We start from the raw sequence: 1153433 nt of genomic DNA on the forward strand, positions 1-1153433 counted from the left end.
AGTCACCCCTGGTCCACCTTTATGGCGATATCTCGAAAAGGCGTCCACCTATAGAACTAAGGTCCACTCCCTTTTAAAATACCCTTTAACACCTTTCATTTGATACCCATATTGTACAAACGCATTCTAGAGCCACCTCTGGTCCACCTTTATGGCGATATCTCGAAAAGGCGTCCACCTATAGAACTAAGGTCCACTCCCTTTTAAAATACCCTTTAACACCTTTCATTTGATACCCATATTGTACAAACGCATTCTAGAGCCACCTCTGGTCCACCTTTATGGCGATATCTCGAAAAGGCGTCCACCTATAGAACTAAGGTCCACTCCCTTTTAAAATACTCATTAACACCTTTCATTTGATACCCATATTGTACAAACGCATTCTAGAGTCACCCCTGGTACACCTTTATGGCGATATCTCGAAAAGGCGTCCACCTATAGAACTAAGGCCCACTCCCTTTTAAAATACTCATTAACACCTTTCATTTGATACACATATCGTACAAACAAATTCTAGAGTCAGCCCTGGTCCACCTTTATAGCGATATCCATAAATCGCGTCCACCTATAGAACCATGGCCCTCTTAAAATACTCTTTAATATCATCCATTTGATACACATGTCATACAAACACAGTCCAGGTTAATTCTTCTACATGGTGATTTTCCCATGTCTCCATAGCTCTCAAATGAGTATGTATGTAATGTTCGGTTACACTCGAACTTAGCCTTCCTTACTTGTTTTTTGTATTTCTATATTTTCTCTTACTTCGTTTTTGTTTATCTTTTTAACATTTTCTTTTCTTATCTTTTTCTCTTTCTTCTCTTAATTGCTTTTTCTTTTAATTACTTTTCTTTTTATTTTTGTCGTTGTGTTTTTCTATTTTATTTCTTTTGATTCTTTTTAGATTTTGTTGCGTTTTTTGGTTATATATTTTTTCGGTTATTGTTTATCTTTTTCATTTTCATTTCCCTTTTTTGTTTTTAACATATATATTTGTCTTCTTTTTTTTGTTTCAACTATTTATATAACTTTTTTTCTTTATATTTTTTGTTTTCCTTTAATCATCTTGTCTTTATTTTGCTTTGGTAAAATTTTTTTTCTGTTGTAATGTCTGTGCGTTTTATTTTTCTTTTCGTGCTTATTTTTCTTTTTCTTTCTCCTTTTTTTATTTTGCTTTTTTCTAGGCCATACCGCCCCCATACCCAAATCCAGAGCCTCGGATGCTAAAGGTGAGGTTGAAAATTGGGCTGCAGAAGCTGTGACTTGCGCTGGAAACCTCTTGAAGGTTGCGCTACACATCCCCTGAATCATATGGGTATTTTGGTCGTCTCTTAGGCATACCTAAACCGCTGGGGGTTTCTTTCTCTTTTCCTGTTTTCTTTTAACTTTTTGTTTCCCTTTCTCCTTCCTTTTTGTCCCCCTTCCCTTCCTCCGTTTCCAATCTCCAAAATTATATTTTTTCTTGTTTGGCTTATGTACACTTACCGAGTTCGTGAGCAAATATGTTTATATATAAAAAATAGAATCTGATCAGACCTTAGTATTCTATTTAAAAAACTTACTTTCAACACCAAGCAAACATGACTCTTCAAAGAGGTTTTCAAACGAAAAAAAAATCGAAGACATTCTGACTGCATATCCTCCCCCATATAACATCTGACATAAAGCTATGACATGAACTAACAAATGTTTCAACATCAAGTCAAACAAGAAAATTTACAAAAACCACCACCACCAGTGGAGTGGAGTGCATTAATTTACAATTGGTAGGAAGTAAATTTTGCTGTGTTTTTGTTAAGACGAATCAACGATGCGTTACTTTCTTGTGGGGAACTCTTCTTCTTCACATTGCTCACAACATGAAACGCTCATATGTGTGTACATATCTATGTATGTACTAGATTTGTGTGTGGGAAATTTTCTTATCTGATTTTCTTAAATTTCTTATAAGAAAATATGTTAAGAAAATTTCAAGCTTCAATTAACCAAATGACTTTTCGTCACACAAGTGGAACTATGTTGTGGGGGTACAGAGTACATGGAAGAATACACATATACACACATATAAGCATTCCAATCATATCACTTAAGCAAATATAACTAAAAGAATAGCGAGCTAAATTTTTTAGTCTTTAAGTTTATGATTGTCTTTTGGTTTTCTACATAATTTAAGTTTTTATACTCAGCTGAGCAGAGCTCACAGAGTATATTAATTTTGTTCGCATAACGGTACCCCGTGATGGCATAAGAGAGACAGATATAGACTTCTATATATCAAAATGATCTTGGCGAAAAAAGAAGTTCATTTAGCCGTGTCCGTCCGTCCGTCTGTACTTAAACACGATAACTTGAGTAAATTTTGAGGTATCTTAATAAAATTTGGTATGTGAGTTCCTGAGCACTCATGTCAGATCGCTATTTAAAACGAACGAAATCGGACTATAACCACGCCCACTTTTTCGATATCGAAAATTTCGAAAAACCGAAAAGGTGCGATAATTCATTACCAAAGACGGGTAAAGCTATGGTACTTGGTAAGTGGGTTGACCTTATGACGCAGATTAGAAAATTAGTAAAATTTTGGATAATGGGCGTGGCACCGCCCAGGTTATTAAAAATTTTCGCAAGCTGAAATTTGGCAGTTGAGAATGTAATGTTCGGTTACACCCGAACTTAGCCTTCCTTACTTGTTTTTGTTTGATATTTCGAAATCAGTGAACATGAAAATGTATCATGCAGTGCAACTTTCCCACAATTACTTCCACCACTTTTTCTATAAACATTTGTAGGTGTGTATGTATCTTCCTCAACGTATTTTAATTTAGCAAAGTAGATCCATATGAATATCTTCAACTATACGCTTTGATATTTGTACATTTAATTACTTTGGCTGGAAATGAAATTCCTTTGAATTAATTTTGGTTTTGTCTTTTCTTCTTTTCAGACTTGGTTCTTTACGGATACCGATGATCCATACTATCAGGAGAAGACAAGTAAGTCGAAACAAGTGTGAAATATTTAGATTATTTAGGCCCGGTTTTTCAGTACAAGTTCAACTCAGTTGCTTTGCTTAAACTTATTCTGCAGTTTTTCGGTCTACTTTAACTGAAGTTTAATCTGAGTTTAAGCGGCCGATCTGGCAGGGTTAAACTCTAGTTAACCTATCGGTGATTTGCGTTCATTCGAAATGGCGTCGAATATACGCAACAAGCATATGGGCTTGAGTACCATTAGAGCTCATGTCGATAACTAGCATAGCTCTAGCTGATGGCTTTGGTGGTACAATCTTGGAGATTTTTTTCAACTTCAGCTCAACTCGATATCCAAAAGAAACGTGTTGATTATTTATTTGAGAACTGTACATTTCTCAAAATCTCTCAAAGGTTGGATAATATTTTGAAAATGTTAATGACGTTGGAGATCAAATCGTGAACTAACTTGTTTAAGAATAACTAGATAATGATGTTGGATATAACCTCCGGAACTAGATATATATTTCGCTGGAGAAATATCTTTTAAATGTTTGTTGGTTAAGCAAAATCCAGCTGTTGTCGTATTTACAAATTATCTTGATAATAAAAAACCAATGTTGCCGTTAAGAAAAGCCTACCCCAAAGACGGTTTAAACTGTGGCTGAAAAACTGCTCAGTAGTTTACCTGGACTTTAAATTTGACTACAGTTTAAGCAAACTTTGTTTAAGCTTAGCTTAACCACCTACTGAAACACGAAGCTACTGATTTGTTGCCACTCTTCTGGGCCACTCAAAATGTTTGCTATAACATTATCGACAGTGATTTGGCTGACTCTTTCTTAAAACAATTCGAACAAACGATTCTGGCTCCATCTTGAGCATATGAAGGTATTCTTTTTAGGATCTTCGGCCTTCTTTATCCGGTGGAAATAATTATTTAGTACCTGTGCCCGGAAAGCATTTTGGTAAAGTAGTAATTTGTTTTTATGTTCTGCTGTCCATCTGTGCCATCTCGTCAATATATGCACATGGTATTGTATCCTGGAATGCAAAGAAGCATTGGAAAAACTTCGTTCAGACCCGACCATACATCTATACTGGTTTTCAGGTCATAAAGGGATAAAAGGTAACGAATATGCCGATGTGTTACCAAATGAGGGTACAATACTCCATGTATCGACAATAGACGTCCCAATCCGTAAATAAAAAGGAAACAGGAGTTTGCATATGATTCATCAAGCAGGAAAGGCATGAAAAAAAGCGCGGGGCTGCAAAATTGCCAAGATCATATACAAAGCTTACGATATTAGACTAACAAAGCTACTCTGAAGAGAGAAGACTGAAATGTACACTTCCTTCTGGCGCCACATGCTTATAAGTTAGCTCTTGTCAGTAACAGCAGGTATAGGAAGTGCGAGCTGTAGGACGAAACAATTGAGCACGTCCTGTTTTCATGTCCTACGCTCGCCAAGTCGAAGCTCCAGCTATAAGTGGCGGCAGAGTTGCGAGATCTCAAAGCAGCATTAAGCTTTGTCCTACAAAACTTCCAGTATTTGCAAAGAGGACGGAGTTATTCTATAAAATAAGTCCTGGCATCTGATTGGGGTTCTTCCACTTGGTCGTCAAACAAACTTTTCTTCTTTGCTCACATTTCTAACGTCTTTCAGTGATCCGTATGCTTTTTTGTTTCCCATAAACTTTTTCTTTCTTGCGCTAATAGTTCGTTTGGGATTGATCCGTTAGTTAGTTGTACAGCTGATCCTCATACATTGCGATAAGCGGAGGCTACTCTTAAAGCTGCTGCTCGCCGTACTGCTATTAGAAGCTTACAAAGATTCTTCTTACTTAGTGTGTTTGCGCACAGTTCGGAGACGTACATTAACATTGATAGGGTGATGTCCATCAGCAGCTTCGTTTTGCTTTCTGTTAGACCTCCAATATTTGCCATCAGCCTGCTCAGCAACGATGCCTTTACATGCCTTCTCAATCACATGTCGAATTCGCGGCCAATGTATTAGCCGAGCGTTTAACCTTACTCCTAAATAGTTGACAACCTTCTTTCATGTTATATTTTCAGAGAAGGTGTCAAAGCTGACTTATAGCGTTATATGCTTTTTGTTAGGAGTATCAACTCTGTTTTTCTGCTGCTAATTGGAGTCCGCGTGAGTCTGGCAACTCCTTTGTACATATCATGACTAGATTGAGTGTTACGCGTGCTTCTTTTATGTTTCTGCAGCAATATCGTCTGCATTTTCAACTAAGAATTAATCATCAGGCATTTCAAGGTTAAAAATATCATCGTAATAGGACCATGACTTTCATGGTATGCGAACCCTCTGAAGTTTGATACATAAGAATCCGATCACTGAGCTAGCGCCTGATAACGCGATGTAGACGGAATCACTATTCTATGGCGGCCAGCATGTCTGCCCATCTCGGTCTGATGAAAGTATTTCTTACGTCTAAGCTTGCAAGGAGGACAACTAAATTGGATTTAGCTTTACCTCGCTGTACTATTTCTACATTTCTAAGAACATCTGCTATTGCGCCTAAAGTGCCTCTTTTCTGCGCGTGAAGTCATGTTGCCTGGGTGGTAGTCCTCCTGATTGTTTTACAGCATCTGCGAGGGGTGGAGATTAAGGCTACTTCTAGTAAGGGCACAATTTTCCGATCTTAAAGCTGCGAGTTATTTTGCATAGATCAAATACGTTCCATTAACATGTACCATTAAGGTACTAGACCGGCCATCTCGAAAACGATTTAACACGACCACGTTGAACTTTCTATTATTATTAGGCCTCGAAGTACTGCGACCTTTATTTATATCTATTGTGCTTAGTCTAGCTTTGAATTGCGCTTAAAAACCTTTCTCAAATGTATTCTTTTCTACCTTAACATATCTCTTTTTTTGTGCTCCGAATACAAATAATTTGGAGTAATTCTTTTTGGCCTCGCAGTAAAATTTTCCGTACGCAGACCCTATCCTAGTACGATCTTATGGATCTACTGCTCTATGACCAAATACCGGCTATGCCTGTGGTTTGGTGGAGCACACTCTCAGTTCGTGATTGACATTGAAGGTGTCTGCGATATATGCCTGAGTGTCTTTTTAATGTCACGTGTATGTAAGCCATCATTGCCTATACTGAGGAGATGAATGTTGATTTCCCTGAGGCACAATGTAGGCTTCATCTCAATAATGTGCCCAGTGTCAACCATTCCAGAATTATTACTGACGGCTAGAAAAGTGGCTTTAGATTAGGCGGTGTTTGTTGAGGACGATGGTGAGGAATATCTCTTTTCTCTTAGGGAGTATGCCTCATTCTTCCAGGCTAGGGTTTTGGCAGTCCTCTAGGTTGTGGAGAATAGCTAGCGAGACAGAAGTATACTCACCCGCAGTGACAGCCAGTCAATACTTTTCACTAGCTCTCTAGCGACGTAAATTGTTGCAAAAAACGGCTACCAAAGGAACGCGGTTGGTACACTCCGGGTGCTGGATCAGATTGGGAATGAAAGAACTAACTACTTGCACAGTGTGAGCTATGAGCAAGCGTTTCACTTCATGGGCCATCGATGCCACGGTTAGAAGCTTTGCGAAAATTTCATAAAGTCGAGTCAGTAAAGAAATGAGAGGCAATTGTACGAATCCGATGATGTTTTCAATCTTAGAAGGGAGGGGAAGGCCGAACTCTCCGCAGTGTGCTCTCGTTGAGGTTGAGAGTAGGAGTGGGAGCGGAAGTGAGATGACAGTAGGAGTGGGAACGGGAGTGGATACGGGAATTAGAGTGAGAAGTGGGAGTGGAACTGGTAGGGAGATGAATGGAACAGGGCATGGACAAGTATAAGAAGGCAATGGAAGATAAAATGAAGAGAAGGAGCGAGGCTCACTATTGAAGATAGGCAAACCAATTTTCGGGTAGGATAAAGTCTGCCGGGTACACTAGTACTTCAATAATTTTAAAAACTTTGCATTAAGTATATGCCTGAATATCAGCGTACACAAATTATTCACCCACATGAAATGTTAATTCGCTTTGTATCAAATTTCTTGAATAACTTGGGAATGATCCCAAATGCCTGTAGGTTATGGAAGTGTTTGATGATTGGAATACAATATAAGCAAATGCAATAAATTTCAAACATAAATCAAAATAAAAACTTAAAAATGCTTTCAAAAATTGCGTTTAACATCCTTTTGTTATGATATTCAACCTCCACCAGACCACTCAGCACAGTTTAGCTGCCAAAGAGTTCGAGCATTACAAATAACAAAAAAAGAACGAACGTATTTTGCATTTTATTGTCTGTTCATTGGCGTCTACGGCCTAGCGTTCGTCTCTCATACCAGCATCGCCACACCATCACCATTAAGTCTGCGTTTGCAAATGAAATTCAGCAAATAAAAAAAAAAACAAGTAAGGAAGGTTAAGTTCGGGTGTAACCGAACATTACATACTCAGTTGAGAGCTATGGTGACAACATAAGGGAAAATAACCATGTAGGAAAATGAACCGAGGGAAACCCTGGAATGTGTTTGTATGACATGTGTATCAAATGAAAGGCATTAAAGAGTATTTTATGAGGGAGTGCGCCATAGTTCTATAGGTGGACGCCATTTAGGGATATAGCCCTAAAGGTGGATCAGGGTTGACCCTAGAATGCGTTTGTACGATATGGGTATCAAATGAAAGGTATTAATGAGTATTTTAAAAGGGCGTGGACCTAAGTTCTATAGATGGACGCCTTTTCGAGATATCGCCGTAAAGATGGACCAGGGGTGACTCTAGAATGCGTTTGCACAATATGGGCATCAAACGAAAGGTGTTAATGAGTATTTTAAAAGGGAGTGGGCCTTAGTTCTATAGGTGGACGCCGTTTCGAGATATCGTCATAAAGGTGGACCAGGGGTGACTCTAGAATGCGTTTGTACGATACGGGTATCAAATGAAAGGTGTTAATGAGTATTTTAAAAGGGAGTAATCCTTAGTTCCATAGGTGGACGCCGTTTCGAGATATCGCCATAAAGGTGGACCAGGGGTGACCCTAGAATTTGTTTGTACAATATGGGCATCAAACGAATGGTGTTAATGAGTATTTTAAAAGGGAGTGTGCCTTAGTTCTATAGGTGGTCGCCTTTCCGAAATATCGCCATAAATGTGGACCAGGGGTGACTCTAGAATGCGTTTGTACGATATGGATATCAAATTAAAGGTATTAATGAGTATTTTAAAAGGGAGTAATCCTTAGTTCTATAGGTGGACGCCGTTTCGAGATATCGCCATAAAGGTGGACCAGGGGTGACCCTAGAATTTGTTTGTACAATACGGGTATCAAAAGAAAGGTGTTAATGAGTATTTTAAAAGGGAGTAATCCTTAGTTCCATAGGTGGACGCCGTTTCGAGATATCGCCATAAAGGTGGACCAGGGGTGACCCTAGAATTTGTTTGTACAATACGGGTATCAAAAGAAAGGTGTTAATGAGTATTTTAAAAGGGTGTGGGGCTTAGTTCTATAGGTGGACACCTTTTCGGAATATAGCCACAAAGGTGGACCAGGGGTGACTCTAGAATGTGTTTGTACGATATGGGTATCAAATTAAAGGTATTAATGAGGGTTTTAAAAGGGAGTGGTGGTTGTTGTATAGGTGGTCGCATTTTCGAGATATCGTCATAAAGGTGGACCAGGGGTGACTCTAGAATGCGTTTGTACGATATGGGTATCAAATGAAAGGTGTTAATGAGTATTTTAAAAGGGAGTGGGCCTTAGTTCTATAGGTGGACGCCGTTTCGAGATATCGTCATAAAGGTGGACCAGGGGTGACTCTAGAATGCGTTTGTACGATATGGGTATCAAATGAAAGGTGTTAATGAGTATTTTAAAAGGGAGTAATTCTTAGTTCCATAGGTGGACGCCGTTTCGAGATATCGCCATAAAGGTGGACCAGGGGTGATCCTAGAATTTGTTTGTACAATATGGGCATCAAAAGAAAGGTGATAATGAGTATTTTAAAAGGGAGTATTCCTTAGTTCCATAGGTGGACGCCGTTTCGAGATACGGCCATAAAGGTGGAGCAGGGGTGACCCTAGAATTTGTTTGTACAATATGGGTATCAAAAGAAAGGTGTTAATGAGTATTTTAAAAGGGTGTGGGTCGTAGTTCTATAGGTGGACGCCTTTTCGAGATATCGCCATAAAGGTGGACCAGGGGTGACTCTAGAATGAGTTTGTACGATATGGGTATCAAATTAAAGGTATTAATGAGAGTTTTAAAAGGGAGTGGTGGTAGTTGTATATGTGAAGGCGTTTTCCAGATATCGACCAAAATGTGGACTAAGGTGACCCAGAACATTATCGGTTGGATACCGCTAATTTATTTATATATGTAATACCTGGCAAGATTTTAAGGGTGTTTTATTTCGCCCTGCAGAACTTTTTCATTTTCTTCTACTTAATATGGTAGGTGTCACACCCATTTTATAAAGTTTTTTCTAAAGTTATATTTCGCGTCAATAAAACAATCCAATTACCTTACCATGTTTCATCCCTTTTTTCGTATTTGGTATAGAATTATGGCATTTTTTTCATTTTTCGCAATTTTCGATATCGAAAAAGTGGGCGTCGTCATAGTCGGATTTCGTTCATTTTTCATACCAAGGTAAAGTGGGTTCAGGTAAGCACGTGAACTGAGTTTAGTAAAGATATATCGATTTTTGCTCAAGTTATAGTGGTAACGGCCATGCGGAAGGACAGACGGACGACTGTGTATAAAAACTGGGCGTGGCATCAACCGATTTCGCCCATTTTCACAGAAAACAGTTAACGCCGTAAAATCTATGCCCCTACCAAATTTCAGAAGGATTGGTTAATTTTTGTTCGATTTATGGCATTAAAAGTATCCTAGACAAATTAAATGAAAAAGGGCGGAGCCACGCCCATTTTTAAATTTTCTTTTATTTTTGTATTTTGTTGCACCATATCATTACTGGAGTTGAATCTTGACATAATTTACTTATATACTGTAAAGATATTAAATTTTTTGTTAAAATTTTACTTTAAAAAAATTTTTTTTTAAAAGTGGGCGTGATCCTTCTCCGATTTTGCTAATTTTTATTAAGCGTACATGCAGTAATAAGAGTAACGTTCCTGCCAAATTTCGTCATGATATCTTCAACGACTGCCAAATTACAGCTTGCAAAAGTTTTAAAATACCTTCTTTAAAAAGTGGGCGGTGCCACGCCCATTGTCCAAAATTTTACTAATTTTATATTTTGCGTCATAAGTTCAACTCATCTACCAAGCTTCGTCGCTTTATCGGTCTTTTGTAATGAATTATCGCACTTTTTCGGTTTTTCGAAATTTTCGATATCGAAAAAGTGGGCGTGGTTATAGTCCGATATCGTTCATTTTAAATAACGATCTGAGATGAGTGCTCAGGAACCTACATACCAAATTTCATCAAGATACCTCAAAATTTACTCAAGTTATCGTGTTAACGGACGGACGGACGGACGGACGGACGGACATGGCTCAATCAATTTTTTTTTCGATCCTGATTATTTTGATATATGGAAGTCTATATCTCTCTCGATTCCTTTATATATGTACAACCAACCGTTATCCAATCAAACTTAATATACTCTGTGAGCTCTGCTCAACTGAGTATAATAATAAAGAAATAAAACAAAAAGTTCGAAACTCTCAGAAATTGCATTTCAAAAACAATCAACTCTTGAAGCCTTTCAACGCATTCAAAACAAATTTTTATATTTAATACATACTTTTATGGTTTATGTTAGAGATGTGCCATTGTGGGTATCCAAAGAACTGATCCTGGAACGCGATACCCATTCCACCTACGTACTATGACCAGTGCTGGTTAGGGTACGTAACTTAACTCTAATCTAGATCCGTGTACACCGCACAAGGGTCTCAAAACACAAGGACTTTGTGAGAAAGTGTATTGCAAGCGAACTTGGTAAGCAGGGAAGACAAAGAAGAGTATTTCTGGAAAAGAACGCTTAGGGATACCTGTTGCTACAGCAAGCCAATGCTAAATGAGTACATCTACATTCAAGCCAATGATAGGTGGCTACAAACCCCATGGTGTCTGATATAATCACTTCGCGTTTACACCCTTAGTAGGAATAGAATTTCCACACTTGTGGAAGTAGCACATTCTTTCTTGCATGCCCACCAAATGCAGGGGGCTAGAAGTTCCGTATAGTCGACGCTGTAGAATTTGTAATGCTATCGAAGAAACATTGGATCACCTCATGTGCAACTGCCTCTCGTATGGTGGCTTACAACACCAAGGACTTGGTACCCTTTGCCAGGTCGTCCAATTTGTTCGAAGAAGAGAGGTGATTTTTTTTATGGTATCACAACGGGCCCCCTCACACTGGCTTATGCGGCATTGGCAGTGACATCAAGCTTTTTACCCCTGTGCCTCCAGTGTATTCCATGTAAAGAAAGAACAGGGAGAGTAAGAGTAATAGTAAGATTAGGAGTGAGGGGAAAGAGCTCAGCAAAAGTAAAAGTCAGACAAAGAGAAAGAGAAAACGTAAGATTAGTACTAAGGGGAAAATAAAAGTAAGACAAAGTCAAAGACTATGAAGAAAAAGTAAGAGTGCGAGTAAAAGAAATACTAATGGTAGTAGCAAGAGCGTGATTGGGAGTACGAGTGAAATAGAGACTAAGAAAAAGCGCGAGAGTAGAGTTAAAAGCGAGAGTAAAGGCGAGATTGAGAAAAAGAGAAATAGTTAGAGGAAGTGGGAGTACGAGTAAAAGTAAAACTAAGAAAAAAGTGGAAGCAAGACGCGATAACCTCCGAAGAGATCTAAGGCCGAGCTTCTCTTCCAATTTGCGTCGTGCTCCTCTTGATTTTCCCTACAAATTGGCCGGACGGGATCTACATGTTTTATGCCGACTCCGAACGGCATTTGCAAGGCAGATGAGTTTTCGCTGAGAGCTTTTCATGGCAGAAATACACCCGGAGCGCTTGCCAAGCACTGCCAAGGGGTGACCCCGCTTAGAAAAATTTTCTTCTAATTTAAAAACCTTATTTCTAAAATTTTTGATGTTGCTTTGCCCGGGGTTCGAACCTAGGGCATACGGTGTGGTAGGCGGAGCATGCTACCATCACACCACGGTAGCAAGACTAATAATGAGAGTAAAAGTAAGAGTGAGAGTAAGACTAAGAGCGAGAGTGAAAGTACGAGAAAGAGGGAGTGGTAGTCGAAGTAAACGTAAAACTAAGAAAAAGTGTGAGAGGAAGACCAACAGTGAGAGTAAAAGTAAGAGTGAGAGAAAGCAGAAGAGTAAGGGAGCAAAAAGGCAACAGAAGAAGATGCAACAAGATTAAGAGTAAGGAAAAGAGTAAAAGTAGGAAAATGAAATACACTTACAGCTTCAGTACCGGCTATATACATATGTAATGTTATCTAAGCGATTCATTATCGCACCCTCAACCATCTATGTACTATATTTAACGCTAGCTTTGGAACCGTCCATCATTCGCTGGTAGTTGAGACACTGGGCTGGTAATATACATAGGTAACTCTAACACAGATCAAGCCTTCACCAGTCTTCGCTTACCCCACACTGATTTAACTAGTTGTTAGCCACCGTTACCGCCTTTAGCTGAGGTATAATTTTTCGTCAGCATCAATCAACCAATTCAGGGTTGATATTTATCGAAACAAAAATTTTTTTTCAGAAAAAGTCGAATGGTCTTGGCTAATTTTTGTTTGACAAGTTTTGTATCATCTTCCTATTTTGTATTCATTCTGAGTCTTTGAGTCTTCTTTGATCCGTTTTAATTAATCCGTTCTCCTGATCTTACATTCTTTACATCACAAATAAATATGTTTTCCATCAGGTGTGTATGTGTATATGTACCACGTATTGAATATTAACGAATCAGTTGAACAAAAAGGAAATTGCGTAAAATCCCAATTTAGTTTCACATCAATCTGCTCCGCCTACTTGACCGCCTAATTTTGGCCACTGTCTGTCGAGTATTCAACTCCTAAGTGCTACCACAAAATGCTTGCCCCTGTTTATTAGTACAAATGTACGTTGCTTTGTTGTTGTTTTTATACTCAGTTGAGCAGAGCTCACAGAGTATATTTACTTTGATTGGATAACGGTTGGTTGTACAGGTATAAAGGAATCGAGATAGATATAGACTTCCATTTATCAGAATCATCAGGATCAACAAAAAATTTGATTGAGCCATGTCCGTCCGTCCGTCCGTCCGTCTGTCCGTTAACACGATAACTTGAGTAAATTTTGAGATATCTTGATGAAATTTGGTACGTAGGTTCCTGAGCATTCATCTCAGATCGCTATTTAAAATGAACAATATCGGATTATAACCACGCCCACTTTTTCGATATCGAAAATTTCGAAAAACCGAAAAAGTGCGATAATTCATTACTAAAGACGGATAAAGCGATGAAACTTGGTAGGTGAGTTTAACTGATGACGCTGAATAGAAAATTAGTAAAATTTTGGACAATGGGCGTGGCACCGCCCACTTTTAAAAGAAGGTAATTTAAAATTTTGCAAGCTGTAATTTGGCAGTCGTTGAAGATATCATGATGAAATTAGGCAGGAACGTTACTATTACTATACGTACGCTTAAAAAAAAATTTGCAAAATCGGAGAAGGACCACGCCCACTTTAAAAAAAAATTTTTTTTAAGTAAATTTTAACAAAAATTTAATACCTTTACAGTATATAAGTAAATTATGTGAACATTCAACTCCAATAATGATATGGCGCAAGAGCCCCGCCCTTTTTCATTTAATTTGTCTAGGATACTTTTAATGCCATAAGTCGAACAAAAATTTACCAATCTTTGTGAACTTTGGTAGGGTCTTAGATTCTGGGACAATAACTTATTTCTGTAAAAAAGGGCGAAATCAGTTGAAGCCGCGCCCAGTTTTTTTACACAGTAGATCGTCTGTCCTTCCGCTCGGCCGTTAACACGATAACTTGAGCAAAAATCGATATATCTTTACTAAACTCAGTTCACGTACTTATCTGAACTCACTTTATATTGGTATAAAAAATGGCCGAAATTCGACTATGACAGCGCCCACTTTTTCGATATCGAAAATTACCAAAAACGAAAAAAATGCCATAATTCTATACCAAATACGAAAAAAGGGATGAAATATGGTATTTAGATTGGCTTATTGACGCAAAATATAACTTTAGAAAAAAACTTTGTAAAATGGGTGTGACACCTACCATATCAAGTAGAATGAAATGAAAAAGTTCTGCAGGGCGAAATAAAAAACCCTTGAAATCTGGGCAGGAATACTGTTCGTGGTATTATATATATAAATAAATTAGCGGTATCCAACAGATGATTTTCTGGGTCACCCTGGTCCACATTTTATTCGATATCTGCAAAACGCCTTCACATATACAACTACCACCACTCCTTTTAAAAGCCCCATTAATACCTTTAATTTGATACCCATATCGTACAAACACATTCTAGAGTCACCCCGGGTCCACCTTTATGGCGATATCTCGAAAAGGCGTCCACCTATAGAACTAAGGCCCACTCCCTTTTAAAAAGCTCATTAACCCCTTTCATTTGATACCCTTATCGTATAAACAAATTCTAGGATCGCACCTGGTCCACCTTTATGGCGATATCTCGAAACGGCGTCCACCTATGGAACTAAGGCCCACTCCCTCTTAAAATACTCATTAACTCCTTTCGTTTGATACCCATATTGCACAAACGAATTCTAGAGTCACCCCTGGTCCACCTTTATGGCGATATCTCGAAAAGGGGTCCACCTATAGAACTAAGCCCCACGCCCTTTTAAAATAATCATTAACACCTTTCATTTGATACCCATATCGTACAAACAAAGTCTAGGATCGCACCTGGTCCACCTTTATGGCGATATCTCGAAACGGCGTCCACCTATGGAACTAAGGCCCACTCCCTCTTAAAATACTCATTAACTCCTTTCGTTTGATACCCATATTGCACAAACGAATTCTAGAGTCACCCCTGGTCCACCTTTATGCCGATATCTCGAAAAGGCGACCACCTATACAACTACCACCACTCCCTTTTAAAATTCTCATTAATACCTTAATTTGATACCCATATCATACAAACACATTCTAGAGTTACCCCTGGTCCACCTTTATAGCGATATCTCGAAAAGGCGTTAATCTATAGAACTAAGCCCCACGCCCTTTTAAAATACTCATTAACACTTTTCGTTTGATACTCATATTGTACAAACGCATTCTAGAGTCACCCCTGGTCCACCTTTATGGCGATATCTCGAAAAGGCGTCCACCTATAGAACTAAGACACACGCCCTTTTAAAATACTCATTAACACCTTTCGTTTGATACCCGTATTGTACAAACGCTTTCTAGAGTCACCCCTGGTCCACCTTTATGTCCATATCTCGAAAAGGCGGCCACCTATACAACTACCACCACTCCCTTTTAAAACCCTCATTAATACCTTTAATTTGATACCCATATCGTACAAACATATTCTGGAGTCAACCCTGATCCACCGTTATGGCGATATCCCTAAATGGCGTCCACCTGTAGAACTATGGCCCACTCCCTCATAAAATACTCTTTAATACCTTTCATTTGATACACATGTCATACAAACACATTCCAGGATTACCCTCGGTTCATTTTCCTACATGGTTATTTTCCCTTATGTTGTCACCATAGCTCTCAGCTGAGTATGTAATGTTCGGTTACACCCGAACTTAACCTTCCTCACTTGTTGTTTTTATTATTATTGTTTTTCACATGTTATAGAGATGTATTCATTCGCTTTTGGACGAATAGGAGCGGCTGGCTATGTTAACTCCTTCCACACGCGCTTTTATGTAAGAAAAACATATTAAAAATACTTATTATTTTGTTGCTAGGATTGTACTTAAAGCATTTTTATTGTTGTTGTTGTAAAATGTTGTTTGTTTCATCAGCCAAACTGATTAAACTTTGAAATGTAAGAAATTGCATTTTAAGAGTTATTTTTATTTTTTTTTAAGAAAATGATATAAAACAAAATATTGCACACACGCGCTAAAAACCCTTTTTTTGCATTTGAGTTGATGAGGAATGTGTGCGCATGCGCCAACGCGGAAGGGAATAAATACTTGTTGTATGTAATGTTCTTTTTGCTTTCTCATATAACACCTAACGGAAATTAGATTGTTGAAAGTAAAGGTTCAATTAAGATGAGAAAATATTTTGTTGGAAGTAAAGTGTTTGAGAGTATTGTTCAGCCTTCCGTAATCTCTTGAGCGTCAATTTGAGTAAGCCCATTTCAGGAGAGTACTGGACTTGCATTAATTGGCTTTTGAACACTCCATATAGAGGGAGGGATACATAGAAGCCAGAGACAAGCAGAAAGGGGAAAATACAGAGAAATAGAGAGGGAATATAGAGAGTGAAATGAGGAAGGCAAGGGAAGGACAGACATTTTGTCAAAGTCAAAGGAGAAGGGAGAGAGAAAGAAAAGGAGATTACGAGGAACTGTGAGACAAAGTGTGAGAGTGGGAAAAAGAGCACAGTAAAGTTAAGATTAAGAGTGAATGTCAGAGTTATGGTAAAAGTAAAAGAAAGAATAAGAGTAAAGCAAAGAAAAACAGAGAAAAAGTAAGATAAAGAATAAGGTGAAGAATAAAAGTAAGGCAAAGTGCTAGATTATATGAAAGAAAGCAATGTTAAATTCAGGAAAAAGAGTAAAAGTAAGAAAAGGAATTAAAGTAAGAGCAAGACCAAGAATAAGAATAAGAGTAAGAGTAAGAACAAGAAGAAGATTAATAGTAAGAGTTAGAGTACATTAAGAGCAAGAGTAAAAGTGAGAGTAAGAGCTAGAGCAGGATGAAAAGTTGGAATAAGACAAAGAGAAAGGAAAAAAGTAAGAGTAGGGAAAGAAAGAATTAGGATAATGTAAAAGACTGAAAAGAGAAAGTAATGGTAAGATTAAGGTAGAAGGGTAAAAGAAGCGTACGATTTGGTGCACGAGTAATAACAAGACCACGTAGACCTCTCTCTAGTGCTATAATACGCAAACACGTTTAAAGACAGGCAATTTTGTTTTCGAAGCTTACACTTAGCAGGCTTCATTGGAACTGTAAATAGATGCGTTACGTGTTCTGCGTCAGACACTGTGCCCAGATCCCTAAATGCTTATAAGAGCTTTTTATCGAATACTTAACGGTATATCTCATTTGACTCATAATTTTTAGGCGTACATAAATCAGGATGGGTGTAATAAAACTTTGTTTGTCTAGAGAGTAGTAATTTCTGAATTGTTTTCTTTCTCCAAAGAAGCATATTTTACCTACTTTCTGAAAGTCATCTTCCAGAGCACATATGCGCCAACCTTTTCTCTGATAACATCGAGTACTTCAACATCTAAGCTTGTACGTTAAAACCCGCCCACACGAGGAACACATTCTCTGTATCCTGATGCTTCAAGTGATGTACTTCAAATGTGTTATGATGAATCGTTATTAATGTCTTTATAGTAATGTTCTGTTCCCTCAACACAGTTACACTTTGATGCAGGGAGTGTACCTATGTATCACATTGGAAGACTCGAAGAAACAAATTTGTGGTGGTCATCCTAGTGTCTTCCAAAGGTAGTTTGCCGCGGCCAAGGATGAAGTGGATGGAATCGATATCAAGTAGAAATTTTGTAATTACTCAAAGCAAGCCAATGAGATTCAGAATGTTATTTGGGCTACGCCATAGAACAATCAGAAATAACTTGTATACCGATCTCTTAGTACAAAAGTTGGATAATCAGTCGATCGTGTTGAACTGCAAAGAACTAAAATTTATCTGGGCTTACCACAACTTAATAAGAATTGAGATCTTTCTAGCATGAGAGGGATTGCATGTTCTCGGTAGTGCTCATAGGGCTCCCATATGCTAATTTATCCCTACCGATTGGTATTTTGATAGATGGGCATAACGTCCCTTATTTCTCCAGGTTTTCGAAGCACTTGAATATCTAATGTTTTAATTGCAACTATAGTTGCGACGCGCTGCTACTTTGAGTAATTCGAGCTGGGTTCAGTGTTATTTTATGTGGATGCCACCACCTAATTTGGTATTTCTCTAAAGTTGTTGAACAAGTGTTATGGCTATGTGCTTCTTCTTCTTGTAGGAGTGCATTGTTTCATTCAATTGGTTATCACTCACATATCGTCAACGATATCCTCTAATGGGAGTCTTAGGAAACTTGCAGATCAAGATACATTGTGTTTGTCGGGGTTGATTCTGGATTTGTATTAGTTTATCCTATTAGAGTATTCAGATAGAATTTGTGCCAGAGGAACGTGGGACTTCTGGGACGTATAATTTTATTTACTGCTACCTTCAGGTATTAGACACTGAAAACGGGGTTCTCCGGGCATTTATCGGCGTATGACACTACCGGCTCTTCGTGGATAAGGCTGAGGGCCTGTTTATGCTCATCTGAGTCAAACAGCTGAATTCGATTGCTTATGTCCTTACTTAAGAGGCGACGCCTCTTCAATTAAATGTCGGTTGAGATGCCAAGATTTCTGATTATTTAACAGGAACTCTTTGTTCAGCATTTCGTCTCTCTCCCATATGGGAATAATTTCCTCCGTAGTATGTAGATGGTGTTCTTGCGACATAAGAAGACATCTGATGACAAGCTCTAGGCTCGGCGTTTTGATTGGACTGCTGCTTCCTCCAGTGTGTTTTTTTTTTCAGCCCGCCGACCATATCAGAGACGCGTAGCATACAAGCGGCAATCCTATTGCTTTATCGGTAGGTATGAGCGTTTCTTTGTCCTTGCCACGAATATTTTGGGATGTGCTCTGAACTTTTGATACAATTTCGACTGCATTCTTGCCAAAATTCTGATCATTATCGAATGTCACTCCTTGTATTTTTGGGTGCCGGACAGTCGGTAGCGTAATGCCATCGAGGTGTGTGTCCAATATTGTCAACATTGGCTTTATCCACGTTGTAAATAAGATCGCCGATCTCAGTCGATGATATTGGTGGGGTTCTTGTTTCAACTTACAATTTATATGTGAGTTGATGGCGTTTATCGCGATGGCAGTGCTACGTAATTTTCGAAAACCATGCTGGTCACGTCGTAGGTTTGCCTTGATATAAAGGAGCAGGACAGCTTCAAGTGTGTTGACTACTAGAAAATGGAAGAGATATCGAACGATGTGAGTATCCTTCGTTAACTTGTTCCTAGTCTTAAGTAGCGGTACATCGCTCGCCATTTACCATTTTTAAGGATGATGCACGTGAAAGATTGAGGACAAGCGCCAGATAGCTAAATTCCTCGTTGCCAGAGATTTTCAACATCGGCATTTCTAAAGCTGTATTTTTCTCCCTTCTGTCGTTTGTAACCTTGGTTCACTCTCCCTATCTCTTCGATGCCATCTTTTTATACCACCTCCCCCCTGTCTCGTTCATATATTTCTCATTCCTGATCGTTGACTTTTTTATCCGACGCTTTGTTGAGTTTTTCATTGGAGTGTGGTTTGACTTGGCGGATCCCAAGCCGAGCGCCCAATCCGCTCAGCGGGGAAGAAAATATTATTTGCACATTATTACCGCTTGCAGCCACACCTCGGGGTGGACTGACGCTACCGATGAAAGATCTCCCAGCTAGCCCTTAAACCGTTTATGTCAGAGTGGCCTAGCCTTCTCACATTAGCTAACGTCACCCACCTATGGAAGCAGAGATAGAGGGCGGCCCACACTCCGCTGGAAGGAAAAGGTGGAAAACGATTTAAGCTACCTTGGAGTGATCAATTGGCCCCGGTTGGCCGAGAGAAGAAGCGACTGGCGCGCCTTGGGGGACGGCCATAACCGTTTGAACGGTTAAGCGCCAATTAAGTAAGTAAGTTAGTAAGATCTTTAACTTTTCCCATTTTAGCACATTTTATATTGGTTTAATAGTTCTGAAACGCAACCCGAACAAAAGCTGGTATACATAACTTGAACATACCGCAAGAATGCCTCCGCCAGTCAGCGAAAAACTAAGAAAAAATTTTGTGTACCATTCTTCAATTTCTAACATTTCGTTACCATTTTCATATTGAGTCCATTGCACTTTTTCAACACCATTGTTCACATTTTTGCCGAACTCACATGAAACCACTTGTTTCTCGTGTTCGTTTCGAGTTTTTAAAATGCTTGCGGCTACATTCCTCTATAGCAAACTCCAAGAGCTATGCCCATGTGCCGGTATATTTATCTGTCCAACCGGTGCAACAGTAATTCAAATCACCTAACAACCACACTAGTCAGTATTCAAAACACCTACGAAACTATAATACCAAGTTGTGTTTTTATTTTGTTTTTTTCTTCCTTTTCTTTTTTGTTTATTTGGCATCCTTTCATTTTGGGTCCATTCAAGTGTCCGTCAAACGCATCGTCGTCTAGAATGCTGCGTTTATTCATTTGTCTGGTCGCGTCTTAGGTACTATGTGAGCGAGTGTATGGATTGCGGCGAGACAGTTTCAATAGCCAAGACTGTAGAGCAATGAATGAACTATCAATCAGTTTTTGACAGTTTTAAGTAGAATTTTATGAAAATTGAGTCGAGTCCAATGTGCAAAATTGCGATTGAAAATTGCATTTTGCAATTTGATGTGGTTGAGTCAAGAAATTGATGATTTTATATTTTGCTAAGACGTGGGTTGTTTTACTAAATTGTGTTTATAATAACTGGATATTATGCAAATGCTTCATAAACTAGCTTCAAACTAAAAAGACATTTAGAGACGCTTAAAAAGTCCTTAAAAATACATAATTAGTGCCTTCCTGTGATTTCAAAATATAAGGCCACTTTACCTTAATTGTTGCTCTTCGGTGACCTTGGCTTGATTTTGCATTAAATTACCTTGGCAAAAGACTTAGAACTCATAAGCATTTGATGACAATGATTCGTCAACTTTACCTGTGGCCCTTACTGGCTATTTCGAATATATGTATGCATAGAGTCTACACAGCTAAAAACTTGGACCCACACCATATTGGCTTCCTGCGGGCAGTGAGCTGCCACCATTCCAATTATAATAGCCAGATTAGTTAAGTTGAGACCCTGCAAATCAGCAACAAAATGGGTGAGAAACTAGAAACCCTCTTATCTAATGAGTCTTTGTTATTGTTGTAGCTATAGGGACACTACCCGAAGGCATTGGGGAGTGTTATCAATGTTGATGGTCCTTTGCCGGATGCAGATCGGGAATGATTAGTATGACCACATGAAACCTTCAAGGCCATAACGCCCTCCCACCCCCTATATCCATGAGGAACTTGGGGTCGCCAGAGCCTCGGCCGTTAAAGTAAAAAGGATTCGCCACGGGTAGGTGAGGTTGACAATTGGGTTGGAGAAGCTATATTTTGCGCTGCCAACACCTTGAGAGGGTTGCGCTACAAAACCCCTTAAATCCATTTGGTATTTTAGTCGCCTCTTACGACAGGCATACCTACTGCGGGTATATTCTAAGGCCCCTAACCCGAAGGGGGGTGGGGGCGGGGGCAATGTGTTCACCATTCGAGCATGTCTTGTTCTTAACAGTAGTATTTTTCTGTAAGCCTCGGTTTTAAGGAGCTTAAATATATTTAGGGACTGAGTAAAGCAGTCTCTACTTATTGCTCTACATAGGAGGCTTTTAACTTTTTTCTGGATTTGAAACTAGAGTTCAGTTTTTGAGATAGGTAAGGTGGGCTTCTTCGAAGGCTGGTGTAGCACTCAACAAATTATAGTTCCCACAACCTTTACACGTACAGTGTTTAGTCAGAGACATCGCAACAGGGATGTGAGATTGATGATTAAGGCGCTGTTTCAAGATAAGAGGAGGGAAAAAGAGGCGGTTAATAGGAAACTCGTTTGAAGATGCTCAAGCTGTCGGTATAATGAAATAATGGTGAATCGCTATAATGGGTTGATGATGAATCGATTGCTGGATACACAATATTAATGGTAGATGAGAGGGTGGAGTTTTTCGATGATGTGCATTTGGATGGTGACTGGCAAATAATGAAACGTCCATTTTCCATTGTGAATACTCTCAGTGAGTGCCGAATGGCGGCACATTCATCTAACTATATTACTCCTAGTAGTGCTCAACAACTTAAGTAGGAGCGAACGATCTACCTTCCCTACTTCTGCAAGATTATCGAAAAATCATTCACCCAGAAATCTGAGGAGTCTTGTTTGTAGTTTTGTACATCGGCAGGGAAAGTGATGAATCGATACCGTCGGATCAGCGGTGCAAAGCGCAATAAACTGGGGGTCAGCCCTTGTTGTTTTTGTTGTAGAAATGACCCCCGCAATTACCCTCACTGCAGACTTGTTTTGCTTGGTAAGGAAGTAAGGTTCTTTCCTATCCAAACATGGTCGTAAAGACTTTGAGACCTTACAATCGTCCCGGTTGGTCCACATCAAAGCTCTTGCTCCAATCTCATATTTCACGATCTTCCTCAGGAAATGACCTATGGTTCTACGAAGCTGTCGGTCTCGCTTATGTCCATTTCGGAACCTTTTCTGACCATGTCATCTGCAAATATACTAACTTCAATATCGCTGTACCCAGACACCCATCAAAGGGAGATGCTGAGATGGCTTCTCGACTACCTCGAATCTTCGACACGATATCCCATGGTGGAAGGTTAAACGTAAAGTGGTTATTTGTAGCATTATACGAGAAGCAAATCAATGCCTCATGAGCAAATGTTAATCGTGACAAGCGAGACGATGTCCAATAATCGGTCGATCGGTTACACTTATTAGAATTACAAATTGATTCGCTAGCCTGGCCTTGTAGATACGGTGGTGGCTATGGTACGAGTACCTTGGAGATAAATGAGAAACGAACTGTTGGTTTCCTTCACTGCCACTCTAATCCAACACTCAAAATAATTGGTAAACATAATCCGTTGAGGAAAGTTTTCTTAAGCAGAATAAAGGGAAATGATAATTTGTCCACACTTTGACGTACTATTATCCTTTTATTAAGGACAAATAGTTGTACTTAAGTATAAGTCATCATAAACTATTTGAGAAGTTTACGTAATCGCACGCTGGGTGAGACTATTGCACGAATGGAATGCTTGCATGTATTCGACGGCCCTATCTCTCTTTCTTTCCTTCTCCTGCTCATCGCTTTGACGGTGGCGGCGACTGTATTGGTAACTGGAGGTAAGAATTGTTACAATACTGAAAGCGGCCTGGTGGACAGTCTCAAAATCCCACAGGAATATTATTAGCTAACTGTTGAATCACGCAAGCAAGCATTTATAAACTTTCGGCTTACGATATTCACATCAAATTTATCAACTTCTTTGTTTATTCTTATCCATTGTCATACTTGAAAGACATCACTAAAGCACTAAACCAATAAAACTGCAGTCCCCGAAAACTTCAAAACATCCCATTGTCTCCCATCTTAATCCACGTATGCCAATCCAGTAATCAATCACTTATTCCATTTTATTCTGTACGTGGTTATGTTTGTGTCAACAGGTAGAAAGTTCATAAAAAGTGTTAACCATCCACCAACTGTTCCTAGTATTACAAATTAAAAACTCGAATGACTTTTTCTTCCAAAAAATAGTATGTCATGAAATTCAAATCAAGTTTGAATTTTAGGTAACACCACACACAGATTAGCATCAATAGATGCCATTAACTCGTCAATACGATGTAATATAATTCAAGTGAATGACATTTTAGAGACGCGCCTGTTTCATTACCAAAAATTCGTAGTTAACGCAACAACAACAACCAGTCATCAAGAGACACTCACTGACTCACATCAATCAACGACAACTCAACACTCGCATCAATACAGACACCAATAACAACAGTTGATTTTATATTGTTTTTTTATAGTGAGTGGTTGGTATGTTTATGTGCTTGCACTATGTTAGGGTATTCCTTAAATTGGGTATTTTAGAATACGAAGACAGGAAATATTATCTCGTATTCATAGTCAAAAAAAGCGATTACCAAAATTTAAACTCTGGCTGTGTTGGTAAGTGTAATATTATCGCAATGATGGTTGTTTAGTCGTTGATTAACGAGCATCATATAAAGGAATATTTGTTAACACTCAACAAATTTTTTGAAAATACTTATACTATAAAAATTTTATTTTGTTGAGTGGGTCTACAAAACAATTAAAACATAATATATTGCTAACATTAAAAGGTTAAACATTCTCTGCTTGAGCTTTTCAAGGTAAGTGGGTGCAGTTTTTTTTTTTTTTTTTGTAGATCCTGCAGTGAACATTTTTTCAAAGGGCCAATACATATTTTAACATCTGCTTTATGTTGATTAAGCTTGAACGTATGAAGAAAGTATCGGTTTTGGGATATTATATATAAACCGTTGTTTTTGATAGTCAGTAGTCCACTGAAAGAAAAAATGTTTTCTAGTGCTAATTTTAGTTCATCATCATTAAGGTCATAGAGGTATCCCTAATTTATTTGCACTATGCTTAATGATGGAAACATATCATATGACAAATGGATTCGCCTTCCTGTTTGACATAACGTAAGAAACGTAAAAGCCAAATGAAAAAAATTATAGAGAATAGCACTGCTAGACGAAATCGGAGGCGATTCGTTTGTCTAAGCTAACGTTCGCAATACAGAATGTAGTCCTAAAAATATTTGGCAAAATAAATTATCTTTCTATAAACACCAAAGGTTTTTTCATAAATAGTTGTATTTGTCTGCATCGTCCAATGTTTGCTGTTCAATGTTTAGGTCACCAGCTCCGGCGCCAGTTTTTGAATTAGAAATATGAACTTGATAAAGTTAAAGTGCGACTATGGCTTCATAAAAGCTGTAAAGAAGTTGCTCACGTGAGGCTAGCCGCAACACAGAATGAAGCCCTAAGAATTGTACAACATAAATTATTTTTCCATATACACCAAAGGTTTTACATAAATATTTGTATTTTTCTTCATCGCCCAATGTTTGCTGTTCAAACTTTGGAGCACCGGATTGGGCGCAAGTTATTGCGTTAGAAATATGAACTAGAATTTGTCAAAGTTCGACTTTGGCTTCATAAAACCTGTAAAGTAGTTGCTCAAGTGATAAAGGCCGAATGAAAATGATAGAGAATAACATTGCTAGATGAAATCGGAAGCGAGCTATCGTTCGCCTGAGCTATTGTTCGTAATACAGAATGAAGCCCTAAAAAAATTTTACAAAATAAATTATTTTTCTATAAACACCAAAGGTTTTACATAAATATTGGTATTTTTCTGCATCGCCCAATGTTTGCTGTGCAACCTTTACGGCACCGGCTCGGGCGCCAGTTATTTGAACTTGAAAAAGTTAAAGTGTGGCTTTGGCTTTATAAAACGTGTGAAGTAAAGGGATTGCTCAATATGTTATGGAACCTTTGACGAGCATACTTACTCTGTGTTGACAATTGTTTCGCAGTTGTACCAAGTTTACCTGGTGGCACGAAGAAGATGATCGGCGTCTGCCCGTGTGCGTCTAGCTGTCCCGGAGCTTCAGCCACTTATGTGGGTTCGTTGACCAAACGACCGACCAAACCACCAGTTACGACAAACCCAAGGTCTAACAAGAAAAAATTTACGCACACGTAAGGGTTAAGGAATTTCTTACCTCATCACTCAATAGGACCGTTGATTAACCTTTTTAGAAAGCGACACAACACTTTGTCTTTTGTCTAGCGGTTCTCCTACCAATTACTTACCGCTCTTATCCCACCCAACCATGACTTCTCAGATGTTAATGAGATGTCCCAATGTAAAGCAACAACAACAACGAATTTCAGACCATTCTTACAAACTTAACAATTCATGTTTTATTTAATAAAAGACTAATCAATTAAAAAGAAAAAGATCAGAATTTGAGAATTTCATACTAAATTTAGTACTAAAGAAAAAAAAGTACCAATATTTACTATTAGGCTTAAGTCCGAACACCTATAGGAACGGCATGGAATCGAAACTATATGCAAAAAGGAATCTTACAAACTTACTAAAGAGTGTGTGATATTTAAACAGGTGAAATATTATTAACACAGAGAAACGAATCATATTAAATCAAATATAGGTTATTTGATTGAAATTTCCGCGGTTTTGAAGTATGTTACGAATTCAGTATTAGTAAATATTAATCTCAAATAATTTAAAGACATTTCTAATACCAACTCGTTTCGTTGATTCTCTCATTCTCTCACGATTCACTGATCATGCTTAATGATCATTAACACGGTAGTTAAATAAAAAAATTAAATGTACATATGCAAAACAAAAAAACCAAATGGTATGAAAATATAACAATTTTATTATAAACTTACGTGCATTGATGTGGCAGGAACTCGATGAAGGCCTTCTACGATGCTTCTGCTTTGCTGTAAAATGGTACTATAGCACATATGTAATATTCTAATTAGAATTCGATATTGCGATTGCTTCGAGTTGCAATCAGATTTTTGTTTTCTTATTCTTATTGGAACGCCAATAAGACATTGGAAACTCTCTCTCTCCAATCACTTAAAAAAATATCACTCTCTCCTTTTCTAACTTGAACATTTAATTATAATAACCTATATTATTATTCTGATTTTACTTTAATTATCATGAACCATGAAATTCCAAAAATATTATAATTTTCTTTGTTAAATTCAAAGGAAAATCATTGAAAACCTTCGCACACATTTAATTTAATAAAATTATGTCACCTACACTATATTTTTCTCTCTCTTTCATATTTAGTATGTATATACTTGTTTCTTTAAGTTATTTTACAGAAGTAAGTATACATATTCGTATATTTTTACTTTTATTCGAAATATTTAATTTTTACAATTTTTTTATGTTAAAAATTGTTTCCGGATTTTTCCCTTTCTTTTTTGAACATCCCATATTTGTTTAACTTAAATTTTTCTATTGTATATTTTTTTTTCTCGATTTTCACCCCGAAAATATTTTTAGTCAGACTATTACGACTATACCGCGACAAAACTAGTTGCATACTGGAAGTCAAGAGGAACTTGGAATTCTCTATTTCTCCTAACTCTTGACTGCATTTACTTATGTATATGTTTTTTTTTTTTTTCTTGAAAAGGTTTTAAGTAAAATGCACTTATGAAACTATTTTAACACTCCACATTTCGTCACTGCAACAGAGCCTGCGAGTTTTCCATGCTGAAGTTGATGATGATGTAGCCCCAGTCCTTGTCATTGCAAGTCCCAATCCGGACATTGATTCCTTTTTAAACTTTTATGGTTTTATTTAGATGACGGCTTTGCGCGTTTAAGTTTCCGAAAAACCGAATTATTGTTCCTCTAGGGAGGGTTAGCGCACATTTAACTTTCCGCTTTACTTGCCGAATTTAATTCGGCACGATTTTTACCTTTTTGGCCGGTATTAGCTTCATCGCGCGAATATACATTTTAGGCAAACCTTATCCAGCAAAAGACTCCGCTATGTCTAAATCCGACGCTTTTATAGGCACGGAAAAACAAGTCAAAAAGGTGGCGTGATGCGAAACAGAGATAATTAAATAGGGATGGAGATCGATATTTATATACATTAGTCCTTTTTTAGTTGTTTTATAGGACATTATCTGTAAATTGTATTTTAACCCTTGCATTCCTTAATATCTTTTCCGTGGTACCACCCTATCTTACCATGTATGTCTTGCAATTGATACATGGAGTTTCCTTTTGTGGCGAGAACTGTAGCTTTTACAAAAACGGGTGCTAGCTTGGCGTTAAACTTATTCGCTTTGTCGCTCAGAACGAAATTGCGCCGATATACATTTTCACCTACACTGAATGGTTTTACTCTGCTTCGGAGGTTGTAGCGTTGAGCTGATTTCTCAAAAGCGTTTTGTATGTTCTTGGCCAACTCAGTACGCACGAGTCGGAGTTTGTCTATGCGGTCTATTACAAATACATGTTCACAGAAAATTTCTTGTTTTAATTCGAATCAGTAGGACCTTCACTTATTATAATATCCCATTGCCACCAAAGGCAAGTTAAACTATTGAAAACGGGGCCACCCTAAAAGGTTCTTTTGAGATGCAAAAGTTTTGTTTTATAACTCATTGCATTACAAAGAGTCGTCCTAGAAATTTCCCTTGAATAGTGATTGTTAATCTTTTCTTGCATGCTTTGGATCTCGATTTTCATCACGCGGTGAGTTTTCGCATTTTTTCCAAATAATGCGAAAGAAAAAGCGTTAAGGGTTTCGGAACCCAAACTTTTTACAAAGTGCAAGAAAGCAGCAAGTCCAAAAATGGAGATACCAAAAACTATTGTATTTCAATTAAATAATTTCAATAAAACAATAAAAGTTATGCTGAAATCTAAGGATAGAGTGCCGTTAAACTTTCGAAAATATTCCCTAATTATCTCGAAAACTATTTGCGTAATTTTCAAAAATAAAGCTGTTGAAACGAACCAGGAGATCCAGGAATGACCTTAAATGAGCCAAAAAATAATTGTGAAATCATATTGGAACAGTCGTGAACTGATGCCGAAACACCATTCAAATTCTCCCAAAATGATATCGAAATTATAATTAATACAATCCGAAATAGTCTTGAAAACCAAATATGATCCGGAAACAATACGGGAGTTATATCGAAATAATACTAAAATGATTACAAATACAATTTTGAATTCATAATAAAACAGACATGCATGGATACCGAAACATCATTCAAAGTATCCCAAAAGAATCCCGAAATGATCACTAATACAATCCTGGTATGATTCCAGAATAGCTCTCAATTTATCCCGAAATAGTATCCAAATCCCTAGAAGATCTAGCAAAGATCCGCAATTAATATCAAAATAGATTTGGAACAGTCGTGAATAAACATCATTGAAATTATTACAATATTTTCATATAGTTGGAAACGGTTTGCAGAATTAACTTTTAAGTATCACCCTAATATGTGTCATATTACCTTTGTATGGATTCAAGCGCTCGAAAAAACATTTAAATTTTATGTGAGTTTAAACGAGTTGCGGTATATTTGTGGGCTGTTAACATCGATTTTAGGTTATTTTTTAATTTAGTACTTCTTTAATTGCTTTGATTTACGAGATGAGCGCCTAGTGTTTGCTCCAACTGTAAGTGAAATCAATCCAATTTAGTTAGGACTGTAACTATTTGCTAGTGGAAGAAAATTCGTAGAAATACTGATGGCATTTGAGGTTTATGCTGATAAATACTGTGCGAAAGGCTGTATCTCATAGTCAACGAACAGATTGGACCTTATCAGTGCGGCTTCAGACGTGGTAAATCTACTATCGACTCAGATCTCCACGATGCGCCGGAACTTAAAGAATACTCACGATAAGACTATCGACACTAACCATCTTTTTACGCCTTCAAGGTAGTCTTTGTCAGCGCGAAAAAATTCCCTTGTAGCAGGAATGTCTGAATTAAAGTTCCCGGCAAAGTTAACAAGGCTCTGCCAATTGACGTTGAGCAACATCACCAGCCCCGTAAGGATTGTAAAGGAACGAGCCTTTCGAAACCAAACGAGATCTCAGACAAGGCAACTTCCTTTCGCGTGATTTCTTTAACTTGATGCTGGAGAAAATAGAAGCTGCAGAACTTAACCGCTCTGAAACAATACTCTATAAAAGTAGGAAATATTGGCGTATGCGGACGACATTGACATCATAAGCCTCCGCGCCGTAAGTTTTGTTTACTCCAAACTGGAAAAAGAAGCGTAAAATATGGGTGTGATGGTGAACGTAGATAAAACGAAGTACCTGCTCTCATCAAGAAAAGAGTCAGCGCATTTGTGCCTTGGCAACAACGGCACTGTAGGCAGCCATAATTTCGAAATACCAAAAGACTTCGCTTTATATGTGCAATACCACTAAATATTCCTGCCAAGATTCCAAGGGCTGTTGATTTCGCCTCGTAGAACTTTTTCATTTTCTTCTACTTAATATGGTAGGTGTCACACCCATTTTACAAAGTTTTTTCCAAAGTTATATTATGCGTCAATAAACCAATCCAGTTACCATGTTTCATCCCTTTTTTCGTATTTGGTATAGAATTATAGCATTTTTTTCTTTTTTCGTAATTTTCGATATCGATAAAGTGGGCGTGGTTATAGTCGGATTTCGGCCATTTTTTATACCAAGATAAAGTGAGTTCAGATAAGTACGTGGGCTAAGTTTAGTAAAGATATATCCGTTTTTGCTCAAGTTATTATGTTAACGGCCGAGCGGAAGGACAGACGGTGGACTGTGTATAAAAACTGGGCGTGGCTTCTACCGATTTCGCCCATTTTCACAGAGAACAGTTACCGTCATAGAATCTATGCCGCCCCCCCCCCCCCAAATTTGAGAAGGATTGGTAAATTTTTGTTCGACTTATGGCATTAAAAGTATTCTAGACAAACTAAATGAAAATGGGCGGAGCCACGCCCATTTTGAAATTTTCTTTTATTTTTGTATTTTGTTGCATCATATCATTACTGGAGTTGAATTTTGACTTAATTTACTTATATAAAAATAAAAACAACATCAATATATGTATACAGTAAAGATATTAAATTTTTTGTTAAAATTTGAATTAAAAAAATTTTTTTTTTAAAAAGTGGGCGTGTTCTTCATCCAATTTTGCTAATTTTTATTTAGAACATATATAGTAATAGTAGTAACGTTCCTGCCAAATTTCATCATGATACCTTCAACGACTGCCAAATTACAGCTTGCAAAACTTTTAAATTACCTTCTTGTAAAAGTGGGCGGTGCCACGCCCATTGTCCAAAATCTTACTAATTTTCTGTTCTGCGTCATAACTTCAACCCATCTACCAAGTTTCATCGCTTTAACCGCCTTTGGCAATGAATTATCGGATTTTTTCGGTTTTTCGAAATTTTCGATATCGAAAAAGTGGGCGTGGTTATAGTCCGATATCGTTCATTTTAAATAGCGATCTGAGATGAGGCCCGGGAATCTACATACCAAATTTCATCAAGATACCTCTAAATTTACTCAAGTTATCGTGTTAACGGACAGACGGACGGACGGACGGACGGACATCGCTCAATCAAATTTTTTTTCGATACTGATGATTTTGATATATGGAAGTCTATATCTATCTCGATTCCTTTATACCTGTACAACCAACCGTTATCCAATCAAAGTTAATATACTCTGTGAGCTCTGCTCAACTGAGTATACAAATTGTTTATGTTAAACGGTTTTATTGAAAACAATACTTACATGAAATAATAATAATACTAAAAGCTAGAAAATAATTAGGTAGGTCCTAGGTACTAGTCATCACACTCATAAATCGAGGGCGTTGATCAAACAATTAAATAAAAGCGTTGGGCGCGTGAAATTTCTAAAAATGTGAGGCGTAGCATACCTTATTAAGGTTCAGTTCGTCTTATATATAACTACCAGTAGAAATTTGACGCGTTCAACGCTTTTATTTAATTGTCTGATCAACGCCCTAGATTGATGAGGAGTGTGATGACTAGTACCTAGGACCTACCTAATTATTTTCTAGCTTTTATTATTATTATTACTTCATGTAAGTATTGTTTTCAATAAAACCGTTTAACTTAAAAAAAATTTTAAATTATTTTATTTTCAAGTTTTTAGTCTTTATTTAATTGCCTATTATTTCTTATTCTATTTAGTTCATTTAGTGACTCATTATTACAAGGACTCTTTCCTGACACTCAATACATAATCCTTCCAAAGACTTTACTCGAATCTGCGCCACGTATGCTTTTCCCTCCTCTAACTCCAAAATATTTTGATGTCACTTCTACCGGACTGTATGTAATATTTGTTCCAAATATGAGCAAAATCGGACATCATATGTCGCTTTCTATGCATGTATGTATTATGTGTTCCAAATATGAGCCAAATCGGACCACAAATACGATTTTTGTGAATATCTTGATCCTTGCGCCACCTAGCGGCGATTTCTCATAGGTCGCTTTCTATTCTTGCATGTATTATGTGTTCCAAATACGAGCCAAATCGGACCACAAATACGATTTTTGTAAATATCTCGACCTTTTCGCCACCTAGCGGCGATTTTTTCGTAGGTCGCTTTCTATTGATGTATGTATTATGTGTTCCAAATATGGACCAAATCTGACCACAAGTACGATTTTTTTGAATACTCGATCTTTGCGCCACCTAGTGGCGATTGTTTTCATATGTCGCTTTCTCTTCATGTATGTATTATGTGTTCCAAATATGAGCCAAATCGGGCCACAAATACGATTTTTGTGAATATCTCGATCCTTGCGCCACCTAGCGGCGATTTTTTCGTAGGTCGCTTTCTATTCTTGTATCTATTATGTGTTCCAAATATGAGCCAAATCAGACCACAAATAGGTTTTTTTTAATATCTCGATCCTTGCGCCACCTATCGTCGATTTTTTTCATAAGTCACTTTGTATTCTTGCATGTATTATGTCTTCCAAATATGACCCAAATCGGCCCACAAATACGATTTATGTGAATATCTCGATCCTTGCGCCACCTAGCGGCGATTTTTTTCATATGCCGCTTTCTATTATTGTATGTATTATGTGTTCCAAATATTAGCCACACCGGACCACAAATACGAATTTTGTGAATATCTCGATCCTTGCTCTACCTAGCGGTGATTTTTTTCATGCTTGCTTTCTATTCTTTTATGTATTATGCGTTACAAATATGAGCCAAATCGGACCAAAAATACGATTTTTATGAATATCTCGATCCAAACAAGATAAGTCAATATCTCGATCCTTGCGCCACCTAGCGGCGATTTTTTCTTATTATTGCATTGTCATCGTGTTGTGAACTATATTCCAAGTTTCAAGCTTGTAGCGTATCGGGAAGTTACTTAAATTTCATTTACAAAATTCGTGCCAGCCAGCCAACCAGCCACCCAACCAACCAGACTGTCAAGTCAAGCTAAATAAAACCGTTTAGTAAAACCGTTTAAAAATGAAATTTCGCAAGCTCGAAAATTATATTTTTGGTTATGCGTAGTGGAACTTTTTTCCTGAGCCCAAATCCTATCGAAAAATCGATGGCGTGATATCGGTTAACTTTCGTCCATACAAATCGACCCACCCTAGTGCGCATGCTTATGGTAGAAGGTAGGGTAAATCAGAGTATTCTTGGACACGAGGAACTGTTGAACAATGCGTTTGATTTATCCATAGTAATGCTGAACAGTTTCAACCTACTGCGTACTCATGGAACTTAAAATCTCTGATGACAAAAATAGTTTTGGAAGAAGTTTGCATTATGTTACATAGTACGCTGTTTTGTGAATTAGGAGAATTATTAGACACCATTGTCGAGGTATTTTTGGACACTTAGTTCCTGACGTTTGTCAGCAGAGCTTCTTCTGTTTGTTGCTCAAAAGTTGTTTGCTAAATTTCACGCAGCTTAAGTTTGTGCACAGTTTCTAATACTTTGCTGCACTAATAAATTATGTTTTAACCAAAGCACTACGTTGTTGTTCCGAATGGATATATCAACTGATTTTAACAAGATCCATAGCTAAGCTATGGCCGTATGCTCGGATTGACATATCCAGAAACTGTGGTAAACCTATTCCGAGAAAAAACGGAACATTTTATCCGAAAACAACATCGGCAGTGAGATGAAAAAAAGCGGTTGCTAATCAAAGACTCTGCCGAACGAAATACCTTCTGACTGAAACTGAAGTAGAAGAGAAACTTTTTTTTTTTAATTTCAAATCAGTCAGATGGCAGCAAATTATTGAGACCTTATCTGAGACTGAGTTGAATATCACCACGTCTCCACTGCAAAATCAAAAACGACGACATTCTACTCAGCAGTCGTTATATAATACAATAATTGAACTGCAAGTTTTCAAGATATAGTCAAAGAAAGTACAGGAGAACATCTTTTATATCTGTTGAATCTACGTGCATAAAAATTCGCCAATTTCACCGGTGGCCTTTAGCGGCTTCAGATTTTAACATCACTATAAGGAACATTGCGTTTTTAGATAATAATTTAACAACACGTTGAGTGTTTTTAAAAACCAGACATTTTAAGTAAAAGCCACATTTTACTAGTTTATGCTACATAAGCAAATTACCCACCTTTTACCCAAAAACTCGAATCTGAGAAAATGTTTGATTTTAATGCGCCAGGCCCATTGTACGCACGGTAAAATTAAAAACAATATTTTGGAATAATGCAGCAAACATTAAGGTGCAAAGCATAACAAATTGTTTCCAGTGTCGCTTGTTTTTCGTATCTGAGTACCTGCTACAATGTTTAGTATTTCACAAAAAGGGGCGCCCGAAATTCCCATTGGGACTCTTGTAGCTGATCACTCGCCAAAAAATATTCGAAACAACTTCAAATACCATACATAACTTCGAGGGCGAACCATCTTATTCCTTGCTTAATTTGATTAGTTCTAATTTTTTTCGTGCTTCGCCCAATCCAATAGCTGTGGCAACTCACGAGTTATTACCCCTATCGTTGATACTGCATAAGTAAGAGTTTAACCTATACTAATATTCAGATCGAAGCTGGGCCTTGGGGGATGAGTTCTTGAGTGCCGAAGTTCTTCTTAGTATTTACGAATATATCTTGTTATTTAAGTTTTAGATTCATTTTCTAATTTTTATCGGGAATTTATCGATATTTAGAGGAAAGATAGGGACAAATATTAAAAATAGATGCAATGTTATAAAAACGAATCAAAAAAGGCAGGTGTTGGTGAAACAAAATCAATAGCCAAATGATAATGAAATTTACATGCCAAATTTTTCATACTGCTGCGCAAGAGCCTCTTATTGGCCAGTTTAAATATCACTTGTAATCAAAACGGACGGCGAACGCATTTAACGTTGTATGGCCCGTTTTTATTGATATGTTTTCAGTGCTAAGTTTGTGATAAAATTTGATCAAGTGCAAACCAAGCATAATGCAAGCAACGGAATTGTTTGCGCTGCGCGTTCTTAATATGTTGCATACATTCAGGAGCATTTTATATTGCAATTCTTTCCGCTGCTTCTTGTGTTTAATTTCTCAGCTCCTGGTAAATTATGCAGTGTTTGCTAAGTTTCTGGCACAGTTTGGGACTAAAAAATAAAATAAATAAAGAGGAGCTCCGCTGCCAAAACGTTTAGTGTCCAAATATACCTGAAGGACCATTTTTCAAACAAACAGCCCATTATGTAACATAAACTATATGTAACACAAACTATTGTTAATTAACGCAAACTTGTTATAAAACTATTTGGTTTATCAGTGATTTTAAGTTACTTCAAAAATAAAATATTTTTTCAGTCAAAGTAAAAAAAAATTGCAATTAACAAATTTCTATTGGGTATGGGGGCGAGGTATCGGCTCGTGTACATAAGTGAAGCTGATGCAAAACGGTTGAAACTGTTTAGCATTTTTTCGCTTTGTCGAATAATTCCCCGTGTTAAAGAATACCCCGATCTACGCTATCTTATAAAATTTTTAAGTAAAAGGTGGCTTGATACACAAACAAAATACCCATATTTTAATCACAATCTCAAGTCTGAGAAAATGATTGATTTTTGTGCGTAAAGCCCATTGCACGCACGGTAAAATTAAATGCAATATTTTGGAATAATGCAGCATACATTTAGGTACAAAGTATGAAAAATTGTTTCCGTTGTCGCTTGTTGTTCCTAGCTGAGTACCTGTTAAAATGTTTAGTATTTCACTAGAAGGGGCGTCTGGAATTCCGATGTAGTCGAACACTCACTCACTCACTCTTGTAGGTAAACACCCCAAAAACTTTTCCAAATACATGCCTGAACTACGTAAAATACCATACATAATTTCTAGGGCGAACCAGGTGTCTTATTCCGTGCTTCGCCCTATCCAATAGCTGTGGTAACCCACGAACTGTCACCCCTATCCTCGAACGGAAGTCCACAGGGACTGACAGTTTGGACAGAGCTGGTGCATAGATTGTTGGGTTAACTAAATCTAGCTGTTCCCGTATCTACAATGCATCTTGATAATCAAAAAATGAACAATGTTGCCGTATAAAAGAGCCTACCCCAAAAGCGGACTTAAACTGTAACTTAAAAGCTACACTGTACTTTAACTGCAAACTTAGTTGAAACTTAACTTAACCAGCTACTGAAAAACAGGGCTCGGCTTTTCGTTAATTAGGGTCGCTTCTCCATTTGCACTGAAAAAATATATATAAATCACAATTCTAATATATGTTTTTGTGGAATCTGCTATAGGGTATAGCATATTGTATTCAACTTACAACATTACCGTAGGTAAAAAAATGCTTTATTTAGAACAGCGATCAGCAATACCTGAATCATTTACTTCCGTTGCCGTCGATCTTTTTATTTTGTGCGCCTATTCAAGTTCGCAGTATAATCGTTGGTTTTTATATTATATTTATTGCATTTTGATACATTTAAAGCCAGGGTACAATGTGTAATTAGGTGCGCATAATATAAAGACCGACGACAACGGAAACAAATGATTTACACATGGCCCTCAAATGTTCGAACGCTTTCGAAAGAAATGCCATGTTTAAAATAGCGCCACAAGATTTTGTAGCATACATTTGGGGGCAATGCTAAAATTATGTGCTTCCTCTATCGTCGATCTATATTTTCTGAGCACCTATTCAAATGCGCAATATTTAAGTGGTTCATGACCACTTTTTTTTAAGCTGTCCTAGTTGGTGTTTGCATACAAAAGGGACATTGTTCCTGTCGAGGGATGTTACTTTCAACTAATGAGCTCCTATTAAAAAACTTAAGGCTCAGCCATGGAATTGAAACGATAACAAAAACTTCGTGGCGCCGCCATAGACCACGCAAACTATATCGAGGCTTAATAAGGTGTCGTATGGACGCGACTTTAGAACGAATGTGCTAATTTCCTTAAAAACAATGAGAATCTAAGGAATTACTGTCAAAACACTGCAACCATGCTCTGATTATGAAAAACACAAGAGAACCCAGCAAAGGGATGGATCTTGGAACATCACAAACTTTAGAAGAAGCTGGGCACAGACCCTCTGACAACCACTAACTCCTGAAATATAAAACAAAACACACATGGATACTTATTTCCCGGTTTGGAGAATTTATCACAACAACCAGATATTGTGTGGATCAATTTATAGGTAACGCTGTAGGAATCGTGCTCGTTCCTTACGCAAGGAGGGAGTAGGAAGACTTAGTAGGTTGAATACAGTCGAACGACAGTATATTTACACAAGAAATAAAAAAATACATCAAGCACTCTTCTATAGCAATATCAAACAAATTATGTTCAGCTCCTGCCATAGGGTATAGCATGCGTTTGCACAAGTGAGTAAATTTGTAGCATACATTTAAGAGCATTGTACAATGCAATTGCTTCCGCTGCCGCTTTTGTTTGATTTCTGGGCTCCTAGTAGAATATAAAAGGCTTGCAAACGTATCGACTTTTTTCAACCTCACAGATAAATAAATGTGAAGCATACATTTTGGAGCATTTTGTGATGCAATTGCCTCTGCTGCCGCTTCTGTATAATTTCTGAGCTCCTATTACAAAATACAAGGTTTGCAAAATTTACGACTTTTTAAACTACTAAGGAAAGAAAATTGGGATCTGGTAAGGATGGTTCCTGTCGCTATCAGAAAGAAAGAAGCCGATAACCACAACAGTTTGGTATTAAACGAAGTATTTTCAATATACAGGATCCTTCTAATTTGCGATTAAGGAAGCATTTATGAGTCCATTAAGCCCACACACTACTTATCTCTATGACGATGTCTGAAGGCAGCTTTACTGATAAAGGTTCCATGTCTGCAGCTTACACCTCCTTTAATACTGCTGGGCCTAAGTTAAATTGAGATTAGGCGGGGCTCATTTGGATGATGAGTTTTCAAGTGACCACACATAGCTTCTTATAGCCTCAATCTAAGAGCCTCCAGAAAAATTTTCGACCCGTGTAATCGTCTTAGAGATAGGCTTACGATAGCCCTAGGGAGCATGGCATTTCAAAATTTTAAGACTTTTTTTTGAAGGAGTATGGTAAGACGTGTTTCACACAATGAGGGCGAAATATGCGTTTTCATGTCACGATTCAAATTAAACAGATAAACTATGAGCCTATATGACGGTGTTTAGATCGAAGTTATGCGAGTCTCGCAAAATGCAATCCTGCGCAAAATTGGATTATTCTACTGCGATGTACACTCCAATATTCACACAAACGCATCTCATGGCTGTTCTATGCGCCCACACATCTCACGTTCTGTTCACGGAGGTGCCCCCTCCTCCGTGTGGAAAGCGATTCTTTATTCATGAAAAAAATAAACACTAAAACAATTTTATATGAAATATTTTCAAGATATTTTCGCTTTTTTGTGTAACGGGAAAGCCACCACATCGGCCATGTCAAATCCTGGTTATTCCGCTTTGCATTGTGGACAACATTAGCTAGGATGTGCAAGGAAAGTAAGAAAGCGATCACCGATTCACCAATATGAATATCTGATCCACAAAATACTCGTTCGATGAAGTTAAATTTCTGCTAAAAATCTGCATTCCTGCAGAGACGGCATCCGGCCACATATTATGTACAACACATCCCAATGATCCAGAGGTGCGATCACTTACAAACTGTTAATGATATCCTCTAACAGAAGTCCTTGAAACTTGCAGTTTCAATGGGGTTGGCCCAACGTGTCATGAGTGTTAGAGGCGTTGCTTCCACATTGCAATTAAAAGGATGATTGGTGCCATGTGTGGACATCTTACATGAAAGACGTATGAACTATGCAGGTGTCGTAGTTGATTCTGGATAAGTATCGAAGTTGTACCATAGTGAAGCGCGTATACTTGGGAAATCTGATTTTCTCTATTGCTAGTCTCGAGTATTTTACAGAGAAACGGGGTTCGCCGGTCATTTATAGGCATTAGACTCTGCCGACCATGTATGGTTGTTCTGAGCGTTGTGTTTTGACAGGCCTGCAAAGAAAGAAAATATATAAAATAATTAAAATTATATAAAATAAAACTAAACAAAATGGATTTCTAATCGACGAGTTATTGGTTTGTTATCGAAAAGTTGTCGATACGTTATCAAAATGTTATCACTTTTTTATAGGATTGTTACAAATTTCTTATAGCAGTGTTATCGATTTGTTATCGAAAGAATGTCTTGTTTTTTGAAACTCATAGATTTGTTATTGACGTGTTATCGATTTTGGTATCAATAATGTATCGATTTGTTATAGACTTCTAATCAGTTTTTTATGAAACAGATACCGATAAAAAATTCAATATAAAATCGATGACACATGTGTGACCCCTTAATCCAGAGTGTTATGCGCACCGTTTCTATTGGATGATTTTCAGCGAGGGCATATATTCGGCTGTTTTCCAATGGAGTCTTCCCGATACCGGGCCACTTCGGGAAGTATTAATAACTTTACAACAGTAAGGGATACTAGAACACTGATCCCGTCTTGTCGGACAGAATCTTATTTTAATAAGGAGGACGGGAGAGGCGAATGGAGTCGCAAGCCAAGGAAGACAAAAACACAGTAAGCCAAGAAAAAGATGTGTGGAGAAGGGTACGGGGGAGAAAAGAGAGCTTTCTAGCAGTAGCGTGCAGCACTAGGTTAGGTTGGGTTGAACTGGCCGGTCCATGAAGACCTCACATAGACTGATTGAGTCCGTAGTGTTACCAGAAGTTTGTTTTAACGAACAAACTGAAAAACCCTATCAAAAACCAGGACCTATGTTATAAAATACCTCCGTCCTCTTGGCAAATACTAGAAGTTTCCTAGGATTTAAGTCACTTGCTGCTTCTAGATCTGACAGCTGTATCACTCCTAATAGCTGGAGTCTCAGCCTGGCAAGCGCAGGGAAGAGCACATATCGTGCTCGATCGATTCCTCCTCCAACCCGCACTTCCTACATCTGCTATCACTGACCAAGCCTAATTTAAAGGCATATGACGCCAGAAGGCAGTGTCCAGTCAGAATACCCGTCATGAGTCTACAGTCCTCTCTTTTTAATGATAGAAGCAACTGTGTTAGTCTAAGGTTGTAAGATCTCCACATAATCTTCGACACTTTACAGCCCCGCGCTTGAACCCACGCCTTTCCCGCTTGGTCAATCATGTGCACCTCTCGCCTTCGTTTAATCTCGCTCAAACTAATTGGGACGTCTACGGAGCAAGTTCCAAGGGATGCTCCCTTTTTAGCTAGTTCGTCCGCTTTTTCATTCTCATCTATATCTAGCACTAAAAATCATGAAACGCTTGGGAGCAGTGATCGATCCAACAAAACTGGAGATCGAGCATTCGGAGTGGGTCCCTGAGGCAGTGGTCGAAGACAGTTCAAGAGAAGCTTCGAACGGAAGAATGAAGAGGCTACGATCGGCTGAAGGCCATGAAACTGCTTCCGAGAACTAGAAAGAACGCAGTCCCGGGTTCGCGAGGAAGGTAAGCCTGTGTGTGTGTTATCTAGGGAAAATCCTTTGCCACATGCGGCATTGCCTTCGTGCTCTGGAGTATGTCTCAAGTTTTATTACTGCGTTGTTTCCATATATTACAAGCGGGAGATACATTGTCTATTTCGGGGTTGATTTTGGATAATTAAGAGTTTAACCTATTACAGTATCCAGATTGAAATTGAACTAGAGTGATGTAACTGCGAGTTTAGGGTATTTGTCTTTAAGAACGGGGTACACCAAGCAATCCCTGGTATAGTGGATCGACACCTTTTAATGGAGGTTTCTAAGGGCCTTGTCATGCTTCTCATTTTCATACGGCTGTGTTCTCAAGTGCCGGATTTCTTAATAATGATTACGGAGATCTGATCTTAAGTTCCTGGGAGGTGGGACCTCTTCAATCAGATGTCTGTTGGGATGTCAAGGTTTCTGGGTATTCTGGCTGATTAGCATTTCAATTATCTCTTTTATGGGGAGTATTCTCGCCTCACTGCGTAGGTGATGTTCTAGGGACATAAGAAGGCATACCGTGACAATTCAAACGGTGGTGTTTTGACAGGCCTCCATTTTCCCCCAGTGTGTTCCTGTTAAGCTCGGCTCAATAAAGTCATTTAACAACATCTAATTTTATATTTTGAGGCTTTGTATAGTTTATTAAGCCTAACATTTCTTCAGTTTCCAATCAACACAAAAAGCTTTTTAAATAAAGTTTGAAAAATAAATTTTTAAGTGTCACCCTAATATGTGTCATGTTACCTACATGGATTTAAGAGCTTCCAAAAGCGTTCAAATTTTATGTGACTTTAAAAGAGTTGCCGTATATTTGTGGACTATTAAATTCGATGAAAGGTTCTTTTTTAATTTAGTACCTCTCTAATTGCTTTGATTTACGAGACGCGCGCTTAATGTTTGCTCTAACTGTAACTGAAATCAATCAAATTTAGGCAGAGGGCTGTATCCATTTGTAAGTGGTTAGAAATACATATATAGAAGTATATACACCGATGGTATTTAAGATATATATGCTTATAACTACAGATTTTGTATATACATGAGTCTTGAGCACATTTTCCAAATTTGTGTCCAAAATCTGGGAAACTACTTCCGAACACAATCCACCATAGGTGTTTCTGTGTATGTATTCATGTGTGTTTAAATCGATTTCATAGCACATTTTTCTAGACTTTGTTGGTTTTTATAGAAGTCGGACACACAAAATTACTTGAATACATTCATAGGAACCGAACTCGCACAAATAAAAAAAAAAACAGTTTTTGTGTATGTTGCACTTTTATTGATACCCTCCTGGAAAATTAATAAGCAGTGACTAAAACTTCTAAAGTATGGTCTTTCAAACTTCTTTGAAATTATAGTAAGAGTAAAGAAAAAGTATATTGTTAATTGCCATTCTTTGGGACAACTTCGTGCAACAACAAACTTAGTTGACTTCCTAGCGAACTAGACACGCATCAGTTCAGAACTCAAAATTTTCTCCACAGGGTAGGCGTGCAAATTCTTCCCCAACGTATACTTAAGTTTCCAACTTTAATAAATTTCTATGTATTTTAATTGACGAAACAGGCTCATATTGCTATTCGCCTTTTTTTTGTTTTTTTATTGATACTAGAGAAATATTACAAATCTTGCACACGGCGATGATTACTACGAACGAAGTATTGAACTCGAAATCAAATTTGAATGTCACGCTTCACGTTCTGTAAATTGTGTCCTGGTATTGCCTTTTTGTTGGTGTTCCTCTTGCACACAATTATGTACATATATACTGTTTGTTATTTAACCCAAATTGTGGCGAATATTTTTAGGCGCGCTCAACAGATATGGCATTTCTGCCATTACAACAGATAATTTTGTTATTATAACCAGCTGTACTTATACACAGGGTATTATAACTCTGATTGGATAACGGTTGGTTGTACAGATATAAAGGAATTGAGATAGACATAGACTTCCTTATATCAAAATCATCAGTATCGAAAAAGAATTTGATTAACCCATGTTCGTCCGTCTCTCCGTCCGTTAACACGATAACTTCATTGAATATTGAAATATACGGGCTTTTCTGGACACAGAATAAATTGGTATTGAAAATGAGCAAAATCGTACGAAAATTTCGAAAAATGAAAAAATGCGATAATTCAAACACGAATACCGCTAAGCTAATGAAGTTTTGGTAGGTGGATTGGTTGTATGGTGAAAAATTCAAATTCCAGAAAACTTTGGAACATGGGCGTGGCGCCACCCACAGTTAGAATAAGACAATTTTGAAGTTTAACAAGCCGTAAATCAAAAGCTGTTAAAGATACCTTAAACCTTAACAAAGTTTACAACAACTCTATGGTATTTAACTACATTTGACTAATATTCTACCTCAGTAGTGATACGGTTGAGCTAAGAAAAAAACTTAAACAAATTTTGAAAATGGGCGTGACCAGCTCTTTTTTGTTACTCTTTCCAAAGTACTTTTAATGCCATAAGTCGAACAAAAATCTCCCAATCCGAACGAATACAAAAATAGTTAAAGCCTTCGACATGAACAAAATTTTTATTTTTCTAAAACTTATTATTTATTAGCTTCTGAAGATTATATAGCCTATCGTTAAAAGGATTGTCTTATGATACTGCGCTCAGTTTGGACCCTTAGAAATGTTCGTGCTGGATAACTGGGCGTCCAACATTGGGCTTTGATCCAAGAGACAGCTTCTAAACACTAAGTTAGTAAGAAGCATGCTTATTTCTTTATTATTATAAAAAAAAAAATAGATGACAGACATTGAGAAGATTCGAATGCACTAATAGCTCTTCAGTTCAGAATCCTAAATTCTCCCTACAGGGCATGTCGGTATATAAATATATGTACATATGTATATTTATCTGACTCTTTGCACCTGATTGTTTGTTGTATGCGTCAACATTACCACACTTTGGGTTCAGCGGTCAACCAGTAAAAAAGCGCCCTTAACTCTGCACTGCTCTGCTCCAACCTCTTACATCCCTCTAACCTCAACCGCCTCTGAGTCAACCGGCTATGTGTAGCAGATTTTCTACTTTGTGACAAATGTGATTACATCAATTTTCGATTTAGTTGATTGTTCTCTCTAATCCTATGTTTTTTTTTTTTTTTTTGTGAAACTATGAATTTGTTTTGTTTTTCGTTATTGCTTTGTTACTATCGTTTGATTTTTTCTGTTTTGGTTTTGTTGGACCAAATGATACAGGAAGTAGTTAGAATTATTGAAAATAGTTTTAGTTTGGAAGTTTTAAGTGTGGTTAAATATTTTTTATTTTTTAAGCACTTTTGGGAAATTGCAATTTTGATTATGTCATAGCTATTCCTACCAAGTTGGTTTAGACCTTTTTGAACCTCTGCGCTGTTTCTAGTATCTATAAATGATCCCCTTTTCATTTTTAAGCGACAGAACCATTTCCGGGAAGTAGAATTCAGAAAAGATTGCTCAGAAGCACACTCTGTATGCCAGATCCTTCTTGTTCCCATTGACTGTCAAGTATTTCTTTACCACTAAACCGTTGGTTAAAACCTGCCCACATCAAACTAACTCAAGCACACTGTAAAGTAATCCTGACTCCAAGTAAGTTTGACCTGTTTTTAAGTAATCAACAAGTCGATCGTTCTATGTAATCCCAACCCGCCCTTACCCGTTTCCGTCAAAACCGCGGAAAGGCTGCTGGATGTGCACATTACACATTACACGCACACTTCAAAGGCAAATCCGTCTAGACAGCACTTCACGCTATTACCCATACGATAGAGATTGCCTTCAAGAACTTCAGTCTGGGCATCTTTCTCGACAAAGAGGGAACGTCTGACTACCTCTATCCGCAAGCCGTAGTCGATTCCATATTGAACATGCAGTTGGACCGGCCACTTGAGCAATTCGTAAAGCAAGTTCCAATGAGAAGAACTGTCCTATCATTGTGCGAGACTTCTCTATAATACGCAACGCGTCCAGGGGCATTCTCCAAGAAGGTGTGGAACCTGATGGTGAACACCTTATTATTATCCTTAGAAATCATTGCTTGCCAAGTTATTGCCTATGCCGATGACACAGCATTAACAGCAACCGGAAAACATATTCAGTCACAATTGTGTGTCTGAGAACTGTGTGGCTGAGGAGCTAGAGAGAAAGTCGCTGAGCAGAATGAAGTAATTGGGTAAAGGCACAACACTCATTCTCTTGCAAACACTTCCTCATTAACCGAGAAAACCAATACCGGATGGGCACTGGACCCCACCTACGAGGTATGGTAACAAACCTGAGCTCACATATTTGAGAACCGAATTAGGTTCCTTATCAATCTCAATGCTCTCTCATTACGTAATCTGGCCGGAATTATTAACGGGACACTATCTGATGAAAGCACACAAAGAACGCGGCTTTAAGCAGAATACGCATGGATTGTCTGAACAAGTACTTCCTCGGTTGTTTAGCGGAGCTTGTCTCAGATGAAGCAGGAAGAACATTAACAGTGGTATGAAAATGGGTCCCCTGACCTAAATATGCCACGCTGCTTTGATAGAGCGGGAGGAAGGGGAGGGGTCAGTCACAATAACCTGACCTTACCCTACTTCTTTCTTCCGTTAGTAGCTTGGTATAGGCGTAGGTTATACAGAGAAAGACTTGCTCTCCCTCTCAGAGCTCACTGCTAAATTATAGACTGGATCGCATTTGACTAGGTAGGCAATTGAAAAGTAAAGTCCTCTCTCGGCAAACGAAAGTCATGCTCTATGTCATCCTACAATATGGTGCAGAAGCATGGATCATGACAATATCAGATAAAGCGGCTCTGGGAGTGTTCGAGAGAAAAGTTCTTCGAAAAATTTATGAACCTCTACGCGTTGGCGATGACTAGTACCGAAGAAGATTTAATGATGAGCTGTACGAGCTTGATGCAGACATCAACATAGTCCAGCAAATTAGAACGCAGCGGCTAGGTCATGTTGTGCAAATAAAAGATGACGCTTCGGCTAAAAAAAAAAAACATTTTATCAGAACCCGCCTATGGAAGCAGAGGAAGAGGGCAGCCCACTCCACTGAAAGGACCAGGTGGAAGACGAATCAAACTACCTTAGTTTGACCAAGTGGCGCCAGTTGGCAGAGCGAAGAAGCGACTGGCGCGCCTTGTTGGACAGCCATAACCATTTAATCGGTTAAGCGCCAATTAAGTTAGTAAGTAAGTAAGGACCGAATGTGAAATCGGACATAAAAAATACCTCGCCCAAAGAATTTTCGGTTAAGCGGCGTTTCTCAATACCGACTATGCGACGGCGGTAGCTGGGCTGGATACTGAAAAAATTACCTTTTCAACAAAATCAACTCTACTTCTTACCTGAGAAGCTCTCAAAAGCAATCTTCCAAAGGTCACTTTCATCTTCATCCATCTAGCCTTTCTTTGTTCATATCGGCGAGCCTTTCATAACCCCTTATTGATTAGCTTCAATACACACAGCAAAAACTTTGCTGAGTACCCTTTATTCTTCTTGTTGTTGTTGTCACATTGTGGCATTTTGATTAATACACCATTATGAACAGACTAATGAGAAGCCTTCAACGATCTTCATTGCTCCTGCCAACTGATTGCGTTGCGCTGTATTTCGTTTGTGGGTAAGGGTACACAACCTTCGAGTTATTGTTGAGTTTCGCATAATAAATTAAAAATCAGCAAGAAAGATCTGGTTTTGGCAACTTTTGTGTCATTACCGAAATATCGTTTATCGCGCATTCTTTGAAGTAGAGACGCAAAAAAAAAAACGCAAACGACATAAACGTAAACCGGCAGTCAGTCAGGCAGTACAGCATATGTATACATACATTCAGTCCAAGAGGCGACCATGCAGTCAGCCGCAATGTCAGGTTGTCAGTTAACCAGCAATTCAGTTAGACCCTTAAGCTGGCCGATTACTAGAAGGGCCGCCAGAGTGTTGTGTGTTGGTGAGTTGCGCGCGCAGTATGTGGTGATAGCAACTGTGGCAGTGCAGTGTTCAGCAGCGAGTGTTCGCGGCAGCCGCATCACATACAAGCATCCAAATGGAATTTTGATTAGGACTACAACATGCCCACTGAATTTTTGTTAAACGCGCGTTGGATTTTGAAAAATGCGTGTATCCTCCAGCGGCTGTTGTGCTGGCCGTTGCGTCTTAGCTTCTTTGCTTTGTTCTTTTCATTTTGTTATGCTTTTATTGCTCTTTTCAATTTCATTCTGTATCCATTTACATGTACTCGAACTCCACCAATGCTCGAGTGTGCGTAAATCTTCATCACTCGAACTGTTTTCGCTTTTTAAATAAATTTTGTGCGAGCTCCATGCTTGGTTATCGGTTTGGTTTGTATTGTGGATTGTGCCAATAAGCGATTTTAAATATTCCAACAATTTTCGTCCAATTAAGGTGTATGTGCCATATGAAGAGAACGCACTTACGGTATGAGCACTCAAATATCATTTGTGTGCGGTTTTGCGTTTATCAGAGCGGGCTGTCCGCTGATACAGGACTTGGCAGAGATAAGCACCATACATGGTGTTGTATCTACGACCTTTGTTATGCGGCTGCTGTCAGCAACTTTTGTATGACTGAGTGCTGCTTGCGCATGCGCTATGGTATTAGCTACTGTTTTTGCCACTTACCATGTGAGATTCTTACTTTTTCTTGATCCTTTTTTCATAAATATTTCTTTGTTAGAGAATTTATCACTAATTAAGCTGATTTTCGGTGATATTCTTGATGTTACTTTAATCAACATATTTCTCATTTAATTATTTATTTTATTTCTTATTTTCAGAGGGACATCTCATTAATACGAATTGCTCGCAGGGGCATTTTCAAGAAGCTTTGTGTTGTAAGATGTCGGCGGAATTGGATGTCTTCTTGGCTAGTGGGAAAAAGTAAGTTCAATCTTTTTGTATGACTATCTATGATATGATTTTTTTGAATTGTTGTAAGTTTGTATTTTTGCGATGGATTTCGAAATTAATTGGAAATATCGAAAAGAGGAATCATTATTAAAAATAAGGAAGAACTTTCTGATTGGTGCCAACTTAACTGTACGTTGTTTTCTAAATAATCAACCAATTACACGGAAACAAAACCGTAACATCTGAAATAACGGGTACCAGTGCGCTTATGAAACATCTTTTTATAGAGTTTTGTATAAAAGAAACGTGCATACATACAAACATTCAAGTGCAGCTAATAGAAACGAGTTAAACAATAGCAATTTGTAATTCCTATGTAATTCGTAAATGCATCGCAGATTTAAAGATTTCCATGGTTTTCCGCATTAAGTTTTTGAGTAGTCTTCCTGCTACCATTGATTGTCGCGTTTTAAGACTTTTTTAAATATTCCCTCTCGCTGTCGACTTTCCTCTCTTACCTTTCGGCAACTCTGAAATTCGACGACATATCAAATTTATTCTTCAGTTTCTCTAGGAAATGGCTAGCGAGCAACAATAATCTGTCTCGTATTTTTGAAAATAGATGCGCTGTTATCAACTGCAAGTTATTTGGAAGCAGATTTTCCTATTTTTTTTTGGTTTATACATTTTAGTTCTGCTAATTTCTTCCAGCTTAGTATGGTTAAATTGCTTTAAACAACTTTAGGTGCAACACTGGCATTCCAGATGAGTAAAGTGTCACACGAAGGTACGTAAGACCTTCAAATATCTCTTGCTACCAACTACGACTTTGACTTAAGTAGGCAATTTATCCATTCGAGAGGATGTGTAATGCAACCCTTGTGGACTTTTCAAACCAAGTTGTCAACTTCACCTACCCATGACGAATACTGTTTATTAAGCAGGCGAGACTCTTGTGATCCTAAGTTCCTTACGGATGGAGGAGGTTGTACAACGAAGTAGGTTCAACGTGTTCATATTAATTCTTTCACACTATGGTCGGGCTAGTACTTTAATAGTGCTAATTTCCGGAACGTACCGGATAAAAGTCCCGCACAGGACCATCAACATCAACAAACTACATAAAAACTACCGAAACCCTTCGAAAAGTTTTCTTATCGCTACAAGAAGCAGTAGAAGTATGCGTTTGAGAGTTAAATTTCTCCCTCTACAAATTAATAATAACCTCTTTAAGTAAATACCTGGCATTATGTAAGGCTCACAATCAAAAAAATTGTCAAAAGCAGATGTATGAACTCTTAATGCGTTCGAAAAAAATATCAATAATACGAGTAAAGGCTTTGCTAGTTGGCCTAAATTATGCAAATGGATTAAGGCACTCCGACACAGAAGATTCCGAAATAGATCAGAAATAGATCTCGAAAAAAATTCCGATTTTATGCAGAGATATTAACGACTTCATACTGATTACAATCAATAAAGGGTTTCTAACTAATTTTAAGAAAACAATCCTGAAATTATCCCGAAAAAATTGCGTAAATTATCTGGTTCGGTTCTGAAAGAATTTCAAGCGTTTCCAAAATGATCACGAAACAGTTCCGAAAAGAACTCTTAAATTATACCGAAATCGTCTTCAATTAGTTACAAAACGATCCTCATAAAATATTCACAAAGTGATTCCAAAACAAGTAAGGAAGGCTAAGTTCGGGTGTAACCGAACATTACATACTCAGCTGAGAGCTTTGGAGACAAAATAAGGGGAAATCACCATTTATCTAAATGAATAATGAATATTTAAAACGTAGTGGGCCTTAGTTCTATAGGTGGACGCCTTTTCGAGATATCGCAATAAGGGTGGACCAGGGGTGACTCTAGAATGTGTTTGTACGATATGGGTATCAAATTAAAAGTATTAATGAGGGGTTTAAAAGGTTGTATGTGTGAAACCGTTTCCAAGATATCGACCAAAATGTGGACCAGGGTGACCCAGAAGATCTTCTGTCGGGTACCGCTAACTTATTTATATATGTCATACCACGAAAAATATTCCTGCCAAGATTCCAAGGGCTTTTTATTTCGCCCTGCAGAACTTTTTCATTGTCTTCTACTTAATATGGTAGGTGTCACACCCATTTTACAAAGTTTTTTCTAAAGTTATATTTTGCGTCAATAAACCAATCTCTTTTTTCATATTTGGTACAGAATTATTGCATCTTTTTCATTTTTCGTAATTTTCGATATCGGAAAAGTGGGCGTGGTTATAGTCGGACTTCGGCCATATTTTATACCAATACAAAGTGAGTTCAGATAAGTACGTGAACTAATTTTAGTTAAGATATATCGTTTTTGCGCAAGTTATCGTGTTAACGGCCGAGCGGAAGGACAGACGGTCGACAGTGTATAAAAACTGGGCGTGGCTTCAACCGATTTCGCCCATTTTCACAGAAAACAGTTACCGTCATAGAATCTACAGATGTCCCTACCAAATTTCACTAGGATTAGTTAATTTTTGTTCGACTTATGGCATTAAAAGTATTCTAGACAAAATAAATGAAAAAGGGCGGAGCCACGCCAATTTTGAAATTTTCTTTTATTTTTGTATTTTTTGCACCATATCATTACTGGAGTTGAATGTTGACACAATTTACTTATATACTGTAGAGATATTCAATTTTTTTTGTATAATTTGACTTTAAAAAAAATTATTTTTTAAAAGTGGGCGTCGTCATCAGATTTCGCTAATTTTTATTTAGAACACATATAGTAATAGGAGTAACGTGCCTACCAAATTTCATCATGATATCTACAACGACTGCCAAATTACAGCTTGCAAAACTTTTAAATTACCTTCTTTTAAAAGTGGGCGGTGCCACGCCCATAGTCCAAAATTTTTCTAATTTTCTATTTTGCGTCATAAGGTCAACGCACCTACCAAGTTTCATCGCTTTACCCGTCTTTGGTAAAGAATTATCACTTTTTCGGTTTTTCGAAATTTTCGATATCGAAAAGTGGGCGTGGTTGTAGTCCGATTTCGTTCATTTTAAATAGCGATCTGAGATGAGCGCCCAGGAACCTACGTACCAAATTTCGTCAAGATACCTCAAAATTTACTTAAGTTATCGTGTTTACAGACGGACGGACATGGCTAGATGAATTTATTCTTTCACCCAGATCATTTTGATATATAGAAGTCTATATCTATCTCGATTAGTTTATGCCGTTACGGATTACCGTTATGCGAACAAAGTTAATATATTCTGTGAGCTCTGCTCAGCTGAGTATAACAATTTCGAGACAGTCCCAAAATTACCTCAAACAAAATCTTGGAAAGGGTCTTGGAATATTCCAGAAATTATTATGGATACACTTTTGGAACGATTCCGAAAGCATTTTCGTAATAGTCCCGAAACTATATCAAAACTATACCGAAACATTCAATAAAACACCCGGAAAAAATTATCCCGAAACAGAGTGCCGATTATATCCCACACACGATGCCGAAATATTCCCCTAATAGTACCAGATCCAGAAATGAATGCCCAAATAATAAAATAATAGTTCCGAAATGATTTTTATATAGTCCAGATATAGTAGAAAACTGTTCAGAAAACGATTCCGTAACTATTCGGTACTGATCCCGACGACTATCATGATATGACCCGGAAATAGTTGCAAAGTCAAAAAAACCCAAAATAGCTTCGCATTCACCCGCAGATAGGTCCAAAATTATTCCAGGAACGAAACAGTTGCGAAATTAGTCTGAAATGTTTTCGATGACAGTCCCGATATATAAATCAGTCCCGAATTAATCTTAAAATGATGTCGATGACTGCCGGTGAATATACCACCGGGAAATAGTTCCGATAAGGTCAACGAAAAGCCCGATTCCAAAAAAAAGAAGTTCTGAGATTTTTTTCAAATGAACTTGAAACGATCCGAAGATAGTTCCGACATTATCCCCGAGTCTATCCGAAATCATACCAAATCAATGCAAAAACAGGCTGTAGGTATAACAAAATGGTTCCGAAATATTTATAAAATGATCATTAAATCAAATTTGAGAATGTCCCATAATGATCCTCATGCAGTCCCGAAATGTTCCCCAATGCAACTGATATGTTCTTCCAAGTGGGGAGCGTGTACATCTGGCGCCCTACCTGCATTTCCAAAATTATAACCGATATCGACAAGTTGTTGGTATTGGTTTCTTATCGGTTTGTTATCGATGGGTTACAGATGTGGCATCGATTTTATATCGAAGTTTTATCGGTAAATGCTGCATTACAAACCCATGAGTTGTTTTCAAAGCAATAACACGCCAATAACAAATCCGTAGCCGATAACTTTTGATAGTAAGTCGATACATTTTTGACAACAAATCAAAAACTTTTCGATAGCAAACATAAATTTTACATTACAAAACGACAAATTTTCTGTAAATAATAGATAAATTTTCGATAGCCATCGATAACAAGCAGACTTCTTTTCGATAATAAGTCGATAAGACGCCACTAAAAAAATTGGTCACAACCCGATATTGATCCGATACATTTTCGATAACAAAAACATATATATAAACATTTGATAAGGTAACTAAAATTTTCGGAAAACAATAGATGATTTGTCGATAGTAAATAGATAACTTTTCGATAAAAAACTGATAACTCGTCCATAAAAATATCGATAATTCATTGACTACCTTTGTTACCAATAGCAAATTTATAGAACCACGATAACACACCTATAATAAACCTTCTCTCTACTTTCCTTTCCATTCCTTTCCTTTTTTTCTGTATTTTACTTTCCTTTCCTAGGAAGGGACGATCAAACGTTAGAGGATTTTATTTGATTCATGTTACCTATGCATTTGTATTTATCTACAAAGTGGCACTAAAAATTGCCAAAGAAAAGCCAGCCGTTAACACATGCTCCCTTACGTATGAGTATAAATACATAGATATGTATTAACTTTAGTAATCAAGTGATAAGTGCATACTTTGCCGATTTAACGGTCGCCACCTTATTGATTATTTAAACCATCTAAGTCAGTTGCGAAAATAAAACCAAAACTCTGCAAGAGTTGAACTTCATTTGATATGCATCATCGCATTTGAAAAGGTGATTAGTGCCTGGTAGTACCACCATACGTACATACATACAAAGCTTGTTTGTTAGCAAATGCATTTGATTGATGAAATTGATGGCAAAATTATTACAGTTGCCAACTTTAACGAGCCCAAAAGCAATTGGCTCGGTGATTACACGAAATGATTCAGTGGATTTTAAATTACATACTCTAGCTTGCCTTATAAGCTAAGCCAGCTCTAGTTGAGTCTAAAAAAGCTTCAAAGGCAACAAAACCAGCAAGCAGCAGCATCAGGTGCTCGTTTAAGTAATTATTATGTGAAATTCTTAGAAGAAGCTGACATGAAGTTTAACTATTAACTGCCACAAACACTGGTGAGGTGTAGTATGTTGTTGTTGTTGTTTTACTACAGAGTGGCACACGGAAGTATGTGTTAGCTACTAGCATTTCACGTATGTATTTTTATACTCCTCTGAGCAGAGCTCACAGAGTATATTAATTTTGTAACGGTCCCGTAATGGCATAAACTATTCGAGATAGATATAGACTTCTATATATCAAAATGATCTGGGCGAAAAAAGAAATTCATCTAGCCATGTCCGTCCGTCCGTAAACACGATAACTTGAGTAAATTCTAGGTATCTTAATTATTGAAATAAATAAATAAATTTGGTATGTAAGTTCCTGGCTACTCATCTCAGATCCATATTTAAAATGGACGAAATCGGACTTCAACCACGCCCACTTTTTTGATATCGAAAATTTCGAAAAACCGAAAAAGTGCGATAACTAATTACCAAAGACGTATAAAGCGATAAAACTTGGTAGGTGGGTTGACCCTATGACGCAGAATAGAAAATTAGTAAAATTTTGAACAATGCCCGTGGCACCGCCCAGTTTTAAAAGAAGGTGTTTTAAAAGTTTTGCAAGCTGTAATTTGGCAGCTGAGTATGTAATATTCAGTTACACCCGAACTTAGCCTCCCTTACTTGTTTCGCTTGCATTTGTGCATGGGTTTGCCATTGTGTGTTACTGCTCTCAGTAGTATAAAAAATTGGCTTTAAGCACAATCCAATTGACGACTGACGGTGCATATTTTTCTTCTTACTTTGATTCATACAAATTAATCAAACCAAAGCCATTAAAGTCTACTTGTAAAATTGGTGGAATTGAAGTGAATAAATTCTAACTGTTTTTTGATGATATAGTAGTATATGTAATTGTCACAAAAGTGATGTTAAATTTCTGCTCCTACTTTTCAGATCTTAATGAGCTGAGGACTCTTTCCTAATCCTTGCGGAGCTGATGCTATGACCCAAAGTCATTTGGCTAAGCCGTATAAGCTTTGAAGGAATCTTAAATTCAGACATAGCGAAACCTTTGTGAGCTGTCATAAGCCGCTTGAAAGTTCACAGAAATTTGGTGCGAGTCGGTACCTTTACCGTCAGTCCTTTGCAGGACTCCGTGTGTCGTGGGTTTCGCTTCATACTCGCTAGCTAGAAATGTGGTTTGCAATAGCAAAGGTTATTAATGAGTTACTGATTTGTTATCGAGTTATCGATTTATTACTGATTTTTGATCGAGTTATCGATTTATTGAATGGTTATCGATAAGCTGACAAACTGTTTTCGAGAAGTTATCGAATTGTTATCAACTAGTAATCGATTTCATACCTAAAGTTATCACTATTTTATCGGAATGTTACCAATTTGCTATCGGAATGGTATCGGCTTGTTATCGACGACTCATCGGTCGCCGCGTCCCCTCCAGCTTTAAGTTACTTATGTTTTGGTATGTACTGACGTGTTGTCGTATGTAAATATATATGTGATCGTGTATATAGTTATTTTCGCATATAATTATTTATAAGCGGTTTAAGCAAATTATAGCATCACTGTCAAGTGATAAATCAGTTATGGCAGTGCATCTAGCTATGTAACTCACACACAGCGGCAACAACCACAGCTTCATCACCGACCACCGTCGCAACACAGAATCAAACGCGTTGAACTTTGACTTGTGACATATGTCAAAAGCAATTCATGTAAGCGAACTTGAAACATGTCACAAATGTGCGAACATGCGTGCAAAATAGACGAGGGGAAGAGAGCTCTATAAGCATACGTACATACGCACATACATATATACTCCTATATGTGCTTAAGAATATATATACATATATATATATCGTATTAAGTTAATAATTATGCGATCGATCAAATGCAAATCACCATCATAGACACAAAAAACACATGGAAAGGCCATTGAACCTCAGTACGGCTCGTCTACCTTCAATGAAATACATGCAAACAAGCGTTTGCAATTACATACTACGTGACATGTGTTGCATGCAATAAGCGTGTGTGGCAATGGCAAATGTAGTGTTTGGTGAAACTGTATACTTGCCCTCTCCAACTGCTCAGTATTGCTTTCAGCTTTAACTCAATACCTCCGACTCTAAACACCAACTCATTCCAATATCAACTGAGGCGTCGGTTGTTGCTCTCCATCTGCAATTGCTGCGGATGCTGCGGCTGCTCTGATTGTTGGTTGTTGTTGCTTACGACTATTTCTGTCGTTATGCAGCCGCTGTCAGTATTGCCGCAAACCAATCGATGCTAAAACCTTTTTATCTATTCATAGGCGCTCGTTGATCTGCAATCGTACGATAGTACGAAGTAATTTTATATGCAGATGCGGTCAATTGTTTAGCCGCAATGTTGCACACAAAATTTGTTGTTGTGGCTGCATTTGTTTTTATATTGTGTTTGTTGTTGTTGTTCTTGCTATTGTATCCGTTGTCTTTTACTGGAGCGTAGAGAGACCCGCTAGCATTATTGTTGGCTGTGGCAAAATACAATAAGCAATGAAGCTGCAAAATTTTTTGCTGGTAGGCTTTTTGTCTTGCTGCTGGCTGCTGCAATATTTATTTGGGAGGACTTTGTTTGCACTCGATGCATAATAAAACAAAAAACTATAAATGCGAAAAATCTATATATTAATTTGCGTTGCTGTTTTCTTTTTTTTTTGGTACATACTTTAAAGTAGGCTAAGTTTGTTTTAGTCAGCTTTAAAATGTGTGCTCCAAGCAGAAGCGGCAGGCGAGTCTGAGCACAGAGGAAGAGTAGAAGAGTGGAGAAGCAGTGCGAGTAAGAGAGCCCTAGAACTGTACTTGATAGCATTAACAACTGCCAAACTCTTGGGAGCATCCTATTGCTAGAGTCAGTGTTTGACATCGGTTCATAAAAAAAAAAAAAAAAAAAAATAGGTGCATGGCAGTTAATCTTCAAGTGCTTCGCCACGAGAAACATTGGCTGCTATATCCGGTGTGAGGCATTGGATGAAAGATAAGTAGCTAGGAAGCAACACCCCGTAAGCGGCAGCTGGAAAATAGAAGCTAATAGTGGTAAGATGCCAACGGTGGAGGGCAGGATAGAGAATAATAGGTCAAAGGGAGTTAACTACTTCGTATGAGAAAGGACCTGATTGATAGAAGAAAAAGGTGGAGATTTGTAAAAAGGGAGCTTTAGGGTAGCATGATCAGATTGTTGTACGATCAACCGAATAAACAACCTTTTTCGATGTAGCGGGGTGGTATAGTGATGAAAGGTTGACAGGATTCAATAATAACGCGATCATGAGCTATTGGTTTACAGTCTTCAAAGGCAGGACATAATTATACGATTTGAGGTGGTTGATAATCCTTACCGTTACCAAAACTCAAGGTATAGATCCAAGGAGTCGGCGCTACTTCCTAAAAAAAAAACAAGCAGGCAGGAAGGTTATATTGGGCACGGAGTGTGAGAAAATGCTTTCGAGCGTGGGAAGTATTTATTTGCGTCTTAGGACGACAACAATCAGGACCGCAATAGCCTGAATTCAAGTGAGCAAGAAGAAGTGATAGCCGCAACGGCGAAGGTTTTTGAGGAGAATAAAAGCTCGTATGGGTTCCACTAAGAAACCTTCAACACAGTCAGGTAATGATCAGCAAACTTCTCTCAACTTATCAGAAGGGATCGTGGGGGGGAAGGCGTGGAACTTATCCAGCAGCACTGGATATCGTTTGTGAGGTAGCTTTCTATAAAGAGACGCGTCTTCTGCTCGCATATGTCACACAAAGTTTACTATTAGATTCAAGTCAAATAACTGAGGCTGACAAGGGGTAGTTGAACGAACTTCCGGCCACACTCTTGGAGTTCGTAAGGAGTAAAATGTTAAATATCTCAGGGCAGTTGTGCAACGTCATGACTCGGACACGAATCGCCGTGCCACTCGTACAATATATATATTGTACGATCTTTAACGTTCATGACTACTCATGGCCTCAGGCGCGTGCTGAGCGTACATAGGTGCATGATGGTCGCATGCTTGCCCCTGTGTTGCACCGTTCTACGGATGCGATGCAGGTGCTTTTTGGTCGACCTGGTAGTGATACAGCGTGCTGTTTTAGGTTGAGAAGGAAGGTTGTGAGTGGAGGATGGATGGACAGCAGACGATAATGTGGAGAGGGAATGTTGGAAAAAAGCGTCGGTTAGGGGGGATTGTTGGAGTGAAGTGGCAGGAGTGTTGGGACGGTAGCCCTAACGGCAGCGTAACGTTCGGGTATGGCAGAAAATCCGAGCTTCAGATTAATCTTAGTTTGGATTTTCATCTAACAGGTCATGGTCCTCTCAATGCATTCTTTTATGATCAAAGCAAAAGAAAAGGAAAAATATCACCGCTCTATACCAAATTATTTTCTAAAATATTGTTTTCGAAATAGGATATGTGAACAATTTATGTAGCTCTTACTACCAACTTTTGCTGCTGTACAATAAATTTATTTATGTAGCCACAACACCTCCTTTACATGTTGCCTACAAAAAGTGCACGTGCCCAAGATTGCCTCAAAACCAAAAACAAAACTTGTTTTCATACAAATATACATACATAAGTAGTACATGTGTAGAAGGAGTTGCCCGCATTGGCTTTGAAAGCCCCGTTTCTTGTAACATGAAAAATATTGCTATTGCCGCACATTTGCTGGCATTTTGGCTAAGAGATTGATTTACAGATTTGCTAAGTATTTATGTTTAAGCAATGATATTCAAGTGGGCAAACAAGCAGAAATACATACAAAAAGCCATATCTCTTGTTTGCAAAACGTATACGAAAATATTGCTCTTTACTGTTGGCTAAGCTATTAAATGCGGATTTTCATAACGCAGATTTGGTGCGATAAAATCAAAATTTTTTATACCCAGCGTGCTTTGCACATAGAGTATATTAACTTTGATTGGATAACGGTTGGTTGTACAGTTATAAAGGAATCGAGATAAATATAGACTTCCATATTTCAAAATCATCAGTGTCAAAAAAAAATTTGATTGAGCCATGACCGTCCGTCCATCCGTCTGTCCGCTAACACGATAACTTGAGTAAATATTGAGATATCTTCACCAAATTTGGTAAACGAGCTTATCTAGACCCAGAATAGATTGGTATTGAAAATTTAGAAAACACAAGAAACCTGATTATTTAGTAAATAATACACCTAGAATGTTAAAATTTGACATGTGGACTGATATTGAGACTCTTGATAAAAATGAAAATTTTTTTTAAAATGGGCGTGGCACCGCCCACTTGTGATAAAATCAATTTTACAGATATTAGTAATCATAAATCAAAAATCGTGAAACCTATCTTAACAAAATTCGGCAGAGAGGTTGCCTTTGCTATAAGGAATACTATGAAGAAAAATTTACGAAATCGTTTAAGGACCACGCCCACTTTTATATAAAAGATTTTTAAAAGGGTCGTGGACGAATAAAATAAGCTATATCTTTGCAAAAAAAAAGAGGTTTATATCAATGGTATTTCATTTCCCAAGTGGATTTAAAACAATAAATAAAAGAAACTTCAAATTTAAAAAATGAGCGTGGCACTGCCATAAAAGGGGAGTTTCGGGAGCCATAACTCGAAGAAAAATTAACGGATCGTAATAAAATTGGGTCCACAGATTTTCCCTATAGCAGGAAATATTTCTAGGAAAAATAGACGAAATCGGTTAAAGACCATGCCTACTTTTATATAAAAGATTTTTAAAAGGGTCGTAGACGAAACTAATAAGCTATAACTTAGCAAAAAATATTTTTGAATCAATGATATTTCACTTATCAAGTTTTATTGTAAGAGAAAATGAGGAGACATTTTTTTTTTAAACGGGTGATGCCACGTGTTATGTAGAGAAGTAATTTATCTGAAATGAAATGTGCAATTGAAGCTCACGCTGAGTATATAATGTTCGCTTACACCCGAACTTAGACACCGTTACTTGTTCTTGTTATATTTGCATTGCTTATTGTATTGGCTTCGTTGCTGCAACAACTGCCACACCCATTTATGTTTGTGTTGTTAATCGATCTAGGTATTAATTTATTGTTTTTAGTTGTGCGAGCACTCATAACTAGTGCAGCCGGTTCAGAACCTTGGCCGCTTGCAAAACCATAAATTAGTTGAATGTGCAAATTGCGAAATTATTTCTATTTATACAAATTTACAGGGAACATTTATTTTGTATATAAATATTTCCGTTATATATAAATGTGCTAAATTATGTCTTGGGGTGTGCAAGTGTGGGAGGAACGAGGCCTTGGTCGCCACTGAGGTTTGAATTTTATGTCATCTTCAGTGTAATTTTTCGTTTTAAATCACTTTCCGCGAGTTGAAAAAAGAAGCGAGAGCGAGGAATAACGCCGGCAAATTTTACATACAAAAAAAGCAAGTAAGGAAGGTTAAGTTCGGGTGTAACTGAATATTACATACTCAGCTGAGAGCTTTGGAGACAAATGTTGGAGTTGAATGTTGACATAATTTACTTATATATTATAAATATATAAAATTTTTTTTTTAAATTTGACTTAAAATTTTTTTTTTAAAGTGGGTTCGTCATCCGATTTAGCTAGTTTTTATTTAAACACATATATTAATAGGAGTACCGTTCCTGCCAAATTTCATCATGATATCTTCAACGACTGCCAAATTACAGCTTGCAAAACTTTTAAACTACTCTCTTTTAAAAGTGGGCGTTACAACGCCCATTGTCCAAAATTTTACTAGTTTTCTATTCTGCGTCATAAGGTCAACCCACCTACAAAGTTTCATCGCCATATACGTCTTTGGTACAATTACCAACCTACTTGAATTCACACTTATCGTACCCGTCCTGCTATATGGGGTAGAAGCATGGACCATGACAACAGCAGATGAAGCGGCTTTGGGAGTGTTCGAGAGAAAAGTTCTTGGAAAGATTTATGGACCTCTACGCGTTGGCGGTGGCGAGTACCGAAGAACATTTCACTATGAGCTGTACGAGCTCTACTCAGACATCAACATAGTCCAGCAAATTAAAACGCAGCGGCTGCGCTGGCTAGGCTATGTTGTACGAATGAATGATGATGCTCCGCCCAAGAAAGTGTTTCTATAGGAACCCGCCTATGGAAGCAGAGGTAGAGGGCGGCCCCCACTCCGTTGGAAGGACCAGGTGGAACACGATTTAAACTCCCTTGGTGTGACCAATTGGCGCCGGTTGGCGGAGAGAAGGAGCGACTGGCGTGCCTTGTTGGACGGCCATAACCGTTTAAACGGTTAAGCGCCAATTAAGTAAGTAAGTAAGTAAGTACTTGAATTCACAACTTATGTTTCTAATGGATTTAGAGAAAATCTTCACACCGATGTTATTTACACTGATTGGCAAAGTTTCCCACCCCTTGCTTATCCACAAGCTGGATCGACTTGGCTTCCAAACTGGTCTCACCCAGTGGATATCTGCGTATCTCTGCGATAGAACGCAAGAAGTAATTTTTAAAAATACTCTTTCAGATGTCATTAATCTTCCCTCTGGTGTCCCACAGGGCAGTCATCTCGTTCCAATTCTGTTCTTGCTATTTATTAACGAAATATGTACCACAATAAAATATTCCAAGATTTTAATGTATGCTTATGATGTGAAACTTTTTAGGTCCTATGCGTCTATTGAAGAGCGTTCCTTGCTTCAAGCCGATTTAAACTGCTTAGTTGCTTGGTGCAACGCGAATTCCATGCCGCTGAACATCAATAAATGTAAATTAATGTGCCTCTCTCGGAGATCTGTGTCAGCAGCCTCTTACGTAATTGATAATTTTTGCCTAGTATCAGTAAATTATTTTGTTGACTTGGGAGTCAGGATGGATGCTAAACTTAGTTTCAAGCTTCATATTATGACTACTGCCAATAAGGCTAGAGGTGTCCTGTCATTCGTGAAGAGATGGTCTAGAGAATTTAGTGACCCTTATGTAACCAAAGCCCTTTTTACCACATTAGTTAGACCGATACTAGAATACGGATCAATGGTCTGGAATCCGCGATATCAAGTTCATGCATATAGGTTTGATTCAATACAGAAGCAATTTTTGCTTTTTTCTTTAAAGAATTTTCATTGGGACTCTGCGTATAATCTTCCACCTTATATTAGTCGGTTAAAGCTTATCAATCTTCCAACTCTCGCTAGTCGTAGAGAAATGCTAGGCGTATTATTTATGGCTAAACTACTGAATTGCCTAGTTTCTAGCCCTTTTCCTTTGAACGAAGTAAACTTCAATGTCCCATCACTAGTGTCAAGACATTACAAACCTCTTCTTTTGAGGCAGTGCAGAACTAATTTCGAATTAAATGAACCTTTTCGGAGTTTGTGTCATGATTTTCACACTCATTCGAATTCATTTGATATAGCGGATTCACTTTTTACTATAAGGACAGTTGTCCTATCCTATTTATATGCTAAAAGCGTTAACTTATTTAACAATTTACTATATGTATAATTTCCTACTGTTATGTATAATACTCAGCTGACGATTTTTATTCTGTATTAATCCGTTGGGTTTATTATTATTATTATTATTTGTAACGAATTATCGCACTTTTTCGGTTTTTCGAAATTTTCGATATCGAAAAAGTGGGAGTGGTTTTAGTCCGATTTCGCTCATTTTAAATAGCGATCTGAGATGAGTGCCCAGTAACTTACATACCAAATTTCATTAAGATACCTCACAATTTACTCAAGTTATCGTGTTCACGGACAGACGGACGGACGGACATGGCTAAATGAATTTCTTTTTTCGCCCAGATCATTTTAATATATAGAAGTCTATATCTGTTTCGATTAGTTTATGCCGTTACGTGGTACGGTTCTGCGAACAAAATTAATATACTCTGTGAGATCTGCTCAGCTGAGTATAAAAAAAAACTAAAACTTGGCGACAGACGGAGGATTTTAAGTCCCGTGCAAACTCCTCTAAGAACAAAAAAGGCGACCTTGTAAGCGATGTCCATAGAGTACTTAGATTATGGAGAGATCACTTCTGTGCTCTCCATAATGGAGAAAACGAAGAATACAAGGCGTAATAATCTCCGAAGAGAGTCGGACTCCTTTAAATTTTTCCTACAAATAGGCAGGAAGGGACCTATGTACATGTTTTAGGCCGACTCCGAACTGCATCAGCAAGGCAGATGAGTTCTCACTGAGAAGTTTTTAATGGCAGAAACATACGCGGAGTATTTGCCAAATTACTGCCGAGGGACGACCCCGCTTAGAAAACTTTTTTCCTAATTAAAAAAAAACCTTGTTTTATGTTGCTTTGCCCAGGAATTGAACCCACGATATTTGGTGTGGTAGGCGGATTACGCTTTTACCATATCACGGCGGTCGCCGAAGACGATGAAACCCCCAGGAAAGATGTTGCACAGAAAACCCGCAACCGACGATGACAGAATTAATGTCTCCCCACCCGATTATGACAAAGCCACAATAGCAATAATCAGCTTTAAAAAAAACTATGCCCCGGGCGCTGCGGAGCATCAGTTTTTGTTTTTTTTGCAAAATATTGTCGAACGATTGCGTGGCTCACGTAGTTGTTGTTTGCCCAGTCCAAAAGAAGGGAGATCCTGCAAACTGCGTCTTCCTAATTTCGCATATAAGGTTCTGTCAAGCGTATTGTGCGAAAGATTTAAGCCCACCGTGAATCGGCTGATTGGACCTTATCAGTGCGGGTTGAGACCTGGTAAAACTACCATCGACCGGATATTCACAATGATCAAAATCTTCCAAAAAATCCCGCGAAATAGAATTGACAGACATCACCTTTTTAGTCGATTTTAAAGCCGCCTTCGACAGCACGAAAAGGACTTGCCTATATGATTTTGGTTTCCCCACAAAACTTGTACGGCTGTGGAAAATGACGTTAAGCACCAGCTCAGGAGAGAATTGCGAAAGGCCTCTCCGAGCCGTTCGGAACTAAACGAGGTTTCAGACAGGGTCACCCCCACCTTGTGATTTCTTTAATTTGATTCTGGAGAAAATTATACTAGCTGCAGGGCTTAATCCCTCTAAAGCACTTATTGGCGTATGGTGACGACATTAATACATCGGCCAGAACACCCGCGCCGTAAGTTACTCCAAACGGGCACAAAAAGCGGACAAGATGGGTTTTATGGTGAATGAGGACAAAACGAAGAACCTGATGTCATCGAGCAAAGAGGGAGCGCAACCACCCTACTGTTGGCAGCCATAATAGTGAATTTTTTGTTGATTTGGGAACCACCATCAACACAAACAACAATATCTGTTGTGAAATGCAGCGAAAAATCACTCTTGCAAATAAATGCTACTTTGGACTAGGTAGGCAATTGAAAAGTAAAGTCCTCTCTCGGCAAACAAAAATCATGCTCTACAAGTCACTTATGGTAGCCGTCCTGCTATATGGTACAGAAGCACGGACCTTGACAACATCAGATGAAGCGGCTCTAGCTGTGTTCGAAAGAAAAGTTCTTCGAAAAATTTACGAAATTCATCGCGTTGGCGACGGCGAATACTGAAGAAGAGTTAATGAAAAGCTGTACTAATTTTACATAGACATCCACAAAAAAAGATGTTGGCAGAACTGCTCATCCAATTTGCCTCGTGCTCCATTTAATTTTTCCTACAAATTGGCGAGACGGGACCTACTTGTTTCATGCCGACTCCGAATGGCATCTGCAAGGCGGGTGAGTTTTCACTGAGAGCTTTTCATGGCAGACATCCACATAGTTCAGCGAATAAAAAGTGCAGGGGCTACGCTGGCTAGGCCATGTTATGCGAAGAAAGTATTTTTATTGGAACCCGCCTATGGAGGCAAAGAAAGAGAGCGGCCCCCTTTCGGTGGAAGGACCAGTTGGAAGACGACTTAAATTCCCTTGATGTGACCAATTGGCGCCAGTTAACCCAACGAACGAGCGAAGCCTTGTTTGACGATCATAACCGTTTAAACGGTTAAGTGTCTACTAAGTATAGCTCGCTTCTGCACATCTATAAGATAAGTTGACTATTCATTCTTCTTGACAAAACTATTTCTCACTGTGTAGTTGATTTGAATCGCATGCTCGCCGACATGCAATAATAAGTAAGAACAGTTACAAACATATTTATCTCACCTAACAATATAGCAATGCAAACTGTTGGCTTCCATGAAGTTAAAGCAACAACATGCATATGTGAAAACAAAAACAACAACAATTTAACCAAAACAACACAGCTTGCACCATTTTAAATGAGCGATTGATTGAAGGACGCAAAATCAATGAATTTCATTGCACTTTGAATTTGTATACATTTGTTGTTGTTGTTGTTATCAAATGCTCATTGCATTGGGTGTTGTCCATTTGCAAAGCGTGACTACAACTTTCACTACAACTTACGAGTATTTAACCGCGAGTAGTTATAGCAGGCTGAGGCTGCGGTCGACTCTCAAGTTGAGCTTAAGGTTGGTAAGCTGTCAATGTTGAGTTGTTGTTGTTGTTATGGTTTGTACGACAATGACTATTCGCAATTTTTGGTTGTTGTTGTTGATTTTTTGCATGTTTTCATTTCAACTCTGCTTTCAACACAGCTGCTGGTGTGGCATGTCTAATACTTTGAACGACAACGAACGATAAGTCTGTTTGGGCCGTAATTGGAGTTGATTCGACAGTTCGCAATTCAGACTGAATGCAGTTTACCCGCTTAACAGGGGACTTGGTAGTGATGTTGTTGGTGGTGGCAAGCGCGCATGAAATGTGAAGCAACTTTGAAAAATTTGATGCAAAAAAACAAACATTTGAGATTAATTGAATGAAGCAAAGTAGTGGGGAGGTGGGGATACTCACAAGCACTTAAACCCACAAACCAACAAATGCCCAGGTGTCACCTAAATTTTGCCCAGCTACATTTCTGCATTGCACCCAGGTGTGACTCGGTTACGGTTTAAATAGAAAATAAGCAGTTAGCAAACCTTTTTGCTTAAAAGCGCCAAGTTGTCGCCCAATTGCTCACCTTTTGTTCGGTCTGTTACTCGTTTGGAATGCTTTGCCTAAGCTTTGCACAACTCAAATATTCGATATGTTTTTGTTTGTGCCTATGTCCACTCATGTTGAGGTGAAGTTTTCTTTTACAGTTCGTTTGTTTGTTTTTCCTTTGTGTTTTTCCTTTTTCTTGGTGTTGTTGTTGTTGTCAACTTTGTTATGCAGTTGACATGTTTTTTTGGAGCTCAATTCGTGCTTTTAGCACTTTGGCACCCCAAAATGTTTGACAAGAATTCCCGTTTCTTTTAAATTGATTGTGTTGTGATTTCACTGGAAATTCATTTGAAATTGCCTAATAATAAGCTGGTTGTATTTGGCAAGCCTAAGTCTAGTGCTGTACAATAGACAGGGTTGTAATAGTTAGGTATCAGCTCCTTAGCCAGTATGTGATGTTGTTTTTGTATGGGTACCAGGTCACAAGAACATTGAGGGCAACGAGAAGGCAGACGAATTTGAAAAAGTAGGGCTCTGCTGAAACCTACGGAGGCAGAAGCATACATGACAGATTCAACGAGTTAGCGGTCTCCTCGAATATCTGCAAGATAACAAAGCACACCCGAATTACGATAGCAGAAGACGAGAGGGCCTACTAAATGGGCTAACGAAAGAAATCTTTAGAACCACTGCCATAATCACAGGATACTGTCTGCTGTAGCTGTTGTTGTTGTTGTTGTTGTTGTTGTAGCGATAAGGTTACTCCCCGAAGGCCGGATACAGATCCGGTACGCTCTGGTAACACAGCACCATTAAGGTGCTAGCCCGAACATCTCGGGAACGATTTTTATGGCCACATTAAACCTTCAGGCCCTCCCTCCCTCCCCACCGCAAGTTCCATGAGGAGCTTGGGGTCGGGGTCGCCAGAGCCTCGTCTGTTAGTGAAACGGGATTCGCCGCTCGAAGGTGATGTAGACAATTGGGTTTGGAGAAGCTATATATTGCGCTGGCAACCTGAAATGGTTGCGCTACACAACCCCTTGAATCTGGTATTTTAGTCGCCTTTTACGACAGGCATACCTACCGCGGGTATATTCTAACCCCCTAAGCCGCTGGGGCCGACACTAGCTGCTCGGTAAGCGTGGTGAAAGAATGGGGATTAACATCATTTGTAGGAGCTACGGAGAGGAAGGCAGCAGTCGCGCACTACTTGTTCGAATCCCCAACTTTAGCTAACACTAGGTTTATAACTATGAGCAGTTACATATATACGACGGAACTTCAGGGTATTGCTAAATGCTCTCTAAAAGATATTAACAGTTTCATTGTACGCATAAGCACTGTTGACTTTTACGCATCGAAGCTCCCTTGCCTACCAGAAGAAGTTACTACTGTGTCCTACGCCGATGACTGAACGACAATGGCAACAGGTCCTGAGCCATCCATTGATGAGCTTTGCTAGAAAATCAACGATTATCTCCATTACCTTTCAAGTTTTTTCACCTCGCGAAGTCTGACACTGTCCTTGACCAAATCCTAGGCGACCTTATTTACAACGTGGATATGGCAAATGTCGATCGTACTGGACATCCACGTCGATGGCATTGCGCCACCGACTGTCTTATATTCAAAAATACTAGATATGACGTTCGATCAGTATCTACATTATGACGAGCATGCAGCCACAATTATATTTTAACTCCAGAGTCGTAACAAAATCCTCTAGTCTCTTGCCGGTAGCCCTTAAGGCATAGATAAAGAAATGCCCATAACCATTTACAGAGCTATTAGACAGCCGCTTGTATGCTACGCGTCAACAATACGGTTGCCGAGCCTAAACCAAACACATTGGAGAAAACTGCAGGTGTGCCAAAACAACGCGCTCAGAACTGCCACGGGATGTGTATTTATGTTACCAGAGCATCACTTACACAGTTTTGCGAGAGCAGTCCCCATAAAGGAGAGGAAATAAATACTGAAGAAACAGGTTCTGCTGAATACCCAAAAGCCTCGGCATCCCAACAGACATCAGAGTGAAGAGGTGCTGCCTCCCAGGAACTCCGAAAGCATTATGAAGAAATTCGGCATTCAAGAATTCAGCCGTATGAAGAAAAGGAGCCCTCAGAGACATCCACAAAAAGGTGTCGGACTACTATGGTGAACCACGTTCTTAAAAACAAATACCCTAAGCTCGCAATGAACTGCGACGTACCCAATGTATATCCCGCTTGTAGTGTGTCCACATTAGACACCAACCATCGTTTCAATTCCAACGTGGAACTAACGCCTCCAACACATTTATCTCTGGTCCCACCCTATTGAAACTCCAAGTTTTCTCGGACTACCGTCGCACATATTGAATGGGGCGAAAAGCTGCTACAACAAGAACAACGGAACAACGACTAACCATACGACTAAAGCAGTAGCAATTGGTTCTAGTAGAATGTGCATCCAAATGGCGTCTCGTGCGCTTTTTGGGCTCGGGTCTTTGGTATGCGGAAGGCATAGCAACCAACCAAACATGTTAAGTTGGGTGCCTCTAACACGATAATGTAGATAAGTTTGGTTGAACTGGCCAGTCGTGAGGACATTGTATAAGCTACTTTTCTACTCGGCTCAGCAGAGCTCATAGAGTATATTAATTTTGTTCGCAGAACCGTACCCCGCAACGGAATAAACTAATCGATATAGATAAAGACTTCTTATATCAAAATGATATGGGCGAAAAAATAAATTCTTTTAGCCATGTCCGTCCATCCGTCCGTCCGTCTGTCCGTAAACACGACAACTTGAGTAAATTTGGAGGTATCTTAATGAAATTTAGTACGTACGTTCCTGGGCACTCATCGCAGATCGCTATTTAAAATGAACGAAATCGGACTATAACCACGCCCACTTTTTCGATATCGAAAATTTCGAAAACCCGAGAAAGTTCGATAATTCATTACCAAAGACGGATACAGTGATGAAACTTGGGAGGTGGGTTGATCTTATGACGCAGAATAGAAAGTTGACGTCCACTTTTAAAAGAAGTTAATTTAAAAGTTTTGTAAGCTGTAATTTGGCAGCTGTATGTAATGTTCGATTACACCCGAACTTAGCCTTCCTTACTTGTTTTTTGTTGTGCTAATTTCCTCAAAATAACCATTTTGCCGCCATAGGTTGTTTCAAAACTCTGATCTCTCCAAGGTCTGATAGCCCATAGAGCCAAAGTTTTCAATACAGTCCCCTCACTTAGTTGATTTCTCAAGGAAGTTGCAAAAAAAAAGGTGGCCCACTTTTCTTGGAGAGGCCAAAGCCAAATTAATATTTCATAAAAGTAATTAATCCTCTTTGAAGAGACTTCGCTTAGGACGAACCATACATATATACTGGATTCCCGGTCATAAAGAGATAAAAGGTAATGCAAAGACGGACGGATTGGCAAAATAGGGTGCAGCACTCGTTGAATGGCTGGTTGACATTCCAGCCTGTTTGAGGGAAATGAAAAGGTGGCAGGACAATAGCGAGGGACTGCATAATTTCTTAGATCATGTGTAAATCCTACGTCATCAGATTCACAAAGTTCCTCATATCTCTGCAGACAGAAAACTGAAGGCTCATGATGTGCATACTAACTAGACGTTGTCTTCTGGCGTCACATGCTTATAAGTTAAGCCTCGCCAGTACCATCAGATATGGGAAGTGCAAGCTGCAGAAAGACACGGTTGAGTACGTTTTGTATTCGTGACCTGCGCTCGTGTGATCAAGGCTCCAGCTATTAGGGGTGGCAGAGTTGCCAGATCTCGAGGAAGCTATCAAGCTCGGTACTAGAAAACGTTTAGTATTTGGCAAGAGGAAGGAATTTTTATAGTGTAAGTACTGGTACCTAATTGGGGTGTAAGTACTGGTACCTAATTGGGGTGTTTCGTTTGATCATCAAACAAATTCTGGCAACACTATAAGCACACTAAGTCTACATACATACGATCTTTATTGACCGTCAAATTCAACCTAACCTAACCTAAACATTCTAGATATGTGTAGTATATGAAACACCCTTTATCAGCACATTTTATGCGAAAAGCCAAGTGAAGAGCCATCGCCGTTACCTTATGATCCACCATGCAAACGTTCAAAATCGTCAAATGGAAAATTGTATGTAGTACTATTCATCATTGTACTCATAGCAATATGAAAATACAACATTTGTGCAACAAGTTGCATGCAACAACGCTATTGAAAATAATAATTTCATGGCAAATTATTGCATTAGTTTACATTTGTTGTTCGGTTATTTGAGTTCATAGCGACAGTGGCTAAGAGGAAGCTTTGAGCTTTGGTCACTGGAACGGTCATAAATATGTTGTCCATATAAAAATTTTGCATGTGTATGCATATACATATGTACATATGTATGTATATGAGTAAAATCGTGTATGCAAAATCATATGTTCCGTATAAATCAACATAAATATACATACATACAACCTAAAATAGCTAGAATTGCATGTATTGATGTATGAAACTTGGTAATTGGCATGGAATTGTTGTTGCAACCATGACTGTTCTTGACTTAACTTTTTACCTATAAAGATATGCCAACCGAGTTGTTTCGCCGCATTTCTTGGCAATGCGACTCACCACCATTTGATTTGGATGGATGTGTTACAAATGCGATTGAAGTCACGGTTGAGGTCAAGAGCGCGCGCGCAAAAAAAATGATTAAAGTACGTGTTGAAGAAATGCTTTGTCAAGTGAAATTGTTGCATTAAGCGAATAGTGATTTTTATACCTAGCTTGGATAACGGTCGGTTGTACAGGTATAAAGGAATCGATATATTTATATAGACTTCCTTATATCAAAATCATCAATATCAAACAAAAAAAAAAAATCGATTAAGCCATGTCCGTCCGTCCGTCTGTCCATCCGTTAGCACGATAACTTGAGCAAATATTGAGATATCTTCACCAAATTCGGTATACAGACTTATCTGGACTCAGAATGGATTGATTGACCGAATTTGGACAATAACCACGCCCAAGTTTTCGATATCGAAAATTTAGAATGGAAAAAATGATATAATTCAAAAACGAATACCGCTGAGCTAATGAAATTTAGTAAGTGAATTGGCTTTATGACTCAAAAGATAAATTCCCAAAAATTTTGGAATATGGGCATGGCACCACCCACATTTAGAAGAAGAAAATTTGGAAGTTTAACAAGCCGTAAATTTAAAAGCAGTTAAAGATATTACATTCATTGAAATTTTTCAGAGATACTATCCCTGCCAAATTATATATAATGAGTGAAGATCAAATCGAAATCGGTTAAAGACCACGCCCACTTTTCCTAAAGGTCTAACCTTAACAAAGTTTGCAATAATTCTACTTAACAAACGTCGGGTTTATAAGTGAAGTTTAATCTTGCACTGTTCAAATATCTGACCATACAAGCCTATAATAATTCTGAATTTAATAAAATCAAATTGGTCAGCAAAAATCGATCACACTTAACTACATTTGACTGATATTCTACCCCATTAGTGGTATGTTTGAGCTAAGAACAAAACTTAAACATATTTTGACAACGGGCGTGACCAGCCCCTTTTTTGTTACTCTTTCTAAAAAAAAAAAACAAAAAAGACAAAAACAAAATGAGTTCAGAACAGAACCATGTATGTATTATTGCGCAGCCTTTAACACCATTAACCACACAAAGCAAACAACAACAGCGTTTCAAGTGCACAACTGGGTATATGATGTTCGGTTTCACCCGAACTTAGACTTTCTTACTTGTTTTTGATGTTTTCAGTGTAAACCGTATGAGTATACGGTAGATGGTGTATAGTGTAAATAAATGTATATCTATATATATAACAAGTAAGGAAGGCTAAGTTCGGGTGTAACCGAACATTACATACTCAGTTGAGAGCTATGGAGACAAAATAAGGAAAATCACCATGTAGGAAAATGAACCTAGGGTAACCCTGGAATGTGGTTGTATGACATGTGTATCAAATGGAAGGTATTAAAGAGTATTTTAAGAGAGAGTAGGCCATAGTTCTATGGATGGACGCCATTTAGGGATATCGCCATAAAGGTGGACCAGGGCTGACTCTAGAATTTGTTTGTACGATATGGGTATCAAATGAAAGGTGTTACTGAGCATTTTAAGAGGGAGTGGGTCTTATGTCTATCGGTGGACGCCTTTCGAGATATCGCCATTAAGGTGGACCAGGGGTGACTCTAGAATGTGTTTGTACGATATGGGTATCAAATGAAAGGTGGTAATGAGTATTTTAAAAGGGAATAGGCTTTAGTTCTATAGGTGAACGCCTTTTCGAGAAATCGCCATAAAGGTGGACCAGGGGTGACTCTAGAATATGTTTGTACGATATGGGTATCAAATGAAAGCTGTTAATGAGTATTTTGAAAAGGAGTGATCCTTAGTTCCATAGGTGGACGCCGTTTCGAGATATCGCCATAAAGGTGGACCAGGGATGTCTCTAGAATGTGTTTGTACGACATGGGAATCAAATGAAAGGTGTTACTGAGCATTTTAAGAGGGAGTGGGCATTAGGTCTATAGGTGGACGCCTTTTCGAGATATCGCCATTAGGGTGGGCCAGGGGTGACTCTAGAATGTTTGTACGATATGGGTATCAAACGAAAAGTGTTACTGAGCATTTTAAGAGGGAGTGGGCATTAGGTCTATAAGTGGACGCCTTTTCGAAATGTCGCCATTAGGGTGGGCCAGGGGTGACTCTAGAATGTGTTTGTATGATATGGGTATCAAATGAAAGATGGTAATGAGTATTTTAAAAGGGAGTAATCCTTAGTTCTATAGGTGGACGCCTTTTCGAGATATCGCCATAAAGGTGGACCAAGGGTGACTCTAGAATGTTTGTACGATATAGGTATCAAACGAAAGGTGTTACTGAGCATTTTAAGAGGGAGTGGGCATTAGGTCTATAGGTGGACGCCTTTTAGAGATATCGTCCTTAGGGTGGGCCAGGGTTGACTCTAGAATGTGTTTGTACGATATGGGTATCAAACGAAAGGTGTTACTGAGAATTTTAAGAGGGAGTGGGCATTAGGTCTATAGGTGGACGCCTTTTCGAGATATCGCCATTAGGGTGGGCCAGGGGTGACTCTAGAATGTTTGTACGATATAGGTATCAAACGAAAGGTGTTACTGAGCATTTTAAGAGGGAGTGGGCATTAGGTCTATAGGTGGACGCCTTTTCGAGATATCGCCATTAGGGTGGACCAGGGGAGACTCTAGAATGTGTTTGTACGATATGGGTATCAAATGAAAGGTGGTAATGAGTATTTTAAAAGGGAGTAATCCTTAGTTCTATAGGTGGACGCCTTTTCGAGATATCGCCATTAAGGTGGACCAAGGGTGACTCTAGAATGTTTGTACGATATGGGTATCAAACGAAAGGTGTTACTGAGCATTTTAAGAGGGAGTGAGCATTAGGTCTATAGGTGGACGCCTTTTTGAGATATCGCCATTAGGGTGGGCCAGGGTGACTCTAGAATGTGTTTGTACGATATGGGTATCAAATGAAAGGTGGTAATGAGTATTTTAAAAGGGAGTAATCCTTAGTTCTGTAGGTGGACGCCTTTTCGAGATATCGCCATAAAGGTGGACCAAGGGTGACTCTAGAATGTTTGTACGATATGGGTATCAAACGAAAGGTGTTACTGAGCATTTTAAGACGGAGTGGGCATTAGGTCTATAGGTGGACGCCTTTTCGAGATATCGCCATTAGGGTGGGCCAGGGGTGACTCTAGAATGTTTGTACGATATGGGTATCAAACGAAAGGTGTTACTGAGCATTTTAAGAGGGAGTGGACATTAGGTCTATAGGTGGACGCCTTTTCGAGATATCGCCATTAGGGTGGGCCAGGGGAGACTCTAGAATGTGTTTGTACGATATGGGTAACAAATGAAAGGTGGTAATGAGTATTTTAAAAGGGAGTAATCCTTAGTTCTATAGGTGGACGCCTTTTCGAGATATCGCCATAAAGGTGGACCAAGGGTGACTCTAGAATGTTTGTACGATATGGGTATCAAACGAAAGGTGTTACTGAGCATTTTAAGACGGAGTGGGCATTAGGTCTATAGGTGGACGCCTTTTCGAGATATCGCCATTAGGGTGGACCAGGGGTGACTCTAGAATGTTTGTACGATATGGGTATCAAACGAAAGGTATTACTGAGCATTTTAAGAGGGAGTGGGCATTAGGTCTATAGGTGGACGCCTTTTCGAGATATCGCCATTAGGGTGGGCCAGGGGTGACTCTAGAATGTTTGTACGATATGGGTATCAAATGAAAGGTGGTAATGAGTATTTTAAAAGGGAGTAATCCTTAGTTCTATAGGTGGACGCCTTTTCGAGATCTCGCCATAAAGGTGGACCAAGGGTGACTCTAGAATGTTTGTACGATATGGGTATCAAACGAAAGGTGTTACTGAGCATTTTAAGACGGAGTGGGCATTAGGTCTATAGGTGGACGCCTTTTCGAGATATCGCCATTAGGGTGGGCCAGGGGTGATTCTAGAATGTTTGTACGATATGGGTATCAAATGAAAGGTGGTAATGAGTATTTTAAAAGGGAGTAATCCTTAGTTCTATAGGTGGACGCCTTTTCGAGATCTCGCCATAAAGGTGGACCAAGGGTGACTCTAGAATGTTTGTACGATATGGATATCAAATTAAAGGCATTAATGAGGGTTTTAAAAGCGAGTGGCCCCTAGATGTATATGTGAACGCGTTCTCGCGATATCGACCAAAATGTGGACCAGGTGATCCAGAAAATCATCTGTCGGGTACTGCTAATTTATTTATATATGCAATACCACTAACAGTATTCCTGCCAAGATTCCAAGGGCTGTTGATTTCGCCTTGTAGAACTTTTTCATTTTCTTCTACTTAATATGGTAGGTGTCACACCCATTTTACAAAGTTTTTTCCAAAGTTATATTTTGCGGCAATAAACCAATCCAGTTACCATGTTTCATCCCTTTTTTCGTATTTGGTATAGAATTATGGCATTTTTTTCATTTTTCGTAATTTTCGATATCGATAAAGTGGGCGTGGTTATGGTCGGATTTCGGCCATTTTTTATACCAAGATAAAGTGAGTTCAGGTAAGTACGTGGGCTAAGTTTAGTAAAGGTATATCGGTTTTTGCTCAAGTTATTGTGTAAACGGCCGAGCGGAAGGACAGACGGTGGACTGTGTATAAAAACTGGGCGTGGCTTCCACCGATTTCGCCCATTTTCACAGAGAACTGTTACCGTCATAGAATCTATGCCCCTGCCAAATTTGAGAAGGATTGGTAAATTTTTGTTCGACTTATGGCATTAAAAGTATTCTAGACAAACTAAATGAAAATGGGCGGAGCCACGCCCATTTTGAAATTTTCTTTTATTTTTGTATTTTGCTGCATCATATCATTACTGGAGTTGAATTTTGACTTAATTTACTTATATACAGTAAAGATACTAAATTTTTTGTTAAAATTTGAATTTAAAAAAATTTTTTTTTAAAAAGTGGGCGTGTTCTTCATCCAATTTCGCTAATTTTTATTTAGCACATATATAGTAATAGTAGTAACGTTCCTGCTAAATTTCATCATGATATCTTCAACGACTACCAAATTACAGCTTGCAAAACTTCTAAATTACCTTCTTGTAAAAGTGGGCGGTGCCACGCCCATTGTCCAAAATCTTACTAATTTTTTATTCTGCGTCATAACGTCAACCCATCTACCAAGTTTCATCGCTTTAACCGCCTTTGGCAATGAATTATCGCATTTTTTTGGTTTTTCGAAATTTTCGATATCGAAAAAGTGGGCGTGGTTATAGTCCGATATCGTTCATTTTAAATAGCGATCTGAGATGAGTGCCCAGGAATCTACATACCAAATTTCATCAAGATACCTCAAAATTTACTCAAGTTATCGTGTTAACGGACAGACGGACGGACGGACATTGCTCAATCAAATTTTTTTTCGATACTGATGATTTTGATATATGGAAGTCTATATCTATCTCGATTCCTTTATACCTGTACAACCAACCGTTATCCAATCAAAGTTAATATACTCTGTGAGCTCTGCTCAACTGAGTATAAAAAGAAGTGTACATTTTGATAATCACTCCATAACTCGAGAGCGGCTCGAGAGATTGCCATGAAATTTTTAGGAAAGATTCAGGAAGGAGAGATGGTGGTTAGTTGATTTTGAAATCCCAAATCGGTTTAGCCATATATATATAAAAATCAAATTCTGTGTGTGTGTGTGTTCGCTATGGAAACGTATTTCCCACACATCAATCATCTCCAAATTTTGGTTGTGGGTTCCTTCGATCAACGGGAAGGTTTTAGGCTAATAATAATTTCGATATATAAAAGGGGCGTGGCACATCCCATACAAATGGAATCTTTGGTACTGCATACCTTTGAAGGTATACATGCCAGAACATTGAAATTCAATGAGGAGTTATATGAGGTCAATCCCTAACACCACCAAGAAAATGGGGAATTTGGATAAAGGGGGCGTGGCACCTCCCATTCAAATGGAATCTTTGGTACTGCATAACTTTGAAGGTAGACATGCCAGAACATTGAAATTCAGTAAGAAGTTATATGAGGTCAATCCCTAACACCCCCAAGAAAAGGCGGAATTGGGAAAAAGGGGGCGTGGAACCTCCCATTCAAATGGAATCTTTGGTACTGCATACCTTTGAAAGTATACATGCCAGAACCTTGAAATTCAATGAGGAGTTATATGAGGTCAATCCCTAACACCACCAAGAAAATGGGGAATTTGGATAAAGGGGGCGTGGCACCTCCCATTCAAATGGAATCTTTGGTACTGCACAACTTTGAAGGTAGACATGCCAGAACATTGAAATTCAGTAAGGAGTTATATGAGGTCAATCCCTAACACCACCAAGAAAATATGGAATTGGGAAAAAGGGGGCGTGGCACCTCCCATACAAATGGAATATATTATACTGCATATATCTGGATGTCGTAATGGTAGGATAATTAAAATTGGTAAGGAGCTATGTGACGTTAAGTCCTAAGACCTCCAGTAAAATGTGGAATGGGGAAAAACTATGGCTGCCATACAAACTTAAGTTATTTTAACACCTAAAGTTTGACTGCATTGTTGAGTTTAGCTGTTATGTCTTTTGGACGTTTAGTAATCTGCCGCTGTTAAAAAAAATGTTTAGCTTCAGTCTATCTACATCTTCTATAAAAATCAAATTCTGTGTGTGTGCTCCCTATGAAAACGTGTTTGCTATACTTCGATCATCACCAAATTTTGGCTCGAGGTTCCTTCGATCAAGACGAAAGTTTTTCATATTTCAGAATTAAGAATTTTAAATTTAAATGTTTTTGTTTTTTGGCTATGCGAAAGAACTATCTTAGCTCCCAAAAATGATCATTTTAACAAAATCAATGATCGCTTTCAAAATCACTTTCCTGGTGAAGTGACGAAATATAAATCGATCGACACAGTTACAGATGAAGATAAAATTGTGAATTATCCAAATGAATTTCTATACTCCTTAGAACCAAAAGGAATGCCTGCGCATATATCAACTTTGAAAATTGGCTCACCAGTCATGCTTCTTCGGAATGTAATCAAAGCAACAATCATCAGCGGTAAAAGCAATACAATAATATAAAATAAGATAAGATACAAGAATAAAATGTTTTAACAGAAAATTTCACCGAATATGCGTACAAAATTCAATTCAATTTACAGAACAATAAATTAAATTATCAACAAACAAAACAGAAACAAGTAAGGAAGGTTAAATTCGGGTGTAACCGAACATTACATACTCAGTTGAGAGCTATGGCGGCAACATAAGGGAAAATATCCATTTAGGAAAATGAACCGAGGGTAACCCTGGAATGTGCTTATATGACATGTGTATCAAATAAAAGGTATTAAAGAGTATTTTAAGAGGGAGTGGGCCATAGTTCTATAGGTGGACGCCATTTAGGGATATCGCCATAAAGGTGTATCAGGGTTGACTCTAGAATTTGTTTGTACGATATGGGTATCAAATGAAAGGTGTTAATGAGTATTTTAAAAATGAGTAATCCTTATTTCCATAGGTGGACGCCGTTTCGAGATATCGCCATAAAGGTGGACCAGGGGTGACCCTAGAATTTGTTTGTACAATATGGGCATCAAACGAAAGGTGCTAATAAGTATTTTAAAAGGGAGTGGGCCTTAGTTCTATAGGTGGACGCCGTTTCGAAATATCGCCATAAAGGTGGACCAGGGGTGACTCTAGAATGCGTTTGTACAATATGGGTATCAAACGAAAGGTGTTAATCAGTATTTTAAAAGGGAGTAATCCTTAGTTCCATAGGCGGACGCCGTTTCGAGATATCGCCATAAAGGTGGACCAGGGGTGACTCTAGAATGCGTTTGTACGATATGGGTATCAAATGAAAGGTGTTAATGAGTATTTTAAAAATGAGTAATCCTTAGTTCCAGAGGTGGACGCCGTTTCGAGATATCGCCATAAAGGTGGACCAGGGGTGACCCTAGAATTTGTTTGTACAATATGGGCATCAAACGAAAGGTGCTAATAAGTATTTTAAAAGGGAGTGGCCTTAGTTCTATAGGTGGACGCCGTTTCGAAATATCGCCATAAAGGTGGACCAGGGGTGACTCTAGAATGCGTTTGTACGATATGGGTATCAAATGAAAGGTGTTAATGAGTATTTTAAAAGCGAGTAATCCTTAGTTCCAGAGGTGGACGCCGTTTCGAGATATCGCCATAAAGGTGGACCAGGGGTGACCCTAGAATTTGTTTGTACAATATGGGCATCAAACGAAAGGTGCTAATAAGTATTTTAAAAGGGAGTGGCCTTAGTTCTATAGGTGGACGCCGTTTCGAAATATCGCCATAAAGGTGGACCAGGGGTGACTCTAGAATGCGTTTGTACAATATGGGTATCAAACGAAAGGTGTTAATCAGTATTTTAAAAGGGAGTAATCCTTAGTTCCATAGGCGGACGCCGTTTCGAGATATCGCCATAAAGGTGGACCAGGGGTGACTCTAGAATGCGTTTGTACGATATGGGTATCAAATGAAAGGTGTTAATGAGTATTTTAAAAATGAGTAATCCTTATTTCCATAGGTGGACGCCGTTTCGAGATATCGCCATAAAGGTGGACCAGGGGTGACCCTAGAATTTGTTTGTACAATATGGGCATCAAACGAAAGGTGCTAATAAGTATTTTAAAAGGGAGTGGGCCTTAGTTCTATAGGTGGACGCCGTTTCGAAATATCGCTATAAAGGTGGACCAGGGGTGACTCTAGAATGTGTTAGTACGATATGTGTATCAAATTAAAGGTATTAATGAGGGTTTTAAAAGGGAGTGGTGGTTGTTGTATAGGTGGTCGCCTTTTCGAGATATCGCCATAAAGGTGGACTAGGGGTGACTCTAGAATGCGTTTGTACGATATGGGTATCAAAAGAAAGGTGTTAATGAGTATTTTAAAAGGGAGTAATCCTTAGTTCCATAGGCGGACGCCGTTTCGAGATATCGCCATAAAGGTGGACCAGGGGTGACCCTAGAATTTGTTTGTACAATATGGGCATCAAACGAAAGGTGTTAATGAGTATTTTAAAAGGGAGTGGGCCTTAGTTCTATAGGTGGACGCCGTTTCGAAATATCGCCATAAAGGTGGACCAGGGGTGACTCTAGAATATGTTTGTATGATATGGGTACCAAATTAAAGGTATTAATTAGGGGTTTAAAAGGGAGTGGTGGTTGTTGTATAGGTAGTCGCATTTTCGAGATATCGCCATAAAGGTGGACCAGGGGTGACCCTAGAATTTGTTTGTGCAATATGGGTATCAAAAGAAAGGTGCTAATGAGTATTTTAGAAGGGAGTAATCCTTAGTTCCATAGGTGGATGCCGTTTCGAGATACCGCCATAAAGGTGGACCAGGGGTGACTCTAGAATTGGTTTGTGCAATATGGGTATCAAACGAAAGGTGTTAATGAGTATTTTAAAAGGGAGGGTACGCCTTTTCGAGGTATCGCAATAAAGGTGGACCAGGGGTGACTCTAGACTTTGTTTGTACGATATGGGTATCAACTGAAAGGTGTTAATGAGTATTTTTAAAAGGGAGTGGGCCTTCGTTCTATAGGTGTTCGCCTTTTCGAAATATCGCCATAAAGGTGGACCAGGGGTTACTTTAGAATATGTTTGTACGATATGGGTATCAAATTAAAGGTATTAATGAGAGTTTTAAAAGGGAGTGGTGGTAGTTGTATATATGAAGGCGTTTTCCAGATATCGACCAAAATGTGGACCAGGGTGACCCAGAACATCACTAATTTATTTATATATGTAATACCTGCCAAGATTTTCAGGGTTTTTTATTTCGCCCTGCAGAACTTTTTCATTTTCTTCTACTTAATATGGTAGGTGTCACAACCATTTTATAAAGTTTTTTCTAAAGTTATATTTCGCGTCAATAAACCAATCCAATTACCTCACCATGTTTCATCCCTTTTTTCGTATTTGGTATAGAATTGTGGTATTTTTTTCATTTTTCGTAATTTTCGATATCGAAAAAGTGGGCGTGGTCATTGTCGGATTTCGTTCATTTTTCATACCAAGATAAAGTGAGTTCAAGTAAGTACGTGAACTAAGTTCATTAAAGATATGTCGATTTTTGCTCAAGTTATCGTGTTAACGGCCATGCGGAAGGACAGACGAACGACTGTGTATAAAAACTGGGCGTGACATCAACCGATTTCGCCCATTTTCACAGAAAACAGTTAGCGCCATAAAATCTATGCCCCTACCAATTTTCAAAAGGATTGGTTAATTTTTGTTCGACTTATGGCGTTAAAGGTATCCTAGACAAATTAAATGAAAAAGGGCGGAACCACGCCCATTTTGAAATTTTCTTTTATTTTTGTATTTTGTTGCACCATATCATCACTGGAGTTGAATGTTCACATAATTTACTTATATACTGTAAAGATATTAAATTTTTTGTTAAAATTTTACTTTAAAAAAAATTTTTTTTTAAAGTGGGTGTGGTCCTTCTCCGATTTTGCTAACTTTTATTAGGCGTACATATAGTAATAGGAGTAACGTCCCTGCCAAATTTCATCATGATATCTTCAACGACTGACAAATTACATCTTTCAAAAGTTTTAAATTACCTTCTTTTAAAAGTGGACGGTGCCACGCCCATTGTCCAAAATTTTACTAATTTTCTATTCTGCGTCATAAATTCAACTCATCTTCCAAGTTTCGTCGCTTTATCTGTCTTTGGTAATGAATTATCGCACTTTTTCGGTTTTTCGAAATTTTCGATATCGAAAAAGTGGGCGTGGTTATAGTCCGATATCGTTCATTTTAAATAGCGATCTGAGATGAGTGCTCAGGAACCTTCATACCAAATTTCATCAAGATACCTCAAAATTTACTCAAGTTATCGTGTTAACGGACGGACGGACATGGCTCAATAAAATTTTTTTTCGATCCTGATTATTTTGATATATGGAAGTCTATATCTATCTCGATGCCTTTATATATGTACAACCAACCGTTATCCAATCAAACTTAATATACTCTGTGAGCTCTGCTCTACTGAGTATAATAACGCAACATCCATTCGATCTCGGGCGTTACAACGTGCCCCTGGTAAAGCTAGTATATTTATAAAATTTAAATTTTGTGTATACAGCAGCGAACAGAAAAAGACAAGTGGCTTGTTTAAAATAAAATTTCGGCAGTTGAATTCTTATTTTATTTATTTTCTATATTTAAAAAAAAGAATTTGAACTTTGTAACGGAAACTATGGAAACAAATATCAAAATCTTTTTTACTGTAGCGTCATTCCGGCGGATATTGTAGCCGTGAAATAAGCAGCAGAAGTTCTGAACGAAGCGTGCTTAAGCTGTAGTCGCGTCAATATATAAATTTAAAGTCAGAATAGGTACTTCATTGAGAAGCATTGGAAACACTTCGCTCAAACCCGATCATACATCTTAACTAGGTTTCCGCCCATTAAGGGATGTAAAGTAACAAAAAGGCCAATGAGTTGGCAAAGAGTGCAGAACTCGATGAATAGACAGTAGACGTTCCAGCCCGTTTGGAGAAATCAAAAGGAGACAGGCGCTGCGTATTATCCATCAAGCAGGAATTGTTCACGCGCTGCGCTGCAAAACTTCTAAGGTCATATATAAATCCTACAACATTAGACTAACAAAGTTGCTCATATATATAAAGAGATAAACCTTAAGGCTCATGATGGGTATACTAACTAGACACTAGATTCTGACGTCACATGCTTACAGGTGATGCCTCGTCAGTAACATCAGATATAGGAAGTGCGAGCTTCAGGAAGAATTGGTTAAGCACGTTCTGTGTTTGCGTTCTGTGCTCGCGAGGTTAAGGCTCCAGCTACTAGAGAAGATAGAGTTGCCAGTTCGCGAGGCAGCAATTAACTTAGGTCCTACAAAGCTTCTAGTTTTTTTCTTGAGAACGGAGTTATTCTATAACACAAGTCTTTGTATCTATTTGTGGCTTTTTCGTTGGGTCGTCAAACAAATTCTGGTATTCTGGTAATAATATAATAGACACATTCAGTACAAAGTTATTATAATATATAATTTGTAACAAAAACTTTCCCAGGCAAAAAATAGAGAGGAAATGGCAGTGGGTTGTGAACAAACTTCCTATTTATCACTAATCTTCAAACTCTGCCTCAGCGCAATAAACTTTATTGGTTAATACACATATTTGTTAATGTATGTGTGCACTAAATTTAAATAAAGTTTTGTCGTTAAAACCCCCTTTACTTTACAATTTACATATATTCACTTCACTACAAGAGTTTAATTTATATTTTTCAATTATTACAAATAACCAACCGGAAGAGGTGGCCATCAAACCGACCAAACAACACGACCAATTTCCTAAGTATAAATAAGTAAATGCAGTTCCATCAACTCCAGCAGCAGCAGCTCCATGACTTTCATGCCGACATTGATTGTTCCTGTCTTGTTGATGTTTGTATGATTGGTGTTGTTTTGTTGCACTGCCACCAGTGCTAGAGCTCCAATTCTAAGTGGTAGCGCGTGAGAATGCCACAATGGACAGTTGATGGCGCATAAAAACAGGAACAGCTACAGCTGTAGGCATCACACAAGGGCAGTGAGTGTCACAAGCTCATAAGTGCGAAAAAAGCAGAAAAAGAAACAAGAAAAGAAAAGATATAAAAAAAGTAAACTGCTTCATAAAATGAGAATGCAATCATCGGGGACCGGGGAAAAGGGTAAAGTCCTCAGAGTCGTCGCCGTCATTGTAATCTTCGTCAACATCACCGTGGGTTCATCATAATCATCCACAGTGCATGTTAGGGTGGCTCTTATGCAGCATATTTGTAATTTTTAGGCTGTTTTTTTAACAAATACAAGACGATTTTTAGGGTTTATCCAACTTGCTGCTTACAGATGTGAACGAACTCAGAACGTACTCAATCATTTGCCCTTGTAACAAGCATTTTTTTGTACCTGCTTTCTTCGACAAACCCTAATTTATTGCTATGGAAAAACTGCCCAGTAAGTCACGTCTTTTAAGTGATAAGAGTAACTTTTATAGTTGAGGACCTGTGCAGGATCTTCAATATTATAGCTCCGCTATTAGTTACTCGCCTTTCCAGGTTGCTTGATCGTATGAAAATTTTGTTTAGTTTTTAACCTACGCTGGTGTCAGTCACATCGCATTTTGCTTTAGCACCACTTTTTTGTAATGACGATGACATGTTCGAAGGACTATGATTTTAGAGCATGTGACTAAGAGGTTCGCATCTTAAATAGGAAAGGATGCACCTGAAAACCTCAATTTTAGCAAATATGACGAATTCCGAATTCAAACTTCCCTATTAAAAATTAATAAATCGTCGCGATTAAGAAGCCTTTAAAAAAAGAACCATAAAAAAGAATCAAAGCTTCATGTTTTTTGTAGAATTCTAATGCAGCATCAAATGGAGCAACCTTTACCTCACGGTGTCGAAAATTGGTTCTCCTAAAGAACTCATATTGCCGTACCAAATCACGTTGAGCTCCATCTCATGTTAAATTAGTACTGGGCATAACCTCTTCAAGTTCTTTTTTATCAAGTGAGCCTTCAGATTAATTAACTCCCTGTCGAGCGATTTCTTGAGCTCGATGCTGAAAAAAAATTTTAGTAGCTTAGCCGATCTGCTCCGGCGCCATCATTTACAACAGAATACTATTGAAGGCATATTTACGCAGCTACATATAAGCCTTTTCAGGACTAAATGAGGAGGCACAGGAGGTGTCTTTGAATATCAAAAAAAAAGAACCAGCTCGATTTGAAAAGCCAGCTCGGGCGCCATATATTACAATAGAGTGCAATGGTTGGGACCGCCGCTGATATGTGTATATATTCTACTTTCTCAGAACTAAATGAGGTGGCTTAGGAGGAGCTTACCGCTACACGGGGAAATAAACTGCTCGGGAGCAAACTTTTACCACAGAGTTCGATTGATGGCGCAATTACATTGCTATATATTGTCCTACTTAGGACTTAATGAGAAAGCAAAATAGAGCTCTGGCGTTGATGAGAAGTAAAAAAGCATCAGTAAAAAAAGAAATCAGTATATTTGCTTTTTGGCAGACTAGTTACTAGGTTAAAAACCGTAAAGGGCTTTTACTACTTTGGAACAATCAATAAAATAATTTATACCATCCTGCACATAGTTTTTTCTTTCGAAACCATTGAAAGGCAGCGAAGCAAACGGGTTTAAAGAGTTTCTAGCGCTTCTCCAACCAAAGTATCAACCTCATCTATTCGGGGCGAGTACTATTTGTTTAGGTGGCGAGGCAATAGCATCCCACAAAACCTCATATAAGGAGGGGCGTGGATAATCTAGCAGGTTCAAAGTGGACATATTAAATCGTTTCCAAGATGATCGGGATAGTACCTTATTGGTGCTATATATCCAGCAAAGAACCCTAAACTCACCAAAGCCTACTGATCGCTACAAAACGAAGTAGAAGATAGGTTCGCACTACGGTGAAAAAATCGAGTACAGAATAATTTGAACTCTTTACTGATTCCGACTGACATCAGTTATGGCTAAGAATTAGCCTATGCGGTTACATGGGAACAAGTAAGAATCAGATAAAGGTACGAACCACCCTTATACCGGTAAACATACCCTGCATTGTGGCTGGTGTCCAATGTGGTCTGTGGTGCGATTTGCGATGTTTCCTCGCTTCAATTGCACTGACTAAATTCATAAAGTGAATGGTGGGTAAAGTGTTGGAATGTTAAAAAAGAAAAAAATATTCTGCTCAACTGCAAGACATCGCATAAAATTGTAATTAGTTATGCGTTCAGGCGAGCTTGAAGTTTACTTACGCTATGCGTTCTTACCACAAACTTGTAACGGTGTTATGTTGCAAGCTAGGTAGCAGCAATGCAGCGATCGTCAGCAAAGCGTTCTGCTACAGGCAAATTATGTGTGCAATAATAAAAAAGAAAGACAAAAAAAAAATTATATAAAAAAGAAACAACAAAAACAGTGCACACAAGAGTATTTTGTGGCATGCAACTGGTTATTGGAGCGCCGCCGCTGGAGATGGGCAAACCGAACTACTGCAATTAGTTGCCACAAGCATAGAACACAATGTTGCTACAAAACGCTTATGTTGCTGCTGTTACAACAAAATCAACTTCTTACTACAGCAAAGCAATTTCCCAATGAAGCAGCGTTACGTCTTCCTAATGGCTTGGTGATTTAAAGTCGTTGACAATTTGCCATTATGTGGCGCTGTATCATGCACGCAATGCCGTGTGCTTTAAGACGCTCCACGCTGTTGTTGTTTTGGTTTTGTAGTTGTTTAGATGAAATTGCATGACTGCATAGATAGGTACATAGATCTGGTATAAGAATGTTAGTCCATAAATACTATTTAGCTATATATTTTTTCTTTCATTTACAATAGCCTATTTGGCTAAATTACGCTTGAGGAATTAGCTCATGAACTGACTGGTGGTCACCATCATTATGGGCACTTATGTCTGTGCACATGCAACTATAGTGACAAAAAAAAAAATTATACAACACCAACAATTGCGTGTTTTTAGTGGATGAGTAGGAAAAAAAGAGGTAAAGTAGTAGAAGAAGAAGGATTACAGCGAAACAGGTGTGTGATCTGTATGCTCTTTGCGTGCTTCCTTGTAACTTTCGAGCCGCTGACCGTAGAAGAACTCGATTCACCATGATCAGATGGTAGTCCATTTTGTTGTTGTAGCTTGTAGCAAGTGTTCTTTGCACCAAGTGCGTTCAAAAATAAGCTCGAGGAGCCACAATTTTTGCACTGTTTGAGTGGGAATGAACCACACGTTTGCCGGTGGGCTTAAACACTACCCACAATTTTCGGACCAAAGCCCACCTAAGTACCACAAGATGTGATATGTTACGTGTTTGTATGCCAGATAATCGAGTGCAAAATAAGTCAAGAATATTTTTTGAAAAATTTCAAGGCTGTTTCGGGACCTATTCGCAACCATTTAAGGTGCATTCACAAAGCTATTTCGACAATGTTTTATGGATGATTTTGTGCATTCCGGGAATATATTGGTACAATTCTGGAATTTTTTCGTGATCTTATTGGTATAATTTAAAGACTGTTTCAGCATGAGTTCGATACTATTTCGGGGTTATTTTGAAAAAGTATTTTACGGATAGTTTCGGATCAACAGATTCATCGGTATTTAGTTTTAGTTGATAATCCCATATTAAGAAAGTATTTGGCTTACGGTACAAAACATATCAGCCAAAGCTTCTAGTCCTTCGTGCTTCAATACAATTAGCCACGATCTCCCATTTGACATTTCTGTAGCGATTTTGGCACACATAAAAGTTTATTCCGCCGTGGTGTGATGGTAACGAGCTAGTAGGCAGAGGATCCTGGGTTCACGCCCCTTAGAAACAAGTTTTTTCAATTAGAAGAACATTTTTCTAAGCGGGGTCGCCCCTCGGCAGTGTTTGGCACTCCGAGTGTATTTCTGCCATGAAAAGCTCTCAGTGAATACTCATCTGCCTTGCATATGCCGTTCGGAGTTGGCATAAAGCAAGTAGGTTCGTCCCGCCAAATTGTTGGAAAAATTAAAAAAAGAGCACGACGAGAAGAGAAGTTCAGCCTAAAATCTCTTAGGAGGTTATCGCGCCTTACATATATTTTTTATTTTAAAAGTTTACTCCTGACTAACGACTTCACTGAGTGCTTGATCTGCCCGCTTTGCGATATGCTCCTAATACATTGCGATAAGTGGAAGCTACTCTCAGCGCTTTGTTGTTTATTATAAGGAGTTTACAAGCGGATCTACATCTTAATTATGTGTCCACAGGTCATACCAATACAATTTTATGTCACTCATTGAGCTTTTTGTATACATCCCATTTTCTTTTTCGATATACTATTGAGTCTCTGTTTTGTATAGTCAAACGAGTTAAGAGATGACCCCTTATTTTGCAAATAAAGAGGTTTAGAAGGTTCTGTCGAGTGTAATATGGAATGTTTCCAACACTCAAGGACACTTTTTTTATCAATGCATAAATATGTTCGAGACGAATGTCTATCCTTATGACTCTACTAATTTTGACTGTGATTTCTCAACATCCCAGCCAGCCAGAAGTGTCCGCAAAAAGCTTCGTTAGGACCAAATGTTTGTAGCTTCTCCAACCCAATTTTTAACCTCACCTACCCGTGAAAAATCCTAGAAGGCTATGATGATGCGACCTCAAGTTAATCAAGTAAGAATAAGATTGAATGACTTAAAAGTTTCAACATGATCATAACAAATCGTTCTATACACTGTCGGGCTGTGTTTTAGTATTGCTATTCTCCGGAACGTACCGGATCTGTGTCCCGCGAAGGGCCATCAACATTGATAAAACTCCACAAAAATTTCGGAGAGGCTCCTCATATCACTACAAGAAAAAGCAGAGGGACCGTACTTTAAAAGGAGCGCAACTAAAGGTGAAAAGTATCTTTTAGAATTTATCGAAAAAGAACTCCTTTAGCACCGCAAAAATTAATTTTTTTGGCGTCCCAAATGCTGCCACTGATGACTCCCAAATACTGCTTACGGAGACCCTTTTTCACCTACAATTTAGGAAAAATGGACTCAAAAAATCATATAAATAAAATCGGTAACAGATTGTTTTGGGATTGTTCTTTCATTTATACCGTTTATCAATTGAACTGTTCATCTGAGCGAGCGGAGTCCTGTTACAAATATTAATGCGTCATACATATATTTAACAGGAGAGGCTCTGGCGATCCCAAGTTCCTCATGGAACCAGGGAGTGGGGGTGCGGGATGGCCTAGAAGGTTTAATGTGGTCATATTAATCGTTCCGGATCTATTTCCAGACCATCAGCATCGGGGAGTGTCTTTATCATACAATCATCAATGCATATATCAATACAAAAACAACATCTGTTCAGCTCAGAGGCGAATATTAAGATTTTTTTAAACTCGATAGTTGGTTATTGAAGGGTTTGAGCTGCTATGTCCCAACCAAATTTAGAAAAAAGTACCATTGAGCCTTATCCCAGAAAAGCTCCTAATCTCTGTGATAGTAATGGAAAAGCATCTGTTATACTACTTTTTTATACCCGCTGTACTTGTACACAGGGTATTATAACATTGATTGTATAACGGTTGGTTGTACAAGTATAAAGGAATCGAGATAGATATAGACTTCCATATATCAAAAATCTTCAGTATCGAAAAAAAATTTGATTGAGCTATGTCCGTCCGTCCGTCTGTCCGCTAACACGATAACTTGGGTAAATATTGTGATATCTTCACCAAATCTGGTACACGAGCTTATCTGGACCCAGAATAGATTGGTATTGAAAATGAGCGAATGATAACCACGCCCACTTTTTATATATAAAATTTTAGAAAACACAAGAAACCTGATTATTTAGTAAATAGTACACCTAGAATGTTGAAATTTGACGCGTGGACTGATATTGAGATTCTTGATAAAAATTTGAAAAGATTTTTTAAAATGGGAGTGGCGCCACCCACTTGTGTTAAATCAATTTTAAAAATATTATTAATTCTGTCATAACAAAATTCGTGGAATCGTGGGTCGTGGAAGAATAAAATAAGCTATATCTTTGCAAAAAAAGCTTTATATCAATGGTATTTTCCAAGTGGATTTATAACAAGAAACTTCAAAATTTAAAAAAATGGGCGTGGCACCGCCCCTTTTATGAATAATGGTGTTTTCTTTTCTACACGAAAATGTCGCCTTCACGCCAACCCTTCAAAAAGTTGTGTTGTGTTGTAAAATCAGCTTAGCCTCAATAGAGGGCATCATTATCTTTTCTCAACAACCTACCCCTAAAAATGGCGAAAAATGCAACATTACTTGCCCTCACTGCCATTGATGGTGCAGAAAACAGCCCTGTCAATTAGCTGATGAATCACACGAAGCTGAATCGAATGCTATGGATCAAACGAAGCTGAAGCGAATGCTATATATGTACATATGTGTCGCGTCATGCCTCACTCAAAAGCAATTTGCGATCACAGTTGACAGCGAACAAACACACGAACTGCATTTTTTTGTAAAAATGGTTACAATTTTTGTTCTTTTCAAGTCATGCAGGGTGGCACTGAACATTTTAAGTGGCTATAATTTCACAGGGCGAAGTGAGAATCTTAAAAATGTTTGCCGCTGAAAGTGGCGACATTTTGGTGTAGAAAAGAAATCACCATAAGCAATTTCTATGTTTCGGGAGCCATAACTCGAAGAAAAATTGACGGATCGTAATAAAATTGGGTACACAAAATTTCCCTATAGCAGAAAATATTTCTAGAAAAACTGGACGAGATCGGCTAAAGACCACGCCCACTTTTATGTAACAGATTTTTAAAAGGGTCGTAGACGAAAATAATAAGCTATATTTTACCGAAAAAAAGCTTTGTATCAATAGAATTTTACTTTCTAAATTGAATTATAACATTAAATTGGAAAACACTAAAATTTTTGAAAATGGGTGTGACACCGCCCCTTTTTTGTCTAAGCAATTTTCAAGGTTTCGGGAGCCTTGTAGCAGGAAATATTTCTAGTAAAAATGGATAAGATTGGTTAAGGATCACGCCCACTTTTATATAATAATAATAATCATTGGACGTTGTGGCAGCGCACTGCCCTCAAGTGGCCCAATGACACCAGGTTAATCCTGTTCAATATTTTTTTTATATTTTTTTTATTTTTTTTTTTTTGGCCGAGTCATTGGTTTGTCCAGCGTCGAGATCTAAAATTGCTCAGCTACAGGGTAAAACTTAAATGACAGTCTTTTTTATAGCAAAAAGGGAGTCCGACATATCAAATGTGTTTGAGTGAGAGTTATAATCTTGGCACACACACCGGAAAGGTTCGTTAAGTTCGAAATTCGTTCAACATTGTTTTAAAAGAAGAGGTTTGTAGTGTCTCGTAGTGCGACAGGGAACACTAAAGTTCACTTCGTTCAGAAGAAATGGGCTTGCAGTCGATCCATTCAGTAGTTTAATCATAAATATTACGCCAAGCATTTCCCTTCGACTAGCAAGAGTTGGAAAATTGATAAGTTTTAATAGATTAGTATCAGGTGGAAGATTAAATAAAGAGTTCCATTGAAAATTCCTTAAGGCAAATAGTAAAAACTGTTTCTGTATTGATTCGAGCCTGTATATATGGACTGAAAATGCGGTTTCCAGACTATTGAGCCAATCTCTAACATCGGTCTAACCACTGTTGTGAAGAGGGTGGGGAATGACTTTAAAAAGGGTGGTAGGCACAAATAATAAGTTAAATCTTAGCGAAAAATAGTTTTGTACAAATCGTATTTTTATTGTTCTGTTATATCTTTATTTATAATATATATATATATATTTATAAAATAAACAGCAGGGAAATCTCCATATCTGAAGGAAAACTGCATTATTACCCGCTCAAGGTCATTGGTGTTACCCTCTGTATACTTTTTGCTTCTTTTAAACGAAAATTAGTTCAGAATAGAACCATATGTATATGTATTATTGCGCAGCCTTGTAACACCATTAAGCACACAAAACAAACAACAACAGCATTTCAAATGTACAGCTGGGTATGTAATGTTCGGTTTCACCCGAACTTAGACTTCCTTACTTGTTTTAACATCATCTTGCGCTTTTGAGCACCAATTAGAAAGACAAAAAAGTTTCGACTTCAAAAATTTCTTTAAAGCTCATAAAGCAACAAACGTCGCATATTTCCCATAGTCCGTCCTTTAAAATTAAATTTAATTTTCTTAACCGGATTTGTTGGAGAATTTCGCCTTGCTGATAAAAGAAAGCTACTTGTCACAACATACTTACAAAACAACAAAAAAACGCATAACTAGCAACAAGAGCATTTGGTCAGTAGCGACATAACAACAACTACACGCGCGGTGTGAAGAAAAGTAGCAATAACTCAGAAGGTACAACGTGCAATCTTAGAAGCCATTACACGTACTGCAGCTCTTATTTTTGTCACAGTCGCCGTCGCCGTACTCGCAATCTCCGTCATCCTCTTACAGCAACACAACGTAATTACTAACTTCGTACCAGCTAATTAACCTCTTTTTTCATGCCATGCTTACGTTATGTTATGTTGTGTTGTTTAGTGTTTTTTTTTGCGTTCTTGCTGACACTTGAGCAACAGCTTCTTAGCTCAAAGCATAAGGAAGATATGCCGTTAGAGTCCTTCAGGGTACCTACCAAGGCAATATAAACGTATGAGTTGAGTGCTACACTTTTGTGAGTTGTTTTTAAGTTGAATGACACTTGATGACGCAAAGAGAAGAAAAAATTGCAAGAAGCCAGAATTCACCTGCAATAATGATTGCTTATAGCGACCGAGTAAGTGGCTAGTATTTTATTATTATTTACAAGGCTTACAACTCTTTTTGCCAGGGATCGCAAATAACTGTATTGGTAAAAATTTTAGCCAAAAAATTATATTGGCAGGGTGAATACGCATAGATATCGACGGCTGAGTGGAATACCGCCCTATCTCGGCTGCCAGTTCAAAAATCTGCGAATAGTTTTCAATGGTTAAATAGTGTGGTCTAGAAAAAAATTTTAAGACAAGGCGTTTTTGAATAAAATTTGAAGGCGTTCTTCTAAAGCTTTTTTTTTCCGGCTAAAACAAAAAACTACTCCTTTCTGAGCGAAATAAGCCACAGAAAAAATAAGTAGTTTATTCCGAGAGAAATAACAAAAATTCAAAATTCTGCTACCGTTACATTCCGAGAGAAACAAAAAACTAAAAAAATATCTGTTATTTTCGAGAGAAATTAAAAAAAATCAAAAAAATATCTGTTATTTTCGTAAAAAAAAAAAAAATCTTGAAAAATAACTTTTATATTCCGAGATAAATAAAAAGAGTCATAGAATATCTGTTATTTTCGTGATAAATAAAAAATCTTGAAAAATAACTTTTATATTCCGAGAGAAATAAAAAAATCAAAGAATTTCTGTTATTTTCGAGAGAAATTAAAAAAATCAAAAAATTATCTGTTACTTTTCAAATGAAATAAAAAACTTGAAAAATTATCGTTATTTCCCCAACGAACAAAAAGCTGAATAAGTCACTGAAAATATAAACGTTGTATTCCGAGAGAAACAAAAAACTAAAAAAATATCTGTTATTTTCGAGAGAAATTAAAAAAATCAAAAAAATATATTTTATTTTCATGAAAAATAAAAAATCTTGAAAAATAACTTTTATATTACGAGAGAAATAAAAAGTGTCATAGAATATCTGTTATTTTCTTGATAAATAAAAAATCTTGAAAAATAACTTTTATATTCCGAGAGAAATAAAAAAGTCAAAGAATGTCTGTTATTTTCGAGAGAAATTAAAAAAATCAAAAAAATATCTGTTATTTTCGTGAAAAATAAAAAATCTTGAAAAATAACTTTTATATTCCGAGAGAAATAAAAAAGTCAAAGAATTTCTGTTATTTTCGAGAGAAATTAAAAAAATCAAAAAAATATATTTTATTTTCATGAAAAATAAAAAATCTTGAAAAATAACTTTTATATTCCGAGAGAAATAAAAAGTGTCATAGAATATCGGTTATTTTCGTAAAAAATAAAAAATCTTGAAAAATAACTTTTATATTCCGAGAGAAATAAAAAGAGTCATAGAATATCTGTTATTTTCGTGATAAATAAAAAATCTTGAAAAATAACTTTTATACTCAAAAAAACGCCCGTTATTTTTCCAACGAATAAAAGCTAAAAAAAACTATTAATTTCCGTGCAAAATAAAAAAAACTCAAAAAGTAACTGTTCTTTTCCGCTAATAATACTAAAAATAATGCTAAAAAGATATATGTTATTTTCGAGAGAAATAAAAAAAAACTCAAAAAATTACTTTTATATTCCAAGAAAAATAAACAGTAACAAAAAAGCTGTTATTTTCGAGAGGAATAAAAAAACTTTAAAATTTTTTTGCCGGAGTGAAAAGATTCTCAAAAAAAGAGCTAGCCCGGGAAGTTTCTCTATACCGAATTTCAAGAAAATCGCACCATACACAATTTTATTTAGAATAGGTCGGCCCTTGGTCCACTTCCCCGGCCTACTTTTCTCACCATAATGCCATACTTCAAGTATAATTCTAAAACATTAATTAGTAAAGTCGGTCCAAACGTTCACGAGTTATGCTCTAAGAAACAAATTCAGCGACTCTTTTTTATATTAAAGATTGGGTATGTGAGGTAACTACAAGGGATCGGCTTTATACGGTTGCCCGTTTCCTCGTTAAAATTAGAAAGCCACTTAAAATTAAAATTCACTTGTAATGCTTCATGCTAAACAAATTTCCTTCAATATTCACAACACAGCTACACATTTTCAGATGCTCCTCGCACCTACATCGTTTTTATTTGTTTACCAAAATATCAGTTCCTTAATCTGAAAAAAAAAAAATTGGTATTTGCGAAAGAGCTAGAGCTGTATACAACATTAGACCGTGTGCTATATAAAATTTTTAAGTTCAACTTTTACTATCGAGATATTTAGTCTAAGCAAGGACCTTGCGGACCTGCCAGTTCAACCTAACGCGACCACGGGCGGTAAATGCAGATATTTCTTCCGATGGATAAATAGAACCATAATAAACCAGTTCCTTTAACCCAGCTCTATGAAGTTATACACCTTTTTCTACGACGATATGAATCAAAAGAGAATAAACTTCACAAATCATTAGCTCTCTGTTCCGTAAGGAATCTTGAGTCCACAACCTTGTTGGTACTACATATTCTCGTTCAACAGCAACATTACACTCACTTAGAAGTATCAAATTTGGCACATTGATTTAAATACTAATTAATGAGAAAAGTCGTCCTACAGTTTCTTTAAGTTTGCCAGATGTGGCGGCTCAGTCAGACAACCGTCAAGGAGGTAAGCAAGGCAATCGATATAAAAACAAGTAAAAGCGCGAATCAGCAGATGCAAGAAAGCGTGGGTAATGAAGTCAAAGAGAACACACAATAAGATTTGTTTCATGAAAACAAAATTGTTGTTGTTCTTTTCGCAATAAGACCCAAATACTTTATTCATGCATAGTAATTATTCAGTGGCAACTGAACGTTTGAAAAATGGGCATTACTTGAGGAGGGTTCGATTTGTACGTGAGTGAGCGCATCATAAGTCAGCTTCAAGGTCTTTTCATAAATAGGACAAAACATTTAAACTTACTTACTTCGATAAAAAAAAAAACACAACAACAAATGTTTTTACAAAGTATTAAAGAACTACAATAACGAAAATATGAATAAAATGAATATAATTTGGAAATGCCATTAGAGCACGTTTCGGGTCTAAATATAAACAAATGCAAATACAAAACATCTACATTGTACAATAATTGACATCCGCACCAGCACAAGCGAGATATGATTCATTGTTTGTTAATGAAACAAATTTTCACTGTACACTTAAAGCGCTTGCAGTATGAACCCCGTACAACATCAAAGAAGTCAAAAGCAGGACTAATTCCTAAACACTGAGAAAGGTTCTAGATTACGAGAATAGATGGGAATGAAAAAGTGGATGAACTAGCTAAAAAGGGCGCATCACTTGAATAGCCCGCCGTAGACATCCCAATTAGATTGTACGAGATTATGAAAAAGCGAGAGGTGCACACGGGTCCAAACGCGGGGCTGTAAGGTGTCCAAGATTATGTGGAGGTCTTACAACCTTAGACTAACAAAGTTGCTTCTATCATTAAAAAGAGAGGACTGTAGACTCATGAAGGGTATTCTGACTGGACACTGCCTTCTGACGCCACATGCCTTAAAATTATGCTCGGTCAGTGATAGCAGATGCAGAAAGTGCGGGTTGGAGAAGGAAACGATCGAGCGCGTTTTGTGCTCGTGCGCTGCTCTTTCCAGGCCAAGACTCCAGCTATAAGAAGTGATACAGCTGTCAGATCTAGAAGCAGCAAGCGGCATGGGCCATAGAAAGCTTCTATTATTTGCCAAGATGACGGAGTTATTTCATAACACAGGTCCTGGTTTTTGATAGAATTTTTCAGTTTGGCGTTAAACAAACTTCTGGTAACATGTGAGGTCCTCATGGACCGGCCAGCTCAACCTAACATAACCTAGGCCAAGAATGAACACTAATTGAATACAAGCGCACTTGCGAATTCTGGAATAAACAATCCTATCTATAGATGCAGCTTTGGTAACTGTGGTGTGAGGCGTAGCGCGCTCGCTCACCACACCGTGGGTCATGGTTTCAAGACCCGCGAAATGCTACATAAAAGTACTTTAGAAAAAGTGTTTCTAAGTGGGGTCACCACTCAGCAGCGGATTTTTATTTTGGCCACACAAATCTTCTTAGCAAAAATTCATCTACCATCCTGATTTGGAGTTGGGACATGTAGGTCCCGTCCCACCAATTTGTTTGAAAAATTTAAAAGTAGCATGATTCAAGTTGAAAGAGAAGATCGAGCTAAAGCTGCTCGGAGGTGTTTCGTGTCAAGAATATTATAATTTTTGTTTTATCTTTAGATGGAGGCAGTAGATACTGGAAAAAATGGTAGGTAGTTGTGTAGCGCGACCCTTTCAAGTGGTTGCCAGTGTAATTAATAGGTTCTCCAACCCAACGGTAAACCTACTCTAAGCGGTGGAAATCCTGTTTAAGGCTCTAGCGTCCTCAAGTTCAAGAAGGAAGGATTGGGGCCATCCCCGAAAGTGTCGCGTGATCATATGTAATCGCTCCAGAGGTAGTTGTTGGAGAACTTGGGGCCGCCCTAGCCTCGTCAGCTAAATATGTTTATAATACATTAGTATTTGTATATTTGTAACAGGATTCACCTCGCGTAGGTGAGGTTGACAAGCTCTAAAGCTATAAAGCTTTGTGTTGCGCTTATCAACCCCTTGAATCCCAATCGCATCGGTTGTTCAGTGGTAGAATGCTCGTTCCAGAGGGGATCGGTGATATTTTGCTCAACTTACTGCATCAACATCAAGCAAATGATCAAAAGCATCGATAACACTCCCCAAAACCTTCGATTAGTGCCATTATCTCTACAAGAAGAAGAAAAATAAGACGAAGAAGGAGGGAGTCCTCTTTTCACAACAAGTTTTGTTGCACTGAATGAAATTCTACTAGAGCTCTGCATACACATATCTCACTTTGATCGCTATATAATATCTTCTAGAATTTGCAAAGAGGACAGTGTAGTATAACTCGTGTCGTGTAAATTTTGATTTAGAAGCCGCGAGAAATAGGCTAGGACGTAGTTTACAACTAGTTGCTTCGGCCACATGGTAGTTGAATTGCGCCTCCATACACACGCACGTACCTACATTCAAAGACTCGTTAATGGATCACCATTCCCCAAAGTAATACGTAATTGTCAATAACGCTTTAGAATACTTTAAGTCCCAATTATCATATTCAGCACCCACATTATGATCATCATCATTCTCATTAACTACATACATTGGTGATCATCATTTCACTGATGCCTTTGTGCGCCGGCGAACTAAATACTCATTCAAATGTCTATTGTATTCTAGACTCGTTCACTTATTGATATACAACAAAAAAAAAAAAAGTGTGCAACAATGTGAATTTTATTTGCAATTTAGTTGTCGGCCGCACGTTTTCACTAATTGGTGATATATTCAAGTGACTTGAGAATTATTGCTTTTCAAACAATCAACCATACAAAGTACATTATGCCGACAAATTTTTTGTATGCGATGAACGGCATTGAGCACGTACCGTTGACAAATCCAGACTTGCGCCCACACACACCCCTACATACATGCATACACATATACAAATGAGGCATTCCTTGACAACTGAAGCATCACTCTCTCCCTTGAAAGATGAAATGAAAGCAAAGAAAAGGAAACGAAAGAAAACAAGGAAAGGAAGGAAAAGAAAAGAAAATAAAAAGGAAAGGAGGAAAAAACGAATCGGTGAGGAAGGAGAGGAAAAGAAAGGAAAGGAAAAGAAAGGAAAAAATATAATATAATAGAATAGAATAGAATAGAACAGATAAGAATAGAATAGAATAGAATAGAAAAGAATAGGATAGAATAGAATAGAATAGAATATAATAGAATAGAATAGAATAGAATATAATAGAATAGAATAGAAGAGAATAGAATAGAATAGAATAGAATAGAATAGAATAGAATAGAATAGAATAGAATAGAATAGAATAGAAAAAAGAAATGAAAAGAAAAGAAAAGGCGGGAGAAAGGGAAGAAAAGGAAAGGAGAGGAAAGGAAAGGAAAGGAAAAAGAAAGGAAGGGAGAGGAAAGGAAAGGAAAGGAAAAGCAAGGAAAGGAAAGGAAAGGAAAGGAAAGGAAAGGAAAGGAAATGAAAGGAAAGGAAAAAGAAAGGAAAAGAGAGGAAAGGAAAGGAAAGGAAAAGAAAGAAAAGGAGGGAAAAAAGAAACGGAAAGGGGGGAGAGAAAAAGAAAGGAAAGGAAAAATAAAGGGAAGGAGAGGAAAAGAAAAGATAAGAAAAGAAGAAAAGAATAGAATAGAATAGAAAACAAATTAAAGGATAGTAAAGGAAAGGCAAAGAATAAGAAGAAGGGATTAGAATACAAAATAGAAGCAAGAACCGAAACCGAACGACGGACTATCAATTTCTAATGGAAGTGGTAACAACTTGTTGTTGATAAGTTATCGATTTGTTATCGACTGGATAATATGGTCGTGTAATCTATTTTTATTGACGAGCTATCGGTTTGTTATTGATGTGTTATCGGCGATTTATAGACAAGTTATTGATCTGTTATCGAGGTGTTATAAACTTGCCATCGATAACAAAAATTAACAATGAGTTATCGATTTAAATCGGTTTGTGGTCAATTTATGATTTATCATCAATGCATGAACAAACAAATTATTTCTTTGTTTTCGAAAAGTTTTCATTTTCAATATAGGCGTGTTATCGATTTTTTATCGTATATGTATGTATAAATTTGCTATAGAAAAGTTATCGATTGGTTTTAGAAAATTGATTTTTATCGAATAATTGATTGATTATCAATTTTTTTTGTATCGAAAAGTTATCGATTTGAACACTCTTTTCTGCTAATGTGCGGACCTGTGCAGAAATTCTCTAACTTTTCTAAGGATGTTGGCCATGGTTGTATAACGAGTCAATAAATATAACAATTTCGTTTGTCAATAACAAATTTGTATCGGTGTTCCTCCAAATTATTGAAGAATATTTAAATTTTTTCAAGGGCTTCTTTTATTTAAGCTAAGGACCCACTAAACTAAAACTACGCGGCAAAATATTCTTTGCGTGTATTCTTATGGAGCAATTTAGACCTAGTGACAGCAGCACAGCGCGATGCGACCATGATCGCAATACAAAAATAACAAAAAAGTGAAGCCCAGCTGCCGCTACATGTCGCGCCGCTCAGTGTATCCCTGGCTTTAATCTATATAAAATTTTCACCTTGTTAGCAATGAGGGGTAAGGGGGCTTATAATATACCGGCGGCAGGTATGCCTGTCGTAAAAGGCGCTTAAAATACCAAATTGATTCAAAGGATTGTGTAGCATAACCCCTCCAAAGGCTTCCCAGCCCAATATATAGCGCCTTCAACACAATTGTCAACCACACCTACTCGTGGCGAATCCTGTTTCTTTAACAGCCAATTCTCTGGCGACCCCAAGTCGTCATGGATCTAGGGGATGGGATGGCGGGATGGCCTTGAAGGTTTCATGTGGTCATACTTAATCGTTCTCAAGGTAGTCGGATAATCGTGCTTGTTACCGAAACGTACCGCATCTGCAACCGGCAAATGACTACCAACATCGATGACACTCCCCAAGTCCTTCGGGGAGTGTCCTTATCACTACAACAACAACAACAACAATATAGCAATGACAACATTAAATTAGTCAAGTGCTCAGTCATTATCGCCAGTGAATCGTTAGTTAAAATTTCGACAAGTCGCATCATTCAAAGTTAGTGAATTTGCCAACTGGGAAAACTTTTTCTATAGATAAAGTAATTACTTCAGTCTTTGGCTCCGCTATCAAACGATTTACAATTTTTCAACTTAATTTTTGGAAATTCTTGTATTCTCGCTTGGTGGCCTGCACTTACAATCTCCGTGAACCTCAAACATTGGCAAACTATCCAAAGCAGTTGGGAGTTCTCCTACAACAGTGCTCTTTCTTGTCTTCACTGCAACAGAGGCTTTTGACATTATACTCCACTAAATATAACTTTATATGGTGGCGAAGCAAATAACCGTTATCGTTTTACGTATAAGAGAATCTGATGTTTAAAAAACGTTGAGGATGGGTCTGCTACGATTTTTACGACCAATGCTTCAGTTTGTATACCAATACTTCATGATTATACTACGTCTACTATTCTGTTCGTTCGAAACTACTAAGCATACTATACTCAGTGGAAAACATACTGCCCAGGCTGCTTGCTATTAACTCATTAACCGATTACCCTAAGCTTGTTGAAAAGTTGGGAAGAGGTTTCTTTTCACCAGACCTCCAGTCTTAGTCATACGTGGATACCATAGAGATTTTGAAGGCAACTGTACAGCGGACGAGGCGGACACAAGATTCTCCGTATGATTGTATATACTAATAGCCTCTTGCGCGCAAGTTTTCATCCAGCTAAAACTTCTTACGAGTATTTGAAGCTGAATTTCATCAAACGTATTTGGTACAACTAGAATTTCTTAGTTGAATGTGCTTTGCTTTTCCAGTAACTTTTCAATTCTTGTATCATCTCTTCTGTCGTATATGGTTGGTACCTACAATTACAAGCAACGTTTTTGTTGTTTACATTTACTTTGTAATAACGGTAAAAGTGTACGTGCTTCCAATAGTTAGAAAAAGAAATAAAAAGTGCGTTTAGTCCATCAGTAGTATGTTCAGATGTATGACTAAACGATCGCTTAGTTATTAGCTAAGTATGTTGGGAGTGATGGATTTCATATCGGTTCCCATCACATGATTCTCACAGCTATAATATGATATATCACATAAAGCATCATTCCCAAGTAATCAACCGGTTAACTCTTGTTTAACTTTATAAAACATACACATACATACACACAAGCTTACAGAATTAAATATTTTGAGTAGATGCATTGGTACGCATCTGCTATTAAATGCACATCTAATAGAGTAACTGTATCCATTTCGTGGTATTTTGTCGTAGTAAGTATTTCTTCCGTTTTGTCTCACAACGCAATTGAATGCTTTATGTTAGATTGGCACTTATGGGTAAAGCAACAACAATTTCTTGCTGTGGCTTTATTATTGCTCAGTTGAGAACAATCGAACGATGATTTTTGTAAGTCGAACTAAACTAAACCCGATAAGGGTGATACCGATCTAAACCTTGGAGAAATCCTCCGAAGATCCAAGTTAGTCGCGATCAAAGTAGTTCAGACAAAAGCTGTGTAATCGAGCATATAGTGATTTGATAATTCCACCCCATCATCCTCCATACAGCTACAGCAGGATGGGGCTTCCAGTATATTGAGACGTACCGCATGGATTCCCATAGACACTACCCTGTCAAAACCCCAATAACCATTGATAGATAAGCCTTAGTAAACACAATTATTTCGGCAGACCTTCTGTCATACACTTCCGGCCAGAAAGATCTTGCTACCCTACAAGACGGGGTATCCGCCCAATGCTTGCTGAGCCGACTTGAGGATCTGCGCAGGAGCAAATCACAGGTGGCCAGCGGAATACCGAAACCCCTACAGCCATCTTTATACGGTTGGCCGGTATATACCCAGATAATCTTAATCTGAAAATAGTTCGATGCAATCGCAAGCGAGGCCAGGTACTCTCAGACCACCCGCGATTGAACTATAGTTGAACCCAAGGCCTTGATAGCCGCTTGGCTATCAGAGTAGATGCTAAATTCCATAAGCGTGGCACTAAATAGCATTTCATCCACCGCATCCCCCCAACCACCTTTCCGTCCAGCTTCGACACATCCGTGAATAAGTTAACCTGTCCCCTGTCCCAGATAAGTCCTCTTCCTCGACGGAACGACGGGGACGAAGGTAGTCCAGGGAGAAGTTATCGGCACACAATAGTCCGTCCTGTCAGGGATAAAGTCGAACTTGGTAAGAAAGCTAGAGTGTCGGAAGTAAGAAAACCCCAATCCGCGGACGCCTTTCGTGCAATATCCATTGGATTATTGTTCAGCATGACATTCAATGCCAAGATAGGTGTTGTTCTAAGAGAGCCGCTGATACCATCTAGCGCCGTCCGTTGTACTAACACTAATATTTTGGTGGTGCTCGCCATATCCAATGCATTCCACCAGACCAGTACCCCATAGAGCAGAATCGGTTTGACTGCCATCTCATAAAGCCACTGTACTACTCCTTGCGTGAGCCCCCATCTCTTGCCGATAGCCCCATCGGCCTTCGTGGTCTTTCTTCCACATTGGGTCTGCAGGACAGTTTCTTGTCCAAAACAATACCCAAATATTTAACCCTATCAGATAGTACCAACGGTACCCTCCAATCGAGGGAGCTATATCTCCTCGTAAAAAGAACCGATTCGGGTTTTTATGATATTACCAAAGGCCGAACTAATACGGCAATACACTCTAATAGCACAACAGCAAAAATTTTAAGAGAGTGTAAGTAATCCCTGGAAAAAATCGAAATGAATAAAAGCTTACATCTATATTGGGTCACTGCGCATATGAAAAAGCGGGTGAGCTATCTAAACAAGGCGCATCTGTATAAGCTTGTACCGTCCCAAACAAATTGAGTGAGATTAAAAGAAGGCAAGAGTTGCACATTATCGTACAAGCCTTACATTATCGAACAGGCCTTACAACCTTAGACTAATGAAGTTACTCTTATCATTGAAAAGAGAGGACTGTCGATTTATGATGGGTATTTTGACTGAACATTGCCGTCTGGCGTCATACGCTTTTAAATTTGGCCTTGTCTATGGTAGTGGGTTGGAGAAGGAAACGATGGAGCACGTTTTGTGCTTGTGCACTGCGCTCGCCACTCTAAGACTTTATGTAGCAATAAAGAGTGGCACAACTATCTGTAGATCTGATTTGCAGCAAATAGCGTAGTTCCTAGAAATCTTCTATTATTTGCCAAGAGGACGGAGGTATGTTATAATATAGGTTCTTGTTTCTGATAGAGTTTTTCATATACTCATTCAGTCTATGTGAGGTCCGGCCAATTCAAACTAACCTAACTTACATTATTTCTGATCGAGATGAAAGCGAACTTGTATGTACAGAGTTTGCCCTAAACCGAAACAAATCCGATACCCGGTCGTTTTCTATTGGTGACAATTTTAAACAGCAATGCAAGAATATCTTTAAACAAGGGCGCACGTACATATATATATACATATTAATTTGTGTGAAACGGATGTAAAAGATGCTAGAAGAACGCAGTATGTTGTGATGTATATATTTGTATGATATGATTGTTGTAAAATAAAGCTATCCCAGCATCAATATCAACAAATATAACATTAACAGTAAAAGCAATATAAATTGGGATACGGCAGGTACGGTTGATGTTGATCATCATATAACCAATAGTGACTGCCAGGGGCATTGCTTTATTCAAAAGAGCAATGCCACTTAGAAGGTTCAGTGCGATCATATTAAACCGTACCCGAGATGGTCGGACTAATAACTCAAGATGCCTGTTTTATATCCGGCAAAGGACCAATAACATCGATAACGCTCCAGATGGCCTTCGGGGAGTGTCTTTATTGCTACAAGAGGAATAAGAAGACGTAAACTCCGGCTGTGCACAGGAACAGTGCAGTGGTTTTATTTATCGCCCTTAAAGTTGTTGTTATAGCTTGTTGTGGTTGGTGTGTTAACAGTGCTTCACCACATTCAATGGGTGTGACTATCACAAATTGTCATACAAGTCCTCTAACGGGAGTCTAAAGGTGCGTCCACACCAATAACAAAACGTGTTACAAACGGTTATATAACCAATGTTATGTAACTTGTTAGAAATTCAACTGAAAAATTTTGTATACCACGATGTTGTGTAACGTTTTTTCTGTTTTTATAGCAGGTTACATGTTACCCAGAGGTTGTCGGTAAGGATCAAAGGAATTAGATAACTTCTTTATATAACAAGTTGCAAGCATGTTTTAAAACAATTGTTATACAACTTTGCTATTTCATTACCGGTGTGGACGTACCTTAAGGAAACTAGCTGTTTCAACAGGGTTAGACCATACGAAAGTTGCTCTTAGAGGTGTAGGTTCCACAATACAATTGAAAAGATGGTGGGTGGCACGTTGCAAGCAGGACATACATACAGTATGCCGTGGTTGATTCTGGACAAGTATGAACCTAGCCTGTTATAATATGCAGAACGAAGTTGAGCCAGAATAACCCGTGTACCCCTTGGTAGCCTGCTTTCTTCCTCTGCAAGGATTGGATATTGTCTATTGATAGCGGGGTTCACCGGACGCGATCTAGCAAAAAGTGGCAGCCGATTCTGTGTTGCCGGATTTCATCATAGTGCATAGAGGCGGGCTTAGATCAAGCAGTTGTTTGCTGGGTTGTACAGGTTTGTAATAGTTGGTAGCAAAAACCTGTCGTTTCAGCATGTCGTTATGCTCTTTAATGGTGAGCTCTCTTGCCTGGCTATATAGACAATGTTCAGCGGTCATAAGAAGACATCCCTCGGCAGTTCTGGGTGAGTGCAGCATTGTGGCAGGCCTGCAGCCTTTAACGGTGGGCCAGTTGCTTTGAAAGTGGTTAGCATAGTTTATTTACCTGCCGGCAAGCGACTTGGGGACTTTCTGGCGGCTTTGTACTTTGTATACAATTTCAGTGGCATGCGCATTGAAGATGTGAGTGACGTCGAACGTTACCCCTAAGATCTTTGGGTGCTTGGCAGTCGATAGTGCAATGCCATCGATGTAAAGTCCAATAGTTGCGTCTTTTGTTGTTGTTGTTGTTGTTGTAGCGATTAGGTTACTCCCCGAAGGCTTTGGGGAGTGTTATCGATGTGATGGTCCTTTGTCGGATACAGATCCGATACGCTCCGGTAACACAGCACCATTAAGGTGCTGACCCGACCATCTCGGGAACGATTTATATGGCCACATTGAACCTTCAGGCCATCCCTCCCTCCCCACCCCCAAGTTCCATGAGGAGCTTGGGGTCGCCAGAGCCTCGTCTGTTAGTGAAACGGGATTCGCCGCTCGAAGGTGAGGTTGACAATTAGGTTGGAGAAGCTATATGTTGCGCTGCGTCTTTTGTTCTTTCCACGTAGTAAACAGAGTGTCCATGGATTTGACCGAAGACACTACCAGGTATAGCGAGGTTAAGAAACCAGAAAAAGAAATCAAAGCATTTTCAATAATTCGATCCGAAACTAATTCCAGTATTGTGCCAAAGTAGACCTGGAACTATTGAAATGTTTCGCAAAAAAGTTTCGAAACAGCCACGAAATAGTTCCTTGTTTTAGTCTTCTAGCACTTAGGGCTTCTATTTAAAAATTCAATCTTGTTGGAGTTCAGTTACATTCCAAAAAAGGATAAGGTCTTAGGCGCAGCCAAATAAAGATCCGCCCTTGTTATTAAGTAAACTTTGTTTTGATACCGAAAAAATATTTTGTGGGGTATATAAATAAGTATGTATAAAAATCGAGAAGTACATTCGCAATGGGGGAGACAAACACAACAACACCAAAAACCAACGTCGCGCATCAATGATAAATAGTTGAATTAAATGAGTGGTGGTAAGGTCGTCAACAGCAATTCGTTTGTCTCGCATCCAATGCGCAATGCCACATATGGTTACATATATTGACAGACGCACACACTCCCGCACTCATAGCCATCACACAACAACAACAGAAATGTTTAACAAATCTCCCACAGCATCAATGCCGCCACAATGATGATTATGAAATTAGTCTTCTTCATATCAAATTGTTGTTTTATGCGGCATATGGGGGGCGTAGTAGGCGGCGTGAACCGTTAATGATACCGCTAATGTTGACAACAGCAACAACTAATGATGTTTTAAGATTTTACATATGCACCGTTTTAATGGTGGTGACACAAGTGGAAGCTAAAACCAATGACAACAAATAGCTACCGGCATTCAATGAATAAATAATGTCATGTGGTTTGTGTTGTTGTTGGTGGGGTAGAAGCATAAAATTCGAAAATTCAAAGCAACAGTCAACAAATTTACAAATATGTGTGTGTGTGTGTTTTACTATGTATGTATGATTTATGTACAAATGAAGTTATTTTTTTGGCACAACATCCGGTTTGAACGATTTGTTTAGTAGAAGGGTTTGTGAGTATATGTGGGTGTACTTAAGTGTGTATGAGTGTGTCCCACTCTGTCGGTGCGCGAAATATAATCAACTTTAAACAATTACCACACACATTCAGATCTATGTCTGTTTGTGTGTAATCTACTCGCTGCTCGTCATCATTGTGATTGTCGTTGACATAATTGATAGCATTGAAAATTATTGGGGTTTTTTCGAGAGCTATACTTGACACTGTCATCTCTATTTGTAGAATAGATAAGTAAGGTGAGAAGACCTGAATATCAAAGAAATCCTTGTCACTGCAGTGTGGCTTGTACCAAAAAGTGCTAGGACTGGCCGAGCGGTTTTGTGGTTTGTCGTTCTACAACACAAGGTGGCGTGGCACGTCTGTACGCAAGAACTGCCGACTAGAGGTTTACGCCGATCACTTTATCGGCGGCGCAGGCTCTATTATATACCGGCGTACGCCGGTTTTCTTACTTTAAAAAGCTTAATTTTTTATTTAAAAAAAATAATACTTAGGAAAGGTTTTGTTTATATGTATTTAAGGAAATCAACGTTTTGGCCATTTCGGACCGGGGGTTTTTGCCTCAAGATCTCGCAGCTCGTTTAAAATTTTTGAGTAGTATCTCCTTGCGGAGGGATTTTCCCTCGTTCACTTACTCCAGAGAGGCTTGGAACCTAACTCCAGTCTTTGGAATTGGCACTGCTGTGTCTGGTGAAAAGAAATAGAGATACATAAAATGGTCATGCTTTTGTCTGTATATCTCGTGTAAAGCGTAGTTTCACCTGCGGTTAGCTCCTAATAATCGTCGCGAACACTATTTAAATCATTTGTGGCTCCTTGGCGGTCACGCCAAAGGCGACTTACGGTTGCTATTAACGGTCTATTAATACTCATGACTCTCGTAGCAAAGGGCGCCTCCAGTTTTTTTGCTGTTTTTATACTCAGTTGAGCAGAGCTCACAGAGTATATTAAGTTTGATTGGATAACGGTTGGTTGTACATATATAAAGGAATCGAGATAGATATAGACTTCCATATATCAAACTAATCAGGATCGAAAAAAAATTTGATTGAGCCATGTCCGTCCGTCCGTCCGTTAACACGATAACTTGAGTAAATTTTGAGGTATCTTGATGAAATTTGGTATGTAGGTTCCTGAGCACTCATCTCAGATCGCTATTTAAAATGAACGATATCGGACTATAACCACGCCCACTTTTTCGATATCGAAAATTTCGAAAAACCGAAAAAGTGCGATAATTCATTACAAAAGACCGATAAAGCGACGAAACTTGGTAGATGAGTTGAACTTATGACGCAAAATATAAAACTAGTAAAATTTTGGACAATGGGCGTGGCACCGCCCACTTTTTAAAGAAGGTAATTTAAAACTTTGCAAGCTGTAGCTTCGCTGTCGTTGAAGATATCATGATGAAATTTGGCCGGAACGTTACTCCTATTACTGTATGTATTCTTAATAAAAATTAGCAAAACCGGAGAACGACCACGCACAATTTTAAAAAAAATTTTTTTAAAGTAAAATTTTAACAAAAAATTTAATATCTTTACAGTATATAAGTAAATTATGTTAACATTCAATTCCAGTAATAATATGGTGCAACAAAATACAAAAATAAAAGAAAATTTCAAAATGGGTGTGGCTCCGCCCTTTTTAATTTAATTTGTCTAGGATACTTTTAATGCCATAAGTCGAACAAACATTTGCCAATCCTTGTGAAATTTGGTAGGGGCATAGATTCTATGACGATAACTGTTTTCTGTGAAAATGGACGAAATCGGTTGAAGCCACGCCCAGTTTTTATACACAGTCGACCGTCTGTCCTTCCTCTCGGCCGTTAACACGATAACTTGCGCAAAAACCGATATATCTTTACTTATCTGAACTCACTTTGTATTGGTGTAAAAAATGGCCGAAATCCGACTATGACCACGCCCACTTTTTCGATATCGAAAATTACGAAAAATGAAAAAAATTCTATAGCATATACGAAAAAAGGGATGAAACATGGTAATTGGATTGGTTTATTGACGTAAAATATAACTTTAGAAAAAAACTTTGTGAAATGGGTGCGACACCTACCATATTAAGTAGATGAAAATGAAAAAGTTCTGCAGGGCGAAATAAAAAACCCTTGAAATTTTGGCAGGAATACTGTTCGTGGTATTATATATATAAATAAATTAGCGGTATCCAACAGATGATGTTCTGGGTCACCCTGGTCCACATTTTGGTCGATATCTGGAAAACGCCTTCACATATACAACTACCACCACTCCCTTTTAAAACCCTCATTAATGCTTTTAATTTGATACCCATATCGTACAAACGCATTCTAGAGTCACCCCTAGTCCACCTTTATGGCGATATCCCTAAATGGCGTCCACCTATAGAACTATGGCCCAATCCCTCATAAAATACTCTTTAATGCCTTTCATTTGATACCCATATCATACAAACACATTCCAGTGTTTCCCTCGGTTCATTTTCCTACATGGTGATTTTCCCTTATTTTGTCTCCATAGCTCTCAACGGAGTATGTAATGTTCGGTTACACCCGAACTTAACCTTCCTTACTTATTTTAAATAACTTTTGAACAGTTAGGAAAAGTTAAATTTCGCATTAAGTTTCTTATAACTTGCAGTGTGCGCATCCGCTGATACCACTTTCGACCATATCCGACCAATTTTCGACATGAAGAATAAATGACATAAATAGTCTTAAACGAGTTGAAAATATAGTAACTCGCCGGCGCCGCCGCCGCCACCGCCTCGCCGATATTTTTGACATTCGGCGGCGTATATCTCTACTGCCAACCACCATACCAGATAGCTGTGGGTGGAATGGGAATGGAGATTCCCAATACCGGGCGGGTCTGTTATTGGTTTCCAAATTTAAAACAAGACCGCCAAGACTGTCTGCCAGCCTAAAAAAAGATAAAGAGTTTCCGCACGAACGATACAGATAGTGGAAGAAAACCGTACCGTAATTATTCAGAGTTTAGGCGAAGTAGTCGACCCAACCGGCTATGAGAGCGAGCGCTGGGCATGGACCTGTGAGATAGTTAAAAGAAGTTCGAAGCCACCTGGCTGACAAAGCACGCTAGGAGCAATCCTTGACTAAGCAATCGCCGTGTGAAGAGGAGAAAGTCCCGATCGGGAAAAGGAGGCAGCGATTAGCTAAAGATGACACACCGAAGGGGGCAGGGCAAACGTCACAATCCCACAACTGCGGGCCAGCTAGTGGCAATGACAAGACAGAGGGAGGCGGAAACATGAAAATACAAAAACCACGTACCACAAAAGCTTTAAGGGGCAAAGAAAAGCGACGGAATTCCAAGAAATTACGAAATGTTGTTAGCCTCGAAGTATGAAAAGACAATACTCCAGCTTAATCGGAAATTTTAAAGAGTTCTAAAGCTGCGACGCTATAATGGCACTTTTTTATTGCAGCAAGCCTCATAGGCGGACGCTAATCGAAAAGTGAAGATTTGTAGAAGGAGCGCTGATTATATAATGATCAAAATGATGCAGGATGAATCGAATAATCCGCTGCCTTTATTCAGTGCCGCAGCATAGTACGATGGGGTTAAGTGCATCGCCTGCACCTACGATGCGACTTTAGGATGGTGGTTGGAATCTTTTACAGCTTTGTTACTGCTTGTTATTGTAGTAAAAAAAATTAAGGTTTAATAGAAATTATCTAACTAAAAAATAAAAGTCAACGACTAACGCTAATTTTGCATGAAATTTTACATTTGGGACCTTTCCTCTCATTCTTCCGCGACCTCTCTCCTCCTTTACCTTATCCTTTTCGCCACTCTGTCCCCGGCCTTTCTCTTTCTCTCCGTATCTTTGTCGGTCTTTTCCGCATTTCTACTCTATCTAGCACCCTCTCCTTCTGCCTTCCCGCTCCTTCTATCCTATCTCTCTATATTTGTGTGATTCGTTATCTTCTTAGTCCTTTTTTCCTTCCTTTCTTATTTTTCACTATGTATTATTCCCAGTCCCAGTCCTAGTCCCAGCCCAGTCCCAGCCCAGGTCCAAGATCAAGTCTAAGTCAAAGTACAAATCCAATTCCAAGTCCAAGTACCAGCTCAAGTCCAAATTCAAGTTTGAGTCCAAGTTCAAGACTAAGTCTAACTCCAAATTCAAGTCCAAGTCCAAATCCAAGTGCAAGTCCAAATCCAATTCCAAGTCCAAGTTCAAATTCAAGTCCAAGCCCAAGTCCAGTCCAAGTGCAAATCCAAATCCAATTCCAAGTCCAAAACCAAGTCTAAGTTCAAGTTCATGTCCAAGCCCAAGTCCAAGTCCAAGTTAAAGTCAAAGTCCAAGTCCAAATTCAAGTTCAAACCCAAGTCCAGTCCGAAACCAATTCCAAGTCCAAGTTCAAGTTCAAGTCCAAGTCCAAGTCCAAATCCAAGTCCAATTCTAACTTTAAGTCGAAGTCCAAGTCCAAGTCCAAGTCCCATCTCAAGTCCAAGTTCAAATTTAAGTCCAAATCCAAGTCTAAGTCTAATTTCAAGATCAATCCAACTCCAAGTCCAAGTTCAAGTTCAAGGCCAAGTCCAAGTCCAAGTCCCAGTACCACTACCAGTATCAGTACCAGGACCAATACAAGTACCAGTCTCAACCCCAGTCCCAGTCTCAGTCTCACAGCCACTTCCTCTCCCACCACATATTTATGTATAAGATTATCTTGATTATTAGAGCTTTAACACGTAGTCTATGGCAACGAAGCTACCCAGTACGCAATCAAACACTCTAATGTTTACGTGGCTTCATTCAAAATTAAAGCTTTTAAAAACCACAAACTTGTTTTAAAAAGAGAATGGCCACACCTAATTGAGCCACTGAAATAATAGTAAATTAAAAACTAAAACGCAAACGATTTAACAGCAATCAATTTCTTTAATTTGTGAATTAATTACGCTTTTTTTCTATTCATAATAATTTCAATGAGTGATTAATCTCTTAACTAAATACCTGACTACAATGCAACGCACTTCGACACATCACAAAACGAATTGTCTTCATGTGCGTACTTTTGTGGTGTGTGATTGCGTGCACCCAACCAAACAAACAACAACAAAAAATTTAATGTAAAATTATTCACTTCATGTAGACTTCATTAATTTTTTCACAAATGTGTTTTTTAATGACGCCTTCGCTCGATTGACACAATGCCGTTGCGACGACCACAAATAAATCATAATAAGCAACAACAACAACTGAGTTACAAAAAAACATGACGGTTCCAACATGCAGATGAAGCAGAGAATGGATTGAGAAGATACCAAATTTGTTAAAATATATCCGCCCGCACATAACTGAAAATTTACTTATTTACACGTTACCCTGTTCAAATAACAATCAATCATCATCAACGTAATCACCTAAAATGCGGTTCAACAGTGAAGATTAACACCAAACAGATTGAGCGCCTGACTGTTATGAACAACATCATGATGGATATAAGCCGTAAGATGGGCGCAGGTCAACACAAAAAAAAAAAAAAACAACAAAAATCAAACAAACAGGCAACAGAGAGTAGAATATTTAGTAATTTTGTTTGATGGCGAAGAAAGCAAATGAGTAATATTTAAGAATGGGAAACAGCAACAACAAAATATACAAAAAAAAAACACATCCATTAAGATAAATAAATGAGCTTAGAAATGAAATTAATGGCAGCCAGATTTATAAATAGAGCTTGCTGCTTATACCCAGCTGTGCAAGTAATAATCTAAATATGTGACCCGGCCTATGAAAAGGTGGCTTATGACTCAAAGAAAATTACTGCTACTAAGACACTGAAGAAATGCATTGTTTATCTTTAACCGCTGTGTTTCGCAATTTCTTTTTTGGGTCATAAGCCACCTTTTCATAGGCCGGGTCACATATATGTATAAAAGAAAGTGGTGATAGTTACACTATTTATAACTCAAGAACGGATGAACCGATTTGGTTGAAAATTGGTGGAGAGGTAGCTTAGGGCCAGGAGACGGACATAGGATAATTCTTATCACGTTCTGGCTAGGGTCTTGGTATAAAAAAGGTGGACCCGGGTAATCCTGAGAAGTGTTTATACAATATGGGTATCAAGCTGTTTATGAGCACTTTGATACGGGGTATTTTTCGTACTCCTGAGAAGTGTTTATACAATATGGGTATCAAGCTGTTTATGAGCACTTTGATACGGGGTATTTTTCGTACCCCTGGGTGACTAGGGTCTCGAGATATAGGCCAAAACGTGGACCCGGATACCCCTATAATGTGTGTGTAATATGGATATCAAATGAAAGCTGTTGCTGAGAGCTTTAATGTAATTGTCATTGTGATATTCGATTTAGTCGCATCAACCTGGCAAAACTGATAAATATGCATGCGAAGCCGAAATAAAGACATGCATTAATAATACCCACATACCTATTTACATACGTCCTATTCGATTTGCCTGAAACTTGGTATATAAATTTGCCGATATTAGTATTTAAGATCATTTTTTCCGGGAAGTAGGCCAGAGACAGACTGGGACTGGCATTAGGACTAGGACTGTGACTGAGACTCGGAGTGGCACTGGAACTGGAACAAAATACATACACCCTCTGGGACTGGCAATTAGGGATGAAGAAGAGTGAGAAGAACTTGAGAGAAGAGAAAAGAGGGAAGGAGAAGGAGACTGCGAAAGAGATAGAATGAGACGAAGATAGAGATAGATGAAGAGAAATAGACGGAGGGAGAAGTGGTTAAAAGGATTAAGAAAAAGTGATGAGGGGGGGGGGGGTGGCAGTTAGACGGAAAAAGCTTATTAAAATGTATTCCGGGTGTGCTAGTGTGCATATAATTTTAAATTATTTCTTATTTGGTATAGAAAACAATAGATGTCTGCATAAATACTAGCGGACCCGGCAGACGGTGTTCTGCATTAACTTTGAGCTATCTGCATAAGTTTTAAGAAGTTCTTACTTGTTACTCTTGCTCCCCTCTCTCCCATTTTAGTTTCCTTTTATTCACACATCTATCTGTCTTTCTCTTTCTCCGCGCCTTTTTCCCCCTCTGCGTCTTTTTCCGCTCCATATATCCCCAGCTCTCTATCTTCGCCTAACTCTATCTCTTTCTCATTTACCTCTTTTCTCTTTAGTTCTTACTCTTCCCCATCCCTTATCCTCTATCCCAGGTACAGTCCTAGTCCCTGTCCCTGTCCCGCTCCCAGCCCCAGTCGGCCCTTGGTCCACTTTCCGGAAAAAAGTGCCGTAAATACTAATCTAGGTAAAGGGCTACCTATATACCAAATTTCAGCCAAATCGAACCGTGCATAGAATTTGTTGGAATAAATCCGTTTCTTCTCCAGAAACTTCACACAAACACTCTTCGGGTTGCTGCAAACCGACCCTGCAAAATTTGAATAAAATCGGCGAAGTGGTTTCGGAGTTCATAAGCTGCACACGAACATACATACATCCTTCTATATATATAGAGATATAGATAGATTAATGCACTACGGAGCATACAAAATAGCATAAAAACACATACAATCATCCCACCACCGTGGCGTGATGGTAGCGTGCTCCGCATACCACACCGTATGCCCTGGGTTCACACCCCGGGCAAAGCGACATCAAAATTTTAGGAATAAGGTTTTTCAATTGGAAGAAAATTTGTCTAAGCGGGGTCGCCCTCGGTAGTGTTTGGCAAATGCTCCGGGTGTATTTCTGCCATAAAAAGCTTCTCAGTGAAAACTCATCTGCCTTGCAGATGCCGTTCGCAGTCGGCATAAAATAAGGTCCCTTCCCGCAAATTTGAAGGGAAAATCAAGAGGTGCACGACGCAAATTGGAAGAGAAGCTCGGCCTTAGATCTCTTCGGAGGTTATCGAACTTTTCTTTAAGAATTTTAACAAAATGTTTAAAATTTTTACGAAAGAGTTTTTTCAAGAGATGTATGCATTCCTTATTATTTATGATGCATTAACTTGGCAACACGCGTAAATATGTGCATACATATGTTAAGCTGATATGAAATTACATATATACACATCCATACATACCTACATATTAATGTACTTCCGAAGGTTAATAACGCTAGCGAAAGCTGGCTTTTTTCACCATTCGATAGCATTCAACATGTATGTATGTGACGCTTAATGTGATATGGTGAATGTCCCACACAAAGCAAGTTTGCTTCTACAGTTCACACCGAACAAACACACGTACTGCAATTTTTTACACAATTTAATCTTTTTTCAAAATGCCAATGAAATGACAAAGTAAGATGCAGCACCCTCTGAAACGACGGTAGACGTCCCGCTCCATTTGGATATGATCCATCAAGCAGAAAAAGCGTAGACAAAAGCGCTTGGCTGCAAAATTTCTAAGATCACGTGAAAATCGTACGATATTAGATCCACATAGAGGCTAATATCTTTGAAAAGAGAAGACTTAAGGCTTCCGATGGGCATACTAACTGGACACTGTCTTCTGTCACAAGCTTATAAGTTAGTTCTCGACAGTAACGAGTCTGAGCTGCATCAAGAAATGGTTGAGCACCTTCTGCGTTCGTGCCCTGCGCTCGCCAGTTTAAAATACCCGCTATTAGGGGCGGCAGAGTCGCAGGATTTCGAGCAATTAAGCTAGGTCCTGGAAAACTTATTATATTTGCAAGAAGACTGGTTTATTCTATAGCATATTCTACAGCACCTAATTGGGATTTAAGTCCCAGTACCTGACTGGGGGTTCTTCCGTTTGGTCTTCAAACAAATTCTTGTAATACTAAGGACACATTCAGTCTATGTAAGGTCTTTATTGACCGGCCAGTTCAACTTAAGGCGTTTACGAAAAAAGCTTTGAGATTGATCGTTCTTCAACCGAAATCTGAGGAATGCTGCGTTTTTTTAAACAGCAGTCGATACATTGCTTACTTTCAACTGGCTTTGGATTCTCTTACCTGGTTGTTTACTTATAAATACATACATTTGCATGCAGGTAAATCTTTCATATTGATGCCCCACTGTGTGGGACAACAATCGTTTCATTAATGTTTTGTTTTTGTAACATTCATATATGCGAAACAAATTTGAGAAATACACAATTAAAGCGTAAGAGTGTAGCTCAAAAGGTTTGTGTTTACTTGAGAGATTTATTTATTTAGTTTTACTTTTACAAACATACATAAATATTGCTTATGCAGATGCGTTTTAATTGAGCTTTGTTTTAACCGCAAAAGGGTAAAATAAAAATTTCGAAACAAAAAAAAAAACCAATTACATACCCAACTAAATTGAGTTTGTGGATGAGAAAAAAAATTAAAAAATACCTCAGCCACACCTTTATTGGCTAAAGTTTTTAAATTGGAATGTCTATTTAATCCGCTCAGCGAATGAGTTATTTCAAAACGAAATTAATAAATAACCTAAAAACAAAAATTTGTAAAAAATAAAAAAAAAAGCTTGACCAAACTGAGTTACGGTTTTATTCATTAAATGTGGCACTTTCAAATTTTTCATTAATATTTTTTTTTTGTTTTTTGTATAGAATTGCGTAAATTTATCGATTAGAATTTAGACAGCTGTTAGTGTTAAAAGCGTCGCCCTTTCAGCTAAAACCCTATTGTTCTAATAGTGTCCTATTACTCACTTAATTACTTAAGTGGCACTTAATCGTTTAAACGGCTGTGGCCAGGCAAGGCGCTCTTCCATCTGCCAACTGGCGCCAATTGATCACACCAAGGGAGTTAAAATCGTTTTCCACCTGGTCCGCTCAGCGGAGTGGGGCCGCCTTCTTCATCTGCTTCCATAGGCGGGATCCGATATAAATACTTTCTTAGCCGGGAGTCATTTTTCATTCGCATAGCATGGCCTAGCCACCGTAGCCGCTGCGTTTTATTTCTCTAGACTATGTTGATGTCTGCATAAAGCTTGTACAGCTCATCACTAAATTTTCTTCGGTACTCGCCGTCACCAACACCAACGCGTAGAGGTCAGTAAATCTTTCGAAGAGCTTTTCTCTCGAACACTCCCAAAGTCGCTTCATCTGATATTTTCATGGCCCATGCGTCTGCACCATATAGCAGGATGGGTACGATAAGTTGTTGAGTGTGACTTGCCTATCTAGTCCAAAGTAGCATTTATTGGTTAGAATGATTCTTCGCTGGTTTTTATTACCAATTTTTCGGTGGATATTTCTCAAAACACTTCGTTTACAATGTTGAGCAATTTTAGAAAAAGTATACCCCGAAATCTGCAGTGCTTGGGGCAACGTCTTTGTTGTAAGTGCAAAGGTGTGATAGTTCTCAATGTTAAAATGGCATAAAATGTGTATAGGCGTGGACTACGCCTGCTGCAATGACAATACGAAATCTCATGCTTAGTTGCAGACCTGCAAGGCTACAGCGAAGTTATTTGTTTTTATACCGTCCGTTCATTCGTAACTTGAGCAACAATTGAGATATCTTTATGAAATTTGGTATATAAGCTTATCTGAAGCTAGGAAAGACTAGTTTTCTAAATGGGGAAAATTTAACAACAACCATATCGAAAACTTCAAAAAATTGGATAATTCATTACCATTCGCAAATTCATTACCAAAGACCGATTAATAAATAAAAAATATATGGTAACATTTTGGAAAATTGGCTCGACACAGCCCACATGCAGAAAGCTTTTGATAACCGTCCTATCTAACGTCAAAATGTATTGAAATTATGCGCAGGTGGGCTCTTTTTTAACACATTCTGAGATGAGCATCCCGAGATAGGATGCTCTTTCAACAAATTGGGAAATAGAGCGTTTCTAAAAAGTTGTTTAGTATAACAGCTGTTATACGAGGTGAAAAGTCAGATAGTCCCATGATAGTGGCTACTACTTTCGTGTATGCACATACTCTCCACTGGAATTGCTCGTACTGCAAGTTTTCAAAAAAAGAATTCAGCCATTCAAATAAAAGAAAAAGGCGGACCACGACCACGTTTCTACTTTTTTTAATTTGCTGAACGCGTTAACAAAAAAAAAAAAATAAAATTTCGAAATGTAGAATTTCGAACTTCGAAAGCCGATATCTATTTTTTGGAGGCTAACTTCGAAAAACGGAGATAGTACTTTGTCTACTTAAGCATCAATCTCTACAAAAAAGTGGGTTTACTCCAATACCCAGCCGGCTGTTGCACACTGTTATTGAACGATTATTGGAAAAAAGTTTTTCACATTATTAATACGAATATTAAAATGTCCATATATGAGAAAACAATTAAGTTTAATTGTTGTTTAAACTACATTAAAAAAACAAGTAAGGGAGGCGAAGTTCGGGTGTAACCGAACATTACATACTCAGCTGCCAAATTACAGCTTGCAAAACTTTTAAATTACCTTCTTTTAAAAGTGGGCGGTGCCACGCCCATTGTCCAAAATTTTACTGATTTTCTATTTTGCGTCATAAGGTAAACCCACCTACCAAATTTCATCGCTTTGTCCGCCTTTGGTAATGAATTATCGCACTTTTTCGGTTTTTTGAAATTTCGATATCGAAAAGTGGGCGTGGTTATAGTCCGATTTCGTTCATTTTAAATAGCGAACTGAGATGAGTGCCCAGGAACTTACATACCAATCTTCATTAAGATACCTCAAAATTTACTCAAGCTATCGTGTTTACGGACAGACAGACGGACGGACGGACATGGCTAAATGAATTTCTTTTTTCGTCCAGATCATATATTTTCATATTAAGAAGTCTATATCTATCTCGATTACATAGATTAAGCCGTTATGGGGTACCGTTATGCGAACAAAATTAATATACTCTCTGAACTCTGCTCAGCTGAGTATAAAAATTAAAACATCTAATTTGTATGTATGTTGCAACAGGATAACATACATATATACATTTGATTAAACATTAATTCGTACATATCCGCTTACATAGTCTTTTTTGCACATATACACAAACTCACACACTCTTACACATACATACAAAGTTAAATGCAAGAGCTTTAAGCAATTTAACACCCAGCTTAATGCGTTTAATCAGTTGAAAGCTAAAGCAATAATGTTTGCACTTTTGTTGCTGCAATTGGAAAAAGTTTACACACACATTAGTATGTACGTAGTTGTATAAGTGCGTATGTCCATAGAGGAAATTAAACGAAAAATTTACAAACAGGAAATTAAGTGACAGCAATTGGAGCGACATTATTAACAGCAACACCAATGACGACTAAAAAAAACAAACAAAAAAACGAAAACGAACATTGTATACCCAGCTGTGTGCTCGCATATATATATTAATGATACATTGAAAGAGAAATGTCAAGAACAATTAATGAATATGAAAGCTGAAATATAATCCTCATACTTGTGCAAATTTTGTCTTCGGTTAGAAGCTATAAAACAATCATAAAAAACAATAAGGAAAGCTAAGTTCGGGTGTAACCAAACATTATATACTCAGCTGAGAGCTTTGGAGACAAAATAAGGAAAAATCACCATTTATCAAAATGAACCTAGGGTAACCCTGGAATGTGTTTGTATGACATGTGTATCAAATGAAAGGTGTTAATGATTATTTAAAACGAAGTGGGCCTTAGTTCTATAGATGGACGCCTTTTCAAGATATCGCAATTTGGGTGGACCAGGGGTGACTCTAGAATGTGTTTGTACGATATGGCTATCAAATTAAAAGTATTCATGAGGGTTTTAAAAGGGAGTAGCCCTTAGTTTTATATGTGAAGGCGTTTTCGAGATATCGACCAAAATGTGGACCAGGGTGACCCAGAACATCTTCTGTCGGGAACCGAAAATTTATTTATATATGTCATACCACGAGCAGTATTCCTGCCAAGATTCCAAGGGCTTCCAAAGGGGATATTCAATTTTTTGTTAAAATTTGACTTTAAAAAAAATTTTTTTTAAAGTGGGCGTGTTCGTCGTCCGACTTCGCTAGTTTTTATTTAGCACACATATAGTAATAGGAGTAACGTGCCTACCAAATTTCATCATGATATCCTCAACGACTGCCAAATTACAGCTTGCAAAACTTTTAAATTACCTTCTTTTAAAAGTGGGCGGTGCCACGCCCATGGTCCAGAATTTTTCTATTTTGCGTCATAATGTCAACGCACCTACCAAGTTTCATCGCTTTATCCGTCTTTGGTAATGAATTATCACACTTTTTCGGTTTTTCGAAATTTTCGATATCGAAAAAGTGGGCGTGGTTGTAGTCCGATTTCGTTTATTTTTAATAGTGATCTGAGATGAGTGCCCAGGAACCTACATACCAAATTTCATCAAAATACCTCAAAATTTACTCAAGTTATCGTGTTTACAGACGGACGGACGGACGGACGGACATGGCAAAATTAATTTCCTTTTTCACCCAGATATATAGAAGTCTATATCTATCTCGATTAGTTTATGCCGTTACGGATTACCGTTTTGCGAACAAAGTTAATATACTCTGTGAGCTCTGCTCAGCTGAGTATAACAATGTTCTACCAAGAATTGGCCGCTTTTTGTTCGACTTTGTTAATGAAATCTTTGTGAAGAGCTTATCAAAAAGCAGCGTATCAGGACCATCCACAATATTTTTTATATATTATGATGCCACAGTTACGTGCCTTAAATACATTTCCAATTTTTAACCAACACAAAAACTTTTTAAGAAAAAGAGGGCGTGGCCGTTACCAAATTTTTCTCAGTCCAATATATAGTTCCAAGAACCATTGTTCTGCAAAATTTAAAAGTGGTACTAAAAACTTCTGATTTACGGCTTGCAAAACTTTTAAATTTTCTGCTACTAAATAAGGTGGCACGCCCATTTTATTTTTTCCATAATTTTTAAATTGCTGTTCTTTGCTGTACTAAACCACCACTGCGGAGAAATACCAGTATAATCTTATTATTTACCGGAAAGATATTAAAATTTGTGTTGTCATTAGATTATGCAAAGAAAAATTGCATAAAGTGGGCGTGGTCATCAGCCGATTTTGTTAATTTTTACAAAGTGTATATATAACAGATTTGTGATGTCCCTGATGTCAACGGCGAGTATAGAAGAAAATATAATGATGAGCTTTAAGCATATATGATTATAGTGCGACGAATAAGAACCCAAAGGCTTCGCTGGCTAGGTCATGTTATGCGTATGGGTTTTAGAAGCAAAGGAATTGGGGACTCCATTGAGATGGAGTAGGCAGGTGAAAGAAGACTTGATGACCCTTGGTGCTCTTGATTAGCGTCAGTTATCGCGAAACAGGGATAGCTAGCGTGATATGTTACGAAACGGCGAAAATCGCTTAGGTAGTTAAGCGCAAACAACTTCCGTGTCAAATGTCAATATAATATCTTATAACTTTTACATTTGCTTCCTCAAAATGTTGGCGGTGCCACGCCCATTTTCCAAAACTTTATCGAATTTTAATTTGCTTTCACATAGTCAGCCCGCGTATCAAGTCTTATTGTGTTATCGGTCTTTGGTAATGAATTATCGTATTTTCCATTTTTTCGAAATGTCGATATCGATTTTTTTTAAGTGGGCGTAGTTGCCAACCAATTTTATTAGTTTTCATTAAGTGTATATTTACTAGCCGAATTTTTAAATGATTTCTTCAGCGGCTTTTGATTTACGGTGTGAAAATCTTTTAAATTTTCGTCTTTTAAATGTGGGCGGTGCCACGCCCATTTTACGAAATTCAGCTAAAATTCTATTTTCAATACCTTATTAGTCTTTTATATTAAATTATTGGATTTTTTCCAATTTTTTAAATTTCGATATCGAAAAAGCGGGCGTGACGTAGTTATCATTCGATTTCGCCCGTTTTCAATAGGGATTTATTCTTGGCCAACATTAAACAGTATACAAAATTTCATAGATATCTTAATCTTTGCTAAAGTTATCGTGTTGAAGACGGACAGACGGACATGGCTCAATCAAAATTTGTTTCGATGCTGATGATTTTGATATCAGGAAGTCTGTATCTATATCGACCATTTTACGCCATTACGCACTACCGCTGGTTATAGAAAACAAATTCGAAAAGTGTATTCGAACTCACAACTGCATTTTTTCTTCTTTGTAATCATTTGCTACCACTATTTGCTACAACAACAACATATCGAACTAATTGCTGCATAACTGCCACTTCAGCAACAGTTAGCTTACAGCATGCAGATACACAGCTGCCAACTCAGCTGCGCCAATTGTACAAATGACTGTCCAGTCAAGCTATTAGTCAGCCGGTTTGAGAACCAACCAATCGTTGGGTGTCTGGATCATTAAACTGTACAGGGGTACAAGTTTTTATGTAACAACAACAATTTCTTGTAAGTGCTCTTACTGTTTTTCACACTGATTTTGGCACTTTGTAAAAAACTAAACTATATCTATGTATGTACTTGTACATATGTAATTGACTACTACATAAAGTTGCATGAATGCGACAAGTTTTGCAATTTGCATACATTTTTTATTCGAAAGTACTGCACAATTTAATTGGCTAAAGTTTAACACTTCAAAAAAAGAGAGTGGCAGTAAAAAAATATTGGTGCCGGTTTGTAATCAAATGAGATAACTCAATAAATAATGTGTAGCCATGCGAGGTGTGATAACTCAAGTATTTAAGCGGCGAATATCTTTATACTCAGCTGAGCAGAGCTCACAGAGTATATTAACTTTGTTCGCATAACGGCAATCCGTAACGGCATAAACTAATCGAGATAGATATAGACTTCTATATATCAAAATGATCTGGACGAAAAAAGAAATTCATTTAGCCATGTCAGTTCGTCCGTCCCTACGTAAACACGATAACTTGAGTAAATTTTGAGGTATTTTGATGAAATTTGGTATGTAGGTTCCTGGGCGCTCATCTCAGATCGCTATTTAAAATAAACGAAATCGGACTACAACCACGCCTACTTTTTCGGTATCGAAAATTTCGAAAAACAGAAAAAGTACGATAATTAATTACCAAAGACGGCTAAAGCGATGCAACTTGGTAGGTGCGTTCACCTTATGACGCAAAATAAAAAAATTAGTAAAATTTTGGACAATGGGCGTGGCACCGCCCACTTTTAAAAGAAGGTAATTTAAAAGTTTTGCAAGCTGTAATTTCGCAGTCGTTGAAGATATCATGATGAAATTTGGCAGGCACGTTACTCCTATTACTATATGTGTTCTAAACAAAAATTAGCAAAATCGGATGACGAACACCCCCACTTTAAAAAGTGTTTTTTTGAAATTCAAATTTTAACAAAAAATATAGTATAGTAAATACAGTATATAAGTAAATTATGTCAACATTCAACTCCAGTAATGATATGGTGCAACAAAATACAAAAATAAAAGAAAATTTCAAAATGAGCGTGGCTCCGCCCTTTTCCATTTAATTTGTCTAGGATACTTTTAGTGCCATAAGTCGAAAAAAAATTTACCAATCCTTGTGAAATTTGGTAGGGGCTTAGATTCTATGACGGCTACTGTTTTCTGTGAAAATGCGCGAAATCGCTTGAAGTAATGTCCAGTTTTTATACACAGTCAACCGTCTGTCCTTCCGCTCGGCCGATGACACGGTAACTTGAGCAAAAATCGATATATCTTTACTAAACTTAGTTCACGTACTTATCTGAACTCACTTTATCTTGGTATAAAAAATGGACGAAATCCGACTATGACCACGCCCACCTTTTTGATATCGAATATTACGAAAGATGAGAAAAGGCCTTAATTCTATACCAAATATGAAAAAAGGGATGGAACATTGTAATTGGATTGGTTTATTGACGCAAAATATAACTTTAGAAAAAACTTTGCAAAATGGATGTGACACCTACCATATTATGTAGAAGAAAATGAAAAGTTCTGCAGGGCGAAATCAAAAGCCCTTGGAATCTTGGCAGGAATACTGTTCGTGGTATTACATATATAAATAAATTAGCGGTACCCGACAGATGATTTTCTGGGTCACCCTGGCCCACATTTTGGTCGATATCTCGAAAACGCCTTCACATATACAACTAAGGGCCACTCCCTTTTAAAATAACTCTTTAATACCTTCCATTTGAAACCCATGCTATACAAACACATGCAAGGGTTACCCTAGGTTCACTTTGCTAAATGGTCGTTTTCCCTTATTTTGTCTCCAAAACTCCCAGCTGAGTATGTAATGTTCGGTTACACCCGAACTTAGCCTTTATATTTTGTTTTTTTTTTTTATCGAAACACAAAACAAATTAAAAACTTATTAAAATCTGCCCCTAACTCGGCACTCGGAACTCGGCTGCGCATGAAAGGAGCTATGTATGTCGATAATATTTATCAGATTAAAATTCGATATATTTCTTAGAGTAAAGCAGCCGATTTACTTAGCCGATTGCTTCTATACAAGTTTTAGAATGACATACTCGTGTCACAGAAAAGCATAGACGTGTTTGAAAAATGTAATTAAACCACAACAAGTAGGAAGGTCGAAGTTCGGGTGAAACCGAACAATACATACCCAGCTGTACACTTGAAACGCTGTTGTTGTTTGCTTTGTGTGATAAATAATGTTATTTCAGGCGATTTTGCTAATTTTCAAAGCAAACGGTTGTATCTATGAAAATATGTTCAAGCTAATTTTGTCAGATTGGGAGATTTTGGTTTCGAGTTATGTCATTAAAAGTATTTTGAAAATAGCAACAAATAAAGGGGCAGGTCACGCCCTCTTTAAAAATTTGTTTAAGTTTTGTTCTTAGCTCAAGCGTAGCACTAATGAGGTAGAATATCAGTCAAATATAGTTAAATAGAGTTATTGCAAACTTTGTTAAGGTGAGGCCTATAGGAAAAGTGGGCGTGGTCTTTAACCGATTTTGATTATCTTCACTCAGTCTATGTTATTTGGCAAGGATTGTGTCTCTGCCGAATTTCAATGTAATATATTTAACCGCTTTTTGAACTTCGACTAGAAGAAGATTCTAGATGTGGGTAGTGCTTTGCCCATATTCTATAATTTTTTGGAATTTATGCTTTGCGTCATAAAACCGACCCACATACCAAATTTCAATAGCTTAGCGGTGTTCGTTGCGGTTGTCGATTCGATTCGATTTCATTCACATTCAATACCAATCTATTCTGCGTTCAGATTAGCCCGTATACTGGTAAGTATTTTAATATTTGCTCAAGTTATCGTGTTAACGGACGGGTAGACGGACAGACCCGGAGACGGACAAACGGACGGATGGACATGGCATAATCAAATTTTTTTTCGATACTGATGATTTTGAAATATGGAAGTCTATATCTATCTCGATTCTTTTTTACCTGTACAACCAACCCTTATCCAATCAAAGTTATAATACCCTGTGCAGAAGTACAGCTGGGTATACAAATTTTCAATAAAAAATCAATATTACCAATAATTATAGGATATTCTAGACTGTTGAATAACTACATTACTTAAACCTGGAGGATCCGCTGGTATGATGGAACGCCAGTTCAGTCCAATTGCCTCGCAAAAATAAGGAAATACATACATATACTACACCTAAAAAAAAGTTGTTCCTACTAGATGGAAGACAGTACGAGCAGTTCTCATTCCGGAGGGCAAATGACTCCCGTCTTCTGTTTTTTTTTTTTTTTTTTTTTTTTGTTACATGGCCTTGGTCCCATTAATAGGTGCGATCATTGATAACCTCTAATGGAAGACCTAGAATACTTGCAGTATAAATAGGGTTTGCCCAGAAAGACGAGCGGTATTAGAAGTTTTAGTTCCACATTGCAATTGAAAAGATGATCGGTGTCATGTGGCGTCACATTACATGCAGGACATACTTTGCGTATGTCGCGATTGATTCTTGATATGTTGGTCTATTAAAGTGTACAGATCGAAGTTGTGCCAGAGTGACGCGCGTCTTAGTGGGAAGTATGCTTTTCTCTACGGCAAAAATTATTCGAGATTGGCCTTTTGCAATCAGAGCATAACTGTGCTATGGAATGGAGAGCCCTGCTCTTCAGCGACTTTTAGGTGTTGGACACTGCGAACGGAGCTCAGCGGGCATTTATTGGCCAAAAACTTTGTCGACTCCCTGTGCATAACACTAAGGGTCTTTTTTGTCCTTTCGGTTCAAGCTCCGGAACTCTTGCGTGCCCAATTTCATCATAATGCTTGCAACAATGCTTTCTCTATCCCTGGGAGGCGGAGCCTCATCAATAAGTTGCCTTTTAGGCTGCCAATGTTTCTGTGTATGTAATACTGTTTTCACACAGACGGCTTATTGAATAATAAAGGCAGTTTTCTACATTAAGACGCTTATTGAGCTCAATCTTCCCTACAAAATTCGAATCTATTATTATTTCATTAGTGGCTAATCGAATGCCTAATGAAGTCAAAAGCACAATGCAACTCTGTTGGCAGCGTTCCGCTTCCGTTTCCGCTTCTTAGTTTTCAAAGCAAATGTCATTGGCTGCATGGCGGAACGATACAAGGTGGCCACATCGAACAGCTGATTATAACCTTTTTTATTTGATTTGATACATCAACTATCGGCGCAGTACGATTTTGACATTTGTCCATCGAATTTACAAGTACATGGAATTTTTTTTGTTTGTAGGTATGTCACCATGCTCCCACCTTGTATCGTTCCGCCATGATTGTCTGTATCATCCTTCATACTAATCGAGCAGTTACTTCTGTGTGAAAGCAAAAAATTTACGATTTCATTAGCAGGTGAAATGAGATCATTAAGTTTCTGTGTGAAAACAGTATAACGGACACTGTTTGTTCAGCATTTCATTACTTTTAATTATGGAGAGAATTCCCGTTTTACTGTGTAGATTATGTTCCAGCGACATCTCTTTTACCTGTTGTCTGCTTCCCACTTTGTCCCCAATTTGTCTCAGCAAAGGCCTGTTTTTTTTTGTGTAACCCTAATGACCGACCATTTTCTTGCATGCTCTACCCTGCAGGAGAAATTTTTACGAGCCCTTTAAAACAGCGGCTCACAGTGGCCATAGAAGATGGGGAAGGTATTTTCTTACTGAAAGCATGATTTCCGCTCCACAATAAATGACAAAGTAAAATTGTTATACAGAGCCAGGAAGACTACCAGTTTTATTGACCATGATAGGCGCCATGGGCGGCGATTAAGACAATAATCTTACACAGTACTTCTTTAGGAAGTGTCCGTGGCTGTAAAATTTCTAAGATCAGACGATATGAGGCTCACAAACTGGCTCATATATATGAAGAGAGAAGACTTAAGGCCCACGATGGGCATACTAACTGGACTCTACCTTCTGAAGTCACATGCTTATAAGGTAGGCCTCACCAGTATCAGCAGATTTAGGAAGTGCGAGCTGCAGGAAGAAACTAGTTCTGTGCTCGCGTCCTACGCTCGCGAGGTCAAAGCTACTAGGAGTGGCAGAACTGCCAGAGTTTAGTGCAGCAATTCAGCTAGGTGCTTGAAAACTTCTAGTATATGGCAAGAGGACGGATTTATTCTAAAACATTAGACATGGTACCTAATTCTGGGAACCTTACCTGGACACATTCAGTTTATGAGAGGTTGTTATTGACCGGCCAGTGCAACCTTAATTATGGTTGGAGCGATCATATGGAGATGTCGACCTCAGAGGCGATCACTTCACGAAGAGACTCGGGCGAAGGAATGATTCGGGGAAGAGAAAGAGAGAACAGAAAAGGCAGGGAAGGTCAGAGGTTAGAGTGAGATAGTAGCCGAAAGGTATACAAAAGAGAAAAGAAATGGGGAAAGTTGGTTGGGAGGGGAGGTAAGAAGAAGAGGAAGAAAGACTTGAGTACGTAAAGGGAAAGAGAATGCAAAAAATTAGAGGGAGCCGAAAAGATAATAGAAGGAAGAAGAGTTGAAATCAGACAGATTGGGTGCAATAGCGAGAGTGAATGGTGAGCGAAAAGCAGATGGAGAAGGTAAATGGGAAGAGAAGAGGGGGAAAGAGAATGTGAAAGTGGAAAGGAGGGAGAGAGGGAAGAGATGATAAGTTCTTGAAATTTACCTAAAATTATGCAGGTACACAAACTTATAGTAGAACAAAGTCTACAAGGTGTCATAGTTATTGCCAATGAGAAGTGACTGAAATGCTTTTTCTTATGAAAAATTTGTTTTGTTGGCGTTCTATGATTTAAACATTAGTCTTGATCATGTAAAAGAATCTGAAGAATATGTGGCTACCCATATGTAGGTAGTAGGTAAGTATGACGACGCCAAGCCCGATCGCCCAAGGAGCTATTAAACAGCCGTTTTGATGCCAAAAAATCGCCGAAAACTAATCAGTGCTTCATAGGATAATAACTACAACCAGCACGAGTAGTTTATAAAATCAGGAGAACTTGGAATACCTCTTAGACGTGTTCTGGCTATCTTTGGTAGTTAAGCCCAGTGACCAGTGCAGGCCGCTATAAATTTATGGGTGCCGGCGTTAGGTCTACTAATTATACTATTGGTTCCACAGCTCGTCGTTTTCTTCCACTTTTGCTAAGTGGGTTATTCTTTCATTTCTTTTCCAAATGTACTCGTACCTAAAAGCCATTATGCTCGTACTAAATCTGATTGAACGTTCACGCTTTCACGGTAAATATGCGTTAAGTAGCGCCTTCGTTTAAAAAGTGCCTCAAGCCTAAAAACTTAAATCTGGTTTAAAATATTTTTGTTCACTTATATTGCCTATCATCTTTTGCAGCCTATTGATCATGTCAAGCCACATGTTCTCGAAGATTGTATTAATATTGTCATTTGCAGCTAATCTGCATCTCATTTCATTTTGATTTAAAAAGAAAAAAAGAAAAATTAATTTAAAAAAAGTCAGGCCAACCAAATAACATTGAACTTCACCCACTTAAAAATGATGAGACTGCGAGATGCGACAACATCATTATCCAATCATTGTCCGATAGCTGCGAGCTGATAACACGCCACTAATGCGGCTACCCAAAGCCGCTGTTAATATCTCACACATCTCGATTGATCACATGACTGCCATATCGACAACTCAACTTCTGGCTCATCTCTTCGTGTATCTGTTCCTGACATGTTTTTGGTTGTCGTAGTCGTTTAATACAACAATGTTTTGAGTGGCCTAATTGAAGTATTAGTCTGCGTCTGTATGACTTGCCTGGTTTTGTGGTTATTGTATGAAATTCTTGTTGTTGTTTTTGTGCTTTTTTTCGTCCATCTTGTGTTGTTGTCAAATCGAAGCTCAACGAAATGCTGCCAAAAACGCTTTACTGTTGCCGCTTGCATCACTTATCGCTTTGTGGTCATCTTAAAACGTTTTTGCTGCTACCACAACTGCTACTGTTGTTGTTGTCTGTGCTGTCATAACCACACTTTTTTTGTGTGATGTGTAACCAATTTATCGTTACTCCGATTTTTTTTTCGTTTTCAATTTTCAATTTTATTTTTTGGGGTTTTTTTTATTTCCTCTTACTGCATTTTCATCGCCATCATCTTTCTTTGCTTCGTTGTGGTTGCAAACAATTGTAAAAGCTTTTAACAGCAATCCACTCCTGTCGCAAAAAGGTACACACGATGAAGCGAATGCAACAACTGGTAGTAAGGAAGACCAAGCTCGAAAGAAACTGCTGTATATACCCAGTGGTTTCTCAGTTTGTTGCGGTGAGAAATATTGGAAATCGTTTATATCGAGACCAAATCCTGAAATTTCAGGCATCGCTTATGATGGTGCTAACTATCTTTAGGTGGTGTCTACGACGCCAGATTAATTTTGCTTTATATCAGAGGATAGGAAACCTCACGAACTAAAGCTCTCGTTCTTCCCATGCTTTACTGAATTAAACTTGGATTTGCTCTCTAATGGGAGTGGGAGAGAGGCATATACACAAACTATTCGAAATCGAAAAAAGAAGCTGTGTCTAGGCCGTTCTCGTAGCCCCTGCGGTTCCATGAGTCTCACCGACTTTCTGACTCCTTATCATGCAGGCGGAGAAATATTCCATAAAGGGAACAGCTAGAATGCTCCAGGATGTTATTGTTCCAGAAACCAATGCAACGATTTTTTTACAGTCTGGCTTCCTTAAAAGCATTAGTATTCAACTTAATAGAATCGGATAACGTACCGAGTTGTTAAACCTAGCTGTCGCCTTTATAATGCCTTACTGCCACCTTTTGCTTGGTAGCTGAGCATAGAAATCTTGAAGATAGTGAACTTATTGATCAGATGGCCTGGAAAAATACCGAAAACGATACAAAATAGAAAAATCCATATGCCACCAATCTTCTTCGTCCTTAAGGCAATCGAGCGATGCGCTTTTCTTTATGTTTCTTTGGAGTTGTCGGGATGATCATGAGGTCTCAAAGTCCTTATGACCATGTTTGGATAGGAATGAAAAAAAAAAAATGCAGTAAACGTCCATAAGGGCATCATCACAGGTCACTGTATTATGGCTACCATGCTTCAATGATGGCGTAAACCAATAATCCCCTTCTGCAATAACTGTCAGAACGAGAAGAGAGAGGGGGGTTCGATTGATCACTCTATCTGCTAATACCCAGAACTGCAAAACGATGACACCGCTTTCGTGGCGTACAGGTTTTCTGGCGAAAGTAAGAAAAGTGAATATGTCGCTCCTACTTTAGTTTATATGACAAAGCAAGTGGTTTATTGAATATAAGGTAGGAAGTATCGGGATGGACGTACATGCTCTCACTTAAAACAACACAAATTATCGTTTTTTAGCTTTGGCAGAACAAAGAAATTCTTTATGCACTGACCGGGACCGTACAATTTCCGCAGTTCCAGTTCGCAGTTTCTTGCTGACATGGCAGTGGTCGCTTCCGAAATCGACTAGGAAGATGCTTTCCGGGGTGTTAAACTAAAAAAGATTGGGACCTAATACCGATACCTTGGTTCATGCGCTGCCGTAAATCGGTTTTATGTAAGATATCAGTCTATCGGATAGCTCTTCAATATATCTAGCAGGTATTGTGGAATTCGCTTTCTTGAAGTTATAAGACAGCTCTCACCAGTCCTCTATTGCTGCCGTTAGGTGTTGTTCAGAAGGCCCTGCATTAAATTGCCTGCTTCTCCGATATGTACAGTTGGCGGAAATATGGTGTAGGATTGGGGTCTCTTTTGCCCTTCGGAATGAAAACTAACCGTGCTGTGTTCTACTTGATTGACTAGGAAGATGCTTTCTGGGGTGTAAAACTAAAAACGATTGGGGACTAATAGCGATACCTTGGTTCATGCGTTGCCGTAAATCGGTTATTATGTAAGATATCAGTATATCGGAGATAATGTGGAATTCACTTTCTTGAAGTTATAAGATAGCCTTCACCAGTCCGCTATTTCTTCCGTGAGGCGTTGTTCAGAAGGCTCTCCATCAAATTGCCTGCTTCTCCAACATGCACAGATGACGGATATATGGTATAGTATTGGGGTCTCTTCTGCCCATCGGGATGCAAACTAGCCGTGCTGTGTTCTGTTAGATAGCGAAGATTCTTGCCTCGGGAAATTTTTGTGGCATATGCGCAACAAGGTTTTGGACTGCTATTTTCAACTAGCCTAATTTCCTCCGCGGTTAATTTTTCAGACCCCTTTTATGCTGCGCTGGACTATTTTTATTTTTATTTGAGTTTTGATAACGATTCGATCTTATTGGATGACGTGCATATCTCTTCTTAGTGGTTTCCTATATTGACATCGTCTATCCCCCATTCGGTGGACGGAATTCTTCATTACTATTGTAGATCGTTGTTAGCAGCTTCTCGAGCCACTGGTTATAAAAAATATAAATCTAAACTGTGATAAACTGATTGCATTGTAAAATCTATCACACACGCATCAATTCACACACAGGGTGCCCCTTTGAAAGGATAAAAACTCCAGATATATTTGTACACATCAATGTGTGTGAACATATATTTATTCACATGATAGCCTGCTGTCAATCAATTTTTATTATGTTCACCTAAAGGAATTGCCGTATTTTAGAGACTAAAATGCTAAAAGTTACATACAAACATATGAACGTGACATGTGATAATAATTCTCTGCATACTAACGTAAGACATATGCATTTGGAGTTGTCAGTCATTCACAAATCGTTTGTTAAGCTAAGGAAGCTGAGTGCTGTCAGTCCACAAACTGTCCATTTGTAGGTAAATATGTGTTCGTACTTTTTATTATCATGTGACTAAACTGAAATTCTTGTTAAAAGTTTTTTTACAGAAATATTGGTAATGGTTTTCGAATTTGTGTCTTTTAACTGTTACATTTTGTTGCAATCAACTTTCTCACAAATTTGCTTTAGTTTATGTGTTAGCATATGCACCCTCTAGGAAATTGTTTGCTAGTTATTGAGTTCTTGACGTTGAACGGTTAATCTCGATTCTGAATGTTTGTTACCGATGTTACGTGTTTGAGCATAAACTTATGTAATAGTGACTCATCCTTTTGAGTAATCTGAGTCCCACGCTCTCTGGAAGCAGCTACTTTCTAATCAACACTACATAAATACTTTGACTGGACCGTCGAGAATATTTCGGTATAGACTTAGCAGTAATTTTTAACACTATGGACACATTCAGTATATGCGAGGTCTTTATTGACCGGCTAGTTCAACCTAACCTAGCAGTAATTTTGATATAATTTGAAATTATTTGTGGGCCTGGAGAATGCAACCACAGCCTTGATTTAAGCAATGCTATGGGATCTATAGGTCTTCTTTCCAAACTACTTGATATCTTTGAGTAGCCTTAAGGTTTTTGCTCAGGTGCAGATCGTGAAGTTTTGATTTCTTTGAGTAGCCTTAAAGTTTTTGCTCAGGTGCATCGTGAAGTGTTGGGACCTTATACGGACTATTTAGAGACCATTTCATGACTACATCGACAGATTTTCCTCACTTTCTTCAAATTCTCGAGAATGTTTCGGAATAAATTTACGAATAAGTTAGATATCGATTTGAAACTATTTCTAAACCATTTTAGGACTAATTCGTGTAATTCTTCCGGACAATTTCTAGTTCATTTTTAAAATTGGTTTGAGAATCATATTCCAAACTGTTTCTTTTATATTTTTGCGGTTATCTATAGATAATACAAGGTTGTTTTCGGAAACACTCCGCAACACTACGAGGTATTCTGTGGATGGTTTCGAGTCTAACTGGGCATAATTTCTGGATTGTTTTTGATATTGTTTTGAGATTATTTCAGGATTGTTTTCGTGGCCACGTAGAATTTTTTTTTTTTTTTGAGAATTTTGAGTGTTTTCGGGAGAGTTTCAGCGTTCCGAATTATTAGTTCCGCTTAATTTTTAGAATTATTTTCAGGATTGATTTTAGGGTAATTTCCAAACTACTTTCTTCACATAAGGATTGTTTTCGGAAAAATTCGGTACTACTACGGGATATTTAGGGATCGTTGCGGACTACCTGAGGACAGATTCTGAATTTTTTATTGCGATCGTTTTGAAAGTAATTCAGGATTTATTTTAGTTGCAACAATTTTGGGGGAACACCTTCCTTGAAACATCGAAATTATTTCGTAGTAGATTTAGAAATAATTTTGTCATCATTTTGAGACTATTTCCGAGCGAGCTTAGGATTAATTCGGGACTTCCTAACGATCACTACTAAGGAGCGATATCTGGATTATTTTAAACATTTATTTGAAATCACTCCCAAACTATGATTATTTTGGGAACATTATAGATCAGAAATTAATTGTTTTCGGCAACATTCGGAACTACTATGACATATTCTAGCGATCGTTTGGTAACGATTTGCAGAATATTTCTGAATTGTTTTAAGAATGCTGAATGTTTTCGCGGTAGTTTCAGCACTCTTTGCGGGGTCATTTCAGGACTATGTCGCGATAAATTTGTGACGATTTTTGGGATATTTCGAAATCATTTAGATACCATTAGCGGACGATTTCGGGATTTTCAATGGATTATTTGACGATTGTATGCGTTGTTGTTTTGCAACTACTTTGTTATCGTTTTAGGACTGTTGCGGGACTATTTCTAAACTGTTTCGAAACTCTTTTTCATGTTTTATCGATGTTGCATAGAATTCATCCGTTGTGAATTCCGAAATAACTTTCCGATTTGCGTGAAATTTGATATAGTGCTAGAATAATTTTCCCGGAAATTGAACCAGGGACTGTCTTAATAATAATAACTTACTTGGGGTCTGTTTTCATCTCATCACTTCTTCATTGTTTTTAAGGTTAAGTGAAAACGATTTTGGGACCGTTTGCGATCGGCTTGAGACTGTTTTGTGGTAATTATGGCATTGTTTTCCGGGATTACTTTAATAATGATTTCGGGACTAATAAAGAACATTTTTGATTTTTTTTTGTTTATAATATCAGGATTATTTTATGTATAGTTCAATGACCATTTTAAATAATTTTGAGACTGTTTTTGGGATATTTCGAAAACATTTCGGAACGAACTATGTATTACCACGGGACTATCTTCCGATTATTTTGTGGTTGTTTGCGTTGTCATTCTGCGACTACTTCGTTCTCGTTTTGTAACTCTTTTGGGATTGTTCTCTGAACTATTTCAGAATTGTCTTAAGAATCATGTCGTGGCTGTATTGGAATCATTCATTGAAATTTCAAATGGAAAAAATCTTTAGATCAACTTGGCTTGACCCAATCGAGCCTACTGGGACAATATGCCCCACCTTCATTCAAAAAAGTCATAAAAGCTTAAAATTTGATTTGTTAGCATGCATTTTTTTGTTTTATTGTTTGTTCGGCAATTGGTTGAATCGAGTATTCTTCAGCTACCTGTGAATGGGAGTCACATATCAAGGAAAAAGTATAGGCGGGGCAGAGCAGTATGACGATATAAAGATATATTGGATAGAGTGAAAAAAGAGGAGAAGGATAAAGGGGTAAAGCTAGGGAGGAACTAAAAGAGGAAAGCGGTGAATGGCGCTAAACATTCACTGATAGAAACTACTTAATATTCTGTAAAAAACCAAAGTTCGGGCACAGCAATGTCTGCCGTGTATGGTAGCTAATTACAATGCAGCTGTATTCCCATAAAGAGGCATTTGATATATCTTTTATTCATATCAACGGGATTTTAAAATTTGCCTGGAATATATCGAATTAATATCTAATAACGTTCACATCCACCAAACATAAAACGATAACACAAATTATAATAAACCACTCACTAAAAGAGTTAACAAAATATGAGAACATGCAAAATCATTCGGTGGGTGAGTACTAAGCGTTAGCCGCAATCGCACAAATATCAAATTTCTAGGTGCGTTAACGAACTGTCGACGCATAATTGAATCAACAATGAATGAAGCAACTGGCTGTGGTTAAATGCATGTGAATGAAGTAATTTGTCAATTTTTTGTAGTTATGGATCAATTGCTAACCAAACTACAACAAATATTTCCGCATTTATGGAGAGTTAGTAAGCTATTTGTTCAATATACAATGTATGTGAAAGCGATGTGCAACAGCTACTTATATTATTGGCTTCTGTTTGATTCTTTATCGGCTTGTTAAAGGACGGCTTGCTCGATAACACGCCGATAACAAATTGGTAATATGTACTGCGATGCAAAATCGATAATTTTTCGATAACCTTTTGATAAAAATCAATAACTTTTCGAAAACAAATTGATATCTTTGGAAATCAATTCGATGGATAGTTTGAATAGAAAATCGACAGCTTTTCGATAAAATATAGATATTTTTTTTATTAAAAAACGATAACTTGTTTTTAACAAATCAAAAAATTTTCGATAGCAAATGGAAAGCTTTGAAATAACATATAAAATATCGATAACTTTTAGACAATAAATTAATAACTTTTCGATAACATAGAAAACCTGTTTATAACTTTTTATAAATAATCGATAACTTTTCGATATTAAATGGACATCTTTACCTAAAAAAATCTATAACTTTTTGAAAAAAATATTATACCAATAGATAATCGATAACTTTTCAATAATATATCGATAATTTGTTATAAAAAATCGATAACTTTTTCAAACATAGCACTAAGTTTTCCAAAAATAAACGATAACTTTTAAAGAACAAATAACATTAGTTAATAAATAAGTTTTCAATAATACAAAATAAAATAAAAATGCAAGGCGCTATAATCTCCGAAAAGATTTTAGGCCGAGCTTCTCTTCTAATTTGCTTCGTGCTCCTTCTAGTTTTTCCTACAAATTGGCGGGAAGGGACCTTGTTTTATGCCGACTACGCACGGCATCTGCAAGGCAGATGAGTTTTCACTGAGAAGCTTTTCATGGCAGAAATACACTCGGAGTGCTCGGCAAACATTGCCGAGAGGGACCCTGACTAGAAATTTTTTTTTTCTAATTGAAAAAAAATTTTTTCTTAAATTTTGGTGTTGCACGCTACCATCACACCACGGTGGCCGTCATAAAATAAATTTTTGATAACATAACAGTAAGTTTGCTATTAATAACCGATAATTTTTCGATGATCAATAGAAAATATTTCGATAACAAACCGATGAATCGTTTATACCTTCTGGATATCAAACCGCTAACGCTTCGATAGCATATTGATGTTAGTTTGAAAGAAGCTTGCTACATGAGTTCTTTTACAACATGATTCGTACAGGGTCCTTTTTGATCCTTTGAAATGTGTATGCAGTTTTTGTTACAAATCTTTAGACATTTTGATTCTGAATGAGCTATTTTTTTTCTAAACTAAATTCAAAAATTTGGTTTCTCTACTTTCAGATGGTTTTGCCACTTTGATGATGACAACTACGTCAATGTTCCACGTTTGGTCAAACTCTTAGATGAGTACAGTCCTTCAGTTGATTGGTATTTGGGGAAACCGAGTATATTCTCACCGTTGGAAATACATCTTGAAAGCGTAAGTAGTATCACTTTTCTAAAAAAATTTTTTTTAATTATCTACATTTCCCTCTTTCTTTATCCCATACAGTATCCTTCAACGTCACATAAAAATAAGACTGCAAGTGAAAAGATTTCTTTCTGGTTTGCTACGGGCGGTGCTGGATTTTGTTTAAGTCGTGCGCTCACCATGAAAATGTTGCCTATAGCGGGTGGGGGAAAATTTATTAGTATTGGACGTAAAATACGATTTCCCGATGATGTTACAATGGGCTTTATAATTGGTGAGTATTAGAAAGCTGTTCTTTTGGCGACCTTATTGCGAGTCTTATAAACAAATAACACCCCTAATCCCCATCCTGCAAGTGCGAAAAGCGAAAGAATTTTCGTAGTGAGTTGAGTACGACCTTATTAGTGAGAAAGTGGGCAGAGGAACGCCGCCAGGGGGAGCTCTGTCTCTTCTGCTCTGGGTTGTGCATGTAAGCCAGGCGTCTGCATTCCATAGCACAATTTTTCTCTAATGACGTATGCGAAAGGGCGATAACTTTAAATTTTTGAAGACCGATGTAAACGAGCTTCTGGAGAACTTTTCTGTTGGTTGTTATAATCGCAAAAGCACTGCGCAAAGGCTTAGAAAGCCGGGTATGCTCTGGTACTAGCCTGACTGCCTCGGAAGATTTTTTTTCACCCTCGAACCATTGGGTATGTTTTGGGGAATAGGATTTTAGTCGCCTCTTACGACAGATATGCCTACCTCGGAAATACTCAACGCCCTTACGCATCTGATGGACTTCGAAAACAGTGGCTGCGAATTGATTGCCTACCTAGTCAGCTAATGTTTTTAAACGCCCTGCAGAGCATCATAGAGGGCTAGATACTAGCAGCCAACTATAACAACACAAGTTAGTTTAATGATGTGATATAAGGTCAATACTTTTAGGTCTCGAGAGGTGCCACTGGTACTATTTGATAATTTTAGATATCTAAAACTAAGAAGCGCTCGGTTACCTTGCACTGCTAAAAAAGATCATCGGACGGAGCTGTTTTACGATATGAAAGTCAAGCTGATAACTCTTCAAAGAGTGCCGGTCAAGTGAAACGCTAGTTGGTATCAGCAACGCTTTGAGAACAGCAACCACCCTGGGCCGGAATGCAATGTTGAACATGCGGTGGCTAACCGTAGCCTGCCCTTATACAGATGGAGGTCAGTTAGCTAGGCAAATTTTGGTCATTCGCTACTTCTGTACGCTAGCGAGATTCTATAGACAGCTCACTGTCCATCAAAAATCCATGCGATACGTCGCTATAGTGGAAAACCTGTCTTGGTGAACGATGGGTACAAATTATAGAGTCACCTCATGCTTGACAGCCGTGAATTTTCCAGAACTAGGCGCAAATATTTCGGTCGCGGTTGACTTGGATCTTCGGAGGATCTATTCAAGGTCGAGATAAATAAAATTCGAAACTACATCGTTGCTAGTAGTGGGTGTAAGTTAGTTAAGTTCAGAGGAACCAGGACACGGCGACCATGGGCTTGAATTTGTGCACCTGCCTACCATACCGAAAGTCCTAGTCTCAGCTCCCAGGTTTTCTTAATCCGACTTCCACTCAACTATACTGCGGGTTTACTTCTGCCATGAAAACGATCTGTGCATACACTGTTCTGAGGTATATAGGGCCTAACTTTTTTATTGTTAAATACCTACGAGCCATAAATACAGCACAAACTCTAGATGTCTACAACATTCTCGCGGTAAAGTATGCCAAAGGCGATTAAAGTCCCAGATCCGAAGCCGAGAATTTTTTTCAGAGGAATCAGTATAGAAAGCTTCAAAGTCAGGGTGGAACATTTCAAAAACACTTAACCTCCTACCGTTTAAGTACCATACCCGCCGGTACTATCGTCATGTATTCCATCTGGGAGTGAGAACTAGATTCTACGTCTATTGGAGTCACGTCGCCATTCGTTCAAAATCGCACGGCATTCGATAAGGTGGGGCTGAAATCTACACAAAGTGTAGCGGTCAAGAAATCGTTCCCGCCGCAATTACGCTAGTACCAGAAGGTTCTAGCGGCAGCAAAGGACTGTCTACATCCGCAATACACACTTCCACCCATGCGGTAACAACAGGAGGACAGAACAGAATAGAAATTACTCTGAAGATGGAATAAAAGAAGGACTTGTTTGTCTTATAATGAATATGAAAATTATTCTGAAGGTGGAACAATAGAAGGACTAGTTTGTACAAAAATTAATATGACCAGTTATACTGTAAACTGTTTCAATATACTACAACAAACAAAGAACATTAAGCTCGGAAAGGGATTATAGGAATTGAGTTTCTGACTTAGATTTTCTTTGCCAAACACTGTGATGCATACAGCACAACATTTTTATAGAATTATATTTTCTGATCTTCTATTTCTTCTCTTCATTCTTTCAGAACATCTACTCAAAGTGCCTCTACGCATTGTTGAAAATTTCCATTCTCATTTGGAACCAATGGAGCACATACGTCCCGATACATTTGAAGATCAAGTTTCATTTAGTTATGCGCATATGCGAAATCAATGGAATGTTATTAAAGTGGATGGTTTCGATTTGGCCAAAGATCCAAAGCGTTTCTATTCGCTACACTGCAAACTGTTTCCATACTTCAGCTTTTGTCCACCAAGATGATAAATTCGCTTCTTTTTGAAGTTAAGACAATTTAACTAGACTATTTCGTTTGTAAAATATAAATTTCAAGTCTAAGGGCCGTTTTCGACATCTTCTATATGTTATAGAAGTCTTCGTTTTCTACATGCTAACTGAAGTTGGGCATCTCAGTTAAGGCTAAGGAAAAAGTGTAAACAAAAATCAGCTATTTGGCTAGTTTTCATGTATTCACAATAGAAACACAAAGTACTTCTCCTAATTGAAAAAACTTTTTGTTTGACGTTTCTCCGTTCGAGAGTTGTATCCAGAATCCTCTGTTTGGTAAACGGCGCACCACGGCGCACAGTGGGCTGGATTTGGCTTTTAGTGGACTTAGGGAAATGAAAAAAATATTAGTTAATAACACAAAAACAACTTTTTTTTTTAGTATTGCGAATCACTTTTTAATTTTGGGTAGAATTTAAAAACAAAAATATTTTTTTTTTAATTTTTGAGTTAGGCTCTCTTAATTTTTAGATCCTAACTAAACATATTGTGTAAGTGTTGTTTCTTCTTATTTTTAATGTTGTTACACGTAAATTTGCTAATAAGTGTCTTATATAAGGTTTATTATAGTTTTTCACGGTTGTTTATTTTTTTTTTGTTGTCTTTTAAATAAATAGATCACCCCTGATGATGCTAGGAAGTCTGGCGAAACGTTGGGTTGGAAAAGTCGAATAAATTCTTTTATTTGCACTTCACAATTAATGGTCAAAAGAGCCGAACTCAAAAATTTAAATTAATATAAAATTGACGGGAAAACCTCTAAAAATATTTTTTTGTTTTTTAATGTTAGTATTGCGAATCACTTTTTAATTCTGGGTAATATTTAAAAACAAAAATATTTGATAATTCATATTATTCATTTAATTTTTTTATATTGAATTTGCATTTAACAATCCAAAAAAGGTGCAAATCAACATTTTTGCTATTCCAGCTTGTTCGTAAATTTTTTTTTTTTATATGTTGGTTACTATTCCAGCTTGTTCGTTAGTACCAAAAGAGTAACTAAAAGCAAAAATTATTCGATCGGTCAATAGTCCATGAAATCTCCAAATATACATATAGGTAGTAGTAGAGATTTCACTTCTTCGGATATTTCCTCATGCTTACTAGGTAATTTCGACCTCCACGATGAAATAAATGGGTCAGAAGTAACTAGCAAATTATTTAAAATGCCTTCATTTGTGGCTTTGCGGCTAATTTTTCTTGCATGGTCTCTACGATATGCTCTAAAATCTTTATTTCTGGATTCAGCGGCTTCTTCGGACAACTTTCCGATAGGAATGGAACCAAAATGCTCTATTATTGAAGCTCCGTGTACTAAAATTTTATGTACACATGAAGGCATGTAATACCATTCATATAGTTCGACGTAAACTCGAATGGTTTCTCTGGCGTACATGTTGAACTTTTGTACAACATGTGGGTGTCCACATTAAAGTGCCCCTAATATTATAAAGAATCTTTGAATGAGATTTACACTAACACCAGTTATAGAGGCGGTAGTTTTAATGTCAACGAAAAAACGTCTAGAGCTTTACCACGTCTACCAATAAACCAGCCTGAATAGTAAAAATTATTTTAGTGAAGCCAAAATTGCTGGAAATTGGAAAAAATACCTAGATGTACACATATGCTCGTTAGGGTATGTCGATATGAAACCCGGTTACTAAAAGTGTCATAACTTTTTTAAATTAGGTTTTACGAAAAAATGTTATATAACAATAAATTATGGAAAAAGATCAGAGAATACGAAAATGTACATTTAAAGTCCTAAGTCCCAAATTTTCAATTTCGTTCCATTGTGCGGCGGCCGCCCTATTCACAATAGATTATCGATTAACCAGAGGTTAGTCACCCTGTATTGATGAAAATGTAAATGTCAAACGATGCTATCTGATAGATTGCTATTCTCCAGGTAAAATCTAAATTAACAGAAGATGGTGAAAATGGTCCTAATTGTATATGTATGTACGTATTTAAAGCAGTAGCAAAAAAAGTCGATAGCAAGCTTTCAGTTTGCTTAAGTTTTGTAACTAAAACTCAAAACTGTGATTTAGTTTAAGATTCAATAAAAAGAAAAATTATGTGAGAAAGTTGCGAATAGAGGAGTAAAGTATAAACGGGGATTAATCAAATTAATTTTCGTAACAAGACAATAATTTTAGCTAGACGTAAACAGATTTATTTAAACTTTTAAACCCAACTCCTATACCACTAAAAGCATATTTATCTAAACTCTAATATAAGTTTATCACATAGCTAATATTTTTTAACAACTGCTGTAATATAGATTAGAATTTTTTGCAATATACAACCTAAGTGTTATGAGTGTTATATCAGCAACTGAGTTAAAGAACGCATCGATGACAATTTTTGATCGGTCGCACCTATTGGATAGGGCGGAGCACTGCTACAACAACAACAACAACAACAAGAACGCCCCACCATACGGCACACCATATTATAATTTGATTTATCACCCTAATGTCATATTATGTTAAATAACAAGACCTTCAGGATTATTTGATACGCTCCTTTGACTATGATGCGTCAGATTGCTTAGGGGTTTTTTTTCATGCTTACTTACTTACTTAATTGGCGCTTAACCGTCTAAACGGTTATGGCCGTCCAACAAGGCGCGCCAGTCTCTCATTCGCTCCGCCAACCGGCGCCAATTGGTCACACCAAAGGAGTTTAAATCGTTTTTAACCTGTTCCTTCCAACGGAGTGGGGGCCGCCCTCTACCTCTGCTTCCATAGGCGGGTTCCGATGGAAACACTTTCTAGGCCAGAGCATCATCTTTTATTCGTCTAACATGGCCTAGCCAGCGCAACCGCTGCGTTTTAATTCGCTGGACTAGGTTGATGTCTGCGTATAGCTCGTATAGCTCATCGTTAAATCTTCTTCGGTACGCGATCGCTAACTCGTAGTGGTCCATAAATCTTTCGAAGAACTTTTCTCGAACACTCCCAGAGCCGCTTCATCTGATATTGGCATGGTCCATGTTTATGCACCATATAGCAGGACGGGTACGATAAGTGACCTGTAGAGTATGATTTTCGTTCGCCGAGAGAGGACTTTACTTTTCAATTGCCTACCTAGTCCAAAGTAGCATTTATTGGCAAGATTGATTCTTCGCTGGATTTCAGGCTGCCAACAGTAGCGTGGTTTCCAAGGCGCGTATGCGCTGACTCTTTGCTCGATGACAGCAGGTACTTCGTTCTATCCTCATTCACCATAAAACCCATCTTTGCCGCTTCTTTTTCCAGTTTGGAGTAAGCAGAACTAACAGCGCGGGTCTATAGGCCGATGATATCAATGCCATCAGCATATGCCAGAAATTGCACACTTTTGTAGAATATTGTTCCAGTGCGGTTAAGTTCTGCAGGCTAGTATAATTTTCTCCAGCATCAAATTAAAGAAATCGCACGATAGGGGGTCACTCTGTCTGAAACCTCGTTTAGTTTCGAACGGTTCGGAGAGGTCCTTCCCAATTCTGACTGAGTTTATGGTGTTGCTCAACGCCATTTTGCACAGCCGTATAATTTTTGCGGGGAAACCAAATTCAGATATAGCGGCATATAGGCAGCTCCTTTTCGTGCTGTCGAGGGTGGCTTTAAAGACGACGAAGAAGTGATGTGTGTCGATTCTCTTTTCACAGGTTTTTTCCAAGATTTGGCGCATTGTGAAAATCTGGTCGATGGTAGACTTACCAGGTCTGAAGCCGCACTGATAAGGTCCAATTAGCCGGTTCACGGTGGGCTTCAATCTTTCACACAATACACTTGAAAGGACCTTATATGCGATATTAAGAGGGCTGATTCCACGATAGTTGGTGCATTTTGCAGTATCCCCTTCTTGTGGACTGGGCAAAGAACACTTACATTCCAATCGTCGGGCATGCACTCGTCCGCCCCTATTCTGCTAAGAAGCTGATGCATGCGCCTTACCAACTCTTCGCCGCCGTACTTGAATAGCTCCGCAGGCAATCCATCAGCGCCCCCGGCCTTGTTGCTTTTCAATCTGGTTATTGCTATTCTTTCTTATTTCATGCTTACATTGTTTTTATTTGGTACGGCTGAACGTTTCGATTGCAGGGCAAATTACACCATCTTGCTCCACCGTGGCGTTCAAGTCACTAATCAGGATTTACAAGATGACGTTCGTAGCGCATATGTGTTCATGTGGAGACGTGAATGCTGGTATTTGGGAGCGAAGTCTCTCCACCGAGTATGCGATTTTCTGCATTACAAACAGGCAAACATCGTAGTATGCAATTTCTCTTGTTGCATCAATCCCATTTCTGTGATGTGTATGGTATCAGCGTTTGTCTCATGTGAAACCTTAAGACTTAGGATCCATTAAGCGACCAGAATTACCAGGTTCATGGCTAAAAATGCTAGGCTAAGGTATTAAACATTTCCCACGGTAGTCAAGGAAAAATTATCATTATCCGAGGCTTTTGTTAAGATTTCAGTTGAATTTAGTTTTACATACCGGGATCCAAGCCCAGTGCGCCACTAGCTCTGCGTAGAATATTGTTACATACTATTATTGCGTGGCGACCCGCCTGACTTAAACAGCCATTAACGCTGGCTTTTTCCCAAGTGAATGACGATAAGAAGCTTCGCGGTCGCCCTTTGCACACACTCAAAACCTTGTGTAATTTGTTGGCTGAACACGTGGACAGAAAGGACGATGACCCTCACAGGGGCCTTGGTCCATAAATCCATTCGAATAGTAATTCGATACAAAAGCTGTCAATTCACAAATTTTTTTTTTTCAAATTCCAAAGGAATTTCCCCCTGAGCTGACGACCACTTCAACATTGCCGAAGTCTTGGCTAGATTTATAGTTCAGGGACCGATGCTATCTTTGGCTTCGGACTCTCTGCGCACAGCTTGCTCGATACAAAGCCGGATCCACGTTATAGTAACGGTTTCATGCACTTACGTATGTCAATCTCAATAGCTTCGAAAGAACGTCCGAGATGGCAAACATAATTTCAAGGTTGTTGCCTTTTCTGCGGCTTGATAAAGTCAGTGATCGAAAAAATGTTTTCCTTTGTTTTGCATTCGAGCCAGTAGGCTTGTGCAAAGGGCGTTGTGAAGCCGCAAAATGGATATACATTGAGAATCGTCCAACGCACTGATGTGATAGCTTTTACAGCAATCTAACATAATATCGGCTAGTCTAACATGGCGTTTGAGTCAGTCGTCGGTTGCGATGTGTTGGTGAAAACATTTTAGCATTAGTAAGGCCTTTTTACATGAGCCGATTTTTAGATGTTCAGCCATCATAATTTTTTAAGTGAAACAATCTCTCAGAATATCGACTAGCGTGGAAAAGGCTTTACACCGACATGACTTTGGTATGACTCGTTAGAATCGAAATGATTTTGATATTGACAGCAACTACACAGACGTCTTGCAAGTCAGACGCACCGCGTGACGGCCCTATAAAAAGCTTTAAGATTTCCATTTGGGATAGACTAAAAGAGCTACTGAGAGGAAAGAGCAGCGCCTTGATGAAAGTAACTGAATGACTGGATCCTCAGAGTTTCCTATTGTCACATAGCGTTGACGATTTGAAACAATTCTAATACTAAAACTAGGAAATAGCGGAATATTCATCCAACATCTAACACATACCAATGAAGACCAAGCATGTGTAGGTAGGCACGTTAAATAGAAAGAGGTGAATGATGTAAAAATATATAAAGATCTGCTTTTTTGTATACAGTACTGGCTGACTCTGTACACGTTCAGAGTATCATAAAATACTTCTATGTAGACTTGCCTACTTAGACATTACTAATGTAGTAAGAAAATAGCACAATAGGTCCGAAACTACCTCCTCTCTACTACTTTAAACTTTTGAAGGCCGACAAACTTCTGTTGTTGTACTAGCCACCTAACGGTCTGCATAGATTGCGTCATTACTTAGTTGGTCATATATGTATGCTACACCTTTTCCAGCAGTATTTCAGAAAAACTGATACTTATTTGAGAATTTCTCAAATGTCTTTCAGAAAACTACAATTGCATTTCAGAAAATCATAAATATATTTCAGAAAAATACAAATGAAATTCAAATAAATACAAGTCAAATTCAGAAAAGATCAAATGAAATTCAGATAAACACAATTGTATTTCAGAAAAACCCATATGTATTTATTTGGGTTTTTCTAAAGCTTTTCAGAAATACATTTAAGTTTTTCTAAAATACTGTTTGAAAAGGTGGGGTCTCAAATTTTAATAATCTTTGTGTGGAAAAACCTCAAAGATATATCCTAATGTGCATATTGAAGTGCTTCCATCTAACTTTTATCTATGACATTAATATTTTTATTAATTTCTAGTCTCTTTAAGAGACCTCGTTGTACATAAATTTAGGAACCTAACAGTTTAAATATAATGTACATACTTCATATAAAAACACATATGTATATAAGGTCTTCCATTTACAAAAATTATTCCACAAAAATAAAAGTATATTTAAAAAATAATCTAAAGTTATCGTTAAGTAACTATTTTACCTATTTATATTATTAAAAATATAAAAAAATTGTGTTAATTATGTTAATAAAAATATATAAATTATTTAAGTCATAACTGTTAAATAAATATTTCAACAAAAATTAAAAATTGTTGTTTTACTTGAGAAGGAAACTTTAGGTATATTAAGGCTAGCTTGAACTTGCTGGTGAATAAAGGCCTAACATAAGAACTGGTGCAGAAAGTTCTGCAAATTTACGTGAAAGAGTGTCTTCGAAAACGTCTTCTGCCATTCTTACATCGCCAGAACGCTTAATCTATATTTTGGACGAACTTTCCTCCAGATCATTACATTCGTGTCAACAAAAAGTAGTTCGAAGATAACAATGTGCATTATGTTAGGAAAAAATTGAATCCACCCAACATGTCCTAGTTGCGGCCAATTAAGCGATATTGGGCTCAGGTGAAAACAAAACTTTTAAGAATCTGGAAACCAACAAAAACTGTTACAAAAGTAAAAGGATTGTAGCGAACAGTGTCGCTAAAAATTAATAAAATAGTTGAACAAAACTTGATGTCGGGTCGACCAGAAAAATTCGGTCATACGGACAGCAACGAATAAAATTACAAAATTACTTCAGCTGTCGATGATATTGTAACGATTTTACTGCAATTCCCCTTATTTGCAATCTTCTGCCCACGTTCGTATCGCTAAACTGTTGAATAAATAACTAAAAAAAAAAAAATAAAAAAATAAAAAAAATAACTCCAATATTGAATAATGGAAAAATGGCCTTTATTAAAGTACTTCATAATAACACTTATACTTTGCAACGAATAAAAAAAAAAAATAAATGTAAGGCGCGATAACCTCCGAAGAGATCTAAGGCCGAGCTTCTCTTCCAATTTGCGTCGTGCTCCTCTTGATTTTTCCCTACAAATTGGCCGGACGGGACCTACATGTTTTATGCCGACTCCGAACGGCATCTGCAAGGCAGACGAATTTTCACTGAGAGCTTTTCATGGCAGAAATACAATCGGAGCGCTTGCCAGACACTGCCGAGGGGCGACCCCGCTTAGAAAAATTTTCTTCTAATTGAAAAATCTTATTTCTAAAATTTTGATGTTGCTTTGCCCGGGAGTTGAATCCAGGGCATACGGTGTGATAGGCGGAGCACGCTACCATCACACCACGGTGGCCGCAGCAACGAATAGCTTGCTTAATAACCAAACTGATTGATAGCTCAAATGAAACTGAATTCCAGCGCCTCTACAAATGCTGCCTTTTATACTCTCTGATTTCCTCGTTCGCATCTTCTAGGCGCTTCCATTTCCAGAATCTACTAGTTGTCCATGAGCTCTCAAATTTCTCAGCTGTAACTACAATTGCACGATTTTATAGCTTCTCTCATTGCATACTTTCAGGAGTATCTCAGATATATGCATGTGGTTGTGCCATGCTTCTCAGCTGCGTGTGCCTACATATGTGTAGACATAATGATTGATTCGTTTATGTAGATATAAGTGACTGTCTGCTTTATTGTTGTTGTGACTTCGTTTACTTAGCATCAGACTAGGGATGTGAGTATCACTTAGTGTCACTCATATTCGTCACAATATGTATTTCCATGCTAATAAAAAAAAAAATACAAACAAAATAACTGTTAGCACTTTCGCTTTTTTCGATTTGTAGAATTTTTTATACCAGTCCTTAGACAGAAAGTGTCCAGTTTGTTACCAGAATATGTTTGACAACCCAATGGAAAACCCCAGTCATGCACCAGGGCTTATGTTACAAAATAACTCCGTCTACTTGGCATATACTAAAAGTTTTGCTCCCTAGAGATTTGACAACTCTGCCGACACGAACAGAGAACGTGCTCAACCGTTTCTTCCTGCAGGCCGCACTTCATAAATCAACTCTTACTGACGAGGCATAATTTAAAACAAAGTCCAGTTTAGTATGCCCATTATGAGCCTTAAATACTCTCCCTTTAGAAATAGGAGCAACCTTAACAGCCTCACATCATAGGATTTACATATGATCTTGGACATTTTGCAGGTCCGCGCTTCTATCGACGCCCTTCCGGCTAGATCCATCATATGCAACTCCTGTCCCCATTTCATTTCTCCCAAGCCTATTGGGACGCCTACCGTAGATTTAATGAGTGCTGCATCCTTTTTTACCAACCTACAAACGTTTTCGTAAACTTCTTTTCCTTTATGATTGGGGACGTAGTATAGGTATACGGTCCGGTCAACGATTCTCCAATGCTTGTTTGTTGTTTGACTGCAAAATTTCAACTACTCTCTTCGCAGCTACAAATTTTGCCCTTTAATTTGCCACCATCGGTATACGCACGTATAGTATTGTGACAAATATTAGTGACACTAAGTGATACTCACATCACTAGTCTTATGCTAAGTAAATGAAGCCACAACAACAATAAAGCAGGCATTCACTTGTAACTACATAAACGAATCAATCATTATGTCTACAACTATTTTTATTTTTTATGTACGTACACGCAGCGGAGAGAGACGCACAAACACATGCATATATCTTATCGGAGATGCTCCCAAAAGTGGGCAATCATCTGTGGAAGTATCACTCACATATTCACGCGCATGGGCTATGGGAGAAGCTATAACAATCGTGCATCTGTAGTTATAGCTGAGAAATTTATAGCTGGTAAACGAGTAGCAAATTCTAGAAATAGAAACGCCTAGAAATATGTCAACGAGGAAACCAAAAAGTATAAAAGCAGCACCAGCTGAGGCACGACGATTCAGTTTGATTTAAGCACGCTATCTGTTGAGCAGTAGAAGTGTTATTGTGAAGTACATTTTGTATTATTGAATAGTGGAGTTATTTATTCAACAGTTTAGTGATTCGAACGTTAGTAGAAGGTTGCAAATAATCGGAATTGCACTAAATTTGTTGCAGTATATTCTGCAATTTCTACTATTTCTAAAACTCGATTGTTACTCCAAGATCTCTTCCGAAGTTCAGGTGTACTATGGCATAAGATTCGCAAGTAAGTGTGATAAAATTGTTGAAAGTACATGCGGCATCGCCCACGTTCAAATAATACATGCCAATAGGTTAAAATAAATATAGATAAATACTTGGCGCGATTTAATTCCGACGAGGTTAAGGCCGAGCTTCTCTTCCAATTAGGTTGAGTGGCCGTTGTCTGATTGAGGAACTACTCACTGAGACACTGGTGCGTTGGGTAAGCACATATTCTAACGGTGAAACTGCATTCCAGTTATTTGCCAAATCGGTGCGTTGCAACGATAAGGCCAACAATAGGACGTACAGCGATCTTGGAAAGTCCCCCGGAGAGTCGAATATGACCCGACCGAGATGAGCATAAAGTGACTGGATGATTCCACCTCGTCGTCTTCCAATCAGCTAACACAACTGGGACTGACGACACGCACAATTCGTCCGTTTGTGCCCGAGCAAAGAAATAAGCCTGACAGTTGCCAGAGATATGCGTTTGCCCTGGCACCCAGTACATTTTGGTCGAAAAGTAGCTAGATGCCGCCGCACGTGAAGTCAAGCAATCTCTCACAGCCCTTGACCTTACGTTTACAGAGATTTGCGCTTTAACAGTCGAATGACTATCTGCTTAGATGTTATTTTTTTCACAGTTCCAGCGGCGAATATCATCCAATCTGTTGCATCCAACAACTTTCCATGAAGAATAATATCAAGGTATTTAATTGTCAGACAGCAGCAGCGGCTCCCCCAATAGAGGGTGGTCTCAATTCAAAAATCTTGTAGGTAGGTAGGTTGAACTGGCCGGTCCATGAGGACCCCACACAGACTGATTGAGTCCGTAGTGTTACCAGAAGTTTGTTCTAACGACCAAACTGAAAAACCCTATCAAAAACCAGGACCTATGTTATAAAATAACTCCGTCCTCTTGGCAAATACTAGAAGCTTCCTAGGACTTAAGCCGCTTGCTGCTTCTAGATCTGACAGCTGTATCACTCCTAATAGCTGGAGTCTTAGCCTGATAAGTGCAGGGCACGAGCACAGAACGTGCTCGATCGTTTCCTCCTCCAACCCGCACTTCCTACATTTGCTATCACTGACCAAGCCTAGTTTAAAGTCATGTGACGCGAAAAGGCAGTGTCCAGTCAGAATACCCGTCATGAGTCTACAGTCCTCTCTTTTTAATGATAGGAGCAACTGTGTTAGTCTGTAACTGTGTGGCGGCCACCGTGGTGTGATGGTAGCTGCTCCGCCTATCACGCCGTATGCCCTGGGTTCATCTCCCGGGCAAAGCAACATCAAAATTTTAGAAATAAGATTTTTCAATTAGAAGAAAATTTTTCTAAGCGGGGTCGCCCCTCGGCAGTGTCTGGCAAGCGCTCCGATTGTATTTCTGCCATGAAAAGCTCTCAGTGAAAACTCATCTGCCTTGCAGATGCCGTTTGGAGTCGGCATAAAACATGTAGGTCCCGTCCGGCCAATTTGTAGGGAAAAATCAAGAGGAGCACGACGCAAATTGGAAGAGAAGCTCGGCCTTAGATCTCTTCGGAGGTTATCGTGCCTTACATTTATTTTTTTTAACTGTGTTAGTCTAAGGTTGTAAGACCTACACATAATCTTCGACACTTTACAGCCCCGTGCTTGAACCCACGCCTTTCCCGCTTGGTCGATCATGTGCACCTCTCGACTTCGCTTAATCTCGCCCAATCTAATTGGGACATCTACGGAGTAAGCTTCAAGGGATGCGCCCTTTTTAGCTAGTGAGTTAATGAGCTCAGTCTCATTCGCTTGGGAGTTCGTGAAAGCTTCGTCTTCAAAAGAACAGCTGCCATTCCATTTACAGAATATCGTGAATCAACTAAGTATGGGAATTGCATGAGCATAGAAAGGCACCATATTACCGAAATTAAGTGACCCAAAATTTAACTACATTTTTCAACTTGTTGTCGGATACTTATGAGATTAGTGAGTCAAATATATCTATCTATTTTGTAATATAAGCAAGGCCTACTTTATACTAAATCCACTTATATAAAATCAAAAAATAAATAAATTGAAACATCCAAATGCTATTGATTTTCTGTCTGCATGACCTTTTAGGTCACTAGCGCAATGCTAAGCCATATCTACTTTTCGATTTATCTAACTTTATTAAGTTATTTAAACAAATTGCCAACTAAGTAGAAGGTGGACAAGGAGCAACAACAATTTCAACAATTCAAACTACAATCACAGCTGTGTACTAAGAGATTTCGAATACAAATACAACAATTGTGGCAAATACGAAAACTAACTTGAGCGCACAAATAAAAAGAAAATAAAAAATTTTAAGCATTTCTTTTATATAAATGGACAAGATCAGCGAAAAATTTATCCTTATATAAAGACATGTTCTTCAGAAAAGACGTTAACTTATAAATCTATAGTCAATTTATTGCTCTCCATCCTTATATTTTTATTTCTCATAAATGTTTTTATGTCAAAGTTTAAAATTCAATTAAATTTCAGCAAGAATATGGCACGATTCTTAATATCTCAATTCGTGTGCACGCCATCGAAAATTTTTGTATTATGTTTTACTAGCCGTACCCATGCGCATTTTCCGCAACAAAATACAAAGTTCTTATATCAAATATCAACAGAAATCAGCTGTTCTATCAATCAATCATCTATCAGTAAAAACTTGCATGCGCTTGCGCTGCCATGTGGCGAATATTAGCAACTGCCGGTAATGCAGTGTTAGTTCTAATCAAATATTCACAATAGTTCCATAGTACAAATAGATTTTTTTGTGTGCTCACAATCGTTTCCTTTTAACAAATTGTTTTAATAAAATATAGCTAAACAAAAGTACTACGACCGATAATGCCCAAAGCTCGCTAATAGCACGAATCTTCATCTTTACAACCAAAATATTATTTATAGATTTGGATTCCAAAAAAGAGCGAAAAAGGGACCTGCACATAAAAACAGTAACTAAAAACAAGTAAGGAAGGCTAAGTTCGGGTGTAACCGAATATTACATACTCAGCTGAGAGCTTTGGAGACAAAATAAAGGAAAATCACCATTTAGGAAAGTGAACCTAGGGTAATCCTGGAATGTGTTTGTATGACATGTGTATCAAATGAAAGGCATTAAAGAGTATTTTATGAGGGAGTGGGCCATAGTTCTATAGGTGGACGCCATTTAGGGATATCGCCATAAAGGTGGACCAGGGGTGGCTCTAGAATGTGTTTGTAAGACATGTGTATCAAATGAAAGGTGTTAATGATTATTTAAAACGTAGTGTGCCTTAGTTCTATAGATGGACGCCTTTTCGAGATATCGCAATAAGGATGGACCAGGGGTGACTCTAGAATGTGTTTGTACGATATGGGTATCAAATTAAAAGTATTAATGAGGGTTTTAAAAGGGAGGAGCCCTTAGTTGTATATGTGAAGGCGTTTTCGAGATATCGACCAAAATGTGGACCAGGGTGACCCAGAACATCTTCTGTCGGGGACCGCTAATTTATTTATATATATCATACCACGAACAGTATTCCTGCCAAGATTCTAAGGGATTTTGATTTCGCCCTGCAGATCTTTTTCATTTTCTTCTACTTAATATTGTAGGTATCACACCCATTTAACAAGGTTTTTTTCTAAAGTTATATTTTGCGTCAATAAACCAATCCAATTACCATGTTTCATCCCTTTTTTCATATTTGATATAGAATTATGAAATTTTATTCATTTTTCGTAATTTTCGATATAGAAAAAGTGGGCGTGGTCATAGTCCGATTTCGGCCATTTTTTATACCAAGATAAAGTGAGTTCAGATAAGTACGTGAACTAAGATTACATCGATTTTTGTTCAAGTTATCGTGTTAACGGCCAAGCGGAAGGACAGGCGGTCGACTGTGTATAAAAACTGGCAGTGGCTTCAACCGATTTCGCCCTTTTTCACAGAAAACAGTTATCGTCATAGAATCTATGCCCCTACCAAATTTCAAAAGGATTGGTTAATTTTTGTTCGACTTATGGCATTGAAAGTATTCTAGACGAATTAAATGAAAAAGGGCGGAGCCATGCCCATTTCGAAAATTTCTTTTATTTTTGTATTTTGTTGCACCATATCATTACTGGAGTTGAATGTTGGCATAATTTACTTATATACTATGAATATATCAAATTTTTTGTTAAAATTTTACTTAAAAAAATTTTTTTTTTTTTTTATGTGGGCGTGTTCGTCATCCGATTTTCCTAATTTTTATTTAGCACACAAATAGTAATAGGAGTAACGCTTCTGCCAAATTTCATGATGATATCTTCAACGACTGCCAAATTACAGCTTGCAAACTTTTAAATTACCTTATTTTAAAAGTGGGCGGTGCCACGCCCATTGTCAAAAATTTTTCTAACTTCCTATTCTGCGCCATAAGGTCAACCCATCTACCAAGCTTCATCGCTTTATCCGTCTTTGGAATGAATTATCGCACTTTTTCTGTTTTTCGAAAGATATCGAAAAAGTGGGCGTGGTTGCAGTCCGATTTCGTTCATTTTAAATAGCAATCGGAGATGAGCGCCCATGAACCAACATATCAAATTTCATCAAGATAGCTCAAAATTTACTCAAGTTATCGTGTTTACGGACGGACGGACATGGCTAAATGAATTTCTTTTTTCGCCGAGATCCTTTTGATATATAGAAGTCTATATCTATCTCGATTAGTTTATGCCGTTACGGATTGCCGTTATGCGAACAATGTTAATATACTTTGTGAGCTCTGCTCAGCCGAGTATAATAATATTGTTCCGAATATTAGCAACACTAAGGAGTTCTGTCATCTCTAAGCCGATGCTAAGAGTGACTTGTATGCACATCCATAAATCAATCATTATGTATCTACATAAACGAATAAATTATTATGTCTACACATATGTACGTACACGCAGCGGAGAAGCAACGCACAACCACATGCATATATCTGAGATACTTCCGAAAGTATGCAATAAGAGAAGCTATAAAATCGTGCATCTGTAGTTACAGCTGAGAAATTTGATAGCTGATGGCCAACTAGTAGATTCTGGAAACGGAAGTGCCTAGAAAATGCGATCGAGGAAATCAGAGAGTATAAAAGGCAGCAACAGTAGAGGCGCAATAATCAGTTTCGATTAAGCACGCTATCTGTCGAGCAATAAAAGTGTTATTTTGAAAGTACTTGAATAAAGGCCATTTTGCATTATTAAATATTGGAGTTATTTATTCAACAGTTTATTGATTCGAACTTAGCAGAAGGTTGCAAATAAGAGGATTTGCAGTAAATTCGTTACAATATATAAAATACTGTCATCGGCCTCTGAAATAAGCTTGAAATTTCAAGTCTCTAGTTCATCGAGAAGTATCTTAAAAGCCGGGTTTTCAATTCCCCAATTCTCATATAATTATTTACATCCATGCGCCTTACGGATTTTTCCTTTTGTTAATTTGTCACGGTGTCTTAACCTATATATGAAGTTTCACGTTTGTAGCTCAATGAGAAGTAACTTAAAAATCGATTGCAAGATTTGTATGCGTACAAAAATTCACCCGACCTAATATAAAGGAAATAAAAAAGACCAAAGTAGAAAAATAAATACAACAATAAACAGTTAAGGCTACAATAGCAATAGTAACGACATCGAAAAACAACAAATGTATGTTGGTACATACATATGTAGTGCTAACAGCAATTGTTACTCAACTGAGTACATTGTTAACATGTAAGACCTTTTGGGTGGATTCCAATCTGTACGAATAGAGGCGCTAATGCGGATAGCCAAAAAAGCTCACTCGATTTGCTGGTGCGCTTCAGATTCGATGAATGCATGCCTGAGTACATGCATACATTGGCGAGCATTTACGTACATATGGATTAGAGATGAGACATTCGTCAATGTGAGAGTTGGTTCTTCGGGGTCGCTGGAATTATAACACTTTTTTGCAAATAGGTCAGGAGCAAGAAGTATGACAATGTTATATTTATCGTTTGAGTGGAAATGGTTTTCTATAAAGTTCTGGAATTAAAAGTGTTCCGAAACTGGCGATATAAACCCTTGGAATAAGGATCCCAGTTTTCATCAAGATCATAAATATATGACATTTCTACAATTACACTTTGCGTACTATATTTTTCGCATATTTTGGATCCCTTCTCCTTGATTTTCTTTTATCGTTAAGGAGACAATTAAGACACAAGCCCGACCAACTGAAGAACGCTTTGGTATGAACACATTGAGCCTTCTAAGTCATCCTATCCCGTCCGTTGCTAGACCCTCGTTTGCTATGTAAACAGGACTCGCCTCGGGTAGGTTTAGTTAACAATTGGGTTGAGAAGCTATGAATTGTGCTGGGGACCCCTTGAGAGTGTTGCGCTACACAATCCCTTAATCCCGTTTCGGTTTGCTCTTTTACTTAATTTTTAAACTCCCCGAAAATTTTTGCAGCGGTATTTCAAAATTGCAGCCGCGGTGATGTGGTGGTAGCGTGCTCCATCTACCTCACCCAAGGTTCTGGGTTGGTTCAAGTCCAATAGAAAAAATATTTTCTATTAAAAAAAAGTTAGAAAGACACCTCGAAAACTTTGCTGAGTCCTGTTTTTTTTTCAGCAGCAAGACTCTAGCGACTCCAAGTTCCACACGGAAGAGGGGGATAGGATTACCTAGAGGGTTCAACGTAATCATATCAAATCGTACCCGAGATGGTCAGCCTAGTGTCTATTTTCCGAAACGTTCTAAATCAAGCTCCGGCAAAGCACCATCCACATCGTTAGAAATCCCCAAAAGCTACGGAGCATGAAGTGGAGTGCTTATTAGACTTGTGATAGAATGAGTTCGCCATTGGTGTCTCGAAATAGGCGATCATGAATGGATTTTATTCCCTTGACGTACATATCGTATTGATGAGCTGGGGGCGACTGTATGTTGAGTCGCTGGAAGCTTACTTTGTAATGGAGCATAAACTTAAAACTGGCAGATATATTTTCATATCTTTACCCTTCACATATTCTGGGCGCACGGTCTATTGACAGTTTGACAGAGAATGGGAAGGATCTTTAGTTCATAAGGTTTATTAGGAAAGCATATGGTTAGTTGAAGGAAGATGTTGCGATCAATCGCTCACTGAGGCCATTTTCAGAGGACAACAATTTCTCCTAGTGGAAGGTTGGGAAGTTGTCTTGTCGGCTCTCTCCTACTCTTCACACTTCATTGTCTTGATCTTTTTGGAAGCGAAAAAGTCAAATTTTTTATGACTACTTGAATCCTTGATACGCTCATGAGCAGTGCTCTAGTTTGTCCTTAAGGACTGTTACAAAGAGCATAAGGTATGAATTTTGAACTTTCCACTCTCTATTTTAGTAGCAAGATATAGTACTACCAATTATGTAAAAAACTAACCTCCTCACACGTTACTTAACACATTCACGCAGAGACCACACGAGTTGTGTGAAACTGACGCCCTGAAATGCGATTTGTTTTTATAAAAACTTTTGGTTTGTTCTCTGGAGGTAAGCCCGGGCTAGCCAACCTTTTTTTCGCTAGGTCACTCTTAAAAGAAAAATTTTCGAAAGAAAACAGTTCGAGTTGAACAATTCCCAAAATCACAAAAAAAGAAAAAAACACAAGTAAGGCAGCCTAAGTTCGGGTGTAACCGAGCAATATATACTCAGCGTGAGCTTCAATTGTACATTTCGTTTCAGATAAATTACTTTTCTACATAACACGTGGCACCGCCCGTTAAAAAAAAGTGTCTCCCATTTCTCTTACAATAAAACTTGATAAGTGAAATATCATTAATTCAAAACTATTTTTTGCTTAGTTATAGCTTACTAGCTTATGCTCGTGGGTTCCACCCCACGTTTCTATAAAAATATGCAAAATAAATAACACAAATTTTAAACTTATTTTAAGGATGTGTATTTGCGAATTTAGGTACGGCCGAAACCATAGGATATACAATATTTTTTTAAATTATTTGGAGTATAAATAAAAAGATTTTTCGATGAGCCAAATCTGAGCAGGCTACCTATAATTGGTCATGGGTGAAACATGGGGTGATAAGATTGACTCCTACTACAGCTAATGACTGTCCTTGAGCTTTATTGATTGACATTGCGAAAGCCAACCTAATAGGAAATTGGAGGCATTTGAAATTAAAAGGCATATCTGTCGGTATTAATTGAATCCCGATACAATCATTACTTCAACGACATTGGAGATTTGTGATGATAAGCCTTGTCCCAATGCATAAGCGCGGAGGATCCAAATTACGAAACATAATTATTATGGACCTTTTTTTAAGGATCATTCGATGAGGAGTAATTCCTGATGGCTCCAAGGAGTTAAGAAACTCAACCGGATAATACACACCTTGCGATTCTTCCACGACTGTGTCAATGGATTGATAAGTTGTTTAGTTTGTTTGAATTTTATATAGATATAGAAGATGTAGGCAGACTGAAATTAACAAACAATTTTAACGGCGGCAGATTACTAAACGTCCAAAAGGAATAACAGCCAAACTCAAGTCTGTAGTTAAACTTTAGCTGTTAAAATAGCCAAAGGTTGTAAGGCAGCCATAGTTTTGAAAAATCCCATTTGTCGGGAAGTGCCACGCCCCCTTTTCCCCAATTCCACATTTTACTGAAGGTGTTAGGACTTAGCTCCTTACCAATTTTCATTATCCTACCATTACTAAATTCAGAGATATGCAGTATAATATATTCCATTTGTATGGGAAGTCCCACGCCTCCTGCTCCCTCACCCACACTTTCTTGGTGGTGTTAGGGATTGACCTCATATAACTCCTTACTGAATTTCAATGTTCTAGCATGAATACCTTCAGAGTTATGCAGTATCAAAGATTCCATTTGTATGGCAGGTGCCACGCCCCTTTTATATATCGAAATTATTATTAGCCTATGACCATCCCTGGAAAGTTTCTAGTGGGTTGTGCAAATCTGATTATGATCGGTCGATCCGTATAGGACGCAACCCGATCTATACCTACATACAAACATACATATGTACATAATTTGAATTTTATATCTACAGATTATTCTAGTCTACGACCCTTTTAAACTTGTTTTATATAAAAGTGGGCGTGGTCTTTAACCGATTTCGTCTATTTTTCCTAGAAATATTTTCTGCTATAGGGAAAATCTGTGTACCCAATTTTATAACGATGCGTTAATTTTTCTTCAAGTTATGGCTCCGGAAACATAGAAAACTGCTTAGTCATAAAAGGGGCGGTGCCACGCCCATTTTTAAAAAATTGAAGTTTTTCCTATTTATTGTTACAAGTCCACTTGGGAAATGAAATACCATTGATATAAAGCTCTTTTTTGCAAAGATATGGCTTATTTTATTCGTCCACGCCCTTTTAAAAATCTTTTATATAAAAGTGGGCGTGACTCCTAACCGATTTCGTTAATTTTTCTTCAAAGCATTCCTTATAGCAAAGGCAACCTCTCTGCTGAATTTTATTACGATAGGTTTAACGATTTTTGATTTATGATTAATAATATTTGTAAAATTGATTTTATCACAAGTGGGCGGTGCCACGCCCATTTAAAAAAAATGTTTTCACATTTTTATCAAGAGTCTCAATATCCGTCCACGTGTCAAATTTCAATATTCTAGGTGTATTATTTATTAAATAATCAGGTTTTTTGTGTTTTCCAAAATTTTATATATATAAAAAGCGGGCGTGGTTATCATCCGATTTCGCTCATTTTCAATACCAATCTATTCTGGGTCCAGATAAGCTCGTGTACCAAATTTGGAGAAGATATCTCAATATTTACTCAAGTTATGGTGTTAACGGGCAGACGGACGGGCGGACATGGCTCCATCAAATTTTTTTCCGACACTGATGATTTTGATATATGGAAATCTATATCTATCTCGATTCCTTTATGCCTGTACAACCAACTGTTATCCAATCAAAGTTAATATACTCTGTGTGCAAAACACGCTGAGTATAAAAAAGCAAAATTATTGTTTTAGAACTGTGGTTCGTTTACTCAATGGGTAGTCAACCTTTGTTCGTCAATTCACGCGCCGCAGCCAGATAACCTTTTCCTTTATTTAAGCAGGGACTCAAGATGTGCAAGGGTGATATAAGCATAGATATGAAAGTGAATTCCGGAAGTTTCAAGGTGTAAAGTGTATATTTTGTGTAGCTATCTGAGAGCCTTTCATCTTAATTGAATTGGTAGGTATAGAGCGAAACTCATTTGCCTTGCAGTGAGCCGCTTCACTATTAGCTATTACATGAGCACACAATTCTATTCCAAAATACCGTTATTACACTCAACATGCGATAATTATACCCATCTCCAACTTTGTCGCATTTGGGCTATATGCATATAAGTATGTTTGTATATCCTTAAACCAGGGACGGATAATAATAATTATTTTTTTTTTTTCGGAGTCGAAAAAGTCCTGGTCAAAAAATTGTCCTTGGTGAAAATGTTTGAGTTCCCAGGTATCCCTATAGCAATATCATGTCGAATCATGCATCCTTTTTATTTTTCGAACCTTTTGCATAAAAGTCCACATATAAAAGTAAAATCTGTATTTTTATTTTTTGAGTCCGATAGAACTAGTTAAACTTTTAAATCCGGACTTTTATTTTTTAAGGCCATTAAATTTTTTTTAATTCGGATAAGCCCTTTCTTTGTTATCAAGCGAGACTTTTATTTTGGCCTTAAAAAATAAAGTCCGGATTTAACTTTTATTTCGGACTTTTATTTTTAAAGGTCCGAGTTTAACTAGTTCTATCGGACTCAAAAAATAAAAATCTGAAAATAATTTTTATCTTGATCCAAATATATTTAAAGTCCAAAATTAATAGCTTTGCAAGGAATTATATTATAAAAGGAATAACAGTTTCAGCCCCTGCCTTAAACAATGTTCAGAAAGCAACGCGCTATGCGAGTTGTAGAAAGTTTGATGCAACACACTGCAGCTGCCACGTTGCAACCAACAGAAAAGTTAACAACACCAACAGCAAATTTATCAAGCTCCACTCAAACAAAAAAATGTGTTTTTTAAACTAAAATAGCGGAACAAAAGTAGTGCCACACTTGGCACTGATAGGCTGACACGTAAATTCGACAACTGCGAGTACGAGTATTCCCATTTAAACAAAAATTCACTTTACATTCACCGATTAACGGCAATACTCGTACGTTGCACGCTGATCTTTGTTTTAAAACAACCCATTGTTGTACCACTTAAATATTTTGCAAAAAATTAAAAACTTTTGTTGTTGTTGTTGTAGCAATGCCCCCCACCTAACAGCCGCGACCGATCACAAATTGTCATCAATATCCTCTAACGGTAGTCCAAGGAAACTTGCTGTTTCACAGGGTTGGACCATAAGGAAAGGGGTGTTAGAGGCGTTGGTTCCACATTACAATTAAAAAGATGGTTGGTGTCATGTGGGGACACATTGCAAGCGGGGCATACATTTTGTATGTCGGGGTTGATTCTGGATAGGTAAGAGTTTAACCTGTTACAGTATCCGGAACGAAGTTGAGCAAGAGTGACACGCGTTTCCCTGGGGAGTATGCGTTCCTCTTCCGCGAGTTTTGGATACTTTTCTTTGAGTACTGGATTCACAGGGCAATTCCCGGTATAAAGGTCCGACGCCTGTTTATGGAGTTCACCAAGGACCTGCTTGTGTTTTTTCACTTCATACGGCTGGGTTCTCAGGTGCCGTATTTCCTCAAAATGCTTACGGAGATGACTCCTTAAGCCCCTAGGCGGTGCTGGTTCATCAATCAGATGTCTGTTGGGATGCTCAGGTTTCTGGGTATTCAACACGAACTGTTTGGTCAGCATCTCATTTCTCTCCCTGATGTGGAGAATTCTCGCCTCATTATGCAGATGGTGTTCTGGGGACATAAGAAGACAGCCCGTGGCAATTCTGAGAGCAGTATTTTGGCAGACCTTTAGCTTCTTCCAGTGGGTAATTTTTAGGCTTGGCGACCATATGGGTGACGCGTAGCACGTAATCGGCTGGCTAATTGCTTTGTATGTAGTCATGAGCGTTTCTGTATCTTTTCCCCAGGTACTGCCAGCGAGAGATTTGAGGATTTTGTTAAGGCTCTGAATTCTCGGAACAATTGCGGCTGCGTGCTCACCAAAATGTAGATCCTGATCAAACGTCACACCCAAGATATTGGGGTGTAGGACAGTCGGTAGCGTAGTGCCATCGACGTGGATGTTCAAAATGGTCGACATTTGGCACGTCCATGTTGTAAATAAGGTGGCGGAAGATTTAGTCGGTGATAATGCCAGGTTTCGCGAGGCGAAAAAACTGGAGAGATCAGGGAGGTAGCCGTTTATTTTATTGCATAGCTCATCGATCTTTGGGCCCGGGCCTGTGGCCATTATTTTGCAGTCATCGGCGTAGGAAACGATTGTGACTCCTTCCGGTGGTGAAGGTAGCTTAGATATGTAGAAATTAAACAAAAGTGGGGACAGGCCACCACCCTGTGGCACCCCTTGTTTAATTCTCCTTGGTTTTGATGTTTCGTTTCTAAATTGCACCGATGCCTGCCGACCACCCAGATAATTTGCGATCCACCTTTTAAGACATGGGGGAAGGGTAGACCCTTGCAGGTCTTGCAGTAACGAGCCATGGTTGACCGTATCAAAAGCTTTTGATAGGTCTAGCGCTACGAGTACTGTTCTATGATGGCGGTATTGATTTAAACCGCAATTTATCTGGGTGCTAATGGCATCTAGCGCGGTGGTAGTGCTATGGAGTTTTCTGAAGCCATGCTGATGAGAGGCAAGCTGCAAATTTGCTTGGAAATAAGGGAGCAAAATGGCTTCAAGCGTCTTTGCCACTGGCGATAGGAGAGATATCGGACGATACGACTCACCTATGTTAGCTGGTTTCCCCGGCTTTAGTAGCGGGACCACCTTGGCCATTTTCCATTTCTCGGGTATGATAAAGGTGGAAAGAGACAGGTTGAAGACATGCGCTAAATATTTGAAACCCTCTTTCCCTAGGCTTTTCAGCATCGGCATGGCTATGTCGTCTGGGCCCACTGCTTTGGATGGTTTAGCACGACCAATGGCGTTCTCAACCTCTTTAGCGGTGATGGTGATTGGTGACGCGCTGAATTTGTGTTTATGTGCATGTCTATTGGCTCTCCGTCTATCTTTGTCGACCGTAGAATGCATTATATATTGTCGGCAGAAAGCGCTCGCGCATTTTTTCGCATCCGACAGCACTTTGTCGCCAAAGGCGATGGAAACTTTGCCTTTGTGCTTAGTTGGATTCGATAGGGACTTTACGATGGACCAAAGTTTACCCACACCGGTAGAGAGCGTACAACCTCTTAGGTGCTCCTCCCATTTCGCCCGCTTGTGTTCGTCCACAAGCAGTCTGATGCGTTGGTTTATATCCCTTATTTGGGGGGTCGCCTGGATCAAGCTGTCTTATAAGGTTACGTTCTCTCGCAAAGTTTGCGGCCTCCGCCGGGAAGTGGGGCCCGGATTTCGGGAATTCTCCCGGCGGATTCAATGACCTTACGGAAGGCACGCTCCCCTTGGCGGGCATCAGTCGGGATAGGAAGGGCAGCAAAGAGGTTGTCTGTAAAAGCTTTATATTCTTCCCACTTTCCTTTTTTGAAGTTTATGAAAGTGCGTTTTTCGGTGACGATGAAGTCGGCGGTACGCTCGAGCGAGATAAGTATAGGCAGGTGGTCGGATGCCAATGTTACCATCGACTGCCAGTTGACGCAGTTTACGAGTTCTGCGCTCACGATTGAGATATCTGGAGAACTGTGGCAGCTTCCTACCATACGTGTGGGGCGTCTCCGTTTATTGTGCAGAACGTCGTTTCTTCTATTTGATCCGCCAACATCTCACCCCTACTGTCCGCCCGCAAGTTTGAGTGCCATAGATCGTGATGGGCATTGAGATCGCCTAAGATAATGCGATTGTTGCCAGTGAGTAAGGCTCTGATATTAGGGCGGTATCCACTGGGGCAACAGGTGGCAGGAGGGATGTAGATGTTGATGATTTCTAGGTGTGCATCGCCTGACCGGACAGATAGGCCTTGAAGTTCTAAGACATTGTCCCTGCGATCGATGCCAGGATCAAATATATAATATTGCACAGAGTGGTGTATGATAAACGCGAGGCCGCCTCCATTTCCGCTCTCGCGGTCTTTCCTGTGGACATTATACCCAGAGCAGGTCTGCAATGCAGATCTTGCTGTGAGTTTAGTCTCTTGAATCGCAGCAATGCGGATGTTGTGCCGCTTCATGAAATCGACTATCTCCGTAATCTTCCCAGTTAGTCCATTACAGTTTAACTGCAGAATTCTGAAGTGCATAAGGGGAGACGCCGCCACTCTGGGGGTAAGTGACGGGTGACTACGCCTGGGTTGTGGAAGGCCAGGACGCAATTGCTGTTGTGGCCCTGGGACTGGGCGTCCTTGGGCAAGCATTGGGGTACCCGGATGATTTGGGTTTGCGACCTAGCAACATGGCGCGATGAAACCTGTCGGGGGGTTGCCGTCGCGGAGACCAGAACATCTAGGAAAGTGGCACCACCCAAGGCAGGAGCTGTATTGGACGGATGTCGCAAACATATATATTCTGTGCTGGAAAACGGTGCAAACGGAGGTAGGGACCTAGAGTCTGTTTCTCTGACCTACACGATTGCTGCCGGAAAAGAGGGGGGGGGGGGGGGGGGGGGAGAGAAGACGGGGGCAGGGGCTGATGCTCAGCATTGCTACCGACTCTACTACGAAGGTAGTAGTTATGAGTGGTAGCAGCTGTTTGAGTTGTTGGCGCCGTGGGGCGCGAGCAGCAGCGGGTACTTGTTGTGGCTTGCTGAGCAGCGGGGCTGCTGGAAGGTAGTGGGGGGGGGGGGGGGGGGGGGGGGGGCTTAGGCGTAGACTACGGGACGCCCTTGGGCGTGAACAGCAAGGAGCCACAAAAGATTTGTAAAAGTTACGTGGACGTCGGGTTTTGGGATCAAGCCCAGAACAACCTGTCCGATGCAACCATCCCTTACACGAGACACACTGAACAGAGTATGACCGTCCTAAAAAGATTCTTTTCCGGAAGATGCAGCAAAACCATTTCTCAGGACCGGGGTCAGGAGACGGACTCGGATTGGATTCGATGCCTTCCCGGAGTAAGAGAATATGGAGCAGTCCTGCTGCAAGGAGCTGCTGGGAGGATGACAATTTGTAGGAGGGACGCAACAAATTAAATGGGGTCACACTGAAATGACAGTCCTTGGTCGGAAAAAATCCCGAGTCGCTCCGGTATATAGAACCGACTGCCTTGGGAAGCGGTTAAAAACTTTTCGTGTTGGCCTTTGTCTATAAATAAGCAATAAGCACGTTGGGGGAGGGTGCAAGGCATTAGTGGACATTAATATAGTCGTTGCAAGGTTAAGACCGAGTCTTTTGTCAATAGCTACTTAGTTGAGCAATGGATTAATCTACATAGTTATGGCTGGTTAGCAAACCTGAGTTGGAGCGGTTGAACTTCATCGCATTCAACCATTTATGAGAAAGTACAAATCTCCTACATTTCAACTGCTAATAATACATTTTTTTCTCGTTTCTCACTGGTGGGTCTTGTGCTAAATAAGGACACGACGAAGTACTTGCTGTCGTGGTTGTCACGTCACTGTTGAGGAACTTTGTCTATATAGAACAAGTACTAACAGCAAAAACAACGTCAGCTTAAAATTCAAACGGAGAATTATTCTAGCGAAATTAAATTAAAAATTAAAATCTTCTCCCAATGAACAAAAACCCGCTCTACAAGTAGGTAATTTTGCCTATAAAAAAAGCCGTGTTTTTTAAACCTTTCATGAAAACGAAATCATATTTTAAGTTTGTCACGAATCTCAAAATTGGAAGTCCTTAAAGGAGAAGAGATAGACCCACCAATAAATATACCGGAATGATCAGGTTGAAGAGCTGAGATGATTTAGCCACGTCCGTCTGTCTGTTCGTATGCACACTAGTCCTTCAACTTTTGAGATATCTTGATAAAATTTGGTGAGCGGCTATATTTAGGCGTCCGATTAGATATTTGTCGGAACCGGCCGGATGGGACCACTATAGCATATACAATCGATTTTTCAGAAAAGAGGATGTTTGTAATTTCTACACCATTTTAACAGCTAGTAGCTTCAAATTTTAGCAAACGCTTTCGTATATAGCAAATATTGTTGTGTGCAAAAATGGAATAGATCGGTCGTATATATAGTATACTAGCATAGTACCCGACGTCGTTCGGGTATAAATAAAAGCAGTACTATATAGACTAATATATTAGACTAATCCCAACCCCCATTTGTATGGGAGATGCCACGCCCCTTTTTCGCTATCTCCAATTTTTCCCGAGGGGTAGGGATTAGTCTTATATACCTCCTCACCTAATTTCAGTCGTCTAGCTTTAATACTTTCAGATATATTGACAACAAAAAAATCCAGTTGTATGGGAGGTACCACGCCCCTTGTCGAAAACTTTTTTTATATAGCCCACTATAGATTGACGCACTCAGGGTATGTCATGGCAAAATTTCGTTCGATTCAATTATGCGGTTTATGCTGCAAGATCAAACATACATACAGACATACTTTCACAAATATATAGTAGAATGTCCCCTACAACCGATTGTTCAGATAAGAAATTTTTCGCAATTTCTACAGGATTTTAACAGCTAGGGGCTTCAAATGTCACCAAATGCTTACGTATATAGCATATATTAGCCGTGTTTTTTAACACGCGCGTATACGTTTCGTTTGCGCGTGTAAAAAAACGCCTATCTTCGCTTACACAATGCTTAGGAGACCCATCTAGCGGCTGTGGTTAAACAACTAGCTACAGCAACAGGGTGTACCGAAAAGCGGAGACGCAACGCTCTGATGGCCATAGGGTATAACATATAGCTGAATCAGTTGCGATGAATTGTGGACACACATAGAATACATAGAATTAGTGTAGAGGGTGAAACAAAAACACATATTTCAGTTACATATGAGTATAATGCGTATTGAAATTTAGTAGGACAAAATTTATGCGCAGCAATTTCAGAGGTGTATTTATAGTTTGTCTCTTAGCAGTCAATATAAAGTTTAAGCGTAAACGGATATACGCGTGTTAAAAAACACGGCTATTGTTGGCTGAAAAAAGTTTAGAATTCGGTGGCATATATAGTATATACCCCATATAAACTGTCATTTCTGCCCGCTTTATAACGGCTATAAGCTTCAAATTTCATGAAATTTTTACGGCATATATTGTTGAGATAAGTGATTCATGGTCAAAGCTATTTCATGCAGACCACAAAAAACGTGAAATTTTGCATCCTCACAAAGTACCTACCAATTTTTTATTTTTTATTAATCTTAAAAATCGTTTAGGTATGTACATCTGTTCACTATATATTTCATATCTTATACAGTCGATTATTTGTATATTACGAATGGGATAAGATTATTGTTCAGTCTCATTCATGAAAGGTATGAAGTCTTCGGCACAGCCGAAAACAATCCCATCCTTACATGGTTTTACATGTATATATGTAAATCTAGATTTGCGTGTAAAAACGCTTATCATCACATCGATAATATTTGAGAGACCCATCTAGGGGCAATTATTGAAGACTCGCGACAGTGGTACATAATTCGCTACAAACCGGGTTGAACTGAATAGCGGATACATGCACCTCTGTTGGTCATAGTGTATAACCTACAGCTAAATCGGTTGCGATGAATAGTGGATACATACTCTTTTTGGTCATAGAAGTGGAGAAAATTATAAAGATAAAATAGAGATACACATTTCAGTTGCAACTGAGTATAATGCATGCAGAAATTTGGGAACAATGTGTTAGAATTGATATGGACAAAATGAGACGAAATATCATATTAATAGAATTATCGAAGGTAGGTGAACAAATCGGAGATATACAGTGGATAAAAAAAAGAAGTAATCGTAAAGAAGATAAAACAGAAAAAGAAGGGGAGAAAAATTTAAGTATAATAACAATGCCTATAATGAAAGAATTAGGGGAAAGAAAGGAGAGAAAATGAAGAGAACAAAGAAAAAACAGAAAAGTAGGGGAGACGAAAGGAAAGATTTGAGGTCAAAACTGAGACCAAATCCGTAGCGGGAACAGTAACGAGATGAAGTATTATCCTTTTGCTCTGCAAATGGTAACAGTTATCGGTTATGAATGCTGTTTCAATTTTTTATCGACGAGTAATTGTTTTGTTCTCGAAAAGTTATCGATATCTTATCAAAATATTATTGATTGCTGTCTAAAGGGTATTTTATAGACGTTTGACCAAAAAGTTATCGAGTTGTTATCGACAGATTTATCGATTTTTTTGTTCGAAAAATGTTCCATTTCTTATTATAAAACCGATAACATATATCAATAAAAAGCCGATAAGAAACCAAAAACAGGCCAAACAATTGGCGATAACAAGTCAATAGCAAACCAGTAATTCGAAAATTTTTTCGTTCTCGATAATAAAACAACAGCTTTTCGGCATCGGTTGTTATAGCTCCGACACATAAGCAGTTTTTCATATAGATGAGTTTCACACAAGCTTATGCATTACGAGTAGATTGCACGTATTTTTATGGAGAATGGTAGAATGAGCGACACTGGCACCATCTAATATTGAGAAGTAGCCAACTCCCCAATTTTGTTCCAACCAAATCATAAGAATAAGAATTTGACATTTGCTTTGGCTATGGGCGTTGGCACACTTTGCAAGTGAAATTATTTTTCCTGGTAGATTTTCTAAAATTTTTCACAATTAAAAACTGCAATATAACAATCGAATACGAAACAAAATATGTTAGCAAGTATTTTTGTTGTATAGGGAGAATTTTTACAACAGCGCTTCACGAAATTTTGTATGTGAATGAGCAAGGCGTAATAAACTTCAATTGCCAAGTTTGAAGTTCCTTCATATTTACAAACGCAACATCTTGGTTGATTGTGGCGATGTTATTGGAATGCATAAGCTTGTGTTAAACGCATCTATATGAAAAATGTCATTGTACCGCGGCCTTTAGATTGTTACCGATAAAAAGTTGACGATGCTCTTCTCATATAGCCCGAAAATCGTAAAGTGACCTGCGTTTTGGTTTACATTCAAGCCCTTAGCGAGCTCTAGTTAAATTAAAAACCGTAGTTTTCTAGATGTTCATCTGAATGGTTACACATAAAATTTTACGTGTCCTTGTTACGCACGCCCGTTTTTGCTCTCGAATATAAATTTGCTACTTAAGAGCTTTGTATGTTGATATTCATATAGGATGGCAAATCTAATGAAATAAAAATCATGCTCCAGCTGTTCTGCTCGTAATTGTGACGATGTCAACTCAAAGAATGGCAAAAGTGTCAAAATGTCAACAGCATTCGAAAGTGACTAATAAGAACATGACATATTCACGAAAAATCTTACACTTGAAATGAGCCGATTTTGATAATACGCAGGCGAGCGATTCAATTCAGAGAAGTGTTAAGTCGAAAGCAAGTAATAACATATTTACATATAAATCGACATGTGTCTGCAAAAATATATGTATGTATATAAATTTGTATATGAGTATTAAAGCACACTTTTAAAAAATGCCAAAATTTTGATTAAAGCTTCTAAAGTGCTTATAAGTCGTAAAACCAGTTTACTACTCTTCGATGACAATTTCTAGGCTTATGAACAAAGCGAATGTAAAAAGGAATTTTAGTTTTCGTTTTATTTTATTGCTTTTTTTGGCTTATAAATCAGACTTATTAAAGGAAGCAAGCAAATAAAAGAAACTTCAAAATTTGTGAACCTCTACATACATTTTGTTCATATAAAATTTGTTCACTGCAAATCCTTATGAAGTTGCTTAATTCAAAAATCAATCGAAAATGTGATTAGTGCCATGAAGTCACCCTTTTCAGATTAAACTCAGCTCAAAACATGAGCATCGCAATTCGGCGATTTTGGTGTGACCTTCAACATTGAGAGTTAATGAATTGAAAAGTTTGAATAGCGGCTGAGATATTGTGCAAATAAATGCATGTAGCTATGTGTATGAAAAACATATGTGCATATATATTCCAGAGACCCATACAATTGTTATTTTATAATAAATTATAGAAGTAAAAACAAGTCTTAATTAAACAAGGCTTAATTAGAAAAGATAAAATAAGGAGATAGCAGACTCAGCAGACGTGACTCTGTCCTAGCTTTGGTATATATGCATAACTTTTAAACACATTTTACCTCTAACTCTCCCTTCCCCTCTACCACTTTTCACTATCTTTTTATTCATTCTTCTCCCTTTCCGTATTTTCCCTAACTCCTTTTCCGCTCCACGTACCCATATCTCTTTATATTCGTATACCTTTACCTCTTCCTCTTCCATCTTTTCTCTTCTCTCTAGTTTTTCTTTTTCTTCTCCATCCCCTTTTCACAATCCCAATCCCAGTCCCATTCCCAGTTCCAGTTAGAGAGCAATTTACAGACGTTTACATCTTTTATTACTTGTTCGCCCTGGTAATTGAGCTCTGTTTCTGATAAACTGTATACAATATCTATTTTCGAAATTTCAAAATCAAAATTCATCAACATTATGAACAGAGCTACTCAACCCCCATACACTTATATCACTTCTGCTTTTGTTTTGTCCTGAAGAATAGGCACAGATATAAATTCACACTTGAATATAAAAAAAATTTGATAGCACTCCACTATGCCCTCACATATAAAATCGCCTTATATGAAAGTGCCTGAATTTCATATGAAAGTGCAAAGAAAAAGCACTTCCATATTAAGCCAAGGCACTTCGGTATTATATTAAAATTTACACTAACAAATTGACACCAAACAAATTTTCAAAAATATTTTAGCACTGAGAAATATTTAAATTCAAATTTTTATTCATTAAGGGGACCATCTTCTTTAAACATTTAAAATAATAATATTTTTTTTTTTCAATTTAAAAAAGTTTTAGTGTACATATAATTTTGTATATGTATTGTGATTTGCACTTCAATATAAAAAGTTTTCAAGAGCCCTGATTATGAATATTTAAGGACACATTTTTCGCTGCATTTTAATCACTTTATAAGGGGAGTGTTTAAAATTTGTAAATATCTTTTTTCTTTTCCCCTTGGTTGCATAAAAAATTTATCGGACGACTCCCCAACTTCCGAACGATTTTTCTAAATACTTCGATCCGAGTGCCTCCAAGCGGAACTAAGAACTCTTGTGATAGGTATTTCACTTCAGTTGTCCACTGCGAAAGGCTTTTTTTCTTTTGTTGCATTGTTTCGGTCCTCCAAGCTATGCGTGAAGTTTCAAATTTGTAGTTCTAAGGGAAGTTGTTTCAAACTCTATTGCAATATTTCCCCAAAATTTTCAAACATTTCGCCCGGGCGCCACCTAACGGAGTTGTTCCTTATTTGGTGCATCATCATTGGTATTTTACTAGGGCTACAGCTCAATGGGAACTGTATCAAAAATTTATTCCAAGATACAACATGATCCATAAAATTTTCCTAAATATCTAGATACGTGCGACACCTGGCAAAATTTTGTTTCATATGTGCTCAACTCTCAATGAACGCTGAAAAACATTATAGGTTTCAAGTCTCTAAGTATGTACATATGTATATCACCGGTAAGTAACCAAAAAATATATAAATAAATACAAGGTGCGATGACTTCCAAAGAGATTTAAGGCCGTGATTCTCTACCAATTTATGTCGAGCTTCTTTTAATTTTTCTACAAATTGGCGGGACGGGACCTACATGTTTAACGCCGATTCCGAACGGCATCGGCAAGGAATATTAATTATTACTGGGAATCCTTTCATGGCAGAAATATCTTCCTAGGGGCTTCCCCGCTTAGAAGAACTTTTTTCTAACTGAAAAAACTTGTTTTTAAATTTTTGATGTTGCTTTGTCCAGTTTCGGGACTATTTAAGGACTAGATATTTGTCTGGAGTGACTGATTTTGAGAAAATTTTGTATACCGTTTAATCATTTTCGGAAGAGAAGCGACTATACAAATAAAAAAATATGATTCCAAATAATTTCGAAAAAATATCCCGAAATTTTTCTGGAGTAATTCCTAAATAGCCACGAAAAGGATCTCAAAAACAATATTCAAAAATTATCACGAAATAGTTCAATAACGGTCTCAAACAACTCCCAGAATGATCCCATAATAGCTCCTAAATAATTTCAAAACAGTTGGGAAACTATTTTGAAATAGTCCCGCAAACAGTCTCATATAAGTGGCAACACTACTTAAAATTTCTTTTATACTAAGCGTGCTTTGCGCACAGACTTTGATTGGATAGCGGTTGGTTGTACACGTATAAAGGAATCGAGATATATATAGATAGATATAGACTTCCACGTATCAATATCAGCAGTATCGTAAACAAATTTGATTAAGCCATGTCCGTCCGCCCGCCTGTCCGTCTCTTAACACGATAACTTGAGCAAATATTGAGATATCTTCACCAAATTCGTTATTCGGGCTTACCTGGACGCAGAATAGATTGGTATTGAAAATGAGTGAAAGCCGACGATAACCACGCCCACTTTTCGATATCAAAATTTAGAAAAATGTGGTTATTCAAAAACGAATACCGCTCAACTAATGAAATTTGGTAGGTGGATTGGTTTTATGACGCAAAACAAATTCTAAAAAATTTAAAAAATGGGCATGGCACCACCCACATTTAAAAGAAGAAAATTGGGAAGTTTAACAAGCCGTAACTCAAAAGACGTTAAAGCTATTACATTGAAATTGGGCAGAGACACTATCCTTGCCAAATTATATGGACTGAGTGAAGATAATCAAAATCGGTTAAGAACCACGCCCACTTTTATACAAAAGATTTTTAAAACGAGCGTGCATGAAACAAATAAGCTATATCTTTGCAAAAAAGAGCTTTATATCAATGATATTTCACTTAACAAACTTTATTGTAAGAGAAAATTGGGAGACATTGTTTTTTGATGGGCGATGCCACGTGTTATGTAGAAAAGTATTTTATCTGAAATAAACTGTAGAATTGAAGCTCACGCTGAGTACATAACGTAAGGTTACACCCGAACTTAGACACCCTTACTTGTTTAAATTTTATAGGTGACTTTTTTAATAAATTAATTTATTTTAACTAAATAGGAGTTTTTGCTACAAAATTAACCACGCCCAAACCCTGTGCCAATACTTCTGGCGATGCCAACCCTCAAATTTGTGATGCCAACCGATCGCTTGAAGTTGGCTTTGGGCAACCCTACCAGGTTGATCTACGACGTCTTGCTTGTTGGAATAGTTTGCAGCCAGGAAGTCTGGTATTTAAAAGATGCCTTCCCAATGAAAAGGCACCTTGGGTAGTAATGGAGGCCTTGCCACGTCATGGGCCCGGTACCAGATGAGTTTACCCTTTCGTGAAATGTTGACTACCGCGCTTGCTCGCAACAATCACCGCTCGCCTGCACCGAAAGCCGGAATTCAAACCCAACCAGCGCTGACTTCCAAGTATTTTCTTACTTACAAACAAATTGGTCATCCCATTTCAATTTTATTAATATAGTTTGCGAGTTATCCGGAATTAGCCTCGGATCTTGAAAAGTTACTGCGTGGACAGGCAGTTTTCATGGCAAGGCAGTAGAAGCAATGGCAGATACAGGGGGGGGGGGGGGGCGATCGCCCCATCGCCTACCTGAATAAATATTGGGCGTGCTTAATTTGCCAGAAATTGAAATGAATTTTTTAGATTTCCGTAAAATTGAGATTGAATGAAATATTTCTTATCTTCTTTTGTCTGCTTGTCTAGCGAAAAAATGTAAATAATAAATAAGTGAGTTTTGCTTTTTCCGCTTATTGCCGCAGATATGCCATGGTTTGTGAATAAAATAGTTGAAACATGGTGACCTTGCAAAACATAAAAAAATTCTTCATATCACCAACCAACTTCTTTTTTTTTTTATAAAAGTTCCGGAACACACCTAATATGTCGTTTCATTTATGCAATATCAGAGCCACTGATGACCTGATACGAAACTTTTATTCTCTCTCAATTCGTTTCCAGGAATGGGGCTCGAAATCAGCTGTCTGTTCATTCCATTGTAAACAAAAGTTCATTCGTTGTAAACAAAAGTTCATTCGTTTCCAAGAATGGGGTCTGAAGTCAAATTATTCATCTCTTTTTTTCCTTTTTTGATTGCTGCAATAGATATAGATTCAAAATAACTCCACTTAGTTAAAGCCACAAGTGAAACTCTCTTATCAGAAAGAACTAGCTTCTACCTTTGAGCTGTATAAAATCATTTCTTGATTGTTTTTTGTTCGAATTCTTTCAATTAGTTGAGCTAATTTGAGTGCTTAAAGATAAATTCGATACGTTTATTTTTAATTATGTCAAAATGGTGTTCTGAAGTTAATCATTAATTTATATTACTGACTTCCATGGCAAAAATGGATTTTGAGCTTTCGGCCATGATCGCCCCCCTCCCTGTATCCGCCCCTGATTAGAAGTAAGTAACTCTGCGAATTTTTTATACGAGGTTTGTCCGAGCGTGTCTGAACGCATTCCTTCAAAAATTTTCGCAATCCAAATATAGTTGAAATAAATAAATTGGCATTGATGTCGATGAGGACACATTTGAAGATCGCATCAAATTTCAAAAAAAAAAAATAAAAAACGAAAAAAAGCCAAATAAAGCCGAAAGGAGAAGAACTCGTATGGAGCAAAATAAGGAAAAAAACTAAAAAAAACTTTAGCCAATTCGAAGTAAGTGAAATTTGAGATTTTAATGAAGTTTATGATTTGTATTGACTATGCCGAAGGCCTACATGCCCAACGATATACATATTAGGGTGCCCCTTGTATGGAGAGAAAAGTGTTTGGATTTTCGATCTAAAATAAAAAAACATGAATAAATGTAAGGCGCGATAACCCCCGAAGAGATTTAAGGTCGGGCTTGTCTTCCAATTTTCGTGATGCCCCTCCTTATTTTTTCTACAAATTGTTTCATGCCGACTCGGAACGGCATCTGCAAGGCAGATGAGTTTTAACTGAGAGCTTTTCATGGCAGAAATGCACTCGGAGTGCTTGCCAAACACTGCCGAGGAGCTACCCCGCTTAGAAAAATGTTCTTTTAATTGAAAAAACTTGTTTCTAAAATATTTGATGTTGCTTGCCCGGGGGGTGAACCCAGGGTCTTCGGTGTGGTAGGCGGAGCACGCTACCATCACACCATGGCGGTCACCGATCTCACCCCCTAGAAAAGTCAAAGTCGTATGCCAATCTATAAAGATTTAGAGGTTGTGCAAGGATCTTAAAGTCCTGAAAATGGACGAATTTCAAACATTTCAGGTGTTCATTCGCCTTTATACTAGGAACGTTTACTACTTTTCAAAGCAATTTTTATTGGCTACATTGACTAATTTTTAAATGACTACAATCTTAGAAATCGGTCCATTAATAACAGAGCTACAGATTGAAATATTATAAAAATGAAAATAGTTTTTCTTCATTCATTTTATAGAAGAAAATAACAAACACCTGCCACGAAAAAAAATCTCTTAATTAAACCGAAGTCGAAAGCGTTTTGAAACTTGCACGTCCTTCAATTCCAACTACATGAATTTAAACCACTCGAAAAATGTCTAAAAATTCATAATAAAAGGTTAAACATTTTTCGCACAATTGAAATCTGGGCACTTTTCTATTTTATAACTTTTTTATTATTTGAACAATCGGAACACTTAAAAAATAAGGGTCACCCTTATGTACATATTATATAATATACATATTTGCATATACATAAGCAAATCATGTTTGTGAATCAAATAAAGATATTTTAAAATCGTTCGATTAAACTGACCGTGAAATTAGAATTGAAGGAATCATAACAAACTTATTTCCAATCTTAATATTATACCCAGTTGCACGAAATGATAGATGACAACTTTAGTTTCAATTTGCTGAACAAACGGGCAATCTAAAGTCCCAACATCGGATAAACTAAATTTTTGGGCAGCTAAACGCCGCGTTGGAAAAATTTGAGACACATCATTTTTACACGACTTTACATACCCTCTTCAATATCAATCTTCGATAAATAGAATTTATGAGTATATTTAAAGATACGAGGAAAAGCCAGAGAATATATCAGTTTTGCAGCGGAGAGAAAGGATGTGCTCGTCACTGTTAGGCGTTTATTAATCAATGATAACTTTTTTGAATATTTAGTAATGCTGAAAGGTTGTGCCATGCTAAAAGAGTGTTCATATTATAAGTCTCGACGAACTCAATTCCCCGTTTTCCGACGATTGCATGTATAGTCAGAACTTTCTTATAACAAGGGTTACTTCTTTGCCCATAGCAATTAACGCAGACGTTACCGTCAACCTTTGCATGCAGCAGGACATAAATTTGTCGCAAAGCAGTACCTTCTCAATAGGAAGAGTTCGCAATCAATGCGCCCTTACGTCTGTTATTAAGGAGTGCCACTACAAAGCTTCCAAATTTGCTGTGCTCCAAAGAGACACGCTGGTACTGTCGCATAGAAGTTCTATTCACTCCGGCAATGGTATGCATCTTCTCAAGCTTATTTTCCTAAGTGGCGTTGCCAGATTGCGTTACCATCAAATGCTATTACATTTTTTCTTTAAAAGTTTACGTAGAGTAAATTGTTTGGCGACCTTTCATATTTAATATATATTTTTGCCGGCTCGAAGTCAATTAAAAAATAAACACAAGTTTTCTTTAAAAATCCGATATATTTCGGTTACTCCGCGGTAACCGTCCTCAGGGATATAAACTGCAAAATCTATACAAACAAATAACATTATATAAACAAAATATTGATGAAACAGTAACAACAAATGACATACATTAATTTACACGGCCTCTTGCTTAGGCGTGGAGTTTGTTACTACTTTATTTGTAATTAAATGTCTGTAAATATGCGCGACGTTGTCCGTGTCAGTCTTGTAGTTCAGTCGTATATTTGGCGGAGTGTTTATAATGTGTAACATTTCAAGTGAGAAACTCTTGGAATAGTTTGCTTCTTGCTGTAAGATGGATGCTTTAGCGAAATTGGGAGAGTGTCCGCTCGATGCACAGTGTGCCATTAGCGCAGTTTTATGTGTAAAAGAATTTTGGCATTGTTTGGTGTCTGATTTGTGCTGTGCCAATCGCGTTTTTAATTCTGATTTGGTTGTACCAACGTATACCTTGTTGCACAGCTCTTTCTGGTTTCCATTACATGGGATTTTATAAATGACATTACTTTTGTCCATTTCCGATATTTTTGACTTAGTTCTGTTAAATATGTTTTTAAGGGTACTTGTAGGCTTGTGAGATATTTTTATTTTCTCTTTGTCGTAGCAATCTGACATCATTAAGCATTCAGATAAATGGGGTACGTAAGTTACCGATTTGAATAGTTTGGGTTTGTCTTGAATTTGATGCTGAATATTGTATTTTGATCTTTTAATTAGGGAGTTTATAATGTTGTCTGGGAAGTCATTTGGTTTTAATAAATATTTTATTTCGTCCGTAATCTCCTTGTGGTAAGTTTTGTCAGATATATTTAACATGCGTCGTATACAGCCCTTTTTGTATTCATGATCATCGTTTTATGATGTTTAGAGTTAAAATTGATGATTCGTCCAGACGCTGTTTGTTTCTCATAGCACCGTAATTTTAGCTGGTTACCTTCTTTTATTATAATGGAGTCCAGATAAGGTAATTTGCCCCCGTCTTCTAAATCTACAGTAAACTTGATATTCTTGTGAAAGGAATTAAGCGTATTCAGCGTATTTTGAATCCCGTTTTCTTGTATGATTGCAAAAAGGTCATCAACATATTTTGTAAGTACTCTCGGTTTCTGTTTTAGTTTTGTCATTGTTTTTTCCAAAAGTTCTTCCATAATTATGTCAGCAATGACTGGCGATGCAGGTGATCCCATGGGCATTCCTTTTAATTGTGTGTAGATTGTGTCGTTTAATTTGAAGTACCTATTTTCTTCGATGCAAAATTTAAGTATATCCATAAACGTTATCTTTGGTATCCTGGTGTGTTCTTTTATAATCGTCCATTTATCTTGTATAATGTCAAGTGCTAATTGTGTAGGTATGCTAGGAAACAAAGAAACCACGTCGAAGGAGATAAGTTTTTCATCATCACAAATCAAGGTATTATTAATCATCTCTTTAAATTCAAGTGCGTTCTTTATGTTATATGGAGAGTTGGCTGTTATGTTCCTTAAAACATTAATTATGAACTTACACAGACCGTAAGATGGGGAATTAATCGCTGAGCAAATTGGTCTGAGTGGTACTCCTTCTTTGTGTATTTTTGGAAGTCCATATAGTCTAGGGGGAAGGGCGGTGGTTGTGGTGAGTTTGTGTTTTTCAGACTTCGAAATATATCCCATTTTAAATAGCTTATCGACTATAGTATTATTTTTGTTTTGTAATTTGGAGGTTCGGTCAAGTCTCAAAATTCTATATGTAGTCAAGTCATTTAAAATATCACTCATTCTGTTATTATAGTCATCTATCTCCATTGCGACGGTTTTGTTTCCCTTGTCCGAAGTTAAAATTCTAATATTTTCATTTTTTCTTAGAAAATCCCGCGTCCGAAATAATGTGTCTAATATTAGACGGTCTATTGCACTTTCTTTATTAGTTGTCGTGTGATATTTCACAAGTAATGAGAACTTTGTGCGCGCTTGCTCTTGTTCCTCTTTCACGCTGAGAGTTTGTATGAGATCCTCTCCGTCGGCGATGTATTGGCATCGCAGTTTCTCATGTTTCATTTCTTGTCGTTTCTTCAGTGTCACTCTTAACTTATAGGTAATATTCTTCTCACTTTCCATGAAAACTTCGAATTCTTTCGCGACCAGCTGTTTCCTTAGCTTTGTTGTGACTTCCTCAATTTCCATGTTTTGTCTCTTCAATTTGTTGTGCTTATGTTTAGTTAGTAAATTTAATAGTTTTGTGTGAAAACAGTATGTGTGTTTATCCAAGAGTCTGTATATATTTGAATGTGTGTCTGAGTCAAATACAAATAAATTGTTGCATTTTGTGGAAATGAAACATGAGAAACTGCGATGCCAACGCAACAGTGCATTAACCACGAATAACAACAACGACTGGTTTGTTAATATTACGAAAACTGAGTTTCCACAAGATATAAAAGCATTGTTAGCTAAAGGGCCGAAGTTCGCGTTACCCATAGAAAAACAACGATTCCCCCTCTGCCAATACATCGCCGACGGAGAGGATCTCATACAAACTCTCAGCGTGAAAGAGGAACAAGAGCAAGCGCGCACAAAGTTCTCATTACTTGTGAAACATCACACGACAACTAATAAAGAAAGTGCAATAGACCGTGCAATATTAGACACATTATTTCGGACGCGGGATTTTCTAAGAAAAAATGAAAATATTAGAATTTTAACTTCGGACAAGGGAAACAAAACCGCCGCAATGGAGATAGATGACTATAATAACAGAATGAGTGATATTTTAAATGACTTGACTACATATAGAATTTTGAGACTTGACCCAACCTCCAAATTACAAAACAAAAATAATACTATAGTCGATAAACTATTTAAAATGGGATATATTTCGAAGTCTGAAAAACACAAACTCACCACAACCACCGCCCTTCCCCCTAGACTATATGGACTTCCAAAAATACACAAAGAAGGAGTACCACTCAGACCAATTTGCTCAGCGATTAATTCTCCATCTTACGGTCTGTGTAAGTTCATAATTAATGTTTTAAGGAACATAACAGCCAACTCTCCATATAACATAAAGAACGCACTTGAATTTAAAGAGAGGATTAATAATACCTTGATTTGTGATGATGAAAAACTTATCTCCTTCGACATGGTTTCTTTGTTTCCTAGCATACCTACACAATTAGCACTTAACATTATGCAAGATAAATGGACGATTATAAAAGAACACACCAGGATACCAAAGAAAACGTTTATGGATATACTTAAATTTTGCATCGAAGAAAATAGGTACTTCAAATTAAACGACACAATCTACACACAATTAAAAGGAATGCCCATGGGATCACCTGCATCGCCAGTCATTGCTGACATAATTATGGAAGAACTTTTGGAAAAAACAATGACAAAACTAAAACAGAAACCGAGAGTACTTATAAAATATGTTGATGACCTTTTTGCAATCATGCAAGAAAACGAGATTCAAAATACGCTGAATACGCTTAATTCCTTTCACAAGAATATCAAGTTTACTGTAGATTTAGAAGACGGGGGCAAATTACCTTATCTGGACTCCATTATAATAAAAGAAGGTAACCAGCTAAAATTACGGTGGTATGAGAAACAAACAGCGTCTGGACGAATCAACAATTTTAACTCTAAACATCCTAAAACGATGATCATGAATACAAAAAGGGCTGTATACGACGCATGTTAAATATATCTGACAAAACTTACCACAAGGAGATTACGGACGAAATAAAATATTTATTAAAACCAAATGACTTCCCAGACAACATTATAAACTCCCTAATTAAAAGATCAAAATACAATATTCAGCATCAAATTCAAGACAAACCCAAACTATTCAAATCTGTAACTTACGTACCCCATTTATCTGAACGCTTAATGATGTCAGATTGCTAAGACAAAGAGAAAATTAAAATATCTCACAAGCCTACAAGTACCCTTAAAAACATATTTAACAGAACTAAGTCAAAAAGTACCGGAAATGGACAAAAGTAATGTCATTTATAAAATCCCATGTAATGGAAACCAGAAAGAGCTGTGCAACAAGGTATACGTTGGTACAACCAAATCAAAATTAACAAGTAAGGAAGGTTAAGTTCGGGTGTAACCGAACATTACATACTCAGTTGAGAACTATGGTGACAACATAAGGGAAAATAACCATGTAGCAAAATGAACCGAGGGAAACCCTGGAATGTGTTTGTATGACATGTGTATCAAATGAAAGGCATTAAAGAGTATTTTATGAGGGAGTGGGCCATAGTTCTATAGGTGGACGCCATTTAGGGATATAGCCATAAAGGTGGATCAGGGTTGACTCCAGAATGCGTTTGTACGATATGGGTATCAAATGAAAGGTATTAATGAGTATTTTAAAAGGGCGTGGACCTAAGTTCTATAGATGGACGCCTTTTCGAGATATCGCCGTAAAGATGGACCAGGGGTGACTCTAGAATGCGTTTGTACGTTATGGGTATCAAATGAAAGGTGTTAATGAGCATTTTAAAAGGGAGTAATCCTTAGTTCCATAGGTGGACGCCGTTTCGAGATATCGCCATAAAGGTGGACCAGGGGTGACCCTAAAATTTGTTTGCACAATATGGGCATCAAACGAAAGGTGTTAATGAGTATTTTAAAAGGGAGTGGGCCTTAGTTCTATAGGTGGACGCCGTTTCGAGATATCGCCATAAAGGTGCGCCAGGGGTGACTCTAGAATTCGTTTGTGGAATATGGGTATCAAACGAAAGGAGTTAATGAGTATTTTAAGAGGGATTGGGCCTTAGTTCTATAGGTGGACGCATTTTCGAGGTATCGCAATAAAGGTGGACCAGGGGTGACTCTAGACTTTGTTTGTACGATATGGGTATCAAATCAAAGGTGTTAATGAGTATTTTTAAAAGGGAATGGGCCTTCGTTTTATAGGTGTTCGCCTTTTCGAGATATCGCCATAAAGGTGGACCAGGGGTGACTTTAGAATTTGTTTGTATGATATGGGTATCAAACGAAAGGAGTTAATGAGTATTTTAAGAGGGAGTGGGCCTTAGTTCTATAGGTGGACGCCGTTTCGAGATATCGCCATAAAGATGGACCATGTGTGACTCTAGAATGCGTTTGTGCAATATGGGTATCAAACGAAAGGAGTTAATGAATATTTTAAGAGGGAGTGGGCCTTTATGGACCAGGGGTGACTCTAGACTTTGTTTGTACGATATGGGTATCAAATGAAAGGTGTTAACGAGTATTTTTAAAAGGAAGTGGGCCTTCGTTCTATAGGTGTTCGCCTTTTCGAAATATCGCCATAAAGGTGGACCAGGGGTGACTCTAGAATGAGTTTGTACGATATGGGTATCAAATTAAAGGTATTAATGAGAGTTTTAAAAGGGAGTGGTGGTAGTTGTATATGTGAAGGCGTTTTCCAGATATCGACCAAAATGTGGACCAGGGTGACCCAGAACATCATTGTTGGATACCGCTACTTTATTTATATATGTAATACCTGCCAAGATTTTAAGGGTTTTTTATTTCGTCCTGCAGAACTTTTTCATTTTCTTCTACTTAATATGGTAGGTGTCACAACCATTTTATAAAGTTTTTTCTAAAGTTATATTTCGCGTCAATAAAACAATCCAATTACCTTACCATATTTCGTCCCTTTTTTCGTATTTGGTATAGAATTATGGCATTTTTTTCATTTTTCGTAATTTGCGATATCGAAAAAGTGACCGTGGTCATAGTCGGATTTCGTTTATTTTTCATACCAAGATAAAGTGAGTTCAGATAAGTACGTGAACTGAGTTTAGTAAAGATATATCGATTTTTGCTCAAGTTATCGTGTTAACGGCCATGCGGAAGGACAGACGGACGACTGTGTATAAAAACTGGGCGTGACATCAACCGATTTCGCCCATTTTCACAGAAAACAGTTAACGCCATAAAATCTATGCCTCTACAAAATTTCAAAAGGATTGGTTAATTTTTGTTCGACTTATGGCATTAAAAGTATTCTAGACGAATTAAATTAAAAAGGGCGGAGCCATGCCCATTTTTAAATTTTCTTTTATTTTTGTATTTTGTTGCACCATATCATTACTGGAGTTGAATCTTGACATAATTTACTTATATACTGTAAAGATATTAAATATTTTGTTAAAATTTTACTTTAAAAAAAAATTTTTTTTAAAAGTGGGTGTGGTCCTTCTCCGATTTTGCTAATTTTTATTAAGCGTACATATAGTAATAAGAGTAACGTTCCTGCCAAATTTCATCATGATATCTTCAACGACTGCCAAATTACAGCTTGCAAAAGTTTTAAATTACCTTCTTTTAAAAGTGGGCGGTGCCACGCCCATTGTCCAAAATTTTACTAATTTTCTATTTTGCGTCATAAGTTCAACTCATCTACCAAGTTTCGTCGCTTTATCGGTCTTTCGTAATGAATTATCGCACTTTTTCGGTTTTTCGAAATTTTCGATATCGAAAAAGTGGGCGTGGTTATAGTCCGATATCGTTCATTTTAAATAGGGATCTGAGATGAGTGCTCAGGAACCTACATACCAAATTTCATCAAGATACCTCAAAATTTACTCAAGTTATCGTGTTAACGGACGGACGGACGGACGGACATGGCTCAATCAAATTTTTTTTCGATCCTGATTATTTTGATATATGGAAGTCTATATCTATCTCGATTCCTTTATATATGTACAACCAACCGTTATCCAATCAAACTTAATATACTCTGTGAGCTCTGCTCAACTGAGTATAAAAACGCGATTGGCACAGCACAAATCAGACACCAAACAATGCCAAAATTCTTTTACACATAAAACTGCGCTAATGGCACACTTTGCATCGAGCGGACACTCTCCCAATTTCGCTAAAGCATCCATCTTACAGCAAGAAGCAAATTATTCCAAGCGTTTCTCACTTGAAATGTTACACATTATAAACACTCCGCCAAATATACGACTGAACTACAAGACTGACACGGACAACGTCGCGCATATTTACAGACATTTAATTACAAATAAAGTAGTAACAAACTCCACGCCTAAGCAAGAGGCCGTGTAAATTAATGTATGTCATTTGTTGTTACTGTTTCATCAATATTTTGTTTATATAATGTTATTTGTTTGCATAGATTTTGCAGTTTATATCCCTGAGGACGGTTACCGCGGAGTAACCGAAATATATCGGATTTTTAAAGAAAACTTGTGTTTATTTTTTAATTAACCTCGAGCCGGCAAAAATATATATTTAAAAGTTTACTTCAATCTCGAAAACGACTTAACTCGTGTGAATGGAAGTTAGTTTCTAAGTGAAAATTCATCTGCCTTGCAGATGCCGTTCAGAGACATAAGACATGTAGGTCCCGTCCCGCAAGTTTGTAGGGAAATGTAAAAAGAGCACGACCCAAATTGGAAGCGAAGCTTGGCCTAGATCTCTTCGGAGATGAATCGGGCATAGAATTTGTTTATTATTGCTTAGGAAGTTTTTACAGAGTTGCTACTTATTAGAACTTTAAGTTTGGAATTTATTAAAATGTGCGAACATGGATACCGAAAGGGAGGTATTTGAAGTTGTCATGAAAAAAATAAAAATTTATAACTCGAGTTGACGCCGAAGGTTTCCCCTCATTACATTTACTTTTTATACTCAGTTGAGCAGAGCTCACAGAGTATATTAAGTTTGATTGGATAACGGTTGGTTGTACATATATAAAGGAATCGAGATAGATATAGACTTCCATATATCAAAATAATCAGGATCGAAAAAAAATTTGATTGAGCCATGTCCGTCCGTCCGTCCGTTAACACGATAACTTGAGTAAATTTTGAGGTATCTTGATGAAATTTGGTATGTAGGTTCCTGAGCACTCATCTCAGATCGCTATTTAAAATGAACGATATCGGACTATAACCACGCCCACTTTTTCGATATCGAAAACTTCGAAAAACCGAAAAAGTGCGATAATTCATTACCAAAGAACGATAAAGCGACGAAACTTGGTAGATGAGTTGAACTTATGACGCAAAATAGAAAATTAGTAAAATCTTGGACAATGGGCGTGGCACCGCCCACTTTTAAAAGAAGGTAATTTAAAACTTTTGCAAGCCGTAATTTGGCAGTCGTTGAAGACATCATGATGAAATTTGGCAGGAACGTTACTCTTATTACTATATGTACGCTTAATAAAAATTAGCAAAATCGGAGAAGGACCACGCCCACTTTTAAAAAAAAATTTTTTTTTAAAGTAAAATTTTAACAAAAAATTTAATACCTTTACAGTATATAAGTAAATTATGTCAAGATTCAACTCCAGTAATGATATGGTGCAACAAAATACAAAAGTAAAAGAAAATTTAAAAATGGCCGTGGCTCCGCCCTTTTTCATTTAATTTGTCTAGGATACTTTTAACGCCATAAGTCGAACAAAAATTAACCAGTCCTTTTGAAATTTGGTAGGGGCATAGATTTTATGGCGTTAACTGTTTTCTGTGAAAATGGGCGAAATCGGTTGATGTCACGCCCAGTTTTTATACACAGTCGTCCGTCTGTCCTTCCGCATGGCCGTTAACACGATAACTTGAGCAAAAATCGATATATCTTTACTAAACTCAGTTCACGTACTTATTTGAACTCACTTTATCTTGGCATGAAAAATGAACGAAATCTGACTATGACCACGCCCACTTTTTCGATATCGAAAATTACGAAAAATGAAAAAAATGCCATAATTCTATACCAAATACGAAAAAAGGGATGAAATATGGTAAGGTAATTGGATTGCTTTATTGACGCGAAATATAACTTTAGAAAAAACTTTATAAAATGGTTGTGACACCTACCATATTAAGTAGAAGAAAATGAAAAAGTTCTGCAGGGCGAAATAAAAAACCCTTAAAATCTTGGCAGGTATTACATATATAAATAAATTAGCGGTATCCAACAGATGATGTTCTGGGTCACCCTGGTCCACATTTTGGTCGATATCTGGAAAACGCCTTCACATATACAACTACCACCACTCCCTTTTAAAACTCTCATTAATACCTTTAATTTGATACCCATATCGTACAAACTATTTCTAGAGTCACCCCTGGTCCACCTTTATGGCGATATTTCGAAAAGGCGAACACCTAAAGAACGAAGGCCCACTCCCTTTTAAAAATCCTCATTAACACCTTTCATTTGATACACATATCGTACAAACAAAGTCTAGAGTCACCCCTGGTCCAGAAAGGCCCACTCCCTCTTAAAATACCCTTTAACCCCTTTCGTTTGATACCCATATTGCACAAACGAATTCTAGAGTCACCCCTGGCCCACCTTTATGGCGATATCTCGAAACGGCGTCCACCTATGGAACTAAGGCTTACTCCCTTTTAAAATACTCATTAACACTTTTCATTTGATACCCATATCGTACAAATGCTTTCTAGAGTCACACCTGGTCCATCTTTATGGCGATATCTCGAAAAGGCGTCCACCTATAGAACTAAGGCCCACTCCCTCTTAAAATACTCATTAACTCCTTTCGTTTGATACCCATATTGCACAAACGAATTCTAGAGTCACCCCTGGTCCACCTTTATGGCGATATCTCGAAAAGGGGTCCACCTATAGAACTAAGCCCCACGCCCTTTTAAAAGAATCATTAACACCTTTCATTTGATACCCATATCATACAAACAAATTCTAAAGTCACCCCTGGTCCACCTCTATGGCGATATCTCGAAAAGGCGAACACGTATAAAACGAAGGCCCACTCCCTTTTAAAAATACTCATTAACACCTTTCATTTGATACCCATATCGTACAAACAAAGTCTAGAGTCACCCCTGGTCCACCTTTATTGCGATACCTCGAAAATGCGTCCACCTATAGAACTAAGGCCCACTCCCTCTTAAAATACTCATTAACCCCTTTCGTTTGATACCCATATTGCACAAACGAATTCTAGAGTCACCCCTGGTCCATCTTTACAGCGATATCTCGAAAAGGCGTCCATCTATAGAACTTAGGTCCACGCCCTTTTAAAATACTCATTAATGCCTTTCATTTGATACACATGTCATACAAACACATTCCAGGGTTTCCCTCGGTTCATTTTCCTACATGGTTATTTTCCCTTATGTTGTCACCATAGCTCTCAACTGAGTATGTAATGTTCGGTTACATCCGAACTTAACCTTCCTTACTTGTTTATTTATTATTTGGTTTAAAAGAGTACAAGGTGAGTTAATATAAGTGTGTTAACAACTTTGTGTTCTTGACTAATACTTCTAGAACTTACATTTGCTGATAGCTATGTTGCTTCTAATATGTAGAGTCTTAATAATGTGAACGAGAATAATTGCTCTCAGTCCCGTAATTTATCTTTTCAACTTTGCTCCATTCCATTCCTGCAAAGTTTATCGAGTACAGCATTTGTGTTTTTTTTCTACCTCCTAATCTGGGGAATTTCTACCATTTCTGGGTTTACTCCATCCTTTGGCAGGTAATAACACTTTCTGTACCATAATAACAACTACAATATAGAACAACAGAAATGAAGAATTCAGATATTAAGGAAAAGAGGGAAGTACAAGGGTAAGGAGAGGTAAATAAAAAAAAAAAACAGAATAATTAAAAAAAAAATTCCACCACAGCGTCGACCAGTAAATAAATAAGAAAAGGTGTGTGAAAAAAATGTAAAGGTTATGTAAAAGATGATGAGGAGGGAATGAGGAAGGAGAATAAGGAACAAGAAGATATTATAATGATGATTGACATCCACAATTATTTCACGAATACTTCCCGCAGGTTTGGGGTTGTGCGAAATATTTCACCCGAATTTGAATGCAAAAGCGAATTTTAAGGGAATGATCACGCAAGTGCGATTGCGAGGTGTTGGGGCCTAACCCAAAGCGAATTCATAATTATACTCAGTTGAGCAGAGCTCACAGAGTATATTAACTTTGATTGGATAACGGTTGGTTGTACAGGTATAAAGGAATCGACATAGATATAGGCTTCCATATATCAAAATCATCAGTATCGAAAAAAAATTCGATTGAGCCATGTCCGTCCGTCCGTTAACACGATAACTTGAGTAAATTTTGAGGTGTCTTGATGAAATTTGGTATGTGGGTTCCTAGATACTCATCTCAAATCGCTATTTAAAATGAACAATATCGGACAATAACCACGCCCACTTTTTCGATATCGAAAATTTCGAAAAATCGAAAAAGTGCGATAATTCATTACCAAATACGGATTAAGCATGAAACTTGGTAGGTGAGTTGCACTTATGACGCAGAATAGAAAACTAGTAAAATTTTGGACAATGGGCGTGGCACCGCCCACTTTTAAAAGAAGGTAATTTAGAAGTTTTGCAAGCTGTAATTTGGCAGTCGTTGAAGATATCATGATGAAATTTGGCAGGAACGTTACACTTATTACTATATGCCTGCCTAATAAAAATTAGCAAAATCGGAGAACGACCACGCCCACTTTTTAAACAATTTTTTTTTTTAATTCAAATTATATCAAGAAGAATTTCCGAGCTCTAGGCCACATATATATATTAATAATAAAAATGCAATTATGTGTGGCCTAGAGCTCAGAAATTCTTCTTGATATAACTTTTGAAAGGCCGAAAATAAAAATAAAAACAAGATCAATTAAATTCAAATTTTAAAAGAAAAGTTAATATCTTTTTAAAGTATATAAGTAAATTATGTCAACATTCAACTCCAGTAATGATATAGTGCAAAAAAATGCAAAAATAAAAGAAAATTTCAAAATGGGCATGGCTCCGCCCTTTTTAATTTAATTCGTCTAGAATACTTTTAATGCAATAAGTCGAACAAAAATTTACAAATCCATTGTCAAATTTGGTAGGGGCATAGATTCTATGACGATAACTGTTTTTTGTAAAAAAGGGCGAAATCGGTTGAAGCCACGCCCAGTTTTTATACACAGTCGACCGTCTGTCGTTCCGCTCGGCCGTTAACACGATAACTTGAGCAAAAATCGATATATCTTTACTAAACTCAGTTCACGTACTTATCTGAACTCACTTTGTATTGGTGTAAAAAATGGCCGAAATCCGACTATGACCACGCCCACTTTTTCGATATCGAAAATTACGAAAAATGAAAAAAATGCCATAATTATATACCAAATATGAAAAAAAGGGATGACACATGGTAATTGTATTGGTCTATTGACGCAAAATATAACTTTAGAAAAAAACTTGGTAAAATGGGTGTGACACCTACCATATTAAGTAGAAGAAAATGAAAAGGTTTTGTAGGGCGAAATCAAAAGCCTTTGGAATCTTGGCAGGAATACTGTTCGTGGTATTACATATATAAATAAATTAGCGGTATCCGACAGATGATATTCTCGATCACCCTGGTCCACATTTTGGTCGATATCTCGAAAACGCCTTCACATATACAACTAAGGGCCACACCCTTTTAAAACCCTCATTAATACCTTTAATTTGATACCCATATCGTACAAACACATTCTAGAGTCACCCCTGGTCCACGTTTATGGCGATATCCTGAAAAGGCGTCCACCAATAGAACTAAGGCCCACTCCCTTTTAAAACACTTATTAACACCTTTCGTTTGATACCCATATTGTACAAACGCATCCTAGAGTCAACCCTGGTCCACTTTTATAACGATATTCCGAAAAGGCGTCCACCTATAGAATTAAGGCCCACTCCCTTTTAAAATACTCATTAACACCTTTCATTTGATACCCATATAGTACAAAAAATTCTAGAGTCACCCCTGGTCCATCTTTATGGCGATATCTCGAAAAGGCGTCCATCTATAGAACTATGGCCCACTTCCCCTTAAAATACTCCTTAATACCTTCCATTTGATACACATGTCATACAAACACATTCCAGCGTTACCCTAGGTTCCTTTTACAACATGGTGATTTTCCCTTATTTTGTCTCCACAGCTCTCAACTGAGTATGTAATGTTCGGTTACACCCGAACTTAGCCTTCCTTACTTGTTATATATACTAGTATCGCCTGTGGTCGAAATTCGACCAACGTGTATTTTTTTCAACTCAGTCTATGCATCAAGTGTTGGAAATATAGCAGACTGGTCTAACCTACTTAACTTTTTCTGTAAAATTTTGAATTTTATCTAAGACTTTGTACTTTTTGATTGTATTTTCTTAAATTTTCTACAAACTTTTCACATGTAATTATAAAGTTTTGGTATGGAGCTCCTTAAACAAAAATATAAAAATTATGTAAAATCAAATGAAATTGACATAGAATTATGGTGAAATTACTTGAAATTAAGTTAAGTGAACAAACAGTTCCATATCAAAGCGCAATAAGCGCACTTAGATTTTTTTCCGGGTTTTAATGTGATCATTGTGGAAATATGAAGATCCTAATCTTCGGATAGAGCACTTACATAATTTGTCCAAAGATGGCGCGATTTTGTGCAAGAAAGTAAATATCGATATTTGGAGAGATTGTTGGATTTACAAAAAACGTTTTCTATTAATTATAAACAAATAGAGTAAGTAATATTTGTTAACAAAAATAGGCCTATACACTGCGGCTGATTTATACGAATCGATTCATATCACTTTTATATGATTTTACGTATGCTAACTATGCGAAACCGCCTGTCAATTGTTTGTATGGAAATTTTGTTAGCATATTAATATATAGATAGTGGGTAATATACTGCCTACACAATACGGCCGCCATGATACCGGTTGCCGTTTTGCCCTAAAATCAGAAAACGGTTTTGGAACGTTTTTTTTTTTTTTTCATTTAATATACAACGTGAAATTTTCCGATTCAGTCAAGTTGCATTTAAATAATAATAACCTAAGTTGAAATAAAAGAATATATAATAAAATAAAATAAGAAATAAAATAAATTAGCTTAAAAATAGTATAAAAAATTTAATGTTATATTTTTGTAACTTTTTTTTTTTTGTTCAGTATAAGACGTACTTTATCTAAATTGAAGATTAAATCTGCAAATGCAAAAACATTTTGGGGCAAATTTGCCATTAATTGTTATAAATAAATAAATTTAGTGAGTTTGAACAAAAGTTGACTCATTATTTCTGATTTAATTTTTTTAAAGCACCTAAAATGAAAAACAAAGAATCTGTTAAATAAAGACCTATGCTTTTACGTGTAAGTAAAATTTGTCCAAAAAATAGGGCGGTTAAGTTATTACTTCTCTTTAAAGTTTTTTTGTGCGCTAACAATTATTTTAGAACAATTTTTTAAGGATTTTGGTACAAACCAATATAGGTAATTGGAAACAATGGGAAACAATATTTTATTTCAATAGAAAATGAGCGAATCAGTAGTTCTTTCACCGTTTGTCGTGTACAAATATATACATATGTAGAGATGAAACATTTGAGCAACGCAACAATTGAGAATTTGGAGCTATTTACTCAGAGGGGTTTGTAAACATAATGCATCCTACAGATGGCAATTTCCATAGTTGCACAGATTTTCGAATTTACAAAAAACTTTTTCTATTAATTATAAACAAATAGAGTAATATTTGTTAACAAAAATAGGCCTATGCACTGCGGCTGATCAATACGAATCGATTAATATCACTTTTATATGATTTTGCGTATGCTAAGTATGCGAAACAGCCTGTCAATTGATTGTATGGAAATTTTGTTAGCGTATTAATATATAGATTATACTATCTCGAAAACGGCTTGACTTATTTTGATAAATTCGGCACTACTTCTAAGATTTATTAGATCCACCGAGCTTGGTTTGAAGAAGTTATGCCCTTTTTCAATTAGATAAGTAAAATCTACATAAACGAAAAGTTATCGATTATTATATTTAGATATGTTTTCAAGTTATTGAACTGTTATCCAAAAGCTATCAGTTTTTTTATCAGAATGGTACTTATTTGCTATCAGCGTGTTATCGATGTGCTATCGAAAAGTTATTGCTTTGTTATCGAAAAGTTATCGATGTCTTAGCAAAAAGTTATCCTTATTTCAAAGATTCTAGGTTTATTATCGAAAAGTTATCGATTTTTATGGAAATGTTGTCGACTTGTTATTAATTATTTGCTATAGAAAATTTTTCGGTATGTTATCCAAAAGTTATTGATTTGTTATCGAAAAAATATTGATTTGTTACCGACCAGTTAGTGCATACGTATCGAAAAATAATCTATTATAAATCGAAAAGTTAGCAATATTTTATCTAAGATTTATGGATTTGTTACTGAAAATTTATAATTTTTTATCGGAGCATTACCACGTAATTATTGGCTTGCTATCGATTTGTTATTGCAAAATTATCGACATCCTATCAGAGTGCTATTAGTATCAATATCGACAACTCATCGGTTTTTATGAAACAGATACCGACAAAACTTATTTAAAAATTCATGACTCATCTCTAACCCGTCGTTAATCAACCCGTCTTGAAGAAACCAATAAGAGCCCGAGGACTCGAAGATTTAAAGCCGATAGCAAACCGATATGAAGCTAACAAATATCTCCTCAAAAAGCCCGAATTTATTGTTTTCCTCAAAGATACCTCTGTTGTGGTTTGACTTTAACTCCCAAGTGAGCTTTTGTTTACTTAAAAACATTACTTTTCAAGACGTCCGTCTGTATGTTTCTACATTGAACTTCACGCCATTTTTATACTCAGCTGAGCAGAGCTCACAGTGTATATTGATTTTGTTCGCATATCCGTACCCCGTAACGGCATAAACAAATCGAGATAGATATAGACTTCTATATATCAAAATGATCTGACCGAAAAAAGAAATTCATTTAGCCATGTCCGTCCGACCGTCCGTCCGTCTGTTCGTAAACACGAGAACTTGAGTAATTTTGAGGTATCTTAGTGAAATTTCGAATGTAAGTTCCTGGGCACTCATCTCAGATCGCTATTTAAAATGAAAGAAATCGGATTATAACCACGCCCACTTTTTCGATATCGAAAATTTCGAAAAACCGAAAAAGTGCGATGATTCATTACCAAAGACGGATAAAGCGATGAAACTTGGTAGATGGGTTGACCTTATGACGCAGAATAGAAAATTAGTAAAGTTTTGGACAATGGGAATGGCACCGCCCACTTTTAAAAGAAGGTAATTAAAAAGTTTTGCAAGCTGTAATTTGGCAGTCTTTGAAGATGAAATTTGGCAGGAACGGTACTCCTATTACTGTATGTGTTCTAAACAAAAATTAGCAAAATCAAATGACGAACACGCCCACTTTAAAAAAAAAAATTTTAAAAGTAAAATTTTAACAAAAAAATTAAATATCTTTACAGTATATAAGTAAATTATGTCAACATTCAACTCCAAAATTTGTCACCAAAGCTCTCAGCTGCGTATGTAACGATCGGTTATACCCGAACTTAGCCTTCCTTACTTGTTTTCGATAATTTCAACTGATTTTTTTGAACGCCTGCATCGATTTAAGTTTACCAAACAAGTGGGCAGATTAAACCAAAAAATATTATGATCGCCTATACGTCCGAAGAATCATCCCATACTTAAATGAAACTCATCTCAAAAAAAACAGATGAGAATGAGCCATCAGATACATCGGCGGGCCTATGATCAAATGAATGCATGAGCTATGTTTACGTTGGAAATTTGGATAATTATATGCATGTGGCCTCAGCCAAGAAAAAAAATTCAAACGTTAAGAAAGCTTATCAATATTGTATTTGCGTAAGACCAGCGGGTGTTAGAATTTTTTAGAATTTTTATAAAACGATATACAATTACGGATATTTGCTCTAACATATTCATATAATCATAAATTCCTCTTCCTCTTCACGTCTTAAAAAATTTGCTTCTTAACATAATCTATTTTCATATTTTCAGTGATACGTTTTAACAAAGGTGACTCTTCACAACGTAGCAAAGAAGGTTGTGGTAACTTAAATGTTGTGGGCTGTGATACTTCGTAATGAAAACCTGCATCAAACCGGTCAAATGCTACGGAAGACGCCCTTTTGCGTTGCTCTTTACCTTGTAAATCAATCACTTTCTGCCGAATTTTTCCTAAATTCGTCGGTATTTCATTCACTATAGTTGTCATCTCGTACCTATCAACTTTTGTGTCCAGAATATCTTGAATATCTTCTAATGATTTCAAAAGTTGCTCATGCAATTTGGTAAACCTTTGGTCACATATCTCAGTAAGCTTAGAAATTTCATCAGTTAGTTCAAGCTTATTTGTCAGCGCTGTGATGCGCTTGAACAACATGCTTAGTTTTGTCTCCAGGTAGTCCAATTTTGGTTCGATACCTTTAATAGCTTTAACAGCAGGTAGCACTATGTGTGGGATGAGTAGTTTTGCTACATTTCCATTTATGAGTTGCTCGCAAATTGTGCGTTCTAAGGGATCTAAAACACTGAACGATTCTTCACTTGATGGTTGGTATGTTTGATAAGGTGATATATGTGTTGACTCATTTGGCTCAGTATGCTTTTCTTTTATTTCTATTAGATGTTCATTTAACTGAAACTCCAAATCAGCAATGCATTTCTCCAATGAATCTAATTTATCGAAATCTTCAAATTTTGTTGCAGAACTTTGACAATCGAATAGCAAAATAGGCTGAGTGGTAATTTTTAATAACTCCTCCATTTGCTTGGCTTCATATCCGGTTATGGTCAGTTTTTCATTCTGGCAATTCAGTTTCTTTAAAATCATATTCAACAGGCTATGTAGGATAGCTGTGTTTGTGCCGGTTAGCATAGGCGCTCCTAAAGCGAGATTTGATAAATCTTGTAAAATGAATTCGTTACTTTTGGAAGTATCCATTGCCACTTGATGGAGAAGCAAGAAAAATTAAAGATTTGAACAGTTTTCTTTATTATTATTTTTAAATAATTGCCTTAATTTAGAATTAGTTAAAGTGATTAAAAAATGAAGGTAACTAGGAAATATATTTTCCCGGAGGTACTAATAACCTCAATGTACTCGTATTATAAACATTTTTGGGCAAAAATGGTAATACTTCATTATCATCATCATTAATTGACGCTTAATGACCTGAGCGATTTCGTAACAAGTCAAGCCTGCTTTTCTTGTATTCCGATAACTGACGCCAATTGGGAGCACCAAAGGAGGCTTTCTTGGCTGGAGCCACTTCGTCCGGTCGCTTAACATGGCCTAACGAGCGAAGCCTTTCGGTTTTTATTAGTTGCACTTCTTCACTTCACTCTTCATATCTGCCTAAAGCTTATACACCTCATTATCACGGTCAGGACCATAAATGTTTCGGAAAACTTTCATTTCATGAACTTTCCGTTCATGATTCCGAGCCACACATTCATTCATTAATTGGTGCTTAACCTCCTAAGCGGTTTTGACCTTTTCATAAGAAGTCACGCCAGCTATCACTGTTTCGCGATAACTGACGCCAAACGGGAGCACCAAGGGAAGTCAAGTCTTCCTCCACCTGCCTGTTACAACTCAGTAGAGGTCTCCCTTTTCCTCTGCTTTCAAACTGCGGTGTTGGCTGAAATACTTTTTGGGTTAGAACGTCGTCGTTCATTCGCATAACATAACCTAGCCGGCGCAGCCTTTGCGCTTTTATTATCTTTATATTTGCGTAAAGCTCATACAGCTCATTAGTGTACCTCCTTCAACACTTGACGTGGACATCACGAACAGGTTCATAAATATTTCGGAAAACTTTCTTTCGAACACTCCACAAGCCATCTCACCTTCTCTCGACGCCGTTGAATAATTCCGAGCTATAAATAAGAACCAATATGATAAGCGACTTGTTCCAGTGTATTGTCATCATTTATCCACCCTGTCGGAAAATCAACAATTGCTAATAATGCAGGTTCTCAAATAGACGAAATACTTCAAAGTCTCGAATTTATATCGGACATCAGTGACGTGGCTATCGAGTAGCGATAGCGTCGTTTCTTTCTTGATTTATCTAATCCACTTTCTTTTGCTGTATCTAATCAAGAGAAGAAAGTCACGACATGATGGAAAAGCCCAAACTATCAATTTCATCAGCATGCGCCAGTTGTAGGCTCTAATAAATTATTGTACCATTTCTATTAAGTCTTGATGCTGGAATTATATTCTCAGCATTATGTTAAAGTAGTCACACAAAAGGGAGTAGCATAGTCTGAAGCCTCGTTTGATATCAAGTGGCTCGATAAGTTCCTTTCCCATCCTTGTGGAGCTGGTGGAGTTGCTGTTACCTAAACGCAGATACAGTAATATACAAACAACTCTTTTCTGCGCGGTCAAATGCTTCTGTGAAGTCGACAAAAAGTTGATGAGTGTTAATTCTCTTATCTGATTCCCTATCTGCGCTTCGAGGGAGATCTTAAAGCCACAATAGAGGTGGACGGTTGGCGCAGAGGAGCTCAAATGGCGGACGAGGCGATACATGTATACACAGATGGTTCCCAAGTAGTGGAAGGAGTAGGGTCTGCGGTATACTGTGCTGATCCGGAAATAAACAGATCCTGCAAGCTGCCACATCACTGTAGTGTTTTCCAAGCGGAAATATTAGCCGTAACGAAAGCAGTCGACACTTTGAAAGAGAATAGCTTGAGCTGCAACCGTTCTAAGTTTTATATTGACAGTCAAGCAGAAATTAGGGCAATAACCTCGCATAGCACAGCATATAAGAGAATCGAAACAGGGAGTAGCATACATCTATATTGGGTCCAAGGGCATATGGTAAAAGATGGGAATGAAACAGCTGATGAACTAGCTAAAAAGGGCGCATCCCTTGAAGCTTGCTCTGTAGACGCCCTATTAGACTGGGCGAGATTAAGCGAAGACGAGAGGTGCACATGATCGACCAATCGGAAAAGGCGTGGGTTCAAATGCGTGGCTGTAAGGTGTCGAAAATTATGTGTAGGTCTTCCAACCTTAGACTAACAAAGTTGCTTCTATCATTAACAAGTAAGGAAGGCTAAGTTCGGGTGTAACCGAACATTACATACTCAGTTGAGAGCTATGGAGACAAAGTAAGGGAAAATCACCATGTAGGAAAATGAACCTAGGCTAACCCTGGAATGTGTTTGTATGACATGTGTATCAAATGGATGTTATTAAAGAGTATTTTTAGAGGGCCATGGTTCTATAGGTGGACGCCATTTAGGGATATCGCCATAAAGGTGGACCAGGGCTGACTCTAGAATTTGTTTGTACGATATGGGTATCCCTGGCATGCAGAATAATGTTTCTTTCATTAATAACTGTCAAAATCTTGAGCCAAATGGAGGAAAACAAAATACAGTCAAACTTGCTGATGTATTGAATAACGCCATTAACATCACCATATGTTTCCGCTGTCAAATTTAGCCCAAGTAACTCGGGCCCGGGGTAAATGAACCCCTCACCACCCCCCCCCCCCTCCCCGTGAGAAGTGTTCCGTCTACAACCTAAGCACACTCTCTACTACCATTATAGTGCTGAATTAAGAGTATTTATTATTCGTCTGTTCAATGTGAAGAACCAATAACAAACTGCAATTAATATTTAGGAAATCATCGAAACTCGTCAGAATGAAAACCAAAGAGCACAACTCATGGGTCAATTATAGTTGAACCATGGCTCAACTAAAACAAATTTTTCGAAATTACAAAATTTTGTAAATATTTTTTAAGGTGTGTTTTGTAAATACCTTTTTGAAACAGAACTTTTTGGCCTTGCTTTGTACATCTCTGTAAATTTTTTTTTTATTCTTTACACCAAACTCGCATAAAACTAAACAAATAAACAACAATACTTAAAATAAAATGGATACACCTTCCGTAACAAATTTTACATTGCAACAGCTGGCGAATCTTGCGCTGGGCACCGAACAAATAACCGGCGTCAATACAATCCTACTACATAGTTTGCTCAATCAAATGCTAAAAAAGTTGAATTGCCAAAACGAGAAAGTCTCCATAGATGGATATGAAGCTATGCAAATGCAAAGAATACTCAACGAATCAACCGTTACACCGATTGTATTCAACGAACAAAATTTTGACGTAATCCTAAAGAGGTTCGATAATTTGGATAAAATGGAAAAAAGTCTCAATGAAACTGAAACACAACTAAACGAACATCTACTCGGCATACGTCAATATCTCAGTCGGCTTGAGCAGCTCGTGCCATGTCGGTTTAAAGATGATGACTATTATGAATTATGCGAAGATATTTGCAGCACACTCGATCCAGATATAGAAAGTGCTTGCGATACGTTGAGGAGATCGGCTTTCTTGCGTAGAATATTAGTATGTATTTGTCATCCAGCCATACGTACTTACGTCAATTTAGAGACTCGTATCGAGATGCTAGAAAATGAATTATGTCTGCTGATGAATCGTTTGGATGCAAAATTTGATGTCCTGCATCTTATTAATACGCTAACGGATGATTTTGAATGGTGTAGTCAAGAATATGAGAGTGTGCATGAAAGCTTTTTGAAAGCTTTGAATGAGATACAGGACATACTCGATGCCAAAGTTAATAAATATCAAATGGTACAACTGAAAGATTATATAACTGAACGTTATGATAGCATTTGGGAACAACTAAATAAACTACAATTGGAGGGACGTTGTCAGCGTGCTGCTGCTGTTTTAATCGACGATGATGATGATGAGACGGGTTCGAAGAAACCTTTCAGGAAATCTAAGCAGACATGTCAATGTGATGGTGTGCATTTGCATGCTGCACGTGAACAAAAATTAATGGATCGTATTGCACGTGTTGATATTAAACGTGTAAAAGTTTTGTTGGAAACCAAAGGACGCCGGTCTTGTTATACTCCTTAGTAATGGCTATGGTATATTTTTTCTAAATAATAAAATTTGGTATCTATTGTAAAAAACAAAAATCAATTATTTTCCCCAAAAGTGGTTTGGAGGCATATATGTATGTATTAATATATTACATATATGTTTGGAGGTAAAAATTAGCAGTAAAAAATATACTGGGTGATTTATTAAGTTATCGATTTTTTTTTATAAAAATTACGAGTCCCACAAGACGAACAGACTACCTGATTCCCTATCTGCGTTTCGAGGCAGATCTTAGAGCCACAATAGAGGTGGACGATTGGCGCAAGGGTGCGCAAATGACGGACGAGGCGATACATGTGCACACAGATGGTTCCAAAGTAGTGGATGGAGTAGGGTCTGCGGTATACTGTGCTGATCCGGAAATAAGCAGATCCTACAGGCTGCCGGATTACTGTAGTGTTTTACAAGCGGAAATATTAGCCGTAAACAAAGCAATAGAAACCCTGGAAGAGAAAAGCTTAAGCTGCAACCGTGTTAACTTTTATATTGACAGTCAAGCAGCAATTAAGGCAATAATATCGCATAGCACAGCATCTAAATGCGTGTTAGAGTGTAAGCAGTCTCTGGAGAGAATCAGGACAGGGAGAAACATACATCTATATTGGGTCCCAGGACATATGGGAATAGATGGGAATGAAAAAGCGGATGAACTAGCTAAAACGGGCGCATCCCTTGAAGCTTGCTCCGTAGGCGTCACAATTAGACTGGGGGAGATTAAGCGAAGGCGAGGGGTGCACATGATCGACCAAGCGGGAAAGGCGTGGGTTCAAGCGCGGGGCTGTAAAGTGCCGAAAATTATGTGTAGGTCTTACAACCTAAGACTAACAAAGTTGCTTCTATCATTAAGAAGAGAGGACTGTAGACTCATGACGGGTATTCTGACAGGACTCTGCCTTCTGGCGTCACATGCCTTTAAATTAGGCTTGGTCATTGATAGCATATGAAGGAGGTGCGGGTTGGAGGAGGAAACAATCGAGCACGTTCTGTGCTCGTGCCCTGCACTTGCCAGGCTAAGACTCCAGTTATTAGGAGTGATACCAGCTCTCAGATCTAGAAGCAGCATGTGGCTTAAGCCCTAGGAAGCTTCTAGTATTTGCCAAGAGGACGGACTTATTTTATAACATAGGTCCTGGTTTTTGATAGGGTTTTTCAGTTTGGTCGTTAAAACAAACTTCTGGCAACCCTATGGGCTCAGTCAGTCAATGTGAGGTCCTTATGTACCGGCCAGTTCAACCTAACCTAACCTAACGAATCCCACTGACTCAATCACTGCACACAACTCCAAGACATCGAAGGTTAACCTCTTTCCTCCTATTTGTGTAAAAAGATGAGAGTATCGAAATGGCCGGCAAGCGTAAATTCAAAAATGAAGCCTCAACACTTAGGAGAATTAAACAGCGAGTGTCACAGGGTCGTGTCGCATCCCCACTTCTATTTAATTTCTGCATATCAAAGCTGCCTTCCCCACTAGACGACATGCTGATGACTGCATGATAATGACAACAAGATATGGCCCTTCAATAAACGTATCATTTCTAAAATAAAAAGCTTTTTCCCAGTCTTTCGTCTCTTCACCTTGCGCGATCTGATACTATCACCAACCAAATCCACAGGCACTCTGTTAACGACGTGGAAGGAACAAATGATGCCAATATTGGAAGTTCGCGTCGATGGCATTTCGTTACCGACTCTTAGTTACTAAAAGATCTTAAGGGGAACATCTTATAACACTCTTTCTTTCAAGAAACATGCCACCGATTTTTTATCTAAAGAACAAATTCCTTTGCCGACAGCACACAACGTATAAAGCTAAGTGCCGGCCATTCATGTGCTAAGCATCGCCACTAATCTCGCCTAGTCTAAAAAACACACACTTAAAAGGGCTGCAGCCTGTTAAAATGCACTCAGAACAACTTTGTGATGGTTTGTTATGACCCCTGAGCATCACCCACACAGTGAAACAAAAGAGCTCAACATTAAATAGCAAAACAAAATGCTGAAGAAACAATTTAAACACCTTTGCTAGGTCGTGCCCGGTGAAACCCGTTTATAAATATACACTACCTAGCCCCGCAGAAGAAGAAAGCAGACGCGAGTCATTCTGTCCCAACTTTGTTTTGGATACTTCAACAAGTTAAACTCTTACTTTTACAGAATCAACACCAATATACGTAATGTATGTATGTTCCCAACCATCTTTTCAAATCTACGCCACTAACAGCAACATACCTATCGTTCAACCCAGTTGAAACGCCAAGTTTTCTTGGGCTTCCGTCAGAGGATATTGATGACAATGCGTGAGTGATCGCACCTGTTGAATGGGGTGAAGTATTGCTACAACAACAACAAGTTCCACTGACTCAAATAAGCACTCTTGCTAACAGTGGTTGGGGTTTTTGGTAACTCGTTGAAACCTTCCAGTTCCACCCGATGCCGGAAGTGGTGATGAACAACTCGATGTCCGATCCGTTTTCATTCTCTGCGAATTATTTAGCCGTTATTATAAACAAAAAAAACTGCTCATGCACTGTTTTGACCAGAGTGTCCAAAAAACATTTCATTCAACAAACTCAATAACAAAATGCTAACTCGTTTATAAATAAAATAATTTAGAAAACAATTTTAATTTAAACGGTTTTATTGAAAACAATACTAACATGAAGTAATAATAATGCTAAAAGCTTTAAAATAATTAGGTAGGTCGTAGGTACTAGTCATCACACTCCTCATCAATCTAGGGCGTTGATCAGACAATTAAATAAAAGTGTTGGGCGCGTGAAATTTCTAAATATGTGAGGCGTAGCATAACCTGATTAAGGTTCAGTTGGTCTTATATATGACTATCAATAGAAATTTGACGCGTCCAACGCTTTTATTTAATTGACTGATCAATGCCCTAGATTGATGAGGAGTGTGATGACTAGTATCTAGGACCTACCTAATTATTTTCTAGCTTTTAGTATTATAATTATTTCATGTTAGTATTGTTTTCAATAAAACCGTTTAACTTAAAATGAAATGGTATATTAGCTTTGGTCCGATGTTTGTAACGTTGAGAAATATAGAAGATAAGACTCACTATTAAGTATACCGAATTGATCAGGGCGACGAACTGAGTTGATATAGCCATGCCCGTCTGTCCGTCCGTCTGTCTGGTTGAACGCAAAATAGTCCCTCAAATTTTGAGATATCTCAATGAAATTTGGCATAAGGATGTATTTTTGTATTATATTAGACATTTGTCGGATCCGGTAGGATCGGACCACTATAACATATATCTCCCATACAACCGATCATTCAGATAAGACGATTTTGGCCATTCCTGCCGCAATTTAGAAAGTATAAACATGAAACTCGGTGATATATATTCTAATATATCATAGAAGATATCCTAAAAAAATCACTTTGATCGGAGCTATATATAGCTATATCCCATACAACCGATCGTTCAGATAGAAAGATTTTTGGTCATTTCTCCCTTAGTTTCCAATATAAAAACGTGAAGCTTGGTGATATATATTTTAATATATCATAGAAGATTTTCAGAAAAAATCACTTTGATCGGAGCTACATATATATAGTATATATCCCATACAACCGATCGTTCAGATAGAAAGATTTTTGGCCATTTCTCCCTTAGTTTCCAATATAAAAACGTGAAGCTTGGTGATATATATTCTAATATATCACAGAAGATTTCCTGTAAAAATCATTTCGATCGGAGCTATATATAATATATATCCCATACAACCGATCGTTCAGATCAGGGGTTTTTTTGCCATTTTTTATTTTATATTTATCTTAAAAATCATTTAGGTATGTACACCGGTTCACTATATATTTCTTATCTTATACATCGGATTATTTGGAGATTACGAACGGGATACGATTATTGTTCAGCCCCATTCATGAAAGGTATGAAGTCTTCGGCACAGCCGAAGACAGTCCCGTCCTTACTTGTTTTTAATCATTTTATTTTCAAGGTTTTAGTCTTTATTTAATTGCATATTATTTCTCATTCTATTTAGTTCATTTAGTGACTCATTATTACAAGGACTCTTTTCTGACAATTTGTTACAATCTAAGTCCTCAATACATAATCCTTTCAAAGACTTTACTCGACTCTGCGCCACGTATGCTTGTCCCTCCTTCAACTCCAAAATATTTTGATGTCATTTCCACCGTACTGTATGCAATATACTACATACATGAACAGAAATGACCTATGATGTCCGAACACATTTGATCCAAATATGAGCCAAATCGGACCACAAATACGATTTTTGTGAATATCTTGATCCTCTCGACACCTAGCGGCGATTTTCTCATAGATGGCCGGCCTTCTATTCTTGTATGTATTATGTGTTCCAAATATGAGCCATATCGGACTACAAATACGATTTTTGTGAATATCTCGATCCTTGCGCCCCCTAGCGACGATTTCTTATTATTGCATTGTCATCGGGTTCTGAATAATTACAAAATTCGTTCACAACGGCCGTGCAGCCGTGCAGCCTGTGAAGTCAACCTAAATAAAACCGTTTAAAAAATATAGCGTTCCGATCAAAATAACTGACGATACTTTGATAAAAAATCGATAACAAACCAATAACAAGCCCACACCTTGTCGATAACAAACCAATAATAAGCCTTTATAAAACTGATAACTCGTCGGTAACCGACGACAAAGCCCGAAATAGTGCCGAAATAACTCGAGATCGTTATCACCATATATCGACTTTTAAAACAGCCTATCTAAGAATATTACCAAAAACGTTCTTTTTCATGATATTTCTCAAAAACGCCTTTCCTCCGAATTCGGTTGAAGAATGCGCTATCTCAGATTACCAAAAAAATACTAAAAAATTTACGAAAAAAGGCGATTATCCAAAGTTTTTCCGAAGTGATCCCGAAATGATCCAAAAATGGTGACGATATAAATAATTGCCCAGAAAGAATCGCAAAACAATCCCGAAATTTTACGAAAGGAAAAAAATGTCCTGAAATTCTGAGCGAAGCACTTTTGTTGGCAAATAGTCACATGGTCATAAAGTATTGTTCGTCGAAGGATGAGTTAGGACTCAGGAAAACCAGAGTCGAGTATTGATGACACTTGCTTTCCTAATGAATGCACATTAATTTGGTGGTACTATTTGAGTCAAGCATACTCACCGTGCTGGGGAGTTGTAACTAGTCGAAATGATGGGCAGATGAGTGGTGGATGACCAAGTCGCCTATTCAAGATAACGGGAGAAGCGAGCGTGTGACGTTGAAGTCGGCCAACGGTGCCAAAGCTGGGGCTGTTCAGTATATTTAGGTGCACCGGGCAATGCCCCTGTAACACTCCAATAAAAATTGATGGTTGACCTCCTGTAAGCCCTAATAGCTCCGCCGAGCGCTTAGAGTCAACCACGGGCCAGGAAGAGCTCATGTCAATAGGTAGTGTCGGTCTTATCGGTTTGACTGGTGCAAATCCTTACTTCTTACTTAATTGGCGCTTAACAGTTTAATCGGTTATGGCCGTCTAACAGGGCCGTCTAACAGTCGCTTCTTTTCTCTGTCATCCGGCGCCAATTGATCACACCAAGGGAGGTTATATCATTTTCCTCCTGGTCCTTCCAGCGGAGCGGGGACAGCCCTCTGCCTCTGCTTCCATAGGCGGGTTCCGATAGAAAATCTTTCTTGGCCGGAGCGTCATCTTTCATACGCATAACATGGCCTAGCCAGCGCAGCCGGCGCGTTTTAATTCGCTGGACTATGTTGATGTCTGCATAGAGCTCGTACAAGCTCATCGTGAAGCCTTCTTCGGTATTCGCCATCGCCAACACGTAGAGGTCCATAAATCCTTCGAAGGACTTTTTTCTCGAACACTCCCAGAGCCGCTTTATATGATGTTGTCATGGTCCATGCTGCTGCACCATATATCAGGACGGGTACGATAAGTGACTTGCAGAGTATGATTTCCGTTTGCCAAGAGAGCCATAGCCCTCGACTAGACAGTGGCACTTTTAAAGCAGCTTCAGTATATGAGTAGATGCTATATATAGTTCAAAACAGTTTTAGCGGCGGATATCATACCATATACCTCAACGTTTATAGCGTCGACCTCCGCCTGTAAGACGCTACAGTGATCGGACCTACGATTCCGACTAACAACGCGCTCATTGCAAAAAATTATACGCCCCTCCTCAGCGTGAACACAAGAAGGGGCTAGTGATTTTCATCAGCAGTTCACAATAGCCCCTCGACAGAAGTTCAAGGCCGCCAAAGCCTTCCAAGCCTTATGCTCCACATAAGGCTTTCATGGAAGCTTCCTCTTATGAACAATCTCAAGGTTACTAACCCTGTTAGACACCACACCACCAACCAGAGGTTGACCTATATTCCGGAATCTTGTACCTCCGCGTCAACACAACAAGCTGTGGGGTGAACTGTCAACCCTCCATACAGATAATTGGAACAAAATTGTTCTGTGAAACGATGAAGTGAAAAAAATTTCTTACATTTGAATACATTTTTGTTGGAAAGTTTTTTTCATTTCATCTTTTCACAGAACAAGAGTCCAAAAAAAACCTTCACTGCAAGAGGAAGTATATGGTTCCAGCGTAGGCATGGAATGGAGCCAAGGCCTGTTCAAGGGAGAAATCTTGCGAAGGCGATAGGAGTTTTAGAGCTGGTTGAAGTTCCACTCTGACTTTGCGTGTTTCGATACTTTCTCTTCTGAAAAAAAACCGGACATCCATGTCACCCTGTAAAACGTCTCTCAGCCAAGACTGGTCGGTTCATCCGCATAAGCCACCTACACTAAAGATTTTGAAGCTGGTCGTTCATTACACCCGAAGTAGGTAAGAAAGATCACCCTCTTTGCCTTTGTCACCTTTCTTAGAGCCGTTGCTTCTCTTTTTCGTTGTCTATAATTGCGCCACGTAGTTCGCGGAGAACTACAAAGGATGCTAAAGATATTGAACGTCTGAAACACTTGTACTTTCCAACATGGATTTTTTTGACAATTTCAAATACTTTATTACAAAAACCGAAAAATTCATCAAAAATATATGTATCTCCAGTGACCGTACAATTAGCCTTTGCGATAAAATTTGCCATCGGTACCTTCAAGTAAACTAAAATTTTCTAAACAAATTGCATCACATTTATCTATCATTACTTGGTTTACGCCAATATTTTCTGTACTTTTGGTTGATTTCATTGAGTTCCTAACAAACTCGGACAATGCATTCGCACCATCCAAAACTGTCACTGGCATACCTAGTGCACCGATTGCATCACCTTGTGTGCATTTGCAAGTTCTTGGCAAACGTGTGCCGCCTTTATGCGGTAAGGCATCGGGTAAAAGGCTCATCGTATGGACACCCCTTTCAACACAAACATTACGATCACCACACGACAAACAACGAACTCCACTCGTTATAATACCTGGCGGTTTTGGACAATCCACTGTATTTTGTATTGATCTTATTCGTGATTCTAAACTACCAAAAGTCATGGCAACATAACGCTTAAGTGCAGGTATTTGTATTTTATCTAATTTGAAATCTAAAATATCCTGCACCTCCTCCATGGCACCCAAGAACTTGTAGCTAAGTTGCGTAATCTCTTCATGCAATTTTTCCACTCGAATTAAGCAACCTTCAAGTGTTGCCAATTTCTCTAAATTTCCTATTGCATTGTCAATCAATTCATTCATATCATCGTTCAACATTTTGATCTCATCTTCAAACTCAAATAAATTCAGAATCATTGGTTGAATGAGACGGCGTTGTAGTTTTTTGAGAAAATCAATATCGCCAGTGAGCAGACAAACGAGTTCACGTTCCTTTTCGCAGGGTATACACTGAGTTTCGGCTTGCAGTTTAAATTTTTCCAAATCTTTGAAACTGATTTTCATTGCTGGCAGCTGACTAAATTTTCTTGCTGTTTTTATATGATCATTAAGTTTGGTCTGTAATTCTTCAACTGATTTCTCAAGCTGCACAATCTCATGCAATTTGGGCGCTAGTATTGTAAGATTTTTATCGTTAAATGTGATGGGATTCGATTTGGATTTTGCCAATAATTCTGCTAAAATATCCGCTTCTATGCCTCTTAAGGAAACTGTATCCTCTTGGCAGCCAACCTTTTTGAGTATAATATCGACCAAGCCGTGTAAGGCGTGTACGCTTGTGGTGGTCAATTCAGGTGCTCCTAAGGCGATTTTTGTCAGTTCTTCGAGTGTGAATTGTGCTTTTGGTGCCATTGATTGGGTTTTGTGTTATTCCACTGATAGTTGTATGTGGGTTTTGTTTATTTTATTATATTAATTTTTTTATTCAAAGTTTCTTTGCTCCTTCATGCTGACGAGGGTGTCAGCGGTAACTTGATAAATGTGAAATTTTTTAGATAATTCATTGGTTAGAAGATCGCTTCTGATATATGGCCGCCTAAGCTCTACCGCGAGCTAAGGAGATGTGCTAAATTTCCCAATATGCTGAAACGAGGTTATTTCCTTGGCGATGATTTGAGTTCTCCCCTTTTTTTAGACGTAAGTTTGGAAAAATCTACCAAGATAACTCGTTTTGAAGTAATGAAAGATATTAGCTTCGGACAAGATGTATCTTTTTTATTTCAGTTTGAGTTTATGTACTAACCGTATGTATTTTAAGCCTCACTTCCACATTTTCCGGGTGTAGTACTTTTTTGCTCTTCTGAAAGGTTACCGCTTAAACCTCAAATCTCACAGCTCTCGCAATTCCACATACCTGGGACCTCATTTAGCGTTACTTGCATCTTGGATGCGCGCTACGTGAGCTCTATGGCTTCTGGGCTGGGCTCCTTTGCTGAAAAATGTATGCCTCACATACATGCTGACCGTATCACAGCTGTTTCTTCGGCAGTTCAATGTATTGATGCAACTTTAAGTGTCTCCTGAGCCCTTCATCGCAATGGGTGTTCGGGAATTAGTTCCCAGGCACACTTTCCGCCTGTAATGCTGCTTCACTGTAGTTGCCAGCATCGGATTGAATCCGAGGCCGATCCTGAATGTGCACCGACAATGCCGGATTGCTGATTAGATTCACTCGCAGATGTTTCATTCAGCTTCGTTCTTTTACGGCAGCTGCTACGTTGCCTACAGAAACTACGAGGACTGTGCTCTCTGGCGCGTGTAATAAAAAAACTGTCGTAATTAATACTCTTCAGGTCGAAACCTAGTACCGAACCCTGGGCTGCTCCACCTATTATTTTTACCTTTCTTTGGCCGTGGTAAGATTCGTACGTCCGCTGCCGACCGGTAACAAGTCTTTCAGATAGTACCTTACTACTTCTAGCAGATATTGGGGTACCTTGAAAAAACCGTCTAGTTCCTCGAGCATATTGTCCCAACTGACTGAGTGAATGGGGTGATTTATTGCCTTTTCAAGTGGACAACGTTTACATATAAAGTGACGATCATATCTGAAGGGTGTCACCTAGAAGGGTTTGCAGAAGTTAGTATCTCCCTTATTGTCACGAAGCTCACGGGATACTTTCCCACCTCTGAGACTAACAGTAGATCTGCCACGGATTGTGGATCTGCTGAAGTCGACGGAACTTTTTCCGCCTTTGGTCATTTTATCGCCACCAAAAGTTCTTCTGTAAAGGTGAGAAAACAAAATGATAAAAAAACTAAAAATTTAGTCCCACCACTTCACCAATTCCAAAAATGTCTCCACCCTTGGCAGCCACAGCGACGGTGCCAAGAGAACTTATTTGTCGGCAAAACAGCTTAAATCAGTCGTCCACAAGCGGTGATATGCCTAAGCATTTAGACAGAAAGTCGATGTCGACCTGTTTCTACAGGTCCATTGTGGCAAAGCTGCTAAGGAGCTCTAAGGTAACTGCTCGAATTCCTTTCTGTGAAGAATTCGTAGAGATAGCAGTTGTCAAATTTGCTACACAACCCAAGGCTTGCGGTGTTATGAACGCTCTTCCCTCCACCTGACCTCAAGGCTGCATCTTCCTCTAAACTAAGCCGCAGACGAGCTTTCTAGGCAGGACACAGTAGATTCTTCCCGACAAATAACACATAGGTTTTTCCCGTTGGTGTTGAAGGGGAGAGACGTCGATTTGGAAGAAAAAAAAACGTGACGCAGAACGGTTCGAGTGCCAGGAACTTCATGTGCTGGCTGATTGGAATAACGCTCGAAAATCCAGATGAGAATGGCAAGATCCCAGCTAAAAAATTATAAGGCGCCAAGTAATGACGTACTACCCTCCAACTTGTTCAAACACGGAGGCAAAGAGATGATAATGAGAATTCATCAACTCCTATGCAAAGTATGGTCGAGTGCGTGCCTCCATCCACATTACCGCGGAATAAGCTTGCTTAAAACCACGTATAAGGTTCCATCTAGCATACTGTATGATATACCACAGCCCATAGTCAACGAACTGATTGGATGTTATCAATGCGACGTCAGACCTATTAAATCTACTAACAATTAGATCTTCACGATGCGCTAGATCCTGGAGAAGATTCACGAAAAGGGAATCGACACTCACCATCTTTTTGTCGACTTAAAAGCTGTCTTTGCTTGTATGCTGCTATGTCTGAATTTAAATTCCCTACAAACTTAATAAGCTCTGTGAAATGACGTTGAGCAACACCACCGGCTCCGTAAAAATTGGGAATGACCACTTCGAGCCATTCGAAACCAAATAAGGCTTCAGACAAGACGACTCGCTTTAACGCGATTTCTTTAACATAATGATGGAGAAGATAATTCTAGCAGCAGAACTAAATCGTAATGATACAATCTGGCGTATGTTGATGACATTGATATTATTGGCCTTTACAAAGGCGCCTTGAGTTCGAAATTCTTTGGATTAGATAAAGAGGCAAAATAAGTGGTGCTTGCCGTAAATGAGGAAAAGGCGAAGAATTTGCCGTCATCCAATAAAAAATTGGCGCATTAGCGCCTTCGCAGCCGCGCCACTCTTGACCGATATAAATTCGATACCTTAAAGAATTTCGTCTATTTGGGTGTCAGAAAAAGCAAATGTCGGCTTAGAAATCAAACGGAGAATAACTATTGCCAACGAGTGCTACTTTGGTCTGAGTAGGCAATTGAAAAGTAAAGTCCTCTCTCGACGAACAAAAGTCCCGCTCTACAAGTCGCTCATTATACCTGTCCTGTTTTATGGCTCGGCAAGATTGATTCTTCGCTGGATTTCAGTGCTTGCCAATAAATGCTACTTTGGACTAGGTAGGCAATTGAAAAGTAAAGTCCTCTCTCGGCGAACGAAAATCATACTCTACAAGTCACTTATCGTACCCGTCCTGCTATATGGGGCAGAAGCATGGACCATGACAACAGCAGATGAAGCGGCTTTGGGAGTGTTCGAGAGAAAAGTTCTTCGAAAGATTTATGGACCTCTACGCGTTGGCGATGGCGAGTACCGAAGAAGATTTAATGATGAGCTGTACGAGCTATACGCAGACATCAACATAGTCCAGCGAATTAAAACGCAGCGGCTGCGCTGGCTAGGCCATGTTATGCGAATGAAAGATGATGCTCCGGCCAAGAAAGTGTTTCTATCGGAACCCGCCTATGGAAGCAGAGGTAGAGGGCGGCCCCCACTCCGTTGGAAGGACCAGGTGGAAATCGATTTAAACTCCCTTGGTGTGACCAATTGGCGCCGGTTGGCGGAGCGAAGCAGTGATAGCTAGCGTGACTTGTTACGAAACATCCAAAATCGCTTAGGCGGTTAAGCGCCAATTAATGCTGATGATGACTCCTCAATATCTATTTTGGGCCAATGCGAATTCAGTACCAGTGTTGTTATCCCCACAGCTGATTTCTTCTTCCTTATTGTTTTCCATACAGGGCATTGTACTTTAATATGTCAGTTAATGGAAATCAATTAAAATTTTCTTTTGACTTGGCATTGTTCTGCACGGCGAATTGGTTGAATTCGCTTTGCTACCACCTGGCACGGATTCGCCTTGGCATAGATATGGTCTTTTACGCTGTAATTTAAAAATTTTGTGAAAAATAATGAATCACCCTGTGAAAGTTTAAAATTTCATTTAAGCTTTAAATAAAGAGTCAAAAAATTTGTCAGGTTTAATTTACTGAAAAATTTATAAAAACAAAAACATAGATAATTTATTTTTAGTTTCATACAACGCATCCAAACTCCGGACACCAGAATGACCACAAACCACATTGAAGTGACATTGGAGCAAATGCTGCAAATGGCTTTAGGCGCACCGGAAATTAAGCCAATAAATTTATCAATCTTGCATAGCTTTTTCGATATATTGCTGAAGAAGCTCGATTGCCAATATGAAAAAGTTGAAATCGATGGCTTGGACGGAGCTTGTTTTCAAAAAATATTGCACAATAGCCGAATATCACTGCTACCCTTCCAATTTGATAAAATCGAAGCAATTTCAAACAAATTGGACAAAATGGCCAACCTAAAAGACCATCATGCAAAATTGGAAAAATCTTTCAAGGCCCACCTAACTCACATACGCTCGTGCAACAATAAAAACAATGATAAATACGATTTCAAAAATTGGGAGAAATACTCAGCATCCTGCGAATCATTATGTATCAAAACTTCTACCAGTGGCATAAATTGCAAACTTTTGAAAAATTATAATTTTATTAAAAAAATCAAAGAATTTGTTGAAGAACCATTGATTGGGCCAATTAGCGATATGCGTAGACGTATCGAATCGCTGCATGTTGAAATAATCGATTATCGACGACGCTTGAATGAGCAATGTGAACGTTTGGCTTCGATTGATGTGCTCGCCTGTAAAATCGAACAGCTGAGTCGGGTCGTTGCTGAAGAAGAGCAATTATTTATCCAAGCCATGGTCGAATTGCAGGATATGATCGATGGTAAAATGTATAAAGTTGTGTTGCCAGCACTTAAAAAGTATATACAAACTGAAACTGATAAAATAAATTATATTTGCAAATTACTACAATCGAAGCCAACGTGTAGGGCAATAAAAAAGTCGGCAGCCGAAAGTTCTGCATGTCTCTCTTGCGCGGGAAAATTAATTTGCACACAACGTCCCATAATGATAGCAGCGAAGCGGCCTGCTGAACTGAAGGATGAGAAGAAACGTAAAATTGTTCAAGCGTGTAGCCGTTTCGGTCCCTGCTTGCCTAAGAACATGGAGAAGCAATTGTTGGCACGACTAAAAGTTATCGATGATGCAACAGAGGAAACGAAAATCAGCAGGGAAATGCAGCAGTCATGTTTCAAGACATCCGAAGAGTTTAAACAAATTCAAGGTAGTGATGGCGTTTACTATCGTAAGGCTTAACTGAATTTATGTAAATTAACAATGTTATGTATAAAAAAATTATATAAAAGTAGAGGTCTATTTCACATATTTATGGGAAATGATTATTTTTTTTATCTGAGGCCAAGGCGAACTCAGTACCAGGTGTTGTTATCCCAACAGCTGCTTGGATTAGCCTTGTCTGAGACAAAATCAAAAATATAGAAAGAAGCGCGCAAGGCGAATATTTTCCCAAGGCGAATTCAGTACCAGTAGTGGAATTCACTAACTTTTTTAACGACATTTGCCATCGCTTTATTTGCGAATCGATAACTATAAAGATTTCGTTATTGAGTAGCTATTTTGTATCGATATTCGCTTATCGACGATCAGCTGTGTTGTTAAATAAACGGCAAGTAAATTGGCTGCGTTAAAAATCACGAAATTAACATTTCTGGTAATTTTAGTTAAAAAAGAAAACCTTAACTTTAATTAAATACTTTCAAACACGAAAAGTTGCTTTATTTATAAATAAAATGGCATTTGAGTACTTGTCGTACGTTTTATCCCAAGATGAAGAATTACTAAGTCCATCGCCAGTAAACAGACGCCTTCTTAGAGAAGTAGATAACCCATTCCACATGAATGCAACGGAGTTTCGAAAGCTGCATCGACTAACCCCAGACTTGGCTCATGATATTGTAACGAATTTTACTGCAAATCCTCTTATTTGCAACCTTCTGCTAAGTTCGAATCACTAAACTGTTGAATAATGCAAAATGGCCTTTACTAAAGTACTCTCAAAAATACCACTGCTACTGCTCGACAGATGGAATGCTTAAATCAAACTGATTCTCGCGCCTTCACTGGTGTCGCCTTTTATACTGTTTGGTTTACTAGTTGACATTTCTAGGCGGTTCTGTTCTAGAATCTACTAGTTGGTTATCTGCTATAAGTTTCTCAGCTATAACTACGGATGCACAATTTTTATAGCTTCTCTCACAGTTCATGCGCGTGTGTTTGTGAGCGACACTTCCATAATTATATTGCATATCTCAGATAAGATATCTGCATGTGTTTGTGCGTTGCTTATCCGCTGCGTGTACTTACATATGTGTAGACATAATGATTGAATTATTGATGTGCATCAAGTCACTGCTTAGAGATGGCATTACCCCTTAGTGTTGCTAATATTCGTAACAATATTATTTCTCAACTTGGTGGTCAATTAAAGGGTACAAGAATAACTGCGATATCAACAGAGAAAAAAAAATAATACCGCATTTACTTACCTTTTGTTAAAATGTGAAAAAACTTGCGCAATAATGACTTTTAAAAGCAGTTAGTATACGGAATTTATTTATTTTTGGCATTCTTTTTGTGCTTTTCGCATTTTTGAGGTTTCGTTAAGCTGTGCTGCCACCTTTCTACTATTAAAACGAAATTTAATTGTCAACTATGTCGAGTCGTTAAAACTAAGTTAGTGAATAGTACAATCGATAAGGCAGGCGACAAAATCGTTAATTAAAAGCCCGACAAATCGCATCGTTATAAGTTAGTGAATTCTACTAAAGGTGTTGTTATCCCAACAGCTGATTGCTTCTTCTTGATTATTTTTCATACAGCGCCTTGTACTGTAATATGTCAATTAATCGAAATCAATTAAAATTTTCTTTTGACTTGACATTCTTCTGCACGGCGAATTGGTTGAATTCGCATTGAAATCACCCAGTATATTCCATACAACGCCTTGGTAAATCAATATGTCAATTAATCGAAATAAATGCTAATTCTCTTTTGGCATGACATTTGAAATTAATTTAAATTTTCTTTTGATTTGACATCACGGCGAATACATCACCATGTATATATTCGTCTTGAAATATGTCAGGCATGAGAACAAAAGCCTCGGGTTTTTACGCGGCTACTTCTAATTCTGACTATGACTTAATAGTTCTGGTAGAAACGTGGTTAACTGCGGATTTTTCTGAGAGTGAGTTTTTTGATAAAAACTTATATAATTTCTATCGCAAGGATCGTGATAGTTTAAGCACTAGTCTGTCTATCCAGAGGAGGCGGAGTCCTAATAGCTGCTAAGAAGAAATTTATTACTTCCATAGTTCCTCTTAATATTGATGATCTTGTTGTGAATCAATTAATTATTTAGATTAGAGGTAAAACTGGGTTTCTTTATGTTAGTGCTTCCTATATACCACCAAATAGTACTGATAAGCTATATGAAGATCATGTAAACAATATTATGTACGTATCGAAGACTAATTTGAATTCGCAATTTTGTATATTGGGTGATTATAATTTAAATAGAATCATTTTGAGTTATCTTCCAGGTGAAAATACTCTTATTCCATCAAATGTTAATTACGCTAGTGAAATGCATATTGTTGATAATTTTTATAGTTTGCAATTAGTTCAAATTAATAATTTTGTAAACTCGCTTGGTAAAATCCAAGATTTAATTTTTGTTAGCAATGATCTAAATTATAATTTGTCTCGCCCCTGCCGTCCGTTGTCCAATACATATAAGCATCATGTTCCATTAATACTGGAGCTTGAATTTTATGAGTTTGCTATTAATTTACATAATAATGAGTGCGGTTTGAACTATAGTCGCTGCGATTTTGTCTTAATAAATAGTTTGATTTCCAATTTTGACTGGCAACACCTTTTTAATGGGCGCAATCTCAAGGATTGTTTTGCGTTATCTAAAAACAATGTGTCAGAAATAGTAAATAATAATATTTTCTCGAAAGAGTGTATAAGTTGCCTTGGTACACCAGGAATCTAAAGAGACTTAAAAACTTACGTAATAAATTTCATAAGCTCTTCAAAGAATCTGGTAGCCCACAGTACAAGCAACTATACTTAAGGTATGCCAAAGAGTTTAATTGCCTTGACAAATTTTTATATAAGCAATATATTCATAATTTTGAAACGAATATTAAATCGAACCCAAAATCGTTTTGGAATTTCGTTCGCTCCAAGCGCTCATCTTCGGCAGTTCCCGTGTCTGTGTCGTACCAAGGTAAGAGTTCCACATCGTCTTTCGACAAAGTTAATTATTTTGCTGAATTTTTTAAGGCGAATTTCGTGAGTGATGAACCACTGAATGACAATGGTGATATGTTCAATAATATACCGTCTTATCTCAACTTGTGCTCATTAGTTCTTGATATTGATGACGTTACTTTGGGTATTAAGGCTATCAAAAATTCTAAGCAATGCGATTATCAACAATTTTCATCTTTCTTTTTAAAGCAATGTGCGGTTTCTGTTGCGGAACCTCTAATGTATTTATTTAATTTATCACTAAAGTCTGACATTTTTTTGTATGAATGGAAAATTTCGTACATTCAGCCAATTCATAAGAATGGCAATAAAAATGTAGTTTCAAATTATCGTCCAATCTCTAAACTTCCTTTTATATCTAAATTATTTGAGAAAATTGTTATGGCTAAAATATCATTCAGGGTTAATCCTTATCTAAGTTTTTGTCAACATGGTTTTGTTCTAGGACGTTCCACAGTGTCCAATCTCACTGTATTTTCTAATTATTGCATTTCATCATTCACGCTTGGCTGTCAAGTCGATTGTATGTATACTGATTTAGCCAAAGCTTTTGACAGAGTATCGCACTGCGCACTATTGGGTAAGCTAGAAAGATGGGGATTTCATTCCTCATTTCTACAATGGATAAGTTCATACTTATCCAATAGTCAATTGCGATGTTATTGACGGTGTGGAGTCAGCACTTTATGTGGCTACATCGGGCGTACCTCAGGGAAGCATCCTTGGTCCACTCTTTTTCATTATGTTTTTCAATGACGTAAGTGCTTGTTTTAAACAATGTCGTCACCTCATGTATGCTGATGATTTAAAAATCTTTTTGAAAATTAAAAAAGAGTCTGATGTTTCCATTCTTCAAACTGAACTCAATGATTTTAATGCTTGGTGCTGTAGAAATAAGCTCGCGCTCAATGTCAATAAATGTTACAGTGTTACGTATTCTAAATTAAGAAATACAGTGACTTCGGCTTATCTTGTTTCTGATACAGCTCTAGTTGGGGTAAATAAAATAAGGGATTTAGGTGTTGTGTTTGATTCATCATTCACATTTACTGAACATCTAAATTTCATAATTCCCAAAGCTTACGCCTTATTGGCATTAAAAGAAATGGCTCCGAATTTAAGAACCCATATACTAAGAAGCTGTTGTATAATGCGTTCGTTAGATCTAGGCTTGAATATGCTTCCATCATATGGAGTCCTCACTATGAGGTTCATAATATGAGGATTGAACGTGTTCAGAAAACTTTTATGAAGTACTGTTTATCTGATTTAAAATTCGACCAGCCCCTTCCTCCTTATTCTTCAAGGTGTAAGTTAATTAACCTTCATTCCCTGGAAAGTAGAAGGGTAATATCCACAATTATGTTCCTTTATGATATTGTTAATGACGTAATCGATTGTCCAATAATTCTTGAATCTTTGAACTTCCATGTTCCACATTGTGATTTGCGTCAACATTATATGTTTGCTCTTGAGAATTTTAAGTCTAATTATGAGCTGAATGGACCAATCACACGCGTTCTAATTGTAATCAACTCAATTAATCATAATGATTGTATTGATTTTTCTTTATCGCGGCAATGCTTTAAAAATATGCTCTTTTCTGCCTTAAGTTAAGTGGTTCTTTATTATATATAAGTATATGAATTCTTATGTAATCTAGTCTGTAGGATTATCTGTATATCATAGACTAAATAAATAAATACATAAATACATAAATACAACCAGTGTCAGTTAATCGAAATCAATGCTAGTTTTCTTTTAATTTGACATTCTTCTGCCCGATGAATTTGATTGAGCTCGATAAGCCATCACCTTGCATAGATATTCCTTCGAGGCATAATACAATCAAGGCGAATTCAGTACAAGGTGGTGTTATCCCATCGGATTGATTCTTCTTGATAAATAGGAAGCAATGGCTTGGTACAAAAAGACCTTATTTAATCGAAATAAATGCAAATTCTCTTTTGACATGACATTCTTTTGCACGGCGAGTTGGGTTCAAATCGCTTTGCCATCACTTCAAAATAGATTCGCCTTATATACAGCCGATGTCAGGTATTGGGTGAATTCGCGTTGCCATCACTTTGTATAGATTCACCTTTCCAAGCAACGTCTTGCTGTGAGGTAATAGAACTCAAAACCAATTCTCTTTTGATTTGACATTCTTCGCTTTGCCATCATCTTGTATTAGTTCGACTTGAATACAACAAAACAAGATAGCTCCGTTTTGACGCATTTTCTGGAGGTTAATCTCTTAGACCCGCAGCAACAATGATTTGTTAGTCCCCCCAAATATTTCGGATATTGCGACTATGTCTCTTTTTTGCTATGGCTGCAACATATTCTTGTTTATTTGGAGGACGAATATATGCGAAGCCCCTCACGTAACAGCACATTACTGTCCTGATTATGAAACAGGTTCAGTGCGTCCTACGATTTCATCACATGAGATTCAGCCTTTGCCTTTGAAAGTTCGGAAAAACTCCCTTTACCTATTTTAAGGTGATGATATTACCTAAATCGAAGAGTTGGTTTGTCCCGCAACATTCTGAACATGACATTGAACAGCTAACGTTCGTCAATCTCCTTGTTTCGACAGACATCTATCCTTAGGAAAACCTGCGATCTATTACCGCCATAGTCAGGAACTGAGCAGCTGCTTCGTGGCTTCGTTCATCTTCTTGATGATAACCGGAGTGTAAGCCTTTGCTCTTTATAGAATTTATGAGTTTATCAGAGTATCTTTGTTATCTTGCTTTAGCTTGTAAATCCCGTCGTGGCTGCAGCGTTTCCTTGTTACCTCACTTTAGCTTATAAATACCGTCGTGGCAGTAGCGCACCTTGCTGCGGTTAGATTACTTCTCATGGTAGTGAGAGGAAAGATCTGTTCAAATTTCCTGCAATGCAATGGCAGCCAAAAAGAGGAAGTGGACTATCTCTATATGTTTTGTATCATGGAAAGAAATTCGTTTATATTGTGACGAATTTCAAGTATTCTCGATTACTATTTGCTTTCTGTTATCGGTTTCAACCACTGAGCTGTCAAATAGATAAACTTCAGTATTCCGTATTTCAAAGTGTTCTTTTTTCCCCGCAACAATTATACTAGAACTATAAAATTCAAAGTATTCGGCATGGCCCAATTATATGGTTGGCTAGTCTCATCAGCTGATTTTATTTATTTCATCGAATGGTCGATGGGATTGTCAAAAGGAGATGGCAAACTCAAAACGAAACCAACACATTGGCAACATTTTCTTACAGCATACAAAAACTGTTAAGTTTAATGTTTCCATTCCATACCATTCGCACCAACACCAACAAGCAGATTTTGACAATCTGAACTAACATACTTTGTTTATGTACGGATGAGTCAACCATATAGTGGAACCATGGTATTCTGTGTAGGTGTTAAAGTAAAACTGATCCCTAACTCCTTAGATTGCGCTGATTTTATACTACCCCCTTGGATCGTCGCGGTTTAAGGGGCTTGGAATATTGCTGCAAAGAGGCTTTTTAAATAGACTAAAACAAAGGCTGGCAGGGTCAAACCAATTGTTCCTACTTCAGTTGGGCTAGTGACAAAAGGTCTAGTACCGGAATGTATTAGATGCATATCCGGTAAACCGCAACCGAGGCCGCAATCGTATCTGAAGCAAACCCCGAAACTGAACTCAAAACAAAACTGGAGACGAAAAAGAAAATGGGAATAAATTGAAACCCTTACAGAAAAAGAAACCGAAAGCAAATCGGAACTGGAGCAGCAAAAGAAACCGGTAACGATACTTTGGTCTTAACCAATATCCGAAATGAAACTGAATCGGTGCCTACACGAAATCTTACAACCACAGCGGAATAGAAAAGGAAAATGTAAGCAAACTCAAACCGAAATAAACACCAAACCAGTAAGAAAACCGGAGCCTACACTGAACGGAAGCAAACCGTAAAGGGATAATTAACCGAAACGCGAATCGAGGTAAAAGTAGGTGTAGAACAGTCAGACGTCTAGTACACACAGATGTTGATGTAAACGCAGATGTAGAGAATGTAGGTAGTTATCTTAAAGACAGAGTACTTCTTTTTGACACGGATCAAGGAGCAAAAGAGTACAAAATCACAGGAGGCGTCCCACAGGGATCTTTTCTCGGTCCAACGCTTTGAAATGTAATGTATGACGGGGTGCTAAAGATTTATCTACCAGAAAACACGCAAATTGTGGGATATGCTGATGATATTGCAGTGGTAGTAGTGGCCAAGAAACTGGACCTTCTTCAAGCATTATGTAATGACGCCGTAGCAAGAATAAAGGAATGACTGACCAATACGAGACTGGAGTTGGCTAGCCAAACGACGGAAGTGGTATTAGTAAGCTCCAAACGGTCGGCGAACGAGTTAGTCTTAACTGTCGGGGATCATCAAATCACTTCTGCTTCAAGCATTCCTTAAAATACTTAGGAGTGCACATTGACTATAATTTAACTTTCAAAGAGCACTTCAGAGCGCTGTGGGAGAAAATTACCAAAGTTAATGGATCACTAATGCGAATAATGCCTAACATTGGTGGTCCGAGCGAATCTACACGTCAGCTATTGTCCACAGTAACCAGATCAATAGTACTATAGGCAGCACCAGTGTGGTATGGATCTAAACAGACCCATCAAAAATATATATTAGCAGCGTACCGACTTGCTTCTTTAAGAATAGCAATTGCTTATCGGACGGTGTCTGACGACGCGATCCTGGTTCTAACCCGGAAAATCCCAGTGGACTTACTGGCAAGCGAAATGGCCGATCTGTATAACACTAATATCGAGCGACCATCTGAAGAAGACAAGAAAAGAGCAAGGACACAAACAATAGCTAAGTGGCAAGAACGGTGGGAGGCCTCGAGTAAAGGGCGTTGGACTTTCACGCTAGTTAGGAACGTAGCTCAATGGAATGAGCGGAAGCACGGCGAACTGAACCACCATCTCACGCAGATCATGAGTGGACATGGCGGTTTCAAAGAGTATTTATGGAAGCGTCGGATAGAGGAAGATCCTCATTGCCCAATGTGTACCACGGAGTTAGAAAACGCAGAACACATCATGTTCCACTGCCACCGTTTCCACGAAGAAAGACTCGCCTTGCATGGAGTCTTTTGGGGAGGAACCTACCACGAGAAATTTAGTATCACATATGTGCAACAGGAAACAGTGCTGGACTGCAGTGAGCAAAATGGCATTTATAGTAATGACACGCCTGATGGATGCTGAGAGGGAGCGCAGAGAAATGCGCAGCGAAGCAGTGGCGATTAAATAGCGGGAACCTGGACGCAGGGACAACAGTAGGCTCTTAAAAAATGAGAAATATGGAACGCCACCCTGAAGTAATGCGAAAGTGATGCCGGGGTGGGCGACGGTTCCAAAACGGGGCTGTTTTTTAGTCTACGGACACACGGTTGCTGCGACGGCAGCAATTATGGTGCATTAGGCAGTGATAGAGATGTAGATGTAAATGGGATGTAGATGTGGAAGTAGGTATATATGAAATATAGATAATGATATAGATGTTGACACAGATGCAGATGCAGATTTAGGCGTAAACGCAGATGTAGATGTGAGGGCAGATGTAGAAGTAGATCTCGACACGGATGTAGAAGTATATGAAGGGGTATGTATAGATGTAGATACAAAAACAGATGAAGATGTATATGTAAAAGTAGATGTAGATGCAGGTGTAGACGCCAACTCTAATGTAGATGTATATGTAGACGCAGATGTAGATGTCGCAGTAGAGGTAGGCGCATCGGAATGAAACCTTAGTGTTTTGAAGACATGCTGGTATAGAAGTTAGGCACTTTAATTAAATGTCTATACAACGATGATCTTTGCTCGAGTTTAACATGTGCACATGTTCCCATGTTAATTTTCCAATCATTTTCTCGTTCTTTTATTCATCTCAGAACATAATTCTTCCTCTACTAAAATAATTCTTGCTAACACCAATTCATAACGCTTTTTGATTTCTTACTGTTATTTAAATTCGTGTTCTTTTACCCTCATTGTCACCTCATTTTAATGCCAACTTCACTACGGGACGTCATGCCTCACATGCTATGTTGTGGGGACTCATTTTTCCTACCATTCATTGCTTGCAACATCTCCGTGTACTGCTGGCTGTTCTCGTTCATGGTAACGTTGGTTGACAACATTCAGACAAGAACAGGCAACTCGTATCCCACATAAATGGTTATCTATAAATTTAGACCGTCGTGATTTTGAGGTATTCTTATATATTGAATGTAGCATGTTTTCAGGCGCACCAAATTTACTTTTACTAATTATCGCGATATGTTTTTCATACTAAAATCGGAATCACGTGTTTAAAGTTTGGTTATTGTTTAAGTTTCTGATTACTAAGGTTCCTCCTTTTCCTCTACTGCCACCTGTGGTTGTCTAGATATACGGTTTCCGGACGGGCCCCGATATTAAAGTAAGGATCTAAGGGTTATTTTAAGGTGAAAAAAACTAAAAAAAAAAATCAATCAGTTGACCGGAAAGTCTGAGAAACTAAGAGAAAAAAATGTTATGGGAAGAGTGAGACTAAATGGTGTCAAAACTAACCTCTGATACTACAACACGTCCGTTGCACACTTCGAAATACAGAACATGAGGTAAACTTTGAAAAGTGAATGTGAACATGGTCAAGAAAAGCTGCGAAGTAGACATAAACAAAAAGAAAAGCTCTGTACAACCACCACGGGGAAGCTCTTTAGAAAATTTAGGGCACGAAAAAGCCGAAGTCTTAGTGTTACCTCACTTTGGCTTATCACCCACTTCCACATCCGTGTTGGACAAATGGCATCTCTCTGGCTTCCAGTTTTCCAGGTACCTCCGCCCACCCTGGAACTGGGACCGTTCTGTGTCTTAGAAGCAGGCTTTTCGCCTTCAATTGAATGTTATCTTTTAATTCCGCCACTCGAGGGTTCTTCCTTTTCATACCGGTTGAAGTACCAAGGGTTTTTGAAAAACTCTTGAACCGCGTCACGAGTCCATTGCAAACACTCACTCTCCTTATCTAATGGGCTGACCACTGCTCCAAAGTGCTAAATAATTCTTAGTGCTACACGGCACTGTTAGAGACCTCTCTTACTCCTTTTACCCCGTACCCGTCTTTTCTCTACTTTACCGTTCGTATTTACGAAGCTTGAAGCTAACCTACAAAAAAATTTACCGATTTGTTTCGAAAAGTTATCGATTTGTCATCGGAATGTTTGAAATATATTATCGGCGTTTTATCGACTTTCTATCTAAAAGCTATCGATAGCTTTTTACTTACAGTTATTGATTTATTTTAGAGAAGTTATCGATTTGAGACAAATCGACTTGTTCTCGAAAAGTAATCGACATATTATCGAAAAACTAAAGAAGTATTAAAGAAAATGTATACTTTACATGTAAATATGTTATAAAAAGATTATTGACTTGGTATTGCAGCCTTACGAGCTTGTTATCGAAGTCATATCGATTCATTACCGAATAGTTCTCGATTTTTTACAAAGTTTTATCGACTATCAAAACAAAAAGAGGCAAAAACAAAACTCCCAAATCTGTTTGTTTGACTCAACTTGTATGGTTTAGCTATGAATGTTTTACCCTTGCCACTATTCTGCATTTTAGCAATCAATTCAAGATTACCCACAGAAAGCTAAACTTACGTTAGCCACACACTTCTGCTATGTCGTACTTAATTTGCATAAATGCCACATCAGCAGCAACTCAACGGAGCGATAAGCAAACATGCCAACGTCAAAACATTTCATTTTTGACATTTTCCCCCTTTTTTGTACAACAAAACTGAAAGAAATTCACGCAAATCTTAACACAATAACAATTACACTCACATCCAAGCGGACATGCACTTACATTAGACTGTTCGAGAGAAGCTGATGACTTTACCGGCGCAAAGATTTTGGTTTAAGTAAGTAAAATTTTGTTTATTTCCAATTGTAGAGCGGCGAACCACCTTTCTAATTCAGACTTAATAAGAACACTATGTTATTAAAAATCAAACAGTAACACGCAATAATATCCCTGTTCTGATGTATGGCTCGGAATCAAATGTATGGCTCGAGAAAAAAGAAAAAAGGCCAGAGGGTGTAGCCGCGTGCAGAAGTCCACGCAAGTGGGGAAATATTCTGACCCATATTTACCAGGGAATGGCCAGGGCGACTTTTTTCATGCTGCTCAAGCAGTTCACTACTGTTGGTCGCTTGTTGCCAAATTACCTCTGGCCACTATAATATGTGGCTGCAAGCGTGCGTCTGTCTTGGATTCAGCGGCTCGCTGTATAAACTTAGAAGTCATACTTTAATCGACGCTGAGCGGGCTGTGCCCTGGGACTCGCCATGTTAAACCAATCTCCAATGAAAATATTATACATGCCTTGTTTAAAAAGACAAACCGATTGGCTTCAGATATCGTGGAAAAAAAAATAGAAATCGGCAACTTTTTGATAATCTTTGAGGACACTTTTAACTAATTAATCGAAAAGGTTTTGATAACAAACCAAGAACCTTTTGATAAATAATCGAAAACGTCTTAAAAAAAACGATATTTTCGATAGTAAGTTGATAACTTTTTGAAAAAAATATATAAATTTTTGATCAATAAGCGATAACGTTTCAATAAATTATCGATCGCTTTTCGATAGTTAATTGATAACTTTTTAAAAATAAATCGATCTCTCCGATAAAAACCCTATAATTTTTCGATAATAAATCAATAACTCTGCTAAAATATAGATAAGTTTTCGATAAATAATCGACAATTTTTCGATAATAAAACTACAGTCGTCGATATAAAGCATGTTGTTGTTGTTGTTGTAATAACGATAAGGACAATCCCCGAAGGTTTTGGGGAGTGTTATCTAAGTTGATGGTTTTATGACCGCATGAAACCTTTTAGGCCATTCCGCCGTCCCACCCCCTAGATCCATGGGTAGCTTAGAATCGCCAGAGCCTCTGTTAAAAAAAAACGGAATTCGCCACGGGTAAGTAAGGTCGCCAATTGCGTTGGAGAAGCTATAAGTTTCGTTGGCAACCCTTTGAAAGGATTGCACTACACAACCTCTTGAATCAACTTGGTATATTATTTGCCTCTTATGACAGGCATACCCGCCGCGTGTATATTAATCCCCCTAACCCGCCGGCATACAACTCATAGAAAGCCTTTGTTATCGATAGCAAATTTTTATGATTTCGATAAATAATCGATCACTAGTATATAATTCGTCAATAAAGCACCTGTCAAAAACAGCTCCCGTAAATACTTCGTTAGCAAATTGATTACACGCCTTCCGGTTTCAGTTTTTACTTCTAATCGTTCCTTTTCTCTCGCATATTTTACTTTTTTCTTTCTTTTCCTTTCCGTACCCTGGCTTGATTTCTAGATTAAGGGGCTTAGAATATACACACGGCAGGTAAGCCTGTCATAAAAGGCGACTAATATACCTAAACAATTCAAGGGGTCGCCAGCGCAATTTAGAGCTTCTCCAACCCAATTGTCAACCTCGCCTACGCGTCCTGTTTCGTTAGCAGCCGAGTATCTGATGAGCTCAAGTTCCTCATCGACCTAGGCGGTAAGGACGGGATGGTCTAGAAGGTTCAATAAATTATTCCCGACTTGTTCGGATAGTGGCAGAACGTGCCGAATCTATTTATCTGTATATCTGGTAAAGGATCTTCAGCATTGATAACATTATCCAAAACCTTGGGAAAGTGTCTTTATCTCTCGACAACTACAGCACATCAATCAATTTAGCTAGAATACCTCTACAGTGTATGAGCTTTCAGTTTGCCCTATAACAAGCTATTTTATATGCCGTCAGGAAACATACCCAATTACATTACTTTGAATCCGTCCAATGTGCCAGCATATGAAAGTAAAAACAAGCATGCGAGGAAAAGTATAATAGTATTTCTGTGAGAAAGTAAATACACACACATGAACATAATTATGTGTTTACATGTTTTGCATTCGAGTATACTTATGTATGTGTACGTACGTGTTTGTGGATATGTTTTTCATAATACTATAATTTCATATTATAACGTAAACGTTGAATGAGTAAACAAATTTTTTTTGTTGGCATACCACTGAGTGCCCTTCAACTTGCATACGACATGTGACTTTTACATTTATACATATATACACAATAGCATACATATGTAAGAGTATCTGCATACAAATGCAGGAGCAGTTTACAACTACCGCATACATATGTATGTAAAACAGTATGTATAAAAAAGTCATGCATGTACATATTTAGGTACGTTAAAAAAATATAGAGCTTAAATTCCTTTCGTTATATACCAAAAAAAAGAGAATTTACAAAAATTGTTTTCATATATTTTAATGTCAACTGCCTTTAAGCTGTTGAAAATTGTAATAACATAACCTACAGATTATGTCACTCGTACGCCCGGGGCTGCATTGTTGTGTGGTTTTAATAAAGGACTTTGAGTCGCCTTTTTAAAAGGCAGATAAAAGAGCAGTAAGGGTAATCCCCGCTTAAAAACTCATACAATAGACAAAATTGGTGTTAATTCGTTGTAGTTCTATAAATAGAACAAAGCAACAACACCAAGTTTCTCTGAAACCGCCTTACCAAGGCATAACTTTACTATATGATGCCATACGAAGTTTGGACTATGAATAAAGAAAATATGCAAAGAAGGCAATTGGGATAAGGTTTACAACAACTAAGGCATGAGGTGGCTGAATGCGTTTATAACACTTCAGCCATCGTAGGAGTGCAGGGTTCGAATCCCACTCCCAGGAGAAAAGGCTATGAAGAGATTTAAAAAAGGTATAACCGAAACAGCTGTCGCCTTGTCCGTGCTGATGTCACGTTGTTTAAATTTTTCCCAAATTATTAAATAAAAGATTTTAACATTAAAATGTTTCAAACAAAATTTAAAGTGACACTGAAAGAAAGGTCAACTCGGTTAATTTTCATAAGCTTTTAAAAATTTACGAGATTAAATTTTTTCGGCTTAAATTTGAATCCCGTAGAAAATTTACTGAGTAAGGGAAACTTAGCGCCCTTGTAAATCTAATTACGGACATTAAATTCTATTCAGGATAACAAAACAAATTATTTGTTTACAAAAGGTCAACCAAATTTTTGAAAAAACGAGTGAATAGGGAGGAAATTCCTAAATATACAGCATTAAAGGAGAAATTAAAATTTTTTTAAATTAAATTTAATTTTTTTCAAAAGCAATGAATATTTTTTCAAAACAAATGAAACATTTCTGAAAACATATGAAACTTTTTTGAAATTACATGAAAGTATAATTAAATCAGCAAAACTTTTTATCGAATCCAGTGAAAACTTTTTCACATCAAGTTAAACTTTTCTTACACCAAATGATTTTTTTAAGTTTCAGAAAAAGCTTAATCTGACTTGAAAAGGGCTTTATTTGATTTGAAAACATTTTTTTTATTTAGCAAAATAATTTATTTGATTTGAAAAAGTTTCATTTGATATAAATTGATCGAAAAGTTTAATTCAATTTGAGAAAATTTGAATTTGAATTTAAAAAAATTTCATTTGATTCGAGAAAAGTTTCTTTAATTTGAAAAAATGTTAATTAAACCTAAAAGTTTCATTCGATAGGAAAAGAGTTTCACTTGACTTGAAATAAGTTTCATTTGATTTAAAAAAAGTTTTTTTTGATTTGAAAAAAAATTTTACTTGATTTGAAAACAGTTTTATTTGATATGAAAAAATTCCTTTGATCGAAAAGTTTCATTCAATTTGAGAAAAGTTAAATTTGAATTTAAAAAACTTCATTTGATTTGAAAAAGTCATATTTAATTTGAAAACAGTTTAATTAAACTTAAATGTTTTATTCGATAAGAAAATAGTTTTACTTGACTTGATTTGAGAAGTTTCATTTGATATGAACAAAATTTCATTCTATATGAAAAGTCTCATTTGGCTTAAGAAAAATTTCATTCGGTTTGAAAAAGGCTTTACTTCATTTACAAAAAGTTTCATATCATTTGAAAAAAAAAAATTTTTATTTGAAAATAGTTTCATTTGATATGAAAAAAATTTAGTTTGAACCTCAAAAAAGTTTCGTTTGATTTAAAAAATGTGTATTTAATTTCAAAAAAGTTTCGTCTTGTTTCAAATAAGTTACGTCTGATTTGAAAAGAATGGATTTGATTTGAAAAACGTTTCATTAGATTAAAACAAGTTTCATTTGACTTAAAAAAATTTCAATGGACTTGAACAAAGTTTCATTCAGCTATATAAGCCATCAACGATTAGTATGTTTTTGGTTTCTAAAATAAGTTAAAAGTCACAAAAATATTTAAAATAGTAACCGAAAAAATTTGCAGGAAAAACGATTTTTTCTTAAAATGAGTCAAATTTGTTCCAAGCCAAAAGAAACCTGACGCCTATTTTATCCAAAATGTTTGGCCTAAAAGTGAATATATTGAAATTTTTTTGAGTTTTGGTGTTGTTGTAAACTATTGTGAGTTATCTGGTAGCGGGTTCCAGCTTATAGCACCTGTAAAAATATGGCCAGTGAACTGTTGAAAATAAAATTCGTAAAGGACTATACTATTCACGCTACCGAAAAGAGGAGGAGAATCAAAGCAACTTTGTGATTGCTATAAGGCAGAACTCACTCGAAGGCTTAGTCTCAGACTCTTAGTCTCAGTGTCAATCTGGGTCTCAGTTCCAGCCTCTGTTCAAGTTTCAGTCCCAATATCGGTCTAGGATCCACTTTCAGTCTGAAACGAAGGCATATTTCGATTTCGATACCAGTTTTAGTTGAAGCCATATTTCAGTCTCAGTCGAAGTTATGCGCTCTGTTTTAGTCTTCGGCATCAACCAGTTTTTCTTTTTCAGTCCCAATCTTAGTCATAGATACAGACGCAGTCTCAGGATCAGCCATAGATTATTCTCACCCTTAGTCTCAGTATGAGCCTCAATCGAGTTCGAAGTCCTTTCTGATTCCCTTGCCCTATTTTTAATTTTATTCGAAGTCATACTTTTAGTCTCAGCGCAATTTTTAATTTTAGTACTTTTACCATTCGCAATCATATGTTCAGTATCAGTGTCAGTCTCAGTCTAATTATAAGTCCCAGTGCCATTCTTAGTCCCAGTCCCAGTCTCAGTCTCTGTCGAAGTCTTGTTCCAAATTCAGCCGCTCTCACCTAATCCCCTTCGCTTTGGGCGAATTACTCGCATTCGTTTTGCGCAGCACGGGCTGTTTGATTGTTCCACTTTACCCGTTCTGATACACATAGATACGAGTATGTACGCATTCTGTCAAAAATTGGATCAGGTGAAATTCAACCTCTTCACATATTTGCTTTCTCAGCGAGGAGTTATATCGGAATATCTCTCGCAACTACTAGGAAAGCTTCTGTCGAGATCGTGATTGTTTCTATTTGCTTGTCCCCAGCAGTCAAGTTACTTATAGTGGAGATACGCCACGTCGTAAGAGCAACGATCTCCGTTTATGCTGTTGCCAGCTGAAGACCTTGATCAGCCATCCATACATTTACCCTTCACATGATTTTCTTTATTTTAAGCTGTGTCAGCTCACAGCTTTTTTTTGGTATGACAGCTTTGTCTCCGAAAGCAACGAGGAATGGTATGTCAATTGAAGAAAACTTTCGTGTTTCAGAGATCTGGATCAACTTCTCGGTAGTCCTTAAGAATTTCAGTAGGTATTGAGGTACCTTGAATTAGCATTCTATTGCCTTAATCATTTCGAATATTATGTTGAGTCACGTTACGCTATATTGTGTTATGCTATGTTGTGTTGTGTTATGTTGTGTTATTTTGTTCTATGTTATGTTATGTTGTGTTTTTTTTCTAAGTTATGTTATGTGGGGCTACGGTATTGCATTTGATGTTATTCAACATCAAGTTACGTTATGTCATCATCTGCATATCTTTACTGCCGGAAAGGTATTTTTATATTTCGAGGGAAGCTGTAGTACGTAATGTTTCAGAGATCTGGAAAAGCTTATCAGGAAATCATTAAGGATTTTTCGCAGGTATTGAGGTACCTTGAATTAGCGTTCTATTGCCTCAATCATTTCGTATGTTATGTTATGTTGTGTTATGCCATGTTGTGTTCTGTTATGTTATGTTGTGTTATCTATATTGTCTTATGTTATGTTGTGTTATGTGATGATATGTTGTGCTGTGTTACGCTATGTAATGTAATGTTATGGTTTTTAATGCTATGTTATGCTGTGTTTTGTTATTAAGTTCCATGTCATGTTATTTTATGTTCTGCTTTTTTTCTAAGTTATGTTATATTGTGTTACGTTATTGTAATTGATGTTATTCAGCATCAAATTATGTTATGCCATATTCTAAACATCTTTGCCGCCTAGAAAAGTATTTGCAAATGTGCGCATCTTTCTCGAGTAACCTTTTCCCCTTTGAGTCTCTCAAAAATTAATTTCACTAAAATCTTATGTAAGTATTTCTGCTATACTCAACATCTTGCATTTTCTTTTTTACTACTTTGCTCGTATTCAAATCTCTAGTGATTTGAACACTTAGTGATGGCCTTCCTTATCTATTCAAAGCTTCAATTCGTTTTATATTTTTTGCCGACGCTTTACGTGTCTTTTCACTTTTCGCTCCTTTTTCCACATCACTTAAATTTGATTTAAAGTACTTTGGTGTAGAAATGTGCATTGTGCTCATGATGGATGGTACGAAAAGAGAATAAAAAAAATTTAGAGAGAAAATGGACGTTTGGGGGAAAATGAAAAGTGAAAAATGAAATTGTGTAGAAATTGAAAAAAAAAAAAACAAACAAAAAAATAACACCAAGATGGGAAGAGAGAAGCAGCTGTCAATCTGCCGATAGACATGGATGCTATAAAATGAATTCATATTTTGCAACAGCACAACGATTAAGGCTACTCAAAATGCCTGCATGCATATACATACATACATATGTATATGTGTAGATATCTAGAAACGCGAAGAGTGCCGGATGTGTAGTTAGTTGCTGAAGAAGTCTTTAATACCGTTCAGTATTATGCAAATGCCACTTACTTCATATCCCAAGAGCTGTTTACTGCAAACCACGGTGATATGCAAACTTACAGCTAGCTATGTATGTATGTATGTATGCTGATAAGTGCATATGTAGTTACGTATACACACATATTATTTTGCTGTAGAGATGTATGTATGTATGTTAATGCGTCTAGGGCTATGTGCGAATGGAAAAGGATAACCTGCGCCAAAATATTTTCACTGTATATTGTTTGATAAATGATGCGGCTAACGTGGAGGGTGTATTAAAGTAAAGCACGCAATAAAAGTGGATTTGAGAATTACATTTCTATTGTGGTTAAAGAAATTGCTCCTCCTTAGCTGCGTACGTAAGCTGATAAGAAGTTTTAGTAGTGGTTCGGTCCATTCCATAGGCGAGACCGCATACAAATTGTCATTAAAGTCTTCTAACAGGAGTCCTTGGAAGCTAGCAGTTTCGAAAAATTTACGATTTACGTCTTCTACAGCTTCACTTCCACAGTGAATGCATATGTTATTAAGCTCATACTCGTATATGAACCGATGAAGGTATTCCTTGAAGAAACCATGGCCACTTAGAAACTGGGCCAGGTAGAAATCTACCTCGTTGTACTTTCTAGATTTTTAATATCTAGGATACATCGGTATGTCCGGTGTCTCTTTGTTAAGGTATTCCACCTGTGCTTCCAATTCTTCATGCTGATTTGTCGGGCTCCGTTAAATGATTTGTGATCCTGATCGATTAGCGCTATTTCTTTTGCTAATATGTCGATAGCACACTTTCCTGCGTTGGCCAGTGCTGCATTATTTATTGACTTTATACCGCGGATATATGATTGGTAGTCCGTGGCATGGTGCCAGACAGGAACACCATGAAGTTTTTCGCTCGTAAAACCAACAAATAGTTGGCGCCGTGGTTGTTTTGGTCCTATTGCATTTATTTTATCCTCGTTAATAAATGCCTCGGTTTTTACTACCTTTATATTGTCATACACATTTCGAATTATGTCCTCCTGTCTATCACTATCCCTAAATATTTTATTGCTTGTAGCGTGCCGACATCATGCCTCCTCTACCCCATTTATACTTCATATAATTCCGGGCTTTGTTTTTTATTTCGCCAGCTGCTGCAGTTCATTTTGCGTTCATAATGTGATTCCGGAATATTTTCATTCAAAGTACCTCCAGACTGGTCGCCCCATTGCTTTTAAAACTTGCGTAGTTCGATTTAAGGATTGGCAAAAAGCAGCGAATATTTTTTATATATCGATATCCGAGTGAAATATCTTCCCCTATTGACTACCATTTCGAAAACGCACTTTCTTAGAATTCAGATGTCTCATCTCAGACTTTGTACATAAACGCCCGACCTCATTGCAAAATATACTGAATTTGCGCTTTTAAACTATTGATTGGAATGGGTCGAACAAATGTTCAATACATTGCAATCAATTGAAAACAAGCAACGCTCTTCAAGACGCTCATCATACCTACCCTGCTATATGACACGGAGTCATGGAAGTTGTCGAGGAAAGATGAGATAGCTCTTGGAAAATTCGAAAGTAAAGTTGGACGTAAGATTTATTGTTTTTTTCGGGACATCGACGGCGAGTATCGAAGGAGGTACAATGATGAGCTGTATGACTTTGACGCAGATATAAAGATAGTGAAGTCAGTAAAAGCTCAAGGGCTTCGCTGACGATGTCACCCAAACATAACTGGACCGCATATTAATAAAAATAATAATATACGGACTAATTGGAAGAGCTTGTCCATTTATTTTTATTTTGCTACTTTTATATAATTCATCCGCATTAATGACGTTTCTGTAAAGTGCTCATGGTAATTGAGAAGCTTTTCATAGTAGGTCGAGTTACCAATTAATTTGATTCCAAATTAAGCTGGAGAAGGAACGTTGAGATGAAATCAAAGAAAGCTTTAGCAGCATACTACATCTGCAAAATGGATTTTGGACGGAACTGGGGACTGGCACCACATGTCATTCATGGCATGTGCAGCACAGTCATTCGACCGATACTAACATATTTTAACGAATATTAGCAGCACTAAGGGGCACTATCATCTCTAAGCCGATGCTAAGCAGTGACTTGTATGCACATCAATAATTCAATCATTATGTCTACACATATGTATGTACACGCAACGGAGAAGCAACGCACAACCATATGCATAAATCTGAGATACTCCCGAAAGTACGCAATGGCTGTGCAAGTGTCGCTCACACATACAAGCGCATGGGGTTTGAGAGAAGCTATAAAATCATGCATCTGTAGTTACAGCTGAGTAATTTTATAGCTGATAACTAACTAGTAAGTTCTGGAAATAGAAAAGCCTAGAAATATGCAACGATGAAATCAGACAGTATAAAAGGCAGCAACAGTAGAGGCACGACAATCAGTTTGATTTAAGACGCTATCTGGCGAGCAGTAGTAGTGTTATTGTGAAGAACTTTAATAAAGGTCATTTTGCATTATTGAAAAGGGGAGTTATTTATTCAACAGTTTAGTGATTCGAACGTTAGCAGAAGGTTGCAAATTAGAGGAATTGCAGTAAATCCGTTACAATAGGGAGCTTTGGTCCGGTGGAAGGCGCTAGACAAACAGAGTAATCAACAGAGAATAGAGAAGGCACAAAGGCTGGCATGTCAAGCGACGTGAGCAGCGCACCTCAGGAAGCGCTAAATGTAATCTTTCAGTTGACGCTTTTACAAGTTTTCGTGCAGGGATTAGCCGCAAGAGGAGCTACGACTAAGAGAATCCAACATGTAGAAATAAGCTAAGCACGGATACGCGACGAATGAGGACGATATGACGAAGGGACAATTAAACGTACTAATAACAAACCTAACATCCAAAACCGACAAAACACAGCGGTTTTGGATTTCCAGGTTCAGAACATACGATATCCTTCAAAGTATGAATGGAAAGAAGGCCAGACAATAATAGGGGTATTCAATCTACACCGACGGCGCCAAAATGGAAAAGGGAACTGGAGGTGGGATGTACCCATCTACAGTTAAGCCAATCATTCCGACTTCCTGATGCATGCAGTGTATTCCAGGCCGAAGTCTATGCTATAGACAGAGCAGCAAAGCTGCTTCAAGGTAGTGTGGTCTCCGACATCGACGTAGCGATCTGTGTTAACAGCCAAGCCGCCTTAAGAGCATTAGAGTCCAACATGATAAAATCGGATATCGTGCGGAGGTGTAGAGCTTCTCTGGCTTCTATGTCATCTCAAGGTCTTCCTTTGCTGGGTGCCTGGGCACAGCGGTATTGAAGGAAATGAACTCGCAGATGAAATGGCTAGAAAGGGTTCCGATTTAGACATAAGTGATGTGGACAGCTCCGTCCGAGAACAGAGTTCGTTTTGCTAAACTTATTATACCGCTTATACTAGCTTATCGTGTACCTTTGTATGAATATAACTATTTTCTACCAAATAAGACAAACAAAATGTTACGTGTACGCACCGGTACCAAACTTTTTAGGCAGTACTGATATGTTTGTGTATAATTGGTTGGTTTTTAATAAAAAATAGTTTCATGTTAGCTCAAAAGTGTTACATGTGTAGGAGTGTGGCATAGTGGCAAACATACCAATCTCATTCCACGACGGTTGCAAAACATCATAATCGTCATCGTAAAATTGCGCCTAACCGGCTAAGTGATTTGGGCCGCTTCGTAGCAAGTCACGGCAGCTATCCCTATTTCGCGATAACTGACGCTAATTCGGCACCTAGGGAGGTTAAATCTTCCTCCACCTGCCCCTCTCAACTCTGCGGAGGTTTCCCCCTTCCTCTGCTCCCAAGCTGCGGTATTCTTCTTCCGTTCGCATAACATGACATAGCCAGCGAAGCTTTTGGGATTTTATTCGCTCATACAGTTCATCATTATCTCCTTCGATATTCGCCGTCGGCATCACAGACAGAACCATTAATATTGAGGAAAACTCTTCTCTCGAACACTCTAGTAGGCATCTCATCTTCTCTCGACACCGTGTATGATTTCTGATTTCGAGCCAGGTATGACGCCTTGTAGAGCGTGATTTTTATGGTCAAGAGAGGACTTTACTTCTCATTTGCCTACTCAGTCCAAATTCGCACCTGTTGGCAAGAATTATTATCCATTTGATTAATTATCCAGTCTCGAATTTATATCCGCACTTACTCATAAATACCAATATTGAATAGATAGAACTTTATCCACACATTTCAATAAAGCCATAGTGATTATACAAAAATGGTTTCATTGCCAACAACTTTTTGTGTAACATACAAACATACATAGATTGGAAAAAAGTGGCTAATGTGCTGATGAAGTTTCAACAAAAATTAGAACATGATTGAAATGAAATGATTCATAAACATACATACGAACTTCCTCATGCCAATTATTATGCGAACAAATATTCAAAGAAAGTATTTTAATTTCAACATTTATTCATACAAAATTGTTATGTTTGGTTTTACAATAATCGCCGTACTACATTCTTGAATTTGGGTCAGTTGATGAGCGAAAGGAAAAACAAGCAAAAATCCATACATGCAAACATAGATACCCTGCTAGGAAGTGAGTGTTCATTGTTCAGAGCTTCAACTTTTCCAACAGTATTTCAGAAGCAAAGCCGAGTCTCTGCAATCCTTCTGCTCGTTGATTAACAACGGCTGTTAATCGTGTAGGCTCAGCAAGATTCTGTCCAAGGAACATCAATAGGAATCCCTAAAGGGTTGGTGTCGAAATTCTCTATGTACAAAATTCTAAAAACAAAATTCTGCTTTTTAAAATTCTGCTTTTTAAAATTCTGCTTTCTAAAATTCTGCTTTCAAAATTCTGTATTACAAAATTCTGTATTAAAATATAATACTAACAATGTTAAAGAGGTCATGTAATTATTTTGAAAAAGTGCGCCATGCACAGTAATTCTGCGTAGAACACGTTTCCGCAAAGGCGGCCTTCGGCCGCACTTTAAAAAAATAACCCTTAGCCGATCCAACACAGGCTACGCCATGCCATGATTCCGGAATTTTGACTTCCAGAATTAAACATGCAGAATTTTGAAAAAGCAGAATTTTAGAAAGGATAATTTTAGAAAGCAGAATTTTTTTGCAATTTACAGAATTTGTCACCCAGAATTTTGTAATACAGAATAATGACACGCTCCCATCCCTAAAAGTCCTCCACTGCTTCTTTCGAACAGGCTGCTGATGGTGTATAGCACGATCAAAGCTCCAACCTATATTCATCAAAGCTGGAGAAGGGTTAAAGTAATTTTCTTTCCCGACCAATAAGACTTATCCCTTTAAGCAGAAATGCATGGAAAGACAACCAGATTAGGTCGGTCCTAGCTGTACTCTATAAAAAATACAGGTTTGGTAACGAAATCCTGTTTTTGCAAAATCCCGAATTCAAAATCCTGCTTTTTAAAATCCTGTTTTTTTAAAATCCTGCTTTTTTAAAATCCTGGTTTTTTAAAATTCTGCTTCTCAGAATCCCGACTTAGAAAATTCTGTATTTAAATGTAATATAAACAATGTTAAAGTGGACATGTCATTACTTTGAAAAGTGCGCACTTTTCAAAGTAATGACATGTCCACTTAACATTTTTATACTCAGTTGAACAGAGCTCACAGAGTAGATTAACTTTGATTGGATAACGGTTGGTTGTACAGGTATAAAAGAATCGAGATAGATATAGACTTCCATATATCAAAATCATCAGTATCGAAACAAAAAATTCGATTGAGCCATGTCCGTCCGTCCGTCTGTCCGTTAACACGATAACTTGAGTAAATTTTGAGGTATCTTGATGAAATTTGGTATGTAGGTTCCTGGGCACTTATCTCAGATCGCTATTTAAAATGAACGATATCGGACAATAACCACGCCCACTTTTTCGATATCGAAAATTTCGAAAAATCGAAAAAGTGCGATAATTCATTACCAAATATGGATTAAGCGATGAAACTTGGTAGGTGAGTTGAACTTATGACGCAGAATAGAAAACTAGTAAAATCTTTGACAATAGGCGTGGCACCGCCCACTTTTGAAAGAAGGTAATTTAGAAGTTATGCAAGCTGTAATTTGGCAGTCGTTGAAGATATCATGATGAAATTTGGCAGGAACGTTACTCTTATTACTATATGTCTGCTTAATAAAAATTAGCAAAATCGGAGAACGACCACTTTTTAAAAAAAATTTTTTTAAATTCAAATTTTAAAAGAAAAGTTAATATCTTTACAGTATATAAGTAAATTATGTCAACATTTAGCTCCAGTAATGATATGTTGCAACAAAATACAAAAATAAAAGAAAATTTAAAAATTGGCGTGGCTCCGCCCTTTTTCATTTAATTTGTCTAGGATACTTTTAATGCCATAAGTCGAACAAAAATTTACCAATCCTTGTGAAATTTGGTAGAGGCTTAGATTCTAGAACGATAACTGTTTTCTGTGAAAAAGGGCGAAATCGGTTGAAGCCACGCCCAGTTTTTTACACAATCGACCGTCTGTCCTTCCGCTCGGCCGTTAACATGATAACTTGAGCAAAAATCGATAAATCTTTACTAAATTCAGTTCACGTACTTATCTGAACTCACTTTGTATTGGTATAAAAAATGGCCGAAATCCGACTATGACCACGCCTACTTTTTCGATATCGAAAATTACCAAAAACGAAAAAAATGCCATAATTCTATACCAAATACGAAAAAAGGGATGAAACATGGTAATTGGATTGGTTTATTGACGCAAAATATAACTGTAGAAAAAAACTTTGTAACTTTGGGTGTGACACCTACCATATTAAGTAGAATGAAATGAAAAAGTTCTGCAGGGCGAAATAAAAAACCCTTGAAATCTTGGCAGGTATTACATATATAAATAAATTAGCGGTATCCAACAGATGATGTTCTGGGTCACCCTGGTGCACATTTTGGTCGATATCTGGAAAAAGCCTTCACATATACAACTTCCACCGCTCCCATTTAAAAGCCTCATTAATACCTTTAATTTGATACCCATATCGTACAAACAAATTATAGAGTCACCCCTGGTCCACCTTTATGCCGATATCGCGAAAAGGCGACCACCTATAGAACTAAGGTCCACTCCCTTTTAAAATGCTCATTAACCCCTTTCATTTGATACCCATATCGTACAAACAAATTCTAGGGTCACCCCTGGTCCACCTTTATGGCAATATCTCGAAAAGGCGTCCACCTATAGAACTAAGCCCCACGCCCTTTTTAAATACTCATTAACACCTATCGTTTGATACCCATATTGTACAAACGCATTCTAGAGTCACCCCTGGTCCACCTTTATGGCGATATCTCGAAAAGGCGTCCACCTATAGAACTAAGGTCCACTCCCTTTTAAAATGCTCATTAACCCTTTTCATTTGATACCCATATCGTACAAACAAATTCTAGGGTCACCCCTGGTCCACCTTTATGGCGATATCCCGAAAAGGCGTGTACCTATGGAACTAAGGCCCACTCCCTTTTAAAATACTCATTAACACCTTTGGCGATATACCGAAAATGCGTGTACCTATGGAACTAAGGCCCACTCCCTTTTAAAATAGTCATTAACACCTTTCATTTGATACCCATATCGTACAAACAAATTCTAGAGTCACCCCTGGTCCACCTTTATGGCGATATCTCGAAAAGGCGTCCACCTATGGAACTAAGGCCCACTCTATTTTAAAATACTCATTAACACCTTTCATTTGGTACCCATATTGTACAAACAAATTCTAGAGTCAGCCCTGCTCCACCTTTATGGCGATATCCCTAAATGGCGTCCATCTATAGAACTTTGGCCCACTCCCTCTTTAAATACTCTTTAATACCTTCCATTTGATACACATGTCATACAAACACATTCCAGGGTTACCCTAGGTTAATTTTTCTACATTGGTGGGCTCCCTCACCCCAATTTTCAACCTCACCTACGCTAGTGGAATCCCGTTAGAAATATGAATGAATCGATAACACTCCCAGGAGGCTTCGGTTTCATCTTTATCGTTAATATAAAGCTACACAGGGCTAACATAAACAGCCCTTTCTGCAAATGGACGAAATCAATGCTGGAGAGCAGGTTAATACAAGCTAACATGGGTTTGGCTACAACTACCCGCCTTGTGAGCAGAGGAACTCCCCAGAGAGGAGTTCTCTCACCGCTTCTGTAGGTTGTTACGCTGAGCGAAATTTTACTCGAGCTCAATAAAAATTTGAGTGAAGTTAGTCGCATATGCCGACGACATCATAATCGCTGTATCACCTCCATTCCTCCACTAGACTGAAAAGAAATACGGGAAGGTGCATTGGGCAGCCAAAAGCGACCTTAACGTAAAATCTTGAAAGACAGGGCTGATAATGTTTATTAACAAGAACAAACTACCATAGTTTCAACTGCCCTATATAAATGGAAATGCCAATATTTTGTCTACGACAGACAAGTATCTGGGCGTCGAGATAGACAACCAGTTTAGCTGGCAATGTAATATCGAAAGCGGAGTCGAAAAGCCTTCGGATTGTGTAAAAGAATCGTCATCGGAGTCTTTAGTTTAAAACCCAAACTTGTGATGTGGCTATATACGGCCGTCGTCAGTCCCGCACTAACATATGGAGCTTGTAACATGGTGACCGGCCGGAGTATATGGGGCAGCAACATGCACTACGGTAGGTGGTGACCAACTGCTACACTAAATGTGCTTCCAGACCAGCTATTTCTGGACCAGTATGGCCACAGTAGTATCATCAGAAGGCTTCCCGGTGTTGCCGGGACATCAAATATCCCTTGTAAGTTTTAACAGGTGTCAAAAAGTTAAGTTCCTTTCAAAAGGGTCTGGAAGAGGAACCAAGGAAATGGTTCCGATAAACAATTATAAACTGGAATCTTAAGATAGTTTTAAAGGATACTAGCTGGTTATCGAGCAACGACAACGTCAGCCCTGAAAAGAGCGGGTTGTCGAATTGGAAGAGAGGCGCGGCCTTAAATCATTTCGGAGGTTATCGCGCCTTTAATTTTTATTTATTCCCAATAGCGATGACTGGGCGGAGTCGGATAGGTGCTTTGCCGCTGACGGCAGCATTTCCATATAATACGACGGTTCTAAGCGAAACGTCAGAGTTGGAGGTGGAGTCTATTCAATGGCTCTAGACGTCTAACTCTACTTCAGACCTCCCGATCACTGTATCGTTTTCCAGGCAGAAGTATCAGCCTTCATGGAAGCCGCAGTTAGGATAGGAACATACCATATCGGCAAATAAACCTTTATTATCAGCGACAGCCAGGCTGCTATCAAATCCCTTAGTTCTTACTCAATCATTTATGTACTAACACTAAACTGTCGCCGATGCCTTCAGAGATGGTCGAACAGAACTATGCAAACCACACATGGGTCACGGGACACAGGGACATCGAGGGAAACTGCATTGCAGATGAACTCGATAGGCAGGGTACGATCAGTCAGATTATTCCGAGAACGCTCAGGTATGCCCCTAGCCACATGCACGCTAATGCTAAAGGCGCACATTCAGCCAACAAAAGATGGTTACCAACACCGGAGATTCGGACATCGAAAGAAACCTGGCCAAAATGGGATCCAATCTAAGTATGGATTTAATTTACACACTTGTAAGATTACTAGCTGGACACTGATTATAGGAAGGCATACAGTAGGGTTAGGAGCGCTTTATCGTCGTTGCTGCAGGAGTTGTAAAGAGGATGAAGAGGAGGAAATGGTGGTTCAACTTATATGCAACTTCCCGGAGCTAAGTGGCAAGTCAGCGCTTTATGAAAGCTCTATTTCTAGATTATCTGCGCCAGTTTGTGGAGCATAACGTCATGGACTTAGTACCTTTATCAACGGGCCTAATATCACTGGTCTAAGTATGCTCTAGGGCAGGCACTTCAACCTAACCTAAATGAAATGCAGACGGGTACACTTTTCAGCATCCAAGACATATTTACCCTAATGAGATGTCTATTAAATAACCGAATTTTCAAGTCCATTAGAAGTGAACTTGGTTAGAGCGAAAGGGTTTTCCTACAGGATATTCCTCTCATTGCACTTGCACATTTCAATTACGACCATTGAGCAATGCTAGCGTTAAAAGCAAAATGAGAACGAATACTTAAATGGGATGAAAAAGATTCGGATTAAAATTCTTAACAAAAAAAAAAAAAAAAAAACACCAACAGAGAATGGTATTAAAAATTAATTACACATGTTCGGCACATAGAATAATGTAGATAAATAGAAAAATATTTTAATTTTTAAATCTCATTCATAAGCAACGCAATCCTCGGTAAGCTTCAGTTGAAGTACCATAAATTTTTGAGATGCTGACCGCTGAATTTGTGCATGTAATAAAAACAGATCCATGGCGGTCACCGTGATGTGGAAGTAGTGTGTTTAACAACCAAACCAAATGTCCACTGTACAAGCCCGAAGAAAGTGTAACGAAGAAAAATTTTAGTAATGGGTTACCCCTCTGTTGTTGCTGTTGTTGTAGCGATAAAGACACTCACCGAAGGTTTTGGGAAGGGTTATCGACGTTAATGGTCCTTTTCCGGATATAGATTCGGTCTACCATCAAAAGCTTCTCAGCAAATTCATCTGCTTCTGCAGATTCCGTTTGTAATTTAATAAAAAAATTTAATAGAAACAAATTAAAAAGTAACGAGCCCCAAAATGGAAGAGAAGCTCGGCCTAAATCTACTCCGAGATAAAAAGTTCTGTTTTATTCTTGCTATTCTTCAATATGTGTGAATGTCAGTGGAGCTCATTCTGTGCTGTAATAAATCTCTCGCTGCTAAGCTGGCTAGCTTACAACTTAGAAACTGAAATATTGAGTCACAGCTTAAGATTCACACAGAGTAGTGCTTTAAGCATAACCGCCCGAAAATTTACAACTTATAAGAGGCTTATTCGCGCATTGGCCGACAAATCACTGTTGACGGATATAAATACGAGACTTTGAAGGATTTTTTCTATTTGGAAACCAGCATTAACAGCACAAAAATGTTCTCAGTTCTGTTATCTCGGAAGTAAAGTAGCTAGTGATGGCGGAGCTGAAATTGTTGTAAGCTCACGAATAGCTAAGGCCTGGGTAGTGTTTCAAAAACTGAGAAAAGTGTGGCGATCTAGCACACTCAGCCGCAGCACTAAACTTAAAATAAAACAAAGTGACCGAACTCATCAGCAGTAAACTACAGGTGTTCGTAAACAAATGCTTGCGCACAATATGCCATATATTCTGACCCAACATTATTTCAAATGAAGATCTTTTAAGACTAAAGAACACTGAGCTGATTCAAACAACCATAAAGAGAAGAAAATGGCAATGGATCGGCCATATACTAAGAAAAAGCGAATCATGTATAGCAAAAGGGGCGCTTGACTGGAAGCCACAAGAACTCCGCGGAGGGGACGATCCCGGACGACATGGATTAGAACTGTTCACGCCGAATGTCGGTCGGAAGGAACGAAATCTGCTTTTGTAAAAAAATTAACAGCACAACCGATCTCGGCTTAGCAAACAAACGAGGAATAAATCTTGCCCACAAGTAATACTTTGGATTGAAGAGGCAATTGAAAAGCAAAGTCCTTATGTATGGCTCGGAATCAGGGATGATGTTGAGAGAAGATGAGATGGCTTTTGGAATGTTCGAGGGAAAAACTCTCCGCACGATTTATGGTCATGTCCTTGATGCCAACAGTGAGCATCGAAGGAGGTGTAATGATGAGCTGTATGAGCTTTACGCAAATATGAAGAAGAAAAAACAAAGGCTTCGATGTTTAGGCAAATGGACGAAGATAACCCGGGCAAGGACTTAGTTGAGTCGTAACCGCAGTTTGGAGGCTGACGAAGAAGTAGACCTCCACTCTGTTGGGAGAGGTAGGTGTAGGAAGATTTCCACTCCCTTGATGCTCCCAATTGGCGCAGCTGGCATGATTTGTTATGAAGCAGCCAAAATCGTTTTAGCGGTTAAACGCAAATTAATGATGAGGATATAAGGCGTATTGCATTTCATCAAAATTGCGCGGTCAAATTGAAAGAAAAATATTTCACTCGAATACTTCAAAGACCATCCCATCACTTATTTGCGACCCGACACGTAACAACCACTTATAATAAAAAAAAGGTAAGCAAATCCTCCTATCAGAACTCTTTTTACTTGATAAATCAAAAACCGTTTAACCTTTCATAACAAAATTCGGTAGATAATGCTTTACTAAAAGGATTGCTTCGAAGTAAAATTTACGAAATCGGTTAAGGAGCACGCCCACTTTAAAATGAAAGATCTGCAAAAGGCTCGTAGATTAGAATAATTCGCTTTATCTTAGCGAAAAATGGTTTTGATTCAATGATTTTTTTCTTACCAAGTTTTATTGTATGAGGAAATCCGGAGACATTTTTTTAAATGGGCGCTTGCCACGCCCCTATTTCGATCATGCATTACATATTATTTCTAGAACCTCAAAAAAGTAAATCCATCGTAACAAAAATATTTCTTTAAAAACGGCGTAGAACGGTTAAAGACACTTTTATTTAAGAGAATTTCAAAAGGGTCGTGGGCGAATAAAATAAGCTCTCTCTTTGCAAAAAGACCTTTATATCAATGGTGTTTTACTCTCTGTAAGGAATTATAACAAAAAGTTAGAAAATATTGAAATTTTTGAAAATGGGCGTGGCACTGCCTCGTTTTTGACTAAGCCATTTTTTATTTTTCGGGAGCCAGAATTCGAAGAAAAATTGACATATCGTCATAAAATTGGGAAAACGCACTTTTTTATAGCAAGAAATATTTCTAGTAAAAATGGACGGGATCGGTTAAGGACCACGCCCACTTTTGTATAAAAGAACTGTAAAAGGGTTGTAGACTAGAATAATTAGCTTTATCTTAGCGAAAAATACTTTGTGTCAATGATATTTCACTTAAAAATAAAAAATAAAAAAATGTAAGGCGCGATAACCTCCGAAGAGATCTAAGGCCGAGCTTCTCTTCCAATTTTCGTCGTGCTCCTCTTGATTTTCCCTACAAATTTGCCGGACGGGACCTAAATGTTTTATGGCGACTTCGAACGGAATCTGCAAGGCAGATGAGTTTTCGCTGAGAGCTTTTCATGGCAGAAATACACCCGGAGCGCTTTCCAAACACTGCCGAGGGGCGACCCAGCTTAGAAAAATTGTCTTCCAACTGAAAAACCTAATTTCTAAAATTTTGATGTTGCTTTGCCCGGGGTGTGAACCCAGGGCATACGGTGTGGTAGGCGGAGCACGCTACCATCACACCACGGTGGCTTACCAAGTTTTATTGTAAGAGGAAATCGGGAGATATTTTTTTAAATGGGTGGTGCCACGCCGCTATCTGGATCAAGCCTTACATAGCATTTCTATAGCCTCAAAAAAAATATATATCCCTAGTAACAAAAATAGTTCTGGTAAAAATGTACTGGATCGGTGGAAGACCACGCGCACTTTTATTTAAGAGATTTTAGAAAAGTTCGTAGATGAATGTAATATGCAAAATCTATTCGAAGCATTGTTTTGAATCAGTGATATTTTACTTTTTAAGTGTCATTATACAAGAAAAAGGAAAATTGAAAAAAAATTTAATGGACGTCCCACTTTTTTGTCCAAGCAATATCTCACGTTTTTGGAGCCGTAACTCGAAGAATTGTAGACATATACATAAGTTGGTACACATATTTCGTATATAATGAAAAATATTAGTTAATAACCCCACAATCTTTTGATAATACTTTTTGTCAAAAATTTGCCTCAGTAGGATTAGAAAAGTAATTTATCTGAAATGAACTGTACAACTGAAACTTACGCTGAGTATTTAATGTCCGGTTATACCCGAACTTAGACACCCTTACTTGTTTTTCCGTTCGTATACCTCTCAATTGCACTTTACCGCTAAATCTACTTATCTTCTTTTACCCTTTTTACTCCTATAACGTCTTTACCTATGCAGGTCCGTCTTTTCTTTCCTGACAATGCTTCCATATCGTTTTGTGGAAATATTTGCTTTTGTATCAAAAGAAATTTGTAACTTAATGTAAGGCCAATACAACGATCAAAATAAATGTTGAGAAGCTCAAGAGCGTTACGAGTAATTCCGAGAAATTTCTTCTAGAACAGATTTGAGAAATCTTCAGCAATACTCGCTACTGTGAGAGGGCTCTGTTACTCTTCGTAGCGTTTTCCACGTTCCTTCGCTGTTCTAAGCTGCCTGTCTATTCATGGCGGGGCTCAAGTATTTATCGTTACTTTCGCTCTCTCTGATTTGCAAATTTGATCCCCCTCTATTCTGCTCTTTATCTATAGATATTGATACGTTTTCATTAAAAAAGGGAGGAGGCATCGATTTCACCGTAATTCGCGACGTAATTCCGTGCAAATAACTTTCAGGGGACATGATGAGGAAAATAGTTACGAAGTTTTTTTAAAACCCACCCAATTATACACAAACATATCGGTACCACTCAGGATGAAAAAAGGTATTGAGACTTCTTATTGAAATTCGGTATATGAGTTCCTTGGCACTCATCCCCGATAGTTTTTTAAAATAAGCGAAATCGGATGATAACCACGCCCACTTTTTATATATAGAACATTTTGGAAAAACAAAATTCTGGTAATTTAGTAAATAATACACCTAGAATGTTGAAATTTGATGTGTGTACTGATATTGAAACTCTTGATACAAATTTGAACAAATTTTTGAAAAAGGGCGTGGTATCGCCTACTTGTGATAAAATCAATTTAACAAATATTAATCATATGAGGAACGAAAAACCGTTAAACATATCATAACAAAATTCGACAGAAATACTTCGAAGAAAAATTAAAGAAATCGGTTAAGGACCACGCCCACTTTTATATAAAGGTTTTTTAAAAGGGTCATGGATGAAAAAAATAAGCTATATCTGCAAAAAAGAGCTTTATATCAATGGTGTTTCATTTCCCAAGTGGAATTACAACAAGAAAATGGAAAAAATTTTAATCTTTAAAAAATGGGCGTGGCACCGCCCCTTTTATGACCAAGCAATATTTTATGTTTAGGGAGACATAACTCCAAGAAAATTAACGAAACGTATTAAGATTGGATACACATAGTTTTCATGTAGCAGGAAATATTTCTAGAAAAATTGGACAAGATCGGTTAGGGACCACGCCCACATATACATATATAAAATACTTTTAAAAGGGTTGTCCATCCTTCGCTGTTCTAAGCTGCCTGTCGATCCATCAGCGTGCTCATGGACTTATCGTTACTTTCGATCTCCCTGACTTGCTACTTTTTTTCCTTCTTTTCTGCTCTTCATCTCTATTTTGATACGTTTCGATTGAAAAAGGGAGGAGGCATCGATTTCATCGTAACTCGCGACGTAGGTAGGTAGGTTGAACTGGCTGGTCCATGAGGACCTGACATAGACTGAATGAGTCCGTAGTGTTACCCGAAGTTTGTTTTAACGACCTAACCCTATCAAAAACCAGGACCTATGTTATAAAATAACTCCGTCCTCTTGGCAAATACTAGAAGCTTCTTGAACTTAAGCTACTTGCTGCTTCCAGACCTGACAGCTGTATCACACCTAATAGCTGGAGTCTTAGCCTGGCAAGTGCAGGGCACGAGCACAGAACGTGCTCGATCGTTTCTTCCTCCAACCCGCTCATCCTACATCTGCTATCACTGACCAAGCCTTATTTAAAGGCATGTGACGCCAGAAGGCAGTGTCCAGTCAGAACACCCGTCATGAGTCTACAGTCCTCTCTTTTTAATGATAGAAGCAACTGTGTTAGTCTAAGGTTGTAAGACCTACACATAAACTTCGACACTTTACAGCCCCGCGATTGAACCCACGCCTTTCCCGCTAGGTCGATCATGTGCACCTCTCGCATTCGCTTAATCTCGCCCAATCTAATTGGCACATCTACGGAGCAAGCTTCAAGGGATGCTCCCTTTTTAGCTAGTTCGTCTATTCCCAATATAGATGTATGCTTCTCCCTATCCCGATTCTCTCCAGAGACTTCTTACACTCTAACACGCATTTAGATGCTGTGCTATGCGAGATTATTGCCTTAATTGCTGCTTGACTGTCAATATAAAAGTTAACACGATTGCAGCTTGGGCTATTTTCTTCCAAGGTTTCTACTGCTTTGGTTAGGGCTACTATTTCCGCTTGGAAAACGCTACAGTAATCCGGCAGCCTGTAGGATCTGTTTATTTCCGGATCAGCGCAGTATACCGCAGACCCTACTCCGTCCACTACTTTGGAACCATCGGTGTACACATGTATAGCCTCGTCCGCCATTCGCGCACCCTAGCGCCAAAAGTCCACCTCTATTGTGGCCTTAATATCTCCCTCGAAGCGCAGATAGGGAATCATGTAGTCTGTTCGTCTTGTGATTGATGACGCTATACTACTATGGCCATATGATCGGCGCTCAAGCTGCCCCGAAGCACCGAGCCTGGTTGCGGTCGTTAACGCTTTGTTCTTTGCTACCAGGTCTACAGGTGGGATGTGCAGAATGGCATACAGTGCAGCAGTCGGCGTTGTTTTCAGGGCTCCCGTAATGCTAAGCATCGATAGTCTGCATACCCCTCTAATTTTTTGAGGTATGTTGTTTTTTGTGTGGCTTTCCACCAAACAAGAACTCCATAGTATAGAATAGGGCTTACATTCGCTATAAAAACCCAATGAGAAAGAGAGGGCGATAGGCCCCACATACACCCCAGCATTTTTTTACATGCATAGAGTGCCGTTGAGGCCTTCTTGACCCTCTCCTCCACGTTGAGCTTCCATGACAGCTTACTGTCTAGGATGATTCCTAGATATTTTGTGCAAGGTTATGAGGTGGGTGCACCAGCTCTGTCCTTGCCGGTTCGGTGGCGGCGAGGAGGGGACTGGGTCCGAAGGCACCACTCCACGCAGCTGCCGAACCGGGTCGGACGGAGCCTTAGCTGAGAGGGAGGGGCGGGGTAGTCCTAAGGCGGCGGGCCCCCCTTACTTAGCTGGGACACGGGCGAGTAAACCACGAAGGCGACAACCCGTTGTCCCCGCAAGCAAGGGGTGACCAGTGCCGAGGCCGCACCCCTTCCACTCAGCTAGTCAGAGGAATGGCTGGGTTGCTTAATAAAGCAACCACTTCCTCTGACTAACCTGCGAGGAATGCAGTGACAACAGCCAATTCGTCCTCTTTTATACTGTTTTGAGTTGGCGTGCCGTGTGCAAATTCTTGTTATCGTCCAAAGCTATTCGTATGCATTGGTACGTAACTGCTGATGTTGGCTACCTGTTAATGTGCTATGTATGTACACTCTCAGGCGTAGGTGAAAAAGGGTTAGAGTGGGGGTTTAAGGCGTAGGAGAAAAAGGGTTACAGTGGGGGTCATACTATTGTAACGCTACGTTACAAGGTTTCTCCTGTAAGGTCACCCCTATTAACTTAGGCCTGGTCCAATTTGGGACCTTGTACCTCTTTGTAAACAAGACCATATCCGTCTTCTCCGCATTGACTTTCAACCCGACATTAGATGTCCAGGTATGAATATCCCGAAGCGACCGATCCATCAAAGAACTAATCGTTGGAAGGCACTTTCCACTTATGACAATTGCAACGTTATCTGCGTAAGCCGTAATTTTACAGATCCCTCATCGAATTGCCTGAGCAGTTGATTGATGACCAGCGTCCACAACAGAGGTGATAGCACCCCTCCCTGCGGCGTGCCCCTGTCCACTGATTTCGTGGCCTCGTACAATCCCCACTGTGATGTAATCTTTCTGCAATTTAACATGCAGCCGATCCATCTGATTAAGGCAGGATGTACTTTAATGTAATTAAGACCATCCATAATCGCCCATTTTGCAACATTATTGAAAGCCCCGGCAGTGTCCAAGAAGACTCCTAGAACATACTCCTTATATTCCAGGGATTTCTCTATGCTTATTACCAACCTATGCAATGCGGTGTCTACCGACTTGCCTTTGGTGTACCCATGTTGTGTTGTGGAGAGCAGCTTTTCATCCACGTTGGACTTTATGTACACATCTATCAGCCTCTCAAAGGTTTTGAGCAGAAATGATGTTAGGCTAATGGGTCTATAGTCTTTGGGATACACGTGACCGATCTTCCCCGCCTTTGGTAGAAAAGCTACACGAGCAGTTCTCCAAGAGTGCGGTACATGATTCAGTCTTATGCACCCATCGAATATTATTTTAAGTCATTCCACGACCGCCCTTCTTGAGACTTGTAGCATGGCCCGGAATATACCATCTGGGCCCGGCGATTTAAACTTAGAAAACGTCTTCACTGCCCACTCGATCTTGGTATCGGTCACCAAGCCCGGCACTACTAGCTCCGTGATCGAAGTGTGAGTAATGTCTGCTGGCTCTTCTAAACCGTAACTCGCGACGTACTTTCATGCAAATGACTTTCAGGGGGCATGATGAGAAATATAATCACGAAGATTTAATAAAAACGAAATTATTGCACGCAAACATATCGCTACCACCTGAAAAGACGGTACCGGTGCGCATACGTAACATTTGTATACCCAGCTGTACTTGTACACAGGGTATTATAACTTTGATTGGATAACGGTTGGTTGTACAGGTATAAAGGAATCGAGATAGACTTCCATATATCAAAATCATCAGTATCGAAAAAAAAACTTGATTGAGCATTGAGCCATGTCCGTCCGTCCGTCCATTAACACGATAACTTGAGTAAATATAAAGATATCTTCACCAAATTTGGTACACGAGCTTATCTGGACGCAGAATAGATTGGTATTGAAAATGTGCGAAATCGGATGATAACCACGCCCACTTTTTATATATAGAAAATTTTGGAAAAACAAAATTATGGTAATTTAGTAAATAATACACCTAGAATGTTGAAATTTGATGTGTACACTGATATTGAAACTCTTGATACAAATTTGAACAAATTTTTTAAAATGGGCGTGGCACCGCCCACTTGCGTTAAAATAAATTTAACAAATATTAATCATAAATGAAAAACCGTCAAATCTAACACAACAAAATTCGACAGAAATGCTTCGAAAAAAATTAAGGGAATCGGTTAAGGACCACTCCCACTTTTATATAAAGAATTTTTAAAAGGGTCGTGGATGAATAAAATAAGCAAACAAAGAGCTTTATATCAATAGTGTTTCATTTCCCAAGTGGAATTATATCAAGAAAATGATAAAAATTAAAATTTTTAAAAATGGGCGTGGCACCGCCACTTTTGTGCCCAATAACTCGAAGTAAAATTAACGGAACGTAATAAGATTGGGTACATAAATTTTTCCTGTAGCAGGAAATATTTCTAGAAAAATAGGACAGGATCGGTTAAGCACCACGCCCACATTTACATATATGAAAGGATTTTAAAAGGGTTGTCCATCCTTCGCTGTTCTAAGCTCTCTGCCGATCCAACACCGTGCTCATGGACGTATCGCTACATTCGCTCTCCCTGACTAGCTACTTTTTTCTCCTTTTTTTCTGCTCTTTATCTATTGACTTTGATACGTTTAAAAACGGCGGAGGCATCGATTTCAACGTAATTCGCGACGTACTTTCATGCAAACAACATTCAGGGGACATGCTAAGAAAAATAATCGCGAAATTTTATTACAAAAGCAACCAATTGCACGCAAACATATCCGTACCGGTTGAAAATAAGGGTATTGATGCGTATGCGTAACGTTTTTGAAATATATTGTAACGAATTTAGGGAAACTCCGCTTATTTTACATCTTCTACTAACGTTCGTATAGCTAAATTGTTGGATAAATAACTCAAATATTCTGTATTGCAAAATGGTCTTTATTAGACTACTTTGAAAGTACTTCACAATTAAACTTCACTTCGCAACTGATAGCGTGCTTAATCAAAACTGATTTTTGAACTACTCAGCTTTCGCTGTTTTTATAGTCTCTGTTGTCTCGTCCACCCATTTCTCCTAAGGTCTAGTAACTTCTCGGAATTCATGCTTGAGTACCATCCATATATGTACATGTCTATTTGTAGTTTGTGTCCATATGCGTGTGTATATGTGAGTACTACTTCTGCTGATGATGACATGCATCTGTGAGTATCGCTCTGCTGCCTTGCATGTATGTGAGTAAATGATGATTGATTTGATGTACACAATAGTGGCAGCTTACTTTATTGTTGTTGTGCCTTTATTTACTTAGTATCAGATTAGTGATGTGAATCAATTAATGATGCTAATATTCGTCACAATATTTGTGTATAAATGACATTCAATTAAAGCCAATTTAAGCATGTTAAAAACAAATTTTATGAAATTTAGCGTAATTCGGTAAGTATGTTATTTGAACTGAAAACTATGTCATGAAAACAATTATGCTTAATTAATAGCAAATAAATTCTTAGCGTTTTTTAAAACGCATTACAAGATAAATTTTCTTAGACACTTTAAGCATTGTATGCTTTCGTTAGCTAAATTCGCACATAAAGGAAATTTGTGTGCGAGTATTTTTTTTTATATTTTTTGTTACAAAACTTTTGATTTCCACACTTTTGTCTTGATTGTTAAAAGCCCTATAGATTGAAGCCATAAGCGCTATTGCTATTGCAATGTTGTAATCATTCAGCCGTTCGTACGCCTTGTAGAACCTTCTTAACAAGAGACTTTATCTTATTATTCTAGAACTTCTTGGTCCAATTTTTCTTACGCCGTTTTCGCAGTAATGATTACACATTTTTGCTTTATCTTTTGCATTGCAAAGTAAGCATTTATTCATTCGGTTACCGCAATGCTTTTTTTTTTTTTTTGTTTTTTTTTGTCATCAATAGACAACCTACTTGCCTTTTCTAGTATACAAACCTGGTATGTACTTGTGTTTTTTTTCGCTCCCGACAACTTGAATGTGCTTTTGCTTAACGTTTTGGTTTGATGGTTTTTGTTTCACTATGTTCACTTTAAACGATCACAAATTCCAAGTGCAAGTATTTCGAGTATACTTTAGATATGCTTCAGCAGCTTCTTTGAGCTTCCGACATCTATCAACGTCAGACAGCGCCAGGGGATAACTAAAGTAGGAAAACTATGTTGATTACATACAAACTTGCATATATATATTTATGTTTGTACGTGTACATAAGAATATCTATGCTTCTAGTTGGTAGAAAAAACAACACCACATGAATGTCACATTTTTACACTTTTCATTCATTCAATCAAGTTGCGCTTTTTTTTTGTTTTTGTTTTTTTGTCACAGCCAAATCGAAGGAAGATAGGATTAATCAAGAGCACACTTGAAGGCCGAGAGCTATCTCTTGTGAATTTACGAAGTAGATTTGTCAAAATGTTCACTTTTTCAACTTTTCAACTTGAAATGAAGTGCTGTATCGGAAATGGGATTCTCTTTAGGATTGTTCAAATTTAAAATCTGGAAAATTATTTTAAATTTTCAACCAAAAGAGAAATATAGATGAATAAGCATACCAAACACAATACTTTTTATACTCCGCTGAGCAGAGGTCACAGCAAAATCGAATGACGAACACGCCCACTTTTTAAAAAAAAGTAAAATTTTAACAAAAAATTTAATATCTTTACAGTATATAAGTAAATTATGTCAACATTCAACTCCAGTAATGATATGGTGCAACCAAATACAAAAATAAAATAAAATTTCAAAATGGGCGTGGCTCCGCCCTTTTTCATTTAATTTGTCTAGAATACTTTTAATGCCATAAGTCAAACAAAAATTTACCAATCCTTGTGAAATTTAGTAAGAGCTTAGATTCTAGGACGACAACTTATTTCTGTGAAAAAGGGCGAAATCGGTTGAAGCCACTGCCAGTTTTTATACACAGTCATCTGTCTGTCCTTCCGCTTGGCCGTTAACACGATAACTTGAGCAAAAATCGATATAAACTTAGTTCGCGTACTTATTTGAACTCACTTTGTATTGGTGTAAAAAATGGGCGAAATCTGACCATGACCACGCCCACTTTTTCGATATCGAAAATTACGAAAAATGAAAAAACGCCATAATTCTATACCAAATATGAAAAAAGGGATGAAACATGGTAATTGGATTGGTTTATTGACGCAAAATATAACTTTAGTAAAAACTTTGTAAAATGGGTGTGAACCCTACCATAATAAGAAGAAGAAAATGAAAAAGTTCTGCAGGGCGAAATCAATAGCTCTTGAAATCTTCGCAGGAATACTGCTCGTAGTATGACATATATAAATAAATTAGCGGTACCCGACAGAAGATGTTCTGGGTCCCCCTGGTCCACATTTTGGTCGATATCTCGAAAACGCCTTCACATATACAACTAAAGGCTACTCCCTTTTAAACCCCTCATTAATACCTTTCATTTGATACCCATGTCATACAAACACATTCCAGGGTTACCCTAGGCTCCTTTCCAACCTTAGAGCAAACGTCCAGTTGTGGAAAAACTTAGAATCATTTGCCGTCACCAATTATCGGCAGGCCATGACTGTCCGAGCTTGGTATGGAAGTATAACAATATCACTGCAGAGCAAGAAAAACAAGAGAAACTCCGGCCGAAGACACCGCACCCAACTCGTGCTCTAGGCGACATTTTTATGCACATATTCGTGGAGCCAAATGCATAATGTACCCTGTGTGTTTACTCAAACCAATGTGTTACATCAATCAACTTTCTGATATCCTCCATGAAGTATTTTGGCAACGCCCCTAGGTTTGGCAGCACATTACTACCTAGAAATTGGGACCTGATGTTCGAAAGGGCTAGTCACTCGCAGAGGAAATGGGTGACTATCTCCTTACAACCATTCGCACTACAGCTCCTTCACGTGTCGGAGATTTCCATTCTCTCCGCGTGTAAGCCAAATGGGCAATGCTTTATAGCGATGGATGTGATCCTGAATATTTATTTTCTGGACATATTAAGTAGAGAATCTGTTCGTCTTTGGTTGAAGTCAGATCATGTTTTCTTGGTGATTTTGTTGGTATTCATAGAGTACCAATTGCGAATGTCAGTTTTCTTGAGATCGATAAGAATGTCACTCTTAATTAATGAAAGTGACCGGTGCACCGTGGCTGCCTCGTAGGTGTCTAACGATGCACCGGCCTTTGCCAGTTTGTCCGCTTTTTCATCGCCGTCAATATTGTTGTGACCGGGTACTCAAAGGATCGTTATTGGTGCAAGCTTAGCTGCTTCGCGTAACGCCCCCTTTCAATGTTCGACGGCCTTATGACTAAAAAAAATTACTACTACTAAGAAACTGAAGAAATGCATTGTTTATCTTTAACAGCTGTTTCTCGCAATTTCTTTTTTGAGTCATAAGCCACCTTTTCATAGGCTCTCATATGGTGAATATACATAGTGGTTTGTGCGCAGCTTGGCTGTCCGAGTGCATGCGTGTCTCACAATCGTGGTTCTCTAACAGGAAAAGGCAGGCCTTGCGTATTTTAGCTGTTCGGAGAAAACTTACCTGTTGAGATTATTTTTCGCATCGCAGGGCTGCAAGCAATGAGAGTCTTCCTCTTAGTTCGCACCATCTGAGGTTTCCTTACACGAAGGGATGCCTCAGGCAGTCGTTTAAGCCCTCTCGCCGCGGAAAGGCGACCAGGGTAACTACGTTATTTAGCGACGAGTTAGCACGGACAAATGCGCTTGTCGTGCGCGCCCAGTAGTTTGATAACGATTTTTATGTACTTTTTAATACAAAAGGGATCAAAATTATGACGCGAGGTCTCCCAGTTTTGTTGTTACTTTAAAGATAAAGACTCATCCCGAAGGTTATGGGAATTGTCATTGATGTTGACGGTCTTTTGACAGATAAACAACGTTTTTAGTTTATATTCAGAAAATTTTAATATTCGTAACTTCCAATTCAAATTCAGATAACTACAATTCATATTAGGACAGTTTCGATTGATATACCGAAAGTTGCAATTTATATTCAGAAATTCACGATTCTCCTAATGGACTGAGGCTGATCGACTTAGCCGGTGCTCGAAACATGGTCATATCCAGCACGAGGTTCTTGCATAAAAATATACCTGAAGCTACATGGCTGTCCCTCGACCGAAATACACGCCATCAGGTCGACAACATTGTGATAGACCGACGGCATGACTCCAGTGTCTTGGATGTACACAGGATCCGAAAACCTAACATTGATGCAGCCAATATACGCGCACGCCTCTGCGCACAAGGAAAAACACCGCAAGAAAGAAGCAGAGGCATATAGGCATGAGTGCGAGGAGCTTGAGCTTCTAGGCACCAGGAATAAAACCAGCAAAGGCCGCGGGCGCTGATGGATTGCCTGCGGAACTATTCAAATACGGCGGCGAGGAGTTGGTGTGGCGAATGCATCAACTTCTTTGCTTTGATTGGAATCTAAGTGCTCTATGCTGAGCCAACAATAAGAGGGATCCTGCAAACTGCGCGGAATAAGCCTTCTAAATATCGTATATAAAGTAGTGGCAAGTGTCTTGTGCAAAAGATTGAAGACCCTGTGAATAGGTTGATTGGACCTTTTCAGTGCGGCCAGACTTGGTTAATCTTCTATCGAGCAGATTTTCACAATGCGCCAAATCTTTGAAAAATAATTCGCACCTTCGTCGATTTAAAAGCCGCCTTGGACAGCACGAAAAGGAGCTGCGTATATGCCGCTATGTTCGAATTTGGTTTCCCCACAAAACTTATACGGCTATGCAAAATAAAGTTGAGCAACACCATCAGTTCAGTCAGAATCGGAGAGGACCTTTCCGAGCCGTTCAAAACTAAACGAGGTTTCAAGTAGGGTGACCCCCTGTCGTGCGATTTCTTTAATTTGATGCTGGAGAAAAATATACTAGCGGCAGATGCTGATGACATTGATATCATCTGCCGTTAGTTCTACTTACCCCAAACTGGAAAAGGAAGCGGTAAAGATGGGTTTGATGGTGAACGAGGACAAAACAAAGTACCTGCTGTCATCGAGCAAAGAGTCAGCGCACTTACGCCTTGGAAACCACTCCATTGTTGGCAGCCATAATTTCAAAATAGTAAAAGGCTTCGCTTATCTGGAAAACCAGCATTAACACAAGCAACAACATCGGAGAGTAACTCTTGCCAAAAAACGCTACTTTGGACTATGTAAGCAATTTAAAAGTAAATTCCTCTCTTGGCAAACGAGAATCATGGTCTACAAGTCACTTATCATACCCATCCTGATGTATGATGCAGAAGCATGGACCATGCCAACATCAGGTGAAACGGCTCTGTGAGTGCTCGAGAGAAAAATTCTTTGAAAGATTTGGGGACCTTTACGCGTTGGCGATGGAGAGTGCCAAAGAAGGTTAAAAAATGAGCTGTGGCAGACCGAAAGATGATAATCCGGCTAAGAAAGTGTTTTTATCGGAACCCACCTATGGAGTAGAGGTTTACGCCGATCACTTTATCGGCGGCGGCGGCGTAGGCTCTATTATATACCGGCGGCGGCCGCGTAGGCGGTGCGCCGGCTTACGCCGGTTTTCTTACTTTAAAAGCTTGATTTTTCTATTTAAAAAAATAATATTTAGGAAAGGTTTTGTTTATATGTATTTAAGGAAATCAACGTGTTGGCCATTTCGGAGAGATCCGGGGTTTTTGTATCAAAATCTCGCAGACCGTTCCAAAATTTTCAGGAGTAGCTCCTTGCGAAGGGATTGTCCCTCGTTCGCATGCTCCAGAGAGGCTTCGAACCTAACCCCGGTCTTTGGAATTGGTACTGCTGCGTCTGCTGAAAAGAAATAGAGATACATAAAATAGTCACACTTTTGCCTGTATATCTCGTGCAAAGCGTAGTTTCACCTAGGGTTAACTCCTAATAATCGTCGCGAACACAATTTCTTTAAATCATTTGTGGCTCCTTGGCGGTCACGCATAAAGGCGACTTAGGGTTGCTATGAATGGTCTATTAATACTCATGACTATCGCGGCACAGGGCGCCTCCAGTTTTTTCGGCTGTTTTTAAGAGCTAAAATTTCCGATGTGTGAACAGTAGGAATCCCTACCACCAGTCGCTACCACGCCTCCTCACACCATTTGCCAGTACAGAAGCTATAGGACTGCGACTTCGAACTCATACCTTCGTCGACGTCACTTTCCTAGAAGCTCTAGGTGTTGCTCCGAAGACTTTCCAACGGATGCTTTTGTCGCGCTATGCTGCCGAGCTATACTTTGAAACGTTAGGAAGTGACTATTCGGCCAAAGATGCCGCCCTCGAAATCATAAGCAGTCTAAGTGGATGTCATTGCGTCATCATGGGTGAAAATCCGTATAATCCTCGGCGCGTCTACATAATTAAAATTTTACAAGGACCCTGGATAAAATTTTTAAAATGTAGACCAAAGATTGCAGACGTTTGTGTTCACAACATTGATTTCAATAGTCTTCGTTAAATCAAATTTAGAATGAAAGTCGACGGATTTTAAGTTGAAAGTTGTTAACTTCTGTTTTCCGGCCTTACGATATAGGAGCTCATTATGGATGACCGCGTAGCTTCAGTTTTCAGACAAGTTCGACTGTCCGCTACGTTAGGGTAGTATCACACACGGTCATTAGTTCCACTGTCCTGGGAAAGCTTTTGCTTCACCACTTTGAGTGTTCTTGCGAAGGACAAAGCCTCACCTGGTAGATATATGTGCCCACGCATTCACATTTGTAAAAGGAGCCGTAACGTGTAGGTGATATTTAAACTTGGTTGATAGACTATAATCAATGTGATTCACTCCAAGGGATTAGTTTTGGATAGGGCCGCCAACTTTAGGAAATGTCCAACCGGGAGACTTGGGTGTTGAAGGATGAAGGGTGAAAATCAAAATTAACATTTCATACGCTATTGTATAGCTTCGCACATAAACAACAGATGTTTGAATGCAAGACTTAGTGATTTTTCAAACCCTTCTCATAAGCACATATATCCTCAACTTAAGTATGAGGTAAGAATAATTTCAAAGGAGTGTTTATGCCCCTAGAACCTACTAAAGGATTTTGCATCACTGATTTCGCTTATTCTTGGGGACAATTTAAAAACATTTTCGCCTTTGGTCATTTTATTTGAATTATGCAAAGTGAGCATATAAATTTATTATATAACTTTTCTTTTAGTATTTTGTTTTAATAACTTGCTGAATTGGGTGATGGAAAGTCCGTGTTGAGTTGACATCGAAAGCGCCTGTTATTTTAAATAACTTTTGAATAGTTATAAAGAGTTAAATTTCGCTATTAGTTTCTTTTAACTGGCAGTGATGCGCATCCGTTGATACCACTTTCGACCATATCCGACCAATTTTCGACATGAACAATAAATGGCCTAAACAGTCTTAAACGAGTAGCAAATATAGTAACGCGCCGGACGCCGCGCCGCCACGCCGATATTTTTGACATTCGGCGGCGGCGTGCGAAAAACGACCAAAATCGGCAGCGGCGACAGACGATAGACTCACCATTAAGTATACCGAATTGATCAGGGCGACGAACTGAGTTGATATAGCCATGTCCGTCTGTCCGTCCGTCTGTCTGTTTGAACGCAAACTAGTCCCTCAAATTTTGAGATATCTCAATGAAATTTGACACACGGATGTATTTTTGTATTATATTAGACATTTGTCGGATCCGGTAGGATCGGACGACTATAACATATATCTCCCAAACAACCGATCGTTCAGATAAGACGATTTTGGTCATTCCTGCTGCAATTTAGAAAGTATAAACGTGAAACTCGGTGATATATATTTTAATATATCCTAGAAGATTTCCCGAAAAAATCACTTTGATCGGAGCTATATGTATATACCTATCCCATACAACCGATCGTTCAGATACAAAGATTTTTGGCAATTTCTCCCTTAATTTCCAATATAAAAACGTTAAACTTGGAGATATTTATTCTAATATATCATAGAAGATTTCCTGAAAAAATCGCTTTGATCGGAGCTTTATGTATATACCTATCCCATACAACCGATCGTTCAGATACAAAGATTTTTGGCAATTTCTCCCTTAATTTCCAATATAAAAACGTTAAACTTGGAGATATATATTCTAATATATCATAGAAGATTTCATGAAAAAATTATTTCGATCGGAGCTATATATAATATATATCCCATACAACCGATCGTTCAGATAGAAAGATTTTTAGCCATTTCTCCCTTAATTTCAAATATAATATCGTTAAACTTGGTGATTTTTATTCTAATATATCCTAGATGATTTCCTGAAAAAATTACTTTGATCGGATCTATATGTATATAGTATATACCTATCCCATATAACCGATCGTTCAGATAGAATGATTTTTGGCCATTTTTCCCTTAGTTTCCAATATAAAAACGTTAAACTTGGTGATATATATTCTAATATATCATAGAAGATTTCGTGTAAAAATCATTTCGATCGGAGCTATATATAATATATATCCCATACAACCGATCGTTCATATAAGGGGGTTTTTACCATTTTTTATTTTATATTTATCTTACAAATCGTTTAGGTATGTACATCTGTTCACTATATATTTCTTATCTTATACATCAGATTATTTGGAGATTACGAACGGGATAAGATTATTGTTCAGCCCCATTCATGAAAGGTATGAAGTCTTCGGCATAGCCGAAGACAGTCCCGTCCTTACTTGTTTTATATTGTTTTAGCAAATGTCAAAGAGCGGCAAACATTAGTCAATTGCAGTAAACGATGCATTGCTATAGCAACAAAAGTACACTTCCAAAATGAATCCTTCACATTCCTTGTTTTATCAACTATAAATAGATGTCCATATGTATTTATACTTACCAAGGGAGAGCTTAAACAAGAATTCAATATAGTTAAACTTTGAACTTCTTACAAGCTTAATTTAACAACAGAAGCAAAGTACAGACAGACCCTTGCTATACCCTAAAACCATCCAATAAAAAAGATTAATATCGACTTTCCACTTTTTCTTAGTAGTTAAGACACTGAAGTTCTTTCTCCTACGTTATGTAGCCAATCAACAGACTGAACTTATAGAAAAGCTCAAAATCAGCGCCACACTAAGTACAACGAAAACTCACTAGGAGCCCAGAAAAACGTCTTCAACCTGAATGGTCGAAAACTCAATGTGCATTAATCATAACATGCCAATAAAAGACCTTGAGGAAACTTCGCGTCTTTTGTTCGTACAACTGTGATATCCTGGTACCCGAAATCTCCAACATTCATACTTTATACTGGTGTTAATGATACCCCCATCCACTCAGCCATTTCAATGCCCCACTTCAGACTTTGTAAATTGCTTCTAAGTATTGCATTTTTTGTTGTTGTTCATTTGATACAAAATTTGACGCATACTATATTGTTTTTTTTTTTTTTTTTTTTTTTTGTTACAGGCGCGCCCCAAGAGAGCTTGGTAACATTGTAACAATAGCTAAATAACGTGAGCCTAAGAGCCTAAAGCCTAAAAGCCTAATTGATTTAATAAGTCTGCATAGAAGACTCTGACCTTAAAACAGCTTCTTGCATTTTAAAACTTCGCTATGTGAGATGGTTGATTTCCATATGGATGAAGGAATCTATGATGAGGGCGTCATAAACTGTAAAAAATTGATTAAAAAATCACAAATTGGACCGTGGTTAGAGCATATATTTAGCTGCTTCCCATCATGGCGTACTTAGTGCCCTAATGGGAATACTTCCCTTCCCTATTCTAACAGAGAAAGACGTAACACTTGATGCACTAATGCTACAAAATATCACTGAGCTGAAGAGCGGAAACATGACAGGGCATAAGAAAGCAAAAAAAAAAAATTTACAGGGAATCCCATATCGCAAATACGTGATGAAATGGGGCGCACACTCAAAATCTCAAGGAATTTTGAGTTGTCCTTTGTGTGCAAACTGTTTGGGAAAAAGGGAATGTATAGAGTCAGGGTCGCTCTCAGGGGTGTTGTTTACGAACATATAAAAATTTGATAACGAAGAAGCGGGAGCTGGCATTTATCGGCTGAATTTCAAGAAATCGATACCAGCGGGATACTACCCAACTATTGCCCAAACAGAAATCCATGCAAAAGAAATTTGCGGTAGAGACTGTCTACTAAGAGGCTTATCCCGAGGAGTACTCTCGTTATGTCAGACAAGAAGGCAGCCTAACGTGCCCTGCAGTTTAACCCAGTTACTTATAAGCACGTGGATGAGTGCCAAAAACAAGATTTGTTAAGTTGGGTTCCCTGGCATCAGGGCCGTGAATACAATGACATCATGTAGGTCACATAGCCAGGCAGGGTGCTATAGTAACATGGAGCCATCCCTTGTATTGAAAAAGGTGCATCATATTTTGAGATTGGTAAAAGGCAGTTATATGTGGTCGACAAACTAGATTTTCTGGATGATACGGTGTGCATAAACGGCTCTATGGTCTTCACTCTGACCTAAGCACTACTGAAGGATAAGGGAAATTTCCGCAATAATAACCCTGCGATCGTAGTAATCAACGTACATATTACCATAGCAGAATTTTATGTTCCAGAGCCCTTCTGTGGACTCACAAAAGTGCACACCAGGAAAACCATAAGTAACTGGGAAACAAAGCAGTTCAGACAACACTGAACTCTCACTGGGTACTATACGGGACACTGTAATCTACGATGTCACCAACGTAAGTTAAATCTTTAGGGTACACAATTCTGTCGCTTTTATGAGCTGGATGATGAAACGTCGGCTCACTTTCTCTACGAATGCATCGCTCTGGCAAGGCAGAGACTCTCCAATATATGTGGCGTCATTCTTAATCTCATTGTGATATGGAGTAAAAATACTTATATACCTGAAAACTATACATACATTAATAGGATGAAAATTATAGGACAATACATGTAAATAAAGGTCACAGTGCATCGAGGCCTAATAACAATAGTAATATTACCCTAGCTAAGAGGCTCCTTAGTGCGAAAATCAGGTGTGGTCCGATTGACAAACCCTGCTATACCAAATTATTGCCAGATAATTTTGTGAGTCTTTAATCTATGCACGTATTTTTCATAAAAATCGAGGCTAACTACTAAAATTATCTCTGTAGGTTATTCCAAAAATATTCAATTTTAAAAACGTATAATCGGAATTTTTATATAAAAAGTAAAGATTAAAGTAATATTTGCAATTAATAACTAACCTAGAAATGCAGCCATCTCTGCGTGGCAAGTAATCAACCAAAAACTCAATGTTCCACTTGGAAGCCAACCAACAAAGTAATTTTGCTAACAGCAAAGACCAATAGACCTCAGCAATTGAGAGATATATACAAATGTGCAAAAATTATTGTATATATAATATACGAGCATATACCCTGCAGTCAAAAGCCAAAGTAGTCAACAAACATTCTAGTTCATTGACTAGAATTGTGTGGCGTTCATCATACTGGTCAGTTTTAGAATGGTTCATTGACTATAATTTTGTGGTGTTATTCATACTAGTTATTATTTAAATAATTCATTTGACTAGAATTTCGTCTGTCGGCTCGAGGAAATGCGCGAGTGCTATCTGTAGCCAATTTGCAATGCATACTTCAGTTGACAATGCTAGATATCGTCCAAATCAACGGGCACATAAACATAAGCATGACGAGTCAACCCTCACCGTTACCTTAACAGAGGTTAAAGAAGTTATTGAAAAGGCCAAGCCTTCCATATCAATAGTCACAGACGGAAGACCTATACCGATGCCAAAGCACCTTGGCCATGAGGTCATCAGTAGCCTAGGAAATTTTTTCTACTTGTCGTTAAAAGCCTATACCTTTCCAGAATAACATAGAAAGACCGGAAACCCAGCCAGTATCTACCGATATTATCCCTTTAGTCAGTAACGAAAACGTTTAAAGCCGTTATGATTCCCTCAATTAAATTAAATTATTCGGTTATCCAGCCATAAGCATGACTTCCGTAAAGTGCATATCACTACCACCATTCTGAACTCCATTAACACTCATAACAGGACGGCGCTAGTGCAGCTTGGCCTGTTTTGACACAGTCAACCACTACTGGTTCGTTCCTTCTCCGTTAGATAGATAGATAATTTATTGAGGATTGCACTGCGACCATTGGTCAGCACCTCATTCCATCCGACTTCCATGATGAACCCTAGCAGTTCTCTTGGCTTGAGGGATTTAAAGTGGGAATGTTCTGGCCATGGTGAACCCATAAACTTAGCCATGCGTCTTGAGATTGCGTCACATTCGTGTGTTATTCCGTTACTTTTTAGTTTTCATATATATGTACATATTTTTGTTAAAATTTATTCCAAAGTATAATGTATTGAAGTGATAAATTTTAAAGTTATATACATATGTATATATATACATACCTTTTATATATATGAAGTATAATGAATAACATAAGTTTGAGCTAATTTATCAATTCAAGTAATTTTTCAACCCAACTGAGACTAGTATATTAAATAGTAGGATTCTAATGCAAATATCGACTAATATGTCAACTGTTATTACATTGATGCATAGACTGAGTAGTATGCCAATTGGTATGAGTCTGATGGGTATGCTGACTGGTATGTCAATTGGTATGATGCTGATGCAGAGGATGGTAATTGATATTTCGTAGGACATCGCCGTCTTAAAAATACCAGTTGGTAATATGGAAAAAAGACAGAACTCATACTAGTTGAGATTTTTGGCAAACTAGTATTCTTCTAGTATACAACTAGTTGGTTTGACTGCAGGGTACATAAACGCATACCCATACATATGTGTTTTTAGTTTGGCAGACGTGTTGTTAAAAAGTCACAATATAACTTATGTATGTATGCACTAGAACTTAGTTTTTATACTCAGCTGAGCAGAGCTCACAGAGTATACTAATTTTGTTCGGATAACGGTACCCCGTAACGGCATAAACTAATCGAGATAGATATAGACTTCTATATATCAAAATGATCTGGGCGAAAAAATATATTAATTTAGCCATGCCCGTCCGTCCGTCCGTCCGTCTGTCCGTAAACACGATAACTTGAGTAAATTTTGAGGCATCTTAATGAAATTTGGTATGTAAGTTCGTAGGCACTCATCTCAGATCGCTATTTAAAACGAACGAAATCGGATTATAACCACGCCCACTTTTTCGGTATCGAAAATTTCGAAAAAACGAAAAAGTGCGATAATTCATTACCAAAGACGGATAAAGCGATGAAACTTGGTAGGTGGGTTGACCTTATGACGCAGAATAGAGAATTAGTAAAATTTTGGTCAATAGGCGTGGCACCGCCCACTTCTAAAAGAAGGTAATTTAAAACTTTTGCAAGCTGTAATTTGGCAGCTGAGTATGTAATGTTCGGTTACACCTGAACTTAGCCTTCCTTACTTGTATTTTTTTCATTTCTAGTACTCGAGCATTTATAGAGAAAGCAACATGTGCTTACATATATTCAATGATTGTTTCATGCACATAAGTATCTTCATATATACGTACATCGTTTGTTTCTATTTTACTTCCTTTATATTAGGTCGGTTGAATGTTTGTCCGCTTTTCATACAAGACTTGCAATCGATTTTTAACTAGCTTCTCATTGAGCTCCAAACGCGAAACTTTACACATAGGTTAGAACACCGTGACAATGCAACAAAAGGAAAAAAGTACGTTAGGTGGCGCGCGGATCGAAATAATTAGATAAGAAATTGAAAATTTTCAAACCAGCTTTTAAGTAACTTCTCGATGAGCTAGAGACTTGAAATTTCAAACTTAATTCAGAGGTCGATGACACAATACAAAAAGATTCGCTATTTAGAGATATTTAGAAAAATCGTCCGAAACGGAGGGAATTTTTGGATTGATTTGTATGTAAGTTCTCATTGAGCTACAACTGTAAAACTTCACAGATAGGATAAGACTCCGAGAAAATTTAAGAAAAGGAGAAAAAAATTCCGTTAGGAGGCGCACGGATCGAAATATTTAGATAAGAATTTGGAAATTTGGTGTTTTGAGATCGATTTTAAAGTAACTTCTCATTGAGCTACAAACATGAAACCTCAGAGACAGGTTAGCACACCGTGACAAAAGAACAAAAGGAGAGAAAAATTCCGTTAGGTGGGAAATTTGAAACCGCGTTTTAAGTAACTTCTCGATGAGCTAGAGGCTAAAAATTTAGAGCTTAATTCAGAGGTCGATGACAGCCGATGACACAATACAAAAAGTTTCGCTAGAGGGCACACGGACTGAGATATTTAGAAAAATCAATTTGGAATTGAGATTGAGTTTTATGTAAGTTCTCAGTGAGCTACAAGCGTAAAACTGAACAGATAGGTTAAGACATCGAGAAAATGTAAGAAAAGGAGAAAAAAATTCCGTTAGATGGCGCACGGATCAAAATATTTAGATAAGAATTTGGAAATTTTGAGTTTTGAGATCGATCTTTAAGTAACTTCTCATTGAGCTACAAACACGAAACTTCACAGATAGGTTACGACGCCGTGACAAAGGAACAAAAGGAGAAAAAAATTCCGTAAGGTGGCGCACAGATCGAGATAATTTGATAATAAATATTTCGATACGAATTTCGAAATTGGGAATTAAGAGATCGGGTTTTAAGTAACTTCTCGGTGAGCTAGAGACTTTAAATTGCAAACGAAATTTAGAGGCAGTGAAAGCATAATACAAAAAGTTTGAATCGGGGGCGAAAAATCGTACGGACAGGGGAATCTTGCGATCAAATTTTAAGAGACTTCCTCAACACAGTAAGTTTTTCACCTTGTAACCATAAGGTAGTACTCTTTTCCAGCTAGAACTGAAAAGGAGAAAATAAAAATAAAATACAAAAATTTTAAGCACTTCCTTTATATAAATGGACACAAATCAGCGAAAAATATCTCCTTATATAAAGAAATATTCTCGCTAAAATTTGATTTTTAAATGTTGACATAGAAATTGCAAAAATAGTTATGAGAAATAAAAATATAAGGGTGCAGCGCGATTGATTGACTAATAATATCTCCTTTCCTACCAGGTTTGCAATCCAAGTAATGTGCGCTCCACATTTATATTTTTACTTCTCATAACTATTTTTGCATTTTCTATGTGAACATTTAAAAATAAAATTTTAGCAAGAATATGTCTTTATATAAGGAGATATTTTTCGTTGATTTGTGCCCATTTATATAAAGGAAGTGCTTAAAATGTTTGTATTTTATTTTTATTTTCTGTGGATATAACAAATGCAACAAAAACTCATAAACACTAAGAGTCGCTCATAATAAAATTGATACATTGACATTATAGCAACATATTGTGGCGAATACTAGTAGGTGGATACGTCACTATGCTGCTAGTAAATAAATGCACAACAACAGCAAAGCAAGCAGCCGCACATACACATATAAATAGCAAGGGTAAGAGCGACGAGAATATCTCACATACATCTAATCAAGAGCGTAGAAGAAAAAGAAACAGTCACACATATATGTATGTAATCATTAGCTAAGAGCGAAGATGACACAACTCACACACATACATGTAAATTAGTCAAATTATCAACTATCAGATACAGAAATGATAAAAATAAGCATATGTTCGAGAAGGCTGTTCGTGAAAAGTCTGGACCTTGGGAGAAATACATGAACGAGGCAACTAAGATTATAAACGCCGCGTAAGCTGAAGTATAAGCAATCAGTTTGATTAAATACTTTAATGAATTTAAGGAAGTTCTTGTTAATTTTGTACCTTCTGTTATACACAAGCCGAGGAAAATTGTTTCCCTGTTACGCGTTTCTACAGTCACTACTGCTGCGTAACGAATCTGCAAGTAATAGTTTTATCCTTGCAGAAAAAATTAACATAATTTTCTAAAAAGAACAAATCACGCAAAATATGGAAAGCATCGGCGTTTCATTTAGTCTGATTATAAAAAAAATGTTTCTTCTAGTACCATTTTAATGGTGAGTGACTGTTCGTATCAACGTAAGTACAAAGTACATATGCACATATACATACATATTAAAATTAATGTCTACATGCATGCTCATGCAAAAAAGAACTATACAACAACAATAATATAAAATGTAGTACAATAGCTTAGAGTCATTTATGTCTTTGTCCGCTGCGATCCCATTCAACTTCAACCTGAGCTGAGCTGAGCTGAAAGTGAATGCGAACATTTTCATTGTACAAATGCTGCACCTCAATCCGCAGCCGCTTGCACATAGTCGCTATGTTTTCCGTTATGTACCGTTGACATTATTGGCAACAAAACATAGCCTAGCTCCATACGCTAAGTTTCCCTATCCACTTTTTCACCTTGTAATGTTGTTCGTAACGCCTTATTTCCACGCTTCACTTTCATTTTTTAGTATTTACTATTCGTATTATTGTAACAATGTTGTTTGTAATACACACACATACATACATATACATACACATATACAAACACATGCACACAACAAACATATTTCGTTCACTCCACTGTTGGCCCATAATGCATACAGAATCAGAAAATCTTTTACTTAAAGTAATCAGCGTGTTCTAGTTATTTGCATCGATTGCAACAAGAACAAAAAAAAAATACACAAAAACCTTTTTCCAACTTTTCTACCACAAAATTCTCGCGTCACTTTTTCTGTCGTTTGTTGGCGCGCATTCAATGTTTGCAGAGCTGCATTTACTTTCACTGGCATGCATATATCTTTAGTTTCTGTTTATGGGGCTAATTTTGTTGCAGGGACCCACATACTTTCAAACAATGCTTGCCATTGCTGCCTTAAAAAACTTGCTGACCAACATTTCTAATTAACTTACATTTGTAAAATCACCAAAAGTTTCTTAAAATATGTAGGTAGAAAAGTTAGATCCGGTCTATGGGCTAATAAAAAAACCAAAAGTATATACCCAGTTGCTCATAGTTTGTTACATACTTTTGGAGCTTTCCGTTATAAGAAAGAAAGCTTTAAAAAAGAGAGATCTATACTTAAACGAGTCAAAGTTCGAAAGGGTTTTAAATCAATCGTAATGAATCTCTAAATGCAGCTTAGAAAATCTTTCTCCAAAAAAACACCTCAAATTTGATGATGTGATGATTTGATGAGTCGATCACCAGCCGCAAACTTTCTTTTAATGTATTTGCAAAGATCCATTGCGGTAGGATGCTTCTTAGATGTCTGGTGATATAGCCATTCCTTATCTTGCCAGGGTGGCATCACTGCTTTAGACTGGTGAAGTCTAAGAAACCATCGACGAACTAAGCTACCTGGCCTGCTCGGTTTGCCTAAGTGGCTCTCTGACGAAGTTTTAATAACAGTACTTACTGGCTAGCAACAGGTTCGTTAGTAACTGCATTATTAAAATCTGACAAGACAAAGTGGGCAACATACTGTTCGTGACTATTATCGCGTACTGTTGTTATCCCCTTGCAGTCTACATATATAGTCTCAGAAAGCCTGGTAACACTAAAACCCTCTTGTGTTGAAAAAAAACAAAGTCGCAAAGACGCGCTGAACTTTGTGGAAGTTTGGACGAGGGACAGTGGTCTCAGAGTGAGCCCTTCGAAAACCGAAATGGTTTATTTACCACGCACTACAAAATACCACCTTTTAGACCGCCTTTGTTTAACAAAAGTGAGCCTCAAACTTTCAACGGCGGTAAAATACCTCGGCGTCATCTTGGACAGTAAGCTTAACTGGAATAAACACGTCGAGGACAGAATCAGGAAAGCGATAACGGCTATCTATGCTTCTAAGGCAGCCCTGGGGAAGATGTGGGGTCTAAAGCCCAGTATATTACACTGGCTATACACCGCGGTGGTAAGACCTATTTCATTCTACGGCATCACAGTATGGTGGCCGGCCTAGTTTCTAGAATGACACGGGTGCAGCGGTCAGCAGCACTCCCCTCCACACCCAGTCGTGCTCAACCTCCTTCCGGTAGATCTTTATGGCCAACTCCAAGCAAGCTGCAACGCAGTGAGGCTGAACGCTATACTACCTTGAAGGGACATCAGATTCGGCCATGCCAGCATTTTGGGAACCATCCCCGAAAACTTACGACAACTAGATTACACCACATCGATCCTCTCTATGGACAACAAGTTCTCAATTAGAATCCCATAGCGGCACGTATGGGATAACGCCACTAACCTAGACCCATAGTGCAAGACCATTTTCGCGGATGGCTCCAAGCTCAATTGTAACGTGGGTAGTGGAATTTACTTAGAGGATCTTTCACTTTCCCTAAGAATAGGGCTGCCAAGCCACTGTAGCCTCTGCCAGGCGGAATTACCTGCAATAATGGAGGCCGCCCATTGGCTGCTATCTAAGAACCCCACATCAGTAGCAATTTATTCTGACAGTCAAGTGGCAATAAAAGCCCTGCAAGGCAAGACCACTGCATCGGAAGTAGCAATAGACTGTAGACAGACCCTACACAAACTTGCATTGCAGACCTACACGAACTGTTGTATGGATCCCAGGTCATAGCGGTGTACCCGAGAACTGTGCTGCCGATGAACTAGCGAGGAAGGCTACTGAACAGACAGAGCTAAGCCAGCTGAAGGACATTGTTTCCCCTCTTGCTGCGTGCAAATACTGGCTCACATCATTTTTCACCAAGAAGACGAATTCCAGATGAATGCTGGAACCCACATGCGTGGTGTCCAAACAAACTTGGCATCGAATAAATGAGAATCGAAGTAGGTTCCTCATTAACCTCAACCGTCTCTCCTTACGGCCACTGATCGGGATACTAACGGGCCATTGCCTGATGGGAATACACGGCGAACGCATGTGAATTCCAACCAACGATTTCTGTCGGAGCTGCAGGGACGAAGAGGAGATAGAAAGCGTTGCGCACTTCCTCTGTAGATGCCCTGCTATAGCCAGTATCCATATGGAATGTCTAATAAGTATTTCATCGAGTGCTTAGCAGAACTTGGCCCTGCGGAAATCGAAAATATTCTACACTACATCAGAAGGTGAAATTGGTTCACATTCCTATCCATCTAAAGGAAGAAGGGCTATAGCCCACAGAGTGGTATCACGGGCCAGCCGGCCTAAGTGTGTCCCTCACATTTCTGGAGGCAGCCACTTTAACCTAACCTAACCTAACTCCGCGAATCCCACGTGGAGATCGCCCAGCACCTCATTATCATCTTTATAGTATTTGGAGGCAAATATATTGAAGATAATTGGAGCATATGAGGAGACTAAGAAAGTTATGACCACCCGCATCTATGAACGCGAATTTCGATACCATACTTTACGATATCGACACTTTTGACGATTCGTTAGGTACGCTTGTGGTCATCAGCTGTTACTAACAGTTTTGCTATGTCTCATGGATCGTACAGATGTATTCAATACCCAAAGTTTATGGCACCAAGAAGTATCTGGGGTAAATAACGTAAATCTTATCTAAATAGGACTACATGAGGCCCATTTTCCACTAAAGCCATAGTAGGAACTGCCGAGATAGTAACTAAGGGGAAAGTTGGGACACTTACAGCAGTGCCAACTTCCTATTAAGAACGCAGATGCATAATCATTAAGAGGAAGGGCATTTAGGACAAGATCATGTGAGTCTGCTTTGAAACAGATTCAATTTTCCTTAGGACAGTTTGCTGAAAGTTGGCAATAGCAAGCTGTAGCTGACTTGCGCATGTGTGTCTTATGCCGATATTTCAGAACCGCCAATCAATTATCTGCAACCCTAGCATGGAAGCTTGGTTGGGAGTTCGGAAAGTTATCATCGAATCTTACGCTTAATTCACACCATATGCTTTGGGGAAGCATTTGTTATCGCACATAGACAGGCAAGCATTTTTGCAGGTCATACTTGTCTGACTGTTAAGTTCTATCAGATTGCTTTTTCCTTGAATTCCAGATACGTTCTCTTTCATCTTGATGAGCTGCTTTCCAGTGAAATATCGTAAACACTTTTTCTTTTGTACTTTAATTGTCAACTTGCAGAATACTTACTGAAAAGTGGTCGTCTAGTCAATGCTTCTAGGTTGACACCAGCATTTGAAGGCGGTACTATTCCTTTGAAGACTTCTCGTTGAGATTACTTGTGGTTAGGCCACATATTCCATATAACCGAAGCTGCGGTAGCTGCTGGATTCTGAGAGCACAAAGTGAATATATTTCGTTTCCAGTGTAGGCTATCTATCGAGTAGAGCGAAAGACTTTAGCAGGTGGCAGTCACTGAATCTTATTCGTGCAGACTCGGTCGGTCTTCTATGAAAGTCCATTCATTCCTTTCGTAATGTATAGCTCAACATGATATATAATGGCAAAACAACATAAGATGACCCTTGCAGCAATTCGAAAAAAGTTCTGCGGGAATATTTATGGGTCTTCCTGATTGATACCAAGCGCCTGTATCGAAATTTAGTTCTGAGCTATTCGAAAATCGGGTGGAGTATGACTTAAAGTCACTTGTGATCTTTTCATTTGGAGTCAGTCAGATGGATTAACGGATATATATGTACACGAACCAGCTAATGGACATAGGAATGGATGCGTGAGCGGTAGGTCAAAAGTTGTTAAATTTATGAGCCAAATTTGTGAACAATTCAGTATCTGCAAACAGTCAAGTTACTAGTGATGCTTTTATCTCAGTCCGGGATATTCCCTTGAGAGTCTCCTGACTATCGCTAAGTGTCGCGAAGCTCTCATTTGAGAATCCACGTTACGATTTATTTCTGAACACAGACTTATGACGAATACTTCAGCATGAAAAATGCTCGGAAACCGTTCTATTGGTACGGAAATTCTTGGTCTAGATCCGAGTATTCCTTTTCCGATGTCTTCTGGTGTCTTCGAACCATCTATGTCCCAGACCTATGTATAGTCCCTATAGAAACCCTAAACTTTAGAAGTTTTCTATATGGCCTAAAATCCTAACTCTAATTTAAATCTCTTTTAAAATTTTAGGATCTTAGAAATGTCGTCCCTTGGATACTGGATGAGTTAGAGGTATCCATGAGCTACCTTGCCTCTGCCGCACACTTTGCTAGCTATATTCACCAGGATGCGATGTGTTGTCTGTCGACCATTGTTTCAGAGATACAAACCCATGCCCACCGTTGGATTTTTGTGAGCGACTTAAAACTAATTTTGCTAGATATGCTCAGGCAACCGATACATACACGGATATGTCGGACTATCATGGTGCACATTGATGGTAGAGTTTTGGAACTACATTTCCGGGACTTGCCTGCGATGCACCTGCACACCATTTTTGCTGTTATAATCTTGGATGTTACGTTTTCACATGTTTCATCCATAGTAGGTATTCCATACAGCCTGATTGCTCTCTCATCGCACGCGGAGGCAGCTTTTTTTTTTTTGCTGGAATGATGGATGCCTTGCCAGGATTGAAGTTAAGTCCTTCTTAGGCGCACCAATTCTTCGTTAGTGCCCTCTGTACTATACCATGCTTTCATATTTACCCCTTGCAAAATTTATGATGTCATTTGCGTATCCTTGTCATAGAATTCCATTGTCTGGCAGTAAGTGCATACGCTCGTCTATCACCAGGCTCCACAGTAGGGGCGACAGGACCCATCCCTGGGGACGTACGTTTTCGATCTTGACTTGCACATTCCCATTTACAGTTCCAGTCGCAGTCCCAGTCCCAACCACACTGCCATAGCTACTCCTTATCACATTCACATTCCAACTCCCGCGGTAATCCGTCTACTTAAATTCTTTTCCGTCGTCGAACTTCCTCTCCTTCTCAATCGTACGATTGGTAATGTAATGATAAGTGTTTTCGGAGGCACCCTGCCATGTCTAAGAAGACACAAAGCACTAAAGATAAGAAGAGAAATAAGACATGCTCCATCTCGAACTCTATAGTGCGTCACGAATACCGCTTCTTACAACCGTATGTTGCCACCACATATATTCTAACACAAGTGGGTATAAAAAATTTCGAACAAATTTCCCTACTACAACATTGTGGTAAAATGTAGCCAAAACTTCACGCTTATTTAGGTCTTTTGTCGCGGTGTGAAACTTTAAGACCCAAACTCAATAGAATTCACTACACAAATACATAAAAGTCATCAACTTTTAGCCAGCATTTACTTTTAGCTAACATTCAATTTCGTTTTTTTTTTTCATACCTTTCCATGAATTTCGTATACATATACCCATATTAGGAGCCTTAAATTATTCAAGACAATTGCTCCCTTGACAGTCTAACGGCAGAACGAAGGCTCGTATGCCCAAACATTGCGCATTGCTCGCCCGTCCGCCTTGTGCTCCACTTTTTGTGACGCTGCTCTTGGCCAAATGTTTGTTGTATTACATATCCATTACATAAAATTAATTGGCCGCTTCTCTTTTGTTTTCAGTTTCTACCTCGCACTCTCTGAGACTCTATTTTATACTCTCTACATTTCACTGCTCGTCTCTCTTGCTTGGACGTAGCACAGAGCGAATAATATGCTTCAAGGTCACAATTGTCAGTTGAATTCATCACAAGGCAAACACAACAAAATCCCTCAGCTTGAATTGACTTAACTACGAGTATTTTTCACATCTGTGTAACCATCTCGAGCGCCATTGACAGCGGGTGTATTGACATAAAAACCTACTGAGCCAAATGTCCATTCAATGCACCCTTCGCCCGCGCAATTGACGAGCATGTAGATTGCAGAAAGGATGACTTTAAGTCTCACAAGAGTCATACAAATTGTACACTTTTCTATCTAACGGCAAGTGAGCTTTGACACAATTAAATTTATCTTATATCACAAAGGAAGGCGCGAGGCTAAGCTAGCAAGACAGCTTTATTTTTAGTTGAGTGCGCTCTAACCTCAAAAACTTGAATTTAAACAATTTACTCATAGGTGCTAGAACAAAAGGTACAAGTTATTTTTGGATATTATCAACGCTACCGCATTTGTGTGTGTGTGTGTGAGTATATATGTATTTTATAAAATTACCCTCAACATTTTTCCGAGGAGGGCAAGCTAAGCACCATGCTCACGCCAATATTACTGTTATAATGGGATTTTTTTTAATTCACCTCGATTTAGTGGTGAAATGAGCGCCAATTAATGCTCACTCTCTACCATTTTTTGTTCATATAGCATTGCAAACAGCTCTCAATGCATATCTATGTAAATGTGCAACGTATGAAATAACTATTAATTACATACAAATATAGCAGTAAGGTTAGGTTAGGTTAAACTGGCTGGTCAGTGAGCACCGCACATAGCCTGAATGAGTCCATAGTATTACCAGAAGTTTGCTCGACGACCAAACTAAAAACTTTCAGTAACCGGGACCTTAATTATAATACACATATCTCCGTCCTCTTGGCAAGTACTAGAAGCTTGCTGGGATCTATGCTACTTGCAGCTTCTAGAACTGATGGCTGCGTTACCCCTAATAGCTAGAGTCTTAGTGTGGCGAGCGCATGGCACGACCGCAAAACGCACTTCCTACATCTTCCAGCTTTTACAAGGCATAATTTAAAAGCATGGGACGCCAAAGGGCAGTATCCAGTCAGTATAACTAGTCCCCTTGTTTCAATGATATGAGTAACTTTGTTAGTCTAAGACCCGCACTTGATCTTCGACATTTTAAAGCTGCGAGCTTGGATCAGCCCATTTCCTGCTTGGTCAGTCCAACTCTAACCTTATTTTAATCTCCCCCATATCTGATTGGGACGTCTTATCCGCATTTTTATTTCTATCTATTCCCATATGCCCTGGAGCCCACTATTGACGTATGCTTTTACCCATCCTGATTCTTTCCAAAGACTGCTTATACTCTAACACACTTTTAGATGATGTGCTATGCGAGATTGTTGCCTTCATTGCTGCTTGGCTTTCAATATAAAAGTTGACATGGCTGCGGTTTAAGCTGCTTTCTTCCAGTGTTTCGACTACTTCGATTACGGCTACTACTTACGCGTGAAAAACACTACCGATAGCTTTTAGGATCTGTTTATTTCAAGATCAGCACAGTATTCCAAAGACCCTACTTCTCCCATTACTTTGGAACCTACTGTGTACACGTGTATCGCCTCGTCTGCTATTCGAACACCCTGCGCCAATCATCCACCTCTGTTTTGGCTCTACGAGCCCCTTGAAGATGACGCTATATTACTATGGTTCATGGTCTGCGATCACCCTACCGCAAGGCATTGAATCCCGTTGCAGTTGTTAACGCTATGCTCTTATGCATTCCCTTCCAGGAATAATGTACCTTCGAGGCGTACTTAATTTCTAATCCACGTTGAGAGTCTAGGACAAATTATTGTGAACATAAAATGATTCAAAGATATTTTGTACTAGGTTTCTCTGGCAGGTTTCTCCTTCTTTGGGCCTGGTTCAATTCCGAATCTTAGTACACAAGATAACACCATGCCCAAGTATGTATGTATATCCAGAACCGCCCATGGCTATGATCTGAACAAATGGTTTTTGGGCTCAGCGCATCTTAATTTGTGTCTCTACTACGCAAAGTCGGAAAAGATAATGAAAGCTGCAATTATAATAAAGGAACCTCTATACTCACATGTATATGCTGTCTAGTTACTGTACTTCGGATCTAGCGGTGGTGGCCATCGAGCTGCATGTCTTATATTTTAGAGGCACAACTGGGGGAGTTAAATAGGCTGGTGGAAGAAGAAAGCAAACCGTTATTGGTCAGGCAATTATAGCCCCGTTGCAGAAACTGCTAAAGACGCGACAAAGAATGACATCACGCCAACCTAGAGACCTCTACATAAAAAGCAAGTGCATATGTAAATAAAAGTGCAGCTGTGGTGTTGAGTTAGTAGTTGAATGGGTCTCTTTAACGACGAAGGACAAACATCTCACCACGATCAGATAAAAGCATTTGGGCCTATGCCTCGACTAATGAGAAGACCAATGATGATAATGACTCCTTCTATCAGAAAACAAAAACTTTATATGAGAGACAGACAATGTATGCAGGCAAGGAGTATTAAGTAGGATCTAAAGTAAGAAAACTCAATATTCGCAAGTTAACAAGGAGGAAAAATATTGCCGTCATAGTTGTCCGTAATATAGTTATCATACAAAGTTTATAACAAATCGTAGCCCCTCCGATATGAACGACTTCCTAAGCATAATTTTAATGTTAGATATATTACTGTCTTAAGCTGATTTCGAAACTGTGAAGTTGTAGTATATTCTGGAACCATTGTGCGATCTAAGCAGGCAATTGAAAAAATAGCTGTATCTCAGCGAAAAAAACTCGATTAATATCTCCCGTCATAGGACTCAAAATCATGAATGGTGTTAAGAGTAGATTGGGTAACCATTTTATTGTTCCAGCCAAAAGTTCATCGGAAGCTGTCTGTGGGAGAAAATTCAGTAATCAGTAGAGCGAGTTTCACACAAATACATATGAACGAAGTAGGAATCAATGACCAACAGCTGCGCTAACTGCATTTATTATCCCAATACATGAAATCCCACCGATCCAGTAGGCAATCGTATGTATATTGATTGATAAATCTCGATAAAACTTAACTTAGTTCGTCATGTTTTTGTATAAGTGAAAAATTACAATTTTTATAATCAAATATTAATCTATTTTCAGCATAATGCATTTTCAAATATTTAGAAATGATTATTTTCATAAATTTTACTGCGCAAACTAAACAAACAATATGCCTATATTATTCTACATACACTAAGGGTAATTACTCACACCAAGGCAAGCAGTTCGGTTATACCATGTAATAATGATTTTCCACGAATATTTATCAATCACGGTTGAGTACAAACAACAATAAAACACACAACGTATCAAAGCTTTGCACATTTTACTGCAATGATTGATTGTTGATATTGATCAAGTGTACACCAAATATATATGTATGTATGTATATGAATGTGTTTGAGTGTATGAAAATGTTCAAACACTGTGATTGGCAGCCGAAATAATGATATTGTGTTGCTTAGTAGGAAACGTGACTATTACGAGATTCGCATGCAAATATGTAAAGTAGTGATAAACCCAGTGATAAACAATAGGACGAGTTCGTGCTGGAACCTCGATACTAGCATAGGTGTTCGGCACGACACTCCCAGATTTAACATGAACAATAAACGGCGTAACACTTTTTGTAAAAAACCCTTTTTACAAAAATATTATCAACTAATAGGGTACCGGGCGTTGCTCGGGTTGGGCAGATACTAATCTAAATAATAAGGTATATTTTAACGCATTCCCTCCCCTTACTCAAAGTCAAGCAATCAGTATATACGATTTTATTGATCTTCTTCAAAATGTATCTGCCAATTTTTCTCATTCTTACCCTTTATAATTCCCTTATCTCTCCCTCTTATTTTTTTACACCCTCTATCTCTCTCCTTCTTTTTTCCTTAGATCCCTCATTCCTCGAATTTATCATTCTTTGCTTTATTTTTCAAATTTTATTTTTTCACACCCAATTCATACTCAAAATCTCATAATTTAATCAAAATATTTTAGTTGCAAAATTTTTGTCTATCATCCCATATAGACAGCTATTTTTACAATTAAATGCTTAAATTTAATAAAAACTTTTAAATCACTCAATGCAATCGCTTTAACTTTTTGTGAATTCATTGCTATGGCCAAACAAAAGTTCTGTGCTTAAGTACGTACATGGCGTATGAGTAACTTTTGCTGACATACAAAATTTATCGCACCATCCAGTGGCGCACGTCAAATTAAAAAAAAAATTATTTAAAATTCTTAGTTCTGAAATATGAAAAACCTTCGTCTTGATCGAAGGAACCTATAGCTAAATTTGGTGATGATTGAAGTGTGGGAAATACGTTTCCATAGGGCACATACACACACACAAAGTTCCATTTTTATATATATAAGTTCAAAATAAAAAGGCTAACCAATTTTTATTTTTTATTGGATTCCGCAAAGCAAATCACTTCTTGTTAACCACAAAGAGTTAGATTTTAACATCCCTTCAGGAAAGAAACTGCCAACTGACATTAAAGCAACCGCCACTCACTATATTTTGGCAATAACTACTTGTTGGGGTAGCCAGCTCTGACTTTTTTGCGACCGCCGTCATTGAAAAATATTCAGATGTATTTTTCTTCACTACAAAAATAAGTAATGAACCCTTCAAAACCTTCGGGCAGGGTCATGGGCATGATCGCTACATGAAGAAGAAGTCAGTTCTATTCATAAATATATATATCCAATAACAGCACGCTTATTTGAAACTTACTTATAGTTTTCTCGCAGCTAGGTTGTTTTCCTGAAGACTTTCCAATAGTCATGCCAGATGGATCATATGCAACTCATTTCTCCTACTGATTACTCTTAAAAGGAATGCGACGTCTACAATCGGTTCATCGAGTGCTGCATCCTGCTTTGGCAACCCAACGGCATTTTCGATACCTTCTATCCCTTTATGACCGGAAACCCCGTACAAAATGTCCGGTCTGATAGAAGCCTCTCCAATGCTACTTTGTATTTCAGTACAGTGATTGATGAAGTACTGGGTGAAATTATTGCCTTGATCACCGCCTGACTATCAATACACCCACCCGGCTGTGTTCCTCTGTTAACAGGTTTCAAGTGACGTGATTATTCTGCAGTTGGACATGGAGCTAATCCTATTTGTTAAGGCAGGATGCACTTCAGTCAAGTAAAAGCAGCACTATCTTATTACCACTGTATTGGATGTAGTTCACCTCGAATACCGTCCTATGCTACGTTTGGTAGAATCGGTCGAATAACAGCATTATACGGTGTGTATTCAAGAATTCCGACTACAGACCTCACTTTTTATCTAACGTTTCTTTGAAATCATCTATAGCTCCGGTTGCACATATATTCTCTATTCAGCCTCCAGTTCAGTTAGTTGTCAGGAGCAAATCCCAAGCAGCTATCGAAAATCCGTTTTGATGTCATATATCACGTCTGAACCTAATGAATTTAGGATCAGATACATACATCAACCAGCCAGGGTTGCAAAAAAACCAAACAAAAATTCTCCAAAAGGTGGTTACAAAATGTTCCGGGCACTTCAACAGAACAAGTTCAAGAGTTGTTTTGATGCTTACGTCTTGATAGGTTCTGTGGTTGTCTTTTCCGCATACGTGCCTATAGGCTGCTGACCTATGCAGCCCGATAAAGTGTTTTGGGTTACGTATCTAAATCTACTCGGCAGATTCTTTAACCTTCTCTCATTGTAGTCGGCTCTTCTGGTATTGCACAACCCATGGCATTCTTTCGCTTTTGCTGAGCTTCATTTACCTTAAAATTTCGAGTATCATTCCGTCTCATCAACTACTGATTTCTCTGGGTTTCTCCATGAACTAGAACAGGGATCATGGCTATTCCTAAAATGAGTGTTAAACGCAGTTGCTTCAGCTGAAAAAATTTTGTACGGCTAGCGCATTTATTGCCCACTAGCTTTCAGAAAAGATTATCAGTTATCTTCCAGATTTCGAGATATTGTAATAGGAGGGAAGTAGGCTGAACAAGAAGATATACTCGATCGTTTTTCAGACTTGCCACGAGCTCTAAGAGTCCTATCCTACGTTAGGAGATTTATAAAAAGAACGCATCCTAAAACAAAAACGGTATGCCACGAAAAGTCGAGCACAATCTCAGCCGATGAGATTAAGGCAACGACTCAAGCACTAATAAAAGTATGTCAGAAAATATCCTACGGTAAGGAATACTTGCAATTAAAAAATAGGGAACCTATTGATCGGAAAAGTGAAATCCTGTCACTCAACCCATACATCGACAAAGATGATATTATCAGAACAGGGGGGCGTCTAGGGGCCTCAAAAGACATGTCGTACAACGAGCGTCATCCGATCATCTTGCCTTACAATTGCAAGCTGTCTCGCCTTGCAGTCATGATGATTCATCATGATTCCCTTCATGGCGAGAACCAACTTATGCTCCGCCTTATTCGAACCCAGTATTGGATTCCGAAGGTCAAGACAATGATCAGAGCCATCATCCACAATTGCAAAACCTGCATTCTTCACAGGAAGCAGGCGCAGTCCCAACTTATGGGTACCCTTCCCTGCGAACGTACTACTTTTACTCGCGCGTTCACCAATACCGGGGTAGATTTCGCGGGGCCTTTCGACATAAAAAGCTACCGCGGTAGGGGATGTCGACTGTCCAAAGGCTACGTATGCCTATTTGTTTGTTTCTCCACTAAGGCCATCCACCTAGAGGCCACTAGTGACCTGAGCACCCCATGCTTCCTCGCAGCTTTTTCGCGTTTTATCGCGAGAACATGAACAATTGTGGTGTGTCGCAAACTCGGCACGGGAGTGGAGGCACCACAATTGCGTTTGGTTTAAATTTAAATGAAAAGAAAAAAGAGGCGAGATATATTCCTCGTTATAATAATTTCTTTATTATAGTGCAAAATTAAATTTGAACAATAATTACCTTTTTGTAATAAAATGTGGCGGGGCTCCTCGGACGGTGTTGTAGTTCGCTCAACGATCGCTGGAAAAGTAGACGGTTGCCTTGTCGAGGACAACCGTTGAACCGCGGAAAAAGTCTCCGGTTTTAAGGGGAAGCTTCCCCACATAGTTGTACCGGCATACATGTATATGTGTACGGACAACATAACCCTATCTATGTACACATATACATGCAGGTGGGCGAACTAGGGGTCGATAAAGTGGTGCTATTAGGGTGGCGCAACTTAAGAAGAATTTAGGCTTCGGGCCTAAACATGCCGGCCCCCTTGCGATACGCAACAGCCCAGACTCCGCCCGAGCGTCCCCGGCCACGATTTGTCTTAAAACTAGATTCTAAAATTAAATGGTGCGCGCCGGATGGCGCGACGGCATCCTCCTTGCCTTCGCCGTGACCTAGAGCTAGGAAGATAGAAAAAAAATTAATGGAAACCGTAACATATATTTCTTGCCATTTATATAAAACTTCATTTATTTCGGGAAAATACAATATACATGTATAAGCTTATCATCAGCTAACTAACTCTAAATAGCCATTGAGAAATATCAGATCGGGTGGGTCCCGGAGAGTACCCACCCGAAGATCGTGCTTTGCGCGAGCAGCGATCCGAAGGATGGTGGCAATGTGCCCGACGTCATGATTTCGGCGTAGACGTCGCCGCCTAGGACGAGGCGAATTGGGGTGGACGCATAAAAGTGGGGGTCCGCAAGACGGATGTGCTCGTAAGGAGCCGCGACGCTGGGGTCGACGTTGTACGTTGGACTGACGCGCCTGAACTCGAGGACGCAGACTGCGTGAGTCGTCACCGTCTTACTCTGCCCATGTTTACCTCTAAAACGAATAAAACAGCCGGTTTCGCCGTCGGCGTTGGTTGTCGGCAGGGCTAACTCTCGCGCCAGCCTGCGGTCGATCGTTGTGCGGGGGGAACATGCGTCTATGAGTGCACGAATGAAGTGCAGACGCCCTCCGGCTTCCACCTTCACGATCGCAGTCGGCGCCAGAGCAGCCATGGGCCGAAGAGTTGGGCCGGCTGAGGCGCGGGCTGGAATGACCCCGTTCCGGAAGGAACTGTGTTGGGGTAGCTGGCGCGGCCGAGTGGCCAGTCTACCGTCTCGATGGTCTTCCTTCACGTGTCGTATCTCGTGTAGCTGGCGCGGCCGAGGGGCCAGTCTACGATCGCGCGTTGGTCGATGTGCTTGCGTTCGTTGTTGCGTAGGTGGGCGGAACGGCCGTGATTCCGCTCCACTTTTTCCTCGTCGCTCGTGTGCTAATAGGGGTCGGAACGGCCGTGGGTCCGATCCCCTAGTGTCGGAATTTACTATATGGGAGCCCGCTCCACTCCCGGATGGCAGTTGTGGTTCTTCTGCAAAGGCCGACTCGGACGCGTGGAGAGACAGCGCCTCATCCATCATCCCGTCGTCCACCTCTTCCATCGTAGGCATCCGCTCATATCCTTCTCCCTCTTCTTCCATGACTAGCTGGTACCAGCTCTTCGGCGGCTCTGGCTCGGACGACAAGTCCTCCATGGAAAGGTGCAGCGTGGTATGATGATTGCTACCACATCTTCGGCACCTTCCTTTGCTAGTGCAGGCTTTGGCACGATGTACCATTGACAGGCAGTTTTGGCAGTACTTGGCCTTTATAATTTCGCGCAGTCGTTGCAGCGGCGACTTCGCGCGGTAAATCGGGCATGACCTGATTGGGTGTTTCGCGTCGCATAAGTGGCACGGCTTTGGGTAACGAGCGGCCTGGCGCTCAGTCCTCCTTCTTAGCGAAGCGTAACGAGTCATTCTATTGAGAGTATGGAAGAAAATAAAGGAAACTCGTTGAGTTGTTATGATTGTGTCACGCTTTCGGTGGCGAGTAAGCCCCAATTCTATTATCGGCGCTTTTGAAATTTCGCGCGTGAGTAGGGTTAAAACATGTCTAAAGGCTTACGAGAATATATTCATCTCGCGTTCGTTATGTGCGTTGCTTCTTTCCCCGCACGTTATGTGCGTTGCTTCTTTCCCCGCACGTTATGTGCCTGGGTCATTAGTGCCTTATTCTGTTTAATTTTGTGTCATCCGGTAGCGCTTCAGCTAGTCAGGCATACTAGTGCTGCAGAAAAATTGACATTTAAGTTGTTTGGTACTCACATTTTGGTACCGAACCGGGTAGAGAGTGTTTGATGTGGGATCTTTCGAGTCGTCGTTATTTGTGTTGTTGGTGCTAAAAACCGACAACTTTCCTGCCCGCCACAAAAAAAAATGTTTGGACGGCAAAATTGTATGCTATATAAAGAACAAAGATAAAATCTTCGTTTTGGACGCGGTGAAAAATTTTTCGAATGAGCCATTCTTTTGTATTTCCCTTCGATTATTTGTTCAGCTTTTCCCAATTACGCTTGTAGTCCTGTGTTATTGATGGTCTTTACTAAAAAGCACGGTTCCAGAAGGGTAGTTGGCTCCGATACCGATTTGCCAGAAACGGGTTTTTGGGTACCCGTTTGCATCTTCTTATGCATCCCTAATACAATGTACATTTAAAACTCGGCATATATATGTACATACGTTGGTACAAGTATATGGGCAGTCAGTGCACGGACTTTACCGCATTGGTAGATTGACGTACCTTTTTGATCCATTTTCATTTTCTACTACTTTTACGACTTCTGCTACCAAAACTAAGATTCTACCAATATTTCAGTATTTTCGCGCTGAAAACGTATACTGCATTGCAGTATTGAATTGCCGAGCCCACCAACTAATCTTAGGAGGGGATACTGATTAAAGCAGTCAATTTTGAAAAACTTTGTGAACAACTTTAAACAAGAAGTAAATTTTTGATGAGATAAATAGCCCTTTTTTTTGAATAATTTGAAGTAAAAAAGTTTTACGCAAACGATAACATGCCGAAATCGGTTATTTTGTGGCAGTATTTTTGGTATTTTGGGATATTGTTGTTGTGATTAGACGTTTTGGTGCATGTTTATCAGTATCTCACACTCATGATACAGGAAAAAAGTGAGTACCGTATAGGCATAAGCTATGTAGGTATATACAAATGTACATGTAATTTTGTCTTGTTAACATGTTTTAAAGTGTCATTTCCATGAAATGCGCGTTATTTGTTTTACAAGACATTATTAATTGTTTGGTACAAATATGAACTGTAGCTTTTGTTTTCTTGGTAAAAACTACCAACTACTACTATTTCCATTTTAGAATTCCGCTCACTGGTACCAGCATACCAACGGCAAAGGCAAAGAAAAAAACGCACATTCATACATACCCGTGTATAGAATGTAAAATTCCTATGAATTGAAATTGAAAATAAACGAAATCCGACTATGACCACGGTCACTTTTTCGATATCGCAAATTACGAAAAATGAAAAAAATGCCATAATTCTATACCAAATACGAAATCCCGTGATTTTCCGTTCTTTCATTTCATTTTTTACTACGACGTGGCCTGGAGTAATAACGCATAAAAAATTAACGTTGCTAGCTTAGACATTATGGGCAAGCCAAGAGGTCTTCGCACAGCCAGGAAGCATGTGAATCATCGCCACGATCAGCGTTGGGCTGATAAGGATTACAAAAAGGCGCATTTGGGAACACGATGGAAGGCTAATCCTTTTGGTGGAGCATCTCATGCCAAACGCATTGGATGACTTTTGCCCTCTATAAATTTTTCAATGAAATCACCAAGCAAAGTCTTAAGTATATCAGTACAATATTCTAATTTTGATTGCAGTGTGACCATAATCAGGGAAGCCACATTGACCCGCTCACGCACAGAAAAATAGCGACTGGACTCCAATGCTCGTATGAATAGCAGTAAAAAAAAAAAAATTATTCAACAGGCGTAGACCTTTCTCTTTACGTAATAGTTCGGGCCGCTCCCATTGCAATACGATGTGGTCCTCGTGATTTGGAAAAAGAATTTTCATGGCACATGTACGATCGTCTAAAAATGGTATTCCACCAGATGTTAGATCCCCAGTTAAGTCAGTCATGTCAGTTTGAAGTTCAGCAATTGCTTTCTTGCATTCTGCCGCGACTCTTAAGTTCTAATATAGCCATTTGTTTTTGCATATTTAGTAAAACTCGGATCGATTCTGATGTATTTTTGGTTTTTTTTTTTTTTTTTTTTTTTTTTTACGCAGCCAGAAGTGCAACAAAAATCATGACTATAACTACCACCGATGAATAATAGAAGATTCTTACTTAAGTCATGCATCATATTTGGGGATGCATAGCTAAGTATTCCTGTCCGATATTCCAAAGACTGACCAATATGGACAATGTCTTCTGGTCCTGATTCATTGTGGGGTTCAGTGGCTGACTCTAGTGGCGGGCGACAAGTCGATTGTTGAAGTGATAATGAAGGTATATTGCAAAGGCCTTTACCAATACGTACTACTACATCAGTTTCTTTGCAGGAACGATCCAAATTGCGTCCATTAATCGTTAAACACTCGCTTTTATAATACCTTATATGTTCTTCGAAATTAAAATATATTGGATTGGGATAAAGCTCGAAATTATTTTTATGTTTACTAGAGAGATTTTGAACTTGCAAAACATTATCCATTAAGAATCCATGTTTAAGAAGCCCTGGATTTTCAGCAGCAAGAACGTCGTTATCGGTGTCAATTACAGGTGAGTAGCATATCATATCTGTAGCTGCCTCAACCTTGCACTGACTATTTATGGCAAACGTACATTTTTGGGCTCTGAATATAGTTGAATTGAGTTCCCGTCACTGAAATTTCAATTCCGCCAGCGGGTATGCCTCGGGGAACTTTTAATTGTCCTCTAGGGCCCGAAAAGACCTGCTCAAGTAGGGGAGCAAGAACGTATTTAAAGTTGTATTCGCTGAATTCACGTTGCCCATTGTCAAATAACATTTTCAGTCGCCCTTCAACGATACCTGGTGAAGGAGCTGTACGACATACTGCTTGTGTAACATCGAAGCTTAATATCTCGCAGGGCAAATGACCGTTGACAAAAACTTGTATTCTCGCCTGCCTTTAAATACTCGATTCTGCATTTAAATACTTTCCAATTAGCCGAAGAACCTTTTGCTAGCCACTTTAATAAATATTTTGCACAATTCGAATAATAAAAAAATTGAATGCACTAGAAATGAAGAGCGAACTGTGCGGCTCAGCCCGGCAAAGTAGTGTGTTATATGGAGAATTCCTTAAGAAAAGTGGGAAGGGAGTTCATACACATTGTTTGTATTTATCCTCTGGCTTAAACAAAGTGGTAAGGATAATGAGGGAATACTTGGGTTTCTGCCTAGTGATATTGCAGCAGAACGTAAACGCGTTGCAACAATTCAATGCATCTACTGTGGTAATATGCGTGCGAATATTGTCTGCTGAAAAGTGCGTTGCTATCGAAACTTTCATATGATATGTGGCAGTGATAATGGTGCTATGAATCAATTTCTATATACATTTCGGTCATTTTGTGATCGACATGTACGAAAAGTACCTACACGTCCAAAACCCACAGAAAATTGTTATATTTGTTATGAGAGCCTTTTCGCTGAAAGTAAAACGTTTTAGAGCTGTAAATATTATACGTGCCCCATGCTGTAAAAATGGTTGGTTTCACAAGTATTGTCTGCAAAAATTCGCCAAAAGTTCTGGGTATTTCTTCAAATGTCCGCTCTGTAATGACTGTGAGAAGTTAAAAGCGCATATGTCGTTCTGGGGTATTTTCGCATACGACAAAGACGCTGAATGGGAGTTGGTGCCCAATGCGTTTGCAGACTTGCTAGAAAGACCCAGAGTATGTAGCGTAGAGATTTGCCATAACAAGCGTGGACGGGAACAGCAACTACAACAAATCCCTTAGTTTATTGTACAACATGTGGATCAGTGGCTGTACATCGCAGTTGTGTGCGCGACCAGAGCAATACATTTGATTGTGAAAATTGTATACAAATACTTTCTAATGCAGATAGTGGGCGAGAAAGTTTAAGCTCACAACAACAAAATGACAGTCAAGACAATGAATGTTCTCACATTGTACAGGATACTGAAAACTTAGATATTGATGTATGCGACAGTAATAGCTAGGTTCAGATAAATAAAAATACTCAAGAAAATTGCGATGTTTCTCCTGTTAAAGATAACATACTTAGACGGCGTCAGGCTGGCGAAGATGAGGAAGTTATAATACCTCATAACTCGTACAAAAGTGAAACAGCTAAACTACATGTAAATAAAGCAGAGAGAAGTGAAATTGTAGGAGAAACTAACACACTAAATTGTAATATTAATGAGGTCATAAACACAAAATGAACTGCAGTAAAACTGTGAAATTTAGGTGTATTGTTACCGATAGTGACTATAGTGGTGATGAAGGTCTTGTAGACACAGCTGACTCGAGGAAGCATGTGAAGGCAACCCGTACAAGGATTTCAACAACGCAAACACAAACCCATGATATACATAACATTACAACTTGTATTGCGCAACGCACGCGTCGCAAGTCAATGGCTTTTCGACCACCTTCGCTCGATGAACCACTTACTAATTCCTCTGATGATGTTTACGATGATGCTAGTATCAGGATTAACTCCTATACAGCACCCAAAAGCTATCAGGTTTTTCAATATGATGATGACGAAAATGAGTACCTCCAGAAACAGGGCCATATTGCGGGGTGAAATTTGTAATTTTTGGTTCCACGAATTCATAGTCTTCCCACTTATACCAGCAATTCGTATTCCCGAATAAATATCGGTGACAATTTTACCTAAATTTATTCCACGTATTGTGATATTTGTACCACCTTCCCATGGACCAGTTTGCGGATAAAACGAATGAATTTCAGGATTAGGGCACGTTTCCATACGATTTAGCCAATCAGTTTTTCCTTCGTTATTTTTGTTGCACTATTCTTCTACTTCACACGTAATTGTAGATGAATAATCATCTACGTTCGCATTTGTATACGTTCACGCTCTTCATCTTCTACCTACCCTCAGCAAGCAGGTGATTAAATTCTGAATTTCCCCTTGTACCAATACCCAGTGGGTTACTCTTTCTGACCAAATAATGAGTTATCATATAATTTAAGCGACAAGGCTAGTCAGATATGACTCCTCGTAATGTTCAAAAAACTGAATATATAAAGTTTTCCAATCACCCTGGTGGAATCCTCTTCGCATCTAATGTGGTTACTTTAGGTGATTGAAACTCTTCAATCATTTTCCATTCAGCATTCTGAATCGTGGCTGACTATCTTTGACTACTATTAAGATGATGAGCGTTCTAGAGGGTCTGTTATCGTTTGTTCTTGTTTGTTTTTTTCATCAACGACATAAGTAGTTGCTTTTTATTTGCAAATTATTTAATCTAAAAGCATAAGGAATTTAACCCTGCTAATATCTGGGGCACATGAGTTTCCTCATCCGCGGTAGGCTTGCGATGTGCCTCGTTGCGCGGCAACGAGTGCCGCTGATTTCTGTGGCAGAGCGGTGCGCCCTTCTGCGTTAGGCTTTTTTGTTGTCCTCGTTATGGGATAGCGAGTGAATTTGGGTTTGCTTTGTAAGCTTAAGAATAGAATGGCCTGAGTCCATTTAGGTTCTGTGGCAGATAGAGTATCTGCGTTAGGTTATTGGTTGGCCTCGTATCGGGTGAACGTGAGCTGGGGTTGACTTTTGGAAAATGTGAAGACGAGGGTGATTTTTTTTTGATTTTTCTGAAAGGAGGTATGTGGAAGAGTGGAGGGATTGTTAAGAGGAGCACGTGGTCCTCTCACAGTCTGTCTCCGTAGGAAGAAGGATCAGTTTGACCAAAGGTCGTCTGACTTGACCCTTCTCGGTTATGAGGTCGACAACACGTACTCGGTTATCTTCGCCGGGGTGTACGTTGACGACTCTACCTAACCTCCATTCGTTGGGAGATAAATTGTCCTCTTTGAGGACAGCGAGATCTCCCACTTTTATATTTTCCTTGGGATGCTTCCACTTCACTCGTTTTTGGAGTTCAGATAAATATTCGGTTTTCCATCGCCGGCAGAAGGTTTGATGGAGGGCCTTGAGCTTCTGCCATCTATTTAGCATGGAGGCAGGGCTTTCGTTCGCATCCGGTTCTGGCGGCGCCAGAAGATGGCTGCCCGTGAGGAAATGTCCTGGGGTTAGTTGCTCCAGGTCCGTTGGGTCATTGGACGCCGGGCTGAGAGGCCGCGAATTTAGGCATGCCTCGATCCGGCACAAAAGGGTTTGGAACTCCTCCATGGTATATTTATGGAGAGAAGCGACCTTTTTGAAGTGGCTTTTGAAGCTCTTCACTCCCGCTTCCCACAGGCCGCCCATATGCGGAGCGCCGGCGGGGATAAAATGCCAAGTTAATGCTTGATGGCTATACTTGGAGACTGTTTTGTCTCGGCTTTCTGCCAGGAAGGCTTTGAATTCCGATCGTAGAGATCGGGAAGCTCCGACAAAATTCGTACCATTGTCGGAGTAGATGTTTTTTGGACATCCTCTTCTCGCGATAAAACGCGAAAAAGCTGCGAGGAAGCATGGGGTGCTCAGGTCACTAGTGGCTTCTAGGTGGATGGCCTTAGTGGAGAAACAAACAAATAGGCATACGTAGCCTTTGGACAGTCGACATCCCCTACCGCGGTAGCTTTTTATGTCGAAAGGCCCCGCGAAATCTACCCCGGTATTGGTGAACGCGCGAGTAAAAGTAGTACGTTCGCAGGGAAGGGTACCCATAAGTTGGGACTGCGCCTGCTTCCTGTGAAGAATGCAGGTTTTGCAATTGTGGATGATGGCTCTGATCATTGTCTTGACCTTCGGAATCCAATACTGGGTTCGAATAAGGCGGAGCATAAGTTGGTTCTCGCCATGAAGGGAATCATGATGAATCATCATGACTGCAAGGCGAGACAGCTTGCAATTGTAAGGCAAGATGATCGGATGACGCTCGTTGTACGACATGTCTTTTGAGGCCCCTAGACGCCCCCCTGTTCTGATAATATCATCTTTGTCGATGTATGGGTTGAGTGACAGGATTTCACTTTTCCGATCAATAGGTTCCCTATTTTTTAATTGCAAGTATTCCTTACCGTAGGATATTTTCTGACATACTTTTATTAGTGCTTGAGTCGTTGCCTTAATCTCATCGGCTGAGATTGTGCTCGACTTTTCGTGGCATACCGTTTTTGTTTTAGGATGCGTTCTTTTTATAAATCTCCTAACGTAGGATAGGACTCTTAGAGCTCGTGGCAAGTCTGAAAAACGATCGAGTATATCTTCTTGTTCAGCCTGTGTGACGGCATACGACTGTGCTTTCACTTTCTTCTCCTCATATGATGTATGGTAGTCCGTTTCCTGTACTGGCCATTGTATCTTGTCCTCTTGTAACCAAGATGGTCCCTGCCACCACAACGAGTTGTTGACTAATTCACCCGCTGGTAGGCCTCTGCTTCCTAAATCCGCTGGATTTGATTCTGAATCCACATGTAGCCAGTCCTTGCTTCCGACCATGTCGATGATCTTCGTGATGCGGTGTGCGACGAAGGTTGACCAGGAACAAGGCGGTTTCCGTAGCCATGCGAGGACAATGCTGGAATCAGTCCATAGATGAATGGTGATGGGTCCTAATTTGACGCTCCTACAGATTGAGTCAATCATCTCTGCTAGCAATACTGCACCGCAAAGTTCCAGACGTCGGAGGGAGATTGTCTTCACTGGTGCGACTCTGGTTTTTGCCATAAGTAGGTGTGTATAAACATTATTCTCCTTTTTGATGCGCATGTACACGGCTGCTGCATATGCTTTCTCCGACGCGTCACAGAAGCCGTGGATTTCAACCTCGTCTTCTGGTGAGAATTGTACCCAACGTGGTATTCGAATCCTATCTATTTCCGGGTAATCTTGGGTGAAAGTGTTCCACCGCTCCAATGTCGTTGGTGAGACTGGCTCGTCCCACCCTGTGCCTTCTAACCAAATGTTTTGCATAATTATTTTTGCCACTATGACCATTGGGGCAAGCCACCCTAACGGGTCAAAGAGTTTGGCAATAACTGACAGGATCTCTCTTTTTGTTGGCATGTTAGGGTTGTCTAGTGATCCCGCTTTGAAATAAAATAAGTCAGCATGTGCGTTCCACCTTATACCTAATGCTTTCACTGTGCTGGTGTCTTCAAAGGCTAAGAAGTCCTCGCTGAGCAGATCCGATTTCGGGATGTCTTTGAGAACCTCCTCCGAGTTTGATGTCCACTTTCGTAATGGGAACCCTGCCGAATGTAAAACCTGTCGAATTTCGTTTCTTGCCATAATGGTGGAGGTGAGGTTGTGTCCTCCTGCGAGGACGTCATCTACATACATACATTCCCGGAGTATGTTTGATGCTGTGGGATGGGAACTTTGTACATCGTCAGCCAACTGTAACAGCGTCCTTATAGCAAGATAAGGGGCACAATTAACTCCGAAAGTTACCGTTTTTAATTCGTAGAGTCCTATTGGTTCGTTCATGTCTTTTCGAAAAATAATTCGTTGAAATTTGGTATGATTATCGTTCATCCAAATCTGCCTATACATTTTCTCTATATCACTGTTGAAGACGTACCGATAAAGTCTCCAACGAATGATGAGAGTCGGGAGATCTGCTTGGAGTACCGGGCCTGGGAGCAAAACGTCGTTCAGACTTGTACCATTAGCAGTCGGACTTGAAGCGTTGAAAACGACCCGGACTTTAGTAGTTGTGCTTTCCGCCTTTACCACGGCGTGATGGGGCAGGAAATAATTATCAGGGTCATTTGCTGCGACTGTGCCCTTAATTTTGTGCATATGTCCGAGCGTCTGGTATTCTGAAAGTACCCTTATGTATTCATTCCCTAGCTCCGGATTTTTCGTTAACCGCGTTTCATTTCGATAGAATTGCGAGCATGCGCGTTTAAGGGACCCTGCTAATTTTCGTTCTTCCGGGTATTCCTGTCTAAATGGGAGTGAAACGACATATCTTCCATCCTCATTTCTCTTTGTGGTTTCTCTATATAATTTTTCACAATATCTGTCATCGTCGCTAGGGCTTTTAATTTTCGGTACATTTTCCAACTCCCAAAAGGCTTTTAGTTGGTTGTCCAACGCGACCTCGTTGTAAAATGACACGATGCTCTTCGTTGGATTCGGTGTTTCAATACGACCGGTTAGTATCCAACCGAACACTGTCTCTTGGGCCAGAAGTGTATTAAGTACATTCTTTTTTAGACCGCTTAGTATAATTTGGGGATATATATCGCCCCCAAGTATGAGGTCTACATCTTCATTGACGTAGAACCTCTTGTCTGCCAAAACTAAGTCTGGGAACGCCTGCATCGTCATTGTTTCGATATGGCAGGATGGCAGATTCCCAGTTAATTTGGCTAAAATTAGAACAGGAGTAGTCAAGCTAAAGCATGGGTCCTCTGGTGAACGTAGCTCGATGGTGGATGCCTCTTTTACTTGAGCAGATACTGCGTTGGTGATGCCTGAAACTTGGGCATGCATTTTCCTTGCCGGCAAATTGATTCTGCGTTTTAGTCTTTCTGTCATGAAAGAGCATTCGGACCCTGAATCAATTAATGCCCGCGCGGAGAAGTCGGTACCATTATGATGAATGTGTACGCGAGCAGTTCCTAATAGCACGCCTGTGCTGGAATTAGCATGACAGGATTTTACATTCTGGTTCGCAGAAGAATTTGGTTGCCCCGATTCCTGTCTTCTTTGTGCTTGTGCTGAAGTCGACGGGATATTATCCGCGTCTTTGAATGGATTGCGCCTCGTAGGTTGCTGAACTGTATCCGCATGCAGGAGCGTGTGGTGACGAGAGTGGCATTTGGCACAGTTGTACGAACTGGTGCACCTCGTCACTGTGTGTCCTGGGGATAAGCAGTTCAGGCATCCCCCCGTGGATTTGATGAAGTTGATTCTCTCCACTGGGGTCAGATCACAGAATCGGGGACAATTCCGTAACCTGTGTTCAGCTTTGCACATTTTACAAAAAACCCTTGAAGTTGATTTTGAGGTAGGTTTTGATACCTTCGTTTGGAAGGCACCAAGTCTTTTTATGGGGGTTTCGGTTGTATGCCGAGTATTTGATGGCTTTTGTCCCTTTTGGGCGTTAGTGCCAGTGAAGCTAGACACTGTTTCCAGTGTCTGAAACCTATTTGATAGAAATTTGTCCATATCTTCCCATTTAGATATGTCCATTTTGTGGTCTATGCTTTGTTCCCATAGAGCCAGGGTACTTTCCGGTAACTTTGTCGAACACAAATATGTTAGTATTGCATCCCAATTGGATGTGTCGATTTTGTGACACTTGAGGGACGATAGACAATTGTTTATATCGCTATGTAGTTTCTTTAACGCGCTCCCACACTCACTCTCTACCTTCTTTAAATTAAAAAGAATTTGCAATTGCGTGTTGACTAATATACGCTTGTTTTCATACCTTTCGCACAGGTTTTTCCAGGCCATATCGAATCCATCATTTGTCAGAGGGCATTTTTTTACAATATCCTTGGCCTCGCCCTGTGTCTTGTTGTTCAGATGGAACAGTTTTTCCACCCCCTGTAGGTCGGAATTATTTATGTATATGGCCGTAAACAGATCGCGAAAGGTTGGCCATGATAAATAGTCACCTTTGAAAATCTCCGTGTCGCAAGGAGGGAGGCGGATCTTATGCCCGCGAGGTGCGGCTGGGGGTGCTTGCTCAGAGATAGCGCTATTTTCTACTTTTTTAAATTTCTCTGCCTCAGCAGATATTGTGGATAAGCATCGCATATATATTGCGTAGGTAGACATATGTTTTTTCCGGATGGCCAACACATCATTTGCGTCGACATCTTCTGATCCCATCAGTGAGTCAAACACAGACTTAACCTTCTTCCATAAGGCACGCAACTCTTCTTGCTGTATCGCAAGAGTGTGCTTATTATGACTTTCCTCTGGCATAAGGCTGTACTGCTGTTCAAACTCTGAGATTAACTCAGCTGATCGGATATAATTTTCCATTTTCTCAACAAATTATCCCTACCAAACTAAAAACAAATTAATCCTTTTAACAAAAAAAATGGAGACAGTGTTTTAAAAGATCGCTTTTATTTAGTTATTTCAACCTTGGCCGACTCGTCTGATATTTTTTTTTTTTTTTCAAGGGAAGAATAGGCAATGGTGTAACCTACTCGCCAACCGCACGCAAATTATATATATATGTATATATTGATCTGGCTATTAAATTATAAGGGTCAGACTTGGCCGATTCGTCTGGTTTTCCCACGATAAAAATAAAAACACAACAATGTGGCTTACTCGCCACCCGCACGTAAAATTATATGTATGTATGTATCGGTGTATGTATTAATTTATTTGCAGATTATTTTGTGCCGTAAGACAGGGAGCAGGGGGGAGCAACTCCAATGCGTATTGTGCGAAGCAAAGGGGGCCACTCGCCACTTGAGCGTTCAATTTTATTATAAAAAATAAGTGCGCGCGTTGATATAAAAACTCGACGAAAAGTGTAAAAATTTTATAAAACTCTTGTGCGAAAAGCGACTGTGTGACAAAAATTTATCGAATTAGTGCAAATTAAAGTGAAACAAAGGAATAATGTAAAATTGCCACAATCGAAATGGCGTGAGAATTTTTTATATGGAGGTGAGGTTATGTGCACCTCTTCCTTGTGCTGTGTCCGGTGAGCCTTACCGCTGGTGGGGGGACAGACCAGATAGTCACAAAGAATTTGACCACGTTAGTATTTCGCGTTGCACTTTTTACTTTTCGACACCGAATAGTTTTTTACACTTTTCGCGGTTAAATTTAATCACTTACGCGTGTGGCACTCAGAATATTTATTTTTATAACCAAAAAAAAATTGTGGCAAGAAATATATAAACTTACTTAGCAGCTGCGTGAAGTTTGGAGTTGGTTTGCTTGTTGTTTGATGCGGCTTGTAAATTCCCAAGTGTGTACCAAGAAAACTGTATAAATACCACCAAAAATATATCTCCAAACGTGTAAAAAGCCGGTATCACGAAGAAGTGTGTGGGTTGTGTATATCACCAAACGGTTGAAGAATACCACCACGATTTATACCAAAATGTTGAGTGTATGTGGGAAGATTTGTTCGAAAATTGTTGATATCACCAAGAAGTGAATGTGATCATCCAAAGATGCAGGATATGTAACGTGGACTGTACTTTATATAGGCGGTGGTTCCTTTTTCGGGGAGAAGGACCATGAACAATTGTGGTGTGTCGCAAACTCGGCACGGGAGTGGAGGCACCACAATTGCGTTTGGTTTAAATTTAAATGAAAAGAAAAAAGAGGCGAGATATATTCCTCGTTATAATAATTTCTTTATTATAGTGCAAAATTAAATTTGAACAATAATTACCTTTTTGTAATAAAATGTGGCGGGGCTCCTCGGACGGTGTTGTAGTTCGCTCAACGATCGCTGGAAAAGTAGACGGTTGCCTTGTCGAGGACAACCGTTGAACCGCGGAAAAAGTCTCCGGTTTTAAGGGGAAGCTTCCCCACATAGTTGTACCGGCATACATGTATATGTGTACGGACAACATAACCCTATCTATGTACACATATACATGCAGGTGGGCGAACTAGGGGTCGATAAAGTGGTGCTATTAGGGTGGCGCAACTTAAGAAGAATTTAGGCTTCGGGCCTAAACATATTTCATCCCCTAGACCTAAACACCTGTATAGATTTGTATACCGCTATCAACTGGAACCGAATCATTCCTTATCGAGTAATAATTTTGACACTGCAGATTTCGGGGATAATAATCTATTTCGGAACTTACCGCGCCGCCGAAAGTAGATTAAGAATACTGGTATGACCTTCCTGAGTATACTTCCCGCAGCCAAATTTCTGTAGTCTCGGCTGGGCTGGTTTTGATGACATTATATGAGCAAATTGATCGAAATGTGGGGTCTTAAGACGCGCTGTGGCAGGCGCGACAAGCTCTTGTAATACTAATACATGCATTCACTTCTCTGAACTTTCTGAATGCCGGTGTAATTGCAGTTCTTACATACGTCAACACCAGTCGAACCACAATTAAGAGAAAGTAAGCTTAAATTGTTGGAGTTTTCATTCTAAAGCCAAATAAAACTAGTTTCCTTTTCTGAGCCTCCAACAGTGATCCCTGCGTGATCCAGCTAATCATTATGTCCCGCTAAGAATGATGCAAAGAAAGGGTCACACACTCTCTTAGCAAAACTTTGCAAATACTCAACACCAGCACGGCGGCCACAGTAACTAAACGCGTTCGGCTCAATTGACTTGAAAACTTAAACTAACATATTTAAAAACATTTTTCTTAAGCGAAGTTGACCGTCAACAGTTTTAAGACAAGGATAAACCATCCGCGTGTATTTATGTTAGCAAAAGGTTATCAGGAAACTAATACATCGGATTTAGCAGATGTCGCCGGAGTCGGCATAAGACCGCATCCGCATGGTAAGAAAAAATTTAAAAAGATAGCACGCCACAAATCGGAAGAGAAGCTCAGCCTTCTAGGGCGTGTATCGGCCTAAGTTTTTATCCTTCTTAATATTTACTCCACAGCCTGATATCAATTATGTAAGCCTTTGCACTACAAAACTCTAAAGAAAAGGTGAGAGCACTCCATTTTGCGGCAATCCGTTCAAATTAATCATCTCCAACGGATAAAGAAACTCAGTAAAAGACTAATATACATTACTAGAACTTTAGTTTTCAATTACCTGGCTCAAATCAGCTGAACTTTCGATCTCCCTAATTTGGTCCCGAGGTGTGAGGATTTTGAAGGTCTTCCGCTGCCTGCGTAATGAGGTCACTTAATGAGGGTTGCTTGTTTTAGCGTTCTCCTGTCTTGCCCTTGCAGTAACAGCCGGAGATGCTCCTTGCCTGCCGTTAGCTTCCTCTCCTTTGATTTTGTCCCCGTATGCGACGAGACATTTTGACCTACGGCCGATAGAACAGGTCTTTCTGGAGAACGAAGTAGCGCCCCATAAATGGGTTGAAGGTAACTTCCTTATCTTGCTTTTGTTTTCATTTTGATTACTCATTAATGTGATTGGATCCCCACTTGGGGCCGCTATCTTAATCCGAATGTACAGTCACCTTGAATGATCACGTGGTTATCTATGCGAAGGCAGGGAGGCAACGTGAAGGTTGACGCATTCCCTTATGATAACTGCGTTCAGAGCCAGATCAGCATTAATCGAGAGAATCTCAATCGAACCTGCACCACCAACTTAATGATGGCGGACTTCGAACGGACCCCAAGGCCTGCCAAAGTTTTAACGGGACGGAGACGAATGTCGCATTAGCCAGAAAGTCGTTTTGACGTGGTGTCAAGCCGTGTGCTAAGAATTCCGAATGTCACATTCGCCAGCCCTTAGCAAACATATCCAAATCGTTATTTCAGTATACATTAATTAAGGCCTTACTGGGCTCAGTCTTAATATACTATCAAATATAAGCTTTCCTCGCCGCGTAGTTTCTTCCCTATCTTGGGTAGTTATTCCCTCGGTGCAGCCTCTAAGTAGGTTTTGGATGCTTAAATTATGGGCGGCATCGTCACAGGGGGATCACAGGGTGCATGAGGTCTTTTAAGCCAAACCCTCCTCGCCAGCCGCTCTTGGTCAGGGGATGCTTATTTGAATATTCGCAGCCAACCTAAATTAATAGGCCGTTCACTGTTTGCCGGCAGTGACCCCCTTGGCCTGAGCTCAGCCGAATGGGAACTACAGGTTCAATTGTAGTACTAGGCTTTTGATTGCTGTGAAGTATTTTCAACTGGCGGGTAGAGGTTCGCATATTTTTGCCTTACCACCTACAAATAACCAGTCCATCATTGAATTAACGGGGGTATATGTTAGCTAACAAATATCCACTGAAATTGTTAAACGCCAGACATTAACATTTCATTCATAAATCATATTGTGCTTTAGTTGATTGTTTTCATATGCACGTATGTATGTGTGTATCCAAATATTATCATCACCAACCAAGTAAAGTGTAACGGTATGAATATCATTGGTTGAGTTTGGATAAGTTTTTTTCATTATGTAAGCCAATCCAAATAACCAAAACAAACACCTAACGAATCAACTCAGACAGGCATTAATTTTTTATGGCCACAACTTAACCATATGCATGTAAGTTAGTTTATATGTGTGCATGTGTGTGTGGGATGATGTTTGCGCAAAAACTTCAACACTCACATCCGGTAGTGGCAAATTAACGACTCATCATTATATCGAAACATTGCCAACACGGAAGTACGAGGTTCTGGGGTTTCCGAGTTTGGCTGCCACAAAAAATGAGAATAGTCAAAATACCAAAATCGAATGGAAATTGATGTAGCGGAAAAGAAGATAACGATTTTTTCTTTAGTTTTTTCCCCAATAAGAAGAGTGTTTATTTTTGTGCCTCTCTATCAAGGCTTACTATAGATACATTTACAGGGTGAATGGTTAATTAACTTTCTGCGGATACTTGAAATAATCATATTGCTAAAATCCTAGATTCCTGTTGCTGCCTGAGTGAAGTGATTTCTGAACAGAGGCCTTTTGGGTACATACCGCTTTTAGCTAAGTCAAAGATTGCCTTTTACATATATAACAGGTATGAGGTCAGCTGAGCGATGTGGTTTCCATTTCTATATGTAATCGGGCGTGAGTGACCCATCAGTCTAATCACCATTTCACTATAGAGGAATATAAGGAACTAAATACGTGACATGAGGGAGTGTCAGCCTAGCGCTACTTAACTTAGCAGAGCATAGGCGCATTGCTTTGCATACCAGAGCATTCTTAGCAGTCTGACTACAAGAGTGAATGTTAAACTACTCATGATGCTCTGCATAGCATCCAATTTACCGAATCTTTGATAGCGGCGTGCTCCGCTTGGAATACACCTCTATGTTCGGGTAGATTCAACTTCCTGCTGACTCCTCGTCAGAAAAAACACTCTCCCCCAAGTTGATTCAATATTCCGATCCTCGCTCAAGCGCAGATGGTATATGAAGCTAACATCGGTGCAGAAATTTGCACAATATGTTCTGTCTTTCAAGTCATGAGGTTGAAAGTCCGTAAGAATTCTGTATTGCTCAGTAAGTCTGTATAGCGTATCTTTAAGCCTAATGGCCGCCGAATCACGGTCCCCTAGAAGAGAGGCGCTTCGTATGAAGCCTCGTGTGGTTTTTACCGCCGTGAAAGGATCCTTTCAAATAGGTATTGGTTAGCGAGTTGGATTTTATAGTGGATGGGACAGAGTACACAATTTCAGACAAACGTTCGTCCTGCATAATGTTCTATAAAAGTTATTGCATCCCCTTGCTGCCATTTAAAGGCCGCTAACTAACTTGGGTGGATCGTATTTTTCATGTAGCAATGTCTATTTGTCAGTATCTGAAGCTCCTCGCACTGGCGTATCACGATAATCGACTGGAAACGTCTTGCTTTTCAGAGGCATTGCAGCATGCGTTATCGTACCCGTTGTTTTTTCGATATCGCTGTAACCCTATAGTGACTGCACCTGCTCGATGCTCGCGAAAGGCTCAAGCGTGTTTGTTTTCCACGTAATAAGCCGAAACATGCTAGCCTTCCACACGAGAATCTGAAATGTGTTGATCTTCCACGCGAGAAGCTGAAACGTGTTAGTCTTCGACGCGAGCAGCTGAAACGTGTTAGTCTTCCACACAATAAGCCGAAACGTGTTAGTGTTACACGAGAGAAGCTGAAATGTTTTAGCCTTTCATGTGAGAAGCTGAAACTTGTTGGTCTTCCACGGGAACAGTTGAACGTGTTAATTTTCCACCTGAGAAGCCGAAACGAGTTAGTCTTCCACGCGAGAAGCCGAAACGTGTTAGTTTTCCACGCGAACAACGAATCTTGTGAGTCTTACATCGGAATTGAAACGTGTTAGTCTTCCATGAGACCGACGATATGTACATAAAAATTAATTGGTGTGAGCTAGTCTCGCTAAATATCTAAAAAGCTTGACCGATCACGATAATTTTTTATTTTCTTCGTTCGTTATAGTTAGAGAATAGTTTATGAAATGTCGGCGGTGCCAGATATTTGATATCTGGTATAGAGATTACATATATGAGGAAACTGAGGTGGGAGTGGGAGAGGGTGTAGTGATGGGAACGGTACTGGACCTGAGATGAGAGTGAGGGCTGGAATGGGAATGGGAATAGGAGTGGAAGTGGGGAGTGGCGATACGAGTGGGAGTGAGATTGGGATCGGTAGAATGAGTGGAAATGGGAGTGGGAGTGAGATGAGAAGGGGAGTAGGAAGAGAACGAGGATTGAAAAGGGAACGGGAGTGGAGTGGGAGTGAGAGTGGAATGTGGAAGTGGGATTGGGAACGGCAGTGGGATTAGTACTGAGATAAGGATTAGGGTTGTGAGTAAGAGTGGGAGTGGGAAGGGTAGTGAGATGAGAGTGGGACTGAGAGTCATAGTGGGAACGGGAATGGGAGTATGAGGGAAAGTGATAGTGGAAATGGGGGTGTGATTGATAGACGGAGTGGGAGTGGGAGGGTGCGAATAAGATTGGGAGGGATGGACAAGATCCCTGCAGTCAAAAGCCAAAGTAGTCAGCAAACATTCTAGTTCATTGACTAGAATTTTGTGGTGTTATTCATACTAGTTAGTGTATGAGTAGTTAATTGACTAGAATTTTGTGACGTTCATCATACTAGTCAGTTTTAGAATGGTTCATCGACTATAACTTTGTGGTGTTATTCATACTAGTTAGTATTTAAATAATTCATTTGACTAGAATTTCGTCTGTCGGCTCGAGGAAATGCGCGAGTGCTTTCTGTAGCCAATTTGCAATGCATACTTCAGTTGACAATGCTAGATATCGTCCAAATCAACGGGCACATAAACACAGCATGACGAGTCAACCCTCACCGTTACCTGAACAGAGGTTAAAGAAGTTATTGAAAAGGCCAAGCCTTCCATATCAATAGTCCCAGACGGAAGACCTATACCGATGCCAAAACACCTTGGCCACGAGGGCATCAGTAGCCTAGGACATTTTTTCTACTTGTCGTTAAAAGCCTATGTCTTTCCAGAATAACAAAGAAAGACCGGAAACCCAGCCAGTATCTACCGATATTACCCCTTTAGTCAGTAACGAAAACATTTAAAGCCGTTATGATTCCCTCAATTAAATGAAATTGTTCGGTTATCCAGCCATCAGCATGACTTCCGTAAAGTGCATATCACTACCACCATTCTGAACTACATTAACACTCATAACAGGACGGCGCTAGTGCAGTTTGGCTTGTTTTGACACTCTCAACCACTACTGGTTCGTTCCTTCTCCGTTAGATAGATAGATAATTTATTGAAGATTGCACTGCGACGATTGGTCTATTGTGCCCTCATCTCCTTCACAGCACCTCTTCCAAGCCGGCTTCCTTGATGAAACCTAACAGTTCTCTTGGCTTGAGGAATTTACTGTGGGTATGTTCTGGTCATTGTGAGCCTAGAAACTTAGGCCTGCGTCTTGGGAATGCGTCACATTCCAGGAGGATATGGTCCGCCGTCTCGGCTGATCGATTACAAAATCGGCAAATTATAATGTATTGAAGTGATCAATTTTAAAGTGATATATGTTTGTATAGACATACTATTTATGAAATTTAATGAATAAAATGAATTTGAGCTATTTTATCAATTTTCAAGTAATTTTTCAACCCAACTGAGACTAGTATATTAAATATATAACTGTTATTACAATGATGCATAGACTGACTAGTTTGTCAATTGGTATGATGCTGATGCAGACTGGCAATTGATATTTCGTAGGACATCGCCATGTTAAAAATACCAGTTGGTAATATGGAAAAAAACAGAACTCATACTAGTTGAGATTTTTGGCAAACTAGTATTCTTCTAGTATACAACTAGTTGGTTTGACTGCAGGGATTAAAAAGACAATGGAAGATAAAGTAGAAGAAAATAGTATAGAGAGTGAAGAGGGGAAGCGTAGCTTTCTGTTTGAACATAGGCAAACCAATTTCCGGGTAAAGCACTGCTGGAAAATACTTACTCAGACGTTCAGCTATTTTTATGTGCACATTGCCAGTGAGGAATTTTTAAAATTAGCGCAGTCTGAAATTCAATCATAATTTATAGCCGGAACGGAATTGATTTTCAAATAAAATTTTCATGTGCAGTGAAGGCATGAAATTAGCAGAAACTTCGTATTGATATAAAGCAAATAGAAATTACAATACAGTCACTATACACATCCGAATCTTTACCGACCAACGCACAAAAGAACATATCCGACGTACATACATATGACTCATTTACACTAGTAGTGTAAAGTGCGATTTAGCGCTTTAGTTTTTTTAACTGAAAACCAAAAACTAAAGACGGGTGCAAATCTCTTGAGCACAAGCGCGAATCAACCAACGCGATGCAAAACCTAATTGAATTAGCCGTTAAAGCCCAAAGGATAAAAGCGTGCAATGCCAAGCGCACGTGCCATCATCAATAACAAAAATAAAAACATATTTACACATATATATTAGAGCGGTTTAAATTGTATGGATGGATCTTTTTCCATCAGGAGTATAGCAAAAACGTAATCTACAGATGATTCTAAGAAAAATTGCTGAAGACACCATAGCTCTAAGTCCGATTTCGAGGTGCCGATTTTTGCAAAATAGATATTTTGCCATATTAATGTAGGGTTTGGCCAAAAAGTCTTCATAGCTTATGAAAGAATTATAGGAAAAATATCATATTGGGTTTACCTTAAAGGTATTTTACGTACATTTCAGAATCTGTATTAATATCTATAGTGTTTTTGAATTTTAGTACAAATATCTGGATTAAATTATGAAAAATTAGCCTAAAATGAACTTTTAACTACCATATTATTATTTTTAACAAATTTCTTATGGTTTTTTTTTTCCTTACAGCTAAAATAAGATCAGAACATTTCCAACAACTTTCATTCAGATAGTTCTTCTTTTTTCGAATTCGTTTTAGTAGAAGAAAATTTTCAAAAAAAAAAACCATATACAAGGAACAGAAAGATATGTACAGTTGTTAACATCTGTTTCCAAACTTGTTATAAAAAAAAAACGCGAAGGTGTATGGCTGTTACAGCAGAAAGTCGTGCAAAACAACAAAAAAGTTTTTAAGAAATAATAACACAACACTACTTTTGTTTTGAAAAATATTGTTACGAATATTAACAACACTAAGGGGTACTGTCATCTCTAAGCGATGCTAAGCAGTGACTTGTATGCACATCAATAGATCAATCATTATGTCTACACATATGTTCGTACACGCAGCGGAGAAGAGACGCACAAACACATGCAGATATCTTATCTGAGATGCTCCCAAAAGTATGCAATTATAATTGTGGAAGTGTCGCTCTCAAATACACGCGCATATGAGAAGTTATACACGTGCATCTGTAGTTATAATTTTATAGCAGTAACTAAGTAAATTCTGGAAGCGCCTAGAAGATGCAACGAGGAAATCACAGAGTATAAAAGGCAGCAACAGTAGAGGCGCTACAATCAGTTTTTATTAAGCAAGCTATTGGTTGTGAAGCATCAGTGTTATAGTGAAGTACTTTAATAAAGGCCATTTTGCATTATTGAATATTGGAGTTATTCAACAGTTTAGCGATACGAACGTTAGCCGAAGATTTAGAATAAGCGGAATTGCAGTAAATTCATTACAATACGTTAAAATGGCCAATTCTAAGTAAAAAAATAATTTTTTAAATAAATTACATTAAAATTATAAAAATTGTGTTTTTTTGCTTATTACTTGAAAATATAGTTTTTTTTTTTTTAATTTTTTTCTACTAAAACGAATTCGAAAAAATAAAAACTGTCTGAATGAAAGTTGTTGGAAATGTTCTGAACTTATTTTATCTGCAAAGAAAAAAAATTGTTCCATAAAAATTTGTTAAAAATGATAATATAGTAGTTAAAAGTTTATTTTATGCTAATTTCTAGTAATTTAAGCCTAATATCTATATTAAAATTCAAAAACATTATAGATATTAATACAGATTCTGAAATGTACGTAAAATACCTATAAAGTAAGCCCAATATGATATTTTTCCTATAATTCTATCATAAGCTATGAAGACTTTTTGGCCAAACCCTACATTCATATGGCACAATATCTATTTTGCAAAAATCGGTACCTCGAAATCGGACTTAGAGCTATGTTGTATTCTGCAATTTGTCTTAGAATCATCTGTAGATAACGTTTTTGCTATACTCCTGATGGAAAAAAAAAATTTGACCCGCTCTAATATATATGCATATACACCAGCGCATGCATCGCACAAAAAATACATCCAATATTTTACTAATGTTCGTTTGTGTACACACATATATTTGTATATATGTGCGCTCCTGTGCCAATTGCGCACATGTGCAGCTCAAATTCCTGTGTATCCTATTTAATCCTGTAAATCCATACATCCTTTTTGCTCGTTTGTGTATGTATGTATGTATGTATGTTGTACTCCTCACGGCTTCATTTGATGTACACCGTCATGTGTATGCATCCGGAAATAATTGTGTTGTTTATATCCAACATCCATGACTCATTACCTAACCACATATAACTCCGCTCAAACGAGGCAAGGGTTATGAGTGTCGTATTAAGTTGGTTGCAGATTTGTGAGTTTTAAATTTTGTTAAAGTGTTAGCATTCTAAATTTTTTGTAAACCATTAACTAATTTATTTAAATGGGGCATTTCCTTCAACGTGGAAGAATTCATTCATTATACCTGTCTACATAAGTGGTAACAAATCGTGTGTCAATATTTTAGAGGCATCGCAAAGCTCGATGAAATATGTGTTTTAAAAGTTTGAATTCATTATTACAAATTAGTTGGCTTCTTCGATTTCCCCATATCGAAGTCTGAATGGAATATCACCCTTTCACGGATACCGCTTCGAAAACGCCCTATCTCAAAACAAGTAAAGGTGTCTAAGTTCGGGTGTAAGCGAACATTATATACTCAGCGTGAGCTTCAATTGCACATTTCATTTCAGATAAATTACTATTCTACATAACACGTGGCACCGCCCGTTTAAAAAAGTGTCTCCCCATTTCCTCATACAATAAAACTTTATAAGTGAAATGTCATTGATTAAAAACTATTTTTTGCTAAGTTATAGCTTTTTATTCTAGCCGACGACCCTTTTAAACTTGTTTTATATCTAAGTTGCCGTGGTCTTTAACCGATCCCATCCATTTTTACCTAGAAATATTTTCTACTATAGGGAAAATTTGTGTACCCAATTTTATTACGATCCGTTAATTTTTCTTCGAGTTATGGCTCCAGAAACTCCCCTTTTATGGCGGTGCCACGCCCATTTTTTTAATTTGAAGTTTCTTCTATTTATTGTTTTAAATCCACTTGGGAAATGAAATACCATTGATATAAAGCTCTTTTTTGCAAAGATATAGCTTATTTTATTCGTCCACGACTCTTTTAAAAATCTTTTATATAAAAGTGGGCGTTGTCCTTAACCTATTTCGTTAATTTTTCTTCAAAGCATTCCTTATAGTAAACGCAACCTCTCTGCCGAATTTCGTTATGATAGGTTTAACAATTTTGATTTATGATTAATACTTGTAAAATTGATTTTATCACAAGTGGGCGGTGCCACGCCCATTTTAAATTTATTTTTCAAATTTTTGTCAAGAGTCTTAATATCAGTCCACACGTCAAATTTCAACATTCTAGATGTATTATTTATTAATAATCACGTTTTTTGTGTTTTCCAAAATGGTATATATATAAAAAGTGGGCGTGGTTATCATCCGATTTCGCTCATTTTCAATACCAATCTATTCTGGGTTCAGATAAGCTCGTGTACCAAATTTGGTGAAGATATCTCAATATTTACTCAAGTTATCGTGTTAATGGACAGACGGACGGACAGACATGGCTCAATCAAATTTTTTTTCGATACTGATGATTTTGATATATGGAAGTCTATATCTATCTCGATTCCTTTATACCTGTACAACCAACCGTTACCCAATTAAGGTTAATATACTCTGTGTGCAAAGCACTCTGAGTATAAAAACTTTAAGGAAGGCTGTATCTCAGAATTCATTGTCATAAACGCTCCATTTAATGTGAACATTGAAATAAACACAGATAGGGCGTGCATGTGGAGAAGATGCTATATATGCATATCTCAGATAGTCAAGATCGACTGGCACAAAAATTGTTATCTCTATCATCAAGTAACAGGACGAACAGACTACCTGATTTCTTATCTGCGCTTCGAAGGGGCTCCTAAAAACACAATAGAGGTGGATGGTTCGCGCAAGAGTGCCCAAATGACGGACGAGGTGATACATGTGTGCACCGATAATTCCAAACTACTGAAAGAAGTAGAGTCTGCGGTATAATATGCTGATTCGGAAATAAACAGATCATACAAACTGCCAGATCACTGTAGTGTTTTTCAGGCGGAAGTATTTGCCGTAACAAAAGTAGTAGAAAATCTTAAACTGCAGCCGTGTCAACTTTTATATTGACAGCCAAGCAGCAATTAAGGAAATAATCTCACCTAGCACAGAATCTAAAAGTGTGTTAGGGTGTAAGCAATCCCTAAAAAGAATCGGGACAGGGAAAAACAGACATCTATATTGGGACCCAGGGCATATGGGAATAGATGGCAATGAAAAAGCGGATGAAATAGCTAAAAAGGGCGCATCCCTTGAAGCTTGGTTTCTAGACGGCCCAATTAGATTAGGCGAGATTAAGAAGAGACGATAGTTGCACATTATCGACAAAGCAGGAAAGGCGTGGACCCAAGCACAGAGCTGTAAAGTATAGAAGATCATGTGTAGATCTTACAACTTTAGACTAGCAAAATTACTGCCATCATTAAAAGGAAAGGATTGTAGACTCATGACGGGTATTCGGACTGGACACTGCCAAAAGAACGGATTTGTTTTATAGCATAGGTCTTGGTTTTTGACAGGGTTTTTCAGTTTGTTCGTTCAACAAACTTCTGGTAACACCACGAACTCATTCAGTCTATGTGAGGTCCTCATGGACCAGCCAGTTCAACCTAACCTAACCTAACCATCAAATGCTGCAAGACCGTCCATAACTGTAATATGAGTATTTGTTCGACAGCTAGAAAATAATAATTAAATCACTTGGGTTGCTGGTTACGGCAAAATTTACCAAAAAATTAGATTTTTTCGGTAGCCGCCATTGACTTGCGCCATGCGATTTCTTTTTTGATATCCTCCTTAAGTCAGCCGAAAATCGGAAGTCTCAACCGAAAAAAAGTATATGTTAACATTGCTCATCCATTCATCGGTCTATGCGTAAGCCCATTTCTGCAAGGGGTCATCATCACAAGTTTTTCTTTGCAATAACTTTCATTTAAAGAAATGTATTATACGATTCAAGGTTCGTTTCGAACGCAAGGCCATATGTACAAAATTGCTGACAATGTTGGATTTTTGTCCACTGTCAATTACTTCTTGACATATTCATATGATCTTGGTTCATTAGCAATTGTTTTTGTTTTATCGGCCTTGAGCTTTGCTGAAGACATTGATATCATCGGCCTAAACATCCCCGCCGTTAGTTCTGCTTATTCCAAACTGGAAAAAGAAGCGGTAAAGATGGGTTTGATGGTGAATGAGGACAAAACGAAGTAGCTGCCGTAATCGAGCAAAGAGTCTGCGAATATGCGCCTTGGCGACTACGCTACTGTTGGCAGCTAGCATTTCGAAATAGTAAAAGCATTCCATTTGTTTGGGAACCAGCATTAATGCAAACAACAACATCAGCTCTGAAATCCTGCGAAGTAACACTCTTGTGAATAAATGCTACTTTGGACTAGGTAGACAATTGAAAAGTAAAATCCTCTCTCGTCAAATGCAAATCATGCTCTACAAGTCACTTATCGTACCCGTTCTGCTATATGATGCAGAAGCATGGACCATGACAACATCGGCCGAAGCGGCTCTGGGCGTGTTCGAGAGAAAAGTTCTTCGAAAGATTTACGGACCTCTACGCGTTGGCTACAGCGAGTACCGAAGAAAACTTAATGATGAGCTTTACACAGACGTCAACATAGCCCCAGCGAATTATAACAGATAGGCTTATTAAGCCATATTATCCCAATGAAAGATGACGCTAATAAAGTATTTTTATCGGAGTCAGCCTATGGAGGCAAAGGAAGAGGACGGCCTCCACTCTGCTAGAAGCACCAGGTGAAAGACGATTTAAATTAACTTGGTGTGATGAATTGGCGCCAGTTAGCATAGCGAAGAAGCGACTGTCGCGCCTTGTTGGACGGTTAAGCGCCAATTAAGAAAGTGGGTCAATTATTGACTTCCCTGTAGGAAAACTCTTTGCTATAATAATATATTTTTCGAGTTGGCTGAGAAGACTAATAAAAGGTGGTAGAGCAGATTTGTGCTCCTCATAAATCTATATTTCAAAGCCTTTTCTGGCCATCTTATCCGCAACTCGAGGGCACATACAAAGAAGACAATAAGAAGCCTTATAAACATCAGCAACAATTTGCAATAACGATAAAACTAACTTAACTAGAATAGAAGCGACCACGTGACCAAATATACTCAAAGAACCATTTTTCATGCAAATGAAGTAAAACGGCAAAAGCCCTCGGCTAACACCTAGAGATACACCCACACATACACACACAGAATGGCACTGAAAACAAAATTTCAAAAGCCTATGAAAGTTTTTAAAAAGATATTAATCGTCCTTCGTCTGTGGTCAGGTAAATATGTTGTATACAATAGTGTGTGTGTGTGTATACATGCATCAATATATACACACACAATTTAAAAGGCTGTTAGCATACGCTGCGAAAGACATAATTTTCCTTAGCAAAACAATTTTGTGATAACTTATCATTTATATACTATGACGTGAGAAAAATCACATGTTCAAAGCGTCAACAATGAGAAACAAATAAACAGCAACAAAACAAAACAAAGAAAATAAAAAAATTACAAATACACATACACACAAATACATGAACATAACAGCTAGAAGGCCAAGTCAGTAACAGAATGAGGGAGATTTCTGTGTTATTGAGTTTGCGCAATTTTCATGTTGTATTTACAGAATTTCCCAATAATTTAGCAGCGTCACTTTAAGCATGTGTGCGTGTGATTGTAGCTGACATTAACAGTAACAGTAACTGTGGTATGTTAGCGTAGCAGCTGAATTATTTGGTACCATTTTTTGGCGGATATACACAGAATCAGTTGCGACAGTCGAGATGTGGACACGTGAGCTGTAAGTGTGAAAACAAAATGAAACGGAATGTACACGAATGTGAGGCACGCGTAGTGACAGTGAAATTTTGTGAAGTTTAAAGTGGCAAATAGAGAGGATTAAAGAAATAAAAGAATTTGTAGAAAACAAATTAAAAAAAAATTATAAACGAATTATGTTTTAGTACACGATATTAAAATAAAGTGTTCAAGTGGTCGAATAGCTTAAGCTTTAGATGTATTAGTGATTCAATATTAAATTACACACATATATAACTAGTAAAAAAAGTTTAAGAAAAAAGCCAAAGGAAATTGAAAGTGATTTTAACTCATGAAAAATATATGTGTATGTGTTGAAAAGTTTTAAATAAATATTTAAAAATAAAAAAATTGCAAAAATTTTAAAGAAAAAGTTAATATGCAATGGAATAAAATGCGCAAAAAATAACAAAATATTTCACATAACTTAACAAACTCGTTAGCACGTTCGCATATCCGTTCGTCTTGCTTTGCAGCACAATTCGGGTGTTAGTGCATACGTCAGTGTTTTGGGCGCGCGCGTTTGTGTCTGTGTATGTATAAGCGTATTTGCGTGTAAAGTAAAATCAATGAAAGCAAAAGTGAAAACGTGCTATAGCTAAAAGTACACACACGCATACATATATACACATATATGCAAATAAATATAAACAAACACACAAAACGTGCTAAAGGACTATTGGGTGCGATTCTTAATCAGTTGACAGGTAAGTCAAACATGAAAAAATTTTAAGTAAATATATAAATACACTTTTTGATGCAAAATGATAGCGGTACAATATATAAAACAAATACGCGCATTCATTTAGTTTTATCATATACTACAAATACAGACAAAAAAAAACTTTGCGCATATATGTAGAAAGTGGCAAGTATGCAAAGTTTTACGTCATGAACTTTGTAGCTGAGTGTGTTTATTTGTGTGTGTGTGAAACGTATAACCTATATACAATGCCACAACTACGTAACGTTTCGTGTTTTGCTTATACAAAAAAAAAAGGAAATTGTTTTCATCTTTCTCAGTTTTTGCTAAAATGGATGTCATTATTATTGACGCTTCCTATCCCAACCTCCCCTGCTCTCCACACACATAACTAAATACCGCCTTTGACGTTACTAATTCTCATATTTAACATATTTAACTATCATAAATATATATAATATATGCGCACAATGCATTCTATATTCTAGTAGTTGTATCCTTGTCCTCAATACAAAATTTAAATGCATACATGCAAACCAAACGTACAGACATACATACAGATACAGATTCATATATTTATTTCTGTATTTGTGTATTTTTATGCATTTTGTACTTATAGAAGCTGTGTGTGCACTCAATACAATTTTGTGTTCGTTTTTGTAGGTAAAAATAATTCCATAATAAAAATGTTACGTATACGCCGTGTAGGTCCATGAGTGACTGTTTAAAATTAAATCGAGCGCAAATATATTTATGAAGAAATGTTAATATAAAAACTGAATTAAAATAAGATTCTTTGAGTATAATGTAAATTGATTGAATTTATTATATACAGCTGTACTTGTACACAAGCTATTTTAACTTTGAGTGGATAACGGTCGGTTGTACAGGTATAAAGGAATCGATATACATAGATATAGACTTCCATATATCAAAATCAGCAGTATCGAAAAAATATTGATTAAGCCATCTACGTCCGTCCGTCCGTCTTTCCGTCTGCCCGACAGTTAACACTATAACTTGAGCATTTATTGAGATATCTTCACCAAATTCGGTATTCGGTCTAGATTGGTAGTGAAAATTGCGAACGAAATCAAATGATAACCACACCCACATTTTGGATATCGAAAATTTAGAAAAATGGAAAAAATGAGATATTTCAAAAACGAATTCCGCTAAGCTTATGAAATTTGGTAGGTGCGTTGGTTTTATGCCGAAAACACACAAATTTCAAAAAATTTTAGAATATGGGCGTGGCACCACCTGCATTTAGAAGAAGAAAATTTGGAAGTTTAACAAGCCGTAAATTTAAAACCCGTAAAAGATATTACATTGAAATGTTTCAGAGACACAATCCGTGCTGAATTATAAAGTGAAGATAATCAAAATCGGTTAAAGACCACGCTCACTTTTTCTAAAGGTTAAGGATAAACGAAGTTTGCAATAACTCACTGATATACTACCTCAGTAGTGGTATGGTACTCTTTCCAAAATACTTTTAATGCCACAAATCGAACAAAAAGCTCCCAATCCGAATGAAATTTGGCATTAACATCCAATTTCATAGCTACAACTATAAAACTGCATTTTTAACCGCTCAAGTTCGCTAGTGGTAGCCTCTAGGGATTCGAGGGATTGATAAGCGCAATACATATCCTTAAAGCTTCAAAGCTTCCGCAACCCAATTGTCAACCTCACTTACGCGAGGGGAATCCTATTAGAAATATGAATATATCATTCCTCATGGAGCTATGGGGTGGGGAGGGCGGGATGGACTAGAAGGTTTAATGTGGTAATATAAATCGTTCCCGAGATGGTCGGGCTAGCACCTTAATGGTGCTTTGTTACCGGAACGTACCGGATCTATATCCGGCAAGGCACCATTAACATCGATAGCACGCCCAAAGCCTTCGGGGAGTGTCGTTATCGTTAATACAACAACAAAAGTGGCAGCCTCTGTATCCTTTTTCCTTCTTTTGAACGAAAATGAGTTAAGACTAGAACCATATATGTATTATTGTGCAGCTTTATAACACTACTAACCACACAAAGCAAACAACAACAACAGCGTTTCAAGTGCACAGATGGCTAAGTTATGTTCGCTTTCAACTGATCTTAGCACTTTTTTACTTGTTTTGATTAGTATGGAAATACATATTTATATCAATAACAGGTATAGGGAATGTATAAAATTATTCATTGATGTCCGTATGAGTGAACGTTTCTGAAGAGACCATAAAGTTTTGTACAATGGTGCACAATTTGTGCATTTTTAACGAGACTATCCGCCATATTCCTATAAATTTGGTTTTCGATAGTTTACATATTTTGAAAACTTTTGCTTTCATCAGAGCTCAATATCGCTCAATTGGCTGCACCTCAGGCACGCTGGGTGGACTTACGGTTTTCCTAACATAATTTACATTGTTAACTTCGCACCACTTTTGGGTGAAACGAGCGTAATGTGCTGGAGACAAGTGCGGCCAAAATATAGTTGTACAATTGTGACAACATAGGAAAGGCAGAAGGCGTTTTTGAAAGCACTCATTCAGGTAAATTTCTGCGTTGAACCAGAACCTTTCTGCCAAACTTTTCTATCTTGATGGCTTTTTCCGAATTAGCAAAGTTCTCTACAAACTCTAAGCAGTAAAACTGTGTACCTGACAACGTACCAAAGAACCTTATAGGGAATTGTAAATTTGGAGAACATTGTGTATCAGTCCTTATATAAGCAAAAACGTTTTCATTTTCAGTGCGGCGCATGTTTTTCTGTACAGAAGAAATTTAAGCACCCAAGGCAGCATATCAGCATTTCGTTTGTTATATCCACTATTGGGTTTCATGATTTTTATGACGGAAAAGCTAATAAAGAGTTTGTGGAGAACATTGAGAGGTGAAAAATTGTGTTGTTTGTACTTTTTTTTCAGAAAAGATCTTGATTCAAGAAACTTTGAGGCACTGAGCATCCAAAAGAGCGTGGCTCTTTTTTTTTTTTTTTGACTCATTAGAAAAATTTCTACTTTTTGCTCATAGTTTTTTAAGACAAGTAAGTATCGCAATTTGGCAGAATCAATATATATTAAAAAATATATATATTTATGGTCGCGATTTCAACATGCTTACTTTAATTTGGAGGATATGGGTAGAAAAGGCAATGGACCTGAAAACGTCATCTTTTCTCCAAAGATGTGTTCGTTTGCTAGCACAGCTATAATTTTTAGTTGCTCCGCTTCAGAACCTTTTGAAATCTCATACTCTACATCACATTATTATCAAAAGCATCGCATAAAATTTCGTAGAAAAGTAAAGAGCAATAATAATACGTTTTCTAAATATGTTTTTCATATACAAGTAAATAATCGGAATATTTATATAAATTTCAGTATGTGCTGCTCTAAACGCTTTGAAGAAATATGCAAAATAAATTAGCAAACAATGGTCATAATTTTTATTTGGTATAAAAATGTTTATTTTTACTGTAATATTTCCCTTATACAAAGCCAATCCTCCATTCCAATGCTTTGTGGAAAATTTGCAAAAATGTTAGTCAGATGTTTCCCTTACCAGATCACAATATTCTTATGATTCCTGAATGAGTCAGGAAAAAGTCGCGCCATGGGCCCAGAAGTGTGCACGAAATGCAACATTAAATTGTCCCAAAGGAACCTTGGTAGGTGGAGATATAACTATATTTGGTTTAGCAATGATTTCGAAGCAGCCCTCCTTCGGAACTGCTATCTTCAAAATTTATGGATCCCTGCACCCTACATGCCTTCTATACACATTAAAAGAAACAAATTTCAACACTGCCTGTGTCACAATTCTGTCCACATTTCCAATATCCTATGAGATAGTGAAATTTCATATAGTCAGTGTCCTTTGCAAGCCAATGAAAATTTGTATAAAAATTTCGTCCGCAACGGTTGAACCACTTTCGAAACAGAAATGGATATATAATGGAATATATAACGTACACTTTTCTACTGAAATACTGAGTAAAACACTTTCCTGTCGTTTGATGGTGTTAGTATTAGTTACTGGGAAATATCGTATAATTTCCAAAAATTTCAAATAGGTTGCAAAGTCGTACAGACATTCTTAGAGACAACAAGAACTCGGCGGCTTTTTCTAAGCTTCTTAAAATAAGAGTACAAAAAAGGAGAAAAAAGAGATTAATTGCAGACCACTCTCAATGGCAGCATACAATTCTTATGTCATGTTATTTTTATGGCAAAATATTTAAATATTTTAAATGTGAAAATGTACGTGTTTAACTGGAAAATCTTAATTTTTTTTTAAGTTTAAAAATTAAAAATTAAGACTTTCGATATGGCCTTTCTTTATAACTTTTCAGTATGAATAAGTAATTCGGGTGAAGCCGAACATTATATACACAGCTGTGCACTCGCAACGTTGTTGTTGTTTGAATTGTGTGGTAAATAGTGTTATAAAACTGCGCAATAATCCCACGGGTCACGGCTTGTTGAACTTCCAAATTTTCTTCTTCTAAATGTGGGTGGTGCCACGGCCATATTAAATTTTTTTTAGAATTATCTCATTTTTCTAAAATTTGGATTACGCTCATTTTCAATACCAATACTATTCTGCGTACAGATAAGCCCGTATACCGAATTTGGTGAAGCTATCTCAATATTTGCTCAAGTAATCGTATTAACGGGTGGACAGACAGACATGGCTTAATCAAATTAATCAAAACTGATATAATATGGAAGTCTATATCTATCTTGACTCCTTTATACCTGTACAACCAACCGTTATCCAATCAAAGTTATAATACCCTGTGTACAAGTACAGCTGGGTATAAAAAGTGTAACGTCAAATAAAGCTACAGTGGATATAGTGCGCTTTCAAATATGAGATTTAATAAATCTTAGCAGTTAAAGGTCTTAGTGGATATTATATATATAAATATTTACATATATGTATATAGTACTAAAGTACCCAGCAGATTTTGCTTTCCCCGAAAATAGGTTGGCCTACATTAAAAAAAAACAACCTCGATTCCCCTCTTACTCTCTATCACATTATTATACTCAGCGTGCTTTCGAGATAGATATGGACTTCCATATATCAAAATCATCATTATCGAAAAAAAAATTTGATTGAGCCATGTCCGTACGTCTGTCCGTCTATCCGTTAACACGATAACTTGAAGAAATTTTGAGGTATCTTGATGAAATCTGGTACGTAGGTTCCTGGGTACACATCTCAGATCGCTATTTAAAAAGAACGATATCGGAATAACACCACGCCCACTTTTCGATATCGAAAATTTCGAAAAATCGAAAAAGCGCGATAATTCATTACCAAAGTCGGATAAAGCGATGCAACTTGGTAGGTGGGTTGAACTTTTGACGCAGAATCGAAAATTTATAAAATTTTGGACAATGGGCGTGGCACCGCCCACTTTTAAAATAAGGTAATTTAAAAGTTTTGCAAGCTGTAATTTGGCATTCGTTGAAGATATCATGATGAAATTTGGCAAGAACATTACTCCTATTACTATATATGTGCTTAATAAAAATTAGCAAAATCGGATGAAGAACACGCCCACTTTAAAAAAAAAAAAAATTTTAACTAAAATTTTAAGAAAAAATTCAATATCTTTATAGTATATAAGTAACTTATGTCAACATTCAACTCTAGTAATGATATGGTGCAACAAAATACAAAAATAAAAGAAATTTTCAAAATGGGCGTGGCTCCAGCCATTTTCATTTAATTTGTTTAGAATACTTTTAATGCCATAAGTCGAATAAAAATTTACCAATCCTTATGAAATATGGTAAGGGCAAAGCTTCATTGACGATAACAGTTTACTGTGAAAATGGGCGAAGTCGGTTGAAGCCACGCCCATTTTTTATACACAGTCGAACGTCTTACCTTCCGCTTGGCCGTTAACACGATAACTTGAGCAAAAATCGATATATCTTTACTAAACTTAGTTCACGTACTTATGTGAACTTACTTTAACTTGGTGTTAAAAATGAGCGACATCCGAATATGACGACGCCCACTTTTTCGATATGGAAAATTTCGATTACGAAAAAAGGGATGAAACATGGTGATTGGATTGGTTTATTGTCGCCTTCACATATACAACTAAGAGCCACTCAATTTCAAAAACTTCACTAATATCTTTAATTTGATACCCATATCGTACAAACACATTATAGAGTCACCACTGGTCCACCTTTATGGCGATATCTCGAAAAAGTGTCCACCTATAGAACTAAGGCCCACTCCCTTTTAAAATACTCATTAAAACCTTTCATTTGATACCCATATCGTACAAACACATTCTAAAGTCACTCTTCGTCCACCTTTATGGCGATATCCCGAAATGGCGTCCACCTATAGATCTATGGCCCACTCCCTTTTAAAATACTCTTTAATACCTTCCATTTGATACCCATGCCATACAAACACATTCCAGGGTTACCCTAGGTTAATTTTGCTATATGGCGATTTTCCTTTATTTTGTCTCCAAAACTCTCAGCTGAGTATGTAATGTTCGGTTACACCCGAACTTAGCCTTCCTTACTTGTTTTTTACTTTATCTTCTGGTTTTTTTCTTATCCCAGTCCATTCATCTCCCTATTACTCCCACTCCTCTTTTCACTCCTAATATTCGTTCGTATCTTCTTACCGCGCTGCTTCCTCCATGTTAGATCCCTGTCTTTCCTTGGCGACTTCACCCTTTTACTTTCTCAATTATTCTTTATTCTATCCCAACTTTCGTACCTCTCCCTCAACCTAGTTCCATTTTTAACACGTTTACATTAGCTTCACTTGTATGTATGATTGTCTGTAACTCTCTTGGCTGGGCGCGCAAGGGAGAGTTAGACACATCTAGCGGCAATTATTGAAGACTCGCGGCAGTGGTTTAATAACTCGCTACAAAACGAGTTGTGCTTAATAGCGGAGACACTAACCTCTGTGATACGGTGCTATCAACATCAAATATCTAAGTGGATTCTAGATGCGCTAAAACGGCACCATATTTGCGTGTTTTTTAGTTTTTTTAAACTATATTATTGTTCTTTATCTCTTTGTCTTCTCTCGCTCCCTTTCCTTTCTTTCTTCGCCTAACAATGTATCAATTTTTACCTCCATTTCCCTCTCCCATTTTCTTTCCTCTCCTATACCCTTCAACCTTTTCTCTCTTCTCTTTCTCCCCTCTACAATTCACACTCCTATCTTTAAGTTTCCTATTTTCCTTTTCTACCTATGGCTTTTCCAATAACTCTCACCTAACCTCTCTAACATATCCTATTTGATACCTACATTTATCAAAAATCTGGGATGACCCTGGTCTCTTATTTTTGTACTGAAGAATAAGCAGACGTTAAAATAATAAGATTTGAGGATCCATGTAAGAAATACCATTTGGTTAAACAAGTACTGATATCTCAAGAAAATTATTTTCATCTCGAATATGCACATAGCACATAAATTTCATACTGGAAGGACAAACAAGGTCTAGTTTGCCCACAAAAGTTCAAACCCAACGAGATTTATATTTAAACAAAGTACATACATACATATATACATACAACTCTCATATAGTTCAAGGCAAAGTAAGCCAACCAATAGCATGTCCTTGAAATTTTGTGACGAATTGTACGGGAAACTAGCAACTGTATATAGATATGTATGTATAAACCATGTAACACAAGTGCTAAAGCAAAAAGGAACAATATTTATTTAGTTGCGCTCGTGCAAACACGAAATTTTCTTTCATTCAACACGTATGTTGTACATATGTATATTTGTATGTATGTATGTATCTATCAAGCGCACATAGCTACATTTATTCCACATCTAAAAGTTAGCTCGATAACGAGCTTTCTGTTGAACCTTCAGGTGTGATTAATTCGTTGTGGCAGCTTTAACAGGCGATACCCTCTTGTCTTGTTGTACGAGTATTTGGTGGTTGATTGGTTGTTGTAAAAGCCACAAAAGGGCTGAAATGGATAACATCGTATCCTTCAACTCTGATCTAATCTACAATATTTGATGTAGAAAAAAAGTTGAAGTGTCAAATAGCAAAAGTGCCTGGATAGTTGCAAAAGTGTGTTTGTATGTATGTAGTAGTGACATTGAGTGGATCTGAACTTAGCGAGCACGACACGCAAGTAAATATTCTTTTTTGCTTGCTTTTTTTTGTTTTTGTAGTTAATCAGCTGACAGTGAAAAGAATATAGTAGCGATAAGCTTAAGGGTCGGCGAGTCCGTATGATTAGAAGCTTGCGCTTTATATTTATATGCATAGTTGGATTGTACAGTTATTATTATAGATGTGGCCTACTTTTCACATATTTCACGAACACGCAATTGTCTTATAGCAAGAAAAAGAAGAAAAAGTGATAGAGGTATACCGAAATTATCGAAGCGGCGACCAGAGTCAATTTAGGTGTAACCGCCTCTCTGCCCAATTGAGTGGAGAAAAATTGTTGATATCTTGGATAAGCGCGTCGTATTCCGTGTTCTTTGTGGGAGGACTACCAATCAATTATGAATTTGATATTTCTAGCGAATACCCTCCGTGAATATCCACCGGCCTTAAAGGCCAAGCTCTGCATTTTATAAACAAATTTACAAAAAACTTAACAAGGTTCAAAAGTTTGCCATTATAACCCACCAGCCCTTAACAATATTCAAACATAGGCCAACTCCGGGGCACTTGTATGGAACTCATTTCTCTAAACTTCGGTAGCGTGATTCCAAGCCCAGGAGTGGGAAAATGGCTACCAAAGGCACTCCTCAGAAAGGCGTACCATCGGCAATTCGACAATTACTGGTGGTTAAAGAAATTATCGAAATCTTCAGGGCAGGAGAAACGAAAGTTGTCATAAGCGCCCACACAGCGTAATACAACGCTTTATAGCTTCAAAGCTTCCGCAACGCCCTACGCGAAGGGAATCCTGTTACAAATATGAATGTATCATACACATATTTAGCAGGCGAGGCTCTGGCGACCACAAGTTCCTCACGGAACTAGAGGGGTGGGGAGGGCGAGATGGCCTAGAAGGTTTAATGTGGCAATATTAATCGTTCCCGAGATGGTCGGGCTAGTACCTTAATGGTGCTTTGTTAGCGAAAAGTACCGGATCTATATCCGGAAAAGGACCATCAACATCGATACACCCCCAAAGCCTTCATTTACACGACAACAACAGCGCCCACAACTTGGTAATTTTTATCACTTTGTGGCATTCCGCTATGGGCAGGGGAAACAAACTGGTGGTATATCTGACAAAAACATTTAACAAGAACTAAAAAAATTGCTTCTTGAGACTAACGAGGCTAAAAGGAAATCTATCTTCTGAAGTCAAATATCTTGGCACGATTCTCGACTCTAAATTATGTTGAGGGGGATTAAACAAAAAAAAACCCTCAGGCAGCTTGCATACCTGCGAATACCGGGCTTCATGGGGAGCTTGGGACTGTTACCGCATGTCATTCATAATATATACAACATAGTTCTTGTCTGGTGGAAGGCGCTAGACCAAAAGAGCAATCAACTGAGAGTTGGGGAGGTGGTGCAAAAGCTAGCATGCATGGGAATAACAGGCGCAGTGAGCAGCGCACCCCAGGAAGGTTTAAAATAAAATTTTCAGCTAATATCTCTAAAAGTGTTTGTAAAGGGTTTGCTCACTAAGATAATCTAGCTTGTGGAAATCAACAGAATGCGGGCATGCGTCGGTATAAAACGGCATATCAAGGCGAAGACTAAACGGGATCATAACTGGTCTAACGTCCTATAAAATACGAATATAATGCACCATATCATTGCAGTTTTTGACTTCCAGGTGCAGAACATAAGATATCCTTCGAGGTAGAAACTAGAGGAAGGACAAGAGTGTTGTAGGAGCATTAAAATCAACATAGACGGGAAAACGGGAAAAGGAACTGGACCTGTACTGTACTCAAAGCATCTGCAGGTAAATCGACTTCTTGACCCACGCAGTGGGAACATCCAGGCGCAGATCTATCACACAGGGAGCATCCAGATAACCCGAGGACAACACGGTCTCAGACACCAGTGCAACGATCTATATCCACAGCCACATCGCCTTAAAGGTACTTAATGTAATCACGCTTGATAAAAACGGATATCGTTCGGAGGCGTCGAGCCTTGCTGGCGTTCTGGGTTTCTGGGTACAGCATTATTTGAGGGAATATGTGGACAGTTGAGGGGGCTAGAAAAAGTTCCAAATTGGACAATGGCGAGGTGGAAAGATCCGTACGACCGCCACTGGGTTATCTCCTGAGGAAAGTCAAAGAATATAAGGTTATGACGACAAACCAAAATGATAGCGCGATTTCAAGGTCTTGATGGATATTTTTGGATGACCATTAACAGGATAAGGCGGGAGAGGAGTCGGCTCATTACATTATCTGCCGATATTCAGGACTGCATACAAGACGATTTCTGGGCGCAAGTTTTTCGACGGAGGTTGGGAAGTTGGATATTTCGATCCTACTTAATCTCATTAGCGAAAGCAATTGGCTCGTTCTAGACTACTAGGAAGTAAACTGGTTGGACGAAAGTGCCTATACCCGCCAATCACTGAGCGCATTCACACAGGACAATAATGTCTACGAGTGGAAATGTGGGAGTTTATGGGTAAACGGATTTTGAAGATATTAAGGGTGCGGATACGCAATAGTATGGTTATATGTTTCTGGAACACCATTGGGCTATTTCGCGACTCTATCGGAAATTTTTTATAGAACCACATATATTGGAAAAAAATTTGCAGCACTAAGTGATTATAAAATGCCCAATCCAAATGATCGTCATGGGATCTTTAGCTGTTGGAGAATTCTATATTTAATAAAATGGTCAAACATCTATAAAAGCACTTAGCTCTGCAGCCCTCAACCCGAGGAAGGATATGTAGAAACTTATTTTAGTGTTAAAGACACTCCCCGAAGTTTTGGGGATGTAATTATTATATATGACGTTAAAGGTTCTTTGACGGATATTGATTCTATACCTTCAGATCAAATTAGCAACATTAAGGTACTAGCACGACGATCTCAGGAAAGATTTATTATGACGACTTCGAATCTTCTACGCCTCTGGAATTGAAGCGCCTCGTACGACAAATATGCCTACCATGGAAATATTCTTAATCACTTATTCCGCTGGAGGGCTGGTATGAACTGCTTGATCTCACTTGAAGAGCCGTCAAATTACTTTTTGATAAAAAAGCTTATGAAAGTTAGGGCATATGGCTATACTAGACACTAGTCAGAAGGCTAATCCTTTGGCCTCAGCTGAACATAGCTGTCACTAAGACTTCTTGGGGGATCTGCTAGCCACTTGCTGTTTGCTCTAGGCAAATATGCCTCGATTCAGTTTGCCAAACGTTAGGCTGGATTAACCCCTATCCAGGTTTTTGCGCAGCTGCTGACTCTAAAGCTCAACGAACCTTTTGTGTGTTATGCTCATATCTTCGGAAAAGAAACCATGACGGACATCCCGTGGTTTTAATATTGACATAATCGACGCTTATTTATAGATACTTCTTTATAAATAACGTTAAAGCTCGTAGTTGAGATATTCTCACCTGCTGCCATCGTTTATTACTTTGAAATAGTGACTTTTACTAAATTAATTATTTATACCACTCGGCTGATATTTGCGTTTCGCTGTAAAAGCATAACAACAAGACCCACCATATGTATGTGTACATACACCCATATCATGTGAATAAGTATGTATATATGTACAATGCACATATACTTACACAAACTTATAGCGTAGCCATCTTCTATATAAGCGCTGGTATATATGACTAGACTTGACTTTTGAAGGTCTCGTTAAACGGTACCTCTGACATTGGTGCTTTTTTGAGAAGGATGAATGTGGTTTATGAAATGAGCGCACACATATATACATACATATTTGTTTCCATTTGTGTGTGCTTATATTCGCTCGCATAAATGTACACGCGTTGAAGGTTATTACAGATCTATTATAAATTGTTCATGACCTTGAACTTTTATTCAAAAATAAAGACAAAGCAGAAAATAGAAAAAGTAAATTTATTTATATTTAAGATTAAATTAAATTTAAATGCAGTACATATCTAACTTAGATATATTGCATTTCTTCAAATAATTTTATATTTTACTAGAGACCCGGAAGACGTTGTCCTGCCCTAAATTTGGCCTATCTGCATACATTTTAATAAGCTTTTTCCCTCTGACTCTGCCCTCCCCCCTCTTCACTTTTTCCTAATACTTTTATTCACTCCTCCCTCCGTCTTTTTCGCTTCATCTATCTCCATCTTCGTCTCATTCTATCTCTTTCTCAATCTCCTTCTCTCTTTTCTCTTCTCTCAATTCCTTCTAATCCTTCTGCATCCCTTATTGCCTGTCCCAGAGGGTGGTATGTATTTTATTCCAGTCCCAGTCCCACTCCGAGTCTCAGTCCCAGTCCTAGTCCTAATCCCAGTCCCAGTCCGTCTCTGGATAATATATTACTCTGTACTAAAGCACTCATCAACAGCTTTCCTTTGATATCCATATTGTATAAACACTGTCTAGGCATTCACTGGCCCACGTTTTGGCCTATATCTCGAGACCCTGTACGTCGATCGCAACCAAACCTATGTAGTAACCACCGCGTGAGGTTTACGCAACATGTGTGAAAGTTTGAACAAAATCGACCGACGCATCTCTTCAAACACCGGCGACAAACTAACACACATTTTAGCCTTTCTTTATACATATATATACAGATTTCTATTTTTCACACTTCACGGCTTAAAAATTGCACATGGAACAACTAAAGATTCTCCTGAATTAAAAAAAATGTCATAGTACTTCTAAATCGCGGGCCCCCTTAGAAACCCCCCACCCTCTCGACGAGCCTGGGGATGTGCTATACTTGATACCATTCGCTATAATAAGCACGTTGTTTAATTAAACACCAACTAATTACACGGAAGTATATCAGCACCCCTGAAAATGAGAGTGCCGGTGCGTATACGTAATATTTTATTATTACGTATAAAAATATAAAAAAATTGCAATGAAATAATATTGCGACTATAAACTGAGATTTAACCTATCCTATCTTTCAAGCTAGATCAAACTACACACAGGGTGCAAAACAAATTAAAAATCGGTTGAGTAGTTTAGGAGTCCATTTGCGCCAAACATAGTGACACGTGATTTTTATATAGAAGCAGAAGTGGGAAGTAAATTTTTATTTTTATTTTCGTTTTAGTGGTGCTTAAACTTTGAACACCAGCTCCACATTTTTCATTTGTAAACATGTAAGTAGTAGTAATTGTAAGAGGTGTGCCATATGGAAGATACATGTAGACTGTAAATGCGGGCGTTATGTGTAACATTGTATGGAGCGAAATCACACAGCAACTCAAGTCAAACATGTGACCTACATTTATATTCAAGTTTCTGAGCATATATACAATTTTTTTGCATGCAGGGGCATGAGGAAATGTATACAGTGTTGTTTTGTGGGAAGTAGAGCTGGAGTTCGATTCCATTCTTAATCGATTTAATCGATCTTTTTTTAGAAATGTAGAATCGATTTTTTTTTTTAAATCGTTCGATTTTTTAGGCACGAAGTTTTCATCACTATATACTTTACGAACGCTTGAGGAAATACATATTCTGTAATTTCTGTTTTTATAAATTTAGCTTTATTGTGTTGGTGGCTTCGAGAGAAAGGAGAAAGATGAGGAAATTTCTTTGCACTTCTGGCAAGCAATATATTGAACAAGTGTTTATCTATTTTGAGGTATAATATTGTGTTCAATACGAAATGAAAACTAATTAATACCACATTTTTAGATTCTAGTAAGACAATTGAAAGTGACCCTGAAGAGGAATTCAATTTTATAAGTAATCCAAAGATTCGCAGATCTCCTGTCTGATTCTACGAAATGCAAATTGTGCGGAAAAAATTTAAAGCAGGTGGAAATACAACCACTTTGTTAAATCACTTGAAGCGGTAACATCCAACGTTGATGGAAGTGTCTTTTATCAACAGCTCCTATAGAATCCTTTATTCAACCTAATAACAGCAACATAAGGAAGTCTCAGTCTGTAGATGAGCGAAAAAAACAACTGGATTGTGCTTTGATTAGAATGATTGCCACAGATATGCAACCCTTTAGGATTGTCGAAGATAACGGATTCAGATCTTTTACACAATGCTTGGCTCCTCGGTACGCTTTGTCTTCACGAGTAACATTAAGAAACACACTTTTAACAAATATATAAAATCAATACTTTTTATGACATAGACAGTAGCAAACACGAAAACAGAAGTGGCAATTTTTATGAAATTTCGTCAATTAAATTCTTTATTCCTTTTTATTTATTTAAGCTAAGAAAATACTTCCATAAAGTTTTTAACTGAAACTACGCAAAACAAGACACAAATTTCCGTATGTTGTCAATTGAAAGTTCCATATATCTCATTGATTAAAAAGCTGCAAAACGTATACTGAGAACATGTTATCTTACGTATGTAATAAATACTTCCTTTTTAAATGACGCTGAACATAGATCATCGATTCTAATGCCGTAAACGAAGCGAGAATATTATACATATTGTAATAATAAGTATTAAAGAAGAAAGTGTATTGGTTAATGTTCCCAAGGTTGCTTTCCCTCCATTTTGAAATAAAAGATTCAAAAAAACGCAAAAAGTATGACATTTCGGTAAAGACTATACTAATTATCTCACTCCGATGAAAGGATCAAGTGAAGACCCATGTGGCATTCCTTGATGCTTCCAATTTTGTCGGCAGGCAACAAAACGAGAGAGGAACTGTCCAGCTTTATTTGTGGGGAAAAATCGTGTAATTGGTTAAGTACGTAAGCAAGTACATTATTACAAAGAATAAGCAAAATTTAAATAAACTTTGTTTGGTTCGATTTAATCGATTAAATCGATTTTTTCTAGAATCGAATCGAACAAATCGATTCTTAAAAAAAACGAATCGAATCCAGCTCTAGTGGGAAGTGAAGAGCCAGGAATCTAGTGCCAAACATGAGCATATGCGTAAATTTGGTGGTGAACCAAAAAAGTGTTTAAAAAAAGCACGTGGAGAGGTATTCAGATTTTAGTTGGAACTAGTTTCTTTTGGCGATTTTGTTTGTTGTAACATATTTGTACATTATTTTGCTAAACAAATATAAATTAAAAATTGTACCAAAAAAATTGTAATTAGAAAAAAAATAAAATAAAAATATAACTAAATATAACAAAAAAATTATAAATAAAACAAAATAAAATAAAATGAAACAAAATAAAGAAAAAATGAAATGAAATAGACTAGTTAAAATAGAACAAAATAAAATGAAATGAAATAAATAAATTTAACAGAAATAAACTAAAATAAAATAATACAAAATAATAAAAAAAAAACATAAAATATGGATGGAGATGAAACACCAGAAACATCCCAGGTAGAAAGATTATGGAAGTCAATCTGGGCTGAAAGTGTGAGACATAATGAAAATGCTCCATGGATTGGGAAAGAATACCAAAAGGCGAACAAATTTGAAGTTATGGAAAACGTAACCGTAAGTGAGAGGAATGTAAGTGAAGCAATCAAAAACACCCATAACTGGAAGGCTACAGGCCCCGATAACATCCATAACTTCTGGATTAAGAAGTTCACATGAACCCATATATATAACGCAATTTTATACAGTGTTTTTACAAAATAATACTTTGATACCTGGTTTTCTAACAAAAGGTCTAACATATCTGTTGCCAAAAGATAAGGATGATACTAAGGACCCTGCGAAATATCGACCAATAACATGCTTGTGTACGCTTTACAAATTGTTAACAGCATGCATTGCTAATAAGATCTACCACCATCTAAAGACGCAAACTATCCTTGCTATGGAACAGAAAGGTTGTGTAAAAAATTCACAAGGATGCATAGAGCAGATTCTTATAGACTTCATTGTAATGGAACAAGCATACCACAAACAAAGAAATATATATACGGCATATATCGACTACAAGAAAGCCTATGACAGTGTACCCCACTCATGGTTAACTGAGGTGCTAAAAGTGTATAAACTAGACCCAAACATAATAACTACTCTTGAACATCTTTCGAATACATGGGAGATAACACTTAATCTAAAAACAAAAAATGGACTTCAAAGTATTTCCACTATGCCCATTAAAAGAGGCATACTACAAGGAGATAGCTTAAGTCCTCTTTGGTTCTGCCTCGCGCTTAATCCACTATCGACCTTGATTAATGATACCAAATATGCATTTAACATAAAAGGGAGAGAAGGTGCATCGTATAAGGTCTCACACCTCGTCTATATGGACGATATTAAGTTATACGCAGGGTCCGAGCGGCACATGAATGAGCTCCTTCAAATAACCGAAGATTTTTCACGAGATATTTGTATGACATTTGGGCTAGATAAATGTAAAAGACTGAGTATTCAGCACGGAAATGTAGTAATGCATAATTTTCCCTTAGCGAATAATGAAATGCATTAGAAGCAGATGAGTCCTATAAATACCTAGGTTATATGCAGGCCAAAATAATACATCATAATGTCATGATACAGAACATCATTGACTGCTTCCTAGATGGAACAAGATCACTCCTTAAATCCGGTCTTAATGGCAGGAATTTATTTAAGGCAATAAACACGTTTGCGATACCAGTGCTAACGTATAGTTTCGGAGTATTAAAATGGTCTGACACGCAGTTGGAAGGTGTTAAAAGAGCAACTCGAACACTGCTCACAAAATACGGAGCACATCACCCGAAATCTGCAGTGGGGAGAATAAACTTATCTAGAAGTCTAGGAGGGCGTGGCCTGATAGATATCCAATATCTTTGTAAAAAACAGATCGCAAACTTACACTAGTATTTCTTAGGGCAGAACACAGCACTACACCAAGCTGCATGTGGAGCGGATAAAAACTATACTCCTTTAAACCTGTTTAATTTCGACACACAGCACGACTCATTGATGAATGGAAAATGAAAACACTTCATGGCAGACACCCCCATTCATTAAACCAACCAGGGATCGATCCCGTTGCTTCAAACCTATGGCTGAAGAATTCAGGAATCTTTATGGAAACTGAGGGCCTCATGATAGCAATACAGGACCAAGTCATCGCCACAAAAAATTACTTAAAATACATTGTACGTGCTGAAATAGACAGTGACAAATGCGGGAAGTGCCAACAGCAGTGGGAAACAATACAGCACATAACAGGAGCTTGCGTCATGCTCGCAGCAACAGAATATTTAGCACGACATAACGACGTAGCGAAAATCGTTCACCAACGCTTGGCAATCCGCACGAATCTGTTTACAGAAGAGGTCCCACATTATAAATATACTCCCTCGGCAGTGCTAGAAAGTAGCGAATATAAGCTATACTGGGACCGCACTATACTTACAGATAGAAGTATACCCCATAACAGGCCGGATATAGTCCTATTAGAAAAGAAAGAGAAGAGCGCGTATTTAATTGATATTGGGGTTCCCAATACGCACAACTTGAAAGACGTACACACAGAAAAGAAAAGAAAGTACATAGGACTTGCTCAGGAAATGAACTTGTTATGGCACCTTGATAAAGTAAGCATAGAGCCAGTAATCATTTTATCAACAGGCGTGGTGCCCAAAACCATTATGACGAACCTGGAGAAACTAAAATTAGAAGATAAGCTTCTACCTATTCAAAAGGTAGTAATTCTATCAAAAACATCCATTTTTCGTTCGTTTTTAGACACTGACATGTAATTTACAAATTATTATGAATTTACGTATGTATGTAAAGTTATGCAATTAATAACGTTTATTATTCAATTCAAAGTTGAGTATTCAAAAATAAGTACAATTAAAGTTATGGTTTAAAGTGGATTACAATTAAAGTAGGTTGGTACAGCGAATAATTATAGTAACGACGGCTGCTTTGGTCGACGGCTGATTACGACTGACTTGTCCGCTCGCTATTAGATTTTCTCCGAGCTAATTTACTCAGGCTGTGCGCTCGTTATTCGCCTTGAGTGTTTTACGTTTGCGCTGCCATATGTGTTGGTATATGCGTGCTGTCACAGTGCCTCCTCACCCGACTTACATTCGGCCACCCTGATTAGTCATCTGCCTCAGATGACAAAAGCTCTTCGTTGTTGACTGTATACTTCCAAAGTTTCATATTATCGCAACTCGTGGACGTATTACAGGGCCCCTCTACATCTGCCGCCTTTCTAACGTTGAACCGGCCATTTCGTTTAACTTGTGTGATTTCGTACGGGCCGAGATATTCGCTAGCCAGCTTTCGTCCGGCTACAAACTGCGTGCGTCGTATTGCTACTAAATCGCCGATCTTGTACCCGTATTCCTTCTTTCATTTGCTATCAAACTGCTTTTTGTATTGATTCTGAGCGCGCTCGATTTCGTGCCTCGCCTCTTGACGCAAATTGTGCCGCCCTTCGTCGTACGCATCATATAGCTCCTGCTCGAGTAAAAGTTGTATCTGATCACTGCATGTGTGGTTCATTTTGACACCAAACATAAGTTCAAACGGCGGCCGCTTTGTAGACGCATGAGTATGTGAATTAATAGCTTGCTGTACTTTTGGAACTAACTTGAACCATTTTGCAGGTTCTTCTGCCGAGAGCTTTGCAATAATCGACATAACCGTTCGATTCACTCTTTCGATCTGTCCGTTTCCACGTGGGACCTTCCTTTACGTGCTCGGAAAACATATGTGCCGTGAACGCGGCACCTCTATCGGTAACTATGCATGCGGGGTTTCCAAAAACCGCAGACCATGACTCCAGCTTCTGAACCGCTTCTTCGCAACCTGTGCTCTTTGTGGGGTACAGCCACACAAATTTGGTAAACGCGTCGACGATTGCCAAGATATATTTATACTGCTTTGAGGTAGCGTCCATTGGTCCCAGATGGTCAATATGCAACGTATGCAATGGTTGGTCACCTTTATCAATTACGTGCAGATAACCCTCTTTTTTACCCAACTTCTTATTATAAATGATACATTTCACACAATTGTTGATTACCTGCGTAACTTTTTGTTCCAGGTGTGGTATCCAATAATTTTGTTGTATAGCATGTATAGTTTTTTGCACCGCAAAGTGACCAACATTATGAGCATCGACAATAATTTCTTTTTCCATCTGCTTTGGAACCACCAAAAGATCGTTACCCTCAATATTTTTATATAACAGCCCACCTTTTATTTTAAAAGCTCCGTATGGTCGGCTATCCAGTAGATCTGCGATTGCTTTAGTCATTGTATCCTCTTGCTGTGCTTTTTTAATACGAGCCGCCAACTCCGACGCTACTATCATAACCTGCTGTGGGTATCGACTGAGGCAATCAACGTGCTTTAACCTTTCGCCTGCTCGGTGTTCTACACTAAAGTCGAAGTCTTGCAAATAAACCACCCACGAGGCAACTTCTCGGGGTACATCCTTTTTACTTAACGTTTGTTTGAACGCCGCGCAATCAGTCACTAGCTTAAAATGAATGCCCAACAGGTAGTGACGAAACTTTTTAAAAGCGAGGTATACCGCCTTCGCTTCCAAAACATAACTGTGCTGTCGCGCCTCTGCCACCGTCGACTTTTTGCTCCAGAAGTATACTGGGTATAGCTGGCCGCTATACCATTGCAATAGTGTTGCACCGAAACCATCCTTCGACGCATCTGTATGTACCTCAGTCTTTGCATTTCTGTTGTACAACCTTAGTACTGGCTCTTTAGTCAAACAATTTTTCAGCGTTTGTACAGCTTTGACTTCGGCTGGACCGATAGCAAACACAGAGTCTTTACGTAGTAGATTTGTTAATGGTCTGGCGATGTGTGAGTATCCCTTAATGAACTTTCGAAAAAATCCCGTTAGGCCTAAAAACGACTGCACGGCCTTAACATTTTTTGGGATTGCAAACTTATTAACCGCATCCGTTTTCTCTTTGCCTGGCCACACGCATCCATCTTTAACAAAGTGACCCAGGAAACTTACAGATGCCTGCATAAAATGGCATTTTGGCCATTTGATTTTCAAACCGTGTTCTGCTGCCGTTGCAAAAACCAGCTTTGTCTTACGAAGACAATCATCAGCTGTTTCTGCGTGAATGATAATATCGTCCATATATAAGTCTAATACGTTATTATTTATTAGATTCTGGAAGACGTAGTTAACGAAACGTATAAAAACGGCGGGAGAGTTGCAGAAGCCAAACGGAGCCCTATTAAATTCGTAAAGCCCCCTTGTTGTTGTGAAAGCGGTGTATTTTTTGCTACTCTCTTCAATGGGGACGTGGAAAAACCCATTTTCCAAATCCAAAAGCGTAAAAAATTTCGACTTCTGCAACTTTTCGAGTACGTCCTCAATTATAGGGACCGGAAAACAATCTTTTAGTACGGCCGAGTTAAGTTTTCGAAAATCCACACAAATGCGGCACGTACCGTCCTTTTTCTTCACGATAACCATGCGGCTGGCGAAGTTGGACGTAGACTGTCTTATGATTCCAGCTCTAAGCCACTCATCAATTTGCTTGTTGACTGCTTCAACTTCGTGGAATGGTATGCGACTTGGAGCGTGCCTGAACGGGACAACGTTACCATCCGGAATGATCTTCAATACAACTGGACATTCCTCAACATAATCGATTGGCTTGTAGTTGGCAATCAAGGAGTGAATTTCGGCTTCGTACTGCGGAGGAACATCAACATGAGAATTTGTGTCGGTTACATTATAAATACTTATCTGATTAAGATCCTCATAAGTTTCCCCCACGTTTAGCGGAGAAAACTTATATCCATCTGCCGTCGCCGCCACGTTGAACTTCGAAATAAAATCGTAACCCAGTAGCGCATCATACATAACGTCTTTGTCAGATAGTACAATGAATTTTTGCTGCGTCAGTAAGACGTCAACACCTACTTCAGCAACGAAACACCCAATTGGTTTTGTAGATTTAGTACCGAGGCCGCGAAGCTGTTGCATATATGTTTGCAGCACACCTCCACCAACTTTTTCGAATGTACTTTTTTTCATAATAGTTATATCTGCGCCCGTGTCTACTAACCCGCTTACTTCGACGTTGTTAATCTTTATGTTTTTACAGCGTTTCGAATTATGAACCAGGTTTACAGCAGCAGCTACAGTTGGACAGTCTTTCGACATATGCCCACTTTTATTGCAACGAAAACACTTTGTTTCTGCTTGGCAATTTTTCCGCATATGATCCGTAGCGCCACAGTTAAAGCAATGTGTTTTCTTTTCGCTTGAAATGTGCGAACGCTTCTCGTTTACGTGTACTTGCCCTTTATGCTCTTTGTTGCTTTTTTCCCGCAAAACTATTTTCTCGTAAACTTCGTATTGATCTTGCAATTCCTTATATGACTTACAGCTCCAAAGGTTGTATTTAAATTCGTCTTTTAATTGCAGTCCACCAACTATATAACGAATCACCGACTGCGTGTCTATATTACTACGTGTAGCCAATTTCTTCATCTGCAGCACATATTCGTGGAAACTCTCATTCTTTTGTTTTTTCCGTTCTCGTAGCTCTGCGTGAACATCAGCACTACACATTTTTGACTTTTCAAATTCGTCTTCCAACATTGTGCGCATTGCACCATATTCGTAAACAGCTACCGATTCAAGAAAAAGTTTCGCAGTTTTCGTCATTTTCGCCCTGGCTTGCACGTACTTCTGTACATTGTTCAAACCGTATGCAGCTGCGTTTAATTCAAAGTTAGTAAACCAGTGTTTCACTGGCATATTTCCTCCATCGAATTCGGGTATAATTTTGCCAAAACTTTCTGCCGTAATTTTGGTTTCGGCCTGCTTTGTTTCGTCTGCTTGGGTTTTCAATGTAAGCAATTGCACCAGCTGTTGTAGCAATTCATTATTCTTACATTCCACTGTTTTGTTTTGTTCTGCCATTGCCGCTGCTTCTTTTACTGCTTTCTGCTGCTCTGCTTCGGCCATGACTTTCTTGGAAGCTGCCTGAGCGTATTCTCTCCACCTCGTTGCCTGCTTTGTTGAGCGTGTGTTGTAACGCCGTCTCACTTCCTCTACCTGCTTTGTCTGCTTTTTGACTTTGGTGGTGTTTTTTGAATCGCCTGCGCTTTGGCGACTAGCATGAGTCATATGCGTTGAACGGAATTTTTTTTTGACCGATCAACGACCCTTTTTTTTTTGCGACTGAACTGCAACTGTAGAAGTACTGTTTTGCCAACTTCACTTTATTGCACTGCTTGCCTATTGTTCTTCAATTCGGCTGCAACTTACATAAGTTTGATTCAATTTGTATTAAGGTTCGGCAGGTTGAGCCCCCAAATGTAAAGTTATGCAATTAATAACGTTTATTATTCAATTCAAAGTTGAGTATTCAAAAATAAGTACAATTAAAGTTATGGTTTAAAGTGGATTACAATTAAAGTAGGTTGGTACAGCGAATAATTATAGTAACGACGGCTGCTTTGGTCGACGGCTGATTACGACTGACTTGTCCGCTCGCTATTAGATTTTCTCCGAGCTAATTTACTCAGGCTGTGCGCTCGTTATTCGCCTTGAGTGTTTTACGTGTGCGCTGCCATATGTGTTGGTATATGCGTGCTGTCACAGTGCCTCCTCACCCGACTTACATGTATATTTAGTATAAATAGCTTTATATGTCTTGTTGTATACAACCGATGTATAATGTATAGATCAAAGTGGAGCTCAAGGGAAAAAATAAAATAAAATAGATTTAACTAAACAAAAATAAGACAAAATAAAGTAAAACAAGTAAGGACTGGACTTTCTTCGGCTGTGCCGAAGACTTCATACCTTTCATGAATGGGGCTGAACAATAATCTTATCCCGTTCGTAATCTCCAAATAATCGGATGTATAAGATAAGAAATATATAGTGAAAAGATGTACATACCTCAACGATTTTTAAGATAAATATAAAATAAAAAAATGGCAAAAAACCCCCTTATCTGAACGATCGGTATGGGATATATATTATATATAGCTCCGATCGAAATGATTTTTACAGGAAATCTTCTATGATATATTAAAACAAATATCACCAAGTTTAACGTGTTTATATTTTGGAAATTAAGGGAGAAATGGCCAAAAATCTTTCTATCTGAATGATCGGTTGTATGGGATAGGTATATACTATATACATATAGCTCCGATCAAAGTGATTTTTTCAGGAAATCTTCTATGATATATTAGAATAAATATCACCAAGTTTAACGTGTTTATATTTTGGAAATTAAGGGAGAAATTGCCAAAAATCTTTCTATCTGAACGATCGGTTGTATGGGATAGGTATATACTATATACATATAGCTCCGATCAAAGTGATTTTTTCAGGAAATCTATGATATATTAGAATAAATATCACCAAGTTTAACGTGTTTATATTTTGGAAATTATGGGAGAAATTGCCAAAAATCTTTCTATCTGAACGATCGGTTGTATGGGATAGGTATATACTATATACATATAGCTCCGATCAAAGTGATTTTTTCAGGAAATCTTCTATGATATATTAGAATAAATATCCCCAAGTTTAACGTGTTTATATTTTGGAAATTAAAGGAGAAATTGCCAAAAATCTTTCTATCTGAACGATCGGTTGTATGGGATAGGTATATACTATATACATATAGCTCCGATCAAAGTGATTTTTGCAGGAAATCTTCTATGATATATTAGAATAAATATCACCAAGTTTAACGTGTTTATATTTTGGAAATTAAGGGAGAAATGGCCAAAAATCTTTCTACCTGAACGATCGGTTGTATAGGATATATACTATATATAGCTCCGATCAAAGTGATTTTTTCAGTAAATCTTCTATGATATATTAGAACAAATATCACCATGTTTAACGTGTTTATATTTTGGAAATTAAGGGAGAAATGGCCAAAAATCTTTCTATCTGAACGATCGGTTGTATGGGATATATATTATATATAGCTCCGATCGAAATAATTTTTTCACGAAATCTTCTATGATATATTAGAATAAATATCACCAAGTTTAACGTTTTTATATTGGAAATTAAGGGAGAAATTGCCAAAAATCTTTCTATCTGAACGATCGGTTGTATGGGATATATACTATATATAGCTCCGATCAAAGTGATTTTTTCAGGATATCTTCTAAGATATATTAGAATATATATAATCCGAGTTTCACGTTTATACTTTCTAAATTGCGGCGGGAATGACCAAAATCGTCTTATCTGAACGATCGGTTGTATGGGAGATATATGTTATAGTGGTCCGATCCTACCGGATCCGATAATAATACAAAGTACATCCTTGTGCCAAATTTCATTGAGACAAATAAAATAAAATAAAACAAAATAAGAATAAAATAAAATTAAATTAAATAAACTAAAATAAAATAAAAGAAATAATACACAATGAATAAAACTGTATAAAAAGTTTATATAATAAAAAAAATTCTAAAACACAAAATAAAATATAAAAAAATAAACAAAATATAATAAAATTATTTGCTATAAAATAAATAAAATGAAGTTACTTAACATCAAGCAAAATAAAAATAAAAAGGCAACAAAAATAATTACATGAAATAAAATTAAAAAAATTATAAATAACAATAAAAAAGTATATATAACACAAAAATAACAAAAACTAAAACTAAATAAAAAAAAACTAAAAAAATTTATTTAAATTTAATTATATTAGTTAAAATTAAATCGATTTTTAATCGATGATTTATCCGTTTGCTATCGAAGAGTTTTGGACAAGTCATCGAAAAATTAACGATATGCTATCGATTTGTAATCGGAATGTTACCAATTTCTCATCGGAGTGCTGTAGAAAAGTTTTCGATTTGTAATCAAAAATGTATCAATTATTTACCGAAAAATTATCGATAAAAACAATTTGTTTTATGAAACTTATAGATTTGTTATCGGAGTGTTGTGTATTTTGTTATCAATAGTGTATTGATTTGCTATCGAAAAGTTATCGATTTCTTATTGGAGTGTTACCATTTTTTTATCGGTATGTCATCGATTTGTTAGAAACAACTCATAGGCTGGTTATAATACACATACCCATAACACTTTAATATAACATCGATGACAAATATGTAACCTTTCTATGAGAAACGGGTAAGGAACTAATAAGAGACAAACAAACTGATAAATAAATAAAATGTACGTGGCGCGACATACCTACAAGGAGATTTTGGCCGAGCTTCTCTTCGAATTTGCATCATGCTCCTTTTTAACTTTTCCTACAAATTGCCGTGATGAGACGTACATGTTTTACTCCGACTTCGCATTAGTTTTCACTGAATAGTTTCTCATGCCAATAAATACACTCGGTGTTTTTGCCAAATCACTGACGGGGGCGCTAAGACTAACTTTTTTCTAATAGAAAAAAAAACGTGTTTCTAAATTTTTGATGTGGCCTTGTCCGTGACTTGAACCCAGAATCTTTGGTGTGGTAGCCGGATCATGCTAGCACCACACCACAGCGGCCCAAAAAATTTATTAGAACTGTCACTGACGGTTTTGTTTCTATTTTCACCTTGTGGGTTGAGCCCGCACTCGTGCGATGATCGATCTGTTAAAAAATATACTCGACCAAAGCCACATCCCCGTCGTAGGAGGCAACTAAAATACCAAATTGGTTCAAGGGGTTGCCAGCGCAGTATATAGCTTTTCCAACACAATTGTCAACCTCACCTACCCGTGGCGAATGCTGTTTCATTAACAGCAGAATCTCTGGCGACCCCAAGTTCCTCATGGAGTTATGGTCTAGAAGGTTTAATGTGGTCATATAAATCGGCTCCGAGATAGTCGGGCTAGTACCTTAATAGTGATTTGTTACCCGAACGTGCCGGATATATATCCGGCAAAGGACCATCAACATCGATAACACCCCTCAAAGCCTTCAGGGAGTGGCTTTATCGTTAATACAACAACAACAACATCAACAACAACCAAAGCCACATTTTTAGGCTGTACAACTTTTCCAAAATTACCTTCAACTGAATTTATTTTTGCTTTCGTATATTATATAATTTCTTTATTCGAATGTTCTTTATGACTACTGTTTCGAATCCCACTCTCGGGAGATAAGTCTTTCGTCGCCTTGCATAGCTGTGCGTTTTATGTCTTGGCAATCACTTCACTGTTGGCGGCCATAATTTCGAAATAGTAAAGGACTTGTGTATTTTAGAAATAACATTAACGCATTACAACAACGTCAGTCCATAAATCTAGCAAAAAAACACTCTTGCCAATAAATGCTACTTTGGACTGAGCAGCCAAGTGAAACGTGAAGTCCTCTCTCGGCAAACGAAAGTCATGCTCTAAAAGTCACTTGTCATGGTGCAGAAGCATGGACACAGATTAAGCGGCTCTGGGAGTGTTCGAGAGACAAATTCTTCGAAAGGTTTATGGACCTCTATGCGTTGGCGATGGCGAGTTAATGATGAGCTGTACGAGCCTTACGCAAACATCAACATAGCCCAGCGAATTAAAAAGCAGGGTCTACGCGTGCTTGGCCATGTTATGCGAACGAAAAATGATGCTCCGGCCAAGATGGTAGCAAGTTGTTTGGCCCCCACTCCGCTGGAAGGATCAGTTGGAAAACGACTGGCAACTTGTTGGACGGCCATATATGGCACCAATTAAGTAAGTAAATTAGATCTCATTAAACAAACTTCAATTAGAATTACTTCAAGCAGTGTATACAACTTTTCCTGGAGACTATATACCAGACTGAAATTTGAATAACATTTTAAGAGCACGTACTTAATAAGCTAATCAAAAAAAAAGGAAAAATAGATTTTGAATTTGCTTCTGTACTGCTATTTTATTCCGCTCCTGAATTAATGTGCCTTTCAATAAAACACCTACGTATGTGTAGTCTTATTAAAATTTTCCTGCACCTTGAATAAACATATAGAAATATATATGTGAATTTTGAAACGATTTTCCGATTTTACTTGAACGAGAAAGACGAACGCAAGCTACTTCAAAGATTTCTAAATGCGAGAAAGGAAACTTGTCAAAAATATGACCTTCAGTCGGGATAATGTAATAAATACAACACACAACTTAGACCAAAATATTCTTTCAATTCAATGTCCTAGCGTATGTTTTTTTTATAGATTTGTATGTGTCTATGTATTAGTAAAATTTTAGTTTAAAATTTTTACAAGGGCAGCTTTTCTATTCATTCATGACATCTAATAATTTTGCTTTCTACCTAGCTATTATTAGCTTGGCAATGCAATAATTTGGTTTGGAAGTGACATAAGCTCAAGGGAAATAAAGTCAATTGACTTATTTTTAATAATTTTTTTTTTTTGTTGATTTTCCGACTGGGTGGAAAAATGATGTATATTGAAACGATTTTCCGTCATCCCTTGTCAAATTTGGTTTCTAGACAAACCGGTTTCGGCGTTGCACCATCATCAGTGTCGATTTTCATTCTGATCTGTTGTTGTCATTGGTCCTGTATTTATAGTTTGTTTGACAATACCTGCTCATGTACCTACGAACTATAAATACAGGACAAACGACAGCAACAGATCAGAACGAAAATCGACACTGATGATGGCACAACGCCGGAACCGGTTTGTCTCGAAACCCAATTTGACAAGGGATGACGGAAAATCGTTTCAATATACATCAAAGTCAATTGACCTTATGACCACTTCAAATGGCCATAAGTTTAATTTAAACTTTGCGTACGTATCAAGGATCGACGAATTTGCAATAATTTGATGGTGAGATGACATAAGGTCAATTGCTCATATTTAGAATGAATCTCGCGCTCAAAGGACATTAAATCAATTGAACTTATGACCACTTCAAATAGCCATAAGTTTAATTGAAACTTTGCACACGTATCAAGGACCGATGACAATGCCATAACATTATGGTAGTGTGACACAAGGTCAAAAGACGTAAGGTCAGTTAACGTTATGACCACTTCAAGAGGTTATAAGATCAACTTACATACCCTATGGCTTTTGAATTGGACATAAGGTCATTTGGCCAATTAAAGTGGCCATAGGACCAATTGACTTTAGAGCCCTTCAAAATTGAAGACGTTTCCATTTGACCATGTCACCATTCGGAAAAAAAGACCATAATCATAATTTTACTTAAGTGAGATGAACACAAAAGCAAACAAGCTTCGCGGGGGGAAATTTTATGTTAATTTTAAGAAGCTTTTTATCGATTTCCCATGGAGTCAAATAAGAATATAGGAAAACTAGCTCCGCGGAATTTTTTATGCAGAACTTTCTTTAGGCGCAAACATTAATCTGAAAAACAGTCAACGTCTTTCACGTACAATCAAATGACCGACGTCTGAACGTACTCGAAAACATGGAAATGTATAAACAAAAAACAGTCGACAGTAGCATAATAAACGAACAGAGAAACACAATTTCTCACACAATATTTGAATCTCTAAAACTTGTTTACAAGAAACACGGTACAACAGACAAACACAGAACAATAAACGAACTAAAGTAAAAAACACACCGAGAAAGTAAAACTATTAGAATTACTGAATTCTACCTGCCTCAGTCGGCCACACAAATTGTTTAGGCCCAATGCCTAACTTTTACTTGATTGACGTCACCCATGCATGCATTTCATACACATGCCTGTGTGTGTGTGCAGGTTGTCAGCACCCATACACGTACATATATGTGGGGGTGGTTGTGTGTGTGGATTTCCTCTTTTTAACACCAGAGGACTTTTCGCGGCTTAGCGGTTGTCATTAACGGGACAACCGGCCTCTTTTTCGATCGACCGCCAACCGAGACACATCGCCCAGGAGCACCGCCGCCACTTTTCACGCAAAAGTAAATTCAGTTATACCCTGTAATCATTTAAATTTCTTACACGCTAATTAAATACCATTTTATAAAGAGGAAAATCCTCTTGCGTTTTTCTTTTATTCATTTCGAGTGAACCATCACCCCATTCCCGAGATCGATCCGTGTGCGCCAACCCACTGCTGGTTTTCGATTCACCCAGGTCGAACATTGCTGATAGGGATACTCAGTTTGGTTGCTGAGCAAACTTCTACTAACACTATCAGCTCATTCCCCCTAATCTTTTCACAAATTTGCAGTAATATCCATCCTCGATTCGGAATGAACCTACAGCATCTGCTCATGCACCTACGAACTACAAATGCAAGACAATCGGCAACAGCATATCAGAATGAAAATCGGTTCTGAGGATGGCACAACGCCGAAACCGGTTTGTCTCCAAACAACAAAGCATGACGGAAACCCGTCCGAATATACATCAATTATCCACTCTGCCGGAAAATCAACAAAACAAAATTTGTCTGTTATATCCTGTTTCTACTGAAGTTTACTGGGTATGCGAAAACTTTTAGGGAGTTTCGAAATCGCAAGAAAATGAGATTAAGACTGCGGTGCTAACGTGGCAAAGTAAGCAAGTAAGAAGTGAAAATTTTTCCACTAAGAAAGGCTGTCAGAAGTATAAATTTTGAGGAGATGGAGGTATTGGTAGCAATATAAACCCGAAATGTTAGGAAAGTGGGTCTGAGGAAACTAGTTCGGGTAATGGTTCGACCTAGATTAGGTTAGGTTAGGTTGAACTGGCCGGTCCATGAGGACCTCACATAGACTGAATAAGTCCGTAGTGTTACCAGAAGTTTGTTTTAACGACCAAACTGAAAAACCCTATAAAAAACCAGGACCTATGTTATAAAATAACTTCGTCCTCTTGGCAAATACTAGAAGTTTCCTAGGCTTTAAGTCACTTGCTGCTTCTAGATCTGACAGCTGTATCACTCCTAATAGCTGAAGTCTTAGCCTGGCAAGCGCAGGGCACGATCACAGAACGTGCTCAATCGCTTCCTTCTCCAGCACGCACTTCCTCCATCTGCTATCACTGACCAAGCCTAATTTAAAGGCATGTGACGCCAGAAGGCAGTGTCCAATCAGAATACCAGTCATGAGTCTACAGTCCTCTCTTTTTAATGATAGAAGCAACTTTGATAGTCTAAGGTTGTAAGACCTGCACATAATCTTCGACGCTTTACAGCCCAGCGCTTGACCCCACGCCTTTCCCGCTTGGTCCAACATGTGCACCTCTCGCCTTCGCTTAATCTCGCCAAGTCTAATTGGGATGTCTACGGAGCAAGCTTCAAGGGATGCACTCTTTTTAGCTAGTTCATCAGCTTTTTCATTCCCATCTATTCCCATATGTCTTGGGACCCAATATAGATGTTTGCTTCTCCCAGTCCCGATCCTCTCCAGGGACTGCTTACACTCTAACACGCATTTAGATGCTGTGCTGTGCGAGATTATTGCCTTAATTGCTGCTTGACTGTCAATATAAAAGTTAACACGATTGCAGCTTGGGCTATTTTCTTCCAGGGTTTCTACTGCTTTGGTTACGGCTAATATTACCGCTTGGAAAACGCTACAGTAATCAGGCAGCCTGTAGGATCTGCTTATTTCCGGATCAGCACAGTATACCGCAGACCCTACTCCTTCCACTACTTTCGAACCATATGTGTACACATGTATCGCCTCGTCCGCCGTTTGCGCAGCCTCTCGGGGTTGTTTTCAGGTCTCCCGTAATGCTAAGCATTGATAGTCTGCATACCCTTCTAATTTTTGAGGTAGGTTGCTTTTTGTATGGCTCTCCACCAAACAAGAACTCATAGTATAGGATAAGGCTTACAATCGCTGTAAAAACCCAATGAGAAAGAGAGTACGATAAGCCCATCGTACACCCCAGCATTCTTTTACATGCATAAAGTGCCGTTGAAGCCTTCTTCACTCTCTCCTCCACGTTGAGCTTCCATGACAGCTTACTGTCTAGGATGATTCCTAGGTACTTTGTCCAAGGTTTCTCCTGTAGGGTCACCCCTCCTAACTTAGGCCTGGTCCAATTTGGGACCTTGTACCTCTTTGTAAACAAGACCATATCCGTCTTATCGGCGTTGACTTTCAACCCGACATTTGATGCCCAGGTATGAATATCCCGAAGCGCCCGATCTATCAAAGAGCTAATCGTTGGAAGGCACTTTCCACTTATGACAATTGCAACGTCAACCGCGTAAGCCGTAAGTTTTACGGGTCCCTCATCAAATCGCATGAGCAGTTGGTTGATGGCCATCGTCCACAGCAGAGGTGATAGCACCCCTCCCTGCGGCGTTCCCCTGTCCACTGATTTCGTGGGACCTGGATTAAAGTTATGATCAAATCATTCATTCACAATTTGCCAGATAGCCGCTATTTAAAAGAAGCAAACGCAATCTCAAATCATGTCTTCCCTTCCCTTAGAACGAACGAATTTGTCTAGAGCTTTTACATGCACCGTTTTTGATTTTACAGGTCCGTTCGATATTAAAAAGTATAGAGGTTGAGCTTGTATTATTACGAAGGGCTTCGTGGGTCTTTTCGTCTATTTCGTAACGGAGGCTATCTACCGTAAACCTAGATATGACCTTAGCACATCCATCTTTCTAGCTTTTCTTGTTTATTTCACGTCCTAAAGACTTATATGCAGTCAACAGAACTAATTTCGTTAGCAGCCAGATCCTCAAATGACGAATTTATGACATTAAAAGCTGAATTTTATCAGGAGCTTTCCTAGCATTTTATACCTGCATTACCACATAATATAGGCGGCTTAGTGGAACTGCTTTAAAGGTGATCTTCGAGAAGTAGCATCTAGGCTTATGTATACATTTTCGAAATGAAATGAAATCCGTTCGGCCAGTTTTGTTTTGCAAAAATGAAAGAAAAACACGAGAAGTAATGAAAATACAAAGAATTATTGATAATAACATCAATCACCATTAATATAAATCTGACAATGGAATATAATTCCCTAGCTTTGAGGGGTAACACTGCAAGAAAAATCTAGTACAAAGTATCTAGGAGTTATACTAGATATTAAGTTGTCGTGGAAACTCAGCGAACAGAGCCTCCGCGGCACTGTATTTATGCAAGAGGATGGTAGGATGGCCTATCACTCAAACTCTCTCATTTCGTATTTACGGCAATTTTCAAACCAAAACTTTACTATGGGGTTCATTTTTGGTGGACATCTACACAAAAAAGTACGTATACTAAAAAACTAGAGTATCAATGATTAGCATAACTGGAACCCTTAAAGCTACCTTTAGAGTTACGTTAGCAACCGCAACAAGCCTTAAAGCTTCGGGGCTGCTTGAGTGCAGGCCATATGGCCATAACAGTATAGCGCCATCTAATATTGGGCAACCGGAATATATGGTGTCTTGCCTTGAAAACTAATTAATACCACATTTTTAGATTCTAGTAAGACAATTGAAAGTGACCCTGAAGAGGAATTCAATTTTATAAGTAATCCAAAGATTCGCAGATCTCCTGTCTGATTCTACGAAATGCAAATTGTGCGGAAAAAATTTAAAGCAGGTGGAAATACAACCACTTTGTTAAATCACTTGAAGCGGTAACATCCAACGTTGATGGAAGTGTCTTTTATCAACAGCTCCTATAGAATCCTTTATTCAACCTAATAACAGCAACATAAGGAAGTCTCAGTCTGTAGATGAGCGAAAAAAACAACTGGATTGTGCTTTGATTAGAATGATTGCCACAGATATGCAACCCTTTAGGATTGTCGAAGATAACGGATTCAGATCTTTTACACAATGCTTGGCTCCTCGGTACGCTTTGTCTTCACGAGTAACATTAAGAAACACACTTTTAACAAATATATAAAATCAATACTTTTTATGACATAGACAGTAGCAAACACGAAAACAGAAGTGGCAATTTTTATGAAATTTCGTCAATTAAATTCTTTATTCCTTTTTATTTATTTAAGCTAAGAAAATACTTCCATAAAGTTTTTAACTGAAACTACGCAAAACAAGACACAAATTTCCGTATGTTGTCAATTGAAAGTTCCATATATCTCATTGATTAAAAAGCTGCAAAACGTATACTGAGAACATGTTATCTTACGTATGTAATAAATACTTCCTTTTTAAATGACGCTGAACATAGATCATCGATTCTAATGCCGTAAACGAAGCGAGAATATTATACATATTGTAATAATAAGTATTAAAGAAGAAAGTGTATTGGTTAATGTTCCCAAGGTTGCTTTCCCTCCATTTTGAAATAAAAGATTCAAAAAAACGCAAAAAGTATGACATTTCGGTAAAGACTATACTAATTATCTCACTCCGATGAAAGGATCAAGTGAAGACCCATGTGGCATTCCTTGATGCTTCCAATTTTGTCGGCAGGCAACAAAACGAGAGAGGAACTGTCCAGCTTTATTTGTGGGGAAAAATCGTGTAATTGGTTAAGTACGTAAGCAAGTACATTATTACAAAGAATAAGCAAAATTTAAATAAACTTTGTTTGGTTCGATTTAATCGATTAAATCGATTTTTTCTAGAATCGAATCGAACAAATCGATTCTTAAAAAAAACGAATCGAATCCAGCTCTAGTGGGAAGTGAAGAGCCAGGAATCTAGTGCCAAACATGAGCATATGCGTAAATTTGGTGGTGAACCAAAAAAGTGTTTAAAAAAAGCACGTGGAGAGGTATTCAGATTTTAGTTGGAACTAGTTTCTTTTGGCGACTTTGTTTGTTGTAACATATTTGTACATTATTTTGCTAAACAAATATAAATTAAAAATTGTACCAAAAAAATTGTAATTAGAAAAAAAATAAAATAAAAATATAACTAAATATAACAAAAAAATTATAAATAAAACAAAATAAAATAAAATGAAACAAAATAAAGAAAAAATGAAATGAAATAGACTAGTTAAAATAGAACAAAATAAAATGAAATGAAATAAATAAATTTAACAGAAATAAACTAAAATAAAATAATACAAAATAATAAAAAAAAAACATAAAATATGGATGGAGATGAAACACCAGAAACATCCCAGGTAGAAAGATTATGGAAGTCAATCTGGGCTGAAAGTGTGAGACATAATGAAAATGCTCCATGGATTGGGAAAGAATACCAAAAGGCGAACAAATTTGAAGTTATGGAAAACGTAACCGTAAGTGAGAGGAATGTAAGTGAAGCAATCAAAAACACCCATAACTGGAAGGCTACAGGCCCCGATAACATCCATAACTTCTGGATTAAGAAGTTCACATGAACCCATATATATATAACGCAATTTTATACAGTGTTTTTACAAAATAATACTTTGATACCTGGTTTTCTAACAAAAGGTCTAACATATCTGTTGCCAAAAGATAAGGATGATACTAAGGACCCTGCGAAATATCGACCAATAACATGCTTGTGTACGCTTTACAAATTGTTAACAGCATGCATTGCTAATAAGATCTACCACCATCTAAAGACGCAAACTATCCTTGCTATGGAACAGAAAGGTTGTGTAAAAAATTCACAAGGATGCATAGAGCAGATTCTTATAGACTTCATTGTAATGGAACAAGCATACCACAAACAAAGAAATATATATACGGCATATATCGACTACAAGAAAGCCTATGACAGTGTACCCCACTCATGGTTAACTGAGGTGCTAAAAGTGTATAAACTAGACCCAAACATAATAACTACTCTTGAACATCTTTCGAATACATGGGAGATAACACTTAATCTAAAAACAAAAAATGGACTTCAAAGTATTTCCACTATGCCCATTAAAAGAGGCATACTACAAGGAGATAGCTTAAGTCCTCTTTGGTTCTGCCTCGCGCTTAATCCACTATCGACCTTGATTAATGATACCAAATATGCATTTAACATAAAAGGGAGAGAAGGTGCATCGTATAAGGTCTCACACCTCGTCTATATGGACGATATTAAGTTATACGCAGGGTCCGAGCGGCACATGAATGAGCTCCTTCAAATAACCGAAGATTTTTCACGAGATATTTGTATGACATTTGGGCTAGATAAATGTAAAAGACTGAGTATTCAGCACGGAAATGTAGTAATGCATAATTTTCCCTTAGCGAATAATGAAATGCATTAGAAGCAGATGAGTCCTATAAATACCTAGGTTATATGCAGGCCAAAATAATACATCATAATGTCATGATACAGAACATCATTGACTGCTTCCTAGATGGAACAAGATCACTCCTTAAATCCGGTCTTAATGGCAGGAATTTATTTAAGGCAATAAACACGTTTGCGATACCAGTGCTAACGTATAGTTTCGGAGTATTAAAATGGTCTGACACGCAGTTGGAAGGTGTTAAAAGAGCAACTCGAACACTGCTCACAAAATACGGAGCACATCACCCGAAATCTGCAGTGGGGAGAATAAACTTATCTAGAAGTCTAGGAGGGCGTGGCCTGATAGATATCCAATATCTTTGTAAAAAACAGATCGCAAACTTACACTAGTATTTCTTAGGGCAGAACACAGCACTACACCAAGCTGCATGTGGAGCGGATAAAAACTATACTCCTTTAAACCTGTTTAATTTCGACACACAGCACGACTCATTGATGAATGGAAAATGAAAACACTTCATGGCAGACACCCCCATTCATTAAACCAACCAGGGATCGATCCCGTTGCTTCAAACCTATGGCTGAAGAATTCAGGAATCTTTATGGAAACTGAGGGCCTCATGATAGCAATACAGGACCAAGTCATCGCCACAAAAAATTACTTAAAATACATTGTACGTGCTGAAATAGACAGTGACAAATGCGGGAAGTGCCAACAGCAGTGGGAAACAATACAGCACATAACAGGAGCTTGCGTCATGCTCGCAGCAACAGAATATTTAGCACGACATAACGACGTAGCGAAAATCGTTCACCAACGCTTGGCAATCCGCACGAATCTGTTTACAGAAGAGGTCCCACATTATAAATATACTCCCTCGGCAGTGCTAGAAAGTAGCGAATATAAGCTATACTGGGACCGCACTATACTTACAGATAGAAGTATACCCCATAACAGGCCGGATATAGTCCTATTAGAAAAGAAAGAGAAGAGCGCGTATTTAATTGATATTGGGGTTCCCAATACGCACAACTTGAAAGACGTACACACAGAAAAGAAAAGAAAGTACATAGGACTTGCTCAGGAAATGAACTTGTTATGGCACCTTGATAAAGTAAGCATAGAGCCAGTAATCATTTTATCAACAGGCGTGGTGCCCAAAACCATTATGACGAACCTGGAGAAACTAAAATTAGAAGATAAGCTTCTACCTATTCAAAAGGTAGTAATTCTATCAAAAACATCCATTTTTCGTTCGTTTTTAGACACTGACATGTAATTTACAAATTATTATGAATTTACGTATGTATGTAAAGTTATGCAATTAATAACGTTTATTATTCAATTCAAAGTTGAGTATTCAAAAATAAGTACAATTAAAGTTATGGTTTAAAGTGGATTACAATTAAAGTAGGTTGGTACAGCGAATAATTATAGTAACGACGGCTGCTTTGGTCGACGGCTGATTACGACTGACTTGTCCGCTCGCTATTAGATTTTCTCCGAGCTAATTTACTCAGGCTGTGCGCTCGTTATTCGCCTTGAGTGTTTTACGTTTGCGCTGCCATATGTGTTGGTATATGCGTGCTGTCACAGTGCCTCCTCACCCGACTTACATTCGGCCACCCTGATTAGTCATCTGCCTCAGATGACAAAAGCTCTTCGTTGTTGACTGTATACTTCCAAAGTTTCATATTATCGCAACTCGTGGACGTATTACAGGGCCCCTCTACATCTGCCGCCTTTCTAACGTTGAACCGGCCATTTCGTTTAACTTGTGTGATTTCGTACGGGCCGAGATATTCGCTAGCCAGCTTTCGTCCGGCTACAAACTGCGTGCGTCGTATTGCTACTAAATCGCCGATCTTGTACCCGTATTCCTTCTTTCATTTGCTATCAAACTGCTTTTTGTATTGATTCTGAGCGCGCTCGATTTCGTGCCTCGCCTCTTGACGCAAATTGTGCCGCCCTTCGTCGTACGCATCATATAGCTCCTGCTCGAGTAAAAGTTGTATCTGATCACTGCATGTGTGGTTCATTTTGACACCAAACATAAGTTCAAACGGCGGCCGCTTTGTAGACGCATGAGTATGTGAATTAATAGCTTGCTGTACTTTTGGAACTAACTTGAACCATTTTGCAGGTTCTTCTGCCGAGAGCTTTGCAATAATCGACATAACCGTTCGATTCACTCTTTCGATCTGTCCGTTTCCACGTGGGACCTTCCTTTACGTGCTCGGAAAACATATGTGCCGTGAACGCGGCACCTCTATCGGTAACTATGCATGCGGGGTTTCCAAAAACCGCAGACCATGACTCCAGCTTCTGAACCGCTTCTTCGCAACCTGTGCTCTTTGTGGGGTACAGCCACACAAATTTGGTAAACGCGTCGACGATTGCCAAGATATATTTATACTGCTTTGAGGTAGCGTCCATTGGTCCCAGATGGTCAATATGCAACGTATGCAATGGTTGGTCACCTTTATCAATTACGTGCAGATAACCCTCTTTTTTACCCAACTTCTTATTATAAATGATACATTTCACACAATTGTTGATTACCTGCGTAACTTTTTGTTCCAGGTGTGGTATCCAATAATTTTGTTGTATAGCATGTATAGTTTTTTGCACCGCAAAGTGACCAACATTATGAGCATCGACAATAATTTCTTTTTCCATCTGCTTTGGAACCACCAAAAGATCGTTACCCTCAATATTTTTATATAACAGCCCACCTTTTATTTTAAAAGCTCCGTATGGTCGGCTATCCAGTAGATCTGCGATTGCTTTAGTCATTGTATCCTCTTGCTGTGCTTTTTTAATACGAGCCGCCAACTCCGACGCTACTATCATAACCTGCTGTGGGTATCGACTGAGGCAATCAACGTGCTTTAACCTTTCGCCTGCTCGGTGTTCTACACTAAAGTCGAAGTCTTGCAAATAAACCACCCACGAGGCAACTTCTCGGGGTACATCCTTTTTACTTAACGTTTGTTTGAACGCCGCGCAATCAGTCACTAGCTTAAAATGAATGCCCAACAGGTAGTGACGAAACTTTTTAAAAGCGAGGTATACCGCCTTCGCTTCCAAAACATAACTGTGCTGTCGCGCCTCTGCCACCGTCGACTTTTTGCTCCAGAAGTATACTGGGTATAGCTGGCCGCTATACCATTGCAATAGTGTTGCACCGAAACCATCCTTCGACGCATCTGTATGTACCTCAGTCTTTGCATTTCTGTTGTACAACCTTAGTACTGGCTCTTTAGTCAAACAATTTTTCAGCGTTTGTACAGCTTTGACTTCGGCTGGACCGATAGCAAACACAGAGTCTTTACGTAGTAGATTTGTTAATGGTCTGGCGATGTGTGAGTATCCCTTAATGAACTTTCGAAAAAATCCCGTTAGGCCTAAAAACGACTGCACGGCCTTAACATTTTTTGGGATTGCAAACTTATTAACCGCATCCGTTTTCTCTTTGCCTGGCCACACGCATCCATCTTTAACAAAGTGACCCAGGAAACTTACAGATGCCTGCATAAAATGGCATTTTGGCCATTTGATTTTCAAACCGTGTTCTGCTGCCGTTGCAAAAACCAGCTTTGTCTTACGAAGACAATCATCAGCTGTTTCTGCGTGAATGATAATATCGTCCATATATAAGTCTAATACGTTATTATTTATTAGATTCTGGAAGACGTAGTTAACGAAACGTATAAAAACGGCGGGAGAGTTGCAGAAGCCAAACGGAGCCCTATTAAATTCGTAAAGCCCCCTTGTTGTTGTGAAAGCGGTGTATTTTTTGCTACTCTCTTCAATGGGGACGTGGAAAAACCCATTTTCCAAATCCAAAAGCGTAAAAAATTTCGACTTCTGCAACTTTTCGAGTACGTCCTCAATTATAGGGACCGGAAAACAATCTTTTAGTACGGCCGAGTTAAGTTTTCGAAAATCCACACAAATGCGGCACGTACCGTCCTTTTTCTTCACGATAACCATGCGGCTGGCGAAGTTGGACGTAGACTGTCTTATGATTCCAGCTCTAAGCCACTCATCAATTTGCTTGTTGACTGCTTCAACTTCGTGGAATGGTATGCGACTTGGAGCGTGCCTGAACGGGACAACGTTACCATCCGGAATGATCTTCAATACAACTGGACATTCCTCAACATAATCGATTGGCTTGTAGTTGGCAATCAAGGAGTGAATTTCGGCTTCGTACTGCGGAGGAACATCAACATGAGAATTTGTGTCGGTTACATTATAAATACTTATCTGATTAAGATCCTCATAAGTTTCCCCCACGTTTAGCGGAGAAAACTTATATCCATCTGCCGTCGCCGCCACGTTGAACTTCGAAATAAAATCGTAACCCAGTAGCGCATCATACATAACGTCTTTGTCAGATAGTACAATGAATTTTTGCTGCGTCAGTAAGACGTCAACACCTACTTCAGCAACGAAACACCCAATTGGTTTTGTAGATTTAGTACCGAGGCCGCGAAGCTGTTGCATATATGTTTGCAGCACACCTCCACCAACTTTTTCGAATGTACTTTTTTTCATAATAGTTATATCTGCGCCCGTGTCTACTAACCCGCTTACTTCGACGTTGTTAATCTTTATGTTTTTACAGCGTTTCGAATTATGAACCAGGTTTACAGCAGCAGCTACAGTTGGACAGTCTTTCGACATATGCCCACTTTTATTGCAACGAAAACACTTTGTTTCTGCTTGGCAATTTTTCCGCATATGATCCGTAGCGCCACAGTTAAAGCAATGTGTTTTCTTTTCGCTTGAAATGTGCGAACGCTTCTCGTTTACGTGTACTTGCCCTTTATGCTCTTTGTTGCTTTTTTCCCGCAAAACTATTTTCTCGTAAACTTCGTATTGATCTTGCAATTCCTTATATGACTTACAGCTCCAAAGGTTGTATTTAAATTCGTCTTTTAATTGCAGTCCACCAACTATATAACGAATCACCGACTGCGTGTCTATATTACTACGTGTAGCCAATTTCTTCATCTGCAGCACATATTCGTGGAAACTCTCATTCTTTTGTTTTTTCCGTTCTCGTAGCTCTGCGTGAACATCAGCACTACACATTTTTGACTTTTCAAATTCGTCTTCCAACATTGTGCGCATTGCACCATATTCGTAAACAGCTACCGATTCAAGAAAAAGTTTCGCAGTTTTCGTCATTTTCGCCCTGGCTTGCACGTACTTCTGTACATTGTTCAAACCGTATGCAGCTGCGTTTAATTCAAAGTTAGTAAACCAGTGTTTCACTGGCATATTTCCTCCATCGAATTCGGGTATAATTTTGCCAAAACTTTCTGCCGTAATTTTGGTTTCGGCCTGCTTTGTTTCGTCTGCTTGGGTTTTCAATGTAAGCAATTGCACCAGCTGTTGTAGCAATTCATTATTCTTACATTCCACTGTTTTGTTTTGTTCTGCCATTGCCGCTGCTTCTTTTACTGCTTTCTGCTGCTCTGCTTCGGCCATGACTTTCTTGGAAGCTGCCTGAGCGTATTCTCTCCACCTCGTTGCCTGCTTTGTTGAGCGTGTGTTGTAACGCCGTCTCACTTCCTCTACCTGCTTTGTCTGCTTTTTGACTTTGGTGGTGTTTTTTGAATCGCCTGCGCTTTGGCGACTAGCATGAGTCATATGCGTTGAACGGAATTTTTTTTTGACCGATCAACGACCCTTTTTTTTTTGCGACTGAACTGCAACTGTAGAAGTACTGTTTTGCCAACTTCACTTTATTGCACTGCTTGCCTATTGTTCTTCAATTCGGCTGCAACTTACATAAGTTTGATTCAATTTGTATTAAGGTTCGGCAGGTTGAGCCCCCAAATGTAAAGTTATGCAATTAATAACGTTTATTATTCAATTCAAAGTTGAGTATTCAAAAATAAGTACAATTAAAGTTATGGTTTAAAGTGGATTACAATTAAAGTAGGTTGGTACAGCGAATAATTATAGTAACGACGGCTGCTTTGGTCGACGGCTGATTACGACTGACTTGTCCGCTCGCTATTAGATTTTCTCCGAGCTAATTTACTCAGGCTGTGCGCTCGTTATTCGCCTTGAGTGTTTTACGTGTGCGCTGCCATATGTGTTGGTATATGCGTGCTGTCACAGTGCCTCCTCACCCGACTTACATGTATATTTAGTATAAATAGCTTTATATGTCTTGTTGTATACAACCGATGTATAATGTATAGATCAAAGTGGAGCTCAAGGGAAAAAATAAAATAAAATAGATTTAACTAAACAAAAATAAGACAAAATAAAGTAAAACAAGTAAGGACTGGACTTTCTTCGGCTGTGCCGAAGACTTCATACCTTTCATGAATGGGGCTGAACAATAATCTTATCCCGTTCGTAATCTCCAAATAATCGGATGTATAAGATAAGAAATATATAGTGAAAAGATGTACATACCTCAACGATTTTTAAGATAAATATAAAATAAAAAAATGGCAAAAAACCCCCTTATCTGAACGATCGGTATGGGATATATATTATATATAGCTCCGATCGAAATGATTTTTACAGGAAATCTTCTATGATATATTAAAACAAATATCACCAAGTTTAACGTGTTTATATTTTGGAAATTAAGGGAGAAATGGCCAAAAATCTTTCTATCTGAATGATCGGTTGTATGGGATAGGTATATACTATATACATATAGCTCCGATCAAAGTGATTTTTTCAGGAAATCTTCTATGATATATTAGAATAAATATCACCAAGTTTAACGTGTTTATATTTTGGAAATTAAGGGAGAAATTGCCAAAAATCTTTCTATCTGAACGATCGGTTGTATGGGATAGGTATATACTATATACATATAGCTCCGATCAAAGTGATTTTTTCAGGAAATCTATGATATATTAGAATAAATATCACCAAGTTTAACGTGTTTATATTTTGGAAATTATGGGAGAAATTGCCAAAAATCTTTCTATCTGAACGATCGGTTGTATGGGATAGGTATATACTATATACATATAGCTCCGATCAAAGTGATTTTTTCAGGAAATCTTCTATGATATATTAGAATAAATATCCCCAAGTTTAACGTGTTTATATTTTGGAAATTAAAGGAGAAATTGCCAAAAATCTTTCTATCTGAACGATCGGTTGTATGGGATAGGTATATACTATATACATATAGCTCCGATCAAAGTGATTTTTGCAGGAAATCTTCTATGATATATTAGAATAAATATCACCAAGTTTAACGTGTTTATATTTTGGAAATTAAGGGAGAAATGGCCAAAAATCTTTCTACCTGAACGATCGGTTGTATAGGATATATACTATATATAGCTCCGATCAAAGTGATTTTTTCAGTAAATCTTCTATGATATATTAGAACAAATATCACCATGTTTAACGTGTTTATATTTTGGAAATTAAGGGAGAAATGGCCAAAAATCTTTCTATCTGAACGATCGGTTGTATGGGATATATATTATATATAGCTCCGATCGAAATAATTTTTTCACGAAATCTTCTATGATATATTAGAATAAATATCACCAAGTTTAACGTTTTTATATTGGAAATTAAGGGAGAAATTGCCAAAAATCTTTCTATCTGAACGATCGGTTGTATGGGATATATACTATATATAGCTCCGATCAAAGTGATTTTTTCAGGATATCTTCTAAGATATATTAGAATATATATAATCCGAGTTTCACGTTTATACTTTCTAAATTGCGGCGGGAATGACCAAAATCGTCTTATCTGAACGATCGGTTGTATGGGAGATATATGTTATAGTGGTCCGATCCTACCGGATCCGATAATAATACAAAGTACATCCTTGTGCCAAATTTCATTGAGACAAATAAAATAAAATAAAACAAAATAAGAATAAAATAAAATTAAATTAAATAAACTAAAATAAAATAAAAGAAATAATACACAATGAATAAAACTGTATAAAAAGTTTATATAATAAAAAAAATTCTAAAACACAAAATAAAATATAAAAAAATAAACAAAATATAATAAAATTATTTGCTATAAAATAAATAAAATGAAGTTACTTAACATCAAGCAAAATAAAAATAAAAAGGCAACAAAAATAATTACATGAAATAAAATTAAAAAAATTATAAATAACAATAAAAAAGTATATATAACACAAAAATAACAAAAACTAAAACTAAATAAAAAAAAACTAAAAAAATTTATTTAAATTTAATTATATTAGTTAAAATTAAATCGATTTTTAATCGATGATTTATCCGTTTGCTATCGAAGAGTTTTGGACAAGTCATCGAAAAATTAACGATATGCTATCGATTTGTAATCGGAATGTTACCAATTTCTCATCGGAGTGCTGTAGAAAAGTTTTCGATTTGTAATCAAAAATGTATCAATTATTTACCGAAAAATTATCGATAAAAACAATTTGTTTTATGAAACTTATAGATTTGTTATCGGAGTGTTGTGTATTTTGTTATCAATAGTGTATTGATTTGCTATCGAAAAGTTATCGATTTCTTATTGGAGTGTTACCATTTTTTTATCGGTATGTCATCGATTTGTTAGAAACAACTCATAGGCTGGTTATAATACACATACCCATAACACTTTAATATAACATCGATGACAAATATGTAACCTTTCTATGAGAAACGGGTAAGGAACTAATAAGAGACAAACAAACTGATAAATAAATAAAATGTACGTGGCGCGACATACCTACAAGGAGATTTTGGCCGAGCTTCTCTTCGAATTTGCATCATGCTCCTTTTTAACTTTTCCTACAAATTGCCGTGATGAGACGTACATGTTTTACTCCGACTTCGCATTAGTTTTCACTGAATAGTTTCTCATGCCAATAAATACACTCGGTGTTTTTGCCAAATCACTGACGGGGGCGCTAAGACTAACTTTTTTCTAATAGAAAAAAAAACGTGTTTCTAAATTTTTGATGTGGCCTTGTCCGTGACTTGAACCCAGAATCTTTGGTGTGGTAGCCGGATCATGCTAGCACCACACCACAGCGGCCCAAAAAATTTATTAGAACTGTCACTGACGGTTTTGTTTCTATTTTCACCTTGTGGGTTGAGCCCGCACTCGTGCGATGATCGATCTGTTAAAAAATATACTCGACCAAAGCCACATCCCCGTCGTAGGAGGCAACTAAAATACCAAATTGGTTCAAGGGGTTGCCAGCGCAGTATATAGCTTTTCCAACACAATTGTCAACCTCACCTACCCGTGGCGAATGCTGTTTCATTAACAGCAGAATCTCTGGCGACCCCAAGTTCCTCATGGAGTTATGGTCTAGAAGGTTTAATGTGGTCATATAAATCGGCTCCGAGATAGTCGGGCTAGTACCTTAATAGTGATTTGTTACCCGAACGTGCCGGATATATATCCGGCAAAGGACCATCAACATCGATAACACCCCTCAAAGCCTTCAGGGAGTGGCTTTATCGTTAATACAACAACAACAACATCAACAACAACCAAAGCCACATTTTTAGGCTGTACAACTTTTCCAAAATTACCTTCAACTGAATTTATTTTTGCTTTCGTATATTATATAATTTCTTTATTCGAATGTTCTTTATGACTACTGTTTCGAATCCCACTCTCGGGAGATAAGTCTTTCGTCGCCTTGCATAGCTGTGCGTTTTATGTCTTGGCAATCACTTCACTGTTGGCGGCCATAATTTCGAAATAGTAAAGGACTTGTGTATTTTAGAAATAACATTAACGCATTACAACAACGTCAGTCCATAAATCTAGCAAAAAAACACTCTTGCCAATAAATGCTACTTTGGACTGAGCAGCCAAGTGAAACGTGAAGTCCTCTCTCGGCAAACGAAAGTCATGCTCTAAAAGTCACTTGTCATGGTGCAGAAGCATGGACACAGATTAAGCGGCTCTGGGAGTGTTCGAGAGACAAATTCTTCGAAAGGTTTATGGACCTCTATGCGTTGGCGATGGCGAGTTAATGATGAGCTGTACGAGCCTTACGCAAACATCAACATAGCCCAGCGAATTAAAAAGCAGGGTCTACGCGTGCTTGGCCATATTATGCGAACGAAAAATGATGCTCCGGCCAAGATGGTAGCAAGTTGTTTGGCCCCCACTCCGCTGGAAGGATCAGTTGGAAAACGACTGGCAACTTGTTGGACGGCCATATATGGCACCAATTAAGTAAGTAAATTAGATCTCATTAAACAAACTTCAATTAGAATTACTTCAAGCAGTGTATACAACTTTTCCTGGAGACTATATACCAGACTGAAATTTGAATAACATTTTAAGAGCACGTACTTAATAAGCTAATCAAAAAAAAAGGAAAAATAGATTTTGAATTTGCTTCTGTACTGCTATTTTATTCCGCTCCTGAATTAATGTGCCTTTCAATAAAACACCTACGTATGTGTAGTCTTATTAAAATTTTCCTGCACCTTGAATAAACATATAGAAATATATATGTGAATTTTGAAACGATTTTCCGATTTTACTTGAACGAGAAAGACGAACGCAAGCTACTTCAAAGATTTCTAAATGCGAGAAAGGAAACTTGTCAAAAATATGACCTTCAGTCGGGATAATGTAATAAATACAACACACAACTTAGACCAAAATATTCTTTCAATTCAATGTCCTAGCGTATGTTTTTTTTATAGATTTGTATGTGTCTATGTATTAGTAAAATTTTAGTTTAAAATTTTTACAAGGGCAGCTTTTCTATTCATTCATGACATCTAATAATTTTGCTTTCTACCTAGCTATTATTAGCTTGGCAATGCAATAATTTGGTTTGGAAGTGACATAAGCTCAAGGGAAATAAAGTCAATTGACTTATTTTTAATAATTTTTTTTTTTGGTGATTTTCCGACTGGGTGGAAAAATGATGTATATTGAAACGATTTTCCGTCATCCCTTGTCAAATTTGGTTTCTAGACAAACCGGTTTCGGCGTTGCACCATCATCAGTGTCGATTTTCATTCTGATCTGTTGTTGTCATTGGTCCTGTATTTATAGTTTGTTTGACAATACCTGCTCATGTACCTACGAACTATAAATACAGGACAAACGACAGCAACAGATCAGAACGAAAATCGACACTGATGATGGCACAACGCCGGAACCGGTTTGTCTCGAAACCCAATTTGACAAGGGATGACGGAAAATCGTTTCAATATACATCAAAGTCAATTGACCTTATGACCACTTCAAATGGCCATAAGTTTAATTTAAACTTTGCGTACGTATCAAGGATCGACGAATTTGCAATAATTTGATGGTGAGATGACATAAGGTCAATTGACCATATTTAGAATGAATCTCGCGCTCAAAGGACATTAAATCAATTGAACTTATGACCACTTCAAATAGCCATAAGTTTAATTGAAACTTTGCACACGTATCAAGGACCGATGACAATGCCATAACATTATGGTAGTGTGACACAAGGTCAAAAGACGTAAGGTCAGTTAACGTTATGACCACTTCAAGAGGTTATAAGATCAACTTACATACCCTATGGCTTTTGAATTGGACATAAGGTCATTTGGCCAATTAAAGTGGCCATAGGACCAATTGACTTTAGAGCCTTCAAAATTGAAGACGTTTCCATTTGACCATGTCACCATTCGGAAAAAAAGACCATAATCATAATTTTACTTAAGTGAGATGAACACAAAAGCAAACAAGCTTCGCGGGGGGAAATTTTATGTTAATTTTAAGAAGCTTTTTATCGATTTCCCATGGAGTCAAATAAGAATATAGGAAAACTAGCTCCGCGGAATTTTTTATGCAGAACTTTCTTTAGGCGCAAACATTAATCTGAAAAACAGTCAACGTCTTTCACGTACAATCAAATGACCGACGTCTGAACGTACTCGAAAACATGGAAATGTATAAACAAAAAACAGTCGACAGTAGCATAATAAACGAACAGAGAAACACAATTTCTCACACAATATTTGAATCTCTAAAACTTGTTTACAAGAAACACGGTACAACAGACAAACACAGAACAATAAACGAACTAAAGTAAAAAACACACCGAGAAAGTAAAACTATTAGAATTACTGAATTCTACCTGCCTCAGTCGGCCACACAAATTGTTTAGGCCCAATGCCTAACTTTTACTTGATTGACGTCACCCATGCATGCATTTCATACACATGCCTGTGTGTGTGTGCAGGTTGTCAGCACCCATACACGTACATATATGTGGGGGTGGTTGTGTGTGTGGATTTCCTCTTTTTAACACCAGAGGACTTTTCGCGGCTTAGCGGTTGTCATTAACGGGACAACCGGCCTCTTTTTCGATCGACCGCCAACCGAGACACATCGCCCAGGAGCACCGCCGCCACTTTTCACGCAAAAGTAAATTCAGTTATACCCTGTAATCATTTAAATTTCTTACACGCTAATTAAATACCATTTTATAAAGAGGAAAATCCTCTTGCGTTTTTCTTTTATTCATTTCGAGTGAACCATCACCCCATTCCCGAGATCGATCCGTGTGCGCCAACCCACTGCTGGTTTTCGATTCACCCAGGTCGAACATTGCTGATAGGGATACTCAGTTTGGTTGCTGAGCAAACTTCTACTAACACTATCAGCTCATTCCCCCTAATCTTTTCACAAATTTGCAGTAATATCCATCCTCGATTCGGAATGAACCTACAGCATCTGCTCATGCACCTACGAACTACAAATGCAAGACAATCGGCAACAGCATATCAGAATGAAAATCGGTTCTGAGGATGGCACAACGCCGAAACCGGTTTGTCTCCAAACAACAAAGCATGACGGAAACCCGTCCGAATATACATCAATTATCCACTCTGCCGGAAAATCAACAAAACAAAATTTGTCTGTTATATCCTGTTTCTACTGAAGTTTACTGGGTATGCGAAAACTTTTAGGGAGTTTCGAAATCGCAAGAAAATGAGATTAAGACTGCGGTGCTAACGTGGCAAAGTAAGCAAGTAAGAAGTGAAAATTTTTCCACTAAGAAAGGCTGTCAGAAGTATAAATTTGGAGGAGATGGAGGTATTGGTAGCAATATAAACCCGAAATGTTAGGAAAGTGGGTCTGAGGAAACTAGTTCGGGTAATGGTTCGACCTAGATTAGGTTAGGTTAGGTTGAACTGGCCGGTCCATGAGGACCTCACATAGACTGAATAAGTCCGTAGTGTTACCAGAAGTTTGTTTTAACGACCAAACTGAAAAACCCTATAAAAAACCAGGACCTATGTTATAAAATAACTCCGTCCTCTTGGCAAATACTAGAAGTTTCCTAGGCTTTAAGTCACTTGCTGCTTCTAGATCTGACAGCTGTATCACTCCTAATAGCTGAAGTCTTAGCCTGGCAAGCGCAGGGCACGATCACAGAACGTGCTCAATCGCTTCCTTCTCCAGCACGCACTTCCTCCATCTGCTATCACTGACCAAGCCTAATTTAAAGGCATGTGACGCCAGAAGGCAGTGTCCAATCAGAATACCAGTCATGAGTCTACAGTCCTCTCTTTTTAATGATAGAAGCAACTTTGATAGTCTAAGGTTGTAAGACCTGCACATAATCTTCGACGCTTTACAGCCCAGCGCTTGACCCCACGCCTTTCCCGCTTGGTCCAACATGTGCACCTCTCGCCTTCGCTTAATCTCGCCAAGTCTAATTGGGATGTCTACGGAGCAAGCTTCAAGGGATGCACTCTTTTTAGCTAGTTCATCAGCTTTTTCATTCCCATCTATTCCCATATGTCTTGGGACCCAATATAGATGTTTGCTTCTCCCAGTCCCGATTCTCTCCAGGGACTGCTTACACTCTAACACGCATTTAGATGCTGTGCTGTGCGAGATTATTGCCTTAATTGCTGCTTGACTGTCAATATAAAAGTTAACACGATTGCAGCTTGGGCTATTTTCTTCCAGGGTTTCTACTGCTTTGGTTACGGCTAATATTACCGCTTGGAAAACGCTACAGTAATCAGGCAGCCTGTAGGATCTGCTTATTTCCGGATCAGCACAGTATACCGCAGACCCTACTCCTTCCACTACTTTCGAACCATATGTGTACACATGTATCGCCTCGTCCGCCGTTTGCGCAGCCTCTCGGGGTTGTTTTCAGGTCTCCCGTAATGCTAAGCATTGATAGTCTGCATACCCTTCTAATTTTTGAGGTAGGTTGCTTTTTGTATGGCTCTCCACCAAACAAGAACTCATAGTATAGGATAAGGCTTACAATCGCTGTAAAAACCCAATGAGAAAGAGAGTACGATAAGCCCATCGTACACCCCAGCATTCTTTTACATGCATAAAGTGCCGTTGAAGCCTTCTTCACTCTCTCCTCCACGTTGAGCTTCCATGACAGCTTACTGTCTAGGATGATTCCTAGGTACTTTGTCCAAGGTTTCTCCTGTAGGGTCACCCCTCCTAACTTAGGCCTGGTCCAATTTGGGACCTTGTACCTCTTTGTAAACAAGACCATATCCGTCTTATCGGCGTTGACTTTCAACCCGACATTTGATGCCCAGGTATGAATATCCCGAAGCGCCCGATCTATCAAAGAGCTAATCGTTGGAAGGCACTTTCCACTTATGACAATTGCAACGTCAACCGCGTAAGCCGTAAGTTTTACGGGTCCCTCATCAAATCGCATGAGCAGTTGGTTGATGGCCATCGTCCACAGCAGAGGTGATAGCACCCCTCCCTGCGGCGTTCCCCTGTCCACTGATTTCGTGGGACCTGGATTAAAGTTATGATCAAATCATTCATTCACAATTTGCCAGATAGCCGCTATTTAAAAGAAGCAAACGCAATCTCAAATCATGTCTTCCCTTCCCTTAGAACGAACGAATTTGTCTAGAGCTTTTACATGCACCGTTTTTGATTTTACAGGTCCGTTCGATATTAAAAAGTATAGAGGTTGAGCTTGTATTATTACGAAGGGCTTCGTGGGTCTTTTCGTCTATTTCGTAACGGAGGCTATCTACCGTAAACCTAGATATGACCTTAGCACATCCATCTTTCTAGCTTTTCTTGTTTATTTCACGTCCTAAAGACTTATATGCAGTCAACAGAACTAATTTCGTTAGCAGCCAGATCCTCAAATGACGAATTTATGACATTAAAAGCTGAATTTTATCAGGAGCTTTCCTAGCATTTTATACCTGCATTACCACATAATATAGGCGGCTTAGTGGAACTGCTTTAAAGGTGATCTTCGAGAAGTAGCATCTAGGCTTATGTATACATTTTCGAAATGAAATGAAATCCGTTCGGCCAGTTTTGTTTTGCAAAAATGAAAGAAAAACACGAGAAGTAATGAAAATACAAAGAATTATTGATAATAACATCAATCACCATTAATATAAATCTGACAATGGAATATAATTCCCTAGCTTTGAGGGGTAACACTGCAAGAAAAATCTAGTACAAAGTATCTAGGAGTTATACTAGATATTAAGTTGTCGTGGAAACTCAGCGAACAGAGCCTCCGCGGCACTGTATTTATGCAAGAGGATGGTAGGATGGCCTATCACTCAAACTCTCTCATTTCGTATTTACGGCAATTTTCAAACCAAAACTTTACTATGGGGTTCATTTTTGGTGGACATCTACACAAAAAAGTACGTATACTAAAAAACTAGAGTATCAATGATTAGCATAACTGGAACCCTTAAAGCTACCTTTAGAGTTACGTTAGCAACCGCAACAAGCCTTAAAGCTTCGGGGCTGCTTGAGTGCAGGCCATATGGCCATAACAGTATAGCGCCATCTAATATTGGGCAACCGGAATATATGGTGTCTTGCCTGTGCCTCGAAATATATTTTGGGGCCACAATTGAGCCAGCAGGTTGGTGCCAGGGAGCAGAAATTGCAGAAGATGCTACTCACGTGCATACGTATAGTTCCAAATTAAGAGAAGCGGCCAGGTCTGCTGTTTACTGTGCTGATCGAGAACTAAAGAAGACAGTGATCCATCAAGTAGGAAAGCCACTACTACAAAATGTCTAAGATCATGTGCAAATCCTACGATATTAGAATCACAAAAGGGGTCATATCTCTGAAGAGAGAAGACTTACGGCTCACGGTGTGGTTACTAACTGGACACTTCCCTCTGGACTGACATGCTTACAAGTTAGGCCTCGTCAGTAAAAGAAAGTGTAGGAAGTGCGAACTGCAGAAATAAACGTTTGATCACGTTATGTGTTCGTTCCCAGCGCTCGCCAGTCGAGACTCCAGCGATGAGGGGCGGCAGAGTTGGCAGATCTAGAGGCAGCAATTAAGCTAGGTCCTAGAAAACTTCTAGTATTTGCCAAGAGGACGGAGTTGATATATAACATAACTCCTGGCACCAGAATGGGGTTCTTCCGTTTGGTCGTCAAAAAAATTGTGGTAACAATATGAACACATTCAGTCTATGTGAGGTCTTTGTTGACCTAAGCAATTGCTTGTTGACAAAATAAAATATAGTTAAGCCGAGAGCGGCTATCTGGTAATAAATTACTTAGGCATCTGGCATAAACAATCGAAATGAAAAATGGCTCTGAAGATGGCACAACACTGAAATAGATTTTCTTTTATAAGACATGACACATGAGGGAAATCGTCCGTTAGGATGTACCTCAGTAGAAAAATTATCAAAAAAAAAACTAAATGTTGTTCTAGTCATAGAACTCATTTTGAAAAAAGCAATAAGCTATTGATTTAATTTTCAATTGTACTGTTGTGTTGCTGTTTTATTTGTGTGGGTGTTTGGTTTAAACGTATTACTGTTTGTTTAAATTTTAGATAGTCTCCCTAAATGGGTTCATAGTTTAAAGTTTTGTATACAATTGAAGCAAATTTAATTACTTTTATTTTACATGCATACCTTTCTAAGGCTTTTCTATAAAACATGTACTAATTAATATTCATACAAATATTAGCATATTATAATTAACAGCATTTGTAGTAAATTAATTTATACTTTTAACCGACAAAAATAATACAAAAACTATTTTTTTTTTAATTTCAGATTTACAAGTATGAAAATGAATTGAACTTTTAACTTGCTTTCCTAAAAATAGCTACAGAGTTTAAAAATATGTAAGTATATATCGCAATTGTAAATGTATGCGTGAAACATCGATATTTGAGGCATTAATTGGATACAATACACGTTTATTTCTTTTTATACTCAGCTGAGCAGAGCTCACAGGCGCTCATCTCAGATCGCTATTTAAAATGAACGAAATCGTACTACAACCACGCCCACTTTTTCGATATCGAAAATTTGGAAACACCGAAAAAGTGCGACAATTCATTACCAAAGACGGGTAAGGCGATGAAACTTGGTAGGTGCGTTGACCTTATGACGCAAAACAGAAAATTAGTAAATTTTTGGACAATGGGCGAGGCACCGCCCACTTTTAAAAGAAGGTAATTTAAAAGTTTTGCAAGCTGTAATTTCGCAGTCGTTGAAGATATCATGATGAAATTTGGCAGGCACGTTGCTCCTATATGTGCGCTAAATAAAATTTAGCAAAATCGGATGACGAACACGCCCACTTAAAAAAAAAAATTTTTTTTAAGTCAAATTTTAACAAAAAATTTAAAATCTTTACAGTATATAAGTAAATTATGCTAACATTCAACTCCAGTAATGATATGGTGCAACCAAATACAAAAATAAAATAAAATTTCAAAATGGGCGTGGCTCCGCCCTTTTTCATTTAATTCGTCTAGAATACTTTTAAGGCAATAAGTCGAACTAAAATTTACCAATCCTTGTGAAATTTGGTGTGTGCATAGATTCTATGACGATAACTGTTTTCTGTGAAAATGGACGAAAGCGGTTGAAGCCACGCCCATTTTTTATACACAGTCGTCCGTCTGTCCTTCCGCATGGCACTTAACACGATAACTTGAGCAAAAATCGATAGATCATAACTAAACTTAGTTCACGTACTTATCTGACCTCACTTTACCATGGTATAAAATATGGCCGAAATCCGACTATGACCCCGCCCACTTTTGCGATATCGAAAATTACGAAAAATGAAAAAAATGCCATAATTCCTGTAACAAATATGAAAAAAGAGATGAAACATGGTAATTGGATTGACGCAAAATATAACTTTAGAAAAAACTTTATAAAATGAGTGTGACACCTACCATATTAAGTAGAAGAAAATGAAAAAGTACTGCAGGGCGAAATCAAAAGCCCTTGGAATCTTGGCAGGAATACTGTTCGTAGTATTACATATATAAATAAATTAGCGATACCCGACAGATGATGTTCTGGGTCAACCTGATCCACATTTCGGTCGATATCTCGAAAACACCTCCACATATACAACTAAGGGCCACTCCTTTTTAAAACCCTCATTAATACCTTTAATTTGGTACCCATATCGTACAACACACATTCTAGAGTCACCCCTGGTCCACCTTTATGGCGATATCCTGAAATTGCGTCCACCTATAGAACTATGGCGCACTCCCTTTTAAAATACTCTTTAGTACCTTCCATTTGAAACCAATGTCATACAAACACATTCCAGGGTTACCCTAGGTTTATTTTGCTAAATGGTTATTTTCCTTTATTTTGTCTCCAAAGCTCTCAGCTGAGTATGTAATGTTCGGTTACACCCGAACTTAGTCTTCCTTACTTGTTAACACTTGTAATTTCTCAGGGAGCATGCGTGCTCTATTACTCCCTCTGTACTACTGCTGTATGCATATGGTTGTATTAATGCCGAATGCATACAAAAGCACTAGAAAAACATGCATACATGCATACGTATGTTTCATGCATACAAAGGCAATCTCCCTGCATCGATCAATAGGAATTTATTCTGCATACATACATATGTAATTATAATAACAATAACATTGATATGATGAGAGATGGCGCAACCTAAAGCCATACACTTGGATTATATGGACCATTTAACCAAGCACAATTCGTACCGGAACCCCACCATATTGAAAATTGTCTCCGGAACAGTTCAATGACGGCAAAGCAAATCGGGCCACACGGTCGACGGTCGTCATAAATCCCCGACATAATCCAAGTTTATTGTTCCAAGTTGTACAATCTCTCATAAGTTAGTCATATCCTGGAGTTCTTTTCGAAAAAAGGATTGTTACCAAAGTTTGAAAAGTCGCAAAACTTAAGGTCACTTTAAATAGCCAATTGACCTTATGACCAACTCGCATGTCGATAAGTTAAATTGGTCTTGCGTCCGTTGACTTTATGTCACCCCATCATCAAGATATTACATTCATATCTGTTCGAAGTTCAATTGACCTGATGACAATTTTAGGTTTCATGTTACACCATTACGGAGCGTGTAAAACTATAAACCACTTAAGCTCTTAGCTGCCATTAGATGAACCTCAAATGGCTCGCACAAAGCAAATACGTATACTGTCTTGCACAATGAAGGACGGGAGACTAAAGCATTATAACCGTTTTCATTAGTCTCGAAAAGTGTTGCCTGGTATTGACAGCCGCCGTATTGATCGGAATGACGTCCTTTCCAACAAAAATAATAGAACCCTGATATACTAGAATAAATTCGACCCTATAAGAGCCGGAGTGGGGGGGATTGGAAACATTTCCTTTCCAACCACCCAAAAAAATGGTTGATCCATTTCCAGATGCCAGTAGTTATGCTGATCGACAGCATATGTTTTAAGACTATGATACTTAAGTCTTGGAGTAGGGCATGATTGGAAACAACCTCCCTAACAGTTTACTTTAAGACTTGTCCTTTGGAACTGCAAAATTTCTTTGCTCTTCGGAAACTCCTGCATTCCGACAGCCTTAAATTAGTAATAATATAAATTTTTAAAAGTGTATTAGTTCGCTGTAGTATTTTAAGTTTTGGGCTTAAAAAGCCGTAATAATAAACAAATAAAGTGACCTTATGCCCGTTGATCTTACATCATTCCCGCATTAAATTATTGCATTATCATTCGTTCTTGATAAATGTGTAAAGTTTCGACTGACCTTAGTGCTATCAGAAGTGGTCATAAAGTCAATTGAACTTGTGTTCGTTGATCTTATGTCACCCCTCCATCAAACTGAGTATTGAATTGTCATCGCCCTTTTAAAGTGAATCAACATCGAGTCCAAAGTAGTCGGTTACATACAAACAAACAAACATACAGTACCCTGCACAAATCGCGAGTACTCCATGCATGCATGTATGGAGTACTCGCTATGGACCAAGCGAGTGCTCCAAAATTAACCACAATTCATACAAAACATATGGTCCAATTAACATTGCGATGTCCTAGGACCGGACCATATAATCCAGCTCCGCATTACATCAGAGTACTCCATGGAGTACCCACTGTCCAATAAACATCGTGTAGTGATTACAATCGTTAGAAATGAGCAATAATCGGCTTACAACATGTTCGTGTAGAAACATGAGTTGGTCCATCGTTGCATTACAGTGGAGTAGAATGGTAGGTACTCCAGTGGACCACATGGTCCAACGATTTTTGCAGGGTAGTTTCACCTGTGTAAGGGTGTACCGACGCGATCTGGATGTCGAGCTGATTTGATTAAGCCATGTTTGTCTATCCATCTGTTTGTTTGTTTGAAAGCAAAGTAGTTCTTCAATTTTCGGAGTAAATGCATAGATTTTTGGTGAACGGCTTAATTTTTGTATACCGGCCGATCGGATCGGATCACTAAAGTGTATATTCCCCAAACAATCGATTCTTCAGATAAGAAGAGTTTCGCTTTTTCTTTCACATTTTAACAGCTATGAACTTGAAACTTCGCGAAAGGCACACGTAATTGGCCTGCATAGTTGTCTAAAAAAAATCTTCAAAGTCGGTGGCATATATAATATGTATTCCATACAAACGATTGTTCAGATATGAGTGTCATCGCCAAATCTATCTCTAACTGATAGCAAGAACCATGAAACTTGTTTTTGGATTACGAATCAAATATGTATTTCGAATATATAGCTTATATCAGTTCTCTATATAAAAAAGTCTTACACAAACGATTGTTCATATAATACAAATTTTTGAAATTTTATCACATCATCCGTTTGCTCCATTCATGAAGGGTTTGCGGTCTTCGGCAGAGTCGTAGATAGTCTTGTCCATACTTGCTAATAACTATGTATATTTTGTTAATTAAAAACTAGCAGTCTCGTCAGACATTGCTCTGATCAAACTTTGGGCTATCTAGATGTTTTCGCATACATTAGTCCCTAATCTACTGCACAGAAACAAAGAGTCCTAGGTTGGGTTAGAGCGGCCGCTTCCGCTGCTGTCCAAGCGGAGTCTCAGGTAGGCCGTTATGGCCCATTGTGATACCACGAAGGAGCCCTTGTTTCCCTTCTGTAGAACGTGGTTCATACACCCATGAAGCTAACCAGTGCGTTTGCCTAATGTAGCGCATAATTTCATTCATACTTGCGGATTTCAGCTCCACAATGCGCCAAAAGGAATGTCTGCGGAGACATCGTTACCTCGTCTTCGACAGCGTGGGACAGTGGCATAGATAATGCCCTACGCTTTCTATTTCTTCCTCGTCTATGCAGCATCGGCAGAAGTCATTTGTTTGCAAGCCCACATGAGGCCTATGGGCAGCTACCTCTTAGAATGCCAACTAATGGGCTAATAGAGAGGCGATTAGGAAGTATAACCGATGGCAAGCTCCTTTCGTCCAGCTTGGACCAGATTTGCCTGGACATGTTGGTTTTCATGCCCCATCTCGCGTTCGCTTATTCCGTAAACAAAGATCGCAGCCAGCGCTTGTAAGTATTCAGAAGAGGAGTCACTTAGCCAGCAAAGATGATTGTTTGAAAGCTGGTGATCTTTCGAGATGAAACTGTGATCTTCATATATTATGCTTGTTAAGAGCTTCCCTGCACTTTAACGCCACTAGTGACGATGTGTCACTACATATCAGGGATTTTATGGCAACTTGAAAAAAAAATCTGTCGGAAGAAATGGAAATAGAGTTAGTCATCCAGATAGACATAAGCTCAGCGTGAAATATTGAGTTTCCTTGAAAATATTTCACTTCCAACACAGTTGTTCAGTTTATAGCCGTCCGTGAAGAAGTCAATTTATTGGCTTGCCGGTTCCATGCAATTTGCCCACTCGCTTCTCTCTGAGATCTTTGTGGAAAATTTGTTGTGCCAGTAAGGCGACAATATATATGGAAAAGGATTATTTTCTTGTGGCCTTCCTAGACATTGAAGGAGCATTCAACAATATAAGTCCAGATGCCGTTAACAATGCTTTAACTGGTCTGGACGTAAATAGCCCATAGTGGGACTGATACATCAACTGCTCAGGGGACGGTTGATATAACACGATTTGTCGCAAGGGGCACGCCCCAGGGTGGTGTCCTTTCCCCTCTACTATGGAACCTAACGGTAAACTCGCTATTAAGAGATACTAAGTGGGGGAGCGGGAAGGTTGTGGCGTATGCTGATAACCTAGCGATTGTCTACAGAGGCAAGTTCCCTCAAACTTAATGCGACTTGATGCAGGTAGCATTGCGAGAGGTTTCCCTGTGGGCTTCCTGATGTGGACTCAGCGTCAATTCCGATAAAGTTGAGCTTGTCTTATATACCAAGCGATACAAAATACCATCGTTAAACCTGCCAGAACTAAATGGGGTGCGCCTAAGCCTGGCAGATAAAGCCACATTTCTAGGTGTAGCTTTGGACAAAAAGCTGAACTGGAAGGAGAACGTTATTCAGCGATAAAAGAAGGGAACATTGCATTATATACGTGTAAAAGAGCATTGGCAAAAATTTGGACTCACCCCCAACATATGCAAATGGATTTATACCGCGATTATCCGACCCATACTGCTGTATGGGGTAGTGGTATGGTGGCCAGCCTTGAGCAAGGCGTCAAACTTAAACTTGCTGGGTAAAGTCCACAGATCCAGCATGATAAGCATAAGCGGGGCTCTAAGAACAACGCCCAGCGAAGCTCTTCAGGTCATTCTTGACATCCTTCCATTGGATCTAGCTGGTCATCGAGCAGCGGCAACGTCAGCCCTGCGTCTAAGGGAGTTGTCGTGTTAGAACAACAAGACCACAGGACACTCAAGTATACTAAACAAATGCAGTTTTCTTCCTCCGAGCACGGATCGCTGCGCGACCACAACAGTTACGGGAACCAACTTTAAGATAAACATAACCAGCAGGGATGCCTGGATGTAGTCGGATAAGTGCCTTGATATGGGCAGCAGCATTTCCATATACACGGACGGCTCCAAGCTAAACGGTAAGTTGGAGGTGGAGTATACTCAAGCGACCTTGACCTCGAGCTCTCATTCAGACTACCCGACCACTGCAGTGTATTCCAGGCAGAAGTTTTAGCCATAATGGAAGCCGCAGCTATGATAAGGACATGCAATGTCGACAAAGAAATTTTTATCTTCAGCGACAGCCAAGCTGCCATAAAATCTCTTGGGTCCCACTCGTTCAATTCTGAACTAGCACTAAACTGTCGCCGATCTCTTCGAAAGAAGGCTCAACAGAACCGTGTACACCTCACATGGGTCCCTGGACATAGGGATATCGAGGGAAACTGCATTGCAGATGAACTCGCTAGGCAGGGTGCAACCAGGCAGGTTCTTCCTGGACAACAACGCTTAGGTATGCCCCCGTCCACATGCAAGCTAATGCTGAAAGAGCACATCTACCGTCAAGCCGACGAAAGATGGCTAGAAACACCGTGGTGTCGAACATCGAAAAAAACCTGGCCTAAATGGGATACTAAAAGATCCCGTCACGTGTACAACCGAAGAAGGGATACAATTTTCACACTTGTGGGGGCACTAACGGGTAATTTCCTCATAGGTAGGCATGCAGAAAGGTTAGGAGCGCCTTATCGTCGTTGCTGTAGGAGTTGTAAAGAGGATGAGATGGAGGAAAAGGTGGTTCACCTCATTTGCAACTGCCCAGCACTGAGCGGAGTACGGCAGCGATTTCTGGGAGCTCCATTTCTTGATAATCTGAGCCAGGTTGTGGAGCATGACGTCAAGGACCTGGTAGGTTTCATCAGGTCCTCAAAATGGTTCGAAGAGGAAAGGTAAAGGTGTTTTTCGTGGTATCACAACGGGCCTAATACTACTGGCCTAATTGCGCCCTCGGGCAGCCACCCTAACCTAACCTAACCTAAGGCGACGGTATTGTGTGGTCTAGCTTTAGGAATGTTTCGGGGACTTGCTTCAGGATCTGGGCATGCCCAAACATGCACTCCGTACCGCTGCTATCTCTCTACTAAATTTTCTTCTTCCAAATGTGGGTGATGCCACGACCATATTCCAAAATTTTTTGGAATTTATGTTTTTCGTCATAAAGCCAATCGAATTTGGAAGTTGAACAATCCGTGAATCAAAAGACCTTAATGATATAACATAGAACTTGAAGCTTGTTCCGTAGATGTCCCAATTAGATTGGGCGAGATTAAGCGAAGGCGAGAGGTGCACATGATCGACCAAGCGGGAAAGGCGTGGGTTCAAGCGCGGAGCTGTAAAGTGTCGAAGATTATGTGTAGGTCTTACAACCTTAGACTAACACAGTTGGTCCTCTCATTAAAAAGGGAGGACTGTAGACTCATGACGGGTATTCTGACTGGACACTGCCTTCTGGCGTCACATGCCTTTAAACTAGGCTTGGTCAGTGATAGCAGATGTAGGAAGTGCGGGTTGGAGGAGGAAACGATCGAGCACGTTCTGTGCTCGTGCGCTGCACTTGCCAGGCTAAGACTCCAGCTATTAGGAGTGATACATCTGTCAGATCTAGAAGCAGCAAGTGGCTTAAGTCCTAGGAAGCTTCTAGTATTTGCCAAGAGGACGGAGTTATTTTATAACATAGGTCCTGGTTTTTGATAGGGTTTTTCAGTTTGGGCGTTAAAAAAAACTTCTGGTAACACTACGGACTCAATCAGTCTATGTGAGGTCCTCATGGACCGGCCAGTTCAACCTACCTACCTATGACATAGAAATTTGGCAGGGACACTATCCTTCCCAAATTATATGGACTGAGTGAATATAATCAAAATCGGTTGAGAACCACGCCCACTTTTATGTAAGATTTTTAAAAGGATCGTGGGTGCTAAAAGGAGCTTTATATTAAGGGTGTTTCATTTCCGAAGCGAAATTTTGACATGAAAAAGAAAAAATTTTAATTTTTGAAAATAGGCGTGGCACCGCTAAACTGTTTTCTATGTTTCGGGAGCCATAACTCGAAGAAAAATTAACGTATCGTAATAAAATTGGGTGCATGTATTTTCCTTATGGCAGGAAATATTTCTAGCAAAAATGGACGAGATCGGTTAAAGACCACGCCCACTTTTATATATAAAGGCCGTTTAAAAGGGTAGTATACTATAATAATAAGCTATATTTTAGCAAAAAATAGTTTTGTATCAATGATATTTCACTTACCAAGTTTTATTGTAAGAGGAAATTGTGAGACAATTTTGTGAATAGGGGATGGCACGCCCATATTTCGATCAAGCATTACACAACATTTCTAGAGCCTCAAATAAAATAAACCCCTTATAACAAAATTCGAAAAAGTAATTTATCTGAAATAAAGTGTATAATTGAAGCTCACGCTGAGTATATAATTATCGGTTACACCCGAACTTATACTAATTTCACACAGACGGCTTATTGAATAATAAAGGCAATTTTCTACATTAAGACGCTTATTGAGCTCAATCTTCCCTACAAAATTCGAATCTATTATTATTTCATTAGTAGCTAATCGAATGCCTAATGAAGTCAAAAGCACAATGCAACTCTGTTGGCAGCGTTCCGCTTCCGTTTCAGTTTCTTAGTTTTCAAAGCAAATGTCATTGTCTGCATGGCGGAACGATACAAGGTGGGCGCATCGAACAGCTGATTATAACCTTTTTTATTTGATTTGATACATCAACTACCGGCGCAGTACGATTTTGACATTTGTCCATCGAATTTACAAGTACATGGAATTGTTTTTGTTTGTAGGTATGTCACCATGCTCCCACCTTGTATCGTTCCGCCATGATTGTCTGTCTCATCCTTCATACTAATCGAGCAGTTACTTTTGTGTGAAAGCAAAAAATTTACGATTTCATTAGCAGGTGAAATGAGATCATTAAGGTTCTGTGTGAAAACAGTATTAGAGACCCTTGCTTATTTTCTTTTGGTTTATTTTCTTTGGAAAATTCATATGAATTTAATTTATTGCTGCTCAGTAGCACTTAAAACGAATTTTAATTATTACTCAATTGGGTTGCTCTGAAATACGGTATATAAATACAAACATATCGCATACTTCACATTAATCAATACAACTACATACACTTGAATGTGTAAGTAATCCCATTGTAACCGTCCCGTGAAATAAGTTAAGGCAGTTGCAGGTTCGGATATGCACACAAACATGAATTATGAAAAATTGATTGATGCTCATGTTAATATTTAATTAAAAATGTTCATTTGTGCAAAAAATTATTTCCTTTATGTAGACAAAACCATCAAATAAATGCAAAAGACAAAATGTATAGGATTTGCAAAACTTTAAAATTTTGTCGCACCACCAGCAATTTACTGGCAGTAGGAAAAATCTGCAAATCTGTAGTGAAAACAATCCATGCAAAATGTACCTATAGGCCGAACTGGCTGGTCAGTAAGGACCTCCCATAGACAGAATGAGTCCGTAGTTTTGACAAAGGTTTGCTCAATGACCAAACTTAACAACGCTATCAGCAACCGGGATCTATAATATAAAATAACTGCGTCCTCTTATTAAATACTTGAAGCTTTCTAGGACCTATGCTACTTGCTGCTTCTCGTCCTAATAGCTGGATTCTTAGCCTTACAAACGCAGGGCAGGAACATTAAACGTGCTCGATCGTTTTCTCCTCCAACTAGTAATGTCCAAAATTTCTATCACTAACAAGACATAATTTAAAAGCATGTGAACTCAGAAGTCAGTCTTTAGTCAGAATACCCATTTAAAACTTACAGTCACCTATTTTCAATGATAAGGGTAATTTTGTTAGTCTAAAGTTGGAAGACCTGCAGTCTCGCACTTTGTTCCACACCTTTCCTGGTCAGTCGATCATATGCAGCTCTCAGCGCATTTTTTATCTCTGTCCATCTGATTGCTACATCTATAGTACAAAGTTCGAGGGATGTGCTTTTTTAGCTAACTCATCCGCTTTTTCGTTTCCATCTACTCGCATATGCCCAGGGATCAAATCATTAAATATGTTTATTTCTCCCTACTCCAACTCTTTTCAAGGATTACTAACACTCTATGACACTTTTAGATGTTATGCTATGCGAGATTATTTCTTTAATTGCGGCTTCGCTGTAATTCTAAAAACTGCAGCAGCTGCAGTTTACAATATTTTTCTCCAGTGTTTCTAGTGCTTTAGTAATGGCTCCTACCTCCGCCTAAAAACGCTACATTGATCTGGCAGCTTTTAGGATTTCTTTATTTCCGTATTTGCGCAGTATACCGCAGACTCTACTCCTTCCATTACTTTGTAACTATCTGTAGCCACGTGTGTTGCTACATCTGATTTTTGAGAGCCTTTGCGTCAACCTTCCACCTCGATTGTGGAAACAAGAGATCCATCGAAGTGAAGGTAGGGAACTAAGTAGACTGTGGGTCCAATATACGATGACGCTATACTGCTATGGGGGACCAATTATGTTATTTGGTGCCTTTACGTATTCAAATGTTCAGTCATAGTAATAGTGCATAGTGAAAAGGTGTATAAAAGAGTTCCAGGGACATAGTATGCGGCACTGCTTTTCCAATATTCTGGTTTCATTAAAATAAGAAGAATATCAACTTAGCTCCTTTTTCATCCCGTGGAGCATGTTTGCTTTTTACTGGTCTCGATATAATCAAAATACAGTTATGCCCTTCTTTTTGTGGTCACAGGGTCAAACAAAAAAGTCCTAAACAGTCATTGTTCTAACTATTCAAATATTACAGCGCATGCTTCACCGGCAGATGTCACAGCACTATGTATATAAACTAGCGAGAAGCAGAATAGAAATAGAAATTTTGAAGGCAAGCGCATCACTGCTATAATAGCTGAATAGTAAGAACAGCGATGCCGAAACGTTGCTGATGAAGGAGTTAAGCGCCTCCCGTCATTTGTGTTCAAATTTTATTTCTTCTATTCTTATTTCAATCAAGTAAAAAGTATCTTATAACAATACATTTAAAGAAGGACTAGGAGTATATTTTAATCTGAAAAACTTAAGAGAATAGACTAATAAAACCCAGGCAAAGAAGATAGCGCGAACTTTTCTTTACAATTACGTACCGTTATATGTATACCAAGAGCAGGGTGGGCATGCTATATGTGCATTGTGTGTGATAGTTTTAAGAAGTCCTACCTAGAAAACGGCAAGGGTTAAGATCGCACGTAAAACTGATTAGTAGCTCTAACAGATAACCAATGTAAGATTATTCCTTCAGTGTAGCAACTTATGTATTTCTTCATTTTACGGTAAGCGTAACAGGAATTCTCAGCGAGCTAAATATAGTACTTCGTACCCGTCTTAAATGAGTAAAGCTTCGAAATATTTTCATAGCAATAAGAATTGTGGAGTTTTTGTACAAAGTACTTATCGTTTGTGAGCAGTTTTCTGTGATAGTATGCAGGGGCAACTTGCTCACCGTTAACTAGAAAATTTCTTCCCTGTTTCCGGTATTGAACACATAAATGTTTTTAGGCAATCCAAAAGTAAAACCAAAGTTTTTTTATTTCAAAGTTATAATAAAGCTGAACGCTGTGTCAAATATAACTTAAATACTTACGGATCCACTTTTCCCCTAAAAGGCCTCCTCTAATTACAATTAGCCAAAGGGCATTCAACTTCAAGCTGTTATTTATCGTTGGAAAATTGGAAAGAGAGTTGGTGTTAGCGTTTTAACATAACGAAATAATCTTTATGTCCAATCGATATTAATTACCTATGCACACTCTTCCACTTCAACAATTAGCTTTGTACATTAGTGTATTTACAAATTGAAGCTCAAGGAATGATAATGATGAAGATGTGTATGGCTGAATGTGGGAGTACGTGATTTAATATAAATACTCGTATGGCCTAATTTCGAGCGTTATAGGTAAATTTGTTATCGGTGTATTAAATAAATAAATAAATGCCAGGCGCGTAAACATCAGAAGAGATTTTGGGCTGAGCTTCTCTTTCAATATACGATGTGTCTTTTTTTATTTTTCATACAAACTGTCGACTCCGAACGGCATCTGCAAGGCAGATGAGTTTTCACTGAGAAGCTTTTCATGGCAGAAATACGCTCGGGGTGCTTGCCAAATCACTGTCAAGCGGTGACACCATTTAGGGAAAATTTTTTCTAATTGAAAATACTTGTTTCTAAAATTTTGATGTTGCTTTGCCTTTGGAGTAAACCCAGGCTCTTTGGTGTGGTAGGCGGAGCAAATTGTGCTAAAATTCTGGTAGACCAACATGGATACACTTTTTATACTCAGATGAGCAGAGCTTACAGAGTATATTAATTTTGTTCGCATAACGGTACCCCATAATGGCATAAACTAATCGAGATAGATATAGACTTCTATATATCAAAATGATCTGGGCGAAAAAAGAAATTCATTTAGCCATGTCCGTCCGTCCGTAAACACGATAACTTGAGTAAATTTTGAGGTATCTTAATGAAATTTGGTATGTAAGTTCCTGGGCACTCATCTCAGATCGCTATTTAAAATGAACGAAATCGGACAATAACCACGCCCACTTTTTCGGTGTCGCATATTTCCAAAAACCGAAAAAATGCGATAATGCATTACCAAAGACGGATAAAGAGATGAAACTTGGTAGGTGGGTTGACCTTATGACGCCGAATAGAAAATTATTAAAATTTTGGACAATGGGCGTGGCACCGCGCACTTTTAAAAGAACGTAATTTAAAAGTTTTGCATGCTGTAATTTGGCAGCTGAGTATGTAATGTTCGGTTACACCCGAACTTAGCCTTCCTTACTTGTTTTATATACTTAGTGTGCTTTGCACTCAGAGTATATTTATTTTGGTAACATAACGGTTGGTTGTACAGGTATAAAGGAATCGGGATAGATATAGACTTCCATATATCAAAATAATCAGGATCGAACAAAAAATTAATTAAGTCATCCGTCAGTCAGTCCGTCCGTCCATCTGTCCGTTCGTTAACACGATAACTTGAGCACATATTGAAATATCTTCACCAAATTCGGTATTCGGGCTTTTCTCAACACGAAATAGATTGGTATGAAAATGAGTGAAATCGGATGACATCCACTCCCACATTTTATCACTTGTGATAAAATCAATTTTACAAATAATCTTAACAATAATCAAAAACCGTAAAACCTATCATAACAAAATACAACAGAGAGCTTGCCTTTGCTATAAGGAATGCTTCGAAGAAAAATTAACGAAATCGGTTAAGGACCATGCCCACTTTTATACAAAAGATTTTTAAAGTGGTCGTGGACGAATAAAATAAGATTAATCTTTGCAAAAAAGTGGAATCCCAAGTGGTATTTTAACAAGAAATAGGAAAAAATTCAAATTTTTTAAAATGGGTATGGCACCGCTCGTTTTATGACTAAGCAACTTTCAATGTTTCGGGAGCCATAGCTCGTGTAAAGATTACTGGATCGTGATAAACAAATACTTTCCTTATATCAGCAAATATTTCTAGAAAAAATGGCCGAAATCGGACCACGGACGAAAATAATAAGTTATACCTTTGCGTAAACGAGTTTAGTATGACTTTTCTCTCTAAATGGAATTATAACAAAAAGCTAGAAAATATTACAATTTTCTTAAATGAGTGTGGCACTGCCTCGTTTTTAACTAAGAAATTTTCTATGTTTCGGTACACTCAAAAAAAAAGTATCACTATTAATTTAATACACGATGTGCAAAAATGAAACTATAAACGGTATCATTTTCGTGGTATCAATGCAACGATAAATATTATAAAAAGTATAATTAAAAATACCAATTTTGTATCTTGACTATTGATTTGCCCATGGAAAATATTTGTTTCGCCCTTAAAATGTATCAAAATGATACCTGTATAAATCTCCTAGTTTCATTATGATAACATTTAATACTAGATTGATTATAAAACGCATTACATTTGTATGTAGTCTATTAACTTGACAAATAAAGGTATCAAACTAATATTTCGAAAATGTCAATAACATAAGATCATTGATGACGAAAAAAAGATAAGCAAAAATTGCACATTGATGCCTAGATGGCATCGCCTTGATGATAACTTTTTTTTGAGTGTAGCCATAACTCGAAGAAAAATTTACATATCTTAATAAAATTGGGTACACGTATATATGTAGCAGGAAATATTTTTTGTAATAATGGACGGGATCGGTTAAATACCACGACAAATTTTATATAAGGGAAGTTAAAAAGGGTTTTAAATTATAATAATAAGCTATATCTTAACGACAAACAGTATTGTATCAAAGATATTTCACTTACAAAGTTTTATTGTAAGAGTAAATTGGGAGAAATTTTTTTCTTTTTTAAAAACGCAGAGCCACGTGTTATGTAGAAAAGTATTGATCCGAAACAAACTGTACAATTGAAGCTCACACTGAGTATATAATGTTCAGTTACACCCGAACTTAGACACCCTTACTTTTTTTATACACAGCTGAGAAGAGCTCACAGAGTATATTAATTTTGTTCGCATAACGGTACTCCGTAACGTCTCAAACTAATCGAGATAGATATAGACTTCTATATATCAAAATGATCTGGGCTGAAAAAACAAATCCATTTAGCCATGTCCGTCCGTCCGTCCGTATGTCTGTCCGTGAACACAATAACTTGAGTAAGTTTTGAAATATCTAGATGAAATTTGGTATGTAGGTTCCTGGGCATTCATCTCAGATTGCTATTTAAAATGAACAAAGTCGGACTATAACCACGTCCACTTTTTCGATATTGAAAATTTCCAAAAATCGAAAAAGTGCGATAATTTATTACCAAAGACAGATAAAGCGATGAAAGTTGGAAGGTGGTTTTTGGGTGGGTGTAAAATTTTGGGCAACGGGCGTGGCACCGCCCACTTTTAAAAGAAGGTAATTTAAAAGTTTTGCAAGCTGTAATTTGGCAGTCGTTGAGGATATCGTGACGAAATTTGGCAGGATCGTTACTCCTTTTACTATATGTGTGCCAAATAAAAATTAGCAAAATCGGATGAAGAACACGCCCACTTTTTAAAAAAAAAAATTTTTAAAGTCAAATTTTAACTAAAAATTCAATATCTTTACAGTATATAAATAAATTATGCCAAAATTCAACTCCAGTAACGATATGTTGCATCAAAATACTAAAATAAAAGGTTTCAAAATGGGTGTGGCTCTGCCCTTTTTCATTTAATTTGTCTAGAATACTTTTAATGCCATAATTTGAACAAAAATTTACCAATCCATGTGAAATTTGGTAAGGGCATTGCTTCTATGATAACTGTTTTCTGTGAAAATGGGCGAACTCGGTTGAAGCCACGCCCAGTTTTTATACACAGGCGACCGTCTGTCCTTCCACTCGGCCGTTAACACGATAACTTGAACAAAAATCGATATATCTTTACTAAACTTAGTTCACGTACTTATCTAAACTCACTTTATCTGGGTATTAAAAATGGACGAAATCCGATTATGACCACGCCCACTTTTTCGATATCGAAAATTTTGAAAATGAAAAAAATGCCATAATTCTATACCAAATACGAAAAGAGGGATGAAAAATGGTGATTGGATTGGTTTTTTTACGCAAGGTATACATAACTTTAGAAAAAATTTTGTAAAATGGGTGTGACACCTACCATATTAAATAGAAGAAAATGAAAAAAGTTCTGCAGGGCGAAATCAAAATCCCTTGGAATCATGGCAGGAATACTGTTCGTAGTATTGCATATATAAATAAATTAGTGGTACCCGACAAATGATGTTCTGGGTCACCCTGGTCCACATCTTGGGCGATATCTCGAAAACGCCTTCACATATACGATTAGGGGCAACTGCCTTTTAAAACCCTCATTAATACCTTGATTTGATTGCCATATCGTAAAAACACATTCTAGAGTCACCCCTGGTCCACCTTTATGACGATATCTCGAAAAGGCGTCCACCTATAGAACTAAGGCCCACTCTCTTTTAAAATACTCATTAACACCTTGCATTTGATACCCATGTCATACAAACACATTCCAGGGTTACCCTAGATTAATTTTCCTACATGGCGATTTTCCCTTATTTTGTCTCCAAAGCTCTCTGCTGAGTATGTAATATTCGGTTACACCCGAACTTAGCCTTTCTTAATCGCTTTATATTAAGCTTAAATTAAAAGAGCTGTTGAAATGTAAATTTAACTATTAAATTAAATTTCTTCGAATATCTCGAAAAATGTTCAACACTCAATGCATTAAAAAACTTAAATTAGTCAAATTGTATGTGTCATATAAAATTTTACTGCATTTGACATAACCTCGATGGGTATTCGAAAGTATATTGTCAGTATTCTCATGTGGATACATCTGTAAAAACTAATGCTAATACAAATTGCACTGGCAGCATTAATACGACTACGTGTTACTGTCGTACCGCAACGTGTATAGTAAGTATCTACGTATGACTAATGGTTGTAAGGTAAATGTAAATAACAATAGAAACAAATGAAAACTGTTTAGTATAGTGGAAGCTTCCGCAACAGTCCGCATGCGATTACACCAAAAGCAACTATAATGTATTCAAGCAGCATTTGCTACAAACCCTCAATGTGGATATGGGAACTGTTATATGAATTCTGTGCATGTGTAAGTTTTGTTTAAATGAATCCAACTAGTAAATCGATGCAATTTTATTTGTTGCGTACGTGCGTTTTTAGCCATTGAATAGCTAGAACATAGTACATTGCACGTTGTCAGTCTGCACCCGAAATGAGACTACATAAATCCCTAAAGTGCTATGAACTACCAATCGGATTAAACCATAATCTTTTGAAAATACATACGTACTTATATGCGTTTATATGTATTTACGGATACATCTAAAAAAATATATATATGCCTTTAAATCGAGGGTGAAGGTATAGCAGCTTCATATGCACCCAGACTGCATAAGGAATGAACTCACTAAACTACACATACCTACACACTTACATAAAGAACTTTAAGTGCATCTGTCAATTTTCATTTATTTGCTGCCTACAAATTTGCTTTTTAGTTAGTTTTCCAAAGGGAGCGCAGTTTAATTAGTTACCCCAGAGGTTTAGCTTTCGGTCAAACTGCTTGCCGACAACAACCCGGAATAGAGAAAAAAACTTATGTTTCTAAATTAATAGGGGCTAGCCAAGGGGTTAAAGTTTAAGCACAACATGGTAGGTTGAACAAGCCGGTCAATAAACGCCTGACATATACTGAATGTGTCAATAGTGTTGCACAACGTGGCTTCTTATCGGTAACTGTACCAAAAAAAAATAATTTCGAACTATTTGAGAACACCTTCATCTGCTTCTTATCGGTTAGAAACGACACCGATAAGTTACTGGTTTATTATCGCTTTGTTATCGAAAGCGAAATTATAGACGAGTTATCGGTTGGCTATCGGCTTGTTATCGCAGAGTCATCAGATTTCTATTGGTATCTTATCGCGTTATTATCGAGGAGTAACAGATTTGTTATCGATTTTACATTGAAGCTTTATTGGTATATTTTTCACAGCAAATCGATGAGTCGTCGATAACAAAACGATAACATAGTTGTTACAATTTGAAAACTCTCCAATATGAAAACGGTTGCGTTACAATATCAAATCGATAACTTTTCGTTAACAAATCCTTAACATTTCATGCAAATCGATAACACAACGTTAACAAATTGTTGAAACTTTGGTAAAAAACAAGATAACATTTTAGTAACATATCGATAGTTTTCGAGAATGAATTGATAACTTTACGATAAAAAAACGATGACTTTTTTTGTAAAGTATCGATTACCATTCAATAATAAATCGAAAACTCTTCGATAACGTTTTCATACGAAATTTGCTACTTTTTGATAACAAGTCGATATATTTCTGATAACAAGTCGTTAGTTTCTTTCCTTTCCCTTCTTTATATTTATTTTATTTTCCTTCCGATATTAAATCGATCGCTTTTCGACAGCTGTTTGATAACATATGGATTACCTTTTGATAACAAATTGATAACTTTTCGATACCAAATAAGTAACTTTTTCTTTCTCTTCCTTTCGTTTCCTTTTTATTCCATTCCCTTGCTTTCTTTTCCTTTTCTTTCCTTTCGTTGTTGATATAACCAGCGTGTCCTTATTCATAAGGGTATTATAACTTTGATTGGATAACAGTATATTCTATATATTTAAATTATCAACATCGAAAAAATTGTCGAAATTTTGCACGTAGGTCATCCTTAATATTATATATATATTAACAAAACAAGGCGCGATATATATACCTCCGAAGAGATTAAGGTCGAGCTTCTCTTCCAATTAGCGTCGGGCTCCTTCTTAACCCCGCTTCGAAAAACTTTCATTTTAGGAAAAAGATACTCAAGTCAAGAAAAATAGTGTATATCAGTGCTTTAAAACCTGCCTTCCCTCAATAGTGAAGGACTGGCAATCTGCTACTGAAAGGAAAATCTTTCATTATTCATGATTTTTGATAGCCTTGTAACTATTCGTTATTGTAAAACTTTATATGAGCTAAAATGCGGTAGTTAAATAAAACCCAATATTTAAAATTGTTTTTTAGTTTTTAATTCGTCGATATTTCGATTTCAGTCTGAAATCATCTGCAGGAACATATGGCTATGTTTGAGTTGATCAAACAAGATCAAAGTCAAGGCTTGAAAGTGCCAAACATAGCAACTATCATCCTTTGCATTAATTGCTTAATGTTAGAAAGTACCAAATGACTATACTGTACTAATTGCTTCAAATTGGATTTGATAAGATTTCACACGCATTTATTTAGTGAAGCGTTAATTCGTTTTCATGCTTCAGCGCAGAATAGTCGCTCTCGTCGAGCTGTAACTTTTGTTCGATTTTCTCATATACATACTTTCGCCACACACATCAGCTTGTACACCTAGACATTTGAATTTTATGGTGTTTAACAGATCAGAATAGAATACCAAAGATATCTTGTTACGTTTAAGGTAATACATAAAAACAAAATTTCTCAAATTTACACTCTACACTCACACATGGCACACATGTAGAAATTTTGGTGCCCTTTTCTAGTTACATACACATATATACCTACATATGCACATATGTATAACTCACGCTAAATAGTACAAATGGAGAAATACATTTTGTTGCCAACTCAAATGTGGGCTACCATTATGTAAGTATTTACTACATTTAGGCTAATACATGTTTGCAATTTCAATCCCCTGTTTTCGCTTTGTACAAATAGTTTTAGGTCCTTTATGTCAAGAGAATTGGAATTTTTGTGTACATATATAGATACATCGGTAAAATTGTGTATGAGTATTGTATGTTGAAAATAAACTGAGCCTAATAGAAAGCATAAAATGTAGTAATATATCGACGACTGAGTGGAATATATAACTATATCGGCTACCAGTTAAAACCACCCTACCCCAGAATTCGTTTTGTAGAAAATTTGATTGTTCATATACTGTGATAAAGCATTTGTGACGGAAATTCCATTTTTAACTAACTTCCCGGTTACCCAGATACTTGTAGCTTAGCACACAGTTCGAGACCCGGTGACAATACAATTTACGGAAAACAAAATTCCGCTAGGTGGCGCGCTAAGTGAGGTAACTACAAATCCTTGAAAAACGAGGGGAATTTTGCAATCGATTTTCGAGTAACTTCCCGATGAGCTAGAGACATGAAGTTTGAGCCGTAAGTCAGAATTCTGTGACAAAGCAATATTTTATCAAAAAAATTCCACTAGGTGGCGCATGGATCGAGATATTGAGAAAAATAGTTTTAAATTGGGAATATTGCAATCAATTTTTAACTAACTTCCTGGATATCTAGAGACCTGAAACCTGAAATATAGTTTAAAACAAGGTGACAGTGCAATCTTTGATCAAAAAATTTGAGCACGTAACGCACAAGTCGAACTATTTAGAAGATTAGGCCATACCTTCATGGCTAGCCTCCTGAGTGTTGCAGGCGTTGTAGAATTCCACCTCGTTGAAGGCCCAACTCAATGCACGTCCCTGCATACTTTTAGGCGTACGCGACTTTCGCCACGACTCTTTTAAACTTTCAGGCGTATGCGAATTTCACCACGATTTTCAGCTGTGCAGATTAAGTAGCTAACAAACGAGGTGGAATTCTCCTGTTATGATGCGAGGTGTAATTCTGTTGTTTTCGCCAGTGTTGTCAGCAAAAATTCCACTAATTCTATTAAATCTTGCTATTTTGAACAAATAAATAATGATAAGAATTTTAACTTAGGAATTACTTACATTACTAATCAAAGTAGCAATTGCCTTTTTGTAGGCAGTACTAAAAAATTGAAAATAAAAAGATGATAAAAAAATTTTAAGGACTACCTTTATATAAATGGACCAACAAATAGAAGGTAATTTCTCCCTTAATACATACATAGTCTTGTTGAATTTTGACTAAAAAACTTTAACAATAGCTCTTGTAAAAAAATTTTGGGATTTAAAATTATAAAGGTAGAGTGCGTGTTTAAATTTTAAATAATCAATTAGTTAATCCCAAGTACATGGTTTGCCTTAAATTGAAAGATTGTGCTCCACGTTTATAGTTTTAAATACCAAAATTCTTACAAGAGCTATTGTTAAAGTTTTTTAGTCAAAATTCAACAAGACTATGTATGTATTAAAGGAAAAATTACCTTCTATTTTTTGGTCCATTTATATAAAGGTAGTCATTAAAATTTTTTTATCATCTTTTTTAATTATTTTATTTTCAAGTTTTTAGTCTTCATTTAATTCCTTATTATTTCTCATTCTATTTAGTTCATTTAGTGACTCATTATTACAAGGACTCTTTCCTGACTACAATTTGTTACAATCTAAGTCCCCAATAAATAATCCTTCCAAAGACTTTACTCGATTCTGCACCACGTATGCTTGTCCCTCCTCCAACTCCAAAATATTTTGATGTCACTTCCACCGGACTGTATGTAATATTTGTTCCAAATATGAGCCAAATCGGGCATCATAGGTCGCTTTCTATTGATGTATGTATTATGTATTCCAAATATGGACCAAATCGGACCACAAATACGATTTTTTGAATATGTCGATCTTTGCGCCACCTAGCGCCGATTTTTTTTCATAGGTCGCTTTCTATTCTTGTATGTATTATGTGTTCCAAATATGAGCCAAATCGGACCACAAATAAAATTTTTGTGAATATCTCGATCCTTACGCCACCTAGCGGCAATTTTTTCATAGGTCGCTTTCTATTCTTGTATGTATTATGTGTTCCAAATATGAGCCAAATCGGGCATCATAGGTTGCTTTCTATTGATGTATGTATTATGTGTTCCAAATATGGACCAAATCGGACCACAAATACGATTTTTTGAATATGTCGATCTTTGCGCCACCTAGCGCCGATTTTTTTTCATAGGTCGCTTTCTATTCTTGTATGTATTATGTGTTCCAAATAAGAGCCAAATCGGACCAGAAATACTATTTTTGTGAATATCTCGATCTTTGCGTCACCTATCGGCGATTTTTTCATAGGTCGCTTTCTATTCTTGTATATATAATGTGTTCCAAATATGAGCCAAATCGGACCAGAAATACGATTTTTGTGAATATCTCGATCTTTGCGTCACCTAGCGGCGATTTTTTTTCATAGGCCGCTTTCCATTCTTGTATGTATTATGTGTTCCAAATATGAGCCAAATCGGACCACAAATAAAATTTTTGTGAACATCTCGATCCTTACGCCACCTAGCGGCAATTTTTTCATAGGTCGCTTTCTATTCTTGTATGTATTATGTGTTCCAAATATGAGCCAAATCGGACCACAAATACGATTTTTGTGAATATCTCGATCCTTGCGCCACCTAGCGGCGATTTTTTTCTTATTATTGTATTGTCATCGGGTTCTGAACTATATTCCAAGTTTCAATCTTGTAGCTTATCGGGAAGTTACTTAAATTTCAATTACAAAAAAGTGCTTTCCAGCTTGTCAAGTCACCTAAATAAAACCGTTTAAAAACCTAAACCTAAGCTTAAGCACATTGACTGTGCTTTTTTCTATACACAAATTTTTCGAAATAGTTACAGAAATGCATACAAAGTACTAAGCAAACAATGCGTTATCTGTTTATTTATATAACGATGTAAAAGGATCGTTATTTGTTTGGGCCATGGGACGTTAGTATCCATTTCACACATTGTTAAACATTTCTTGGAACACCATTAAAGAGAGGCAACTAACCAAGCACTAAATAAAAATATCTGTTGGGCAATTCGTTGCCAAAAATTATGTAACAATCTGCAAATAAAAGCGCCTATTGTGCAAACGTTTCGTAAATATATTAGGATTAATTTTATGACTCAGCCTATATTTATTTTTGTGGCTAAACACCCGCTGCGAGTCTTTATTTTGTACTCATCAGATATTATCAGTCGTTCCCAGTCGTGCCTTGATCAATCACAGCAGGTTACTGCAGGTCAAAGTTAATTGCCATTGAGTTATTGCAAACTTTGCTAAGGTCAGGCCTTTAGGAAAAGTGGGAGTGGTCTTTAACCGATTTTGATTTTCTGCACTCAGTCTACATAATATGTCAGAGATAATTTGATGCTGTGTATAAAAATTTGAAAGTGCTAGTTATCGTACGGCACGTCAATATGTAGGACATCTGCTTCAAAATTAACAACTATATAATTTGTCTAGGATATAGTATTTCGACTCGCTCGTCATACTGATCGTAAAGCTTTATAATGATTAACATTAATTTAATAATTGAAAAAAAAAAAAAAATTAAAAAACCTAACTTCAGAACGGACAAGGCAACAGTTGTTCCGATTACACCTTGCAAATATTTTCAAAGACTTTCCTCTGGGTAGTGGGATTCGACTCTGTACTACTACGATGATTGAATAGTTGACAAACACATTAAGCCTTTGTTGTTTTTCGACTTCTCCATTTGCCTTCTTTTTGCATAGATTTATTCTTTGGACATATATTCTGTGCATGTTAGTTTGTACCAAAGCTACCCTTTGTTGTTGGCGTTTCATGAACATTTCCATCACCATGCAGGCATAATTGCATCTAGAGTTCAGATTCGCAACAAAATCCTCAAGTCTCCCTCTGGTAGTGCAAAGACAAGGAAATGCTGATATTTTGATAGCAAGCTTTTGGCTTGTATGCCATGCATCTCCTAACCCCCTGTGGGTTAGGGGGCTTAGAATATACCTGCGGCAGGTATGGCTGTCGTGAGAGGCGACGAAAATACCCAAATTATTCAAGGGGTTGTGTAGCGCAACCCTTTAGAAGGTTCACTGTGGTCATACTAAATCATTCCCGAGATGGCTGGAACCTTAATGGTCTTCATCACCGTAACGTACCGGATCTATATCTGGCAAGGGACCATCAACATCGATAACACTCCTCAAAACCTTCGAGGTGTGTCTTTATCGCTTCAACACCAACAAAAGCTTAAAATAAACAAACTGGATAAAGCTGCCGGCCTGTCAAAACACTGCGCTCAGAAAATCCACGGGATGTCTTCTATTAATTGGGGCACAACACTACTACAAGAAGAAGAACTCTAGTTTCAATCCCTGACGACTTTCTATCTATGCATCATTTTCGACGAGGAGTATGGTCGAGAGGGCACATGCTTTCAAATAAATAAATACCTGACGGCCGTTACTGAACGCAAAATTTCTAATGAAGAGTAGAGTGTTACTTGCTTTAAATCTCTTATCAGATCCTTCCGGGTGTGCTGTTGGAAAGATTAGAATTCAAAGTAAGCGAACTGATGGGATCTTTACAATAAGACTTTATAACTAGTTAATCTCTCATATCTTCAGATACACGATAGAAGAATCGATTGGTCCCACCTATTTTGTAAACATCAAAGCAGCCTCTCAAAGATCTAAAAGTTATCCCGATCACCACAGAGCTTCTCAAGTTTGTAGCAAATAGTTGATCAGATATGACATTTCTGCTTGCGCCGACCTGGCGACTATAGATAACCATTTATATAGAAAAGCCAAGTGGAGAGAGCCGATTCCGCGCATTCACAAGCATTATTTTGTACACTTGCAAAATCTGTTCTGCAGCCCTTTTCGGGTACTAGAAGCCACTACTTTTAAAGCGTAAAATAAATTTAATCACTATTAACAAAAATTTATAAAGCTACTTTAGTTCAAGCGCCCGCATAAGTGTTTGTCTGAATGAAATAATAAGCAATTGAAATAGTAAGAAAAGCAGGTAAAGGGTCAGAAAGTGGACACAGAAATTGAGAGAAACCACAAAAATTAGTAGCTATGTGCGGCTTTAGTTACACAGAAGCCATACTTTGCTTGTGGTAAGTAGTTCCGCCAACTCTTACTTTAAAATATATGTCCCGAGCTGCTTTATTTACTTGAATGGGATATTAGGGTGGTCTACGAGTGTCTGCACTCCTTTTGCTGGAAGTCTTACAATTTTCACAAAAAAAATTTTTAATGATGATGCGTATATGTAACAATTTATTATTATTGTTTGGCTTAAAAGAGTTACATATACATACAAATATACACAGTGCCTTGGCTATAAATTTCGAGTTTTATAATTTTGATAAAAAACAGGCTAAATCTACGTTGGAGTATAACTATTTTAAGGCCGACCGCGTGGTTATAAATCAGTTTTTTCAGCCACTGATTGAACTTTCTTGAACTCCTCCAATGAACCAGAGTCTTCAACGGAATTTTCAAGGAAATACTTTTATCAGCCATTTCGAGATTGTATGTATGTATGTTCTAGTAAGAGACTACCCTGGTATAATGCAAAACTTAATAATATTAAAAATATAAAAAATAAAGCCTTCAAAAGATATAGAAATAGCTCTAATGAAACTTATCGACTTAATTACATTACACTTAAAAGATAATTTGATTGTCTTAATAAGTTTTTGTTCAAGCAATATATGATTAAACTTGAATCGAAATTGAAAACAAATCCGTCTAGTTTTTGGTCGGTTATAAATTCCAAGAGACAGACTAATGGCTTCCCCATGACCATGGAGTATGATGACGAAGTCTTCAGCAATACGCAAGATACGTGTAACTTGTTTGCCAAATTATTTCAGAAGGTATATTCAAAGTTTACTTCTTCAACAATTCCGGTATTTCACTCTGGATACCAATCTCAAATTTCTTCTTTTTATATTACTGCAGATGATGTTCTGCTGTCGATCTCTAAGCTGCCAAGTAGCACAGATCAGATTTTGAGGGATTTTCTCCGTTATTCTTTAAAATATGTTCGAACACCATTGCAGAGCCTCTGGCGCTTCTCTTTCGAGAATGCCTGAGCAATGGAAGTTTTTTAGACTCATGGAAATTATGCTCCATAAATCCCGTATATAAATCTGGTAGCCGCAATGATATATGCAACTACAGACCGATTGTTAAGCAGAGTACTCTGGCAAAAGTATTCGATCATATATTGCATGGTAAACTATTCGATTACATCGGTAATGCTATAGTTGAGTGCCAGCATGGATTCTTTCCTGGAAGGCCCACCTACACCAATTTAGCTTTACTCACCAATCAAATTGTCGGTGCTTTTGAGAGTCAAGAGCAACTTTATGTTACTTATACGGACTTCTCTAAAGCGTTTGACAAGGTCGATCATTCTATACTGCTACACAAGGCTGGCGATGTACGGTACCAATGGTAACCTGTTAAAATTCTTCTCAAGTTTTTTTGGAAAACAGGATGCTATATGTGTCAATTGGAGCCGATAGGTCATCCTTGCTTATCAACGCCTGGCCAGGAATCCCTCAGGGTGCCCATTGCGGTCCTCTACTATTCCAAATTTTTATCAATGATCTGCCTCAACAATTCAAGTTCGCTAAATGTCTAATGTTTGCAGACGACATCAAGCTTTTTCTAAGAGTCCGTGATACTTTCGACCACTTAAACTTACAATCCGATCTCAATTCTTTTGCCGAATGGTGATCAAACAATAACTTGCTCCTAAACACAAACAGATGTTGTGTTATTTCATATTCTAAAAAGACAACCGCAACATATTTTAATTATAGACTAAATGACAAATCTCTGAATCGCTGTCATGAAATTAAAGATCTGGGTGTGATTTTTGACCCTAAACTTTCTTTTTCAAGTCCATTGATTTCATTGTCTCGAAGTATTTTGCAATGGTTGGATTTATTACACGTAACACAAAACATTTTAAGGACCCTATGACGTTGAAGGCACTTTATACCTCATTGGTAAGAAGTCGTCTGGAATACTGCTCAATAATATGGAATCCATTTTATGAAGCTAACTCGCACAAAATTGAGAGAGTTCAACAAGTGTATACAAAAATTGCATTGCGTTTGCTTCATTGGCCCGATGGTCTCCCATCGTACACTAGCAGGCGGAAATTGCTCGGTCTTCAGGCTTTGTGGGACAGGGGAACTTGTTTCTCACTCACGTTTGCCTATAATGTTACAAACTCTTACATCAACTGTTCCGACGTATCCAGCTTATTCATTCCGTATGTTCCTCCATGTTCCTCCATTTTATCTACGGAATAATAGACTATTTATCGAAGCAACTCATAGAACGAACTATGCTATGAATGAACCTATATCCAAGACTTTACATCTAGCAAATCGACATAGCAGTGTTCTTAATTTTAATAATAGCTTATATAAGTTTAAGCTTGAACTCTTTTCTATTTTTAACTAGTCTGTAAGAAAGCCTGTACTTTTTAGACTGAATGAATAATCAATAAATAAATAAATAAATAAAAGCTAATATAAGCGTGTTAAAACCTGGCGCATTCTATTGCTCTACCGAGTGAGCCACAGCATACGTTTTAGGCATGCCCAGAGCTCCGAAGTTCCAATACAGAACTTAGGATATTGAGTTCTGATTCCAGTGTCCGTTCCGACCAGAATAATTTCAGAAATATTTTCTGGCTTATATCGGAAATATTTCGAGATCATTTTGAAATTACCTTTTGATCAAATAGGTGTTATTTTCGAGATGTTCCACATCATTACAAAACTATTTCCGAACTATTTCGGGACTTGTTTTGTATCCGTTTCAGTATAATTTGCGGGTTAATCTCGAGTCCATTTTAGGCTCAATTCTTTATAACTTGTTTTTGGGATAGTTTCTGGACTATTTGAGAGTGATGTGCGAAGTATGTTTTGGCTTGTATCGCAAAGAGACCATTATAATTGAAATAGTTCGGTGTTGTTTTTAGCAAAGTTTTGAGCTACCAATTCATTTGAGGGCAGTTTCAGAACGATTTCGGGATAACTTCGGAAAAATATGCGGATAGTTTCAGGTCTCTGATATTTTTTGAAATTATTTTCAGATCTCTTCGGCTATATATCTGGAGATTTTGGAATTGTTTTTGGAATCACTGTATTGAGAAGTTTCGAGGTCTGTGAGGACCGATTATTTCAAGATTGTTTTCGCGATTATTTCGAAGCTGACTATCGTTTCTGGACTATCTTAAACCATTTGGAGATTAGTTTTCGAACGTTTGTGGAATTTTTTTGAGTGGTTTCGGGATTATTTTCGGCGCCATTTCTGTCAAATTTCGGTATTGATTCTCTGATTTCAGGACTATTTTAGATTGGTTAACGACTGCGTACGGGACTATTTAGGAAATATTTCGAGATTGGTTTGAGGAATATTTCGGGACTACTTTCGGTACTAATTTAAAGATGACTTTCGGAACATTTCGGGATAATTTTGGCATAGTCTTTCAGGACTAATTTAATATAATTGAGGACTATATCTGGATAGTTTCGGAAACGTTTTAGGTATTTTAGACCATTTTGGGATTGTTTTTCCAACTAAAAAAAAAAAGTGTTTAGTTTATTTCATACTAATTTAAGAATAATCTCGATGTCATTCCGGTAATGGAACATTCGCGATTACAACCATAATTACGGGATCGTTTTCAGGATAATCTCGGAACTATTTGGGAGTTTATTACAGCATATTAACGGGATTGTTAATGCAACAACAACAACCGGATTTTTTCAAATATTACTTCGAAACTATTTCGGGATTATTTTCGATATCATATGGGAACTATTAGGGAACCATTTTGAGATTGCTGGGGAAACTAAGAAAAAGATGTTGTCGGACTTTTTTGTAAACCGTTCATTTTCCTATAAAAAGGTGTATAGATAGGGATTTGGGTGTCGAGGATTTCGAGCTCTGATATACTTTTAATAAAAACAACATAGTCCCGAAATGATATCGAAATAATGTTTGCAAAAAATCCCTACAATATGCTGTAATAACTCCCCAATTAGTTCTGAAATTATCCTAAAAGCAATTCCGTTATTGTGGTTTAGTAGTTATTCGGGGTTAAAGTTCCAACAACAGTTGTATGAGAATCTCAATACGATTTGTATGGAAAACACGATTTGGCTACCCTATTGTACACATAATCAAAATATATACGAAGGTATCGCTACGTCCTATCCGCATGGTTTTTATAAACATATTTAAATAAGTATATATATATGTGCGTGTGTATTTTTATACTCAGTTGAGCAGAGCTCACAAAGTATATTAACTTTGATTGGATAACGGTTGGTTGTACAGGTATAAAGGAATCGAGATAGATATAGACTTCCATATATCAAAATAATCAGGATCGAAAAAAATTTGATTGAGCCATGTCCGTCCCTCCGTTAACACGATAACTTGAGTAAATTTTGAGGTATCTTGATGAAATTTGGTATGTAGGTTCCTGAGCACTCATCTCAGATCGCTATTTAAAATGAACGATATCGGACTATAACCACGCCCACTTTTTCGATATCGAAAATTTCGATAAACCGAAAAAGTGCAATAATTCATTACCAAAGACAGATAAAGCGATGAAGCTTGGTAGATGAGTTGAACTTATGACGCAGAATAGAAAATTAGTAAAGTTTTTGACAATGGGCGTGGCACCGCCCACTTTTAAAAGAAGGTAATTTAAAAGTTTTGCAAGCTGTAATTTGGCAGTCGTTGAAGATATCATGATGCAATTTGGCAGGAACGTTACTCTTATTACTATATGTCCGCTTAATAAAAATTAGCAAAATCGGAGAAGGACCACGCCCACTTTAAAAAAAAAATTTTTTTTAAGAAAATTTTAACAAAAAATTTAATACCTTTACAGTATATAAGTAAATTATGTCAACATTCAACTCCAGTAATGATATGGTGCAACAAAATACAAAAATAAAATAAAATTTCAAAATGGGCGTGGCTCCGCCCTTTTTCATTTAATTTGTCTAGGATACTTTTAATGCCATAAGTCGAACAAACATTTACCAATCATTTTGAAATTTGGTAGTGGCATAGATTTTATGACTTTAACTGTTTTCTGTGAAAAAGGGCGAAATCGGTTGAAGCCACGCCCAGTTTTTATACATAGTCGTCCGTCTGTCCTTTCGCATGGCCGTTAACACGATAACTTGAGCAAAAATCGATATATCTTTACTAAACTTAGTTCACGTACTTATCTGAACTCACTTTATCTTGGTATAAAAAATGAACGAAATCCGACCATGACCACGCCCACTTTTTCGATTTCGAAAATTACGAAAAATGAAAAAAATGACATAATTCTATACCAAATACGAAAAAAGGGATTAAACATGGTAATTGGATTGGTTTATTGATGCGAAATATAACTTTAGAAAAAACTTTGTAAAATGGTTGTGACACCTACCATATTAAGTAGAAGAAAATGAAAAAGTTCTGCAGGGCGAAATAAAAAACCCTTGAAATCTTGGCAGGTATTACATATATAAATAAATTAGCGGTATCCAACAGATGATGTTCTGGGTCACCCTGGTCCACATTTTGGTCGATATCTGTAAAACGCCTTCACATATATAACTAACACCACTCCCTTTTAAAACTGTCATTCATACCTTTAATTTGATACCAATGTCATACAAACACATTCTAGAGTCACCCCTGGTCCACCTTTATGGCGATATATCGAAAAGACGTCCACTTATAGAACTCATTAACACCTTAACACCTTTCATTTGATACCCATATCGTACAAACACATTCTAGAGTCACCCCTGGTCCACTTTTATGGCGATATTTCGAAACGGCGTCCACCTATAGAACTAAGGCCCACTCCCTTTTAAAATACTCATTAACACCTTTCATTTGATACCCATATTGTACAAACGCATTCTAGAGTAACCCCTGGTCCACCTTTATGGCGATATCTCGAAAAGGCGTCCACCTATGGAACTAAGGATCACTCCCTTTTAAAATACTCATTAACACCTTTCTTTTGATACCAATATTGTACAAACAAATTCTAGAGTCACCCCTGGTCCACCTTTATGGCGATATATCGAAAAGGCGTCCACCTATAGAACCAAACCCCACGCCCTTTTAAAATACTCATTAACACCTTTCATTTGATACCCATATCGTACAAACACATTCTAGAGTCACCCCTGGTCCACTTTTATGGCGATATTTCGAAACGGCGTCCACCTATAGAACTAAGGCCCACTCCCTTTTAAAATACTCATTAACACCTTTCGTTTGATACCCATATTGTACAAACGCATTCTAGAGTAACCCCTGGTCCACCTTTATGGCGATATCTCGAAAAGGCGTCCACCTATGGAACTAAGGATTACTCCCTTTTAAAATACTCATTAACACCTTTCTTTTGATACTAATATCGTACAAACACATTCTAGAGTCACCCCTGGTCCACTTTTATGGCGATATTTCGAAACGGCGTCCACCTATAGAACTAAGGCCCACTCCCTTTTAAAATACTCATTAACACCTTTCGTTTGATACCCATATCGTACAAACAAATTCTAGAGTCAACCCTGATCCACCTTTATGGCGATATCCCTAAATGGCATCCACCTATAGAACTATGGCCCACTCCCTCATAAAATACTCTTTAATACCTTCCATTTGATATACATGTCATACAAACACATTCCAAGGTTTCCCTCGGTTCTTTATCCTACATGGTTATTTTCCCTTATTTGTCTTCATAGCTCTCAACTGAGTATGTAATGTTCGGTTACACCCGTACTTAACCTTCCTTACTTGTTATATATAACACTTTTACTGCCTGTTTAAATCTTGGCACGGCTACTGATTTGATAAAAAGTACACTTGTGGAACGCATTAATAGCGGCACTGCAAATCCCTGACCCCATTCATGTCGTTGACGGTACTATACTTACTCACTTACTTACTTGACTCTTCTTCTTGCTTGGTGAAAGTATTTATATGTACGATTACGTGTATGTATGTATGTATATGTATGTATATGTATGTACAGAGCTAGTCGCTTACCATAATGGGTACTTTACAGCGATAAAAAACCAAACCACAGTCAACCATTTTCATATATTTATTTTGCACCCATAATTTTGTTGTTTTTTCTTCAGCGTAAATTTATTCCGTTCCATTTCATCGCCTTCTGTTAAATCTGTGGACTTACGTCCATTTATTTTTAGTATGCACGTTTCTCTGCATGTATGCTAATATGTGTGTTTTAAGGTTGGCGCTTTCGTCTCAATGGTTGTGATGAGCGACTCTATTGGAGGCAACTGCCATATGGCGGACATTTCCGAGCATCGTTTCGAAGCGAACTTCAGGCGCACATCTTCTGCACAGCTGCATAACGTTAAAATGTTTGTTTACAAAAAAAAGCCAGCAAATGTTGGCCAAAAGTGTAGGGATCGCCTCTAAAATGTGTGAAGAAAAAACAAACAATGAATGGTGCAAATTGTCCTTAAATCTCTTGACCGAGTTCCGGTTTTTTTTAGTGCATAATAGTTCAGTTACATAACAAATAGATTAAAAATTAAAAAAAGAGCGCTTGTGTTGCGCTTGAAGCGCAAAATAGCGTATTCGGTATTATCGAATTGGCGAGTAAAAACAACCAAACAAAATCTCACCTTCCAGTTTGAAAGCGTTCTATAGTGGATATTTATTTAGAACTCCTTATATCCCGAGGTTATGTTAGGTTGAATTGGCCGGTAAATAATGACCTCACATAGACTGAATGTGTCGATAGTGTTGCCAGAATTTGTTTTCCGACAAAACGGAAGAACCACGATCACGTGCCAGGACTTCTGTTAGAGAATAACTCCGTCTTCTTGGCAAGCACTAGACGTTTTCTAGGATCTAGCTTAATTCCTGCCTCGAGATGTGGCAATTCTGGCGCCCTAGTAGCTGGAGCCTTGACCTGGCGAGCGCAGGCCACGAACACAGAACGAACACAACCGTTTCTTCCTGCAACTCGCACTTCCTACACCGCCGTAACTGACGAGACCTAATATAAGCATGTGACGTCAGAAGGCGGTGTCCAGTTAGTATGCCCATCGTGAGCCTTAAGTTTTTTCTCTTCAGAGATATAAGCCACTTTGTGAGTCCAATATCGTAGGCTTTGCACAAAATTTTAGCAATTTTGTATGCCCATCGTGAGCCTTTTGCAGTCCCGCGCTTCTGCCCACGCCTCCCCTGGATCATATGCAACTCCTATCCCCTTTCAGGTTCTCTTTTCTGGAACGTCTACCGTCGATTCAGCGAGTATCGCACCCTAGTTTGCCAACTCATCGTCCTTTTCATTACCTTCTATCCCTTTATGACCGGGAACCCAGTATATATGTACGGTCGGGCCTTGGCGTAGCAATGCTTCTTTGAACTCCAGGCCACTTCTTGATGAAGTATTGTGTAAGATTATTGTCTTAATCGCCGGCTGACTACCAATATATGTACATTGACGCGACTCCAGAATTTCTGTTATTTTCTGCACGGCTATGATTTTCGCCTGAAAGATGCAGTAATCAGGCAGCCGTAGGATCTACTTATTTCTAGATCAACACAGTAAACAGCATACCCGACTACTACCATAATTTGGAACAATCCGTATGCATGTGAGTAGCATGTTCTGTCATTTCTGCGCCCGGGCACCAACCCTCCGGCTCAAATGTTTTCGAAGCTCCGACACGGTACTTTTAACTCCGTTTGCCCGATATTAGATGGCGCTATACTGCTATGAGAATAATGCACTCGACATCGAGGCCTGTAATCTTGTTGCAGTTGCTGATGCGATTTTTTTGACCTTAGGTCTGCAGGCGGGATATGTAGAATGGCATGCAATGCTGCTATCGGGGTAGTTTTTACTCTGGGTATGCAGTTTTTTGGTATACGTAATTTTTTGTGTGGCTGTCGACCAGAGAAGAACCCCATAGTAAAGTATTGGTTTGACATTTGCCGTAAATACCCAATTAAAGAGTTTGGGTGATGGGCCCACGTACATCCTAGCATCCTCTTTCACGCATACAGTACCGCAGAAGCTTTCTTCTCTCTCTCTTCCATATGGAGTTTCCACAACAACTTACTATGTAGGATGACTCCTAGATAATTTGTGCTATGTTTTTCTTGCAGGATTACCCCTCAAAGCTTAGGTTTAGTCCAATTACGCACCTAGTAAATAATACTAGATCCGTTTTTTCCACGTTGGCGGTTAACCCGACTCCAGATGCCCAGGCATGTACATCCCGAAGTGCCTGATCCATCAGATAGCTGATTGTTGTTAGGCATCTGTCACTTATGATGACTGCAATGTCATCTGCATATGCCGTAAGTTTGACTGATTCTACGTCAAACCGTCTAAGCAATTGGTTGATAGCCATCGTTCACAGCATTGGTGATAAACCCCCAATCTGCGCCGCTTCTCTGCTTACAGATTTTGTTGCCTCGCATATACTGCTGTGCGAGTTGATCATTCTGCAGCTTAACAAAGAACCGATCAAATTTGTTAAGGCCGGATGAACTTTAATCGAGTTGAAACTGTCTATGATTGCTCGTTTCAAGAGATTTTCGAAAGCTCCGGTAATATCCAGAAAACCACTTGTGGCATATTCCAGGGCTTTCTCTATATTCGCGACCACTCTATGCAATGCAGTATCGACTGACTTGCCTTTTGGTAGTGGAGAATAAATCTTTATTCATATTTGATTTAATATACACATCTACTAATCTCTCTAGAGTATTGGTAGAAAAGATGTCAAAAACTATCAAAACTATTGAAATTAAATAAATTCTTTATAATTACACTGTATAACAATATTTTAGCAACAAAGCAACCATGACACTTTTCTGACCAAGTTCGCCTCAGCTAGTTTGCTTTTAATTAATTAAAAATTAACACTGAAAGCTAACATCGGTCGCAGATAGGAATGCAACATCGACCACGAAAACATCAATTTTTTTCAAAAAACTTTTGGAGGTTGGATTACATAGTCTTTTTTTTAACAATTTGGGATTGAAAATGTTAATGCACTATAATTGCTGCCGTAGTAGCAACAGTGTTCCGTGCACTAAGAACCTAGTTTCTTAAAAGCCTTCTTCTCAAGTCCAGGTCCACACTTTTTGCTCTGAGTGTGATGTCTACGAGTAGCTGATTTTTTGCTACTTCTCTGTGCTATTAAGCATTTTTCCTCTAAAATTATCGACTATGACTTCGAAAACTCTTTTCTCGATCTTTTCTTCGGTTCTGGCTTCATCGCGAGCATTTGAAATGTGTTCAGCATCGTTTTTGTCTCCACCGCCGTAAGCGCACTCAGGTTCTTAGGCTTTTATTATTATGCGTAAGCATTTTCGAAATACCCGTGTCCAGAGAGCATTAAGGTGATGTAGTAATTAGCCTCGCCCCAAGCTCCAACATCTGCGATTAGTTTCACTGTCTATGTGCGTCGTTGTGTATTTTCAAATCGTTCTTGCCACAGCTATGACACTTCTTACCTGCTGTACTTGTTAATGACTTTGATTTGCTCTTGATCCGTCTGTTTTTTTGTTTGATATAAACTTCCCATTTCCAGCCTAATAGGTCGATGGGAACTGTTCTAGTAATCACTTGTAGGGCTGGTTCTGATACAGTGCCATAAGCGGGGGCTACTCTTAAAGCTGCTGTTCACTGTACAGCGTTTAGAAGCTTCTTCCGAAGCGTGTTTGCCCACAATTCGGGCCATACAGTAAAGTGGATAAGGTGATGTCCATCAGCTGCTTGCTTTTGTTTTCTGGTGGTAATCCTATGTTGGCCATCAAACTCCTCAGCAATGATACAACGATGCATATCATGTTAGTCGAAAGACTAACCTTATTCCTTTATAGTTGAACACCTTCCTTGAATATTATTTCTACAGAAGGTTTCAAATCCAATTTCAGGTGGTATTTTTGATTGTTATTAATATTAACTCTATCTGATACTGAAAATTTCATCACAACTGACTTTCCACAAGTTAGAACCCAGAATTGATCCCTGTGTTGCTCCGCATGTGACTATCACTGCCACGATGAGTTAGATAGGTAGCATGGTAATTGGGGTTTCAGTATTAAGGCGGATAGTATTTCTGACCATATCGCGTTTTTGAAAGCGTTTCTTACATTGCCTTTATCTGTTATATCTATGCTTGCAATAACATCTTCTGTTGCGCCTAAAGTGCATTTTGCGGGGATGAAGTCATGATACCTGAGTGATGATCCTACAACGTATTCTACAGCATCTGCGACACATTGTTTTGTGAGCCTTTGCAAATTAACACTATATGCTGTTTTCCATGTTTTGGGGAATCCAGAATGATCCGTGTACGCATTCCTGTATTTTTTTTATGGGCACCTGCTGGGCTACTATTTGGCCGTGGGGCACTATTGTTTTAAAAGCTTCTTGATGCAAGTTAAAGCTCTCCTGAGGTAAATGGCGAAGGCTCCCCAAACGTGCTTATGTGGGCTCTTCTTACGTACTTTTTACGTTGGTTATTTGGTAGCATTGTTATACATTTTTTGTATGCCTGTTTAACGCTCATCATGGTAGCTTTAGCACGCTCTTCAGCACTTGCATAGTCTCAGTTACAAAATTCATAGCAGTTTTTTCTTGAAAGACCTAAAATAAAATATAAGAATTTAACTCACAAAAAATGGATAAAAATGGCCACTGCGTTTTCTCTGTTCGTTGTTGTAGATCGAAGATCAAGTTTCACGTCACATTCCTTTGTGATACCTGACCAAGCTCCGCCAGCTCATGTCTTGTTCTTCATAAGCTTTGCCCATCAAAGACAATTTCACTTTTGTTTTTATAGCTGATTTTAGTTTCTTTTTACTACTTAACTATAACTAAAGTCTTAACTGCTTTGGACGTAATTGTCTTCTTCTGTTAGCCGCCATTTATAAAAATTACAAACGGAATAAATACTATTCTCCATTTAAGCGTGGGTCTTTTACTGTCTCTATATTTTCTTAGACTTTTTACTATCTTTGAATTTCAGTCCTTCTTCTGACAACACTGTTCTCCTCTTTTAACACTCTCTTATATTATAATCTAGATGCTTTTCCGTAATTCACGCGTCCACATTCTTACAACGGATTTTCTGCATAAAAGTCTAAAGCTGTAAATTACTATTATATCCAATATTTCTCTCGCTCCAAATCACTGTCTCGTAAAGCCTCGTCATATAAGCAGTTTTTCATATAGATTCGTTTAAGCAATCTTACGATTTTGAGTAGATTCCACGTATTTTTATGGAGAACGGTACATTGAGCTACACTGGCGCCATCTGACATGAAAAGTTGGCTTTGGCTAAGGGTGCTGTCACACTTTGCCAGTGAAATTACTATACAAATGAATACGACACAAAATATGTTAACAGTTATTTTTGTTGTATAGTGAGAATATTTATAACAGTGCTTCGCGAAATTTTGTATGTGAATGGGCAAGGCGAAATAAACTTTAATTGCCAAGTATAAAGCTTTTTCATATTTATAAACGCAACATCTTGGTTGATTGTGGCGATGTTACTGGAATGCATAAGCTTGTGTTAAACGTGTCTATATGAAAAGTTTCATTGTGCAGGGGCCTTTACTGCCAACTATCTGTTCACTTGAATTTGGGTCATGCTGCATAGCTCGTTGTCAGCTACAGATTTCTTCCTGAAACTAAGTCAGTCGATTGCAGCTCTTTAACCCTATGCGCTCGTATAATGATACCACACCTCTATGTCAACCTCTTTACTGCACCGCATCTTTCGTTTTTACCGTTATTTATCTACCTACTTAAATGCGACATCAGCTGCTTCATTGGAAATATCTACGACTCTGTTTGCCATGCAAACTGACGCGCTGTTGTGACATTTTTGTTGCTTAAGAATGACGTGATTTGTTGGTACAATAGCGGAAATGTGCAGATAATGTCAATAACGAAAGTGCCAGCATTTTCATTTTCATCGTCATAATTACTTTCGCTCTCATCAGCATTTTCTTTCGCGTGCAATCATTTTCCATGCAATGGCAGCATTTTCTACATAAAATTTAAAAAGTAAAAAGTTTCTTTTGCTTTTTGTTTTTGTGTAATATTTAAACTTTGTAACTGCTGCATTGTGCACGTTTGGCTGGCATAAAAATTGTGTCACGGGCTTAACTACTATGCAGCTATAGAGGGCTTTGGAGCTCATCTCATGCCAGTGCAACTTCAAATAGCAAAATTTTCAATGGAGTTTGCTCAAAATGTGTGTGTGTTTATTTGTGTGTAGTTGTACTTTAGTGTGCCTTGCATAAGCCAAAGCTTCTTATTATCACTAACTTCGGTACACCATGGCGTATGAGTATTATTATTTGTGTACCTAAATATTACTTCAAAAGCTTCTCGCACTGCAAATGGATTTTAAAACAATACAAAATAATATGCATTTACAAAAACAAATTTATTATGGCATTGTAGGTAACTTTGTGTTTTTATACTCAGTTGAGCAGAGCTCACAGAGTATATTAAGTTTGATTGCATAACGGTTGGTTGTTCAGGTATAAAGGAATCGAGATAGATATAGACTTCCATATATCAAAATCATCAGTATCGAAAAAAAAATTTGATTGAGCCATGTCCGTCCGTCCGTTAACACGATAACTTGAGTAAATTTTGAGGTATCTTGATGAAATTTGGTATGTAGGTTCCTGGGCACTCTTCTCAGATCGCTATTTAAAATGAACAATATCGGACTATAACCACACCCTCTTTTTCGATATCGAAAATTTCGAAAAATAGAAAAAGTGCGATAATTCATTACCAAAGACGGATAAAGCAATGAAGCTTGGTAGGTGAGTTGAACTTATGACGCAGAATAGAAAATTAGTAAAATTTTGGACAATGGGCGTGGGAAAGCCCACTTTTAAAAGAAGGCAATTTAAAAGTTTTGCAAGCTGTAATTTGGCAGTCGTTGAAGATATCATGATGAAATTTGGCAGGAACGTTACTACTATTACTATATGTACGCTTAATAAAATTTAGCAAAATCGGAGAACGACCACGCCCACTTACGAAAAAAAATTGTTTAAGTCAAATTTTAACAAAAAATTTAATATCTTTACAGTATATAAGTAAATTATGTCAACATTCAACTCCAGTAATGATATGGTGCAACAAAATACAAAAATAAAATAAAATTTCAAAATGGGCGTGGCTCCGCCCTTTTTCATTTCATTTTTCTAGGATACTTTTAATGCCATAAGTCGAACAAAAATTTACCAATCCTTGTGAAATCCGGTAGGGGCTTAGATTCTAGGACGGTAACTGTTTTCTGTGCAAAAGGGCGAAAACGGTTGAAGCCACGCCCAGGTTTTATACACAGTCGACCGTCTGTCCTTCCGCTCAGCCGTTAGCACGATAACTTGAGCAAAAATCGATATAGCTTTACTAAACTCAGTTCTTTCTTATCTGAACTAAAAATGGCCGAAAACCGACTATGACGACGCCCACTTTTTCGATATCGAAAATTTCGAAAAAAAAAAAAAATGCCATAATTCTATACCAAATACAAAAAAAGGGATGAAACATGGTAATTGGATTGGTTTATTGACGTAAAATATTACTATAGAAAAAAACTTTGTAAAATGGATGTGACACCTGCCATATATATTAAGTAGAAGAAAATGAAAATTTTCTGCAGGGCGAAATCAAAAGCCCTTGGAATCTTGGCAGGAGTACTATTCGTGGTATTACATGATTACCTCACTTAGACTCAATGTGTCCGTAGTGTTACCAAAGGTTTATTAAACAACCAAATTGAAAAACCCTATTAAAAACCAAGGACCTAAGTTCTAAAATAACACCGTCCTCTTGGCAAATACTCTGTTCCCCATTGGTCCTTTATGTGCACCTCTCGCCTTCTCTTCATATCGCCCAATCAAGTTGCGATGTGTACGGAGCAAGCTTCAAGGAAAGCGCCCCTTTTACCTAGATAGACAAGAGGCGAATGTAACAAATTTTCTTTCCATCAAAGGACGAAGACGACGATGCCGCCTCTATTCTCAAGTGTTTTTAATGAACAGATGAGAATTTGTTTGTTAAGCCCAATCAAATATGAGGACGCATTCAATAACAAACATAATAGTAAAATAGCAGTAAAATCGAGTGAAAAGCTAAAGAAAAAATTTTACCATCGGGCCCATCATCATCAAACGGCACAGAAATAAGCGCTCAAGCTCAAAGCAAATACAGCAAAGATAAAAAAAAATTAAAAAATTGCAAAGAAAACACACACCCTTACAAACATGCAACTATGCGTTAAATGCAGATTGTTAAGCGCTTACAATCATTTATTATTTTCGAACGAGGACTGGAAGTGAGTTTGTAATAAAATTGCGTGAATGTGTTTATTATTCACACTACACCCACTGAAAAATCAGCGTTGAGTGCAAAGAAAAAAATTAAACAAAAACACGGTCGTCTACTGTTAAGGCCGAGGACGACAGCATACGAAACAACAAAATAACAGCAAAAACAAAACAAGCTCTCCAAAAAAGGATGCAAAGTTGAAGGCAACTTCGGAATAGCGCTCGACAAAACAGAAATTACAGAAAAAGTTCGAAAGCAAGTAATTTACGAAAAAGCATAAAATAAATTGAATTGTTTCAGACACGCGCGCGCTTAAATTGTTTATGTAATTCTTTGATTATTGTTGTTACTTTTTTTACATGAGCATTCAGCAAGTAAAACGATTCTCTTATTTAGCATGTGTGCATGATAATCTTGCACACATACAACATTACTTGTCTTTACACATTATTGTCTTTAGTTTTTATGAGTCTGTGTAACTTTTGCTTCATACGTCAAGGCCAAACTCTATATAAGTAAGCAACGACAAAGTTGGACAAACATACACACCCACTATTACACAAACGCGAGATGTATGCATTGACATCTGTCATCGATGCTCTTTGCAAAATTTGCTACGCAGTACGGTGTGTTCCGCTGATAGTCCATATGCTCATATATCCAAGAGTACACCCAGGCGTATACGTAACAAAATTGTTGATTGGTACAGTGTTGGGCGTTATGATAAAAGTAAATGTATAATTAAGTTACAAAGGAAATAAAAACAACATTAGGTTGGTTAAAGTTAAACTCGTCTGGCGAGTGAGGATAGAGTGAATGATTTTTTAATGCTACCAGACGTGTTATTGATTTTTTATAAAAAAATGTCAATTTGTCATCAAGAGTTATCAATTTGCAGTGGCGTAGCCAAGGGGGCATTTTGCACCAGGCGCTACTCACAGGGGGCTCCAAATGGTCCACAAAGCAGAACTTCCTGTATAAGTTTATTATAACTGATTTGTGGAAAAAATGTTCTATACTAAAAAGTGCATGCATATATCGGGAATATTTGCGACAGGTTGTGGAAAAATTGAAAGCATATCGCACACTAACTACAAAAGAGTCACAACTTGAAAAAATGCAAATGTTCAGGAGAGAAGAAAAACAGTTTTATAAAGAAATTTTGTTGTAATTATTTGTTTACGGGCAAAATATATAGCAATTTTCAATTATGACTATTTCTAAGAAAACTTACTACTAGTACATTCACAATTATTTCATCAAAAAAGGCATATTTCACAATAATACAAGCAACTCTACTCACTATTTACGTATAAAAAGACACAATTTTAATTAATACACAACAAAGATAAAAGTTTTTTGCAACAAGATAGTCAGAATTTAAAATAATACACTTTATGGGTAAAAAAAACTGTTCTTAAGCACATTGACACAACTAATAATAGTAATCTTTATTTGATAGAGCGCAAGCGATGCAATCAACACCAAAACTGGCATAACGGTAATTTTCCAGTTAAAGAAGAAAATAATGACAACAAAATTTAAGGGGCACTTAGAGATGTGTACTGTGAATTGGTTTATGGAAAAAACCCGATTTTGAAAAATTTTAAGTTGTGACTCTTTTGTAGTTAGTGTGCGATATATCTTTTTTTCACACGTTCAACGTTACGATGGGAATTATTAAAAAATGCTTTAACAAACGTGAATCTGAAACACGATGGAGCGCCAGAATACAAGCGGTTAGCGTTATAGTCGATGGGCTAGAGAATGTAGTAGCACAGGACACTAATACCACAAGTGACACCAGAAGCGAAGCTATAATTTTGTTGCAAAATATACTAAATTTTAGTATCATAACATTAGTTCATTTCTGGTACGAAATCTAAAGGAGGATTGATCTTGTGCAGCTCAGATTACAAGATCCGGGGATGCATTTTAGAAAACCGTATCATGATCTTAAATCATTAGCGACTGAACTATCCGAGATTGGAGGATTGATCGTGTGCAGCTCAGATAACAAGATCCGGGGATACATTTTAGAGAAGCATATCAGGATCTTAAATCATTAGCGACTGAACTATCCGAGATTGGAGGATTGATCGTGAACAGCTCAGAGTGCTAGATCCCGGGATGAATTTTAGAAAAGCGCATCATGATCTTAAATCATTGGAGACTTAACTATCCAAAATTCGTGACACTCTCTGTGAAGAAGCTATAGAAAAAGCGATCTCTTTGCGAAAATTGTGATATTGATATAGTAGGACGTGTAAGGTAGGTAGGTAGTTAGTTAGGTGAAATGGCTGCGACCCTGGTCGCCCAAGTAGCTATTTAAAGCCGTTTTGATGTCATGTAACTCGTCTAAAAGCCTACGGAATGTTACGGTCAATTTATTACAACCAGCCAGAGTTGTTGATAAAATTAAGAATATTCGGGATTGCTATCACAGATAAACCTCTGTGGTCTTCTAGAAACGGGGTTCCAAGGAATCTTAGTCGGGCTCTAGCTAGAGCTGGGCATTTACACATAAAGTATTCTACTGTCTCCCTGGAATTTGGATCTTTGCAGCTTCTGCAGTACGCAGCATATACGGAATGCCCATCTTTTCCGCATGCGCACCTACATCCCAATGACCGGTGCAGACTGCTATCAGTTTGCGTGCGTTTGGCCTGGATTTGTTCAGAAGACTTCTCGTCCTCCTTCCACCATATTTTGGCCAACTGGATTTTGATATTGCACAGGTGGTGATGTTATTCCACTTTGTTTGTGCTTTCTTCAAGTAGAAGCTTTGGATATTCCCCTTGGCTACTGCTAAGGGTATGCCTACTTCGACACTGGTTATTTCCTCGTTCGTCTCCGATGAGCCCCTACGTGCCAGCTCGTCGGCCTTCTCGTTACTCTCTATCCCCCTACGACCCGGGAACCAGATAACTCTTAGTTCTAGATTGATGGATAACTGGGATATGAGTCGCTTACAAGCTTACACTAATTTTGAGTTAATGTGGCGAAGAAAGCGCTTTTATCGCTGCTTGGATATCCGACAGGATGCAAGCTTTACCAGATATATTCAAGCCCTCCAGTATTTGCAGGCTTGCCAACGTGTAAGAAGGCCTTGCAAAATGTCCTGAGAATGTTGGGTTTTCCGCAGAATGTGAATATCTCCCGTTATGAAAAGTGTTCTTGATCGTCTCCAACAAGAAATACGATAAAGATTGACACGACTAAATGACCTTAATTTTAAGTTTGGATTTCTCGTAGACGACGGAAATTGGTTAAACAAGGATAATAACGACTTAGAAAGAAATTGTAAGAACTCGGATGAATTTTGTAATACAGATTTCGACGGAACAGAACTTTTTTATCGAAATATGTGACTGCAAAATATTACTTCGCAGTAGAAAAGAAATTGAACCTAAAACTCCGTTAGAATTACTTACTTTTATAATCTCGTATGGAGCAGATGTTTTTCCAAACTCGCGAGTGGCACTTCTAATACTCTTGATAATCTCAGTATCAATTACTAGCTACGAACGTTCAATCAGCTAATTAAAACTGATTTTGACATACATATGTATTTACGATCAACGAATCAAAAAAATATTTTTCCCCGGGCGCAAGAAAATCTCACTACGCCACTGTCAATTTGTTATCGAAAAGTGACTGATTTGCTATCGAAAAGTTATCGACTTCTTATCGAAAAGTTATTAATTTGTTATCGAAAAGTGATTGATTTGCTATCAAAAAGTGATCGACCTCTTACAGAAAAGTTATCGACTTATTATCAAAAATGTATGGGTTAAAAAGTTTTGAATTTGTAATTGAAAAGTTATCGATTTTTTATCAGAGTGTTACCTATTTTTATCCACGTGTTGTTGTTAATGAAAAGTTTTCGATTTTTTAAAATCAAAGTGTTAGCAAGTTATCGAATTGTCGTTTTCTTATGAAACAGATACCGATAAAACTTCAATATAAAATCCATGACACATCATAATCCGCCGACAACAAAACGATAGGAAACCAATAAAAAGCCGATGAATTGGCGATAAAATGCCGATAACAAAACGACCACTCGACGACATTAATTTGTAATCACTAATAAGAAGATAAGCTTAAGAAGCTCTTCTCAAACAGGCCCAAATTATTTGTTTCTGGAAAAGTTACATCTCATGTGGTTTAACTGAACTCAGGCTCTAAAGACAAAGATACACGGAGTAGACATAGACTTAATGGGAAAAGGAAAGAGGTAAGGAAAGAAATGAAAAAGGCGAAGAGAGGAAGCGGGGAAAATAGAAGATTAGGGAGTGCGTAAGGGAGAGACAAAGTAAGAAGTTGAAGACAGAAAAAATACATTTTGAAACAAACAAAAAAAAAAGAAATGAAGAGAAATAAGGAATAAAAGATGACGTTCACTATAAGGATATCCTGTCAACCCTTGTCAAATTGGAGATGAGAAAAAGCGGTTTCGCTTGAAAATTACCAAAACAAAATGAATCAAATAAGCAGAATTCAAATAATAATGGTTGAAATTTTTATGCTGAGGATAGCACCGATTATGGTAGAAAGAAGACAAAGAGGGAAATGAGGTCGAAAATTAAGCCTTATAACAAGACAAAGTCGACAGTGAAGAATTTTACTGTAAACGATCTTGTCGATTACAGTACCGGTAACAGTTACTACTACGGCTTCTACGGCCAAGGTTAAGAACACGTTTTCAGTTTTGTGAAACATAAGGTCAACGGCCATAAGTTCAAATGGACTTTGTGACCACTTCAAATAATTTCATATGTTCATAACTACAATTGACCTTTTAAGTGTGCATAAGGTAAATTAATTATATGGCCTTTGACTTAGGTTAACCCTCCTTCGTTTGGTGTTACGTTGATGTTCAATCCAAGGCCTCAATTAGGTCAGAGTTATTATTTCGATTACGATACCGATAATGACGAGATCCGCCCTCTGCATAAGCAGGCCCTAAGCCAAATCCACGCAGAATTGGTAAACGCTTTTGCCAGGACGCGCCCCGTGAACCATATTATTAATATGCAATATCCTACTCTTGCAGAAGAAGAAAGCACACTACCGAGGGAGACATGAGGCACCCTGGCCCAACTTCGATCTGGATACTGTTACAGGTTAAACTCTTACTTGTTCAAAATCAACCCCGGCATATGTAATTTATGTACTGAATACGACATGTCCCCACATGACACCAACCATATTTTCATTTCTAATGTGGAACCTATGCCTCTAATACCAATCTTCCTATTGTTCGTCCCTGTTCAAACTACCAGTTTCCGTGGACCCTCATTAGAGGACTTTGATGACAATTTTGTGAGTGGTCGTGCCCATTGAAGCACTGTTAACACAACAACAACAACATAATGGCTATGCATCCTACTTTGTTGCAGTTACGCCAACGGTAAGGGCTATAATTTCGGCGAAGACAGCGGTAGCCAAACCTCGTTTCGCTTACGATCACAGTTACGGTTACAGTCCCCAAATTATACCGAAACAATATAGAAATGTTCCCGAGATAGACCGAAACAGTCGTGAAACGATAAAAAAACACAATGCGCGATATATCTCCGAGGAGAATTAGGCTGAGTTTCTCTTCAAATTTGCATCGTGTTTCTCGTTAATTTTTATATTAATTTATGCCAACTCCTAACGGCAAGAAATACACTCCATTTTCCCCCCATTGTGAAATTTAAAATCTTTTTCTAAAGATTTTGATTTTGCTTTTCTGGGCCCTTAAACCCACGACATTTGGTGTGATAGGTGAAATCGGTACCGCCAAACACGGCGGCCATCGAACTTAAAGAATACAGTCCCTAAATAATCCACAGAAACCACACCACTCCTTCTAAAAATGCCGAGACAGTTATGATTATGATTTTTGTTGCAAATCTGTGTCACAAATAGATGAGTAAAGGGCCTAATTTTACGACTATTTCGTGGGTAATCTGGGGAAAGACCAGATTTGCTTTTAAGTTCGGTACGGAAGTAATCGAAATATTTTTGTGGGTTTTTTTACGATTATTTCGCTATTAATCTGGGGAATGACAGGATTTGCTTTAAGTCCAGTACGGAAGTAATCGAAAAATTTGTGTATGTTTTATTTACGACAATTTCATTACGGGTATGTAAGATTAATATAGAAATTATATTCGGGTTTGGCTCGTCATTATCAAAACAATCTCATAACAATCTACTGTATGCAGCAAGCTCTTAAGCAACGGGTCAGGAGGCTTATATTATACCCACTGCATGTATGTCTGTCGTAAGAGGCAACTTAAATACTCAATTGATTCAGAGAGTTGTGTATTGCAATGCCAGCGCCACTTATAGCTTATCAAATCCAATTGTCAACCACAACTCCACGTGGCGAGTCTTGTTTTTTTTTTAGCAGCCGAGACTCTGGCGATCCCAAGTTGTTCTTTGAACTAGATAGTGGAAAACGCGATAGACTAGAAGGTTTAAGTTAGTCATACTAAATCGTGCCCGATATGGTCGGATGCTTGTTACCGGAACTTATCCGATCTATATCCGGCAAGAGATCATCAACATCGATAACAACAACAACAACAACAACAACAATGCCGTTACAAAATAGTCAAGAAAAAACATTAAATTTAATGAAGAATTATCCACAAAAATTCACTTTTTATTCAAATACATGTTAAGTTCTTGAATAATTTAGGTTTGCGCGGTCTTAGATCTCATAACTTAGAATACATTCCTCTTAATAACTCAATTTCGTCCTAACTCGATTTTGTATTTTGCTTTGTACGTAAAAATAGCCGCCCAACTCTGACATCTGTCATATTCAAGTATCGCACGATATTCTTACACATCGCTTGATCTTAACGAGTTTCCCACTGAGTCAAGTAAATTTTTGTAAAATCATAATGATGGTTATGTTGTTTTTCCTTAATGCGTGTGCGTCTTGTCAATGACAAGGTGGCATAGCTGCGTATTCATATTATTCATAATATGAGAATGGTTGGTTGATATCAAGGAAAAATTCTATCAATGGCATTGACGATGCACATTGGGGCTGAATTCTGCATGTATGTGTGTACCTCGGGGATTTGATTATGGTAAATGTTTGAGTTACGACATAACGATAACTGCAGCTGCATTGAACTTATAGGGATTAGTTGCTTGCGAAACTCTTGCAATCAAATCAATTTTAATTTATACGAGACACTTGTTCTATCGGATGAATGCTTTTGTTTGACATGATAGATGCATTTGAGTAATCAAGGATTTGTAATGTCAAGGAAATAAGAGGTAAGGAACAGGTTTAGTTTAAGAAGGGTCGTTAAAACAACAAGAAATGCTACTTTATGAGGGTGCACCTCATCACAACTATTTAAAGTATAAGTTCATAAGCGACAGTTCCACACAACTGGTTTATTCACTACCTCGGAACCGGTGCTGGTAAAATACGCACCGAGAAATATTCCAGTCACTTTTGTAACAACAGCGCTTAAGTTTGAGCTATATGGACTTCGTGTAATTAATCACGCTTCATTACATTCGTCGATCCAAATACCAAACCAAGCTGCAGCATTACCCTAACTCAGTGTTACCTCAACTAAATCTGTCCCTTTCCTACGCTTATAGATCCTCAACAGATCCCTATACTCGTCCCTGCACGCTGCGTTTTTCGCGACCTTAGCCAACTTAAACATTTATTTTACCTGCCTGCTAAGAATACTCATTACCACCATTAGGATAGGATAGGATAGGTTAGGTGGTAGCTGCCCTGATAAGGATAGCTCACTTGGACAACACGAAGGTCCGTTGTGATACCACATACACCAAAAATAACGGTGACTTAGATCTAGCTACTTAGAGAATCGTTGGGTAGCAACGATAAAGCTCCGAATGATACCGATCTCAAATTTGGATATATCCTCGGGAGATCCAAGTGAGTCGCGACCGAAGTACTTTCGCCTTGTTCTGGCAAAAGCTGGACAATCAAGCATAAAGTGATTTGGTGATTCCACCTCATCATCCTCCATACAGCTGCAGCAGGATGGAGTTTCCAGTATATTGAGACGTACCGCATGGATACCCATGGGACAGTGCCCTGTCAAAACCCCAATGACCATTGATAGGTGAGCCTTAGTGAACCCAATTACTTCAGCAGACCTCCTGCCATCCACTTTTGGCCAGATAAATCTTGCTACCCTGCAAGACGTGGTATCCGCCCAACGTTTGCTGAGCTGATTCGAGGCCCAGCTATGGAGGAGCAATCCACAGGTGGCCAGCGGGATCCCGAAATCCCTACAGCCATCTTCATCCGGTTCAGTTGTACCGATACGGGCTAAGAGATCCGCTTGACAGTTACCTGGGATATCACTATAGCCCGGGACCCAGACAATCTTAATTGTAAAATAATTCGATGCAATCGCAAGCGAGGTCAGGCACTCCCAGACCACCCTCGATCGCACTGTAGTTGAGATCAAGGCCTTGATAGCCGCTTGGCTATCAGAGTAGATGTTAAATTCCCTAACCGTGGTAGCACTGGATAGCATTCCATCCACCGCATCCTTAATCGCAGCAATTTCCGCTTGGAATACACTGCAGTGATCAGCCAACTTAAACTTGCGGCTTAAGTATAGCTCTTGACAAAAGACCCCCACCAACCTTTCCATCCAGTTTTGACCCATCCGTGAACAAGTTAACCAGTCCCATGCCCCAGATAATTCCTCTTCCCCAATCCTCTATCTCTGGAATAACTGGGGTGAAGGTTGTATAGGGAGCAGTTATCGGCATACAGTAGTCCGTTCTGTCCGGGATGAAGTCGAAACTGGTAAGAAGGCTAGAGTGTCCGCGGCCTGATCAACGACCTTGCCGCGGCCGCCTTTCCCGCAATATCTACTGGGTATATGTTCAGCATGACGTTCAGTGCCAAGGTAGGTGTTGTTCTGAGAGCGCCACTGATACCGATCAGCGCCGTCCATTGCAATGTTTTACCACCATTACGGCTTTGTTTTTCCTCTGAATCTTTTTAGAGGGTCTTTGTAGGAATTTATTGGATTCCTCTAGGTCTACCACATTGGCAACCTCTTAGGGTTATACCAATTATTTTTCTACATGTATCTGGAATTTGGTCAAATTGTTGTTGTTGTTGTAGTGATAAGAACACTCCCCGAAGGTTTTGAGGAGTGTTATCGATGTTGGTGATCCTTTGCTGAATATAGATCCGGTACGTTCCTGTAACAAGCACCATAAAGGTACTAGTCAGACCATCTCGGGAATGATTGACTACTCGTTGCTATTAGACCATCTATTCCAACCTAGCGTATATTAGCTTCAGTATCTCCCTAAAAGGGTACTGAAGAGAGGAACCTAGGGTTTCTAAAGGTACCTCTCTTTAGTACTATTTTAGGGGAAACTGAAACTTATGTACGCATGATCGGAATAGGATGGACTAATATCAAGAATATTGCTGAATATTGTACCAACATATGTGTGAACGGTTCCCCTGCTAGCCACTTATTCTGTAGTATATAACAAGAAAAGGACTCAACTCTATCTTTATACGCTGTGGTGAGCATTCACATCTGCACCCTTCTTCATTCGCCAGCCTTTTCAACTCGTATGGTGGGTGCTCCACGTTATGAGCTATTCAGCACACCGGTTCTTTTTTTCCTCTATATTGCGACCACCGCCAGGTTTTCGGTAATGAAGTTAGTTTGCACATACGAGTATAGGTGTTTGCTCAACGTGACTGCAGCTCCACCCATGTTTTCAACCTTTGCGTGCTAAAAGCTGATAAAATCTTTCCTCCAGATGAAATCCTTGGCTCCTGTATCAGCCCCACATAAAACGAGCCCTCCTGAACAGAAGCTCGATCGACACCACTTTACTGTGTTGAAGGTTAATCTCTAAGACTCTCAGCGCCATCGTACTGTTTGTCTCTCTCCAAATTTTCCGCCACTGCGCTGCGCTGATTTCATGTTATGGAGGTTTATTTCTGCCTCGTCTGCCCGTAGCGTCTCATGGTTAGTTGTAAGACTCGCAGCATCGTAGAGCTGATTGTCCACTACCAGCACCTGCAACACGAGTACCTGGTGGAGACAATCAGATCAATGGTGCCAGTATCTAACATGATTCATGACTGTTTCAACATGGTTGAACCAGAGAGAGATAACGGTGTTTAAGGCGTTGGTTCCACATTACAAATGAAAAGATGTTTGGTGTAATGTGGGGACCCGTTTCATGCAGGACAGACGTTCGGTATGTCCCGATTGATTCTGGATAAGTAACCGTTTACTTTTTTTTAACAACAACTACAACAACAACAACTTGCTAAACCATCTAATCAGTAGGCCTGGACAGCATTGTAATGCCGATGGCTGAAATCCTTGGCTATGGAGGATTTGAATATCTGGCGCTCGTGTTTAAAGTGCCTCTGTCCTATTCTTTGTAATTTAAAAACAAGCGAGGATCGTACCGCCACTGAAGCTTGGAATACCAGCTAACGTACGAAACTCACATCGTCTGATATCTCTTCTATCGCCAGTGGTCAAGACAATGGAATCCTTCCTCCTTCATTACTTCACCGTAGCTCTGTGACTTGCCAATCACTAATATGACTTCCGAAAATTATATAACACCACGACCGCACTAAAAGCCATCAGCACACAAATAAATTACGGACTAAATCAATAACCCTACAACAGTTCTCGACACAGCCGGACTTGGAAGGGTCGACCCTTCATCCAGCGCACTAAGCGATAGTTTCTACAACCTTTCGATAGTTTCTTCAACCTTTTTGGCGGTGATGATAATAGGGGACGCGTTGTGTTTATGCTTATGTGCGCTTTAGACTTTGTCGCGCAACCTTATGTCCCTAATTCGAGCGTCGCTAGGTTCTACTGTCTTACAAGGTCACGTTTTCTCGCTAAAGTTGCGGCCTCCGGTGGAAAGTGTTCCGGAATTCTTGCAGCGGAAATGAAACTTTCCGATGCGGATTCAATGAATTTGCTCAAGCCACGTTCCACTTAACGGACATCAAACGGTATAGGGAGGGCAGCGAAAATGTTATCTGTGTATGCTGCATTTCTAGCGAGAGGGGTATGGGTATGTTGTCGGATGCCAATGCTCCCATCGACTGCCAGCTGACACATTTCACAGTGATAAATGCGTATCCGCCTCCATTTCCTCTTGCACCTTCTTTTCTATGGACACGTAGCCAGAACAGGTCTATAAACCAGACTTTGCAGTGAGCTCATTATCTGAAATCGCAGCTATGCGGATGTTGTGCCGCTTCATGAAGTCGACTATCTCTGTAATTTTTCCAGTTAACACATTGCAGTATTCCGCAGCATTCTGAGGTGCAACGGTGAATACATCGTCACTCTCAGGCGAGAGAGGGATGAGTGCCCCTACATTGTATAAGCCAAGTTCGCACGTGCTGCTGAGGTCCTGGGACGGGAGGTCCTAGGGCGAGTGCCGGAGCGCGAAGTGTTGTGTGTGTGAACTGGCAGCATGGTGCGACAAAAGCACCCGTCGGGGAATTGACGTCGTGGAGCACAGAACATATAGAAAAATGACATCATTTTATTCAGTCTTATTTATATTCAAACGGCATTTTCTCTAAAAATCTCTCAAATCACATCACGTCATGTTAATAACAATATAAACGTTATAGAAAAGAATCAACGTTTTCATTGTGTATCGTTTACTGTTACGACGAATATTGTTTTGTTCCGATTTGTGTAACAATTGAATAATTCATGCGGAACAATTCCATAACATTGACGATGCAACAAATGTGCGCAGTTACGGCCAATTTAACAAGGTTTACATGTTCCCAACCGAAAAGCTTAACTATCTAATATGCAATAGTAGGGTATGATATCACAACCTTCAGTCTGCTTAACGGTATTTGCGATTAAAGTTAGTATAGTCTTGCATATGTCATTATATATATGCTCCATAGCTTTTGCGATGTGTATGTATGTAGCTATGTGTGTGTTGGTTGTTGGTGTAAGATAAGTTGCACGTGGCACTTTTCGTAAACTGAAATCAATCTATGTATTCAAACATGTATGTATGTGTGTTTATCTGTACGTGCAAATATCTATATGATGCCAGTTTACACAGTCTAGATCAACAATGGCACCATCAGCCGTCATTTAGTTTCCATAGAATACTCCAATCTGTATCCAAATCGACAATTTTTTGCATATTAAGCAAATTTTTAAAGCTTAGCATAAAGTAAAACGAATAACAACAACTGTGAATGCAATAAAAGGACAAGGCGATATAAATAGCATACTTTCATATATCTTTGTATAGTTAGATTAGGGTGGTCCGAAAATAGATCGTGATTCAGTATGTCTCTATGTATGTATATGGATAGATTAAGTTGTGGCCCAAACCGATAAACCCAGAACAACCAAATTAAGGACAGCCAGTGGAAGCGTTTTAGGGATGGTTATGAGCAATGCTAATGAAAGATGGCGCTCCGGCTATGAAAGTATTTGAAAGCAGGGGAAGAAGAGGACCCTACTCCGCAGGAAGGGCCAGATGGAAAACGATTTTAATTCCCTTGATATGACCAATTGGCGCCAGTTAGCAGAGCGAAGAAACAACTGGCGCGCCTTGTTGGATGGCCATAACCGTTACAAAGGTTAAGCGCTAATTAAAGAAGTAAGTATGAGCAAATATATTTCGAATAATGGTGATCCGAAATTCCATTAAAGTACTTTGTCAACGTGTTTCTGGAACGAAGGTGAATAAAGGCAGCGTTCATAGACGCGAATGCAAGGAAAGTGCCCCCAACATATGTCCGTTTTACATCTAGCTATGCTTTACGACACAAATTCGCTATCGGGAGACGATTCAGAAGAGCCAGCATACAGCATTTAAACTTCAATCACGAAATGGGTACATAAGACTGAGTTATGTACCGCACTCGTGGAGAACTGATCGTGTCATTTTCATAACAAAGGCGGGGAAGATCGGTCATACGCATCACAAAGACTATAGACTACCTTTATATAATTTCAGCTCAAAACCTTTGAGAAGCTGTTAGATTTGTACATAAAGAACAACGTGGATGGAAAACTGCTCTCCGCAACATGCGTACACCAAAGACAAGACGGTTGACACGGCAATGCATAGGATGGTTATAAGCATAAAAGCCCAGGCATATAAGGAGTATGCCATAGCAGTGTTCTTTGACATTGCCGAGGCTTTCAACAATGTCTCTAAACGGACGATCATGGATGGTGCTAGCTACATTGAAGTACATCCAGCCATAACCAAACATATTTGCTGCACGTAAAATTGCGGGACGATGACTTCACAATGGGAGTTGTATGAAGGCCATTAAGTCAGTGGACAGGGTTACGCCGCAAGGCGGGGTACTATCACCTCTGTTGTGGACGCTGGGCATTAACCAACTACTCAGGCGGTTTGATGAGAGACAAGTCAAACAAACGGCATAAGCAGATGACGTTGTCATTGTCACAAATGAGTGGAAAGTGCCTTCCATCAATTAGAACTTTGCAGGATCGGGTGCTTCGAGATATAAATGCATCTAATGTGGGATTGACCGCCAACGCGGAGAAAACGGATATGTTGTTGTTTGCTAAGATGTACAAGGTTACGAATTGGACTAGGCCTAAACTAGGGCGTGACCGTGTAGAAGAAACCTTGTTCCAAATATCGAGGAATCATTCCAGAGAATAAGTTGTAGTGGATGCTCAACGTAAACGCGAGAGTATTTTAACACATGTAATAGAATGCTGGGGTAGACGTGGGATCTATGGCGGTATACAGCCACACAAACGAGAATCTACCTCGAAAAATTAGGTATGCAGGCTATCAGTGCTAAGCAATATGGGAGCAATTAGCAAAAACCCGTCTGCACATTCCACCTGTAGGCCTAGTGTAGAAACACATAGCGCTAACAACTGCAACGAGGTTCAACGCCTCGAGACAACTTGAGCGCAGACCATAAGGCCATAGTAGTATTGCGTCATCAATTACAGCGTACATAGTTCCGTACCTGCGCTTCGAAGGGGCTCTTAGAGCCACACTAGAAGTGAATGGTTGGCGCATTGGTGCATTTAGGCGGACGTGGAGCAGTTGAATCTGCGGAATACTGATCCGGATATAAGGAGATCATACAAGCTTCCACATCATTGAAGCGTTTTTCAGGGGAAGTAGTAGCCGTAACCAAAGCAGTAGAAACACTGGGGGAAACAGCTTAAACTGCAGCCGCATCAACATTTATATTGACAGTAAATTTTCGATAAGTTCCGATAACTTTTCAATAAAAACGATAGCTCCCGTTTCGAAATCTGAAATTTTCCACACCGTCTGAAATTTTAACCGCCTCCATTAGGAACTTAATTTATATTTTATGTCTTCGACCATGGCAGCATCACTTGTGGTGGTGAGAAAAAAAATCGTTCCGTTGCGGACCACCTTAATATACATACATACACACATGGTCGTTTGTGAGGACCATATGCAAGTACATTTGACTACTGGCTTTATTCCCTCACAAAAGCAATAATTGTAGCAGCATTTGCTTTCCACACATATAAAGATAAATATTCGAAAAACGTTTTATAACTTCAAATTGGTATATTGAAAACCGTTACGCCTCAAATGGTCACATTCGGAGAAATGTGCCAAGATTTCATTTCAAATGTAATAAAATGATATATTTAGATATTTTTATCACATCAGAAAACTACGTAATAACAAAAACAACTTACTTGCGTTAAAAGCGTTTATTTAGCAAGGGTGCGACTGCCGACGAGCGTCCGACTGAAGCGGTTTGCAACGCAAAATGTGAAAAAAAATATTTTGGTGAATTTGGCCATAGGTTTTCCAACATAAATGGCCCTGTCATTCGTCGAGGAAAACAAGAAGCCTTTTGGACAGATCTAGAGAACGTATTGCGAAAAACAAAGTTCACTTAGTTTACGTCTACGATCCCTCCGACGTTCCTAAAAAACACATACCTTGACACTGAATGTCATGCTGAACATACTTCGGATGGATATGGCGAATACGGCTTAGTAACTGATTTGGCTTCGTCAAATGGGCTATGTGCTTTCCCACATAGGGCATACTTACCAACCTTGACCTCATCTCAGACAAAACAGACTATTATGTGCCAATAGTTGGCTCCTATGCAAGCTTCAGAATAGTCATTTCCTCGGGGGGTACAACTGAACAGAATATAGGTAACTGCAGTAACCCTAGCCACTTGTGGTCTGCTCCTCTATAGATGGGCCTTAATTCAACTGAGCAAACACTGGGTGGACTGTGGATAGAAAGCGGTCTGTTGGAATTAATGAGTTTTTCACAGCTCAACTAACAATGGTGACTGGGGTTTTGATGGATCACTGATACATGAGCATCCATGCGCCACATATCAACATACTGGAAAGAACCTGTTACTGCAGCTGCATGAAGGATAACGAGGTGTAGGCATGGAGAGACTTCATATTTACCTGTCTAGCTTTTGCCATAACGAGGCGAAAGTATTTTGGTTTCGTTGTCTAGCTAGGGTCTCTGAAGGACTTATCCAGAGTCGAACCGCAACAATTTTAACTTTAACTTCACCAGAAACAAAAAATGTCAGGCCATTTTATAAGAGCTTCGCCGATTTTTTATCGTTTTTTTTATCGAAAACGAAACTACCGTCGATTTATCGGTTTTTTATCGAGATTTTATCGACTTCATACAGATTGTCATTGATTCTATAGTGCAGTTTTATCGGTGTTTCATAACAAACGGATTGTTCATCGCTAAAATATCGGCAACATGTCAGTAATAAATTGGTAACACCCCGATAACAAATCTATAACTTTTCGATGGCAATTCGATAATGAATTGGTAATACTTCGATAATAAATCTATAACTTTTCGATAGCACTCCGATAACAAATCTAAAACTTTTCGATAACACTCTCGTAGCAAATGGAAACACCCCGATAACCTTTCGATAGCAAATCGATTTTTTTTTACCATATTGATACCTTTTCGCCAATTAATCGAAATGATTTTGAAAATAATCCATAAATTTTCTATAAGATGCTGATAACGCATTGCTAACACTTCGACGAAAAATCGATAGGTTTTCGATAATTTTTCGATAAACAATAGAGAGTTTTTCGATGATAAATCGATATCATTTCGCTTATAACCCGATATCTCGTCGTTAACTCGTCGATAGCCTTTGACCAAAACAAATTGATAACTCGTTGAGAACACACCGAGAAAAAACGTTTAGCTCATGGATAACAAACCGCTGATACTTCCATAACAAATTGATAACACACCGTCCGGTTTCGGTACCGGCTTCGGTTTTGACGTCGAATATTTCCTTTTACTTCCCATCCTTTTATTCGCCTGATTTCCTTGCTTTTGGTTTAATCCAGATTATTATCGAAATTGTTATTATACTGCTATCTTTCTTCCTCCTCTTCGTCTGTTTCAATTTTCTTACAATTTACTTATTCTCCTTTGTCATTTCACTTTCTCCTTTATACATCATCAATTTAGTTTTCGGCCTTCGTTCATTTCCATTAACTCATTTGCTGTCTTATTTGGCTCATATCACCTCCACGAAGTACACAGTCCCCACATTAAGCCAAGTTGTAGTGACTACACTTACGCTTACATTTTGTAATCTCCCATACTGCAAACCATTTCTACACACTACCCGAGCGGATAAGAGGGCTTAGAATATACCCGCGGCAGGAATGCCTTTAGTAAGAGGCGATTCAAGGGGTTGTATAACGCAACCCTTTCAAGGGAGGTTGGGTGCCCAACCCTTCGGCGACTCCTCGATTCTCAAAGAACAGGGGTTGGAGGACGAGATGGCCTAGGAGGTTCAATATGGACATACTAAATAACTTCCGAGTTGGTTGGGCTTTTACCTTAATGATGATTGTTACCGAAATGTGCCTGATCTATAACCGGCAAAGGACCACCATCATCGACAAAAATCCTCAAAATTTTCGGGGAGTGGCCTTATCGCTAGAACAACAAAAACAGCAATACATTACGCTTACAATCAGGATTCACATATACGTTGAGCGAAGATCTTTAAAAGTAGGGTTTTGAAAGATAGCGCACTATGACTTAGGCCCTTTTTGTATATGACATACAACACAAATACATGCATACATGTACTATCCTGCACCTTATGTGTATGTGCACACTTTTATTTAAAAGCTCATGAAAGTTTTCGTTGCTTTATGCAATAAGCCCTTTCAAAGCTGCTTGAATTGGAGTAAAATGTATAAAAAAAAAATCAGTGCCTCACCATTTCTTCTGACTATGTGGAAGCAAAGGTCAATGGTTGCGGAAAAATTTCATGATAAAAGTCATGTGCCCTCTCTGTGGATATTACCTTTTGGGCATTCAGGTAAACAAACAAAAAAGAAAACTACAACGTAGTCAGTGTCAGAATTCGTTTTAGAGGTATGGTTCCTTCGGCAAAGTTTCTTATTTTGATCCCTAGAATATGATTTTCACAGAGCAATGGGCGATTTTTTTGCCTCCCCTCAAATCGACCCGGCCTAGTACACACATATGTAGATAAGAATAACTAAATACGTGTCTGGTTAAATTTACTTTAAACATATCTATAGAGTAACACAAACACACATGAGCAAGTATGTAGGTATTAGTAGAGGTAGCAGCCAAGTTTAATGGCCGCCAGACATGTCATTCGTCTAAGGACTAACGACAACACGAAGAATGCCAATGCTACCTTACCAAAAGCAGGGACATAGTGCATTGATGATTTTTTCAAAGGTGGTTCAAAATTAAATCTCAGTAACACACTACACACACATACACACACACACAAGCAATAACGTACATACATAAACATGCAACTAACAATTTCTATGTCAGCATATTCTTTTTTACATGGATGATTTGCCTGTGGTCGCCATTGGAGATTTGTTGCTCAGCTCTAATGAATAGAGCTTAGTCGGTATATGTATGTATGCATGTATTTGTATGTAAATGTGTGCGTGTGTGCAGATTTGGTAAGGTTAGGCGACATGATGTTGTCACCAGATCATCATTGTTTACTCAATCGTGCAAGTTTTTCAATAAAAGTTCAACTTTTTTTCTGTTTGTTTTTGTTGTTTTCGCTGATGGCGGTGCTGGTTAAAGCGTTGACTTTAGCTTATTTTTCTTCTTATTTGCTTGTGCTTTGTTCATGATTTTCTTTGAATGTCAACAACCTTAATTCACAGAAAAGTCTGCGATATTATTATTATTTTTAGATATTAATATTTGTTAGTATAAGTTAATTATAAACATACATGCATAGCTTTGTATATATTTAAAGCTAGGTGAAGGTGTAGAAAATTGAAGGTAACAGAAGGAGTAAGAAAATTTAAATCCCTAACAAGAATAAAGTTCAATTATTTTATACTAAAAAATAAAAAACACACACCTTAATGTCACTTAAATAATAATTTTTATTTTGTAACTTAAATTACAAAAACAATACAAATTGTTTCGACACTCGCGTGGTGCCTTCTTCAGTTGTTTGTGTCAACTAACCATTGTCTATCAGGTGACAAATAAAGCCTAGCAATACTTAACAATAAAAAACAAATAATTTCCAATATTATAATATCATACCGTACAAAAAAGAGTAATAAGAGAATGCGCATTGGCAACGCAACAACAATAAAAAGTAAAACAGAAAATTTAATGCAAGGCTGAAAAAAGACTAGAGTACAGTGGGCCACTATCACGATTAACTGCAACATTTTTATTAACATAGATGTGTAGTGATTCTAAAATATTTAATTTATTTATATTGGATTCTGATACAATTAATTTACAGTCCTCTTCACTTAATGCATGCTTGTTCAATAAAGCGTGCTCCGCGATTCCGCTCCTTGGATCAATATTTTTGATGTATTTGAGATGTTCATTCATCCTAATTCGTACAGTGCGACTCGATTGGCCTATATATTTCGCGCCGCATACCGTTCCATCGTCATTCATTTGTGAGCACGTGACGGAATAAACCCCCGGTTCATCCAAACTGTCACACTTGTCCTTCGTCGATTTAAGCAACGATTTCAATTTAGATTTATTTTTAGGCGCAACGTTTACGTTTACTTTATTAAACAATCTTTTAATATGTTTGAAATAATGCGTATCATAAGTTATGCTACAAAAAACTTGTTTATCTTTTTTACCCACTGTATCGAAAAACGAGCTGCATTCTCTTTTTTCTTTTTTGCTTTTATGTTTGTTTATTAGCTGTAGGATGCTGTTAGGGGAGTAGCCATTATATTGAGCTATGTTTATTATTTTCTCTTTCTCTCTCTTAAATGCGATTTCGTTTAGCGGTACATTTACAAGACGATGAGTCATGGAATTAAAAGCTGCTAACTTGTGGGAGTAGTAGTGATTCGATTCTATGGGGATGAAACGCTCAGTCGATGAAGGTTTTCGATAAATATCGAACTCGATAACTCCATCAGTACCATGTCTTACTTTTAAATCAAGAAAAGGCAGCTCACTATTTACTTCAGATTCATATGTGAACTGAATTTTACTATTTATCGAATTGAATGAGTCAAGCGTGCTATTGATTTTGTCTTTCTCAATAATTACTACACAATCATCGACATAGCGATAGTATACCCGTGGGAACAATGATCTCTGAGTCAATTGTTCTTCGATAGTATTCATAAATAAATTGCATAAAAAGGGGCTTATATTTAACCCCATTGGTAAGCCGTCGATTTGCTCGTAGAATACACCTCTGAATTGGAAAAAGGATTGATTAACGCATAAAACTGCTAGATCAAATAAATATATATATATAAGGCGCATAAACCTGGAAATAAATTTCGCCCTATTATCTCTGGATATACTTCCCCTATTTCCAACATTGCAAGATGGCTGAGTGATTATTTCAACAAACTTAAGAGTTTCGATAATATTTCGATAAAAGACTCATTAGAATTGATTACAAAAATTAAAGATGTTCGGTTAAATTCGAATGAATGTTTTGCGTCATTCGATATCATTTCTTACTTCTCAAGCGTACCAAAAAAAGGGGCCTTGGACGCACTACACATTTGGCTCGACAGACAAAACTTAAATCCGTCGGTCTCCAGTGCTTTATTTGATCTAGCAGTTTTATGCGTTAATCAATCCTTTTTCCAATTCAGAGGTGTATTCTACGAGCAAATCGACGGCTTACCAATGGGGTTAAATATAAGCCCCTTTTTATGCAATTTATTTATGAATACTATCGAAGAACAATTGACTCAGAGATCATTGTTCCCACGGGTATACTATCGCTATGTCGATGATTGTGTAGTAATTATTGAGAAAGACAAAATCAATAGCACGCTTGACTCATTCAATTCGATAAATAGTAAAATTCAGTTCACATATGAATCTGAAGTAAATAGTGAGCTGCCTTTTCTTGATTTAAAAGTAAGACATGGTACTGATGGAGTTATCGAGTTCGATATTTATCGAAAACCTTCATCGACTGAGCGTTTCATCCCCATAGAATCGAATCACTACTACTCCCACAAGTTAGCAGCTTTTAATTCCATGACTCATCGTCTTGTAAATGTACCGCTAAACGAAATCGCATTTAAGAGAGAGAAAGAGAAAATAATAAACATAGCTCAATATAATGGCTACTCCCCTAACAGCATCCTACAGCTAATAAACAAACATAAAAGCAAAAAAGAAAAAAGAGAATGCAGCTCGTTTTTCGATACAGTGGGTAAAAAAGATAAACAAGTTTTTTGTAGCATAACTTATGATACGCATTATTTCAAACATATTAAAAGATTGTTTAATAAAGTAAACGTAAACGTTGCGCCTAAAAATAAATCTAAATTGAAATCGTTGCTTAAATCGACGAAGGACAAGTGTGACAGTTTGGATAAACCGGGGGTTTATTCCGTCACGTGCTCACAAATGAATGACGATGGAACTGTATGCGGCGCGAAATATATAGGCCAATCGAGTCGCACTGTACGAATTAGGATGAATGAACATCTCAAATACATCAAAAATATTGATCCAAGGAGCGGAATCGCGGAGCACGCTTTATTGAACAAGCATGCATTAAGTGAAGAGGACTGTAAATTAATTGTATCAGAATCCAATATAAATAAATTAAATATTTTAGAATCACTACACATCTATGTTAATAAAAATGTTGCAGTTAATCGTGATAGTGGCCCACTGTACTCTAGTCTTTTTTCAGCCTTGCATTAAATTTTCTGTTTTACTTTCTATTGTTGTTGCGTTGCCAACGCACATTCTCTTATTACTCTTTTTTGTACGGTATGATATTATAATATTGGAAATTATTTGTTTTTTATTGTTAAGTATTGCTAGGCTTTATTTGTCACCTGATAGACAATGGTTAGTTGACACAAACAACTGAAGAAGGCACCACGCGAGTGTCGAAACAATTTTTATTGTTTTTGTAATTTAAGTTACAAAATAAAAATTATTATTTAAGTGACATTAGGGTGTGTGTTTTTTATTTTTTAGTATAAAATAATTGAACGTTGTCACTTACCACTCAAAACAAAACATTCAAGAATAAAGTTGTTTGAATTAGCTAGCCTTGCTCGTCATACGTAATATACAGTAGCGAACACGAAAATAGCAGTGGTTAGGTGAGATTGAAATGCCTGACTCGTGAGGACCGCACATATACTTAATGAGTTCATAGTGTTACCAGAAGTTTGCTCAATGACCAAACTGAAAAGCTCTTTCAAAACCCAAGACCACTGCTATTTGCAGCTCCTACATCTGATAGCTTTACCCACTCCTAATAGCTAGAGACTTAGCCTTGCGAACGCAGAGCAAGAGCACAAAACATGCAAGATCGTTTCCTCCTCCTACACCCAATTTCTATATCTGCTATCACCGACAAGCCCTTATTCAAAAGCATGTGACGCCAAAAGGCAATGTCCAGCCAGAATACCTCATCCCCCTCTTTTCAATGATAAGAGTAACTTTGTTAGTCTAATGTTGCAAGACCCACACATGATCTTTGACACACTGCAGCCGGGCGCTTGGTTCCACCCCTTTTTGCTTGGTCGATCATTTTAACTGCTTTTAATCTCGCTCAATCGAATTGCCGTCTACAGAGCAAGCTTCGACGAATACCCACAATTTTAGATGATATAATATGAAATATTATTGCCTTAATTGCTGCTTGGCTGTCAACACAAAAGGTGACAACGCTGCAGTTTAAGCGATTTTCTTCCAGCGTTTCTACTGCTTTAATCACGGCTACTACTTCCGCCTGAAAAACGATACAGTACACTATAGCCGAAATTGCGATTTTAGCGGCAAAAAGTCAATTTTTCAAATTTAAATTTTTGCAATTATTTTGATAGTGTTCAATACCCAACATATTGATAAGAAAAAATTTAAAAAAAATTTACTGTTGGCAACCCTGTTTATGTCCAAACAGCTGGTAATGTTTACAAATTTTTTAGTACGCGTTAATACAAGTGAAGCAGCAGAAATTTTATAAAATTAAAAACTGTTTTTTAATAATATATTCTTGTAAAAAAACTTTGTAAATATGAGTTCTATTACTCGAGGTGAGTAATTTTACTATATACAAATATAGTTTGCTAAATGTTTTTATTTCGTACTTATTTTGGTGGTTTTTTGTATGTATTTTTTTGTGAAATTCTGAAGAGTTTTATCGTTTTTCGTGGAGTAAAACTAAAAATTTTTTGAAGTGTCATTGGAACTATTTACATGTAATTGTTTGTATAAAACTCAAGTTTTATGTCATGGTAAAAGTGTATGCATTTGACTGCTAATGAACGAATTTTTAATACTTTTGTAGAAACACTCAGGTTCAAAAATTCTAAAATATTTGAGTTTTGGTTGAGAAACAACAGGAATGTTTCGAATTACATAAAAGGAAAGATTTCATACGAAATTGACAGTGAATTAAGTAAATTGATATGTACTAAAGCTCGGAACTTATCTAATTTTATTGAACTTAAATGGAATGAACAAACCAGAAATGAGAATGCATTTAGATAATATAATAAGAAATGGTTGAGTCGAGAAACAATTTTTGTAATACCGAAAAAGATTAATACAATTGGGCGACCAAAACTGACGTATGATGATAGCTGCGAAAGAAATAAAAGGAGATTAGCTTCCGAATTAGCTTCCTAGCAAGGAGACAATGCGCAATTATTAGTTCATGCTGCCTCTATATCTGCCAAAAAAATCCCACGCAACAGATTTGAAATTTGTCCTACAACAAGTTGCTTTATCTCCAAATCGGCCATCCAAAATTCGAGAAGTTCTTAATACTAGCCAGTATCACCTGATGAAGATCTAATGTTTGTGTTAGAAAACGGATTAACTAAAAAGGTGTACTCAAATATGCGGCAATTAAACATAAAACACAATTGTAGTATTTATCCGACTTATGATAAAGTTTATAAAAGCAAATTGAAATGTAGACCGGATGAAATCAAAGCGAATGAAAGCTCTGTCGAAGTGTCGTTGCAAAATTTGTTAGACCACACAGCTAAAAGAATTCTTGAATATCAAGATGAAGTATTGTGTACAATGGATGTTGAAGAATCGATCCAAATTTCGAGCTACGGGTTTGATGGTTCTACCAGTCACAGCTTGTTTAAACCAAATTTTGTGGAAAATACTTCGGAAAGTTTCGATCATTCCCTTTTTGTGACATCAGTCATTCCAATAAAAATAATTTCATCAGCAGGGTACACCATTTGGGTAAACCGTACACCTCAGTCAGTACGCTTTTGTAGACCTTTAAAAGTGGAGTTTGTTAAAGAAACAAAAGAGCACATTTTAACTGAAAACCACAACATAAAGAAACAGATTGAGGAGTTGAAACCACTACAATACACACTAAGTAATGGGAAAAAAATTAAAGTAAAATATAATTTATATATGACATTAATAAATGGGAAAGTCTTAAATGTGTTGACAGAAACTAAAAGTGCACAGCAATGTCCCATCTGTCATGCCGGTCCAACGGAATTCGAACTATAAGAAACTTTGATTCTACTAATTTTGAACCGAAGACCGACGCTTTGAAATATGGATTAAGCCCTTTGCATGCGTGGATTCGTAGTTTCGAGTTTGTTTTAAAACTTTCATACAAGCTAGATTTGAAAAAGTGGCAAGTTCGTAGAGCAGAAGAGAAGAGAATCCTGGCAGAAAAGAAACAAAAAATTCAAAAAGAGTTTTTGCTTCAAATGGGGCTTCATGTCGATAAGCCGAAAGCAAATGGCAGCGGCAACACCAACGATGGCAACACAGCTAGAAGAGCATTTTCTTGCACGGACCTTTTAGCATCTATTACTGGTATAAATATTGATTTTTTGAAACATTTACACATAAGCTTAATTGCTATCTTCTCTGAATTTGAAATTGATGCTCAAAGGTTTCGTGATCATTGCATTAAAACCAGTGAAATATTTTTCCAAAACTACGAATGGTACCCTATGTCTGCCACAATACACAAAATATTAGTGCACCGCGCCTCAGTAGCATTCAATATTTTTTTAATAGTGGGCGCGGGTCGCCCATTTTTTCTAAAGTTTTTTTTGTCAGAAGAAGTCCGTTTTCAAAATTTGATGAAGCCAGCTTTTTGGCGACAATTTGGGTTTTGGATATAGGAAAAAGAGGGCGTGGACCGTTCAATTTTTTCTCAAGTTGCTTTTTTGTCCGTGTAACCATTTTGGTGAAGCTAGCTTGCCAGGAAGTACGTTTTGCCACTACTTTGAAAAAAGGGGGCGTGGCCCGCCTATTTTTTTCTCAAATCGATTTTTTTATCATTAGAAGTCTACACACCAAATTTGGTGAAGCTAGCTTGTCGGGAAGTATTTTTTGCCGCTAAAATCGCCATAGTGCAGTGATCTGGCAGCTTGTAGTATCTGGTTATTTTCGAATCTGCATAGTAGACCGCAGACCCTGTTCCTTCCATTACTTTGGAACACATGTATCGGTTCGTCTGCCATTGAGGCACTCTGGAGCCAACTATCCACCTCTAGTGTGGCTCTAAGAACCCCATCGAAGCGGAGATGCAGTATAAGGTAGTCTGTTCGTACAGTATTTGATGGTGCAATACCACTATGGAAGTTTGATGCTTCGCACATCGAACCGCCTGAGCGGTTGGTTGATGACCAGCATCCACTGCAGAGGTGGCAAAACCAATTTCGTTACTTCAAACAGCCCCCACTGCGAAGTTATCTGCCGGGAATTAAGCATGCAGCCGATATATCTGGTTATGGCTGGATGTGCTTCAATGTACTTTAGACCCTGCATGATTGTCTGTTTAGAGACATTGTTGAAAGCCCCAGCAATGTCTAGGAGGACTCCCAGGTAGTAATGCTTATAGTCACGGCTTATTCTATGCGGTGCGTTACCTACCGACTTGCCTTTGGTGTACGCATGTTGTGCTTTGGAGAACAGTTTGTTGTCCATATTGGATTTTATGCAAACATCTATCAGCAGCTCAAAGAATTTGAGAAGAAATATTGTTTGGCTAATAGGCCTGTTGTCTTTGGGATACATATGACTGATCTTCCTTGATTTGGTAGGAAAACTACACAAGCAGTCCCCAAATAGTGGCGTACATTATTCAGTATTCTGCATCCGTCGAGTAATATTGTAAGCGCTCTGCTCGAAATTTCTAGCATGGCAGGAAATATATCATCTGGCCGGACGATTTAATCTTCCTCTCCCATTCGATCTAGACATCGGTCACTAAGCATGGCAATATCCACTCTATGATCGAATTAATAAGGACGCAAAAGTATAGGATAGGCTTTACAAACGCTGTAAATACCCAATAAGAGAGAGAGGGCGATAGACCCCACGTACACCACAGCATTATTTTACATACATAAAGTGTCTTCTACACTCTCTCCTCCACGCTAGGCTTCGACGAAAACTTACTGTTTAGAATGACTGTTACATATTCTGTGCAAGACTTTTCCTGCGGGGTCACTCCTCCTAACTTAGGCCTAGTCCAATTTGGGACAGTGCCCAGATATGTATGTAGCGGTAACCTTAGTATTTCAAAGTTCTTTGCAAATTTTTTTAAATCCAACTACTCAGCTCAGCTCTACAAATTCACAACCACACAATTATCAGTATCTGCTTCACTCGAACAACTCAGTTATTTGTCCAGTTACATTACCCGTTTTACTTTATCTTATGGCTATAAAAGAATCTTTTAAATACGGTCCTGATAGTATTCCTACACGTATACTTATGAGCTTCTTGCCTCAGGGGTTGTGATGGATAGCAAGCTTAGTTCCAACCTTCATATTAATAACGCGCCTCTGGGAGTGCCAGAATAGTTTTTCGAAAGATTTATGGACATCTACGCATTGGCGATGCCATGTGCCGAAGAAGATTTAATGATCAGCCGTACGAAGCTGATAAAACCCTATCAAAAACCAGGACCAATGTTATAAAATAACTCAGTCCTCTTGGCTAGAAGCCTTCTAGGATCTATGCCGCACGCTGCTTCTAGATCTGACGGCTGCATAACTCCTAATATCTGGAGTCTTATCCTGGCAAGCCGCACTTCCTACATCTGCTATCACTGACAAAGCCTACTTTAAAGCCATGTGACGCCAGAAGGCAGTGTCAAATCAGTCCTACTAACCTTATTATTATTATTTTTTTCTAACTATTTATATGCCAGTATTACTTAGCCTACCTTATTTGTGTAACTTAGCTGATGAGTTTAACAGTTCTCTGTAGCTAAGCAGTTTTAGATCTTGACGTTTAACAAATCCTTGCCTTTCAACGGCTGGTTAGAAAAAATAACAAACCCGTTCGTCATGCAGATGTGCCCCTCTTGTCTGTTAGACAGGCTTTGGAGGGTAAAACTGTTGGGATAATTATTATTATTATCTCAATCCACCAAAGAGCGCCCGATCCATCAAAGAGCTATTTCTTAAGGAAAAGCTTTGCTTAAAGGAAAATTACATGGTTTTCTGCAGCCGACTTCGTTTGTGAGAGAAGCTTGCAAGCAACAACCTTCTGCATCTAACAAAAAACTTTCATAAAATTGCTGAATATCATTCGAATACCGGATATTTATTTCACACACCATATAGGAGTATTATCATCAATGGATTTTTTTTTTTGCCATTGTACAAAACTTTTTTCCATATTTTTATTTTTTTTTTCAGCGTACTTGTTTACACCCAGCAGATGTCATTTGCAATTCGTACAATTTTTTACACTCAGCTGAGCAGAGCTCACAGAGTATATTAACTTTGTTCGCATAACGGTAATCCGTAATGGCATAAACTAATCGAGATAGATATAGACTCCTATATATCAAAATGATCTGGGTGAAAAAAGAAATTCATTTAGCCATGTCCGTCCGTCCGTCCGTCTGTAAACACGATAACTTGAGTAAATTTTGGGTATCTTGAAGAAATTTGGTATGTAGGTTCCTGGGCGCTCATCTCAGATCGCTATTTAAAATTAACGAAATCGGACTACAACCACGCCCACTTTTTCGATATCGAAAATTTCGAAAAACCGAAAAAGTGCGATAATTCATTACCAAAGACGGATAAAGCGCTGAAACTTGGTAGGTGCGTTGACCTTATGACGCAAAATAGAAAACTAGAAAAATTGTGGACAATGGGCTTGGCACCGCCCACTTTTAAAAGAAGGTAATTTAAAAGTTTTGCAAGCTGTAATTTGGAAGCCGTTGAAGATATCATGATGAAATTTGGTAGGCACGTTACTCCTATTACTATATGTGTGCTAAATAAAAATTAGCGAAATCGGATGACGAACACGCCCACTTAAAAAAAAAAAATTTTTTAAGTCAAATTTTAACAAAAAATTTAATATCTTTACAGTATAAAAGTAAATTATGTCAACATTCGACTCCAGTGATGATATGGTGCATCAAAATACAAAGATAAAAGAAAATTTCAAAATGGGCGTAACTCCGCCCTTTTTCATTTAATTCGTCTAGAATACTTTTAATGCCGTAAGTTGAACAAAAATTTACCAATCCTTGTGATTTGGTAGGGACATAGATTCTATCAAGATAACTGTTTTCTGTGAAAATGGGCGAAATCGGTTGAAGCCACGCCCAATTTTTATACACAGTCGACCGTCTGTCCTTCCGCTCGGCCGTTAACACGATAACTTGAGCAAAAATCGATATATCTTAACTAAACTTAGTTCACGTACTTATCTGAGGTCACTTTTTCTTGGTATAAAATATGGTCGAAAACCGACTATGACCACGCCCACTTTTCCGATATCGAAAATTACAAAAAATGAAAAAAAATGCCATAATTCTGTACCAAATATGAAAAAAGAGATGAAACATGGTAATTGAATTGGTTTTTTGACGCAAAATATAACTTTCGAAAAAACTTTGTAAAATGGGTGTTTCATCTACCATATTAGGTTGAACTGGCCGGTCCATGAGGACCTCACATAGACTGATTGAGTCCGTAGTGTTATCTACCATATTAAGTAGAAGAAAATGAAAAAGTTCTACAGGGCAAAATCAAAAGCCCTTGGAAGCTTGGCGGGAATATTGTTCGTGGTATGACATAAATAAATAAATTAACGGTACCCGACAGAAGATGTTCTGGGTCACCCTGGTCCACATTTTGGTCGATATCTCGAAAACGCCTTCACATATACAACTAAGGGCTACTCCCTTTTAAAAACCTCATTAATACTTTTAATTTGATACCCATATCGTACAAACACATTCTAGAGTCACCCCTGGTCCACCCTTATTGCGATATCTCGAAAAGGCGTCCACCTATAGAACTAAGGCCCACTACGTTTTAAATAATCATTAACACCTTTCATCTGATACACATGTCATACAAACACATTCCAGGGTTACCCTAGGTTCATTTTGCTAAATGGTGATTTTCCCTTATTTTGTCTCCAAAGCTCTCAGCTGAGTATGTAATGTTCGGTTACACCCGAACTTAGCTTTCCTTACTTGCTTTTTTTTCGTTTTATATCTCATTCATGCAAATAAAATTCATCGATACCAATTTTCATTTAACATTACTGAGCATGTTATATATGTTTTTTTTTTTTTTTGCAATAACGAATTCAATTCGAAATGTGTGTTACTGCTAGGTGTGAGCCAATATATAAAACTACAAATACATAAAAGCAAACAAACTCCGCCACAAAATGCACAACAAACCAGCAGAATGCAGAAAAAAAATTTGATATCCGCATGCTTGATTATGACAATTTTTGTTGAAATCAAACATGTTGTATGCATATGTAATATATTTTTTTTGTTGTAAATGCTAACTCGATATATCATATTCAACATACAAAATCATGCATATTAACATATATGACCACTATAACGGTGTTAAGCTCACGTATACTCATACAACTGGTGGCAACTGTAAATCACGCTTGAATGCTGATGGAATTAAATACATTTGGTATGAGCGTTGAATATGAATTTCATTCAATCTATTCGCAGTTATAAGCAATCAGTGATATGTTGTGCTATGTTGTGCATAATTATGGCATATATTTGCATATAAATTTTTTGCGGACAAAGCGTAATTTCAATCATTTTTTGCTTATCAAAAATCAATCAAGAGGCAATTTATGTATGCATTTGTGTTATGTAGAGGGATGCGAATTTCCATGCGAAAGACGAATAGCTTTATTATTTTTTTTTTTTTTAAAGGAAGAAAATCGGAAACACCCTTCGAAAAACAATTGTTCTAAACGAATGGCGATTTTGAGAGACTTATAACTTGTTTTTGGCGGCCGCCGTGGTGTTGTGTTCGCGTAATCCGCCGATCACACCGAAGTTCCCAAGTGCCCAGACCAAAGCCATATCAAAAAATTTGAAAAAAGTTTTCTAAGCGGTTTCGCCCCTCGGCAGTGATTTGGCAAACACATTTCAAGTGTATTCTATAATGAAAAGCCTTTCATTGAAAACTCATCTGCCTTGCAGATGCTGTACGGAGTCGGCGTAAAACACGCAGGTCCATTCCCGCTAATTTGTATGGAAATAAAATAATTAAAAAAAAATTTTAAGTTAAACGGTTTTATTGAAAACAATACTTACATGAAGTAATAATAATACTAAAAGCTAGAAAATAATTAGGTAGGTCGTAGGTACTAGTCATCACACTCCTCATCAATCTAGGGCGTTGATCAGACAATTAAATAAAAGCGTTGAGTGCGTAAAATTTCTAAAAATGTGAGGCAAGGCATAACCTTATTAAGGTTCAGTTGGTCATATATATGACTATCAATAGAAATTTACGCGTCCAACGCTTTTATTTAATTGTCTGATCAACGCCCTAGATTGATGAGGAGTGTGATGACTAGTACCTACGACCTACCTAATTATTTTCTAGCTTTTAGTATTATTATTACTTCATGTAAGTATTGTTTTCAATAAAACCGTTTAACTAAATTTTTTTTTTTTTAATAATTTTTCTTTTTCCAAGTTTTTAGTCTATATTTAATTGCCTATTATTTCTCATTCTATTGAGCTCATTTAGTGACTCATTATTACAAGGACTTTTTCCTGACAATTTGTTACAATCCAAGTCCTGAGTACATAATCCTTCCAAAGACTTTACTCGACTCTGCGCCACGCATGCTTGTCCCTCCTCCAACTCCAAAATATTTTGATGTCACTTCTACCGGACTATATGTAATATTTGTTCCAAATATGAACCAAATCGGACATCATAGGTCGCTTTCTATTCATGTAGGTACTATGTGTTCCAAATATGGACCAAATCAAATCGGACCACAAATACGATTTTTGGCACATCTCGATCTTTGCGCCACCTAGAGCGATTTTTTGTCATAGGTAGCTTTCTATTCTTCTATGTATTATGTGTTCCAAATATGAGCCAAATCGGACCACAAATACGATTTTTGTGAATATCTCGATCCTTGCTCCACCTAGCGGCGATTTTTTTCTTATTATTGTATTGTCATCGGGTTCTGAACTATACTCCAAGTTTCAAGTCTGTATCTTATCGTGAAGTTATGTAAATAAGTCAACTCAACCTAAATAAAACCGTTTAATAAAAAAGGAGCACGAGGCAAATTGGAGGTGGAACTCGGCCTAAAATCACCCGTATTTTTAAACGGTTTTATTTACCTTGATTTTACAGACCGTTGCAAAAGATTTTATAATTAAAATTTCAGTAACTTCCCTATATGCTACAAGCTTGAAACTTGGAATATAGTTCAGAACCCCATGACAATGCAATAATAAGATAAAAAAAACTCCGATCTCCGTATTTGAGGCCCGATTTGGCAGATATTTGGAACGCACAATACATACACAAATACATACAAGCGTGCTCCGCCTACCACAGCGAGGATCCTGGGTTCACGCCCAGGCCAAAGCAACATCAAAATTTTGGAAACATAGTTTTTCAATTAGAAGAAAATTTTTCTAAGCGGGGTCATCCCTCAGCAGTGTTTAGCAAGCACTCCGAGTGTATTTCTGCCATGAAAAGCTCCCAGTGAAAATCCATCTGCCGTGCAGATGCCGTTTGGGGTCGGCATAAAACAAGTAGGTCCTGTCCCGCCAATTTGTAGGAAAAATTAAAAGGAGCACGACGCAAATTGGAAGAGAAGCTCGGCCTAAAATCTCTTCGGAGGTTATCGCGTCTAACATTCCAATACATACATGTATAGAAAGAGACCTGTGAAAAAAATCGCCGCTAGGTGGCGCAAGGATCAAGATATTCAAAAAAAAAATCGTGCTGTTGTTAGACCAATCCTTCTATAAGGGGCTTTGGTCTGGTGGACGAGCTTAGATACAAAATCGTACCTACGAGTATTCCAGAAGGTACAAAGAAGTGCTGCATTCTGCTTGGCGGGCGCCCCTGCGGAGGCGCTGGATACTCTTTTCAATGTGTTGCCAATAGATTTAATGGCAAAGCAATGCGCGGCATTTTCTTCTCCTTTCTGCGCCTTCGTCGGACTATTGCGCTCCGGCTGTATTTTTCGATATGAAGTACGAGGTTGTCATCCAGGATAGGGATTATTGGTTGAAGGAGCCGCCGGACCTGAGCGATAGGCCGCAGATATATAATGACGGCTCCAAATTGGATACAAACGGGGTCTTTGCACCTCAACTAGGGTGGAATCTATCCTTTAACATACCCTATCATTGCAGCGTTTTTCAGGTGGAGGTGGGTGCTATAAATGAGGCCGTTGATTACTTGAGGAATGCTGTTCACGGCTATAATAAAATTCATTTACTTTGACAACCAGGCTGCACTAAAAGCGTTTGGATCGGTCTCTTAACGAGATCGCTGAGCAAACTTCCCTCAGTCTGGTATGGTTGCCTGGACACTCGGAAATACCGGGCAATGAGATGGCTGGTGAACTTCGCAGAGGAGGCATATCCGTTCCGCTTTCGGGGTGCTGGAAGGAATAGAGCATGCCGCTCGCTACCTGTAAGCTCACTTTTAATGAAATTTTCCTTAGGGAAGGGGGTGTGAGATGGAGCAATCTCGAATCCTGCTACAACACTAAGCTCGTGTGGCCTTAATGGGATGCGAGACGTACAAGAAGTCTACTTCTTCTTGGAATGGGGGGCATATTTATCTCTGGTGGTTGGACTTATAGCCGGCCACATAGCAATTGGGAAGCATGCACAATGGCTGGGTGCTTCTTATAATGATGGAGCTACAGGAGCTGCAAAGGCGAAGAGGAGATAGAAACAATCAATCATTTTCTGCGCGACTGTCCTGCGCTTTGGCGCAAGGGGAAGAAATCTCTGGGAACTCCCTTCTTTGACGATCTTTGTGAACTGGCTAGGTTGAACCTAAGAAATTCCTAACATTTGCTGAATCGACCTGTTGGTTTGAGTAAGGGAGAGATTCACGTGGTATTACAATTGGACCTTTTGACCTTAAGTGCACTGGTGCCTGCACCGGTGGCCACTCCAAGCTAGCCTAGCCTAATATTTTGATCTTTGGCTCATCTAGAAGAACGGTTTATCCTAAGTATTCAAGTTTGCTTAAACTTTAGACTATGTTCAACGCTTCATGTTCCTAGCTCATCGGAAGTTGACCGCAAAACTTCCAAATTTGGTCGAGTCTTGTTGCCTTGTCATCGGGTTTCGCAGTATATTCGACGTTTCGAGACTTTAGCCGCAAGGAAGTAACTCAAACATCGATTGCCAGATTACCAAATTTTGTACTGAAATTTCTGGACAAACATCAAACCGACCTAACATGAAGAAATGAAAAATATGAATTGATTGAAAGGTTTTATAGAGACAATACTGAACATATAACTCTGCTGTGGATACTCCCTTTAGCTGATTTGAATTATTTGTGGACTCGTAAAGATAAAACACGGTGAAACCGCTAACGGAAAAAAATACCATATCTAGACTTAGGTCGTCATCTTTAATAATTTCGTTAATTAGTCTTACCCACAAAATCTCGTTCCAGTGTCAGTCAATATAAAGCTTTATGCAAGTAATTAAAACGCTGAGAACGTGTGAATTGGCTAAATGAAGCAAGATAAGATTTCTTTTATTCAACTGACAAGAGGATTCGCTATGTAAGAAGTGGCGCGACTTAATACACTTGGCTAGTTGCATATGGTGTGAATAAGTACAATTCAAATAAACTAAAGAATACTTGTAAGGGTCGACTTCAACGCCTAGTATCATGAGTTCTCATTGAAGATATTGTGAGAAAAACTGAGTTACAATATAGATATGTATGTTTAGCTTGAAGTATTCATACGTGGGTGTGGTTAGGAGAATAATTTTATACCGTAAATTAAGTGTTAGGCCATTTAGAAAAAAATATGGTATACTGAGTGTAAGTGTGAAAGTACTGAAAGGTGTGGAAGTCATAAAGAACATACAAATGCACACAAATACACACAAACAAGAACCGTATACATTATGTGTACTTACAAAGAGATGTATTCAGTAAAGAGCATACCTTGCATAGTCAAAGGAAGCAGCAAACAAAAGCGCATACTTACGCATCTATCGTAAAATATGAAATATGTATCTACATGTATAAGTTAAAATATCTCTGTATCTAGAATGTAGTTTATGTATGCATGTATGAGTAGTTGGTATGTGACCGGAACAGATGCCACCGAGTATGTACTTGAAGGGAGCATACTTCACAAATTTATGCAAGCGATGCACACACACACACACACACACTTTGGTATGTTGCGAAAAAAAGGCAGCGATATTTTTGCATGAAACCACATATGAAAAGATGTAAAATGGAAATTATTATGCAAACATAAACACACACATACACGAGCATCCCTGTGAGAAACTCTTACTTACTTAGCTAGTTGGCGCTTAATCGTTTAAACGATTACGGGCGCTCAACAAGCCACTCCCGTCGCTTCTTCGATGGGTTAACAGGCGCCAATTGATCATACTAAGCGAATTAAAGTCGTTTCCCACCCGCTCCGAATGAATATTACGTATGTGGAAAGTCCTTTTCCGTACAAGCTAGCACATCCCATTTTTACCCCTCCACCTTTAGAGTCTATGGATTTTAGTCGCCCTTTACGATAGTCATGCATACTGCGGAAAACTCTAAGTCCCTTTAACATGGGGCGCCTCTTTCTCTAAACTCACAAAACTCCCTCTCTCTCTCTCTCTTTATTTTCTCTCTTTATATATCTATATCTCTCTCCCTCTCTCTCTCTTTCCCTCGCCCTCCGTCTCTCTCCCTCTCTCTAATTCCTCTCTCCCTTTCTCCCCCTCTCTCTATCCACCTCTCTCTTTCCCTTCTCTCACTGTCTCCCTTTCTTTCACTTTCTCTCTTTCTATTTCCACAAATTGTTCATCCCTTCCTCCATTTCTATGCTGCCCTTCTTCTCCCTGCCCCCGACTATTACTTTTCCAGATTCCTTTCTACTTTCCAGCGCCCTTCATCCTTCTTTTCCATAGTATATTGCTCTCAAACTTTCCATTCCCCACTTATCCTTTGTCCTTTCTTCTTCCTTACTTTAGTTTATTTTCTTTTCCTTATCCTTTCCTCTCCTTTTCCAACTCACCCTACACTTCTTTCACCCTAACTACTCTAGCTACTTTTTTCTCTATCCCCCTTCTACCTGCAGTCTACTTCTTCTTAAAAACACATAAACCCAATCTATAATGCTGACCCACTAATTTTTTGTTTAAAGAATTTTTAGCTCCTTTTCTTTCCCCCACTTTTTCTCTTCCTCTCATGCAGGTCCTTCGCCTTCACTTTCACTTTCCTCTCAGTTTCTCTTCATATCCGTCGTCCCCTCATTATCTTTGTTCTCTTCTATTTAATTTTCCTCTCCTTCTCCACTTTCCATTGACTCCTCCTCCGCTTCATATGTATATTCTTAGCAAACTTCCCATTCCCCTGTCGCTCTTTTTCCTCTAGCTCGATCCAGGTACCACTATCTTTTTACTCATATCTTTTATTATTATTTTATTTTCCTTATATTTCTAACTTCTTTTCCTACCTTTCCCTATCGTTTACTTCGTTTTCCCTTGTAACTCTAGCTCTAGCTTTCCATTTACCTTCTCCGTCCACCTTTGCCCAGGGAGAGTTCTTTATTTTTTCTTTTCCTCGTCCTCCCCCTCCTTTTTCCTCCACCCTACTTTTCATTCGCTCTTTGACTACTTATTTTAAGTGCCCCCTTTCTCTGCGTCCTACTTTTTTTTTAACTACATACAAAGACCATCCGACTTAAAAGTTGACCAGCTCCTATTTTAAAAGATTTTTTATTTTCTTTTTCTACCGCACTTTTTCTCTACCCCTCTTCAAGCTACATTGTACGCTCCGGCACGATCCTCTGTACACCACTGACTCTCTGTTTTCTCCTTTCTCTACTCCTCATAAATATTACCCTAACTCTCCCAATATGAGATATCTACTTGAAAATCTTGTGGATATATGGCGAATCGAGTTTATTTTCTAAAATTGCCTACCATAAGTGACTACAAATCTTCCCAAAACTGTCTTAATGCATACCTGCTTGTTAATAACCCGTTTCCACTTTCGTTGTTCCGATCTTTCGCCTACTTCTTACTCAAATTTGGATTTTTACATAAATGGGAGTGTCACTACCCACTTGGATTAAAAAATATGCAGACCCCGAAACCGAGCTACACTTGGTGGGATTTTTCTGTGTTAATTTATTTCCACAGGTTTTCCACCAGGCGAGTATATACGTGCACCTACAACGAAACACAATAAAAGCATTCATATATACTTTTCATAGAAAAGAAGGATTCCAATTATGCCAACACAAACACTTTCCGACAAAGATGGGTTTGAAGAGCTATCCCAGGTGCACATACATACGTACATAAAATTAGTGCCTATATGAGTAAACACTTCTAAGCGGGAACATAAGGTTTAGTAGAAATTTATTTAACAATTTCCAACCGGATGAATACATATTAAGAGGAATAGAGGAATATATCTGCAATTCATGCACATGTATGTGTAACGCAAGTTGCTATTTTCATATGTTTCTTTGGAACATAAATATTTATGGATAGGCATCTCGAAGCTTACGTGTACGCCACGTCGTATGAGCAACAAAATTATGGGTTAAATAAAATGTGTTGAAATTTTACGAGCGCATAAATACTATTTTGCTGTTAGCTAATGCTAGAAATTTTTTTTTTGTGCTACTAGATATTAAGAAAAGGTGTTATGGTAGTTGTGAAGAGAGAGAGGATGAGTTGAAGTTGTGAAAAAAATCCATTTCCAGTTGAGGTGTGCATTTGACAAATGTAGCCACTCCTTCAGATATTTGTTTTGCATATTCAATTTAATTTTGTCGTAATCTAAAAAAAAAAAAACGGAGCATAATAGATCTTTCAACACGAAGCTCATGACGCGTAAATATTTCATTTGTTTATTTTTTTTCTTTCGGTATTGAAATAAATAAGGCAGACGACTGAAAGACAAATTTAAAGTATTTAAACATATAGGTACAAAAAAATGTGGCTGCAACGTAGATAGACACAACAAAGGGAAACCTTCCCTTTGGGAGAATAGCGGATATGATATCTTAAGCCGGGGTCAATGTTAAGTCCAGCAGAAGAGAAGGTGTAATATGTAGTAGCGAAACTTAAATCCGGCAAATTCGGCTCCTCCCACGCAAATGCACCGAACTATCCCTTATTACAAGTAGAAACAGAGATGACATTGAAAAGGCAGAAGAGGAGAGAGCATTAGCGCATAAATCCAGGCCTATAATGTTAGCTAATTAGTAACTTGACTACACACCAAACGAAGAAATCCTCATTTCTAATTTTATATACATACTAGCAGACCCGGCATACGTTGTTCTAACCCAACTTTGGTCAAGCTGCATAGCTTTTAAGAAGCTTTTACCTCTTTCTCTCCTTTTCCCTCCCTTCCCATTTATCCTTTTATCCGCTCCTCCCACTGCGCCTTTTTCTCCCTCTCCATCTTTGCCATCCTTTCTTTTCTCTCTAGCATCCTCTTTTTCTTCCTCCCCCGTTTCGTCTATCCCAATCTCTCAATATGCGTCAAACTCTATCTTTTTCTCAGTCTCTTTCTCCTTTCCTCGTTTTTTTTCTCACAATTTCTTTTTCTTCTCTATTCCTTATTCCCAACCAAGTTTCAATTTCAGTCCCTGTCCGACGCAGTATGTTGTCTCGAATGCTATTTCACAAAAAAATAAAACCAAAACCTTTGTCTAAAAAAAAATTTAGGGGTGATGTATAAAAAATAGATACGATCCGATTCTCAGACCTTCTATTCTCACATCATTTCAACACCATAAATATTTGTCACCAGCGCCCTATCTCAGTTCAAAAAAAATTTAGTTTATGCTGATAAAGGACGCTTTCAAAGGAACTCTTAGATACCGCGTTCTTTTGAAACAGAGAGCCCTGTTTATACAAATTCTAATATAAGGCGCTTTACAATAGTTTGATGAAGGAGTTTTCGAAACGCTAGTCGAGACTAGATGATATTCAACTTGGTGGTCAATATTCAGATTCAAAATTCTCATTCTCTCTCACTAAATTTCATCAAGCTATCTCAAAAGTTGAGTGACTAGTTTGCATTCAAAGAGATAGACGGACAGGCATATAAGGGCATATGTAAATTAACTCAGGCCCTCATGCTGATTATTTCGGTATTCTTATTGATGAGTCTATTTCCTCTGCTTTAAGGACTTATAATCTTCTTGAATCGGGCTAAATTTAACATACCATTTCATTTTCATTTTTGTAAATTCCTTGTCCAAAGCCATAACTTTAACATATGGCTCTTTAGTAAACATCATAAGAAGAGTAAAACGGTTTATACCGAAAAGGTTATTTACACACATTTTTCGCAACAGTAATCTAGAAATGACCCGAAGAATGACCATATCAAACTAAATAACAAAAATAATAATTTGACGCAACATACCACCAAGGAGATTAAGGCCATGGTTCTACTTAATTGAGATTCTATTTAATTGATTTTTTTCTTTTTGTTTGGCATAGAGTTCTTAGGCCGACACGAAAGTTCATTTTCTAAACCAGATTAGTTTCTGATGAGATGATGCCATACTCATGGAAAGCTTACCAAAGCATCACCGAGAAGTAGTCCCTGCTTCTGAAACATATTCATGTTGATTTTGCTTGATCTACGATATGAACAAGCAACTTTTGGCATATCGGTCTAGCACATTCTACGGCGGTCACCGTACTTAATTGTCAACCATTAAAAAAAAAAAACAGAAAACCAAGAGACACTAAAAAGCCACTTTGCACAAAAGTTAATTTAATGTCGGCACTTTTTGCTTGACTTTAGTTCAATTTTGTTCTACTTCGTTACATTGGCACGCGTAAAGAGCGAACATAAGAAAAGGATTCCCTTTGTTGTACGCTCGTTTATGTTTATATGCTTATACTAATGCTTACATTATTATACAGGGTGTATGCATATCTATGCAGGGAACATTAACAACAATTTCAGAAACCTAAGAAAACAACGCGGCCGCCGTGGTTTGGTGGTAGCGTGCTCCGCCCACTACGTCGAAGGTTCTGAGTTCAAGTGACGGAAAAAGCAACATAAAAAATTTGAAAATTGTATCGAAAATTTTCACTCACTTGGTTTTTCCCACATTCATTTTAGCTGGTTTCTTCGTTGTAATAGCATTTAATGCATTCTTCGATCATCTTTGGAAGTATTACCGATTTTGATAGTCTTTTGTCGCTCCGTGTATCTCTGTAGCCATTTAATATGTTTACTTCGATGCTTCTAGGTCATTCTCTATCACACTCTTCTAAAAAGAGTATTGGACTCTGAAAGCATCATCCACTAAAATTGTGTATGTTCAGATTATTATACCGTTTTCTACTGGGATTTACCTAACACAGGACAAATTCAGCCCTACAGGTTGATACTATTATTCTTGTGTTAATTCGCGTCCGATTTACAACTCTTTTTCAATCATGGCTCATTCTTCTCACTCCAACGCATGTTAACTAGGTAACTCTCACACTAAAACAATTTCGTTCACTTGCACTCCGGCCTATGCGCTTGAGCTTGCTGTTCTTCCTTTTCGAAGCCAGCAAAGTTTTCCTTATCTCACCAGCTGCTCTTTGCGGCCCACTGGAATCCTCAAATGTCTGTGCGGTTTCTTAATTTTTTAGCAATAAAGACGCTCTCCAAAAAATTTGTAGTTCTATCGATGTCGATGGTCATTTTTCGGTTTCTGATCCTCTGCGCTACCGAAAATACCCTCCTTGAGGTGATAGCCTGACCATCTATGGAGCGGTTTGATATAACCACCCCGAACCTTTACGTCATTCAACTCATGTTTCCGTGAGAAGCTTGTCGTCGCCAGATCTTTGTCTGCCAAATAAATAGTATTTGCTACGAATAGGTGAGGTTGGAAAAGCTTAATAAAAACTGTAGTTTCAACATATCGCTTATATCGTTTATGATTTATTGCTCTCAAAGATCAAAAATGAGTGCAGAGTTGAAAATTTTCTGCCAGTCTTCTGATTTACACCCATCCATATATAAAGTTTCGTTAACTGTAGCCACGACTGTAGCTAATTGGTCTTCAGAGTCAATAGTTGGCTCACGACTAAGGCACTGAAACTCCCCTTTCGTCTGCAAGCATATAAAGGTCATCATCATCATCATCACCATCACCAACTTAGGTATCGATTGAAGTACTTTACTTTTCCAACTCATAAAGCACATGCTTATGAGTGGAGAAATGTTATCTCTAACTCACGGAACACTTCGTTTTCCCTCGATACAGTTCACAACTCCCGACTATACATCCTCACAGGCATAAAGAAGACTAAAGTCTTCAAATCCAAAGTATCACATATTGCGAAGTGCGAATCTGAAATTTTCGTCGCATATATACGAGATACTTCAAAATCTTGGTTTTATATTTGCCAACAATGACACGGCTTCAAACGAGCGAATGTGCTGATTCTTTCTTCAGGCTTGCACTCGTTCATATCAATAACAAGACCTTTCGTGACTTTATCAAGCCAGAAAAGGCAGAATACACTATTTTTTGTACTATTTCTAAGGTCAATGATATCAAAGTGAATAGTACGGCATGTTAACGATTTATTATCGAAATTTTAACAGCCTGATATCGATAACAAGCGCTATTGAAGAGTTATCGAATGGTTATTGACGTTGTTGTTGTTGTTGTATTAACGATAACGACTTTGGGGACAAGCACCATGGAGGTACTAGGCCCAGCATCTCGAGAACAATTAATATGATCACATTAAACCTTCTAGGTCAGACGCCACTGTCGAATTCCTAACTAAAATATATCGAATTTTTATCGCAAAGTTGTAGATTTTACTCGATTGTCCCTGATTGGTTATCGATGAATGTTTCTGGTTGGTAATCGATTACCAAAGTCTTTTTAGTAGGAAGTTATCGATTTGTTATCGATAAAAGTGTTTTTAGTCGAAATTTATCGATTTTTTTTTGAAAATTTAACGAAGTTTTATCGAAAAGCGAAAGGTTTGTTACAGAAAAATACAGATTTTCTATTGAAAATATATCGGTTTGTTATCGAAAAGTCGTAGATTGTTGCTTCTACAACATTAATTTTTCTGATTGGTTATCGATTAGTTATCGATTTGCTATCGGCTTTTAGTAAAGTGTATATGGTCAAAAGTTATCGATTTGTTATCGAAAATGTTAAATATATAACTAATACATTCTCACATTCAGGCATGTTTTACTGATGCACACTACTCCATACTAAAATATTCCCTATCAAAAACCACCCGTTCAATTGCTCAACAACCCTGTAAATCTTCATTGGTCTAGTTGTTCAATCCATTATTCTTTATTTGCTTTTTATGCTTAAAAAGGGGAAGCATTTTTCAGCACTTTAAATAATTACGAAAATAAAAATATAGAAAACGAGTGGATAATAAAACGCATTTGCATGAAAACTACAAATTCAAATAAACAAAAAAAAAAGAACACTTATACAACATATTTATATAAAAAAGTAATTCCAGCGACGCATAAGAATAATTACCAAAAGCAACAAAAAATGAAAAACAACAATAATAACAATAAAACCAATGTACAACGTCGGCACCAATGTCTTTTACAAATAAAGCACCAAAAAAATATAAAAAACAATTTGGCTTACAAAAAACCACAACAAACACATAAATCTCTATTCATTACGTTGAAAAAGTACAAAAAAGAACAACGTGGGGTATAGGCGGCCTCAGCATTTAAATTTTCGCCAACAACAAAAGCTATCAAGTAAGGAAGGCTAAGTTCGGGTGTAACCGAACATTACATACTCAGCTGAGAGCTATGGAGACAAAATAAGGGAAAATCACCATGTATGAAAATGAACCTAGGGTAACCCTTAAATGGGTTTGTACGATATGGGTATCAAACGAAAGGTGATAATGAGTATTTCAAAAGGGAATTGTTGAATTGATTTCGCCCTGCAGAACTTTTTCATTTTCTTCTACTTAATATGGTAGATGTCACACCTATTTTACAAAGTTTTTTTCTAAAGTTATATTTTGCGTCAATAAACCAATCCAATTACCATGTTTCATCCCTTTTTTCGTATTTGGTATAGAGTTATGACATTTTTTTCATTTTTCGTAATTTTCGATATCGAAAAAGTGGGCGTAGTCATAGTCGGATTTCGGCCATTTTTTATACAAATACAAAGTGAGTTCAGATAAGTACGTGAACTGAGTTTAGTAAAGATATATCGACGTTTGCTCAAGTTATCATGTTAACGGCCGAGGAAGGACAGACGGTCGACTGTGTATAAAAACCGGGTGGGGCTTCAACCGATTTCGCCCTTTTTCACAGAAAACAGTTATCGTCCTAGAATCTAACCGCCTACCAAATTTCACAAGGATTGGTAGATTTTTGTTCGACTTATGGCATTAAAAGTGTCCTAGAAAAATTAAATGAAAAAGGACAGAGCCACGCCCATTTTGAAATTTGCTTTTATCTTTGTATTTTGTTGCACCATATCATTATTGGAGTTGAACGTTGACATAATTTACTTATATACTGTAAAGATATTTAATTTTTTGTTAAAATTTGACTTTAAAAAAAATTTTTTTTAAGTGGGCGTGGTCGTTCTCCGATTTTACTAATTTTTATTAAGCATGCATATAGTAGTAGGCGTAACGTTCCTGCCAAATTTCATCATGATATCTTCAACGACTGCCAAATTACAGCTTACAAAACTTTTAACTTACCTTCTTTTAAAAGTGGTCGGTGCCACGCCCATTGTCGAAAAATTTTACTAATTTTCTATTCTGTGTCATTAGTTCAACTCACCTACCAAGTTTCATCGCTTTATCCATTTTTGGTAATGAATTATCGCACTTCTTGTGTTTTTCGAAATTTTCGATATCGGAAAAGTGGACGTGATTATAGTCCGATTTCGTTCATTTTAAGTAGCGATCTGAGATGAGTGCTCAGGAGCCGACATACCAAATTTACTCAAGTTATCGTGTTAACGGACGGACGAACGGACATGGCTCAATCAAATTTTTTTTCGATCCTGATTATTTTGATATATGGAAGTCTATATCTATCTCGATTCCTTTATACCTGTACAACCAACCAATCAAAGTTATTATACTCTGTGTTTATATTCTCAACTGAGTATAAAAAGGCTGCCTAAAAAATTTGGATGACTGTTAAGGGGTTGGAGAGTTGTAGATGAGAAGCGACCACTAAAGAAATTTGTATGTAGTAGAAAGGATGCGACGATAAACCAAATCAGTGCTAGCCAATACAAAAAAAAGCACAATAACAAACATGTAAGGATGCGACTGTTTTCGACGGTGTCGCAAGAATTATACCGTTCTTGAATGTAACTGAATTATAATAAATTTAGGGCATGCTTGGTGAAAGGTCTGGGCTCTATCTCCAGAAAGCGAAACGTCGGAAACTTTGGAAAAAGTTTTTTGAATCTTAAAGCTTAACCATGTCAGATGGTTAAGTATGGTATAATGTAAAGACATTTATAGTATGGGTGTGGAAATTTGTGAAAATATAGAAATTCCAATATAACCCACATTTTTTTAATAAAAAAATGTCATTTTTTTCAAAGCAAATCTTTGTGCGCTTTATTATTTTTATAAATAGTTTGACAAATATTTACGTTATTTTGGCTATTTTATTTTGTGCTTCAAATATGACTCCTCAACGTAGCAAAAACAATTTTGTTTACCATGTTCAATGAGTCATATGTGAGCATATAGGACCATAAGAAATAATTTAAATTTTCGAATCACAATAACGGTAAATTGATATATAAATGTCAAAAGCATGTATTAGTGTGCTTTTTGTTTAATTGAACTTAGAAGTATATACAAAAATTGAAAAAAATGATAAAAAGGTATCAGAAAAAAAATTTCGAAATTTTCTTTCATCTTCCTAAAGTTTAGGTCTTTTGATATACGCTCACATAGAATTCACAAATATATAACGACACGTTAATACCAATAAAGCGTCTTTAAGTTGTATTACGAAATGACTCACATGTGACTCATGAACTTATTTCAATACGCTCTTGTGAGTCACATATGACTCATTGGACAGGGAAGTTGTTAACTTTTTTTAGCAAGTAGTTTGTTAGAAATTAAAATAAAGGGAGCGAAGGAAAGCACAATGTAAGGAAATAAAAAGATAGATATGAAAACAGAAAGGAAAGAGAGAAACATACGGAGAGGTAGAAATAGATGCAGAGTGAGATAAAGGTAGAGGGCGAAGCGAATAAAATAAAGGAGGGAGGGGTGGGGAAGTATAGAAAAAGGCCTCTCAAAAGTCATGTCGAGGGTAGCGGGAAGGATGGGGAGAAGAATAGGAAACTAAAGCGTAATATGGAGACAGGGAGAAAGCGGAAAGAGAGAAACAGACCGAGAGTATCAAAAGACGTAGAGGGATAGAAAGGGAAGAGAGAGAGAGATGGTGGAGGAGAAATAAACACTCAGAGGGGAGGGAGAAGGATAAATAAATAAATGCAAGGCGCGAAGCCCCCGAAGAGATTTTAGGCCAAGTTTCTCTTCCAATTTGCGTCGTGCTCCTTTTTAATGATTCCTACAAATTGGCGGAAAGGGACCTACAGGTTTTATGCCGACTACGAACGGCATCTGCAAGGTAGATGAATTTTCGCTGACAAGCTTTTCATGGCAGAAATACACTTGGTGTGTTTGCCAAATAACTGCCGAGGGACGACCCCGCTTAGGAAAACTTTTTTTCTAATTGAAAAAAAAAATTGTTTTTCTAAATTTTCGATGTTGCTTTGACCGGGCGTTGAACCCACGATCTTCGGTGTTATAGGCGGAGCACATTACCATCACACCACGGTCAGTAGAGAGTAGGATAGAGAGAAGAATAGCAAGTTATAGAGCGAGGGACGGTTACTGGTAGACATAGAATGAGAGAAAAAATCGAAAGTTTGAAAATACTGAGAGGCATCGAATGGGAAGAGGGGGAGTAGAAATATAAATCTTATAACAGACTTACAGGTGAAACAAAATACGGGTAGACGCTTGTCGAAGACGAAGTTTTTGCTTTCATCCAAGAAAGAATCGGCGCATTCGCAGCCAGGTCACTGTTGACGGATATTAATTCGAAATTGTGAATAACTCTTGCCGACAAGTGCTACGTTGGACTGTGTAGGCAATTGAAAAGTAAAGTCCTCTCTCGACAAACAAAATTCACGTTATACAAGTCGCTCATCATACCTGTGATGGTGTATGGCTGGGAGTAATGAACGGTGTCGACTGAAGATGAGATGACTCTTGGCGTTTTCGAAAGAAAAGTTCACCGGAAGATTTGTGGTAGTGTCAGTTATGCTGACGGCGATTATCGAAGGAAATATAATGTGTGAGCTTTACGCAGATATGATATGATAGTGCAGTGAATAAAAACCCAAAGCCTTTGCTGGCTGGGTCATGTTATGAGAATGGACGAAGATGCTCCTGCCAAGAAAGTACTTAAGTCGACACCGCAGTTTAGAAGCAGAGGAAGATGCACACATACACAGAGTTCGGAGAGGCAGGTGGAGGAAGACTTGAACTGCATTGTTGCTCCCAAGTGGCGCCAGTTATCGCGAAACAGGGAAAGCTGGTCTGACGTGTTACGAAATGGCCAAAATCTTGAGTTTTAACTTTTTTGCAGCATTTTAAAAAGCCACCAAATGAGTTCTTATGTCTCGTTCAACCTTTTCCATTTCCTTTTTAATTTCTTTTCCCTTTTCTGCTCCTTTTGTTTTTTTTTTCAGTTGCGCTTTCTATTTGTTCCCTTCTCACTCTACGTCACTCCTTACCTACAATCTTCTCGTATCTTTATGGTATGAAATATGATATTTATATTTAAAAAATTTGGTAAATATTATCCTCAATATTCGTTTCGCAAAAAGGGATATTATACATCGACTGCCGATTAAAATATCGTTTTTTAAAACGCACGACCAGGTCAATTAAAATGTATTTGAAGAACGCCCTATCCCTGACATTTTTTCAAATCCAAAAGCTCCAAAGAAATAGCTGGTATACAGAACATATCTACTGCTGAGTGGAATACCATCCTATCTCGGCTGCTGTTTGGAAAACGGTCTATTTTAAAAAACGTGCCAGTCATGCTTTGAAACATACTCACATTGGTATTTTTGTAGAAATTATGGGCAGTGTATGATCAGATCTCGGGTACGAAGGACAACGAATGAAAGCAGAACGACTTATCCTTCCGCTGTCGGCACCCGCCTTCGGCAGCAAAAGATGCCGTAGTCCCCCATTGAGTTCGAGTTACAGGTGTAAGATGTCTAAAAATTCCTCAGTTTCTCAATTGGCAGAAATGACTGGAGTACTTTCGGTCTTAGACTACTAGGACAGTTAAGCGTCAATTTATGGTGATGACCATGGTGTACTTCATATGAATTTTTTTTGTTTTGCATAACAATAACTTGATATATGGAAGATAAATCTATCCCCAATTCCCATAGACATATTACCAACAAAAAAAAAAAAGGAGGAGCAAGTCATACCTTAAATGAGCGTTCCAGCATAAGAGCAGGTACTGAAAACAAGCAAAATTGTTGTTAATTTTTAACAGTGTACGTGTGGTATATAACTGTAGTTTTCTATGAATACTGCTGTCATACAAATATATGTACCTGCCTTTTTGTAATATGTACGTTAATATACATAACTACACACCATTTAAATTTATATATGCTATTGCCCTCATAAGTAAGGTAACTCCCGTGTCTCGACACAATTCAACCTGTCGCTCCAGCAGAACTTCCGCAAAATAGTTGTTGTCATCGTCGACGCCATTCATAAATGAAACAAATCACGTAATGAAAGAGCAGATTTCACTGGTGATAGCGATGCTGGTTGCAGCCACTACAACTTCTACTGGGTGCTTTTACCTTAACCACAACCGGTGCACCATCAACAACCACAAAGGCTGAGTTGACTGCAATTTTCAGACTTCGGGGCGACATTCTACAGTAACTCGCGGTTGACTCATTACTTTGCCATTTGATTGCACTCAGCGTAAAACCAGAGAGTAACAACGAACCGGAGGCATGAGCATGGCCTACAAAAACTAACATTCTCTGGCATATGCATTAAAGTGTTGAATGGAGATTATTATCTTTGTTATTTTTTATATATTATAAGTATATGGTGAAAAGGAATGTTAGGTAAATGTATAAGATGTTTTATGATGATGACAGTCGGGCTCTTATCTTAGTGATTGAATAAAATTTGATTTATTCTTTTGTCTATGAGTTCCATGTTAGGAGCTAATTATAAGAAGAAAGTATTTATAAAGGAGAAAATAGTTATGCGAAAAGTTATATCACGCTAAGTGTGTTGAAGTCGTATTTCAAATAATTAAGTATGTTGTTTTATTAAAAACCAATTGATTACAAGCTAAAATATTTGTACCATCTGAAAATATGGGTACCGGTTCGTATATGTAACATTCTTTTAACATGTCTTCCAATCTTTACTCAGTACATGATGATGCTCAAAGTTATTTCACAATGCTATGAAAGCTTTTTAGCTCAAGTTTTTTCTAACTGGCGGCCGAGCAGGGACAAAAAGTAGCTTTGAAATATAAATATATATATCCTTTTTCAAAATTTATATCAAGCTAGAGTGTAAAGTTATGTGAAAAGTTATATCACGCTAAGTCTCTTGAAGTGGTATTTCAAATTTCATTGTTTCATTAAAAACCAATTCCTATACGTAACATTCTTTTAAAAGGTCTCTTCCAATCTTTACTCAGTAGACGATGATGCTCAAAGTTATTTCACAATGTTATGAAAGCTTTTTAGCGAACTCATTGCCTAGCTCAAGGCTTTAAGTTTTTTCGAACTGGCGCCCGAGCAGTGACAAAAAGTAGCTGTGAAATAGATATATATATATATATTTTTTTTCAATTTATATCAGGCTTAGATTGCTCAAGTGATGTCTAGAATGCTTGTCACGATAACCACCTCATTTACAGCTGTATATTTACGAGTTATTTTTATAGAGGCGGTGCCACATTTTTCATCGCTTCAGTTTTCAGGCTCGCTGGAACTATAACAATCGGCAGCGGCAGTGAATGATGAACGGGAAATTTACTATCATGACTCGATGTCATCGTTAAGGCGAAGGTTATTGTCGGTATGGTGCTGCGAGAGTTGAGTGGAGTTATAATCAACTGTCGGTTTCGCTGGAAGCTTTTGAAAGCTAAACCTTGCTTTTTTCTCGCGCACTTGTTCTCCTTTGCACAGTGGCTTTACAGGCAATGGTACGAATGGTTATTTGTATATCGTAGAGGGCACTCATCTAGGACACCGATTGCTGTGCCTTCTGTCTGTTACGACGTGAACAATTTAGTTTCAAGTTCTATGTTCAGCAGACATCTAAGTAGCTTGGTTTTTCTTTTTATGCTTGAACCTTATGTTACAAATGACTACAATTAAAGCATATTCCAAACCTCAGCCTGTTTTAAACTGCTGCATCATGGAGGTTGAATTTACAGAATGTAAGAGCAAACGCCTTTACCTTGGCCCCCTAGTAGCTACTCCGCTTAGAAAAACTCTTTTTCTAATTGAAAAAACTTGTTTCTAAATTTTTTATATTACGTAAGTCGGTAATGGAACCCAGGAACTTCGATGTGGTAGGTGGAGCACGCTACCACCACACCATGGCGGCTAAAATTTATTGCATAACAAAACTGAATAATTAAAAAGATTCTGGAAATATCACCTAACAGCTAGTTCAAAAGCACACACTCCCTCTCAAAATGTTTCGGAGGATCGCTTCGATTCGGCTATAGAATGCCCTATTTCTGAATTGTTTCCATATATATGTACCCCATTTCAGCCTTAAATGTAGCATTGTTGGAACGTTTTAAACAATGTAGAGAGAAACTGCAGCCGACATAGAATCGTATTCCATACAGTGGTCGAAATGTATTTACTCAAATCAAACTGCCAGATAAAAAATTTAAAAATATCAAGAAAATTTCGTATAAGTTTTTTTGCGATTCGGTTTAATAGTTTAATTTGGCCGATCTAACCGCGCATCCGCATAATTTGCACATACCTGTAGCCAGCTTACTTCCGTCATCATTAGAGATGTTGCCGGACTTTGCAGCTGAATGATTTATCTAGTCCAGTTCAGGGATGTTAATTTGTGTGCATTCTACTTAAGCGATGTCTGCAAGGACGGAAGCCTGACTTTGAAACTACATACTCTGTATTCATGTTCCTCTGCATCATACATTCCTCTGCACACCAGATCTTCTCATATGGCTTACGTACATGTCGCCTTATCTGCCTTAAAGGCGCAACTACAGTTTGAGTAGGGAAATTCGGCAGCCCTGTAACTTTCTCCGTTGCAGCGATCTGAGGATTATGATGCATCTCTGTGCATTGTAGGCAATTTCTGATGATTTCTTTATTTAAGCAGAGACTATGCCCGAACGTTCCACACCCAAAAGTTGTGGCGGTTCGACAGCCGTAACGTTACGTCATCGACTGTCCAGTAGTTGTATTATGTGCGGAGTCTTTCTTTTCTTGATTCCAGTCTGCATTCGCAGGGTCATTAACCTGCCGGACAAAACTGAGTTCCTCCTCTGAGCCTTACAACCCGCCGAGGAATGAAGCGCTCTCTGCTTGATGTCTCTCAGCAACGTTGTCAATGTTTCCCATACTGCAGGACGAGTTTGGCAGAGTCTGAATTGCACTTGGTCGTATGATGGGAGGATATCATAAACAATTTGGAGCTTTACATAAAAATATTTGATACATTAAAATAAAAATTAAATGTTTGTTTATGTAATTTTTTTTGTAATGGAAACCAAATCAAGTTAAAAGAAAAATAATGAGAACCGTGAGAGTATTAAAATTTTTTTTAACGTCATTTTGCTCTCACATGTTTTACTTTGTAATATTTGTATCATGCTTAAAACCACAACGAAAACTCACTTAGCTCTCTTTTCTTTCCATTACAGCCCAATTTCCAAACAATACAAAGAAAAATAAAGAGATTGTAAGTACTTTATAAATTACTACGAACTAGAAACACACAAATTTATTCTACTATTAACAAATTCTAAATATAACAATATTTCAAATTAAAAACAAGTAAAGGTGTCTAAGTTCGAGTGTAACCGAACATTATATACACAGCGTGAGCTTTAATTGTACATTTCATTTGAGATAAATTACTTTTCTACATAACACGTGGCACCGCTCGTTTAAAAAAATGTCTCCCCATTTCTTCTTACAATGAAACTTGATAATTGAAATATATTGATTTAAAACTATTTTTTGCTAAGTTATAGCTTATTATTCTAGTCTAGGACCCTTTTAAAAATCTTTTGTATAAAAGTGGGCGTGGTCTTTAACCGATCTCTCCCTTTTTCTACAAATATTTCTTGCTATAGGGAAAATTTGTGTACCCAATTTTATTACGATCCGTTAATTTTTCTTCGAGTTATGACTCCCGAAACATAGAAAATTGCTTAGTCGTAAAAGGAGCGGTGCCACGCCCATTTTTCAAAATTTGCAGTTTTTCCTATTTATTGTTATAAATCCACTTGGGAAATGAAATACCAATGAAATAAAGCTCTTTTTTGCAAAGATATAGCTTATTGTATTTGTCCACGACCCTTTTAAAATCTTTTATATAAAAGTGGGCGTGGTCCTTAACCGACTTCGTTAATTTTTCTTCAGAGCATTTCTTATAGTAAAGGCAACCTCTCTGCTGTTTTTGTTACGATAGGTTTAACGATTTTTGATTTATGATTAATAATATTTGTAAAATTTATTTTATAACAAGTGGGCGATGCCACGCCCATTTAAAAAATTTTTTCCAAATTTTAATCTAGAGTCTCATTATCAGTGCACATGTCAAATTTCAACATTCTAGGTGTATTATTTACTAAATAATCAGGTTTTTTGTGTTTTCCAAAATGTTATATATATAAAAAGTGGGCGTGGTTATCATCCCATTTCGCTCATTTTCAATACCAATATATTCCAGATAAGCTCGTGTACTAAATTTGGTGAAGATATCTCAATATTTACTCAAGTTATCGTGTTAACGGACAGACGGACGGACGGACATGGCTCCATCAAATTTTTTTTTCGACACTGATGATTTTGATATATGGAAGTCTATATCTATCTCGATTCCTTTATGCCTGTACAACCAACCGTTATCCAATCAAAGTTAATATACTCTGTGTGCAAAGCACGCTGAGTATAATTATAATATTGATGTTTGTTTGTTTTAATGGTGTGTTCAATTTATACTTCTTATTAAAAATTCATGAGCTTAACACCGGCTTATAATACCTGACCTTTGATAACAATACGAAATTGCCTGATGATGAATTCGTGGCGGTTTTCGAAATGGTACCATCGCAATATACCAGTAAATGTGTCTTTCTTTCTTTTGCGTTTCTCTTAGCAAAACATAATAATTGAATATTCGATTATTATAAGCCGGTGTTGAGCTCATGAATTCTTAATAATAAGTATAAATTGAACACACCATTAACACAAACAACCATAAATATGTAAAACTGAACCCGAGTTTACAAAGCTTCTCATTCGCAACGAAAAAGAAACTTTACAAAAACAAATGTACATAACAGTCAAATTAATAGAGGCAGAATGTCTCAATTGTGTTGTCAGTGTAGAAATGAAATAAAACTGAACTAAGCAAAGAAACAAATACAAGCAGGATAGCCTAGTGGTTAAGGCAACTGCAGTTTCATCGTGTGATTCGCGGTTCTAATCTCGGTGAAACCTTTGATAACATTACGAAATTGCCTGATGATGAATTAGTGGCGGTTTTCGAAATGGTACCATCGCAATATGCCAGTAAATGTTTCTTTCTTTATTTTCAGTTTCTCTTAGAAAAACATAATAATTGAATATTCAATTATTATAAGCCGGTGTTACCCCAGCGGGTTAGGGGGTCAGAATATACCCGCGGTAGGTATGCCTGTCGTAAGAGGCGACTAAAATACCAGATTCAAGGGGCTGTGTAGCGCAACCCTGCAAGTTGCCAGCGCAATATATAGCTTCTCCAAACCCAATTGTCAACCTCACCTATCCGCGGCGAATCCTGTTTCACTAACAGACGAGGCTCTGGCGAACCTACGCTCCTTATGGAACTTGTGGTTGTGCAGGGAGGGGATGGCCTGAAGGTTTAATGTGGCCACATAAATCGTTACCGAGATGGTCGGGCCCGCACCTTAATGGTGCTGTGGTACCGGAGCGTACCGGATCTGTATCCGGCAAAGGACCATCACATCGATAACGCTCCCCAAAGCCTTCGGGGAGCAACCTTATTGCTACAACAACAACAACATAAGTCGGTTTAAGCTCATGAATTCTTAATAAATTATAATATTCCTCCCACTAACCATTAACATAAAATAACATAAATCCCTTTACGCCTACATAAGTTCAAGTTCATTCATATTTACAGTTAAATCATCAATTACTTTTAACCACACTGAACACTTTTTTACGAAAAGCTCTTCCAACCGCACACAAACAAATGAAAAGCAGCCAATTTATCATACCACCAAATACGGAAATACCGGAAAGCGATTTTATTATATATGTTTGCTTTTATTTGAGTTTATTTTGGAATGAGCGTTTTTTTTTTTTTATTTTTTATTTTTTTTATTTTTTTGAGGTTAGGTTACAATGTGTGCCATTAAGCCGGAAATCGCAGAGTATTTGTTGGTAGCAATCTTTCTTCTAAAATCTCGAATTTTAAGCACACGTGGGAGATAAACAAATGAAACAAATTCAGAGATAACTCGTTCTTCAAAGAATTTCGAGATAGGGATAATTTTCCGAGATAAAGCATTTTCGAAACGGTAACCGCGATAGGAATTTTGATTGGATAATGGTTGGTTGTACAGGTATAAAGGAATCGAGATAGATATAGACTTCCATATATTAATAACATCAGTATCGAAAAACAGTTTGATTAAGCCATGTCCGTCTGTCCGTCCATCCGTTAACACGATTACGTCAGCAAATATTGAGATATGTTCAAAAAACTCCAGTATACGGGCTTATCTGGACACAGAATAGATTGGTATTGATTTTTCGATATCGAAAATTTAAAAAAATTTACAAAATTAGATAATTCAAAAACGAATGTCGCTAAAATTATGAAATTTCGTATGTGAATTCGTGTTATGACGAGAAACACAAATACTATAAAAAAATTTGAAATATGGGCGTAGCCAGTTCAACCTAACCTAACTTGTTCATGTCTTCCCGTTTCACGCCGCTGAAAGCACGCTATACGCCTAGCATCTCCGGTGTTTCGGTATCATCATCCATAACATTGCCTCCATAATTATACTTGTCTTTCTTCTTCATCTGTATAATCTCCCATAAACTCACATTTTCTTTTTTCATTTCTCTCTCTTTCCTTTTTCTCATCCTCCTAGTTCCAGTTCCATCATTTTCTTTTTTCACGCATAACTCATCGGGTTCCCCGTTGCCCCTAAATTAGAAAGGGATTGCAAAATTCTCCCTACCAAAATACAAATGGAAAAAACACACAAGATAGAGCTCCGTGCGCTGAGGGCGCACCAGTTAACCTCTGCAGTAAACAGCTCAGCTTACAAAGCGGAAAGTGAAATTTATGCTGTTATTAATTTTCATTTACATTAAGCCAATAAGGAAATTGAAAATAGCTGCAGCGCATAGCTTTTGGTTAGTAATTAATCATCATCCGAAAATGTCCAACGTTTCCTTAGAAAATTGCCAATTTGTCTTTCTATGAAAAAAACCTAGAAAAAAATTACTCATTGTCTTAACTTAATACTTCCTTTTCCACCTTTGGAGCGCCCTGCACATAATTTTCAATAAAAAAAAGTGAAAATTAGGGCAAAAATTCCGTTAAGCTTTCGCACTCACTGCCTCTGGGCAACTGTTAATAGACACAGATACACATGAATAGGAGCTTTTTATACTCAGCTGAGCAGAGCTCACAGATTATATTAATTTTGTTCGCATAACGGTACCCTGTAACGGCATAAACTAATGATCTGGGTGAAAAAAGAAATTCATTTAGCCATGTTCGTCTGTCCCCCGTCCGTCCGCCTGTCCGTGAACACGATAACTTGAGTAAATTTAAGGTATCTTAATGAAATTTGGAATGTAAGTTCCTGGGCACTCATCTCAGATCGCTGTTTAAAATGTACGAAATCGGACCACGTCCACTTTTTGGCTATCGAAAATTTTTAAAAACCGAAAAAGTGCGATAATTCATTACCAAAGACTGACAAAGCGATGAAACTTGGTAGGTGGGTTGACCTTATGACGCAGAATAGAAAATTAGTAAAATTTTGGACAATGGGCGTGGCACCGTCCACTTTAAAAAGAAGGTTATTTAAAAGCTTTGCAAGCAGTAATTTGGCAGCTGAGTATGTAATGTTCGGTTACACCCGAAATTAGCCTTCCTTATTTGTTAAGTTATCCTCTGTTCGGCTTTTTTGCTTTTGTTCTAGCTGACTCGTTTATTCAAAACTGCCAACTGCAAATGTTGCATATTCGCCTGAGCTCTGGTGGGTAAAAAAAAGTGGCGTTGGTTTAGCTTTAAAGCCACAAATGTTATGTAATTTGGTTTTAGGTTGTCGCAACGCTCCAGTCTTTCTGTGGTATGTTAACGTTCGCAGTTGGACAGGTTTAACGCATTTATATTTGTCTCAGTCAGTTATGATGCAATGCAAAGAAATTAATTGTTTTCAGTCCTTTGAATACATCGTTCCAATTAAGTGCATACGACACTTGCAATAATTGATATTGCGTACTGGATATGCAAGAACGTTTCACCTGTTTCGTAGGGTAGGCAACTTATAGGTGGTATGAGGGCTTAGCTGAATCAAAAAGCGGGATTCAAGGCTCAGGGTGGCACACTTCGTTTAAGGATTGCTTAATATCTTCCCCAAGCAAATTGTAAACCTCGCCTACTCGGAGTGAATCCAATTTGAATAGCATACTAAGCTCTAGCGACTCCCAGTTTTACAAGAAATGTGTTGGAAGCCCTAGAAGGTTCAGTCTTGTCACTTCAAATTGTTCTCGATGTGATCGCTCAATTACCTTAATGGTGCTACTTTACGGAACGTTCGGGATCAATACAAGGAAATGGGGCAGTCAACATCGATGAACTTCCCTAAAACCTTCGGGGAGTCTAATTATCGCTCCCCAAAAAAGAAGAACATAGCGCTTTCGAGCCAGTAGTCTTTCTTATAACGGTCCGCTTTGGGAAGTAACGAGGGCTTTACCAGAGAAACGAAGTGCTGATGTGACAGGCGGATATAATAATAACTCAAAAATCTTAAATTATAAATACAAGAAAGAGAGAGAGAGAGAGATAGAGAGACGCAGTGAGCAAGAAAAAACAAAGCGCTATAAGTGACGATTCATACTTGGATACCAAAGGAAGCGGTGAGCCATAAAGCTTGATCTGATCAGCTTGGTCTGCTAACCTGAACAAAGGAAAAGAGTTGGGAAGGAAATAAGTCTGAGAGGCAAAGATAGCTCTGTTGCAATACCAAGCAACTATAAAATTTGCTGGTGATCTGTAATCTCACAACTTACAGCGAGAGCAAACGTAGGACAGTGAATGCAGGTCTAAGAACTTTGGCCAACAATAGTTTTGTTGCGAGCAACCTTTGATTCCATAATCTGGTTCAAAATAAAGAGTAATACTATCACGAATGGCAGAGAACAAGTGGTTGATATCTTAAGGAAGCTGCCGATTAAAATCAAGCTTAGTCCGAGATTTTAAAGGGAGCTAATGATGCGACTCCAGTCGTCTCTTAGTAATTGAACTGACAAAGCAGTCTCTGACTTTGGATTTTAATAATAGATAGCTGAAATGCCATGGACAAACGTCTAGGGAAAGGACATCTGTACATAGGCAGCTCCTACTTTTGTGAGCACGCAGCGTAAGGTATGGATGATATGAGTGGTGAATTCGAAGAACGCGCTAAACTCGTTGCAGCGCCACAATCCTTATGCACAGATAAGGGATTGGAAGCCACTTCGAGTAACTCGACCTACGGATGAGGATCAATACAATGAATGTGGAGGATATATTGAACACAGGGTTTGGGAAAAATGCCTTAGCTCAGGTGTAGAGTTTATCTGCTAAATGAATAAATGTAAGGCGCGATAACCTCCGGAGAGATCTAAGGCCGAGCTTCTCTTTCAATTTGCATCGTGCTTCTCTTGATTTTCCCTATAAATTGGCCGGACGGGACCTACATGTTTTACGCCGACTCCGAACGGTATCTGCAAGGCAGATGAGTTTTCACTGAGTGCTTTTCATGGCAGAAATACACCCGGAGTGCTTGCCAAACACTACCGAGGGGCGACCCTGTTTAGAAAAATTTTCTTCTAATTGAAAAACCTTATTTCTAAAATTTTGATGTTGCTTTGCCCGGGGTGTGAACTCAAGGTATACGGTGTAGTAGGCGGAGCACGCTACCATCACACCATGGTGGCCGCTAGGACAGAGAAAATAAAACCCCAATAATCTTATATAAACGGCACAAAATTTGAGTTTATGCGCACTGGCGAAGATGTTTTGAGGGGACCAAATGGAGCATTGTTAATGCGAGTCTTTCGAAGAAGTTTGCAACGCAATTAAGTGGAGTCGTGAAAACTCCGTCTGTGACACTTGAGGTTCATTCGATGTGTAGCCGCTGCGATGTGCAAAATACTCATTTAAATGTAAGGAATATTGCAGGTTTCTGGAATCGATCTTTTTTGGGATTCATAATATCTCTTGACCCTTACGTGATCTGCTAGCAGTCTTATGTGGTTTTAGGATAACACTTGGATAACAAACTAATAAATTGTCGAAAATGTATATGTAACAAATATTTATTTAACAATTATTTCTTCAAACTGGCTCTAGGTCAATAAATTAAACAAGTTGTTGTTGTTTTTGTTCCAATATATTTCGACAACAACTTGTTTAATTTATTGACCTAGAGCCAGTTTGAAGAAATAATTGTTAAATCTAAAGGTCGCCAAAAATCAAAATTTGTTAAATATTTATTTATTTATTCATATTATAGTTCAGGACAAACAGAACCTCATTACATACTATTTACAAACATATCTTTATTATTAACACTATAAGACCCGGCAGACGTTGTTCTGCAATACATTTGGTCTCTCTGCATACATTTTAATAAGCCTTTTCCGCCTAACTCTGCCCTCCCCCCTCTTCACTTTTTCTTAATCCTTTTATTCACTCCTCCCTACGTCTTCTTCTATTCATCTATCTCTTTGTTCGTCTCCTTCTCCTTCCTCTTTTCTCTTCTCTCAAGTTCTTCTCATTCTTCGTCATCCCTTATTGCCAATCCCAGAGGGTGCTATGTATTTTGTTTCAGTCTCATTCCGAGCATCAGTCCCAGTCCTGCTCCGAGTCTCAGTCCCTATCCTAGTCCTACTCCCAGTCCCAGTCCATCTCTGGTCTACTTCCCGGAAAAAATGATCGTAAATACTAATATAGGCAAATTTATATACGAAATTTCAGGCAAATAAAATAGGATGTATGTAAATAGGTATGTGGGTATTATTAATTCTTGTCTTTATTTCGGCTTGGCATGCATATTTATCAGTTTTGCTAGGTTGATGCAAATAAATCGAATATTACAATGAAAATTACTTTAAAGCTCTGAGCAACAGCTTTCATTTGATATTCATACTACAAACACATTCTAGGGGTATCCGGGTCCACGCTTTGGCCTATATCTCGAGACCCTAGTCACCCATAGGTATGAAAATTACTCTGTACTAAAGCACACATCAACAGCTTCAATTTGATATCCCTAATGTAAAAACAGATCCTAGTATTACCCCAATCCACGTTTTAGCATATATCTCGAGACCCTAGTCACCAACAGGTATGAAAATTACCCTGTACAAAAGCACTCATCAACAGCTTTCATTATATATTCTATAAACACATTGTAGGGGTACCCAGGTCCACGTTTTGGCCCGTATCTCGAGACCCTAGTCACCCAGCGGTATGAAAATTGCTCTGTACTAAAGCACACATCAACAGCTTCAATTTGATACCCATAAAGTAAGAACACATCCTAATGTTACCCCGATCCAGGTTTGGCCTATATCTCGAAACCCCAGTCACCAATAGGTATGAAAATTACTCTCTACTAAAGCACTCATCAACAGCTTTCATATGTTATCCATATTCTATAAACATATTCTAGAGGCACCCGGGTCCACGTTTTGGCCTATATCTCGAGATCCTAATCACCCAGGTGTACGAAAAAACCCCGTATCAAAGTACTCATAAGCAGCTTCCATTTGATACCCATATTGTACAAACACATCTCAGGATTACCCAGGTGCCCAGCAAACTGTCGAAGCAGAATAAAGTATCTTGGAAAGCCCTTTTTCAAAAGCCTCCCAGAACTCAAGGATGTTAGGCTCAAGGAGGTTAGTAGGGTGGAACGATTTTTATAATAAGAATCCGGCTTTATTCTAGCCAGGGACCATCTAACTAGTGTACCTCAAGTGACGGCGGACCAACAATATTCTAACGAATTGCAATTCCGCTTATTCCAAATCTTCTGCTAACGTTCGAATCACTAAACTGTTGTATAAATAACTCCACTATTCAGGAATGCAAAATGGCCTTTATTTAAGTACTTCACAATAATACTACTTCTCGACAGATAGCGTGCTTAAATCAAACTCATTCTGATTGCTCAGTTGGCGCTCTTTTATACTCTGTGCTGTGTCGCTCGCATACTTCTAGGCGTTTCTATTTCTAGAATCTACTATTTATTTATCAGCTATAAACTTATCAGCTATAACTACAGATGCACGATTTTATAGCTTCTCTCATAGCCCGTGCGCGTGTATATGTGGGTGATACTTGCACAAATGATTGCATACTTTTGGGAGTATCTCAGATATAGGTTTGCGCGTTAGTCTCCGCTGCTTGTGTGGACATATGGGTAGACATAATGATTGATTTGTTGATGTGCATACAAGTCACTGCTTAGTATCCGCTTAGAAATGATAGTATCCCTTAGCGTTGCTAATATTCGTCACAATATTATAGTTTTCGTGTTTATACTATCATTCAATTCCGCGAAAGTTTCTGGAACAATTTTAAATGTATTCAGAGGAGCTATCCTGACGATATTTCTATTAACGCGTTCAGTGACCTTTCGTGGTCGTCCACTTTAATAAGGTGTGTATAAAGTCTCCTATTCAATATATTTCGTCCAGAATCTCCTTAGGGATAATTCATTATAATGTTCTCCGGTGATACTTTCCATATTTTGCGTGATTTGTTCTTTTTAGACATTTATATTATTTGTTTCCTCAAGGATAAAATTATTAGTTATATGAAATACAGTTGATTTTACGAAAACTGCTAGGGACTTTCTAATTTTCTTGCCTTAAAATACCACATAGTGGGTTAAGGAATGATCGATATTAACCACAATTACTAAAAAGTTTCGTTACGCAGCTGTAGTGACTGTAGAAACGCCGTAACAGGGAAAACCCTTTTCATGGCTTTTTTTTACCGTAGGTGTATATAGATGTATGTTTATTTACGACATCACATTAGAAACTTCAAAAATAACAGTATTTCTCCACTATTTAATGGATGTTATTATACATATGAACCTTCCCTTTCAATCACTCTATCTATTAAAAAAAAAACCGCATCAAAATCCGAGTTTTAAAGGTTTAAGCATTCAAAGGAACATAGGGACAGAAAAAGCGAATTTGTTTTATACTAAAGAAGTTTAAACCTAAATTTATGGAAAACCATTATCTATGGAATACAGCAAATTAAGTTCCCTCATTGCCCTTGCATTCAGAGAATTAGAAGCATAAGTCGTTCTAAATCTATCTAACCAGAAAATATCGTGACATCGTAGGATTCGCGATGGTACATTGAACCGTATGCGTTCTAAAAGAAAGGGCGAGTCAACCGTCCCATTGATGATAACGTATAAAAATGTCAGTGATAGAATTGATCTTCTACTAACGAATGAACGCGAGTGTGGAATAAGACTTCACAATGACATAATTAATCTGACTGTGAAATACAAACTTAGCATAAAACACTACACCAAGATCTGATATTTCATCAACAACCCTCAGCGTAGAGTCCCCAATATGATAAGAAACAGGAAGAACATTTCGAGTTTTAACAAAGGTAATACTAAAAGATTTACTTATATTTAAAAGCAGACGATTCTCTCTACACCAGTCTTTTACGTTATCAAGATCCGCTTGGAGCATAGAGGACTCAAATTGAGTCGTGATTGATGCAAAATTCTTCAAGTCATCAGCATACAGTAAGAATGTAGCATACCTAAAACAATGACGTATATCATTAATAAAAGATAGCAAATAATAGGGGTCCCAACTCACTCCCTTGGGGTACACCAGAGGTGGCAGTAGACGACCGTGAACAGATACTATCAATCACAACAACACATCTACGAGTCAACCGTCCCATTGATGATAACGTATAAAAATGTCAGTGATAGAATTGATCTTCTACTAACGAATGAACGCGAGTGTGGAATAAGACTTCACAATGACATAATTAATCTGACTGTGAAATACAAACTTAGCATAAAACACTACACCAAGATCTGATATTTCATCAGCAACCCTCAGCGTAGAGTCCCCAATATGATAAGAAACAGGAAGAACATTTCGAGTTTTAACAAAGGTAATACTAAAAGATTTACTTATATTTAAAAGCAGACGATTCTCTCTACACCAGTCTTTTACGTTATCAAGATCAGCTTGGAGCATAGAGGACTCAAATTGAGTCGTGATTGATGCAAAATTCTTCAAGTCATCAGCATACAGTAAGAATGTAGCATACCTAAAACAATGACGTATATCATTAATAAAAGATAGCAAATAATAGGGGTCCCAACTCACTCCCTTGGAGTACACCAGAGGTGGCAGTAGACGACCGTGAACAGATACTATCAACCACAACAACACATCTACGATCTGGCAAGTAAGACGTCACCCAAGATAGCATACTAGAATGGAAGCCCAAGCCAGCAAGTTTGGATATTAGTAACGAATGGTTGACTTGTTCAAAAGCCTTCGAAAAATCGGTATAGATAGTACCTACTTTTGCTCTCCTATTGAATGAAGAAATACAGAATTCAGAAAATACTGCTAGATTAGTTACAGTCGAACTGCCAGGCATAAAACCATGCTGATTAGGTTAAATCAGGGCCTTTACTGCGTAGAATATTTTATCCTTGGCTGCAATTTCAAACAATTTCGAGACAGTGGAAAGTTTGAAAATGCGACGGTAGTTAGCAACGTTGCTTTTATTACCGCTCTTAAGTATCGGGGTTGGCGACCACCGTGGTGTGATGTTAGCGTGCTCCGCCTGCCACACCGTATGCCCTGGGTTCACACCCCGGGCAAAGCAACTTCAAAATTTTTGAAATAAGGTTTTTCAGTTAGAAGAAAATTTTTCTAACCGGGGTCGCCCCTCGGCAGTGTTTGGCAAGCGCTCCGGGTGTATTTGTGCCATGAAAAGCTCTCAGTGAAAACTCATCTGCCTTGCAGATGCCGTTCGGAGTTGGCATAAAACATGTAGGTCCCTTCCGGCCAATTTGTAGGGAAAATCAAGAGGAGCACGACGTAAATTGGAAGGGAGGCTCGGCCTTAGATCTCTTCGGAGGTTATACTGCCTTACATTTATTTTTATTTTTTTATTTTTTTAAGTATCGGGGTAATAGAAGTTACTTTCCAAGCTTTTATGGGGTCTCCATTCCTGAGAGATTTATTAAGAATTAACAAAATTAGATACGCAATTGCTGCAATATTTTTAAACAAAAACGATCAGAAGCTATCTACGTCCATTTGCACCGATGACTTGATCACCGAAATGCCACGAATGACATCTTCAAGAGTCAGGGACAATTGATAAAAATTACCCGTATCCAGTTCATCGATAAGAATCGTCTCAGTCTCAAAATTCGAACTGATATATGAAAGTTTTCGAAACAAATCGATATTTTTTCGATAACAAATGAATAATAAATCGCCAAATTTTTCATTTTTCCTTGTCTCTCTTTATTTTTCTTACGCAGATCCATATAACGCCTACACTTATCGTACATTTCCTATCTTCAGCAGCCCAGATGATTTCGGTTTGGTTTCTCATCTCCGTTTCCTCCCCTTCTTCCCCTTTTTTCGTAACCTCACCTTTCCTTCCACCACTTTCACATATTACGCCTATAATTGCGGAACACTAACAATCTGTTGTCCCCTACTCAGTATGTCCCTTCCAAACATGACGCCTTCAGTCTAGAAAGACACACACAAAAAGCGAAAATATATCAACCTTCATTGGCTGGATAGTCACCCGCATATCAATTTCTATGAAAACTTCTACAGATCCTACATTCATACTAAGCAGGTAAATTTTTGTGTGTAAATAGTTATGCATGAAATTAAAATAAATTTTAGCTAAAGGTAGTTAAGTACCAAATTTGGCTTAATTTACCAAAACACAACGTAATATAGTAAATTATATTGTGACATAAGCTAATGGTAACAATATACTCATTACAATATATTGCCATTGCCATTACTGCCATATTAGCGAAAATGTACTAAAATTGTTCAGGTTGATAGAAATTTATGTGAATTGTGCGGTGAATGTGCAATTTATTTATTACACCCGCAAACTTTCCACATTTGTACAAGTTAATATGACCATACCACGTGATACTCATATGTAAGTATGTATATATGTCTAAGTAAAAGAGTATGCAAATATATTACACATACACTGATTCTTTGGAACACACATGCGAATACGGCTTTGCCCAAAAGTGTTGAACTTCATAGCCAAGCGTCTCTTATGAGTCCCTTTGTTGGCCGTAACTTTTAGAAGGCAGCAGCTGCATTGACAGCTTTTGCGCAACAAATTTCAGATTACTAATCGTTGCCAAAACTCGCTTACAGGGAGACTCGTAGATATTCAAAATTCGATCGGTTGTTCAAATCGACAGTCAAGTTATATTTCATATTTCCGATTACCAATTTAAACGCTTGATGTTGTTATCAATCTTTCGTATAGAAAAATTGTCAGTTGATGTCTATATGTAATTATATAGCATCTGGAATAAGGTAGAAATAAGAGCATACGCTTATCAGACCACTGCAGTGTTTTTCAAGCTGAGCTTATAGCTACCTGGCTGCTCTCTATCTAATCAACCTGCCGGTGAATATTTTTATACTCAGCTGAGCAGAGCTCACAGAGTATACTAACTTTGTTCGCATAACGGCAATCCGTAACGGCATAAACTAATCGAGATAGATATAGACTTCTATATATCAAAATGATCTTGGCGATAAAAGGAAATTCATTTAGCCATGTCCGTCCGTCCGTCTGTCCGCAAACACGATAACTTGAGTACATTTTGAGGTATCTTGATGAAATTTGGTACGTAGGTTCCTGGGCACTCATCTCAGATCGCTATTTAAAATGAACGAAATCGGACTAAAATTCGAAAATTTCGAAAAATCAAAAAAGTGCGATAATTCATTACCAAAGACGGATAAAGCGATGAAACTTGGTAGGTGGGTTGACCTTATGACGTAGAATAGAAAATTGGACCGCCCACTTTTGAAAGAAGGTAATTTGAAAGTTTTGCAAGCTGTAATTTGACAGTCGTTGAAGACAACATGATGAAATTTGGCAGGAACGTTACTACTATTACTATAGATGTGCTAAATAAAAATTAGCTAAATCGGATGAAGAACACGCCCACTTCAAAAAAAAAAAAAAAATGTTTTTAAAGTCAAATTTTAACAAACAATTGATTATCTTTACAGTATATAAGTAAATTATGTCAACATTCAACTCCAGTGCAACAAAATACAAAAATAAAATAAAATTTCAAAATGGGCGTGGCTCCGCCCTTTTCCATTTAATTTGTCTGGAATACGTTTAATGTCATAAGTCGAACAAAAATTAACCAATCCTTGTGAAATTCGGTAGGAGCATAGATTCTATGACGATAATTGTTTCTTGTGAAAATGGGCGAAATCGGTTGAAGCCACGCCCAGTTTTTATACACAGTCGACCTTCTGTCCTTCCGCTCGGTCGCTAACACGATAACTTGAGCAAAAATTGATATATCTTTAATAAAGTCAGTTCACTTACTTATCTGAACTCACTTTATCTTGGCACAAAAAATGACCGAAATCCGACTATGACCACGCCCACTTTTTCGATATCGAAAATTACGAAAAATTAAAAACATGCCATAATTCTATACCAAATACGTAAAAAGGGATGAAACATTATAATCCGATTGGTTTATTGACGCAAAATATAACTTTAGAAAAAACTTTGTAAAATGGGTGTGACACCTCCCATATTAAGTAGAATAAAATGAAAAAGTTCTGCAGGGTGAAATCAAAAGGCCTTGGAGTCTTGGCAGGAATACTGTTCGTGGTATTACATATATAAAGAAATTAGCGGTACCCGACAGATGATGTTCTGGGACACCCTGGTCCACATTTTGGCCGATATCTCGAAAACGCCTTCACATGTACAACTAAGGATCACTCCCTTTTAAAACCCTCTTTAATACCTTTAGCTTGATACCCATATCGTGCAAACAAATTCTAGAGTCATCCCTGGTCCACCTTTAAGGCGTCCACCTATAGAACTATGGCACATTTGATACCCATTTCATACAAACACATTCCAGGATAACCCTAGGTTAATTTTCCTACATGGTGATTTTCCCTTATTTTGTCTCCAAAGCTCTCAGCTGAGTATGTAATGTTCGGTTACACCCGAACTTAGCCTTCCTTACTTGTTTTATTTCCATTTTTTCCGACAGTCAAGCTGCCACAAAATGCCTGCAATGTAGTGATACAGCATCACTAGTGGCGTTAAAATGCAGGGAAGCTCTAAAAAAGCTAGCTGATTAGTGCAACCTGAGCACATTATAGGTCCCAGGCCACAATTAAATCACTGAAACTGCGCGGCTGATGAGCTAGCAAGGGAAGGCGCCAGCTTGCAAACAATCGCCTCTGCTGGGTGATTGAATCCTCTGCTGAAAACGTGCAAGCAAGCTAACGTGATATGATAGAACTAACGTGTAGGGTGTCCAGGTAAATCTGGCATAAGACGAAACGAGATCGCAATCAGTAATACTTCGCCTGTCTATTAGCACATTCTAACAGGTCACTGTCTTATGGGCGCCTATGTGGCTCATATGTGCCTGCAAAGAAATAACTTCTGTCGCAGCTGCAGGCAAGAGGAAGAGAAAGAAAGCGTAGAACATTATCTTTGCCATTGTCCCGCTCTGTCGACGGCCAGGTACCAATGTCTCACGGACACTTCTCTCCGTAAATATAAACGATATTCTGCGCTATATTAGGCAAACGCACTGGCTTAGCTTTATCGGTGTATGAACCTGATTCCACAGAAGGGGATGAAGGGCTCCTTCGTGGTATCACAACGGGCCACAATGGCCTACGTGAGTCTCCGTTTGGGCAGGGGAGGCGGCCACTTTAACCTAGCCTAACCTTAGGTAGAAAGGCTTCATGTGTTTCATCGAATTTTCTACTCGGGCAGCATTTAGCGAAAATTCTTAGGGCCCTTGAAGTGTTTGAATAGACTTTTCTGTATTGACAGGCGGTGCAAGTAATTTAGACTTCTATACATTACTTGCACCTGAAGTACCCCAGCGGATTAGGGAGCTTAAAATATACCCTCGGCACGTGTAGGAATAAAGTATTACTTATTTTTAAGGATCAATATTAAAAACCACAGCTTAAACTCTTCAGGTCACCAAGAGTCCAGTTTAACCTCCAGCGGGTTACGGGGATTAGAGTATAACCGCGATAAGTATGACTATCGTAAGATGCGACTAAAATACCCAAATGATTCAATTCATAGCTTCTCCAACCCTATTGTCAACCTCACCTAACCTATTTCTTCAGCAGCCGAGGCTCTGGCGACCCTAAGTTCCTCATGGAAGAAGAGGGTGGGAGCGGGATGCCTTAGAAGGTTCAATGTGGTCATATTCAATCGTTCTCGAGATGGTCGGGCTTTTGCCTTAATGCTGCTTGTTACCGGAACGTACTGGATCTATATCCGGTAGAGGACCACCAACATCGATAACGCTACCTAAAACTTTTGGAGAGTATATTCATCGCTGCAACAACAACAACATGTTAGGTTTTTGGTAGAACGGTGAGTCTCTGAAAACCCTTAAAGCTTTACTAGGTAAGACTAGTGGACCTAATTTCGATGTACTTTTTATGGCTCTTCCTGTTCTGTTTTATATTTAGATGCATTTGAAGAAGATTTTCAGGGGGCACATTTTTATGTGTAAGCTTCTTTGCTCACGGTATCGGGGACTACAGTGTAAGTGTAAGATAATTCGAAGCGTAATATGTGTTAAATAGGGGAGTCTAGTATGTAAGTATAGAGTATTTGTTAGTAGTAGGCGTAATATCTAAGTGTGGTCGGAGAAAAGGCAAAAGAAAAAGAGGGCAGGGAATGAAAAGATAAGAAGCTATAGCCGAAACCGGAACCGAAACTGAACAGCGTGCTATCGATTTGCCACCGAAAAGTTAATGGTTTGCGAGTTAGCGGATTGGTGACGTCGGGTTATGGGTGTGGTTTTTACTTATTTCGAGTAATCGATTTGTTATTGACGTCTTTACAACCGGTACCGATTATTTATATGTCTGATATCGAAAGTTTGTTATTTTCCTTCAGAAAGTTTTGACAGTTTATCGAAGGAAGTGGATAACGTTTCCTTCGATGAGTAATCGATTTGTTGTCGCTATTTATCTATCTGACATCGAAAAGTTTCGATCGCGTCGATTTTTTAACAGAAGGCTATCAAAAATAATCGTTTCGCTATCGCAAGTTATTTCCTTATAAGAAATTTATCGAAAAATATAACGTGCTACCAATTTTTTATCAAAAAGTTATCGGTTGGTAATTAAACTTTAGTAATGTTTTAAATTTGTTGAAGACAACAGTCGTTATCGATAAGATATCGGTTTTTTGCCGACAGTTTATCGACGTTTTAACGATACATTATCTGCTTGCTATCGCAAAGTTGCCGATTTGTTATTGCAAACTATCGAGCTATCGAAACGCTTCCTTCGATGAGTAATCAATTTGTTATCGCCGTCTTATCGACGGTTTATCGATTTTCCATCGACTACTTATCTATCTGACATCGAATAGTTCCGTTTTTTTAACAGAAATCTATGAAATATGATCGGTTTGCTATCCTAAGTTATTTTCTTATAAGAAAATTATGGAAAACTATCGAGTGCTACCGATTTTCTATCGAAAAGTTATCGGTTGGTAATTAAGTTTTAGTTATGTTTTGAATTTTCGATAACAGTCGTTATCGATAACGGTTTTTTGCCAACAGTTTATCAACTTTTTATCGATAAATTACCTGTTTGCTATAGCAAACTTGCCGATTTGTTATTGCAAAGTATCGAGCTATAGAAACGTATCGATTTTTTATCGCAAAGTATCGATTTGTTATCGAAAAGTATCGATTTATTGTCGGACTCCGCGAGTACCACAACTTTTTTGTAGAATGACAACGAAATTCCACCCGAAACTGTGTCCTATTGAAGTCTTTTACTTCTTCGTCTGTTGCTTTGAGTTTTTTTACATTCAAGTTATATGCAAAACCTTACATCCAGACTATAATGCCAATATTTCGGTCACATCACGAGCTTCACAAAACTGTTATACACTTTGCTTTTACCTCATCAATGCAGCCAGGATGTAATTAAGCCGTTAAATCCAGTTGTGCTGCTGACACAAATTACTCAACACTCCATTTGTTTTGCATAGCACTTTTGCATTCAGCATTCTGTGCATTTTCAATTTTCCCACTTTGATGGCCCATAAGCGTCCGTGACTTTTTCCATTTCACATTCAACATCAGTGAGGTAGAGTAAACTGCAAATGAAGGCATATAAAATATTATCGTTTTGCCCCTTTTATTCACTCACTCGTACGTTTATTACTCATTTCTCATTTTGTGTGCAAATAAAACAAACGAAAGTCCAGAGTTAAGGAGGCGAGTAAAGCAAAAAAACAAGCAAAATGTAATCAACTCCCTCCAGCCAACTGTGCAGGCTTGCAGCCTTTTACTTGCACTGCACCTACTTAATGTCCTATATTTTTGTGATCCTCTCCTGTTTCTTAAACAAAAGCGAATATGCAACGTTCTCATATTGATTTGTATGCACTTGAAGTGGTGAATATTTGGTGCCAACATTACAAAAGTTATTGGTGCCTGCTGCAACGATTATCAACTATTGGCCAACTCATTTTGGTGCCATAAAATTGTTTTTATCGTTTTGCAGAGCATTTTTGGTGCTCATTCCATTTTATTATACTCAGTTGAGCAGAGCTCACAGAGTATATTAACTTTGTTCGCATAACGGTAATCCGTAACGGCATAAACTAATCGAGATAGATATAGACTTCTATATATCTAAATGATCTGGGCGAAAAAAGAAATTCATTTAGCCATGTCCGTCCGTCCGTCCGTAAACACGATAACTTGAGTAAATTTTGAGGTATCTTAATTAAATTTGGTATGTAGGTCCCTGGACGCTCACCTCAGATCGCTATTTAAAATGAACGCAATCGGACTACAACCACGCCCACTTTTTCGATATCGAAAATTTCGAAAAACCGAAAAAGTGCGATAATTCATTACCAAAGACGGATAAAGCGAGGAAGCTTGGTAGGTGGGCTGACCTTATGACGCAGCATAGAAAATTAGTAAAATTTTGGACAATGGGCGTGGCACCGCCCACTTTTAAAAGAAGGTAACTCAAAAGTTTTGCAAGCTGTAATTTGGCAGTCGTTGAAGATATCATAATGAAATTTGGCAGGAACGTTACTCCTATTACTATATTTGTGCTAACCAAAACCACTAAATCGGGTGACGAACACGCCCACTTTTAAAAAAAATGTTTTAAAGTCAAATTTTAACAAAAAATTTTATATCTTTGCAGTATATAAGTAAATTATGTCAACATTCAACTCCAGTAATGATATGGTGCATCAAATTACAAAAATAAAAGAAAATTTCAAAATGGGCGTGGCTCCGTCCTTTTTCATTTAATTCGTCTAGAATACTTTTAATGCCATAAGTCGAACAAAAATTTACCAATCCTTGTGAAATTTGGTAGGGGCATAGACTCTATAACGATAACTGTTTTCTGTGAAAATGGGTGAAATCGGTTGAAGCCACGTCCAGTTTTTGTATACAGTCGGCCGTCTGTCCTTCCGATCGGCCGTTAACACGATAACTTGAGCAAATATCGATATATCTTTACTAAACTTACTTCACGTACTTATCTGAACTCACTTTATCTTGGTATAAAAAATGGCCGAAATCCGACTATGACCACGCCCACTTTTTCGATATCGAAAATTACGAAAAATTAAAAAAATGCCATAATTCTACGCCAAATATGAAAAAGGGGATGAAACATGGTAATCGGATAGGTTTATTGACGCAAAATATAACTTTAGAAACAACTTTGTAAAATTGGTGTGACACCTACAATATTAAGTAGAAGAAAATGAATGTGTTGCAGGGCGAAATCAAAAGGCCTTGGAATCTTGGCATGAATACCGTTCGTGGTATGCCATATATAAAGAAATTAGCGGTACCCGACAGATGATGTTTTGGGTCACCCTGGTCCACATTTTGGTCGATATCTCGAAAGCGCCTTCACATATACAACTAAGAGCCACTCCCTTTTAAAACCCTCATTAATACCTTTAATTTGATACCCATATCGTACAAACACATTCTAGAGTTACCCCTGGTCCACCTTTATGGCGATATCTCCAAAAGGCGTCCAGATATAGAACTAAGGCCCACTCCCTTTTATAATACTCATTAACACATTTCATTTGATATCCGTATCGTACAAAGAGATTCTAGAGTCACCCCTGGTCCAACTTTATGGAGATATCTCGAAAAAGTGTCCACCTATAGAACTAAGGATCACTCCCTTTTAAAATACTCATTACCACCTTTCATTTGATACCCATATCGTACAAACACATTCTAGAGTCACCCCTGGTCCACCGTTATGGCGATATCTCGAAAAGGCGTCCACCTATAGAAGTATGGCCACTCCCTTTTAAAGTACTCATTATTAAAGTACCTTTATGGCGATATCCCGAAATGGCGTCCACCTATAGAACTAAGGCCCACTCCCTTTTAAAATACTCTTCAATACCTTCCATTTGATACCCATGTCATACAAACACATTCCAGGGTTACCCTAGGTTCATTTTCCTACATGGTGATTTTCCCTATTTTGTTCTCCACAGCTCTCAGCTGAGTATGTAATGTTCGGTTACACCCGAACTTAGCCTTCCTTTCTTGTTGTTTTTTTATTTTAATGCAAATAATGGAAACTTTCATTAAAACATGCCAACTGACATATTTACATACATATACACATGCACGCACACATACTACAATAAAACAAAAAACACATTCATATTGCACTCAAATACATAGCTGTGGCCAGGTGCATATATACACGCATCGCTTTAAATGTTGCTCATACGCCCTGTCAGCCCTTCCTACATGCAAATATTAATCCAATATTATGACGTGAAAACTCATTTTGTGAAACGTACTCGTATAAACAAATTCATAGGATTTTACTTTATTGCTGCATATCATAAGTGTAAACATTCAGAATTGAAATTCTATAATTTAGTTTTGGTTGGCGAAATGCCAAAAGCTGGAGTGGTTTTTGGAATGAAACCACAAATGGCAAATATCTTGCTTTTGCTGTGCTTCACTGCTGTCATCAGCGTTTAAGTGTACAATTTCTCCGCATCTTCTCAATAACTGAAAGTAGTTGTAATTCATTCAATTACATTTACAGTGACTCCAGTACAAATTGTGTGAGTGCAACTTTTGATAGTTTTTACAAATGTGAACAGCACTGACTTCCTTAGGCTGTGATCTGAGTGTTGTCTTTTTTTTTTGTTCTTTCAGGGGAGAATGCATCGAATCCACGAAAGTGAGTGCGGCACTTAACCAGCACTAAAAGTCGCACCGTGACTTGTCTCCAATCCGTACCTCAGCCTTAACTTTTTAATTTTTTCTGTACTTTTTCCGCAGTTGGAAAGCCCGTGTTCCAAATGCGTGTTATGTGGCTTGGTCGCCGCTACCACGAACTGAATGTAACGGAAGTGAAATGTTGTTGTTGTAGCGATAAGGAAACTCCCCGAAGGCCTTGTTGAGTATTATCGATGTCGACCATCTCGGGAACGATTTGGTATGACCACATGAAAACTTCCAGGCCATACCACCCTTCCACTTGTAGACCCATGAGGAACTTGGTTGGGGTCGCCAGAGCCTCGGCTGTTAAAAAAACAGGATTCGCCACGGGTAGGTGAGGTTGAAAATTGGGTTGGCGAAGCTAAATATTGCGTGGCAACCGCTTGAAATGATTGCCTTACACAACCCCTTGAGGCAATTTGGTAGTTTAGTCGCCTCTTGCGACATGCATACCTGCCGCGGGTACATTGTAAGTAAACGGGCAATCCTGTGAACGACTGAGAACGACGTCAAGAACTTACTTAACCTATTGAACTAACTATTTGTCTTTTCCCCAAATAACTGAGGCGATGACGAACTCTATAGAGCGGTCCCTGTCGTTGGAATATATATACATCGCACTGCGACAGAACGGAATAATAATTTTCCCACGTATTTAAAATAAGAGCAATATTGCCAAATATCAGTTAATCTCACACAAAAAGTAGCCGTTTTAAAGGAATCGGTTACCAAAAACCTAACTGGTTTCAAAAATGTAACCGGTTCCAAAAAGTAATCCCTAGAAAAACGTAACCGGTTTCAAAAATGTAACCGGTTCCAAAAAGTAATCCCTAGAAAAACGTAACCGGTTTAAAAATGTAACCGGTTCCAATGAAGTAACCCCTTAGAAAAACGTAACCGGTTCTAAAGAACTGACCACTTCCAAAAAATTAACCGGTTCAAAACAGGAAATGATTCTAAAACAGTTACCGGTTCGAAAAAAGTTAAGTGTTCTAAAAAAGGATTCAAAAAAGCAAACAGTCCAGAATAATTAACCGGTTACAAATAAGCTGCCAGTTTCAAAAAATTAGCAAGTTCTAAGTAAGTAACCGATTCTAAAAAAGTTACCAGTTCAAATTAAGTAACCGGTTCAAAAAAAGTAACCCGTTCCAAAAAGAAACCGTTGCCAAAAATTAACCGGTTCAAAAAGCTACGAGTTCCAAAAAAAACTAGCAGGTCACAAAAACGAGATCGGTTTGAAACCACTTTCAAACAGTAGCAACTTCCAGAAAAATAACCCGATTAAAAAAATGTTTACTGATTCCAGAAAATCAAATACTTCCAAATAAAACAACGGTTCCCAAAAAGTAACCGGTTCCAAAAAACTTACTTGTTTCAAATCAGTAGACGTTAAAAAAATAAACGGTTTCAAAAGTAACCGGTTTCAAAAAGTATCCGGTTCCCACAAAGTAGGTTAGGTTAGGTAAGATTGTGTGGTAGTCATCCCGGTAGGGAGTGCCTTTTTGAACTACATGAGGGTGCGTTGTGATACCATAGAGGAAAACGGCGACGTAGGCTATACCTATGTACGATTATGATGTAGTTTCCAAAAAGACCGATCTCGACACTTTTGGAGATTCTAGTGAGCCGAGACCTAGCTACTTTTCCGTAGCTCTGGCAAAAGTTTGCCTGTCAAGCATGAAGTGTTCCAATGATTCCACCTTGTCATCTTTCATGCAACTGCAGAAAGAGGGGTTTTTCGAGAATTGAGAGGAGGCGCATGGACTCCAATTAAACAGCGAGCCCCAATCACCATTGATAGATGAGCATCGGTGAACCCATTAATTTGAGCAGCTGACACGAGGTTCATTTATAGAGGAAAAGACTAGAGCTGGACAGAGGTATTCCGCCATCCCAAAGTTGTTTGAAGCTATCGTTACCAATCTGCTAACATTTTCCATTTCTACTTTGATTGCAGAACCGCAACACGGATTCTGCATAGGCAAATCTACCATTACTAATCTACTTGAATTCACAACTCATTTCTAATGGATTTAGAGAAAATCTTCACACCGATGTTATTTATACTGATTTCAGTAAAGCATTTGACAAAGTATCCCACTCCTTACCTATCTTCAAGCTGGATTGGCTTGGCTTCCAACCCGACCTCACCCAATGGATCTCGTCGTATCTCTGCGGTCGAACGCAAAAACTTATTTTTAAAAATACTTTTTCAAATGCCATCGACGTTCCCTCTGGCGTCCCACAAGGCAGTCACCTTGGTCCAATTCTGTTCTTGCTATTTATTAATGATACCACTATAAAATATTCCAAGATCTTAATATATGCTGATGATGTAAAACTTCTCAGGTCTTATGCGTCTATCGAAGAACGTCCCTTGATTCAAGCAGATTTAAACTGCCCAGTTACTTGGTGCAACGTAAATTCAATGCCGCTGAACCTCAATAAATGCAAATAAATGTGCCTCTCTCGAAGATCTTTTCCAGCAGCCTCTCACGTAATTAACAATTTTTGTCTTCTATCAGTAAACTATTTTGTGGACTTGGGAGTCACGCCAGATGCTAAACTTAGTTTCAACCTTCATATTAATGCTATTGTCAATAAGCTAGAGGTGTTCTTTCATTCGTGAAACGGTGGTCCACCCTTAGTGACCCTTATGAAACTAAAGCTTTTTTCATCACTTTAGTTAGACAAGAATACGGATCAATAGTCAGGAATCCACAATATCGAGTTCATGCAGATAGACTTGAATCAATACAAAAACAATTTCTACTTTTCTGTTTAAGGAATTTTCAGTGGAACTCTGCTTATAATCTTCCACCTTATACTAGTCGGTTGAAGCTTATCGATCTTCCAACTCTTGCAAGTCGTAGAGAAATGCTAGGCGTTATATTTATGGCTAAACCCCTGAAAGGATTGATTTCTAGTCCAATTCTTTTGAACAAAGTAAACTTTAACGTCCCATCACGGGTGTCAAAACATTACAAACATCTTCTTTTGAGGCAGCGCAGAACTAATTTCGAATTAAATGAACCTTTTGTTTGTGTCATGATTTTAACACTCATTCTAATTCATTTGATATAACGGATTAACTTTTTACCATGAAGAAAACTGTCTTATCCTATCTTAACTCTTAACAAAAAAAAAACAAACCAAATAAACTAAAAATTTTAACTAATTTAACAATGTAGTATGTATATGTATAATTTCTAACTGTTATGTATAGTACTCAGCTGATGATTATACTCAGTTGAGCAAAGCTCACAGAGTATATTAAGTTTGATTGGATAACGGTTGGTTGTACATATATAAAGGAATCGAGATAGATATAGACTTCCATATATCAAAATAATCAGGATCGAACAAAAATTTGATTGAGCCATGTCCGTCCGTCCGTCCGTCCGTCCGTTAACACGATAAATTGAGTAAATTTTGAGGTATCTTGACGAAATTTGGTATGTAGGTTCCTGAGCACTCATCTCAGATCGCTATTTAAAATGAACGATATCGGACTATAACCACGCCCACTTTTTCGATATCGAAAATTTCGAAAAACCGAAAAATTGCGATAATTCATTACAAAAGACAGATAAAGCGACGAAACTTGGTAGATGAGTTGAACTTATGACGCAGAATAGAAAATTAGTAAAATTTTGGACAATGGGCGTGGCACCGCCCACTTTTAAAATAATGTAATTTAAAATTTTTCAAGCTGTAATTTGGCAGTCATTGATGATGAAATTTGGCAGGAACGTTACTCCTATTACTATATGTACGCTTAATAAAAATTAGCAAAATCGGAGAAGGACCACGCCCACTTTTAAAAAAAAAAAAATTTTAAAGTAAAATTTTAACAAACAATTTAATATCTTTACAGTATATATGTAAATTATGTCAACATTCAACTCCAGTAATGATATAGTGCAACAAAAAACAAAAATAAAAGAAAATTTCAAAATGGGCGTGGCTCCGCCCTTTTTCATTTAATTTGTATAGGATACTTTTAACGCCATAAGTCGAACAAAAATTAACCAATCCTTTTGAAATTTGGTAGGGGCATAGATTTTATGACGTTAAGTCTTTTCTGTGAAAATGGGCGAAATCGGTTGATGCCAGTTTTTATACACAGTCGTCCGTCTGTCCTTCCGCATGGCCGTTAACACGATAACTTGAGCAAAAGTCGACATATCATTAATGAACTTAGTTCACGTGCTTACTTGAACTCACTTTATCTTGGTATGAAAAATTAACGAAATCCGACTATGACCACGCCCACTTTTTCGATATCGAAAATTACGAAAAATGAAAAAAATGCCATAATTCTATACCAAATAAGAAAAAAGGGATGAAACATGGTAATTGGATTGTTTTATTGAAGCGAAATATAACTTTAGAAAAAACTTTATAAAATGGTTGTGACACCTACCATATTAAGTAGAAGAAAATGAAAAAGTTCTGCAGGGCGAAATAAAAAACCCTTACAATCTTGGCAGGTATTACATATATAAATAAATTAGCCGTATCCAACAGATGATGTTCTGGGTCACCCTGGTCCACATTTTGGTCGATATCTGGAAAACGCCTTCACATACACAACCACCACCACTCCCTTTTAAAACTCTCATTAATACCTTTAATTTGATACCCATATCGTACAAACTCATTCTAGAGTCACCCCTGGTCCACCTTTATGGCGATATCTCGAAACGGCGTCCACCAATAGAACTAAGGCCCACTCCCTTTTAAAATACTCATTAACTCCTTTTGTTTGATACCCATATTGCACAAACGAATTTTAGAGTCGCACGTGGCGCACCTTTATGGTGATATCTCGAAACGGCTTCCACCTATGGAACTAAGGATTACTCCCTTTTAAAATACACATTAACACCTTTCTTTTGATACCCATATTGTACAAACAAATTCTTGAGTCACCCCTGGTCCACCTTTATGGCGATATTTCGAAAATTCGACCACCTATACAACAACCACCACTCCCTTTTAAAACCCTCATTAATTGCCTTTAATTTGATACCCGCATCGTACAAACAAAGTCTAGAGTCACCCCTGGTCCACCTTTATTGCGATACCTCGAAAAGGCGTCCATCTATAGAACTAAGGCCCACTCCCTTTTAAAATACTCATTAACACCTTTCGTTTGATACCCATATTGTACAAGCAAATTCTAGGGTCACCCCTGGTCCACCTTTATGGCGCTATCTCGAAACGGCGTCCACCTATGGAACTAAGGATTACTCCCTTTTAAAATACTCATTAACACCTTTCATTTGATACACATGTCATACAAACACATTCCAGGGTTTCCCTCGGTTCATTTTCCTACATGGTTATTTTTCTTTATGTTGTCACCATAGCTCTCAACTGAGTATGTAATGTTCGGTTACACCCGAACTTAACCTTCCTTACTTGTTTTTATTCTGTAGCTGAGCAGTTTTAGATCTCCACACTTAACAAACCTCCGCCTATCAACAACTCGGCAAAAACAAATCCGTGCGTCATGCGGATGCGCCCCTCGCGCCAGTCGGGCGCACTTCGGAGGGTATTATTATTATTATACAGCAGGTAAGATGGGGTTAGGTTGATTAAACGGAACAATAGCCACACATTGAAATGGATACAGAAATATATTTCATGCTTGCATAAGCATGGCATGTATTCCCTGTGTAAAAAAGTCGGAAAACGTGCCAACCTTTTCTAGTGTTAGAACCGACTTGGGACTGGAAAGTGCTTCGCATATTTACATCCACGGAAAAGAGTCAGCACCACCTCCTCAAAATAATCAAGTGTTGCAGTTATTCAAAGCAAAGAGAAGAAGTAGTCGCAATTGCGAATTTGTTAGAGAGGGGCAAACAAATCAATGTTGGTGCTAGTCTTTTACATAAACAAACAAAACAAAGCAGCATAGAGCAAACTCTTCTTCACTATTGTGGAGGATTCGGTGTAATTCCGATACAGGACCCATGTTTCTGATATGGAGGTTAAGTTTCTGGACCATTTTCAAAATGTATTGGTATGGTTATACGAAGAAAAATGTTCGATTCTGTTGGTATTTTTGGATAAACTCTTCAGCAGTGGTTTGTAGCGTGGTTGGCAAACTAAAGACCCTACATTCACAACAACTAGTTGTATACTAAAAGAATACTAGTTTCCCAAAAATCCCAACTAGTATGAGTTCTGTAATTTTTCCATATTAGCAACTGGTATTTTTAACATGGCGATATCCTACGAAATATCAATTGCCAGTCTCTGCATCAGCATCATACCAATTGACAAACTAGTCGTTATATACACCAACATCGCTCCAGATGCGATACTAGTCAGCATACCCATCAGGGTCATTCCAATTAACACACTAGTCACCCTTTGCGCCAGCATTATACCAGATGGCATACTAGTTATTATATACACCACTACCATACCAATTGGCATACTAGTTACTTTATGCAACAATGTAATAACAGTTGACATACTAGTCGATATTTGCATCAGGATCCTACTATTTAATATACTAGTCTCAGTTGGGTTGAAAAATTACTTAAAAATTGATAAATTAGATCAAATTCATTTTATTCGTTAAAGTTCATATATATAACAAGTAAGGGAGGTTAAGTTCGGGTGTAACCGTACATTACATACTCAGTTGAGAGCTATGGTGACAACATAAGGAAAAATAACCATGTAGGAAAATGAACCGAGGGTAACCCTGGAATGTGTTTGTATGACATGGGTTTCAAATGGAAGGTATTAAAGAATATTTTAAAAGGGAGTGCGCCATAGTTCTATAGGTGGACACAATTTCAGGATATCGCCATAAAGTTGGACCAGGGTTGACTCTAGAATGTGTGTTGTACGATATGGGTATCAAATGAAAGGTATTAAAGAGTATTTTATGAGGGAGTGGGCCGTAGTTATATAGGTGGACCCCATTTAGGGATATCGCCATAAAGGTGGATCAGGGTTGACTCTAGAATTTATTTGTACGATATGGGTATCAAACGAAAAGTGTTAATGAGCATTTTAAAAGGGAGTGAGCCTTAGTTCTATAGGTGCACGCCTTTTCGAGATATCGCCATAAAGGTGGACCAGGGGTGACTCTAGAATGCGTTTGTACAATATGGGTATCAAATGAAAGGTGTTAATGAGTATTTCAAAAGGGCGTGGGGCTTAGTTCTATAGGTGGACACCTTTTCGAGATATCACCATAAAGGTGGACCCGGTGTGACTCTAGAATATGTTTGTACGAAATAGGTATCAAATGAAAGGTGTTAATGAGTCTTTTTAAAAGGGAGTGGGTCTTAGTTCTATAGGTGGTCGCCTTTTCGAGATATCGCCATAAGGGTGGACCAGGGGTGACTCTAGAATATGTTTGTACGAAATGGGTATCAAATGAAAGGTGTTAATGGGTCTTTTTAAAAGGGAGTGGGTCTTGGTTCTATAGGTGGTCGCCTTTTCGAGATATCGCCATAAAGGTGGACCAGGGGTAACTCTAGAATATGTTTGTACGATATGGGTATAAAATGAAAGGTGTTAATGAGTATTTTAAAAGGGCGTGGGGCTTAGTTCAATAGGTGGACGTCTTTTCGATATATCGCCATAAAGGTGGACCAGGTGTGACTCTAGAATGCGTTTGTACAATATAGGTTTCAAATTAAAGGTATTAGTGAGGCTTTTAAAAGGGAGTGGTGGTGGTTGTGTATGTGAAGGCGTTTTGCAGATATCGACCAAAATGTGGACTAGGGTGACCCAGAACATCATCTGTTGGATACCGCTAATTTTTTTATATATACAGTATTCCTGCCAAGAATTCAAGGGTTTTTGATTTCGCCCTGCAAACCTTTTTCATTTTCTTCTACTTAATACGGTAGGTGTCACACCCATTTTACGAAGTTTTTTTCTAAAGCTATATTTTGCGTCAATAAAGCAATCCAAATACCATGTTTCATCCCTTTTTTGGTATTTGGTATAGAATTATGGCATTTTTTTCATTCTTCTTAATTTTCGATATCGAAAAAGTGGTCGTGGTCAGAGTCGGATTTCGGCCATTTTGTATACCAATACAAAGTGAGTTCAGATAAGTACGTGAACTGAGTTTAGTAAAGATATATCGATTTTTGCTCAAGTCATCGTGTTAGCGGCCGAGCGGAAGAACAGACGGTCGACTGTGTATAAAAACTGGGCCCTTTTTCACAGAAATAAGTTATCGTCCCAGAATCTAAGCCCCTACCAAATTTCACAAGGATTGGTAAATGTTTGTTCGACTTATGGCATTAAAAGTATCCTAGACAAATTAAATTAAAGGGCGGAGCCACGCCCATTTTGAAATTTTCTTTTATTTTTGTATTTTGTCGCACCATATCATTACTGGAGTTGAATGTTGACATAATTTACTTATATACTGTAAAGATATTAAATTTTTTGTTAAAATATGACTTAAAAAAATTTTTTTTTAAAAGTGGTCGTTCGCCGATGTTGCTAATTTTTATTAAGCATACATATAGTAATAGGAGTAACGTTCCCGCCAAATTTCATCATGATAATTTCAACGATTGCCAAATTACAGCTTGCAAAAGTCTTAAATTACCTTCTTTTAAAAGTGGGCGGTGCCACGCCCGTTGTCCAAAATTTTACTAATTTTCTATTTTGCGTCATAAGTTCAACTCACCTACCAAGTTTCATCGCTTTATCCGTCTTTGGTAATGAATTATCGCACTTTTTCGGTTTTTCGAAATTTTCGATATCGAAAAAGTGGGCGTGGTTATAGTCCGATATTGTTCATTTTAAATAGCGATCTGAGATGAGTGCTCAGGAACCTACATACCGAACTTCATCAAGATACCTCAAAATTTATTATTATGGTGTTAACGAACGGACGGACATGGTTCAATCAAATTTTTTTTCGATCCTGATGATTTTGATATATGGAAGTCTATATCTATCTCGGTTTCTTTATACCTGTACAACCAACCGTTATCCAATCAAAGTTAATATACTCTGTGAGCTCTGCTCAACTGAGTATAAGAAGTATGTCTATACAAATATATATCCACGACAATATAAAATTGATACACCTTAAAGTCGTTTAAACAATATATTTATTGTTTTTGTCTTTATTAAATTAAAAATACAAAAGCAAAACAATTGTTTCGACACATACGTAGTGTCTTCATCAGTTGCTACGATCAACTAACCAAAACAAAATAAAAATAAACAAAGTAAGCTTAACTAAATCAAACAAACGAATTTAGAAAAAGCTAATACAATGTAACAAGTTAAAGAGAGTTACAAGAACAAAAAACAAAGTAATTATATATGTCTGTATGTATAACAATAAACGGAACCACCAAACATTACTGAAGAGCTGCGAATAGACTCGAATACTGTGGGCCTGTATCACGATTTACGGAGTCACTTTTGTTTACATATATATGTAAAGATTCTAGAATATTTAATCTGCTATTATTTGTTTCTGCTTTTATTAATTGACAATCGTCTTCGCTTACTCGGTGCCTATTCGATAAAGCATGTTCAGAGATTCCACTTCTCGGGTCAATATTCTTTATATATTTTAAATACTCATTTAACCGAATTCGTACAGTGCGGGACGACTGACCAATGTACTTAGCGCCGCATATATTCCCATCGTCGTTTTTCTGCGAGCACGTTATTGAATACACGCCCGGCTTGTCCAAATTTTCACATCTCTCCTTCGTTGTTTTCAATAGGGATTTTAACTTTGTTGTTGTTTTTGGGGCCAACATTACATTTACTTGCCTATAAAGTTTTTGTAAGTCATTAAAGCTGTTTGGATCATAAGTCATGCTACACCAAGTCTTCTTATCATCCACGCCCACTGTGTCAAAAAATGAACTACTCTCCTTTCGTTCCTTTTTGTTGTGGTGCTTTTTAATTATTTGCAATATAATGCTGGAGCTATAACCATTTGTTTTCGCGATGCTCACGATTTTTTCCTTTTCTTTTTTGTATGCCGAATCACTGAACGGCACATTTACTAGCCGACGAGCCATAGAATTGAAAGCGGCTAATTTGTGGGAAAGGTGGTGATTGGACTCAATCGGAATAAATCGATCAGTCGAGGTGGGCTTCCGATATATATCGAAATCGATATATCCATCGATATCGCGTTTTATTTTTAGGTCCAAAAACGGTAGCTCATTATTGGATTCATATTCACATGTGAACTGTATTGCATTATTTTTTGAATTGAATAGTCAGGGTTTCTTCGATTTTTTCCCTCTCCATAATAATAAAGCAATCGTCAACGTATCTGCAATAGAAGCGTGGGAATAGAGAGCTTTGAACAAGTTGTTCTTCAAAACTGTTCATGAACAAATTGCATAGAAACGGACTTATGCTTAAACCCATTGGTAGGCCCTCTGTTTGTTCGTAGAAAATTCCTCTAAACTAGAAAAATTATAGGTTTATACACGCAGAGGTCAAATGAAACGTTGAACAGGTTGATATTTTGTTTATCCAGCCAAACTTTCAAGGCATCCAAAGCACCATTTTTCGGTACCTTAGAAAAATACGGGCGTGTATTCAATAACGTGCTCGCAGAAAAACGACGATGGGAATATATGCGGCGCTAAGTACATTGGTCAGTCGTCCCGCACTGTACGAATTCGGTTAAATGAGCATTTAAAATATATAAAGAATATTGACCCGAGAAGTGGAATCGCTGAACATGCTTTATCGAATAGGCACCGAATAAGCGAAGACGATTGTCAATTAATAAAAGCAGAAACAAATAATAGCAGATTAAATATTCTAGAATCTTTACATATGACACTACGTATGTGTCGAAACAAATGTTTTGCTTTTGTATTTTTAATTTAATAAAGACAAAAACAATAAATATATTGTTTAAACGACTTCAAGGTGTATCAATTTTATATTGTCGTGTGTGTGAGTCGTTTACCGCTCTAAACTAACTATTTAGTTAAACATATATCACTTTAAAATTTATCACTTCAATACATTATACTTTGCCGATTTTGTGATCGATCAGCGGAGATGCCGGACCATATCCTCCTGGAATGTGACGCAATCTCAATACGCAGGGCTAAGTTTCTGGGCTCACCATGCCCAGAACATTCCCACATTAAATTCCTGAAGCCAAGAGAACTGCTAGGGTTCATCAGGGAAGTCGGCTTGGATGAGGTGCTGTGAAGGAGGTGAAGGCACAATAGACCAATGGTCGCAGTGCAATCCTCAATAAATTACCTATCTATCTAACGGAGAAGGAACGAGCCAGTCGTGGTTGACTGTGCCAAATAAGCCAGAACGGTGGTAGTGATATGCACTTGACGGAAGTCATGCTGATGGCTGAATAACCGAAGAAATGAGGGAATCATAACGGCTTTAAACGTAAAGGGATAATATCGGTAGATAATAGCTGGGTAACCGGTCTATGGTAGTGGGTTTATCTTTGCCATTCTCCGTTATCCTGGAATGGCAACTGCTTTTAAGGACAAGTAGAAAACATGTGCTAGGCAGCTGATGCCCTCATGGCCAAGGTGTTTTGGCATTGGCATAGGTTTTCCATCTGGTACTATTGATATTGTAATGAATATTAGTGGTATTCCTCTTATTTGCAACCTTTTACTAACGTTTGTATCGCTAAAATGTTGAATAAATAACTCCAATATTCAATAATGCAAAATGGACTTTATTAAAGAACTTCACAATAACACTGATACTTCACAAACAATAGCTTGCTTAAATCAAACTGACTGATTAAGCCTCAGCTGGTTTTGCGTTTATACTCTTCGGTTTCCTCGTTCGCATACTTCTAGGAGTTTCTTCTTCTAGAATATACTGCTTGTTTACCAGCTATAAACTCACCAGCTATAACTACTTACTTACTTACTTAATTGGCGCTTAACCGTCTCAACGGTCGCTGTCTTGCTTCGCCAACCGGCGCCAATTGGTCACACCAAGGGAGCTTAAATCGTTTTCCACCTGGTCCTTCCAACGCAGTGGGGGCCACCCTCTACCTCTGCTTCCATAGGCGGGTTCCGATAGAAAAACTTTCTTGGCCGGAGCATCATCTTTCATTCGCATAACATGGCTCTGCCCCATATAGCAGGAAGGGTACGATAAGTGACTTGTAGAGTATGATTTTCGTTCGCCGAGAGAGGACTTTACTTTTCAATTGCCTACCTAGTCCAAAGTAGCATTTATTGGCAAGACTGATTCTTCGCTGGATTCCAGTACTGATGTTGTTGCTAGTGTTGATGCTGGTTCCCAAATAAACGAAGTCTTTTACTATTTCGAAATTATGGCTGCCAATAGTAGCGTGGTTGCCAAGGCGCGTGCAACTACAGATGCACGTTTATAGCTTCTCATATTCGCGTTTATATGTGAGTGACACTTCGACCGATGATTGCATACTTTTGTGAGCATCTTAGATAGGTGCGGTGAAATAACTCCCAAATGCAATAACTTCCAACAAAAAAAAAAAAAAACTCCCAAATATTTTCCATACAAATTGGGAGTTATTTCATAATTTTTGCTGGTAATTATTTCATAATGAAATAACTCCCAAATGAAATAATCCCCAATAAAATTTCTTTAGGAGTTATTTCATAATTTTTTGAGATTGGGAGTTATTTCATTTTTATTGGGACTTACTTCATTGTTTGTAATTCAGGCATTGAGAGTTATTTCATTTTTGTTGGGAGTTATTTCATTTTCTTAAAAATACAATTTTATCAAATTTTGACGTTCTTCTAACAGTTTCTATGGGTCGGCTAGACATTAAGGGACCAATTGGTTTTATTCGTAAACCAAAGGGGCTTGAACTTTAAAATTTTGCACATAGGTTCTCAGGGAGTTCCCCAACGAGGATCAGTAACTAATTTTTAATTGTTATTAACACTTTATTAGTAATTAGTAGTTAAAGTTATCATGGTATAACTATCACTTTTTATCTACATACGAACACTTTCACAAGAATTTTATACATAAGTACACTTTATAATGTTTATAAAACCACAATCAATATTTTCATTTGTTCAGATTTGCGTATTATTGTAAAATTTAATGATTTATTTGTTTACTTTCCGCGAACACAAGCATACAGCCATTTTATCTAATTCACTGCTTGCTTGGTGGTACCAGATGCTTTAAATTGTTCCAACGAATGAACAATTTTTAAATAGTACCAAAGAGAAAAATGGGCCTTTTTCATTGAACTCTATTAATTTATTTTACAAAAAAAATAGAAAATTTGGAATAAAAAATCGCGCGATGCACAGTAATTCTGCGTAGAACATCTTTCTGCATAGGCGGCCTTCGGCCGCGCTTATAAAAAATAACCCTGGGCTACGCCATGCCAAGTCCGGGTGTGTGATATAACCGTAGCTACCGCCACGGTGATGTTCTTCTGTGTAGTACACCCTTCTGCGTAGTACACCCTTCTGCGTAGTACACCCTTCTGCGTAGTACACCCTTCTGCGTAGTACACCCTTCTGCGTAGAAGAACATCACCGTGGCGGTAGCCACGGTTATACCACACCCGGACTTGGCAATGCGTAGCCCAGGGTTATTTTTTATAAGCGCGGCCGAAGGTCGCTTATGCAGGAAGGTGTTCTACGCAGACTTGTTCCTTTTATTTTTTTACTTTTAATAAATTATGATAATTTCATAAAAAAAATGCGATTTTTTAAAATAAATTACGTTTACTTCGACAACACTATTCAAGTTTTCTTGTAATTGTAACGTTTACATATGTACATAATAGTTTGCTGTATTTTTCAAATCTCATTGTAACTGATAATATAGTATAAAGATACCATTTCAAATTTTGATTTGGGATTTATCTCATTATTTTGGGACTTATTTCATTGGGAGTTATTTCATGGGAGTTATTTCACTTGGGAGTTATTTTACTGCACCTCTTAGGTATGTGCATGTGTTTGTGTGAGAACTAATTTGCTGATAATTGCATACTTTTGTGAGTAACTCTCCGCCGCTGTATGTACATATGTGTAGACATAATGATTGATTTGTTTATGTAGATACAAGTGACTGCTTAGTATTGGTTTGATGGGCTTTTTCAATGGCTTCTTTAACCTCTGTTGAGGCAACGGCGAGATGCAACTCGTCATGCTCGTGTTTATATGCCCGTTGATTTGGACGATATCTAGCACTGTCAACTGAAGTATGCATTACAGTTTGGCTACAGAAAGCACTCGCGCATTTACTCGAGTCCGACAGACGAAATTCTAGTCGAATAAATTATTCAAATTGTAACGTAACGTTACAATAACGTAACTCCCCCTGTATTTCCTTATTCACCTAAACCTGAACCTCCCTGTACTTATTTTGCTATAGCATAGCCAACAACCACTTCTTTTATAGCATATTCAACAACCAACTAAATTGCGAACCAATGAAAATCACAATAATGGTGCGTTGAATTCTCAACCAGTTTGCGTCACCACCCATATAAACACTGAATTTGCATTTTCGCAATTCAGTCCTCGCAGGTGAGCCAGCGGGAGTGGATGTCTTTTTAAAGACATATTTTTCCCTCCTGCTAGCTGGCTGAGTGGAAGGGGCGCCGTCATGGCGCGAGTCACCCTTCACTTAGGTAAGGACGACGGGGAGGATGCCTTGTGCTACTTTGCCCCCCGCGCCCTCCTAGGTGTTGAGTGGCCCGACGCCCTCATGGCCATTTAACCCCTCCCCCTCAGTTCTAGCTTAGGCTGGCTGAGTGGAAGGGGCGCTGTCATGGCGCGGGTCACCCTTCACTTAGGTAAGGACGACGGGGAGGATGCCTTGTGCTACTTTGCCCCCCGCGCCCTCCTAGGTATTGTGTGGCCCGATGCCTTAATGACCATACAACCCCTCCCCCTCAGTCCTAGCTTTGGCTGGCTGAGTGGTAGGGGCGCCGTCATGGCGCGGGTCACCCTTCACTTAGGTAAGGACGACGGGGAGGATGCCTTGTGCTACTTTGCCCCCCGCGCCCTCCTAGGTGTTGAGCGGCCCGATGCCTTCATGACATTTCACCCCTTCCCCTCAGCTCTGGTTTCGGCCGTGAGCCGATGCGTGCGCACAGGGGCTACCGCTGTGCCGTTAAGGTGCACTTCCCCTCCGCCCACGGGTCGACCCACGGTGTATCGGCTGGTACAACCCCGCCCCCCTTACGCACCTTCTACTAGTGTGCAAGTAGGGAGGCGGGGGTGTCCAGCGGTGAAACCAGCACTAACGAGTCCACGCAGTCTCTTCCGCAGGTGACTGACCTCGCGACTACCACAGCTGCCGAAGAAGAGCGACTAGAGAGCTGCCGAGAAGAGCCGACCGACCAATACCAGCCCGTTGGTACGCCTATCCGACCCCGCCCGGAACACGCAGCCGCTGTCCAGGTAAACCCCGTCGCCGGCCTATTTTCTCTCTCTCTCTCTGCCCTGGTACGCGCTCCGTAGCCCACCGCCGCTGCCGTCGCACCGTCGCCCCTCTGGTGCCACCGCTGCTACGACGACCGTTGGCCGTTCGCCATCCTACCGCCGTTAAGCCGCTGTATCCGTCACGCCGCTGCTACGACGACCGTTGGCTGTTCGCCATCCTACCGCCGTTGAGCCGCTGTATCCGTCCCGCCGCTGCTACGACGACCGTTGGCCGTTCGCCATCCTACCGCCGTTGAGCCGCTGTATCCGTCCCGCCGCTGCTACGACGACCGTTGGCCGTTCGCCATCCTACCGCCGTTGAGCCGCTGCATCCGTCACGCCGCTGCTACGACGACCGTTGGCCGCACGCCATCCTACCGCCGTTAAGCCGCTGCACCCGTCACGTCGCTGCTACAACGACCGTTGGCCGCTCGCCATCCTACCGCCGTTAAGCCGCTGCATCACCGTCCATCCAGTTCGCTGGTGCCGTCACTTCGTCTATACCGCTACACCCATCCGTCCGCTAATACTGTCCGCCGTCCAGCCACTGCGCTCATACTACTGTACCAATCCGTCCGCTAATACTGTCCGCCGTCCGGCCGCCGCGCTGATCCCACCGCTGCTCCCGGACAACCGTACCATCCCGCCCGCTACTGCACCGCCGCTAAACCACCGTACCGACCCCTCCGCTACTACTACGCCTATTAGCCACCGCCTCCATCTTTGCACGGAAAGCTGCTGTCCGCCTAATATCCCCAGCCGTGTGTGCGTGCGTTCGTAACACATAAATATCGTGTATTTATTCAGTAGGGGTTTGTGGGACCTTTACTCGACTCTGGATTGACTGAGTGTTACCCCAGCCTTAGACAAAACCCACCTCATAAATGGCGCCCGAGCAGGGACCCTCCTCCGCAGATGACCGTGGAAAAACAACTACAACCACCACCAACACTGCCGGGGCGGGTTCGACGAACGCACCGCTAGAAACAACACACACACAGGCTCCGGAAGGCACGCTGCTGAACACCTACTCGCTCAATTGGATCTACCTACTTAGGAAGGAGAAGCTGATCGAGGAGTGCAAGGAACACCGAATCGACGTGGAAGGCCAAACCGTAGCCGAGCTGCGCCGCGCACTGAGTACTTACGTGCGAGCGAAACGCGCCAGGAAATCCAGTGAAGACCTGTTGAAAGAGCTGGAACGAGAAGTGAACGAGGAAGAGGGGAAGTTCGCTACGCTACCCCAGCCAACAACAAAGCCGATCCCTTCAATCCAGATCCACAGCCCACAGCCGCACGGAGGAAAGGGAGAGAACGCATTACCAAAACGAGACGAAATGAGCGACGGTGAACTTATGAATACCGTTCGCCGCTGGGACTTGCACTTTTCGGGGGAGGAGTCACTGCACGAATTTCTTGAGAGGATAGAGGAGCTTGCCGAATGCTACCGCATCCCCGTCGACCGACTCCTCCCAACACTGCCGGAGCTTCTACGTGGGAAAGCACTGCAATGGTACCGCGTCCGTAAGCAACACATACACCGCTGGAGCTATCTGCGGAGGGAGGTGCAAAATTTTTTTCTACCTAAGCGACACATACGACATTTGGAAGAGGCCATCCGACAACGCAAACAGCAAGGCCGAGAGAAGGCCAAGGACTACATCCTCGCACTGGAAACGCTGATCCGCCAACACCCGACGATGTGCGAAGAGAATCACCTCGAACGGATCTATGATGGTCTACGCGTGGAATACCGCTTTTTTGTCAAACGCAGCGAGTTTACGGAAGAGTATGAGCTGTTAAGAGGCGAGGAAGCGAAACAGGGAAAAATGGTGGCCCACAGCCTATACCACCTACCCATGGAATACGACAGCAAAGAGTGCTGTTGGCGCTGCAAGGAACGCGGACACCACCGCTTCCAATGTAAGGGCCCCTGGAGGAAGTTCTGCTCCCGGTGTGGCCAAGACAACATCCTCTCCAGGGACTGCCCATGCCCTCCGACTAGCCCAACTACCGAGAACGCACCCCGAACGCCGTCCAACGCTATTAAAGGAAGCCGCCAAGCACCGTACGTCCGACCAGAGAAGCCGAAGGAACCACCCGCCAGCAAATCGACCGCAAAAACACAAGTAGATGGCCGATTCTATATACCAGTGCTCATCGAGGACATGAGCGTGCGCGCACTAGTGGACACCGGCGCCACCCAATCCTATGTAGATGACACCGTACGGAAACACCTAGAAAAGAACAACATCAAGGCGCGCCCCAACAAGCGAAGCATCCAGCTGGCAGACCAAACGTGTGTCTTTACCTCGAACTCCTACCCGGCAAGGATTGTGTATCAAGGACGAACCACAGACGCGATGCTATCCGTTATCCCAAACTTGGCCGAACAGGTAATCCTCGGAATGGACTTCCTAAGACAGAGGGGAATCATCCTCACGCTGGATGGTCAGCCGCTAGAGGCCACCGTGACCAAGAGAGCACCCGAACTGGATACGCTATGTGCATTGACGAGCCGAGAACACCTGAGCGACGAACAAAACACGGAACTTGGAAACTTCCTGGCGCATCACCAAAAGCGGTTTGGAGAAATCATCGGACCAAGCACTGCAGCCGAGCATACGATTCGTCTCAAACACAACCGACCGCTGAAGCAACGATACTACCCCCGCAACCCGGCCATGCAACAAGTCATCAACGAAGAGGTAGACGAGCTATTAGCAGGAGGAAGGATAGAACCATCGCGAAGCGCGTACAGCTCGCCAATCGTGCTAGTCCGCAAAAAACAGGGCACGTGGAGGATGTGCATCGATTACCGTCAACTCAACGCCGCCAGCGAACCAGACGCTTACCCGTTGCCGCAAATTGGAGCCATTCTCGACCAGCTGAAAGAGGCGAAATTCATCTCGACCATTGACTTGAAGAACGGCTACTGGCAAATCCCGCTCGCCAGAGCATCCCGACCATACACCGCATCTACAGTTCCTGGCAGAGGGTTGTTCCAGTGGAAAGTCATGCCATTTGGCCTACACTCTGCTCCGGCTACCTTTCAACGCGCTCTGGATTCGATACTTGGACCCGAACTCCAACCAAAAGTTTTCGCCTACCTGGACGATATCATCGTATTGGGAGATACCTTCGCAGAACACTTGGCGATCTTGAGGGAAGTGTTCGAGCGCCTACAAAGACACAGGATGGAAGTAAACTTCGAAAAATGCAGCTTCGTCCAGCAACAACTCCATTACCTAGGACATATCATCAGTTCGAAAGGAATTCACACCGATCCAGCAAAAGTATCCGCTGTACAGGAGATGCCCGCACCGAAAACGCTCAAAGAGCTCCGCCGTTTTCTTGGACTCGCGTCATGGTACCGCCGCTTCGTGGCAGACTTCTCTACGCTCGCCGCGCCGCTTAACCAACTGCTGAAAAAGGGACAAGTCTGGAAATGGGAGGCGCAACAAAATCACGCTTTCAAAGCTCTCAAGGATAAGCTCTCCAGCGCGCCAATACTTTGTTGTCCGGACTTCTCTCGACCGTTTTTTCTCCAGACCGACGCGAGCGGAGAGGGCCTGGGCGTCGTGCTCTATCAACGCCATTCCGACCACGAGAATGTAGTAGCCTACGCCAGCCGAAGCCTAACCCAGCTGGAAAAGCGATACTCGGCCACCGAACAAGAATGCCTCGCCGTGCTATGGGGTATCCGTAAGATGAGACCGTACCTGGAGGGGTATCACTTCACCGTCATCACCGACCACCACTCACTAAAATGGCTGCACTCACTCCAAAACCCCTCTGGACGTCTGGCAAGATGGGCACTGGAATTGCAACAATATAATTTCGAGATAGAATACCGAAAAGGAGCACAGAACGTGGTAGCCGACGCACTCTCCCGCTGCCCGCTACGACACGCCGATGACGACATTTTGTACACCATAACCAACGGAACAAACGACTGGCACGAGAGGAAAGCAAGACAGGTGCGGGAAAAACCCCAAGCACATCCAGATTACCAGATCGTCGATAACCGACTCTTCCGCCACATTTCCCCGAGAAATCAACTTTCGCGGTCACCGCAATGGAAGCTGTGCATCCCAGCCGACCGACGAAAGGACGTACTACAGGAAGTCCACGACGCCGCCGCCGCCGGACATCTCGGGGTGAAGAAGACGCTTAAGAGAGCACAACAGAACTATTACTGGCCCGGGATGTTCCGCGATGTCCTCAAACACGTACGGAAGTGTATCAGATGCGCAGAATACAAAGTCGAGCAAAGACGCCCAGCAGGATTGATGGCAACCATGCAATCATCACGACCGTGGGAAATAGTAACCGCTGACTTCGTAGGGCCACTACCCCGTTCCAAGCAAGGAAATACTTGCCTCCTCGTAATGGTGGACAAATTCTCCAAGTGGGTGGAGTTGATCCCAGTGCGCCAAGCGACAACGGCAAGCGTAATCAAAGCACTCCAAGAAAGAGTCATATACCGATTTGGCTGCCCGAAAACCCTCCTCACAGACAATGGCAAACAATTCGTCGGGAAGGCATTAGCAACGTTTTTGAACGACCACCGCATCGATCACAAGTTTACGGCAGCCTACGCCCCGCACGAATACCCCACCGAGCGAACCAACCGAGTCGTGAAAACCATGATGGCTCAGCGATGCAAGAACGACCACCGCACCTGGGACCAGGAGATACCGCAAATAGCATTCGCGATAAACACGGCCAGCCACGAATCTACAACAGCATCAGCAGCAGAAATCAACTTCGGTAGAGACCTTACAGCACCGCAGCAAGTGCGCACGGAGGGAGCAGTACCAGCAGAGCCACCAACCGTACCACCGTCCATCACCAAGTTGTGGGACGAGATAAAAGGGCATCTAGCCAAAGCTTCAAAGCAACAGAAAAAACACTACGACTTACGCAGACGGCAATGGAAGCCACGTATAGGTGAGCAGGTGATGAAAAGGGACCACCCACTCTCATCCGCGGCAGACAAATTCGCCCAGAAGTTAGCACCAAAATTTTCCGGCCCGTACTTGGTGATGGAATACGTTTCGACGAACACGGTAAAATTAGGCCACCCGGAGCAACCAAAGCGGCAACACGCACACGCACACTTGCAAGACTTAAAGCCGTACGAATCATAAACAACCCGTTTATCTCTCCATTCCAGGAACCAGACCATCCAACATGAGTAAAAAACACCGGCAACCCATACCACCGGACTCACCAAAACCAATACGGCCGTGGCACCCACCGTTTGAGGCAACATTATGGCCGGCAAACAAACCAAGGATACAACGCATACAAATTTTTCATGGGCCGCCAATAAACCACCTAATGGCCATCCGGGAGAAGGAGTCGGCGACAGAGCCGCAAGAACGGCGCGCCCCCGAAACCAACGAAACAACAAAAACAGCGCAAAAAAAATTACCGGATCCCGAGGAATTTTTTAGAGAACTAAGGCTAAAACGCCCGGCCAACCAATCCAAGAAAACCTGGACATTCCGGTGGAAAGCACAGCGGGTGAGGGTAGAAGTGATAAATGACAAACACGCAAAGGTGTCACTCATGGGAACGAAACGAATCGTACCAATCGAATAAGGCACTGAAGAAGGAAGACGAGACCAATCAAAATTTTCTATTTTTATATATATATGCACCCTCTGTTAATTTTAAGAGAAAATGAAATGTGAATTATTTTTCAAATTACAAAAAAAAAAAAAAAAAAAAAAAAATTAATTTTCATATATACATCTACATAACATCAAAAGGGAACGAGAGAAGTATGACAACGGATACAGTTCAGTACAACTCCACCCCCGACAAAAAAAAAAAAAAAAAAAAAAAAATTTTTTTTTTTAATTAATTAGAATGATGTTTTTTGCAATTGAACCTGAAATAGTAACATTAACTCTGTTAGACTTAAGTAGAATGACTCTGTATATTTTTGGAAAAAATATTTTTTTTAAATAAAGTGCTTCGCCCACACGCACACCGGCATAATACCTAGGCCATGCCTGGAGATCCACCTTTCCCCCACCGCAGCTTTCCGTCAACCGAAGTGGGAGGGGGACTGTAACGTAACGTTACAATAACGTAACTCCCCCTGTATTTCCTTATTCACCTAAACCTGAACCTCCCTGTACTTATTTTGCTATAGCATAGCCAACAACCACTTCTTTTATAGCATATTCAACAACCAACTAAATTGCGAACCAATGAAAATCACAATAATGGTGCGTTGAATTCTCAACCAGTTTGCGTCACCACCCATATAAACACTGAATTTGCATTTTCGCAATTTAGTCCTCGCAGGTGAGCCAGCGGGAGTGGATGTCTTTTTAAAGACATATTTTTCCCTCCTGCTAGCTGGCTGAGTGGAAGGGGCGCCGTCATGGCGCGAGTCACCCTTCACTTAGGTAAGGACGACGGGGAGGATGCCTTGTGCTACTTTGCCCCCCGCGCCCTTTAGGTGTTGAGTGGCCCGACGCCCTCATGGCCATTTAACCCCTCCCCCTCAGTTCTAGCTTAGGCTGGCTGAGTGGAAGGGGCGCTGTCATGGCCCGGGTCACCCTTCACTTAGGTAAGGACGACGGGGAGGATGCCTTGTGCTACTTTGCCCCCCGCGCCCTCCTAGGTATAGTGTGGCCCGATGCCTTAATGACCATACAACCCCTCCCCCTCAGTCCTAGCTTTGGCTGGCTGAGTGGTAGGGGCGCCGTCATGGCGCGGGTCACCCTTCACTTAGGTAAGGACGACGGGGAGGATGCCTTGTGCTACTTTGCCCCCCGCGCCCTCCTAGGTGTTGAGCGGCCCGATGCCTTCATGACATTTCACCCCTTCCCCTCAGCTCTGGTTTCGGCCGTGAGCCGATGCGTGCGCACAGGGGCTACCGCTGTGCCGTTAAGGTGCACTTCCCCTCCGCCCACGGGTCGACCCACGGTGTATCGGCTGGTACAACCCCGCCCCCCTTACGCACATTCTACTAGTGTGCAAGTAGGGAGGCGGGGGTGTCCAGCGGTGAAACCAGCACTAACGAGTCCTCGCAGTCTCTTCCGCAGGTGACTGACCCCGCGACTACCACAGCTGCCGAAGAAGAGCGACTAGAGATCCCGTTGCAGCCGACCGACCAAAACCAGCCCGTTGGTACGCCTATCCGACCCCGCCCGGAACACGCAGCCGCTGTCCAGGTAAACCCCGTCGCCGGCCTATTTTCTCTCTCTCTCTCTGCCCTGGTACGCGCTCCGTAGCCCACCGCCGCTGCCGTCGCACCGTCGCCCCTCTGGTGCCACCGCTGCTACGACGACCGTTGGCCGTTCGCCATCCTACCGCCGTTAAGCCGCTGTATCCGTCACCCCGCTGCTACGACGACCGTTGGCTGTTCGCCATCCTACCGCCGTTGAGCCGCTGTATCCGTCCCGCCGCTGCTACGACGACCGTTGGCCGTTCGCCATCCTACCGCCGTTGAGCCGCTGTATCCGTCCCGCCGCTGCTACGACGACCGTTGGCCGTTCGCCATCCTACCGCCGTTGAGCCGCTGCATCCGTCACGCCGCTGCTACGACGACCGTTGGCCGCACGCCATCCTACCGCCGTTAAGCCGCTGCACCCGTCACGTCGCTGCTACAACGACCGTTGGCCGCTCGCCATCCTACCGCCGTTAAGCCGCTGCATCACCGTCCATCCAGTTCGCTGGTGCCGTCACTTCGTCTATACCGCTACACCCATCCGTCCGCTAATACTGTCCGCCGTCCAGCCACTGCGCTCATACTACTGTACCAATCCGTCCGCTAATACTGTCCGCCGTCCGGCCGCCGCGCTGATCCCGCCGCTGCTCCCGGACAACCGTACCATCCCGCCCGCTACTGCACCGCCGCTAAACCACCGTACCGACCCCTCCGCTACTACTACGCCTATTAGCCACCGCCTCCATCTTTGCACGGAAAGCTGCTGTCCGCCTAATATCCCCAGCCGTGTGTGCGTGCGTTCGTAACACATAAATATCGTGTATTTATTCAGTAGGGGTTTGTGGGACCTTTACTCGACTCTGGATTGACTGAGTGTTACCCCAGCCTTAGACAAAACCCACCTCATAAAATACTAACTAGTATGAATATCACCAGAAAGTTATAGTAAACTAGAAGACCCGGCAGACGTTGTCCTGCCCTAAATTTGGCCAATCTCCATACATTTTAATAAGCTTTTTCCGTCTGACTCTGCCCTCCCCCCCCCCCCCTCTTCACTTTTTCCTAATCCTTTTATTCACTCCTCCCTCCGTCTTTTTCGCTTCATATATCTCCATCTTCGTCTCATTCTATCTCTTTCTCAATCTCCTTCTCCTCCTCTCTTTTTTCTTTTCTCTTCTCTCAATTTCTTCTCATTCTTCTGCATCCCTTATTGTCTGTCCCAGAAGGTGGTATGTATTTTATTCCAGTCCCAGTCCCAGTCCCACTCCGAGTCTCCGTCCCAGTCCCAGTTCTAATACCTGTCCCAGTCCGTCCCTGGATAATATATTACTCTGTACTAAAGCACTCATCAACAGCTTTCAATTGATATCCATATTGTATAAACACTGTCTAGGCATTCACTGGCCCACGTTTTGGCCTATACCTCGAGACCCTAGTCACCCAGGGGTATGCAAATTACCCTCTCCTCAAGCACTCATCAGCAGCTTTCATTTGATATCCATATTCTATAAACACACTCTAGGGGTACCCGGGTCCACGTTTTGGCCTATATCTCGAGACCCTAGTCACCCAGTCACCTATCCTATATTTCAAGTTAGATCAAACTACACACGGGGTGCCAAACAAATTCAAAATCGGTTCAGTAGTTTAGGAGTCCATTGGCCTCAATTGCGTAACACGTGTTTTTTATATATATGGATGAACTATTATAAAACTGCCCAGTATGATGAAAGCCATAAAATTCTAGTCAAAGAACTAGAATTTTTGCTGACTACTTTGGCTTTTGACTGCAGGAGAAGCAGCGCTACGCTCCTCTCATGAGTATACAGATTTCGCATTAATTTTTGTTCCTTGATTTAAAGAGCGATATAACATCATTCATGTTAAATTTTCAATTCTAAATAAAATGTATTCACTAGATTAAATTGCCGGGGACGTTATATTCATAAAAACTTCTTGAAGCCGCACTCCCTCTTTAACCAAAACCATACATACATTAAATAGCACATTCTCATGTACAAATCCACATACCACACACAAATATTATTTTAGTTTAATTTATTTTTACATTTTCTATTTTACTTAGCTTGTCTTGATGTTTTTATTGCTGGTGATATCTTCAGCTGTTATTGCTGCCGCTGGCTGACTCAAAATAAATGATGTCACACATCTACAAGCGTACGAAATGAATACAATTCGAGCGAATTATAAGTATCAGTTTGAAAATGCAATAGAAATCAGTATAATATTTGCGAACTTACGTTCAATATTTGCACTCATGCTACGTATACACACATACATATATACATATGTACATATGTAACCGAACTTATACATACATACTTTAGGAAATATTGCAAGTTGTGCTTTTGCAATTGTTCACGCATGCATATCAAACAAATAAATTTCTATGTATATAGTATATGTTTGAGAGAAGAAACTTTACTTTCTTCGCAAGCAAATAGTTGTCAGTGTGAGTGGAGACTATATTGAAAACCTTGCAGTTTTTATAAATTTAAGTTCTTGAAAGTCTTTCAGTTTAAAAGATGCTTTAGTTTGCATTCATGATGCATGCTCACAATGTTTGCATTGTGAGAGAAATAACAATAATAAAGATGTGAGGTATCCAGTCGTAGATTCTATGCATTAGACCTATGAGAAGGAAAATACACAACGATAAGTAGCTATTAAAACATTCTCGTATTGAAAGATCTGACTGAATGTATTAGGCTAAGTTGAACTGGCCCATCAATAAGACATAAACTGAATATGTCCATAGTGTTACCAGAATTTGTTTGATAGAATAATAAACGAACAGACGAACACAATTTCTGACACAATATTTGAGCCTTTAAAACTTGTTTAAAAGAAACAGAGTAATCACACAGGTACAACAGAGAAACACACAGCAACAAACAAACACAAAACAATAAACGCGCCAAAGCAACAAACCCATAAAGAAGGTCAAACGACTAGAATTACTGACTTTTACCTGCCTCAGTCAGCCACACAAATCGATCAGTAAAAGCTAGCCTCAGTTCTGAATGAATACACAGCACAATACTAGACAAACGACAACAACAGATCAGAACGAAAATCGATACTGATGATGGCACAACGCCGAAACCGGTTTGTCTCCAAACCAAATTTGACATGGGATGACGGGAAAATCGTTCCAATATACATCATTTATCCACCCTCTCAGAAAATCAACAAAACAAAATAAGTTATAGAATAAATTCGTCCTCTTGGCAAATGCTAGAAGTTTTATAGGACCTAGCTTAATTGGTGACTCGAGATTTGGCAACTGTGCCGCGCTTAATATCTGGAGTCTTTACCTGGTGAACACAGAACGTGCTCAACCGTTCCTCCCTACACCTCGCGCTTCCTATATATTCTATTCTGACGAGGCATAACTTAAAAAAATGTGACGTCAGAGCTCTATGTAAGAGAAATTGAGGCCACTAATGTGAGAATGATGTATGTACCAGGGATGGGCGTTATCAACGAATTTGAATAACCATTGGCGAAAAAATAAAATATAAATTTTTACTCATTATTGAAGAAAACTTGAGTGATGAATAACAAGGTATTTTTTATTCAAGCATTTCTTGAATAATGAATAACATTTTCTCGTTATTCAAAATATTATGATTGTCGATAACGGCTCATTTTTATTTTTGTAAATTTTGAGTAAAGAGTTGAGCTATTATTCATTATCTAAACAAGTAAGGCAGGCTAAGTTCGGGTATAACCGAACATTACATACTCAGATGAGAGCTTTGGAGCCAAAACAAGGGAAAATCACCATGTAGGAAAATGAACCTAGGGTAACATTGGAATGTGTTTATATGACATGGGTATCAAATAGAAGGTATTTTAAATGGGAGTGGGTCATAGCTCTATAGGTGAACGCCTTTTCGAGACATCGCCATAAAGGTGGACCAGGGGTGACTCTGGAATTTGTTGGTAAGATATGGGTATCAAATGAAAGGTGATAATGAGTATTTTAAAAGGGAGGGAGTGGGCCATAGTTCTATAAGTGGACGTCTTTTCGAGATATCGCTATAAAGGTGGACCAGGGGTGACTCCAGGATATGTTTGTACGATATGGGTATGGGTATCAAATGAAAGGTGGTAATGAGTATTTTTTTTTTTTTTTTTTTTTTTTTAATGAGTATTTTAAAAGGGAGAGGGCCTTAGTTCTATAGGTGGATGCCTTTTCGAGATATCGCCATAAAGGTGGACCAGGGGTGACTCTGGAATGTGTTGGTAAGATATGGGTATCAAATGAAAGGTGATAATGAGTATTTTAAAAGGGAGGGAGTGGGCCATAGTTCTATAAGTGGACGTCTTTTCGAGATATCGCTATAAAGGTGGACCAGGGGTGACTCCAGGATATGTTTGTACGATATGGGTATGGGTATCAAATGAAAGGTGGTAATGAGTATTTTATTTTTTTTTTTTTTAATAAGTATTTTAAAAGGGAGAGGGCCTTAGTTCTATAGGTGGATGCCTTTTCGAGATATCGCCATAAAGGTGGACCAGGGGTGACTCAAGAATTTGTTTGTACGAAATAGGTATCAAATGAAAGGTGTTAATGAGTCTCTTTAAAAGGGAGTGGGTCTTAGTTCTATAGGTGGTCGCCTTTTCGAGATATCGCCATAAAGGTGGACCAGGGGTGACTCTAGAATGCGTTTGTACAATATGGGTATAAAACGAAAGGTGCTAATGAGTATTTTAACAGGGAGTGGGCCTTAGTTCTATAGGTGGACGCCGTTTCGAAATATTGCCATAAAGGTGGACCAGGGGTGACTCTAGGATGTGTTTGTACGATATGGGTATCAAATTAAAGGTATTAATGAGGGTTTTAAAAGGGAGTGGTGGTAGTTGTATAGGTGGTCGCCTTTTCGAGATATCGCTATAAAGGTGGACCAGGGGTGACTCTAGAATACGTTTGTACAATATGGGTATCAAACGAAAGGTGTTAATGAGTATTTTAAAAGGGAGTGGGCCTTAGTTCTATAGGTGGATGCCTTTTCGAGATATCGCCATAAAGGTGGACCAGGGGTGACTTTAGAATTTTGAAATTTTCTTTTATTTTTGTATTTTGCTGCACCATATCATTACTGGAGTTGAATGTTGACATAATTTACTTATATACTGTAAAGATATTAAATTTTTTGTTAAAGTTTTACTTTAAAAAAAAATTTTTTTAAAAGTGGGCGTGGTCCTTCTCCGATTTTGCTAATTTTTATTAAGCGTACATATAGTAATAGGAGTAACGTTCCTGCAAAATTTCATCATGATATCTTCAACGACTGCCAAATTACAGCTTGCAAAAGTTTTAAATTACCTTCTTTTAAAAGTGGGTGGTGCCACGCCCATTGTCCAAAATTTACTAATTTTCAATTCTGCGTCATAAGTTCAACTCACCTACCAAATTTCATAGCTTTATCTGTCTTTGGTAATGAATTATTGCACTTTTTGGGTTTTTCGAAATTTTCGATATCGAAAAAGTGGGCGTGGTTATAGTCCGATATCGTTCATTTTAAATAGCGATCTGAGATGAGTGCTCAGGAACCTGCATACCAAATTTCATTAAGATACCTCAAAATTTACTCAAGTTATTGTGTTAACGGACAGACGGACGGACGGACGGACGGACATGGCTCAATCGAATTATTTTTTCGATACTGATGATTTTGATATATGGAAGTCTATATCTATCTCGATTCCTTTATACCTGTACAACCAACCGTTATCCAATCAAAGTTAATATACTCTGTGAGCTCTGCTCAACTGAGTATAAAAACAGGTGCTTTCAATATCAGCTTATCACGGACTTTGTATCACCCAATTCACCAAGTTATTAAAAGAAAACACTAAAACAAAAGTTATATAATAAATTTATATGCTCACTTTGCATATTTTTTTCAAAAAATTAATAATGAACAATGAATTCAAACAAAACGACCCAAGGCGAACATGTTTTCAAATTGTCCCCAAGTTGTCAAAAAACGCAAAATACCCAATAAGGGTGCCAATTTTTTTTTTTTTTTTAATTTTATATGGCTGAAAGAATAAGCGAAATCAGTGATGCAAAATCCTTTAGTAGGTTCTAGGGGCATAAACACTCCTTTGAAATGATTCTTACTTCATACTTAAGTTGAGGATATATGTACGTATGAGAAGGGTTTGAAAAATCACTTGGGCTTACATTCAAACATCTGTTGTTTATTTGCGAAATTATATAATAGTGTCTGAAATGTTAATTTTGATTTTCACACTTCATCCTTCAACACCCAAGTCTCCCGGTTTGACATTTCCTAAAGGTGGCGGCCCTATCCAAAACTAGTCCCTTGGAATCAATCGCTTTGATTATAGCCTATCAACCAAGTTTAAATATCACCTACACGTTACGGCTCCTTTTACAAATGTGAATACGTAGGCACGTACATATATTTACCAGGTGAGGCTTTGTCCTTCGCAAGAACACTCAAAGTGGTGAAGCAAAAGCTTTCCCAAGACAGTCGCACCAAATAGGATAAATCAACCAGAGACATCACATTTCTTTTTATGGCTGTTCGCAAAAACACGGCGGAAACCACGGTTGCCACTTCGGACTCTGTTTGGTGCGCTGGTACTTTTTTGTAAATTTTGGTGCTTCTTAAGAAATTAGACACGATTTTGATATTTTGTCTTTTTCACTACTGCACAGATTCAGAAATCGTTCAATCATTTAATTGTAGCAGAACAAAAGCAATTCCGGCACAAAGGAGTAAGGAGTAAGGATTTTCCAAAAAACAAATTTTGTAGATAGTTGATGAAACAGCGGACTTATCAGAACGAGAGATCCAGTTTTGGTGGTTAGATATTTCGATCGATTAACAAACATATTTCGTCATAGATTTTAGTCACTAGGTGAGCCTAATAAAAGTGATACAACACATTGATGGAACCAAGCCAGCGAAAAACTTAATTGAAAACAAAATTTTACATTTAGTGCATTCAGACGAATCGACTTGAATTAGGTAACATGTCACTCTGCAAAATGGCTGAGTTTTTACCCCTTTTCTTTTGCTGTACGAAATATTGCCCCGATTTTGTTGTGCCCCGATTTGTATGCTGCCACGACTTTGTTATAAGAAATGATCTCATTAATTCTCATACATGAGATGATGAATAGCATGATATTGAAATATTTTGAGACATATTTATGTACATATATGGGCATGTCTGGGTTCCTGACGCGACATTTTCATTAATTTTACGAGAATCTTCGCGAAGCCTAGGCGAAGTTTTACATTCCTTAGACGAGAGGCTGATGCTCGTAGATTAACGAGCACGACAATGTTAACTCAATTAACAATGACATTGAAAATATATTCTTTTCAAGATATACCTCAAATTTTAGGTCTAGTCTAGTATACAAAATCTGCATACTTGGATCATATACGCCCTCAAAATCCGGAGTTTGAGTCAAAAATCCCTTTTAATAAGCGGAGACATCTACTGTCATATAACTTTCCATCTCTTTATTCTTCCATGTATTTTTACGTCATTGAAATGAGTCAATTTTTGTGCTTGCAACGATGCACAAATGTAGGTTTGATTGAAAGAAATATAGAGAAAGAGTATAAAATAAACCTAAATTTAAATTCTTGTATTTTGAGTAACCGCCCTGCAGTCAAAAGCCAAAGTAGTCAGCAAACATTCTAGTTCATTGACTATAATTTTGTGGTGTTATTCATACTAGTTATTATTTAAATAATTCATTTGACTAGAATTTCGTCTGTCGGCTCGAGGAAATGCGCGAGTGCTTTCTGTAGCAATTTGCAATGCATACTTCAGTTGACAATGCTAGATATCGTCCAAATCAACAGGCACATAAACACAAGCATGACGAGTCAACCCTCACCGTTACCTCAACAGAGGTTAAAGAAGTTTTTGAAAAGGCCAATCCTTCCATATCAATAGTCCCAGGCGGAAGACCTATACCGATGCCAAAACACCTTGGCCATGAGGGTATCAGTAGCCTAGGATAACAGAGAAAGACCAGAACCCAGCCAGTATCTACCGATATTATCCCTTTAGTCAGTAACGAAAACGTTTAAAGCCGTTATGATTCCCTCAATTAAATGAAATTGCTCGGTTATCCAGCCATAAGCATGACTTCCGTAAAGTGTATATCACTTCCACCATTCTGAACTCCATTAACACTCATAACAGGACGGCGCTAGTGCAGCTTGGCCTGTTTTTATACAGTCAACCACTACTATTTCGTTCCTTCTCCGTTAGATAGATAGATAATTTATTGAGGATTGCACTGCGACCTTTGGTCAGCACCTCATCCCATCCGACTTCCATAATGAACCCTAGCAGTTCTCTTGGCTGGAGAGATTTAAATTGGGAATGTTCTGGCCAAGGTGAACCCATAAACTTAGCCATGCGTCTTGAGATGGCGTCACAATCGTGTGTTATTCCGTTACTTTTAGTTATCATATATATGTACGTATTTTTATTAAAATTTATTCCAAAGTATAATAATTGAAGTGATAAATTTTAAAGTTATATACATATGTATATATATACATACCTTTTATATATATGAAGTATAATGAATAACATAAATTTGAGCTAATTTATCATTTCAAGTAATTTTTCAACCCAACTGAGACTAGTATATTAAATAGTAGGATCCTGATGCAAATATCGACTAGTATGTCAACTGTTATTACATTGATACATAGACTGAGTAGTATGCCAATTGGTATAAGTCTGATGGGTATGCTGACTGGTATGTCAATTGGTATGATGCTGATGCAGAGGATGGCAATTGATATTTCGTAGGACATCGCCGTCTTAAAAATACCAGTTGGTAATATGGAAAAAAGACAGAACTCATACTAGTTGAGATTTTTGGCAAACTAGTATTCTTCTAGTATACAACTAGTTGGTTTGAGTGCAGGGTTGTTATGTATGCTCTTCGGTCGGACTAATGGCCGTGTGCGCTACTACCCTAATGTAGTGGACAGTCGAACTAGTCTGAAAGCTGAAGCTACGCGGTCATCCATAATGAGCTCTTATATCATAAGGCGGGAAAACAGCAGTTAACATCTGTCAACTTAAAATCGGTCGACTTTCATTCTAAAATATCGTTTTGATTTAACGAAGACTATTGAAATCAACGCACTGGAACAATATTCTATAAAAGCGTGCAATTACGGGCATATGCTGATGACATTGATATCATCGGCCTAAACACCCGCGCTGCTAGTTCTGCTTAATCCAAACTGGAAAAAGAAGCGGTAAAGATGGGTTTGATGGTGAATGAGGACAAAACGAAGTACCTGCTGTCATCGAGCAATGAGTCAGCGCATACGCGCCTTGGCAACCACGCTACTGTAGGCAGCCATAATTTCGAAATAGTAAAATAATTCGTTTATTTGGGAACCAGCACCAACACTAGCAACAACATCAGCATTGAAAACCAGCGAAGAGTCAATCTTGCCAATAAGTGCTACTTTGGACTAGGTAGGCAATTGAAAAGTAAAGTCCTCTCTCAGCGAACGAAAATCATACTCTACAAGTCACTTATCGTAGCCGTCCTGCTATATGGGGCAGAAGCATGGACCACGACAACAGCAGATGAAGCGGCTTTGGGAGTGTTCGAGAGAAAAGTTCTTCGAATGATGAGCTGTACGAACTATACGCAGTAGGCCGGGTCAATTTGTGGGGAGGAAAAAAAATCGCCCATTGCTCTGTGAAAATCATATTCTATGGATCAAAATAAGAAACTTTGCCGAAGGAACCATACCTCTAAAACGAATTCTGACGTCCCCCCCTTTGGGTCGTAGGGGCAAATTTTGAAAAATCCCACTTTGAAATGCCTATGTTTTTTCTTTTTGGAGTTTATTTTTCTCTTTAGAAATTTATTTAGTCAGAATATATGTAAATGAAAAAATGAATTTAACTTAGTAATAGAAAAGAAATTAAAAAAAAATTATTAGAAATTAGCGTTTTTACAACTCTTTTGAAACCAAGGCATCACTGTGATGCATTTGCATGTCGTAAACATAGTTGTGTGGGTTTTTTATTCAACCGTTTTAAAAAATGAAGGTATCACTGTGACACAATTGCAGATCGTAAAATTGCTTGTGTTGTTTTTTTTAAGCCACCACAAAACACAGCAGGAAGAATTGAAATTACCCCTACCCAAAAGTTCGACCCAAAGGGGGGGACATCAGAATTCGTTTTAGAGGTATGGTTCCTTCGGCAAAGTTTCTTAATTTGATACCTAGAATACGATTTTCACAGAGCAATGAGCGATTTTTAAATCGACCCGCCCTAATACGCAGACATCAACATAGTCCAGCGAATTAAAGCACAGCGGCTGTGCTGGCTAGGCCATGTTATGCGAATGAAAGATGATGCTCCGGCCAAGAAAGTGTTTCTATCGGAACCCGCATATGGAAGCAGAGGTAGAGGGCGGCCCCCACTCCACTGGAAGGACCAGGTGTGACCAATTGGCGCCAGTTGGCAGAGAAGAAGTGACTGGCGCGCCTTGTTGGACGGCCATAACCGTTTAGACGGTTAAGCGTTAATTAAGTAAGTAAGTAATTGAAATGAATGTTGTGAACACAAACGTCTGCAAACTTTGGTCTACATTTAAAAAATTTTACCCAGCGTCCTTGTAAAATTTTAATTATGTAGATGCGCCGAGGTTTATATGATTTTCAGAGATGAGTTACGCAATGACATCCACTTAGACTGCTTATGATTTCGAGGGCGGCATCCTTGGCCAAATAGTCACTCCATAACATTTCAGGTTGTAGCTCGGCAGCATAGTGCGACAAAAACATCCGTTAGAAAGTCTTCGGAGCTGCACCTAGAGCTTCTAGGAAAGTGACGTCGACGTCACAACATAACATAACGTAACATCGTATAATATAACACAGTGTTACATAAAAATAACGATGTACGCGGTCCTTTCGCACAATTCTATATGATTACACTGGTCGACGGCCAAAATTTACCAGAAACGCCGTTGTGAAATGTGTATGTAAAACCACCCCCTGATTTCGAAAATCTAGTTCATTTTTGATTCTATGGTACAGTTTTTGCGATATTTGCAATTTACCGTTATTCGAAAAAACCAAAAAGATGGCTCCTTTTAATTACGTATATCTCACGCACGAGTCAAGCAATTGCAAGAAAGTTTACAGAATCGGAAAGATTATAAAATTTGCTATAAATGTATCATATATCAATAAGATAGTTTTCGAGATATTAGCTTATCATTTCAGATTTTTGTTTTTTTTTATGAAAAAATATGAAAAAAATTACTCTTTGCGGGGGCAGCATTCCAAAACCACAACTTTTTTTTCCAGATATTTTTTCTTTACGTAAAGCTCTGTTTAATTAGAAAAAACATAAGCAATCATCGAAGAAAATCGATGCAAAACTACGTAAGTTAAAAGCGATCAAATAAAAATACCCAGGTTGCGCAATTTCAACGTATACCTCAAAACGTATGTATGGTATAAAGAAGAGTGAAATATCTAGCTATGCTCTGTTTCTATTTAGTTAAAAGTTCAATTTATGAATTAAATTACCCATATTTTTAACTTTTTTTTAAATTTATTTATGTTTATACTATATTCTAACAATCTTTATCTTAATGTGATTTTACTATGTAGTCGATATAATTATGTGTTCTACTTTGATGCTTGTTCAGTTTAGGATCGGTTTCTCTTATGAGAAACCAGCAGTAATCACCCATCATTGCGACGTCCCAGAATCCTTGATATCGATTCTCAATTAATTTCATTTGCTGATGAAACCTTTCGCCATGTTCGTCACTTTCGTCGCCAAGAATAGCCGGAAAAAAGCTCAAATGTGAGTGCAGAAAGTGAATTTTTAACGACATATTTACGCCTGGAAAGAAAATATTAGTTAGTTAAACAAGAATTTTGGGAAATTAATTTTAATAATCCTTTAATATTTACCCATTTTCGCATAATTATTGATTAAGTCGTTCACTATCTGCTCGTAGTTAGGGCTTTTGTGTCTACCGAGAAAAGAAGCAACGACCTTTTCAAAGGATTCCCACGCTGCTGCCTCAACTGATGAGAGTAGTCCTTTGCATTAATTATTGTTGATCAACTTTTTTATTTGTGGTCCAAGAAAAATACCTTCCTTCATCTTGGTTTGAGAAATATCTGGAAAAATTGTTTTCAAATAGTCGAATGCTTCGCCTTCTTTGTCCAAAGCCTTAACAAAGTTTTTAATGAGACCGAGCTTGATGTGTAAGGGTGGAAGTATGATTTTCTCTTTCTTGACAAGAGGGGTGTATTTGATGTTATCCACACCAACGGTAAACTCGACTCTTTCCGGCCAATCCTTTCTGACGTAGTGGTACTTACGAGCTCGGCTATCCCACTTGCAGAGGAAGCAGCAGTGCGTGGTGTAGTCACTTTGTAGACCGCATAGCATTGCAACGACTTTGAGATCAGAACATATTTTCCAATCATGCTCTTCATATTTGATAAATTTGAGTAGTTTTTGCATTTCCTAGTATGTTTCCTTTGTATGATCGGGATAGAAGGCTTTTTGTTACCAATATGCAATAATACAGCCTCCAAACTCAGTTTATTGCTGTCTATGAACAATCGCCACTCTTTTGAATCATATGTTTGACCAAACTCTTTGCATAAACCAGGAATGTGGTTGCAGCAGCATATACTGTTTTTCTTGGTATAGTGTTTGGAAAATGGTTCGTGGCGAGTTCTACAATATATCACCTTAACATCGGATGACACAAATTTAAATTGTTGCATACGAGAAGTGTGGATCTGCCTTTTTCTTGGATAGCTCCAAATCTCTTATCCAATCATTAAGTTGTGCTTGTGACAGAACGTTTCTCTCGTTTCCCATGCGAAATTCAGTACAACTTGATTCCCCGCACTCAGATATTACTGTTGACAATGGAACTGGATCCGCAACTGCCGTTGAATGTAGTACTGATAATGTCACTGTAGGTACGCTGGCATAGGTTACTCTTCTTGATCTTCCAACGCCAAGTACTTTTGTTTGACAAATATAACACTCTATTGAATGGCAAGTAGGTTCTCTCCATATCATTGGTGTATCAAATTTTATTTGTTGTCCTGATTCCGACTGAATCAATTCTACTCGACACGATGTACACAAAGTGTTCGGTATCCATGGTTTTTCAGCATTTTTAGGCTCAATGCCTGGAGTATAAAGTTTTCATATGATCTGAGAACACTCGTCGTCGCCTAATGATAGTATATTGGCCACACATTAAACAGAACATATCTGGATCGTTATTACACTCAAATTCTCGCGTCCTTTTACTCATTTTATTTTTTTTAATAAATCACGGTTTTGAAATTTGACTTATGAACGGAACTACCTCCGGCGAGCCTTGCAGATGTTATGAAGTTTCAAGGCGCATTAACTCATATTTATACTCGGAACTAGAATGAAATTGAAAAAATCAAATCTTACCTAGACAGAAAGGTTCCTTTTTATACGAAGCCGGGAAAAGAAAATACTACCTGCTTTAGATGTAGGCTTTAAAAATTTTCTGTGTCTTATAATTTTGAAAATCTACCTGCATACTTACCCATAAGTGACGGAAATACATGTTTATAACTACATGCCTACAGCAGGTTTCGAACCCAACCACTCTTCCTTTCGATGCAACCACTCTACCTACTATAAAACAATTCGAGTATTAAAATTACTATTTGATTTATTTAAAGAAAAAGTATTATCATTGTTATGGTGTTATTCGTTTATCCGGATAATATCCCATTTGCACTTTATACCTTTTATATATGTATGTATACATACATTGAAGTTGCGCAACCTGGGTATTTTTATTTGATCGCTTATAACTTACGTAGTTTTGCATCGATTTTCTTCGATGATAGCTTATTTTTTTTTTCTAATTAAACAGAGCTTTACGTAGAGAAAAAATATCTGGAAAAAAGTTGTGGTTTTGGAATGCTGCCCTCGCAAAGAGGAATGATAAGCTAATATCTCGAAAACTATCTGGTTGAGCAAAAAACAATGTATGATGCATTTATAGCAAATTTTATCATCTTTCCGATTCTTTCAATTCCGATTTTTGCAATTGCCTGACCCGTTCGTGAGATATTCGTAATTAAAGGGAGCCATCTTTTTAGTTTTTTCGAATAATGGTAAATTGCAAATATCTCAAAAACGGTACCATAGAATCAAAAATGAACTCAATTTTCGAAATCAGGGGGTGATTTTACATACATATTTCACAACGGCGTTTCTGGTAAAGAGAAAATTTTGAACTTCATGGTCCAGTGTTATTTCTACAGCTAGATTGAATTCGCTGCTTTTTGTCTACATCCAAATCTAATTCGCTCATTTATATATTCTGTGCTCATCATATTCCTACCAAAGTTTCTGTCTTTAAAATTACTTTCTGCTTCGACTCAACTGACTCATCGAATGAAAACGAATGATGAAAGACATAGAATACCTTATGGGGTGGAGTCTTATGTGGACAGGAGAATGCCTAACACAGGCACCAAGTAATGTTGGCTATTTCGGTACACTTCATATTTCCTTAAATTAAAAAAAAAAGTGGAGCAAGCATATTGGAAAAAGAAGCGGTAAATATGGGTTTGATGGCGAATGAGGACAAAACGAAATACCTGCATTCATCGAGCACAGAGTCACTGGATATACGCGTTGGCATCCACGATACTGTTGGCAGACATAATTTCGAAATAGTAAAAGACTTCGTTTATTTGGGAAACAGCATTAACACTAACAACAACGTCAGTTCAGCGAAGAATCACTCTTGGCAACAAATGCTACTTCGGACTAGGTAGGCAATTAAAAGTAAAGTACTCTCTCTGCTATATGGTGGTGCAGAAACATGGACCATGACAATATCAGATGAAGCGGCTCTGGAAGTGTTCGAGCAAAGTTCTTCGAAAAATGTATGGACCTCAACGCGTTAGCGATAGCGAGTAATGACGAAGATTTAACGATGAGCTGTACGAGCTTTACGGAGACATCAACATAGTCCAGCGAATTAAAACACAGCGGCTGCGCTGGCTAGGCTATGTTATGCGAATGAAAGATGATGCTCCGGCCAAGAAAGTGTTTCTATCGGAACCCGCCTATGGAAGCAGAGGTAGAGGGCGGCCCTCACTCCGCTGGAAGGACCAGGTGGAAAACGATTTAAACTCCCTTGGTGTGACCAATTGGCGCCAGTTGGAAGAGAAGAAGCGAATGGCGCGGCTTGTTGGACGGTCATAACCGTCAGTTAAGCGCCAATTAAGCGCCAATTAAGTAAGTTGGAACTAAAGTAATATCTGATACTTCCAATGATCTCAAATAGCAACAAATTACGAAAAATGAGTATACTCACTTGCCACAAAATTCAGTAGTTCCATATTGTATTGCTGTTGTAGACTTCTTTGGATACATTTCCCCTGCAAATGCGTACACGGTTCGTAAGTTTATGAACATTTAACCAAACTATTTCAGTTATCTTAGCACCAAATCACTCAAATAAGAATCTGCACCGGTAACTGCCCCGCCACCCAATTAAACAAGTTTTGGTAAATCTAGTTGAGGGGTCGACTGCTAATACACGTCTAAAAATATCGAGAGAGGTGTCAAAAGACGCGTATTGACCTCGACAACAATAACCCGAAGGCGGAAAATAAAAATTTCAATTTCAAAAGATATATGTTTTTTTAATCAACTTCTTGTATTGTGTAATTATTATTACTAGTATCGCCTATGGTCGAAATTCGACCAACGTGTATCTTTTTCAACTCAGTCTATGCATCAAGTGTTGGAAATATAGCAAACTGGTCTAACTTACTTAACTTTTTCTTTAAAATTTTGAATTTGATCTAAGACTTTGTACTTTTTGATTGTATTTTCTTAAATTTTCTGCAAACTTTTCACATGTAATTATAACGTTTTGGTATGGAGCTCCTTAAACAAAAATATAAAAATTATGTAAAATCAAATGAAATTGACATAGAATTATGGTGAAATTACTTGAAATTGAATTGGCCACCGTGGTGTGATGGGTAGCGTGCTCCGCCTATCACACCGTATGCCCTGGGTTCAACTCCCGGGCAAAGCAACATCAAAATTTTAGAAATAAGATTTTTCAATTAGAAGAAAATTTTTCTAAGCGGGGTCGCCCCTCGGCAGTGTTTGGCAAGCACTCCGGGTGTATTTCTGCCATGAAAAGCTCTCAGTGAAAACTCATCTGCTTTGCAGATGCCGTTCGGAGTCGGCATAAAACATGTAGGTCCCGGCCAATTTGTAGGGAAAATCAAGAGGAGCACGACGCAAATTGGAAGAGAAGCTCGGCCTTAGATCTCTTCGGAGGTTATAGCGCCTTACATTTATTTATTTACTTGAAATTGAATTGAAAAATAGGGTTTTCCACACCACCCGGAAGTTCCCCGTTGGAGCGCTACAGAAGTTAGTTTTGGGAGCTCGGTTCCTCAGTAGGCCTATATAACCCATATACATATATCGCCCATTTACTTCAATAGTGTCATAATTCAAAAAACACAAACTTTTAGTTAAAAACGAAGAAATTTGCTAAAGGAATGTAGGCTATTTCACGCCACCCGTTTAATTTTGTATAAATACATATCTAATATGTAAGTGTGACACAAAACAAAAATTTCGAGTAGAATAGAGGATACCTTCATAAAAAATAAAATAAAAATATAAAAAAATTATGTAATGAGAAAGAAAGCAGAGTTTACTAAAAAATGTTTAATTAAAGAAAAAAATAAAGTACTTAAATTGCGAAAAAATTAAGTGAAGTGAATAAACAGTTCCATATAAAAACGCAATAAGTGCACTTAGACTTTTTTCCGGGTTTTAATGTTATTATTGTGGAAATAAGAAGATTCTAATGTTCGGATATTTAATGTTGGGATTCCCATTGAGATCTATGTACGTAATTAATTTGTATTAAATTTGTAAACACTCGATTTCATGAATATATCTGACCATATCTAACATAAAATATCATCTGTGAACAATACAATACTAAGATATAACAAAGCAGAATAAATTCGGAAGAAAAGAAAAACAAACAAAAACATTAAAGTTATTCACGCAAACATATTTACTAAAATACAATTAATTTCATAACTTTAAGCGACATAAACAAATTAGGGTTATGGGATCTAAGCATCCGATTAATGGATATATAATCCAACAAAGTTAGCCTAATAATAAATATGGTGGGTTATATACTGCTTATGGAATACGGCCGGTATGATGCCGGTTGCCGCTTTGACCTAAAATCAAAAACGTTTTTGGGGCGTTTCTTATACTCAGTTGAGCAGAGCTCACAGAGTATATTAAGTTTGATTGGATAACGGTTGGTTGTACAGGTATAAAGGAATCGAGATAGATATAGACTTCCATATATCAAAATCATCAGGATCGAAAAAAAATTTGATTGAGCCATGTCCGTCCGTCCGTCCGCCCGCCCGTTAACACGATAACTTGAGTAAATTTTGAGGTATCTTGATGAAGTTTGGTATGTAGATTCCTGAGCACTCATCTCAGATCGCTATTTAAAATGAACGATATCGGACTATAACCACGCCCACTTTTTCGATATCGAAAATTTCGAAAAACCGAAAAAGTGCAATAATTCACTACCAAAGACACATAAAGCGATGAAACTTGGTAGGTGAGTTGAACTTATGACGCAGAATAGAAAATTAGTAAAAGTTTGGACAATGGGCGTGGCAACGCCCACTTATAAAAGAAGGTAATTTAAAACTTTTACAAGCTGTAATTTGGCAGTCGTTGAAGATATCATGATGAAATTTGGCAGGAACGTTACTCCTATTACTATATGTACGCTTAATAAAAATTAGCAAAATCGGAGAAGGACCACGCCCACTTTTAAAAAAAATTTTTTAAAGTAAAATTTTAACAAAAAAATTTAATATCTTTACAGTATATAAGTAAATTATGTCAACATTCAACTCCAGTAATGATATTGTGCAACAAAATACAAAAATAAAAGAAAATTTCAAAATGAGCGTGGCTCCGCCCTTTTTCATTTAATTTGTCTAGGATACTTTTAATGCCATAAATCGAACAAAAATTTACCACTCCTTTTGAAATTTGGTAGGGGCATAGATTTTATGACGTTAACTGTTTTCTGTGAAAATGGGCGAAATCGGTTGAAGCCATGCCCACTTTTTATACACAGTCGTCCGTCTGTCCTTCCGCATGGCCCTTAACACGATAACTTGGGCAAAAATCGATACATCTTTACTAAACTCAGTTCACGTACTTACTTTATCTTGGCATAAACAATGAACGAAATCCGACTATGACCACGCCCACTTTTTCGACATCGAAAATTACGAGAAATGAAAAAAATGCCATAATTCTATACCAAATACGAAAAAAGGGATGAAACATGGTAATTGGATTGGTTTATTGACGCGAAATATAACTTTAGAAAAAACTTTGTAAAATGGTTGTGACACCTACCATATTAAGTAGAAGAAAATGAAAAAGTTCTGCAGGGCGAAATAAAAAACCCTTGAAATATTGGCAGGTATTACATATATAAATAAATTAGCGGTATCCAACAGATGCTCTGGGTCACCTTGGTCCACATTTTGGTCGATATCTGGAAAACGTCTCCACATATACAACTACCACCACTCCCTTTTAAAACTCTCATTAATACCTTTCGTTTGATACCCATATTGTACAAACGCATTCTAGAGTCACCCCTGGTCCACCTTTATGGTGATATCTCAAAAAGGCGTCCACCTATAGAACGAAGGCCCACTCCCTTTTAAAAATACTCATTAACACCTTTCATTTGATACCCATATCGTACAAACGAAGTCTAGAGTCACCCCTGGTCCACCTTTATTGCAATACCTCGAAAAGGTGTCCACCTATAGAACTAAGGCCCACTCCCTTTTAAAATAATCATTAACATCTTTCGTTTAATACCCATATTGTACAAACGTATTCTAGAGTCACCCCTGGTCCACCTTTATGGCGATATCTCGAAAAGGCGACCACCTATACAACTACCACCACTCCCTTTTAAAACCCTCATTAATACCTTTAATTTGATACCCATATCGTACAAACAAATTCTAGGGTCACCCCTGGTCCACCTTTATGGCGATATCTCGAAACGGCGTCCACCTATGGAACTAAGGATCCCTCCCTTTTAAAATACTCATTAACACCTTTCTTTTGATACCCATATCGTACAAACACATTCTAGAGTCACCCGTGGTCCACCTTTATGACGATATTTCGAAACGGCGTCCACCTGTAGAACTAAGGCCCACTCCCTTTTAAAATACTCATTAACACCTTTCGTTTGATACCCATATTGTACAAACGCATTCTAGATTCACCCCTGGTCCACCTTTATGGCGATATCTCGAAAAGGCGACCACCTATACAACTACCTCCACTTCCTTTTAAAACCCTCATTAACACCTTTAATTTGATACCCATATCGTACAAACACATTCCAGGGTCTCCCTCGGTTCATTTTCCTACATGGTTATTTTCCCTTATTTTGTCACCATAGCTCTCAACTGAGTATGTAATGTTCGGTTACACCCGAACTTAACCTTCCTTACTTGTTTTTTTGTTTCGTTTAATATACAACGTGAAATTTTCCGATTCAGTCAAGTAACATTTAAATAATAATAAACCAATTTGAAATAAGAGAATATATAATAAAATAAATAAGAAATAAAATAAATTAGCATAAAAGGCAATATAAAAAATTTAATGTTATATTTTTGTAACTTTTTTTTGTTCAGTATAAGACGTACTTTATCTAAAATGAGGATTAAATCTGCAAATGTAAAATCATTTTCGGGCAAATTTGACATTAATTGTTATAAATAAATTAGTTAGTTTCAAGAAAAGTTAACTCATTATTTGCGATTTCATGTTTTTTTGAAAATAACTAAAATAAAAAAAACCAAGAATATGTTAAATAAAGACTTATGTATTTACGTGTAAGTGAAATTTGCCACAAAAAATGGGCCGGTCAAAAATGTATTCTACTTAAGATTTTTTGGTACGCTACAAATTATTTTGGAACATTTTTTTAGGATTTTGGTAGAGGCTATTATAGGTAGTGGCAACAATGGGAAACCATGTTTTAATCTTTCACCGTGTAGCGCGTAAGTAAGTAAGTAAGTAAGGTGTAGCGCGTACGCTTACGTAGGTTTGGAGAGCTTGTTGGATTTACAAAAAACGTTTTCTATTAATTATAAACAAATATAGGAAGTAATATTTCTTAACAAGGATAGGCCTATGCACTGCGGCTGATCTATACGAATCGATTCATATCACTTTTATATGATTTTACGTATTCTAACTATGCGAAACCGCCTGTCAATTGTTTGTATGGACATTTTGTTAGCGTATTAATATATAGATTTTATTTTTTTTGTGGGTAAAACAACATTACAACAACTACATGAAAATCGCCTACTTCAACTGCAAATATCTCCCGACAGAGATAAAATTTTTCTTTTCCGCCTTCGGATTATTCTTGTCGAGGTCAAAACGCGTCTTTTGACACCTCTCTTGATATATTTTTACGCGTATTAGCAGTTGACGCCTCAGCCAAACTTTTACCAGAAAAATATTATCTTTGTCCGGAGATATTTTGTTGTTCCCCCAAAAGAAATTGTGACATAAGTGTTTTGCGCGGATATAGTTTTGGTCTCCAAACCGGTGCTGGACCCACCCAGGGTAATTTTTTATAAGCGCGGCGGAAGGCCGTCAATGCCGAAAGGTGTTCTGCGCAAAAATACTATGGATCCCAGCTCCGGTTTCGTCCAAAAATATCGGGAGGGGTGTCAAAAGACGCGTTTTGAACCCAGGATCATTGAAAATTTTATATCTTTCCAGAGAGTCGGAGTGTAGTGCAGAATTTTAAAATAGGTGTATAGCCGTCCCTCGAACGTGTTTGCGGAAATGGTCCTTCATATCGTTGAATAAGGAGCAAAATGCTTCCTTCCTTAACCGAAAATAACTTACAAATCTGCAAAATAACTTTATTAGAAGCTCATCATTTGTCGCGTATTCTTACTTGGTGCTTGGTAGTTTCAAGTAATTGGAATGATCACGCGAATTTTTTTCCGTATTCGTGACAAAACAGTTTTGGCAACTACATTTTTGTCTTTATAAAATACTAGAAGACCCGGCAGACGTTGTCCTGCCCTAAATTTGGCCTATCTGCATATATTTTAATAAGCTTTTTCCGTCTGACTCTGCCCTCCACCCCTCTTCACTTTTTCCGAATCCTTTTATTCACTCCTCCCTCCGTCCTTTTCGCTTCATCTATCCCCATCTTCGTCTCATTCTATCTCTTTCTCAATCTCCTTCTCTCTTTTCTCTTCTCTCAATTTCTTCTCATTCTTCTGCATCCCTTATTGCCTGTCCCAGAGGGAGGTATGTATTTTATTCCAGTCCCAGTCCCAGTCCTAGTCCTAATCCCAGTCCCAGTCCGTCTTTGGATAATATATTACTCTGTACTAAAGCACCCATTAACAGCTTTCATTTTATATCCATATTGTATAAACACTGTCTAGGCATTCACTGGCCCACGTTTTGGCCTATTATCTCGAGACCCTAGTCAGCCAGGGGTATGAAAATTACCCTCTACACAACAAAAGACTCTCCTGAATTAAAAAAATTGTCATAGTACTTCTAAATCGCGGGCACCCTCAGAAACCCCCCCCCCCCCCCCCCCCACCTTCTCGGCGGGCCTGGTGATGTGCTATACTTGATATCATTCGCTATAATATTTTTTATTGATAAGCAGGTTGTTTAATTAAACACCAAGCAATTACACGGAAGTATATCCGCACCACCTGAAAATATGAGTGCCACTGCGTATACGTAACATTTTATTATTACGTATAAACAAATAAAATAATTTGCAATAAAATAATATTGCGACTATAAACTGAGATATAACCTATCCTATCTCTCAAGTTAGATCAAACTACACACGGGGTGCAAAACAAATACAAAATCGGTTCAGTAGTTTAGGAGTCCATCGCGGCCAAAAATGTTGTGGCATGTGTTTTTTATATATTAAGATGTAAATCTAAGCTAATCAGGGCTGTCATGGAATACAATTGTTGTCGGAATCGGATTTAAAAATGACAAAAAAATTACTTTGGTGTCATGAAATCCAATGTTATCGGTTTAATGTTCGAATTGGAATTAGTGTCGGTTTTAAGTGTCACAGAATCCGATAATATCGGTTTTGCTATCGGTAACAAACCAATCAGTTAAATGGTGTTGGATTTCATTTTTTCATAGTTGATTTTCTCTTTCAGTTGAATATTTTCTAAAAATGTACGAAAATAAAGGTTTATTTTATAAAAATAAATGTAAATTTCCATATATTTTCACTGTTAATAGGGGAAAGCATAAAAATTCAATGCAAAAAAGTATTTTGATTGAATTTATGGAGAAACATCCAGATATTGCGAAGGGCTTCACGAAGCACACCATCTGAAGTCGTTGACACCGTGCTTCTTCCTGCACTCATGCTAGAATCCTTGCCAACTGATCTTTGATAGGATCCTTCAGCCAAAAATCGTAACGTAAAAAAACGCAAACGTCATTATAGATGTGAAGTTGCATTTTATTTTGCTGTGTTTATTTTGCGAGTTTTAAATTATAATATCTAAATTGTAATACTAGTTTGTGACAAAAATAAGTGCGAAAACCTAGAGTTCATTTTATTTGCTTTGAAAAGTTAAGATTTTGTGATTTTTTAAAGTTTTTAATCAATTTCTTATTATTTATTTTGTGTTGCCGAGTCATTGTGCATTTGTGTTTTTGTTGCAATTTTGATTGGCACCTTTCACCTTGCAATTGTTTTTGTGCGCACACTTTTTGTTTTTCTCGCAATTTACTGTCTTCGCAGCTGTTTGCGTCGCTTTTTAAGTGTCAAGTGACAGTGACTCTAAAACTGCTGGCTACCGCTAAGCTCCCAAACTTTCAGAGTCGCTTTATATATAACCTTTCTCATTCTCAGTGCTATTTCAACTGTTTTTTCTTTGTAAATTTACTAACATTTCTATATTCTTATACTATTCTCTTTTCATTGCCTTTCTATAAAAAATGACTTGCATTTTCAAAAACTGTCAGGTGAAAAGCGAATCCGAACGTTTTGTCTCTTGCTGGCTTTGCGATGGGGTCGCCCATGGAAAGTGCGCGGGACTGACGGCTAGAGTTGTTGACACTGTCATTGATGGGGAGAAGGAAGTACGCTGGTCATGCATTAAATGCAGATAAACTGAGGTTGACCTATTTAAACTGTTTAGACAAACACGAAATACGTTTTCTGAAATTGCTAAAGAGTTTTCCATAATCACGGAAAAGTTCAATCAATACGATAGCTTGTTCAAATCCTTCAAGTGTTTGGATGAGTTAGCGTATTGTTTAAATAGAAATAAAGACAACCGCGATAATAAACAAAAACACTCTGAAGACTCACCTAACGCTTTGAATCTTAATCCTGCTCAGAACATTAATCTTCCGCAAGTGGAGCGCATAGACTTGGCTTCCCCTAATCCGCAAGCTGTGGTTCCATCCACTTCTAAGGCCGCGGAAAAAACCTTACGAGTCTCAAACTGTAACTTCTGAAAGTGTAGCTTCTCAATCTGTGACTTCTTATTCAGAAGCACCGGCTAAGAAGCTGGTTGTAGTCCTGCTCAAAAAATCGATTTTTGTATCTCGCTTTGACAAAGACACTTCCGTTGAGGATATCAAGTCTTATGTCACTTCGAAAATTAAGGCTGACGGCATGACTTTAAGAAAATTTAAATTTAATTACGAAAGAAACATTTCTTCATTTAGAATTGATGTTTACTCAAAAGATTTTGATAAACTTTTGGACAGCGCATTTTGGCCGCCAGGGGCTTTTGTTCGCGAATTTGTGCATAAGACTATTGAGACTACTCAAAATGTAGCAAAAATTCCTCCTCAAAGTTCCGATCCAAAAAACTTAATTTAACATCTTGCTTAAGCATTTACTATCAAAACGTTAGAGGCTTAAATACTAAATTAACTGACTTATATTTGAAAACCATTCACTGTAACTATAATATTATTGCTTTTACCGAAACATGGCTGAAACCCAATGTTTTAAATTCCGAAATTTTTTGCGGTGAGTATCAGACCTATAGAAATGATCGCTTAAATAGGACCGGAGGTGGTGTCTTGCTAGCCGTACATTCTTCAATTCCATCTGAAGATGTCAATTTAGCCGAAGTTGATTCCATCGAGTTTAAATGCATCCGAATCTTACTAGGCCCAGGTCATATTTACTTAGCCGTTTGCTATATTCCACCGTCTTCTGATCTATCAGTGTATATGCACCATATTTCACTGTTACAATCAGTAAATTCGATGATAAAGCCCAGGGACTCAATGATTGTTTTAGGCGACTTTAACCTGCCACATATATCTTGGAATACCGTTGATCACAATATTGTCCCCGTATCATCCAAGATGCATAACAATGACTTTTTGGATGGAATTACTGATCTTTGCCTTAACCAGATCAACTTCTTTCCGAATAAGTATGGAAAATTCTTAGACTTAGCATTTGTTGACGACATATCTAAATTCTCTATAAATCGGTGTGAACCTCTTGTTTTGCCAGAAGACGTTTACAATCCTTCTCTTGAGATAACTTACGAAATCATAAGCAACGAAGTCGGCTGAACTAACAAAACACGTGTCTCTACCAGATGCTTTGATTTTTCCAAAACTAATTTCAACAATTTAAATAAAGAGCTTTCTGAGATAACGTGGCCTCGATATAAAGAGGATGTAGAGGAAAACGTTTTACTTTATTTGAAAAACATGTGCCCAAACATACATTTACCAGCCCCTTACTGATCTGTTTAACCTCTCTTTAAAAAATGGCATTTTCCCGACGGCTTGGAAGGAATCTTTTCTTATCCCACTCCATAAAAAAGGAAGCAAGTCGTCTATTGAAAACTATCGTGGAATAGCAAAGCCCTCCGCTATCCCTAAGCTTTTCGAAGTAATCGTTACTAATCAACTTACATTTCCGATTTCTACATTGATAGATAGTTCTCAGCATGGCTTTTGCAGAGCCAAATCAACCACAACCAATTTGCTTGAATTTAGAACTCACGTCTTTAATGGGTTTAGAAACAATCATCATACCGACGTTATATACACTGATTTCAGCAAAGCATTCGACAAAGTACGCCACTCATTACTTGTTTATAAACTCGAATTGCTTGGTTTTCAACCTGGCCTAACTCGCTGGATCTCCTCCTATCTTTGCGGTAGAACTCAAGAGTCATTTTTAAAAACATTTGTTCGAATGTCATCGATGTTCCCTCCGGTGTGCCTCAGGGCAGCCATCTCGGTCCTATTCTGTTTTTGATCTTTATAAGCGATGTTTCCACAACTATAAAATATTCTAAAATTTTAATGTATGCCGACGACGTAAAACTTTTTAAGTCATACGCGTCGGTTGAAGAACGTTCTGTACTCCAGGCGGATTTAAATCGTTTAGCTACTTAGTGTAATGCGAATTTTATGCCTCTCAACATAGAAAAATGTAAATCCATGTGTTTTTCACGTGGGAGCATACAGCCAGCTTCCTACACAATTAATGGCCAAACTCTGGAAAGCGTTGATGTTTTTGTCGACTTGGGAGTTACAATGAATTGCAAACTTAGTTTCAACCCTCATATTAATGCCACAGTCAATAAAGCGAGAGGAGTTTTAGCATTTGTGAAAAGAGGTGCAAAGGAGTTTAGTGATCCTTTCGTTACAAAAACCCTTTTTACATCATTGGTGAGGCCGATATTAGAATATGGATCGATAATTTGGAATCCGCGTTATCAAGTTCATGTGGATAGACTAGAATCAATTCAAAAACAGTTTTTACTTTTCGCCTTGAGAAATCTTCAATGGGACTCTCCGTATAATCTTCCTCCTTATACTAATCGATTAAAACTAATAAATCTTCCTACCCTTGCAAGTCGTAGGGAAATGCTAGGTGTACTATTTATGGCTAGACTTTTGAATGGATCGATTTCAAGCCCATTTCTTTTGAACGAAGTAAACTTGAATGTTCCATGCCGAGTTTCAAGGCATTATAAACCTATAATTCTTAAACAATGCAGAAGCAATTTCCAACTACACGGACCTTTTCTATGTTTGTGTGAAGATTATAACTCTCACTCGAGTATATTTGATGTTTCGGACTCGCTCTTTGCCATAAAAAAGACGGTTCTATCTTCTCTTAATAATTAAAAAATTATATTTATACTTTTAGTCTATTGTAGTTTGTGAATCTATATTTCTCAGCTGATGAGTTTCTCTGTAGCTGAACGGTTTTAGATCTCGGCGCTTAAGAAGCCACTGCCTCTCGAAGACTCGGTAACAAAAAATTATAAATAACATAAATATGAATTAGTATACAAACAAAAAAAAAAGTATGTATGAATTAAAAGATAAAATAATAAAAAAAAAATGTTTAAGTTAAACGGTGTTATTGAAAACAATACTTACATGAAATAATAATAATACGAAAAGCTAGAAAATAATTAGGTAGGTCCTAGGTAATAGTCATCACACTCCTTATCAATCTAGGGCGTTGATCAGACAATTAAATAAAAGCGCTGGGTGCGTGAAATTTCTAAAAATGTGAGGCGTAGCATAACCTGATTAAGGTTCAGTTGGTTTTACTTATGACTATCAATAGAAATATGACGCGTCCAACGCTTTTATTTGATTGTCTGATCAACGCCCTAGATTGATAAGGAGTGTGATGACTAGTACCTAGGACCTACCTAATTGTTTTCTAGCTTTTCGTATTATTATTATTTCATGTCAGTATTGTTTTCAATAAAACCGTTTAACTTAAACATTTTTTTTTTAATTATTTTATTTTCAAGTTTTTAGTCTTTATTTAATTACCTATTATTTCTCATTCTATTTAGTTCATTTAGTGACTCATTATTACAAGGACTATTTCCTGACAATTTGTTACAATATAAGTCCTCAATACATAATACTTCCAAAGACTTTACTCGACTCTGCTTCACGTATGCTTGTCCCTCCTCCAACTCCAAAATATTTTGATGTCACTTCTACTGGACTGTATGCAATATGTGTTCCAAATATGAGCCAAATCGGACCACAAATGCGAATTTTGCGAATATCTCGATCCTTGCGCCACCTAGCGGCGATTTGTTTCTTATTATTGCATTGTCATCGGGTTCTGAACTATATTCCAAGTTTCAAGCTTGTAGCTTATCGGGAAGTTACTTAAATTTCAATTACAAGATTCTTTCACAACGGCCTCGCCTGTCAACTCAAGCTAAATAAAACCATTTAAAAAAAAAACAGGATTAGCCTGGTTTCATCGGGCCACTTGAGGGCAGTGCGCAAACAAAAAAAAAAAGCTGATATAAGCAGCAAAATTGTATGTTATCGAACAACGAACAAAGTTGCAAGGTTAAATACTAGCCAACTTTAACTGGAGTTTAAACTCGCACTGAAAAACCAGGCATTAGTGCACAAACTAATATAGACACTTGTAGATACCTTGTGGAATGGAGAAAGGAATACGATAGGAATCTTTTAGTGATTCCCAAAGTCGTTCCAGTTGTTGGGTTTTTACCTGAACGAGTGACTCTTCTTGGTTACCTATCAGGTTTGCTGAGAGTAAAAATTCTCCATTCTTCGAGAGTGTGAAGACTTGAGATGGGTCCACCAGCGTGGAGAGATTCCTTTTTATTTTCCAATCCCATTTTTTGGTTTTATGAAGAAAATTACAACTTACCCCAGCAGAAAAATATACTCACCTGTTTAAAAAAAGATGCTTACCTGCGAATTAAATTGTACTCACCTGTGAAAATTTCACAAACTTTAATTTATTAAAAAACAAAAAAAAAAATGTAATACCTTAAAAATCCCTGTTAGTTCCAAAAACAAATATATGGCTGCGTTTATACCCGCACAGAGTGTGCAAAATCAAATCCACACACCTCGTGTTCCAATGAAACGTGATCCAGATACGGATAGCGATTTAACATGCAAATGCAACAACAATGTGAATCATATGGATCAATTTGTTGTTGATTTTGCATCTTAAATTTCTATCCGTATCTGGATCACGCATCATTGGAACGTAACAAAAATCATAGATCTTCATAAGTGGTACACTTAAACAAAAAAATAACAACACCAGCTGATATAATTGATTTAGTATTTTGCAGTAAATTGTCCCTATTCTTTTTTCCATAACTGTAAGTATTTGCACAACTGATATATTAATTTGAGAACGATTATGTGATATGTGTACAATATGTATATTTTTAATGAATAAATAGAGAAAAGTAAAAGGGAATTCTTAATTAGTTATATCTGTTTTCAAACTGCTAATTAGTTATATTGTATTCTCCCGCCACAAAACCATAGTTGGGGGCAGCGCTCTAAATTTTGATCAGCGACACTGCTCGATACTAAATGCGTTGACATAATCAAGATCTTGTATTAAGTGTTAATGGGACGTTAATTTGCTACCGATTTAAAAGTCTGTTCATCTTTAACATATTCGTTAAATTTGATGGGCTTAAGGCGGCATCTATAGGTGAGAAGTTATACTTCTTTGTCATCATTCAAAACTAGTTTTTAATTGCACGTAAATGATTAATTTCAATAAAACAATAAAGGGACTGGAAAAAGGTTGTCAACAAGGACAATAATGTTCAGTCTAAACTTGAAAAATTTAATAAATAAACATTTGTTTTCTCACATTAAGTGTAGCATCTTCGAGTAATGACTGAATACTTCAGTTATTTATCAGTGGCTTATGATAAAAATAAGCCTACCTATATACCAAATTTCAGCAAATTTGTTGGAATAGACCGGCCCTGGTCCAATTCCCGAAAAAAAGATCGTTAGTACTTATTTAGGCAAAATGCTGCCTACAGCCAAAGTTCAGGCAAATCGAATAATGAATTGAATTTGATCGAATAGATCGGTCCCTGGTCCATTTCCCAGAAAGAAACTTTATTACAATAGATCAGATCCTGGTCAACTTTCCGAAAAGAAAGGAAGTACCCTTATACCAAATTTATTTATTTTATTTATTTATTTATTATTTAAAGTCGACGACAAACTATGGTCGACTGCATAATATAAAAGATATATAAATATACAACTCAAAAGATAAAATTTAAGATATATCGAGCTTTCAACAATGTTATATTACAAACAAAGAAAGATTAATGAACATTACTATTTAATTTCAGAATATAATAATAATAAGAAATATGAGCAGAAATAAGATCTTATGCCGAAATCTTATACTGGCGGAATGCATCAGATTCCGCTCAGCATGATTTCGGAATGCAGTGGATTCCAATCTCCCTGTTGGAATGCAACAAGATTCCAATCAGCATGTCATGGGAATACGGCAGTGCTAAGAGTAGTGTAATGAGGATACGCCATCACAAGGCATAAAAAAGTAACATGACCTGTGTTGTTGGAATGCACCGGATTCCAATCAGCTCGATGCCTGACCCATAAGATTATACTGCCGGAATGCATACGATTCCGGTCAGTGACTCATGAAAAAGCATGTTTTTTACGTTGTTGGAATGCACCAGATTCCAATCAACACAGTACTGTCTTGTTCCTTCTTAATGATACATGTTGATAAATGTTCCTCCATCCTTAAGCGAGATAGTTCCTGTTTATTATCGAAGGAATAAAATGCCGGCAAATTAAATTAGCTTGCATCTCTTAAATTAGATAGGCAAATATTGCATTACGTATAGTGGCAAAAGTACATTCAAGACTGATGCAGCTATACAAGTCATTGTAGTGCGCGCACCAGATAAGAAGAGGATTATTTTTAGCAAAGTTTCGTCGACAAAGGGGTAAATAGAAAGGAACGTAGTGTCTGGATACTCTAGGGGGAACCGCAAAAAACAAGCGGCTGAGGAGGTCCGCGGAATCAATTTCTCCAATAATGAGCTTATGGATGAACAATACCCCCAGTAATATTCTCCGATTTTCCAGAGTGGGTAAGTTAATAAGAAGAAGTCTACTTCTGTATGGAGGAAGGTGGAGACTTGAGTCCCAATTAAGGCCGCGCAATGCAAATATCAAAAATTGCTTTTGAACTGACTCAAGACGCTTTATATGCTTTTGAGAAACAGGGGACCAAACGCATGAGCAATACTCGAGTATTGGACGAACCAGCGATGTGTAAAGAACCTTAGTGAGGTACGGATCATCGAACTCTTTAGCCCATCTTTTAACAAATCCAAGTAAACCCAACGCTTTGTTGGCTGTAGATGAAATATGCATGTTAAAATTCAATTTCGGATCAAAAAGGACACCTAGATCATTTGCAATAGATATACGCTCCAAAGGCGTACCATCTATTACATAAGATTTCAATGCTGGCTTCACTCGGTGAAATGTCATATGCTTACATTTAGAGCAATTTAAAGCTAATAAATTTGTTGTGCACCAACATTGGAACGAGTCCAAGTCGGTCTGCCTACTCTGGAACAGGCAACGTATAGCTGTCCGTGCGAAAAGCACGGTTCCTCCAAATTCAATCCGCATACTCGAAGCGTTTGTCCTTGCGCCTTGTTGACTGAAATAGCAAATGACAGGCGCACTGGAAATTGCACACGCTTGAATTCAAATGGCATGTCTGTTGGTATCAGTGGGATTCGCGGTATAAGCACAATTTCACCTTCCGCTTTGCCGGTCAGTATTGTTGCTGCAATTAAATTCGTCATCAACTTTTTTACATTCAGTGTTCTTCCATTACACAATTTTGGTGCATTTAAATTCCGTAGTAAAATAACTGATGAGCCGACCTTCAAATTTAAACAATGCGGTGGCATACCAGATGGTTCCAATGAATTCAAAAATTCAACTGGATAATTCACTGCGTCATCTTGATTGATTGCGCTATCCACTGACTTGTATGTTGTCACCACACCTGGCAAGTTTTTCAGAATGTGATGATTGATTTCATTGACATGTACATTTTTTGGTGCCAGTATTGCGCATTCTCTCAACCAATCGTGATTCATATAATTTTGAACAATATTTGGAAACACTCGTTCAATTAATTCTTCTTTTGATTGGATAATTGTACAAAAATTGTTTGGCAATGTAATCAAACCATTTGTTTTGTCGATTGGAATTTTGCCATTTCCGATCTCTAACAATTGCTTCGAGAACTGCTCTGCAGACTGATCATTGTGCAACTGAACACGCATGTTTATGTGTAATGTTAATTTCTTCACGTATCGCCACAAAAGGGAAGACTTCAAACATGCATTGATGTTATTGTTGTTGTTGTAGCGATAAGGTTGCTCCCCGAAGGCTTTGGGGAGTGTTATCGATGTAACGGTCCTTTTCCGGATACAGATCCGGTACGCTCCGGTACCACAGCAACATTAAGGTGCTAGCCCGACCATCTCGGGAACGATTTATGTGGCCACATTAAACCTTCAGGCCATCCCTCCCTCCCAACCCTCAAGTTCCATGAGGAGGCCAGAGCCTCGTCTGTTAGTGAAATAGGATTCGCCGCGGATAGGTGAGGTTGACAGTTGGGTTTGGAGAAGCTATATATTTCGCTGGTAGCCTGAAGGGTTGCGCTACACAGCCCCTTGAATCTGGTATTTTAGTCGCCTCTTACGACAGGCATACCTACCGCGGGAGTATTCTGACCCCCTAACCCGCTGGGGACAAACATGCATTGATCTCATCTGCCGGTGCTGGTCGTGGAATAACGGGCAATGTTTGTCGAAAGTCACCTGACAATAAAATTAAAGCACCACCTAAAATCCTTCGGTTTCCACGTAAATCCTGCATCGTTCGATTTAATGCTTCCAAGGATTTTTTGTTTGCCATTGTACACTCATCCCATAGAATTGCCGCTGCTTGTTGCAAAACTTTTGACATCGCTGAATTTTTGGATATGTTACAGGTTGGAGTTTCAGCCACCTATATATTCAATGGCAATTTTAAAGCTGAATGAGCTGTTCGTCCTCCATCCAATAAAGTTGCAGCATTTCCAGAAGAAGCGAGTGCCAAGTGCGATCGAATAGTTGCTAAAATCAATGAAATCACAAATATTTTTCCGCTGCCGCCAGGTGCATCCAAAAAATATAATCCACCAGTGTTATCAGAAACAGTTTGCATGATTTTGTCATATATATTCTTTTGTTGATTGTTCAATTTGGTGATGCTGGATTGAACAAATGTACGTAAATCGTCACAATCTAATCGTTGTTCACGCTGCAACTCTCGATCAAATAAATCATGAATTGGACGATTTGGTGAAATCAAATCTAACTGCCCCAATACTTTATTGGCAATCGCAAGACACATATATTCAATTATTATCAAAGCTTCATTGCACATTTCCAATGTAATCAGCAAACCAGGATCCATTGCTCTACGACGCATCCGAATTAAAATATCTTCAGTCATATAATCTTTATATTTATTCCACAATTCAATTGGATTCGATGGCATGCTTGTTGATATTATAATCGAAAATAGCATTCGTATTTGCTGTGGATGAGATGAAATCGATGCATCATGAAGTGTTGCGTCCCAATGAGTGTCATCTTCTAACAAATGCAAGAGCTGACATGCTTCGCGATATGTCTGACAAAAATGACCGTGAACTGTTCTTAAATCCTGAAATGATTTTGGTCCTCGAACGTTTACCAACAACATTCGCAAATAGAAACATTCAGCATTGTTGGAATGTACCGTATACATCCTGCCCAAGGCATCTGTTTGGAAAATACCTGGATGACCATCAACTGGTGTTCCTTGTTTACGCCGTTGAAATTTTTTCGATGATGCATTCCAGGTGTAATATTGCGGTATCTCAACATATATATGAAATTTCTGGCAAATGTATCGATTTCACACAATTGAAAAAAAACAGTTAAAGTAGTTGCTGGTGGTTGTGCTGATTTCTGCTGTACATTCTCAGTAGTGAAATAAACTCGTTGACCATTATCCAGATGAACTGCCAAATGGACAACAACAGGATGTGTTTCGTGAAAGGAAACGAAAAAATACGCCAAACTGCTTCATTACTGCTTATGTATCGCCTCATTTGATATTGAGTGATTTCATCATTTCTATTTTCACCATCTACTCTAAAAACAGCCATATCACTTCCTTTATTCACATACTTACAAATGTATTTGATAGACTTTACTGAGTTATAGTACTCAACATTTATGTGAGCTTGAAAAACTTTTGACAATATCGGTGAATATGGCACGACCCAACGATTGTCAACTTCGATGTCTTGATTTTGCGCTCTTATTATCGCCTTTTTACCATTATTTTCAAATGATCCACGTCGATACAATGGATATCCGTCATTGCCTGTTATGGTATCGGAAATTAATGCTCTCAGATACCGCTTTGAACATTTCCCATTGATCATACATGCTGAATTCATATTTATTTCACCGCATGGACAGTTAATCATGTTTTTGTTACCACTTCAAATAATTCTGGATCGATTGTTTGATCTGGTATTTCGGCTGATATGACGCTATCAATCGCGTCCGGTGTTATTTTACGTACCAACCATATCAATATGTGTGCGTGTGGCAAACCTCGTTTTTGCCATTCAATCTAGTACATCCAACATTGTAACTTTCCAAAAACGCTTAATTTCACAATTAAATCCATGACTGCCTTCAATTTTTGCCGGAGTACACGTGCTGTAACATCGTGCCGATCTGTTGGTGACTGACTGTCGAACAAATTATTTTTTATATCGTTCCACATCGGATTACATGTAAAAGTGATGAAAAGATCTGGTCGGCCGTATTTTCGAACATATGACATAGCATCTTGTGCATATTCGTGCATGTGGCGTGGACTACCAATATAAGAAGCTGGTGATATCGTCAGACGTCCGATATCAGTCACATTTGCATCATTCGCTATTGCATCTTGCAAATGTATGTACTCTTCAGATCGCAATTAGGCTTGATTGAATCGGATGAAATTGAGACGTTCAGTTTCAATGTATTGGCGAAAAAGTTTACCACATCTCAGAATGTAATTTTGTTCTTGTGCACGAATCATCAATCGATAAGTATAATAATTCATCGCACTAACTTTCTTTTGAACATCTCGACCTGTAAAAAATATGTTCATTCGATTTTAGATTTTAGTTTTTATTTAATATCTGATTAATATAATTAGTATATTATTTACCGGTTCTTGGACCTATCATTGGTATATTATTGTGATAACCATCATCACCTTTCCAATGTAGAATTGGATATTGTAATGCGTCGTAACTGCGATGAAGCTCCGAAACAAGTTTTAATTGTTCATTTCTAAGATGAGGTACAATATCGCGGGATTGAAACTGATCGCCAACAATTACAATTTATTCGTTTTCCCAATAAGTGATTTCTCGTCGTGAAAGAAGATTGAACACGTTACGCCGAACCGTTGTTTGTTGGGACAGTTGTGTAATGAAGAGATATTGTAAATTTTCAGTAATGAAGCGACCATTTGAAAAGAACCAGTTGAAATTTGCGGAATGTCGGGTTTTTATTTTGAGAAATTTAAAATATTGACCGAAATAATGCATCAGCGCATCGTCGTAAAAAATGCGATGAACTCGATACTCTTGAATTCTTGTTGACAAAATCCCATCCAAAAATGAATTTGCCGATGCGAAATTTATGAGATATTCATCATAATGCAGTCGGTCAGCAATTTCCAAGATTATTTCAACTGCATTCATGGTTGTTTCTGAAGAAAAGCAACGCAACTCTATTACAATGTTGTTTCTGTGACGCAACAAAATCACACTTAATAAATTTAGTGGAACATTACTCACCAAATTGAAGCACAGCATATACCAAATTTACTTAAATCCAGTTCATTTATTTGTTTTTTCACAGTTTTTATGAAGAAAAAAAAAAAACAAAACAAAACAGATGACTTCTTTCTTTCGTTTGGTTTTCACTTGATAAATGCCGAACGTCAAATTATAATTCTAGAAACGTCAATTCCATTGAATAATGCAAAATGGAAATAAGCACCATATGTTGGTATGAAACGTAGCCGTAGTTGGTGTGATATATCTCATGAACCGCTCGACCAAATTCAATCAAACTTTACAGAAACCATCTACATGATAGCCCAAATGTACCGTAGAAATTTGGTTGAATTTGGTGGAGCCGGTCTCAAGTTATAAAGTAACACCAAAAATGTGCACTTATTTTTATATATATAGATAAGTTTTGTCAAAAATTTAATATAAAAATAGTTTTTGTTTTATTGATTTATTAAAATAACTCAAAAATTTTACAAATTTGTCACAACACTAGTTGTTAGAGTTTTAATTATTACTTTAATAATTCATTTTGTCAGGATTTACAGAGTTTAATATATATATTTGATTAATTTCAATTATTTAAAAAGGATACGAGACGCACACGCGTCGAGCGCTCACGACTAACTTCAACTAACTAACTTCTTCTTCTCTTCTTCATTCGGTCAGTAATGGTTCAAATGTTCAGGGTTACCAGATTGGTTGACAGCTCGGCCCTTTCTGATAATGACATCGCCCCCGATGTCTGTAGATTGATCATGTTCGTTATCATATAAATTATCGTCGCTATCAGATAAATTATCATCGCTGAAGCCATCGAGTTCAGGTGGCATTGAACACCAAGGCTTAATTTTGTCGGCGGTATAGACTGATGTAAACTTCTTTTGACTTTGTTGCATACCATCGATGTCGGTAAGAAGGTAACGATCCTTTCCAAGAACTTTCGCTATTACATAGGGACCACGGAATTTGGGTTCGAGTTTACGTGACTCCCCTGTAGCAGATGGTTCGTTGTGTATCACCACCATATCGTTAACGTTGTAGATGGAGGGTGTTTTGTGCTTATTATCGAAGCGCTTCTTCCATTTTTGTCGCTGAGTATTGATTGAGGTTATAGCATTGTCCCGTTTTTCTAATGTCGTTTCTTCATTATCATCGTCGATTACGGCGGCCAAAAGTTTATTATGTATTATGTCGTTTAGTTTAAAATCGAATATTAGTTCGTTGGGAGAATACCCAGTTGTCGAATTTTGTTGCGAGTTGATTGACCATTGTAGATTGCGCAATTGGTCGTCCCATTCTTTCGGATTCGAAGACGTCGTACGAAGGTAATTTAATATAACCTGATTTGCACGCTCCACTTGACCGTTAGCGCGTGGAGTTCGTACCGCAGTTTTTATGTGTATTACGTTGTTTTCATTGCAATATTTTACAAACTGTTTGGATGTGAACGCAGTACCACGATCCGTTACTATTCGAGCAGGGAGACCAAAATAACTCGAAATCTCATTTAATGCTTGAATGACAGGTAACGTTTTTGTACTACGGACCGGTTTTACGACGATATATTTGGTAAGTGCATCACTTATTGCAAGGACGTACATATTACCGCGTTTACTCTTAACAAACGGCCCCAAGTGGTCGATATGTAAGAGTCTAAATGGTATAGGTTCGGTTGGTTCGGTGTATAACACACCTTCGGGTTTTCCTCCTTTCGTTTTGTTATAACAGCATTCTATACACGATGCTACATAATCTTTGACGTATTTTCGCATTTTCGGAAACCAGAAATGTTTGAGAATGCGTTGAATCGTTTTATCAACACCAAAGTGTCCAAAGTCATCATGACAGTATCGAGCTATACGCCAACGTACAGCTTTTGGTACCACATAAAGTAACTTGTTGTCTACTCGTCGATATAATCTGTTTCGTTCAAAAGAATATTCTTTTCGGAATTGTTTCGCTTGGGTGGACACAGTTTCATCCCTTAGAACTGAAATTATTTCTCGTATGTATGGATCTTTTAGTTGCATTGTCAACAGCCAATCGTCGTCAACTACGTCAACACGTTGTATTTTGTCAGCCGGGATAGGAGCACGGCTCATTGCATCGACGTGAGTCATTCGACTACCTGGTCGATGTATGATCTCGTAGTCATACTCCATCAAACGGACTAACCATCTTGAAATACGTGGTATTGGTGGCGTTTTAGCTTTCAGGCTCGAAATAGCAGAACAGTCAGTAAATATTTTAAATGACTTACCCAGTAGATAAATGCGAAAGCGTTGCAATGCTTCCACAACAGCCAATACCTCAAGCTCGTAACTATGATAGGTCGATTCAGCCGGTGTGCAGTGGCGGCTAAAATACATTACAGCTTGCCAACCGTCGTGATCACGTTTCGATTGCAATAGTACTGCTGCGATTCCCATACTGCTTGCGTCGGTATGCACCTGATGTTGCTCATTAAAATCGTATAGAGCTAACACTGGTGTACTACATAATTTATTAATTAACGTGGAGAACGCGTTTTGTTGAGCTTCGCCCCATTCAAATTTTTCAGCACATGCTTTCGTTATTAGTCTTGTTAACGGACGCGAAATTAATGAATAATTTTCTACGAATTTTCTAAAAAATCCGGTTAACCCGAGGAAGCGGCGAACTTCCGTTTGCGTATTTGGTATTTTAAAATTCTTTATTGCTTGTATTTTCCGATCACCTGGTTTGATACCATCGCGTGATATTTTATGTCCGAGAAACTCGATCTCGTCTTTTAAAAAACCACATTTGTCCAATCTTAACGTTAGACCGTTCTCTTTTACGACACACATAAAATCATCTAATTTGCGTATACCTTCTTCAACTGATTTGCTCGGTATAATCACATCGTCCAAATAAGCAATTATATTTTTCGATTTACACTGTTCGATTAATTTATTCATAGCTTCTTGAAAAACTGCCGGAGCATTAACGAGACCAAATGGCATCCGGTTATATTCGTAATGACCTTCCGTCGTCACAAACGCGGTTAGCTTTTTCGAATTTTCGTTTACCTCGATTTGGTGATAACCCATTTTAAAGTCTAAGGTCGTGAAAAACTGATTACCAGATAACATCGCGAAAAGTTCATCAATTATTGGCATTGGATATGGTTGTTTTTCGGTAATTTTATTTAGTTGTCGGTAGTCCACGCACATTCGGAACTCTTTATTTTTCTTTTCCACGAGCACAATAGGCGATGCGTACGGAGAATTTGATGGTCGGATTATTTCACTTTTCAACAGATTTTCGATAATCTCTTTTACGATAGGGCGATGCGCGAATGGCAGTCTATATGGTTTCATATTAATTGGCGTATCAGATAGCAATGAAATATTCATTTTAACTATACTCGTTTTACCCACTGAACTCGATTCAGCAGAGAAACATCGATCATGTTTTCGTAACATCTTATTTAATTCACCGAATTCACCATCTGTGATGCTTAAAATTTCGTTATTGGGTTTTTCGACTACCCACATTTCTTTTCCTTTGAATACGAATTGTTTATTAGCGTCATATATTACGTTAATACCGATTAGCACTGGATAATCAATCATTTCATCATCTACGATTAGCATTTCCGTCTCGGATTCGTTTCCGTCTATATTAAGCATTACATTCAGTTTGGACGTACATTTATATGATGCTCCACCGAAACCTTTTAATGTAACACAACATTCACCGATTTTTCCGATTTTATGCGCGAGTGATTTTCTTATTAACGTTCTACTGCTACCCGTATCTATAAAAGCATTTGTCTTTACACCATTTATTTCAATATTTTTAATTATAAAATCACTTTTGATTTCATTCACGGTGTTACAATTATCTTTCGGCGTTTTTACTTTGCAATTGGTTGTGGAGTGCCCCACTTTCGAACACTTTGAACATCGTTCGCGTTTTTGTGGCTCAGGACAGTTTCGCGACAAATGTCCAGCCTTATTACAATTGTAGCATATCGTTGTTTTTCTCTGATTCTCTATTTTCGTATTTGCCTTTGTTGGCTCTTCGTTTTGTTTTGCATTTGCAAAATTCGTGCTTTTCAAATTATTGTGCTTACAATAATTCACAATGGCTCGTAGCAATTCACTACATGTTTGATAATTATGCACAGATACACACTGCTTTAAACCGTTTTCGTTTATACCATTAATTATGTATTTAATTATTGACGCATCGTCAACTTTACCTCGGCGACCAGTCGCCAATACACGATAGTAAAATGCTTCTACACTTTCACTATTATTTCTTTTCATGCTCATAAGTTCCATATGAATGTCCGCAGCATTCAAAGAACATGGAAATTCGTTTAGAAATTCGTACACAAAATGTTGCCAATCTGTAAAGATTTCCGCACTGGCATCTATCCACATTTTTGCAACACCTTCTAGTTTCGTTTGTATTGCATACAATAGAATTTTATCTTCCCAACAATAAACACTACGCAGTTGGTTAACACGATTTATAAATTGTTCTAAATTTATTATCTTTTTACACGGATCGTAAGACGGTAGAATTGCAATTATATCACGAACGTCACCGAAAACTGAAATTCTCTTTCTATTATCTTCTTTGTTTACATTTACAAATTCTTGCGACGTTATTTGTTCTTGTCTCGTTGGCATTGCACTTATTCTTATTTCGTTACTGTTCACACTCGTTTGCTGTATTGGATATGAATTTGTCGCTTCATTTCTACAACAAAAATTTTGTCCGTTACCGATTGAAATTTCGTTTGACCATCTCGTTGGTATTTCAACATGTTGTTGCGCGTTCATGTCGGTTAGCATTGTATCACTGCGCGGTAGGTTAGCGCTGACTGCGTTTGCGGCAGAGAATGTTGGCTGTGGCGTTATCGTTTGCGCACCCCAATGAACGTGTCTGCTGCCACTTGCGCTAGCCGTTGAATTATGAATTTTCTGCTGCTCTTGAACGTTTGGCAGAGAAAATGCGTTGTATGGAGTTGTATATGTATGAACTCCGTATGACGTTGTTGGTACAATATATGCATTCGAATTTCCATATAAACGTTGACCATATACGTCGGTCGATGGAATTAGCATATTCGATTGCCCTTGTACGTTGGGCAGAAAAGAAGAGGAGTACATAGGCGTTCTACCATAAAACGTCGGTAGAAAAACGTTTGCTTCTGTACTTCTACACGCAAATCGTGTTTCGTTTTGCAAAGGTGCCATTATCGCTGCACTATTTGCCGTAGTTTCGATGCATGAATATGAAGATGCAGGCACCGTCATTGTAACTGGCGATGAGCTACTCAGTGGCCTGTCTTCATGCTGTGTATGTACGAAGGAAGATTCGACTTCCTGACTATTTTTGCTTACGTTTGCACTATCATTTAAAGCACTTGTGAAACGCTCCTCACTGAAATGTTCGCATAGTCTTTCCACGAGTTGCGATTTATTACCGGCGGTGGATAAACCGATGTCTCGCAATTTTCGACGTAATTGCTCAACTTTTAAATCACTGAATTTCGGCATCATGATTTATTTTATCAACCCTACCGATCGACACAACGCATGAAAATTCACGTTCGTATGCGTGTTTCAGAATTTCACAATTTTTCTTGGCTTTTTAACGAAGCGCGCAAGCACAAACGAATGGTGCTTAATTTTATATTACATTTGAGCGTGTATTTCACTTTTGTAGTGCGCGAATTCAGCTCACTTCTGAAAATTGTCACAACACTAGTTGTTAGAGTTTTAATTATTACTTTAATAATTCATTTTGTCAGGATTTACAGAGTTTAATATATATATTTGATTAATTTCAATTATTTAAAAAGGATACGAGACGCACACGCGTCGAGCGCTCACGAGTAACTTCAACTAACTAACTTCTTCTTCTCTTCTTCATTCGGTCAGTAATGGTTCAAATGTTCAGGGTTACCAGATTGGTTGACAAATTGTTCACCGCTTTGAGTATGACTCATGGCGGAACGATACAAGGTGGCAGCAGGGTGACATACGTACAAACATAAATAAAAATTTCATGTACTTTGCTTTTGTAAATTCGGTGGACAAATGTCAAAATCGTACTGCGCCGGAAGTTGATGTATCAAATCAAATAAAAAAGTTTAAAATCAGCTCTCCCATGCTTCCACCTTGTATCGTTGCGCAATGGTATGACGGTGAGAAAGTACGGTGAAGAACGAGTTGAACGGTGAACTTCACAGTCTTCTTAGTTTCCATATAATTACTTTTACATTGCAACATTTTTGACAACCGCTTTTTTGGTGCCGCTTTCGAGGAAACCAAACCTTAATGGAAATGGTTTAAAAACAACAATGTCATGAATTTGAAAATACTTTCGGCTGGTAAAACAATTCAGGGACCTAATCCAGTGAAAACGACTTCATGGCTCGAAATGGCATTAAAAGGAAAAATGCAGATTTCCAACAATCAAAATAATGGCGTATCAATTAAAAAATCGGATGTCAAATATCCAAGCAAAAAAACCAATTTCGGCTGTATTTCGAAAGATTTAAATAAATTAAAAAACGCTCTCAACATAAGCTTCAAATTTAGGGGCGGACTTCACACCTTGCACACACAGTATAATAACTTTGATTGGATAACGGTTGGTTGTACAGGTATAAAGCAATCGAGATAGATATAGACTTCAATATATCAAAATCATCAGTATTGAAAAAAAAAATTTGATAGAGACATGTCCGAGCGTCCGTCCGTTTGTCCGTTAACACGATAATTTGAGTAAATATACAGATATCTTCACCAAATTTGGTACACGAGCTTATCTGTCCCCAGAATAGATTACTATTGGAAAACACAAAAAACCTGATTATTTAGTAAATAATACTCCTAGCATGTTGAAATTTTACGTGTGAACTGATATTGAGACTCTTGATAAAAATTTGAAAAAAAATTTTAAAATCGGCGTGGCACCGCCCACTTGTGATAAAATCAATTTTACAAATATTATTAATCATAAATCAAAAATCGTGAAACCTATAGTAACAGAGGTTGAGCGGAGAGGTTGCCATTAATATAAGGAATGCTTTGAAGAAAAATTTACGAAATAGGTTAGGGACCACGCCCACTTTTATATAAAAGATTTTTAAAAGGGTCGTGGACGAATAAAACAAGCTATATCTTTGCAAAAAAAAAGAGCTTTATATCAATGGTATTTCATTTCCCAAGTGGATTTATAACAATAAATAGCAAAAACTTCAAATTTAAAAAAATGGGCGTGGCACCGCCCCTTTTATACTAAGAAGTTTTCTATGTTTCGGGAGCCATAACTCCAAGACAAATTAACGGTTCTTAATAAAATTGGGTACATAAATTTTCCCTATAGCAAGAAATATTTGTAGAAAAAAGGGACGAAATCGGTTAAAGACACGCCCACTTTTATACAAAAGATTTTTAAAAGGGTCCTAGACTAGAATAATAAGCTATAACTTAGCAAAAAAATAGTTTTGAATCAATATATTTCAATTATCAAGTTTTATTGTAAGAGGAAATGGGGAGACATTTTTTTAAACGGCGGTGCCACGTGTTATGTAGAAACGTAATTTATCTGAAATGAAATGTACAATTGAAGCGCACGCAGAGTATACAACATTCGGTTACACCCGAACTTAGACGCCGTTACTTGTTTTTTTTTTTTAATGTAGACCAACCCGGTCTAATGTACATCCTACTCAAAACTTTTGTGTCACATTTTTGAAAATTTCACTCGCAACAATTTTTCGTAACGTGCATAAAGAAGTATAACTTCAAAGATGTAATAACTTATGCAAAAAAAACTGATCACAAGCTAGATAATCAATGACTTACGTACTTAGCCAAAACATTTCAGAACAAAGAATAATAACGCCAAAATGTGAATAAATTCGCGAAAGCAAAAAATTATAGATTATGGATATTAGCGTGGGTCGATTTGTATGGACGAAATTTAACCGATATCCGGCCATCGATTTTTTCGATAGGATTTGGGCTCAGGAAAAAAATTTCCACTACGCATTCGGAAAAAAATAATTTTCGAGCCTGAGAAATTTCATATATATATATTAATACATATGTAATATTTTTTTTTTTTTTTCTTTCAAAAACCTGTTATTGCCAACGTTTTTAGCGGCCTTTTTTGGGTCGGACAGGGTATATATGAAAATTTTACAATCAAATGTAAATTTTTTAGTAGGTCATGAAAAAAACGTTAAAAATCAAAGTCGAAAAAAAGTAAAAAAATGGAACTTCGCAGGCTCGAAAATTATTTTTTTGGGTATGCGTAGTGGAACTTTTTTTCCTAATCCCAAATCCTATAGAAAAATCGATGGTGCGATATCGGTTAATAAATCGACCCAGTGTAATGGATATGGCTGAAAACCAAAAACTAATTAATTGCTTTTTTATTGTTACTTGAGGGTTTTAGTTCGATATTTCAATTTGATACGCCATCATTTTGGTCTTGGAAATCTGCATATTTGCTTTAGTTTTAGTGTCCTTTCGAGCTATGAAATCTATGAAGGTTATGACAAAAGCGGTATGCTATGATATCAATAACAAATACATTGATTTCCATGAGGTTGGTTGGATCAGCTGTTCTATACCAACCGATATGAATCGGTCAAGTTTGTCTCACTTCATAAACGTGGGAACTTTAAAGCTATGTTTAAAGTTTGATCTCACACCCTAAGGCATTTGCATGCGTCACATCTTAAATGAATATAACCAAAGTTTTTTTTATTTTAAATCGCAGTTACATTTTTTATTATTTATTTGTAAACAATACAATAGGGCGTTCAGCCGAGTTAGGTGAACTCAGCAGTCGATTTAAAGAAACACCTTGCAATTTATTGCCTTTCGCAAATTGCAGAAAAGCTCGAACATCATTATTTTTTACATTTGTATATAAAGTCCAAGGAAAGAGGTTCATCCGACCTACTAGCACCGCACAAAGTTTTCCTCCCGCCATGGCCGGTGCACCAGCATCTCCCCAATACGTATTCCTAGTCGAAACCGGATGGCTTAAACAAATTACTGTTGATGGGAAATTTTTCCCTGCATCCGCATAACGACTCCCATAACGATGTTCACATTCGCTGATTGGGGTTACTACAAATTCAGCAGTTTGGAGCATATTCTTGTATCCATTATTCGTAGACCATCCACTAACCTCCAATACTGTGTCCGTGTTTAATTCAGTTTCGCATAAAGATACTTGTTGTATATGTATGCTCCTGGTGAATGCTCTTTTTAATACAATCACGACTATATCAATTTCTTCCATTCTAGGATTGAAATCACATGAATTAATTATACGACCCGCATCACCAACTTCTCCTTCTCCATTTAAATCGGGTGTTACAACTTTAACAGTGATGTCAGACGGGATTACATTTTCCAAGCAAAATTCAGACGTAAGCACCTTCTTGTAAGTGAGCAGAGTACCAACGCATCGATAATACCCCCCATTATATATTGCCACCACATGCGAGTTTCTCGATTCTCTGCCACCTGTAACGCGATATTCCGAATTCGTATTAATCAAAAGACTGCTAAGTACGACAAACAATATCGCGTAAGAATTGCGCAAGTTCATTTTAATTTATGATTTTCCTTCGATTTTTTAGTTTAAAGTGAAGGAAGTTGAAATATGTGGGTGCTATTTATACAAAATTTTGTTATGTAAATAAAAATGAGTTTTGAATTGGAAAATTTTTGTGATTGTAGCAGTATAAGTATGACAAGAAACATTTTAATTTAGGTACATTCGATTAATGAATACAAAAACAAAAACATTAACATAGCAATATATCAGCACTCTGATGTTTGTGAGTTTACCCAGCCTGTAGTAGCAATATAGAAGTATGACATACATATGTATATGGCAATTACCGGACGACATGGTGTGGTGGTAGGGTGCTCCGCCTACCACACCGAATGCCCTGGGTTCAACTCCCGGGCAAAGTAACATCAAAGATTTAGAAAAAAAAGTTTTTCTAACCGGGCTCATCCCTCTGAAGTGATTCGTCAAACTCTCTGAGTGTATTTCTGCCATGAAAAGCTTCTAAGTGAAAATGCAGATGCCACTCGCAGTCGGCATAAAACATGTTGGCCCAGTCCCGCCAATTTTTAGGAAAAATTAAAAGGAGCACTACGCAAATTGTAAGATAAGCTCGGCCTGAAATCTCTTCGGAGGTTATCGCATATGCATTTATTTATTTAATTGTTTATTTATATACAATAATGGAAATAATAATGGAATAGTGCACCCTATAAAAATAGCATTTTAAGGTTGTTCTTTCGAGAAAAAGTGAACCAGTAGAAGTTTGGAATTGAAAAAATAATACGGACAAAACGCGTTTATTGATATTTTTCATTATAAATGGTAAAAACTTGTTGTTGAAGCTTCTTATAAAGCCCTATAAAACTGCACTTGTATGGGGTATGGAGCACTACTAAGAAAATATTTAAGAGAAAATATCGGCACTTCACTTTTAGAAATAAAAACGCGCCACAACTCTTGTTTTAATTGCAAATAAGTATAAACTTTATTAATTATAATTATTGTATATAGTCGTATGTATTAAGAATGTCGCTTTTATTTATTTTAAAGATTTGAGAGGGAAGTTTCCATTTAGTATATATCTTGTGTAATTCTTTCTTCGTGAGCTAGATTGGTGATATAGAGCTTTCAACCTTTGCCATTTTTTATTCGGAGATAAGTTTTCGGCATTCGGTTCTGGCAAGAATGCTAAGGGAGCTCCTGGAAGGAAGTGCATTTGAGCGAGGGCTAATAAATCACTTGAATCCTGTGACAAGGGGGAGAGAGGGCGAGAATTAAGCACCGATTTTAATCGAAAGAGGAGTGTTCGAACGTATTCCTCGAACGTAAACCATTGACTTCCTGCTACTTTGTTGGAATGGGTCTTGAAAATTTTTACCGCGGCATCCTATAGGCCGCCAATGTGTGGGGCATAAAGGGACATAACTTCCAAGAAAAACCTGGTACCGCATATCTTTCCGATACATATACAGCTGCTTCTTTGATAAATATTGCGAAGCTAGTCGCAAGTGGGACATCTTCACCATAAATGGACCAGCAAATTCAACGCCGGTGACGTGAAAGGACACCGAGTAAGCGACACGTTCGGGTCATAGCGGTCATTATTTGCGAACGCATTCGTTGCTTATATATCGTGCACGTCTTGCAGTTGAATATGCATCTTTATACTCAGTTGAGCAGAGCTCACAGAGTATATTAACTTTGGTTGGATAACGGTTGGTTGTACAGGTATAAAGGAATCGAGATAGATATAGACTTCCTTATATCAAAATCATCAGGATCAAAAAAAAATTTGATTGAGCCATGTCCGTCCGTCCGTTAACACGATAACTTGAGTAAATTTTGAGTTATCTTGATGAAATTTGGTATGTCGGTTCCTGAGCACTCATCTCAGATCGCTATTTAAAATGAACAATATCGGACTATAACCACGCCCACTTTTTCGATATCGAAAATTTCGAAAAACCGAAAAAGTGCGATAATTCATTACCAAAAACGGATAAAGCGATGAAACTTGGTAGGTGCGTTGACTTTATGACGCATAATAGACACTTAGTAAAATTTTGGACAATGGGCGTGGCACCGCCCACTTTTAAAAGAAGGTAATTTAAAAGTTTTAAGCTTTAATTTCGCAAACGTTGAAGATATCATGATGAAATTTGGCAGGCACGTTCCTCCTATTACTGTATATGTGCTAAATAAAAATTAGCAAAATCGGATGACGAACACGCCCACTTTTAAAAAAAAAATTTTTTTTTAAGTCAAATTTTAACAAAAACTTTAATATATTTACAGTATATAAGTAAATTATATCAACATTCAACTCCAGTAATGATATGGTGCAACAAAATACAAATATTAAAGAAAATTTCAAAATGGGCGTGGCTCCGCCCTTTTTCATTTAATTCGTCTAGAATACTTTTAAGGCAAAAAGTCGAACAAAAATTTACCAATCCTTGTGACATTTGGTAGGTGCATACACTCTATGATGATAACTGTTTTCTGTGAAAATGGGCGAAATCGGATGAAGCCACGCCCAGTATTTATACACAGTCGATCGTCTGTCCTTCTGCTCGGCCGCTAACACGATAACTTGAGCAAAAATCGATACATCTTTACTAAACTCAGTTCACGTACTTACCTGAACTCACTTTGTATTGGTTTAAAAAATTGCCGAAATCGGACTATGACCACGCCCACTTTTTCGATATCGAAAATTACGAAAATCGAAAAAATTCCATAATTCTATACCAAATACGAAAAAAGGGATGAAACATGGTATTTGGATTAGTTTATTGACGCAAAATATAACTTTAGAAAAAAACTTTGTAAAATGGGTGTGACACCTACCATATTAAGTAGAAGAAAATGAAAAGTTCTGCAAGGCGAAATAAAAAACCCTTGAAATCTTGGCAGGAATACTGTTCGTGGTAATACATATATAAATAAATTAGCGGTACCCGACAGATGATGTTCTGGGTCACCCTGGTCCACATTTTGGTCGATATCTGGAAAACGCCTTCACTTATACAACTACACCACTCCCTTTTAGTTTGATTATATTTATGACTTATGGCGTTTCAAGTATTTTTGTCTAATTAAGGGCTTTTGACTAATCAGACAAAACGTAGCGAATTTTAGTTAACACTTTGGAATAACAACAAAGGTTCCACGTACGTCAATAGGAAATATATTTTATTTTCAGTCAAATGTCAAATAACCATTTCCCAAAAAAAACAAAAAAAAAAAAATAATTTATTTGGCTCAATTTGCAAGGATAAAGTGATTTCTTGAAATTTAGAGGCGATCTTTTGTAACTTTTTTAATTCGTATGGAGACCCAGTCCAATGCCCAACCTTTTCATATACATAAATAAATAAAAACGTTTTTCGAATGTCCGAACTTCTCCGCAATCTTTGATGCAAAATCATCGCTAGAATGCCTGGGCATGAAAATACCCTTCTATATAAAGTAATGAAAGATAAGTTGAATTTATTATTTCTTACCTGCTGTTTTTTTCTTTGCTTTGATTTCTGAAAGTATGGAAGAAAAAAGTAATATTAAAAACAACTTCAAAAAATATTTTTAAAGGTTAGGAATATTAAATTGTTAAAAAAAACATAAAAAATTTGTACCTAATAAAACTAAATAAAACTTTATAAAAAATCAGAAACACTAAAAAAGAAATTATATACATAAATCTTTGTTGTTAAAAAAGGAAAAGTTTTTATTACACAAAATGTATTCGAAAATATGGCACAACTGTACAAAACATCAAAATACGCGATAAAAGGGTTTAGTAAGAAATTAATTAAATAACATAAAGTAACATAGCATAACATAACATAGTTAAGAACGCACGATGAATCGGTAAATGCTTCTAACGTTTGCTCAAATACATAAATCTTGAACTTTTTTACGTCGGCCATGCGTGGGTGCACTGCGTTCAACTTGCCTCCAGAAGCTTAAGGTGCCAACACCAAGAGTAGCAGCCAGCCCACCGCCATCGATCACTTGTTGACGCATCGCTTGAATTTTGAGTTTGATTGAGTGGTAGCTACCTCAGCAGTGCAAGCTCAAACGGATAGCATGAATTAAGGTCCGCTGTATTACCACATAAGATAAGGATTGAGGAAGCTATAGCTACTTAGATAATCTATATAGTTACGGATAAAACCTATCTAAAACCAGAATAAATTCTGTGAAATCCCAAGATAGCCGAGACAGAAATACTTTTGCTAAGGTTTGGCAAAAGCTGGACAGTCAAGCATGATGTTTCCACCTCATTGTCGCCTATTCATCTGTAGCAAGAAGCTTTTTACAGCATATTAAGATGTACCGCACGATCTCACCTTGGAAAGTTATCCATTCTATCCACTTCAGACCAGAAGGATTTTGCTTTCCTACAAGGGAGTACGTTTTCAAAGCTAACTCGAGGCCCATATATATAATAGCAGAGCAAAGGTGACCTACGAATTCTTTACAGCCTTCTACGTCAGCCTCAAGTGTTTTCAAGCTCGTGACAGTTTTAAAGGATAATGTAAATGGCACGGGACCCAGATGAGCTTAATCTTCACGTTTTGTTGACGCACTCACAGTGAAGGCAGGAATTATGAATATAAAAAATTCTCAAACCCCTTTGAACAGACCCACAACATTTTATTAAAATCGATCAAGCCATTTAGGAGGACTTCAGTGACAAACACACGCACAGAAGAAATATATATACATATAAGATAAATTAAATCTTCTTATTCCCGGTTTTTTAGTACGAGTTTAAGCTCCAGTTAAAGTTGACTAGAGTTTAACCTTGCCACTTCGGCCGCTTAAGCTGAGATAAGCAGCGAAATTGTATGTTATCGAACAAAGTTGCCAGGTTAAATACTAGCCAACTTTAACTGGAGTTTAAACTCGCACTGAAAAACCAGGCATTAGTGCACAAACTAATAAAGAGACTTGTAGATACCTTGTGGAATGGAGAAAGGAATACGATAGGAATCTTTTAGTGATTCCTAAAGTCTTTCCAGTTGTTGGGTTTTTACCTGAACGAGTGACTCTTCTTGGTTACCTATAAGGTTTGCTGAGAGTAAAAATTCTCCATTCTTCGAGAGTGTGAAGACTTGAGATGGGTCCACCAGCGTGGAGAGATTCCTTTTTATTTTCCAATCCCATTTTTTGGTTTTATGAAGAAAATTACAACTTACCCCAGCAGAAAAATATACTCACCTGTTTAAAAAAAGATGCTTACCTGCGAATTGAATTGTACTCACCTGTGAAAATTTCACAAACTTTAATTTATTAAAAAACAAAAAAAAAATGTAATACCTTAAAAATCCCTGTTAGTTGCAAAAACAAATATATGGCTGCGTTTATACCCGCACAGAGTGTGCAAAATTAAATCCACACACCTCGTGTTCCAATGAAACGTGATCCAGATACGGATAGCGATTTAACATGCAAATGCAACAACAATGTGAATCATATGGATCAATTTGTTGTTGATTTTGCATCTTAAATTTCTATCCGTATCTGGATCACGCTTCATTGGAACGTAACAAAAATTATAGACCTTCATAAGTGGTACACTTAAACAAAAAAATAACAACACCAGCTGATATAATTGATTTAGTATTTTGCAGTAAATTGTCAATATTCTTTTTTCCATAACTGTAAGTATTTGCACAATTAATATATTAATTTGAGAACGATTATGTGATATGTGTACAATATGTATATTTTTAATGAATAAATAGAGAAAAGTACAAAGGGAATTCTTAATTAGTTATATCTGTTTTCAAACTGCTAATTAGTTATATTGTATTCTCCCGCCACAAAACCATAGTTGGGGGCAGCGCTCTAAATTTTGATCAACGACACTGCTCGATACTAAATGCGTTGACATAATCAAGATCTTGTATTAAGTGTTAATGGGACGTTATTTTGCTACCGATTTAAACGTTGTTCATCTTTAACATATTCGTTAAATTTGACGGGCTTAAGGCGGCATCTATAGGTGAGAAGTTATACTTCTTTGTCATCATTCAAAACTAGTTTTTAATTGCACGTAAATGATTAATTTCAATAAAACAATAAAGGGACTGGAAAAAGGTTGTCAACAAGGACAATAATGTTCAGTCTAAACTTGAAAAATTTAATAAATAAACATTTGTTTTCTCACATTAAGTGTAGCATCTTCGAGTAATGGCTGAATACTTCAGTTATTTATCAGTGGCTTATGATAAAAATAAGCCTACCTATATACCAAATTTCAGCAAATTTGTTGGAATAGACCGGCCCTGGTCCAATTCCCGAAAAAAAGATCGTTAGTACTTATTTAGGCAAAATGCTGCCTACAGCCAAAGTTCAGGCAAATCGAATAATGAATTGAATTTGATCGAATAGATCGGTCCCTGGTCCATTTCCCAGAAAGAAACTTTATTACAATAGATCAGATCCTGGTCAACTTTCCGAAAAGAAAGGAAGTACCCTTATACCAAATTTATTTATTTTATTTATTTATTTATTATTTAAAGTCGACGACAAACTATGGTCGACTGCATAATATAAAAGATATATAAATATACAACTCAAAAGATAAAATTTAAGATATATCGAGCTTTCAACAATGTTATATTACAAACAAAGAAAGATTAATGAACATTACTATTTAATTTCAGAATATAATAATAATAAGAAATATGAGCAGAAATAAGATCTTATGCCGAAATCTTATACTGGCGGAATGCATCAGATTCCGCTCAGCATGATTTCGGAATGCAGTGGATTCCAATCTCCCTGTTGGAATGCAACAAGATTCCAATCAGCATGTCATGGGAATACGGCAGTGCTAAGAGTAGTGTAATGAGGATACGCCATCACAAGGCATAAAAAAGTAACATGACCTGTGTTGTTGGAATGCACCGGATTCCAATCAGCTCGATGCCTGACCCATAAGATTATACTGCCGGAATGCATACGATTCCGGTCAGTGACTCATGAAAAAGCATGTTTTTTACGTTGTTGGAATGCACCAGATTCCAATCAACACAGTACTGTCTTGTTCCTTCTTAATGATACATGTTGATAAATGTTCCTCCATCCTTAAGCGAGATAGTTCCTGTTTATTATCGAAGGAATAAAATGCCGGCAAATTAAATTAGCTTGCATCTCTTAAATTAGATAGGCAAGTATTGCATTACGTATAGTGGCAAAAGTACATTCAAGACTGATGCAGCTATACAAGTCATTGTAGTGCGCGCACCAGATAAGAAGAGGATTATTTTTAGCAAAGTTTCGTCGACAAAGGGGTAAATAGAAAGGAACGTAGTGTCTGGATACTCTAGGGGGAACCGCAAAAAACAAGCGGCTGAGGAGGTCCGCGGAATCAATTTCTCCAATAATGAGCTTATGGATGAACAATACCCCCAGTAATATTCTCCGATTTTCCAGAGTGGGTAAGTTAATAAGAAGAAGTCTACTTCTGTATGGAGGAAGGTGGAGACTTGAGTCCCAATTAAGGCCGCGCAATGCAAATATCAAAAATTGCTTTTGAACTGACTCAAGACGCTTTATATGCTTTTGAGAAACAGGGGACCAAACGCATGAGCAATACTCGAGTATTGGACGAACCAGCGATGTGTAAAGAACCTTAGTGAGGTACGGATCATCGAACTCTTTAGCCCATCTTTTAACAAATCCAAGTAAACCCAACGCTTTGTTGGCTGTAGATGAAATATGCATGTTAAAATTCAATTTCGGATCAAAAAGGACACCTAGATCATTTGCAATAGATATACGCTCCAAAGGCGTACCATCTATTACATAAGATTTCAATGCTGGCTTCACTCGGTGAAATGTCATATGCTTACATTTAGAGCAATTTAAAGCTAATAAATTTGTTGTGCACCAACATTGGAACGAGTCCAAGTCGGTCTGCCTACTCTGGAACAGGCAACGTATAGCTGTCCGTGCGAAAAGCACGGTTCCTCCAAATTCAATCCGCATACTCGAAGCGATTGTCCTTGCGCCTTGTTGACTGAAATAGCAAATGATAGGCGCACTGGAAATTGCACACGCTTGAATTCAAATGGCATGCCTGTTGGTATCAGTGGGATTCGCGGTATAAGCACAATTTCACCTTCAGCTTTGCCGGTCAGTATTGTTGCTGCAATTAAATTCGTCATCAACTTTTTTACATTCAGTGTTCTTCCACTATACAATTTTGGTGCATTTAAATTCCGTAGTAAAACAACTGATGAGCCGACCTTCAAATTTAAACAATGCGGTGGCATACCAGATGGTTCCAATGAATTCAAAAATTCAACTGGATAATTCACTGCGTCATCTTGATTCACTGCGCTAACCACTGACTTGTATGTTGTCACCACACTTGGAAATTTTTTCAGAATGTGATGATTGATTTCATTGACATGTACATTTTTTGGTGCCAGTATTGCGCATTCTCTCAACCAATCGTGATTCATATAATTTTGAACAATATTTGGAAACACTCGTTCAATTAATACTTCTTTTGATTGGATAATTGTACAAAAATTGTTTGGCAATGTAATCAAACCATTTGTTTTGTCGATTGGAAGTTTGCCATTTCCGATCTCTAACAATTGCTTCGAGAACTGCTCTGCAGACTGATCATTGTGCAACTGAACACGCATGTTTATGTGTAATGTTAATTTTTTCACGTATCGCCACAAAAGGGAAGACTTCAAACATGCATTGATGTTATTGTTGTTGTTGTAGCGATAAGGTTGCTCCCCAAAGGCTTTGGGGAGTGTTATCGATGTAACGGTCCTTTTCCGGATACAGATCCGGTACGCTCCGGTACCACAGCAACATTAAGGTGCTAGCCCGACCATCTCGGGAACGATTTATGTGGCCACATTAAACCTTCAGGCCATCCCTCCCTCCCAACCCTCAAGTTCCATGAGGAGGCCAGAGCCTCGTCTGTTAGTGAAATAGGATTCGCCGCGGATAGGTGAGGTTGACAGTTGGGTTTGGAGAAGCTATATATTTCGCTGGTAGCCTGAAGGGTTGCGCTACACAGCCCCTTGAATCTGGTATTTTAGTCGCCTCTTACGACAGGCATACCTACCGCGGGAGTATTCTGACCCCCTAACCCGCTGGGGACAAACATGCATTGATCTCATCTGCCGGTGCTGGTCGTGGAATAACGGGCAATGTTTGTCGAAAGTCACCTGACAATAAAATTAAAGCACCACCTAAAATCCTTCGGTTTCCACGTAAATCCTGCATCGTTCGATTTAATGCTTCCAATGATTTTTTGTTTGCCATTGTACACTCATCCCATAGAATTGCCGCTGCTTGTTGCAAAACTTTTGACATCGCTGAATTTTTGGATATGTTACAGGTTGGAGTTTCAGCCACCTATATATCCAATGGCAATTTTAAAGCTGAATGAGCTGTTCGTCCTCCATCCAATAAAGTTGCAGCATTTCCAGAAGAAGCGAGTGCCAAGTGCGATCGAATAGTTGCTAAAATCAATGAAATCACAAATATTTTTCCGCTGCCGCCAGGTGCATCCAAAAAATATAATCCACCAGTGTTATCAGAAACAGTTTGCATGATTTTGTCATATATATTCTTTTGTTGATTGTTCAATTTGGTGATGCTGGATTGAACAAATGTACGTAAATCGTCACAATCTAATCGTTGTTCACGCTGCAACTCTCGATCAAATAAATCATGAATTGGACGATTTGGTGAAATCAAATCTAACTGCCCCAATACTTTATTGGCAATCGCAAGACACATATATTCAATTATTATCAAAGCTTCATTGCACATTTCCAATGTAATCAGCAAACCAGGATCCATTGCTCTACGACGCATCCGAATTAAAATATCTTCAGTCATATAATCTTTATATTTATTCCACAATTCAATTGGATTCGATGGCATGCTTGTTGATATTATAATCGAAAATAGCATTCGTATTTGCTGTGGATGAGATGAAATCGATGCATCATGAAGTGTTGCGTCCCAATGAGTGTCATCTTCTAACAAATGCAAGAGCTGACATGCTTCGCGATATGTCTGACAAAAATGACCGTGAACTGTTCTTAAATCCTGAAATGATTTTGGTCCTCGAACGTTTACCAACAACATTCGCAAATAGAAACATTCAGCATTGTTGGAATGTACCGTATACATCCTGCCCAAGGCATCTGTTTGGAAAATACCTGGATGACCATCAACTGGTGTTCCTTGTTTACGCCGTTGAAATTTTTTCGATGATGCATTCCAGGTGTAATATTGCGGTATCTCAACATATATATGAAATTTCTGGCAAATGTATCGATTTCACACAATTGAAAAAAAACAGTTAAAGTAGTTGCTGGTGGTTGTGCTGATTTCTGCTGTACATTCTCAGTAGTGAAATAAACTCGTTGACCATTATCCAGATGAACTGCCAAATGGACAACAACAGGATGTGTTTCGTGAAAGGAAACGAAAAAATACGCCAAACTGCTTCATTACTGCTTATGTATCGCCTCATTTGATATTGAGTGATTTCATCATTTCTATTTTCACCATCTACTCTAAAAACAGCCATATCACTTCCTTTATTCACATACTTACAAATGTATTTGATAGACTTTACTGAGTTATAGTACTCAACATTTATGTGAGCTTGAAAAACTTTTGACAATATCGGTGAATATGGCACGACCCAACGATTGTCAACTTCGATGTCTTGATTTTGCGCTCTTATTATCGCCTTTTTACCATTATTTTCAAATGATCCACGTCGATACAATGGATATCCGTCATTGCCTGTTATGGTATCGGAAATTAATGCTCTCGGATACCGCTTTGAACATTTCCCATTGATCATACATGCTGAATTCATATTTATTTCACCGCATGGACAGTTAATCATGTTTTTGTTACCACTTCAAATAATTCTGGATCGATTGTTTGATCTGGTATTTCGGCTGATATGACGCTATCAATCGCGTCCGGTGTTATTTTACGTACCAACCATATCAATATGTGTGCGTGTGGCAAACCTCGTTTTTGCCATTCAATCTAGTACATCCAACATTGTAACTTTCCAAAAACGCTTAATTTGTCGAAACTGTCGAACAAATTATTTTTTATATCGTTCCACATCGGATTACATGTAAAAGTGATGAAAAGATCTGGTCGGCCGTATTTTCGAACATATGACATAGCATCTTGTGCATATTCGTGCATGTGGTGTGGACTACCAATATAAGAAGCTGGTGATATCGTCAGACGTCCGATATCAGTCACATTTGCATCATTCGCTATTGCATCTTGCAAATGTATGTACTCTTCAGATCGCAATTAGGCTTGATTGAATCGGATGAAATTGAGACGTTCAGTTTCAATGTATTGGCGAAAAAGTTTACCACATCTCAGAATGTAATTTTGTTCTTGTGCACGAATCATCAATCGATAAGTATAATAATTCATCGCACTAACTTTCTTTTGAACATCTCGACCTGTAAAAAATATGTTCATTCGATTTTAGATTTTAGTTTTTATTTAATATCTGATTAATATAATTAGTATATTATTTACCGGTTCTTGGACCTATCATTGGTATATTATTGTGATAACCATCATCACCTTTCCAATGTAGAATTGGATATTGTAATGCGTCGTAACTGCGATGAAGCTCCGAAACAAGTTTTAATTGTTCATTTCTAAGATGAGGTACAATATCGCGGGATTGAAACTGATCGCCAACAATTACAATTTATTCCTTTCCCAATAAGTGATTTCTCGTCGTGAAAGAAGATTGAACACGTTACGCCGAACCGTTGTTTGTTGGGACAGTTGTGTAATGAAGAGATATTGTAAATTTTCAGTAATGAAGCGACCATTTGAAAAGAACCAGTTGAAATTTGCGGAATGTCGAGTTTTTATTTCGAGAAATTTAAAATATTGACCGAAATAATGCATCAATGCATCGTCGTAAAAAATGCGATGAACTCGATACTCTTGAATTCTTGTTGACAAAATCCCAGCCAAAAATGAATTTTCTGATGCGAAATTTATGAGATATTCATCATAATGCAGTCGGTCAGCAATTTCCAAGATTATTTCAACTGCATTCATGGTTGTTTCTGAAGAAAAGCAACGCAACTCTATTACAATGTTGTTTCTGTGACGCAACAAAATCACACTTAATAAATTTAGTGGAACATTACTCACCAAATTGAAGCACAGCATATACCAAATTTACTTAAATCCAGTTCATTTATTTGTTTTTTCACAGTTTTTATGAAGAAAAAAAAAAAAACAAAACAAAACAGATGACTTCTTTCTTTCGTTTGGTTTTCACTTGATAAATGCCGAACGTCAAATTATAATTCTAGAAACGTCAATTCCATTGAATAATGCAAAATGGAAATAAGCACCATATATTGGTATGAAACGTAGCCGTAGTTGGTGTGATATATCTCATGAACCGCTCGACCAAATTCAATCAAACTTTACAGAAACCATCTACATGATAGCCCAAATGTACCGTAGAAATTTGGTTGAATTTGGTGGAGCCGGTCTCAAGTTATAAAGTAACACCAAAAATGTGCACTTATTTTTATATATATAGATAAGTTTTGTCAAAAATTTAATATAAAAATAGTTTTTGTTTTATTTATTTATTAAAATAACTCAAAAATTTGACAAATTGTTCACCGCTTTGAGTATGACTCATGGCGGAACGATACAAGGTGGCAGCAGGGTGACATACCTACAAACATAAATAAAAATTTCATGTACTTTGCTTTTGTAAATTCGGTGGACAAATGTCAAAATCGTACTGCGCCGGAAGTTGATGTATCAAATCAAATAAAAAAGTTTAAAATCAGCTCTCCCATGGTTCCACCTTGTATCGTTGCGCAATGGTATGACGGTGAGAAAATACGGTGAAGAACGAGTTGAACGGTGAACTTCACAGTCTTCTTAGTTTCCAAATAATTACTTTTACATTGCACCATTTTTGACAACCGCTTTTTTGGTGCCGCTTTCGAGGAAACCAAGCCTTAAGGGAAATGGTTTAAAAACAACAATGTCATGAATTTGAAAATACTTTCGGCTGGTAAAACAAATAGGTACTTTAGGGGGGATAGAACACAATTCAGGGACCTAATCCAGTGAAAACGACTTCATGGCTCGAAATGACATTAAAAGGAAAAATGCAGATTTTCAACAATCAAAATAATGGCGTATCAATTAAAAAATCGGATGTCAAATATCCAAGCAAAAAAACCAATTTCGGCTGTATTTCGAAAGATTTAAATAAATTAAAAAACGCTCTCAACATAAGCTTCACATTTAGGGGCGGACTTCACACCTTGCACACACAGTATAATAACTTTGATTGGATAACGGTTGGTTGTACAGGTATAAAGCAATGGAGATAGATATAGACTTCCATATATCAAAATCATCAGTATTGAAAAAAAATTTTATTGAGCCATATCCGAGCGTCCGTCCGTTTGTCCGTTAACACGATAATTTGAGTAAATATACAGATATCTTCACCAAATTTGGTACACGAGCTTATCTGTCCCCAGAATAGATTACTATTGGAAAACACAAAAAACCTGATTATTTAGTAAATAATACTCCTAGCATGTTGAAATTTTACGTGTGAACTGATATTGAGACTCTTGATAAAAATTTGAAAAAAATTTTTAAAATCGGCGTGGCACCGCCCACTTGTGATAAAATCAATTTTACAAATATTATTAATCATAAATCAAAAATCGTGAAACCTATAGTAACAGAGGTTGAGCGGAGAGGTTGCCATTAATATAAGGAATGCCTTGAAGAAAAATTAACGAAATAGGTTAAGGACCACGCCCACTTTTATATAAAAGATTTTTAAAAGGGTCGTGGACGAATAAAACTAGCTATATATTTGCAAAAAAGAGCTCTATATCAATGGTGTTTCATTTCCCAAGTGGATTTATAACAATAAATAGCAAAAACTTGAAATTTAAAAAATGGGCGTGGCACCGCCCCTTTTATGACTAAGAAGTTTTCTATGTTTCGGGAGCCATAACTCGAAGACAAATTAACGGTTCTTAATAAAATTGGGTACACAAATTTTCCCTATAGCAAGAAATATTTGTAGAAAAAAGGGACGAGATCGGTTAAAGACCACACCCACTTTTATACAAAAGATTTTTAAAAGGGTCCTAGACTAGAATAATAAGCTATAACTTAGCAAAAAATAGTTTTGAATCAATATAGTTCAATTATCAAGTTTTATTGTAAGAGGAAATGGGGAGACATTTTTTTAAACGGGCGGTGCCTCTTGTTATGTAGAAACGTAATTTATCTGAAATGAAATGTACAATTGAAGCGCACGCTGAGTATACAACATTCGGTTACACCCGAACTTAGACGCCGTTACTTGTTTTTTTTTTAATGTAGACCAACCCGGTCTAATGTACATCCTACTCAAAACTTTTGTCACATTTTTGAAAATTTCGCTCGCAACAATTTTTCGTAACGTGCATAAAGAAGTATAACTTCAAAGATGTAATAACTTATGCAAAAAAAACTGATCAAAAGCTAGATAATCAATGACCTACGTACTTAGCCAAAACATTTCAGAACAAAAAATAATAACGCCAAAATGTGAATAAATTCGCGAAAGCAAAAAATTATAGATTATGGATATTAGGGTGGGTCGATTTGTATGGACGAAATTTAACCGATATCCGGCCATCGGGTTTTTCGATAGGATTTGGGCTCAGGAAAAAAAGTTCCACTACGCATTCGGAAAAAAATAATTTTCGAGCCTGAGAAATTTCATATATATATTAATACATACATACATATGTAATATTTTTTTTTTTTTTTTCAAAAACCTGTTATTGCCAACGTTTTTAGCGGCCTTTTTTGGTCGGACAGGGTATACATGAAAATTTTACAATCAAATGTAAATTTTTTAGTAGGTCATGAAAAAAACGTTAAAAAACAAAGTCGAAAAAAGTAAAAAAAAATGGAACTTCGCACGCTCGAAAATTATTTTTTTGGGTATGCGTAGTGGAACTTTTTTTCCTAAGCCCAAATCCTATCGAAAAATCGATGGTGCGATATCGGTTAATAAATCGACCCAGTGTAATGGATATGGCTGAAAACCAAAAACTAATTAATTGCTTTTTTATTGTTACTTGATGGTTTTAGTTCGATATTTTAATTTGATACGCCATCATTTTGGTCTTGGAAATCTGCATATTTGCTTTAGTTTTAGTGTCCTTTCGAGCTATGAAATCTATGAAGGTTATGACAAAGGCGGTATGCTATGATATCAATAACAAATACACTGATTTCCATAAGGTTGGTTGGATCAGCTCTTTTATACCGATATCAGTGAAGTTTGTCTCACCTATATCGTTAGTTTCTTTTTGTATCATGTTCTATTCATAAACGTGGGAACTTTAAAACTATGTTTAAAGTTTGATCTCACACCCTAAGGCATTTGCATGCGTCACATCTTAAATGAATATAACCAAAGTTTTTTTATTTTAAATCGCAGTTACATTTTTTATTATTTATTTGTAAACAATACAATGGGGCGTTCAGCCGAGTTAGGTGAACTCAGCAGTCGATTTAAAGAAACACCTTGCAATTAATTGGTTTTCGCAAATTGCAGAAAAGCTCGAACATTATTATTTTGTACATTTGTATATAAAGTCCAAGGAAAGAGGTTCATCCGACCTACTAGCACCGCACAAAGTTTTCCTCCCGCCATGGCCGGTGCACCAGCATCTCCCCAACACGTATTCCTAGTCGAATCCGGATGGCTTAAACAAATTACTGTTGATGGGAAATTTTTCCCTGCATCCGCATAACGACTCCCATAACGATGTTCACATTCGCTGATTGGGGTTACTACAAATTCAGCAGTTTGGAGCATATTCTTGTATCCATTATTCGTAGACCATCCACTAACCTCGAATATTGTGTCCGTGTTTAATTCAGTTTCGCATAAAGATACTTGTTTTATATGTATGCTCCTGGTGAATGCTCTTTTTAATACAATCACGACTATATCAATTTCTTCCATTCTCGGACGATTGAAATCACATGGATTAATTATACGACCCGCTTCGCCAACTTCTCCTGCTTCATTTAAATCGGGTGTACCAACTTTAACAGTGATGTCAGACCGGATTACATTTTCCAAGCAAAATTCAGACGTAAGCACCTTCTTGTAAGTGAGCAGAGTACCAACGCATCGATAATACCCATCATTAAATATTGCCACTAAATGCGGGTTAATCGAATCTCTGCCACCTACAACACGATATGTCGAATTCGTATTAATCAAAAGACTGCTAAGTACGACAAACAATATCGCGTAAGAATTGCGCAAGTTCATTTTAATTTATGATTTTCCTTCGATTTTTTAGTTTAAAGTGAAGGAAGTTGAAATATGTGGGTGCTATTTATACAAAATTTTGTTACGTAAATAAAAATGAGTTTTGAATTGGAAAATTTTTGTGATTGTAGCAGTATAAGTGTGACAAGAAAACATTTTAATTTAGGTACATTCGATTAATGAGCAAAAAAAAACAAAAACATTAACACAGCAATATATCAGCACTCTGATGATTGTGAATGTACCCAGCCTGTAGTAGCCGACGTGGTGTGGTGTTAGGGTGCTCGGCGTATCACACCGAGGGTACTGGGTTCAACTCCCGGGCAAAGTAACATCCAAAAATTTAGAAAAAAAGTTTTTCTAACCGGGGTCACACCTCGGAAGTAATTCGTCAAACTCCTCGGGTGTATTTCTGCCATGAAAAGCACTACGCAATTTGCAAGATAAGCTCGGCCTTAAATCTCTTCGGAGGTTATTGCGCCTTGCATTTATTTATTTAATTGTTTATTTATATACAATGATGTGAATAATAATGGAATAGTGCACCCTATAAAAATTACATTTTAAGGTTGTTCGAAGAGGTGAACCAGTAGAAATTTGGAATGGAAAAAATTTTGGGACAAAACGCGTTTATTGATATTTTTCATTATAAATGGTAAAAACCTGTTGTTGAAGCTTCTTATAAAGCCCTATAAAACTGCACTTGTATGGGGTATGGAGCACTATGAAAATATTAAAGAGAAAATATCGGCACTTTACTTTAAGAAATAAAAACGCGCCACAACTCTTGTGTTAATTGTAAATAAGTATAAACTTTATTAATTATAATTATTGTATATAGTCGTATGTATTAAGAATGTCGCTTTTATTTATTTTAAAGATTTATTTGAGAGGGAAGTTTCCATTTAGTATATATCTTGTGTAATTCTTTCATCGTGAGCTAGATTGGTGATACAGAACCTTCAACCTTTGCCATTTTGTAGACGGAGATAAGTTTTCGGCATTCGTTTCTGGCAAGGATGATAAGGGAGCTCCTGGAAGGAAGTGCATTTGAATGAGGGCTAATAAATTACTTGGATCCTGTGACATGGGGGAGAGAGGGCGAGAATTAAGCACCGATTTTATTCGAAAGAGGAGTGTTCGAACGTATTCTTCGAACGTAAACAATTGACTTCCTGCTACTTTGTTGGAATGGGTCTTGAAAATTTTTACCGCGGCATCCTATAAGTGGATAATGTGTGGGGCATAAGGGGGCATAAGCTGCCAAGAAAAACCTGGTACCGCAAATCTTTCCGATACATCTACAGCTGCTGCTTTGATGAATATTGCGTGCTCTTTTTGAATAGCTCGTAGAGCACCAACGAATGTCTTTCCATTATCATACATTATTTTGTGCGGTAATAGACGTCGTCCAACGAAGCGAGGGAAGGCTGCTCTGAAGACCTCAGTTGTCTAACTTTTGCAAGATTCTAGATGGACCATTTTAGTAGAGAAGCATACAAATACGCAAACGTATGCTTTTGCGTAGCAAGCTAGTCGCAAGTGGGACATCTTCACCATAAATGGGCCAGCGAAGTCAACGCCGGTGACGTAAAACGACTCCGAGTAAGCGACACGTTCGGGGCATAGCGGTCATTATTTGCGAACGCATTCGAACGCAGTTGAATATGCATCTTTTTACTTTCTGCTTGACTCTGGAGATGTAGTATTCATTCTGTATCATGCAGATCGATAGTTGCTTTTCGCCATGGAACAAGACTTTATGGAGCAAATCTAGAATCAGCGAGCAGAACTTCAAGTTGTCTGGGATAATAATTGTACAGCGTTCTTTATAGCTCATATCAGCATTAACTAAACGACTGTCAATTCGGAGGATGCCATTATCTAGCATGGGATTTAGGGTCAGCGGGAAGATTTTCTTGCTGATAGGGTTTGGTTCTTTTAACTGAGTGATTGCTGTTGGGAAATGATGGCGTTGCATTAACGTTATGAGTTTCATTTTAGCGTGGTACCCGCGAGAGGTGGCTATCGAATTGGGTATCGGGTGGTTTTGAGTGTGATGGATGAAACGGCCATAATGTGTTTTTTCTCCGGAGGAGATGGATTGGAAGGGTGTATTTTGGCCAGATTGTGTTCGGCCTAGAGAGCTATTGAAGTACATTCCACCATAACGGGCAGTCAACGAAATCTTGTTGTTTGCATCCTCTAGTTCCTAAATGGATGGGGTTGCATCCCTGACGTTCTGCAAACTTTCAGTAATCCTGTATGCCACATACGTTTTCCATGTATTTCGGATTTTTTCTACCCAGACCAAGACAATCTGACCAGAGTGTCAGTTCATGTGGTGGCAACTTCAATTTAAATTGAGTTTGAGTTATTTATTTCGACAATAACACGGCTCCGCAGAGTTCAAGGCGTGGCAAGTTAACTGTTTGTCGGGGTGCGACTTTAGTTTTTTCCATAAAGAGGTGGGTTGAGGCAGAGTTCTCATCGTGCTGCATGCAAAATTGCACCCATCGAAGGATATTTACACTGCTAATAGCTGGGAGATTTGCGCGGAAGGTGTTCCACTTGTAAAAGGATTCCGGTTTGACTTTTTCATCCTAGTCGGTTCCTTCTTACCAGAGCTGTTGGAGAAGCATTTTGGCTAAGATCATTTTTGGTCATAGCTGAGAGTATTTGCCGTTACCGTGCCCGCCAGAGACGACATCATCTACATAAGTTTCTCGTAATATGATGTTAGTCGAGAGTTTTTTTAATTTTTTCCGAAAGTTACGGTTTTTGATTTGAAATCTGCTATTAGATTTTGATGGGCTTTCCTAATGAGAGTTCTTTGGAAGTTTTGATCTTCTTATTTTATTACGATTTTGCAATACATTTTTTCGGAGTCGCCATCGAAAACGAACTTGCAGAGGCGCCAGATGAGAATTATAGACGGCAAGTCGTTTTGGAGAATCGGCCTTGCATATAATACGTCATTCGGAGAGTTTCCTGTAGTGGCGATGTGGTTGTGGTGCTTTATAGGGCTTCGCAGAAGCACTTGTGTAGGCTGCTGAGATCACCTCACACACTCATTAGAAAAGCTACTTACTTGCAAAGGAAATTATACTCACCTGTGGAAATTTCAAAAACCTTAATTTTTTAAAAAACAAAAATTAAATTATGACATTAGAAATCCCTTGAAAAGAGTTGCAAAAGCAAATATGTATATAGATCGATGTGTTTATATCCCCGAACATTACATACTCAGTTGAGAGCTATGACATGGGTATCAAATGGAAGTTATTAAAGAGTATTTTAAAATGGAGTCGGCCATAGTTCTAAAGGTGGACCAGGGGTGACTCTAGAATGTGTTTGTACGATATGGGTATCAAATTAAAAGTATTAATGAGAGTTTTAAAAGGGAGTGGCCCTTAGTTGTATATGTGAAGACGTTTTCGAGATATTGACCAAAATGTGGACCAGGGTGACCCAGAACATCATCTGTCGGGTACCGCTAATTTATTTATATATGTCATACCGCGAACAGTATTCCTACCAAGATTCCAAGGGCTTTTGATTTCGCCCTCCCGAACTTTTTTATTTTCTTCTATTTAATATGGTAGGTGTCACAACCATTTTACAAAGTTTTTTCTAGAGTTATATTTTGCGTCAATAAACCAATCCAAATACCATTTTTCATCTCTTTTTTCATATTTGGTACAGAATTATGTCATTTTTTTCATTTTTCGTAATTTTCGATATCGAAAAAGTGGGCGTGGTCATAGTTGGATTTCGGCCATTTTTTATACCAAGATAAAGTGAGTTCAGATAAGTACGTGAACTAAGTTTAGTAAAGATATATCGATTATTGCTCAAGTTATCGTGTTAACGGCCGAGCGGGAGGACAGACGGTCGACTGTGTATAAAAACTAGGCGTGGCTTCAATCGATTTCGCCCTTTTTCATAGAAAACAGTTATCGTCATAGAATGTATGCACCTACCAAATTTCACAAGGATTGGTACATTTTTGTTCGACTTTTGGCCTTAAAAGTATTCTAGACGAATTAAATGAAAAAGGGCGAAGCCACGCCGATTTTGAAATTTTCTTGTATTTTGTTGCACCATATCATTACTGGAGTTGAATGTTGACATAACTTACTTATATGCTGTAGAGATATTAAATATTTTGTTAAAATTTTACTTTGAAAAAATTTTTTTTTCAAAAGTGGGCGTGTTCGTCATCCGATTTTGCTAATTTTTATTTAGCACATATACAGTAATAGGAGGAACGTGCCTTCCAAATTTCATAATCATATCTTCAACGATTGCGAAATTACTGCTTGCAAAACTTTTAAGTTACCTTCTTTTAAAAGTGGGCGGTGCCACCACCATTGTCCAAAATTTTACTAATTTTCTATTGTGTGTCATAAGGGCAACGCACCTACCAAGTTTCATCGCTTTATCCGTTTTTGGTAATGAATTATCGAACTTTTTCGGTTTTTCGAAATTTTCGATATCGAAAAAGTGGGCGTGCTTGTAGTCCGATTTCGTTCATTTTAAATACCGATCTGAGATGAGCGCCCAGGAACCTACATACCAAATTTCATCAATATACCTCAAAATTTACTCAAGTTATCGTGTTTACGGACGGACGGACATGGCTAAATGAATTTCTTTTTTCGCTCAGATCATTTGGATATATAGAAGTCTATATCTATCTCGATTATTTTATGCCGCTACGGATTACCGTTATGCGAACAAAGTTAGTATACTCGTTGAGCTCTGCTCAGCTGAGTATAAAAATAACAACACCAATGAAATCATGCGTGTAAAATAAATTAAAATAGTAATACGGGTTATTGAGTCATAAAATACAATTTATTGCAAAAACCTTTAAATTTTAATTTTATAGGGTGCACTATTCCAATGAAGATATTTAAGTTCTGCTGATATAATTGATTTAGTATTTGGGAGTAAATTGTCTCTATTATTTTTTCCATCGCTGTAATTATTTGCACAATTGAGTTGGTATATATATGATGTGATATGTGTACAATGACTGTATTTTTAACGAACAAATAGAGAAAAGTACAAGGGGAATACTTAATTAGGTCTATCTGTTTTCAAACTGCTAATTAGTTCTATTGTATTCTCCCGCCACAAAACCATAGTTGGGGGCAGTGCACTAAATTTTGATCAACAACACTGCTCGATACTAAATGCGTTGACATAATCAAGATCTTGTATTAAGTATTAATGGGACGTTAATTTGCTACCGATTTAAACGTTTGTTCATTTTTAATTTTCAAATTTAATGAGCTTAAGACGGCATCTCTAGGAATATAGAAATTGAGTTTACTTATGTATACTTCTTTGTCATCATTCAAAAATAGTTTTTAAAAGCACGCTAATAATTAATTTCAATAAAACAATAAAGGGACTGGAAAAACATTGTCAATAAATTTCAGTTTAAATTTGAAAATTTTCATAAATAAAAATTTATTTCCTCACATTAAGTGTAGCATAAATTCGCGAATCAATAGAATGTTTTTATTTTTAAATACAACCACACGTACACAAGATATATATACATATGTAAATACATACATACAAACATACCAAAAATAGGGGCGCTATTTCTATTTTATTGGTACATATGTACATCAGTATCGATATATTCATTCCACTCAAAGCAAGTTTGCACGTTCAATTCACAGCGAACATACACACGAAGGGCATTTTCAAACATGTGACTTTGTGTCACATTTTCTAAAATTTCACGCTCATAAATTTTTCATAACGCGCATAAAGAAGTATAACTTCAAAACGAAAAAATGCGGAAATACCAGCCTCATCCAATAGTTTGTGGGGTTTTGAAATAATGCCTCTAAAAGCGACTCTGTTGTATGAAAAAAATTTATAACTTCCTCTACAAATTTGTTTAAATTTTTTTCGCCATCCAATTCAACCATTGATATATGTATTGATTCACGGATTCATATACATATTTAGAAAACTTGAAATTTGGAGCCTACTTTAGAATTCGATTACAATGCAATATAGAGTGCCAAAATAGATGTCCCAATAAAATGCTACAGATGCGGACATTCAAACGGAATCGCTGACAGTCGATATGGTCTGTCAAATCTGTGGCTAAACCCCAACAACCAAAGTCATATTTTATACACTGAAAGAAAAAGACTGGTAAAATCAACCGAAATACGGGTCAATTCAACCGAAATTTCTGTCAATTTTTATCCATCACAACAAGATGTTGAATCAACTGCGCAAAAATAGGTGATTCCTTATTGACCGTTTTAGTAGTCAAATGAACAAAACAAGTTGTTGCGACAGCTTTGTACGAAAGTACCTATGTTGCGGCATTTGCAAGGCAGATGAATTTTCACTGAGATCTTTTCATGGCAGAAATACACTCGGAGTGCTTTCCGAACAGTGCCGAGGGGCGACCCCGGATAGGAAAATTTTCTTCTAATTGAAAAACCGTATTTCTAAAATTTTGTGTTGCTTTGCCCGGGGTGTGAACCCAGGGTCTTCGGTGTGGTAGGCGGAGCACGCTACCACCACACCAAGGCGGCCGTCATATACATACGTAAATATGTGCATACATATAGTACACAGCATACATAAGTACAAAGTAGAGAGCGCAGGCAGCGTAAAATTCTCTTTGAAATTTGCTCATGTATTGACTGTTGATCACTGTTGAAATGACCAGTGAGATCAGTTGTGTTAACAAAAAAATCAGTTAGATTGATTAGGAATCTGTCAATTTTACTGAATTTTGTTATCTTAAGAGTGACAATTTCTCTTCTGTTGAAATGACTAAACTTATTTGTTCGCTTGACAAAGAACTCGGTCGAATTAACCATAATTCGATCAATTTCTCCGAATCTCCGTTAAGTCAAGAACAATAGAACCGATTTGTTGATTTTACTAGCACCATTTCTTTCAGTGTACATATTCAAATCAATATTAATTTAAATATCAAGTAGTTCACTAATGTACAAAATATTTATTAAGTAAGACCTAGCTTACATATAACGAGATTGTCTTTATTTACGTACTTAACTCCTAATCGTAAATTATATACCTAGATTTCCCAAATAAAAAAGAAAGGGCTGTGAGTAGATTTACAATGCATAGGCGAAACAGCTGTCGGCTTGTCCGTCCCGATGTCACGTTGTTTAAATGTTTCCCAAATTATTAAACAAATTAAAATACAAAATATTTTCTTACATCAAGCGTAAATAGCGAATACTCTAAACCAAAAGGGCAAGTGGATGACGAAGACGTTACGACGAAGGTGCTGGAGGGGGAACAAACAGCCCAATGGTGCTGCGAGCGAACTCCTCCTAACTCTTGAGGAGGGTTCGTTTGACGTGGCGCTGATCCATCGGGGGAAAGGTTTCTGGACTCAGCGCGCGGGGATTTGGCGTATACTACGCGCAAACGGAAGGGCGGGTGCGAGCTGTAATCGAAACAGCTGCATTATATATGCTGCCTAATTACACTACTGAGCACCTCGTAGTGTTGGCCGTGGAGCTAGAGAATAAGCAGAAATTTATCCTAGCATCCTGCTACATGGCCCATGCTGCGGAGGTTCCACCGGTGGAGTGCAAGAGGCTACGGAGGGCGGTTGGCCATAGGCGCGGATGCAAATGCGCACCACATTGCGTGCGGAGGAGCAGATACGAACGAGAGAGGCGAATCTCTATTTTGTTACATCCTGCAAACCAATTTGCAGATAGCCAACAGGGGAAATGTCCCTACGTACATTGGTCCAACATCCAGCAATGTTCTTGATATAACATTGAGCTCCGAAGGTCATATATCAAGGTATGATTGGATGGTTCTTGAAAGAACATCCTTCTCCGACCATACGTATATCAGCTTCAGCAGCCCCCTAAAGAGCGTAGAGAAGGGAGGAACCTTTAGAAACCCTAGGTCAACGAACTGGACGAAATTTCAGAAACAGGTAGAAACAAAACTGGGACAACCCAAAGAGGTTGCCAATGTGGAGGAACTGGAGGAGTCTAATGAATTCCTAACAAAGACGCTTATGACTGCGTATAACAGAGCTTTCCCTCTAAGAAGATTCAGAGAAAAAGCAAAGCCGCCATGGTGGAGCAATGAGCTGAGTCTTCTAAGAAGACAGGTAAAAGAAATGTTTGAGCTAGCAAAGACGCCAGAAACCGAAGCGTGTCGGGACGAGTACAGGGATCAATTGAGGATCTAAAAGTGTGAAATTTCCAGTGAGAGGAGAATCTCATGGAAAAGTACGGACATAGAGTACTACAGCGAAACAGCAAGGTTGAAAAATGTTCTAGCAAGGGGAAACATAGTCCAGGGACTAACAAAGAAAGGGGACGGGGAATGGTCACGTAATAGTGAGCAGTCCCTTGAGGTGCTTTTCGATACACATTTCCCAACGGGAAAAAATTTAGAAGAGCCAACAGACAGCATTCACACATCGATCATGGAGCGGGTAGTGCCGGGCTTGGTGACCGATACCAAGATCGAATGGGCGGTGAAGACGTTTTCTAAGTTTATATCGACGGGCCCAGATGATATATTCCCGGCCATGCTACAATTTTGAAGTAGAGCGATCGTGGAATGGCTTAATTTAATATTCGATCGGTGCATAAGACTGAATCATGTACCGCACTTTTGGAGAACTGATCGTGTACCTTTCCTACAAAAGGCGGGGAAGATCGGTCACATGTATCCCAAAGACTGGGTCTATAGCTTAATATCATTTCTGCTCAAAACCTTTGACAGGCTGATAGATGTGTGCATAAAGTCCAACGTGGATGAAAAACTGCTCTCCACAACACAACATGCGTACACCAAAGGCTAGTCGTTAGACACCGAATTACATAGGGTGGTAATAAGCATAGAGAAAGCCCTGGAATATAAGGCATATGCTGTAGGAGTCTTCTTAGGCATTGCCGGGGCTTTCAACAATGTTTCTAAATAGGCGATTATGGATGGTCTTAATTACATTAAAGTACATCCAGCCTTAACCAGAAGGATCGGCTGTATGTTAAATTGCTGGAAGATTACATCACAATGGGTATTGTACGGGGCCAGGGCCACGAAATCTGCGGAGAGGGGCACCCCGCAGTGAGGGTTGCTATCACCTCTTTTGTGGACGTTGGTCATCAACCAACTGCTGAGGCGATTCGATGAGGGACCCGAAAAACTTACGGCTTACGCAGATGACGTTGCAATTGTCATAAGCGGATAGTGCCTTCCAACGATTAGCTCTTTGATGGATCGGGCGCTTCGGGATATTTATACCTGGGCATCTAATGTCGGGTTTACAGCTAACGCGGAAAAGATGGATATCGTCTGGTTTACAAAGGGGTAAAACGTCCCAAATTGGACCAAGCCTAAGTTAGGAGGGTAGAAGCCTTGCACAAAATATCTAGGAATCATCCTACACCGTAAGCTGTCATGGAAGCTCAACGTGGAGGAGAGGGTGAAGTAGGCCTCCACGGCACTTTATGCATTAAAAAGCATGCTGGGGTGTCCCTGGGGTTTATCGCCCTCTCTTTCTCATTGGAATTTTACGGCGATTGTAAACCCTATTCTATTCTATGGAGTTCTTGCTTGGTGGAAAGCCACAAAAAAAAAAACTACCTCAAAAAATTAGAGGGCGTATGCAGACTATCGATGCTTAGCATTACGGGAGACCTGAAAATAACCCCGACGGCTGCACTGTATGCCATTCTACACATTCCACCTGTAGACCTGGTAGCAAAGAACATAGCATTAACAACCGCAACCATCAGCGCTTAGCATTGAGCCCTGAAAACAACATCACATAATCGTTCTCAAATTAATATATTAATTCAGTTGTGCAAATACTTACAGTGATGGAAAAAAGAATAGGGACAATTTACTGCTAAATACTAAATCAATTATATCAGTTGGTGTTGTTATTTTTTTGTTTTAGGTGTACCACTTATGCCGGTATATGATTTTTGTTACGTTCCAATGAAGCGTGATCCAGATACGGATAGAAATTTAAGATGCAAAATCAACAACAAATTGATCCATATGATTCACATTGTTGTTGCATTTGCATGTTAAATCGCTATCCGTATTTGGACCACGTTTCATTGGAACGCGAGGTGTGTGGATTTGATTTTACACACTCTGTGCGGGTATAAACGCAGCCATATATTTGTTTTTGCAACTAACAGGGATTTTTAAGGTATTACATTTTTTTTTTTTTTTTTTTTTTTTTTTAATAAATTAAAGTTTGTGAAATTTCCACAGGCGATTACAATTTAATTCGCATGTAAGCATCTTATTTTAAACAGGTGAGTATATCTTCTTCACGAAACCAAAAAATGGGATTGGAAAATAAAAAGGAATCTCTCCACGCTGGTGGACCCGTCTCAAGTCTTCACAATCTCATTTTCGAAGAATGGAGAATTTTTACTCTCAGCAAACCTGATAGGTGACCAAACAGAATCACTCCTTAAGGTAAAAAGCCAACAACTGGAACAACTTAACAACTTTGGGAATCACTACAATATTCCTATCGTATTCCTTTCTCTATTCCACAAGGTATCTACAAGTCTCTTTATTAGTTTGTGCACTAATGCCTGGTTTTTCAGTGCGAGTTTAAACTCCAGTTAAAGTTGGCTAGTATTTAACCTTGCAACTTTGTTCGATAACATACAATTTCGCTGCTTATCTCAGCTTAAGCGGCCGAAGTGGCAAGGTTAAACTCTAGTCAACTTTAACTGGAGTTTGAACTCGTACTGATAAACCGGGCATAAGAAGATTTAATTTATCTTATATGTATATATATTTCTTTTGTGCGTGTGTTTGTCACTGAAGTCCTCCTAAATGGCTTGATCGATTTTAATAAAATGTTGTGGGTGTGTTCAAAGGGGTTTGAGAATTTTTTATATTCATAATTCCTGCCTTCGCTGTGAGTGCGTCAACAAAACGTGAAGATAAAGCTCAATACACTACCTGCGTCTATACGTGTCAATAGAAATATGCGTGAATTTTTAAAAAATATTAAATCATTTTTATTAGAGCAGTCACACGACGACATCAAAACTTTGCTGAACCCTACCACTTAATAAATAAATGTAAGGCGCGATAACCTCCGAAGAGATCTAAGGCCGAGCTTCTCTTCCAATTTGCGTCTTTCTCCTCTTGATTTTCCCTACAAATTGGCAGGACGGGACCTACATGTTTTATGCCGACTCCGAACGGCATCTGCAAGGCAGATTAATTTTCACTGAGAGCTTTTCATGGCAGAAATACACCCGGAACGCTTGCCAAACACTGCCGAGGGGCGACCCCGCTTAGAAAAATTTTCTTCTAATTGAAAAACCTTATTTATAAAATTTTGATCTTGGCTTGCCCGGGGTGTGAACCCAGGGCATACGGTGTGGTAGGCGGAGCACGCTACCATCACACCACGGTGGCCGCCAATTAGTAATTTAAAATCAACATTGTTATTTTCTATTGTTTATACATTTTATTTTGCATTTTGTACTTTAACTTCAACTTAGGTTATAACTCATTAACTATTTTCACCCCACACACATTTGTATATATTAATTAGTTTATTTTGAGATGGCATTCAAAACTAAAGTTTTAGATAACTTTACAGAATGCCTTACTTTTCTTTCAATTTCAATGTATTAATTTAAGTCTCAATTTTATGTAATGTAATGTAATGTATTTATTTATTACGGCTTTCCTAAGCCTAACTTAAATCTATTTTACATGTTTATAATTGTCTTCTGGACTATGCAATCTAGAATAATTACATCTATGTCCTACCTTGGAGTACTATGGATGGGAGACTTCCAGATCATGCGAAGAAAGCGTTGTGCTTGTGTAGTATGTAGGCATTTTACGCATGTTAGTAAAGCGCGAAGGCAACATCTGCACGGCGATGCACTGAGTTAATCGAGTGATGCGCTTCAGTATGTGCTTCGGCAACCTTTTTTGTATGCGTACAAGAGCTTGGAAGTCTTGGCGCTACATAGCAGTATAGTTTCGCTGCACTTCTATCGATGCTATGGAAGTCCGCCTGTCCAGCACTAAATTGGTAGTGTTCTGCAATAATTGTACAATTTTTGTTTAAATTTATTGGAATGACATGATTTAATATCATTCGGTAGTTCATTATAGGATTTAAGACCTTTATAATACAGATTACATTTGTCTGCTTCAGTTTTATAAGCCGGCAGATTAAAATCATTTTTATTACGAGTATTTACAGAGTGCATATCTTTTACATATTTTATATTAGTCCTCAAATACGCAGGCAAAGTTCCTTCTATTATGTTTTTAATAAATTTTATGGTATAATAAAAAAGTTGCTGTCTAATGCTAAGCCAATTAAGAGAGCATAGCATGTCTCTGATAGGTGTGTCATACCGTTTTTTGAGAATGAATCTCATAGCGCGGTTCTGTTGCTTTTTTAGCTTGTATATCTGACTATCTCGCAAGATGAAAAATATAGTTGGGCAATAAATAAAATGAGGTTCGATTATAGATCTGTAGACGATGATTTTATACCTTCTATTTAAATATTTGCAGGTTCGCTGTGTAAAATATAACTTTTTCGCTATTTTTCCTACCGTATAATCCACGTGCTCGTTGAAATTCAGCTTATCATCTATTTTTATTCCCAAGTATTTTATGGTGCTGACTTTTTCAATTAGTTCGTTATTTATATTTAGGTTTTGTAGCTCACTGTTTTGAAAATTGCGTCTAGATATAACCATAAATTTCGTTTTATTGACATTCACTTTTAGTCTGTTTACGCATAACCAACCATATACGCTGTTAAGATCTTCTTGCAGCTTAGCATATATTTCAGTAATATTGTTCCCACTTATCAACCGCAATATATCATCAGCAAACAATTTTATTTCACAGTGCTTAATGGACCTAGTTATATCATTAATATATATATTGAACAGTATGGGTGCCAGCACAGACCCTTGAGGTAGACCAACAGGTACCTCCCTTTTATCCGATGCGGACGTTCCAATCACTGTTCTTTGGTATCTGTTAATTAGGAAGTCTTGAAACCATTTTAGTTCTATACCAGAAACGCCAATGCAAGAAAGCTTTTTCAGCATTAAGTTTTGGTCGATCGTCTCGAATGCACGCTTTAAATCCAAAAACACAGCTAATATGTGTTTTTTCCTGCTTAAGTCTTCTTTCCAGTTAGCTACAACCAAATTCAAAGCACTTTCACATGAATGTTTCTTTCGAAAACCAGATTGTTGAGGTATAATAATTACATTATCTTCTAAATATTTTACCAGCTGATTTTTTACCACTGTTTCCAAAAATTTTTCATCACATTGTAACGTGTTAATAGGTCTTATCTCCTCAGCTTTGATGGTTTTTTAACTTTTTCTAATGGCACAACTATAGAAGATTTCCATAAACTAGGAACGAGACCTTTATCTAAGCTCTCATTAACAAGTTGAGAATAGAAAAAACCTGTATACGTTATGGAGTATTTAACGACTCCTTCCGACACAAGTTTCTTCCCTCCAATTTTATTTTTAAACTTACTATATCAACTATCTCTGAAGTGGATAATTTCTGAAACTTAAAAACATTAGGGCCATTTTGCTCATCTATAGTACCTTCATTACTAAAAGAAGTAGGAATATTCATGCTAATCTCCAATATACTATCAATGAAATAGTCATTCAAAGACTGCGCTATTTCATTTTCCTCTGTGTAGAGTTGGTCGTTTATTTTAATTTTTTTAATACCATTATTTTCGTTAGCCATGCTTATGGAATTTTTCAAGTTTTTCCACATGACCTTACTATCACCAGCACTATGGTTGATTTTGTTTTCCATGTACTTGGCTTTTTTTATCTTAATTAGCCGTTTATATTGGTGTTTCGCACTATAATATTCACAAATAAGTCAACTAACTGTTTACTATAAGTTGTGCTCTTGTAAAGGTTTATATTGAAATCGCCCACGAAGATAATATTATCCTGTGTTAGGCAGTTATTATTTAAAATGTCGTATAAGTACGTTATAAATTCTGCATCACTTGAGCTCGGTGAGTGATATATCACAGCTATTTGATATTGGGGGAAAATATTTTTAACTTTTAGTATAATACACCAGATGTTCTTGTTTAATGTTCTGTTGTAACTTATTGAGTATTCAATTGTTTCATTTATATATATTAGCACACCGCCTGTGTACCTGCTGTGGGAATCGCACCGTACAAGTTTATATGTTTGTATCTGTAGCTCTTGATTCGTTACTTCTTCAGTCGAACAAGTCTCCGAACAAAATATTAAATGTGGCTAACATCGACGTCAATAACTTTTTTTTGAACAAGTTCGCTACCATTTACACATTTAACAATGTTAGATGTGCACTCTTTGCTATCATGGGGTCCAGCACATTTGCTGCAAGCTACTTTATTCGTACACTCAGCTGCTTTGTGCTTATATCCCAGACATTTAAAACACCTCAGAACACTTATATGCTCGTAAGCGACGCAAGTATCCCACTCTATATATAGTTTCTTTTGTTGCAACACATTATCGAATGTTACTGCATCTGTTTCCACTAACGCAATGTAGCTTACTTCTCTACGATTGGTATTTTCATACAGTTTTAACACTTTAAAATCCTTTCCGTTACATGAGTCATTTTGCTTAGTTAAGCATTCTACCAAACGCTCATTGCTAACTTTTTCAGCTAAACCAACAATTCTTATTTTCTTTTTTATTTCATCCTTATTTTTTGTTTTCTCTGCTTCGTAATCGTTTCCAATACCTTCTCTTACCTTTAGCTGGACTTTTTCACAGGCGTCTTTATTTTTACATTCTACAATAATCGCACCACTATTTACTTCTTTAACATTTTTAACAAGGCCTTCGGTAGGTTCGACAACTTTTTTTAGAGCTTCCTTGGTTTCCTTAGCTTTTTTGCCCTTCTTTTTCGGTTTAATGACAATTTTATTCTCATTTACAGAAGCGACCTGAGCATAAGATAGTTTTTCTGGCTGATCATTTGCCACGCGTAAATCGTTAAGCAATTCATTGCTCTTTTTTAATTCATTAGATAAATCTTTTACTATTTCATTCTTCATTGCAATCAATTTTACTTCTATATTATGCTCTAAAAGGGAGTTGAAGTCCGTAATAATGCTACTTTTAATCTGGGAGAATTTATTACAAAATATCTGCTCGACTATCTGTTTAATATCAACGGCTTTCATTTTTGTTTCTTCACATTTATTAATCAAATGTTTGATTTCCACAAATTTAGTATTGGTATCCGATAATGCACATACATTACAGAACCATTTTATGTTCATATTATCTTCTATTATCTTTTTTTCATTTCTTTTAATATTACTGCATTTCAAGCAGAAACTATAGCCACACCCACCAGAGCATGCTACTATGTCATCTACCTGAAGCAGTTTCGCAGTACATTCTTTCTGTAAGTAAACATGTAAAAAATATTTTGATTTGAAAGAAAATTAATAAATCTAATTTAAAATCTAATCTAATCATCTAGGTCCCGTGCCATTTACATTATCCTTTAACACTATCATGCGCTTGAAACCACTTGAGGCTGACGTAGAAGGCTGTAAAGAATTCGTAGGTCACCTTTGCTCTGCTATTATATATATGGGCCTTGAGTTAGCTTTGAAAACGTATTCCCTTGTAGGAAAGCAAAATCCTTCTGGTCTGAAGTGGATAGAATGGATAACTTTCCAATGTGAGATCGTACGGTACATCTTAATATGCTGTAAAAAGCTTCTTGCTACAGATGAATAGGCGACAATGAGGTGGAAACATCATGCTTGACTGTCCAGCTTTTGCCAAACCTTAGCAAAAGTATTTCTGTCTCGGCTATCTTGGGATTTCACAGAATTTATTCTGGTTTTAGATAGGTTTTATCCGTAACTATATAGATTATCTAAGTAGCTATAGCTTCCTCAATCCTTATCTTATGTGGTAATACAGCGGAGCTTAATTCATGCTATCCGTTTGAGCTTGCCCTGCTGAGGTAGCTACCACTCAATCAAACTCAAAATTCAAGCGATGCGTCAACAAGTGATCGATGGCGGTGGGCTGGCTGCTACTCTTGGTGTTGGAACTTTATACTCCTGGAGGCAAGTTCAACGCAGTGCACCCAAGCAAGGCCGACGTAAAAAAGTTCAAGATTTATGTATTTGAACAAACGTTAGAAGCATTTACCGCGTCATTGTGCGTTCTTAACTATGTTATGTTATTTTATGTTACTTTATGTTACCTAATTTATTTCTTACTAAACCCTTTTATTACATTTTTTGATATTTTGCACAGTTGTGCCATATTTTCGAATACATTTTGTTTAATACAAGCTTTTCCTTTTTTAACAACAAAGATTTATTTCTTTTTTTATTGTTTCTAATTTTTTTATAAAATTTTATTTAGTTTTAGTAGGGACACATTTTTTTACATTTTTTTAATAATTTAATATTCCTAACCTTTAAAAAATATTTTTTAAACTTGTTTTTAATATTTTTTTTTTCTTCCATACTTTCAGAAATCAAAGCACAGAAAAAACAGCAGGTAAGAATTAATAAATTCAACTTATCTTTCATAAATTTATATAGAAGGGGCTTTTCATGCCAAGGCATTCTAGAGATGATTTTGCATTAAAGATTTCGGTGAAATTCGGACATCCGAAAAATGTTTTTATTTACTTATGTATATGAAACGGTTGGGCATTGGATTGGGTCTCCATACGAATTAAAAAAGTTGCAAAAGATCGCCCCTAAATTTGAAGAAACCACTTTATCCTTGAAAATTGAGCCAATTTTTTTTTTGAGAAATGGTTATCTGACATGCGATTTTTAGATTAGAGACGTCATTATGTCTGGGGAAACTCTTTAATTGCTTCTAATGTCTTCGGTAGAATGTTTCCACGTTTCTACTTATTGTCATGTTTATAGTTTGATAAGCCTAGAAGATAATTAAAAAGTGGATGCATTACCAACATCACTGACAGCTCATCATTAAATCTTCATCCGTAACTCTTTCTGAAACCTTTTCCCTCGTATACTCCCACCATCCATAATTCACAGTTTCGATTTTATATCTATCAACAGTGACATGCCTGCTAAAACGCAAATGCGCTGACTCTTTGCTTGACGACAGCAGATACTTCGTTTTGTCCTGCTCGTTCGCCATCAAACCTATATTTTCCAGTTCAAAGTAGAACTTGAGGCCGATTATGTTAAATGTCATCATCATACTAAGTTCTTGTATAATTTTCTCTAGCATCGGCTTCGACAGGACAGGTTTTTCTGAAGGGGTCGCCACTCGGCAGTGTTTGGCAAGCACTCCGAGTGTACTATTGCCAAGAAAAGCTCTGTGAAAACTCATCTGCCTTGCAGATACCGTTCGGAGTCGGCATAAAACAAGTAGTTCCCGTCCCGCCAATTTGCAAGAAAAATTAAAAAAGGTGCCCTACGCTTATTGGAAGAGAAGCTCTTCCAAAAATCCCTTCGGAGGTTATCGCGCGTATATGCTTCTTTCTCTCCATAAGTGCTTGGGTGCAGATGAATGAGTTATTAAAAAATTTCGTCTTTAAGCGGATAGTGGTGTGACCTTCGCCCACATTAACTTTTAAAGAACTGATATTTGTCTGCCATTTCGAAAACGCATTATCTCAGTCAGCAATTGTCAGGTGAGATAGTGGGTTCACAATGAAAAACTGACAGAGGCGGTGTTCTTCAATAAAATTCTGCGATAGGGTGCTGCGTCGATATCTAAAACCTTTTTCGGGAAATAAGCTACGCACATTACTTACTTACTTACTTAATTGGCGCTTAACCGTCTAAACGGCTACGCACATTACAATATTAAAAAACTCGTATTATGGCCCGAGAGGAAGAGGGAGAAGGGAATATGAAGTAGAAGGAATTGAATAAGAAGAGCATGATAATAAGGGAATGGAGGAGCCAGAGAAAGGATTATAAGTATAGAGCGAGTGATAAAGAGGATTATTCGTAGTGGGAGAAATGGAAAAGTGGGGACAAAAAATATAGTAAGCTATAACAACTTTTTCCAGATGTTTAAAAAAAAACTGAAATGTTGAATTATTCAGGGCACAACCGGTGGGACTTCTTCGTGACTCAGGGTGTATCAATAATATTAACTTAACTCTAGTTTTCAAGCCGCTAGTAGACTAAGAAGGCACGTTTATCAACTGCTTCTGGCGTTGCTGTGCATACGTCTCGAAACTTTTGCAAACCTTATTTGAGTTAACTTCTTATTTATTCAATCATTCTCTCCCTCTTTCACAAAGGGGAAAAGATTCGGAATTCCTTCGAATTGGCTCTTTGAATGTCCGAGTGAAGAAGATAACCGAAGCGTTCAGCACCTTCTTGGGAATGGGCAATGGCCATACACTCTCTAGCGCGGCAATGGCAAATCGTCATCACCAGCGATCTCACCGACACCATCTACAAGGCCATCGTCATCTTCCACAAAGTGGTCTGACTATACGGAATCCGATGATGATGAAGACGAAGGTTTGGAACGTCGCACCATCACAAAGGTAGCAACAGTAGTAATAGTAAAATATTGGGTCGCGTGCCATTGTTCCTGATAATATGAATAATTTAGCGCATCAATTTGAAAAATTGCACAAATCCTAGGGCTCGACAGATAACATAATGCCACCACAAAAATTATCAATATGTTTATAAAGAGACGACCAAAATTTGTAACGACACCAACAACAACACGTTCCTCGGTGACATCGTTCATCGCCACAGATTCAACCACGCGGTTCTATTTCTTCAACAAATTCTAGTACGAATTTTATTTCGTGCTATAGTAGTATGCTAACAACACCATATCAGCAACGTGCACTTAGCGGGCGTGTACAGTCGGATATGATAATGATGGAGGATTTTACCATCTATTCCACTCCCGTTCTGTGTGTATGTGTGTAATATGAACTAACTATATTGCAACGAATATTAGCAGCACTAAGGAAAAAAAATCTGAGATACTCCTGAAATTATGCAATGGTTGTGTAAGTGTCGCTCACACATACAAGTGCATGGGGTTTGAGAGAAGTTATTAAAATCATGCATCTGTAGTTACAGCTGAGTAATTTTATAGCTGATAACTAACTAATAAGTTCTGGAAATAGAAAAGCCTAGAAATATGCAACGAGGAATTCAGACAGTATAAAAACGCAGCAACAGTAGAGGCACGAGAATCAGTTTGATTTAAGACGATATCTGGCGAGCAATAGTAGTGTTATTCTGAAGTACTTTTATAAAGGTCATTTTGCATTATTGAATAGCGGAGTTATTTATTCGACAGTTTAGGGATTCGAACGTTACAGAAGGTTGCAAATAAGGGGAATTGCAGTAAATTCGTTACAATTGGTGTCAGAAAATGAATTGTTGAATAAATTCCGAAGATTTGGAATACAACTTGGACATGGCAAACTTGAGTGAATTGACGATCCAGCAACTGAAGGAGGAGTTGGACGTCCGTGGATTGGTTACTTTTGGCAATAAATCCCAGCTACAAAGACGACTAAGAGTAGCTATGTTATTTGAAGGAATCAATGCTGAGGAGTATGTTTTTCATTGTGATAGCGACAAAACAACAACAAAAATGGAGGAAAGAAACGAAACACCGCAGACAGTGACGAGCACAATATCTGCACAAACATCACAGGAGGCACGTATTTCAGAAATGGCGTCGCAAATGTCATCTCAATTGGAAGAACATAAGACATATATGTCTTCTCAACTGGAACCGGAAGAGGCACGTATATCTGGAATGTCGAAACAAGTTTCGGAACAGGTATCATCGCAGCTCTTTGCGAAACTGGAAGAGCAGGATGCAAAAACTTTACAACTCGAGGACGAAATGTATGCCGAGATAGCAGTGTTGAAAGGTCTTATGCAACAGTTGCAACTAAATCGCCCATATGTGCCAGCGAGCAATCCGAAGGTAAACACTCCATCTTTTGACGGCTCTGTTCCTTTCCAGGTATTCAAGCTTCAATTTGAGAAGACGTCAGCAGTGAACAACTGGAATTCTGAAGATAAAGTTGCTGCACTGTTCGTAACATTGAAAGGCCTGCAGCTGAAATTTTATAGACTATTCCAGAGTGCGAACGGAACTGTTATGAAGCATTGATGGACGCTCTAGAGAGACGATATGGAACTGAGCATAGGAGACAGATATACCAAATGGAGTTACTGAACCGGAGGCCTGGTGAAACATTTCAAGAGTTTGCGTCGGATGTTGAAAGGCTGGCACATTTAGCGAATGCGGACGCACCCGTGGAATACACCGAAAGGGTAAAAATCCAGAGCTTTATTAATGGAATACGGGATGTCGAAACGAAGCGAGCGACATACGCAAACCCGAAACCTACATTCGCAGAAACGGTATCGAATGCTCTGATTCAGGAAACAGCGTCGCTTTTGTGTACGCCAGTTTTCAAAGCACGCCGTGTGGAAGTAGAAACGCCCGAGTGGGTAGATGCAATTTTGGAAGCTTTAAAAGGAACGCAACAGAAGAATATTGGTGCAATCAAATGTTTTAAGTGTGGACACATTCCACGTCATTGCAGCACCAGTCCTGGTAGTTCCTACTTGGCTGGTCGTAAACGTAAAGCTGGAGGAGATAAGCAAGAGCGAGTCAGATGTAAAGATCGAAAACTTTCCCCAGCTATTGAATGTCCTGTGATATCTGTGTCGCAAATTCGAAGGAAATCAAGCAGTCTTACCGCCAGAGGGAATGTGGATGGCAAAGAACGTGTACTGACTGTAGATACGGGCGCATCTCATTCCTTGATTCGATCTGATTTGGTCTATAGGAGAGTAAAGCCATTACCTGGATCAAGGTTGCGTACGGTTACTGACGAGTATAACCAAGTCCTGGGAGAAGTGATCTGTGAAGTCTTAATTGGGAAGGTCATGGTTCTACACAAATTCGTTGTAGCGGAGATTATTGATGAAGTTATATTGGGAGTGGACTTCTTAGTTGACCATGACATCAGGATCGATATCCCGAGAAAGATTATGCGCTATGAGAACCAGGATGTGCCACTTAACTTCAGTTTGGAAAAAGGGTTAAGCAGTAATCGAGTGCTGCTGACAGAGATTCGACAATAACCACAAAAGTCAAAGGTAGCAGATCGGGCAAGGGTTGATGGAACGAATAGGCCAAACAAATCAAAACCAAAGGTACCTGCGAGAAAAACACTGGCATTGACAAAATCTAATGGACGCACTAAACCGACTGAAGGAATTTTCCAGAAAGAATGCAAAGGTGGTTTCAAGCCAGCGCGCACTACTGTTGTGAAACGTCAAGACGATACTGATTATGCAAAGCCAATTCATCAAGATCAAGCTCTGCGAAGTAGTTCTTCATTGGCCAAACAACAGAGTGCGAGGGAAAGACCCAGGGTAATGAGTAGTAGGATGAAACACAGGTACGACAAGAACTATAATTCGGAAGGTTTCTTGGAGGGATATTTGGTACTGCTATACCACCCTCACCGGCGGAAAGGTGTTCCATCCAAAATTCGGCGCAGTTGGGAAGGCCCGTACAAAGTTGTGAAGAAGATCAGTGATACCATCTACCGCATACAAACCATTGAGAAACCACGAAATAGAAGGGTGGTAAATTTGGAGATGCTAGCAGCGTTTAGATCGAGAGATTTGTCTGATCGGGACGATCAGACTTAGGTGGAGGGCAGTGTAACGAATATTAGCAGCACTAAGGGATACTATCATCTCTAAGCCGATGCTAAGCAGTGACTTGTATGCACATCAATAATTCAATCATTATGTCTACACATATGAACGTACACGCAGCGGAGAAGCAACGCACAACAACATGCATACATCTGAGATACTCCCGAAAGTATGCAATGGTTGTGCAAGTGTCGCTCACACATACAAGCGCATGGGGTTTGAGAGAAGCTATAAAATCATGCATCTGTAGTTACAGCTGAGTAATTTTATAGCTGATAAATAACTAGTAAGTTCTTGAAATAGAAAAGCCTAGAAATATGCAGCGAGGAAATCAGACAGTATAAAAAGGCAGCAACAGTAGAGGCACGAGAATCAGTTTGATTTAAGGCGCTATCTGGCGAGCAATAGTAGTGTTATTCTGAAGTACTTTAATAAAGGCCATTTTTCATTATAGAATAGTGGAGTTATTTATTCAACAGTTTAGTGATTCGAACGTTAGCAGAAGGTTGCAAATAAGGGGAATTGCAGTAAATTCGTTACAATATATACTATGTACTACTTAGTATATATATACATATATATATTGCTATGTAAAACACAAGTTCGTCAGATATTGAAATATATATATATTTCTATACACATTTGCCTTGAATTTTTTACCGAAATCAGCAATATTTAATATTTTCTAATGAAGTTTTAATGAAGTCTCCTACATGTCCTATATATCAATGTAGCGTTACCCATACTAAATAAGAAATATCAGTTTTATTTAATAGTTGAGTTGTTTATTTTGAAAGTGGTTTAAGTCCATTTTTTCTTATATTGAGATATTTAAGGGGTTGTGTTTGATTTGTTTCAAAGATATTGTAAAGTAGTATTAATTTTTTTGTATGGCTTTGTGACCTTAAACATGTTAGAATATATAACGTAATATGTTTTGTAAACTTTACAAACAAAGGAAGCTGTGTTTCAGAACCTAAAATGGACTTAAACCACTTTCAAAATTAATAAAATGACTTTTTTGTTTGTGAAAAGGAATAAGTTCACTTATTTTTAAGAAACTAAATAATAGAAATTTTATTTTATCTTTGATGTAGATGATGTAATAGCTTTAAAATAAATAGGGAAGTTTTCAAGTTAGATACAGATTTTTATTTATGTAATTAAAAAAATGTTTTAAAAATAAATATTAATTCATTTATTAAAAAATTTAATTTATATTCATTTATTTATTAAGGATAATTGAAGATTTTGCCATATTATTTCTCCCCATTTAGATTATGTGTGAGGTTGTTAAAATATTCATGGTACATAGGTTGTATATACCTTAGTATATCCATCATATCCTTATACTTAGGAGCTGAAATGGGATGTACATTTTTGTATAATGGTGTTAATTTTATTTTGTTGAAGTTCCTTTGTCTTCTCCGACAAGGTAATAAATCAAGTATTTTGAACTCTTTATCCACTTCCATAGATTCTTTATAAAGCATTTTATATGGTGCATTTTATATAAATCGCATCCAACACATCCTTAGCCAATTTACAGGTTCGTCACTAGAGTTTTTTAATCTTTTATGAATTGTTTCTAATAATTAATAATAATACATTATAAATAAATATTAAATAATAAGTTTTATTTCAGTGGACTTAAACCAGTTTCAAAATAAGTTTTTTTGGATTTTGTTAGCTCAGTAATTTTCAAGTCCCCAAAATCATAGCGATTTTAATGATACTAGACTTAAATTGTTTATTAAAAAAAGATTATATAGGATTGTGATTGTTGTTATCATTAACTCAATTCTTTTTAAATGGACTTAAACAACTTTCAAAATAAATGACTCAGTTAAGACTTAATTTTAAAAAATCAAAAAATTTTGTTGGCTATAAAAATATAGATAAAAGCATTCTGAGAAAAGTTTTTTTAGGGGATGGTAAACTTTTTTCACAAAATTTCTTAGTCATATAACGTATGATAATATAAACTAATGACTAAAAATATCTGATTCTGCATAAATTCTTCTCATATTCAAAAAAGTTGGACGGAGTGTTAATGTGTAAGGCACTTACATATCAAAGTACATATAATACGCTTAAGAACTATCGGTATTGCATTTATAATAGGGCTGCGACTATCCGCATATTCGAAATATCCGGATATCCATACGGATATTCGTTGACACGGATAAAATTCGGACGGCATGTATATCCGGTTAATATTCGTTTGTGAAACTATCCGGATATACGGATTTAGGAAGATACGGTTATAACCGTATTTTTGGATATCCAGTGAAAGCAACAAATTGATGTACCATATATGTTTATTTAACATTAATAACAAAAAATTCGTGGGGCATTTAAATCAATTAACAGCGTTTTTTCACAGTATAAACAAATGGCACTGTTTTTATTTTCACTTGTTTGTAAAATTGTAGCTTTTTAATTTTTGACGTTAATTTAATATTTTGTGAATAATTTTTCGATGTATTCAACCGTTATATTCCAGTATCCGGACATACAGATATCCGGATTTCCCGTTTACGTATCCGGATAGCCGAACAGCGGATATCCGGATTTCCCATTTATGAATCCAGATTTTTTGCTTAGCTGTCCGGTTATTCGAATATCCGGTTTATCCGGATAGTTGAAAAATCCGGATGCAGTTCACAGCCCTAATTTATAATAACAATTTTTAAAAGATGTGCTTATTTTAGGAAAGGGCTACATATAGTCCACTGAGTGGCTACCGTTATACTAAAGAAATAGTTTTATTCATAGATAGCACGTTTTGAGCTGGCAGCAAAAACACTTAGTAATAAATCAGTCAGCAGTCTTATGTAATTATTTCCCCTATTACGGTTTACAACTCAACTGAGTCGGATTGTAATTAAACCTACTGAACTCCGTTTGGTATTACGAATTACAAGTTATTTCAGTTGAAGTTGAATTGATGTTGCATCCCTTAAAGTGATGATTTGACAGACAAATGAACAGCTGATCAATTCGTGGCGGAAATTTTAGCATTTTCAAAAGTGATTTTTTTTTATTAATAGCAAAATGGATATTAGCTTAGATTTACATATTTTATAACGACGAAAATGTTGGTAACAAAATTACTGTGTCACGAATACGGAAAAAATTGGCGTGATCATTCCAATCCCTTGGAACTACCAAGCACCAAGTAAGAAAGCGCCACAAATGATGAGCTTCTAATAAAGTTATTTTGCAGATTTGTAAGTTATTTTCGGTTAAGGAAGGAAACATTTTGCTCCTTATTCAACGAAATGAAGGACCATTTCCGCAAACACGTTCGAGGAACGGCTTTAAAATTATGCACTACACTCCGACTCTCTGGAAAGATATAAAATTTTCAATGGTCCTGGGTCCAAAAAGCGTCGTTTGACATCCCTCCCGATATTTTTGGACGAAGCCGGAGGTGGGATCCATAGTATTTTTGCGCAGAACAACTTTCTGCATTGGCGGCCTTCGGCGGCGCTTATAAAAAACTAGCTTTATCCGGCGTACGTTGTAACGCCTGAGATCGAATGAATGTTGTGTAATTTTTTCTGTTTTGTTTGTTGGTAATTTAGTTTATTGTTCTGTAAATTGAATCGAATTATGTACGCATATTTGGTGAAATTTTCATTTAAACCATTTTATTATTGTATCTTATTGTAATGTAAGTGGGTACACAATATTTTTGGTTTTTTCGTTCGGTGCAAAGATAAACAAATTTTTTGGCATTCCAACTCTAGAGCAAGCAACCTAAGCATGATTGGTGGCCATGGGAAAAGCACGGACTCTGTAAATGTAATCCTGCAACAGTAAGCGATTGTCCTTCGTTGCTTCGATTACATTCGGCATTCATTTGTTAGCGCAAAGTCTGGTTCCATTGCACAATTTTGGTGGATCTAAATTTCGAAGAAGCATGATTGGTGGTTCTAAAGAGTTTAGAGATTCAATTGGATAATTCGCAATTTGATTTTGATCTGTATCTGTGTCGATAGATTTATATTTCGTCACTTCACCAGGAATTTTGGTTTTGAATGCGATCATTGATTTTGTTAACATGATCATTTTTGGGACCTAATACTATGTTCAAACAGAAAAATAAATTGAGGCAATTTCGATTTAAATTGAGTGGTGTTCATACAACTCAATTTAGCTTACACAATAGTAATTTCATAGCTGGTTGGCTCATCTCTACAGCAACAACATACCTTTGTTCAGACTGTCAAAATGTGCGTGTTGGTATTAGGCGAATGGAATGGAATGAAAACATAAAACTTTGAAATTTTTGTGTGTTGTAAGAAAATGTGTTCAATGTTTTGGTTTAATTTTGAGTTTGCCATCTTCTTTTGAAAATCCCTACTCCAGGGAAATGAAAAAAATAAAATCAGCTGATGAGATGAGCCAACCATATAGTTGAGCCATGCGTAACTGACGTTTAAATCTACTCAATAGACACACTTTACAAGGTTGCATTTGCAGTTTGAAACAATTTATTACGCAATTTTTTTTAAATTGACAATTTATTATTACAATTTATTATATGATAAATTGCGGTATAAATTGCCAATTTTGTGTATGTTTGTACCTAGTATAAGATTGCTCGTTCGCATAGCCAAAAAAAATTTCAATTTAAAATTCTTAATTCTGAAATATGAAAAACCTTCGTCTTGATCGAAGAAACCTACAGCCAAAATTTGATGATGATTGAAGAGTGGGAAATACGTTTCCATAGGAAACACACAGATACACAGAATTTGATTTCGATATATATAGATGTAGATAGACTGAGCCAACAATTTTTTTTAACGGCGGCAGATTACTAAAGCTCCAAAAGGAATAACAGCCAAACTCAACAATGCAGTCAAACTTTAGGTGTTAAAATAATCTAAGTTTTCACGGCAGCCATAGTTCTAATAGTCCATATGTAGGGAAGGTGCCACGCCCCTTCTTTCCCAATTCCACATTTTACTTGAGGTGCTAGGACTTAACCTCATATAGCTCCTTACCAATTTTCATTATCCTACCATTACTACATCCAGAGATATGCAGTATGATATATTCCATTTGTATGGGAGGTGCCACGCTCCCTTTTTCCTAATTCCACATTCTCTTGGTGGTGTTAGGGATTCACTTCATATAACTCTTTACTGAATTTCAATGTTGTGGCATGTATATATTCAGAGTAATGAGTACCAAAGATTCCATTTGTATGGGAGGTGCCACGCCCCTTTTATATATATCGAAATTACTTTTAGCCTAAAACATTATAGTTGATTGAAATTGAAGTGTCGGAAATATGTTTCCATACCGAACACACACATACAGAATTTGATTTTTATATATATAGATAAACTCTGTCTAGGGGTACACGGGCCCACGTTTTGGCCTATATGTCGAGACCCTAGTCACACAGGGGTACGAGAAATTATGTAAAGTGATAATAATTAGCTTCCATTTGGTACTCATATTGTACAAACACATCCCAGGATTACCTAGGTCCACAGAACGGGATAAGAAGTATCCTATATCCGTCTCCTGGTTTTAAGCTACCTTTCCACCTATTTTCATCTAAATCGGTTCATCCGTTCTTGTGTTATAAATAGTGTAACTAATACCACTTTCTTTTATATACATATTATAGAGTTATCCTGGTCCACATTTTGGTGGATATCTCGCAAACTATGATGGATATTGAAAGGAAATCAACTCTTCATTAAAACCCTCGTCCATACCTATCGTTTGATACCCAGGGTCCACAATTTTTTTGTGGGTTCAACAACAATACAATAACCACATGAAAATCGCGAACTTCAACTGCAAATATCTCCGGACAGAGATACAATTTTTCTGGTAAAAGTCTAGTTGACGGGTCGACTGCTAATATGCGTAAAAAATATCAAGAGAGGTGTCAAAAGACGCGTATTGACCCCTACAATACACCGAAGGCGGAAAATCAAAATTTTATCTCTGTCCGGAGATTTTTGCAATTGATTTTGGCGATTTTCATGTGGTTGTTGTAATGTTGTTGTACCCACAAAAGAAAATAAAATAATAATAATTACACAACACAAGGAGTTGATTTAAAGTACATTTATCATTTGGAATTAAAATTTTTATTTTCCGCCTACAGATTATTGTTGTCGAGGTCGACATCTCTGTTGTGGGTTGACTTCAATGCCTGAACCAGGTGTCTAGTTAATTTAAGTATATTAGATTTCCAGACATACACCTGTCTGGGTGGTCGAATGTGTAGCAATTATATAAGTACAAGTCCTCATATTTGCTGCCACTGAAGTCATTCATTGGAACAAAAATGTATTGCCATATCAGGCCATGATCCCTTCCTTCTCAACTAAATAACCTAGAGCTAGTCTGGTTAGTATTCCTTAGCAATTTATTATCTCTAATATGCCTGACAAAGATTAAAAATGGCCATTTGGCATTTTCTTTCATAGCAAAGATCTGAATGACTTAGTTATTTCTTAACCTTTTCACCCCCTTTTGACCAACGGCTTTCATAAGGAAGCCGTTAGCAGGACATCTTATATGTATGCCTCTGGTAAGTCGGATCAACACCACTACTATGGTACACAATGAGACGACCGGCCTCCGTTATGACATTGAATGAAGTCAGAAAAATCCCAAAATACCTCGGTATACTTACATTAAGGAGAAGAAATCGATCTCCCATGTATTGATTTCGGTTTGGAACTAGAAGGTTCAACGTGGTCATATCAAATCGTTCCTTAGCGATAAGGCTAGTACTTTAATGTTGCTCTTTTCCGGAACTTACTTCATCGATATCCGACAAAGGACCATTAACATCGGAAAATCGGCTTATGTGATGATTTAAAAGCCCAGTCATAGAAGACGCCGTACAATGTTAGGTTTTTCAGTAGAGAGGGTAATTAGAGCGACCTCCATTTATTCAAAAACTTCGTTTCCTCCTCCAATCCGCACTTCCTACCTCTGATCTATCACTGACCAAGTCTAATTTAAAGGCATGTGCCACCAGAAGGCAGTGTCCAGTCAGAATACCAGTCATGAGTCTACAGTTCTTTTTTTTAATGATAGAAGCAACTTTGTTAGTCTAAGGTTGTAAGACCTACACATAATCTTCGACGCATTGCAGCCCCGCGCTTGAACCCACGCCTCTCCCTCTGGGTCGATCATATGCATCTCTCGCCTTCTCTAATTGGGACGTCTACGGAACAAGTGCATTGTGCTTTTGAATTCATTAGGCATTCGATTAGTCACTAATGAAATAATTATAGATTCGAATTTTGTAGGGAAGATTGAGCTCAATAAGCCTCTTAATGTAGAAAACTGCCTTTATTATTCAATAAGCCGTCTGTGTGAAAACAGTATTAGCTGTTGTTTATTCCTTGGTTTAAAAACAGGAATACCACTCAACATTTTATCTCTACCGCTGATCCCTGCTTTTTGGCGATCTAGCTTTTCGTTGACAATATCCTACTTAATCTACACAATTACATAGATTTCTATCAGATTATTACTACCTACGAGTAAAGCATAATTTTATAATGTCAATGCTTAATTGAATAAAAATGAAAATTTCAAACGTCATTATAAATATTCGCCTACTAATGATTATAAGCCATTATAACTACCATTAAAAATATCTGCTCAATTAGCAGCCTAAACGAAAATCCTTTATTGAGCTTATTATCACAGCAAGTGTACACACACACATACATACATATATAAAGACCTAATGTGTCTTTCTATTTAAACAAGCAATGTAACATTCACGATTACCGCCAACTCAGCTAACTTTGCTAAAACCAACTTAGACAACAGGATGTACACACCATTACTGTCTTGCTTCCGTATCAACTTTGATGTTGTAAAATGTATTGTGTGTAAGTGCCCTTCAAAAAATGCGATTAGTCTAGGATGAATGTGCGATGAGCCGCAAAGGAATATGCGACTATAGCCGGTTCTGATCTCTTTATATGGGTTCGAGGGATCCCTATTGTTTGAATATGTCCTATGGAGAGACCAATTGTACCTGTTTATGCCTGAATGCGTAGTGTCGGACTGGTCCTCTTTATATCCTTACGGGTACTGTGGAACAGATCTTTTTTGTACTGTTCGACACTTCCTCTTTGTATCCCTTTGGGTACTGTTCGACTCGCCCCCTTTGTACCCCTAGGGGTATTGTCGGACATATCCTTTCTCCACTTTCCATTATTCCCTTACGAGTACTGTTCGTCGCGTCCCATTTGTATTCCTGCGGGTACTGTTGGATAGATCCTCTTTGTTCTAACGGATTTTATAATAAAAACAAAACAAATATTACAATAATGGAACATATGTTCCTAATATTTTAGATTCGGTATAGAACTCCGCATTTTTCTTAAATAATTCCATTCAATCACATTTAATCTTTTTATTTAGCTTGGCTTGAGCGGCCGGCCGAACAGAATTTCGTAATTGAAATTCAAGTAACTAACCGATAAGATACAACTTTGAAACTTGGAATATAATTCAGAACCCGATCACTAGGCAATCGCCCCCAGGTTGCGCAATGATCGGGATATTAAAAAAAACCGTATTTGGGGTCCGAATTGGCTCATATTTGAAAAAAATTTAGAAATAGACACCGCTTTAGTAAAAATAAAATAATTAAAAAAAAAACTTAAGATAAACGGTTTTATTGAAAACAATACTTAAATACATTAAGTAATAATATTACTAAAATCGAGAAAATAATTAGTTAGGTTCTAGTTCCTAGTCATCACACTCCTTATCAATCTAGGGCGTTGATCAGACAATTAAATAAAAGCGTTGGGCGCGTGAATTTTCTAAAAATGTGAGGCGTCGCATTACCAGATTAAGGTTCAGTTGGTCTTACTTATAAGTATCAATAGAAATTTGACGCGTCCAACGCTTTTATTTATTTTTCTGATCAACGCCCTAGATTGATGAGGAGTGTGATGAATAATACCTAATTATTTTCTAGCCTTTAGTATTATTACTAGAAGACCGGGCAGACGTTGCCCTGCCGTAAATTTGGCCTATCTGCATACATTTTAATAAGCTTTTTTCTGACTCTGCCCTACCCCCCTCTTCACTTTTTCCTAATCCTTTTATTCACTCCTCCCTCCGTCTTTTCGCTTCATCTATCTCCATCTTCGTCTCATTTTATCTCTTGCTCAGTCTCCTTCTCCTTCTCTCTTTTCTCTTCTCTCAATTTCTACTCATTCTTCTGCATCCCTTATTGCCTGTCCCAGAGGGTGGTATGCATTTTATTCCAGTCCCACTCCCACTCCCAGTCTTAGTCCCAGTCCTAGTCCTAATCACAGTCCCAGTTCGTCTCTGGATAATATATTACTCTGTACTAAAGCACTAATCAACAGCTTTCATTTGATATCCATATTGTATAAACACTGTCTAGGCAATCACTGGCCCACGTTTTGGCCTATATCTCGAGACCCTAGTCACCCAAGGGTATGAAAATTACCCTCTACACAACTAAAGACTCTCCTGAATTAAAAATGTCATAGTACATCTAAATCGCGGGCCCCCTCAGAAACCCCCACCACCACCCTCTCGGCGGGCCTGATGATGTGTTATACTTGATATCATTCCCTGTAATGTTTTTTATTGTTAAGCAGGTTGTTTAATTACACAACAAGCAATTACACGGAAGCATATCCGCACCACCTGAAAATATGAGTACCACTATGTATACGTAACATTTTATTATTACGCTAAAACAAATCAAAAAATTTGCAATAAAATAATATTGCGACTATAAACTGAGATATAACCTATCCTATCTCTCAAGTTAGATCAAACTACACACGGGGTGCAAAACAAATACAAAATCGGTTCAGTAGTTTAGGAGTCCATCGCGGCCAAAAATGTTGTGACACGTGTTTTTTATATATTAAGATTACTTAATGTATGTAAGTAATGTTTTCAATGAAACCGTATAATTTCAAATTTTTTTTTTTTTATTATTTTATTTCAATTTGCAATTTGATGCCAAATATACCCAAAAGGGACTAGAGGGGATCAATTATACCCCAATGTGGACGGAAGAGATCAATCGCAGACCGCTCTCCTTAGGGATTAATAGCACGATTTTTTGCAGGGTAATAATGGTGGAGAGCAGATATTATATATGTGAATGTGTGTGTGTGTTTTGTGTGTTTATTTGGATATAAAAGGCGCAAAATTTTGCTACAAAGTAGCAAGTTCAGCGTTTTAGAACAACAACATCAATGAAATTTGTACAGTTCCAACATTTTTGCACTCCGTCACACTAGAACCCTCCACACTGTTACTTTCTCTTACTCATTCATTCTCCAACAAATATACAAAACTTTGAAACTTGAATCGAGTTAATAGCGGCAGCTGAACAAGTTTTATTAACAACTACAAAAACACATATGATAACATGTTTATATAATACCATGAGTAAATAATAACGTTAACATCGAAAAACATTAAAGCCCTCCAACGGGAGTAGACATGTGTTTATATGTGAGAGGCACGAATGTGGGTGTGAGTACGGGCAACACGGTGTAGTGAGCTTGGCACAATTGTAGCTTTGGTTACTAGTTAAGGTCCTACTGTTATAAGTTCAAGTCGTATGATCATAGCGAAAATTTACAGCTAATAAGACTCAATATTATAAAGACAATGTGGTAGCTTAGTCACTTAAAGCTTTGGACCCTTCAAAAATAGAGAAGTAAAAAATAGCGCACTTTAGAAATTTATCTTCTTCGTCTGGCTATATATTTCTCCAGAAAATATTTCTACAAAGTTAAAATTACTTTGCAGTTCAAATATATGCAAATTGCGGTGTGCTACGTACTACTTAGTATCGGTCTACTAAACACTGGTGTGTAAAGTAGTTCACGAGTAGTACTATTTTCTATGGCCGAATATATAGACAATGGCAAGCGACTCAAAATAATTGTGCCCCTATGCGCCCAAAGCTGCCATATGGGATATTGTATTTATATACATTCTACAAGGTGATGCAAAAGTTATTGACGAACAACCATTTCAGCTGTAACTCAAAAACTACTAGTACAAGTACAAAGTACTCTTGAAGTTCGAGGTGTAAATATACATATATTTTCAAATTAACAAGAGATCGCCTTAGGGTTGATGTCAAACCACAACGAAGGTAACTTTACCAGAAAACAAGTAAGCAAGTCTAAGTGAAACCGAACACTACATACCCAGCTGTACACTTGAAATGCTGTTGTTGTTTGTTTTGTGTGCTTAATAGTGTTACAAGGCTGCGTAATAATACATATACATATTAGGCCGGGTCGATTTGTGGGGAGGCAAAAAAATCGCCCATTGCTCTGTGAAAATCATATCAGAATTCATTTTAGAGGTATGGTTCCTTCGGCAAAGTTTCTTATTTTGATCCCTAGAATACGATTTTCACAGAGCAATGAGCGATTTTTAAATCGACCCGCCCTAATACATATGGTTCTATTCTGAACTAATTTTCTTCGAATTATGGCTCACGAAACATAGAAAATTGCTTTGTCATAAAAGAGGCGGTGCCACGCCCATTTTTTTAAATTTGAAGTTTTTCCTATTTATTATTACTAGTATCGCCTGTGGTCGAAATTCAACCAACGTGTATTTTGTTCAACTCAGTCTATGCATCAAGTGTTGGAAATATAGCAAACTGGTCTAACTTACTTAACTTTTTCTTTAAAATTTTGAATTTGATCTAAGACTTTGTACTTTTTGATTGTATTTTCTTAAATTTTCTGCAAACTTTTCACATGTAATTATAACGTTTTGGTATGGAGCTCCTTAAACAAAAATATAAAAATTATGTAAAATCAAATGAAATTGACATAGAATTATGGTGAAATTACTTGAAATTGAATTGAAAAATAGGTTTTTCCACACCACCCGGAAGGTCCCCGTTGGCGCGCTACCCAAGTTAGTTTTGGGATCTCGGTTTCCCAGTAGGCCTATATCACCCATATACATATATCGCCCATTTACGACAATAGTGTCATAATTCAAAAAACACGAACTTTTAGTTAAAAACGAAGAAATTTGCTAAAGGAATGTAGCCTATTTCACGCCACCCGTTTAATTTTGTATAAATACATATCTAATATGTAAGTGTGACACAAAACTAAAATTTCGAGTAGAATAGAGGATACCTTCATAAAAAATAAAATAAAAATATAAAAAAATTATGTAATGAGAAAGAAAGCAGAGTTTACTAAAAAATGTTTAATTAAAGAAAAAAATAAAGTACTTAAATTGCGAAAAAATTAAGTGAAGTGAATAAACAGTTCCATATAAAAACGCAATAAGTGCACTTAGACTTGTTTCCGGGTTTTAATGTTATTATTGTGGAAATATGAAGATTCTAATGTTCGGATATTTAATGTTGGGATTCCCATTGAGATCTATGTACGTAATTAATTTGTATTAAATTTGTAAACACTCGATTTCATGAATATATCTGACCATATCTAACATAAAATATCGTCTGTGAACAATACAATACAAAGATATAACAAAGCAGAATAAATTAGAAACAAAAGAAAAACAAACAAAAATATTGAAATTATTCACGCAAACATATTTACTAAAATACAATTAATTTCATAACTTTAAGCGACATACAAAAATTAGGGTTATGGGATCTAAGCATCCGATTAATGGATATATAATCCAACAAAGTTAGCCTAATAATAAATATAGTGGATAATATACTGCCTATGCAATACGGCCGCTATGATGCCGGTTGCCGTTTTGACCTAAAATCAAAAACATTTTTGGGACGTTTTTTTGTTTCGTTTAATATACAACGTGAAATTTTCCGATTCAGTCAAGTTGCAGTTAAATAATAATAAACCAATTTGAAATAAGAGAATGTTGGTAGGAATTTGGAAGGGGATTTCTATACTTGCGTGAATGTCCGGTACAATAAAAGAAAAGCACTTCTTAGTTCAACGATTTAATGAGGACTAAAAGATAAAATTCATGTGTACATATAGTTAACTCATCAATATATGTAATATGTCTTATTCATTCTAATTATTAGAAATATGTTCTCAATAGGAAATATTGAACTTAAAACTCCAAGTTATTATTTCAACACTCTTTCTTAAGTTAAATATTTCTTCAGTTAATTTTTAAGACCAAGCATTTGAACAAATTTTACATGTTTCTGTTTTTGCAGATTTTTTGTAAAAATATCAGAAACATTTTCATTTGTGGAGACGTACTCTAATTCTATTATTTTTTGTTCGACAACTTCTCGGATATAATGATATTTCAAATCTATGTGCTTGGTTCGCTTGTGGAACACAGGGTTCTTTGAAATTTGAATTGCGCTCATGTTGTCGCCTTTTAACTTAACAGGACCGATGTCGTGAATAAAACCAACTTCTTTAAGTAAGCGCCGCAGATATACAGCCTCTTTTGCTGCCGTACTTAAAGCGATGTACTCAGCCTCTGTGCTGCTCAATGCGACTACATCTTGCTTCTTTGCTTGCCAGGAAAAAGCGCTACCCGCCAAAAAGAACGAATAACCGGTGTATGACTTCCTATCTAAATCGTTACTCGCCCAATCCGCATCCGCATAGCCTTCTACCGGTTTACCATTTTTGCAGTAGTGTAACTTTAAATTGATGGTTTTTGATAAGTATCGTAGGACATGTTTTGCACCAGCCTCATGTTCGGTGTGGGGTTCTTGGTTTCTTTGTGCTAATAAACTTACTGCGTGCATAATGTCTGGCCGCGTTGAAATGGCCAAGTACATTAAAGATCCAATTAACGATTGATAGCTTGTTGAGTCTATTTTAGTGCACTTGTCATTTCTGCAGCTTACTTGAAAACCAGGATCTAGAGGTGTGCTTACCGGACGACATGATGTCACACCATACATACTCAATAACTCGTTTATATAGTTCTTCTGACACACAGAAATCGCACCTGTCTTACCCTGACGTTCTATTTCGAAGCCAAGAAAAAATGTCATTGCCCCGCTATCGTGTAGTTGAAATTTAGACGATAATGATTTTTTAATGCTCGCAATCTCTTTCTCACTTGGACATGCTAAGATAAGATCGTCGACATAAACGGCAATGTAACTATACTGCCATTGTATTGTTTGACATACAAACACGGTTCGCTTTTGCATGGGCTGAAACCCATATCTTTCAATGCTACATCAAGAGTACTATTCCAGTGTCGCCCAGACTGCTTTAAGCCGTAAATGGCTTTATTTAGCTTTAAAACTTTATTAGGATTTTTATTGTCTACAAATTCTTCTGGTTGTTTAAGGCAAATTTCTTCCGTAAGCTTACTATTGAGATATGCATTGGAAATATCGATCTGATGTAAGTGAAGCTCTTTCTCAACGGCAGTAGCAAGTAGCATACGAATTGTTTCATATCGTATTACAGGCGAAACAGTTTCCCAGTAATTTAAACCCAGCTGCTGACTGCAGCCTTTTGCTACTAGTCTCGACTTGAACTTTTGAATATTGCCATGTGAATCACGTTTTATTCGAAAAACCCACTTCGATCCAATCGCTTTTTGACCATAAGGCAGATCTACTGCTGACCAAGTGTTGTTAGCAAGAAGCGCCGAATATTCTTCTTCCATTGATTTCTTCCACTCAAAGGAGTATTCGCTTGACAATGCTTCTTTGACCGATCGAGGCGTGTCTACATCTTCACCATATTGTAGATAATTTAGCATCTGATACTCTTTTTTGGGACGCCCTACTTGACCAGTGTGAATAATTTTTGGCCTACCTCGACCGCGACGTGATTCGTTTCCATTTCTATGAGACTCACCTATTATTTGCATTTCATCCGAAACAATTCCATTCTCTGCAACATTGCCTACATTTGCCTCTTCTACCTCTGTTTCGTCTTCGGTGCAACTTTCAAACTCTTCATCTTCTTTCCGCTCTTCTTCAACATGTTTACGATCGTCGATTTTTACAAAAATTGTAGCAATGTCATTTTCATCTCTGTTTTTGGTGTCACCTTCGGGCACAGCTAAGTTGACTTCATCTTCTAAAAATTTTACGTCACGTCTTACACAAATTTGCCTCGTTTCCTTATCATACAAGCGATAAGCTTTTGCAACCTCAGAATATCCGACGAACAAATACTCTTTGCCCTTTGCGCTGAATTTACCACGCTGCGTTTTATTTAACGCGAATGCGCGCGAACCAAAAACCCTGAAATGTTTTACCGACGGCTTTTTGTTGTACCAAATCTCATAAGGAGTGCAATCTCTAAGTAATTTTGTAGGTGCGCGATTACGTAAATATACAGCTGTGTGTATAGCTTCACCCCACAATTCTTGTTCTATATTTGCATGCACCAGCAAACTTCTAGCCATTTCTACAATTGTGCGGTTAACTCTCTCTGCCACTCCATTTTGCTGGGGAGTATATGGCACAGTTAACTGCCTTTTAATTCCGCACTCATTTAAAAAATCGGTAAATTTATTGTTTATGTACTCCGTACCATTGTCACTTCGGAGCTTTTTAATTTTCTTCTGAGTTTGACATTCGACCATATTTTTGAATAATTGAAACTTTTCAAATATTTCGCTCTTTTCTTTAATACAATAAACAAAAATCATTCTCGAGAAATCGTCAATAAATGTGAGAAAGTATCGTGCACCACCTACTGATTTTACGTTTATGGGTCCACATACATCTGTATGCACAAGCTCTAATATTTCTTTTGACTCAATTTCAAATTTTTTTGGAAAAGGCATTGCACTTAATTTTGCTTTGTTGCATGTGTCACAATTTGTTTTTGTTTTCACATCTTTTGTGTCCATACCTCGCACTAAACCTTTGTCGGCAATTTTCTTTAAACTTTCGAAGTTTATATGACCATATCGATTATGCCACTTTAAATTATTTAAATAAATTTTTGAACCTTGTACTTGTGCATTGAATATAAACAAATCATTTTGTAATCTAGCTCTAAGCAATGTTAACCCTATAGAATTTTTTACTTCCACAACATAGTTTTTGAATACCACTGTATGTTTATGCTGCACAGCTTTGTTAACAGAATAAAAGTTCATTTTCAGTGAAGGCACAAACAATACATCACGTAGCTCTATTTCACATTCATTTGTTTTTATTTTGACCGTACCTATACCTTGTGAGTAAGTGAAATTATCTGCTGCTAACATAACTTTTTCTCGTTTTTCGATGAATGACACGAACATATTTTTGTCGCAACACATATGTGTCGTTGCACCACTGTCGACACACCAATTGTATTTACTTCGTTCATCCCCCACAGCAGCAGCATATACAGCGTAAGAAAGCTCGTTAATTTTAGAACTTTGTTTATCTTCACGATCATATTGTTGTTTGCCCTTTCTTTTGCATTGTGAAGCCGTATGGCCACGCATGCCACAACTAAAGCATTTACCCTTGAACTCATTTGACTTTACATGACTTTTTGCTTTTGTATTTATTTTATTACCATTATGCGCTGATTCTCTTACACTTGTATAAACAGCTTGCGCAGAAGCTTTTTGATCCGCTTGTTGTTCCCTTCTAGCACCCTCTTCTAACAGCTTTACTTTTAAAGTACTGAAACTCGGCAATTCATCACGAGTCTCGATAGCTACCACGAAGTTTTCGTACTCGGACGGCAAACTAGATAATAGTATTATGACTTTTAGCTCTTCGTTTAACTCGATGTTCACTTCGGCTAATTTATCTACGGCTTCGACAAACGAATTTAGATAAGTTGACATGCTTTGACCAGCAGACATACTGCAACCAAGCAACTTTTTATAAAGCGAAACTTTTTGTAAAGGTCCCCTCGGCACATGAACATCTCGAAGCCTCTTCCATGCTTCCACTGAAGTTTTACAAGCCTTAATATTGCTGAGTTGCGTCGGTTTTACGCATAAAATAATATTAGCTAGCGCTTTTTGATCATCTTGATCCCACTTTTCTGCATTTTCATCACTGCGCTTACAATCTTCATTAACGATGCGCCATTGGTCCATATTAACCAATATGCTGCGCATTTGCATGCACCACACATCATAGTTATTATCGCTCAGTTTTTCGATTTGCAAACTCGAATTCATTTTTAAAATTTTATTTTGTAAAACCCGATTAATTATTAAATTTTAAATAACTTCACACGCGATCTGGGACCATAACCCTTGTTGGTAGGAATTTGGAAGGGGATTTCTATACTTGCGTGAATGTCCGGTACAATAAAAGAAAAGCACTTCTTAGTTCAACGATTTAATGAGGACTAAAAGATAAAATTCATGTGTACATATAGTTAACTCATCAATATATGTAATATGTCTTATTCATTCTAATTATTAGAAATATGTTCTCAATAGGAAATATTGAACTTAAAACTCCAAGTTATTATTTCAACAGAGAATATATAATAAAATAAAATAAGAAATAAAATAAATTAGGATAAAAGGCAATATAAAAAATTTAATGTTATATTTTTGTAACTTTTTTTTGTTCAGTATAAGACGTACTTTATCTAAAATGAGGATTAAATATGCAAATGTAAAAACATTTTCAGGCAAATTTGACATTAATTGTTATAAATAAATTAGTTAGTTTCAACTAAAGTTAACTCATTATTTGTGATTTCATGTTTTTTTGGAAATAACTAAAATAATAAACAAAGAATCTGTTAAATAAAGTCTTATGTATTTACGTTTAAGTGAAATTTGCCACAAAAAATGGTCCGGTTAAAAATTAATTCTATTTAAGATTTTTTGGTACGCTACAAATTATTTTGGAACAATTTTTTAGAATTTTGGTAGAGACTATTATAGGTAAGCGGCTACAATGGGGAACCATATTTGTATGTAGATGAAACATTTGTGCTTTCGAATTTAGCGAATATACATAAAATTTGAAATTCACATTAGAAAACTTAGACAATTGTTCCCAACGACGGCGCATAAAGGTTTCGGTCTTTGAAATTCGCATTAGAAAACTTAGATAACTGTTCCCAAAGATGGCGCGCTTGTGCACGAAAATGACTTAAGATATTTGTATGAATTGTTCGAATTTACAAAAAACTGTTTCTATTAATTATAAACAAATAGAGTAATATTTGTTAACAAAAATAGGCCTATGCACTGCGGCTGATCAATACGAATCGATTCATATGCTAAGTATGCGAAACAGCCTGTCAATTGATTGTGTGGAAATTTTGTTAGCGTATCAATATATACATAGATAAATCCACCTGGGAAATGAAATACCACTGTTATAAAGCTCTTTTTTGCAAAGATAGAGCATACTTTATTCATCCATGACTCTTTTAAAAATCTTTTATATAAAAGTGGGCGTGGTCCTGAACCGATTTCGTTAATTTTTCTTCAAGGCATTGCTTATAGTAAAGGCATCCCCTCTGCCAAATTTTGCAACGATAGGTTTAACGATTTTTGATTTATGATTAATAATATTTGTAAAATTGATTTTATCACAAGTGGGCGGTGCCACGCCTTTTATCAAACTTTTATCAAGAGTCTCAATATCAGTCCACATGTCAAACTTCATCATTCTAGGTGTTTTATTTACTAAATAATCCGGTTTTTTGTGTTTTCCAAAATGTTATACATATAAAAAGTGGGCAAGGTTATCATCCCATTTCGCTCATTTTCAATACCAATCTATTCTGGGTCCAGATAAGCTCGTGTACCAAATTTGGTGAAGATATCTCAATATACACTCAAGTTATCGTGTTAACGGACAGACGGACGGACGGACATGGCTCAATCAAATTTTTTTTCGATACTGATAATTTTGATATATCTACAAACTGGAGGGATGGAACCAACATGTTTCATAGGGACTCCCAACGACAGCTGCGGTAGATTAATTGTCACTGAGAATCTGTCTCAGGCAGAAAGCGACCCCGCTGACGAACACTTTTTCTAATGAATACAGCTTGCTTCGAAATATTTGTTGTTTTATTTTTGCCCGGGACTTTAACCCAATGGCCTTTGGTTCGGTGGGTGAAGCACGCTACTGCAACACCACGGTGGCCGTAGTATATGTATCACAATATATGTTACTTCAAGTTGCAATAAGAGCACATTACTCTCTTTTAAAAACCAAATATTTACTTCATTATGATTGAAAAGTAAAGTTGCATTCAGACAGGCAGTAAATTACGCAATTAAACACATTTTCCCACTTTGAACGTTAAATGTGCTCAATTTCTCATAAAAGATAAGATAAAATTCTTGAGGAGTCGGAAAATCTAGTCAACCTTATATGGTGCTCACAACTTTGTCAACTTGCAGTCGCTTGCGTTTCCACTGCCTTCAGTATAGTTCACCTTCAGACGTTACCAAATGTTCGGTGGAGCAGTCTGCGACGCACTAATTTGTTCACATTCTGCGGCACCATGTATTTAATTGAATTTATCCACAAAGAAACGGAAACTTAATGCTTCACTTTGTGCCTGTGTGTACAAAAATAGTTTCTCATTAAAAAAGAAAACTTTTGTTTAACTTTAAGAAAAAAAAAGTGTGACTTTGAAAACTTTCTGCTTTGAATTAACTTCGAAGCGCTAATTTAACAGCGTCAAACAGGAAGCAATGCCAAGAGTCAGATAATATTTATCGGCATATAAGAAAGGCGAAGTCATTTATTTAAAAAATATGTATATAGCTGGAGTTTTTAAGAGTTTTCAATTCCGTCAGTGGTGCACAGTGTTGATACGACGCACAACAGAGAAGAAAACAAGTAAAGGTGTCTAAGTTCGGGTGTAACCAAATATTATATACTCAGCGTGAGCTTCAATTGCACATTTCATTTCAGATAAATTACTTTTCTACATAACACGTGGCACTGCCCATTTAAAAAAAATTCTCCCCATTTCCTCTTACAATAAAACTTGATAGGTGAAATATCATTGATTCAAAACTATTTTTTGCTAAGTTATAGCTTATTATTCTAGTCAACGAAACGATCATTTTAAACTTGTTTTATATCTAAGTTGCCGTGGTCTTTAACCGATCCCGTCCATTTTTACTACAAATAGGGAAACTACTATAGGGAAACCCAATTTTATTACGATCCGCTAATTTTTCTTCGAGTTATGGCCCCCGAAACATAGAAAATTGCTTAGTCATAAAAAGGGCGATGCCACGCCTATTTTTTAAAATTTGAAGTTTTTTCTATTTATTGTTATAAATCCACTTGGGAAATGAAATACCATTGATATACAGCGCTTTTTTGCAAAGATATAACTTATTTAATTCGTCCACGACCCTTTTAAAAATCACTTCTCTATAAAAGAGGCCGTGGTCCTTAACCGGTTTCGTTAATTTTTCTTCAAAACATTTCTTATAGCAAAGGCAACCTCTCTGCCGAATTTTGTTACGATAGGTTTAACGATTTTTGATTTATAATTAATAATATTTGTAAAATTGATTTTATCCCAAGTGGGCGGTGCAACGCCCATTTTAAAAAAAATTTTAAAATTTTTATCAAGAGTCTCAATATCAGTCCATATGTCAAATTTCAACATTCTAGGTGTATTATTTACTAAATAATCAGGTTTTTTGCGTTTTCCAAAATGTTATATATATAAAAAGTGGGCGTAGTTATCATCCGATTTCGCTCATTTTCAATACCAATCTATTCTGGGTCCAGATAAGCTCGTGTACCAAATTTGGTGAAGATATCTCAAAATTTACTCAAGTTATCGTGTTAACGGACAGACGGACGGGCATGGCTCAATCAAATTTTTTTTCTATACTGATGATTTTGATATATGGAAGTCTATATCTATCTCGATTCCTTTATACCTGTACAACCAACCATTATCCAATCAAAGTTAATATACTCTGTGTGCAAAGCACGCTAAGTATAAAAAATAGCAAAAAATACCAGTAACACTGAAAATAAGGTGGCTTCCACAGGGAAAGAAACAAAAAAATATAGAAAAAGAAAGGTAATTGTAAAATATACACATCCGTGCATACATACTAGAGATATACGCCGCCGATTTTGGTCTTTTTTCGCACGCCGCCGCCGAATGACAAAAATATCGGTGCGGCGGCGGCGGCGTCCGGCACGTTACTATATTTTCTACTCGTTTAAGACTGTTTAGGCCATTTATTGTTCATGTCGAAAATTGGTCGGATATGGTCGAAAGTGGTGTCAATGGATGCGCATCACTGCCAGTTATAAGAAACTATTTGCGAAATTTAACCTTTCTAACTGCTTAAAAGTTATGTAAAAACAAGTAAGGAAGGCTAAGTTCGGGTGTAACAGAACATTACATACTCAGCTGAGAGCTTTGGAGACAAAATAAGGGAAAATCGCCATTTAGCAAAATAAACCTAGGGTAACCCTGGAATGTGTTTGTATGACATGGGTTTCAAAAGGAAGGTATTAAAGAGTATTTTAAAAGGGAGTGTGCCATAGTTCTATAGGTGGACGCAATTTCAGAATATCGCCATAAAGGTGGACCAGGGGTGACTCTAGAATGTGTGTTGTACGATATGGGTATCAAATTAAAGGTATCAATGAGGGTTTTAAAAGGGAGTGGCTCTTAGTTGTATATGTGAAGGCGTTTTCGAGATATCGACCAAAATGTGGACCAGGGTGACCCAGAACATCATCTGTCGGGTACCGCTAATTTATTTATATATGTAATACCACGAACAGTATTCTTGCCATGATTCCAAGGGCTTTTGATTTCGCCCTGCAGAACTTTTTTCATTTTCTCGTACTTAATATGGTAGGTCTCATACCCATTTTACAAAGTTTTTTCTAAAGTTATATTTTGCGTCAATAAACCAATCCAATTACCATGTTTCATCTCTTTTTTCATATTTGGTATAGAATTATGGCATTTTTTTTTTCAGTTTTCGTAATTTTCGATATCGAAAGAGTAGGCGTGGTCATGGTCGGATTTCGGCCATTTTTTATACCAAGATAAAGTGAGTTCAGATAAGTACGTGAACTAAGTTTAGTAAAGATATATCGATTTTTGCTCAAGTTATCGTGTTAACGGCCGAGTGGAAGGTCAGACGGTCGACTGTGTATAAAAACTGGGCGTGGCTTCAACCGATTTCGCCCATTTTCACAGAAAACAATTATCGTCATAGAATCTATGTCCCTACCAAATTTCACAAGGATTGATAAATTTTTATTCGACTTCGGCATTAAAAGTATTCTAGACAAATTAAATGAAAAAGGCGGAGACACGACCGTTTTAAAATTTTCTTTTTTTTGTATTTTGTTGCACTATATCATTACTGGAGTTGAATGCTGACATAATTTACTTATATACTGTAAAGATTTAGAATTTTTTCTTAAAATTTTACTTTTAAAACAATTTGTTTTTAAAGTGGGCGTGTTCTTCATCCGATTGTGGTAATTTTTACTAAGCACACATATAGTGATAGGAGTAATGTTCCTGCCAAATCTCATCACGATATCTTCAACGACTGCCAAATTACAGCTTGCAAAAGTTTGAAATTACCTTTTTTTAAAAGTGGGCGGTGTCACGCCCGTTGTCCAAAATTTTACTAATTTTCGATTCTGCGTCATAAGTTCAATCCACCTACCATGTTTCATCGGTTTATCCGCCTTTGGTAATGAATTATCGCACTTTTTCATTTTTCGAAATTTTCGATATCCCAGGAACCAATTTCATCAAGATATCTCAAAATTTACTCAAGTTATCGTGTTAACGGACGGACGGACGGACATGGCTTAATCATATTTTTTTTCGATACCACTATAGATCAAATGACCACTTTTTCTGTGCGAAACTAATTAATCCAACAAAATCATGGTATTCAAATTAAAACTTGTTAGCATTTCAAGAGTGAAAGTAATTCTGTTAAAAAAATGGAAATTAACCCATAAAAAACCAAAAATCAATATTAACCCTTTTGCAACCATTAATCCAAACATGAAATTCATTCGTTTATTTTAATTATAGTAAAACATTTAGTACTTGATTAAATCTAATTCATTTTGTAAATTTAAATCATAACGAGACTCTTCACATTCATTAATTTCATCGTGTTCGTTGCCAAGTTGAAATTCCTCTATCGTTTCGCAGCTACGTAATAGATCAATTACTTCAGGTGGAAGTGTCGAACGCTTCCGCTTTTGTAAGCGTCTCTTTAAAAATGTTGTAGAAATTAATGGATCTGATGTATCCACAACTCTATTAAATACGTCTAGCAGGTCATTGATGCGGTTGTTCCTGCGGGCGTGATGCAGTCTATCGGATTTGTATATTTTATGTCGCGATTCAGCAGCTTGTTCTGCAAAAAAACCTAGTGGGAGCACCGTATTTTCTATTATTTGTTTTGAATGCATGAGGACTTTATGTACCGTAGAAGTCATTGGTAACCAGCAATATAGCTCCTGAAAATGTTTTGCTGTCTCAAAGCAATATATTTCAAATTTGCTTGAGTTTATTTCGAACTGGCTGGATAAACAAATCAAAATGATTTTAAATCGAAAAATAAGCTCTTTGTCAACACCAGTTATTTCAGAAAAAATCTCATGATCACTAAATGCTCGACGAGCAGTGTTTCCGTCATTTGTGGAACCGCAGCCACCTACTCTGGGCATGTCCACGCGAAGTCCGAGCTTTGTCCAAAAATCGTTTTGTATTTCCATTTTTCTTTTTAAGATAATTGACTTATCATCTCCTCGTATCTGCCACTTTTTCAATTTGCATTTATAGCCTAAATGTAATGCAAATTCAAAAAATCTTATCCAGCAATGAAGGGGACTAAGTCAAAACTTTAAGTTTTCTTCTTTTGCACGGAATATTTCACTTTTATAATCAAAAGTATTCATAAAAGCCTTAGGTGTAGCAGCACAAATGGGAGAAGCTTGGTTAGATTTAGTTCCAGTTATAATGTTTAAAAATCTTCCATCAATTAGTGTTAAAAATAATTTGAATGACACTTTAACAGATTTTCCATCAGCAATTGAAATTTGTATGTTTTCCAAAGCTTGAATCTCGTTTTTTAAATCCGAGTCTTCCTTTAAAACAATTTCTTTTGTCTCCTTTGTGTATTCCAGCTTAATTGGCCTACAAAATCTTACAGATTGTGGTGTACGGTTGTCCCAAATTGGCGTTCCCGATAAAAGTAGTAATCTTAAAGGAATAACTGTTGTAGCTAAAAGACAAGCATCGGAGCTATTTGAAAAACTGGGGTCATTAAATTTGTGCTTAAATTGAGCTTGTCCAGTGCTATCAAATCCATAGCTCAATATTAATTCAGAGCTTAAAATATCTGTTTTCTCCTCTTCCATTACGGCTAGGAAAACTTCTTTTTGCATCTCAACGATTCTTTCTGCCATGTGCTGTAAAATAGATTGCAACGAAACTTTGGCAAGGGTCTAATTTGCTTCTATGCCCTGAGCTCGACATTTCAACTTTGCGGCAATAATATTGCTATAGTGCGTTTATATATCGCAGTTTCTTAATTTGTTTTATTATCGTAGTGCATTGTACTCCTCTTTCGTAAAATTATTTTCGAGAAGAAAAGCTAAAGCGTCATCCGCAGAAAGTGGAATAGGCTTTTGGGAATTTTGTGTACACATTTTACGCATTTTTGCTGGCCTTGTTGGGCTTTTCATACTCTCTTTAAGGACTGCAGCTAAATCGGAATCACCTTGTTTCCGAGCTGATGTTGCTGCTGCACGAACGAGAAGATTAGTATCAGCTTTCTCAGTTGAAAGATCTGCGGCTTCTTTTCTTTTTACAAATTCTGATTTTTGGCTGAATGGCAGACGTGGATGACCAATAATTGGAGTTGCTTTTTTTGAAGTCGCATCTATCACAATCTTCAATTCTAGCCTCCTGTGACATTTGTTGCACTTTTGAGCTAATTTTACCCAAAAAAAATGTAATGTCTGTTTAATTTTTTTTTCTACTTCATCCGAAATTGTATTGTCTTTCATTTTGCCAACAATGTGTTTCCAAACGGCATCAAATTGTTCTTTTTTTGTGCATTCTTTTCGCCATATTTCAAACAATTCTAATTTTTTTATACCGAGGTTAACTAAAGAAAAGAGGTATTAAACGTAAATCGCAAGAAATCGCAATTTAAAATAAATTGCAAATGACACATGATTTATTAATTAATCTACTTATGAAATTTGAAAGAGGTCAAAAGGGGTCAACATTTTATAGAGCTTACAGAAAGTCAAAGTTAGAGATAAATTGCACCGTTTTAAGGTTATGCAGACTATTAAGTTATTTACAAGTATAGCGACATATATAAAAAGCCTTTTAATTAAAATTATTTCTACTTACTTGTATCTTTATTTTCCAATTTAAATAAATCAATTATTGTTAACTTAATTCAAGAAACAGGAACTTAAAATTTACCGAACACTACTGAACTTGCAAGCAAATTGTATTGGTTGACTTTGACGCACAGCTGTGCACACACAGCTGTGTAACGTTTCTTTTTATTTAGCATAAACAAAATTCACGTGGCTTTTTGTTGAAGTAATTCCAACTAAAAAACAACAAACAATTTTTTATAACGGCACTTTAATTTTATCACTTTTGCCCAGCAAAAGCTGTCATTTGACCTACAGTGTATACTGTTGATTTTGATATATGGAAGTCTATATCTATCTCGATTCCTTTATACCTGTACAACCAACCGTTATGCAATCAAAGTTAATATACTCTGTGAGCTCTGCTCAACTGAGTATAATAATAAAACAATGAATTCAATTAAAATGACCCAAGGCGAACATGTTTTCAAATTGTCCTCAAGTTGTTGAAAAAAGAAAATTACCCAAACAAAGGTGCCGACATTTAAAAAAACTTTATATTTCGATTGGCTAAAAGAAAAACCGAAATCAGTGATGGAAAATCATTTATTAGGTTCTAGGGGCATAACCACTCCTTTGAAATTTTTCTTACCTCATACTTAAGTTGAGGATATATGTACGTATGAGAAGGGTTTGAAAACTTACTTGGGCTTACATTAAAAACATCTGTTGTTTATTTGCGAAACTATACAACAGCGTCTGAAATGTAAATTTTGATTTTCACACTTCATCCTTCAACACCCAAGTCTCCCGGTTTGACATTTCCTATCCAAAACTTTTTATAGCAAAGCCGGCCAAAAGTTGCACATTGTGCAATTTGAGTTCGTATTTTCACACCGACGCTAACGATGTGTGATCACGATCGTTTGCTTTCGCTTGTCACTCACTAAAATCAACAGTGAATGCAAAAGGAAAAGTCCATGCTACTTTTTGGGCACATAATAAAAACAATATGCTGCAATGTTAAAGTGACTTTTAATACGTTTTAGTTAGTTTTATTAAGTTCCTTTGAACATACATATTAATATTGACTATTTAAATATTAATAATTAATTATTTATTAATAAATATTGACAGTTTAATATAAGTAACTTTTTATAGGGATTCAAGGGGTTGTGTAGCGCAATATATAGCTTCTCCAACCCAATTGTCAACCTCACCTTCGAGCGGCGAATCCCGTTTCACTAACAGACGAGGCTCTGGCGACCCCAAGCTCCTCATGGAACTCTGGGGTGGGGAGGGAGGGATGGCCTGAAGGTTTAATGTGGCCATATAAATCGTTCCCAAAATGGTCGGGCCAGCACCTTAATGGTGCTGTGTTACCGGAGCGTATCGGATCTGTATCCGACAAAGGACCATCACATCGATAACACTCCCCAAAGCCTTCGGGGAGTAACTAATCGCTACAACAACAACAAAAACAGTAACTTTTTATACGTTCTGGTTATTTTTATTAATTTTTATAAATTTTTTTTTTATTGAATAACTCTATGGTTTGAAAATATATATTTCTATCTTTACATTTACCTTGTTTTATAGTTCTTTCTTAATGTAAAGTGAATTTTTTTAAGTAAATTTTGCATTGAAGAAACACCATACCTTCTTTTATAAAAAAGTTTTATCTGGCTAGCTCGACCTCCGCGTTCTTAGTTATACGAATATAAGTAAATATAGTCAGGATTAGCTTGAAATCAAATAACAAAAGTCCCTTTTAATTTCAGACTTCACAGTCCACATTTTCTTTTAGCACACTGTGGGGAGTTGTCACTCAATTTTTACACACACTTATGCAATTGTTTTAGCACTTGTGTGGCCGGCTGTGGTTTATAGCCTACCAACCAAGTTTAAATATCACCTACACGTTACGGCTCCTTTTACAAATGTCAATACGTAGGCACATATATTTCGCAAGAACACTCAAAGTGGTGAAGCAAAAGCTTTCCCAAGACAGTCGAACTAATTACCGTGTGTGCTACTACCCTAATGTAGTGGACAAGGAAACTAGTCTGAAAACTGAAGCTACGCGGTCATCCATAATGAGCTCTTATATTATAAGGCCGGAAAACAGTAGTTAACATCTTTCCACTTAAAATCGGTGGACTTTCATTCTAAAATATCGAAGACTATTAACGAAGACTATTGAAATCAATGTTGTGATCACAAACGTCTGCTATCTTTGGTCTATATTTTAAAAATTTTAACCAGGGTCCTTGTAAGCAATTAATTATGTAGATGCGCCGAGGATTATACGATTTTCACCCATTACGCAATGATGTCCGCTTATTAGACTGCTTATGATTTCGAGGGCGGCATCCTTGGCCGAATAATCACTCCTTAACATTTCAATGTGTTTATCTGGTGTAGCTAGGCAGCATAGCACGACAAAAGCATCCGTTGGAAAGTCTTCGGAGCTACACCTAGAGCTTCTAGGAAAGTGACGTCGACGAAGGTATGAGTTCGAAGTCGCAGTCCTGCAGCTTCTGTTCTGGCATATGGTGTGAGGGGCAGAAGGCGTGGTAGCGACGGGTGGTCGGGATTGCTACTGTTCGCACATCGAGAATTGTAGCTCTTAAACACAGCCTCAAAATCTCGCAGGAGACACCCTGTGCCAGGAGAGGCATGAGTATTAATAGAACATTAATAGCAACCGTAAGTCGCCTTTGTGCGTGACCATCAAGGAGCCACAAATGATTTAAAGAAATTGTGTTCGCGACGATTATTAGAAGTAAACCCCTGGTGAAACTACACTTTGCTCGAGATATATACAGACAAAAGTGTGACCATTTTATCTACTCTATTTCTTTTCACCAAACGCAGCAGTACCAATTCCAAAAACCGAGGTTAGGTTAGAAACCTCTCCGCAAGGAACTACTCCTGAAAATTGTTGAACGATCTGCGAGATTTTGAGGCTAAAACACCGGATCTTTCCGAAATGACCAAAACGTTGATTTCCTTGAATACATACAAACACAACCTTTCCTAAATATTATTTTTTTAAATAGCAAAATCAGCCACCGCCGCCGATAAAGTGATCGGCGTAAAGCTCTAATGTACGTTTTTTGCTTACCAAACGAAAGTACTTGAAAATTCAAGAAAATGTTGCTTTTTAACCATATTACTAAAATAATAAACAAAGAAGTTATAGCACTTTCAATATTTATTGCAACTGTTATTTTACCTGATTCTTATTATACTTAGACCTGAAACTCATAATATTTTTGGAGGAAAAATTGCAGGGTTTGCATTGAAAAGTTAATAAACATATGCCAAATATCATGAATAGGGGAAGTCAAAGTAAATAAGTGAGTCAAACCTGTTGTTTAGTATTTATAATAATAACACTGTGCGACAAAATCAACTTTTTTTCGAGGTATTGTACAAACCCACTTTTTCGTAGAGATTGAGGCTTAAGTAAACAAAGTACTAAGTATCTCCGTTTTTCGAACTTAGCCTCCCAAAAAGAGATATGGGCTTACGAAGTTTGAAGTTCGAAACTCTACATTTCGAAATTTTATTTTATTTTTTTGTTAACGCGTTCAGCAAATTGAACAAGTAAAAATGTGGGCGTGGTTTGCCCGTTTCCCTTATTAGAAGGGCTGGATTCCTTTTTTGAGAAATTTAGTATAACAGCCCTTATACGAGGTGAAAAGTCAGACTCTTACTTCTGACTTTTCACCTCGTATAACAGTTGTTATACTAAATGTTATTTACTTTGACTTCCCATATTCATGATATTTGGCATATGTTTATTAACTCTGCAATTTTTCCTCCAAAAATATTGTAACGAATTTGCCCCAATTCTCCTTATTTGCAATTTTCTGCCAACGTTCGTATCGCTAAACCATTGAATAAATAACTCCAATATTGAATAATGGAAAAATGGCCTTTATTAAAGTACTTCACAATAACACTTATACTTTGCAACGAATAGCTTGCTTAATAACCAAACTGATTGATAGCTCAAATGAAACTGATTTTCAAAATAATATTGCTATTGCTCGCTAGATAGCGTCTTAATCGAAACTGCCCATAGCGCCTCTACCGCTGATGCTTTTATACTCTGTGATTTTCTCGTGGCATATTCTAGGCGCTTCCAGTATTTACTTAGTTATAAATTTCTCAGCCACAACTACAGATGTATAATTTTTATAGCTTCTCTCATACCCCATGCGCTTGTATGTGTGAGCGACACTTCCACAATCACTATTGCATACCTTTAGGAGCATTTCAGATAAGATATCTGCATGTGATTGTGCGTTGCTCTCAGCTGCGTCTACCTACATATGTGTAGACATAATGATTGATCTATGGATGTGCATGCAAGGCGCTGCTTAGCATCGGCTTAGAGATGGCAGCACCCCTTAGTTTTGCTAATATTCGTAACAATATCATGAGTTTCAGGTCTAATTATAACAAGAATCAGGTAAAATAACAGTTGCAATAAATATTGAAAGTGCTATAACTTCTTTGTTTATTATTTTAGTAATATGGTTTCAAAGCAACATTTTCTTGAATTTTCAAGTACTTTCGTTTGGTAAGGAAAAAAACATATATTAGGGCGGGTAAAACTTTGTTAGCTCACCTAATCATGTGAAAACGACTTCATAGCTTAAAAGGACATTAAACGGAAATGTGCAGCTTCTCAAGGCCAAAATAATGACATATCAATCGGACGTCAAATAACCAAGTTACAACGAAAAATCCTTTTTGGCTGTATTTCGAAGGATCAAAAAAAATTAAAATAAATTTTTTCCGAAACCCTCTCAACATAATCTTCAAATTTAGGGCGGACATTAGCAACTTTTTTTTTCGACCCAGTCTAATGGATACTCAGTCTCGTAGAAAATAGAAATTAATTCTTCAGTCCTTTAATGTGACAGTGCTTCTGCAGGGCTACTGGATTTTGTTATATAAGCTTGGGCTGAAAGTTACGCCATTCAATAAATGAGTTGACTATGTTGTCTTAGGGTCTTAGCTAGAAACCAGTAGAAAATAGAGGAATTCAAAATCGCAAATCCTTCACATTAGTGAAGGTAACTTACAACAATCTAATCAAGCAATAGGAATTCATTAATCACATGTAAGTCTCCTAGGTGAAATGGCTCTTGGAGTGTTTGAGAGAAAAGTTCTCCACAAGATTTATGTTCCTGTCTGTGATTCCGACGGCGAGTAGCGAAGGAGATATAATAATGAGCTTTATGAGCTTTACGCAGATATGACTATGGTGGAGCAAATAAAAACCCAAAGACTTGCTGCCTAGGTCCTATTATGCGAATGAACGAAGTCGCTCCGCCCAAGAAAGTATTTAAGTTGACGCTGCAGTTTCAAATCAGAGGAGTTGGGAGAGACATGTGGAGGAAAATTTGACCTCCATTGGTGCTCCCAGTTGGCTTCAGTTATCGCGAAATAGGGATAGCTGGGGTTAAGCGCCAATTAATGTTAACGATTATGAAGTCAATAAGTGCAATTGGTACGATGAGGAATGCTTTTATCCCCTGCACGAAAATAATCCACCAGCAGCGCCCCATTGCGCGCTGAACTATTGAAGTTAGAGGAAGTGTAAAGCGACGCCATAACTGTAAAATTACTACGGCTCATCAGCAGAAATGAAATACGGCTATCAAGTCCTTTGGCCCTTGCTCATTAAATGTTTAACAAATGCAAAACTGTGGCCGATCTCATGAGGAGATGGCCTAGCAGAATGGTGTTCACCTTGCGTGGGTCCCGTGACATTGAAGAAAATTGTGTTGACTATGAACTTACTAGGCGGGCACGACCGAGCAGATTCTTCTTGACAAAAAACACTTAAGTATAGCCCTTGTCATAATGCTAATTAAAATAATTTTAAAAAATTTTTAAGTTAAATGGTTTTATTGAAAACAATACTTACGTGAAATAATAATAATACTAAAAGCTAGAAAATAGTTAGGTAGGTCCTAGGTACTAGTCATCACACTCCTCATCAATCTAGGTAAATGATCAGACAATTAAATAAAAGCGTTGGACGCGTGAAATTTCTAAAAATGTGATTAGGGTTCAGTTGGTCTTATATATGACTATCAATAGAAATTTACGCGTCCAACGCTTTTATTTAATTGTCTGACCAACGCCCTAGATTGATGAGGAGTGTGATGACTAGTACCTAGGACCTACCTAACTATTTTCTAGCTTTTAGTATTATTATTATTTCATGTAAATATTGTTTTCAATAAAACCATTTAACTTAAACATTTTTTTTATTATTTTATTTTCAAGTTTTCAGTCTTTATTTAATTGCCTATTATTTCTCATTCTATTTAGTTCATTTAGTGACTCATTATTACAAGGACTCTTTCCTGACAATTTGTTACAATCTAAGTCCTCAATACATAATTCTTCCAAAGACTTTACTCGACTCTGCGCCACGTATGCTTGTCCCTCCTCCAACTCCAAAATATTTTGATGTCGCTTCTACAGGACTGTATATAATATTTGTTCCAAATATGAGCCAAATCGGACCACAAATACGATTTTTGTGAATATCTCGATCCTTGCGTAACCTAGCGGCGATTTTTTTCATAGGTCGCTTTCTATTCTTGTATGTATTATGTGTTCCAAATATGAGCCAAATCGGACCTCAAATACGATTTTTGTGAATATCTCGATCCTTGCGCCACCTAGCGGCAATTTTTTGCATATGTCGCTTTCTATTCTTGTATGTATTATGTGTTCCAAATATGAGCCAAATAGGACCACCGATACGATATTTGTGAATATCTCGATCCTTGCGCCAACTAGCGCCGATTTGTTTTCATAGGTCGCCTTCTATTCTTGTATGTATTATGTGTTCCAAATATGAGCCCAATCGGATCACAAGTACAATTTTTGTGAATATCTTGATCCTTGCGCCACCTAGCGGCGATTTTTTTTCATAGGTCGATTCTATTCTTGTATGTATTATGAGTTCCAAATATGAGCCAAATCGGACCACAAATACGATTTTTGTGAATATCTCCATCCTTGCGCCACCTTGCGACGATTTTTTTCTTATTATTGCATTGTCATCGGGTTCTGAACTATATTCCAAGTTTCAAGCTTGTAGCTTATCGGGAAGTTACTTAAATTTTAATTACAAAATTCGTTGACAACGGCCGTGCAGCCGTGCAGCCTGTCAAGTCAACCTAAATAAAACCGTTTAAAAAGTACATCAACTGTCATGCCAATTATAGCTTACATATCCCAGGCTGTCGTACATCGAAGGAAACCTGGGCACAATGGGATCTTAACACATCGTGTAACGTTTACACCCTACATAAGATTATGTTGAAATAAGGCTTCATATAGACTAAGTGCATCCATAGCGGTGTTATCAGAATTTGTTTGACGACGAAACAGAAAACCCCCAATAAGTACCAGGACTCATTCTATGTAATAATTTCGGCATATTGGTAAAAAATTGAAGTTTTCTAGGATCTAGCGTAATTGCCACCTCTAGATCTAGCCGCCGCCAGAAACTGGAATCTTGTTCTCGCTAGCCTAGAACACGAAGACAGAACGTGTTGAACCGTTTCTTCCTGGTGCTTTTACTTCCGACAACGGCTTTTACTGACGAGGGTTCCTACATACTTGTTGGAGTACCAACTGCGCACTGCCTTATTGGTAAGCATGCAGAAAGGCTAAGAGTTCCGTATAGTCGATGCTGTAAGAGTTGTAACGAAAAAGAGGGAGCGCTGAATCATCTATTTTGCAAATGCCAGGCGTTAAGTGCTGTCAGAAAGCTCTGCCTATGATATACCTTTCTGGATAGTATAAGGCGTGTTGTGGAGTACGACATCAAGGACTTGATAATCTGTGAGTATTACCCAGTATACAAGTACAACTAAAATTTGTTCCACCAAATTTAAATAACACAAATTCTTTACACACTAACTACTGATTACACATTAAATAGAAAATTCATTGGTTATTGTTAAATTAATCAAGATATACGGTTAACTTAAGCTTGTATTAATAGTGCAAAATTAATATCAACACTCAGTTCCTCAGTCCACATACATTGGGGCGTTAAAATATCTTTGCAACTCAGCAAAAGGTGTTTCCTTTTCTTTAATATTAATTCCTCTAAGTAAGGCATTCCATCAGTGGGCTACGCAATCATTCCCACACCAACATTTCCGAGACCGCGTACGTTATTTCCACGAACAAAGATAACAGTATCTAAGCAGAATGAGAATGCTGCATGCTTTGATCAAGAGCCACACTCATTTTCTCATAATTTATTCAGTTTTAATATGCTTCATTAGATATTCCATATGCAAGAGCATTGACCATTGGGTCCTTTGAAGAGTGTCTAACGGTTTGTGTGTACGCCCTATACATCTTGTGATGGAATGAATGTTACAGCTGTCCTGTTTTACACACATACATTTACATTGCCATACATGTGTTTATAAATGTTCATTCATCTCTCATTTATTCTCTTACTCACACTTTAAAGCATCGGTCAATGTACGCTGGCACGCACCTGTGCGTTTAACACGTTTCCATTGCACCGGTGAATATAATCAATTCTCAGCTTTGCGTTGCGTTGCCCTATTAATTCTACAGTAAATTCTTGATGTGCAAGCATAATTGTGAATAAATTAGTTTTTCATGCTGGAGTGAGGATTTAAGGCTTTTCTTTCCTTATTTTTATGTGTGATATGCATGTGTATTAGGGCGGGTCAAATTGTAGATTCAGAAACGGCATATGCACCTGAAGTTGTTTTCCCCATACAATTGGACCGCCCTAATGTCTATATATATATTTGTTTGTTGTCACTTTTTATTCCCAGCTGTACTTGTACACAGGGTATTATAACTTTGATTGGATAGCGGTTAGTTGTACAGGTATACAAGAATCAAAATCATCAGTATCGAACAAAAATTATTAAGCCATGTCCATCCGCCTGTCCGTTCCCAGGGATCAAGAATATACCCGCGGTAGGTATACTGATCGTAAAGTCGATCATAATACCAAGTGACGTCATCGTGTTAGTGACGAAATAAAAGGCTAACCAATCCTGGGGTGACGTTTACTTGAAAGGGAGCGGAGTGGACGCTGTGTACCGCCTGCGAGACCCTAGTGTGGTCTATAAAAACAGTACCGCGGGGTGCAGGAATAACCCGTTGTAATCTGATGCAATGCATCGTATGATGCTTGTATTCAGGTTTGAACTCCTACCTTGAGGATTCGGATGAATCGTGGGGGTTGTGGTTTCATGTCGTATTTAGGATTCCTTTGGTTTGTCCTCAATACGACCAATTCAGTTGACAATAAAGCATACTTAATGAAGTTATGCATTCGCTTCTTCGTTGGAGTCGGCAATAAAGTATTCTCTTCGGAGTAATGCATTCGCTTCAACCTTCGAATCAGACAATAAAGCATTCTCTTCGGAGTAATACAGTATTCTTCGATTGAAGGTTGGCATCTAGTATATTCGTGGTCTTTCCACATGAGTACACTGCTCACTATCTTTTCTGGTTTATGCGCAACTATTTCAAAGATTCTTCTGCGGAAGGTCAAAGAAACGGTTGGTCACATCCCAAAATTGTGAATGTTGAGAATTTAAAGAGAGTATAAAAATTGGTTGGTAAATAAAGCAGAACAGGAAAAAGTTGATATATCTGGTAGTATCAAAGTAGCATAAACGATCTATCGTTGTGGATAATTATTGATAATTGTAAAAGTGGGTTAGTGCCAACCCTGCTTTTTGAAAAGTTTGGTGCTCATAAAGGGTTGTTAACATCCCCTAATTGTGGAATTGTATCATGTATCTGATGTGCCCAAAGATCAGAACATGTTACAGCGAAGTACTTGTGCATAGTATAGAATCGTAGTGGAATTTAGAGTGGAGTTGCCCTATAACCGGATGCCATTGTCCTTAAAATGGCTGGAGCCTGAGAGGCTCCATATCAAACCAAAGTAAGAATTGTAATTGAAACATCCGATTACACGCTAGTTTGGTACCAATGATTCGTCTAAGAAGTTTTGAGTTAAGCACCATGCAGCCGATAGTAGGGCCACTGATCATGCAATTGGATCCGTGTCTGACACCGTGAGGTTGAATCTTTCACTCACAGGTGCTCACGTTAAGCACCTATCGTAATTTTCCGTCTGTCCGCCCGTTAACACGATGACTCGAGCAAATATTGAGATGTGTTCACCAAATTCGATATACGTGCTTATCTGAACTCAGAATATATTGGTATTGAAAGTGAGCGAAATCGGACAACAACCAAGTTCACTTTTTCGATATCGAAAATTTAGAAAAAAGTTAAAAAGTGAGATAATTCAAAAAGGAATACCGCTAAGCTAATGAAATGTGACAGTTGGATTGGTTTTATGACGCAAAACATAAATTCAAAAACATTTTGGAATATGGGCGGTGCACCACACACATTTAAAAAAGAGGATTTGGAAGTTTAGCAAGCCGTAAATCAAAAGTCGTTAAAGATATAACGTTGAATTTAGATGTCCCGCAAGTTTTCCCTCTGTGTATGACTCTCCTATTAATTTTGTAGCTTTGAATCTATCCATTGATGATGTTATTAGCCATCATCCGGTGGCAAAATCCTGAGTCCAGATAAATAATTTTGCATGTAAATGCAACAACAACGATTTGAGCCAGATAAATCCAGATAGAAGTCTGGCTCAATTTGTGAGCCAGATAATTTGCTAATTACTTCTTTTTAGTTTGGCAACGCTGCCTTTAATAAACCTACTTTTTCAAAACTAGATGTCGCTGCTTAGCCTTTCGCCGTATGAGTTAAATGAAAAACAGCGGCGACATCTGCCTATCACATTTCACGTGTGCGAAAATTTCACGACATCAGCTTCTCAAGTCTCACAATGATCCAGAGCATTCCCGTGAGAATTGAGCGTGAGCCGGAGCTGTAAAACTCACTGGATGATGGCAATTGATAGAATTCAAAACATAAAATCATCTACTCGTACTGATATTGACAGCTTATCCTCTTATCTATTTAAAAATTGTTTGGCATTGGCGTTGCCACTCCTCATAATTTTTAACAAATCTCTCCAGTGTGGTGAGTTTATTGATGAATGGAAGATAACCTTTGTTAGCCCAACTTTCAAGAGTGACAATAAAAACAATATCGCCAATTATAGGCCCATTGCAAAGTTAACAACTGCCTCAAAATTATTGGAGTATGTTGTTGTCTAATCAATGATAATCAGCATGGTTTTATTTTCAATTTTTTCTGATTTTTGCGTGTCCGCTTTCAACAAGCGTCTTCAAGTCGATACTATATACACGGATTTCTCGAAAGTGTTTGATTAGGTTAGTGACCCAATTTTGATCTCTAAGTTAGCCTATCTGGGCTTTAACTCAATATTTTTATCTTGGTTAAAGTCATAACTTAACCAGCGGACTTGTGTTGTAGTGATGGCCACCTCCGGGGTGCTGCAAGGTAGTATTCTAAGGTGATCGCTATTCGTCATTTTTATAAAAGACATTTCGGCCTGCCTCCAGCACTCTAAGTTTACACGCCGATTACTTAAAAATGTTCAATGCTATATCTATTTCATTCTACCTGGATATGATTCAATCAGCTTTCAACAATGTTGTTGTCTGGTGTAGAGCCAATAACCTACCGCTGAATGTTAGGAAATGCATTTCCACCTTGTATTCCATAGACGGTACTCGTCTCTCAACTCTTAGCGAGATTATGGACCTAGGGGTAGTTTTTGATTCGAAATTCTGATTTACGACTCATTTAACTCATTTAACCCATTGCTAATTCGTATTCAGTCCTGTTTTTCATCCGGCGTATTAGCTCAGATTTCACTGACCCATATACCCTTTAAATTATTGTTCACATCTCTCATTCGTTCTAAGCTGGAATATGCTTGTTTCATTTGGCGACCATATCATGAATGCCATATTATGAGGCTTGAACGGGTGTGAAGAAGTTTTGTTCCATTTGCGTTGCGTTCGCTGAATACCTCTGAGTCGATTCCCTCATATAAAGATATATGTGCATTCATAAACCTTCAGTTACTTCATTGTAGAAGAACCATTCTTTCGCTTACATTTGTTGTTGATATTATTAGTAGTGCGGTTGTAGCTCCATATTTCCTTGAGCGTATCCTTTTCCATATCCCCAACAGGAATCTTCGTAGTAGAGATATTTATTTACACGGATTTGTCGCGGACCCTCTTTACCTATAACGCACCTATGTTTAGGGCAATGACGGAATTTAATACTATCTCAAGTCTTTCAGCCATTAATTTCTCTTTGCCAAAACCTATTTTCAAATCACTTTTAACCGAAATCTTTTCACAGTTAGCTAAGTTTTATTATACTTGTCTGTCTCTACGTAATTTATTGAACTGATTAATATATTTGTTTATTAAATTAAATTATTTAAACTTTAAAATTGTTATCTGGTCTGTAAGTTTTGTACTAACATAGACTGAATTGAATAAAAAACAAGTAAGGAAGGCTAAGTTCGGGTGTAACCGAACATTACATACTCAGCTGAGAGCTATGGAGACAAAATAAGGGAAAATCACCATGTAGGAAAATGAACCTAGGGTAACCCTGGAATGTGTTTGTATGACATGTGTATCAAATGGAAGGTATTAAAGAGTATTTCAAGAGGGAGTAGGCCATAGTTCTATGGGTGGACGCCATTCAGGGATATCGCCATAAAGGTGGACCAGGGCTGACTCTAGAATTTGTTTGTACGATATGGGGATCAAATGAAAGGTGTTAATGAGTGTTTTAAAAGGGAGTGGGCCTTAGTTCTATAGGTGGACGCCTTTTCGAGATATCGCCATAAAGGTGGACCAGGGGGCTCTAGAATTTGCTTGTACGATATGTGGATCAAATGAAAGGTGGTAATGAGTATTTTAAAAGGGAGTGGGCCTTAGTTCTATAGGTGGACGCCTTTTCGAGATATCGCCATAAAGGTGGACCAGGGGGCTCTAGAATTTGCTTGTACGATATAGGTATCAAATGAAAGGTGTTAATGAGTATTTTAAAAGTGCGTGGGCCTTAGTTCTATAGGTGAACGCCTTTTCGAAATATCGCCATAAAGGTGGACCAGGGGGGCTCTAGAATTTGTTTGTACGATATGGGGATCAAATGAAAGGTGTTAATGAGTATTTTAAAAGGGTGTGGGCCTTAGTTCTATAGGTGGACGCCTTTTCGAGATATCGCCATAAAGGTGGACCAGGGGTGACTCTAGAATTTGTTTGTACGATATGGGTATCAAATGAAAGGTGTTAATGAGTATTTTAAAAGGGAGTGGGCCTTAGCTCTATAGGTGGACGCCTCTTCGAGACATCGCCATAAAGGTGGACCAGGGGTGACTCTAGAATTTGTTTGTACGATATGGGTATCAAATTAAAGGTGTTAATGAGTATTTTAAAAGTGCGTGGGCCTTAGTTCTATAGGTGAACGCCTTTTCGAAATATCGCCATAAAGGTGGACCAGGGGGGCTCTAGAATTTGTTTGTACGATATGGGGATCAAATGAAAGGTGTTAATGAGTATTTTAAAAGGGTGTGGGCCTTAGTTCTATAGGTGGACGCCTTTTCGAGATATCGCCATAAAGGTGGACCAGAGGTGACTCTAGAATTTGTTTGTACGATATGGGTATCAAATTAAAGGTGTTAATGAGTATTTTAAAAGTGCGTGGGCCTTAGTTCTATAGGTGAACGCCTTTTCGAAATATCGCCATAAAAGTGGACCAGGGGGGCTCTAGAATTTGCTTGTACGATATAGGTATCAAATGAAAGGTGTTAATGAGTATTTTAAAAGGGAGTGGGCCTTAGTTCTATATGTGGACGCCTTTTCGAGATATCGCCATAAAGGTGGACCAGGGGGCTCTAGAATTTGCTTGTACGATATAGGTATCAAATGAAAGGTGTTAATGAGTATTTTAAAAGGGAGTGGGCCTTAGTTCTATAGGTGGACGCCTTTTCGAGATATCGCCATAAAGGTGGACCAGGGGGCTCTAGAATGTGCTTGTACGATATAGGTATCAAATGAAAGGTGTTAATGAGTATTTTAAAAGGGAGTGGGCCTTAGTTCTATAGGTGGACGCCTTTTCGAGATATCGCCATAAAGGTGGACCAGGGGGCTCTAGAATTTGCTTGTACGATATAGGTATCAAATGAAAGGTGTTAATGAGTATTTTAAAAGGGAGTGGGCCTTAGCTCTATAGGTGGACGCCTCTTCGAGATATCGCCATAAAGGTGGACCAGGGGTGACTCTAGAATTTGTTTGTACGATATGGGTATCAAATTAAAGGTGTTAATGAGTATTTTAAAAGTGCGTGGGCCTTAGTTCTATAGGTGAACGCCTTTTCGAAATATCGCCATAAAGGTGGACCAGGGGGCTCTAGAATTTGTTTGTACGATATGGGGATCAAATGAAAGGTGTTAATGAGTATTTTAAAAGGGTGTGGGCCTTAGTTCTATAGGTGGACGCCTTTTCGAGATATCGCCATAAAGGTGGACCAGGGGTGACTCTAGAATTTGTTTGTACGATATGGGGATCAAATGAAAGGTGTTAATGAGTATTTTAAAAGGGTGTGGGCCTTAGTTCTATAGGTGGACGCCTTTTCGAGATATCGCCATAAAGGTGGACCAGGGGTGACTCTAGAATTTGTTTGTACGATATGGCGATTAAACGAAAGGTGCTAATGAGTATTTTAAAAGGGTGTGGGCCTTAGTTCTATAGGTGGACGCCTTTTCGAAATATCGCCATAAAGGTGGACCAGGGGGGCTCTAGAATTTGTTTGTACGATATGGGGATCAAATTAAAGGTGTTAATGAGTACTTTAAAAGTGCGTGGGCCTTAGTTCTATAGGTGAACGCCTTTTCGAAATATCGCCATAAAGGTGGACCAGGGGGGCTCTAGAATTTGTTTGTACGATATGGGGATCAAATGAAAGGTGTTAATGAGTATTTTAAAAGGGTGTGGGCCTTAGTTCTATAGGTGGACGCCTTTTCGAGATATCGCCATAAAGGTGGACCAGGGGTGACTCTAGAATTTGTTTGTACGATATGGGGATCAAATGAAAGGTGTTAATGAGTATTTTAAAAGGCTGTGGGCCTTAGTTCTATAGGTGAACGCCTTTTCGAAATATCGCCATAAAGGTGGACCAGGGGGGCTCTAGAATTTGTTTGTACAATATGTGGATCAAATGAAAGGTGTTAATGAGTATTTTAAAATGGGCCTTAGGTCTATAGGTGGACGCCTTTTCAAGATATCGCTATAAAGGTGGACCAGGGGAGACTCGAGAATTTGTTTGTACGATATGGGGATCAAATGAAAGGTGTTAATGAGTATTTTAAAAGTGCGTGGGCCTTAGTTCTATAGGTGAACGCCTTTTCGAAATATCGCCATAAAGGTGGACCAGGGGGGCTCTAGAATTTGTTTGTACGATATGGGGATCAAATGAAAGGTGTTAATGAGTATTTTAAGAGGGCGTGGGCCTTAGGTCTATAGGTGGACGCCTTTTCCAGATATCGCTATAAAGGTGGACCAGGGGAGACTCGAGAATTTGTTTGTACGATATGGGTGGTGTTAATGAGTATTTTAAAAGGGAGTGGTGGTAGTTGTATATGTGAAGGCGTTTTCGAGATATTGACCAAAATGTGGACCAGGGTGACCCAGAACATCATCTGTAGGGTACCGCTAATTTCTTTATATATGTAATACCACGAACAGTATTCCTGACATGATTCCAAGGGCTTTTGATTTCGGCCTGCATAACTTTTTCATTTTCTTCTACTTAATATGGTAGATGTCACACCCATTTTGCAAATTTTTTTTCTAAATTTATATTTTGCATCAATGAACCAATCTAATTACCATGTTTAATCCCTTTTTTCGTATTTGGTATAGAATTATGGCATTTTTTTTTTTTTCATTTTTCGTAACTTTCGATATCGAGAGAGTGGGCTTGGTTATAGTCCGATTTCGTTCATTTTAAATAGCGATCTGAGATGATTGCATAGGAACCTACACACCAAACTTCATCAAGATATTTCAAAATTTACTCAAGTTATCGTGTTAACGGACAGACGGACGGACGGACATAGCTCAATCAAATTTTTTTTTTGATCCTGATAATTTTGATATATGGAAGTCTATATCTAACTCGATTCCTTTATACCTGTACAACCAACCGTTATCTAATCAAAGTTAATATACTCTGTGAGCTCTGCTCAACTGAGTATAAACATAAATAAATAAATAAGAAAATAAACAATTTGAGAGACGCTATCTTTGCCAAATCATATAGACTGAGTGAAGATTATCAAAAGGAGTTAAAGACCACGCCCACGTTTGCTTAAGGTATAACCTTAATAACTCTATGGTATTTAACTACATTTGACTGATAGTCTACCTCAGTAGTGGTATGGTTGAGCTAAGAACAAAACATAAACAAATTTTGAAAATCAGCATGACATGCGCCTTTTTTTTCTTAATCTTTACAAAATATTTTTAACGCCATAAGTCGTACAAAAATCCCCTAATCCGAACGAAATTTGGCATAAACATTTTTCGGATAGCTACAAATATTAAACTGCATTTCTCAAGTTCATTAGTGGTGGCCTCTGTATCCTTTTTGCTTCTTTTAAATAAAAATGTGTTCAGAATAGAAGCATATTTGTATTATTGCGCAGCCTTATAACACTACTAGCTTTTACCCGCGGCCCCATCCGCAAGGAGAAAATAAAATATATGGGCTATTCACCTTAGTCTGTTTATCAAGTTATCTGTTTAAAAACCATTTGTGTCTCTTGTATTTTCTTTTTGTAATAGAGTCAAAAAATGAGCTGATAACCTGATAGGATCCCCAAATAATCAAATGATCCCCAAATAATCAAATGATCCCGAAATTATCAAGAAAAAGCCACAAAATCCCATGACGGTATCACGGACAGATCCCGAAAACCATCCAGAAATGCTCCCGGAAGGGTCTCCAAACAATCGCGGAATAGTCCCGAAATGACAACGCCGCGACCCTAGACGGATCCAGAGAAACACACAGAAATTATCCATGCAGGGTCCCCAAATGATCCCTAAAAAGTACCCAATTAATCCTGACGGGCCTTTTTTTTTTGTAGCGATGTAAACTCAATTTCTATATTCCTATAGCTGCCGTCTCAAGCTAATTAATTTAACGAATATGTTAAAGATGAACAGTAGTTTAACTCGGATTAAATTAATGTTTCATCAACACTTAATACAAGATCTTAATTATGTCAACCCCCTTAGTTTCGAGCAGTGTCGTTGCTCAAAATTAAGTGCACTGCCACCAACTATGGTTTTGTGGGAGAAGAATACAATATAACTAATTAGCAGTTTGAAAACAGATAGAACTAATTAAGTATTCCCTTTGTACTTTTCTCTATTTGTTCATTTATGTTTGTACAAGTATCACATAACCGTTCTCAAATTAATAAATTTATTCAACTGTGCAAACACTTACGTATATAAAAATAAACAGCTATAAGAAATTTTCCTCTAATTAGTTTGATAGAACAAAAGCTTTTTTTTTTTATTTTTATTATACTTGAAATTTTATTAGGTAATTTGGCCAAAAACTTCCTCAAGCAATGTATTGTATAAGGCGCGCCAGTCGCTCCTTCGCTCCGCCAACCGGCGCCAATTGGTCACACCAAGGGAGTTTAAATCGTTTTGCACCTGGTCCTTCCAACGGAGTGGGGGCCGTCCTCTACCTCTGCTTCGATAGGCGGGTTCCGATAGAAACACTTTCTTGGCCAGAGCATCATCTTTCATTCGCATAACATGGCCTAGCCAGCGAAGCCGCTGCGTTTTAATTCGCTGGACTATGTGTATGCCTCGCCATCGCCAACGCGTAGAGGTCCATAAATCTTTCGAAAAACTTTTCTCTCGAACACTCCCAAAGCCGCTTCATCTGCTGTTGTCATGGTCCATGCCTCTGCCCCATATAACAAGCTAATAAAACCGTTTAAAAATAAACGATTGTGAACACACAAAGAAATCTGTTTGTACTATGGCACTATTGTGAGTATTTGCACTGCATTACCGGCAGTCGTTATCATATGCTAGATGGCAGCGCAAGCTGCAAGTTTTAATTGATTGATAGAACAGCTCGTAATATATATTACTTAAGATTAGCCACACAAAGCTAACAACAACAGCGTTTCAAGTGCACAGCTGGGTATGTAAGGTTCGGTTTCACACGAACTTAAGACTTTCTTACTTGTTGTATTTCTTCTTTTTGCAGCTTTCTATTGTCGTTTAAATTTCCTGGAACATTTCTGTGTATGGCATTTGTTGTGACAGCAAAAATGCATTTATTTTGGCGACATGTTTTTTCGCTTTAGAATGCATTAATAAGATTATATCAACATGCAAGTTAAAGAAATGTATGCTATTAAATTCAACATAAGTATGCATATATATGAGTATGGGGTTGAATTTATACAGTTATGCCCATATTACGTGCGACCGTTGGTTTTGCAGTTGAACAACAAAGACTTGAAAATTTGAGAAAATAAGTAAAGACAGGTTGGCAATGTCAAGGGCGTTATGCCTTCTATGATTTCGGCTGAACTATACTGTGCAAAAAATGCGATTAGTTTATAATGAGTCCGGGATAAGTGACAAAGAAGTATGCGACTATAGCGAGTTTTGATCTCTTCTTAAGGGGTGGAGTGTTCTCTTTTTGTTAGAGTATGTACTGTGGAGAGACCAGCTGTTTATGCCTGAATGGTTAGTATCGGACTGGTCCTCTTTGTACCCCTACGAATACTGTTCGACAGGTCCTTTTTGTAACGCTTCGGTTACTGTGGGTTAGATCCACTTCGTACCCCTGCGGGTACTGCTGGACAGGTCCTTTTATCTCGCCTTTGGGTAGTGCTACACAAGTCCTCATTTTACCTGTACGGGATTTCTTAGCGATTTTATAACTCTACGAATTCTTATGCAATCTTTTTAAATTATTTTCGTTTTGCTATTGTAGAAAACTACAAGAAATGCAAATTCTACGATAATGGTACATACGGTATCTAAGGAAAATTTTTTCAGTAGATCGTTTCAATTATGTTACTTTACTTTACTCTTGTTATCTTACCCATTTTATTGTCGTATTTTTATTGGATTTTTTAATTAGCTGCATAAGTTTCAAATTGACCAACCCTAGCTGTACGTAAAATATAATAGAGGTGATCAATGCCACCCCAATATAGACAAAGATTTCAACAAACTACCATCTTTCAGGGTAGTCGCACTAAATTTTTGTAGAAGAATTTTTAGGAACTGAAAGGGTCTAACGTCATAAAAAAGCATGAATTATTGATGTGTAAACATTTTTCCTCACGCAATGGAAAAATCCAGAATGTAAACGTAGACGTAGTCTTTTGAAATAGTAGGAAAAGGAAGAATTGAAAAGAAATGAAAGGAAAGATAGGAAGTCAAAAACCAAAACCTAAGCCATAAATGAAATCGAGCAGCGTCTTATCAATTTGATTTGGAAATGTTAACGATGTTAAATGGCTGTGTTATCGACGAGGTATACTCGGGATATCAATTTATTATCGAAGTGTTGTAAATTTGCAATCGATAACAAAAGTTATCAATGAGTTAATATCCCAAAGTTGTCGATTTGTTATCCCACAGATAAATTTACTGCTATATTCTTGAAAAGTTAGCGATTATTTATTAAAAAATTCATAGTTGCGTTATTAAAAAAAATTTCACTTTGTTAACGAATATTTATAAATTTGTTATCGGCGTGCCATCTAAAAATTATCAATTTTAAATGAAAAATTATCGACTTGTCATCGAAAGTTTATTAATTTTAAACGTCAAATTATTTGCGCTTAACAACCCCTTGACTCCAGGTACCAATGGGTCCACACCACTTACCAAATAATCAGGGTCCAGTTCTTATGCCGCAGTCGTCAGCCAGAACTCATTTGAGACCGTAGAGGTGGTCATTATCAACAGTCTGTCGGACATTGATTATCACCTTATCATCTATATATGTGGTACTTGCAATGTTCCATTCATGCGCATTTTTTTGCAGATAAAAAATTTAAAAACAATAAAATGAAAAATCGTCAAAAATATTTTATTGATATTTAGAGAAAAAATGCAATGTTTACAAACGGCGATGGTTACTAGGACACGTTTCTGAATTTCACTTCTTCATCAGCTAGCTTCTCGGGAGCTGAGTACTGAACTCAAATCTCCAACATTCATAATTTATACTAGTGTAAAGACAGATGCCTTTAACCACTCAACCATATGAATTCCCCGCTGCATTCTCTAAATATCAAAAACAAAAACCATTGTATAAAGCAATATGAGCCAGTTTCGCTAATTACATACAAACATATTTTAGTTTAGATTAAAAAGTATGCTCATAAGAATTCTAAATTTTTTAGTTGCACTGCCTTGCCGACAAATTCTAGTGACTTCAGTTTTTTCTCTATATAGATAGAAATTTAGGTCAACTCGCACCCAGCCTTAGAATGAGAATGATAACCACGTTTTTTTCCTATACTTATGTCCTCGACATATCCGAAACCGATAGAGATATCGAAATAAAAGTCACCACTCATAGCACAATCCCGAAATCATTCACCTTACTTTATCTTTACCTGTTATGGGTGTAACTCTTATGAGGAAAAAGAAACTGAAACTCCAACTACTTATTTACGAAAGCACGGTTATTAAAAACCAAAATTTGAAATTAAGTATAAAATGAGAGTTGACTATAAATCGATTGATCGACTGGTACCCAATAATCTTCCCAGCTTACCGGCTTGAAGGTTATATCGTGATATGGGTAAGTTTTCCCGGTCTTCTTTTACAAAGTAAAAGATAACCTTTTTTCTAAAAATCTAGCCTCTTTTTAATAAATTCAATAAGGCGTTTATAGAAATCGAAACTTTTAGTCAAACTCTTTTTAGTTCAGCCACACCTTCATGAGTGACTTTGTAGAGGAGCGTTTGACATGGCGCATGAATAACCTATCAACACACTATAGCTGAAATAAAAGGCAACTTAATAGAAATTTCATGATATTGTATAATTCGCAAAAAAAAAACACAACACATCACCATATTTTCAACTTTTATATCAACATCCAAGATTTGTTTTTATGGTAGAACCAAGTGCATGCACAGCAACTCAATTGACATCTTGGCTACTCCGACAAAAGTTTTTATGTATATTAATATGGTCTCTCTCTCTTTTTTTTTTTTTTTTAATATGGTCTTAGATTGCAACTTGCTTCCCTTAAGGAAATTCTCAAAGAAATAACATGCAAGTTTGTCAGAATAAATGTACATAAATGCGGAAGTGCATGTTAAAGAAACAGAAGTCCACAAACATATTATTTGCTAGAATTACTCGTATGCGCGCTCTCATCTAAATAAAGCAAAAAAATAATAACAAACAAGTAAGGAAGGGACTGTACACTGACAGCAGTGGCGCTAGTAAAATCAACAAATCTGTTCTGTTGTTCTTGACTTAACGGAGATTCGGTGAAATTGTTCGAATTACGGTTAATTCGACCGAGGTCTTTGTCAAGCGAAGAAATTAGTTTAGGCATTTAAACAGAAGAGAAATTGTCGCCCTTAAATTAACAAAATTCTGTAAAATTGACAGATTCCTAATCAATCTAACTAATTTTTTTGTTAACACAACTGAACTCACTGGTCATTTCAACAGCGATCAACAGTCAATACATGAGCAAATTTCAAAGAGAATTTTACGCTCACTACGCTGTCTACTTTGTACTTATGACGATGGTGCCACTTGTTTAAAAAAAAAAAACACCAAAATAAGAAAACCACCAAATCGAAAAACACACAAAATGGGAAAACAACAAAAAAACTAGTTTTTCAGTAATCAACACAAAACGAAAAACCCTTTTTTGAATTTACTGTGCATAACTGCAAAAAATTATACCGGGACAACTATTTATAGGGTACAATTTTGAAACTTCCCCTCCAAGCGAAATGCAAAATTGCGCCCTCTTGTTCAAAAGTTTTGTTTGCACGAACAGGATTTTTCCACAATTAGTAACATTTTGTTCAAGTTTTTACGAATTTTCACTCACGCGAACGAATTTAATAAGATAATAAAAAGCATCCTTTTTTAATGTTGATGTTTCCGACAACATAAAAGTTTGAGTTGTTTCAACTTAAATTGTTACGAAAATTAAACTTGCCGAATTACATGTAAAGTTACTCCAGTGGTGAATTACCTTCCTGTGATTCGATTTTTTACTTTTCTATAACTTACAACTTCTTTATTTAAAATGTTATGTCAAACATTTATACTACAAGTTTTGTTCCAAACAATCAAGTGTGGCAACTCTACATGTGAGAGAAGAAATTGAGAATGAGCTGAGCTGCAACTGAAATAATTGAGAAACAGTTTTGTGACTACTATTTTCCTTTCTATTTGCAAAGCGAAGTTCAAAACTATAAATTAAATAAATTATGTAATATAAAATTTGGTGAAAGTGTGTTTAATAAAACAAAATAATAAAGTGTATAATGTTTAATGTGTGCCAGCATATTTGATGTGCACCCAATTGAAGTTCGGTTAGCAAGTGTCACCGTGGTGTGATGGTAGCGTGCTCCGCCTACCACACCGAATGCCCTGGGTTCACACCACGGGCAAAACAACATCAAAATTTTAGAAATAAGGTTTTTCAATTAGAAGACAATTTTTCTAAGCGGAGTCGCCTCTTGGCAGTGTTTGGCAAGCACTCCGAGTGTATTTCTGCCGTGAAAAGCTGTCAGTGAAAAATCATATGCCTCGCAGATGCCGTTCGGAGTCGGCAAAAAACAAGTAGGTCCCATCCCTCCAATTTGTAGGAAAAATTAAAAAGGAGCACGCCGCAAATTGGAAGAGAAGCTCGGCCTTAGATCTCTTCGGAGGTTATCGCGCCTTACATTTATTTTTTTTTTTTTTTGTCGCAGCAACCTTTTTTGTTCATTTGACTACTATGCGCAGTTGATTCAACATCTTGTTGCGATGGAAAATTGACAGAAATTTCGGTTGAATAGACCCTTATTTCGGTTGATTTTACTAGTATTTTTCTTTCAGTGTATTTGGCTTTGCCGAAGACTTCATACCTTTCATGAATGGGGCTGAATAATAATCTTATCTCATTCGTAATATCCAAATAATCGGCTGTATAAGGTATGAAATACATATGTAGTGAACAGATGTACATACCTAATCGATTTTTAAGATAAATATCAAATAAATAAAATAATTAAAAAAAAATGTTTTAAGTTAAACGGTTTTATTGAAAACAATACTTACATGAAGTAATAATAATACTAAAAGCTAGAAAATAATTAGGTAGGTCCTAGGTACTAGTCATCACACTCCTCATCAATCTAAGGCGTTGATCAGACAATTAAATAAAAGCGTTTGGTGCGTGAAATTTCTAAAAAGGTGAGGCGTAGCATAACCTGATGAAGGTTCAGTTGGTCTTGTATATGACTATCACTAGAAATTTTACGAGTCCAACGCTTTTATTTAATTGTCTGATCAACGCCTTAGATTGATGAGGAGTGTGATGACTAGTACCTAGGACCTACCTAATTATTTTCTAGCTTTTAGTATTATTATTACTTCATGTAAGTATTGTTTTCAATAAAACCGTTTAACTTAAACATTTTTTTTATTACTTTATTTTCAAGTTTTTAATCTTTATTTAATTGCCTATTATTTCTTATTCTATTTAGTTCATCTAATGACTCATTATTACATGGACTCTTTCCTGACAATTTGTTACAATCTAAGTCCTCAATACATAATCCTTCCAAAGACTTTACTCGACTATGCGCCACATATGCTTGTCACTCCTCCAACTCCAAAATATTTTGAAGTCACTTCTACCCAACTGTATGTAATATTTGTTCCAAATCTGAGCCAAATCGAACATCATAGGTCGCTTTCTATTCATGTACGTATTACAATCGGTTGTGGGGGATATATGCTATATATAGAACCGATCTCATCCATTTTTCAGACAAAAATAAATGCAATATACGAAAGAATATGGTGAAGTTTGAAGCTTCAATCTGATAAATTGAGGAAGATATGACAAAAATCCTCTCTTCCTGGAAAATCGGTTGTATGGGAGATATATGCTACAGTGTTCCTATCCGGCCGGCTCCGAAAAATGTCTAATCTGACACCTAAATATACCCGCTCACCAAATTTTATAAATATATCTTAAAAATTGAGGGACTAGTTTGCATAAAAACAGACAGACGGGCATGGCTAAGTCAACTCAGCTCTTCATCCTGATCATTTCGGTATACTTATTGGTGGGTCTATCTATTTTCCTTTAAGGACTTAAAATTTTAAGATTCATTTTCGTGAAAGGTATAAAAAGTGCATGTAAAACTAAAACTCCAAAACTTGCATAGAGAATTTGATAAGGCGGCATTTATTTTTGTAGCAGTGGTAATAAAATACTGAATTTATATGTGAATGACGTAGTAATAAAGTAATAGTTTTTAAGAGTAGAAGTTTTCGTTGAAGTTACGTATGTCCATGTATGTGATTTGTAAGGATGTTGGAATTTTTGTTAAGAAAAGGAGTTTGAGATAGAAGAAGTAATACGAATGTGGAATGTTGGAACATGTAATGCAAACTGTGTAAAATTGCAACAAAGTACGGTTTTAATTGACTAAACTATGATCCATTGGATTAGTACAAAGAATAAATGGCGAACACAATCTACAGCAAGGTTAGTAGCTTCGACCAAGATTCCAAGTGGCAAATGAAATTGTCTGACAATTAGCGAAAATTAAACAAAAAGTCACAAAGAAATATGACGAAAAAAGTTATTCAAATGTTAAGACATGGCACTTATTGATCCCAAAAACCTAATAATCTGACGCTGCTGCTGTCTAAAAGAAGTGTTGACACATATTAAAGTTGAGTTCTTTGCTTTTCTCATCCCTTCCTTATTTTTATACCTTTCATGAACCTGAAATGGTATATTAACTTTGGTCCGATGTTTGTAATGTTGAGAAATATAGAAGATAGACTCACCATTAAGTATACGAGTTGATCAGGGCGACGAACTGAGTTGATATAGCCATGTCCATCTGTCCGTCCGTCTGTCTGTTTGAACGCAAACTAGTCCCTCAAATTTTGGGATATCTCAATGAAATTTGGCACAAGGATGTATTTTTGTATTGTATTAGACATTTGTCGGATCCGGTAGAATCGGACCACTATAAAATATATCTCCCATACAACCGATCGTTCAGATAAGACGATTTTAGTCATTCCTGCCGCAATTTAGAAAGTATAAACGTGAAACTCGGTGATATATATTCTAATATATCATACAAGATATCCAGAAAAAATCACTTTGATCGGAGCTATATATAGTTATATCCCACACAACCGATCGTTCAGATAGAAAGATTTTTGGCCATTTCTCCCTTAATTAAGAAAGTATAAACGTGAAACTCGGTGATACATATTTTAATATATCATAGAAGATTTTATGAAAAAATCACGTTGATCGGAGCTATATATAATATATATCCCATACAACCGATCGTTCAGACAGAAAGATTTTTGGCAAGTTCTCCCTTAATTTCCAATATAAAAGCATTAAACTTGGTGATATTTATTCTAATTCCTGATCTGACGGCAACTCTGGCTAAGCAAGTCGAAAGTTTCTTTGCTCGTCCTTCTGAAAATTTAATTAAATGGTTTAAAGTATCAAACAATTGTGAGAATTGCTAAATACATGGTTATATCCTTTCTATTGATTGGAAGTTAATGGACGTTTTTTGCTCTCTGGCGTATTTCTTGTAAAAGTGGATAGTTGTGAATCTAAAATTAAATTGCAGTGCAACAACAATAACTAATGCACTTATAAATTTAATTGCATGCAACAACAATTAGTGCATAGAACAAGTAAATACACTTTGCGCCATTACTAACTAACCTGACACTTGCCAAGCGGTCAACTGCGCCACCTGTGTGTGAAGACATCTGACCATCAGTTTATATAAAGGTGACCAGACGTTCATTATTGAATCTACTTGCTCGCTTTGTTTTCGTTTTTGTTTTTGTTTTGGTATTTTATTCTCGAGTTTTTGATCTCAACTTAATTATGGATGACTTTTGCGGAAAATGTGATAAGGGTTTTGGTCGTACTGACAATGCAAGTGTGCCGTGTAATGGCTTTTGTAAAAAGCGCTTCCATCGCGCGTGCTGTGAGGGCGCCATCACTGAATATGACGTTAAACTAATAAAATCAAATTATCATATACGCTACTTGTGTGCGGAGTGTGTAAATGCGCCTATTAAAGTTTCGAAGGCATTTGACTCCGTCCTAGCCTCTCAAAAACTGGGGCTAGAAGCCATAATGACTGCTTTTGAAGTAAAATTCAGGGATTTGTCTACCCAAATAGATGGCATGAAAAACTTAATTTGTTGTAACCAAGCTGTTAACATGGAGGAAGAAAAAAGCAGCAACAAAGACAAAGCGAAGGAAAAAGCAAGATCAAATAAGCGCAGTGCTAAAAATAGGAATAAAAGCAAAAACAATAAGAACAATCGTGATAGCATTGGTGTGTTGGCTGCCGAAATCGGTGCGCTCAAAGCTGCAGTGAGTTCGTGTACTTTGCCCCCAAAACACAACAACGATGCTATGCTTACATATGCAATGGATCTATGCACTTTCTCGCCGCTGCCTTCTGGCTCGCATTCGCAGTGTACGGGCCCCCTCTAAACACTCCTCAGCTGATAATGCATCGGCTATGCTCACACCTACACCCCTCTCTGTGCCTATCCCACCTTCGTTTTCGTCAATTGTTTTGTCACCGTCCGCTGTCTGCAGTGACGCCAGGCTGTCTACTGTTGAAAATTCTGGCGCCGCTAATTCAAACAATTTCACCGCCGCCGATAAAGTACATACTGTCGTCCCACATACTAATAATGATGCCGTCGACACCTCAAGTACCTCTTATGCTGTAAATACCAATGATAAGCCTTCGACTGCTAATAACATTTCTGCTTACCTTAATGCTAAAGACATTACCAATAAAACTGCAAAAACTGCAAATGCTCACGCTGCTGCTGAACACATAGCCGCTGATAAAGTAAACACGAATGCTAAACCTACACCCTTGGCTCAAGTTCAAATTACTGCTGTTAATGATATAACAACCATTCATAATGACAATGCTGCTTCCAGCTCCACCAACACAGGTGGTGATTCTACCTCCGCCGCTGTGCGTTTGCCAAATGTTGACAATGCGCAACCGAGGCAGGTGACTGCCGTGCCGCCTCGCAGGACAATTTTTGTATCTCGTCTTCATTCTTCGCTTATGGAAAATGATATTATTAAGTATATAGAAGATAAGCTAGACCTTTCACAACCTATTAAAATAGGCGTTTATAAATTTAATTTTAGATATGATAGGGATATTTCATCATTTAAAATATCAGTGCCAGACGCTTATTTTGATAGAGTTCTTGAACATACATTCTGGCCGCAACATTCAGTTGTGCATTTGTTTACAAAAAAACCTAACTCCGCAGGAACTTCAAAAAACTCAAAAATCCCTGCGGAAACAGTGAAAAAACAACCATCACGTACTAAAATGTTCGTGGCCTAAGATCGAAATTAAGTACCTTTTATCTGAATAGTTTTATTTTTACTTCTCAAGTTATAGCTTTTACTGAAACCTGGTTAAAAGCTGACAATTTTAACTCTGAACTCTTTTCACGTAAATATGTAGTTTATCGGCGTGATCGTGAATCTAGAGCAGGTGGTGTCCTTATTGCTGTTGACTCGACGCTTCCATCTGAGTTGCTGCTATTGGACACCACAAATGACATTGAATTTATAGCAGTAAAGCTTGCCTTGCACAATTTTTGTTTGTTTATCTGCTGCTCGTATATACCGCCACGATCGGATATACACGTTTATACATGTCATAGCACTGTTATTTGTAGTTTGTACTCGCAATTGCGAGACAAAGACCGCCTAGTTGTTCTTGGTGATTTCAATTTATCATCAGTAAATTGGATCAATACCATCGACTCAAATTTTATGACTCCCACTACTCAGCACGAGTTTTTAAATAGCCTGCTAGATACATCTCTTCTCCAAATTAATAATGTTTTAAATTCCAAAAGGAAAATCTTAGAATTAGTTTTTACAGATGACTCTGCGGGTATTACTCTAACCCAAACTCCCCCATTATCCCTTCCTGAAGACCCTCTTCATCCTACGCTTGAGATAGTACTGGATGTTGTTCAACCTGTGATGCTCGATGTTTCTAAGCCCAATTCCCGACCCCGGTCGAGATGTTTTTCAAAGACGAATTTTAGTGAGCTCAATAATTTGATTTCTGCCCATGACTGGTCGAGTCTTTATGCGTGTACAGACGTTGAAACAGCGACTTCCTTGTTTTATAGTTCTCTTGATGTTTTGTTTGAAAGCTGTGTCCCCCTCCGTTATTCCAGTACCACCACGGGTAAACCACCTTGGTTCTCAAAGCAACTATTAAGACTTGATAATATTAAATCTAGACTCTATAAGCGTTTCAAAAGATCTGGTAAAGCTATTGATTTATCTAAATATTTTGTGGCGCGCTCCAATTTTCATCGTCTTAACCAGCAGTGTTATAAAGGTTACTTATCATGTTGCAAATTCCAATTTACTAATAATCCGAAACGTTTCTACAGATTTGTTAATTCCAAAAGGAAAACTTCTGGTTTCCCATCTACTTTTATTTATGCGTGCAAAAACGCAAATTCTGATCACGAAATCGCAGATTTATTTGCTGAATTCTTTAAATCAACCTATTCATCCCAATGTGTCCAGTCTAATCTTTATCCATATTGCTTGGAAAGTTCTAATAATATTTTAAACCCATTTATTGATAAAGATACTGTTCTTAATATCTTCACCGGGTCCAGATGGTGTTCCTAGTTGTGTACTTAAGTACTGTGCTGTCAGCTTATCAGAGCCTATCTTTAAATTATTTAAACTGTCTCTGGAATCCGCATCATTCCCATCTATTTGGAAACAATCGTTTATTATACCTTTGCATAAAAAAGGTAGTAGGTCTAATATTAAGAATTACAGAGGCATAGCTAAGCTCTCAGCTATCCCTAAAACTTTTGAGCAGATAATTACATACCAGCTTCAATACTTGTGTAGCTCTTTAATATCGCCTTGTCAACATGGTTTTGTTCATCGGAGATCAACTACTACCAACTTGCTTGAATTTACGTCTTTTGTTATGAATGGTTTTTTAGTTTGCAAACAAACAGATGTAATTTACACCGACTTTAGTAAAGCATTTGACTCTGTTAATCACGAGTTCTTAGTTACCAAACTTGATCTTCTTGGTTTTCCAGCGCCTTTATTAAGTTGGATTTCAAGTTATCTTGAAAATAGGACTCAGCGAGTCTTCTTTAACAACAATCTTTCAAAGTCGTTTGATGTAACTTCTGGCGTGCCCCAGGGTAGCCATTTGGGTCCATTACTCTTTAACCTGTTCATTAACGACTTACCAAAGGTTATATTACATTCTAGAGTTTTTATGTATGCAGCTTCAGGCCGATCTTGACTCATTTCAAAGCTGGTGTACTGCAAATTTACTTTTTTTGAATTACTCTAAATGTAAGCAAATGACTTTTCACCGTGTGAAGCCGGTCCTCTCATCTTATACACTTAACGGCGACCCCTTGGAGCGGATATCTATTGTAACTGATCTAGGAGTTATTTTTGATCCGAAATTAAGTTTTACCACACATATTTCAACCGCTATAAACAAAGCAACTGGTGTATTAGGTTTTATCAAACGTTGGGCTAAAGAGTTTGATGACCCTTATTTCACAAAGATCCTTTATACCTCGCTGGTACGTCCTATTCTCGAGTACTGTTCATGTGTCTGGTCTCCGATCTATCAAATCCATGTTGATCGGATTGAGTCGGTCCAGAGACGGTTTTTAATTTTTGCATTACGACGTCTCAACTGGGAATCAAGTACTCATCTTCCACCATACAGGAATAGACTTCTTCTAATTAATTTGCCATCTCTAGAGAATCGTAGAGTATTACTTGGCGTTATGTTCATTCACAAGCTCATCATTGGTGTGATTGACTCCCCTGACCTAATCAGTCAACTAAATTTTGCGGTTCCTGCTAGGGCGTCCAGACATTTTGTGCCTTTTCATTTACCTCTATGCCGGCAAAATTTTGCTAGAAACAGTCCCCTGCGCCATTGGTGCTCGCGGTACAATGATTTGTATAACTGCATTGGCTTTGAATGTTCGTTTGCTGCTTTACATACTGCTATACTCTTATGTTTAGCCTGATATTTTAATTTAATTTTTTTCTTATACAATGCGATGTCAAATGTTTATAACATACAAATTTTCTATGTACCTTTTTTGAATTTTTTAATTTTAAGAATGGCTCTGTATTGTACATATATATCTGTCTATTACAATAATTAGTCGACCGCTTTGTGTTTGCGTCGACTTTAAATAAATAAATAAATAAATAAATAAAATATCATAGAAGATTTCCTGAAAAAATCACTTTGATCGGAGCTATATGTATATAGTATATAACTATCCCATACAACCGATCGTTCAGATAGAAAGATTTGTGGCCATTTCTCCCTTAGTTACCAATATAAAAACTTGAAACTTGGTGATATATATTCAAGTATATCATAGAAGATCTCCTGTAAAAATCATTTCGATCGGAGCTATATATAATATATATCCCATACAACCGATCGTTCAGATAAGGGGTTTTTTGCATTTTTTTATATTTATCTTAAAATCTGTTCACTATATATTTCTTATCTTATACAGCGCATTATTTCGAGATTACGAATGGGATAATATTATTGTTCAGCACCATTCATGAAAGGTATGAAGTCTTCGGCACAGCCGAAGACAGTCCCGTCCTTACTTGTTTCACTATGCCTTCCTGTTCCTGTTATTCACTCTCTTTACGATATCCTTTCTCCCACCTGTTTTATCTTTTTCACCTTCCCATTACTATATTATCCCCCGAATTCTCTACTACCCCTTCTACTACTGCCCTCATTTCTCTCTGCTTATTCCTAACAGCGTTTCTCATCCTACTCCTTTTAGCGTTGTGTTTTCTATTTCTACTCTTTCTTTTTCTTTGCTTCCTGCCTTGTAATTATACATTTTTCTATTCCTAGTCCTTGTCTAATTACTATTCCTCCTATTTTTTTACACCTCCCTTCCTCTAATCCTACACTCTCTGTTCCTATTTATATTCCCTTTCGTATTAAAATTGTTCGGCTTATTATTATTCCCAATTTGGGTGTCTTTTGTAACAAACTTGAAATACCTGAATTTCGACTGTCTTTACTAAGCGACATAGAAATCTCGGTCCAAACGAGGGTTAACACAAAAAACGAGTCAGGGTTAAGTACCGTGGCGTCAAAACAGACAACAAGCGTAACTGGAAAGACATATTTTAAAGAAGAATAAAGAAGACTTACATCGCATGCTATTCGTGCAAGAGAGTAGTTTGAAGAAAGTGGGCCCAAAGCCAAAATTTATGATGTGGCCTTACACAGCGGTCATAAACCCACTCTAGCTTACGTAGGGACCATCCAGGGCAGGCAACACAACACCTTAAAACAATAAAACGAGCTGCCCACAGTGGACGCCTTAAATGTTTTCCTTAACCAGCTGCCGTTGGATCTCCACATACGCCTTACACCTACCGGCATCAGACATTAGGAGAAGGAGGTTTAGATGCTGAAACGAAAAGCAGTAAGGCCGCAGTGGTACACTAAGAGAGCTCCTCGATTTTGATTCAACAACAGCTTATTTTTCGCTAACACTGAACTTTGAAAGGATCTTTAAGATGAAGCTTCCCTCAGTAACGGACTGTATGAGTTTTTTACGAACAGCAAAATTCCGCAAGCTCTATTCGTCTTCCTAAATTAGCTAGTATCTTCCAAGAAAAGCTGCTAGGAATGAGGAAAGTCTCTTATATCCTGTTGGAGAATCGGGCAAACGCCTGTGAGGTATGCATATACTCGGACAGTCAGGCAGTGTTAAAGGCGTTTACATCGGCGTTTACCTCCGCTAAGGCCGCCGCTAACTTCGAGAGGGTGTTAAGCGAAGCAGCAAACATGGCGATCTTTACAAGCGACTTTCACATGGTCACAGAAATTGACGGCAAAGAAAAAGCGGATAAACTAGCAAAGACCAGCGCATCGTTCAACTTAGACATTCTTACCATTCTCAAGAAAATAGTGATACGATATTGGTATCCCAGCGACAGCTGTAAAAACAGCAAATAAACTGAATAGGCCTAGGAAAGAAATATTTAGGATAACAGGCACAAGTCCAGAAAACCAGCGATTTAGCCCACATGCGGATAGAGTGGATATTCTATTCTATTACAGGCTTGGGAGCTGAAAGCAGGAGGATTATAAGGAAGCAGTTACCCATTTACTCTGCGAGTTTCCCGAACTGCGGCCAGTTTTGTGATGTCCGATTTCTGGGCTATATCAAAATGTTTTATTAGGGGCATCAGTAGGTGTATTGATTTAAGCAAATGATTAAGTAAAACAAGGTTCGTATTACTTTCTCACTTTCCTTTTCGCTCTCATTCATGCTCCCTTTCTTAAACTCCTTCTGCACCTACCCCTTCACCCAGACTCCGCCCTTAGTTCACACTCTACCTCTCCCTTTTCCAATCTAAATCCAACTATATCATTTATTTTATTTGTATGTTAAATGCTAAAGACAGTAGGAATAGCCTCTTAGTTGATTAGAGGCGTAGCACCGCCTACTTACCCACAACTTTATACAGATATCTTATGCATATATTTCTTCTGTAAGTGTGTTTGTCACTGAACTCTTCCTAAACGATTGTACTGAATTTGGGAATTGCACCAGGCGCCGGCCTATACAACATAATCTTATTTATGGTGCGATTCCCTTAAAATTCGGTACACGGGTACCTCTTTGCCAAAGATAATATTTGACAAACTTTTCATTCCGCGAAGTGAACCAGGGGCCGACCTGACCTATTGTTATAGATCGCATATATTTTCCTTCCGGAATGTGGACGAAGGTTCTACCTATTGTAATAATTCGTATTCATGTTGTTATATGCTTAAGACTGGGTACACGGATACCTCTTTGGCTAGCTTAATATTTGAGAAAATTTTCTTTACGGGAAGTGTGCCAGTCACTGACCCTATTTGAAAAGATGTTATTTATGTTGCGATTCTTCGACAAGCTATATACTTGGAAAACTTTCTTTCCGGCATGTGAACCAGGGGCCACATATTCGAAAAATGTTATTTTTGAAAGCGATTTTAAAAATTGCTTTAGTTTTGTAAAGGTTTATACAAGCAAAGTTATTATAAACTGAGATTCCATATATGAAAAAATTATGTGAGAGAGAGGGGAAATTGGAGTGAGAGATGGAGTTGTAGTGGGAGTGGGGAATTGGGAATGGGAATGTGCAGTTTAGCGGAACTAAGATTGGGCAGTGGACGTAGGAGTGGGAGGCAGACAAATGGATTAAGGGATGAACAAGAATTATAAGAAAAATGAACGATAGAGTGGAAGAGAGTGTGATAGATAGGGAATAGAGGAAGCGTAGCTCAATTTTTAAATGTAAGCTAACCAAAAAGTTCATGCGAAAGTGAAACATAATCTAAAAATTTTATAAATAAATATGTAAATATAAAAAAACACACTTCCATTTTTACTTACCAAAACTATAAATTGATATTGTACTACTACTATTGTAATATTTGTATTGCCACGTCCTCAATAGCTTGCTTTATTGATTGTATTGGACTTTGTTGCCTTCGCAACGGCATAGAACCCTGAAATGAAAAAATGCCAATAGACAACTCGAAATATTAATAAAATGCATTACATCGTGCTTCAACTCAGCTCATAGGTATTTAACATATATTTGAGAATGAAGCGCAGGAGATATTTGAAAAACCCACCGCCAAGTGGCCCGGGCCGCAATTAATGATGACAGAAATAATGTTCCTCCATCGGACTATGACGAAGTCGAAATAGCAATAACCAGATTAAAAAATAGCGGTGGATGCTGATATATTGCCTTCTATGCAATATATGGTCGGACGACTACATGTCCGACGATTGGAATCTAACTGTTTTTTTTCCTATCGCCAAGAAAGGCGATCTTGCAAACTGCGCCAACTAGCGCGAAATCAGCCTGCTTAATATTGCATATAAGTCCATGTCAATCGTATTACGCGAAAGATTGAAACCCACCGTGAATGAGCTGATTGGAACTAATCAGTGCGGCTTCCTACATTATGTCGAATAGCCAGGCGGCCCTGCGTGCTTTGCAATCCTACACAGTTCCATTTAAGCTAGTATATCGAAATCCTTAAAAACCTTGGAGCCAAATGCAAGGTTTTGTTAGGTTGGGTTCCCGGACATCAGAGGGATGAAGGTAATGAACATGAAGATTACCTGGCAAAGCAGGGTGCTACAGCAGCATTCTATGGTGCAAATCGCTTTTGTGGACTCACAAAAGCACACACCAGGGAAACGATAAGCAACTGGGAAACAAAACAATTCAGACGTCACTGGATTGCCTGCACAGGGCAAAGACATGCCAAATTATTTACACCTCTGGCAACAAAAGTATCAACCAAACTCATTAATCTTAGCAGGGAGGACCTACGAACTGTCAAATAAATACATAAAATAAATAAAATAGAAGAGATACTCAAATACACTAAAAGCCTCCACATACAAAATTAGGCTGATAGTTCATGCACAATAGATCTACACATAGGTCGCAGTGCTTCCATGCCTAATAATAATAATAATCTACCAGATTTTCACTATGCACAAAATCTTGGAGGAAACACGCGAAAAAGAGTTGAAACATTCCCTCTCCGTCAATTTTAGATCCGACCTCGACAGCCCGATGTCTGAATTTGGTTTCCCTGCAAAACGTATGCGGCTGTGCAAAATGACGTTGAGGAACACCATCAGTAGGGTGTAGGGAATGGCCTCTCCGAGCCGCTCGAAGCTAAACGAAGTTTCAGACATGTTGACCCCTTATCGTGCGATTTCTCTAATTCGCTGCTGTAGAAAATTATACTCGCTGCAGAACTAAACCGCTCTGGAAATATATTCTATAAGAGCGTGCAATAACTGACGACATCAACATCATCGTACTGAACACCGGAGCCGTAAGTTCTGCTGGAAACAGAAGCGGAAAATATAGGTTTAATGCTGAAGCATGAACCATTACAACATCAGACGAGGCGGTCTTGTGATTGTTTGACAAAAAAGGTCTTCGAACGATTTACGGACGTCTACGCGTTGTCGACAGCGATATCGAAGAAGATTTAATGATGAGCTGTAGGAGCGCAGACATCAACAGAGTGTAAAACAGCGAACTAAAACTCAGCGGTTATGCTGGCTAGACAATGTTATGCAAATGAAAGATGACGCTCCGGCCATGAAAGTGTTTAAAACCGAACCCGCCTATGGAAGCATAGGTAGAGGGCGGCCCCCACTCCGCTGGAAGGACCAAGTGGAAAATTACTTAGATTCACTTGTTGTGAGCAATTGGCGCCGGTTGGCAGGCCAAAACCGTTTAAAGGGTACGATTATGTCAATATTTGAGATACTCTTGTGTTATCCACAAAACAAATGTATATTTAACAAGTAAAGGTGTCTAAGTTCGGGTGTAACCGAACATTATATACTCAGCGCGAGCTTCAGTTGTACATTTCATTTCAGATAAGTTACTTTCCTACATAACACATGGCACCGCCCATTTAAAAAAAATGTCTCCCCATTTCCTCTTACAATAAAACTTGGTAAGTGAAATATTATTGATTAAAAACTATTTTTTGCTAAGTTATAACTTATTATTCTAGTCTACGACTATTTTAGACTTGTTTTATATCTAAGTTGCCGTGGTTTTTAACCGATCCCGTCCATTTTTACCTTGAAATATTTTCTACTATAGGGAAAATTTGTGTACCTAATTTTATTACGATCCGTTAATTTTTCTTCGAGTTATGGCTCCCGAAACATAGAAAATTGCTTAGTCATAAAAGGGACGGTGCCACGCCCATTTTCTAAAATTTGAAGTTTTTCCTATTTATTGTTATAAATCCACTTGGGAAATGAAATACCATTGATATAAAGCTCTTTTTTGGAAAGATAAAGCTTATTTTATTCCTCCGCGACCCTTTAAAAATCTTTTATATAAAAGTAGGCGTGGTCCTTAACCGATCGTCAATTTTTCTTCAAATCTTCCTTATAGTAAAGGCAACCTCTCTGCCGAGTTTTGTTACAATAGGTTTAACGATTTTTGAGTTAAGATTAATAATATTTGTAAAATTGAGTTTATCACAAGTGGGCGGTGCCACGCCCATTTCAAAAAGTCCACATGTCAAATTTCAACATTCCAGGTGTATTATTTACTAAATAGTCATGTTTTTGTGTTTTTCAAAATGTTATATATATAAAAAGTGGGCGTGGTTATCATCCGATTTCGCTCATTTTCAATACCAATATATTCTGGGTGCAGGTAAGCACGTGTATCAAATTTGGTGAAGATATCCCAATATTTACTCAAGTTATCGTGTTAACGGACGGGCGGACATGGATCAATCAAATTTTTTTTCGATACTGATGATTTTGATATATGGAAGTCTATATCTATCTCGATTCCTTTATACCTGTACAACCAACCGTTATCCAATCAAAGTTACTATACTCTATGTGCAAAGCACGCTGAGTATAAAAATTATAACTCCGTCTGTAAGGCATCTAAGCAGATTCATATATGGACATGCCAAAAACCAAAGATGATTTGATACGAGACTCTCTCATTTGTTGCGCTCTGCCGAGGGATTTATCTCAAATTTGTGCTGGCAACAATCACAGATAAATCCCTCGCGCCAGCTGAAGCGGGTGCCAGAAAAAAAAATGTGCCAGCCAAAATGAAAAACGGGCCAAAAATTTCGGTAAACTTTAGTTTGACCTACAACTGTAGAATAGAGTTCAAAAATTATGGGAAAAAGGATAAATATACTTGTTTTAGTGTAAATATTATTAGTTCGAAGGCGGAAGGTAAATATTATTTCCCATTCAAAAGTTATCACTAAAAACAGGTTTTGTAAATATGAAGTCCCGATGCAACCAGTCCATTTTGATCACAGAACCTGGAACGTCAGACATGTAAGATAAGCCCTATCCACTAAACGATCTTAACTATTATATCCTAGGTTCGATTTACTGAACTTTCAAAAAAATATATGGTTTTCACTGTGAGTTAAATGCGTTACAATATTTGACTAATTAATTTAATCAAAATGTAAATTTTACTTAGATTTGTTTTTATTTAACTTTAACTAGTCGTATTATTGTAATATAAGGTTAAAGAAATTAATATTTTACGACTATCATTTTATTAAATGATTGAAACTATAATCGCCGAAATGTATGTCAAAAATCCCCATATACAGATTATATTAATTTTTGTTTGGTGTGGCATCATTGACAAAAATGTGCATTTTGACAGCGCTCTCTCGAAACAAAGAGTTGCAAATCCATTCATCTATGCTAAAAACCATGAAAATTTAAAATGCATTCCATCTTATAACGAAATGCATAAAAAATAAATAAATGTAAGGCGCGATAACCTCCGAAGAGATCTAAGGCCGAGATTCTCTTCCAATTTGCGTCGTGCTCCTTTTGATTTTCCCTACAAATTGGCCGGACGGGACCTACATGTTTTATGCCGACTCCGAACGGCATCTACAAGGCAGATGAGTTTTCACTGAGAGCTTTTCATGGCAGAAATACACCCGGAGCGCTTGCCAAACACTGCCGAGAGGCGACTCCGCTTAGAAAAATTCTCTTATAATTTAAAAACCGAACGAAATGCATACATATTCAATAATTTTTTATTTCAATTAGGACTCCTCTACCGCACCTCTACAACGCAAAAGGTCTCACTGAAGGTTAAAAACTTCCAGCGTATTTAATTTTCACAAAATAATGCAACAACTACAACTCAGTCCAGTTTTGCAACTCAAACAAAAAGTTACTTTGTAAGCATTTTATGTACCTACAAACACATGCACATACATGCATACGACTGCCCTTACACTCGAAATTGTATGTAGTACATGAAAGTACGCCTGGACTTACTTACACTTGACCCTTTTGCTTGTTTTAGCAGCTTAAAATTTATACTCGAAAGTTTCAAAAGCCTTAGCTTTGCAGCAAAATGCCATAAAGCCATACAGAAGCCAAAGTACGCCTGGCAAATATGTTATTACATAAGTTAATATAATTAAATGAAGTATGCATATATTTTCAATTTTCTAATTTAAGTTTATGCCAAATAATTAGTCTCGATAGTAGTTACTGAACTATGAAATATTTGTTAAGTATTTGTTTGCATGCCGGTTCGTAAATTAAAGCGTTTGATGTTGAAGCACTTTTTTAATCAAAGTTCAATAAATATTTATTAATGCACAAATTTGTTTTCATATGAAGGTGCTTAAAAGAGGAATTCGTGTATCATAAAGGGTATTTCAATTTGGGACTCGCCGCGGTGCTACCATTATTTGTACAGGTTGAAAGTTATGGCCACTGTAGCGTTATGCATGGTGCCACCTTATGTCAATACGTTTGTAGCACTATGCATCATGCTTTACTACGCCAAAGCACTTTCTATGCAGACCACACACACAGTCATATTGCATTCACATTACAATATCGACCTAAATACATTACGTTTACGCCAACGCAGCGGGAGTTCAACATCACATATAATTCCGACAGCAAGACCTATATCCGGTTACATTTCTACTGGCGCATTGACCAATTCGTTAATAGCGTGACCGAGTGTCAATGACAATTTGTCAATGTGCCTGCCAAAATATTTCTACAGTTACAATTTCTAAAATTAGGTCGAACTAATATGCTGACTCAGAATGTAAATGTTAAGAATGTATTGTATTAGTGTTAGTGTAATTACGTATGTGTAAAATAGGTAATTTTGTATAAAAAGAAAGACATTTTTCTAATAAACTCAATCACTACTTTGCGCTACAAATCAGCGGACCCATTTTTATTTCGTTTAAACATTACACCATCACAACTTGTTTATGAAGACATCAAAAGATTTTGGAGTTAACAGTGCCAGGTGAAATGAAGAACAACAAAGTATTAAAAGAAACAGAAATGAAAAGAAGATAAAAAATTTTAAGGACTACCTTTATATAAATGGACCAAAAAATAGAAGGCAATTTTTCCTTTAATACAGACATAGTGGTGTTGAATTTTGACTAAAAAACTTTAACAATAGCTCTTGTAAAAGAATTTTGGGAAGGCAATGGAAACTTTTATTAGTAATTTAAGTAATTCTTATCTTTATTTATTTGTTCAAAATAGCAAGATTTAAGAGAATTAGTGGAATTTTCGCTGATAACACTGGCGAAAACAACAAAATTCCACCTCGCATCATAACAAGAGAATTCCACCTCGTTTGTCAGCTACTTAATTTGCACAGCTGAAAATCGTGGTGAAACTCGAATACGCCTGAAAATCTAAAAGAATCATGGTGAAAATCGTGTACGCCTAAAAGTATGCAAGGACGTGCATTGAGTTTGGCCTTCCACAAGGTGGAATTCTTCAACGCCTGCAACAATCAGGAGGCTAGCCATGAAGGTATGGCCTAAATCTTCTAAATAGTTCGACTTGTGCGTTACGTAGCTCAAATTTTTATATCAAACATTGCACTGTCACCGAGTTTTAAACTATATTTCAGGTCCCAAGTCTAGATATCCAAGAAGTTAGTTAAAAATCGATCGCACAATTTCCCTTTTAAAATAAATGTTCAGTATATCTCGGCCCGTGCGCCAGCTAGCGGGTTTTTTTTTAACTTGCATTGTAATGTCCCCCAGATCTGAACTATGTTCCAAGTATCAAGTGTCTAGCTCAACGGGAAGTTACCGAAAAAGACTTCCGTGGGTCAAAAATTCGTATGGAAATGAGGGGACAAACATGAAAGGTGCTTAATATAAAGATAGTAAAAAGGCGCACTTTCCTCGGATCAACCAACTGCATGGCTTGATGCGGAAGAGTGTGGGTTAGGTTAGGTTAGCTTGAATTGTCTACTTCGTGAGGACCTCACATAGACTGAAGTTTGCTCAACGACCAATCTGAAAAACCCTATCAGAAACCAATATATATGCTATATAATAACGTCATCCCATTGGCAAAGACTAAAAACTTTCTAGAACCTATGCTACTTGCTGCTTCTAGATCTGATGCAGATAATGACAGCGCTGCGAAATATTCGAACACCTGCTACACCTGCTTACCTGCGCAATATAATTGGTAGTTATTTTTGGGACAGGGTGCTCCTCTTTAATACCAAGCAAGCGCAACATCACAGCCGGCGTCCAACAGGCATCTGTTCTAGGGCCAAAGCTCTGGAATGCGATGTACGACGGTCTGCTAAAATTCGACCTTCCCGGAGGCACGCAAATTGTCGGCTATGCAGATTATATTGTCTTAGTAGCAGTGGTCAAGAAACTGGATCTGCTTCAAGCATTATGTAATGGCGCCGTAGGAATAATAAAGGAATGACAGTCTATTGTGAACTGAGTTTTCGGGAAATCCCTATACTGACCCTGAGTCAGAGGTCTAGTTCACTGACGGATCAAAATTTAATGTTGGGAAAATGTTATTTGGCATCTATGGGCCAGAAATCCACGCAATAGATGTTTGCGGCAGAGAATGTCTACGCAGAGGCTTCTGCTCGAGAAGCATGCTCATTATGTCAGACAGTTAGGTAGCCTTGCAGTCTTATACAATTACTTCTAAGCAAGTGGATGAATGCACTGGAGTTCCAAATGTTCTGATAGCCAAAAACAAGGTATAGTTAGGAAGGTTATCTGGGCATCAGAGACATAAAAGGTGCTATAGCTGCATTCTTTGGTGCAAAGAGCCCTTCTGTGAACTAACAAAAGCTGATGAAGACATAAGTTACTGGGAAACAAAACAGTTCAGACAACACTGGCTTGAATGTACAAGGCAAATATAGTCCGAATTTGTTTATACTATCAGCAAACTAAAGAGTATCAGCCAAACTCAATAATTTAAGCTGAGAGGACCTACCAACTCTCACTAGGTAGTCTATAATATCACCTAAGTAAGTTAAATCTAGCCGTTAAACAAATCTATCGCCTTTGTGAGCTGGAAAGAGAAACGCCATTTCAAGTTTTCTGCAAACGCGTAGCTCTGATAAGGCAGACCAATTTAGGTGGCGTGACTCTTAATCTCTTCATGATATAGAGAAAAAAGACTGAACAAATCTAAATAAAGGTCGCAGTGTACCAAGGCCTAATAATAATAATAATATTATTGGCTTACTATCGATAACGAGCTTTTAACGTCGAGTGATCGGTTAATTATCGGCTTGTTTTCGTCGATTCATTGGCTTGTTATACTCAGCGTGCTTTGCACACAGAGTATATTAACTTTGATTGGATAACGGTTGGTTGTACAGGTATAAAGGAATCGAGATAGATATAGACTTCCATATATCAAAATCATCAGTATCGAAAAAAAATTTGATTGAGCCATGTCCGTCCGCCTGTCCGTCTGTCCGTTAACACGATAACTTGAGTAAATTTTGAGGTATCTTAATGAAATTTGGTATGTAGGTTCTTGGGAACTCATCTCAGATCGCTATTTAAAATGAACGATATCGGACTACAACCACGCCCACTTTTTCGATATCGAAAATTTCGAAAAACCGAAAAAGTGCGATAATTCATTACCAAAGACGGATAGAGCGATGAAACTTGGTAGGTGCGTTGACCTTTTGACGAGAAGAAGAAAATTATAAAAGTTTTGGACAATGGGCGTGGCAGCACCCACTTCTAAAAGAAAGTAATTAAAAAGTTTTGCAAGCTGTAATTTGGCAGTCGTTGAAGATATCATGATGGAATTTGGCAGGAACGTTACTACTATTACTTTATATGTGCTAAATAAAAATTAGCAAAATCGGATGAAGAACACGCCCACTTTTCAAAAAAAAATTTGTTTAAAGTCAAATTTTAACAAAAAATTTGATATCTTTACAGTATATGAGTAAATTATGTCAACATTCAACTCCAGTAATGATATGGTGCAAAATGGGAGTGGCTCCGCCCTTATAGAACTAAGACCCACTCCCTTTTAAATACTCATTAACACCTTTCATTTGATACCCATATCGTACAAACGCATTCTAGAGTCACCCCTGGTCCACCTTTATGGCGATATCTCGAAAAGGCGTCCACCAATATAACTAAGGCCCACTCCCTTTTAAAATACTCTTTAATACCTTCCATTTGATACCCATGTCATACAAACACATTCCAGGGTTACCCTAGGTTAATTTTCCTACATGGTGATTTTCCTTTATTTTGTCTCCGAACCTCTCAGCTGAGTATGTAATGTTCGGTTACACCCGAACTTAGCCTTCCTTACTTGTTTTGGTTTCTCTTCGGCATCGACGGGTTACAGATGTTTCATCGTTTTTTAATGTGTTATATCGGTATCTGTTTCATAAAAATGGTATGAGTCGTCGTTAACAAATCAATAAGACGCCGGTAACAAACAGGCAATGATATGTTATCTAGATATTGTCGACTACTTACCGAAAATGTATCGATGTTGTCAAAAAATAACGATTTTTTTATCGAAAAGTTTTAGATTTGCTATCGGTATGTTACTAATTTTTTTCGCCGTGCTAGTTATTTACAACGATAAACATATCGTTTTGATGTCAAAAAGTTATCGACTTCTAATAGGAGTGCTATCAATTTGTTATCAGCGTGTTACCGATTTATTATCGACGACTCTTCGGATTGTTATAAAACAGAAACCGACAAAGCCTTAATAAACAATCGATGACACATGTGTATATCGGCGATAATAAGCCGAAAAGACACCAGTACAAACCAATAGCACGACGCATATTTCGACGGTAATAAAAACCATAACTTAGCGACAAGAAGCGGATGAAGTTCTGCTGAAATAGTACGAAATTATTTGTTTCTGGTATTGGACAAAACGAGGTACCTGTTGTCGTCAAGCAAAGAGTCAGCGCATTTGCGCCTTAGAAACCACGCAACTGTTTCGAAATAGTAAAATACTTCGTTTATTTGGCAACCAGCAGTAACACTGATAACAACATAAGCTCTGAAATCCAGCGAATAATCACTCTTGCCAATAAATGCTACTTTGGCCTAGGTAGGTAATTGAAATGTAAAGTCCTCTCTCGGCAAACGAAAATCATGCTCTACAAGTCACTTATAGTACCCGTCCTGCTATATGGTGCAGAAGCTTGGGCTATGACAACATCAGATGAAGCGGCTTTGGGCGTGTTCGAGAGAAAAGTTCTTCGAAAGATTTATGGACATCTACGGCGACGACGAGTACCGTAGAATTAAAACGCCGCGGCTACGCTGCCTAGGCCATGTTATGCGAATGAAAGGTGACGCTCCGGCTAGGAAGTATTTTTATCGGAACCTGTCCAGCCGTTAAAAAAGGGGCAGAAATGACAGTTTATATGGAGTATATAATATATATACCACCGACCTCTATGATTTTTTGAGACAACAATATATGCTATGTACGTAAACATTTGGTGAAGTTTGAAACTTCTAGCTGTTAAAATGGTGTAGAAATTTCGAAAGGTTTCTTATTTGAACAATCGGTTGTATGGGATATATACTATATGGTTGATTCTACGCGAGCTTACAGTTTTGTGTCTTTTCGAAATTTTAAATATATAAAAGCATTTTCTATTAACTAAAGTATGTAATTGAGTTAAAATTATGTTTATTTTAAAGTTTTATGTTGAATTTTATTGACTGGTCATCAGTTTTAATGTCACAATCGTGGCATGTCCACAACCACATTTTTCATAACATTTTAGGTGGTAACTTTTTTAATCTTTAATTACACGAGTAATAAACTGTCATTATATTAAATACTTGACTTAATCTGCAATATTAAATGTTGTTTTAATGATAGCATTTCTGTTTTCGCTTTGAAATTTGATTTTGAAAAGTGTCCATGAGTTTTTGAGTAAAAAATGTTCTTCAAATCGTTTGGTTGGTACTGCTTTATTGCACACTGGCTTGTGACATGTGAATGTGAATGTTGATCAGTAAGTGTCCCCGCATATTTCCATTTAATGTTTGCAGTCTTAAAATAACTAATATCCATTTTTAAACACTGAAGATCTGGAAAAACGGTACGTATCAAAAAATCGTGTCACAACCGTGGCATTTGTATCTTTGTAGTTTTAAGTTAAGTACCGTCTATTGTACCATTTTTCATTAAAGTTTGCTGACATAACCTTAAAATTTTATGGAAAATCTTGCGAGTAATACTAGCTTTTTTAATGAGCAATTTATTGTCAAAATGTCACAACCGTGGCAGGTTTCAGTATCAAGAACAGAAATTAATAGCTTTAGCTCGTCCACTTTGGGAATGTTTTTTAGCTATAGAAACTCATAGGAAAATGATTGAAAATAATTTTTTTCCCAAAATTTTGAGTTAGTAAAACTGAGAGATCGCGGAGAATCGCCCATATATGCCACCGATCTATTCAATTATTTCAGACAACAATATTTGCTATATACGAAAGCATATAGTGAATTTTGATGGTTCTAGCTGTTAAAATGGGGCAGAAATTTCTTATCTGAACAATCGGCTGTATGGGTTACTTACCATACCGATCTCTATGACTTTTTCAGACAACAATATATGATATATACGAAAGCAAATGGTGAATTTTGAAGGTTCTAGCTGTTAAAATGGGGCAGAAATTACGAAAAGTTTCTTATCTAAACAATCGGTTGTGGGGGATATATGCTATATATAAGACCGATTTTTCAGACAAAAATACGTGCGATATACGAAAGCATATGGCGAAGTTTGAAGCTTAAATCTGATAAATTGAGGAAGACAAAAATCCTCTTTTGTGAAAAATCGGTTGTATATATCCCCCATATGCTGTATTGGTCCGATTCGGCCGGTTCCGACAAATGTCTAATCGGACACCTAAATATACCCGTTCACCAAATTTTATCACATATCTCACAGATATCTCTACAAACAGACAGACCGACATGACTAAATCAACTCAGCTCTTCATCCTGAATATTTCGGTATACTTATTGGTGGTTCTATCTCTTTTCCTTTAAGGACTTACAATTTTTAGATTCGTGACAAACTTAATATACCATTTCATTAGGATGAAAGGCATAAAAAATATTTATACTTTGGCACTTTATTCAATTTCCATATAATTTCCTCAGCACAAAGGTCACCTATTAGTTGATTTGATTTTACGAATTGTCCATTTTTCCCCAGGGCTAATTCATTGGTTTTTTGTTCATTTATCTATTACAACGACATATAACATTTAATTTCCTTCGAATTGCTAATAACAACAAAAAAGAAATCAAATGATTCAAAGCAGCAGACAATTAAATTCCATTAGTTGGCAATTCATCCTCGATTTTCGCATAGCCAAAATTTCCTTTCATCTGTCAGTCGGCATAAAATGTTGCCATGTACATATATAAGTACTTAAATACATATGTACATATACATATATCTAACGCAGTTTAGAAGAACTTCCTTTTATTTGTAAGAAACAGAATCTTACAAATGGAAAATTTCCAATTCAATTTTAGGCCAATTTTTATTTTTTTTCATCGCCGTATGCCATGAGCAGAATATTCGTTTGTTCTTATCAGCTTGAGGCCATAAACCGAATGAAAAATTTTGGCGTTGAAAATTTAAGAAGATTTGTGGACCGCTGAAACAATACTGTTAAGTAATTGTTATTTTGTAGGCAATTGGTATTAAGTTAGAATTTAAGAAGATTTTCAAATAAAGAGTTTTTTCAATGATACTTGAATTTAATTCATTTGAAGCCGCCTTTTCCTTTTTTCTTACAGAGGTAAAGGGCTAGCGTTTGAGCTGATATGACTCATATTGATATTCTGATAGGAGCTTTTGGGATTCTCATATCAAGTAAGGAAAGCTAAGTTCGGGTGTAGCCGAACATTACATACTCAGCTGAGAGCTTTGGAGACAAAATAAGGGAAAACCACCTGGTAGGAAAATTAACCTAGGGTAACTCTGGAATGTGTTTGTATGGCATGGGTATCAAATGGAAGGTATTAAAAAGTATTTTAAAAGGGAGCGGGCCTTAGTTCTATAGCTGGACGCCTCTCCGAGGTAACGCCATAAGGGTAGACCAGGGGTGACTCTAGAATGTGTTTGTACGATATGGGTATCAAATGAAAGGGGCTAATGATTATTTAAAAGGCAGTGGGCCTTAGTTTTATAGGTGGACGCCTTTTGGAGATAACGCCATAAGGGTGGACCAGGGGTGACTCTAGAATGTGTTTGTACGATATGGGTATCAAATTAAAGGTATTAATTAGGGTTTTAAAAGGGAGTGGCCCCTTGTTGTATATGTGAAGGCCTTTTCGATATATCGACCAAAATGTGGACCAGGGTGACCCAGAACATCATCTGTCTGTAAATTTATATTTTTTTCATTTTTCGTAATTTTCGATATCGAAAAAGTGGGCGTGGTCATAGTCGTTTTTCGGCCATTTTTTATACCAAGATAAAGTGAGTCCAGATAAGTACGTGAACTAAGTTTAGTAAAGATATATCGATTTTTGCTCAAGTTATCGTGTTAATGGCCGAGCGGAAGGACAGACGGTCGACTGTGTATAAAAACTGGGCGTGGCTTCAACCGATTTCGCCCTTTTTCACAAAAATAAGTTATTGTCATAGAATCTATGCCCCTACCAAATTTCACAAGGATTGGTAAATTTTTGTTCGACTTATGGCATTAAAAGTATTCTAGACAAATTAAATGAAAAAGGGCGGAGCCACGCCCATTTTGAAATTTTCTTTTATTTTTGTGTTTTGTTGCAGCATATCATTACTGGAGTTGAATGTTGACATAATTTCCTTATATACTATAAAGATATCCAAATTTTTGTTAAAATTTCACTTTAAAAAAAATTTTTTTTAATAAGTGGGCTTGTTCTCCATCCGATTTTGCTAATTTTTTATTTAGCACATATATAGTAATAGTAGTAACGTTCCTGCCAAATTTCATCATGATATCTTCAACGACTGCCAAATTACAGCTTGCAAAACTTTTAAATTACCTTCTTTTAAAAGTGGGCGGTGCCACGCACATTGCCCAAAATTTTACTAATTTTCTATTCAGCGTCATAAGGTCAACCCACCTACCAAGTTTCATCGCTTTATCCGTCTTTGGTAATGGGTTATCGCATTTTTCGGTTTTTCGAAATTTTCGATATCGAAAAAGTGGGCGTGGTTATAGTCCGATATCGTTCATTTTAAATAGAGATCTGAGATGAGTGTCCAGGAACCTACATATCAAATTTCATCAAGATACCTCAAAATTTACTCAAGTTATTGTGTTAACGGACAGACGGACAGTCGGACGGACGGACGGACATGGCTCAATCAAATTTTTTTTCGATACTGATGATTTTTATATATGGAATTCTATATCAAAGCACGCTGAGTATAAAAAATTAAAACCAATCAATTTCTCAAGAGTCTCTATAGTAAGATACTTTTCCTATAAAGGATGGCCTTAGGTTTGTCGAAGCATGCATGATGAAAAAACACAGGATATGCTAAAGAATACCAATATCAGATACACTCTCATTACTGCTGGTCGAATAAAACTAACTAATACAGACACAATATTCTCATTCTAAGTTGAAGCCATAATTGTTTCACTGTGTAAATATTTAATACTTTTCGTTAATTGACAGCCAATTATGCTACATAGGTTGTAATATTCCACTTCCCACTGTGCTCAAAGTTAAGTTAATTAATTGCCATAAAATTCAAATCATAGAAAGGTATCTAAAAACAAGTAAAGGTGTCTAAGTTTGGGTGTAACCGAACATTATATACTCAGCGTGAGCTTCAATTGTACATTTCATTGAAGATAAATTACTTTTCTACATAACACCGGGCACCGCCCGTTTAAAAAAAAATGTCTCCACATTTCCTCTTACAATAAAACTTGATAAGTGAAATATTATTGATTCAAAACTATTTTTTGCTAAGTTATAGCTTATTATTCTAGTCTACGACCCTTTTAAACTTGTTTTATATCTAAGTTGCCGTGGTCTTTAACCGATCCCGTCCATTTTTACTAGAAATATTTTCTACTATAGCGAAAATTTGTGTACCCATGTTTATTACGATCCGTTAATTTTTCTTCGAGTTATGGCTCCCGAGACATAGAAAATTGCTTGGTCATAAAAGGGGCGGTGCCACACCCATTTTTTTTTAATTTTAATTTTTTCCTGTTTATTGTTATAAATCCACTTGGGAAATGAAACACCATTGATATAGAGCTCTTTTTTGCAAAGATATAGCTTATTTTATTTGTCCACGACCATTTTAAAATCTTTTATATAAAAGTGGGCGTGGTCCACAACCGATTTCGTTAATTTTTCTTCAAAGCATTCCTTATAGTAAAGGCAACCTCTCTGCCGAGTTTTGTTACAATAGGTTTAACGATTTTTGATTTATGATTAATATTTGTAAAATTGATTTTATCACAAGTGGGCGGTGCCACGCCCATTTTAAACAATTTTTCCAAATTTTTATCAAGAGACGCAATATTAGTCCACATGTCAAATTTCAACATTCTAGGTGTATTATTTACTAAATAATCAGGTTTTTTGTGTTTTCAAAAATGTTATATATATAAAAAGTGGGCGTGGTTATCATCCGATTTCGCTCATTTTGAATAAAAATCTATTCTGGGTCCAGATAAGCTCGTGTACCAAATTTGGTGAAGATATCTCAATATTTACTCAAGTTATCGTGTTAACGATCAACGGTCGGGCGGAAGGACGGACATGGCTCAAGCAAATTTTTTTTCGACACTGATGATTTTGATATATGTGTGCAAAGCACGCTGAGTATAATAACGCCCAATCAAAATTGCTACACAACAGATAATTATACTCAGTTGAGCAGAGCTCACAGAGTATATTAAGTTTGATTGGATAACGGTTGGTTGTACATATATAAAGGAATCGAGACAGATATAGACTTCCATATATCAAAATGATCAGGATCGAAAAAAAATTGATTGAGCCATGTCCGTCCGTCCGTCCGTTAACACGATAACTTAAGTAAATTTTTTGAGGTATCTTGATGAAATTTGGTATGTAGGTTCCTGAGCGCTCATCTCAGATCGCTATTTAAAATGAACGATATCGGACTAAAACCACGCCCACTTTTTCGATATCGAAAATTTCGAAAAACCGAAAAAGTGCGATAATTCATTACCAAATACAGATAAAGCGACGAAACTTGGTAAATGAGTTGAATTTATGACGCAGAGTCGAAAATTAGTAAAATTTTGGACAATGGGCCTGGCACCGCCCACTTTGAAAAGAAGGTAATTAAAATTTTGCAAGCTGTAATTTGTCAGTCGTTGAAGATATCATGATGAAATTTGGCAGGGACGTTACTCCTATTACTATATGTACGCCTAATAAAAATTAGCAAAATCGGAGAAGGACCACGCCCACTTTTAAAAAAAAAATTTTTTTTAAGTAAAATTTTAACAAAAAATTTAATATATTTACAGTATATAAGTAAATTATGTCAACATTCCCCTCCAGTAATGATATGGTGCAACAAAATACAAAAATAAAAGAAAATTTCAAAATGGGCGTGGCTCCGCCCTTTTTCATTTAATATGTCTAGGATACTTTTAACGCCATAAGTCGAACAAAAATTAACCAATCATTTTGAAATTTGGTAGGGGCATAGATTTTATGATGTTAACTGTTTTCTGTGAAAGCGGGCGAAATCGGTTGATGCCACGCCCAGTTTTTATACACAGTCGTTCGTCTGTCCTTCCGCAAGGCCGTTAACACGATAAATTGAGCAAAAATCGACATATCTTTAATGAACTTAGTTCACGTACTTACTTGAACTCACTTTATCTTGGTATGAAAAATGAACGAAATCCGACAATGACCACGCCCACTTTTTCGATATCGAAAATTACGAAAAATGAAAAAAATGCCATAATTCTATACCAAATACGAAAAAAGGGATGAAACATGGTAAGGTAATTGGATTGGTTTATTGACGCAAAATATAACTTTAGAAAAAAACTTGGTAAAATGGGTGTGACACCTACCGTATTAAGTAGAAGAAAATGAAAAAGTTTTGCAGGGCGAAATCAAAAGCCCTTGGAATCTTGGAAGGAATACTGTTCGTGGTATTACATATATAAATAAATTAGCGGTACCCGACAGATGATGTTCTGGATCACTCTGGTCCACATTTTGGTCGATATCTCGAAAACGCCTTCACATATACAACTACCACCACTCCCTTTTAAAACTCTCATTAATACCTTTAATTTGATACCCATATCGTACAAACACATTCTAGAGTCACCCCTGGTCCACCTGTATGGCGATATCTCGAAAAGGCGTTCACCTATAGAACTAAGCCCCACGCCCTTTTAAAATACTCATTAACACCTTTCATTTGATACCCATATCGTACAAACATATTCTGAAGTCACCCCTGGTCCACCTTTATTGCGATATCTCGAAAAGGCGAACACCTATAGAACGAAGGCCCACTCCCTTTTAAAAATACCCATTAACACCTTTCATTTGATACCCATATCGTACAAACAAAGTCTAGAGTCACCCCTGGTCCACCTTTATTGCGATACCTCGAAAAGGCGTCCACCTATAGAACTGAGGCCCCCTCCCTTTTAAAATACTCATTAACACCTTTCTTTTGATACCCATATTGTACAAACAAATTTTAGGGTCACCCCTGCTCCACCTTTATGGCGATATCTCGAAAATGCGACCACCTATACAACAACCACCACTCCCTTTTAAAACCCTAATGAATACCTTTAATTTGATACCCATATCATACAAACACATTCTAGAGTCACCCCTGGTCCACCTTTATGGCGATATTTCGAAACGGCGTCCACCTATAGAACTAAGGCCCACGTCCTTTTAAAATACTCATTAACACCTTTCGTTTGATGCCCATATTGTACAAACAAATTCTAGGGTCACCCCTGGTCCTCCTTTATGGCGATGTCTCGAAACGGCGTCCACCTATGGAACTAAGGATTACTCCCTTATAAAATACTCATTAACACCTTTCTTTTGATACCCATATTGTACAAACAAATTCTAGGGTCACCCCTGGTCCACCTTTATGCCGATATCTCGAAACGGCGTCCACCTATGGAACTAAGGATTACTCGCTTTTAAAATACTCATTAACACCTTTCATTTGACACCCATATCGTACAAACGCATTCTAGAGTCACCCCTGGTCCACCTTTATGGCGATATCTCGAAAAGGCGACCACCTATAGAACTATGGCCCACTCCCTCATAAAATACTCTTTAATGACTTTCATTTGATACACACGTCATGCAAACACATTCCAGGGTTTCCCTCGGTTCATTTTCCTACATGGTTATTTTCCCTTATGTTGTCACTTATTTGTTTTAATTGTTTCTCTTTCAAATTTGTTACGAACCAAAAGGCGATCAAAACTTATTAAAAGTTCTATGTGTACGATGGCCGAAAGGGCAAACAAAAGCAGGCACAGTGGCATGCCAATATATAGAGCGAACAATTTTCTAAAGCTACCAAATGGAAAAAATAGGAGTTTCTAGAAATAATTTAACTAGTTAAAAGTTGACTTTTTATAGCACACCAAAAAAAATAAAAATTTAGCCGACTACAAAACTGATAGTCAATAGGTGGTTTTAAAATGTAGTATGATGTGATAGCAAGCACGCTATACATTTGTGAAAATGAGAAAAAGGGGTGATTACACCGGAGCAATAGACGGAAGTGTTAGCATAACCGGATCTCTAATCGCAGCCTTAACCATAGCCTTAACTGTAACGGTAACTATAACCATAACCATGAGGATAAGCTTAATAACAACAGTAAGCATAACAAAACCCATACCCATAACAAAATAAGCCGATAATAGCCATAAACATAACCATATATTCAACCATAACCATAACTAAAGCCATAACCATAAATGTAGCCATAACCATAACCATAGCTATAGCCATAACCATAACCATAAATTTAAACATAACCAACACTATAGGGCCAGTTAATGGTGACTTAACCATAACCAGATAAAACAGCTGATCGAACCAACCTTATGGAAATCAAAGTAATCGATTAATTGTGCCATACCATAACGGTAAAGCCATAACCATACCGTAGCCATATCCATATCCGAAAGATATTTGAGTTGGAAAATTTATTAACTTTTTGTAGATTTTGTTTATTGTTTCGGATACGTTTTGACTAAGAGACTTATTTTTTGTGGTATATGTTTATAATTGTTTGCGTTTTCATTTTTATGAAATTTTCACGATTTTTAGGTTAAGACAGCAATAACTGATGCCAATTTGATATGGATAAGTAACAATATGGTTATTAATATGGCGTTATGACTATGTCAACTTTAACCCGGGCTTATAGCCATAACCACAACCATAACCATTATCATAACTATAACCATTACCATAACTATTAATATATCCAAAACTATAACCATAACCATAACCCTACCCATAACCGTAACCATATCCATAGCGATACATAATCACAACCGTAACTACAACTGTAACCATAACCATTATCGTAACCCTTATCATGAGCACAAGCGTAACTATAATTTTAACCATTAGCATAAGCACAAACGTATCCATATCACAACCCAACCGTTCTCATAACTATAAAAAGTTAGCGATTATTTGTATTTATTTTCTGCGTCGCCCACCCTCGGGACCATTTTCGATTTCTTTTGTTCCTGCATGTTTTCTATGAACTTGCCATGGTGGTTGCAAATAAGTTGTTTTGAGAAGTCTTTCGAAATGCTTTACTTCTGTAACGAACATGTATAGTGGCTGATATGGTGGTGCCCAGTTTGAGCCGCCTACACCCTTACCAATAAACACAAGATATTGCTTTTCCATTTAACAGGAAATATCACTTCAGTAGACATTAAACATATCCAGGAGGATCTCTGAGCTAATTTTTGTGATAACTTTAATGGTTCTGCAGGGATGACTGGATTTCGTGGCTTCTTGCTGCATACATGCATTTTATCTATTAAGGTGGTATCTCGGTACCTGGCCCTAAGCATTTTTAGAACTATCTTGTGGCCCAGACCCCTGAATCGTTGTCTACATGTTCTCGAACCTCATTCCGGTTTTGTTTCTTTCCGCTCATTATAGCTATTTTCAACTGCATACTTCCTTTTTGTATGCCACTGGTAGCTATCAGCACCTTTATGTTTATTTACGGCACGCTCCATTCGTGAGTGTATCTTCTCGTGTTAGCCACGCCCACTTCTTGCGGTAAATCGAGATTTGCTGCCAGTAAATTCGTCTAGAACTTTTTGAATTTGTATGGCCTCGGAGGGTCTTAAAGATTTCATAGTTGCAGTTATTATTTTAACTCAAGAAATCAGCCCTCAAGGGCTCAGGGAGTGTTACAAAAATGAGCAGACCTTTTTCGCGAAGCACGATAAGCCCCAGTAACAGCTACTTCTGATACTATTCCGACCTTCGTGGGAACGAGTGGCATTACACATTGCACCTTCAGGTCTATGTGTTTTTGTGCATTTTGTAGACTACTTAACTGAAAAGTTATTATCAGAACGTAGTCGCTTCAGGGTGATATACGGCCGATTCTGCTTCCATTCCTCGTCGTAGGAGCTTTTCTGTAACTTGGGAACCAGAAGTGTCGGTTTTTCGCTCGTTGATTACTACAACATATATCATCGCATTTTCCTAGCCCACTGTATGATGTTGTCTCCAGATCTGCTGACATACAATATCAGCAAAAACCCTGACCTCAACTGTTGGATCCCTTGCAGTTGCAGAACGTGCGATTTGAGCCGAAATAACGTTTTATTGTTTCATAGGTAGATTTTTATGCTTTGATTACTGCGAACCCTGCCACTTTTGTCTTTGGTAATTTTTACACATACTCGAATCTGTTGTTTTGTGTTTGACGCTGTGGCGTTGACTATCAGGGTTTCTATGCCAAGAGTGAAATAGGATTACTAAACATTTGTTTTGGGCCTTAGTGGTGAGAGAATGAAGATCGCGGATCTCTTATGTGGCTTTCGTCTAAGCTCCGACTGAACAGCTGATTTTGCCAGTTTCACCTTGAACGCTTCACAGAAACTTTACCGGTATTGATCCGTTTTTGGTTTTTCGCATGCCTTTTACTTTTGCTCGCACTTTTACAGGTTTTATTTAATACAGAGTACTAGTCTTTTCACCTTCTTTGCGGCTCTCAGGGCTTAAATGTCAAGAGTGAAAGAGGATTACTAGCGGAATAATTGGGTACACCGCCGCAGCGCAGCTGAAAAGATAAACTGCGCAAATCGGTGACACGAAGCGATTATAATTACTGAACTTCTCTCATGTTTGGTGGATTTTTCGACTTTGAGGTCTCTCCTCGGTGCTAAATTGGTAACTAGCCGTTAAAGCTACCTTAACAATAGAGGTAACTCCGTCAAAACTGTGAAGAGACCTATACAATAACATGACACCACATATTTTTCGAGCCCATATTTTGCTGGGCGTCAAATATTCCAGCAAGTAATCGGTACCTTGGAGCGTATCAAAAATACGAGATTTTTTTCTTATTTTGAAACACTCTAATGTACCTAAACTCATACATACGTATGTTGCAAATCTACACAAAGCAATTGTTTCAATAAAATAGTTGAACGTGCAATTAAAAAAAATTACTCCTTTTAAAGTTTAGCACTATCAATTTTATTGATTCAATTATATAAATGCTCAGTCGACATATATTTAATACCTTTGCCAACAGCGACAAAATCAAAATTGAAATCACGCAAAAGCAGGCAATAATAACTTATAACAATTAAGACTGTAATACTCAATTCTAGAAATTTGAATTTGGAACAATTTAATACTTTTGAGCGCAGATACACAAAAACACGTGCATCTTAATATGAATATTGCTAAACTTGATGTTTGAATGTACTTTAATAGTTATATTTTGTAATTGTCATCCTACTCTCAATATACTGTAACGAATTTAGTGCAATTCCTCTTATTTGCAACCTTCTACTAACGTTCGAATCACTAAACTGTTGAATAAATAACTCCACTATTCAATAATGCAAAATGGCCTTTATTAAAGTACTTCACAATAAGACTTATACTTCACAACCAATAGCTTGCTTAAATCAAACTGATTACTGCTTATTCAGCTTTAACTCCTTTTATACTCTGTAATGTTATGTTCGCATACTTCTAGGCATTTCTATTTCTAGAATTTACTACTCGTTTACCAGCTATAAATTTCTCAGCTATAACTACAGATGCACGCTTATTATAGCTTCTCGCATGGCCCATGCGCGTGTATATGTGAGTGAAACTTGCACAAATGATTGCATACTTTTGGGAGTATCTCAGATATATGCATGTGTTTGTGCGTCTCTCTCCGCTGCATGTACGTACGAATGTGTAGACATAATGATTGATTCGTTTGTGTAGATACAAGTGACTGCCTGCTTTATTGTTGTTGTGGCTTCATTTACTTAGCATCAGACTAGTGATGTGAGTATCACGCAGTGTCACTAATATTCGTCACAATACTTATGTTTATTTGTCATTACTAATGGGAAGAGATATGAAGAAACGAGAACTGAAATATGCACATTAGAGTGTGAGTCATATAGCATTTTCAGATGAAATGAAACTCTTTTCAAGTAAAATGGAACATCTTCGAATTAAACGAAACTTTTTTAAAATCAAATTATACTTTTTTCAAATCACATGAAATTTTTTTAAATGAAATGAAATATTTTTAAAATCAAATGAAACTCTTTTAAATGAATTTGAACTTTTTTTAATCAAACTAAAAATGTTTCAAATCGAATGTTTTCAAGCCAAATGAAACTTTCAAAATTCAAATGAAACTCTTTTCAAATCAAATTAAACTTGTTTTCAGATCAAATTAAATTTAAAAAAATGTACACAAATAAAAGTTTAAAATTTTTTTTAATCAAATAAAACCTTTTTAAGTAGTATGAAACGTTTTGGAATCAAATTTAACTTTTATGAATTAAATGAAACTTTTTCAAAACAAATTAAACTATTTTTAACTCAAGTTAAACTTTTTCAAATAAATTGAAACTTTTTTCAAATCAAATTCAACTTTTTTGAAATTACATGAAACGCCTTTTAAACCACATAAAAAATTTTCACAGGAAACTAACATTTTTTAAATCGAATGCGGGTTCAAATCCCTCTCCCGGGAGAGCTTTGAAGATATTTACAAAGTATAATGGAAACAGAAGTCGCCTTGTGCGCATGATGTCACATTGTTTAAATTTTTCTAAAATTATTATATAAATGAAACTTTTTCTATTCACATGAAACTCACAATCACTCTTTTGAAATCAAATGACATTTTTTTCAAGTGAAATAAAACTTTTTTCAAGGGAAATGAAAAGTGTTTCAATTTAATTGAAACTTTCTTCAAGTCAAATGAAACTTTTTTGATTTTATACGAAACTATTAAAAAAATTTTATTTTTTCTAATCAAATGAATATTTTTCAAATCAAATTAAACTTTTTTAAAATCAAATGAAACTTTTTTCAAATCAAATGAAATATTTTTCAAACCAAATTAAACTTTTTGAAACCAAATGAAACTTTTTTCAAATTAAGTAAAACTTTTTTCAAATCAGATGAATCAGCAAATGAAAGCAAGGCCAGGAAAAGAAAGGAAAAGAAAGGAAAAGAAAGGAAAGGAAAGGAAGGAACAGAAAGTAGAGGAAACAAAGGACTGAAAGGAAAAGGAAAGGAAAGAAAAGGAAAGGAAAGGAAAAGAAAGGAAAGGAAAGGAAAGGAAAGGAAAGGAAAGGAAAGGAAAGGAAAGGAAAGGAAAGGGAAGGAAAGAAAGGAAGGAACAGAGAGTAGAGGAAACAAAGGACTGAAAGGAAAAGGAAAGGAAAGGAAAGGAAAGGAAAGGAAAGGAAAGGAAAGGAAAAGAAAGGAAAGGAAAGAAAAGGAAATAAAAGGAAAGAAAGAAGGGCATGGAAAGGAAAGGAAAGGAAAGGAAGGGAAAGGGAAGGAAAGAAAGGAAGGAACAGAGAATAGAGGAAACAAAGGACTGAAAGGAAAAGGAAAGGAAAGGAAAGGAAAAGAAAGGAAAGGAAAGAAAAGGAAATAAAAGGAAAGAAAGGAAAGGCATGGAAAGGAAAGGAAAGGAAAGAAAGGAAAGGAAATTGAGGGTTACCGACGAGCTATAGAAGAGTTGTCAATTTTATTAGCGAGTTGTCGGTTTGCTTTCTAAGATACTTAGATTTACTAGAGATATCGAAAATTTATCGATGCTTAATTAAAGAGTTATTGATTTATTATCGTCATCTTATCAAAAAGCCATCGATTTATTATCGAAAATTTGTTGGTAATAGTTTTATTAAAATTGTTTATCAAAAAGTGATCGGTTAGTTATCGAAAAGTTGTGGATAGAAAACTAATCGATAATGTTATGAAAAGTTATAAAATATATATCGAAAAGTTATCGATTTGCCATCGAAAGGTGGTGGATTTGTTATTGGAGTGCTATCAATGTGCTATGGGGGTGTCATTCTTTTTTTCGATTGTTAATAAAAAGTGATCAGTTACTTGTAGAAAATGTATCGATATTTTATGAAAATGTATCGCTTTGTTATGAAAGTCATCGATTTACTATCGCAAAATTATCGATTATTTATAACGGTGATCAAGCATTCCCAAACCGGCCCTTAAAACGATGTTACCTCGCCTGGCTGTCGCTTTCTCATTTCATTAGCAGCAAAAATCTGGTATTAATGGCTTCTAAGTAAATATTTGAACGCAAGCAATTGCAAGTAGTGACCAATTTGAACCACGTGTAAGATAATTGCTCTGGCCATTCTCTTGTAAATGGCGATTGAAAGGTTTTCCTATTTGCATTGACTTGAACACAAGCCAGTATCCAACTTTCTTTTATATAATGTTAGTTAGAGTCCGAGTCTTGCAAAAACGATGTGCCAAAACTAATTAATTCACCTTAATAAATATTTATTCCCGTAACTGCAGTGTACAGTTACCTTTACATATGAAAATATAGTCAACTTTACCAAATTCTATGAGCTTGCACATGAGTCAGCACATTTACTCAACAAACCTAAACTTTGTGTTTATTCTTGTTACCACAGAATGCCTACGCATACATTTGCATAGCATTTTAGTAACTATCTACACACATTATTTATATAGATGTATGTGTACTATCTAATCTTTGTTAGAATTGGTGGTGAGGCAATGGCACGTGTGGTTGCATAACTTGCTTCAAAATGATTACACGTCTATCAAATCTAATTCCTAAATGTCGTTCAAATGTAATGTCACTCAAAATTCTTTCACCTAGAAAGAACAACAGCAATAGCACATACAACAACTATCAAGATCTAACTACAACTCAGAGTGTTTGCAAATATGTACAAATACAACATTTAACGTTACTGAAACCGTATGCAATCTTGTTAGAAATGACATGGCATATACATTAAGCTGGGTTGAGATGCATGGACGAAAGTTAACCCATATCGCGCCATTGATTTTTCGATAGGTTTTGGTCTCAGGAAAAAAAAGTTCCACTAAGCATACCCAAACAAATAATTTTCGAGAATGCAAAATTTGAGTTTTTGACTTTTTTTCTTTGATTTTTAAGGTTTTTTTCATGACCTATTTAAAAAATTTTCATTTGATTTTAAAATGTTCATGTATACCCTATCCGACTCAAAATTGTCCGCTAAAAACTTTGGCGATAACAGTTTTTTGAAAAAAAAAATATTTTTTGGGTTTTGAGGAGTGTTTTGGTCAAAAAACTATTTTTTCGCCTTTTTTTTAAGGGTTTCTTCAGAAACGTACAAAAGTGTTGCCGATGAAAACGTATTTATCTCATAGTTCCTATCCCACTTAAAATTATGCGATAAAAACGTTGGCATTAACAGTTTTTTAAACTGGGACTTGTTTTGGTCGAAATGGATTTTTTCATTTTCAAGGCTCCAAATCATTTGTTATGTATATGTTTCCGTTAGACCCACAAATAAGTATACCAAAATGATCAGGGGACGAGCTAAGTTGATTTAGCCATTTCCGTCTGTCCGTCCGTCCGTCTGTCCGTTTGTTTGAACGCAAACTAGTCCCTCAATTTTTGAGATATCTTGATGAAATTTGGTAAGCAGGCATATTTTGACGGGGGATTTGGCATTTGTCGGAATCGACCGGATCGGACCACTATAGCATATACCTCCCATACAATCGATTGTTCAATAAGAGGAGTTTCGCCATTTCTGCCTCATTTCTGCCTCGTTTTAACAGCTAGCAACATCAAATTTTTTAGTCGGACAGGGTATACATGAAAGTTTTAAAATCAAATGAAAATTTTTTAAGTAAGTCATGAAAAAAACCTTAAAAATCAAAGAAAAAAAGTAAAAAAAACTCAAATTTTGCAGGCTCTAAAATTATTTTTTTGGGTATGCTTAGTGGAACTTTTTTTCCTGAGCCCAAAACCTATCGAAAAATTGATGCCGCGATATAGGTTAATAAATCGACCCAGCTTAATATACATATGTATGTATGTGTGCGTGTGTGTTTGAAGACTGGCAGGAAATTGCCTTCGAGTTTTGTTGACATTTATTTGCATTTTACTTACGTAGCTGTGTTGTATATGTATGTATGTATGTGTTAAAGAAGAAAAAGTATTAATATGCTGTAACTGTGATATGGATAAGTGACTGTATTCGCGTATAAACATACATGTACACATAAGTATATATAACAACATGTGTGCTATAATAAAACTCCTCGAAAAATTTGGCATTTAAAAAGCAACAATTAAGGGAAATCCATTAAATTATATTTCGATTTTAATGTTTCTGTTGTTTTGTTTTTACTTAAAAGCTTTACAGCGCTTATCTGGCAAATCAATTGGTTTTTCGAATGCCAAACTGTCATTGAAACCTATAAGCTTTACATCTGGCCACATTTTTTAGTAATCGAAATTAAATATTTATTTGATTAAACACTAATGCTGTTAAATTGATAAATTTTTTGCTATTTTGTTGTGTAAGTGAAAAAGTGAGTGAAGCTTACGCTGTGCGCTAAAAGTTTATAAATTTAAAAATAAAAATTAATAAAATAAAAAAATTAAAATAAAACGAAAATAAAAAACAATTTTAAACACCTCCTTTATATAAATGGACACAAAGCAGCGAAAAACGTGTCCTTATACAAACACATATTCTTGCTGAACTTTGATTTTAAAATTTTGACATAGAAATTGTAAAAATATGTGGAGCGCACATTACTTGAATTGGCAGGAAAGGAGATAACTTATCAATATATGTGACCCCGCCTATGAAAAGGTGGCTTATGACTAAAACAAAAGAACACTACTAAGAGACTGAAGAAATGCATGGTTTATCTTTAACAGATGTTTCTCGCAATTTCTTTTTTGAGTCATAAGCCACCTTTTCATAGGCCGGGTCTCATATAGTTAATTAATTTCGCTCGCAATCGCTCCATTTCGTGCATAGCCTTCTCGTTGCATGGCGTTTTTCCTATTAGTTTATTTAAATTTAATAAAAACTTTTAAATCACTTAAGGCAATCGCTTTAACTTTTTGTGAATTCAATTCTATGCCCAAACAAAAGTTCTGCACTTAAGTACGTACATGGCGTATGAGTAAATTTTGCTGGTATACAAAATTTATCGAAAATGAAATTGAAAAAAATTTTAATGTTAAATTCTTAGTTCTGAAATATGAAAAACCTTCGTCTTGATCGACGAAACCCATAATTCAATTACTAGAGGTTTGTTCTTCAATGATGACAGATCGTTGACACTTCCAAATTGAAAAATCTGGACGGGTTGCTTTTACGAAGTAAGGTAAACGGGGAATAATTCAATCCCTTTCAGTGAAATTGTAGTAGACAAGTATCTTTGGTAGTGTATTAGTAGTGATAATAAATTCGTAAACGCCAAAAGTTTTTGGGGAAATAATTCATTTTCTACTAAATATTTCGTGCATTGAGAAAGTTATGTTGGTTTGATCATTCTTTCCGAAATTATTTGAAGAATGCCGTACGTTAGAATTTTATTCAAAAGTGCACTATCTCAAAATTTGTATCCAAAACTCCCTACATGAGCATGAGTTCAATGCATTTTGTCATAAGAAGGAGTTAATGAAAAGCATTCTGAGATGAAGCGTTCTTCAATGCAACTCTAATATAGGGCGGTTTTGTGACAAATCCTGAATTGGGAAATTTTTGAAAAATATTTTGAGATAGCATGACTTTGAACAGGCAGCCGACATGTGGTGATACGCTACTCAGCAGCCGTAATGAACTGACAAAAACAAAAATAAAGAAAATGGCTTATTGTCTTAGAACTTTATATTCCTACCTTGACTTTGACAGACTTCGTTAAGTATTTATGGAATAGTTCCGGATAAACCGTTTATTTCGAATATTCGCAATACATTCATTTGATACTACCTCACGAGGTCCGCATATGCATAATATTCCATTTATATAAACCGATTCTCCAAATTCTTAAATGGAGACGAATGTTCCCAACATACGGAATTAATAGACCAGAAGGTCCACATTTAATATGCACCCAAAAATATCGAGAGAAGTGTCAAAAGACGCGCATTGACCTCGATAACAATAATTCGAAGGCCGAAATAAAAATTTTAGCTCGTTCAAAAGATATTGACGAAATACCGAAAAATTACCCCAGGTTGCGTTGGCGGCCTTCAGCCGAGCTTACAAAAAATTACCCTGGCCGATCCACCAATGAGGAGGGATCAAAATTAAATGCTTGCAAAAGCCCTTTGTACAGAACATCTTTTTCAGTGCACAAAAACAATACAACCACATTGCCAACTTCTACTGCAAATATCTCCTGACAGAGATACAATTTTTCTTTTCCGCCTTAGGATTATTGTGGTTCGAGGTCACCTCTCTCAATATTTTTGGATGCGTATTAGCAGTAGACTCCTGTTCTAGACTTTTACCTGAATAAGTTAACATGCCCAATGAGTATATTTCGTTATGGCATCTCCATTATTTACTAATGACATTTTTATGGGAATCGATTTAATAGTCGAGGTTTAGATGTTGAACGATGAATTTTGAATTGGTTTAGGTGTTCATTGGTTTACGAATGTGCACGATTCCTTGGTGTCCGTACTCTTCATAAAACCTGTGTTTTTTTTATTATTTTATTTTCAAGTTTTCATTATTTAATTGCCTATTATTTCTCATTCTATTTACTTCATTTAGTGACCCATTATTATAAGGACTCTTTCCTAAAAATTTGTTATAATCTAAGTCCTCAATACATAATCCTTCCAAAGTCTTTACTCGACTCATCGCCACGTATGCTTGTCCCTCCTCGAACTCCAAAGTATTTTGATATCACTTCTTCTGGACTGTATGTAATATTTGTTGCAACTATGAGCCATAAGGCGATTTCTATTTCTGTATGTATTATGTGTTCCAAATATGAGCCAAATCGGATCACAAATACGATTTTTTGAAATATTTCGATCTATGCGCTGCCTATCAGAGTTTTTTATACCTTTCATGAAAATGAAATGGTATATTAATTTCGACACGAAACCGAAAATTGTAAGTCTTAAAGGAAAATAGATAGACCCACCATTAAGTATACCGAAATAATCAGGTTGAAGAGCTGAGTTGATTTAGCCATGTCCGTCTGTCCGTCTGTCTGTTTGTATGCAAACTAGTCCCTCAATTTTTGAGATATCTTGATAAAATTTGGTGAGCCGGTGTATTTGGGTGTCCGATTAGACATTTGTCGGAACCGACCGGATCGGACCACTATAGCATATATCCTCCATACAACCGATTTTTCAGAAAAAGAGGATTTTTGTAATATCTTACCCAATTTAACAGATTGAAGCTTCAAACTTCACCATATACTTTCGTATATTGCACATATTGTTGCCTGAACAATTTATGAGATCGGTCGTATATATAGTATATATCCCCCACAACCGATTGTTCAGATAAGGAACTTTTCGTAATTACTGCCCTATTTTAAGAGCTAGAGGCTTCAAATTTCAACGAATGCTTACGTATATAGCATATATTGTTGTCTGAAAAAATCATAAAGATCGGAGGTATATATAGTATATATATGGTGGTATACATATATATTATATATATATATATTTTCGCAAATTTTAGCCCCATTTTAACAGCTAGAAGTTTCAAATTTCACCGAATATTTACGTATATAGCATATATTGTTGTGTCAAAAAATCATAGAGATCGGTGATATATATAATATATATATGATGGTATATATAGTATATCTATATAATATATATATATTTTTTTTACGATTTCGGCCCCATTTTAACAGCTAGAAGCTTCAAATTTTACCAAATGCTTACGTATATAGCATATATTGTTGTCTGAAAAAATCATAGAGATCGGTGATATATATAATATATATATGATGGTATATATAGTATATCTATATAATATATATATATTTTTTTTACGATTTCGGCCCCATTTTAACAGCTAGAAGCTTCAAATTTTACCAAATGCTTACGTATATAGCATATATTGTTGTCTGAAAAAATCATTGAGATCGGTGGTATATAAGTTAACCCGTTGTGGGTTTAAAACTTAAAAAAAAATATTTTTTGCCGGCTTATGCCGGTGTTTTTCACTTTATTACTTTTACACGAGCAAAATACAACTGAAATACAACTGAACTTAAAACTATATTAGTATGGCTTTTTATTAATTCTTAGCGACGCCCAATTGCAGCGGCGTCGCATCGTTGTTGGTATTTTCATATGTTGCAGTGGTATCGTATCGCTGCCAATGTTCCCATCCGCTGGTGACGCGCGGTTGACGTTTGTTGGATGCTCGTATAGAAATATGAAGCTAAGGTATGCGCAGTACTTGCAGTGCGAACTATGTTCCCACGGAGCGGTAGTGAGGCATCAGCATTTATTTCATATGCATGCGCGTTTTGTAACTGGAGTGAAGAATGCAGGTGGCTTATGTTGTTGATATCATATCACCAGTAATATTCCCATGATGTGAATATGCTTAGTCAGCGTTTATCGCATGCTCGTGTGCTGCGATGCGACTTAGAGAATGCAGGCAACCCACTATGTGAATGTTTGTGAAGTTTGAATGTGTGTGGTGTTAACTCCTCCCCTCTTAAAGACGGTTGTCCTCGATCGTCTGAAAAATTTGAAAAGTCCTTACTTCGGGTGCTGAGACTTGGACTTGCCTGGTTGTTTCTTGGCTCTGGCTGCCTTGAGTGATTGATTGTAATGGTTGCTCTGTAGGTTTATTTGTTTTTTTCCTGCAGTGCCTCCTGAGGCTGGCAATGACAAGGATAACTAGGATTATGGTAATCCCTGAGAATATTCGGTTGGCCGTGTTTTCTGTTTGGAGGGACTGGATTTTTATCGTGTTGTTCAAGTGTAACTCGCTAAGGGCTTCGAGTGACAAAAGTTTGGTGAAGCTCTCCTCCCTTGGATTTGGCTGTGCTAATGCTGGCATCACCCTTAAAGGAGTTGTTTCGAAATTCCTATAAGTTCTGCCGTTAGCTATTACCGTCTCATTTTTGAAGTTCAGTATATAGGTGCCATTTATTTTGCGCATATCTCCGCTGATAGTTATATTGCCATGGTAATCGTTAAGGAATAGTATTCCTGGGGCAATTAGCTCGTCTCTTGGTATGTGGTGGCAATTTATCATGGGGCACGAAGAATTAAGGCTTTTAATTAGGTTAGTTATACAAAAGTCATTTTTTAAATCTAACAATTCGTCTTGCTTACAAATGCTAATTGAGTTATATTTTTTACAACTAGTTTTTATTCCGAATATTTCTTCTATATTTTGAATAATATTATTGAATTTTAAATTAATCATTATATCTTTTTTTATTACTGATTTTATAATAAAATTGTTATAAATTACTTCTGTAGTTAATGGAATTTTCAAGACGTACAAAACAGAAGTTGAGTTGCTTAATACGCTAACTTCGGCTAATTCTAGAGCCTCTTCCATTGTGTTGAAGGGCATATTTTCCTTATTAAACTCCTTAATGGATATCTCAATTTCTTTCCTATTCAAAATCATGGAATTTATAATACCTAATCTAGCCCATTGTATGGCATATTTTATGTTAATTATTTCTTCTTTTATAAGCCTAATTTTATTTTGTAAATTTAAAGCGATTTCGTTTACAATTACCTCTTCGTTCTGAAAGGTGCTTAATATATCGTTAGTGATTTTCGTTAAATTATTTATCTGCTGCTTAAAAGCATTGTTTATATAATATTGCTTATTATTATTGTTAATTAGTTTTTCTAAATTACCATTTATCATAATTAGGTCGTCATGATCTGGGTTTCCTGCCAGGTATTTCCAGGCAGTGCCAAGGATATCTAGGGATCTTCTTTGTCTGGGACTATGAGGAGGCTCTACGATTTCCAACATTTCAATAGCTTGTTGGGCCTCGTGTTGCAAGGTGGGATAAATAGCATTTTCGGTGGTTAAAACTTTGTCTATCATCTCAGTAATGTTTTGCAGAACTTGACGGTAGACTGCGGTATCAATGATGTGGATAAAGTTAAGGGTGCCATCCTTGATTTTGGAGAAACCATTATCGATGGTTATTAAGTGGGATGAGGAATAGTCGTGAATTTGGACTTCTCCCTGGGTAGTGCATGCGAGTAGGCTGGAGAGAAAAAAAAATAAAAATTTTGGGGATACGACCATTTTATGAAATTTCCTTACTCTATTTATTCGAAGTTTTGTGAAATTTATTTGTTAAATCGTTCGCCTATGGCGTGTTAATCGATGGAAAATTCGTTACATGGAGGTAAGATAAGAAATGAGAAAAAGTGATTTTTCTTCTTTAAAAAAAAAAATTTTATTTTTTTATTTTTTTTTTTTTTTGTTATATTTTTATCAGCTCCTTATCAGCCCTTTGTACACCGTCTTCCCTGATTGGGTTATGACTGTGGAGTTCCTGTCTTCTCTGACGACCTCCTTCCTGTACCTGGGTGTAAGCTTATTGCCTACTCTTTTGTTTATTCTGACATAGATGATGTCATTGGGACTGTAAATTTTGAAGATTGATCTTTTTTTATTGTGGAATTCTAAATCTTTTATTTGTTTTTCAGCTAAGTTTTTTATGTTTTCTTGCCTGTGGTTTTCCAATTGTTCGGGGTCGGTACTTACAGTCCTTCCGAAAAATACTTCTATTGGTTTTCTCTTAATTGTCGAATGGATGGAATAATTGTACTTGCAGAGTAATCTGTTAAGTAGATCTTCGAAGCTATCGTGCGTCCTTTCACTTTTCACGCATCGCATTATTTCTGAAAGGGTGGAATGGAAGCGTTCAACCTGGCCGTTGACAGTACTGGTGTAAGGGGGTGTTTTGTAAATCTCTATTCCGTATTGGTTTTCGAGCATAAAGGTTATGGTTACAGAGTTTAAGGATTTTTCGTTATCAATAACGATTTTTTCTGGGATACCAAAAGAGGTCAGCAATTCTTGAAGGGGTTGTTTTATATCCTCTGTCGCCCTTAATCTAAGTACTTTCGCTTGGTCGTATTTAGAGAATTTGTCGATGGCTGTGAGGATAAGCTTATTGTTTGTGTGATATATATCGATGTGGACAATGTGTCCTGGGTAATTGGGAATTGGGGTTGCTTGTATGATTGGGGCAGTCGGATGTCTTTCGTACTTATTTTCATTTGAGGTTGGTGGTCTGTGAAAATTTTGACAACGGCAGGGCCGTAAAGATAGCTTCTCAAAGATTTGAGGGCCCAAATGATGGCTAACATATCCTTCTCATTTGTTGCGTAGTTTTCCTCGGCCTTTGATAGGGTTCTAGATATGAATAGAATTGGTTTATTATCTTGTTCAAGCACTGCTCCTATTGCGTAATTGGAGGCGTCGGTAGTTAGATGGAATTCTTTACCAAAATTGGGGTATTATAACATCACGTCGTTGGACGTAAGCGTCCTTTTTATTTTATTGAATGCGTCTATTGCTTCGTTGTTCATGGTTATTGCTGTTTTTGCAGATAAATGTTTACTCATTCGTCCTTCCTCCCCTCTTAAGATGAGAGTAAGGGGTTTTGCTATTTTGGCGTAGTCCCTAATGAAACGTCTGTAAAACCCAGACATTCCTAGGAAAGATCTGAGGTCCTTTAGTGTTTTTGGTATAGGTACCTTTTCTATTGCTTCAATCTTTAATGGATTTGCTCTAATGCCGTCTGCAGTGACTATGAATCCTAAAAATTCTACTTCCTGCGCGAAGAATTTGCATTTGTCTAGCTGGATTTTCATATTGGCTTGTTCTAGTGTATCGAAAATTATTTGTAAGGATTTAGCATGGTCTTGTTCTGTCTTGCTGAAAATTATTATATCGTCTATGTAGACGTAACACAACTTCCCTATGTGTTGCCGTAGTATATCGTCGAGGGTGCGTTGGAAAATTGATGGTGCGTTTTTCAATCCGAAAGGGAGTCTAGTAAATTCATATTTTGCGTTGTTTATGGAAAATGCGTTTTTTTCGATATCTGATTCTTTCAGGGGTATTTGGTGGAATCCGCTTTTCAGATCGATGACGGAAAAGAACCTATTACGTCCTAGTTGCGCTAGTACTTCGTTTATTTCGGGGATGGTGTACCTGTCTGCAATAGTAACCGAGTTGAGCTTCCTGTAGTCAATTACTAGCCTGTATTGTTTATTTCCTGCAGAGTTAACGATCCAAACGGGGGAATTATAGGGGGAGTGACATGGTCGTATAATCCCATCTTCGACAAGTTTATTGACCTGTTTTTCAACCTCATTTTTTAGAGACATTGGATAAGGGTAATATTTGGTGTAAATTGGAGAGTCGTTTGTTGTACGGATTTCGCCGACGATTCTAGTGGTGTATGTTAGTTTTTTATCGGGTTCGGCGAATAATGTGGGGAACTGTTGCACTAAATTCCCGATAATGACTTTTTGTTCTGGATTCATATGTTCAGTTTTTATTTCTATGTTGTTCACTGACTTAGAAATTTGTTGCTTAATGGGGACTTTTATTTTGTTTTCTATAAGCATGTAGTCGTTAGAGGTGTAAATAACAGCTTTGAGTTGTTTTAAGCTGTCGTTGCCAATTATGGCGTGAAAGGATTTCAGGGTTGGTAGGATAAAGAGCTTTAGCTTTTTATCTCTAAGGCCAAAAAGGTTAAGTTCGGTATGATGTGATACAGTTATTTTTCCGCCTACGGAGTTTGCAAAGAACACGCTGTCATTTGGTTTAGGGTTTGTAACTAACGCGAGCTGAATGTAATTTTTGTTTGAACCAGTGTCGATAAGGAATTTAAGTATTCTGCCATCGCTTGTTTTACATTCAAAGTAAGGAAGCGATGAGGGAGTTAATCTAAAAAATGAACGTCCACGTATTCGTTTGCGTCGTATTGGCGATACTGGTGCTCCTGTTGTTCGTAAGTGTTGTAGTAGTCCTGCCATGATTGTTCCTCGCTCTCCGGATAGTATGTGTTGGTGTCGCCTTCGTATTGGCCAGAGTCGGTTGTGGTGGAATCGAGGGTTGGGGAAATATGGTTTACATGTTGAACTTTGTTCGGGAAATTCCTAATATGTTGATGGGATTGCGTGGGCGGTGATCGTTTCGACGTAGCATTGTTGTCGTTAGGTCTGTTGATGTAGTTAACATTCCTCGTTTTCAGCGACTGGTCTACTTCCATTGGTACCGGCGGCTTTGGCTGAGTTGGTCTTGGAGGTGGTTTATTGTTAGGAGGTCTACCAGGAGGTACACCTTGCCCATAGTAGTACTGAGGATAGGGCTGTCGGTATATGTGTTGTTGGTATATGGGTTGTTGATATGAGGTATGCTGGAACTGTGGGGGGAACTGTATCATGGGAGGGGTTGGTTGAGGTATGTGGGCGAGCTGCGGGTAGAAGGGATGATTTCCGTGTTGGAGCTTCCTTGCGGGAATAGAAGGTTTTTGGTGGGTGTCGAATGGGGTTGAAGGTGAACTCAGTATCTTCGGAAAGCTATATTGGTTGTTAGCATGTATGGACCTAAAGTTTTGGTTTTCTAATTTAGTGCATAAATGTAATGCTTCGGGTAAGTCTGCAGGTTCTTTCATGCCGAGGAGCCTAGAGAGGTCGCCTGATAATCCTCTTACGAAGGTATCTAGTGCTTTATAGCGATATGTATTGGTGAGTACACGCATTGCTTCGTCGTTAATTTCCATACAGGAAATTTTATTGAGGATGAGAGATAGGTGCTTGTAAACTTCTGCGTAGAACTCCTGTACCGACTTCCGTCCTTAGATGAGACAGGTCATTTGGTACTCGAGGGTGCTGAGATCCCTCTTGTCGGCGTAGTGCGTTGTAAGACAACGCGAAATTGCCTTCCAATTGAGCGGGTGTTGTATGCTTCGAGCGCGGCATCTGCACCACCGATAATTTTATTTCTGATAATTTTCAGGATACCAAAATACCTTGGAGTACCTACACTGGGTTCGTAAATTTTTAGTACTCTTTCTACGCTCTTCTTCCAACTACTGAACTCAGTAGGGTTTCCACTGAACTCTCTTAGGGAACGGACGACGTCAGGGATCTTGTCCATGTCGGAAATGCTATTTCTGAACCTCTCGCCAATTGTCTGCTCAGTTAGCAAAGGGGGTTGAGCACTGATTCTAGTCAGAACTGAAGCGTCGGTCTGAAGGATTTCGGCTAGGGTGCTTCTTACAACTTCCCTAAATTCCTCGGTCGTTGTTACGGCTTGGGGAGGGGAACGGTTTGCAGGTGCTGTTGAGGCAGCTGTTGCTCCTGTATTTAGGAGTGGAGGCCTAAGTATATTATTCTGAGCCATTTTTCTCATTCGCTTACTGACCTCGCAAGTTAGTAAAAACAAAAATTGTTAAACGATAGCAGTTCACTTTCACTTTCACTTCATTTAACTTAGTTCTATCTTTATTGGTTAACTATATATTACTCTAATTTAATTATTTCTTACATTAGTCCCACGGCGTAGAGGGTTTTTGGTCCTTTTTGCATCTTTTCTTGATAGTTATAGAAATTCTCTGCTACTCTGGCTCCCTCGATGCGCACTCTGCGTGGGTGCGTGGCTTTCTTCTACTGAAGCTATTCACTTGTGGATTCTGCGATGAGTTTTCCGCGAATCTGTTTGCGAGGCACTGCTTTAGGGCCTTTTGGAGCGTTAAATTCGCGGGGCACTACTTTAGGGCCTTTTAACTCGCGACTGGGCCGTTGGGCGCCAGTTAACCCGTTGTTGGTTTAAAACTTAAAAAAAAATTATTTTTTTGCCGGCTTATGCCGGTGTTTTTCACTTTATTACTTTTACACGAGCAAAATACAACTGAAATACAACTGAACTTAAAACTATATTAGTATGGCTTTTTATTAATTCTTAGCGACGGCCCAATTGCAGCGGCGTCGCATCGTTGTTGGTATTTTCATATGTAGCAGTGGTATCGTATCGCTGCCAATGTTCCCATCCGCTGGTGACGCGCGGTTGACGTTTGTTGGATGCTCGTATAGAAATATGAAGCTAAGGTATGCGCAGTACTTGCAGTGCGAACTATGTTCCCACGGAGCGGTAGTGAGGCATCAGCATTTATTTCATATGCATGCGCGTTTTGTAACTGGAGTGAAGAATGCAGGTGGCTTATGTTTTTGATATCATATCACCAGTAATATTCCCATGATGTGAATATGCTTAGTCAGCGTTTATCGCATGCTCGTGTGCTGCGATGCGACTTAGAGAATGCAGGCAACCCACTATGTGAATGTTTGTGAATTTTGAATGTGTGTGGTGTTAACTTATATATTATATACTTCATATAAAATGTCATTTTGACCCCTTTTTTACGGCTAGAAGCTTCAAAATTCATCAAGTTTCATCAAATAGTTACGTTTACGTCATATATTTTTGAAATACGTGATTCGTAGTCATAGTTTTTACATGCAGACCACAAAAAGCGTGAAGCTTTGCATCTTCACACAGATTACCTACCTATTTTTTATTTTATATTTATCTTAAAAATCGTTTAGATATGTTCAAATTTCACCAAATGCTTACGTGTATAGCATATATTGTTGTCTGAGAAAATCATAGATACCGGTGGTATATATAGTATATATCCCATACAACCGATTGTTCAGTTAAGAAACTTTGCGCAATTTCTGTCCCGTTTTAACAGCTAGAAGCTTCAAATTTCACCAAATGCTTACGTATATAGCATATATTGTTGTCTGAAAAAATCATAGAGATCGGTGGTATATATATTATATACCCCATATAAACTCTAATTTTTGCCCCTTTTTACGGCTAGAAGCTTCAAAATTCATCAAATTTCATCAAATAGTTACGTTTACGTCATATATTGTTGAAATACGTGATTCGTAGTCATAGTTTTTACACGCAGACCAAAAAAACCTGAAACTTTGCATCCTCACACAAAGTACCTATCTACTTTTTATTTTTATTTTACATCTTTTCACTATATATTTCTTATCTTATACATCCGATTATTTGGAGATGACGAACGGGATAAGATTATTGTTCAGCCCCATTCATGAAAGGTATGAAGTCTTCGGCACAGCCGAAGACAGTCCCGTTCTTACTTGTTTTATACTCAGTTGAGCAGAGCTCACAGAGTATATTAAGTTTGATTGGATAACGGTTGGTTGTACATATATAAAGGAATCGAGATAGATATAGACTTCCATATATCAAAATAATCAGGATCGAAAAAAAATTTGATTGAGCCATGTCCGTCCGTCCGTCCGTACGTCCGTTAACACGATAACTTGAGTAAATTTTGAGCTATCTTGATGAAATTTGGTATCTAGGTTCCTGAGCACTCATCTCAGATCGCTATTCAAAATGAACGATATCGGACTATAACCACGCCCACTTTTTCGATATCGAAAATTTCGAAAACCCGAAAAAGTGCGTTAATTCATTACCAAAGACAGATAAAGCGACGAGACTTGGTAGGTGAGTTGAATTTATGACGCAGAATAGAAAATTAGTAAAATTTTGGATAATGGGCGTGGCACCGCCCACTTTTAAAAGAAGGTAATTTAAAACTTTTGCAAGCTGTAATTTGTTAGTCGTTGAAGATATCATGATGAAATTTGGCAGGGACGTTACTCCTATTACTATATGTACGCCTAATAAAAATTGGCAAAATCGGAGAAGGACCACGCCCACTTTTAAAAAAAAATTTTTTTTAAGTAAAATTTTAACAAAAAATTTAATATCTTTACAGTATATAAGTAAATTATGGCAACATTCAACTCCAGTAATGATATGGTGCAACAAAATACAAAAAAAAAATAAAATTTCAAAATGGGCGTGACTCCGCCCTTTTTCATTTAATTTTTCTAGGATACTTTTAACTCCATAAGTCGAACAAAAATTAACCAATCCTTTTGAAATTTGGTAGGGGCATAGATTTTATGATGTTAACTGTTTCCTGTGAAAACGGGCAAAATCGGTTGATGCCACGCCCAGTTTTTATACACAGTCGTTCGTCTGTCCTTCCGCATGTCCGTTAACACGATAACTTGAGCAAAAATCGACATATCTTTAATGAACTTAGTTCACGTACATAATTCTATACCAAATACGAAAAAAGGGATGAAACATGGTGAGGTAATTGGATTGGTTTATTGACGCGAAATATAACCTTAGAAAAAACTTTATAAAATGGTTGTGATACCTACCATATTAAGTAGAAGAAAATGAAAAAGTTCTGCAGGGCGAAATAAAAAACCCTTAAAATCTTGGCAGGTATTACATATATAAATAAATTAGCGGTATCCAACAGATGATGTTCTGGGTCACCCTGGTCCACATTTTGGTCGATATCTGGAAAACGCCTTCACATATACAACTACCACCACTCCCTTTTAAAACTCTCATTAATACCTTTAATTTGATACCCATATCGTACAAACAAAGTCTAGAGTCACCCCTGGTCCACCTTTATGGCGATATCTCGAAAAGGCGTCAACCTATAGAACTAAGCCCCAAGCCCTTTTAAAATACTCATTAACACCTTTCGTTTGATACCCATATCGTACAAACATATTCTAAAGTCACCCCTGGTCCACCTTTATGGCGATATCTCGAAAAGGCGAACACCTATAGAACGAAGGCCCACTCCCTTTTAAAAATACTAATTAACACCTTTCATTTGATACCCATATCGTACAAACAAAGTCTAGAGTCACCCCTGGTCCACCTTTATTGCGATACCTCGAAAAGGCATCCACCTATAGAACTAAGGCCCCCTCCCTTTTAAAATACTCATTAACACCTTTCGTTTGATACCAATATTGCACAAACGAATTCTAGAGTCACCCCTGGTCCACCTTTATGGCGGTATCTCGAAACGGCGTCCACCTATGGAACTAAGGATTACTCCCTTTTAAAATACTCTTTAACACCTTTCTTTTGATACCCATTATTGTAAATCCTGGTGCCGTAATCGAATAAAAGCAATATTTTGCGCTGATGTCCGCGAAAATCTGTAAATTATAGTTTTATTTCGCTTTGTTTCAATTTGTAGTTCATTTACAATGTTATTTTACATTTTCATTTTATTTCGGTATTTTACAATAACAACTTATCATTATTTGGTTACTTACATTTGTGCTTGAGCGCATCCGTAGATTTGTACTCGGCGATGTCTTTGATGTAAAAGAGCGAAGTTTTGCATTTGCTATCTACTCAAACCTAATCGCAGAATTGTTATGCAGGTATGCATTTTATGGGATTAAACGACAAATTCGCTGTTTACAACGACACCTGCCGGTTGCGTTGTAACATTCCCCCCTTCGTAAACTTGATGACTGTCGTCAAGTTTACTCAGACAGATCTAGTTTCGCCAATTTAACAACAGGCCGAGTGATCAGGCCGTTTACTGTTTTGACTACAGCACTACGGGCTTGACCATCCTTTGCTCGTAGAACGTCGACCACGGTTCCCTTGTTGCAAGTGTTGCGCTTGCTGTTTTCATCTACGATGATAACTATATCACCAAGGTTTACAGGAGACGGGGAAGGTTTATACCACTTTGTACGCCTGGTTATATGAGGCAGATATTCCCTAATCCAACGTCTCCAAAACTGGTCAGCCAACTGTGACGCCACTCTAGAATTTTTCCGAAGTGTAACACCGTTGCTGTCTTCGATGCTGCGCTCCCTGAGTCCACTTGAGCCACCAAGCAGAAAATGATTAGGAGTAAGTGCCTCGTCGTTGTGTGCATCTAGAGAAATGTATGTTAGAGGTCTTGAATTGAGAATGTTCTCGACATCTGCGAGTGCTGTGCGTAGTGTGTACTCATGCGTGATGGTATCAGAGAGAATATCTGACAGTATGGATTTTACGGACCGTATCATTCTCTCCCAAGTTCCGCCCATATGCGGTGCAGCTGGCGGTATAAAGCGCCATTCCACCTCCGGGTACTTATGCATAATAGCATCGGACGAAATCCTCCCCATTTCTGCTCGCAGAATACGACTCGCACCTCGAAAGTTAGTGGCGTTGTCTGAAATAACCCGACGAGGCACGCCCCGGCGACTGATAAACTGCTTAAATACAAGCAAAAACGCATCTGTGGAAAGAGAGTGGCTGATTTCGATATGCACGGCGCGCACGGTGAGACAGGTAAATAGGACACCCCAGCGTTTCTCGCGATGCCTGCCAACAACGATGTCAATCGGTCCGAAGAAGTCCACACCGGTGAAGGGTCGAGTATTCAAGGCGAGGCGTTCATGTGGCAATGAACCCATTTCAGGTGGTTGCGGTGCTGCTATCCGAATTTTACAAACACGACATTTTCGGCAAATTTTGCCAACCAATGCTCTAAACCCACTTACCCAATATTTTTGGCGAATTTCATTAACCACTATTTCGGAATGGTGGTGGTGATATTTGCGATGGAAGAAATCGACAATAAGGTGTGTTACCGGGTGTTTTGAAGGCAAAATTATTGGTCTCTTTATGTTAACAGGTATGCCTTCTATAGCCTCTATTCGACCTTTGATTCTAAGCAATCCGTACTCGTCTATGAAGGGAGAGCATTTAAATATAGAACTTTTCCTACTTACGAATTTACCTTGTTGTAGGCATCTTATTTCTTCGCAAAAGACTATGCTGGCGAAGACTGGCTCATACGAATAATCAAAATTTCGGCGCTATTGATCGTGGTGTCCTGTAGCATCATTTGAGCGAATGCTGATTCAACCGACCTTTTGCTTACTAATCTGAGAAATCGCAAAACATATCTTGTTGCACCCCGCAGCTTCTCCCACTTACTAAACCTTGTTACGTCAGGTATTACTTCAGTAAAGGATATATCACTTATTGTTCCAGCGTACTCAATATGATGCACCGATTCCGGTTCCGCTGGCTCAGCCAAAATTGTCTCCGGCCACTCTGCTTCCTGCAGTTTTAAAAATGAAGGACCTCGGAACCACCGCGATTCCCCATCTAAATTTGCCCACTGCTTTAATTTCGTAGCATCATCGGCCACGTTATTCGCTGATGGTACCCACCTCCAACTATTTATTATAGAGGACTCCAGAATTTCTCCTATTCGCACGCCGACGAATTGGCTAAATTTGCGAGAGTCTGAGCGAATCCAGTAGATAACATTTTTTGAATCCGTCCAGTATATTACCTCGTTGATCGGTAAGGTTAACTCATTTTTAACAAATTTCGACAACCTTAGACCCAGAATGGCACCCATAAGTTCTAAGCGCGGTATAGAAACGGATTTCAGTGGCGCGACCCTCGATTTCGAAGCTATCAAACAACATTGTACTTCATCCCCCACAGTGGCTCTTAGATAGGCAGCAGCTGCGTAAGCTACAATACTTGCATCGCAAAATACATGCAGCTGAAGATTCTGGCTGCGGCTGGCTAAGGGGTAGCACCGACGTATACAAACATTCCTTATTCGTTCCATGGTGAGGACCCATGATTGTCAAGATTTTTGTTCTTCCTCCTGTATAGGCGTGTCCCAGGTAACACCAGACCTCCAAATGTTTTGAAACACGATTTTAGCTTGAATCATAAAAAAACCCATCAAACCTAGAGGATCATATACAGACATGATTACTCGAAGAATGCTTCTTTTTGTTGCATATGTGCTCCCGTCTAAACCGAGTTCATCAAGTTTAGCAAAAAACGTTAATTCATCTGTATCTGGGCGCCACCAGATGCCTAATACCTTTTCATACATGGTAGAAGGGTCGTGCAGAAGTTTGTTTGTTTGGGTCATGGTGTCGGAAATAGCCTGCAGTACGTTGTTCGAGTTCGAAAGCCAATTACGCATTTCGAATCCGCCCTCGCGGTGTATATGCTTGACTTGCAACGCTAGGTCCATCGCCTCTTTCTCCGTGTCAACGCTCTGTAACCAATCATCCACGTATGTATTCTGATGGATCGCCGCTACTGCGACCGGATTGTCGTTAATGAACCGCGATGCATTTTCGTTTTTTATAAAATTCGCCAGAGACGGGGCACATGCAGCGCCAAAGGTCATCACTGTCATAACATAAATATCAGGTTTTCTAGAGCGATCCCCATAGCGCCACAGAAATTGTTGCGCGCGTTGGTCCTGTTCTCGCAACCGAATTTGGTGGAACATCTCGCAAATGTCTCCAGTAATGGCATATGGTCGCTCACGAAATCTAAGAAGAATGCCAACGAGAGAGGCTAAGAGGTCAGGTCCTTTCAGTAGATAAGTATTAAGAGCGACACCGTCGACAGCGGCAGCAGCGTCCCAAACCAATCTGTTTTTATTTTTATTGGTAACTGTAAATATTGGAACGAACCATGCCCGACCGCCGTAAGATACCTCTTCTCTCGTTAATTTACGAACGTATCCCTTTAGTTCGTAGGCACGCATCTGTTCGTTTAGAAATTGGTTTAAATTTGGATCTCGTGTCATTCGAATTTCCAGGGAGTTGAGTCGTCGTAATGCCATTGAGAACGAATCCGGTAAACTAATTTCATCGAATTTCCATAACAAGCCGGTTTCCCAACGCTTTTGATCATCTAGGTATTTAGTAGTAGATTTCATAATAGCGAAAGCCCGTTCGTCTGCTTTGGATCGCAATGGATCTTCACGCTTACTTATACCAACCGCTTCCAGTGAGTAATTGTTTTTTAAAATTTCATCCAGGTGCTCCGTTGGGACGCAGGAGCATATGTGCATCACCCTATCTGCAGAAACATAAGCCTCTTCACCTCTCCCGTAAACCGACCAGCCGAGACGACATTTCGTTGCTATGAGTTTATCACCATGGAGCTCCTTCACTTCGAGGGGAACACCGAGCTTTGCATTATCCGCACCGAGTAGCAGTGTGGCACGTACTTCAGTATACGGTTCGATTGGCAGCCTATGCGGATGCAACGAAATCTCGTCGCGTGTGAGCGACTGTTTTGGTAGATCGAGATTAGCAACAGTGCGTATGTTGCGAAGACTTAACATCGGAGTGGTGCCAGTGACCTCTTTCGATTCAGGCTCTATCTGCGTTATTTCGCCCGTCCACCTTAGGCATAGCTCATCTGACGGGCCTTCTAAGCCAAGCTCATCGGCAATGTGGTGCTCTAAAAGTGTGCATGTGGAACCCTCGTCTATTACCGCTTTTGCTTTTATGGACTTCGATTTGCCATAAAGCATAATTGGAACAACGCAACAACGTTTTTGTCGTATATTCACCTTTATGTAACATCACAGATTCATCGTCCTTTGATGTCGGGTAATTAGACGAGTGGAGCAAAACGTGATGTGGTCGTGTACAACCATCGACACCACAATGACTCTTTAGTCGACAATTTTTTAAAAAATGTTTCTTAAAACATCTGATGCATAATTTGTTACTTCGCACAAAGTTCCACCTTTCGATGATAGACAGAGCGCAAAACTGTTTGCATGTGTCAAGTTTGTGCTCACCATTGCATTTAATACACACTATTTTAGTTACATCAGTATTATTACTGCGAGCTACGTCGTGCAAAAGCACCCTTTTCTTTATCTGAGCGTTACTGCCTTTGCCTTCTTCGCCGCAGTTACTTCCTGATACTACTTGACTGGCACACATAGCCAATTTAAAAAGCCAAGAGTCGAATTCCCTGATATCTACCTGAGGCAAAGATACTCTAGGACGACCCCACTCTAACCTTAAGTCACTTGGCAATTTGGAAATTACCTCAGAGAGTAGCATCGGGTCATTTAGATACGAGGAAAGGCCTATGGGTCTCATAGTGGAGCAGTAGTTTTGCACAGCCAACGCAAATTGAATCAGAGTATCTAATTTTTCATATTTAACAAGAGGTTCTTGCCTCAGCTTGCGTTGTAACGAGTGACAAATAATATCTGGGCGTGCATGCAGCGTACGTAGAGTATCAAGGGCCTGCCATATGGTTGCTGGTGTCATTAATTTTGCCCTTACTGCTTCTAGAGCTACACCTTTTAGACAACGCTGTAGCCGAATGAGATTCTCAGCATCCGTAAAACCGCATTGCTGTGTAGACTGCTCGAAGCTTACAATGAATAGTGGCCACTCCTCTGGCTTGCCGGTGAATGTCGGAAGATCTTTATTTATGACCTGACGTGAAGCTACTTGTGTAGAGGTTAGCCTCATTTGAGATGATATAGGTGGCACGGTGGGAGTATAGCTGTTAGATATTTGCGGCCAATGTCGACGGCCATCGTAGCAATTTGGTATCCCAGAATTATATTGGTTTGTTGGCAACTCTGGCGCACCAGTCGAGGCTGAGTTCATTTGTAAATACCCGCCCAAACCCTGTGCGGAATTTGCGAAATTACCATACGTATTTACCTGAGGGGGCTGGGCATGCAGAGACGTCGAGTGAAGTTGGGTATGTAAACGCTGAGGTGGTTCTTCCTGTCGAAATACTAATGACGGCAAAACGTTGTCACTCATCGTTATGCAATTTGAGGTTGAGTGATTGTAAAACTGCGTATGCATTCTCGTAGCGGTGCTACTGGTGTTTACTGGATGTGCTGCCCACGTTGTTATGTTATAACTATTACGATTATGATTATTCGCAGTAGCACTGGAAGTCGGGTATGAGTACAACCCGTAGCTTGCGACGCCACGATGTGTTCCAGTGTGAAATGTCGAGGTTATGTTGCCCATGTTTGTAATAGGCGGTGCGTAGCTATCGCCGAAAGTGGCACACGGCGACTGTGTAACGTCTTGAAGCGCAAACCAGTTCACATTTTGTGCCATATACCCTTCTATCGGTGCCTACCCATCGGCCGATGTAGCACATTCAGAAATTGGTGTCCCAAAATGTGTAAGACATGTTGATTGCCGCTCCGGTGATTGCAGTCCTAACCTCAAATTAGGGGTGAATACCGCACATGTGGTCGTCGCCGGCGGAGTCTCAATTTCTGTCACGAATTCTTTGCTTGCTGTCACTGTCGGTTGTGGAGAAGCCATCACGATTTACGTTTCCAACCTCGTTAATTATTTCAGGAAAATATTACCGCTGAGTGTGAAATCACAAATATTTTCGATTATTGTAAATCCTGGTGCCGAAATCGAATAAAAGCAATATTTTGCGCTGAGGTCCGCGAAAATCTGTAAATTATAGTTTTATTTCGCTTTGTTTCAATTTGTAGTTCATTTACAATGTTATTTTACATTTTCATTTTATTTCGGTATTTTACAATAACAACTTATCATTATTTGGTTACTTACATTTGTGCTTGAGCGCACCCGTAGATTTGTACTCGGCGATGGTTTGATGTAAAAGAGCTAAGTTTTGCATTTGCTATCTACTCAAACCTAATCGCAGAATTGTTATGCAGGTATGCATTTTATGGGATTAAACGACAATTTCGCTGTTTACAACGACACCTGCCGGTTGCGTTGTAACACCCATATTGTACAAACAAATTCTAGGGTCACCCCTGGTCCACCTTTATGGCGATATCTCGAAAATGCGACCACCTATACAACAACCACCACTCCCTTTTAAAACCCTAATTAATACCTTTAATTTGATACCCATATCATACAAACACATTCTAGAGTCACCCCTGGTCCACCTTTATGGCGATATTTCGAAACGGCGTCCACCTATAGAACTAAGGCCCACTCCCTTTTAAAATACTCATTAACACCTTTCGTTTGATGCCCATATTGCACAAACAAATTCTAGGGTCACCCCTGGTCCACCTTTATGGCGATATCTCGAAACAGCGTCCACCTATGGAACTAAGGATTACTCGCTTTCAAAATACTCATTAACACCTTTCATTTGATACCCATATCGTACAAACGCATTCTAGAGTCACCCCTGGTCCACCCTTATGGCGATATTTCGAAACGGCGTCCACCTATAGAACTAAGGCCCACTCCCTTTTAAAATACTCATTAACACCTTTCGTTTGATGCCCATATTGTACAAACAAATTCTAGGGTCACCCCTGGTCCACCTTTATTGCGATATCTCGAAACAGCATCCACCTATGGAACTAAGGATTACTCGCTTTTAAAATACTCATTAACACCTTTCATTTGATACCCATATCGTACAAACGCATTCTAGAGTCACCCCTGGTCCACATTTATGGCGATATCTCGAAAAGGCGATCACCTATACAACTACCACCACCCCTTTTAAAACCCTCATTAATACCTTTAATTTGATACCCATATCGTACAAACAAATTCTAGGGTCACACCTGGTCCACCTTTATGGCGATATCTCGAAACGGCGTCCACCTGTGGAACTAAGCATTACTCCTTTTTAAAATACTCATTAACACCTTTCTTTTGATACCCATATTGTACAAACAAATTCTAGGGTCACCCCTGGTCCACCTTTATGGCATTCTATAGTCACCCCTGGCCCACCTTTATGGCGATATTTCAAAACGGCATCCACCTATAGAACTAAGACCCACTCCCTTTTAAAATACTCATTAACACCATTCGTTTGATGCCCATATTGTACAAACAAATTCTAGGGTCACCCCTGGTCCACCTTTGTGGCGATATCTCGAAACGGCGTCCACCTATGGAACTAAGGATTACTCCCTTTTAAAATACTCATTAACACATATCCACCTTTATGGCTATATCCCTAAATGGCGTCCACCTATAGAACTATGGCCCACTCCCTCATAAAATACTCTTTAATGCCTTTCATTTGATACACATCTCATACAAACACATTCCAGGGTTCCCTCGGTTCGTTTTCCTAATGGTTATTTTCCCTTATGTTGTCACCATAGCTCTCAACTGAGTATGTAATGTTCGGTTACACCCGAACTTAACCTTCCTTACTTGTTTTTCTTATTATTACATTGTCACCGGGTTCTGAACTATATTCCAAGTTTCAACCTTGTAGCTTATCGAGAAGTTACTTAAATTTTAATAAAAAAAATCGTAAACAACGGCCGGCCGGCCGCTACACAGAGTCAAGCTAAATAAAACCGTTTAAAACTGGGGGCGCTAGGTACTCATGAAGTTCGACGCGGAAACACACAAGTGTACGTCCACAAAATGTATGTTTATACTCAGTTGAGCAGAGCTCACAGAGTATATTAAGTTTGATTGGATAACGGTTGGTTGTACAGGTATAAAGGAATCGAGATAGATATAGACTTCCATATATCAAAATAATCAGGATCGAAAAAAAATGTGATTGAGCCATGTCCGTCCGTCTGTCCGTCCGTCCATCCGTCCGTTAACACGATAACTTGAGTAAATTTTGAGGTAAATTGATGAAATTTGGTATGTACGTTCCTGAGCACTCATCTCAGATCGCTATTTAAAATGAACGAAATCGGACCATAACCACGCCCACTTTTTCAATATCGAAAATTTCGAAAAACCGAAAAAGTGCGATAATTCATTACCAAAGAAAGCTAAAACGATGAAACTTGGTAGATGGGTTGACCTTACGACACAGAATAGAAAACTAGTAAAATTTTGGACAATGGGTGTGGCACCGCCCACTTTTAAAAGAAGGTAATTTAAAACTTTTGCAAGCTGTAATTTGGCAGTCGTTGAAGATATCATGATGAAATTTGGTAGGAACGTTACTCCTATTACTATATGTACGCTTTATAAAAATTATCAAAATCGGAGAAGGACCACGCCCACTTTTAAAAAAAAAATTTTTTAAAGTAAAATTTTAACAAAAAATTTAATATCTTTACAGTATATAAGTAATTTATGTCAACATTCAACTCCAGTAATGATAAGGTGCAACAAAATACAAAAATAAAAGAAAATTTCAAAATGGGCGTGGCTCCGCCCTTTTTCATTTAATTTGTCTGGGATACTTTTAATGCCATAAGTCGAACAAAAATTTACCAATCCTTTTGAAATTTGGTATGGGCATAGATATTATGACGTTAACTGTTTTCCGTGAAAATGGGCGAAATCGGTTGAAGCCACGCCCATTTTTTATACACAGTCGTCCGTCTGTCCTTCTGCATGGCCGCTAACACGATAACTTGAGTAAATTTTGAGGTATCTTGATAAATTTGGTATGTAGGTTCCTGGGCACTCATCTCAGATCGCTTTTTAAAATTAACGAAATCGCACTGTAACCACGCCCACTTTTTCGATATCGAAAATTACGAAAAATGAAAAAAATGCCATAACTCTATACCAAATACGAAAAGAGGGATGAAACATGGTAATTGGATTGATTTATTGACGCGAAATATAACTTTAGAAAAAACTTTGTAAAATGGTTGTGACACCTACCATATTAAGTATAAGAAAATGAAAACGTTCTGCAGGGCGAAATAAAGAACCCTTGAAATCTTGGCAGGTATTACATATATAAATAAATTTGCGGTATCCAACAGATGATGTTCTGGGTCACCCTGGTCCACATTTTGGTCGATATCTGGAAAACGCCTTCACATATACAACTACCACCACTCCCTTTTAAAGCTCTCATTAATACCTTTAATTTGATACCAATATCGTACAAACACATTCTAGAGTCACCCCTGGTCCACCTTTATGGCGATATCTCGAAAAGGCGACCACCTATAAAACGAGGGCCCGCTCCCTTTTAAAAATACTCATTAGCACCTTTCATTTGATACCCATATCGTACAAACAAAGTCTAGAGTCACCCCTGGTCCACCTTAATGGCGATATCTCGAAAAGGCGACCACCTATACAACTACCACCACTCACTTTTAAACCCCTCATTAATACCTTAAATTTGATACCCATATCGTACAAACACATTCTAGAGTCACCCCTGGTCCACCTTTATGGCGATATTTCGAGACGGCGTCCACCTATAGAACTAAGGCCCACTCCCTTTTAAAATACTCATTAACACCTTTCGTTTGATACCCATATTGTGCAACAAATTCTAGGGTCACCCCTGGTCCACCTTTATGGAGATATCTCGAAACGGCGTTCACCTATGGAACTAAGGATTACTCCCTTTTAAAATACTCATTAACACCTTTCATTTGATACCCATATCGTACAAACAAATTCTAGAGTCAACCCTGATCCACCTTTATGGCGATATCCCTAAATGGCGTCCACCTATAGAACTATGGTCCACTCCCTCATAAAATACTCTTTAATGCCTTTCATTTGATACACATGTCATACAAACACATTCCAGGGTTTCCCTCGGTTCATTTTCCTACATGGTTATTTTCCCTTATGTTGTCACCATAGCTCTCAACTGAGTATGTAATGTTCGGTTACACCCGAACTTAACCTTCCTTACTTGTTTTAAATTAACTAGAGCCCGCACAGGGGTTGACGTTAAACCACAATAGAGGTAAATTTACTAGGTAAAAATAATTTCGGGGTTTCGAGAAGAATTTCGTCGGCTTCTTTTTGGTAAAAACCGATACCTACAAATTATAGTCTGAATATCTTTTTATTATCGATAACGAATTATATCATCTGGCAATCGGTTCGTTATCGTCTTTACATTGGAGTTTAGCCGGCATCTGTTTCATAGAAAACTAGTGAGTCTTCCGGTAACAAATCGATAGCACGCCGATCGATTGGTATCATTCTGATAAAAAAAACAAAATCTTTGGGACGAAAATCGATAATTTTTTGATAAAAGATCGATAACACGCCAATAAGATACTGGTAACACTCCCCTACCAAATCGATAACTTTTTGATAACATGACGATAATTTTTCTATCGATAAACGTCATGTAATATTTTAATAATTTTCTATAAAAAGTCGATAACAAATCAATAACTTTCCAATAACCAATGCTAACTTCTAAATAATAAATCTATAAAAGACCGATATCTCGTCGATAAAAAAATCGATAACTCATCGACAGTAACACCACTATTACCTATGTAGAAATATACGCCGAGCTTTTCATCCAATTCGTGGTGTGCTGATTTTTCATTTTTCCGAGAATCTGAAGGCGACCGCCGTGATGTGGTGGTAGCATGCTACCTACCACACCAACCAGAACAACATCAAAATTTTAGAAACAAAGGAGAGGGTTGGCCCTCGAAAGCGATTGGCAAGCACTCCATGAAACGCTTCTCAGTGGACACTCATCTGCCTTGCAGATGCCGGTCGGAAACGGCATAAAACATATAGGTCCCGTCACGTCAATTTGTAAGAAAGAAGCTCGGCCTAAAATCTCTTCGAAGTTTATCGCGCCTTATATTTATTTTTTTATGTAAACGTGGGCGTGGCAATCAACCGATTTGGGATTTCTTGCACAGGGCAATTCTTTTTTGAAAATGAAAGATGGATAACAAATTTCATCATTATATCTTCAGCATCCTCGAAGAAGATGCAAAGCCGTTTTAAAGGATACGAGCGGCCGTAGAAGGGGTTGCTATGCCCGTTTTTTTATACTCAGCGTGCTTTACACACAGAGTATATAGATGTGGTAGCAGAGCGGTTGGTTATACAGGTATAAAGGAATCGTGATAGATATATCAAAAGCATTAGTATCGAAAAAAATAATGACTAAGCCATGTCTGTCCGTCCGTCTGTCCCCCTGTCCTTCCGTTAACACGATAACTTGAGCAAATATTGAGATATCTTCACCAAATTCGGTAAACGGGCTTGTCCGGACCCAGAATAGATTGGTATTGAAAATTAGTGAAATCGGATGATAACCACGCCCACTTTTTATATATATAACATTTTGGAAAACACAAAAAGCCTGATTATTTAGTAAATAATACACATAGAATGTTGAAATTTGACTGATATTGAGACTCTTGATAAAAATTTGAAAAAAAAAATTTAAAATGGGCGTGGCACCGCCCACTTGAAACAAAATCAATTTTACAAATAATATTAATCATAAATCGTTAAACCTGTTGTAACAAAATTCGGCAGAGGGGTTCCCTTTACTATAAGGAATGCTTTGAAGAAAAATTAACGAAATCGATTAAGGACCGCACCCACTTTTATATAAAGGATTTTTAAAGGGATCGTGGGCGAATAAAATAAGCTATGTATTTGCAAACAAGAGCTTTATATGAATTTTATTACTCTTGCCAAGTGAAATTATAGCCAGAAATAGGAAGCAATACAAATTTTTCAAAATGGGTGTGGCACAGCCCCTTTTATGACTAAGCAATTTTCTATGTTTCGGGAGCCATAACTCGAAGAAAAATGTCCGGATCGTGAAAAGATTGGATACACATATTTTCCTTAAAGCAGGAAATATTTCTAGAAAAAATGAACGAGATCGGTTAAGGACCAAATGTGATCGTAGGAGTGCGGGTTCAAATCCTACTCCCGGGAGAAAAGGCTTTGAAGAGATTTACAAGGTATAATCGAAATAGCTGTCGCCTTATCCGTCCTCATGTCACGTTGTTTAAATTTTTCCCAAATTATTCAACGTTGTTATTCGTTGGAAGCCTCAGCAGTCGTAGAATATTTTGCGGCTCTAGAAAAGAAATCGCTAGACGCTACCACCGATCTAGTTGAATGAGGCTACCGAAAGGCCGATTTTTTTTTGTGAAGTTCGTGAAGAGATACGGAGCAGCAAGCAATTAATCAGTTTTCGATCTGGGCCTTTATCACCCTTTCGTTTATTATATTTTCCTTATTTTTGTCTAATAATATTATTATCGCTAGTATTCGAAACAGTATTATCTTAAAAACCTAACAATTATTCTTCTATTTGTTATAGGTATAACTTCAATATGGAATCTCTCATCAGCTGTTTCTCAACTTGATTGAAGTAAGTTTATCAAAAATGAAATGGTTTCCGTTAACTTTAGTAAAAAAATTTTGGATATCTCGTTCCATTTTAATCATGCTAGTAACATGTACAAGTAGAACATGGACTTTCCTTTGCAGCTGTCGTTGTTCTATGATGGATAGGTTGAACTGGCCAGTCAATAAGACCTCAAATAGACTCAATGTGTCCATTGTGTTACCAGAATTTCTTTGACAACCGAACAAAAGAGCCCCAATTAGGTGCCTGGACTTATGGAATTGCACATGATGTTAGACATTTTGCAGCCCTGCGCTTCTGTTCACGTTGTTCCTGCTTGATGGATCATATGCAACTCCTGTGTCCTTTTGATTTCTCGCAAACAGGTTGTGACGTTTGTAGTCGATTCACCGAGTGCTGCACCTTCCTTGCTAACTTTTCGGCCTTTACGTTACTTTCTATCCGGGAACCCAGTACAGATGTATGTTCTGGCCTGAGCGAAGATTTTCCAATGCTTTTTTACATTCCAGGACACTTCTTAATGAAGTACTGTGTGAGGTTATTGCCGCTTATTTATCAATATATATATTGACGCGACTGCAGCTTAAGCATGCTTTGTGCAAAATTTCTGCTGCTTTCTAGACGACTATAACTTCCACCTAAATGGCGCTACAGGAATCGGGCAGCCAGCAAGATCTACTTATTCCTGGATCGAAACAGTACACAGCGGACACGACCCCTTTCGCTAATTTGGATCATCGCTAAACACGTGAATTAATATGTTCTGAAATTTCGTGGAAGTTATATCATTACTTACTTACTTAATTGGCGCTTAACCGTCTAAACGGTTATGGCCGTCCAACAAGGCGCGCCAGTCGCTCCTTCGCTCCCCCAACCGGCGCCAATTGGTCACACCAAGGTAGTTTAAATCGTTTTCCACCTGGTCCTTCCAACGGAGTGGGGGCCGCCCTCTACCTCTGCTTCCATAGGCGGGTTCCGATAGAAACACTTTCTTGGCCGGAGCATCATCTTTCATTCGCATAACATGGCCTAGCCAGCGCAGCCGCTGCGTGTTAATTTACTGGACTATGTTGATGTTTGCGTATAGCTCGTACAGCTCATCATTAAATCTTCTTCGGTACTCGCCATCGCCAACGCGTAGAGGCCCATAAATCTTTCTAAGAACTTTTCTCTCGAACACAAGTTATAACATTGTTGGACTAAAATTTATTGGGCTACAAAACTGCACAATCAAAAAATTTCGAAGACTCATCATAAGAAGTTGGAAATTTCCTTAAAATTTTTAGAATTTTCGAATTTTTAAGAAAATTTTTGAGATTTCATTGCATTGATTCATTTGCGAAATATATAGAAGTTTTGTTTTCTGTTCGCTGCTGCCTGTACTGGGCACAGGACCTCACGTTTCACCGATTATCATGGACTGCGATGCCTCCTTATTATCTTCTAAGGTATTAAGAGTTGACCTTGAAGCGCTAAACTGCGCTCGCTAGCAATTTTAAAATAGAAAAATTATAAGACGAAATGGCCATCTAAATGAAAAGTCAGTAGTGAGAGTAATGCAACTTAATGACTTCTACATGCCTTCAATGTAATTATGTAATGAAATACTTATGTTTTATGTCATAATTAGAAAACAGCAGTAAAGCGTTTTCCGAAATGAAGTCTAGCAATAAAGGCCATACAAATCAGATCATCTATACTGACTTGAGAAGGTATGTGCACTTAGTGCCGTTAACTTTCAAGAGAATGCAATTTTCATAACGACACATGCCATTAACTACGAATATACATCAAGCAATTTGATTATATCGTCCATATATGTACATATGTCTATATATAGGTAAAGTATTTCATTCAGTTAACAAAACTTTGAATGCTTCTTAATGCATTTGAAATTCATACTCAATTCAACACAACCAACTCAAGTTTGAATAACAATTTCGCGAACAAAAGCCGAGACAGACGCCTTTGAAACAAATAAGCAACAATGCAAGAGCAATATATATAAATACATATGTACATATTTACTTATCTATGTATGTTGTAAAAGTAAATAGCATGTGGAAGTCAAATTTGCTTAAGCAAAGAAAAAAACGTAATCTTAAGGCTTTTTGTTGACAAATTAACGAAAAGCGTTGGAAGCAGCAGAAAATTTGCTCGCAAGTATTTAAAATAAGCAACAACAACTAAAATAATAACTGTCAGCAAATGTTAAGGCATGAAAAGTGGCAGAAGGTATTGAAACCAGCCAAGATAACGCCACACCGCCACTTCACCGCACTCCATCTTAACTCCATTCCAATCTCAAGGCAACTCTTCAGCTCAACTAAACTCAAGTGAAGAACTGCAAATAAGCAAAAGAAAACTTGAAGATGTCAACGTCGAAAAGTCATCAACTCATACGATATGAGGCATTAAAATACTACACTTTCATTTATAATTACATGCATACATAAATTTACATGTATATTACAGAAATATAGTGCAGGAACGTAAATACGTATCGAACAAATTTTGTGATGGGAATTCCCATACTCCGAACGGAACAAACGAAATATATTTTATAAAGGCTCAAATTTTTTAATGAATTTTCTGGGAATACAGAAATAAGCACGTCTATACGCACTACCTGAAAATACGGATACCGGTGCGTATACGTAACATTTGTTTTTGCCTTGGACACATAAATTGGGTTTCTAGATCCAAAAATTGCGGTTTAAGCAATATTTGAAACTTAAACTGTTTTGCTCACCCCTTCCTACCAGAGTCGGTTTTATAAATAGCTATAGCTCGGAAGACATTTGAACTAGACCAGCTTTTTCGAGCCATAACAAAACATCGAGCTCTGAGAAGTTTTGTGAAAAGTGCAGTGCCGCCCGCTTCTCACTGAGAGGTTTTATTTCTGATTCAGATACGTGGTTGAAAATTTTGGTTTAAATCTTAAACTTTTTGGTTTACATGCTTTATGCCGACTCCGAACGGCATCTGCAAGGCAGATGAGTTTTCACTGAGAGCTTTTCATGGCAGAAATACAACCGGAGCGCTTGCCAAACACTGCCGAGGGGCGACCCCGCTTAGAAAAATTTTCCTCTAATTGAAATACCTTATTTCTAAAATTTTGTTGTTGCTTTGCCCGGGGTGCGAACCCAGGGCATACGGTGTGGTAGGCGGAGCACGCTACCATCACACCACGGTGGCCGCCGATGCAGACCTTGCAGAGTTTAAAACGAAACGAGCTCATATGACTGGTTTTGAATTGAAACGTTCTGGTTAGTGCACAGAAATTCTATTTTTGAAAATTCTGGTTTAAAATTTAAACCCAAATATATTAAAATTTGGATTTATCCTCTCATAGTTTATAAAACAGATGAAACAAGTTTAAAAAGGCGCTTCGGGTAAAACTTTTTGGTTTTAATTTTAAACTATTCATCAAAAATTAAATTTTAACAAGTATAGGTGTCTAAGTTCGGGTGTAACCGAACATTATATACTCAGCGTGAGCTTCAATTGTACATCTCATTTCAGATAAATTACTTTTCTACATAACACGTGGCACCGCCCGTTAAAAGAAAAACGTCTCCCCATTTTCTCTTACAGTAAAACTTGATAAGTAAAATATCATTGATTCAAAAATATTTTTTTCTAAGTTATAGCTTATTATTCTAGTCTACGACCCTTTCAAACTTGTTTTGTATCTAAGTTGCCGTGGTCTTTAATCGATGCCGTCCATTTTTTCTAGAAATATTTCCTGCTATAGCAAACATTTGTTTACCAAATTTTATTACGATCCGTTAATTTTTCTTCGATTTATGGCTCCCGAAACATAGAAAATTCCTTAGTCACACAAAGGGGCGGTGCCACGCCCATTTTTTTAAATTTGAAGTTTTCCCTATTTATTGTTATAAATCCACTTGGGAAATGAAATACCATTGATATAAATCTCTTTTTTGCAAAGATATAGCCTATTTTATTCGTCCACAACCCTTTTAAAAATCTTTTATATAAAAGTGGGCGTGGTCCTTAACCGATTTCGTAGCGTTTTCTTCAAGGCATTCCTTATAGTAAAGGAAACCTCTCTGCCAAATTTTGTTGCGACGGGTTTAACGATTTTTGATTTATGATTAATAATATTTGTAAAATTGATTTTATCACAAGTGGGCGATGCAACGCCCATTTTAAAAAAAAATTTTTAATTTTTATCAAGAGTCTCAATATCAGTCCACATGTGTATTATAGGTGTGTGTGTATATATAGGTGTATTATTTACTATATAATCAGGTTTTTTGTGTTTTCGAATCACTAAACTGTTGAATAAATAACTCCAATATTTAATAATGCAAAATCGCCTTTATTAAAGTACTTCACAATAAATAACTCTACTTTTGCTCGACAGATAGCGTGCTTAATCAAAACTGACTCTCGCGCCCCTACTGGTGTCGCCTTTTATACTGTTTGGTTTACTCGTTGACATTTCTAGGCGGTTCTGTTCTAGAATCTACTAGTTGGTTATCTGCTATAAGTTTCTCAGCTATAACTACAGATGCACAATTTTTATAGCTTCACTCACAGCTCATGCGCGTGTGTTTGTGAGCGACACTTGCACAATTATATTGCATATCTCAGATAAGATATCTGCATGTGTTTGTGCGTTGCTTCTCCGCTGCGTGTACGTACATATGTGTAGACATAATGACTGAATTATTGATGTGCATTCACGTCACTGCTTAGCATCGGCTTAGAGATGACAGTACCCCTTAGTGTTGCTAATATTCGTTACAATATAAAACGTGGGCGTGGTTATCATCCCATTTCGCCAATACTCAATATCAATCTATTCTGGGTCCAGATAAGCTCGTGTACCAAATTTGGTGAAGATATCTCAATATTTACTCAAGTTATCGTGTTAACGGTAAGACGGATATGGCTCAATCAATTTTTTTTTCGATACTGATGATTTTGATATATGGAAGTCTATATCTATCTCGATTCCTTTATACCTGTACAACCAACCGTTATCCAATCAAACTTAATATACTCTGTGTACAAAGCACGCTGAATATAAAAATGTCTGGACTAAAACTAAAACCAATAAGTGGTTTTAAGAGTAGTACAAAAATGCATATTGACCGTGTAGTTGAGTTTGTGACAATGTAGGTGCTATCTTCTACAGAAATCTTCTGTGGATCATGACTATTTTGCAATGATTTTCAGTATAACTTCTGGACTGTTGACGGAATTAATTCCGAAGTTTTTCGGAACTATTTTAAGATAACTTCGAGATTGTTTCCGATATTTTGTTGGATGTGGAAACTATTTTGGGATAATAGGTATTGTTTTCGAATAATGTCGAGACTGTTTTCTGAACTTTGTATGCAAATTTGGGTATCATTTCGCGATCACTGTTTTCACATAATTTTGCAACTATCTCTTGTTCATTTCGTCGAGACATTTTGGAATGATACTAAGCCGTTTTCTGGACACAGGTTGCCCAAGCAGCTATTTTGTGGCCAACAAACTCGTCTAAGACTACTGAATATTAGGTCAGGTAACTGACACCACCAGCTAAGTTGTTATTAAAAATTCATGAATATTTGAAATCCTTATTTCTGCTAATCTACCTTGATTATCTAAAATGAAGCTTCCAAAGGATCTTAGAAGTATTGTAGCTAGAGCAGGAAATTAGCGCAGAAAATACTCAACTGTCGCTTTGCAAGTTAGGTCTTTCTAGCTTATGCAAAGGTCATCATACGGGATGCTCATCTTCTCCGAATTCGTGCCTATAGCCCAATGACCGATGCTGACCACTATAACTTTAAGGGTGTCGGCTATAGATCTACTCACAAGAAACCTTGTTATTCTTTTAGTGTGTTCTGGTCATCCTCCTTAGTGCCTTAATTTCCATATTCAGTGAAATACTAAATTTTACACAAGAAGTTCTCCGTGAGGTATAGAGGTAGTATTTTAAAGTCATGAGATAAGTATATGCCATCTAAAAAAAGTATGTGCCGAAATATATGAGGACTCCTTTCAGCTCGCTGCTTGCCTGCTGCTTGAAGTTAGCCTATTCAAGTTTAGGAATATTGCCAAAGTCACCTTACTTCCAAAAGCAGGGGAAATCCCTCATGCCTTCCACAATGTTCTCGAGAGCAAATATAAGCATTGCAACATACGTCTTGTAAAGGCAGATCTACTTAACAGCTCTTCTTTTGGTTTGTAAAACTGAAAGAAATGTCGCTCGTGCAGGGAGATTTTTCTGATAATGAAGAGGCTTTCCACTATCTTCAACCGCGACCATCGTCATTGACAGCATTTGTAGTTGAAACGACTCTGGTCCTACATACCAACTGCTGTAGTTTTTAGCAGCGAAGTGGTAGCAGTGGCCAGCGAAAGGGATATGGATCAGGTCCTGCGGTCACGATCACATTAAGGCTTTCTGCAGATACTTGAATGTATGGGCTGAGGAACTTTCTCTAGAGTTGTTTAGGCACAGCAGGTAAATGGCCCGAAACTTGCGTCCTAGCTGTTAGGTTGAACTGGCCGGTCCGTGAGGACCTCACATAGACTGATTGAGTCTGTAGTGTTCGTCCTAGCTGTGAATAGGAGAAGAATAAATACTTCTCTTCTCAAGATCCCCTTATTCAAGCCATCCAACATTGGCAGCATAACGCTGGGCTTATCGGGTAGGGTTAATAATTTTAAATTTATATTTGACAGGAAGCCGTCATTGAAGATTTATATATGGTGTAAACCTAGTATTTACACGCTTTGGAACAATATAAAGCGTACAGCTACTAACGTGCGCTGATGACATTGATATCCTTGTCCTGAACATCCAAGTTCTGCCTACACTAAACTGCAAAAATAAGAGAAAAATGTGGTTTTGTTGGTGAAATAGTAAAAAGCTTCGTATATTTGGGAACCAGCCCTACTACGAACAACAACTTCAGCTCTCAAATCTAGCGAAGAATCTCTCTTGCCAATAAATGCTACTTTGGACTAGGTAGGCAATTGAAAAGTAAAGTCCTCTCTCGGCAAACGAAAATCACGCTCTACAAGTCACTTATCGTACCCGCCCTGCTTTATGGTGCCAAAGCATGGACCATGAGAAAAGTTCTTCGAAAGATTTATGGACCTCTACGGCGACGACGAGTACCGAAGAATTAAAACACAGCGGCTACGCTAGCTAGGCCGTGTTATGCGAAAGAAACTTGACGCTCAGGTAGTTTTATCGGAACCTGTCAATGGCAGCAGAGAAAGAGGGCGACCCCCACTCCGCTGGAGTGACCAAGTGGAAAATGATTTCAATTCCCCTGGCGTGACCAATTGACGCCAATTAGCACAGCGAACAATCGACTGGCGCACCTTGTTGGGCGGCCATAACCGTCTAAGCGGCTAAGCGTCAATTATATAAATAAATAAAAACTCGGCTGTCTTGAACTGCGCTCGACTAGAACCGCATCCTACCAGGCCTTAGGATAATAAAGCAAAGCTAAGTCCTTAGATCTTTTCATAAGGCCGTTGCAATTTTTTAAGTCCACGAGAGTTCTAATGACAGAAGAAAGAATGAAGAAAAATTCTTATAGATTTATAAGCCAACGGCTTTTTGAGCATAGTGACATCTTCCATGCCTTCTCATATGCGCCTTTTTAAGCATTTACTCAACCATCTTTAGGCATGGCTGTGAATGCCCACATATCCCTGAATGTATTCAAACCTACATAAACGCATGCAAATGTACTTATATACTCATACTATCAGTGTATATATACGACATATGTGTATAAATTTTTTGCAAAACTTTTCAGCTATGTTGACATGTATGTTTGCATAAGTAGCTTAGCGTAAAGTATTTTAAATAACTTTGCATAATTTTAAACGCAAAACTTGGCGAAGGACTGAGCTCAAATGCCTGTAGGGCATGCATGCTCGTACTGTTTTTAGTGTAAAAATACAAAAAGCCAGTAAAGGTGTCTAAGTTCGGGTGTAACCGAACATTATATACTCAGCTCGAGCTTGAATTGTACATTTCATTTCAAATAAACTACTTTTCTACATAACACGTGGCACCGCCCGTTTAAAAAAAATGTCTCCCCATTTCCTCTTACAGTAAAACTTGATAAGTGAAATATCATTGATTCAAAACTATTTTTTGCTAAGTTATAGCTTATTATTCTAGTCTAGGACCCTTTTAAAAATCTTTTGTATAAAAGTGGGCGTGGTCTTTAACCGATCTCGTCCCTTTTTTACTAGAAATATTTTCTGCTATACAGCCTGACTCTAATGTGGTAAAAACTTTCTTCACCACGGCAGCTTTCTTCATATGGCAACTTTTGCACCCTTTTGGTATTCGGCCCACAAAAGTAGCCGGATAATTGTTTACCCACTAAAATAGGTGGTAAGATCGATGTAACCACACAAAAGCTGTTGTTTAGAAAAAGGCAATACTGAAATATAAAGAATTGTAAGTTTAAATAAGTATACATAATAGCAAACAAGTAAGAAAAGCTAAGTTCGGGTGTAACCGAACATTACATACTCAGCTGCGAGCTTTGGAGACAAAATACGGGAAAATCACCATTTAGCAAAATGAACCTAGGGTAACCCTGGAATCTGTTTGTATGACATGTGTATCAAATGAAAGGTGTTAATGATTATTTAAAACGTAGTGGGCCTTATTCTATAGGTGGACGCCTTTTCGAGATATCGCAATAAGGGTGGACCAGGGGTGACTTTAGAATTTGTTTGTACGATATGGGTATCAAATTAAAAGTATTAATGAGGGTTTTAAAAGAGAGTAGCCCTTAGTTGTATATGTGAAGAAGTTTTCGATATATCGACCAAAATGTGGACCAGGGTGAGCCAGAACATCTTCTGTCGGGTACCGCTAATTTATTTATATATGTAATACCACGAACGGTATTCCTGTCATGATTCCAAGGGCTTTTGATTTCGCCCTGCAGAACTTTTTCATTTTCTTCTACTTAATATGGTAGACGTCACACCCATTTTACAAAGTTTTTTTCTAAAGTTATATTTTGCGTCAAAAAACCAATCCAATTACCATGTTTCAACTCTTTTTTCATATTTGGTACAGAATTATGGCATTTTTTTCATTTTTCGTAATTTTCGATATCGGAAAAGTGGGCGTGGTCATAGTCGGATTTCGGCCATATTTTATACCAAGATAAAGTGACTTCAGATAAGTACGTGAACTAAGTTTAATAAAGATATATCGATTTTTGCTCAAGTTATCGTGTTAAAGGCCGAGCGGAAGGACAGACGGTCGACTGTGTATAAAAACTGGGCGTGGCTTCAACCGATTTCGCCCATTTTCACAGAAAACAGTTATCGTCATAGAATCTATATCCCTACCAAATTTCACAAGGATTGGTAAATTTTTGTTCGACTTATGGCATTAAAAGTATTCTAGACGAATTAAATGAAAAAAGGCGGAGTTACGCCCATTTTAAAATTTTCTTTTATCTTTGTATTTTGTTGCACCATATCATTACTGGAGTCGAATGTTGACATAATTTACTTATATACTGTAAATATATTAAATTTTTTGTTAAAATTTGACTTTAAACAAAAAATTTGTTTAAAAGTGGGCGTGTTCGTCATCCGATCTCGCTAATTTTTATTTAGCACACATATAGTAATAGGAGTAACGTGCCTACCAAATTTCATTATGATATCTTCAACGACTGCCAAATTACAGCTGCAAAACTTTTAAATTACCTTCTTTTAAAAGTGCGCGGTACCACGCCCATTGTCCAAAATTTTTCTAATTTTCTATTTTGCACCTACCAAGTTTCATCGCTTTATCCGTCTTTGGTAATGAATTATCGCACTTTTTCGGTTTTTCGAAATTTTCGATATCGAAAAAGTGGGCGTGGTTGTAGTCCGATTTCGTTCATTTTAAATAGCGATCTGAGATGAGCGCCCAGGAACCTACATACCAAATCTCATCAAGATACCTCAAAATTTACTTAAGTTATCGTGTTTACAGATGGACGGATAGGCGGCTGGACGGACGAACGGACGGACATGGCTAAATGAATTTCTTTTTTCACCCAGAACATTTTAATATAAAGAAGTCTATATCTATCTCGACTAGTTTATGCCGTTACGGATTACCGTTATGCGAACAAAGTTGATATACTCTGTGAGCTCTGCTCAGCTAGCAGCATGGTGACATACCTAGAAACATAAATAAAAATTCCATGTACTTTCTTTTTGTAAATTCGATGGACAAATGTCAAAATCGTACTGCGCCGGAAGTAAATGTATCAAATCAAATAAAAAAAGTTTATATTCAGCTCTCCTATGCTGCCACCTTGTAGTGTTCCGCCATGGGTAAAGCGAAGAAAATCAACTTTTAAATTTCACCACAGATACTGGTGAGTTTTTCGGTGATGACAGCGTTACTACTTTAGCTAGAATTGCGAATAAAAGAACTGGTAACGATTTTCGGTTACATAATGTTCTGGGTACTATTTTACCCGTAACGCTCAGAATCGGGCCGATAGGGAAAATTTGTGTACCCAATTTTATTACGATCCGTTAATTTTTCTCCGAGTTATGGCTCCCGAAACATAGAAAATTGCTTAGTCATAAAATGGGTGGTGCCACGCCCATTTTTTTAAATTCTTCTAAAAAACGTCACCCTTGGTCTACAATTTGGTCAATATTTCCCAAACGTATGTGATATGGAATTAAAAACCACTTATGAACCATCTACGAAACCCTACGAAACCAAAGCAGCTATAATTATTATGTATCCATGAAAAAGACAATTTTGTCTCCAAAGCTCTTTGCTGAGTATGTAATTTTCTGTTAAACCCGAACTTAGCCTTCCTTACTTGTTTTCTTTCCTAATCTTTCCCATATTTTCCTTTTCTTCTTCTTTTTTCTTTTTTTACTATCTTTTTTCTTCTTGCTCTCCCTTTTCCTGTCATTCCTTCTCTCTTTTCTTGTCTTCCACTCCTTGACCATCTGCCCCTTTTTCTATTTCTTCCTCATGCTGTTTCGCTCGATTTCCTGTTCTTCCCGTTTTTCTTCCCTTTTCTCCTCTCCCGCATCCGCTCACTCGTTCTCTCTTCGTTAGTGATCTGTTTTCAAGATAAATATGGCTCAGCTCAGGGACTGGTCGCAAGGAAGGTGTCTCAGAACAGTCCATCCTCTGATATATCAAAAATAGCAAAGAAAATATTATGATTCTTAATTTTCACCAACTTTTTAAGGAGTGAAAAAAAAAACCAATTATAACTAGCAGAACTAAATTAATAAATAAAAGAATGCAACTCTGTGTGAGAGGATTTGTGGCATTTCTAACACCAGCGCCTGCTTTTGTTTACTTTTTGCGTGTTTCCAACTGATAAACGTAAGGAACATACAAATCAACATACGGAAGTAAAAAACTACAAAAAAAAATTTTTTAAAATAAAAAGAGAATGAGGAGGAGAAAGTCGGTTTGCCAACTTGTTGACACAAACGAAGAAAGAAATATACGGGCATATGATTCAACCACAAGCTGGCATGAAATAATGAGACATTTTAGTTCTACAAAAAAAAATAACAAAAACAAAATTGAAAGAAGCATAATAAACGGATCCTAGAATGAAATGAGAAACTACATAGCGTGAAGGCAACATTGTAAGGCAAAGTGAAAATGGCATCAATTTTCAGTAATGAAAGACTTGAAACACACACACGCACATATACACACATAAACACACGCACATTTACACTTAGCCATCAGCCATAGGAGTTTACAAAATGAAACATTTGCAGGCTTGGCAACAATGGCAGGACGTTTGTTATACGCAAGAACAGAAAAAATAGCAGGCACAAGAGAAGAGAATGAAGTATTCATTGCTATTGGCGGTAATTGCAAGAAAAGCGGATTGTGGAGACGTTGGTAATTCGAGTGACTGATTGTGGCGACAGCTACAGCTCTAAAATTATAGTAAATATGTAGTGACTGCGGTCGCGCCAAACGATCCAACCACATCAAATTTCAACAACCAATGTTACTTAGGAACTTGGTAATAAATGCTAGTGAGGGCTGAAATTTGATAGCATCTTCCTTCAAAATATATTCTAAATGAAAACGCATATAGATATGTAACCGTATGGCCACAGCAGTATAGTTTCATCTTATAGAGGGCGAACAGACTACATGGTCTCGTGCCTGAGCCTCGAGAGGCATCTTGGGCACACAATAGAACCGCAAGGCTGGTTTCAGATTAAAGGAAGGCGTCAGGTCTGCTATATACTGGGTCGATCCAGAAATAAGTAGATCCTATAGTATATCAGATCACTGCACTGGCTTTCAGGCGGAAATTGTAGCCGTAAAGAAAGCAGCAAAAACTCTGGAGTAAGCGTGTTTAAGCTGTAGTCATTTCAATTACGGTAATAAGGCAATAATCTCACGCAGTACTCTATCAAGAAGTGTCCTGCAAGGCAAAAAGGTATTGGTGGCGCTTTGTCTAGAATATCCTTCTATACTGGATTCGCTGTCATAAAGGGGCAGCAGGTCACAAAAATACCTATTAGTTAACCAAGGAGGGTGCAGCACAGCGATAGCCTACCCTCCGTTCTACACTACAAACCTCCGATTTAAAAATTCTAAATACGCAAGTACAAGGACAGTCTCGGTCGCCGTGTACTGATACAGAAGGACGTCGCAACGGGCTCGAGCTTTCGCTAAAAGTTGTACAGTGGCTATATAAAATGAGTCGATACTTTTTAATGGGATACGGGAATACTGGAATGTGCAAAACATGGATATTAGGGCTTGTACGTCGGTAGCTCTGATTCTAATCACCTCATCCTTTAGAGCATTGATGTAAGCCTGAATAAACACTCTGTGAATATTGTTTCAAATCTGGCTAATCCGGCATTTCTATATGAGTAGTACTCACTTTATAGCTTTAACATTTCCTGGAGTATGGGATCAAGAACTCCTATGCGGGAGCTGATTGTTTAACTTATCTACGAATAGGATCTCGAAGTTGTTGTTATTGTAGCGATAAGGACACTCCCCGAAGGCCTCGATGTTGATGGTCCTTTCCGGGATGCAGATCCGTTACGTTCCGGTAACAAGCACCATTAAGGTACTAGCCCGACCATCTCGGAAACGATTTGGTATGACCACATGAAGCCTTCTAGGCCATCTCGCCTAGGGTCGCCAGACCCTCGGCTGTTAAAGAAACAAGATTCGCCACGGGTAGGTGAGGTTGACAATTGGATTGGGGAGCTATATATTGCGCTGGCAACCCCTTGAAAGCTACACAACCATTTTGGTATTTTAGTCGCCTCTTACCACAGGCATACCTACCGCGGGGGGAGGATCTCGAAGTGCTTGAGTACTGTGTGTCGTCCAAAAGCAAATTACAGTTCTAAAGTCTAGGAGTACCATACACCGCGATCTATAGTCTAAAGCTATTTAAGAATAAACATCATCAGTGTTTCGGGGCATAGCAACAACCCGAGTAACTCCCTAGCAGAGCTCTTGGGTTGATTGAGAACTTGCTTATCGGCTATGGGGGTGCGTAAAACGTTCAGAGTTCGACTGGCTAGCTGTGAACGGGTGTTGAAAAGCTGAGATTTGGCCAACTGAGCAAACGTTGGACAGACAATAACTAATGTAGGGTACCGGTCAGGTGTTGATGGTCCCTCTCAGTCGAACTTATTGGTTACAAAAAGAGACAGCTAGTCTTGTTGATTGGTCTAAACTTAAGCGAATACAGTGCGATTATTAATTGTAAAAACACATGCTTTCAACTGTATCAAGGGCGACGAGGTGAAAGAGTAAACTACCACGCTTTTGCTATTACAACGCAAAGGTAGCTCTATCTCGACTCACTTAGCTTTCGGAAGGACAAGCAAGGTCGAGCTCTGTGTTAAATATGATTATATTTTTGCAATTCCCTGCTTCCCATAGCAACTGCGACAGCTCCACCTTTTTTGTGTGGTATCAAAAAGGGGTGTTATTAAACGAAAGCGAAAAATTAGACTGAAGATGGCACAATACCGAAAAAGTGTTGTTTCTGACCTGAATCTTACAAGGTATGATTGAAAACGGTTCTAATATACGCGCCAAGAATCAACAAACCACAACGAACCAGTATTTTGAACTTTTTTCAGGAAAAATATTTTAGACGTGGTTGCTACCTAACTTTTCGCACTCTCTTCTTGGATAACATACATTTTTCACCTGTTGGAAAAAAAATAGTTTGAGTGGTTACAAAAGTTTTTTTTCCTGAAAAGTTACATACATCGAACTAATTAATTTCTCAATGAAGCTATAATATTCGCAAGCAATGTCAAAACTGATAGGGGAAAAAATCAATTTGATTACAACTACCATGACACCATTGTCATGCATTACACAGCATCAACAGAGATAAAATGGCATGCAAGTATAATGAAATCAAAATAACATTGGACTTCAACAGTAATAGCAACATGAACAAAAACAACCAAAGATTGTATTGAGGGTAACCCAGCTACCAACGACCACACCCACCGACCCAGTTCGCACTCGGTTCACTGTTCCTGCTATGGCGACTGCGGTCGGTGTCAACGTGATAAAAGAGATTTTTTCTATTTTTAATCCGTATAGAAGCTTTGCGCAAAAGCTGTGAAATGAGTAGAAAAAAAAGCACAAACATGCCGACACCATTGTCAATGCCATTGACGTTGATGTCGATAACAACAATAAAACAAAAACAAGTAAGGACGGGACTGTCTTTGGCTTTGCCGAAGACTTCATACCTTTCATGAATGGTGCTGAACAATAATCTTATCCCGTTTGTAATCTCCAAATAATCGGATGTATAAGATAGGAAATATATAGTGAACAGATGTACGTACCTAAACGATTTTTAAGATAAATATAAAATAAAAAATGGCAAAAAAACCCCTTATCTGAACGTTCGGTATGGATATATATTATATATAGCTCCGATCGACATGATTTTTACAGGAAATCTTCTATGATATGTTAGAATATATCACAAAGTTTCACGTTTTTATATTCGAAACTAAGGGAGAAATGGCCAAAAATCTTGCTATCTGAATGATCGGTTGTATGGGATATATACTATATATAGCTCCGATCAAAGTGATTTTTTCAGAAAATCTTCTACGATATATTAAAATATACATCACCAAGTTTGACGTTTATACTTTCTAAATTAAGGGAGAAATGGCCAAAAATCTTTCTATCTGAACGATCGGTTGTATGGGATATATATTATATATAGCTCCGATCGAAATGATTTTTTCATGAGATCTTCTATGATATATTAGAATAAATATCACCAAGTTTAAGTTTTTTATATTGGAAATTAAGGGAGAAATTGCCAAAAATCTTTCTATCTGAATGATCGGTTGTATGGGATATATACTATATATAGCTCCGATCAAAGTGATTTTTTCAGAAAATCTTCTACGATATATTAAAATATACATCACCAAGTTTGACGTTTATACTTTCTAAATTAAGGGAGAAATGGCCAAAAATCTTTCTATCTGAACGATCGGTTGTATGGGATATATATTATATATAGCTCCGATCGAAATGATTTTTTCATGAGATCTTCTATGATATATTAGAGTAAATATCACCAAGTTTAAGTTTTTTATATTGGAAATTAAGGGAGAAATTGCCAAAAATCTTTCTATCTGAACGATCGGTTGTATGGGATATATACTATATATAGCTCCGATCAAAGTGATTTTTTCAGCATATCTTCTAAGATGTATTAGAATATATATCACCGAGTTTCACGTTTATACTTTCTAAATTGCGGCAGGAATGACCAAAATCGTCTTATCTGAATGATCGGTTGTATGGGAGATATATGTTATAGTGGTCCGATCCTACCGGATCCGACAAATGTCTAATATAATACAAAAATACATCCTTGTGCCAAATTTCATTGAGATATCTCAAAATTTTAGGGACTAGTTTGCGTTCAAACAGACAGACAGACGGACAGACGGACGGACAGACGGACATGGCTATATCAACTCAGTTCGTCGCCCTGATCAATTCGGTATACTTAATGGTGGGTCTATCTTCTATATTTCTCAACGTTACAAACATCGGACCAAAGTTAATATACCATTTCATGTTCATGAAAGGTATAATGAAGCGAAAATAATAGTTATTATATGGGTGGTAGTGTATGCACGATCGAAAGCAATAACTAAGCGTCAAACGAAAAACAACGCTGACCGAACGCAAACAAACGCATTGATAGCGCATTCGTGGCGATGATTTATTGAAACCGACAGACATGAACGACAACGAACTATGAAAAACAGCAAAATGATAGCAAAAAAGTGGTGCACCCGAGAAAAACAGCACAAAATAAATGCATGCCTTTTGAAATACAATAACAAAAATTAAAGCAATTTAGCAAATAATAAGCTGAAATTTTCAAATATAAATTGGAACGAAAAATTTGTATATACCCACATGTGGGGTTTGGAAAATGTTTAGCACTTTACGATTTGTCACTAAATGAGGAGAAAGCGTGTAAGCCTGAGGTAGGTAGGGTCTTCAGGAGAGAAAATGCTTAAAATATACCAATAACAGCCGCCACTTAATTAATACCACCAGCGACATGTATGCCTGTCGTGAGAGGCGACTAAAATACACATATGATTTGACGGGTTGTGTAGCGCAACCCTTTCAAGGGGCTACCAGCGCAATATATAGCTTCCCCAAACCGATTGTCAACCTCACCTCCCCGTTTCTTTAGCAGCCGAGGCTCTGGCGACCGCAAGTTCCTCATATAAAACTCACAATCGAAATCGAAAAAGGCGGAGGAATCAACTACATATGTGACCTCACGATAAATATTGATAAAGTTGCCAAAAGATTTAACTACCACATATATAGAAAGCCCACGACCACCGACACAATAATACATGATATCTCAAATCACCCCCAACAACATAAAAATGGAGTATTAAGGCAATTGGTACATAGACTTGAAAGAACACCTCTTACACGAGAAACATATAAGTGAGAGCTTGAGGTAATATATAACATTGCTGCAAACAACGGATATAAAAAAGCATTAGTATTTAAGCTCAGAAGGACGCATGTAGAACAAAAAGAAATAATGAAAAAGAGAAATAATAATAACACGGACGACTACGACATTTACTGGAAGAGCAACATATAAATTGGTAAACTTTTTTTAAAAATACAATATTAATACAGCGTTCATAACATCGAACAATCTAGGGCACCCCAGCGGGTTAGGTGGCTTAGAATATACCCGCGTTAGGCCCTCACTAGGGTAGGCACCTTGTCGTTGGTGTGAGGGCTTAGCCGAACTCCATAGCGCCCGATTATGAGGCGGAGCTGTTTAGGACTGACATCTACGCCGTTTCGCCTCATAGGAGGGCGGCGGGATGTCGGTGACCAAGAACTGCCAACCCCCTAATCCAGGGTGTTATGCGGACCGTGCCTATTGGACGATTTGCAGCCAGGGGATAAATTCCGCTGTATTCGAACGGAGCCTTCCCGATACCGGGCCATCTCGGGAAGTATTTATGGCCTTACCGCAGTAAGGGGCGCTGCTGTGGCGGACGGTTCTTTCCCCGTATATAATACTGGACCGCTGAGCCCGCCTTGTCGGGCAGGTGGTCGTACGACCAAGATGAACAACTCATTACCTGAATGTAATAAGGAGGATGTAAAGAGGAGGACTGAGTCGCAATCCAAGGACGACAAATACGAATTAAGCGATGCGTCGGACTCGGGGAGCGAGAGTAGTGCTGATTCAATGAACTCCGTGTTGGAGAAGCACACAAATGAAAACGGAGTAGAAGAGTGGAGAAGGATACGGAGCAGAGGAAGTAAAAGAGCTCTCTCGCAGTACCGTGCAGCACTAAGAATTATACAACGCTTGGGAGCAGTGGTCGACCCAACAGAAGTGGAGATCGAGCGCTTGGAATGGGCCCATGAAGCGGTAGAAGTAGGTCGAAGGCAGTTCAAAAGGTTTGCTGCGAGAAACCCTCGGTTCTGCAACCGGTACGAGGAGGAAGAAGCGTCGAATGGCAGAATGAAGAGGCAACGTTCGGCAGAAGGCGACAAGCCTGCTTTCAAGAGGCAGAAAGGACCCAGTCCTAGAGCCGCGAGGCAGGGCAGTCGCATAGACAAGACAAGTAGGCCCAAAGCTGTAAGACAGATGGGTTCCAATAGCGAGGTAGCAACTACCTCGAAAGCTGCCAGTCAGAGGGAAGTTCCAACTACGGAAGTAGGAGATAAGCCAAAGGGAGATAACGCTAAGACTCCGGCTTTCTCGGAGGCGCTAAAGGGAGTTAACGCGAAGACTCCGGTGTTCTCGGAGGTTCCAAAGGGAGATAACACTAAGACTCCTGCTTTTCCCGAGAAGATGAGTGATGTGGCAAAGCAGTCACTGACTGTGGCGCTGGTTGATCGTAGCAGTCCGTTCGGACAAATGACTACTGAAAGGTGGAGATCTGTGGAAAGGGAGCTTATTAGCTTAATGCTTAAGATGATGCGGGAACAACCAAGTAAGCCCCTTCCAACCTTTGATTCGGGGGGATGGTATAATGGTGTGAAGATGATAGCGTGCGACAACATCGCGAGCTTGCGGTGGCTGGAGGAAGTCGTTCCAAACCTCCAAAGGCAAGGCAGGAACGCGCGGTTTGAGGTGGTGGATAAAGCGCAAATCCCCACGGTACCAAAAGTTAAGGTATGGATACCATGCGTGATGAAGTCGGAGGATACACTGCGACTTCTGCAGAATCAGAATCCGAACATACCGACACAGGATTGGAAGGTACTTACTGTATCTCGGCCTACCGAGGATGGTCAGTTCTACATCTTCCAAATAAACAAGCAGGCGGAGGATATTTTGTACACGCAGCTTGGCAAAATGTCCTTTGGCACTGGCAAAATTTACATGCGACTCAGGAAAAGAAGTCCCGAGGATAAAAATCCTAACACGCTGGAAGTGGGCGAAGTCGAAAAGGACCTCAGAAGCCTAAGGGAAAAAAGACAGGTGGAGGTCCCCGACGTCACCACGAACGTGCTAGAAGAGGACCAAACGCCAAATGGTGCTGTGACTCGAACAGAGGAACACACGGCACAACATTCACAAGGGGCTGAAGGGGGCCTCGAATACTCTAAACCAAAAGGGCAAGAGGAGGACGACGACGTCAAGACGAAGGTGCTGGAGGGGGACAAACAGCCCAATGGTGCTGCGAGTCCTACAGATAAACCTCCAACACAGTAAAGTGGCGTCGAGCGAACTCCTCTTAACCCTTGAGGAGGGTTCGTTTGACGTGGCGCTGATCCAGGAGCCGTGGCTCTCATCGGGAGGAAAGGTTTCTGGACTTAGCGCGCGCGGGTTTGGCGTTTACTACGCACAAACGGAAGGACGGGTGCGAGCTGTAGTAATGGTAAGGAAACAGCTGCATTCATATATGCTGCCTAATTACACCACCGAGGATCTCGTAGCGGTGGCCGTTGAGCAAAAGAATAAGCAGGCATTTATCCTGGCGTCCTGCTACATGGCCCATGCTGCGGAGGTTCCACCGATGGAGTGCAAAAGGCTAGTACAGGAGGAAGGGCGCAAAGGGCGGTTGGTCAGAGGGGCAGATGCAAATGCGCACCACAATGCGTGGGGAGGAGCAGATACGAACGAGAGAGGCGAATCTCTATTTTGTTACATCCTGCAAACCAATTTGCAGATAGCCAACAGGGGAAATGTTCCTACATACATTGGTCCAACAACCAGCAATGTTCTGGATATTACATTGAGCTCCGAGCGTGATATATCAAGGTATGATTGGATGGTTCTCGATAGCCCATCCTTCTCCGACCATGCGTATATAAGCTTCAGCATCCCACTAAAGAGGGTAGAGAAGGGAGGAACCTTTAGAAACCCTAGGGCAACGAATTGGACTAAATTCCAGAAACATGTAGAAACAAAACTGGGACAACCCAAAGAGGTTGCTAATGTAGAGGAACTGGAGGAGTCGAATGAATTCCTAACAAGGACGCTTATGACTGCGTATAACAAAGCTTGCCCTCTAAGAAGATTCAGAGGAAAAGCAAAGCCGCCATGGTGGAGCAATGAGCTGAGTCTTCTAAGAAGACAGGTAAAAGAAATGTTTAAACTCGCAAAGACCGCGGAAAGCGAAGCGTGTCGGGACGAGTACAGGGATCTACTGAGGATCTACAAGCGTGAAATTACCAGGGCGAAGAAAAACTCATGGAAAAGTTTCTGTACGGACATGGAGTGCTCCAGTGAAACAGCACGGTTGAAAAAAGTCCTAACAAAGGGAAACATAGTCCAGGGACTAATAAAGAAAGAGAACGGGGAATGGTCACGTGATAGTGAGGAATCCGTTGAGGTGCTTCTCGATACACATTTCCCATCGGGAGACGGTTTAGAAGAACCAGCAGACATCACTCACACTTCGATCACGGAGCTAGTGGTGCCGGGCTTGGTGACCGATACCAAGATCGAGTGGGCAGTGAAGACGTTTTCTAAGTTTAAATCGCCAGGCCCAGATGGTATATTCCCGGCCATGCTACAAGTCTCAAGTAGGGCGGTCGTGGAATGGCTTAAAATAATATTCGATGGGTGCATAAGACTGAATCATGTACCGCACTCTTGGAGAACTGCTCGTGAAGCTTTTCTACCAAAGGCGGGGAAGATCGGTCACGTGCATCCCAAAGACTATAGACCCATTAGCTTAACATCATTTCTGCTCAAAACCTTTGAGAGGCTGATAGATGTGTACATAAAGTCCAACGTGGATGAAAAGCTGCTCTCCACAACACAGCATGCGTACACCAAAGGCAAGTCGGTAGACACCGCATTGCATAGGGTGGTAATAAGCATAGAGAAATCCCTGGAATATAAGGAGTATGCTCTAGGAGTCTTCTTGGTCATTGCCGGGGCTTTCAATAATGTTGCAAAATGGGCGAGGTCTTAATTACATTAAAGTACATCCTGCCTTAATCAGATGGATCGGCTGCATGTTAAATTGCAGAAAGATTACATCACAATGGGGATTGTACGAGGCCACGAAATCAGTGGACAGGGGCACGCCGCAGGGAGGGGTGCTATCACCTCTGCTGTGGACACTGGTCATCAACCAACTGCTCAGGCAATTCGATGAGGGACCTGTAAAACTTACGGCTTACGCAGATGACGTTGCAATTGTCATAAGTGGAAAATGCCTTCCAACGATTAGTTCTTTGATGGATCGGGCGCTTCGGGATATTCATACCTGGGCATCTAATGTCGGGCTGAAAGTCAATGCGGAGAAGACGGATATGGTCTTGTTTACAAAGAGGTACAAGGTCCCAAATTGGACCAGGACTAAGTTAGGAGCGGTGACCTTACAGGAGAAACCTTGCACAAAATATCTAGGAATCATCCTAGACAGTAAGCTGTCATGGAAGCTCAACTCGGAGGAGAGGGTCAAGAAGGCCTCAACGGCACTCTATGCATGTAAAAGAATGCTGGGGTGTACGTGGGGCCTATCGCCCTCTCTTTCTCATTGGGTTTTTACAGCGATTGTAAGCCCTATTCTATACTATGGAGTTCTTGTTTGGTGGAAAGCCACACAAAAAACAACATACCTCAAAAAATTAGAGGGGGTATGCAGACTATCGATGCTTTGCATTACGGGAGCCCTGAAAACAACCCCGACGGCTGCACTGTATGCCATTCTGCACATTCCACCTGTAGACTTGGTAGCAAAGAACAAAGCGTTAACGACCGCAACCAGGCTCGATGCTTCGGGGCAGCTTGAGCGCCGACCATATGGCCATAGTAGTATAGCGTCCTCAGTCACAAGACGAACAGACTACATGACTCCCTACCTGCACTTTGAGGGAGATCTTAAGGCCACAATAGAGGTGGACGGTTGGCGCAAGGGTGCGCAAATGGCGGACGAGGCGATACATGTGTACACCGATAGTTCCAAAATAGTGGAAGGAGTAGGGTCTGCGGTATACTGCGCTGATCCGGAATTAAGCAGATCCTACAGGCTACCGGATTACTGTAGCGTTTTCCAAGCGGAAATATTAGCCGTAACCAAAGCAGTAGAAACCCTGGAAGAGAATAGCTTAAGCTGCAACCGTGTTAACTTTTATATTGACAGTCAAGCAGCAATTAAGGCAATAATCTCGCATAGCACAGCATCTAAATGCGTGTTAGAGTGTAAGCAGTCTCTGGAGAGAATCGGGACAGGGAGAAGCATACATCTATATTGGGTCCCAGGGCATATGGGAATAGATGGGAATGAAAAAGCGGACGACTTAGCTAAAAAGGGCGCATCCCTTGAAGCTTGCTCCGTAGACGTCCCAATTAGATTGGGCGAGATTAAGCGAATGCGAGAGGTGCACATGATCGACCAAGCAGAAAAGGCGTGGGTTCGAGCGCGGGGCTGTAAAGTGTCGAAGATTATGTGTAGGTCTTACAACCTTAGACTAACACAGTTGCTTCTATCATTAAAAAGAGAGGACTGTAGACTCATGACGGGTATTCTGACTGGACACTGCCTTCTGGCGTCACATGCCTTTAAATTAGGCTTGGTCAGTGATAGCAGGTGTAGGAAGTGCGGGTTGGAGGAGGAAACGATCGAGCACGTTCTGTGCTCGTGCCCTGCACTTGCCAGGCTAAGACTCCAGCTATTAGGAGTTATACAGCTGTCAGATCTAGAAGCAGCAAGTGGCTTAAGTCCTAGGAAGCTTCTAGTATTTGCCAAGAGGACGGAGTTATTTTATAACATAGGTCCTGGTTTTTGATAGGGTTTTTCAGTTTGGTCGTTAAAACAAACTTCTGGTAACACTACGGACTCAATCAGTCTATGTGAGGTCCTCATGGACCGGCCAGTTCAACCTACCTACCTAGGTATGCCTGTCGTAAGAGGCGACTCAAATGCCAAATTGATTCAATGGGTTGTGTGATTACAGCAAAAAACACGGATTCCAAACATTATACCAGAGTGCAAATTCACGAATCACAGGGTCGAAAATCAATGTTCCCCAGCAAAGTAGTATTGGCCCAGTCAAGGTCCTTCGGAGACAAGCAAAAGGGCGATGTCTGAACGTACTCAAAAAGATGGATATCTACAAACAGAAAACACTCGACGGTAGAATAATAAACGAACAGATAAACACAATTTCTGACACAATGTTTGAGCCTTAAAAACTTGTTTACAAAAAAAAAGCAATCACACAGGTACAACAGACAAACACATAACAATAAACGCACCAAAGCACCAAACAAAACCACAAAGAAGGTCAAACGACTAGAACTACTGACTTTTACCTGCCTCAATCAGCCACACAAAATTGATATCAATAGTAATGGTAAGAGGGTAGCCATTTTCTTCGATAGCCAGATGGCTGTTGGGGCCTTCGGGTCAGGTAACATCAAACCTGGTTGGGCAGTGTAGGGAGAGCGCCATGATTCTGGCGAGCCGACAGATCGTTACCCTGATATGGGTGCCTGGGTATCGAAACATATAGGGTAACGAGATGGCGGATGAGCTGGCACGGCGTGGAGCGGCTCTTGATGTCTCAGGAGCGAAGGAGGTCATTGCACCCCAAGGGTCTCATCTCCCAGCGTTGGTTGAGCGAGGCCAACAATAGGTGGAAGCGGTTGCGGTCGTGTAGAGTTTCCAAGAGCATGTGGCCATTATATAACGAAAACGATAAAGCTTCTTGGAAAGCCCTTTTTCGAAAGCCTCCCAGAATGAACACACAGCACATAGACATAAATATACACAAACATCCATTTTGATAATTCCTGCTCGTGTACAAGACAAACAACAACAACAGATCAGAACGAAAATCGAGACTGATGATGACACAAAGCCGAACCCTGTTTGTCTCGAACCCAAATTTAACAAGGGGTGACGGAAAATCGTTTCAATAAACATCCTCATGGAACTTGTGAGGAACAGTGTGGTCATATTAAATCGTTCCCGAGATGGTCAGGCTTGCGCCATCAAATAGATAACACTCCCCAAACTTCTTTTCTCTTTTCTTTTCTTCTTTATCGCTACAACAACAACAACAACCACTTAATAATGACGGTAAAGTTATTAGTACTAATACTCGAAATCTTTGCATGTTGCACCTTGGTGTATGCAACCAAGTACTACACTAATAATACATACATATGTACTTCAGTGTTGTTTCAACGTTTACAACATCCATTGAAAATTAGCAAAATTGTTATCAATTGTTTTGTGTGTTTCTTTTTTTTTTATTTCGTGTGTGTTGTTTTCCGCCTTCTAATTGCTCTTTCAAGTAGATTTGCTACAGTTTTTGGAAATTCATTTTAATTTTAAAATGTTGGATTACTTCATCGAAGCTCTACAGCTTTAGTACAGTACTTGGCTTGATCATTCCAATGTCATGTTCCAGCAATTAAAATTCGTAAATTTTACGTTTAATTTCATTATTATTCGTATGCATAACAAGCATACGTGAATGTGCAGAGATGGGCGTTATTATAAAAACAAAGAATTTATAATTAGGTGACGAAAAAAAGAACAAAAAAAGTGAGTACCAAGTTCAATGTGTCAACATATGGGTGAACGTCTTAAGAGTTGCTTAATCAGAAATAAACTATTTCTGGATATTTGAGAAGAGCTTCGTCGGCTTGTTATCGGTAGCAATCGATACCGAGAGGTTACTGTTTTGTTATCGGTTTATTAATGATAGCCAATTATTATCATCGAGTTATCGGGTTGTTGTCAGCGAATCATCTTATAAGATGGCTTGGGATAGGAAGCTTGTTATCCACGGTTTACTGACGTTTCATCGATTTTATATGTAAGTTTTATCAATTACTGCTGTATAGCTAAATGGTTAGAGTAGCGTGCCTAAAGCGTACTGATGAAGGCTTAGCACCCTTCGAAATGGATCTATCTGCGCAGCTATGGCAGGTTGTCTGAAAAATTTTCTTCTTACTATTCCATAAACGAAATACAATTTTTGAAATTTAGAAAAATTAAAAAAATAATAATTATCATTAGAAAAAAATATTGTTCTGGCCTTGAGCTCGAATCGAACCTTGAATTAAAGTTTTATCGCTATCTATGTCATAAAAAACCGGCGATCCTCGATAACAATCGATAAATGGTAACACCGCGTGAAGGGATCGATAGCATCGATAACTTCTCGATAAAATTTCGATTATAAATGCATTAGCTTTCGTTAATATACCAAGAACGGACCGATAGCTCATCGAAAAAAATCGATAATTCATCGATAACTTTGCTATCGTTAGCAAATTCATAACAATTATCGAAACAAATCTATAGCTCGTCATCAAACCCATTCTTTCATTTCATACGTATGAATTTCCCACATAATTCTACAGTGTTGTGACTACGCTTGCCCGCAGGGTAACCTTAGAATCTATATTCTGCCATACAGCTCAATTTCATTAACTACACCTATACCTAGCCTACGCTGACATACTGTATGCCCCGTCAGCATATCAGTACTACTTTGCTTCAATCGACCATCACTATTTTCATGATTTCTATTGTCAACACCAATCCCAAAGTTTTCTTTGACTTTTTAGAGACGGTAAACGGGAGTCGTGTGTAAGATTCTGAGAAACTCGGGAACAGTGTAATGAGTCCGCGATGCTCAGAAATATCCTCTCGATTATTTTCGTTCCACTCAAATAACTGCAATATGTGAATGGATTATGGGCGATGCACAGTGTGGATTCCTTCAGCATTTTATCGCGCATTCATTTACCGGATAACCCAGTTGGCGCGATAAGAGGAACACCCTTTATCCCCTTGGGGAAAGATAACATACTCATGCCCAGCTCTCTTAAGTCATGTGGATTGGATGACATATGAGTTACCACGCAGTTTACGAGATTTCTGCTGATTTCCATTAACTGGATGGCTTCCAATTGAACCAATGGTCTGACGTTGGGCTATTGGGCTCCAGGTCTTAGTGAGTAGTTAAAGTAAACTTCATTCCAAGGGTCCTACTATGACCAGAAGTCTAATCGACTATGTTAGAAATAATCAGCAGACAGAATGAATGACACAACGGCTACAGCGGGTTTGGGAGATCGACTACTAGGAAAAAAGTCGGAATGAAAGCGCCACAAACGTTGCTCCTTGCCCTTTGATTTAGAAGCAGGTACAATATGCTGCCCTGAGTAATTCATGCTAGCTGTAAGCTCTATTAAAACTAGCTTATTCTGTTTACAAAAGGCACACAATTCAGTTTTGACAACACACCTCGAAGGAATTGTTACGGGTATGGGCTATGCTTTGTGGAATTAAATTGTGTACACTTTGCTACAAGCACCTTATAGTACTACCCCGACTGCCTCCCGAAAGATTGTTTCTTACCAATCCAACCTTCGGGCCTGTGGATTCTAGTCACCTTCTATGGCAAACATGCATACCGCGGGAATACCCGCTGTATACCTACTTCCTTATCAGTTGTTAGATTCACTCGTATTACTGCTCTAATGGAATGGCTATCCGCCGGCTTAATTGATAGCTCTACCACCGGCAGTTCGAGGCCACCCAGGGACTGTGTGATTTTACTCGGTTTAGCATAGAGCTGCTTTTGGATAAAATTTATACGCGTACCATGGCATCGCGATTACTGTCAAGCTGATATCTTGCCCGGGCAGGCGCCTGCAAATTTAAAGTGGTTGCTGGTTGCGCCGTGGATCTGTAAGGATATATTTGAATCAATTTACCTAATCTAAGTCGGGCGTTAAAAGGACATTGCCATGTGCCATAACATACTGGACAGCCCAATTTCTATTAGCTGAATGGAACACGACATGTGGAAACATCTTACCATATTACGCTCGGCTGTCCTGACTGCGAGGACCCAGCGTAGATATTGATGGATCGTTGACTGCCTAATATGTTGCTTTATCGTTGTTAACTAGATGTTCCCTAAATAATTGCCAGCCAGATTAACGTTTAGAGAAGGTAATTACTCAATGAAAAAAAAAAAACAAGTTATTTAACTGAACAGCGATCACCCAATCTAACCTAACCTAGCCTTCATCTTCTATTGCTTTTTCGTTTCGAAATTATTTTCCTTCCTTTTTCTTTTTCCTTAATATGGTATTCCCCATCACTCCACTCACTGAGTATCAGACCTGTAAAGTACTGAGTACATAAGTACAAGTACTCAAGTACTTCAAATCTAAGTACAAAGTATTAGTACTACAGTACTTGTACTTCGAATCCGAAAGTACAAGTAGATATACTTTCGGAATACTTGTAAGTACACGAAAGTACTTTTTCTGATAAAATATGTCAGTTTGATTCATAAATGGAAAGTCAAAATATGAGTAAAATTTGTATTAGAAAGCAACAAGAAGTAAAACAACATATCAAATAAGTATAAATTGTACAATAGCTAACAATATTAAAGTAGTTTTGTGTTTGCCTTCTTTAGTACTAGTTTTTCAAACGAAAAGTCCGTGATTGATTGCCTTCTAGGACTATAAACAATGCCTGCTAAGGAAAATAAACACTCTACTGGGTCGGAGGAAGCTGAGGGCGTATTCATTTTAAGTGATAGGTCCTTCATAAGAGGATAACTCTGAAGCATATTGAAATCTGTTGATATATCATTAAAATACCTGTAAAACTCTTCTTCAACCATTTTGTCAAAGTTAGGTGATAGTAAGGATGCTGATTGATCCGCTTCAAAACCGTTCAATATTTATCAAAATACTTCGAAAGTACTTATAAGTACTTTACTTGTACTTCAACAATTCAAGTACCAGTACCTCGATACTTATACTTGTACTCATTTTTCGAAGTACTGAGGTACTGATACTTTTACTTGTACTCGTACTTTTTCTTTACAGGTCTGCTGAGTATTTTTCTTTTTCTCGTATGTCGCTCAATTCAATTACACGTTTTTACTTAAAAATTACTTTTAGAAATATAAGCTGAATGAACAATTGTTTTTGTATTATCGGCCTATTGATAAAGGATACAAGGCTCGAAATGAGCTCAAGGCCAGAACAATAATTTTTTGTAATGATTATTGTTTTTTTAATTTTTCTATAATTGATTATCAGTGGCTTGCCACAGATGGCACAACGCTGACCAAATATAGTTGGTAAAGAGGAATAAAAGTAGCAATTTATCAGTAAAACAACCCACCGCTGTATAGCCAAATGGTAAGCGCAGCGTGCCTAAAGTGTACTGATGATGAAGGCTTAGCACCCTTCGAAATGGATCTATCTGCGCAGCTGAAAAACTTTCTACTTAGGCTGTGTGCGAGTTGACCTAAATTTCTACCTAAATAGAGAAAAAACTTAAATCACTGTAAACTGTCGGTAAGGCAGTGCAAAATAAAAAAATTTTTATTTTTATGAGCATACTTTTCAACCTAAATTCATATGTCAAATTTCAAAAATAAAAATATTGTATATGCAAATAAATGGCTCTTGTCCATTCAATTCAAGTAAATCATAGATCATACAGCGATGATCCCTGCTGCGATTAAGGTCCGATCGATTGTACGTGATGGTGAGCTAAATTTTGTTAAAGCTGATGTTGGCGACACAAGAATTGGATCCTTCTCAAATATGGACCGCAATCTGAACATATGTACATATTTGGCAGCCAAGTGCACTAATTTGTCTTACTAGTTGGAGGCCCACCAGCATCACAGTATTGAATTCGAGATTGTGGAAAAGGTCATTGTGCATGTGCTCCACTATATCCGAAAAAAAGCCTTATAAAACGGAGCCACTGCATTTTCTTGAACTGCTATCTTGGGATAGGTACTTACCGCGGACCCTAATTGACCTCTGTTCTTTTTAAGCGTGAAAACGCATCACAAATACCAAATTTCCCGTATTGTTATTATTTTCTTAGCAGAAATAAACAATTTCCAATTTAAACAAAAAACTCGCACCCAGCCTTAGTATTCAAAAAACAAAATACAATTTTTCAATTATAGAAAAATTAAAAAAAGAATAATCATTACAAAAAATTATTGTTCTGGCCTTGAGCTCATTTCGAACCTTGTATAACCCACTCAGTATTTAGGTGATTCAATTTTGAATTTCCCTATATATCAATACAATTTGATTACTCTTTCTTACTAAATAATGAGTTATCATACAATTGAACAAAAGAAATAATCAAATATGAATACTTTTGATGATGAAAAACTAAAAAGCATTTTTCGATCACTTTTTGGAATCATTTTTGAAGTCCTTTAATGACTAAATTTTAATATTTCATAAAAACCAACAAAAAGAATAATCAAATATGCTTACCTTTGATGATCAAAAACTGAATATAGTTTTTTAATCACATTTTGGAATCATATTTGAATCAAATGTGTTTACTTTAGGTGATCAAAAATTTATAAAAATTTTTCACTCAGCTTTCTGAATCTTTTATGAATATATTTGTTGACTGAATAATGAATTTTATACTTGTTGAAATTTTACTTTTCATTAAAAATTTTATTTTTTTCACATACACATATTTTTTTAATCATGAAGCTAAAAAAAAAATATATAAAAATTTTATTTTTTTCACATACACATATTTTTTTAATCATGAAGCTAAAAAAAAAATATATAAAAATTTTATTATATATGCAAAAGATATTCTTCAAGACAAAAGTAATGCAATGCTGCTCGTAAACGAAGATTTCCCCAACCATTTCTCCACTTCAGCTTTCCAGAAAATACATAATGATTGGACAATACATATTTGAACGCCAGATAAGTGAAACTATCTTGACATACCCGGATACGGCTTCAACATCCCGTATCGTATCCGTATTTTAAGATGCAGACGATAATGCTGATGTTGGATGTTGTAGTCGCAGGGGTATATCGGTGTCAAGTTTGTTTGCAAGTTAGCTGTGGTTCGAATAGCTCACTTTCGCATGCTTTCTTCCCCTGATGAAATAAGATTACTATGTCGGCCACCGTGGTGTGATGGTAGCGTGCTCCGCCTATCACACCGTATGCCCTGGGTTTAACTCCCGGGCAAAGCAACATCAAAATTTTAGAAATAAGATTTTTCAATTAGAAGAAAATTTTTCTAAGCGGGGTCGCCCCTCGGCAGTGTCTGGCAAGCGCTCCGATTGTATTTCTGCCATGAAAAGCTCTCAGTGAAAACTCATCTGCCTTGCAGATGCCGTTCGGAGTCGGCATAAAACATGTAGGTCCCGTCCGGCCAATTTGTAGGGAAAAATCAAGAGGAGCACGACGCAAATTGGAAGAGAAGCTCGGCCTTAGATCTCTTCGGAGGTTATCGCGCCTTACATTTATTTTTTTTTTTTATATAGTATCTTATTTTGAATGAGATATGAAGAATAAATGCATTATAATGGCATTCAAAAATGATTCAAAAATCTCAACCAAAAAGATTAAAATATATTCACGAATATGATCAGAAAATGACTGTGAAAAGCAGTCTAATATTACTCTAAAACTATTAAAGCTCAATTTTACAATGATATCAAATATGAATAAAAAGCGTTTCGAAATAGGAATCATAAATGATTATTCAAGAATAATCACATTTATGTTACATTTTTCTCCAAATGATACGTTTATTTTCGAACAGTAAATGCTTTTAAATTTGAACGTTTTTAATCATCTTGGGGTATGATATTTAAATATTTTTTGATCAAAATTTTCAAAAAATGCTGGCTGGGAAGTTGAATGTTTTAGTATTATTTTATTAATACGTTGCCCAACACTGCATTTATTTAGTATGTATATATGTATGTATGTATTCATGCTAGATTAAGCTGTTTCGAATGTAAATGGTACAAATAAATTTTGCACATCATGTGATCATTTTATGTTATCAAAAAGTCATCACAATCATTAAGACAGCAATGGCACTTTCATTTGAATGTCTAGACAGGTATTTGTTGTATGGAAATTGTGTTAATTTTCCTCTGTCTTTACCAAATAGTATTTGCTTTAATTTCATTTTCTCCGCAACGCGATTAATGATTTTATCATTCATAGCATATTTTGTTGAACATTGGAGTGCAGAAAATTGTATCAAATGATAAGTTGTGGTGATGTGATGTAAGGTGGCCAGCGTTGTCCGAGCAATTCGACTAAAAATCTAAACTAAAACAAAAATCTTTCATTGAAGATTTAGACATCTGCTTAGCTTATTGATTTGTAAGGAAAAGGTTATGATTTTAATCGTTTCGAAGAAATCGAAAAATTTATGTTTTAAACATTTCATAGCTTTTGAGCATAAGGCTTTGGAAACTACTTAGTAAATTTAAATTATTGCAAACACAAAATCATTTATTTGCAATATTAAATGAAAAATGGTTTGATTGACATTTTATTAAATCTTCTGCCTTCCAATCAACGAAAAAAAATTACAACCTAGCAACTGCGTCAGCTATCAGTTTTGGAAGCACATCAAAAACGACCGATAAAAGCTTTCGACACAGGAAAAAACCACTTCTCAATATAATAGGCCAAAAATGTCAAAAATCTTTGAAAAGAATCCTTCATATCAATGACACTTAAATAAGGCAAGCCAAAAAAAAAACATCATATGTGCTTCTTCATCTTCTTACCTTCTATGCTTTATTATCTGCGCTGAAGCAAGCTTTGGAGAATTTCAAGAAATATGTATTGTCTGCTGGTTAGAATGAGAAAAAAGGACTAAAATGAAGTGAAAGAAAGGAAGTGTGTGAACGTGCAGTAACTATAAAGTCACCTTACAGTTTTCATTCAAACAATCTGTTGTCATTTTTGTGCATGAATTCCACTACCAGTTAGTGAATTGTTGCACCAATCAGCAAATAGACTAGTTAACAACTTAAATTTTCTGACTGTAATTAAACTAGTCTGAAAAAAACTAGGCTTGTATCTTATACACACAATGTGTACCAAACAAGCACAAAGCTTTGCAGTTGCATATAGCCGATGAGGACCTCAACTCATAAGGCCGAGTGGAGGCTTTCATACATTAGTCCCTTTTTGAAATATGCATTTTATTATAGCTCTAATACTGTCCTCTCTCCCGTTTACTTTCTTTTTCTCTTCGATTTACTCTCTTTATTTTTATACTCAGCGGGCAGTGTCTTTATCGATAATACGACAACAATAACAACAACAAAAGATCTTTGCTTTGCTACGTTCTGTTTAGTTGTGCTGACCATATTGCCTGCTATCGGACAGCGGATGGCATTCTTTTTTTCTAGTGATACATCTTTTCCCCTTCCTTAGGTTCTTTCCCAGCTCTGTACAGGAGCGGAAATACTAATCGCATTTCACGAGCCTCGAAAACGTCCTTCCTCTGCCAAGAAGATTAATTAAATTTGTTCCCAAAATCGTTACCCCCTTTTTGATCGTTAGTTGCAAAATATTTAGAGAACAGCCTTTTTTTTCTATTAAAGTTTGACATTTGACATAGTCCTCTTAGCTCTAGAATGGTTTTTCTTCTCTCTGGGATGAATAACATTTGCGCTGGTGTCCTTAATAATCATAATAGTACAAAAGACTGATATATCGTGTTATCGAAAGCCTCTGAGATGTCACTAAAAGTACATGGGCCTTTATGTATGTACTCGTATTTTGCAATGTTGTAACAGACAAGGTTAGCCCTCGTTTCACCCATCTGACTGTGGAGACTCTTCTCTATATTCAGTCCGGGAAGTAAGTGTAAGCGTTCCCTCCAAGTCAATCTCCTAGATTTCCTAAGTCATTTGTTGTATGATGTTATAACGGAAGTATACTTACACCTATCGCCCTTGATCCTTGCTTTATTAAACGGCTTTCTACCTGGACATCTATTCTGTCGAGCTTTTCTTATCACCAATTAACATCACGAGTTTCACTCATCTTTCCGTGGGAGCAACTGTTCTTCTGTCTCAAGCTCTTACATAGTGGAAATGGATTATTGTGAGGGCTATTAGTAAGTATCCACAATTTGTTCACCGTAAGCACAAAAATTTCGTCATCAAGCAGATTTGGCTGACTGGACGTACTTGGTTTTTATACTGTAAAGGATTTTGCTTTCGACTAGGTATTTAAAATGGCTACTACAGTTTGTATTGTCACGCATGTGTATATATATGTATGTTAGTCTCACTCTAGCGCTTTGTTAAAGAAGAATAAACAAGTGAACAAAAGGAACGTCATAAAGCATTGACGAGAGTACGGAAGTATAAGCCATAAGCTAACGCATATTTTTCCAGTTAACAGATACAGCTATGTAAAGTAGAAACATATAACCAAACTGAAAATGTTTATAAAAGGACAACATGTCGTATGAGCAATTTTTATACTCAGCTGAGCAGAGCTCAGAGAGTATATTAACTTTGTTCGCATAACGGTAATCCGTAACGGCATAAACTAATCGAGATAGATATAGACTTCTATATATCAAAATGATCTGGGTGAAAAAAGAAATTCATTTAGCCATGTCTGTCCGTCCGTCCGTCCGTTCGTCTGTCCGTACGTCTGTAAACACGATAACTTGAGTAAATTTTAAGGTATCTTGATGAAATTTGGTATGTAGGTTCCTGGGTGCTCATCTCAGATCTCTATTTAAAATGAACGAAGTCGGACTACAACCACGCCCCCTTTTTCGATATCGAAAATTTCGGAAAACCGAAAAAGTGCGATAATTCATTACCAAAGACGGATAAAGCGATGAAACTTTGTAGGTGCGTTGAACTTATGACGCAAAATAGAAAATTAGTAAATATTTGGACAATGGGCGTGGCACCGCACACTTTTAAAAGAAGGTAATTTAAAACTTTTGCAAGCTGTAATTTCGCAGTCGTTGAAGATATCATGATGAAATTTGACAGGCACGTTACTCCTATTACTATATATGTGCTAAATAAAAATTAGCAAAATCGGATAACGAACACGCCCACTTTAACAAAAAATTTAAAATCTTTACAGTATATAAGTAAATTTTGCCAACATTCAACTCCAGTAATGATATGGTGCAACAAAATGCAAAAATAAAAGAAAATTTCAAAGTGGGCGTGGCTCCGCCCTTTTTCATTTAATTCGTCCAGAATACTTTTAAGCCCATAAGTCGAACCAAAATTTACCAATCCTTGTGAAATTTGGTAGGTACATAGATTCTATGATGATAACTGTTTTGTGTGAGAATGGGCGAAATCGGTTGAAGCCACGCCCACGTTTTATACACAGTCGACCGTCTGTCCTTCCGCTCGGCCGTTAACACAATAACTAGCGCAAAAATCGATATATCTTTACTAAACTTAGTTCACGTACTTATCTGATGTCACTTTATCTTGGTATAAAATATGGCCGAAATCCGACTATACCCACGCCCACTTTTCCGATATCGAAAATTACGAAAAATGAAAAAAATGCCATAATTCTATACTAAATGTGAAAAAAGTAATGAAACATTGTAATTGGATTGGTTTATTGACGCAAAATATAACTTTAGAAAAAACTTTGTAAAATGGGTGTGACACCTACCATATTAAGTAGAAGAAAATGAAAAAGTTTTGCAGGGCGAAATCAAAAGCCCTTGGAATCTTGGCAGGAATACTGTTCGTGGTATGACATATATAAAATTAGCGGTACCCGACAGAAAACGTTCTGGGTCACCCTGGTTCACATTTTGGTCGATATCTCGAAAACGCCTTCAAATATACAACTAAGGGCTACTCCCTTTTAAAAGCCTCATTAATACCTTTAATTTGATACCCATATCGTACAAACACATTCTAGAGTCACCCCTGTTCCACCTTTATAGCGATATCCTGAAATTGCGTCCACCTATAGAACTAAGACACACTCCCTTTTAAAATACTCTTTAATACCTTTCATTTGAAACCTATTTCTTACAAACATATTCCAGGGTTACTCTAGGTTCATTTTGCTAAATGGTGATTTTCCCTTATTTTGTCTCCAAAGCTCTCAGTTGAGTATGTAATATTCGGTTACACCCAAACTTAGCATTCCTTACTTGTTTGTATCATATATGACCGTTATATCTATGTATCTTTGAATGTTTATGTATGCACTTCTATGCTCATCCGCTCTAGCTGACTTTGGCTTACCGGAAGAGAACTTGATTTTCCTCTGCATAAAGTTTGCTTACCATTCCGGTAAATGCAACTTATGGGCTAAATAAACTTAACACAACACCACTACAGTCAAAGCGATACAAATACATATATACACATGCGAGTATATATGAATATTATGCACTTCTCTAGTAAAAAAGAAAAGTGTTTGCACATGAAAATAAACTCGATTTCGGAAAGTTATTTAAATGCTATTTCGCAATATTGCTAGATTATATGTTTGTATGTAATTATTGGTTAGTATTAACAAGCTTTTACTGTGGTGTATATTTCACTTGTTGGCGACATTGGCTGGTGCTTTGATTGATACAGGGATTTACTTCGATTTTATATTCAAATTTATTTTTGTAATAAAGTCAGCAAAATCTTTTACTTAGTTGACTGTGGGTAATTGAAATTTTGGCAATCTCTTTCTTAAGAGAGGCTTATGTGTGGAGTAGTAAACATGTAGCGATGCAAGCCGCTTATATGCTGGCTTTTCTCCCTTTTTGAGGCATTAAATAATTTTATGTGACAGGTCAAACGATTATTTTCTTCGAAATGTAAAGGGGGTGAGTGAAAAGTTGTAGGAAAACAGAGAAGATGTGGCAGGGAGAAGTAACCACAGAGAGGGAAAGGGGGATAACACTAGGAATAAATAAGTTGCTATCTTACGGATACAAATTGCTGGCATCAAATTCCCTTTCTTCCGACGGATGGGCAAGAAAGTGGCGAGGAATAGGGTTGGATACTGGAAACTCGGGATCCAATGCCTTGCCTCGTCACCCCAGTGAAAGCAATCGGTAAAAAAGCAAATTGTTGCCGGGTTAGAGTTTCCGTGTACACTCGTATACAGGCGCGGTAGTTAAGTAAGGATTAGTTAAGTAACAGACAAATTTTAGGAGTAAGAAAGTGAAACGAATTCGGCTAAGAATGGAATTAAATATTTTAGAGGGTAAAAGGAACGCCGCAAACAAAATCAGAGAGAGTAAGTGAAGTGGGGAGTTAAGGAATAAGAGTGATAGAAAGATAAAAGAGGAAATATTGATAGAAAGTGACGTATGACGCCTTAAGATATAGATAAGGGAAAAAGGCCAAGATAGTACGACAAGGGGAGTTACATGAAATTATAAGGCTGGGAGATTTATCGTGACGAATGCTGACAAAGAATAGTAGTAACGATAAGGTAGAGAGTAATATCAGAGAGGATAGAGAGCGCGAGAAAGAGAGAGCAAAAAGAAATAGTGTTAAAGGACAAGAGAAGAGAAGACTACGGAAAACTATGGGAAGTTGGGAGAATAGGGTATGGGAAAAAAGGGGATGAGTAAGGAAGAATGAAAGAGACATGGAACGATAGCAAGGATGAGGAAGAGAGTAATATCAAGTAAGATATAGAGCGAAGTAGAGCAAGATGAGATAGTTTAAAAGAACAAGGAAAGATGAGATCCAGAAAATAAGGCGAAAGGTTAATAAAAAGAAATGAGAAAAAAGTAGAAAGAAAATGAACAATGAAAAAAATAAAATATGGGACGACTGAGAACGACGAGAAAGGAAAACATCTATTTATAGGGCCGGAGAGAAGAAGCCTGAAATGTGGAATTAAACAGAGAGATATAGCGTGACAAATGTTGAGACAGAATCATAATAAGATTAAAATTTGGCGGAATAAAAAAGAATTCAGAACGATAGAAAAAGACAGCGCCAGACAGAGTAAATTCAGAAATACCAGTCGAGAAGAGAGTGCAAAAGGTAATGGGAGAGTGAAAGATATTGTGGCGAATATTAGTACATAGTTCTATATATCACTATGTTGCTTGTAAATAAATGCACAACAACAGCAAAATAAGCAGCCACACATACATACAAATAGCGAAGCTAAGAGCGAAGAGATTATTTCACGTACACACATGTAGTCAACACCCAAGAGCAGAAGTTATTACTCACACTTAAACACACATACCACTAGAAGACAAAAGTGAATACTAGTTACATAACGGAGAAATAAATAAACAGCTATTCGATAAGGTTGTTCACGAAAAGTCTACGCCCTAAGAGAAATAAGCGAACGAGGTAACTGAGGTATAAAAGCAGCGCAAGCTCAGGAATAAAATCAGTTCGATTTTAACACGCTATTGGTGAAGTATGTGAGATTGTAATTGTGAAGTACTGCTGCTACAGTTGAGTTGTAGAAAACGGAGATATTGCTATACTGAATATTTGAGTTATTTATTCGACAGTTCAGCGATTCGAACGATAGCAGAAGGTGCAAAATAACCAGAATTTCTTTAAATTCGTTACAATATATAGAACTGCCGGCAAAAAAAAAATTATTCAAAAAATACTTGGCGTGATTGCCTTCCGAGGAGATTAAGGGAGAGCTTTTCTTCCATTGTTTGTCGTGCTCATTTTTAATTTTTCCTACAAATTGGCTGGACGGGAAAAGCAGATTTGAAGGAAAAGTTATAAAGGGAAAGAAAAAATGCTAAGTGTAGGGCGAACGGAGGTTCGGATTGACTCCCATATAGGTAAATGGACTACATAGTAAGCCATGTCTTTTGTTAGAGGTGACAAAAACCAAATACCTAAAAATGCAGGGTGTAAAACCAATCGTTTCCGCTGCGTATGGACTAGTATTGATACTAAGGCGTACCAGATTCACGCACAGACTCGCGGGACTACCTAAAAAACATTCGGGGAGTGTCCTCCTAAAAAGAAGAGGAAAACAAGTAAGGAAGGTTAAGTTCGGGTGTAACCGAACATTACATACTCAGTTGAGAGCTATGGTGACAACATAAGGGAAAATAACCATGTAGGAAAATGAAATGAGGGAAACCCTGGAATGTGTATCAAATGAAAGGCGTTAAAGAGTATTTTATGAGGGAGTGGGCCATAGTTCTATAGGTGGATGCCATTTAGGGATATAGCCATAAAGGTGGATCAGGGTTGACTCTAGAATGCGTTTGTACGATATGGGTTTCAAATGAAAGGTGTTAATGAGTATTTTAAAAGGGAGTAATCCTTAGTTCCATAGGTGGACGCCATTTCGAGATATCGCCACAAAGGTGGACCATGGGTGACCCTAGAATTTGTTTGTACAATATGGGTATCAAAAAAAAAGGTGTTAATGAGTATTTTAAAAGGGAGTGGGCCTTAGTTCTATAGGTGGACGCCGTTTCGAAATATCGCCCTAAAGGTGGACCAGGGGTGACTCTAGAATATGTTTGTACGATATGGGTATCAAATTAAAGGTATTAATAAGGGTTTTAAAAGGGAGTGGTGGTTGTTGTATAGGTGGTCGCCTTTTCGAGATATCGCCATAAAGGTGGACCAGGGGTGACTATAGAACGCGTTTGCACGATATGGGTATCAAATGAAAGGTGCTAATGAGTATTTTAAAAGGGAGTAATCCTTAGTTCCATATGTGGACGCCGTTTCGAGATATCGCCATAAAGGTGGAGCAGGGGTGACCCTAGAATTTGTTTGTACAATATGGGTATCAAAAGAAAGGCGTTAATGAGTATTTTAAAAGGGAGTAATCCTTAGTTCCATATGTGGACGCCGTTTCGAGATATCGCCATAAAGGTGGAGCAGGGGTGACCCTAGAATTTGTTTGTACAATATGGGTATCAAAAGAAAGGTGTTAATGAGTATTTTAAAAGGGAGTGGGCCTTCGTTCTATAGGTGTTCGCCTTTTCGAGATATCGCCATAAAGGTGGACCAGGGGTGACTTTAGAATATGTTTTTACTATATGGGTATCAAATGAAAGGTGTTAATGAGTATTTTAAAAGGGCGTGGGGCTTAGTTCTATAGGTGGACGCCTTTTCGAGATATCGCCATAAAGGTGGACCAGGGGTGACTCTAGAATGAGTTTGTACGATATAGGTATCAAATTAAAGGTATTAATGAGAATTTTAAAAGGGAGTGGTGTGAAGGCGTTTTCCAGATATCGACCAAAATGTGGACCAGGGTGACCCATAACATCATCTGTTGGATACAGCTAATTTATTTATATATGTAATACCTGCCAAGATTTTAAGGGTTTTTTATTTCGCCCTGTAGAACTTTTCATTTTCTTCTACTTAATATGGTAGGTGTCACAACCATTTTATAAAGTTTTTTCTAAAGTTATATTTCGCGTCAATAAAACAATCCAATTACCTTACCATGTTTCATGCTTTTTTTCGTATTTGGTATAGAATTATGGCATTTTTTCATTTTTCGTAATTTTCGATATCGAAAAAGTGGGCGTGGTCATAGTCGGATTTCGTTCATTTTTCATACCAAGATAAAGTGAGTTCAAGTAAGCACGTGAACTAAGTTCATTAAAGATATGTCGATTTTTGCCCAAGTTATCGTGTTAACGGCCATGCGGAAGGACAGACGGACGCCTGTGTATAAAAACTGGGCGTGGCATCAACCGATTTCGCCCATTTTCACAGAAAACAGTTAATGTCATAAAATCTATGCCCCTATCAAATTTCAAAAGGATTGGTTAATTTTTGTTCGACTTATGGCGTTAAAAGTATCCTAGACAAATTAAATGAAAAAGGGCGGAGCCACGCCCATTTTGAAATTTTCTTTTATTTTTGTATTTTGTTGCACCATATCATTACTGGAATTGAATGTTGACATAATTTACTTATATACTGTAAAGATATTAAATTTTTTGTTAAAATTTTACTTTAAAAAAATTTTTTTTTTAAAAGTGGGCGTGGTCCTTCTCCGATTTTGCTAATTTTTATTAGGCGTACATATAGTAATAGAAGTAACGTTCCTGCCAAATTTCATCAAGATATCTTCAACGACTGCCAAATTACAGCTTGCAAAACTTTTAAATTACCTTCTTTTAAAAGTGGGCGGTGCCACGCCCATTGTCCAAAATTTTACTAATTTTCTATTCTGCGTCATAAGTTCAACTCATCTACCAAGTTTCGTCGCTTTAGCTGTCTTTTGTAATGAATTATCGCACTTTTTCGGTTTTTCGAAATTTTCGATATCGAAAAAGTGGGCGTGGTTATAGTCCGATATCGTTCATTTTAAATAGCGATCTGAGATGTGTACTCAGGAACCTGCATACCAAATTTCATCAAGATACCTCAAAATTTACTCAAGTTATCGTGTTAACGGACGGACGGACGGACGGACGGACGGACATGGCTCAATCAAATTTTTTTTCGATCCTGATTATTTTGATATATGGAAGTCTATATCTATCTCGACTCCTTTATATATGTACAACCAACCGTTATCCAATCAAACTTAATATACTCTGTGAGCTCTGCTCAACTGAGTATAAAAATCTGATTATATTACAGTAAGTATGGTCCAGAAAGACCGGCGCTGCAGAGTGTAGTTACTTGGAACTGGATAGCTGAGTTAAGGATGATAGATTTCTCATTTCTGCTATCACATCAAATGGCTATTTTATCTCTAAAAGATTTAAAGCAGAAAGTACGATTGGTACCATAAAGTTGATAATAGCGGAGGGTACCAAACTCAAGCCATAAAGTACTTCCCACATAATAAAACTTTCGAGAGCCTTATTATTTAGAAACATTACAAATTTTGGTTTCTTTCAGTAGGAATATTTAAATACGCAATTTAACCAAGTAAGGCGATAAAAGGTAGGCTTCTTACGTCTTGATTAGAATACGAAGTTTATGCTATGGTTGTTACGGAAAGGTTTTTCGGGGTGTTGCCAAAGTCAAAATGCTTTTGCAGATATGAACCACGTGAGCTACGGCACCAGCACCTAGAAATAACATACCGACTTCCATGCGAATGGAGATTCCTAAGCCATTCTGGAACAGTTCGGGGCACATCGTTCCAATTTAAATTAGTTCGCTTTAGCCATGTTTAATTTTATAAGTCTCCCTTTTATATATATGGGGTATTCCATCCCATTTCGGCCAATTTTGAACCCCACCCCTTTAGAATTGGCTGAAAGTTTTTCTTCTTTTTCTAGCTTACGAAAGACGTTTTTCAGAATTTTTTCAAATTTTTTCATCCAACTCAAAAAAAAAACACCGTTTTTGTTTTCAAAATGCTATAATTTTTTTCAAAATTGACCATTTGGGATCTTTTTTTTTAAATTTGTTTTTAAATGTACTTTTCGAAAAAAATACAAAAAAATTTTTAAAGGTTTTTTTTTATTTTTTCAGTTTTTCGAGATTTTTCGAATTTCGCCATTTTTTTTTTTATTTTCTCATAAAAAACTTCAATCAATTCTGCAATCATCCCCACTATTCCCGGAGTGGGCCGATTTTTTTTTTATATTTTTTTTTATTTAATTGAAAAAAAAAATTTTTTAAATAAAAAAATTTCAAAAATAAAATTTTTTTTTATCAATTTTATTTATATAACAAAAAAACGTAAGAAAATGATTTTTAAGTATTCTTTTCTTTATATATTATGGTAATCTACGATTAAAATAACCAGGATTAATGCTGGACAGCGAAAGCGAGTCATTTTAATCGTAGATTACTATAATATATAAAGAAAAAAATTCTTAAAAATCATTTTCTTACATTTTTTGTTATATAAATAAAATTGATAAAAAAAAAATTTAATAAAAAAAATATAAAAAAAATCGGCCCACACCGGGATTAGTGGGGATGATTGCAGAATTGAATGAAGTTTTTTATGAGAAAAAAAAAATGGCGAAAAATTAAAAAAAAAACTTTAAAAATTTGTTTGTATTTTTTTCGAAAAGTACATTTATAAACAAATTTAAAAAAAAAAGATCCCAAACGGTCAATTTTTGAAAAAGTTATAGCATTTTGAAAACAAAAACGGTGTTTTTTTTTAAATTCATAACTTTTTTTGAGTTGGATGAAAAAATTTGAAAAAATTCTGAAAAACGTCTTTCGTAAGCTAGAAAAACAAGAAAAACTTTCAGCCAATTCTAAAGGGGTCGGGGTCAAAATTGGTCGAAATGGGATGGAATACCCCATATACAGAGTTAGCACCTTTACCAAACAGCCAAGTCAATCGCTCTATCAACCAACACATTGGCAATGAACGTCATACGCGTTTCAAAAGTTTTAAAATATTTTCCGCGTTCTTGACAGCGCTGACAATGTACGAACACTTACAAACGCTTTGGCAATAATAAATTTAAGAAAAAAGTTTTGCAAAGAAATTCATTTCAAGCTGTTACTAAATACTGTATTGCAGTCACCTTATTACATGCGATTCGTCAAAACTGGTGAGAGTTGAGAATAAATTTATTTTTATTTCAAACTCAATAAATCAAAATTGTTATTGAAAACCAAACAAACAAAACAAACAAAAAAAAAAACAATTTCATTATGCTGCCATTTTACTTGCTTCGCACAAACTTTAGCTTAATATTCGAAAACTTTTGCAGTAAATACAAAATAATAAGCACTTGGCGATTGAAAAATTTACAAAAGTTTTGTTGAAGAGCTGCTGCTAAATGTTCATTAACACTTCATGTACAGTTAAGGGTTGCATTGGCTACTTAGCAGCAGTGTTGGTAGAGAATGGCATTTGGTGAAGAATGTTGGAGTTGGCAGTGTTTAAGAGAGGTTAGCTTGAACTGGCCGGTCCATGAGGACCTCACATAGACTGAATAAGTCTGTAGTGTTACCAGAAGTTTGTTTTAACGACCAAACTGAAAACCCCTATGAAAAACCAGGACCTATGTTATAAAATAACTCCGTCCTCTTGGCAAATACTAGACGCTTCCTAGGACTTACGCCACTTGCTGCTTCTAGGTCTGGCAGCTGTATCACACCTAATAGCTGGAGTCTTAGCCTGGCAAGCGCAGTGCACGAGCACAGAACGCGCTCGATCGTTTCCTCCTCCAGCCCCCACTTCCTAAATCTCCTATCACTGACCAAGCCTAATTTAAAGGCATGTGTCAATATAAAAGTTAACACGATTGCAGCTTGGGCTATTTTCTTCCAGGGTTTCTACTGCTTTTGTTACGGCTACTATTTCCGCTCGGAAAACGCTACAGTTATTCCCCCAGCCTGTAGGATCTGTTTTTTTCCGGATCAGAACAGTATACCGCAAACCCTACTCTTTTCACTACTTTGGAACCATCTGTGTACACATGTATCGCTTCGTCCGCCATTTGCGCACCCTTGCGCCAACCGTCCACCTCTATTGTGGCCTTAAGATCGCCCTCGAAGCTCAGATAGGGAATCAGGTAGACTGTTCGTCTTGTGATTGATGACGCTATACTACTATGACCGTATTTTCGGCGCTCAAGCTGCCCCGAGGCACCGGACCTGGTTGCAGTTATTAACGCTATGTTGTTTGCTACCAGGTCTACAGGTGGAATGTGCAGAATAGCATACAGTGCAGCTGTCGGTGTTCCCGTAATGCTAAGCATTGATAGTCTGCATACCCCCTCTAATTTTTTGAGGTAGGCTGCTTTTTGTGTGACTTTCACCAGTGTTTAAGAGAACTGCGAGCAATTTTGTTTATAAGAGTTGCATATTTTGCCATTGATAAATTTATCGCTAACTGATGAATGTATAGGACCTTTGTGCAAAGCAGTCACAAGAATATGACAAGGATGTCCCGAAATGTGAGAAACCAAGTGGATTTTTAACACGCTTATATTAGCTACTTGTATGTATGCTTGTTTGTTACTCTCTAGGCTAGGTGGGCAAAGGAGAGTTAGACCCATCTGCTTCCTAGCGCAGACACGAACCTCTGTGCTACGGCGTGTTTTTATACTCAGTTGAGCAGAGCTCACAGAGTATATTAACTTTGATTGGATAACGGTTGGTTGTACAGGTATAAAGGAATCGAGATAGATATAGCCTTCCATATATCAAAATCATCAGTATCGAAAAAAAATTTGATTTAGCCATGTCCGTCCGTCCGTCTGTCCGTTAACACGATAACTTGAGTAAATTTTGAGGTATCTTGATGAAATTTGGTATGTAGGTTCCTGGGCACTCATCTCAGATCGCTATTTAAAATGAACGATATCGGACTATAACCACGCCCACTTTTTCGATATCGAAAATTTCGAAAAACCGAAAAAATGCGATAATTCATTGCCAAAGACGGATAAAGCGATGAAACTTGGTAGATGGGTTGAACTTATGACGCAGAATAGAAAATTGGTAAGATTTTGGACAATGGGCGTGGCACCGCCCACTTTTAAAAGAAGGTAATTTAAAAGTTTTGCAAGCTGCAATTTCGCAGTCGTTGAAGATATCATGATCAAATTTGGCAGGAACGTTACTACTATTACTATATATGTGCTAAATTAAAATTAGCAAAATCGGATTAAGAACACGCCCACTTTTTAAAAATTTTTTTTTTAAAAGTCAAATTTTAACAAAAAATTTAATATCTTTGCTGTATATAAGTAAATTAAGTCAGCATTCAACTCCAGTAATGATATGATGCAACAAAATACAAAAATAAAAGGAAATTTCAAAATGGGCGTGGCTCCGCCCATTTTCATTTAGTTTGTCTAGAATACTTTTAATGCCATAAGTCGAACAAAAATTTACCAATCCTTCCTAAATTTGGTAGGGAATAGATTCTATGACGGTTCTGTGAAAATGGGCGAAATTGGTTGAAGCCACGCCCAGTTTTTATACACAGTCCACCGTCTGTCCTTCCGCTCGGCCGTTAACACGATAACTTGAGCGAAAACCGATATATCTTTACTAAGCTTAGTCCACGTACTTATATGAACTCACTTTATCTTGGTATAAAAAATGGCCGAAATCCGACTATAACCACACCCACTTTTTCGATATCGAAAATTACGAAAAATGAAAAAATTGCCATAATTCTATACCAAATACGAAAAAAGGGATGAAACATGGTAATTTGATTGTTTTATTGACGCAAGATATAACTTTAGAAAAAACTTTGTAAAATGGGTGTGACACCTACCATATTAAGTAGAAGAAAATGAAAAAGTTCTACACGGCGAAATCAACAGCCCTTGGAAACTTGGCAGGAATACTGTTCGTGGTATTGTATATATAAATAAATTAGCGGTACCAGACAGATGATTTTCTGGATCACCCTGGTCCACATTTTGGTCGATATCGCGAAAACGCCTTCACATATACATCTAAGGGCCACTCGAAAAGGCGTCCAGCTATAGAACTAAGACCCAAGCCCTTTTAAAACCCTCATTAATACCTTTCATTTGATACCCATATCGTACAAACAAATTCTAGAGTCAACCCTGATCCACTTTTATGGCGATATCCCTAAATGGGGTCCACCTATAGAACTATGGCCCACTCCCTAATAAAATACATCTTTAATACCTTTCATTTGATACACATGTCATACAAACACATTCCAGGGTTACCCTCGGTTCATTTTCCTACATGGTTATTTTCCCTTATGTTGCCTCCAAAGCTCTCAGCTGAGTATGTAATGTCCGGTTACACCCGAACTTAACTTTCCTTACTTGTTGAAATATATTTATGTTATATCGCGAGTTTATGTTATTTAGGTTGATGTTCAGAAACTAGCAAAAACACAATAACTAACTTCGTGGAGGAAAACAGCAGTAGTTTTCGTCCCAAAGTCGGCAATAAGGGGACATTAGCTGGCCAAAGAATTTAGGTGAATATGTCTAACATTTTTTGTGTTGGAAACACTTAAGAATTACTTGATATACAAATAGTGGAACTTTTTGACGGGATCCCCCTTTCCACAGCAAACTGTGCCTACCTTACGAGCAAATCCACAGAGAGAGCGCTACATGAAGTGCCGCTCACAGTGGAGAAATTCCTTCTTACTCTGGCCGCGTTGTTGTGTGTGTTCAACAACGTGAAAGCTGACGCGATAGAACCAGCCCTCGTCAGACAGACCACAATTTTAGGTGCTCTTGTAGGTGACTATTAGCTTCACAACAGTATTAAATGTCCATTATACCATATAATTTTTCCCCCATGGGTGCAATGCTTTTTTTTCGAAAACATTGCGCTCTTGTTTCAAAGTTGCTTACCAAAAGTATTTTTCAGAAAATAATGGCGAATTTAATTGTTTTTGCTCCTAATGAATATATATTTGCATATATGTGACTCGGTCTATGAAAAGGATGCTTATGACTTAAAAAAAATTACTACTACTAAGAAACTGAAGAAATGCTTTGTTTATCTTTAACAGCTGTTTCTCGCAATTCCTTTTTTGAATGTTTGGTTTACACCGAACAAACACCCAAACTGCTTTTAACGAAAGAAAAAATATTTTTTAAAGCAATTTTGGTTTATTTGGAAGAAGTCGAGATATTCGTTTGATGTAGAATGAAAGAGGGTATATCAGAAATGTCCATCCCCGTTCTTCATTGTGATTCATAGCTGTGAATGTTATAATTTTACAATTTTTTATTTCATTCGGCAAATTGCTGCACTCCTTTTACAGATTCCTCCACATTATACAGGAATTAGCCATCTCATAACTCATTACTCATTACTATAAATAATATCCCAGCAAAATTCCACACAAATGGTGAAAAGATTATGGTGTACGCTGGCGAGGTGGTAATCCTGAACACGGATTTATTCCTTTCCATGTTTAGCGAAATTATGGAAAAACAAGTAAGGAATGCTTAGTTCGGGTGTAACCGAACATTACATACTCAGCTGAGAGCTATGGAGACAAACTAAGGGAAAATCACCAGGAAAATGAACCTAGGGTAACCCTGGAATGTGTTTGCATGACGTGTGTATCAAATGGAAGGTATTAAAGATTATTTTATGAGGGAGTGGGCCATAGTTCTATAGGTAGACGCTATTTAGGGATATCGTTATCAAGGTGGACCAGGGTTGAGTCTAGAATGCGTTTGTACAATATGGGCCTCAAACGAAAGGTGTTAATGAGTATTTTAAAAGGGAGTGGGCCTTAGTTCTATAGGTGCACGCCTTTTCGAGATATTGTTATAAAGGTGGACCAGGGTTGACTCTAGAATGCGTTTGTACGATATGGGTATCAAATGAAAGGTGTTAATGAATATTTTAAAAGGAAGTGGGCCTTAGTTCTACAGGTGGACGTCTTTTCGAGATATCACCATAAAGGTGGACCAGGGGTGTCTCGCTAATGCGTTTGTATGATACGGGTATCAAATGAAAGGTGTTAATCAGTATTGTAAAAGGGAGTGGACCTTAGTTCTATAGGTGGACACCTTTTCGAGATATCACCATAAAGGTGGACCAGGGGTGTCTCGATAATGTGTTTGTACGATACGGGTATCAAATGAAAGGTGCTAATGAGTATTTTAAAAGGGAGTGGGCCTTAGTTCTATAGGTGGACGCCTTTTCCAGATATCGCCATAAAGGTGGACCAGGGGTGACTCTAGAATGTGTTTGTACGATATGGGTATCAAACTAAAGGTATTAATGAAGGTTTTGAAAGGGAGTGGCCCTTAGTTGTATATGTGAAGGCGTCAAAAAACCAATCCAATTACCATGTTTCATCTCTTTTTTCATATTTGGTATAGAATTATGGCATTTTTTTCATTTTTCGTAATTTTCGATATCGAAAGAGTGGGCGTGGTCATAGTCGGATTTCAGCCATTTTTTATACCAAGATAAAGTGAGTTCAGATAAGTACGTGAACTGAGTTTAATAAAGATATATCGATTTTTGTTCAAATTACCGTGTTAAAGGCCGAGCGGAAGGTCAGACGGTCGACTGTGTATAAAAACTGGGCGTGGCTTCAACCGATTTCGCCCATTTTCACAGAAAATAGTTATCGTCATAGATTCTATGTCCCTACCAAATTTCACAAGGATTGATAAATTTTTATTCGACTTATGGCATTAAAAGTATACTAGACAAATTAAATGAAAAAGGGCGGAGACACGACCGTTTTAAAATTTTCTTTTATTTTTGTATTTTGTTGCACTATATCATTACTGGAGTTGAATGTTGACATAATTTACTTATATACTGTAAAGATAAGCACTTGGCGATTGAAAAATTTACAAAAGTTTTGTTGAAGAGCTGCTGCTAAATGTTCATTGTACATGAAGTGTTAAGGGTTGCATTGGCTACTTAGCAGCAGTGTTGGTAGAGAATGGCATTTGGTGAAGAATGTTGGAGTTGGCAGTGTTTAAGAGAGGTTAGCTTGAACTGGCCGGTCCATGAGGACCTCACATAGACTGAATAAGTCTGTAGTGTTACCAGAAGTTTGTTTTAACGACCAAACTGAAAACCCCTATGAAAAACCAGGACCTATGTTATAAAATAACTCCGTCCTCTTGGCAAATACTAGACGCTTCCTAGGACTTACGCCACTTGCTGCTTCTAGGTCTGGCAGCTGTATCACACCTAATAGCTGGAGTCTTAGCCTGGCAAGCGCAGTGCACGAGCACAGAACGCGCTCGATCGTTTCCTCCTCCAGCCCCCACTTCCTAAATCTCCTATCACTGACCAAGCCTAATTTAAAGGCATGTGTCAATATAAAAGTTAACACGATTGCAGCTTGGGCTATTTTCTTCCAGGGTTTCTACTGCTTTTGTTACGGCTACTATTTCCGCTCGGAAAACGCTACAGTTATCCCCCCAGCCTGTAGGATCTGTTTTTTTCCGGATCAGAACAGTATACCGCAAACCCTACTCTTTTCACTACTTTGGAACCATCTGTGTACACATGTATCGCTTCGTCCGCCATTTGCGCACCCTTGCGCCAACCGTCCACCTCTATTGTGGCCTTAAGATCGCCCTCGAAGCTCAGATAGGGAATCAGGTAGACTGTTCGTCTTGTGATTGATGACGCTATACTACTATGACCGTATTTTCGGCGCTCAAGCTGCCCCGAGGCACCGGACCTGGTTGCAGTTATTAACGCTATGTTGTTTGCTACCAGGTCTACAGGTGGAATGTGCAGAATAGCATACAGTGCAGCTGTCGGTGTTCCCGTAATGCTAAGCATTGATAGTCTGCATACCCCCTCTAATTTTTTGAGGTAGGCTGCTTTTTGTGTGACTTTCACCAGTGTTTAAGAGACCTGCGAGCAATTTTGTTTATAAGAGTTGCATATTTTGCCATTGATAAATTTATCGCTAACTGATGAATGTATAGGACCTTTGTGCAAAACAGTCACAAGAATATGACAAGGATGTCCCGAAATGTGAGAAACCAAGTGGATTTTTAACACGCTTATATTAGCTACTTGTATGTATGCTTGTTTGTTACTCTCTAGGCTAGGTGGGCAAAGGAGAGTTAGACCCATCTGCTTCCTAGCGCAGACACGAACCTCTGTGCTACGGCGTGTTTTTATACTCAGTTGAGCAGAGCTCACAGAGTATATTAACTTTGATTGGATAACGGTTGGTTGTACAGGTATAAAGGAATCGAGATAGATATAGACTTCCATATATCAAAATCATCAGTATCGAAAAAAAATTTGATTTAGCCATGTCCGTCCGTCCGTCTGTCCGTTAACACGATAACTTGAGTAAATTTTGAGGTATCTTGATGAAATTTGGTATGTGGGTTCCTGGGCACTCATCTCAGATCGCTATTTAAAATGAACGATATCGGACTATAACCACGCCCACTTTTTCGATATCGAAAATTTCGAAAAACCGAAAAAATGCGATAATTCATTGCCAAAGACGGATAAAGCGATGAAACTTGGTAGATGGGTTGAACTTATGACGCAGAATAGAAAATTGGTAAGATTTTGGACAATGGGCGTGGCACCGCCCACTTTTAAAAGAAGGTAATTTAAAAGTTTTGCAAGCTGTAATTTGGCAGTCGTTGAAGATATCATGATCAAATTTGGCAGGAACGTTACTACTATTACTATATATGTGCTAAATTAAAATTAGCAAAATCGGATTAAGAACACGCCCACTTTTTAAAAATTTTTTTTTTAAAAGTCAAATTTTAACAAAAAATTTAATATCTTTGCTGTATATAAGTAAATTAAGTCAGCATTCAACTCCAGTAATGATATGATGCAACAAAATACAAAAATAAAAGGAAATTTCAAAATGGGCGTGGCTCCGCCCATTTTCATTTAGTTTGTCTAGAATACTTTTAATGCCATAAGTCGAACAAAAATTTACCAATCCTTCCTAAATTTGGTAGGGAATAGATTCTATGACGGTTCTGTGAAAATGGGCGAAATTGGTTGAAGCCACGCCCAGTTTTTATACACAGTCCACCGTCTGTCCTTCCGCTCGGCCGTTAACACGATAACTTGAGCGAAAACCGATATATCTTTACTAAGCTTAGTCCACGTACTTATATAAACTCACTTTATCTTGGTATAAAAAATGGCCGAAATCCGACTATAACCACACCCACTTTTTCGATATCGAAAATTACGAAAAATGAAAAAATTGCCATAATTCTATACCAAATACGAAAAAAGGGATGAAACATGGTAATTTGATTGTTTTATTGACGCAAGATATAACTTTAGAAAAAACTTTGTAAAATGGGTGTGACACCTACCATATTAAGTAGAAGAAAATGAAAAAGTTCTACACGGCGAAATCAACAGCCCTTGGAAACTTGGCAGGAATACTGTTCGTGGTATTGTATATATAAATAAATTAGCGGTACCAGACAGATGATTTTCTGGATCACCCTGGTCCACATTTTGGTCGATATCGCGAAAACGCCTTCACATATACATCTAAGGGCCACTCGAAAAGGCGTCCAGCTATAGAACTAAGACCCAAGCCCTTTTAAAACCCTCATTAATACCTTTCATTTGATACCCATATCGTACAAACAAATTCTAGAGTCAACCCTGATCCACTTTTATGGCGATATCCCTAAATGGGGTCCACCTATAGAACTATGGCCCACTCCCTAATAAAATAAATCTTTAATACCTTTCATTTGATACACATGTCATATAAACACATTCCAGGGTTACCCTCGGTTCATTTTCCTACATGGTTATTTTCCCTTATGTTGCCTCCAAAGCTCTCAGCTGAGTATGTAATGTCCGGTTACACCCGAACTTAACTTTCCTTACTTGTTGAAATATATTTATGTTATATCGCGAGTTTATGTTATTTAGGTTGATGTTCAGAAACTAGCAAAAACACAATAACTAACTTCGTGGAGGAAAACAGCAGTAGTTTTCGTCCCAAAGTCGGCAATAAGGGGACATTAGCTGGCCAAAGAATTTAGGTGAATATGTCTAACATTTTTTGTGTTGGAAACACTTAAGAATTACTTGATATACAAATAGTGGAACTTTTTGACGGGATCCCCCTTTCCACAGCAAACTGTGCCTACCTTACGAGCAAATCCACAGAGAGAGCGCTACATGAAGTGCCGCTCACAGTGGAGAAATTCCTTCTTACTCTGGCCGCGTTGTTGTGTGTGTTCAACAACGTGAAAGCTGACGCGATAGAACCAGCCCTCGTCCTTTCTTCTTTACCGCAAAATATCAACTGTGCTTGGAAGAACGAAGATTAGTAAGCTGATATGTAGAGGCAGACCACAATTTTAGGTGCTCTTGTAGGTGACTATTAGCTTCACAACAGTATTAAATGTCCATTATACCATATAATTTTTCCCCCATGGGTGCAATGCTTTTTTTTCGAAAACATTGCGCTCTTGTTTCAAAGTTGCTTACCAAAAGTATTTTTCAGAAAATAATGGCGACTTTAATTGTTTTTGCTCCTAATGAATATATATTTGCATATATGTGACTCGGTCTATGAAAAGGATGCTTATGACTTAAAAAAAATTACTACTACTAAGAAACTGAAGAAATGCTTTGTTTATCTTTAACAGCTGTTTCTCGCAATTCCTTTTTTGAATGTTTGGTTTACACCGAACAAACACCCAAACTGCTTTTAACGAAAGAAAAAATATTTTTTAAAGCAATTTTGGTTTATTTGGAAGAAGTCGAGATATTCGTTTGATGTAGAATGAAAGAGGGTATATCAGAAATGTCCATCCCCGTTCTTCATTGTGATTCATAGCTGTGAATGTTATAATTTTACAATTTTTTATTTCATTCGGCAAATTGCTGCACTCCTTTTACAGATTCCTCCACATTATACAGGAATTAGCCATCTCATAACTCATTACTCATTACTATAAATAATATCCCAGCAAAATTCCACACAAATGGTGAAAAGATTATGGTGTACGCTGGCGAGGTGGTAATCCTGAACACGGATTTATTCCTTTCCATGTTTAGCGAAATTATGGAAAAACAAGTAAGGAATGCTTAGTTCGGGTGTAACCGAACATTACATACTCAGCTGAGAGCTATGGAGACAAACTAAGGGAAAATCACCAGGAAAATGAACCTAGGGTAACCCTGGAATGTGTTTGCATGACGTGTGTATCAAATGTAAGGTATTAAAGATTATTTTATGAGGGAGTGGGCCATAGTTCTATAGGTAGACGCTATTTAGGGATATCGTTATCAAGGTGGACCAGGGTTGAGTCTAGAATGCGTTTGTACAATATGGGCCTCAAACGAAAGGTGTTAATGAGTATTTTAAAAGGGAGTGGGCCTTAGTTCTATAGGTGCACGCCTTTTCGAGATATTGTTATAAAGGTGGACCAGGGTTGACTCTAGAATGCGTTTGTACGATATGGGTATCAAATGAAAGGTGTTAATGAATATTTTAAAAGGAAGTGGGCCTTAGTTCTACAGGTGGACGTCTTTTCGAGATATCACCATAAAGGTGGACCAGGGGTGTCTCGCTAATGCGTTTGTATGATACGGGTATCAAATGAAAGGTGTTAATCAGTATTGTAAAAGGGAGTGGACCTTAGTTCTATAGGTGGACACCTTTTCGAGATATCACCATAAAGGTGGACCAGGGGTGTCTCGATAATGTGTTTGTACGATACGGGTATCAAATGAAAGGTGCTAATGAGTATTTTAAAAGGGAGTGGGCCTTAGTTCTATAGGTGGACGCCTTTTCCAGATATCGCCATAAAGGTGGACCAGGGGTGACTCTAGAATGTGTTTGTACGATATGGGTATCAAACTAAAGGTATTAATGAAGGTTTTGAAAGGGAGTGGCCCTTAGTTGTATATGTGAAGGCGTCAAAAAACCAATCCAATTACCATGTTTCATCTCTTTTTTCATATTTGGTATAGAATTATGGCATTTTTTTCATTTTTCGTAATTTTCGATATCGAAAGAGTGGGCGTGGTCATAGTCGGATTTCAGCCATTTTTTATACCAAGATAAAGTGAGTTCAGATAAGTACGTGAACTGAGTTTAATAAAAATATATCGATTTTTGTTCAAATTACCGTGTTAAAGGCCGAGCGGAAGGTCAGACGGTCGACTGTGTATAAAAACTGGGCGTGGCTTCAACCGATTTCGCCCATTTTCACAGAAAATAGTTATCGTCATAGATTCTATGTCCCTACCAAATTTCACAAGGATTGATAAATTTTTATTCGACTTATGGCATTAAAAGTATACTAGACAAATTAAATGAAAAAGGGCGGAGACACGACCGTTTTAAAATTTTCTTTTATTTTTGTATTTTGTTGCACTATATCATTACTGGAGTTGAATGTTGACATAATTTACTTATATACTGTAAAGATTTAGAATTTTTTCTTAAAATTTGACTTTTAAAAAAATTTGTTTTAAAGTGGGTGTGTTCTTCATCCAAATGTGGTAATTTTTATTAAGCATACATATAGTAATAAGAGTAACGTTCCTGCCAAATTTCATCATAATATCTTCAACGACTGCCAAATTACAGCTTGCAAAACTTTTAAATTACCTTCTTTTAAAAGTGGGCGATGCCACGCCCATTGTCCAAAATTTTACTAATTTTCTATTCTGCATCATAAGTTCAACTCACCTACCAAGTTTCACCGCTTTATCCGTCTTTGGTAATGAATTATCGCACTTTTTGTGTTTTTCGAAATTTTCGATTTCGAAAAAGTGGGCGTGGTTATAGTCCGATTTCATTCATTTTAAATGCCGATCTGAGATGAGTGCCCAGGAACCTACATGCCAAATTTCATCAAGATACTTCAAAATGTGAGCTCAGCTCAACTGAGTGTAAAAAACATTGGTAAAATTAAACAGGTGGGCACACATTTGTGGCCTTAGGCAAATCTGGAGAAGGCGGATCTGCTCCTCTTCTCCTGAAAGCACAAGTCACCTACTACCTTTGAATTACAAGGGCCAGACGGCCAGTACTTATCCCTATCAAAAAGTACCAAGTATCTGGGGTTAACAATCGATTGTATACTCAACTGTAGAGCGTGCATCGAAGAGCGGGTACAGAAAGCATGCATCGCTTTCTACGCCTCTAAGTCGGTGTTCGATAAGAAATGGGGCCTCAGGCCTAAGATGTTATGTGGGTTTGGTGCGACCAGTGCTTATATGTGGCCCTATAGTGTGGTTGAAAGCTCTTAGTAACTAAGCACTACAATCTCACCAGCTTACACAAATTCAGCTTATCGCACCTGCCCCACGGCAGCTTTGGGCAGCATATTAAGCATTTTTCCGATAGACATGCACATACGCTGTACGTCGGAACAACAGAAATTAGACTCAAATAATCTGGAGACTGGAAAGGTACTCAGAAAGGGCAAGGTAGTATTTTTAATTCACTTCAGGTGGGATTCCAAAAGAGATTAAAGTATCCGTAAAATGTAGTTTGAGGGCAGCGTTAAAGCTATCTATTGCAGAAGGAATGGCAGAATGAGGGTACGGTGCCAGCTAATAACGGCTTACAAATCTAGACCGACGGCTCCAAGATGAACTCAGGTGTAGGGGCTGGAATATATTCACTTTCTCTAGACATTTCTACGTCATTCAAACTGCAAATCACTAGGAGCGTAACTTCCAAAAAAGTAGAAGAGCACTATGAGCTGTGCAATATCAAGCAAGACCTACATAGCCAGACTAAAATGAAAAAGGACAAGGTTCTACCGAGTACCGGGCCGACACCGCTAAACTTATAGCGGTTTGCACTGGTCATTGGGCTTTATGTACACATGCGGAAAAGTTAGATATTCCGGACAGTGACCTCTACAGAAGTTGTAAAGACCTGACAACCAAGGAGAACTGTCTGTGTAAGTGCCCAGCTTTAGCTAGAACCTGTCTAAGATACTTTAGAATATATTTTTGAAAAATTTTCAGATAGGGCTGGTTGTAGCACATACCCGATGTAGTATTCAGTGGGTTCATACGAGTTTTATGGCACCAAATCGACTTTTCTATAGCTACTTATACGACCCATATCGCAGCCATTATACCTAAATAACTACCTACGTTCTTCAACTCTAGTCAGCCGATTCTGTTAAGGATTCCAAGATAGTTGCAAAGACAACCAGTGAGTATTCCTGTTAAGTTTTTTCTGTAAGAGGGGCGGGTACTGACCAATTCTAATAAATCATATTTTGGATGCGACTGGGTAATTGGTAGCTCCTTGCCCAGCTTATACTACTAGTGGCCGATCTACGTGAAAAAATCTTATTAGTGTAACGATTTTTTAAATTTGCCGACATTAATATTTCGTATATTTTTTTACGAAGCGGATTAGTGGAGAGATGGAAGAAACGAAAGGAAGAGAAAGCGATGGAATAAGAAAGAACCGCACGGAGGATGAGGTAGAGTTAGAAGAAAACAGAAAGGCGGAATGAGACTGAGAGGGATGTAGGAGAGACAGAAAGACACGCTTATAGAGAGATAGAGACAAAGGGAGCGATTTGTGAAATTTTACTACATTAATATTTCGCATATTCTTTTCATGAAGCGGATTGCTATAAAACGTTGAAACAGGATAGATAGAGACGAAGGATGAGCTAGAGTTAGGAGAAAACAGAGCGGCGGAATGCGCCTGAGAGGAAGCTAGGAGAAAAAGAAAGATACGTCGATAGAGGAAAGGAGAGAAAGGAAGAAAAAGAAATGAGAAAAATAAAGCGGACCAGAGCCGACCTATGCAGAAGAACCTAATTAATAGACTGATTTTTTAATTCGTCATTAATATTTCGCATGCTCTTTTTAGGAAGCGGATTGCTAGAAAACGATGAAACGGGAAAGATAGAGAGGTAGAGTTAGAAGAAAACAGAGAGGCGTAATGAGTCTGAGAGGGAGCTAGGAGAGAAAAAAAGATACGCCGATAAAGGAAAAGGGAGAGGAAGGAGTGAGGAAAAGGAAGAGGAAAGGGGAGAGGGTTAGCAAAGGCATATAAAACGCTGAAACCCATCTAAAAGTCCTTCAGTCATTGTTAGCGCAGAACCACGGTAGACGGGTCTTTTTTTTTTTTTTTTTTTTTTGTTTTACGAAGAGGAAGCATCGAAGGCCTCATAGTCAGTGCATACATACCACTTCTACGAATATTTCCAAGCCTACCTTAAACACTGTGCATATAGTGCTTGTGGCATGCTTGTGCGTTCGACTACTTGTATTGTAGGGTTTTGTTTTTTATATATGTATATATGTGTAAATAAATTATATATGTATAAATAGATATATATTTTTTTTTTTTATTTCAATAGGTTTTTCCGTTTTTCATTTATTTTTTTTATTTATTTTTTTTTCCACAATACGTAACGGGGCTTTCCTCGTACTTCCACCGGTTGGAGAGGCCTTCTCTCCAATCCGAGTATAAACTCTGATTACATGTGAGACGTTTACCCTCATACTCGTTGTTTCTACAGTTGGAGAGGCCTTCTCTCCAATCCATAGGTTTGTCGTTGCGTGTATGTTGACTGCTTTTGGTCGCACGGTTGAAGAGGCCGTGTCTCCAATCCGTGCTTTATTCCTTCACCTGGGGCAGTATTCGAACGGTTGAAGAGGCCTTGTCTCCAATCCGTCGCCTGGTTTACTATTACATTACCTACATATATTACGGTATTTTCTTATTTTATCATTCTCACGCCGCTAATTGTACGGAGGCCTTGCATCCAATACGTGCTCAGCTCGATCCCCTCCACCTTAGCAATTTGTTATCCACCCACACAACTCGACTGTTCAATGTTCGCTGCTGCGCTGTAGCCTTTCAAGACTTCGTAGGCACTTCATTATTTCCGCTATTACATCGCATACCGCGGACCATTTTACCTTGCTTTGTAGCATGCATCCAACAATTGTTTCAGGAGTGTAATCCTCTCCAAATATTCTGCACAGTTTGCATCTCGAGCTATAGAACCTAGGACACTCGAAAAATACATGGTAAACATCTTCTACTGTATCGCCGCCGCAGTGTTGGCATATGTTGTTAGGCTCGTGATTGAATCGGTGCAAATATTCCTTAAAGCATCCGTGACCACTCAGAAACTGTGTGAGGTAGAAATCTACCTCGCCGTGCTTTCTAGATATCCATATATTAATATCTGGGATGCATCGGTGTGTCCAGCGACCATTTGTTGAGGCATTCCACCTGAGCTGCCAGTTCTGCACGCTTCGCTCTCGTGCTCCGTTACGTGAGCTTTGATCCCGATAAATCGTCGCTGCTTCTTTTGCTAATATGGCTATAGGACACATTCCTGCGATGAGTAGTGCTGCCTCGTCAGAGACAGTTTTAAAGGCGCTACAGACGCGTAGTGCACACAGGCGGTAAGTCGACTTTACGCAAAGCTTGAGAAAGCATTCGCGCTTACTATCTTTTATTGCTCTCTTAAGTGCGAGTCGCGCTCTTTTGTAGATAGTTCTGCACTCTAGAAATTCCGGCCTCCCTCTGGCTCGTTGATAGCGCCTTCTAGCCTGAATACACTCTCTCCTTAGGGAGTGTATGCGCTCGTTCCACCAAAATGTGGAACAATGTTGTTTGCGCTTGGGCTTTCTAGTCATTGACGCATCATATGCTGCTCTAATATCCGCCATTAATTTATTCGCCATGTCGTTAGCACTTCCTCTATGTTCGACTGTTGTCAACATTAGCTTGAATATGTCGGGGTCGAAAGTATTGATATTGATATTCCACCCTCTGTTTTTTAGGGGTGGCTGTATAGTGGGCCGCCCTCCCCCCTCGAGGTTGACGTCCACCACAATCGCTGAGTGATCGCTTTGGGTATAGCAATCACTGATTTTCCACTCAGCTAACTTGTAGAGATTGGCGCTGACAAACGTTATGTCGATTACGGAGCCGAACCCATTTCTTAAGAAGGTGTTTTGCCCACCCACGTTAAGGAGCGCTACATCAAGGCATGCAAATGCTTCGAGCAGAGCCCTCCCTTTGGGAGATGTTCTCTGTGAGCCCCACATTCCGCATATAAGGGATTATGTCTGCAGGACCAAATAGCAGTCTTGTAGACGGGTCTGCTAGTTTCTATTTGTATATATTTCTCGATTGCTATTCTTGTTCCTGGTGATGCTGTATTTGGAAGTCATTGTAAGCTTTAATTAACCAGTGTAATCAGTTGAGAAAAAATCTGCGCTGAAATATGTTTTTCTTTTCTCTTACATTTATTGTATTGTTAGTACCTTGACTTTAGGACTTTATTTATAACTGAGCATAAAGGGCAATTTATAAATTATGAAGAAGTCAAAAGCTGAACTTACAAGCACTACTTAATCTGATTGCCTTCTTGCTTTTATCTTTCTCATTCGCAGACATAATAATGACCATAAAATGGCGGCAAAGAATGAAAAGAAAAGAGCACATTCAAAAACTTATAAAAGAACAACCAGAAGCAAAGTTCAAAAAAGCCAACAACAACAGCACTATGCCAATAAAGAAGCTGTTGGGAATCAACGGAAATCCCACTGACTGGTCTTTGGTCAGTAGTGATGATAATAAAAGTAATAAAAGTGGCAAACAAAGCAAAACTATAAGACACTACAATAACAACAACACGAGGCGCAAAGAAAATGATAAGAATGTTATTGTAGCACAGCAACAATGTAAATTGAATGTTTTCAAAAATTCCACATACGCTACGTGGCGCCTTGACGACCACTTAGCAAATCGGCGCGTATGCGATGCTGAGGCAATAAAACGTGCAACTGCAACAACAACCACAGCAACAATTACGATGAAAGAAATCAATGTTGAAGGAGCAATAGTTATACAAACAACAACATCCAAAAGTGCAGCAATAACAACATCAACGTCAATTCAACACAAAGCAACAACAACAATTAGGAGCACAAAATCCAAAACAAAAGCAATGACAGAAGAAAGCACAAAACCAACAACAAGAACATCAACAAACACCAAAAGTGGTAGCTGCCCTTTGAATTGGTGGCGTTCACGTTGCATGTTGACTTTGGATAGCAAAATTTTTGGTTGGTTGTATGAACGGCCAACAAAGCCCAGTACAACAACAATAAAACGGAGTGCTTCAACACTTCAACCCACCAGAGACGGCTACCGAAAAAGTGTAGCAGCAACCATTAGCAATAGCCATGCACCATTTATTACCAACAGCAGCTGCCCCAACACTGCCCCCAAACAACTGCCATTATTGGCTTTGTGCTTACTCTTGGTTATCGCAACGGCGGCGATATCAGCGACGTCAGCAGCCAACACGATAACAGCTATGTCTTCCAACCCACCATTCAATGCTACAACATCCACTGCCATTATGACATCACATTCACTCATTGCATCATCGGCAGCCGCCGCCGCCGCCACCATCGATTCTGATTCATCTCAACAGCCCATAGCGCCTCCTGTAATGGCAGCTGTTACAGGCACAGCCACATCCAAGCCAGGCATTGCTGGTCAATGTTCATTGTCCGAATTTACCTGCTCGAATACGCGTTGTGTGCCGCTCAGCAAGTACTGCAACAACATTAATGACTGTGGCGATGGCAGCGATGAGCCACGCTTTTGTACACGTAAGTAGTAGTTTGCCAGTTCGTCCAAAGTAATTTTTTATACTTCATGTCAGCAAATAATAGTCATATGTTTGTATTGGTATTCTGCCAACACACCGGCCATTATTCAGTTTATTTTGGGAAAACAGTGGGCAATAAAAAATAACACAAACTAAAAAAGGATAATAGCATTTTTTCCTGCTGATTGTGCGAAATTGATGAGGCTCGTTATGTGCGCTGACCGGATGGTCGACATGACGAAAAAAGCAGCCAACAATTAAACTGTAAAGTGGATTGAATTAATGTCGTTAGCACGCGGTTGGAATAAAAGGCGCAGGTTCGTAAACAAGCAAGCAATTATTTCGTATTGTATTAATGGCAAAAAGGGAGCGGATAAAGATTGATGTTGATAGGCATGTGGACTCCAATGGCTTGGTATTAATTCTATTTTGGGCCATTATTTCGTTGAGGATATTATTTCGCAATTAGGGATGTAACGATTTTAAATGGTGAAGTTTTTGGTTCAGAGAAAAAGGAAAGGGAGAGTGAGAGGTAGGTGGAGAGGGAGTGGAAGAGGGAGAGTGAGTGTGAGTGTGAGACGGAGAGGGAAATGGAGAAAGAGGGGGAGAATTATAGAGAGATTGAGAGGTAGAGAGTTAGGAAGTGGATGTGAAAAAAGAAGGTGACGAGGTAGAAGAGAGGTGGAGGGAGAGGAAAAGAGAGTGAAAGTATGATAGAGAAGGAGAGGAAAAGAGAAAGAGAGAAGGGTCCTTATGTATGGTTTGGATTCATGGACGGTGTCAAGATAAGCTGAGATCGTGAGATGATAGGATGAGGTGTTCGAGAAAAATATTCTCCGGAAGCTTAACGGTCCTGCCCGTGATGTCGACGGCGAATATAAGGAGGCATAATGATACGCTTTATGGACTTAACGCAGATATGTTGATAATGCAGTGAATAAAAGCCCAAAAGCTTCGCTCGCTAAGTCATGACAAGCGAATGGACGAAGACGCTCCGGCCAAGAAAACTCGGAAGAAGAGGAAAGGGGATCACCACTGAGCTGGAGGAGGGAGGTGTAGGGAGACTTGGCCTCTTTTGGTGCTCCAAATTTGCGTCAGCTGTAGCGAAAAAGGGAGAGGCCAAAATCGCTCAGGCAGTTGAGCGTCAATTATTGATGAAGTAACCACTTGCCCATAGTTATCCCAAAAAAGCAATCAGCTGATTAGCTCACGACACCGATCCTTGATTTACTTTAGTAAAGCTAACTGATGAATTCAATGAATTTATGGACGTGCATAGCTTAGCTGCAAGCCCCATTCCGACAGTTGCCCAACAAGAAGAGCGATATTCCACAAGATTCACGACTCACCTTTTATTAATTTTATGCCGGTTATGGGAACAGAAAACATCCAGTTAAATATTCCAGCCGAACCTGTAGCTCTAACGAGAGGCCAAGATCAAGAGTAACACTATAGATAAAGCCATAATAAAAGACAGCGATTTGGAAAGAGAACAAACAAATGATCCAAATCGGAAAGGATCTACAAACGTCGAACCTCTGCTGGTGCGATTAAGCTATGGGCACTGCCAAACATGTTTGATCCAGGTAACAAGCCACCAGACACGTACAAGCATAAAAGCCACGACACCTTTCTCAGACAAAGATAGGTAGTGAAAACTACAACCTCATAAACCCTCCTCGGCAACGAAAGGCGCACCTACCTAAGCATGCTTTTCACCTGTCATTGCCCTCGTTTATCAGTCCTCAAAAACTTAACCTAGAATTTAGACAGATATCTCTCATTTTTCTAGTGTCGATGACGCCGCAATCCGTTTTTTGACTGCATTGCATATCTTCGCCTGGTCCCATTTCAGTGAGGTTTCCTTAAATCCCATAACGACTGAGATTTAATAGGGAAAAGATTTTGTACCATTGTAGAGTCGGCCTCGGTTCACTTCATAAGGGTTGTAGAGCATTATTTTATGCTCGTGATGCTCATCACGTCTAAAGCTTTTTTCGCAATCAGCCACGAACACTGCCCTGGTAATGTGGAACCAACGTCTCCAGCAGCAATATCCCATGTAAAAACAGCCAGGCTTCTTGAACTTCCGTTAAAAGACTAATTCATGAGTGATCGCGCCCACTGATTGGATGAAGGCCATTGATTGTTATTGCTATTTTAGCATCATCTTTTCTTACAGCTGTTAAGAAAGGAGCTCCATATGTACTATATCCTTCATTCTTTGCTATTTACTCTCAAGTATTTCTCATCCAATGAAATATGAAAAGCTTTCATACATCCATAACCTCTACTTTTTTCCAAAAAAAAAATGTATATGTCGAAAATATTAAGGCTCCGTTTATTGCTCTCTCTTCAAAGGTAATTCTGCGTTGACACGATGTGCAGTTTTGTATTAAGGAAGCTACCAAAGCGTACTCAACGCACGAAAATGGCATTATAACGTGAAGTTAATAATGTAGACGATTTAAGGGGGAAATACCAATGTGTTGATGTTGTCTTTCAAATGAGCAGACGGCAGCGGTGTTATGTATGCACTAGGGTGGCCCTTAAGAAGATCAAATTAAAATTTTTTCAGCATTGCTATGTGCTATGGGAAGATTTTGAAGACTTATTCCGGTATTTTCCTGAGTTATTTGGTAGTAATTTCGGGATCACTTTACCGAGGACACATTTTCCGAAGTTATTTGAAAAACTTGCATAGAAAAATTAGTATTAATGCGAACTTGTGAACTTGTGACCACCAAAATGTCTCGAAACACTCTCACAATATCCCGAAATAGTTCCTAAGGTCGTTCTTATGTAACCCCAAAATGTCCTCGAAATGATCTCTAAAACTATTCCGAAATTATTTGATTAAATGATCCCTGAAGTGATCACAAAATGACTACGGCAGCGCATAACGGGGCACAAGCAATAAATTCTTTTTATTCTGCTCCTCTCTCAAACACGACATAGTTCATAGCAGATCACTTTATTATGATATGGCTCTGCTCTATGCTCTTTTCATGTACAAAGTCAAAGCAGAGTGTATTTTTCCTTGTTACTGCTGTGGAGTAGAAAATGCAAGCACTGCATGTTTTGTCCAGATTGAAGAGGGGTCTACCAGAGAGCTCAAATTACGACGTGTTTATGGTATAGCTCTAACTTAGGCATTACTTTTGAAGGGGTGAGACTGAAAAAAGAATTATTTGTTTCGTTATTGATATTAAAGAAATTTTAAACAAGTAAAGGTGTCTAAGTTCGGGTGTAACCGAACATTATATACTCAGCGTGAGCTTCAATTGTACATTTCATTTCAGATAAATTACGTTTCTACATAACACGTGGCACCGCCCGTTTAAAAAAAATGTCTCGCTATTTCCTCTTACAATAAAACTTGATAAGTGAAATATCATTGATTCAAAACTACACGACCCTTTTAAACTTGTTTCATATCTAAGTTTCCGTGGTCTTTAACCGATCTCCTCCATTTTTTCTAGAAATATTTCCTGCTATAGGGAAAATTTGTATGGAATGATTTTTTATTTAATTGTATGATCAATATAATGAATATTTTTCGGCCCGTTCAACAGAACTTGATCAGTGGCATTCGATTTATTTAGTATTTCCCCCCCCCCTTCCCCCTCCCATTTAGAACCAGCCTAATTTACATACCTATGTATGAAAAAACCCTCTTTGATATTGTTTCCATGTCCATATATATACACAACTTTGAGCCATTGCATGTTTTGACACATATAAACAAGGCTTAAAAATTGTTCATTTCTTTAAACAATCTACATATTTGTAATGTAAAATGTAAATATATATAAAATAAAAATATGCACGTAAATTTGTTTATACTCGAATATTATGCTTTCTGTGCAAAAATGAGCGAAGGATGAACGACCTGATGTTGGCATTCATTTTGCTCCTTTGCTTGACGAAGTAATTAACTTTTGTTGTGTATCATTGTTTACTGTCAATTAAATTCGTTATTTACAAGCTTAACATTTACCAATAAATAATTAATTGTGAAATATATACTACATACTTCATATCAAACACATATAGAAAGGATAAACAAGGAATTTTTACAGTAGTTAAAGGATAATGACATTTCATGTATCTCATCAGTCGATTGTGTAATATTTAATTGGATAACGATTTTACATTTATTAAAAGTTTTTGTATTTGTTTCAATTGAACTTTTAAAATGATTCGTAATGTTTCTTAGAATTTCGTTAGAGTGTAAAGTTTAATGGTATACTGACAGGTTTTTTAAATTCCGACAAATATCTCAATTGTTTTTCGTAAATTTTTAAAATTTTATTTTCGGGTTGAAGGTCGAATAGTTCTTGCTATCAGCCGTACTTGAGGTCATGCGCTTAGAACTTTTATCACAGCCAGAGTTACCAAATCGTAATCTGCAGTGCTGATTTTACGTCAACTTCATCATCATCGTTAATTCGCGCCTCAGCAGAATACTGCTCTGCAGTTTCGTACCAAGTCACGCCAGCTATACATAACAGGCTCCAATTGGGAGCACAAACGGAGGTTAAGTCTTCCCCTATTTGCCTCTCCTAACTCAGTGAAGATCTCGTTCTTCCTCCCTTCCAAATAAATTATTATACCTCCCTCGATATTCGCCGTCGGCAACACGGACAGGACTTTATGGCTCGGAGTATGCTCAATGTATTTTCGCAAAGCCTTGTAAGCTTTACAGGGAGTTACAATTGGGCTAACTACAAAGGCATGACAACACAACTGAAGGTAACAAGGGGCATCTCTTCACCCATACGAATGTGCAAAGTAAACGTCATAAACTCTTTTTATTATTATACTAGCGTTGCCGCTGCCTGAAAAATAGGTTTCCGTTCATTAAAAAAGTGCGTCCCAGTCCAAGTCTCAGTCACAGTCCCATTCCCAGACAGTTCCGGTCCCAGTCCCAGTACCCATTCCCAATCTCCCACTCCCAATCCGACTCTCACTCCTACTATTACACCTACTTCCCCACCCACAACCACTACTACCCCTACTCCCACGCCCAAACTCCAATCCAGGTCCCATTACCACCCCCACCCCACTCCACGCATATATGACGTCTCTATACTAAACAATTAATACTGCATGAAATTATTGCCGAGTTCAATTGAATTTTTTTATTTTGTTATGACTTTGGTCAGAAAAAATTTGTCCTGCTCACTATTTATTTTTCTCCAAACCTTTCTTCAACCATAACAAATGAAAGAAACCAATTTTCGAAATTCGTCAAATCGCTTTAGATATTTAGTTATATTTAAGCGCTTGCCACAACAGCCGGACGACTAAGGGTTGTAAGTTAGATGTAACTCAATTTCATTTATTGTGTGCCTCCCACAAATTCTCATCCAGGGAGGGGCTCCTTGCAGCTGGATTGCTCCATACCCTCCTGAAGATATTTAACCCGACCCCGGTCCTAGGAAAAGGTGGTGCTGCATCTTCCGGAAAAGAATCTACTTAATACGGTCATACTACTGTCAGTACAAAGGATGGCTACATCGTTCGGGACGTTCTGGGGTGGCTTTCCGTAATTCGATAGTCGACAATTGTTGATTCGATACTTCAAGTCGATGTCCAACGCTCGATGATGCCATTTTAGTTCCCGTATCTTGGTATGTACTCTTTCGTTTGCAGATTTCAAAGGGTGTTTAGAAAGCTTTTTGGAGCTACCAAAATATTTTCTTTTATAAATAGCGTATGTTTCTTTATCACTGAAGAAAAAATCTTTCCCTAAATAATCACCAAAACATAAAATTATAACTTACAAAAAGGCAATTCAACACCTAATTTGGTATAGAACAGTTTGTATCGAACGTTCGATACGACGCGTCGACAATTTGTGTTACGGAAAGCGAAAACGATTATTTTATACTCGTTCTTGATCGATATCGAATTACGGAAAGCCACCCCTGGGCTAGATCCCAATCTTCCCGCCGTTGAAGCTTAAGCGTACGTCCGCCACCTTTTAGTAGAAACATCAACTCAAGCTGTTGCTCGTGCCTAACGGCGGCCCCAGCTCACCCCCCGCTTCAACCAATCACTACAATCTACATAGCATGGATAGATCCATGCCAAGCACAAGCCCTTGCCTCCGTCTCAATTCTCCTTTTCCGGCACACGCACTCCCGTAAAAAAGGAGTCATTAACTCAGTCCCCACACCACGTGCTCCATATGCCAGCTAAGGATATTTATGATTGCGACATCAGTCCAATGCAATTCATGTCTTGGTCTTTGTCACTTTCATAGATGTTCTGGGCTCAGCAATGGCAACAGGTACCAACTAATCAAAACCAGGGACACCAGCAGCATCAGACAGCATGAACGACAAAGTCTAAATATATCAAGGCGTATCTACCCATCTCTAATAACCAGAGTGAGTGAAATGCAATATCTCTTGAAGACAACCAGATCGCACCTCCTAACTTTCGATGGCTACAACATCCATAGGAAAGATTGCGTAAGGGGCAAAGCGTGGAAGCCCCACTTTTATCACCCATCACACCGTGTAGCTGCCTTACCCACCAAAAGGAGTTGCTATCATATTCTATGCCGAAGACTGCACGATAATGGCAACAGGACCTGGCCCTTCAATAGATGAATTAGTTTCTAAGAATATAAAACTACCACCCCAGTCTTTCTGGTTTCTTCACCTCGCGCAACTTGGCAATACTACCGAGAAAATGCAAGGCCATTATGTTTACGTCGTGGGCGGAAAGACTGTCAGTCACCCAAAAATCTTGGCGGTAACGTTCGATAACCCGTAAGGCAGATGCCTCCGAAATCGTATTTTAAGTACAACTTTAAATTAAAGTCTTCCGGCCGCTATAATTTTACTTGGGTGATTAATAATTGACCTTAAATACTCTGCTTTTATGGCACCTTTAACCTTCCTTACAAGAACTATGGTAGATATTTATACTCAGCTGAGCAGAGCTCACAGAGTATATTAATTTTGTTCGCATAACGGTAATCCGTAACGGCATAAACTAATCGAGATAGATATAGACTTCTATATATCAAAATGATCTGAGCGAAAAAAGAAATTCATTTAGCCATGTCCGTCCGTCCGTCTGTCCTTAAGCACGTAAACTTGAGTATATTTTGAGGTATTTTAATGAAATTTGGTATGTAATTTCCTGGGCACTCATCTGAGGTCGCTATTTAACCCTCTGTAACATACTGCAGACTACAGGCAATATACCATTTAACCTTCGTAAATTCACGCAAAAATTATTTTTTCGTTTTGTCAAGCATTGCAGACTGTAGTCTACGTTTCATTCTTTCTATGAAACATGTGTCTGCACATAAAGTACCGTTAGCCTTTTCAAAGTAAGTGATATTGTAAGTGAAGTGGAAAATTTCGTACACTGTGCAAGTGCTAAATATAAATAATATCAAATTTTGTGGATATTGTGGATATTTTTTGTAAAAATATATAAGGTAAGAGTTCAGAGTTTATTGTGACACTATTTGTTTTAGATATGTCCTCAGTGTTTTGTCAGTGGGTGGTGTTTAGTGTTTGTGTCTTGTAGGCTACATTATGTGAAAAGAGGAAATATCTTGCAAGGAAACCGTGACTGCGTTACTTATTATTTTTTTAGGATGTCTCGTCGACTACGATCTCTCACTGACAGCGATATCGCCTGCGCCATCCATGATGATTACGCAAGTGAAGATGGTCTCGACTTTGATGATGATAGTTTGGCTGACCCTGATTTCGACCCAGATTTGATCTCGGATTTCGGAGAGCTGAATGAAGACTCTGTTGAAGGCGAATTTGATGTGGATGAATTAGTAGAGTACGTGAGCGATGACGACCGTAACTTCATTCATGAAGGAGCGGTAGAGGTCGCCTCATTTCGGTCAGAGATCACAAGTACTTCAGCTCCTCCATCAAATCGACAAAAAAACTGAAAAGCTACCGTTACTTTGGAAGGAAATTAGTTTAGAGCTGAGCTCAGAGCAGCTGTCGTTTACTGGAAACGATTCATTGACATCTGATATCTTGGAGCTTGAGACTCCCATTCAGTTCTTTCTTTACTTATTTCGACCAGAACTTATAAAAAAAATGTTGGATGAGACAACCCCCTATTTGGCACCGAAAGATGTAAACAATAATTTTAGAGTACCTGAGATAGGAATCCGACAGTTTATTGGTGTCGTATATCGTATGTCACTTGCCCAGCTACCCAGCGTAACCAACCATTGGAGTTATATCCTAGGCACAACTCTAATTCCACAGGTTATGTCTTGTAACAAATTTGAAAAGATACGGCAAAATCTTCGTTTCAATGACAATAGCAAATGTCTTCCAAGGAGCCACCCTGACGTTGACAGCATCTTTAAAATATATCCCGTTGCGGACTCCTAGAACGAAGCATACGCAAAAGTTCCAATAGAAAGAAATTTCCCCCTTTCCTAATCGCTAATAACTTTTCTGATAATTTTCTTTCCACTATTTCTCATTGTTGCCTGTCGGCTACACTCCCCTTTTTATAATAGTGTCCAAACAAAATAAAAAATTTAGATATAAAAAAAATAAAAAACCGACTTTTTTTTCACGAATCTATCCGATTTATTAGAAATAAAATTATTTCGAGGTGATGAGTTATAGAGGGTTAAAATGAACGAAATCGGACTATAACCACGCCCACTTTTTCAATATCGAAAATTTCGAAAAACTGAAAAAGTGCCATAATTCATTACCAAAGACGGATAAAGCGATGAAACTTGGTAGGTGGGTTGACCTTATGACGCAGAATAGAAAATTAGTAAAATGTTGGACAATGGGCGTGGCACCGCACACTTTTAAAAGAAGGTAATTTAAAAGTTTTGCAAGGTGTAATTTGGCAGCTGAGTATGTAATGTTCGGTTACACCCGAACTTAGCCTTCCTTACTTGTTTCCATTCAGTCTGTGCTGTTACGTGCTGTAAATGCTCTAATATTACGTATACGCCGTGTATAACTTTTATTTCAATTCATTGTCATAGCTGCATGCAAAAAAAAGAGTAGCTAATGATAATTACAGCCATAATAGTATATTATTTTCGTTTAACTCATATAATGATAAAAACTAAAGCATCTGTAAACACAGTTCGCACATTAAACCCACCTCTCTCAATATTGGCGCTTAGAGCCATTAAAAACTGCAAAAAATTACTAAAATTCTTTTTAATTTTTATACTCAGTTGAGCAGAGCTCACAGAGTATATTAACTTTGATTGGATAACGGTTGGTTGTACAGGTATAAAGGAATCGAGATAGATATAGACTTCCATATATCAAAATCATCAGTATCGAAAAAAAAATTGATTAAGCCATGTCCGTCCGTCCGTCTGTCCGTTAACACGATAAATTGAGTAAATTTTGAGATATCTTGACGAAATTTGGTATGTAGATTCCTGGGCGCTCATCTCAAATCGCTATTTAAAATGAACGATATCGGACTATAACCACGCCCACTTTTTCGATATCGAAGATTTCGAAAAATCGAAAAATTGAGATAATTCATTACCAAAGAGGGATAAAGCGATGAAACTTGGTAGGTGCGTTGAACTTATGACGCAGAATAGAAAATAAGTAAAATTTTGGACAATGGGCGTGGCGCCGCCCACTTTTAAAAGAAGGTAATTTAGAACTTTTTCAAGCTGTAATTTGGCAGTCGTTGAAGATATCATGATGAAATTTGGCAGGAACGTTACTCCTATTACTATATGTATGCTTAATAAAAATTAGCAAAATCGGAGAACGACCACTCCCACTTTTAAAAAAATTTTTTTTTAAGTGAAATTTTTACAAAAAATTTAATATCTTTACAGTATATAAGTAAATTATGTCAACATTCAACTCCAGTAATGATATGGTGCAACAAAATTTCAAAATGGGCGTGGCTCCGCCCTTTTTCATTTGATTTGTCTAGGATACATTTAATGCCATAAGTCGAACAAAAATTTACCAATCCTTGTGAAATTTGGTAGCGGCTTAGATTCTAGGACGATAACTGTTTTCTGTGAAAAAGGGCGAAATCGGTTGAAGCCACGCCCAGTTTTTATACACAGTCGACCGTCTGTCCTTCCGCTCGGCCATTAACACGATAACTTGAGCAAAAATCGATATATCTTTACTAAACTCAGTTCACATAATTATCCGAACTCACTTTCTATTGGTATAAAAAATGGCCGAAATCTGACTATGACCACGCCCACTTTTTCGATATCGAAAATTACGAAAAATGAAAAAAGTGCCATAATTATATACCAAATACGAAAAAAGGGTTGACATGGTAATTGGATTGGTTTATTGATGCAAAATATAACTTTAGAAAAAAACTTTGTAAAATAGGTGTGACACCTACCATATTAAGTAAAAGAAAATGAAAAAGTTCTGCAGGGCGAAATCAAAAGCCCTTGGAAACATGGCAGGAATACTGTTCGTGGTATTACATATATAAATAAATTAGCGGTACCCGACAGATGATGTTCTGGGTCACCCTGTTCCACATTTTGGTCGATATCTCGAAAACGCCTTCACATATACAACTACCACCACTCCCTTTTAAAATTCTTATTAATACCTTTAATTTGACACCCATATTGTACAAACGCATTCTAGAGTCACCCCTGGTCCACCTTTATGGCGATATCTCGAAAAGGCGTCCACCTATAGAACTAAGCCCCACTCCGTTTTAAAATACTCATTACCACCTTTCTTTTGATACCCATATCGTACAAACAAATTCTAGAGTCAGCCCTGGTCCACCTTTATGGCGATATCTAGAAAAGGTGTCCACCTATAGAACTATGGCCCACTCCCTCTTACAATACTCTTTAATACCTTTCATTTGATACGCATGTCATACAAACACATTCCAGGGTTACCAGAGGTTCATTTTCCTACATGGTGATTTTCCCTTATTTTGTCTCCATAGCTCTCAACTGAGTATGTAATGTTCGGTTACACCCGAACTTAGCCTTCCTTACTAAAGTTTTAATAAAAATTAATTTTTGTTTTTGAACTGCCAACCGGAATAACTAACGCTATATTACTTACATATATGCATTTATATACTTTGCGGCTGAACAAAAATCGAGCAGTTGGCAAAAGCGCAAGCATTACCGCTAAGCAGCAGCTACAGAACAACAGCAAAACTTTACCGCTAACACAAACACACACACGCAAACTTTTGTGCTCTATGCATATATGCATACCCAGCAAACATTCGGAGTAAAAAAAGAGTTAGGAAGAAGTCCTAATTCGGATCGCTTACGCTCATAATGAGCTCATTTATGAGTCTGGAATGGATGTATTTGCATTCCAAACAAATATGCGGTGTCTTAAAAAAGTCAAAAAGGTGAGTTTGGAGTTGGAGCGTTGACGCTCTTTATGAGCTCATTTCGGAGTTCGATATGAATGCATTTCTCTTCTGCGATGATCGTACGATGTGAGCGTAGATTCATGTACAATTATATGAGGGTTTATAGGAGTCGTATACGACACTTACTGGTGGCCAAACCAGCTTATTTTCGGCAGAACTGAGAAAAGACTATATTATGACTATTTTCAAAGTAATTTATGACACTTCTTCAAGACCAGCTTTTGGCCCTTAATAGTCATATTTTCATATCCAAGACCGTTTGAGAACATCATAACTGAGATGAAACCCTTAACCTTAAGAGAATAAGTAGGCAGAATGGACGCTTTCGCCATAAGTAGAATATGGCGATGTCAGTGGTGTCAGCGCTAGTTGGAGACATGGGAGAATCGGCACGCCAGCCAGAAAATTATGATGAGGTATCAATCGGAAAATGTCCAAAATACTTATACTGGTAAAATTCAGGTATGTCCAAAGTCAACAAAAATGTACCCATGCAAAATATTAAAGGATCAGCGAGGAAGGTTATAGCCATAATTTTATCACTGGTTATAGCAGAAGCAATAAGCTAATTCCACGCGGTTGAAAATAAGGTCCATTATAATTAAATTTTTATTTAAAATGAAATATCTGTAATGGAAATTTATGAATGTCTATTCTGAAGCTGCTAATTTTCAAGGCGAATTCAGTACCAGGTGTTGTTATCCCAACAGCTGATTGCTTTTTCTTGATTATTTTCCATACGGCGACTTGTACAACAATACGTCAGTTAATCGAAATCAATGAAAATTTTGATTTTGACTTGATATTCTTCTCAATTGGATTAACAACACCTTACTGAATTTGCCTTGCTCATAATTTTATCAAATTTGAGTTATAAAAGAAAAATTTTCATTTATTTGGATTAACTGACGTAGTGTTGCACAAGGCGTTGTATGGAAAATAGTCAAGAAGAAGCAATTGAGATGATAACACCTGGTACTGAATTCGCCTTGCTCAAAATTTTATCAAATTGGAGTCACGAAAGACCCCTGAGGGATCATATTTCTGAGGCACATATTTTTCGAGCTGATTTCAGAATTCAAAGCTAAGAGCGCTTCGAGAATATTTGATAGGTTCTTGCGATAGTCGCCCTATATGAGCCTTTTTTCATACAGTATACGAGGTTAAATCAGAGTCCGATCACACGCCTATGACGCTCATAAACAGGTCACAATTTAGTTCTTATATGAGTTTTTGCGGACTCATTTATGTATGTGCATTATATAAGGTATTAGAATGGGATTGTTCAGGGCGGATTTTTGACGCTAGGCATTAAAAATGAGTAAGTATACATATATGCAAGCCTTGTTAGAAAGCAGAATATTTGTGAGGAAACCCTTCCCAGCAGCAAACATTCGGACTCTTAAAAGAGTCAGAAAGTTGACCTTAGTTGGAGCGTTTAAAGCGTTTGTTTAAAATGAAATATATGAAATGAAAATTTTTGACTGTCTATTCCCAAGCTGCCTAGTTTAGTAATTTTTGTTTGCTCATAATTTTATCAAATTGGAGTTATAAAAGACTTCTGCGGGTCATATTTCTGAGACATATATTTTTCACTTATTTCAGACTCATTATCGGTATTTAATTAGCGAGACATGCTCATATTGCTTTATACAATTGTATTTGTTATTGATATTAGAGAAAATTCACAAAGTTTACAAACGGCGATGGTTACTAGGACAAGATTCTGAATTTCACTTCTTCATCGGTTAGCTTTTCGGGAGCTGAGTATTGAACTCGAAATCTCCAACATTCATACATTATACTAGTGTAAAGGCAGATGCCTTTATCCACTCAGCCATATGAATGCCCCGCTGCTCGCTTTGCTATTGGCCTCTAAGTGTTGCCTTTTTTTTGCTATCCTTTATTCACCATTTAGGTACATATTTATTCTATATGCCTTTTAATCCTAATTGTGTGGAATAATTATAGGCGCGCTCCAAGAGCTTAGTAGACTCATTTTGGAATCAAAAGCTGTGAGTGCTTCGAGAATATTTAAGGGGTTCTTACGATGGTCACCCTATATGAGCCTTTTTTTATACAGTATATAGGCCTAAATCAGAGCACGATTACACGCCTATCATAATTTAGTGTTTATATGACTTTTGGCGGAGTCATTTATGTGCATTAAATAAGGGATTAAGATTGAACAGTTCAGGGTGGATTTTTTACGCTAGGTATGACAAAGTAAGTATGACAAAGTGGAAGCCTTGTTGAAAAGCAAGATATTTGTGAAGAACCCCTTAAAGGTGGGGCCTACCGAAGCCACCGCTAACTGAAACCATACCAAGGCTCGACACATCAACCAGGGTACACCGCGGAGGCAATTTGTGATTGCAATCAAAATAGTTCAAAATACTGATATACATTCTTAGTATACTGATAATTACTAGTTTAGGCGAAGCGTTTATGAAAGAAAAAGCATCTATACCAATTTTCAAAGAAACATTATGATTATATTCAAATAAAATTTGAAATAAAATTTTTCCAAAATAAAATATGAATATCGGTGCCATAGTGGCTTTGTGTACTGAACACTCTTGGCATAAGGCTCATATTTTTCAACATATCAGAGAGTCATAAAAGACTCATATATGATCATATCTTTTGGGCTCAAATTTCTCACAAATTTCATATTCATTTTGAGCTCTGAGGTTAGGAGCGCTCTAAAAATGTTTGAGGGGTATATTGGTTTTTATTCACACCTACACTTAACATACAGACTTCCGGCACTCGGTGTGAATAAAAATTTACCCTTCAGCTATATTGCGACACCTGCATACACTCGTACACATAAGCCTCTGCATGCATAGTCAGCTGTTAAACAATAGAACTTTTTTTTGTTGTTTTCAAGTGATGATAAGTGTATGCATATATGTATGTATGTATAGATGGATGTGATTATATGCATTTACATGTGTGAGTGTATTAATGCGACATGTGGCAAACGTTTTAGTCACCTGACACAATCCAAGTTTTGCCGCATACTTTGGTCCACCATTCCCTATGTGTACACTACGTAGTTGGTCCCTCCCAAACCCAAGAGTGGTTTGAATTTGCTGTTATTGTAGCTGCTGCAGCAACTGCTCTTCCCAGTATTGTTTTTGTGTTAGTGTACGAGTGAAAATAATTTAAATTTACATGCATTTTGTTTGTCATGTCTACTTTATTTACTCATTTATTTTCGCACTTGGTTGCCTGTTGTTGAATTCCGCTTGGCTGCCTGCTTGGTTTGTTGGTTGGTTGTCATTGTCTATCTCTCCCTTACCTACCGCCCTCAGTCTGCATATGCCACACTCTGCTACAGTTGAGCCGGTATGCAGTTGTTAAATTTGTAAATATATTCCCTCTTATTACTTTTATTTTCAGTTCAAATTTTGTCGAGTTTTTGAATTATCCTCCAACATGCATATGTACACATATGTACGCAACACACATACATACACACGTACTTGCACATGTGTGTTTTGTTCATATCTTTTTAATTTATCTGCATTCATTTCTTTTATGTATTATTTGTTTTTTATTTAAAAAAAAAAAAATAAATATAAGGCGCGATAACCTCCGAAGAGATCTAAGGCCGAGCTTCTCTTCCAATTTGCGTCGTGCTCCTCTTGATTTTCCCTACAAATTGGCCGGACGGGACCTACATGATTTTATGCCGACTCCGAACGGCATCTGCAAGGCAGATGAGTTTTCACTGAGAGCTTTTCATGGCAGAAATACACCCGGAGCGCTTGCCAAACACTGCCGAGGGGCGACCCCGCTTAGAAAAATTTTCTTCTAATTGAAAAACCTTATTTCTAAAATTTTTGATGTTGCTTTGCCCGGGGTTTGAACCCAGGACATCCGGTGTGGTAGGCGGACGTGTCGTCACACGACGGTGTTTTTTATTTAGTTAACACATATTTGTTGTTATTTATTTTTATCCACAAAATGCTCGCAAATAATTGCAAGTTAAATTGTTTGAAGTTTTGTGACTAAATAAATATTAAATACCTAAATATGCAACGGAATTGATATTTAAGACTCTGGGGGAAAATTTTTTGCACATTTTTAAAAATGGTTGCAGATGAGCACGATTTTGTAAGAATTAATAATTAATGCCTGTTATATCCACATCGTATATGTTAGGGCTAACAAGTTAGAGCTCACCCTTCAAAGCAGGGATTTACTTGTTCAGATGATATCAAATGGATTCACTAAACTAAACTCATCGATTTAGAAAATATTTAAGAATTAGGAACACAATACCCGCAGTATTGCTACGAACGAACGCAAATTCAGTGCTATAGTGGCAAGAGGTGTGATTGTGTGAGTCGTAAATCAACTGCCCCTCATTTATTAGGCTAGCGAACTGGTTTGTCGTTTGTGTTGTTGATTTAGTTATACTTAATGCGCCTTATATCAGTTCAAGTAGATAACCAAATGAAAAAGAATAAGGGGAATGTAGACTACCGTGTTGAAATTTTAAACTTAAACAATGGCAAAACCGGCGGAGTCGGTGGTAAGTTCAAATGAATTCGCTTTTGTACCATGCAAATACATACATATGACTCAAACTATTATAAGACTTTGTGTTGATTTGTTAATTAATAACGATACGAAATTACAAGTTAAGTTTGGTTCTAATCTCAAACTTGTAAGTTCTTAAAGGAGAAGAGATATACACACCAATACTGACTTACGTACCTAATTGGCGCTTTACCGTTTAAATGGCAGCCGCTTGTTCTATGGGCTAATTTCAGCCAATTGGTAATCCCAAGTAGTTTAAATAGTTTTCCACCTGATACTTTCAGCAGAGTGGGAACACTCCCTTCCTCTGCTTCCATAGGAGGGTTCCAGCAAGAATACCTTCTGGCCAAAAGCAGCATCTCTCATTCGTATAACAGTCATATTCTTCAGTACTTACCGTCGCCAACGCATGAGTTCCGTAAATCTTTCGAAAAAAATTTCTCTCGGATACTTCCAGAACCGCGTCATCAGCTTTTGTCAGTTGTCCATTCTTTTGCACCAGAAAGGGTACGGTTAAGTGACTTCTAGAGCATGATTTTCGTTTGCCGTGAGATGGCTTTACTTTTCAATTGCCTTCTTAGTCTAAGTGGCATTTAACATTTTGGCAAGAGTTGCCAGGACTCAAACGCGCAGACTCCTTGCTCGATGACAGCAGGTATTTCATTTTTTCCTCACCCACCATCAAACCCAACTTTTCCATTTCAGATCAGTTAAGTTGTGCTGATTATATTATTTTCTCCAGCATAGCATCAAATTAAAGAAATTTCACGGTAAGTTTCGAAAGGCTCGGAGAGGTCCTTGCCAATTCTGACTGAACTAATGGTGTTGCTCAACATCATTTTGCGACGCCGTTTAAGTTTTGCGGGAAACCAAATACAGACATTGCGGCACCTCCTTTTGATGCTGTCGAAGGCGGCGTTAAATCAACAAGGTAGTGATGTACGTCATATCTTATTTCGCGGTTCTTTTTCCAAGGTTTGGCCTGAGATCAGGTCTGAAGCCGTACTAATAAGATCCAATCAGCCGATTTATGATGGATTTCAATCTTTCGCAAACTACGCTTGACATGTGCTTATATGAGATACTAAGAAGATTTATTCCGCGATAGTTGGCGCAGTTTTCAGAATCTTCTTTCTTGTGGACTGGGCAAAGAACACATAAATTCCAGTCGTCAGACAAGCACCGTCCGACCATATTTTGCAAAAGAGCTGATGCATGCGTCTTACCATAATTAATTCTCATCGCTACTCCTAATATCTCACGTCTTGATGTACTGAATGCCGGTTACGAACGCAATATATATTCTCATTCGTTTTATTCTACAACTGCTATCCCTGACGTAATTTATATACGACCTTTGATAATGTGGACATCTCCGCTCTATCTATCACGTCAAACTGGGCGTTTATGCATTGCCTTTCTATGTTTATTACAATATCGTCTATCTATCTCCGAGTGTCATATTGCGGCACCTTTCAACTTAACTCCCTTGCTTAATCGTAAGACGGAGGCGGCTAAGTGGTCGTCGGCTCGAATCATCCTGATTATGGCACTAACCTGTTCCATTTCTATAGATTTCCATCTTTCAGAAGACACATGCCCATAAGATTGTTACGATTAGTTAACGCCGCATTCGAGGACTGCTACGGTAACGTCATCTCGCTTTGGTTTCACCAGGTAGGCTGGGTTCCTGGCGTTGCCTTTTGTTGGCTTATCAACCACTCCAAATATGCCATTCTCTTTTGTCATTTAGCTACTACATTCCTCGCATTTTTTTCTTGGACGTAGTGGCAGCGCACTGGCGGCCACCGTGGTGTGATGGTAGCGTGCTCCGCCTGCCATACCGTATGCCCTGGGTTCGCACCCCGGGCAAAGCAATACCAAAATTTTAGAAATAAGGTTTTTCAATTAGAAGAAAAATTTTCTAAGCGGGGTCGCCCCTCGGCAGTGTTTTTGACAAGCGCTCCGAGTGTATTTCTGCCATGAAAAGCACTCAGTGAAAACTCATGTGCATTGCAGATGCCGTTCGGAGTCGTCATAAAACATGTAGGTCCCGTCCGGCCAATTTGTAGGGAAAATCAAGAGGAGCACGACGCAAATTGCAAGAGAAGCTCGGCCTTAGATCTCTTCGGAGGTTATCGCGCCTTACATTTTTTTTTAGTGGCAGCGCACTGCTCTCAGCTTACTACAGCTTACAAAGTACATTTCCCGTGGTAGCAGCTTGCCTGCCGCAGGGTTCGGGCTCTAGATTGCGTCCCCTCTTTCCTCTACCTCGTAAAAGTATGGTTATCGCTTTCACTAATTAACTGCCAATTTTTTCTTACGTAGCCTCGTCCTCTACATTTCGACTGGAGACAGATATGGATAGTTGTTCGCGACAAAGTTCTTACCAGCGAACTGCCTTCTGTCGGTTTGCTCAGCTCTAATATCCTTTTTTTTAATTCGCTCCCTTAGTGATTATATAATTTTATTTTATTTTGCTCAGCAGCTGCCGTCCCTCAAAAGAGATACGATAATTGTGGAATATGATCATGTTCTTCGGCAGAGCACAAGATTAATGATTCATTTCCCACTCTGTCTATAAAAGCTTTTGCAGGCAAGAGAGGTAGTCTACTTCGGGAATATATAAAAGTCCGATAGCGTTTTTCGTATTCAGCCTAGGGTTGGAGCATAAAGAAAGTACAGTCAACCCCCTGTTAGCTTATGTTGGGAGGCAAAAAATTTCCTTCGCTGAAGAAGACCGACGTGATGGTAGTAGTTCCGGCCAAATAAACATCAAAAATTATTTAAACAGGCAGTTTCGATTAGAAAAGCGTTTCTCTAAGCAGGGTCGCCCCTTGGAGGTGATTTGACAAGCACTCCGAGTGTATTTCTGCCATGAAAAGCTTCTGAGTAAAAACTCATCTGCTTTGCAGTCGCCGTAAAACATGTGGGTCCCGTCCCGCCGATTTGTAAGAAAAATTTAAAGGAGCACCACTGGAATTGGAATAGCCGCTGGGCTTAAAATCCCTTCTGAGGTTATCGCGCCATGAATTGTTTATTTTTAAATATTTTAAATACTTAAACGAACCCATTTGCACGATACAAAGTAGAAGAGATAATATTTGTGTATTGCAACAACATTACAATACTTCTTGTGCCACGAAGTTTTTTATAACCAGCTGTACTTGTACACAGGGTATTATAACTTTGATTGGATAACGGTTGTTTGTACAGGTATAGAGGAATCGAGATAGATATAGACTTGCATATATCAAAATCATCAGTATCGAAAAAAATTGAGCCATATACGTCCGTCCGTCCGTCTGTCCGTTAACACGATAACTTGTGTAAATATGGAGATATCTTCACTAAATTTAGTACACGAGCTTAAATGGACCCAGAATAGATCGGTATTTAAAATGGGCGAAATCGGATGATAACAACGCCCACTTTTTATATACATAACATTTTGGAAAACACAAAAAACCTGATTATTTCGTAAATAATACACCTAGAATGTTGAAATTTGACGTGTGGACTAATATTGAGCCTCTTGCTAAAAATTTTGAAAAAAATTTTAAAATGGGCGTGGCACGCCCACTTGTGATAAAATCAATTTTACAAATATTATTAATCATAACTCAAAAATCGTTAAACCTATCGTAACAAACTTCGGCAGAGAGGTTGCCTCTACTATGAGGAATGCTTTGAAGAAAAATTAACGAAATCGGTTAAGGACTACGCCCACTTTTATATAAAAGATTTTTAAAAGGGTGGTGGACGAATAAAATAGGCTATATCTTTGCCAAAAAGAGCTTTATATCAATGGTATTTCATTTCCCATGTGGATTTATAACAATAAATAGGAAAAACTTCAAATTTTAAACAATGGGCGTGGCACCGCCCCTTTTATATCTAAGCAATTTTCTGTTTCGGGAGCCATAACTCGAAGAAAAATTAGTTCAGAATAGAACCATATATGTATTATTGCGCAGCCTTTTAACACTATTAAGCAGACAAAAAAAAACACAACAACAGCATTTCAAGTGTACAGCTGGGTATTTAATGTTCGGTTTCACCCAAACTTAAGACTTCCTTACTTGTTTTACGTCAAAATTCGACCAGAAATTGTTGCCACCTTTTCGTTTTGAATTGCGGATATAAATCTTATGTTTTCTTCTTTTAATAGCTAAAACCCTTTATATCAGCTATTTTATAGATGAAATTTCATATTTTAACGACTAATTTGTACACTCAATTCTCACGCCTCCCTTACCCATTGTGCTTTACAGTTACAAACGCTAATTCCCATCATTTCCCACTAAAATTACACCGAACATAAGCTGTCAAAAAATTAGAGTTAACAGCTGTGCAAAATGAAAATTAAAGATGACAAAACTAATGGCATACGTTAGTTGTCCCTTGCACCTGACTCTTCCCCCCATCCAAGTACTTCATCTAGAGTTTGTCTTTTGAATTGTTCGCGTAGTTGTTGACATTCATTAGTAACACTCTGTTGTTAATCCAACTCTACTTCCCTCCCGCGCTATAAGCAATATTATCTTGCTTATGCATTGCCAATTGTTTGCTTACAATGCAGTTGTTGTTGTTGTTGTTGTAACTATGAGTTTTGTTGAAAGACAATGCGTTTTGCAATTGTGTTGACATTGTTTACTATTTTAGTTAGATGTATTCCTTGTTTAAGTATTTGGTATCGCTTTGGGCAAAATTTTGCAGCTGCTGCATCTTTATTGAGTATCTTTGCTTTGTGGTGCATTAACCGTAACCGCAGCGGCAGCATCAAGTACTAAGTTCTATTGTCATAAATAGGTTGGTTGTGGTAGTGGTTTTATGTGAGTCTTTTATGCCGCAGCATTGTTTGTAATTTAGCTGTTATATAGTTGAAATAGGAAAAAATATGGTATGACAAATAATTAAAAAGTTTCGAGGAAGTTTTATTATTGAACGGGAGCTTGAGAAATTTGGAAATGAAATAAAATAATTTAAAAAAAAAAAGATTAACTTAAACGGTTTTATTGAAAACAATACTTACATTAAGTAATAATAATACTAAAAACTAGAAAATAATTAGATAGGTCCTAGGTACTAGTCATCACACTCCTCATCAATCTAGGGCGTTGATCAGACAATTAAATAAAAGCGTTGGATGCGTCAAATTTCTATTGATAGTCATATATAAGACCAACTGAACCCTAATCACATTGTTAGAAATTTCACGCGTCCAACGCTTTTATTTAATTGTCTGATCAACGCCCTAGATTGATGAGGAGTGTGATGACTAGTACCTAGGACCTACCTAATTTTTTTCTAGCTTTTAGTATTATTATTAGTATTTGTAAGTATTGTTTTCAATAAAACCGTTTAACTTATTTTTTTTTTAATAATGATTTTTTCCAAGTTTTTTGTCTTCATTCAATTGCCTATTATTTCTCATTCTATTTAGTTAATTTAGTGACTCATTATTACAATTTGTTACAGTCTAAATCCTCAATACATAATCCTTCCACAGACTGTACACGACTCAGCGCCACATATGCTTGTTCCTCCTCGAACTCCAAAGTATTTTGATGTCACTTCTACCGGACTGTATGTAATTTATTTATTTATTTATTTATTAAATGAACAATAGCAATAAAATTACTATTCTACATACAAAAAGGAGCGCTAGCTGCCAGGGCTTTCGGCTCGCTCTCTAATAAAATATGGTTTAATAAGCTAGATTTAAATTAAAAGAGATCTTATAGCCTTAAATAATATTACAGCATATATTAATAATTGATATTAATAATGAGAATAATTTGATTGTGTGAAAAAAGGAAGTAAGATAATTAGACAGGTCAATTCAAACTAAACCCTTCAGGGGTGCCCACTCCTTCCCACATAAAAGGAATGTAGATGGGGAAAATTCCCCGGAAGAGATCATTTGGAATTGGGGTGATAGTGTAAACTTATAATTAATTTAAATAGTTTTCCTTATGTCAGCTCTGATCAAAAACTGCAATTTTTTCGATGTTGTCCTTGGAGACAGATTTCAGCAACTCTGACGGGTTTCCGCTGTTAAATAGCGATTCCCTAGTTTCTTTGAAGTATTCGCAGTTGTCTAGAAGATGTTTCGTTGTTAGAGGTGCTGTTGTACAGTATGGGCAGGGTATTGGCCTCCCTCCGTTAAGTGGGTAAGAATGTGTGGCAGTTGTATGTCCTATGCGGAGTCGAACAAAGGCAGTTATGTCGCCTGTACGACAATTTGATGGGTAAATGGCCCTAGTGGCTGTGGGATTGATTTCGGCGTATTGGTGTTGAAAAGTGCTCCAGTCAGTGATTCTTTGGGAATTGTGATACTTATTTATAAGGTTCAAAATATCCTTGCTTATCATGTAATCAAAACCCAAGAGTGGTTGTTTGTGGGCGTCTTTAGCTTTTTGATCAGCCAGTTCATTTCCCTTAATGCCTGCGTGGCCCGGGACCCACATTATTTTTAGTTGTGCGTCGTTGCCATTAAGCAAATTGCGTATATCCGATATTAGGGCAGATTTGTTTGTCGCGTTCATAACGCTGGATATTGTGGGAATGCTATCTGAGCAGATAATTGTTTTTTCTTTGGCTACGAGAGCTGATTTTAAAGCATTGTGGATGGCTGCCGCTTCAGCTGTAAAAACTGAGCAATAGGTTGGAAGTATTCCAGCCGAGATCGTGCTCCCGTCGGCATGAGTAACGGCAAATGTAGTGTCCTCGAAAGATTTGGAGCCGTGGGTGTAAATGAATTTCCAGTCTTTTCGGAACGGGGCAGTGTACTCTATAAAGAGGCGCTGGTATTGAGTGGAGCTTGTGCTCATTTTGGGAAATTTTTTTAGCCATAACAAGAATGAAGAATGATTCAAATGCCAAGGGGGCGCTTTGCTAACAGGTTGAATTTGTGGCAAGGTTGTTATTCCTAATTCTCTGGCGTACTCTATGCACCTAAATATAGCCGTTTTACGCTTTGGTGCCTTCTTAGCGGATGCCGTTATGACTGTAGCTTGATGTAGAAGACTATTTTTGCATGCATGTATGCTTTTTATTCATGTATGTATTGCGTGTTCCAAATATAAGCCAAATCGGATCACAAATACGATTTTTTGAAATATTTCCATGCGCCACCTATCGGAGTCTTTATTTCTTATCATTTCACTGTCATCGGGTTCTGAACTATATTCCAAGCTTCAAGCTTGTAGCTTATCGGAAAGTTACTTAAATTTTAATTACAAAATTAGTAAACAACGGACGGCCGCTACACAGAGTCAAGCTAGGTAGGTGGGTTGAACTGGCCGGTCCATGAGGACCTCACATAGACTGATTGAGTCCGTAGTGTTACCAGGAGTTTGTTTTAACGACCAAACTGAAAAACCCTATCAAAAACCAGGACCTATGTTATAAAATAACTCCGTCCTCTTGGCAAATACTAGAAGCTTCCTAGGACTTAAGCCACTTGCTGCTTCTAGATCTGACAGCTGTATCACTCCTAATAGCTGGAGTCTTAGCCTGGCAAGTGCAGGGCAAGAGCACAGAACGTGCTCGATCGTTTCCTCCTCCAACCCGCACTTCCTACATCTGCTATCACTGACCAATCCTAGTTTAAAGGCATGTGACGCCAGAAGGCAGTGTCCAGTCAGAATACCCGTCATGAGTCTACAGTCCTCTCTTTTTAATGATAGGAGCAACTGTGTTAGTATAAAGTTGTAAGACCTACACATAATCTTCGACACTTTACAGCCCCGCGCTTGAACCCACACCTTTCCCGCTTGGTCGATCATGTGCACCTCTCGACTTCGCTTAATCTCGCCCAATCTAATTGGGACATCTACGGAGCAAGCTTCAAGGGATGCGCCCTTTTTAGCTAGTTCGTCCGCTTTTTCATTCCCATCTATTCCCATATGCCCTGGGACCCAATATAGATGTATGCTTCTCCCTGTCCCGATTCTCTCCAGAGACTGCTTACACTCTAACACGCATTTAGATGCTGTGCTATGCGAGATTATTGCCTTAATTGCTGCTTGACTGTCAATATAAAAGTTAACACGGTTGCAGCTTAAGCTTTCTCTTCCAGGGTTTCTACTGCTTTGGTTACGGCTAATATTTCCGCTTGGAAAACGCTACAGTAATCCGGCAGCCTGTAGGATCTGCTTATTTCCGGATCAGCGCAGTATACCGCAGACCCTACTCCTTCCACTACTTTGGAACCATCGGTGTACACATGAGTCAAGCTAAATAAAACCGTTTAAAAATAAAACGACCGCATTCTTTTAATAGTTTTGAACACGCGAAAGCTTGCAGAAGATGATTCCGAATGATGGCTTCAGGCTCTCTGATAGGTAGTCTTCTAAATATAATACTGCTAATGCAGCGGCTAAATTGAATGTAGAGAAACTCGCGCAACTTAAAGAGTGTTTCGAGGTTCGAGAATCTCGCGAAAAGCCAAGTTATCGATTTTTCAAGTCTCGAAATGTTCGGTTGTTTTCGAAACGAGATCGCAACCTCAAAATATAATACTGAATATGCCACGACTAAATTTAATATGTGAAAGCTCGCGGAACTTACGAGTATTTCAAGATGAGAATCTCATGACAAGTTCTCGATTGCTCGAGTCTCGAAATTATAGTTTGTGTTGGAAATGAGATCGTAAATCCTACATACGCTACTGGATATGCAGCGCCTAAATTGAATAAGTAAAAGCTCGCAAGACTTACGAGTATTTCGATATTCAAGAATCTCGCAAGAAGCGAAATTCTCGATTTCTCGAGTATCGAAATGCTCAGTTATATTCGAGATGAAATCGTAAAATCTAGCGAGACTTACGAGTGTTTCAAGATTCGAGAATCTCGTGGGAAGCCAAGTTATCGATTCTTCAAGTCTCGGAATGCTCGGTTGTATTCGAAATTAAATCGTAAGCTCTACATACAATACCAGATATGCCGCGCCTGAATTGAATATGTAAAAGCTCGCGAGTTTTACGAGCATTTCGAAATATGAGAATCTCGCGAGAGGCAAGTTCTCGATTGCTCGAGTCTCGAAATTCTCGTTCGAAAGGAGATCGCAAGCTCTACATATAATACTGTATTTGCAGCGCCTAAATTTAATAAGTAAAAGCTCGGGAAAATAACGAGTATTTCGAGATTCCGGAATCTCGCAAGAAGCCAAGTTCTCGATTTCTCGAGTATCGAAATGCTCAGTTATATTCGAGATGAAATCGTAAACTCAACATATTATGCTGAAGATTCGAGAAGACAAGTTTTCATTTCTCGAGTCTCAAAATCCTCGCTTGTGTTCGAAACGAAATCGTAAGCTCTACACACAATACTGTATATTGTATATGCCGCGACTAAATTGAATATGTAAAAGTGCGCGAGCCTTGCGAGTACTTCGAGATACGAGAATCTCGCGAGACCTGATTTCTCTATTTATCGAACCTCGAAATTCTCGCTTGTATTCGAAACGAGACCTAAATGCAATGCTGGAAATACAGCGACTAAATTGGATATATAAAATCGCGGTACTTAGAGTATTTCGAGATACGAGAATCCCATGAAAACCCAAATTCTCAATTTCTCGAGTCTCGAAATCCTAGCTTGTGTTCGAGACGAAAACATAAGCTGAATTTTTGTTTAATCAACTTCAGCGTTGGTGATAAAATTTTGACTGGTTGAACATTTTCCGTTGTCCTCCAGGTCGGAAAATTGTGGACTATTTAGTGAAATCAATCAAGAGCAGGTTTTTATTGACGTGGCGAGTAAAATATAAATTTCGGTAACCTTGGACCTCAAGAATTAAATAAATTGACGACGGAAGTCGTAGTATGAAATTAATGTAATCATCTACCAAACTGAAGGTCTTATGTGTTAAGATTCCTGAAAATTTTGCGTGAAAGTTCTTAAAAAAAATTGTTTCTATACAAGGTCGGCCATCGGAAATGTTTTGGCAAAACACTACAAGCATATTTCTGCCATTAAAAGCTTTTAAGAAAGAATTTATCTGCCTTGCAGTCTAAAAGCACTGCGCCAAAAATAAGAGACAGAAGATTGGCGTTAACATCCAAAGAGGTATACTATTCTCTCCCGTCGTATCTACCAAGAATTGTCTCGGTATGATGCAAATGACGATGACATTGACTTTTGAATCTGCAAAGGAAGTTTTTTTAAGGCACTTAAAGGCTGTTAAATAAATAAGGCAGATTAAGTGGTTCCTTATCTCAAATCTTGTTCTCTTCTCAGCTCTGCGATCTCTCACTTCCTTTTCTGCCAATTTTCCATTGTAATACTTTCTGTCTCGGTGCATGGGGGTGCATGGGATATTCTCGCACTTCCACTTGGAGAGATTTTTGTCCATGGTAAATACCCTCGGTGGGTGCCGGGAAAAGGGCAAAGTCAATACTCTTATCATCATCATTAATGGGCACATAGTTTCGAAAACGATTATAGCGGTTGCATATCAAGTTACGCCTGCTGTTCGCGATAACGTATTGTTACAAATTGAAGCACCAACCGAGCTGCAGTCTCTCTCCTTTTTGCTTCCAACTCAGTGGAGGTCTTCCCCTTCCAATACTTCCGTATATACGATTCGACAGGAATATTGTCTTGGACGGAGCGCCTTCGTTCAATCGCATAACATAATTTAGCCAGCGATTAAATAGTTTTCCACCTGCTCGTTCCAAAGGAGCGGGGGCTGCGCTGTTCCCCTGTTTCTATAGGCGACAGATACTATATTATTTACTTTTCATTTGCCTACTCAGCCCAAAATAGCACTTGATGGCAAGTATTCAATGCTGGTTAAGATATCTCTATATATTTGCTTTTCGACTGCCTCCTTAGACCAAAGTAATACCTGTCTTCGTTAAACTTATAAACAGACACTTACTCTTTAAGATTTAAATTACTTTATTTACAGCGGTGATACATCTAAAACTACAACCGCTTCAAACAGTTCAGAAAAGTTTGTTTTTTTCGATCCCATAATTCCTTTCACGAACGCAATTTAATTATTTTCCTGACGAAAGTTTCTTACGTGTTATATCATAATCCCTCCAAATGAATAAGAAGCTTTATTGTTGCGCATTTCTCAAATCTACTACACTTTCGTCAATCTTCATTTTATGAGCGTCTAAATTAAAACCATCAACACGGCAAGGGCAAAACATCAAAAACACCATCTGCTATCTCGTATTTCGTATGCTCAACCCAGTGCTCGTCACGCTCTTTACCAACTTGGACAGTTGGCTTATTGCAATAGTTAAGCTTTACGGAGTTGCATTGCAGGGAAATGAGTTACAACAAACATTGGTTGCAATGCTAATGCAAATGGCCATAAAACTTCTGAATTACACTTGAAATGATGTCCTTTGTTGTTGCTTTATTTTCTTCGCCATCGTCTACTTCTTCTTGAGCTCACAATAATTTGCCTGGGTGTTGCAACGCAATGACCCTTCACTTCATGATTTTATGATGCAAAAGTAAAATTTTTGTGACGGGTTTTGAAATTGAAATTCTTTCTGAAACTTTTACAAATTACAAAATAACTGAAATGAAATTGAAATGCTACAATTGTGCAAACTTTCGCTTTACTGATTTAAACGTGAATAGTTTGCGAGGGAGATGACCGCTAATGTGGTTGCAGTGACTTGGAAAAGCATGTAATAAAAAGTGCATGAATATTAAATAGTCTAAAGACTTACTGCTTAATAGCATTGCCGTAACCTCTACCACAACTGCAGTCGTTAACGGAAAAGTAACCATAACTATAAAAGTCACTGTAACCGGAACTGAAATCATGGCTGCAGCCATGACCAAAGCGGTAACTAAAACGCTAATTGTAACCACAACATAAAGCGTAACCGTTACCATTTTTGTCAAGGTAAACATTAGAGGGTAGTTCGATTCCAACAGTTGCCGCAACCAGAATGGAGTGTGCCGTATTAATCAAAAACAAAAAGTACGATCCCCCATAACATGCGCTCTGTCTCAGGTCATATAGGAAAGCGCTACCTCCTCTGGGTAGTCAGTAAATGCACGCAGAACCTGGAGTAGCGGCAATATATCCAAAATTTTCACGTGTGACTAACTAAATCTGATCCAGCATAAGGAAAACTTGATGAGCTTCTTAGCAAGCGAAAAAAACCAGAGCTTTCACCAATTGTATGAAAATATTGAAAAGAATTCTGGGGGATTCCGATTGTTTTGCACCTTCTGCTCACGTTCGAATCGCTAAACTGTTGAATAAATCACTCCAATATTCAGTATAGCTAAATAGTATTTATTTAGATTACTTTGGGAGTACTTCACAATTATACTTCACTTCACAACTAATAGTGTGTTTAAATCAAACCGATTTGTTCTTACTCAGCTTGCGCTGCATTTATACTCTCGGTTTCCTCGTTCATCCATTTCTCCTAAGGTCTAGCAATTTCGCGAACAGTTCTATCTCATGCTTGGTTACCAGCTATATACATTTATATTTGTAGTTTATAGCCATATGGGTGTGCATGTGTGAGTAACTACTTCGGCTGATGACTACATGTGTCTGTGTGAGATATCTATTCGTCGCATTCTATGTACATATGTGTATAAATGATGAAAGATGTGTTATCGTACACAAGTGTAGCTTGCTTTAATGTTTTTGTTCTTGTGCTAAGAGCTTAGTGATTTTAGTGATGCTAAAGTTAGCCACAATATGTTATGCTATCTCTCTCAAAGGCTAGGCACCCTAACATAACCTAAACAAACCAGTTAATAGATATAATGGAAATCTAGGACTATATTGGTTATCTGTTTCCAAAAAAGAGAAAATGTGGGTCTCTAATAGTATCAAGCGTTCTCGGTGCAAGTGTCAGCGGTGAAAGAAAACCTCTACGATACGAGACAGCCTTTTGAAGGATACTTGCCTCGAAACTTAATTTTGCTTGACCGCATTACACCTAAAAGGCTTAAGCGGATTATTAAGAAGAGATCAATCCTCAACGGGTTCGTCAGAACACAAGAGAAGAAGGTCCCATTAACATGTTAGCTTTCGGGAGGAGATGGAGGAAAATGCACGATCAGTCAGATCGACTAGGGCGGCATCCAATTAAATAGATCTAAACTCTCCGGAATGAACATTCGAAGTAGACCTAGGTCAAACTTTGATTGAATTGATCATAACTCTGCAGTTTCAGAGTTTTTAGTTATCTCCGTACTGAGCTAGGCAAATAGTTTAAAGAAACTTAAAACAATCTATAAGTTCTCCAAAATATTCGGACATAATAAATTTATTTTATTCTTTTATATAATTGCAGGTTGTAATCGTACATACTATGGAGATATCGGTTTAACGTATTCGCTAGAGCTGTACCGACCCAAACAGGATCGACTGCCATATGTTTGCGTGCTGACCTTCACAGCCGCTGGTGGACAACATGGCGATATCGTACAGGTTAGTATTGAACCCCATTACATCAGCTTTTGGAATTAAAATAAAAAAAATAAATGTAAGGCGCGATAGCCTCCGAAGAGATCTAAGGCCGAGCTTCTCTTCCAATTTGCGTGGTGCTCCTCTTGATTTTTCCATACAAATTGGCCGGACGGGACCTACATGTTTTATGCCGACTCCGAACGGCATCTGCAAGGCAGATGAGTTTTCACTGAGAGCTTTTCATGGCAGAAAGACAATCGGAGCGCTTGCCAGACACTGCCGAGGGGCGACCCCGCTTAGAAAAATTTTCTTCTAATTGAAAAATCTTATTTCTAAAATTTTGATGTTGCTTTGCCCGGGAGTTGAACCCAGGGCATACGGTGTGATAGGCGGAGCACGCTACCATCACACCACGGTGGCCGCCAGCTTTTGGAATTGCAAGCACAAAAAACATAAACTTCTATTCGCACATGGGTCTGCTCGTAACATAAATATACTGTTTATAACGCGGAATATCCACCGAAACTGCAATCCGCATCACACTTCGTAGGTAGGTGGCGATGTAAACGGTAGAGGGTAAACTCTTTCTGTTATATATTTAAAGCAGTCTAAATTACATACATGTTACGGGCCTTGATCAATAGCTAGGGTAAATGGCTGGACAAAATTGCAGGAATTTGCAGATACGCAAATTAGAGGACTGAGAAGAAGAGTTTGACGGATCGAACAATATACAATCAAGGGCGCCGATAAATGCTTATAACATAGGAAATTCACAAAATCCACAGGCAAAACAGAGCCACATGGTGGAGAGAGCCTGCATATATATTTTAACTAGCAAAGGCTGCAGAAACCGAACCGAAAGTACCAGTAAAGGGATCCACTGACGACAAGCTAGCAATAATTGGTTTCCAATGAACTAACGTGCAATATTATCTGTTTATTATGCCTTTCATGAACATGAAATGGTATATTAACTTTGGTCCGATGTTTGTAACGTTGAGAAATATAGAAGATAGACTCACCATTAAGTGTACCGAATTGATCAGGGCGACGAACTGAGTTGATATAGCCATGTCCGTCTGTCCGTCCGACAGTCTGTTTGAACGCAAACTAGTCCCTCAGATTTTGAGATATCTCAATGAAATTTGGCACAAGGATGTATTTTTGTATTATATTAGACATTTGTGGGATCCGGTAGGATCCGACCACTATAACATATATCTCACATACAACCGATCGTTCAGATAAGATGATTTTGGTCATTCCTGCCGCAATTTACAAATTATAAACGTGAAACTCGGTGACATATATTCTTAATATATCATAGAAGATATCCTGAAAAAAACACTTTGATCGGAGCTATATATAGTATATATCCCATACAACCGATCGTTCAGATAGAAAGATTTTTGGCAATTTCGCCCCTAATTTCCAATATAAAAACGTTAAACTTGGTGATATTTATTCTAATATATCATAGAATATTTCATGAAAAAATCATTTCGATCGGAGCTATATATAATATATATCCCATATAACCGATCGTTCAGATAGAAAGATTTTTGGCCATTTCTCCCTTAGTTAAAAACGTGAAACTTGGTGATATATATTCTAATATATATGTATACATCGAATGCTACAAACATCTGACGAAATATACCACAAAGAGATAAAAACAGAAATAAGATCATTACTAAAAGACAATGATTTTCCGAAATCGGTTATAAATTCTCTATTAAGGCGATCTTCAACAAAAACCCATCAAAATAACTCAGAAAGAGCGAAAATATTCAAATCATTAACATATGTACCTGAATTGTCAGAACGTGTAGCGAGATCTGACTGTTATAATAAAGGAAAAGTGAGAATAGCTCATAAACCAATTAATACTTTAAAGAATATATTTAATAGAACTAAACAGAGAATTCCAACACCCGAAAAAAGTAACGTTGTTTACAAAATTCCATGTAACGGTAAAACAGATGAGCCATGTAATAGCATATATGTGGGTACAACAAAAGGAAAGTTAAAAACCAGACTGTCACAACACAAGTCTGACTACAAACAGTCCCACAACACAAACTTTCATAAAACAGCCCTTATGTCCCACTGTAAAAGCACCGGGCATTCTCCTAACTTTGACAGAGCAACTATACTTGAACAAGAACAACACTACGGTAAACGTTTTACATTGGAAATGCTTCACATAATCAACGTTCCTACAAACATACGAATGAATTATAAAACGGACATAGACCACAGCGCACATTTGTACAGGCATTTGTTAGAGAGCAAGCGACAACAGTAGACACATTAGACGGATCGGATATTTATCATGTATGTGATTTTTTGTTTACAAAAAATTTTTTATATTGTACATTGTTTTATATTGTGATGTTTTTATATTGTTAATAGTGTCCTGAGGATGGTTACCGAAGTGTAACCGAAATATATTGACAAAAAAGACGAAACGTTTGTGTTTTAATTTGGACCTTGAGCCAGCAAAAAACATATATTATAATATATATTCCATACAACCGATCGTTCAGATAACGGGGTTTTTTGCCATTTTCTTATATTTATCTTAAAATCGTTTAGGTATGTACATCTGTTCACTATATATTTCTTATCTTATACAGCGCATTATTTGGAGATTACGAATCGGATAAGATTATTGTTCAGCCCCATTCATGAAAGGTATGTAGTCTTCGGAACAGCCGAAGACAATCCCGTCCTTACTTGTTTTTTTTAACCTAACTATTTTCGTATGACAATGGCAGAAAAAGTCAGACGTGGTTACGTTTGCAGTACTTGCCAAATAACTAATAGTCAATAAATTTAAGCCATCCAACGCTTGTATTTAACTGTCTTATCAATGCCATATATTGATGAGCAGTGCGATGACTAGTACCTAGGACCTACAGAATTATTTTCTAGCTTTTAATATTAATATTACTTAATGGAAGTATTATTTTCAATATAACCGTTTAACTAAAAAATTATTTTATTTTCCAGTTTTTAGTCTTTATTTAATTTTATTTCTCATTCTATTTAGTTCATTTAGTGAATAATTATTACAAGAAATCTTTCCTGACAATTTGTTGCAATCTAAGTCCTCAAAACATAATCCTTCCGAACACTTTACTCGACTCATGGCCACATATGCTTGTCTCTCCTCGAACTCCAAAGTATTTTGATGTCACATCTACCGGACTGTATGTAATATTTGTTCCAAATATGCGCCAAATCGAACCACAAACAAGCACGATTTTTTTTAATATATCGATCCTTGCGCCACCTAGCGGTGATTTTTTTAATAGGTCGCTTTCTTTTCATGTATGTATTATGTATTCCAAATATGAACCAAATAGGACCACAATACTATTTTTTTAAATATTTCGATCCATGCGCCACCTATCGGAGTTTTTTTCTTATAATTGCATTGTCATCGATTTCAGAACTATATTCCAAGTTTCAAGCTTATAGCTTATCGGGAAGATACTTAAAATTTAATTGCAAAATTCGTAAACAACGGCCGGCCGCTACACAGAGTCAAGCTAAATAAAACCGTTTAAAAATCAAAGAAAATGGGCGTGCACACGCCCCTTTTTTTACCAAGCAATTTTCTATGTTTCGGGAGCTATAACTCGAAGAAAAATTAACGGATTCTAATAAGATTGAGTGCTGATATTTTCCTTATAGCAGGAAATATTCTTAGTAAAAATGGACCGATCCCGTTAAAGACCACACCCCGTTTTATATAGAAGTTGTTTAAAAATGTCGTTCACAAGAATAATAACCTATGTTTTAGCGAAAAATTGTTTTGTTTTTGTTTTTATCGGCCTATTGATAAATGATTCAAGGTTCGATTCGAGCTCAAGGCCAGAAAAATAATTTTTTTCTAATGATAATTATTGTTATTTGTAAATTTTTTTATAATTAAAATTGAAATTAATTTGCAACAGATGGCGCAACTCTGATTAAATATAGTTGGTAAGAAGGAATATAAGTATCAATTTATCAGTCAAACAAACAACCGCTGTATAGCTAAATGGTTAGCGCAGCGTGCCTAAAGCGTACTGATGATGAAGGCTTAGCACCCTTCGAAATGGATCCATCTGCGCAGCTATGGCAGGTTGTCAGAAAAATTACAACTTTTTATTCCAAAACAAAATACAATTTTTCAATTATAAAAAAATTTAAAAATAACAATAATTATCATTAGAAAAAAATTATTGTTCTGGCCTTGAGCTCGAATCGAACCTTGAAATATAGTTTTGTATCAATGATATTTCACTTACCAAGTTTTATTGTAAGAGGAAATTGGGACCCATTTTTTTAAAGGGCGTGCCACGCCCCTTTTCCGATAAAGCATTACACAAATTTCTAAAGCTGAAACAAAAGTCCCATGTAACAAAATTCTAAAAAGCAATTTCTCTGAAATGAACTGTACAATTGAAACTCACGCTGAGTATATCATGTTCGGTTACACCCGAACTTAGACACCCTTACTTGTTTACTTGAGATTATGTCACCCCCACTGCAGTGTCATAATTCCGAGTAAAGAACTGTGCGACCGTGTGGTGCTGAAAAGACAATTCTTCGTTCAGTTTGTATATACATGAATAAGACTCACAAAAGTTAAGGATAGGAAGGATATTATACTAATGGGCTTGTAGTCATTTGGGTACATTTGACTAATATTTTCTGCCTTTGGTAAGATGACGCGCACCAACTTCCAAGAATGCTGCACTGCATTCAATCTTAAGCAGTTATCAAATGTTATTATGAGCATTCTGTGATCGCAGTTATGCATGTAAAATGAGAATTATGCTGCATCGCACGCGTGATATAAGCGGAAGCTAAAAAAAGAACTTTTGTTTGTGTGTTAAACTTTGCTACTTAAAAAGTATTCGGTTGGTTGTACAGGTGTAAAGGAATCGATATAGATATAGTCTTCCGCCCGTCTGTTAACAGGATAAATTGAGCAATTATTGAGATATCTTCACCAAATTCGGTATACGGGCGTGTTTTGCACACAGAGTATATTATCTTTGGTAATATAACGGTTGATGGTAACGGCATAAACGAATCGGGATAAATTTAAGCTTCAATATATTAAAATGCTCAGGCTGAAGAAAATGAATTGATTTAGACATGTCCGTCCGTCCGCCTGTCTGTGCACACAATAACTTGAATAAATATTGAGATATCTTATTGAAATTTGGTATATTTGTTCCTTGGCACTCATTTCCTTGTCGCTATTTTAAATAAACGAAATCGGATGATAACCACACCCACTTTTTACATATATGTGACCCGGCCTATGAAAAAGTGTATGTAATGACTCAGAAAATAAATTGCGAGAAACAGCTGTTAAAGATAAACAATGCATTTCTTCAGTTTCTTAGTAGTAGTAATTTTTTTTGAGTCATAAGCCACCTTTTCATAGGCTGGGTCACATATAACTTTTTGGGAAGCACAAAAAACCTGATTATTATGTAAATAATATACATAGAATGTTGAAATTTGATGGTTGTCCTGATATTGAGACTCTTGATAAAAATACCCACTTGTGATAAAGTCAATTTTACAAATATTATTAGTCATAAATCAAAAACCGTTAAACCTATCAAACAAATTCGACTGAGAAGTTGCCTTTACTATAAATAATGCCTCAAAGAAAAATTTACGAAATCGGTTAAGAGCCACGCCCAAAAAATTCAAATTATTCAAAATGGGCGTGGCAGGGCCCACTTTTTTGACCCAGCGATTTTTTACGTTTCGTGAGCTATAACGCGAAGAAAAATTAACGGAGCGTAATTATATTGGGTGCACATACATATTTTTCTTATAGCAGGAAATATTTCTATTAAAAATGGAAGGGATCGGTTAAAGACCACGCCGACTTTTATGTATAAAGGTTGTTTAAAAGAGTCGTAAACTAGAATAATAAGTTATATCTTAGCGAAAAATAGTTTTGTATCAATGATATTTCACTTACCAAGCTTTATTGTAAGAGGAATTTTTTTAATGGGCGGTGCCACGCCCCTTTTTCAATAAAGCATTACACAACAATTTCAAAACCTCAAAAAAAAGTCCCTCGTAACAAAATTCTAAAACGTAAAATATCTGAAATGAACTGTACAATTGAAACTCACGCTGAGTATATAATGTTCGGTTACACCCGAACTTAGACATCCTTACTTGTTTACTTGAGATAATGTCACCCCCACTGCAGTGTCATAATTGATCGCAGTTATGAATGTGAATATGAAAAGTATGCGCCATCACACACGTGTTAAAGCGGAAACTAAAAAAAAAACTTTGGTTTGTGTGTTAAACTTTGCTACTGTAAAGAAAAAGTATTCAAAAATTACTCAACTTTAAATATAAAAAAGCGTTGCTAACATTTTTGGAAGTACTGTACTCTGCGGCTTATACGAGTGGTACGCTTTACTAAACTTAAAAAAAATTTAGTTTACCTACCAAAGCATTGCCGCATGGCAAAAAAAATGGAATTTAATATTTTTTTATTGCTTTTTTAAATTTTTTTAAGTATGCAGTGTATCATTTTGCTACCAGCTGGCATCCTTTTGACACCAAGCTATAGGCGTAGCAGGAGTGTCAATATACAGGATATATGTATGTATGTATGTACGTATGTGTTTTACAAGCTCGCATCTGATGTTACACTGAAATTTGCATATTCTAAAAAGCAATAACAAACATTGTTGCAAAACAATTTGTTGCTGGTATTTACTTTGCTGCATAGCCGCTTTAAAACATTAACATTAAATCATAAATATTTTGATATTTTTTTTGCTTTTTTTGTGTGGCTTAGGCAATTCGTTGGCTTGTGGAAAAATTATGCAAATTATTTTTATGAAAATTGTTTATGGAGAATAAAAATTTTGGCAACCACAACAAAGTGCAAATGTTCGTAAGCGCTTTAACGAATATTTTTTACAAGTTTTGTGGATGTGTATAGCGTTCTATCGATTTGAGATGAACATGAACAGGATTATCAATTGGTTTGATTTGATTTTTAAATTTAATAAAAATAACCGTTTATGAGGTATTAAGTAAAATCGCTAAATAAGTGAAGCGAATGCATTGAACTGATAAATACAAAATGATAGAATTTGTACAGATTTTATACGCTGTATTACTCCGGATTTTTTTTTTTTTTTTTTTTTTTGCCATTGCTCCGGCTCTGCTACGAGCTACGTCGTTTTTTAGAGCGGAGCAAATAGCAGAACTCCTTTTTCATGCCACGGCTCTGCTCTATGCTCTGTTCTTGTTCAGAGCCGGAGCAGCAGTAGAGCATATTTTTCGTTACTATTGCTGCCCCAAAGGCTATGCAGCTTCAGTAGTACGCTAGTACGTATGTGTACTAGACTAACTGTGGTGCGAACGATTTCTTTGGTTCACATCTAAACTAATGGGTCACCAATTTAAACTAACATGAAGAAATAACAGTAAATAATGATATCAATTTCAAAAGCGCCGAACGCCTATTTTAAAGGAAATTCAAGTGAAACTACCATGTCCAGAAAAGGTTAAACCTCCGATTTGCCCATGTTTGAAAACACATAACAGTGGCGAAACGTTTCGAGTTATTCCGAAATGGAAATTACGAAAGTACTAGCGGAGAACGATTTTTAGAAAAATCCCATTTAGTTGTGCTTTTGTTTACAGTGGTGTGTCAAAGTTCTCGAGCGGTGCAATTATCAGCTATTGTCGCCCATTCGCATAACATGACTGACGTAGCGAGACCTTTTTGGGTTTTTTTTTCGCTGCACTATCTTTGTATTTACGTAACGGACAGGGCCATAGATATTCCATAGAACTTTTCTCACAAGCTCCATATCATCTTCAGCACAGGTATACAGAGCGATTTATAGAGCGTGATGTTTGTTCGTCTAGAGAGGACTTTACTTTTCAGTTGCCTACTCAGTCCAAAGTAGCACTTGTTGGCAGGATTTATGCTCTGACTGATTTCTAAGCTGACAGTGAAAACGTTAATGCTGATTCCCAGATAGACGAAGTCCTTTACAGTCCGGAATTAATATCCATCAACAGCGACATGGCTGCTAAGAAGCGAATGGGCCGATTCTTTCGTCATGTCCATATTTACTGCAAGACCTACTTTTTTTGACTCTTTAGCCGAACTTACTGCGCTCTTGTTAAGGCCAAAGATATCAATTCATCAGCATATGCCACCAATTGCACGCTTTTATAATAGATTGTGCCATCACGGGTTAGCTCTGCTGCTTGAATTATCTTCTCCAGCATTAAATTAAACAAATCTCAAGAAAGGGTGTCGCCTAGTCTGAAGCTTTGTTTGGTTTCGAATGGCTCGTCGGTGTCTTCCTAATCCTTAAAGAGCTGGTGGTGTTGCTCAACATCATTTGGCAGTGGCCTACACTCAGAGAAAAACGCCGTTCTAAAATCCAGCACCACCGGACTCAATTCAAGCTTTTCATGTTCTTACTTTTTTGTTCTTGAAAAGCGAACGATTTGTTCTTAAAACAACAACCTTGTTCTTGAACTGACAACCATTCTCTTGAAAAGAGAACGGCTTGTCTTAAAATATGAACAAATGTTCTATTAATGAGAACAATGTTATTAAATTAAGAACAATGTTCTAAAGTTAAGTTCAAGAAAAAGGAAACGGTATAATTCGTGTGTACTACAATGTTAAATACAACATTTGACACAAGCTATCAAGCAGTTGTAGTGGCCCAGCGGCTATGAGGTTGCGGTTGCGATCGTGTGGCGCGAGTTCGATCACCGTCAAACTCTGAAGTTTTTTAAAACAATTTTTTTATGTTCTATTTTTTTCACTGTTATTTTTGTTCAGTTTCATTAACATACGCACAGGTACTCCCCGCAAAGATCAAGCACAAACCGTTCTTGAATTGAGACCGAAAAATATTAAATCAACCACAATTCGTTCTCGAAGCGTGAGAACGAAAAATCTTAACTCAAGCCCAAGTTGTTCTTGAAATGAGCGCAGAAGGTTCACACATCAATACCAAACTGGTCATAAAATACGAACGGTGTGCTTGGAAACTTGTTTCGTTCGCTTTGGAACGATTTTTTCTCTGAGTGTATAAACTTTGAAGGGAACTTAAATTCAGACAAAGCAGCATACAAACAAACTGCTTTTCGCGCTGACAAATGCAAATTTGAAGTCGATAAAACTATGATGAGTGTGGGTTCTTTTGAGGATTTTTGGTATCATGAATATCTGCTCGTTGGCACACTTAGCAAGTCTGATGCCGCACTTAAGGTAAAGGTAAAATAAGCCCGTTGACTTTGGGCTTCAGTCTTTCGCATAGTACCTAAGGGAGAACGCTATAAGCGTAGTTAAGCAGGCTGATTCCGCATTAATAAGTGCGGTGTGCGGGATGGCTTTTTGGGCATGTTTTTACCACCTCTCCGCCCCCGTGGGTAGTCCGGTGTCTTCTTATTCTTTAGCTGGGATATTTCCAGCTTACAAAATGCCATGCAAACATGCAGGTTCAACGAAGTAAAGTAAACCAAATGACAAAAAGTGCTAACTTCTACTCCTCGAAGGTTTGGGAAGTTTTATCGATGTCGATGGTTTTGTGCTGGATATTGATTCGATACGTTCCGAAAAATAGCAGTATTAAGGTACAAGCCCAACCATCGCAGGGACGATTTGATATGACTACGCGACCATTATTGGGGTCGCCAGAGCCTCGTCTGCTACATCAATGGGATGCGACACGGGTAGGTAAGGTCTAAAATTTGGTTGCAAAAGCTTAGAATTACTCTGGCAGCTCCTTGAAAGTGTTGCTCTTTATAACCCCTTGAACCCCATATTCTGCTTACATCTCATATTTTTCCAAAATTTTGTCATCACAATAGTGCGTTCTCGTCCGAAGCTTACTAGTACTTTTCATTGAAAGTTTTTTTTCCATGACGGGTTCACAGCCCGGATACTGGGTTCATATGGGGCGAATTGGTTGCTCCAAAAAAAAATCGTTTTCAATTTCGTCGATCACCGTCAGCAGATTGATCATCATTATCATCACAACGCTCATTTTTCCTTCATTTTTTTTTAATTTCCATTTCCTGAATCTTTATTTTTGTGTCTTATAGCGCCTTTAAAAACTCAACCGTGAAGTAACGTTTAACGAGTGATAAATCTACGTGACGAGTTATACATAGCTTCCTGCATTTCCCCAAAACATGACCACAAGAGTTTCTAGTACCTACTCACAATTGCTTCATTTACAAAATGCTGCATACACAAAAAAAAAAAAAACAAAAAAAAACTTAAGTATCTTTAAAAGGCGAACGTGCAACAAACTGGAAACATCGAACGTCACAAAATGTTAACAGCAACAATGTGCTGGCAAAGTAAATGTCAAGTGGATGGGAAATATAACTTCGCATAGAGAGTGAATATGTTGAAACACAATATTTTCCCGAATACTACACTTCAGCGAGGGAATATTTCACTCAAAGTCCGAGTGCCATGCTATGTTTGTAGTAACTGTAAACATGTTTGAAATTTGCTTTTGTAGTTACATCGCAGAACCACTTCGTATTCGGTCAACAACTGACGCTATTATTTACACCTTAAATGGAAATTTATTTGTTTTAGTGAGGCAACACCTACAAAATCCGTTGCGTTTATTAAGTACTCTTGATCTCGCTGCCTGTACTGAATTGTTAGCCACTTTCAAATATTTGAAAGTATAACTGCCAGTCGCTTTTACACATACCAATATATTTTCTTGGGTGAATAAATTTTTCGTTGATAGCATTTTTAGCAAATTGGGATTCAAAAAAAAAGGCGTGAGCATCAAGCACTCATGAAGTGGAATGTGGAAACTAATGTTTTTAAGTAAATTAGAGCTTTTCACCACAACAGAGGCAGCTTTACCAGAAACCAATAACTTCGGGCTTTCTAAAAAACTTCGTGTGCTGCTTATCAGTAACAACCGATAGCGACAAGTTATTGTTTTATTATTGGCTCATTATCGATAGCGAATTATTCTCGTCGAGTTACCTGTTTATTATCGGTTTGTTATCGCCGAGTCTTTTTGTTTCTTATCGGGTTGTTTGCAGATGAGTCATCGATTTTGAATTGAAGTTTTATCATCGGTATCTGTTTTATAACAAACAGATGTGTCGTAGATAAGGAATTTATAGCATGCGGATAACAAATTGGTAGCAATTCCATATGAATGGGACAACTTTCCGATATCAAATCGATAAATTTTTGACAAAAAATCTATAACTTTTCGATATCATATCTATAACACGCCAATAGCAAATTGGTATCACTACTATAACAAGCCGATAACTGTTCCATAACACGTCGATATTTTTTGATAACACATTAATAACTTGTCGATAACACCTCGATAACACTCGGCTAAGAAATCAATACCAAATTGATAACTTATTAATAATATATCGATACCGTTTCGATGAACAATCGACAACTTGTCGATAATAAATAGATTAACTATCGAGAGCAAACCAATAGCTCGTCCGTAACAAAATATTAAAAATTCGATAACGAATTGATACCACGCCGTCCGGTATTGGCTTTTGCTTCTGGTTTGACTTCTTTTCCTCTCCTTCCTTTCCCTTCTTAGTTTCGCAACCGTGACGATAGCCATTATCGACGTAGTAATTATAGTACTGGAGACGCGACAATCATTTGTCGCAAAATTGTCGGACTGTTTGCAACGGTCTTTACGACGGAATTTATCAATCCAGTTAGTGACGAAACGATGTGGAGCTTTCATATTAAGCTCACAACCAAACAGGTATACAGAGGCTACCTAGATATGGAACAAAGGTTTGATGCGAGGACGGTTTGGGAGACAGTGATAGGTCCATTCTAGTCAACACGTACGGTTCCGAAATGGAAAAATGAACCTTTGCAGTATCTTTCAGGCGGAGATCTATACCGCACAGAGAACAACTAAGTTGTTCCAGGCCAGTACAGTATTGGGGACGATAGTAACCGACAGCCAAGATTCGCTAAATGCACTAGAGAAAAACTTGATACAATTGGATGAAGTATGGATGTGTCGAGCTTCGTCTGCATTCATAGAACATTTAAATATCTCCCACTGCTGGGTTCCTGAATACAGGAACATTTAATAGAAGGTATTTACTGATTAGATGGACCGGAAAGTTTGCGAACAGATCATGACCGAGACCAAATATTTCGTACGTCCAGGAATGCACTACTAGGGAAAAGATCCGAGCTAATTGTGATGTCTTAAGGTCGTTATAGCCTGGTTGGGATAGGAAAAAAATGTTTGCTTCTCAAATTTCACACATTTTTAGTTCGCGAAAAATTTGCTTCACAAACTTACAAACAAAGTTACAGTGAGAGTAGTCAGTGGCTTTTTTCACTAGTCAATGTGACGCTTCGACGATGGAGTACGCCAGCGCGTTTCCTCTGTAGCAGCAGTAATAGCATCACTCTTCCAATGTCCACGCTGCAGACAATACGACTCAGATTTCCGAGCATATGGTTCTTCTACAGAGGCAAAGGTAAGGAGGGTGGATCTTTCACTACTACTTAAGCTCAGATGTAAAAGCAATTGATTTATTGAAGACTAAATTTGAAGTATTTGGATGGAGGGATGTGGTGGCCACTTACCGAGGACATTTATAAAGGACAAGAGTGTCTACGAGCAAAACTGTAGGATATGTCCATGCACACCATCGCAAACGAACCGAAAAAAATACCCTGAAGTTAACATTTTTTGATAAAAAATTGCTTATGCTAATTTTACATTATGATATCCGATACGAAATTTTCAACGAAAATGTCACTTCAACATTGTTTATGGTAAAACCACAAAGTTCAATGTGGAATCCATAACAAATGTGTTTATGGTAAAATGTTTTGAAATTGGCAACAAAAATGTCATTTCAATATTTTTTTATATCCAAAAAACTGAACAAAAATATTATTGCAATATTTTTTAATGTTTAAACGAGGTGGGCCACGTCGTGAAATTTACAAAAAAAAGGCATGATCCGATGTGAAGTTGACAACAAAAATATCTTTGCAACATTCTTTACTGCTAAAACAACAAAATTCGATGTGGAATTTGGCAACAAGAATGTCATTTCAATATCTTTTAATGCTATAAAAGCATGCTCCAAAGTGAAGATGACATCAAAAATATCATTTCAACATTTTTTACCGCTAGAACAACATAATTAGATGTAGAATTGACAAAAATTGTAATTTCTACATTTATTAATATTAAGGCCGGTAATAACTATAAAATAAACAAAGTTTTTTAATGTTAAGACAGCATAATCCGATGTGAAATTGACAGCTAAAATCGCACTTCAACATTGTTTAATGTTCAAGCAACATAATTAGGTTTGAGGTTGACAAAAAATGTGCTTGTAACATTTAGGTGAAGTTGACAACAAAAATATCATTTCAATATTTTTTTACTGCTGAAACAACATAATTAGATGTGGAATGACAACACAAATGTCATTTCAATATTTTTACCCTTAAAACTGCCATAAAAACTATGTTAAAACAACACTATTCGATGTGGAATTGACAATGAATGGGTAATTTAAACATTTGTAATGTTAAAACTGCATGTTCCTATGTGTAATTGGCGACCAAAATGTCATTTCATAATATTTTTACTGATTAACACCCAACAACAATGCCATTTTAACATTTTTTAATGTTAGAACAACATATCTGGATGTGGAATTAACTAAAAATATATATTGGCGGTAAAAATTTAAAATTTTTGTATGTTGAAACCACATGAATGTATGTGAAATCCACAACAAATATATCATTTCAACACTTTTTAATAGTAAAAGAACATAATTAGGTACAGACTAGCAACAAAAATCTTATTTCACATCGCCTGATATGAAATTGACAACAATAATATGTTTTCAACATTTTTTAATATTAAAACAATATAATATAATTTTGTATTCACAATAAAAATGTCATTTATATGACTCAATGAAAGTATTTAACTTCTACCTCTCATTTTCATTGCAGGTAACACTCGATAGCTTTACAATTGGACGCTTCACATCGTATTTGCATGATGGCTGCCCAGATGGTTATATGCAAATCGCCGAATCGGCGCGCACACCCATTGGCGGTATGTGGTGTGGCACATCGTGGGGACCAGTGCTATTCTACAGCGAAACGAGATCATTGATTTTCACAATCAAATTAAATAAGTAAGTGAAATGTTGTTATAAAACATTTCAAGTTAATTTATTTATTTACCCCGTAGCGTAATCCCCATCTATCACAGATTTTTTTCCAATTTCCTCATTTGCACTCAGAATAAAAAACATCAATCTTTACAAGCAGGGACAAATTGAAATTACAAATGCAACACTAATTCGTATTAAAAAGAATTTATTTGTTTTTTTTTTGCTTACAAATCCGAACAAACAACAAACAACAGTTTGTTACAACATTACATTTTCATTTCTTTTAGTAGCATTTCATTTTCATCCATATACTTACGTACATACATACATACATACATACATATCTACTTAGTTATCAAGCGTCTATTCATTTCTATCCACTATTGTATTTAGTTACTTTAAGGTTTTTTTGTTAAAAATCTTTTCAATTTTTTTCCATTTTCCATTTACTCATTTCCATATTTGCTGTTGCTGCTGCTGCTGCTGCTGCTGCTGCTGCTACTACAACTTGGACATTGCCATCCACCATTGATGATACCGCCACTTTCACATTTCACTTTAAACGACGCGCCATCGCTGCTTCTTTGGCCCTCACTGGCCCACTGGTTCAACTTTATCTCTTCATCTACTTATTACTTACTTCAACGTTTTGTTCACGATGTCGCATGTCGCTATTGTTGTACAGGTTGGCACGGGATCAAAGTGGTTACAATTTCGACTTTCGCATTAGATACAAGGTTTTGTCGAAGGACAGCTCGGTAACTCGCTATGGTGGCATCAAACTTGAAGGTATGTAAATAAAAGCAAATTCGTGTAATGGAGCCAAATTCGATATACCTACATACATACATATGTATGTAGAACGCACTATGGGCCTTTGGTGGGAAAAATGGTGCACATATTAAAATTAAATTTAGGGCATTGGTTTAAGTTTTCTACAGGAAATTTGCAATTAAACCAGCAGAACCGACACACCTTGTTTTGTCGCCCCAACGGGTTAGGGGTTAGAATATACCAGCGGTAGGTATGCCTGTCGTAAGAGGCGACTAAAATACCAAATTGATTCAAGGGGTTGTGTAGCGCAACACTTTCAAGGGTTGTCAGCGCAATATACATATATCTGCTCCAAACCCAATTGTCAACCTCACCTATCCGTGGCGAATACTGTTTCATTAACAGCCGAGGCTCCAGCGACCCCGAACTCCTCATGGATCAAGGGGGTGGGAGGAAGGAATGACCTAGAAGGTCGCATGTGGTCATACAAATCGTTCCCGAGATGGTCGGGCTTGGTACCGGAAAGTACCGGATCTGCATCCGGCAAAGGACCATCAACATCGATAACACTCCCACAGGCATCGCTGCAACAACAACAACGACCTTGTTTTGCCGAATCTTTGGTTTAAGAGGTGTCTATTGCTCAGTCTTTCGCTCCTCTCTTGCCTCTCCATTTTAACTCGCCCTCCTCTTTCACATCATCTCCCCTCACCACTTTTTCTCTTCTTTTTGCTAAATGCCGAATTTCTCGTATTCTCACTCTATCCTGAGATCTTTCGTTCCCTCACTTGACATTGCTCTCTATACTGTTTTTACTTCACCGTCTCCTCTCTCATTCGCTCCTTTTCCATCGATGGGCCAATGATATATTTTCCGTAAAATGAGTTGCTTCCAATGTCGCCTGAGTAAGACGTTGTCTTGCTTGAACTTTGATTTGCCTACACAATTTTTAATGATTTTCAAAAAATTTCGTACCTCACTCTTGTTCCCTACGTTTTATCCCAGTCTACTTTCTATATTTCCATCCACTTTTTTCCGATTACAGCGTCCTCTGTCCTGTTTCCCAACATCTGTTCCGTCTTTTTTACCGCTCTTGCCTGGCCTTCTTCCACCCTCTCCCTCTACCTTTATTTTTTTCCTCCTCGCCTCATCTTCAATATTACCTTCACTCTCAACTTCACTTTTACTTCCAACCCCACTCTCTCCCTCCCCCTTGCGAGTCCTTTTCGAATAGTTGGCTACCTCGCTCACTTATATCAATCCAAACTAAAAAGCTACTTATATGTATGCAATAATCAAGCAAATTTTACCATGAATAAGAGTTTTTGGAATAGGTCGGTCCCTGGTGCACTTCGCGGAAAATAAGATAGTTTATAACATGATCATAGCAATAAGTTTCTTGCCTCGTTGTATTGTTTCTCGCTTTCTAATTAATACTATATCCTTCCCATCAACTTTCCTCCTTGCCCAACCATTGGCGCCTACATTGCCTTTCTTACGCTCTCTCCCATTCTCTTTCGCCCCACTTTGTCCACATCTCTCCTCCCCTCGGTTCTCTTTAGTCTCTCTCCGTTTTCTACCCTCCTCCTTTTTCACTTCCCTCCCACAACTTCTCTGTGCTTTTGTCTTGCTCTTCTATTGTGGCACACATCTCGCATCTCCTTTTGCAATTTCATCTTTCATTCTCTCCCTTTCTTTCTTCTCGTTTCTTTCACTCTTTCTGTTTTCCAATATACAACTGCTTCTTTTTTTAAACTTCTTCCTTTGCATTCCCCTTCCTCTTCCTTTTGTTCTTCCTGTATGTCTTTCTCGCACGCTTTTGTGTGGTCGCCCTCCCTTTCTTTTTCCTTTTGTTCTCCAATGAAGCTTTCTTTCTACACAGCTATAAGGGTATGCAATTCTTATAGCCGGCAAAAACTAAAAAATCTTTGCAATATTGTCGTTTGCGAATTCACAATTGACATAGTTTGTCAGCGCCAGTGGCGCCACTCTCAGTATCAACGCAGTAACAAAATAGAGCGCTTAGTGACACAGCTTTGAAAGTAAGATTGCAGAAGGCCTCATATTTGAAAGTTCCAATATGATCCTGTTGCCCAGGCCTTTCGTATATCATATCAAAAAAGATGTTTACTGAGTCATGTCCGCCCGTACGTCCAAAAAAGTACGTTTACCAAAAAACTTGAGGGAGCATGCAAAGTACCAATGATTAGCATAACAGGAGCCCTAAAAACTACCCCGACTGCAGCATTGCACGCCATTCTACACATCCCGCCTGCAGACCTAATGGCCAAAAACAGCGCGTTAGCAAATGCAACAAGGCCTAAGGCCTCGGAGCAGCTTCAGTACAGGCAATATAGCCATAGCAGTAAAGTGCCATCTAATATCGGGAAAACTGAATATATATGGTCCCATACCTGAGCATCGAAATAAATCTTGGAGCCACAATTGAGCCGGAGTGTTGGTGCCAGGGCGCAGAAATGGCAAAAAATACTATACGTGTGCATACGGACGGTTCCAAATTAATGGAAGGGGTCGGGCCTGCTGTTTACTGCGTCGATCCAGAAATAAGTGGATCTTACAGGCTGTCAGATTACTGCTGCGTCTTTCAGGCGGAAATTGTGGCCGTGAAGAAAGCAGCAGAAATTCTGGAGGAAGCGTGCTTAAGCTGCTGTCGCTTCAATCTATATATTGATAGTAAGGCGGCGATTAAGGTAGTAATCTCACACAGTACTTCATCAAGAAGTGTTCTGGAATGCAAAGAAGTAATGGAAAAACTTCGCTCAGGCCGGACCATACATCTATATTGGTTTCCCCGGTCATAAAGGGATAGAAGGTAACGAAGTGATCGATGAGTTGGCTAAGAAGAGTGCAAAACTCGCTGAAACGACAATAGGCGTGCCAATCCGCGTGGGAGAAATTAAAAGAAGACAGGAACTATATAAAGCAGGAAAGGCGTGGACAAAAGCGCGGGGCTTAAACATTTCTAAAATCATGTGCAAAGCCTACGATGTTAGACTCACAAAGTGGCTCATATCTCTGAAGAGATAAGACTTAAGCCTCACGATGGGCATACTAACTGGACACTGCCTTCTGGCGTCACATGTTTATAACTTAGGTCTCATCAGTAACAGGTGTAGGAAGTGCGAGCTGCAGAAAGAAGCGGTTGAGCACGTTGCGTGTTCATCTCTTGCACTCGCCAGGTCAAGGCTCTACTTTTTAGTGGTGGTAGAGTTGCCAGACCTCCAGGCAGCAATTAAGCTAGCTCGTAGAAAACTTCTTATTTTTGTCAAGAGGATGGAATTATTCTATAACATAACTCTTGATACCTGACTAGGGTTCTTCCATTTAGTCGTCAAAATAAATTCCGGTAACACTCTGGACACATTCAGTCTATGTGAGGTCTTTATTGACCGGCCAGTTAAACCTAACGATAACCAATTCCCACAGAGAAAAAATTCCCACAAAAAACTCCAAAAAACAATCAAAAAAACAATTTTTACAACAAAACTGTAACGAAGCATGGTTGGAATCAACTTACATACGAATAAAAGCAGTTATTGAAAGCTTATACTTTGTTTCAACAACAGCAAAATCAAAATTGCCTACAGTGCAAGGCTTTGGTCCGCCGTACTCGTAAGCCTACCAGCCGCGACATACCGCCTGCTAGTCAGTTCCTTTCATACTCATTCGCTTCCTGCTGCATTGTGTTCCGTTTCCTCTCTACTCTACGTGCTCATTTATATTTCGCCAGTGAACTTTTCTACACTTGACTGCTTGGTTGGTTGGTTGACTGCGCAGGTCCCATTGGGTTAAATGGATTTGAAATAAGCAAACACTGAGATTAACAAAAAAAACTTAAAGCAACCTAAAGTATGCTGTTGGGAGAAAAAAAAAACAGTGTCGCCCGCACTTCAAACACACATATCTAACAAACGCAAAAGAAACAACAAATGCAAAATAAAAGTATTAAACTTCTAAAAAATAGTAAAACTTTTAAAATGTGTAACTTTTAACAACATATTTGGACTACAACAAAAACAAACAAACAAAAAAACAACTTCGGATAGTTGGTTAACAGTACGACAAACTTTGTTATTAAACTTTTTTTTTCCAGTACTTTCACATATTTCAGTAAAATCTATTGTTAATGTGCTTGTACTTAGTATAATAAATAACTATTTTATATATGCAAACTATTTACTTTTAATTAAAATAAAGAAAACTTTTTAGATTTTCAAAAATTATCCAAAACAAACTTATGAAATCCGCATATTGTGCTTTTATTTGAATTTATCAAAGTTTACTCATGCGGTGGGTTAATAATAATTAGTGGCTTAGTTTTTTAATAACATTAAAATGCAGCAGCGGCCTCAAGCTATATCTGATAGATAGTGGTGTGTAACGCTGCTTGGCGTTGATTCATTGCGCTGACACCTAGTAATACTTTGGCGCCATTAACGCAAATTAAAGCTAGTGACTTCATTATAGCTACGCATGTAAAATAGCGTAACACGTCCATGTACTAGGAAGGATATTTTAATTGGATTTTTTCGATTACTAAATTACGGTTATTAATTATTGACCCGAATAAAATATGAGTCAAAAATGACTCCTTCATAAGCTTACAAAGTCATCTATTTAAAATGCAATAAGCTCATTTATAATTACTTTAATTGCTCAGTAGACTCGAAAAAGACTAGAATACGATCAAAAATATCACGAAATGGTATGACGGTGCGCCTTAGGTGGCCCAACAAGCTATTTAAAATATTGCTTTAATGTCATAAAACTTGTCAAGCCCTGCTGAATAGTAGCACGGATATATGTTGCAAACATCCAGAGCTGTTAGCAAAATCAAGACGTCAAATTAAAGGAATGTTTAACAGCCATTCAGCAACATTTTACTTTTCCACTTTCGTGTAAGAGTCGAATACTGACTGCCGGCTTTAAATATACTCAAAATACTCTTTGTATTTTTAGTGCATTGAAAATTGATCTATCTACATTTAAGTATGCTCCTCCTTTCTCGTTACCACTCTCTATCCCATCCTCATGCTTTCAGTTTTTCATTTCTCTTTCTTATTCCTGACCTTCCCTTATTCCGTTATATCCGTAAACTTCTCACTCTTCTTCTCCCTCTCACTCTCACTATCACTGCCATTAACGCTTTCACTCACACTCTCACTGCCTTTACAACTCTCAGTCACACTTCAACACCCACTCCCAGCCTCACGCCCACACCTAGACGTACTCCCACTTCAATCCCCTCTATAACGTCCGACTCAACTTCCCCATGCATAGTATCTATGTACTAAATATGGAATAACTGCCTCAAATATTCACGAAGATATAGCGACATTAAGTTTTTCAAATATCAAGAGATTGAGCCAATCAGACACAGATTTTTGCAGAATAAACGTTTAAGTTGACAGAGGGCGCTCAGTTTTACAAAAATGTTAACATCCAGTAAAATACCAAGCGACCACGAGAACCTATTGTGAAAATTTCGTCAAAATCAGTTGAACTTTGCACGCCCATGGGATACTCATATACGCACACACAAATTTGTATTAATCATGAGGTTATTGAAAACGCTTAATCGTGGTACTCTTCCTCTTTTTTTCACATCGGGTTCCATCTCATTTCGTTCAGCTGCGTCCCGAGGTGTCAACTCATCAGGCATCCGAATCCAAATAATGTATATTTTCAGAGTGTTGATTAAAGCAGCTAAGTTGTAGCTACGTTGTTCCTCGGCTTTATGCTTCTTTCAGAAGTTTGCGTTATCAGAAAAGTTCCGGTCTCTGGTTAGCTTGAAGGATTGGCAAATTGCGACAAACTCCGATTCAGACCACTACAATAAGATGGTAGGTGTATATTGAAACGATTTTCCGTCATCGCTTGTGGAATTTCTTTTGAGGCAAACCGGTTTCGGCCCTGTGCCATCATCGGTGTAAGTAAGGTTGAACTGGCTGATCTATAAAGACCTGACATAAGTAGACTGAATGTGTCCATAGTATTACCAACAAAGTATCAGGACTTACGTTACAAAATAACACCGTTCTCTTGGCAAATACTATACATTTTCTAAGACCTGGCTTAATTGTTTAACCGAGATCTGGCAACTCTGCCGCCGCAACCCTGGCATGCTGGAAATTAAGTCGCACCATGGGGATGAGATCAGACGCAGAACGCGCTTGGGCCCGGCCGGGATGCCGGAATCGCTTTCTAAATCCGCTTGATAAGGTTGGTTGGCGTCGTCGATATTTTCAAGGTAATTATAGGGTGCCAGTAGCATGCTAGGAAAATATTTAGGTTGAGATCACTGATACCGAGAATACGCCTAATTTACCTCTGCTCACAGACTATAAGCACCAGAATATTCGAAACCGAAATGATCTTCAACGGAAGACCATTAAACGTTTTGCTTATATTAGCTAAACATTTGTCGAGAAAACTTCTTGATTAACTGGCATCCACAGCATATCTTATTTCAAGTAAAAGGAGCAAATGGAGCTTATTTTTATATGGCTTTCTCGGCAGCCATACTATCGCGCCGCCCCTAAACTGCATTCCACACTGCTTCAACTTGTCTGCTCATCGCATTCTTGGAGTTGTTCTCGGATTACCCAGCTGTAAGTGTGCTTTGCCGAAAATGAACCCTTATTCACGCCGGGAACGCTGAAGTTTCGTCGACTACTGTATATAAAGTGCCTGATGGTCATGTGGTTTCAAACTACCCTTTTCACTTGTTCGAAGCCTCTGTAGCGTGTGCGCTTTCCGTAGTGCTGATTGTCGCTGTCACCATCCCTTGGTTTGACGCTCTCCTGGCTGCTAGTAGCAGATCGTATTTTTAAGGCTTATATATATTATATATTTGTAATTTTTTTTGCACCATTTGGTTCCCTTGAGTAAACTAAAATTGGATGGTCCACCTCGACGGAGCCAGCACACTGATGCTGCGCGGTTTTCAACCGACCTTGTCCGAGGACCGTTCCAGTTCAGGTATTCGATAACTTTCCGCTAACCAATCAGCTGTCTACCTCAAGACCTTGGCTAAAACATTTCTTCTGAAGCTTTCCTGTTCATTCGTCGTACATTATATCCTTCCCTCCAGGAGAGATTCCAATAAAATACATAAGGGCCTTTGTCGTGGCAGCGCGTCCAACAATGCAGGAGCCTGTAAACTTAATATAGAGACCAAATCTTAATTTCTGGACGCATATTCTTTAACGTGTGCTACTCTTTACATATTTGAAATTTGCAGAAATCGAGGGACTGAAGGTGTTTAATATACCACAAATTTAAAAACCTTGCTATAGTCTATATTCCCTATACAAGTAAGTCAAGAAGGGTTTTGAACGAATGACATAGCTGCACTATTTTTAATAAATCTTAGTCTTAAAGTGCGACATGTTTATTAGTAACTCTTCAAGTATACTTAAGACTTAATTGTTGCAACGCCTTCTCAGTGCATCTATAAGCCGTAGTCCCCCCCCCCCCCTCCACCCACGAACTTCCACAAAACTCTTATACTTAATCGCCATATGAAGTGGTGCGAAGAAAAGGATGCGGTATTCCTTGTAAGCCGATAAAATCTTACATCGTTTGCCAAAATTGATTTCCGGCACAAAAAAGGACGATACAAATACTAAATTCTCTTCAAAAGAAGCTTTACTACATAAAAAACAAACTTGTTTACGAAGGAAATGAAAATAAACAAGTAAGGATGGCTAAGTTCGGTTGTAACCGAACATTACATACTCAGCTGAGAGCTTTGGAGACAAAATAAGGGAAAATCACCATGTAGGAAAATGAACCTAAGGTAAACCTGGAATGTGTTTGTATGACATGGAATCAAATGAAAGGTGTTGATGAGTATTTTAAAAGGGAGTGGGCTATAGTTCTATAGGTGGACGCCTTTTCGAGATATCGCCATAAAGGTGGACCAAGGGTGACTCTAGAATGCATTTGTACGATATGGGTATCAAATGAAAGGTGTTATTGAGTATTTTAAAAGGGAGTGGGCCATAGTTCTATAGGTGGACGCCATTTCGGGATATCGCCATAAAGGTGGACCAGGGGTGACTCTAGAATGTTTTTGTACGATATGGGTATCAAATGAAAGGTGTTAATCATTATTTAAAAGGGAGTGGGCCTTAGTTCCATAGGTGGATGCTTTTTCGAGATATCGCCATAAAGGTGGACCAAGGGTGACTCTAGAATGCATTTGTACGATATGGGTATCAAATGAAAGGTGTTATTGAGTATTTTAAAAGGGAGAGGGCCATAGTTCTATAGGTGGACGCCTTTTCGAGATATCGCCATAAAGGTGGACCAGGGGTGACTCTAGAATGTTTTTGTACGATATGGGTATCAAATGAAAGGTGTTAATCATTATTTAAAAGGGAGTGGGCCTTAGTTCCATAGGTGGATGCTTTTTCGAGATATCGCCATAAAGGTGGACCAAGGATGACTCTAGAATGCATTTGTACGATATGGGTATCAAATGAAATGTGCTATTGAGTATTTTAAAAGGGATTGGGCCATAGTTCTATAGGTGGACGCCATTTCGGGATATCGCCATAAAGGCGACCAGGGGTGACTCTAGAATGTTTTTGTACGATATGGGTATCAAATGAAAGGTGTTAATGATTATTTAAAAGGGAGTGGGCCATAGGTGGACGCTTTTTCGAGATATCGCCGTAAAGGTGGACCAGGGGTGACTCTATAATTTGTTTGTACGATATGGGTATCAAATGAAAGGTGTTAATGAGCATTTTAAAAGGAAGTGGGCCTTAGTTCCATAGGAGGACGCTTTTTCGAGATATCGCCATAAAGGTGGACCAGGAGTGACTCTATAATGTATTTGTACGATATGGGTAACAAATTAAAGGTATTAATGAGGGTTCTAAAAGGGAGTCGCCCTTAGTTGTATATGTGAAGGCGTGGTCGAGATATCGACCAAAATGTGGACCAGGGTGAACCAGAACATCATCTGTCGGGTCCCGCTAATTTACTTATATATGTAATACCACGAACAGTATTCCTGCCAAGATTCCAAAGACTTTTGATTTCGCCCTGCAGAACTTTTTTATTTCCTTCTACATAATATGGTAGGGTGTGATTTTACAAAGTTTTTTCTAAAGTAATATTTCACGTCAATAAACCAATCTTATTCCCATGTTTCATCCCTTGTTTCATATTTGGTATAGAATTATGGCATTTTTTTCATTTTTCGTAATATTCGATATCGATAGTTGGATTTCGGCCATTTTTATACGAAGATAAAGAAAGTTCAGATAAGTACGTGAACTAAGTTTAGTAAAGATATATCGATTTTTGCTCAAGTCGTGCGGTCGACTGTGTATAAAAACTGGGCCTGGCTTCAACCCATTTCGCCCATTTTCACAGAAAACAGTTATCTTCATAGAATCTATGTCCCTACCAAATTTCACAAGGATTTGTAAATTTTTGTTCGACTTATGGCATTAAAAGTATTCTAGACGAATTAAATGAAAAAGGGCGGAGCCACGCCCATTTTGAAATGTTCTTTTATTTTTGTATTGTTTTGCACCATATCATTACTGGAGTCGAATGTTGACATAATTTATTTATATACTGTAAAGGTATTCAGTTTTTTGTTAAAATTTGATTTAAAAAAGTTTTCTTTAAAAGGTGGGCGTGTTCGTCATCCGATTTTGCTAATCTTCAACCACTGCCAAATTACAGCCTGCAAAACTTTTAAATTACCTTCTTTTATAAGTCGGCGGTGCCACGCCCATTGTCCAAAATTTTACTAATTTTCTATTCTGCGTCATAAGGTCAACCTACCTACCAAATTTTCGATATCGAAAAAGTCGGCGTGGTTATAGTCCGATTTTGTTCATTATAAATAGCGATCTGAGATGAGTGCCCAGGAACCTACATACCAAATTTCATCAAGAAACCTCAAAATTTACTCAAGTTATCGTGTTAACGGACAGACGGACATGGCTAAATGAATTTCTTTTTTCGCCCAGATCCTTTTGATATATATATATAGAAGTATATATCTATCTCGATTAGTTTATGCCGTTACGGATTACCGTTATGCGAACAAAATGCATATACTCTGTGAGCTCTGCTCAGCTGAGTATAAAAATTTGCATTTACTAACGATTAAGTTCTCAAGTACTTTACGCTCTACGCTATTAAATTTATTGTTGGTTTTATTATTTTTGTTGTTAAGGTTTTATTATTTTTGCAAAAACTCTCTGGCACAGCCATTCGTTATTAAAATCTTTTTTATTTTAATTACAGAACTACGACAATGGCATAATCGCAGCAGTTTTCATAATCAAAATACCATCGAAGATTTCACCAATTCCAATGGTGCACATTCAGACCGTTTTGGTGAGGATTTTAGCTTATTTAGCGCCTATGCGCACAATAAAACTTTTATGGAATCGCTGCAACGTGCCGTGGAACGGGATGAACACAACTACACAGAGCGAAAGTACTATTTGGGTAAGTAGGAGAGTTTGCTGTAATTGAGGGGGTAAAAAAGATTTGAATACAAATAAAGGTGTAAAGTAGGGTTTGATCGATCATCGATGTCCATGAAATAGCCAATATTATTTTACAAACAGGAAATTAGTCCGAATGATACTTAACTCTATTCCAAAACAGACATGAAACAATCTCGAAATAGTTCTAAAACAATTTGGAAATAGTCGGAATATGATAACTCAAGTAATCCCGGAATAATTCAGAGATACTCCCGAGGCTGTTCCAAAATAGTTTTTAATATTTGCTACATTTATCTGAAATAATCGAGAGATATCCCAAAATCGCCCCAAAATAAAAAAAAAAATTAAATAAATGTAAGACGCGATAACCTCCGAAGATATTTTAGGCCAAGCTTCTCTTCCAATTTGCGTCGTGCTCCTTTAAATTTTTCGTACAAATCGCCCCAAATTAGTCCCGAAATGATCCCTAAGACAATTTACAAATGAATCTTTAATTAATCCCGAAAATAATAATTCTATTGCCACGCAAAGATCTCGAAAATAATGTTTGAACATCACCGAAAGTAACCCCTACGTAATCTTTAAAGAACAATCGCCAAGTAGTACTGAACTTATAAAAAAGTCCCGAATTGAACTTGAAGTATTTGCCAAAACCGTTCATAGATAACTAGTCAAGAAATGGTTCCAAAATGAGCCCGAGGTAACCTTTTTTATTCGGAAAACAATTCCAAAACGATTAAGGTATAGTCCTGAAATTATCCGTAGTCCCGAAATCTTCAAAAAACAAATAAGGATGGGGCTGTCGGCACAACCGAAGTCTTTATAGTTTTCACCAATGGATAAGCGTAATAATCGTATCACATTTTATATCCGAATAATCTGCTGTATAAGATGTTTAATATATCGCGGCAAATATTAGCATTTCTAACATCACTACGCTGTTAGTAAAAAATCACAACAACAAAAACAAGCAAGCAGCCACACTTATGTACAAGACAACGAAGAATATTCCACACACATAACCAGCAGCTCGAAGCGAAGAGATTATTTCACATACATATATGTAGCCGGCAGCTAAGAGCAGAAGTTGTTACTCACACATACACACTCACATAGCTAGAAGAAAAATATAAACTACAGATATGCATGTAAAAAACCAAGCATGAGATACAACTGTTATAGAAGGCATGTTCGTGAAACGTCTAGACCTAAGGAGAAATGTGCGAACGAGGTAAGCGAGAGGATAAAAGCAGCACGAGCTGAGAAATCAGTAATCAGTTTTATTGTGAACACGCTATGAGTGAAGCATAATTGCAATTGTGAAGTACTACTCCCAAAGTAGTCGAAATAAAGACCATTTTGCAATACTGAATATTGGAGTTATTTATTCGACAGTTCAGCGATTCGACCGTTAGGAGAAGGTGTATAATTATCAGGAATTTCCCGAAAATTCGGGAGAATAAATGTATATAAGCAACATTTTTTATAAATGTAAAATAAAATATAGATACGTAATCCTCACAGAAAGTTTCACGTGTCCCATTGTCTGGAGAAAGCCATAACCACGAATCAAGTACTGTACGGGAAATATGCTATATGTACCACCGATCTCTACAATTTTTCCGGACAACAATGTATTCCCTATACGTAATCATCAGGTAATATTTTAACCTTATATCTCATAAATTGAGAAAGATATGAAAAAAATCCCTTTTTGAAAAATCGGTTGTATGGAGGATATATGCTATACTGCTCCGATCCGGTCGGTTCCGACAAATGTCTAATCGGACACCAAAATGTATCCGCTTACCAAATTTCATCAATATATCAAAAATTGAGGGACTTGTTTAGTTTTTTTCAATTAGAAGAAAATTTACCTAAGCGGGGACGCCCCTCGGCGGTATTTGGCAAGCACTCCGAGCGTAACGCTTATTGAAAACTGGTCTGCTTTGCAGATGCCGGCATAAAACAAGTAGATCCCGTCTAGCCAATTTGTAGGAAAGGAAAAATTAAAAGGATCGCGACGCAAATTGGAAGAGAAGCTCGGCCTTAGATATCTTCGGAGGTTATCGCGCCTTTCATTTATTTTTTTAGGTTAACTTAGCTTAACCTATTTCATTCAGCTTCTCTTTTTTCCAATATTTCCTTTTAGTGATAGTCAACTTATTTCTCCAATTCATATTTACTATTTCCATCTCTCTCGTTACAGGCGATCTTATACCGGGCACGTACTGTTCGCGCATCTTCAGTGATTGTGACAAGAAGGCATGCCGTCTACAATCGCCCAACTTTCCAGGGATTTACCCACGCAATCTCACCTGCTACTATGCTGTGCGTCAGGTGAGTGAAATGAAAAATTCAAATACGAAGAATTAATCAAATTCACTGCAAACAAACTAACATACATAAATTTAAGTTAACGCCCAACAATTAGAAAGTCAACAAAGCGTGAAATTCTCAATCCGTGTTTTACATTGAATACCTAATCTAATGACGCTCTTAAATCAATGCTATTTCCGTTATCATTCATGGTAAGAGAAGCGACTCACCTGTTTCCACGACTACAATGACCCGCCACCTTTTTCACGTCTAGTGGGTCGAAGGTTAAATCGCAATTATTCAAATTTATGTTAATTTTCTTCAAATAATACGACTCGTTTTTGTTCTGTTAACTTTATTGGCAAACGCAACAGGCCTTTAATTCTGCTTAGTAAATTTTAGATATGCAAATATTAAAAACATTTGAAAAAAGAAAGAAACAAGGTAGTGAGGTGGTTTTCGTTGACACACAAAACCCCTACTAAATATAAGCATAATTAATTATAGTGTTTACTCCGAACTCTAGGACACAACAATTGCGGCAACTTTTTTTGAATTGCAACAGTCTTAGTTTCCGGAGAGCGAGATAGTGAGAGGTGGAGAGAGAGCTGCGGTAATGGTTAGAGTGCAGGAAGCGATTCTCAAAATAGCGGTGCGGGGTTCTTGAGTATTATGAAGTTAGTTGACCCAACACACTACCGCTACATATAGCCGCTCCTTTCACGGACAGGGGTTTTTACGTGGGTCGCAAACTTAGTGCACAACCGGGTCACGGAGTTTGGATTTTAGTCACCTCTTGCGTTGCCAATGCCTTACCGCGTATATATATGGTAGGCCCCTTAACCACAAACAATTATTTCAGTGCGCGCTCCCTGACGCTTGATGCATTCCGCAGACTACGTAGCACTAACTCCAACTCGCAAATGCCTCGTAGCCATGGAAACCTCGTAAGCTAAACCATTTTTATATGAATTAAGGAGGTATGCCGGATATCAATGCTAAGCAATAGGGGAGCCCTTCGTACAACCTCGACGGCTGCACTGCATACCATTCTGCACATTCCATCTGTAGACCTGGTGTCAAGAACATAGCATTAACAAGTGCAGTGCCTCGGAGTAGCTTGAGCACATGCCATGCGGCCATAGTGGAATAGCGTCAACAATTACAGGACGAACAGACCTACCTGATTCCGTATCTGCGCTTCGAAGCAGCGCTGAAAGCCACAATAGAGGTGGATGGTTGGCGCAAGGGTGCCCAAATGGCGAACGATGTCATATACGTGTACACCGATGGTTCCAAAGTAGTGGAAGGAGTAGGGTCTGCGGTATACTGTGCTGATCCGCAAATAAACAGATCCTACAAGATGCCACGGCGTTTTTTAGGTGGAAGTAGTTGCCGGAACCAAAGCAGCAGAAACACTGGAATAGCTTAAACTTTTATATTGAAAGCTAAGCAGCAGTTAAGGCAATAATATCGCATATCACAGCGTCTAAAAGTATGTTAGAATGTAAGCAATCCCTGGAAAGAAGCGGAATAGGAAGAAGCGTACAACCTAACCTAACTTAAGGAGTTTTGCGAGGCATTTTTCGGGTTTCCATGTGGAGCTGTAATCATGTTTTTCCCTTAGCACTTTTCTGAACCAAGGAAAGTCAAAACGAGAGCTAATTAAATTGCTAAAAAGCTTTAGAATACTTTCACGTTGGGTGTTTTGTTTTATTTTCTAAAGTCTGACCGCATTGTGTAAAGTTAATGAAGCAGAATTAACGAGGGACCCCACACAAACAAGTCTGGATAAAATGAAACGGACAGTACTATAATACTTGATGACAGATAAAGCAAGCACTTGGTCTTTTTCTCTTTGTTTTTAGTTGGGCGACGTACATACCAATTTTTTTGTAGCTGACCTTTTCATTTGAATGACATTGTAATTTTTTCTTTTTGCTTGTATTTTTTACGAAAATACTGAACTGAGGGCAAGCACTTGATAAGATATTCAATCAAACAACATTCCCACAAAAAACAACCAGTTTTGTGAGCAAAATGACAGCAAATGATGGATTATAATAGAAGAAGTATAAAAAGGGAATATTGTAGAAGTCTTAGTGACTTGCAATTGTAAAAATAATATGAACAGAAAGATAATATGAAGAATAAAAAATTATTGCAAAAATGTAAGATAAAAAAGTTAAAATGTAATTAAAATTTTAAATAGCAGGAAAGTAGCAAAATGAAAGAATTATGGACAACATAAATGAAGAAAATTTGTTCACGATACTTGAAAAGTATTTATTATGAGCTTTGGAAAAGAGTGGTTGAGACTGTAACAGTAAAAGAAATTGTTTCCCCTCATGTAGGCTGAATGTACTCATAGAGATACCAACATTTTTTTAGAAAAGGAAGTTTCCTCAGACCCACCTACTTGCAGCTTTTAGAACGGTATAAGGATAGTCTAAGTCCGGCTAGCGCGCAATATTTCATTAGCTGATTTCACAAAGACCCTATAGCCTAGAAATTTTACTGCAGGCGAAAGAAGGGTTTTATTTTTACATTCACTAAATGCAGTTATATTTTTTATAACACAAGCAATCCTGAAATAGACCGAAGATAAACCCGAAATAGTACTTAGATGAATCCGAAATGATCTCAAAATAGTACGAAATTATTCAGGAAACAGTCTGCGAATAAACTCTTTGAACAGCAGAAGCATTGCTAATAACGTAATGCTAGAAAGTTCAATGTCACTTCAGGTTCTGTTGAACGAGCCTTAAAATATTCTACATAATTTGGAATAAAAAAAACATATAGTAAATATATACTTACAAAATTGCATATAAAAGGAATCGCAACAAAAAATTCAATTTTTAGGGGCAAATTACAAAGGAGGACATTCAAATGGCTGAGCGGATAGAGACACCAGTATAAATGAAGGTGAACTCGAGTTCAAAATTTAGCAACGGAAAAGCTAGCTGATTCGGAAACATTTCCTAGTAATCTTCGCTTAGTGCAAATTTTGTAATTTTTCTGTAATACCAATAATATAAACCGGTAGTAGTGCTGAAATCCGTCTGAAATAATGCGAAAATGACCGCATAAATAGCCGCGGAACGGACCGAGGTGTTCCGAAAAGCAATGCGCAAAATATTTCGAAATAGTTTCGAAACCATACGGCTCTAAATCATTCAAATTAAGTACAGAAATTATCTAGAGATAGTTCCGATAGACCTGTAACTAATCCGGAAACTGGCTTCTCTTTCAAACTCATTCAGATGCAAATCAACATGAAGCATGAACTATATGTCAGAATGTCTGTATGTCCGCGTTTGTAACTGAATTGAAATTTGGCATACAGATAGCTAATATTCTAAATGAATATAAAGTATAAATATTTTTTAAAGGTATGATCTGATTGCTCTCCTCTCCCCCCACCCCCCCCCCCCCGAAAAATTATCAAAAAGGTTCCTCAAACAATGCCAAAATGGCATGAAATAATTTATAAATGACTGCGAGCGCAGTACCGCAACGGCCCCAAATATGGAAAACCATGTATTATTTAATTTAAGGAGGAAAAAGTGTTACTTGCTGGGAAATATAAGGTCCCTAATTGAACTAAGCCTAAGCTTGGAAGGGTAGCAAAACACAGCACAAATTATCTTCGAATTATAATAGAAAGTAAGTAGTCGTGGAAACTCCATGTGAAAGAGAGAACGAAAAAACCGTCCGTGGCACTGTACGCATGCAAGAGAATGCTAGGATGCACGGGGGCCTATCGCACAAACTCCCACATTGGGTAGTTACCGCAATTGTCAAACCCATAGTTTACTATGTGGTCCAAGTTTGGTGGACAGCAGCACAAGAAAGTATGTTTACCAAACAACTTGAGAGGATGATTATCAATGATTAGCATAACGAGCCCTAAAAACTACCCCGACATCAGCATTACATGCCATTCTACACATCCCACCTGCAAATCTAATAAGCAAAAATATAATGCTCGCAACTGCAACAAGGCTTAAGGCATCGGGGCAGCTTGATTGCAGGCCGTAGGGCCACAGCAGCATACTTCTATCAAATAAAGGGCAAAAGGACTACCTGGCCCCTCAACTGAGCTTCGAAAGAGATCTTTGGGCCACAGTGGAGCCGGAGGGTTGGCGGAAGGGTACGGGAATGGCAAAACAATAACGATGGTTCGAAATTAACGGAAGGAGTCGGATCTTCTGTTTACAATGTCGATCCAGAAACCCTACAGACTGCCATATTACTGAAACGTCTTTCATGCGGAAATTATAGGCATGAAGAAAGCAATAGAAATTTTGGAGGAAGAATGACGTAGACAAAAGCGTGGGGCTGCAAAATTTCCAAGATCATGTGCAAATATTACGATACTATACTCACAAAGTTGGTGGGCATACTAACTGGACACTGCCTTCTGGCGAAACGTGCTTATAAGTTAGGCTTTGTCAGTAACAGCAGACGTAGGAAGTGCGGTCTGCAGGAAGAAACGGATGAGCACGTTCTGTGTTCGTGTCCTACGCTTGCGAGGTAAAGGCTCCAGTTATTATGGGCGGCAGAGTTGCCACATCCCGAGGCAGCAATTAAGTGAGGTCTTAGTACACGTCTAGTATTTTCCAAGAGGACGAAGCTATTCTATACCACCGTTGGGCAGTTAAACAAATTCTGGTAACACCATGGACACATTCAGCCTATGTGAGGTCTTTATTGATCGGAGAGTTTAAGCTTTCTTAACCTATAGAAGAAAATATAAAACACCCTTCGGAAGAAAATCGATACGAATTGTGCTGTGTAAAATTAAAATTGAAAAAGAGTAAAAAGCTCGAAGTTTTTGTAAAATTTTCTAAAAATTTTCGAATTGTATTCGAAAACGTTTTTGACATTGATTCGCATAGCTTCGGTAACAAAATGCATGAAAATTGTTTTCTTTAATTGCCGAAAATAAAAAAAGAATTTAATTGACGAAATTTGATCAAAATTGATATTTCTATTTTCGTGTTCGCTGCTGTACTAGTTTTGCAGGTGCCCAAAGGAAGTCATCTATTTAAGAGAGAAAATGCAGCAGCAGCAACTACCAGTGTAAGATAAATAATTGTTGTTGGCCAATTGCACACTGCTTCCGTTACTAAAAGATAATAATTTTTTCTATCAAAAATTTATTGATGAAAATAAATTGGAAAATTCTTCGATAGAACTTTCTGCTGAGTTTGCAAGAATAAAAACACAAGCACATAAATACACGCTTAAACGCATACATGCATACATGCATACATACATACGCACAAACATCCATACACACATACATACATTTGAACATTCATAACTTCAAGAAATGGAAAGTTGCTGAAAAATAAAATTTATGGCAAAAACCTTTATTCGTGTAGCTTTAGCAATTACTTTTGTATATTTTAAATGAATGTAAATACATACAAACACACATAAGCAGATAGGTTGAACTGGCCGGTCCATGAGGACCTCACATAGACTGATTGAGTCCGTAGTGTTATACTGTTTTCACACAGACGGCTTATTGAATAATAAAGGCAGTTTTCTACATTAAGACGCTTATTGAGCTCAATCTTCCCTACAAAATTCGAATCTATAATTATTTCATTAGTAGCTAATCGAATGCCTAATGAAGTCAAAAGCACAATGCAACTCTGTTGGCCGCGTTCCGCTTTTTAGTTTTTGGTGTGTTCAGTGCTTAAAAATGTCATTTGTCAAAGTAAATGTCATTGCCTGCATGGCGGAACGATACAAGGTGGCCGCACCGAACAGCTGATTATAACCTTTTTTATTTAATTTGATACATCAACTACCGGCGCAGTACGATTTTGATATTTGTCCATCGAATTTACAAGTACATGGCATTTTTTTTGTTTGTAGGTATGTCACCATGCTGCCACCTTGTATCGTTCCGCCATGATTGTCTGTCATATAGCATTGTCATTTTATTCGCTTGACATTTCATCCTTCATACTAATCGAGCAGTTACTTCTGTGTGAAAGCAAAAAATTTACGATTTCATTAGAAGGTGAAATGAGATCATTAAGTTTCTGTGTGAAAACAGTATTAGATAAGCAGATAACATAATGAAATATGGAATCGGTTTACATGGACTTATTTGTAGATCACAAGATATGCTAAATATGCAAAATGAAATTTTGTTTGAAAATAAAATTTTTTAATGTAGGTACATATATGAAAGTTTGTATATACATTAACCTGGGTCGATTTGTATGGACGAAAGTTACCTATATCGCGCCATCGATTTTTCGATAAGATTTGGGCTCAGGAAAAAAAGTTCCACTACGCATACCCAAAAAAATAATTTTCGAGCCTGCAAAAAAAATGCAATTTTTCGATCAAAACACTCCCCAAAACCCAAACTGTTATCGCCAATGTTTTTACAACTGTTTTTTGAAAAAAAAGAAAAACATTTTTTTGGGTTTTGGGGAGTGTTTTGGTCGAAAAATTTACCCTTTCGCCATTTTTTTTTTTTTTGCAGGCTCGAAAATTATTTTTATGGGTATGCGTAGTGGAACTTTTTTTTCCTGAGCCCAAATCCTATCGAAAAATCGATGGCGCGATATAAGTTAATAAATCGACCCAGTCTAATATACATAGATACAAAGTGTTCGTAATATATTTTTGATTGTTGAAAATTAAATCATTTGAATTTCATTACAGCATGAAGTACCCCATGGCAAACATGCAATGATTTTGGTAAAACAACCTAAAGGAAACTTGATATGGATTTCTACTCACGACACAGGCAATGGTAATAAGCTGCAGCAAAGCACAGGAGAAAAGGATAAAAAATTCGAGCCACGCCTAAAAACATGGAGTGAATGTGATAATGTTCAGGTACGTTTTATGATAACACAGAAAAATGGTGAAAATCTGTACGCCAGAATTTTAATGCTAAAATGAAAAAGAACGAATAGAATTACTCCAAAATACGATAGGGGTCTAGCTGCTAGATGCTAGAAAAAAACAGATGATAACGTGTGACACAGTTTACTATAACTTGATATAACATAGCATAACATCAAATCAACATAACATAACACAACATAACATAACATAATACAGCATAATATACCTAAAAAAACAAAATACAACATAACATAACATTAAATAACATAACATTACATAACACAACATAACATGAAATAACATAATATAACATAAGCTAATGCAGCATGACCCCGCCTGACACAATCAACATGCATAAACGTAACAACAAAAAGCTTTCCATAACGTAAAACATTTCACAACATAAAATAAAATAAAATCAAAATGCACAACCTAACATAAAATGAATAAAATTAACCTGAAGCAGCATAATATGACTTAACATAACATCATATATGTTAGCACAACGTAACAAGACTAAACTTTACTAGAAACAACACAATAGTTATAATATGACTTTCGGCCACACTGCGAGAATCTGCTAGGGTAAGACTCTTTTCATAATGTATATTGGAACGATTTTCCGTCATCCCTTGTCAAATTTGGTTTTGAGACAAACCGGTTTTGGCGTTGTGTTATGATCAGTGTCGATTTTCATTCTCTCAATATACATCATTTATCCACCATGTCGGAATATCAACAAAACAAAATAAGTCACTCTTTACATACTTTGATTGGCTACGCACTAAAACTTAACTTCCTACGGCTCGCGTAAATCCCCGTACCTGAGACCGCATTTGGTATTAGTTCGGATACGCTTGCACGTTACCCCAGCCACATGGCTACTCTCAAGCTAATGTGCTAGGCATCCATCTTCTCGTTTGCTGAGAATCGTATGTCTCGCATATCTGCTGACCGTATCTCAGCTGTCAATCGTTATCATGTTATTAATGACACCGCCTTTGGGTAGGTTGCCAAGTGTCTCTTCTATGCTGCTTGTAGGTTGGAGTGTTCGCATTTGAAGGAAGTGTGGCGTTTATCGTAACCTCAAGTACAGGCATTTCGAGCTTTCAACCTTTCATATTCTGTGAAGGTATTTATGGAACTAACCGTGTCCGGTTAAAAATTGAGTAAGGCAGAAGTCGACTTCTCCGTGTGGGCGCTTCAACCATGCGTAGAGTTCGGGAAGTAGTTCACTGGTCCACTTTACTGCAATACTGCTGCTCAACTGTAGGTGCCAGCGCCTGATCGATTTTACTCGCGTCCTCATGGCAACAGCATCTCCACTCGCTTCCGTTCCGCTGTCGTATAATTTTCTATCTTCAAAGAAAAGATACATCGGTATGGTTCCCGCAATGACCAGGGCAACTTCTGTGGAGACAGTGCGGCATGCTGAAGCGATTTGCAGCACCCCTCTTCGTAAGATCGGTGTATAGGCTGTTCGGTAGTACTTGTGTACCTCTTTGGCAGACTCGTTGATTGCGATCCGAAAATGTCAGTTTATTTCTGGCCTCACCCTCAAATAATTCGTTAGAATTTATGTTTCTATTTGCTGGCCCCCAACCCCAATATTCCTGACAGTGGGACTCCGCCTCTTCGTGAGGATATCGATCTCCATTTTTGCGGTTGCTAGCTGAAGACCGTGATCAGTCATCTATTTATTTACAGTGCATATGACCTTGTTTAGTTAAAGATGTAAGATGAAAGTACATGTGCAACATAAGTTCTGGGCAGCTATTTGCAGCTAGCCTTAATGCACCCACGAATATTCCATGGCTCCCTGCGGTTTTTCTAGGTGTCATAGTGCACAGGACAGTTTTAATCTCTTCATCCTAAACGTTTCCACGCTGCGGCCTTCTTGTGTGACGTGTCCTCTATTTCGCACGTGAGGTGCTGCTTCAGTGGGCGCACAGACAATAGAGAGTTGGTGTCTACTTTATCTTTTGGATTGAGAGCAACATACGTTTTTGCCAGCTATTTTCAGCTAAGCTAATAGGATCCGCGGATATTCCATCGGGCCCTGTTGCTTTTATAGCTGTCATGGTGCGCAGAACAGTTTTCAGCTCTTCTTTATGAAACGGTTCTACGATGCGGTGTTCTTGGTAACATGTATATCCTCGTTCGGTGGTTGGGTGAGAAACAGAACGTCAACAGTGTTGCTGGTCTCCTCGTCCATCATCTGGTGTGCAGAGCTTCTTCATGACTGCTCTATATCCTTGGTCCCAGGGGTCTCGATGCACTTTCTATCTAAGCGCTTTGTACGCTTCCAAATTTTCAAGGGCGCGAAGGCTACCAAGCTCTCGGTTTCCTAGTCTTCGCATCCTATGACATCATATTCAGCAGCTCCGAAATTTTGTGGTTCCGCTAGTTCACCTTCTTTTTTACCCTCCTCGTTGGTCTCTGTAGCATAGATTTGACATGGCTGCACAAACAAAATAACATAACACTTTTCCATTTCACAACATTTCGCAACATAAGAAAACATAACAAATTAACAGAATTTAACTTAACATATCATAACATAATATTATAAAATGCATCACAACATAACATAACGCGACATTATATAACATAACACGAAATAACATAGCATAACATAACTTAGCACCACAATACAAAAAATATTGTGGCTACACATAACATTACATAATTTAACATAACATAAAAATAGGCCAACATAACATTACGTAACATCGTATAATATAACATAGTGTTACATAAAATAAAATGATGTATGTCACTTCTGTTCTATTCGTTTCTATTGCTGTATTGGGTGCACTATCACTTTTCTCCTTATTTTTTGGTTTTCCTATCGCACATTTCTATATATATGTCTACAGCTACATCGAATTCGCTGCTTTTTATCTCTCTATCTTCTCTGCTCCAAATCTAATTCGCTTTTTTTATAAATTCTGTGCTCATCATATTCCTACCAAAGTTTCTGGCTACAAAATTGCTTTCTGGTTCGACTTAACTAACTCATCGACTAATGAAAGACATAAAATACTTTATGCTGAACATTTATTAAGTGTTGCTTTATTACGTTATTGGTAAAATATACACACATACAAATACATAAAAAATTTCTTACAAACTTCTTTATAGCAAATGTGCCGTTGTGAAGTAAAAAATTTAAGAATTTTCATTATGACCGAATAGCCTTATAAACGAACAGTTATAAATATTTGCTTTATATTGTTACCACTTTTTCGTATTATCTTTACACAATTTTCTTGCAAAGTATACTTGCATATATACTTATAGAATTGTATATATGTACAGCAACGAACAAGAAAATAGTAGTGTAAATTTTTAGCAAATTTCGTCAATTATTTTCTAATTTCGTTAATTTAATAAAAAACGTACATGAACTTTGTAACTGAAACTATGCTAAAATTGCGAACTTTTTGTTTAGAGTTTTCTGAATTTTGTTGAGTATGCAGTTTTATAGCTCAATCAACGGCGGTCACCGTGGTGTGATGGTTGCGTGCTCCGCCTACCAAACCGAGGATTCTGGGTTCACGCCCCATGCAAAGCAACATCAAAAATTTTAGAAAGAAGATTTTTCAATTAGAAGAAAATTTGTCTAAACGGGGTCGCCCTTGGCAGTGTTTGGCAAGCACTCCGAGTGTATTTCTGCCATGAAAAGCTCCCAGCGAAAACTCATCTGCTTTGCAGATGCCGTTCAGAGTCGGCATAAAACAAGTAGGTCCCGTCCCGCCAATTTGTAGGATAAATTAAAAGGAGCGCGACGCAAATTGGAAGAGAAGCTCGGCCTAAAATCTCTTCGGAGGTTATCGCACCTTGTATTTATTGGTTATTTTATATTTTAGGTTTACGAGTTTTTTATATTTGATGATAAAACTGCGCTTTATGTGCTGTTGTTCTTTATAAAAGCCAAAATTGGTAAATTTCATTCCTCAAAAAGTGCTGTAAAAATGTTCTAAAAAAAGTTCAAATTATAGTAATATAATACAAAAAAATAAAATAATAACTGCGTCTCGCGGTTCGCATCTATCATTACTCAATACAATACCGTTTACTCCGAAATTAGTTTTGATATTACTCCGAAAAGTGTTAACACTGAACGTTCTTATTTTTTTGGGACTTTGGAAGAAAATATCAAACATTCTTCCGAAAAAATTTAAAAAAAATTAGGGCGAATTTTGAGTGACCTATAACCTCTACTTTGTGAGACTAAAATTGATTGGGCTACATACTCGAAAAAAATATAGGATGCTAAACTCTCTCATTGGGTATTTACCGCGATTGTGAAACCCATACTTAGCTATGGAGTTATTGTTTGGTGGACAGCCATACAAAAAGTACGTATACCAAAAAACTTGAGGGGTTATGCAGAGTATCAATGACAAGCAAAACAGAAGCCCTTAAAACTGCCCTTACAGCAGCATTGTACGCTATTCTACACACCCCACCTGCAGACCTAATGGTCAAAAACATCGCGCTAGTAACCGCAACAGAGCTTAAGGCCTCGGGGCAGATTAAGTGTAGGCCATATGGCCTTAGCAGTATAGATAGCAGTGAGCTCCGAAAGAGATCTTGGGGCCACAACGAGCCGGAGGGTTGGTGCTAGGGTGAAGAAATGGCAGAACATACTATACATGTGTATACGAATGGTTCCAAATTATTGAAGGGGTCCGGTCTGCGGTTTACTGTGTCGATCCACAAAGAAGTAGATCCTACAAGCTGCCAGATTACTGTGGCGTCGTTCAGGCGGAAATTATAGCAGTGAAGGAAGCAGCAGAAATTCTGGAGGAAGAGTGCTTAAACTGCAGTCGCGTCAATATATATATATTGATAGACAGGCGGAGATTAAGGCAGTAATCTCACACAGTACTTTATCAAGAAGTGTTCTGGAATGTAAAGAAGCATTGGAAAAAACTTCGCTCAGGCCGAACCATACATCTATCTGTTATCTTGTCCTACGCTCGTCAAGGCTGCACTTATTAGTGGCGGCAGAGTTGCCATATATCGAGGCAGCAATTAAGCTAGGCCCTAGAAAACGTCTAGTATTTGCCAAGAGGACTGAGCTATTCTATAACATAAATCCTGGTACCTCATTGGGATTCTTCCGTTTGGTCGTCAAACAAATTCTGGCAACACTATGGACACATTTAGTCTATTTGAGGTCTTTATCAACATAACCTATATCTAAACCCAGTGTGCGTCATGTTTCAGTGTCCACAGCGCTGATGATTGTGTTTATTAATAACCTGGAGTTTACCTGTAAACATAATAGAAACATACTAAGATCAACAACTCTATATGCTTGAAAATTATTTACGAATGGAATTGGCATCAGAAGCACGACACTCATGAAGAAAATCCACCACAGTAGCAAGACCTCCAGCTAGAGTTCCTATCCAATTTCCTGTCAGTAAGTGAAGCAGAACGGTCATACCTCCTTTCAGCAGCCAACCTAATAAGGGATCAGGCCACTTAAGTACACCGGGCACAAACGGCAATGTTGTTTCTTTACTTTCGCCGACTCTGTTATCAGAGGACACAACTGCACGTATACATGATTTCATTTCATCGACTCGACCTCTGGGGAATCCCACAAGATTTAGCTCAACTACTCTGGCCGTGTTAGGCTTGTTGATGCGGGTCGTTGGCCTAAAATTCTGCTTCTTGGCACGAAGGTGTATGCCTCAATTGGATGAAGGCGTCAAAATTCCAATGCCATTAGAAATAATTAATGAAAACTCGTCTGCCCTGCAGATCCGTTTCGAAGGCGGTATAAAACTTATAGGTCCCGTCCGGGCTAAAATCTTTACGTAGGCTATCGCGCCTTACATTTATTTTTTTATATAACACTTTTCCGTCAAATCTATTGCTCTCTGCCTCAAACTACGATATGATAGTGTCGCAATACAAATATTGCCGGTCATACGACCAGTAACGTATGCTTCTACCATACGATTGCCGATTCGATCACGGAGCACAAGTAAGTAAAACGTTCGAATTTTTTGCAAAATTTTCTCGAATTTCCGAAATTGTTCGAAACCATGTATGAGATTGGATTCAATATTTTCAGTTACAAAATGGATATAAGTTTTTTCGTAAATTATGGAAAATAGAAAGAGAAGAGTTTTATTGACGAAATCTGATAAAAAATGTTACTGCTATTTTCGTGCCCGCTGCTGTATGTTGTTAGCATATTTTAGGGCATCGTTAAACTGTTGAGTTTTTAATTATATGCTTGTGTTCTACTTGCGCGACGCTTTTGTAGCGCTTGCATATCAGCTGAGCTGAAAATTCAATAATCTTGTCAACCAAAAATTTTAATAATAAAAACAATAATAAACAAACAAGTGAAAGAGTAACGAGCGATAAACATGAGAATATGCTTTCATGTATGCATTTGATAGCTTATATACATACATATGCGTAAAAGATGTGCTACGAGAGTATTGTGCTAAAAATTTTGCAAAATTTAACATGGGAATCATAACAAAAAATTAAACTAATATTTTCTAAATAATCTCTAATGAGGATTGTACAAGCATAAGCTTAAGGATTTTAGCAATTTTTCTTTTTTTTGAGAGTTTTCAGTTTATCCGTAAAATTCGCATTTGTAACAAAAATACCTATAAACCTTAAATACAACTATACAATAATGCAGATACAAAGTCACCTAAACTTTTTCCGTTACATTCTAACAATTTCACACACACGTCCATATTAGACACCCGGTAGATAAATAGTTACTCATACGCCATGGCAGCCGCATTTCGGCAGCTGCATCACACAGTTTTTCTCTATTTTGAAGTGTTGCAAAAAAAACTGTGTAATAAATATTTTTATGCATTTTTAAATCTATTACGCTCATTTAGGATAGCTTAAGGCCTAAATGGAAATCAACGGTAATTACAAGTGGTTTTGCTTTTTTTTTATTTTTATGCGAATGTGCAATTTTGTAGCGATTTAAACGTTGAGAGCAGATGAAAGTAGCAACTGTACCGTAGAACTAAATTAAATGAAAATAAATTTAAAAGAGCTAAGCTTAATAACAATTTAAAGTACTACATTATTCGAAAATTAAAATATTTTTAAACAATTTTTAATTTTATTCACTAAAAACAGTAGATAGAGCATACAATCTGCTTGATCCTGTAATTGTTTGTCATATTAATTACATTAAATTAAATCCGTGAAATTCAATATAGTTAATATTAATTGAATTGAAAAAAAAAATTGTATTCTGGCTATCTCTTCCAAATGATATCTGCACATACCTAAATTACTCTAACCTTTTTTGTCCGCAGTTATTTGCACAAACTTCAAAGCTATCCAGCACCCCCCCCCCCCCCCCCTGAGTACTTCTCTTTGCAGTTTAATACAATCCAATTTAGCGTTACATACTCCTATAACTGTACATAACGTATGTCCATTAGGGTGGTATACATCAAATAATCGATATAACCTATTTAGGTCCAAAATGTCACACATAAAGATTGGTCCTGATTAGAAACGGCTAATACGTGACATTGATACTAAATGGAGACTGTTAAGATGAATACTACTAGGCTAGACTTGTGTGCGGCAAGCCTTGAATATTTCTCATCGGGACCAAAACTTCTACTTTTCGATTGCTGTAATACCGCTTGAAAGAGTTATAATAAACAAGTAAGGGTGTCTAAGTTCGGGTGTAACCGGAGATTATATACTTAGCAAGAGTTTCAATTGTACAGTTCGTTTCAGATAAATTACTTTTTAGAATTTTCTTACAGGGGGTTTATTTTTTTTTTTTTTTTTTTGAGGGTCTAGATATGTTGTGTTTGATCGGAATAGGGGCGTGGCATCACCTATTAAAAAAAACGTCTCTTAAATAAAACTTGGTAAGTGATACGAAACTATAATTTCGCTAAGAAATAGCTTAATATTCTAGTTTACGATACTTTTAAACAACCTTTATATATAAAAGCGGGCGTGGTCCTTAACTGATACCGTTCCGTTTTACTGGAAATATTTCTCGCTGTGCCCCAAATCTTATTACGATTCGTTAATTTTTCTTCGAGTTATGGCTACCGAGACATCGAAAATTGCTTTTTCAAAAAAGGGGAGGTGCCCCGCCCATTTTCAAAAATTTTAATTTTTTCCTTTTTTTTTTGTTGCAATTCCACTTTAGTAATGAAACATCATTGATATAAAGCTTTTTTTTGCAAAGATATTGCTTATTTTATTCATCCACGACCCTTTTAAAAATCTTTTATATGAAAGTGGGCGTGGTTCTTAACCGATTTGTATTATCTTCACTCAGTGCATATAAGTTGGCAAGGATAATGTATCTGCCAAATTTTAATGTAATATCTTTAACAGATTTTGATTTATTTCCAAATTTTCTTCTTCTAAATGTGGGTGGTGCCGCGCCCATATTCCAAAAGTTTTTGGAATTTATCCACATACCAAATTTTATTAGCTTAGCGGAATTTGTTTTGGAATTATTTCATTTTTCTTAATTTTCCTAAATTTTCGATAAAAGTGGTTTCGTTCGATTTTCAATACTAATCTATTCTGGGTCCAGAAAATCCTGTATAACGAATTGTTGGGAAGATATCTCAATGTTTGCTCAAGTTATCGTGTTAACGGACGTACAGACGGGTGGACAAGGCTTAATCAAATTTTTTTTCGATACTGATGATTTTCTTATACGGAACTCTATATCTATCTCGATTCCTTTATACCTGAACAACTAACCGTTATCCAATCAAAGATAGTGTGCAAAGCACGTTGCGTAGAAAAAAAGGTTAATTTATTTTTTAAGTACCACCCTAATGTGCATATGTACATGAACATATTAGAACGTCATCATTTCCCTCTCTTCATAGCAATAATTCTCCCCGAAAAAAAACTGAACAGATTTTGATCGCACTCAGTAACTGTACGTTATGTCATCAAGCTTAACATAGAGGATCAGGCGTAAATGAGAAAGCGTCAAATGAAATTTCAAAAGTGTCAATTGTAATTGAGAATAGTTAGTTGTAAATTAGAATAATCAGTTGAAATTTCGAAAGCGCCACATGGAAATGAGAAAAGTCAATTGTAAATACGAAAGTGTCACTTCGATATGAAAATAATTACATTTAAATAAGAAAGCGTTAAATGAAATTGCGAGAGCGTTAATTGTAATTGAGAATAATCATTTTGATTAAGAACGGTCAGTTGAAAATGGAAAGACGTTAAATGCAAATGAGAAAAGTTAATTGTAAATGTGAAAGCGTCACTTCGATACGAGAATAGTGTGTTGTAAAATGAGAAGGCATCAAATGAAAATGCAAAAGCGTAATTTGCGATTGAGAATAGTCGGTTGCAAATTAACCAATTATTTTTAGCATTGGAGCCATTGCACCATAACAGGGCAGGCGACATACTAGTATATGCGATGTTAATGTGACCCTTTTCAAACGTTTGAACTTTTTCCAAAACAGTTTTGATTTGGATCAGCATTGTAAAGCCCGGTGTCAAGCACAGGACTACCACCAGGCAATCGATGATCCAATGCTCGACTGTCATGGAGATTTGACGGTCACCAAAACTAAGTGGTTGAAATGGTTCACCTGCTATGCCCAGCTTAGAAAAACTGACCTAACCCAAGCAGGGCATGTTGAAGGGGCGAGGCAAGAAACCGGAGAGCGAGCGGAAGGAAGAGGGTGGAAGAGGGAAAGGAGTAAAGCAGGACGAAAAGTGAGAAAAAGGACAGTGAAGAAGAATAAAAAGGGAGTAGTTGGGAATAAGTGCAAAAGGAAACGGAGAAATAAAGAGCTAGAAAAATGGTTAAGCAGAGGGAGTGGAAGAAAAAAAAAGACAGCCAAGCTTGAAAATCGACCAAATGGCGTTTTAGGGTCTGGAATAGCAACGGGCTTACAAACTCAAAAACATCGCCATACATTAAACGTTATGGACGGAGCAGTGTATAAGGGGAATCGCACCCGATCGGGTCACTTTCTTCAGTGACCGTCTCTATACAAGAAGCCGAAGAACCGAAAAAGCTATGTGATGGGGTTTGCTTTGAGATTAAAAATGAATTTCATTGCCAATATCTGTATTTTAAGCCAGTTTTACATGTTCTACAATATATCGTTCCTTTATCTGTACCAACAGATGAACAGAATTAGCAGAATAAGGACTCTTTCTGTGGTGAGCTCGAAAAAATATATGCCGGCAGCCCTCGACCACGATATAAAGTACGTATTTAGGTATTCTTATGATAAGAATATCAACGTCCTCGGGTTAAGGCAACAGCTTAAGTGGGAGATTCCTACTTAGTTGAAAGACACAGATCGAACAAGGCGTCTATTCTGCTGGTGTTCACATTTGGAGTCAGTTTCATATTTTTTATTTTAAATTACACATCTTGTTGACAGAGCCACCTTAATTTAAATATGTACCTGAACCTGTTTACAAACATGTATTTGATCTGTCCGTGGTCGACTTTAACATTCCCTTCTAATTAATCAATACAAGCAATGAATTATTTAGCACCTAAACGCTCTTGAAAACCACACAAGCATACATAATAGAAAGCATGACAGATTTGTGGTTAGCCAAGTGGTCAATCAACCCTTAAACACACGTGTATGCTTGTGCTTATCTTGTACACATATCTTTATATATCTAATGTAATAATATAATAAACTCGTATGTACATATATATATAATGTTTTAACAGGGTATTGTCTTTTTAGCAAAATTTAATCATACAAACTATCTTCAGTTCATTGGCGTAAGCGTCAGACTAAACCTAATTCAAAGAAATAATTTAAGATGACATTAACATAAGCATACATAAGTCATAGAAGTCGGGGCTCTGTAATACATATTCTATAGCCGATATGTTGGTTATAGTATTTGGCAGCGAGTAGCAAGTGATCAACCAACGTGCGAAATAACCTTTCATGAGCTTCACTATTTAACTATACGATGCACATATCAGTTCTCCATTCCGCTACTTACCCAATAATTTCCGAGTGTGGAGGCGGTTATGTACAGATGAAGGCGTATTATCTTAAATATGTTTTGTTAGTCTCATTGCTGGGGACTAACACGATCCTTAAAGATGTATCTGTAGAAGGAAATATCTTCCCCGAATATTTTATCCGATGCTACCATCCCTCCTGTTGGAATTTCGCTATTATACCGCCACTTCGACACTTGCCAGCAGTCGATGAGTGTAGAGACGGTAATGCTCAGATGGAGGGCCATTATATGAAATCGGCTCGGCATTGTCAAGCCCGATTTTGGCCCAGACAGGAAGCACTATTGCATGCCGGCAACTGCCTCCTCCTCCAAACTTCAACCAGTACTTTCTTTAAGAGGGGACTGAGGAAATATACTTATCTGGGGAAGTCCTTGGTCGGATATAACTCGGTATGCTCGGGTGCTATCACCGCCACTACCGCTAGCTGATTGGCAGGGAAACTATTTTTTTAGCCCTCGAAGCTTCGGGTAAATTACTGTTAACTGAAAGCATATGGTCTGCTGATATTATTGGGTTCACTAAATCTCTTCTTCTGGTGGCCGCCGTGGTGTGGTGGTAGCGTGCTCCGAAACAAATTTTTCAATTAGAAAAAAGTTGTCTAAGCATGGTCGCCCCACGACAATGGTTTGGCGATTGCACCGAGTGTATTTGCGCCATGAAAAGCTTCTAAGTGAGAACTCATCTGCTTGCAGTCGGCGTAAAACATGTAGGTCCCGTCCCGCCAATTTGAAGGAAAAATTAAAAGGAAGTTGTCCTGCTTTTTTTTATTTTATTTGAAATCTCTTCTGTCAAATGTGATTGGGACTCTGGCGCGTCACTATCAAATGAGGGTTAATGTTGATGTTTTACCAGAAAAACACTTCCCGAAATTTTAGGGAATGTTATGGATATGGAAAGTTTTTTGCTCTTTTGAATACGAAACGCTACGGTAATAGGCCGCCTGTCTTGGGAATGATTTTTTACCTCTCGAAACTTTGTGTTATTTAAATCACCTTTCACGACAGGCGTGTGGTCTGCTGAGATTTCTTCCTTCCCCGATGAATGTATCAATGGCGATTACATTCGGCATGTCTTATTAAACTCGGAAGAAATCATGGAGCCTCTTCACCATAACCACCAAAAAACCAGGGTAGTGTCCTATTCTCACTTTTGTTTAATCTTTGATCTTAAAAGAAACACACTGCAAGAAACTGCTGACCGGCACACAAAAATTCCGCCGCTTAAACCCAAAAAATCATATGCAGGCCCTCAACCTCATCCAAAAACTGTCGGAAAAGTCTTATGCGGATAAATAAATGCCTTACAAGGTCCGTTCTTAGCATTCAATACCCACAACTAGCAAGAGAGGAAATCAGACTTCCCAGGAAGACACGCATCACTCTAGCAAAACATAAATTGCAACGTGGAGCCAACGCCTTTAACACCAATCTCTTTCTGTCCCAGCACCATTGAAACAGCAGTTTTCCTGGAACTTCCGTTAAGGATATCTTTGCAAAGATGGAAAATCTTGATTATCCAGCTTTTGCCAAAACTTGGCGTAGTATTTCGGACAAGGCTCGCGCGGATCGTCGGATGATTTGTCCAGGTTAGGAATCGGTCTCATTCACAACTATATCTATTCTCTAAGTAGCTATAACATACGCCACCTTTATCTTATGCTCTGACGCCAGCATGCTGTCAAATTGAGCTTCTCCTATCGGAGTAGCTAACATTCAACCTAACCTAATTTTACCTCTCCGTTGTTACCGAACAGAAAAAATTTCCCAAATTTGTACAATAGCGGCAAACTGGCAATACTTATACAACATAGATGCATAAATACGCTCATACAGTTATACTTGTATGCGTTGATCCGCTTAAAGCATCCTTATGCTCACGTGTTGACCTCAACGGCCAAAATGGTCATTTGCGAATGTTGTGGGCGCTGTGCAATGTATCTACCGCGAATCTTAAGCACACTAATTCATCATATTCATGAGCACCATTTGTCCCTGAGTGGTGTCCAGCTGCGCAGCAATTTTATACGCCTCCGCTTTCATATCGAAGTTAGCAGCCATGGAGGTCTGCAACAGCTTTTGGGATTTTCACACTCTTCCATATTTCAATTTTTTGGCAAAAGTTTTTCGCCTAATGGCTTCTTATTTGTTAAACTTTGTCCTGCTGAATTTTTTAGCATATTTTTTTTTTCTTGGTTGTGTTGTATAAAATTTTACCATCATTTTCACATATTTTTTGTCAGCGGCTTTCCAGTTGCCTTGTTCTTCAATCCCTCTAATTTTTTTATACTCAGCGTACTTTGCACACAGAGTATATTAACTTTGATTGCATAACGGTTGGTTGTAAGGGTATAAAGGAATCGAGATAGATATAGACTTCCATATATCAAAATCATCAGTATCGAAACAAAATTTCATTGAGCCATGTCCGTCCGTCTGTCCGTCCGTCTATCCGTTAACACGATAACTTGAGTAAATTTTGAGGTATCTTGATGAAATTTGGTATGTAGGTGCCTGGATACTCATCTCAGATCGCAATTTAAAATCAGCGATATCGGAATGTAACCACGCCCACTTTTTCGATATCGAAAATTCCGAAAAACCGAAAAAATGTGATAATTCATTAGCAAAGACGGATAAAGCGATGAAACTTGGTAGGTGGGTTTACCTTATGACGCAGAATAGAAAATTAGTAAAATTTTGGACAATGGGCGTGGCACCACCCAATTTCAAAAGCATGTAATTTAAAAGTTTTGCAAGCTGTAATTTGGCAGTCGTTGAAGATATTATGATGAAATTTGGCAGCAACGTTACTACTATTACTATATATGTGCTAAATAAAAATTTGCAAAATCGGATGACGAACACGCCCACTTTTTAAACAAAATTTTTTTAAAAGTATAATTTTAACAAAAAATTTAATATCTTTGCAGTATATAAGTAAATTATGCCAACATTCAACTCCAGTAATGATATGGTGCAACAAAATACAAAAATAAAAGAAAATTCCAAAATGGGCGTGGCTCCGACCTTTTTGATTTAATTTGTCTAGAATACTTTTAATGCCATAAGTCGGACAAAAATTTACCAATCCTTGTGAAATTTGGTAGGGGCATAGATTCTATGACGATAACTGTTTTCTGTGAAAATGGGCGAAATCGGTTAAAGCCACGCCCAGTTTTTATACACAGTCAACCGTCTGTCCTTCTGCTCGGCCGTTAACACCATAACTTGAGCAAAAATCGATATAACTTTACTAAACTTAGTTCACGTACTTATCTGAACTCACTTTAACTTGGTTTAAAAAATGACCGAAATCCGACTATGACCACGCCCACTTTTTCGATATCGAAAATTACAAAAAATTTAAAAAATGCCATAATTCTATACCAAATATGAAAAAAGGGATGAAACATGGTAAATGGATTGGTTTATTGACGCAAAATATAACTTTAGAAAAAACTTTGTAAAATGGGTCTAACACCTACCATATTAAGTAGAAGAAAATGAAAAAGTTCTGCAGGGCGAAATCAAAAGCCCTTGGTATTACATATATAAATAAATTAGTGGTACCCGACAGATGATGTTCTGGGTCACCCTGGTCCACATTTTGGTCGATATCTCGAAATGCCTTAACATATGCAACTACCACCACTTCCTTTTAAAACCCTTTATTCCTTTCATTTGATACCCGTATCGTAAAAACACATTCTAGAGTCACCCGTGGTCCACCCATAGAACTAAGGCCCACTCCCTTTTAAAATACTCATTAACACCTTTCATTTGATACCCATATTGTACAAACGCATTCTAGAGTTACCCCTGGTCCACCTTTATGGTGATATCTCGAAAAGGCGTCCACCTACAAAACTAAGGCCCACTCCTTTTTAAAATCCTCATTAACACCTTTCATTTGATACCCATATCGTACAAACAAATTCTAGAGTCACCCCTTGTCCACCTTTATGGAGATATCTCGAAAAGGCGTCCACCTAGAGAACTAAGGCCCACGCCATTTTAAAATACTCATTAACACCTTTCATTTGATACCCATATCGTACAAACAAATTCTAGAGTCAACCCTGGTCCACCTTTATGGCGATATCCCTAAATGGCGTCCATCTATAGAGCTATGGCAAACTCTTAAAATACTCTTTAATACCTTCCATTTGATACACATGTCATACAAACACATTCCAGGGTTACCCTAGGTTCATTTTCCTACATGGTGATTTTCCCTTATTTTGTCTCCATAGCTCGCAACTCAGTATGTAATGTTCGGTTACACCCGAACTTAGCCTTCCTTACTTGTTTTTACTTTTTTTTTAGCACTTTTATTCGCATTTGATTTGCTCCAGTTAGCATTTGAGCACGAATGGGGTATGAGTAGCATAAAAATGGGGATGCATGTTGGTCAATGCGCGAAGTTTCCTAAGTCAACGTGTTTACTTTCCCCCTTAATGGCTTCGTCGTATAAGCAGCAGTGCAACCCTTTTTTGGGGATTTGCGATTTTATGCATTCCTCTTAACTGGATAACTCTTTTTTACGATTTTAATTTTTTCATCACTTTAAGGCTCACTGAACTAAGCTCTTCCACTTTCAAGTGATATTATGCAGATGTTCTTAGTTGTCCTTTTGTTTTGTACTTTGCAGTGTTAGGCATTCGAATCATTTGAAGGTAGGTATGTAGGGCTCAGTGTTACCCATCAATCATACGTAAGCGAATATTATTTTCTGTTAGGACTAAAGGCAGAAGACCTTTAAGTTAGGGATGAGTTAGGTTTGCCGTTGAAAGTGGTTCGTTTTCTAAGAAATGTACTGATTAGTTAAGGCCGACACGAGTTCGTATATATGGCACATATTATGCAATTATTGATGATAGACATTGGCATTGGGTTTACACCAAGCGTAACTTCAGTTGATATTTTTTGCAAGTGTTATTTGGTGAATCATTCATACTTTCAAACGGGACAGAACGCCACCATAAGAGAATAATCGTAGGAAGAGTCTAAAACCGAACCGGGTTCTTAAAAGTGCAAGCTTTCCAAATATAAATAGTTCTAAAAATAAACAGTTCAAAAAAGTAACCGTACAGATCGGTTATATATCTCCCAAAACGTAACCGGTTCCAAAAAATAACCCTTTCCAAAAAAGTAACCGGTTTCGAGAACATAGACGGTTGCATAAAAAAACCGACAATTATAAACAAGAACCGGTTCCAAGAATGTAGACAATTGCAAAAAAAAACAACAATTCTAAAGATACAAAAAAATAACCGGTCCTAAAGATACAAACAGGTAAAAATAAGTAATTGAATTCAGATAAGTAACCGATTACAAAACAATAAACAGTTCAAAAAATAGTTACAGCTTCCAGATAACTAACCGTCTCAGCCGAGTACTGAGAGGAATTGAGCCCTACTGTTCTTCTCTTTTTCTTATCCCAATTTTTCTTATCTTTAAGTTACTCAGACAAGAAGAAGCTGTGAAATGAATGGAACCATGGAGGGTTCAGGCCAATATAAATCCAGGACAGGCCTTTCGCTTCACCATCGCCTTTTCTTTTTTTAAACGGAGCTATATAGCAGTATTTTAAAACACTATAAACCGCTTCAGTGTGGAGAGGTTCACCGATGCAACGCCTGAGAAACTTTAAAATAAACTTCAGTGACGAAGAAGCAGTATGTACCCGCAACCGATTTATCTTTACGGCACTTTCCAAATATTATAGCCGTATTTCCGCCCTTTCATTCAACTCCAATACCCTTTGAGCCACCATTTTTCACACTACATGTGTGAATAATGACAGTTGGTATAATTTTGGACATTCAGCAATAAAACTTGATGGATGGCCGGCATAGTACTGCATTCACCGCACACAGCAAGCCAGCAGCAATTGCCCCACTGTCCAATGCGCTTAGCAGATCAACAGTCATCAACATTAGTGCCATGCCAGCAGTCACATTTTGGTGCATCCTTCATACGTTTACATATGCCAAATGACGATCAAAGGACCGAGAAAGCAGCTCTTGCAATTTGAAGAGCTTATACCAATAGATATGCATTGCTTTCTTGCTTACACACAGAATTTGCAGCCACAACGGCTAATTGCCGTCTTTCGGTTAACGTTCAGTCATGGATGGGCTCTTTTCATCTAGCGCTCTATTTTTTTGGTGCTTCATCAACTCTAAACTACCAAACACTTTGCAAAGGTGTGGTTGTATGAAGGGATTATTAAAATTAAGTACTCAAAGTAAAGATGAAAGATTGTGCAAAGATGAATTTTGAAATAGCAATTTTTTAAATAAATTGAATTGTTAGAAGTTTAAGCGATTAATTTTTAGCTTATCTTTTATCTAATCAGTATTAGATAAAGCAAATCAGAAAAGTCCGTTCATTGATATTTATTTATAATTGAATACAAACCCTTGATGGAAATGTAGTGGAAAACAAGTGCTACCGAATAACTAAAATGATCGGAACTGTAGCCGTTACCGTAGCAGGCAAGGCAGTCGTAATACTGACGGTAACGGTTAACATAACTGCTAAGACATTCGTAACCGTAACTAGAAACGTCACTGTAACCACCACAGTACCCATAATGCTGACTCTTGTCGTGAACTTATCTTTCAGCGCAATTGTAATAGTAATTAAAATATTTACCTTAACAGTAGCCACAGAAGTAACCTAAACCGTAATCACACCGTTTACCGTAATGCAGACGGTAACCGTTACCATAACCATACTGGTAATTTTAGCCATAATGTAACAATACTACTTAAATCCTGACAGTAATCATAACCATGACTGTAAACGTAACCGTAACCTTAACCAAAACCGTGATCATAAGTTTAATCGTAACCGCAACCGTAACAATAAGCATAAGCATTCACATCAACGTGATCGTAAATATTCTTATTCGAAACCGTACATAACCATAACCTTAGTTGTTGCCGTAACAGCAATTTGTAAACGTAACAATAACCGTAACTATAACCGTGATCATAAGTGAATTGGTAACCGTACCCGTAACTATAGACGTACACATCAACGTGGCCGTAAATATTCTTGCTTGAAAACGTAACCACAACCTTAAACGTTAGCGTAACCGCATTCACAACCATATCTAACCATAACTGTACCAGTTTGGTTATGGTAACAACCAGCGACGCCTTCACCATAACCACAAGCCTTACCCTAATAATAATCATAACCCTCGAAATAGCAATTGCAAACAGTAGCTATAACCTCTAGTTTTTCCATTGCAATTAACGTAACCATAGTAGTAATAGTAAGAGTAGCTGCCAACATAACACCTGCCGTAAGCGCAAGAATAATCATTACCGTAACCTACAACCTAACCGTTACTTTAACTGCAGCCATAAGCACAAAGCGTAATAATCTCAGCTTTGACATTAAACGCAATGTAACTGTAAAAAGCCTAACGCTATTCTTCCTCATTATGGCCTTATTTACCTTTCCATTGTCCATATCTTTTTCCTTGGTTTATCTTCCTCAGAGAACTATGCTCAACATATAACAACACCATTGTCATCATTATCAACATCACTTCTCTCTTTTCTGCTTTTTTACCGTCCCATTATATTCCACAACGTTCATCTTTTTACTTTCATCTTTTTTACATGTTCCTTTCCCTTCCCATTTCTTTTTAATTTGTCCTATCTCATTTTTCGTCTCCCCCTCATATTTCTCTTTTCTTTTTCCCTTCAATGTTTTTTCTGTTCCATCCAATTCGGTATCCTTCACTTTTTCTTTCCCTGTTCCCTCTTTCTTGAACCTTCCCTTTCCCCTTTGCCTTTTTTTAGCTTTTTGATTTTCACTTCGTCCCAAACGATTATATAAAGACAGGAAAGCCCTCAATTAATTAAACAAGCTCTGTATTTCGGTTACAAGAACTTGATCTTTAAACCTTTTTTCAGCCACAGGACTTTCTGGGAGAAATTTCGGGCATTACTCCTATCAGCCAGCATCTGAAGCACTAAGCACACACGATATTGAGCTGTACATCTTCTCGACGGTAAAACTTTATTTGGTTTACTGTGTGCACTTTCCTCATTGCACAGAGGTGCCTGAGTATCTTGGGTCACAAAGTCATTGTCTTGATCGACATTGGGACAATATGGTGCGATGGAGTTTACCGAAGTCAACATATTGCGAAATGTTGCATCACGGAGGCTCAGGTTTCTAGGTGTAGGACCAAAGACCAGAATCACCGAGTATGGTTTAAATTTTATGACGAGGATAGCGGTATATACTTTCTAGTTTATCTGCATTGACTGCCTCATCGATCTGTTGCGGCATGACGCCTTGAAGCGGATGGAGACGAGGGTCTGTTGTTGTAGCGGTAAAAACACTCTCCGATGGTTTTGGGACGTGTTTTCGATGTTAGTGGTCCTTAGCAAGATATAAATCCGGTACATTTTGGTAGCAAGCACCATCAGAGTATAAACCCAACCATATCGAGTACCATTTAACAGGACCACATTGACCCTTCTAGGCCATCCCCCATACTTCCATGAGAACCTTGCGGTCGCCAGAGCCGCTGCTGCTAAGGAAACAGGATTCGCCATGGGTAGGTGAGGTGGACAATTGGGTTGGAGAAGCTATAAATTACGCTGGCAACCTTGAAATGGTTGCACTACACAACCCCTTGAACCATCTGGGTATTTAAGTCGCCTCTTAGAACAGCTGAGAGGCGAAAGGCTCTCATTCGCAGCAGTTGACAACGGCCAACACGGTGGTCTCATTTTGTGTTTAATGGAAGTGTGTTTACGTGACGAATTACGTGAATTCCCCCAAGACTCCCTCTTTTTCCACCACGGGTCTAGATGCATACGGGATGATTTCCGCACCTTGCACCTGGACAGCTCACGTTACCCAGTGTACTTTGACACGGACGAGGAGCCGAGATTAAGTAAAGCCACAAGGGAGCTACATATGTATATATGGCACATATTTCCAATAAAGTTTTAATTTAGAATTTAATGCTAGGTATCAAAGATTAATTAAATTGTAGCTAAAAGTGTTGAATGACTTATTACCATACCATTGGATATATAAATAAGTAAATAAATGTAAGGCGCGATAACCTCCGAAGAGATCTTAGGCCGAGCTATATATATATAGGATATATACATATGGATAAAAACAATTACACCCTGTAGGAAAAACATCAATGGTGGAGAATGGTGCACTGCATAATAATATGCATAAAAAGTCGCGGGGTACACTTAGGTCAGCTGGCCTATTGTGATACCACTGAATTAACTAATGCCTTTCATCTTTTAAATACCTCAAAACTTCAACCGATTTGTCTTTCTAATGTAGCGCAGGATGACTTCAATTTCAGCAGAGCCAAGCTCTGCTAAGCAGCTGATGAAGTGCTTGTTCAGACATTCCATGCATGTCGAAGCTAGAGCCGAGCATCTGCAGGCGAAATGCTCAACACTCTCTACCTACTCCTCATATTCAACAGAAGTCATTCGTTGGAATTTTCATACGTTCGCCGTGTACTCGCATCAGGCAGTGTCCCATTTATATCCCGACTAATGAACTCAAGCGAAGACGAATGAGATTGGTAAGGAACCTAGTTGAGTTATCATTTATGTTGAGACACCTCACAAGTGTGTTTCAGTGCCCGTCTGATATAGGCTTTCTCGGTAAATACAGACATGAGACGGTGTTTGCACGTGACAAGAGAAGGAGCGATGTGACTTAACTGAATTGTTTCAGTTTGTTCAGTGGCCCTTCTCATTCATCAGTAACACACTTCCCAAGTACACCACTGTGACCGGTACACCACATCCCCACTATGGTGCATCGTGAGAGTTGCTCAATTATTGAATTCTGTAATCTATTGCTAGCTTTGAGGCAGTGCGCCTGCCTTGAAGAGCTTTGATCGCTGCTTGACTGACGGAGTAAGTTACAACGCACATGATATTCTTAGATAGTAGCCACCTAGCAGCCTCTTTCATGGCTCTTAGATTCTGCCTGGAAGGTGCTCACATCACTATTAATTTTGGAGCCGTCTACACGGAGCAGTCTTCGCGGATCTGCTGTGAATTATGGGTATGTAGTGGATATATAATCCCGTTCGTGTCGTTCTGGGATTATGATAAATTTGTTGTCTAAAGGAAGGGTCGGAATAGTACAATCAAGTTGACGAAAGTTTTTCAAGGTGGTTACCAGAATAGTGGCATGGCTACAGGGCATTACGGCTGACCGCTGCACTCTAGTCATCCTGCTGACTATTCTGGTTGTTTAGATTGCCGGCCAACAAACTGTAATGCCATAGAATAAGATGAATTTATCTAACGCGGTGTACAACCACTTTGGTGAAAGTTCATAGCGACTGGTGAATAGAACCATTTCAGTCTTCACGGGATACACTTTGAGGCTGCTTGCACGGGACCAACGTTGTTAATCGCTACCACTTTATATAGAGAAGGATGCCTAGAATGAAGTCCTTGAATGCAATCCCTTCTCTCTATGTTAGTGGTGATAGCGTGGAGTGCCGTCTCGCCAGATTTGATACGCTTGTTGTGAATTGGAAAGGTTTCCCATGTGCATGTTATACCTGATGTGCACGTCCAATAGCTCTCCATGGTTTTCAGAAGAAAGGTCGTACGACTTACAGTGCTGAAGCCATTAGCCTTGTGTGTGAAGCTCGTCGTCCGTTAGATATGAAGAACATCTCTGCCTCGGTCCATCTTCTTGGAATATGGCAGAACCTGCGTTATAGATTTCTGAGATCATAGGACAAATAGTAATTCTGCGGGAGACATGTTATTGGACCCAGGAGGTTTAAAGTGGTCGAAAGATTTGATTGTCCATTGAACCTGGTGAGGGGTGATTAAATGCCGAATGTTGGTGGTTATTTGGCTTAAAAGTGAAATGAATATCTGTTGCTTTTTAAAATATACATATTAAACAGGACACAGTTAGCCAACTATTATGAAAACTCCGAAATGTTGACCTAGATTAATACTACCCGATATTTTTAGAGCATTATTTTCCTGCAGGGTATGCACTCATTTAAATATACATAAAATTAAAACGTTTGCATTGTCGCTTGGCCACACAACCACAAAATGCAATCGTTTACGTTTCAAATTTTGTTGTTTCGAATATAAATTAGATTTTTTACCAGGGTTGAAATGAACAAACAATTTCGCGATTAATTAATTTATGTGTACAGGTGGATTGTCAATCGAATGGAAAATGAGCGTAACATGTTCATTTAATAGTGATGAAGGTCGTAGGTGGCGGAATGTACCGTGATATTTCAAATGACACTGAACACAATTTAAGATTGATTAATACGTTATATTTTATGTGACAGTTAGTATTAATATAGCGAGCTAATGCTTCTCAAATTAAGAATGGTTTAAGGATTGGTACAGAATGCTGTGCAAGTTTAGAACACCCTTCAAGTTTTTTACTAAAGACATAGTAGGCTTTGAATTAATTATTTCTGAATTGAAGTTTTTAAAAATATTGTGACGAATACTAGCAGCACTAAGGAGTACTATCATCTCTAAGCCGATGCTAAGCAGTGACTTGTATGCACATCATTAAATCAATCATTATGTCTACCCATATGTCCATACACGCAGCGGAGAAGCAACGCACAACCACATGCATATATCTGAGATACTCCCGAAAGTATGGAATGGTTGTGCAAGTGTCGCTCACATATATACGCGCATAGGGTATGAGAGAAACTATAAAATCATGCATTTGTAGTTACAGCTGAGTAATTTTATAGCTGATAACTAACTAGTAAGTTCTGGAAATGGAAGCGCCTAGAAATATGTCAACGAGGAAACCGCACAGTATAAAAGCAGCAACAGTAGAGGCGCGAGAATCAGCCTTGATTAAGCACGCTATCTGTTGAGCAATAGAAATGTTATTTTGAAGGTAGACCATTTTGCATTATCGAATATTGGAGTGATTTATTCAACAGTTCAGTGATTCGAACGTTAGAAGAGGTTTGCAAATAAGAGGAATTCCAGCAAATTCGTTACAATATATAAGCTTTGGAAGTCAAGCCTTCAACAAAGAGGAAAATGATGAAGAAGGAAGAGCTACGAAAACAAGTAAGGAAGGCTAAGTTCGGGTGTAACCGAACATTACATACTCAGCTGAGAGATTTGGAGACAAAATAAGGGGAAATCACCATATAGGAAAATGAACCTAGGGTAACTCTATGTGACTCTATAATGTGTTTGTACGATATGGGTATCAAATTAAAGGTATTAATGAGGGTTTTAAATGGGAGTGGCCTTTAGTTGTATATGTGAAGGCGTTTTCGCGATATCGACCAAAATGTGGACCAGGGTGACCCAGATCATCATCTGCCGGGTACCGCTAATTTATTTATATATGTAATACCACGAACGATATTCCTGCCATGATTCCAAGGGCTTTTGATTTCGCCCTGCAGAACTATTTTAATTTCTTCTATGGTAGGTGTCACACCTATTTTACAAAGTTTTTTCTAAAGTTACATTTTGCGTCAAAAACCCAATCCAATCACCACGTTTCATCCCTTTTTTCGTATTTAGTATAGAACTATGTCATTTTTTTTTTAATTTTTCGAAATTTGCGATATCGCAAAAGTAGGTGCGGTCATAGTCGGATTTCGCCCATTTTTAATACCAAGATAAAGTGAGTTCAGATAAGTACGTGAACTAAATTTAGTAAAGATATATCGATTTTTGCTCAAGTTATCGTCTTAGCGACCGAGTGGAATGACAGACGGTCGACTGTGTATAAAAACTGGGCGTGACATCAAACCAATTGCGCCCATTTTCACAGAAAACAGTTACCGTCATAGAATATATGCCCCTACCAAATTTCACAAGGATTGGTAAATTTTTGTTCGACTTATGGCATTAAAAGTATTCTAGACAAATTAAATGAAAAAGGGCGGAGCCATACCCATTTTGAGATTTTCCTTTATTTTGGTATTTTGTTGCACCATATCATTACTGGAGTTGGATGTTGACATAATTTACTTATATACTGTTAAAATTTGAGTTTAAAACATTTTTTTAACTGGGCGTGTTCGTCATATCATTTTGCTAATTTTTATTTAGCACACATATAGTAATAGGCGTAACGTACCTGTCAAATTTCATCATGATGTCTTCAACGAGTGCCAAATCCAGCTGGCATAACTTTTAAAATCGATTCTTTTAAAAGTGGGCGGTGCCACGCCCATTGTCCAACATTTTACTAATTTTCTATTCTGCGTCTTTGGTAAAGAATTATCGCACTTTTTCGGTTTTTTCGAAATCTGTGATATCGAAAAAGTGGGTGTGGTTATAGCCCGATTTTGATCTGAGATTCCCGGCAACTTACATACCAAATTTCATTACGATACCTCAAAATTTACTCAAGTTATCGTGTTTACGGACGGACGGACATGGCTAAATGAATTCGTTTTTCCGCCCAGATCATTTTGATATATAGAAGTCTATATCTATGTCGATTAGTTTATGCCGTTACGGTGTACCGTTATGCGAACAAAATTAATATACTCTGTGAGCTCTGCTCAACTGAGTATAAAAAATGTTGTACATTTGGGCGAATAATCCCAAGGTTAGTTTTAAAAAGTTGACAAAACTCACAGGATTATCCTATGGCACTGCACCAAGAACGGTTTTGCACTATAAGGAAGTCTAAGTGAAGAACAAGCCAAGAAATGGTCGCCCAAAAGGATCAGCAGACGCCCAGTTAGAGAATAATGTTCTATCCCTGATTACGAAACGCCTAACAAAGTTACCCAGTACCCAGTTCTACTGCTTGCAGTCTGGAGAGAACATACTTATTCGGAAAAAACCAGGAGCTGAGTCTTCTTAAAGGATAGGTGAAAAAGGTTTATAAGCTGGTAAAATTTGCGGAAAGTGAGGAGTGCTGGGGCGAATACAGAGCTCTGCTCAGGATCTATAAACGTGAAATCAACAGGTCAAAGCGGGTTTCGTGGAAGAAATTTTGTGCCGACATAGAATGCTCCACCGAAACGACGAGACTGAGGAAATTTCTATCTAAGGGAGATGCAGTCCAGGTACTGATAAAAAGGGCAACGGCGAATGGTCACACAGTAGTGAAGTCTCTTGAGGCACTACTTAACACACACTTCCAAAAAGAGATGAAGCGGAAGAGGTATGTAATCACGTCTACAATCCGAATACGGGGCGAGAGGTACCAGGATTTGTGACAAATACCAACATTGAATGGGCAATAAAAAACCTTCAAATCGTCGGGTCCAGATGCTGCAGAAGCTGTAACGAAGATGAAGAGGAGGAAACTGTGTATCACCGCATCTGCAACTGCCCGGCGCTAAGTGGCGCAAGACGGCGCTTCTTGAGGAGTATGGTATCAAGGACTTGGCAGTCTTTATCAGGTCGTCAAAATAGTTCAAAACAGAAAGGTGTGGTTGTGTTTTCTTGGTATTACAACGGGCCCAATGTCAATGGCCTATGTCTGCCTTCACGGCTGCCACTTCGACCTACCCTTACGCCTTCGGGAGTCTATTACATACCTCCCGAATGAAGTCATGCAAGTGTTCAATTTTTTTTTTCTTAGGACTCCTGGCACAGTGGGGTGTTTGTAGTGGTAACAGAAAACAACATCACCCATCGACCTTTTAGCTCCATTTTTTGGCTTATTCCTCTCTAAGGCCTGTTGTTGGGAAATTGTGGCATATCTGAGTCACGCAGATTGGAAATAACATGGTTGTTTGGATTATAACTTTTTAGCTTTTATAATTGTTTCCTTCAAACGTACAGATAAATCTAAGTACCTTTAAGTATTATTGTAATTAAGTAGAAATCCCGTTAAGACAACAGCTCTTTTTCTTTTTTAACTATAGCTACAGTTTTTGCATCTTATTACTATCCACTTCTTCCAACAGCAACGTTTTACTTATTGAGGAATTAGATACTGTTTTCGCCACTTTATAACTCAATTTCCCCCATTGCACATTTGATGTTTTGTATTAAAGTATTTCCTATTTGTAACTCCCTGCTCAAAGGTTTCATTACTTTTAATTACTCTAACTTGCAGTCCACACTACTTAAAGTAATAACTTAGACAAGCACAAAAATGTGTTTTTCCCACCCACCACGTATTCTATGTAGTCTTCATGCTCTCTCTCTACCTCTGTCGCTTTCTTTCTATCGCAATTTTTCTTAATCGATTTCAATATCTTTAATTACATTTCAACATCAGCACTTCTGCTCATATAATTACTAAATTCATTATTTTTCCAGGACTACGTGACTGTCTACGATGGCTACACAACACGTGACCCAATCGTTTTGAAATTTTGTGGCGGTGGGCAAGCAGTACCGGCAGCAGTTTCAAGCGGTCCAGAATTGTTAGTGGAATTCACTACATCACCCTTTGGTACATTTACTGGAACATCTTCACAAGTGTTGCCGCTTTATGGTTTTCAATTGGAGGTAAATATGGGTTTTTTAGTGTATATTTAAATGTAGAGTTGGGGTAGTTTAAATGCATTAGCATTACAATTGCATTACTTAGTAATTGTTAGTAAAGTTGAATTATTTTATGCAGAAGCTCAAAAATTGTCGATAGAAATAAATAAGTTTGATAAAGAGCAAAGTAGTTCATTACTTACGTGGTAATTTCAAAAGTAATTAGTTTTCCTGACTCCGTTACAAATTATTTGATTTGCCGTCAGTTACTTGTAAGTGGTAATGCGTTATTGTATTCCACATCTGAAAGATTTAAAATGGAAAAAAATTATATTAATCTTTAACTAAATTATATGAAAATTTAAATAAATTATTGTGATTAAAAGAGAGCGATATAATTACTTTCCTAGTAATTTCAAAAGTAATTAGCTTTTAAGTTCCTCTACAAATAACTTGCTTTTAAAATAAAATTTGTTATCTAATCTTGAATTTTCGAAATGCTTTGGATGTAAAGGGAATTTTATCATTTTCAATTCTGCTATGAAAGCTATGCAGTAGTGCATTAACGTAATGTAATTATTTTCAATTCTTTGAGGCGAAGTTTGAAAACAAATTATTGGGGATATAACCTATTCTTTTGCCAAAATCTAAAGGACTGTATAAATTTTTATAACTAGCTAAAATTTCGTATAGCGCTTAATTGTAGGGGGACATAAGATCAATTGACGTTATGACCTCTTCAAATAGCCATAAGATCAAATGGTCTAGTGACCAACCGCAGGCGAAAATTTGGAATATTGGGCGCGATTATTTATTCCACATTTTCTCTCTGGCCATCATTGGGCCAGTTTTTTGTCCGATTTTTCACTAGAATTGAACCAAAATATAAGAAAAAGATCGCCGTATCCGAAAATCTATATATGTATATAAAAGAAAGTGGTGTTAGTTACACTATTTATAACTCAAGAATGGATGAACCGATTTGGTTGAAAATTGGTGGAGAGGTAGCTTAGAACCAGGAGACGGACATAGGATACTTTTTATCCCGTTGTGGCTAGGGTCTTGAGATCATAACGTGGACCTAGGTAATCCTGGAATGTGTTTGTATAATATGGGTATCAAATGGAAGCTGTTTATGAGTACTTTGATACGGGTATTTTTTGTACCCCTGAGTGACTAGCATCTCGAGATATAGGCCAACACGTGGACCCGGATATCCCTAGAATGTGTGTGTAATATGGATATCAAATGAAAGCTGTTGCTGAGAGTTTTGAAGTAATTTTCATTGTGATATACGATTTAATCGCATCAACTTGACAAAACTGATAAATATGCATGCGAAGCCGAAATAAAGCCATGAATTAATAATAACCACATACGTATTTACATACGTCCTATTCGTTTGCTTGAAATTTGCTATATAAATTTGCCTATATTAGTATTTATGATCCTTTTTTCCGGGAAGTAGACCAGAGGCGGACTGGGACTGGGATTAGGACTAGTACTGGGACTGAGACTCGGAGTGGGACTGGGACTGGAACAAAATACATACCACCCTCTGGAATGAAGAAGAATGAGAATAACTTGAGACAAGGGAAAAGTAGGAAGGAGACTGAGAAAGAGATGGAGTGAGACGAAGATAGAGATAGATGAAGCGAAAAGGACGGAGGGAGGAGTGAATAAAAGGATTAAGAAAAAGTGAAGAGGGGGAGGGCAGAGTCAGACGGAAAAAGCCTACTAAAATGTATGCAGATAGACCAAATTTAGGGCAGAGCAACCTCTGCGGGCCTGCTAGTATGAAATAAAAATGTATATTTATTCGACTAACCAAAAATGTATCGAAAACAATTCTACGCAACTGTAATTCAACAGTTGCTCATATTTTGATGCGTGGAGATGCGAAACAAAGTAATTGTCTTTACGGCCACTTGGGAAAAAGAGTTGACTTTATAACCATTGGGCAAAACAGAATGGTAATAATGTCAGTATCGTAGACATTTTAGCCATTTAAAACTTGACTTTGTGATTATTTCATATGGTCGTAACTTCGATTGACTTTTTGGCCATTTGAAGTGGTCGTAGGGTCAATTGGTGTTATGGCCGTTGACCTTATGTCACCCATCCGATTAATTGTCTGCCAAAACCAATTTTTTGACCATGGGTCTAAACAGGGGTACGAGAGGGTGGTTTCTCCCCTTCTTTTTATTCGAGAGGCATGCCTGTTGTGACGTACATTAGAATTAGGTGGAAATGAGCAGACGGAGCTTGCCTCAAGTTGTAGTCTTACGCCTCTGGTCTTTTTCGTAGTTGTCGTGATAGCGGCCGTGAATTAACTGTCCGCGCAAACTCTATCATTGTGATCGTGGTGATCTTTAACATTTGACCAACAGTAAACATATGCAGAGTTTGCACCTCAGTGATTTTCGATAAACGTGATTTTTGATTGTAACTTCTCAGTCGCAACAATATTGTGTTCTGTGATTGAACAGTGGCAGTGAATAACAATATGATGTAAGTAGCGGTCAACAAGAACGCTTATCAGTATCGCACTCACACATCCAATAACAACCAAAACAAGAATTGTTGAGTCTCCAATGGGAAGAAGTAGTTGGCGTAGTAAACTGCGAGCGAGTTTTTCATAGCCGACTAAATAGCAGCCACCGATTTTTGCAGACTCTGTAGGACTACTGTTGCAAACTAACTATTACTTAGCTATTATTCGGTTCGTTATTCCAGCAGCGTATGAACCTTCTCCGCTCTTGCGACATCAAGACCAGTTCTAAATTATCTCATTTTCTCGATGCCGTCGGTATTGAACGTAGAGCCCGAAGAGGCTGCATTAAACAGAAATTGTTGGATTTCTTGTGGATAACGGATACATAATATTGGACACTACGGAATTTCTGATATATCAGTGAAAACCATAAAGTAAAATCTCTTAACGAGCTGGCGATCTTTCCAGTCCTCCCAAATGTGAAAAATAAGTTTATTGTTGATTTCAAAGACTGTCTGCTGTTTGCATGGTATACTTCGGTTGCATGTTGCAGAGAACATAGAAAGAAGCTTTATAAGACATGATTTGATTATCATAGTCATGGCAAAGCAAAGGAAGACACCATCATCTTCTGTAGGGCGTTTTGATATTATTGCCGCATACGAGACTTTTGCACTACGCTCCTACCGCCCGGGATACTCTGAGAGCTGTGGCCTACTCTGTATTGCGATGCGAAAGGCAGTGCGATTCGAAATAAAATTGCGATGCGAAAGGTAATTGGAACTGTGTAGCGCTATCACATCGCTAACAATGTCGTTTTTTTATTATTCGCTTATTTTTTGCTTGAGTATGCATCACTGACCCAGTGTTGTCAGAAATTTTTCAGAAAAGAAGCTAAATGGGAAAAAAAAAAAGCAAAAAATTTAAGGCACCTTTTCAAGAATGTTATTCATTTTTCTTAAAAAATGTAAATTAATTTTTACTCCAAATATACTTTACAGATGCAATATGTGTTTCATACAAATATTTTAAAGTCAATCATTTGACCACTCCTCTACTACTGGTACAACTATTTCACTGCTTGCAACAAGATATACATATAAGTGGTAGTAGGTGTGAGATAAAAATATACATAATGTCTTAAAATATTTCGATATCACAGGATTATTCAGCATCTGATGAATTGCAATAAATATTTGATTTGTTCATTAGTTCAATGAGATCGTTTGGAAATCATGGCAGCACTTATTTTCTTTCCTTAGTCTGTACCTTACATATAAAATTGAATTTAACATTTTTAAATGTAACCTGTTACGCTGCTTTGTTTTAACATTGTTCATGGTATGAAAATTCGATCCACTTCTGCATTACTAATTGAGAGTTTTTCGTGTTTTAAAAGGTCGATTTCGCTGCCTTTTGGCTTCAACACAGTTGCATTATGCTCCAACAAAAGTGGTGCAAATGCTTATTGTTTGTTGTGCTCTGCACAATATTTGTATAATGTTCAATGTTGAAAATCCTCCCAGTTCAGAAATTGAACCGGAAGATGTGACCGTTAATTTTATTCTTAAATTCTCACGATCCATTCTTTGATTATGGACAAATTGTTCTTTGGCAAAATTTAGCTTTTTTTCTATTTTGAATGTAATTCCCATGGTTTTGGAAATGTTCTTCAAATTGTTATTCATCTCGTTTAGGACTTTTATTGAGTTGCTTTGGTTGGGTTGCATTTAGTTGGGAAGTTACTCTCTTCCATAAATTATTGGCCGTTGTCTTTGCGTTGGGCGTTTTAAGTAACCCTTTGGCCAAATCTGGGTGGTTTGCCATGAAGTCCACTAGAATTTCAAATTGTTGCTGTTGTTTGGTGTGTTTGTTTAGTCTTTGGAGTAGCCCTATATATTTTTAAAAGAATGTACAATGAATATAAAGTTATCAATTTATAAAATCATCAATTAAAACTTACATAATGCGAAAATCAATGCTGTTTGACATTCGCTTTCGCTATACAGAGTGCTGGCAATGCGAAAAGGGAGAAAAATTGCGAATGGGCAAAATGTGAATGCGAATGTCAAAATATGCATGCGAATGTCAAGATACAGAGTACCGATTTTGCGATTTCGCGTATTTTTTCTTTCGCATCGCAATACAAAGTAGGCCCCCTGAAATTAGGTTTAATAGTTGTCGTAGACATTAGTATGTAGGATATATGACATGCATTTATTCTCGATATTTTCGACAGATTTACTTGGCACCGATTTTGTGTTTATTTTAATCTCTTTAGCCACCTTTAAGACGGTTGGGAAAAATAGAGTAGTTTTGAGGCTCAATCCATTTAATAATGGATCGATGTTAGCTCGGAAGGCGGAAAGAAAATAAATCCTGAAAAACCGACTGAATTAACCATAGCTACTGACTCTTCCATCAGTGCGGCTATCTCCGAACAAAAAAAGATCACCATTACATTTAATTGGCGACTATTCGTCTAAGCGATTTTGACCGTTTCACTACATGTCACGCCAGCTATCCCTCTTTTGCAATTACTAACGTCAGTTGGGAGTGCAAAGAGAGGCCAAATCCTCCTTCGCCTGCCTGCAAACTCAGGGGAGATCTCCCCCTTTCTCTGCTTCTAATCTACGGTGGCGATTGAAATACTTTGTTGACCGGCACCTCTTCGTTCATTTGTATAACATCACCTAGCCAGCGAAGCCGAAGGTCCTGTGTTCAAGTCTCGTGAAAAATAACATACAGAACTTTGCAAAAAGTGTTTTCAATTAGGAAAGAGAGTCGCCCAGCAGCAGTTTTTTGGCTAACACTCCGAGAGTATACCTTCAATGAGAAGCTTCCCAAATAAAATGCATCTGCAATGCTGTTGCCGTTCGCATGTCAGCATGAAAACATTCAGGTCATATAGCGTAAATTAAAAAGGTGTCCGACGCTATGTATTTTTTATTTTTTCTGTACGTCAGATCCTGCCCCTTGTTTGAAACCTGGATATACCTTAATCATACTACTACCATAACCTATTTTCTATTTTACAATTTCAGGTTGAAGTAATTTTCGTAGACATCATGAGTCCCACCTACTCGAAGAACAAAAAACCGTGTGAGTTTTGGATACGAGGAGCTGGGCGTGGAATACTTGAAAACCCTAAACACTCGCTGGCGCCTAACACCACCTGTCTCTATCATTTACAAGGTATTGGGGTCTTCAAAACTTTTGATCATCTAAGTTTATCACGACGTACAAGCGCACAAGGCATGAATCAACCGCTGTCACGTTTTAAGGTCTGGATATCTATGATGAAATTTAATTTGGATCGCGAATTCGGACAGATTGATGAGACATCAGTGGGCGCAATTGGTGTGCTGCAAACGCATGAAGATTGTAGTGGCATGCTACGTATATGGGATGGTGCGTTGCGAGAGCCGCCTGCATGTAAAGATCTCAATTGGTAGGTGTAGCGTTGAGAGGTAATTGTGGCTTGTGTCTAATGGTGTTTATCTTTTTAGCGCTAACGACTTACCCTCACACCCCGTGCTCACGCATTACGCGCATAATTCCACAAATGTTATTGCACGTTTTTGTCGTGGTACCATACCGCGCACCTGTGATCGTTCGAACATCAATGAGACGTATGCACGACCATGCACAATCTCAGAGAGCTATGTTTCCAGCAGTGATAGCATTACATTGGAACTTAAAAACGCTGAGTCAACGGTTTTGCGGTGAGTCGTAGCGGGTCATTTCAGCTTCACTCTTATTTGAAATGTTCTTTTATGGATTTTTAGCCCGCTGGAGTTCAAGCTGAAGTACGAATTTATCGACTTGCATCAGGATGGCCTTCCCTTGGTTGGTGGCGATAATGATTGTAATCGCAAATTTGTTAGCAGCCTCATGGATCGTAAAGATCCTGCAATCTTTCGTAGCGTACGCAATAGTTTCCTCTTTGGGCGTGGTGGCACTCGTAACTTAAAATGCGTCTACAAATTTGAGGGTCAACGTGGAGAGCGCATTCGCATTAAGTTGCGTAAGGTAACAACGCTGAATAGGCCGTGTATGTCACGCGTCGACGAGGATATCAATCGTTCGTTTTGTTATGGTGACACCAATGTGCGCATTGAGGTGAGTAATGACTTGAATCTGTTTTGAAATACACTGTGCAACAGGGGTTGGATGGCTTAGAAGATCACATCAAATCGATGGTCGGAAAGTACTGGATCAATATCAGACAAAGGACCATAAGCCTCGGTAAAACTCCCCCAAAAACCTACGGGGTGTCTACTTATCGCTGCAAGAAAAAGAAGTAGTAAAAGAATCTAAGATCTCACAGAAGTTATACAAGATTTTAGAAAAATCACCATTTTCCCGATCCTTCCTAGTAAAATAACCCTCCTATAGTTTGTGACGATGTAATAGCTCCCACTTGCGTAGTTTTCGTTGGGCCACTGTTAATCAATCTTAGCTTCTCTGAAAACTTTGTCGGGAACACCGCGGTACCTATTTCTTAAATTTATTTCGGCACAAAGGGGGGCTTTGTGAGAAACTCCTACCCACACCAGACTTATAAATACAGCACTCCCCAAAGTTATTTTAAATGGGGTTGAGACGTTTGGAGGATTTAAGATAGGACGGCTGTTTAAGGACTCCTAAGCAAACAGATTCCGTTAGTATGCCTTTGAGGTAAACGATTCTCCATAAAAGTGGATCCGAGTGGACTTCACCAACCGTTTTTCATGAGCTCAGTTAAATGGCCTCCTACTTCATGAAGCAGCAGAGAGTTACGAGCGACAGTACTTGACTGAAGGAAAAATTTCTGAAGTCCCGTTTTAACTGTGATAAACCTAATTTCATGGCTCGTGAAAACGGTAGATGTTATTTTCCAATAAGAGAAAGCTTGAGGGCATAGCAACACCCAGTTGGCAGTATAACTACTGTAAAAGAGAAGAGACGACCGATCACCGCTAATCAAAGTAAAGTTAGGTTACTATAAGGAAAATGTCATATTCCAAGAGAATGGCGACACCAAGCAAGATCTTGGTATTATCTCTGAGCTTTCCTTAATCAATGGTCCATCTCTTCGGAAACAGACTTCAAGTTGTCGGCCATATTGACTTCTCATATTTGTGGCGCATATGCCTGCTCGAGCTAAGAGATCTGAACACCAGGAATATCGTTGTATGCTGATACCATGATTTCCCTTCTAAAGTATTTCAAGGAAACTGTGAGCGGGGTTAGACATTCGTAAACCACCTTCGGCCTCGTTGTGGTTGAGCTTAGTAGCATCCCTTCCACCGCTTCTTTAATGATGCCTACGCGTTTTTAGATCGAGTAGTCATATTTCTGGCTGAGTTAGAGCTCTTAACAAACAGCTCCCCTCTAACTCACGCTCCCAGCATTAATAAAAGCTCACCAGACCACTGCGAAGAATGAGTTCCTCACTCCAGTTCTCCTTTGTGGGTATATGAGTGATGAAAGTCATAAATTAGGCAGAATGCGGAGCACAGTAATTGGATTTGCTGGAGATGAAGTCGAAACTTCCGGCACAGGTTGAGTATAGGATTCAATGGCAGAGTCATTATTATAAAAAGGTCTCTGCATATGCTCCGCCTGACTAAAACTAGACAGATTTGTCATATGACTTGAAAATTAAATTACTTTATTTGAAACTGAGAACTTCGCTTTAAATAACAAAAAGCCCATGTTATTCCTTATTCCAGATTTTCGAACGACCCTATCATGATTCGATATTACTGCCACGCGGTTGTCTTTGCAACTCATCAAACTCTTCCCACCTACCTGTGGAATACACATCCACCAGTCGTGATTTGGAGGTACACCTTACGGCCATCAATATGACAACGCTTGATGATCCGGATGCCATAAATTTCGAAGGAATGTTTGAATTCATCAAAGGACCGTCCAATTGTAAGGACGGACGACGAAAGTTTGGACCAAGTGGCACTATACAAATGACATTCGGCGATGTAAGTATAAGTTGTGGGGTAGAAATGAAAAAAAAATGTTTGGAAATATTTAAAAACAATTTTGTTGCCTTTAATTAGTTGGAGTGCCGCACACGACCTTGGCTTATAGAACCTTCCAATGGTAACAAATTTCTTTATGTGCGCTTAAAAGCCATATTCTTGCGTAAGTACAATCCGAAGAAAGCAATGAATACCACTGTGGTGGGTACAAGCTCATATCGATGTGAAACTAAAGCTAGAGCTGTGTTGACCACATCGGAAGGTGAGTAAAGTAGTGTTGGAGAATGATACTATGAAGTGGAATACAGCTTTTCGGAATGTTTTTCAGTAGAGGGCAGGTGTATTTGAGAAAAGAGTAATTCAAATTCAGAAGAGGGCAAATGAATTTGAGAAGAGGCAAATTTGTTTAAAATAGGGCAATTAAATTCAGAAAAGGGAAAATGAATTTGGAAATAGCAAATTTATTTAAAAGGTCAATTCAAATTCGGAAAAAGGAAAATGAATTTGGGAAAAGCCAAATTTATTTTAGAAAAAAGCAAATCAATTTCAGAAAAAAGAATTTAATTTAATGAAATGTATTTAAAAAATTTATTTCGAATTCCGAAAGGTGAACTGAATTTAAGAAAAGGGCAATTGTGAGTACAGTAGGGACAACTGGAACCCAAAAAAAGCAAATGAAATTCAGGAAATTCAATTTTATTTTAGAAAGAAGCAAATAATATTCAGAAAAGGATAAATAAATTTGAGAGAAGGGAAAAAGAACTGCAATTAAAATTTCAAAAAAAGGAAATTAATTTGAGGAAACCCAAATTTATTTTAGAAAAAAAAACCTTCAAATTCAGAACAGGAATTTAAATTTGAGAAAAGAACAAATGAAATTCAGAACAAGATGGTTAAATTTGAGAAAAGGGCAAATGTATTTAATAAGGGCAATTGAAAATCCGAAAAATTAAATATAAGAAAAACTAAATTCATTGAATTTATGAATTCGAAAAAAAATGCGAAATTACATTAGAAAAGAGAAAATCAATTCAGAAGAGAAAAGCAATTTTATTTTAGAAATGAGAAAGTAATTTAAAAAATGTATTTAAAAGAAGGGAGGCTCCAACTGAAAAAGGGCAAATGAAATTGAGAAATGGAAATTTTATTTTAAAAAGCAAATCAAATTCAGAAAAGGAAAATAAATTTGAGAAAAGCGTAAACTCATTTAGAACAAGGACAATTAAAATTCGGCAAATGGAAAATGAATTTGAGAAAATCTAATTTATTTCAGAAAAGAGCAAATCTAGTTCAGAAAAAGTCAAACGAATTTGAGAAAGGGCAAATGTATTTAAAATACGAGCATACATTTGATTTTCTCAAAACTTTTGTGCTCTTCTTAAATTTCTTGAACGTTTTCTAAGTTTTGTTTGCCCGTTTTCCAAATATCTTCGCCCCCTTCTGAAATGCATTTCCTCTCATCTCAAATCTTTTTGTGTCATTTTCTCAAATACAGTTGGAAGAGTTTAAGAATGAAGCTTGGCATAAATCACAAATTTTTTTCTGCTTTTTAGGTTTAACAATCACCGCATGTCCACTCTCACCGGACTCCAAAGCCTATGAGTTTGTAGAAATCTTTAGCTCCGGTTGGAATGAGCATCCCATTTTCTCAATTGCAAATCGTTCGCGCGCTATTAGCGTTGAGTATTTGAGACCGGAAAACGGTGATTTTACATTCAATTGGATGGAATTGGTTCCTAGACCAGTATTAAGCATAGCAGGTAAGTTCAAACTTAAATACTCTCAAATTTTTGCACAAACTAAATCCGTTTTCACTTTTCACACTTACAGAAGACTGTCAGTACAAGTGCTCTGAGTTGAGCGCTTGTGTTAATGCGAGCGTTTGGTGTGACGGCATCGTACACTGCCCTTCCGGTGACGATGAGGCTTTCCTACAGTGTTCGGCCATTATGAAACTGCCTACTGAAATATTGGCCACTTTATGTCTCATCATTGTTTTGTTGTGTTGTGCATTCGCCGCTTTCGCATACAAGTGAGTACTAGAAAGTTTCCGCGCGTACCTCGATCACTGCCAAGAACTAAACTAAAATATCTAATTTAGACGTTCTGCTTTATATTTTAGAAAAATTAAACGTAAACTACGCGGTTCATCGGTGCTACAAACTCGCCTCAAATCGTTAAGCTCCATGGATACGGCCGTATTGGATGAAAAAGAAGTGATTTGCTGACAAAGCGACAATTCTGTACGATATGTTGAGATCGATCGTGTGACCACAGTCTGACCACTTTCGTTCGAAGCTTTGAAAATTGTCGTACAGAATTGTGCCACGGAATATTTGGAGATGTTGAAAATGAAAAGCCTGATAAGAATTCATATATTTATTTGAATGTAAAACTACAAGCAGAAAACCAGCAAAAGATACAAACAACAACAAACTAGTACGTTTACGACCCGATTCACCTGTTTTTATGCATTTGAATTTTATTCCAAACAAAAAATTTCGTATGTAAGTTTTTACCCATGTATACCACACTACTATTGTACTAAAATACTACTAATTATTATGTATTATCATCCTAAGTAACATGATCTCTGTAATGTTTTTGAAAAGAGTGCGATTTGGAAAACGAACACTATACTTTTTTACTTCTAGTTTTAAATCATAAAGTAACTAAAAATGTGCTCATCGAATCCAACATTTTTCAATTAGTCAAATGTGTATGTATGTGTATAAAATCCTATATAAGCCTATTGGTGAGGCAGAGCCGGAACCACCAACGATAACTCCAAAATATTCAGTCTCTGGCTCTGTAGAGTTCCAATAATCAACATCAAGTTTTACATCGATAACCATAACGCCTTATAGGCTGAAGATCAAAGGTGATACACGTTTCTTTCGGGGTTGCATTAGAAACGTTTCTGACTTACAATAATTTAAGAAAAAAGTTCTGTGGATTTTGTAATTGAAAATATGCATGCAAACAAATCTCAAAAACGTTTTCGAAAAAAATTTATGAAAATTTAAAACTTTTTATTTAGGCCTTTGATGTTCTGAGAACAATCAAATAATATATTGTAGCGCTAAGGGGGTCATGATTAATCAAACGGAAAATTAACAAACTTGCATCTTAAAGGGTACCCGTGCGAAATCATGTCTGAATACTATGCTATCTTGCTGATACTTTGGCCGTCTGGTGGACAAGTTCGCGCTGCAGAAGTTGTCACGATGAGCAAGCGAAGTAGATCCAGTCAGTATAAAAAAGATCGATTACGTTCTAGAGAAATGTATCTAACAAACTAGAGCAGAGCCAAGAAACCGAAACTCGTCAAGAGTAGCCGTATGGAATTCTTCTCATGCTTATATTTTCTTCAAAAGAGACCCATGGCTTCATCTTTCGTTATTAAAAACACCAGAGCTCAGCAACGAGGCCGGTTGGCGAATCAGAAAAGGAAGAAAGCGGTCGGAGCTGATGCCTGGGGTTCGGTCGGATTTGATGTCGCAAGGCCGAAAGCCCGCCTCCAGGCTTAGCAAATAGTGGCGATCCTGGTACACAATATTAAAATATCGAAAAGTCCCACAGCTCTGCTAAATATTGTAACAAGGAAGTTATTACTTAACCAAATCGATATAGCCATGGATATAGAGTTCAAAGCAGGGGCAACCAGTGTTTGCGTATCGGATTCGTCATCTACCTTGCTCTCTAGCAATGGGGAGAAGTGTTTCCTTTAGCAGTCGCCAATATTCTTTCTGCAAACAGTATACTAATTCCAGGAAGTCTTGTTGTTGTCTTGTTGCTTCGTCCCATCGAATAGGCGTGACCGATCACAAATTGTAATCAATGTCCTCTCACTCACACTAACATTTTTCGGTCTCACATGTCTTTCTCTCTACTTTGTACATCAGTTACTGGTTGTTTTTCCAGCTCGCGGCAACTCTATACTCTCCGCAGAGATGGTAGGAAAAGACTGAAACATGTGCTCCGACTACTTGGTTACATCGTTTGATCGAAATCTTCAGCTGTCTGTTGCGTGAGTAACTCTCCCCAGGCTGTCTTGGCTTGGTAATGGCGCTAATTGATATAAAGTCCTCTTAGAAAGTGGACATTCAAGACAGGGATGCTATACGTGCCAGCGACGACGACATGATCAACTTAGTTTCATTTTCTTTAAACAGAAGCCAAGTAGCTTAATGTAAGGTAAGGTACTGACCATTGTGGGGCATTTCATATCTCGGTATGCTGAAAACCCCCGTTTTTAGATAGCCGCTGTTTGCTTCTGTGAATGAGAGTACTTGATCGGGTCATGACATCCCATGATCTTCCTGTTTTGGCATGCCCTTCTCGTTTCCTGTGTAGTGGTGATGTAAGCATTTGCCCTCACGAAAACATCAATCAGACGAGCATCGAAACCATCGTTTGCAGGTGTACTGACATTTCAGGTGCAAGGAAATCTAATTCAAGGCCTATTGTTTAATTTTTAAGTGGTAAGTTTTTAGGCAGACCGTACCGCCGGTATATTTGAAGTCATTTAACCTACGGGGGAGAAGGCGCAACCAATATTTTTAACGTTGGTGTATCCCACAAGATGTTTTAGACAGATATACACAAGTCTAGAACTAAGTAGTTCAAATATAGCAAAAAGAATTCTAGTTGAAACATGGTAGTGAAAATAGTTTTATTTTCGTCGAGAATTGTTCTGAGCTCTCATGGTTTTCATCGCAAGTGTCGTAAAGTACCAAATTTAAATTAAAAGGTATTGTGAGACTGTGGCCTCTCCAGTTTGAGCGAAAAATTTATTTTGTACAAGTTTGGCGCTATCCGCACTAGTTGCAAATCATTTAGAAAAATCTAGTTCTTAATTAGTATTTTACATGATAAGCATGGTGTTTCACTACCGGGTATATACAAAAACATACACATTTATAAAACAGAGATAAAAATCATAAATCCATAGTATGCAATACTTACATACAGACAACAGTATAAGTAATAAAAAATCATAACTAAAATTAAGTAGTGATAACTAACCTCCGGAAATTTGAAAACAAAAGAAAAATTATTGAAAACAAAATTTAAGTTTTTATAAACTCATAAATAATCCCAGCATTTATTATGCGACGCACAACAGAAACAAACATAAAATTATCTAAAAATTAGAAATGTTAGAAATCAATAAAGCTAATAAAAACTAAAATTAATAATCTAGATCTAACTATAATAAAGAAACATACAATTGCCACGGTGCTAAATACAAAACTATAATTATGAAAATAAAAATCACCGTTAAAAACAGCTAAATAAAAAATAAATTGTTTTAAAAACTAAAAAAATCATGCAACATTAAAATAAAGGGGGCATATTTATAAACAAAATTAAGAGGGTACCTGAAGTTAGTTGCAGCTTTTTGATAAAATTTCCCAAGGGTCATGATTAATCACAAGATGTTTGCTAGGCTGACAAATTTTTTGACAATTGGAGGAATCAACTATCTAGACCTCACGATAAATCTTGATACAGTTGCCAAAAGATTTAACTACGCCATATATATAAAGCCAAAGACCACCGACACAATAATGCATAATACCTCAAATCACCCCCAAAAGCATAAAAATGCAGCATTAAGGCATTTGGTACATAGACTTGAAAGAACACCTCTTACAAGAAGGATATAAGTAATATATAACACGAGCCGGACCCGTGCGCATCTTGCGCAACCTATATACAAGTCTCTTATCGAATATCAACAGAAATCAGCTGTTCTATCAATCAATTAAAACTTACAGCTGCCATGTGGCGTATGGTAGCAGCTGTCGGTAATGCAGGGCAAATATTCACAATAGTGCCATAGTACAAATAGATTTCTTTGTGTGCTCACAATCGTTTATTTTTAACAAATTATTTTAATAAAATATAGCTAAACAAAAGCACTACGACCAAAACTGTCCAAAACTCGCTAATAGCTCGAATATCCATCTTTACAACCAAAACTTTATTTATCGATTTGGATTCCAAATAAGAGCGAAAAAGGGACCCGTACATAAAAATAGCAATTAGAAATAATATATAAGATTGCTGCAAACAACGGATATAAAAAAGCACTAGTAGATAAGCTCAGAAGGACGCATGGAAAACCAAAAAGGAATAACGAAAAGGAGAATAATAACACCTGAACGACTATGATATATACTGGAAAAACGACGTATAAATTGGCAAACTTCTTTAAAAAATTCAACATTAACACAGAGTTCAAAACATCGATCAATCTAGGGCGAAAACTAAGAACTAACACTAACTCAGAGGATCCGTTTAGCAGCCACGGCGTATAAAAGCTTACCTGCAGATGCCAACACAGTTACATCGGATAAACAAAACCGCAAATAAGAACGAGGTTTAGAGAACACATTAGAGATTACAACAAAAAACACGAAATCCAAACATTATACCAGAGTCTAACTTCGCGAACCACATGGTCTCAAAAATGAATGTTTTCCGCAAACATCAATAAAACAGTTAGTTATGGTCCTTCACATACAAGCAAAAGGCCGACGTCTGAACGTACTCGAAAACATGGAATTCTACAAACTAAAACATGGAATTCGACGGTAGAATATAAACGAACAGATAAACACAATTTCTGACACAATATTTGAGCCACAACAGAAAAACACACAACAACAAATAAAGATAAAACAATAAACGCACCAAAGCAGCAAACCCACAAAGAAAGTCAAACGACTAGAATTGCTAACTTTTACCTGCCTCAGTCAGTCACAAAAATCGAGCAGTAAAAGCCACCCTCGGTTCTGAATAAACACACAGCACATACACATAAATATACACCAGCATCAATTTTGACAATACCTGCTTATGTAACTACGAACTATAAATACAAGACAAACGACAACAACAGATCAGAACAAAAATCGGCACAACGCCAAAACCGGTTTTTTTTCGAAACCAAATTTGACAAGGGATCGTGATGATTTTTTCAGACAACAATCTATGCCCAATAGGTAAGCTTGTGGTAAAATTTGATGTTGCTAGCTGTTAAAATGAGACAGAAATGGGGCAGAAATGGCGTAAACCCTCTTATTGAACAATCGATTGTATGGGAGGTATATGCTATAGTGGTCCGATCCGGTCGATTCCGACAAATGTCGAATCCCCCATCAAAATATGCCTGCTTACTAAATTTCATCAGGATATCTCAAAAATTGAGGTACTAGTTTGCGTTCAAACAAACGGACAGCCAGACGGACGGACGGACGGACGGACAGACGGACATGGCTAAATCAGCTTAGCTCGTCCCCTGATCATTTTGGTATACTTATTGGTGGGTCTGACGGAAACGTATACATAAAAAAGGATTTGGAGCCTTGAAAATGAAAAAAATCGATTTCGACCAAAACAAGTCCCAAAAACCAAAAAAAAAATTTTTTTTAAAAAACTGTTAATGCCAACGTTTTTATCGCATAATTTTAAGTGGGATAGGAACTATGAGACAACTTCGTTTTCATCGGCAACACTTTTGCATGTTTCTGAAGAAACCCTTAAAAAATGGCGAAAAAATAAATTTTTTCACCAAAGCACTCCTCAAAACCCAAAAAAAATATATATATTTTTTTTTTTTTCAAAAAACTGTTATCGCCAAAGCTTTTAGCGGACAATTTTGAGTCGGACAGGGTATACATGAAAATTTTAAAATCAAATGAAAATTTTTTAAGTAGGTCATGAAAAAAACCTTAAAAATCAAAGAAAAAAAGTCAAAAAACTTAAACTTTGCAGGCTCGAAAATTATTTTTTTGGGTATGCTTAGTGGAACTTTTTTTCCTGAGCGCAAAACCTATCGAAAAATCGTTGGCGCGATATGGGTTAACTTTCGTCCATGCAAATCAACCCAGCTTAATGCATATGGGGTATTCCATCCCATTTCGACCAATTTTGAACCCGACCCCTTTAGAATTGGCTGAAAGTTTTTCTTCTTTTTCTAGCTTACGAAAGACGTTTTTCAGAAGTTTTTCAAATTTTTTCATCCAACTCAAAAAAAGTTATGAATTTTTAAAAAAACACCGTTTTTGTTTTCAAAATGCTGTAACTTTTTCAAAAATTGACCGTTTGGGATCTTTTCGGAAAAAATTCAAAAAAATGTTTAAAGTTTTTTTTGTAATTTTTGAGTTTTTCGAGATTTTTTGAATTTCGCCCTTTTTTTCTCATAAAAAACTTCAATCAATTCAGCAATCATCCCCACTAATCCCGGAGTGGGCCGAGAATTTTTTTTTTTTTTATTTAATTAAAAAAACAAAACTTTAAAATTTTTTTTGTATTTTTTCCGAAAAGTAAATTTAAAAATATATTTAAAAAAAAAAAAAAATGATCCCAAACGGTAAATTTTTGAAAAAGTTATAGCATTTTGAAAAAAACACCGTTTTTTCAAAATATTTAAAACTTATTTTGAGTTGGATGAAAAAATTTGAAAAACTTCTGAAAAACGTCTTTCGTAAGCTGGAAAAAGAAGAAAAACTTTCAGCCAATTCTAAAGGGGTCGGGTTCAAAATTGGTCGAAATGGGATGGAATACCCCATATACTTATTTGGAATATTCGGACCTCGTGAGGTTGTATCAAACGAACGTGTGCCGAATATGAATACTTAAACGGAAAAGGGCTTTCCGAAATTTCAGAATAAAAAGGGAAATACTCCATGTGTAACAGGACCGCACAAAAGCTTAACTCTTCTGTCAAATTTATGGCTGGTATATAAAGTTCTACGGCAATAACCCATTTTCTTTTTCTTTTTTGGTCAGTTCATTGCGGCTGCTGAGTATAGTCCCCATGTCGGCTGCCAGTTCGAAATAATCCTATCTCAATGTATTTTTTTTAAATTTCCCATTTCAGGATTTTTCACAGAGCGCCTTATCTCCGAGTGCTTTTCGTTAGCCACCATCCAATGAGTTTTCTAGCTCCGTATCACCCTCAATTCTCACGGGAATGCTCTGAATCATTGGCAAACTTGAGAAGCAGAGGTCGTGATATTTTTGTACATATGAGTTGTGATAGGCCGATGTCGCAGTTGTATTTCATTTAACAAGCAATGCCATCTATTTTTGAAAAAAGTAGGTTTATTAAAGGCAGCGTTGCCGAACTAAAGATAAGAAACTAAAAAGAATAACCAAACCAACACACCTTTTTATCAATTCACGAAATATTTAGTAGAAAATGAATTATTTCCCCCAAAACCTGTTAGCATTTACTAATAAACTACACTACTACTACTAATATACTACTACAAATACTTTTCTACTACAATTTTCGCTGAAGGGGATTGAATTATTCCCCGTTCTCCCTACTTCGTAAAAGCAAACAGTCAAGATTTTTAAATTTGGGAGTGTCAATGCTGTGTCATCATTGGAGAATAAACCTCCCGTAATTGAATCATGCTAAGGGTTAACTGTAAAAAATGCTTCACCTAACTTTGAGTGCCTGCCTAATGTAAACTATGAATACTCCTCAAAGTCATTACAAAACAAATGTATGTATTTTATAATAGAAAATAATAATTTGGCTGAATAACTGTATTCGTATGGAATGGACCAAAAAAGAAAAGAACAAATTGATAAGTGTGCAGCCTATGAAAAAGACTTTTTTTAACTGTTGTACTAGTTTTAAGGATTATAAAACTGTAACTAATGAAAATAAGTTATTTTAATTATATTGAAATTTTGAGTACTATACGTTTTTCTTGTAATTAGGTAAAATTTATTTTAAGTCTAATTAATAATTAAATTGTTACATGTGTAAATTTTGGCTCATAATCATTAGAAACTATTAACCCCTCAAACTCGGAGCGTTCATAACTTGAACTCATATTAAATAAGTAAAAAAATTTTAGCCTAAGATATATGATCATATAAGAGTCTTTTGTGACTCCGATATGATGGAAATTATGAGCTATATGCCAAAAGTGTTCAGCAAACAAAGCAACTTTGGAACAAATATGTATTCATATTTTAGTTTGAAAAAATTGTCTTTCATATTCTAGTTGAATAAAATTATAGGTTATAATTTGTCGTGCTGTTCCCATTTTCAATTGGCATGTACGCTTCTATCATATCATCTCCGTAATGACCGGCATTTTAACAATGTAAGTATTTGGAGCAAAACTGGCCTGGTTGATCTGTCGAGCCTGTCTTTTATTAGAGGCGACGTCGGTATGCCCTATACTTATGGGTTTCCTCCGAAATTCCAGTTTTTCAACCGATATCCCAAATCCGCCATGATCTAGCTAATCCCTTATATGAAGCAAATAAATGACTCCGAAGAGTCATATAAGAAGCAAATTATGAGCGGTCTATGAGCCTATTAGGAGTAATATCGGACTCTTATTAAGCTCATATAATGTTTTAAATTAAGCTCATAGCGTTAATCCACCGCAAGAAAGTAAATACATTCATTCCGTACTAATAAACTTATAACGAGCATAAAGTATCCGAATTAGGACTCCTTTCTAACTCTTTTTGGACTCCGAATGCTTGCTGGGAACATTTTTTATTAACATCGTAAACTAGGCATGTGTGAATACCACTGGTAAACAATTTTATTTCTTTTTACGATGTTGACATGACGCAATAAAACCAGACAATGGAGGTCAGTAGCACAACAATAAAAATTTGACGGTCCTCATAGTGCGGGCATGAATTTTTAAGCAGCAGGGAGGGAAAGTTTTTGGTACTAGTTTGCTACTTTTTACAACTCACATAAATAATGCAATGTGCGGAAAAAAGTCAAGCTCGATATATATCCACATTGCAAAATGGAAATCGAAAGAAAGGAGAAAATAGAAATGAGAAAATGGAGAAGGGAAATTGGAGATAATTGTTGGGGAAGTCGGAAAATTAAAGGGAGTGAGAGGATGAGGGATATTAAAAGAATAAGGGTATTGGTTCGAGGAAAATTAGGAATAACAGGTTAAGAGGAAGAGTAAAAACAACATTAGTAGGAGAATAAAAGCAATAGTGTGATTTAAACTTAGATAAGAACAACAGCAGGGAGAGTAAGAGCAATAGAGGCAAGATTTACGAAAGGATGAAAGGGATAGGGAAATTGCATGGGCCGGTTAAAGTAAAAAAGAAAAACGTAGAGGGGTTGAACTGTACAGTCGATAAAGACCTCATATAGACTGAACGCGTCCATAGTGTGAACGCAGAGGAGAGAGGAGTAAGAGAGTGAGATAGAAGAGGGACAGGCGAGAGTAAGATAGGAAAGAGGCAGGTGAGTAGGTAAAGAAAGTCAGAACAATGTCTTTCCTGGTTTGATCATAATGCCGAGCCACAATGAACTTTTTCATTTAGATGCGTTCAATGCAATGTTATGCATGATAAGTATATTGCAAGTAATTTAATGCGGAACGGCAGAACGAGCGACACTAGCGCCATCTGATATACAAAAGTTGGTAATCTTCAACATTTGCTTCGTGTAAAGCTTTGGCTTTGAGGGCTTTCACACTTTGTAAGTGAAATTATTTTTTCCACTCGTTGGTACTTTTCCAACGATTTTTACAATTATAAACTGCATTTTAACAAAGCACACGAGACAACAGTGCTTTGCGAAATTTTGCATATGAATGGGCAAGGCGAAATAAGTTTAAATTGCTAAGTCTGAAGGCCCTTTATATTTACAAACACAACATCTTGCGGGACTGTGGCAATGTTGCTGTGCAGCATCAGATTGCGTTGAAGGCAAAAGTTCATTGTAGCTCGGCTGGGAGTATTTCATGTTGTTCTAAACGTTTTCATGTACTGTTTAAAATTAAGATCTGATAAGCCACAACTTCTTTTTTGCCATCTTGTAAATATATGAGCTTTGATTTCTCGAAGAATCGTTACTGCAAAATCTCTTCCGTTATACATTTTTACGCGATTCACCTCATTCTGCTCAACGTTTACACAGGGTAAATGTTGGGTCTTGGGACCGTATACCGTCAATCCCGAGTTTTCGTATTACAAGCCTTACATATGTATATTCATCCTCAACTTCATGATGTTCTCGATCTTCAGTCATCTCACTGACGTCAATGGTCTGTTTCCATATTGCTTAGATGGTAACAACGTGATACTCTGAAGATCCAGCCATTCCGTGTGGTGGATGTTGTATAATGACAACTGTACTTGTAAACAGGGTATTATAACTTTGATTGGATAACTGCTGGTTGTACAGGTATAAAGGATTCGAGATAGATATAGACTTCCATACATATATCAAAATCATCATTATCGAAAAAAAATTTGATTGAGCCATGTCCCTCCGTCCGTCCATCTATCCGTTAACAAGATAACTTGAGTAAATACTGAGATATCTGTACCAAATTTGGTACACGAACTTATCTGGACCCAGAATAGTTTGGTATTGAAAATGAGTGAAATCGGATCATAACCACGCCCACTTTTTATATAAGGTCTGCGTTTGAAAAAATTGTCACCTTTATTTAATCAAATAACTCTTTTCCAAATTGATGTATTTAAATTATTTTTTTGCGGTATGCTTTGTTATAAATGTCAAAAATATTTTGCACACAAATATTATCTCTAAACACTTTTATTCGATTAAAAATGGCAAGCGAATTAGAAGTACGCGAACAAATTGTGCAAGTTTATCAATACCATCCTCAGTGGACTTTCAAAAACATTGCGAGGGATGTAAAAGTGTGCCCAAAAACTGTGTCAAGAGTTTTAGAAAGCTTTAAAGAGGATTTGGCTGTCACTCGAAAGCCTGGTTCTGGCAGAAAAAAGAAATCAGTGACCAAAATAAGAAGAATAAAATTATAACCAGTTTACAGAGAAACCGCAGTATTTTGGGCAGAAAATTGGCGCAGAAAATCGAATGATCCGAGTTTTTGGTTCGCAAAGCTAAAAAGGAGGCTGGTCTCAAGACATTTAAAGTTCAAAAAGTTCCAGACAGAAATGCTGTGAAGAACATTGAAGCAAAAGAACGTTCCAAAAAATTAATAACAAATTTTTTTCAAAAGTTCAGTTGCTGTATTATGGACGACGAAACTTATGTTTTAGCCCATTTTTCGCAGCTTCCAGGCCAAGAATTTTACACTGCAGACTCGCGGGGTAATGTGGATGTAAAGTACAAAACAAAAAGACAGTCAAAATTTTCCCGAAAATTTCTGGTTTGGCCGGCAATATGCAGCTGTGGCGAAAGAGACAATTTTTGTCACAAAGGGAACCATACACACACAAAAGTATGTTAAAGAGTGCTTGGAGAAAAGGCTGAAATCTTTCCTAAGACAGCATAAGGTTTCAGCCTTCTTTCGTCCGGACCTAGCCTCATGCCGTTACAGCAAATTGTCTTTGGAATGGTACTCAAAAAATAATGTGATTTTAGTGCCTAGAGATGCAAATTCGCCGAACTGCCCACAACTGAGACCAATCGAAAAATACTGGGCTTTGGTAAAAAGCGAAATCAATGTGAGAAATAAAGCGGCCCGGAACGCTGAAGATTTTCGGAAGAAATGGCGTTCTGCAACTCAAAAAGTAGGAAAAAGAACAATAAAATGGTAAATGGAAGGGGTGCCCGAAAAATTAAAAAATTTTACAAATCGAAAATAAATGAAAAAGCTTAAACATAAAATAAAAATTGCAACTGAATAAACATGTAAATATGACATTTACTTTTAAAATCGGAATACTGGTTTAGAAAGTTTTTCGTATTTAGTGATGGACAATTTTTTCAAACGCAGTCCTTATATAACATTTTGGAAAACATAAAAGAAACCTGATTATTTAGTAAATAATACACTTAGAGTGTTGAAATTTGACGTGTGGACTGATACTGAGTCTCTTGATAAAAATTTGAAAAAAAATGTTTAGATGGGCGTAGCACCGACCACTTGTGATGAAATCAATTTTACAAATATTATTAATCAGAAATCAAAAATCGTTAAATCTATCGTAAAAAAGTTCGGCAGAGAGGTTGCCTTTACTATAAGGAATGCTTTGAAGAAAAATTTACGAAATCGGTTAAGGACCACGCCCACTTTTATATAAAAGATTTTCAAAAGGGTCGTGGACGAATAAAATAAGCTATATCTTTGCAAAAAAGAGCTTTATATCAATTGTATTTCATTTCCCAAGTGGATTTATAACAATAAATAGGAAAAACTTCAAATTAAAAAAAATGGGCGTGGCACCGGCCCTTTTATGACTAAGCAATTTTTGTTTCGGGAGCCATAACTCTCAGAAAAATTAGTTCAGAATAGAATCATATGTATATGTATTATTGCGCAGCCTTTTAACACTAACACAAAACAAACAATAACAGCATTTCAGGTGTACAGCTGGGTATGTAATATTCGGTTTCACCCGAACTTAGACTTCCTTACTTGTTTTCTCTAAGAAGCGTCATAATTCTGCCGCAGTGAAATAATGCCCTCGGAATAAACGCCAACAAATTTAAGTAATCCCAGCGGGCCCCATTTCACGTAAAAATAGAAAATAGCGACCGTCGGGAACAGAAAACGCAGACCGCAAGCGTTAGTTTCATGCACGTTACTTAATGTTTTAAAAAGTAAAAAAGTATTTTGTATGATACTGAAAAAAAAATCAACACTGCAGACAAGCCAAGAAGCAACACTTTAATTTATTAGGGCCAGTTTTATCAAATGCGACTCCATTTTATAATATTGACTTCACCTGTCTGGTTTATTAGCGATTGTTGTTCAGTAATCCCATTCCGTTATTCGATGCCCTGGCTGTAGAAAAATCTCTCCAGCCCTTTTTTATACACAGCTGAGCAAACGGTATGTTCCAGCGGTATTAGCCAATCATTAAAATGATCATGGGGAAAAAAGCCATGTCCGTCAGTCCGTCTGTAAACACGATAACTTGAGTAAATTTTGAGATATCTTTTTAAAGTTTGTTATATTGGTTGCTTGGCACTCACCACCCAGCGCTATTTAAAAAGAAGATGTCATACGATGACCGCGCCCACTTTTCATTTATATAAAATTTTGGTAAACACCAAAAACGTGATTTTTCAGTAAATATGCAGGTACAATAGCAAAAATGCATGTGTGAATTCAAATAGCAGCTCCTAATTTAGGTTTTTGGAAATTTTTAAAAATTTTTAAACAAAATCAATTTTTAATTCAGTTATCACACAACTCGGTATACTGATTGTATATAGTTCACACAATGAATAAGCCTATAAAAATTGGACGAAATCTTTTAAGGATAACGTCCACTTTTATATAACAGATTTTTAAAGGGAACTTAGGCAACTTATTCGAAAAACTACTTTATATCAGTATCTGCTGTATCAAATAAAATATATTTATAACATGAAATGAATAAAACAAGTAAGGAAGGCTAAGTGCGGGCGTAACCGAACATTACATACTCAGCTACCAAATTACAGCTTGCAAAACTTTTAAATTACCTTCTTATAAAAGTGGGCGGTGCCACGCCCATTGTCCAAAATTTTACTAATTTTCTATTCTGCGTCATAAGCTCAACCCACCTACCAAGTTTCATCGCTTTATCAGTCTTTGGTAATGAATTATCGCACTTTTTCGGTTTTTCGAAATTTTCGATATCGAAAAAGTGGGCGTGGTTATAGTCCGATTTCGTTCATTTTAAATAGCGATCTAAGATGAGTGCCCAGGAACTTGCATACCAAATTTCATTAAGATACTTTAAAATTTACTCAAGTTATCGTTTTCACGGACGGACGGACGGACATGGCTAAATGAATTTCTTTTTTCGTCCAGATATTTTTTCGTCCGATATCGCGCCATGGATTTTTCGATAGGATTTGGGCTCAGGAAAAAAGTTCCACTAAGCATGCGCAAAAAAAAATAATTTTCGAGCCTGCGAAATTTAATTTTTTTTTCCTTTTTTTCGGCTTTGATTTTTAAGGTTTTTTCATGACCTACTAAAAAAATTGTCATGTATACCCTGTCCGACCCAAAAATGTCCGCTAAAAACGTTGTCGATAAAAAATATAAAATATTTTTTTTTTTTTTTTTCAAAAAACTGTTATCGACAACGTTTTAGCGGACACTTTTGGGTCGGACAAGATATACATATGAAATTTTTTTTGAAAAAATCATGAAAAAAACCTTAAAAATCAAAGTCGAAAAAAGTCAAAGAAAAAAATGAAATTTCGCAGGTTAGAAAATTATTTTTTTGGGTATGCGTAGTGGAACTTTTTTTTCTGAGCCCAAATCCTATCGAAAAATCGATGGCGCGATATCGGTTAACTTTCGTCCATAAAAATCGACCCACCCTATTACGTATACATTAATATAAATACATAGGCGCATAATAATAGTCAAAATAAAATAGGTTTTAAATTTAGTTTCAGCTTTTTTGACAGATAGCTCATAGAAAATTATGTCAAAAAGCTGCAACTAAATTTAAAATCTATATTATTTTGACTATGATTATGCGCCATTATATATTATATTTAGAAAAATTATGTTAACTGAATTGAGTTTTACTGAAAATTATTATATAAATAGCCGAATTTGTTAAACTAAATAAAACGAATTACATACATAGCATCACATAAAGATTTGAATAAAGAAGATAGGTTTGGGCGCTTTTAGCAAACACAAATTTTATTGATCCGTTGCCAACATGTTTCAGTCAGTTCACTGACAGAAATTTTGATTTTACGAACGGCGCGTTGAGCCAACTGCCAAATAAAAGAAATAATCTTACTATATAATAAAACTTTAGTTTTTAGGAGAATCTCATGGTTCAACTATATGGTTGGCTCATTTCTACAAGAACAATATATCTTTGTTCAGATTGTCAAAATCTGTGTGTTGGTGTTAGGCAAAAGGCATGCAATGAAAGCATAAAAGTTTGCAGTTATTGTGTGTGTAAGAAAATATTGTCAATGTGTTTGTTGCATTTTGAGTTTGTCATCTCCTTTTGACAATCCCTACTACTACAGTGTAATGAAAAAAATATAATCATCTGATGAGATGAGCCAACCATATAGTTGAGCTATGGGAAAAACTGTAATCATAACCAAGACTTCTTAATGTCAAAGAACTGGCAATCAACGGAATATGCGAGTTGATTGGATCAAAAATACTCAACGGTACGTTCAAACAATTGGTTTTGCTAATAACGATTTATAGTTTTTTAGCCTTTAAGATTTTAATTCAATATTAATCGGAAAATTAAAAACGAAAATATGTAAGCGTTTCAGTGTTTAGATTTAAAAAATAATGGAAATAAACACTGCCTAAAGTAAGAAAAATATTTTAGTTTAAGTTGAATGTTTTAATCATAGACAAATAGCAAGTTCTAGCGCTTCTATATAATGTCAAAACATCTTCCTACCTTAAAATGATTAGCGAAATAGATAGAAATTGATTTTCCTTATGTATTCTAATTTTTAATGTATTTCCAACTTTAGAAACAAAATAAATTGTAAACAAATATTTACAACAGGACAATTCATTTAAACTAATAAAAATGCATTGTAAAATTTCGCGAGTTGCTCAAATCTCGAAACAAAATTATTTGCGAAGTTAAGCGGCATTTACTAGCTTAAGTAAATAGCCCTAATGCTTTTATACTCAATATCTTTGATGCATATATTTAATATAAAGCTTAAAAAAACGTACATACATATATCGAGTGCATACATATTTACATAAAATTTTAAATCAAATACAAAGATACGCAGACAATAAAATCACAATTTAAAAAAATAATAATAACAAAATATATTTATTTATGTTAAATCTGTAAACTATTTTGGAGAGTATTTTACAGAATAAATGCACGATTTATGTAAAGCAAAGGAAAGAATCTTAAGTAGTAAGGAAATCAAAAGGAAAAGAAAAAAATCAGAGAAATATTTATTCTTAGCGCTATTTATATAACTAAAAAAACTAAACTAAAAAAATTATTTAATAAATTATAAAACTAAAAATTGATTCAAATAAATGTTTTCATACATTTAAAAAAAGCAATACGGGCAATCCCCAATTATTAAATCATACAAACAGACAAAATTGGTTAATTCGTTGTAGTTCTATAAATAGAACAAAAATAGCAACAAAAACCAAAGTTTCTTTGAAAACCGCCGTACCAAGCATAACTTTAACACATAATTGCATACGAAGTATGCAATGTGTAAAAGACTAAAATATGCAAAAAGAAGGCAATTGGGAAAAACTTTACAACAACTAAGGCATGACGTAGCTGAATGCGTTTATAACCATTTCAACTATCGTAGGAGTGCAGGTTCGACTCCCACTCCCGGGAGAAAAGGCTTTGAAGAGATTTACAAGGTATAATCGAAACAGCTGTCGCCTTGTCCGTCCTGATGTCACGTTGTTTAAATTTTTCCCAAATTATTAAATAAATTATAAAACTAAAAATTGCTTCAAATAAATGTTTTCATACATTTAAAAAAAAGCAATCCGGGCAATCCAAAAAAATTACGTCGAAAAGAAACTATTTATTATTATCTTTTTTTTTAATGTAAAATACAGTTTTGCATATAGCTGTTAGCTTTTTGCCAAAAACCTTTTTAAAAACTACTGTAAAAAGTGAGCGTGTTTCTCAAACTGATTTCGCCAATTTTTACAGTGAACAGTTATCGACATAAGAACAATTTTCTTACCAAATTTATTCCATGTTTTTTCGACATAATTCGTTAAAATAATTATTGAAATATTAACTAAACAAGTAAAGGTGTCTAAGTTCGGGTGTAACCGAACATTATATACTCAGCGTCAGCTTCAATTGTACATCTCATTTCAGATAAATTACTTTTCTACATAACACGTGGCACCGCCCATTTAAAAAAAAATGTCTCCCCATTTCCTCTTACAATATACTTTATAAGTGAGATATCATTGATTCAAACCTATTTATTGCTAAGTTATAGCTTATTATTCTAGCCTACGACCCTTTTAAATTTGTTTTATATCTAAGTAGCCGTGGTCTTTAACCGATCCCGTCCATTTTTACTAGAAATGTTTTCTGCCATAGGGAAAATTTGTGTACCCAATTTTATTACGATATGTTAATTTTTCTTCGAGTTATGGCTCCCGAAACATAGAAAATTGCTTAGTCATAAAAGGGGCGGTTCCACACCCATTTTCAAAAATTTTAGTGTTTTCCAATTTAATGTTATAACTCAATTTAAAAAGTAAAATTCTATTGATACAAAGCTCTTTTAAGACATAGCTTATTATTTTCGTCTACGACCCTTTTAAAAATCTTTTATATAAAACTGGGCGTGATCTTTAATCGATATCGTCAATTTTTTCCAGAAATATTTCCTGCTATAGGGAAAATATGCGTACCAAATTTTATTACGATCCGTTAATTTTTCTCCGAGTTATGGCTCCCGAAATATTGAAAATTGCTTAGTCATAAAAGGGGCGGTGCCATGCCCATTTTTTTAAATTTGAAGTTTTTCCTATTTATTGTTATAAATACACTTGGGAAATGAAATACCATTGATATAAATCTCTTTTTTGTAAAGATATAGCTTATTTTATTCGTCCACGACCCTTTTAAAAATCTTTTATATAAAAGTGGGCGTGGCCCTTAACCGATTTCACACGCCCATTTTAAAAATCTTTTTCGAATTTTTATCAAGAGTCTCAATATTAGTCCACACGTCAAATTTCAACATTCTAGGTGTATTATTTACCAAATAATCAAGTTTTTTGTGTTTTCCAAAATGTTATATATATAAAAAGTGAGCGTGGTTATCTTTCGATTTCGCTCATTTTCAATACCAATCTATTCTGGGTACAGATAAGCTCGTGTACCAAATTTGGTGAAGATATCTCAATATTTACTCAAGTTATCGTGTTAACGGACAGACGCATGGACGGACATGGCTCAATCAAATTGTGATTTTGATGATGATTTTGATGTATGGAAGTCTATATCTATCTCCATTCCTTTATACCTGTACAACCAACCGTTACCCAATCAAAGTTAATATAATCTGTGTGCAAAGCACTCTGAGTATAAAAAGGGGCAAGCCACGCCCATTTTCTAAAATTTTAGATGTTAGACATCTTATATATAGGATGTCCACACGGCACCTCTCATTCGTAGTTCGGGGTACTATGCGCCGAACTAAGTAAAATTCCAGAGAAAGCTATGAGATGGAACTATCTCATTCGGTGAAATTTGTCGCTACCAGGTGTCATATATTTGTATAATTTATTTCTGTGAATGTTCGTTTACTTTTGTAAAAATTTAGGGCGAATCAGCTATATTTTTTGAAATTTTTTTCTAGCATCATTCACGCGTTCATGTTTCTGGCATATGTATGCACAACTGCCCTAATTCTTAAATACATACATAAGCGCTATTTTAAGGTAGGCATTTAATATATTCGTTAAGTCTAAGGTTTATGTATATGTATGAGTCATTCCTTGTCAAGTTAATCACTTTTTTCGATGATCTTTCGGCCTGTCTATGTAACGGATGTATAGCATAATCCTGGCTCAGAAATTTTCAATAAGAAAATATTGTAGGATAAAAGAATTGTTGATATATTGGTTCTTATTAGGAACAACAATGCATCAGTGGCTTCGCCCCAGGTGCAATCAGTTTCAAATAGTTTCAACAGGGTTGAACCAAAGAAGGAATGTTAGAGGCGTTGGCTCTACATTGCGATTGAAATGATAGATAGTGTCATATCGAAATACATTATATGCAGGACATAGTTTGCGTATGCCGAGGTTAATTCTGGAAAAGTAAGAGTTTAACCGATTACAGTATCCAGATCTAAGTTGTATCAGAATTACGCGCATCTCCCTTGGAAATCTGCTTTCAGTTGAGTTCAGTTTCCTCCAGTGTGTTTCTTTTAAGCTCGGCGACCATATCGGAGACGCGTAGCACACACGCGGCTGGCCAATTGCATTATACGTAGTTACGAGGGTTTTTTTTTTGCATTTGCCAAAAAAAAAAAAAAAAAAAAAACTAATGCCAGCGAGGGACTTGAGCCGGGATTCACGGGGTTGTGTAGCGCAATATATAGCTTCTCCAACCCAATTGTCAACCTCACCTTCGAGCGGCGAATCCCGTTTCACTAACAGACGAGGCTCTGGCGACCCCAAGCTCCTCATGGAACTTGGGGGTGGGGAGGGAGGGATGGCCTGAAGGTTTAATGTGGCCATATAAATCGTTCCCGAGATGGTCGGGCCAGCACCTTAATGGTGCTGTGTTACCGGAGCGTATCGGATCTGTATCCGACAAAGGACCATCACATCGATAACACTCCCCAAAGCCTTCGGGGAGTAACCTAATCGCTACAACAATAACAACAACAGGGACTTGAGCCGTTCATGTTGTGAATATGGTCGCTGAAGACTTGATCCGTGAAAATGCCAAGCTTCGCGAGGCAAAAAAGTGGAAAGGCTAGAGAGATAGATTTTAATATTGCAATAGCTCATCAATGAAAGGGACAGGACCTGTTGTCATTATCGTGCAGTCATCGTCGTAGGAGACAGTAGTAACTCCATGGGCTAGCAAGTTCTTTGGCGGTAATGGTAATGATGAATGTATTTATCAATCGCGGAATGCATTACGTATTGCCACGCATTCCTTCGCATCCGATAGCACTTTAACGCCAAAAGCGATAATATTTTCTCATTGTCCTTCGCCGGATTTGAGGGGGACTTTACGGTTGACCATACCTTACCAACACCGGCCGAGATCCCAGCGGGTTTGGGGGTTAGAATATACCCGTGGTAGGTATGCCTGCCGAGGTGAAGAGGTGAATAAAATACCAAATAAATTCAAGGGGTTGTGTAGCACAACTCTTTCAGGTTGCCAGCGCAATATATAGTTTCTCCAAACCCAATTGTCACCTCACCTATCCGTGGCGAATCCTGTTACATTAACAACCGAGGCTCTGGCGACCCCAAACTCCTCATGGATCTAGGGGGTGGGAGAACGATATTGTCTAGAAGGTTGCATGTGGTCATAACAAATCGTTCCCGATATGGTCGGGCTTGGTATCGGAACGTACCGGATCTGCATCCGCCGAAAGACCATCAACATCGATCACTCCCCAAGACCTTCGGGGAGTGCCCTTATCGCTACAACAACAACAAAACGTTATAGTTCTTTAAATATTCTTCCCATTTGCCCGCTAGAGTTTATCCACAAGCTGTCTGATGCGCATGCGCTGGTTTGTCTCTGATTGGGGGTTCGGTAGGGTCTTGAAATTTGCCCGGATTTCCAGAATTTTTTCTAGCGGAAATAAAGCGAGTAAACGCGGATTCAATGATCTTGCGAAAACCAGGTTCCTCTTGACGAACATCAGTCGGCCAGCATCAAGATTTGCTGTGTATACTTTTTAATCGGCCTACTTTCTTTTTATGGAAGTTGATGAATGTGCGGCGCTCAGACGTGATGAATTCGGCTGATCGGTCCAAAGAAAGGAGTTTGGGTAGGTGGCCGGCTACTAATGTTAACATCGGCTGCCAGTTGACAATTTCTACTACACGAGTGGGACCGTCAACATCGATAACACTCACCAAGGCCTTGGGGGAGTGTCCTTATCCCTACAACAACAACAAGAAATCGTGATGGGCTCGCCTAAAATAGCACGATTTTCGCCAGTGAGAAGAGCACTGATATCAGACCGATATCCACTGGGCAGAAAGTAACAGGGGTATGTAGATATTGATTATTTCTAAAATCGCTCGCCTCACCGGGCCGATAGTTCTTGAAGCCCCGGGACACTGTCCCTGCGGTTGATGTCAGGGTCAAATAGATTTTATTGCACAGTGATATATGGTAAACGCCAGTCCGCCTCCAAAAATACTTATATACTAATATACTAAAAATCAACACAGCGAAGAAATCATCGAAAAAATTGGTTGAGTTGTATATCCTACATACATATATGTATTTAGTCTTCATATATATAACTGCCCTAATTCTAATCTAGCTCATTTTCATTGTATATAACATATAATGTACGTAATAATAGAGCAATTAAATAAATAATTTATAGCGTATTTTAGGTAATATCATAAAATATAAATTTGCTTTAAGAAAAACTAAGAGTCGTTAATAAAAACAAAAATAAAGAATACAATTTAACAAAAATTAGCGTTTGAATTGAAAATTCGATTACAAATATGTGTTTTTGTTTTAAAATACAACTAAAAAAACTTAAACAAGTTGAATCCCCTTATTCAAATAATACAGCAGTTTAAACTAGTATATTTAAACAAAAATTATTAAATACCAATTTTAAAAACAAACAGTTAAAAAAATTTAAAAAAAATGCATGCATTAAAAATTTGAGCATTAATTTAGAAAATGAATTAATCAAGAGATTTTTTTCAATATTAGTGCAGTAAATTACAAAAACAAGAAAAAATCATGATGTATAAAACAATACATGACAAAATACATAAATATTTAAAAAGTTGAAATCATATCATAAGAAATGAATAAAACAAAAATAAATCGAAATGAAATGGAAAATGTTTATAAAGAGAAAATAAAATTTTTGATTTCTTTATTATTTAATGGAGTAAGGAGTTAAGTATGCGAGCGTCGAGAGACAGTAAGTTTCGTTGTTAATATAACATAGAACTTAGGGTGGAAAAAGCTTAAATAGCTTACTACTTGTGGTGTTGGGTTGACATAGAAGGTACAATGTGGTAATTTTAAATCGATTACAAGATGGCGGTGCTGGCATCTCAAAAGGAACATAGGATAACACTCAGTGAGTATTTTTTGGCTACAACATACATTTAATCAATTACCTCTGATTACTTTGCACAAAGTTTTCATATTAAGAGTTTTCTATTACATTTTTCAGGCGTCGTTTCGCTTGGATTTATTATTCTTTCAAACTGCTTAGGATGACTTAGTGCTCTATATACGTGACCGAGAAATTTTGCTCGAAAACCAGTTCGTTTTCAAAATTTTCTTTTTTCTGTATATCGCTACATTACCCGTTTAAATAATTTGATCGAAGATTAAAGTAAGCACCAGCTAAATCTAAAAGGAAGATGACCGGTTTTTGAACGGTAAACTTTCTTTCGTTTAACCTGGATGCTGATGTTGTGCGTGGTCTCGGCTTATTTACATAATTATTTTTTTAAATTTTTGTTTTAATAGTTAGTTATTTAAATAAGTTGGAAATTGTGTGTCCTCAGAAGGTGCTGGTATAGTAACACCACCTGTATCTACGGCAGGTTCATGCGGCAACGAATCTATGCTTTCGAGAGGTAAGAAACAATCGGCAGACATCTAAAAGAACAATTTTAAAAATTTCTTTGTAAGATATATATAAAAAAAAATGATTTGCATCTAAACTCACTTCATTTTTATCACGTAATTTATGTTGATTTTTCGAAACTGCGGAACGCGTTGCATCCATAGAATCTAAAAGAAATGTGAAACATGCAATAAATAAAAACCGTACACTGGTTAGCTGCAAGCAGTTACAATATACCTTCTTGATTCACTATTAAACCTTTGCGATGATCACTTTTGTGGGCTTCCAAACGCTCTGCGCTAATTGTAACGTAACTACATAAATCACATGCAATCTTTCTATATTCCTCAGTATGATTTAAGCGCATGTGACGCTTGTAAGCGCTTGTTTGTATGCAGCTAAAATCACAATAAGCGCATTTTAGTTTTTCGACCTGAAATTAGACAACAAAATAATTGTCTTAGGGCCGGTTTCCAGTGCGAGTTAAAATCCAGCTAAAGTTGACTAGAGTTTAACCTAGCTACTTTGCTGGATAACATAAAATTTAGCTGCTCATCTTAGCTTTAGCGGCAGAATTATAACTTAATTTTATTTTTTTTTAACGGTAACTATTTCCAGATTTTAACCGCTTAAATTACCTTTTCATGCCTGGATTGATGTTTATTCAAAACACTTGGGTCTCTAGTAGAAAATTTGCATGTTTTACAGTGTAAAGGGGTCTCGCCCGTATGCTGACGCATATGAATCTTGATGTGATAAGACAGAAATTAATATTAAATGCTGTAGAGTGAAATCCATATGCAACTTACTATCAAACTAGCTTTGCGTGACATTTTTTTGCCGCAAACATTACAAATGAATGGTTTGATTTTATTATGCACCGCCTTAACATGTTTCGACAATGTTTTACCGTTAACAAATTTTCGAGAACAGATATCACAAGTCTTTTCAGCATAATATTTGTTTTTATTCACTGGCGTAATAGAAGGTTTAATCTCCGAATTCGCTTGGATATCTTGTTGAAGACGTTTGCGCTGAACCGCACGTAGCGACCGAAGTATACGTCCTCGCCACTTTTTATGAACACGCATGTGACGCCAAACAAGCACTAAATAAAGAGAAAATTTGTTTTTCGTGACCGATATATTCACTCTAGAATTATATTAAAAACTATTTTAAAGTATACAGGGCCGGGATATGTGCTGTTTAACGACATTGTTGTTGTTGTAACGGCAAAATCTCAGGAGAATTAATCTTAATAAGGACATGTGAAATCAAATAGTCTGAACAACAGTGTATGATCGCATAATCCACCTCATCTCAGGGAATCGAATAGTAGTCGACCATATGACTTTCATATTAAGTGATTCATGTCCAGCAAAGTACAACCTACATCTTTAGCACTCTCATAATCCTTCCGAGAGTATTTTGCTGCTACACCAACAACAATCGTATATGAATTCTTTACAAATTGTATACTAACCTGATGCATGCGCTTTATAATCACATTGTGGGCAATGCAATAAATCAACGTCCACTTGATGTGCCTTCCACAGATGTGCAGCGCAGCTTCGCCACTTTGTTTGTTCGACACCGCATTCGTAACATTTGAATTTTTGACCAGTTGGCGCATTGATATGGCACTTTGTGTGCAATGAAAGTTTGGATTCATTTTCAAATCGAAATGGACATGCATTTGTCACTGCGCAACTGTAAAATAAATAAATGCAATTTTCCTTAAAACTTTAGCATATTCTATAAATTACCGCAGCACCATTTTTGAACGCAGCACAATTCGAAAATTCTTAAAAGGCATGGGGCGCATTTCGGGTTTAGGTATTTCTTCTACTATTGGTTCCATCTCATTCTGCGCTACATGCACACTTCTTTCATCATCTTTGGTTTGCCCGTCTGCACTGGGTTTTGGAGGACCCAATTCCTGATTTGGTGGCTTCTTTTGGGCTTTTGGTTTGCATTTGTGGTATTCAATGAAATGACCGCGCAAATCTTCGATTAATGTATATTCACGGAAACACATATTACAAACGTAAATTATAAGATAAGATTCCGTATCGTTGCCTGGTGAGGGTGGACAGGAGCCAAGCTTATCTTCGTCAACCATTTGAAAAACGTATTGAATATTTTTTCGACCGTATATTTTTTAATGCATGTAAGGACACGAATTCGATACTTTTTCATATTGATATCTTTGACTCTCGATGCCGATACTTCTTAATCGATACTTCTTGGTATGGAATGTTTCTATCGTAGTATGGTATCGAACTTAGATCAAAGAGGATAAGTAAATTTATCGATATCGTATCCCTAAATGCAAGGCTCATAACGAAAATAAAATAAATATTTACGAATGTCAAATTACATGGGTGGATAAAATTTAAAGAAAAGAAATGTTTCAAAGGGTCGACTTAGTTTAAAGGCTCGTATACAAGCCACTCAAACCAAAGAGAATAGATATACAAGAGGGCGCACTGTAGAGTTTGAACTTGGCGCTGAAACAGGATGGTGTTCCTCTAGAAAATCAAGATTAGTATTTCATCCAAGGCAAATTCAGTAGACGTGGTGTTATCCCAACAGCTGAGCCATGTCCAACCGTTCGTCCATCCGTCTGCCCGTTAACACAATAAATTCAGTAAATATTGAGAAATGTTCATGAAATTTTGTACACGAGCTTAAATAGATTGGTATTGAAAATGAAACTTTTTATATATATAACATTTTGGAAAACACGAAAAACTTGATTATTAATAAATAATACACCTATAATGTTAAAATTTGACAAGTGGACTGGTATCGAGACGCTTGATAAAAATTTGAAAAAAAAAATGTTTAAATGGGCGCGGCACCGCCCACTTGTGATAAAATAAATTTTACAAATATTATTAATCATATATCAAAAATTGTTAAACCTATCGTAATAAAATTCGACAGAGAGGTTGCCTTTACTATGAGGAATGCTTTGAAGAAAAATTTACGAAATCGGTTAGGGACAACGCCCACTTTTATATAAAATATTTATAAAAGGGTCGTGGACGAATAAAATAAGCTATATCTTTGCATAAAGAGCTTTATATAAATGGTACTTCATTTCCTAGGTGGATTTATGACAATAAATAGGAAAAACTACAAATTTAAGAAATGGGCGTGGCACCACTCATTTTATGACTAACAATTTTCTATGTTTCGGGAGCCGTAACTCGAAGAAAAATTAACGGATCTTAATAAAATTGTGTACACAAATTTTCCCTATTGCAAGAAATATTTCTAGAATAAATGGACGTGATCGGTAAAGACCACGCCCACTTTTATATAAAAATTTTTTAAAAGGGTCGTAGACGAAAATAATAAGCTATATCTTAGCGAAAAGGAGCTTTGTATTAGAATTTTACTTTCTAAATTGACTTATAACATTAAATTGGAAAACACTAAAATTTTTGAAAATAGGTGTGACACCGCCCCTTTTATGACTAAAGCGCCAATTACACGACATGAACATTTCCGCGAACATTCCCGTTATGTCATGTTTCTGCGACCTTTTCTGTCGTGTATGGTGGTGTTTGCCAGTTCGCGCAAATGTTCGCCAAAAATCAAAATATTTTAATTTTTGGCGAACATTTGCGCGAACTGTTCGTGCGTGTCTGGCGAAAGAGCTCATAATCGTAGTAATTTCTGAACGGAACAGACGTGCGCGGAAAAGTAAAATGGACAATAAAAAGTTTCTGAGTGAATTTATTGAATCTTCTCTCTTTTTTTTTACGCTTAATTGCCACAGCGAGCAATATTGCTGCAGCACAATTGTTGTCCGTATTCATCGCTGTCTGAAAGAGAACTAATGTTCGGCCAAAAGTTCGTATGGTGTATGGCCAAAGCTGCGAACAAGATTGCGGAATGTTCGCGGAAATGTTCGTGTCGTGTATTTGGTGCTTAAGCAATTTTCTTTTATTAGGGGCCATAATTCGAAGAAAAAATAATATACACATACGCATATTTTCCTTATAGCAGAAAATATTTCTAGTAAAAACGGACGGGATCGGTTAAAGACCACGGCAACTTAGATATGAAACAAGTTTAAAAGGTTTAAAAGGGTCGTAGACTAGAATAATAACCTATAATTTACCAAAAAATAGTCTACAGTGCCCCCTCTTGTATATCTATTCTCTTTGTACACATCCAAATGTATGTTATCACTTTAAAACTTTTTTTCTACATTTTTCTATTGACTTTCTTAGATTTTATTTAAATGGAAGACAAAAGTCGTCGGAATTGTAGCACTTGCATATATACATATGTGGTAATTCTTTACTTTAGCTCACAACAGCTAACAAAAAATTATTGGGAGAGGTGTCTTGATCTCAGGACCACGAATCCGAAAGCGGAAATTTAAAATTTTATTTCTGTCAAAAGATATTTCCAAAAATCCGAAAAATGCCCCGGAGCGCTCTGAACCCCGGGGAGGGATCCCTAGTATTTTTGCGCAGAACACCTTTCTGCATTGGCGGGCTTCGGCCACGCTTATAAAAAAATTACACTGTGTGTGTCCAACACCGGTTTGGAGACCAAAACTATATACGCGCAAAACATTTAATCCACAATTTTTCTTGTGGGTACGACAAAATCATCGAAATTACAACAAACACATGAAAATTTTCGACTTTGTTTGCAAATATGTTCGAGAATGATTCAATAGGCCGATAAAAACAAAAACAATTATCTCCGAGAATAATTAAAATTTGGTTCCAAAGCTCGTCTTTTGACACCTTTCCCGACATTTTTGGACGAGTTTTAGCAGTTGTGAGCTAAGGTAAAGAATCACCATTTATTATACAAATTTACATTACATTATTCACAACAGCGCAAAATGACTATTAACCGATCAATTAGAAAACATTTGTTTTCTTTTGGATAACCAAAAAAACTGTGGTAACCCACTTGTTATGTATAATTCCACTTGTTTTAATATTTTTATTTCAAGAACTCTTTGTAAAATATTTAAGTGTGTTGATATTTGAAAAAAAAAACTTTTTCACTTCATAATTTTTTCTTGTGTAATAAAAAGATATTTTTTATAAAATAATGGTTTAATTTCAACAAAACTATGCATGAAAACATAAACAAACAAAAGTGTCAAAAATGGTCGCGCGCCACGGGCAAGGCAAGCAAGAAATGAAAATGACAGATCAGCCTAGTGCGGACAGAATAACAAAACCTATGCCCTGCAAAAATTGTTGGATTACGTGTTCCATTTTTTTCATGTTGGAGTACTCTAACAATACTCCTTTGCAATGCGTTTGCAGACCACCAACAGCCGATCATTGCTCGTTTTTTAACGACCGTGATCACGACACGATGACGATCGAACAGAGTTTCCAAAAGTAAAATATTGCATACAAATAACTGATAATAAAATTTACTATGGTAACTCTGATAAAATGCAATCGCGCAACTGGTTTTATGTATACATACTATAGTATAGAGAAATATTCCATTTGAAAACCAAATTGTTTTAATTCGCATTTTCACGGTTACTATTAAACATATATACGACACTTAATTCAAAAATATAATACTATAACATAATATTTACATATATCTACCAAATAAAATACAAATACATACTACCTACACCCGAAGACAGACATACATATAGTTAAAAAACCAACCACCAAAATTGCAGATATGTAAAGCTCGCGTAGGAGTACTTTGGCATATGATCCTCTGTGGGTGCTCCATGGAGTACTACAGTGAAAGTACTTAGGAAAGTAACCTCACGTATGTACTCTATGGAATACTCACAAACAAAGCGAGAGTGGGATCACCTACTCCTCTCCTAGGACATCGCAATGTTAATTGGAGCACATTTTTTGTATGAAAACAGATTAGTTTTCGAACACTCCTATACTCCTAAAGGAGTATTCCTTACATTATTTATGGAGTACTCGCGTTTTTTGAAGGGATAACAAGATTAGGAGTTCACCACCCTTCAAAAAATGCGAGTACTCCATAAATAATGTAAGGAATACTCCTTTAGGAGTATAGGAGTGTTCCAAAACAATCTGTATTCATACAAAAAATGTGCTTCAATTAACATTGCGATGTTCTATGAGAGGAGTAGGTGATCCCACTCTCGCTTTGTTTGTGAGTATTCCATAGAGTACATACGTGAGAGTACTTTCCAAAGTACTTTCACTGTAGTACTCCATGGAGCACCCACAGAGGATCATATGCCAAAGTACTCCTACGCGAGCTTTACATATCTGCAATTTTGGTGGTTGGTTTTTTAACTATATGTATGTTTGTCTTCGGGTGTAGGTAGTATGTATTTGTATTTTATTTGGTAGATATATGTAAATATTATGTTATAGTATTATATTTTTGAATTAAGTGTCGTATATATGTTTCATAGTAACCGTGAAAATGCGAATTAAAACAATTTGGTTTTCAAATGGAATATTTCTCTATACTATAGTATGTATACATAAAACCAGTTGCGCGATTGCATTTTATCAGAGTTACCATAGTAAATTTTATTATCAGTTATTTGTATGCAATATTTTACTTTTGGAAACTCTGTTCGATCGTCATCGTGTCGTGATCACGGTCGTTAAAAAACGAGCAATGATCGGCTGATGGTGGTCTGCAAACGCATTGCAAAGGAGTATTGTTAGGTACTCCAACATGCAAAAATGGAACACGTAATCCAACAATTTTTGCAGGGATGTTCCAACTCTACAGTGCGCCCTCTGTAAATCTATCCTCTTTGCCCAAAACAAATTTATTTCTTATATCACCCTATGTCGATAAATTAAACTGCAACACTGCTAGTCAGAATTTAACAAAGAAAAATGTCAAATAACAGCCTTCAAACAATAACGGATAGAGAACTATGACTATCTCCTTCTAACAAATAGTAAATTGCTTTAAATAAAAAAAATAGCCAGTCAGACTTTTCTGCTAGAGAAAAAGTAAAAATTCAACCACCGAAAACAGCATTGTTTACTATATAGTTTGGCAGCTTAAGTAGAGGTTATGTTGCGAATAGAGTGGAAGGCAGTGGACTAGGCAGTCGAATGTTATATAATGAAGGAATGGTGTTCGGAGTTTTTTCAAAGTTAAAAAAAAAAATGATAAAAGCTTTAATATAAATAAAACCATTGTTTTAATAACAACAAACACGCCATATATATTCTGTATACATAAATTTGTAAGGATTATCTCACTTTAAAATTTGAATTAAATAATCTAAATTATTTTTTGAAACTGAGTCGAGAACTGTGCGTGTGAATGTGCGAATTTTCACCGATCAGCTGTTAGTTGCGCTACTTGGTAAAATTTACAATGGAAAACAGCTTGGCAGGCCAACTGAAAAGAATTTGCAATTATTAGCAGTGGATAAATGATGAGTTTTTTGTAAAATTATTTAAGCTACTGTACTATTTACGAAAATCCTCACACTTATTGTTTAATAGAAGGCAATGGCCGCCGCGTTAGAAAATTTTGTGAACAATGTGTCCACAAGAAGTACGGAAGGTAAGTAGGAGGTAGCTCCGACACATATTTGCTTAAAGCGGTCCCACCTACAATATGCACTATGCCAGACACACCAGAGAACCGTGGACCGGCAATTAGCATAGATGAACAATACCAGTAGCTTTCAGAAGTAGTTTACCACAATGTTTGACACATTTTTCAACAGGAAACTTTCGCACAATGGTCGAACAACTCAACGATTCGGTTGATATGTTGTCACGATATTTGGACTTGCTAGATAACGTGTTGGAGACATTGGATTATCAGCAGCATTCTTTGGGCGTACTTTATGTGTTGCTAGTCAAATTTAACAATGCTGCTGTAAGTTGGAAGATACCATTGTTCCATTTTACCTGTAAATATTTTAATGCAATTTTCAATTTCAGAGTGGAAATGCAGATTTACCGCAGCTGTTCACATACTACAAGGATTTTATAAGTCAATGCAACGGCGAACAAGTTCGATATGCTACATACACGTGTGAGTTACAATTGTTTGCACAAAATATTACAAGCTTCCTACTATGCTGTTTGAGTGACTTAGTGGCCGTAGCCATACTCTATTGGTTTTAATTGGTTAGGCCGCTGATACAACAAATATTTGGCTTGGAACGGGAATGTTAAGGTCATGGGACATATCTTAACATATGTTACATTGGTGTAGAGCTTTTGGGCCGAGGTTGGATCAATACTATATGATCCAGAACTTAAAGTTTTAGTACACACATTTTGATGAGAAGGAGTATTTGTCCCTCACATTTCATATTCCTTAGTAAATCTGTTTGATAAAGCTATTCAAAGGTCAAAAGAGGTATTAGAAGAGTTTGTTAAAAAGGGCGTATGATGGTGACATGCTTATCGTACAGGTAACCTCTACATCCAAGGCACCAGCGGGTTAGGGGATCAGAATATACCCGCGGTAGATATGCCTGTCGTAAGAGGCGACTAAAATACCAGATTCAAGTGGTTGTGTAACGCAACCCTTCAGGTTGCCAGCGCAATATATAGCTTCTCCGAACCCAATTGTCAACCTCACCTATCCGCGGCGAATCCTGTTTCACTAACAGACGAGGCTCTGGCGACCACAAGCTCCGCATGGAACTTGGGGGTGGGGAGGGGGGAATGGCCTGAAGGTTTAATGCGGCCACATAAATCGTTCCCGAGATGGTCGGGCTAGCACCTTAATGGTGCTGTGGTACCGGAGCGTATCGGATCTTTATCCGGTAAAGGACCATCACATCGATAACACTCCCCAAAGCTTTCGGGGAGCAACCTTATCGCTACAACAACAACATCCAAGGCACCCTATAAGTCTGGAACGAGAGTTAAAATCTTGTGATCAATATAAGTAATTGAAATAATACGTGTAGCTCGCATGCCAGTGACCGTTTCTTAGAAAGGTTTTCCCTGGTTAAGCGCTAGGTAAATATCAGCGCAGGGTGGTTTTTAGTACATGTTTTCTTACACATCCTTATAACTAGCTTAACATGCAAATAATGCCGGCTGCTCACTCTCTTGATAACTAATAAAGCAACTAACATAAGCCCTATATATTTTGACTGGAAAGCCCATCAAGCGGTGAAGTGTATATTCACATAAAAGTAACACAACGCAAACGCCGGAAGACGGGATGATTTGAATTTCGAAGATCCGTCTCCTACAAGCGACACGCTTGCTGGAAGTTTGTTTGCTATATATAAAAAGGTGCAGTCCTTTAGAAATCTAGCTGGTATCCTCATGGTGGTTGACTGGTTAAAACTGTGTTTTCGTAAAGTTCTAAGCTTATACAGAAAGTCTAGTGTATCAAAGCCGAATTCCAAAAAAATTTTTTTATTTCCAACTCAGCAATACGTGAGTGTTGGGTGTTTGTTTATCTGGACTCTTCCAATATTTATTTCTTCCTGAGCATTTGTACTTAGCCTATTTCCCTCCTTATTTGCAGCACTAACCTCAATCTATTCTGAGAAATAATAAAAGAGCTAAATCGTCTGAGACATAATAAAAAAGTTAAATCGTTAAAAAAAAATTAAATTTATCCCGTTTCCTTTTTCTTATTTAACAGATTATGATCTATGTCACATGTTTACAAACCTCATAGTGGATCATCCATATTGTATTCAAGGAATCAAAATTGTAGCACAAGCCATCGAAAAAATTCGTCTTTGTGATTCACAACAAACCAGCATTCACGCCGATCTCTGCCAGTTAAGTTTGAAAGCGAAATGTTTTAAAACAGCTTTAAGCTTTTTGGATGTCGATATTACAACCATTTCGACTGCATCGGAATTTCGAGGGCAAACATCAATTGTATGCTAAACACAGTTTTAGAAATGAAAATCAAAAATTACAGTATCTAAATATTTTCTTTTACAGGACACCAATAATGACGCCAAATATTTTCTGCTCTATTACTATTACGGTGGCATGATATATACAGCAGTTAAAAATTTTGATCGCGCTTTATATTTTTTTGAAGTATGTATATCAACACCTGCGGCTGCGATGTCACACATAATGTTAGAAGCATATAAAAAATTCTTATTAGTTTCACTTATATTACATGGAAAGGTATTGTTTTGATCGCTAGTAATTTATTGAGTATAGATTACTAAAATATTAAGAATTTTTATTTTATTTGTCTTTCAGGTTTTGCCAATACCAAAATATTCAACACAAGTGATTGCGCGATTTATGAAACCTTCAGCTCAGGCTTATCATGATTTAGCAAATACTTATGCTACATCATCTAGTGATGAATTAAGGATTGTTATGAATAAATCTAGCGAAATCTTTATACGTGATAAAAATATGGGTCTAGTTAAGCAGGTAATTATAGAGAGTTTAACCGTTTAACGATATTTCTACGATGTGAGCAATGTCGGCATTATCTCCTTTATATACCATCAAAAAATACTGTTGTTGTTGTTGTTGTAGCGATTAGGTTACTCCCCGAAGGCTTTGGGGAGTGTTAACGATGTGATGGTCCTTTGTCGGATACAGATCCGATACGCTCCGGTAACACAGCACCATTAAGGTGCTGGCCCGACCATCTCGGGAACGATTTATATGGCCACATTAAACCTTCAGGCCATCCCTCCCTCCCCACCCCCAAGTTCCATGAGGAGCTTGGGGTCGCCAGAGCCTCGTCTGTTAGTGAAACGGGATTCGCCGCTCGAAGGTGAGGTTGACAATTGGGTTGGAGAAGCTATATATTGCGCTACACAACCCCTTGAATCCCATCAAAAAATACTCTGATAAATTTATAACAATTTATAATCTTCTTTTACAGGTTGTTACTTCACTTTATAAGAAAAATATACAGCGATTAACCAAAACATTTTTAACGCTGTCGCTTTCTGATGTTGCTAGTAGAGCTCAGCTTGCAGATGCTGCTGAAGCGGAAAAATATATCTTTAATATGGTAAGTTGTTAAATAGTGCTAGCACAAAAAATAGCGCGAGGTAAACAATGAATATAATTTCTTATTTAGAGTATATCTTAGCTTAAGAAGGGAAATAAGTTGGAAATTTTTTATTTCGCACATTTTATTGCAAACTGATTCAACGCAAACAATCGTTTTTTCTGCTCGTCCCTGCGCGCGCCAGGCTAAGACTCCAGGAGGAAAAAGCTATTTGAAGCAGCAAGCGGCAAAGGTCTTGGCAAACTTCTAGAATTTGCCAAGGGGATGGAGTTATTTTAAAACATAGGTTCTTCTGTTTATCTGGTTTTACAGTTTGGTCTTGAAACTAACTTTTGATAAAACTATGGACTCATTCAGTCTATGTGGGATCCCCAAGGGCCGGCCGGTTTAACCTAATCTCATCTAAAGCGCCAAATACACGACACGAACATTTCCGCGAACATTCCGCAATCTTGTTCGCAGCTTTGGCCATACACCATACGAACTTTTGGCCGAACATTAGTTCTCTTTCAGACAGCGATGAATACGGACAACAATTGTGCTGCAGCAATATTGCTCGCTGTGGCAATTAATTATATTCTATTACAATAATCTTTACTTTTTACTTGCCACAATGATGGCAAAGATTTATACATTTCAATAAATTCACTCAGAAATATTTTATTGTCCATTTTACTTTTCCGCGCACGTCTGTTCCGTTCAGAAATTACTACGATTATTAGCTATTTCGCCATACACGCACGAACAGTTCGCGCAAATGTTCGCCAAAAATTTTGATTTTTGGCGAACATTTGCGCGAACTGGCAAACACCACCATACACGGCAGAAAAGGTCAGAAACATGGCATAAGGAATGTTCGCGGAAATGTTCGTGTCGTGTATTTGGCGCTTAACTTGTTGTCGATAACATTCATAAAAAATCGATAAAATGCACCGATTTGGTGAAATTCGTTACAAATCTTCAGATTTACTTGAGCGAAAATTTTATTTAAAAAAAGTACATATATAAAATATTAAAAACTCCAACATAAACAATAAAACGGTTTATTCAAAACCATAAAAAATATATCGACGCTGATGGAATATGACCCAAAATTTATTTATAAAAAAAAACTGCTAAGATTTCTTTTAAAAATTATAATTTTTTATTTTTATTCAGATCAAATCTGGCGAAATTTATGCAACAATAAATAAAAAAGATGGAATGGTTGTTTTCAAAGATGATCCTGAAAAATATAATTCTCCAGAGATGTTCCTTAAAGTTCAAGAAGATATGGCACAAACAATGGAATTAATAAAACAAATTAATAAAATGGAAGAGGAAATTTTACTTAATCCCGTGGTAAGGAGTTAAGCCCATCGATGACGTGATATTCGAAGTTTATAACACTATTCTCTAGTTCGATTCGAAACATATGCAAAATTGCATTATTTTACTTAGTCGTTTCCAAACTAAAGTCGGACAGTATAAATCTTCGCATGGAATACAGAATAGTGCGCAAAAACTATAATCATAATTTTTACTGTTACATAATTTAAAGACAATTGAAATATATATTTATTTTGTTTTACTTGTAGTATGTTAAAAAAGCTTTAGGAAATCAAGAAGATGAACTAGCGTCTCAGCATCCAAAGTCATTCTCAGGGTAATTATTACTGCTAATGAAATAAAACGTAAATTAATTATACAAACAATGTATCTTTGTTTTGTTATTACAGCGATCCTACGGATTGATGATATCACATAAGTAAATACTTTCCCACCCCCCTTTCTTTCAAGCAAAACAAATACCTACGGTATCTATTTCACTGCTTCATGCTCAAGTGCATTTCTTCTGTATTCAACAAAGAGTTTGTCTGCTTTGCCGCCTGTAAAGGTTTATTAAAGAATTGTTTTTAAATTCATATTAGCTATTGGTTTTATTTTATGAATGGTGATGTATGTTATGAATGCTACATAGCTCGCTAAACAATATGAAACAGAATGAAAGTGAGAAAACCTTTATTACTGTGCATTAAAAAGGAGCAATGTACAACTGGTTGGCTGATCTACGGATACGAAACTTTTCACCTCTCATTATCACGTTGGATAAAATCGATATATTTGGAGAACGGATAAAGCAAGGTGAGACCCTTAACATTTTACGAAGTGGAATCAAAATATCTTGATTGTAGACACAGAAATAATTTTCTAAAGACCTTTGGGAATCCGAACCCAATGTAAGAATTTCCAAATTGGTTCCGGCTTTCGATATATTTGTACCTGAAAGTGCTTAAATAACGTTGCTCTGCTATATTCATCACGGTTTTTCGTCACAGAAACTTCCGTTTATTACAAACATCATATAAAATTTGCGATTGCAACTGCTTTCTTTAAAATTGTAGTTTTATTTTTTGGTAGGCTCCCTTTGCGATTTGAAATATTGTTCTTCAAGCTGTATTAGGTTTGAGAAGATTATTCCATACAAAACTTCTTCCCAAATTTGAAGTCATCATTTGGATACGTTAGCCACTTAATACCTCCATGTAGGCGGCCTTATAAAATTATATTAAACTAATAACACGAAACATTTAAGTTATCAGAAAGTCAGCCTGAAAGTGTGCTACACATATTTCTTTTGTTCGCAGGGATCAAGGACGTAGGGTGCAAAACCATATATACAAGCAACTGCAGTTCACCGTGTGATTCGCGGTTCGAGTCTCGCTGAAACCTTTGATAACATTACGAAATTGTCTGATGATGATTACGTGGCGGTTTTCGAAATGGTACCATCGCAATATGCCAGTAAATGTTTCTTTTCAGTTTCTCTTAGACAAATATAATAATTGAATATTCAATTATTGACCCTTATCGCGAGTTTTATTTTCACCTGAAAATATTCACAGTTTTCGTTCACCCTATCGCAAAGGGTGGCGAAACAATTTTTCGTGTTCGAAAAAAATTTCACCTTATCGGCAACTCTTCGTTTGGGCGAAATGAACAGCGGGGAAACCCAAATTTGTTCACTTATATTTTACAGGCGAACGAGAGGAAAACAAAATGTAAATAATTTTTTGGTTTGAAATTTGATACTCTTATAATTATATGTACTTTTATTATTAGAAATAAATCAATAAATAATGCACAATCGGAAGCTGAGTGGAAAAAAGTGAAATTCCTGTATTGCTAAGTATGCAAATTCTATTTTTTATGACAACGTATCAGTCGGCCAAGTTATCCATAGTGGACAAAGCAACGTTCCAAAATGTTGAGCACCTCACTGAAACAAGATTGGCTAAGACCCACTTCATGGTCCTTTCCAACGCCTTTTCCCTATGCGAAAAAACGGAGACATGTACTCAACTTTACAATTGGTGGAACTCCAAATTTTTGCTTCAATGGTGGCAAGGAGTTGGTAAGAATATCTTGCAAATATTAGAATGCCGGCTTGTTTAGCCTGTAATATTGACGAAAGCTAATCAGCCCAATTCTAAACGAAAATTCCGTGCGAGTTTTCTCCCTTCTCCCATTCCTCGTATTCTAAATAAAAATTCCTTGTGAGTTTTTTCACTTCTCCCTTTCCTCCTATTCTGAACAATGTTCGAAAAAGCGGAAACCGGTTATGGGAGAAAAGTAGGTATTATGAATGTGAGGGAGAGGGAGATTTCTCTGCCATTTCATAGGAGTTTTTTCACTTGTTAAATTAAAGGGAATGCATCAAAATACTTAAAGGAAATTGGTTATTTTAAGAAAGAACACTTATTTGTACAAATTTGTGCTAAAAGATGTATTTATATTCTACCACAATATTCTCACTTCTAATACAACAACAACTACAACCACAATATTCTTTATTTTAAGTTGAAAAGTATATCATAAGCAACGGTAGAGCTCTTGGTATACAAATTTGATGCAGCCATCCAGAAATTGCGCAAGGATTTTTTAATAAGGCTTAAATAGATTTTGGCATATGATGAAGGACGAATTCACTTCAACTCGGCCGCCAGAAAATTGCTTTGCTGAATGAAAGCAGGCAACTCCGGCAGATTTGTGTTATGCGGCCGTCTTCTTCTTACGTTCCGCTGTTGATGTTGCTGTGGCACCAATTCATTACTCATTTCAGTGAATACCACATGAAATGCAATAAATACTGTGCAATGTTTATATTTTATTTCTTAATTTCCAACAAATTTGCAACAATAATTAAACTTTTAAATTTTTTAAACAAAATAAGAAATGTGCAACGAAATTTCAATTGACAAAACAGCTGACTTCGAAAATTCGAAATTCCTATTCCCCAATTATTGTTCTCCCTAGGAGAACAGAATTGGAGGAATTTTTCCGCGGGAATAAAAAAATCCGCGAGAATATTTAGAATTGGTCTGAATAGAAAAAAAAATAATTTTGTTATTCAAAAGTGCTGACAATAGTAATTCTTAGCTTACAGTGAATCATTCAGCTCCAAAGGGTTAGAACTGTCCCTTAATTGCCTCCGAATCGCTTTTAACATTTATATTCTCCCCGCGCTCAATCAATACCAACCTAATTTCAATACTAAACATTATTTTATACATTTTTGATTTCTGTTTTTGTTGTATTTTAAGGAAATATATGCTTGGTTACAAAATTCACACAATTGTAAGTAAATTATTTGTTCACTGCCAATTCACAATAGAGCATCAGCTGTTTCGAAGTGAATTTTTGTTCGCCCGAAATTGCCGATAGGCGGAAAAAGTTCACCCCAACAAAAGATGTGAAGGCGAACACTTTTCCGCGTGAACTTCGCGATAAGGGTGATTAGGTTGGCTTGTAACACCGGCTTATACACCCTTATCGCGAGTTTTATTTTCACAAGAAAATATTCACAGTTTTTGTTCACCCTATCGCAGAGGGTGGCGAAAAAATTTTTCATGTTCGAAAAAGATTTCACCTTATCGGCAACTCTTTGTTCGGGCGAAATGAACAGCGGGGAAACCCAAATTTGTTCACTTATATTTTACAGGCGAACGAGAGGAAAACAAAATGTAAGTGCTTTTTTATACTCAGTTGAGCAGAGCTCACAGAGTATATTAACTTTGATTGGATAACGGTTGGTTGTACAGGTATAAGGAATCGAGATAGATATAGACTTCCATATATCAAAATCATCAGTATCGAAAAAAAATTCGATTGAGCCATGTCCGTCCGTCCGTCCGTCTGTCCGTTAACACGATAACTTGAGTAAATTTTGAGGTATCTTGATGAAATTTGGTATGTAGGTTCCTGGGCACTCATCTCAGATCGCTATTTAAAATGAACGATATCGGACAATAACCACGCCCACTTTTTCGATATCGAAAATTTCGAAAAATCGAAAAAGTGCGATAATTCATTACTAAATACGGCTTAAGCGATGAAACTTGGTAGGTGAGTTGAACTTATGACGCAGAATAGAGAACTAGTAAAATTTTGGACAATGGGCGTGGCACCGCCCACTTTTAAAAGAAGGTAATTTAGAAGTTTTGCAAGCTGTAATTTGGCAATCGTTGAAGATATCATGATGAAATTTGGCAGGAGCGTTACTATTATTACTATATGTCTGTTTAATAAAAATTAGCAAAATCGGAGAACGACCACGCCCACTTGTTAAAAAAAATTTTTTTTAATTCAAATTTTAAAAGAAAAGTTAAGATCTTTACAGTACAAAAATAAAAGAAAATTTCAAAATGGGCGTGGCTCCGCCCTTTTTCATATAATTTGCCTAGGATACTTTTAATGCCATAAGTCGAACAAAAATTTGCCAATCCTAGTGAAATTTGGTAGAGGCTTAGATTCTAGGACGATAACTATTTTCTGTGAAAAAGGGCGAAATCAGTTGAAGCCACGCCCAGTTTTTATACACAGTCGACCGTCTGTCCTTCCGCTCGGCCGTTAACACGATAACTTGAGCAAAAATCGATATATCTTTACTAAACTCAGTTCGCGTACTTATCTGAACTCACTTTATATTGGTGTAAAAAATAGCTGAAATCCGACAATGACCACGCCCACTTTTTCGATATCGAAAATTACGAAAAATGAAAAAATGCCATAATTATATACCAAAGGGATGAAACATGGTAATTGTATTGGTCTATTGACGCAAAATATAACTTTAGAAAAAAACTTGGTAAAATGGGTGTGACACTTACCATATTAAGTAGAAGAAAGTGAAAAAGTTTTGCAGGGCGAAATCAAAAGCCCTTGGAATCTTGGAAGGAATACTGTTCGTGGTATTACATATATAAATTAGCGGTACCCGACAGATGATGTTCTGGATCACCCTGGTCCACATTTTGATCGATATCTCGAAAACGCCTTCACATATACAACTAAGGGCCACTCCGTTTTAAAACCCTCATTAATACCTTTAATTTGATACCCATATCATAAAAACACGTTCTAGAGTCACCCCTGGTCCACGTTTATGGCGATATCTCGAAAAGGCGTCCACATATAGAACTAAAGCCCACTCCTTTTTAAAATACTCATTAACACCTTTCATTTGATACCCATATCGTACAAACAAATTCTAGAGTCACCCCTGGTCCACCTTTATGGCGATATCTCGAAAAGGCGTCCACCTATAGAACTAAGGCCCACGCCCTTTTAAAATACTCATTAACACCTTTCATTTGATACCCATATCGTACAAACAAATTATAGAGTCACCCTTGGTCCACCTTTATGGCGATATCTCGAAAAGGCGTCCACCTATAGAACTAAGGCCCACGCCCTTTTAAAATACTCATTAACACCTTTCATTTGATACCCATATTGTACAAACGCATTCTAGAGTCACCCCTGGTCCAAGTTTATAGCGATATCTCGAAAAGGCGTCCACCCATAGAACTAAGGCCCACTCCCTTTTAAAACACTTATTAACACCTTTCGTTTGATACCCATATTGTACAAACGCATTCTAGAGTCAACCCTGGTCCACTTTTATAACGATACTCCGAAAAGGCGTCCACCTATAGAACTAAGGCCCACTCCCTTTTAAAATACTCATTACCACCTTTCATTTGATACCCATATAGTACAAACAAATTCTAGAGTCACCCCTGGTGCACCTTTATGGCGATATTGAACTTAGGTCCTCTCCCTTGTAAAATTATCATTAACACATTTCATTTGATACCCATATCGTACAAACAAATTCTAGAGTCAGGCCTGGTCCACCTTTATGGGGATATCCCTAAATGGCGTCCATCTATAGAACTATGGCCCACTTCCTCTTAAAATACTCTTTAATACCTTCCATTTGATACACATGTCATACAAACAAATTCCAGGGTTACCCTAGGTTCTTTTTACAACATGGTGGTTTTCCCTTACTTTGTCTCCACAGCTCTCAACTGAGTATGTAATGTTCGGTTACACCCGAACTTAGCCTTCCTTACTTGTTGTTTTGAAATTTCATACTTTTATAATTATATGCACTTTTATTATTAGAAATAAATCAATAAATAATGCACAATCGGAAGTTGAGTGGAAAAAAGTGAAATTCCTGTATTGCTGTAAATTCTATTTTTATGACAACGTATCAGTCGGCCAAGTTATCCATTGTGTACAAAGCAACGGTTCCAAAATGTTGAGCACCTCGCTGAAACAAGATCAGCTAAGACCCACTTCATGGTCCTTTCCGACGCCTTTTCCCTATGCGAAAAAACGAAGACATGTACTCAATTTTACAATTGGTGGAACTCCAAATTTGTGCTTCAATGGTGGCAAGGAGTTGGTAAGAATAACTATCAAATATTAGAATGCCGACTTGTTTAGCCTGTAATATTGGCGAAAGCTAATTGAATAAAATTAACTTGTTATTCAAAAGTGCTGAAAATAGTAATTTTTAGCTAACAGTGAATCATTTAGCTTCAAAGGGTTAGAACAGTCCCTTAATTGCCTCCGAATCGCTTTCACATTTATATTCCCCTCGGCCTCAATCATTATTCATTTTTATTTATATTTTTGTTGTATTTTAAGGAAATATATGCTTGGTTACAAAATTTACACAATTGTAAGTAAATTATTTGTTCACTGCCAATTTGCAATGGAGCATCAGCTGTTTCGAAGTGAACTTTTGTTCACCCTTATCGCGAAGTTCACGCGGAAAAGTGTTCGCCTTCACTTTTTTTGTTCGGGTGAACTTTTTGCGCCTATCGACAATTTCGGGCGAACAAAAGATCACTTCGAAACAGCTGATGCTCTATTGTGAACTAGCAGTGAACAAATAAGTTACTTGCAATTGTGTAAATTTTGTAACCAAGCATATATTTCCTTAAAATACAACAAAAATATAAATAAAAATTAATAATGATTGAGGCCGAGGGGAATATAAATGTGAAAGCGATTCGGAGGCAATTAACGGAAAGTTCTCACCCTTTGAAGCTAAATGATTCACTGTTAGCTAAAAATTACTATTTTCAGCACTTTTGAATAACAAGTTATATTTTTTCAATTAGCTTTCACCAATATTACAGGGTAAACAAGCCGGCATTCCAATATTTGCTAGATATCTTACCAACTCCTTGCCCCCATTGAAGCACAAATTTGGTGTTCCACCAATTGTAAAGTTGAGTACATGTCTTCGTTTTTTCGCATAGGGAAAGGCGTTGGAAAGGACCAAGGAGTGGGTCTTAACCAATCTTGCTTAAGCGAGTTGCTCAACATTTTGGAACCGTTGCTTTGTCCACAATGGATAACTTGGCCGACTGATACGTTGTCATAAAAAATAGAATTTACATACTTAGCAATACAGGAATTTCACTTTTTTCCACTCAGCTTCCGATTGTGCATTATTTATTGATTTATTTCTAATAATAAAAGTACATATAATTATAAGAGTATCAAATTTCAAGCCAAAAAATTATTTACATTTTGTTTTCCTCTCGTTCGCCTGTAAAATATAAGTGAACAAATTTGGGTTTCCCCGCTGTTCATTTCGCACGAACAAAGAGTTGCCGATAAGGTGAAATCTTTTTCGAACACGAAAAATTGTTTCGCCACCCTCTGCGATAGGGTGTACGAAAACTGTGAATATTTTCGGGTGAAAATAAAACTCGCGATAAGGGTGAATATAAACGCACGCAAGTCATTTTCTGTCAAAAATGTCTCATGCCCAACCTAAATTGAATTTGCTGCGTAAAAACCTAACTCGATTTCCAATTTTTGTTCTGCGTGACATTTAGATTTGACGTTTGCACATATGCACACACATACGCATTGTCGCAACGCATGCTTATTTGGGTTAGGGCGAAAAACGCCAGTTGTTTTCATGCGCTAAAAAACGCAGTGCGGTTTTATTAGGTTGGCTTGTTAAGCTCATGAATTCTTAATAATAAGTATTTTGAAAAATTCAAAAGTGTTTGTGAGGGAAATGATTGCGCTTTCAGAGGATTGTATTTTAATTAAACTTAGTTTTCGTGGGAAAACTACGTATTGAATACAGCCGAAAAGGTGATGTTCGTACCCTTATGTAAGAATATCATGGAAACAATGACCAAAATGAAAAATCTGATTCGGTATTCAGATTTAAAAAGCCGGAGAATTTTCGAAAAGTATTAGCTTATTTCTATAGCTTGATTTTTTAAAAATTGTGTCGGCCTGTAATATTTTTAAAACAATCCCGAAATGTAATCTAGATGATCAAATAAATCGGATTGAGTCGGCCCAGAGACAGTTTTTAATTTTTGCATTACGAGGTTGTTGTTGTTGTTGTTGTAGCAGTGCTTCGCCCCATCCAATAGGTGCGACCGATCACAAATTGTCATTAATATCCTCTAACGGGAGTCCAAGGAAACAGGGGTGGACCATAATGAGAGGGGTGTTAGGCGTTCGTTCCACATTACAATTAATGTGGGGACACATTGGCAGCGGGGCATACATTTTGTATGTCGGGGTTGATTCTGTATAGGTAAGAGTTTAACCTGTTACAGTATCCAGATCGAAGTTGAGCTAGAGTGACTCGCGTTTCCCTGGGGAGTATGCGTTCCTCTTTCGCAAGGTTTGGGTACTGTTCTTTGAGTACTGGATTCACCGGGAAATTCCTGGCATAAAGGTCCGACGCCTGTTTGTGGAGTTCGCTGAGGGACTGCTTGTGTTTTTTGGCTTCATACGGCTGAGTTCTCAGGTGCCGTATTTCCTCATAATGCTTACGGAGATGACTTGATGACTCCTTAAGCCTTTGGGCGGTTTGGCTCATCAATCGGATGTCTGTTGGGATGCCCAGGTTTCGGGGTATTCAACAGGAACTGTTTGGTTAGCATCTCATTTCTCTCCCTGATGGAGAGTATACTCGCCTCATTATGTATGTGGTGTTCTGGGGACATAAGAAGACAGCCCGTGGCGGTTCTGAGAGCAGTATTTTGGCAGGCCTGTAGCTTCTTTCAGTGAGTAGTTTTAAGGCTTGGCGATCATATAGGGGACGCGTAGCATGCAATCGGCTGGCCAATTGCTTTGTAAGTGGTAATGAGCGTTTCTTTGTTTTTTCCACACGCACTGCCAGCAAGAGATTTGAGGATTTTATTACGGCTTCGGAACAATTGCGGCTGCATGCTCACCAAAATGTAGATCCTGATCAAACGTCACACCCAAGATTTTGGGATGTAGGAGAGTCGGTAGCGTAGTGCCATCGACGTCGGTGTTCAAAATGGTCGACATTTGGGCCGTCCATGTTGTAAGTAAGGTCGCGGAGGATTTAGTCGGTGATAATGCCAGGGTTCGCGAGGCGACAAAACTGGAGAGATCAGGGAGGTAGCCGTTTATTCTGTTGCAAAGCTAAACTGGGAATGAAGTACGTGTCTTCCACGATACAGAAATAGGCTTATTTTAATTAATTTGCCATCTCTAGAAAATCGTAGATCGGCGTTATGTTCATTCATAAGCTCATCATCAGCGTTGTTGTTGTTGTTGTTGTTGTAGCGATAAGGTTGCTCCCCGAAGGCTTTGGGGAGTGTTATCGATGTGATGGTCCTTTGCCGGAGACAGATCCGGCACGCTCCAGTAACACATATTAAACCTTCAGGTCATCTCTCCCTCCCCACCCCCAAGTTCCATGAACAGCTTAGGGTCGCCAGAGCCTCGTCTGTTAGTGAAACAGGATTCGCCGCGAATAGGTGAGGTTGTTGTTGTTGTTGTTGTTGTAGCAATAAGGTTTCTCCCCGAAGGCTTTGGGGAGTGTTATCGATTTAATGGTCCTTTACCGGCTACAGATCCGGTACGCTCCGGTACCACAGCACCATTAAGGTGCTAGCCCGACCATCTCGGGAACGATTTATGTGGCCACATTAAACCCTTAGGCCACCCCCTTCTTCCCCACCCCCAATTTCCATGAGGAGCTTGGGGTCACCAGAGCCTCGTCTGTTAGTGAAACAGGATTCGCCGAGGATAGGTGAGGTTGACAATTTGGGTTGGAGAAGCTATATATTGCGCTGGCAACCTTAAGGGTTGCGCTACACAGCCCCTTGAATCTGGTATTTTAGTCGCCTCTTACGACAGGCATACCTACCGCGGGTATATTCTGACCCCCTAACCCGCTGGGGGTTCATCATCATCAGCATGACTGACTCCCCTGACCTAGTCAGTCAACTAAATTTTGCTGTTCCTGCTAGGGCCTCCAGACATTTTGTGCCTTTTCATTTACCTTTATGCCGGCCAATTTTTGCTAGAAATAGTCCCCTGCCTCATTGGTGCTCACGTTACAATGATTTGTACAACTGCATTAGCCTTGAATGTTCGTTTTCCGCTTTACATACTGCCATACTCTTAAGTTTAGCCTTATATTTTAATTTTATTTTTCTTTCGCGTGTTCCCCCTACTGGGCATCCGGCTCCTTTATGAGCACGTCGCGTAAGCTCCCTTCTGAGCTCCTCGGGATGGCCCCCACTGGGCATACACTTCCAAACTATGCCGAAATGGTTCCAAATTTTACTGAAACAGTCCAACATGGTCCCAAAATGATACCAAAACCAACCCCGAAATTTAAATATATATGTATTTCCAAAATAGTCTTGAATTCATGCTGAAAGCAATTCCGAAACTTTTCCGAAAAAGTGCTGAAATTATTTCGAACACCATCCTGCAACGGGCCAAAAACAATCCTATAATAGCTCCAAAATAGTTCGGACCGTTTCGAAGATTGCCACGAAGTGATACCGAAATAGCCACAAAAACAATTTTGAAGTGATCCGGATAGTCAAGAAATGGTCACGCAATAGTCCTAAAATAATTTCGAAATGGCTACCAAATAGTTTCTAAACAATTCCGTAACGATCTGGAAATAGTACCGAAATGTTCCTGAAAAAAAACCCGAAATAATTCTTAGATGTTCTTGCAAACAATTTCGAAACTATCCGTATATATGTACATAAAAATATTCCGAAACTACTGCAGTGATCATCTTCAACAACAACAAAAAAATTTAAATTTTCAGCCTGAAATAGTCACGAAATGGGCCCAGAGAGTGTGTTTTTATAAAATTATCCATTTACAATTTATAGAAAGGAAATAAGAAAAAGCTACCAACTACCGCCTAACTGCCTATACTAATAAGATTGTATAGTTACACACAAATTGTTGCCCATATTTTGCATATTTTTTATATCAATACTAGCTGACCTTGGTAAACTTCGTTTTGCCCAAATTTTTGGTTAGAAATTTGTGATTGCTAATAAACTATGTTATAAATTTATATAAAAGAATAAAGAATGAGTGCGTAACTCTGTGCGGTGTTGACTTATTGAGTTGATACCGAGCCTGCCCCAAATTCCAATTTTCGCTTAGCTAAAATTCCATGGCCAAAAATCTCTAAAACAAAATCAAGTGCGCAGAGAAGCATGCAATATTTAGTACCAACTTAGGCTGTTATCGCTTATGACTACATGGTACTAAATGCTGCATACTTTTCTGCGCACTTGATTTTCTTTTAGAGATTTTTGGCGATGGAATTTTAGTTTAGCGAAATTTGGAATTTGGGGCTGGTGTCACTGAAGTTAACACACTATTTCGTTATACCGTGGCGCAATGACGCCAATAACAGCAGTATCACTACAGACTCATCTGACGCCAGTAACGCCAATAACTCTCCTGTGCTAATCTACTTAGTACTGGTATTATGATCGGGCGACATCTGTAATTCGGTAATCGGAAGTTGCTGTTAGTCAAAACATCACCCCGCCAATAACACTGCTGTGACGCCACTTATGAATGGTAATAAATAGCGTTATGAGCGGGCGACATCTGTAATTCGGTAATCGAAAGTTGCTCCTAGTCATAAAATGGCACCTACGAATATTATAACATGAGCGGGCGGCATCTGTAATTCGGTAATCGGAAGTTGCTGTTAGTCAAAACTTCACCACAATGCTGCCAATAACACTGCTGTGACACCACCTACGACGGGTAATAAATGAGCGGGCGACATCTGTCATTCGGTAGTCGAAAGTTCCTGCTAGTCATATAATGCCATAGCGGGCGACATCTGAATTCGAGAGTTGCTGCTATTCAACACCGTGCGTAATACGCGAGCACGGGATTAACCACGTGGAAAGAAATATTTCTCATATAAAATAGCATGGTTAATTCCATATCCGCGAAGTAATGGCATGAAATATTGCTTGATAGCATGTTTTCAACCTTTTTGTTACTTCTGGTCACCCAGCGGTATAAAAAATACTCTTTACGAATGACCTTATCAACAGTTTTCATTTTATATCCACGTTTTGGTCTCAAGACCCTAGCCACCCAGCGTTATAAAATTATAGGCTTTATAGGCTATTTGGGCACCTATAGTATATACGTACAAAATTGTATAAAAGTCGGTCGAGTAATTTTCAAGTTTTAAGCATCTGAACATACACTCACCACGATTCATTTTTATATATGGGGTATTCCATCCCATTTCGACCAATTTTGAACCCGACCCCTTTAGAATTGGCTGAAAGTTTTTCTTCTTTTTCTAGCTTACGAAAGACGTTTTTCAGAATGTTTTCAAATTTTTTCATCCAACTCAAAAAAAGTTATGAATTTAAAAAAAAACACCGTTTTTGTTTTCAAAATGATATAACTTTTTCAAAAATTGACCGTTTGGGATCTTTTTTTTTAAATTTGTTTTTAAATGTACTTTTCGGAAAAAATACAAAAAAATTTTTAAAGTTTTTTTTTTTTAAGTTTTCAGTTTTTCAAGATTTTTCGAATTTCGCAATTTTTTCTTTTTTTCTCATAAAAAACTTCAATCAATTCTGCAATCATCCCCACTAATCCCGCAGTGGGCCGATTTTTTTTATTTAATTTTTTTATCAATTTTATTTATATAACAAAAAAATGTAAGAAAATGATTTTTAAGTATTTTTTTCTTTATATATTATGGTAATCTACGATTAAAATAACCAGGATTAATGACTGACACAGTAAACATGTAAGTTTTACCATAATATATAAAGAAAAGAATACTTAAAAATCATTTTCTTACATTTTTTTGTTATATAAATACAATAGATAAAAAAAGTTTTTTTTTTTGAAAATTTTTTTTTCAATTAAATAAAAAAAAATCGGCCCACTCCGGGATTAGTGGGGATGATTGCAGAATTGATTGAAGTTTTTTATGAAAAAAAAAAAATGGCGAAATTCGAAAAATCTCGAAAAACTGAAAAATTAAAAAAAAAACTTTAAAATTTTTTTTGTATTTTTTCCGAAAAGTACTTTTAAAAACAAATTAAAAAAAAAAAAGATCCCAAACGGTCAATTTTTGAAAAAGTTATAGCATTTTGAAAACAAAAACGGTGTTTTTTTTAAATTCATAACTTTTTTGAGTTGGATGAAAAAATTTGAAAAAATTCTGAAAAACGTCTTTCGTAAGCTAGAAAAAGAAGAAAAACTTTCAGCCAATTCTAAAGGGGTCGGGTTCAAAATTGGTCGAAATGGGATGGAATACCCCATATATACATAGATATACGAAGATTTGCCTGATTATTGTTCCGAACAAGTAAATTTAGCACATAAAAACACAATCAAAACTTTTTTTTAAATTATCATACAATTTTATAGACCTTTTTTATCTTCCACAAACGCTTAAGTTTTAATTAGGCAATTGCAAATATCAAATGTGTCGCCGACGTACATACAGCAGCGAACAGAAAAATATAAGTGACAATTTTTATGAAATCTCGTTAATTAAATTATTCTTAAATTTATTTGCGATATTTAAAAAAAAAAGTTCTATGCACTTTGTCATCCAAAATATGCAAACCAATCTCAAAAACGTTTTCCAAAAAATTTTAAAATAAAGAAAATTTTACGAGTTTAGAGTTATCTGAATTTTTTTGTATGGATTTTTGAAATTTTTTTGCTAAAGAATGTTTTAGATTTTCCTCCATACACTGATTTCGACAGTTCTTTTTTGATTTCCTTCGTTGTGGTGCCGGATTGTTTAGGAAAACAAATGTTTCAAAATTGGCTGGATCATGCTCCAGACAATATAAATTTCATCTTGCAAAAAAACCGAAACTGTTTGGCTCAAACTATTGATATTTGAGTATAAATACTTTTAAGATCAATCTGTATCGAATTTTGGAAAAGTGGGCGTTTGCACGCCCCCTATTAGGAAAAATTTAAATTCTCTCTATCTCCGCAATTATCTAAAAGAGGTACCTATTCCATAATTTAAAAAGATATTCCATTTATGAGGAAATTGAGGTGGGAGTGGGAGAAGAATAGGAGGGAGAGAGATTGCGGAAGTGGGAGAAAGACGCGGTATTCACATCATAAGAAAACGCTAAAAAAAATTTCAAATATATTTCTTGTGTGAAAAATAGTGGCAGCCGAGTCGTTTTGACATTTCGTTTATCTCTTTGTTCTCTGTGAAGCAGGCTCACTTTACATTTGCTAAAATTAACACATTTGAATTGAAAATTCTCTCAAGTTAATCTTGTGCTCAAATAGAATTGCAAATTCTATTCAAACAACTCATAAACACAGTCACTGTTATCCCAGATATTTAACCCACTATGTTCTTACAGGGTCGTTGCTCAATAAATCATGAAAGCGGTTGATTTTTCTTGAGAGGTGGTACTATTTTTGACAACCGAAATTTTTCTTGAGTGTTTTTATGTATGGAATTTGCATTTCTTGCGAAATGGATACCGCGCTTAAGATGAGAGTTGGAGTGGGAACGAGTTTGGAAGTGAAAGTGGAAATGGGAGTGGACAAGAAATAGAAGAGGTGGATAAGAATGAGAAGAAACATGCAAAATGAGGTAATGGGATATAGGGTGAAGAGAACAAGCGAGGCTCACTTTTTGTTTTATTTATTTAATAGTCTACAAATTGAACAATTTAAACAGACTAAATAGCAAATAGCAGCATTTAAAATAGTATGTCTTATACAAAACGATTGTGCAGTGTAAAACATTAAGTAAACGATCTTAAGAGTTATAGTTACATATTTGATATTAAGAGGTGGCATGTATAATTATATGCGCGATAATTTAAATAAATAACTTAAATTTACAAGAGGGGTGTGAGTTTTGTATACGTATGCCCAGTAAGGGCCAGGCGAAGGTGCTCAGAAGGGAGCTGACGCGAATTACTCAGAAAGGAGCTGATTGCCCAGTAGGGGGCTAACGAGAGTTGCTCAGAAGGGAGCTGACGCGAACCGCTCAGAAAGAGCTGCTATATTATATATACATAAAATGGAGTAACAGTAAGTTATAGTTAGTTATTTGAAATATGTATACATATATCGTTAGCCTAATGTGAAAATGTGCTAAGTCACTTTTTACGAATTTTACAGGAGACGAAAAAAACTGAATAATTTTTGAAATAACCTTTTTTTAAAAACTGTGAATGAGGATTCCTTAGTTGCAATACTTTTGAGTGTAGAAGCTTTGAAAAAGATAAATAAAAATCATGTATGCTAACCCAGCAGCTATTTTATGACTTAGCACAATTTCCGCACTCAAAACAAATTTTTTCTCCTGACTTGGCACTTTTTACTCAATATATTTCCCCATCACTCTTCCCCTTTAATGATTGAAATATAACACTAAAACTATATATTTCACAAAAAATACTATTTATTTGTCATACTATTTCTAACTATTGGCGGCCACCGTGGTGTGATGGCAGCGTGCTCCGCCTACCACACCGAATGCCCTAGGTTCACACCCCGGGCAAAGGAACATCAAAACTTTAGAAATAAGGTTCTTCAATTAGAAGACAATTTTTTTAAGCGGGTCGCCTCTCGGCAGTGTTTGGAAAGCACCCGAGAGTATTTCTGCCATGAAAAGCTCAGTGAAAACTCATCTGCCTCGCAGATGCCGTCCGGAGTCGGCATAAAACAAGTAGGTCCCGTCCCGCCAATTTGTAGGAAAAATTAAACAAAAAACGAGCGCGACGGCAATTGGAAGAGAAGCTCGGCCTAAAATCTATTCGGAGGTTATCGCGCCTTACATTTATTTATTTATATTTTTTCTAACGGTTCTGATCTGGACTCTTTTGCCGGATGGTGCGCAGACAATAACTTATTTTTAAATTCAAACAAATCCTGTGTTGTGTCTTATTCCATAAATGCAACTGCCACATAGTACTTTGTCTACAAACTAAATACTAAATCTCTTAATCGTTGTCAAGAGAGTAAAGACTTGGGTGTAAATGTTGACTCCAAACTCTCTTTTTCTAGTCACATTGATTTCGTTGTTTCAAAATTTGTTGCAATGGTTGAGTTCAGTAGACGTAACAGCAGTGATTTTAAGGACCCTATGACGTTAAAGGCACTTTATATATCCTTGGTCAGAAGTGGTGTTGAATATTGCTCAATAATATGGAATCCTTTCTATGAATCTAACTCCTATAAAATTGAGAAAGTTCCAAAAATGTTTACAAAATTGCTTTACGTATGCCTCACTGCCCAGATGGCCTCCCATCATATACCAGCAGTCACAAATTGCTTGGTCTTCAGGCTTTGCATGACAGAAGAACTTTTATCTCACTCATGCTTGCCTATAATGTAATAAACTCTGGCACGAATTGCTCTGATTTATCTAATTTGTTCATTCCATATATCCCACTGCGCGATCTTCGACATAATAGATTATTTATCGAAATAACTCACAAAACGAATTATGCTATGAATGAACCTATAACTAGGACTATACATCTAGCAAATCGATTCAGTAGTGTTATTAATTTTAATAACAGCTTATATAAGTTTAAGCTTGAATTGTTTTCTATTTTTAACTAGTCTGTAAGAAAGCATGTAGTTATCGACATGTAAGAATTGAAGTAGATTATGGTCAGCGCAAAGCATTTATCATACACCAAAGGCATGTCTCAATTGGGTAAATCCAACTTCAAGGGGTTGTGTTCGCAACCCTCTCAAGGGGTTTTCAGCACAGTATATAGCTTCACCAACCCAATTGTCAACTCACCTAACCGTGGCGAATCCTGTTTCATTGACAGCCGAGGCGACCCCAAGGTCCTCATGGAACTAGGGGGTGGGGAGGGCGGGATGGCCTAGAAGGTTTAATGTGATCATATAAATCGTTCCTGAGATGGTCGAGCTAGAAATACCTTAATATTGCTTTGTTACCGGAACGTACCGGATCTATATCCGGCAAAGGGCCCCAAAGCCTTCGGGAAGTGTCTTTATTGTTAATACAACAACAACAACAAAGCATGTACTTTTAGACTGAATGAATTAAATAAATAAATAAAATGCGCGAACAAAGAAATGACTAGTAATTCAGATTGATATTATTGACAGGTTCACTTAGCACATTTTTTTTTAACAGCTGACGACTTGGCACATTTACACATCATTGCCCACAGCACGTAAAAATGAAAAATTTAAATATTTTTTTGTGATCGATGTATTTTGAATTCAGTTTTAAAACTGCATTAAAATACAATTTTTCAAAAAAAGTGACTTAGCACATTTTCACATTAAGCTAACGATATACTAATTAAACTCAGATAAAATACACCTATTTATTTTGAAAAGCGAGTCCGACGTATCAAAATTACTATAATGCTTGTTAAAATCCAGGCACAAACAACGAAGAGCTTCGTGCATCTCAAACCAATTTTCGGACAAGTGAATGTCTGCCGTGTATGCCAGATGGAATAAAATCTGAAACACTCTTCGGAAAAAAATTTTCCAAAATCAATGCGAACTTGTATTTTATTAGACTAAAGGCTCCATTACTGATACTTAGCATAGACTTAACCCGACTTGGCGAAAACTTGGCAACTTAGCCACGATTATACTCCACTTAGTGCATACAATCTGGCATCATAATCAATAAATGTCAATTTGTATGACAAAATGTCAAAATGAAATGGAAACAAACAAATGGCATCTCAAAATATAAACGTCACTTAGAACTTACATAGAAAATCAAAATTCAACAGACTTCTAAGTCAAGTTAAGTGTTGCTAAGTTTTGAGTAATCAGTAACATGCAATTTTCATTTAACAGAACTGTAAGTGACAGTTCTCAAGTCAAGTCAAGTCTATGCTAAGTATCAGTAATGGAGCCTTAAGGGCTATAATACGAACGATCGATTCGCCTCCAAACGACTTCGTCTAGCAATCATATTCTCCATCATTTTCGTTCAGCCTTCACGTTTCATACTTTATGACAAACAGGAAGGATAAAACAACTGTAAAATAGTATATTGCCATCGTTTAGTATAGTGCAAATACACTAGCGAGGCGAAACTAACGTTCGTTTCGTAATAGAGAATGAGGCCCTAAAATTGATTCAGCTACAAAATTCCATACTCCAAAAAATTCGTACATTTCTAAATATTAAGTTCGTAATTTTTTCGAAAGTGGTTTCGAGATTGGTTTGCATAGTTTCAGTTACAAAATTCATACAAGTTTTCTCTTAATACTTCGAAAATAAAAAAGAAGGAATTTAATTGCCGAAATTTGACAAAAAAAAAAAAATATTTTTCTGTTCGCTGCTGTATATACATATCTATTTACGTATATAGATAAGATAATTTGGGCAAGGAATTACCTTATATGTACATTTGATGATAATTATCGTACGATATCTTGAAACAATGAGCGATTATATGATATATCGTTCGCTTAATGTGAAAATGTGCTAAGTCACTTTTTACAAATTTTACAGGAGACGAAAAAAATTAATAATTTTTGAATTAACCTTTTTTTCAAAACTGTGAATTAGGATACCTTAGTTGCAATACTTTTGAGTGTAGAAGCTTTGAAAAAGATAAATAAAAATCATGTATGCTAACCCAGCAGCTATTTTATGACTTAGCACAATTTCCGCACTCAAAACAAATTTTTTCTCCTGACTTGGCACTTTTTACTCAATATGTTTCCCCATCACTCCTCCCCTTTAATGATTGAAATATTACACTAAAACTATATATTTCACAAAAAATACTATTTACTTGTCAAACTATTTCTAACGGTTCGGATCTGGACTCTTTTGCTGGATGGTGCGCAGACAATAATTTATTTTTAAATTCAAACAAATGCTGTGTTGTGTCTTATTCCAAAAAGACAACTGCCACATAGTACTTTATCTATAAACTAAATACTAAATCTCTTAATCGTTGTCAAGAGAGTAAAAACTTGGGTGTAATTTTTGACTGCAAAGTGTCTTTCTAGTCACATGGACTTCATTGTTTCAAAATTTGTTGCAATAGTTGGGTTCAGTAAACGTAACACCAGTGACTTTAAGAACCCTATGACGTTGAAGGCCCTTTATATATCTTAGGTCAGAAGTGGTCTTGAATATTGTTCAATAATATGGAATCCTTTCTATGAATCTAACTCCTATAAAATTGAGAAAGTTAAAAAAATTTATAGAAAAATTGCTTTATACTAGGTACAAACACACACAAAATTGGCAATTTATACCATTTGGGCAATTTCTTACGCAATTTATCATATAATAAATTGCCAATTTAAAAAAAGTTGCGTAATAACTGCAAATGCAACCTTGTAAAGTGTGTTTATTGAGTACATTTAAACGGCAGTTACGCATGGCTCAACTATATGGTTTGCTCATCTCATCAGCTGATTTTATTTTTTTCATTTCACTGGAGTAGGGATTTTCAAAAGAAGATGGCAAATTCAAAATTAAACCAAAACATTGAACACATTTTCTTACAACACACAAAAATTTCAAAGTTTTATGTTTTCATTCCATTCCATTCGCCTAATACCAACACCCACATTTTGACAGTCTGAACAAAGGTATGTTGTTGCTGTAGAGATGAGCCAACCAGCTATGAAATTACTATTGTGTAAGCTAAATTGAGTTGTATGAACATCACTCAATTTAAATCGAAATTGCCTCAATTTATTTTTCTGTTTGAACATAGTATTACATATGCTTCACTGGCCAGACGGCCTCCCATCATATACCAGCAGGCACAAATTGCTTGGTCTTCAGGCTTTGCATGACAGAAGAACTTTTATCTCACTCATGCTTGCCTATAATGTAATAAACTCTAGCACGAATTGCTCTGATTTATCTAATTTGTTCATTTCATATATTCCACTGCGTGATCTTCGACACATTAGATTATCGAAATAACTCATAAAACGAATTATGCTATGAATGAACCGATAGCTAGGACTATACACCTAGCCAATCGATTCAGTAGTGTTATTAATTTTAATAACAGCTTATATTAGTTTAAGCTTGAATTGTTTTCTATTTTTAACTAGTCTGTAAGAAAGCATGTAGTTATCGACATGTAAGAATTGAAGTAGATTATGGTCAGCGCAAATCATTTATAAAACACCAAAGCCATGTCTCAAATGAGTGAATCCAATTTCAAGGGGTTGTATTGCGCAACCCTCTGATGGGGTTGCCAGCGCATTATATAGCTTCTCCAACCCAATTATCAACCTCACCTACCCGTGGCAAATCCTGTTTAATTGACAGCCGAGGCTCTGGCGACCCCAAGTTCCTCATGGTGGGGAGGGCGGGATGTCCTAGAAGGTTTAATGTGGTCATATAAATCGTTCCCGAGATGGTCGGGCTAGTACCTTAATAGTGTTTTGTTACCGGAACGTACCGGATCTATATCCGGAAAGGGGCCATCAACATCAAAACCTTCGGGGAGTGTCTTTATCGTTAATACAACAACAACAACAAAGCATGTAATTTTAGACTAAATGAATTAAATAAATAAATAAAATGCGCGTACAAAGAAATGACTAGTAATTCAGATTGATACTGTTCACAGGTTGACTTAGCACATCTATGAAAATATTTTTTTGTGATTGATGTATTTTGAATTCAGTTTTAAAACTGCATTAAAATAAAATTTTTCAAAAAAAGTGACAGCACATTTTACGATATGTTTGTATCTTATTTAATATATTGCCGTTATGGTTTATGACGCAAATCCGGCATTAACTAGATTACGTCTGTGCACTAGACAATTATACCTAGATAGGTATATAATCTCCTAAGTTAGTTCCAAGATTTAACGCTCGCATATCTTTTTAAAATATTTTCAACATTTGTTCAAATTTGTTTCCCCAATTTCGGCTGAGTAGAATATTACCATAATGACCGAGCCACAATGAAATTTTTGGCAATCTTATGCATCGCCACAATCACGCATGATATTGCGTTTGTAAATATAAAGGAACTTCAGACTTAGCAATTGAAGCTTACTTTGCCTTGCCCTTTTACTTAACATTCTCAATATCAAAAAAAAAAAAAAAAAAAAAAACTACTTGCTAATATAATTTGTCTCATATTAATTTGTTCCAATGCAGTTTTTAACTGTGAAAATTTTTAGAAAAGTACCACCGAGTGGGAAAAATAATTTTACTTGCAAAGTGCGAAAGCTCTCATAGCCAAAACGTATGTCAAATTCTTCTTCTTAAGTTGAAGATGACATTTTCATGTCAGATGGCGCTAGTGTGGCTCGATCTGCCATTCTCCATAAAAATACGTGCAATCTAATCATAATGCCTAAGATGAACGCATCTATATGAAAAACGTTATTGTGGTCGGCCATAACTCGGCAACCGTTTCCATTGAAACGGAAAAATTTTCCCGACTTCGGGTTTAAGCGTGGCATCCACATCGCAGGAAATGAAAAATTCCACACAAAAAGTCGTTCCAGAAATGCTCCAGAAAAATTTCGTATGTCAAATAGTATCTCCCTCTCAAGAAAACTCATACGCTTTCTACTACATTTTGTTACGGTCTGCTGTTATGGTCTACGGTTACGGTCCACTTGGGAGCGTTTTCGTGCGAACACACCTAGTGACTGGTGATGGGGCGAAAGTTGCGATACAAAAGTATCGAAAAACAAGAAAGAAAGACCGGCGATTACTAGCGAAAAATTGCCATGAGTTTCCGGCCATGGAAAGTAGAAGAACGTGAAAAAATTTGCAAAAACGAAAAAAAGCAAAGTAGCCATGTGTTTCCGGGCTTAAAACAAAGAAAAACTAAAGAGAAACATTAAATTATAAAGAGAAAAGCGGCATTCACCGAAAAAGGGACGAGAAGCGACACATAAAGGCGACAGCAGTGAAAAACCACCAATACGGAATTGTAAAAGTGCTCCTACTAATTGCACACTGCTTGGCGTTTAACTGAGCCCCACATGCTTATCAACCAACTACCTGGTCAGCACATTGGCAAAATAATTTTTGCGGATACTTTTTTCGCCTTCTAATTGTGGCGAAGCTTTTAGCTAGTATCTAACCGTTTGGAATCTTCCGTCTTTTGTTGCAATTTCCTGCGGACCAAAAAGGACATTTAAGAAACATTTAACGAATCTTGCTGATACGACAGCATCGACAAGTCCGAATTCAAATACCCATTGTTATAATAGTACCAGCACAAGCGAAATTGCTGGAAGACTCTTAAACCAAGACCTCCGTCTCCAGGGCCAGCAGTACGCTGCAGCGTAATACAACGAACGCCAAATTAGCACCAAATCATCCAGGTCGTAAAAGTCAACACGAAGTTATATTGCCACCAGGTTCACTCGATCACCTCGGACCAGAGCGCAACAACCACCAACAGTACCAACACAGCGCGCCCAAGACCGCGCACCACAACCAACTTAATGAGCCTAAAGACCCTTTTCTGTAACTCGATTCGAAAATACGGTATATGAATTCGGACATTTTGGTGCTCTTAACTCTATTGACCCGTCGGATATGTGCAATGTAAAACCAGTTCTGTAATCTTGCGAGTAAGAAACATTGTTCTGTAAAGCTTGTGAAAAGTCAATACAGTCAAGAAATCGAAAACCAAAATTATAAAAGTTCGTGTTCTGCGAATTATTTTATTCAAGTCCAGTTGCAGAATAGTGTCGCCGGTATATATATTGTAATTTACATATTTAAATGCGCCACTTTGAAACATAATTTTTTTTATGTACATGTGAAAGCCATGGAAATACGGTATATGAATCCGGACATATTGGTGTTCTTAACTCTATTGGCCCGTCGGGTATGTGCAATGTAAAGCCGAACACCGTAATCTTGCGAGTAAAAGCATTGTTCTGTAAAGCTCGTGAAAAGTCAATACAGTCAAGAAGTAGAAAGCCAAAATTATAAAAGTTCGAGTTCTGCGAATTATTTCATCCAAGTCAAGTTACAGAATAGTGTCACCAGTATATATAGTACTTTACATATTTGAATGTGTCACTCTGAACCATATTTTTTTATATATATATACATGCGAAAGCCATGTGAATGGGTAATGCATTACACATTAGCGACATATGCCTTTCCGCGAGAAATTAGAATCTAGTCGCAACAAGGGATAGAGGATTTATGTCTTTGTGATCATGAACCAATAAACTCGTTCTATAATTTTTTTTGAAATATTTTTTTTACTGCTCCACTATACTGTTGCGACTGAAACGTTTCCTAAAAATTCATAAACTGCATGATCTCTATATGATCACACGGCACAAGTTGGTATGTACCAACCAAGACTAAAGCTATAAAAGCTTATTAAATTGTTACGCGAGTTTTACCCGACCATATCTATTGGTGTGGCAATCAAATTTCCATAGACTCGAAATAAGACAAATAAAAATGAATTTAATGCAATTGTACTTGCAAAAAGATAAAGTATGTATTACATTCAGAACATAGAACATTGGTATGCCATTTAAATGCAATCATAGAAGTTCCAGATAATATTCTAAGATTAGGTTAGACCACTAAAATTTGTAAGTTGTACCTAAACATTTAGTTAAGAAGTTTCGCATTCCAAGGGGTTGGGTTCCTTTTATTTTCCTCTTTCCACTTGCGCTTCAGTAACCCTTACTTCTAGTTTTGCTACATTCGGAATTGCCCTTATATATATATATATATATATATAAATAGTGCGTACATACAAATTTGATGCACACGGGCGAGCGTTGTCGCATTTAGGACACTGCAGTCTAACTCTACTGGAGCGTAGTTCCAGTTGACTTATTTAATTAAAGGCAATTTTCTTTGCATTCTCTTACGTATTAGCGAAATGAAATGGAATTTATTGTAACCAAATAAAATACGTCAACATAAGGATAGAAAATAAAACGAGCTCCGTGGCCTTATTGAAACGACATACTTATGTTCGAAACAGTATATTATATTAGGTAATGCCTTTAATTGAATTTAAAGATGTATAAATAAATAAAGTGTAATTAAAATGGGAATGCTGGCGTCTACATTCTTTTAGAAGGCACTTAGGTAAACCAGGTAAGGGGCCACCGAAAATTAGGTGCGTCGGTGGCCATGGTTTTGAGGGTGGGATAAGCACCGGGCGTCGCAACAAAACCCGCGGCGCCCCCAAGCTATATTCGGCCCTTTTCTTTTTTATTTTAATTTTCAGCTTTTACTTGTATTTTTACTTTTCAGCGTTTTTTCGAGTTTGATTTTAACTGTTAGTAACCGGTCATCTCCGGTTCGGTAATTTTTTTTCTTCGTTTTTTTTTTTTTGAATTTTTAAATTTTTGAATGTTAACGGTCTGTCCGTGGCATCCGGTTCGACCGGATGTCGTTTTAATTTGTATTGATAAGTGTTTTGAGTCGGTCTCTGCGCTTCTGTCGGATTTCTTTTTGAATTTGACAGTTGAGTTTTTGAATAGGCATGATAGGAACTTTTTTCTGATTAGTCGCAGGAACAGTAAGGTTGGCAAGGACCCGCCCCAGCCGGCAATGACTAGCCACTGTGCACCACCACATCATGCCGACCGCCTTCCTTACTGCTTCCATCGTAAATGCGATTCCATAACAATTTTTCTAAAGATTTTTCAGCAAACCAGCACAGGAGTATAAGCTCATCTCAATATTTCTTGAGCAACGACCCTGTAAGAACACAGTCGGTTTAATACCAGGTATAACAGTGACTGGAGTTATGAGTGTTTTGATTGGAATTCGCAATTCTATTTGAGCACAAGTGCCCTTTTTTTATTGTTATTTATATTCTCTCTAACTTAATTGCACTTTCAATTCAAATATGTTAATTTCAAGTCATGCATTGCTCAATCTGACTTTCGTGCCTTGCAGTAAAGTGACATCACTTTAGAGAAAACAGAGAGATAGAGGAAATGCCAAAATTACTTGGATGCTACTATTTTTCACACAAAAAAAATACATGAATTTTTTTTGAGCGTTGTTATGATGTGGATACCGCGCTTTAACGGCTAACCAAGATTTGTCTGAAACTAATTAACGACTGTAGCCATTACTTCAGAAATAACAGAATCAGTTCTAATCGGCACAGTTTTTCAGCAAGAGTTTAAACTCCAACTAAAGTTGACTAGAATTTAACCTTGTCACTTTGTTTGATAACATAAAGCAGTCAAAGCGGCAGGGTTAAACTGGAGTCAACTTTGCATGTATTAAACTCGCACTGAAGAACCGGGCCTTAAAGCAATCGTCATTTTCTGCAAGCCAAAATCTTACACATATGACAATTATCAGTAGTCACGAGTCAGAATGTGACTGTAAAGCTTTTACTGGGCGATTATAAGCTTACTTGCCTTCTTTCTCCATGTTCTAAATATAATGACCATGAATAAAAATAAATAACTTGTAACAGCGCAGTGAGTGCTCAAGGAATTTTTTTAATCTTTGTAGATCAATATCAATATTTACAAAAAAATCAAACAAAGCGAATTAGCACAGTCTAATAACCTTAAAATAAAATTAATCAATTCATTTGGTAATCAAATTTGTTTAAAAGAGTAATAAATTCCTATATTTAAAATTTGTGTACTAAGTATATATATTTGTATGTATGTACTTAAATATGTACATTTAAATTTATAAATTGATGGTACCGTATTTATTTGGATTGGAACGGAGCTGCGATGACCATCCAAATGTTGTTTCCCAAGGGCATGCCGAAGAATTGATAGACCCAAAACTTTTGATTAGTTTCAACTTTTTCTTTCACTCATCTTGATCATTCTTGCGCAGATCAGACTTATTGGACATCCTGCTTACATATAAGTAAATATAACCATGCATCGAACTTCGCTTTCGGTTGTTAACACAACAACAAAATTCCGATTAAACATTTGTAATTTCGATTTGGGTTCTTGTAAATCAGTTCCGTAACATCTTTAGTACGTTGTCTCATAGCCCACTTGCTAATTCGGTTATCCCGATTACATCCATAGCTAAAAGTACGTTCAGATATGATGAAATCTATATATATGTGACACGGTCTATGAAAAGGTGGCTTATGACTCAAAAAAGATATTACGAGAAACAGCTGTTAACAGCTGTTTTTTTTGCGAGAAACAGCTGTAAACAGCTGTTTTTTTTTTTGAGTCATAAGCCACCTTTTCATAGACCGGGTTACATATTATAATTAGTGAAAACTTATTCCAAACATGAAAAAAAGTAAAGAAAATAAAATAATAAAAAAAAGATTTTTAAGTTAGACCGTTTTATTGAAAACAATACTTACATTAAGTAATAATAATACTCCTCATCAATCCAGGGCGTTGATCAGAAAAATAAATAAATGCGTTGGGCGCGTGAAATTTCTAAAAACGTGAGGCGTAGCATGACCTGATTAAAGTTCAGTTGATCTTACTTATGCCTATAATATCATTTATAAAAATGTGTAAGCGGTTGACTATTAATAGAAATGTGACGCGGGCCACGCTTTTATTTATTTTTCTGATCAAACCCCTAGATTGATGAGGAGTACAATGACTAGTACCTAGGAAGTACCTAATTATTTTCTATATTTTAGTATTATTATTACTTCATGTAAGTATTGTTTTCAAATTTTTTTTTATTATTTGTTTTTTCTATCTTTAAGTATTATTATTACTTAAAGTAAGTATTGCTTTCAATAAAACCGTTTAACTTAAACATTTTTTTAAATTTATTTTATTTACTAAAGTGGTTTCTATTTCTGTATATCATATATGTTTTCCAAATATGAGCAAAATCGGACCACAAATACGATTTTTTTGAATATCTCGATACCTGCGCCACCTAGCGGTGATTTTTTCATCCGTCGCTTTCTATTCGTGTATGTATTATGTGTTCCAAATATGAGCAAAATCGGACTACAAAAACGATTTTTTGAAATATTTCGATCCATGCGCCACCTATCGGAGTTTTTTTCTTATTATCGGATTGTCATCGGGTTCTGAACTATATTCCAAGTTTGAAGCTTGTAGCTTATCGAGAAGTTACATAATTTTTAATTATAAACTTCGTGTCGGCCGACCGGCCGGCCGCTACACAGAGTCAAGCTAAGTCAATAAAACCGTTTAAAAATGATGAGGTTGATGGTGAATGAGGACAAAACGACACTGTTGGCAGCTATAACTTGGAAATTTTAATGGATTTCTTTGTATGATTTAATCGGGGATTGCCCGTATTGCTTTTTAAATGTATGAAAACATATATTTGAAGCAATTTGGATTTCGTTTATTTGAGAACCAACATTAACACAAACAACGTCAGCCTAGATATCCAGCGAAGAATCACTTTTTGCAATAAATGCTACTTTAGACTAAGTACGCAATTGAAAGGTAAAGTTCTCTCTCGGCAAACTCTACAGAAGCGTGGACGCTGGAAACATTAGATGAAATGGCTCCGAAAGTATTTAATAGGAACCTTCTTCGAAAGATTTACGTACCTTTAAGCGTTTGCAACGGCGTTTACTGCATAAGATTTAATGATGAACTGTATGAGCTTTACGTAATAATAGTTCAACAAATAACAACCCATCGGCTGCGTTTACTAGGCCATCTTAGTGCGAACAGATAAATATGCTCCGGCCCAAAATATGTTCGGAAGGCGCCTATAGATACACGCCTTTAGGAGGTCTAAGCGCAGGACGATCTAGCGTCCCTTGAACTCTGCTATTGAAGCCAGGTGCCAACAAAATAGAAGTTAGTAGCTGGTTTTGTTTTTCAATTAAGCTCTAACGAAGGCAGTTTGTTTATGTTCCAGAGCAAGGTCTTTCCGATTGATGTATATTGGAACGATTTTCCGTTATCCCTAGTCAAATTTGGTTTCGAAACAAACCGGTTTCGGCTTTGTGCCATCATCAGTGTCGATTTTCGTTCTCTCTCTCTCTCTCTATCTTTCCGATTGTGCTAAATACCAAAACACCTAAGATGTATTGAAGTCTAAACACAAATCATAGCGTCAAATGAACTAATGGAGCTACGTATGCCTGTAAAATAATATTAGGCAAAAAGAGGTCTGGGACCAGAACTCACGGTGCGGATGAACAAGGTGGTTATTCGACCGATCCTCACATATGGGAGTGGTATGCTGGAAGGCAGTCGCGGCAAACCACATGAAGCACATGAACAACATGCTAGAGAAAGTAAAATCATTTGGCTGTGATGGGACTACTGGAATGATTAGATGATGCCGTTCAGAGGCGTTAAACGTCATGTGCAATGTGACACTCATCGATGCTTTTATCAAAAATGGCACGCAAAGATGCTTATGTGTATGAAAAGAGCGTGCAGCCGAACAGGTGACTGAAATATCACAATAAAAATGAACTATATCTGTGCAGTGGTCGAGAGAACCTGTACGATCCTGTTTACTAGGAGGAAGGATTGTGTAGATGGGGATGCTCACTCAGAACTATAAGACTCAGAGAATAAAATTAAACACTGGTGATGGCACAGCGCCGAAATCGGTTTGTCTCCAATCAAAAATTTACAAGGGATGACGGAAAATCGTTCCAAAATAGCTTTAACTCTTACCCTGTCGGAAAAGTCAACAACAAAGGAATTTTAAAATGGCTTGCGAAGTAGGAGTCTTCGCAACACTCCCGCCTACGTCCATATCTATGCCTCTACTAGACTCTGCGACTGTTCTTGAGTACTGAATAAAAAAATATCGGCGGCAGCCATCTTCTACGATAGCCAGGCGGCTGTTCGCACCTCAGGTCAGTGACAAAAATATTAAGTTTGGTCGGCCAGTGTAGAGAGGGGACCTTGAAGTTAGCGTACCAAGGCATCCGAAAGATTCAAGAAATTGAGATGGCTGATGCCTTAGCAGGGTATAGATCGTATCTTTTTATCGCAGAGGTGCCGGAGATCTATGAACCCATGGCACTCATCATCCCTCAGCACTGGCTCAGCTAGGTTAACAAGAGCAGGAAGTGATTGTAGTCCAGTAGGGTTTCATATCATACAACTAAAAAGCACTTATGAGTCATTCTTGAGATTAGTAGAAGCGATATATTCAGAAATAAGTTGCGGTACTTATCGGGCACTGAATTATTTTAGTTATGGCAGGTTAGGACGAATTTAAATAGAGCACAATATCTAATTTTGCAGCTGTTGAATAAAACGGTGGTGGAACACCTACGGTACGACTATTCAGCGCACTGTCGAAGTAGAATGAAGATTCTTGGAGAAGCCATGTTCCAGGGCTTTCCAGACTCAGAGATACGATGCATTAGCGCTAATTGTAACTGCTACAATACCCATTCAAACTATGTATTTCAAATCCCAAACGTTTTAGGAGCTACTTAATCAATAAAAATAAGCGTTTGTCGAGTTGTTTACAACAGAATTAAATTAATATTTGTATGAATTAAGCGGAGGTTGCCCTTATTGCGACCACAAGTTTCTTTGGAATCGCCACTAACAAAAATCATATCTTTAACACATGATTACATACAAAGTATGTACTATGCAAAATAATACAATATGCAAGGAAGGCAATTGGAATAAAGTTTACAACAACTAAGGCATGACGTGGCTAAATGCGTTTGTTATACTTCAGCCATCGTAGGAGTGAGTGTTCAAATCCCACTACCGGGAGAAAAGGCTTTGAAGAGAAAGTATAATCGAAACAACTGTCGCCTTGTCGTTCCTGATGTCACGTTGTTTAAATTTTTCCCAAATTATTAAATAAATTAATATTTATTTACAGTTACCTAAAGGTATAAATTAGAAAAATATATTGTATTTATTCAATCGTAACATTGACGTGCCAATATGGCAGTTTTGTATTGTAAAGTCCAAGTAAATTATATTTAATTAAAAAACTCTTATTAGTATGTAAACTTTGAGCAGCGCGTTTCACAGGTCCATAAAGTTCGTAATTTGCGAGGTCTGAAGTCTCAAAGCTATTTAAAGTGTGTATATTCCCTTCAGCGAATCACAGTAAGTAGTTCCGAACTAGCGCAGAACTATCGCATTAAGTGGCGGTACTAGTTCTAGTTATGTCTTCTCGCAGTACATTTTACTGACACTCATTACATTGTGATGTTCTACGAGATGGCAAAGTTTCTACAAAAGGAATCCGAAATATACACTTAAATTACTATGGCACTAACGTCAACACTGCGAGATTTACGATTAACGGTATACGGGCATAGTTATGTGTGTAGGTATCAATGTGTATATAATTTGTGTAATTAAGTATCCAAGTCCAATAGAAAGTATATCACTTTAAGTGGTGTCATATTATTTTTTATAAATTTACAAATCGCCTAGAAAATACTATAAACAAGTTTTACAACTGCATAATAGCTACATAAATTAACCTATCAACCGTAACGCCGATGTTTGCATGCAAGATAGACTGCATTAATGTTAATACAGTAAAACCAGGATATAACTGAAGAGCTAAAGTTTTGGGGGATGGAATTAGGTTTATTTTTTGTTTGTTTGTTTATTATTTTAAAATTTTGATAGTACAAAAAAAAAAAAAAATTATACATACAATTTATAGCTACAATTTTTTTGCAACTTTTTTGCCCTATTTAAATTTTTCTTAGTAAATTCTTAACAACATAAAATGCCGTCGGAATTTTTTTTAAGATGCCTGAAAATGTCGGAACTTAGAAAAAGACTAGAGCCCGATCTTTCACTATACAGACGCTATGAAATAACTCAGAAATATTACAGAGAAACCTCTCCTAACGAACATGTATGTATATTAGACTGGGTTGGTCCACATACAACAAAAAAAAAGTTGCTAATGTCCGCCCCTAAATTTAAAGATTATGTTGAGAGGGTTTCGGATTTGATCCTTCGAAATACAGCCGAAAATGTTTTTTCGTTGTAACTTGGTTATTTGACGTCCGATTTTTAAAATTGATATGTCATTATTTTGGCCTTGAGAAGCTTCACAGTTCCGTTTAATGTCCTTTTAAGCTATGAAGTCGTTTTCACATGATTAGGTCAGCTAACAAAATTTTATGATGAAATGATGAAATTTCGCCAATTCGAATTCATAAAACAGGAAAAATTACGTTCACAGGTTTTATTTCCTTTAAAATGAGATATAACGCATGACCACAAAAAGAAATAACAAACGTTGCCCCTGTCTTCTAATTGTAACGCTACATAAACATTTTTATGCCTTTAAAACTGAATCATAAAATAAAACATAAAATCAAATAACAAAATAACATAAAACAAAACTAAATAAAATATAAAAAATAAAATAGATTAAAAAATTAAATAAACTATTGCAAAGTAAAATAAAATTTAATAAAATAAAAACAAATTAATTAAAAAAGAATATAAAACACAAAAAATAAATAAATAAAATAAAATAACTAAATAAAATAAAATAAAAAAAGATGAAAAATAAAATTAACTAAAACAAAATAAAAAAAATTAAAAAAAAAAACTAAGTTAAAAAAAATATTAAAATATAATAAATACAAAATTTAACAAACTACTACAAATTAAAAAAATTATAAGTTAAAACAAAAAACAAATAAGTAAAATGAAATAAAATAAAAATTAACAATTTTTGTTGTTATATCGGCCTACTGATTTGTAAGATCGCGGGTTCGAATCGAGCTCAAGGCTTAAGAATAATTATTTTATCATTATTATTGTTATGATAAATTTTTTTTTAATTAAAAAGTTATTAAATTAGAATAGTAGAAAGAAAAAATTTAGACAACTGCCAAAGCTCGTTGTATATATCCATTTCGGGAACTGCTAAATTCCTTCATCGGCAACGTTTAGGCGCCGCTGCTAAAGCCATTCAGCCATCACAGCGGTTTTTTGTTTGTCGTCATTAATCCTACTTCTATTCTGGTTCTTGGCAATTGAGCCAATAGCAGTTCCCGAAATGGATCTATACAACGAGCTTTGGCAGTTGTCTAAATTTGTTCTTTCTTCTATTCTAATTTAATAATTTTTTTCAATTAAGAAAAGATTTATCATAACAATAATAATGATAAAATAATTATTGTTAGGCCTTGAGCTCGATTCGAACCCGCGATCTTAAAATAAAAATTTTATAGAACTATATAAAAAAATAAAAAAAAAAATAATTAAAATAAAACAAACTAGTATAAAGTAAAATAAAACAGAATAAAACAAGCAAAATAACATATAAAAGGAAGTGAAATAAAATAAAACCTAATAAAATAAAAAAACTAAATTTAAAAAAATTATTAAAATAAAGTAAATAAAAAAACGACTACAAAGTAAAAAAATTTAATTGAATAAAAACAAATAAAATAAAACAAAATTTTAAAATAAAATAATATAAAGTCAAATAAAATAAACCCAAATAAAGTAAAATAAATTAAAACAAAATAAAGTACAAAAAAAATAATTTAAAACATAATAAAATCAAATAATATAAAACAAAACTAAATAAAATAAAATATAAAAAATTAAACAAAAAAAAAATAAAAAAAACATAATAAGTTAAAATAAAAACAAATAAAATAAAATATTAAAAAAAAAAAACAACTAAGCAAAAATAATAAAAATACAAAATAAAACAAACTATTACAAAGTAAAAGAAAAAAGATTAAATCAAAACAATATAAAATAAATCGAAATTAAGTAAAATAAAGCAGAATAAAATATAAAAGATAAAAAAAAAATAAAATGAAACAAAATAAAATAAAAATGTGCCTTTTTTACATTTTTGAAATGCACCGTTTTATAAAAAGAACGCACATTTGGCTTCACGTTTGACTTTATATTGGAATCGAACATGAAATTCGCATTTTTTTGTTGAAGCGAACCACAAAAAACAAAAAAAAATATTTTTTTTTTTAATTTACTTTGTTTGATCTTAATTGATTTTGTTTTGTTTTATTATGCTTTAGGTGTTCAATAAATTATTTTAACCCTGAAAAGTTTATAAATAATCCGTACACGCCGTGCACCTCTTGGGCGAACAAAAGTTTACTAACGGCGAATGTCCGTGAAAGGAAGGTTTCACTGTATTTAACTTTCGAATTTTTTTCTCGATTCATCAATATCGATTGCTGAGTGGAATATCGACCTATCTCCGCTGCCGTTTCGAAAATAGTGCATCAGGAAACTTTTGAACAAAGCCCTATTTTAGAATTTGTTGCAAAAACGTCACATCTTAGAATTCGGCTGAAGAACGCCCTATTGTTCGAAAAAGTCTTATCTCAAACTGAATTCAATATTTGATGACATTAGCTGGGGTTTTTATGAAAAAAAAAAATATATATATATATTGGAGATAGAGCGTTTTTCGACCGAATTCTGAGTTAGGGTGTTTTTGAGGCAAATTCTGAAATAGCGTGTTTTTGGCAAATATTTTCATATAGGGCGCTTTCGCATTGCCGTCGATATATTAGTTTGAGCTGAAACGGCGCGACGAGGACGTCACATAGACCGAATAAGTCCATAGTGAGATATTTTAACACTCAAAAATAGTTAGATAGTTCGATTATGCCTAGTTGGTTTTTTTTTTTGGTACTTTGTCTTGTCTAGACTTTGGAAGCCGTGACAGTAAGGTGTTCCTAGAAAAAAGGATCGCACTAAGAGTCTAAACTTATTTTAAGTGTAAACTCCCGGTTGATGAAAAGTTGAGAGGTTTGGTGGTTTTCCCAGCATGTAGCTATGGTTTTGACAAATACCAGCAGCCGATTTATTCTCTAAAGACGATAAATTTGAAAAGTCGCTTCTTTTTAGGAACTCCAACTCAAAATATAATTGTTTTGAAGATTTTTTGCATAATTTTGCGTTATTTTTATTTTTTAAGTATATTGTAAAAGAAAATTTTGTAACAACTATTTAATATATATAACTATTCAAAATCTAAGCGTTTTATGTAGTAACTAACTTATTTTCAGAATTTTGTTATTTTTAGCTCTATCTCCTTTTTTTGGTACTTCTTTACCAGCTCATTATAGATCCTCTGCTGATGTTATTTTCATATTTGCCAACGCATTAATAGCATTTGCAAATGTCACCGATGGACGTAAAACCGATTGGGATTCGTTGTGCACTGTGACCACTTGCGCTACCCTGCCTTGAGTTGAAGTTGCAGGCTCCTCGTGTACCTCTAGCTCTTCGATTAATTCTTGTAATGCCCCCAAACGCGTTGTTGAAGTAGCAACCGATTTGGTAGGCATCATTTTAGTTGGTGACGCCAAAAAATTTGTCGAAGTGCAAGTCTCCCCTGTGTCCTTTCCTAATTTACGTGTACTTGAAGTGGTTACAGCCTCAGGTATTGGTATTTCTGATAAACGATCATAATATTTAATAATTTTATTTTGATTATTTGTATCCGAAGAAGTAGCCAATTCATTACTTTGTCTATTATCGTAAGCTACATAGGCGAGGTAGCAGGGTGCTAAGGTGACAATAATGCGCAAGGCTGTGCTTTCAAAAAGATGCAGATATTTTTGATGGATGTTGGAAGATTGAATGTCGGATCTTAGCGGTTAATGGTTTAGATTTGGAGGTTGATGATTTGAGTTTGATATTTAAGATTTGCCAATTGTAAGTTTGAGATTGGTAGTTTGGAGATCGATAGTGCTTGTGGAAGTTTTTGGCAGTTGAAGTTTGGTGGGAAACAACTTCAATTTTTTAGATGATAAGTTAAGGTTGACGTTTGGTAGTTCGACGTTTCAGGTTTCGTGTTTTCAGATTTCAAGGTTGGTAATCAGATGTTGCATTTAACGATAGGTTTGATGTCGGTAGTCGTTTGGCGGTTGGTAGACGAATGTTGTAGATTGTAGGTGCGATAAAAGAGATTTTTATATAATAATTAATCATTTGACGTTGCGCGATTGATGTTGTTAGTTAGAGGAGGTTTTACGTCGAAGACCGGAAGATCCCGATGATTGCACGTCGATAGTTTCAGATTTAAATTTGTCGTATTTTTGCAGCCGCATAATTGAATACATCAGTGCGAAATTACAATCCCAGCAAACAGCAAATTGAAAATTAGTAAAATTTAAGATAAAGTGAAAACGAAAATCGAAAGAAAAGCTTTTTAACATTTTTTACACGCCAAGCTCCATCATTAACCCAGCAACCCACACCAAACCCAAGATATCGTACACAAACACCAATATATTCATTATGCATTTATGTGTGATTCTCTTAAGTCATTACAATAACTTTCTATTACAAACTAACTGTTGTTGACCACTGAACGTTGTCGCGGTTGCTTATAACGTGTTCACACTTTGACATTTGCATGAAGGCTGTCGGCATAATGCTGAAGCACAGCATCTACATAAAACTACGTAGTAACTGTTAACCATTCATTTATATAATTAAAATATGAAATTGACTGAATTAACCTGTTTTTGGTTTTCTTTCATCAAAATTGACTGGTGAACGTAATGCAATACCGCTTTGACTTTTATCATCGAAACTCAAGATGGCAGATAGTGCTGCTTGCGCCATTGGTAAATTATCAGAAATGCAAGCATAAATTCTATGGCTAATATAGATGACAATAAAGCTAAGTATAACGATGAGTAGCGTTATGAAAACATATGCCAATATTGTTGGTATAATAACTATTGTATCTAACATTTTGGTTGCTGCGCTACGTGCGACGAGATTTGGTTGTGATGTTGTGGAATGTTGTGCGTTGATACGAGGCGTCTGAATTATGCAGCTTTCAATTTATATCAACAGCAACTTCTTAAGTTACAAACTGCGTCTTTTCATTGAATATGCGCTAGAATATTTTGTAGTTATTTTTAGTTATTTAAATTTAATTGCTAATTTAAATGTTTTTTCGTTAATAAGTTTCAAAATAAAATTCTTCACTGTCAATTGAATATATATTTTTTTTTTTCTTCAATGCTTAACTTTGCATTTTCTATATGAATTTCGTTCGTATTATTTTTAGTTACATTCTGCTTCACTTTAAGTTTTTCTATTATTATTTATTGAATTTTTTTGTTTTGTTCTAATGTTTTTTTTTTTTTTTGATTTTTTATACCCAATAGTGCTAGCGGACTAATGTTTAAAGAGTAGGTACTTAAATTATTGGATAATTCTTTACTTTAGCTCACAACTGCTAAAACTCGTCCAAAAATATAGGAAGGGGTGTCAAAAGATGCGTTTTGGACCCAGGACCACGAATCCGGGTAATTCTGTACGACAGCATGACACTTTTAATATGCGTCCAAAAATATCGAGAGAGGTGCCAAAAGACGCGCATTGACCTCGACAACAATAATTCGAAGGCGAAAAATTAAACTTTTAGCTCATTCAGAAAATATTAACGAAAAACGGAAAATGACCCCGGAGAGGTCCGAAGCCGGGGGTGGAATCCATAGTATTTTTGCGCAGATCACCATTCCGCATTGGCGGCCTTCGGAGAGACCAAAACTATATCCACGCAAAACACTTTTAGCCACAGTTTTTTTGTAGGTAAAACAATATCATCAAAATTACAAAAATCACATGAAAAATTTTCAAGTTTATTTGCAAATATCTCTGGAAAGAAATAAAATTTTCAATCTCCGCTTTCGGATTCGTGGTTCTGGGTCCAAAACGCGTCTTTTGACATACCTTCCGATTTTTTCGGACGATTATTAGCAGTTGTGAGTTAAAGTAAAGAATTACCAATTATTGAGGAAAGAACTTCTGGTCTTGTGATTGGAAAAGGCAAAGCAAATACCAATGAAGATGAAAAACCCAATCTCTAAATCGCAGATAACGGAACTCCTATTCCCCTACTCGATTATTAAATAAATGTGTATAAAGCACAAAACAGAATTACTGAAGGAACATAGCGCTCTCAAACATAATAGGACGTAGTTATCAAAACGAAAAAGGAATAATAGTTCTGCAATCGAACTCTAATATATTTCTCTAATGGGATCCTAATATGAATTGGACTTGCAATAGTTCTCTTATCATTCGCAAATCGATTACTAGTGTAGTTTTCCAAAAATATTCTCCAGCCAGGATTACACTGCTTAATTATTTTGTAAAAATTGTTTAAAGTGACGCGTTTGACACTGTACCATTACTACTACAGCATTTCTGTTAAGTTGAGTACACAATCACGCAAAACAAAAACAATTCTAAGTAGCTTTCAAATAGCTCTAGAGTTCCTGAAAAGAAGAAAAATGTTTTGAAATTTTACGCGCAATATTCACATTTTTCCAAACCTCGAAAATTAAAAAAAAAGTTATTCTGAGTAGCCTTTCAATGGTTCTGGAATTCCTGAAAAGAATAACTGGTTAAATAACTCGCTACAACACACGTTGTGCTTAATAGCGGAGACACGAACCTCTGTGCTACGGTGCTATCAACATCAAATATCTAAGTGGTTTGTAGATACTAAAAAGGGACTATATTTGCGTGTTTTTTTAGTTATTTAAACTATATTTCTTATTTCTCCCATTTTTTTAAAATACATTTTTTTTTTTAAATTATCCGAATTTTGAAAACTTGTTTTAATTGGGCGTAATTTGGTGTGCAAAATTTCGGCCAACGATCGCATTTTTCAGAAAGTCGAATTTTTTAGAAATTTTGTAAATTAAAAAACAATGCTTTTCAATAAATATGCAGTTCCTGTAAAGGATAAAAATGATCTGAAAAATGTGATAAATTGGTGTAATTTCGCAGAACTCTTTCCTCATTTTCAGGAACTCCAGAACTATTAAAAAGATATTTTTTTCATTTCGAAAATATTTCTAAATTTTGGACTTTTAGAAAAATGTTGTCTCATTCGTGTAAATGCAGTTCGTAATGGTTCAAGTCCATCCTTAATGGCAGCAAATAGCATTGTATAACTCTTTTGTCTACTTGCGAGCTTAGAAACCCAGTTAAATTATTCTGAAATCAAAAATGTAATTTCGTTCGGAAGTGGTTTTGAAGCAGATGAAACCGCCTTGAATTGAATCGAATGGCAAACACCGGAACTAAATCGCTATTAGGTTGATATTGCTTTAATAAAGTTACTATTCCTCGATTTCAACCTGCCATAACGCTAGCATTATCTGTTATTAAGCACCTCAAAGTTTTAAAATCCTTCCCAAATTCGTTCAATGATAATAAAATTTAATCTACACCAAATTGTTCATCTAGATTTTCTAAAATTTTTAAAAATAAAGCTAAAAAATTTCTAAAAAAAATTTAATTAAGGCTGCGTGCGAGTTTACCTAAATTTCTACCTAAATATGGAAAAAACCCAAAATCACTGGAAACTGCTGTCGGTAAATTTAGAATTTTTATGAGCATACTTTTCAACCTAAATTCAAATGTCAAATTTCAAAAACAAAAATATTGATTTTTCAATGATTGTACATATGTGACCCGGTCTATGAAAAGGTGGCTTATGACTCAAAAAAACAGCTGTTGCTCGCAATTTCTTTTTTGAGTCATAAGCCACCATTTCATAGACCGGGTCACATATATGCAAATATGTACATAAATGGCTCTTGTCCATTCAATTTAAGTAAATCATAAATCATAGAGCGATGATCCCTGCTGCGATTAAGGCCCGATCCATTGTACGTGATGATGAGCTCAAATTTATTCAAGCTGATGTTGGCGACATAAGAATTGGATTATTCTCAAATATGGACATATTTGGCAACCAAATGGACTAATTGGCCTAAAGAAGTTATTGTGCATGTGCTCCACTATGTCCGGAAATAAAGCCTTATAAAACGGAGCCACTGCATTTTCTTGTACTGCTATCTTGGGATAGGTACTAACTGCGGAGCCTAATGGACCTCTGTTCTTTTTAAATGTGAAAAACCATCAAAAATACCAAATTTCGCTTATTACTATTAATTTCTTAGCAGAAATAAACAATTTAGGTTTTCAAATCAACTCGCACAATTTTGACAGCTTTTTCCTAAATTATTGCAGTGCTGGAAAGTTCCAGTGGAATATTAGTTTAGGTACCTAAAATTTAGACGAACTCGCACCCAGCCTAAGTCAAAATTTTTAAAAGCTAAATCCAGCTTGAAAAAAGCTAAAATGCAACAGTGGTGATAAGCGATTATTTTACCAATGATAACACAGGCCGACAAGAAATTTGACCATAAACCAGACCATACTTTCCTAAAGGTTTTCGATGCGCTGAATTCAAATCTGGACGCAGAATTACTCTATCACGTCAGGATTTTGAGATATCCTAATCTAAATATGCAAAAAACACCGTTTTTGCCTATTTTTGAGGTTATATATAAACGACAGATATTGTTTTTTTTTTTGTAAAAGCGCACATAGCATCTTAAAGAAGAAGTCTTTCTCTTACGAATGGCGTTGAGTTTGCTCAAATATCTTTTTTTCGCTAAGATAGAGCAATTATCGTAAGACTTATCGTAAGAGGTATGTGTTCTACTGCATCATAGATTTGAATTCAGCGCATCGAAAACCTTTAGGAAAGTATGGTCTGGTTTATGGTCAAAAAAATCGGTCTCATTTTGTCGGCCTGTGTAATTGCCGAATATCAACAGCTCTACACCTGCCTGTTTCTTAACAATTTTGCGTCACATCGCTACTGGGTATAAAACATTAAGCACCACCCGATTTCGGATTTCCTTATACAATTTTGTTTTTTTTTTTATTTTTACTTTACTTTGAGTTTTTCTGCAACTTATTTTTTTGCTTTTTTGATATTTTTATTAAAATATTTTTGTCATTATTTCTTTGAGCGTTTTTGTTTCAATAAAATGTTGTTTCTTTTTTTGTTTACGTTCACTTCAAAATAAATTAAATGAATTTGAACGCGTCATTCCAGTCTTTTTGTTTCATTGTAGTATAATGCAACAATTTTAAATGCATTCCTCTTCACCGTTAAATTAATAAGTGTGTATGTGCGCGCAAAGTGTTTGAAACACAACTGTTCTTTAAACATCTCAACACAACGTACAGTGACACGCTCGAATGCTTTCAACGGACTGCTCGTCGGTATGAATTTGTTTATTATTTTTGCTCGAACGATTTAGAATACGCGGTCATCGTCATCGGCTGCGTGACTTGTAAAACTGGTTGTCTATTTAAGTACATTCTCGAGAGTATAAACAAAACAAAAGCGAGAGCAAATTTAATAAAAATAATAATAGATTAATATAAAAAAAATTGTATCGCTCACACCTGGGTGAGTTCATTCTGAAAGAGTTGAGCATAATAGAGTATACTAGTGCGCTATCAATTCATGTTAGAACTCTCAGCGCATTCAACGCACTACTCCATTCGTCTCTTGCAAGAATCGCTAATTAAATGGGAAATGCCGCTGGTCGTATTACAAATTTTGTCTCTTCCGTGTGTGCCATTATGTGCTCTGCACTCACTGCTGTTGTTATTGTTACATATTTTGATGCACATCAAGACTCTTTTGAGAATTTCGTGAGACAGTTGGTTGATCGATTTAATGCTATTTTTGGGAGAAAGTGATGGAGTAATACTTTGCAATTCAATGAATACTGTTTTCCTATGTTGTGTTTGTTTTTATTGTAATTATTACATTATGCAAGGTAATTAGTGTGCCTTTTTTAGGAGTGTTGTTAATTTTGAATAAAATGTACTATGAACGTATGGTTTGTTTTATTAGTTTGTTTGGCACCATGGCGTATACGCAACCTGTAGGTATAGTATATACTAGGGATGGTACGAAAGTTGATCGTAGACGGAATCGAATCGAAATGTTGAGGTTAAATATCTTTGCTCACGGTACGGGGGAATCCATAATGTAGGCGTAAGAGTAAGCGTAGTCTAAGGAAGAGGTATTCTATGTGGAGGAATATAGAATGAAAGGGTTGGATGTAGTGTAGGCGTAGAGTGTCGGATTGGTATGCTGTATGGGGGATTACAGAATGTTAGCGTAAGTGTAGTCACTACTTTGTACACAATGTGGGGAATGTTGACATCACTAGGCTGTTAGTAAATAATCGCGCAACAACAAAAACATGAAGCAGCCACTCTTATACACATGTCCACATTAAAGCTAGCAACACTTACATATGTACTCGTAAAAGGCGAAGAAGAGATATCACACACAAACCTGTAGTTATCAGCCGAAGTAGTTACTCACACATACACACGAATATGGCTATAAACTACAAATATACCCGTATATAGCTGGTAATTAACCAAGCATGAGCTACAACTGTTCTGGAAATTACTAGACTTTAGGAGAAATGGGTTAACGAGGAAACCGAGAGTATATAAGAAGCGCAAGCTGAGTAGTAACCAGGGTTAGGAGAAATGGGTTAACGAGGAAACCGAGAGTATATAAGAAGCGCAAACTGAGTAGTAACCAGAGTTCGACAAAAAAGGCAAAATAAAAATTTATATTTTTAATAAAAAAGATGTCAAACGCGTAATTCTTCAATTCATTTACAGATAGGACCAACCAGACAAAATAAGCAAATGCCTTAAAATCCTAACCCTGGTAATAATAACGAATCAGTTTTGATTTAAACACGCTATTGGTTGTGAAGTATAATTGTGAAGTACTGACAAAGTAATCTAGATAAAGCCCAGTTTGCAATACTGAATATTGAAGTGATTTATGCCCCTATTACGGTAAACAACTCAACTTAGTTGGGTTGTAATTAAAACAACTCAACCTTCAGACCACTCAACTCCTGTTTGGTATTACGCATTACAACTTATTTCAGTTGAAGTTGAATTGGTGCTGCCAACCTAAGAAAGTAATGATTTGACAGATAAATGAACAGCTGATTAATTTGTGGTGAAAATTTAATAATTTTTGTTATTACGAGTATTATATGATATGAAATCTATTTTATAATGGCGAAAATGTTGGTGATTAACATGTCGCGAATACGGAAAACATTCGCGTGATCATTCCAATCCCTTGGAACTACCAAGCACCAAGTAAGAAAATGTTTAAGTGACAAATGATGAATGAAGTTATTTTGCAGATTTGAAAGGAAGCATTTTACTCATTACTAAAAAAAATTAAGGACCAATTCCGCAAACGCTTTCGAGGGAAAGATTCCTTGCTGATGGCAGCTATCAAAAATGCTGTGAAAATGATTTTGGTGTTGGAATAGTTTTAGATATTATTGAGAAGCATATTTCAGCGAAGTGGATTAAAACCCAAACAGCAAAAATTGTATTTTACTCTAAAACAGGATGCCCAGGAGAAGTGATTAGTAACAACGTTCGCATAATTTCACCTATTTTGGCTGCATCCGAACTGCGGCCAGCCTCGTCCAACTTCGGAATATCACTCCATAAAGTCAAAAAGTTATTCAATGTAATCCTTCGTTTAAACGTTGTTTTTTCTATAAATGTGCACAAAATTGTTGATTATTGTTTGATTAAAAAATGTTTAACTACCAGCTTTCAATTTTTGTTTTTTTTTTGTAACGTTTTATGAGCCCGTGCACCATCTAACTCTCATCAAAGGTGGATCAAAAGACGCGTTTCGATCTCCGTTTTGGTAAAAGTCTAGTTGAGGGGTTGACTGCTAATACGCTACCAAAAATATCGAGAGAGGTGTCCAACGACGTGTGCTGACGTCAGTATTAATAATCCGAAGGCGGAAAATAAAAATTTTAACTCGTTCAAAAGATATTAACAAAAAACCGAAAAATTACCCACGGGTCCCTCCGAAACCGGAGGTGGTATTCATAGTATCTTTGCACAGAACACCTTTCTGTGTTGGCGGCCTTCGGCCGCGCTTATAAAAAATTACCCTGGGTGGGTCCAACACCGGTTTGGAGACCAAAACTATATCCGCTCAAAACACTTATGTTCACAATTTTTTTTGTGGGTACAACCTTACCCCACATGAAAATCGCCAATTTCAGCTGCAAATATCTCTGGACAAAGATAAAATTTTTCTTTTCCGCCTTCGGATTCTTCTCGAGGTCAATACGCGTCTTTTGACACCTCTCTCGATATTTTTGGTAGCGTATTAGCAGTCGACCCCTCAACTAGACTTTTACCTCCGTTTTTAGGATTCGAAAGCGGAAATTAAAAATTTTATTTCTGTCGCAAAATATTTACAAAAACGCACAAAGTGGCCTGAGAGGGTCCGAAATATGACGCCCGATCCACGGTTTTTTTTGCACAAAAGATCTTTCTGTGTTGGCGGCCTTTGGCCGCGATTTGTAAAAATAACCCTGGGTAGGTCCAACGCCTTTCTGCATTAGTGTGTACAAAAAATCTGGCACAATACAACCATATGAAAATTTGAACCGAAATGATATGATAGAAATTAAATTTTTAATTTTTGTTTTCAGATTCTTAAATCGGAGGTCGAAACGCGTCTTTTGATACCAACTTTGAAAATTTTTGTTAAAAATTAGGTGGTGAACCGTCTTCTAAAGCGTTACATTTTTTCAAAACAACTGCAAAATTGTATGAGACAACTGCTAGTAATCAGTTGTAAGATTTTGACGCGTTTGACAACTATACTAACACAACGTTGTAAACGGTAATGCCATAAAAAGTTATTAGACGAGACAACTCAACTGGCATTTTTTGACAGGTTGAGTTGTAATCTGTGATACCAAATTGCGAAATTTCAACCCAACCAGAGTTGAGTTGTAAACGGTAATAGGGGCATTAGTCAACAGTTTAGCGATTCGAACGTTAGCAGAAGGTTTCAAATAAGCGGACTTCCCCAAAATTCGTTACAATAATGTAGGCACAATGTATGTAGTGAAGTTAGTATGAGGGATATCAGACAGCATATTTAGGCAATAAATGGAAAAAATAGAAGAAAAAAGAAAACAAAATAAAAGATAAGAAAGGAAAAAGGAAAGGAACAAAAGCCAGAACCAAAACCGGACGGCGTTATATTAATTTGTTATCAGAAGAGTTAACGGTTTTTTATGGATGAATTATCGGTTTGTTATCGAAGGGTTATGGGTGTGGCTACCATTTTTTATAGACGAGTTGTCGGTTTGTTGTTTATATGTAGGTGAGTTATCGACGAGGTAGACGAGTTATCGTTTGTTGGTGGAGTATTATAAATAATTTACCGATTTTTTTCAAAGAGTTATTATGGAAAAATATCGATTTATTATCGAAAAGATATCGAATTGTACTCTAGAAGCATAGATTTGTTTTCAAAAAATTATCGACTTTTTACGAATTTGTTATCGAAAAGATATCGATTGACCATCGGAGTGTTGCCGATTCGTGATCGGCGTATTATCGACTACTTATCAGTTTGTTATGAAACATATACCAAAAAAACTTCAATATAAAATCGATGACACATCTGTAACCCTTCGCAGAACCGGATGTTTGGCCGATAGCACGCCGACAACTCGACGACAATAGTTCGCTACCGATAATAAAACAATAACGGCATCGGTTGTTGCCGATAAGTATCCAACGAAGCTCTTCCAAAATGCCCGAAATTATTTGTTTCTGGTAAAGTAACCTCTATTGTAGTTTGACATCCAAAACTCTGGATAAGCCCCAGGTAACTAAAGACATTAGTTTGCTAGAGATACACTTCGATATTCACGAGTACTTAGTATTCACGCCATTTTTTTCTCTCAAATTCGCTGCAACGAATACGTTACTGGAAGGAGGTCATTTTGTTATCTTTCTGACGCTGGAGTATTCGTTGAATTTCAGCATTGATTAAATCCAAAGTAAGTGGTTTACTGGGTTTTTCTTCATCCAACATCTTAAGAATTTCATTACGAAGAACTGCATCCTTTATAGCTTGTAGACCGCTAACAAATATTAAGCATTTTAGATTATCGCTGGGGGGCTAAGATACTTGGCTTGGATATCATAAGTGGTTCCAGGCTCTGGATCAGGGACTGTTATCAGTCTTAGACCGGTCATAGTGACGAATGTCACGCGTGATTAGTTATCACGTCCTGCACGAGTTGCCCTTGCTTCTACTGATAATGGCGGATCTAGAGAGGACAACTCGATAAAACCCGCACCCCTGAGTCATTGTGCCGAGCTCAGGGGAGGGAGGACCCTGTTAAGGGTCAAGATCGGTACACAACGGTGACGAAATGGATTGTTAGGGACTTTGATTTTGACAATGTTTAGAAATTGATGATTTTGGGCTGGTAGGTGCGGTATTCTGCTAACTTATTAGGTCGGGGTAAAACCCTATCGAAGCGGCTGGTAGGCTAATGCTGCATCTGCCCACGTCCCGTTAAAATCGTGGCGGGCCTCGAGGTACGTTCCGGCTCTGTCGCCGTTAAGTTGGTGGTGTAGGTGCGGTTGAAGATTTTACCGCTTTGCGCCCGGTCTGGCTCTGAACGTATTACTCATAAGGTAATGCGCCAACCCTCGCGTGGCCTCCCTGCGTAGCATAGATAACCACGAGCCCGTTGAAGGGCGACTACACAATCGGTTCCGGATAGCGGCCTTGAGGGGGGAATTTTTAGAATGGACAAGACTAACACGATTCCGCCAAGGATGGCGTGCGGAAGAAGAGCGGTTTTGATGGAAATCCGTCAAATCAATCTTCAGCACTCTAAGGCGGCTTCCACAAATTTGTTGCTCTGTCTGTCTTGAAAAAGGCGCAGTGGATATAGTCCTTGTCCAGGAGCCGTGGCTGAGTAGTAACGGCAGTAAGATTTCTGGATTAAGGACTGGAAAATTCAACACCTTGGTGCATGGGGAGGCAAGTAGGCCTAGATCCTATGTCCTTGTTAAAAAAGAGATTACAGCTTTTATTCTCTCTAATTTCCGCAATGCTGACGTAACCACGGTCTGCCTCGAGCGAGGAAGTAATGAAATGTGGGCGGTCTCAGCGTACATGCCCCACGGGGACGTAGCGGGATCACCACCTGCGATACTGGGCGAAATCACCGCTGAAGCAAGGCGGAGAGCTATTGGCGTGATCATCGGTGCCGATGCTAACGTCCATCATAGCATCTGGGGAAGCTCGGATACCAACACTAGAGGTGAGTCTTTATTTACTTTTATTGTAGATGAGGGACTTTGTATATGTAATAGGGGGAATGACCCGACTTTTATTACTACGGTAAGGGAAGAGGTCCTGGACCTCACCCTGGTTTGTAGAGAACCCTGGTTAGGAACCCTAAAAGTACTAACTGGGACTTGTATTGTAGGAAGCTGGGAGAGCTATTGCCTGCGGCTCCTACCGTCTGTCCGAATCTGAGATAGACGTTCTGGTGGAAAACTTCACCTTGGCAAGCAATAGCGCCTTTCAGCTGTCCTGCCCATTGAAAATTTACGGGGGGAAGGGCAATCCGCCCTGGTGGTCGGATTCTCTTGACGACCTAAGAGCGTCCAGTCGGCGGCTCTTCAAAAGAGCCAGGAGGAGTAAATTACTCTCGTACTGGGAGCTCTATAAGGTGAGTCTGGGGATTTATAAATATGAAATAAGGATAGCCAAGCGAGATGAATGGCGAAGCTTCTGCGAAAACGTAGAAGGCTGCAATGATTCCGCGAGGCTTAGAAAAATACTCTCTAGGAATCCTGCTCCTCTGGGATATCTGCGAGATGATGGTGGGGACTGGTCGATGAGTAGCGAGGAGTCCCTAAAGCTTTTACTGGACAATCATTTTCCCGATGTCCCAGTTGCGCAGGGATCTTCGCCTGCATGGTCGGCGGTCGTTGGCCATGCAGAAGGGCCTGCCATTCCAATACGGGAAAGTCAAATAACCTGGGCTATAGGGTCGTTCAAGCCCGATAAGTCTCCGGGCCCGGATTGAATCATTCCTGCGCAACTTCAAAAGTCTTTGGGGATTTCCTGCCGCTGGTTGGCCATCATCTATACTAACTGCCTCAGGCTTAACTATATCCCGAAGTCTTGGCACACGGTTAGGGTTATTTTCATTCCGAAGGCCGGCAGAAGCTCTCATGTATCACCTAAGGATTGCAGGCCAATCAGTCTCTCGCCGTTTCTTCTTAAGACGTTTGAGCGGTTGATTGAACTGTACCTACGGGAAAGGATACCTCGGGGGTTACTGTCGGCTTCACAGCATGCGTACTGCAAGGGCGACGGAAACGGCTCTCCATTCGATTGTAAAGCAAATAGAGGGGTCCCTAGAACACAAAGAGTATGCTCTGGGTGCCTTTCTAGACATCGAGGGGGCTTTTAACAATGTCTTACCGGGGGCAATCGAAAGAGCTCTGGTGGGTTTAGGAGTCGAGGCGGCTCTGGTTGAATTTATTAGCAAACTTCTATGTGGCAAAATTGTCGCAGAGGAGTGGGGAGGGCCATAATTAAGAGGAAGGTGTGCAGGGGTATGCCACGGGGGGGGGGGTGTCCTATCTCCTCTCCTCTGGGTTGTGGCAGTAAACGAGCTTCTTGTGGAGTTGGAAGGCAATGCTTGTCGGGTGGTTGCCTATGCAGATGACCTCGCTATCCTAGTCAGAGGCAAATTTCTGGGCACCGTGCACGATGTTCTGCAGGGCTACCTGGATACTGTGGCTAGGTGGGCTGAATCATGTGGATTGGCGGTCAACCCGGGAAAAACGGAATTGGTTCTTTTCACAAGGAGATATAAGTTGCCCGATTTCAAAACTCCCTCGATTGGAGGGGTACAGTTGGTACTTTCTGATAGGGTTAAATATTTGGGGATTGTTTTGGACAAGAAACTGTCCTGGAGACCCAATGTGGAAGATCGGGCCAGGAAGGCCGCTATTGCCTTGTCCTGCTGCAGAGGGGCTATCGGAAAGAAATGGGGACTCTCGCCAAGAGTAGTAAACTGGCTTTATGAGATGGTGGTCAAACCGATTCTGCTATATGGGGTGCAGGTCTGGTGGAAAGCACTGGACACGGCGAGCACCTCCAAAATGTTAGTGTCAGTGCAACGGACGGCGCTGATTGGCATCAGTGGCGCTCTCAGAACAACACCTACCTTGGAACTGAACGTCATGCTGAACATATACCCAGTAGATATTGCGGGAAAGGCGGCCGCGGCAAGTTCGTTGGTCAGGCCTCGTGATATTGGATATGGACTTTCTGACCGCGGACACTCTAGCCTTCTTACCAGTTTCGACTTTATCCCGGACAGAACGGACTATTGTATGCCGATAACTGCTCCCTATACAACCTTCACCCCAGTCATTCCAGAGAGAGGAGTGGGGAAGAGGAATTATCTGGGGCATGGGACCGGTTAACTTCTTCACGGATGGGGTTATCACTGCAGTGTATTCCAAGCTGAAGTTGCTGCGATTAAGGATGCGGTGGATGGAATGCTATCGAGTGCTACTACGGTTAGGGAATTTAACATCTACTCTGATAGCCAAGCGGCTATCAAGGCCTTGAGCTCAACTACAGTGCGATCGAGGGTGGTCTGGGAGTGCCTGACCTCGCTTGCGATTGCATCGAATTATTTTACAATTAAGATTACCTGGGTCCCGGGCCATAGTGATATCCCGGGTAACTGCCAAGCGGATCTCTTAGCACGCATCGGTACAACTGAACCGGATGAAGATGGCTGTAGGGATTTCGGGATCCCGCTGGCCACCTGTGGATTGCTCCTCCATAGCTGGGCCTCGAGTCAGCTCAGCAAACGTTGGGCGGACACCACGTCTTGCAGGGTAGCAAGATCTTTCTGGTCGAAAGTGGATGGCAGGAGGTCTGCTGAAATAATTGGGTTCACTAAGGTTCACCTATCAATGGTCATTGGGGTTTTGACAGGGCACTGTGCCATGGGTATCCATGCGGTACGTCTCAATATTCTGGAAACTCCATCCTGCTGCAGCTGTATGGAGGATGATGAGGTGGAATCACCAAATCACTTTATGCTTGATTGCCCAGCTTTTGCCAGAACTAGGCGAAAGTACTTCGGTCGCGACTCACTTGGATCTCCCGAGGATTTATCCAAAGTTGAGATCGGTATCATTCGGAGCTTTATCGTTGCTACCCAACGATTCTCTAAGTAGCTAGAGCTAAGTCACCGTTATTTTTGGTATATGTGGTATCACAACGGACCTTCATGTTGTCCAAGTGGGCTATCCTTATCAGGGCAGCTACCACCTAACCTAACCTATCCTAGATTATCGCTGCTGCATGTAGTCAGCTTGAATTTCTCGCAATGTTTATTTACTCTTGCTATGTACGATGTGTATTCTTCATTTTTTTTAAATATATATAGTGATAACGTAAGAAAGCAAGAAAAATTTAAGATTAGTAAAAATCCGTTTTGTGATAAGAAACTACTATGTAGATTAGTATTATATATTTCATTACAGTCAATACAAAATACAGTTCACAATTTGCGAACAGCTGATGAATTATTTGGCGGCAATTTTGGCAATGTTGTGTCATAGCTGGTGGATGCCCGTAAAGTTTGTCCATCTTGTTCCGCGAGAGTCAAAATTTCATCCAGATGTTCGCCGTGATTATTTTCATTAACATATACCTTTTCCATGCTTTATTTTCCGGCTGCAATATTTGAATTAAATTTCGCAATTTGCGTAAATTACAACCAGCAGTTTTTCTATCAGCTGTGCTTCTGCTTGTAAATTGCTGCTGGCAAAAATTTTACCAACAGAAAATTGCAGCTCTCAGCAAAAAGAAATGTCACTTTACCCTCTCTGTTTCTTCATTTTTTGTTGGAGAGCCGGGTACGCGAACAGAAAAACTTGAAAAATTTGCAAAATCAACAGAAAACTGGAGTACCCGAACGAAGCTCTTATCAAGCGTTTAGTATTACCAAGACAATATAAATTAGGTTTATTTCATTAGAATAATCAAATACATTTTAAAAATTACAAGTTATAAAATATGTGTGAATTAAAAGCGTCTGCTTCGGCTACTCTTCATCTTCTTATTCAACATTATTACAAATCGCTGTCAAACTCATTCGAGTTACATTTAGTGTTGTCAGTTGATTACTTTTTGAATAGGGTATCCAAAAACCCGCCAATTGGGAGCACCAAGTGAGTTCAAGTCTTATTCCACCTGTCTCTCCAAACTCAGAGCAGGTCACCCTCTTCCTCTGCTTACAAATGCGTGTGTCGATAGAAATACTTTTTTTGCCGGGGCGTCTTCGTCCATTCGCGCAACATAACCTAGACAGACATGCTTTTACTAGCAGACCCGACAGGCGTTGTTCTGCCTTAACTTTTTCTGTTCTTCGTAATTTTAAATTACTTTCAGAAAGCTCAAAGCACTCCCGTCCCTCTCTCTCTCACAACTCTCCTTTACAGTCTGTTGCTATTTTGCTTTTTATCTCATTCCTCATCTTCCTTCTTTCTCTCCGTCTTACCTTTCACTCACCTTATTTCTCTGTTTCTCCGTCTTTGTCTCTATCACTCCGCTTTCTCTCCTCCCCTCTCTTCTTCACGTCCCAGTCTCCCTCATCCAGAGATAGAGAGTTTTGCAACAAATTTTGAGGTAGGGCGCTTTTGAGCCGAATTAAAGATAGGCCGTTGTTCAATAAGTTCTGAGATAGGGCGGTATTCGAAACTTTTACAACAATATGGGGGTTTTTAACCTGCAGCAGGGATAGATCGACTTCCACTCAGCCATCGATATGGTACTCTAGGCAAGCAACAAGCAAATCAACAATTTGATTAAATTCTCTATATCAACATGAATGTGAGGTTGTATTATTTTTTTTTGCTGCAACATTGTATGAACGTTTGGTTCACAGCGAACACACACACAAACTGCTGTTTTTTTTCTATTTTAAATTATTTTGGTTATAGAAAGTTATGGAAAGAATTCAACAATTTTTTCTTCATGCAGAACGAAAGTTAAAGTTTCATTGTAAGTAAGAAATATTTCAATCGAGTAATTGGTTTTTGATTTGTAGCTGCCTAAATTACAATTTTAGAATTTGAACACATTGGCAAATTATAAACCTATTATAGATTCCTTCGCAAACAAACCATCTGACATAGCTAAGCTTTAAAATGCAAAAACCCCGTTTTCCTATCGGAGTTGTTGGTACGAAGTTATTAAATAGCCATACAGCGCAACCCATTCAAGGGGTTGTCAGCGCAATTTATAGCTTCTCCAAACCAATTATCAACCCCACCTACGCGAGATGAGTACCGTTAGAAATATAGAGGAGAGACACTCGCGACACCAAGTTTCTCATGGGACGCGGCGAAATGACCTCAGCGGTTCAACGTGGTCACATCAAATCGTTTGCGAAATGGTCGGGATATTACCATTTAAGGACCATCAACGTCGGGAGTATCTTTATCGAAGAAGAGTATCGGTCAAACATATATATATATATAAATTTTTATGCTGAATATGGATGGTTAAGGCGTGTGGCACAAGGGGCAGGGTTCAAATTTCGGTATAATTTCAAAAAATTTAATAAATTTTTTATGGAATACCCAAAACCGATAATACTGAAGGTATCACATATGTATATGTTTTGGTCTCGATTAGAGACAGTTTAGGCCCATCTTACAGTGGTACAATTCGGATTGTCCTAAGCAGAATTCCAGCGTTAAAATTATTTTTTTTATGTGATATTAGACAAAGGTATCAACATATCGTTGACAAAGTCAACAAAAATAGTCGACAAAGTGGTGCCTATGGGCTCAACTAGTCCCATGTCTCGTTCGGTGTACTGAAGCACCACAGAGCCCTCATACAATGCATTAAGAAAAATTTCGCATTTCTTTCAAATCATTTATTAGTTTAAGTTTTAATATTTGTAATCAATTAAATTTTACCAATTAACATACATATGAATACATACATAATTTAAACCCGCCGGCGGGCGCTTTTGCAAGTTGTTGTTTCATCGCTTATTCCATTACGAATTGTTCCATTGTTGAAAGCTTTGAATGGGTTGTATAAATGCCAAAAGTGAATATATGTGTATATGACGGGCTCAGAGAAAAATATTTTTAAATAGATTATAATTAAATCCAAAAAAATCTAATTTTTAAATCGTGCAAAAACTAAAACGTTTAAAAACGTTATACTTTAAATACCTTTTTTAAAAACATTGAACATTCACACCGGCCAATTTTCTCCCTTTTTTCCTCTGAGCTCGTCGTAATACAATAGGGGGACTCATGTAACCTTATAAATGCCTTATAAAGTGTGTAACGTATAAATTTATTTAGTGCGTAAACGAGCTGTCAAATTTTGTATGAAAAATCATTTACACAATTTGTATAAATTTAAGCGCACATTTCATTGTGTAAACGCGGTAAACTCAAGGAATGTAACCCTGCAGACATTACAGCAGGCATGTTCATCAGAAATCTCCAACATCAGCAAATCATTTACAAGAATATCTTAGTAAAGACATTTTAGTTTTGATTTTTCACTTAATCTTGGCATTTTTTAATTTGTATAACAATCAAAAAAAATTTTGTTTGGCAATAATACAGCTGATAAACAATAAAGTTTATCAAGAATAGTACTAGGTAGGGTTGCCAGATTTTTCTTTCGGGTTCCCGGGACAAACCTCAAATTTGAGCCAAATTTCCGGGATTTTTAAAAATTTCCCGGGACATTTGAAAAATAAAAAACATCTATATATTTGTATGGTTTTTTCATTCGGCGAAATAATTTTTAGAGAGAATTAAACTTTTTAAACTCTTTTATTTATAACAAATATTTTTATGAAACAGGCTAACAATAAATACGTTTACTGTGTTTAATGCGAATTCAATATTCTATGGATTCATTTTCCAAACGTTATTTTAAAACACAACACTTGCCGTGCAAAATGAATATTTAGGTGTGCGAAATGTCAAACATTGACAATATTCAGAACCCCAGTAGGGATAATTTTTTCTTCTTTACAGAGTTGCATGCAATATACTAATGAGCTGAATACAATAGAATCCGCAAATATGGCCATGTTTCGTAGCAGATTATAATTTTTTAATTTTGATATTGTGAAAATGCCGGGACATAGCATTTCCCGGCGGGAAACTTTAAAATTTGTGAAAAATACGGGATGTCCCGGCCAATACGGGACATTTGGCAACGCTAGTACTAGGTGCGTTCATATAACAGTGTGTGTAAATGGATATAATTTTACACCTTATAAGTTTATAAGCTTTGATGAGTCCCCCTAATGTGTATATGTAGTAAGTGCATAAATATGACGCAATGTTAATGATTAATTGGTTTATAGTTACGTACAACAGCGAACAGAAAAATAGCAGTCAAATTTTGTCAACTAAATTCCTCCTTTTTATTTTCAGAAAAAAACTTCCATGAATTTTGTAACTGAAACTCTGCAAAGCAATCTCAAAAATGTTTTTGAAAAAAAATCGAAAATTCGAGAGAATTTTTTCGAAAATTTCGAACTTTTTGTTTGAAGTTGTCTGAATTTTTTTGAGCATGAAGTTTTGCAGCCTAAGCAATTCTAGTCTTAGAAAGTACACATAAAGCTCTTTCAATTCGCATGGACTTTTGACAATTTTGTTACCGAAGGGTGTTTTAGATATTCCTCCAGACAAAAGGCGCATAGCTTTGTTTTTTATATAGAAGAAAATCTGAAAATCGGGAAAAAAAAAATTTAAAAAATCAATGCGAATTTTGCGAGACCTGCGGGCGGTCGCCGTGGTGTGGTGGTAGCGTACTCCGTCTACTACAACAAAGTTTCTGGGTTCAAGTCCCGGCCAAAGCAACATCAAAAATTTAGCAACAGGTTCTTCCAATAAAAAAAAAAGTTTCCTAAGCGGAAGTGATTAGGCAAACACTACGAGTGTATTTCTGCCATGAAAAGCTTCTCAGTGAAAACTAATCTGCCTTACTGTTGCCGTGCGCAGTCGGCTTAAAACAGAACCCAAATGTTTCCCGCCAATTTGTAGGAAAAATTTAAGAAACGCGGAAGATAAGCTTGGCCTAAAATCTCTACCGGATATTGTCGCGCCTTGAATTTAGTTTTTTATAACTGGTAATTTTATTGAGGTACAAAATTGTATACTAAAAAATAATCAGTAAACTCCAAATAAAATGTTCAAAATTTTCAAGTTTTTCGAAAACGTTTTCGAGATTGATACGCCTAGTTTCAGTTACAAAATTTATAGTATATTTCTAAATACATCGAAAAAAAAATTATTTAGTTGGCAAAATTTAAAAACAAATAACACTGCTATTTTTCCATTTGCTGTGGTATGTACAGCTATGAACAAAAAAATAGCAGCAAAAATTATTCACACATTTTATTAGTTATTTTCTTGTCTTGCATATTTTTTTTTGGCTTTAACTTTATTGAATTGCTTAAAAAAATATAAAAATTTTTAAAACATCACCGAATATCTATATTTTAATATTCGAAATTTTGAAAATCCTTTTTAAAACTTGATAGATAGAACTTAACTTTTTAAATAAGAATTTCGAAACATTAATGAAAATTTTTTAAAATTTAAGGATTTTCGAATATTTCCGTTACTGTTTTTAGGAAAAAGTTAACAGCAAATGTAGCAACGAGAAATTTCAAACTTTTGAAATCGTTTGCCAAAGTTATACAATTCATTCCAGTTTTTTCTAATATTAACGAAATTAAAGTCAAGACAGATATAAATTCTACAATAATTTTTACTGCTAACTTTCTGCTCATAGCTGTCTATAATTAAAATTATATATAATAGATGGATATATGAAAGCACGCATATATAAAGATGATATTTTATAGTTTTTATGTATGTTTAGTTTTTAACATTTTAGTTTACATGAGAGTGCACCAGCACTGTATATGAATAATATATATATAAGACTATGAATATATGTATGTATGTATATGATTACAATTTACGCTTTTTTTTAATTTAGTAGTGATATATGTATGTATGCATTTATGTATGTAAGTATGGTATAAGTGTTTTCTTTTATTCAAAGCGCAAAATATTTCTTCACTTAAAATTTTCTTTTGTTATGAAAGCATTCCAAGTCAGAAGGGCGTTTTTAAATAACTTCTGAGATAGGGCATCTTTGAAATGAATTCTTAAGTAGGTTAGGCATTTTTCCTTAATATATTTTAAAGAGGATTACACAAAGAAGAGACGAGGAAAAGAGATTCGAAGCCGTATCTGAAATCGTTTTGCAAGGGGCAGCCGATGTAAAGCGACATTCCACTCACCAATCGATATACATACTGATGTAAACACGAAAAAAAAACAGCGAAAATTATACAGCAACCGCTCAGTTATTTCTTTCCTTTGTTTATATCGAAAATATTCGAAAATTAAAGAAGTTTTTAAAAATCTTAATGGAAATTGCGAAAATTTTACTTAACAGTTTTCAAAACCCTGTTGGGTTTAGCAAAGTACTAGTTTGAAGTCTCACAAAATTTGCATTGACTTTTCAAAAAAATGTTTCGTTTCGAAGAAAATCAAATCTGCATATAATTCTTGTAGGAAGAAAGTCGAAAACACATTTCGGAAAAATAAAATTCCCAAAATCTATGCAATCAAAATTTTTGTTACGGGTGAAATTGAATGAACGACAAAACAGCATACACGAAAAATTTAAGTGAAAATTTGGTAATTTTCATGAAGATTTTTAACACTTGCGAATCTTCGAATTTTTTTCGAAAACGCGTTTGAATTTGGTTTCCATAGTTTTCGTTACAAAACTTATCGAATTTTTTCTAAAGTTAAAGAAATCAAATTAAAGGATACAGTCACAAGTAAAACGTGCTAATTACTGTTGCTGTTACCTTTGAGTTCACATATTTGATTTTTTGAAATATTTTCGTGACTTTCGAAAAAAATATTTTTTTTATTTTCGTATTCAATACATCAAAGTCAATAGCTGCTTTGAAACTGTTTTTAATTACCTGGAGTAACTCTAAATCGTTTTTATGTTTTTCGATGTTAGCCACGAAAACATTGGTACAGGCTTTCCAAGTTCGAATGCGCACGTTACGATATATATTTTTTTAAATGGAGTTATAAATTTAAATAAAAAGTAAAAATGTGGGCGTAAATACTCGTATCTTTTCTAATTTTTATGGTTAAATTTTTCTGTTCAAAATGTATGCTTTCAAAGTCAGATCTTCGAAAAATTAAAAGCCATTTATTTCTGCAAAAAGAAAGAAATGCACACCATTCAAAACAGCATACTCAAAATGAAAACTTTATTAAGTGATAATTTGGTAATTTTTATGAAAATTTTAAACACTTTTGCGAATTTTCGAGTTTTATCGAAAATGGGTTTTGAAATTGGTTTGAATAGTTTTCGTTATACAACTTATTTAAGTTTTTTGTAAAATTTACGAAAACAAATACATAAATGGAGAAAATCACTAATAAAGCATGTTAAATACTTTTGAGTTGACAGCTGTTTAAAGGGATTTTGAAATATCTACAATTTTCGTGGCTTTCGAAATTAGTATTTTTTGTTTGTTTTCATATTAAACACATTGAAATCTATTCCAGGCTTAAAACTTTTTTGATTACCTACACAAGCTGTAAACTGTTCCCCTGTTTATCGAAATTAGCTTCCGAATCTGTTTTTTTTTTTTTTTGGTTAAAATATGTACATATTGTATATTTAGTATTTTTCAACTTCGGAAGCGCATGCCTATGTTTTGAAGGCTAACTTCGAAAAAGATATAAATTATATTTTCGCTTTCGTCTCGATTTCTTAAAAAACTGTTTTCCTGTACGCAGCAGAAGTGACATATGCCGTCATCCAGTGAGTTTTACAACTCCGGCTCACGCTTATTTCTCACGGGTATGCTCTGGATCATTGAAAGACTTGAGAAGCAGATGTCGCGAAATTTTTGCACACGTGAAATGCGAAAGGCAGATGTGGGCGGTTTTTCATTTAACTCATACGGCGAAAGGCTAAGCAGCGACATCTATTTTTGAAAAAGTAGGTTTATTAAAGGCAGCGTTGCCAAACTAAAAAGAAGTAATTAACAAATTATCTGGCTCACAAATTGAACCAGACTTCTATCTGGATTTATCTGGCTCAAATCGTTGTTGTTGCATTTACATGCAAAATTATTTATCTGGCTCAGGATTTTTGCCACCGGAGGATGGCTATAGATATTCCTGCAAATAAAAACACACAATGCTACATTTACATATATGTATGTGTATATGTAAAATTTAATTGAAAGCAAATCGGTTTAACATACATACACATAGTGATATTACATAATTAAATATTTCACAATTCATTTTGTATGTCATTATTGAAAAAAGGAGTATTGAAAATGTTAAAAATAATTAAGAATTTTTTAAAAGTCCAAAATTTGCTTTAAAACGATTAAAATCAATTTTATGAGCTACATACATACATCTACAAAGTTTATCATTAACCCACTACTATCCTCATGCTTCACCTATAGCAGAAAAGAAAAAAACTCTTTATTTTGTATTCTTACACAAAGTGGGCGGCAGCATAAAAAGATACAATCATGTGTACATATGCCTTTGTTGCTGTTATTGTTATGAAATTTGTGCAGCTTATGTAGTTGTAAATGCGCGCGTCTTCATGTGCAAAGTGCTATGATTTAGACACATACAAGTTTCATATTTGTTTGTTAAAAATTCTATATATTAAAAATGAAATGATTAATTGTATATAGTCAGATGGATGCACCAAAAATGCGTTGCTTTCCGTTTTGCTTTGCGTTTGTTATTACAAACTTTGTGTTTTTGACCGCCCAATTGTATAAACGTATTGTAATGTATGTAACTGGTCCACGTTTGCTTTATGCATTTCTCTTATTTAATTTCTTCTTCTTCGCAGTTTTGCATTTGTTTAAAAAGTTAATTTAAGTTCCCTTTTTTCTTTTGAAAATTTAATTCCAATTTACTTGGATTGATATCTTTTTGCGTTTGATTTTTATCTAAGCTAATATTTTTAATTTAAGTAATTTTGTGTTTTTTTACGTTGGTTTGATTTTCCAGCTTTATTTTTTATTTTGTTTCATTTTCATAAATAATTCAAAATGCATCTCACTGCTTTCGTAATATTTCGTTCTAAGTAATTTGTGGAACCTCTTCTCGTCATTAGCTTCTTGTTAATTTAAACAGATAATGAAACGAAGCTGTTGTATTGCGTGATGTTGCGCTTCAAGATGTCGGCGCAGGGACCCAAAACGCGTTCAAATCTGGAATGGGTAAAATAGTGTTGATTCTAATTTTATAAATTAAATCTATATATATAAAATTCAAATTATGTATGTATGTATCTAGGTATAGATCGAGTTGCGTCCTAAACGGATCGACCGATCACAACCAAATTTGCGCAACCCACTAGAAACCTCCCAAGGATGGTCATAGGCTAAAAATATTATCGATATATAAAAGGGGCTTGTACCTCCCATGCAAAATGAATATTTGGTACTACGTAACTCTGAAGGTATTCATGCTAGAACATTGAAACTCAGTAAGGAGTTATATGAGGTCAATCCCTAACACCCCTAAGAAAATGTGGGGTGGGGAATAAGGGGGCGTGGCACCTCCCATACTAATGGAATAATGAAAATTGGTAAGGAGCTATATGACGTTAAGTCCTAACAGCGCCAGTAATATGTGTGGAATTAAAAAAAACAAGACAAAATGGGACTTTCAGAACTATGGCAGCCATAAAAACTTAGGTTATTTCAAAACGTTAAGTTTGATTTCAGAGTTGGGTTTGGTTGTTATTCTTTTAGTATTCTTTTATGTTATCTTTAGGGTTGGTATTTTTGGAGGCGCCTGGAGGAACCGAAAAAAACATTTCTGTTTAATTTGATATTAATTGATGAAAGAGCAAAAATAGAAATCATTATGGCATTTGCTTTCTCAGATACCGCGGATACATTGATCCTTAAAAAAAAGGCCCATATCATAATATTTATGCTTCGTTATTTCGCTTCCCCAAGCTTATGTAGTGGAAAGGACAAGGCTTTTCATCACAAAACTTTTACGAATGTCATTGAAGCAATTCATTTTATCGGAAAATTTCGGAAACAAAAAAGTTTAAAACCAAGGATTCCATTGATACCGATAGATTTGTCTTTTCAATTTTAAATGCCTCATATTTCCTATTCAATGAAGCTGAAGAACGATCATTAGCTGCAAGTGATTGATGAGCGCAATACAAACCTTTATAGCTTCAGAGCTTCTGCAACTCAATTGTCAACCTCACCTACGCGAGGGGAATCCTGTTACAAATATGAATATATCATACAGCAACAGTTATTAGCTTTAGCAGAAGTCAATATTACCAACTCATGTTTTACCCATGGCCAGTTACGCGTAGCATGCATATTTTTATAGAAAGGTGGGGTAAAACCCACGAGCATAAGCTAGTCTATTATAAAAATAGAAATAAAAAAATGCTGCCGGCAGACTTTGTTCTCCCCGGAAACTAGTTTGCCTATATTTCGAAGGTGAGCTTAGCTTAACTCTCTAGCCGCATCTCTCCTACTTTATCTTCCATTTTTATACTCAGTTGAGCAGAGCTCACAGAGTATATTAAGTTTGATTGGATAACGGTTGGTTGTACAGGTATAAAGGAATCGAGATAGATATAGACTTCCATATACCAAAATCATCAGTATCGGAAAAAAAATTGATTGAGCTATGTCCGTCCGTCCGTCCGTTAACACGATAACTTGAGTAAATTTTGAGGTATCTTGATGAAATCTGGTATGTAGATTCCTGAGTACTCATCTCAGATCGCTATTTAAAATGAACGATATCGGACTATAACCACGCCCACTTTTTCGATATCGAAAATTTCGAAAAACCGCGATAATTCGTTACCAAAGACAGATAAAGCGATGAAACTTGGTAGGTGGGTTGAACTTATGACGCAGAATAGAAAATTAGAAAATTTTGGACCATAGGCGTGGCACCGCCCACTTTTAAAAGAAGGTAATTTAGAAGTTTTGCAAGCTGTAATTTGGCAGTCGTTGAAGATATGATGAAATTTGGCAGGAACGTTATCCTTATTACTATATGTCTGCTTAATAAAAATTAGCAAAATCGGAGAAGGACCACGCCCACTTTTAAAAAAAATTTTTTTTTAAAGTAAAATTTTAACAAAATATGTAATATCTTTACAGTATATAAGTAAATTATGTCAACATTCAACTCCAGTAATGATATGGTGCAACAAAATACAAAAATAAAAGAAAATTTCAAAATGGGCGTGGCTCCGCCCTTTTTCATTTAATTTGTCTAGGATACTTTTAATGCCATAAGTCAAACAAAAATTTACCAATCCTTTTGAAATTTGGTAGGGGCATAGATTTGATGACGTTAACTGTTTTCTGTGAACATGGGCGAAATCGGTTGAAGCCACGCCCAGTTTTTATACACAGTCGTCTGTCTGTCCTTCCGCTCGGCCGTTAACACGATAACTTGAGCAAAAATCGATATATCTTTACTGAACTTAGTTCACGTACTTACCTGAACTCACTTTATCTTGGTATAAAAAATGAACGAAATCCGACTATGACCACGCCCACTTTTTCGATATCGAAAATTACGAAAATTTAAAAAAATGCCATAATTCTATACCAACTACAAAAAAAGGGATGAAACATGGTAATTGGATTGGTTTATTGACGCAAAATATAACTTTAGAAAAAAACTTTGTAAAATGGTTGTGACACCTACCATATGAAGTAGAAGAAAATGAAAAAGTTCTGCAGGGCGAAATAAAAAACCCTTGAAATCTTGGCAGGTATTACATATATAAATAAATTAGCGGTATCCAACAGATGATGTTCTGGGTCACCCTGGTCCACATTTTGGTCGATATCTGGAAAACGCCTTCACATATACAACTACCACTACTCCATTTTAAAACTCTCATTAATACCTTTAATTTGATACCAATATCCTACAAACACATTCTAGAGTCACCCCTGGTCCACCTTTATGGCGATATCACGAAAAGGCGTCCACCTATACAACTACCACCACTCCCTTTTAAAACCCTCATTAATACCTTTAATTTTATACCCATATCGTACAAACACATTCTAGAGTCACCCCTGGTCCACCTTTATGGCGATATTTCGTAACGGCTTCCACCTATAGAACACAGGCCCACGCCCTTTTAAAATACTCATTAACACATTTCGTTTGATACCCATATTGTACAAACGCATTCTAGAGTCACCCCTGGTCCACCTTTATGGCGATATTTCTGAAAAGGCGACCACCTATACAACTACCACCACTCCCTTTTAAAACCCTCATTAATACCTTTAATTTTATACCCATATCGTACAAACACATTCTAGAGTCACCCCTGGTCCACCTTAATGGCGATATTTCGCAACGGCTTCCACCTTAGAACTAAGGCCCACTCCCTTTTAAAATACTCATTAACACCTTTCGTTTGATACCCATATTGTACAAACGCATTCTAGAGTCACCCCTGGTCCACCTTTATGGCGATATCTCGAAAAGGCGACCACCTATACAACTACCACCACTCCCTTTTAAACCCCTCATTAATACCTTTAATTTTATACCCATATCGTACAAACACATTCTAGAGTCACCCCTGGTCCACCCTTATGGCGATATTTCGCAACGGCTTCCACATATAGAACAAAGGCCCACCCCTTTTAAAATACTCATTAACACCTTTCGTTTGATACCCATATTGTACAAACGCATTCTAGAGTCACCCCTGGTCCACCTTTATGGCGATATCTCGAAAAGGCGACCACTTGTACAACTACTACCATTCCCTTTTAAAACCCTCATTAATACCTTTAATTTTATACCCATATCGTACAAACACATTCTAGAGTCACTCCTGGTCCACCTTTATGGCGATATTTCGCAACGGCTTCCACCTATAGAACAAAGGCCCACGCCCTTTTAAAATACTCATTAACACCTTTCATTTGATACCCATATCGTACAAACATATTCTAGAGTCACCCCTGGTCCACCTTTATCGCGATATCTCGAAAAAGCGACCACCTATAGAACGAAGACCCACTCCCTTTTAAAAATACTCATTAACACCTTTCATTTGATACCCACATCGTACAAACAAAGTCTAAGTTGCGATACCTCGAAAAGGCGTCGACCTATAGAACTACCCCTTTTAAAATACTCATTAACACCTTTCTTTTGATACCCATATTGTACAAACGCATTCTAGAGTCACCCTGGTCCACCTTTATGGCGATATCTCGAAAAGGCGACCACCTATACAACTACCACCACTCCCTTTTAAAACCCTCATTAATACCTTTAATTTTATACCCATATCATACAAACACATTTTAGAGTCAACCCTGGTCCACCTTTATGGCGATATCTCGAAACGGCGTCCAGCTATGGAACTAAGGATCACTCCCTTTAAAATACTCATTAACACCTTTCATTTGATACCCACATCGTACAAACAAAGTCTAAGTTGCGATACCTCGAAAAGGCGTCGACCTATAGAACTACCCCTTTTAAAATACTCATTAACACCTTTCTTTTGATACCCATATTGTACAAACAAATTCTAGGGTCACCCCTGGTCCACCTTTTTGGCGATATCTCGAAACGGCGTCCACCTATGGAACTAAGGATTACTCCCTTTTAAAATACTCATTAACACCTTTCATTTGATACCCATATCGTGCAAAAAAATTCTAGAGTCAACCCTGATCCACCTTTATGGCGATATCCCTAAATGGCGTCCACCTATAGAACTATGGCCCACTCCCTCATAAAATACTCTTTATTGGATAGACATGTCATACAAACACATTCCAGGGTTTCCCTCGGTTCATATTCCTACATGGTTATTCTCCCTTATGTTGTCACCATAGCTCTCAACTCAGTATGTAATGTTCGGTTACACCCGAACTTAACCTTCCTTACTTGTTCTCCCTATTATTGTCCATCCCTTATTCCATTGATATTTCTCCTACACCCACTTACCTCAACACCCACTCCTACTTACACTCTAAGTCCCACTTTCACTCCCATTCCGACTCCCACACCCACTTCCATTCGAATTACAATCACGCTTTCATTCCCACTCCATCTACGTCACTCACTTCAATTTTCTCATACATGGAATCTTTATTTCAAATATGAAATAGCTGCTTCATCTGACCGGCCGATACAAATATCTTTGTGTTTATAAACGAAATAATATTAAACCAACGCAGGTAAAATTTTTACAACCACATTCATTTTTACATACTATAAGATAAAGCTAGATAATTGAAACGTTCTCCTGCCGATAATATTCCTTTATGCGATGCAGGGATGGGCGTTATTAAGAAATTTGAATAACCATTCACGAAAAAATAAAAAATAAATTTTTATTCATTATTCAAGAAAACTTGAGTGATGAATAACATGTTATTTTTTATTCAAGCATTTCTTGAATAATGAATAACATTTTCTCGTTATTCAAAATATTCTAATTGATGATAAACGCCCATTCTTATTTTTGCAAATTTTGAATAAAGAGTTGAGTTATTATTCATTATTTACAAAATATGGAATAACAATAAAATTTTAGTTTTTATTCAGTTATTCTAAAATAAAAAAATAAACCATCGAGATGCCCTCAAAATATACTCATATGCGTAACCAGTTCGCGTGTAGTTCTGAAGCTTCTTAGGGTAATATTGAGATGATTTTGGGGAGTATTCGCGGGTTTTTTGGGGGCCGTTTGGGGGTAATTTCTGGGACACCCTGGGGATCCTCCCGGGGTCTATTGGGGTCCATTCCAGGGGCTCCCTCGCGATCCTTCTAGGGTTTTGGGGTCATTTCGGGATGACTTTTGCGACTCCCTCGGGGTCTTTTGGAGGTCATTCCGTGACATTTTTGGGACTCCCTCGGGGTCATTTGGGGGTCATTCCGGGATGATTTTGGGGACTTCCTCAGGGTCATTTCGGGATGGTTTTGGGGACTCCCTCGAGGTCCTCCCGGGGTCATTTGGGGGTCATTCCGGGATCTTTTTGGGGACTCCCTCGGGCTCATTTGGGGGTCATTTCGGGATGGTTTCGGGGACTCCCTCGGGGTCATTTGGGGGTCATTTCGGGATGGTTTTGGGGACTCCCTCGGGGTCATTTGGGGGTCATTCCGGGATCTTTTTGGGGACCCCACATGCTCAAGATCCCGGAATGACCCCGAGGGAGTCCCAAAAAGGTCACGGAATGACCCCCAAATTGCCCGAGGGAGTCCCCAAAAAGATCCCGGAATGACCCCCAAATTACCCCGGGAGGACCTCGAGGGAGTCCCCAAAACCATCCCGAAATGACCCCCAAATGACCCCGAGGAAGTCCCCAAAATCATCCCGGAATGACCCCCAAATGACCCCGAGGGAGTCCCAAAAATGTCACGGCATGACCTCCAAAAGACCCCGAAGGAGTCGCAAAAGTCATCCCGAAATGACCCCAAAACCCTAGAAGGATCGCGAGCGAGCCCCTGGAATGGACCCCAATAGACCCCGAGAGGATCCCCAGGGTGTCCCAGAAATTACCCCCAAACGGCCCCCAAAAAAACCCGCGAATACTCCCCAAAATCATCTCAATATTACCCTAAGAAGCTTCAGAACTACACGCGAACTGGTTACGCATATGAGTATATTTTGAGGGCATCTCGATGGTTTATTTTTTTATTTTAGAATAACTGAATAAAAACTAAAATTTTATTGTTATTCCATATTTTGTAAATAATGAATAATAACTCAACTCTTTATTCAAAATTTGCAAAAATAAGAATGGGCGTTTATCATCAATTAGAATATTTTGAATAACGAGAAAATGTTATTCATTATTCAAGAAATGCTTGAATAAAAATTAACTTTTTATTCATCAATTAGAAAATTTAAAATGATGAATAATTTTTTATTTTTTATTTTGATTTGTTTCATTTCAAAATGACTCAACCCTGATGCGATGCATCTACTTTCTCAGTAAACAGAGGCATTTGTCATATTGTAGCTTCTGCAAAAAACCATGTTTCATCCCAGTCCCTCCTCCGTATCATCCCCCTTTTACTTTCTCGAATTTTTTCTCTGCTAGCCTCACTTAATTCCTCTCCCACAATCTCCCTCTATTTTTCTTCATCCTTTTCTGTTCTCTAGATTCCTCTGCTTCCTCTCGAGAAAGTCGCATCTTTTATCTCTCTTTCCTACTCCCACTTTATTTCCTCTCCCTTACCCTCTCTATTATTTTCTTCCTCTCACCCTTTCTTTCTCTCCGTCTTCAATTTCCATTCCTATCTCTTATTTTCCTTTTTCTCTCAGCCCATGGCTTTTTTATCTATCCCTTTCCTCCCGCCTTTCTTCTTAACCACCACTTCTTATAAAATCCACATTAACACATCCTATTTGATACACATATTGTAACAACACATACAGAGGCCTCTCTGTCCACATTTTAGTCTATATCTCAGAAAAAGGTGCACATATGCAACTAAATCCCGCTTACAAACCATCTACGAAACTTTACGAAAGCAAGACAGCTATGATTTTTAAGATTAGTTCATCTCATCTTGAGTAATAAAGTGACTTACAGATCGCCTAAAGTAATAAATTTCAAACAAATAGCACGATCCTGGTCCACTTTCCGGAAAGAAAGGGTTCAAATATTAAGCTTTTCGAGAAGGAATACCTGCACTAAATTACAAGCAATTTCACCATAAATAGAATATTTCGAACAGGTCGGCCACGGGTATACTTGTCGGAAAGAAAAGTCCTTCAAATATTTAGCTTGATAAATAGGTAGCCTAGCACCAAATCTTGAAGCTAATTGCACCATAAATGAGATTTTTTGGATTAGGTGCCTGATGCACTTCCCAACGATACAAAATTTTCAAGTAATAAGCCGGTACCAAATTTCAATAAGAAGCTCTTCATGGCAGAAATACACTCCCAAATCATCGCAGAGGCGGCGCCGCTTAAAAAAAACTATTTCTAATTGAAAAATGTTTTAAAATTTGCAATAAACTTTAACACTCGATTTCCCAACATTTTCATTTTTGCACATTCATGCTTCTGGGAAGCGGCCGACGGTATGTACATCTGTTCGCTATATATTTCATATCTTATACACCCGATTATTTGGATATTACGAATGGGATAAGTTTATTGTTCAGCCCCATTCATGAAAGGTATGAAGTCTTCAGCACAGCCGAAGACAGTCCCGTCCTTACTTGTTTAATTTAATTTATGTTCTAGATAATTACGAGCTTTATTTATAGCATACATTCAGGCGGTTTTCTGATAGAGATAAATTTACATACTGCCATAATATGAGTAACTTGCTAAAAGTATACTTCAAATTTGTTAATATAGGGAATAGTGCCACATTCAATTTACATCCTAGTGCATAAAAGTGGTTAACAGTGGTGCAAATTTTATTGAAGTACCTTGATATTTTCTCATGTAATCGGGTATACGAACTGACGGGCGAACGACACTAAATAGATTTATTTTGTTTGTTTTATTGGTGTGTTCAATTTATACTTATTATTAAGAATTCATGAGCTTAACATCGGCTTATAATGATTGAATGTTCAATTATTATGTTTTTCTGAGAGAAACTGAAAAGAAAGAAACAGGCAAGACAACTGCAAGTTTCACCGTGTGATTCGCGGTTCGAATCTCGGTGAAACCTTTGATAACAGTACGAAATTAAAAAAATAAAATAAATGTAAGGCGCGATAACCTCCGAAAGATCTAAGGCCGAGCTTCTCTTCCAATTTGCGTCGTGATCCTCTTTTGATTTTTCCCTACAAAATGGCCGGAGGGGTCCTACATGTTTTATGCCGACTCCGAACGGCATCTACAAGGCAGATGAGTTTTCACTGAGAGCTTTTCATGGCAGAAATACACTCGGAGCGCTTGCCAGACACTGCCGAGGGGCGAGCCCGCTTAGAAAAATTTTCTTCTAATTGAAAAACCTTATTTCTAAAATTTTGATGTTGCTTTGCCCGGGAGTTGAACCCAGGGCATACGGTGTGATAGGCGGAGCACGCTACCATCACACCACGGTGGCCACCGTACGAAATAGCCTGATGATGAATTCGTGGCGGTTTTAGAAATGGTACCATCGCAATATGCTAGTAAATGTTTATTTTTTTTTTCAGTTTCTCTCAGAAAAATATAATAATTGAACATTCCATTGTTATAAGCAGGTGTTAAGCTCATGAATTCTTAATAATAAGATTTATTTTCAATTTTTCATACTGACTACTTTGTTAATATACTTGTGCTAAGCATAATTTAATATAAAAACGAATTATACAGAAATTTAGTGCGAGTATCCACTTCGTTATAATGAATTACCTCGCTCTATCCAATTTAACACATTTCAATGGTCCTCTTGCCACCACAGTTGCTGCTCTTGGGCGATCTAACAGCAAAGCAATTTCTCCAAAGTAGTCGCTTGTTCCCAAACGTCCAACTTCAGCAGGCTCATCTCCTTGCTTTAATTGAGAAATATATATGTTATAAGTAAAATTGCAAAAATGCTTCTTTAAAATTTATTTCTTTTACCTCAGTCCGTCGTTGGAGCACAACAGCGGTGCCATCTAAAATTATATAAAAATCATCGCCGGGTTCACCTTGTTTAACAATTGTTTCGCCATCTTCGAATGTAACTGTTTCTAGAGCATCGGCCACTGTAAGACGCTCCCATTTTTCAAGACTCTCTGTAAGAATTGAATGAGAATATGTTTGAGTGATTAAACAAAAGTTACCCAGAACACAAGATCAAACTATTCCAAGTTACATCTCCAGATACCCCCAAAAACCGTTGTTTTAAAAATTTCTCAATCAGTGTACAATCTTTTGAACACTTTTTTGTAGTTTCTTTTATATGACAACTGAGAACAGGAGGAACTAGGAAGATTGAATGAATGTTTGGCCGGGTTAACTGAAATAAGGTCCACCTGACCAAAATCTATCGATAGATCAATTAGTTGTTTTTGTTGTTGTAACCACAAAAACGCCCTTTTAAGGTTAAGGGGAGTGTTGCGGATGTGGGCAGTCCTTTGCCGGATATAAATCAAGTTTGCTCCTGTACCTATGTAACTAGCACTGGTAGGTCTCGTCGCGTTAGCGGTAATTGAAGAAAGGCTTGGCCTAAATCTCCTTGGAGGTATATCGCGGTAAGTTGTTATTATTAGTATTGAGTGCGACTCGTGGAGAAGCTTCAGCAAAATACAGAAGGCTGCAATAAATCCGCGAGGCTGAGTGAACGGAAACGTCTTTATATATGTAGAGCAAATAAAAGGTTCTACAGTAGAAAGAATATTGTGGCGAATTTTAGCATCACTAGGCTGTTAGTGAAGCCACACATGTGTACATGAACACATCAATCATCATTTACACACATATATAGAAGGCAACGGAGAGATATTTCACGCACACACTTGTGGTTATCAGGCGAATTAGTTGCTCACACATACACACGCATATGACTATGAGAAACGCATAAACTACAAATATACATACATGTATATAGCTGGCAACCAAGCAGAAGATTCTAGAAGGTGAAACGTCTAGACCTTTTGGAGAAATATGCAGACGAGGCAACAGAGAGTATAAAACCAGCGTAAGCTGAGTAATCAGTGATCAGTTTGATTTAAACACGCTATCAGTTGGGAAGTGAAGTTTAATTGGACTACACCCAAAGTAGTCTAATAAAGACCAGTTTGCAATACAGAATATTGGAGTGATTTATTCCACAGTCTAGCGATTCGAACGTTAGCAGAAGGTTTCAAGAAAGCGGAATTTCCCAAAATTCGTTACAATATGCTATCTGTTCCTTTCTAAACATCGAAAGAGTCTTTCCTGGGGCCATAGAAAAAGCCCTGGTGGAATTTGGAGTCGAGGGACTTCGGTTGAATTAATTAACAGTTTTTGTGCAACGTAAGGAAGGGACCAAAACCAAGAGAAAGGTTTGTAAAGGCACGGGGGTGTTCTGTCTTCCTAACTCTGGGTTGTGGTAGTAAACGACCTCCTGGTGGAGCTAGAAGATGTTTTGCTGGACTATCTGGGTACGGTGATTGTGGGCTGTCATGCTGACTGGCTTTTTATTCTGGCCAAACATAACTGGCTCTTACGAGGAGATATAAGATATCCGCTTTCAAGACTCCCCCGATTGGGGGTACTGGTACTTCCAGATAGGATCAAATATGTATTTGGAGATTATTTTGGATATGAAGTTGTCCCGTAAGCGCAATGTGGAAGATATTGCTAAGAAGGCGTACATTGCCTTGAAATGCTGCATAAGGCCATCGGGATGTACTCTCGACAATGATAGATACAAGTTTTGTGAGATTCTTTTCTGTGGCGTGCTGGTCTTGTTTGCTATCGCCTCGCACCAATTTAAGACCGAGATCACCTGGGCCCTGGCTGTAGCAATACATCGAACACCTGGCATGCAGATCTTTAAGCCCATGCGGCACAATTAAATCGGAAGTGAGTGGTTATAAGAAATTAAATTTCGATAGCACTTGGTTTGCGGAAACGCTTGGCTTCACCAATACTCATTTTTTTTTTATTAAAAGAAGTCCATAAGGTATCTTAACAAACTGGATAGTCCTTTCTGCTCCAGCTGCATGTTTCACTGTTCAGTTTTTGCCAGAGCTAAATGAAAGTAGTACGGTTTCGGCTCACTTGGATTTATGGGAATTTATCTACGACGACCTTATTCGAAACTATATTGACGGTTCTCTAGGTAGCTATATCTTCGTTATTTTATTTGGTATTACAGAGGAGTGACTACCTTAACCTAATGAGCCTGTTGTTGGATATATCATCATCATCATCTTCCTCAACTCCTATTGGAGAATAGGGCCTCGACCACCGACTTAAATCTTATTCTGTTAGGTGCAGTTCTTGCGATATCATTCCACGTGTATTCCGCGTCTTCGGGTTCTTTATCCACAATTCTTTATCCACTGGATATATACAAATCTTACATTTTTTAGTTATCTTCTTTTACAACTAAGCAAGCGTTAAAAAACGCCATAAGAAATTTACTGCTATAAAAACTCACCTAAAATTGACACGCGTGACAAGAATTCTTCGTACATCTTCCTTTTGCGTATAGTGGAGCCCATAAGAATTCTTCGATAGGAATCACGATCGATACCCCATAACTTCACATCGGTTTTAGCCCGTACAGTAGCTGCACGCGGTGTACCATAGATAAGCGCCAATTCACCAAAACTTCCACCCTCGCCAATTGTCGTCACCATTTCACCATTCACAAAAACCTAAACAGGAAAGCATAAATTTGTTTAAACTACTACAAAGTAAATATAACTAAGAGAGTACTTACCTCAACCTCACCGTGATCAATAACATAAAAATTGTCACCTTCATCGCCTTGTTGTATTATATTTTCACCCATTAAATGCGTTACTGGAAACATGGCATCAAAAATGTCCGAACGTTCATTTTCATCCAAGTGCGAGAATAGAACGTTTTTAGCAATAGCTTTAGATAATGCAGCCATCGTTTTATAATCTTTAGGTACAACTTTCTTTACATAACTAGTGGCATCTTCTTCAGTAACCGGTTCGGCTGATATGCCACCACGTCGTCGTACCGGTGGTGCGGCCGTATGTGGCATTGGACTGAGATCTTCAAAGTCATCTGGACTGGTCACTTGTTTAGTGGCGTCAAGTTTAACCTGCTCCTGCAATTTATAGAATGCACACAAACGTGTTTGTATTAGACAAGGAATCAATTACATTCTTAGGGGATATTTATGTATATTAGGGTGGGTCAAATTTATTGTTGAAAAGGCACATCCAGGACTCTGCAACTATGCCTGCCGTCAATCGCGATGTGATCGTGTTGGTGTCATATTTATCGATCAGAAGATAACCAAGTAGCTACTGTATCTTTTTATGCTGGAACCTAGTTCTGAAAATTACCATATTTCCAGACGAGGCCCTACCCACGCTCTTATTTAATATCGTTTCATTTTCAAAACTTTCTTTATAGAAATATTCGCTCAGATCAATACGAATCCAAATTGTAAATTTTAAGCTTATCTTAAAAAAGTTCAAAATTTTTCGAAAGATTTGCAAAATGAACTAGGTAAAAATCTTTGATCTGACAATTTTATAGCTAGGTATGTCTTACGTTTTCTTTTCGTTTCGTACTCTTTATGCATTTGCCTTTATTCCACAAGACAGCTAATCAAATATTAATCAATCAATCGATCAATCAATCATGTTTAGCAAAAGCCGTTTGATCTATATGATTAGCAAATGTAATTAAATTGAAACCGCTGCAAATATTTATATAAATATTGTATGCATAAGGCTAAGCCTTTATATGAGTCGTCCCCGTTTAGAAGGATGGATCATATAAGACTCATTCCAAAGTGATGGGTGTCACTTTTCAATTCAAATTTTAAAGTTTAATTCATGAACAAAAATAAAACATTTATTTAAATGTACTATGTTTTTTAATTCTAAGCACTGTGACGGATGTGACAAGGAATTCAAGGGGTTGATAAGCGCAATACAAAATTTAATAGCTTCAGAGCTTCCGCAACCCAATTGTCGACCTCACCTACGCGTGGGAAATCCTGTTACAAATATGAATGCATCATACACATATTTAGCAGGCAAGGCTCTGGCGACCCCAAGTTCATCATTGAACTAGGCGTGGGCGGTATGGCCTAGAAGATTTAATGTGGCCGTATTAATCGCTCCCGAGATGGTCGGGTTAGTACCCTAATGGTGTTTGTTACCGGAATGTACCGGATCTAGAACCTTCAACATCGGTAACTCTCTAGGGTTTAAAAACTGAAGAAAAATTTTCAATAATTACAGCAAATATGTTATTATAACTTATCCAAGTGCAAGTCTGTAACAAGTAGAGCTTGAATAAAGAACATGAAGAAAAAATTTACTTTAGACTCTTTTGTACATTTTTGAGTTTTTAGGCTGGTGCTGGATTCAGTAAGCGTGAGTTTGGTAATGTACACTTAACTTTCTTCCTAACACTTGCTAAATGCAGCCCATGATAAATAAACGGCAAAACACCAAAGCTCTACCCTTTACTCCCTACGCGTTTCGATTCTATTTTGCATCTTCTTCAGGGAGTGATCTATATTTAAGAAAACAAACAAGATTTTCGTATTTTTTATGAGGCTTGTTTTCAATTTCGAATTCAACTGCGAATTTGGAATTGGGTACGTTAGGTTAAGCATTCATATGAGGAATTACCCACACTCCACTCGGATAAAGATGTGTTCATTGATAAATATCCTCAATAAGTGAACCGTATATCTTTATGAGTTAGAAGGAAAAAGAAAATACCGACCTTCCTTACTTCAGACAGGCAATAGGAAAGGTATGCATTTAGAAAGGCATGACCATCGCCTCGGTTTGTTTAAACATGCTCGAAATAGAAGATTATACCATTACAACTATAAGATGTCTAAAGACTGTCTTGTATACACTTCAATGCTCAGCTGCGTGGCGATCTAATTTGTTTGTTTAAAAGCAAAATAAATTCATAAGTCAGAGTACGAAACTGAGATAGTAAAACAAAGTTTTGTAATTTTAGACCTCTTAGATACCTAAATTTAGAACTCTGTGGCTGTTATCGAAAGAAGAAGACGACTGCTTCACCTGCAGGCTCTTCGATTATGCATAAGCTATGGTTTTCTTTACGGATTTTAAGCCCTCCTCGGGTTCTTAGCTTTGGTTTGCAGGTCAAAGTTTAACGATGGTATAGCGTCGTTTATAGAATATAGTTTTACCAGACAAAAACTCCAGACCTTAATATGTGTCGCACGATTTTTCTAATTTCATTTATGAGGTGGGTTTTGTCTAAGGCTGGGGTAACGCTCAGTCAATCCAGAATCATGTAAAAGTCCCACAAACCACTACTGAATAAAAACACAATATTTATGTGTTAAAAACATACGCACACACGGCTGGAGGTATTCGGAGTGCAGCGGCTTTCCGTTCCAAGATGATGACAGGCAGCGATGGCTAACGGTCGTCTTAGCAGAGGGGGGGTATCGGCAGGACGGTTAACGGTGGTAGGGTAACGAACGGATTGGCACGGCGGTATGGAAACAGTGGCTTAACGTCGGTAGGATGGCGGGCAGCCAACGCTCGTCGTAGCAGCGGCGGGACGGAAGCAGCTGCTTAACGGCGGTAGGATGGTGTACGCCCAACGGTCGTCGTAGCAGCGCTGTAAGGGCTGTAGAATGGCGGGCGGCAAAGTTCGGCGTAGCACCGGCGGGAAGCAGCGGCGGCACCAGATGGACGACGGCAGCGGCGGTGGGCTACGGATCGCGCACCAGGGCGAAGGCGAGGGAGGAGATAGGCGGTGTCGGTGACCTACGGAAGAGACTGCGAGGACTCGTTAGTGCTGGCTTCGCAGCTGGTCACCCCCGCCTCCCTACTTGCACGCTAGATTGAAAGTGCGCAACCTGGGCGGGATTGTGCCAGCCGAGACACCGTGGGCCGATCCGTGGGCGGAGGGGAAGTGCACCTTAACGGCACAACGGTAGCCCCTTGTGCGCACGCATCGACTCACGGCCGAAACCAGAGCTGTGGAGAGTGGTCGTGCGGTCGGTCGGGCGGCGGGTCATTCCTTACCAGACCAGGGCGACGGAGGGAAAACTAGCCCGAAACACCACTCTCTTGTCGTCCTGTTGCAGCAAGGGGTGATTCGCGCCACGGCCGCACCCTCTTCTCCCCAGCTTACTAAACCAGAGCTGAGGGGGAGGGGTTATTTGGTCATTGAGGCAGCGGGCCGCTCAACACCAAGGTGGGGACGGAGGGAAAAGTAGTCCGAAGACACCACTCGCGTCGTCCAGCCCAGGTGGAGGGTGACCCATGCCATGACGGCGCCCCTGCCGCTAAGTCCGAGCTGAGGGGGAGGGGTTATTGTTGGTTGTTGGCTATGCTATAGAAAGAAGTACATGGAGGCTCAGGCGTAAGTGAAAAGAAGAAGTACGGGGGGTTATGTTTTTGTAACGCTACGTTACACATTTAAGGCCAAGAATTTTGCCAAGAGAGAGATTCTTAATGCTTCTACCCTCCAGTTTTCGCTAACAGAACGAGGTAATTTTTCAAGTGAACATACAAATAAGCTCCGTTTCAGAAGGATTCAGAAGGCTGGTCCCTCTAAAATGTTTCCCAGTTCTTCTTACATTTGTTCAATAGTCGAGAAGCATAAAGGAACTCGAAAAGAGGAGGTAGAAGCAAATGTAGACGGGAAAGAAGATGATGATAATAATGACGTTTCCATTCAAATTTTCAATTAAAAGATATTTAAATGCGCTTTTATATTTTTTTCTTTAATCATTAAATCACCAAATGAATAAAAACTTCGTATCTTCTCATAAAATGATTCAAAATGATTTAGTTGTTTATTTCAAATAATTGTTCAACATGTACATGTAGATATATATTTGTAAGCTGCAGGATATTTGAAAGCACGAAACGTATACGCCACGTAGTACCGATTGTTCAAAAGCAAAACTCAATCTGTGTCCATTTATCTGTGCAAATAGTTTAATCGTATTTTATGTACTATCGCTTAATTAAAACTTCAAATTGCTATTTGACGTCAGTTAGACATTCGTTTGAAGCAGCGGAAATTGACAAGGAATTGACATAATCACATACACACACACAGCAATAATGCTGTTTGATTCAATATCTTGCTTAGTATATGCAAATATAAGATTTACAAATAAGAGAGTTGCATACATACATACAGCAGGGCAGACGAAAAATCAAATTTAGTCAAAAAAATTCATTTTTTTGATAATTTATGAAAAAGCTGTCATAAATATTGTAACTGAAACTAAGAAGTAATCTCAAAAACGTTTTTGGAAAACAATTATGTTAAACTTTTTTTTACGATTTATCAAAATTTTTTTTGGATGTGCAGTTTTGTGCCACAATCAATATTTCGTACCGTATAATTTTATTTTTTATACGAAAGAAATGCTTTGAAAAAAAGTTGTCAAAAATCAATACGAATTTTGAGAGACCTTTTACTTGTACTTTGTTATACTAAAACTGATGGTACAAACCTGAATACGCCAAAATCCAGTTCTTAAAATGAACTGCCAACAACAAATTCGTAGCTTTGGTACAAGCAAACATACAAAATATGACGATTTAAAAAATAATCGTCCAACGGGTTAGGGGCTTAGAATAGACCCGCGGCAGGCAAGCCTGTCGTAAGAGGCGACGAATAAAATACTAAATTGATTCAAAGAGTTGCCAGCGCAATTTGTAACTTCTCCAGCCCTCACCCACACGTGGCCAACCCTGTTTCTTAAGCAGCCGAGGCTCTGCTGACCCCAAGTTCTTTATGGAACTAGGGGGTGAGGAGGCGGTATGGCCTAGGTTTCATGTTGTCGTACTAAATCGTTCCCGAGATGGCCGCGCTGGTACCTTAACCTTCGGGGAGTGTCCTTATCGCTACAACAACAACATTCAAAAAATAAATCTATGGGAAGAAGGCAATTGGGAGAAGTTGGACAACAACATAGGCACGGCTTTGGCCGAATGTGTTGGTCAACAGTTCAATCGTCGCAAGAGGGCGGGTTCGAAACAGATTGGAAGAGATTTGTCCGTTCTTATGGCACTTTGTTCAAATTTTTTTCAAACTATGAAACTCGAAAATTTTAAAAATTAAAATTTCGAAATTTTCGTAAAATTTTCTCGAATTTTTTCGAAGCTGTTTTTGAGTTTGGTTTGCATAGTTTCAGTTACGAACTTCATGGAAACTTTTCTTAAATTATCGAAAACAAAAAAGGAAGAATTTAATTGGCGAAAAATTACCACTGCTAATTTCGTGCTCGCTGCTGTATGTATTAGTTCTAACCTTTTATTTTAACCACATATTTAAAGGCCAGTGTTAAGGTTCATATACTTTGTTATTGCATTGTCTTTTCGATCGTTTTTTTTTGTGTTTTATGTTTTTTTTTTTGCAAAGTCAAAAACTAAGTAGATTGCTGGAACCTACTAAAGATTAACATTTTAAAATAAATTCACTCGAGCGCATATGCCCAAGCATCCGGATATGAACAAATAAGGATATACTAATGTACATATTCTATTACATATTTATTTACGTATGCAAATGTTAACTGACATAGGGATGGTATGATAAATGCTTTGCATACCAGCATAACCAATAAACTGAAATAAAACCACATATGTATGTACTTGTCTCATTGTTTTGTGCAAAAAGAGGGAAGATCTACACAAAATAGTATAAAATAACTAAATACAAGGCGCCTTATAACTTCGAAAAGATTTAGGTCGAGCTTTCGTTTCAATTTTCGTCGTGCTACTTTTAATTTTTTCCTATAAATTGGCGGGACGGGACCTACACGTTTGTGCCAACTCCGAACGGAATCTGCAGATGAATTTCCGAAAGCAAAGCTTTTAATGACAGAAGTAAGAAAGAAGCTTGGAAAATTTTGTTTTTTAATTGAATAAACTATTTTCTAAAGATTTTGTTGTGCTCTTCCTGGGCCATGATCCCCTATAGTTTTCGTACCTGCCCGTGGTTGGCTTAACAGTCGAGGGGCTCTCCTGACAAGGGCAGTATGCACTGTATGCGGCGAGGATTGACAATGGACAGAGCTGGTTGGTATTAGCGGTGCTTTTAGGACATCTATCTTACAAGCTTCGACTGTAACCCTGAGAAGATAGGATATTTTGTAGCGACAACTACCATGCAAACTTCAGCTTAGTCAGCTACTATTGTGGTGGCCAGTAAGGCCATTTTCCTTGAGACACTGTTCGCATTCGATTCCTACAATCGAAATTGTGTCGTTCTTCAAACTGGCGGGACCATGTGTTTTAGGTCGACTTCGAACGGCAGCAGAGAAGTTTCACTTAGAATCTTGTCATGGCAGAAATACACTCGGAGTGTTTGCCAAACCACTGCATAGGAGCGACTTGGCTTAGAAAAACGTTTTTCTAGTTCATAAAAACGTGTTTCAAAATGTTGCCTTGCCCGGGAATTGCATTCAAGATATTCGGTGTGGTAGGCGGGCACGCTACCACCACACCAAGACGTCGGCCGATGGGAAGGGAGAAAACACAAACTACTGTATGCGGAAAAGCAAAAAGATAGAAAAAAAAGAGGGAGAGAAACCGAATGAGCACGAACAGCTTAGTAGAGGGAAAAGGGGAGGACATATATATTGGAATTACGAAACGATGAGAGAAGAAGCATATATGAAGAGAAAGAGAGGGAAATGTGGAGCGAGCGAGTCGTAGAGAAAGAGATAGAAGACGAAGAAACCGATGGGGAAAAAGGCAGAGGGGGGAGAAAAAAGGTAAGTTAAGGGAAAAGGAATGGTGAGAGAATCTCTTTACACTTGAATAGCAGGCTAAAAATAATTTCAATAGTTTCTGGAAACCGAGATGTATGTATCTAGGATTGCACCTATTTATTTACCATATTATATGCCAACCTGGGAGACTGCAAATTATCAGCATCATGATTCATTCTGCTTAACCGCCTAGACGATTCTGGCTATTGGGTGGCAAACGACACCAATCATACCTCCTTACCAATAACTAATTTCAGTTGGAAACAAAAATTAGGTCCAGGTCACGTTTCTGACTTTACTTCTAAATTGCCTATCCAGTGAAAGGTTTCGCGTTTTTGTTCACCCCAGAGAAGGTAGAACTTATGACTCATTTTTTAACGCCAATAAAATAAATATCATCATGCTACCTCTACTCCGCTATAAAGATTTAATTATACCCCATAAATATTATTCCTTTGCCTACGAAAGCGCACGAACAAAATGTAAACGTATTTAATAGCTGAAAATTAGCATTTCATTACTGCATTAAAAATAAATTTCTCAAACCATTGAAATACAATGCATAATGATCCTTACGACAAGGACAAGAATGCCAGTATGCGTACTTGAAAAAACAAAATGACCATCAACAGACACGACAATTCAGTAAATCATCAAGAAAATGAGGAAATACATATTTATAGCTCGTTAAAAAGGTCACGAACAATTGTAACAGGTCTTGGTGAAATATGATAAGTGCTCGTTAAGAAGGCGACTGTCAATGATTTTCTATGAAAAATTAACATAAATAAATAAACGCAATACAAGATAGCTCTTCTACTATAGGAGTTTAAAATAAAGCGAACAGCTTATTAAGGTTTTAACAGGTTAGGTTAAGTTAGTTGGTATCTGCCTGATGACATACAATAAAATAACAGTGACGTAGCTATAGCTATTTAGAGAATCGTTGCGTAGCAACGATAAAGTTCCGAAAGATACCGATCTCACCCTTGGATAAATCATACGGAGATCCAAGTGAGTCGCGACGGAAGTACTTTCGCCTAATTCTGATAAAAGCTGGGCAATTAAGCATAAATTGATTCGATGATTCCACCTCATCATCATCCCTACAGCCATCTTCATCCGGTTCAGTTGTACCGATGCGGGCTAAGAGGTCAGCTTGACAGTTACCCGGGATATCACTATGGCCCGGGACCCAGATAATCTTAATTATAAAATAGTTCGATGCAATCGCAGGTCAGGCGTTCCCAGGCCAGTGAAACGTTTGAATGAAGGGTCTCAAATAATGTTCGACTGCATTCGTTAGTCGATATCCTCTCTTATCCCGCCATTGAAGACTAGAAATACATACCTACTAGGATTTGCATACCCAACATAAGCGCTAAGCTTGGATTTACTGTGATTAATTCAAATTCTCTTCGAGGAGCTCGATGACCCATTTGTCAGCCTTGATTTTGTCTTTGTTTTATAAAATAATGTTCTTCGTCAATAAATTGTGTGATTGGGTGGTTTATGCTAACTACGGGCACAGTGAGTAGTTTGGCTTAGTGTTAACCATGGTTTCAAGTAATCGCGGCTTATCAAACGGTTTTACTGGGTCGGACGTGGGGTGGGAATTAATGACTAAATTGTTGAGATCAAGAACTTGTACTTGTAACGAACGACCAATCGAAGTTAGCTACATAAATGTGTAAGATGTGTAATAGGAATAGCTTCAAGATCGACTTGCTCATCGATTATCTTAAAAAGTCGAGGCATTGATTTCGTTAATCCATCCGTGGGGCAACTCCGCATTTTTATAAATATTTCATGCTAAGGATATCGCGCCAAGGTAGGGGAGGCAAATTTGCTAAACCTTCTTACAGCGGTAGAGGGAAACAATTTTCGTCGGCTTTTTTTTTTGACCGTAAATGTATATGTATAAATCACTACGAGCCTTTCACCCACTATATTTAACCAACCACGAAGCGCTGATGCTCAAAGCAATTCGTAAACGGAAAAAGGTATCCTTATTTCCATTAATTTTATAACAAAGCTAATTAAATTAATTTCGTTTTAAAATAGTTGACACGCAGGGCCGTTGATGTAAACACAAAATTAATGTAAATAAAGTTTTATATACAAAAAAAAAAAACTTTTCAAAATTGATGGCATGAAATAAATTTTACACTCCCATACTCATTATGCAGTGTAACTGACTTTCTTGCCACAGTTTGAGGTTATATAACAATGACAACAGCAACAACAACACACATACCGCATTAATTAAAACCGGCATTTTCATTCACGCATACAAATGTAATATTCATGAAAATTGCCTCAATGTCATTATAAGTCGCCTTAACAGGAATGCAAATACATAAACAAACAGAATAAAAAATATTCTGCAGTGAAACACCAAACTAGTCAGAAAATAATACTAGTTCATAACTAACATCGAACTAGCCCGGAATATCTTTATACATATATAAAAATCACGTGTCACATTGTTTGTCCGCGATGGACTCCTAAACTACTGAACCGATTTTGAATTTGTTTTGCACCCCGTGTGTAGTTTGATCTAACTTGAAATATAGGATAGGTTATATCTCAGTTTATAGTCGCAATATTATTTTATTCCAAATTTCTTTATATGTTTATACGTAATAATAAAATGTTACGTATACGCACCGGCACTCATATTTTCAGGTGGGATATACTTTCGTGTAATTTTGGTTGGTGTTTAATTAAACAACGTGCTTATCAATAAAAAATATTATAGCGAATGATTTCAAGTATAGGACATCACCAGGCCCGACGAGAGGGGGGATGGGGGGCGGGTTACCCCGGGCCCGGGGATTCTGAGGGGGCCCGCGATTTAGAGGTACTAAGACATTTTTTTTATTTCAGGAGTGTCTTTAGTTGTTCCATGTGCAATTTATAAGCCGAATTTCAAAAGCAACGAATATCTGCATTTCTGGGTTAGGGGGTCAGAATATACCCGCGGTAGGTATGCCTGTCATAAGAGGCGACTAAAATACCAGATTCAAGGGGCTGTGTAGCGCAACCCTTCAGGTTGCCAGCGCAATATACAGTTTCTCCAAACCCAATTGTCAACCTAACCTATCCGCGGAGAATCCTGTTTCACTAACAGAGGAGGCTCTAGCGACCCCAAGCTCCTCATGGAACTTGGGGGTGAGGAGGGAGGGATGGCCTGAATGTTTAATGTGGCCATATAAATCGTTCCCGGGATGGTTGGGCTAGCACATTAATGGTGCTGTGTTACCGGAGCGTACCGGATCTGTATGCAGCAAAGGAACATCACATCAATAACACTCCCCAAAGCCTTCGGGGAGCAACCTTATCGCTACAACAACAACAGCAACAACATTTGCATTTCGTTTTGGTATTATAGTGAAGTGTGATAAATAAAAATCTATATATATAAAAAGAAAGGCGAAAATGTCTGTTAGTTGGTCGCCGGTGTTTAAAGAAATGCGTCGGTAGATTTTGTTCAAACTTTCACACAAGTTGCGTATACGTCAGGCGGTGGTTATTAGATAGGTTTGGTTGCGCTCGACGTACAGAGTCTCGAGATATAGGCTGAAACGTGGACCCGGCTACCACTAGAATGTGTGGGTAATATGGATATGAAATGAAAGTTATTGCTGAGAGCTCTAAAGTAATTTTTATTGTGATATTCGATTTAGTCGCATCAACCTGGAAAACTGATAAATATGCATGCGAAGCCGAAATAAAGACATAAATTAATGATACCCGCATACCTATTTACATACATCCTATTTGATTCGCCTGAAATTTGGTACATAAATTTGCGTATATTAGTATTTATGATCATTTTTCCCGGGAAGTAGACCAGAGATGGACTGGGACTGAGATTAGGACTAGGGCTGGGACTGAGACTAGGAGTGGGACTGATAATGGGACTGGAACAAAATACATACCACCCTCTGGGACAGGCAATAACGGATGAAGAAGAATGAGAAGAACTTGAGAGAAAAGAGAAGGAGGAGACTGAGAAAGTGATAGAATGAAACGAAGATAGAGATAGGAAAAGGATTAGGAAAAAGTGAAGAGATAGGCCAAATTTAGGGCAGAGCAACGTCTGCCGGGTCTGCTAGTATACATATATAATGTGGATCAACAACAAAGCGAAAAAAGGAGTGTCGTAAGATGCTATGCGCCAGGTCGTGGAGTATGACATCAAGGATTTGGTAGCCTTTCTCAGGTTCTCAAAATGGTTCGAAAAGGAAAGGTAATGGTATCTCTTCAAAAGGGCCTAATTGTCACTGTCCTAAGCGTGCGGGCAGCCACTTCAACCTAACATAACATAAGAACCTGGTACAATTCCTTCTGTAATCTAATATTTGTCACTACATAGGGCATCACCATCTCAAAACTACCACTTATACCTTGCATGAAAATGAATTGGTATCTTACGTTTGGTTCGAATCTCGAAAATTGTAAGTCCTTAAAGGAGATAAGATAGACCCACCAATTAGTATACCGCATTTGACCAGGATGTTGAGATGGATCGATTTAGCCATGTCCTTCTTTCTGTCTGTTTGGGTTTCCGTTTAATATATCTCCCATACAACCGATTTTTCGGATAAAATGTCTTTAGTCATTTAGCACTAAAAGCTTGAAGTTTTAGAGGATGCTTACATATAAGACATACATTGTTCTCTAAATCGTCAGATCGGTAAAATATATAAAATATGTTTATCCCATAAAACTGATTGTTCAGATTTCTGGAATTTTTCAAATTTCATCACACAGTTGTCTCCCATTTTCTCTTCATGGTTCAGCTGCATTCATGTAAGGTATGCGGAATTGGGCACAGCGGAAGACAGTCCCGTTCTGACCGGTTTTTATTGAAAACAGACTGTTGGTCGACTAGTTAGGCTTGGTTTTCAGACTAACTAGTTCCGAACTATCACAGAACTATGCCATTAAGGTTCGGTGGTAGTTCTAATTATGTCCCCTCGCTATGTTTCAAACGGACACTTTGAAATGGCAATTGCTCTCTTTGCAGGCCTTTTCAAAGCGTTGTTAACTGCTTCAAGTAATTTAAGTTCATATAGCTCAGACTGAAGCGCTGTTGGTACAAGTGTGACTATCAACTATCCCGCTCTGCCATCTTATGAACACAATTTCGAAGGGTGCGAAACTGGAGCTTTGCGTGACTGTCTCCCATTTTCTCTGCAGGGTTTGTATGCTTTATTATTTATGTATTACAACATGTGCAAAGTGGCAGAAAACATGCCACATAATTGCTTTGTTGCAAAGAGCTAAGTGCGCCAGCAGCATCACACATATTTCAGAGTATTTTTAGGTAAGCTTAACGCAACGGTCTGTATGTACTTTTATTATTGGGATTATTAAGGATTTTTGTTTGATATATGTATATTATATAATATACTAGCAAAGGGTATAAAGTGTGTTGTTGCTCTTTCCACTTCTTTTGTTTCCACTTCATGCTTGTCTTTTTCCTCTCTTTTTCACATTTCTCACTATTTTATTTACTTCACTCTTACTATTCCTCATCACCTTACCTGCATCTCCCTCTCCCGCACCTCCCCTTTTCCGTTTACTCTCTCGGTACATTTAAGTACCACTTTGGTACATTTCCATACTACGAAGAACCCTCTTCGATACCCTCATTCTAACGCACTTTTTTTACCTTTCCCTTCCTCTTTGTAGTTCTCTCCCACTTCCTTTTCTTTTTCGAAATTTTCTTCTTACTCTCTTTATCGATCACCCTCTCTCCTTTCTCTCTCAACTACTCATTTGCGCTCTCCTTTCCTACATTATCTTCCCCTTACATTCTCTTCTCCCTCCTACGATATGTATTCCTGCCCCTTTCCCGATCGCTTTTTTCCGCGTCCCTTTTCCTCTTTCTTCCATTTTCTCTTCCCTTTTCCTTTATCTTTTCGAACTCGAATACATACCTCTCACTTCCCCCTCCCCTTTGGCCAAATTCTCAGGTTCTACCATTTGCCCTTTCCTTTCCTGAAAATAATTTAGAAACATGTATCTCTCCTTCTCCTACCGACACCAGCCTTTGGCAGCAGAGGGAAGAGGACTTTCCTATAAAGTAGAGAAAAACAGATGAGTGATGACTTGAAGTCCCTCGGTTTTTTAATAAGCGATGAGCAAAACCGTAGGAAAGGTTTCGAGATGTACAGGAAACTGAGAGCAGTATACGATACATCTAACAATATCTATTCAAGTTATCATAAGAATCAATAAGCAATAAAGCTTTTAGAACCTTCCATGAGAGCACATCATCTCAAGAGCAATGCTACAGAGTAGCAAAAGACAACTAGCTTTAACTCTTCCTTACGACTATTACTTTTAAGCATGTGTCCCAACTGATGGATTGTCACTCCAACAACCACAAGCAGCCTCTCCGCGGATGATGCCGTTAAATGGACAATAGGGTTACTAGAGCGATACAAATCTCTGGGAATGTACTGTGAGGACCAAATAAAACATCATTAATTTGGCCCACTCAAAACGACCCCACAACATATCTAATACAGCATTAACACAACAGCCAATCACAAAAGGCCCTAGCAACACGACAAACCAACAAGTCTCAGCAACACAACTAGCGATCACAACACTTAATACCAACACGACAAACTAACAAGTCTCAGTAACAGCAACACGGTAACCATGGCAACGCAACCATTTGAGCTAGCAACACCAAACACAACAGCTATAAAAGGAGCGACACATCAGCTCAGCAGTTAGTTAGCACGGAGCTGTGGTCGTGACCGGAGCTACCAGTGGAGCGTCCCTCGAAGGTATCGGTTATACCATCCGGAGAGATCGTTTCATAGGAGTGAGTCGTGGCCTAAAGTGGTGAATGTGTCGGTTATACCACCAAACACCGCTTGAGACTTCGTAAGCAACGGCCCTACCACAGTAACGCGCGCCCGCGAACAGGCGACGTCCGCCCGCCTGCGCCGACGGTGACCGCGCCACCGCAGCCATACGCAAGCATACGACGTTGGGCACAACAGCGCTACATAAACACACTACGCTGGCCGCAACATCACTACGCACACATCCGACGCTGGCCGCAACAGCTCTACGCAAGCATACTACGTTGACCGCAGCAGAGTTACGCAAATACACGACGTCAACCATACTAGAGTTACACACACGCACGCAGACGCACCGACATAAGCCGCAGCCGAGACAGGGCAGTCGCTAGCCGTACGAGAGACACGCCGACGCAGGGCGTCACAGAAACACATTTACACACATCCAGGCAACGACCAGCAAGGCGTCCTAACGGGACGATCCTAAAGGGACACGAGGACCGTTAGCCCACCACTAATCATAGAGCAAGCATAACGCGAAGTGAAGAACATATGCATACCTTTCTTTTATTACATTCTTATCATTATAGTTATAAAATATATAGAGTTAAAGAAATAAAGTGAATTACATGGGAGAACGATTTGCAAGGTGTCCCGAATTACAAAATCATTGTAAGTGAACCTTGGATACGGCGAGTATACCCCAAGCACTTATTGAAGAAGCACCGGGGCAGGAAAAAAGCTTCGTTACAGTACTGCATCTATGGCCTAGACGGTTCGGTGTGGTAACATTAAATCGTTCTAGACATGATTGGGCAAGTGCCATCAACAACGATAAAACTGCCCAAAACCTTTGGGGAGTGTCGTTAACGCTACAACAACAACAACAAATAAATCACGTCATAATCAATCTTTCCAAGTAAGTCGCAAAATCTTAACAGGGATACATAAAGTTCACAGCTAACTTAGCATCTGATCTAGTAACCCCAACCGCTACTGCGACAAAACGAATGAGACTGCAGAACACATCCTAGGATCATTGAATATATATAAAAAGGCATATACCTGTCAATTCGTAACCCACACAGCATTTAAATGATACATTTTTGAACTTTCCTTCATATCAATACAATTTGATTACTCCTTGCGACTAAATACTGAGTTTTCATACAGTTGAACAAAATAAATAATAAAATAAGATTACTTTTAATGATCAAAAACTGAAAATCATCTTTCGATCACTTTTTGAAATCATTTTCGAATAACTTTGATGAATAAATTTTAAGATTTTATAAAAATGAACATATAGAATAATAAAACTCGTTCTCTTTTGATGATCAATAACTGAGAACAATTTTTTAATCACAATTTGGAATCATTTTTGAATTTAATTTCTTTATCTTCGGTGATCAAAAATTTAAAATCATTTTTCAATCAACTTTCTTAATCTTTTCAGACTACCTTTCTTGAATAAATGATGAATTTCATACTTGTTAAAACTATACTTTTCATTAAAACATATTCAATACTAAAAGTAATAGAAATGCTACTCTTAACCCAAGATGTTTTCTAGTATTTTTCTAGATGCGGCTTCCCAGAAAAGACATACTGGATGGAACCTATGTACGGAAGTTGTAAGCTGTTTGAACCGCTGGTAAGTAAAGCTTGATCGACACGCCTGGACCCGGCTTCAACATTCCCCATGAGCTATGATTGTCAAAAACATCAAGTTATATTTAAAGAATTATGTGAGACATAGTAAAATCGTGATTTTTAAAGTGACGTCGTTACCATGATCTAAGATGATGATCATAGATGATGTTGGATGTTGTAGTCGTGTGTGTGTACAACGGTCAAGTTAATTACTACCTGCGGTTCAAAAAGCTTAATTCCGAGCTTCCGGATGCTTTCACCCCCTGATGAAATATGATTTTTAATAGTCTCTAGTTATGTATTAAATATGATGGAAAAATGAATCACAATCGTATTCACAAATGATTCCAAACCATCATTTAATATGATTGAAAAATGTTCTTAAATGTGATCAAAAAATTACTGTGAAAAGTAATCAAATGTTATTCCAAAAGAAGTAAAGTACAATCTTCCAATAATATCAAGTATGATAAAAAGATGAATAAAAAGTGTTTAAAAATATGAATCATAAAAGATTATTCAGGAGTAATCACATTTAAGGTACACTTTTCTCCCGACGAAACATTGATTTTCGAATAAAAAATACTTTTAAATTTGAACGTTTTCAATCATCTGGGGGTATATTTGAATGTTTTTTGATAAAAATTTTCAAAAAATGCTGGCTGGGAAGTGGCTGAAATATTTTCGAAATGCCTAATATTCGAACCTTAAAAAATAGAATGGCGCCCAACGTGGGGCACAGTGATAATTTGTTAGATAATAAATTTTAACTTCGTCAAAAAACAATATGAGTCACAAAAAAGTTACGAATAGGAGGAGAGTACGCCCACAGTAACTACCTGGCAGTTTCCACTACAGATGAATTTCCGAAGAGTTAATTGTGTGAAATAGAATAGAATAACAGCAACTCAAGGAAGTTTATGTTCTATTCAAAGTATGGTGGATGCAACGTTTCCCCTGGCGATAACTTTTTTAAATAAGAGGTCAGAATGTTGCGCAGGCATAAAATATAAAATTTTGAGGCGTAACATTAGGCGAAAAAATCATTACGAACATATCATTTTTGATTCCCGAAAGTTTAGTAAACTTTCTTCTACGGAAAGTTTCGAAGATAGAAATGATTCACTTGTTACCATGAGAAACCGGTATAAAGTATGATAGCCTGTTAGTTTCAAATGCATGTAGCATCGGGGTCAAAGTTCAGACTACCCTATGAACACACACCATCACCATTTGCAGTCGGGACCAAATTTGTTTTGCAACATCTTTCACATAGGTTGCCAATGTTGACATCACTAGGCTGTTAGTAAATAATCACGCAACAACAAAAACATGAAGCAGTCATTCTTATATACATGTCCACATTAAAGCTAGCAACACTTATGTAGAAGGCGACGAAGAGACATCTCTCACTCACACACATGTAGTCACCAGCCGAAGTAGTTACTCGCACATACACACTCATATGGCTATAAACTACAAATATACACGTCAGGGGCGTAGCGACGGGGGGCGAGCTTTGGGGGTTTAATCCCCCTTGCCTAGGATCATTTGATTTTTTAGGTCGTTACAATTCAAATATTTGATGTTTTTATGTCTATGTTAATAAATTTCTTTATAATTCTGCTACGTATTTACTTTGTTGGTGATATTATATTTTTAATATGCATGCATATGTATGTACGAAGTGAACACTTATATTTTAATCATATTCTGTTTCATAATAATTCTGCAATTTATTAAATATACAAATGTACATGTTAACTTTTACTATAGTTTCATAAAGAAGTTTCCTTGTAAATTTGCCTAACGACCATCTACATACATATCAGAGAACAGCAAAAATCGAACACAACAACGTTCGATTACATTCGGCAACATGATCGTGTTCAATGATCCAACTTGCTTAAACGAACATAATCGACATTGACTTAAAATCAACCAACTTATTGCATGCGTGAATATAAGCAATTCAGGCGTTTGCTCGTTTGCCTCAACCGCGATTACATTTATCGGAATGAAAAGGCAAATATGAAAACTCCATGCGTCTGAATATTTGCATGATTCTTCTGCCTTACGTCACGGCGACAAGCTACATATAAACATTGCTTACGGTTCTGATTGTTTGCCGAACTAAACGATACTAATTCTCGTGCTTTGATTTTATTCTCCACATTTAAATAATACTAAATATATAGCATTTTTTCGAAGTACACATTTCGTATTTTGAAATATAATGCATATTTGACATTATTATAATATCTACATTTTTTTCATGTCAAAAACACATTTCAAAAATGTAAAATTCAAATTATTTGATAAATGAAAAAATAATGTGTTTTTCACATTTTAAAATGTAAAAAACACATTAGTGTTTTTTTCCGTGTAGATATGACTTTTTTAAATAAATTTTTTTCTATTCGATCAGTTTCTTTCTTTTGAATTTTATATACGTATACGTTAGATCTCATGCATAGGCTCAAAAAGCATGAATTCTACTTATTCCTGAAGGAGGTACTTCGGTTTTTTTTTTATCAATTTATCTATGATTAATATTACAGGAATGCCTTTCTGAGGCTTTTCCTAATGTTCACATGTTGTTAAAATCCAGTGCACGCTTCCAGTAACAACGGCAACGAACGAGAGATCTTTTTCAACTCTTATACTAATTTCACACAGACGGCTTATTGAATAATAAAGGCAATTTTCTACATTAAGACGCTTATTGAGCTCAATCTTCCCTACAAAATTCGAATCTATTATTATTTCATTAGTAGCTAATCGAATGCCTAATGAAGTCAAAAGCACAATGCAACTCTGTTGGCAGCGTTCCGCTTCCGTTTCCGTTTCTTAGTTTTCAAGGCAAATGTCATTGTCTGCATGGCGGAACGATACAAGGTGGCCGCATCGAACAGCTGATTATAACCTTTTTTATTTGATTTGATACATCAACTACCGGCGCAATACGATTTTGACATTTGTCCATCGAATTTACAAGTACATGGAATTTTTTTTGTTTGTAGGTATGTCACCATGCTCCCCCCTTGTATCGTTCCGCCATGATTGTCTGTCTCATCCTTCATACTAATCGAGCAGTTACTTCTGTGTGAAAGCAAAAAATTTACGATTTCATTAGCAGGTGAAATGAGATCATTAAGTTTCTGTGTGAAAACAGTATTAGGCTGATTAAACACTATTTGAGAAACACGATTAGTGAAAATCGATTGAATGGCTGTGCACTAGGCATCCACCGTGATCAAATTGTTACCGTTGAGGAAGTTTTAGATGAAATGGCAAAGAAAAGCCGACGCATGCGCTCGAGTTTTTAATGTAACCTTTTTCATATCATATTCTAAACACACGTAATTTACTGCTAAAGCTAAAGGCAACATTTTTTTAATTTATTTGACTGAAAAAAAAAATAAAAATTTTTTTTGAACCCCCCAAGGCAATTCTCTGGCTACGCCCCTGATACACGTATATAGCTAGTAACCAAGCATGATCTACAGAAGTTCTAGAAGGTGAAGCGTCTAGATATTTGGAGAAATATGCGGATAGTATAAAAGCAGCGCAATCTGAGTAACAACGAATCAGTTTGATTTAAACACGCTATCAGTTGCGAAGTGAAGTATAATTGTACTACTCACAAAGTAGTCTAATAAAGACCATTTTGCAATACAGAATATTGGAGTGATTTATTCAACAGTTTAGCGTTTCGAACGTTAGCAGGAGCTTTCAAATAAGCGGAATTCCCCAAAATTCGATTCAATAGTTTCACCGTTTGAAGGGGTAATACAAAAAAAAAAAAAAACAACGTATAATTGGATTTTTAAGGACCACCTTAATACAGTGATATTTTTTACAACACTAATTAACACATTTATTAATTTATTTTTTGCCAATTACGGCGACAATCAATCATTTATTTTTCTAGATTGATTAGGTAGTACTACAAGAACTACCTACTAATACAAGAGCACATGATCGAAAATATGCATTTATGTACGGTATTGAAAACTATGCCCAACATAACTTTCGACCTTCAGCCGTGTGTAATTGTATATTTTATCATGTCATTGGAAAATTACCGTACTCAAAAGATTTTTTTTATGGCATTGAATGTTTCTATATGTTCAAATACTTAGTTGAGCCAAATTAATGCAGCAATTATCAAAGAAGCGTAAATTTACAAACATTCAGCGATTCAATGCAAAATCAAAAATGATAATATATGTAGTGTATGAGGCCATGGAAGATTTAACACTTTTTTGGCTCGAACGTGAGCAGGCAAATCGAACTTTTTTTGTGTGTTGGAAATAATTATTAAAATAAACATTGTGGACACAGAATTTGTCTTTACTTTTTATCTTAAATGTGTCGCAGTTTACGGTAGGCACTCTTACCACTCTTCGAAGAGGAACCCAACGAGACACACTATTGCATTAAAAAAATTTGTTTCTTATGCGAACTTTATGCGCCTGTTGCGGCCCTAATAAGCAGTGCTTTTGATATTGTAAAACAAGGGTGCTCACTCATTCTCCGTTTTGGCTCCGTATGGCTGCAACACCATCACTTTGGCTCCGTATGGCGCCTAACAACATGACTTTGGCTCCAGTTGGCTCCCAACAACAACCAACATTGCTTGCGAGTAACACGGAAAATGATCACAGTATGCTTTAAAATTCAACGGAATTTCAAATTTTGAATTGTGTTGGTGCCGTTGGTATTACACTATCAAACTTACGGCACGAAAATTCATCAACATTTATTCACTGCTGATCAGCCTGCACTTGCTGCTGTTTTATTGTATTTCGTTGCTTGTTGTTAATGCTTTCGCAGTGTAGCCTTGAATTTCATTGCTTTGCTTTGTTGTTTCATATTTTAGTATGAAATCAATTTCGTTCGAATTATTTGTAGTCATTCAAGGAACGAAATTATTGTTGTTTGTTGATGTTGTTTCCGTTATACAAATCTCTTAGGCACCCTTGTTGTAAACATAAAGGTGTGTTTTTCTTTTCTTATAAATTCTTAACCCCAAGTTAAGAGTAGAGGTGCATGTTCTACCTACTTACTTGTTTATCAAAAACAAAATTTGTTTTTAGTACACCTGTATAGTGTTAGAGTTTAGATTAGGTTGAACGGCCCGTAACGACCTTAAATAGAGTGAATGTGTCTATGGAGTTACCATAAGTTTATTCGACGACCACTAAGGCTGATGTCAGAGTGATCGCTATAAGCTACATATTTTAGGCGAGAAGGAATTTTTATTTTCATATATTCTAAAAGCTTGAAAAGTTGCTGGCACTCTCACAGCTTTCACAATTTTTCATAAGGAATCACATTCATAGCTTATTGTATATTGTAGCAACGCTTCTAGCTTCCACTCTGTATTCAGCCAAAGAAACCCTTAAAGTACTATGACCAAGGTTATAAGACAACTCCGTCATTTTATTAAATATTAAAAGCATATCGCTATCCCCATCTCTATCCCTGTCCCTGTGCTTTTCATATCAATATCAATATCACTATTCTTATCCCTATCCCTGTCCCTGTCCATATCCATATCCCCATCCTTATCCCTATCCCTATGCATATGACTATCTCTTTCCATATCCCTATCCCCATCCCCATCCCCATCCCACTTAATGCAATACAGCAATTGTCTCTTGGGAGATCGAAAATTGGTTGAAATTTGTATATAAGGTAGTGAAAACCGCTGACTTAGTTCTTTGACTTTCATTTATTCTAAAACTTTCCTAGCTAACCTCTGAGTCTCTATTCCAATTTGTTTGTCACTCTCATTATCTCACGTCTCCACTCTCCAGGCGGCCAGTGTCAAGTGGACGATGTAATCGAGTGATTTAATGATGAAAAGGAAAAATAATCAGGGGAGCTTGGAATATTGGCCGATAAGAATAATCTGCAAAAATTCTACCAGAAAACCCGACGGATGATGAAAAGTTTCAAGCGCGGACGAAATTCCTGCAAGAATCATTACAACGACCCGATAACCAACATACAGGGGCTAAGTGTTATTGTTATAGTGATAATATTTATCATTTATCATCATTGCCAAATAGAAAAGATGTTTTACTATATATAGAGAATGGACTCATAAATAACAAAGAATTACTATGTTTTCTACAAGAGCTTTCGCAACGATAGCTCCTCCTTGAGAGGGTTGCGCTACACAACCCCTTGAATCAATTTGGTATTTTAGTCGCCTCTTACGACAGGCATACCTACCGCGGGTATATTCTAAGCCCCCTAACCCGCTGGGGTGATAGCTCTTACTGCTTTGGATAGATTGGCTTACTTTTACTTTACTCTTACTAAGACCAAACCTCCGCTTTATCGAAGTATGCTAGCTAATTACCGTTACAATAATTCTTTTACACAGAAAAACTTATTATGATATTATCTAAATGAAATTTGAAGCCCACTCACAAAGTACAAAGCAGCTTACGCGTTAGTAGAATTTAAAAAAATTCTGTGGGTATAAGCAATAACCGGTTAAGTCACATGTAACAAGATAGATAGATCTTGCTTGTGAAGACAGAAATAACTTTTAATCCGAATTTGTTACAGACTATTTTAGTATTTATGTGCGTTCATGGAAAATATGCTTCAGTAGCTTTCGCACATAGCATAAAGAGCGCTAACAAGCGAATTACCACTTAATTAGGAGATGTTTTTGCGTTGCTTTACCGCCTACGGATGTTCGTATAAATTTATCCAAGATAAGCAAACACAAACAAATTATATTACATATTTACTCATGTCATATATATATATTTTTTTTTTACGAGGGCTGCGACAAAAATTTTGTGAATGGCCAGCAAACGTGGAAAGCCAGACAAAGAACAACCGACCTCAAAAAATTAGAAGGGGTGTGCAGACTATCAATGCTTAGCATTACGGGAGCCCTTAAAACAACATCTACGGCTGCACTGTATGCCATTCTGCACATTACACCTGTATACCTGGTAGCAAAGAACATAGCGTTAACAACTGCAACCAGGCTCAGTGCCTCGTGGCATCTTGACCGCCGGCCATAGTAGTATAGCGTGATTAATCACAATACGAACAGACTACCTGAATCCCTGTATGCACTTCGAGGGAGATCTTAAGGCCAAAATAGAGATGGATAGTTGGCGCAACACCCTTGCGATAAATGTGTACTGATGGTTCCAAAGTAGTGGAAGGAGTAGGGTCTGTGGTATACTGTGGTGATCCGTAATAAACAGATCCAGAGGTGGAGGCCAATTAGGACTATTGAAAACCGCTGTTATTGATGCCAAGCGGGACTACTAAGCCCAACCTCTCAAAAGTTATAGGACAGTTCACGAGAAACTGTCAGATTGGAATCCACGCAGTTCGGGTCGGCATTCTGTGTTATTTGCATGGAATCGAGTAGTTACTTCATGCTTGCTGACATCGAACCGCAGAAGTGAACCTAGAATTGAGCTTTTACCACTCATTCTGGACTGCGGCCAAGCAATCTAACATAACCAAACCTAGCCCAATTTTGATATCAGTTTTAGATAAAATATGTGACCTGGAATCATGAAATGACCCTATTGTGCGAAAACAAGTTTTCGAGAAAAACGCGTTTAAAGTTGTGTTTTAGCTTGACTCTGTATAGCGGCCGGCCGTTGTGAACGAATTTTGTAATTAAAATTTAAGTAACTTCACGACAAGCTACAAGCTTGAAACTTGGAATATAGTTCAGAACCCGATGACAATGCAATAATAAGAAAAAAAAATCTCCGATAGGTGGCGCATGGATCGAAATATTTCAAAAAATCGTATTTGTGCTCCAATTTGGCTTTAAATGCGATTTGTGAAAACACTAAGATAGAAAACTGCGGTTTGTTCCATTGGAAAGAGCGTTAAATTTCCTATAAGAATCACTCAAAAAGTGAACAACGGTATTTTCGTACAATAGGGTCGTTTCATGATTCCAGGTCACATATACATAGGAGTTAATCAATTTGTTGACCAACCATCAATTAGTTGAGCAATTATTTTATATTAACTGCTGTTACTTGAATGAATAACATTTTTTTTTAATTTGAAACTTTTTTTAATGAACCGTCTAATAAGCCTACATACTGAAGGATAATCTACTTAAATACTGAATGAAATTTTGCAAACCTCTGACATTTTGGCGGCTTAACTCGGACTACTGCTGTACCGGCTAGTTTTTGCAATTGAACTGCTTTGCTGTAGTAGTTAGTTGTGTGCGTTTCAACGTAACTTTGTAGTTGATCGATGGTACTTCAGACCCAATATAATAGTGGGCGTGAATGCGTGCAATATAGTCGGTACAATATGCGAAAACACTGAGATGTAGCAACGACAGCCAAATACGTTCGTATTAAGTGTGTGTGTTTTTGTATGTGTATGAGTAGTGCAGAAGTCGCGTTATATGTATGTGTTTCTGTGTAATTCGCACTAATTTGAGGTGCTGCAGTGCATTTTCCGCTACTGCGTTGTGCGCCGTTTTCTTGTTGCACCACCACTCACTGCTCACTCGTAATCAGATTAGATTGCTTTCACTTTGTATTTGTTGTAACTTTTGCATTTTTTCTTTTTGTTCATAACACACACATACAAAGCGCACAACAGCAACAGGCAGCAGTAGTTGCGACTCTATTTTCTTGCACCAACTGGAAGCTCACAAAGATTTTGTCATATTTTCTTGGGATTTTTTTTGTATGTATACATTTTTTGCTGTAACTTTTTATTTTAAATTTTCTATTTATTTTGTATTCACTGTCAATTTAGATTTTTTTGAATTATTTTTAGAGGCATTCATACACTTTAAAAAAATACATAAAAATTTTAATTTTTAATTTTTTTTATTTTTTTTTTTTTTTAATTAGACACATTTTTTTTTGCTTAAGCAAAATCTCGTTATTCCCAATGACAAATCCAATGTCGAAATGTGTTTAAAAATAAATATATCGTTAGCTTAGTGTGAAAATGTGCTAAGTCACTTTTTTTGAAAAATTGTATTTTAATGCAGTTTTAAAACTGAATTCAAAATACATCGATCACAAAAAACAAATATTTAAATGTTTCATTTTTACGTGCTGTGGGCAATGATGTGTAAATGTGCTAAGTCGTCAGCTGTTAAAAAAAATGTTCTAAGTCAACCTGTAAATGATATCAATCTGAATTACTAGTCATTTCTTTCTGCGCGCATTTTATTTATTTAATTCATTCAGTTTAAAAGTAAATGCTTTGTTGTTATTGTTGTTGTATTAACGATAAAGACACTCCCCGAAGACTTTGGGGAGTGTTACCGATGTTGATGGCCCTTTGCCGGATATAGATCCGGTACGTTCCGGTAAAAAAGCACTATTAAGGTACTACTAGCTCCACCATCTCTGGAACGATTTATATGACTACATTAAACCTTCTAGGCCATCCCGCCCTCCCCACCCCTTAGTTCTATGAGGAACTTGGGGTCGCCAGAGCGTCGGCTGTCAATGAAACAGGATTCGCCACGGTTAGGTGAGTTGACAATTGGGTTGGAGAAGCTATATATTGTGCTGGCAACCCCTTGAAATTGGATTCACTCAATTGGGACATGGCTTTGGTGTTTTATAAATGCTTTGCGCTGACCATAATCTACTTCAATTCTTACATGTCGATAACACCATGCTTTCTTACAGACTAGTTAAAAATAGAAAACAATTCAAGCTTAAACTTATTTAAGCTGTTATTAAAATTAATAACACTACTGAATCGATTTGCTAGATGTATAGTCCGAGTTATAGGTTCATTCATAGCATAATTCGTTTTATGAGTTATTTCGATAAATAATCTATTTTGACGAAGATCGCGCAGTGGGATATATGGAATGAACAAATTAGATAAATCAGAGCATTATAGGCAAGCATGAGTGAGATAAAAGTCCTTTTGTCATGCAAAGCCTGAAGACCAAGCAATTTGTGACTGCTGGTATATGATGGGAGGCCGTCTGGGCAGTGAGGCATACGTAAAGCAATTTTGTAAACATTTTTGGAACTTTCTCAATTTTATAGGAGTTAGATTCATAGAAAGGATTCCATATTATTGAGCAGTATTCAACACCACTTCTGACCAAGGATATATAAAGTGCCTTCAACGTCATAGGGTCCTTAAAATCACTGCTGTTACGTCTACTGAACTCAACCATTGCAACAAATTTTGAAACAACGAAATCAATGTGACTAGAAAAAGAGAGTTTGGAGTCAACATTTACACCCAAGTCTTTACTCTCTTGACAACGATTAAGAGATTTAGTATTTAGTTTGTAGACAAAGTACTATGTGGCAGTTGCATTTATGGAATAAGACACAACACAGCATTTGTTTGAATTTAAAAATAAGTTATTGTCTGCGCACCATCCGGCAAAAGAGTCCAGATCAGAACCGTTATTAATAAAATAAATAAATAAATGTAAGGCGCGATAACCTCCGAAAAGATTTTAGGCCGAGCTTCTCTTCCAATTTACGTCATGTTCCTTTTTTTAAATTTGTCCTACAAATTGGCGGGGCGGGACCTACTTGTTTTATGCCGACTCCGAACGGCATCTGCGATACAGATGAGTTTTCACTGAGAGCTTTTCATGGCAAAATACACTCGGAGTTCTTGCCAAACACTGCCGAGGGGCGACCCCGCATAGAAAAATTTTCTTATTGAAAAACCTTATTTCTAAAATTTTGATGTTGCTTTGCCCGGGATGTGAACCCAGGGCATTCGGTGTGGTAGGCGGAGCACGCTACCATCACACCACGGTGGTCGCCAATAGTTAGACAAATAAATAGTATTTTTTGTGAAATATATAGTTTTAGTGTTATATTTCAATCATTCAAGGGGAGGAGTGATGGGGAAACATATTGAGTAAAATGTGCTAAGTCAGGAGAAAAAATTTGTTTTGAGTGAGGAAATTGTGCTAAGTCATAAAATAGCTGCTGGGTTAGCATACATAATTTTTATTAAAAGCATTGCAACTAAGGTATCCTCATTCACAGTTTAAAAAAAAAGGTTATTTCAAAAAATATTCAGTTTTTTTCGTCTCCTGTAAAATTCGTAAAAAGTGACTTAGCACATTTTCACATTAAGCTAACGATATGTAAATTTGTAAGAAACAGAAAATTTGGCATTAATATATATGTAGGATTATATGTGCGCGTATATACAATTTTATGCTCGACACTCGCTTCGCGTTGACACTAAGCGATAAAATGTTTCTAATATTCTTAACGTAAAATGGCAAATATTTTCACCCGGCACACGTTGAAAAATCCTCGCCGCCATCAAAATCGCACTCGTCGCTGTCGTCATTCAAAAATAAACTCTTCAAAAAACTATGACACAAAATTTTCATAAGGAGACACAATTTTTCGATTTGGCACATAGTCGAAAAGCCAGCAATGAAGCAAACTACGGAAATTGACAGCGATGCTTAAAACAAATTGCTATAGAACTACAACAACAAGCAATTTAAATAAATAATAAAAATGGGCGAAAAATAAAAATCTTGTCGACTAAATGTCGCATACGCAAATTTTTGTTTGGCCTCCATACTTGCATATTACATACAGCTGCGTACAACAAATTAGCAACGAAATTAAAACTACATTTTTTGCAAAGTTTGAAAAAAAATATCAGTTTCCATAAAGCCTTTTCTTTCCTTTCCTCTACTTCAAGCTCTAGCACTATCACAATGGCTATCCTTATCACTATCATAGTCACTATCCCTATTGCTTTCACTATCCTTATCACTTCCCCTTTCACTTGCACTGTTATTATCCTTATCGATTTCACTATCCCTATCACTATCAATATCATAATCACAACCACTTCGCATCACTATCACAATGACTATCTCTACCTCTTCTATTGCTATATCTTCCTCTTCCGCTACCAGAGATTGTAAATAGCAGTTTCCACTATCGATATTTTCAAATACAATTGTTATTTAAAGGCCCTTCTATAAATAATTGTTAAATATCGATACTGCTGCTTTCGATTTCCCACAGAGAACAGCTGTTTTCACGCAAAATAAAGGAATTGGTCCGTGAACGAAAATAATCAGTTGCTGAAAAAATCTTAATCACGCTCTGTTCAGACGTAGACCTATGATAGCTTACGAATAACATGCTTGTGAATTGTTCATACGCTTGCGCAAATATGGCAAATTTGCGTAAAAATAGAAAAGCAAAGGAAAGGAGAATAGAGTTAAAAATAGAAAAGCAAAACAAGGCGGATGAGAGAAAAAGAAAGGAAAAGAGAAGCAAAGAAAAACAAAATAATATTGGAAAGCTAAAGATAAGAAACCAAAACCGAAACCATACTGCGTGTTATGGATTTGTTATTGAAGTGTTAACGGCTTGGTATCGATAACAGTTGTGATAGTAATATCTCGAAATGGCTCAGAAATGATCACAAAACGATTCCATAATGGTCAATCAAGCAAATAGTCCCGACATATTCCCTAATATATTCCCAAATTATTTCGAAATAGTACCAAACATATTTGCGAAAAAATCCAAACTAATTCCGAAATGCTTACGAACTAGTCCCGTAATTATCCTAACATTACTACAAAAAAGTCTCGAAATGATCCCCAAACAGTCCAGTACTGGAATTCTCAAACCTTTTTGACGATATTCGCAATCGCTATACAACGAAGCGTTAAATATAACAATTACGATTTTCAATAACAACATTTTTAGCGATATTCCTCAATCTTTGATCAGCTATGAAAGCCAAATAATTGAAGAATTAGATTTTTTCAAAAGTATTAGATAGAAAGCCGCTCGTCGTCTATTTAATCTCAATTGTTATCGCAAGTGAAAAATCGTTAAAAATTTTCCGAATTCGCCTACAGAAATGATCTCAAATTGGTCCTGGAAATTGTTCCTGCATGATCCTAAAAATATACGATTAGTGTGAGAAAATATTATTTTGGACCTGCTAGCACGTATCGGCCTACTCAGCCAATTGAAAAAAAAAAAAAAAATTATAATTAAAAAAAATTGTTTAAGTTAAACGGTTTTATTGAAAACAACACTCACATGAAGTTATAATAATACTAAAAAAAAAAAAAAAGCTAGAAAATAATTAGGTAGGTCCTAGGTACTAGTCATCACACTCCTCATCAATATAGGGCGTTGATCAGACAATTAAATAAAAGCGTTGTGCACGTGAAATTTCTAAAAGTGTGAGGCGCAGCATAACCTTATTAAGGTTCAGTTGGTCTTATATATGACTATCAATAGAAATTTAACGCGTTCAACGCTTTTATTTAATTGTCTGATCAACGCCCTAGATTGATGAGGAGTGTGATGACTAGTACCTAGGACCTACCTAATTATTTTCTAGCTTTTAGTATTATTATTAATCTAAGTCCTGAATACATAATCTTTCCAAAGACTTTACTCGACTCTGCGCCACGTATGCTTGTCCCTCCTCCAACTTCAAAATATTTTGATGTCACTTCTACCGGACTGTTTGTAATATTTGTTCCAAATATGAGCCAAATCAGACATCATAGGTCGCTTTCTATTCATGTATGTGTTATGTGTTCCAAATATGGACCAAATCGGACCAAAAACACGATTTTTTGAATATCTCGATCTTTGCACCACCTAGTGGCGATTTTTTGTCATAGGTCGCTTTCTATTCTTGTATGTATTATGAGTTCCAAATATGAGCCAAAACCGACCACAAATACGATTTTTGTGAATATCTCGATCCTTGCGCCACCTAGCGGCGATTTTTTTTATAGGTCGCTTTCTATTCTTGTATGTATTATGTGTTCCAAATTGGACCACAAATACGATTTTTGTCAATATCTCGATCCTTGCACCACCTAGCGGCGATTTTTTTCTTATTATTACATTGTTATCGGGTTCTGAACTATACTCCAAGTTTCAAGCCTGTAGCTTATCGGGAAGTTACTTAAATTTCAATTACAAAATTCGTGCCAGTCAATTCAATCTAAATAAAACCGTTTAAAAAAAATTGCGTATCTCACTGAGAAAGCCCTTTTTCGTGATAAGCCGAATTACTTTTTCTGGTTCACCGTTAAATGCAATCTGTGACCTACTCCTCTAAAACTACCACTACTATATTGTGCCTCGTAGACAACCTGAATTAAGTCAGCCGTGAAGTTTGCGAATATGCTTGAAATACTCCACGAACTAAAAACTCCAGGTAGGACAACAGAAATTGGGAAAGTAGGCATAGTTCGAAAACAATTTTTCTTATCTTAGACCCGTTTTCGGTTCGTGCAATACCTAGAAGTACAAGTGCTTTAAGGAACACGACGTTCTTTCGCACCGGTGCTATGTTTTTGTACACCAATTAAAGTTAGTATACAACAATAAAAATATTTGTACATTTATGCAGTACTTAGTTAGCATCATGCCAGGTACTAAACGATTTTTTATTGCACGAAATAATTTGCATGCTGACTGACAAATGAATTCGTAATTTTTAATGACTTTACTTGTACTGCACGAAGCCGGCGATTTAGTGTAGCGTTTTGACAAATGCATTACGAAAAAATAATTAGTGTGAGCACATTTAATAAAAATTTCGTAATTTATTAAATTTTTAAACCTAGTTTATCTATTTTGTGTTCGGGATGGGAGTAATGGTGGCAGTAGAGGAAATAAAGAGGCAAATGCTGCTTTAGAAATACTTTGTAGAGATAAACTTAGTTGTGTTTAGTTTTTGTTTTTTTTAATTAATAATATTTTCTTAATTTATTCTAAATATAAGCATTTCTGATTGGCCCTTAGCCTTCTTCAAGCAAACCGATTCATTGGCGACGGATCATTGTTGCTATTATATATGTATGCACTCATAAGGGGGAACTAACAAAAGTTCGCACAGTAGGACGACCTTAATATAGGCAAAATTTGTCAATTAAATTCTTCTCTTTTTATTTTTGATATTCTAAGAAAATTTTCCGTAAATTTTGTAACTGAACCAATGCAAACTTATCTCAAAAAAATTTTAAAAAGATTTAAAAATTCGAGAAAATTGCGAAATTTTTATTTGCAGTTCTCTGAATTTCGGAGTATGCAGTTTTGTAGCCCAATAAAGTACCAGTTATAAGGTCTCTCAAAACTCATATTGATTTTAACAAATTTTTCCCCCGAAGGGTGTTTCAGATTTTCTTCCATATAAACAAAAAAATGTTCACACTTCGTATGAAGGAAAGTCTTAGAAACTCCTTGGAACACCGATGCGAATTTGAAGAGACATACATATAATAACTACAACGTAAGCAATGGATAACGGAAGTTACACTTACATTTGAAGACTTGAGAGTATAGTGGGCGAACAATCTGGAGGCATAAAGAGAGAGCAAAGTGTGAAAATTGTCGCTCCGCCTGCGTATGAAAGGCGGTGAAACATAAGGGTTATTCGGTGGAGTATTGTCAGTTGTGAAAAAAGCGAGTTATTATACACAATTTTATCTTTTTAATTTAATAATTCGGAAACCTATCTAAGTTCGTTACAACATCAATTTGAAAAGGTTCCAAAATTTATCGATTTTAATTAACAAAAGATTTCTAGATCGAAGTAGCGGACTTATATATTTGGAGTCTCTTAGAAGCCAGAGGAGCACGAAACATGTGCTTGGAGTCCATTTAAAAAAGTCAAAGCAAAGTCAATAATATTGCGCATACATCAGTAAACCCAGAATCTTGCTAACAAGTGCTATTTTGAACTGAGTGGGCAATTGAAAAGTAAAGTCCTATCACGACGAGTACAAATCACGTCTACAAGTCGCTCATTATACCTGTTCTGAACAGCTCAGAAACGTGGACGGTGTAGAGAAGATGATATGGCTCTTGGAGGTTTCGAGAGAAAAGTTCTCCAGAAGATTTAATCTTCTGTTTGGGTACCGAAGGAGCTATATGATTAGCTGTATGTGCTTTACGCAAATATGATGACAGTGCAGCGAGTTAAAGACCAAAGGCTTCACTGACTAGGTCATGTTATGCGAAGGGTGAAGATGATTGGCCAATAAAGTATATCAATGAACACTGCAGTTTGGAAGCAGTGAAAGGGGGAGAACTCCACTTAGTTTGGGATTGCAGGTGGCGGAAGACTTGACCTCCCTCTTGGTGCACTCAATTGGCGTTGTTTACCGTGAAACAGGAATAGCTGGCGTGACATGTTACGAAACGGCCAAAATTGCTTAGGCGATTAAGCCTCAATTAATGATATTGACGAATGATGGGCCTTGGAATGTAAGCATGTACTCCCCAAGAAAAAATGGGAATTACAAAGCGTAGAATATGACGAGGTACGATTATTATTGGAACCACTGAAATCTTTTAGGGCCCAATATCAATATTGGAACAAAAAATCTCGCCAAATGATCAATTTCGAGTGAGAAAAGTTTCACCGCTATACCGAATTTGGCGATGATCTTTTACTTTAATCTTATGATTCAGTAATAGGCTGATGTGCTCAAAAATCTAAATCGGGTTCTAGGTATGATTACAAAGTCTATAAAGAACAGTTGGGCAATTTGCAATAGTTCCATTTTTGTTACAAAAGCTAACGTTTTTATTTGTTTGCATTATTTCCAATATAAAGCTTGATTAAAATACAGTACAAACGACGAACAGAAGACCTCGTAAATTACCTAAGTATTGGTTGGTCAGATCAAAAGTTTTGACAAGTTTTTTGATACACCGGAAAACAGGGTTTGGCGAAATATCTGTCTAGGATCTGGGACATTTGATTTTTGCTTATTTCTAGAAGTAGTAGTTCCCTACCTGCGCTTCGATGGGTCTCCTATAGCCACAATAGAGGTGGAAGGTTGGCGAAAAGACACTCAACTGGCATACGAGGCGATAAACGTGTACACCTCTGATTCGATAGTAGACATGTCCTACAAGCTGCCTGATCACTGTAGTGCTTTTCAGGCGAAATTAGTAGCCGTAAGCAAAACAGTAGAAACACTGGAAGCAAAAGCTTAAATCGCAGCCCCGTCAACTTCTATATTGCCATCCAAGCAGCAATTAAGGAAACTATCACGCATAGCACAACATCTATGTGGTTGATTGAAAGGAATCCCTGGAAATAATCGGGAGATAGGGCAAAGCATACATCTATAACGGGTTTCATGACATATGGGAACACATGGGGATGAAAAAGCTGATAAGCTAGCTAAACGGGGCGCATGCCTCGAAGCTTGTACCGCCAGAGTAAGCAGGAAAGCAACCCAGCTCAGGGTTCTCATTGAAAAGAAGGTTCTGTAGGCTCATGATGCTTTTAAATTAGGCCTTGCCAGTGATAGCAGATGTACGAAATGCGGGTTGGAGGAGGCTCGAGCAAGTTTTATGATCGTGGCCTGCGCTTTCCAGGCTAACACTCCAGCTATGAGGAGTGACACAGCTATGTTGTTGTTGTTGTGGTTGTTGTATTAACGATAAAGAAACTCCCCAAAGGTTTTGGGGAGTGCTAACGATGTTGATGGTACTGTGCCGGATATAGATCCGATAACAAAGCACCATTAAGGTACTATCAGGACCATCTCGGGAAAGATCAACATGCCCACAATAAACCTTTTAGGATATCCCGCCCCGCTTGAGGAAGTTGGGGTCGCCAGAGCCTCGTCAGCTAAATACAGGATTCCCATCGCGCAGGTGAGGTTGACAATTGGGTTGCGGCAGCTTTTTATTGCACTTATCAACCCCTTAAATCCTTTCATATCTAGAGCCAGAAAGTAACATAGGTCCTAGAAAGCTGTTTGTATTTTCCAAGAGGACTCAGTTAATTTATAACATAGACCCTTGTATCTGGCAGGGATTTTCAGTTTGGTCGTTGAGCAAACTATAGACTCATTCAGTCTAAGTGAGGTCCTCACAGATCGGTCAGTTCAACCTAACATAGAACTGGGGAGAAAAAGGAGAGGAAATTTACACTAACCGCTTTTACATTATAATATTTTGAAACGAAAAACAATACTTAAGGGAATGGAAAGGATAGCAAGAAATAGTTAAAACTATATGGACGCAGTTGTACTCTTCCCTCTTTCCTCATCACCAATGCAACAGCATACTTGAATTCAAGAATTGTATATTGTAAACGCGGACTTTCACTCATAACGACGATAATTCTAGCAATTAATCCTTGATAATCTTGAAACGCTAAATTTTAAATACTGTTTTAAGAAATAAATTCAAAGACTTATAGATGCTTCGATTTTCTTCAGAAGACATATGTGACCCGGTCTATGAAAAGGTGGCTTATGACTCAAAAAAAATGTTTTTTTCTGGTTTCAATAGTTTTTGAGACGCTCTTTCACGTTGTGAAAACTAGAAAGACCTAACTTGCTTAGAAGTGTACTAAAAATGTAGAGAAAGAAGAGCACAAATGAAAGACGATGAAGCCTTGGGATTCAAGGGGTTGTGTAGCGCAATATATAGCTTCTCCAACCCAATTGTCAACCTCACCTTCGAGCGGCGAATCCCGTTTCACTAACAGACGAGGCTCTGGCTCCCCAAGCTCCTCATGGAACTTGGGGGTGGGGAGGGAGGGATGGCCTGAAGGTTCAATGTGGCCATATAAATCGTTCCCGAGATGGTCGGGCTAGCACCTTAATGGTGCTGTGTTACCGGAGCGTATCGGATCTGTATCCGACAAAGGACCATCACATCGATAACACTCCCCAAAGCCTTCGGGGAGTAACCTAATCGCTACAACAACAACAACAACAACGATGAAGCCTTTGGTTCCTGTGATGCCACTTGATTTGTGCCGCCACTGATTTGTGCTTTGCCTTTTGGGCATGACTGTTCATAATGCAAAAGAAAAACTACTAAGAAACTGAAGAAATGCATTGTTTATCTTTAACAGCTGTTTCTCGCCATTTCTTTTTTGAGTAATAAGCCACCTTTTCATAGATCGGGTCACATATAACGAGAAAAATAAAGATTTTTAACAAAGAGAACTTTTGTTAATCCCCTCGTATTATGATAATTAAAGCTTCCGTATTTTTTAATTTATACATATAGTTTTAAAAGTTAAACAAGGTTTCACTATTAGGATTTTTGAAGACAAAACGGAAGAAAAATATTTAAAAACAAATTTTCTGATGAATATATTAAATTTTGTATCACTTTTTACAATGGGTAATACAATTTATTAAATCTTTATTTTAATAAAAAAAATATTCAACATCACTTTGACACAAATATTATATCTGCTTGTTGTAAAATCTGGTTAATGAAATTGTTTCCGTTCACAGCCAACGGGCGGGCGGGCGTTACCGTTAAGTTATTTTTAAATTTCACTTTTTTTAATTTCCTTGATGTACATAACCAATGGACATTTTCCCCCAAGCAATTTTACATATGCACGTATGTATGAATTTATGTATTTATATATTGCCACATACATATATGTAAATATACATAGCTAAAAAGAAATTAATGAAAATTACGTTAGCCTATTTATAGTAGGCATTTTTATTTTTTATTTATTTTATTTAATAAATTTTGCTATTCTTTTATAAATTTTTATTTCGAAAAATTTTAATATAGCACATCACATCACATATGTACATATTTTTCGTTTTTCATTACCATTAATATTTTTATTTATTTATTTTTTCAAATCATACACTAATTTTATATATCGCCCGCAGTCTTTGTTTATATTCTGTTTTTCTTTTAGTTCTGCAAACAAAAAAAACGCGCCCTTTTAATTTTCCCCTATTCGACCGTTTTGCCGTTACACGTTTCTTTCCGTATCGTTCAATGTGCTAATTACAACTAAAGGCTGTTTAAACGCTACTGTTAGAGCTCAGCTGTTTGTCAGCAAATACACACACCCAAACAAATATGTGCATGTACAGAAGAAAAATGAGTGAGCTTCGGAAAAGCGTATATGCCGGTCAATATGTACAAGGTGTAAATGAAAATCATGACAGTCGTACCCATACAGAGAAAGAAGCATAAATTGCAGACATATACATACATAGAAATAAAATATGAGACCTGCGGGTATACACCAAACATGGTGTCTCAATCGGCAGTGGAGCAGCTTTATCGGCAATAAAAACAATTGAGTAGTCTTCAAAAGCATTGTATTGTTTTTTAATCTGTTTACTTCTCTCTAATAATTTCTTTTTGCTGTAGTACACTTGATATTAATGTTCTTCTCTCCTACTGCTCATACTGCTCCCTCACTCGATCCATCTTTTTTTTCCTCGCCTTCTCCCCCTCGGTCTCTCCTGCTTTGTTTTTGTATCCCTCCCTCGTTTAGTCTTCCAATACCTCTGACTTCATTTAACCGTATATTTATTCCCCTTCTTTCTTTAACCTCCAGCCACTCTACTACTTGCAGCTTTTCACAAATCCTTACTCACATTCCTCTGCTTGTCCCTCTTTCTAGGTTTCTCGTTTTCCGCTTTCTTTTTGTATTCCCCTCGCTTCCCTTCATTTTTAATTATCCTATACCTCTCTTTCACCATTTGTCTATACTTTTATGCCGAGAGAGTGGCCCTCCCTTTTTTTCAATCTCTTCCCTTCTAGCTATCCTTATTTCCTTCCGTGTGTTTCTCGATATACGGCTGCTTGTCTCACTTTCTCCACTTCTATTTAAATCCCATTAATATTACCACACCCCCTTCTTCCACTCCTCTCTTACTACCATTCCATTTCCTTTACTTCCTCTTCGCCTCTTCCTGTTACCTCTTCTCTTCCTATACCTATGACTTGTCTTCTTCATTTCCCTCCCCCTCTTCCTCTCATGCTCATCTCGCTTATATATATTGGATATCACTAAAAAACTTTAAAGTTTTGTACAACGCCAAGGCTTGCACTTTTCAAACTACCTGCTCCCATCTTTGGACATGAAAGCGGGCAAAGGGCGGCGCAGACACAAAGATATCGAGAAGCGGTTTATTGAGGATGCATCTACGCTTGCTGGAAAGCTGACTTGCGAGCATATTACGACGGAGACCACTCTCAGCCCGTAACACGACAGCAAGGAGTGCCGACAGTTCGCCAGAGAAGAGAAGAGATATTACACACCGATAAAAAATTGGTAGCAAATCGGTAACTTTACCAAAACTAATCGGTAACATTTTAGTAACATATCGACCATTATCCTACACACAGTCGATAACTTTTCGATAAATCATCCATAACATTTTGATAGCATATCTTTAACTTTTAATAACAAATCGATAACTTAAAAAAACAATAACTTTTCGACAGTAAATCGAAAACTTTTGGATAACCTATCGATAACTTTTTGATAAAAAATTATAACTTTTCTATAACAAATTGATAAATCGTCGATATAAAATAGGTAACTCACTGATAACGTTTGTTAGCAATAAAAGCACATCAATAACAAATCGATAACTCGCATTTACTTCGTCGATAACACAAATTCCTGGAAAAAATCCAAATTTTTGGGCAATTTTTAAGAGGCAGCAACATCGAGAGAAAATTGTAAAATTGTAGCTCCCAGTGTCTAGTTTTAGGATAAAGACTTAAAATTTTTGTAGCCTCTGCGGTTTTCGAGTAATCCAGGTTCTTTTTTGTTTTGGTCTACGGGAAAAAATTATTTTTGCTTAGCCACTATAGGAATCGGATACCTTGTTCTTTTATTGTTTTACACACCTTGATACGTCCACCACCCGCCCAAATGTCGGTATTCAAATAGAAGATGATCCTTTTGTCTTTAATTATCGATATTTAATCAGCCAATGGTCGCACTGAAAGTTAAAAATAAGGTTTCGAAGGAAAAAAATTTCAATTCGTCAAAATTGAAAATTTTTAACTTTTTGGATTTTTAGTTGTGGCTACACGAAATTTAAGGCGTGTAAAAAATTAAATAAAGCTAAATGAAAAAGGAATTGATCCCTATAGTGCTCAAGAAAAACAAAATTTCCACGCCCTTAAGGCTTGGTTTCCTCGAAAGCGGTGCCGCTATATACCGGCCGCCACATAGCGGTAGAGTATCCCTCCAAAAATCGTGAGTACTCCATGCATGCATGTAGGGAGTACTCCCTATGGACCAACGGAGTGCTCTAAAATTAACCACAATTCATACAAAAAATATGGTCCAATTAACATTGCGATGTCCTAGGACTGGACCACATACTCCAGCTCCGCATTACATCAGAGTAATCCATGGAGTACCCACAGCCCAATAAATGTCGTGTAGTGATTACAATCGTTAAAAACGAGCAATGATCGGCTTACAATATGCTCGTGTAGAAACATGAGTTGGTCCATTGCTGCATTACAGTGGATTATAATGGTATGGACCACATGATCCAACGATTTTTGCACGGATGTTGTCAAAAATGCTGCAATGTAAAAGGGCATAAAATATTACGGCCGTGATGACGGTAGAAACTCGTTCAACAACGTTTTGTCCCCAGCTATTCTGAAAGCGGTGAACATTTCATCAAATATATGTATAAACAAGTAAAGGTGTCTAAGTTCGGATGTAACCGAACATTTTATACTCAGCGTGAGCTTCAATCGTACATTTAATTTCAGATAAATTACTTTTGTACCTAACACGTGGCACCGCCCGTTTAAAAAAATGCTTCCTCATATCCTGATAAAATAAAACTTGATAAGTGAAATATCATTGATTCAAAACTATTTTTTGCTAAGTTACAGCATATTATTCTAGTCTACGACTCTTTTAAACTTGTTTAATATCTAAGTTGCCGTGGCCTTTAACCGATCCCGTCCATTTTTACTAGAAATATTTTCTGCTATAAGGAAAATATGTGTACACAGTTTTGTTACGATATGTAAATTTTTCTTTGAGTTATGGCTCCCGAAACATAAAAAATTTCTTAGTCATAAAAGGGGCCATGCCACACCCACTTTTTAAATTTGACGTTTTTCCTATTTATTATTATAAATCCACTTGGGAAATGAAATACCATTGATATAAAGCTCTTTTTTGCAAATTTTATTCGTCAACGACCCTTTTAAAAATCTTGTATATAAAAGTGGGCGTCGTCCTTAACCGATTTTGTTAATTTTTTTACAAAGCATTCCTTATAGTAGAGGCAACCTCTCTGCCGAATTTTGTTACGATAGGTTTAACGATTTTTGATTTATGATTAATAATATTTGTAAATTGATTTTATCACATGTGGGCGGTGCCACGCCCAATTAAAAAATTTGTTTTCAAATTTTTATCAAGAGTCTCAATATCAGTTCACATGTCAAATTGCAACATTCTAGGTGTATTATTTACTAAATAATCAGGGTTTTTTTATTTTTTATTTTTAATCAGGGTTTTTGTGTTTTCCAAAATGTTATATATATAAAAAGTGGGCGTGGTTATCATCCGATTTCGCTCAATTTCAATACAAATCTATTCTGGGTCCAGATAAGCTCGTGTACCAAATTTGGTGAAGATATATCAATATTTACTCAAGTTATCGTGTTAACGGACATGGCTCAATCAAATTTTTTTTCGATACTGATGATTTTGATATATGGAAGTCTATATCTATTTCGATTCCTTTATACCTGTACAACCTACCGTTATCCAATCCAATCAAAGTTAATATACTCTGTGTGCAAAGCACGCTGGGTATAACAAGCAAAAAAACGGGAAAAAGAATCAATTAAGTCAAAATATCATCGATATAAACCGTTGAATAAGCTCTTCCAGCTTTACAAAAAAAGCGGTGCCGCTAATGACGGTGAGTATAGCGACCGTTCTTTAGAGGTCGTAATATAGCGGCACCGTTTTCCGAGGAGACCAAACTTTTAGACCAAAACAGGTTACGGCCTGTTGAAAATTACCCAAAAAGTTGGAATTTTTTGTATCCTTTAATTTTTCCCAGTAGTGTATATGCAACCAGCCGATAACTCGTCGATAAGATAATACGCCTATAAACCGTCGTTAACAGCCCTAGATCTGAACGATAACAAACAGTTAGCACTTCTATATCAATTGATATGATACCAGCCGTGGGTTTCGTGTCTGGTTCCGGTTTTGACTTCTAGTCTTTTCTTTTAACTGAGCAAAATTTTAACAAAAATATTATATAATATTTCTAATTGCTGTTTTTATGTACAGGCCGCCTTTTCGTTCGTATTTGGAATCCAAATCTATAAATAAAGTTTTGGTTGCAGAGATGGACATTCGTGCTATTAGCGAGCTTTGTTTAGCTATATTTTATTAAAATAGTTTGTTAAAAATAAACGATTGTGATCATTCGTTAGATGGCAGCATAAGCGCATGTCAGTTTTTATTGATAGATGATTGATTGATAGAACAGCTGATTTATGGTGATATTTGATATAAGACTTTTGTATTTTGTTGCGGAAGATGCGCAAGGGTCCGGCTTAACTGTTTTGATTGGGAAGCCCAGTATATAGTTAGCTACGTACGAGTATACTCTTTTAAACCTTAATAAGTAGGCATAACTGACGTGCAAAATTAATTACATACTTATAATGTATGTATATATGTATGAATATTAGGACGTCACAACAATAAATTTTGGAGTATTATCAATAGCAACTAAGAATTTATTTTATTATTCAAGCCTGTTGACTAGATATTAAGGAAAATACTCTGAATTAGAAAATATAGATACTTAAATCATATACATTTTTTGAAAGCAAGAAAACAGTTACAACAGTTCGAGGCCGGCGAAAAAGAAAGCAAATTAAATATTGCGTAAACATTCAATCTCATTTAAGGATGGCGACAAACGCCTCGCCTAGCTTATAGCACGCACTTTGTCATTAGCCTAAGAAATATTCGAACAGCTTTTGCTGCTGTAAAATCAATTTTTTCTAACTTAGCCGGTTTACACGCTCAGGCGGTGCATACGCACTTTTGCTTCTATAAATAATACGAATGCACCTATCCAACAACTGCAGCAGATAGTATATACATACATACGCACGAAAACAAGTTAGTTGAAAAACTCAATAATCACACCAACAACAATCATTCAACTCAAGGAAAAAGTAGCCGCAAAAGGTAAACTTTGAGCGTTAAGTAGTAAATACGAGTAAATAGTTAATATACAAACTACCTCATGCATGTGCGTTCATTCGCTAAAAAAAATTAAAAGTCAAGAGAATCTCTATATGAACTAAGTCTTAAGCGAATAGCAAATATACATATTTACATTGTACAGAAAACTGTATAGTTATGGCCAACTAGATAACTATAAGTGGTTGCACATAAACTTTATGGATCTATAAAGAGCAGTGAAAAACAAAAAACAAAAACAAACAAAACGAAAAAGCGTTGGGAAAAGCTTTCCAGTCATTACTATAGGTAAGTTTTGTTGTATGGTAAAAACTACAAAAGTTTGTTATAATAAGTAGTATTTACTAAATATCGACTATGTTCATGTGTATGTACATTAACCTGGGTCAATTTGTATGCACGAAAGTTAACCGATATCGCGCCATCGATTTTCGATAGGATTTGGGCTCAGGAAAAAAAGGGAGTGTTTTGGTCCAAAAATTAACCCTTTCGCCATTTTTTTTTTCAGGCTCGAAAATTATTTTTTTAGGTATGCGTAGTGGAACATTTTTTCCTGAGCTCAAATCCTATCGATGGCGCGATATCGGTTAATAAATCGACCCAGTCTAATGTACATACATATGTAACTCTGTACCAATCTACCTATGCTGTGCTGACCACAAGTGTGATTCCAAGTTTAGCCACTAAGTGTGGTTAAGTTTCGTAAACTTATAACTTTTCATGAAGAAGTATGCGCATTTACATACATATTTATTTACATGCATACAGCAGCTAACAGAAAAATAGCAGTGACAGTTTTTATCAAATTTCGTCAACTAATTTTTCTTTTTTATTTTCGCTATATTAAGAAGAACTTCTCTGAAAGCTTTTTATTATTCAAGCCTGAAACGTTTTCGACAAAATTCTAGCATTTTAGAAAATTTTGAGAAAACTTCGAATGTTTTTATTTGTTGTTCTCTAAACACCGTTCAAAAGGTTATTGGCCGTCGAACAGGGCGCGTTAGCGCGTCAGTTGCTCTTCTTTGAGTTAAGTGGCACTAATTGGCAATTCAAGTCGTTTTATCCCTGGTCTTTCCAGCGGAGTGGGAACCTCCCTCTTCCTCTGCTTCTATTAGAGGGTTCCGATAAAAATACTTTCTTAGTCGGAGCATCATATTTCATTCGCATAACATGGCCTAGCCAGCGTAGCCGCTGCATTTTAATTCGCTGGACTAGGTTGATGTCTGCGTAAAGCTCGTACAGCTCATCATTAAGTCTTCTTCTGAACTCGCTGTCGCCAACGCGTAGAGGTCCGTAAATCTTTCGAAGAACTTTTCTCTCGAAAACGACTTGTGGAACATGATTTTCGTTTGCCAAGAGAGGACTTTACTTTTCAACTGCATACATAGTCCAAAGTAGCATTTATTGGCTACTTCTGTATTAATTCAGGACTATTTCTAGAAAATGTTAGAACTAATGCCGGATACCTTTAACTACCTACGTAAAATTTCCGGATAATTTTGGGATTGTTTCTGGATAATTTTTGTATTATTTCGGTGTTATTTACGGTGTTTTTATGTAAAATTTCGGGGTTGTTTCGAACAATTCCGAGCAGTTCGGGATAATCATTTCGGGAATACTTTCGGGAGGATACCCGGATAGTTATGGCATTAATTGAAAAGTTTTATTGATTATTTTGAAACTGTTTTCTGGGTAATATCGGAACTATCTCCGGAGCTTTTTGGGATTGTTCTCGGCATCAGTTGGAGACCATATTACGATCAAATGAGGACTAATTTGGGATAATCTTCGAAACAGTCTCGGATTAATTTAAGAAAAAAATTTAGGCTATTTTGGGATCATTTCATGATCATTGCTTATGATAATTTCTACTTCAGACAAATTTCGGAATCGTATCATTTCGGCTTTGTTCAGTTGATTAATAATTATCTTTATCGTTTTGGGACTATTTCGTTTTCGGAACCGTTTCGAAATTGTTCTAAGTATCATACTGGGACTATTTAATTCATCATCTCCTCTCACTTCAAACATTTTTTTGAGCACGCTTATATTAGCTTCATTTGTATATTTGTATGAACGTAAGTCCTTTATACCGATTAATTATAACAAGTGTCTCGTATACGCACTCCTACCCGTACTTTCTGGTGGCAAGCATATGTTTTCGTGTAATATGTTGGTTTTTAATAAAACGACGTGCTAATTTTAATCGTTACAACTTTGAGCCTATTCGAACTACACCAGCAATATTCAAGCGGTTTCGGAAACATTTGCACATCATAACAAATATCCTACTATTGTCTGTCCGTTCCAAAGTTCATGTTACTCCTTTTATAATGTAAACTGCTATAAGGTTTCGAAGTAGTAATAATAAAACATTCAACAGTATCAATATGTGAATATCTCCGGATATTGAAATCCAGCTATGATAGCATCCAGCCTAACAATAGTTTTTAGCATACGAAATTATAAAACGATTAACACATTACATTCAAATCAACGACAAATCATATAATTAAAGCAAAAGTGCCCATAAATTTTCCTCACCTGCTATCTTTCATTAAAAATCACTTGTGCACGTCTCAAATCACTTAAAACATTCTTTACATTTCTCTACCGGAAGTCACAACAATCAAACCAACTTAACATCATTGCAATTTAAAACAGATTTAAACTAAAATGTATACAAATCCAAATACATAAATACATAAGTAGGTAGTTCTGATCCATTCTATTTATTTAGGAATTTGTTAATCGTAAATTCTTTGTATTGCATAATGAGTACATTTTTTATTCATGAAAATTAAATTGAATGTTTACAAGCATAAAATTACTTTAGAATTGTTTAAACTCGTGGCCACATGAAAGCTTATTACATTCTAGAAGGTTAATGAAACAAGTAGGGAAGTCTAAGTTCGGGTGAAACCGAACATTACATACCCAGCTGAACACTTGAAATGCTGTTATTGTTTGTTTTATGTACTTAATAGTGTTACAAGGCTGCGCAATAATACATATATATAAGGTTCTATTCTGAACTAATTTTTCTTCGACTTATGGTTCCCGAAACAGAAAATTGCTTAGTCATAAAAGGGGCGGTGCAACGCCCTTTTTTTTAAATTTGAAGTGTTTCCTATTTATTGTTATAAATCCACTTGGGAAATGAAATACAATTGATATAAAGCTCTTTTTGCAAGGATATAGCTTATTTTATTCGTCCACGACCCTTTTAAAAATCTTGTGTATAAAAGTCGGCGTGATCCTTAACGGATTTCGTTAATTTTTCTTCAAAGCATTCCTTATAGTAAAGGCAACCTCTCTGCTGAATTTTGTTGAGATAGGTTTAACGATTTTTGATTTATGATTAATAATATTTGTAAAATTGATTTTATCACAAGTGGGCGGTGTCACGCCCATTTAAAAAAATGTTTCTAATTTTTATCAAGAGTGTCAATATCAGTCCACACGTCAAATTTCAACATTCTAGGTGTATTATTTACTAAATAATCAGGTTTTTTGTGTTTCCAAAATGTTATATATATAAACGGCATAAACTATATCGATAGATATAGATAGACTTCTGTATATCAAAATGATCTGGGAGAAAAAAGAAATTTATTTAGCCATGTCCGTCCGTCCGTACACACGATAACTTGAGTAAATTTCGAGGTATCTTGATGAAATTTGGTATGTAGGTTCCTGGGCACTCATCTCAAATCGCTCTTTAAAATGAACGAAATCGGACTATAACCACGCCCACTTTTTCGATATCGAAAATTTCGAAAAACCCAAAAAGTGCGATAATTCATTACCAAAGACGGATAAAGCGATGAAACTTGGTAGGTGGGTTGACCTTATGGCGTAGAATAGAAAATTAGTCAAGTTTTGGACAATGGGCGTGGCACCGCCCACTTTTGAAAGAAGGTAATTTGAGAGTTTTGCAAGCCGTAATTTGGCAGTCGTTGAAGATATCATGATGAAATTTGGCAAGAGCGTTACTTCTATTCCTATATGTTAAATTAGCAAAATCGGATAACGAACACGCCCACTTTAAAAAAAAATTTTTTTAAGTCAAATTAAAAAAAAATTGAATATCTTTACAGTATATAAATAAATTGTGTCAACATTCAACTCCAGTAATGATATGGTGCAACAAAATACAAAAATAAAAGAAAAATTCAAAATGGGCGTGGCTCCACCCTTTTTCATTTAATTTGTCTAGAATACTTTTAATGCCATAAGTCGAACAAAAACACATTCCAGGGTTATTCTAGGTTCATTTTCCTACATGGTGATTTTCCCTTATTTTGTCTCCAAAGCTCACAGCTGAGTATGTAATGTTCGGTTACACCCGAACTTAGCCTTCCCTACTTGTTTTTCACTTTAAATTTATCTAAACATGCACTAAGGCACGATATACACAAGGCGAGATATACACTTAAGCTTTGGAGATTTCATCATGCTGACGACTCAATTGAAGTTCTACATTGTTGTTGTGGTTGCTGTAGCGCTAAAGACACTATCCGCAGGCTTTGGGGAGTATTATCGATGTTGATGGTCATTTGGCGGATATAAATACGGTACGTTCCGGTAACAAGCATCATTATGATAAATACCCGACCATCTTGAGAACGATTTAGTATGAACCTTCTAGACCACTCCGCCCCCCACCCGCTACTTTCATGTGCCAGAGTCTCGGGTGCTAAAGCAACAGGATTCGCCACGGGTAGGTGAGGCTGCCAATTTAGTTGGAGAAGCTATAAATTGAGCTGACAACCCCTCGAAGGTTGCGCTACACAACCCTTTAAATCATTTGGGTATTTTAGTCGCCTCTTACGACAGGCATTAAACTTGTGGTAACACTACGCACTTATTCAGTCTATGTGAGGCCCTCATGGACCGGCTAGTTCAACCTAACCTAACCTACGACAGGCATACCTACCGCGGGTATATTCTGAGGCCCGTAACCCATAAGGGGTTCTACATTCAAGTAGGTGTGTTAGGTATCAAGGTAAACAGATTTCGTATGTAGTATCTAATACGCATCTATAATGATACGAAAGTATATTTAAATAAATAAGTAAGGAAGTCTAAGTTAGAGAAACCGAACATTACATAGCCAGCTGTACACTTGAAATGCTGTTGTTGTTTGTTTTGTGTGCTTAATAGTGTTACAAGGCTGCAAAATAATACATATAAGTACATATGGCTCTATTCTGAACTAATTTTCGCTTAAAAAAGCAAAAAGGATACAGAGGCTAACACCGATGACCTTGAGCGGGTAATAATGCAGTTTTCCTTCAGATATGGGGATTTTCCTACTGTTTAAAATAAAGATATAACAGAACAATAAACATAAACACACAAGTGCCATTGTACTAAAAAGCGTTACTACAACAAAAGGGCAGGGTTATTAACGAAATTTTTCAACTTTTACTAGAAATAGCTTATTACGTGCATCTACGCACTTTTACAAAATCTTAATATATAAAAAACACGTGTCACAACATTTTCGGCCGCGATGGACTCTTAAACTACTGAACCGATTTTGAATTTGTTTTGCACCCCATGTGTAGTTTGATCTAACTTGAAACATAGGATAGGTTATATCTCAGTTTATGGTCGCAATATTATTTTATTGTAATTTTTTTTATTTGTTTTTACGTAACTAGAGTTCGCCCAGTGGTTGAAATTCAACCACAGGAAAGGAAAGAACAGGAAAGGAAAGGAAAGGAAAGGAAGGAAAATCAATGGAAGGGAAATGAAAATAAAAGAAATATAATTTGTCATTTTAATATAATAATAGGAACATTCGATGGGTAATATAATGAATAAGTAAACTCAAAATAGGGAAATTTTATATTGCTCTGGAAGGAAGGATATGATTTAATCAATCTGCTTCTCGTAAACAAAAGGTAGGAAAAGGAAAGGTAAGGAAAGGAAAAGATAGGAAAGGAAAGGAAGGAAAATCAATGGAAGGGAAATGAAAATAAAAGAAATGAAAGAAAAGAAAAGTAGAGGAATGGAAAGGAAAGGAAAGGAAAAGAAAGGAAGGAAAGGAAAGGAAGGAATATGAATGGAAGAGAAATGAAAGTAAAAGAAAGGGAATAAAGGGAAAATTAAAGGAAAGGAAAGGAAAATAAAGAAAAGGTAAGGAAAGGAAAGGAAAGTAAAGGAAAGGAAACGAAAGGAAAGGAAAGGAAATGAAAGGAAATGAAAGGAAAGGAAAGGAAAGGAAAGCAAAGCAAAGGAAAGAAAAGAAATAGACTTGATAGATGATCAGCTATGTATTTTTGTTTAACTTGTATTGTGTACAAAGCAACTCCTCGGCCATGCTCACGATTCAGCATAGTACACAAAAAGCAAGTACACACACACAGCGTGTCTATAGTATGAATAAGTGCATGTGTAGTGGTGTGACTTTTATGTTAAATGTTAAATGATTTTTCAAATTTATGGAAAACAACGCAGCTCAAAATTTCCTATCAATACATATATAATTTGTATACCTTAGAATTATAGTTTAGCAGAAAACGGTTCCACATTTTTTCATCTTGTCTATTTATATATAAGATAATAAAATGTTACGTATACGCAGGGGTGCACCTCTTTTCAGTTGGTATGGATATGTTTGTGCACGTGCTTATTTAACTTTACATACAGGTATAAAGGAATCGAGATAGATATAGACTTCGATATACCAAAATCAACAGTATCGAAAAAAAATTTGATTGAGCCATGTCCGTCTGTCTGTCTGTCCGTTAACACGATAACTTGAGTAAATATTGAGATATCTTCACCAAATACCAGAATAGATTGGTATTGAAAAAGAGCGAAATCGGATGATAACCACGTCCACTTTCTATATATATAACATTTTGGAAAACACAAAAAACCGGATTATTTAGTAAATAATACACCTAGAATGTTGAAGTTTGACGTGTGGACTGATATTGAGACTCTTGATAAAAATTTGAATAAATTTTCAAAATGGGCGTACCACCGCCCAATTGTGATAAAATCAATTTTACAAATATTATTAATCATAAATCAAAAATCGTTAAACCTTACTTACTTACTTAATTGGCGCTTGGCCGGCGAGAGGGAGCCCGGGGTTTCTGAGGGGCCCGCGATTTGAGGTACTAAGGCAATTTTTTAATTCAGGAGAGTCTTTAGTTGTTGCAATTTTTAAGCCGAATATCTGCATTTGGGGGAGTGAATAAAAGGATTAGGAAAAACTAAAGAGGGCGGGAGGGTAGAGTTAGACGGAAAAAGCTCATTAAAATGTATGCAGATAGGCCAAATTTACAGCAGAACAACGTCTGCCGGGTCTTCTAGTCTTTTATATAAACGGAGCCGATTTAACCGATTGAGTCCATTTTTACCAAAAATATTTCCAGTTAAACACCAAATTTTTCGTCGAGTTATAGCTCCAGAAACGTTGGGAAATGCATTGTAAGAAAGGGGCAGTGCCACGCCCATTTTTCCAGATTTGAATTTTTACAATTTCTTGTTATAATGTCACAAAGCACGATACTTATACGGCTGTGCGAAATGACGTTGAGCGACACCACCAGCTCAGTCAGAATTGGGAAGGACCTCTCCGAGCCGTTCGAAACTAAACGAGGTTTCAGACAGGGTGACCCGCTATCGTGCGATGTCTTTAATTTGATGCTGGAGAAAATTATACTAGCAGCAGAACTTAACCGCACTGGAACAATATTCTATAAAAGCGTGCAATTACTGGCCTATGCTGATGACATTGATATAATCGGCCTAAACACCCGCGCCGTTAGTTCTGCTTACTCCAAACTGGAAAAAGAAGCGGTAAAGATGGGTCTAAAGGTGAATGAGGACAAAACGAAGTACCTGCTGTCATCGAGCAAAGAGTCAGCGCATATGCGCCTTGGCAACCACGCTACTGTTGGCAGCCATAATTTCGAAATAGTAAAAGACTTCGTTTATTTGGGAACCAGCATCAACACTAACAACAACATCAGCACTGAAATCCAGCGAACAATCAATCTTACCAATAAATGCTACTTTGGACTAGGTAGGCAGCAGCAGATGAAGCGGCTTTGGGAGTGTTCGAGAGAAAAGTTCTACGAAAGATTTATGGACTTCTACGCGTTGGCGATGGCGAGTACCGAAGAAGATTTAATGATGAGTTGTACGAGCTATACGCAGACATCCACATAGTCCAGCGAATTTAAACGCAGCGGCTGCTGTTATGCGAATGAAAGATGATGCTCCGGCCAAGAAATTGTTTCTATCGGAACCCGCCTATGGAAGCAGAGGTAGAGGGCGGCCCCCACTCCGTTGGAAGGACCAGGTGGAAAACGATTTAAACTCCCTTGGTGCGACCAATTGGCGCCGGTTGACGGAGCGAAGGAGCGACTGGCGCGCCTTGTTGGACGGCCATAACCGTTTAGACGGTTAAGCGCCAATTAAGTAAGTAAGTAAGGTTTAACGATTTTTGATTTATGATTAATAATATTTGTAAAATTGAATTTATCACAATTGGGCGGTGGTACGCCCATTTTGAAAATTTTTTCAAATTTTTATCAAGAGTCTCAATATCAGTCCACACGTCAAACTTCAACATTCTAGGTGTATTATTTACTAAATAATCCGGTTTCTTGTGTTTTCCAAAATTTATATATATAGAAAGTGGACGTGGTTATCATCCGATTTCGCTCTTTTTCAATACCAATCTATTCTGGTATTTGGTGAAGATATCTCAATATTTACTCAAGTTATCGTGTTAACGGACAGACAGACGGACGGACATGGCTCAATCAAATTTTTTTCGATACTGATGATTTTGGTATATCGAAGTCTATATCTATCTCGATTCCTTTATACCTGTACAACCAACCGTTATCCAATCAAAGTTATAATACCCTGTGTACAAGTACAGCTGGGTATAAAAATAAAACTATTTTAGTAAAAGGAATATACCTACAACTTTCATTTTAATTTTCCAGCTTTGGAACATTTGTCGGCCGGATATTACATTTACGCACTGTGATTTATAAATAGTATGTATGAGTGTTTCGTAATTGTTTTACGCTTCGTTGAAATGCGATTATTTTTTTATTTGTAATTTATAGTCAATTGAAAACGAACGTTTCTAAAACGTATCTAATAGGCTCAAAGTGGGTAAAACGAATTCTCGTTAGCTGCAATGCGGACCACACCACTTCTGACAACGCACAGCTATAATTTCTGCTTATCTTTATATACAGCATGAAAATTTAAGCGAAATGAACGTGAGCCTGAATGATTTTCAGATTAGTGCAGCAAAATGGGAAATTAAACTCAGGGAAGTGTTAAATTAGGTAATCAAAAGCAAAAACAAATATGTGTTTAAAATATCCGTTTTACTTCTTGAAAGTTACGATAAGAAACATATTGCGAAGTTTACACATGGTCATAAAATTACATAAGTTAAATGAAGGGATTTTTGAAAAGAGCTCAACAAGTCGGAGCAATGCTAGTGTTGCTAGCATGAGTTAATCTCAGTACCGAAAGAGTAGCTCACGAAGAATTAGCGATTCATGAAAACATGTCCTATCAAACATTGCCGTTTGTAGTTTTGTAAATTACTCATTTTTCGTTTTACTTCGAAGTATTTTTTATGTGTAAAAGTAAAAGTAAGAGTAGTCTTTTGAATTAAATGAAAAAGGGCGGAGCCACGCCCATTTTGAAATTTTCTTTTATTTTTGTATTTTGTTGCACCAATCATTACTGGAGTTGAATGTTGACATAATTTACTTATATACTGTAAAGATATTAACTTTTCTTTTTGAATTAAAAAAAAATTTTTTTTAAAAGTGGGCGTGGTCGTTCTCCGATTTTGCTAATTTTTAGTAAGCAGACATATAGTAATAAGGGTAACGTTCCTGCCAAATTTCATCATGATATCTTCAACGACTGCCAAATTACAGCTTGCAAAACTTCTAAATTACCTTCTTTTAAAAGTGGGCGGTGCCACGCCCATTGTCCAAAATTTTACTAGTTTTCTATTCTGCGATACTGTGATTTCTGTGAGTTCAACTCACCTACCAAGTTTCATCACTTAATCCATATTTGGTAATTAATTATCGCACTTTATCGATTTTTCGAAATTTTCGATATCGAAAAAGTGGGCGTGGTTATTGTCCGATATCGTTCCTTTTATATAGCGATCTGAGATGAGTGCCCAGGAACCTACATACCAAATTTCATCAAGATACCTCAAAATTTACTCAAGTTATCGTGTTAACGGACAGACGGACGGACGGACGGACGGACATGGCTCAATCGAATTTTTTTTCGATACTGATGATTTTGATATATGGAAGTCTATATCTATCTCGATTCCTTTATACCTGTACAACCAACAGTTATCCAATCAAAGTTAATATACTCTGTGAGCTCTGCTCAACTGAGTATAAAAAGTACAAGTACTCAAAAAAATTCAGAGAACTCCAAATAAAAAGTTGACCATATGTGCTTAACCCAGCAAACACAAATATTATAAATTGGTCCATCTATAAACAAAAAACTTATAAATCGCCGAGCAAATCCGAGACAAAAATCTAACAATCAACCATAAACATGAAACAATTCTCTAGACACATCAGAACAAACTACAATGAACAAATGCAATACACCATCAAACAATTCAATAAAAAATCTAAAACATTGCGAAACAAAAAGAAATACTGAAGTTTCTGCTCAAATGCAAAAGCTATGGAATCACACCACCGCACTTACGAGGTAAGACAAAATATCTGTCACACTGCTTCACAAACCAGTCTACCCGTCATCAACTAAAAAAACGGGCTTTCTACAAAAAATACTGAATTTCGAAATAAAGGAAACAAACAAAAACATAACAACATAATTGATAAGGACTTGAAACAAATAACGAAAACACTAAGGGAGAGATTAGAAGTGAAAGAATATGAAACTATGGTGGAAAAACAACACAATTTTTCGAAGCACATTATCTCTATCACAGAAAAAATTCACCAAAAAAAGCTGCAAGCTCAAATAGCACAAGTGACAAATTTGGAATAAGGTTTAATGAAGATTGGTTCATCAACAAAACCAGCATTGAAGTACCATATGAAAGCCGTTGTTTACTCGCGTTTGGAACAAAATTTGCATTACCAGTAACAAAAGTTAATTTTTCCCCCATACATCTAATCGCAGAATTGGAACAAGGGATACATGATATCGAGGATGACAGAAGTAAAGACGCGATAAGAAGCAACATAGCCACAAAAATTAGCAACTACCAAAGAAGAACAAATAACAATCCGAAAGAAAAATATATAATTCAAATGTTTGAAAACACAAAGAAGTGTCTACGATAGCACAAGGGCAGTGTGGTGTTAACACAGGCGGATAAAGGAAACAAAACGGTTCTGATGAACAAAACCGAGTATGAGCAAAAAATGAGTTATCTACTTAGCGACAGAAAGGTATACAAAACAATAAGAAAAGATCCAACGCAACAACTTATGCGAAAAAATAACGCAATTGTTAATGATTTATTTAAAGAAAACAAAATCAACATAAGAGAAAAATTTCAACTAGCTAGTACAGCAGCCGTCGCGCCAAGATTATACGGTCTTCCTAAAATCCACAAAGAACATATGCCACTAAGACCAATCTCATCATCTACAAAGGTACCTTGTTACAGATTGTCCAAACATATTGGTGCGGTACTAAAAAACATAATATCGGAAGATTTCAACATAAAAAATGCCTTTCAACTAAAAGACAGATTAAAGATTATTAAAATAGAAGATGATGAAACACTCATATCGTTCGACGTCATTTCACTATTTACAAACACAAATATCTCAAAAAACAGTTCCAAAATATATTAGAGTTTCAGCATAGCTGAATTAAAAGAAAAGGACATATACATCAAATACATCAATAAGTATGCAGATGATGTATTCGCAATCATAAAAACCAAGGACGCGGAAGACATCTTAAAAATATTAAATGCGCAACATGCAAGCATAAAATTCACTATGGAAAAAGAAAAGGAAAATAAAATAGCCTTCCTAGATGTAGAAGTAAGTAGAAAAAACAAACGGTTAGTAATGAATTGGTATACTAAATCCATCGCATCGGAACGACTAATCAACTATCACTCAAATTTATTCGATTGTTTAATAATAATTTATATCTAAACAATTGAAAACTATTTTTTTTCTTCTGCTTCATATTTCCATACAAATATTAAAAATAAATTCTAAAAACAAGCGGATTTTAGATGGGTCGACACATTTAAAATCCGGCAATAAAATAATAAAATAAACAAGATAAATAAAATAAGTAAAATTAAAAAATTCTATATCTAAAAATTTAAAATTTTGAAAAAAGGACGTATACAAAAAAAAAAGAAAAAAAAAAAATATATGTAAAATGTAAACATTTTTGAAAAAAAAGGGATATGCATTAAAATATAAACAATAAAAACATCAAGGTAAGCAAAGCAAAGCAAACAACCTCTTTCACTACAATATCAAGTAACAATAAAATATCAAAATCATTGAAAATACGACAAAGAGTCTTATACAATTGTCCACAAAACAATTATATAACACTCTTTTTTCTAAGGCGGATGGTGTAGCATTATACGCCATACCCACTGTAATGTAGCATTATGCTTCATACCCACTGTAACACACATGCAATAATACGTATCATGAACTCCAAATATATTTTAGTAATAATCGTATACAATATTTTCCAACATAAATTATTGAACTAACCCAGACAAAGGTTAACTAACATCAATGGAATGCCGAATATGAAACCCTTATCCGTTCACAGCTAATAAATTATTTATTACATACAATCCATTGTGGGAACTAACTAAAATACTCACATCGATATTCTAACGTTGCGAACAGGCATACAAACTTACAAACTTACGTGTATGCATAGCATTAACCAAAGTACTCACATTGATCTGTTGACGTAGCTAAATAACATATACAAAACTACATGTATAGTCATGCATACAAAACTACATGTATACAAAGACTGTATACAAACTCACATGTACTCATACCCCATTTTCAATGTACATATTTTTAGTTATTAGTATTAAGATATTTATGAATGTATAGGTTAAGTAACTTAATATATAAGACAAAGAATTTATTGAATAAACAGAGATTTAATGTTTGCACATCGAAGTCGTAACTTCTTTTCATTTTCTCCAAACATTTCAATATAACCCCAGACGGAAAAATCGAAACGGGATAGGTGCAGAATTTTGTGCTATTTATGGGCTCGATAGTTCCAAAAACGATTCGTTTTTTTGACAACTTTTAATGTTTTTTTTAAAACATCAAAAGTGGTAGGTCCAGCTGGACGTCCAGCTAGACCCCCCCTCGTAAGCACTAGGCCAAACAAAACAATTTAAATGTGGGAATTTTGTGCTATTTACGTGCTCAATAGTGCCAAAAATAATTCGGTTTTTTGACAACTTTTAATGATTTTTTAAAACTTCAAAAGTGGGGGGTCCAGCTAAAGGTGGGGAATTCATGGACGTCCACTTTTGAAGTTTTAAAAAATCATTAAAAGTTGTAAAAAAACCGAATTTTTTTTGGCACTATTGAGCACATAAATAGCACATAACTTTTGAAGTTTTAAAAATATCATTAAAAGTTGTCAAAAAACCGAATTCTTTTTGGCACTATTGAGCACGTAAATAGCACATAATTCCCACATTAAAATTTTTTTATTTGACCTAGTGCTTATGAGGGGGACGTCCAGCTAGACCCCCCACTTTTGAAGTTTTAAAAAAATCATTAAAAGTTGTCAAAAAACCGAATTCTTTTTGGCACTATTGAGCACGTAAATAGCACATAATTCCCACACTTAAATTGTTTTGTTTGGCCTAGTGTTTACGAGGGGGGGGTCTAGCTGGACGTCCAGCTGGACCCCCCATTTTGAGGTTAAAAAAAAGTACTTAAATTTTGAGCACACAATTTTTTATTTTGGGAACAAATTAGCACATAAATAGCACATAATACCTGGCCTACCAAATTTCGAATCCATCGTGGGGGGGTCCAGCTTGACGGACCTGGTGATTTGATTATAATCACGGCCCATCAAGATCCTCCTTAACCCTCTAATCAAACGCTTTATAACAGAATTTCTTACACTAATGTAATATCAGGGATCGAGTATTCAAAGCCTGAGAGTCAATACATCTGCGCTGTGCTGGCGTTTAGTATTGCCAGGCCATTAATTTCCTTCCAGTATTAGTCTGGAGCATTCCCTATTCGACAGAGCTTACGTTGAAATCTCCAGCGACAACCACGTTACCGGTTTGATCACGCAGAGCGTAAATTTGCTTAAGATTATCCAACTAGTTTGGTACAAAGCTTGTTCTGTGGATGTCAGAGATCATGAGCACATCCACACCGTCAAACACTTTTGATCTTATAAGGTTCGCTGCTGATGATCGCATAGCTTACCTTGCTACCCAAAAACAGTTAGTCCAGCAAAGCATCCGCTTACCTACTTCGATTTAGGCTGCTTTGAATAAAGCTGTTTATTTGCGCACCTGTACGCATTACCAGCAGCAAGCACAGGAATCACTTTTTCTTTTCGGTACAGATCGAGACCTGATGGCCATTTTGATTGCACTTTCAGTCAAGGCCCTTGCAATCTGCTTTTCGCTGTCCGTAGCTTAGGTACCTAAAGCATCGCGTACATCTACCCTCTGCATCGCAGCCAACCGATACGAATATCTCTAACAAAAGGAAGACCACGGTTCTTCCTATGGCTTATAAAAGCCCTTTATCGCCACATCATGCCGTTTCATTAGTTTGCTATTGATATTGATTGAGGTTATCGATGAGGTATCAACTTTTTATTGAAGATTTATCGGGTTTTTATCGATTTACCATCGAAAAGTTCATTTTTTAACGAAAAGTTATACATAGATATTTCGATGAAATATATATATATTTCATCAAAAGGTTAACGATCCTTTGACGAAAAGTTTTCGAGTTGTTATCGGCGTGTTATCGGTTTGTTATCAAAAGGCGCTCGATTTCTTTTCAAAAAGTTATCGATATGTTATCAAAAAGATATCGATTTGTTTTCAAAATTTTATCGATTTGTTGTCGAAAAAAGATCGATGATTTAAAGAAAATTTTTGAGATGTTATCAAAAAGCTATCAAGATGCTTCCGATTTGTTATAGGAGTGTAACCAATTTGTTATCGGCATGTTAGCGATTCGTTATCGAAAAGTAATCGATTTGTTACTCAAAGACTATCGATTTTTTATCAAAAAATGATCGATATTGGCTTCTTATTGGAGTGATGCCAATTGATTATCGAAGACTTATCGGTTTATTATGAAACGGATGCCAATTAAACTGCAATATATAAAGTCAATAATAACACATCTGTACCCCGTCGATAACAAGCCGATGTTTTCGTGTTAACAGTCCTTCGCCCCATTCAATAGGTGCGACCACTCACCAGCCGATAAGAAGCCGATGTCTCAGCCATATCAAACCGATAATGCAACGATAGTAATTCGCTGTGGATAATAAGTCGGCAGCGATTTAACCTATAGACTCGCACATAAAATACAAAACAAAATTATTTAGAAATTGCTTACATAACATTATATTGCGTTTTCAGATTTCTCCTTATTTTGAAATTCGTAAAGCTTATCGACATTTTCTGATACACTCGCACTTGCGCATGAGTTAGAACAAATACCGAATTTGAAATTCAAAAATGAATGAAAATACGTCATAACCCAAACAGCTTTACACACTTCCTTTACTATTTCAAAACGTGACTAAAGAAAGACTGAAGACAGTTTAATAAAATATGATAGAAAGTTAAAGCAAATACGAACTTAATAAATAACTTACATAAGTTTTACGCTCTCAAACTAATAAGAACCACCATAAATGAATACAAAATTGCAATATTGAGTCAAAACGAAGCTATAAATAAAAGTTGCTTATAACAGCACAAAGAACCATTTGATATATAGTTACATACTAGCTCATGTAAAATGTAAAAATAATCATGAAAGAAGAAAAAAGTAAACAAATATGCCAACATGCAAGCTAACCATGAATGCACTTACAATTTTCTATCGAAAGCAAAAGCTCAAGAAGGACGAAATGACACGCGCCTTTAATAAGTACATTAAATTTTTCTTAGCATTTCAATGTTAAAACTGAAAGTTTTTTTTACACACACACACGTTCAACATATGTAAGTTGCGAAGCGGAAGCAATACAAAACCTTACACATAAACTTAAAGTGAAGTCGAATAACAACAACAGTAATGACACAACATTTCTGCTATGAATTCATCATGGTAAGGTATCTAAGGCCCGGTTTTTCAGTACAAGTTCAACTCAGTTTGCCAGTTAAACTACGCTTTAACTTATTCTGCAGTTTTTTCGTCTACTTTAACTGAAGTTTAAGCTAAGCTTAAGCGGTCGATCTGCCAGGGTTAAAGTCTAGTTAACCTATCAGTTATTTGCGTTCGTACGAAATGGCATCTAATATACCCAACAAGCATTTGGGCTTGAGTACCATTAGAGCTCATGTTGATAACTAGGCATACTTCTAAAATCTCAATAGTTGTTTCCATATATGTAATACTCCTATATTGCTACAAAAGGCTAGCTACATTCCCAAACATCAGAGTGCCGATACATTGCTGTTTCAACGTTTTTGTTTTTGTATTCCACAATAGAATGTACCTAAATATAATTTTTTTCGTTTCACACTTATGCTGCTACAATCACAAAAATTTTATAGGCTGTCTTGTTTTGATTTCGAATTCAAAACACATTGCGAGCATTTTCTATTAGCAATATAGGAGTATTGCATATATAGTTGTTTCAAAACAGTGGCTCAACTCGAGAATCATAGCGCACTCAGCAAAAGAGGGAACTTTTTATAAAGCAAAATATGCTATTACTTAAGTTGAATAAATGTAATGAACAACTTGTGGCTCTCTAACTGGACTCAAATGTAAGTTTCAATGATGTTGATGTAGGATCTTCGGTGTGGTAGGTGGAGCACGCTTCCATCACACCACGGCGGCCGCCTATATAATTTATTCTTGATTAATTACGCTTCAGTACTGCTATTAAACAGGTGTTTATTTCTCACAATAAACAGCTGTTAGTTTTGGTGGTACCACCTTGGAGATTGTTTTCAACTCCACCTCAACTCGATATATAATATAAGATATCAACTGGAGAAATGGGTTGAATATTTATTTGAAAACTGTACATTTCTCAAAATCTCTCGAAATTAGGATAATAATTGGAAAATATTAATGATCAACTGGAAAACTTTTAATTTTACAAAATTTCTCAAAGGTTGTATACTAGAGAACTGGTTGACTGGAGAATAAAGTTGGATATCAACTCGAGAACTATATTATATTTCGCCGCAGATTTTTTTCCATGTTTGTTGGGTAAACAAAATCCAGTTGTTGCCGTATCTACAAATTATCTAGATAATAAAAAAAAACCTATGTTGCCGCACAAAAGTGCATACCACAAAGGCGGTGGTTTAAATTTGACTGTAGTTTAAATTTGACTAGAGTTTAAGCAAGCTTAGTTTTCGCTTAGCTTAACCAACCACTGAAAAACCGGGCCTAAGTTATCTATGCGCACGCTTCAAGTGGACACTGTGACCAACCAACTACGCAGCCCAGCTACTTGGTTGACTAGTTGTGCATGCCTTGGAGACACTCTGGCTAAGTTGGGACAGAGTAGAAAAAAAATACTGGCACGTAAACCACCAACGAACAAAAAAGTGCTATCGTAAACAACAAATTTCATGAATATTTGTATTTAATAACAAACAAAATTTACATAGATACTAACATACTCCAAGACATACATACAAACAAGCACATCTTGCACAAAACTGTGTTTGTAAACAACGTTGATAAATTGCGCTAAAATATACGACCTTGATGTAAGAGGCAAACAAAAATCACAAAAATAGCTTTGGTGGGATTTCGTTAGTAACAGTAACGTAATAGTAGAAAAAGAATGAAGGGAAGAAAATTAGTAAAAACATTTTCTAGAATTTCGATTAACTTAATTTTTTTGCTAAATTATAGCAACAACGTGAATATTGTTGGAAATGGGGCATACTATTTCTAACGCTTTTCTCCGCCAGTGAAAAAAAAAAGTTGCACAGACGGGATCACACATGAAATTTTTCTAAATATTTCTAAGATCAATTTTGAGAATTTTCTTCAATCATCATTGCTTGAAATTTAAATAAGTCATTTATTCGTGTAAAGATAAAACAACCGTCGCATTGACATAATAGTAAAGATTAAATATCACTCATACGCCTAGTGGCACTCCAACCTAAGTACACTCACTATCAATATTATAGCTACACTCATATTGAAATGTTATTTACAGGACTGTAGCCCTTTATTCGGCTAATCGAGTAATAGCCGTTTTCACCATCTCCAGTTAAGTTAGATTTTACTTGGAGGATAGCAATCTATTGCTTCGTTTGATATACGAAAATTAGCCAAACAGCTGACTCTTGTTTACACTTTTTTCTTGCACTTAACTAAGCCGCAAAGCTTCAGTTAGCAAGAGAAGCATTATCTCTGAGCTGGGCAACTCAACAGAGGAACCCCCCAGGGGGGCGTTCTTTCTTCTCTACTATGGAACCTGTTATCTATAATACAGCCCACCGGATGCCAAGTCATTGCATATGCCGATGACATAGCCTTGACAGCTACTGACAAACACCTTCCGGTGCTTAGCGAATTCTTGCAAAATGCTCTTAATCTAACAAACACTTGGTCTAGGGAATGCGGACTCAGCATCAGCAGAGTGAAAAGCTGAGATGGTGCTTTTTACCCACAAACGCATTATACCGGAATTTACCCCCGACCCCCCTCCCTAAATGGGAGGGAAATCAAACTCTCTACCGAGGTTAAATATCTCGGAGTTATTCTATACAAGAAGCTAGACTGGAAGTGAAATGTGGAGGAACGATACAGGAAAGCCAAAATGGCTCTCTACGCTTGTAAATCGGCAATAGGAAAAAGGTGGAGTCTCCAGCCCCGCATCGTCCATTGGATCTACACGGCAGTGGTGAGACCCATACTCTCCTACGCAGGCATTGAAGTGCAGAGAAACCCTCAACAAACTAGCTGAAAATTGCAACCTAAGCATAATATGGGTTCCTGGCCACTGTGACATCTCAGGAGACTGCGTTGCGGATGAGCTAGCTAGGGAAGGCACCAACCTACAAACAATAACCTCCGCTGGTTGGGCCAGCCCTCCTCTAAACACCTGCAAACACTGCCTGCGATCTCTTTTCACGGATCAAGCAACGCCAGATGGGCCATGGAACCTACATGTAGTATATACAAGCAAATCTGGTCTCAACTGGATGAAAAGAGTTCGCAATCGGTGATATTGTAAAGCCGTATCTCTATAAGCCCACTAGTGGGCCTTCTTACAGGTCACAGTCTCATGGGCACTCACGGTGCCTATATGGGCCTTCAGACCAACGACTTCTGCCGCCGCTGCAGGGACGAAGAGGAGATATAAAGCGTAGAGCACTTCCTGTGTCATTGTCACGCACTGTCGAAAACCAGGTACCGATGCCTCCACAGACACTCCTTTAGGTGCCTTGCGGAGCTTGAATCTGCAAACACAAACGGCATCTTGCGTTTCATCAGACAAACGCGCTGGTTTAGCCTCACTGGGGTCTAAACATTCTTCTTCCGAAGTAGGGAAATAGGTAATAGGAGTCCCCCGCGTGGTAGCAAAATGGCTACAACGGTCTACGTGAGTCTCCGCTTGGACAGCGGAGGCAGCCAATTCAACCTAACCTAACCTTCAGTTAGCATGAAAAATACGAAATTTTCGATAACTTATAGATGAGTGACTAACTGAAGATGTTGAAAACGGTTTTAAGTGGAATACTCAAATGTTTAATAAAGCGATTACTTGATTAATCTAAACGGACATTATTTGAGTTATTTTAAAAATCATAATCATATTCATAATTTGCTAATTTTGTTTGGTGTCCATTAAATTACTAAAAAAAACTATGCTAACTCTCAAAAATTTAGGAGAAGCGCAGTTTTCAACTCATTTTGAAATTTAGAGTGCTGCGTCACGTTTTCATGCGATTTAGTTCTTCGTTCTACTGTAACATTTTGTTGGATGCCGTTAGGAGTTTTCCGCGTCGTCGACGTTGTACAGCAATTTCATTCAAAAAAGTTTAATTTCTTTTGTAAAAAGTTTCATTTAATGTGAAACAAGCTTCATTTGATTCGAAAAACGTTCCATTTGACCTACAAATGGTTTTATTTGATTTCACATGACTTGAAAAAAGTTTAATTTTACCTAAAAAAATTTCATTTAACTTAAAAAGTTCCCTTTACTTATAAACTAGTTTCATTTTACTTGAAATCAGTTTCATGTGATTTGAAAAAAGTTTCATTTGATTTGGAAAAGGTTTGATCTGGCTTAAAAAAAGTTTTATTAGATTTGAAAAAAGTTTCATTAGACTTGAAAAAGTTTCATTTGTTTTGAAAAAAGTTTCATCTGACTTGAAAAACATTTTATTTGATTTGAAAAAAGGTTTATTTGATTTGAAAAAAGTTTCATTTGTTTTGAAAAAGTTTCATCTGACTTGAAAAAATTTTTATTTGATTTGAAAAAAGTTTCATTTGTTTTGAAAAAAGTTTCATTTGTTTTGAAAAAAGTTTCATTTGTTTTGAAAAAAGTATCATTTGTTTTAAAAAAAGTTTCATTAGATTTGAAGAAAGTTGAATGTGACCTAAAAATGCTTTATAACAAATCGTCAGCGCATAAGGTAAGGACTGCGCTCGGAAAAAATTAATTAATTTGGAAAATTTTTTCGAAATACGATTGGAAATACCTACCAGTCGTGGCTTGGAAACTTGGTTCTGGCAGAAATAAGGCCTTCAATGACCAAAGCGAGAAAGCAAAAATCAGAACCATTCTTAAAAAGAACCCCAACAACTAGAGAAGAAATCAAGTGAGAGGGTGATACTTTCCGAGTTCTTTCCAGCAAACCGATCGAGGAGGTTGGTATCAAGACATTCAAGGTAAAAAGTATTCCAAATAAACTCTGCGAGTCACGTGAATCCCAAGTAATGTGTCAAATGCACAAAGAACATTTTTTTTTTTTTCAATTCGAAAGCTTTATCATGGGCGAGAAATACTATGATTTGTCCGTATTTTCACAGAGTTCTAGGTCAAGACTTTTACTTTGCAAACTCTCTCCTAAATATCAGCGATATTTCATCCGAAATCCCTCTGGCGGGGGGCAACCTGTAAGTTTAGCAATAAAAGATTTTTGGAAGTCAAATAAACTACTAACTTCCAAAGATTACGAAAGATTCCTTGAGAAAGATATGCAACTTTTTCTAAGATAATCCAAGGCTTCTACTAGTCTTTAATACTTATTTTACGAAAAAATTGCTTCAAATTGATACTCCTTAATATCTGACATCTTCTCGGCATTGTTTTCATTTTTTGTAAAATACAAAATATGGGACAAATTTTAATATATTGTAAAAAACGTAATAAAAAGAGGTTAAAAACAAAAAATTCCTACTGCTTTACGATGAGTATTGAATTGCGTAATTGCATTTTTTTTGAACGTAGGTCGTAATATATGGAAGGTGTGGTATACATATGTGATTAATCCGTTTTTTCCAACTTACATTAATCAAAAATGAGATTGCTTGAAAAGTACTAATCGTGGCTACTGCCTAAAAAGCACCAAAATTTAAGAAAAGGGACCAGCGGACCAAATGGGGTTAGAAGGGACCATTTTTGGTCCAAATGGACTAAAGTGGCAACCGTGAAAGCGAAGAAAACTATCTTTCAAATTTCTCCACAGACACTGGTGAGTTTTTCGGTGATGATAGCGTTACCACTTGGGCCAGAATCGCGGATAAAAGAACTGGTAACGATATGCGGTTACATAATGTTCTGGGTACTATTTTACCGGAAACGCTCAGGGGCGTTAGTGTGACGTTGGCCACTTGACTTTTACGGGGACAATGACATTTTAACCAAAAACAAGCTACCAGATTGAAAACTGTTACGAATTTTTCTAATTTTGATAGATTTTATATTAACAAATACGACTAAATTACTTACACAGTTATTTTAAATAAAAAAGAAAGAAAAAATGAGCCGCATGCGTGGCAGATATTTTAATACGAAATATCAGCCTAGAAAAGGTTTCTAAAAAGTTTTTCCAGCTTGGTGGAAGAAACATAGGTCGAAGTATTATTATTATTACTAGGTCTGGAAGCACTGCAACTTTGTACAGATCTATTGTGGGTCGAAGTATACAAAGCAATGGAATATAGCCTTCTTAAGTGTCAGTACGTTTGCTCAGAACATGTTGACAAAACAAACACGATTTTCAATTGATTGGCCAAAGGGAGTTCTTATAAACCGATACCGCAATTTCTAAGGAGTTTAGCATACTTAAACGAAATTTTTATAAAATTTAATGGTGGTTAATTGGCGACAAGTCCACATTTTTTATTTATTGTATAATTCAAGCGTAGCTCTTGAGGAGGGAATTGTTCAGCCATTTTTTTGGGAGAATATTTCCCTGTAGCTCTGCAGGTTAGCCACTAGTTATGAGAGTTCTTTTGCCCGTTGTACAAAGGGGAATCTTTGGACAAGCCCCACCTATACATATTCTGTGCCCTTTTAGCATTGACATGGATGTGGCGTCCCACAAACGTAACAAATTAAACACCTAACACTCACTGCAGATTTTGGAGGTATACTTTTTCTCAACATACCTTGAGAAATATCCACTGTAGAGGTATGATAATAGGGCCATGTTAGAACAACAGGATTTTTCGTGTATTTTTTCAGTCTAGGGGTCAAGCTGCCATAAAGATATGGGTCATTAACCAATGTATGAGTCATTATCAACTATTTTTAAATAAAATGCATGTTGTATTCTCAATCGATATTTATGCACATAAATCGTGCCAAGCATATTATTATTCTCTCAGATGACCATTGCGTTTTCATCCTAAAGGAAATTTCAATCCCGAGAAACCACAATTTCGCCATAAACAGTAAAGGTATGGCAACGCTTTTAGCAAAACAACAAACATTATGAAACTTCAAAAATCCCCAAATACGTCAAAAAATTTTGAGTGGAACTACCTTCTTTGAATGAAAAAGCGGATGAACTAGCTAAAAAGGGCGCATCCCTTGAAGCTTGCTCCGTAGACGTCCCAATTAGACTGGGCGAAATTAAGCGAAGGCGAGAGGTGCACATGATCGACCAAGCAAGAAAGGCGTGGGTTCAAGCGCGGGGCTGTAAAGTGTCGAAGATTATGTGCAGGTCTTACAACCTTAGACTAACAAAGCTGCTTCTATCATTAAAAAAGAGGACTGTAGACTCATGACGGGTATTCTGACTGGACACTGCCTTCTGGAGTCACATGCCGTTAAATTAGGCTTGGCCAGTGATAGCAGATGTAGGAAGTGCGGGATGGAGGAGGAAACGATCGAGCACGTTCTGTGCTCGTGCCCTGCACTTGCAAGGCTAAGACTCCAGCTTTTAGGAGTGATACAGCTGTCAGATCTAGAAGCAGCAAGTGGCTTAAATCCTAGGAAGCTTCTAGTATTTGCCAAGAGGACGGAGTTATTTTATAACATAGGTCCTAGTTTTTGATAGGGGTTTTCAGTTTGGTCGTTAAAACAAACGTCTGGTAACACTACGGACTTACGCAGTCTAAGTGAGGTCCTCATGGACAGGCCAGGTCAACCTAACCTAACCATCATTTTTATACCATGGTTTGAGCTACATAAGCTTTATTGCTTTTTATATTAAACTGGTTTTCAAGATTGCATTCATATTTCTCATTTCATTATCATACATACGTAGCACACGAATTTGCCCATTATCAACATTCAAACATTGCAAAGCGTTAATCAGCATATTTGCAATGACGACAGCGAACAAACAGAACTAAAAACCTATAAAGCGAAAACAAAACAACAAACCAACCGTTAGTTTATACAGCGTAAATATAACCGTAAAAGAACACCTTAGTTAACAGCACGTAAATTTAAGAAAATGTTGAAAGGTAATCAATCAAGTTGCAACAAAATAATTGAGCGTCAATATTGTGTGTGAATTTGTATTGAAACGAGTAGTCATGGGATATTGTAGAACGCAGACATTTGGTATTTTCATTAATATTTTTTTTTTTCACTGCTAATGTCACATAAATCGAAGTTAATAAATGGATATTCAAGAACAGCAAGCAAGAAATTAAAAAAAAAAAGCGTGCCGTCATTCTTACAATATCCTTATTTGTATGTTTTAATATATTAAATAATAACACTTTTATTTTACGTTTATATATTGCTGCTTTTTAGTACTGGTCTACAGTGTACACACATATTATAGCTTTACAATCCATTCACTCACACAACTCACTACCTTACACGACGCCGTTCCAATGGCAACTAAATGGCGCGCACAAAACAATGCAAAAATTATGTGTGTGGCAAAGGATGTTGACTACTGAATCTCTGGCGAGAGTAGGAATTCGCACAATATCAACGACGTCATCATCGCCATATAATACAGCGTCCCGCCAATTTCTTCTACAAACAGCAAACAAAAAAATACCAAATACCTTACGTCCTGTCGATTGAATTCGCATTTAGCAAACTAATGTTAAACTTCTTTTTTTTGTAGTACAACTATGACATAAACAAATGTTTATTTTGCTAAATTGTTCTCCGATACAAACAACTTTCTTTTTGTAATCAAATACGCTTACTGGTAAAAAGAAAACATCGATTCAATGGCGACGTAATGACCTTCACCAACAAAATATTTTATGTACGGTATGTAATAAACAGGATACCGAAACTGACTATCACAGCACAGAAAGTCAGCAAAAAAACAAAAGCAAAAGCTCATTTTTATTCAACGTTTAAGTGTTTGTGTAGTTAGAGTAATGTGTGTGCGAGTGCAGAAAATGGCAACAAAAATGCTTGTATTTTGCTTTTAGCCATTCTTGCCTTCAAAGTATTTCAATGTCGAAATCAAAATTGTGTGCACACATATGTATGTATGTATGTACGTTACAGGGCATGTAAGGCTCGCCGAAGTCCTCAGAAAGCATTGTAAGAGAAATGGTGAGAGTAAAAGCATTATTAAAGCTCGCTAAATGCAAAACAAAAAGCTCAGTAGACTACATACATACATATACGCTAGATATTCACATTACCCAAAAAAAATTCAACCGGAGAACTAGGTCCTTAAAAAACCGCTTATACTGGTCTTACAAGAACCGTACAACAAATTGTGAACGAAAACAAGAAAACTGCTGAAATCTGGGTTTTATTAAAAGAAAGCAAAAACAAGTAAGGAAGGCTAAGCTCGGGTGTAACCGAATATTACATACTCAGCTGAGAGCTTAGCTGCGTTGGTTTCGTAAGGTTTCATAGATGGTTTATAAGTGATTTTTAATTCCATATCACATATGTTTGGGAAATATCCACCCATGCCGTTTTTTGGAACGATTTTCCTTCATCCTTTGTCAAATAAGGGAAAATCACCATGTAGGAAAATGAAACTAGGATAACCCTGGAATGTGTTTGTATGGCATGGGTATCAAATGAAAGGTGTTAATGAGTATTTTAAAAGGGCGTGGGGCTTAGTTCTATAGGTGGACGCCTTTTCGAGATATCGCCATAAACGTGGACCAGGGGGCTGACTCTATAATGTGTTTGTACGATATGGGTATCAAATTAAAGGTGTTAATAAGTATTTTAAAAGGGAGTGGTGGTAGCTGTATATGTGAAGGCGTTTTCGAGACCAAAATGTGGACCAGGGTGACCCAGAACATCATCTGTCGCGTGGCTTCAACCGATTTCACCCATTTTCACAGAAAACAGTTATCGTCATAGAATCTATGTCCCTACAAAATTTCACAAGGATTGGTAAATTTTTGTTCGACTTTTGGCATTAAAAGTATCCTAGAAAAATTAAATTAAAAAGGGAGGAGCCACGCGCATTTTGAAATTTTTTTTTTTTTTGTATTTTGTTGCACCATATCATTACTGGAGTTGAATGTTGACATAATTTACTTATATACTGTAAAGATATTCAATTTTTTGTTAAAATTTGACTTAAAAAAAATTTTTTTTTAAAAAGTAGGCGTGTTCGTCATCCGATTATGCTAATTTTTATTTAGCACGCATATGGTAATAAGAGTAACGTTCCTGCCAAATTTCATCATGATATCTTCAACGACTGCCAAATTGCAGCTTGCAAAACTTTTAAATTACCTTCTTTTAAAAGTAGCCGGTGCCACGCCCATTGTCCAAAATTTTACTAATTTTCTATTTTGCGTCAGAAGGTCAACCCACGTACCAAGTTTCATCGCTTTATCCGTCTTTGGTAATGAATTATCGCACTTTTTCGGTTTTTCGAAATTTTCGATATCGAAAAAGTGGGCGATCTGAGATGAGTGCCTAGGAACTTACATACCAAATTTCATTAAGATACGTCAAAATTTACTCAAGTTATCATGGTTACGGACAGACGAAAATGGCTAAATGAATCATTTTGATATATAGAAGTCTATATCTATCTCGATTAGTTTATGCCGTTACGGATTATCGTTATACGAACAAAATTAATATACTCTGTGAGCTCTGCTAAGCTGAGTATAATAATAGTAAGAAATTTACTTATTATAATAAAATTTGAAATTAGAAAAAAACTGGTTTTGAGCTATACCAGTTTTTTTCTACTAAGTAAATATGTACATATGTACATTAAAGCAAACTACATACAATATTTTCGGCTCTTGTAAAAACAGCGAAAATGGAGTTTTCTCTATGTTTTTAATATCTAGTTTTCGATTTTAACTTGTTCACAGCGGTAAATTGGATGGCGGTTTTTTGAAAGCATCATTAATAGCTGAACGTGGCGAGATTGGCTTATGACTTCTTCGAACGAATTGTGTCCTGAGTAAATACATATGTTTCCCACAATATATCAATCATTGCAATCAATGATCAAATAGATAGGTTATAAAGAAACAAGTAGGGACGGGACTGTCTGCGGTTGTGTCGAAGACCTCATACCTTCCATGAATGGAGCTGAACAATAATGTATTGAAATTTCAAAAATCCATAAAATCTGATCAATCGGTTGTATGGGATATATATTATATGTACAACTGATCTTAACGTTTTTTTTTTTTCAAAAAAACAGTGTTTGCCTTATATATAAAAATCCTGTTAAATTTCAAGCTCTTAAAGCTTGGTTTCCTCGGAAGCGGTGCCGCTATATAGCGACCGTTACATAGCGGTAAAGTATGTTGTCAAAAATTTTGCAGTGTAAAAGTAATTATGTGGAAACTAAGAACACGGTGAAGTTCACCGTAACGTATACAGCGACAGGGCATACAATATTACGGCCGTCATGACGGTAGAAACTCGTTCATCAACGTTTTTGCCACCGCTATTTTCATAGCGGTGAACATTTTGTCAAATAATCATCATATATATTATTTCTTATTGCCGTTTTTATGTACGTTATGTTATTCGCTCTTATTTGGAATCGAAATCTATAAATAAAATTTTGGTTGTAAAGATGGAGATTCGGGCTATTATCGAGCTTTGGGCAATTTTGGCCGTAGTGCTTTTGTTTAGCTACATTTTATTAAAATAATTTGTTAAAAATAAACGATTGTGAACACACAAAGAAATCTATTTGTAATAGGGCAGTATTATGAATATGTGCACTGCATTACCGGCAGTTGCTACCATAGGCTAGATGGCAGCGCAAGCTGTAAGTTTTAATTGATTGATAGAACAGCTGACTTCTGTTGTAATTTGATAAGAGACTTTTATATTGGGTGCGCAAGATACGCACGAGTCCGGCTCGTTGAAATTATTTTTATTACATTTTTGAATTAAAATTTTTTTCTTGTACGTCTATTTACAGAAAATAATAAAAAAACTAAAAAAACACGCAAAAATGCAAAATTAAATTTCGCGAATCTTCTGCCGTAACAGTTAGTAGCTTCCAACAAAGCGGTGCCGCTGAAAATGGTGAGTATACCGGTCGTTCTTTAGCGGTCGTCATATAGCGGCACCGCTTTTGGAGGAAACAAGCCTTTAGCTTTGTTTGTTTTTAATGGTGTATTCAATTTTGCGTTGCGAATGAGAAGCTTTCTAAACTCGGGCTCAGTTTTACATATTTATGCTTGTTTGTTTTTAATGGTGTGTTCAAGTTATACTTATTATTTAAGAATTCATGAGCTTAACACCGGCTTATAATAATCGAATATTCAATTATTATGTTTTTCTAAGAGAAACTGAAAAGAAAGAAACATTTACTGGCATATTGCGATGGTACCATTTCGAAAATCGCCACGAATTCATCATCAGGCAATTTCGTAATGATATCAAAGGTTTCACCGAGATTCGAACCGCTCCTTCGCTCCGCCAACCGGCGCCAATTGGTCACACCAAGGGAGTTTAAATCGTTTTCCACCTGGTCCTTCCAACGGAGTGGGGGCCGCCCTCTCACTCTGCTTCCATAGGCGGGTTCCGATAGAAACACTTTCTTGGCCGGAGCATCATCTTTCATTCGCATAACATGGCCTAGCCAGCGCAGCCGCTGCGTTTTAATTCGCTGGACCATGTGGATGTCTGCGTATAGCTCGTACAGCTCATCATTAAATCTTCTTCGGTACTCGCCATCGCCAACGCGTAGAGGTCCATAAATCTTTCGAAGAACTTTTCTCTCGAACACTCCCAAAGCCGCTTCATCTGCTGTTGTCATGGTCCATGCTTCTGCCCCATATAGCAGGACGGGTACGATAAGTGACTTGTAGAGTATGATTTTCGTTCGCCGAGAGAGGAATTTACTTTTCAACTGCCTACCTAGTCCAAAGTAGCATTTATTGGCAAGATTTGTTCTTCGCTGGATTGCAGTGCTGATTTTGTTGTTAAGTCTTTTACTATTTCGAAATTATGGCTGCCAACAGTAGCGTGGTTGCCAAGGCGCATATGCGCTGACTCTTTGCTCGATGACAGCAGGTACTTCGTTTTGTCCTCATTCACCTTTAAACCCATCTTTACCGCTTCTTTTTCCAGTTTGGAGTAAGCAGAACTAACGGTGCGGGTGTTTAGGCCGATTATATCAATGTCATCAGCATAGGCAAGTAATTGCACGCTTTTATAGAATATTGTTCCAGTGCGGTAAGTTCTGCAGCTAGTAATTTTCTACAGCATCAAATTAAAGAAATCGCACGATAGCGGGTCACCCTGTCTGAAACTTCGTTTAGTTTCGAACGGCTCGGAGAGGTCCTTCCCAATTCTGACTGAGCTGATGGTGTTGCTTAATGTCATTTTGCACAGCCGTATAAGTTTTGCGGGGAAACCAAACCGCGAATCACACGGCTGTTAAAATGAGGAAGAAATTACGTTCAGACTTTTATCTGAACAATCGGTTATATGAGATATATACTACATATATGACTGATCTTGATGAATTTTTCAGGCAATACCGTATAACATTCATACATATGTAGTATGTGTAAGCATCTTATGGAATTTCAAGCTTCCGGCTGTTAAAATGAGGAACGAATTACGTTAAACCTTATCTGAACAATCGGTTGTATGGGACATATATTTTATATGTGACCGATCTTGACAATTTTTTCGGACAGCCTTATATATAATCTGGCTGTGAAATAGCTTTTAAAATACGGAATAAATGACAAAAACCTTCATTTTCGAAAAATCGGTTCCCGCAAGTGATCAATCGGGCTCCCAAATATACCAGCCCACCAAATTTCATCAAGATATCTCAAAAATTGAGGAACTAGTTTGCGTTTAACGCACGGCTAAATCAACTCAGCTCGTCATCCTGACCATTTCGGAGGACTTATTGGTGGGTCTATCTCTTCTCCTTTAGGGACTTACTATTTTGAGATTCATGACAAACTTAATATACCATTTCATTTTCATGAACGGTACAAAAACTAGTTTCGTTGTTTTATAGGACAGAGAGTATAAAAGCAGCGCAAGCTAAGGAATGATTATTCAGTTTGATTTAAACACGCTGTTGTGAAGTACGTGATATTGACGTATAATTGTGGTACTCCCAAGTAGACTAAATAAAGACTATATTGCAATACTGAACATTGGAGTTATTTATTCGACAATTTAGCGATTCGAACGTTTGCAGAAGGTGTATAATAACAAGGATTTCCCAAAATTCGTTACAGTACGAACAAGAGAATTAGATCTAAACTGTAAATTTGTACACTAGAACAATCGAGAAAGTGCCAATAAAAGAACTAGTTCTAAAATGGATTTTTGTATGCAGTTCAGAACTACAGAAAAGGTAATGCATCGGCGACAATTTTCACCGCCTAGGACATAGCCATATTAAATTCGCCAGTTGACAGCATTGAAAAGAGATAGAGGGTAAACTAGTGGTGGATCCGAATGCACCAGAAGCTCACCAGCTTTGCACTAGAGATTTTCCCTACAGGGAAAAAAGCGGATACAAAATCGATAATATAGCAATATGACCGGGGTTGTGTAGCGCAATATATAGCTTTTGCAACCCAATTGTCAACCTCGCCTTCGAGCGGCGAATTCCGTTTCACTAACAGACGAGGCTCTGGCGACCCCAAACTCCTCATGGAACTTGGGGGTGGGGAGGGAGCGATGGCGTGAACGTTTAATGTGGCCATATAAATCGTTCTCGAGATGGTCGGGCTAGCACCTTAATGGTGATGTGTTACCGGAGCGTACCGGATCTGTATCCGGCAAAGGACCATCACATCGATAACACGCTACAACAACAACAACCGGCGATGATGTTAGAAAAATTTGCGTATCGACTTAATGACGTCGGTTTTAGAAAACGCTGGCAAATATACCCGTATTTATGTATGTAGATTGATTTTGTAATAGGGGAGTATGAGTAACATAAAAACAGCTGACAATACCGAATGTATTGCGGTTTCGTTGAAACACAAAATATGATCCAGCTTGCCTTTGTATATATAAGGACTGGTGCAAAAAATTGTGCAAAATAAAAAATACCCATAAAGTGCTAACAGTTACTTTGATTGATCTTTGGTTTTTATAAGCATGGAAATACATAGTTTTATCAATGGGAGGTTAAGAAATTTTAAATAATTATTCGTTTCTGTTCGTATGATCGAACTTTTCTGCAGAGACTTTTTATCAAGTTTTGTACAACGGTTTTGTGCACTTTTAGCGATACTGTTCGCCACATTCTTTTTACTTATGTAATGATTATCGGCGGTTTTTCTGTATTCAAAAGTTTTGCTTTCATCAGAACCCAATATTGCTGCATTTTCCGCGACTCAGGCACGTTGGCTGAGTTGAAGTTTTCTCTAACATAATGTACATCATTATCCTTGAACCACTTTAGGGTAATACGAGCGCAATCTGCTGGAGCCAAGTTCGGCAAAAATATATTTGGACCATTATGACGACGTAGCAAGAGCAGAACAAGTTTTTGAAGACACTCTTTCTCGTAAATTTCAGCGTTGAAGGTTCCCAACGTAAAGAGCGACATCGATTTGTGCCCGCATTGACAAATAAAAACGCGAAACCAGAACCGTTCTGCCAAACTTCTCTATATGGAAGGCTTTTTCTGAACTAGCAATCTCCTCTTCAGACATCAAACAGTAAAATTTGGTCTCATAGACCCTACGTACAAGGGAAATGCTTTTTGACGTCTGTTTTGCACCTCGTTTTGGAACTTTTTTTTTTACCTTTTAATACCATTTCTATGCTTGATTCGTGTAACTTGCACAGGTATTGTTTTTGGCTAATTTGGTTACATTTCTAATTAACATGAATAGGGTTTTCCTAATTAGGGATACATTTTATTCTTCAACTGGACGTCTGCTGAGTTTAAGCGGCCACTTCTTGGTTTGTCCTTCTCTAATCCACCTTCCTTCAAGCGCAAACCCGTTCTGCGGGGAATGTCATAGGACGATCCTGGTAGTTTCGCCAAATTTTTGTATAACTAGCATTGGGATTATTTTCCAAAGGTACATCATTTTTTCAAGTAGCTCTTGGTTTGTATTAATTGTTCTCGTTGTTGAAGGATTGACTTCAGAAGCTAACAATTCAGAAACAGTTTATTCAAATGTATTGTCATAACAAAAAGAACTTATAGGAAGTTCTAAATTGTCAGAACCTTCTGTACCAGTCCTTGTGTTTTTATATTTTGAAAATCTTGTAAGACGATACATTTTGGACACACTTTTTCAAACATACCATGGACAATGCAACGATGTGCTTATTACTATTTGCACGCATATACATATGTTTGTATTGTATAGAGATATATTTATAAACTTACGATATCTTCTTCGGGTATTGTTGTACAAGAAGTTCTCACATGCCGTACACGATGTATAACATCCAAACTGAGTCTATGCTCCTCGCGTATTGCTTCAACAGCAACACGTGAAGTTAAATGGCCGCCATCGGAAAAGGAACGTATACGCACACCGCCATTTTCGTCGGTGGTTAAGCAAACAGATTTAAAACGGTCGATCACCGTTCCTTGTATTTGATTAACGGTCAACGAATTTCCCATGTTAATTGTAAAACGCAATGCAAAAACCAAGACAATCAAAAGCACAAAAAAGAAATACTTATTTAATTACCCACACACACACACACACAAGCATGAGCGAACAATGGTCGTAAAAACGAATACTATTATAAGTATGTATGTAAAAGTATTATTAGTATCACTCCTTCGCTTCTTTGGCGCATCAAAAAATGTATAAGAACAACAAACAACTAAAGATAGCCCGTACCACGGAGGCGACGTCAATGTGTGAATTAGAAATAATAGTTAACATCTGCGTGCAACGTCAAATAACAGAACGTGCACCTCTCTATTACATTATTAAGCAATTGTGGAAGTTGTAGGGTAAAATTTGTATCTCTAGTACCACACACCTCAAAGTTTCCGGTCAGACTGAAATATGCATAATGCTCACAATATCAGCAGCATCCATTACAAAATCTTCTGGCAACAACATAAAACCATATTTTTCATAAGTAATAATAAGCAACGAATAGAGCGATAAAGAGAGGGGGGCGCAGGCCCGTAGCTACGCACGGGCGTGGACGGGCCTTGCCCGTACAAGTGAATCTTTGCCCGTAAAGAGAGTAAGTACAAGAAAAAACCGATGTTTGAAAAAATTTTGGCATAAAAATCACTCAAAATTTTGCATATTAAATGGTTGAAGTTTTCAGTGCTAGTGATGTGATTGGATAGCATTGGAGAATCGGCACACCTGTGTTTGTTGACACTACTTTGAGTTCGAGTTATTTTTATCGATGTGGAAATTTGGTATTACCATTGTGACAAATGTTCCCAAACTGCACAAGCATGCACCAAACATTCATCGAATTCTTCGGATAATGGGAATTCGGCCTGCCCACCAATGAACGCGTCTTCTCAACGTTACGGATGATCAGCCATGACTGTGTCTTGTTTTCGTCAATTAATTCATCCGAGAATAAGTTTTCCAAAATTTTTATTTCAAATCAATATATACAAAATAGTTTAATTAAGTAATCACTTTGATAATCAAATTTCTAATAATTGGAATTATTGAATTATTAGTGTGCTTATAAGTGATAATAACCCGGTGAGAGATCGGAACTGGATTTTGGCTGGGTACCAGCTGGATTTTCCATTTCTTCGCTCGATTCTAGAATAGACAACGGCCAGTCCCTAGTTCTACGATTAATGCCTACTTTAGAGAGGTATTGTTAGGGAATTCCAAGCAGGCACTGACTAGGAAAACCCAGTACAAAAAAGTGACAAAAATGTATTACGCATCTTGACAACATATGCAATAACCTATTTATTTACCTTCTCTGCATTGAGCATTTCTGTAATTTCTGTGCATTTCATTATAAATATCGATTAAGGTCCTAATCATAATTTGTATTTTGTTTTCAGTCAGTTATTACAGACAAAATCCAGTCTAGTGTTTTTGTTGATCTTGATGTTTGAGTAAACAGTTGCTATATATTCTAAACCGTTTCTGAAATTGCATATGCGAATTGCGAGAATATTAAATTGATAATAAATCTTACTAGGCCACAGCTAGGCAATTCAACTCAGGAAATGTCTATCCAGTGCCAGTAACATTCAATCGACATGGGGTTTGTCTTACATGGAACTGTTATGCACCCATTAGGATGTGCGTCAAGTTAGCAGTACCACTTTTAAAAATCAAAATCAAATATAGCTATTTAATTTTGACTTATCTTGTTTGGTTGATTTTCACTACACTATTTAATTTTCGTTTTTTACCGTTTTTTTTACCGTGGAATCGAAATTTGATTTTTAAAAGTGGTAGTTCTCACCTGACGGACATCTCATGAGGGTTATCGTAATTATTATAGAGAGAACCAACGCAGTATCTACTGTAGCAATTTTGTCAGTAAAAATTTTGTCTAATTTCACACCACGCAAAAACCTGCCCGGTATTTACGAAGAACATCCTGCTTTGGTAAAATATATCAAGGCCCTATTTAGGAAATTCAAGAGGAAGTATCTATCTAGTGCCAGTGAAACGCAATGGAGATAAAGTTTGCCTGACTTGAAACTGGCTGTAGATTGAATTAGCACAAAAAAGATATCCAGCTTTTGGTAAGTGAGTAAAAAATAGCAGGTAAAGTTCATGATATTTTGTTTTATCTTTTTTATTTCAACATAACACAGTACATCGTGCAAACCTCGTCGCTACTATTTAAAAAAATGCAAAAGTCTTAATGTTAACTTTTGTGAAAAATGTAACACTTGTTTGTTTTGGTCCAACTTGAGTGCTATTGAATTTGGAATTTCTCCAAAACAAGTGCGTGAAATATCTTGAAACTCACTATTGAAAAACTGTTTCTATGTTAAACTTCGGTGGCATTACACGTCTCCAGAAATACAAAATGAAGTAATTGAAATCATGGCTAAATCAGTTAGAGAATCAGTAGGTTCTGATGCGAAAAATGCTGACGTTCCATGGTTTACGATAATGGTAGACGGAACAAAAGACAAAAACAACCGAGAGAATATAGCTATCGCTCTCAGATACGTGAAGGAAGGAAAACCTCGAGAGTCACTACTCGATATTATTACAACTAAGGGATTGGACGCTAAAACATTCACCGAAAAAACAATTGAAACATTGCGTGAGAATAGTATAGATTTGTCGTGTCTTTTGAGACAATGCTATGATGGAGCTAATGTGATGAGTGGTAAAAGAGGAGGTGTTTCTGGTCTCGTGGAACAACACCTAAATCGTAAAGTTCCTTACATACACTGCTTCAACCATCGTCTCCATCTCGTTGTTGTAAAAGCGGTGTCTGAGAATGATTCGCTGAGGAACTTTTTCGATATGTGTGTGATGTTACATGAATTTTTTCACCATCCCAAAATTTCTTCTTCATATGAAGTAAAAACCATAGTGCGATTGCTACCGCAATGATAGTCCGGTCACTTTGCAATTACACAGGTTGTGTCATCTAATTACCTTGAAATAAATCGAGTGCTTGATGAAGTAGTTACCCAGTCTAAATTGTTCAATGGAGAAGAAAGAGCAAAAAGTATTGGAATCAAAACAGTCATAAAAACGGAAGAATTTCGGTTTTGTTTAATTTTTGCTAAAAAGTTTCTGGGGATTTTACATCCAGCGGACGCTGCAATGCAGTCACGAACAGCGAGCTTGAAAGACGGACTAGAAGTCATAGTCAGTTCTTCAACAACTTCAAGTTATGAGATCAAGCCGGAAGGATTTTATATTAATTTTGGAAGATGTGTATAAGGTCATACCCATGACTGAACCCATTAACGAAACAATGTCCAAACGAAAAATCAAACAACTCAGCATCGAAGCTACATAACTGAGACCAGATTACCTTCATACTCTGCGAATCGCGCCACTGATGGGAACCTACAAGAGTCAAATAAGAAGCTGAAAGGAATTTACAATGAATGCCTTGATCTTATAATAAACGAAATCAAGCGACGCTTCTTATCAGCATCAAGAGCTAGTTACTGCGATTTCCAACATTAGCAAAATCAAAACGAATGATTTGAATAGCTTTAGAGAACTAGGTAATTTGAAGCATTTACCATCAACTCAAAATTTGTCCCTTCAATTTTACTAGCACTTATAAATTTACATGTTTACAGGTTTGAAAGTTCCCAGCGAAAAAGAATTGGCAGTCGTGAAAAAATTTTTCAAGAATCGAAAGGAACAGGCTAGGATAGGATAGGATAGGTTAGGTGGTAGCTGCCCTGATAAGGATAGCTCACTTGGACAACACGAAGGTCCGTTGTGATACCACATACACCAAAAATAACGGTGACCTAGATCCAGCTACTTAGAGAATCGTTGGGTAGCAACGATAAAGCTCCGAATGATACCGATCTCAACTTTGGATATATCCTCGGGAGATCCAAGTGAGTCGCGACCGAAGTACTTTCGCCTAATTCTGGCAAAAGCTGGACAATCAAGCATAAAGTGATTTGGTGATTCCACCTCATCATCCTCCATACAGCTGCAGCAGGATGGAGTTTCCAGTATATTGAGACGTACCGCATGGATACCCATGGGACAGTGCCCTGTCAAAACCCCAATGACCATTGATAGGTGAACCTTAGTGAACCCAATTATTTCAGCAGACCTCCTGCCATCCACTTTCGGCCAGAAAGATCTTGCTACCCTGCAAGACGTGGTATCCGCCCAACGTTTGCTGAGCTGATTCGAGGCCCAGCTATGGAGGAGCAATCCACAGGTGACCAGCGGGATCCCGAAGTCCCTACAGCCATCTTCATCCGGTTCAGTTGTACCGATGCGGGCTAAGAGATCCGCTTGACAGTTACCCGGGATATCACTATGGCCCGGGACCCACATAATCTTAATTGTAAAATAATTCGATGCAATCGCAAGCGAGGTCAGGCACTCCCAGACCACCCTCGATCGCACTGTAGTTGAGCTCAAGGCCTTGATAGCCGATTGGCTATCAGAGTAGATGTTAAATTCCCTAACCGTGGTAGCACTGGATAGCATTCCATCCACCGCATCCTTAATCGCAGCAATTTCCGCTTGGAATACACTGCAGTGATCAGCCAACTTAAACTTGCGGCTTAAATTTAGCTCTTGACAAAAGACCCCCCACCAACCTTTCCATCCAGCTTTGACCCATCCGTGAACAAGTTAACCGGTCCCATGCCCCAGATAATTCCTCTTCCCCAATCCTCTCTCTCTGGAATAACTGGGGAAGGGACAGGGAACAGGCTAACGATGGAAAAAAGTTGGAGGTACTTTTCAGATTTCGTGAAGCTTTCAGTGATACGTTCGAGCTGATGGCAGCTGTTGAGACATTTGGGTGCAGTACAGCAACTTGCGAATCAACGTTTTCGGGATTGACCGCAAGTAATAGGCCGCAAGGCCTTTCCATGACCCATGCCCGCATGGCTGATCTCGTCTACTTAGCTTTTGAAAGACATCGCACACGTGCAATTAATATCGATATGATTCTCCGAAAATTTAATAATAACAAAAATCGTAAACCGCCATTGTACTAAGTATCTATTCTTAACAATATTTTTTGTATGTTTCTTTTAAGTATTAATTGAAAATTGAATTTTCTTATTTATTTTATTTATAACTATTTAATTATATAATAAAATAATTTATTATAAAAAAATTTATTACACAAATAATTTTAACCATTTAATTATTTATTTTTGCAAACTTTTAATCCTGCCCGTCCTTCGATAGTGTCTGCCCGTATAGTTGGTTAGGTCTGGCTACGGGCCTGGGGTGCGTGCTGGAGTGTGAATTTTTTTTTAACCTAATTATAATACAGGACGATGCCGACGATGTGACAGCGCTATGTTTGGTGGCACCCATTGTTTTACAATACAAACAATAAAAAATTATATTGCATGCAGAGGTCTGACAAATACTATGAGCAACAACACGCCTAGTGCTACAGCACACAGCTCTAGGAGAGTTTATAGTTAAAGCTCACCAACCGGGCTGTGTCGGAATTAACAGGTGGCTTTTACTGAACAACATTGTAACGATGTATGTATGTAGTACCAAGCCAGCTACAGAGTGGGGCGTGTTGTGTGAATAGCAGGCTATTTTTAGGTTTTTGTTTTATTTCTAATTTTTTTGTTTTTGTTTTTCGATTAATGTTGAACTAAAATCAATGGAGTGTAAAACAGCAAAGTTGGGTGCGATAAAAGAGCAGACAAATTGTATTTGAACAGAGCACAAAGTATGTACGTATTAAGGGTAGTAAGCACAAAAGTGGTATAACAAATTGTGATAGAACTTTGTTGAGATTATCCGTACTCACATATGATGAATTTCATATCAAAACCTATAAAAAAAGGCACATTTTGAACACGACTCCCTCAGATTTTGATGAAATTTTGCATAGAGCTACACTTTACCTATATAAACACAACCTTTTATCTGAACAATCGGTTATATGAGATATATACTACATATATGACCGATCTTGATGAATTTTTCAGGCAATACCGTATAACATTCATACATATGTAGTATGTGTAAGCATCTTATGGAATTTCAAGCTTCCAGCTGTTAAAATGAGGAACGAATTACGTTAAACCTTATCTGAACAATCGGTTGTATGGGACATATATTTTATATGTGACCGATCTTGACAATTTTTTCGGACAGCCTTATATATAATCTGGCTGTGAAATAGCTTTTAAAATACGGAATAAATGACAAAAACTTTCATTTTCGAAAAATCGGTTCCCGCAAGTGATCAATCGGGCTCCCAAACATACCAGCCCACCAAATTTCATCAAGATATCTCAAAAATTGAGGGACTAGTTTGCGTTTAACGCACTGCTAAATCAACTCAGCTCGTCATCCTGACCATTTCGGAGGACTTATTGGTGGGTCTATCTCTTCTCCTTTAGGGACTTACTATTTTGAGATTCATGACAAACTTAATATACCATTTCATTTTCATGAACGGTACAAAAACTAGTTTCGCTGTTTTACAGGGTGCTGAAAAAACCATTTGAAATATCTACAAGGGATGTATTCAAACCAGAGGGCACGTTTTCAACTTTTTTTAGTAATACCCCGTTACGTGCATATCAGTCAAGCCATTGTACATTCTTACTAAGGTAGTGCGTCCCTTATTCCATTTGGCTCCCTCCCACTCCCAAACCTATTTCCAGTCCCACTTCCACACCCACTCCTCTCCATCTCTCACCACAATTTCCTCATTTACGGAATCTCTTTACCAAATACATGCTTCACCTGACCGACCGATTTCAATATCTTTGTTTGTATAATCCACTACGAAGCTATATAAAACTAACGCATTTAAATCGCATTCATTTTTTTATTTATAAGACATATATAGATATCGAACCCGTTCTCCTGCCCGATAACATTTCTCACTGCGATGTTACTGCTCTCCAAGTAAAGGCATTTGTCATATTGAGCTCCAGTAAAAAACTTTTTATCTTCTTGTCTTTGCCTTCTTCTCTCCACCGTATTTTCCCTCTTCTACATTCCTTATTTTTCTCCCTGCTACTCCCACTTTCTTTCCTCTCAATCAACCTCTCTTTATTTTTCTTTATAACTTGGTCAAAATTACCACCAAATTTCAAAGAAATCGCACCAAACATTTTTTTTATTTAAAATAGGTCCGCTCCCTGGTTCGCTAGCCGGAAGGATAATAAAGAAAACGGACCACATTGTGTATCCAAGGCATCCTCGAATCTCTTTGAAATCACACATCATCAAAATCGGTCCTGTCTTTTAGAACGAGTTCAGTCACAAACACAGGGCGTAGTTGGTAGGGACGTATGAGTAACATTTTGCATTTTGTATGATTTTAAATGGTTTTACTTAGCTTGAGTTGACAGGTCGGCCGCACGGCCGCTGTGAACGAATTTTGTAATTGAAATGCAATAATAAGAAAGTAAGCTAACTCCGATAGGTGGCGCATGGATCGAAATAGTTCAAAAAAGTCGTATTTGTAGTCCGATTGGAACACATAACACATACAAGAATAGAAAGAGATATATGAAAAAAATTGCCGCTAGGTGGCGCAACGATCGATGTATTCAAAAAAACGGTATTTGTCGTCCGATTTGGCTCACATTTGGAACACATAATACATACATAAATAAAAAACGACCTATGATGCTCGATTTGGCTCATATTTGGAACAAATATTGCATACAGTCCAGTAGAAGTGACATCAAAATATTTTGGAGTTGGAGGAGGGACAAGCATACGTGGCGCAGAGTCGAGTAAAGTTTTTGGAAGGATTATGTATTGAGGACTTAGGTTGTAACAAATTGTCAGGAAAGAGTCCTTGTAATAATGAGTCACTAAATGAACTAAATAGAATGAGAAATAATAGGCAATTAAATAAAGACTAGAAGCTTGAAAATAAAATAATTAAAAAAAATTTTTTAAGTTAAACGGTTTTATTGAAAACAATACTTACATGAAATAATAATAATACGAAAAGCTAGAAAATAATTTGGTAGGTCCTAGTTACTAGTCATCACACTCCTTATCAATCTAGGGCGTTGATCAGACAATTAAATAAAAGCCCATTCCTATGGGAATAAGTTTTCTACAAAAACGAGTGACAATTTTTAAAAATAAACTTTCATAAAGATGGTTTTTTAATAAATTAGTTTTTTATTACTAAATATAGTTTTTTATTACTAGTTCTCATGGGTGGGATACCCAGGTACCACTAGTAATTCTCACGTATGAACTGCCTTGTGGTACCCGTGTACCCAGCCATGCGAACTAAGAAGAAAAATTATTCATGGACAGGACTGTTAAGCACGTATTTTTATTTTGGTACTAAAAAGTAGATGAGTAATAGTGTAATATATTTAAATCCATACACAAAAAAATTCAGTACAATTTGAACGAAAAAAGTACGATTTTTGAGTGGATTTAGAACAATTCATGAAATGTCATTTCCCAACCCTAATTTAAGTGCTTGGTGAGGGACGATCAAGTGCAGGTATGTGGGGCGAAGAACACAGGAAGAGGATAATATACAAACACACATAAGATTGATAAAGATAGAGTATTTGGCCTTATACATATCTGGAAAATATAGCTGCCACCGCTCTTAGTATGTTAAAATTATTAAGCGTTTTAGGATAAACTAGCCTTTATTTACCGGCGGCTTCGCTCGCACTAAAGACCACAAATATGTAATGTCGTTTTGTGTTTCACAACTCGAACTGAATTTTCAGTTGTAATTTTAAAATTTCCTTTATGATACAAATCATAAACAAAGCAAGTTTTAAAATTAGAAAAATGGTCGCCGTAAATTAACACACATGCAACACATGCTCCAACAATTTTTGCAGTGTGCATTTAACGATATATATATGTGAGCTGAAGAAATTTGAAAATTCCTCCATAATTTGAAATTTATAAATGAAACCAGTTATGTTTATAATAAAACTGGTAAAATTAGTCGTTGTTTATGCGATTGGTGCCTTTTTTTATTTGTAAACTGATACATTTCTTTCTAGGCTCACGCCAACACTGTCAAAAAGTCTGAAAAGGGTTTCATTTTCCCACGATTGTATACGAAACGTGCATTAGTACGTTTTTCTACTACTATTTCCTCTAATGCTACTACTTTAAAAATACTTTTTTAAATACTTTTATGTATATATTGAAAAATGAGTCGGCTTGCATATAATTAAATGTATGTCAAGGCGAAATGAATGTCAATAATGCGCTGCTTAACATTAAGTCGACTTCAGTCTATGGTTATTCCGTTTTTCGTATTTCTTGCTAAAAAATGTATGGTTTTGTTGTCGTACTATTGCAACACAGTTTGGGAATTGGTTTTCGAGGTTGAGAGAGAATATTTTCATTTCAGTTTTTTAGTGTTTCCGCAACCTTCTTGCGATGAGTATCGTTTGAGACGAGGCGTATGATATTTCCAATGTATTATTTTACTCCCCTAACACCCCAAAACACACAAACGTCTCACCAAGCACTCGCTGGCACTGAAACTGATTTAGGAGCCGAAAATAGGCACATCCCTGTAGTACGCCAACAACACCAAATCAACACCGTGCACCTAGCGGGCGTGTACAGTCGGATATGATAATGGACTCTGATTCAGATTCGGCATGTGGTTTCGATTCGAGTTGTTCTATGAGTGGTCGTACATCGATGAGTAGTGGTAATTTACAATCTTCGCAATCGCAATGTTGAAGTATACATGCAAAGGTTCATACATCTTTATATGTAAATAATGCACTAAGTGGCTCAATTAACTATAATGATGGAGGATTTTAGCATCTATTTGACTCCTGTTCTGTGTATATGTGTGTAATATGAACTAATTATATATACTACTAGAAGACCCGGCAGACGTTGTCCTGCCCTAAATTTGGCCTATCTGCATACATTTTAATAAGCTTTTTCCGTCTGGCTCTGCCCCCCCCCCCCCACCCCCTTTCACTTTTTCCTAATCCTTTTATTCACTCCTCCCTCCGTCTTTTTCGCTTCACCTATCACCATCTTCGTCTCATTCTGTCTCTTTCTCAATCTCCTTCTCTCTTTTCTATTCTCTCCATTTCTTCTCATTCTTACCCTCTACACAATTAAAGACTCTCCCGAATTAAAAAAAATGTCATAGTACCTCAAAATCGCGCGCCCCCTCAGAAATCCCCCCACCCTCTTGGTGGGCCTGGTGATGTGCTATACTTGATACCATTCGCTATAATATTTTTAATTGATAAGCAGGTTGTTTAATTAAACACCAAGCAATTACTCGGAAGTATATCCGCACCACCTGAAATTATGAGTGCCAATGCGTATACGTAACATTTTATTATTACGTATAAACAAATAAAAAAATTGCAATAAAATAATATTGCGACTATAAACTGAGATATAACCTATCCTACCTCTCAAGTTAGATCAAACTACACACGGGGTGCAAAACAAATTCAAAATCGGTTCAGTAGTTTAGGAGTCCATCGCGGCCAAAAATGTTGTGACACGTGTTTTTTATATATTAAGATGTACTACTTAGACTTATACATATGTATATATATTGCTATGTAAAACACAAGTTCGTCAAATATTGAAACAAATACCTATTTTTATACACATTTGCCTTGACATTTTTAACGAAATCAGCAATATTTAATATTTTCTAATCAAGTTTTAGTGAAGTCTCCTACATGTCGTATATATCAATGTAGCGTCACCCATTTAAATAAGAAGTATCAGTTTTATTTAATAGTTAAGACTTTATTTTAAAAAATCTAAAAATTTTGTTGGCTATAAAAATATAGATAATAGCATTCTCAGAAAAGTTTTTTTAGTGGATGGTTTATTTAATTGTCTGATCAACGCCCTAGATTAATGAGGAGTGTGATGACTAGTACCTAGGATCTACCTAATTACTATGTGCAGTTTGTAATACAGCTTTCCACCATCATGCAATCAAAGGCGAACACACAGACTTCGATCAAGTGTTGAAGGGGATGGAATTGTATCGTATATTCATAGACTTTGGGTCTACTTCGGTACTGCTTCGTGAACATTTCGGGATTATTTCAGGAGCACTTCGGGACTATTTTAAAGATAATATCGAAATTATTTCGATGGAATTTTGTGGAAATTTTGGAATCACTTCTAGATTTATTTAGAAATTATTTCGAGACAATTTCGGGATTATTTTAGGTATGCTTTCGGGAAAACTTCAGAATCGTTTCAAGGCAATTTCAGGACAAATTTAGATTTAATTTAAGGAAGTACAATATCTTCCTGGAAATAAATACGACATTTAAGTTACGTTCTTACTGCCCTCTTTTCTTTTACCGCACTTTTACGAATGTTTTTATAGCAGGGACCCAAACTGGGATTCAAGTGGTTGATAAGCGCAATACTGACTGATCGACTCATTTGTTCCTGAGGATGGTTTCAGATTGAAACCGAAATCAACTAATTATATAAATTATAATACCACAAAATATATGGTGTTTTATTTATCTTTGCGGTCTTGAGCTCAATAATTAACCAAAAAGTTAAAATACACTTATAAGGCTATCAACAAAACTCGAACATTTTTTTATTAAGTTACTAATTCGATACCTGCAGTTATTAAAACGATATCACTTGGTTAATTTCACAAACTCAAAAAACACTTTAATGGAATTTTTTCCTTTAGAAAGATATTTAGGGGATGTTTAGATATAACGCTGTGAACCCAGCTTTGCAAGATCTTGGCGATAGTCACTATCTCTGGTTAACAAATGGCTTTGTAGTGTTTTATCCATTTCGTTGCAAAGATAATTTCAAATCAATATGAGTCCTTTTTAACAATTCTCACTTCCAATAATATGCATACAATGCAGCCAATTACTTGCTTTGAAGATACAAAAAGAGTGAATTGCCGAGATTTTTCATCTTATCGCCCTAGTAACTTCCATTCCCAGCGAAATGGTTGCTACCCTGTAAGGAAGTCACTAACTAGTGATACCAGTTTCTGGTTCAGAACTAGACCTAAAGTAATAGTTCGATAGTAACCAGATTATCTCTAGTTCAAAAATCGACAGCTAGGGTTTTTATATATCATATTTAATATACATCTGATAAATATGCTATCTCCAAAAACACTGATGCTACTTTCAAGGAGCTTCGACTTTGAGTATGCTTTTTTCCGCACAATTCTAAGCATATATCTCGCCATAGATCCAATATAGTACATTTATACAATAACAAGGAAGGAACTTTCACATAAGTCAATTCATATTAAACATGCCTAAGTCTTTCAGAAGGCAATTTCGGGGAATCCGAAACATTGCATCGAAACTCGAAATGGGGATTGTCATATATTCTGTGGAAAAAGATACTAGTTTAAATATTTCAAATTTTCGCCTGGATCAGTACTATGTATCTTAGAATGGGAGTACATATTTCCATTGCAGATACATATTTATAAAGTGGTTTGGACCTATCGAAAAAAAGGATACAATTGTATGGGAAGCAACATATAGAATTTGGGTTTGGTTTGGAACCAACTAAATAGTACTGTGGCGAATGTTGACATCACTAGGCTAGTTAATAAACACCTAACAACAAAAACATGAAGCAGCCACTCTTATGTTCATGTACACATTAAAGCTAGGCAAACTTATGTACAAGATACTTCACACACACAGATGTAGTCATCAGCCGAGGTTGTTACTCACACATACACACGCATATATGTAGCTCAATTACCAAGCCGGAGATACAGCAGTTCTAGAAAGCGAAACGCCTAGACCTTAGTAGAAATATGCGGACGAGGCAACAGAGAGTATAAAAGCAGCGCAAGCTGAGGAATGATTATTCAGTTTGATTTAAACACGCTGTTGTGAAGTACGTGATATTGACGTATAATTGTGCTACTCCGAAGTAGACTAAATAAAGACTATATTGCAATACTGAACATTGGGAGTTATTTATTCGACAATTTAGCGATTCGAACGTTTGCAGAAGGTGTATAATAACAAGGAATTCCCAAAATTCGTTACAGTACGAACAAGAGAATTAGATCTAAACTGTAAATTTGTACACTAGTTTCGAACAATTGAGAAAGTGCCAATAAAAGAACTAGTTCTAAAGTGAACATTTGTATGCAGTTCAGAACTACAGAAAAGGTAATGCAGCGGCGACAATTTTCACCGCCTAGGACATAGCCATATTAAATTCGCCAGTTGACAGCATTGAAAAGAGATAGAGAGTAAACTAGTTGTGGTTCCGAATGCACCAGAAGCGCACCAGCTTTGAACTAGAGATTTTCCCTACAGGGAAAAAAGCGGATACAAAATCGATAATATAGCAATATGACCGGGGTTGTGTAGCGCAATATATAGCTTCTGCAACCCAATTGTCAACCTCGCCTTCGAGCGGCGAATCCCGTTTCACTAACAGACGAGACTCTGGTGACCCAAAACTCCTCATGGAACTTGTGGGTGGGGAGGGAGGGATGGCCTGAACGTTTAATGTGGTCATATAAATCGTTCTCGAGATGGTCGGGCTAGCACCTTAATGGTGATGTGTTACCGGAGCGTACCGGATCTGTATCCGGCAAAGGACCATCACATCGATAACACGCTACAACAACAACAACCGGCGATGATGTTAGAAAAATTTGCGTATCGACTTAATGACGTCGGTTTTAGAAAACGCTGGCAAATATACCCGTATTTATGTATGTAGATTGATTTTGTAATAGGGGAGTATGAGTAACATAAAAACAGCTGACAATACCGAATGTATTGCGGTTTCGTTGAAACACAAAATATGATCCAGCTTGCCTTTGTATATATAAGGACTGGTGCAAAAAATTGTGCAAAATAAAAAATACCCACAAAGTGCTAACAGTTACTTTGATTGACCTTTGGTTTTTATAAGCATGGAAATACATAGTTTTATCAATGGGAGGTTAAGAAATTTTAAATAATTATTCGTTTCTGTTCGTATGATCGAACTTTTCTGCAGAGACTTTTTATCAAGTTTTGTACAACGGTTTTGTGCACTTTTAGCGATACTGTTCGCCACATTCTTTTTACTTATGTAATGATTATCGGCGGTTTTTCTGTATTCAAAAGTTTTGCTTTCATCAGAACCCAATATTGCTGCATTTTCCGCGACTCAGGCACGTTGGCTGAGTTGAAGTTTTCTCTAACATAATTTACATCATTATCCTTGAACCACTTTAGGGTAATACGAGCGCAATCTGCTGGAGCCAAGTTCGGCAAAAATATATTTGGACCATTATGACGACGTAGCAAGAGCAGAACAAGTTTTTGAAGACACTCTTTCTCGTAAATTTCAGCGTTGAAGGTTCCCAACGTAAAGAGCGACATCGATTTGTGCCCGCATTGACAAATAAAAACGCGAAACCAGAACCGTTCTGCCAAACTTCTCTATATGGAAGGCTTTTTCTGAACTAGCAATCTCCTCTTCAGACATCAAACAGTAAAATTTGGTCTCATAGACCCTACGTACAAGGGAAATGCTTTTTGACGTCTGTTTTGCACCTCGTTTTGGAACTTTTTTTTTTACCTTTTAATACCATTTCTATGCTTGATTCGTGTAACTTGCACAGGTATTGTTTTTGGCTAATTTGGTTACATTTCTAATTGACATGAATAGGGTTTTCCTAATTAGGGATACATTTTATTCTTCAACTGGACGTCTGCTGAGTTTAAGCGGCCACTTCTTGGTTTGTCCTTCTCTAATCCACCTTCCTTCAAGCGCAAACCCGTTCTGCGGGGAATGTCATAGGACGATCCTGGTAGTTTCGCCAAATTTTTGTATAACTAGCATTGGGATTATTTTCCAAAGGTACATCATTTTTTCAAGTAGCTCTTGGTTTGTATTAATTGTTCTCGTTGTTGAAGGATTGACTTCAGAAGCTAACAATTCAGAAACAGTTTATTCAAATGTATTGTCATAACAAAAAGAACTTATAGGAAGTTCTAAATTGTCAGAACCTTCTGTACCAGTCCTTGTGTGTTTTTATATTTTGAAAATCTTGCAAGACGATACATTTTGGACACACTTTTTCAAACATACCATGGACAATGCAACGATGTGCTTATTACTATTTGCACGCATATACATATGTTTGTATTGTATAGAGATATATTTATAAACTTACGATATCTTCTTCGGGTATTGTTGTACAAGAAGTTCTCACATGCCGTACACGATGTATAACATCCAAACTGAGTCTATGCTCCTCGCGTATTGCTTCAACAGCAACACGTGAAGTTAAATGGCCGCCATCGGAAAAGGAACGTATACGCACACCGCCATTTTCGTCGGTGGTTAAGCAAACAGATTTAAAACGGTCGATCACCGTTCCTTGTATTTGATTAACGGTCAACGAATTTCCCATGTTAATTGTAAAACGCAATGCAAAAACCAAGACAATCAAAAGCACAAAAAAGAAATACTTATTTAATTACCCACACACACACACACACAAGCATGAGCGAACAATGGTCGTAAAAACGAATACTATTATAAGTATGTATGTAAAAGTATTATTAGTATCACTCCTTCGCTTCTTTGGCGCATCAAAAAATGTATAAGAACAACAAACAACTAAAGATAGCCCGTACCACGGAGGCGACGTCAATGTGTGAATTAGAAATAATAGTTAACATCTGCGTGCAACGTCAAATAACAGAACGTGCACCTCTCTATTACATTATTAAGCAATTGTGGAAGTTGTAGGGTAAAATTTGTATCTCTAGTACCACACACCTCAAAGTTTCCGGTCAGACTGAAATATGCATAATGCTCACAATATCAGCAGCATCCATTACAAAATCTTCTGGCAACAACATATAACCATATTTTTCATAAGTAATAATAAGCAACGAATAGAGCGGTAAAGAGAGGGGGGCGCAGGCCCGTAGCTACGCACGGGCGTGGACGGGCCTTGCCCGTACAAGTGAATCTTTGCCCGTACAGAGAGTAAGTACAAGAAAAAACCGATGTTTGAAAAAATTTTGGCATAAAAATCACTCAAAATTTTGCATATTAAATGGTTGAAGTTTTCAGTGCTAGTGATGTGATTGGATAGCATTGGAGAATCGGCACACCTGTGTTTGTTGACACTACTTTGAGTTCGAGTTATTTTTATCGATGTGGAAATTTGGTATTACCATTGTGACAAATGTTCCCAAACTGCACAAGCATGCACCAAACATTCATCGAATTCTTCGGATAATGGGAATTCGGCCTGCCCACCAATGAACGCGCCTTCTCAACGTTACGGATGATCAGCCATGACTGTGTCTTGTTTTCGTCAATTAATTCATCCGAGAATAAGTTTTCCAAAATTTTTATTTCAAATCAATATATAAAAAATAGTTTAATTAAGTAATCACTTTGATAATCAAATTTCTAATAATTGGAATTATTGAATTATTAGTGTGCTTATAAGTGATAATAACCCGGTGAGAGATCGGAACTGGATTTTGGCTGGGTACCAGCTGGATTTTCCATTTCTTCGCTCGATTCTAGAATAGACAACGGCCAGTCCCTAGTTCTACGATTAATGCCTACTTTAGAGAGGTATTGTTAGGGAATTCCAAGCAGGCACTGACTAGGAAAACCCAGTACAAAAAAGTGACAAAAATGTATTACGCAACTTGACAACATATGCAATAACCTATTTATTTACCATCTCTGCATTGAGCATTTCTGTAATTTCTGTGCATTTCATTATAAATATATCGATTAAGGTCCTAATCATAATTTCTACTTTGTTTTCAGTCAGTTATTACAGACAAAATCCAGTCTAGTGTTTTTCTTGATCTTGATGTTTGAGTAAACAGTTGCTATATATTCTAAACCGTTTCTGAAATTGCATATGCGAATTGCGAGAATATTAAATTGATAATAAATCTTATTAGGCCACAGCTAGGCAATTCAACTCAGGAAATGTCTATCCAGTGCCAGTAACATTCAATCGACATGGGGTTTGTCTTACATGGAACTGTTATGCACCCATTAGGATGTGCGTCAAGTTAGCAGTACCACTTTTAAAAATCAAAATCAAATATAGCTATTTAATTTTGACTTATCTTGTTTGGTTGATTTTCACTACACTATTTAATTTTCGTTTTTTACCGTTTTTTTTACCGTGGAATCGAAATTTGATTTTTAAAAGTGGTAGTTCTCACCTGACGGACATCTCATGAGGGTTATCGTAATTATTATAGAGAGAACCAACGCAGTATTTACTGTAGCAATTTTGTCATTAAAAATTTTGTCTAATTTCACACCACGCAAAAACCTGCCCGGTATTTACGAAGAACATCCTGCTTTGGTAAAATATATCAAGACCCTATTTAGGAAATTCAAGAGGAAGTATCTATCTAGTGCCAGTGAAACGCAATGGAGATAAAGTTTGCCTGACTTGAAACTGGCTGTAGATTGAATTAGCACAAAAAAGATATCCAGCTTTTGGTAAGTGAGTAAAAAATAGCAGGTAAAGTTCATGATATTTTGTTTTATCTTTTTTATTTCAACATAACACAGTACATCGTGCAAACCTCGTCGCTACTATTTAAAAAAATGCAAAAGTCTTAATGTTAACTTTTGTGAAAAATGTAACACTTGTTTGTTTTGGTCCAACTTGAGTGCTATTGAATTTGGAATTTCTCCAAAACAAGTGCGTGAAATATCTTGAAACTCACTATTGAAAAACTGTTTCTATGTTAAACTTCGGTGGCATTACACGTCTCCAGAAATACAAAATGAAGTAATTGAAATCATGGCTAAATCAGTTAGAGAATCAGTAGGTTCTGATGCGAAAAATGCTGACGTTCCATGGTTTACGATAATGGTAGACGGAACAAAAGACAAAAACAACCGAGAGAATATAGCTATCGCTCTCAGATACGTGAAGGAAGGAAAACCTCGAGAGTCACTACTCGATATTATTACAACTAAGGGATTGGACGCTAAAACATTCACCGAAAAAACAATTGAAACATTGCGTGAGAATAGTATAGATTTGTCGTGTCTTTTGAGACAATGCTATGATGGAGCTAATGTGATGAGTGGTAAAAGAGGAGGTGTTTCTGGTCTCGTGGAACAACACCTAAATCGTAAAGTTCCTTACATACACTGCTTCAACCATCGTCTCCATCTCGTTGTTGTAAAAGCGGTGTCTGAGAATGATTCGCTGAGGAACTTTTTCGATATGTGTGTGATGTTACATGAATTTTTTCACCATCCCAAAATTTCTTCTTCATATGAAGTAAAAACCATAGTGCGATTGCTACCGCAATGATAGTCCGGTCACTTTGCAATTACACAGGTTGTGTCATCTAATTACCCTGAAATAAATCGAGTGCTTGATGAAGTAGTTACCCAGTCTAAATTGTTCAATGGAGAAGAAAGAGCAAAAAGTATTGGAATCAAAACAGTCATAAAAACGGAAGAATTTAGGTTTTGTTTAATTTTTGCTAAAAAGTTTCTGGGGATTTTACATCCAGCGGACACTGCAATGCAGTCACGAACAGCGAGCTTGAAAGACGGACTAGAAGTCATATTCAGTTCTTCAACAACTTCAAGTTATGAGATCAAGCCGGAAGGATTTTATATTAATTTTGGAAGATGCGTATAAGGTCATACCCATGACTGAACCCATTAACGAAACAATGTCCAAACGAAAAATCAAACAACTCAGCATCGAAGCTACATAACTGAGACCAGATTACCTTCATACTCTGCGAATCGCGCCACTGATGGGAACCTACAAGAGTCAAATAAGAAGCTGAAAGGAATTTACAATGAATGCCTTGATCTTATAATAAACGAAATCAAGCGACGCTTCTTATCAGCATCAAGAGCTAGTTACTGCGATTTCCAACATTAGCAAAATCAAAACGAATGATTTGAATAGCTTTAGAGAACTAGGTAATTTGAAGCATTTACCATCAACTCAAAATTTTTCCCTTCAATTTTACTAGCACTTATAAATTTACATGTTTACAGGTTTGAAAGTTCCCAGCGAAAAAGAATTGGCAGTCGTGAAAAAATTTTTCAAGAATCGAAAGGAACAGGCTAGGATAGGATAGGATAGGTTAGGTGGTAGCTGCCCTGATAAGGATAGCTCACTTGGACAACACGAAGGTCCGTTGTGATACCACATACACCAAAAATAACGGTGACCTAGATCCAGCTACTTAGAGAATCGTTGGGTAGCAACGATAAAGCTCCGAATGATACCGATCTCAACTTTGGATATATCCTCGGGAGATCCAAGTGAGTCGCGACCGAAGTACTTTCGCCTAATTCTGGCAAAAGCTGGACAATCAAGCATAAAGTGATTTGGTGATTCCACCTCATCATCCTCCATACAGCTGCAGCAGGATGGAGTTTCCAGTATATTGAGACGTACCGCATGGATACCCATGGGACAGTGCCCTGTCAAAACCCCAATGACCATTGATAGGTGAACCTTAGTGAACCCAATTATTTCAGCAGACCTCCTGCCATCCACTTTCGGCCAGAAAGATCTTGCTACCCTGCAAGACGTGGTATCCGCCCAACGTTTGCTGAGCTGATTCGAGGCCCAGCTATGGAGGAGCAATCCACAGGTGGCCAGCGGGATCCCGAAGTCCCTACAGCCATCTTCATCCGGTTCAGTTGTACCGATGCGGGCTAAGAGATCCGCTTGACAGTTACCCGGGATATCACTATGGCCCGGGACCCAGATAATCTTAATTGTAAAATAATTCGATGCAATCGCAAGCGAGGTCAGGCACTCCCAGACCACCCTCGATCGCACTGTAGTTGAGCTCAAGGCCTTGATAGCCGATTGGCTATCAGAGTAGATGTTAAATTCCCTAACCGTGGTAGCACTGGATAGCATTCCATCCACCGCATCCTTAATCGCAGCAATTTCCGCTTGGAATACACTGCAGTGATCAGCCAACTTAAACTTGCGGCTTAAATTTAGCTCTTGACAAAAGACCCCCCACCAACCTTTCCATCCAGCTTTGACCCATCCGTGAACAAGTTAACCGGTCCCATGCCCCAGATAATTCCTCTTCCCCAATCCTCTCTCTCTGGAATAACTGGGGAAGGGACAGGGAACAGGCTAACGATGGAAAAAAGTTGGAGGTACTTTTCAGATTTCGTGAAGCTTTCAGTGATACGTTCGAGCTGATGGCAGCTGTTGAGACATTTGGGTGCAGTACAGCAACTTGCGAATCAACGTTTTCGGGATTGACCGCAAGTAATAGGCCGCAAGGCCTTTCCATGACCCATGCCCGCATGGCTGATCTCGTCTACTTAGCTTTTGAAAGACATCGCACACGTGCAATTAATATCGATATGATTCTCCGAAAATTTAATAATAACAAAAATCGTAAACCGCCATTGTACTAAGTATCTATTCTTAACAATATTTTTTGTATGTTTCTTTTAAGTATTAATTGAAAATTGAATTTTCTAATTTATTTTATTTATAACTATTTAATTATATAATAAAATAATTTATTATAAAAAAATGTATTACACAAATAATTTTAACCATTTAATTATTTATTTTTGCAAACTTTTAATCCTGCCCGTCCTTCGATAGTGTCTGTCCGTATAGTTGGTTAGGTCTGGCTACGGGCCTGGGGTGCGTGCTGGAGTGTGAATTTTTTTTAACCTAATTATAATACAGGACGATGCCGACGATGTGACAGCGCTATGTTTGGTGGCACCCATTGTTTTACAATACAAACAATAAACAATTCTATTGCATGCAGAGGGCTGACAAATACTATGAGCAACAACACGCCTAGTGCTACAGCACACAGCTCTAGGAGAGTTTATAGTTAAAGCTCACCAACCGGGCTGTGTCGGAATTAACAGGTGGCTTTTACTGAACAACATTGTAACGATGTATGTATGTAGTACCAAGCCAGCTACAGATTGGGGCGTGTTGTGTGAATAGCAGGCTATTTTTAGGTTTTTGTTTTATTTCTAATTTTTTTGTTTTTGTTTTTCGATTAATGTTGAACTAAAATCAATGGAGTGTAAAACAGCAAAGTTGGGTGCGATAAAAGAGCAGACAAATTGTATTTGAACAGAGCACAAAGTATGTACGTATTAAGGGTAGTAAGCACAAAAGTGGTATAACAAATTGTGATAGAACTTTGTTGAGATTATCCGTACTCACATATGATGAATTTCATATCAAAACCTATAAAAAAAGGCACATTTTGAACACGACTCCCTCAGATTTTGATGAAATTTTGCATAGAGCTACACTTTACCTATATAAACACAACCTCATTTTTAGAAATTGCAATTTTGAAAAATTGTGGGCGTGGCAAGGTGTCAAAATAGTGAAATGTGCGTGAAAAATTACGGTAACAGGTGCTTTTGTGATAACTACGGAACAGCTCAACCGATTTCAGAAACCTTGATACCATGGGAAAGGTATCGAATCGAATTTCGAAAATATACACTGTAAAAAAATTTTATTACACTGAAAAATTTTTTGTTTCAAAAATAAAATTTTAAACTTGGAAAAAATTCAAAGGCCAAGTGTTTTAAAATAAAATATATTTTTATTAGAAAGGTCTATTGAATATACATATACAACATATCCAAAAACTAAAATTACGCTTTTTTCTTTTTTTATAAATTTTTTTAAATAAATTCATGTTTATAAGCCGATTCGAGTACCTTTCCAATGGTATCAAGTTCTTTGAAATCGGTTGAGCCGTTCCGTAGTTATCACAGCTCAAAAGTACTATGACATCAAAATATAGAGATGAATTTGTTTAAAAAATTTTATAAAAAAAAGAATAAAGCGTCATTTTAGTTTTTGGATATGTTATATATGTATATTCAATAGACCTTTCTAATAAAAATATATTTTATTTTAAAACACTTGGCCTTTGAATTTTTTCCAAGTTAAAAATTTTATTTTTGAAACAAAAAATTTTTCAGTGTAATAAAATTTTTTTACAGTGTATATTTTCGAAAGACGATTCGAATACCTTTCCAATGGTGTCAAGATATTTGAAATCGGTTTAGCCGTTCCGAAGTTATCACAGCTCAAAAGTACCTATTACCGTCACTTTTCACGCATTTTTCACAACTTTGACACCTTGCCACGCCCACAATTTTTCACAAATGCAATTTATAAAAATGAGGTTGTGTTTGTATAGGTAAAGTGTACCTGTATGCAAATTTTCATCAAAATTTGAGGGGGTCGGGTTCAATGCATATCGGTTTTGATATGAAATTCATCACATGTGACCCGGTCTATGAAATGGTGGCTTATGACTCAAAAAAGAAATTGCGAGAAACAGCTGTTAAAGATAAACAATGCATTTCTTCAGTTTCTTAGTGGTAGTAATTTTTTTTGAGTCATAAGCCACCTTTTCATAAACCGGGTCACATATACTGGATGCGGCCATAGTGTTACTGGAATTTGTTTGACGCAAATACTCTTGGCAAATAATAGACGTTTTCTAGGACCTAGTTTAATTGTTCTCTCGAGATGAGATCTGACAACTCAAGGGAGCACGACTCAAGTTGGAAGAGAAGCTCAGCGAAAAATGCCTTCCGAGGTTATCGCGCCTAGCATTTATTTTTTTAACACTCTGATAGCAAATCTACAATGTTTTGATAATATTTCGATAAATTTAAGATAACTTTCTGAACAAATCGTAGTTTTTTGGTAAAAAATCGATGACTTTTTGATACCAAATCCATAGGAAGCCGACAACTCGTTCATAAAAAATCGGTATAAAACTTAGATAACAAACCGATAACTCCTTTATAAGTAACGTATAACGAGCCTATACAATATTGCATCCTCCTTTCCTATCGCACTCCCACTTCCACATGCACACCTACTCCCACTCATACTGGAAAAGAAATGCCCCTTCCACTTTTCTTTGCACCTGCACGCCAAATTATACTACCAATCACTCCCTCCTCTTTTCCAAAATTTTATATACGGGATACTATCATCTCTAAGCCGATACTAATTAGTGACTCGTATGCACATCAACAAATCAATCATTATGTCTACCCATATGTCCATACGAGCAGCGGAGAGTGACGAACAAACACATGCATATATCTGAGATACTCCCAAAAGTATACAATCAATTGTGCAAGTATCACTCACATATACACGCGCATGGGCTATGAGAGAAGCTATAAAATCGTGCATCTGTAGTTATAGCTGAGAAATTTATAGCTGATGGCTAACTAGTAAATTCTAGAAATAGAAGCGCCTAGAAATATGTCAACGAGGAAACCAGACAGTATAAAAGGCGGCAACAGTTGAGGCACGACAATCAGTTTGATTTAAGCAATCTATCAGTTGAGAAGTGTTATTGTGAAGTACTTTAATAAAGGCCATTTCGCATTATAGAACAGTGGAGTTATTTATTCAACATTTTAGTGATTCGAACGTTAGTAGAAGGTTGCAAATAAGAGGAATTTCAGTAAATTCATTACAATAGTAATCACATGACCAAAAAAATGTCGAAGAAATGTTGAGAATTTTGAAGGTCTATTAAAAACACGCACACATTCATTTTTGTATCTACAAAGCTTCGCCATCGTACACAATCTTTGGTTCAACATTTTAAACTTTAGGAATACGCTTTCACTTTATCTCTCCCTTCTCTTCCACTTTCTCTACCACTTTTTCACATACTTTTCGTTCACTTTATCTCTTTCTGCTTTTTGCTCACTCCAAGGCGAGTCCATACCAGATTATGGCAAAGCGAAATCAACCTATGTAATTCGTTGTGCAGACTAATGTCAAGTCAAAAGAAAATTTGCAATGCATGTCATATAAGTTTTTCTACGTTCCTTGCTCTCCTCTTTCTATATTCTCCCATCTATTACTTTCTCTCTTCTTCTCTTTCCATCTTCCATCGGTCCCTAGACTTTTCTAACAAATCGCGCCAAAAATAAAGTTTTTTGAATTTGACGAATTTAACGATTTTCGTGATTAAAAGCAAGGCGAATTCAGTACCAGGTATTGTTATCCCTTCAGCTGATTGCTTCTTCTTGATATTTTCCCATCAGCTGATTGCTTCTCCTTGACATTTGGTACGACAATATGCCAGTTAATCGAAACCAATGCTAATTTACTTTTGACTTGAAATTCGTCTGCAATTGGGTTGACTTCGCTTTGCCACCACCTCGTATGAATTCACCTTGACTAAATGTTATCGGTTCCTTTGTTATAGACTATGGGAGCCTTATCGCTTGTTGGTGGTGGCGAATTTCTGGATCATTACATCAAACTCTACTTTTACAAGGCTTATTTTCATGCAAGGCGAATCCATACCAGGTGGTGGCAAAGCGAATTCGACTAATTCGCCGTGCAGAAGAATGTCAAGTCAAAAGAAAATTTTTATTGATTTCGATTAACTGACATATTTTAGTACCACGCGTTGTATGGAAAATAATCTAGAAGAAGCAATCAGCAGTTGGGATAACAACAACTGGTACTGAATTCGCCTTGGTTTCATGTAACTTATTATTACACTTTACATATTTAACACTGAATACTTTCATATTTCATTTACCACAAAAGCTTTTGAAAATAGTTTCAATAATTTCGTAAACCTGTCGAGTTTATATAATTTTTCCAATCATTACAAATTCAAGTCGAAAAGATTAAAATTCATTAATTTTACAAAAATTAGCTGTATTTGCAAAAACACTGGAATTTCTATTAACTCTATAGTTATTATTTAAATATTACAAGGCAAATCTAAATTAGTGCGTCCCAACGCAAAGAATAATTTTTTTAACCATTAAAAAATTTAACGATAGTCACTAATGGAGATAATGAAACCGTCATTAACTTCACGCTCCACCACGAAAACCAATAAAGGCGTTTCTAAAACTGCAATCCACAAGACGAAAATTGGCAAATGCCAACGTCCCAGTGGAACAATACATCGTAATCCATATTTGAATTTTTTGAGCGATTTTCGTCAACGTAATACAGGACTCTCCGCTGTGGAAACAATTAAACGTGGCGCTAAAGAGTGGATGAGTATGGCAAAAGAGGATAAATTGCAATACATTGAAAAGGTTAGTAGACTTTATTTCAATTTAAAATGAGGAGCTCTCAGTATCTATGATAAATAGTATTCGTATACTTTTGTGGTAACAGATATTTCCGTGAGAGTTTGTATGTTTTTCAATGATACATATATGAAAACCTAGTTAGCAATTTGGTAATATAATGAAAAAATTACGAAAAAACATTATATACATGTAATATGATTTGTATAAGATAAAAACTGATAAAAACTTAAAACTACATTCTTAGGCTAGTCCTGTAGCCACCAAAATTTTAAGGTATCTTTTGAGGTTTTCACATCTCTGGAAGGTATACTCATTTCGAATCGAAGTTCGCCTTCTTCAGGTTGGGAGAGTTTAATCGATTTGTCTGTCGCTCTACGGTGTCTGTGGTACAAAATAGGTACAGCATCATCATTTTGCACCAACTTATTTTTGTCAAGGTAGATAAATGCCTCTGGCGGAGTGAATCCTAATTTCAGAGACTCTTTTATATAATTTTCGTTGATGTAGAATGGCCCATTTATAAGGTTATTCATATCGCAGTTCAAGCATCTTTGTATGTGATTTCTTATAAGGTTAATTATGTAATTATCTATCCTGTGAACCTTGGCTTTATTATATAGTTGGCTATTGGGATAGTATTGTTTGTAATCACTTAGTGGTTTCCTATAAAGTGATGTGCATACTCTTAGACATTTGCGTTCAAAAATTCTAATTCTTTCCATGTAGGATGGAGATATGTTGAACCATATAGGAGCGGCGTATGTAAGTATGGGTCGTATTAAACATTGGTACATGATTATCTTGACTCTGGATGATACATGTCGTGAATAGAACAAGTTTTTATATGAAAAGAATGCACTACTGGTTCGCTCCAACTGTTTGTTTACATGAGTGTTAAAGTATAGGAACTTATCTAGGTTTATTCCTAGATATTTTACATTGTCCCGCACCGAAATATTTGAGCCGCTTGTGCTTGCTTTTATTCCGAATTTTTTCCAATTTTTTTCGTGTGTCTTGGCTACAATTTTTAACAGGGGGCCTAAACAAGATTGTCTCGCATTTGTTTGAGTTTATTTTAAGGTGCCAATTTTTTGTGTATGTTTCTATCTCATCAAAGGTTTTTTGAAGATTTGAGTTTATGTCATATATAGTATTCTCTGCGTGATAGATGACGAGGTCATCAGCATATGAGATGATATTTTCAAAACTATTTATAAGGTCCAAAGTAAAAATGTTAAAGAGTATTGGAGAGTTTACTGTTCCTTGCTGCAACCCATTTTCCATTTTGAAATTTTGGGAGCTTTGCATTACACCATTAGATATTGTGAATTGTTTTTTGTATATCATGTTGTAAGTTAACATTAACAGATGCAGAGGAAATTTGTATTTAATTAATTTAAATATTAGACCATTCAACCATAGTCCATCAAATGCTTTTTCTAGATCAATCAGACATGCGCCTGTACAATATTTTTTATGCCAGTTCCAGTTGATGAATGAAACAAGACAGTGAATTGCTTGCGTGGTAGAATGTTGGTATTTAAACCCAAATTGTTTTTCATTCACAGGACCCTTTTCGTTACAGAACTTTGTTATATTGATACTTACTAGTACTTCAAATACTTTGCTGATATTCGGAAGAAGGCTTATGGGGCGTAGGTTATTTATGATAGTATGATCTTTGCCTTTCTTAGGTATGACAATGGTTTTCGCTCTTTTCCAATTTTGGGGGAAGTAAGCGTTATTCAACATGTTATTAAATAACGAGACGTATTCTAGTATCATTATAGGTGGCAAATTTTTCAAAACTATATTTGGTATCCCATCCCAACCAGATGATAATTTTGCTGGAATGCTTCTAAAAATATTAATTACTGCTTCCGGTGTTGCGAAGTAATTTTGTGTTTGGTGGTCCTCAAGCATATTTGATTTAGTATTTACGTTAAATGTGGTTTTTGTGGGATGGAGAGTATCAAATTCGGCTTTTATTTCTAAAAACTTATTGAAACTCTGCATTACTATATTGTGAGTTGCATTATCAGGATCACTCTGCTTTATGGAATGAACTGATTGCATATATGAACCTATAGCGTTGAGTATGAGGTTTTGTTCTCTTATTACAAAGAAATCGGAAGTCTTCTCTATTTCACATTCTTCAATATTAGCCTCTGTAAGAATGTGTTTGTAGTTGAGAGGTATTTTAATTTCGTTAAGTTCTAGAGGGGTAAAAGGCTTGAAGTTTTTTTTTATTTTCTTAAACATATCTAATGAGTCTTGAGGATCTATGGCAATCAATTTTTTTTTTGTAGTAGTCGTTTGATACTTTGTTTATATTTTCTTTGAGTAAGATTTTAATTAATTTAAGTCTAGATTTAAGTTGTGATAGTATTTCGTCCCTGAGTAGTATTTCTCTTCTATTATGTGTTTTAATGAGTGTGAGGAATTTACTCTTTTCTTTATGCAATTTTGTGATAATGCTATTGTGATATATTTTATTTACGTCGTTAATTGGAAATTTGGGGACAATTTCTTCGATAGTATCTAAGATTATTCCGGATAAGGCGTTTAAGTGAGTGTCTATTTCTGAGTTTTCTAGATTTCTTTCTTTGGGTACCGGAGCTCCATTAGACAATTTTTGTAGAATTTTGCGATTGAATTTTTCTCAGTTTGTTCTTTTATAATCGAAATTCCTAGTTGCATTTTCTGTAAACATCACAAAGGGGTTAAGGTTAATGTCTCTTGAGACGTCCATTTGGATTGCATTATGGTCACTGTCATAATCGAGGGTATTAATGCAGTTTGTTGTGTCATTCATTTTTTCGAAAGATAGTCTGGAATCTATTATGCATATGTCAATAAAAGAATTGGCTCTGGGAAAGGAAGTTGTTGCTGAAGCGTAAAGCTGGCAGCGATACTTTATTTGGTTGTCATATATCCATTTTTGAAGAGTTTTGCCTTTTTGGTTGCCAATTGCGTTCCCCCAGTTACAATGTTTACTATTGAGGTCTCCTGCTATTAAGAAAAGATTTTCTGGGTTTTCTAGGCTTAATTTTTCAAATAATGTATTTAAATCCCTTTCGAAATCTCTGTTATTATTACCGCTTGGGTAATAGGCAGCTACGACATATAACGACTTCTTTTCTGCAGTCGGTATTTTTATAGCGCATGCTTCAAGACATTTTAATTTTGTGATGCCAGTGACGTTTGCGTATTTGATATTGTTTCGAATTAGTATACCTGTGCCTCCTCCTAATTTTGAGTTGGCTCTATCCTTGCGGATAAAGACATAGTTTTTAAACCAAAGTTTGTGTTTTTTATTTAGTTTAGTTTCGTTCAGAAGAACGATGTCTGGAGTGTGTTTTATTAAGAACTTTTCGAGGTCATACCTTCTAGGTTTGGTGACTAAGGAGTTAACATTAATGGATATTATATTAAGTGTTTTTGTAAAAGTGTTAGTTGTTTTAATCATCTAGTAAAGAAAAAAGAACGTCGATGCGAGCTCCTTGTTCTTGTTGTTGTTTTTGGAGAATTGACAATTGATCTTTTAGGTTATCCATTGCCTTTTTAAGTTCTAACAATAAGTTATTGGTTAGCTTTTCATTATTAACAGTTGGATTGGGTACATTTTGTGGTGGAGTCGATTTTTCAAATAGATCGGCAAATTTTACGTTTGGATTAATAAAGTTTTGCTGATTAATGGATTTTTCATGAATGTTTTTTTTCTTTTCTATAAGTTTTAGTTTAAGACTAGTATATTTTTCGCATCCCTTGTATGAAGCTGGATGCCCGTATTTTTTGCATAGGACACAATATAGTTTGCTTTTGTCTTCATTATCAGATTTTTCTATTTTGCATTCTTTGCTGTTGTGTGGTTGATCACATTTGACACATTTGGGTAGTAAATGGCAATTGGCTGCGCTATGGAAAAATCCTTGGCAATTGCGACATTGCGCAATATTGTCTTTTTTCAGAGGTTCCCAGTTTATACATCTATATAAAATGTTTTTTATTTTTTTAAGTGTATTTATGCTGCTTTCGGGTGTTATTTGTACCATGAAAATCGGCAACGCTGTTAGGTTTTTTCTAGATTTGTTTGTGGAAAACTGTGATACTTTAATAAATTTTAGGTTGTCATTTTGGTATTGTTGTAATTCTTTTAGAATTTGTTTTGGATCTGTATTTGCGTTTAGCCCTTTTAATAAATATGTTTTATTTTTCAGTGATTTTGGAGAGTATGTGAAGAATTGAACATTCGTTTTAATAAGGAAATATTTTACTAATAGGAATGTGTTTAAGTCTTCAACGTAGAGGGTTTGTTTTTGTTCCTTGTTTTCTTTGATTTTAAAGTTTACAATTTTTATGCCTTTAGTTAGCACTTCAATTAGTTTGTCTGGCTCAATGCCGTGGATTATGATCGGTGGCACTTTGTTTTTGTTTTTTTCGACACTCTTGGTATTTTCCGAAGGTTTGTTTGTCTCTGCGTAATTGTTATTTTGACCTCTATTTTCTGTCTGTGGCGTATTGTTTTTGGATCTCATTTGCATGTCACATGGTTGGTTTTGTTTTTGTGTAACATATTCTTTGAACTTGTTTACGCACTCTTCGTCGTCACTTTCCAGATCGAGAGCCGCGTAATAGTTATTGTTGATTAGTTTGGAAGCTGATGGCATATCCATATTGTTGCTTTTCCTTTTGTTGTTGGTTTGCACTTTTTCTGGGTACATGTGGTCTGAGACCATTATGTTATTTGAATTTTGAGCATGCTGTTCATGCATATTATTTGCATTTTTCGATTTTGTGTTTTTTTTCTTACAATTTGTGGTTTTAAAGGTTATGTATGATAGTTTATTCAATTTATTTGATTGGTTTTGTTGCACCTTGATAGAACACGAGTATAATAGTTTTTCGCGATCCGTAGTACGTCTGACACTCATCACAGTCGTGAGAGAAATCTCCCTTTCAAGGTGTTGCCAGCGCAAAATGTAGCTTATCCAACCCAATTGTCAACCTCACCTACCCGTGGCGAATCATGTTACTTTAACAGCGCGGCTCTGGCGACTCCAAGTTCCTCATGGATCTAGGGGGGCGGTATGGCCTGGAAGGTTTAATGTGGTCATACTAAATCGCTACCGAGATGGTCGGGCTGGTGCCTTAGTGGTGCTTGATACCGGAAAGTACCGGATCTGTATCCGGCAAAGGACCATCAACATCGATAACACTCCCCAAGGGCTTCGGGGAGTATCCTTATCGCTTCAACAACAACAACCGTCTAATTTTTGATCAGGCTCTAGCTAGCAGTTGGTAGTGGAAGTGACTGAAAAGCGGACTAGCTATCTTAAAATATGGATACATATTTTTCAAGGTATTGGGCAATCCGTATTGGAAAGGAAAAGAATGTAGGTCGAAGAAAGTATTGGTAATAAACCGAGACCGAAGCCAGAACCATGCCTGTAACCGAAACTGGGCCGAACCGAGCCATAACGAATTCGGAACCGAATTTAAATCTAGAAACGAAAGCAGAAGCTAAAACGGATAACTGAAACCAGAACCAAATCTGAAACCTAGACCGATACCGGGATCGAAACACGAACACATAACAGAGCGAAACCATAACCAAACCCAGATCGGATGTGGAACCAAAACCCAAGCCAAGCCCCGTCAGAAACGAGAACTGAAACATTGACCGAACTCGAGTCAAACCCAAGATTGATATTGAAACAAAATAGGTAAATCAGAAATATAAGGGAGAAAATAAGTCATTAGCGAAACCCGAGCAGAAACGGAAACCATAGCGAAAACTGAAATCATAATCAAAGTTGAAACCAAAATTGGTACTAACAAAATCGATTTCTCAGTCAAACATGAAATTTAAATCTGAATCGAAAGAGACCTTGGCCAAACTTAAATTGTATTTATTATTATCATTATTATAAGGCCTCGGTGTTGTTGATGTTGTTGTTGTAGCTATAAGGACACTGCCCGAAGGCCTTGGGGAGTGTTATCGAGATGATGGTCCCATGCCTAATGCAGATCCGGTACCAAGCCCGACCATCTCGGGAACGATTTGTTATGACCACATGCGACATTCTAGGCCATACCGCCCTCCCACCCCCTACATCCATGAGGAGTTCGGGGTCGCCAGAGCCTCGGCTGTAAATGAAACAGGATTCGCCACAGATAGGTGAGGTTGACAATTGCGTTTTTGGAGAAGCTATATATTGCGCTGGCAACCTGTCTATTTGGTATATTAGTCGCCTCTTACGACAGGCATACCTACCGCGGGTATATTCTAACCCCCTAACCCGCCTCGATGCACTGCTATCTTTATTTTGATCCATCGTTCTTGACCTTTCAGTCAGTCTATTGCTGTGTGTGGAGGCTCTTAATGTATTTGAGTACCTCCTCAGGTTTTTTAATCCATATCATGAAGGGATTAAGAGTCACGCTACTAGATGGGAGAGTCTGCCTTTGCCAGAGCGATGCATTCGCATAGAATGTGAGCCAGCGTTTCATCCTCCAACTAACAAAAACGACATTTGTGTATGGGATGAATTTAACTAAGTAAGGTTATATAGTAGACTACGGCGTCCCGTATAGTACCCAGTAAGAGTTCGTATGCCTCCCTGCTTAGATTAATGAGTTTGACTGATACTCTCGTTGCGGGGAATGTAAACAATTCGGCCTGCCCTTGCCGTGGGTATTCAATCCAGTTTTGTCAGAACTGCTTTTTTCCCATTTACTTGTGGGCTCTAGACCATTGAAAGCTGCTAAATCACCCAGCTGGGCTAGGTAGTCATTATTTCCATGTCGCTGATGCCCGGTAACCCATCGTAAAAAAACCTTGTTTTTGACTGTCAGATAAAATGAAATGCATTCATCCACTAGCTTAGAAGTTATAATGAGGAAACTCATCGAAGATATGTATATTGCATGAATTTCTGCCCGAAAATAGTTGGGCAGTGTTCCATTGGTATTGATTTCTTGAAGTTCGGCCCATGGACGCCAGCTCCCGTTACTCCGTCATCCATCCGTGAACCAGACCTCTGAATCAGGTTCAACATATGGAAGAGTTCATATACCATGTCATGTTACAGCTCTTTAGCATAGATATTTTGAAGTCTTACATGTCAACCTAATAAAAACGCCCTGTGGCAGTTTTCTGTCAAAAATTTCTCATCACATATAAATTGTATGAGAGCAACCGAAATTGAATTTACTGCGTAAAAAGCTAGGTTAGGTTAGGTTGAACTGGCCGGTCCATGAGGACCTCACATAGACTGAATAAGTCCGTAGTGTTACCAGAAGTTTGTTTTAGTGACCAAACTGAAAAACCCTATCAAAAATCAGGACCTATGTTATAAAATAACTCCGTTCTCTTGGCAAATACTAGAAGCTTCCTAGGATTTAAGCCAGTTGCTGCTTCTAGATCTGACAGCTGTATCACTCCTAATAGCTGGACTCTTGGCCTGGCAAGGGCAGGGCAATTTAACATGCAGCCGATCCATCTGGTTAAGGCTGGATGTACTTTAATGTAATTAAGACCATCCATAATCGCCCATTTAGAAACATTATTGAAAGCCTCGGCAATGTCTAAGAAGACTCCTAGAGCATATTCCTTATATTCCAGGGCTTTCTCTATGCTTATTATCATCCTATGCAATGCGGTGTCTAATGACTTGCCTTTGGTGTACGCATGTTGTGTTGTGGAGAGCAGCTTTTCATCCACGTTGGACTTTATGTACACATCTATCAGCCACTTAAAGGTTTTGAGCAGAAATGATGATAAGTTAATGGGTCTATAGTCTTTGGGATACACGTGACCTATCTTCCCTGCCTGTGATAGGAAAGCTACACTTGCAGTTTTCATTATTATTATTTTAAGCCATTCCACGACCGCCCTGTTTGAAACTTGTAGCATGGCCGGGAATATACCATCTGGGCCCGGCGATTTAAAATTACGTATTCACTGCCCATTCGATCTTGGTATCGGTCACCAAGCCCGACACTACCCGCTCCGTGATAGAAGTGTGAGTGCTGTCTGTCTGCTCTTCTAAACCATCTCCCGATGGGAAATTTGTATCGAGAAGCACCTCAAGGGATTCCTCACTATTACGTGACCGTTCCCCGTTCTCTTTATTAGTCCCTGGACTACATTTCCCCTTGCTAAGACTTTTCTCAACCGTGCTGTTTCGCTGGAGCACTCTATGTCCGTACAGAAATTTTTACATGAGGTTCTCTGCGCCCTGGAAATTTCACGCTTGTACATCCTCAGTAGATCCCTGTACTCGTCCCGACACGCTTCGCTTTCCGCGGTTTTTGCTAGCTTAAACATTTCTTTTACCTGTCTTCTTAGAATACTCAGCTCATTGCTCCACCAAGGCCAAGCTTTCTTATACGCAGTCATAAGCGTCCTTGTTAGGAATTCATTTGACTCCTCCAGTTCTTCCACATTGGCAACCTCTTTGGGTTGTCCCAGTTTCGTTTCCACCCGTTTCTGGAATTTAGTCCAGTTTGATGACCTAGGGTTAGGGGTTAGGGGGTCAGAATATTCCCGCTGTAGGCATGCCTGTGGTAAGAGGCGACTAAAATACCAGATTCAAGGGGCTGTGTAGCGCAACCCTTCAGGTTGCCAGCGCAATATATAGCTTCTCCAAACTCAATTGTCAACCTCACCTATCCGCGGCGAATCCTGTTTCACTAACAGATGAGGCTCTGGCGACCAAGCTCCTCATGGATCTTGAGGGTGGAGAGGGAGGGGATGGCCTGAAGGTTTAATGTGGCCACATAAATGGTTTCCAAGATGGTCGGGCTAGCACCTCTGTATCCGGCAAAGGACCATTACATCGATAACACTCCCCAAAGCCTTCGGGGAGCAACCTTATCGCTACAACAACAACATGACCTAGGGTTTCTAAAGGTTCCTCCCTTCTCTACCCTCTTTATGGGGATGCTGAAGCTGATATACGCATGGTCGGAGAAGGATGGTCTATCAAGAACCATCCAATCATACCTTAATATATCAAGTTCGGAGCTCAGTGTAATATCTAAAACATTGCTGGATGTTGGACCAATTTATGTAGGGACATTTCCTCTGTTGGCTATCTGCAAATTGGTTTGCAGGATGTAACAAAATAGAGATTTGCCTCTCTCGTTCGTATCTGCTCCTCCCTACGCATTGTGGTTCGCATTTGCATCCGCGCCTATGACCAACCGCCCTTTGCGCCCTTCGTCCTGTACTAGCCTCTTGCACTCCATCGGTGGAACCTCCGCAGCATTGGCCATGTAGCAGGTTGCCAGGATAAGTGCCTGCTTATTCCTTTGCTCAACGGCCACCACTACGAGGTCCTCAGTATCATCGGGACTTCTTTTCCTGAGTCGCATATAAATTTTGGCTGTACCAAAGGATATTTTTCCAAGCTGCGTGTACAATATATCCTCCGCCTGCTTGTTTATTTGGAAGATGTAGAACTGACCTTCCTCCGTAGGCCGAGATACAGTAAGTACCTTCCAATCCTGTGTCGGTATGTTCGGATTCTGATTCTGCAGAAGTCGTAGTTTATCCTCCGACTTTCACGCGTGGTATCCATACCTTAACTTTTGGTACCGTGGGGATTTGCGCTTTATCCACCACCTCAAACCGCGCGTTCGTGCCTTGCCTTTGGAGGTTTGGAACCACTTCCTCCAGCCACCGCAAGCTCGCGATGTTGTCGCACGCTATCATCTTCACAGCATTATACCATCCCCCCGAATCAAAGGTTGGAAGGGGTTTACTTGGTTGTTCCCGCATCATCTTAAGCATTAAGCTAATAAGCTCCTTTTCAACAGATCTCCACCTTTGCTAGTCATCTGTACGAAAGGACTGCTACGATCAAACAGCGCCACCCCCAGCGGGTAAGGGGGTAAGAATATACCCGCGGTAGATATGCCTGTCGTAAGAGGCTACTAAAATACCAGATTCAAGGGGTGTGTAGCGCAATCCTTCAGGTTGCCAGCCCAATATGTAGCTTCTCCAAACCTAATTGTCAACCTCAGCTATCCGCGGCTAATCCTGTATCACTAACAGACGAGGCTCTGGCGACCCCAAGCTCCTCATGGAACTGGGGGGTGGGGAGGGAGGGGATGGCCTGAAGGTTTAATGTGGCCACATAAATCGTTCCCGAGGTGGTCGGGCTAGCACCTTAATGGTGCTATGGTACCGGAGCGTACCGGATTTGTATCCGGCAAAGGACCATCACATCAATAACACCCCAAATCCTTCGGGGAGCAACCTTATCGCTACAACAACAACAACAACAAGAGGTTGTTAATGTCTTGACACCAGTGATGGGACATTGAAGTTTACTTCGGTCAAAGGAAAAGGGCTAGAAACTAGGCAATTCAGTAGTTTAGCCATAAATAATACGCCTAGCATTTCTCTACGACTAGCGAGAGTTGGAAGATTGATAAGCTTTAACCGACTAATATAAGGTGGAAGAGTATACTCAGAGTCCCAATGAAAATTCTTTAAAGAAAAAAGTAAAAGTTGCTACTGCATTGACTCAAACCTATCTACATGAACTTGATATCGCGGATTCCAGACCATTGATCCGTATTCTAGTATCGGTCTAACTAATGTGGTAAAAAGGGCTTTGGTTACATAAGGGTCACTAAATTCTCTAGACCATCTCTTCACGAATGATAGGACACCTCTAGCCTTATTTGCAGTAGTTATAATATGAAGGTTGAAACTAAGTTTAACATCCATCGTTACTCTCAAGTCAACAAAATAATTTACTGATACAAGGCAAAAATTATCAATTACGTAAGAGGCTGCTGACACAGATCTCCGAGAGAGGCACATGAATTTACATTTATTGATGTTCAGCGGCATGGAATTCGCGTTGCAACCAGCAACAAAGCAGTTTAAATCCGCTTGAAGCAAGGGACGCTCTTCAATAGACGCATAGCACCTAAAAATTTTCACATCATCATCATACATTAAAATCTTGGAATATTTTATTGTGGTACATATTTCGTTAATAAATAGCAAGAACAGAATTGGACCGAGATGACTGCCCTGTGGGACGCCAGAGGGAACCCTAATGACATGAAAGAGTATTTTTAAAAATTACTTGTTGCGTTCTACCTCAGAGATACGAAGATATCCACTGGGTGAGACCAGGTTGGAATCCAAGTCGATCCAGCTTGTGGATAAGCAAGGAGTGGGAAACTTTGTCAAATGCTTTATTGAAATCAGTGTAAATAACATCGGTGTGAAGATTTTCTCTAAATCCATTAGAAACATGGGTTGTGAATTCAAGTAGGTGGTAATGGTAGATTTGCCTCTACAGAATCCATGTTGAGAGTCTGCAATCAATGTAGAAATGGAAAATATTATCTGGTTGGTAACAATGGCTTCAAATACCTTTGGGATGGGAGACAGTTTTGCAAGTCCTCGATAATTTTCTACACATGATCTACTGCCATTTTTATGAAGGGGTATAAGAAAAGATTCCTTCCAAGCAGCAGGAAAAACTCCAAGTTTTAGGGACATGCTGAATAAATCAGTTAGGGGCTGATAAATGTGTTTAACGCAGTTTTTGAGCAAACATGTGGGAATTGGGTTAGGACTGTATTTATAAGATGTAAAAACCTCTTCTGGAGATATTGCTGGAATATTAATTGCGTTAAGTGAGTTAAGTTGATACGGGTATTCACTAGACAAAGAAATTAATTCAGCGGAATAGTTAGATTTGAAAAATTGTGAAAAGAAGTTAGCAATATCTTGATCGTCGCTAGAGAAATAATCACGATATTTCATACCAGAAGGAAACCCTTTAACCCTACGTTTTACAAAATCATAGAAAGCTTTCGAATTGCAAGTTATTTTCTTTTTCATCGCACAGAGATAGGTATTGTAACACTTTTTATTTAATTCAAAATATTTATGACGCAATATAAAGTACTTAAAGTAGTCGGAGTGTGAACCCGTCTTATTGTACAGCTTGAAGGAGCGCGATTTTTTATTTTTTAAAGATTTCAGTTAATTGGTGTACCATATTTGGACTAGTTCAATGGAAACACGTTTACGCTTAGGTACATGTCTTTCCAGAATAGCGTGAATGATGGCATTGAATTCAGAAAGGTTTTTGTCAATATATGAACCGTATATGGGTCAAACTACTGTAGATAAAATTTGGTTTAGTTTATTAAAATTAGACTTAGCGAATTCGAATCTAAAACTAGAGTCGTTTTCTGTGGTAGTGCAACTCCGAGAACTTTCTTCCAATTCGTAAACTATTTCCAGCGAAGGATGGTAAGGGTACTCCGGTACAGTAAGAGGTTCACCCCTCCTAAGAATGGATTTTGATGTATCATCAACAAATGACAAATCAAGTACCCTCCCGAACATGTTTGGAACTATATTTATCTGTCTTAGGCAAAGTTCAGTTATTTCGGCTAAAAAGTCGATGCTGGACAACTAACACGATAACTTGAGCAAAAATCGATATATCTTTACTAAACTTAGCTCACGTGCTTATATGAACTCAATTTATCCTGGTATTGAAAATGGGCGAAATCCGACTATGACCACGCCCACTTTTTCGATATCGAAATTTTCGAAAAATTTAAAAATGCCATAACTCTGTACCAAATACGAAAAAAGGAGTGAAACATGGTGATTGGATTGGTTTTCTTATTCAAAATATAACTTTAGAAAAAACTTTGTAAAATGGATGTGACACCTACCATATTAAGTAGAAGAAAATGAAACCCAAATACTGAAAATGAAAAAGTTCTGCAGGGCGAAATCAAAAGCCCTTGGAATCTTGGCAGGAATACTGTTCGTGGTATTACATATATAAATAAATTAGTGGTACCCGACAGGCGGCCACCTATATAACTAAGGCCCCTTCCGTTTAAAATACTCATTAGCACCTTCTATTTGATACCCATGTCATACAAACACATTCCAGGGTTACCCTAAGTTCATTTTCCTACATGGTGATTTTCCCTTATTTTGTCTCCAAAGCTCTCAGCTGAATATGTAATTTTCGGTTACACCTTCCTTACTTCTTTAAAATAAAGTCTCAACTAATAAATAAAACTGTATTTCTTATTTAGTATGGGTAACGCTTCATTGATATATACGACATGTAGGAGACTTCACTAAAAGTTGATTAGAAAATGTTAAATATTGCTGATTTCGCTAAAAAATTCAAGGCAAATGTGTATAAAAATAGGTACTTATTTCAATATTTGACGAACTTGTGTTTTACCTAGCAATATACAATATAAGTCTAATATATAAAATTTTTCTGTCACGGTTTTAGAGGCTGAACTCCTCCGAAACGGCTCAACCGATTCTCATGAAATTTTGTGAGCATATGGGGTGGTCTGAGAATCGGCCAACGTCTACCATTTTTTCGCTACGTGTCTAGGGTCTTGAGATCAAAACGTGGACACGGGTATTCCTAGAATATGTTTATACAATATGGATATCAAATGAAAGCTGTTGATGAGTGCTATAGTACAGGATAATTTTCATACAACTGGGAGGTTAGAGTCTCGAGATACAACCCAAAACGTGGACCCGGGTACCCCCTAGAATGTGTTTGAACAATATGGATATCAAATGAAAGCAGTTGATGAGTGCAGGATAATTTTCATACAACTGGGAGGCTAGGGTCTCGAGATATAGCCCAAAACGTGGACCCGGGTACACCTAGAATGTGTTTATAGAATATGGATATCAAATGACTCTCGACTTCGCTGCGTACGGACGTGTTTCACTCGAGCTCTGAGCTTTTGATTCTCGTTTTTAATCAACTTTATAATTTGTCTAATACAAATATAGTTTTTGTGACAACAAAAGAAAGAAAATTATTACAATCATTACATTTAAATTAAACAAATAAATAAATATAAATAATTAATATAATAATAATAAAACAATTTGTGCACTACAGAAACTTATAAATAATCAATTTGTTTTGACAGTTTGGTCTGTCTTCGTTTTCTACACAAACAATATGCCTTGCTTCTGTGGACAAAGAGTTGAACGCGCGCAAACCAGTGTGCAGTGCGAGAGGTGTAAGGAGGTGATCCACCTGCAGTGTGTTGTTGGCACTTTGGCTGCTGATTTGACTTACTTTAAAAATGCAGATGAAATTTATATTTGTGGCGATTGTGCTGTCGTTCATCGTGAGGCTGAAATGTCTTCGCTGTAAAACAACAACAAAAACAACAGCGTCAATATCAATAATAATAATTTGCAAGTCAACGGCAGTACCAACAACATCAATAATAATAACGAGCATACTAACGCCAACTACATCAACAATAATAGTGAGCAAATGAGTCAAACAGCGACAGCTAATACACTTGCTGCTCTTCTTAAAGAGAACGCGAGTATTAATACTCTTATCACTGATCTAAAATCAGTTAACGACAACCTGCTGAAAAAATGGATAGCATGCTTGATTGTTTTTCCGTATTACACCGAAGTATAGCACAGAAAGACGAATTGATAACTGTGCTGGCAAGTGAGGTCAAAGGACTTCAGGCCTTACTTACTGGTTTTCTGAATGAAGCAAATTTAAAAAATCCACCCCAAACAAAAACAATAACATGCCTGCTGCATGCAATGCTTTTATGCCATCATCGCCTTCCACTTTCTCGTCTATTGCTGCTGCCAACGTCGCATCTATTGCAATTTGTCCCAACCACAACCCCTCGGTGTCGGCATCTGCATCACATACTCTTCCTACTGTGCCGTATATTTCTGATAACTCTGCGGTCGATCTTCTCTCTGGCGCTTCTACCTTGACTCCGATCTCTCAACATTCTAATAATATAGAAGAGACAACTGTTGTTAATTTGAATACCACCAAAGCACCTCAACAGCCTGATGGTAAGCAAAATAGTCATATTACTGCGCGTCACATTAATGGTGTCAATTTTAATAATCGTGTGGTTGGTCGAAATGCTTCAACAGAGCTAGAAGTAGCCGTAATTAGAAAATGGGTGCATCTATCTTCGTTTAAACCATCGGTATCTGAAGATATGATTGTTGATTATGTAAAAAAGCACTCTGGTATCGATGATCAATCTATTTCTTGCTACAAATTCGTTAAGAAAGACACCCCGCTTCAGAATCTACGGAAGATTAATTTTAAACTGGGCGTGTCTCCCGACTTCTACAGTCTGCTTTTAGATCCCAACCTATGGCCAACTGGGATAAACGTCCAGCCATTTCGTAACGTCCCAAGGAACTGAAGTGACCGAACTAAATAACAGCGTAGTTAATACTCCTTGTCTTTCTGATTATAATAATATTGATAATCTTAAGCTTCTTAAAATTTATAACCAAAATATCTGGAATGCGTACTAAGGCTAAAGAAGTATTTTTATTCACGTCTCGGTGTGAGTTCGATGTTTTTGTGCTAGTTGAAACATGGTTAACTAGTAACTTTTTTGATGCAGAGTTTTTTGATCCGAATATTTTTCATATTTATCGTAAGGATAGAGATGCGCAAAAAATAGGCTGTAGTAGGGGTGGGGTGTCTTAATTGCGGTAAAACGTGCGTTTAGGTCGTCAGTCGTCGCTCTTGGAAACGAAGATTCGCTTTTAGATCAACTGTGTGTCCGCATCTTCGGCACCTTTGGTAGCTTGTTTATCTGCGTATCTTACATTCCGCCAAACAGTTCTGAACACTTATATGCACTCCATATCAATAACATTTTACGTATCTATGAAAACCATGAAGATGACCACTTCTGCATACTGGGTGATTTTAACTTAAACAAGATCGTTTGGTCTGACCTGCTTATGAACGGTATCTTAACTGCCTCTAGTGCTAGCCTTCCACATGAGATCCATGTTCTAGATAGTCTTCCAGCATTAATCTATCCCAAATTAATTATATTCCCAACATGCTTGGTAACTTCCTTGACCTGTTATTCATTGATGAGAACTTGATCTTTCAGTTACAGGAGTGTAATTTCCCTATCTGTAAACCTGATATGCACCATGTGCCGCTCTTTTTAACCCCTTCGGTTAGTAGCTCTGATTCTAATCACCTAATCCTTTAGAGCATTGATGTAAGCCTGAATAAACACTTTGTGTATATTTTCGAAATCTGGCTACTCCGGCATTTGTATATGAGTAGAACTCACTTAGGCGAGTACCGAAGAAGATTTAATGATGAGCTGTACGAGCTATACGCAGACATCAACATAGTCCAGCGAATTAAAACGCAGCGGCAGCGCTGGCTAGGCCATGTTATGCGAATGGAAGATGATGCTCCGGCCAAGAAAGTGTTTCTATCGGAACCCGCCTATGGAAGCAGAGGTAGAGGGCGGCCCCACTCCGTTGGAAGGACCAGGTGGAAAACGATTTAAACTCCCTTGGTGTGACCAATTGGCGCCGGTTGGCGGAGCGAAGGAGCGACTGGCGCGCCTTGTTGGACGGCCATAACCGCTTAGACGGTTAAGCGCCAATTAAGTAAGTAAGTAAGGTAGGCCTGTCGTAAGAGGCGACTAAAATACCAGATTCAAGTGGTGTCTAGCGCAACCCTTTAGGTTGTCAGCGCAATATATAGCTTATCCAAACCCAATTGTCAACCTCAGCTATCCGCGGCGAATCCTGTATCACTAACAGACGACCCCAAGCTCCTCATGGAACTGGGTGGTGGGGAGGGAGGGGATGGCCTGAAGGTTTAATGTGGCCACATAAATCGTTCCCGAGGTGGTCGGGCTAGCACCTTAATGGTGCTGTGGTACCGGAGCGTACCGGATCTGTATCCGGCAAAGGACCATCACATCGATAACACTCCCCAAAGCCTTCGGGGAGCAACCTTATCGCTACAACAACAACAACATCAAACAGCGCCACAGTCAGTGACTGCTTTGCCACATCACTCATCTTCTCGGGAAAAGCCGGCGCCTTAGTGTTAACTCCCTTTGGCTTATCTCCTGCTTCCGTAGTCGGAACTTCCATCTGACCCGCAGCTTTCGAGGTAGTTGCTACCTCGCTATTGGGGCCCATCTGTCTTACAGCTTTGGGCCTACTTGTCTTGTCTATGCGACTGCCGTGCCTCGCTGCTCTGGGACTGGGTTCTTTCTGCCTCTTGAAAGCAGGTTTGTCGCCTTCCGCCGAACGTTGCCTCTTCATTCTGCCATTCGACGCTTCTTCCTCGTACCGGTTGCAGAACCGAGGGTTTCTAGTAGCAAACCTTTTGAACTGCCTTCGACCTACTTCTACCGCCTCATGGGCCCATTCCAAGCGCTCGATCTCCACTTCTGTTGGGTCGACCACTGCTCCCAGGCGTTAGACAATTCTTAGTGCTGCACGGTACTGCGAGAGAGCTCTTTTACTTCCACTGCGCCGTACCCTTCTCCACTCTTCTACTCCGTTTTCATTTGTGTGCTTTTCAAACACCGAGTTCATTGAATCAGCACTACTCTCGCTCGCCGAGTCAGACGCATCGCTTAATGCGTATTTGTCGTCCTTGGCTTGCGACTCAGTACTCCTCTTATCATCCTCCTTATTACTATTTGGTAATGAGTCGTTCATCTTGGTCGTACGACCACCTGCCCGACAAGACGGGCTCAGCGGTCCAGTATTATATACGGGGAAAGAACCGTCAGCCACAGCAGCGCCCCTTACTGTGGTAATTCCATCAATACTTCCCGAGGTGGCCCGGTATCGGGAAGGCTCCGTTCGAATAGCCGAATTTATCCACTGGCTGCTAATCGTACAATAGGCACGGTCCGCATAACCCTGGATTAGGGGGTTGGCAGTTTTTGGTCACCGACATCCCGCCGCCCTCCTATGAGGCGAAACGGCGTAGATGCCACTCCTAAACAGCTCCGCCTCAGTCGGGCGTTATGGAGATCGGCTAAGCCCTCACACCAACGACAAGGTGCCTACCCTAGTGGGGGCGTTCTAACTCGATTTCCAATTTTTGTTAAGCCAAAATTCTACAAGAAAATCCGAAACCCATTGCAAAAAGAGCTAAAAGTATATGTATTTTTTCAATGTAAGTTTTAACACTTATTTCAAATCAAACTTAAGCAAAGTTATAAATAAAATAATTTAAAAAATGTTTTTATGTTAAACGGTTTTATTGAAAACAATACTTACATTTAGAAATTTCTATTGATAGTAAAAGTAAGACCAACTGAACCTTAATTAGGTTACGCTACGCCTCATATTTTTAGAAATTTGACGCGTCCAACGCTTTTATTTAATTGTCTGATCAGCGCCCTATATTGATGAGGAGTGTGATGACTAGTACCTAGGACCTACCTAATTGTTTTCTAGCTTTTCGTATTATTATTACTTAATGAAAGTAAGACAATTTGTTACAATCTAAGTCCTCAATACATAATCCTTCCAAAGACTTTACTCGACTAAGCGCCACGTATGCTTGTCCCTCCTCGAACTCCAAAGTATTTTGATGTCACATCTACCGGACTATATGTAATAATTGTTCCAAATATGAGCCAAATCGGACGATTTTTTGAAATATTTCTATCCATGCGCCAGCTATTGGATTTTTTTCTTATTATTGTATTGTCATCGGGTTTTGAACTATATTCCAAGTTTCAAGCTTATAGCTTATCGGAAAGTTACTTAAATTTTAATTACAAAATTCGTAAACAACTCGCTGCACCGAGTTAAGCTAAATAAAACGGTTTAAAAAGGTACAGAAAACTAACAAAAACAAATAAGGAAGGCTAAGTTCGGGTGTGACTGAACATTACATACACAGCTGAGAGCTTTGGAGACAAAATAAGGGGAAATCACCATGTAGGAAAATGAACCTAGGGTAATCCTGGAATCTGTTTGTTTCTAGATATCGCCATAAAGGTGGACCAGGGTGACCCAGAACATCATTGATTTCGCCCTGCAGAACTTTTTCATTTTTGTCTACTTAATATGGTATGTGTCACACCCATTTTACAAACTTTTTTCCAAAATTATATTTTGCGTCAAAAAACCAATCCAATCACCATGTTTCATCCCTTTTTTCGTATTTGGTATAGAATTATGGCATTTTTTCATTTTTCGAAATTTTCGATATCGAAAAAGTGGGCGTGGTCATAGTCCGATTCCACCCATTTTTAATACCAAGATAAAGTGAGTTCAGATAAGTACCTAAACTAAGTTTAGTAAAGATATATCGATCTTTGCTCAAGTTATCGTGTTAAGGGCCGAGCGGAAGGACAGACGGTCTACTGTATATAACACCTGGGCGTCGCTTCAAATTATTTCGCCGATTTTCACAGAAAACAGTTGTCGTCATAGAAGCTATGTCCTTACCAAATTTCGGAAAGATTGGTACATTTTTGTTCGACTTATGACTTTAAAAGTATTCTAGACAAATTAAATGAAAAAGGCGGAGCCACGCTATATTGAAATTTTCTTTTATTTTTGTATTTTGTTGCACCGTATCATTACTGGAGTTGAATGCTGACATAATTTACTTATATATTGTAAAGTTATTCAATCGTTGGTGCCACGCCCGATTTCGCCCATTTTCACAGAAAACAGTTAACGTCATAAACTCTATGCCCCTACCAAATTTCACAAGGATTGGTTTATTTATTTCTTTTTTGACTTATGGCATTAAAAGTATTCTAGACAAATTAAATGAAAAAGGGCGGAGCCACGCCCATTTTGAAAATTTCTTTTATTTTTGTATTTTGTTGCACCATATCATTGCTGGAGTTGAATGTTGACAGAATTTACTTACATATATACATACTGCAAAGATATTCAATTTTTTGTTAAAATTTGACTTAAATTTTTTTTTTTAAATGTGGGTGTGATCGTCATCCGATTTTGCAAATTTTTGTTTAGCACACATATAGTAATAGGAGTAACGTTCCTGTCAAATTTCATCATGATATCTTCAACGACTGCCAAATAACAGCTTGCAAAACTTTTAAATTACCTTCGTTTAAAAGTGGGCGGTGCCACGCCCATTGCCCAAATTTTACTAATTTTCTATTCTGCGTCATAAGGTTAACCCACCTACCAAGTTCATCGCTTTATCCGTCTTTGGTAATGAATTATCGCACTTTTTCGGTTTTTCGAAATTTTCGCTATCGAAAAAGTGGGCGTGGTTAAAGTCCGATTTCGTTTATTTTAAATAGTGATCTGAGATGAGTGGCAAGGAACTTACATACCAAATTTCATTAAGATACCTCAAAATTTATTCAAGTTATCGTGTTTACGGACGGGCGGACGGACATGGCTAAATGAATTTCTTTTTTCGCCCAGATCATTTTGATATATAGAAGGCTATATCTATATCGATTAGTAAGAAGTACTTTCCACAGTACTACAATCACGGCACGGCTATAGGTTCGACAAAAACACGACTTTCCAAAATGTTGGCCGATGAAAATTAATTAAAATTTGTTCCAAATTTCTTATTAAATTTTTGATGTCCTACGGGTGTACGAATCACCATTAAAATACACGTGTGCGATATTCAAGTTTATTTTGGGACGATATATGTTTGAAGAGCCTTAGACTTCTAAATCTATGATTTCGTCCTCAGAGAATGAATTATTATTTGTGCTACACTTATAAATATTTTTTGTGTTCATTAATTATACTCAGCTGAGCAGAGCTTACAGAGTATATTAATTGTGTTCGCATAACGGTACCCCGTAACGGCATAAACTAATCGAGATAGATATAGACTTCTATATATCAAAATGATCTGGGCGAAAAAAGAAATTAATTTAGCCGTTTCCTACTGCCCGTATGTCCGTGAACACGATAACTTAAGTAAATTTTGAGGTATCTTAATGAAAGTTGGTATGTAATTTCATCTCAAATCGATATATAAAATGAAGGAAATCGGACTATAACCAGTTTTTCGATATCGAAAATTTCGAAAAACCGTAAAAGTGCGATAATTAATTACCAAAGACGGATAAAGCGATGAAACTTTGTACGTGGGTTAACCTTATGACGCAGAATAGAAAATTAGTAAAATTGTGTGCAATGGGCGCGGCACCGCCCACTTTTAAACGAAGGTAATTTAAAAGTTTTGCAAGTTGTAATTTGGCATTCGATCCATGCGCCACCTATCGGAGTTTATATTTCTTATTATTGCATATTCATAGGGTTCTGAACTATATTCCAAGTTTCAAGCTTGTAGCTTATCGGGAAGTTACTTAAATTCCAATTACAAAATTCGTTCACAACGGCCGTCCAGCCGGCCTGTCAAGCCAAGCTAAATAAAACGGCTCAAAAAGGGCTAGATCTGGCTCCAAAAGCACCAAAATGGCAACACTGGCCCCAGCGGGTTATGGGGCTTAGAATATAGCCGTGGCAGGTATGCCTGTCCGTAAGAGGCGAGTAAAATACCAAATTGATTCAAGGGGTTGTGTAACGCAACCCTTTCAAGGGATTGTCAGCGCAATATATAGCATACCTGTATTATTATATTGTAACGAATTTTGGGAAATTCCGTTTATTTGCAACCTTCTACTAACGTTCGAATCACTAAACTGTTGAATAAATAACTCCACTATTCAATAATGCAAAATGGTCTTTATTAAAGTACTTCACAATAACACCTTCTACTTTTCAACAGATAGCGTGCTTAAATCAAACTGATTCGTCGTGCCTCAGTTGCTGCTTTTATACTCTTTGGTTTCCTCGTTGACAAATTTCTAGGCGTTTCTATTTCTAGAATTTGCTACTTGTTTACCAGCTATAACTCACATGCACGTTATAGCTTCTCATATGCGCGTGTATATGTGAGTGATACTTCCACAGATGATTACCTACTTTTGGGAGTATCTCAGATATATGCATGTGTTTGTGCTCTCCGCTGCTTGAATGGACATATGTATAGACATAATGATTGACTTGTTGATGTGCATACAAGACACTGCTTAGTATTGGCATAGAGATGATAGTATTCCTTAGCGTTGCTAATATTCGTCACACTGCCCTCCACCTAGGTCTGATCGTCTCGATCAGACAAATCTCTCGATCTAAACGCTGCCAGCCTTTCCAAATGAACCACTTTCATTTTGGTTCGTGGTTTGCCAATGGTTTGTATGCGGTACACTACATCGTTGATCCGTTTTACAACTTATTTGCGCCTTCCCTATTACACTTCAATTTCGGGGACAAACCTTTTTTTCGTTGTGGGTTGTATAACAGCACCAAATCTCCTGCCTGAAAACCTTCCGAATTAATTGCTTTATCGTATCTGGCTTTCATCTTGTCACTGATAATCTTTGTTCGTTGCCTTTTTCTCAGCTCTTCTTCCAAAACACCAGTGGATTTCTTGACATTTCTCTCCGCATCGGCATCTATCCCAAACTTCAAATCAGCTGGCAGTCGAAGATCATTGCCAAAAATTACATTTGCGGGAGTTTGGCCCGTTGTCTCATGTACTGCCGATCGGTAAGCCATAAAGAATAATAATATGTGTGTATCCCACTCCTTATGGTACTTATCTACTACTTTCCTTAAATGCTCCTCCAATGTTCTATTGAAACATTCCACCATACCATCGCACTAAGGATGCAATGCAGTTGTCCGTTTTTCGAATGCCCAACTTCTTGCACTTTTCTTGGAACACAGCTGATTCAAAATTCCTGCCTTGGTCAGAATGTAACTCCATTGGTACACCATACCTTGCAACCCCATCGTTTGTAACCACTTCTGCTACTGTTTCCACTTCTTGGTTTGGGATTGGGTATACCTCTGGCCATTTATTGAAATAATCCATAAAGACCAGCACGCATTTGTTTCCGCGGTTGCTATTACGAAATGGACCTGCAACATCCATAGCGATCCTTTCAAATGGCGCACCTGAGTTATATTGCTTCATCTGGCCATGACTTCGGGTTTTGGGCCCTTTCGCTCTGCTGCAAACCTAGCAGTTCGCAATCCACTTAGTGACCGACTGACGGCAACCAACCCAATAGAATCTCTGTTTAATCTTCTCGAGCGTCTTCGTGATTCCAAGATAACCTCCGCTTGTACCATTATGCAGCTCGCTGAGCACGTCAGGAATCCTCTTTCTGGGAACAACTATCAGTTTCTTCTTGCATTGACCATCCTCACTCGCCCGTACTCGATACAAGCAACCGAATATCAATTCTAAACTGTTCCAATGTGCCCAATATGACTTCGCAATGAGACTCTGCTGACATCTCTCTATTTGGTCTTTCGTTTCGTTCGAGCCCTTGCATAACTTGTGACAGATCTGTATCCTCTAGCTGACACTTCCTTAGTTGTCCCTTTTCCCATTCATCTGTACATGTTGTAGTCAATAGCCGGACATCTATAATGTCTTCTTTAGCCTCACTCTTTGAACAGTGCTTGCATTCCAAACTACATGGTCTTCGTGACATAGCATCAGCATTTCCATGGGTACTATCTTTTCGATGCTCAATGGAAAAGTTATAGCTTTGTAGTCGCTCGATCTACCGTGCCAATTGTCCTTCTGGATTACGGCACTGCAAGAGCCATTTCAACGCTGCGTGATCTGTTCTGACGCGGAATCGCTGGCCGTAGAGGTACTTGTGAAAATGTTTAATGCACTCTACCAATGCCAACAGCTCTCTCCGTGTAACGCAATAGTTCCTCTGGTTTTCCAATTGAACGGCTGTAATATGCAACTACCTTCTACTGTCCTTCGACCAGTTGCGATAAAACGCTTTTTAGCAAAAGGTGGACAAACGAAAATTTTTCCTGGAGAAACGTGGACAAACGATGGACAAACGAATGAGATATGGTTTTTTAAATACTCGCAAATGGAGGTGCCAACTTCACACGATTTTATTTTTTTTATACTCAGTTGGGCAGAGCTCACAGAGTATATTAAGTTTGATTGGATTACGGTTGGTTGTACATATATAAAGGAATCGAGATAGATATAGACTTCCATATATCAAAATAATCAGGATCGAAAAAAAATTTGATTGAGCCATGTCCGTCCGCCCGTCCGTCCGTCCGTTATCACGATAACTTGAGTAAATTTTGAGGTATCTTGATGAAATTTGGTATGTAGGTTCCTGAGCACTCATCTCAGATCGCTATTTAAAATGAACGATATCGGACTATAACCACGCCTACTTTTTCGATATCGAAAATTTCGAAAAACCGAAAAAGTGCGATAATTCATTATAAAAGACAGATAAAGCGACGAAACTTGGTAGATGAGTTGAACTTATGACGTAGAATAGAAAATTAGTAAAATTTTGGACAATGGGCGTGGCACCGCCCACTTTTAAAAGAAGGTAATTTAAAACTTTTGCAAGCTGTAATTTGGCAGGCGTTGAAGATATCATGATGAAATTTGGCAGGAACGTTACTCCTATTACTATATGTACGCTTAATAAAAATTAGCAAAATCGGAGAAGGACCACGCCCACTTTTAAAAAAAAAAATTTTTTAAAGTAAAATTTTAACAAAAAATTTAATATCTTTACAGTATATAAGTAAATTATGTCAACATTCAACTCCAGTAATGATGTGGTGCAACAAAATACAAAAATAAAAGAAAATTTCAAAATGGGCGTGGCTCCGCACTTTTTCATTTAATTTGTCTAGGATACTTTTAACGCCATAAGTCGAACAAAAATCAACCAATCCTTTTGAAATTTGGTAGGGGCGTAGATTTTATGACGTTAAATGTTTTCTGTGAAAATGGGCGGAATCGGTTGATGCCACGCCCAGTTTTTATACACAGTCGTCCGTCTGTCCTTCCGCATGGCCGTTAACACGATAACTTGAGCAAAAATCGACATATCTTTAATGAACTTAGTTCACGTGCTTACTTGAACTCACTTTATCTTGGTATGAAAAATGAACGAAATCCGACTATGACCACGCCCACTTTTTCGATATCGAAAATTACGAAAAATGAAAAAAATGCCATAATTCTATACCAAATACGATAAAAGGGATGAAACATGGTAAGGTAATTGGATTATTTTATTGAAGTGAAATATAACTTTAGAAAAAACTTTATAAAATGGTTGTGACACCTATCATATTATGTAGAAGAAAATGAAAAAGTTCTGCAGGGCGAAATAAAAAACCCTTAAAATCTTGGTAGGTATTAGATATATAAATAAATTGGCGGTATCCCACAGATAATGTTCTGGGTCACCCTGGTCCACATTTTGGTCGATATCTGGAAAACGCCTTCACATATACAACTACCACCACTCTCTTTTAAAACCCTCATTAATACCTTTAATTTGATACCCATATCGTACAAACACATTCTAGAGTCACCCCTGGTCCACCTTTGTGGCGATATTTCGAAACGGCGTCCACCTATAGAACTAAGGCCCACTCCCTTTTAAAATACACATTAACACCTTTCGTTTGATGCCCATATTGTACAAACAAATTCTAGGGTCACCCCTGGTCCACCTTTATGGCGATATCTCGAAACGGCGTCCACCCATGGAACTAAGGATTACTCCCTTTTAAAATACTCATTAACACCTTTCATTTGATACCCATATCGTACAAACGCATTCTAGAGTCACCCCTGGTCCACCTTTATGGCGATATCTCGAAAATGCGACCACCTATACAACAACCACCACTCCCTTTTAAAACCATCATTAATACCTTTAATTTGATACCCATATCGTACAAACACATTTTAGAGTCACCCCTGGTCCACTTTTATGACGATATTTCGAAACGGCATCCACCTATAGAACTAAGGCCCACTCCCTTTTAAAATACTCATTAACACCATTCGTTTGATGCCCATATTGTACAAACAAATTCTAGGGTCACCCCTGGTCCACCTTTATGGCGATATCTCGAAACGGCGTCCACCTATGGAACTAAGGATTACTCCCTTTTAAAATACTCATTAACATCTTTCATTTGATACCCATATCGTACAAACGCATTCTAGAGTCAACCCTGATCCACCTTTATGGCTATATCCCTAAATGGCGTCCACCTATAGAACTATGGCCCACTCCCTCATAAAATACTCTTTAATGCCTTTCATTTGATACCCATGCCATACAAACACATTCCAGGGTTTCCCTCGGTTCATTTTCCTACATGGTTATTTTCCCTTATGTTGTCACCATAGCTCTCAACTGAGTATGTAATGTTCGGTTACACCCGAACTTAACCTTCCTTACTTGTTTTTGAAATAACTTTTTAACAGAAGGTGGACAAAAGAAAATTTTTCCTGAACAAACGAATGAGATATGGTTTTTTAAATACTCGCCCAAGTAGGTGCCAACTTCACAGAGCTAGCGCCAGCTATTCTCTGGAAAACTTCCTCCAAGTTTTAAAGATGTTCATCAAAGTTCTTGCCCAATACGATGATGTCGTCCAGGTATACCAAGCATGTTTTCCAATGTAGTCCTTTCAATACCTGATGCATGAGTCTCTCAAAAGTAGCTGGTGCATTACAAAGTCCAAAAGGCATAACTGTAAATTGCCAAAGACCATCTCCGACGCTGAAGGCTGTTTTTTCTTTGTCTTCGTCCTTCACCTACACTTGCCAGTAGCCACTTTTCAAGTCCAGTGTGGAAAACCATTTCGTAGCAGAGCGCGAGTCCGGAGTGTCGTCAATTCTCGGCAATGGGTAGCTATCCTTTTTCGTGACGTCGTTCAACTTGCGGTAGTCCACGCAAAACCTCATTTTCCCATCATTCTTCTTCACAAGTACCACCGGCGAGCTCTGTGGACTAGCTGATGGTTCGATGACGCCGCTGTCGCTCATTTCTTGTACGATTTGACTCACAACTTCCCGCTTCGCCAGTGGAACACTACGAGGAGCTTGACGTATCGGCCTCGCGTCACCAGTGTTAATTTGATGTTTCACACCATTGGTGCGGCGTGGTTTAGAACCATCCTGGTCAAATATGTTTGCGTACTTTAGGAGCAGTTGCTTTGCCTTACTCTGATAATCTTGATCCAGCCCCTCCGTCCATGCCATGATGTCATTTGGAATATTAGTCTTGCTAGTTGAAACGTGTTGCGCGAGCTGTTCACAGTTAATAACTACTTCAGCCTCTTGGCATCTTCCCAATATATATAGCTCCTTTTGTCAGTTTGAGTGGTGACTTGAACTCATTGAGTACTCTTACCGGAATACGTCCATCCTGTTTTGTCATAGCCAGGGTTTTTCCCACAAGTACGTTCGGTGTTGATCTGTTTGCTGCCTCGACAACCCACAATTTGTTTGTCCCACAATCTCCATCAACTTTTGCCCAGATGACTGCTTCTAATTTTGCTGGTATTTGCTGACATTCTTCCACCAGCACTCGTTTACTGCTGTAGCCTTTCTCGTAGCCGAAATTAAGTGGCACATCCATGTTCTTATATCGCATCGTCTTGCTTTGCATGTCGATCTTGATGCCTTGGTCGATTAATAAGTCCACTCCAATCATGATTTCGTCAACAATCTGTGCCACTATAAAATTGTGTAGTACCATGACGTTCCTCTCGTGGGTGTCCTCTCCCGTGGCTGTACGTAATCTTGCTCCAGGCAATGTTCTTCTTGTTGACTAAATCTGATCGAATGATGGAATGAGATGCACGCGTATCTACAGTCAGTAAACGTCGTTTCCATCCACATGTCCTCCGACAGTAAGATTGTTTGACCTTCTTCCAATTTGCGAGATAGAGATTATGGGGCATTCAGTTGAGGGAGCCAGCTGACGCCCCTTGCGGCTGACTTGCTTTAGTTTAACGATTGAGTGGACTTGGAGATTTGCTCATCTCCCTCAGCTCTGCGTTTACGGCCACCCACATTGTTGGAACTGTTAGGGTTGATACTGCAATAACGTGCAATGTGCCCTGGCTTTCCACACTTAAAGCATTTGACGGCACCATCGTTTTTCTGCTGCGTTCCTTTTAATGCTTCCAAAATTGTGTCTACCCAGTCTGGCTTTCCACTTCAACGCGATGCGCTTTATATGGGGGCTTACTCAAAAGTGACGCTGTTTCCGGAGTCAGTGCATAGGATACCGTTTCGCAAATGTTAGCTTTGGGTTTGCGTATGTAGCTCGCTTCGTTTCCACGTCCCGTATGCCATTTATAAAACTGCATTTTTACCCTCTCGGTGTATTCCACGAGTGCGTCGGCATTTGCTAGATGGGCCAGCCTTTCGATATCCGATGCGAACTCCTGCAAAGTCTCATTCGATTTTTGGTAACGGTTTTGCAACTCAATTTGGTATATCTGTTTCCTTTTCGCTTCCGTATCGCCTCTCTAGAGCGCTCATCAATGTTTCATAGTTGTTCCGTTCGTACTCTGGAATCGTCTGCAAGATTTCAGCTGCAGGCCCTTTCACTGCCACGAACAGTGTAGCAACTTTATCTTCAGAATTCTCAAACTGAAGCTTAAACACCTGGAAAGGAACAGAACCGTCAAAGGATGTTGTTTTTACCTTTGGATTACTCGCTGAAACTGCTGGGCGATTTAGTTGCAACTCCTGTATACGACCTCTCAATGTTTCAATCTCGGCATCGATTTTGTCCTCGAGTTGTGAAATTTTTGTATCCTGCGCCTCCAACTTCAAGGAAATACGTCCTTCTTGCTCTTCCAGTTGCGCAGAGATCTGTGATGATATCTGTGCTGAAATTTGCGTCGACATTTCGGATATTTGTATTACTTGTGCTTCAATCTTTGATGTTATGTGTGTCTCCTGCGATTCCAGTTGGGATGCCATATATGTCTTCTTTTCGGCCAGTTGAGTTGTTATCTTTGTCTTTTGTTCTTCCAGTTGAGATGACATATCGGTTGATATTTGTGACGACATTTGCATCAACACTGCTAGTATCGCGTTAGTGTCAACACTTGCCAATGGATTCGGAGTCTATTATCTTCTCCTCCATTTTAGTCGCTGGCTCTTCCAGATCAGGATAAAATACATACTCGTCCACATTAATTCCTTCCAACTCCAATACCTCCTAGCCGTGCTTGAAGTTCGATCTTATTGCAGGTTGTATTCAATCCACGGTTCTCCAACTCCTTTTCCAGTTGCTGGATCCTTAATTCACTTAACTTTGCCATGTCCAAGTTGTATTCTGGAATTTATTCAACAATTCCTCTTCTGACACCAACTAACGTTCGAATCACTAAACTGTTGAATAAATAACTCCACTATTCAATAATGCACAATGGCCTTTATTAAAGTACTTCACAACAACACTTCTACTTCTCAACAGATAGCGTGCTTAAATCAAACTTATTCGTCGTGCCTCAGCTGCTGCTTTTATACTCTTTGGTTTCCTCGTTGACATATTTCTAGGCGTTTCTATTTCTAGAATTTGCTTCTTGTTTACCAGCTATAACTCACCAGCTATAACTCAGATGCACGTTATAGCTTCCCATATGCGCGTGTATATGTGAGTGATACTTCCACAGATGATTGCCTACTTTTGGGAGTATCTCAGATATATGCATGTGTTTGTGCTCCGCTGATTGTATGGACATATGTATAGACATAATGATTGACTTGTTGATGTGCATACACGTCACTGCTTAGTATTGGCTTAGAGATGACAGTATCCCTTAGCGTTGCTAATATTCGTCACAATATTATATTCTAAGCCCCTAACCTGCTGGGGGGAAAAATACAACCCACTATACCACGGTGATTAGGCACTCCCCTCTTATAAACATGGCAACACCGGCAGGTAGATACTACTCTGAAAGCAACCTACTATAATAAGAAACGAAAACTAAAACATAAAAAATATTAGTATTCATTGATTTTCTTAGTTAAAAAATATTTTAATGTGAAAGTCTAAATTTTCAATTCATAAAATTTTCCGTAGAATTTAAATATTTATTTTTGAGTCTTGAAAATTTATGTAAATGGAAGGCGAGCCGACAGAGTGCTTATTTTTTGCTGTTGCGAAAAGCACATGCAATGTTAGAGCTAAAAACAGAGGCGGCAAATGCCATCGTCGTCCTGGGCCATTAATGCGAAATCCTTATTTAAATTTCTTACGCGAATTTCGTAAGCACAATTGTGGTCTGAGCGTTGTTGAGGTAGTACGAAGAGGTGCTAAAGAATGGAATGCATTACCGAAAGAAAAAAAACTCCGTTACATAGAAGAGGTTCGCCCTGCCCTGTTTTTGGTTATTAAAATGCTGCTTTAAAATTTTTTAATTTAAACAAGAAAATATTGCATTTTTTCCTTTTTTTCAATTTCAGGCATTTTATGCGCCCAAAATACGTAAATGTTGTTGCTCTATGCCAGTCGAAGCATGCGGCCATAAAAAGAAAAAAGTATCAATTTGTCCAAGCAAAAAAAGGCGTTCGAGATCTAGTAGCTGCTCCTCAACCAAAAGAAGTTTAAGAAAGAAATCATCAGGATGCTTTGGCAAGAGAAAAAGCAAGAGACGCACCAAAAAAATGAAAAAGCATAAATGTGGTCAACGTAAAAAGTTAAGAAAGCGCAGACCAAGATCTCAGTGCAAGCGTAGAGCAAGAAAATTGAGAAAAATAAAGAAAAAGCGTAGTCAGTGTAGCTTTTTCTAATTTAGTATTAATAGTTAGAAAAAAGAGATGATTTGTATAAATTTTTGCTAAACGCCTTTTATATGAAAATTCTTTGTAACTTTTTTTTAGGATGCTATTATTGTAACTGAGTAAAAATATATGTACTTATTTTACGAGAGCTTGTTTTTTAGCCTAAATGATTGATAAATGCATTTTTATGTCCAGCTTTTTTCCTGTCGCAATAATGAAGCAGTCATGTTTTTTTTGTAGCAGTGCTTCGCCCCATCAAATAAGTGCGATCACTCACAATTGTCATAAATATCCTGGAGTCCTAGAAAACTTTATATTTTCACTAGGTTGGGCCAAAGAGATAAGGCTTGGTTCCAAATTCCAATTGAAACGATGGTTGGTGTCATCTGGGGAAAAATTTCGAACCTACTATTTAGAATTGTATGAATTTTTAAGAGTATAGATTTTTGTAGCCGAATCAATTTTGATCTAATAAAGTACAAGTTCGCACTGATTTTTAACAATTTTTTCCGAAGGGTGTTTCAGATTTTATTATATACCAGCGTACCCGGCATACATTCTCTTGCTCTTCAGCCTATATCCAATTTTTTTGCATTTTTTTTCTCATTCTTGTCCACCCCTTCTATTCCTTGTCTACTCCCATTTCCACTTCCACTCCATTTCTCATTCCCACTCCCACTTCCCACTTCCCAACGCAACTCCCATCTTTAGCGCGATGTCCATATCGCAAGCAATGAAAAATTGCATACAAAAAACAGCTCAAGAAAAATTTCGTTTGTGAAGAAAAACTCATAACGTTAGTGTGAAAATGTGCTAAATCACTTTTTACGAATGTTACAGGAGACGAAAAAAAATAATTTTTGAAATAACCTTTTTTTCAAAACTGTGAATGAGGATACCTTAGTTGCATTATGAATTCATATAAGTGGCGAATGTTTGATAAAAACGTTCACAATAGTAAACAGCCTCCATCAACTGTTCCATCGCTGTTCGATTACTTAAATTATTTGCTCAATAGTGCTTTTCAAAAATTTTTGTAGACGATTGGCTTATTACATCTAATCTAATCTAATATCTAATCTAATCTAATATCTAATATATATTATAAATAGCAAAGTTTGGATGTTTGGATGTTTGTCCAGACATTTGTAGGATCTACTAGCTATATTTTTTTGAAAAAAGGAGGTCCCCGCCCCCTAGGAACAGTTATAATTTAATTGTATTTTTTCGTCTGTAACTGAATCACGTCAGAACGGCTACACATATTTTAATGAAATTTGGGACACAGACAATAGTCTACTAGCGAAATTTTTTTCGGACATGGAAGGGGGGTGGGGGTCCCACGACCCCTTCGAACAATTACTTTTAAATAATTTTTATACATTACAACTTTACGTATACGGGCCTTCACCAATATTACAGACTCAATGGATCAAATAAGTCGAGGGCTTACAAACTGAGCAGTGACACCCTCCGCCCCCCTCTCCCCCTTCTCACCACTCTGGTGTAAAATGTATAAATAAACAAATCAATATAAATGTTCTCCTAAATCAATAATTTTTGGTAGCTGACTCACACAGATCGAGATCTAAACAATTTTGGAAAAACGATCGGTGGTGCACTCCGTCTCCTCCCACCATCCGCCCTCCATCAATTATTTTTATTAGCACGCTTTTGTTAGCTTTACCTGCATGTTTCTTTGTAACTTTTTATTCGCTCCAACGGACCTGCTGCCTTATTAACATGGTTTTATAATTAGCTTCACCTTATTCGTACTCCCGTTAGGTCATATCGAGAACCTTCCGAGATCATTTGTAGATGCTTTTCGGGATCCCGCCGGGGTCATTTCGGGACTTTCGGGATTATTTCGGGATCAATTTGGGACCCTTCCGGGATCATTTCTGTACAGTTTTCGGGATCCGTCCGGGATCCCGTCGTGGTTATTTTGGAACATTTTCGGGACTATTCCGGGATCATTTCGGGACGGGATAATTTTTGTACCCTTCCGGCATCATTTCTGGATGGGTTTCGGGATCCGTCCGGCATCCCGTCGGGGTATTTTCGGGATCATTTGCGTAGCTTGGAGATAAATTCTTCATGGTTTTCGGAATCATTACGGGACTTTTTCAATGTCATTTTGGGTCCCTTCCTGCATCATTTCTGGATGGTTTTCGGGATCCGTCCGGGATCCCGTCGGGGTCATTTCGGGATCATTTGGGGTACATCCGGCATCATTTCTAGATGGTTGTCGGGATCCGTCCGGGATCCCATCGGGGTCATTTCGGGACTTTATCTCGACTAATACGGGATCATTTTGGAACCATTTCGGCATCATTTCTGGATGGTTTTCGGGATCCGTCCGGGATCCTGTCAGAGTCATTTCGGGAGGGGCTCATTTGGGGACCTCTCCGGCATCATTTCTGGACAGTTTTCGGGATCCGTCCGAGATCCCGACGGGGTCACTTCGGGACTATTTCGGGATCATTTGGGGTAACTATCGGCATAATTTCTGGATGGTTTTCGGTATCCGTCGGGGATCCCGTCGGGGTCATTTCTGGACTTTTTCGGGATCATGTGGGGTATTTTCCGGCATAATTTCTGGATGGTTTTCGGGATCGGTCAGGAATCCGGTCGGGATCATTTCGCTACTTTTTCGTTACGAATACGGGATTATTTGGGGAGGCTTTCGGCATCATTTCTGGATGGTTTTCGGAATCCGTACGGGATCCCGTCAGTCATTTCGGTACTTTTTCGGGATCATTTAAGGATAATTTTCAGGATTCGTCCAGGATCCCGTCAGGGTAATTTCTGGACTTTTCCGAGACTATTTCGGGATCATTTTGGGACCCTTCCAAGATCATTTCTGAATGGATTTCGGGATCTGTTCGGGATCCCGTCAGGGTCATTTAGGGATCCGTTGGAGATCCCGTCAGGGTCATATCGGGAATTCTTCGGGATTATTTCGGGATCATTTATGGATGGATTTCGGGATCCGTCCGGGATCCCGTCGGGGTCATTTCGGGACTTTTTCAGGACTAATACGGGATCATTTGGAGACCCTTCCAGCATCATTTATGGATGGATTTCGGGATCCGTACGGGAACCCATCAGGGTAATTTCGGGACTATTTCGGGATCATTTGGGGACCCTTTAGGGGTAATTTCGTTACTTTTTCTGTATTAATTCGGGATAATTTGGGAACCCTACCGGCATTATTTCCTGATAGTTTGCCGGATCCATCAGTCATTTCGGGACCATTTTGGGATCATTTGTGGACCCTCCCGAGATCATTTCTGGATCCGTTGTTGTTATTGTTGTTGTTGTTGGTGTTGTTGTTGTTGTAGCGATAAGGTTACTCCCCGAAGGCTTTGGGGGTGATGTGATGGCCCTTTGCCGGATACAGATCCGGTACGCTCCGGTAACACAGCACCATTAAGGTGCTGGCCCGACCATCTCGGGAACGATTTATATGGCCACATTAAACCTTCTGGCCATCACTCTCTCCCCACCCCTAAGTTCCATGAGGAGCTTGGGGTCGCACAAAGACTCGTACGTTAGTGCGGGATTTCATCGTAGTCATTTTCGGACTATTTCGGGCCCTTCAGGAATCATTTCTGTATGGTTCTCGCGATCCGTCGTGGATCCCCTCGGGGTCATTTCGGAACTTTCTATACTATGTCGAAATAATTTAGGGACCCTTCCTGGATGGTTTTTGAGATCCGTCCGGGAGCCCGTCAGGGTGATTTCGGAACTTCTTCGGGATCATTTAGGTACCCTTCAGGGATCATTTCTGTGTGGTTCTCTGGATAAGTCTAGAATCGTGTCGTCATTTCGGGTTTTTGGGGACTATTCCGGGAACTTTTGTAGACCCTTCCGGTGCATTTCTGGATGGTTTTCGGGATCCATCCGCGATAGCGTCGAGGTCATTTTGTAGCTTTTTCTGGATAATTGTGGGATCATTTGGGGATCCTATCAGGTTGTTAGCTCATTTAGTTCTTTTTTTTACTCAATTACAAATATAAAATGCATTAGACAAAAAACAAATTTTAAACAAATAACTTGGTAAGCAGGCTAACGTGAATAGCCCACATATTTCATTTTCTCCTTGCGGACGGGGCCGCGGGTAAAGGCTAGTATATATATATTATAAGTGGGAAAGTTTGGATGTTTGGATGTTTGTCCAGACGTTTGTCTTTGTGACTCAATCACGCAAGAACGGCTGGACCGATTTGGATGAAATTTAGCACGCATATAGCCAATAGTCTAGAAGGATCTACTAGCTAGCGGAGACCTCCCCCCTGTCTCCGTTCCCTAGGAACAGTTATAATTTAATTATTGTATTTTTTCGTCTTAGTGACTGAATAACACCAGAACGGCTACACGGATTTTGATGAAATTTGGGACACAGACAATAGTCTACTAGCGAAATTTTTTTCGAACATGGAAAGGGGGGTGGGGTTCCCACGACCCTTCGAACAAGTACTTTTAAATAATTTTTGCACATTTTACACTAGTCCCGGAGCCGTGGATCGCTGGCAATAGGATCTGTGGCCTGCGGACACCAACGTATAAGCTTTATAGCGCTCAGGAAAAGGGTAAGCCTCGCACATGTATATTGGCTAAGTCTACTCTTAATGTTTTTCTTCTACCCAATTATAGCGATGGGGATTTGACAGCGGTCAGCGTCGAGGTGCTAGGGAGGAGCTTTAAACTTGCCTCCTTCTACCTAGCGCACGATCACCAAGGCTCATTACCACCGGATAATCCACGAAACGACTTCATCCTACTCGGAGGCGACGCCAATGCTCATCACGCCCAGTGGGGCAGCAGAGATACAAATGACCGAGGTGAGTCTCTATTCAACTATCTGTTAGGCACTAATCTGAGTATATGTAATAGGGGAAATGATCCCACTTTTATTACGAGGAACCGCGAAGAGGTCCTTGACATAACACTGGTCACAGACTCTTTCAGTGACCTGATCGTTTCATGGAGAGTTCTAAAGGAGCAATCCTTTTCTGACTATAGATATATAAGTTTTTCTATATCGCAGGCGGACGCAAGTCCTAAGTACATACAAAATATTAGAAGAACTAACGGGCTACTATAAGAAGATTATAGGTAAAAAGCTATCTGAGGAGGTACGAGTCCCAGAAAGCGAGGAGGAGCTGGACGTGTTTGTAAATAATTTCCGTCAAAATTGCAGGAATGCTTTAGATAGGGCTTGCCCGGCTAAAAAGGTTTTGGAAACTCACAAACTACCATGGTGGTCGTCTGATCTTGATAAACTTAGGAAGTCATGTAGGGCGGCCTTCAATAAAGCAATGCATGATGGACATGAATCCTCATGGGCTGCTTATAAACCGAAAATAAATATATATAAAAAAGCAATCCGGAATGGAAAGCGATCCTCCTGGAGGGATTTCTGCGGCAGGATTGAATCCACATCCGCGGCCTCCCGGTTAAGGAAGGTGCTATCGAAATCTCCAACTCAGCTAAGTTACGTCCAAAAGCCGGATGGGCACTGGACGGATTCCAGCGCTGAAACCATAAACTTGCTAATGGATACGGACTTCCCAGCAAGTACGGGCATGTCTTCAATTATTGTCAGCGGAGGGTCATCTAATGATCAGCTGATAAGCGAAATCACAAATGATAAAAGGATAGATTGGGCTTTACAGACCTGCAAGCCCTATAAATTGCCGGGGCCGGATGGAATTTTTCCGGCTCAGCTCCAGTATACTGCCCAACTTATAAGGCCCTGGATTAAAGGGATGTTTATAGGTTGTCTTAGGCTCAATTACGTACCAGTATCGTGGAGGGAAGTCAACGTGTTCTTTATCCCCAAGGCAGGGAAACCCTCCCAATCTAAACCAAATGATTATAGGCCTATAAGCTTATCTTCTTTTCTGCTTAAAGCGCTCGAAAGACTTCTAGAGGACCACATCAGGAGGATTGAGCCGTCGCTTCTTTCGCAAGCACAGCATGCCTATAATAAGGGCAGATCAACTGACACGGCCTTGCACTCACTGGTATCCGCTATCGAAAGGTCACTACACCTCAAGGAATACACATTGGTGGCATTTCTAGATATAGCGGGTGCCTTCAAAAACGTTCTCCCGGAGGTCATCACCTCGGCGCTGACCGATCTGGGGGTGGACGCGTGCCTGGTGGAGTTTATATACAATCTGCTTACGCGTAGGCAGATTAAAACTGAGGTAGGTAGATGCGTGATCCGCAGACCGGTCAGAAGAGGCACTCCGCAGGAGGTGTTCTCTCTCCGCTACTTTGGGTGGTTACCGTCAACCAACTACTCCGCCTCATGGAATCAGAAGGTCACCAAGTGATCGCGTATGCAGATGACATCTGCGTCACCATGCGAGGGAAATTTCCACAAACTTTGCAACCTAATGGAAGGGGCACTATCCAAAAGTTCGCACTGGGCCACAGCCACAGGCTTGGAAGTCAACCCGGATAAAACCGAGCTTGTCCTATTCACGAGGAGGTATAAGGTACCAAATCTAACACCGCCAAGAATTGGGGGTACGTTTTTAGCGTTTAGCGATCGAGTCAAGTATTTGGGAGTAATTCTGGATAGGAAGCTATTATGGAGTGACCATATAGTGGAGCGATGCAAGAAGGCAGCAGCAGCGCTGTTCACCTGCAAGAGGGAAATTGGCACCTCCTGGGGATTCTCCCCCAAGGTAACATACTGGATTTATACAGCCATTGTGCGCCCGATTCTTCTTTATGGTGCCTTGGTCTGGTGGCCTGCACTAGCTAAAACTACCTATCTTAAGACGCTTCAAAGGGTGCAACGGAGTTCGGAGCTCTGCATCACCGGGGCTCTCGGCTCCACTCCATCTGAAGCACTCAACACAATGCTATACCATCCACCTCTTGACCTGGTGGCGAAGGAAATAGCGGTCATCGACGCTCTACGCATAAGGAAAACAGGTCTCTGGTCAAATGGATCTAGTGGACACGCAACAATCCTGGGCACGAGCGCCCCAGTCCCAATACTGACTACTGCACGCCAAAAAACGTTCGTTAAAAATTATTGTATATATATACCATCGCGACAGGACTGGAATACCAGACAACATACGGTACCGGGTGCCATCAACATATTCACGGATGGTTCTAAGCTTGACGGGAAGGTGGGAGTAGGCCTCTTTTCGCCGGATCTGGGTCTAGAGGTCTCTTTTCGCCTACCAGATTACTGTAGTGTTTACCAAGCGGAAATGCTGGCGATACACAAGGCTGTGAACCATCTAGGGTCTATGCCTAAGGATGGTAAACGGGTGGTTATTTTCTCAGACATCCAGCCCGCCTTAAAGGCCCTGGACTCATTCGTCGACAACGCAAAGTCGGTCACTGAATGCCGCAAATCTCTTAACGAGATGGCTCAGCACTTCAGTATCAGCCTTATATGGGTACCTGGGCACAGGGATATCGAAGGCAATTGCAGAGCAGACGAGCTGGCCAGAAGAGGCACCACCGACGATATCCTTCCGGGAAATGAGTCGGTAGGCATACCCATGGCCACTTTCAGGCTTCGTGTGAACACAAGCACTATAAGAATCGCAAATGGACTATGGTCAGCCATATCATCGTGTGAGACATCGAGGCAAACCTGGGCCTCATATGACAAGGGGGGCACAGAGGCGCTTCTGATTTTAAACAAATCAGCTCTATCGTCCCTGATAAGGGTTCTAACAGGGCATTGCCTAATAGGCACGCATGGTGCTAGAATGGGGGTAACGACCTTCGACTATTGTCGCAGCTGCAGATATACAGAAGAGGAAGAGAGCATCCAGCACCTTCTCTGTCACTGTCCAGCGCTTAGTAGGCGTAGGATGGCTATCCTTGGTAAACCTTTTCTACATGACCTCGCTGAGGTTACTTGCTATGAAGTAAAGGCTCTGGCAAAATTTATAATTTCCACGAGGTGGTTTGACCCGCTTTAGGCAGGGTAGGGGTCCTCCCTTGAGACCGTATAGGGTGTTACAATGGGCATTGGTGGCCTAACCCTGCAAAAATCGCGAGTACTCCATGCATGTATGTATGGAGTACTCGCTATGGACCAAGCGAGTGCTCCAAAATTAACCACAATTCATACAAAACATATGGTCCAATTAACATTGCGATGTCCTAGGACCGGACCATATAATCCAGCTCCGCATTACATCAGAGTACTCCATGGAGTACCCACAGTCCAATAAACATCGTGTAGTGATTACAATCGTTAGAAACGAGCAATAATCGGCTTACAACATGTTCGTGTAGAAACATGAGTTGGTCCATCGCTGCATTACAGTGGAGTAGAATGGTAGGTACTCCAGTGGACCACATGGTCCAACGATTTTTGCAGGGAAGTAGTGAGCTGTTACCATAGTGTTCAGCTCAGCCCTTGCAACCTAACCTAACCTATACATTATAACTTTACGTATACGGGCCTTCACCAATATTACAGACTCAATGGGTCAAGTAAGTCGAGGGCTTACACAGTGAGCAGTGACACCCTCCGCCCCCTCTCCCCCTTATCTCCCCCTCCGGTGTAAAATCTATAAATTGTTATAACTCAATATACATTTTCTCCTAAATCAATAGTTTTTGGTATCTGGCACATACAAATCGAGATCTAAACAATTTTGGAAAATCGATCAGTGGTCCTCCTTCTCCGCCCTCCATCCGCCCTCCAATTGTTTTTATTAGCACGCTTTTATTAGCTTTACCTGTATGTTTCTATGTAACTCTTCATTCGCTCCAATGCGCCTGCTGCCTTATCCTTCCGGGATAATTTCTGTATAGTTTTCGGGATCCCATCGGGGTTATTTTGGGACATTTTCGGGACTATTCCGGGATAATTTCGGAACTATTTCGCGATCATTTGGGGACCCCTCCGGCATCATTTCTGGATGGGTTTCAGGATCCGTCCGGCATCCCGTCGGGGTATTTTCGGGATAAATTGCGTACCTTTGAGAGATAAATTCTTTACGGTTTCCGGGATCACTACGGGACTTTTTCGGGGTCATTTTTGGTACCTTCCGTGATCATTCCTGGATGGTTGTATTTCGGGATCATTAGGGGTATCTTCCGGCATCATTTCTGGATGGTTTACGGGATCCCGTCGGCGTCATTTCGAGACTATTAGGTGATCTTTTGAGGACCTTTCCGGCATCAATTCTTGATGGTTGCCGGTTCCATCAGGGCAATTTCGCGACCATTTTGGGATCATTTGGGGACCCTTCCGAGGTCATTTCTGGTTCTGTCCGGGACGCCGTAGGAGTCATTTCGAGATCTTTTTTTACTTTTTCGGGATAGTTATGGGACCCCTTCGGGATCATTTCTGGATCTGTGCGGGATCCCATCGGGGTCATTTCCGGACTACTTCGCGACTTATACGGGATCAATTGGCCTTTCGCCATCATTTCTGGATGGTTTTCGGTATCCGTCTGGGATCTCGTCAGGGTCATTTCGGGACTATCTGGGGATCATTTGGAAACCTTTCGGGCATCATTTCCGGATAGTTTCCGGGATCCCTCGGGGATCCCTTCAGGGTCATTTCGGGACTATTTCGGAATCAATTTGGGGTACCCACCGGCATCATTTTTGGATGGTTTTCGGTAATCGTCCGGGATCCCGTCCGAGTGATTTCAGGACTTTCTCGGGATCCGTCCCTGATCCCGACGGGGTAATTCGGGATCATTTGGGGTACCTACCGGCATCATTTCTGGTTGGTTTTCGGGATCCGTCCGGGATCCCATCGGGGTCATTTCGGGACTTTTTCGGGATCATTTGGGGTCCCTTCCGGCATCATTTCTGGAAGGTTTTCGGGATCCGTTCGGGATCTCATCGGGGTCATTTCAGGACTTTTTCGGGATCATTTGGGGTACCTTCCGACATCATTTCTAGATGGTTTTGGGTATCCGTCCGGGATCCCGTCGGAGTCATTTCAGGACTTTTTCGCTACTAATACGGGATAATTTGCGGACCCTTTCGGCATCATTTCTGAATGGTTTTCGGGATCCGTCCAGGAATCCGTCAGCGTCATTTCAGGACTATTAGGGGATCATTTGGGGACCTTTCCGGCCTCATTTCTGGATAGTTTTAGAGATCCGTCCGGGATCCCGACGGGGTCATTTCGGGATCATTTGGGGTACCTACCGGCATCATTTCTGGATGGTTTTCAGGATCCGTACAGGAACCCATCAGGGTAATTTCGGGACTTTTTCGGGATCATTTGGAGACCCTTTAGGGGTAATTTTATGACTTTTTCAGTATTCGGGATCATTTGGGGACCGTTCCGGCATCAATTCTTGATGGTTTGCCGGATCCATCAGGGTAATTTCGGGACCATTTTGGGATCGTTTGGGGACCCTTCCGAGGTCATTTCTGGATCCGTCCGGGATGCCGTAGGAGTAATTTCAAGATTTTTTTGTTACGTTTTCGAGATAGATTTCCGGACTATTTCGGGATCATTTTGGGACCTTTTCCGGAATCATTTCTTTATGGTTTTCGCGATACGTCGTGTATCCCCTCGGGGTCATTTCGGAACTTTTTCTGGACTATGTCGGGATAATTTAGGAACCCTTCCTGGATATTTTCTGGATGGTTTTCGAGATCCGTCCGGGAGCCCGTCAGGGTCATTTCGGAACTTTTTCGGGATCATTTTGGTACCATTCAGGTATCATTTCTGTATGGTTCTCTGGATAAGTCTAGAATCGTGTCGTTGTCATTTCGGGTTTTTTTGGGTCTATTCCAGGAACTTTTGTAGACCCTTCGGGGGCATTTCTGGATGGTTTTATCCTATCAGGTTATCAGCTCATTTAGTTCTCTTTTTACTCAATTACAAATATAAAATGCATTACCCAGAAACAAAATTTTAAACAGATAACTTGATAAGCAGGCTAACGTGAATAGCCCATATAAAGGCTAGTTATTTACATATTTTAAAATGTTTGCTTAATTGGCTGCTCATTTTTATCTCTTAACTAGATTTTAGAAATGAATATAAATATGTAGTCTGATTTTCAGGAAAAGAAAAGCTGATTTGACACACAAATGGGCAATTCATGGAGGTTCTATTTAATAACCGCGAGCAAAAAACAAACCTATCTTCCATTCTCTTGCCGTTCGCGACAGCCATTCTCCCTGTCAGATATTATTTGACAGGTAGGTATGGCAATGGAGGAATAGAAAGATTTTGCACTTGTATGAATTCACAATGAATTACATTGTCATCGGGTTCTGAACTATATTCCAAGTTTCAAGCTTGTAGCTTATCGGAAAGTTACTTAAATTTTAATTACAAAATTCGTCAAGCTAAATAAAATATTTTATAAAGGTAAACAGAGGTATGTAAATAACACTGTTTTTATAGTTCATTTTATATTTTTTAATAACAAAAATACGTTTTTTACTACCTTTATATTAAGTCCCATTCATGTTTGCCCCCTCATTTCCATAGGAATTTTTGATCCACGGAAAAGTCTTTTTCGGTAACTTCCCGTTGAGCTAGACACTTGATACTTAGAACATAGTTCAGATCTGGGGACATCACAAAGCAAGTGAAAAAAAATCCGCTAGGTGGCGCACGGATCGAGATATACAGAAATCGAATTTTAAAATGGAAATTTCGCGATCTTTCAACTAACTTCTCGGTGATCCAGTGACTTGAAGCTTAGTACATAGTTTGCGAGTCGATGGCACTACAATTCGTGGAAAACAAAATGCCGCCAGGTGGCAGACGAATCGAGATAAACGAAAATCCCTGAAAAAACGCAGGGAATCTTGCGATCGATTTTTAAGTAACTTCCCGGTGACCTAGAGACTTGAAACTTGGCAGTTAGTTAGAGGCCTGGTGGCAATACAAATTATAGAAAACAAAGTTCCGCTATGTGGCGCGCTAGTCAAGATAGCTGCAAATCCTTTAAAAACGGGGGGATCTTGCGATCGATTTTCGAGTAACTTCCCGATGAGTTAGAGACATGAAACTTGGGCCGTAAGTCAGTACCCGGTGACAATGCAATACTTTATAAAAAAAAAAATCCGCTAGGTGGCGCATGGATCGAGATATTGAGAAAACTAGTTTTAAATTGGGAACCTTGCAATCGATTTTTAACTAACTTCCTGGATATCTAGAGACTTGAAGCCTGAAATATAGTTTAAAACTCCGTGACAGTGCAATGTTTGATCAAACTTGAGCTACGTAACGCACAAGTCGAACTATTTAGAAGATTAGTCCATACCTTCATGGCTAGCCTCCAGAGTGTTGCAGGCGTTGTAGAATTCCACCTCGTTGAAGACCCAACTCAATGCACGTCCTTGCATACTTTTAGGCGTACGCGACTATCACCGCGATTCTTTTTTCATTTGCCGTGTATATCTTAATCAATGGCCCCACCAACTTTGAACACATCCATGCACGACGCTAATTCAACACACTCCCATCTAATATGATTACATCCCCCAACGACGAAAAATCACTACGTTCATCGATGGTGTTGTATCCACCGGATCTACTAATTGTTAGCACTTTCACCACCAATGAAAATTCACCACATCAATTGTGTTGAACTTACTTCCTCAACAATTGTGATCATATTCACCAAAACGGATTGCGTTGCACTATCCCGCTTCGTCAATTATAAGAATAATCGCCAACAAGAATCATTCACCACATTCATCCTCTTTGTCCAACTCACACGCTCCACCAATATCAAGAGCATCGAACATCTATAATAATTCACCGATTTATATGTAGCACACATACATCTTTCTACAGTCACCTAAGTCGAATATAGATATAGACGTAGGACGTCCGAGCAACACCAAAGAACGGGTAGCTATTTTGAACAAATAAATAAAGATAAGAATTTTCACTTAGGAATTACTTAAATTACTAATCAAAGTTGTAATTGCTTTTTTTGTAGGCAGTACTAAAAAATTTAAGATAAAAAGATGATAAAAAAATTTTAAGGACTACCTTTATATAAATGGACCAAAAAATATAAGGCAATTTTTCCTTTAATACGGACATAGTCTTGTTGAATTTTAACTAAAAAACTTTAACAATAGCTCTTTTAAAAGAATTTCGGGATTTAAAACTATAAAGGTGGAGCGCAATCTTTCAATTTAAGGCAAACCATGTACTTGGGATTAACTAATTGATTATGTAAAATTTAAACACGCTCTCAACCTTTATAATTTTAAATCCCAAAATTCTTTAAAAAGAGCTATTGTTAAAGTTTTTTAGTCAAAATTCAACAAGACTATGTCTATATTAAAGGAAAAATTGCCTTCTATTTTTTGGTTCATTTATATAAAGATAGTCCTTAAAATTTTTTATCAAGAAACTTACGAATGTCTACTATTTATACTCCGGTCAATGTTAGAAGAAAACTTGCATTCAATTGATTATGCCGATCATTTGCTACTCTGAGCTAGTGTACAGTAAACTGAGCTCCCAGTCTGCTCATAAAATTGATGTAGCATTTAATCATGTTACACGTTATGTATTCGGCTTAGCTAGATTTGATCATATATCCAGCTGGAGAGCGCGTCTACTGGGCTGTGAAATCTTCGAATATCTGAAAGCTAGAAACAGCATTTTCCTTTGTCAACTTATCATGTATAAGGAGCCTAGTTACCTATATGATAAGCTAATATTCCCCAGGTCTGCTCGAATCAACGACCTAATAGTACCAACTTATAACTATCTAACATCTGGACGGCTATTCTTTGTCAATGTTATTCGCCTATGGAACTCTATTCCAGTATCCATTCGTAGTAGTCTAAATAAAAGCAACTTTAAAAATGTTCTATGACTACTACAATCACGGCACGGCTATAGGTTCGCCAATAACACGACTTGCCAAAATGTTGGCCGATTAAAATTAATTTAAATTAGTTCTACTTTTTTTATTAAATTTTTGACGTCCTACGGGTGTATGAATCACCATTAAAATACACGTGTGCGATATTCAAGTTTATGTTGGGACGAGATATGTTTGAAAAGCCTTAGACTTCAAAATCTATGATTTCGTCCTCAGAGGATGAATTATTATTTGTGCTACTCATAAATATTTTTTGTAATCATTAATTATACTCAGCTGAGCAGAGCTCACAGAGTATATTAATTTTGTTGGCCTAACGGTACCCCGTTACGGCATAAACTAATCGAGATAGATATAGACTTCTATATGTATATCAAAATGATCTGGGCGAAAAAAGAAACTAATTTAGCCATTTTCGTCCGACCGTCCGTCCGTTCGTGAACACGATAACTTTAGCAAATTTTGAGGTATCTTAATGAAGGTTGGTATGTAAGTTCCTGGGCACTCATCTCAGATCGCTATTTAAAATGAAGGAAATCGGACTATAACCAGTTTTTCGATATCGAAAATTTCGAAAACCCGTAAAAGTGCGATAATTCATTACCAAAGACGGATAAAGCGGTGAAACTTGGTAGGTGGGTTGACCTTATGACGCAGAATAGAAAATTAGTAAAATTTTGGGCAATGGGCGTGGCCCGCCCACTTTTAAATGAAGGTAATTTAAAACTTGCAAGCTGTAATTTGGCAGCTGAGTATGTAATTTTCGGTTACACCCGAATTTAGCCTTCCTTACTTGTTTTAAGAGATCGTTGTTTATTTCAAAATCAGGACAGCATTTATTCACTCGTTTAAGACCACTTCTTATTATCAGAAGCGAATTCAACATAACCAAACTCAGTTTCTTTCTGTGTTTGCTTTTAATCAAACTCATGTTTGAAAACATTCTTGCAACTTTAGCATTACTTGGTGGCGGCACAAAATCGACAAGCTTTTGGAATTATACTGTTATACTGTTTAACATCGAACCAAAAACTTAATCTTGAAGTTACATTTTTCAATCTATTTTGCTTTTTTTTTATCTACCGGACATAGTCCTCACAGATATGTAACAACTTAGATAAAAATTTATGAAATAGAAAAATATATGGTAACAAAAAGTTGACAACTCTGGCTAAGCAAGTCGAAAGTTTCTTTGCTCATCTATTCGAAAATTTAATTAATTGATTTAAAGTGTCAAACAATTGCTAAATATATGGTTATATCCTTTCTATTGATCGGAAGTTAATGGACGTATTTTGCTCTCTGGCGTATTTCTTGTAGAAATAGATAATTGCGAATCTAAAATTAAATTGCAGTGCAACCACAATAACTAGTGCATTTAAAATTGAATTGCATGCAACAACAACTAGTGCAAGAATAAGGAAATACACTTTGCGGCATTACTAACTAGTCTGACAATTGCCAGGCGGTCAACTGCGCCACCTGTGTGTGAAGACATCTGTCCATCAGTTTATATTAACGTGACCAGACGTTCATTATTGAATCTAAAAGTATCTTAAGTAAGACTTAATAAAATTCTTATATATTGCGATCTTTTGCTGCTCCCACCTCTGTTGCACCCAAGCGTAAACTGAGCACTGTTTCTCCAACTGCTAAGGTGGTTAAGCTTGATGAAAGTATCACTCTTGAGAAGGTCTTTGCCAAGCTGACCGAACTTGAAGTGACAGTTCAACAGCATACTGAACAATTGCGGCCTTTAATTCAAAGTGTAGCGAATAGGTTGACAGAGGTGGAAAATAAGCTTTCTAAGCGAATATAGGAAGAAATATCAGTGCTTAATGCTACGATTGCTGAATCGTCCGCTCGAATCTCTGTTTTGGAAGCCAATGCGATGAAATTTGAAGAGGACATGGCATGCATGGCAAATATGTTAGCTGGTGTCATTGAACAGAGTGCTGCGCCGGATATCTCCGCTGATGCGGTTGCTTTCGGCGTCCCGTATCTTGAAGGTGAAGACTTAAAACGTGTATTTAACCTGTTGTGTAAATCTACCGACTTCCATTCTCCTCAAATAAGAGATATTTTTCGCACAAAACCTTCAAATTGAAATCCAAATAGTGCTATTATTATAAAATTTCACTCGCCTCTCGACCGTAACCGGACCCTGCGAGCTTTTCGTGAGCATCGGAAAAGAACAAAGGCGGCTATTCCCCTAAATCCTCTTGGTTGTGAGGGTTTTTTCATATTTATGAAAGCCTCTCTAAAGAGAATAGACTTCTGCTGCAAGAAGCTGTCAAATTGCGACGAAATGGGAAGCTGAAGTCAGCATTTACAATTAGAGGTGTAGTGTATGTGAGGAGTGACAGCGCTGCGAACAGCCCGCCAACTGCCATAAGCTGCGTAGACGACTTACATCAGTTTCGCTAGTTTAGTCTTAAGTATTAGTCCTAGTTGTAGTGAATTAATCTTTGTAAGGGCAGTTAAACTCAGTTATTGCACTTTCTCGATTTATTTACTTTCTTGTTTTCTTAAAGTTGCTTTTCACTTGTGCTGTCCTAATGTTGGTGGGTAATGATGCGAATAGCATTGGCGATAATAGTCTTGTACTTATGACTAAGTGATTTTCGTCCCATTGGCATCCTTCCTGCGTTGTCGAAGACCTTTGAGAGCTTGTTATCAGAACAGATCCATGCTTATATTGACAAGTTCAATCTACTTTCCCCATTCCAGTCTGGATTTAGAGCAAAGCATAGCTGTTCAACTGCAATAATCAAAATCTTGGATGATATTCGGGCGTCCTATGACAGTAACAAGATAACTATGTTGTGTCTGCTCAAATTTCCAAAGCGTTTGATTCTGTCAACCACACGTTGTTATGCATGAAGCTAAAGTCTTATTTTGGTTTTGGGGACTCTGCCTTAGGTCTCTTGAGGAGTTACTTGGGTGGTAGAGCGCAACGAGTGAAGGTGCGATCGCAAGTCTCTAGTCTTAAGATGTTATCTAATGGTGTCCCCCAAGGTTCTATACTTGGACTCTACCTTAGGTCTCTTGAGGAGTAACTTGGGTGGTAGAGCGCAACGAGTGAAGGTGCGATCGCAAGTCTCTAGTCTTAAGGTGCGATCGCCAGTCTCTAGTCTTAAGATGTTATCTAATGGTGTCCCCCAAGGTTCTATACTTGGACCGTTATTATTTAGCCTATTTATTAATGACATATTTACCACCTGCAGGTATGCTCAAATGCATGCTTATGCAGATTATATTCAACTTTATATGTCTGGAACACATGCGCAAGTTTCTGAACTTTGTGCCAAGTTCAATAGTGATTTGTCAGCTATTTCGTCTTGGGCGCAGAAAAATTATCTTTCCCTTAAAAGTGATAAATCGTATGTGCTACCTATATCTAAAAGGCAAATTAACTCATCAAATCTACCAGCTTTATATATCAATAATAAGTGCCTTAAGTACGTGTCTAAAGAAAAGAATCTGGGGGTTGTTATTAACTCTAGTCTCTCTTGTGATGATCATATTAACGGTGTTATCAGTAAAGTTTACTACACTCTACGTAATGTACGAATGTCTACCCCCTTCACCACACTTGGAATTAGGAAGCGGCTTGCTATACAATTAATACTACCAATATCTGAGTATCATAAGACATGGAACTGTATTTTTGTGTCGTGTGATTGCTGATAAAATGCCTACTTATTTATATAACAAGCTAACATTCTCTAGATCTGCTCGCATAAATGACTTGATCGTGCCCAGCTACAATTATCTAAACTCTGCAAGACTTTTCTTTGTCAATGCTATCCGCATTTGGAACTCTATCCCCAACTCGGTTCGCAATAGCTTAAGTAGAAGGAACCTTAAGAATGTTATATTTTCTTTCTTTGGTAAAGTTTATACAAATTAGAATCCGAGTTTAGCTGCTTATTAATCTAGTCAATCATTGTTGCTAAATGTTCTTGTCACAATCCTTGATAAACTTATATATTATCACTTTTGTTACATTATGGAATAATATATACAGTTTTACGTTTTAAAAAATTATACTCATTATTATGTAACCATTGTTGCACTATAAAAGATCATACAAGATCTTATTGTGCTAAATACTGTCAATAAATAAATGAAATTAATTGAAAAGAAACAATTTAAAATTACAATGACATAACAAAAATGTTTGTAAATAATTCGCTACGGCTTACATATGTATTGTAACGAATTTACTGAAAACTCCGCTTATTTTACACCTTCGACTAACGTTCGATTCACTAAATGTTGAATAAATAACTCTAATATTCAATAATGCAAAATGGCCTTAATTAAAGTACTTCACAATAACACTGATACTTCACAACCAATAGCTTGCTTCAAACTGATTGATTATGCCTCAGCTGGTGCTGCTTTTATACTTTTCGGTTTCCTCGTTCGCATACTTCAAGGCGTTTCTTCTTCTAGAATTTACTACTTGTTTACCAGCTATAAACTACAGATGCACGATTATAGCTTCTCGCATAGCCATATACGCGTGTATATGTGAGTGATACTCCCACCGATGATTGCATACTTTTGTCAGTAGCTCAGATATATGCATGTGTTTGTGCGTTTCTCCCGCTGCTTGTACGTACATATGTGTAGATATAATGATTGATTTGTTTATGTAGATAAAAGTGACTGCTTAGTATTGGCTTAGAGATGATAGTATCCCTTAGTGTTGCTAATATTCGTCACAGTATGTATGTACAAAAATTTATATATCAATAGGAATACCGGAAAGTAATCAATAACACCAGCTTTAAAATGTTTTTTACATGAGATAAAATCGGCATGATTGCAAACAGAGTTCAAAGGTATAATGAAAATATGATACGGGAGACAAAAATGTATTATAATCTGAAGTTAAAGGATCGAAACTCTTAGAAAGTGACACTATGCTGTTGCACAAGCTGGAAAGCAAATATACAACCTTATGACACAGTTTATCGATTAAAGTGTTTGTTATCAGTTGAGTACAGAGTTGCCACGTCATATCATACATAACGAAACAAATAAAATAAAACTTCGACACATATAAAACACATTACAAATTCACACAATACGTATTGCCGAAATAGATTTGGAGCCAAAAAAGGGCAAACATTTTAAAGCGGGCAAAAAAAAAGAGCTAGGGGCTAAACCGGAATTTTTGGAGGTAAACGCAAAAAAAGGGCTAGATCTGGCTCCAAAGGCACCAACATGGCAACACTGCCCCAGCGGGTTATGGGGCTTAGAGTATAGCCGCAGCAGGTATGTCTGCCCGTAAGAGGCGAGTAAAATACCAAATTGAATCAAGGGGATGTGTAACGCAACCCTTTCAAGGGATTGTCAGCGCAATATATAGCATACATGTATTAATATATTGTAACGAATTTTGGGAAATTACGCTTATTTGCAACCTTCTACTAACGTTCGAATTACTAAACTGCTGAATAAATAATTCCACTATTCAATAATGCAAAATGGCCTTTATTAAAGTACTTCACAATAACACTTCTACTTCTCAACAGATAAAAAAAAAAAAATAAATGTAAGGCGCGATAACCTCCGAAGAGATCTAAGGCCGAGCTTCTCTTCCAATTTGCGTCGTGCTCCTCTTGATTTTTCCCTACAAACTGGCCGGACGGGACCTACATGTTTTATGCCGACTCCGAACGGCATCTGCAAGGCAGATGAGTTTTCACTGAGGGCTTTTCATGGCAGAAATACAATCGGAGCGCTTGCCAGACACTGCCGAGGGGCGACCCCGCTTAGAAAAATTTTCTTCTAATTGAAAAATCTTATTTCTAAAATTTTGATGTTGCTTTGCCCGGGAGTTGAACCCAGGGCATACGGTGTGATAGGCGGAGCAAGCTACCATCACACCACGGTGGCCGCCAACAGATAGCGTGCTTAAATCAACCTGATTCGTCGTGCCTCAGCTGCTGCTTTTATACTCTTTGGTTTCCTCGTTGACATATTTCTAGGCGTTTCTATTTCTATAATTTGCTACTTGTTGTCGGGGGTTAAGATACTTGGCTTGGATATCATACGTGGTTCCAGGCTCTGGATCAGGGACTGGTATCAGTCTTAGACCGGCCATAGTGACGAATTGTCACACGTGATTGGTTGTCACGTCCTGCACGAGGTGCCCCTGCTTCTACTGATAATGGCGGATCTAGAGAGGACAACTCGATAAAACCCGCACCCCTGAGTCATTGTGCCGAGCTCAGGGGAGGGAGGACCCTGTTAAGGGTCAAGATCGGTACTCAATGGTGACGAACCGGATTGTTAGGGACTTGATTTTGACTATGGATAGGAATTGATGACTTTGGGCTGGTAGGTGCAGTATTCTGCCACCTTAGTAGGTCGGGGTGAAACCCTATCGAAATGGCTGGTAGGCTAATGCTGCACCTGCCCACGTCCCGTTAAAACCGTGGCGGGCCTCAAGGTACGTTCCGGCTCCGTCGCCGTTAAGTTGGTGGTGTAGGTGCGGTTGAAGATTTTCCCGCTTTGCGTCCGGTCTGGCTCTGAACGCATTACTCATAAGGTAATGCGTCAACCCTCGCGTGGCCTCCCTGCGCAGCATAGATAACCACGGGACCATTGAAGGGCGACTACACAATCGGCTCCGGATAGCGGCCTTGAGGGGGGACTTCTTAGAATGGACACGAAGACGAATAAAAAGGAGGGTAGGAGTGACGGCGAAAGTCGTCATGGTGGGGGGGACGGGACAGGTGCGGAGAGTGCTCCGAAGCAGGTCGCCGCCAGCCGGGAAAGCTCCCGGCGGGTCAAAAGAGCTGATCAGACGGATCAGCGCAGGGGTTTGGTTTCAAACCCCGTAGGTACGGGTAGTTCGGTTAGTGGAGGGGTGTCGAAACCGACACCCAATGTAGGCCCATATGGGGCTGTGACAGGGAAAGGCAGAGGTCCGACGAATGCGACGGAGCAGCCCAGTACTAGTAAGGAAGCCCTGTCGCGAGGAGCTTTCCCAACGGGAGCCCTGGGGTCGAAGCCTGCCGGGAAAGGTAGGCGATCGACGCCGCGTAGGAAAGCTCTGGGTGATCGGCGCTTAGCTGAGAAGATCTTGGAGCGCTACGGCGGAAGGGATGCAGCTCAGATGTCTGAGAAGCATTCCCGGACGCTGGAGTGGGCCAGGAGCGTCGTAGCTTGCGACGACCACACACCGGTGTCGAACGATGCGGGTGAGCAGCAGGGGTTGGGGGCTATGAAGCGGCAAAGGTCGGATGAGCGGAATGCCTCAACGACAAAAAGGGCCCGAGGAGGTGGGGACGCAATTTCGTTTAGCGAAATCGCTAAACGTGCAGGCTCCATCACCCTCGGGGTCCTGGATAGGAGTAGGGAGGATGGTGCCATCTCCCGAGAGGAGTGGCCGTGGGTCGCCAGCGCCATATCAGCGGCCTATATGACCGCTGTTATGGAGAGCCCAGGTACGCGGCCATGCTTCGAATACTCGGGGTGGTATCATGGTTTTAGACTGATTACTTGTGCTGACGAGCGGTCGGCCTGTATCTTTAAGAAAATAATTTCTTTGGTAGGGGAGGTCTGGAGGGGGGCCAGACTCGAGGCCGTGGAACGGAGGGATCTCCCCCTTCGACCGAGGGCTCGGGTGTGGTTGCCTGCCGGGCCATCTCAGCCGGAGAAAATACTCGAACTAATGCGTTACTGCAACCCGAACCTTCCGACGCATAACTGGAGGGTCCTCAGAGTAGAGGAGGCTGTTGGGCCACGTCGGCAAGTGCTGATTCTGCTAAACGCAGAGTCCACCGGTCCTCTCTCTGACACGAGGGGGGTTATCTCCTATGGCCTCGAGCGTGTGGTTCTTAAAATCTACCACGCCGATTCCAGGGGGGATGGTTCCTCTCCCACAGAGACTGTTCGGGAGGTGGAGGCGTCCGCAGGGGAGCCAGTACCCATGGTTGTGGATGCTGACTCCGCTAATTTGGACAGCGAAAGCACTGTTGACGTCCCGTCAATAGCGGGATCTGTCATCAGTGCTAGTCGTCTGGCTGATAGGGCCGAGGAGGAGCTCCTGGCCTCCGAGGGCGAATCATCGATGGCGGGATCCGTCATCAGTGTAAGTCGTCTGTTGGTGGAGGAGGAGGATCTCCTAGTCTCCGAGGGCGAAGCCGCCAAGGATGGGGTGCAGAAGAAGAAGAGTGGTGTTGATGGAAATCCGTCAAATCAATCTTCAGCATTCTAAGGCGGCTTCCGCAAACTTGTTGCTCTGTCTTGAGAAAGGCGGAGTGGATATTGTCCTTGTCCAGGAGCCGTGGCTGAGTAGTAACGGCGGAAAAATTTCTGGATTAAGGACGGGAAAATTCAACACCTTGGTGCATGGGGAGGCAGGTAGGCCTAGATCCTGTGTGCTTATTAAAAAAGGAATTTAAAGCTTTTATTCTCTCTAATTTCAGCAATGCTGACGTAACCACGGTCTGCCTCGAGCGAGGCAGTAGCGAATTGTGGGTGGTCTCAGCGTATATGCCCCATGGGGACGTAACGGGACCACCGCCTGTGATACTGGGCGAAATCACCGCTGAAGCAAGGCGGAGAGGTGTTGGCGTAATCATAGGTGCCGATGCTAATGCACACCATAGCATATGGGGGAGCTCGGATACGAACACCAGAGGTGAGTCTTTATTTACTTTTATTGTAGATGAGGGACTTTGTATATGTAATAGGGGGAATGACCCGACTTTTATTACTGCGGTAAGGGAGGAGGTCTTGGACCTCACCCTGGTTAGCAGAGAACTGGAAGATCGGATATCTGGATGGAGGGTTCTCAACGAGCACTCTTTCTCTGATCACCGATATATTCAGTTCTCGGTGAATGAAGAACGTCCCGGTAAAATATCTTTTAGGAACCCTAAAACTACCAACTGGGACTTGTATTGTAGGAAGTTGGGAGAGCTATTGCCTGAGGCGCCTATCGCTGGTTCGGACCTGTCCGAATCTGAAATAGACGATCTGGTGGAAAACTTCACCTTGGCAGGCAATAGCGCCTTTCAACAGTCCTGCCCACTGAAAACTTACAGGGGGAAGGGCAAGCCGCCCTGGTGGTCTGATTCCCTTGACGACCTAAGAGCGTCCAGTAGGCGGCTCTTTAATAGAGCCAGGAGGAGTAGACTACCCTCGGACTGGGAGCTCTATAAGGTGAGTCTGGGGATTTATAAATATGAAATAAGGTTAGCCAAGCGGGATTCATGGCGAAGCTTCTGCGAAAACGTGGAGGGCTGCAATGAATCCGCGAGGCTTAGAAAAATACTCTCTAGGAATCCCGCCCCTCGGGGGTATCTGAGAGATGATGGTGGGGACTGGTCGATGAGTAGCGAGGAGTCCCTGAGACTTTTACTGGACAATCATTTTCCCGATGTCCCAGTTGCGCAGGGATCTTCGCTTGCATGGTCGGCGGTTGCTGGCCATGCAGAAATGCCTGCCATCCCACTACGGGAAAGTCAAATATCCTGGGCTATAAATTCGTTCAAGCCCTATAAGTCACCCGGTCCGGATGGCATCATTCCTGCGCAACTTCAAAGGTCTTTAGGGATTTCCTGCCGCTGGTTGGCCATCATCTACACTAACTGCCTCAGGCTTAACTATATCCCTAGGTCGTGGCACACGGTTAGGGTCATCTTCATTCCGAAGGCCGGCAGGGGCTTTCATGTAACACCTAAGGATTTCAGGCCAATCAGTCTCTCGTCGTTTCTTCTTAAGACGCTTGAGCGGCTGATTGACCTGTACCTACGAGAAAGGATACCTGGGGGGTTACTGTCGGCTTCACAGCATGCGTACTGCAAAGGCAGATCGACGGAAACGGCTCTCCATTCGATTGTAAAGCAAATAGAGGGGTCTCTAGAACATAAAGAGTATGCTCTGGGTGCCTTTCTAGACATCGAGGGGGCTTTTAACAATGTTCTACCGGGGGCAATCGAAAGAGCTCTGGTGGGTTTAGGAGTCGAAGCGGCTCTGGTTGAATTTATTAGCAAACTTCTATGCGGCAGAATTGTCGCAGTGGAGTGGGGAGGAGCCATAATAAGGAGGAAGGTGTGCAGGGGCACGCCACAGGGAGGTGTCCTATCTCCTCTGCTCTGGGTTGTGGTAGTCAACGAGCTTCTTGTGGAGCTGGAAGCCAATGGCTGTCGGGTGGTTGCCTATGCAGATGACCTCGCTATCCTAGTCAGGGGCAAATTTCTGGGCACCCTGCGCGATGTTCTGCAGGGATACCTGGATACTGTGGCTAGGTGGGCTGAATCATGTGGAGTGGCGGTCAACCCGGGAAAAACAGAATTGGTTCTTTTTACAAGGAGATATAAGATACCCGACTTCAGAACTCCTTCGATTGGAGGGGTACCGTTGGTACTTACTGACAGGGTTAAATATTTGGGAATTGTTCTGGACAAGAAGCTGTCCTGGAGGCCCAATGTGGAAGATAGGGCCAGGAAGGCCGCGGTTGCCTTGTACTGCTGCAGGGGGGCTATCGGAAAGAGATGGGGGCTCTCGCCAGGAGTAGTACACTGGCTTTATGAGATGGTTGTCAAACCGATTCTGCTATATGGGGTGCTGGTCTGGTGGAAAGCACTGGACACGGCGAGCACCTCCAAAATGCTAGTGTCAGTGCAACGGACGGCGCTTATCGGCATCAGTGGCGCTATGAGAACAACACCTACCTTGGCACTGAATGTCATGCTGAATATACATCCAGTAGATATTGCGGGAAAGGCAGCCGCGGCCCGGTCGTTGGTCAGGCTTCGTGATATGGGTTATATGCTTTCTGATTTCGGACACTCTAGCCTTCTTACTAGTTTCGACTTTATCCCGGACAGGACGGACTATTGCATGCCGGTGGCCGATCCCTATACAACCTTCACCCCAGTCATTCCCCCGAGGGAGGAGTGGAGAAGAGGAATTATCTGGGGCATGGGACCGGTTAACTTGTTCACGGATGGGTCGAAGTTGGACGGAAAGGTTGGCGGGGGGGTCTTTTGTCAAGAGCTAAATGTAAGCCGCAAGTTTAAGTTGGCTGATCACTGCAGTGTATTCCAAGCGGAAGTTGCTGCGATTAAGGATGCGGTGGATGAAATGCTATCCAGCGCTACTACGGTTAGGGAATTTAACATCTACTCTGATAGCCAAGCGGCTATAAAGGCCTTGAGCTCAACTACAGTGCGATCGAGGGTGGTCTGAGAGTGCCTGACCACACTTGCGATTGCATCGAATTATTTTACAATTAAGATTATCTGGGTCCCGGGCCATAGTGATATTCCGGGTAACTGTCAAGCGGATCTCTTAGCCCGAATCGGTACAACTGAACCGGATGAAGATGGCTGTAGGGATTTCGGGATTCCGCTAGCCACCTGTGGATTGCTCTTCCATAGCTGGGCCTCGAGTCAGCTCAGCAAACGTTGGGCGGACACTACGTCTTGTAGGATATCAAGATCTTTCTGGCCGAAAGTGGATGGCAGGAGGTCTGCTGAAATAATTGGGTTCACTAAGGCTCACCTATCAATGGTCATTGGGGTTTTGACAGGGCACTGTCCCATGGGTATCCATGCGGTACGTCTCAATATATTGGAAACTCCATCCTGCTGCAGCTGTATGGAGGATGATGAGGTGGAATCACCAAATCACTTTATGCTTGACTGCCCAGCTTTTGCCAGAACTAGGCGAAAGTATTTTGGTCGTGACTCACTTGGATCTCCCGAGGAGCTATCCAAGGTTGAGATCGGGATCATTCGGAACTTTATCGTTGCTACCCAACGATTCTCTAAGTAGTTATATCTACGTCACCGTTAGTTTAGTTTATTATATGTGGTATCACAACGGACCGTCATGTTGTCCAAGTGAGCTTCCTCTCATCAGGGAAGCTACCACCCAACCTGACCTGACCTACTTGTTTACCAGCTATAACTCACCAGCTGTAACTGAGATGCACGTTATAGCTTCCCATATGCGCGTGTATATGTGAGTGATACTTCCACAGATGATTGCCTACTTTTGGGAGTATCTCAAATATATGCATGTGTTTGTGCTCTGCGCTGCTTGTATGGACATATGTATAGACATAATGATTGACTTGTTGATGTGCATACACATCACTGCTTAGTATTGGCTTAGAGATGACAGTATCCCTTAGCGTTGCTAATATTCGTCACAATATTATATTCTAAGCCCCTAACCTGCTGGGGGAAAAATACAACCCACTATACCACGGTGATTAGGCACTCCCCTCTCATAAACATGGCAACACCGGCAGGTAGATACTATGTACTCTAAAAGCAATCTACTATAATAAGAAACGAAAACTAAAACATAAAAAATATTAGTATTCATTGATTTTCTTAGTTAAAACATATTTTTGTGTGAGTCTAAAAATTTTCAATTCATACAATTTTCCGTAGAAAGACTTTTAAATTATTGTATTGATCTTAAGTTTAAGAATATTAAAATATAAAAGTAATTTAAATATTTATTTTTGAATCTTGAAAATTTACATAAATGGAAGGCGAGCCAACAGAGTGCTTAGTTTTTGCTGTTGCGAAAAGCACATGCAATGTTAGAGATAAAAACAGAGGCGGCAAATGCCATCGTCCTGGGCCATTAATGCGAAATCCTTATTTAAATTTCTTACGCGAATTTCGTAAGCACAATTGTGGTCTGAGCGTTGTTGAGGTCGTACAAAGAGGTGCTAAAGAATGGAATGCATTACCGAAAGAAAAAAAACTGCGTTACATAGAAGAGGTACGCCCTGCCCTGTTTTTGGTTATTAAAATGCTGCTTTAAAAATGTTTAATGTAAACAAGAAAATATTGCATTTTTTCCTTCTTTTTTAATTTCAGGCATTTTATGCGCCCAAAAGACGTAAAAGTTGTTGCTCTATGCCAGTCGAAGCATGCGGCCATAAAAAGAAAAAAGTATCAATTTGTCCAATCAAAAAAAGGCGTTCGAGATCTAGTAGCTGCTCTTCAACTAAAAGAAGAAGTTTAAAATTAAAAGAGAGTAAATGTGGTCAACGTAAAAAGTTAAGAAAGCGCAGACCAAAATTTGGAAGATCTCAGTGCAAGCGTAAAGCAAGAAAATTGAGAAAAATAAAGAAAAAGCGTAGTCAGTGTAGCTTTTCCTAATTTAGTATTAATAGTTAAACAGAAAAAAAGAGAAGATTTGTATAAATTTTTTGCTAAACGCCTTTTATATGAAAACTCTTTGTAACTTTTTTTTTTAGTATGCTATTATTGTAACCGAGTAAAAATATATGTACTTATTTTACGAAAGCTTGTTTTTTAGCCTAAATGATTGATAAATGCATTCTGATGTCCAGCTTTTTTCCTGTCGCAATTATGAAGCAGCCATGTTTTTGTTGTAGCAGTGCTTCGCCCCATCAAATAAGTTCGATTACTCACAATTGTCATCAATATCCTGGAGTCCTAGAGAACTTTCTATTTTCACTAGGTTGGACCAAAGAGATAAGGCGTTGGTTCCAAATTCCAATTCAAACGATGGTTGGTGTTATCTGGGGACACGTTACAAGCAGCACATACGTTGGGTGTATATGGGGGTTGATTCTGGTTATGCCGCAGTTTAACCTATGCGGCTGACTTCTTAAGTGCCGAATTTCTTCATAGTGCTTACGAAGGCGATTTTTAAAATACTTGCGAAGCAAGGCCTCTTCGATGATGTGCCCACGTTTCTGGGTATTAATGGAGAGGACATTATCATTAATGGTCCTTCTGGCGGAGAGGGAAGTTTATACTAGATGAATCTTTGGTATTTCGTCTAACGGTAAAAATGGTTTACGAATATATTCTGGCAGCAATTTAGTAAGGGAACATTTATCTGTAGCCCTTATTATGTTGTTGTTGTTGTTGTGGTAGTGCTTCGCCCCATTCAATAGGCGCGACCGATCACAGAGAAAGAAAGGAAGGAAACGTGCAGTTTCAATAGGGGTGGACCGTAGTGAGAGTGGTCTTAAAGGCCTTGATTCCACATTGCAATTAAAGAGATGGTTGGTGTTATGTGCGGACACATTGCCATCAGGACATACATTTTGTATGTCGGTGTTGATAGGTAAGAGTTTAACCTGTTACAGTACCCAGATCGAAGTTGAGCTAAGAGTGACGCGCGTTTCCCTAGGGTATAGCCATTATCTTAGGCGAGAATAGAGGCATTTTCGAAGGAAGAGCGCGGGATGTTGAGAACGTTACTTAGCTCTTCTGGATTTCCCCTGGTCTCAAAGTACTGCTAACGATTACTGGCCACTACGATATTTCACGACCCGTCTCTTAATGCCATGTTGTAAAATGGAGCAGTTGGTGTTACATCCAATCATGGTAATGGCCAGCCGATTGCATGCTACGCGTTCCCTATATGGTCGACAAGCCGAAAAACTACTCACTGGAAGAAGCTACAGGCCTGTCAAAATACTGCTCTCAGAGCCGGCACGGGCTGTCTTCTTATGTCCCCAGAACACCATGTACATAATGAGGTGAGAATACTCCCTATCTCGCAGAGAAATTTGATGATAACCAAACAGTTCCTGTTGAATACCCAGAAATCTGGGCATCCCAACAGATATCTGATTGATGAGCCAACACCGCCTAGGGGCTTAAGGAGTCATCTCCGTAAGCATTATGAGGAAATACGGTACCTGAGAACTCAGCCGTATGAAGCAAAAAAACACAAGCAGGTCCTCAGTGAACTCCACAAACAGGCGTCGGACCTTTATGCCAGGAATTGCCCGGTAAATTCAGTACTCAAAGAACAGTACCCAAAACTTGCAGAAGAGGAACGCATACTCCCCAGGGAAACGCGAGTCACTCTAGCTCAACTTCGTTCTGGATACTGTAACAGGCTAAACTCTTACCTATCCATAATCAACCCCGACATACAAAATTTAGGCCCCGCTTGCAATGTGTCTCCAGAAGACACCAACCATCTCTTTAATTGTAATGTCGAACCTACGCCTCTAACACCCATTTCATTATGGTCCACCACTGTTGAAACAGCAAGTTTCCTTGGACTACCGTTAGAATATATTGATGACAATTTGTGATCGGTCGCACCTATTAGGTGGGGCGAAGCACTGCTGCAACAACAAAAACAGCAATTTGATCCGTCGGAGAAGCATTTCTTGATTAAGGATGCGAACCATAATTGAGTGCGTATTGCTTTCGTTTTGTGACCTTTCCGAAAGATATAATGAAGCAAAACAAGTGTGATAGGTTATAAAGGAGCAGTTTTCCATAGGGAAAAACAAAACTGGTGATGCTACTCGCGCTATTACAAAAAAGGAAGATAAGACTCGCCTTGTGCATTAGCATCGCGACTACCCTACCCACTTGCATGGGTGGTTATGGGAGGATTAAATACCTTTGTAAAATATGGACCCTTTTTGAAAAGCACAAGTTATTCAGAGGGTGGCCCTTCCCAAGGCAGTCGGTTCTATGTACCGGAGCGACTCGGGATTTTTCCCGACCAAGGACTGTCATTTCAGTGTGACCCCATTTAATTTGTTTCGTCCCTCCCACAAATTGTCATCCTCCCAGCAGCTCCTTGCAGCAGGACTGCTACATATTCTCTTACTCCGGGAAGGTATCGAACCCAATCCGGGTCCGTCTCCTGACCCCGGTCCTGAGAAATGGTTTTGCTGCATTTGCCAGAAAAGAATCTTTTTAGGACGGTCATACTCTGTTCAGTGTGTCTCGTGCAAGGGATGGTTGCATCGGACAGGTTGTTCTGGGCTTGATCCCAAAACCCGACGTCCACGTAACTTTTATAAATCTTTTGTGGCTCCTTGCTGCTCACGCCCAAGAGCGTCCCGTAGTCTACGCTTAAGCGTATCCCCACTACCTTCCAGCAGCTTCGCTGCTCAGCAAACCACAACAAGTACCCGCTGCTGCTCGCGCCCCACGGCGCTAACAACTCAAACACCTGATACCACTCATAACTACTACCTTCGTAGTAGAGCTGGTAGCAATGCTGAGCATCAGCCCCTGCCCCGTCTTCTTCTCCCCCCATCTTTTCTGGCAGCAATTGTGCAGGTCAGGGAAACAGACTCTTAGTCCCTGCCTCCTTTTGCACCGTCTGCCAGCACAGAATATATAGGTTTGCGACATCCGCTCAATGCAGCTCCTGCCTTGGGTGGTGCCACTTTCCTAGATGTTCTGGTCTCCGCGACGGCAACCCCTCGACGGGTTTCATCGCGCCATGTTGCCAGTTCGCAAACCCAAATCATCCGGGTACCCCAATGCTTGCCCAAGGGCGCCCAGTCCCAAGGCCACAACAGCAATTGCGTCCTGGCCTTCCACAACCTAGGCGTAGTCACCCGTCACTTACCCCTAGAGTGGCGGCGCCACCCCTCATGCACTTCAGAATTCTGCAGTTCAACTGTAATGGACTAACTGGGAAGATTACAGAGATAGTCGATTTCATGAAGCGGCACAACATCCGCATTGCTGCGATTCAAGAGACTAAACTCACAGCAAGATCTGCATTGCAGACCTGCTCTGGTTATAATGTCCACAGGAAAGACCGCGAGAGCGGAAATGGAGGCGGCCTCGCGTTTATCATACACCACTCTGTGCAATATTATATTTTTGATCCTGGCATCGACCGCAGGGACAATGTCTTAGAACGTCAAGGCCTATCTGTCCGGTCAGGCGATGCAAATCTAGAAATCATCAACATCTACATCCCTCCTGTCACCTGTTGCCCCAGTGGATACCGCCCTAATATCGAGGCCTTACTCATTGGCAACAATCGCATTATCTTAGGCGATTTCAATGCCCATCACGACCTATGGCATTCAAACTTGCGGGCGGACGGTAGGGGTGAGATGTTGGCGGATCAAATAGACGAAACGACGTTCTGCACAATAAACGGAGACGTCCCCACACGTATGGTAGGACGCTGTCATAGATATCTCAATCGTGAGCGCAGAACTCGTAAACTGCGTCAACTGGCAGCCGATGGTAACATTGGCATCCGACCACCTGCCCATACTTATTTCGTTCGAGCGTACCGCCGACTTCATCGTCACCGAAAAACGCACTTTCATAAACTTCAAAATAGGAAAGTGGGAAGAATATAAATCTGCAACAGACAGCAGCTTTGCTGCCCTCCCTATCCCGACTGATGCCCGCCAAGGGGAGCGTGCCTTCCGTAAGGTCATTGAATCCGCCTCGGCACATTTCATTCCCGCCGGGAGAATTCCCGAAATCCGGCCCCACTTCCCGGCGGAGGCCGCGAGCTTAGCGAGGGAACGCGACCTTATAAGACAGCTTGATCCAGGCGACCCCCAAATAAGGGACATAAACCAACGCATCAGATTGCTTGTGGACGAACACAAGCGGGCGAAATGGGAAGAGCACCTAAGAGGCTGTAACCTCTCTACCGGTGTAGGTAAACTTTGGTCCACCGTAAAGTCCCTATCGAATCCGACTAAGCACAAAGACAAAGTTTCCATCGCCTTTGGCGATAAGGTGCTGTCGGATTCGAAAAAATGCGCGAGCGCTTTCTGCCGACAATATATAATGCATCCTACGGTCGACAAAGATAGACGGAGAGCCAATAGACACGCACATAAACACAAACTCAGCGCGTCACCAATTACCATCACCGCTAGAGAGGTTCAGGACGCCATTGGTCGCGCTAAACCATCCAAAGCAGTGGGCCCAGACGGCATAGCCATGCCGATGCTTAAAAACCTAGGGAAAGAGGGTTTCAAATATTTAGCGCATGTCTTCAACCTGTCTCTTTCCACCTTTGTCATACCCGAGAAATGGAAAATGGCCAAGGTGGTCCCGCTACTAAAGCCTGGGAAACCAGCTAACGTAGGTGAGTCATATCGTCCGATATCTCTCCTATCGCCAGTGGCAAAGACATTTGAAGCCATTTTGCTCCCTTATTTCCAAGCACATTTGCAGCTAGCCCCTCATAAGCATGTCTTCAGAAAACTCCATAGCACTACCTCCGCGCTAAATGTCATTAGCACCCAGATAAATTGCGGTTTGAATCAATATACCCACCATAGAACAGTACTCGTAGCGTTAGACCTATCAAAAGCTTTTGATACGGTCAACCATGGCTGGTTACTGCAAGACCTGGAAGGGTCTACCCTTCCCCCATGTCTTAAAAGGTGGACCGCAAATCATCTGGGTGGTCGGTAGGCATCGGTGCAATTCAGAAACGAAACTTCAAAACATAGGAGAATTAAACAAGGGGTGCCACAGGGTGGTGTCCTATCCCCGCTTTTGTTTAATTTCTACATATCTAAGCTACCTTCACCACCGGAAGGAGTCACAATCGTTTCCTACGCCGATGACTGCACAATAATGGCCACAGGCCCAGGCCCAGATATCGATGAGCTATGCAATAAAATAAACGGCTATCTCCCTGATCTCTCCAGTTTTTTCGCCTCGCGAAACCTGACATTGTCACCGACTAAATCTTCCGCGACCTTATTTACAACATGGACGCCCCAAATGTCGACCATATTGAACATCCACGTCGATGGCACTACGCTACCGACTGTCCTACACCCCAAAATCTTGGGTGTGACGTTTGATCAGGATCTACATTTTGGTGTGCACGCAACCGCAATTGTTCCAAGAATTCAGAGCCGTAATAAAATCCTCAAATCCCTTGCTGGCAGTACCTGGGGAAAAGATAAAGAAACGCTCTTGACCACATACAAAGCAATTAGCCAGCCGATTACGTGCTACGCGTCACCCATATGGTCGCCAAGCCTAAAAACCACCCACTGGAAGAAACTACAGGCCTGCCAAAATACTGCTCTCAGAATCGCCACGGGCTGTCTTCTTATGTCCCCAGAACACCATCTGCATAATGAGGCGAGAATACTCCCCATCAGGGAGAGAAATGAGATGCTGACCAAACAGTTTCTGTTGAATACCCAGAAACCTGGGCATCCCAACAGACATCTGATTGACGAACCAGCACCTCCTAGGGGCCTAAGGAGTCATCTCCGTAAGCATTTTGAGGAAATACGGCACCTGAGAACCCAGCCGTATGAAGCGAAAAAACACAAGTAGGTCCTTGGTGAACTCCATAGACAGGCGTCGGACCTTTATGTCGGGAATTGCCCGGTGAATCCAGTACTTGAAGAAAATTATCCAGTACTCGCAGAAGAGGAACGCATACTCCCCAGGGAAACGCGTGTCACTCTTGCTCAACTTCGTTCTGGATACTGTAACAGGCTAAACTCTTACCTATCCAGAATCAACCCCGACATACAAAATGTATGCCCCGCTTGCAATGTGTCCCCACATGACACCAACCATCTCTTTAATTGTAATGTGGAACCAACGCCTCTAACACCCCTTTCCTTATGGTCCACCTCTGTTGAAACGGCAAGTTTCCTTGGACTCCCGTTAGAGGACATTGATGACAATTTGTGATCGGTCGCGGCTATTAGGTGGGGCGAGCATTGCTACAACAACAACAACAACAGGGTGGCCGATTACACAGCGATTCCGCCAATCGAATCGCAGGTAACTGTTACAGCTCGCCAGACATTTCCATCGTCAGCGCAGGGCTCATAAACTGCGCCGAATGGCAGAATATGTTTACTCAAGCATCTAACCACCAAAACAATCAAGCCATCAAAAGGGCCATGCACAATAAATCAATAGGCCCAGTCAGAATAGCCATGCTAATGCTATAACAACTTGGCGCTGAGGATATAAACTACTTAACACAAACAACCTGCCGTTGAAGTCCTTTTTCATTCCCGAATAATATAAAATGGTAAGGATAATTCCACTACTTAAGCCTCTAAACAAGCTAACGAAGGTTATTCATGTCGACCGGCTAAAGAGCTCAACATTCAAAAGCATAACGAAATGCTGAACAGAGATTTTTTGCTTAGTTGTCACTAACCGGGATACCCTACTAAACAATTGCTTGATCTTGCACCGCCTCCAAGAGGATTAATGGACCATCTCCATAAGCACTATGATGAGATCCGGCACCTTCCAACACAGCCCTTTAATCCAGACGAGCATAGGAAGCCCCTAGGCAAAATCCACACATAATCGGTAAACACCTTTGTAAGGACGCGCCCGCACACTACCACTTCAGACAGGAGTCACCTTGGCTTAACTTCGTTCTGGATACTGTACAGGTTAAACTCTTACCCCGACATAGGTAAGGTATGTCCTACATGCGATGTGTCACCACATGACATCCATCATCTTTTCAATTGTAATGTTGAACCTGAGCCTCTAACACCAACATCCCCATGGTCCATCCCCGTTGAAACTGCTAGTTTCTTTTGACTCCCGTTAAAGGACTTTTCTTTATTTAATTCAATTCAGTCTATAGTGTCACAAACCTTACAGACTAGATAACAATTTTAAAGTTCAAATAATTTAATTTAATGAACAAATAGATTGATCATCTCAATAAAACGTACAAGTAACAATAAATTTACAGACTACGTAGATACAGACAAGTATAATAAAGCTTAGCTAACTATGAAAATATTTCGGTTAAAAATGATTAGAAAATTAGTTTTGGCAAAGAGAAATCGCTGGCTGAAAAACTTGAGATAGTATTAAATTCCGTCATAGCCCTAAACATAGGTGCATTAGAGGCAAAGAGTGTCCGAGCAAAATCCATATAAAAAATATATCTACTCCGAAGAAGTCTGTTGTTTGATGACAATTTGTGAGTTGCTGCACCCATTGAATGGGGCGAATCACTGTTAGTTCAACAACATATGCAGTATGCTTGTGGCGTTTAGCCTTGTTTACAAAATTTGACATGATATGAAATAAGACTTGTCTGCTTCTTGGGAGATTTTATAAATTATTAGACGATCTACCTATAATTAGGTCTAGTAGCACCTTTTCAGCGCTTTTGCAAATGCTCGTATAGCTTCGGTTCCAATAAAAACGCATGCCAGCCCTTGGGATTTGTCTACTTGAAATTGAGCAATGCTTTTGAAACGAATTTCTCTTTGGTCAAATATTCAAACCCATAGACGATACAAGTGCATAGATATGTATGCATAAGTCCATAAATGTATATATGCCCATATCTGCCTAATATCTGTGTACTTGTTTTTTTTTTTTTTTCAAAGTTTTTTATATGAACATGTTCGCTAGTGCGCATTATTAGTATATCAGTTTTTTTATGAATCAGCTATAACAATGACGCCAACGCAACACATCACTGTGTTTAAACAAATGGTGTTTTCGAATTTTGATGCATACATAAGAAACATATATCCAATGCAAAAATTGTATTGGAATGATCATTATTTTACATTCTTATAATAAACGACTTACCTTTTCTAATTTCTGGAAATATTGACGCAGGAACTGTATTGGATTTTCCGGACGACTTACACATAGTTGAACGATGCAATCTTTGAGTACACGTTGTATACCATGTGCTTGGATATAATTTTCACATTCACGTAAACTTTGTTGTTCCTCCAATGTATTGGCCATGATTGAGGACAAACACCGTTCCAAAACTGATGCCAATAATAAGCTTGAAATATGTATGTATGCAGATATGTAGGTGCAGAAGTGTTACAAATGAAGATTGGGTGGTTGCTGATGGGCGCTGGCACTAACTACAACAGCAACAACACTACTACTATTCACGAACGATATGTTGAAATTCGTTTAATGATGGTAATTTTATATGCGTTGCAGCCGTATGGAATAAAAATACATATTTTTCATGTCTTATTGGTGCAGCGTGTTTAATTTCACGATTTTTGTTGGTTTTTGTAAATAACAATAAACTACAATGTTTAAAATGCAGCTTCGTGGTTATTGTACTTTCTCGGATTTTCTTTGTTCGCTATTCATTCGGTTTCTTTGCAAACTATTGCTTGTACACCGAATTCTTGGGTGTTTTTTTTTCAGGCTTTATGCACCATGCAGCCAATTTTTATTAGGTGTAATTATTTGTGCTTGTATTCAGTGTTATTTAAATATAAAAATTCCTTTAAACAACTTGAAATTGTTAATCTTTATGGAAATTGCAAATTAACAGCAAAAGTTTAGTTAAAAATATGTTTTCAGATCTGCTCAGAAATGTCAAACCGATTGTTGCCATATGCAAATTTTGCCTTAGTCAGTGTTCAGAGTTTTCGATTCACAAGTATTCACCTCGTATTGAACCATACCATAATGAACCATTCCATCTCCATGATGGAATTATAGAAGGTGGCTGATGTAAGCAGTTTCTCGCTATAACGCGCCATCTTGAACGCCCTTAGAAATAAGAATGTTGTTGCTTTACAAAACTCCTATTTTATTCAATTGTTATGGAAACGCATCTACAGTGGAAGCAGTAAGGAAGGCGGTCGGCATGATGTGTTGTTGCACAGTGGCTAGTCATTGTCGGCTGGGGCGGGTCCTTGCCAACCTTACTGTTCCTGCGCCATAAGCAGAAAAAAGTTCCTATCATGCCTATCAAACTAGCAGCTGTCAAAATCAAAATAAACTGACAGAAGCGCAGAGACCGACTCAAAACGCTTATAAATTCAAATCAAAACGACATCCGGTCGAACCGGATGCCACGGACAACCCGTTAACATTCCAAAATTTAAAAATTCAAAAATTCAAAAAAAATTACCGCAAAAAAAATTTACCGAACCGGACATGGCCGGTTACCAACGCTGAAAATCGAAAATAAAAAAAAGCTGAAAATTAAAATACAACAAAAGGGCCGAATATAACTTGGGGGCGCCGCGGGTGTTGTTGCGACGCCCGGTGCATTTATCCCACCCTCAAATAACCATGGCCACCGACGCACCTAATCTTTCGGTGGCCCCTTACCTGTTAACCCTACGTGCCCTCTAAATAAATGGCGACGCCAGCATTCCCATTTTAAAGGTTAATTTATTTACAGTTCATTATCAAAACATTTCAGTAAGACTTATTCCGTATATACCTGGCATTACAGGCTATATAACTAAAGCTATACTAAGGCTTATGAAAAATTATTATAAGGGAAACCTTAAGCAAAAGAAAACTCAAGGGTAAGTGTATTTTAAGATGTGAGAGTATCTGACTTACTTGGATATCCGTTTCTACGGCGAGTACAACCCCAAGGCTCCTAAGACAATTGCTACTCTAAGTTTCCTATCTCTTTCTTACGCTAGACTTACGCCCGATGCGTACCTGTACACCCTCTCTAAAAGTTTCCTCAACTTCCTACCTATTCTACCTTTATTGAGTTTTATTTTATTTTACCTTACGTTCCTTCCTTTTCTATTTCTTTTCTTGGATAATCCTGGTAAGTAGTGTTGTTCGGGTTTTAATAAGGTTTCCAAATAATATAGATACATAAATAATATAGCAACTTAGGAATAACTACGCAATATATTTACAGAGGCACGTCTCTTAAAAATTCAATTTTGTGCTAAATAAACAAGACTGTCATATATTTCTTTTTATCATTTACGCAAGCTAGCAATTGATTGTTAAGACCTCGTCAAATCCGAGTTTGATTAACATAGTGTTAGAAGGTTTTTACTTACAAGCTCAAGTAAAGTTAGTATAACTATGATTATATATTTAACTGATGCTGTGGTTCGCTGTTTTATAAGCAATGGAGGGAGAAAACTTGTAATAATAGCGATATTCTTTCGTAATCGCACTGCAAAGAAAAACAGCCTGAAGAGTATTGGAAGCATAAGACTTGGGCAATATCAAGCCGTTTGGAAGCAACTCGCTCTGCTTAAGTTACAAAGACTCTTTCGATTCTCACGTTCTCACATACGTCGGTTGAAGATGTAAAGAGTCAACGATTTTCAACCGTGATGATTTCGAAATTTCATCAGTTCCTTCGTTCATTTTAGTTAATAAAAGAAAGATTCTTTAATACCGAAATCTTTATAAACTGACTCTAATATTTTAGAAAAGTTGGAGGATTCACCAAAAGGAATCTTTTTATTGAGAATTTCAAAAAAAAATTTAGAAGTTCAAGAAACTTTCTTAGTATGAAGCCCGTTTTCGAACGTGCCTTTGAGAAGTTCCAAAGATTACCCAAAATTTTAGATAATTCCAAACCGTTCCAAGCATTTACTTAGAATTTCAAGAATCTTATAGTGTGCATGGTTCCAGTTCAATTAATGTTAGTTAGTTAATCAAAAATATAATTTTCTTTGTCCATCCCTCTTAAAGAGTACTCCAAGTTTTCTCCCCTAAGAAAAACTTAATTTTACATACATTATATAAAAAAAAATCCACAGATGCCTTTGAGAAAAAAAAATTGTCAAAATTAAGTGTTATACCGGCCTGGGCCGAAATGAATTAGACGATACAACTCAGGGTAAAAGTAAAGTTTTGAAGCTTAGATAAAAATTTGTAGATTTAACAAAAAAAAAATTCATCAGAATTTCTCATTCTCTTGTTTTGAAAATATCTTCCGTAACCGGAACGAACTCACCGCTTTAGATGTTGTTGCTGGTAGTTGGTACTATGAGGTCATTGCCGGTAAGTTGTCACAGCTGGGTGGTAGTAGCAGGCCTATATGCGGCGGCCCTGCTATTGTTGTTACTAAAATCGGTGGTGGTTACGCTCGTTGTTGGCGCAATCGATTTGGTAGCGCGCGGTATTGCACGCAATAATGGTGGCAGCCCTTAGGCCTGACGATGCTGTTGGCTCCGCGAACGTCCAGACGTGAGGAATGTGGATTTTGAGGTGCTATCAATTGTTGATGTTGCTGTTCGAAAGATTGCACACGCTGTTATTGTCGATATGTCACTCTAGGAGTGGTACGTCTGGCGTCTTGGCATATGACGGTGCCGGGGTCACTGGATATGGTTGGTGCTACTGTAGTTGGTGTGGATGGAAATGACACCGCTAAGCCAACACCACTATTGCTAAGTTGAGGAACCATGTATATTACGTGGCAATCGTTGGGAATATTCCAACATTCCCGTGCTCCTCGCATACGCGGAGAAGGCAACGCCGATGCCTTCCAATTACTATTTATTAGTATTCACGATGTTTGGGAATTTAGCACGTCCTGAGAGTAGGTTAAAACAATTTCAACGTGGCCACCGGCTAGCTTACTTCGTTTTTAATTGAATTCACTCATTTCGGAGACAATTTTCGGGTTAAAATGTTGAAATGTAACTTCACGTATGAACATAGCTCCTCAGCCTTTCAAAATTTGGCTATGTATATAAGCACGGCTTTGAGGAATTCAGAAAATACGATGGACATATGTAGAGGAGTGGTTTTATGGTTGCTATAAACCGCCCGATTTTTGATGGTGAACTATCTGTATTTGAGGGCGGCGCTCGTCAGTTCCACCAACTATATGTGGATGCACTTATGTATCCTGTCTGCCAAATGTAAAACAAATTTTCGTGCAAACTTTTACCGGTAACCTTTTGCAATTGTAATCGCTGCAATTTTCACTTGGCCACTTTTTGGTCACGAGGGTTGTCTTCTCTACCGCTTCAGACCGCAAGCAAAAAGGAAAAGGATCTTTTTCTTTTTCGGAAACTCGTGGTGGTTTTTCCTTTTTTTTTTTTTCTCCCGTCTTCTAGTGATGGCCGGTCTGTCTGTTCCCTTCTTTTCCGATATTTTTCATCGCAACCTTTTCCACATCGCTAGGTGTGTTCCCGTGAACACGCTCCCAAGTGGGTCGTAGCCGTAGACCGTAGCAGCAGACCGTAACAAACCTGCTTCGCTTTGAAGACCTGACGATGAAGCGAACAGGGAACCGGATCATCTGTGGGAAGCTATTGCCAGGGATCTCCGATGACAAGCAACGTGGGGCACGACTCACCCCTGAGATAAGAGTCTCAAAGTCCTACTACGAAGCTAGCCGGGCAACATGGGTCCATCAAAAAAAAAAGTTAAGTCAAATTTGGGAATTAATTCTGTTTCCTAGTTTAAAAGGGCTTTGCGGCAATTAGACATTTGTTATGGAGAACTCGTCAAAACTCCGAAAGGTTTTAGTGGTTATCGCCCCCACAAAAGGCAAGACAAAAAAAAATAGACATTTTGATATGGAGAACTCGTCCAAACTCCGAAAGGCTAGTCCGACCTAAGCGGGACTGCCAGGGTGTTCACGGTCCTCGGTGAGTACGCGCGTGAACATCCTATGAGGTCAGTGCTCGGGGAGAATACTGGACGAGATGTCCCCGACCGCCAAAACGCCCAAACAAAAAAAGTCCAATAGGTGGATATATAAACAAAAAAATCAAATTGTAAATTGGCAAAAGAAACGCCCTTGTTGGTTCATTGCGGACGAATATCCGAAGCATGGAAGCGGCCTATCAATTTCCCGTTTAGGTCCTCGAGATCATACAATGCGTTACCTATTTTTCGAAGCACGCGACACTTCAGGTATTTGGGTAGGAATTTGGCATTAATGCCCTGTTTAAAATTACTTAAGGCAAAGTTTCTCCGGAAAACTTCCTGACCTTCCTTATAGTTGACGTGTCTAGAGCGCTTGTTATAGGTGGTTACTCCCCTATCTTTGGCCTGATCTAAATTTCTGCGGATCTGCTCACGAATATTAGTCAACTTGTCAGCTCGGCTTACTACCGTAACCTGGTCTTCTCGAAGGCTGCCGAGTTTCCCTAAAATGTTGTACGTTGAGGCATGTTGGACCATGTTTTGGCCATATAATGCAAAGTACGGAGAACAATGAATCGCTGTATGAAAATCACTTCTCAAAACTGATAAAATTTCGGGTATATGCTTATCCCAATTAGTGTGGTCAGGTTTATCCTTCAGGAAAATCCTAATCTTAGAAACAATTTCTCTGTTGACGCGTTCGGATGCGTTCGCTTGGGGAGAATATAGCCCCGTCCTCACGTGCGTCACCCCGTAGTTTGCAAAAAATTGGTTCATTTCCTTCGAGATAAACTGTTTACCATTGTCACTGTGAATAAACTCAGGGACCCCTACAGCCGGAAAAATTTCTGAAGCGAAGTAATTTATAACGTTTACAGTGGTGGCTCTCTGCATGGGCTTTAGCCAAACGTATTTTGAAAAATGGTCTAGTACTATGAAAAGAAATTGATTTCGCCGCTTAGATCTCGGATACGGCCCTAGAAAGTCGCAATACAACCGCTGAAATGGCCTTTCGGATTCAAAGGTACTCCCTATAGGTGGTCTCGACTGCTGATTGGTGGGTTTTACCGTTTTGCAGGTGTCACAACGCTGGACGTAGTCCCTGACGTCCTTAGTCTGCTGCGGCCAGAAGTACTTCTGCCTAACACGTTCTAAGGTTTTCAGCCATCCGCCATGGTAACTCCGGTTAGCGTCATGTGCTAATCTCACTGCTTCCTCAGTCAACCCTTTTGGCAACCATAAACGCCACAGCGAGTCTTCTTCCCCTTCCATCCCCTTACGAAACTTAACTCTTTTGAAAATTACACCGTCCACCACTCGTAAATCCGGAAGTGATTCCTCGTTTTCGGTGACGGTCCGAATTAAGTCTAAATACTCATTGCTGGTAAATTCGGGAGAGACTAAGTCTATTTCTCCGGGTGTGGTAGTGAAAGTTAACTCGTCAACGTCAAAACGCGACAGCGCGTCTGGTACTACATTCAGGGTGCCCTTACGATGTTCCATTCTAAAATCGTATCTTTGCAGTAAGAGTGACCATCTCGCCAACCTCCCGCTCAAGTCTTTTTGTATCATCAACCACTTGAGACTGGAGTGGTCCGTAACAATCCGAAAAGGTAATCCTTCGACATAGGGTCGGAAACGCTTCACGCTGATTATGGCTGCAAGACATTCCAGCTCGGTTACTGTATAATTGCGTTGAGCATTATTCAGCTTTTTCGACACGAACGCGATTGGATGCTCAGCGCCGTCATCATCGACCTGGAACAACACTCCGCCAACACCTATTTTGGAAGCGTCGCATTGTATTACGAATTCTTTGGAAAAGTCTGGTTGGGCCAAGACAGGCGCCGAACTCAAGGCTACTTTTAGTTTTTCGAACGCCTCTATAGCTTCAGGAGTGAGTTTAAACGGGCCTGCTGACTTGCGGAGACAGTCGGTTAAGGGACCTGCCAAGTCAGCAAAATTGGTAATAAATGCCCGGTACCAATTCGCCATGCCCACAAACCTACGCACTTGCCGAGGGGATTTAGGGATCGGGAAGTTTTGTATTGCTTCTACTTTTCCCGGATCCACTTTCAGGCACCCGCTGCCTATCAGATACCCTAAGTAGCGTATTTCCTTCTGACAAAATTTACTTTTTTCCACATTTATTGTCAGACCTGCATCTCTCAAACAGTTCGCCACTTCCGCTAGCAATTTTAGATGATCCTCAAAATTAGTGCTACATACCATCAGATCGTCCAGGTAGATAAAGACGTTCTCTCGCAGACGCGAAGGGATCGCCTTGTCCATCAGCCTACTCATAGTCTGCGGTCCATTGCACAGACCAAATGGCATCACCTTGAAGTGGTACAGAGGCCTCCCCGGAACTGCGAATGCTGTTTTTTCCTTCGAGGACTCTGTCAATTTGATCTGGAAGAACGCGTCTTTCAGATCAATGCCACTAATAAAATGCGTATCTTTCAGTCTGCTCAATAAGCCGTTGATATGAGGCAGGGGGTACGAATCCTTCTTAGTCACCGCGTTGACCTTTCTCGAATCTATACACAGCCTGACTTTGCCTGGTTTCCGGACCAGTACTACAGGACTACACCACGGGGAGTTGGATTCTTCTATAACTCCTAACTGTAGTAACCTGTCTAGTTCTCTAAAAGCTTCGGCTTGCCTCGGCGGCGAAAGAGGAAAATGCTTGCTTTTTATAGGCACAGCATCACCGGTGTCGATGTGATGCTCCACTAATTTAGTTTGCCCTAGGCCTAACTTCTCGTACGAAGGAAACGTCTCGATGACTTTTCGCAATTCTGATTTCTGTTCTGGTGACAATTCATGGAGGTTAAGTTCCTCTTCCTTTTCAAGCCTAGTCTCTAAGCACTCTACGCTCGGGAATATTTCGGGAGCTAACGCAAATGCTCTCCAAAAATCTACCCCGAAGTATGCTTCTTGGAGCAACGAGGGAACAAGGTAAAAACGAATAATCTTTGTGATATTTTTAAAAGTGACCGGTAGGGATACTGAGCCTAAAATTTTTTGCTTGTTGCCGCCCGCGGTATATACGAACGCATGTAAGGGCTGATATTCGAAGCCGTTATCCTCTAGGAATTCTACTCCATTTTTCCCTAAGATGGAGACGTTGGCTCCCGAGTCTAACAACGCTACAAGAAAACTATTTTTAATTCTAGCCTTTACTAAAGGCCTTTCGTCCTCTGTAAGCGTTAACGTGGTGGCTTGCAGCAGTCTACGCTCCTGTACTCTCCGGTGGTATCTCTTCCTACACTTCAAAATATTGTCCGATACCGGATATTGGTCAAAAATGGTATGTCTCATTTGTTCATACCTATCCTCCCTTTCTTTTAGGGTTGGGAAAAGTTGCGTTTGGCACGCGACATCCCTATGCTGGCGTCGCAGGATTTTGATTTGCTCGCCCATCGTGAAAGAGGACGTTCGACTCTCGGATTCAGAACTATTCGAATCGTCAGTACTATCGGGGAAGGTTATTATTACAGTCGAGGGTTCTTCTGCCAGGGTACTACTGCACCTCGGAAGCTCACCACCTCCATGCAGAGATTCGCCCTCTGGTTCAGCGCACGGGACGACGCCTCGAGCACTGGCTGATGTGGGAGCTATGAAGCCGAACGAGGTTCCCCCATCTTCTCGCTCGGGTACTGGTTTCCCTGCCTGCGATGGTCCCTAGGGCATTTAGGAGTGAATACACCCTTATACCCACATTTAAAACAAAAAGGACTTTTTATGGGTTCCTCGCAATATATATAGGAGTGCCCCATTCCCTGGCAATTCCAGCACTGGATTCCCGAGTAGTCCGGTCTTCTGCTGCGTCTATATTCCAGCGCCTCTATCTGCGGATCTATCTCGCCGTTCTCGCCTTCCATCGTCATGTCCGGGGTTGTCACGCGTGCCTCGCTTACATGCCGTCCTGGGTAATTGGCTCCCAGCAGCTTGCTCTCTTTCAGCACTTGTTCACCTCGGCGTGCTACATCGCGCAGATCATGGAGGTTCCTTACGTCCGCATTAAAAAGCATTAGCTTAAGGCTACTGTTGACGTTCCTTTTTATTATGTCAATCAGTAGAAGCTCTGACATCGGCTCCCTTAAGCGCGCGTTCAAGGAGATTATGTCCGCGTGAAACACGTCATAACACTCACTTGCCTTTTGCTTGCGCATGGAGATCTCCATCATGATCTCGTGGTCCGTTTTCAAGGTGCCAAACTCTCTTTTTAAGGAGTAGCACAAAAAGGCATATGTCGCATTTGGGTTTTGTTTTGTGAACAGCCAGTACCATTCTTCGGCTCGTCCCGAAAGGAATAAGTGGAAACTGGCCATTATTTGTTCGTCAGGGCATTGTGTGCGCTCACACAAGGTGTTTAATTTGAAGAGGAAATCGCTTACACTCCCAGTGCCGTCGAATGCGATTTTCCACTCCTGCGGTTTTACTGTTATGCTGCTTGGAGTCGGGTACATTGGCGGTACTACCGATGGCAATGGGTTACGGTCCATCCTGCTTGCGTTCCTGTGTTGCTGGTGTGCTTGCTGCGTGGATTCGAGAGCGGCGTTGAGCTGGGCCATGTTGGCTCTAATTGAGCCCATCTCTCTCCGCATTTCCTCCTGCGAAGCCTGGAACAGTTGGTGTAGCACGTCCACCCACGAGCCTCCACGAGTGGCTTCGTCCTGCATTCCTAGGAGGTTCGCCTGATCGCTGGTAGCGTCCCCAAAATTTCCAACCTCTTGATTTGGTGGTAAGGCACCCGCTCCATCTGGTGCATAGTTCGACACATTGGTCATTATCCCCGAGATGTTGTGTGTGTTTAGCAGCGATGCATTTAAATTGCTGGTGCTTACAGGTATGTCCAGTTTGTCGCGGTCGTCGTTCGGGCCCGAGCCTATATGAGTCCCCGCGGGATTTCCGTAGGATCCTCCTACTGGGGTATGCACCACCAAAGGACGCCTTGCTTTCGAAAAAGCCCCCCTATTAGCACCGCCCCGGTTTTGGTTTCCCCGGAACCCTCCCGCACTCCCGAACGGAGTATTTCGCCCCGGTTGGCCGAACGATTGCTCGCGTGACATAATCAAAAATAATTATATAAAAAAAAATGTAGCTCGTTACGTAGTAGTGAAAAAAACTTTTGCCGCGTAGCGCAGTTAGGGGTCAACAAAAAAAAATCAGAATTCCCCCTTTTACCTTATATTTTAGGCGATGCCTTGAAAAAAAATGTGTATATAAAAATTACGCGAGGAGTTGAGAAAACTTGGTAGCAATTGTAATGGGAACGCTGACATCCCATTCCCAGAAGGCACTTGGGCTACAGGTTGAGAAAAAAAAAAAAATTTACTACAAATACATTCATACTTGGCCCTAGTGCTCCCAACCGCAGTGCGAGGGGGTCTTAAGGCCCCCCTCCGAGACTGGTCTGAGGCCACTAGGGTCACTCCAGGCACACACGGGTTGGTCTCAACACGCCCAGCCGCAACGCAGGGGCAGTCTCCAGGGGCTTGCCCCTGGGACTGGTTGGGGGTGTTGAGGCCTCCCGTTCATTTTTACTGGACACCCCTCCTGCCTCCGCCGCAATGGGTGGAGCGGTTTCGGAACCGCTCCCCCAGTCTGGCGGGACAGGAAGGAGTGCCACTCTGAATCCCAGCTCAACCCTCCACAGTCCAGGTGGTATTCTAAACTACCACCTGGGGCGTGGGATGAGCCGGGGTTCTTTTTCCACATACATACACGCACTCACACTGACGACACAAAATTCGGCAAATAAAAGAAAAAAATTTAACATTACAAAAAAAAACCCAATTAGCGGACATATTATTACCAAACCGACTAACGGACAACATTCCGGGAAAATAAAAAAAAACCCCAAAATCTACAAAAAAAAACTTAAGTGCGTGCAGCACTGCCTCATCGGGTGAATACAAAATCCCGATAACTGACGTAAAGTCGCGTGGATCCCTCAGCTACCGGAGACGATGATCACTCCGGACACCCTGATCCGTCGAACCATCCCACCGCAACGCAGGTGGCTGCTCCTGCGGCTGCTCACCCCGGACTGGTGGGATGGTCAACTTCACAAGTTGACCAGGAGTGACCCTCGCACCCGGCGCCTCAGGAACCACGTTGGGCGCCATCTGTTATGGCGCCCTCAGCAACTGTCAACGATGATTACTCCGGACAACCTGATCCATCTAACCATCCCACCGCAACGCAGGTGGCTGCTCCTGCGGCTGCTCACCTCGGACTGGTGGGATGGTCAACCTTCACAAGTTGACCCGGAATGACCAGCGCGGCAGCGCCTCGGGCACCAAATCCCGTTGGGCGCCATCTGTTATGGAAACGCATCTACAGTGGAAGCAGTAAGGAAGGCGGTCGGCATGATGTGTTGGTGCACAGTGGCTAGTCATTGTCGGCTGGGGCGGGTCCTTGCCAACCTTACTGTTCCTGCGCCATAAGCAGAAAAAAGTTCCTATCATGCCTATCAAACTAGCAGCTGTCAAAATCAAAATAAACTGACAGAAGCGCAGAGACCGACTCAAAACGCTTATAAATTCAAATCAAAACGACATCCGGTCGAACCGGATGCCACGGACAACCCGTTAACATTCCAAAATTTAAAAATTCAAAAATTCAAAAAAAATTACCGCAAAAAAAATTTACCGAACCGGACATGGCCGGTTACCAACGCTGACAATCGAAAATAAAAAAAAGCTGAAAATTAAAATACAACAAAAGGGCCGAATATAACTTGGGGGCGCCGCGGGTGTTGTTGCGACGCCCGGTGCATTTATCCCACCCTCAAATAACCATGGCCACCGACGCACCTAATCTTTCGGTGGCCCCTTACCTGTTAACCCTACGTGCCCTCTAAATAAATGGCGACGCCAGCATTCCCATTTTAAAGGTTAATTTATTTACAGTTCATTATCAAAACATTTCAGTAAGACTTATTCCGTATATACCTGGCATTACAGGCTATATAACTAAAGCTATACTAAGGCTTATGAAAAATTATTATAAGGGAAACCTTAAGCAAAAGAAAACTCAAGGGTAAGTGTATTTTAAGATGTGAGAGTATCTGACTTACTTGGATATCCGTTTCTACGGCGAGTACAACCCCAAGGCTCCTAAGACAATTGCTACTCTAAGTTTCCTATCTCTTTCTTACGCTAGACTTACGCCCGATGCGTACCTGTACACCCTCTCTAAAAGTTTCCTCAACTTCCTACCTATTCTACCTTTATTGAGTTTTATTTTATTTTACCTTACGTTCCTTCCTTTTCTATTTCTTTTCTTGGATAATCCTGGTAAGTAGTGTTGTTCGGGTTTTAATAAGGTTTCCAAATAATATAGATACATAAATAATATAGCAACTTAGGAATAACTACGCAATATATTTACAGAGGCACGTCTCTTAAAAATTCAATTTTGTGCTAAATAAACAAGACTGTCATATATTTCTTTTTATCATTTACGCAAGCTAGCAATTGATTGTTAAGACCTCGTCAAATCCGAGTTTGATTAACATAGTGTTAGAAGGTTTTTACTTACAAGCTCAAGTAAAGTTACTATAACTATGATTATATATTTAACTGATGCTGTGGTTCGCTGTTTTATAAGCAATGGAGGGAGAAAACTTGTAATAATAGCGATATTCTTTCGTAATCGCACTGCAAAGAAAAACAGCCTGAAGAGTATTGGAAGCATAAGACTTGGGCAATATCAAGCCGTTTGGAAGCAACTCGCTCTGCTTAAGTTACAAAGACTCTTTCGATTCTCACGTTCTCACATACGTCGGTTGAAGATGTAAAGAGTCAACGATTTTCAACCGTGATGATTTCGAAATTTCATCAGTTCCTTCGTTCATTTTAGTTAATAAAAGAAAGATTCTTTAATACCGAAATCTTTATAAACTGACTCTAATATTTTAGAAAAGTTGGAGGATTCACCAAAAGGAATCTTTTTATTGAGAATTTCAAAAAAAAATTTAGAAGTTCAAGAAACTTTCTTAGTATGAAGCCCGTTTTCGAACGTGCCTTTGAGAAGTTCCAAAGATTACCCAAAATTTTAGATAATTCCAAACCGTTCCAAGCATTTACTTAGAATTTCAAGAATCTTATAGTGTGCATGGTTCCAGTTCAATTAATGTTAGTTAGTTAATCAAAAATATAATTTTCTTTGTCCATCCCTCTTAAAGAGTACTCCAAGTTTTCTCCCCTAAGAAAAACTTAATTTTACATACATTATATAAAAAAAAATCCACAGATGCCTTTGAGAAAAAAAAATTGTCAAAATTAAGTGTTATACCGGTCTGGGCCGAAATGAATTAGACGATACAACTCAGGGTAAAAGTAAAGTTTTGAAGCTTAGATAAAAATTTGTAGATTTAACAAAAAAAAAATTCATCAGAATTTCTCATTCTCTTGTTTTGAAAATATCTTCCGTAACCGGAACGAACTCACCGCTTTAGATGTTGTTGCTGGTAGTTGGTACTATGAGGTCATTGCCGGTAAGTTGTCACAGCTGGGTGGTAGTAGCAGGCCTATATGCGGCGGCCCTGCTATTGTTGTTACTAAAATCGGTGGTGGTTACGCTCGTTGTTGGCGCAATCGATTTGGTAGCGCGCGGTATTGCACGCAATAATGGTGGCAGCCCTTAGGCCTGACGATGCTGTTGGCTCCGCGAACGTCCAGACGTGAGGAATGTGGATTTTGAGGTGCTATCAATTGTTGATGTTGCTGTTCGAAAGATTGCACACGCTGTTATTGTCGATATGTCACTCTAGGAGTGGTACGTCTGGCGTCTTGGCATATGACGGTGCCGGGGTCACTGGATATGGTTGGTGCTACTGTAGTTGGTGTGGATGGAAATGACACCGCTAAGCCAACACCACTATTGCTAAGTTGAGGAACCATGTATATTACGTGGCAATCGTTGGGAATATTCCAACATTCCCGTGCTCCTCGCATACGCGGAGAAGGCAACGCCGATGCCTTCCAATTACTATTTATTAGTATTCACGATGTTTGGGAATTTAGCACGTCCTGAGAGTAGGTTAAAACAATTTCAACGTGGCCACCGGCTAGCTTACTTCGTTTTTAATTGAATTCACTCATTTCGGAGACAATTTTCGGGTTAAAATGTTGAAATGTAACTTCACGTATGAACATAGCTCCTCAGCCTTTCAAAATTTGGCTATGTATATAAGCACGGCTTTGAGGAATTCAGAAAATACGATGGACATATGTAGAGGAGTGGTTTTATGGTTGCTATAAACCGCCCGATTTTTGATGGTGAACTATCTGTATTTGAGGGCGGCGCTCGTCAGTTCCACCAACTATATGTGGATGCACTTATGTATCCTGTCTGCCAAATGTAAAACAAATTTTCGTGCAAACTTTTACCGGTAACCTTTTGCAATTGTAATCGCTGCAATTTTCACTTGGCCACTTTTTGGTCACGAGGGTTGTCTTCTCTACCGCTTCAGACCGCAAGCAAAAAGGAAAAGGATCTTTTTCTTTTTCGGAAACTCGTGGTGGTTTTTCCTTTTTTTTTTTTCTCCCGTCTTCTAGTGATGGCCGGTCTGTCTGTTCCCTTCTTTTCCGATATTTTTCATCGCAACCTTTTCCACATCGCTAGGTGTGTTCCCGTGAACACGCTCCCAAGTGGGTCGTAGCCGTAGACCGTAGCAGCAGACCGTAACACAATGGAAAAAGTGTACTAAAACAACACACATCAAATTTTGTTTAAAAAATTGCAACGGCATCACTTTTTTCTCCACATTTGTTTTGCTCTAACTTTTCTATTATAAAATTCAGAAAAAGATTTTATTTATTTGCAGAACTAAAGAAATTTGCATGTTTCGTCTTTGAACTAAAGTCAGTTGTATTGCGGATATTAAGAAACAGATTTCTAATTGATATTTATTCATTAAAAAATGCCTTCAGAAATGAAATCTAAAAATAGGGCTAAGAAAAATAAAATTCCCCTACAGGGGGTCAGTTCAAATTCAATGAAGTGGTGAAGTGAAAACATTTTTTTCCACTTCACTTGATATGCGATTCAGTTTGAAAAAAATAGTGATATCTACCGTAAATTTTTTTTCATTTAATGAATATTTTTTCACCGTTGAATTGCCCGTGAAAAATCTATATATATATATATAAAAGAAAGTGGTGTTAGTTACACTATAGCTCAAGAATGGATGAACCGATTTGGCTGAAAATTGGTGCGAGAGGTAGCTTAGAACCAGGAGACGGACATAGGATACTTTTTATCCCGTCTGAATGGTTTTCAGGATTCGTCCGGGATCCCGTCGTGGTTATTTTGGGACCTTTTCGGGACTATATCCCGATCCCTTCGAGGTTATTTCGTGACATTCTCGGTATGCTTCAGGCATCATTTCTTGATAGTTTTCGGGATCCATCTGGGATCACGGTGTGGCTCTTTCTGGATAATTTCGATCATTTGGGGATCCTATCAGGTTATCAGCTCATTTAGTTATTTTTTTACTCTATTACAAAAATGAAATATATTAGACAGGCAATTTTTTTTAAATAAATAACTTGATAAGCAGGTTAACGTGGGTGGTATATTCATTTTCTCCTTGCGGACGAGCCCGCGGGTAAAGGCTAGTATATCTAATAGCTAATATATATATAATAGTGATAAAGAGTGATGTATACCACTTGAGGTAAACACACTTCTTAGCAGGGACCATTCCTACGAATAAGAATAGATTCAAGAATACAGATAAAGGTAGAAAAAGCAAACGTCTCAAAATTTAATAAAGCAATCTTCATTTCATAATTTTTATGATAAAATTGCTCAATAATCAAGCTACGTACACTTTCTGTATTTTATGATTATTTAGAAAGTATCAATTTAAGTACTATTCCAAAAAGGGCCAATCTTTTATGCCCCTTTCTCATGTACTTCCAAAATACAACCGGGAGCTCACTGGAGCTAAGGGGGTTCGATACGATTGCTGTCAAATCTTCCGCCACCTTGTTTCCATCATCCGGTGGCAAAATCCTGAGCATTGTAAATTTTACCAAGTAGCGCAACTAACAGCTGATCGGTGAAAATTCGCACATTCACACGAACAGTTCTCGACTCAGTTTCAAAACAAAACTTTAGATTATTTAACTCAAATTTTAAAGTGAGATAATCTTTACGAGTTTATGTACATAGAATATAAAAGGCGTTTTTGTTGTTATTAAAACAGTAGTTTTATTTTTATTAAAGCTTTTATCAATTTTTTTTTTAATTTTGAAAAAACTCCGAACACCATTCCTTCATTTTATGACATTCGACTGCCTAGTCCACTGCCTTCCACTCTATTCGCAACATAACCTCTGTTTAAGTTGACAAACTATATAGTAAACAATGATCCTGAGCGGGATAAATGATTTTGCATGTAAATGCAACAACAACCCTGCAACAATTGTTGGATTACGTGTTCCATTTTCTTCATGTATTTGTATTTGTATTTGTATTTATTAGGCAATTCATCCCAGCACAACATTTTGGCAAAAATTATTTTACAGTGCTAGTCGGTAAAAGGCATAAAATAGGAACAATTTAAACTTGAAACTTAAAGCTAATGACTATGGCTAAGAAAAGGTTACAATAAATAATATATTTAATAAATAGTAAATAAATAAAATAAACGAATGATAGAGTACATTTGTTAGAAGAAATCAGTATTTTAATTGTCTAGGTTATTATAGAAACTTGTTAATTCTTTATTGAAGAGCAGAGCATATATATTAATTTATGTAGCGTAGTGAGCGTTTTAAGTTTAATAAGGTTATCGAAAGAAATGTTTAGCAACCTGTAAGCATGATAAGACGTGGTCAAGTCTTTTCAACCCATAGACGTATCTAGCAATGTTGTTATAAACAACATTAAGTTTCCTATTACATACATAGTAAACCTCACAACCATAAAGCAGCGTAGGTATTAAGTACGCTTTGGCTATTAGTAGACGAATATGTAATGGAGTAAAATATTGTGTAAGCCAGAGTGTGCGAAGCATCCCATACACTTTTCCCACTGTGCGGAAGATGTGATCTTTCCATGTCAAGGTTTTGTTAAAAACTACACCTGGATTTTTTGCCGTGTCAACGTATTCTATAATAGTGTTGTCTAAAATTAAATTTTCCATTCCACTTTTATCTAGTGACCTTCTATGAATGACTATACATTTCGACTTCTTAGGGTTAAGACATAAGCCGTTCATAGAAGCCCACGTACCAATTTGACATAAATCGTAATTTAAGTTATTAATACATGAACTGGTACGATCACTAGGACAGCACATGTACAATTGTACGTCGTCAGCATAAATGTGAATATTACAATACTTGAGAACACCAGGCAAATCGTTTATATACAAAGCAAATAACAGGGGACCAAGGATTGAGCCTTGTGGGACTCCTCTTAAAACACTGACGAAGTCAGACTTTCTGCTACCAACACTTACTGCCTGAGTTCGGTCGGCCAAATACGATCTGATGAGGGCTGTTGCACAGTTGGAGAAATTAAATAGGTTGTCCAGCTTCTTGCAGAGAACGGTGTGGTCGACCGAGTCAAACGCTTTTGAATGGTCGAGAAGAGTCAGGAAAGCAGTAAAATTTTTGTCAACTTGTTCGCGAATATCCTCTATCACCGATAGGAGCGCCGTTTTACAGCTACGATTTGACCTGAATCCAGACTGGGAATCTGTGAGGAGGTTAGTATCCTGAACATAAGTATTTATCTGGCAGTGCAAAATTCGTTCGACGACCTTGGAAAGGAAAGGCAGAATAGCTATAGGTCTATACTCTTTGTTTTGCTTGGGGATTAGGATTACCTTAGCAACTTTCCAACATTTGGGAAATACACAGGACGTCAGCACAGAGTTAACCAAGTAGGTTAAGTGAGGAAGGATTTTAGGAAGAATTATTTTTAAAAATGTCGGACATATACCATCGAACCCCATAGCATTAGACTTTACTGAAAGAATGGCTTGAACGACATCATAATCATCAACACTAGCAAACTCAAGAGGACCACAATCAACATTAGCGCGAATACAATAATTGTCAGTACATATATTGTCAGTTGAGATTGGCAGATTTACAAAATTTATATTTATCTCGTTAATGTCTACATCAGGGAGGACAGAAATATCGCTTTGGATTTTCCGATACCAATATGTTTAATCGACTTCCAGGTTTCCTTCGAACTCAAAGCAGCACTAAACTTGTTATTATAAAATTTCTGCTTTGCTGACCTAATGGCTTTGTTTGCAGCGATCCTAGCTGCTTTGAAGCAGTTGTGAGCCTCCAGGGTTTTGTATCGTTTCCATCGTGAGTAAGCAAGGTTACGCTGGTGAATTAAGTGTTTTAGATTGGCACTAAACCAAGGGGTATTATTGTGTGCAGCAGCCTTGAGTTTCACTGGCACATGGTTGTCGAAAAGCCTAATAATATGGTTCTGTAGGAATGATACCTGATCATCGACCGATGTCAGCGTACGAATCAAGCTCCATTCGACCGACTCCACCGCTGCATTAAGGGAACTGTAATCTATGCTTCTAAAATCACGATACGTAAAGGAACATTGGATGTGTGACGTTTGAAATTTGTAACTAAGCAAGATGCCGAAAATTTATGGTAGTGGAGCAATTTCAGGGGATCATTCACAAAAAATAAATCCAGCAAAGAAGAAATTGAGTCAGTAAAGTGTGTAGGTGAAGTTAAATTGGTGGGAAAAAGTCCAAGAGACTCCATACTTAGCTTTAGAGTTGAGTCGACAAGAAGGTTGGAGTTGAAATCCCCAGCAATGATTATATTATCATAGCTTATAAGTAGAGGCTCGAGAAATTCAATAAAGCCAGAGAAGTCAACTCCACGATTAGGTCGGTATGCACAGCCGATAAGAAGCCTTTCATTGTTTACAGAGAACACGTCTACGAACACATATTCGACAGAATCACTTGGACTAGCACTGCAGCAAAGTTTACAGGATAAACTACTTTTGACGTATATAGCAACACCACCACCATGACCACGTCTATCAGCCCTGAAAAGTTGATATCCATTTAGTTGCACCAAATCATTTTTGTGACATGAAGAAAACCAGGTTTCGGAAATACATATAACATCTATATCAGAACCCTCAGATATGAATGTCAATTCATCCAGCTTTTTATATAGGCTTTGCGCATTGAGATGGATGACTTTGAGCCCTTTAGTACGTTTGCTGAATACGCGCAACAGTGTATGTAAGCAGTCTTTGGAACTAGACAACCTATGTTGGAGTACTCTAACAATACTCCTTTGCAATGCGTTTGCGGACCACCATCAGCCGATCATTGCTCGTTTTTTAACGACCGTGATCACGACACGATGACGATCGAACAGAGTTGCCAAAAGTAAAATATTGCATACAAATAACTGATAATAAAATTTTACTATGGCAACTCTGATAAAATGCAACAGCATATTATAGTATAGAGAAATATTAGTTTCTTTATTCACGCAAATGCTAAATAACATAAGAATATTCGTAGTAAAAAATATAAAAGTTGAATTCCCCCACTTCATTTACTTTCATTTTAAATTAAATTCACTCCGATAATTCTTTCCGACACAATTCCTCTTTAGTACTTTGACATATGATCCTCTGTGGGTGTCCATGGAGTACTACAGTAAAAGTACTTTGGAAAGTACTCTCACGTATGTACTCTATGGAATACTCACAAACAAAGCGAGAGTGGGATCACCTACTCTTCTCCTAGGACATCGCAATGTTAATTGGAGCACATTTTTTGTATGAATACAGATTAGTTTTCGAATACTCCTATACTCCCAAAGGAGTATTCCTTACATTATTTATGGAGTACTCGCGTTTTTGAAGGGAAGGATTTGAGCCAGATAAATTCAGATAGAAGTCTGGTTCAATTTGTGAGCCAGATAATTTGTTAATTACTTCTTTTTAGTTTGGCAACGCAGCCTTTAATAAACCTACTTTTTCAAAAATAGATGTCGCTGCTTAGCCTTTCGCCGTATGAGTTAAATGGAAAACAGCAGCGGCATCTGCCTATCACATTTCACGTGTGCGAAAATTTCACGACATCTGCTTCTCAAGTCTCTTAATGATCCAGAGCATTCCCGTGAGAATTGAGCATGAGCCGGAGCTGTAAAACTCACCGGAAGACGGCATCTGTCATTACATTATGAGCCTCCTACGATTTACACCCAGATTGACTGAGTTTTGTGTGTGTTAGTGGAGTCGGGTGCATTGTTTACTATATAGTTTGGCAGCTTAAGTAGAGGTTATGTTGCGAATAGAGTGGAAGGCAGTGGACTAGGCAGTCGAATGTCATATAATGAAGGAATGGTGTTCGGAGATTTTTCAAAGTTAAAAAAAAAAAATGGTAAAAGCTTTAATATAAATAAAACTATTGTTTTAATAACAACAAAAACGCCATATATATTCTGTATACATAAATTTGTAAGGATTATCCCACTTTAAAATTTGAATTAAATAATCTAAAGTTTTGTTTTGAAACTGAGTCGTGAACTGTGCGTGTGAATGTGCGAATTTTCACCGATCACCTGTTAGTTGCGCTACTTGGTAAAATTTACAATGGTCGGGTGGCTTCTTGACACACGTATTTGTTGTCGGCTACGCGTTGATGAAAATCAAAAATTTTTGATTTTTTTCATTTGACGCTTGCTTATTTGATAGTCGCGGGGTATGATTGACAAAACAGCAGTGTTGTATTTAGTTTGTGTCGACATTCAAAATGAACAAGTGTGCGGAAGAACAGCAATTCATATTCAAATTTATTGAATATTATCAATGTTTACCAGCTTTATGGAATGTAAAGCTTTTATTATTATTTAATAAAATTTTTATACATTTTTTTATTATTTAATAAAACTGCTGTAGTTGTAAGTAAAAAAAGTCAACATCCGATGACGACATATTCACGTCCGAACGCTACGGTTTCTCAATACATATGTTGATTGATGGCTTTTAATTTGATAGTCGCGGGGCAAGCGTCAAATACCCGACACGCACACATACAAAAATTCAGTCAATCTGGTTGTAAATCGCAGGAGGCTTTATATACAACATCATACAACCATACACCACTTTGTGAACGCCGAGCTGTGGTAAGTTCTGAATTCTATATGCAATTAGTGATGCAACGATATTTCACTATATGGTGATTGCATCGCCGTGAACCGTGAATGAAAAATCGATAATAGCGATAGCTGTTGCTATCCAAAAATATCAGTGATTGGCGATTTTCCTTCAGCATGAAATTCTAATACTAATAGTGATAGCGGCGATGCAATCACCGATAGTGAAATATCGTTCATCACTAATTACTTACTTACTCTATTGGCGCTTAACCGTATAAACGGTTATGGCCGTCCAACAAGGCGCGCCAGTCGCTCCTTCGCTCAGCCAACCGGCGCCAATTAGTCACAAGAAGGGAGTTTAAATCGTTTTCCACCTGGTCCTTCCAACGGAGTATGGGGCCGCCCTCTACCTCTGCTTCCATAGGCGGGTTCCGATTGAAACACTTTCTTGGCCGGAGCATCATCTTTCATTCGCATAACATGGCCTAGCCAGCGCAGCCGCTGCGTTTTAATTCGCTGGACTATGTTGATGTCTGCGTATAGCTCGTACAGCTCATCATTAAATCTTCTTCGGTACTCGCCACCGCCAACGCGTAGATGTCCATAAATCTTTCGAAGAACTTTTCTCTTGAACACTCCCAAAGCCGCTTCATCTGCTGCTGCCTACCTAGTCCAAAGTAGCATTTATTGGCAAGATTCATTCTTCGCTGGATTTCAGTGCTGATGTTGTTGCTAGTGTTGATGCTGCTTCCGAAATAAACGAAGTCTTTTACTGTTTCGAAATTATGGCTGCCTAATTGCTATGCAAATATATCAGTGACTGGCGATTTTCCCATTGTAAAGGTCTACAAATACGATATGTAGCAGTACGCACATACACAGCCAGGGTCACCTAATAAAATGCTTGTTCTTGTTCGCTTTTTGTGGATGCTATTTGGCACTGTTGTACTTTTTAGTCCAAAAAAGTGTAGTAGCTGCTAACGAAAACTGCGTAAAATTTTTATTGTTACATTACAAAGAAATATCCTTATTTACTTTCAAACGAGCACTTAATTACATCTCTCTTTAAAATCCATATGTTTTGAACAATTTTAATTAACAAATTGTGATATTTTATTACAGGGGACGATTGCTAAAACACGACCAAAACCGTCGGGGGAGGTATTAGTAGAGGCATTTTTGGCTCGCTTCCAATAATTCGAATACTTTTTCTCTTTGGACTATTGATAACAGGACAAAACGCGTCTTTTCATTTCTCTTTCCATATTTTTGGACGAGTTATTGCAGTCCACCTCGGTTTCAAACTGTTTTTCGTGTTAGTATTTTTAATGCTGGAATAACGACGTGTCCTCAGATACCCCAATTCAAGACTTTTGTAAAATTTTCTGCAGGACCCATATAGGCGCACTACATTTTCATACTAAATTCGGTAAAAAAAATGTACCATCACAGCAACCCAAATCTGATATTCTGCTCCTTTTTTTGTTTCCCTGCATCACTTTCTACGACAGCAAACCCAGGTAATTTTGACACTTCGTTCAGTATGTTCCACTGGGTTCCACGCTAGTTTGACACTGACCGAAGTGTCAAACTGCAGTGTGTTAGAAAGAGAAAGGAATTGTCTCCTTCTCATACATATCATACTTGTAAACCTGTACTATGGATTTTCCTTCATTCTATTCTTTTGAATGACAATCATCTCTGGAAGGATTTCGCCAATAGGAATAATTCTTCATGAAGCGATATTTATTCACTCGGTTGTGTTTACTTTTAGCTAGTTTGCTCTTTCAGGCGACGTTATTTTGATTTGATATTTTTATAAACGTTTTGACCTGGTTGGCTGCGAAAATTTGGTGGTATTAATTTATTAAAAATCCGTTTTAATACCGAGTGAAAGATGAGACTAAATTATAGTAAAAAAGAAGTGAAATGTGGCAATTTTATGAGCCCATAAATGAAACGCGTGCAAAGCCAGGTGATAATTTTAAAAGTCCCCGTTCATATAAATATTTCATCAAGTGTATAAAAGAGATTAAATGGCTGTATTTTTTTTGTTTTTAATTACAAATGACGCCAAATAGATCTGGGTCTTTAAACTTGGTCTAAGATTGGTTGCCTGTGCAACTCCTAAGTTAATACTTCTAGGCAGTAGCCGTTAGCAGTTTTAAAAAATTTGTGTTTTTGATGGAAAAATAAAAGAATTATAGAAATATATATCACTCTTCTTAATGTAAACAGATATAGCTCAAAATTTAAGTTTTTTGGGAGAATGCAATTCAAGTTTTGTTATATTATATGGTTGAATTCTCCGGCTTATTGCTAGGGCACTGAAGTGGGTGGCTAATTTTCTGTTAAAAAATATTTTAATAACAGTTTGAAGAATTTGCTATATTTTTGTTCTTATTTTCTGTGAACACAAAAGAAAAGCTCATTTGAAACACAAATGGGCGATTCATATCACTTCAATTTAATAAAGGCGAGCAAAAAACAAACCTTTCCTCCATTCTCCCTGTCAGCTGTTATTATTTGACAGGTAGGTATGGCAATGGAGGAATAGCAAGATTTTTCCTTGTATGAATTCACAACGGAAATGAACAAAACTGGTCGCGGTGTGTAAATTTGAAATATAACTCAGACTGAGACCGTTGGTTTTGCCTTTTTGAGATTTCAAAACTCACCACAGCTCCACCATGTGAAAATCGAAGTGTATTACGCCTAACATACTCCTATTAGTCAGTAGAAGGTCCCCCAGCGGGTTAGGGGGTCAGAATATACCCGCGGTAGGTATGCCTGTCGTAAGAGGCGACTAAAATACCAAATAGATTCATGGGGTTGATTAGCGCAAGCCTTTCAGATTGCCAGCGCAATATATAGCTTCTTCAAACCCTATTGTCAACCTCACCTATCCGTGGCGAATCCTGTTTCATTAAGAGCCGAGGCTCTGGCGACCCCGATCTCCTCATGGATGTAGCTGGTGGGAGGGCGGGATGGCCTAGAAGGTCGCATGTGGTCATAACAAATTGTTCCCGAGATGGTCGGGCTTGGTACCGGAACCGGATCTGCATCCCGCAAACGACCATCAACATCGATAACACTCGCAAAGGCCTTCGGGGAGTGCCCTTATCTCTACAACAACAACAGGCAGTGGAAGGTTGACCAAATCGGTGATTAAATATTTTGATTCCACATAAATATTTTCCGTTTATTGAGAAATTTTAGAGATGCACTGGAAACAGTGGCGATAAGCGCAATTCACAGCTTCGGCAACCCAATTGTCAACCTCACCTACGCAAGGTGAATTCTGTTTCAAATGTGAACATATAACATATAACCATGCGAAGCTCTGGCGACATCTAGTTCCTCATGGAGTTAGGCGATGTGAGCAGTGTGCTCTTCCAAGTTCAATGTGGTCATATTAAATTGTGTAAAAGTCTAGAAAAGGGTCGACTGTTAAAAAAGCGTCCAAAATATCGCTCCTCAGATAGTCGGGCTAGTGCTTATTATCAGAACGTGCCGGATCTTTATATGGCAATCGATGGCGCAAAGACCGTCAACTTCGATAACCACTTTCCGAAATCTCCCAAGGCTCAAACCACTGTAAGTGCTAAATGAGCAGACTACTTTTCAAACGCAAAAGCACCCTGTTGTGTGCATTGACAATCACAAATATGTCAAAATTATTTGAATGCGTAAGTATGTATATGTATAAGTGGATTAATTGGGATGTGCTTGTTTTTTTTCGTCATCAAACGCAAATTGATTAAATGTTGAGACATCAGCAAATATTGGTCGAAGAAAAAAGATGTTGCAGGGACGAAAAATAGTGTGAAGCAAGCTTCACAAAACCTCTAGTAGGTCACATTCACCACTTACCACAGCAGAATTTGTTAACTACCACTGCCTGTATTTGTTATTTAATAATTATTGTACACTTTTTATTCAGCTAATGTGTTCAGAATTTAAATTTTTACTCTCTAAAACTCCAATCAGTGTATTTCTGTGCTTAGATTATGTTAAAAATTGTGTTAAAGTTTTTGGTGTGGTGAAAGTGCGCCTGCAACATCTTCATTCTTCGATCATTTTGCGTTAGCCCACGATATGTTAATTCGGTACGTCTTGCGATTCATCATGGTCAAATGATGTTAATTCGGTACGTCATGTGATTCACCATGCTCAAATGATGTTAATTCGGTACGCCTTGTGATTCACGATTTACCCAGTTTCCCTAAATGATGTTAATTCAGTACGTCTTGCGATTCACCAAAATGCTTGTAAAGAAGATCATTGAGCTACTACACTGTGTGCGCGCGCAAAATATTAGCTGTGTTTCTTTTTACATCTATATACGTTTACGCTTAAACTTTATATGGACTGCTAAGCGACAAACTTTAAATACACCTCTGAAATTGCTACGCATAAAATTAGTACTACCTAATAAATTTCAATACGCATTATACTCAGATGTAACTGAAATATGTGTATATGTTTCACCCTCTGCACTAATTGTATGTATTCTATGCGCGTCCACTATTTATCACAACTGATTCAGCTATATGTTATACACAGAAATACAACAGAGGGTTGTGTCTCCGCTTTTCGGTACACCCTGTGCTGTAGCTAGTTGTTTAACCACTGCCGCTAGATGGGTCTCCTAAGCATTATCTAAGCGAGGATAGGCGTTTTTTTCACGGGCAAACGAAACGCGTGTAAAAAAACACTGCTATTATTTGCTTGTATTCTTTTGGAGCAACTTACATCTAGCGGCATATATGTATGTAATACTCCTATATTGCTACAAAAGGCTAGGTACATTCCCAAACATCAGAGTACCGATATATTACCGTTTAAACGTTTTTTTTTGCATTCAATAATCGAATGTACCTAAATTTAAATTTTTTCTCGTCACACCCTCACTAGAGTAGGCACCTTGCCGTTGGTGTGAGGGCTTAGCCGAACTCTATAGCGCCCGACTATGAGGCGGAGCTGGTTAGGACTGGCATCTACGCCGTTTCGCCTCATAGGAGGGCGACGGCATGTCGGTGATCAAGAACTGCTAACCCCCTAAGCCAGGGTGTTATGCGGACCGTGCCTATTGGACGATTTGCAGCCAGGGGATAAATTCGGCTGTATTCGAACGGAACCTTTCCGATACCGGGCCACCTCGGGAAGTATTGATGGCCTTACCACAGTAATGGGCGCTGCTGTGGCCGACGGTTCTTTCCCCGTATATAATACTGGACCGCTGAGCCCGCCTTGTCGGGCAGGTGGTCGTACGATAAAATGAACGACTCATTACCTAATTGTAATGAGGACGATGATAAGAGGAGGACTGAGTCGCAAGCCAAGGATAACAAAGACGCATTAAACGATGCGTCGGACTCGGGTAGCGAGAGTAGTACTGATTCAATGAACCCGTGTTGGAAAAGCGTACAAATGAAAACGGAGTAAAAGAGTGGAGAAGGGTACGGACCAGAGGCAGTAAAAGAGCTCTCTCGCAGCACCGTGGGAACAAGTGCAGTATACGGACAATGCTGATATAAAAAAACGAAAAATTGAGATCGATAGGTATTAATAAAAGAAACATAACGGTATATTTTTTTTGTTGGGCAAACAACAACAACAAAAGTTATTAAAGTTCAAAGTTCATAATAAGCTTTTTTTTTAATCTAAATTACTTCTAAAGTATTGAACCGATTTTCAAACGTCGTTGGATATGTATTTCCTATACCTTTCATTTGATGTATATCTTAAGTATATAACTGCAAAGAATTTCCTGAAATAATATAATTTTTTAAAAAACATATCGAAATTTTTAAAAACTAAATTTTTTTTAAATTTAATTGCTGTATTAAATATATGAAAATATAGTTTAGTAGATGGGAAATAATTTAAGTTTTCATTTAAAATTATATATAATATCCTTAGTCCCATCAATGCAATACCAACTGTCCTGTTCCTGGTATACCAAAACTTAATTTTGGGCAAATTAACAGTAATTCTGAGCAGAACATCTGGTATTTGTTTCCTTTATGTGCAGAACACCTTTTCGAGTTGGCGGCCTTCGGCCACGCTTATTTAAATAACCCTGGGCTACAATGCCAAGTCCGGGTGGTTGCCTGAACCGTGGCAACATGCCACAGTACGCACTCTTTTGCGCGTTTTTAGGTACAGCCTAATAAAATTACAACAACCATGTTTTGAAAATGGCAATAAGGCCATACTGGCTTTATTTCAATATACATACACATGCATACATATGTACAAATAAATATGCGTAATTTACTTAGTAAATATAGCACTTTTAAACATCGAATTTTTTAAGTATTTTACGGGATAGGAATACAAACAGCATATCAAATGAAAGGTAATTTTATTACCTATACAATGAAAAAAAATGCTTCATATGAACTTTGACCCTTAATAACTCCTGTTATTGTCATTTTCCCACAAACAAAATTGTGTAGTTATACTCAACTTGACCATGTCTATCAATCCTCATACTTCATTTTTTGATTTTGGAATTGTCCGTATACTGCACTTAAGCCCCACCGTGCAGCACTAAGAACTGTCCAACGCCTGGGAGCAGTGGTTGACCCAACAGAAGTGCAGATCGAGCGCTAGGATTGGGCCCATGAGGCGGTATAAGCAGGTCGAAGTCAGTTCAAAAGGCTTGCTGTGAGAAACCCTCGGTTCTGCAACCGGTACGAGGAGGAAGAAGCGTCGAATGGCAGAATGAAGAGGCAACGTTCGGCGCAATGCGACAAGCCTGCTTTCAAGAGGCAGTCGCATAAACAAGACAAGTAGTCCCAAAGTTGTAAGACAGATGGACCCCAATAGCGAGGTAGCAACTACCTCGAGTCAGACGGAAGTTCCAACTACGGAAGTTGGAGACAAGCCAAAGGAAGATAACGCTAAGACTCCGGCTTTCTCGGAGGTGCTAAAGGGAGTGTACGCTAAGACTCCGGCTTTCTTGGAGGTGCCAAAGGGAGATAATACTAAGACTCCGGCTTTTCCCGAGAAGATGAGTGATGTGGCAAAGCAGTCACTGACTGCGGCGCTGGTTGATCGTAGCAGTCCTTTCGGACAGGTGACTACTGAAAGGTGGAGGTCTGTAGCAAGGGAGCTTATTCGCTTAATGCTTAGGATGATGCGGGAATAACCAAGTAAGCCTCTTCCAACCTTTGATTCGGGGGTGGTGGAATGGTGTGAAGATGATAGCGTGCGACAACGTCGCGAGCTTACGGTGGCTGCAGGAAGTGGTTCCAAACCTTCAAAGGCAAGACACGAACGCGCGGTTTAAGGTGGTGGATAAAGCGCAAATCCCCACGGTACCAAAAGTTAAGTTGTGGGTACCATGCGTGATGAAGTCGGAGGATACACTGCGACTTCTGCAGAATCAGAATTCGAACATGCCGACACAGGATTGGAATGTACTTACTCTATCTCGGCGTACGGGGGAAGATCAGTTCTGCATCTTCCAAATAAACAAGCAGGCGGCGGATATATTGTACACGCAGCTTGGCAAAATGTCCTTTGGTACAGGAAAAATGTACATGCGACTCAGGAAAAGAAGTTCCGGGGATAAATATCCTAACACGCTAGAAGTGGGCGAAGTCAAAAAGGACCTCAAAAGTCTAAGAGAAAAAGGACAGGTGGAGGTAGCTGACGTCACCACGAAGCTGTTAGAAGAGGACAAACCGCCAAATGGTGCTCTGATTTGCACAGAGGAACACCCGGCACAACAATTACGATAGGCTGAAGGGGGCCTCGAATACTCTAAACCAAAAGGGCAATGGGATGACGAAGACGTCACAAAGAAGGTGCTGGAGGAGGAACACACACAGTAAAGTGGTAAAGTGGCGTCCAGAGACCTCCTCTTAACCCTTGAGGAGGATTCGTTTGACGTGGCGCTGATGCAGGAGCCGTGGCTCTCATCGGGAGGAAAGGTTTCTGGACTCAGCGCGCGTGGATTTGGCGTCTACTACGCGCAAACGGAAGGACGTGTGCGAGCTGTAGTAATGGTAAGGAAACAGCTGCATTCATATATGCTGCCTAATTACACTACGGAGGACCTCGTAGTGGTGGCCGTTGAGCAAAAGAATAAGCAGGCATTTATCCTGGCATCCTGCTACATGGCCCATGCTGCGTAGGTTCCACCGATGGAGTGCAAGAGGCTAGTACGGGACGAAGGGCGCAAGGGGCGGTTGGTCATAGGCGCGGATGCAAATGCCCACCACAATGCGTGGGGAGGAGCAGATACGAACGAGAGAGGCCAATCTCTATTTTGTTACATCCTGAAAACCAATTTGCAGATAGCCAATAGGGGAAATATCCCTACATACATTGGTTCAATATCCAGCAATGTTTTGGATATTACACTGAGCTCCGAACGTGATATATCAAGGTATGATTGGATGGTTCTTGATAGACCATCCCTCTCCGACCATACGTATATCAGCTTCAGCATCCCCCTAAAGAGTGTAGAGAAGGGAGGAACCTTTAGAAACCCTAGGTCAACGAAATGGACTAAATTCCAGAAACGGGTAGAAGCAAAACTGGGACAACCCAAAGAGGTTGCCAATGTGGAGGAAATTGGAGGAGTCTAATGAATACCTAACAAGGACGCTTGTGACTGCGTATAACAAAGCTTGCCCTCTAAGACGATTCAGAGGAAAACCAAAGCCGCCATGGTGGAGTAATGAGCTGAGACTTCTAAGAATACAGGTAAAAGAAATGTTTAAGCTAGCAAAGACCACGGGAAGCAAAGCGCGTCGCGACGAGTGCAGGGATCGACTGAGGATCAAGAAGTGTGAAATTTCCAGGGCGAAGAGAACCTCATGTAAAAATTTCTGTACGGACATAGAGTTCTCCAGCGAAACAGCATGGTTGAAAAAGTCCTAGCAAGGGGAAACATGGTCCAAGGACTAATAAAGAAAGAGATCGGGGAATGGTCACGTAATAGTGAGGAATCCCTTGAGGTGCTTTTCGATACACATTTCCCATCGGGAGATGGTTTAGAAGAGCCAGTAGACAGCACTCACACTTCGATCACGGAACGGGTAGTGCCGGGCTTGGTGACCGATACCAAGATCGAATGGGCAGTGAAGACATTTTCTACGTTTAAATCACCTGGCCCAGATGGTATATTCTCGGCCATGCTACGCTTCATGCTAAGTTTCAAGTAGAAGGTTCGTGGAATGGCTTAAACTAATATTCGATGGGTGGATAAGACTGAATGATGTACCGCACTTTTGGAGAACTGCTCGTGTAGCTTACCTACCAAAGGCGGGGAAGATCGGTCACGTGTATCCCAAAGACTATAGTCCCATTAGCTTAACACCATTTCTGCCCAAAACCTTTGAGAGGCTAATAGATGTGTACATAAAGTCCACAGCCAACGCGGAGAAGACGGATATGGTCTTGTTTACAAAGAGGAACAAGGTCCCAAATTGGACCAGGCCTAAGTTAGTAGGGGTGATCCTACAGGAGAAACCTTGCACAAAATATCTAGGAATCATCCTACACAGTAAGCTGTCATGGAAGCTCAACGTGGAGGAGAGGGTGAAGTAGGCTTCAGCGGCACTTTATGCATGTAAAAGCATGCTGGGATGTACGTGGGGTTTATCGCTCTCTCTTTCTCATTGGGTTTTTACAGCGATTGTAAACCTTATTCTTTACTATGGAGCTCTTGCTTGGTGGAAAGTCACAAAAAAAAACGAAACACCCTACCTCAAAAAATTAGAGGGCGTATGCAGACCATCAATGCTTAGCATTGAGCCCTGACAACAACCCCGATGGCAGCACTGTATGCCATTCTGCACATTCCACCTATAAACCTGGTAGCAAAGAACATAGCGTTAACAACTGCAATCAGGCTCAGTGCCTCGGGGCAGCTTGAGCGCCTACTATACGGCCATAGTAGTATAGCGTCATCAATTACAGGACGAACAAACTACCTGATTCCCTATCTGCGCTTCGAGGGAGGTCTTAAGACCAAGGGTGCTCAAATGGCAACCAAAGCAGTAGAAACACTGAAAGAGCTTAAACTGCAAGCGTGTTAACTTTTATATTGACAGTCAAGCAGAAATTACGGCAATAATCTCGCATAGCACAGCATCTAAATGCGTGTTAGAGTGTAAGCAGTCTCTGGAGAGAATCGGGACAAGGAGAAGCTTACATCTATATTGGGTCCCTGGGCATATGGGAATAGATAGGAATGAAAAAGCAGATGAACTAGCTAAAGAGGGCGCATCCCTTGAAGCTTTCTACGTCCCAATTATACTGGGCGAGATTAAAATAAGGCGACAGGTGCACATGATCGACCAAGCGGGAAAGGTGTGGGTTCAAGCGCGGGGCTGTAAAGTGTCGAAGATTATGTGTAGGTCTTACAACCTTAGACTAACAAAGTTGCTTCTATCATTAAAAAGAGAGGACTGTATACTCATGATGGGTCACATTTAAATAAGGCTTGGTCAGTGATAGCAAAGGTATAAAGTGCGGGTTGGAGGAGGAAACGATCGAGCACGTTCTGTGCTCGTGCCCTGCGCTTACCAGGGTAAGACTCCATCTATTAGGAGTGATAAAGCTGTCAGATCGAGAAGCAGCAAGTGGCTTAAGTCCGAGGAAGCTTCTAGTATTTGGCAAGAGGATGGAGTTGTTTTATAACATAGGCCCTAGTTTTTGATACGGTTTCTCAGTTTGGTCGTTAAAACAAAATTCTGGTAACACTACGGACTCATTCAGTCTATGTGAGCTCCTCATGGATCGGCCGCTTCAACCTAACCTAACCTAGCGTAAATATTGCCAGGGTATCTTAATTTCATGATTTCAAGTAGCGATTTGAACATTTAAAACGCTCTTCTGAAAAAAGAGGAAAAATGACTTTGGCCGTTAAGGGTTGTGTGCACAAAAATGTCAGTAATAGTATGGACAGTGTTATCAGGAATTTGGATCGGATTGCCGTTCTATCATTTTTCAGTCAAAATCATGGATAAATACCGCTGTTACTAGACTTTTACCATTTTTCTTTTCCACCTTCGTATTATTGTTGTCGAGGCCAATACCCGTCGTTTAACACCTCTCTCGATATTTTTGGACATGTATTAGCAGTCGACCCCTCAACTAGACTCACCAAAACTTGTTTAATTGGGTGGCGGAGCAATTTACCGTAGCAGCTACTTATTTGAGTGATTTGGTGCTAAGATAACTGAAATAGTTTGGTAAGATGTTCATAAACTTACGAGCCGTGTACGCGTTTGCAGGGGAAATGTATCCAAAGAAGTCTACAACACCAATACAATATGGAACTACTGAATTTTGTGACAAATTAGTATACTCATTTTTTGTAATTTGTTGCTATTTGAGATCATGGGAAGTATTAGTAAGTACTTTAGTTCCAATATACTTACAATTAATGGCGCTTAACCGTTTAAACGGTTATGGCCGTCCAACAAGGAGCGCCAGTCGCTTTTTCTCTGTGACAACTGGCGCCAATTGGTCACACCAAGGGAGTTTAAATCGTTTTTCTCCTAGTCCTTCCAGCGGGGTGGGGGCCGCCCTCTTCCTCTGCTTGCATAGGCGGGTTCCGATAGAAACACTTTCTTAGCCGGAGCGTCATCTTTCATTCGCATAACATGGCCTAGCCAGCACAGCCGGTGCGTTTTAATTCGCTGGACTATGTTGATGTCTGCGTAAATCTCGTACAGCTCATCATTAAATCTTCTTCGGTACGAGATCGCTAACTCGTAGAGGTCCATAAATCTTTCGAAGAACTTTTCTCGAACACTCCCAGAGCCGCTTCATCTGATATTGTCATGGTCCATGTTTCTGCACCATATAGCAGGACGGGTACGATAAGTGACTTTTAGAGTATGGTTTTCATTTGCCGAGAGAGGACTTTACTTTTCAATTGCCTACCTAGTCCAAAATAGCATTTGTTCGCAAGAGTGATTCTTCGCTGGATTTCAAAGCTGACGTTGTTGTTAATGTTAATGCTGGTTCCCAAATAAACGAAGTCTTTTACTATTTCGAAATTAAAGCTGCCAACAGTAGCGTGGATGCCAAGGCGATATGCACTGGCTCTTTGCTCGATGAAGGCAGGTACTTCGTTTTGTCTTAATTCACCATCAAACCCATCTTACCGCTTCTTTTTCCAATATGTTTGCTCCATTTTTTTGTAAGTTAAGCAAATATAAAGAGTACCGAAATAGCCAACATTAGTTGGTGTCGGTGTTAGGCATTTTCCTGTCCACATAAGACACCACCCCGTTTTATACATATATGTAAAAGAAAACAGCATGAGCCATCACTATGCTTGTGCACACATACACATATACTAGCCTGTCTCCTCCTGCAAGTTCCCATTTCATTGAGTTTTATTTTTTAGTGCATTTTATTATGTTTTTAATATTACTAAATGTGCCGCTTTGTTTAATTAAATCCTGTGGATGGTTGTTGTTGTTGTAGCGATAAGGATACTCCCCGAAGGCGTTGGGGAGTGTTATCGATGTTGATTGTCCTTTGCCGGATGCAGATCCGGTACGCTCCGGCATAAAGGTACTAGCCCGACCGTCTCGGGAACGATTTGGTATGGCCACATGAAACCTTCTAGTACATCAGCCCTCCCACTCCCTAGATCCATCAGGAGTTCGGGGTCGCCAGAGCCTCAGCGGTTAATGAAACAGAACTCGCCACGGGTAGGTGAGGTTGACAATTGGGTTGGAGAAGCTATATTGTAACGAATTTAGGGAAACTCCGTTTATTTTATACCTTCTACTAACGTTCGTATCGCTAAATTGTTGAATACATAACTCCAATATTCAATAATGCAAAATGGTCTTTATTAGACTACGAGTACTTTGAAAATACTTCACAATAACACTTATACTTCGCAACTGATAGCGTGCTTAAATCAAACCGATTACGGACTACTCAGCTTCTGCAGCTTTTATACTCTCTGCCCAAATGTCTAGAAGTTTCTTCTTCTAGAATCCTCTACCTGGTCACCAGCCATACGCGCGTGCATTTGTAGTGTGTACCCATATGCGTGTGTATATGTGACCAAAATAGTAGCTGATGATGACATGCGTTTGTGAGTATCTCTCTGCTGCTTGTATGTATTTTAAGGTTGACCTTTTGACGCCAACCATTTTTTTGGTATTGGGATATACTCACGCTTGGTCGTGGGTATGCAGCCCACTGTGCACACACACACACCGCACTTACGCTAAACTTTTATTCTTTTCGTTTCTTCTCTTTTTGTTAAACAAATGAAATCGTTTTTTTAATTTTTTTTAACACATAGTTTTTCTTTTATTCACAACTTAGTTCGATCCGTAAATCCTTTTAATTATAAACTAGTTTCCTTTTTGTACAACCTTATTTAAAACAAACTTTTAGTTATTTACGTATTTTATGTTCTCTGTCGACTATCCTTTTAACTGTACACAACTTATAACTTTTTCTTTTTTCTGATTTTTAATTTCGCGTCTGATGTGTGTGCCGGTATACTAGCAACTATCTTTTCAATCCGCCAGCTCAATTTAAAAACTGTAAAATGTACCCACGCTGCGTTGCCATTTTTCCTATCGCTGAATGCCATTGCCACTGCTGAGTACAATTGGCATTGCTGTTCAGCAACAGCTGACGGCGATGCCACTTGCACGCAGGGTGTGTTTTGTTGCGTAAAGGCGGGTAACGCAGTGCGGTTATACCACCCTTCCTTAGAAAAAGAAGAATCTGACAAATTGATCAGATTTGTCATATTCTTCTTGTTCCTATGACTTTTAAATTGTTTTGGTTGAATGATATGATATTAGGGTGTTCCTCCCCTTTTTTCTCATACGTTCAATCAGAGCAATTTTTTTTCTTTTACATATGAAATTTTGTTAATAATAATTCAATTACTTACATGTAATTTGTTTTCTAATTTCTATTGCACTAAATTAATATATTATATTCATTACAAATAGTGCGTGCATATTAACATTTGGTTTTATTGACATGCAAATTGAAATTTTTGTTTTCGTATATTAATATAAATTTTAATTTGAGATTTCATGCTTCAATAACAGAGTAATGAAAATTTAAAATTAGTTACAAGCTAGTTTGTAAATTTGTATGAGAGAAAAAAAAATTCAGTTTACCTTATTGATTCGGTTTTTGTGAACGGGTTTTTCCTTTTTATTTATTTCATCTAAAACCGTGACATTAACTCCATCAATTTTTGTGACTATATATGGTCCTTGGTAAATGCTTTCGTGTTTATTTCTAGGTTCTTTTTGTACTACTACCTTATCGTTTATATTAATAGCTAACGGAAGCGCCCTCTTATCGTATAGATCCTTATTTTTAATTTTATGTTTATTAATTAAATCTTTTGCTATTTTATGCGTTTTTTGTAGTCTATATTTTACTTCTTTTGCATAATTTTCAACATTGTAAATTGGATCGATTTGTTCCTTTTGAACTTCATTTGGTAAGGTAACATTTCTACCGAATACTAATTCGTATGGAGTAAATCCATTATCAAAAACTGTACTAGGAGTTGTATTATGCAAAAATGTAAAATATTTCAAATAAACATCCCATTCGGGGAAGTTATCATTTAGAAAAGCTCGTAAATATTCATTAAACACCCGATGATTTCTTTCAATTGTACCTAGGGTTTCATGGTGGTAAGCTGTAGAAAAATTATGTTCGATTTTTAGGAGTTTAGTTAATTCAGAGAAAATTTCATTTTTATATTCGGTTCCTAAATCGGTTTTAATTGATTTCATTATGCCATAAATGAGGATGAAGCCTTCAAAAATGGCTGTTGCAATTGTTTTTGCTGTCTTATCAGGGATTGATATTGTAACTAGGTATTTGCTTAAGTCACACATAATGGTAACCGCGAACCTATTCCCATTATTCGACTCAGGCAAAGGTCCTATTGTATCTATAACTACGACATCGAAAGGTTTGCAGGGTGTTGGTGTAAGCACCAAATTTTCTTTGGTTTTTGGCTTGACTTTATTCAAAAGGCATTTTTTCCAATTTTTGACGTATTTGACAATATCACGGGTCATACCTTTCCAATAATATTTTGTACGTATTTTTGCGTAAAGCTTTTTATTTCCGCAGTGACCTCCTGATATCGGGTCATTGTGGTAAATTTTCATTAGTTTAAGTTTTTTTGTCGTTGTCCGTAACTGTTTCGACAGGTTCTATTAATAGTATTTGTAAATTTTTTAAAATTGAATTCCCTGTACTTTTAAAATTTGAAATAGAAAAATATTTAAATAACTGATTATCTTATTGCCATTCTGTTTGCTTAATGTTGTGTTTACCAGCTTCCTTTTCAAGCTTCAAAAGTAATTCATCTAATTGCATTATTTTGTTAGTACACACAATATTAAGTAACCCGAGTTTTTTATGTTTTAAATGCGCACATATTTTTAAATTGATTTTATCATTATCGTTGTCATGACATATTTGGCTTTTTATCCTATGGATTTTCTTGGAAAAATTATATGAAAATTTGTCGAATACCTGTAATTTGACATTTTCTTCGTTTATGTTTTCAACCGATTGTTGTAATTGTTCGTGACGTTTCGTCATAGACCTCGTCTGTACCGCTAAAATTTGATTATTGGAATTTTTAAGTTCTTGAATTGAAATTCGCGATAATGCGTCTGCACCTACATACGTTAGATTTTCCTTTAATATATTCTATGGTAAAATTATATTCGGACAATTCCAAACGGATTCTGGAAAGTTTCGACGACGGATCTTTCATATTAAATAAATAAACTAGTGGGCGATGATCTGATTTAACTTTGAAGTGAGTGCCATAAATATATGCACGAAATTGCTTTATTGCAAAATATATTGCCAAAAGTTCTAATTCTATTATTGCTTTATTTTGTTCCGATTTGCTAAAGGATTTTGAAGCAAAACAAATTGGCAAGTCGTTACCGTTATGATTTTGACTCAGTATCGCACCACAACCTAACTTTGAAGCATCGACCGTAATTAAAAATTCCTTGGTGAAATCTGGATATTGTAAAAGTTTTGGAGAAATCAGACTTTTTCTTAGTTTTTCGAAAGCTAACTCACATGCCGTATCCCAATTAAATTCAACCTTTTTATAAGCTTTTATTTAGTTTCACTTTTGTTGTCTGTAATGGAATCTTGCAAGTTAAATTTGATACACTTCCCGGTGTCCGATTGAGCTG

At 38.0% G+C, this 1153433-nt stretch overlaps 10 protein-coding genes and 3 pseudogenes across 17 annotated transcripts in view; 8 read left to right on the top strand and 5 right to left on the bottom strand.

The window, feature by feature from the left end:
* Nucleotides 1–143923, top strand: part of fng (Fringe glycosyltransferase) — a 285500-nt gene extending 141577 nt beyond the window's left edge. For all 4 annotated transcript variants that reach the window (XM_067787152.1, XM_067787153.1, XM_067787155.1 and 1 more), the window contains 5 exons: nt 2951–2999; nt 47322–47424; nt 134478–134616; nt 134689–134881; nt 137042–143923. In XM_067787152.1, the coding sequence (XP_067643253.1) occupies nt 2951–2999; nt 47322–47424; nt 134478–134616; nt 134689–134881; nt 137042–137277 (720 nt within the window). In that variant the 3' untranslated portion in view covers nt 137278–143923. The remainder of the gene's footprint in view (nt 1–2950; nt 3000–47321; nt 47425–134477; nt 134617–134688; nt 134882–137041) is intronic.
* Nucleotides 143924–194442: 50519 nt separating this feature from the next.
* On the top strand, nt 194443–195471 carry LOC137254356 (uncharacterized). The gene has a single exon (XM_067792004.1). It carries the CDS (start codon nt 194443–194445, stop codon nt 195469–195471), a length of 1029 nt encoding a protein of 342 aa, XP_067648105.1.
* Nucleotides 195472–202576: 7105 nt separating this feature from the next.
* LOC137233490 (uncharacterized) lies at nt 202577–203792 on the bottom strand. The gene has a single exon (XM_067756525.1). The coding sequence runs from the start codon at nt 203750–203752 to the stop codon at nt 202577–202579; it is 1176 nt and encodes a 391-aa protein (XP_067612626.1). The 5' UTR covers nt 203753–203792.
* A 3893-nt stretch (nt 203793–207685) lies between these two features.
* On the top strand, nt 207686–208822 carry LOC137252176 (uncharacterized). The gene has a single exon (XM_067787524.1). The coding sequence runs from the start codon at nt 207686–207688 to the stop codon at nt 208820–208822; it is 1137 nt and encodes a 378-aa protein (XP_067643625.1).
* A 71082-nt stretch (nt 208823–279904) lies between these two features.
* On the bottom strand, nt 279905–285940 carry LOC137254357 (plexin-A4-like; annotated as a pseudogene).
* A 71662-nt stretch (nt 285941–357602) lies between these two features.
* LOC137252021 (uncharacterized) lies at nt 357603–847839 on the top strand. Its single transcript, XM_067787158.1, has 21 exons — nt 357603–357676; nt 447613–447650; nt 569073–569098; nt 686261–686311; nt 744927–746156; nt 775410–775546; nt 789594–789781; nt 790446–790549; nt 800834–801040; nt 803252–803382; nt 810061–810237; nt 817146–817175; nt 836586–836777; nt 842292–842698; nt 842757–842972; nt 843036–843369; nt 844965–845231; nt 845310–845493; nt 846785–846991; nt 847062–847263; nt 847354–847839. The coding sequence occupies exons 5-21, from the start codon at nt 744935–744937 to the stop codon at nt 847457–847459; spliced, it is 4311 nt and encodes a 1436-aa protein (XP_067643259.1). The 5' UTR covers nt 357603–357676; nt 447613–447650; nt 569073–569098; nt 686261–686311; nt 744927–744934; the 3' UTR covers nt 847460–847839.
* On the top strand, nt 420126–421597 carry LOC137254358 (uncharacterized; annotated as a pseudogene).
* Nucleotides 562526–571491, top strand: LOC137254359 (uncharacterized; annotated as a pseudogene).
* A 21214-nt stretch (nt 847840–869053) lies between the features above and the next one.
* LOC137252020 (zinc finger protein 184) lies at nt 869054–871663 on the bottom strand. Its single transcript, XM_067787157.1, has 7 exons — nt 871242–871663; nt 870959–871185; nt 870285–870583; nt 870114–870221; nt 869713–869908; nt 869578–869642; nt 869054–869507 (listed from the first exon to the last, which is right to left on the bottom strand). The coding sequence occupies exons 1-7, from the start codon at nt 871595–871597 to the stop codon at nt 869376–869378; spliced, it is 1383 nt and encodes a 460-aa protein (XP_067643258.1). The 5' UTR covers nt 871598–871663; the 3' UTR covers nt 869054–869375.
* Nucleotides 871664–876835: 5172 nt separating this feature from the next.
* On the top strand, nt 876836–882344 carry CSN3 (COP9 signalosome subunit 3). Its single transcript, XM_067787159.1, has 10 exons — nt 876836–877020; nt 877187–877341; nt 877407–877500; nt 879082–879326; nt 879393–879587; nt 879666–879845; nt 880309–880440; nt 881599–881781; nt 882018–882085; nt 882159–882344. Exons 1-10 carry the CDS (start codon nt 876966–876968, stop codon nt 882172–882174), a joined length of 1323 nt encoding a protein of 440 aa, XP_067643260.1. The 5' UTR covers nt 876836–876965; the 3' UTR covers nt 882175–882344.
* A 33515-nt stretch (nt 882345–915859) lies between these two features.
* Nucleotides 915860–922104, bottom strand: LOC137252024 (uncharacterized). Its single transcript, XM_067787162.1, has 3 exons — nt 921720–922104; nt 917461–918047; nt 915860–916526 (listed from the first exon to the last, which is right to left on the bottom strand). The coding sequence occupies exons 2-3, from the start codon at nt 917696–917698 to the stop codon at nt 916054–916056; spliced, it is 711 nt and encodes a 236-aa protein (XP_067643263.1). The 5' UTR covers nt 917699–918047; nt 921720–922104; the 3' UTR covers nt 915860–916053.
* A 16938-nt stretch (nt 922105–939042) lies between these two features.
* Pka-R1 (protein kinase, cAMP-dependent, regulatory subunit type 1) lies at nt 939043–1117066 on the bottom strand. 5 transcript variants are annotated; one of them, XM_067787183.1, is made up of 7 exons: nt 987359–987540; nt 975897–976517; nt 952246–952605; nt 951961–952180; nt 949452–949606; nt 949242–949381; nt 939043–940086 (listed from the first exon to the last, which is right to left on the bottom strand). In XM_067787183.1, the coding sequence occupies exons 2-7, from the start codon at nt 975903–975905 to the stop codon at nt 940002–940004; spliced, it is 969 nt and encodes a 322-aa protein (XP_067643284.1). In that variant the 5' UTR covers nt 975906–976517; nt 987359–987540; the 3' UTR covers nt 939043–940001. The 5 variants fall into 5 exon arrangements, with proteins under 5 accessions (XP_067643284.1, XP_067643282.1, XP_067643283.1 ...); XM_067787181.1 differs by having other exon boundaries at nt 975897–976563; XM_067787182.1 differs by having other exon boundaries at nt 975897–976563; nt 987397–987534.
* LOC137254108 (uncharacterized) lies at nt 1050145–1081405 on the top strand. Its single transcript, XM_067791844.1, has 2 exons — nt 1050145–1050604; nt 1080793–1081405. The coding sequence occupies exons 1-2, from the start codon at nt 1050347–1050349 to the stop codon at nt 1081117–1081119; spliced, it is 585 nt and encodes a 194-aa protein (XP_067647945.1). The 5' UTR covers nt 1050145–1050346; the 3' UTR covers nt 1081120–1081405.
* Nucleotides 1117067–1153433: the final 36367 nt, after the last annotated feature.

Source organism: Eurosta solidaginis, chromosome 5 (genome assembly GCF_040869045.1).
Source record: "Eurosta solidaginis isolate ZX-2024a chromosome 5, ASM4086904v1, whole genome shotgun sequence".
NCBI classification, from domain to species: domain Eukaryota; kingdom Metazoa; phylum Arthropoda; class Insecta; order Diptera; family Tephritidae; genus Eurosta; species Eurosta solidaginis.

Excerpts from the sequence above, each read along its gene's own strand:
- LOC137252021 (XM_067787158.1), top strand. The coding sequence starts at position 744,935 with ATGACCATAAAATGGCGGCAAAGAATGAAAAGAAAAGAGCACATTCAA. Across the intron at positions 810,238-817,145 it reads GTGAATGTGATAATGTTCAG|GATAGCTTAAGGCCTAAATG; the intron begins GTACGTTTTATG and ends ACGCTCATTTAG. Across the intron at positions 842,973-843,035 it reads GCTGAGTCAACGGTTTTGCG|CCCGCTGGAGTTCAAGCTGA; the intron begins GTGAGTCGTAGC and ends ATGGATTTTTAG.
- LOC137252020 (XM_067787157.1), bottom strand. The coding sequence starts at position 871,597 with ATGGTTGACGAAGATAAGCTTGGCTCCTGTCCACCCTCACCAGGCAAC. Across the intron at positions 870,222-870,284 it reads CACGCAAAGCTAGTTTGATA|ATTCATATGCGTCAGCATAC; the intron begins GTAAGTTGCATA and ends TATCACATCAAG. Across the intron at positions 869,643-869,712 it reads TTTAATAGTGAATCAAGAAG|ATTCTATGGATGCAACGCGT; the intron begins GTATATTGTAAC and ends CATTTCTTTTAG.
- Pka-R1 (XM_067787180.1), bottom strand. The coding sequence starts at position 1,116,460 with ATGGCCAATACATTGGAGGAACAACAAAGTTTACGTGAATGTGAAAAT. Across the intron at positions 949,607-951,960 it reads GTCACGCGTGTCAATTTTAG|AGAGTCTTGAAAAATGGGAG; the intron begins GTGAGTTTTTAT and ends CAATTCTTACAG. Across the intron at positions 949,382-949,451 it reads TGCTCCAACGACGGACTGAG|CAAGGAGATGAGCCTGCTGA; the intron begins GTAAAAGAAATA and ends TCTCAATTAAAG.
- LOC137254108 (XM_067791844.1), top strand. The coding sequence starts at position 1,050,347 with ATGGAGATAATGAAACCGTCATTAACTTCACGCTCCACCACGAAAACC. Across the intron at positions 1,050,605-1,080,792 it reads AATTGCAATACATTGAAAAG|GCATTTTATGCGCCCAAAAT; the intron begins GTTAGTAGACTT and ends TTTCAATTTCAG.
- CSN3 (XM_067787159.1), top strand. The coding sequence starts at position 876,966 with ATGGCCGCCGCGTTAGAAAATTTTGTGAACAATGTGTCCACAAGAAGT. Across the intron at positions 879,846-880,308 it reads ATATGGGTCTAGTTAAGCAG|GTTGTTACTTCACTTTATAA; the intron begins GTAATTATAGAG and ends CTTCTTTTACAG. Across the intron at positions 881,782-882,017 it reads AAATTTTACTTAATCCCGTG|TATGTTAAAAAAGCTTTAGG; the intron begins GTAAGGAGTTAA and ends TTTTACTTGTAG.
- LOC137254356 (XM_067792004.1), top strand. The coding sequence starts at position 194,443 with ATGGATACACCTTCCGTAACAAATTTTACATTGCAACAGCTGGCGAAT.
- LOC137252176 (XM_067787524.1), top strand. The coding sequence starts at position 207,686 with ATGACCACAAACCACATTGAAGTGACATTGGAGCAAATGCTGCAAATG.
- LOC137252024 (XM_067787162.1), bottom strand. The coding sequence starts at position 917,698 with ATGTTAGATACAATAGTTATTATACCAACAATATTGGCATATGTTTTC. Across the intron at positions 916,527-917,460 it reads TGAAAGAAAACCAAAAACAG|CCTTGCGCATTATTGTCACC; the intron begins GTTAATTCAGTC and ends TTGAAAGCACAG.
- LOC137233490 (XM_067756525.1), bottom strand. The coding sequence starts at position 203,752 with ATGGCACCAAAAGCACAATTCACACTCGAAGAACTGACAAAAATCGCC.